This window comes from Cervus canadensis, chromosome 26 (genome assembly GCF_019320065.1).
Source record: "Cervus canadensis isolate Bull #8, Minnesota chromosome 26, ASM1932006v1, whole genome shotgun sequence".
Taxonomy (NCBI): domain Eukaryota; kingdom Metazoa; phylum Chordata; class Mammalia; order Artiodactyla; family Cervidae; genus Cervus; species Cervus canadensis.
This window is the reverse complement of record NC_057411.1, coordinates 31,534,144-32,544,071: the sequence shown is the minus strand read 5'-3', so window position 1 is coordinate 32,544,071 and position 1,009,928 is coordinate 31,534,144. Positions and strand designations below refer to the sequence as shown.

The 1,009,928-nt window shown below is 38.7% G+C and overlaps 4 protein-coding genes and 2 non-coding genes across 8 annotated transcripts; 1 reads left to right on the top strand and 5 right to left on the bottom strand.

Annotated features, from left to right (window-relative positions):
• Positions 1-19,729: 19,729 nt before the first annotated feature.
• On the top strand, positions 19,730-132,802 carry PRKG2 (protein kinase cGMP-dependent 2). Of its 3 annotated transcripts, none has more exons than XM_043448062.1 (19): positions 19,730-19,874; positions 31,629-32,102; positions 58,877-59,043; positions 60,067-60,180; positions 61,602-61,707; positions 65,355-65,418; positions 73,810-73,887; positions 75,514-75,608; positions 78,583-78,651; positions 82,903-83,001; positions 84,486-84,639; positions 86,540-86,676; positions 89,483-89,572; positions 92,133-92,274; positions 113,282-113,445; positions 118,382-118,504; positions 119,974-120,036; positions 127,542-127,608; positions 129,787-132,802. In XM_043448062.1, exons 2-19 carry the CDS (start codon positions 31,642-31,644, stop codon positions 129,880-129,882), a joined length of 2,289 nt encoding a protein of 762 aa, XP_043303997.1. In that variant the 5' UTR covers positions 19,730-19,874; positions 31,629-31,641; the 3' UTR covers positions 129,883-132,802. The 3 variants fall into 3 exon arrangements, with proteins under 3 accessions (XP_043303997.1, XP_043303995.1, XP_043303998.1); XM_043448060.1 differs by lacking the exon at positions 19,730-19,874 and adding an exon at positions 20,312-20,616; XM_043448063.1 differs by lacking the exons at positions 19,730-19,874; positions 31,629-32,102; positions 58,877-59,043; ... (5 more) ...; positions 78,583-78,651; positions 82,903-83,001 and having other exon boundaries at positions 84,486-84,616.
• Positions 132,803-170,524: 37,722 nt separating this feature from the next.
• BMP3 (bone morphogenetic protein 3) lies at positions 170,525-201,668 on the bottom strand. Its single transcript, XM_043448262.1, has 3 exons — positions 200,621-201,668; positions 182,192-183,105; positions 170,525-174,458 (listed from the first exon to the last, which is right to left on the bottom strand). Exons 1-3 carry the CDS (start codon positions 200,940-200,942, stop codon positions 174,267-174,269), a joined length of 1,428 nt encoding a protein of 475 aa, XP_043304197.1. The 5' UTR covers positions 200,943-201,668; the 3' UTR covers positions 170,525-174,266.
• Positions 201,669-275,229: 73,561 nt separating this feature from the next.
• Positions 275,230-912,473, bottom strand: CFAP299 (cilia and flagella associated protein 299). The gene is made up of 6 exons (XM_043448481.1): positions 912,320-912,473; positions 897,067-897,197; positions 664,847-664,937; positions 374,718-374,860; positions 299,425-299,554; positions 275,230-275,469 (listed from the first exon to the last, which is right to left on the bottom strand). The coding sequence occupies exons 1-6, from the start codon at positions 912,428-912,430 to the stop codon at positions 275,374-275,376; spliced, it is 702 nt and encodes a 233-aa protein (XP_043304416.1). The 5' UTR covers positions 912,431-912,473; the 3' UTR covers positions 275,230-275,373.
• On the bottom strand, positions 747,725-747,797 carry TRNAD-AUC. The gene has a single exon. It is a non-coding gene; the product is annotated as a tRNA-Asp (tRNA).
• On the bottom strand, positions 793,001-793,073 carry TRNAG-CCC. Its single transcript has one exon. It is a non-coding gene; the product is annotated as a tRNA-Gly (tRNA).
• Positions 912,474-958,847: 46,374 nt separating the features above from the next.
• On the bottom strand, positions 958,848-981,005 carry FGF5 (fibroblast growth factor 5). The gene is made up of 3 exons (XM_043448058.1): positions 980,390-981,005; positions 972,292-972,395; positions 958,848-959,853 (listed from the first exon to the last, which is right to left on the bottom strand). The coding sequence occupies exons 1-3, from the start codon at positions 980,748-980,750 to the stop codon at positions 959,506-959,508; spliced, it is 813 nt and encodes a 270-aa protein (XP_043303993.1). The 5' UTR covers positions 980,751-981,005; the 3' UTR covers positions 958,848-959,505.
• Between the last annotated feature and the right edge of the window lie 28,923 nt (positions 981,006-1,009,928).

Here is a 1,009,928-nt window from a genome sequence, read left to right as displayed (position 1 = left end):
AGTTCAAAAGTCTGTTCTGTATTTCTGTGTCTCTTTTTCTGTTTTGCATATAGGGTTATCGTTACCATCTTTCTAAATTCCATATATATGTGTTAGTATGCTGTAATGTTCTTTATCTTTCTGGCTTACTTCACTCTGTATAATGGGCTCCAGCTTCATCCATCTCATTAGGACTGGTTCAAATGAATTCTTTTTAATGGCTGAGTAATATTCCATGGTGTATATGTACCACAGCTTCCTTATCCATTCGTCTGCTGATGGGCATCTAGGTTGCTTCCATGTCCTGGCTATTATAAACAGTGCTGCGATGAACATTGGGTGCATGTGTCTCTTTCAGATCTGGTTTCCTCAGTGTGTATGCCCAGAAGTGGGATTGCTGGGTCATATGGCAGTTCTATTTCCAGTTTTTTAAGAAATCTCCACACTGTTTTCCATAGTGGCTGTACTAGTTTGCATTCCCACCAACAGTGTAAGAGGGTTCCCTTTTCTCCACACCCTCTCCAGCATTTATTGCTTGTAGACTTTTGGATAGCAGCCATCCTGACTGGTGTGTAATGGTACCTCATTGTGGTTTTGATTTGCATTTCTCTAATAATGAGTGATGTTGAGCATCTTTTCATGTGTTTGTTAGCCATCTGTATGTCTTCTTTGGAGAAATGTCTGTTTAGTTTTGGCCCATTTTTTGATTGGGTCATTTATTTTTCTGGAATTGAGCTGCAGGAGTTGCTTGTATATTTTTGAGATTAATCCTTTGTCTGTTTCTTCATTTGCTATTATTTTCTCCCAATCTGAGGCTGTCTTTTCACCTTACTTATAGTTTCCTTTGTAGTGCAAAGCTTTTAAGTTTCATTAGATCCCATTTGTTTAGTTTTGCTTTTATTTCCAATATTCTGGGAGGTGGGTCATAGAGGATCTTGCTGTGATTTATGTCGGAGAGTGTTTTGCCTATGTTCTCCTCTAGGAGTTTTATAGTTTCTGGTCTTACATTTAGATCTTTAATCCATTTTGAGTTTATTTTTGTGTATGGTGTTAGAAAGTGTTCTAGTTTCATTCTTTTGCAAGTGGTTGACCAGTTTTCCCAGCACCACTTGTTTAAAGGGTTGTCTTTTTTTCCATTGTATATCCTTGCTCCTTTGTCAGATAGGTGTCCATAGGTTCGTGGATTTATCTCTGGGCTTTCTAATTCTGTTCCATTGATCTATATTTCTGTCTTTGTGCCAGTACCATACTGTCTTGATGACTGTGGCTTTGTAGTAGAGTCTGAAGTCAGGCAGGTTGATTCCTCCAGTTCCATTCTTCTTTCTCAAGATTACTTTGGCTATTCGAGGTTTTTTGTATTTCCATACAAATTGTGAAATTCTTTGGTCTAGTTCTGTGAAAAATACCGTTGGTAGCTTGATAGGGATTGCATTGAATCTATAGGTTGCTTTGGGTAGAATAGCCATTTTGACAATATTGATTCTTCCAATCCATGAACACGGTATGTTTCTCCATCTGTTTGTGTCCTCTTTGATTTCTTTCATCAGTGTTTTATAGTTTTCTATGTATAGGTCTTTTGTTTCTTTAGGTAGATATACTCCTAAGTATTTTATTCTTTTTGTTGCAATGGTGAATGGTATTGTTTCCTTAATTTCTCTTTCTGTTTTTTCATTGTTAGTATATAGGAATGCAAGGGATTTCTGTGTGTTAATTTTATATCTTGCAACTTTACTATATTCATTGATTAGTTCTAGTAATTTTCTGGTAGAGTCTTTAGGGTTTTCTATGTAGAGGATCATGTCATCTGCAAACAGTGAGAGTTTCACTCTTCTTTTCCTATCTGGATTCCTTTTACTTCTTTTTGCTGCTCTGATTGCTGTGGCCAAAACCCAACACTATGTTGAACAGTAGTGGTGAGAGTTGGGCACCCTTGTCCTTGTTTTCCTGATTTCAGGGGAAATGCATTTCAATTTTTCACCATTGAGGGTTGATGCTTGCTGTGGGTTTGTCATATATAGCTTTTATTATGTTGAGGTATGTTCCTTCTATTCCTGCTTTCTGGAGAGTTTTAATCATAAATGAGTGTTGAATTTTGTCAAAGGCTTTCTCTGCATCTATTGAGATAATCATATGGTTTTTATCTTTCAATTTGTTAATGTGGTGTATTACATTGATTGATTTGCAGATATTAAAGAATCCTTGCATTCCTGGGATAAAGCCCACTTGGTCATGGTGTATGATTTTTTAATATGTTGTTGGATTCTGTTTGCTAGAATTTTGTTAAGGATTTTTGCATCTATGTTCATCAGTGATATTGGCCTGTAGTTTTCCTTTTTTTGTGGCATCTTTGTCTGGTTTTGGAATTAGGGTGATGGTGGCCTCATAGAATGAGTTTGGAAGTTTACCTTCTCTTGCAATTTTCTGGAAGAGTTTGAGTAAGATAGGTGTTAGCTCTTCTCTAAATTTTTGGTAGAATTCAGCTGTGAAGCCATCTGGTCCTGGGCTTTTGTTTGCTGGAAGATTTCTGATTACAGTTTCGATTTCCTTGCTTGTGATGGGTCTGTTAAGATCTTCTATTTCTTCCTGGTTCAGTTTTGGAAAGTTATTACTTTTCTAAGAATTTGTCCATTTCATCCAAGTTGTCCATTTTATTGGCATAGAGCTGCTGGTAGTAGTCTCTTATGATCCTTTGTATTTCAGTGTTGTCTGTTGTGATCTCTCCATTTTCATTTCTAATTTTGTTAATTTGGTTCTTCTCCCTTTGTTTCTTAATGAGTCTTGCTAATGGTTTGTCAATTTTGTTTATTTTTTCAAAAAACCAGCTTTTAGCTTTGTTGATTTTTGCTATGGTCTCTTTAGTTTCTTTTGCATTTATTTCTGCCCTGATTTTTAAGATTTCTTTCCTTCTGCTAACCCTGGGGTTCTTCATTTCTTCCTTCTCTAATTGCTTTAGGTGTAGAGTTAGGTTATTTATTTGGCTTTTTTCTTGTTTCTTGATGTAAGCCTGTAATGCTATGAACCTTCCCCTTAGCACTGCTTTTACAGTGTCCCATAGGTTTTGGGTTGTTGTGTTTTCATTTTCATTCATTTCTATACATATTTTGATTTCTTTTTTGATTTCTTCTATGATTTGTTGGTTATTCAGAAGCGTGTTATTTAGCCTCCAGGTGTTTGAATTTTTAACAATTTTTTTCCTGTAATTGAGATCTAATCTTACTGCACTGTGGTCAGAAAAGATGACTGGAATGATTTCAATTTTTTTGAATTTTCCAAGACTAGATTTATGGCCCAGGATGTGATCTATTCTGGAGAAGGTTCCGTGTGCACTTGAGAAAAAGGTGAAGTTGCTTGTTTTGGGGTGAAATGTCCTATAGATATCAATTAGGTCTAGCTGGTCCATTGTGTCATTTAAAGTTTGTGTTTCCTTGTTAATTTTCTGTTTAGTTGATCTATCCATAGTTGTGAGTGGGGTATTAAAGTCTCCCACTATTATTGTGTTACTATTAATTTCCTCTTTCATACTCGTTAGCGTTTGCCGTACATATTGCGGTGCTCCTATGTTGGGTGCATATATATTTATAATTGTTATATCTTCTTCTTGGATTGATCCTTTGATCATTATGTAGTGTCCTTCTTTGTCTCTTTTCACAGCTTTTATTTGAAAGTCTATTTTATCTGATATGAGTATTGCGACTCCTGCTTTCTTTTGGTCTCCATTTGCATGAAATATTTTTTTTTCCAGCCCTTCACTTTTAGTCTGTATGTGTCTCTTGTTTTGAGGTGGGTCTCTTGTAGACAGCATATATGGGGGTCTTGTTTTTGTATCCATTCAGCCCATCTTTGTCTTTTGGTTGGGGCATTCAACCCATTTACATTTAAGGTAATTATTGATAGGTGTGGTCCCGTTGCCATTTACTTTGTTGTTTTGGGTTCACGTTTATACAACCTTTCTGCATTTCCTGTCTAGAGAAGATCCTTTATCATTTGTTGAAGAGCTGGTTTGGTGGTGCTGAATTCTCTCAGCTTTTGCTTATCTGTAAAGCTTTTGAGTTCTCCTTCATATCTGAATGAGATCCTTGCTGGATACAGTAATCTAGGTTGTAGGTTATTCTCTTTCATTATTTTCAGGACGTCCTGCCATTCCCTTCTGGCCTGGAGGGTTTCTATTGATAGGTCAGCTGTTATCCTTATGGGAATCCCTTTGTGTGTTATTTGTTGTTTTTCCCTTGCTGCTTTTAATATTTGTTCTTTGTGTTTGATCTTTGTTAGTTTGATTAATATGTGTCTTGGGGTGTTTCGCTTTGGGTTTATCCTGTTTGGGACTCTCTGGGTTTCTTGGACCTGAGTGGCTATTTCCTTCCCCTTTTTAGGGAAGTTTTCAGCTATTATCTCCTCGAGTATTTTCTCATGGCCTTTCTTTTTGTCTTCTTCTTCTGGAACTCCTATGATTCGAATGTTGGGGCGTTTCACAGTGTCCCAGAGGTCCCTGAGGTTGTCCTCATTTCTTTTGATCCTTTTTTGGGTTTGATTCTTAGTTGGGAAACTAAGATCCCACATGCCTTGGGGCCAAAAAACCAAAACATAAAACAGAAGCAATGTTGTACAGCAAATTCAATAAAGGCTTTAAAATGGTCCACATCAACATTAAAAAAAAAGAACTTATTATTGACCACTCACTCTGTGTTAGGGACACTAGGAATGTTTGTGAGTACCTGGCTTAGAAGATACTGTGCATCCTATAGTAAGCCCCTGATAAATAGTTAACAGAATCTTGGCCTTTATAAGATGAGGCAGAAATAAAAACAAATATAAGACCCTGTTTTAAATGGACCACAGGGACCATTAAATTGGTGGTTTACTCCCAATTCGAGACTCTAAAGCGAAACTACACATGTAAATTGCCAAGTCAGTAACAGACAGCATGGGCAGAGAAAAGGAGAAGGTAACATGGCTTAGGTTGATCTGTGGTGATCCCAATCGGCTAGATCATAATAAACAGCGACATCTGACAATGTGTTAAGACAGGAGACTATGTAGTCTTATTCTACTGGCTTCTTCATGCAACACGCTGGCTTAATAGAGGCCTGAAGATGATTTATTATTTGCTGTCTTTGAGCAGATGGTTCTGCCTGGCATGATGGCGTCAAATGAGTTCACTTAGTGGTATGCTGTTTACACAGATATGAAAAACAATTTGACCCATTGAAGTACTGAAACAGGATTCTCAATTCCCCTTATTTCAGGGAAATATTATTGCTGACTGATTAAATGAAACCTTTCGTGTCTGGAGGACTTTCTGAGAGGAAGTATCGGTTACAGACAGCCTGAGTTTGGGAAAAAGGACAACTTTATGTCTCTACTGAAGTCCTAATGGATTTGGTTCCTCTTGAATGGTTACGTGGAAAGATAAATATAGTTCAAGCCAGGTTTTTGCGGTTTAAATGACAGGGTGTGCAAATAATAGCCCATATCCAATGGCACAATACTCTAAGACAGCCAAGTGAAAAGCAATAATAACACTCAAGTTATCTTCATCTATCTTTCATTACTTTGGAAGCAAAGTAGTCACCACTTCTAATAAAGTTGGTGTATAACAACATAGTAAACAATAAATGAAACGAACCAGAACAAAACTTGGGTACTATTAACAAACAGCTTATGCTATCCTGGCTATTGCTAGATAAGCATGGGTGTTCTTTTTTAATTTATAGCTAGGGCTGCCATTTATAGAATTGTTGCTACGTGCTATTTCCATTTGTTGGGTGTATGGCATCTGAGTCCAAAACAACTAGCCCATCTCTAGTTACTGTACCCAAGGTTGTCCTATGGGATTGAATTATTTCCCAATATTCCAGAACAGTGTCGCCTTCTGACTGGAAGTAATGCCTGAAAGGGTACTTAATGTTCCTCTTTTATGAATGGACTTCCACCGAATGATTACACGAAGAACTCATCTGGGCCACATAGAAGTTTACAGTTTAATCTTAAAACAGGTATTTAAACATAAGATGATAAAACTGATAAGAGCTGTGACACAGGCAAAGCCTGAACAAGATTCTAACATTAGGGAAACAGGCTTCGGGGCAAAGCCAGGGCTGTGTGGGTGTCCAGAGGACAAGCACAGACCAAGGTAAGTGTATTTGCTTCTCCTGTATTCCTCCCCTCACACTCAGCTCCAACGTCTCATATAGGAAAGCATCCTGGTCTCTCATTTTTTAATCTTTAAAATCATCTTCCACAAAAATTTTCCATCAGGCTATAAGCATGTCTTAGCCCTTGAACCTCCAAACCAATTACCCTTCAGAGGTCTGAGTAAGAGTAATAATAGCATTACTAGAGTGGCCACAGAAGTAGGGCAGGGCTGCGCTCAGGGGTCTTGCCAGTCTAAGCGGGATTCATGGACCAGCAGCAGCGGTATCACCTAGGAGTTTATGGAAAATGCCACACAACATCTCAGGCCCCTCCCAGACCTGCTGAGTCAGAACCTGCATGAACAAGCTCCTCAGGTGATCAGATGCCCTGGTCTAGGGCTGCCTAAGAAGCCAGTGTATTCCTCCAATATGGATATCTCCCAAGGCAAGCTACAAAATACAGCCTGACCTGCTGCAAAGCCATGTTAAAGGTTTGGGACTTTATGGTAGGAGCAGGGGGAAGGACTTGGAGATAATGTTTTGGGATTTTTATAGGCCCCATGCACACTGATTTTTGGATGCTTCACTTTCAGAGCATATTAAGTAAATATATTGGCATCCAATTCAAAATACAGATTATTTTTGAAAAAAATATTAAAAATTTATTGATTTTTAAAGTTGAGTTTTGGGGCTTGCCTGGTGGCTCAGTGGTAAAGAATCTGCCTGCCAATGCAGGAGACTTGAGTTCGATCCCTGATCCGAGATCCCTCATGACGCGGAACATCTAAGCCTGTACGCCACAACTATTGCGCCTGTGCTCTAGAGCCTGAGAGCCGCCACTCCTGAAGCCCATGTAGCCTAGAACCTGTGCTCCGCAATAAGAGAAGCCACTGCAACGAGAAGCCCTCACAACGCAACTAGAGAGTGCCCCCCCCCCGCCCCGGCTTGCTGCAACTAGAGAGAAGCCTGAGAACACCAACGAAGACCCAGCTCAGCCAAAAATACTTTTTTTTTTTTTTTCTAAAAGAATCTGTCCGCCATTGCAGAGTTACAGGTTCAATCCCTGGTCTGGGAAGATTACACACACCTTGGGGCAACTAAGCCCATGCGCCACAATTACTGAAGGCTGCGCTCCCTAGAGCAACAAAACAAAGTGTAGCCTCTGCTCTCCGCAACTAGAGAAAAGCCCACGCAGTAAGGAAGACCCAGCACAGTCAAAAACAAACAAACAAACAAATAAATATAATTATATATTAAAAATTAAGCTGAGCTTTTACATGGCTAAATTATTCCTTTTGTTTTCTCACTTAAAATTGATTATATATTTATATGCATATACATACAAATACACACATATATTCACACGTACACTTGAGTTGCTATTTAGCATAATGTTATGCTTTGTAGATATTTAATTCAACATTCTGTATTTTCCCCTTTTGTAGCATGGTGGGGCGGGGGTGGGCAGTGAGTTTCTTTTCAGGTCCCATACAATTCCACAGGTCCTTGCTCACATATGGCCCTAAGCACTGTGGCTGCATGCCTATTAGATTAAGGGGCTTTGAGCAGAGAAGTGACAAAATCTGCTTTATGTTCTAAAAAGACCACTTTGACATCAGTGCAAGGGGTGGGCTGGGGGTTGGTGTGGCGGCAGGAATGGCCACTCGGAGATGACGAGTTGCCTCCCATGGCAACTTAGGCAAGAGAGGATGCTGATCGTGGTGATGGACGGAGCCTCCTGACCTCAGAGAGAGGTGTGTGGCAGAACTGTCAGGACCTTGTAATAAATCTTTTATGGAGAGCGAGAGAGAGACCGAGACAGGGGTGACTCCCTGAATTTCAAATCAAGAACTCTAACTGGAAAATGGCTTACTCGTAAAAGAGACACTAAAGGAGTAATTAGTTCTTGGGGACGAGATGTTCCTTTACTTTGGGGCATGTTGATATTGGGTGACTAGTATCTGGGTGGAAGGATCATAAAGGCAGCTAAACAATCTGTTCTGGCTCACAGAAGAGAAGTGGGAACTGGAAATGTGGATTCGGGAGTCACCAGCAGGCAGAAGGGGATGGCAGTGAGGGGGTCTGTCCACTTTTCTCCATCTTCACTGCAGAACTGAAAGGGGGCACTATTTTTAAGAAGTCAGTCACCCACAAAGAGGAAAGACAACCTTGTTTAGGGCAGCAAGGAATTCCAATATTTATGGTCAGTGACAGAGTTGTTGGCAAGGGAGACTGGGAAGGCGAGTCTTCTCTTGCGAAGAAGGAGAGAAACTCCAGAGAAAATGTCCCAGAGGCCACTGCTGTGAGAAGTATCTGCATCCAATGCTGCTGAGAGGTCAACTAAGACACACGTATTTCTAAGGAAAATAGAGACTGGTGACTTCTGGAAAAGTACATTCAGAAGGATTGTGGGAAGCAAGATTACTGAGTGTGGTAAACAAAAGAACAGCTCTCCCAAAAGTTCACATCGTCTAGAACCTGGGAAGATATTGTACATGCACAAAAAGACTTTGCAGATGTGACTAAGGTAAGGATCTTGAGATGAGGAGGTTATCCTGGATTACCTGGGTGAGTTGCCTGTAATGACAAGGGCCCTTATAAGTGAAAGAGGGAGTCAGGAGGGTCAGAGTCAGAGACAGCTTTGAAGATGCTAAACTGCAGGCTTTGAAGATGGAGGGGACCATGAGCCAAGAAATGTGGAAACTTCCAAAAGCCTCAAGAGGGTAAGACAACAGATTCTCCCCCACAATCTCCAGAAAGAACACAAGCTTGGTAACACCTGATTTTGGCCTAGTGAGACCAGGCCAAGAACTCTGACTCTTGAGGTCTCAAGAACTGTAAGAAAATAAGTGTGTGTTGTTACTTGGTTTAAACCACTAACTTTGTGATAATTTATTATAGTAGCTTTAAGAAATGGATACACTGAAGGTCAAAGAAATAACTGAGGAAATTTAAAGAGGAACTGTATATAATATAGGGCTTCCCTGGTGGCTCAGACTGTAAAGAATCTGCCTGCAGTGCAGGAGACCCGGGTCCAATCCCTGGGTGGGGAAGAAGCCCTAGAAATGGGAATGGCTACCCACTCTAGTATTCTTGCCTGGAGAATTCCATGGACAGAGGAGTCTGGCGGGCTACAGTCCATGGAGTTGCAAAGAGTCGGACACAGTATATGATATAATGGAAGAAGTCCTTGCTTAAGGTGAGAGAAATTATTAGCTATAAGGTTATGAAAGACTTTAGTTCCTAGCACCAAAGAATTGATGCTTTTGAACTATGGTCCTGGAGAAGACTCTTGAGAGTCCCTTGGACTGCCAGGAGATCAAACCAGTCAATCCTAAAGGAAATCAACTCTGAATATTCATTGGAAGGACAGATGCTGAAGCTGAAGCTCCGATACTTGGGCCACCTGATTAGAAGAACCAACTGGAAAAGACCTTGATGCTGGGAAAGACTGAAAGCAAAAGGAGAAAAGGGCGGCAGAGAATGAGAAGGTTAGATAGCATCACCAACGCAATGAACGTGAGTTTGTATAAACTTCGGGAGACAGTGGAGGACAAGGAAGCCTGGCGTCTGCAGTCCATGGGGTTGCAAAGAGCTGGGCGTGACTTAGCGACTGAACAACAACAGAAGTAGAATTGCGAGTGGGCTGTACATAATCGTAATTTGAAGAAATTGTGAAAGACAGCCCTCTAGAACGGTTTTACCAGTCTAATATCCTACCATTGCCCCAGAATTTAAGTTCCATGAGAGCAGGGCTTCTATATACCTTGCTCCGCAGCAGGTGTTCACTGTCCAAGTACAAGAAAGCGGAGGTGAGACGAGGGCTTCCTCCAGAAGGGGGCTTCATCTGGCCATTTCAGGGTACCACCCTGGGGAGAAGTACCGAGAGTGTGAAATAATGGACTGCATGCTAAATTGAGTAAGAAGCAAGGTAAAGACAGGGGAAAGGAAATAGAGAGTCAGAGAACTAGAGGTCACTTTAAGGTTAAATGCACATGAAGATAAAATAACTGAGCAAATAAGCTTGAAGAGTGGAAAGTTGCAGTCACAGAGTATAAGGCATATCTCAGCCCAGGTTCTCTAGGAAACAGAGCCAGAGGTGATGCTCATGTGCTAATTCATAATAATGGGGTGTAATCCTAACAGCACAGGAGTGAGAAAGAGAAATCAGGGAGAGAAGGAGAAAAAGCAGATTCAAGGTGATGTATTACCAGTCTGTCCACAGCCTCTCTAGAACATGAAGCTGGTTGCTGAGTCACGCTTGAGAAGCCAGAAGTACAGAACCACTGCATCTCTGAACAGCTCCTGGGTGGGCAGGAAGGGTGAGCAATTACCTGCCGGCTTCTTCCTGGCTCCTGTCTCTCAGTGGTCAGAATCGGCTCCACGGGACATTCATCCCACTGTATCTCTAGGGTGTGGCCCTCCAGCCAGCTGCCAGAACTTCTGTGGGTCCAGTTGTTAGGGGAAGCACATTGAAGGAAACCGCCCACCCTGGCCAGACACCACACTAACCATCTGCAAGAGTTATTTTATGACAGAAGATCCTGATAAGGAACTCGAAACTAACAAACCACCTACCCCCCAACTGGAAGACTTCAGAAAAGGTCAAAAGGAGATGCCAGGTGTCCGACCACCTCCCAGAATCCTTCTCGCTGGCATCCATCTTGGCTGAGCACAAGGAAGGACCCTGAGTCAGAACGACTGGCCAAAGACAATCTGGAAATTAATCCTATCACCATTAAACCTGAGACTTCAAGCCGTGTGGCAGAGCACTTCTCCTGGGTTCCCCGACCCTCCTGTTCTCCACCTGGTGCCTCTTCCCAATAAAGCCTCTTGCTTTGTCTGCATGTGTGTCTTTTCCGACAATTCATTCCCGAGTGTTAGACAAAAGCCCACGTCAGAGCCCTGGAAGGGGTTCCGCTGCCTGCAATACAGTCAGCTGAGAACTGGGAGCTGGAACCACCGAGGCACCCTGAGGTGGGTGTTAGGGTGGCCATGCTGGTCTGGGCTTCCCTCCAGAGGAGGCTGAGGTCCACGGCAGTGTTCCCTGGGGCCTTAGGGAGCCAGAGGGATGGCATGAGACACTGCTGAGACCACTGTGTCTGAGGAGAAAGGCAAAGAGCTAAAGCCTTGGGGGCAGAGAGGCCCCAGCTGATCTGTGGTGCATATTGTACCTCCATGATTTTAGAGGAGATTCCAGGTCTAACTGTGCCAGTGAATGCCTGAAGTTGAGTGGACACTAAGGTTATTAGAGGAAAAAAAGTGATGGATAAAACTTCCCCATGGATTTTGAAATAGCACAGGACGTGGGATGCCAAACACTATGAGCCTGGTGCCTAGTTAGTGCACTGGCTACACCCATAACTAGGAAAAAAAAAAAAAAAAATCACTACTGAGGAATGTCAGTGCACATGGGACTGAAACCCGGTACATGCAGATAAAAACAGAACATTAAATGTATTTATATGTTGGTCTTTTGTAGTTAAATTCACCATTACCTGTTTGTTAATTAGGCAGGTTATTGATTTCTAAATTGTGCTATTTTTCCAAACAGCTATCTTTATTCCAGAAGGAAAATCAAGAACACATTTCAAATTCTTTCTATAGAATTTCAGAGCCTTAAGTACAATTCTGCTAGGTAATAAGTCATAACTCTCTCTATCCCTAGGATTTGGACTTTCAGTGAGTGCTATGAGAAACTCAGCAGAGACAATCAGATGTGAAGCATGCCTTCCAGGTGTTTACAGTCAAGTAGGGGAGATAAGAAATGCAGATAGACAACTGCAAGGAAAGTAGAAAGAGATACTTTGGCTATTTGATGCAAAGAGCCAACTCACTGGAAAAGACCCTGGAAAAGATTGAAGGTAGGAAGAGAAGGGGGTGTTAGAGGATGAGAGGGCTGTATGGCATCACTGACTCAATGGACATGAGTTTGAGCAAACTCTGGGAGATGGTGAAGGATGGGGAAGCCTGGCGTGCTACAGTCCACAGGGTCGCAAAGCATGAGACAGGACTGCAAGACTGAACAACAAGAAAGGGACAAGAAGCCCTGGAAGGGCTGAGATAAAGTGCAGTTCTGAAGAAAAGGAACACCCTGAGAAGGGATCACTGAAGCTATGAGAAGAGAGAGAGAGGGGGGAAAGAAGGAAGGGATGGAGGGAGAGAGGGAAGAAAGGAGGGAAGAAGGGGCTAAGGACAGACTCTGTGGAAAGTTCAGGATGAGTGGGACTAGGTAAAGGAGGAAGGGCTTTCAAGGAGGGCATGAGCAAGAGACTGGTCAGTTCAAAATGGGGAACACGTGTAGGCTCTGGCTGCTGCCTGGAGGGGCCTGGAAACTGCCCTAATGCACGTGAGTCAACAGGCAGGAGGCTCATCCTCCTCCCCGCTGGCAATCAGCAGGGAGGCATCCGGCAAATCTGAAGCCATGGTCCTCTTGCAGAGGTGCACCAGGCCTGATTGTGTGATGTAATAGGTTCCCACAGGGCTCTTTCTCAAGTCTGTGTGTGTGTTAGTTGCTCAGTCGTGCCCGGCTCTTTGCAACCCCATGGACTGCAACCCACCAGTCTCCTCCATCCATGGGATTTTCCAGAGAAAGATACTGGAGTGGATTGCCATTTCCTTCTCCAACTAGTTTCTGTGTCTTATTTTATTTTTTGGTGTTTTTAAATAAAGACTTATTTATTTATTTACTGGCTGTGGTGGCTCTTTGTGGCTGCTTGGGCTTTCTTTAGTTGCAGACGGCGGGGACTACTCTTCGCTGCAGTGTCGGGCTTCTCATTGCGGTGGCTTCTCTCGTTGCAGAGCATGGGCTCTAGAGCTTGGCCTGAGTAGTCGCAGCTCCAGGGCTCTGGAGTGCAGGCTCAGTAGCTGGGGCGCACAGGCTTAGTTACTCCATGGCATGTGGGATCTTCCCAGACCAAGGATCGAACCAGTGACTCTTGCATTGCAAGGCAAATTCTTAACCACTGGACCACCGGGGAAGACTTTTGTTTGTTTTTTAAGAAAATTGAGATAGTAAATTAAAGAGTAGAACTTGCGAGAGGGTGTTGCTTTTTGCTTTATGAAAAGACTTGAGCTATGTATAGCCCAAAGATATGAGTCAACACAGAAAGCCCTGCTCTGATGTCCAAGAAAGGAGACAGACAAGCGGACAAGTCTTTATGATTTGGGGCAACACACTGCTGTGGTCATACACCCACTATTCTGCAGAATTAGAGCGAATTCTCAGAAGGAAGGGCTTCCCTGGTGGCTCAGCTGGTAAAGAATCCGCCTGCAATATGGGAGGCCTGGGTTCGATCCCTAGGTTGGGAAGATCCCCTGGAGAAGCAATACTGGAGTGAATAGCCACTCCAGTATTCTGGCCTAAAGAATTCTGTGGACTGTATTGTTCATGGAGTCGTGTCCGTCCATGGGACACAACTGAACGACTTTCACTTTCACTTGGAAGGAATAAACGGCTTTGAGGTGAAGAAGGATTGTGAGCTGCAGGGAGGTTAGCAGAAACACAATGTTGGAATCAACTGGCCCCGTTTTGAAAACATTTCAAGGATGCTGGCCCCTGGAGAGCAAGAATGTCAATGGCAAATAGTAGTATTTTTCTTGGGTTAAGCTTTGGCAACGCTGCAGTGAAAGAAGGGTACAGTGACCTAAGGTTCTGGCTTCTGTAACTGAAATGATTGCTCACGAGGTCAGTGTGGTGAGAGATGCAAGCATGCAGATGACTGAAAGAAGACGGAAGGGAGCAGAACCAAAGAGACAGGGAGAAATGAATGGGAACCAAGATGGTGACTGTACTCCTCTCATTCCTCAGAAGAGCTGCATCTGGAGGCACATAGGAGAGAGCTCAGCTTGCATCGAGGGATGCTCTGAATTGAGCTCAAATGTTGTGATCTGCTGGGGTGGTCAAGTGTCAGGGCAACTACAGAGTGAGGATATTTATCCCAAGAGAATAGGACACTGTCTAGATGAACCTGTGTGCAGAGCCTTGGGAGTCTGAGTTCAGGGGAAGTAACCTGTTCCAACTCCAAAAAGAATGAAGGGATGGAGCCAAAGCAAAAAAAATACCCAGTTATGGATGTGACTGGTGATAGAAGCAAGGTCCGCTGCTGTAAAGAGCAATATTGCATAGGAACCTGGAATGTTAGGTCCATGAATCAAGGCAAACTGGAAGTGGTCAAACAGGAGATGACAAGAGTGAATGTCAATATTCTAGGAATCAGCGAACTAAAATGGACTGGAATGGGTGAATTTAACTCAGATGACCATTATATCTACTACTGCGGGCAGGAATCCCTTAGAAGAAATGGAATAGCCATCACAGTCAACAAAAGAGTACAAAATGCAGTACTTGGATGCAATCTCAAAAATGACAGAATGATCTCTGTTCGTTTCCAAGGCAAACCATTCAATATCATGGTAATCCAAGCCTGTGCCCCAACCAGTAATGCTGAAGAAGCTGAAGTTGAATGGTTCTATGAAGACCTATAAGACCTTTTAGAACTAACACCCAAAAAAGATGTCCTTTTCATTATAGGGGACTGGAATGCAAAAGTAGGAAGTCAAGAAACACCTGAAGTAACAGGCAAATTTGGCCTTGGTGTACGGAATGAAGCAGGGCAAAGGCTAATAGAATTTTGCCAAGAGAACGCACTGGTCATAGCAAACACCCTCTTCCAACAACACAAGAGAAGACTCTACACATGGACATCACCAGATGGTCAACACCGAAATCAAATTGATTATATTCTTTGCAGCCATAGATGGAGAAACTCTATACAGTCAGCAAAAACAAGACCAAGAGCTGACTGTGGCTCAGATCATGAACTCCTTATTGCCAAATTCAGACTTAAACTGAAGAAAGTAGGGAAAACCACTAGACCATTCAGGTACGACCTAAATCAAATCCCTTATTATACGGTGGAAGTGAGAAAAAGATTTAAGGGACTAGATCTGATAGACAGAGAGCCTGATGAACTATGGACGGAGGTTCGTGACATTGTACAGGAGACAGGGATCAAGACCATCCCCATGGAAAAGAAATGCAAAAAGGCAAAAATGGCTGTCTGAGGAGGCCTTACAAATAGCTGTGAAAAGACACGAACAGCAAAGGAGAAAAGGAAAGATATTCCCATTTGAATGTAGAGTTCCAAAGAATAGCCAGGAGAGATAAGAAAGCCTTCCTCAGCGATCAATGCAAAGAAATAGAGGAAAACAACAGAATGGGAAAGACTAGAGATCTCTTCAAGAAAATTAGAGATATCAAGGGAACATTCCATGCAAAGATGGACTCAATAAAGGATAGAAATGGTATAGACCTAACAGAAGCAGAAGACATTAAGAAGAGGTGGCAAGAATACACAGAAAAACTGTACAAAAAAGATCTTCATTGACCCAGATAATCACAATGGTGTGATTACTCATCTAGAGCCAGACATCCTGGAATGTGAAGTCAAGTGGGCCTTAGAAAGCATCACTATGAACAAAGCTAGTGGATGTGATGGAATTCCAGTTGAGCTATTTCAAATCCTGAAAGATGATGCTGTGAAAGTGCTGCACTCAATATGTCAGCAAATTTGGAAAACTCAGCAGTGGCCATAGGACTGGAAAAGGTCAGTTTTCATTCCAATCCCAATGAAAGGCAATGCCAAAGAATGCTCAAACTACCACAAAATTGCACTCATCTCATACGCTAGTAAAGTAATGCTCAAAATTCTCCAAGCCAGGCTTCAGCAATACATGAACCGAGAACTTCCAGATGTTCAAGCTGGATTTAGAAAAGGCAGAGGAACCAGAGATCAAATTGCCAACATCTGCTGGATCATCGAAAAAGCAAGAGAGTTCCAGAAAAACATCTATTTCTGCTTTATTGACTATGCCAAAGCCTTTGACTGTGTGGATCACAATAAACTGTGGAAAATTCTTCAAGAGATGGGAATACCAGACCACCTGACCTGCCTCTTGAGAAACCTGTATGCAAGTCAGGAAGCAACAGTTAGAACCGGATATGGAACAACAGCCTGGTTCCAAATAGGAAAAGGAGTACGTCAAGGTTGTATATTGTCACCCTGCTTATTTAACTTAAATGCAGAGTACATCATGAGAAACGCTGGGCTGGAAGAAGCACAAGCTGGAATCAAGTTTGCCGGGAGAAATATTAATAACCTCAGATATGCAGATAACACCACCCTTATGGCAGAGAGTGAAGAGGAACTAAAAAGCCTCTTGATGAAAGTGAAAGAGGAGAGTGAAAAAGTTGGCTTAAAGCTTAACATTCAGAAAACTAAGATCATGGCATCTGGTCCCATAACCTCATGGGAAATAGATGGGGAGACAGTGGAAACAGTGTCAGACTTTATTTTTTTGGGCTCCAAAATCACTGCGGATGGTAACTGCAGCCATGAAATTAAAAGACTCTTACTCCTTGGAAGGAAAGTTATGACCAACCTAGATAGCATATTAAAAAGCAGAGACATTACTTTGCCAACAAACGTCCGTCTGGTCAAGGCTATGGTTTTTCCAGTGGTCATGTATGGATGTGAGAGTTGGGCTGTGAAGAAAGCTGAGTGCTGAAAAATTGATGCTTTTGAACTGTGGTGTTGGAGAAGACTCTTGAGAGTCCCTTGGACTGCAAGGAGATCCAACCAGTCCATCCTAAAGGAGATCATTCCTGGGTGTTCATTGGAAGGACTGATGCTGAAGCTGAAACTCCAATACTTTGGCCACCTCATGCAAAGAGTTGACTCATTGGAAAAGACCCTGATGCTGGGAGGGATTGGGGGGCAAGGGGAGAAGGGGATGACAGAGGATGAGATGGCTGGATGGCATCACCGACTCGATGGGCATGAGTTTGAGTAAACTCCAGGAGTTAGTGATGGACAGGGAGGCCTGGCGTGCTGCGATTCATGGGGTCGCAAAGAGCCAGACATGACTGAGCGACTGAACTGAACTGAACTGAACTGAACCTGTTCCCAGCTCAGTCCCTTGGATGCAAGTCCAAGCAAGAAAAAGAAAGTAGGAGAAACCGATTTCTCTAAAACACTGAAGCTGGTGAAGAGCTTCTCTGCATGTAACACAAAGATGGGCATTTTACCCTACGACATCTCAAGCCAGCTCCAAGCTTTGACACCCTAGCACTCTGGTGACAGAGCTTGGCAGGGACCGTGACACCCCGCGGAGCATAGGTACACCCAGGACTGGAGGATTTATTCATAAACACGTGTTCTGCACTAACCGGTGGGCCCAGAGGAGACTTGGCAGAGGCAATCTGGAGCTGGTGCTGCTCCTCAGTCAATGGAAGGGAAAAGGCAAGTGGATTCTGGCATCTCATTGTCTCCATAGAGGGAGAAATCAAGATTTTAGGCTCTTGAATCAGATCAATTGGCTCTGAGACTTGTAAACTCTGTATACTTGATCATGTTATTTAGCTGTTTGAGCTGGCTTTCACAGGTACACTTAACTTTTGGGGTTCACGTAGCAAATGAGAAATTGCATGTATACCTTTAACATGTGGCACAGTCAGACTGCACACAGGATTTCCATCTGCCTGAAGGTGTGTCCTCCTCACTCCTGGCTGACTCTTACTCATCTTTAGTTTTTTTTTTTTTCATCTTTAGTTTTAAATGTCATTTTTTTTTTCCTGAGGCATCATCCCTGAGCTCCTGTAGCCGACTTTAGATTGGCTCCCCAACATCCATTGCCACCTTCTTCTTTTTATTTAGGTATCCACGCCTCAAAGAAGGCAGTCCTGAAAAGTTCAATGGCACATCTGAAGAGCCTCAACCAATCACAGTAATGCCCCCTCCACCCCCGGCCGCCTTCCCAGCATTCAGACGTGGGTATGTGATTTAGTTTGGACTGATGACGAGTGAGAAGTCGGTTAGAAGCTTCTGAGAAAGATTTTCCCACTCCTGAAAAAATAATACTGTTACCACGGGGCACTGTGAGGACTGTCTGTCTTAGCAAGAGCTGTTCCGCCTTCCTGGGACCATAGGTGGGGCAGCCCCAAGTACGAGGCTGCCAAGGTGGAGATGGCAATGGGGAATAACCCAAGAGGGCCTGGGGCCTTCCTGATAGCACTGAGCTGAACTCCCCACAGAGCCTCTTGACCTTGGGACTTCTTGCCATATGAAACAAATTTCCTTATCATTGAAGACCTTTTAAATTGGTTTAATTATTAATTGTAGCCTCCCATGTCTAACTTATGACCTCATCATTTTTACTCTCATATTTTCCTACCTAGCATGTATCACATATATAGTTAATGCTATGTTTATTTGTCTGACGTCTGGTTCCCTCTCTGGATTCTGAAGCGCTGAGATTCCATGTTGACTTTGTTCATCATTGAATTCTCAGATTTTTGCACTGGACGGGAGTCATAGAAACTGCTCAAGCACATTTGGGGGAAGAATAAATAAAGATCTCAAACATGGTCCCTTTTCTCCTCCTCTTCCTCACCCTCCACCTTGTTCTCTACAATCCAGCATTGTTGACAGAGCCCAGGATCACCAAGAAGGAACCTAAGTTCTCTCTCAGACCAGACCCTGGGCAGCAGCCTGTTCGCCATCAGTGCCTTTCAAGTTTTATCTCCAGCAACAGTAATAAAATACATATTACAGGGCCGAGCCAGTACACACATATATTTACATATTTAACTAAAACTAAAGGTTTATAGAGCATATTTACTTGTACTATGCATAATGTCCCAGATATTTTTTATCCTATTCTAGTTCATTAAGAAAATGCAAGTTCTGGCCCCAAACACCAATTTTTAGACCCATTAACTAGCTACCCACAGTGCCCCCCCTCCCCAACCTCCCCCAAGAACTAAACTAAATGTAAGGACTTTGGAAATCTCTGATTTTCTCTTTTATCGTTTAACTGTTCATAAAAATCCAGGCCACTGACTTAAATGGCCATTATTACAGTGACTTAATGACTTCATTATTTTCTTTTTTCCTGTGGAATTCTTTTCCATCCCCACGTCCTCCAGTTGGGCTATTTCGAGGACCTGCGTGAAATGGAAAGACTCTGGCATAAGTTCCTGAAAAATTACTCTGTACTTTGGCTGATTTTTTTTTTTCCCCCAGTTAGCGGCACATACACACACACAAAAACCAGGACTACATCTTCCCTTCTTTGAATGTAACGGCCCTATTCAACATATTTTACGTGGGCCCAGTTTCTCTATAAGTTTATGTACGTCCTAGGGCAGACCGGTGTTCCATGAGTCCCACTGCCCCCACTGTGGTTTAAAACCCAAGGGAGCTGGGTTCCAGCATTCTCTAGAGGCGCAGTGAATAGACCCTCACTGACTTCCCTTTCCTGCGCACAGAAACTGCCGTTGTCTTCCTCGGATTTTACCAGTCAAATTCCTCTGGAGGCAGGAGCAAAGGGCACAGGCTACAGGGAGATCTCACAACTCCAGGGCACAGCAAATAATGCGGTGGGGGTTATATATATATTTAGAAAACCATAATGTGAGCCTCAGGGGGAAAAAAAACAAAATAAAACATATAATCAAAAGGCGACGGGGAGAGCATTACCAGCTTGGGTGATCAAGAGAGCTCCCTGCCAGGAGACCTACAGATTCCCAAGGTCCCTGGAAAATCGGTGCAAACCGCTGCCCCCTCCCCGCATCATGTGAACCGGCAAACTACAGGCAAGTTATACGGCTCCAGAGTCCGGGAAAGAGCGCGTGGCCAGTCTGCTCCCGGGTCACATGTCTTCTAGAAGGGTACTCGTGTGATAGCGGAGAACACGTCCAGGGTACGTGTGCCGGTTTGCGCTCTGGGAGCAAAGGCGAGGTGGGAGACAGCTTGCAGTGAAAACAGACCTGGGGATGGGGCTGGGGGGGCTGGTATGGGGCCGGGGGTGGGGAGGAGAGAGGGAGGAGAAGGAAAAGATGAACACCTCCCTGAACTTTCCTCTCCCCTCGTCCCACACACTTGAAATAGAAATAATAATAACATGAATTTTTTTTTTTTTTTTTTTTTGCTTACAACCGCGATGTTATCTCCCTCCTTAAGTTGCCCCACTCTGGAGGGGATGGGTATAAAGTGCACACTGCGGCTGTCGCTGCTGGCGTGTCTCGAGAGTAAAGGTTGGGGCCGGTGCGGGTGCGCGCGCGGGTGACCTCACCTCCAGGGAAGGACTGACCCCCACCCCCTCCTTCTCCTCCTCGCCTCTCCTCCCTCCCTCCCTCCCTCTCTCTCCCTCCCGGCGCGTCTCCACTGCACCGGCCCCCGCGGTGGAGCCAGGCGGCAGCACCCGAGCCACCGCAGCTCCTGCCCGCAGAGCGCTCGCCGGCCACCCGGCTCCCACGTAGCCCGAGTGGCGGCGCCGGCAGCCCCGGGCCCGCGCCCCGCGCCTCGCGCCCGGCCGGGGCTGGCTACACTGACCCGCGCCCGGCTGGGGAGGCAGGGTGGCGAGGGAGCGGACGCCGAGACGCAGGGGCGGCGGCGGCGCCGAGGGGACCAGCTGCGCACCTGGAAAGTTACCCGGCTGTCTGGTGAGGCTGACGGGCGGGGGGCTCGGGCGGCCGGGGGACGCCGCGGGGGCAAGGGTCCGGGTGCGCGCGGGTGCCGGCTGGGCGCGCGGTGCGCCTCGGTTCCACACCCAGCGGCTCCCGCGCCTGGGCTGCTGGCGTGTGGACGTGTGCACGCGGTGCGTTGGCTCCGGGGCGGCAGCCGGCCGGGAGCTCCCGGAGGCAGAGGGAGGCTACTGGATTTCCAGAAGCTCGGCTGGGGAAGGGAGGGGCGCGCTCAGCCCGGGTAGGGAGTCATCGGGTTCTCACGCCTTTAGCCCGGGGCGGCGGACGAGACTGCTGCCCGGGGCTGGGGGCTTGGCGAGGCCATCAGGATGTGCGCTCCCGGCTCCGCTTCTCCAAGCTCCGGGGAGCGGCTGGGAGGCGAGGACTTGGGCGAGGACTTGTAAACTTGTGTGGGTGTCCTGTGTCACTCTCGGCACCTTGAGTCGCTTTCACATTTTTTTTTTCGCTCTGTTTTTCCTGGTGAAGAAACAAGAGCGAACAAAAACGAATCTGTCACTTTGGAGATGAGAGAAAAAGCAGTTTGAGAACTAGGGTACAGATGCATAGCGGTTGGCCCTGGCTGAAAATACAAAGAAACCACGCAGGCAGAATGAACAGGTAGAAAGGATGACGCTCTGTTCATCTCGTCGCCTAAGTTCCCAGGGGCCTCTTTATGAAGGAAGCCAGCGGCAGACACCTACCTGCCTGCGCTCCCCTTCCCCCAACAGTTCCTGAGGAATTGTCTCTTTTCTTTGCAAGTTTCTATTTAACTCTTGGAGAAGGCGATCATCCCACATCACATACAGCGGCTGTGGTCAGTACTAGTGCTTGGGTTTTTACACAGGAGGGTAGGAGATCATATGGTAGAGAATTCTCTTTGTAGAATTAGATAGAGGCTACCTTCCCCATCAGAGCATTGCACAACTAAAATAAAGGACATAAAAGGATGGTACAGAGAGATCTTTCTCTTTTACCTGAAATGCTGCATTTCAGTCCTCTGAAATCCTTACAAGTGAGGGCTAATCCACCTCCCAGTGCAGGCATATGTTGCCTGGATGCTGCCCAAGTCTTTTGATCCCATACTGTCTTGCTTCCTCTAGGCTATTTCCCTATCAATTATGTCCTCATCTCCTCTGTTTTCATTTTCTCTGTATTCACTGGTTCATTATTTCGGGCTTACAGGTACTCTCAAGTTTTCACTTTTCTAAAAATCCACTGCATGAACCATGGTACCATCTTGAAGTCCCTACTCTCAGTGTCAGCTCTTTCCAGGGTTCTTGGTAATTTGGTTTCTATCCCAGGTCTTTTGTGAAAGACTAAATTCAGTATATTTCCTTCTGATCTCATTTGCTGTGATAGGTCTGTGGGTTGTCAACTGCAGCCTGCTAACTTCTTGGAAATCTTATCTTTATGGCTTTATCTTATCTTTCTGGATCTCTTATTGTACAACTGTTCCTTCTCTGTCTTTATTTGCATCTCCTTCTCCTCTTCTCCTATAAATATCATTCACAAGTACCATCTAAATGTACATACATAACAACAGAGGCATTTTCTCCTTTTTCCCTTAGTGATCGCATTTATTAATACTTGTGGGACTTAAGTTCTTACTTCTACCAAGTATTCTTTTGCCTTGGCCTTCCTTCTTTTCTGCCCTCTGCTAGACATTTCCACCTTGATGACCCACAGGCACTTCAACAAACTCAACAAATGTATATATGGACTCATCTCCTTCCCCATGTAGCATGCTTGTTCTCTTGACTGTGGTCAGTGTCGCAGTGCCTAGCCCATAGATGGTGCTCTACTCGTTTTTAATGAATGAATGAGTTCATAGTACTGCCTTCCTCCCAGCCTGCCAAGATCAAAACATTGGAATCTTTTTTTGACTCCCGTCTTGTGTGCACCCACTTAATTACTACATGCTTCCCTGGTGGCCCAGACAGTAAAGAATCTGCTTGCAATATAGGGGACCTGGATTTGATCCCTGGGTTGGGAAGACCCCCTGGAGAAGGGAATGGCTACCCACTCCCGTGTTCTTGCCTGGAGAATCCCATGGACAGAGGAGCCTGGTGGGCTGCAGTCCATGGGTCCCAAAGAGTTGGACACGACTGAGCAACCAAAACTTTATACTACTTTTATTTTAGAGATTCTGTCCCTGCAGTATTATTCCAACCATCTTTTACACTTAATCCCTCCCCATCCTCTTCATAACACAATAGCTTCTTCTTACCGTGTCTCGTTTTCTTCTCATACTCCATATAGACCTCAACATTCTTCCTCTTTTCATTGCCCATCTCTTCGGCACCTTTATCTACTTCTTCAGCTTCAGCCTCTACTTATGATTGCTAAGTATTTTCAGCTCCCCTTTTTGAGCTGCTAGTTCCTCATTTCTTACCATCTACTGAACTTCTTGACCTTAAAGTTTCCACAGGTTCCATAAACTGTCCAAAATCACCTTCACTGCCATATCCCTCAAATCTGCCCCTCATTTTGGTTAATAACATCCTCTCTTACCCAGTTGCTGCAATGGAAACTTCTAAATCTTTCTTCTTCTTCTTGTGCGTGTATATATAGTAAGTTGCTTCAGTTGTGTCTGACTTTTTGCGACCCTATGGATTGTAGCCCACCATGGTCCTCTCTGTCCATGGGATTTTCCAGGCAAGAAATACTGGAGTGGGTTCACCATGCCATCCTCCAAGGGATCTTTCCCATCCAGGGATCGAACCTGTGTCTCTTCTGTCTCCTGCATTGGCAGGCAGGTTCTTTACCACTAGTGCCACCTAGGAAGCCCATTCTTCTTCTTATCATTGCTCAAATTCCATCAGCTACCATCTCTGGATCTACACCTATAAAATTGCATTTCTGTGTATTTACCTACTTAGCTGAGACTGTGGCACCCCGAAAATAGATGAATGGGATGCCACAACATATGGGATATGTCGTATTTATACAATTCACTATAAACATTCCAAGGGGTGTTTACATGGTGAGTGGGCTGGTGGGGGGCACTGCAAGATATAGCCTCAGGAGTAACTGAAACTTTGGCTCAATAAGAAGCTCATATGACTGCCTGACAAGAGAAAATAACCCCCCAATTTAAGATGCCAAGGCCAAAGAAAACAAGCAGTAGATTCAAAACTGAACCCAAGCTTAATAGTCACAAGGTCAGATGCTTTTAATTGTGTAATTGATATGAAATTGAGCTGTTTCTCACAAGGGCAGCTCTTTGTGTTTGCTTCAGGAAGGAGCAGCAGGGTTTATATACTCAGTGATGTTTAATTATTTTCTAAAAGACATTTGGTGAGACAAGTTAAGAGTAACACCAGATGCATCGGTTTCATATCTACTTAAAAAACTATCTGGAGAAGCCTGCATAATTCATGTGACTTCAGGCTAACCTGCCCATTTCATGAAAAAGAACCTTTTCTACTTTTCGTGATTTATTGAAAGGAAGGCAATTGCAGAGTTTTTGCCTTTAGCCATATCTTTGGCCAAATACTCCATGATAGTGTTTTTCTCTTTTGGCTACCATGGAAATGGTCCATTTTTTCTTGAGTTCAAGATATTAGGATAGGGTTGACATTCTTTCTGATGTTTTGTCATCCCCTTTTACTTGGATTGATGCAGTAGCCTATGATTTTGTCTTTTTTCCTCTAAGCTCTTTTCACTCTGTTTCATATTAATTGCCAGAAAATCTGTTTATTTTTCTAAAGAACAAACCTGACCGTATTACTTGAAAAAAGCTAGACCTACACTAAAATCCAGATACCATAAATGGCATGTGAAAATTTTCAGTATTTTATTCTGGTTTCTTACTTTTTCAACTTTACTTCTCATCACTCTCCTTCATCATTCATACATTTCAGCCTGGTCCCTGAATATGCTATCAACTTCCTTACATTCACTCCTAGTACATGTTTTATTTTTTTAATTAATAGAATTTCTTTTTTTAGAGCAGTTTTAGGTTTACAGAAAAATAAGGTAAAAAACATGGAGCGGTTCCATAGTCTTCCCTCCCCTTCCCTATTCTTAACATCTTGAGTCAGTGTGATAAAAAAATTTTTTTTGTAGCTGAGGAGCAAATATGGAAAATTATTAACTGAAGTCCATAGTTTATATTAGAGTTCGCTCTTTTTGTTGTTCAGTTCTGTAGGCTTGGGCAAATATATAATGACATGTATCCACCATAACAATATCATACAGAATAGCTTTAGTGCCCAATAATTCCCCTGAACTCCATCTATTCATTCCTGTCTCCCTCTCTCCAGTCTCCTGGAAACCACTCTTCTTTTTAATGTCTCCAGATTTCTTCTTTTCCTAGAATGTCATCCAAGAGTTAACATCATACAGGTTTTACAGATTGGCTTCTTTCACTTTTGCAATGTACCTTTAAAATTCCTCCACGACTTTTCAGGGCTTGATAGTTATTACTTTTCACCACGGAATAATAGTCCATGGTCTGTATACATCATAGCTTGTTCATCCATCCACTGAAGGACATTTAATTGCTTGCAAGCTTTGGCAGCTATGAGTAAAACCGCTGTAAACATCTGTGTACTGGTTTTGGTGAGGGCTTGTATTTTCATGTTGGTTGGATAAATACCAGGGGGCATGGGTTTCTCATTGTTTTAATTTGAGATTCTCTAATGATATTTGGTATTGAGCATTGTTTCGTATCCTTATATGCTACATGTGTATCTTCTTTGGTGATGTGTGTTTGTTTAAATCTTTTGCCCATTTTCCAGATGGATTGTTTGCTTCCCTGTTGTTGCATATTAAGAATTCCTCATGTATTTTGGATAGTAGTTCTTTATTAGATATGTGTTTTCTAAATTCTTTCTCCTAGTTTGTGGTTTTTTGTTTCTTTTTTTTTTTTTGCAGAGCAGAAGTTATTAATTTTAATCAAGTCCAGCTTATCAGTTTTCCCCATCATAAATTGTGCTTTTGGTGTTTTATCTCAAAAGTCATTACTAAACTCAAGATCACTTCCATTTTTTGCTGTTGTCTACTAGCAGTTTTATAGTTTGTGTTTCACAGATTTTGAGGATTTTGATCCATTTTGAACTAATTTTTGTGGAAGATAAATCTTTTTCTAGATTCATTGTTTTGGTGTATGGATTCCCAGTTGTTCCAATACAATTTATTTAAAGAGACTATTCTTTCCCCATTGAATTATCTTTGTTCCTTTATAAAAGATCAGTTGACTAAATTTTTGTCAGTCTGTTTCTGGGCTCTCTATTCTGTACCATTGATCTATTTGTTTGTGCTTTCACCAATAAATTTTCTTGATTATTGCAGCTTTATGTAAGTCTTGAAGTCTGGTAGTACCAGCTCTCTGACTTTGTTCTCCTGTAATGTCTTGTTGCTTTAGTATATATTTGTTGATTGATAAGTTTTTCCACTAAAATGAGTTATTTTATTGGATGAATAATGTTAACAGTAATAACAATAGTAATATTTAATGCTTATCAAACACTCACTATATATCAAGCACTGTGCTAAATTCTTATCATGGTTTATCTCATTTAACCCTCTAACGACTGTAAATGATATGCAGCATTATTTTATCTGTCCATCTGTCTATGTGTCTGTCTATCTCTTCCATCATTCACACTCATGCCCAATATCATGGCCAAGGGCATATGAATACTAATTGAAGGTGCGTACTCTGGGACTCTGACTCAATAACATTACCGAGCACTGTGCCATCTCCTGTATTTACAGATATATATATATGTGTGTGTGTGTGTGTGTATATATATATATATGTATATATATATATATATATATGAATTCAGATGGGTAGAGAGAAACATAGATACTATCTAGATCAGAGCGGAGATTTTGGCTTCAAACCACTTTAGAGCTGGAGGGAAAACAGACAACAAAAGCTAATTCCTACGACATTGGCGTCAGGTGTTAATCTGCCTGCAGGAGCCTCCACAGTTGGTTTTCCTTTTCCTGTGTCTCTTCTAATTACTTCTGCTGCATGGCATTTCCTCCATCACAATTAAATTAATGTAATAATAATTTATAACTTTATATAGTTTTCCTCTCTTTTCCTAAATGCCACTGCTCATTATATTCTTCATTCCTGTCCCTGACTGCAGAAGAATATCTCCTTCAAAGTGAACTATGTTTTTTTGTTGCTGTTGTTGCCTTCAAAGATATTTAGGTGGGCCCTTTTGGTTTAAGGTTTTCAGTGCAACCTGTGTAAATAGATAGAGGCTACATGAAGGAATTGCAGAGGAGGAGTCCCTGCAGTCCTCGAACCTGGGCTGGGACGTTCATGAAGCTTTCTATTCTCCATCTTTTTGTGGGGCTTCTCTTCACTGGGAGGGTGTCTCAGGATGTTTGTTCCAGAATGACTTTTTTCCTTAATCCAGACAGAGTAAGCACACCCCTCTCTCTCACCCCAATAATTTTCATCTTTAAAACCCTCTTGTCTGGAAGATATCCAGTCTACTAGAGTTCTTTCCCATTCAGTAATGATGCCCTCTGGACATTTCCTCACACCGAGTCACCAAGTGCCTTGCTAGTCACATCCTATGAAAGCTACTTGGTGCCTGCTACACACCAGAGAGCGCTTCCCTCATAGCTCGGTCGGTAAAGAATCAGCCTGCAATACTGGAGATCCGGGTTCGATTCCTGGGTGAGGAAGATCCCCTGGAGACGGAAATGGCAACCCACTCCAGTATCCTTGCCTTGAGAATCCCATGAACAGAGGATCCTGGCAGGCTCCAGTTCATGGGGTTGCAAGAATCTGACATGACTTGGCGACTAAACCACCACACGCCAGATAATGCACAGGATACCTTACAAGCATAATCTTCATAATAAATCTATGAGATGAATATATCCGCTTTCTAGATTAGAAAATTGAGAAATTGAAGTAATTTATAGAAGGTTACACAGCTGGGAAAAGGCAGGTTGTTTTCTTACCCTGGCTGGCTTGATTCCATTGCTTATGTTAGGTTCTGATCTTTGTCTCCTTGCTTATTTCTTATACTTTGAAAACGAACAAACAAACTCATAGATAAAGAGATCATATTTGTGGTTACCAGAGGTGGGGAGGGGGTAGGATGCAGGCAGTCAAAAGGTACAGACATCCAGTTGTAAGATAATTAAGTATTAGGGGTGTCATACACAATATGATAAATATAATTAGCACTGCTATGTTATATACGTTATATATGAAAAGTCGTTAAGAGAAGAAATCCCAAGATTTCTCATCACAAGGAAAATTTTTTCTGTTTCTTTAATTTTGTATCTGTGTGAGATGATGGATGTTCATTAAAATTATTGTGGTAATCATTTTGTGATATGTATAAATCGAATCATTATGCTGTAAACCTTACATTTATACAGTGCTGTATGTCAATTGTATTTCAATAAAGCCGGAAGGAAAAAATTCCTGATCTTTATCTCAGGGTCATTTCTTCTTACTTTACACACTGTTCTCTGATTATAAGAATGATCTAAGAACCTATAGTTGCTAGATAGATAGAACAACATCCTGTGGTTTAACTGTGACTAGTAATACATATTTGCGAAATGGTTTTTCTCTCTTAATGACTGATACAGACAGGAAACAAAGTGAGTCTAATTAGGTTTTATGAAGCCAGACATTCGAAGCTTTGGCTTGAGAGATACCAACATTGAAATAGGTGAACTAAGAAATCAGACTTAGTATTTATTGAGTCCTTTGGTAGCTTCCTAACATATCTTAAATTAGTGACCTGGAAGATAGGTTAGTTATTTCACTTCATTTCATCCCTCTTTGGAATTCTAAACCGTTCCAAAGATTTATTCAGTTTGCAAACTGATGTCTTTAAAACCACAGAATAGCTGGATATTTAAAATGGATAACCAACAAGGACCTACTGTATAGCATATGGATCTCTGCTCAGCGTTATATGGCAGTCTGGATGAGAGGGGAGTTGTGGGAGGATGGATACATGTATTAATATATGTAGGGCTGAGTCCCTTTGCTGTTCACTTGAAACTATTACAACATTGTTTGTTAATCCACCACACCCCAATACAAAATAAAAAGTTTAAAAACAAGCAAACAAAAATCAGAGAATAGTTGGTGTTTTGGGAGGATTTAACTGCCTTTACCTAATTGTGGTTCGAGTTTGCAAAATTATTGAATTGGTACAGAATGTTTTGACTACCATACCTAGAGCAAAAATGATCCTCTAAGCCTTTTCATATTTAGAATGCTAGAACTCTTCTCTCGTGTCGAATTTGACTTCCAATTCATGGGACTGTGCCCCTGGTATAGTACATAACACTTAGTTAGGTCTTAGGAAGCAATTGTTTCTATAAATAAAGAATGAGTTGTTAGTTTAGTTTAATATTAGATTTAAAAGTTTTTGTGCTTACTTTTGTTCTTTATAAGATGATTTCTTTCCCCCCACCCATTCTTCTCCCTTTATCCTGCCTTGGATTAGAAATGCTTGTCCATGAACCAGAAAAGCACTTCTAGAAAATATTTCACTGCTGCATGATAAAAACTTGTGCACACATTAATTTAAGGTCCCTCTGGGGGTACCCTTCTTATGCTTGTCATTCGGAATCTCATTCAAGTTTATTCTCAAGTCCCAATCTAACATCTTCTTAATTGCTTATTCAGGTTACCTTGGTGTCCAGGGCCACATCTTTGAATTCTAGTCTCCTTAACCTTTTTATATATTCCTAATATATAAGAACAGTAAATGCTGCCAAGTCAACAGAAGCTTAAAGGTTAAACCTGCCACATCTCTGCAACATATTAAGACAATTCTCTAGAGGCTGATGTTTATTAATGCCTATTTTGAACCTGAGTTCTATGAAGAATGTCTGGGTATTGAAAGATTGCTTTTATAAGTATATTTATTTTCTGTTTCTACCATCTATCTTAGGTGACCTGCCTTAGCTACTGGGATGCATCTGTTTGAAACTCAGAGGCTGTGTGTTCTTTGTCTTTGTTGTCTTTGTCTTAGAGGTCACAATGATTCTGGTAGAGCCAGAGAAATCAGTCTAAGCATTTCATTTCTGAGCTTGAAACTTGGAGACAGAGAGAGAGTGAGGAAAGAATATGTGGGATTTATAACTTCAAAATTCCATCGTTCTCTTCATATATTAGATAATGAGCATCATTCAAATTTAGTTTACAAGTTTCTTGGGTGATGGCTGTCAAAAATCACACACACAAAAGTACGGAATTTCAATAGCTAGCCTAAAAAGACTTAAACCTTATGATACTTAATCAAAGCAGTATTTTCCAGTCTTCAGTCTTTTGGGTTCTCTTTTTTGATTTTGCTCATATGTGTTTATTAACCGCAGATGATTTCTTTTCTGTTTTCATTGAATTGACTCAGAAAAGCTAAATACCTAACTAACCCTCAAGTTTTTCTGGTGCCAATTATTTATAATTTGTAATGAATGTTAAAACAAATACATAGCTATTGAACCAAAAGGAAACGTTTTTGAATTAACTAAAATCTTGCCTCACATTCCCCAATCTGCATTTTACCTCCTGAGACTTACTGGAGGAGTAACTGACTGCTTTGGGGCCTACACTGAGGATATTCTTTTCAGGAAAATAATAGAGCATTGGACCATAGGTTGTCATTTTTTGGGACAATCTTGGTTTTGGGATATAAAGTAAAGAATATCAAAGAACCCCCATCCTTGTTTTTACCTTCTGGTAACTGCCGTCCGGCAGCTTCCTGGGTGGCCTTCGTGGTAAAGAGGCCACCTGCTAATCCAGGAGATGTGAGAGACACAGGTTCGATCCCTGGGTAAGGAAGATCGCCTGGAGGAGGGCATGGCAACCCACTCCAATATTCTTGCCTGGAGAATCCTCTGGACAGAGGAAGCTGGCGGACTATAGTCCATGGGGTTGTAAAGAGTCGGACCCGACTGAAGCGACTTAGCATGCAGGCGCTCATGCACGGACTGCCATCCACATGTTTGTAAAGGCGAGCATTGTCAGAAAAGCCAAACTTAGGTTCGATGCATGAGACAGGGTGCTCAGGGCTGGTGCACTGGGATGACCCTGAGGGATGGGATGGGGAGGGAGGGTCAGGATGGGGAACACATGTGCACCCATGGCTGATTCATGTGAATGTATGGCAAAAACCACCACAATGTTGTAAAGTAATTAACCTCCAATTAAAATAAATTTAAAAAAAGAAAAATTAAAAAAAAAAGAAAGAAAAGCCAAACTTAATAGGCACCTAGGGCTGGAGAAATGTGCTAATAAGGCAACCCCAGCTCTGCCTCCTCCCACCCCGAGGAATGCAGATGTGTTGTTTTCTAAATCAGGGGAAGCTTTCTCAGTGGAGCTGCTCAGGGAGCTGGGAGCTTTGTGACATTAACAAGCCTCTGCTGCCGTCGTTGCTCCTTGGCTTTCTGTCTTGGCCATGCTGACATCCGAATGGCGGTTCTGTCCTGATGCTTTTGACAGCTGTCGGGAGAGAACAACCAAAGAGAACAGCAGGTAACGCAGGCCATGTGTGCAAAATGCTTAGGTGTGATGTTTTTGCCGGCAATGGGATGGGAGAGAAGGAACCCACGCGCCAGCCCCTCCTCATGGAGGAACCGATGAAAGCAATCCATGGCTTTCCTTCTGGAAGGGTCGGGAATTTATTGCTTATGGAACAGCCATGAGTGCTGTGTTTCCATTTATGAAACAGAGTAGAACGACAGGAGCAGCGGAGGCCGCTGGAAAGGGAAACTTCACGGCATGCGTGTGTGCTAAGTTGCTTCAGGCGTGTCTGACTCTTTGTGACCCTGTGGACCATAACCTGCCAGGCTCCTCTGTCTCCAGGCAAGAATTCTGGAGTGGGTTGCCATGCTGTCCTCCAGGAGATCTTCCCGACCCAGGGATCGAACCCTTATCTCTTTAACATTTCCTGCATTGGCAGGCGGGTTCTTTACCACTAGCGCCACCCGGGAAGCCGGAAACTGCACGAGGTAACCTCCGATTCTGTGCCCTCTCTCAGGTCCTTGAGCAAAATGGGAAATGGTTCGGTGAAACCCAAACACTCCAAGAATCCAGATGGGCAGCCCGGGAACCTCACTGCCAGCGCCCTCCGGAGCAGGGTGACAGAGCTGGAAAGGGAGCTGAGGAGGAAGGATGCTGAGATCCAGGAGCGGGAGTACCACCTGAAGGAGTTGCGGGAGCAGCTGTCCAAACAGACTGTGGCCATCGCCGAGCTGACCGAGGAGCTGCAGAGCAAGTGCATCCAGCTGAACAAGCTTCAGGACGTGGTGCACCTGCAGGGAGGAAGCCTGCCCCGGGCGTCCCCGGACAAAGTGCCTCTTGAGGTTCAGCGGAAGACCTCGGGACTGGTCTCCCTCCACAGCAGGAGGGGAGCGAAGGCTGGAGTGTCCGCCGAGCCGACCACCCGAACCTATGACCTCAACAAACCCCCCGAATTTTCCTTTGAGAAAGCAAGAGTCAGAAAGGACTCCAGGTAAGACGTTCCCCCAGCCTTTTGGCTCCTATGGCGTTCACATGATGAAATGTTAGAGTGCTATTTACTGAGTCTCCTCGGTGGACAAGAGTGTATGAACCTTTTCAGATTTTGGATAGAGGGGCTGAGGAAGTGGTTTGTTTTGCAACAGAGCCTCCCTTGAATCAGGACTTCTCTTGAAAGCAGAACTTGTGCTATACCTGGACTTTGATTCGTGATTTGTATAACCGTGGATCTGAGCTTACAAAAGTCACTTCCCTGATCTTGAAAACCCTAAGGGAGTGAAAAGGTAGTTTTAGGAAGTCTACCCTTCTCTCTGCCTATAGAAGTGGACTTAACGGTGTACACAAATCACACATTGTTGAGAATATGTATAGCAAAAGTCACTTCTTAGCACTTTAGTCTGTAAGCGTCATGAAAAAGGGATAAGCTGGTACCTCTAAGGGGGATGAATTCATTCATTCATCCCACAGTTTCACTTGAGCACTGCCCTCTGCCAGCCTCTGTGTTAGATGCTAAGTATATATTAGTGAATAAATAGACACAGAGCCTCTCTCATGCGGGGATGGTATACATAGAAACAAGTAAACACTGTGTAATTGTTAATTAAGACAAATTATATGATGAAACAGACAGCATAGTGGGTAGTATCTGGGGTTGGGGGCGAGAAGGGTAAGGAGGCAACAGAATTAGGATTGTCACAGAGGCCTGGCAGAGGAGGTGACCTTGAACTGAGACCCAAAGGAGAAAAAGGAACATAGACCAGGTGGAGCATTTCAGGCATGGGCAACAATTACAAGCTAGAAGTAATTTTAAAATTAAGGATCTTTAAAAGAAATGTGATTATTTACCACAGTCTTCTCGTGTGTGTGTGTGTGTGTGTGTGTGTATCTTTTTCTGGCTAAAGATTGAATTTCCTAACCAGGAGAGATTGACTAGAAACATCATGAATTAGGGTCTCCTTTCTGCACTGTTTTTAAGTGAGTAAAATTTCTTAGTTGAAATTAGATATTTTGCCTTGATTGTCTTGTCTGAGACTGGATCCCTCTTTCAAAATGCAAGATTTGTGAAATGAAAACAACTTTTAATTTATTCACATATAAGTAATATAAATCAAGATAAAACATCTGACTTACACAAATAAGTGATTAATTTTGACAACAGGATTATAAAGGAAGGTTTAATTCATCAGTTTGTTGACAGTGCTTGGGACATAGTGAATGATCAATAAATATTTGTTAAGGAAACAAGTCATGCTGGAGTATTAATCATAATATTGTGTGGCTGAAAGAATCTGTTTAATATTGGAGTTTAGAAGAGTTTTTTTTTTTAAGCCAAGAGTTTATTTACTAGTTGGTTTAGAAAAGTCTTATCTATTCCCATTGCAAACATAATAATTATTTATTTTTAATGATATGAATTCAGAAATTATAAATGCTGCTTACAAACGTATACTTGTTTTTCAATTGAACATCATAGTATTCTCTTTTGATGTATAAGGTATATATGTACATAATAATTATCATATATTATGCATTATATAGGGGCTTCCCGTGTGGCTTTGTGGTAAAGAATCTGCCTGCCAATGCAGGAGACACAAGAGACTTGGGTTCAATCCCTGAGCCAGGAAGATCCCCTGGAGGGGGAAATGGAAACCCACTCCAGTATTCTTGCCTCAGAAATCCCATGTACAGAGGAGCCTGATGGGCTTCAGTCCATGGGGTTGCAAAGAGTCCAACATGACTTAGGCTGAGCATGCACACATACATTATATTACTGTATAGTGTTTGTTGTTGTTGAATCACTAAGTTGTGTCCAACTCTTTGTGACCCCATGGACTGCAGTACAATGGCCTTCCTGTCCTTCACTGTCTCCTGGAGTTGGCTTAAACTCATGCCCATTGAGTCAGTGATGCTATCCAACCATCTGCATCCTCTGTTGTCCACTTCTCCTCATGCCCTCAGTCTTTCCCAGCATTGAGGTCTTTTCTAATGAATCGGCTCTTTGCATCAGGTGGATAAAGTATTGGGGCTTCAGCTTCAGCAGCCGTCCTTCTAATGAATATTCAGAGTTGATTTCCTTTAGGATTGGTTGGTTTGATCTCCTTGCTGTCCAGGAGACTGCCAAGAGTCTTCTCCAGCACCGCAGTTTGAAAGCATCAGTTCTTCAGCACTCAACCTTTAGGGTCCAACTCTCACATCTGCACCTGACTACTGGAAAAACCATAGCTTTGACTATATGAACCTTTGTCGGCAAAGTGATGTCTCTGCTTTTTATTATTCTGTCTAGGTTTGTCATAGCTTTCCTTTTAAGGAGCAAGCATCTTTTAATTTCATGGCTGCAGACATAATCTGCAGTGATTTTGGAGCTTAAGAAAATAAAATCTGTCCCTGCTTCCACATTTCCCCTTCTATTTGCCATGAAGTGATGGGACTGGATGCCATGATCTTAGTTTTTTGAATGTTGAGTTTTAAGCCAGCTTTTCACTCTCCTCTTTCAAGAGTCTCTTTAGTTCCTCCTTGCTTTCTGTCATTAGAGTGGTATCATCTGCTTATCTGAGGTTGTTGATATTTCTCCCGGCAAACTTTACTGTATATACAAGCCCATTGCTATCTGGAAGAATTTCTGTTGGTAATTAATATATTGTGCTTATGTATAGTATAAATAATTTTTGTTGGTAAATGGTATATTGTGCTTGTGTAAGATATACATTATACATGTATGTGTACCTTACATAAGCACAATATATCATGCATGTATACTATACATAAACACAGTATATTATTTACCCACAAAAATTCTTTCAGATAGCAATGTGCTCGTATATCTAGAAGTGTGAGAGAATGTAATAGCAATTCAACTTCTTTGACCATCTTCCTACATATCCCACCAGATTTCACCTCATGAAGGAAGATTATTTTCAATTACTTTGTTCCAAAGATTTACATCCATTTGAGTCATACTTCTGGTGTTAGGTAACAAAACCATTCAAGATAAATGCATTCCTCTTTATTTTTATAAGCTCTAGTATAACAAGATAAAGGAAATCAGCAGCTAGGCACAGTTCATTGTTGGGCCAAACCACCTCTGTAGTGAATGGGACACAGAAGAGGAAAGACCTTTTAGCCCTTGAGTAAGGATGAGCAATGATTCCCCTCAAACATCTTAAAGGCAAGCCCAGTAAATACAAGCTTGCACTGGGGACACGATGAAGAAACAGGATAATTGATTCTGTAATGATTAAGTTCTAAAGAGACCACATTAAATCCTCTATGTCTTCATAATCCCTTTATGCTTTCATAGAGCCTTTTGGTTCTAAATTGAAAAATTAATTAGAATATGGGAGCTACTCTTTTTCGTTGACTGATTTTTGTTTTATTTCCCCTTGCAGACATTTATGCCTCAATTTTCCCTTCCAAAGAGCCTTTCCCCTTAAGTCTGGAATAATGGTCTAAACACAGATAGCTAACATCACCAATTCAGAGATTTAAAGTGTTCCAGTTTTTGGAAGGTTCTCAGTATGACAATTCACTTTCCATTTTCCAGTAGTTCCAGCTTGAGAGAAAGGCTTTAAGTAAAGTTTGAATATTTTAATTCATAAATTTTGTAAGAAATAACTTTCTAAAAGTTAGAAAAGATGGGATTGCCATTCACTGATACAGTGATTATGGACAGTATCCATTGGTTTGGCTACTTTTCCAAGCAATTCCTATTAGACATTAGAGAGTTTTCAGATATCAGTCAAAATAGTGCCTTCATTTATTGGGTTGGCCAAAAAGTTCACTTGAGTTTTTCTGTAAGACAATTCAGAAAAACCCAAACTAACTTTTGGCCAACCTGGTATTTTTAGGTTCTCATGACTTATTTGTTGAACTTTATAAAGTTTTCTGGCTGAGTTCATGACTAAACTTGTCTTTGCTAATATGTGCCAACTACATTTTGGATCAGGCCCCCCTCTACACCCTCAATCTGAAAGCCATCCGGGTGTCTAATTTGTCTTTTTGTCAAAAAGGCAGTCTCTGATGAGTACTTAACAGTGAGCAAGAAAGTGAGGGGAGACACTGAGCCCTCCTGCAGTCAACAGCATGAGAGAGATAGGAAGTACTGAGAGAAACCGGAGAACAACATCCGAGGGAAATGACACATGTGGAACCTGAAGGTTCAGATTCAGGAATTCATGAGAGGCTCTCAAACCCATGTCACCACAGTCTGTGAGTTTGCTGAGGCCCCTGGGCTCAAATGTACTATAAATGGCAGGTGAACCTAAGCAATTGCCAGGCAGCCCACTCATGTCATGTCTGTGTACTTGTAGGGTCTGAAGGGGTAGCTTAAATGGTATAGTTACACCTCCCTGCTTTATTTGGAGGAACTTGTATGCTATAGTGGTATTGGAAAACTCCTGGAATTTGTCTCTTGCAAAATTCAAAGGGCCACTTTTTAAGATCAGGTTCTAGAATAACCCAGTGCTGTCCCAGAGAATTTTCTGCAGTGATGGAAACGTCCTGTAACCTGTGTTGCCCGATATAGTAGCCAGTAGCATGAATGTGGCTGTTGAGCCCTAGACATGTGGCCAGTGCCCTGAGGAATTGAATTTTTAGTTTCAACTTATTTTAAAATTAGATAGCCACATGGGTCTAATGACCACTGTATCGGATACTGCAGTTCCAGATGATGTAGTTTCGACTATAACTGCTATCTAGAACTTTATAGACAAGAGAAGACCTGCGTTCAGTATCAGGACAGAGTCATAGAAAATGAGAATGAGCTGGTTGAATTGGGGTGGACACCATGTCGTCTTCAATTGCATGAACCTGCAATCAATCATAGTCTTTCATAGGGATGTAGCTGTGTGCCCACTGACCATTTGAGATTGTCAGAAGCATACAGCCGTGTGGGCACGTAGCCCATTTTATAGGCCCTCAGCCTTACTGAACTATCATAAATCATGATGAGTCAGAGCATTACAGTATATCAAATACTCTGATCTCTGATTTAAATTTATTATGATAACTAAAGAAGGTTTAGAGCTGGAAGAACCTTAGAGGTTGTTTCACGCTTCTCCTCTACTGGAGAAGTGAGGAAACAGGTGCAGGGGAGTTTCAGAATAGGCCATGGTAAGTGGCAGAGCTGAGATTAGAACCCAAGATTCTTGACTTTGAAATTAGTTCTTTCTCTCCAAAAGCCTGGTGTTACTTTTTTGGATTTGCCTCTTGCTGGATGTCAAGCTCAAAGACACTACCAAGCCAAAGAGTGGGAGAAGAAAGGATTTATTACTTGAGCAGTAAAGAGAACACCAGGGATATTTCTCAAAGCAGTAGGTCCCTAACAGCAAAACTGCGCAAGTTTTAACCTAAGGGTGCATGCGTATTTATGAACAGACTTGAGCAGTGTGTGCCTATTCATGGAGGGCCTGGAACAGAGGCACATTCGGCATAGAGTTGGAGCAAAGACTGAGAGAATCCTGGCCCTCGCTGATTAAAATCAACAAAGGTCAGCAAAGGTCAACATCATCATTCCTTAGGTTCCAGTTAGTCTGGTGGTTGAGACTCAAGGGAATTTTGGATCCTGCAAAATAGTTCAAGAATGTGTTTCAGTCTGATCTTTTTGAAATAGAACCTGGGAATCTTTACAACTGATTTATTGTCTCCAATATGGTTAAGTTATATTCTGGCCCGATGGAGAGCAAGGATTGGGACCAGGCTTAGGTCACAAAATGGTTTAAGGCTTAAAATGGCTTCTCTTATGTCAACAAAGTGATAGCTGGTTCTCTTCTCCTGGGGGTCCCCAACCCTATGTGCTTACACAAGTGTTCTTAAAGCAACCCACAGTCAGGTTAGTTTGGGCACCAGTCTGCTCTATTTGACACACCCTATTCACTGGTAGGAAGGACAGTGGTGCTTCCTGGCTTCTTCCAAGCAGAGTTGAGCAGAGCTTATCCGTTTCATTAATATTCACCAGGTGCTGCAGCCTCAGAGCTCAGGCCTGTGTGAAAAGGACGCAGAGAATGGTTTTGATCTGGTGATACAGGCTGTGATATATCTGGAGAGGCATGAATGGGTTCCAAAATGAGCTTCTCAAGGCTGAGAACTGAGTATCACGGGCAAAGGTGGGCAAGAAAGAGCTCAGATCGCATTTCTGTCCGTGTTTGACCTGCCTCGAACACCAAGACAACCGTGTCTCCAGAGGTCAGACCTTTTACTGAAATTAAATTTTCTGTCTATGTAGACGTGGTTTAGCAAACTTCAGCACCGGCAGAACAAAATTACAAGCTCATGCAGAACGTCTGGTGGAACACAGGCAGATTAATCAGAGACATCTGGCAAGTTGCTGGTATGCCTGCCTTTCACCAAGAACGCTTAAACTATCATTTGAAACGATTGTTCTTCTTTGAAAAGGAAAGATAAAACAGACTTGCTGTTTGACTTCAGATGTTGACTCTAGTGTTCGGAAGGACAATTAGTCTCATTTGTCACTCCCACCCAGGGAGCAGAATAGGTAAAAGTGGAACATGTGCGTGAGTCACCCTTTTAAACAAGATACGGAAAAACAGCAAGGAAGAGTATGTTTGTTATCATTTGTTCTTCATTTCTAAAGCAGTGCTGAACATTTCAATCCACCTTGTAAAAATGCAGCTCTTCTACTGAGCGAAAGTGTTTCCATGGAATGATCATGATTACAGTAATAACATTTATACATCACTAATGATATGCCAGACACCACTCTGAGTGCTTCACAACATGGAATTATTTAATCCTCAAAGTAAAAGTATGAGATGTGTATTATTATTGTCACAATCATAGTAGGTATGATTATTACATGCCATTTTATATATGAAGAAACTGAGGCATACAAAATTAAATAATTGCCTGAGGTTACACAGCTTTTACTATTGGAAGTAGGATTCAAAACCAAGAAATGAGCTATCTATTCGAGGGACTTCCTTGGTGATCTAGTGGCTAAGACTCTGTGCTCCCAAAGCAGGGGGCCCAGGTTCGATCCCTGGACAGGGAACTAGATCCCATATGCTGCAGCTAAGACCTGATGCAGCCAAATAAATAAATATTTTTTAAAAAGTCTGTTCAGAGCAAAGACTGACTGTGTAGCACAGAACTATATTCAATATCTCATAATAACCTCAACTGGAAAATAATCTGGAAAAGAACATTTTCTATACATATTTATAGAATGTAGAGTTCCAAAGAACAGCAAGGAGAGGTAAGAAAGCCTTCCTCAGCGATCAATGCAAAGAAATAGAGGAAAACAACAGAACGGGAAAAATAGATCTCTTCAAAAAAATTAGAGATACCAAGGGAATATTTCATGCAAAGATGGATTTGATAAAGGACAGAAATGGTATGGACCTAACAGAAGCAGAAGATATTAAGAAGAGGTGGCAAGAATACACAGAACTGTACAAAAAAGATCTTCATGACCCAGATAATCACGATGGTGTGATCACTCACCTAGAGCCAGACATCCTGGAATGTGAAGTCAAGTGGGCCTTAGAAAGCATCACTACGAACAAAGCTAGTGGAGGTGATGGAATTCCAGTTGAGCTATTTCAAATCCTGAAAGATGATGCTGTGAAAATGCTGCACTCAATATGCCAGCAACTTTGGAAAACTCAGCAGTGACCACAGGACTGGAAAAGGTCAGTTTTCATCCCAGTCCCAAAGAAAGGCAATGCCGAAGAATGCTCAAACTACCACAAAATTGCACTCATCTCACACACTAGTAAAGTAATGCTCAAAATTCTCCAAGCCAGGCTTCAGCAATACATGAACCGTGAACTTCCAGATGTTCAAGCTGATTTTAGAAAAGGCAGAGGAACCAGAGATCAAGTTGCCAACATCTGCTGGATCATCGAAAAAGCAAGAGAGTTCCAGAAAAACATCTATTTCTGTTTTATTGACTATGCCAAAGCCTTTGACTGTGTGGATCACAATAAACTATGGAAAATTCTTCAAGAGATGGGAATACCAGACCACCTGACCTGCCTCTTGAGAAACCTGTATGCAGGTCAGGAAGCAACAGTTAGAACCGGACATGGAACAACAGCCTGGTTCCAAATATGAAAAGGAGTACGTCAAGGTTGTATATTGTCACCCTGCTTATTTAACTTAAATGCAGAGTACATCATGAGAAACGCTGGGCTGGAAGAAGCACAGGCTGGAATCAAGATTGCCGGGAGAAATATTAATAACCTCAGATATGCAGACACCACCCTTATGGCAGAGAGTGAAGAGAAACTAAAATAGCCTCTTGATGAAAGTGAAAGAGGAGAGTGAAACAGTTGGCTTAAAACTCAACATTCAGAAAACTAAGGTCATGGCATCCGGTCCCATCACTTCATGGCAAATAGATGGGGAAACAGTGGAAACAGTGTAGCCTACCAGGATCCTCTGTCCATGGGATTCTCCAGGCAAGAATACTGGAGTGGGTTGCCATTTCCTTCTCCAGTTGATCTTCCTGACCCTCAGATGGAACCCGGGTCTCCCTCATTCCAGGCAGAGGCTTTACCCTCTGAGCCACCAAATAGATACATTTCTAAGGTTTTTTTTTTGGTATGGTTGCAAACAGCTCCCTGCTATTGTTATTTCTTCCTGAAAACTGTGCTTTGAGAAAGTGATGCCCTGTGTTATCAGTTTTCAGCGGAGGAAATTTTTACTGAGTGTGGAAGGGAAACAAACCTTTTTTTCCTTCCAGGAGGTAGTGACTTGGATGTTGCTGTTTTGAGAGGGTCTTTATTTACATTTTACATAGATAGATTATTGAGAATTTTTAAGAGTGTATGTACAGACTCCTAATTATCAGTTAGACAGTTAACAACATTCATGCATATGCTTGTGACTATTGTCTTAACGTTTGTCTTCAGACAACCAAAAAAACAAAACAACAACAAAAAAGAGAAGCTCTCAGTAAATACAGGGGAAGGTAAAAGAGAAAGCTCCAGTTGTGAGGTGATATGATGTCCTTGAAGCTGTGGGTGAAGGGATCTGGATTTTGTGTCTGCTAAGAGTTTTCAGAATGCTTGAAATCAGAAGGTTATGTTTAATAGCAATAATGTACATTTAGACATCCAGGTCAGAGCTGGCTACTCAGGAATGGGGTGAGAAGACCAAGTGTTTGGCTAACTGCTAGAGGTCTGTAGTTTCCTGTTCATTATCTCATGGAGACTGGAGACTCACCTGATGAGGTAGGTGTTAACTTTAACCTTGGACCAAACAGAGGCACTCAGCAGCTTGCTCAAGGTCATCTGCTGAACCAAGTTGCCAATGCGAGTCTGCCTGGTGGAGAAAGTTGTGTTTTCCACCACTGCGTGAAGCCTGCAGAGTGAACGGCTCTCCTTGGGGGTGGGCAGTGGTGGGGGAGGGGGTGGGGAGTGCTGTTCAACTTCAGCACCCAGCCCCGGTCACTTCCTACCCTGCCTTTTCTTCCTTCTCTCTAGAAGCCAAAGGGCCTGGGCTCTTCTCCCCCTGCACCCCACTGAGTCGTCTGTCAACCTCTCAAATTACCTTCAGCTTGGTTTATGGTCACTTTATCCTCACATCTCCCAGTCTATCAGTCGCTAGATGTTAGGGAAAATGTTTAATTAAGCCTCAGGAACACATTCAGGACTCGAGGACTAATCATTGTGAAGAATCAAAAGTCTAAGCACTTTTTGTAAGTACGGAGCTAACTCAGAGCCCCCTTGCCCTCGCCTGTCGTTTGACATTCCTGAGTTATAGCAAGTTCTATGATATTTTTATATTATGCAAAACCCACAGCTGTTTTTGACCCAGTATCCTTGGCTGGATAATTCCCTTTATGTCTTCAGATGAACACATTCAGTTCAACAGATGTTTACTGGGTATTGAATTCTTTAATTTTGTTCTTTTCTTTCTTCAGTTCTTTTTGTCTTCTCTCCCTCATTTCTTTCACTTAGATGTTTATTTTGTTTGCTCCTAATTTTCTTCCACTATCATCATTAGACTAGTATCAGTGGCCATAAGTACCAATTTCTAGTACCTAATATAGTCCAGGCAGGCCTGTTGGGTGAGTGTTATTGTATGAGGCTTACCAAGCATAAGTAACTAGCCCATGTTGGTCTTCAGTAGTTCCTGAAGCCGAGTAACCCTCACCTAGATGCCAGGACAGCTGCCACTTAATCAGAACAACTCTGAAACCTGCACTCATGATATTTTGCCTGCTCTCTTTTTAATTTATAGGATATTTATAGCAGTTTGTGGATCTGCTTGCCTCTAAATAAGTTACTTCAGGTGAATTTAGCAGGGCTGGCTTTGTTGTTGTTGTTGTTTTCATTTTTCTTGGTGTATAGTTGATTTAAAATGTGTTCGTTTCTGCTGTGCAGCAAAGTGAATCCGTTATACATATATCCACTCTTTTTTAGATTCATTTCCCATATAAATCATTGAAAAAGTGAAAGTGGTCGTTGCTCAGTCGTGTCTGACTCTGCAACTCCATGGACTGTAATCTGACAGACTCCTCTGTCCATGGAGTTCTCCAGGCAAGAAGACTGGAGTGGGTAACCATTTCTTTCTCTAGGGTATCTTCCTGACCCAGGCATCAAACCCATATCTCCCGCATTGCAGACAAAGTCTTTACAGTGTGAGCTGTGAGGGGAGGCCATAGTCACTGCAGGGTGTTAAGCAGAGTTCCTGTGTTATACATCAGGTCCTTATTCGTATCCTTTTATGTCTAGTAGTGTGTATATGTCTGTCCCAATCTCCCAATTTCTCTCTCCTTCCCCACCTTTCCCCCTGGTAACCATGTTTGTTTTCTGTATCTGTGACTCGATTTTGGTTTTGTATGTTCATTTGTACGATTAGATTTCACATGTAAGTGATATAATTTGGTGTTTGTCTTTCTCTGTCCGGCTTAGTATGATCATTTCTAGGTCCATCCATGGTGCTGTAAATGGCATCATTTCATTCTTTTTGATGGCTGAGTAATATTCTATGGTGTATATGTACCACATCTTCTTTATCCATTCCTCTGTTAATGGACATTTGGGTTGCTTCCATGTCCTGGCTGTTGTAAATAGATAGGAGGGTTGGCTTTGAATGACTATCCTGGGGGGCTGGGCAGAGTCTGCAGCCCTCCTCACTTAGGACTTTTAAGTGTCTTCTGAAAGGAGTTACTCTTTCCTGACCCATTTTTTCCTTCACACACATTTCATGCCATTCCAGACACTGCCCATTTCCTTGCTAGAGTGCCAGGAGAGAGTGTGGCAGAAATAGTGTGAATGAGAAGACAGTGGCCTTTTCTCCTAGCCTGTCCAATCAGAGGGAGACATCACCGCTGACTTCTACCAGTGCAGTCAGTTTCCAGAGCTGCAAAGTCTGAGCAGCTTACCTCTTATTGCTGACTTTTTCTAGCATTTTAAACTGCAGTTGAATTCTCAAGAAGGAGGAAAAAAAATCTAAAGCCAAGGAAAAGTTTTTAGGCTCTGGAAGTACCTTCTATGTGAAAGATACATTTGTTGTAATTATCTTTTAACTGAACCTCTTTCTTTTTTAAAGTCTTATTTTAAGATAATTTGTCTGCTCCCCTCCATGCCAACTTTCCTTGGAAGCATTGCTGAGTTGTAGATTTTTCAGCATAGTCTTGTTTGACAGAGTTTTTTGTTTTTGTTTTTCAAGATCTATGGTCAGGAATGGCCAGGAGATAACTTATATGTAATTCATATTAAAGTGTGAATGATCAGGAACTCCTGATTTCCTTGTAATTCTTCCAGGAGTATTTGTTTGTCATGACACATTCATTGTAATTAGTAAATTTCAGGCACCAATTTTTATCAAACTCTGAGAAATATGGAGGAAAAGATCAGTAGCTTCTAGTCTCTTCTCTCCAGATGAGGTGAGAAAAAGAGAAGTAAAAAGTGAGCAGGGAAAGATACTACTTGATATTTCTTGGAACTAGAAACTCAGAGAAACTCTGGTGTATTCGTTTTCTATTGTTGGATAACAAGTTATCACAGACTTAACAGCTTAAAGCAATGCATATTTGTTATCTTAGCATTTCTGTGGGTCAGGAGTCAAGGCTATGAGGTCATCTGCTCAGAGTTTCACAAGGCTGCAGTCAAGGTGTCCACCAGCTGTGTTCCCTTTTTAGAGCTTTCTCTGAAAGGAGGATGTCCTTCTCTAAGCTCCAGTGATTGTTGACAGAATTCAGTGCCTTGTGGTGGTAGGACTGAGGTGCCCATTTTCTTGCTGGCTGTCAGCCAGGGCTGCTCTCAATTCCTGGTGTGAGGTCTGCCCACAGTTCCTGGTCACATATGTCCTACTAGGGGCCATCTCCCAACAAGGCCACTAACTACTTCAGGCCACCTGGAGAATCTCTTATTACTGTTGAGTAAAAAGATGAAGTCTCACATAACATACACTGGCCAACCCTACCATCACAGTTGCCATATTCTGTTGGTAAGGAGCAAGTCCCAGATTCCCTCTCCACTCAAAGGGAGCAAATTACATAAGAGCATGACACCAGATGGATAGAGATCATGGGGCCATCTTGGAGTTCTGCGCACCATACCAGCGCCTTTGCATCTCTGGTGTAAGATTCTCTGGCAAAGAATGTTGGCCATGCTGGATATGTAAAGCCATATATAAAAAGCCCAGAGTCTTGTACATGCATATTCATAGCAGCATATTCACATGATCCAAATGCCCATTGATGGATGAATAAATAAACAGAATGAAGTGTATGCATGTGATGAGTTATTATTCAGCCTTAAGAGAGAGGGGGGAAACCCTTCCTTTTCATGCTACAATATTAATGAACCTTGAAGTCAATATACTAAGTGAAATAAGTCAGCCTCAAAATAATAAATATTATTATTCCACTTTATCTTAGGTACCTAGAGAGTCAGATTCCTAGATACATAAAGTAGAATGGGTTTCCAGGGGCTGGGAGGAGTTATTGTTTAAGTTATTGTTTAATGGGTACAGAGTTTTAGTTATGGTTTAATGGGTACAGAGTTTTAGTTTGGGAAGATGAGAAGAGTTCTAGAGATGGACAGTGGCAACAGTTGCAAAATATTGGGAATGCATTTAATGCCACTGAGCTGTGCACTTAAAAATCGTTGAGATGGTACAATTTGTGTTGTGTATTTTACCACAGTTGAAAAAAATAAATGTCTGAGGCTGATTTGAAAGCATGTCCCTAAGTGCCAGGATGTTTTAGATTCCATACAGGATGCTGGGAAGAAGGAGATAAGAGTAATGATTGTCATTTTCCTGTATTTATTGGTTATCTTGTAAAGGACAATCAAATATAGCAAAGTCTTGTGAAAAATGAACACCAATTGATTATTAATTAATCAACTGCTAAGTTCTTAATAGTAACTGATTGATTGCTTGTTGAGCCTTCAATGGAGGCTTGTTCCCAGCACTGTGGGAAAATAGAGGGAAAAAACCAGCTTCTGACTCCCTTGTGTTTTCTTGTTTACAACTGTAATTCTTAAGTGCAAATGCACATTGTAATCACCAGGGGAGTATTAAAAAATACTGATGTCCTGGTGCAACCCCGAAGGAATCTGATTAAATCAGTTTGAGGTGAGGACCCTGGGTATCAGGATTTACAGACGGTCCCTTGATTATTCTAATGTGCAGTGACAATTGAGAACCATTTTGTTATAGGAACAGGCCTTCCTGCAGCTGACCCCAGAAATATTCAATTTGACACTTTAAGAGCAATGCTCATTACCGACGTCTAAGAGAACTATTTACCATTTCTACCTAATTACCACGCAGCACAATGATGATAATGCCCATCATTGTGTGTGTCAGATTAACGGCCTTAGAAGCTGTGGTTGTTTTCAACATTTCATTGTTCAATTCTATTCTTGGATGCTCCCAGGAACTGGATCATCTGCACACATTTAAGAAAGGGAGAGAGAAATGTTGTAAGCATGAAGTAACAGTAAACATGATTAAATTACAACTATACTTAATTACATGGTCCATATAGGGTAAGAGGGTTGACAGGAGGAAGTCATGCTCATTTTCTGATTACCCACGGAATGACCTCATCTTTTCATGCTAGCTTCTCAAGTTATAAACGTGTGCATTTGTTAGCTATTATTTCTTGTTGGTTTATTACTCAAAAAGTTTAGAAAGTGAAAACTGAAAGTGTTAGTCTCTCAGTTGTGTCCGACTCTTTGTGACCCCGTGGACTGGAGCCCGCCAGGCTCCTCTGTCTGTGGGGATTCTCCAGGCAGGAATACTGGAATGGGTTGCCATGTCCTCCTCTGGAGGATCTTCCCAACCCAGGGATCAAACCCAGGTCTCCTGCATTGTAGGCAGATTCTTTACCATCTGAGTCAGCAGAGAAGCCTTATCTTGCTTATTTTCTGTGCCTGTTTTGTGGGTGACTGGCATTTCCCATTCCACTCTTCTCTCTGTACCCAGATTTTTTAAGGTGGAAATTAAATGTGCTTTAGTGTTAGTTCTGTTAGGTCCCTATGTCTTGCCAGGTGCCATTCTGGATTTTAGGTAGAGGATGAAGACAGGGTAGTCACACCCTTGAAAATCACAGTCTCTTTGGGGAAATGAAAATGTATTGCAGTCTTGTGTGATTGATGTCCTAAGAGATGGGTGTGTGAAGGAGGGAAGGAGCACCCTTTGCTTTGTGGGATCAAGGAAACCTCCGCGGAAGAGCCGGCGTTGACCTGGGCTTTGAGGAGGAGTGGATGGCAGGGAGACACAGTGGCCTGGCGCATCTGGAGATCTGTGAGCCTGGGCTACCCTGAGCATAGGGAGGCTGAACAGACGAGGGGTCTGGACTGTCAGAAGTTTTACTCACATCGTGGAGAGTCTCCTTTGATAAATAGCAGCGGATCTCAAGTATAGCGCTTTTAGAGCTGTTTTAACTCAAAGATTTTTAAGTTGCTGGTAACTTGCAGACCTACAATAGTACCACTATCGCTTCTGTAACATATTTCATGTGCCAGGCCATATTCTTAGGGCTCCGTATGGTTAACTGACTTAATTCTCATAGAAATCCTATGACCTGTGGACTGTGTTTATTGTCATTTTACAGCTGAGAAAACTTGAGATTAAGTGACTTGCCCAGGGTTCCACAACTCACAAGGGACAGAATTAGAAATCAAGCCCTGGTATTACAGCTTTAGATCTTGAGCCCTCGACAAATATGCCTTATCATATGCTTTCTATTTGTATATGTGATTAAGCCATGAAATGCCACACAAGTAAATTTGCCTTGGCCTTTGTGCTTACAAGAAATACTTGACAGATAAGAAGGTAGGTGGAGGCCCCTGGTCCCTGCTGGGCACTGAGCTTTGTGCAAAGAAGTTTGCAAGACACATTCTATGACCTGACGAAAACAAACAGTGAGAACAGGGGCCTGTAGTAAACAGGACCAGTGAAGGAAGGTTGAGAGCCTAGCTTAACAAGAACTGTCAGTGGACTTTGACAAATTAAACTTCCTGAAGCAACAGAGAGGACAGGAATTTATTGCTTCAAAGAATGTTGATTATATAAGTTGGGGGTATAAAAGGATTACAAAAGGATTACCAATGGACACTGCCACTGATGGGCATTAATTCGAGATCCAGCCCTATTGGAGGCACGTTAAACTGAGCATAGGGTCTTTGCAGTGCTTCTTTGCGGTTTCCAGAACTTTTCCCATCCCACCCTTCCCCACACAAAAGCATGCTATTATTACTACTATTGCTGATGACAACTATTACTGCCATTTATTAGGAATATATTGGCATCTTATCTTAGTTAATGTGCATAGTATCTGTATGACATGGGTTATGATTACTCAGCTCTGTTTATAGGGGAGAAATCTGAGGTTCAGAAAGGTTAAGTGATTTGACCAAGGTCACACAGCTAGGAAGTGGCAGAGCTGGGATTTGAACCTAGGATCTTCTGCCTCCAAAGCCATATATGCATTTTAGCTTTTAAATGAGTTTTTAATTGATGTGCTCAAATTGTAAAGTGAACACACCCATGTAACCTCCAAACAGATCAGGAAATAGAATCTTCCTTACCAGGACCTCAGAAGCGCCTCTCCTCCCATGCAATCCCTAAACATTATCTATTTCAAATGTGCATGTGTCATGCCCCACTCTTTGTGACCTTATAGATTGTAGCCCTCCAGGCTCCTCTGTCCATGGGATTCTGCAGGCAAGAATACTGGAGTGGGTTGCCATGTCCTCCTCCAGGGGATCTTCCTGGCCCAGGGATCGAACCTGCGTCTCTTACATCTCCTGCATTGGCAAACAGATTCTTTACCCCTACCACCACCTGGGAAGCCCACTTCAAAAGTAGCACTGGTATTATCAAAGATTACTATGCCTATTTTTTAACTTTATGTTAATGGAATTATAGAGATGGACTCTATGGAGTCTGACTTCTTTAGTTTATATATGGAGAGTCATTTATGACATTGTGTGTAGCAATGGTTCGCTATTATTGCTCTATATTGCTTGTTGCGTGACTGTGCCACAGTTTCAGTTCTACTTATTGATAGACATTTGGTTGATTCTGGTGTTTAGCAAATTTAAATAATGCTGCCACGAACAGTTTTGCACTTGTCTTTTTATTTATATATGATTTATGATGGGTGTATACCTAGGAGTGGGCTTCCCAGGTGGCTCAGTGGTAAAGAATCCACCTGCCAAGCAGGAGACATGGGTTTGATTCCTGGGTCAAGAAGATTCCCTGGAGAAGAAAATGGCAACCCACTCCACTATTCTTGCCTGGGAAACCCCATGAACAGAGGAGCCTGGTGGGCTATAATCAATTCATAGGGTAGCAATTAGTCAGACACGATTTAACAACTAAACAACAACGAAAATACTGAGGAGTGGAATTGCTGGGTGGTACATTTTATCTAAGTTCACGTTTAATATAGATTGCCAAATACTGTGAGTAGTGTTCCAAAATGGTTGAAAAAAATATACACCCCTACCAGCATTGTATGAGTGTTGTTCCTCCCCATTGTCACTGGTGTTTAGCATTGTCAGTCTTTTTCATTTGAGCTGTTCTGGTGGGTATGTTTATGGTATGTGTATGTTGTGCTGTTTCATTGTGGCTTTGACTTGCTTTTTCTTGATATTTAACAAGGGTGAATGCTTTTAATTTATGTATCCTCTGTTGATGTCTGCTTTCCCCCTGTAGCTTGGTAGTACAACTGTTGTCATAAATCAAGTATCTATGTATCTTTGGATGGCTTTTAGGTCTCTCTGTGCAGGTCCAAAGGTCACTTTGTCCATCCTTGTGCCAAGAGTATAGTCTCTCAATTATTTTGATTAATAATAATGCTCGATATCCATTACTTTAAGTCTTTTAGTTTTGTTATTGTTCTTCAGTGTTGTGATGGCTATTCTTGGGCTTTCTTATAACTAAGAATTTTAGAAATTGCTTGTCAATTTTCATAAAAAAAATTTTAGGATGTTTATCGAGACTTCATTGAACCTGATCAATTTGAATACAGTTGAGATCACTAAGAAAATTGTCTTCTCATTCATGATCTGCTAATATGCCTCCATTTATTTAGATATTCTTTCATTTCTCTTGTTATTTTGTACTTTGTAGAAGGCTTACGCATTTTTGTTATATATAATATTATGTTGTTGATATTTTTGGTCTTTTAAAAATGATATCATTTAAAAATTTGCATTTCTACTTTGCTACTGGGATATAGAAATACAACTGAATTTGCTTATTGACCTTGAATCCAGCAAGATTATTGAAATCAGTTATCAATTTTGATAGTTTTACCTGTATATTCTTTTGAGTTTTCCATTTATATAACCATGTTTTTTGGAAAGGATGGCATTTTATTACTTCTTTTCCTGTGTTTATATCTTTGATACACTTTTTTCCTTTTTGATTCTTTTATTCTCTTTGTATTAAATTTGCTTAGACTCTATTCAGGGTGAAATTGAAGTGTCCCATTTCTAATATCTGAAGGAAAGCATTTCCAGAAAATGATATGATACTTTCTGCTTTTATTTTGTTTTACAGATTTTTTTAAAAAATCAGATTAAGAAAATTCCCTTCTATTCCTAATTTACTAAGTGCTTTTTAAAAAAATTAAAACATATATGGGTGTTTAATTTTATCAAATAGTTTTTCTTCATTCAATAAGATTTTGATATATATTTTACTCCTTTACCCTTTTCATGTGGTTAATTATTTGCTTTTTAGTCTGGTCTAGATGTATTTATTTTTGACCTTTGTACCTATCTTTATTGGGGATATTAACCTTTAATTTTTCTTGTAATATGGGTTTTTGTTATTAGGCCATTCTTTTTTTTTTTAGGCCATTCTTGCATTAAAAAATAAGTAGGAAAAATTTTTTCTATTTTCTGGAAAGGGTTATATAAGCTTAATAATATTTTTTCCTTAAATATCTGGAAAACTTAAAGATAGAATTCTAGGTCTAGAATTTTCTTTGTGAAATAGTTTTTATCTATTTATTGCTAATCAGATTTTCTCTTTTTTTTTTTTTCTTTTAATTTCAGTGTTGGTATACTGTATTTTTATGGGGAATTTTCTTTTAATCTAAATTTAAAAAATAGTTATTTATACTATTCCCTCATTTTCCATATCTGTAATATTTACGGTGATGTCTCATTTCTCATTTCCAGCATTGGCAATTATTCTTTCTCCCCACCCTCCTAACCTTCCCCCGACCACTGCCCCATTCTCCATGAATTTATCAATTCTATTAGACTTTTAAATAAAGTATTTTGAGCTGTTTTGATTCTCTTCAATGCACTTTTTCCTTCTGTGTTATTTTCTGCTTCTTGTTTCTTTATTTCCTTTCCCTTTTTTAAGCTCAGTTGCTTTTGTTTTTCTAGCTCTTTAAATCACTTTCACTTAAGTTGCTCATTTTTATTCTGTTTTCTTTTGTAATCTATTTAATAACGTAAGTTTTCCTCTTAGTTTTGAATTAACTGAATCCCACAAATTTTGAAAAATCACATCTTTATCATTTATTTCAAAATTTTATCTGACTTCTTTATGATTTAATCTTTCTTAATCAGTGGGCTATTCAGAAATATATTTGAGGATTTTCTGATTATTTTTTATTGATTTTATTTCTGATCTCTAGCTTAGATTTTTAGCTTCTATTGTTTTCAAAGAACATGCTTGTATTATTCAATCTTGTGTAATTTGTTAGATTTGCTTTATGATCTTCATATGGTCAGTTCTCATGAAGGTTCCACATGTCATTGAAGAGAATGTGCATTCTGAATTTGTTGGAATACAGCTTTTTAAAATGTCAATTAAGTCAAGAGATTAAGTAAAGTTTGATAGTCAAGTGTTTAGATCTTCTATTTTCTAACTAATTTTTGCCTGCTTATTCTATTAGTTACTTAGAGGGATGTGTTAAATCTCCCAAAATGGTTGTGTTTGTCTATTTCTTCTTTTAATTTTGTCAGTTGTTTTTTTTGGTTAATTTGATGACATCTAATTAGATGGATAAAGATTTAAAATATATGTATCTTCTTGATGCTATCAATGTAAAATATTGCTCTTTGTTTCTAGGAATAGTATCTTTCATTAAAGCCTACTTTCCTGTATCAAGGAAAATTTTCTTTACATAGGCAGAACTTGTTTTATTGTGCATTCACTTTATTGCACTTTAAGATACTGCATTTTTTACAGATTGAAAATTTGTGACAACCCCATGTTCATCAAGTCTGTAGGTGCCCCATTTTTCCAACAGTTTGCTCACTTCTTATCTTTGCATCACAATTTGACAATTCTCACAGTATTTCAAACTTTTTATTACTATATTTGTTATGGTGATCTGTGATCAGTGTTTTTTGATATTACTACTGTGAGTTACTGAAGGCTCAGATGATGGTTAGCATGGTTTCACAAGAAAGTATTTTTTAATTAATGTGTGTACATTTTTTTTAGACATAATGCTATTGCACACTTAATAGTCTACAATATAGTGTAAAGATAACTTTTATATGCTCTGATAAACCAAAAAGTTTATGTGACTCACTTTGTTACAATATTTGTTTTCTTGTGGCTGTCTGGAACTGAACCTGTGATATCTCTGTGGTTTGCCTATAATTGGGCTTCCCTGGTGGCTCAGACTGTAAAGAATCTGCCAATAATGCAAAAGACCGGGATTTGATCCTTGGGTCAGGAAGATCTGGAGAAGGGAATGGCTACCTACTCCAGTATTCTTGCCTGGAGAATTCCATGGACAGAGGGGCTTGGCGGGCTACAGTCCATAGGGTTGAAAAGAGTTGGACATGACTGAGTGACTAAACCACACCCATTCCTATAGTTGGTATTACATAGTATATCATTTTCTGCCTTTCTATTTTGAAGTTTTCTATATTATTATCTTTAAGGTATACCTCTTATAAGCAACATATACTTGGTATTGTCTTTCTTTGTTTTTATCAATCTGACAATCTGATCTTTTAATTGAGATATTTAATGTAAACAAAAAATGTTTGGGTTTAACTTTAGCATCTTACTATTTGTTTCACTTTGATTTCTTTTTTCTCTACCTCCCATTTTCTTGAATTAATTAAGTATATTTATTATTCCATTTTCTCTTCTGTTAGCTTTCTAGTTAAAGATTTTTAGACTAATCTTGTAGGAGTTACCCAAATTGTAACATACATTCTTAATGTATTCAATTTCCAATATAGACTAGTAGTTTTATCAATACTGAGACCTTAAATTTATATTAACTCCATTTACTGATCATGCAATTTTGGCTCTTGTTTTCATACATTTATTATGTATATCAAACTCTACAAGGTATTATTCTTATTTTTTAAATATTTATTTTTATTTATTTGGCTGCCCCAGGTCTTATGAATAGTTGTGGCATGTGAGATCTTTTAGCTGTGGTATGCAAACTCTTAACTGCAGCATGTGGGTTCTAGTTCACTGACCAGGAATTCAACCCAGGCCCCCCTGCATTGGGAGCGCAGAGTCTTAGCCCCTTGACTACCAGGGAAGCCCCCTGTACAAGGTATTATTATTACTCTTATGAAGATGAGCTTCCTTTAGTCACCCACATTTTACTTTTCCCATTCTTTCTTTCTTCTAACATCTGGGATCATTTTCATTCTCTGTTAAGTCTGTTGCCAGTGGAACTGTATTTGGAATATGTATTCATTTTCCTTTAATTTTTAAAGGCTCTTTTCACTGGGTAAAGATATTGAACTAGGCTCTCTGAAGCACTTTGAAGATATTCCATTGTCTTTTGGTCTTCATAATTTATGTTGGCAAGTAAGTCAGTCCTATTATTGGTCATTTGAAGGTAATAATGCCTGTTTTCTCCAGCTGCTTTATAGATTTTTCTTTTGTATTGGTTTTCAGTAATTTAGCTATGATGGGACTAAGCATGCTTTTTTATGTATATATTTTATTTGGCATTTGTTGTGCATCTTGTCCATAGCTTGATACATTTTCACTGATTTAAGAAAATTCTTAGATATGATGCTTTCACAGATTGTTTCAGACTAATTTTTTCCCTTTCTTTGGGGCCCAGTTACATATATGCTCAACTTCTCTATCATGCCTTATATGTCTCCTATGTTTTGCTTTTGTTTTTATTGTTCTTCTTTCTATCCTAGATTCTATCCAGTCTTCTATCTGGATATATTCTGCCTGCCCAGTTCATTTTCTAATCTTTTTCGGCTGTGACTTATTAGATTTTAAACCCATCTATTGAGTTCTAAACTTCAGGTATTGTATGTTTAAATTCTAGAATCTCTACAATATTGTAAAGTAATTCGCCTCCAACTAATAAAAATAAATGAAAAAAAAATTCTAGAATCTCTATATGATTCATAAAAAGATTCATTTTCTCAGTTGACATTTTACATTTTATCCTTGATTGTCTTAAACATAGTTATACTACAGTTTTTACCTGATACATACAATTTTTTAATCTACTGTGGATCTGTTTTTGTTGTCTTTTTTCTCTTCATTTCCATCCATTTGATCTTTTCTCCTGGTATGCCTGGTAATTTTTTATGTCATGCCAGGTACTCCATATAGAAAAAATGTAGAGAAAATTTGAGCCCTAGATTTTGTAAACATCTTACAGGAAGATTTACCTTTGCTTCTCACAGGCAGTTAAGCAGGGGCAAGTAATTTTAGGCAAAATAGGATTTGTAGTTTTAAAGTTAGTTTTTTGTTCTTTTATTCCTGTTTGGGTTAGTCGTTACTTCTAGGTTACAGCTCTTTTGATGTCCCATCTGTAATCCTAGGTTTACTAGGATCTATCTTGGTGTGTTTTAAACACTGACTTGTGTCTTCCAAAGTCTTTGAGGCTGCCAAAACTCTGCTCAGTGCTGCCTACAAATCAGTAAATGCCTTAAAGGGAAAAGAAGAGGTGAATGTCAAGTTCATGTTCTCTGTTGATCATCCTTCATCAAGCTGTTGCTGTGTTGATAGGTCTCCAATGCTATCAAGCAGGTTTGTAAATATATATTTCAATCAGCTTTTATACTTGTTTCATGTGAGCAGGGAGAGCTGTGCTTATAATGGCTGGCCTATATCATAGTTAGAGAAGGGTGGCAAAGTTCATACACTTAATCACTACTGTATGTAGCTTTGTAAACAGAAAATTCAAGATAAGACTCACTTGTCCAAGAATTTATGAATTACTTTGGAGAAAAACTCATAGAACTCTTTTCTAAAAGAATATTATAATGTGTTTATGTACTAAGCTAAGTTAAAAGGATCTAGAAACTCTTTGAGGCTGTGGACCATGCTGAATTGCTTTTTATGTCTTTAGTAAATGCTTAGTAAATTTGTTGAGGTGAATGGGCATTAAAACACGTATTCTAGGAGTTTGGGATAGAATAAAAGGGTGTGTCAGCTACTTTATGCAGGCAGCACCACGCATAATGGATTTCTTGTTAGATGTATAATATTTGGTAGGTTGAGGGGGAAAGAAACTAAGTTAAGTTCAAGGAGAAAACATATGCCAAGTCTGAAGATGAAGCTGGCAGGCCTAGGAGACAATGAGGTTACCAGTCTATCTGTAACAAAGAATTTGTTTTAGGGAGTAAGTACTGGATGTGTAGAGTGGATGCATGTGATGAGAAATGTGGGAATACCACATTGTGGGATGCTGATTTTCTTCTATGGGCAAAAGTCTTTTCATAATATTTCCATGCAATGTTAATAGAAGCTAAGCCAGACAAAGAAATAAAGAAGACGTTGAGGTTTGGAAAACATTGATTTAAACAGATTTGTTTACTGCAAGATTTCTTTGAAACTTTAAAGTGTGCATGGTGAATTCCAAAAATTGTCTAAACTCAACAAATTTTTGTTTATAAAGGAACAGTGCTTCTGGGAACATGTTTTGGGAAATTGGGATATGTGGGCATTGAGGAAATACTTGCTGGAATATGACACTAGCATGAAAGGCTTGTGAAAGCTTGAGCTTTTATGGTATTGTTCACAGCTTTCCCCCAAGAACATCTTGCAAAAGTCTTTTTTCACTTTATATTAATTGAGTGAATTAATGGTTTTAGTGGATAAAGGAAGAATGAGATCAGAGTGAAGTCAGGTTTTTACCAAAATTAATCTGATAGAGTTGGACTATAAAGAAAGTGGAGTGCCAAAGAATTGACACTTTTGAACTGTGGTGTTGGAGAAGACTCTTGAGAGTCCCTTGGACTGCAAGGAGATCCAACCAGTCCATCCTAAAGGAAATCAGTCCTGAATATTCATTGGAAGGACTGACGCTGAAGCTGAAACTCCAATCCCTTGGCCACCTGATTTGAAGAACTGAGTCATTGGAAAAGACCTTGATGCTGGGAAAGATTGAGGCGGGAAGAGAAGGGGACGACAGAGGATGAGATGGTTGGTTGGCGTCACTGACTCAATGGACATGAGTTTGGGTAAACTCCGGGAGTTGGTGATGGACAGGGAGGCCTGGCATGCTGCAGTCCATGGGGTTGCAAAGAGTTGGACACGACTGAGCGACTGAACTGACTGAACTGAATCTGACAGTGTGGTATAGGATGTGTGTGTGTGTGTGTGTGTGTGTGTTTACCAGTTCTTTACCAAAATTAATCTGATAGTGTGGTTGGACTACAGGGGTTCGTAATTACCACTTACAGGGGTAAGTAATTACCATGAAATTAAAAGACACTTGCTCCTTGGAAGAAAAGCTATGACCAACCTAGACAGCATATTAAAAAGCAGAGACATTACTTTGCTGACAAAGGTCTGTCTAGTCAAAGCTATGGTTTTTCTAGTAGTCATGTATGGATGTGAAAGTCACACCATAAAGAAAGCTGAGTGCCAAAAAATTGATGCTTTTGAACTGTGATGTTGGAGAAGACTCTTGAGAGTCCCTTGGATGGCAAGGATATCAAACCAGTCCATCCTAAAGGAAATCAGTCCTGAGTATTCATTGGAAAGACTGATACTGAGGCTGAAACTCCAATCCTTTGGCCACCTGATGCAAAGAACTGAGTCATTGGAAAAGACCTTGATGCTGGGAAAGATTGAAGGCAGGAGGAGAAGGGGATGACAGAGGACTTATGGTTGAATGACATCACTGACTCGATGGACATGAGTTTGATTAAGCTCCGGTAGTTGATGATGGACAGGGAAGCCTGGTGTGCTGCAGTCCATGGGGTCTCAAAGAGTCAGACACGGCTGAGTGACTGAATTGACTGACATGGGTAAGAGATTAGATGCTGAAAAACCAAAAGGAAGCTGGTAAAATTATCCAGACCTAAGAACCTTTTTCTTGGATGTGGTGACATCCTTGGAATTGGAAACTAAAATGGATAACAGTGATATTTTGTAAAGAGAACTTACAAGATTTGGTGATAGATTATATGAAAGAGGAAGGAAGTTTTCAAGGTACTCTGAGAGTCTGGATGCCTCTGAGGCTGATGGAGTCACTATAGGGAAGAAGGAATTTCTATACAGGACTGTTTTTTTTCCTTCGTGGAGCCTATGACTTGATGAAGAGGATCATAAAATACTAATTCCATGAACTTTCACTTTGGGTTGGAGAATCTTCTTTCTTTCTTTTGTTTTTAATTTGGCTACACCGTGAGGCATGTGAGGTCTTAGTTCCCCAACCAGGGAGTGAACCCTGGGCCCTGGCAGTAAAAGTGCTGAATCCTAACCACTGGACTCCCAGAGAAATCCCTTGAGAACTTGCTGTGTAGAAAAGATCACAATTTTTACACAACAAAGCTAGGAATGGGAGAGAGTTTGAATGAAAAATACAGGAAAAAAACTCTGATTAAAAAAAAACAACACTGTATTTGAGTGAATGCAAATATATTGTGTAAAGTTTCTGACTTAGCCCACAAGACAACTTTTCTTCCAGCACATAATTCTAAGATAACTACCAATAAAATATGCTAATTAGAACATTTGAAATTTATGGTGATGATGATTAGGTAATTGCTTTGAGCTACTTCTTTTCCAAAGGAAACTGAAGTGTTCTAGGATTATCAACAAATGGACCTCTGATTTGGGGACTAAATATGCTGTGAAATTGTAAATGTAGGTTCTGTCTAGTCTAGGCATACTAAGAGTCAAAATATAAGCAAAACGAAACTGTCACCATCACCCTTTATGTCTGATAAAGCCTTATGAGTCCCAGGGGAGGCGACTTCTCCAGTTGAGAAGAAGAAAGAGATGGAATGGAAGCAGCACAGACTTCAGACACATAGACTTAGATTTAAATCCTGGGGGTGGGGGTGGATAATTGCTTTTCAACTTTTAGTTTGTGTGTGCATGCTCAGTCCTTTAGTAATGTCCAACTCTTTGCGACCCTATGGACTGTAGCCCGCCAGGCTCCTCTGTCCATGGGATTCTCCAGGCAAGAATACTGGAATGGATTGCCATGCCCTCCTCCAAGTGATCTTCCCGACCCAGGGATCGAACCGCCATCTCTTAAGTCTCCTGCATTTGACAGGCAGGTTCTTTGCTGCTAGTGCCACCTGGGAAGCCCAGCTTTTAGTCTATTTATATAAAAGTAGAAATAGTCATTATCTTACAGAATACTAGTGAGGGTTAAATAAGATAAAAATGACTAGCACCATAAGAATTAGGTATGTGTATACACTAATGAATGAGTACTGTGTTATAGACTCTTACATAACCTTCTATCTATCAAATAGACCTGCCCCTTTTCCATTTAAAAATCATATGTCCATTAGTATTGCACCTAGAGATCTTGAAGATTGCTACATTTGTGATGATGACAATTAAGAGAGATGATAAAATTGATTTCATCATGATTAGCAGAAAAATATTCAAAGATATTTTCAAAGAACTTCCACATAATGAATGGTAGTTATAAGGGTCAAGTGTTGGTGGAGCTAGAAAAGAATTTTTGTCCTTGCCAGAAAAGTTGTAAATTGTTATTGTTGTTACTCAGTTGCAAAGTCGTGTCCGACTCTGGGACCCCGTGGCCTGCAGCACACCAGGCTTCCCTGTCCTTCACTATCTCCTAGGGTTGGCTGAAACTCATGTTCATTGAGTTGGTGATGCCTTCCAACCGTCTCATCCTCTGTCACCCTCTTCTCCTCCTGCCTTCAGTCTTTCCTAGCATCAGGTATTTTCCCAGTGAGTCAGCTCTTCACATCAGGTTGCCAAAGTATTGGTGCTTCAGCTTCAGCATCAGTCCTTCCAATGAATATTCAGGGCTGAAATCCTTTAGGGTTAACTGGTTAAAGTTGTAAACACATGGGTAGTAATATTAAGAATAAAGATATTTTTCACTAATTGTAACTCAACATTTCCTTTCCATTACATCAGTGAGAAGAAGCTCATTACAGATGCCCTTAATAAAAATCAATTTCTGAAGAGATTGGATCCTCAACAGATCAAAGACATGGTGGAATGCATGTATGGGAGAAACTACCAGCAAGGGAGTTACATTATTAAGCAAGGAGAACCAGGAAACCATATCTTTGTACTGGCAGGTGGGTTTCACAGATTTTTACAGTTATCACATAACAAATATTTGCCTATTGTTTAATGATTTTTTGCACATATTTATAAAAATGCAAAATTGGTTGTTCTATTTGTAGAAAACATAACAGATTGAGTTCATGAAATAGTAATATTTGTTGGTCAAATCATCCTGATGTTAATAATTAATATTTATAGAATGCTTTCTATATGTCCAGCATCCTACTGAGTGTTTAATAGAGAGATCTCATTTCAGCATACCCATGTGTTTACAACTTTAGTTAATCCTGTATGGTGAGAGTGTGTTTAATTTTGTAAGAAACCACCAAACTGTTTCAAATTGGGTGTACCATTTTGCATTCCCAGCAGCAGTGCATGATAGTTCCCATTGCTCCACGTCCTCTCCAACACGTGGTATTGTCAGTGTTCTCAATTTTGGACATTCTATTAGGGGTAGAGTGATATTTCATTGTTGTTTTAATTTGTTTTTCCCTGATAAATGTGATGTGGAGTATCTTTCCATAAGCTTATTTGCCATCTGTATGTCTTCTTTGGTGAGTGTCTGTTAAAGTCTTTGGCCTGTGTTTTAAATGGGTTGTTTTCTTATTGAAGAACTTTAAGAGTTCTTTGAATTAATGTATTTTGTAAAACAGTTCTTTATCAGATATATCTTTTGCAAAAAAGATATTTTCTCTCAGTCTGTGGCTTGTCTTTTAATTCTCTTGCTGTTATTTTTCTCAAGCACTCTTCTTAGTGACTTCATTTATTAATTCTTACTTATCACCACCATATGAAGTAAATGTTATTAACTTGATCTCTGTTATTGACAAGGAACCCATGCAGAGTGGGTACCTCTCTATGCTAATCAACTAATAGAGAGTGGGCTTCAGTCTGCATTCCTAACCACTTTATTATAATGAGAATTGTAAGATAGCTCACCTGAATGCTTTGTGTACCTTCTGCTTGTTTTCTTTTAATTTATGGAATCTCAGTGGATTTTGATTATTTGTGTTTTCTTACATTCTACTGGATAGAGGGTCGACTAGAGGTGTTCCAAGGGGAGAAATTGCTGTCATCCATCCCTATGTGGACCACGTTTGGGGAGCTAGCCATTTTATACAACTGTACCAGAACTGCCTCTGTGAAAGGTAACAGAAGAAGAAATGCTGTAGTTTTCAATTGCTACACAGTGTTAAAGACAATCGAAGTCACTGTTGCATCCTGAGTCTTTTTGTCTTCTGCTGTGCTCCTTATGCTTTTGTTAATAGAAAGGCAATGCTCATAAAGGGATTTATACTGAAGCACTTGTCCAAATGATTCAAGCTTAAAGAAACCTTTCCATTGGAGACCTGTATTTAAAATATGAATATGGCTTTAAACATAATTGATTCTAGTATTTGCTTTAGTTGCCAATGTCAACTTTTTACTATGTAGATATTTGTCTTTGGCTCATCCAGAATGTTTGCTTTCTATTCTCCATGAGGTGATGACCCTATTATAAATCAGAACAAGTAATTATACCAATAAAATGTGTAAATATCAAAAAGGATATGAATTAATTAATGAGAGTTTTCCTGAGTGATTTCTGAGATTAGTTCAATTGCTTCTCTTTAGGGTTCTTGTTTTTATTGACTTTATTCATGGTCATATCATGTTTTCTGAATTAACTTACATCTAGTGTTTCTCAGTGTTTGGGACTAGGTTATCTGTGTGAGCATTGTTGCAGTATTTGATAAAAATGCAGATTCTAAGGCTCCACTCCAAACTATCTCTGGCAATGGGGCCCAGGGATCTTTATTTTTAACAAGAGTGTCAAAATAATTCTAATTCACTCTAAAGTTTAGTAAACCAGAGATTTTGATTTTGGTTTATTCTGTAGGCTTTCATCACTGCTATAAAAAACAACTCACTATCATAATTTCATATAGATTTTTTGGAGTGACTACTTTTACTTCTCTTCCTTTTTAGATTATATTCTTGCTTTTAATGTCTTTCCTATGAAAAGGCTGTCTCAAAAACTGTCTTGCATAATCTCTTTGAAAGTGATTTTATATATTTTATGTAAAAGTAACCATAGAGATTCTTAAAATATATTGGCTCTCGTTAGCAACGGTGTCTAAACAACATAAAAAGACATAAAAACAGACTCACAAGCAGAGACCTTTAACTTTCAATTATCTGCTTGTGAATTCTTCACTTTCTGGAATAGATGTAGGCTGGCTGGCTTTCTTTTGTATCATAGCCCAAATCTAAAATACATCCCGATGATGCAGTGTATAATTAAGAATTGCAAACTAATTTTAATATCATCCTAAGCAAACATAATTAGAATGGAAATCTTTTGCTGCTCACTTCCAAATCATGGTTCATTTCAAAGCCAAAAATGATGTTATAAAATTACCTATTCTTTACATCATACTTCCTTCCATTTTGCATGTTTAAATAATGCGTTTTCCAAGAAAGATAATTTTATGACAGTACATGAAAAATTTATTGATTAACATTTTGGAATGTTTTCTTAATGTAAGAGCTCAACAGTGTTTTATTATTTTCTTGATTTTTTCTAAAGCTATTACCAATGTTAAAACATGGGCACTAGATCGAGAGGTATTCCAGAATATAATGAGAAGGACAGCTCAAGCTAGAGATGAACAGTACAGAAACTTCCTCAGAAGGTAAGAGTAATGCATTGATGGCAGAAAGAGAAGGTAGTCTAGCCATCCTGCGGGTATGTTGGTTTTATCAGAGTAATTATTTTACTATAGCTTTTTTTATTTAAGCATTTTCCACATAATTAAGCCAAAGGAACACAAGTATTTTCTTGCAGTAAATGCCACTATATATGAAAATTTGTGTTTCATTCCCAATAGCCTTTTCACTGATTTATTTCTCTTGCTAATTTTGTCCTTGTGTTGATGGAGTCATTTCACATAGTATAGAATAATGTCCAAAAAATTCCTAAAATATTCATTTGGGTTGCTCAGTTGACTTTTAAAGATATCCTATAATTTGAAAGTCAATAACAAGAGGTAATAATGCTTTGTTTAAAATAATATTAAATTATTTTACTGTCCTTATTTGCTTTACCTGAGACATTTTCTCATTAGCATAGCCACACTATCTTCCTAATGACTATTATTTGTAGCAAATTAACTTGCCAAAAATGTGATTATGTTTGCCATCATGACATGGAGCCTTGAAACATGCATTTTGTAAACTGTTCTGAACCCCCAACTACTTAGATGCATTATAGAGAAACAAGTACCTATAGCTAAAAAAAGTCAGCAACACATTAAAAACATTTTTTGGAAAGTATAAGTTTCATATTTAAAATCTTTCTGTGTGTTTTGGGGAAGATTTGACAGTCTCTGAAGCTGCGATGTGTACTGTAACAATATGTAACCTATGATAAGTGATAGTAAAATATCCCGCAGTTTCCAAAAATAAATTCTGAGTTCCTTTTAAGTATAACTATGTTTATTTTGCATAACTATCCTGCAGAGTCAGTGATTTTAGGAGTGTGCAGTGCCTAGCCCATAGTGAGGACTCAGTGAATACGGAGTGGAGGCATTGTTAATCTATAGAACATTGCAGGCGTTGAGGTTTTTCATGTGGACTCTCTTTGATGTTCTTTCCCAGACACAATAATGACTCCTGGAAGAGAGCTGCAGTAATGACAAGCAGGTGCCTTATCTATATGCTAATCAACGCCTTAGCCATCAGGTTGTGGGGTCTACCTGAGTATTTGTGTTAGTTGCTCAGTTGTGTCTGACTCTTTGCCACTCCATGGACTGTAGCCCACCAGGCTCTTCTGTCCATGGAATTCTCCAAGCAAGAATACTGGAGTGGGTTGCCATTCCCTTCTCCAGGGGATCTTTCCGACCCAGAGACTGAACCTCGGTCTCCTGCATTGCAGGTAGATTCTTTACTGTCTGAGCCACAGGTTATCTCAAAATCCAGCAACTGAGCAACACAGATCTGTATTTAAAACTAATGCAAGGGCCAAACGGGGATACATAAATAACCAGTGTCTATGGGTTGCATCATGTCTGAGATAAAACCTGAGCTGCTAGGCATTAGTGGCTCATTACCTTGAAATCTACTGTGTTCTGCCTCAGTGGAAGGAACTCAGGAGAATTTACTAGTGCACGGTCCTTCCTTCCTTTTTACTTTCCTTTCTTCTTTTGTTATCTCATTCATACATTTTTTCAACCAATATGTATTCCAGGCCTAAACATGGTGAATTCAGTGGTGAACAAGATAAACCTTATCTATGCCTTCATAGATGGGAGACAGATTAAAGATTTTTTTCTCATATTAATTTCCTTACCAAACCCCAAGGGTGATAAGCTCATAGGAGATATTTTTCACTAACATTATAGATCCCAGTTTGGACCAGAATTAGAACTTTCATAATTGGCATATGCTAATCAATTAAACCAAAGGAACAAAAAGTATTCCCTTGCAGTAAATGCCACGATACAGAAAAAAAGGTTCTGGTTAACCCTTTTACCTTTTCCTCTGTAAGAAGACATATTAGAGAAATACGTTTGTCTTTGCTTCATAATATACAACAAGCTCTTTTTCCATTTACATTTTCTTTCCCAATGGCTCAGTGGTAAAGAATCCACCTGCAGTATAGGAGATGCGGGTTCAATCCCTGGGTTGGGAAGATTGCCTGGAGAAGGAAATGGCAACCCACTCCAGTATTCTTGCCTGAAAAAATCCCATGGACTGAAGGAGCCTGGCAAGCTACAGTCCATAGGTTGCAAAGAGTCAGACCCTACTGAGTGACTGAGCATGTTATGAAATATTTGACATATATCAAATGATGCACAGTACATATGTAAGTTATAAGATACAATAACAGAATGAGTGCCATCAAGCTACTGCCCAATATAAGTAAACAGTTAGCAGTGCTGACGGGGTTCTCATATGCTCTCCTATGGTCATTTTCTAGCTTTCCTTGGGGTATCTCCTCTCCTTGGATTAGTCTATAATCTGAAGTTTGGTAATCATAACCTTGGTATTTCTTATTATTTTGCCTCTAGCTTGATTTAGCCTACTTTTGAATTTTACAAAATTGGTATTATTTTTGTAAGTCAATTTTTTTACTCAATACCTTTTATTAAAGTTCATCTACTTGGTATTCCTTATTATTTTGCCCGTAGCTTGGTTTGGCCTAGTTTTGAGTTTTACAAAATTGGCATTATTTTTGCAAGTCATTTTTTTGCTCAATTCCTTTTATTAAGTTTCATCTATTTGGTTACTTCAGTCATTTCTTCTATTGTAGAGTTCTGTCATCTGACTCAACCACAGTACATTTACTGCCCTACCACTGGGGGTGTTCCAGTGTTTTGCAATTACAAATGATTCAGATGCAAAAGTTCTTAGACACAGCTCCTGGCTACATGCCTCCTGAAGCACTGTGCAAGAATCAGTTTAGATATTGTAAAGTAATTAGCCTCCAACTCATAAAAATAAATGAAAAAAAAAAAAAAAAAGAATCAGTTTAGAGCTCTCGTTTTGAAAATCAGACCCAATTGTGTATTTATGGAGCAGCATCATTTTTTTCCTTAGCAGTGTCAAATTTTAGATGGTAAGAAAAAAGTATTTATTTCACAGAAATTCTATCAACAGTCCTGAGTGAAGATGGGTAAAGTAGAAATTTCTTTAAAAGTACAATTTAATCATATTGATTAGTTAATAATACTGAGTGGAATTTTTGTTTTTTCAAATAATTTCAATGTTCTTTTCCTTCTCTGTTTATTATTATTATCTGTAAAAATGTTTTTATTACATGCCTCTGGCTACCATTAATTTTAAAAGGTTGTACAATATGACTAATAATCAAAGATCATTTCCATGCTAATTCCTATGTTCCCCCTGGATTCAGTCTTAACTTAATTACAGGATTTAGATGAAAATCTGATCCTCCTCTGGAAGTGGAGGACCTCATTCATGCTAATAAAAGAGATATTGAGATGTGGAACACATTTCTGGATGTGATTCACTTTGAAAGCCAACAATAAATGTAAACATTTTTTTTTTCTCCAAACAAAATCTGGTCATTTTCCTTTCATGGTGTCTTACAGTTTTTATTTATTTGCCTAGGATAAATGCTGTTTTATGTGATCATATAATTTCAGTATATTTGAAATATGGTTTTGAAATTCAGTTATTTATGTATGATATATATGGAGGTTTACTTTGGAAAAATTAAAATATTTGTTTAAATGCATGTATAAATCTATGTAGAGATGTGTATTTGTAGTTTAATTCAGGAAGGTAATTAAATAAAGGTTTCATTTTAATTTTGAAGTGTATCCTTGCTGAAGAATTTACCCGAAGATAAACTAACCAAGATCATTGACTGCTTGGAAGTGGTAAGAAATTTTAAAGTAAAAAATATATATTTCATTAAGAGATTATATAATCTTGTCATTATTAGCCTTGTAAATGAATAAAAAGCAAAAGATGGTGATCAATAGTCTACAGAAACCAGGAAACTTTTTCACAGTAGAAAAACTTCAGGCTAACTCACACTGAATTAAGGGCCTGGATTGGGATTCAGGGACTCTTCTGAAATATATAAAAGAAAATTGGATTTGCATGTGTAAAGATTTACATATTTTGATCTTTTTTAGTATATTTTATAAAACTAATCTGCCTTACTCAAGAGGCATTTCATTTTCACCAGTTAACATCACAGTCCTTTACAGAGTATTCCTAGTACGAAGGAGTCAGTGATGCATAAGTAGGTAATAGAGTAGAGAAAGGATATTATTGGAACTTTCCTGACGAGCTTCTGAATCAAGCTATGAAATACCCCATACTTGAAAACTCTAGGCTATGAAAAGACATTTGAAAAAAAGACCCAAACAAATTCTGCACTTAAGAAGCACTTTACCTATTTTAACATCTAGGGAAAAGAGGCATATTGGAACGTGTTCAAAAACTCATATTAGGGATCACACAGATGGTTGGATCTAGTCCAAGCCTAGTCAAGTCTTTTCGTGAATAATGCTTTTCTGACATGTACCTTGGATTCTAATAATATGCATTATATGAAAACCTCTTCAGAGATTAATATTCAAAGTAAATAACTTCTAACTTTTTTGGGGGGAGGGGGTTAATTTCAGTGAAACCCAAATGGCTTTTAGGGAATTTAAAGGTAGTAAGGAATAGGAAAGGAATCGCATGTCGACTTTAAGCTTTTATAAAGCTGCTCTCAGTGGGAGACAGAAAAAAAAAAACCCCTCCAGACTGATTGTTGACAGATTCATGCCTCTGTCAATCACAATATACAACGTAAACTAATATCTGTTGAGAAGGGAGCACCAACCATTTCATCGTTAAGCGTAAGTGACGCCAGTAATGTTTCCATTTACAATTCATGGACCCCATCCAGCCATTTATCAAGGACAGGCCATGGTGACACAGTGCTTGGCCTTGTGTCCCCAGAGCGCTCACATATGAAGTCATTTTCAAGAGGACTGCTTGCCTGCATCTCATGGGATTTTCTCAGTGTAACATAACCCAATCACAGATGTTACAAATTAATAATTCATCCTAATTTCTGAGTGTTTTTTTTTTAAAACTGGAGAGGCCATGTATTTTTTTTTCTGAACCGAGGAAATCTGTTTTTAATATAATACTAATAGAGTAGATTCACCAGAGGGGAATTCCATGCTGACAGCAAATATTAAAATTTAGTATCATTAAAAATAAACGGTAAATTAGACATATTTATAGCAGCCACAGGCAATAGCTACAGAATATATAGGGGGCGGGGGGGCGGGGGTCTCCAACCTAGTATTAATTAACACACAGTTCGAGTTTGAAAGTCTCATCATTTAAAACACCCTAGAAAGGCTTTATTATATATTCGCCTTTGCAGACAGCAGCACAGTTTATAAAGGGCTCTTTATTCATACCTGGCAAACAAATGTGTCACTGTAATGTGTGAAAACTCTCAAATTCGAAAGTGATTAACAAGAGAGTCATGGGATCTATTTAGCACTAAGAAAAGTATATAATTTACCAGCATAGCTTGGACTAATAACCCATCAGCAGGGTCTTGACAGCAGCCGATCACTAATGCATTGGAGTTGAAGAGCCCCCGCTGAACTCCAGGGCCAGCTGTCCCACAAACTGACTCCATAATCTTTGAGAAAAACAGGCTGAATCTGGTGTACTATTTAGGAGTTGATTTGGGTGGTTTTAAGTTTTTGTGCAGAGGGTGCAGGGGGAGCATCGGAATTTCCCATCACCAAGCAGTAGATCTGATGAGTTCGTTAAGACTTTGTCTGCTGAACTGCTGGACCAAATGGGCTGAATGTGCGGTATTCCAAAAGCATTTCTTGTTTTAGCATAAATCATCCAGAGCATTCAATTCTAGAGGCAGACATCGCCTTTAAACCTCTTCTCGTGTTCTAATGAGAAAAGGAGGGTGGAAAGAGTAGCAACATATTCACTGGTGTGTTTTAAGAGTTAACTGATGCACATCCTAAAATATGTCACAGATTCTGAATGCAGTGTAACTGTTAATGATGATGAAAATGACAATGTGACTTCTGCGCCTGGCAGTTGTGTAGAATAAAAGGAAAGGGAACAGTTTCTGTTTCCTCTGGTGGCAATCAATCCAGGAAGTGTGGGATTTGAGTGTGCGGTGGATGGAAAAGTCAACTAACTTTTTGTTATGGAGATTTGGTAATTTGACCCAGTGGCCCTGGCACTGACCTGCCTCTTTCAGGAAATGAGGTGTAGTAAGAGTGGGGTGGGGGTAGGGAGGGTGGAATGTCCTTGTCCTTAATCAGATCACCAGTGGTGCTGCTTCAAAGGCAGATTCCCTCTAGAAATATGGTACTGATGAACCTATTTGCAGAGCAGGAATAGGGACACAGAAATAGAGAATAGACGTGTGGACACAGCAGAGGAAGGAGAGGATGGGACAAATGGAGAGAGTAGCATTGAAATATACACCATGTATAAAATAGATAGCTAGTGGAAACCTGCTCTATTACAAAGAGACCTCAACTCGGTGCTCTGTGATGATCCAGGGGGGTGGGATTGGGGAGCAGGGGGTGAGAGGGAGGCTCAAGAGGGAGGGAATATGTGTATACATATAGCTGATTCATGCTCTTGTATAGCAGCAACTAACTCAACATTGTAAAGCAATTATCCTCCAATAAAAAAAAAGGCAGGTTCCCACATACTGCCTCAACACTTATCAATCAAAAACTCTGGGGTCAGGGCTCAGATATCCACACTTTAGCCATACAATTTTTAGGCTTATTAAAGTTTGAAGTTATGAAAAGAGTACATGTATTTTGGGTTTGCTACAGCCTGTCTCTTCATTCACAAGATTTCCATTTTTTATCATTTTTGGAAAGTCTAATCCTCCTTTCTTATATTTCCTGCTAACACTTGCATAAGCCAGTGAGTTTTTTCTCAATTTAATGATTACACCCAGAACCATAAGAAAGTTGAGATAGTTGAGGATTTTGCCAGTTTATGGACCTGTTAGTTAAAGTCTGGGTGGCTCGGTGAGAAAGTTAACTAGTCCAAAGTCTGGAGATTAGGGTTTGTGGTCAAGTGTCTGTCCATTGCAGATGTCAGTTGTGGTGGGGATCAAGGTCTCCTCATCTATCAAATAAAGGAGTGGTAGGCCACATCTCGAAGGGCTTTCTCAGTGTTTCAGTTACAAAATTCCATACTGTGGGTTCACCTAAATGGAGGAATTTCTGTTGGTTTTCATTTTGTAGGCTCTGATAAGGCATCAGATACTAAAGTATGCCTGAATGGTTGACAGGGTTCACCTGATCCAGATGTGTTTCATTTAAAATTTCTGAGATAAAAAATAAATAAATAAATAAATAAAAATAAAATTTCTGAGATAAATAACTTGGACAAGCGGAAAACAGCTGGTAACAAACCCAAATAACTGAATACAGTGTGTGTGTTTTAATTTATCTATTTTAATTGGAAGATAATTACTTTACAATAGGGTGATGGTTTTTGCTATTCTGTATACAGTTTTTTAAACAATCAACTTAGGTACACGGTCACATGATGCAGGGTCTGTGTGTGTGTAAGTGCATGTGTGTGTGATCATACTTCTGTGTATCATCAATATGTATTTGTAATGAAGATTTCTAGCCACACACTAAAGAAGCTAAGGCAATCATAGGCTTTCTTCTTTGTCTTTGCCTTCTATCAACTTGGATTTTAATTCTAGTTTCATATTTTCTATTTACAGACACTCAGGCTCTAGCATTTTGCTATCACAGAATGAGCATTTTCTTCACATAAAAAACTCTTTCATCTTGAACTGTTGCTGTTTATGGTTTTCTTCTGACTTCTGCCTCTTAGTCTGACCTGGAATTGATTTCCTTTTTTTTCCTGTCTTGCCATGATACTGAATAACTACTCTCAGGGTTTTTAGACATCTTTTAAAAACATCTTTTTTAGACTGTGGGGCATAACTCATTAGTAGGTCATGAAATCAATTTAGAGGAACAGTTACAAAAAATGAGAGTAGTAAGAATAGGTATTGTTCACATGTTTGTTTTATACAAAAGTGTGTGTCCATGCTTACATGTGTGTATGGGGGCATACATATAAAATGCATTTAATTACTGTAGGCCAGAGTAAAAAATGCTCGAAAATCTTTGCTTCACAGGATAGGGTCAGTGGCTTCTTGGTCCTCTAAGGGACCCCTTTGCAGTGTAACCCAGGACAGCAAACCACACTGTTTGCAGTTCTCCTTTTGGTCTTGGTGACCACCCTGGCTAGACTGGCTACACTCCTCAGTTGACAAACACTGGCCAGTCTGGCATCGTAGCCAGTACTTACCACTATATATTTTTGGTCTGACCTACATCCCCAGCCTTTTCTGATCTATGAAGTTACTGTCAACACACTGGGAGGTATTATTTATCTTCCTCCCATGGTTTTGGGTGACAAAGACCCATCACTAGGAAAAATACCGTTAGGAATCTTGCCGCTTAGGAAACAACAAAGCTCTTTCTCAGTGTTCCCTTTCTAGCTTCTCCCTCTTAGCTTATCCGACAGATAGAAATTAAAGCTGCACATCCACGCAGACCAGAGGCTATATAATAACTGAAGGAACAGCCTATTAGCAATTCAGAAACTCTCCAGATCCCTTCGATTCCTTGTGGGTAATGGGGGTTGGGATTGAGAAGGGAACAGGAGAGACTGAGGGCAGATTGACTGAAACAGGAGTGTGTCACATGTCAGTCCTAAAACCAGCAGTTTCAGTAAAGAGAACTGAACCTTAGCTCTATCATGAAGATGCCTGGACTGAGGTGTCATGGTCACTCAACCTTCCTGGATCACAGTTCATCTCAACAGTAAAATCGCGCTTGAACGGAGTGAACATTTGTGATAGAGCTAAAATGAGAAAGGTGAGTAAGCAGCTTGTGATATAAAAAACTCAAAATATTATTTTCCAAGTAAAATAGAAGTTTGTTTCTTGCCCACATAGCAGTTCAGGGAGAATGGTCCTGTATGGCTTATACAGAATCCTTCAAGCACTCGAGCTGGTGGCTACTCTGCCATCTGCAACACGGTCCCTCTCCCAAGATCTCTCCTGGTCATGCCATTGCCACTGGGGCACAAGTATGAAGGCATATGTCTGCAACCGATCATGGGCTTGGCATGGAAATGGCATGTGTCACTTCTATTCAGACTCTTAACAGCTAGAAGTTAATCCTGTGGCCACAGCTAATAGCAGAGAGGCTGGGGAATGTGGTTTACCTGTGGAAGGCATTGATGACCAACTCACAGCCTCTTTCACAGGAATTAACAGTCACTGACTTGACTGTCTCACCTAGTCCTCACACATTGTTAGGAGTGGTAGATCATACCATCTCAATTCGACAGAATAGGAAACTGAGGTCAGATTTAAGTAACAGCTAAGCAAACCACTCTCATGCTCCTCCTTAACATAGCAATCATTAGTCATCTGCTATGTTTCAGGAGCTTTTAATTCATCAAAAATTATTGTCTTTAACTGACTTCAGGTGGTAGGCAAAAATGGACTCCCTCCAAAGTAAATGTCTAGACCCTGAATCCTGGAACATGAATGTGTTATGTTACATGGCATAAGCAACTTTAAATATGTAATTAAGGTTTCTAGTGAAGTGAAGTAGTGAAAGTCGCTAAGTTGTGTCTGACTCTTTGTGACCACATGGACTATAGCCTGCTAGGCTCCTCTGTCCATGGAATTCTCCAGGCAAGAATACTGGAGTGGGTTGCCATTTCCTTCTCCAGGGATCTTCTTGACCCAGGGATCGAACCCAAGTTTCCTGCATTGCAGGCAGACTCTTTACTGACTGAGGTACAAGGGAAGCCCAATGAAAGTGAAAGTCGCTCAGTCCTGTCTGACCCTTTATGACCCCATGGACTATACAGTCCATGGAGTTTCCAGGCCAGAATACTGAGTGGGTAGCTTTTTCCCTTCTTCAGCAGATATTCCTAACTCAGGAATTGAACTGGGGTCTCCTGCCTTGCAGGCGGATTCTTTACCAACTGAGCTATCGGGGAAGCCCTGAGTACCACCAAGGACACTGGACTGGGTTACCATGCCCTCCTCCAGGGGATCTTCCCAACCCAGGGATGGAACCTGCATCTCTTAATGGCTCCTGCATTGGCAGGCAGGTTCTTTACCACTAGTGCCACCTGGGAAGGCCAATTAAGGTTTAGGACCTTAAAATAGGGAGATTACCTTGGACTGTCTAGGTGGGTCAAATATTATTACACGAGGCCTTATGAGCAGAGAATTTTCTCTGGCTGGAGTCAGAGAGATGCAGCAGAAGTGGAAGTCAGAGAGATTCCAAGTGTGTGAAAAATGCCATGTGCAACTGCTGGTTCTGAAACATAGCAGGCTCCATGAAACGACAGGAAAGAAGTGTCTGGGTGCTAAGAGGCAGCCCCCAGCTCACAGCCTACAGGAAAATGGAACCATGTTCTACAACCTCCAGGAACTACATTCTGCCAACAATATGATTACACTTGAGAGCAAGTTTTTTCCTGGAGCCTCCAGAAAGGAACACAGCCCTACTGACACACCTTGAGTTCAATCTTGAGAGACCCGGAACACAGACATTCTGTTGAGCCACACCATGCCTCAACTCTCTGACCCACAGAAACTGAGATAATAAATGGGGGTTGTTCCAAGCCACTAAGTATGTGTGGTTATTTTTTTACAGCTGCAATAGAAAAATAATGTACTTATATTCTCTCAATCTTTGAAAGTAAATGTTATTTGAATTTTATGGATTGATGAAAGTGAAATTCAAAGCAGAACTGAGGTTGGAATCTATATTTCTATGGCTTGAAAGTACTTTTTCCCCAAAGATACTATGCTTCCTACCACAAGACATTGAAATGTCTTGCAGAACGTACACTGTGCTATGTAAATAGAAGGCATGTTTATTAGTATCAGGAGTAATACTTATTCCATAAGTTTAAATCTGTTTTAAGTGTGAATGACCAAAAAATGTATTGAAATATAGCAGACACAAAAGTAGTGTTGTTTGGATTTTATTTTCAACTCTAAAAGAAAAATAAGGGAGCTATTATGTTGTTCTTTATGCCTTTTACAAAAATTAAATAAGCCCATTTTTGCTTGTATAAATTAAGATATCCATCTTAGTTCTATGACTCTGAGGCAATATCAAATTAAAGGAAAGTAAGGATGGACAGTTTAATCCATCTTGTATTTTCTAAGAGACTGAATTACTCTTTTGGTCTGACAGGTGGATGAATTACTTTTCCCTGCCTAAAAATTCTCTGATTACACACACTTATATGAGAGAAACAAAAGAAATAAGTGATAATTTGAGATTTCACGAGTTTAAACTTTGTTGAAGAACAGAATTTACATGTAAAAAATTCTAATGTCAACCTTTCATGATATAAATCTTTGGAGAGAATCCATATGAAAGAGCTCCTTTCATATAGATTGTGTATAATGTTCCCAACCATTGCTTTGCAAGGAATAAGAATTGAGACTGATATTCCTCCATACCCACTGGGGATAGTATTTTCAATTTATAAGATAATGTTTGCTCTTTTTCTAAACTCTAGACCCAGTTTCAGATTGTTGCAACTCCCTAAACAGTTTATATTTAGATTATTTGGGTGAAGCTCACTTGTGTATCTCTGATAATTACCTTGCTCTCATTTCTCTTCATGTCTTCTGTGTCCATGCCTGACAGTATTCCAGGTGAATGTTTTTTGTGTGTTTGTGAACGATAAACATAAATTCAGGTAAACAAGCAAAAGTCTTCTTACTTTTCCGTGGCTTTTGACTACAATATTTAAGAAGATCACAGTTACCATAAGCAAAAAATAGCAGAAATGGGTGTGGAATGTTCATTTCTAAAACACAATGATAATAAAAATGATCCAAAATCTTGAAAACAAAATGGAGTTACAGATAAATAGCCTGGAGACAAGGATTGAGAAGATGCAAGACATGTTTAACAAGGACCTAGAAGAAATAAAAAAGAGTCAATTAAAAATGAATAATGCAATAAATGAGATCAAAAACACTCTGGAGGGAACCAAGAGTAGAATAGCGGAGGCAGAAGATAGGATAAGTGAGGTAGAAGATAAAATGGTGGAAATAAATGAAGCAAAGAGGAAAAAAGAAAAAAGAATAAAAAAACACAAGTTCTGTCTCATTTATGTCTTCATCTGTATATCTCTGCTGCAGCTAACCTTTTCTTTTTCTTTTTTCCCAATAGGAATACTATGACAAAGGAGATTACATTATTAGAGAGGGGGAGGAAGGAAGTACGTTTTTCATTTTAGCAAAAGGAAAGGTAAATATTAATTAAAGTTTACTTAAAGTAAATCTAAAGAAGCATTTCAAATCTGTTTGCCATAAAAGCAGCAGTGTTGTGCCTTGCAGCCTAAGTCGTCTGCGTTGAGCAGGTTAACGGAGCTTCTGCTCAGAAGACACCTGGGGAAGTGAGGTTTGGAGGAGGGGAATGGGGGGCGGTCTGAGCACTGGGTTTGGGGCCACAGGAAACTTATCATGGGTTCTGGCTGCAATAGTAATTTCTTAGTGACCTTAGTCAGGTCACTTGACTTTCTTTGGACCTCATTTCATTGTGTGTAAAATGACTGGATTATTTCTAAAGGTCCCTTCCAGCTCTGATTGTGTGATTCTCAGCCCAAGGTTCAAGATCAAGGGTTGTAATATTTTCCCATCCCACAGGTAGACAAACAACAGGTAGAGAATGAACTAGATAACTGACAGAACAATCAGGCCTCATGCAGTGGAACAATATGATTAAGAACTTGAATTCATACACAGCAGGTCAAGATGATTTAGATGCTGAAGAGAAATTTGCACTAATATATTCAACATATTTACACTAATATATGCAATATATTCCTTTACCTAGATATTGAGTGGCTAACATGTTGCCAGTTGTTCCTAGGTTGACTCTTTGCAGTGTTCCTCAGAAACAAAAAGCATTTGTGAAATACTGAAGGAAAGGATAAAATCTTAAGAATCTATGTCTCTATGAGTGTCAGCTTTTTACTTACACTCTTTCTTCCCCGGAAGAGTTTATCATCACAGAGTTAGACACTGCCCTTTGTAAACTGCTTTGTGGTTGAACTTTGGACGGAGCCCCCAGCAATGGAAAAAAAAATTAACAAAATAGTTTTAGAAATTCTTGAACACTGCACCACTTTTCATCATTTCTCCCCAATCTGGACCTCATGGTTTGAAAGAATTCTGGTTAATAAACAAATTGCATTTATCATTTAAACTTTTTGAAATTTATTAATAAATGCTCATCAGAACTTCAAACCAGTACAAAGCAACCCTTCTTAGCATGTTGAACTGGAATAATTCTAGCCACAAAAAGGAATATTGACGTTTTTGTTTGACTCTGGCTTCCTGGACTGTGGATCATACTGAGACTCTCATGAAAGTTGTGGACTCTCCTCCATGTACTCATTTTTCTTTCAGTTTTAGAGGGTACGCAGAAATCAACAAGTTAGTCAGAAACATGAGATTCAGAATTCCTGATATTCAGTCTTATTCTTGATTGACTTGTCAACCCCATTTGGTTTTTTGAAAAAATAAATTTCCCATAGGGCCATTATTATTTTCCTTGAGCATCCCTAGGAAGAAATAACTGGATTCATGTAAAATATTTTGAGCAGTGAGATTTGAATGAAAGCTTCCTCTTACAAAAGGTGGAGTCATTTAATTGTGTTGAATCACAGGATTTTTCAGTTCATCCAAATGAAATGAGTACAGTTAGATGATTCTAACTACTGCAAGAATAAAGCAAAGAGTTGTCTTTTTCCCTTGTTGAGTCAAATTTATATAGATCAGGAGAGTCTGGTTGAATGGGTATGTGTTCAGATTCTCCTTTTTTTTTTTTTCCTTCTCTCTCTCTTTTCTTATATTGTTTGACATCATTTAGGTAAAAGTCACCCAAAGTACTGAAGGCCATGATCAACCGCAGCTAATAAAAACACTGCAGAAAGGAGAATATTTTGGAGAAAAAGCTCTTATCAGGTGAGTTCATGAATTTGTATACCACACTTAAAGAATTCTTTGGTTGGTTTACATGTGTACTTCTTACCCATGTAGAGTTGTCAAATAGAGCTACCAGTTATCCAGGAAATAAACGGCAATTTTACTGACTTCTAAAAATTTCATTGTTAAGCAGGAAATAAGTGTACTAATTTTCCACAGGAAGACATTCACAAAGTCTTCTAAGTTTGCTAGTGAAAATAAAATTGGTGTTCTATTAGAATTTTTAGTTTAAAAGAGAGAAAGAAATTGAAAATTTCAATTTTCCTTTAAGAACGTGTTTTTACACATTCCTGTTTTACCCTTTAAAAATGATCAAATAATAACTTCCCATATTTTTGTGATTTTAAATCATTATGTCAAAAGTAGTATTTTCTTAAGTATTTTTATACGCTCATTTTGCAAGTTTTAAAAACAGCTCAAAATAGTGTATTTGACGTTTCTACCTGAACCTTTGGCCTTTTGAGATATGAGTTTATTTACTGTTGACCTAACTTATGGAAAAATATTTGTAAAGATTAATCAAATGTCTCAGGAGGCATTATGTGCTTCCTGGAATTCAGAAAACAACCTCAAGTCTGAAAAAAATTTTTCTTAAATAAGATAACTTTATAAAAGATCAAGTTAGGATTTTGAGCAACACCCTTTTTTTTTTTTGGAACTACATGTTTTTAAATGAATGCTTGAAATTAGTTAAGAAAACACTTAAAATTTATGTTATTACTAAATACTTTTTATTTCATCTTTATACTTATAAAAATGAGTAACGTTTCTGCTCATATTTCTTCCTTTTTAATTTTTGTCTGTGAAGCCTACAAATTCTGCTGATTGACATGTTAGGATTACATTAGGTACAGAGCAATGAAAAAATCTTCATAAATTACCTGAAAACAAATTTGGTTCTTTAAAAATCATAAAGCTCTTAGTTTTTAAAGAAAAGTGAACTACTTAAAAACTTAGTAAGCTAAGTTATGGTTATTTTGTAAACAATTTAAAAATTGAATTTAAAAACAAGTTGAATTTTTGTTTTCCATTTTCTAGCTGGTAATGAACTTGTTTCAATAACAGGGAAATAATCCTCTTTCTGTTTGCTTTTTTATGACAGAATATGAATACACTCATGTAATACAATTATGTAATATCATTATTCAAGACTTCAATGTGTTTGTTCCTAACATTAACACATTACTTTTCTCATACCCCCAAGCAAAATTACTAAAGTCCAAAAGTGCAGAGAACTTTATAAATACACCATAGACTCAAAATAACTCTTTAAAAGGAAAAATGCTGTCTGGTTATGCTGGATCTGAAATAATTTATGCTCTCTGTTGCAGACAGCCAATTATAGTATTTTCCCATGAGAAACATGGGAATTTATATTTAATAAAGACACTCTGCTCCCCAAAGCATTTAAAACGTAAAGCTAGAATCCATGAGAAGGAGAGTTGGATGCATATATTTTTTCATTTTTGTGTATTTTTATGCTGTCACTTTTTAGGGTCACTGACTGATTCAGTATTCTTTATATTCTGTGTATTTACATGATTTGATGTTAAGTAGCCCAGGAGTTCCTTCAGCATTTTATGTGCATGACATTTTATGTGCATTTTAAATCCATGACACTTACACAGTTATTACGAAAGAAACATATGTGTATTGTAAACATCTAATACTTATAAACTTCTTGTAAAGGATATTCCTAGTCAAAATCATGATACTGACAAGTGAAAAGGATGTCATGCCTCTTTTTTTTTTGAACTTACAGATCAAATAATTGACCCATATCCAGGATCATATCTGTATAGATATCTACGCACATACAAGTTGAGAAAAAACTACCCACCTCCCAACTCAAAAGCACATTAATGTTTTCACCAATGAAATGTTTTCACCAATGTTTTCTAGCAAGGGCCCTGTAAACTTGGGAGGGGCTGTGGGTTATGTCTGAAGGCATCTGGAAGCCTGTGATGTGCATAGGGGACTTCTCTGGAGTGAGAGATAGGCTGTCAAAGTTTTCCCTGTCCTGTCACTAATAGAAGATGAGGGAACTTTACTTGGTGTGATGCCATTTTTGGGGAAGTTGTTAAAAGCAGTCTTAACATGCTTGCTGCTATAGGCTACCTTAAATGCAATCACTTTCAGAGCACTGGGTATCATATGGATGTACCTTTCCTCGGGGTCTCTAGTTTGTGACTAATAGAGGAGTAAAAATAATATAAATAAAGATAACTACAGAAATACTTTCCCCAATGCTTGACCCTTGGTATTCATTAGGTAATTAAATTTACCATCATTAGATCATGTGTCATAACTCATTGTATTTAAGGGAACTACTGTTAGAGTCACTAATATATTGTTTACCCCTGAGAACGAAAGACAATGCTACTAATTACACTATGACTCACTGTCAGTTGTAAGACATGTTTTGATTTCAGGGATTTTCATGGAAACTGTACATCTTAGACTATAAAATGAAAGGTTTTAATATTCCTTTAATTCACCAGGTGATGTGGCACTTTCTCTGGGTTTTCTTCTTGTTTGGTTCATTATAAGTTACTCATTCAAGGTTTTTCTTATAAATTTCTTTGATCAGTTCATTTCAGTTTTGACTGCTTATTAATTAGCAGTTCCTGTTTGATCAGAGGAGAGCTATTTTACTTGTGCTGGCACAGAACACAGAATGAAATTCCATACACGCTTGCGCTCACTGACTCCTTGACGTTCCCAGTGCATTTATCTTACTCTCCTCTGGATTCCTCGTGCACATCATGTTTTTAGGAAACATTTCAAATCTTTTTTTGGGGAGGAAGGGGTGGAGTGTAAATTATGATGTTACAAAAACACATCATCTTTGGAAGGTTTAAGTGATGCTGTTTCATATCAGTCGCAGATTCCCTAATAAAAATAGATGTCTAATTTCTCACCAGAAAATTGACTTTCCTGTTTTTGTCTGCAGTGAAGATGTCAGATCAGCTAACATTATCGCCGAAGAAAATGATGTTGCATGCCTGGTTATAGATCGAGAGTGAGTATACTGATGTTGTTAGAGAATGCCGGCAATTGCCACCTTTGAAGACTTGGCCTTCTGTTACTCCAAGGGCCCATCTGTCTTCCCATTCATCACCATTTGGAAATGCTGGCCAATCCTCAGCTGCGAGGACATTCTATTAAAATTCATGGGAAGGAACCAGGCCTTCTGATCTGAATCTGTCTGTGGCAGCGGCAGATGCTGACGGGCTAAATATTTTGTGAGCAGAGTTTGTACATAAATATCAGCAATAGACTGATTTAAATTCTGCATCTTCCAGAGAAACAAGCTTGTTAGGACTCATGGATTTTTCCACACACCCCACACTGAAGAACTTCATAATTTATTTGTGAAATGCTCTAAGCAGTCAAAAATTTAACAAAACCTATCTCTCTCAAAATATAAAATGCTTATTAGTTAGATGTATTTCCAGAGAAGTTTTAATTTAACATTTGTAGTAATTTGGAAGAGATGTATGTCAACATTAATCTCTAAGTGTGTGAGGTTATTTTTTTAGAATATCTCAGTTAGTGTCCTTAACTCACTTTGAATCATATTTGAATCTGACTCCTTCAATCTGTCATTAATCAGTTGAATATTTGTTGACTATGTAGATGTGAAAAAGGAAATTCAAGTATACCAGAGCTTTGTGTGGTCAAAGAAACAGGGCATACTCTTATGAAATGCTGATATGAAATAGTATAATGATGAGTGTCACAGGAGTATGTAATTGATTGCTAATTAAATAAAATATTTATTATTTTATTTAACATAGCATCATAGCATCTTAGAGATTTAGATAGCTATATGCTGTTTAGATATTTATATGCTATTTAGATAACATAGCATCATAGAGATTTAGAGCTGAAAAGAATTTTGGATTATTTTATGAAATCTTTTTATTATGAAAAGTTTCAAACATATTAAAAAATAGGATGATATTGAGCCATGCAAGTACAGCAATTATCATTTAAAACCTTATCTGTACCACTTTGCCATCTCCTTCCTATCTTCTCCATACTATTTTCAAGCAAATCAGAAACATAAAATTATTTCATCTATGAATTTTAGTAGCATCTCTAAAAGCTAAGTGTTATTTATAATAATGACCACAATAACATAACATGCCTAAAAAATTAATAATTTTTATTTATTTAATTATATTTTAATTGAAGTATAATTGACATATAACATTATACTAGTTTCAGGGGTACAACATAATCATCCACTATATGTATGTATTGCAAGATGATCACTACAGTAAGTCTAGTTAACATCCATCATCACACATAGAATAACAATTCTTAGTATCACTTTGAGTTTCTTTAATCTTTCCCTTACAGATAAGAAAAGTGAGTTCAGGTCAGTTCAAGAACTGCCCCAACAGTGTCATCTGAAATGGAGCAAAGGCTCCTGCCCAGGTCTTCTGGTTCCTTTTAACAGTCTTTCCACCATGCCATTAGGTTCCCACAGCATGTGTTCAGAAAGAGAAGCAGTCACAGTGTCGTGAAGTGGGAAAAGTTTTACTTTATTTTTTAAGTGTAGAATTGGGGCTTAAAATTCATAGGAGCTTTCTAGGCAAAGAGGAAATGTAGAAGTCTTTCCAGGCGAAGTAAAACTTAAAAAAAATAAAAAAGGCATGGGGTTAGAAAGTGCAAGTATGTTCAAATGAAGGTAATTTTTGGTGGCAGCTCTCAAATATATTGATATGGTATTGCCCTGATGATGCATTGTTTTCCGTATGAGTTCCTTAAAAATACATGCGTGTGCTAAAGAGCTTTAGCTGTGTGTATGTGGTAAGATCTTATCAGTTGCTCTGGATTAAAAATTTACTGTAATCATGTAACCAAATGTTTGTGCAATATCTCATGTATTCATAATCCATATAAAGGACAGAGTGGTTTTTATAGATTTTATAACTTATTTGGAAACTTATACTTTTCAAATGTATAATGTACATGTGCATAGTTGAGATTCTTATAACATACAAGGTACTGACCTGTTAGACACAGTGAGACATTAAAAGTTACATGAGTTTATCCTGTGTGTGAGAGAAACTGGATGTCAGGTATGACTGAGTTGCCCTACATCCTGAATTTCCTGGGATCGTTCTAGTTATTCTAATATTTTTATGATTGGCAGTCCCATTCACTCTGAAAAGCATTCATTTTGGATGATAAATTGTATGATCATTGTAGTTATCACTTAGAAGGCTAGATTAAGATCCCATGGTAATTTGCCCATGGTACCCTCACACCATTGTTCACACTTGATGTGATGGCTTTGTTTAGCATCTGTCTTCCCACACTTTAGTTCCTTCGTGAGAACAGAAACATCTACTTTGTTCACTGCTGTTGTGCCAGAATTTGACAGAGTCCTTGGCATGCAGGAAATGATCCACATGTTGTCTGAATAAAGGGCAATGCAGTGTAGTGGCTGAAAGCCTATGGCTCTTTATTTCTTCTTTTCTAATTCATCATTTTAAAAAATACATATTTGAAAGTTACAACTATAATGTGGCAGCTGTTTAAACTTGACTTTAGTTTGCAGAGATTTTCTAGAGAACTCTGACACCGATGTCACTTACAGTTAAAAAATAAAATTTGTTTACAACAATACTTCAGTTAGTTTCATAGCAAGGTAATGGTGACCTATACAAGAAGTATTTACTTTTACTTGAAAATTTCAACCCTTGGAAATTTGAAATAATATTGTTTTGTTTCTCACTTCTCTAGTCAGCAAAGGACAGTTCGCAGAGCAGGGTAGAGAAGAGAGTAGATTTGAATGGGGAGTGAAAAATATCCAGACTTCCATAGTGGTCCAGTGATTTAGACTTCACTTTCCATTACTGGAGGTGTGGGTTCGATCCCTGGGTGGGGAACTAAGAGCCCATGTGCCTCACGGCCACAAATCCAAAACATAAAACAGAAACAGTATTGTAATACATTCAGTAAAAACTTTAAAAATGGCCCCCATTAAAAAATCTAAAAAAAAAAAAAAAGATATACTTAATAATGTAAGTATAGGTTGGTGATCAGTTAAATATGGATAGGGGTCTTCAGGGCTAGGCAGTCAGTATGTGGCACCAATACATTAATAAGATGGTATATTAGTTTTAGGTAGTTTGAGGTAAATTTTCATTCCTTTTATTTTGTTATGTTCAAGAGCTTAAGATTTACTGAGGTGCATAAAGTGTGGGTTCTAGAAGGATACTGTTTTTAGTGGGGAAGAGCACCACCCTGGCAATGACGAATCAAGGTAGATTGTATGGAGTGAGGGATGCACTGGAAGGATAATCCAGAGGATAGATTTGTTAGGTGAGGAAGGGGATTATTTTTTTCTCATGGGCAGTTCCTATGTAAGAATTCCCAGAGATGGGGAACTTGGGACAGGGTGATTAGATGGGACCAGTAACAAGCGTGTGATCCCTGAGGGGAGGGAAGTCAAGGGAAAGATGTTGGCTGAGCCTCAGAGAACCATTAAAGTAAAATATTTGGACTTAATCATTTAGGAATGTAAAATAAGTAGTATTATCTAAGGCTAAAGAAGAAGTAAATTTTATTTTTGATTTTAAAAATAAATAGCTTAATTTGATTAAGCAAATTATAAAAATCTGTAATGCATGTAACCTGTTGATGCAGTAAACAAATCATGTAGGCTATTTCCTTTCCACTCTCTTTTTTAGAAAGTATTTTTTAAATGTTTATTAATTCATAAGCTCATGATAAATTGTTTTTGTTTACATTAACAAGTCAATAATTGTTTTAGGGGTTTTTTGTTTGTTTTTAACTTTTTATTTTGTATTGGAGTATAGCCTATTATAACAATGTTGTGATAGTTTCAGATAGACAGCTAAGGGACTCAGCCATATATATATACATGTATCCATTCTCCCCCAAACTCTCCTCCCAGTAAACAAATCATGTAGCCTATTTCCTTTCCTCAGTCTTCTTAAAATAAAGAACAATATTGATAAACCTGAACCACAGGCAGAAAATTACAGAAATGTTGTCTCTTCTCACTGATAGCTTCTTTGCTTTCAGAAACTCACGGCATCAATTATGTAACTTCCAATAACTATTCTATCTACATGTGATGGCAACTTGAATGTAAATAAGTTATTGAAAAACAGTTTGCAAAGTTTTGAGTAACCATACAAATAGGCTTTCATAAGCTTAAGAAGAATGGCAGGTTGCAGTGGTTAACTCTCAGCCCTGAGCTTTTTGTTTTATTCATTTTATTATTTAGAACATTCAACCAAACAGTGGGGACTTTTGAAGAACTCCAAAAATATCTTGAAGGGTATGTGGCAAACCTGAACCGGGATGATGAAAAAAGACATGCGAAGTAAGTGGAGATATTTTTCTAAGCTGGATGTGACTTCCGGCAGTTGATGAAGAAGGGGACTGAAGGGTGTGATTGGTAACTTTTAGTGTATTGTCACTAGAAAATTTGGGGGAGTTGTTTTAAATTGTTCTTCCACAAAAAGGATACCAGTTACCTCTAGTGTAGATATTATTTTAGTCTATAAGTATTTTCTTATTTTTGGTGATGAGTAGTAATGTTTGGGAGAAATTTCCTGATACGAGACCTTGGGAAAGAGTTGTCTACATTGACTGGTGACTTGGTTCAAAAGGATATTAATTCAGAAAGGAAGTCTCTCTTGCCCATGGAAATCAAAACGGGAATTCCAAGGAATAGCATAGCCCATTCAGAGCCTGGCTTATTTCAAAATATAAGGGAGTGGGACTTCTCTTGCAGTCCAGTGGTTAAGACTTCACCTTCCAATGCAAGGGGTGCAGGTTCAATCCCTGGCCAGGGAGCTAGGATCCCATATACCTTGTGGCCGGAAAACCAAAACATAAAACAGAAACAATATTCTAACAAATTCAATAAAGACTTTAAAAATGGTCCATATCAAAAAAATATTTTAAAAAAATTTAAGGGAGCTATTGCCCAGATGGTTTTATGTTGGGTTCTAATTGTAGTAATACTGATGAAAATGCTTTTTGGTTCATAAGAATAAAATTCTTTGTAAAATTAAAATTATTTGAAAATCCTTTGCTGAAACATTTTATAGAATGAATACTTAAGTATGTATTCACCAGACAGTACCATTAAAGTTGAAGAGTCAAAAGTTCTGGAAGACTGATATTTGAGTTAAATTAGAGCATTCAGGCAGACTGCATTTTTTTTTTTTTTCTTGCAGGGAATGTGTTTGTAGTTTTTGTGCCAAAGGTCTTTTGTAGTAAGAATGGTTCATGAATATATAACCCAGAGCAGTAAACTTTAATTAAGAGGGGAAAATGAGTATTTCCAAATAACAATACGTAAGCGTAAAGTAAGAAATGTATTTTTCATGTTTCACAAAGCAGTTATTCTCGTTCAGCCAGAGAAATCTTCAAAATCTAAAAAAAAAAAGCAAAATATGGCAAAGATTCTCAGTGCAGTATAGTCCTGTAGGTGCAGCAAAGGAAATGGCTCTTTTTTCTGGTTTTCTTTTCTCTCATTGACTCTTTGTTTTTTACATGGCTTTATTGAGATGTATCTCAAATACCACACAATTCACCTCTTTTACCACTCACTGACTCAATCTGACATTTGTCTTTTTTATTGTGTGTGAATGTATCTGTTTTTTATTTGTATTTTCTGTTGATTTTCTCCCCAGATGTAACTGAATCTGATCCTATAAAAGTTGAGATAAGCTCTGTGGCAACAATGGGCAGTAATTACTGGCAGAAATAAGACTGTTGTAAGGGTGGGATTTATATGTACTGTGACCCCTGCTTTGCCTAAGGGAGCGTATGTAAAGTTTCTCTTTTCTCATACAGGAGATCCATGTCTAGCTGGAAGCTGTCCAAAGCACTCTCTTTGGAGATGATTCAACTGAAGGAGAAAGTGGCCAGATTTTCCTCATCATCCCCCTTCCAGAACCTTGAGATTATCGCAACACTGGGCGTTGGTGGGTTCGGAAGAGTTGAGCTTGTAAGGGGTTTACGTTTCAAGCATCTGAGAGAAGCCTTTTGACTTTTGTTTTGTTTTGTATTCCAGTGTTTCTTGGAGGAATATATGCATTGTTATTGCTATCCAAATGTTACTTTGAACTAAAATTGAGAGTTTAGTTTTCACTCTTATTTTATAATAGTGGGTGTGTGCTACTAAATAACTTGTAACAATATAGCTGCTATTTCAGTCTACTTTTGCCACATCCTTTTGTGATTTTTTTTTTTCTTGAGGGCAGCTATTAGAGAATGTACCAAGTAACTTTTCCCATAGGCTATAAAACATAAAATGTGTATTTCTTAGCAGCAACATTTATGTATGCATATACTCATGATGCATTAACTCTATGTAAAGTAAACAAAATGTGTCCAGTGAAAGGGTCACAGAGATGAAATCTTTAATACCACAGTTTCATTTCTTAAACAATTCCTCTGCCATGTCTATATTTGGCTTTCATGATCCTATTTTTGGGTTGCTCAAAATTTTCTATCCAAATTAAAAAAAAAAAAAAGAAATTGAATGCAAGGAAATGTTTGAAGAGCAGCCTTCTGTAGTGCTGATCAAGATAGCTGGGAATTTATAGCCTGATTTCAGCTGCATCTTCCATATCACACCCCTCTGAGCTTTATAATCAGCTTCCAAACAGTGTAGCAGAGCCATGCAGTCAGATGCTCTGAGGAAACTGTGGAATGGTGACCTGGTGACTTTACTGGGTAGAGATGATGCTGAACCCTTGGTGACTACTGAGCCCTTACTTGCCCAGCAGATCTGTAACTATTCACTGTCCATTAACCTTGGGAACTATGATGACACCTCCATCTGCTGGGTGGCCCGGGTGTGAGCAGATCTGAAATGCTGCCAGGAGACTCCGAATAGTACACTCTACACCAAGTCAATACCCCATCTCTTTTGGGCAAAGGGGGACAGAGATGAATTCTTAATAGGCCAGAGAGTTTGTAGTGTTTCTTATGCCATATGGAGGGATAAGAGAGCCATGTGCTGTATTTTTCATCAAAATCATGGCAAACCATTGAATTAACAATGCTGAGGCTTGTTTTAATATGGTTAGATAATAATAATTGAAACAATAATCTCACCATTGATTTGAAAGTCTGGGCATCAACTAGTGGCAAACTCTGAGCGAAATTAAGGGAGCAACCAACTCTGCACAATTTCATTATTTGTCAGAGATAGTCTGCTTATGGAGTTTTAAGCCTGTCTGAATAAATACTTATTAAACTTCTAAAATTTCCTCTTAAAGGAAAATCCTATTTGTCCATCTAAAGCATGGTCTCCAATAGAACTTTCTGCTCTGATGGCAGTGTTCTGTATCCACCTGTCCAAAAGCATAGCTGCTGGCTAGATGTGATTAGAGAGCTTTTGAAATGTGGACAGTGCAAATGAAGGAACTGAATTTTTAATTTTAATCAATTTAAAACTAAATAGCTTTTTGTGACTAGTGGCTAGCATATTGAATCATAGATATGAATCTTGGATTAAATAGGTTTTATTTTGAAACTCAAAGAAGTGACTATTACGAAAGAGCAGTTTTTGGCAATTCTGGACCAAGCTTTTCATGTCATATACTCAACACCAAAGAGATTTTTATACACTCAGACTTCTAACTAGAATATTTTTCTTGTTTCAATACAAACATTCTAGAACCATGTTCCAACTATGTGAATTCTTTTGGAAATTACAAAGAAAAGGAAGTGTGTACACCTGGATAAAACTCAGCTCCTAGAGGGATAAAGTGGTGAAAAGCTTCCATGCTATTTAACTGTGAAAGAATTTGAACTCCTGCTGGTTCACATGTTTTACGTAGATATTGCAGATCTTTCCTAGTAAATTCATTTTGAGGGCTCATTCTCTTCTCCCCTAGGTTAAGGTGAAAAATGAGAACGTTGCTTTTGCTATGAAGTGTATAAGGAAGAAGCACATCGTTGACACGAAGCAGCAGGAGCACGTCTACTCAGAAAAGAAGATCCTGGAAGAGCTATGCTCACCTTTCATTGTGAAGTAAGTGAGCGTTTTGCTCCCAGAATCTTAGCATCTTGGGCTCTTCTTTGGAGTGCTTCTATGCAAGAGGACGGAGGAGGAAGAGGAGGCCCTTCCCTGAATTCTCCAGCCTAGTCACAGCGACGATACATAAAATAGTGGAAGTTTGAGAACTGAAGTCAGAATCCAGCTTTTTTTATTCTTGAGTAAACCTCGGGGAAGTGTATGTGGGAGTGTATGTGTGTGTGTGAATATAAAATTATTGTTTTAATAAATTGAATTGCTTATTTAATTCAGACCTAATGCAGAATTTGGGAAGGAAGGATTCATTCAGAACCCCTCAGGGGACGTGCTGCTGTTGAATTTCTGCAAAAAGTGGCATTTGGACACATTCAGGCTGCCAGGGAGCTGGTCCCTGCAGTTGTTGTTAGTTGCTTAATGGTGTTTGACTCTTTGCGAGCTGATGGACTGTAGTCTGCCAGGCTCCTCTGTCCATGGAATTCTCCAGGCAAGAATACTGGAGTGGGTTGCCATTTCCTTCTCCAGGGGATCTTCCCAACCCAGGGATCAAACCTGGGTCTCCTGCATTGAAGGCAGATTCTTTACTGTCTGAGTCACCAGGAGAGCCTGGTTCTTGCAATGCCAGATGCCAAAAGAAACACTTCCCTACAGGTACTGTTCTTTCTGGAGCTATCACCAGAGATTGGAAGAGAAACATATTCTAAGCCACGGCTCTCTTGTGAATTCATGGGTTAGTGGTGTAGGCCAGTTAAGGCATATATTTTCACACCTGCCTTCATGCCCTTAGAGTGTAGCTTTAGAGATTTCTGGGTGAGGTAAAGTGCCTCTGTAATGAGGAGAATTTATGCTTTTTGATCAAATGCCTTGAGAGAGTCTTTCTGCCTATCCATATTCTCAGACCCATATTTTTTCAAGATTAAAAAAAGTCTCAGCCCAGGCAATACTGGCAATAAAGTCATGCAATTATTTTTATATAAACTATGTGTTCCTCCCCTCTTTTAATCAATAATTCATTAAAAACTATCATGAACAGCTTCAGGGCATGCATTAGATTTTATTCATTTTTTCATTTCCTGCCCTTTGCAAAGTAGCTGGCATAGAGTAGGGCAATAATCATATTAAGAATAAATGTTAATGACAACATTTATTATTGAGAAAGTAACATGTGCCAGGCAGTCTTCTAAGCAAAATTTTAAAATATATATCTTATATAATATCCTTAAAGTGTATATTATATTATTATTATATTTATATTGAAGGTAGAAGTGTACATTGCTCAGTCATGTCCAACTCTGTGGTCCCATGGACTATAGCCTGCCAGGCTCCTCTATCCATGGAGTTCTTCAGGCAAAAATACTGGAGTGGGTAGTTATTCCCTTCTCCAGGGGTTTTTCCCAACCCAGGGATTGAACCCAGGTCTCCTGCATTGCTGGCAGATTCTTTACCAGCTGAGCTACCAAGGAAGGCCATATTTACATTATATTATATAATGTATATGTATCTTGTAATTTATTTATATTGTATATATAAAATAAATAATATAATTACATACAATCAATATGTAATCAAATGAATATATATATTTGTTATGATCTTCATAATAAAACAGATAAATGTTATGACTTTCCTCATTAACAAGAGCAGTGAAAAAACTGATGTCACTTAGCTGACGAATGGCCAGTCAGAGACTCAAGCCTAGGCAGCTTGGATCCAGAGCCCATACCGAACCACTGACTAGATTACTTCTGCCGTGTGTACGTGGTCCAGCTGTCCTTCTGTCTGCATTAGCCTGGTGCTAGGGAGACATGGGCATCTCTTGAGTAAGACCCAGAAATTGCTTTCCCCCAGCATTGTAATACGGTACCCTGCCCACATCCCACATCCGGATTGAGACTGATTCTTCCAGCTTCTGGGAGTCTTGCCAGCTGGGGACTCTGACTAATTCCCTCTCCAGTCATTGCTCTAAGGTGAAGAGACCCACCTGGCCCCTCACTCTTTCTCCAGGTACGTCCTGCATCCAGTGATGGTACAGGTCCTTAAAGCTGAGGCTTTTGTAAAATCACAGGCCAACTCTCCCTCTGCCCAAGTCTGCTTCCTTCCTTCCCCATGGGTGTTGGTCCCAAGAGCATTCCCCACTAAACTGACTGCTTACAAATTTCTGTCTTAGAGTCTGTTTCCTAATACCAACTAGAAGACATAAAACATAGGCATGAGTAACTGTTATGCAAAGTGAAAGTGAAAGTCGCTCAGTTGTGTCCAACTCTTTGCAACCCTATGGACTGCATATTCCATGGAATTCTTCAGGCCAGAATACTGGAGTGGGTAGCCTTTCCCTTCTCCAGGGAATCTTTCCAACCCAGAGATCAAATCCAGGTCTTCCACATTGCAGGCGGATTCTTTCCAGCTGAGCCACAAGGGAAGCCCTGATATGCAAGGCAGATCTTAAAGGAGATGATACAGAGATCTCAGGATTTGGGGAGGAAGGGAAGGCTGTAGGGGGGTTAATGAGCTACTTAATCAGGAAGGTGGCCATAGAGCTTGATCTTGAGGGGTGGATAACACTTTTATTACCATGGAACTGAGATTAAGAAAGTCTGTGGATAGCATGAAGGGGAGTCAGCAGATGAGAAACCAGGGGAGCAGGAAGGATCAGAGTGTTCAGTGAGCATCCAGTGTCTTTGTAAGATGTTTGGAAGGAGATGAGGACCATCCTTCAAAAAGTTATTGATGATGCTTTTAAGCAAACTTGAAGATGTTTTAAAACGGAATTTCTAATAATAATTGTGTTTTTCTTTTATTTTCACAGATTATATCGCACCTTCAAGGACAATAAGTATGTATACATGCTTTTGGAGGCCTGCTTAGGTGGGGAGCTGTGGAGTATATTAAGAGACAGGTAATGAAAAAGAATTATATGCAATAACTTTTGTCTGCCTGGCCTAAAGGATGCTGTATTCATGACCATTTAAAGAGACATGAAGAAATTCATTAAGAAATGAGTCTAAGGGACTTCCTTGGCTCTCCAGTGGTTAAGACTTTGCCTTCCAAGGTAGGGGGCACAGGTTCAATCCCTGGTTGTGAAACTAAGATCCCAGATGCCTCATGGCCAAAAAAAAAACCAAAGCGTGAAACAGAAGCAATACTGTAAGAGATTCAATAAAGACTTTTAAAAAATAGTCCATATAAAGAATCTTAAAAAATGTCTTAAAAAAGAGAAATGAATCTAAGCACAAATTGATAAACAAGTAGTAATAGTGATATTTTATGAGCTAACGTAGTAATCGTGTAATAGGCCCCCTGTACCAGTAGTCACTGTCATTCTCGTATTAGAGATTAAAGATGCCCAGGTTTAGAGTGTCAACCATCCATATCACATGGTTAATATGAGGCAGAGTATACATCCAGATGTTACTGACTCTGAATCTTGAGAAGGGAGATGACGATATGGGTGGGGAGTGGTGAAGTTGGGGCTGAAAAGCGGAGTGACATGTCTGCAAAGATTCAGCTTCACAGAAGGAGTGATTTCCACACAATCAAAATTATAGGTGTTCACTGAGCTCCACCTACATACAAGGCTTCCCAGTTGACAGTATGGGAGTTTTCTAAACAATCTACACTTTTCTAACTCAAAACCATGTAATGTTTTCCTCCAGTGAGTTCAGATTATATTTTGGGAAATAATGTAATATACAATTTTAAAACATTTCATTATTTAATGTGAAAAATAAATATGATGAAGAAGTTGGCAATTCATAACTAAATGTACAATAAGTGTTGTGGGCACTGAGCTCAGAATAGAGGAGAGAGAAAAATGTGATGGTTGTGAAAGGCCTTGAGCTAAACCCTAAAGACAAAATTTGGAAAGACAGTGAGGAAGAGAACTGATGTAAGAACCAGGAAAGTTGGAGTAGGATTAGGTCTTTTACTTGCTGAGTGAGAGCAAAGTTTGAATAGAAAACAGGGCAACAGAAGAGGTAGCTTTGCATTAGGTTGTGGAGGTTAACGCCAGGTCAGACATTTAGGCAGCATTCCCTGGGCCAATGGTTCTCAACCCGGGCTTCACATCACAATCTCATGGGAGCGCTAACAAAGTAAAAATGCTGTGCCCTGATGCCAAAGACTTTTATTTGGTTCACCTGCAATAGGGCCAGAAAATGATTTTTAGTTGCCTTTCAGGCAATTCTAACGTGCATTCATGGTTGGAAATCACATACCAAAGTCATAACAGACTTTTGAGCATCCAAGCAGAGATTTATCTGTTGTACTAGGAACATATTGATGAATGGATCAGAATGAGGTAAGCCTGGATGGGTTGAGGAGACTTGCATGATACCTACAGAAGCATCTATATCTCCCATCATTGCTTTAACAGGCAAATCTTTTTAGAATATCTAAGTCTATTTAGTGGTGGTAGTTCTTAGTACCCGTTAGGCACTTTGCCATATCCATAAAACAGCCTTGTTAAGTCAGTAGTAAACCCATTTTAAGACAGGTATCTGAGGGTCAGAACAGCCGAACAACTTGCCTGAGGATTCAGTAAGGGGAAGAAGCAGGAGTCGAAGCTGGTTTCTCTCATTCCAAAGCCACAGCTTTCTATTTATGTGCTGTACTTAGTCACTTCAGTCATGTCCAACTCTTTGTGACTCCATGGACTGTAGCCCGCCAGGCTCCTCTGTCCATGGGGATTCTCCAGGCAAGAATACTGGAGTGGTTTTCCATGACCTCCTCCAGGGGATCTTCCCAACCCAGGGATCAAATCCATGTCTTCCACATTGCAGGTGGATTCTTTACCATCTGAGCCACAAGGGAAGCCAAAGTGTAATAGCTTTCTATTATACCATGCAGCAAATCACCACCACATTTTAATAATTTAGCATGTAAACCTACACACAGTGCTGACACAGGGCAACTCTGGTATCATCAAGGTGCACCAAAGAGGTAAGAGTTATGACCCTGTTTCTACATGGGTTATGTTACAAAGTATACAAACAGGAAATGGAAATGAACACTGGAGTCATTTTAGTCAAGCAATCAAGGGCAGTAGTCTGGTTCAACCTCTCCATTGAAATAGTTGCATTTTCTCCAGAGTTTTCCAGAGATGTCTTTAAAAAGTCTTGTTTTCTTATCCTTTCCATTTTGTTTGTTCAGATGTGATTACCAAAAACAATTGTTTGAATGTTGACACTTTAATTTTAGTAAATTTTAGTAAAGTGGTTCTTGTTGGCATCAAGCATTCACTTAAATTTCTTTATAACCTGATTCATTGGTGCTATGAAGTATTTTTTAGTGCTAATGCCTTATAAAACATTTATATTGCATAAATATATATATGAAATATGATATGATAAATATGATATCATATTTCATATGATATATGCAATAAATATGATAATTGACACCTAGAATCTGCAACAAGGATGTCTAGAGTATTAAAAAGGAAAACGGTTTCATTGCAGAGGCAGCTTTGATGAACCCACCTCCAAGTTCTGTGTTGCTTGTGTGACAGAAGCATTCGATTACCTGCATCGACTAGGTATTATCTACAGAGACCTGAAACCAGAAAACTTAATTCTAGATGCTGAGGGCTATCTTAAACTGGTAAGACAAATTCTTATCCTGTGAGATATTTCTAAACATAAAGCTGTGATGTAGTTGCAATTCTCTCTTTTTTTAAACTTTTATTTTAAATTAAAAAAATGTTTATGTTTAATTGGTGGATAATTGTTTACAATGTTTGGTTGGTTTCTGCCATACAACAACGTGAATCAGTCATAAGTATACATATATCCCGTCCCTCTGGAGTCACTCTCCCACTCCACCCCCTGTGCCCCAGCCGTTCCCACTCCTCTGAGTTGACACAGGGCATCAGGCTGAGCTCCCTGTGTTATACACCAACTTCCCACTAGCCCTCTGTTTAGCACATTACCATGTGTATGTTTCAAATGCTAGTTTCTCAGTTTGTCCCACCCTTTTCTTCCCCCCACTGTGTCCACCAGTTGGTTCCCTATTCCTGCATCGCAGATAGGTGCATCAGTACCATTTTTGCAAAGCAATTATTTTTTAATTTTGATTCACTTGTTATTTTTACTTTGCGAGACATGACCTTTTGAATCAGCATACTTAACACAGGGAGCGATGTTACAAGTACATTCTTTCTAGCTTAGGAATTGAATGTTTCAAACCGCACCCCCCTCCCACTAGGATTCAGATAATAGAATTGTTTTAAAATTGGATTTTGTTAGCATATTAATGTTAGCATAAAATGTTACCATTTTAATGTTTGTTAGCATTCTTAATTTTTTATTGGAATATAGTTGATTTACAATGTTGCATTAATTTCTGCCGTAAAGTGAGTCAGTTATACATGCACATATATCAACTCTTTTTAGATTTTGTTCCCGTATAAGTCATTACAGAGTATTGAATAAAGTTCCCTGTGCTATTCAGTAGGTTCTTATTAGTTACCTATTCCACATATAGTAGTTGGTATGGGCTTCCCTGGTGGCTCAGACAGTAAAGAATCTGCCTGCAATGTAGGAGACCTGAGTTCCATCCCTGGGTCAGGAAGATCCCCTGGAGAAGGGAATGGCTACCCACTCCAGTATTCTTGCCTGGAGAATTCCATGGACAAACATGACTGAGCAACTAAAGCTTTCACTTTTTTTTTTTCATCTGTCAATCCCAGTCTCCCATTTTATCCCTCCCCTGCTTCCTGCCCTGGTAATCATGTGTGTTTTCTACATCTTTGACTAAGCTTCTGTTTTGTAAATAGGTTTATTTGTACTGTTTCTCTAGAGTCAACATACAAGCAATATAATGTGATATTTGTCTTTCTCTGACTTACTTCACTCAGCATGACAATCAGTAGGTCCATCCATATCACTGCCAATGGCTTTATTTTGTCCTTTTATATGGCGAAGTTATATTCCATCGTATGCATCTACCACACCTTCTTTATTCATTCCTCTGTTGATGGCCATTTAGGTTGCTTCCATGTCCTGAATTCTGTCAGTACCGCTGCAATGAACATTGGGGTACATGTATCTTTTTGAATTATGGTTTTCTTCAGATATATGCTCAGGAGTGGGATTGTTTGATCATAAAATAGGTCTGTTTTAGTTTTTTAAGGAATCTTCATACTGTTGTCCATAGTGGCTGTACCAATATACTCTCCCACCGATAGTGTAAGAGGGTTCCCTTTCCTCCACACCCTCTCCAGCATTTATTGTTTGTAGATTTTTTTGACGGTGACCATTCTGACCAGTGTGAGATGATACTTCATTATAGTGTGATTTGCATTTCTCTAATGATTAGTGGTATTGTACATCTTTTCATGTGCCTCTTGGCCATCTGTATGTCATTAGCATTTTTGTATAATGATTTTAAATAGGTTTTAGTAAATTTCTGCTACATAGAGGGATTGGCTGTGAGGAATAAGAAAAGAAGATAGTATGGCTTCTGTCCCAAGATAGCTACCATCTGAAGAAGGATAAAAGATACACATATGAATGTTGGTAGTTTAAAAAATATATTTTTAAATGATTCTAAGGTCAAGCAGGGTTGAGAATCAGAACACAAGTTCTGATTCTATAGGTCCCTTGGGAATAGAGACTTTCCTTGTCACGCATCTTTGTAATGGATACAATGCCTGACATGAAGCCCCTTGCATGTCACAAGACAGAAAAAAATGGTGCCATTCATGTAAACTGCTTTAGGTACAAAACTAAGAGAACTGCACGCTCAGTCGCTTAGTCATGTCTGGCTCTTTGCAACCCCAGGAACTACAGCCCACCAGGTTCTTCTGTCCATGGGAATTTTTCAGGCAAGAATACTGGAGTGGGTAGCCATTTCCTCTTCCAGATAACAGAACTGGGTGGTCATAATTGAGGAGAAAACAGGCATTTTGAACCTCAGCAGGGAACCCCATTAGGAGGGGGAACCCAGGCTGATTTTAACTGGGTCCATCTTGTCAGGAGCTCAAGGACATTAAACCATGCCTGAACTTAACATTTACAAAGATTTTAAAGATATTACAAAGATATTAAAAGTTTCTCATATCAGAACATTAATAATAGCTACCACTTAATGTATAAAGCTACTATGCTGAACATTTTGCAGTTAATATGTTTAACAATTGATGAGATAGGTTTTATCATCCACATGTTATAGTGTGCAGTTTAGCCTTAGGAATTAAATTTATTATGTGTAGTTGCTAAGTGATTTCTCTCCATAGGAAAGGAGTAAAGTAAGTTCTTTCCTGTGAAATCTGGCTAATTTCCAAGAAATATTTTGAATCGTTCAAGCTTTACTTTATCTATGAAAGACAGCTTTGAGAACTGGTGAGGTACTAACTCAAGGCCTTGATCACTTGTCTTCTTCACAATTCCTTCATTGGCTATGCCTCTTACAACTCTTTAGAGAAGCCTTTTGGAATATTCTAGAAGTAAAATCATCATGAGGGATGCAGATTATCCATTAAATTCATTCTTTTTTAATAGCTGTTTTTAAGAAATCGGGTATCATATTCTGCCTTTTAGGTATAGAGGTCTATAAGCATCTCTTCTGTAGCCATTGTAATCCATCCAGCTAACTCATTTGCCAACCAGCCAGATGAAGAGTAATAACTAAAGCTTTTAGAGATTAAAAAGTGTTGAATATTTCCATTTCTACCTATATATTAAGCTAGATATAATATGCTGAAATTCTCTTACTACAAAAAGTCTCAAGACTGGAAGAAACATGAAAAGCAGTATTATATGCGTGGCTGAGTTTATAAGACAACATTTGGATTCCCCTGAGGCTGAGAACCAAGCTTGGGCAGTAGTGAAGGGTGGAACTCAAACACTGAATCTCCTGTCTTGTGGTCACCCAGCAATCCTAGGTGGCCTAGAGAGGTTTTATTTTAGTTGCTGTACCCTCCGGGAACAGGAGACCAAGCTTTGGACCTGGGCAATGTGGGAAGTTGAATCAGAGTACATTGTCCAGAGCCAGGGATCATACGGATTGTGCTCTCAGAGAAACAGAAAGTAGAGGGGAAATCAGATTTCTAAAGGCAGAGTACATGCAAGAAGACATGCTTTTCTCATTATTGGGCTTTTGGTAGAGGAACCAAAGAGTCTCCTCTAAGAATACTTGGCCATAGGCTGGCTTTCATGGAGTTTTGGGTGCCCAGTCTTTCAGGATGGAAATGCCCAAGCAAAAATTTAAATGAAAAGGGAGCCATGTTGGTAACATGACCAAGTTTCCAGGAATCAAAGTATCTTCTCTCTGGAAGAATGTTCTCTCAATTTAAGATACAGAGAATTCCCAGAGATGAACTTCCAGGGAATATAAACTCATGCCAATAAAATAAAATAAAAATATGTGTGAGGCAATAAGGTGCCAGGAGCATTATTTCACAGGAATGTAAGAGTCTGATAAATTGAAGTAATCAGATACAAAATGTAAAACAAATGTGTCTAAGTCTTTTAAAAGTAAGAGAGGAACTAACAAATGAGTAAGGAACAGAACCTCTCAAAAAAGATCTAACGTGTTTAGAAAAAAAATAGCAAATAAAACTTCTATTAAGAAATTCAGAATATCATAATTGAAATTAAATATTAAATGGAATTTTCATTAATGGTGGAATAGCTTGCATTGGACTAATCTTGCTGAGGTTAATTATGATACATGTATAAAAGTGTGTGAAAACATTAGAGACCAACGAGAAATAGACATTCAAACTTTGGAAAAAAGGGACAACACTGGGTGAAATCCACATTAATACATCTGTTCATTTCAAAGCACTCCTTGCTGTATAAGATATGGAGGATAAACCTTTAGTTAACATTGTATCTAACAGTGAAATATTGAATATTTTCTATTTAGATTGTAAACAAAACAAGATCATTTTCTTTCACCAGTTTTTTCAGCATTGTAACAGATCTTAGCAAAATAAATGAAACACAAAAAAGAATTGAAAGGCCAAAAATTAGGAAGGAAGAAACTACCTGTCTTTATTTGAAGACAACATGATTGTTTATGTAGAAAAGCATGAAGAATCTACCAGTAAATTTTGGAAAGGAAAAATAAATTAAGCAGGATTATAGGTACAAAGTCAATATACAAAAAAAAATTATTAAATAATTTTTATGTGCTAGCAGTAAATATTCAAGAATGAAATTAAAATGCCATTTGTAATATCAAAAATTATTGAATACATTTAATGTATAAGACCCCTACATTGAAAAATACAAAATTTTGTTGACAGAAAACTAGCTAATGGTAAAATACACTATGTTCATAAATTGTATAACTCCATAGTTGATAAGATGTTCAGTCTCCTCCAATTGATCTACATATTTAAGGCCATTGCGATAAAAAGTGGAACAGCCATTTTTAGAAATAGAGATATTTATTCTAAAATTTACCAAAAAATGCAATTTAGGCAAGTCAATAACCACTTTGAAAAAAGAAGACTAGAAGAGGAATTTATAATAACTGATGATATTATAAAGCTCACTATAAAGCTGTATAATCAAGGCAGTATGATAACAGTCTAAGGACAAATGGCTTAATCTAACAGAATAAAGTCCAGAAATAGACATATATAGTTAAATGATTCTTGGAAAAGGATGAAAGGCTAGTTTTCTCAACAAGTATTGCAGAAACAATTGGATATACATTGCAACAGAAAAGGAACATGACTTTCACTTTACATTATATAAAAAAATTAAATCAAGCTAGATCATGGACCCATAAAGCTTCCAGAAGTAAATGTAACCATAAGGTGATATCTTTACAACATGGAATAGTTAGAGATTTCTTAGAACACAAATAGCATAGAGTGGGTGGCTTAAACAACAATTTATTTAGTTGTGGAGGCTGGGAAGTTCAAGGTCATGGTGTTGGCTGATCTGATATGTGGTCAAGGCCAACTTCCTGGCTTATAGACAACTGTCCTCTCTCTTCTTTGCATGGAGGAGAGGAAGAGAGAGAGAGAGTGCTCTCTTCTGTCTCTTCTTACAGAGCTACTAGTTCCTTCATGAGGGTTTCACCTCATGACCTAATTAGCTCCCAAGGGCTGTACCCTCAGTTACTATCACACTGAGGATTAGGGTTTCAATGTACAAATTTGGGGGGATGGGGCACAATCATGTAGTCCTTAATAATTAGGCTTCATCAAAATTAAAACATTCTCAACATCAAAATACATTGTTAAGAAAATGAATAGTCATACCACAAACTGGTGGAAAATACTTGCATGTATCATTACATGACAAAGGACTTGTATCCGGAAATATATAAAAAACTCGATAATAAAAGACAATCCAATTTGTAAAAAATGATCAAAGATCTTGAAAAATTATAAGGGAAGACATAAGAATGGTCAATAAGTAATATCAATAGTCATTAGGAAAAGCAAATTAAAACTATAAGGATGTGCCATTTCATACCCACTAGAATACCTATAATTTTAAAGATTGACAATACTAAGTGTTGGTGAGGAAATTTTCCTAAATTTCTAGTAGGAAAACAAAATTAGAAAACTGTTTAAAGAATAGTTTGTCAGTTTCTCATCGAGTCAAACATACACCTATTCTATGACAAGAAATTCTATTCCTTGGAAGAAATTTCACTCCTTGGTATTTATCCAAAAACATTGAAATAATGTTTTAAAAATTTTGGACAAGAATCTTCATAACAGCTTTTTCCTGAAAGTCCCAAATCAGAAAGAGCCACAATAATCATCACCAATTGAATGTATAAATGTATAGTAGTGCATTCATTAACTGAACTCTTCTCAATAGTATAAAGCAATGAATTAGTATGGACTTCCTTGTGGCTTGACTTCCCTGGTGGCTGAGATGGTAAAGCATCTGCCTACAATGCAAGAGACCCGGGTTCATTCTACGGGTTGGGAAGAACTCCTGGAGAAGGAAATGGCAACCCACTCCAGTGCTCTTGCCTGGAGAATCCCATGGACGGCGGAGCCTGGTAGGCTACAGTCCATGGGGTCGCAAAGAGTCGGACATGACTGGGCAACTTCACTTTCTTTCACTTTCATTTTCCCTTGTGGCTCAGAGACCTGGGTTCTATCCCTGGGTTGGGAGGATCCCCTGAAGAAGGGAAAGGCTACCCACTCCAGTATTCTGGCCTGGAGAATTCCATGGACTGCATAGTCCATGAGGTCGCAAAGAGTTGGACACAACTGAGTGACTTTCACTTTCAACTTTTCAACAATGAATTAGTATAGGTAACAACATGAATAAATTTTTAAAATCATGTTGAGCAAAAAGAAGACAGATACAGAAGACTAGCCTCTATTAGCCTCTTTATGATTACATTTATTGAAGTTGTAGAATAGATGGTAGAAATTACCACAATGGTAGCCTCTGGGAGGATCATTTGACTGCAGAAGGGCAGGAGGGAACTTTCTGAGATAATGGGAATGTCTGTCTCTTGACCATATGGTGGTTGTGGTTACAAGACCATAATCTGCATCAAAATTCAATGAATTGTACTCCCCAAATCTGTACGTTTTATTGCTTATAAATTATACATCAATTTGAAAAATAGAAAGGTTAAATAGTAGATGATTCACAAGTAAAGAGAAAAAACAGTGAATTGAAAGGTAAAATTTCAGAATAAAGCATAGAGGCTCAAAAAGATGGGAAGAAACAGAAATGAAGAGACTTGGAGAATAGATTGAGAAGTTCTTAAAATGTTCAATTGGAGTCCAAGATAAAAATATAGAGAATGAGAGAAAAGTACTTAAAGAAATAATGGCTGAGAATTTTCCAGAAATTATTTAAAATAAAAAAGACCATTCAGGTAAAATAAGTCCAACAAATCCCAATGGAGACAAATTGTATTTATTGTAGATTCTGCTTTTGCATAACAGATCACTCCAAAATTTAATGGCTTAAAACAAGAAGAATCCTGGTTGAACTCTCACAGTTTCTGCGGATCAGGAGTTTGGGAGTGGTTCAACTGGGTGGTTCTGACTTAGGGTCTCTCAGGAAGTTTCTGTCAAGTTTCTGTCAAGTGTTGGCTGGGGCCACAGTCACCTGGAGGCTTGACTCAGACTAGAGGATCTGCATTCAAGGTGACTCACTCCTCTGGCTGGCAAACTAGTGTTGGCTGTTAGTTGGGGACCTTAATTCTTTTCTATATGAATCTTTCTCTTTCTGGATTGAACGTCCTCGAGGCATTGGTTCTGGCTTTCCCCAGGATGAGTCATTTGAGAGACCTAGGAATAGCTACACTGCCTTCCAAGACTCAGAGTCACATTGGCACTTCCCTCTGTCTTCCGTTGGCCACATGGGGCCAGCCTGATTCACTGTGAGAAAGGTCAGCTCTGAATACCAGGAGAAGGGGATCACTGAGGCTATCTTGGATGTTGGCTATTATAATATGGTGCAGAACCAAAACTAAGAGAAAGTTTAAAAGCTATCGAAGAGAAATAACAGTTTGCACATAAAGGAGTAAAAATTATACTTTCAGTTGACATCTCAACAGCAACCATAGCAACCAGAATGCAATGGAATAATATCTTAAAATTTCGAGAGAAAATAACCAACAAACTTGACTTACAAATCCAGAGAAATTATCTTTCAAGAGGGGTGAAATAAAAATAAAAATCTTTTTAAACAAAGATAAAGAGTGTTAACCACCTACATCCAAAGCATGTGCTTAAGGGAGATGGAAAATCCCTGATGAAAGGTTTGAGATGTAGTAGGGCGTGGTAACTATAGCAAAATGGTAAACATGTGATTATATTTTTCCAAATTATGCTATAATGTATTATCACTACTATGTAGTATTTAAAGTGAGAAAATGCTAAATAACTGAAAAATAGCAGCGTGTAAACTGAGAGTAGGTGTAATTGGAATCAAAGTGGAAGAAGATGTCAATCATTTTAAAAGAAGGCAACAAAGGAGAACAGGAAGCCTAGAAAAAAAATCAAAGAGAAGACACAATCTGAAAGGAGAAAGAAATCTAATGTATGTAAATAGACTTCACTGTTTAGATAAAAACCAAACACTGCCAAATAGATTTCAAAAATAAAAGTCAGCTACATGAGGTTTATAAGAGACAGACCAGAACATGACAAGCCAGACAGGTTGAAATAAAAAGGATAGAAAAGAATGTTTCTGGGAAATATTCAACAAATTGAAAAGCAGGTTTCATTATGCCGGTATCAGGGAAGAAGTGTTTCTAGAGATAGAGAGGGTTACCATATGATGATTAAGGGTTCATTTTACCATGATGATGTAAAAATCCTGATCTTTCAATTATCTATGAAAATGCTTCAAAAGTAAGAAGCTGAATTTGACAGAACTCGTAAGGAGAAATGAACACCTGTAGGAAAATATGACTATACCTCTCACAGAAATTGAAAGAACATTCAGACTGAAAATCACTAAAACTTTAGAAGATGTGTACAACACGATTAATCAACTTGATATAATTGATTTGTAGAATATTGTTCCCAATATTTAGAGGATGCCATTTACCACGTTTGATCATACACTGGGTCATCAAGCAAGTTTCAGCAAAAAAAAAAAAAAGAAATTGGGCTGGCAGCACTTCTTCTGCTAAAAGGTTCCTGAGGGGGTTGCAGTAGAGATGAGGGCAGTACAGTCTAGTGGTCTAGTGCCCAGCATATCAGGAATGCACATCTGGGTGGACACTGGGCAGCCCAGACTTAGACATTAATGAACTTGAGGATGAAAGACTCCTTAAAGGATGACCTTGGCCTTATTCTTCAAATTTTAATAAGTGGCATTTTCATCTCCTCATTTCTTAGCAGTATCAGTGAGAGGTCAGATATCTAAGGACTGTAGTAAAGAAAGGCTTCCCCCCATCCCTAGCAAAGACTAACCAGCTAAAGCCTGGAAGAAAGACCTAAGTAGGAAAAAGGTCTGGATTCTCAAAGTGTCTCTCTAGAGACTACAGAGGCTTGCTCTTTGGTTTTAATTACAGAGAATGTGTTTGTATGAGGAATGAAGACTTTACTCTTCTTCCCTGATTCATGATTGAGAATGCCACCCTGGTTCATTCCCACAAGGAGCCCATGTGGTCCAATCTGTCTCCATCGGGAAAAATACTAGGTGGAGATTAAGGATTAGCAGATACTACTAATGGACCGAGGAGATTCTTACATCACTAACTCTTATCTGTCCATCCAATATTTTCCTAAATTTTTCTTTCAAGGCCAAAGGAGAGCCCTTGAAGGCAATCATGATCGAGTCCTCCTTCTGGTTATCATGAATGATTCAGAGGTGATGCTAAGATGTAGGACAGTATTTAAAGAATTAAAAAATGACCTTGTTCTCAACCCAAGCAGAATTTGTACAGTAGCTAGCCTTCTGCAGGAAAAAACTTGTATGGAGTAGCTAGCCTTCTGCAGGAAAAACTTTGTTGTAATACAATAAATTTCAGCTGTCCTTCATCAATAAATGTTCTGTATGATTATGCTGTTTAACTCATTTGAGTAATACACCTCATGTGAACACAGAATACCTTAATCTTATTTCTGTTGAGTATTGTATAAGAAAACACATTAAATGTTGGTATTATTACCTATTTATTTATGATCTTTCTGCCCCTCTTCCCTGATTGCCTCATAATGACAGACTGTGCTGCAGTATTTACTGCTAGACTTAGTACACTGCTTAGCATAGAAGAATGAAGGAAAGGCCCATGAGGCAGTTTGCTCCTCACTCCCAAAATAAGAACATAAAGGTTTTGTTCAGTGACATCAAAGTATGTAAGATAAAAATCAATAACAAAATTTAAAACTCAGGAAGAAACCACTAAAAAAATTCATCTTGTTGGAATTTTAAGGATATTTCAAAATAATTCAAGGATCAGTGGAGAGATTTTAACAAGATTATAGAACCAAGTTGCACAATAGAGAATACTCCATATCAACACATATGTGTTGCAACTAAATGGTAATGGGAATAATGTTTATAACTTTTCATGTTTCAAGTAGGAAATAAAGAAGGCTAAAAATGAACTAAATATGCATTCAACTTAAGAAGATGGAGAAGGGGGAAAAAGAAAAGAGAAGGAAAAAATGAAGAACATGAATTAATTAAACATAAAATAAAAGGATACAGAACCAGAATGTTTTGGAAAGACTAAAAAAACTAACTGTGAAAATACTGAACAAATGAAAAAGAGAAGTATTACAGATAAATGCTGTTATGAGTGAACATGACTATAGTTATAGCAGAGATTTACATGGATTAGAAATTACTTGAGCAACTCTGTTGCTATATATAATACAGTATAAGTGTGTGTATATGTGTGTGTTAAGTTACCTCAGTAGTGTCTGACTCTTTGTGACCACATGGACTTTGTACCCACCAGGCTTGTTTGTCCATGGGATTCTCCAGGCATGAATACTGGAGTGGGTTGCCATGCCCTCCTCCAGGGAATCTTCTCAACCCAGGGGTCGAACCAGCATCTCTTTTGTCTTCCGCGTTGGCAGGGGAGTTCTTTACCACTAGCGCACCTGGGAAACCCTAATATAGTACACAGTATATATAAATGGTTGGGGCCTGTGAGAGTTCTCGTCCTGGTTTGCAGATGGCCATCTTCTCTGTGTCCTCACATGGCGGAGAGAGAGATGGATCATCTTTCTTGTGCTTTTTTTCCTAAGGGCACAAATCCCATTCATGAGGGCCTCACCCTTATGACCTGATTCCTCCTCCAGATATCATCATAGTGAGGACTGGAGTTTCAAGAGGAATTTTAGAGAGACACAAACATTCAGTCCATAACGCGTGAGATCTAGAAAATTTACTTCAAGGATTTTCAATATGAATCTTATGCAGATTCTTTAGAAAACAGTGAAAGATAATTTCCATCTTATTCTATAAAGCTAGTGTAAACTTGATTCTTCAAACAAAATGCCTAAGGAAGGCAAATAAATGTCCAATCTCACCCATGAATTTAATGGAAAACATAAGCAAAATATTAACAAACTGAATACTACAATTAATACAAATCATAACTAAGGCTGGCTGTATCTCAGGAAAGCAAGCATTGCTTTTAACATTAAAAATTTTATCTAACCAAGTCACCACTTAATAGATTAAAAAAGAAAAATAATTATGTATAATAATTACCTCAATAGCTACAGAGACAATTTTGATATTTCTACATTCAGTCATGATACATTCTCTTAGCAAACTAGGAAAAGAAATAAATTGTATTAGTCCAATGAAAGATAGGTAACAAAAATTTACAGTAACCATAATGATGAAACAGTTGAAGTTATGCTTTTAAAAGTCAGTGGTATAAGTACTTCTGTTCAGTATTTTACCAGAGGTTCTACCCAGTGCAGTCAGATATAGATAAAATTAAAAGAAAGATCAGAACATAAACAATAAAACCTATTTTCCCATGTGACATGATTAACTGTAGAAATCCAGAATATAACAGCAAATTATCAGAATTTAGCAGAAAGTTCAATATGGTTGCTAAATGTAGATTAATAAAGCAAGATCTCAGTGTATTTTTAAATACCAGAAGCATAGTTGATAAATAGGAATGCAAATGCCATTTACAAAAGGCATAAATATATATATATATTTATATCATATAAATAAACTATGTATCTAGGAATCAATCTGGCAAAATGTGTAGAAGCTTATACAAAGTCATAGAAAGATACTAAAAGACCTAAAATAATAGATTCATTCTCTCTTCTTTTGGGCACAGAGCTAGAGAGCATCCTCCCCCACCCGCCGCCTTTTGTATGGCTCGTTGTGATGGTATTTCATAGTTCTGTCTCATGAAATGTGAGCTGACCTACTGGGCACCACCTTCAGACCTGCGCTGATGGTGTGTGGTACAGCTGACTTCTGTTCAGTCTTTCTGGCTTGTGACCAATGAACACAGCCGACTGGAGGTTGGCAGAGCCCTCAGATGGAAGGAGTCTGTGTCCCTAAACCACTACTTGGAGATTTCCCTACTGCTCAGGAAAACCCATTATGTGAGGAAGAAGGAAATTAATGTAGAGTTTAAGGATTATACTTTCTTGATGTTTGTTGCTGTGGCTAGCATTACCCTCACTCACTCAGAAAGATGTACTAAGTTTAAAAATAGGAGAAGTCAACATTCTAAAGGTATTGATAGTTTCCAAAAGGATCTGCAGATTGGATCCACTTCCAGTGGAATTCCAGGAGAGCTTTCCCTGAAGCTTGGCAAAAGCTGATTTTTGAGTTTATACAGACTGACCAAGGGCCAAGAACAGCGAAGACATTTCTGAGGGCAGATGAGAACGTGGGGGAGGGGAACTCTCTTTGATATCAGAACAAATTATAATGCTCTAGCTCAAATTAGCAGGGCAGCGATGCAAGTTAAAACCACGATATAATATGGTCTATAAACCACTAGGCCATTCAGGTATAACCTAAATCAATCCCTTATGATTATACAGTAGAAGTGAGAAATAGATTTAAGGTTTTAAGATCTTAAATAGATTTAAGATCTGATAGACAGAGTGCCTGATGAACTATGGATGGAGGTTTGTGACATTGTATAGGAGACAGGGATCGAGACCATCCCCCAAGAAAAAGAAATGCAAAAAAGCAAAATGGCTCTCTGAGGAGGCCTTACAAATAGCTGTGAAAAGAAGAGAAACAAAAAGCAAAGGAGAAAAGGAAAGATATACCCATTTGAATGCAGAGTTCCAAAGAATAGCAAGGAGAGATAAGAAAGCCTTCTCCAGTGATCAGTGCAAAGAAATAGAGGAAAACAATAGAATGGGAAAGACTAGAGATCTCATCCAGAAAATTAGAGATACCAAGGGAACATTTCATGCAAAGATGGACTCAATAAAGGACAGAAATGATATGGACCTAATAAAAGCAGAAGATATTAAGAAGAGGTGGCAAGAATACACAGAAGAACTGTACAAAAATGATCTTCACAAGCCAGATAATCACGATGATGTGATCACTCACCTAGAGCCAGACATTCTGGAATGTGAAGTCAAGTGGGCCTTAGGAAGCATCACTACAAACAAAGCTAGTGGAGGTGATGGAATTCCAGTTGAGCTGTTTCAAATCCTAAAAGATGATGCTGTGAAAGTGCTGCACTGAATATGTCAACAAATTTGGAAAACTCAGCAGTGACCACAGGACTGGAAAAGGTCAGTTTTCATTCCAATCCCAAAGAAAGGCAATGCCAAAGAATGCTCAACCTACTGCACAATTGCATTCATCTCACACGCTAGTAAAGTAATGCTCAAAATTCTACATTCAAGCTGGTTTTAGAAAAGACAGAGGAACCAGAGATCAAATTGTCAACATCTGCTGGATCATCAAAAAAGCAAGAGAGTTCCAGAAAAACATCTATTTCTGTTTTATTGACTATGCCAAAGCCTTTGACTGTGTGGATCACAATAAACTGTGGAAAATTCTCAAAGAGATGAGAAATACCAGACCACCTGACCTGCCTCTTGAGAAACCTGTATGCAGGTCAGGAAGCAACAGTTAGAACTGGACATGGAACAACAGACTGGTTCCAAATAGGAAAAGGAATATGCCAGGGCTGTATATTGTCACCCTGTTTATTTAACTTCTATGCAGAGTACATCATGAGAAATGCTGGGCTGGAAGAAGCACAAACTTGAATCAAGATTGCCAGGAGAAATATCAATAACCTCAGATATGCAGCTGACACCACCATTATGGCAGAAAGTGAAGAAGAACTAAAGAGCCTCTTGATTAAAGTGAAAGAGGAGAGTGAAAAAAGTTGGCTTAAAACTCAACATTCAGAAAACTAAGATCATGGCATCAGGTCCCATCACTTCATGGGAAATAGATGGGGAAACAGTGGAAACAGTGGCTGACTTTATTTTTGGGGGGCTCCAAAATCACTGCAGATGGTGATTGCAGCCATGAAATGAAAAGATGCTTACTCCTTGGAAGGAAAGTTATGACCAACCTAGATAGCATATTAAAAAGCAGAGACATTACTTTGCCAACAAAGGTCTGTTTAGTCAAGGCTATGGTTTTTCCAGTAGTCATGTATGGATGTGAGAGTTGGACTATAAAGAAAGCTGAGCACCATAGAATTGATGCTTTTGAACTGTGGTGTTGAAGACTCTTGAGAGTCCCTTGGACTGCAAGGAGATCCAACCAGTCCATCCTAAAGGAGATCAGTCCTGGGTGTTCATTGGAAGGACTGACGTTGAAGCTGAAACTCCAGTGCTTTGGCCACCTGATGCGAAGAGCTGACTCTTTGGAAAAGACCCTGATGCTGGGAAAGACTGGGGGCAGGAGGAGAAGGGGACGACAGAGGATGAGATGGTTGGATGGTATTACCGACTCAATGGACTTGAGTTTGGGTGAACTCTGGGAGTTGGTGATGGACAAGGAGGCCTGGCGTGCTGCGGTTCATGATGTCGCAAAGAGTTGGACACGACTGAGTGGCTGAATTGACTGATATAATACTTAGTAGCTTATTTGCTTATGTCCGACTCTTTGCAACCCCACGGACAGTAGCCTGCCAGGCTTCTCTGTCCATGGGTATTCTCCAGGCAAGACTACTGGAGTGGGTTGCCATGACCTCTGCCAGGGGATCTTCCCAACCCAGGGGTTGAATCCAGGTCTCCCACATTGTAGGCAGATTCTTTACCATCTGAATCACCAGAAAAGCTTATCAGTTCAGTTCAGTTCAGTTCAGTCACTCAGTCGTGTCTGACTCTTTGCGACCCCATGAATTGCCGCATGCCAGGCCTCCCTGTCCATCACCAACTCCCGGAGTTGACTCAAACTCATGCCCATCGAGCAGAAAAGCTTATAGGTGGCTTTAAAGAAAATATTTAAATGAAAGTTGATGTCACTAAAGCATGGTGAGGATATAGGGCAATAGGAACGCTTAAACATTACTGCTGATGGAGTTGCTTATATAGTATCTAAGGAAATTAACTTGAAAATGTGTAATGAAGTTGAACATAGAATATCATTGACCCAGAAGGTCTACCTTACACATGTCCAGTAAGCAAGATGGGAAATGATGCTAACAGAAACTTTTCTTTGTGATAACACACTAACAGATATAAGACAAATTTCCATCTATGGCATCTTGATGGGAAATCATTTTTCAAGAAAATTTAGAGCATTTATAGCATATTCTTTCAATGGTGTATGATACAGCAGTATAAACATACTCCCATGTGGGCTCAATTCAAAAATACAGTTTTAAGTGAAAAAAGGCAGTTTGTTCAAGAATTGATAAGATTTATCTAAAAATTTTTTAAATTATAACTGTATATCATTCTCCAGTATTTTAGCCTGGAGAATCCCATGAACAGAGGAGCCTAGTGAGCTACAGTCCATGGGGTTGCAAAGAGTTGGACATGACTAAAGCAGCTTATAGAAGTATAGACTGGATCATGTAAGGATAATTAGATATGTGGGAAAATTAGAAGTGAAGGCAAGCAAATGATAAACACAAAAATCAGGGTGACCTCTTGGCAAGGGGTAGGAGGACAGTGTGATAGGAGAACATGTGACTATTCTCCTGGTGATGGACACAGGGGTGTTTTTATTTTCATGCATTAAAACTTGCATATATGCCACATTATTTTATATGTGTCAAGTATTTCCGAACTTGAAAACTAAAGTAATCATTGACTCTCACTGTATCCTTTTTTTTTTTTTGGACACTGTATCCTTTTTGCCAGACTGTTATTAGCTGTACTTATTAAGTGACGGTGAAGCTTATCCCACCAATGTGCTTAACATATGTTGTTCCTTTTCCCTTAAAAATCTACTTACTCATGAATTTACATATAATGGAAAGGTTACTTTGGACCCTGATTACAGTCTCATCTCAAGTTTCCATAACCTCCCTAGACTTTCATTTTGTCATCTTTAACATCGGCATATAGTCACTAATTCGTTTTTGGTGAAGATTATGCAAATACATCATATTGAAACATGTTAAGGGTTATTGCTCCATTCAGATTCTTTCACCAAATACATGTTGAACATCTGTTGTGCTACAAATGCCGTAAGGGGTAAAAAAATTATTAGAATGCGATGCCTCTCCCCAAGGAGCTAGATTTATTCCCAGGCAACTAGAAGATGGTGCTGAAGGGGAGGTCATTGTGGAACAGAATCTGTTAAAGAACTGCATAAGAGAAAGGAATTGGTTTTGTAAATTCAAGGAAGGTTTCAAAGAGGCAGCATCATGTGAGATGAACCTCCAGTGATTTTATTTTTATTTGGCTGAGTCAAGTCTTAGTTGTGACACAGGGGATCTTAGTTGCATCATGTAGGATCATTCATTGCGGTCCACGGACCCTCTAGTTGTGGCATGCAGGCTCCAGAGCACTGGGGCTTAGTTGCTTCGAGGCAGGGGGGCTCTTAGTTCCTTGACTAGGGATTGAACCTGTGTCCCCTGCGTTGCAAGGTAGATTCTTAATCACTGGACCACCAAGGAAGTCTGCAGTTTGATTTTTTTGTTTGCTCTCATGTATGCAAAGCACCCGATTATCCTTTCTACTTTTGACTAAGCACTCTTAAGTCTTTCAGGGGAGTCATCAGAGCTCCAGAAAGAATGGGATGTTGCTGTGAAAGACTCCTGCATCCCATACTTTTGCCTCTCTAACCCGCTGTTGCCTCAGTGGAATCTGTCCACTCTTGTCCATTTCAGTGGATGGACCTTAGTATCACAAGAACACGAAATCCTCTTTGGTTATTGGTGGACAGAATAAACAGATTCCATTTTACCCTTGTCTAGACTTGGGCAAAAAAAGTGCCCTGAAAATGCCACATAAATATTTTTTTGGGAATGTTGTGTCCCATGAATCATCTGGCTTAATTAGACTGGTCATTTTGTATCCTTTTTTTTATGTGACCAAAAGAACCAATATCTGACAAATTTTCTATCCCGGAGAGAAACTTCTGGGAAAAAGCTAGCCCTTACTGGATACCAGCTCCAACATGCCACAGTGCTAATTTTTTTCTTTCTGAATGAATCAATCATTGCTGTAGGTATAGAAACATCCTAGAAACTTCTGGTTTATTAAAATCTTCAGAGGCAATGTTTTTAAGCTTTCTTTGTAATGTTAAGTTGCCTTTCATAATGAGAATTTAATAGTGACAAGGGAAAACCTGAGTCTAGCTTCTCCAGAGATTCTTCTTAAAAGCTCAGTTCTGGTAAGAAAAAAAAGATTTTTTAAAAAGAGGCGGTCTCTATTTTCTTTTCTTCTAGAATGATCCTTTTGAAACATTAGTCATGTCATGCACACCTCTTCTCTTAATCCTCCAATGGCCTCCTAGGAAAAAAGTCTGAAGTTCTTTCTGTGGTTTACTGGGCCACTCCACAATTTTGCCCTCACTTCCTGCCTCTTTTCCTCACACACTATGGCCCAGCCACAGTGGCCTTCTTGCCAATCCTTGATCTTCACCACGCATGTTCCCGAAGGCTAGGGCCTTGGTGCTAGCTCTTTATCTGTCAGGATCACTCTTGCTCAGATTTTTTACAGAGCTCTCATTTTTATTTCATGCAGATTTCTGCTCAAATCTGCATAAATGCTTCCTGCCCAGAGAGGCTTTTCCGATCACCCTATTTAGAGTGTAATTCATATTGATCTCAGTACCTGTTTATATGTTTCTCCATAGCATATGTCACTATCTGGTAATATTATGTATGCTATTATATATTGTCAGAATTTTAATTGAAGTATAGTTGATTTACACTGTTGTGTTAGTTTCAGGTGTATAGCAGAGTCATTTTGGTTTTTTCAGATTCTTTTCCCTTGTAGGTTATTATAAAATTTTGAGTAGAGTCCCCTGTGCCACACAGCAGGGAACTTACAGGGAACTTGTAGGGAACAGTAAGTAGGTCCTTATTGGTTATATGATAATATATTTTCATTTATGTTTTCTTCCTTTCTCTTAAATGTAAACTCTAAGAAGATTGGGGACTTTGTCTGTACCCTAGTGTTTGGTACATAGTGGTTTTCAATAAATATTCCTTGAATAAAGGAAAGAACTTACATTTCTGTTGCCTAGAAGAGAAAGGGTTAAAGGAAAGTTTGAGGCTTTTTGATGGTATCCATGCTGATTCAAGACAGAGGTAGTGTGGGTTTTTATAGAAAATACACAGAGCGTCACATCAGAAGATCTGGGAACTTCTGTTTGGCACCTCGCTTCAGAAAGGTCTGAGTGTCGATTTTCTCCAACCAGATGGTTTAGACTAAAGCTGATAAGATCAAAGGAGATAGAGAAAGTAGGAAATTTTCATAAATCTTAAATTTTAATGTAATTACTGTCATCTCTTTCAGTCAGTATGTAAGTACAAAAGCAAAACCAGATACTCAAATTAAAATGTATCACTTTTAAAAATGTATCTTCAGTATCTAATGAACTTTCAGTCATCATTAAAAGGAAAACTTACTTGCAATTTAAAAATGAGTTGAAAGACTGTTATAAAACAACAAAATATAATATTTCCATATGCACTCGTGAAAATGCAGTTATAAGCATTGTTTTCTTGCCTCCTAAATTTGTCTTTAAAAAATTAGCTAGGATTTTCACACTGGTTCTTCCTCTCAGGAGTAAGTAGATATGCTAGTCTCAGCAAGTTGCAAATTTTAATTTCATAATATTCCCAGCCATCTCTTAGGTATAATCATTGTGAGTCCTTTTGGGTAGATGAAAGAAAACAGTTAAAACCTGCTTCAAATTAGGTTGTTTAAATTCTTTCTCATAAGGAAATATTAGGAAAAATTTCTAATACATAACAAAAAGCATTAGTAAAAAGATCAATTTCTAAGAGATTTTTAAAAGTAAGACAAATATTTTAAATATTAATACTTGGATAAAGAAATGAGGGCTGGATTTTATAGTTGGCTGATTCATGTTTTTTTTAGATGAGGGCCTATTTTGATGTTAACCTGATTTATTTAATTTTTTTTCATCAAGATTACTGCCATATTATTGAGATAGTCCATGTGTAATGAAGCTATTAAAATGTGCATGTTGAAGCCCAGGTATAATTTGTGTGTGTTTACTTGGAGGAGGTGGAGGGTGGTTTTACTAAAATAATGTCTGTATGTATTTGGAGATGAAAGGTACAGGCAAAGTCACCCCTGTGGAAGGAAACCAACTGTTTGTTTTGCAGGGCAGGACTTCATATACACAGCCTCGATTCAAAGAGTGGGTCTTCTGTGCTCCAGTCTTTTTTCCAGTCCTTATTCTGTGCACAGAATTCCTTGAATAGAGTCTCAGAGAAGTCAAGGGACTTATTCTGAAAAGACAGATGAGGGCAGTGCCCATACATCACCCTGGGAGAGTTCCCAACCCTCGGTCAGCACTGAGCTCAGATGTCAGCTCCTAATGGCATCTTCCCCAGCCATCTTCTCCCTGATGTTCCAGAAGTCCATGTCTTTGGGCTCTCTGAGTTTATACCTTGCATCAACTTCTGTATCATGTCTCACGTGGCATTTTATTAATCATGTCTGTTTAAGCAATCCCAGTACTCCGAAGTTCTTTTAGTCCACTTTGTATCTATAGCACGGAGCTCGGCCATTAAGTGCTAACTGTATTTTTTCAGAATAAATAAGTTAATCCAAGTGCTACCCATCACCCACCACCCTGAGAGGGACTGAGGGTGTCAGAGTCCAGCCAAAGTTGAGCTGGGATGGTCCTGGCTTTTACTTCCAACTCCCAACATTTAGAAGGTGCAGGCATTGTGCACAAAGGTTTTTCAAGACTGTCTAGAATTTTAAGCCCTTTTTTTCCTCAACAATGGTTCCTTTTCCAAATCCTCAATTTCCTTTTATGATATGAAGTGCAAAAGGGTCAGTCCCTTCCCCCTTCTCTTCTTTTCCTAATGAATACCACTGTTGATAATGAAAATTACTTGTCTGCTTGCCCTGAACTTCACCTTGGTTGCAAGGATCTCCCCTTCCTAAAGGGCTTCCCAGGTGGCACTAGTGGTAAAGAAGCCACCAGCCAATATAGGAGCCGCAAGAGATGCAGGTTCCATCTATGGGTTGGGAAAATCCCCTGGAGAAGGAAATGGCAACCCACTTCAGTATTCTTACCTGAGAAATCCCATGGACAGAGGAGCTTGGTGGGCTACATACCAATCCATGGGGTCTCAAGGAGTTGGACACAACTGAGTAAGCACAGTACACAGCCCCTTCCTAAACCAACCCTCTAGTCCTTGAGGAGTGCTGGGTGTAGAGATGTGTGCAGGGGACGTTCTCGAGTGTAATGAGGTTTACCCTGACTCTGAATGAGAGGGTCAGTGTGTGTGTGTGTGTGTGGTGTGAAGGGGAGGGTGGACGCAAAGAAAGAAGACTGAAGAAGTGAAGGTGAAAGTTGCTCAGTTGTGTCCAACTCTTTGCAACCCCAACTATACAGTCCATGGAATTCTCCAGGCCAGAATACTGGAGTGGGTAGCCTTTCCCTTCACCAGGGGATCTTTCTATCCCAGGGATCGAACTGAGGTCTCCCACATTGCAGGGGGATTCTTTACCAGCTGAGCTATCAGGGAAGCCCCTCAGAAGTTAAAGGGAGCCTTAAAGAGGAATGTGAGTTTTACAATCTCTGAAGATTTATTTGATCTTCTTTTCCAGGTTGACTTTGGATTTGCTAAGAAAATAGGATCTGGACAGAAAACATGGACGTTCTGTGGAACTCCAGAGTACGTAGCTCCGGAAGTCATTCTCAATAAAGGACATGACTTCAGTGTGGATTTTTGGTCCCTGGGAATTCTAGTATATGAGCTCCTAACGGGCAAGTAAGTACCTTCAAGTTGTGTTCAACCTCTTCTTCAGAGAACTGCAAAAATAACTTACTCATGATAATATATACATATTATACATATTAATTATATATATTAATATAATATATAATATATTAATATTATATAAATTATATAAATATATAATATATTTAAATATATTATATATTAATATATATTATATATATAATAGATATATAAAAGAATTTAACATTTTGGAGGTGTTTTTGATTAGGCATGATGCCTTTTCCTCTTCACGTTGTGTCCTATATAGCATGCTTTCTAGGTTATAAAATGGTGAAAATATTCAGGAAAGTACAGCAAAGGAGTACAAAACTGCTATAGTTTACCTGGAAGGGCTTCCCAGGCGGCACTTGTGGTAAAGAACCCTCCTGCCAATCCTGGTGACAAAGTGACAGGAGTTTGATCCTTGGATTGAAAGGATCCCCTGGAAGAGGGCATGGCAACCCACTCCAGTATTCTTGCCTGGAGAATCCCATGGACGACAGAGCCTGGGAGGTTACAATCTGTAGGGTCACAAAGAGTAGGACACAACTGAAACGACTTAGCACTCATGCATGTGCCTAGAGGGGTAAGGCCTGTTGTTATAGATACTATATTAAGTATAATTAATACATAACTGTATGCTTTTATATTAAGTATAATTAATACTTCACTATAACTTCACTATATTAAGTGAAAGTTTTGGGACTCCATCATCAAAATAAGAAAGAGAATTGAAGTTGTGGGCTGTTATTATTTCCTCATATATTTTTTTCAGTTGAGAAAATAGCAGATGTATTTCCATTAAATCCATTGATCAATTAAATTTAGCCATATTCTTCCCATCTTCCCAATAAATCATTAACCAGAAATGCTAAGAGAAGAAAGCATTGCTGGATTTAAATTTTAATCCCCTTGTCAACTGCTTTCTAGAGGTGCTAATGAACAGAGGCAAGACACAGCAGGAGTTTTACAAGTTAAAATTGGATTGTCATTCCTGAAGTGATAAAAAGCTATATAGTAATGAGTGTGGGATCCCAAATAGTCATGCCTGCACACACACACTTATACACATATGTGCACAAACACATATTACCTCACATTTGTAAAGCCTTTGACGGCTTACAAAGCACTTACATCTGTTTTATCTAGTTTTGTTTTCACAAACTTATGTGGAAGTTAAAGCAGGAATTTTTGTTATCTTAAGGTTTAAATTTGTATTATGATTATTTTATGATTTAAATGTTATGGATTAGAAGACTGGGTCAGAGATCTACTCACTAAGACCAGGGATTTAATCTCAGGTCTTCTGACTCCAAATAAGACACGTTTTTTATTAAACACATGTGCCTTATACAAATGAGATTTTAGTATAATGCATGGATGTACCCACAGCACTCAGGTCAGTTTTCTGCCTCCATTTATCATTAACTGATTTGGTCATCCTTTTAAGCCTTTGCAACCAAATATCCTCAGCCTTGATTTCAGGGAGGATTTGCATATGGAACAGCGTAAGAGATGCTGGAATGAGCCCAGTTCAGGGGATTCGAGGCTCAACACATACTTTACCAAAGGAGAGTTTCCTGGAATCTTCTTGAACTTTATACACTGCAAATTTCAGTATTGGATTATGTGTGGCTCTGTTCTTTATCATTGTCTGCATGAAAGATTATTTTATATTATCTGTAACATCAAATATTTTCAAATATTCATTGCTTAAGATTTTGAAGGGAAGAAGAGAAAAATGTCCTGGTAGTCATTCAGAGAGAAAATTGCTTAAGGTCTCAGGACACAAGGCTTTCTATCTCAAGAATTGGTTTTCTTGTCTCTGGAAAATAAGTCAGCTGCATTTCTAACAGATAGATGACGGCTCTTGTAGGTACCTGGAGAATATACATTTCAGTCTTCATCAACTGGAATACATTGTTACAAGAAGCGTGGAAATAAAGTGAGGGAATAAGAAAGGGGGAATGATTCTCAATAATTTGGAATTGTCAAAATGGTCTTGAGTTGTCCTAAAGAAGTTGAGAGTGGGGAATGGGTGGGAAGGAGATTCAAGAGGGAGGGGGACGTAAGTATACTTACAGCTGATTCAAGTTGTTTTACAGCTTGTACAACCAACACAATATTATAAAGCAAGTATCCTCCAATTAAAAATAAAATAAAATATGAAAAACAAGTTGAGAAATCATTTTTATAAAGCTTTTCTGGGATAGGGTATGGGGACAGTTCATTTTAAATGCCCTAAAATCAGGAGGTAAATGAAGATAAGAAAAGGACTGAAAAACCAAACCAAAACAAAACACAACCTACTTGTGAATATATAAATAAGTTGAAGATGTTAGAGCATTGTTTTTTGTTTCCTACATCTTTTTATTTATGAGTGAAACATAGATTATTGAAAAGTCGGTGCACCAAACTTGTTTCTAGTTTATTACAAAGAGTGGGAGCTCTCAGTATCCTACCGTCTAAGGCGTGACTAATATACGGCAGAGTTGTTTGTGAAAATCATCTTTAATTTTCAATAATTAAATGACGCAACAGCATAGGTATGAAAGTGTTTTTAAAAGCAGAGTCTGTGCATTAACATGTTACCCAAATTTAGTGGTTCGTTCCCAATGCTTTCTTTTTTAAAAATTATTTATTATAATTAGAGACTAATTACCTTACAATATTGTAGTGGTTTTTGCCATACGTCGACATGAATCAGACATGGGTGTACATGTGTCTCCTTGTGTCAAACCCTCGCCCACCTCCCTCCCCATCCCATCCCTTTGAGTTGTCCCAGTGCACCAGCTTTGAATGCCCTGTTTCATGCATTGAACTTAGACTGGTCATCTGTTTCAGATACATACGTGTTTCAATGCTGTTCTTTCAAATCATCCCACCCTCACCTTCTCCCACAGAGTTCAAAAAGTCTGTTCTTTATATCTGTGTCTCTTTTGCTGTCTCACATACAGGGTCATCATTACCATCTTTCTAAATTCTACATATATACACTGATATACTGTATTGGTGTTTTTCTTTCAGACTTATTTCACTCTGTGTAATAGGCTCCAGTTTCATCCACCTCATTAGAACTGACTCGAATGCATTTTTAATAGCTGAATAATATTTCATTGTGTATATGTACCACAACTTTCTTATCCATTCACCTGCTGATGGACATCTAGGTTGCTTCCATCTCCTAGCTATTGTAAACTTTCTTACTCATTGTTGCAACAGTTGCCCTGAAATACTCTCTTTTCTGTCCCCAGTGTCTGTTGCTGGATTCTTGTCATCCTGACCTCAGGTCACTTCAGTCCTTGACCTGTTTTCTACCTATTCACTCCTTGGGTGATAATATCAAGTCCCCTGGCCATAAATGCTGTCTAAGGACTCCTCAGAACCACACCTCCAGCCCTAGTCTCGTCCCTGAATGCCAGACTCCTAAGTTCAACTGTTTGCTTAGCATCTCTATTTGGATGTTCAAGACACAACTTTTGATTCTCTTCTTCATAACCTGCTCTGCATCCTGTACTCCCAGCCCACTCCAGTCTTAGTAAAAATAGCTCAATTCCATAGATCAAAACGCTTTGTGCTTAGTTGCTCAGTCACTCAGTTGTGTCCGACTCTTTACGACCCCATGGACTATAGCCCACCAGGCTCCTTTGTCAATAGGGATTCTCCAGGCCAGAATACTGGAGTGGGTTGCCATGCCCTTCTCCAAGGGATCTTCCCAACCCATGGGTTGAATCCAGGTCTCCTGCATTGCAGGTGGATTCTTTACAATCTGAGCAACCAGGGAAGCCCAAGAATATTGGAATGGGTAGCCTATTCCTTCTCCAGGGGGTCTTCCCGACCCAGGAATCGAACCAGTGTCTCCTGCATTGCAGGTGGATTCTTTACCAGCTGAGCTACCAGGGAAACCCTCAAAGCACTTTAGCATCATTCTTGAATCCTTGCTTTCTCCTGCATACCACATTCACCCCATTAGCAAATCCTGTTGACCTCACCTTCTAAATAATCTGGAATCCAATCACATCTCCACCTTCACTGCTACTGTTCTAGTCTGAGCTACCAGCCCTGCCTTCCCCCACCACTAGAATCATCACGGTTTATTTTCAAAACATTATTTTTGTTTTGTTTTTTGTTTTTTTCTACCTTTTGGTCATACCACCTGGCATGTGCAATCTTAGTTTCCTGACCAGCAATTGACCCCACGACCCCTCCAGTGGAAGCATGGAATCTTAACCACTGGACCACTAGGGAAGTCCATCAACACATTTTTAAAACCTTAACTTTGGGTTTTGTAAATTAGAACATATTCCCAGGTCCTTCCCATAGCCCACTAGGTCTATACAGTCATGTGACCCTCATCTCTTATCCTCCTGTCCTGCTTACTGACTCCACCAGCAACACTGCCCTCCCTGTTTCAAGAATAACCTGTGTCCACTCCTGACTCCTTGCTGTCTTGGAATTCTTTGTCTACAAGAGAACAGTGTGACTCATTCTCATCTCTGCTCAATTGTCAGCATATGAGACAGGCTTAGTGGGTTGCCATTTTCTTCTCCAGAGGATCTTCCCGACCCAGGGATTAAATCCATGTCTTCTGCCTTGGCAGGTGGGTTCTTTACCACTGAACCACCAGGGAAGGCTTTTTCCTATCCATTGTGTCTAAAAACATCACACCTCTCTCTCACTCTCTGTCCTCCCCTTTATTTTTCTTTTTGGTGATTATCACCACTCGATAGATTACCTCTATGTCTATGTGTGTATGTGTGTATTTTAGGTGGTATTCAAGTAATGAGATGATTTTCTAGCTTATGTGCAGATTTGCTATAAAACAACCTATGAGAGAGATGGAAGGAGGAAAAGAGGGAGGGTGGAATATTAGTTCTAAATGTGTCTCAGATGTGGGTCCTAATGTCCTATTTTGGCTTTTCTCTAGCCCCCCTTTTTCTGGGATTGACCAAATGATGACCTACAATCTGATTCTCAAAGGCATTGAAAAAATGGATTTTCCCAGAAAGATAACAAGACGACCTGAGGATCTGATTCGAAGGCTTTGCAGGTGAGAATGACTATTAAAAATCCTTTGTTCTTAGGGAAAGTGTGAAGGCTTCTTATTTCTGCTGCCATTTTAAAGTTAGATATGTATTTACTTATAGTACTTTTCTATGTAGCCAGATTATATTTAAAGAAAATTATTTCTACTTTGGGCTTCCCAGGTGGATAGTGGTAAAGAATCCGCCTGCCAATGCAGGAGACATAAGAGACACGGGTTTGACCCCTGGGTCGGGAAGATCCCCTGGAGGAGTGCATGGCAACCCACTCCAGTATTCCTGGAGAATCCCATGGACAGAGGAACCTGGAGGTCCATAGGATTGCAAAGAGTCAGATATGACTGAAGTGACTTAGCATGTACCTACATATTTTCTATTTTATGGTCTGTACTAGGAGTTTGAATTCCCTTCATATGATAGAACCACAGTACTTTCTTATAGTTTAAAAGTTATCCAGATTGTTTAGGTTATCTTTGAGAATCATCTTTGTCTGCTGTAGAGAAAAACAAAACCACAAAACTTACTGTAATGAAGTAGTAATTTATAGCCTCCATTATTTTGAGAGAAAATCAGTGGTGAGGATAAAGTGTTGCTGTATGCCCTCTTTCAGCCTTCAGTATTTTTTTAAAAACATACTCCTCTGACCTTATTGCAAATTACTGCAGGTCCCTATTTAACATTAAAAGTAATTTGTTGGAGAATGGAAGACTTCTAGAATTTTGTTTAAACTTAATTATGTTGCTTTTTTAAAAACATTTTGAACATTTTTTGTACATACGAATTTTCAAAAGTGCATTAAAACTTAGTAAATTTAGGACATGAAACCTTGCTGTTGGTTGCCCACAGAAATTTCTTTATGTTTCTAAAATTTTAACTCCATTGTAAATGTTTCTCTAAAGTTTTCCTTGGTCTTCTTAGCAAAATTGGTAAGATATAATAGCATCCTCCTGTTCTAAGCATTTATTCATAGCTCATTTAAAGCACTGGGATATATACCTATCTATATATCAATATCTATATCTAAGTATCTATAGCTACATAGTGAAAGTGAAAGTCACTCAGTCGTGTCTGACTCTTTGCAACCCCATGGACTATACAGTCCATGAAATTCTCTAGGCCAGAATACTGGAGTGGGTAGCCTTTCCCTTCTCCAGGGGATCTTTCCAACCCAGGGATTGAACCCAGATCTCCTGCATTGCAGGCAGATTCTTTACCAGCTGGGCCACAAAGGAAGCTCATATATAGCCTATAGCTATATACTGGGATATATAGATACATATATTCATATTTCTGACTGTAATTGGACTATGGCTCCCCCAGAGAGGGCATTTGTTTTCCATCTCCCTATACACAAATGTGCCTGGTTTATACATATTACTGACAAAATGAATGAATGGATAAAGAAAAAGTGTTAAATTTTAGTGTAAAATTCACTCAAGCATAATTATTATAAGCTGACTTGAAATTTTTATTGCAGGCAAAATCCAACAGAAAGACTGGGAAATCTGAAGAATGGAATCAATGACATTAAGAAACACAGGTACATATTTCTCTGCCCAGAAAACATAGAAATTTTTTAAAAAATATGGTCATCTTGAAGCTTTTCCCGGTATGCTGCAAAGAGCCCTCCCCAGACACTCAGGTTACCCTTTTTGGTGCTTTATTTCTCCTCTGTGCTCTACTAGCTGCAGTTACAATGATCAATCTCAATGTGATTTCTCCAGTGCTGGAAATTCCTATCAAGTGTGAGTGAAGTTACAAAACAAATCACAAAATTACATATTCAGGTTATAGCAACTTAACTTTGTATCGCTACTATCTTTATTATTTTCTAATATTACCTTGGATTCTGTAAAGGAATCAAGTTCTAATTTTGGCATTTGATTTGCTGTTAAAGTAGGATATTATCATTGCTATCCATATTCAAAAGAACGGGTCAACTAAACCAACTATTAAATAGCCTTCTAGTTCAGTTTAATTGATATTATATATTAATTTTAAACATAATTTTCCTTTGACTAGCTCTCCACATTTTAAAGTCTTATATTGTACTTTACTTTTTTGGGTAAGGTACATTGATTTCCACAAAACCTCAAACCATGTTTCATCCTTATGTAGTAATCTAATATGCACCTTTTCAGGACTGTGAATTTCTAAAACTGGCCTTTAAAACCATCAATAACCTCCATAACATAAAATCTCTGATTTGTTTGCATATGTGGAAGTTCAAGCCTTGGAGTTGTTTGTTTGTTTTTAATCTATGCCTGGCTAAATCCTGCCATCCTCAAGATGTTTGCTTTCATGCTTGATTTACAAATAGAGACTAACCTCTTGAGAGTACAAACAAAATAAATTTGAGAATTTCATTTTTGAAAACCTTTGAACACAGTGCTCTGTTCACTTTCAGAGAGGAAAAACCTCTCAATATTTTATTTCTCTCTGGGTGTTTTTACTGAAGAATTGGAGGCAAATCACCACAGGGTGAAAATAAAGGGAGAGATACGGCTGAATAGAAACACTGTCCATTTTTCTGAACAGTAGTGGTGCAGCTCAAAAAAAAAAAAAAAATTCCCTGGGCTGCCAACCCTGCTCTATCTATTCATGAGCTTTCTTGAAACAAAGCCATGTATTCAACATTGTAAATTCATATTGGGCTCTTCCGTAAGGAGTCAGGATATATCAGGAAGGGGGTGGGGAGCAGGGAAGACATGGAGACAGACAGATGCATCTGTGGATTTCCGAGACATCAAAATGCTTAGAGTATTTTGCTGTTCTTTATTCTTAGAGCCTTTGGATTGTCTTCAGTGTAAAGTTTATTATTTATCTTAGATTCCAATTTATCTCTCTTCCTACATGCTGTTATCACAGTTTCTTCTCTCATGAATAAAGACACATAAATATACCATTCTTATTGAACAAACAAAAGTCCCGTCAATTAAAGTCCCTCTTCCAATATATTGTCCTCTTTTGTCTCATTAAAGAAGCGTCTTCATGGTTGCTCTGAGGTAGTTGGAAATAGAAGTGATATAATTGTTAACAGGTTCCAGTTTTGTCTCTTGCTTCTTATTTACCTGAGGCTCATTTAAATGTAACTGTCAAATTGGAATTTTATGCACATGCAAATTGATGCTAAAGGATTTTCTCACTTTAGTGTGGTAATGAAGAATTTTGAATTTCCTTCCCCATAGGGATTAATTTGCCCATGCTTTTTAACAGACAGGGTGTTCTTTGCCAAGTAGCTGAAGCATCCGTGTGTAGGGCAGAGTTCACTAACAAGATGTACCAAATTTACACAGTGCCTTCTGCTGAGCCCAGGGAGCGTAAAACCATTATTTCATCTTATTTTCATAGTGCGTCTTAAGATACAAAGCTGGGGCATGGGGGGCTGAAAAATAGATCTCTCTGCTTTCAAATAGGAGTGTTCTAGAACCTTCTATAAGTCTCCAAGGCATATATAGCTTCTCTACCCAGGATATTCTTGGATTTTTTTTTTTTTTTTTGAGAAAACATTCTTTCTGGGCTTCCCTGAAGGTCCAGTGGTTAAGACCCCATACTTCCAATGCAGGGAGCACAGGTTCAATCCATGGTCAGGTAACTAAGACCCCCACATGCCATACATCGCTGCCTAAATAAATAAATATAACAAAAAAATTTTTTTCTAAAATTTTATATCAGATTTTCCAACTCCTCTCTAAAGTAAAACCTTTTTTTTTTCCTTAGAAAGCCATTTACTTCAATTTTGTATTTAAAAACAAGACAGTTAAACATGCTCTATTGTCAAATGTTTGTCCAGTCTGTATTAAATCATCTTTCCTAAAAATAGAGTTCCTCTCTCTCCTGTTTGTGAGTTAACTTATTAACTAGGTACCAGTCATGGCTGTCTGAAAAGAGGGATAATATATTTGTAGGGTACAATTAAATCTTTCCTGCTAGTTCCAGGAGTAATTTGTTTCCAGTCTCATAATGTTACCTTTAATATTTGGAGTCTCTAGAATTTTACTCTCAAGAATAGCTACAAGTCTTCTAAAAACGAACAAGCAATTTATGTGCAGTTGCTGCTAATATTTCTTTAGTGAATATTTTTCACACACGAGTGCATGCTGGCACTTGGATTACTTAAAATGTGGTTAGTGTCAAAAAGGCCAAGTGTTAAGTGAATAACCACTCATGTTAAGTAAATATTGCCATAAGTCAAATTGTAACAAGTACTCAACAAGAAATGCATAGGCTCTTTGATTCAGTGGAGTAACAGTAATGATTTTTATTAATATTTATGGAGTAGCTTCTGGGTAGAGAGCATTGTAAAATATGTGAAAAGGAATTGTGGCAGACTTTGGTGGTAAAAGAAAAGAATCCACAGAACTGTGTGCCCAGAAATCCCTAAAAATGGAGCCTCAGTCTGTCCAAAGAATCTGATGGGTGGATCAAGCAGAAGACTTCTGCGGTTTTGCAGCAAGGACAGGGGAAGTCATACAGCTAGCAAGGCGGTCTGACTCTCACTCTTTGCTTAAAGACTCGGCAGCTTAGACAAAAACGGCACTTTGGGTGAAGAATGGCATGGCATCTGAAATGGAATGTACTAGAGCCTGCCCTCTAGTTTTAGCACTTTTTCTCTTGCTAAGCTTAGACTTAGGATGGGAGATCCAGTCAAGGAGTGACCCCAAACCAATTCCATGAGTGGGAAGAGATTGAAAAAGGTAGAAAAACGTAACTGCTGGTCCAGTTGACAGACAGAGGAATGTGAAGGTCTCATAAAATCTCCCAGCCTGCCTTCTCACACCTCCCACCACCCTCCCATTGCACCCCCACTGTGGATATTCTTCACATAACGGCCATAATTGTCTTGACATACTTAGATCGCATCACTTCCTTCTAACTTTCTAGTGGTTTTCCCCGAAGCATAAAATCTTGATTCCTTTCTATGTTCCACAAACCCTATAGGATCTGGCCTCTGATTGGTTCTCAGACATGATATGTTTTTCTAGTTTTTCCTCCATTCACCACACTTCTGCTCATTTCATCACTTTCTTCCATTTAGAAAACCATTGACACACATCTATCCATGGCTTCTCCATTCTCTTCATTATGGCTTTAATTCAGATATCAGTTCTTCAGATGTCACTCTGGCTAAAAAGCAGTACCTCCCAACCCATCCCCATGCCAGTCAGCCTCTACCATTTTATTCTGTTATGTCTTCTCTTTATTCTCTATTACTTATTAGTATGTGAAACTAATGTAAGTATTTGTATTGCTTACTTATTTGTTTTCTTGTCATCTGCTACCAAAGTAAAAACATCTTAAAAGCAGGATCGTTGTTTTTGGTACCTGGGACCAAATTGACTTTCTGTACTTTTTTTCTTTTTTTTTTAAGCCTTGGACTCGTGCCTTTTCTTTTCTTTTTCTTTGAAGTTTTTATTTTGTATTGGGGGTATAGCTGATCAACAATGATGTGATAGTTTCAGTGAACAAAGAAGGAACTCAGTCGTACATATCCATGTGCCCGTTCTCCCCCAAACCCCCTCCCATCCAGGCTGCCACATAACATTGAGCAGAGTTCCCCGTGCTATACAGTAGGTCCTTGTTGGTTATCCATTTTACTGTAAGTATATAACAGTGTGTACATTTTTCTTGGCTGACCAAAGTGACTTCAGTGTCCCAACAGAAAAGATCAGTATTGTATAGAACAGTATTAATCCATGTGCTTCATAAGATTCTAAGAGACAGAGTACATTTTTTCTGTCTGAGCCAAGCAAGGTCTCCTTATTTCTGGTGTTGAATCTCCAGCTCACCAAGCCTGATATGTATCCTAAAGATCGTATCAGTCCTTTTAGATTAATAATCAGGAAGCAATAAATGAAAGAACTTCATCTGGCCTTCAGCTTCATCCCATTACAGATAACTGTAAGGTACTTTTTCTCTTGGAGCTTTTTAGATACATTTCATCAAGAGCATCACAATATGGCAATGTGATGTTGTAAGACATGATAATTAGAGATCCTATGTAAACGTGTCCTCTTGTTGTAGACTCATTAAGTTAGTCAACAGACATTTATTTGAGCCCCTGTTTTGTTCCAAGTGGGCTTCCCAGGTGGCCCTAGTGGTAAAGAACCCACCTGCCAATGCAGGAGACATAGAGATGCAGGTTTGATCCATTGGTTGGAAAGATCCCCTGGAGAAGGAAATGGCAGTCTACTCCAGTTTTCTTCCCTGGAGAATGGGCAGAGGAGCCAGGCAGGCTGTCATCCACAGGGTCACAAAAAAAGTCAGACACAACTGAAGCAACTTAGCACACACTGTTCCAAGTGTTAGTGATGCTTCTTTGGAAACGAGCTTGCATCCCTGCCATCATGGAGCTTGCATTCTAGTTGGGGAGAAAGAAAATAAAGAAGATATTGTAACTACATAAAGTGTGTAGTAGAGATATTGAGAGCATTAAGTACTAAGGAGAGAAAATAGAGACAGGATGGGATGTATGTGGCGGGGGGGGGGCGGTGCGGGGAATGGGGAAGGTTTGCCATGTTAGACTGGATGGCCAAAGAAGGCCTCTCTAAGAAATGACCTTTCAGTATCAGAAATATCTGATACTGTTGTGGGAGGAAATCATGTGGAAATCTGGGGAAAGACTCATTCACTTACAGGGGCTTACATTGCAAAGGCCTTGAATTGGGAGCATCCCTAGCTTGTTGGAAGAATGTTGAGGAGACAAAGGAGCAAAACAGAGAGAAAGAGATAAGTAGGACAGTGGTAAGGTGGGGGAAGGGTGGTGGTTGAAAGGATGATTTTGCAAGTCTATGGGTTATAATAGAGACATGGTGAAGGCTGCCTTTTACACTGAGTGAAATTGATAGCATTGGACAGCTGTGAACAGAGGCGTGATGTGACCTGACTTACATTTTCAATAATTGCCTTTGCGGCTGGGTTGTTTCCCATGGACAAAAGTAGAAGAACCTGTGTGCATGCATGCATGTGCTCAGTTCTGTCCAACTCTGTGTAATCCCATGGACTGTAGCCCTCCACGCTCCTCTGTCTGTGGGATTCTCCAGGCAAGAATACTGGAGGAGATTGCCATTTCCTAGTCCAGGGGATCTTTCTCATCTAGGGATTGAATCCATATCTCTTGAGTCTCCTGCATTGGCAGGGGGATTCTTTTACCACTGAGTGACCTGGGAAGCCCAGAGGACCTGTTAGGAGATTATTATAATAATACAGGCAAGAAATACTAATGGCTTGGTGCATGCTGGTAGAATGGAGGTATTGAGTATTTGTAGAGTTCTGAATACCCATCTATTTTGAAGGTAATGCTGACTAAATTTGCTCATGAACTGAGACAGGATGTGAGACAAAAGATAACTCCAAAGTCTTTGGTTTGAACAACTGGAAGAGTTGAGACAAATTTATTGAGGAAAATTTGGAGCTTCAATGTGGACCTGATTGTTGCTAGATACCCATTAGGCATTCTTTGGGGTGATAGTGAATGGCAGTTATGGAAATCAGCCTATAAAGCAATGGGGTGGGCAGATCTTGAATGGAAATAGAAATTTGAGAGTAACCGGTTTATACATGCTATTTAAAGCCCTAAGACTGAATGAGATTACCTGCGAAGTGAGGGTAGTTAAAAAATGAACAGGTCCAATGACTGAGCTCCAGAGCACACCAACTTCATATGGAAATAGCAGTGGAAAATGAGAAAAAGTGCTCAGGAAGGTAGGAAGAAAGCCAGAACAAGAGCATGTCTCTGGAGCCAAGCAGAGGGAGTGTTTGCATAATTGTGAGTGATGGGTAAGTGTGAGTGATGGGTAAGTGTGAGTGATGAGCTGTGGCAAATGCTGCTAGCAGTGAGGTTAAAACTGAGAATCTAGGCAATTTCATGGAGTCGAGAGGGTGAAATCTGACTGAAGTGTGCCCAGGAGAAAATGGGTAGTGTCGACTGAAGCAAAACACACAACCTAAAAGTTGCAAGTTAGGCTTTATTCAAAGACCTTACTGAGGACGAGAGCCTGGGAGGTAGCCTCTCAGCTATCTCTGAGAAGCTACTCCAGAGAGGTGAGGAAGGAGCTGGGATATATAGGAGTTTTTGCTTAAGAAAATGGCTTCAGTGCAGGCAACATTCAGTGTTTACTGGAATAGCAGGCAGCAATTTTTTGGTCTGCAATCGATAGAGTGATTAGGTTACTCTTTCAAGTTTTCTTCCAATGAGAAGAGAGAACTGGAGTGAGAGTTGGGGAAAAGTTCAGGTGAAGGGAGAGTGCTTTGTAGTTGCAAGAATTTCATTGTTTCCACACTGATCTGAATGCACCAGAAGAGAAGATTCAGGAGAGGTGAGATTTTAAGGAGCGTGTTTGAATAGAGAATGTCTACAGGATCAAGTACACAGTAAAGGAGCTGACCTTAACTGGAAGCAAAGGCAGTGCATTCATGGCACAGGAGAGAAGGGAAATATACAGATGTGGGTACATAGGCAGGTACTGGAGAAGGAAATGGCAACCCACTCCAGTATTCTTGCCTGAAACATCTTATGGACAGAGGAAGCCTGCCAGGCTACAGTCCTTGGGGTCGCAAAGAGTCAGACATGATTTAGCTCCTGAACTTGCATGCAGCATGATGCTGGTGAAAAATTACAGGAGTTCCCTTCTCTGCTCCAGTTTTCTTCGTGATATAGGAAGCCAAGCTAACATCTGGGAATGAGAATGGAGAGGAGGTTCTGGAAGTTTGAGGAGAGAGGACAAAGAATGAATTATGAGTCTAAGAGGGTGTGGCAATGAGTGGAAAAACAGGGAGATCTAGACTGACTGCTGGAGACATTAAAGCCCCCCTCCCCGGAAGGTAGTGGGCATGGATTTAACGTGAGCTACACACGTGTGTGTATGTGTGTGTGTGTGTGTGTGTATGTGTGTGTGTGTGGGCACAGTGAGTATTTCTGTCTGATCACTTGCACCTACACCGTTGCAGGCAGGAAGCAGGCAACAGAATGGGTTGACAGATAACATGACATACTAATAGTGTATCAGATCAGTAATATTCCTCTGTGCTTTTCTCATTTCTCAGGTGGTTAAATGGTTTTAATTGGGAGGGACTGAAAGCACGGACTCTTCCATCACCTTTACAAAGAGAGGTATGGTAGCTGATATATTACTCTTTGATTTTTTTCTAGGTATTTGGTTTTGTAAACAGATGTTAAGTGTGTGATCATGTGTGCACACTCAAGTGTGTGTGTATAATAGATCATAAAAATTTTAAGTTTTTAAATTTAAGTAAAAATGTCATTGCAATTGTGATTCTATGCAAATATGATTACATTACCTGTTCAATGGACCTTAGCTCAACTCTTAGGAATGCATTATATGTGAATCTAAGTAATGAAGGAGACCAGGTTGGATCCCTGGGTCAGGAAGATCTCCTGGAGAAGGGAATGGCTACTCCAATATTCTTGCCTGGAGAATTCCATGAACAGAGGAGGTTGGTGGGCTGTATAGTCCATGGAGTCAAAAAGAGTCAGACACGATTGAGTGACTAACACTTTCATTTCTAAGTCCCAAGGTCATCAGTGTTGGTCAGGCTGAAAGATGGTTCTAGAAATATAATAGGAACCTATATGCAGTTTAAAATCTTCCAGTAGCCATATTTAAAAGGGTTAAAAGAAATAGGTGAAATTAATTTTAATTATTGTACTACATTAAGGATTATTATTTCAACATGTGAAAATAAAAGTGAAAATCTCTCAGTCATGTCTGACTCTCCGCGACCCAGTGGACTATACAGCCATGGAATTCTCCAGGCTAGAATACTGGAGTGGGTAGCCATTCCTGTATCCAGGGCATCGTCCCAACCCAGGGACTGAACCCAGGTCTCCTGCATTGCAGATGGATTTTTTACCAGCTGAGCCACCAGGGAAGCCCTTACATGTTACATTTCAAATTGTAACCAACACAAAATATTAATGAGATGTTCCTAAATTTTCTAAAAATCGCAAGTGGATTTTCCACTTCTCATTACATCTTAATTCTGACTAGCTACATTTCCAGTGCTCAGTCCCCAAGTGTTGCATTTTGGACAGAAATAATTATTTTTAAAATACTTTTAAAATACAGACAGAAATATTATATCATTCCTTTTTCTCTCTGAATGCCTTTCTCCATATTTCCATTAGATTTTCCCTATAAAATTTCATCCTAATGTAAAAGATTTTTATGCTGAAAAGCCTTCTATTGCTCATCCTTTAAAGACTTTAAATTTTAATTTTTTAAATTTAAAATTTTTGTGAGTAAAGATTTTGCTGGCAACACAGATATTTCTTTTGGATTCAGTTATAATTAATTACATTTTTATAAGATTCAGTATCAAATAACATAAATACATTATAAATTTTAAAGTAATTATTAAACAAAATGCTTTGAAAAGAAATTATTTAGTGCACTTGAGGATAAATATTATTTATTAAAAAGTGGAACCAGATTCCACATCAATTCTATTTCTCTTAAAAATTATTTTTATATATTGGGTTGGTCAAAAAGTTCATTCAGGTTTTTCCATACCATCTTATAGAAAAACCCAAAAGAACTTTTTGGCCAGTCCAGTAGATGAACGTGCTAAGAGTTGTGTTCACATAAATAAGTATATGAGAGTGGAGGGTTTTGTAATAAAAATGTCACTTTGAACACCTGAGTAGTCTCTTTGTCTCTCCCAAAACTCATTATGATGGATTATAAATAGTATTTTCAATTATCTACCAGCTGATAATTCAATTAGATACTAATGAAAATTGTTTGAAGACTAAAAATTGGAAACCACTTGATTTACAGAGTAACTGAACACCAGAGTCATTTCATTCTTTCAACAAAGTCATTCAAAACAAATATTTTGAATTCTCCCATTGTTTGAACTTCTGGAAACCTTATATGGGTCAATTAACCATGTAAAATTTCGATTGATGAGAAACATAGAAAGTGGAAGAAGGATTCTGACCCTTTAAAAAAAATATTTCCTTTTAAAATATTTTCCAGTTTGAAAAATAAAGACATTATTTTTTCACCTTTTCTTTCAGAAATAACTTCTCAGGCCAGGTAGCTCCTATCGAAGGTAATTCTGGGATCCGATCCATTTGTTCTAAAGGGGAGATCTCATGAGGTTGAGAATGTGATTCAAAACTGATAACTGGTCATCTTTTCCTTATGCGTACCTAACAAGTGCCTGCAGTATAAAATCAGTGTTCAGTTACAGAGAGCATTCCCATATGTTCTAGCATGCTTTGTCAACATTATCCTCACCTTTGGTTTCATCTTTTCTCTACTAGCTCAGTGGACCCACAGATCACAGCTACTTTGACAAGTATCCTCCTGAAAGGGGGGTGCCTCCAGATGAGCTGTCAGGCTGGGATAAAGACTTCTGAGAGAAGAAAAGACGATCACTGCCTACAGAATCAAGAGGACTAGTAGTCCTAGCAATCCAACACTGATCATTTCTTTTTGGAGTTTGACACTATCTCTTGGAAGACCATTAGAGAAAAGAAATCCCTACCCATGATCTGGGGGTGGGAGAGAGTGGGTGCAGAGGTAGTTCTGAATTATAAGGTCTCATTTAGATGCTGTGAATTATTCATGTGTTCCATTTTTTGCTTTTCTCAAATGTTGAAGGCTGTCTTAGTCCCCTCTTCAAAGTCAGAACCATTTTTGTTTAAAGGGACATCATCTTCTCTGCAATCTATTGCTCCATCCTTATCATTCTTGTCTTGTTTAAATCCTAGTAAGGTTTAAAAAATGTCTTGTCCTTGAGCAACTAAGTCATTCAAACAGAAGGAAGAACAAGGGTTAATTTTGGAAAATTTCCCTTTCTCAACAATCTCACGTAAGCATCATGGCATCTTGAAATTGTGGTTTGCAGGAAACTTGGTAGTCAATAGAAATTCTTGATTTTCACCTGAATTCAATCTAGAAATAAATTAATATGCTTCTGAAATTAGTCTGGGGAAAGGCAAATTTGAATATTAGTCCTTGGTACCATTTCCTAACATAAATAAGTTAATTCTTCCTTCCAGGTAATTATATTGTATTGGAGAACTTAGAAAAAATAAACAAAGCAAAAAATATTTTTTATTTTCCTGTGACCAGCTGTGGTACCTCAGAGACTTTGCAAAAGTCTTGTGAAAGGTGGTTGTAACGTGTGGTTAGTCGATGGGCCTTTGGAAAAGTTTTATCTTACATATTAAATATTTTCACCATCAACTTAGAAAACCTGCAGAAACTATATTGTGAAGGCTTTTCCTTCCCCTTACCTGTGGAGGAGAAAAACTTCCAAGAGATCAAAATGTTGACTCTTTGAGACTCTGAGATATTTTGGCCAGTTCTGTGACTGTTGCTATTAATAAACCAAGAGTACAGAATAAACACAGTTAATTTTTAATGAAAATCCCATTGGCAAATATTGATGCAAACCAAAATCACTGTTGCATTAATAATTTTTTAAAAAGATATGTGAGTCATGGGACTATTTATAATTTTAGATATTTAAGGCAGACCAGCCGCTCAAGAAGTAATGCCCAGTAACAAGGACACCCAACATCAAGCCCCTTCCTGTCTCCTCTTCCAAATGATGGGTAGATTTGTTTCAATAGCATTGAATGCAAGTGCCTAAGAATTTGCTAGTAGAATGTTTTTATGTATCAATCATGATTATTCTCCCACCCTCCTTTCCAAATGAATAGGAAGCCGACTTTCCACTTTTTTGATCTAGCAGAGTGAAAATAACATTCCTTCTGCATTAAAAAGTTCCATTAATGAAGCTTCTGTATTATTCAAGCTCCTGGTTATATTTCCGTATGCTGATGTTCTATAGGAAAAGCAATCTCTACCCACACTCCACCCATATTTTCAGCATTCGGAGAATCAGTTATCTGCTTTCTGAAGTGTTAAAACAGATGAGTGAGGCCCCACCCAAGAAGGTGCATCATTAGCAAATTATATTTCCACATTTAGAATCTTTTTGCTGAACCAAAGATTTTTGTTTCCTGGAGTAGTATTTTTAAAGTTGTATTGTACATAGATGAAGCATTTTTAATAGGATCGATGTAACCCGCTTAATGAATTTCTAAGATTTTTTAAAGAGTTTTATTTGCATTTGGTTTGTAAGCACTGTATGTTTTTTCATGTATATATTTTTCAATTACCCACCTATAAATGTAGGAAATTTGTGTATTAGGTTAATATTAGAACTGTACAGTTATACTAGCAATGGTATATTCTCAAAGGTGATCAGTAGTTGTAATTCAAAAACAACTTACATATATACAAATAAAAACCAACTTAGAGTACTACAAGTTTACTTTGGCTATGACTGGCCATGTCATTATATAATCTCCACATGTGATTTTGTTGGGTTTCCTTTAGACTACTTTATAAAGATGAAGAAATGAGAGACCTGACCATAATACAATCCAATTCTATTTTGTAGCTGGATGACCTTGGGAAAATGAATTCACTTTTTTTAGTAGTAGCTTTCTCACCTGTAGAAAAAGGCACAGTAAAATAATACCTACTTTAGGGGCCTGTTTGGGGGAGTAAGTTGATAGAGAGTCCTTTACCAATTTCAGTGAAATAATCAATGCTGCATAGATGGAAAGTACTGTTACTATCTCTGTTAGAATTAAAGGGGCCTTAATAACCATTTAGTCTTGAACTTTGTGTGTCATTGGTATCTGTATGCACAACTGTATCAATTAAATACAATGTCAGTCTTTTCTTTTTTTTTAACCATGAAGTATAGTTAAGCTTTAGTGCATATGAAGAGTTAATCCTCACCAAAATGAAGTGCTTATTAAGAGCTCACTGCTCACCTAAGTTTCTAAATTTTAACTTTTTATAAATTAGATATATAGGTATTCTTAGAAAATACAGAAAATTATTCCCCTATACAGTCCTTCATATTCCTAATCATTAAATCATTCCTAATCTGTCTTTTCTGGGTACAAAGTTGATTTTTCATTCTTGAGCCTCTTCTCTGTGGGGTGGGCTTTTCACAATGGTAATTTCCTATTTTCTCTAAATATTAAAATGTTTGGGGTGAGGAGAATGTTGTGATGAAAAGGAAAAGATTTGGAGTAAAATACTATGGGTTTGAATTCCTGCTCTCCCCAGATATGTGTGACCCTGAATAATAAACCACATATTTATTCATCTATAATTTAGAGGTGGTACATGTAAAGTTTTGGAACCTTGGGCCAGAATATCATTACTTGTAGGTCATTTATAATAACCATTTGGAAATAAATATATACATATATATCTTTTCGTATAATAATAAACTCTTGTTTTTTATTGCCAAGTATTATCCTAGGGGTATTTACATCATCATTTCATTCACACAAGATTCTAAAATAATTATAAAAACACTGATTATTACTGCCTTGAAAGCTAAATATTGGCCTCAAATATGCCTTTCATTTTCAATTTCGCTGTGATGGTTTTACATGGCTTGGTTCCAGTTGCTATAGCAATATAACAAATTCACCCACGACTTCTTAGTTGAGCTTCCCTGGTGGCTCAGAGGGTAAAGAATCCACCTGCAATGTGGGAGACCTGGGTTCAATCCCTGGGTTGGGAAGATCCCCTGGAGAAGGGAATGGCCACCCACTTCAGAATTCTGGTCTGGAGAATTCCATGGACAGAGGAGCCTGGCAGGCTACAGTCCATGGGGTCTCAAAGAGTTGGACACGGCTGAATGACTTCCACTCTCTCACTTCTTGGTTGCTTGGATTCTCCTTCGAGATTCTGCGGGTTAGGAATGTGGACAGCACATGACAAAGATGGCTTGTCTCTGCACCACAGTATCTGGGACATCAGGTGGAAAGATTCAAAGACTGGGGTGACTCAGTGGATGAGAGCTAGAATTTCCTGAAGCCTTGTTCACTCATGTATCTGGAGCCCAGGCTGGGACTACTCAAAGACTAGGACTGCTGTCCAGCATGCCTACATGCAATCCTCAACATAGTTTGCATTCCTCACATTATGACATCATTAGAGTAGTCAGACGCCTTTTGTGGGGCTTTGAAAGCAAGTGATCCAGCCAACATGGAGAAGCAACACTAAACTCTATGAGCCAGCATTGCAGTCACATCACATCACTTCTGTCATAGTCTATGGTTGGAAACACAAGCCCACTCGATTGGTGGGGAAGGAACAGAGGCTCCATTTCTTAATGAGAGTTTCAAAGAATTTGCAAAAAAGTTTTAAAACCACCACAACCCACTGTCTGGCCACAGGCTACTTATATTACTACCTTGTGCAAAATAAATTCATTCCCTCCCAAGAGCCTCCATGAAAAGATCGTCTCATGACATCAGACTCAAACTCAAGGTCTGGGATCTTGTCATCTAAGTTCCATTCAGGTGTGGATGAAGACATCTCAGATGTGATTCCTTGGATATATTCTTTTAGGTCAAAACGCCTGTGACCTAAGTTAACAAGACATCTATTCTCACACTCATAGCACTGAATGGTGGGTGAGATAACCAAAGGATAATCACAACAGATCCTGGCATTCCAAGAGCCAGAAAATCAGAGGCACAAAGCTGTCCCTAGAATTCTGAAATTTAGTCTGATGCATGTTACCATTTCACTGCTTAGGGCTCAGTCCCACTCCATGTGAGTTATTTGCCATAGCTCTTGGTTCCATCTTGTAGAATCTTGGATTTACCTCTTAAGTTACCCCCCTTTTTTTTCCTATAAGATATGGCTAGTATTTGCCACTGAGCAGACTTCTTAGTCTGTTTCCTGACTCTGTATGTTTGATGGTAGAGATGCTTTTTTCAGTTTGTCTCTCTTTCTTTACTCCAAGCTGATATATTTTCTTTGAAAACTTGGTGAGTTTCCTATGTATGAATTCATGATCCACTCTACTAGGCAAAAGCTACACTCACAAATCTTTTCTGTGAAGACATTATGGAAAAAATGATGCTTAGAAGTTCTATTTTTTAAAAAATAGAGGATGTATATAGCACATGCTTAAGACATTGAGAAAGCCTTTCGCCTATTTGAAAGGCTTGGTAGTCAGCCTCAAAGATGCTTTCCAGGGACCTCCTTGGTGATCCAGTGGCTGAGACTCTGTGCTCCCAATGCTGGGGGCCCAGGTTTGATATCTGGTCAGGGAGCTAGATCCCACAGCAGCAATTAACAGATATCACATGTCACAGGAAAGATTGCAGATCTTGTGTGCCACAAATGAATAAATAAATATTTAAAAACAACAACAGAAAAAGAAAGATGCCTTTCAATGATTCCAGCTTATGGTGTTCATGCCCTTTTATAATCACCTTCCCTTGAGTGTTGACTGAACCTAGTTACATCCTTCTACAAATAGAATAAAAGTGATGGGAAGTCACTTCTGAGATTATGTTGTAAAGTGAATCTGCTTCTGTCCTGCCTGCCTTTGCTTTCTCTCTCATTTGCTTGCTCCAATGGAAGCCAGCTGCCATGACGTGAACTTCTCTATTGAGGAACTCATGTGGCAAATGACTAAGGAAACACTGGCCCACAGCCAATAAGGAAATGAGGCCCCCAGTCCCATAACTGGTGATGAACCGAATCCTGCCAACAACTGCAAGTAGACCCTCCTTTGGTTGAGCCTCCAGATGAAAATATAACCTTCGCCAACACTTGGTCAAAGCCTGGTGAGAGTCCATGAACCAGATAAGCAACTCCCAGATTTGGGACCTATGGAAACAGTGAGGTAAGAAATGTGTGTAGAATTAAACCATTAGGTGGGGAAGGAAAGACAGACATGAAGTATGGGAAACAAGAACAAAGTGGACATGAGAAGACAAACTGGCAAACCAGAATCCATAACGACAAATGAGACTCTGTGTCTGTCTTTCAAGGTTGCCAACCTTGGCCATACGGGTGGCTTGTAGGATAAGCTGACATTTTTATACACTTGGCTCAGCATTGGCAGATGCCAAAGGAGCAATCTGGCTGGAGTTGGAGGAACCACAAGCCTGGCTACTGCCCTTCACCACCAATACGAGCCAATATATCAACAGAAATATGCATGAGGTGCAACTGTGCTTCATCTTGCACCGACCTCTAGAATATAAATATGGCTGCTACTCACTGACATTTGAGGTGTCTCACAGATACATGCAGATGTCTCTTGTGGCAAAGCCAGACTCAGAATAGCATAGAGAAGGGAAATCTGGGGACTGTATTTCTGGCTTAGCTAAGCTAACACAGTACAAAGTCACTCTATTTCAAACCTATATATATCGTTATTCTTGTGTAATTTATTTAGCATCTTTAATGAAATTTGCTTCCTGTCTTTCTACCCATTTTCACATATCAGTGTATGCAAAGCACAGGCCACATGACTCACCTGAAACCTGCAATATCAGTTTGTCTCAGGTGGTTTACACAAGCTCTACATTGAGTTCAAGCTGGAGCATTTTCAGTTTTGGAAAGCATAAAACCAAAACATTTTTGTTTATTTAATTGTTTGTTATGAATTTAAAATGGTATAATAAAAATAACAAGAAATTTATTTTTGATAAATATTAACGTCCTCAGGAAAAAACCAAGTGGACATGCATTAAGAAAATAAGAAGCAGGACTTTCCTGGTGGTCCAGTGGCTAAGAATCTGCCTGCCAATGCAGGGGACACGAGTTTGATCCCCGGTCTGGGAAGATTCCATGTGACACAGGATGACTAATCCTGTGTGCCAGAACTACTGAAGCCCATGCTGAGAGCCCATGCTCTGCAACAAGAGAAGCCACTAAATTGAGAAGCCCTTGCACCACAGTTAGAGAGTAGATCCCACTCAACAGCAACTAGAAAAAGCCCGTGTGCAGCAGCAAAGACCCAGTTCAGCCACAAATAAATAAATGAACTTATTTTAAAAAAATAAAAATAGAAAAGAAAATAAGAAGCAGAAGAAAATACGATGAGCTCAAGGAAGAATATTGGCAATGTATCAATCCTGGACACCAAGTAGACCGAACAGGGTAAGAAGAGTGAAAATATTAAGGTATGACTAGAAACACGTAAAAATTCAAATCCATGAATCAAGGCCAAAGAAAGTAAAGAAAGGCTAATAAAAATATTAATATATATATATATATATATATTTTCTTGATCAAAGGGATGAAGAGGAACCCTCTTATACTCAGGCATAGTGAATGTGAAGAAAAATATTTAATGTGTTTCTTAATTGACTCATTCAAACACTTATTAATTAAGCACTGTTCCAGGCACTCTACTAGGCACTGAGGGTACAACAGAAGGCCAAATTCACAGTCCTAATCTATATTCATATTTATTAGATGACCTGGTAGGTGAACAGTGATGATCTCAAAGCAGTGTGATCATGGATATTTTTATCTATTGCTACATTTATACATTGAACTTCTGTTTTATGATCAAGAACGTTTACTTTAAAACATACACTTGAAACAGAGAGCTAGGCTAGATACCAGAAAAATTATTGAAAAAAAGAAAGGACTGGAGAACATCAAATACAAAGTCCACTCGATCAAATCACTATAAAGGCAAGTGACTGTCATACCCTATCAGGCTTGTCCAGGATAAGCTTTTACTTAAACTTTGCCTCAAACTTTTACAGATGCAAGTCAAGGCTTTCACTTGTTAGCAGCAGGTGGTTTACTTTATTGGGTGTTTTGAGCTGTTTTTAGATAAAATGTAGTTAAGTGTCTGCCAGACTTTCTGAGTCTTGTCCCCCCCCCCACCTTCTTCATCATCCTCAGGCAGAGTATCTTCTGACACCAAATTCTCTTCACTAAATACATATGCATATATCACTTAACTATTTAATGAACCAACTGATTGAAGGATTCTCTCAACACATATTTGTGTGTCTTCTCTGTACCAGACCTGGTGATTACCAGTGACCAAAATAGACCAGACTCCTTCCATCATGAAGCATATATTCTAATTGTAAGAGGAAGACTGTAAATTGTTAAACAGATGGAAGGCATTACAAAATGTAACTCAACATAAAACCTGGATATTCATAGAAAAAATATAAATTAAAAAACTGTATCTGTAGCTTATACCCTTTGGGCTTCCACCTACTGATCAGTGAGAGGACATGAAAAGTCTCATCTAGTTTAAAGTTAATCCAATGTATAATTTACACAGTCCTTTTAGGGCAGTGGTTCTCAAATTTTGGTTGATATCAACGTTCGATGGGGACTAATACAAGTATCAAGGCCTAGGCCCCATTCCACTTGAAGAAGCCTGGACCTCTGTGGGATTTATTAGCTCCCCAGGAGGTTTCCCTAGTGGCTCAGACAGTGAAGAGTCCACCTGCAGTGCAGGAGACCTGGGTTCAGTCCCTGGGTTGGGAAGATTCTGTGGAGAAGGGAAAGGCTACCCACTCCAGTACTCTTGCCTGGAGAATCCCATGGACAGAGGAGTCTGTTGGGGCTTCAGTCCATGGAGTTGCAAAGAGTCAGACACAATGGAGGGACTAACAAACAGGAGGTTCTAGGGGCTTCCCTGTTGGCCCAGCGGGTAAAGAATCTGCCTGCAATGCAGGATACACAGGAGACACGAGTTTGATCCCTGGGATGGGGAGATCCTCTGGAGTAGGAAATGGCAACCCACTCCAGTATTCTTGCCTGAAAAATCCCACAGACAGAGGAGCCTGGCGGGCTACAGTCCAAAGGGTTGTAAAGAGCTGGACACGGTGACTAAGCACAACACAGCAAAGAAATTCAGGTAAATCACAGAGTTTGAGAAGACGTTCAGTCTCCTTAGACAAAATTGCTCAGATTCCCATTTAGCCTCTCTTCTAATTATGTCCCTGACCAAGATGGAGAATGAGACGAGGCTCTAAGTTCAGATATCTGCATGGTTGCTATGTGTTTGACTGATGTTCATAGCAGAAGTCTATGGCTGGAAAAGCCCGTCATTTGTTCTCTCTAGGCTGAGACAAGGCCCAAGCCCTCCCTCAATGACTCAGCTTCCTTGTGGTTACTGCTGGCAGTGAAGACCTTTAGAAATTGACTGTGGTCCCTTCCAGCTTTACTTGACCTGCTCACAACAAAGCCACCTACTAAGGTGATGCTCTCTGGGGAGCAACCTAGCAGACCTTCAGAATTATAGGTTTTGTTTTCACAAGGCAGAAACCATAAGGACCTAGGACAAACTAGCTCAGAGTCTTGGTTTCCCACTTGTCTCAGTGGTAAAGAATTTGTCTGCCAATTCAGGAGACATGGCTTCTATCCCTGGGTTGGGAAGATCCCCTGGAGTAGGAAATGGCATGCCACTCCCAGTGTTTTTGCCTGGGAAATCCCATGGACAGAGGAGCCTGGCAGGCTACAGTCCATGGGGTCGCAAAGAGTCAGACACAACTGATCACACATGCATTTGTATTGCAGGCCATGCTGTGTCCCCAAAGTTACCATGCTGACATTTATTCTAGAGCAGCTTGTCTTGAGTTCCAAACATGGGAGGAAGGGCTTCTCTCCTCCATCCTTCCTTTCACGGTTCCCTCTGGCTAGAAAAGGGTAGGCTTTTCCCTCTTTCTTTTCTCCCTGGACTTTCCTTACATACCCCAAATTCTCTGGTCTCTTAACAAGGCCTGATCCTTTATAAGCTAAAGGAGATAGAGGAATTTAGATAATCCTGTCTCAGGATCAAAGCTTGGCTTTTGACTTCCAGAAGCTTAATGTCAGCTGAGACTTTCTCTGCTACTCTACTGGAACTCATCCTAATAGGCAGGTGGATGCTTCTAGAAAAGAACCAAGATTTATTCTCAGGAAGGCAAAAACAAGATTATGTTAGTAATTCAAAAGGAGAATTATTTACTCTGCAGAAATAAACAAACTGTTTTTCATCACAGTGATAAACTCTATTAATATAGTTAAATAGGCTAATGTGACAGGCTGAGCCTGAGGAGAGGTGAGAATGGCTTTGAATAACTGGTAAGGAAATGCTTTCCTGAATAAATGACATTTGAGATGAGAATTGAATGCTAAAAGGTAAACAACCTTGATACAGTCTAGGAAGAAATGTTCCATGCAAAAAAAGTAAATGCAAAAACTGTTGGGGGTATTAATGAATCTGGCATGTTGGGGAAACAGGAAGAAGTCTTGTAAGTTTCCAGAATAATGAGAGCTCAGAGAGGTAGGCAGGACCAGATTAGGAAAACTTTCTATGCCACATAAAGTGCTTGGGTTTATCCCCAAAGAAATCTGAAGCCACTTGATTTTTTTTTTCCTTTAGAACAGCAGAGTGACTTGAGCTGATTTATGTTTTCAAAAGATCATACTGGTGACTGTGCTCTGAAGGAGCATAGATAGGGGAGTGAAGGAAGCAGACAGACCAGTTAGCAGGATGTTCAATTATTTAATTCAAGGGAAAACTGATGGGAACCGGTTCAGACTAGAATGTCAGATGGGTCACTTAAAAGGAGTGATGGGTAGATTGAGGCTGTGTATTGGAAAGTAACAGGTGACAGGCTTGGATGGGAAGAATGAGATAAAGAGAAGAAGAAATAAGAACAATTCTTGAGATTTATCAAGGTTCTAGGTGAGTAAATAGATGTACACAGGTATATGTATATGTGTGCACATATGTACCTGTAAGTATATATATGTGTGTGTATATGAATACATATAATTTTAAAATATTCCTCTTCTAAGAACAGCATGTGGTCTCAGTATCTTTTCAGATGAGATTGCCAGATATTGGTGATTACATTGTTCAAGGTTAAAAAAAAAGGAAAAGGATTAACATCTTAAGCATTTATGTGACAGGCAGTGTGCTAAGTGGTAAAGAAGGAGACACAGGTTCGATCCCTGGTCTGGGACGATCCCACATGCCGCGGAGCAGCTAAGCCCGTGTGCCACACCTACTGAGCCTGTGCCCTCGAGCCTGTGTTTGTATAGAGCTTGTGCAACAAGAGAAGACACCACCCTGAGAAGCCCAAGCCCCGCAGCTAATGGGTAGCCCCTGCTCGCCACAACTAGAGAAAAGCCTGAGCAGTAACGAAGACCCAGCAAAGCCAAAAAATAGATAAATAAAATTATTAAAAAAAATAAAAAATAAATGTTATCTCAGTTGAACTTTATGCCTCAATTTTATGAAGCAATTGTTTCTACTACTTAACAGATGAGGAAAATTTACCCTGGAGGGAAAAGAAACTAACACACTTCAAACATGTATTCAGCAAACATTTTTAAAGGACTTTCGGTGTGTATTATATTCATAGTTGAAGGTCAGCATGGATTTAAAAAAACTGGAAAAAAAACAGTTCTAAATCTTACACCTTGTATGGTATATATTCTGGGTGCAAAACTAGTTAAAAGACCATGCCTTTCATGGACTAACTTAAACCAGACATAACAGTAGTGCTCAAAAATATCCTCAAGCATATGTTGCTCCAGGTGTCAGTCAAAATATGTACATCATATAAAAGTAATGTTGTAGTGGTTTTAGATGGTGGAGTGTTTTAGCTTTAATCCTTCTTCATGCTAAGTTCAATTTCTGCTACTGTTTTAGCTTCTTTTTTTGGGGAATGAATCAGAGTTGGGATACCAGCTGCTCTAAAAATCATCTTCACTGCCTAGATACATCACATCTTTCCTTTGCAAGAGTCTGCATACCCCTTTTCTATGGAATAGACCCAATCTACAGACCCCAGGGAAGATTTCCTAGCTCTCTGTGGTTAGTTTTCTTTACTCTTTTTTCCAACTCAAACTGAATTCTGCTTATTCCTAGCAGGGTTGTGCCATCAACTTTATCTTATGGTTTTCACATAAGTCTTACTGGTTTCTTTTTGCTTCTATGACTTGCATTTATGCAAATGAATGCATACTTGCAAGTATGCAAATATGAAGATAAGTGAACAAGGTTATTTTTAGTGGGAAGAAGTATATATTCAAAAGGTTGTTGACTACTCAGGGAAGTTACCTATAGAATCACGTTATGAACCTATTTATCCTTTATTCCAACTTCTCTCTCGATGGACAGGGTAACCTAAGGATATATGGAAAACATCAGAAATCCATTCGAGCCAAGTGTGAAAATATAGACTAATAGAAACAATAAGCAATACCATTTGGGCTCAAAATAATGTGTTGCTATTAAGAGAAAAAATGTACTTTCTTGTAAACTAGTGCTTGTGTGCATGATAAGTCGTTTCAGTCGTGTCCGACCATTTGCAACCCCATGGATTGTAGCCCACCAGGCTCCTCCGTCCATGGGATTCTCCAGGCAAGAATACTGGAGTGGGTTTCCATTTCCTACTCTAGGGGATCTTCCCGACACAAGGATTAAACCGGTGTCTCTCACATCTCCTGCATTGGCAGGTGGGTTCTTAACCACTAATGCCACCCAAACTAGGGGACTGCCAATATTTTTGGAGTGTGTAGCCTCCCAAGTAAACGGTTTCAGACCTGGAGTAAAATTCTTGCTTGCTAAATACTGGGTCACCACTCTACACACACCTTCCGCTTCCACTTGCCAGATTGCATTCATCTTTTAATTTGTTTTATTACCTGAATTAGAGCTCACAACTACTTCTGCTCTTATTCAAACTCTGGGCATTTATATTTTCAACTTTTACTATGTTAGATTTTTTGTACTTGTTGCAAGCATGTCTGAAAGACAACTCCTCATCTTTCATCCCCCAAATCCTGCTCTTCTCACCAGTTCTCTAGCAAAAAGGTCAAAGAGTGCCAAACTTGGCCTCCATAGTGTAAAAGGCCAACTAACCTATATAAAGATACAACTATCAATTCAACACTTTGGACTTAATCCTCTATTTAGGACTCTGGTATTCACTCTGTCTTCATTCTTCACAACTGCTCTCTATCAAATCAAACTTTCACCAGTTTTCTCAATTCCTTTGGCCCATCACTCCTTACAAATGGCTCTACCTCCATTATGCTTATTATTTTTAATATCACCTGTGTAACTGTAACTCCAAGTTCTTATCTCCATACCAGACGTTACTGCTAAGCTGCAGGCCAACAGGTTTCTGATCACATCCACCTAAATTTTCTAGTGACCACAAACTCAGTTCAAAACTTAACTTCTCATTCTGCATCTCTTGTCTCTGTTCAGGATAACATCATTTCTTGTTGGGTTTATTTGAGCTCTTTAGAATTGTTCTCTTGTTTCCATCTACATCTCTATCAGTTACCACTTGTACTTCTGTTAGTGTTTTTTTTTTTCAAAACACAAATTTAGTGACAGAAAATTGTCAAATTCATTTTGCTTAAAAGCACTTCATCCAAATTAAAATTGTTATATGTTAAATTAAATTTTGGAGAAAGGGTTTTTAGATTTATCAAGAGGTACTTGGTGCGCTAAAAAGTAGATTGGAAAAAATAACCAAGTACGGATTGCAATAAAACTAGACCAATAATAGAACCAAACAACTATTCAGTAGGAAATTACATTTTTTTTCCCAAATGACTCTGAGTTTTAAAGATGACTTTAAAACATTAAGTTTCAAGGTAGAAATTAATTTTTAGAAATGAGCAATACATTTCAAAAACCTGCGGGATATAGTTAAATAGTACTCAGAGGAAAATGGTTATTCTTACATGAGCTTGCTAAAACACTGTAAGAATTTAAAGTCAGTTAACTCCATAACTGAGCTTTCCAGGTGGTCAGTGGTGAAGAATCTACCTGCCAACGTGGGAGACACGAGACAGAGTTATGCTCAGTCGTGTCCAACTCTTTGTGACCCCATGGACTGTAGCCCACCAGACTCCTCTGTACATGGAATTATCCAGGCAAGAATATTGGAGTGGGTTGCCATTTCTTTCTCCAGGGGATCTTCCCAGACCACAGATCAAACCTGTGTCTCTGGTATCTCTTGCATTGGGAAGTGGATTCTTTACTGCACCACCTGGGAAGCTATATATATATCTGAAAGATTTTGTTTTGACTTAAAAATCTTCCTCTGTCTTGTAAGTAATACTTACGGTACTATCATATGGTTAAATAGTTGATTATTTTCCTAAGCCTCCTTTAAATGTCTCAATCATTCTCAAGTTAACTAATGTGAAGGTGGATGCAGGGGGCCTCTGTCACTTTTGTTACCAACTTGAGCTGTTTAGAGGTGAACAGTATTAGACATATTAACATATGTAAGATGCTATTTTCTGTATTTTTAACCAAGGATTAAGTTAACTCAACTGATGGTCAGCCCCCCAGGGAAGCTGGGGCAATTTGTTTTTATACAAGTGAAGTGGAATGATTTTGAATTTTAAAAAACTCAAGTGCTCATGGTAAGAACTGCCGTTCTGGGTTTTGTTTGCCCTACTTTCAGGCGCATCTGATTTGTGTTTCTATTTGATAGGTCAGGGAAATGCATGGTAATGACTGTTAAAAAATTGTGCAAATTTAATAAGTATTCAAAGCATAGAAAAAGAGGGCATTTGCAAATTTTGCCACATTCTCTGTGAAAATTGATCAGATAATAATGTGATGAAAGGCACTCCTGAATATCATTTCCTGAAAAAGTTTTAATTGAATATGTGTGATCAAGAGGAATTCCATTGCAGATCCATTTGGCATTTAATCATTTAAATACAGAGGTGAAACTATTTCTTGATTTTTTTTATTATTTCAGTGCAGCAATATTCTCTCACCAGGCAAATCTAATAACTCACAAGACTTTTTTAATGATTAATTTTTATTAGAGTAGAGTTGTGTTATAAAACAAAGTAGAAATAGAAACATAGACATAGAAAACAAATGTATGGATACTAAGGGGAAGAAGGGATGGGAGGAATTGGGAGATTGGGATTGAGACATATATGCTATTGATACTAGATATAAAATAGATTAAAAAATGAGAACATACTATAAAACACAGGGGACTCTACTTAATGCACTGTGGTGACCTGAATGGAAACTCAGAATGCTTTGGGGGCAGAAATATCTGAGAACAGATATCTGACTGAGGGATGCACAGAACACTCTTGCTCTTTAAAAACAGTAAAGGTAAAAGAGAGAGGGAGTAAGACAGGCAGAGAAAGTAGGAGTCTGTCTGTGCTCAGTCGTGTCTAACTCTTTGTGACCCCATGGACTGTGGCCCGCCAGGCTCCTCTGTCTATGAGATTTCCCAGGCAAGAATACCGGAGTATGTTGCCATTTCCTCCTCCTCCAGGGGATCATCCAACCCAGGGATCGAACCCCTGTCTCCAGCGTCTCCTACATTGGCAGGCAGATTCTTGACCACTCTGCCACCTGGGAAGCACTGGGATGAGCATCTGGGATTCACAGAATACTCTTTCTCTTTAAGAACAATAAAAATAAAGAAGAGAGTTAGGAGGAGGAAAGGAAGTAGGAGTCTCAGAAGGAACATTTAAATGCAGCCTCTTTGAAATTCCTGCTGAAGAGCCTCACAAAAGGATACTTTGTTCACAACAAAGAGAAAGACAAAACGCTCTGATCTCCTGGGTTGTCTAGAATTGTCCCCTTTGGAAGCAAGGGCTGTCCGAGAACTTGTGCACAATGGCCAGTCACGCTCTGGGTGACTGTGGAAGCTGGGATGCCCTTCCACAAGCAGTGTTGGTGCTTCAGACTAATAACTGGACTCCATCTAGTGGTCATAATAACACACCGGGCTCTAGCTGCTTCCAGAAAGAGACCTCACACCAAAGCAAATCAACCAGCCCTGTTGGTGAGATTCAACTTGCTGCCGTGGTCAGAGGGGGCCGAAAGGATCAAATACAACAACCGCAACAACAAAACACAGCGTCTCAGGCACTCTGCTGCCCTCCTTTTGCAGGTAGGAGCCTGTGTGGCTGAGACCCTGTTGGTCCTATGGTACTTTTCTCACCGGGATGGTTTGTGTGATGTGTTTTATCATCATGTGAAACAAGCGAGGATGGTGGGCGCAGTACTGAGTGAAGCCTCAGGAGCATCATCTCTGCTGTGTGACTTCTGGAAGGTCCTGGGGCTAAACCTCTGAGGGACCGAGTTGGCGTGTCTAAGATGAGACGGTGAGATGCAAAGGTTTTCACCACTTGTCTATTTAATACCTGCCGGGTCCTCTGTCGAGTGCTTTGTGAGACTCAAGGATTTTAAAGTTCAAGAAAGAGATAAATGTTTAAAGGGTACATATCTAAAATACTTTCTGAAAGTTACTACACTTTTACCCAAACATCACAAGAGTTCCTTGGAGATGGAGGGTTAGATAATTACTCATAGGTGTAGGAATGAGGAGGTGACAAGAATATTAAACTATCCCTATGTTCTGTGACTGTCCACAGCTGTATTCTTGTCCACATCTGTTCTTTCTGTATGAACACTTATGTAAATATATACATATAAATATATACACACATACCTCATAATCAATTTAAAAAATTCACAATCCGCAAAAGACAGATGACCACTCAGGGAAAACCTTGGGAACATGAGTAACAGATAAAAATTTTATATCATTAATGTATCAAGAATTCTTACAAATGAATAATTTAGAAAAAGATTCCTTAGAGATAAAATGAGCAAAGGACATAAACAGGTCATTCTCAGAAAAGAGTTACAGAGAATCAAAAGTCTGTTAAACACATGTTTAAGCTTACCAGCAAAGAGATATATTAAACTAATTTTTAAGCAATGAAATTAGTTTAATCGCTATTTAATTATGAAAATATCTAAAGTTAATAGTAACAGTAAATTTTAAAATTCTTGTCAGAGGAGCAAAATAATCACTAATACTGAATGCACCATGGTGTCCTTCCACACAGGAGTGATATGAGTGTGTATTGGCTGACCTATCTAAATAAAGCCTGACTATATGAATCAAAATGGAAAAGATTCCACTTTTAGTATATCTAAAAGAAACAAATGGGTGGGAAGCTACACAGAAATGTATTTGTAATAATCTTTGTTGTAGCATTTTGTATAGTAGCAAAGGAAATAGCAAATAACCAACAATAAGCTACCAACTCTAAATATTTTACTATTTAGGAATGGTTAAGTAATTGGGACAGAGCCACCTATTAGACTACTATTATATTACAACAAAAAAATTTTATAGATTTACATGTATAACATAAAATATTTACAGTACATTAAGGAAATTGAGCTTAGAAAAGAATATAGTATGTCACAATTTTATTTTTAATAATACAATGAATAGTATATGCATATGAATTGCCATGGAAAAATATCCAGAAAGATATAAATTAAAACTTTATATTTTAACAAAAGTTTAATGAGAGCTTTCCTGGTGGCTCAAAAGGTAAAGAGTCTGCCTGCAATGCAGGAGACTGGGGTTCGACCCCTCGGTTGGGAAGATCCCCTGGAAAAGGAAATAGCAACCCACTCCTGGACTCTTGCCAGGAGAATTCCAAGGACTAGAGGGTCCTGGCGAGCCCTAGTCCATGGGGTTGCAAAGAGTTGGACATGACTGAGTGACTAACATTTCATCTCATTTCATTACCATGGAAAAATATCCAGAAAGATAAAGCAGTACTGTAGTCTCTTGGTGATGAAATTACAATTTTCACTTTGTTTTTATATCTTTCTTGGTTGTATTTCCCACAGTCATGATAAATTGCTTTTATTATCAGATAAGCCAATTAAGCAACATTTATTGAAGATGGGAATAAAGTTGGAGCAACTGGGGCAAATTTCCACAAAAATCTCTAACTACATCTTCTGCAACGTTTCCTAATCTGAACGTGTAATTTCCTGCTTCGGTTTATTGCACTATAGAGGTAAATAAAGGAACTAACAAAAGAGATGTATCTTTCACAGACCATAAAAGTTCCATTTCACTGTAAAAAAGTTCTCTTCTCATATCCCTTAGGCATGATAATATGCAAGGAGGTAAAAAGGAAACTTGCAAAGACACAAAGAGGGACCGAGGAGGTCTCTGAAGAGGACTGGGTAACAAAGAGTTTGCATGGTCAGGACACATCCCCTTGGCCTGCAGACACCCCTCCATGTGGTAGTGCATATGCTGTGATCATTCAGGTGTCAGAGCTGAAGAAATGGCTGGTGAGAGCTGAGTATAGACAAGGGGGTGGTAGGGATGGCTGAGGATACAGTCTTTTCTGGGCTCAGGGTGACCGCAGTGGTGAGCATCGTGTCTACACTTATGGATCGGGTCCTGATTGTCTCCCACCTGTTTCTCTGTGCTGTACTTAGTAGTTCAGTCTTGTTCGACTCTTTGTGACCCCATGGAGTATAGCCTGCCAGGCTCCTCTATCCATGGGGATTTTCCAGGCAAAAATACTAGAGTGGGTTGCCATGTCGTCTTCCAGGGGATCTTCTTGACCCAGGGATCAAACCCAGGTCTCTCACATTGCAGGCAGATTCTTTACTGATTCCCTTTACAATAGGGAAGCCTTGAGCTTCTCTAGGGATGGTCTTCTTTAGTCCTTAATATTGTTGTCAGACTTACTCCACTAGGTGCTATGAAGATCCCAAATCCTAGCATTACTGTTTAATATCTATGTGATACTTGGGCAAGTAACTGAATTCCCTAAAATTTCATTTCTCTCATCTGAAGAGCAGGAATAATATCATTGCCTCTAATTCTCATGAAGGGTGTGCTGACGGCAGCACCTAGCCCTATGCTTGCATGAGTCATGTGTTCCAGAAATGAAAATTAAACTATGCACTGTATATTAAAGTGAAGCAAGTATTAACCTCCATTAGACACAAGTTGGGTGACCATATCGCCTATCAAACAAACTAGATTGATTTTGAGGGTACAAGGAGGTGCTTCATTAAGCCAATGCAAGATTAATTTGGGAACCGACCAGGGCAAGTTAAGATGGATGATCATTCTGGTTATAAATTTCTTAATCTGATTTCCTTGAACTATATAGCATTCGCAATGGCTGGTGTTTTATTATCAGCATGGAATCTGGATTGTTTCCTGATGGGACGTGGGTTGGGAGAATGCAGTGTTGCCCTGAGGACAAGTCTGTGCTGCATTCCTATCATTGGCTTACACATCAGTGTCCCCTCGGTGTGCTGTGTGACTTTACATCCTTGGTGCCTAGCATATTGTACGTGCTCAGTAAATGATTATAGAATTTATGACCAGATGCCTTGGAACAATTAGTCTCAGATGCCAGGAAATGGCTCTTGCATTTTCTGGGTGGTTCCTGGCTGTAAGCCCAGCTTTCTAGCAGTTGGGTAATTGTACTGTGATGGTCAGCCTGAGGCAGCAACAATCAATTCTATTGCCTGTTGGGTCCAGAATAGAGGTTTCTGACTGCTGCTCTCTGTACGATGTGCTGGGAATTTTTGAGAGGGTAGGACACCACCTGGTCTTCTTGGCATCTTGGCCCATCCCTTTGTCTTGCCTGCTGAATCACCTGCCCACTGTGAGCACTGAGACTGTGAGCACTTTGAGAGCAAGCAGCAGAACGATCTTGTTTAAGCTTGTATTTCCAGCTTTGACAGAATGCCTGGCACAATGCCCCATAAGTAATTGTGGAGTGGATACATAAAAATAGCACTCATGAAATAATTATGAAATAAAAGAATCAAAAAATGAAAGAATATTGTAATTTGCTATCTAAATTTAGAAAATATACTTGTCATCTTTGGGTCTCATTTTCAATATCCATAGAATTGGAATAATAAAATCTCACAGAATGGCATTCTTTTTGTCCATTGTCATAAGTTGTAAGCACCATTTATAGAGTGAATCTGTCAGTCATAATGGTTATGCTGTTCTAATTCGGATTTGAATCAGGATTCAGATGGAGTCTATCTACCTTTTATTAACTTTTAGATCTTTAACATTTACTTAACTTTTCCAAGTCTTGGGTTCTGCTATTGTAAAGACTAAACTAATTGTTGTGAAAAGAAATTAGTACTGTCCATTGTTTAGCAAATAAAATATATTTTTAGCATTATTAGTCTTATTGAAGATCTTGGAATTTTATGACTTTTGTTTCCATTATCTACATAATACCTGTAAAATAAGACTATCATTAACATTCTTATTCACAATTAGAAAGCCATGAAGATTTACTAGGTTTGGATTACTGGGAATTGAGAATGAATTGATAGCTACAATGCATAGAAACCAATAGCATTAATAAGTAAAAGATGTATAGTATTTTATAGTGCACAAAATATTTCCACAACAAGAAGATTCACAATGCTGGAATAAACTATGGGCTGTCAGTAGGTTTCCATACATTACTGCGGATTGCATTTATTCCTTACAATATTATTTGGGAGTTCCCATGAACACTAAAAGCCATGTGTAACTCATTTACCTGGCTGATTTAAGAGGCGTTTGATAGTTTCCAAAAGTTTCCACTCTCTCTTTCCTAGCCAGAAAATCAGAATGCAGGTGCATCAGAGAGATGGGAGGGAGTTTAATGTAGATTTGTTGGGTGGGGGAGAGTATTTGGAAAAGCACTTTGTGTAAACTGTGTGTGTGTGAGTGTGTATGTGTGCATGAACTCATAGGCATCTCTGTCTATTCACCACACACGAGAAAGAGAACAGCGTGGACAGAGTTCTTCTGCATCCAGTGAGAGGAAACCTGTGATAAGGAGAAGCATAACCATTTGTTCTGAGCCACGGAAGGATTCCAAAGCAAGTGCTTGCAACTCTTCACTCTCCAGTCTTTATAGGATTCTTGTTTAAATCTACAAGATGTCTAAGTAAACAAGTCTACGTATTTATGGATTTCTCAATCAGAATTGATGAACACTTCTCAACCTTAACACTGGATGTATCCACGTTATGATCTTGATTACCCATCATTGCTCAGTTTGTGCTTCAAAAAGCTTACTTCAGTTATGAACTTCTCTAAACTGACTTGTAAGTAAGAATGAAAAAATATCCACAACTTTCTGTTTTAGCATTGGAAATAGCTGCTTTTCCAACATAATTATTTTTAAATAATTGTTTTAAGTGCTCATTTTCATTTATCCATTCATCTCTGTAGATGGGATACTGAGTAAAAAAATCCTAGAGCTACCTACACATTTCAAACACATAACTAAGACTATATTTCACACACATGACCTCATTCTTAGGCTAGAGACATTAGCATCTCCAGTCAGTTGACACAGGCTTGCATACTCTGGAAAGTTAAAAACAATTGTTAAAAGGGTTTTAGAGGGACACACGTCCTTCAAAGAGCTTTCCTGGTTACTCAGAGGTAAAGAATCTGCCGGCCAATGCAGGAGATGCAGGTTCGACCATCTGGTCCAGAGAAAGAGTCTCTGGGGAAGAAAATGTCAATCCATTCCAGAATACTTACCCGGGAAATCTGGTGGACAGAGGAGCCTGGCTGGCTACAATACATGGGGTTGCAAAGAGTCAGACACAACTTAGCGACTGAACAACAACAAAAGTCCTTCACAAAACAAAAAGCAAGTATATTCTCTCTGGGTTATAGAGACTGACAATTTCCCTTCGGCTTCTCTGGGCGAAGACCCACATCACATGGAGAAGCAACTGGTGAGTCTGAACCTGACTGCTTTTGTCTAGTTTATACCAACTTTCTATTTTAGCCTTGAAAATGGCTACCCTTCTGACATAATTATTTAAAAATATTTTTTACTTATTTTAAGAGCAATCAATCTATAGCTCAAGGGAACGAGGAGGAACAAGAAATTTGGAGAACCATTTCACCTCTTTGTAAGATATAAGTATGTAATATAATTTTCACAGGACTGAGATTTTCTTTCCTGTAACAGTTTACATGGTGGTAATAAATGTTTTTCATTTGTCAAGTCATTCCCTTATAGAAAAATGAATGAACAGAGTTATCATAAAGGAACTGAGGGACTTCCCTGGCTGTCCAGTGGTTAAGACTTCACCTTCCAGTGCAGAAGGTCAGGTTTAACCCCTGGTCAGGGAACTAAGATCCCACATGCCTTGCAGCCAAAAAAACCAAAGCATAAAATGGAAGCAATATTATAACATTCAATAAAGACTTGAAAAAATGGCACACATCAAAAAAAATCTTCAAAAGGAATTCAGATAACTACTGATGAAAAACAGGGTGAAATGGTTTAACAGTTTTTAACTTATCTATCTATCATCTGCGTGTGTGTGTGCACATATTCCAAATGTTCAAAAAGAGCTAAAGACTAATTGCTTGCAAAAGTGGACTGAATGGATCGGAAATAACTGGGGACAGATTTAATGTAATCATAGGAAGTTGTTTAGAATCTAGGGAAAGGTGTTGGGTGCGTTCAGTGGGAAGTCATGTAAGGCCTGAAAGAGTAGCACAGCTGGGTCTGGTAATTAACATCTGTATCATAAATAGCAGGTGAGGAAAAAGTGGATCCAGTGCCAGGAGGAAAGATCTGAGGCAGATTTTAGGTTAGAGTGTGAGTAACATATTAAATTAAGTATGAAATAAATCAGGGTTAATAAACTACACTTGTAATTGTTTTTTAAGTTTAGTTATCCAGGAGGGTGCTGCATCTTTTAGAGCCTTACATATTGACCAAGGATCTCAGATAAATATTATATCTTTATATATTTTATATAAATATATGCAAGAAGCCAACTCTTTAGGAGACCCTAATGCCGGGAAAGATTGAAGGGGCAGGAGCAGAAGGGGACGACAGAGGACAAGATGGCTGGATGGCATCAACGCATCACCAACTCAATGGACATGAGTTAGAGCAAACTCCGGTTGAAGGACAAGGATTCCTGGCGTGCTGCAGTCATGGTGTAGCAAAGAGTTGGCACAATTAAGTGACTGGACAACAACAACACAAAAATTATATATATCTTTCTATTTTGGGGCTTCCCTGGTGGTGCTAGTGGTAAAGAACCTTGCTGCCAATGAAGGAGATGCAAGAAACTCGGGCTTTATCCCTGGGTCAGGAAGATCCCCTGGAGGAGTAAATGGCAACCCACTCCAATATTCTTGCTTGGAGAATCCCATGGACAGAGGAGCCTGGAGGGCTGCAGTCCATGGGGTCACAGAGAGTGGAACACCACTGAAGGGACTTAGCACACATGCAGGCATGAACATCTTTCTATTTTATACGTATTATATTTTTTCTGTATATCTTTGATAGTGCACCACACCCAGATGAGGGACATAAAACGGAAAACATTTTTCTAAAGGTTCAAAGTAAAACTACTTCCTATTTATCCCTTAGGTCATCACTGTCGAAGAGAACTTTCTGTGACGATGTAATGTTCTATGTCTGTGCTGTTTAGTAAGGTAGCCACTAGACAGATGTGGCTATTGGGCACTTGAAATGTGGTTTGTTGGGGTAAGGAACTGAATTTTTAATTTTATTCCATTTTAATTTTTGTAAAAGATTTTTTTGATGTGGACCATTTTTAGAAGTCTTTATTGAATTTGTTGCAATATTACTTCTGTTTATGTTTTGGTTTTCTGGCCACAAGGCATGTCAGATCTTAGTTTCCCAACCGGGATCAAACTCTCACCCCCTGCATTGGATGGTGAAGTCTTAACCTCTGGTGCTATGCTGTGCTTAGTCACTCAGTCGTGACTGACTCTTTGCAACCCCATAGACTACAGCCTGCTAGGCTGCTCTGTCCATGGGGATTCTCCAGGCAAGAGTACTGGAGTCGGTTGCCATGCCCTCCTCCAGGGGATCTTCCCAACCCAAGCATTGAACCTGGGTCTCCCGCATCACAGGCAGATTCTTTACCCTCTGAGCCACCAGGAAAGCCCTAACCACTGGACAACAAGGTAAGTCCTTATTCTGTTTTAATTAACTTGAAATTAAATAGCCACATATGGCTAGTGACCACTGTATTTGTGCAGGCTTAGATCCAAGCTCTCCTAACTCTTAGGTCCACTGAGGGAATTTTTCTGATGGTTTAGTATCAGCTGCTAGACCTTTAAAACTTGGGCCAAAACTCAAACTTAAGTTGCCTGTCTGTCATTCAAACTACTGAGGAGCCTCTTATTTAGGGTCCCTTCACTTTTAGTCACTACTGTTTATATCAGTTAATGAATAAATTACTACTCAGGACCTCTTGTCATTGATCATCTAACGTTATTCAAATTTTTGGTGGTTCAAAACAGATGTTTTTCTTTTCTTTTCTTGAGTAAGTAGCTTTATAAGCAAAATAATTATTTTTCATCAGTCATTAATGTCTAAGACTTGACTGTCATTTTCCTAGAAATTCAATAAATGTAAAAGAAAATTCTTTCACTCATTAAATATTGAATGTGTATTTTCAGTCATTCCATTTTACACTTTTTTTTTCCTTTGTATCCTAATTCCGTTTGTAGACCATCATCTATATGTGCTTGATAGCAATTCTTGGGCTATTGAGCCTTCTCACAGATTCAGATTTATTCCAGAAAGCTGCAAGAGATCTAAGGAAGAATAATAGACTCCAATATTCTTTAAGATTTTTAAAAATATAAATAAAATATAACATTTTAATTTAAATCAACATACTCACGTTTGGGTGATTTGACCCTTGTTCTCACACTGTGGGGTCATTTTGTTATCTGCTTATATCTGCTAATCCCAAACTCCTAATATAGGGTGGATAAACAAGGTCTTACTGTATAACCCGGGACTTCCCAGGTGGTTCAGTGGTAAAAGAATCCACCTGTCAATTCAGGACAGGCAGGTTCAATCCCTGGGCCAGGAAGACCCCCTGGAGGGGGAAATGGCAACCCACTCCAGCATTCTTTTCAGGGAAATCTCATGAACAGAGGAGCCTGGCGGGCTATAGTCCACAAAGACTTGGACACAACTGAATGACTGGGCACTCATGCACTGTATAGCTCAGGGAACTATATTTAATATCTTGTGATAAACCATAATGGAAAAGGACATAAAAAAGAATGTATATATGTGTATAACTGATACATTTTGTGTACAGAAGAAATTAACACAACACTGTGTTGGGTTGGCCAAAGAACTTCATGTGGCTTTTTCTGTTACATCTTATGGAAAAACCTGAATGAAGTTTTTTTAGCCAACCTAATAAATCAACTATATTTTAATAAAAACAAAACAAAACCCCCCAAACTCCTATACCACTCTACTAGAGGAAATAACTACTGATGACTTGAGAGGCAACGGGCAACTTCCAAGTGTTCTCAGCCTAACCTATCCACCCTTAAACTTCTCTTTGTGACATGCTGTTGTCCCTTGGAAATGTCACAAAGTGAGCTTGAGATCAAAGGAAATAGAAAGCAGAGCCCCAAAGGGCTCAGATATCTCTTGGGGCATCTTCCCCTGCCAGGCAGGCCATCCACCTCTGCATTATAAAATTATCCAAACATGACCAACAGCTCCAAGTTTCCCCAACTCATGTTATTGACACCAGAGTATGGGCTCCAGTTTCCATAGAGTGTTTGTCAATGTGACTGTCTCGACTGCCAACATTTTGATATTGTGTCATTAATTTCTCCCATTTCTAACAAATAAGATGACTTAATGAAATTACATATGCTGAACACAATTTTAAAAGTCCGTGCTTGTTCATATGTATGTATGTCAGTGTTTATAGTGATGGAAAATCTCCAGAAAGCAGAGCTGAAGTCCTATAAACACCAAAATGTTTCTCTTAAATAAGTCCATTTTGGGAAAAGCTCTGTCACATGGTTCTTGCACATAATTGCCTCACCTCTGAACTGCTGCATTCACATCTGGCCTGAGCCCCCGTGAGCTGGGGGTTGGTTTTGACTGGAACCTGATGGCACTTTGCCTGTGTTTTGAGTCTGAAAATGCAGTTGGCTAATATTTTGAGTCAAGAAGTTGAAATATAGCCATATAACTCCCTCCCTGCTTCAGTGACACTGCAGTGGACCCAGCATCTGTGTGTGTGTGTGTGTGAAAGACAGTGAACACAAGAGATATTGGGTATGGGGCTGGAATGAAGGAAATGTGGGGGAGGAAAAGCACCTGCTACTCTCCAGTCTAAATCTCTAGGACTGGATTTCTTAGTGCCCTCACAGCAGTGTTTTGGTGCCCCAGATAAAAAAGCAGACAAAATGAAAACCAAAGTTGTCAAAAACAAGTTGTCACAAACCAAAATTAATACCCTTAAGTAAGCTTCCTATTCTAACCTTGTTAATTATCAGCAGCCTTCAATTTTTTCACAGGATGGGCCACTCCCTTTCTATAGGCTATTGCTCAAATACCCAGACAACCTTGAAGCAAATCAAACATGTATCTCCCCCCCCCCCCCACACACACACATCGTCCACAGGGTCTGGAGAAAATAGGTATAGTAAATAGGGCAGGGGAAGTCTTCAAAGCAAATCCCAACAGCTACCCGTCATGATTACTGTATATTGTTTGTCCCTTTTAGATTGATAATAAATGCTATCTATGATTTTAAAAGTGATAGAAGGCAGTTCAGATCACAGTTTATGTTGGAGAAGTCATTTTACCCCATTCCTCACCTTTCTTGAATGGGGCTTTACTTCTACTCCATTTGCCAAGAGGGTGTCAACTACAGATTGGCACTTGCCAAGGGGATTTGCCATCTGCCTCTGCGAAGATTGAATCTTGTGCTACTGCAGCTGTTGACCTTCCACATGGCCAGAAGGGAGTTGAGGGTAGAGAGTGAGGCACTTTGTGCTCCAGAGAAACTTTATATACTTAGATATTTTTAGGAACTGATTTCATGATCCCAGTACTTGCATCTCCTCATATCTAGAAAAGTACTAAATCCCTTCGAGGTGACATCTATTCCTCGAGACTAGCAGAAAAAAAACTTTCGTAAAATAAGTGCTTGATTTCATTTCACATCCCCTTCACCAAAATCACATATATTGACCCACCCCCACTACCTCTAGCTCTACAGAGTCAAAGCTATGGTTTTTCTGGTAGTCGTGTATGGATCTGAGAGTTGGGTCATAAAGAAGGCTGAGTACTGATGCACTGATGCTTTCAAACTGCGGTGCTGAAGAAAACTCTTGAGAGTCCCTTGGTCAGCAAGCAGCTTGAAGCGGTCAATCCTAAAGAAAATCAACCCTGAATATTCATTGGAAGGACTGGTGCTGAAACTGAAGCTCCAGTACTTTGGCTACCAGATACGAACAGCTGACTCATTGGAAAAGACCCTGATTCTGGGAAAGATTGAGGGCAGGGGGAGAATGGGGCAACAGAGGATGAGATGGTTGGATGGCATCACTGACTCAATGGACATGAGTTTGAGCAAACTCAAGGAGATAGTGAAGGGCAGGGAAGCCTGGCGTGTGCTGAAGTTCATGGTGTCGCAAAGTGTTGGACGTGACTTAGCAACTGAACACCGACAACCACCACTACCTCTTTGGAGCGGTGTCTCAGAGCTATCTGAGGTTCTGTCTCCCAGGCTGCAGTTTTCCTTTAGTTCCCAAATGAAACAACCTGCAACTCTCACATTGTTCATCTGTTTTTAGTCAACAAGGGAACAAGATGGAAGACAAGTTCAGGGAGAGGAGTGGCCTCGCCAGGGGAAGAGGAACAAAGATCCCGGTGGTGACAGAGTCAGAACCAACCATTCACCAACTGCTCCCTAGTTCTCATGTTAAGATTGCATGTTAAGATCGAAGATTACAGTCACTTGTGCTCTTCTTCTCTTCATTTCTCTGAGCTGAATGGGAGGTGGCGGATGTGTGCCTCATTTTCCCACATGACAACATTGCAGGGATTGGAGGAGTCTCTGAGTTACACCCTAACTCACGTCTCCCACCCAGGGAGCAGCCAGTCCTTTGTCTGCTCTGTGAAGGAACAGTGTGGGAGCAATGTGTTTATTTCCTGTCTCCATCTTCTCTTTTTAAAGGGAGCAACTAATCTGATCGATGATGTGTGTTATTGTCCAGTAGCTCAGTTGTGTCCGACTCCTTGCGACCCCATGGCTTGACAGCAAGCCAGGCTTCCCTGTCCTTCAGTATCTCTCTGAGTTTGCTCAAACTCATGTCCACTGAGTCAGTGATGCCATCCAACCATCTCATCCTCTGTTGCCCCCTTTTCCTCCTGCCCTTAATCTTTCCCAGCATCAGAGTCTTGTCCAATAAGTCAGGTCTTCATAGCAGGTGGCCAAAGTATTGTAGCTTCAACATCAGTCCTTCCAATGAATTGAATTCAGGGTTGATTTCCTTTAGGATTGACTGGTTTGATCTCCTTGCTCTCCAAGGGACTCTCAAGAGTCTTGTCCAGCACCACATTTCAAAAGCATCAATTCTTCGGTATCAGTAAAAGTGAAACAGCACAATTCAACCCCTCTCTGACTTTTCCCTTTTCAGAATTATCTATTCAAAACACACATTTTGCCATCTTGCGGGACCTCAGCTCACAGGACAGTCTCTACACCATGTGGAGATGGGTAGGGAAGTTCAGCTCTAGGGAAAAGGCTGCAGATCCAAACACTGATCAAGCGGTGCTGTTATGTATCTCCTCTAAACTTTTCAGAACTCAGAGAGAATACAGATCTCTGATGGCTTTCTCTAAGTTCAGTTCAGTTCAGTTGTGTCTGACTTTTTGCGACCCCAAGGACTGCAGCACGTCAGGCCTCCCTGTCCATCACCAACTCCTAGAGTCCACCCAAACCCATGTCCATTGAATCAGTGATGCCATCCAACCATCTCATCCTCTGTCGTCCCCTTCTCCTGCCCTCAATCTTTCCCAGCATCAGGGTCTTTTCCAATGATCCAGCTCGTCACATCAGTTGGCCAAAGGACTGGAATTTCAGCTTCAGCATCAGTCCTTCTGATGAATATTCAGGACTGATTTCCTTTAGCATGGACTGGTTGGATCTCCTTGCAGTCCAGGGGACTCTCAAGAGTCTTCTCCAACACCACAGTTCAAAAGCATCAGTTCTTCAGTACTCAGCTTTCCTTATAGTCCAACTCTCACATCCATACATGACCACTGGAAAAACCATAGCCTTCACTAAACAGAACTTTGTTGGCAAAATAATGTCTCTGCTTTTTAATATGCTGTGTAGGTTGGTCATAACTTTTCTCCCAAGGAGAGAGTTTTAATTTCATGGCTGCAATCACCATCTGCAATGATTTTGGAGCCCAAAAATATAAAGTCAGCCACTGTTTCCACTGTTTCTCCATCTATTTGCCGTGAAGTGATGGGACCAGATGCCATGATCTTAGTTTTCTGAATGTTAAGCTTTAAGCCAACTTTTTCACTCTCCTCTCACTTTCATCAAGAGGCTCTTTAATTCTTCTTAGCTTTCTGCCATAAGGGTGGTGTCATCTGCATATCTGAGGTTATTGATATTTCTCCCAGTAATCTGGAATCCAGCTTGTGCTTCATGATGCCCAGCATTTCTCATGATGTACTCTGCATTTAAGTTAAATAAGCACAGTAACAATATACAGCCTTGACATACTCCTTTTCCTATTTCTAACCAGTTTGTTGTTCCATGTGCAGTTCTAACTGTTGCTTCCTGACATGCATACAGGTTTCTCAAGAGGCAGGTCAGGTGGTCTGGTAGTCCCATCTCTTGAAGAATTTTCCACAGTTTATTGTGATCCACGCAGTCAAAGGCTTTGGCATAGTCAATAAAGCAGAAATAGATGTTTTTCTGGAAATCCCTTGCTTTTTGAATGATCCAGCAGATGTTGGCAATTTGATCTCTGGTTCCTCTGCCTTTTCTAAATCCAGCTTGAACATCTGGAAGTTCACAGTTCACATATTGCTGAAGGCTGTCTTGGAGAATTTTGAGCATTACTTTCCTAGCGTGTGAGATGAGTGCAATTGTGCAGTAGTTTGAGCATTCTTTGGCACTGCCTTTCTTTGGGATTGGACTGAAAACTGACCTTTTCCAGACATCTGAAGCAGAGTAGAAAAGAAAAGGACAGTTAGGGTGAGTCTCCCACGACTTGAATCTCAGTTCTGACACTAGCATGGCTCTAACCTCAGTTAAACCAGTGATTCTCTCTGATCAGTGAAATGAGGATAATCCCTGAGACCCTCCATCTCAGGATCAAGTGAAGTCTCATTCATGGAAATGTATAAAATGCACTTATTTCATCAAAATGCTAATATTCTAGAACACTTATTTTGTGCTATAGACACTTTTAAGTGCTGCAAGTAATCCTCACAACTCTGTAAGATAGACTCTGCATTTCACTCTTGTCTTACACGTGAGGACATGGAAATACAGAGAAGGTTAATAACTTGCCCTGGGTCACACAGCTAATAAGAGACAGAGTTGGGATTCTAATTCTAGTCTGGCTCCAAGTCTGAGCCCCTAACTCCCCTTCTATACTCTCTAGTTAATGACAGATGCATCTAGTTTTAAAGAATTATTTTCCAGAAAGTGTTCTAGTTTCATTCTTTTACAAGTGGTTGACCAGTTTTCCCAGCACCACTTGTTAAAGAGGTTGTCTTTTTTCCATTGTATATCCTTGCCTCCTTTGTCAAAGATAAGGTGTCCATAGGTTCGTGGATTTATCTCTGGGCTTTCTATTCTGTTCCATTGATCTATATTTCTGTCTTTGTGCCAGTACCATACTGTCTTGATGACTGTGGCTTTGTAGTAGAGTCTGAAGTCAGGCAGGTTGATTCCTCCAGTTCCATTCTTCTTTCTCAAGATTACTTTGGCTATTCGAGGTTTTTTGTATTTCCATACAAATTGTGAAATTCTTTGGTCTAGTTCTGTGAAAAATACCGTTGGTAGCTTGATAGGGATTGCATTGAATCTATAGATTGCTTTGGGTAGAATAGCCATTTTGACAATATTGATTCTTCCAATCCATGAACACGGTATGTTTCTCCATCTGTTTGTGTCCTCTTTGATTTCTTTCATCAGTGTTTTATAGTTTTCTATGTATAGGTCTTTTGTTTCTTTAGGTAGATATACTCCTAAGTATTTTATTCTTTTTGTTGCAATGGTGAATGGTATTGTTTCCTTAATTTCTCTTTCTGTTTTTTCATTGTTAGTATATAGGAATGCAAGGGATTTCTGTGTGTTAATTTTATATCCTGCAACTTTACTATATTCATTGATTAGCTCTAGTAATTTTCTGGTAGAGTCTTTAGGGTTTTCTATATAGAGGATCATGTCATCTGCAAACAGTGAGAGTTTCACTTCTTCTTTTCCTATCTGGATTCCTTTTACTTCTTTTTCTGCTCTGATTGCTGTGGCCAGAACTTCCAACACTATGTTGAATAGTAGTGGTGAGAGTGGGCACCCTTGTCTTGTTCCTGATTTCAGGGGAAATGCTTTCAATTTTTCACCATTGAGGGTGATGCTTGCTGTGGGTTTGTCATATATAGCTTTTATTATGTTGAGGTATGTTCCTTCTATTCCTGCTTTTTGGAGAGTTTTAATCATAAATGAGTGTTGAATTTTGTCAAAGGCTTTCTCTGCATCTATTGAGATAATCATATGGTTTTTATCTTTCAATTTGTTAATGTGGTGTATTACATTGATTGATTTGCGGATATTAAAGAATCCTTGCATTCCTGGGATAAAGCCCACTTGGTCATGGTGTATGATTTTTTTAATATGTTGTTGGATTCTGTTTGCTAGAATTTTGTTAAGGATTTTTGCATCTATGTTCATCAGTGATATTGGTCTGTAGTTTTCTTTTTTTGTGGCATCTTTGTCTGGTTTTGGAATTAGGGTGATGGTGGCCTCATAGAATGAGTTTGGAAGCTTACCTTCATCTGCAATTTTCTGGAAGAGTTTGAGTAAGATAGGTGTTAGCTCTTCTCTAAATTTTTGGTAGAATTCAGCTGTGAAGCCATCTGGTCCTGGGCTTTTGTTTGCTGGAAGATTTTTGATGACAGTTTCGATTTCCTTGCTTGTGATGGGTCTGTTAAGATCTTCTATTTCTTCCTGGTTCAGTTTTGGAAAGTTATACTTTTCTAAGAATTTGTCCATTTCATCCAAGTTGTCCATTTTATTGGCATAGAGCTGCTGGTAGTAGTCTCTTATGATCCTTTGTATTTCAGTGTTGTCTGTTGTGATCTCTCCATTTTCATTTCTAATTTTGTTAATTTGGTTTTTCTCTCTTTGTTTCTTAATGAGTCTTGCTAACGGTTTGTCAATTTTGTTTATTTTTTCAAAAAAACAGCTTTTAGCTTTGTTGATTTTTGCTATGGTCTCTTTAGTTTCTTTTGCATTTATTTCTGCCCTGATTTTTAAGATTTCTTTCCTTCTGCTAACTCTGGGGTTCTTCATTTCTTCCTTCTCTAATTGCTTTAGGTGTAGAGTTAGGTTATTTATTTGGTTTTTTTCTTGTTTCTTGATGTAAGCCTGAAACTAGAACACTTTCTAACACCATACACAAAAATAAACTCAAAATGGATTAAAGATCTAAATGTAAGACCAGAAACTATAAAACTCCTAGAGGAGAACATAGGCAAAACACTCTCCGACATAAATCACAGCAAGATCCTCTATGACCCACCTCCCAGAATATTGGAAATAAAAGCAAAACTACACAAATGGGACCTAATGAAACTTAAAAGCTTTTGCACCACAAAGGAAACTATAAGTAAGGTGAAAAGACAGCCCTCAGATTGGGAGAAAATAATAGCAAATGAAGAAACAGACAAAGGATTAATCTCAAAAATATACAAGCAACTCCTGCAGCTCAATTCCAGAAAAATAAATGACCCAATCAAAAAATGGGCCAAAGAACTAAACAGACATTTCTCCAAAGAAGACATACAGATGGCTAACAAACACATGAAAAGATGCTCAACATCACTCATTATCAGAGAAATGCAAATCAAAACCACAATGAGGTACCATTACACGCCAGTCAGGATGGCTGCTATCCAAAAGTCTACAAGCAATAAATGCTGGAGAGGGTGTGGAGAAAAGGGAACCCTCTTACACTGTTGGTGGGAATGCAAACTAGTACAGCCACTATGGAAGAACAGTGTGGAGATTCTTAAAAAACTGGAAATAGAACTGCCATATGACCCAGCAATCCCACTTCTGGGCATACACACTGAGGAAACCAGATCTGAAAGAGACACGTGCACCCCAATGTTCATCGCAGCACTGTTTATAATAGCCAGGACATGGAAGCAACCTAGATGCCCATCAGCAGATGAATGGATAAGGAAGCTGTGGTACATATACACCATGGAATATTACTCAGCCATTAAAAAGAATTCATTTGAACCAGTCCTAATGAGATGGATGAAGCTGGAGCCCATTATACAGAGTGAAGTAAGCCAGAAAGATAACATTACAGCATACTAACACATATATATGGAATTTAGAAAGGTGATAACGATAACCCTATATGCAAAATGGAAAAAGAGACACAGAAATACAGAACAGACTTTTGAACTTTGTGGGAGAATGTGAGGGTGGGATGTTTCAAAAGAACAGCATGTATACTATCTATGGTGAAACAGATCACCAGCCCAGGTGGGATGCATGAGACAAGTGCTCCGGCCTGGTGCACTGGGAAGACCCAGAGGAATCGGGTGGAGAGGGAGGTGGGAGGGGGGATCGGGATTGGGAATACATGTAGATCCATGGCTGATTCATGTCAATGTGTGACAAAACCCACTGGAAAAAAATAATAATAATAATAATAAAAAAAAAAAGAAAGAATCCTATGGACAGAGGGACCTGGTGGGCTACAGTCCATAGGGTAGCAAAGAGTCAGATATGACTCAAGCGACTTGGCACGTATGGTATCAATGGGGGAAGGATTCTGAAGAAGAAAAAAAAAAAAAAGAATTATTTTCCAATCAAAATGAGAGAATGAATGTGTGTGTGCTCAATGGTGTTCGACTTTTGTGACCCCACGGACTATAGTCTGCCAGGCTCCTCTGTCCACGGAATTTTCCAGGCAGGAATACTGGAGTGGATTGCCATTTCCTCCTTCAGGGGATCTTCCCACCTCAGGATTGAACCTGCCTGTGTTTCCTGCATTGGCAAGTGGATTCTTTATCACTGGGTCACCTGGAAAGATGACAGGCATGAAAGGTGGAGGATTCTCAAAAACACCATCACACGAGGGAAGTGTGAATCTCAGATCACCTAAGTTGAGGGTAGATTGGGCCATTCTCCTGTCCTTTCTCATCTGCTGTTCACTCTCCCTTTCAGCAATACTTTCGTTGCTTGTCCCTAAGACGTGAACAGGACAAAAAATGCCTATGAGTTGTGGTTTAGTAAAAATGTTTGGATCATAGAATCTGGTACAGTTGAGAGGGAAAGGATTTTAAAGATCATTGAAAGAGAAAACTGAGGCCCCCAGGAGCTGAAGGAACATATAGTAAAGCACACAAGCTCAGAGCTTAGCAATGCCAGGTTTCGGTTCAGTTCAGTTCTGTCGCTCAGTCGTGTCTGACTCTTTGCAACCCCATGAATCGCAGTACGCCAGGCCTCCCTGTCCATCATCAACTCCTGGAGTTGACTCAAACTCATGCCCATCAAGTCAGTGATACCATCCAACCGTCTCATCCTCTGTCGTCCCCTCCTCCTCCTGCCCCCAATCCCTCCCCAGCATCAGGGTCTTTTCCAATGAGCCAGCTCTTCACATGAGGTGGCCAAAGTACTGGAGTTTCAGCTTCAGCATCAGTCCTTCCAATGAATATCCAGGACTGATCTCCTTTAGGATGGACTGGTTGGATCTCCTTGCAGTCCAAGGGACTCTCAAGAGTCTTCTCAACACCACAGTTCAAAAGCATCAATTTTTCAGCGCTCAGCTTTCTTCACAGTCCAACTCTCACATCCATACATGACCACTGGAAAAACCATAGCCTTGACTAGATGGACCTTTGTTGGCAAAGTAATGTCTCTGCTTTTTAATATGCTGTCTAGGTTGGTCATAACTTTTCTTCCAAGGAGTAAGCGTCTTTTAATTTCATGGCTGCAATCACCATCTGCAGTGATTTTGGAGCCCCAAAAAATAAAGTCTGACACTGTTTCCACTGTCTCCCCATCTATTTCCCATGAGGTGATGGGACCAGATGCCTTGATCTTCGTTTTCTGAATGTTGAGCTTTAAGCCAACTTTTTCACTCTCCTCTTTCAATTTCATCAAGAGGCTTTTTAGTTCCTCTTCACTCTCTGCCATAAGGGTGGTGTCATCTGCATATCTGAGGTTATTGATATTTCTCCCGGCAATCTTGATTCTGGCTTGTGCTTCTTCCAGCCCAGCATTTCTCATGATGTACTCTGCATATAAGTTAAATAAGCAGGGTGACAATATACAGCCTTGACGTACTCCTTTTCCTATTTGGAAACAGTCTGTTGTTCCATGTCCAGTTCTAACTGTTGCTTCCTGACCTGCATACAGATTTCTCAAGAGGCAGATCAGGTGGTCTGGTATTCCCATCTCTTTGAGAATTTTCCACAGTTTATTGTGATCCACACAGTCAAAGACTTTGGCATAGTCAATAAAACAGAAATAGATGTTTTTCTGGAACTCTCTTGCTTTTTCGATGATCCAGTGGATATTGGCAATTTGATCTGTGGTTCCTCTGCCTTTTCTAAAACCATCTTGAACAACTGGAAGTTCACAGTTCACGTATTGCTGAAGCCTGACTTGGAGAATTCTGAGCATTACTTTACTAATGTGAGAGATGAGTGCAATTGTACAGTAGTTTGAGCATTCTTCGGCATTGCCTTTCTTAGGGATTGGAATGAAAACTGACCTTTTCCAGTCCTGTGGTCACTGCTGAGTTCTCCAAATTTGCTGGCATATTGAGTGCAGCACTTTCACAGCATCATCTTTCAGGATTTGAAATAACTCAACTGGAATTCCATCACCTCCACTAGCTTTGTTCGTAGTGATGCTTTCTAAGGCCCACTTGACTTCACATTCCAGGATGTCTGGCTCTAGGTGAGTGATCACACCGTCATGATTATCTGGGTCATGAAGATCTTTTTTGTACAGTTCTTCTGTGTATTCTTGCCACCTCTTCTTAATGTCTTCTGCTTCTGTTAGGTCCATACCATTTCTGTCCTTTATCAAACCCATCTTTGCCTGAAATGTTCCCTTGATATCTCTGATTTTCTTGAAGAGATCTTTACTCTTTCCCATTCTGTTGTTTTCCTCTATTTCTTTGCATTGATCGCTGAGGAAGGCTTTCTTATCTCTCCTGGCTATTCTTTGGAACTCTGCATTAAAATGGGAATATCTTTCTTTTTCTCCTTTGCTTTTCGCTTCTCTTCTTCTCACAGCTATTTGTAAGGCTGCCTCAGACAACCATCTTGCCTTTTTGCATTTCTTTTCCGTGGGGATGGTCTTGATCCTTGTCTGCTGTACAATGCCACTAACCTCTGTCCATAGTTCATCAGGCTCTCTGTCTATCAGTGAAACTAAGCCATGCTGTTGGGGCCACCCAAGACAGTCGGGTCACAGTGGAGAGGTCTGACAGAATGTGGTCCACTGGAGAAGGGAATGGCAAACCACTTCAGTATTCTTGCCTTGAGAACCCCACGAACAGTATGAGAAGGCAAAATGATAGGATACTGAAAGAGGAACTCCCCAGGTCAGTAGGTGCCCGATATGCTAATGGAGATCAATGGAGAAATAACTCCAGAAAGAATGAAGGGCTGGAGCCAAGGCAAAAACACTACTCAGTTGTGACTGGTGATAGAAGCAAGGTCCGATGCTGTAAAGAGCAATATTGCATAGGAACCTGGAATGTTAGGTCCATGAATCAAGGTAAATTGGAAGTGATCAAACAGGAGATGGCAAGAGTGAATGTCGACATTCTAGGAATCAGCGAACTAAAATGGACTGGAATGGGTGAATTTAACTCAGATGACCATTATATCTACTACTGTGGGCAGGAATCCCTTAGAAGAAATGGAGTAGCCATCATGGTCAACAAAAGAGTCCGAAATGCAGCACTTGGATGCAATCTCAAAAATGACAGAATGATCTCTGTTCGTTTCCAAGGCAAACCATTCAATATCACAGTAATCCAAGCCTATGCCAGGGTTAGAGGATATCAAATACAACTGAAACAATGAATTGTTGTTATTGTTCAGTTGCTAAGTTGTATCTGACTCTTTGTGACCCCAGGGACTGCAGCACACCAGGCTTCGTTGTCCTACACTGTCTCCTGGAGTTTGTTCAAATTCATGAATATTATAACCAAAATTATAAAAAAATGAACATTATAACCAAAATTAAATTAAAAAACCCATACCACGAGAACATCCTTTGTGTGTGTGTGTGTGTGTGTGTGTGTGTGAACATAATTGTATGAAGAAAAGACTTGTGGATTCTTAAATTTTGTGTGTTGTGGATTTAAAGGTACAACCCTGGGGCATTGTTAGTTTTCCCCACAGTGGTTTCCTATTGTAGTTTCACCCACAGTGATAATGTTTTAGCATTACTTGCTGATATACACTTTATAATGGGCTTCCCAGTTGGCACTAGTGGTAAATAACCTGCTTGCCAATGCAGGAGACATAAGAAACGTGGGTTCAATCCCTGAGTGGGGAAGATCCCTTGGAGGAGGACATGGCAATCCACTCCAGTATTCTTGCCTGGAGAATCCCATGGACAGAGGAGCCCAAAGGGCACCAGTCCATAGGGTTGCATAGAGTTGGACATGACTGAAGTGACTTAGCACATACACATCCATTTCATATTAGTTACATGTACCTAATCCAGTTCTGAGGCTGTGGAAACCTTAGATGTTGATGTTCTGTATCATCAAGTACATCTCCACTAACTAAGATAGGGTTTTGTACAATGCGAATAATCTTGAGTACAAGCATCCCTTGTTTTTACACTTCATAGATACTATATTTTTACAAATTGAAATTTTGTGACAACTGTGTCAAGAAAGACTGTCGGCACCAGTTTTCCAACAGCATCTGTTTACTCTGTGTCTCAGTGTCACGTTTTGGTAATTCTCACAATATTTAAAAGTTTTTCATTATTATTGTAATTGTTGTGATGATCTGTGATCAGTCAAGTTTGATATTGTTATTGCAAAAAGATCACATTTCACTGAAGGCTCAGATGATGGTTAGCATTTTTTAGCAATAAAGTATTTTAAATTTAAGATCTGTATTTTTTTTTAGAAATAATGGCAGCGCACGCTTAATTTTATTTTTGTTCAGTCCCTAAGTAACGTCCTAAGTCTTTGAGACTCCACAGACTGCAGTGTACAGGCTTCCCTGTCCTTCATTATCTCCTGGAGATTGGTCAAATTTATGTCCATTGAGTTAGTGATGCTATCTAGCAGTCCTTTCAGTGAAAATTCAGGGTTGATTCCCTTTAGGATTGACTGGTTTGCTCTCCTTGCAGTCCAAGGGACTCTCAAGAGTATTAATAGACTATGATATAGTGTAAACATAATTTTCAAACAGACTTGAAAACCAAAAACTATGTGACTCACTTTATTGCAATATTTGCTTCATTGTGGTGGTCTGGAAACAGTCCCACAACATCTCCAAGGTGTGCCTGTTCTAACTGATTTACTGGATTATTTGGATTTGTACTGAGTTCTTCTCAACCCTAACCTCCATCATATCTTCTGATAGCTATGAAGTCCTATCCTAAGAGATATTTCAAGACAATTCCTCTGACAGGAGAACTGAAACAACGAACTACAACAGCGACTATTTTGGAAGTCTTCAAGAGTCACAGATTTGATGAAAGTGAAAAAGGAGAGTGAAAAAGTTGGCTTAAAGCTCAACATTCAGAAAACTAAGATCATGGCATTCAGTCCCATCACTTCATGGCAAATAGATGGGGAAACAGTGGAAACAGTGGCTGACTTTAATTTTGGGGGGCTCCAAAATCACTGCAGATGGTGACTGCAGCCATGAAATTAAAAGACACTTACTCCTTGGGAGAAAAGTTATGACCAACCTAGACAGCATATTAAAAAGCAGAGATGTTACTTTGCCAACAAAGGTCCATCTAGTGAAGGCTATGGTTTTTCCAGTAGTCATGTATGGATGTGAGAGTTGGACTATAAAGAAAGCTGAGAGTGGGCACCCTTGTCTTGTTGAAGTAATTAGCCTCCAACTAATAAAAAAATAAAAAAACAAACTGCATACAATAAAAAAAAAAAAAGAAAGCTGAGTGCTGAAAATTTGATGCTTTTGAACAGCAGTGTTGGATATGACTCTTGAGAGTCCCTTGGACTGCAAGGAGATCCAGTCCATCCTAAAGGAAACCAGTCCTGAATATACATTGGAAGGACTGATGCTGAAGCTGAAACTCCAATCCTTTGGCCACCTGATGTGAAAAGCTGACTCATCTGAAAAGACACTGATGCTGGGAAAGATTGAAGATGGGAAGAGAAGGGGACGACAGAGAATGAGATGGTTTGTTGGCATCACCAACTCAATGGGCATGAGTCTGAGTAAACTCTGGGAGTTGGTGTTGGACAGGGAGGTCTGGCACACTGCAGTCCATGGGGTCGCAAAGAGTCGGACACGACTGATTGACTGAACTGACTGAAGAGTCCCAGAACTGACCACACTGATGGAATGAAGACCCAATTGTGACTCGTCAAGGGCACGTGTCATTCTGGTGGTAACAGGCAGTGCTGGGATTCCAACACAAGGCTTTTAAATCGCAAAGACATTGCTGTCTCCATGAAGTTACAAAAGACTCTAATACCAGTTTTCTCAGTAGTTCGTCATATGGCACCAGGCATATGCAATAACTCAGAATGTCATAGAACACTTTTGGTTGCCATTTACAGACATGTGCTCAAACACTTCTTAAGGAAGAGTGAGCACATTATTGAGTTTGCAGGGAAATCTTACGTCATCCAAGGACAGGAAGTGTTGTGCCTCTCAGACAGGAGCAGAAACTGGAATATCTTGAGGAACAGGGCAGCTAATCTCTTTACTTTGCAAGAAGTAAGACATAACACTGAGCCTTTCATTTTTCTCTCACTGAACTGTCAGGGGCTCATCTTTGTTAGTGTCAAGGAACCCATCACTGTTGGTGGAAGCCGGTTTTCAGAGGAGGGCATGGTGAGTAGACATCCAAACAGATGCAAACCACAGCTTGTCTATAGTTTCTCATTTGGAAAATGGGGAGACTGGCTTAGGTAATAATAGCAGCTGATAATAACTGAGTCTTCATTCTGTTTCAGGTGCTTGGCAAGGTAATTTACGTGTGAAAGTGAAATGTGAAAGCTGCTCTTTGCGACCCCATAGTCTATGACAGTTCATGGAATTCTCCAGGCCAGAATACTGCAGTGGGTAGCCTTTCACTTCTCCAGGGGATCTTCCCAACCTGGGGATCGAACCCAGGTCTCCCGCATTGCAAGCAGATTCTTTGCCAGCTGAGCCACAAGGGAAGCCCAAGAATACTGGAGTGAGTAGCCAATCCCTTCTCCAGGGGATCTTCCCGACCCAGGAATCAAACCAGGATCTCCTGCATTGCAGGCAGATTCTACCAACTGAGATATCAGGGAAGCCCAAAATTTATGTGTATATCTCATTAAATCTTGTACAGTCCTATGAGGCAAGGACTTTATTGCCCCATTTTTATAGATGAGATAAGTGAGGCACAGAGAGGTTAAAGAATTTGTTCAACATGATCTTTAAAGGGCCTGGTAGTTCGAAAATGCTATGGTTTTTAAATAGACACAGTCTGAAGAGATCCATTAAATGAGGGAGAATAATATGAAAGCATATTTTACTTCTTAACCTGAGGTCATTTTTCTTTTAGAGAGAAAGGTACAGCCTAAACAAAAATGGAGAAATACATCTCAATGATCAGATGAGTTAAATAGGTGCCTATCATCCTAAAATGTGTACATGGACATGTTAACAATGACAGATAAAGTTACTCTCAAAACGGTGATATGGGCATTCACACAAAGTATCTCTAAGTGGAGTGTGTGGTTAAACAAGAAGTGCCTGAGAGGGAGGGAGAAAGAGAGAGAAAAAAAATATGAAACGATTCAAGCTGAATTTCTGATATTCCCCTTATGGGTGAATATATATATACATTATACAGATATAATATATATATATGCATATATATGTATATATTGCTTCACAGTGTTAATTATGTTTCACGTTATGTTGTTAATAGGTTATGATGCTCCATTCACGATACTGTTTGAAAATGTTCGACTCTGTGCCCAAGTGTTGTTATCTCTTTTCAGATGCAGCAGTTTTTCAACTTTCTCAAGTTGTGAAAATGGCGTCTTTCCCAATGATAAGTAGAAGAGAACGGGGAAGTGTTCAATTAAGCAATTTTATTTCCATACTGTATAGAGGAAAGCTCTCCATTACTGGAGGAAAGTGATACAAAGCCCGCAAAGCTTATACATCAGTAGTGAAGCGTCCTTCACAGTTTCACTGCAGTACGCTCCTTTAGTAACTGTACTAGAGAACCAGTTGTCATTCTGCCTGTAGTAACTGTTGTAAAAAGAACTTTTTCTTACCATCTAAATATGAAAATTATTACCATTATAGATAGGAAGGCAACAGTCATTAAATAAATTAAAAGCATCTTTAAAGTTTTTCCATATACATATATAATATATATTTTTTAAATTGCCATCAACTGTACAAGCATTCAGTTCTCAACTAGAACATTTACAGAAACTATTGTGGAAAGCTGAAGGGAAGGCTTGATTTTTGGGAAAAGGGGATCATGTAAGCACTATAACTACATTAAAATACAATTCCCAAGGGAAAAAGATATACAGAGAAGTCAGACTTATCCAAGATATCTTATTTAATCTCATATTTAATCTTACACATAAGGTGTGCAGAACTATTTTTTGACCCAACCTTGATTCAACTAAGTCGATATCCAGACATTACTTACTTGTTTGCACAGAGAAAAGTAAGACTAAAGTGAATAATGTAATTATATATAAAAAAATCTTTGTAAGCCAGATTGATAATAGCATTATACACATATGATTATTTTGCCTATGAAAATAATAAACGGGAAAAAAGGTTTTTTCCTTCTGAAATGTTAAGGTAAAAAAAATCCTAGCTTAATGAATAAATGATCATCAGTTAATATATAGTTAGGTGAGTGTCAGAATTGATTGGGAATATTACAGTCCTGAGATCTAGAGAGTCCAATCTTCCAGTTTAAATTCTACAACTCCAAATCCTGTAAATGGTATATTATTTACACAGGTTACAACAAAATACTTTGATAATACTATATCAGCAGCCCCTGAATATGAATTCAACAGAACAGTTATTGAAAAAAAAATTTTATTTTCAACTAACTGTGTGTGTGTCTCAATATGTAGGAATGGGGGTGGTAGGGTGGTTGCAAGATAAAGAGAGAGGAAAAGAAAGATGCATGGTTTAGAAAATGGCATTATTAATATAAATACAATTTCTCTTCTCATTAATGTCATTTTAAATCAGGAGATTTATAAAAGGTTTATATAGTAATTATACAGACTTTAGTACCTAACCAATTGTGACATAGTCACTCAATTTTCCAACTATTTCATGTAAATTTTTATTACTTAAAATATTAACTCATTTACTTCAAACTCTGTTTCAACCCCTTAAAAAGTAATTTTCCTTTATTTGGGGGAACTAAACTTTTTCCCATTTATATCATAATATGGCTTCAATGCAGGAGATAATTAATAATGGTTACAAGCTTGCAGAAAAATAACTACTAGTCAAAAGCTATTTTGATTGCTAAGAGTCAATCCAATGACTTTCATTATGTTCTAATTTTGTCATATCAATTGCTTCAAAATTGGAAATAGTTATTATTTAGAGACTTTTTTTGGCCATTATAGAATTTAATTTATAACAAGTTAGCCTCAATTCAAATTTAAATTGAAGGTAACTGGCAGACATCTGGAGAGAAGAAGTTCGAGAAAGAAAACTGGAAATTGTTAAGAGATTTTGGTAGATACGTCTCTAGAAAAAACTAAATTAAGAATTTCACCCAATAGACCAATGAAATAAAAGCTATATTTATGGAAAGATCATGACCAGGATAGAGCAGCCACACATGGGGTCACTTCTATTATATAACTATGTTTCAAATTTTTGATAAAACTTAGTAGAAAATAATTTCATCCCTTATCTCATTTTGAATCTGTATGCTACCAGAACAAAAAATGAACTAGAAGAAACCATAGCAACTCAGGTACCAGAACTCCATTCATCATTTAGAACAGGTGTTTCTCATTCATGGAGTCAACACACATTCCAAAAGTGTCAAAGAGTGTCTTTTCATGGTACTCTTTTTAATGGGTTTCCAATAAGACAGAAATACTATTTAAATGACAGGGAATGTCATATTGGCATACACGGAAGAACAGGATGCTTCTGCCTTTGGTTTACGAACAGACATACTTGCAGGTTTTTTGCTCTGTCATTACCACCCATTCAAGGAAGACATGTGTGACGTAACAACTACTATAAACCCAAACTTTCGGTGGCAGAAGGACCTTCCAGCTTAACTAGTCTGCCTCTTTATTTTTACCACTGAAGACACTTGCATGTCTTTCACAAAGTAGATGCTCAGTTAACATGAAATTACGAACTACCACAGATAACTAACTATAGGCAGAGACAGAACAAAACTCCATGTCTTCTGTGTCTTCTGATAACTTCACAGCCTCTGAAATGGCTTAGTTGACTCTAATCAGGTCGGACTGAACTTAGATAAGAATTCACCACAGAGAGAATGTCAACAACAATCCATGGTCTGAAAACATTTCTGTCACACACACAAACAGAGCGAGGAAAAGATTTTTGAAATAATTTCTCGAGGGCAAAAGTGTGAGAGGAGATATTTATGACAAATGGAAATAGGGAAAAAAAAACCCAGTAAGTGTATAGATTCAACTCCCTTTCTTGCTGGATAATTTATAGTAAGCTTTACTAAAGAATAGATTCCCTGTCTGAACCAAAAGCCGTGATCAACGTGAAAAAGTGTCTGGACGTGGACATAGGTGAACAAGGATGTGGACTTATGATTGTGATTAGATTGGTCACTTAAATCTCCAATAGTCCATCCAGTGAGCCTTGGTATCTGTTGATTACTTTATAAGAAGCAAAGGTATATCAAGAGAATTAAACACTTACTTGCATGTTTAAGTTCAGTTTAAAAGAACAAATGAAAGCACTTGTGGAAGAGAGATACAGAAAAATAATTAGATCTGGGTTTTTGAAAATTGGGTTGCTGGTTGCCTTTCTTGTGAAGGCCATGAAATGAAAACATCAGTATTTCCAAATAAATGGCTGAGGAAAGTGGTAACTCTTGCATACCCTCTTGGATCACTCTATCCATTTTGCTAAACTTCTCATAAGTGAACGAAGCTTGTCAGAACATAAAATAAAAAAACCAAGAATCCCATGCAGACTGCATTATAAAATCACGTTAAGCCAATCTTCCAAAAGAGGGCACACGTCCCTGGGAATGTGTTCACATCCATACACACCGACACTCAGCACACATCCTCCACTCAGCCAGTCACACAAGGATCTGTAAAGAAAAACACAGGTAAACAATAGTCTCCACAAATTTAAGATAAACATCAAAGCTGAGTGAATTATTTAGCACTTGCTAAGTTGCTCAGGAATCTAAGAAGCCTGCTTTAAAATATGAAATTATTCTGTTTCTGTGAGCAGAGATCAATGATAAGCTCTTGTTTGTTTCCAATCTATTTTCAAAACCTGTTACAAAAATAAATCAGTGTGTTCTCTAACAGTTCTAAAAACAGTTTGAGTGATTGTTTTTCTTGTGTAATTATTTTTTTTAAAGAAAAAGATGTCCATATTTACTAAAATCTTGCTTTGAGTTACATTCAGAAACAAATACAGTCCAGTTCTCCTTGGTGGAAATCATCAGTCTATTTGCCCATTCGCCTTTGACTACTGAAAAATCTTTTGAAATGAAATGCATTGGCAGTGCAAAAAAAGTCCATAAAAATAAACTAATGATTGAGTTAAGCATCCGGATGAGTTCTTCACCAGGTTATCTGCAAGCACAAGACTCGACTGTCATGTTTGGGTATACTTTTAGTACCACATTCTTATTTTCATCAAAGAATAAGATACTGAGTGAGGACATCTTTTCTGGCACACAGCAAGGCTCGGGAATTCCAGGAACAACCCCCACAGCTCTCACTATGCTCTGGATGGTAGCATGATTTGATGGCTTCAAAGACTAGGAAAGAAAAGGGAGAAAACAGGTTAGGTAGAATGGCTTTTCCCCTCTCCAACCCCCACTAAAAAATATATATATATATATGATGGATTTGGTTCAACAAATTAATAAAGCCCTGGCATCATCACACATTCAGCCCAATCTCCAATGTCACCATCACCAAAATGGTTGTCATTGACTAAGTGTCTACTCACACTGATTGGTAAAGTATTCGCCTGTGATGCAAGAGACCTGGGCTCGATCTCTAGGTCGGGGAAAACCCTCTGGAGAAGGGAATGGCAAACCACTCCAGTATTCTTGCCTGGAGAATTTCATGGACAAAGGAGCCTGGCAGGCTACAGTTCATGGGGTCGCAAAGAGTCAGACACGACTGAGTGACTAACACTTCGACTTTTTTTCAGGTGCCAGGCATGTTCTGTGTAGTATTTCTAATCCTTACCACATGACCACCATTTCTTACATTTTATAGATAGAGAAATAGACTCAAAAAGCTTAAATGACACATATAAAGTCATACAGACATGGAGAGTGAGAACTCGAATCTGGTTTTCTAAGCAGGAATCATTTAAAAATGATTTAGTCCTCAAACGGGATTAGTACATCCTAGGGTGTTTTCAGACCAGTCAATCCTAAAGAAAATCAGTCCTGAATATTCATCGGAAGGACTGATGCTGAAGCTTCAATACTTAGGCCACCTGATGAGAAGAACTGACTCACTGGAAAAGACTCTAATGCTGGGAAAGATTGAAAGCTGGAGGAGAAGGGGACGACAGAGGATGAGATGGTTGGATGGCATCACAGACTCAAAGGACATGAGTTTGAGCAGGCTCCAGGAACTGGTGATGGACAGGGAGGCCTGGTGTGCTGCAGTCCATGGGGTCGCAAAGAGTTGGACACGACTGAGTGACTGAATGAAGGGTGTTTTTGATAACAGGATTGCAAGAGAAACAATTTGATCCTGAGCTAGTCACAAAGAATGCTTAACAAGCACCAACTTAACATAGATTTTTGCCACTTCTATAGTGACATTTATACTTTGTTTCGAAAATAACACAAACATGTCAAGTGTGTGCTAAGTCACTTCAGTCTTGTCCAGCTCTATGCGACCCAATGGACTATAGCTCGCCAGGCTCCTCTGTCCAAGGGATTTTTCATGCAAGATCTTCCTCACCCAGGGATCAAACCCATCCCTCTTTATGTCTCCTGCATTGGCATGCAGGTTCTTTACCACTAGCACCACTTGGGAAGTCCCCAGTGTCAAGAGGCGTTGATTTATTTAATAGTTACCACCTGGATGAATGGATGCTGATTAAGAGGGCCACACTGTTGGCCACTGGGGGTCACTGTTGTTCCATGGGTACAGACATTACTGCTGTAGCATTTTAGTCTTCTAAACCTGGGGCATAACCTCTAGGAATAAACCAGGGTGCCTGAGGTTATCTATGGCTGTCAAAAGTTTGACCAAAGAAGCCTGAGCAAAATCTGTTCCCAAGCAATGCCAAATGGGACCATTACCATACCTGGAAGACATTTGGTTTTATTTAGAGAGCCCTATCCAGCTTGGCTCAGCATTGAAGGACGGTCGCTTTTCCAAGCCCAGAATGTTTAGGTATTGCCAGAGTGGTAAGACCTTCTTCCTGATCAATGCCACACTTTTCAACATCAGTTCTCCCCGATGTCTCTTTTAAGCAGATGAAATCCATTAGAAAGAATTTAGAAACAGGTCTTTGGTAACTTGCCAGAGATCACATGTCAATTCAGGAGTAGGATTTAAGCCAAAACGCTGGCTTTTTAATGTCAAGATTTTGAGTCACGTTTCAGAGGCACCTCAGCCCCCAGTGAACTGGTATTCTAACTTTATACACCTAAAACTCCCAGTATGGGAAACTGAAACATATTGAAAGGTTAAGCGTACACATAAGCCAAAGGAGAAGCAAATAAGTAGAAAGTTGGCACATTGTTAAAAAAATAATAGGATTTGGGGGGGGGGGCAGGAAAAGGGCAAATCCGATTTGTCTCATCTCATCTTTCAATTTTAGTGAAAAAAATTATCTAGGCATTAAACTTCAACATGATTGCTCACAGGCACAATTTACCTTAAAGTTAGTATTGATGATGGCCAGCTCCTTTATCTACTCTTTTTTTCCTGGAGACTTTAAGTGTATGTTAAAAAGAGTAGTTAACCTACAATTAATTAACTTTGCAAAGAAAGGTATTTTCTCTCCTTAAGGATAAGAAGTCTCTATTGTTCTATTCTGCATTTCCTGTGTCCTGTGGCATCAACACTATGCATGTAATTGACAAACTGCAATTGTACTATGGCCACTGTACCAATGGCCACTGTTTGCTATTTCATCGGTATCAGGCGATTTCTTAAGAAAACTTTTGCAGCCATCCATTTTTCTCCATTGATTTATTTTTAAATTCAGTCATCCAAACAGCATATGATAACACCCAAAGGATTTTTTAAAAGCCATAGATTTTTCTGACAATAGTTTGTTACTGTTCATGTTTTACTGACTCCTATACAATTTAATTTTCATATATTTAAGTAGACGAGGACTAGATCCATAAATCCTGCTGTGCACTGCTTGTCCTCGGTGCTTAGAGCAGAGCAGGCTCTCTAGGCACTGAATAAATACTTGCCAAATGGATGAAATACTTATAAATAATAACATACCCTCCATTGCACCTATTTCTGTGGAAATATTTCCCATCAACAAAAATAAAAGGTTCTGAGCTAATGACCCAGCACAGATATGGAAAATATTCATGGGTGTTCCCTAGGAAAATTCCTGTCCTTTTTAAAAGCTCTAACTCACAAATGAGCGGTTTCTGGTGGGCTCACAGGAATCCAGCAAGCCCTTGATTGTCGGCGATGTGTTCTATCAGGAACCTCTCAGTTTTCTAGGGAGTTGTCCCCTTTCTTTCTCACTGTGAAATCCAGCTGCCATGACCAGGAATAATTAAGCCACGCACAAAAGATCCACGTGATCATTTGCTAGTGTGGAACATTTGCCAGTCTATCATTTTCATTTGTTTTTGCATTCCGATTACGTTTCTCGGCTCTCTCTTCACAGCAGCTTAAGAAACCTAGTGATGACAAATGCAAACCTGTGTTATTATTTTTTTTTTTCCCGGTGCATGCTCAGTTGCTCAGTCCTGTCCGACTCTTTGCAACCCCATGGACTGTAGTCCAGCAGGCTCCTCTGTCCATGTGATTTTCCAGGCAAAAATACTGGAGTGGGTTGCCATTTCCTCCTCCAGGGGATCCTCCTGACCTGAGGGATTGAACCTACGACTCCTGTCTCTTGCATTAGCAGGCAGATTCTTTAGCCCTCTTCCTCCCCAGTCTCACTTTTTAATGTGGGTGAAACAGGACATTGGTATCTATTTAGGTCTTTTTTTTTTTTCTTTTTGCTTAGGTAACTCAATACATCAAGATTTAAGGTTTTTAGAGTTCATCTTCATGATCGGAAATTGGAATTGGAAACCGAAGGACATTATTTGAGGCTGCATCATTTTGAACTTATTCCACGTGAATTTCTTGGTTAGAGAGTCTGCTTGGTTCAAAGTGTTTAGCTTCTTTGCTCCATAATTCTTTGTCTTTGCTATTCACAACCTTTGCACCACTCCATGCAAAAATACCTTCACTCCTCCAATCCTTGATTGGTTCCCTTGGACCTCTTTTCAGCAACAATGGCTCAATCATTTTCATTTGAAATTTCTGTTTTCCATCTCTGCTTTGGTGGTGAGGGGAGGCCAAGGCCTAAGACTTGGCTACAGCTATATGGGTATTTTTCATCTCATGGCAGAGTGCCAGGGGTCTCTCCCTGGGGGAACAGATTGGCTGTAAGGGCTAGAAATCAGAAAAATCCAAGCTGCTGTGTCTGTGAATGAAATCTGCCGTGCTCAGGCCCTCACCTGCCAAGCTGCGGGTGATGTCCTCGAGTTGAATTCGATTACAAGTGCATTAGCAGGAGAGAGAATGTCATCAGCTCTGAGCTTTCATTCCTGACTCAGGCCATGGGGCTTTGCTCCATGCTCTCCCAGTCCAACCCACATGGGTGTGATAGCCCAGAAACTATCTAATTGGAATCAGGGAAAGGGCAAAGCCTGGAATTTGGGAAAGGCAGAACACAGCTGTTCTGAATTACAGACAGGTTGTCAACTTTTGCAGATGAAGAGCCCAGCTCTAGAGAGCAGGCTCTCACTGGGGAGGCCAGAAGGAAGGAGGGCCAGCCGAGGAGTCTGGCCTGGGAGAACTTTTCTCTGGGGCAGAATGTATATCTACAATCTGAAAGGTCTTTGGCGCCTCACTTATTCCACATGCATTTGTACTGATCTTGTCAGAGGCCTTATTTTCCTCTGTGGTTCAAAAACTATATTTTTGTTTAAATAGTTGACTCTGGTTACCATGCTGGACACTGGGCTGATAACAGCAACAGTGATTAATTACCCCTGATGTCACAGCTTCAGACCGCTTCAAGCTTCCCATCATTTTGGTGACTGTACCCCTTGAAAGACAGAAAGCCTGGAAGGCTTACAGGGGATCAGTAGAAAGCGGCAAAAGTTAAGCAGGTCCACACAAGGCGATGAAAGACTGCGATGTCCATGTCACAGCCAGACTTCCACTCGAAACTTGGCAAAAGGAAATCTCCAACTCGCAGAGAAGACTCCACCCTATCCCTATTACATGACATCTCCCTGTAGTTCGGATGCCATTCCAAGGTTTGACAAATACTATCATGGGCTTCCCTAGTGGCTCAGATGGTAAAGAATCTGCCTGCAATGCGGGAGACCTGGGTTTGATCCCTGGGTTGGGAAGATGCCCTGGAGGAGGGCACGGCAACTCCAGTGTTCTTGCCTGGCGAATCACATGGACAGAGCAGCCTGGTGGGCTACAGTCCATGGGGTCACATGAAGAGTCAGACAGGACCGAGCAATTAAGCACAACATCATGTTGTTCAGTTGCTATAATGGATGCTCTCTTGATTCTATTACCCACCAAAGAGCTTATGAACTATCGGGCTGAAGGGAGAATCCTATTTAAAGCCTTGTGACATTTAAAAAGGGATAAGAAACATTTACAAAACTTATCCTTGTCTTACACCTTTTACTCTTTTTTAAAATTTTATTTCATTTTATTTATTTGATCACGCTGCACAGCATGTGGGATCTTAGTTCCCTGAGGAGGAACTGAACCCATGCATTGGAAGCACAGAGTCTTAACCACTGGATCACCAGGGAAGTCCCACAATTTTTATTCTTTTGATCCCTACTCCTGTGTTTTTTTTTCCAGTTCCCTACATTGGATTTTTTATTCTCCTCAGTCTCAGCCACTGCCATTAATAATGGCAAAAATTCATTGAGTGTCTACTTAGCACAAGGTACTCTACAATCTCATTTTCCCATCATTTTTATAATGCAGAAACTGTGATATTTTTATTTACCCTAGTACCTGTTTCAAAGATGAGAAAACTAACATATAGAAAGTTAGAGGAACTTCCCCACCTCAAAGGCACAGTGGGTAGGAAGTGGAGCCAAGTTTTAAGCCAAAAGGATTTGTCGACTTAAAGGACGGTTTGGAAACCAACAGTATCAGTAACATCTAGAGGCTTGTTAAATACTCCGAATCTTGGGCTCTGCCCCGGAAACCGCTGGATCAGAACCTATAGATGAACAAGATCCCCAGGCAATTTGCAGGCACCTTAAGGTTCAGAAACCCAGCTATGATCAAGCAGGTACCCTTTAGTCATCCTGTTACAGTAACATACTTCTCTCCTTAAATTTATCTCTTCTATTCTTAACTTTGGAGAAGACGATGACAACCCACTCCAGTATTCTTGCCTAGAAAATCCCATGGACAGAGGAGCCTGGTGGGCTGCTGTCCATAGGGTCGTACAGAGTCGGACACAACTGAAGCGACTTAGCAGCAGCAGCAGCAGCATTCTTAACTTATCCCTCATATGTTTTTTAATTGTTATTCCTTAGATCACTGAGGACTACGATGAAGATCTATGGGAGCAACAGCAAGGTTTTTGAACAGGAAAAACAAGCAGAACCATAACAGATGGGAGAGGCAAATTGGGGCAATTATGGAGACCAACCCAGGTCAGCTAACTGACTGAATATCTCCACGTGATCATGGCTTTCTGGGTCCTAAGACCTGGAGTCAAGAGGAAAGAAGAAAACTTCCTCAGGCAACCTAGAAAAAAAATCACAGTTTAGGAGAGAGAGAGGACTTATTTGGAAGACTCAGAGACCTACTTAAAATCAGTCATCCCAGGTTTAGAGATAGTTTTAATCCATTTCTGCCTCTCAGTGCCACAAAGCGAGCCACACTGTAGAATAAAGATTCATTACTGCCTGTTATATTTGGCATCTTTGTTGTGTATTTTAAATGCTATCCCAGTTTGACCAAGTTTCTATTGATCAATAAAATGTCCTTTATAATCTTTAGACAAGATAAGGCTGTTTATATCATTGTAAATGTCTACGATCCCTACTTTGTATTTGGGTTGACAAAACCTGGAATCCACAAGGTCTAGAAAATGTAGCAAGCTTATCCTTCTGAGACATCCTAAAAGGAAAATGGGATTTCAATCAAGTTCTTGGCCCTGAGGCTGATCTGGCATTGCTTAGTCGACCTTCTGCTATATGTGTGTGTTACCTTTAGCGTTCCAGTGATCACAGGCCTGTAACATGAACATGCCCCTTTTAAGACCTATAAACAGAAGTTGGTAACTTTTTGAGAAAAAGGGTTTTTCTCCATTAACATACAATAGCAGAAGTTGATCCATGTCAAGTTTTGCAAAAAACAGAAACAAAACAAAACAAAAACACTCCTATTTATCCTCTGAATTCTATTGCCAGGATCACCTTTCACTGTATAACAGAGACTCAAACTGTTATGGGCTAAGAAGGGAAGTGCAGCGATAAGCTTAGCTGAAGGCCAGGGGGGCACCAATATGTTTTATTAATTCTAAATTCAAAGAGTACAGTCACTTGGACTTGCAGTACAAGACGGAGGTGGGGTTGGGGAGGCTTCTGAGAATATATTTGTCAGGATACTGAGTACTGATAAGTTAAAGATTCAGTCCCTATCAATTTTAGAAGAGACATGGATTAGCTCTAAGCAGTTAAAATGAGTCTTAGAAGTCGACAGAGTCATTGTGCCTTATTCTGACTCCAACTTTGATATTTATCAGGGAAGCAAATGAAATAAGCATCTGGTGGATTTCATGAGACAAGTTTTCCTAGCCCAACCCTGATCCTAACCCCCATGACGACAATTCATCTCACAAGAGACTATCAAAATGTTCTGTATCAGGGCATCAATCCAATTAGTCCTTCCTTTTGCTCTCATGACATTCACTCATTTCCTAAATACCCCCTCAAAGGTCAGCCTCCTACCACTGGGGGCTTCCTTGTTGTGGACAGGCATAAATTCACATGTGATCATGTAGCTGAATATGCACTGTGTTTGGAAGCAGTGCAAAAAACATGTTTTACGCATACATTGTTTTCTCATATCCTTCTTCATACCAATATTGACTTCATATTACTTTAACAACCAGTAAAGAACAACCAAACATAACCATGTTACCTATTACACTTTAGAATGCAATAAATAAAGGTCCAGATGGATTTTGTAAATGAAAACATACATTCAATTTGGGTCTTTCCACACTATGGAAATGGGAAGGACAGGACACAAAAACAATGGCTACCTTTGGCATGGGGAACTGGCACGCTCCGGAGCAGTAATAGGCATCGAAGGACTTGGGGGAGATAATCCATTCGCTCCAGCCAATATCTGCGAAGTCCACTTTAAGGTATCGTCTGGCACAATTCCGGGGTTCAATCCATTGCTTTCTTCTTGCCTTCTTCAGGGTCTGTTCATCAAACTGGAGCGTCTGGCTCTTCTGTTGAGGTCCCTTCCTCTGTTTCTTTTTGTTCTTACTCTTGTCAGGGGGCTGAGTCTGAAGAGTCTTGTAAGGCTTCCTCTCCTCCCACACCCCATCCTCCTTGTACTGATATTCTGCCCCAGGAAGCTCATTGTTCTGCAGAGGCAGAAGGACCCCCGCAGAGCGCTTCCTCCTCCTCCGTTCAATAGAAAGGGCAGCCCTGCTGTGGCCGTCCAGTTTGGGCACAGCTCCAGTGGGGAAATTCCGGTGTCCTTGTAAGCTTGACACCACACTCTCCGGCTCAGAAATGGCAGCATCATTGGCATACACCAAGATATAAGGCTCAGGACTGGGTATCATCTTCTTTGGCAGCTGGTGTCCTTTGGTAGTAATGTTAAATCCTATGAGAAACTCGTCGTTTTCCTTGGCTTTCCTCAAAAGTTGGGTGATGTCTTTCGACAGCCAGGACACAAAGTCTCGATGAGGTTTCCCTCCATCTACCGAAAGATGACCCAGGAGTTGACTTTGGTTTCCACTGGATTTGAGGATCCATGCAGAGAGGTCAATATGAATGTGTTTCCTCTGGGCATGATGTGAGCATTCTTGGGACACAGGACAGCTCAGGCTGATATTTATCAGCTCTCTGATATAGAAATACAGTGTGGCAGATAAAATGTTTTCTGACTTAGTTAGAGAAGTCAGGTTAAAAATATGTAGTTCCTTGTTTTCAAGGGTTCCTAGGAAGAAGAAAAAAAAAAAGGAAGTAAACAGGAGTTAAACAGGACTCTCTACTTCACATCATATACAAAGATTAACTCAAAATGAATGAATGACCTAAATATAAGCACTAAAATCATAAAATTCTTAGAAGAAAACATAGGAGTAAAATCTTCATGGCTTTGGATTTGACAGTGGGTTCTTACGTATGACACTCAAAGTGCAAGTAAAAAAATAAGAGAAATAAAAAAGAGATAAATTGATAAAATAGATAAACTGGATAAAATTCATCAAAATCTCAATAATTATGTGCATCAAAAGATGTTATCAAGAAAGTTTGTACAACCTGCAGAATGGAAAACATATTTTCAAATCATATATAGTATATAATAAAACCTAGGATATAGGCTGGGCTTTCCTGATAGGTCAGCTGATAAAGAATCTGCCTGCAATGCAGGAGGACCCAGTTCAATTCCTGGGTTGGGAAGATCCCCTGGAGAAGGAATAGGCTACCCACTCCAGTATTCTTGGGCTTCCCTGGTGGCTCAGATGGTAAAGAATCTGCCTGTAATGAAGGAGATCTGAGTTCAGTCCCTGGGTTGGGAAGATCCCCTGGAGGAGGGCATGCAACCCACTCCTGTATTTTTGGCTGGAGGATCCTTATGGACAGAGATGCCCAGCAGGCTACAGTCCATGGGGCCGCAGAGTTGGACATGACTGAGTGACTAAGCACAGCATAGCACAGGATCCAGAATATAAAAATAACTCTTACAACTCAACAACAAATAGACAAACCAATAAAAAAATGATCAAAGGATTCAAACAGACATTTCTCCAAAGAAGACATACAAACAGCCAACAAGCAGAGGAAAAGATGCTCAATATCATTAGTCATCAGAAAAATGTAAATCAAAACCTCCATGAGGTACCATTTGACACACGTTTGACATTTATAATAATAAACAACAAAATAGCAAGTGTTAGGATGTGGGGAAATTGGAACACTTTTACATTGCTGGTTGGAATGTAAAATGGTTCAGCTGTTGTGGGGAACAGTTTGACAATTCCTCAAAAAGTTCAATATAGAAATGGCACATGACCCCACAATACTCCAGGTATAAACCCCAAAGAATTGAAAACAGGTATTCAAATAAGTACATGTACACACATGTTTATAACAGCACTACTCTCCACAATAGCCAAAAGGCAGAAACAACTCAATGCCCATCAATGGATTAATGGATAAATAAATGTGATATTATCTGCAAGGAGATCCAACCAGTCCATCCTAAAGGAAATCAGTCCTGAATGTTCATTGGAAGGACTGATGTTGAAGCTGAAACTCCAATACCTTGGCCACCTAATGTGAAGAGCTGACTCACTTGAAAAGCCCCTGATGCTGGGAAAGATTGAAGGCAGGAAGAGAAGGGGATGACAGAGGATGAGATGGTTGGATGGCATCACCGACTCAATGGGCATGAATTTGAGTAAATTCTGGGAGTTGGTGACGGACAGGGAGGCCTGGTGTGCTACAGTCCATGAGGTTGCAAAGAGTTGGGACACGACTGAGCAACTGAGCTGAACTGAATTGTGATATAGTCATATAATGGAATACTATTCAGCCATAAAGAGGAATAAGGGGTTGATACATGATACAGTGTGGATGAACCTTGAAAATATGAATCTTGTGCTAAATGAAAGAAGTCAGACATAAAGATCTCATGTTGTATGATTCCATTTATGAGAAATATCCCCAAAAGGTAAATCCACTGAGACATAATGCAGACTGGTGTTTGCCAGGGCCTGAGGGGATGGAGTAATGTGGAGAAAGTGCTTAATGGGTAGGGGGTTTTTCTTTGGGATAATAGAAATATTTTAGAACTAGATAAACTTGGTGATTGCCTAACATTGTGAAACTACCAAATGTTCCTGAGCTGTTTACTTAATAATAGCTATTTTTAAATTATGTAATTTCCACTTCAGCTAAACAAAAGATAACAGGAGTAGTTTTACAAACTGGATAAAGATGAAAGCAAGGATCAGCCATATTTACTAATATTCTCTTTCCTTTACTGAAATGCAAATCATAAACTTAGTGGTATGAGAGCCGAGAGCTCTGACCTTTCTTAACGAGACTACCAAAAACTATTCCTATAAATTTGGTACAGAGTCATAATTGTGTCTTATCTGAAGCAGTGTCTAGCCTCCTGGTTACAAGCATCGATGGAAGTAAATTCACATTGATTCACATTCTGGCTCAGCCACTTATTAACTATGTAACTGGGAAAGTTAGTGTTCTCAGTCATAAAATGGAGTAATAGTCCTGTCATCAGAATTAAGGGCTTCCCAGGTGGCACGAGTGGTAAAGAACCTGCTTGCCAAAGCAGGAGACACAAGAGACGTAGGTTCAATCCCTGGGTTGGGAAGATACCCTGGAAGAGGGCATGGCAACCCACTCCAATATGTTTGCCTGGAGAATTCCTTGGACAGAGAAGTCTGGTGGGCTACAGTCCATAGGGTTGCAAGAGAGTCACATGGGACTGAATCGACTTACCACGAACTCAACCAGAATTAAGTGAGATGTGTGTAAATCAATTCACAAAGGGTCCAGTAAGTGTTTCTTAAGTATAAATTATTATTACTATAAGTGCTGATATTAACCATAAATTGGGGATTATACTTTCTATCTGCCTTACAAAATTAAGGGTGCAGGATGAGGGTGGGTAAGCAAGACCATATAGCTCTATCTTCAGATAATGTATCTGAAAAAAACTGAGTCATGCATTGAGTGTCGTGAAGATAATGATGTTTGTGGAGCTTGTCTAAAGTTTATGGGATTAGGGGCTTCCCTGGTGGTCCAGTGGTTAAGAATCCACCTTGCAATGCAGGGGAGGTAGGTTCGATCCCTTGTCAGGGAACTAAGATCCCACATGCCATGGAGCAACTAAGCCTGCACTCTGTTAACTACTGAGCAGCCTGTGCTCTGGAGCCCTAGCGCCACAAGGAAAGATCCTACATGATACAATGAAGATCCTTCGAGCTCAACTAAGACCTGATACAGCCAAATACATACATAAATTTTAATAAAATGAAAAAACAAAGCTTATGACATCACATGAATTTAAGAGGGGAATTGCTTCTCTAGAGCTCGATGAAATTATTGAAACTAGGCAACTGTATGTTCAACTTTTCAAATGCAGAAATGAGGAGTAACAGAATGGGTGACTCATTAGCAGGGACAGAAGCTGGTTCCTGCTCTTGAGATCATCTCATGAGCTAATGGTAAGGCTGAAGTTACACTCAAGAATCCCTAGTCCCGAAATGGGGCATCAGAGCTTGAACCCTCTTCCACACACTTGTTTCATATGTAGATTTGTTCCGGAAACATACATGAAATTGTGAAATTGTCATTAATCAGAAACATATTTCAGTAAGAACAAAACATTTTAGCAAGATCGGAAACTTAAAATGAGTTCATTGAGTCCCCAAGTACAGGGGAAGTGCATTTGGGACACACATCTCACTCCTTTCTAACACAGTGTGAAGGAAAAAGGGAGAAACTTCCATTTGTGAAGGTTTGTATAATCCATGACACCAGGATACTATTTTATAGACTTTTATTAGAAAGCCATGGCATCAGCCTTGTTCAGACTCTAGCTCTGATTCATACTAGTTACCAGAGCATATGTTTTTACCCAAATGGAAGTTAAAATGGAAGGAAAAGAAGTCACTCTCTTCTAAGCATATGGCAATCGGATGGTTGCCAAAGGAACACACTGGAGTGAGGAAATGAACTCTGAGGGATGTGGGTGGTGGTGTCTCACTGGGGAAATGCAGTCCTGCCTCTTTCCCCTACTTTTGGCTTCAGAATATTTCCTTTTTACAAACACTTTGTGTCCTGCTGTTAACCAGTCTCCACCTTGGGTCTAACCTTTGATATCATCTCATGAGTGTCTCATAATCTACCAGGTACCTCTTCCGATGGCTTTAATTTTAATTCATTGCCTTCCTTTGAAGTCAAAGCCCTATGGCCCAGGCTCAGTTCTATCACGGTGGCTCAGTAGGTAAAGAATCCACCTGCCAAGGTGGGTGACAAGGGTTTGATCCCTGGGTTGGGAAGATCCCCTGGAGAAAAATGGCAACCCACTCTAGTATTCTGGCCTGGAAAACCCCATGGACAGAGGAACCTGGTGGGCTATAGTTCATGGGGTCACAAGAGCCTGACATGACTTTAGTGATTAATCCACCACCAGCACCACCATTGCCCAAGAGCTGTTCTCAGGCAAATTATCTAAACTCTTCAAGTCTTCGTTTACTTACCCGTAAAATGAGCCCAACAGTATCAGCAGAGTTGCTCTGAGAATTAATTCAGAGTGTAGGTAATGTATACAACACATAGGACAAAATTCAATGAATGTTAGCTAACTAGAATAGCAATGTCCAAGTAGGCACTTAAGTTTGAATTCAGATGTGCTATAAGGATAAAACACACACTTAGTTTTGAGGCCTTAGCACAAAAATGAGTATAAAATACCAAATGAATATTTTATATTGATTATGTGTTGAAAGCATACCATTTGGAAACACTGGGCTAAATATTGTGATTTTTGTGATTTAAACCAAGAAATATATATTTGGTCTTTGTCTCTGTTTCAGGGCCAGAATTCCTAAAACCTTTGGAATTGTCTAAGTGATGAAAGCCATAAAGTGTCCTTTCTATGTTAATGGGGTGATTTTGGAGGCCAAATAATCTGGGCTTCCCAGGTAACTCAGTGGTAAAGAATCTGCCTGCCAATGCAGGTGACAGGGATTCCATCCCTGGGTTGGGAAGATCCCCTGGAGAAGGAAATGGCCCCGCTTTGTTTTCTTGTCTGGGAAATCTTATGAACAGAGGCCTGGTGGGCTGCAGTCCATGGGGTCTCAAAGAGCTGGATGCAACTGAGCACCCACAAAGAATGGGAGCTGGTTGCCCGGAAACTTAACCCTGTGATTAGGGGTTTGGCATTTTCAGTATCACCCCTAACCCCAGATGTCTGGGTGGGGAGAGGAGCTGGAAATTAAATTAGTCACCTATGGCCAATGATTTAATCAGCCATGACTACATAATGAGGCCTCCATACAAATTAAAAAAAAAACAAAAAACAAGGTTTGGAAGCTTCTGGGTTGGTGAACATGTGGAGACTGGGGAAAGTGATGCTCGTGGAATCTCCAAGCCTTTCCCCTACCTTGCCCTGAGCATCTTTTACCTGGCTGTTCCCAAGTTGTATCCTATACTAAAGTGGGAATCTAGTGAGTAACTGCATTTCCTGAGTTATGTGAACCACTCAAGCAAATTACTCAAACCCAAGGAGGAGGCTGTGGGAATTTCCAATGTGTAGCCCTAAGCACAGGTAAGTCATAAGCCCAGGAAACAGTCTGGGTCTGGGACTGGCGTCTGAAGTGGAGGACAGTTTTGGAGGACTGAGCCCTTTATCTATGGAATGTGGATGCTCTCTTTAGGTAGATAGTGTCAGAATTTGGTTGAATTCTCAGACACCCTGTTGGTGTTTGAGTATTCCTTGCTGGTGTGGGTGCAGAACATTTAAAATGTAATATAGTATTGAAATTAATCTCACCCTTTGCATTTCATATTTTTAATGAGGCTACTAAAAATTTTAAATTGCATACATGGCTCACATTTGTGGTTCAAAGTAACTTTCTCCTGGACAGTGGAATGACCATCATTTTTGTGGTCATGTGGTCCAAAAGGAAAGAAAAAAGGCATTTTTTTTTTCCAAACGCAGGGAAGAATTAGGAATTTGCTAAACATAAACATGCAAACCAAAATGTAAGTTGGGCAAGAGATTATTTTCTTGGAAAGCAACACACCTTCCTTTATTAAGGACATATTTCTGTGCTTAGTCGCTCAGTCTTGTCCCATTCTTTGCGACCCCATGGACTGCAGCCTGGCAGGCTCCTCTGTCCATGGGAATTTCCAGGCAAGAGCACTGGAGTGGGTTGCCATTTTCTTCTCCAGGGATCTCCCTGACCCAGAGATCAAACCGTCTCTCTGGAGTTGGCAGGTGGATTCTTTACCACGAAGGCACGCTGCTGCTCCTGCTAAGTCGCTTCAGTCGTGTCCGACTCTGTGCGACCCCATAGATGGCAGCCCACCAGACTCCACCGTCCCTGGGATTCTCCAGGCAAGAACACTGGAGTGGGTTGCTATTTTCCTTCTCCAATGCATGAATGTGAAAAGTGAAAGTGAAGTCACTCAGTCGTGTCTGACTCTTAGTGACCTCATGGACTGCAGCCTACTAGGCTCCTCCGTCCATGGGATTTTCCAGGCAAGAGTACTGGAGTGGGGTGCCGTTGCCTTCTCCGGCTAAGGCACGGGGAAGCCCAAATCAACTATACTTCAGTGAAACAGAAAAAAAGAATGAGGGTAAAAGGGGTTGTTGGGGAGGCGATAAGAGGAGCACACTGTAGTCGTCACTGGTTCGGGATATCTGGAAGCTTTTGCATAAGCAATATTTCCAATGTTTTAAATGGAGACTTATTAAAAAAAATCCCAAATTAACCTGGTTATTCGAAGTCCTTACAGACATCTCAACTGCCTAAATTCGGAAAAGGAATAGACAGGGACTTCCCTGGTGGTTCAATGGTTAAGAATTTGCCTTCCTTTAAAACAAAATAAAAAGAAGACTCTGCCTTTCAATGCAGGGGATGTGGGTTCGATCCCTGGTAGAGGGACTTTAGCACATGCTAAAGGGCAACTAAAGCTTCACACTGCTAGAGACCTCCTGTTTAATTACAGAAAGTCCGTGAGCCATAACGAAGACTCAGAACAGCCAGAAAAAAATTTTAAAATAATTAAAAAAATAATTTTTTTAATAATAAATTTTTTTTTAAAAAGAAAAGGAATGGCCAATTGACATTTAGCTCTTAACAACATTATATGACCCCCGGCATTCAAAGCCTTTGCCATTCCCACCCAGGTGAAGGAATACATTACCTCTGCCTGCCCTAGATTTCTCTCCTCCCCACCTTTTTTAAAACAATAAGTCTCCACCATTTCACAAACCATTCCTTGATTTCTTTAACCCATACTTTATTTTTGTCTTCCCTGAATTTAAAGCATTTCATTTTCATACAAGTCAATGCTCTCTTCCCCAAAATGAGTCAACAAATACTTCCCTGCAGGTTGAAATACATGCTAATAATATCTGTTCCATTACTCTCATGCCTTTTTTGATTTTATATTAATTTAGCTGTTCAAAAAAGTATCTTTTCCTATACTTAAGAGCAGGAGTTTTTCAAAAGCCTTCTCTCTCTTCACGGTGCAAAGCACAGGTTTGTCTGTGAAAAAGATATCTATGTTGGCATATCAATGAATGGAAAATGCTTTCCTGTTCACTTTTTCCATTCTTCTGAAATATTCTGATATTCACCTATTTGGAATCAATGAATCTGAAAATGGAGGCATACTTTCTGATTAATAAGAGCAAAATATAATAATAATATTATTAAAACCAATGGCAAGTGTTATCAGTTTACAGAACAATGGTTTATGTATTTTCAGGATGCCCTTTGTAGTCTTCAGGTACTAGGGAACATTAACTGTGTGCCACACAGTTCAATCATATCTACAATTGCATGCTTATTCTGGGTGCTCTAACTTTAACTAGTTTATTAAAATAAAAGAAAGTAGCTAGGAAAGTAACCTAGATGTTGGTCTTAAAGTTATTTCTTACACATTTGAGTTACAGAATATCTGCTCTGGAGGAAAGAAAAAAAAAACCCAAAACATTAACCAGTGACTTAAGAATTGTTTACAAATACTCGAGGGGCCATAGAGAGATCAGGGTTTTTCTTGTCAGTGTCAAAGATGAGAATTAGGTCTAAAGGTGATAGCTGAATGGAGGCAGAAATCCAGATCAAGGTAAATCATGACTGTCTAAGAGTGTAGCCTGATGGTGAGACCCTTCTATGGGGCCAGGAAGACAGGAGAGAGACGACCATAATTCAAGACTTACTGAAGGATCTCTTTATAGTAGGGAAGGTGTGAAAGGTGAATTAGATAACCTCTCAGATCTCCTGCAAGGAACTACAATAGGCTTTAATTTCAGCTCCTTCCAAGGTAATGTTTTTAGATGTCAAAATATAACTACCAATAGGTGGTGCTGTTTTCTTACTGTTTGCTAAGCACTTGCATAAGCTTGGCTTTTCCTTGCTGAACATACTTTTCCCATGATCTGCTTAGGATGTGCCACTGGCATTATAATAGTCTGAATTTTCTAGAGTCATCATACCTGTGAATTGGAAAGGGGCTTAGAAGTCAGGTGAGTTTTGGAACAGCCATACTTTTTTTTTTTGTGCACCTGTTAGGACTTACCACTTCTCCCTGAAATGCCTTCATCCAGCCTAGTTCTCCATAATGATCCAGATTCCATTTTTAAGGCAAAACAGAGGCAAGCTTTTTACAACCCACTCCTTTCATTTAGACCCTGTCCTATTACTATTTTCATCATACTGTTATTCCTTCCTAAGACCCTAAGTTCCTTAAAGACAAAGCTCTGTAGTAATTACATCAGGCTCTTCAGCCCCAAGCATGGGGCTTAACTCTTAAGTAGTGCTCAGTAAATACTTCTTATATGAATAAACAGTTTTAGCCCAACCTATTCATTGTAGAGGGCCTCCCCCGATGCTCAGCTGTAAAGAATCTGCCTGCAGTGCAGGAGATGCAGGAGACTCGGGTTCAATCCATGGATTGAGGATCTCCTGGAGGAGGGCGTAGCAACTCACTCCAGCATTCTTGCCTGGAGAATCTCATGGACAGAGGAGACTGGCCAGCTATAATCCATAGGGTCGCAGAGTCAGACACAACTGAAGCGACTTAGCATGCATGCATACACGTTCATTGTAGAAATGTGAAAATGAAGGGCCATAAAAGTCAGCCAGCCAGTGAGCATTGATTTTGGAAAGAAACCCAGGTCTTCTATTACCTATATAAAAATTTTATTGGGGGGGGGTCTGGTTATCAGATAAAGGCAGAACATCTATTTGTTTTCATCTTAAAAGAAAGCACCTGCTCCTCAAGAAACCCAGGACTCTGCAAAGAAACCAAGACCTGGGACCAGCCATACTATTGTGACAGTTCAGTTCCTCTCAGGGAGGAGTCGAGGAGGTGCCGGGGAGTGGGGAGTGGGAGGTCACCTTCGTGCTGGCCCACACAGAACGTTTTCAAAGGGAAATAGAACGTACAATGGAAAGCTTTCTATGTAAAGTCTGATTTTAAAACAAATAGACTAAATGAAATCTTGATGATTAGTTAAATCCCCAGGAAGCAGCAAAAACATTTTAGTCATACAGAAAATATGTAACTAAGAACAACTCTTTTTTTTTCCATCCTTTTCTCCAAACAAAGCACAGCTGCTAGGGGTGCCTAGGACAGGGCCATATATGCTCATAGTCACGGGCTGACTACTCTCTGCTGATTATGGCGCCAAGGCTACAGTTCCTCTATGCCACCTTCAGTTTCCCGGCATCAAGAGATGGAGAGATTCTAAATAGAACACGGTCAGAATGTTGTTTTTCTTGCAGAGTTCCAGGCAAATGACTGAGTTTTATGGGATCTCAAAACAACCATCCTCTATGTCCAAAGTAAAACATGGCCAAAGATGATATAATGTATGTTTTTCTAGAATAGCAAAATGTTCACTAATCAAGTTTATCTACTTTCAGCCTCCACCCAAGGGCATTCCTAGACTGTGAGCTCTCAGAGGGTAGACCCATGTCCAGATAAATCTTTGAACTCCTAGCACTTTGCGCGGTTTGGAGCAATGATATCCTGAAAAATAGTTTAAAATATTTAACAATGAATGAGCCACTGTGCAAACTTACCAGATTCTTGAGTGTTTCCTACTTCACACCAAAGTAAAAAAAAATTTAAGCTTCCAAAGCAAAAGGCCTTCTGGGGGATAAGTATCCTATGGAGTTTTCCCTTCATCAGGAGAAAAACATTACTAGAACAGTGTGTAAAGTAGAATGGCTTAGTCCCACATCTTCATGGTAAAATGTCTTAGAGGAAACTTAAACTGAAATTTCTTTCAGTTATCTTTAAAGCATCTGTTGCCTGGCTGATAGCTTTTCTACTATCTTCTCTTACCTAGTCCCCTGAACACCTAATTCAGCTCAACTGAAATATTTCCCGAGTGCCTACTGTGTGGCCACCTATGCCAGGCCCTCAAAATACAAGCTTGAAATGAAATATGCTATTTGCCCTCCAGAAACTTGACCCCTGCCCCATCACCCATTTTCTAGCAAACTTATTAGGCCCCAGATTCTGCAGCTGGGAAAGAAGGGTTACACAGCTTTATTAACTTACTTTTGAACTCCTCCCCAGGGTAAAGCTGTCATAAAAACATTAATATACCATCCAAAGTGAAAGAAACTTACCCTTATATAAATTAATAAACCATTTGTCCAGGGAAAGACCCACTAAAACGGCCAGACGAGACCAGAACTAGAAGCCTAATCAATCCTGAATTTCAGACGCCGGTTATAAGATACTCAAAACTCCAGGGATGTTGAGTTTAGAGGAGTGTCTCAGACATGCGTCAGAATCACCTTACTGGCTTGTGAAAATCAAGGTTTCTGTGCCCACCCTCAGAGTGTGATTCAGATGGTTTGGGTGGGCTGGAGCATTTCTAACAAGTTTCCTGGGTGATGGTGATGCTGCTAACTCAGGGACCGTACTTTGAGAAAAACTAACTTCAAGAAATCACTATAAAAAGGTGCAACTCTGCTCCATGCAGTCACCAAGGTCAGAACAGAAACAGTAATTTCTTGAATGGAAATTTGGCATAGATTGTATTACAAGAGGACTACGACCTCTTCATGCTTACATTGCTATCCAGATATATCCTTTGTGCCACAAACAACTGCATGGTATTTACTGTGTTAGGTATGTTTGAGATTTTGTGGGGAGCGAGAGAAAGACAGTATCTCAAAGTATTAAGACTATCTCATTTACATGGGACTTCCAAATGCATTTTCGCGTTCAGTTTTTTCAACTACATTTCACCATCTTTCTGTGAGACTAGCACAGAAGGTATGACTTAACCCATTTGATACATGATGAAATTAGGCCTGGAAATATTAGATGACTTTATTAATTAGCAATGCAGCCAAGATTACCATTTAGATCTCTTAATGCTCTTAATCCTAGATTCTCTAGGAATCTCTTCTCTTCTTGAAAACCATTTATCTTAACCATACCTAAGTGCAGCAATTATACTCCATTCAGTCTTTAGATTAATTCCATGCATTAAATTAAAATTTTCTTGGCCAAAAAAGCAAATAAGATCATGTTGGGCCTCAGTAGTTTTAACTTTAAATCAGAGGACTGGGCAGAGAATCTCTCATTACTAAAGCTATTGGATACAATTATTTTATAAAAGGAACATTTAATATTTACTCACTATAATATTTAAAGTCATATTTAATATTTACTCCCTCAGTAAAGTAAGAACATACTGAAGTCAGAAATATAGTAGGATCAGTTTGACCAAACACTTTATTCATAATGCCCAAGCAAAACCAAGGCATTGCATTACTGTGGTTCTACTGCCAAGAAACAATAGATCGTAAAGAAAGGTAGATCACTGAAGGATTCAATAAAACACCATGGTCAATTGGCTTTACGACTTACATGTGGATGTTTTAGACAAATAAAGAGACATCCATGCCTTTAATAATATCATCCCTGAAAATGTGTGTTACCAAGAGTGCTTTAGGTACCAATATTGTAGGACACAACCACTACTAACATATTACTAGACTAGTGGCTTTATGGATTTCTAAGTATATTCCATAGGTGAGGGCTCTTCGGTCACAATGCCATGGTTTACTATGGTCCAAAGTAGATATTACCTTGGTAAATTTGTGTCACTTGATTAATACTATGTCACTGTTTCCATTACACTGTTTCCATTACTCTATTTTCATGGGTTAGAAACATAATCATAAAAATTCACTCTGAATTTAAACTTGGCATAGGAAAGTTCAAATAGAAACTATTTACGAAGCCAAACTTCTTTCCATCATACCACTGAAATAAAGTTATCAAGATACTAACTACTGTGCTGTGCTAAATCGCTTCAACCGTGCCCGAGACTTTGTGTGACCCCATGGACTATAGCCTGACATGCTCCTGTGGCCATGGGATTCTCCAGACAAGAGACCCATTGGAGTGGGTTGCCAAGCCTTTCTTCAGGGGATCTTCCAGATCCTAGGATTGAGCCTGCGGCTTTCATGTCTCCTGTTTGGCAGGTGGTTCTTTACCACTAGCGCCATCTAGAAAGTCTAGGATATACAAATTTAATGGATTTAATACAAATTTAATGGGAAAACCATCAAAATTTTAGGAGAAAAGTTTTGATGTTGGGGCAGAAAAATCCTGACTAGCATATACAAAATTGCTCAATAATTTTCATTAGGCTTTTTGATAGGTATGAGTTTTGTTATATCTAATAAATATAACAAGCAATTGGATTATATAAGGGCTTTGACAGATATCTATAACCAAGGGATTGATGATAATAAAACATTAACAAAGTGATGAGTATGATCTCTAGTGAATTTTTCCACAAATAAAGGCTTTCTTTTACAAGAATAATACCAGATTGATGTAAAATAATAAATACTAATCCTATAGAAGAAAATAATGAAGGAGGATTAATAAAAACAGACAAAATAAAATTTAATGACAGAGGCTCTAAAATTACATTCAGAGAAATTTAAAATATGAAATCAGGAAGATGGTCCAGTTGGCCCTTGGTATTCTCAGAAACTGGTTGCAGGACCCCCTGCAGATACCAAAATCCATAGATGTTTAAGTCCCTAAAATTAAATGGCATTGCATCTGCATATAATCTACATACATGCTCCTGTATACTTTAAATAATCTCTAGAATATTTATTATTCAGCAAAATCAAGTTCTGCTTTTGGGAAATTTCTGAAATTTTCCCCTGTGAATATTTTTAATCTGTAGCTGGATCCCTGGTACCCAGCGATATGGAGGGCTAACTGTACAATGCCAACTGGATTCAAGTCCAAAAACTAATAGTGTAAGGAAATATCCTGAGTAAACAAATGAGAAATGAGATGGTGTTCAGTCATAATATTCACTTGAATTTTGCGTATCTTCTTTCTTGAGAAATTAGGAAGAATCTGAACCAATGTTTCCCCAGATAGATGTCTCAGAACCACAATTCTCTAAAGTGCTCTCATGAGGAGAAAGTGATCCACTCTTAAGAGGGTTCATGAGCATTTAAAGGCCCTGAAAGGTCCCAAAGTAAACTGATAACTCTTCCCAAACTTACTTGATACTGGAATGCAATTTTATGTAACATCTTTTAACTTTTAAATACCCTCTTTTACAAAATCTTCTCCTAGAAAATCAGATAAGATGATTAGAAACTTTGAGATGAGCTCAGTATGTTTGAAAACTTGTCTGGCAAATATATCATGATGTCCATTTCTTCTTCCATTTAAATAAAGGGTTGGGCTTGCTTTCTTTATAGCCTCTTCCAAACATGAAATTGTGTAATTCCAAAACGTTTAAGATCAGGTCTGACATTCACGTCTTTAGCTAACTTTTAGAAAAACCTGAACTGGGTCAATCAAATGCTTATAAACTTCCACCGCTTAGATAAAATGTCTGTAACCCTTTTAATATATTCTCAATTATGTATATAGTTTTAATGTAAAAATATTCCCTGAGTGAATTATCTACTTAGGGGACTTTTTCCATTGACCCTCATGTTCTCCTGGTCTCTCTGAGTGTGTCTAACCATACTAAAGAGATAAATTTAAATTATTTTTAATGTAACATTCTTTTTCTTTTCCATTAGCATAGATAATCTAGAATTCATGGCATTATGGATTTTTAAATGTCAGAGATTGTAAAGCTGTCTTGATTGTTACAGTAAAAACTTCATTAAGGGCTATCATGTATTCAAAGTGGAGTGTAATTCAAAGCAGCTGCACTTCCAGTTCTCCCTCTCCAGATGTATTATTGTCCTCTGAATAAAAACATCAGATACTCTAAGTATTCTTTAATTTCTAGGTGCCAGAAATTTCTAGGTAACTCTGTTTTAATAATGTTGTAATAGCCCCTTGGCATCAAACCCACCAAAAATGATGCTTCCCCCTCAGCCCATGCATTTTACAAAACTGGCTCCTATTAGAATGATTGTTAAGCCCTTCACTACATCCTTTTTAAAGCCTTATATTTTAGCCTTGCACTTCAGAAACATGTCACATTATAATTCTTCATTTTAAAAGATTTTTGGTTACAGTAGGAAAGACTCTCCTCTTTCTCATTGAAGGAAAATATTCATTTCGGGGTCTGACTTTTCTCAACTTTCTTTTCTTTCTGTCTATAAAGTCTGTGTCATTTTTCTTTAAAGGTGACATAAATCCACTGAAATGCAATCTTTTGTAGTTATATGTCATAAATTAAAATAATGATAGTTTCCTAATAAGAACATCTGTGCGTTAATCGCTTTCCCTAAAGAGGTTAAATTTATGATTAAGAAAAACAAGATTAAGTGACTATGGAAATGATGAGAAACTAATGAACACAAAGTATGTATCTTCAAGGATCAGGCCAGGAGAAAACCTCATGCAAAATATTCTTCTTTCACTACATAGAAGCCAAGGACAACTTAAACTAGGATGAAAATAAAAGCTGATTTCATGTCCCTCTTGTCTTCCTTCGAGATGGTGTGTTTTTCTAAAGCCGAACTTCTCTGTCATCAATAATTTTGCAAATTACCTTTTACAAAGGGAAAGATAAAACCTATCTTTATATAAACACTTACACACCACAAAAAGATGTATGAGTGCTCCAAACTTACGGTTTTGGCACACCAACTGCATAGCACTGAGGGAGGAGAAAAGGGTTAGCAGAAAGTGTATTTAGGATCAATGCCACCCACCATCAAGTAATGGTTTAAGTAGAAGGTAATCAGAGGGAGACCACAGCAGCTAAATTTCAACCAAAGATATTCTAGGTTTAGAACAATAAATAATTTTAATCAGGTATGTTCCAAGGAGCAAAGAGGGCTCGAAGGCTATAACTCAGCCTGAATAAGCACGAGGAAAGTCTGCCGAATCAGCAGCCACTCCATAGACAACAGCACACACCTGACCTTCCATTAAAATCTGTAACATCGTTGGTCCAGAGAAGCCCATATGTTTGTGAAACCTCAACACTGTGGACTGGAAAACATATCTGATTTATTAAAGCAGACAGCATCTTTCACCTACATCAGAACACGTGTCACAAGATGAAGGGTGTTAGGGAAATGCTGATATGGATAAAGAAGAGAGACACACGAAAGCCTTAGCCCCTTCCTGGAGTTCTGCCTTATTAAAGCCAGAACTGCTTTTAATAAGGTCTTTTTAGTGTGTTAGTAACTAAACACTCTTGGAAGGAGTCCAACACGAGCCACCTCTCCAGGAGTCTCCAGTGTAGTAACAGGACACTTCAGCTTCCACAAAAACTGGTGTCTACATTTGATGAATAAGTCATTAAGACAGTCTCTAGGATGCTAAAGGAATTACTTTTCTTATCAGGGAGCACAGCCTTGTATACATCCTTTAAGCTGCAATTCATCATTTCAAGGGAACTTCTGGCCTCCGTATCAGAGTTTATCATTTGATGGTCTAAGACTACAGAGAGGCTGATAAGGGACACTCTGAAATTATAATGCATAGAGTGAGCTGAAGCCAAAGAGTAAACGGGGCCTGAGATATTCAAATCCTTATCCATCTCTCACTCATGGTTCCCTCAGTCTAAAACAAACATACAAAACACTACACAATAGGTGTGAATGAAACAAACTCACATGCCACCTCCAAACCTTGTGATTCATACTAAAAATCTGTGATTCCAAAAATACTATTCATCTCTTGGGTGCCTTGGGGACTCCCTAGGAATATTACTAAGAAAATGCATATAGAGGTGAGAATGATTAGATTATCTTCACCATTGCCACCTGCCTTGCCCGCCCAACTTCTCTGGTTTCTTCCACACTGTTTTTTCATGGCGCTCTGCCCCTGGAGTTGCACTAAACAGGCCAGTCACTGGTGTGGTCAGCTGTCAGGACAGCCTTCTCAAGTGCTTCTCAAGTCTGCTCACACGACCAAGAGCAGGTTTCTCTTTCCTTAGCAGAGGCCACCTCCTTACAGATCATGCTCGTGGTTTTCAGAAGAAAGCGAAATCTGATTCAGCTCAGGCTCCAGCTAAAGACTTCTGCATTAGAAAGCATAATTCACATTTATTGTAAATGTCATCAAGCCTAGGTGCTCTAGAGTGTATTTACAGTGTCAGCCTAGGGCTTTCCCTAATGGATGCTTTCCTGGTGTTCCACTTTTCCAGGAGTCCTACATATCAAAGCTTTGGGAGATGTCTTTCTAGTGATTCTGACAGAATTGATAGAGCATGAGGCATGGCCTCCTAACTTGAAGATTCTTGGCTATTTTTCAACGGTTCACTGAGGACAGGCTTTGCAGTTACATTTCCCTTAATCGTAAATGCAGTGAACAAAAAAGCCGGGTGCATCCTCAAAGCACATAAACCGAGTTAGCGTCCAGGAGACTTTCCCTCAAGCTGTTAGCACAGGGGAGGCAGGCTGTTAGCATAAGTTATTCCCTTCACCAAAGGGGCCAGGAGAAACCTTGTTAAGCCATGAATTTCAGTCCACAGTGATCTGTGTGTTGAAAAATGGGATGAGCAAATTTTCATCGGCAAATTCTAAGAGGTGTTTACATCCACCGGCTGCTCCCCTCCGTCCCAGCTCCTCCCAGGGTGGGTGGTACATCCTTGTTTGCCCAGATGGGTTTTAAATAATCGAAACACTCGAGCACCTGGTTTAGTCTGCGCTGTTTGCCACCAAGGGACTATCAAGTAGAAAGTGTCAAATATAAACACAGAGGACGCCAGTTAAGAGGAGGTGGAAGGTCTGGAGAAGCGACTGTCTAAAGGGCTAAGGGGAAGGCGTCTAGTTCAAGTGTGATTTTTCTCTCTGGTGCCCTGGGGTTGGCAGAAAATAACATCTGCCTCTAGGCCAACAAGGCTATAGCCCTGTCCAAGGGAAGTTCCGCTGACCGACTTAAGAAACATCGGCATAGGTTGCCCCAGGGGAGCTCCAGACACCCAGGGCAAGAGGACCCGGCTGGATAGGGTGGGGGGCAGCCCCTTTCCCGGTTTCCTGCATTTCCTTCTTCCAGCCGAGCTGGTTCAGGTCTCGGCGCCCTTCTCTCCCACTTCTCCCTCTCCGTTCGGACTCTAGATTGGGCTGATTCTTAGGTCACGGGTAGAATGCGGGATGGGACGGCACCGGGGGGCTGCGGGGAGCGTGAGCCGCAGGGCGAGGGAGGGTCTCTAGGTGACGCGGGGGGCAGACGAGGAAGCCGTGGGGGGGGGGGTGTCCCGGGAGACCCCCGGGACAAGATCGATGAAAGGGGGCGCCCCGGGCACTCACCTGCGGCTCCGGCTCGAAAGCTGCGGACCGTGTTGCCCTCGCGCAGCAGCTGGGGGCGCAAAGGCGACGAGCCCCGCTCCGAGGTCCCCGGCGTCCGCGCCGCCTCCGCTCGGCCGCCGCTGTACCTGTCGTAGAGCCTCAGCATGTGCTCCGACAGCTGGTCGAGGGGCTGCACCGGGGATTCGGGGCCGCCACCTGCCGCGCGGTCGCCCGGCACAGCCACGCGGAGCTCCGGGAAGGGCTGCCTGAGTCTCTGTCCCTGCGCCAGGCTCACACACAAGCAGCCCAGCCACAGACGGAGCAGCCCGCGCGCCCCGGCCATCGCGAGGTCCGCTCCGCTGCTGCGTCCTGGGAGGAGGCGGGGAGGTCCCTCCGAGGCGCGGACCGGGTGCCTCCGAGGTCCCTCCAGCGGCGGAGCCGAGGGTGGAAACTCCCAACTAGCTGGGGCGAGGGCGCCCGGAGCCCGGACGCTGCCCGAGCAGGACCACGATGGGCCCCACTCTTGGCGCCGGCCGATCGCGGGCCGGCAGGTGGGCTCTTCCCCGGCGGCCGCGCGGACCTCACCCGCGCAGGGCGCTGCCGGCGCCGGCTCCCCTCGGACTCCCAGCCAGAGCTGAAGTCGCGGCGTGTGTAGCTGGCGTGTTTTCTGATCTGTCTGTACCCTCCCTCCCCGCTTTATTCTCGGGAACACCCGGCCGAAGCGGGCGCGCGGGGCACCGGGACTTAGCGCTGCGTCGGGCGCGCAGCCGGAGCGGGGTGAGCCGAGCGCGGACCGGAGGGCGCTCGCTCGCCTTTTGCAAGGATTGGAGCAGCCGCGGTGCGGCCGGTCCGAGTTTTGAGTGTTTGCGTGTGTGTGTGTGTGTGTACGTGTGCGCGTGTGCGTGTATGTGTGTGTGTGTGTGGTGTGCAACAGAAGGAGGGGGGAAGAGGGGGAAAGAGAGAGAGGGAGAGAGACCGACTCGGTTCCCTGGCTGATCTGTACCGTCCGCAGCCAACCTCGCTCTCTCCCTCGCCCTGGAAGGCAGCAGGGACAGGGCTCTACCCCGGAGAGAAGGGAAGGGGGAAGTAACCAGTTAGTCAGCAGGGGGAGGGAGGGAAGAGGAAGGAGAGGTGGGGGTGGTAGAGGGGAGGAAGGGGGGGGGGGAAGGAGAAGGTCCAGGAAGAAAGAAAGGGTAGGAGGCACGGGGTATTATTATGATTATTATTTAATCTCTTCAGGAACATTGGCTATGTCCCTGCCAGCAAGAAGGGAGAGGAAAAGTAAACTTTTTCCTGGATTCTTTCTCCTTTGATTCCAATCAAAATCAAGACGTGAACAGTGAACACCAACCTCGTTCCTTTCCTGGGCCTCTGGGGGTCAGGTGGCAGACCACGAACCTGCCCCTGTGCCGGGTTGCCAGCTCCCCCAGTCTCCCCGAGAGCTTACCCGTCAAAGCTCCTTCTCTTCTTTTTTTTTTTTTTTTTTGCTCCTTCTCTTCTGCATGTTCCCTTTGCGTCTCCTCCACTCTCCACCCAGTCCCCCGGTTCCCAGGAAGTAACTATGCGCCAAGTCGACTCAATCCCGTCTTAAAACAAATAAGCAAGCACCCTGCAAACACCCACCCACCCCCACAGTCCCCCTCAAGAGGATTCTCTGCAGGGTGGTGGGTGGTGGTGAAACAAGGATTTCTGGGAGAGGCTGAAATCCAGAGCGGACTTTCACAGTTGCTAATCACACCTTAGGTACTCACTGTTATTTTGATATCAAGTGTGCTATCTTGAAACAACTTTCACAATAAAGCCCATTTTACAGATGAGGAAACTGAAGCAAAGACTCTCCTAGATGGCAGAGCTGAGCTCCCAACTCAGGGAATCTGAGTCCTGAGCTCACACACCCATAATCATCACTCTATCAGTAATGAAGCTAGCATTTAAAGTGAAGCTTCAGTGTGACAATTCATGTAAATATTCTTAGCAGAGGCTTCCCAGGTGGTGCTAGTGGAAAAGAATCTGGCTGCCAATGCAGGAGACATAAACGACTTGGGTCTGATCCCTGGAATCTGGAAGATCCTCTGGAAGAGGGGACCGCAACCCACTCCAGTATTCTTGTCTGGAGAATACCATGGAGAATCCCATGGAGCCTGGCAGGTTACAGTCCGTGGGCTTGCAGAGAATCGCACTTGATTGAAGCGATTTAACAGGCTGGCACATTTTTAGCACAGTGCCCCGCCTGGTGCAGTAAAGACTTCAGTAAATGTCAGTTGCAACTTATCTGTTCCCTCGATGGGAGCAGAGTGGAGTTTATGAAAAAGAATATAGGCTGTGGGATCACAGTGGGCTTCCAAATCTCCATTTCTTCTTTGAAGGTGAATAAGGACACGTCCCTTTCAGAGTGTTGCTTGGATGACAATAGAAGACAGGGTTAAAGTGACTGGCACCCTGGCTAGCTTTCAGTGGAGACTCAATCTCTTTTTATCCCAAATTCATCCCAAATGCAGACGACATTCTCCCCATTCAGTCACTTCTCAACCCACTGCGGTTTGGATTTTGCCCTTGGCCACCCCTGGAACTGTTCTGCAGATAATAACACATACTTTAGGGGTGGTTGTGAGGATTAAGTGAGATCATGTGTGTGATCTTTGCCTGGCATCAAGAACATAATAGCTTTTGTGATTAATAATGAAGACCCAATTGCAAAATTCAATAGGCCCTGGAAATTCTCTCCCTTTTGGGTTTTTCCCTGTGAATCTTTGGTTCTTTCCCTCTGCTTTTTGCTCTCTCTCAGTTCTGTGAGCTGTCTCCTCTTTCTTGGCCTGCCTTCAGTGTTTCTCACACCTTTATAACCCATCCAGGGAGGATACCTAATGAAGAAAAAAATCTTCTGCTTTGGTGATCTCCTCTGAGCTTTGAGTACATAGTACTGGGTCTCTCCCAGCCGCAGTCTGCATTGCTGAAATTTCGCCTTCCAGCCTTTTGAAATCATCCCCAAGACTTCCCTTCTTTTAGCTCTGGTGCACTTCCCTGGTGGCTCAGATGGTAAGGAGTCTGCATAGATCCATTGCTACTTCTGCTGCTTTATACTTGACACAATTCTTCATTCCTAGAAGCTGTGCTATGACTTCTAGGGTTGACCACATGTCTTCAATGCCTATCCTTACTTCTTGCTAGATATACTTTCTCTTCTTCATGCTTCCATTTTCTTATTAGAGTCATAAGTATAAACTAATAGTTCCTGTCAACAGGATTGTTGTAAAAAAGAAAAAAATCATGTGACAGTCCACGTCAAGAGTCAGTACAGTGCCTGAAAGTGAAGAAGGTGAAGTTGCTCAGTCGTGTTCGACTCTTTGTGACCCCATGGACTGCAGCCTACCAGGCTCCTCCATCCATGGGATTTTCCAGGCAAGAATACTGGAGTGGGTTGCAATTTCTTGCCTGCATTGTAGGCAGACGATTTACCGTCTGAGCCACCAGGAAAGTGCAGTGCCTGGCACAAAGCAAATGTTTTAGAAGAGTCGGCTATGAGCTAAGAGAATTGTTTGTGTGTTTTTGTTTAACACAGAGGCCAGGCCATACCTATCTTTATATTTTAGTGACCAGCCATTACACTCAGAGTAAATGAGATGACGAGATGTTAAGCAGGTAGAATGATCCCTAGCTGGACTCTCACCTGTAATTGCAAGAGTTCATAAAAGAAAAACTGTGAATGGAATCTAGCAAGCTGAAGAACATTTGTAGCAGCCAGATTCGGAACCAAAAGTGGCACATTTGCAACTAAACAACTCCCCAGAAGATGGAGCAAGGGATGAAACAGATGAAGTCAGCAGCATCATGTTCATCAATGACAAAGAAACGACACATGTCAGACACTCTGAGTGACTACCTGGGGAACCGAATTCAAGGCAAACTGAGGGACTTCCCTGGTGGTCTAGTGGTTAAGACTCCAAGCTTCCAATGCAGGGGGCACAGGTTCAATCCCTGGTCAGGGAGCTAGATCCCACATGCTTTGTGAAGTGGCCAAACAAACAAACAAACAAACACATAATAAATAAATACAATCCATTTATTTTAAAAAATCAAATTGAATTGGGAGTAGTAGTTCCCTCATCACAATACCATGAAATGCCATCTTATCCCTGGTGGTTCAGATGGTAAAGAATCTGCCTGCAATGCGGGATACCTGGGTTCGATCCCTGGGTTGAAAAGATCCCCTGGAGGAGGGCATGGCAATCCCTTTCAGTATTCTTGCCTGCAGAATCCCATGGACAGAGGAGCCTGGCAGGGTCCATGGGGTCGCAAAGAGTCGGACACTGCTGAGTGGCACAGCACAGCATCAGAATACCTTCAGATGCCATCTTATGATACTTTAAGACTATAGGCCAATGTTTCTTTTATCAAAGTTCACAGATCTGGATGGACGAAGTTATCACAGAGTACTGGCATCTTTAGATGCCTTCTCCCAAAATGAGACAAATAATAGCATTCATGATTCTGGCTGAGCTTCTGGCTTATTTGATGCGTGAAAGGTTTGCAGCTATGCAAACAAGGAATTTCTGAAGTGAATACAGTGGTGGTACATGGTTGGGTTTCTTATTGGGTGTGGTTGATTAAAATTTATCTTAAATTTTAATAATAGGAATTTCCTATTTTTATCTTAGAGAGTAAATGTTATAGTCAACCATTGAATCAGAGAGAGGACACTTATCGGTCTCTTTTCCTAAATACAAGGAGAGTAAGAGAGACATTTCCATAATTTAAAATAACAGCAAATACAAATTTGGAATTTTAGTGGCTTCTGTTGAGTTGAATTCTACTTTTGACCACAAGATCCTGTCTGTGTGTAAGTGTGTGTATATATGTGTGTATGTATATATATATATATATGAGTGAGGGAATGAGTGAGTGATCCCAACCCAAGGATCAAACACAGGTTTCCCACATTGCAGGCAGATTCTTTACTGTCTGAGCCAGCAGGGAAGCCTATATACATGCATGTATACATGTCCTCTTATTAGTCCTCTTAAGCAATATGTACATTTATTTTCTTAAAATGTCCCATTGGTACTTATCATTGAATGCTTACAGAAGGCTGCAGTAGTAGTTGTGGGGGAAATATGTAAGAAGAATGTGTCTTATGCTTGGAGCATTTTAACATTCTAGTAAGTGAATCAAAGAAACCCACATGAGACAATCAACAAATAATGGGAGAATCAACAAATAATAGACTTGTCACAATTTGCTGTGTCAGTCAACAGGAGGAAATCAATGGGAAATGGAGTAGCCAGAGAAGATTTCCTGGAAAAGAAGAAGCTTTACTTAGCCTTGAAAAATGAGTAGGACCTTAGACAAGTCAAACATAAAGGACTTGCAATTTAGAAAATATCTGTTAACAGTAAGTTGCAAAAAGTAAGAATGAGTTTGCCATGTTAGTAAGGCTGTGTCTGTTGGGACAAAGGTTGATCTGATTTGAGGAGAGTGTGTATGCTGGAAAGTACAGGAAATAGAAATGGATTGTGGTCTAGAATGAGTTTATGGAGGACCTTGAATGCCAAATCAAGGAGAAAGTAGGGAACTGTAGAATGCTTTTGAGAAGAGCAAGCCAATGGTCTAACACTCTAATGGTCCAAACTCTCTAAAATGGTCTGGAAAGTTTTAATAACTAATCAATTTCCTGCCTCTGGAAGCAGGTAAACAACTTGGAGAAATTTAGAACTAACTCACATGCTGAAAGGTTGATTAAAAATATTTAAAGCCTGATTAATTGCAAACTTTCTTGGCTGCAAGGAAACAGATTTATGGGTTTGATTCACAGTGGCTTAAACATAGGAGTTCATTTTTCCTCCTGTTGCAAGAAGTCTGCAGTTAAGGAGCTGTTGGTATTTGTTCAGTGACTTGACAATGTCATTACTAAAGTTTTTAAGACTTATCTTTTCTCTCTTTCTTGCTTTCTCAGGGTCACCACATGGCTTCTGCAACTCCAGCCATCGAGCCCTTGCTCAAAGAAGAAAGGAGGAAAGGAAAGCACCAATCATGTTTTTCTGTTTCATCAAGAGAGTCAAAATCTCTCTCAGAGTCCTGACTGTTATCTATTAAATCTCATTGGTCTAAACCGTTTTTCAAGGCCATCCTTGCCTGTAAGCATTCAAGATTATCTGAATGAGTGAAAGTGAAAGTGAAGTCACTCAGTTGTGTCTGACTCTTTGTGACTTCAGGGACTGTAGCCCACCAGGCTCCTCTCTCCGTGGGATTTCCCAGTATTTTCCAAGAATACTGGAGTGGGTTGCCATTTTCTTCTCCAGGGGATCTTCCCAACCCAGGGATGGAACCCGGGTCTCCCACACTGCAGGCAGACTCTCTACCATCTGAGCCACCAGGGAAGCCCATATCTGAATGAGGGGGACTGGAAAATTAAGTATCTTGTCTGGCCTGGGAACATTGTCACTTTAAAGTGGATCTGAACTCAGTTATCAAGGAAGAAGGGACAATGGAAAATGTAAAGCAACTGACAAGGAATGTTATAAGGACCCTCCCATGGTTGAGAGTCTATGAATCTTCAATCCATTTATTATTTTCTCCTCTTTCTGTAAACTTGTTTAGTTTTTATACACTCTAAAAACAAAAACAAACATCAAAACTCTTTTCCTTATCTATTTCACAAACTATCATCCTATTCCTTTCTTTGATTCCTGAACTTATTTAAAAAGTAGTCTATACCTAACATCTCACTTTTCCATTACCTATAATCACATCACTTCATTTTATTTCTTACCATCTGGAATAGAATCTTTGTACTCTACTGAAACTGTCCTTGTATTAGGCACTAAACTTCTATCAGCAATCCAATCGCCGCCATCCCTACCTCCCCACCCCCCAACCCCCTGCCCCTTAAAGCTTCATTCTCATTTATCTTTAAGGGTTTGACACTATTTACCACCCTCTCCTGGAAACTCTCTTCCTTTTTTATCTTATCTATTCTGGTTTCTTCCTATCTCTTTGATTACACATATCTTTGTTTCATTCATTCAACAGATGCTTAGTGTCCGTTGTGTTCCTGAAGCTTCACTTGGTATTGATAATACAGAGATGAAATGAAATGGTCCCTATCCTCTGGAAACCTAGTCTGCCGGGGAGACAGGAATATTATCACTTAAGCAATCTTAAAATAATTTTGAATGGCTGAATAGAGCAGCAAGTGCTACACAGAGGAGACAATACTTCAATTGGGATTTGAAGGTTAAATAGGTGGTTTTCCAGGACAATTAAACATAGGATTTTCCAGGCAGAGGAAGTAATAAGAACACAGAGGTAGGAGAAGCCTTTCTTCTGGGATCCTCTTACAACTTCATACCCATCTCTTTCTCCAATTATTTCTTCAGTTAACTCACTTTCTGTATGTACTTTTATTTACTTACCAGAAAGTCCCCAGAATGACTTTCCTACCCTAAACTCCCCTATAGAATTTAAGACTGCATCTTTCATAAGTTTTGTTGACATCGTAAATTCTGTGCCTCTGTAATGAAACTGAATCCCCAACCCCCCTTCTTATTCTTGATTTCCACAGTCTCCCATGAATGGCATCCTTATCCCTCTAGTCATCTAGGTCCCAAGTCTTAGAATCACATTTGCCTCTCTCTCTTTCTTTCTGACCACCATATCTAATCATTGCTAAGTCACATGAAGTATCTTTTTGATATCTCTGCCATCCAGTCTTTTTATTTTTATTGCCATCTCTTTCATTTAGTTGCTAATTTATTCTGATCTAGAAGAGTCATAGTCTCCCAACTGTATTTGATTTCCTCCTCTCTCCAAGTGTATTTGATTTCTATTGCTGCATAAGAAATACAAACTCAGAGGCTGAACAACACCCATTTATTATGTTACAGTTCTGTAGGTCAGATCCAGGTGGGCTCATCTGGGTTTCTGCTCAGGGTCTCAGATTGAAGGTACTGAATGTGTGGTGTTCTTATCTGAAAGTTCTGAGTAAGAATCTTCTTCCAAGCTCATTCATGTGTTGACAGAATCTAGTTCCTTACAGTTGTAGGACTGGAATCTAATCTTCTTGTTGGCTATTACCAGGTTTTGCTATCAGCTCCCAGAAGCCATCTGCCATTTTACCATGTGGTCCTCTCCATCTTCAAACCAGTAAAGGAGAACTTCCTGGATGTTAAGTACCTTCTAATCTCCCCAGAAAGAGTCCTTATCCTTTTAAAGGACTTGCTGAGGTCAGGCCCACCAGAGATAACCTCCCTTTCGTAAACTCAATTTTGCCGTATAGCATAAGTGAATCACCAAAGGGATATCCCATCATATCCATAGCTTTCTCTTATACTGACAATGGAAATTATACAAATGACTGGGAATCAATTTAAAACCCTGCTTATGATCGTAACCATCTAAACACTGCTACTAGATTTATCCTCCTACAACTTAGTTTGGTAACAATATTGCGTGCGTGTGTATGCTTAGCCCTATTCGACTCTTTGTGATCCCATAGACTGTAGCCCACTAGGCTCCTCTCTTCCTGGGATTTCCCAGGCAAGAATACTGGAGTGGGTTGCCATTTCCTTCTAAGGGGATCTTCCCAACCCAGGGATTGAACCCACATGTCTCCTGCATCTGTTGCATTGACAGGAAGATTTTTTACCACTAATCTACCTGGGAAGTCGGTCAGTAACAGTATAAACTTTCTCAAAAATCTGTAAGTAGTTGCCCATTATGAACTGAATACAAACAAAACAAAATAAATCCTCCGTTTGGTACTCATAAGATTTCCACAATTTGTCCTCTACCTAATTTTCTGGTGTGTGTCTGTTCTCTCCCACACAGCCCCTGTGCTCCAGCCATAATAGATGATTCTTTTCCAGTTTTTGCACTTGCAGCCTTCATTTGCCTGGTTTGTGCTCCCCAGGACCCATCTGAAGATTCTACCTTTTCTGTGCAGTGATTCCTAATGAGTCCAATGGCTCGTAAGCTCTTAATCCTTTAAATCTTCATAGCATTTAGTACCTCTCATAACACTTAAGAGAGTCTGTCATATGCTGCTTTTGTTTACTTTTATAAAGGAATAGCTGCTTCTCTAATAAAAACCAGCTCCCTCAGGGTTGGCAGCAATGGGAGAATATCCACCTGGGGAAGAAGTGGCTGGACCTCTCTTCTGACTCGTCATTCCCAGAGATTTTCCATCTGCCCCATCGTTCTCTGACTGATTCCTATTTTTACTCCTGTGCTGCACTAAGGGATTCTGATACACCCTTCTGTCACGTTCTGGCTAAGTTTGAACACACAACTAATTTGATTTTGATTTTTGACACACAACTGAAGCAAGCCTGGAACTTGCAGACAATAATTGACTAAAAGTTCATGGAAATAAACACACAGGGATACAACTCCATATCGGACTTACACCACATTTTGATTTTCTGTTTTGAGGATCTTTTTCTTCCTGGCTACTGTCCTACCGTCATTTTAGCTAACAATTGTTTAACTGAAGCCATGAAATTAAAAGACCCTGCTCCTTGAAAGAAAAGCTATGAAAAACCTAGACAGTGTATTAAAAGGAAGAGACATCAATTTGCCAATGAAGTTCCATATAGTCAAAGCTAAGGTTTTCCAGTAGTCGTGTATGAATGTGGGAGTTGGGCCATAAAGATGGATGAGTGATAAAGAATTGATGCTTTAGAATTATGGTGCTGGAGAAGATTCTTGAGAGTCCCTTGGACAGCAAGGAGATAAATCCTAAAGAAAATCAACCTTGCACATTCATTGGAAAGACCAATGCTGAAGCCAAAGTTCCAGGACTTTGGCCACCTGATGCAAAGAGCCAGCTCAATGAAAAAGACTCTGATGCTGGGAAAGACTGAAGGCAAAAGGAGAAGGGGGCAGCAGAGGATGAGGTGCTTAGATAGCATCACCAACTCAATGGACATGAATTTGAACAAACTTCAGGAGATAGTGAAGGACAGGGAAGCCTGGCATGCTTCAGTCCATGGGGTTGCAAAGAGTCGGATACAACTTAGTGACTGGACAACAGCAACATTTAACTGAACATCCACCATGTATCAGAAATCCCTCTAAGTGCTGGAGATGCAGTGGGAATAAAGCGATTGCTTGCTTTTTTTCTTTTTTTAATTTAGGGTCAAGGTAGCAGGACCCAGATAGACAGGTAGGTGCTTCCTCATTTGTTCATAAATATTTATTGAGCATAATTATGGGCTGTTCTAAAAGTTGGGGATGTAGCCATACAAAATACCTTTGAAATCCTATCCTCATGGAGTTTATATTTCAAGAGAAATGGACAATAAAATCAAAGATTTAAGAATTTCATAGAAGCACCATGAAGATAATAAAACAATGCAATAAGTCCCAGAATAGTGTGTCTATGTGGAAGGGGGTGCTGGGGGTGTTGGGGTGTTCCAGAATGGTAAGGTGGTCAGGAGACATCTCTCTGAGGACCCAGCACTTGAACTGAAGACTGAGTGATGGGAAATTTATTCATAATGATTGAAGGCAAATCTGCTGAGGGCATTCCAGAGACTGAGGATCTAACACTTTCTTAATGATCTACATTGAGACTATTCAGTCACTCAGAGGATTTCTCCCAAAGGCTCAGTCCTATTTTCTGTCCTAACTAAGAAAATCAGATAAGAATCTAGGCATAGACTTAGGGTTGGAGAGAGCTGGAAGTGTCATTACATTGATCTGATATCTTGTTAGATACAAAGGCCTTGAAGGCAGGGAGAGTTGTTCATCATTCACCCCCACTGCCTTCCTCTAATTTCCTTACATTTCATTACATGCTTAGTATAATATGCTTAATATAGTATTTGTGGAACAGAATCCAATTGAATAGTGATAAGCTGAAGGGGTGTTACCCCAGATTTCTTCAACTAAATGCATTTGTTTTCTTGTCTAACCATATAGAATAGAAAATGTTTACCTTCCTGTAATACAAAATAATTTGATTTTAGCTTTTGCTTATTTCCTTTTTTCCCCTGAATTCATTTCAACTGCTTTTCAACTAAGACAGCCCTTAAAATTTGAATGATATGAAAATTAAACATGACTAAACCAATATAATAAGGAAAATGAATTAGTTAGATCCTTGAGGGCAGAAACAGTATTTTATATATTTTCACATCACCTGTCATCAAAGGACCCAAGCAAAACCAAAATTAGCATCTTGGGGTATAACTTCTCAAATTTTCCTTTTTCTATGTCTAGGGCATAGAATATATCTCTGTGTTAATTGTATCTTTAGAATCACACAGTATTTTGACTTTTTTCTGCTTAATAAAAAATTAGAGAAATTATACTCTGAGGGAATTGCATCCTTTTTTAATGCTTAACTATGTTGATTCTGCTTCGTAAGGAACATATCAGAACAACATGCTCACTAAAGTTCTATAACTAATTGACATGCCTGGTCATATTTCTCCTTGTATTTTCAATTTCGCCTATACTGATAATTTCAACTGATAATGATGCTTTGAGAATATGCCCTTACATCTCCCCCTCCCCCAAGAAAAAGGAAATAATTTTCTTTATTTTTTTTTAATTAAAAATTTTTTTGTATTTTTTTCTTTCTTTATTTTGTTCTTTTTAAGAATTTTGCTTGTAACGATGGATATTCTCCCCTTGGTAGAAGGCTTAGTGTCATGCTTGAATGATAGCATGAGAAACTTTGCAAGCCCATCTTGACACCCTCCTTCCCCTGGTTGTTCATTTAGTCTTTTGTGGTTTGGTAGTTGGAGTGTTTCCTCAGGTGCCTGGCCCCTTGTTTTCCACCTGTTGTCTATGGGATTTGTTTGTGGAGCTCTACCCACCATCCTGATCAGTTTCTTCCTGAAGGCAGTTCAGGTGGCATCCTTCTACCGTAATTTGTGTTTCAATACTTACAGTCTCTTAAAGGCCTTTTTACTTCATATATCTGTCTCTTGGACTTAGCTGTTTTTGTACATGGCAGTTTGCTAGTTTTATTCTTTGGGGAAAAGCTGTTACATTAAAATAAATGAACAATCTCTTTCTTCTTAGAATTCATCTCTTGGTTCTCACTCACCCTTTTGGAGACTGGTTCTTAAACTGAGTTTCTAAAGGCACAATACTTAAAGTGTTTTAGGCCCTGGAAGTGGTTCCATATGCAATTCAGTGAACATTTCCATTCATATTTTCATAGCACTCTCCCAGGGAATTATGCCTCTAAGCCCCCAACAGTGAGGATTAGCTGGCAATGCAGAAATACAAGTAGCTGTCTCATTCCTCTTCAGCCTTCAGGCTCACCACCGCCCCCCTCTCTCTCTGCCTTTCCCCACTCCCTTATTATTTTATTTTATTTGTTTATGTCTGCACTGGGTCTTCATTGCTGCATGTGGGCTTTCTCTAGTTGTGGAGAACAGGCTTTTCATTACCGTGGCTTCTCTTTTCATGGAGCATGGGCTCTTGAGCATGGTCTCAGTAGTTGTGGGGCATGGGCTTAGTTGCCTTGCAGTATGTGGGATCTTCTTGGACCAGAGATCAAACTCATGTTCTTTGCATTGGCAAGTATGTTCTTAACACCTGGATCATGAGGGAAATCCTCTCACTTTCTTAACTTTACCTCCTTTTGTCCCTCCTCTTTCCCACTGGCCCTACCTGCATATGCAGTCCATGAGATGGCTGGCAATAGGACTATAGATTAAAGAGGTTTCTGACCCTCCAGTCCCTGGAGGGAGGTGATCTCATTTTTCACTTCAGCAACCATTGGCATGGCTGCAACCATCTGCCTTTTCACCCTGCACATAAATTTCTAGGTGTAACTGCTCAGATGACCCATGTAAAAACCTTAACAGGATCAATTAAAGTTGCTTAGGTATGGTGTGGTGATGGTGGTTTAGTCACTAAGTTGTGTCCAACTCTTGCGACTCCATGGACTGTAGCATGCCAGGCTCCACTGCCCATGGGAATTCCCAGGCAAGAATACTGGAGTGGGTTGCCATTCCCTTCTCCAAGGGATCTTCCCAACCCAGGGATCGAACCTGTGTCTCCTACATCGCAGGCAGATTCTTTACCGCTGAGCCACCAGGGAAGCTCCTTAGTTATGGTGAAGAATCCTTTAAAAATAGAGACAGATAGAGGGTGTAGATGTGATAAATATCACCACTGGAAATTAATTTTATTCTCTACTTTCACTTCAGGATTTCCAGGTGTTTTTCTGTCGTTTCTTCCTTGAGGGAAGTCATTTCAAACTGCCCCTGGATATCTGCCCACAGAAAAGCAAACAGCTTTCTTTGACCACGAGTGATTACCACCAACAACTCCTCCGCCCTGCTTTTCAATTTTTGAACTCTGGGGTAAATTCTTACCTTATAAAATGAAGATCTAGATAACTCTGGCAAGGAGCCAGCCTCTGCAAACCCGTCTTTTACTAGGTAATGAAGAGTGATTGCACAAACACTGTATAAATACTTCAGGTATCCACGTCCTCAATCCTGGTAACTATTGCTGAGCTGTAAACACAGTGGGAGTGTCTGGCTAGCGCTGGGCAAGCTGAGTAGGATTTGGCTGAACCGGAATTAACATTGAATGGAAACTGACAGATTCTGAGCTCAGCAAGACCAAAGCCTGTTTTTTTTTTTTTTTTCCATTTTGATTATCCTCCATCTATACTAAGTACACAACACATTTTTTAATTGAAACCCATGTTTTGAAGGAAGGGTAAATAATTAAAAAGGGATTCATGATGATCTTTGTAGCTAGTTCAGCAAATATTTTTGAATTCTGAGGAGTTGACAAAGAATGCCCTCAGGCAATCTGCTGCTGTTCTTCTTTATATTGCAGTATAGGCTTCCTTGGTGGCTCAGATGGTGAAGAATCTATCTGCAATGCAGGAGACCTGGTTTTGATCCCTGGGTTGGGAAGATCCCTTGGAGAAAGGAAATGGCTACCCACTCCAGTATTCTTGCCTGGTGAATTCCAAGGGCAGTGGGATCTGGCAGGCTATAATCCATGGGGTCACAAAGAGTGAGACACGGCTGAGTGACTAACACACACGCACATATTGGAGTATAGCCAATTAACAATGCTGTGATATTTTCAAGTGAACAAAAAAGGCACTCGACCATACGTATATACGTATCTTTGTATATGTGTGTGTGCATGCTAAGTCGTTTTAGTTGTGTCCGACTCTTTTCGACCTATGGATGTGGTCCACTGGGCTCCTCTGTCCCTGGGATTCTCTAGGCAAGAACACTTTAGTGGATTGCCATACCCTCTGCCAAGGGGATCTTCCCAACCTAGGGATTGAGCCTGTCTCCTGCATCTCCTGCATAGCAAGGCAGTTTCTTTACCATTGAGTCACTAGGGAAGCCCCAAACATTATCCATTTTCTCCCAAACTCCCCTCCTATCCAAGCTGCTGTGGCAACTTTTCTTGCTTTAGAACTCTGGTGCAAATTTCCTCCTACTGTGAAACCCAACCCAAACCAAGAAGTGAATCCTCTCCAGATCAGCACAGTTTAGGTTTTTTTTTTTTTCCCATAAAGTCTTTCTGGAAGACTCCAGGCCATTATTATATCTAATATATAAACATATGAGAAGCTAACTGTCCATATAAAATGAGCATTTGTGTACATTTGCATCTCTATTTAGAATGCAGTTCCTGAGGACAAGAATCATGGGCGAGGGCTTTGCCTCCATACCCTTTAGAAAAGCAGTTGAAATAACAACATGAATGCCTGCTCAATCACTCAGTCATGTCCAACTCTTTGAGACCCCATAGACTGTAGCCTGCCAGGCTCCTCTGTCCTTGGGATTTCCAAGGAAAGAATTTTGGTTGCCATTTCCTTCTCCAGGGGATCTTCCCAACCCAGGGATCGAACCTGGGTTTCCTGCATTAGGGGCAGATTCTTTACCTCTGAGCCACCAAGGAAGCCCCTAACACTGAGGCACAAATAGTGATATACTAATTCTGCCACCTAAGACGGCATGAAGCTGAAAAAGAGAAGCTTTCTGTTTTTCAACTTGGGATAGTCTATTATCTCTCAAGCCTCAACAGGGCTGTATATAGAGGAAGTTCAGGTTGATAGCAGAAAAAAATTTCCTTTTTAGAGAAAAGCAGTACTACTTCTTGTCCAGTGATAAAAAAAGATGGGGAGAAAAACCTCACCCCCCGCCATGTTTTTCTCTGTGTATTCAGCACTTGTACATAATATAACTACCTTCTCCAATACTTTTAAATGATGCATATCATAAAAGATGTGTCAATGATCATACAGTAAAGCTCAGCCCCTAGTCCCTATTAAACTTAAAGTTTCACTTTCTTTTTGAATCGTGGGTAACAGACCATTCAAAATCACTTTAGGAAATCAGATATAAGTTTCAACAAGGGGTGATGGCAGGCTACAGTCCACGGAGGCGCAAGAGTCGGACACAACTTATCGATTAAACAGCAACAAAGGGCAGTGGACAACCAAGTATTTTTCTAGTGGTTTCAAACTCTTCCATTTCCCCCCATTTAGGTAGAAGGAGGTCTTAAATGCTGCTGATCTTGGAAGTTCTGTGGGAAACGTCTGTCCTGCTAGTTGAAAGAGATCCCATCTGGTGGCAGTGTTTGGATTGTATTCCCAGCCCATGTCAAGAAAGAATTCACTCACTAACAATATTTGGGCATAAAGAATGGAGCGGTAAAATATTTTCAGGGATCCTGCGGCCTAATACAACCAGATGGGTCCTGATGTCAGAAAGTTCTTGCCACAAAGATAATTCTTTTGTTTCCATTTCTGTGGTTAAGCCAAAGCACAGACTCGAGGTACACTGGCTGATGTAGTAGGATAAGAGCTTTCTCTCTGGAGATAGTCTCCAGGGTGGCAGGGGCGAATGGTCCCCTGGGCTGTACACCGTGTGAGTGATGAGAAGGGGACAAACTTCCTTTTTTTGCTTTTCAAACTTTTAATTTTGTATTGAGATATAGCTGATTAATGAACAATGTTGTGATAGTTAACAGTGAACAGTGAAAGAACAGCGAAAGGACTCAGCCATACATATACGCGTCTGCATTCTCCCCCAAGCCCCCTCCCATCCAGGTTGCCATGCAACATTGAGCAGAGTTCCATGTGCTATACAGTAGGTCCTTTTTGCTTATTCATTTAAAATATAGCAGAGTGTACATGTTGATCCCAACCACCCTAACTATCCCTTCCCCCTCATCCTTTCCTCCGGCAACCATAAGCTTGTTCAAGTCTGTGAGTCTATTTCTATTTTGTAAGAAAGTTCATTTGTATCATCTTTTTAGATTCCACATATAAGGGATGTCATATGATATTTCTTCTCTAGCTGACTTACTTCACTCAGTATGAAACTCTCTAGGTCCATCCATGTTATTGCAAGTGACATTATTTCGTTTTTCATGACTGAGTAGTATTCCATTGTATATATGTACCACATACTCTTTATTCCTCTGCTGATGGACATTTAGGCTGCTTCCACTTAGGTTGCTATTGTAAACAGTGTTGCAATGATCACTGGGGTGCATGTATCCTTTTGGATCATGTTTTTCTCTGGACATATGCCCAGGAGTGGGATTGCAGGGTCATATGTTAGCTCTATTTTGAGTTTTTTTAAGGAAACTCCATACTGTTCTTCATAGTGGCTGTAGCGATTTACATTCCCACCAACAGTGTAGGATGGTGGAGAAGGGAACAAACTCTCCATCAGCGGTTCAAAGAGCTCTTTTCCTTGGTTCTTGAAATCCAGCCAGGCTTCAAGAGCTCCCTAATAAAAGGTAGATATCCTTGGGAAGGCTAACACCTTAAGCATTATCAACTGGTATCAGTTAACACCTTGAGGGAAACTTAGGAGAGTTGCCAGAAATTGGTAGAAAAAGAAAGGGGAAATAGAAACAGTCCCTGGGATCAAGTATCAACCCTTTGGTCCAGGATGGGCCCCACTTAATCTCCAGAACAAGTGCATTTCTGTCTTGTATCAGTGGCCTTGGGCAAGTCATTCAGCTAAGCTAGTTTCTGGTTTTTCTGTTATTAGGGGAGAGTAATTATTCTTTATCTCATGAAGGGTGTTGGGAGAATTTATGGTCTATAAAACATTTGAGATATTCAGTGTGAGGCAGGTCATAAGTACAAAGTATTATTAGTGGCTTTATTACAGGACTGTAAACATGATCTACGTAGCATCATAATGGTAAGATTTTGTGGAAGTACTTATCTCTAGCTCAATAGAGAGGTGGACCTGTTTGGATCTCCCTGCCAGGCCGTGGTAGAAGTCCTACAAACCACTGATGAATAAAGATGAAGTCCTGATAGGAAGGGGATGTTGTTGACTTTTACTACCTAACACAGGTGTTTTATAGTATTTCTTATCAGAGAGTGATATCCGAATGCGTAGCTAAGCACCATTCAAAGCAGTTTGGATAGATTTTTTTTTTTTTTAATCCCATGAAAAAGCAGAAGTTTCTCTTTTCCATGACTACAGTTGATTCTTATCCTCCTGCTCGTCCACTGTGGCCACCTTTGTCTTTGTGCCAGCTGAGAAGAATTGCTTCCTGATGTCCCCTATCTCTGTCCACACAGAAACAGGACAAGAAAAACCACGGCTCTGACTTATACGGGCTTCATTTCCATCTTCCCATAAACTCAGTACATCCAATCATTTTGCCACTAGTGGCTGATACTCTGTGTCAACCCCATGACTCTGAGGACAGTTAGAGCCTTATTTTTGTTAAAAGCATCTGGTTCATAGTAGCTGTTTAATAAACAGTTGTCGAATGCATGAATAAATGACTTAAAGCTCAATACACTTGTCCTCATTCTTTCTCATAATCTGTGTTGTTGAGTTCCTTCAGGCAGCGTTTTAATTCATCGTCATATATTTGCCAGAGTAGGCAAACCCATAGAGGGACAAAACAGACTGGTAGTTGCCAGAAGTTGAGGAGAGTGACTGTTTAATGGATATGAGATTCTGTTTGGGGTGATGCAAAAATTCTGCAAGTAGCTAGTGGTGATGATTACACATCGGTGTGTAACTTTATAATGGTTTACAAGGTAAATTTTGTGTTATGTGTACTTTATCATACACCCACACAAGTTAGTGCAGTGCTAAGTTAATGTAGTCTGATTTGTGATTAGCTAGATAACTTGTACCAATAATAATTGGAAAGATCTTACAAATCTGTGTAACACTAATATTTCTTTTCATCCTGTGATTTGCTGCAGGGATGATAAACTTTAAGGTAGTGTGACCAACCTGTCTTGATTTGTCCAAGTCTGTCCTGGCATAGGATGGAGAAGTCCATGTCCCACTTATTCTATCCTGGGCAAACAAAAACATTTGGTCACTGGATTAGTCAGGTTCTTCTGCTCTCAAGACTTGCAACTGAGGACTTTCCTGGTGGTCCAGTGGCTAAGACTCCATGTTCCCAGTGCAAGGGGTCCATGTTCAATCCCTGATCAGGGAACTAGATCCCACATGCCACAACTAAAGATCGCACATGCCACAATTAAAGATCCCACATGCTGCAACTAAAAGGACCCACATGCCAAAACTAAGACCCAGCACAGCCAAATAAATACATTTCTCTATAGGACCTTCAACTAATTGGATGAGGCCCACCCCACTCTGGAAAATAATCTTAAATTCAACTGATTGTAAGTGTTGATCACATCCACAAATATCTTCGCAGCCATATCTAGACTTGTCTTTGATGAAACAGGCACCATAGCCTAGCCAAATGGACACATAAAATTAGTCATTGCACTCATATTACTTTAAATGCCTCCTGAAAAATCTGATGTCTACTATACTACAGTGTTGAGGAAACAATGGAATATTTCAAACCAATTGGTTTTAAAATATTTCAAAAGCAATAATCCTACATGCATGGCAACAAAGGAGGCACAGACATAAAGAACAGACTTTTGGACTCAGTGGGAGACGGCCAGGGTGGGATAATTTGAGAGAATAGCACTGAAACGTGTACATTACTATATGTAAAATAGATGACCAGTGCAAGTTCGATGCATGAAGCAGGACACCCAAAACTGGTGCTCTGAGACAACCCAGAGGGATGGGGGTGGGTAGGGAGTGGGGTTCAAGATGTGGGGGGACACATGTGTACCTGTGGCCAATTCATGTTGATGTATGGCAAAAACCATCACAATATTGTAAAGTAATTATCCTCCAATTAAAATAAATAAATAAATAAAGAAGTCTAGGAAAAAATATGGCTATTGACTGTATGGGATAGGCTACCCACTCCAGTATTCTTGGGCTTCCCTGATGGCTCAGATGGTAAAGAATCCGCCTACAATGTGGGAGACCTGAGTTAGATCCCTGGGTTAAAAAGATCCCCTGGAAGAGGGTGTGGCAACCCATTCCAGTATTCTTGCCTGGAGAATCCCTATGAACAGAGGAGCCTGGCAGGCTACAGTCCATGGGGTTGCAGAGAGTCGACTGAGCAACTAATAGGACACAAAACATGAAGATGAGCTTTTTAAAAATAATAAAATTGGCATAGAATTGTAAAGAATATTTCAGGGTGCTGAAATAGTTTCATTTTCATTTAAAGAATTTCCAATTTATCTGAAATAGTATCTAGAAGCACAGAGCAGATGGAAGAGGATAGTACATTATGTTATGGTGCATGTCATCCCAAGGAAATAACTGTTCTTCAAATATAGATCCTGCGGTGACGGACAGAGAGGCAGGGGGAGGATGTGTTAGGAGTACATTGGCTGGAGTCAAAGAGTTGAAATCAGATCTTGGTTTCTCTACTAATGACTTTTAGGGGACTTGAGAAAATTTTTCATAAGATTGTTGGAAAGAGTACACAAATACTATGTTCCTATGTCAGTGTTTGACTCTGTTGATGGTCAGTATATGGCAGCAATAGAAAGGGTAATACAGTGCTTATGGTTTTTCCAGTAGTCATGTATGGATGTGAGAGTTGGACTATGAAGAAAGCTGAGCACTGAAGAATTGATGCTTTTGAACTGTGGTTTTGGAGAAGACTCTTGAGAGTCCCTTGGACTGCAAGGAAAACCAAGCAGTCCATCCTAAAGGAGATCAGTCCTGAATATTCATTGGAAGGACCGATGCTGAATCTGAAACTCCAGTACTTTGTCCACCTGATGTGAAGAATTGACTCATTGGAAAAGACCCTGATGCTGGGAAAGATTGAAGGCGGGAGGAGAAGGGGGCGACAGAGGATGAGATGGTTGGATGGCATCACCAACTCAACGGACATGAGTTTGGGTAAACTCCGGGAGTTGGTGATGGACAGGGAGGCCTGACATGCTGCAGTTCATGGAGTTGCAAAAAGTCGGACACGACTGAGTGACTGAATTGAACTGAACTGAACTGAAGCCGTTAACAGTCACTGAGCACTTTCAGAAGCTAAGAGCTGTGCTGGTTGTTTCCCAGGGATTCTTTGTTTAATCCTCACAATCACCTGATTCTGCACTGATCATTATCATCCCCATTTTACCAGTGAGGTAATCAGGCTTGGAGGGGTTCCAATTTGCCAACGCCAAACACATAGTAAATGGTGGAACTAGGATTTGAACCCAGCCACTCAGTTTCAGGACCTATGTTCCTAAACCTTCTGGCACATTGACTATTTGAAAAAAAATTAAAGTCCCTACATGAGGCTAAGTTTGAATAATTTTTATAGCCAGTTATTTCCTAGTCAGTATTTCTGGATGTCCTCAGGTAAATTATTTAAGCTCTCTAAAATTTTAGTTCTCTATTAAATAGGAGTAATAATAATTACAGTCAGTCTTCATTATTTGCAGATTCTGTCATTGCAAGTTCACCTACTCGCTAATATTTATTTGTATTATCAAAATCAGAATTTGGCACTTTCGCAGGCACTCATGAACATACGCAGGGTGGTGAAAAAGGTGAATTGCTCACTATGCACATGCCCAGCTGAAGCTGAACAAGGCAACTTGCCACCATCTTATCTCAGCTCTCATACTAGAAAGATGTCCTTTTCACAGTCTAACTGATGCCATGTTTTTCACATTTTTGTTCTTTTTGTTGGTGATTTTGCCTCCAGTATGGCCCCAAGCATAGTGTTCAAGTGTGTCTAGTGTTCTTTAGCATAAGGCTGTGATGTGCTTTATGGGAAAAATCCGTGAATTATATAAACTTCACTCAGGCAGGAGTTATGGCTAATTGCTAGCCATGAGTTCAGTGTTAATAAATCGACAATATATATTAGGTAAGGTGTCTTTAAACAGAAACACACATAAAAAGAAGCTATGTATTGATTGGTTGATGAAAATATTATGACCAGAGACTCCCAGGAATATATCCCACTATTTCTCCAGGAACAATGGCTCCATAACCATTAACTCAGTGTTTGTAGTGACTTTATAGAAGTCGCTACTGTGAATAACAAGAATTAACTCTATTTCTCAAGGGTGTTATATGGATTGGCTACAATAATGTGGGCTTTCCAGGTGGTGCTAGAGGTAAAGAACCTGCCTGACAATGTAGGCAGACTAAGGGACATGGGTTTGATACCTGGGTTGGGAAGATCCCCTGGAGAACCCACTCTAGTATTCTTGCCTGGAGAATCCCCATGGACAGAGGAGCCTGGTGGGCTACAGTCCATGAGGTTGCAAAGAGTCAGACATGACTGAAGTGACTGAGCGCAATAAAGGAATGTAATGTGCTTGGCACAAAGTAGAAACTCAGTAAATTATAGCTAGATTTTTTTTTTTCCCTTTCAAAATCCTATATCACTTCATTTTAGATTACTTAATGAAAATTTTGCAGTGTTTGTCCAATGCATCATTTCTTTTTTTAATTAAAAAAATTTTTTTCCAATGCATCATTTCTAAAAATTACCTTTAAAAATACATATTATAACCTACATCTCAAAGAAACAAGGGAAAACATTTTTGGAATGTTACAGTTGGAGGCAAAAACTGTTGCCTGTTAGACCTACTGTGAATCTTCATGTGTGGATACAAGGGGATTATGAAATAACTGTTTCAAAAGAGAAATTCTTATTGCCTCAATTTTCTCAGTTATAAATATTAAACATTGATTGAAAAATCAGGAAGCTTCTATAAATGCTCATACAATTGAACAGAATCCTTGGTGGGAGATTTTTTTTTTTTTTTTTTTACTAAGGTCATTAAGTTCTTTTCAGTAGAATAAAAAAGAATGAAACACATAGAAATATCTGTAAGACCTCATGAATATTGTAAACATATTGAATAAATGTTACTATTTTAAAACATTTTTATCTTTGTCAGATAATATGGGAATATTAATTTTGCTCAACTGTTTTTGAGACTTTAAAATTCCTTAATTCCTCTCAAAGAGGAAAATTTCTTTACATCCTATGAACCTCTGCTCAAAAGAAAATGTATTTTTCTCCTGAAAGGAAAACTTCTAAGTTTTAAATTTATAAGACTGGTTTCAAAATATAACATTTAAATGTCAATACAATGGTTTTAGTTTTCTGATCCCTAGTCAATTCTTCCTAGTGGGAATGTCATCCACAGTGGGTACATGTGGCAAATACTTGTTCAACCCTTGAGAGAGTTCAGATTTTACTTTTTTCATGAAGACTCTCCACAGCCAAAGTGAGCTTTACAGTCTACCCTGAAAGCACTCCTAATACTGTGTGGTCTTGTGTTTCACCACTGTTGTTGAGGCTCTACGTCATGTCAGACTCTTCTGCGGCCCATGGACTGTAGCCCACCAGGCTCCTCTGTCCATGGAATTCTCCAGCCAAAAGTTCCTGAAGAGTTCTCCAGTCAGGGTTGCCATTTCCTTCTCCAGAGAATCTTTTCCGACTCAGGGATCAAACTTGCGTCTTCTGCATTGGCAGGTGGATTCTTCACCACTGAGTTACCTGGGAAGCCCAGTTTCACCATTAGTACCGTATAATTCCTTCTCTGGCATCCCCCAGTGTAGTGAACTGTGCCTAGCACAAATTAGGCTGTCAATAAAAGCTTGTTGAAAAATAAACAAATGAATGAATGCCATTAACCTCCCAGTTTTGTGTGTGTGTATGTGTGTGTATTTAGCTACAGTGTGTTTGTTGCTTTTCTTATCCAAGACACACAGCTAGTAGGCAGGGCAGAGTTACGGAGAGAAAAATGTTCTTCCTGATCCATTATTCTTTACACTTTATCCTTAATCTTTACCCTCTAATTTTAAATTTGGGATCCTTGAGACCTAGTGTATTCTGGCAAGATCTACTAGTCTGTGAAAGGAGCCGAGTCGATAAAACCATATCCTTAAGCATAAATAAGAGGTCATTCTCAAATGTGTTTTTCTTCCTCCGACACTTACCTTTTTTTGGCGTAATGAAGGATATCTCCACCAACTCTAAAACAAACTTAGCTCTAATGCAACATATGTTAACATTAAGGATCTCACTGATGAATTTAAGATAAGAAACCCAGAAATCTAAGAACCACTCTTGACCCCAGTGCCTGGAGAGCTGTGAGCATTCTGACACATCTTATCAGTTACGAGCAGCTTAAGGAAAACGTACTAATTTCTTGGTTTTCTATCGTCTTTAGAATTACTTAGGTCACTTATGTTAGGTGGTTATTTTCTATCACGTGGACTTTCTCAACCAAAAACTTCTCATCATTTTGTAATCTTTCCTTCTTCCTCTTTTACTCTCTGTCTCTAATTGTTCCCAAGTTTTGCCAGTGTTTCTGGTAAAGATCTGATCCTTTTAAAAATATTCTCACCGACACCACTTGAGTTTACATTTCCTTGTACCAAGTATGCAGTAAACTTCTGACAGTTTTCCAGCCTTTCAAATCCTTGATTCTCCTTCCTGTTTATCAGTTTTGCATATAATTAGTATCATCTTTCTGCAGTATAAATTGATTCCGCCTTTTTTTCTTTTTCTGATTAAAAACACATCTAATGGTCGGTCTCTTGTTGTCCAGCTGATTAAGGATAAAAAGTCTGGGTAACTTAGGGCATGAACTTAGGGTAGTTCACTATCACTCTTTCATCTCTGTGACCTGGACACAAAGTTTTTGTGCTATGCCCACCTCTGTTTTTGTTGTTTAGTCACTAAGTCGGGTCCCACTCTTTTCGACCCCATAGACTGCAGCCCACCAGGCTCTACTGACCATGGGATTTCCCAGGCAAGAATACTGGAGTGGGTTGCCATTTCCTCCTCCAATGCCCACCTCTGTTCACAGCTCTGTCCCAGGACTCAGCAGGGTGTGTGGCATATAGGAAGCACTCATCATAACTAAAAAAATATATATACATGTTTTATTTGTCTGCACAGGCTGTTAGTTGCAGCATGCAGGATCTTTAGTTACGACATGTAGAAGCTAGTTATTTGTCTAGGGGTGAAACCCAGGCTCCCTCCATTTGGAGCACAATCTAAGCCACCGGACCACGAGCAAAGTTGCTCACCAAAATTTTTGATTGAATAAATCAATTCAAAAATTGATATTTGCTATCTTTCTAAATTCCACGTATATGCGTTAGTATATATGCAAGACAGAAAAAGAAACACAGATGTATAGAACAGACTTTTGGACTCTATGGGAGAAGGTGAGGGTAGGATGATCTGAGAGAACAACATTAAAATACGTATATTATCAAGTGTGAAACCGATCACCAGTCCAGGTTGGATGCATGAGGCAAGTGCTCAGGGCTGGTGCACTGGGATGACCCAGAGGGATGGGATTAGGAGGGAGGTGGGAGGGGGGTTCAGGATGGGGAACACATGTAAATCCATGGCTGATTCATGTCAATGTATGGCAAAAACCACTACGATATTGTAAAGTAATTAGCTTCCAACTAATAAAAAAATAAAGGAAAAAAATATTTTGCAAAAAAAAAAAAAGAAAAAAACCCCTGATATTTAAATACCATTTGACTTGAGTTCAACCTCTAAATGAAATGTGTGGTTCTGTGACAGTTCATATTAACGTTCATGGAATCACACACAAAGGCACTTGGAGTCTATGGGAGACACAGAAGTATGAATTTAGTTCTTGTTCTTGCTTCCCAGCCCACCTGTATGTATTCAAGTTTCCTTAGCATTTTGCCTTTACATAGTAAATTAGCTAGAAACGGCAACGGTTCATGAATGATTGTGTCTAAGTTTGTTATTGTTCAGTCACTAAGTTGTGTAGGTGTTGTTTTTAGCTGCTGTTTTTATTCATATTCCAGTATGGCTTAAAGTGGGAAAGTGATGAAACAATCAGAGTTTGATTGTGTGGTTTTTCCCTATTTCTTCCAGGCCCATTCCTAGTAAGTCTTCAGTTTTCCTCTTCCGTCCCCATTCAGTGGGTAAGGAAGATTAGTGGGAAACCTCTCTAACCAGATATTACATAGATACGACATTTTCTGCCTCTTCTCTATCTCATCTCTAGTGATACTGCTATTCTGCTCCATACCTGAGTTCTCTAAGACTGCATTATTTCCAAGTCAACTTTTACTTTATGGGGAGGGGATATATATCATTTCACATTATAAAGGCAGAAGATCAGCTTGACCATATAGGCTTCTATCGGGGAGAGTCTTTCCATTCTCAGTAGTTGACCATTCCACCCATAAATCTTGGGATGCTTTTCTTGGATTGTGACAAAGGCTAGGCTCAGCTGCGACTTTTTAATCAGCTCTCATGGGATGTCCACACTGGTTTTTTCTATTTCTTCCTTTCCCAGCCCCTCCTCCCTTCTTCCTGCCCTCTCTGCCTGTTCTTGCTCTTACCCAACATCTGCCCTTGGCCCAGGGGGCAATTTCCAGCTCTGGGTATTGTCTATTTTTTTTTTTTTCTTATTTTACAACATCTCCTTCAGGGCAATAAACACACATTTGCATTTCAATAGCCACTCCTGGCTATATTTAAAAAATACCACCCACAAATAATTAATATTTTAACACAGGAAACCCTCATTCCTCTTTATGGTGTGTCTCACCTCCGCTTTCAGAAGCAGGGGCAAGGGGCTAAACTTTTCACATATTGCTTGCTTTGAGCGCAAGTGAAACTTAAAATAGCAGTGCTTGACTAATTTTGCTTTTCACACTTTGAACCTGCGATGACTGTTCTTCCATTTATGGTTGTAACTGCTATCTCTCACCTTTTTCCTCAGGGACTCGCACACCTTGTTTCCTATAAACCATCCAGCACTTGACTTACAGAGGGAAGCAATGGTGACTCCCTTCTCTCATTCACCCCTTCTGCAGACAATCCCTCTAAACCATCACAAAGATGATCGAAGACTCTCCAACTTTCTTCTGTACCAACGCTCCCTTCTCTATTTTCCACTCTACCCTTAGCCTCATCCCCACACCTCTAGGTAACATAAAGGTAGATTGAAAGGGTTTAGATCAGTACAAACGTAGCAGGGGCTTTTTCCCTTTTTCTAAGGAAGTGATATAAAAATTACTTAATTACGTAGAGCATTTGTAAATTTGAGTGCTCTCATTTGAAAGTCACAATAATCCTTTGGGGTAGGAAGGATTCTTAAATTATAACATTATGATTATTATTATTCTGTAAGGTAGTATGGAAAAACTGGAACAAACATTTTGGCCAATCCAACATATAAAAGACACTTGCTCCTTGGAAGAAAAGCTATGACCAACCTAGACAGCATATTAAAAAGTAGAGACGTTACTTTGCCAACAAAGGTCCGTCTAGTCAAAGCTATGGTTTTTCCAATAGTCATGTATGGATGTGAGAGTTGGACTATAAAGAAAGCTGAGCGCCAAAGAATTGATACTTTTGAACTGTGGTGTTGGAGAAGACTCTTCAAAGTCACTTGGACTACAAGGAGATCAAACCAGTCAATCCTAAAGCAAATCAGTCCCTAATATTCATTGGAAGGACTAATGCTGAAGATGGAACTCCAATACTTTGGCCACCTGATGCGAAGAACTGACTCACTGGAAAAGATCCTGATGATGGGAAAGATTGAAGGCAGAAGAAGGGGATGACATAGGATGAGATGGTTTGATGGCATCACTGACTTGATAGACATGAGGCTGAGCAAGCTCCAGGAGTTGGTGATGGACAGGGAAGCCTGGCGTGCTGCAGTCCATGGGGTTGCAAAGAGTTGGACACAACTGAGCAACTGAACTGAAGTGATCATATATACATTTTGCTAAAGAAGAAGCTACTTTAAAATGGGAAGTTAATTGATCACCATTCTGCCAGAAGCCAAACACATGAACGAAAAATAAAACAAAGCCACAACACATTAGTCTGCATTTTCTATCCTCTTATAGGTCAGGATCGAGTTCATTTATGTATTTATTCATCCAGCTAACATTTCTTGAATTCCTACTGTAAGTGAGACTGTGTTAACTGCAAGGTTGGGAGGTATTTATGTTAATTATGTGGCTTAAAGTTTTTGTTATTGTTGTTTAGTTGCTCAGTCATGTCCAGCTCTTTTGCAATCAATAAATCTCCTCCCACTTCCCTATCCCCTCCCCTCACCCCTTGGTGCTTTGACTCTACTTAAGCACTACAAGGGCTTCCCTTGTGGCTCAGCTGGTAAAGAATCCTCTTGCAATGCAGGAGACCTATGTCTTATCCCTGGCTTGGAAAGATCCCCTGGAGAACGGAAAGGCTACCCATTCCAATATTCTGGCCTAGGGAATTCCAAGGACTGCATAGTCCATGGGCTCGCAAACAGTCGGACATGACTGAGCATCTTTCAGCACTACACAGTTGATTCTTGCTTATTATGCTATCCATCCTTCCCATAGCAGATCCATGAGAACTGGTTTTCTGCAAGCATTAGTTATAACTTCTGTAATTGTTTATTGTAACATTTACTTTTCAAGAATGAATGGATTCTTATTTGTTTCCTCAGATTCTCCTGCTTATGTGACTTTTAGGATTATTACTTTCATATAGGTTGTTGGGGAGGGGGGCTGAAAAAAAGGTCATGTATAAATATTTCTTATCTCTAGTTAAAAAAATGTCATATTGATATTTCATTTGATAACCTTTCATTAGACATTGAAAATAAGATATATGATTTTAAAAATAGGTATCAGTGCTTAATAATATACAAACCAGAAACAAAATAGCAAAGGAGTTTATCTTTGATGGAATACTTGAAATAATTTGGGCCTGGGGTAATAGGCAGTTCCATTCCTTTGAAAAATGTATGGAGGCAGGTAAAGAGCAAAAGGTGCTCCTGCCATTCTAAAGGGTCTTCCTTTAGGGTGCAACTAAGGTAATAACTTGGGGCTTCCCAGGTGGCGCTAGTGGTAAACAATCCGCCTGCCAATGCAAAGGACTCAGGAGACACCGGTTTGATCCCTGGGTCATGGAAAATCCCCTGGAGAAGGAAATGACAACCCACTCCAGTATTCTTGCCTGGGAAATCCCATGGACAGAGGACCCTGGTGGGCTACAGTCCATGGGGTCACAAAGAGTCAGACATGACTGAGCAAGGTAACAACTTACTGGTACTAAGAAATAGACAAAAATATTTTTCTCACATTGTAAAGGTACTTATACAAACACACAGTAGTTACACTTTATAAATTAAGTACAAGGTACTAACAGACGGTGAGACAATTTTCTAGAAATGGGTTAAATTACATCAACAAATATGTTGTACAAATTCTATACCCTTCTTTTATACGTACTGAGACATTTCTGAGGTGAAATGGCAATATACTTGTACTGGCCTCATCTGATTGTCAATTAAATTAATTAGTAGTTTAGATAAAATACTGAGTTAACTTTTATTGAGAATTTAGTATGTGCTAAAGGACTTTATCTTCATTACCTTACTAAATTATCTTAACCCAATGGAATGCACATTCTTATTATTCACATTGCAGATGAGGAAACTAAAGCTCCATGGGATTAAGTTACAGTCCCTGGTTTACACAAGTAAGTAAAAAATGGGGACTGAGCTATGAACACAAACAATCTGGTTTCAAAAACATGAACTTCTAAAATAAACTCATTCAAGTCCAAGTTCTACCCAATACATTTTAAAAGGCCACCCTCATAAAGCCTATTGATGACAGAGAAAGTAAAATTCTTTTCTGATCATATTTTCCAAATAAAAATTTTGGATGCATAGTTTGACAAAGAGTAAGTTGGCTTAAAGCTCAACATTCAGAAAACAAAGATCATGGTATCTGGTCCCATCACTTCATGGCAAATAGATGGAGAAACAGTGGAAACAGTGGCAGACTTTATCTTTTGGGGCTCCAAAATCACTGCAGATGGTGATTGCAGTCATGAAACTAAAAGATGCTTACTCTTTGGGAGAAAATTTATGACCAACCTAGACAGCATATTAAAAAGCAGAGACGTTACTTTGCCAACAAAGGTCCATCTAGTCAAAGCTATGGTTTTTCCAGTCGTCATGTATGGATGTGAGAATTGGACTACAAAGAAAGCTGAGTGCCGAAGAATTGATGCTTTTGAACTATGGTGTTGGAGAAGACTCTTGAGAGTCCCTTGAACTGCAAGGAGATCCAACCAGTCAATCCTAAAGGAGATCAGTCCTGGGTGTTCACTGGAAGAACTGATGCTGAAGCTGAAACTCCAATACTTTGGCCACCTCATGCGAAGAGTTGACTCATTGGAAAAGACCCTGATGCTGGGAGGGATTGGGGGCAGGAGGAGAAGGGGATGACAGAGGATGAGGTGGTTGGATGGCATCACCGACACAATGGACATGGGTTTGTGTAGACTCTGGGAGTTGGTGATGGATAGGGAGGCCTGGCATGCTGCAATTCGTGGGGTCGCAAAGAGTCAGACACGACTGAGTGACCAAACTGAACTGAATATACTCTGCATATTACTGTTAATATTACAATTATTAACAGGAGACACTCAATAATTTCCTTGGGTGAACATGGCAGGATGTTTGAAATAAAGATAGTCTCAGAAATCCTTGGGAGATTTGATACTGTATACATGCTCTTTAAGTGGCTAACCATAGACCTCATGCAGAAGGTGAGTATTTGATAGTCTTCCTTTAGAATGAAAGACAAGTTGATATTCTTTTTCAAGGCCTGTTGGTGTCCATTTAGTCATTCACTTAGAACGGAATCATTTCATCTTTCACTGACTGGTTGTAATATTCTATCCTTGGTAATTCTATTGATTGAATACTTGAGTTACTTAGTAAAGCATGAAGTCTAAAATCAAATTCTTTGTACTATTTATAATTAACTTTAATCTAGGCTTGATGCAACATTATAGTATTTTTTCCTGTTCAATTGGGGAAAGTTTGCCGGGATTTTCCTGAAATGAAATATTTTAAACTGGTCCTTATTTAGCAACCAAACATAAAATCAGAGCAAGGGAAGGGGAGGGGAAAAGACAGAAATTCTTGGTCCTTTAATTTGTTTATTTAAAAAAAACAAAAAAACAAACATTTTAAGAAGAACCATTGTCCAGTTCCAGACTCTAATAGAGGTTACAGCTTCCTGAATCACTTCTTTGGAAAATTCCAAAAACCTTGTCTCTCTATCTGACAGAAACCCAGCAGCTACACTGGTGAGTACAGAGTGGAAATTTCAGGATGTTGAAAGTCAGTCTTTACATGAAAGAGCAGAAATGATAGAAACAGGGCTTGTGTCTGGCCTGTTATCATTCCTGCAGACCCTCACCTCCTGATGCCATGGAGCTTCAAAGGAATCTTTCAAATGTAAATATTAAAAGGATGAATTAGTTCAGCTGACCTAGAAGACAGTGATGTGGTAAGGGTAGTATTATGAAAGAGAAGGTGTAATTAACTTCTTATGACCATGAAATAATTTCTTAGTAAAAACACCCAGACACACATAGGAGGGCTGATATAGCCAGAGGAAAGAAGTGGTACATTATTTACATCAGATTGTTTTATCCAGTTGGTTTTATATTCCCAGTGACAATTTGTGTGTAGAATTTACATTATGCAATTTTAAGACAATCCCTGAATGGGGATGGGTGCTACGCTTATGGGAAGATGACAAGTGGATATTATAAAGACAACTGAGTTCCTTTAGGTATTCTTCTTTGTGTGTGACATATAATGCTAAGTCATTTGTACCTTTCATGGTTATATTCACAACAGTTTCTTCAAAGTGTCAGCTGAATGTGAAGGTTTTGTCATCATCAAAGAATAAAAATGGCAAAAATAGGCATATTAAATATTCTTAGAAACAATCAGGGTGAATAAGAGAATGAACTGGGGCTCAGCTCTACGCTTAGAGTTGTGTGACCCTCAGAAATTTACTGACCTCTTTGTGTCTCGGTTTCTGCATCTGTAAAATGAGGACAATTAATAGTAATGACTTCAGAGGGTTGCTTAATTAATTAAGATTGATGAAGACAACACGAGTTATGTCCTTAGAACAGGGTCTATAACTGCTAGCTATTTAAATTAACTGCAAAACAATTCCTTGCTGAAGAAAGAGTTGGCAGAAGTGCAATCAGAAAAGTGGGGCTTCCCTGGTGGCTCAGTGGTAAAAAACCCACCTGCCAACGGAGCAGACGCAGGTTTGATGCCTGGGTCGGGAAGATCCCCTGGAAAAGGAAATGACAAGCCACTCCAGTGTTCTTGCCTGGAAAATTCTATGGACAGAGGATCCTGGTGAGTTACAGTCCATGGGGTCGCAAAAGATTGGAGCACGACTTAGTGACTAAACATTAGCAACAATCAGGAAAGCATCCCATTGCAACAGAGGTATGTAAGAGGCTTCTTCAGATAAAAATAAGAGCCACAGCCTCACCAATGTTGTTGCACACCCACTGATGGTATGCATCAAAGGGAGATTGGAAATGGTCAGGACAGACCAGGAGCAAGGATTTATCAGTGCAGATTAGATCTGGCCAACACCGAGGTGCCCCTGTGGATCCAGACATGATGATGTTTTTCTTGACTTAATCCAAACCCATTTGCACCTACTTCATGCTTGCTGACCAGACCTCTTCTGAGAGGAGTTTAGTTTCTCATGTGCTGGGGACCGAATAGACCCAGGCAAACTGAGCAGTACAACAGTAGGATTTCTTATTATAATTCTTTCTATAATTGCATTTTAGGCCATATCAGATTCTGTAAGTTTCGCTTAGGCAATACAGTATGGTGTGCATATGTGCTCATTTGTGCATTCATGCCCAACACTCTGTGACCCCATGGACTGTAGCCCACCAAACTCCTCTGACCATGGGGTTCTCCAGGCAAGAATACTGGACTGGGTTGCCATTTCTTCCTCCAGGGAATCTTCTTGACCCACGGATCAAACCCTTGTCTCTTGCATCTCCTGAACTGACAGGTGGATTCTGTACCACTGAGCCACCTAGGAAGCCCCAATGAGGCTGTCGTGAGTATGTCCTAAAATACACACTGCAGGTAAAGTGCTTGCCAGGGTCCTTGTGTGACAGTTATCATTATCTCATCAATGTGAGGCAATTTCTTAGACTCTATTCATCTCAAAGAGAAATGAAATATCTATTTATATGCCAAAACCATAAACTGCGTGGCACCACTGACTCAATGGACATGAATCTGAGCAAACTCCGGGAGCTGGTAAAGGACAGGGAAGCCTGGTGTGCTGCAGTTCATGGAGCTGCAGAGTCGGACGTGACTTAGCAACTGAACAACAACAAACCATGAATGCTCAGGACTAGACCACAGAGGATGGTGATGCCACCAAGATACTACTTTCTTGGTATACTTACTTCAAGCATCTAACCACTGTGGGTGCTAAACGGATTTCCCACTATTTCCTGCATAGACAGATAGCATCCCTTCTTGGGCTCTTTTACTTATGTATCCTTCATTTCAGAATGTCCAGGATGACCAAGCCAAGTTCCAAAGCACACATGAGTTAAGTCTCACTTTGTCCACTTGGGACAGATGTCCTCAAAATTAAAATATTATCCTTGGAGAATCCTCAAACTTTTATCTAGCAGTTGAAAAAGTAAACTACAGTCTAGTGATGCCTGTATTTGTGCCACAGAGATTTAAAGCTGGAAACAAGTTTGAAATCCTCTGGTCCAGATGCTGTCTCATGTAAAGATGAAGAAACTGAGGCCTGGAGATGCTCAGAGCCAGGTCTCAATTCCTGTTTCTCGTCCCTTCGGCTCCTCCAGTTTTTAATGGTCCTTTAGGTAGGGGTGTCACGGCTACTTAGAGAACTCTGTTCCATGAGTGTGGCTTTGAAGGGGTGGATTTCTCTGAGGCTGGGTTCTGGTCATTGTAAGGAGGTGGCTGTGCAAGTGACTTTAGACAGCTTTGCTTTGCTTCCCAGATGAGAATCTGACAAAGTCCAGGCACTCTGGAGACTGCTGTGTGTTGACAAATGGCTTGACAAATGGGAGATGTGAAGAGGGTGCTGGTGGGCAGGAGAGGGGCCGATTCTCCCCTTGGGAATAAATACTTCAGACCAAAAACCAAGGGCTACAAAGTGATTCCTGAGTGTGTGACTTTTTAAAAGCATCATTTGATTTAACTGGAAGGCTTCTTTTCTTCATGTGTTGTTTTGAATTTCACTTGATATACCATGTCAGTGATCAGAGGTCCTTGTTGTTAAAGTTAGAAATTCATTTTAGTGTTAAACAGTGTATCGGGCGAGTTCATTATGGGAATTAAAGGAAGTGCACTATGTATATTCTTTACAGCTCTATAATCTTTTTTTTTTCTCTGTAAGATATGAAGATCTGAAAGTTTTATACACAAACATTTAGACTTTAACCTTGGTTTGTACATGCTTTTGTATTTGTGTCTGACTTTTTGTGACCCCATGGACTGTAGCCCACCAGGCTCCTCTGTCCATGGGAATCTCTGGGCAAGAATACTGGAGTGGATTGCTATTTCCTTCTCCAGGGAACCTTCCCTACCCAGGGATCGAACTTGGGTCTCTTGCATTGTGGGCAGATTCTTTACCATCTGAGCCATCAGGGAAGCCCCTTATTCATACTGAGAAGAGTCGAAATAGTGCTTGATATCCCACAGATTAATTTTTTACTCCATACTTTTAATGAGAGTATTTTTATGCCTCTTGGCAAATGTATTTGACCCTGACAACACACTTTTGTGTACTCCATTAACACATCCTGACTCTGTAACTACTTTTTTATATCCTACTTGGCCAAATGACTTTGGCAGGATGAATTACATATGACATACCTCATTGGTAAACAGTGTCACATATTATTTCAGATCCTTGATAATGAAGGGGCAACAATAGAATAGTGTTAGGCAAAGAAATAAATGAGAAAGAGAGGAAGTAAGTAAGAAAGGACATAGGAGAAACGAAGGAAAGAAGGAAGGAAGGAAAAAGAAAGGAAGGAAAGAAAGAAATGAGGGAGGGGAAAAAGTACAAACTACAGGGAGAAGTCTGTTGTGTGGCTAAGTTAAGGCCTAGAGGAAAGGAGTGTTTCTGTGAAAGTGAGGGGCTTGTAGAAGTAGAGAGATGATTACATGCAAAGGCAAAAGCTCTATTCCTGCTCATCTTTCTCTCTTTCTGAGAATCATCACTATATGCTACCAGAAATTTCTCCTCTGTTGAAACGTTTTACTGAAGACTTGCCCACCATGTGACTATTTCTTTGTGTTTGGCTTCCCTACTCCTGGGAGAAGCATCAAGGAGCTGAGAAGTGTTCCGTGTGTTCCGTGTCCTTAATGCCGTCACTTATTGACGCTGTCTAGACGGTGTGCTTTAGCAGGGGAGAATGGAATTTGTAATCTCACATACCAGACTGAAAGCACATGCCTTCCATATATCTACAAGGTGGTCTTGGACAAGTTACAAACCCTCTCTGACCCTCAGTTTCCTCATCTGCTTAATAGAAATAATATGTGGCTTTTTGAGAGGTGTGCTGGAGGGGGCTCATATCAGCTCCTAAGAGACCGGACTATTATAAAGAAAACTGAGCGCCGAAGAATTGATGCTTTTGAACTGTGGTGTTGGAGAAGACTCTTGAGAGTCCCTTGGACAGCAAGGAGATCCAACTAGTCCATCCTAAAGGAAATCAGTCCTGAATATTCATTGAAAGGACTGATGCTGAAGCTGAAACTCCAATACTTTGGTCACCTGATGCAAAGAACTGACTCATTGGAAGAGACCCTGCTTCTGGGAAAGATTAAAGGCGGGAGGAGAAGGAGACGACAGAGGATGAGATGGCTGGATGGCATCACTGACTCAATGGACATGAGTTTGAGTAAGCTCCAGGAGTTGATGATGGACAGGGAAACCTGGCGTGCTGCAGTCCATGGGATCGCAAAGAGTCAGACATGACTGAGCAACTGAACTGAACTGAAGAGACCGTGTGCATAATTCTTCTAACCCTGTGATATGAGATGTCACATTAGCATTTAGAAACTGAAACAGTAGTAGTAGAAATATTTGTACTAAATAAGTTGGCAAAGACTACAAATCAAGGTCCCTTTTTATTTCAGAAAGGCTATTTAGCATTTATTGGTACATCTCTGCTTATGTATAAAATGAGATTATAAAATGAAATAATGAATAGGTTTCATCAATTGTAATGATGCAATACGAATTTTTCTTCACCTGAGCCATCCTCACAGAATACAAGTGTCTGAACATCTTTGATTTCAACATCTCTAGACAAAATCAAATGATAAGAAATTCTTACTTGGAAGCTTACTTTCATATTGTATTATGTGACTCAGCTCTCTACTTTCTGTTTCTCTTTCAGCCTAGCTCAGAAGAGATCAGAAATGTAGCCTCTTTTCCCTAATTCTCCTTAGTGTTGAAAGTGTTAGTTGCTTAGTCGTGTTGTGACTCCAGGGACTGTAGCCCACCAGGCTCCTCTGTCCATGGGATTCTCTCGGCAAGAATACTGGAGTGAGTTGTCATTTCCTTCTACAGGGGATCTTACTGACCCAGGGATCGAGCCAGGGTCTTCTGCATTGCAGGCAGATTCTTTACTGTCTGAGCCCCAGGGAATCCCCTAATTCTTCTTACATGATATTTAATACAGTGTCCCATGGAGATCATTATAATGTTGCATCATGGTAATGATTTTCAGTGCATGCATAGATAGTTCAAAATCATCTTTAATGGACTGAGAGACACTAAGTTTAACATGATAAGAGTTATGTAGCACATATTAAAGATAGAGAAAAGCTTTCGTCAGTGACGTGATACTTGTGCTGATCTGCAAAACATGGTAGGATTTCCCTGGAAGAAGGGCAAACAGAAAGGGGAAGACAGGTAAGGGAGAGAAGTCTTAGTTGTATGAGGAATAGTGGACACTGGTTAGGCTGAGACTACCTCTTAAAAAGCGGATGGAGTAGTTTGTAATTCCTTGACTAGGTCAGGGAAGAGCAGTGGTGTATGAAATAGAATTTTAACAAAGATAAATGAGGTCATGTGAACGATGAAGTGAGGAGGAGAGATTAGACAGTCGTGAAGAGTGTCAGCTCCGTTTCCTTGCCCGCCAAGTGTGAACAGCGATGTTCTCTTCTAGGGGCTATGATGATGATCAGATGAAGCTTTGTCTGCAAACGACAGACAGGTACATGGCAGAGGGTAGGTATCAAGAGGACCCTTCTCTCTTTTCAAATTCCTCTTCTTTGAGCTGACTTGCAATTCCCCGAATAACAGCACGTTTCAGACAGAACTGGGAGCTGATAACATACAACTGGATGGAAGAGATGCCAGGAATCTGTATAGAAACAGATGTAAATTGTTTTCCTTAAAAAGACTGCAGACAAGAGAAAGATGTGTGGGAGGCAGACGGGCTATAGAGAAACCATGCTAGTGTGACTGACTCTCAGCATTCACATAATTAGCAGATCTTGACAGGGTGAGAGCAGCCACCCAGACTCTCCCTTTGAAGGGCCAGAGGTCATTGACAGCTGCTGCCTGCGCCTTTGTTGGGGGGTGGGGGGAGCATGCTGCTTGAGACCAGCTGGGGGAAACAGATCCCCAGGAAGAGCGGTCACTCACTGATGAGAGCCCGTTCCTGTTCTTGTAAACAGCGAACACCCTTGAAGGCCCATCTGCACTGTTCCAATACATTCTGCACCTGGGTTTTTGTTTTCTTTGCTGGAGAACAGTGGCCTGGTATGCATCAGGACTTCCCATCTGTCTCACAGAGAGTCATGGAGCTCTTGACTGTGGGTGCGTTTTATCTGAGAATGAGTGACTCGATTCATCCCCACTCCAAAACAACATCTCATCCTGGCCCCAGATCTCAGCATTATGAATGTTTCAGTGTCAGGATGGGATTGTAACACGAAATACAACATTGTAGGCTGACACGAGACTTAGGAATGATAGACTTCTTGCCTGGTCTTTTCATGCAAGTCTCATTCTTCCTCAGACTTCAACTTCAGAATTTTTGGCAAACTGCAATGTCTGCAAAAATACTGTTCCTCTGAAAATTCCCAAACACTTCATATTTGTCATTTGGTGAGGAATACTGAAATGTGTATTTTTATATGCTAAAAAAGCAGGAAACCAAGGAGGAAAATACTTGCTAATACCCTTGTTGAAAGTCAGAGAAACAAAAGGGCACTTAATTTAAGAATCCAGAAGCAGCCAAATTCTAATTCAGTGGACTGAATTCTTTGTCAAGTCTCTTTGCAGTTTGCTCCTGCGTGGCTTTTTTTTTTTTTTTTTTTTTTTTGCATATGGAGTGTTATGCCTCTCTCACAGGAAGCGCCATTGATTAGGGGGTGCACGTTCTCCTTTTCCTTGAAAAAGGGAGAGTCGAAGGGGTTTCTTGTCATCCCAAGAATTTCTGCCTGCTGGTTTATTATCATGTAAATGTGTCTGCATTTCTCATTGGAAGTAGCTGAGCAAAGCTGACCCTTATCTAGAGCTAAGAAAAATACAATTATGAAGAAAACTATGGCCTTAGTGAACAAAAAGTTTTGCTAAACTTCACCACTAGGTGGCAGATCCTCTGGATAGGAGTAGGATTTCTGTTCCAAGTTCTGGTGGCCAAAAATGGTAAAGCATCTGCCTGCAAAGCAGAAGACTCAGGTTCGATCCATGGGTCAAGAAGATCCGCCAGAGAAAGGAATGGAAACCCACTCCAGTATTCTTGCCTAGAGAATTCCATGGACAGAGGAGCCTGGTGGGCTACAGTCCACGGGGTCACAGAGAGTCAGATGTGACTAAACACTTTCACTTTTTCAGGGTTCTACTGAACTGTGTTTCCTGTGTGATGTGGAAATCGATCGGAGCGCCCTCAGCCGAGACACAGTGACTCCAAAGTGCCTTTTTACAGTGAAGGGCTGACATTGAAAAACAGTTGAAAACAGGTTTTGACATTTCCTGCCGAATTGCTTAGATGAGCAAATTAATTCCACAAAGATATGGATGACAGAACACCTAGGCGTGCTTTTGACAGAATTTGACTTGGTTTGTCTCAGTCCAAACTCTGGCAGTGTTGTCATGACAGTTAGATGAAATAACCCTTGAAAGGTTATCTGGCACATACGAGTTCCTCTATAAATATTTGTTCAAAGAGAGGTTGTGTTAATCAACAAGCAAAATAGAAGTAGAAAGTTTTCCTAAAATGTCTTGAATCAAATGTGGCCTTGTCTAAAGAGAGGGGAAACTTAAAAAAAAAAATTATCTTAGAAGAAAACAAAGTATACAAAATCTTTTATGTATAGATACACACACATTCATCCTTCCAAAAAATTTCTGCTAAAAAGTGGCCCATCATCTGGAAATACTATGAGAAAAGAGTGGGCTGTCACTCTAGATCCTAGATGAGGGTCTATTGTAAATGGAACGATCATGGTAATTCACTATTATTATATATGTTTTCCTTTAAGCTGCTAGATTTTTTGAGCATTCTGTAGTTATGAAAAGTAAAGTGTAGGCTGCTCAGTATTTTTTGGAATTTTTTAAAAAAAATTGTAGACAATAATATAAATCTGTGTCTAAGTATTTTGAACAATTAAATGAGTCCATTCTATGCTGAAGAAACTTCCCAGATTCACATGGTAAGAAGGTTTCATTCTACCTTTAAAAAGCTATACAAATGGAAAGAGTAAAATATATGATGAATATATAGTTTTAAAAATGTTTTGTTTTCAAACTCTGTCAGTCATATTCAATGACTTAGACATTTCCCTAACAAAATCTATTAAAAACAAAATAGTTTTCTGCACAATACAGCCCCACCTCTCTCAGCTCTGCAATCTGATTCATTTTGTAAAGGCACAACTGAGGTTCAACTTTCTATGTATTTCAAAACAAAGTCTCCTAAAACACCTCCTGGATGAGTCAAATTATATCTTTTTTGGGGGGGGTTTATTTGTTCCTTTGATAAGATTGCTTTTATTTGACTTACTCTTCATTTTATACACCACTTTTACTACATTTCTCCTTTCAACATCCCTGTAAGTTAGGCTCATTATGAAAACGAAGACTCTTAGACTCTGAGAGGTTATTTATTTTCAGCCACCTGGCTATTATTGCTCAGCAAAATCACAATTTGAATCCAGATCATCTGATTACAAGTTTAGGGCTCACACACTTATCAAGACTGTAGGTTTCTGTGTGGTTTTAGGAAACTGACTTTAGATATGAATTAAGTGAGTTTTAGCTTTAACGAGAACTGTTGCTCAAGCCCAAAGTCAGTTCCAAATGCAGAAAGACTAAAGGGTCTAATACTAGGTAGGTTGGGACAAGGAGAAAAAAAAGAAAAATATTTGGAATAAAGTGAAATAGAGAATAACTTAGAGGAGAAAATGAAAGAAGAGAGGGAGAAAAAGCGACACACGAGCTTTCAGAGCCTTCCTTAGGGTATGATCTCTTCCACACCCATAGATCCCATGACACAGGGGTAGTTGCTTCTGCCACATACTTCCACAGAATACTGTACCACTCAATTATTACCACATTAAATTATATTATTGGGCTTCCCTGATAGCTCAGTTGGTAAAGAATCTGTCTGCAAAGCAGGAGACCCCGGTTCAATTCCTGGGTCGGGGAGATCTGCTGGAGAAGGGATAGGTTACCCACTCCAGTATTCTTGGGCTTCCCTTATGGGCCAGCTGGTAAAAAATCCGGCTGCAATGCAGGAAACCTGGGTTTGATCCCTGGGTTGGGAAGATCCCCCAGAGAAGGGAAAGGCTACCCACTCCAGTATTCTGGCCTGGAGAATTCCATGGACTATATAGTCTATGGGGTTGCAAAGAGTCAGACACAACTGAGTCGTTTTCACTTAAATTATATTACTTAGTTAACCATTTCCTTGCTATTTAGTAAGCCCCATAGAGGCAGGTGATATCTTTTACACCTTTGAGACTGGTAGATGGTACTCATTCACTAGATGTGTCTTGAATGCATTCATACATAGGTAATTAGTGCTAGTCAATCAGTCATGTCTGACTCTTTGCAATCCCAGGGACTATAGTCCTCCAGGGCCCTCTGTCCATTTAATTCTCCAGACAAGAATACTGAAGTGGGTAGCCATTCCCTTCTCCAGGGGATCTTCCCAACCCAGGGATTGAACCCAGGTCTCCCACACTGCAGGTAGATTCTTTACCAACTGAGCCACAAGTGGTAAAGAACCCGCCTGCAAATACAGGAAACATAAGAGACATGGGTTAGATCCCTGGGTCGGGAAGATCCCCTGGAGGAGTGCATGGCAACCCACTCCAGTATTTTTGCTTGGAGAATCCCATGGATAGACTCCCATGGATAGATAGCCCTGCCAGGCTACAGCCCATGGGGTCGCAAAAAGTCGGATATGACTGAGAGTCCAACACTTTCACTTGGATGCCACTAAATTTTGCCCACATATATTCTATAGAAGCTGGAATGTTTGCTTGAAAGTGGATCACAGGCCTTCCCTGGTGGCTCAGTGGTAAAGAATCCGCCCGCCAATGCACGAGACAAGGGTTTAATCACCGATCTGGAAGATCCCACATGTGCCAGAGCAACTAAGCCTGTGTGCCCCAACTATTGAGCCTGTGCTCTGGAGTCCATGAGCCACAACTACTGAGCCCATGTACTTCAAGTATTGAAACCTACACTCCCTAGAGTCCATGCTCTGCAACTAAAGTGTAGCTCCTACTCAGGGCAACTAGGGAAAAGCTGGAGCAGCAACCAAGACCCAGCACAGCCAATAAATAAATAAATAAAATTATATATATACGTACATATATGTATATATAAAGAAAGTGGATTGCAAATTGTTGGATCTTCAAGGAGTTACCATTTGGACTGACTAAATATTTGTCGTTATTCAAAAAATGAAAAGGTTATTGAACATTTTAAATAAACTGAAAGAACAAGTTCTTTATTGAATTTTGGATTATTTTCTGAAAGATTGCTATTACTTTTTGGTAGAGTTTTCAAATTATGTAATTGGCTATGAGTCATGTTATACTCATACTAGAAAGTGAATTTATTCCATAGTACTGAATATCATACTTTGGCAGTGGAAAGTTTCTTTCTTTTTCTTTACTAATTTGATTAGGAAGCCCCTGTTTCATTCTCTTGTAATAATCATGGTGATAATGTTTTTGATCTGTGCCTGAGGTCATTTGTACCTCAAGAGCCTTTATGCACCTTTTCTATATTGTTTCACTTCCTGAATTTTAAGACTATCTTTATTAAAATACTAGGCAATTAAATAATAGATAAGACTGAGCTTCTAGCAACCATAATTAACAGTGATTTTCCCAAATGGAGGACATATTTCCAAGGACACAGAGTTAAGGCTACAATGCCTATTGATTTTTTCCCATGTGGAGATTATTTTGTATTGTTAACTTTGAAAAACCTTAGTTTATATTCAGGAAATAAAGAAAACAGTCCCACAATCGGGTACTGAGCTAATAGTTGGGGAGTAGCTAAAGAAGAAGAAAGGGAGGTCCCAATCTTAAGGAATTTGAAATAATAATTAAAATATAAATATGCACATCCTATGTTAGATTTTACAAAGCACTTCAACACACATATATCATACTTTTGTCATGATTATATGATTGCCATCTTCTTCATTTTGCATATGAAGAATTCAGTTGCTAAAGTCTCTGATGGCTCAACCTGGGTCTCAGAGGTGGGACAGACAGATTTTCTTTCTCTTTTTTACTACTTTACTTTTTTTTTTTTTTTTTTAAAAAGAAACCTTTTATTGGCATTTTTAAAATGTAACATTCATTCTTATAGGATAGAGCACTGATCTTCAGAAGGGGTCATTTAAAGTAGAATTTTATATTATTCCCCTTGATTGGTGTCAGTAAAACTGGGTCCCTTCCCTCCAACCCTGATTTTTACATTTATCAATTTTGTGGTATAAATACTCCCACAATGGCCAACGGGAAGCTGCCAAAACTTTAGCAACTAGCATGAAAAATCTCTGAAGAGTAGACAGATTTAAAACTAAACTGAATTGATGCAAGCTAGTTGAGATGGGTTTTGCGTAAGCAGAGAAGTGAAAAGCTATAGGATAAGTTTTGTCTGACGGAATCTTGGGTGGAGGGTTGGTGTGAGCAAGCCAACAGTCCAACAGAATCAGATTAGCAAGGAGTGTGAGAAGGAATTGCATGTCTGTATGAGGGTTCTCCAGAGAAACAGACTAGCAGTCTGTCTATTTATTTATCTATATATTGGCTAAAAAACTGTTATGAAGGCTGAGAAGTCCCAAGACCTGCAGTCACCAAGACAGGGACCCTGGAGAGTCCAAGTCCAGGTAAAAACCTGGAGAGCGGAAGAGAAGTTTCAATCCAAGTCAGAAGACAAGAGAAAACCCATGTGTCAGCTTGAAAACAATTGTGCAGAAAGAGAGAATTCTTCCTTACCCAACCTCTTTGTTCTATTCAGTCCTTCAATGGATAGGCTGATGTCCACCCACATTGGGGAAGGGCAATCTGCTTTTTTGTCTATTGATTCTAACGTCAGTCTCATCCAAAATCACTCTCTGGGACACACCAGAAATAATGCTTTATCAAATATCTGGGAACTCCATGGCTAGTCAGGTGATACATAAAATTAACCATCACAATATTTTTATGATTGAACTCAGCTCACTGAGTTTAAACACTTACGGAACAGGGTGTTAAGGTGACTCCCTGAATATGGGCTAAAGCTGAGAGCTGAAAACATTTTTGAATAAACATTTCCCTATTCTAAAGAGAATTATTAAATTTATCTCCTCTTTTTGCATGGTGAATGAGCTGGTCTCTTAACTATCTATCTTTCCTATATCTCCAGCATATAGCAAAGAAAATTACCATTTGGAAAGATCAATTTCTTAAAGAAATGTGTCAGAGTGGGAAATACTTTGACCTTTCTCTGCTGAGAGAAAAGGAGAGAATACTTCTTTTTCCCAGCCAAAGAAACATATAAGGAGATAGGGCAGGCATGCACCAGATATTGACTGGGCTGAAGTACAGCCAACATGGACCAAAGGACCAGTGCACGTTCCTCAATGCATGTTCCCTCAGGATAAGGATTAGTGGTTGCTTCCCTCCTGGAGAATTTTTAAGTGGGAAGCCAGCAGGGTGAGGAAAGTAGGCCACAGGTGGGTAAGCTGCCCACTGGCAGAGGAATGAAGCATCTCATTTCCTGAAGATCAAGGGGCATTTAGGATGGTGGTCAGGTCTGCGCTGTCCTGAAAGGAGACTTCCCCAGGGTATTGTCTGCTGGGCCATGGCACCCAACAAAAGGGGCTATCTCATCATTTCTAATGACAGTATATGAGTGTGCCATGCCTGAAGATGTTGATTCATTAGAGCTAGGATGTAGCTTAGAATACGCATTTTTAAAAGACTTGCCAATTATTGAGCCAAGTTTAAGATCCACTGGATTTTTAGATGATGACCTCTGTGAACATCCCTCCACAACCAAATGCCTATTTCATCATTGCCTCTCTACAAGTGTAATAAACAGTCTAGAAACAATATACATTGAAGCTTTTTAAAAACTGCATATATAACATATAAACAAGAATGTACATGCAATTAGAAAAATAACGTTTTACTTCCCTTATGGCTTAATTAAATGCATATTCTCTTACTTATAAACAGAATACTTTTCTTTAGCCTACTGCTGTTATGTTGCTGTAAACCCAGAAAGTGATGATCAGCTACTTGGAGAAGATATAATTATCCCCAATTCTACCCTGTTTTAGAAATTAGAGGGATTGAAATCCAATAAAATTGATTTGCTTTCTGATATTTTCTTTTTAAGCTTAGGACAATTTTCATCTCATATTTCAGCATCTCCTATATATTTCAACCATCTCAGTTAAACTCACATAGAAATCATGTTATACGGCTGAAGACAAAACTTAAATGGTACACACACATCCCATGCTTTTCTCATGGGAACAACTTTTTGCAGCTAGTGCTTTTTATTTTAAAGTATAATATTTCCCCCCGTGTTTCATAACATCACTTGCACTAGAAAGAGAATGGCAGAGGAGTTTAGGAGAGCAAGCTGTGATAGATGAGAATAAATCCCATCTGACCCGAGTACACATCTGCTCCTGAAGCAGGTTCGGCTCTGACAGGCATTCCCGAGAGCTGAGCTTCACCAGGTGCTTTTGGTTGAATGTAATTCCTAATACTACTTTTTCTTATTACCATTTTGAGACACTGCCCAGGGAAATGACCAAAACCTGTGCTTTTATGACACATGGCTGGCTTCAGGAATGTATTCATTAGCTTTGATTTCTAATCTATCATTAAGTTCTAGCTCTGAAACGTTGGAGGAATTGGGGGAACTTTCCTAGAGTTTAGCCTATGAACCACCAAGGGACCTGACATATGACTTTCTGAAATTGTACAAGTCTGGCTGCAGGTCACATAATTGAGCCTCTCAAAACAAACAAACAGAAAACATGAAAATACACCCAGCTCTACATTTCTGCTTTTGGACAGGGGAAGTCATACATGCACAAATAATTCAGAGAATGAACCCCTTCTTCTCATCTTCACACACAATCCTTCTCCTTTTGTTTTAATACCAAATTTCAGCCAGCTGACACTGTTCTCATATCTCCCACCGCACATTTCTAATTTGCGATGCTATGGATTGTAGCCCTCCAGGCTCCTCCATCCTTGGGATTCTCTAGGCACGAATACCAGAGTAGGTTGCCATGTCCTTCTCTAGAATCTTGTGTTATGTTGTCCCAAAGACATCCGTATGATAAAAGACTCCACAGACTCCCCAGTTTGGGGGACAGTGAAACATATTCACACCCAAACCACATCCCTTTCAGAATATGCTCATCAGATGTGAATGCTGCAAAATTATTGAAGCTCACATTTGGCACTGAGGCAGAAATTATTTGAATGTGTTCAACTTCTTAATTTCACTATGAGAAAGCTTAGCTCTTGGCCTCCTGGAGTTAATTTATCATGTGTATTGTTTCCATCATTCAGGATAATATGATTGACCTGTTGCAAGCATTTGGATGGACTGACTGGCACTTTAGCCAAATTAGTTTTTCTCTTCCCTATTGGCAAAAACACTATGCAAGGCTCAGAAAGCCAGAGACTGAATAGGATTTCAGAAGCTTTGTTATATAAACCCTGTATAAGACTCTCCAACACAGGGAAGTGGACTAGCCTATTCAGAATATTGCCATCCAGTGTTCAAAGGATATATTACAATTTTAACCTTTCACACACCATGAGACCAAATGGATTACCACTCTACCAAAGATGTACAAAGCTAAGTGCCCTCAAGAGATAAAGTATTCTGTCTCGGTCTGAGGCCTTGGGCCCAGAGAACTAGTAACTTACAAAGCTAAAGTTTAGGCTATCAATGGAGATGACTACCGTTCCCTGAACTTTCCTGGACATCATTTACTTCAACTTTTGTGAGCGTTAGAGGATATAATATGCAAAAACACTCTAAAACAGTGCCTGCATAAAATAGGCACTTGCCAAATAGTAATGCTTTTTCCTTTGTCCAAGCAAAAATATACAGAAATAATTCTAAGAGAGTGGCATAAAAGTCAGGGCATCCCTGATAGCTCAGTTGGTAAAGCATCCACCTGCAATGCAGAAGACCCTGGTTCAATTCCTGGTTGGGAAGATCTGCTGGAGAAGGGATAGGCTACCCACTCCAGTATTCTTGGCCTTCACTTGTGGTTCAGCTGGTAAAGAATCTGCCCGTAATGAGGGAGATTTGGGTTTGATCCCTGGGTTGGGAAGATCCCCTGGAGAAGGGAAAGGCTTCCCACTCCAGTATTTTGGCCTAGAGAATTCCACAGACTGGATAGACCATGGGGTCGCAAAGAGTCAGTTTCATGAATCTCATTTATGTATCAGGGACATATCTGGGCAACATTTTAGAAAACATTTTAAATGAAAAATCATACTAAGTTATACAGTTTTAGCTCTTGGGTAACTTTCAGGTACTCCATGAAGATGCTGAGCAAATATGTGTGAGTCAACATAATAAATAAAGCAAGTGGGACTTTCCTGGTGGTCCAGTGGTTAAGACTACATCTTCCAATGCAGGGGGTGGAAGGGAGCCAAGATTCCACCTGCCTCGTGGCCAAAATAAATAAATAAAGCAAGCTTTTCTCCCACCTCCACAATGAACTCTGTGCCACTTCCGCTAGGTTTACAATGCCATCATCACTGCCTGCTTCCCAGGCTGGAGATCACTAGGTCATCTGCCATGTCTTCCTCCCTCATAGCCAATAGGTCTATAAATCACATGAACACTACTTCCCTAATATTGCTCACATCTTTTTTCTTCTTTCTAGAGGTCTATCACTGCCAGATGATTCTGTCATAAATTATGGCAAGTGCCTCCTAAGTGACCCTCTTGTCTCTCTCCAGCTCCATGTTTCCATTACACCAGACGATCCAGTCACATGCCTGTAGAAGCGCAAGAACTAACCAAGCCCCTCCTTTTCTCTCTTCAATCTCATGTCATCTAATCTATAAATTAAAGTGTCCCTTCTTCCATTTTGTCTTACCTCCATCCTGTTGGTAGTTCAGCTTTCTCTGTCTCGTTTTCCCAGGTTTGTCAAAACAATATACAAATGCCTGGGTGGTATGCACGAGAACTTTCGTGGTCTGGCTGTCGTTTATCTCTCCCTCACGTCCCACAGGGCATATCCTGCTGCAGACACTTTGCTCCGTCTATGCAGAGTTGCGCAAATGTTTTGTGTTCTCGCTCTAAATCTCTTATTGTAGATGTCTCTCCCGTGGCTGGCTCTTTCCCTCTCCTTCTTCAGGACAAATCTTAGGTATCGCCTCATCCAGAAAGCTGTCTTGGTGCTTTCGACTACCAGATAATATTGTAAAAACGTCTGTCATACTCTTTCCCATTTAATAGAAATCATTTGATTGTCTGTTCCCACTACTATATTCTCAGTTCTCAGAAATTCTTAGAAGTTCTCAGGAGCGGGTCAATTTACCACAAGTTGAATCACTGAAAATAAGCCATGGAAAGCCCTTTAGCCTCCCTCTGAATGAAACAAGTATGAAGTGGTTGATAATTTAAGCTTCTTGAAGGCAAAGCCATATAATATCAATTTTGGTGTTCCCAATTCTTCGTCTAGTGTCCAGCAGAGCAGGTATTCAGTACATGATGTCCCCAATATCAATGAATGACTTCTCCCTTTATGTCTCCTAAATGTTATTCTCCTAAATCCAGCAGTACCGATTTTCCTGTTTTATAGAAATATTTTCAAAAAGTGCCCTTCTAGAAGCAGAGTCAATATGAAATGGAGCAGGACCCTATGGTCCTTGCCCCCCACGTCCTCACCCTGCCTTTTGTCTGTGGAAAAAGCGTACCCAAAGAATGAGTTTCATTAGAGAAATGAGAGCAAGCAGAAACACAGGAAAACAAAGGAATCCATAGTCATTAAGCATCGTCAGGACCTTTAGTTCCTTCTCAAGGGCTATGGCCAATATTCTGAGCCATATCCTGTCATATCCTTCATAGATACTGATACCTCCACCAGGTGGAAGAAATTAACTATGTGATGACCAGACTGTAGCTATGACATAAGCTGCCACAATTCCATGAAATGTCCTCCAGGAAATGGGAACAAACTGATCCTGGAACTGAATATCAACTACTTAAATCAATCAAGGTGATGCTGATAAGGCCACCAATAACCAATTTCAAGATGACTATCAGAGCTGACTGTGCTGTTTTCCCATGTAACCCCCTCTCTCTGCCTGTAAAAGCCATTGTCCACTTGTCAGGGAAGAGGATTCAGCCTTTGGATAGAAGTCTGCCCTTCCCCCTGATTGCTGGCATCCAAAGTAAAGCCAACTTTCCTTTGCACCAACCCGGCCTCTGTATTGGCTTTTGAGTGGCAAGCACCTGGACCCCAATTTCAGTTACAAATAGTTTGTAGGAATATTGAAGTTATTTTGTACATCAAGAAGGTGATTCTCTTTTCTGAAAATACTGAACTACTTTCCTTACCCCTCTGTATGACTCCCACTTCAGGCCATATAATTTGCAAGAAATCTTGTGAAAAAAATCCCAAAGCTAAGGAGGACATTCTTAACACTTTTATGTGGTTATCATTTCTGGGAAAACTATTCCCCTGTCATCCATATGTTTGGCACATTTGTCTCACTCTGTCTGCCTAGGGCTCTGGGCTGACATTGTTTAGAGACAACAACACTGGCATTTTCAAAATAAGGAAAAATAAGCAAATCAGAGAATGGAGAAACAAACATTGGAACATCATTAAAGAATCATATCAACTGTAGGGAAACTGTTCAGAGTACAAGAATGCTCGTGGTCTAAAGATTATCTACAGTGTTTATTGCATTGTGTGTTATAGAGAGACCCAGATGATATTGATGTATCAGAAGATTTTTATTATGACTATCTTCTAAAACCAAATTCTGATATTTATTCTCTAGTACCAAAGGTTTAATTCAATAAAATCTGTTTTAAAAATTTAAAGTGTTCCTTTTAAAGCAGACCAAAGATGTTACACCAGTTTTTAAACAAATCATGAAGAAGTTATATAAATGTGTGCATTTTCTACACATTTATTTATTCATTCTTTTTCTTCAACAAAAATTTTTTTGAGTATTCATTTGCATTGACCTGAACTTTTTTTGGGTTCAAAGATAAAAGTCAAGATAATTATTCTTGAAAAGCTCTTAGATTTATTAAGGACAAAACAACATTTATGTATTAGGAAGTTTGAAGGAAGTAAAACAAAATTAAGAGACATAAACAGTGGTAAAGAAAGCCCAGAAGAGAGAAGTTATTCATCTCCTGCTAGAGAAGTTAGAAAAGGCCACTCGAATTTGCTGAACTTAATATGCCAGTGAATTATTCAGGCAGAGAAATTAAGGCAGTTGGTAAAATGCATCTGAGTTTTGGGAAACAAGCTGAGGCATAGAAATATTACAGTAAAAATATATGTTCCTGCATCAATGGACTACACATACCCCTATTGATGATGTGGTATATCAACTTAGATAAAACATCCTTATATAATGCTCATTAAAAAAATAAAAAACGGACTGCATCTTGTCAAATGAACACAATTAATGGAGCAAAATTGGTAGTCCCCAAATTGAATTCTAATTTATAATATTTTCTATTTTATGTTGTCAGATTTCAGACTGAAGTGCAAACATTTGGCCTGACATTTAATATTTCCACCCTTAAACTTCATTATGTGTAGTAAATTTCTTTGGCATTTTTTAAAGTGGTTGCATCCATTTCAAAGAAACATGTGAAAATATCAAGCTTTGGAATCTCAGTCTAATATCAGGGTATTGAGGTTTGTGCCTCAAAATGCTAACAGTTGAGATGGGATCATCTGTATTTAATTTGGGATTTAGCCACCTCTTTCCTGGCCCTGAGCCTGTGTCATTCTGCATTGCCTACTGATGCTCTGCTAAAATTAACAGAACATCAGGATGCATTTTACATTAGGCAAGAGGAAGAATTCTGTACTTTCGTGTATTTTTTAATTGTTCACTAATCATAAAGGACAATTAAAAGAAGACATAGTGCTGAAAAAGAATGTGCTGTTGAAGACAACTTTAACCTTATAAATATTTTTTTCTTTTTCAATATTTTATTGCAAGAGGTTGTTTCAGCCTTATATCAGTTAATTCTAACAAAAAATGTATATGATGATTCCTTTTTTTTTTTTTTGCATGTGAGGAAACAGGATCAGAAATTAAAACCTGTCATTTACATAAAATGATTCAGCTAAAAGGTGAATAAATAGAAACAGAGACACCGATGCAGAGAACAAGCGTAGGGACCCCAAGGCGGGGAAAGGGAAGGTGGGATGAACTGGGAAATTGGGTTTGACAGGCATACTCTATTGTGTATAAAATATATAACTAATGAGAACCCGTTGTGGAGCACAGGGAACCTACTCAGTGCTCTGTGGTGACTTAAATGGGAAGGAAATCCATAAACGAGGGGATGTATGTATACATACAGCTGATTCACTTTGGTGTCCAATAGAAACTAACACGACATTGTAAAGCAACTATACTCCGATAAAAATTAATTAAAAACAAAACGAAACAAAACAAGAATAAATTGGCATACCAGTGCAGGTCTCTTGCGTCCAAGATCACGGCTGTTTATCTCATGCTACAGCTGTTTTTCAATCTTAGAAGCATGGTTTAAATTATAGAACAATGCTGTTCTTGGTTGTTTCTTTGTCTTTTGTCTCTGCTCCTCACTGGAGGGTAAGATCCCTTGGATCAAGGACGTTGACTATATTACTTACTGCTTTAGTCCTGGGGCTTAGAAGATTGCCTGGCACCTAGCAGGTGCTTAGTAAGTACTTGTTGTATGGGTTAATAAAGGAATACACACTTTAACAGTGTCATTGCTTTAGGTAGTGAATGTTCATATTTCTAGGCACTTCACAGTCTGTGACGGTTTCGGAGGCAGGCCTTCAGGTTGATGTTACGAGTTGCAGGCAGACTCCTATCAGGGGATAACCGGAGGAGTGCTCACAAACTAGTCCTAAACCCAGGTGAGGGGGATTCATATGGGTCCTAAACCCACTATTCTAGATCGTGTTTGGCTGCAGTCAAGGAATTATGATAGGTGAGAGCCACACAGCTAAGATGGGCTCAGAGCAGTTAAAGAACTTACTCAAGTAAATTGCACGGGGTAGAACATCAGAAAATGAACTTGAATCTTCTAAGCCTAAGGCTGGTGAAGGCTTCTGGGTTGTGCTGGTATCTATGACGTGGGAGGAATGAAGAAAGAAGGCATGTGGTACCTTCTTCACATTACAGGTATGGCTGGGTGGAGTTACAGTCAACAATAACACTTGCAGAATTTGGCAAATGTGAATTCAGGTGCAACAATTCCAAATCCATAGGCTTTTATCACTTACATTTCCAGGAGATTCTTGAAGGCTTTTATTTGTTTGATTCTACACTTACCTGCTGCTCAACCAACCATTTGCATCTGATTTTCAAGTTTTCAACTTTCTTTGAACACTTTTAAACCAAGACTGGAATTTCTCATTAAAATAGTTAACCCTTCTTGCAGTAATAATTTGAAAGAAACAATGACCAGTTTAAAAATAACTGGCAAATTACAAACTAAAAATTTGGTTTATAAGGTCACTTATTTTTTAACTTTGACACCTGATTATAACTTGCATAGTAAGTACATTTTCCCCCATTATCACATGCCAGCTATGGAATTAATAAACTTCCAAGAGAAAGCAGAAATTATTTTTCAACTTTAAATATTTCTTATTACATAATCATATTAGCAAACACCTACTTATTTGATTTCCTAAAAGAAATAACCACAACACATTACTGGCTGAATGTTCATATTTTTTGGAAGGAAATTATGTCTGAGAAGAGGAAATTTTTCAAATAATGTTCTTTTTTCAGTTATGAGCCATTTGAAAATGAAATAAAATATCATCTTTTCTTCAAAATTGACAGTCGTGATCTTTAAAAACAGATATTATAAAATAAGAATCATTGGTGGCTAGGACCAAGAGGACCAAAACAAAGATTTGAAAGCTGGTAGTGTTTCCAACAGAAAAGGCAATGGTACCCCACTCCAGTACTCTTGCCTGGAAAAATCCCATGGATGGAGGAGCCTGGTAGGCTGCAGTCCATGGGGTCACGAAGAGTCAGACATGACTGAGCGACTTCACTTTCCCTTTTCACTTTTATGCATTGGAGAAGGAAATGGCAACCCACTCCAGTGTTCTTGCCTGGAGAATCCCAGGGATGGGGTCGCACAGAGTCAGACACGACTGAAGTGACTTAGCAGCAGCAGCAGCAGTGTTTCCAAAGTGCAAGCACAGAGCAAGTGAAATGTCAGAGAAATCAAAGTGGTTAAGTGAGAAAAAATGAAAGTAAAGCAAAGACTTATTCAAGGTATCAGCTCCCAGGGACCAACTCTTATGCATGTTTTCATGGGCTACTGGAGGCTGAAACCCACTAGTGAGAAGACATTGCTTGATTTATGTTTATTCGCTGTTCATCATTAACTAATCATTTTCTTATGACTAGGACAGTAACTTACAATTTAAAGTCTTCAAGAAGGCCAGTGTTAAATGCTATGACATTGGAGGACTCAATGCAGTTTTCTTAACCTGCGTGTACTAAATTATTTCAGTCATCTCCGACTCTGTAACACTATGGACTGCAGCCCGCCAGGCTCCTCTGTCCTAACCATTCCTCTGTCCTAAACACTCAATGACTAAATCTAATAGAGCCTGGTGGGTCTTAGGAAACATTGCTACGAACAAAGCTAGTGGAGGTGATGGAATTCCATTTAAGCTATTTCAAATCCTAAAAGATGATGCTGTGAAAGTGCTGCACTCAATTTGCCAGCAAATTTGGAAAACTCAGCAGTGGCCACAGGACTGGAAAAGGTCAGTTTTCATTCCAGTTCCAAAGAAAGGCAATGCCAAAGAATGCTCAAACTACCGCACAGCTGTACTCATCTCACACGCTAGCAAAGAAATGCTCAGAAATTCTCCAAGCTAGGCTTCAACAGTATGTGAACCATGAACTTCCAATTGTTCAAGCTGGATTTAGAAAAGGTAGAGGAACCAGAAATCAAATTGTCAACATCTGTTAGATCATCAAAAAAGCAAGAGAGTTCCAGAAAAACATCTACTTTTACTTTATTGACTATGCCAAAGCCTTTGACAATGTGGATCACAACAAACTGTGGAAAATACATCAAGAGATGGGAATACCAGACCACCTGACCTGCCTCCTGAGAAATCTTTATGCAGGTCAAGAAGCAACAGTTAAAACTGGACCAGGAACAACAGACTGGTTCCAAATCGGGAAAGGAGTACATCAGGCTGTATATTGTCACCCTGCTTATTTAACTTATATGCAGAGTACATCATGAGAAATGCTGGGCTGGATGAATGAAGCACAAGCTGGAATCAAGATTTCAGGGAAAAATATCAATAACCTCAGATATGCAAATGACACCACCCTTATGGCAGAAAGTGAAGAACTAAAAAGCCTCTTGATGAAAGTGAAAGGGGAGAGTGAAAAAGTTGGCTTAAAACTCAACATTCAGAAAACTAGGATCATGGCATCTGGTCCCATCACTTCATGGAAAATAGATGGAGAAACAGTGGAAACAGTGAAGACTTTATTTTGGGGGGCTCCAAAATCACTGCAGATGGTGATTGCAGCCATGAAATTAAAATATACTTACTCCTTGGAAGAAAAACTATGACCAACCTAGAGAGCTTATTAAAAAGCAGAGACATTACTTTACCAATAAAAGTCCATTTAGTCAAAGTCATGGTTTTTCCAGTAATCATGTATGGATATGAGAGTTGGACTATAAAGAAAGCTGAGTGCCGAAGAACTGATGCTTTTGAACTGTGATGGAGAAGACTCTTGAGAGTCCCTTGGACTGAAAGGAGATCCAACCATTCCATCCTAAAGAAAATCAGTCCTGAATGTTCATTGGAAAGACTGATGCTGAAGCTGAAACTCCAATTCTTTGGCCACCTGATGTGAAGAACTGACTCATTGGTAAAGACCCTGATGCTGGGAAGATTGAAAGCAGGAGAAGGGGACGACAGAGGATGAGATGGTTGGATGACATCACTGACTCTATGAACATGAGTTTGAGTAAACTTTAGGAATTGGTGATGGACAGGGAAGCCTGGTGTGCTGGAGTCCATGGGTCACAAAGAATGGGACCTGACTGAGTGACTGAACTGAACTGAACTGAGTAGAGCCCGGAGGAAATGTCTATTAACTAAAGTCTGATAGAATGGATTGAAAAACATAACTTGTTATCAACAGCAAACTTGTCAAACTGAAGGAAGATACAAGGTGCTTCATGCACCTGCTAAAACAACCTCACGATGCCAAGGTATGATCTATACCTGGGGACAGTTTTGCCAACCATGCAATTTTTGGCAATGTCTGCAGATATTTTCTTCTGTTACAGTTGTGTGAGGATTGCTACTAGCCAGAGGCCAAAGCTGTTGCTGTAACCCTATAGCTCACAGAATATGCCACCTGCAAGGAAGAAGCATGTAGTCCCCAGAATAAATAATCTTGGTGCTGAGAAACCCTGGCCTATACTACTAGGGAGCTGGATAGGAGTCTCTCTGTTCCCTTGTTCTCCCCTCCCCAACCTTTATTTTAAAAATAATTTCATTGGGGACTTCCCTACTGGTCCAGTGGTGCAGACTCTCTGCTCCCAATACAAGGGACCTGAGTTCAATCCCTGGTCAGGGAACTTGATCCCACATGCTGAAACTAAGAGTTTGCATGCTGCAACTAAGACCTGACACAGCCAGACAAATAAATAAATGTAAAAAAATTTTTTTTCATCATTTGTTTCAATGAAGTATTTCTTGAAACATAAAGAACTGTTGTGGCTGAAGATGCACGGGAGTCTTGGAGTTCCATTAGCTCTGCTTTCTATGACCCTTTGAAATGGTCCTTAAGGCTTTTAACTATAACTTCAGGGGTCTGAAAAATATAACTAAAAAAGAGCCTCTGGAGAACAATATGGAGGTTTATTAAAAATCTAAAAGTAGAACTACTATATGACCCAGCAATATCACTCTTAGGTATATACCCAGAGAAAACCGTAATTTGAAAGGATACATGCACCTCCAATGTTCACTGCAGCTCTATTTACAATAGTCAGGACATGGAAGCAACCTAAATGTCCATCAATAGAGGAATGGATAAAGAAGATGTGTACATATTTACATTATATTGGTTGGTGGTAATTTTGTTGCTAAGTCGTCTCCGATTCTCAAGACCTCTTGACTGTAGCCTGCCAGGCTCCTCTGCCCATGAGATTTCCCAGGCAAGAATACTGGAGCGGGTTGTGTTTCTTCCTCCAGGGGATCTTTCTGACCCAGGAATCAAATCTGCATCTGCTGTGCTACAGGCAGATTCTTTACCGCTGAGCCAACCAGGGAAGCCCATACATCATATTACTCAGCCATAGAAAAGAGCAAAACAATGCCATTTGCAGCAACATAGATTGACCTGCAGATTTTCATACTAAGTGAAGTAGGTCAGGCAGAAAAAAGTGAATATCATATGATATCACTTATATATGGAATCTTGAAAAAAAAAAAAAAGGGTAGAAATGAACTTATTTACAACACAGGAATAGAGTCATGGATATAGAAAACAAGCTTATGGTTACCAGGCGATAAACTGGGAGATTGGGGCTGACATATACACACACTACTATATATAAAATAGATAACTAATAAGAACCGAGCACAGGGAACTCTACTCACTCTGTAATGGCCTATATGGGAAATTAATCTTAAAAAAGTGTAGCTATATGTATATGAAAAATTAAAACAAAGTTAAAAGCATTGCTCTCTGGCATGGGTACTGTAGCATGCCAGGCCTCACTGTCCAAGGGATTCTCCAAGCAAGAATATTGGAGTTAGCTGCTGTTTCCTTCTCCAGGGGAGCTTCCTGACCCAGGGATCAAACCCAAGTTTCTTTATGTCTCCTGCACTGGCAGGCAGGTTCTTTACTACTAGTCCCACCTGGGAAGCCCCACCATTACTTTACCACTCTTAAGATTACTGGACAAGAAGAAGAGAGAATCCTTGCAGGAGTGTGTATGTTTGCTCCAGGTACAAGACTCTTGGACATATAGGAAGATTCCTAGTAAAAGTGCATATTAGGAAAAACAATTGTTACAATAATTTTTGGTGCTTTGTGGAATGAGCATAGGAGAAAGTCCTAACAGCCCTGGAGAGCTCCACAATAAAAATAACTTCTAATGACAGCTGCATGCATTCTGCTGTGGTTGAATATATGAGAGTAGAGAATTCAAGCAACATCCAAGTGCGGAGTGAGTGGAGACAATGGAAATGTCACCATCTTCTCAAGGTCTAGAAAGATCTTACTTCATTGGACAATTTAAGTGGCTAAAATTTATTGAGTATTTACTATGTGACAGGTATTATTCTAAATGAATACAGTCCTTATATGCTTTTTTGGAATTTGAAAAATGATATTAAAGACAATGTAAAAAATTATTGTGTCAACTATAAAAAAAAGTAATGAAGATAAGCTTGCTTTAAAGGACATTAAAAAGCATTTATAAGAGAAAAGAAATTAAAGCATGCAATAACCCAGCAATACATTAGATAATGATACTAGAAATAAACTAAAAGAAGGGTGAATTTATTATAATAAACTTGGGGATTTTAAATTAGTGAAGAAAAAGTGAATTACTTTGAAAAATACAGGGACAAATTAATAGCTATTTGAGAAAAACATTATGTTTAAATTTCTGCATCATCCTTTGTATCAAAATAAATCACACATGTACAAAAATGTACATCTAAACAACAATAAAAGTATCAGGAGAAGATTTTAAATATTATTACCATCTTGGAGTGGGCAAGTCTTCCTGCCATGAAATATGATGGGTAAGCACAATTGAAATGGACTACTAAAAAATTAAATCCTTTTGCACAACAAATGTTACCACAGAAAATTTTTTAAAAATAAAGTGAGAAAAACATTTGCATTGCGTATTTCAGAAAAAAATAATTCTTCATATACCCCAAACTTTCCCAAATCAACTAGAAAATAAAGAACATAAAAACAATAAGTAGGCAAAAATGAAAAAAACACATAAAAGTATTCAAAAAATACATAAAAATATGTTTAAACTCACTCATGATTAAATAAATACAACTTAAAATTACAATGGAAAACAAATATTTACCTTTCAGAGAGGCAAATAATGAAAAGATTGCTAAGATGCATTATCAGTGCATCTTACTATTCATCTACACTTTAGGGTTATGAATTGGAGTAACATTTGGGGGTGACAATTTGATAATACCTATCAATGATCAGACACACCTTTTCACTCAGCAGTTCTATGTTCAGGAATTTCTCCTACAGGTATATTCACTTCATGGCAGAAAAATACATGAAAAAGGATGCTAACCAAAGTATAGTTTGTGACAACAAATACTTAAATATCATTAATAGGAGACCGGTTAAAACCATTATGGTGCATCTATACAATGAAATAGCATGCGATGCTTAGGAAGACTGAAGCATGTTCATGTTCATTTGGTCTTTGGGTTGTGTAAATGCCTAGAACAGGCTTCCCTGGTGGCTCAGAGGTAAAGAATATGCCTGCCAGTGCAGGAGACTAGAGTTCAACACCTGGGTCAGGAAGACCTCCTGGAGAAGGAAATGGCAACCCACTCCAGTATTCTTGCCTGGGAAAGCCCATGGACAGAGGAGCCTGGCAGGCTAGAGCCCATGGGGTTGCAAAGAGTCGGACATGAACTTAGTGACTAAACAACAACAATAACAACGAAATGCCCAGAACAGTAGGTGTTTTAATTAATACTTATTGAAGTGAGTGGATGACCCTCATTCTAAGTGTGAAACAATGAGGAGTGGTATAGCAATGGTCCTAAGTATCAATATTTAGGAAACACACACACATACACACATATACACGCAACCACAAACACTTTCCTGGAAAGAGAGAGAGGAAACCATCAGCAGTAGTGTCTTCTCTGTACTGGAGTGAGTTTAAGAAAACAAGGCCAGATCTGGGTGAGGTGAATGAGGCACCTACGCTACAGGTTGAAGGAAGCACCCTGAGATTAAGTATCTCCTTAAATTTTGTACCCAGGCATCTAACTCACTAAGTGAAAGTATCAGTCGCTTAGTTGTAGTGTCCAGCTCTTTGTGATCCCATGGACAGTAACCTACCAGTCTCCTCCATCCATGGAATTCTCCAGGTAAGAATTCAGTGGAATTCTCCACTGAAGTTGGTAGCCATTCCCTTCTCCAGGGGATCTGCCTGACTTAGGGATTGAACCCAGGTCTCCTGGGCATGCAGGTTCTTTACCATCTGAGGCACCAAGCAACTCTTACCCCTGATCTGTGAGGGGACTTGACTTCCAGTTTTCTACTTTTTGGTTTCTTTGCTATAAGAAAGTAATTTTGGAATAAAAACATGAAATTACTTGATAATATTACAATTTAAGACTAGTGATTTTATCTTATAAAGGGACTGAAGCATTATAAAGGGACACTCAAGCACCTTAAAAACGGAATAGAGAATATCTATCATAAATATTGCTACAAAACTGATTTTAAATTTCAGTAAATATTATTGAAAGAGAAACTACATTAAAAAGACAATAGTAAGGGCTCCCCAAGTGTTGCTAGTGATAAAGAACCTGCCTGCCAAAGTAAGAGACATAAGAGACATGGGTTTGATCCCTGGGTTGGGAAAATCCCCTGGAGAAGGGAATGGTAACCCACTCCAGTATTCTTTCCTAGAGAATCCTATGGACAGAGAAGCCTGGTGAGCTACAGTCCATGGGGTCTCAAAGAGTCAGACACATCTGAACTAATTAGCACACAGCACAGTATAGGCTTATACCTTCAGAATACATACAGAATACAGACTTTCATACACAAGTATGAAAAATGTTGAGAGTCATAATCAGTTGGACTTTTATTTATCAGACAAATCAATACACATATAAAGTAGGGTTGGTAGTTTAAATTTCAGGAAAAAAAATAGAATTTGGGTGAAAAAAAAAGGAAAATGAAAGTTCTTTTAGTAAAAGTGTAATTCATGCTGACAAGGCCATGAAGAATAGCAAAGGAAGACTTTCAAAATTAAGCAAAAACATTTAGATTTAAAAGGAATAATAGAGACTATTTTTAGTAGACAGCTTGGTTATATTTCTGTTAGCCTCTAATGGGCAAATACATATATATATTCATATATATATGATATATATATACATACACAGACATACAGAAAAAACAAGAGATATAGGTACTTGGTAATACACTAATAACATTTAAATATGTATTAAAACTTTACTTAGTTTTTTCAACTATCTGTGGTGCACTAAACTAAAAACAATAAAACTAACTGTAAGCTAAGTTGCAAAGAAAATATCAATAAAATCCCCCAAGTAGGAACTATAAAGGGAAGGTTCTTCAACAACAGTGCAATAAAATGACAAATTGTGTTCACAACCTTAGATACAAATAATTAGGTTTACTATGAAATTTAGAAAGAATACCACAAAAATTTTAGGCTAAAGGCAAGTACAAACCTAAAGTATGGAGTACTTAGAAAATAAGAAAAATGAGAACACTAATTCTCAAATTTTGTTGATTGTGGCCAAAGCAGAAGGAAAGATTTTTGTGTTAAAAGCATTCATTATTTTAAAAAAGCGGAAATAAAAAAATGACTAAGCGCAACTCAAAGAGTTTGGATAAAAACAGAACACTTGTAAAACGGCATAAAGAAGAATGTGATGAAGAATAAAAATCAAATTAATGAGCATCACAATCAATTAAAAAATAACATGGTAGTCCTTTAAAACCAAATAGCTTATAAATACAATTAAGAGAAAAGATAAACACAAATTTTAAAAATAGGTATTAGGTATTTGATAACACAAAAAAGTAGAGAGGAAATATACTACTACAAAGACATTATATACTATTCTATGAAAATATGTTAGGAAATTTCAATAGAGTAGATTACTTCTGAGACAAATTTAATGTTCAAGTTGGTTCAAGAAATAAAAAACACTATTTTCTCTTATTTCTTATATAAGAAATAATCAAATTTTTTCTTCTGAAAAGCCTTGAGCCATGTGGTTTTATTGTTGAGAATTATGTCAAACTTAAAAAAAAGATAATCCAAATTCTACATAAAACTTTTCTCAAATATGGAAAAAGCCAGCTTTGATTTTTAAAGAGTCTTCTTCAGATCTGGTTTCCTCAGTGTGTATGCCCAGAAGTGGGATTGCTGGGTCATATGGCAGGTCTATTTCCAGTTTTTTAAGAAATCTCCACACTGTTTTCCATAATGGCTGTACTAGTTTGCATTCCCACCAACAGTGTAAGAGGGTTCCCTTTTCTCCACACCCTCTCCAGCATTTATTGCTTGTAGACTTTTGGCTAGCAGATATTCTGACTGGCGTGTAATGGTACCTCGTTGTGGTTTTGATTTGCATTTCTCTGATAATGAGTGATGTTGAGCATCTTTTCATGTGTTTGTTAGCCATCTGTATGTCTTTGGAGAAATGTCTGTTTAGTTCTTTGGCCCATTTTTTGATTGGGTCATTGATTTTTCTGGAATTGAGCTGTAGGAGTTGCTTGTACATTTTTGAGATTAATCCTTTGTCTGTTTCTTCATTTGCTATTATTTTCTCCCATTCTGACGGCTGTCTTTTCACCTTGCTTATAGTTTCCTTTATTGTGCAAAAGCTTTTAAGTTTACTTAGGTCCCATTTGTTTATTTTTGCTTTTATTTCTAATATTCTAGGAGGTGGGTCATAGAGGATCCTGCTGTGATTTATGTCGGAGAGTGTTTTGCCAGATCTGAAAGAGACACGTGCACCCCAATGTTCATCGCAGCACTGTTCATAATAGCCAGGACAAGGAAGCAACCTAGATGCCCATCAGCAGACGAATGGACAAGAAAGCTATGGTACATGTACACAGTGGAATATTACTCAGCCAGTAAAAATAATTCATTTGAATCAGTTCTAATGAGATGGATGAAACTGGAGCCCATTATACAGAGTGAAGTAAGCCAGAAAGATAAAGACCAATACAGTATACTAATGCATACATATGGATTTTAAAAGATGGTAACGATAACCCTATATGCAAAACAGAAAAAGAGACACAGATGTACAGAACAGATTTTTGGACTCTGTGGCAGAAGGCGAGGGTGGGATGTTCTGAGAGAATAGCATTGAAACAAGTATACTATCAAGGGTGAAACAGACCACCAGCTCAGGTTGGATGCATGAGACAAGTGCTCAGGGCTGGTGCACTGGGATGACCCAGAGGGATGGGATGGGGAGGGAGGTGGGAGGGGGGATCGGGATGGGGAACACATGTAAATCCATGGCTGATTCATGTCAATGTATGGCAAAAACCACTACAATATTGTAAAGTAATTAGCCTCCAACTAATAAAAATAAAAGAAAAAAATAAATAAATACAAATCAATGACCCTAAAAAAAAAAAAGAGTCTTTTAAAGATAGTTGAAAAAATTCAATTTTTCACCTATACTTTAAGGGAATGAAAAGAAAAGCCACAAATTAGGGAAAAAAAATATTGCTAAGCATTTCTGAAAAAGGACTTGTATCCAAAATAAAGAACACTTAAAATGCAGCAATAAGAAAACAGTCTCATTAAAAAATAGACAAAATATTTGAACAAATATTTCACCAAAGAAGATATAAAGATGGAAAATAAGCATATGAAAAGGTTCTCAACATCACACATTATTAGGAAATTGCAAATTAAAACAATAGTGAGATACTGTTACCTTACTGCATGTAAACACAATCGCTTCAGTCATGTCTGACTCTTCGTGATCCAATGGACTGTAACCCGCCAGGCTCCTCTGTCCATGAGACTCTCCAGGCAAGAATACTGGAGTGGGTTGCCATGCACCCCTCCAGGGGATCTTCCTGACCCAAGGATTGAACCTGCAGCTCTTGTATCTCCTGCATTGCAGATGGATTCTTTACCCACTGAGCCATCTAAAGAAAGGCTAAAATCCAAACACTGACAACACCAAATGCTGACAATGATATAGAACATAGGCACTGTCATTCACTGCTGGTGGCACAGTCACTTTGGCAGACAGTTGAACAGTTTCTTACAAAGCTAAACATAGTATATGATCTAGCAATCACAGTCCCAGGCATATACTCAAATGAGTTGAAAACCTATGTCCACACAAAAACCTGCACACAGATATCTATGGCAGCTTTATGTCATAACTGCCAAAACTTGGAAGCTACCAAGATGTCCTTCAATAGGTAAGTGGATAAATAAACTGTGGTACATCCAGACAATGAACTATTACTCAGCACTAAAAAGAAATGGCATCTGGTCCCATCACCTCATGGGAAATACATGGGGAGACAGTGGAAACAGTGGCAGACTTTATTTTTCTAGGCTCCAAAATCACTGCAGATGGTGACTGCAGCCATGAAATGAAAAGACGCTTGCTCCTTGGAAGGGAAGTTATGACCAACCTAGATAGCATATTAAAAAGCAGAGACATTACTTTTCCAACAAAGGTCTATCTGGTCAAGGCTATGGTTTTTCCAGTGGGCATGTATGGATGTGAGAGTTGGACGGTGAAGAAAGCTGAGCGCTGAAGAATTGATGCTTTTGAACTGTGGTGTTGGAGAAGACTCTTGAGAGTCCCTTGGACTGCAAGGAGATCCAACCAGTCCATCCTAAAGGAGATCAGTCCTGGGTGTTCATTGGAAGGACTGATGCTGAAGCTGAAACTCCAGTACTTTGGCCACCTCATGTGAAGAGTTGACTCATTGGAAAAGATCCTGATGCTGGGAGGGATTGGGGGCAGGAGGAGAAGGGGACGACAGAGGATGAGATGGCTGGATGGCATCACCGACTCAATGGGCATGGGTTTGTGTAGACTCCGGGAGTTGGTGATGGACAGGAAGGCCTGGCGTGCTGCGATTCATGGGGTCGCAAAGAGTTGGACACGACTGAGCGACTGAACTGAACTGAATTGAAAAAGAAATGAACTCTCAAGTCATGGAAGAGACATGGAGGAAAATGAGATGCAAATTGCAAAGTAAAATAAGTCAATCTGAAAAGGCTATGATTTCAATGATATGATATTCTGGAAAAGGCAAAACTAAAGATACAGTAAAAAGATGAGTGGTTGCCAGAGGTTAAAGGAGATAGACGAGGAGGGGTGAGTTAGGAGGAGCACAGGGACTATTTGTTGTTGTTTAGTCAAGCCTTGTCTGACTCTTTTGCAACCCATGGACTGTAGACCAGACTTCCCTGGTGGCTCAGTGATAAAGAATCTGTCTGCCAATGCAGGAAACATGGGTTTGATCCCTAGATCAGGAAGATCCCCTGGAGAAGGAAATGGCACTCCAGTATTCTTGCCTGGAAAATTCCATGGACAGAGGAGCCTGGCGGGCTACAGTCTATAGGGTCACAACAGAGTTGGACACAGTGGAGCTACTGAGCGTGCACACATGGATTATAGTTCACTAGGCTCCTCTGTCCATGGAATTTTCCAGGCAAGAATGCTGGAGTGGGTTGCTATTCCCTACTGAGGGATTGAACCCATGTTTCCTGCATTGGCAGATGGATTCTGTGCCACTGAGCCACCAGTGAAGCCCAGGGAATATTTAAGGTTTGATATTTGGATATTTGCTTTCATAACTGTTATGATGGATAAAAACCAGTATACATTTGTCAAAACCCACAGAATTGAACAACAGGACAAAAAGTGATCTCTAATATAAACTGTGGACTTAGTTAATAATTTTTCAACTTGGTTTATTAATTGTAACAAATATAGCCCATTAATTCGAGATGTTAATAACAAGGGAAGTTGTGTATGTATGAGGAGAAGAGGTGGAAACTATACTTTGTCCTCAATTTTTTGTAAACCTCAAACTAATCCAATAAAATAAATTCTATTAATTAAAATATTACATATAATTCAATATTCAGTGTTCATAAATAAAGTGTTATTGGCAAGGAGGAAAATAAAACTACATACACAGAAACACTCTCATAAAGAGAGTTGCAAACATCTCAAATAATATATGAGCAAAGCAATTTGGATAGTCTACTGAAGAAATAATTCAAGAAGCATTTTTACCTGGATAGCATCTCAAAAGTTATATATACATAGCACACTGTATAACAATTTTATTTATAATAATAATTTCAGTTGATAGCAAAACTGCATTTGGAAGGAAATATTGACATCCATTTCTGGTTAAGTCTCAAAGCAATATTAGGAATAGGAGTATATTTCTCCCCATTTAACATATTAATATTAAATCGAGTCAGCATCATATGAATGGTTTTTAACAATGTGTGCTTCTCGTTTCATAATAGACATTTCTTGGGTGTCTTCCAAACTCATGATAATCTCTCCTTCTCTAGAAACAGCCCTTGAGACTCAGGGATGAAGCTCCAGGTGGTATGTCTACCATCTGACCTTTACCATTGCTGACTGATGTAGCAGACTCCCGGCCTCTGATGGCTGATCAGGCTTCATCTCCTGAGAATCTGAAATTTAGGGTTGACAGACAGAGACTGGAAAGTAGTTGGAGCTCTGCTTTATTTACTGACAGTGTTTGACAGAGAGACTTCCAGAATTCTCTATTCTTTCCTGAGTCTTGGCTTTCAACTGTTCCTTGGATTCTAGCATACTGCTATTTCCACTTAAATGTGTGAGATTTGTTTATGTGGCTTCCAAACAACAACAGAAAACCTCAAGTAACTCAGATGCTAATAGGTGTTTGATGGTGAAAATGGGGTGGGGGGGGTGTTGATCAGTAGACAATTTGTGTGGGAATGTAAACAAACTTACAGAGCTCTCTTTATTTTGGAACTTCTCAGAGTCAATAACATGTCACATTGTGAGTCTCGAGGAGTAATCTGTGGTATGCAATTTCACAGTTTTATGTGACCACAGAATATTTTTTGTTTTGGAAGATGCTTTAAAAAGATTGGTGTGCTAAAGAACATACTTTGGGAAACAGTTCCCTAGTGGTATTCTCAATAAACCAGCATCTTCATCCTCTTGACTTAATTGGTTTTAGAAAGTCTTGGCCAATTCATGTCATCTCTATAGCAATCTCTTGGTAGCTGTAATGAGGAGGAAATTAATTCATAATACCAGTAGTATCAGCAGCAAAAATAAAAACAGAAGATGCCTGAGATTCCTTTTTAATCCAAGTTCATGAATTTCTTGAGGGAAGCACTTATTTACTATTGTGTCCCTGGAAGAGTATCTGGCTCACAAGAAACAAAAAAACAAGTGTGTGTGTGTGTGTGTGTGTGAGTCACTCAGCCATGTCCAACTCTATGCAACCCTATGAACTCTAGCCTGCCAGGCTTCCCTGTCCTTGGAATTCTCCAGGCAAGAATACTGGAGTGGGTAGCCATTCTCCAGGGGATCTTCCCAACCCAGAGATCAAACCCAGGTCTCCTACATTGTGTCCTTCATAATTAAATAAATAGAAAGTGAAAGTGAAGTCTCTCAGTCATGTCCAACACTCTGCTGCTACCCCATGGACTGTAGCCTACCAGGCTCCTCCGTCCAATGGGATATTCTAGGCAACAGTACTGGAGTGAGTTACCGTTTCCTTCTCCAGGGGATCTTCCCAACCCAGGGATCGAACCCAGGTATCCTGCATTGCAGGCAGACGCTTTACCTTCTGAGTCACCAGGGAAGCCCTAAATAAGTAGATATTTTCTTTTAATTTCCTTGAGATTAAGATAGTTTCTGGCTATTGTTAATTGTTTAAATCATCTTTTTCTGGGAGATACAATAAAATTTGAGGATGCTGGTCATAGATCAGGTAGTTCTAAGTATATACATTTTTATCTTACAAAAACTGTAGGAATTGCACAGAAAGAATATTCATCCAGTCACATGGTCACTGCTGCTTTTCCTCTTTTTGTCACCATCAGTGAAAGGGGAAGAATGAATTGCTGCTCCAATGACTGAGTACCTTGGTGGTGGTTTAGTTGCTAAGTCTTGCGACCCCACGGGCGGTAGCCTGCCAGGCTCCTCTGTCCATCGGATTCTCTAGGCAAGAATACTGGAGTGTGTTGCCATTTCCTTCTCCAGGAGATCTTCTCAACCCAGGAGTCAAACCCGGGTCTCCTGCATTGCAGGCAGATTCTTTACTGACTGATCTATGAGGAACGATTGAGTACTTTATTATCCCAGACTTCTCCTTTACTCTCTCCTATTCACTCTCTCTACTCCATTGAACTGGATGCATTGGTTCATCAGAACTATGTGCTTTTCTGAAGATTCTCATTCATTCACAAGATTGTCATAGTTGTTGTAATTAAAGTGTGTTAGTTGCTCAGTTGTTTTCGACTCTTTGTGACCCCATGGACTGTATGTAGCCCACCAGGCTCCTCTGGCCATAGAATTCTCCAGGCAAGAATACTGGAGTGGGTAGCCATTCCTTTCTCTGGGAGATTTTCCCAACCAGGGGATCAAACCCAGGTGTCCTGTATTGCAGGTAGATTCTTTACCATCTGAGCCACCAGGGAAGCCCAAAGGAGAACATAAATCTGCAGAGCCTGACGGTCCTAGATTTTAAATTTTAGTGGCACTGGGCTCCTGGTTGGTGCTGAGTCAAGTTTCCCTTCTCTAGGATTTTGGACTTGGGTAAAAAGAGAAGGGGGAAGGGAAGGAAGGAAAGAGGGAGGAAGAGAGAGGGGTAGAGAGAGAGAAAGAGAGAGAGAGAGGTGTACACCTGGAGAAACAGAGAGGCTGTTCTGTTGGAAGAGAATAGGATGGACAGAGAACACAGTAATGGAATAGAGCAGAACTTCTGAGAGTGTATGATGATGATTATTCCTGCGATGCAGACATATTCCTTTCTTTAATCCTAGGAGACAGCTCAGTGTTTTTACAAGAAAGCTTCAGATCGGATAGCCATCACTTGCAACGAGTCTTGGACAATGCCTTTAAACTATCACTTGGAGAAAATTATGCTTAACTTGCAAGGCTATTCTGTTCAGCTGAGGGAATCTATAAATAGATTAGAAAAACAGCAAGGAGAAATCATAGATGTTTTGGATTTTGAAGAGACCTTCAAGAGCCAAAGTCTGGAGAGATAAAGTGATTTGGCCAATTACCAACATCAGCTTGCCAAACAGTCTGGTCCTTAATGCTCTTTACTCTTTATTGCATTGCTCAATTTCTGGTTTCATTTCCTTTCTGTCGGCTAGTTCATTCTTTGGTCTTGGGTCTTTGGCTCACTATTCTTCTGCTGATGCTCATATACATTTCACATATTCCCTTCCCTTGGCCCTGCATTCGACCATTAGCTTCAGGTTAAAATTACTTTCTTCATGAACCCTGGACTCAAGTGTAATAGCTCCCTAATCGCAGTCTCTTCTTTGCTGGGTAAAAGTCAGTTCAATGAACTTCCATAGAAGGAGTTTCCAATTCCTAGAAGTTGCATTAGTTTGACCTTAGTACTGTGATCACAGGGCAAGGTAAGATGTGATATAAGCTCAACACAAGGACATGTTATTTAAAACATTTATAGGAGTTGTGGCTCTGTTGATATAAAGTGTGTATATATATATACATATATATATATACACACACACACACATATATATGGGCTTCCCACATGGTTCAACGGTAAAGAATCCACCTACTAATGCAGGAGATGCATGAGATGTGGGCTCCATCCCTGGGTTGGGAAGATCCCCTGGAGGAGGAAATAGCAACCCACTCTAGTATTCTTGCCTGGAAAGTTCCATGAACAGAGGAGCCTGGTGGACTATATAGTTCATGGGGCTGCAAAGAGTCAGACATGATTGAGCAACAGAGCATGAAAGAAATCTTACATAGATTCATTGAATATCAATCAGCCTAGGTGGGTGCTGCAAACTTAAATCAGGCTACAAAATTAGGCAATATGACATCTGAATCCAAGGCCAGGTGCATTTAAAAAACATGATATTGGAACTCTCAGAAGTCTAGTTTTGGCTTTTGCACTGGCCCAGAGGTTCTAATCCTGAGAATGTCCTGGGTATTTGTGGTCCACATCCCACATTATGGGCCGAACTGCGCTCACATTTATATCTAAAGTTCTGTTCCTCCCTCCCCCGACACCGGTACCTCAGAATGTGATTGCACTTTGAGAAACAGCTTTTGAAGAGGTAACCGAGTTAAAATGATGCGATTACAGTGGACTCTAATCTAATCTGACTGACGTTCTCACAAGAATAAGAAATTTTGACACATGGAGAGACACCAGGGATGCCTGCACAGAGGAAAGACTGAGTGAAGAAACAGCAAGAAGCATGCCATATGCAAGCCAAGGAGACAGGTCTCAGAAACCAAACTTTCTGACACCCCGATCCTGGGCTTACAGTCTCTAGAAGTGTCAGAACATATATTCTCGTTGTTTAAGCCACCCAGTCTGTGGTATTTTGTTATGGCAGCCCTAGCAAACAAATACTCCATTCAGTATTTACTGTCATTACATTCAGTTCAGTTCAGTCGCTCAGTTGTGTCCGACTCTTTGCGACCTCATGAACCACAGCATGCCAGGCCTCCCTGTCCATCACCAACTCCCAGAGTCCACCCAAACCCATGTCCATTCAGTCGGTGATGCCATCCAACCATCTCATCTTCTGTCGTCCCCTCTCCTCCTGCCCTCAATCTTTCCTAGCATCAGGGTCTTTTTTTTTTTTTTCCATTTTATTTTATTTTATTTTTTTCATTTATTTTTATTAGTTGGAGGCTAATTACTTTACAATATTGTAGTGGGTTTTGTCATACACTGACATGAATCAGCCATGGATTTACATGTATTCCCCATCCCGATCCCCCCTCCCACCTCCCTCTCCACCCAATCCTTCTGGGTCTTCCCAGTGCACCAGGCCCTAGCACTTGTCTCATGCATCCAACCTGGGCTGGTGATCTGTTTCACTATAGATAATATACATGTTTCGATGATGTTCCCTCGAAACATCCCACCCTCGCCTTCTCCCTCAGAGTCCAAAAGTCTGTTTTGTACATCTGTGTCTCTTTTTCCGCCCTGCATATAGGGTCAAACGAGTCAGCTCTTTGCATCAGGTGGCCAAAGTACTGGAGTGTCAACTTCAACATCAGTCCTTCCATTGAATATTCAGGACTGATATCTTTTAGGATGGACTAGTTGGATCTCCTTGCTGTCCAAGGGACTCTCAAGAGTCTTCTCCAACACCACAGTTCATTCAGTTCATTAAATTCAGTCTCTGTGCTGCAGGCAGGATGCAGATCACGTGCCCTGAGTTCCCACTGGCATTTCTGCCTGCTAACTGGGGGACGCTCAGGTGCACGTGGCTTCTTAGAGCCTGGAGCTCAGGCCCTGAGCACTTCGCTCCTTCTCAGTCACTCTTCTCGAGCCTTCTGCCTTCTGTGTGGGCCTCAAAGGTGCATCCGCGGAGTAGGAAGCACATGGAATCCATCTCTCTAGCTAGACAACAATTGTACTGGCAGAAACTGTTGAAGATATTGACTAGAAGGGCATGGCAACCCACTTGGGATTCTTGCCTGGAGAATCCCATGGACAGAGGAGCCTGGTGGGCAGCAGTTCATGGGGTTGCAAAGAGTGGGACACTGCTGAAGCGACTAACACACCACACACATTCAGTTTAGAAGGTAATATAAAAATTACTTTTGATGACATAATTAAGTTTTGTTTCTTAAATGTTGGGACAAAATATAGAAACAATCTAAATATATGAAGTATTTTAAATACTTGAAATAGCTATACTTAAAAATATTTAAAATAGCTAAAACATTTAAGAAACACTGGCATATTAGGGGATAGATTATCTAATTTGTGTGTGTATGTGCTTACTTGCTCAGTCGTGTCTGACTCTTTGTGATCCCATGGACTGTAACCCACTAGGCTCCTCTGTCCATGAAATTTTCCAGGCAAGAATATTGGAGTGGGTTGTCATTTCCTACTCCAGGGGATCTTCTGAACTCAAGGATCAAACTGCATTTTTTGCATTTCCTGCATTGACACGTGCCACCTGGGAAGCCTAGATTATTTAACAGGTAACACCGACTCAATTGACATGAGTTTGAGCAAACTCCAGGAGATAGTGAAGGACAGGGAAGCCTGGCATGCTGCGGTCTATGGGGCTGCAAAGAACCGGACATGACTGAGTGACTGAACAACAACAAGCATTATTATTCTAATTTAAAATGCATACAAAACCGGAGAGACTTACATAGAAAACAAGTTTATAGTTACAAAGGGGAAAGGGACGGGCAGAGGGATAAACTAGGAGTATGGGATTAACAAATACAAACACTATACATAAAATAGATAATCAACAGGATTTACTAAGTAGCACAGGGAATTGTATTCAATATATCCTAATAACCTATAATGGAAAATAATATGAAAAATGTATAACTGAATCACTTTTCTATATACCTGAAACTAACACAATATTGTAAATCAAATGCACTTCAATAATAATAAAAAAAACTAAATTACACCCACCTAGGAGGCAGCTTCTAAAAACAAAGGGATTAAGAGAAAATTAATTCTGGATAAAAGTTATTTTTATTTAAAATAAAATATGATATTTGAATAATTAATTCAGACTATTTTAAATTGAAATCTTATAAACTTATGAACTATATTGAAACTTTTATGAGAACATGAATCATTATAAGTTTAGTTTATTAAATTTATGACAGTTATTTAAATCTGTAGGAAAGCTTGTTGGTTGGAAATTTGAAATCATTAGAAACTTGAATGTAATGAAGCTCATAAATAAAATTTAAAATGTTTAAAGGATTTAAGTTAACTACACTACAGAATTCATAAAAATAATTGCTAAAATTTCACCAAATCTATGGATAGAAAAATAATTTGTATATATATTTAAAATATAAGTTGTTGTGTTGTTCTGTCACTCAGTCATGTCCAACTCTTTGCAACCCCATGGACTACAGCGGGCCAGGCTTACCTGTCCTTTATCATCTCTTGGAGTTTGCTCAAACTCATGTCTATTGAGTCGATGATGCCATCCAACCATCTCATCCTCTGTTGCCCTCTTCTCCTCCTGCCCTCAATCTTTTCTAGCATCAGGTTCTTTTCCAATGAGTCAGCTCATCGCATTTGGTGGCCAAAGTATTGGAACTTTAGTTTCAGTATTATCCTTCCAATGAATATTCAGGGTTGATCTCCTTTAGGATGGACTGGTTGGATCTCCTTGCTGTCCAAGGGACTCTCAAGAGTTTTCTCCAGCACCACAGTGTGAAAGCATCTATTCTTCTGCACTCAGCCTTCTTAATGGTCCAACTCTCCCATGACTACTGGAAAAACTATAGTTTGACTATATGGACGTTTGTCGGCAAAGTGATATCTGTGCTTTTTAATATGCTGTCTAGGTTTGTCATAGCTTTTTTCCCCAAGGAGCAAGCATCTTTTAATTTCATGACTGCAGTCAACGTCTGCAGTGATTTTGGAGCCAAGAAAATAAAGTCTGTCACTGTTTCCATTGTTTCCTTATCTATTTGCCATAAAGTGATGGGACCAGAGGCCATAATCTTCATTTTTTAAATGTTGAGTTTTAAGCCAGATTTTTCACTCTCCTCTTTCACTTTCATCAAGAGGCTCTTTAGTTCCTCTCTGCTTTCTGTCATAAGTGTGGTGTCATCTGCATATCTGAGGTTAATGATATTTCTCCCAGCAATCTTGATTCCAGCTTGTACTTTACCCAGCCTGGCATTTTGCATGATGTACTCTGCAAATAAGTTAAATAAGTAGGGTGACTGTAAACATCCTTGATGTACTCCTATCTCAATTTTGAACTACTCTGTTGTTCCATGTCTGGTTCTAACTGTTGCTTCTTTCCCTGCATACAGGTTTCTCATGAGGCAGGTCAGGTGGTCTGGTATTCCCATCTCTTTAAGAATTTCCCACAGTCTGTTTGATCCCCACAGTCAAAGGCTTTAGGGTAGCCAGTGAAGCAGAAATAGATATTTTGAATTTGTAAATGTAATAAGTCAAGTATTTATCCTATTTCAAAAATAATCCCAGCTTTACAGAAATGTTGCAAGTTCAAAACAAAGATTTTTTTTTCCCCATGAAATATTTATAATTTGCTGACATGATGCCTTTTGACTCCCAAATACTTTAGTATAATTTCCTGCAATCAAATACATTTTCAAATATAACCACAGCATAATCAGCAAAATCAGGACATAAATATTTTTATATTACTACCATCTAATCTTTAGAAATCATTCAATTTTCACCAATTGCCCCCAAATTCTCTTTAGAAGATATGGATAAAACTCAGAATCTTGTGTTGCAGTTCTTTTTTTTTCTTGGCCCTACCATGTGGCTTGTGGAATTTCAGCCCCCCCACGAAGGATGGAACCCGGATCCTTGGCAATGAAAGCACCATGTCTTAATCACTGAACCCCTAGGGAATTCCCAATGTTGAATTTGAAATCGTGTCTCTATAGTCTCACTCAACCTGGGATAATTTCTCAGTCTTCTGGATTTAGGTTTGTCTGTGTTTTCTCTTGATTAAATACTAGCTATGCAACTTTGGCAGGATTTCTACAAAGGGGATGCAGAGCTCTTCTATTGCACCTTAATTAGGTGAGGAACAAACTCAGTTGACCTTTTTATTGTCATATTCTCTTTGATCATTTAGTAAAAGTGGTGTATTCCAAGCTTCTGCATTGTTTGCTCTGTAATAAGTATTTTGTGGGAGATACCACATAAATATTCTGTTCCTCATCAAACTTTCCATTTATTCATTTAGGTAGATCTGTATAGACTCATGGTTTCCTATTTTATACCTGTTGTTTTCATTATTTGATGCCCAAACTGTACCAAATTTGGCCAGTGAGAACTCTTTCAAGGTGGAGTCTGTGTTTCTTTGATAAGTTTGTTTCATTTTTCTGGAACATCTTTGCTTTCTGGTACAGAAAGGGATCCCAGACTCTTTAACTCTCCCTGGCAACCCACTCCAGTGTTCTTGCCTGGAGAATCTCAGGGACAGGGGAGCCTGGTGAGCTGCCATCTATGGGGTCGCACAGAGTTGGCCACGACTGAAGCGACTTAGCAGCAGCAGCAGCCTCAGTCCTAGAATCAGTTATTTTTCTACGGATCCCTTCTTCCCTTTGGCAGAAAATAGTGTTGAGAAACTAAGATCTGGGTGCTAGGTGTGCTAACTTACATTGGGTGCTGCTGCTCTGAGGTTGTCTCAGTGGACAGAGTGTTGGAATATGTATGCATACACACAGAGGCGTATATTCTGTATCTGTTGTATTTACTGAAAATGAAGAGATCACACCAATACATCCAATTCTAATTTAACACCACTCTACTATTCCACACTGGGACCTGACACCTCGAGCCAGACTATCACCTCCCCCATGAATACATCCTGCTCACTGCATTGGAACTGGGGACACCCTACTCTGGGCTCTCCCACCCCGAGCCTGACACTGAGCCTTGCTTGGCTCCACCTAATTGCCTTAGAACTGGGTTGCTTAGAAAGGGAAGGAAGGCAACGGGAAAGAGAAGAAGCAGCATATGTGCTTAGTTACGTCTGACTCTTTGTGACCCCATGGGCTATATAGCCCGCCAGGCTTCTCTGCCATGGAATTTTCCAGGCAAGAACACTGGAGTGAGTTGCCATCTCCTACTCCAGGGATCTTCCTGACCCAGGGGTTGAACCCACATCTCCTGGGCCTCCTGCACTGGCAGGTGGATTCTTTACCACTGTGCTACCTGGGAAGCCCCAGAAGGAGAGACAAATATTAATCTAAAATCACAAACGGCCTCTGAATGAATATCTTTTCTGCCCAAAAGTCACCTGCAGGGGCATATTACAAAAATGTGTTCTTCACTCTTATGAGGTCCTCATTTCTCTAAAATTTCTGGTTTCCTTTAGATTTCATTTTCTCAGCTTTATTGTCATGAAGTTCACATTGTCTAGGCACATGAACATATTAAGCACTTCAATCATTTTATGCATCAACTCATGGGATACTTAAGATTATATTTACTCATGTGTGTGCTAGTCACTCAGTTGTGTCCAACTCTTTGCGACCCCAGGGATTGTAGCCTGCCAGGCTCCTCTGTCCATGAGATTCTCCAGGCAAGAATACTGGTGTGGGTTGCCATTTCCTTCTCCAATTTACTCATGTAGTGCTAATGAAAACCTTGAAAACCTTTGGACAGTCTTCCAACCTCTTATGTCAGATGGTAAAGAATCTGCCTACAATGTAGGAGACCTGGGTTTGATCCCTGGGTCAGGAGGATTCCTGGAGAAGGGAATGGCTACCCACTCCAGTATTCTTGCCTGGAAAATTCCATGGACAGAGGAACCCAGCAGGCTACAGTCCATGAGGACATAGCTGAGTGACTAACATCAAATTCAGTGATTTTAGGAGATAGCACTGCCATGTAGCATAAGGCTTTGACTAATTCTGTTTGGCAATGCTAGGACCTAGAATATTTTTGGACATTTGGAAACGTGGAAAATCTGAGGTACAATGTAAGTACTAATTACTTTATCTTTGAAGAAGCAATACGATTTTCTTCCACGAATTACTGCAATCAGCTTCAGTGTTTGGGGGAAAAAATTAGAAAAACCTCAAAGCAGATTAAGACAATATTAGTACCACAGAAATACAGTCAAGATCATGGTTACCTCTCTAATTTCTTTATCAACTTTTATTATTCTGATTTGCCTTATAGCTACTGGACTCACTTATTATTCTAATTTGCTTTTGATTATAGGAGTCATTTACATTTAGCAAACCATTAGGGAGGGCACTATCTACCACATTTGTAGTTAAGTCTTTCTTCTGGAAACGTGGTCAAAAATGACAACTTGTGTGTAGAGCTCTGTTAGGATCGGGCTTCTAGTAGAGTTGTCACCAGGTTGAGCCTAAAATACACAAATCATGTTGTTAGTCAGGTCAGTCCATGCACATAATTCACATTAAATGAATTTTCTTCTTGCTTCAATGTTGTAGCAAATAGAACTAAGAAAGTTGTATCCATGGAAACATATCCAAGTTTCCCCCCAGATTCTTTTCCCAGGAGTGGTGATAATTCCAATCAGGAGCTCTGAGGCCCTGGTGATGACATTACTGAAAATATCTAGGATCAAAGTGGTGTCGCAGGTTCATACTTGTCTAGACTCTGCTGAACCCCACGGGTCACTAACTCTGCAGAATTCCTAGGGAAGGGCTTTGCACACACAGGTGATTGCAGGGTAACAAGTTAAAAAGGACCCTATCTTGATTTCAAGTTTGTCAAATAAAAATGTCTCAGATTTAGAACTGGTTCAGACTAGTGGAACTAACTACCTGTCCATTGTGGGTTTCATGAATAGCTTCTTACTCGTTTGATAGCTATTTGATTTACATTTTCCCCCCTTTACATTATAATCCATGAAAAAAAGATTTGGTCCTTTTACTTTTATGCAGATATTTTGCCATACTTACAAGGCCCCCAGAGAGACCCTCTGGGAGAAAGTATTCACTAATGTGGTGCTTATAAGAGAGAAAACAGATCCGAAAAGAGCCAGATAGTATCTAGTATTAGTCATTGGGCCTTTCCTGTATTTGATGTACAAAAGAATGAATGATGTTACTTGCTCTCTCTCCTTCTCTTGTAGGAAGAGATGATAAGGATTTAGATCAGGGACTAGAGAGAAGCTTTGATATTACCTTTCCCCCTGGTATTCAATTTCTTGTGCTAGTGAGAAAGAATATATCAGACCCATCTTCTGTTAAAAGAATGAGTAAAATTGTAAAGATTTTGAAACAGGGAAAACAAAAAGAGTGAGCGTCTTGAGTGGCTTACCCATCCACGTTTTATTCTATGTTTGTGCTATTTTATAACTCATTAAGTTGGAGAACACTGATAATAATGCAAAATATTCTTCTCTACAAAGATGCAAACTAATTGTGCTCAGTGGCACACCACTGATTATTGTTTCATCTTGAGACCTGTTTTACATTAATTTGTAAATTAGTGTCAATCTTTCATTTTCCCTATATGTGTTCTGATTTTTGACTTCTTCCTTGAACTGCTTGCAACATCTGACTTGTTCATTGTATAATTTATGAATAGACAAAATTTTTGACACATTCATTTTACATCAGTATGAGAGTCACAATTAAATCCTTTTTAGAAACACCATCTTGTAAATATTTTGAAGCTTCCAATTTGATGCACAGTGGATTCACCTGACAGATGAACAGTTTGAGTAGCTGGAATGTGTCTCTCTTGGGTGACTTAAACTCTATTTCTTGGTTTCCCTTGGTAAATCCCTAGTAGCAACAGAACTGTAACTTTGTTGATCCTCTGTTTCTTCACATATTTTCCTTTTTACTATGTTTCTATTTTGTTTTTGCTTTTGGAACTTTTACAATGAATAAATTATTCCCTCTTGGTGACAATTAACTGTGATTTGGAACTTGATTTTATGGCTTAACCTTTGCGTCTTCTGTAAATAGATAAAGAGATTACTGAGATTTATTCTTTTTTTGAGTAAGAAACAACAGAAAATCTGATTTGCTATTATGGTTTTTTCTTTATTTGTCTACTTGTCTTCTTTGAAGAAATTAAGAATCTCATGCCCATCAGGAAAGAGGACAACATTTTTGATATAGGGGCAGGTTACTTTTTTGTGTTTACTCTTGAGTTGTGATTATGTTTAGACTTGAAGCTATAAGATCCCTATGTGTCTCTGTATATATATGTTTAGAATTCATAAAGACCTTTGCATCTTTATGTATGAGTACACAGTATTTTTCTATCTCTGGAGAGAATTAATAAATTAGATTTAGAAGTCTCTAAATTAAAGAAACTCTGTTCTGATTGGCCTGTAGAGCTCTTATGTAAATAAGTTCTTATGTAAGTCAAAGATTTATAAAATTCCAGGAAAATGTGGAAATTAAAGTTTTGATACTTTTTCATTTTTTTTTTTCTCTGTTTGTCCATGCAACATGAGAATCTTCCCCAACCAGGGATCAAACCCACGTCCCCCATGTTGGGAGTGCAGAATCTTAACCACTGGACTGCCAGGGAAATCCAGAGTTTGATACTTTTAATGTGCTATGCTTAAAGAGTATTCTCACACAAATGATTTAAAATTTTAAGGTCATACAATTGAGATAAATATTTGGCAAATCAGAGTAGTAATGATTTTGGTTTAACACAAATAGCTTTTCCTCTGATTTATCAGTGTTAGGTATAACATAAACATATATTTTATTACTGCACTTGTGTTTGCTTTTCTTAAGCTTATTGATGCATACTAATAAAATAAGCTAACACTACTTTGACACAATCTGTAATATAATGAGAAATCCATATTCAACAAAATCAAATCATTATTCTGACAACTTTATATCATCAGTAATTTTGTTTTTTACTGTCAACTTGAATATAATTACTCAGATCTTTCAGTAGCATAAAAACTTAGATAGCTATTAGGTTAAATAGCATAAAGAATATTCATATGATATCCAGATAGTTTCTAATCATGATAGAATACTGGAAATTTGATGCCTAATTATTAAACTTAACTTTAAGTTTATATACTTTTGCTTATAGCCAATGAAAAGTTCCTATTTTGGGTCATGTTAGTGAACATGTTCATTTTTTCTCTTTAAAAAGATATGTGTGTGGCTATACAAAGATGCAACATAAACTTCTCTTGTCTGTGAAAATGTCTTTGGAAGAAAGGAATTCGTAGCTATCTACCTCTAATTTTCTCCATGAAATAGAGTTACTTTGGTTGAAAAATCATAATTAATATGAATGGCTGAGAAGACATCATAAGCAATGTTATTGTTGTTTAGTTGCTGAGTCTTGTCTGACTATTTTGCAATCCCGTGAACTATAGCCCACCAGGCCCCTCTGTCCATGGGATTTCTCAGTCAAGAATACTGGAGTAGGATGCCATTTCCTTTTCCAGAGGATTTTCTCTACCCAGGGATTGAATTTGCGTCTCCTGCATTGGCAGGTGGATTCTTTACCACTGAGCCAACTGGGAAGCCCCATCACAAGCAACAGGGATAGACTAATACCACCGTCTCTTTGCTTTTGTGTTTCAAAGAGAAAATAGTCTTAACCTATAGTGGAGTTGTTTTTTTTAAATTAATTCTTATTGGAGTATAGCTGCTTTAAATTCTGTGTTAGTTTCTTGCTATGCAGCAAAATGAATCAGTCATACGTATACATATGGATACATATATATCCAGATCCACTCCTTTTTAGATTTCCTTTCCATTTATAGTGGAGGTTTTATAATAGTGTATAGTACTATATAGTAGTAATTATATATATAGTATATAGGGCTTTCTCTGCTAGCTCAGCTGGTAAAGAATCTGCCTACAATGTAGGAAGTGCCAGCTCGTTTCTTGGGTTGGGAAGATCCCCTGGAGAAGGGCACGGCAACCCACTCCAGTATTCTTGCCTGGAGAATCCCTGTGGACAGAGGAGCCTGGAGAGCTAAGTCCATGGGGTTGCATAGAATCAGACACGACTGAGCAACGAGGCACAGCACAGCACAGTAATTATATATATAGTATCGGGCTTCCCGGGTGGTGCTAGTGGTAAAGAACTCACCTGCCAATGCAGGAGGCATGAGGATCCCTGGGTCAGAAGATCCCCTGGAGAAGGAAATGGCAACCCACTACAGTATTCTTGGCTGGAGAACCCCATGGACAGAGGAGCCTAGAGAGCTACAGTCCATAGGGTCACAAAATGTTAGACAAGACTGAAAGTGATTTAGCACACACATATGTAGTATTAATTGTATATACAATTTTATATATAATTTATAGACTTATGTAGCTATCATGTATATATGTATAAATATAATTTATACAATTTCTATATATTTATAATTTATATATGGTTATATAATTACTACTACGTACTGATATAATTATATATAAATAACTACATAATACATATGCAATAGTAGTGCTTTTCAGGCTTTTTTCTTCTTCTATCTCAGAACCCCTGTAAAATCTCGAGTTTTACTGAGAACCACAAAGAATTTTTATGTGAGTTATAACTATCAATATTTACTATATTGGATGGAAGTGGAAATTGAGAAAATTTAAGATGGTGATTCATTTGACCATAGCTATGATGAATACATATTGAAATGTTAACAGAAATAACATCTTAGTGTATATGTGTATATATATATATATGTATATGTAAGTTATTTTGAGTTCATGGATCTCCTGAGAATTGTTGTGACATGACAAAGGAAAATGTAAGACAAAATTTGGAAGTAAATTTTACTTGCCTTGGTTTATAGTACTTGATTCTGAAAAGAGTAATGACATGCTAAAATTTCAGTTAAGTTTGCCCTATCTTGATGGGCTTGCTTACTGGTTAATTCCTTTACCTACTATATAAAAGGCTTTTTTTTTTTTTAACCTTCTGTGTAACTGTCTAGGTAGTAAATATTCCAAGTCTTACATGAATAATTTTCTGTGCTTTATGTTGAATTTATTACATTCTTAATTGTTTAAGAAAAAGAAAAAATAAGAAACAAAAGCAAGGAACAAAAATTCCTCATTTATAAGGAGCTAAGGTTCTTTATAGTCATGTTAATGTAGTGTTAATTTATAAATGTTGTATTGTTTTAAATGTTTAAACAGTTAACTCGGTATTGTTTTTGCAGCATCCTGATCCTATCTTAACCAAGTGCCCAAATATCCTCTGATGTTTTTTTTTTTTTCCACTGATTTTTGCCTTCCTATAATTGAATCCTAAGTATAGAAAAAATTAAACTTTCCAGCTATATTTTACACCCGAAACTATCTTTGAGATTTCTCAGAGGGTCTGGAAAAAAACACAAAGGTTTATTTTTTCACCTTTGAAGAGAGCTGCCAGAAAGAGATAAATTTTTCTGTAGAATTCTGTGGGCAGATTTGCTATTAATAAATCAGAAGGGGTGTTCAGCCTTGCAGAGGTAGGCTTGTATAGGTATATAACGTTATTAATATAAATATTTCAAAAAATTTTGGGGAAGTCCTGGGAGTTATGTCATTGACCTTGCTGTCTTATAATATGGCTTTACCCTCAGGGAGAACACTAATTCCAACTCTTGGGAATATTTCCACCAGATTTTCCTAAATATAGCAGAGTTCTGGTGGTGCTGAACTTGATGATATTAGACAATGGTAGCATGTTATGTGTCATCATTTCAACTATTGGTTTTAAAGATACAATTATTTAGGTCTTACTGCAGACCTTACTAAGCCACTTGCTTGATGTTCCTGGTACAAACAATTATATCTCAGGATTATTTATGTCATATCTCAGTGTTTTTTCTTCTATAAAATTATTTTTATTCACTTTTCTGAATCAATTATAGCATTCACAAACTCCTTCTGAAATAAATTTAATCATTATCCTTAGATGGTTTATCATATTTCTTTATTTGGGGTTGGAGAAGAGGCAGGGAATTTGTTTTGAATGCCACAGAGAGAAGTAATCTTTTCTGTTTTCTGCATTATTTTTATTCTGAACTCTCATCAGACTGTTCGCACTTGAAAATTACTAGTAATAATCATTCACCTATTTTAAGTCCCTCTTATCTACAGATAGTATTGTTTTGGTCTGATGCTTCCCAGAAGTGTCTCATAGTTACAGGTGAGAAACTGTGTCTTCAACTAAGAAGAAAGTCTCAGGATATTGTAGAAAAGAACTGTATCAGGTATGTCAATTACTGACACTTCAAAGCTGAGCTAACATAGATTAGACAGCTTTCAATCTGCACCACCAATGGATTGAGTCAGGATTTCCAGGTTCTGTTTTGGCCAAAAGAGAGGATGGCATAGGACAGCTAACCAAAGATCCACTGGAGCAGGAATCAATTATAACTGGGCTGAATAAACTCTTAAAGAGAGAAATTTTACTGTGGCTATTTGTCTGGAATATTGTTGATATTATTTAATGTTCTATTTTCAGATATCTAATAATCACCCTATCTCCTTTTCATTAAGTAATACGTAACACATACAATTTAGTAAAGTCTGTTTTTGTAATATGAAGCCAAACATTCAAAAATTATTTAAAATGATAGCTGATTCCCACTTATTCCTCAGTTGTGTCCAACTCTTTGTAGCTGTAAAGTCTATGGAATTCTCCAGGCCAGAATACTGGAGTGGAGAGCCTTTTCCTTCTCCAGGGGACCTTCCCAATCCAGGGATCAAACCCAGGTCTCCCGCATTGCAGGCGGATTCTCTACCAGTTGAGCCACAAGGGAAACCAACTTATTCCTCTAGGATTCAGAACTTTATATTGTCTCCTTACTTTCCATGGCCATTTAGTTATTTGCCTAGGTTCAGTAAGGCTCTGTCATCTATAATTGTACATAACATAATTGTACAAATTGAAAAACCAAAGCCTTGCCTAGAATGTCATCCTTGAATGAAAGCAATGCCTATAAAGTGCTGACCTATTCCTTGACTTAAAAAGTCCAAGAATATTGTATATTATATGCTTGCTCAGTTGCTCATTCATGTCCAATGCCTTGTGACCCCATGGACTGCAGTCCACTAGGCTCCTCTGTCATGGAATTTTCCAGGAGAGAATACTGGAGCAGGTTGCCATTTCCTCCTCCAGGAGATATTCCCGCCTCATGGATTGAGCCCGCGTCTCTTAAGCAGGCAGAATTTTTACCACTGGTGAAGTGAAAGTCGCTCAGTAGTGTCCAATTCTTTGCAACCCCATAGACTATAAAGCTCATGGAATTCTCCAGGCCAGAATACTGGAATGGGTAGCCTTTCCTTTCTCCAGGGAATCTTCCCAACCCAGGGACAGAACCCAGGTCTTTCGCACTGCAGGCGGATTCTTTACCAGCTGAGCCAGGAGGGAAGCCTATAACCACTAGTGCCAGCTGGGAAACACACTATATGTAACTAACTTTAAAATATTTGGGAGACCTAGTGAACAGAGGAATTTACACAAATTTATAGGTATTTCAGGTGAAATATGGTGGAGAGCATTCCTTGGGCTTGGTTTCCTAGCCTCAGGTCAAAAATAATAGAGGGTTTTAAAAATCCAATTTGAGATTTCTTATGAAAATTTCCAAACCCAATTTAATTTAGTATTTGTTCAAAATTGTATGGATTTAGAGTTTACATGGGCAGCTTAAGGTGTCCAAAATGGTAAAATAAGCCTTTTGTTGCATCTTTGTGAAAAATCAGACAGCTCTAATGACAGCAGCTTTATTTTATAAGAATAAATTTCTTTGAAATTATTATGATAAAAAGAGGAGACGAGGCGCTCAGGGAAAACTGTAAGAGATTTTGAGAGTTACATCTCAAATAGTGGATATCTTGAATGCTCATTTAGATTTTTTCATCTTTGATATTACAACTCTGTAAGTTCTCAAAGTCAGATAATGATTTAAATACTTCATATCTGTATAAATGCAAGTCAGTTGTACTTGGTAGACTGCAACTAACTTTTGCATTGATTTTAGTAGACCAATTGTGCATCTAGTTGTAAATTCATTTCAGAATTTCTTATTTCCTTTATATGTCTCTGCTCTGAATTTTTCTTGGCATCAACAGTAATAGCTACCAGTTTGTCATTAATTAATGAGTTAAAAATCTTTGACACATTCAGTTGAGTAAAAAATATATACACATTCTATCTGAGAATCATGATTCTACTTTCTTTTAAAAATTGTTCCTTAACAATAGATAACAAAAGTGCTAGAAACAATCTCACATATACAGCAACAGCGACAAACATTGCAGTTGGTTGAAGAAATTTGGCACTTAGAAAACTGACTTCAAATTCACAGGCATGTAAGGAGCTGCTATTAGTAAAAGACTTCTGCCTGAAGTCACTACTAGGTCCTAGGAGAGATGGGACTCCAAGCCAAATATAAAATATAAGTAAAACAATGCAATCCCTATCAAGCTACCAACGGTATTTTTCACAGAACTAGACCAAAGAATTTCACAATTTGTATGGAAATACAAAAAACCTCGAATAGCCAAAGTAATCTTGAGAAAGAAGAATGGAACTGGAGGAATCAACCTGCCTGTCTTCAGACTCTACTACAAAGCCACAGTCATCAAGACAGTATGGTACTGGCACAAAGACAGAAATATAGATCAATGGAACAGAATAGAAAGCCCAGAGATAAATCCACGAACCTATGGACACCTTATCTTTGACAAAGGAGGCAAGGATATACAATGGAAAAAAGACAACCTCTTTAACAAGTGGTGCTGGGAAAACTGGTCAACCACTTGTAAAAGAATGAAACTAGAACACTTTCTAACACCATACACAAAAATAAACTCAAAATGGATTAAAGATCTAAATGTAAGACCAGAAACTATAAAACTCCTAGAGGAGAACATAGGCAAAACACTCTCCGACATAAATCACAGCAAGATCCTCTATGACCCACCTCCCAGAATATTGGAAATAAAAGCAAAACTAAACAAATGGGACCTAATGAAACTTAAAAGCTTTTGCACTACAAAGGAAACTATAAGTAAGGTGAAAAGACAGCCCTCAGATTGGGAGAAAATAATAGCAAATGAAGAAACAGACAAAGGATTAATCTCAAAAATATACAAGCAACTCCTGCAGCTCAATTCCAGAAAAATAAATGACCCAATCAAAAAATGGGCCAAAGAACTAAACAGACATTTCTCCAAAGAAGACATACAGATGGCTAACAAACACATGAAAAGATGCTCAACATCACTCATTATTAGAGAAATGCAAATCAAAACCACAATGAGGTACCATTACTCGCCAGTCAGGATGGCTGCTATCCAAAAGTCTACAAGCAATAAATGCTGGAGAGGGTGTGGAGAAAAGGGAACCCTCTTACACTGTTGGTGGGAATGCAAACTAGTACAGCCGCTATGGAGAACAGTGTGGAGATTTCTTAAAAAACTGGAAATAGAACTGCCATATGACCCAGCAATCCCACTTCTGGGCATACACACTGAGGAAACCAGATCTGAAAGAGACACGTGCACCCCAATGTTCATCGCAGCACTGTTTATAATAGCCAGGACATGGAAGCAACCTAGATGCCCATCAGCAGATGAATGGATAAGGAAGCTGTGGTACATATACACCATGGAATATTACTCAGCCATTAAAAAGAATTCATTTGAACCAGTCCTAATGAGATGGATGAAGCTGGAGCCCATTATACAGAGTGAAGTAAGCCAGAAAGATAACATTACAGCATACTAACACATATATATGGAATTTAGAAAGAAGGTAACGATAACCCTATATGCAAAACAGAAAAAGAGACACAGAAATACAGAACAGACTTTTGAACTCTGTGGGAGAATGTGAGGGTGGGATATTTCAAAAGAACAGCATGTATACTATCTATGGTGAAACAGATCACCAAGCCCAGGTGGGATGCATGAGACAAGTGCTCCGGCCTGGTGCACTGGGAAGACCCAGAGGAATCGGGTGGAGAGGGAGGTGGGAGAGGGGATCGGGATTGGGAATACATGTAAATCCATGGCTGATTCATATCAATGTATGACAAAACCCACTGGAAAAAAAAAATATATATATATATATAAGTAAAACAAGATATTGGGATATCACCTGTTAAAAATTACTGAAAAAGAATAATTGACTGAACAAAGTAAAAAGACTCTAACCTTATTCTATAAAACCTGAGAAAAATTGTAGGTTTTAATGTATAAAGGAAACAAAAAAACTTTATATAAAAGACACTATCAGTAAAATATTGCCCAGCCTTAGTATGGGAATCTTTTTGAACATAGTAACAATGGGAAGAAATCAGAATGGGACAATAGTTTGGACTATACAAAAATTTAAAATTTGTATGCCAAAAACATTATAATTGTTAAGATAGATATAAAAATTGTAATGTATCTTTAAAATATGACAGCCAAAGGTTTTCTACCTTTTATATATAGAATACTTTAAATTTAATTAAAAAAAACCACTCAAACTCCATCAAAAATTATGTAGAGGGCAATAACTAATACAGGAGAAGAAATATACTAACACGCATGTGAAAGAAATGTTCACTCCTGACAACAATCTAAAGTGAAAATTAAAGTGACCTCTAATAAATTTTAACTATAAGATGAACAAAGTTTCAAAAGAATGCAAAATAGAGCATGGTTTTTGGCAGCTTTAAATAGTTCAGGTATAACTGTAAATTGATATGGTCTAACTGCAAAGTGATTTGACAATATCTCTCTAAAGTTTTACAATGTATGTATCTTTTGACTAAGCAATTTCCTTTTTAGGAGTCCATCTTAAAGAAAGACATCAGAAACTTGGTTATAGAGAGTTGTTATTTAAACCTAGGGAGAAAAACAGAAACCAACCTAAGTGTCCATGAGTGGGAAATTCTTACATAAAAGACGTGTGCTTTATAGGATGGAGTGAAGTGTTAATCACTCAGTAGTGTCTGACTCTTTGCACCTTGGGGCCTGCAGCCCACCAGGCTCCTCTGTCCATGGAATTTTCCACGCAAGAATACTGGAGTGGGTAGCCTTTCCCTTCTCCAGGGAATCTTCTCAACCCAGGGATCAAACCTGGGTCTCCCAAATTGCAGGAGGATTATTTACATCTGAGTCACCAGTGAAGCCCCTTATAGGACATTATTTACACTGTTTAATGGCTTGATTTTTCCATTTGATAGTGTAAACAAACATCTATCCATACTAACACAACAAATTGAGTAAATATAGCTTTAACTCATTTTTAGCCAAGGCTTCCCTGGTGGCTCAGCTGGTAAAGCATCTGCCCGCAATGCGGGAGATCTGGGTTCGATCCCTGGGTTGGGAAGATCCCATGGAGAAGGGAAAGGCTACCCACTCCAGTATTCTGGCCCAGAGAATTCCACGGACTGAAGAGTCCATGGGGAGGCAAAGAGTTGGACATGACTGAGCAACTTTCACTTTCCCTGGTGGCTCAGTGGTAAAGAATCTGCCTGCCACTGCAGGAGATGCAAATTTGATTCTTACGTTGGGAAGATCCCCTGGAGGAAGAAATGGCAACCCCCTCCAGTACTTCTGTCTGGGAAATCCCATGGACAGAGAAGCCTGGTGGGCTTCAGTCCATGGGTCACAAAACAGTTGGACATGACCTAGTGACTAAACAACAACAACAACAATATTACTTCACTGCTCTGATGTATCATAAGCTATTTAATTATTGTCACCAGTCATGGACATAGGGATTATTTCCACTTTTAATCTACTGCAATTAGTTTTTTACTTTTTAACAACTACTCCTTTTACTAGTTTTAACAATCACTACTTTTTAACAACCTTCACTTTTCTAAATTGGTACAGCACCAGGAAGCAATATCTGTTTACCTAGCCCAATTCAGTAGCACATTAAACACATTCTCTCATTTAATCATCACAACAACCTTGTGTAAAATAGTTGTTTTTAATAGATTTAACAGATGAGAAAACGGAGGTAGAGAAGTGGTCCAGAGGAGTTAAGGAATTTACCTTAATCACAAAGCTGATAAAAGTTTAACTCCAACTCATTTTCCCTATTGCCCCTCTTAAACAGCTTTTCTCTGCCTGAGTCCTAGGAGGTGTTCCCCAGCCTTTCCCACCTATCCTGTTCTTTTTCTTGTTCCTCTGAACTGCTCTCAGGCATTTTGGAGAGTCCTAGGTCCTCAGGTCTCAAGTGGAATTCATTAAAAGGCTTAGGCAGGTTTCTGAATATCCTAAAAATATTTTTATATTACTCTGTGTATGCCAGCACGTGTGCATTTTCTTTTCTGAGCAAATCTACAAAATGTGTCAGAGTTTTAAAATAAGTTGTGTTTCCTAAAAGGTTAAGAGTCTAGTCTCTGGAGCAGCCTCATGTGCTTGTGAGGTAGTGTTCTGGGTTACCAAGTTGGGGCTTGCCATTTGTTTCTTTGTCTTATCATGATTATTTTACTCTTGCTTCAGCTTTTTTGAGGCGATATACATCATCAAGGCCACTAATATGTACGCTGAAGCTCTCCCACTAGCAATAACCATTGAGAGGTTATCAGCATGAGGTTTTTCTCTCTTGCCAGGAGGCTTGATCACTGTTCATGCTATTGTGTTCCATGTTCCAACATATTTCAATATCCCTCAACCTGCTTTGGGATTTCAGTGCCTCAGAAACTGTAAGCATCTACTGGGGTGGTGAATTATTAAATAGTCATGAGACTTGACTACTTGTTTAGCTGTTAAGACTGAGAAGAAATCATGCTCTCTTTGAATAAGCAATAATTCCTTGGCTGTGGTCTTGACCAACAGAGACTATGCCCGACTCCTGTGTTTCTAGCACCTGCCTCTCTGGCATTAGTTATCAGGTCTTTGAAACCATGAAGGAAACAATTATTTTGTTCCTATTTAATCCTTTCATTCAGCTAGGAAAGGAAATGTTCCATTCTTTTCATAGTCCTTGTACTGATTTGTAACACATTTTGTAAAAAAAGTGAGCATGAATTGGGGCTAGAGCTCTCTTCCTCAAATTTTTCCATTCTCACTTCTCTTTTGGTCTGTATTACTTTGGCTCATTTGAAAAGGCTCTGATGCTGGGAAAGATTGAGGGCAGGAGGAGAAGGGGACGACAGAGGATGAGATGGTTGGATGGCATCACCGACTCAATGGACATGGGTTTGGGTGGACTCTGGGAGTTGATGATGGACAGGGAGGCCTAGCGTGCTGTGGTTCATGGGGTCGCAGAGAGTTGGACGTGACTGAGCAACTGAACTGAACTGACTTTTGGCATAATGTTTGATCAGGCTGTCCTTCTAATAATAATATATATATATATATAATTTTAAATTATATATTTAATTTTTGTCTTTCTTCCAGCTCACCTTTTCTGTGCCACGCCTTGTGTATGAGTTCATAAGTATTGGACACTTAACAACAACGTGCTTATCTCCAGGGGTTGTTTCATAACACTGCATATAAAATTAAAATCAGTTTTCCAGGTCAAAAAGAGGGCATAGCATTTAAGTTTTAGGAGTTTTAATTCATAAAAGCTAATCTCTGTTGTGTAATTTTTAATGTATTCCTCAAGGCCATTGATTTTAGCAGCAGTTTGTTAAGTAAATACTTAATTTATATGTGGTAGACTTTCAGTTCAGGTATACCAGGTGATTGCCCAAGGGGAGAAAACATTTAAAAGCTTCTGAGTATGTGGGTGTTTTAGGGCTATAATCAACCAAACATTCAGTAATTTGGGCAGCAAAACCAGAAAACTGGCAAGGCCTCAGCTCTACTTAATAACTGCGACTGTGCCACAGTCAAAAAGCAGTACGTACAAGACGCCTCTGAGGAAAACCCAGGAGCCAAAAAAGTGGCTCTGGTCACTCAGTAAGTGTCCCCTGCCCCGTTAACTCAGGTTGTGTGGGGGTGAGAGAACAGTGTTGGAGACTTTCAAGAAAGAAATCATGGCTTCTCTTAAGTCTATTCTGTTCAGTATGTGTTTTTCTTGACAATGTCCAATAGGAAATATACGTGGGCCCTGTAAAAGACACCCTGTAAAACTGAGGACCTTCACTGGGAGGGTGGAGCTTCAAGAGAATAAATTCAAACCATCTGCAGAAAGGATGTAGGAATGTTAGGGGCCCCCATTTTGAGAAGAGAAGTTTCCAGCCTATGACGGGCTCCATCTGATTTTAACATAGTCAGTGAATTGGGAAGCAGCATTAGGAGGCAATTAACACCTTTCCTACTAATATAGCAAGTGTCTGGGTGGAGGGTGGCTTGGGAGGAGTGGAGCAGAGGGGCAGGAACTGTGAGGAGGTATTGCTGCAATGGTCCTCTAAATCAAGCAAACAAACAATTCACTCCCCCAAAGAACAAAAACATACGTTGTCATTAGAAGTAATTTTTAATTTTAAACCTTGTTCACCTAGATATTCTTTTGCTTATAGAAAAAGAAAGTAAAATTTGACTTCCTGTTTTTTTGTGTTTTTTTGGCATCTGTATCAGACAATAATGACTATACATTTACTTTTTAAACATAATAAAATACCAAGAACCTAACACCTTGCCCTTGCCCTGGACACCTAGAATCAGCACTCCAAAGCAGGAAAGGACTCCCAGGGTTAACTCACCTACCAAGGAGAGAAAAGTACCAGAGTCAATTACTCAGGCAATTTTCAACTAAAAATAGCATCAGCACTACATATGTTTCAAGTGTCTAAGATCCTAAAATATTTTAAAGTTAACCTCAAAAGTTTCCAGGATTATTTTTGGCTTTCCTATTCTTTGGCAAATATTTAATATTCAGTTTATTCATTCCATAGATGTTTACTAAGCACCTACCATATACTAGCACTGGAGATACAATGGCAAAATGACCAAAAATGGTTTCTGCCCCACATTTCTGTGTATGCTTCACAAGTCTTTGTCACATATGTTTCATGTGAGCCCCTGGACTGACCTGCCTGACAAAATGATTCTTGGTGAGGCCATGATAGCAAGAATGGGTATCGTCATCCTCATTCTATCATGATCCAAGTTAGGAAGGAAAAACGGCTGCAATTTATCAATGAAAGTATCTCTTGAGGTCATTGGTATTGTGGTGGAAGTTAATCCAGAAGCCTTTGGTGTGTGGTCTGTACTTTCTAGTTGGTTTGTGCAATCTCAGAAATATGTAATTTACACTACATAAAATTAAGACTGTTGATTTATAACTTGCTTTAGAAGAATGAAGTTTAACTACCTTATGGACATATGAAAAGGTGTGCACATGCTAAGTTGCTTCATTGTGTCCAACTCTTTGTGACCCTATGGACTTTCCTCCTCCAGGGGATCTTCCCAACACAAGGACTGAACCTGTGTCTCTTATGTTCCCTGTATAGAGAAACAACGAGTTGAGTCGACTTTAGTCACTCAGTCGTGTTTGACTATTTGCGACCCCATGGACTGCAGCACAGCGCCAGGCCTCCCTGTCCATCACCAACTCCCAGAGCTGACTCAAACTCATGACCATTGAGTCAGTCATGCCATCCAGTCATCTCATTCTCTGTCGTCCCCTTCTCCTCCCACCATCGATCTTTCCCAGCATCAGGGTCCTTTCCAATGAGTCAGTTCTTCACATCAGGTGGCCAAACTATTGGAGTTTCATCTTCAGCATCAGCTCTTCCAATGAATATTCAGGACTGATCTCCTTTAGGATTGACTGGTTGGATCTCCTTGCAGTCCAAGGGACTCTCAAGAATCTTTTCCAACACCACAGTTCAAAAGCATCAATTCTTTGGCACTTAGCTTTCTTTATAGCCCAACTCTCACATCCATACATGACTACTGGAAAAACCATGGCTTTGACTAAATGGACCTTTGTTGGCAAAGTAATGTCTCTGCTTTTTAATATGCTGTCTACGTTGGTCATAACTTTCCTTCCAAGGAGTAAGTGTCTTAATTTCATGGCTGCAATCACCATCTCCAGTGATTTTGGAGCCCCCCAAAATAAAGTCTGTCACTGTTTCCATTGTTTCCCCATCTATTTGTCAAGAAGTGATGGGACCAGATGCCATGATCCTAGTTTTCTGAATGTTGAGCTTTAAGCCAACTTTTTCACTCTCCTCTTTCACTTTCATCAAGAGGCCCTTTAGTTCTTCTTCGCTTTCTGCCATAAGGGTGGTATCATCTGCATATCTGAGGTTATTGATATTTTTCCTGGCAATCTTCATTCCAGGTTGTGCTTCATCCAGTCCAGCATTTCTCATGATGTACTTTGCATATAAGTTAAATAAGCAGGGTGACAATATACAGCCTTGACGTACTCCTATCCCGATGTGAAACCAGTCTGTTGTTCCATGTACAGTTCTAACTGTTGCTTCTTGACCTGCATAAAGATTTCTCAGGAGGCAGTTAAGGTGGTATGGTATTCCCATCTTTTTCAGAATTTTCCACAGTTTATTGTGATCCACATTGTCAAAGTCTTTGGCATAGTCAATAAAGCAGAAACAGATGTTTTTCTAGGAGTCTCTCACTTTTTTGATGATCCAACGGATGTTGGCAATTTGATCTCTGATTCCTCTGCCTTTTCTAAATCCAGCTTGAACATCTGGAAGTTCATGGTTCATGTACTGTTGAAGCCTGGCTTGGAGAATTTTGAGCATTACTTTACTAGCGTGTGAGATGAGTACAACTGTGTGGTAGTTTGAGCATTCTTTGGCATTGCCTTTCTTTGGGATTGGAATGAAAACTGACCTTTTCTAGTCCTGTGGCCACTGCTGAGTTTTCCAAATTTACTGGCACTGAAACAATAGCTAATAAAATATCACTTTGCTAAAGAGCTTGTATCAATTCAGCTAATCTTTAAGCTTACCAGAAGAGACATTTGAAAATACTCCTGGGCATATATCTGTAACTGGAAAAGGTATATGTACCCTAGTGTTCATTGCAGCACTATTTATAATAGTTAAGACATGGAAGCAAGCTTAATATCCATCAACTGATGAATGGATAAAGAAGATGTGGTACATATATCAGTCAGTTCAGTTATGTCCCCCTCTTTGCGACCCCATGGACTGCAGCACAGTCCATGATGGCCTCCCTGTCCATCACCAACTCATGTCCATCAAGTTGGTGATGCTACCCAACTATCTCATCCTCTGTTGTCCCCTTCTCCTTCTGCCTTCAATCTTTCCCAGCATCAGGGTCTTTTCCAATGAGTCAGTTCTTCGCATCAGGTGGCCAAAGTATATATATATTGTGTATACAATATATATACATATACATGTTGTATATACATGTATACAATAGAATATTACTCGGCCATAAAAAATAACGAAATACTGCCATTTACAGCAACATGGATGGACCTAGAGATTACAACATATTAAGCGCAGTAAGTCAGACAAAGACAGATATCACATTATATCACTTATATGTGAAATATAAAACAAAAAAACGATACAAACACATTTATTTACAAAACAGAAATAGACTCACGGACATATAAAACAAACTTGGTTACCAAAGAGGAAAGGTGGGGCGGGGGATAAATTAGGAATTTGGGTGTAACAGATACACATATATTACATATAAAATAGATAAACAACAAGGACATATTGTATAGCAAAGGGAACTATATTCAGTGTTTTGAAATAACCTGTATAGGAAAAGAATCTGAAAAAGAAAAAAATTATATATTTTTGTATAACTGAATCACTTTTCTATACACCCTAAACTAATACAACATTGTAAATCAACCATGCTTCAGTAAAATAAATTTTTTTTTAAAAAATGGGGATTCCTGGGCCTTGCCACAGACAGATGCAGTTTAAATCTCTAGGAGGATGAAGCCTAGGGCTCCCCTGACAGACTGGTGTGAGGAGAGAGGAAGGGGAAATGCTATCTAGTCGAGGAAAGTCGAGGAAATTGCTACTAGTCAAGTCCTGGTGGGCTGGATGTAGATGAAGGGCTCTTGTGATAACAGTTTGCATTCCAGCATAGCTCATTTTTATGTTTGAACAATTGTGATTTTCCAGCAGAGCTCCTGGATTGCGGAGCTCCTGTTGCATAGTGAAGAATATCGATATGTAAGGAAATAAGAAATACATCTGCTAAATCAGTGCACAGTCTGCATTACACATGACTTCCAAGTTCAGTGACACTCAGGGTGAACCAGAAAGGTTTATGTTATAATAGTGTCTTCTGTTTCAATTTACTATGTCTAATTTGGGGTGCCTCAGTGGGTAAAGAATCTACCTGCAGTGCAGGAAACACAGGAGACATGGGTTCAGTCCCTGTGTTGGGAAGATCCCCTGGAGGAGGAAATGGCAACCAACTCCAACATTCTTGCCTAGAGAATTCCATGGACAGAGGAGCCTAGCGGGTTACAGTCCACAGGGTCTCAAAGAGTCAGACACGACTGAGCGACTAAGCACATAAACACACATGTCTAATAAAAATTACGCATCTTTAACATCTTTTAACATATTTTTTTATTTGCTTGTTTTGTTATTAGCCGTTTATCAAGCAACTATATTTAAATACACTCGATTAGACATAAAATAAAGGGACAGAAAGGAGCCTTGTGACACGCCGTGCTAAGTTTATTCAGTCGTGTGCAACCCTTTGTGACCCCATAGATTGTAGCCTGTGTGGCTCCCCTGTCCATGTGATTCTCCAGGCAAGAATAGTGAAGTGGACTGCCATTTCCTTCTCCAGAGGATCTTCCTGACCCAGGGATTGAAGCCGTGTCCCTTCAGTCTCCTGCACTGGTAGGTGTGTTCTTTACCACTAGCACCACCTGGGAAACCCTAATTTCATATTTTTCATACAATTGATTTTCTTTTTTTTTTTTTGCACACCATTGGAATTTAGCCAGCAGAAAAATAATCTCCTTTCAGGATGGCTTAATCATTTTCATACTCAGAAATTTTGATTCTAAGTCTTGATACAAATGGTACAGATTTTCGTTGAACTGTACAGAACGGCAAAAACTTACTAGATTTGACTTCCACTCTTGGACTTCAAGTTTCTCCCAAAACTTCTCTGCTATTTCTCTCCTTTCCCGCACCATGGTCTCAACCCTGCTTGCACTTAAGACTTTACTTGGGAACTTTTAAAAAGAATGGATGTCCAAGCAGGCCTTCCACCCACACCAATTAAACTAAAATTTTTGCTGATGAGGCCAGGCATCAAATACTATAAAGCGTTCTGGGTAATTCTGATGTCTGGTCAATGCTGAGAATGACTCTTGCCGAAAGGAGCCCCTCTCCCTTCTCACGCAGTCTCATGCCCCGTGCTTCCACACCTTTCTGTGTGAAGTTCCTGCCTACCAGAACACCCTTTCTGCTCAGGTTCTCATGTTTTCATCACGCCCGTCTTTCAAAATCTGGTTCAGATGCTGTTTCTTTCATTAGCTTGTTTCTGAATGCTTTGTGACGTGAAAGTCACTCAGTCGTGTCTGACTCTCTGCAACCCCATGGACTATACAGTGCATGGAATTCTCCAGGCCAGAATACCAGAGTGGGTAGCCTTTCCCTTCTCCAGGGGATCTTCCCAACCCAGGAATCGAACCCAAGTCTCCCGCAATCCAGGCAGATTCTTTACCAGCTGAGCCACAAGGGAAGCCCTTTGAATGCTTTAGGTCCAAAGTAATCTCTGCCTCCTTTGATTTCTTAGAGCATTTTCTTCCCTCTCAGGTCACTTTCCAGCAGCTTGCCATTTCTGTGCATACTGTATTTTTGCACCCACCCACCCATCAGTTAACCTGTAAGCTTTTTCAGGGAAAGAAAGCCAACTTTCTGATTCACTTTTTGTACCTCATCACAGTGCCAGTAAACACAGGAAGAGGAGGATGGAAGGAAAAATAAAGAGGTGACAAACGGATTTAAATGACACCCATCCAGCTTATCCTTTTCTCTACTCGTATCCAGCATTAGAACTCTCTCTCTCTTTCTCTTTCCTAAGTGTTGGAGTAAAGTGACATTTCTCAACTACTTTTTCTACATGGATATTTTCTTTAAGTTTTGTCTTTTCTTTGATGATAAGGTAATTGCAATATTAAAAGCGCAACTCAGAAACATTTGAACTACAGTGGGACCCCTAGTTCTAGTTCTCTTTGATTGTTATAGTCTCATCTTCTCCAGTCTTTCTCCTTAGTCTGTCCTAATTTATACTCTCTAATCTTCTTAAAACATACCTGCATCCTGTTATTTCCCTGCACAAGAGCCTGGGCATATTTCCCTATTTCCCATCAAGTCTAGTCCAAGGTCCTCACCAGTTCTGCATTCAAGGCTTTTCATGATCTTTTCATGCTTAATTCCCATTCCACTCTTTCTCCAGACCAATTCAGCAGCTTAACTTTAACTATTTAGGTCTTCCTTTCCTTTGTTTTACACCCATCAACCTTATCTTTGCTAAGAGGTTTCATTCTTGGTATCATCTCCATCTCTATGAGTTCAATTCCTAATCATTCTTCAATTTCAATTGAAAGATTACTTCCACCATTATTCCTTAACAATCTCCAATGCTCTCCCTGCCCTAGATCGAAAGTCATCTCTCCACTGACTCCCCAAAGCATTTCTATTTTTTTGCAGCATATCACTTTCCTCCTTAGGTCGCCCTTATATTCTTTACATGCCTGTTTTCTTAAAAATCCTGCAAGCACTTAAAGGGCAAGTGTTGAACTCATATGCTCATCTTTATGCTCCCTATGGTGTCTCATATTTAAGTTTAAGTTTCATCACTAGTTTCTGCTAATAACGAAGTCTGTGACCCTGAGCAAGTCATTTAACCTGTTTGTGTCAATTTGTTCATAAATCAAAAACATATTCTAACAGTCTGAATTTGAGATGGCTTAAATTACATATTCCTGGGACTGCACAAGAACACTTGGAAGCACATACTAAAATAAAGATTCCTGCATAACTTCAACAAAGCCTAAAATTATGGCCACACTACTGGCTGTTTCCACCAATAAGTTCCTATAATCACTTTTTTCTGACTTACTTGGATCAATACAGAGTGGTGTGACTGTGCCCTTTCTGGCTGTTACTGCTACCTCAAACATCAGTGACATAATATACTCCTCACCTTTTTGTTAACATATAGAATTGTATTTGTGTTTGGAGGGAATCATACATTCAATCATTTATTCCATAAATATTTATTGAGTATCTATTAACCAGAAATTTTTCCAGGTGATGGGTTCTGTTCTCACATTAGTAAATAGAAGAGGGGAGGGGAAGGGAAAGAAAAAAAAACTGGTCTAAGTATGGAAGTTTTCTTCCTATTTTAACTATTCTAAACAATCTCTCATTAGTAGATTATGAAACTTTTAGACCACGTATGTTAGGCTAAGATTCAAAGCAAACTCTTTCATGGTTAATGTTTCCTAAAAGCTAAAAGGAAAATTCCTTTTTTTTTTCATTTGTGCAGATGATGCAGGGGAGTGAGTACAAAGTGTGTCCGCTCAATCCTTCTAAAGATAATACACTGGAAACATTTTGGTGGGTGTGAATCACTCAGACAAGCATTCTTCACTCAGAAATAGAAACTGGCCTTATTTGTTCCAGATGTTATACAGCTGCAGGGAAGTTAAAGCCAGTGGTCCTGTTTTCAATGCAACCAAACTCTTATTGCATTTGGAATTTCTTAACCAATGAACTCATGTTACTTGTTCTAAGACCTGCACGATTTTCTTTTTTTCCAGTTTTTCCATTTACAAACAACTCTGTTTCAAGGGAACTACACTTCAGAATTAATGAGTCTACATCTGTGTTGTACAAAGGAAACACATCCTGTTTACCACTGTTTCCACCTTTCATTTATCTCAACCTCTTTAATTTCAGGCGTAAAACATCTCAAAGAGAGTGTTTGAAGTAAAAGAAAAGGAGAGTTGAGTTGTATGGTTCTTAATATTTTATAGCTCTTTAAAGATGGAATGATGAGATGTTCATCTTAGGAAGAATTTCAAGCAGAATCATTAGGGAGGATATTGAGTATAAAGATGTAACTCAAATTGCTGTTTGTAGTTTGAAAAACTTGACTTATTAGCTTATTTCTTAACTTGCCTGTAGGTCTGTAAGAGCTGCTCTGTTGATGCATGAAATATAAAATTTACCCTCTTTGAAGAGGGTAAATAAGTTAAGAAATTAAGTAGGTGATATACATACTAATTTTATATTTAGTCCATAAAAATGAAAATATATGCGTTCTATTTTGTTTGAGAACATTTGTGTCTGCGACACAGAGTACCAGATCTTGAGATTATTGTTTTTATAGAGAAGATTTTTTCAAATTGTGGTTCATGGACAATCTTCAGCAGAATCACACTGGTAGCTTTATGAAAATATGTATTTCTAGGCCCAGTTGAGTTAGAATCTCTGCAAATTGGGCCTGTGGAGCTAGAGGGACTCCAGAGATCGGAAAACAACAACAAAGTCTCATTTTCCAGCTGTGAACAGCAAAGCCTAAAGAAGTTAAGTGAATTTCTCAAAACCATGAAGCCAGTTAATAATAAAGTAAAGGCCTAAAATTTTGTTTATTAATGCTAAGACCAACATTCTTTTCCAGTTAGTTTTTATCCTTCAAAAAGATTTAAAAAAATAAAATTTAAAGGAACATTTAGGGGCTTCCTAGGTGTCTGGATGGTAAAGAATCCACCTGCCAATGCAGGGGACACAGGAGATGGGAGTTCAAGACCAGGGTCGGGAAGATCCCCTGGAAGAGGAAATGGCAACCCATTACAGTATTTTTGCCTGAAAAATTCCATGGACCGAGCAGCCTGGTGGGCTAGAGCTGTAAAGGGTTGGATGCTACTGAGCAACTGTGCAAGTACCCAAATATCACTGGATGTCTCACTTAACAATTCTTTTATATAATATATTTTATGAAAGTATTAGTTGCTCAGTTGTGCCCAACTCTTTGCAACTCCATGAACTGCAGCCTGCCAGGGTCCTCTGTCCACGGAATTCTCCAGGCAAGAATATTGGAGTGGGTAGCCACTCCTTTCTCCAGGGGATCTTCCCAACCCAGGGATTGAACCCAGGTCTCCTGAATTGCAGGCAGATTCTTTTACTGTCTGAGCCACCAGGATGACCAATATACTTTATGCGTGTATAATATAACATACAATAATATATTTCTGTTATTAATTATCCAAATCCTTATTCTCCAAGATTTTGGAAGTACCTTTCCTTCAGATTCATCATGAATCTTTTGAGTTATAATTAAAATCTTCCAGGAAAAAGAGGAAAATGTTATGTTTCATGGATTATTGATTAAGTCTTTGAAATTTCATGATTGATTATCGTGGAAATGAGTGTTTATTAATTAAAGCTATTTAAACCATTCAAATAGCAGTTTGGATTCAGTAATGATTCTTCAAAGACATACACAAAAACTATAATTGATGGCGTACATTCTTGGTATATGTACATGGCATAGGTTAAAATCGAGCCTTAAAATAGTCTGTGTGATGCCATTCAAAACTGATTCAAAAACTTGTTCCACACATATTAATAATGCTATTAATCATTTTATATGTTTTCTTATGTATGTAGTTTAGCCTACACAAAGGAAAAGACTCTGCGAATGCTATTTATTAAGTTTTCTATAATTTGCCTCAAGTGATAGTGTGCTGACACTCATTTGGGGCTTCCCGGGTAGCTCAGATGGTAAAGAATCTGCCTGCAATGTGGGAGACCTGGGTTCAGTCCCCGGGATGGGAAGATCCCCTGGAGAAGGGAATGGATTCCCACTCCAGTGTTCTTGCCTGGGAAATCCTAGGGACAGAGGAGCCTGGCAGGCTACAATCCATGGGGTGGCAAAGAGTCAGACAAGACTGAGCAACTTTCATTTTCACTTTCTGACACCCACTTATGAGTAAAGAGGCATTACCAGAGACAAGATGTGCACATATACTTCACTGCTATTCATAAGTCAACGCTCCTAAATGCATTAAAGACAATATTGTTTTCAGTGTTAGTCACATATAAAAAAGGATATTAGAATTTTGGGTATGTATGTGAGATGAGAGCCTCTCCTCTGTAAATGACTCATCACCGAATTCAGTGACTAGACTCCACAGAATCAGAGCAAAAAATGGATATGAAGTCCACTGGTTCTCTGACCTAATTCTGCTGCCAGGCAAAGAGGAGTGTTCCCACATGTGAGTTCCATTTAAATCCCCCCCAAATTCTTCCCTGTTGATTTCTGATAATTTATTAAATTTTGAAGTTTTTTTCTTTCTTTAAGGATAGTAGACGCTTGTTTCCACATAGCTTTTCATTTATAAATTAAAAAAAAAACTTAAGGTCAATTGTTTAATAATTTTTGAGTGATGGTAGAGATACAATAAAATATGATGAGATTCATAAACGTAAAAGCAGATGTACCTTAGGGTCCACATTGAGAATTTTTCTGTCTCTTTTGTATTTGAAAAGTAAGCCTTCTGGATTATCGGCAATCACTTGGTAGTTGGGAGTTGAATTCCAAACAGCAATATGACTGTCCCAGTTGTAAAAACTATAAAAATAAATATTTATTAGGAATTAATATGCATAGTGAATTAAATGGACAAATATATTCCAGACAATATTTGGGGAAGTTCAGCTTCAAGATAAATGGATAAGATCACAGTCTGTAGAACCACGCAGACCACAGGTGTGATTAAAATTCTTGCAGAAAAGATTAGACTGGGTTCTGAATCATTTAGATACATATTTATGACTATTTTGCATGATTTCCTGGTTTGAACACTCTAAGATCTAGGGCCTATTCCAGTATTATATTCCCAGGAAGAAGAAAATTGATGTAATTTAAGGCTATTTCTTCTAGCTCAGACTCTTCACGTTATTATTTAGGGTATTAAATAAGAGACTGTTTACTGGAAGGAAAAGTAGGCTAAGTCACCTCTTTTCATTCAAAACCAATTAATTTGTTTCTTTAAGGCTCTATTTTTCAATGATACATTTCCCAGGCAGTAAGAAAACTACTTGTGTTTGAGAGATGACCACAGGCCAGGCATGATGTGATGTATTCTACAACAACATCCATATGAAACTGCTCTTACTTCACAGACAAGGCAAGGATATCAGAGGAGTTCAACTAGTATAGTTAACATTATAAATCTAATATTTCAACCCAGATCTGTGTGTTTCAAAGCATACACATACTCTTTCTACCACTCAGCATTGCCTGTTCAACTCTTTCTTTGGATGATCTTCTATGGAAACTTTGAATTTTTTCCATGTCTTATTTTATATTTGTCAATACAAATATAATGCTGTTATGTGTTAGAAGCATCCTCAACATACTTATTTTTATGTATCTTATTCCCATTAACACATTTCAAATATTATGTTTGCTTTTAAAATGACAGCTGTAGAGATAAGACATGTATAGCTCACAGCCCAGTATGCCTCTCAAATATTTGTAATATTTATTTTTAATCATTTCCCCCTTATCCTATTTCTGGGTTGTTTTGCCTTCTGTTACTGCTCTTCATTTTGAAAGAGTAGATTTCATTGATTAAAGTCACTCTGAAATACATTTTTTTCTGAGGCATCAACTTTTTGCTATTACCAGAAAATGTGATATGTTTACCTTCAAATATTTTAATATTCAAAAACTGATTGTATAGATCATATATTTATATCTTCAGGGGTGCATATGAATGAGAACTAGTCTCTCTCTTCCCCTCTTACTTCTTCTGTGGTCAAGACATAATAACATCTGCCCTTTCTGAGGCATAGAGTTAGAAAAAGAAGTTTTCCAACCACCTCTGTCCGTTTTGTCAATCCTTCCCAAGAGAGCAGGAATGACTATCTGATTAACAACTTGAGGGCAGCAGCTGAACATTCATGCTTTCTAGGTCCTCATTTTAGCCAGCTTTTGGTAATCTCAATGCCCAATAGGTTGATGATAGGAGAACTGCCAATAGTACTGGTGGTAAATTCAATCCAGTAGAAAAGGAATTACAAGACAATTTGACTTCATGCTCAAACTGGGTTCCTCAATTCGGTTTAATTCATAATAAGGAAGATATAATTGACCTCCATCCTCCTGGGTGTTCAGTTAGGAGACTGACAAACTGGAATAAGGTACATGGGTGTGATTCTCAACCTTACGTGTGTGTGCATTTCTGAGATATATAGATAGAGACAATCTCACTAAAATGCTTGAGTCATAGTTGTACTCTGAGGGGCATGGTTTATATCACACATTCCTATCTTGTTGCTCGGACTTCAAATTAAAAGCCTCACTGAAGTTCAGGCAGATTTTTTGAATATATATTAATATGTATATATATATACACACACTCATTATGTAAGAAAGTCAATTTGTCTAGCATATGGTACTTTTGATGAAGTGACTTGGATTTTTGGTCAATACTTTTTGTTCTCCTATTCAGGGAAGGGTAATAGGCTTCATTTCAAATGCCAATTCTAATAGCTAATGCTTATTAATATTTAATAATAATGACTAATACATTTAATAAGCATCATGTACCGGGTAGTGTTTTGAGACTAAGGAATCTATGATTAATCTTATTGTCAACCCCATGAAGTAGGCATAAAGCTATCCCATTTTATACATACACAGCCCAGGTAATCATGAAGTGTGTCTGTGGATGAAAATGAGGAACTGGATTTAATAACATACTGAAAAGTGGATTTAATGGTTGTGAGAAAAATGTCAATGAGATAAGAGTCTAGATTGCTCTCAGATTTCTGATTTGAATACCTAAGTGGATAGAATTATTAATGTTTACTAGAAAATAAAACACAAAGTAGGGAACAGATTGCAGGAGATAGAAGGGGATTATTTTAGTTTTAGATGTGTTCAACTTGAAATCCTCAGGAAATATCCAAGAAAATGAAAGCAAAGGTCTTGGTTTGTGCTGTTTACTGCCATATTTCCAATTCCTTTTTAGAGCCCATGCCTGACACATGGTAGATACTAAGTGTATATTAACAGAATAAATAAGTAATGGATTAATTTCTAAATTTAGAGTTTTCTTAGATGGAGAAGGGGTTTCCCCAGCAGCTCAGAGGAAAGAATCTGCCTGCAACTCAGGAGATGTGGGTTGTATCTCTGAGTCGGGAAAATCCCCTGGAGGAGGAAATGGTAACCCACTCCAGTATTCTTGCTGGGACAATCCTATGGATGGAGGAGCCTGGCAGGCTACAATCTGTGGGGTCGCAAAGAGCTGGACATGACTGAATGGCTGAGCATGCTTCGATGGAGTACCAGCAGTACCAGCAGTATTTAAATTCCAGTAGGTGACTGAGATAGACAAAGGAGAAAATGTGAATAAGAATGAAATCTGGGGGACTTCCCTGGTGGTTCAGTGGTGAAGACTTCAGCTTCCAACATGTGCCTTGCAGACAAAAAAACCAAAACATAAAACAGAAGCAATAGTGTAACATATTCAATAAAGATATTAAAAATGGTTTGCATTAAAAAAAATTTAATAAAAATAAAAAAAATTTTAAAAAGAGTGAAACCTGGAAACGTCAGTTTTGTAGGAAAAGAAGAGGAATCAGTAAAGGAAATTAAAAAACAGTGATCTGAAGCATCAGGAAGAACCAGGAGAGTTATTTTATTGCAAAATCTGAAGAGAGGAGAATATATAAAGAAACAGAACTTTAGGAAAGATTATAGTGCCAAATGCTTTATAATTCAGATAATGAATGAAAAGAGTTCATCCAAATTTTCACTTGGAAGGATATTACAAAAAAACAGTTGCAGTAAAATGGTGGGAGCAAACTTCAGTTATAGAGAATTTAAGAGACAATGAAAAAAGATCATTGAATAAAAAATTCCTGTATTAATTTAGTTATGAAGGAAACAAGAAAACTAGGACAGCATTGAAAAGGATATAAAAAATTAAAGGTCAGGTTTTTTTTAGGATGAACTATTCTTGAATTTGTTTCCATGATGTGAAGAGGGGGAAGTAGAGAAAGCAGGATCCTAAAGCAGCAGGAGGTATAAAAACGCTTTATTATAAAAAAATTATACATGAGATGACATGTTGAATATGTAACTGCATTATGTTACATATTTTAACATGTAACATATGTTACATACATTATAATCTCTTCTATGGAGATTAATTTTATTTTAGTAAGAATCCTGCATACTGTTTATTTCTATTCCTATTATATAGATGAGGGCACTGGAGCTAAGGAGCTTCCCAGGTGTCTCTAGTGGTAAAGAAGATGCTTGCCAACGCAGGAAGTGCAAGAGATGTGGGTTTGACCCCTGGATCGGGAAGATCCCCTGGAGTAGGAAATGGCAACCCACTTCAGTATTCTTGCCTGAAAAATTCCATGGACAGAGGAGCTTGGCGGGCTACAGTCAATGGGGCTGCAAAGAGTCAGATATGACTGAGCACATACACTGGAGCTAAGAGAAGATAAATGTTTAAAATTTATATTACTAGCAAGTACTAGAATACAGTCTCAAATCCAGTCTATAGGCTCTAAAACAAGTACTGTTTCTTAAAATTTTTATTTTATTGTATTAAGAACACTCAACAGGAGACCTTCTCTCTTTACAAATTTTAAGTGTACATTATGTTGACTATAAGTACAATACTGCACAGCAGGGCTTTAGAGCTTACTTGTCTTGTTTCAGTGAAACTTGATGTAAATTGATTATTAACTCCACCTAGACAGTGTGTTGAAAGCAGAGACATCACTTTGCCAACAAAGGTTTTTCCAGTAGTCATGTATGGATGTGAGAGTTGGACCATAAAGAAGGCTAAGTGCCTAAGAATTTATGCTTTTAACTGTGGTGCTGAAAGAAAACTCTTTTTTTTTTTTTCCATTTATCTTTATTAGTTGGAGGCTAATTACTTTACAATATTGTAGTGGTTTTTGTCATATATTGACATGAATCAGCCATGGATTTACATGTATTCCCCATCCCGATCCCCCCTCCCACCTCCCTCTCCACCCGATCCCTCTGGGTCTTCCCAGTGCACCAGGCCCGAAAAACTCTTTTAAGAGTCTGTTGGATAGAAAGGAGATCAAACCAGTCAATCCTATAGGAAATCAATCCTGAACATTCATTGGAAGGACTGATGCTGAAGCTCCAATACCCTGGCTTCCTGATGGCTCACTGGCTTTGACTCATTGGGAAAGACCCTGATGCTGGGAAAGATTGAGGGCAAGAGAAGAAAGGGGGCAGATGATGAGATGGTTGGATGACATCACTGACTCTATGGACACAAGTTTGAGCAAACTCCAGGTGATAGTGAAGGACAGAGAAGCCTGGTGCGCTGCAGTCCTAGAGAGTTGGACACAACCAAGCAACTGAACAACAAGCTTTTTGGATTTGGAAATCCATTTCCTTTCTCAGATTTTGGAAGTTTTCAGTTATTATTTCTTTGAGTAAGTTTTCTGATCTTTTATTTATCTCTTCTTATTCTGGGAATCCTAAACTGCTTGTATTGGTTTCTTGATGGTATCCCATAACTCACTTAAGCTTTCTTCACTTTCCCTCATTGTTTTCTTTTTGCTCTTCTGACCTAATTATCTCCAATCACTGGTCTTTAAATTCACCAGTGTTTTATTTTGCTTGATTTAGCTTGATGTTGAAACACTTTAGTGGGTTTTGTTTAAGTTTGATTATTGTCTTTAGCGCCATGATTTGTTTTGTACTTTTTAATATTTTCTTTTTGTTCAGTTTCTCCTTTTGTCCATGCATGTGTTCCTGACCCATATATATCAGATTACTACTTTTCTTTGGAGAAGGAAATGGCAACCCACTCCAGTATTCTTGCCTGGAGAATTCCATGGACAGAGAAACCTGGTAGGCTTTGTCCATGGGGTCACAAAGAGTCAGACACGACTGAGTGACTAACACTAACACACTTCTACCTTTCTTTAGGGTCAGTATCTGGAGATTTATTTCATCCCTTTTTTGGGGGAACATTCTTGCCTGATTATTGATTTTCCTTGACTTTCTGTGTTGCTGCCTGCATCTTAGACAAAGTAGATGCCTCTCCCAGTCTTCATGAACTGGATTGTTACAGGAGAAGACCACCACCTATCAACTTGGATAGAGATTCATTGGCCCATTCTAACTTTTTCCCTCCTCAGGAAGAAGCAGGCAGCTGTGGATTTTCTCCCTTGCTCTGTGATGAGCAGTGAGTGGGATGTATGATGTCTACCAGCCCAAGATGCTGTAACCATTTCCTCCAGGTGCATAGAATATGCCTGACCCAACAGAAGTCCAAGACTGGCAAAATGGAAGTTAGTTCCCTATGGAGCCCCACTTAGAACAGCTGGGAGTTTGGGTACAGAAACCAATCCCTGCTTCCCCTGGGAGAAGCTGAGGGCTAGAGGGTTTCTTTTTCACAGTGTGATGCTAAGCTGGCAAAAGGTAATCCAGTAAGAGGGTGTCTCAAATCTCTATTGGCTTTGTTAAGACTGGTTTTCATTTGACTGGGGGGTACATGGACCTTTCAGTTGTTTCTGGATTTCTAACAAAGTGAATTTGTCTGGGACTAGTTACTGAATCTGTGTATTTGTTGGGGGGAAGAAGAGTCCAGGGCTTCCTACTCTGCTATCTTGTTGATGTCACCAACCCAAACATTCTTTTTAATCTGATGTTTATTGATTTCTTTAAAGTGGCAAAGTAATTGTCAATGCAGAATGTGTTAATGTATATTTAAATCTTAATTCTATTCCTTTTAAGCCATCTATATCCAACTCCATATTCTAGATAGTATTATAACTCATAATTCTATTTGAATTTTTATTGTCTATTAGTATTCTTTGATAGTTCTTCTACAGTACTGTTTTGCACTTATTGAGGTCTTGGGTTCCCCAGATCACCCTTTTTATTCTCATTTATAACAACCAATTTCTTAACTTCTCTATCATTCTTGAGACACTTGCCATTAATCACAACTGTCTAGTTCAATAGACCCTTTTGATATTCATAAATACCAGCTCTAGGTCAGTTCAAATGTTTGCCTTCTCTGTTCTTGCATATAGTCTTTTGACAATTCTTGCTGAAAACAACATACTGTACCATAGATGTAATTCTAAATTTCAAATTCTAACCCCCAATTCTAGATCCTACAGAGTAACTTTTTACATATTCTAGTTCTCTTTCTCTATCTTTCATTATGGTATTCATGCATTCTATTCCTCCACTTCCTTCTTTACTATCAGAAAATGACCTTACTTCTTAGTTTATTAGTAAAAAAGGACACTAAATGGGAACATGATCAAGATTCTATCCTTTCACTTGCAAATTTATTCATATTGACACTGTTCTCTAACCTTCCTTCAGCTCAGAATGAATGCCTCTCTTCTTTTCCAAGATAAAAAAAAAATCTGTTTGTTTTCTGAATTCCATTCCTTATTGTCTTCTTTGTTACTTTAATAGTTACTCAACATTTCTCTAATATAATCAAACTCATCTCCCTATACAATTTTTCTCCGAACTAACACACACATATAAATTTCAGCTAAACAAGGAAAAGAAAGACTGACATAAAGAAAGAGACAGAGAGAAAGAAGTTTAAAAAAAAAAAAAAAAGATTACTTTGGCTATTCGAGGTTTTTTGTATTTCCATACAAATTGTGAAATTCTTTGGTCTAGTTCTGTGAAAAATACCGTTGGTAACTTGATAGGGATTGCATTGAATCTATAGATTGCTTTAGGTAGAATAGCCATTTTGACAATATTGATTCTTCCAATCCATGAACACGGTATGTTTCTCCAACTGTTTGTGTCCTCTTTGATTTCTTTCATCAGTGTTTTATAGTTTTCTATGTATAGGTCTTTTGTTTCTTTAGGTAGATATACTCCTAAGTATTTTATTCTTTTTGTTGCAATGGTGAATGGTATTGTTTCTTTAATTTCTCTTTCTGTTTTTTCATTGTTAGTATATAGGAATGCAAGGGATTTCTGTGTGTTAATTTTATATCCTGCAACTTTACTATATTCATTGATTAGCTCTAGTAATTTTCTGGTAGAGTCTTTAGGGTTTTCTATGTAGAGGATCATGTCATCTGCAAACAGTGAGAGTTTCACTTCTTCTTTTCCTATCTGGATTCCTTTTACTTCTTTTTCTGCTCTGATTGCTGTGGCCAAAACTTCCAACACTATGTTGAATAGTACTGGAGGAATCAACCTGCCTGACTTCAGACTCTACTACAAAGCCACAGTCATCAAGACAGTATGGTACTGGCACAAAGACAGAAATATAGATCAATGGAACAGAATAGAAAGCCCAGAGATAAATCCACGGACCTATGGACACCTTATCTTTGACAAAGGAGGCAAGGATATACAATGGAAAAAAGACAACCTCTTTAACAAGTGGTGCTGGGATAACTGGTCAACCACTTGTAAAAGAATGAAACTAGAACACTTTCTAACACCATACACAAAAATAAACTCAAAATGGATTAAAGATCTAAATGTAAGACCAGAAACTATAAAACTCCTAGAGGAGAACATAGGCAAAACACTCTCCAACATAAATCACAGCAGATCCTCTATGACCCACCTCCCAGAATATTGGAAATAAAAGCAAAACTAAACAAATGGGACCTAATGAAACTTAAAAGCTTTTGCACTACAAAGGAAACTATAAGTAAGGTGAAAAGACAGCCCTCAGATTGGGAGGAAATAATACAAGCAAGCAACTCCTGCAGCTCAATTCCAGAAAAATAAATGACCCAATCAAAAAATGGGCCAAAGAACTAAACAGACATTTCTCCAAAGAAGACATACAGATGGCTAACAAACACATGAAAAGATGCTCAACATCACTCATTATCAGAGAAATGCAAATCAAAACCACAATGAGGTACCATTACACGCCAGTCAGGATGGCTGCTATCCAAAAGTCTACAAGCAATAAATGCTGGAGAGGGTGTGGAGAAAAGGGAACCCTCTTACACTGTTGGTGGGAATGCAAACTAGTACAGCCACTATGGAGAACAGTGTGGAGATTTCTTAAAAAACTGGAAATAGAACTGCCATATGACCCAGCAATCCCACTTCTGGGCATACACACTGAGGAAACCAGATCTGAAAGAGACACGTGCACCCCAATGTTCATCGCAGCACTGTTTATAATAGCCAGGACATGGAAGCAACCTAGATGCCCATCAGCAGATGAATGGATAAGGAAGCTGTGGTACATATACACCATGGAATATTACTCAGCCATTAAAAAGAATTCATTTGAACCAGTCCTAATGAGATGGATGAAACTGGAGCCCATTATACAGAGTGAAGTAAGCCAGAAAGATAAAGAACATTACAGCATACTAACACATATATATGGAATTTAGAAAGATGGTAACGATAACCCTATATGCAAAACAGAAAAAGAGACACAGGAAATACAGAACAGACTTTTGAACTCTGTGGGAGAATGTGAGGGTGGGATATTTCAAAAGAACAGCATGTATACTATCTATGTGAAACAGATCACCAGCCCAGGTGGGATGCATGAGACAAGTGCTCGGCCTGGTGCACTGGGAAGACCCAGAGGAATCGGGTGGAGAGGGAGGTGGGAGGGGATCGGGAATGGGAATACGTGTAAATCTATGGCTGATTCATATCAATGTATGACAAAATAAAAAAAAAAAAGAAAGAAAGAAAGAAAAGAGAGGAATAAAAAAGAGAAAGGAAAAAGGAGAAGAGAGATTTAAAAACTTCCTCAAACTCATATTCTCCTGATGCATTATAATTAAGTCTATCTTCTCTATGCCAGCTTACCCCAAACCATGTTCCATCTCAGTTCTCTCAACTGAACTGCTGATCCACATCACCTGCTCAACTGTACTTACTGGCGTAAACCACAGGCATCTCAATCTCAGCATGAAGTGTTACTTGCTCAGTCATGTCTGACTCTTTGCGACCCCATGGACTGTAGCCCACCAGGCTCCTCTGTCCATGGAATTTTCCAGACAAGAATACTGGAGTGGGTAGCCATTTCCTTCTCCAGGGGATCCTCCCAACCCAAGGATTGAACCTGGGTCTCCTTCATTGCAGGCAGATTCTTTATAGTCTGAGCTACCAGAGAAGCCCCAATGTCAACACATCAAAAAGTAATTTTTTCTTTCCCATCTTCCAAACCTGTTTATTCTACACTTGCTACACTGTTTCTATCAACAAGTAGCACTCAATAAATATTCATAAACTAAATTAATGATACAATGACAGTATTTGTTATCATTCATCATTCAGTTGATTATATTATTTTCAATTACTACAGAACTAAAACAAGGAAGTAGCAAGAAAGTTATTTTAAAAGGTAAATAAGAGAATTCATCTAGAACATTGATCTGGGACTTAAATCTGAACTCTGAAGCAATTGTTTAAATTTTCTCTATCTAAAATTTAGAGGTTGACCTAGATATTGCAAAGGCTCTTCACAATGGAAATAGTCTATTATTATGAAAGCCTCCTTTGATTCAGTGAATTATTGCATGTTATTCTAATTTATGTATAAATGTTCACATCTAGAAAATACTTGTAGAAAAGTTCAAACATACTGTATGTAAAGTTGAAGAACATAAAGGGATAATTTCTATGAAATTAATTAAGGTGTTGGAGTAACAGAACAAATTACCATTTGCTCCCCATGATAAACATCTTAGCAATTGGGCATTTTATTATATAAGAGCATACTTATATACAACTTATATAAATAAGTTAGAATAATGAGATAAATAGGTGTAAAATTTGTTCATTAAGTGACAAAGTGTCCTTATGCATATTTTTTGAAACAATTACCTGTTTGTCATCTATTTTACATGATGACTCCTAGTGTCAGAAAAAAAATATTTTTATTACATCACAGGGAAACAGGGCTTTGGACCACCAGGGGGAGTAAAGTTCAAAGCCATTGTCTCCAAAATGCTTTGTCCTAATTTTGTTCAATATCTTCCTTCAAGTGGCATATTTAGGGAAACTATGGAAGCATAATGGACAATGCTATCAAAGATTAGAAAATTTTGCACATAAAAATACATTTTAAGGCAAGCCAACATCTTAAGAGTGAATCCAGAACAAAAATAATGACTATAACAATTATAGTCTCCACTACCTAAAGCATAGGGAAAAAAATAAGATCATATCATTATCATATGAACAGGAAATCTGACATCACAGAGAACACATTACTGAAAGAGAACCTATTAGCACCTAAGAGATTTTCCCTATGAGTATAACCAACAGTTCATAATGAATAGGAGGGAGTCTTTATTTCAATCTCCATTAATAATGGAATCTTTCTGAGTTTTAAAGAGTTGGACCAGTAGGCATTTATAATACCTAATACTTGAATATGCTTATTAAGTTTAAACACATTCCATTTGAGAGAAAAATAAAGAATATTTATAAGATACAATTTTTAGGAAGAGAGATATTTATATTTAAAGGAAATTTATAAAAACAGAAATAAAAAACTTACAAAACCAGTTTTTGTGAAATCAAAAGATTTTATTGAAAAATGAAAATTCAGGGGGTTTTATCTGAGTCATGGGGACATTTAGGCATTAAACATTATTGTCTCCTTTTTAATCTCTGTGTAGACAGTCTGCAAGTAGGATGGCTACAGTTTTACTGTCCAAACTAGGATCTTTCTGAGAAAGAAAGAAGCTGCTGACAATTGTGCCAAGACAATAAGAGTAAGCTCAGGTAATGCCAGGAAAACTGAGGTGTGTGGTCGCCACACCTACAGACCATTTAAACGGTGCTGTTTTAGAGCTGATTTATCCAATGTTTGTCTAAACTGTTTCTAAAGGTTTGCCATAGATTTGCCAAAACTATGATAAAGATGTTTAAAAAATGCTAAAACATGCTTTCTTATGGTTGATCCTTTTTATTTTATTGCCGTGGAAAAATTATATGAAATTGCAATTGTGGTAAAGAGACATGAAATTTAATCTAGAATAATAAACACTCCTGTTCTTTTTCTATTTTTCAAATAATATCAAAGCAGTAAAATGTTCTATAACAAACTAATTTCCTGAAATATCATATTCCCTGTAAAAATATAGGTTTGATCAGTTATTTTGGTTGGTAAGGATATGAAATCTAAAGTTTAGTGTTTCCAAAAGTTAGTTAACTTGGCTCCTATTCATGGCTATATAATGTATCTCTAACTCAATCAGCTATTTAATGAACACATATTCCAGTTGGGAAAATATAGATAACTGTTGACCAACCTACTGTAACTATTAAAATAACTGAAAACATTAAGTGCCCTAGTAACAGGTAGTTAGGAGGGTCATTCAATTCAATTCAACACATCAAAAATAAAAACGAAGGATTATAATACAGCCTGAGAAATGATACAATAGGTATTTGTGTAAGGTATTTTTGGACTGTTAAGGTCAAAAAAGAATATGCATCTTGGTAAGATATATTTCTAATGAGATTTTCCTGATGGAAAGAAACAGGGCCAAGCATTCTAGGTAGAAAGGACATTAAAGTTAGACAAGAACTGAAAAATTTTTATGCTGTCATATTCGACTCTTGCCAGGCTCCTCTGTCCATGGGATTCTGCCAGCAAAAATACTAGAATGGGTTGCCTTTTCCTTCTCCAGGGGATCTTCCCAACCCGAGGGTCAAACCTGCGTCTCTCAGGTAGGTCTCCTGCATTGGCAGGCAGATTCTTTACCATTAATGCCACCTGGGGAGCCTTGAAAATGGGTATATATCCATTAGTGTTAACCTTTACAAGAGATTCTCAGTAGTTTCATACTAATGAGGCAGAAAATAAATTGCTGTGGATTGAGAATCAAATATGGACTGTGATTCCTGTCTCCCACCAAAATGCAGAAAACTTTGGGTGTGCCTTCCCTTCGGGGAGAGCAAAGGAAGCAAGAAGAACTGGCAACGTTGGCTCTCCTCTCCCTTGAAGGCATGTGGATAAAAGGGAGGGTTCATTGCCAGGAGGTCACTGAGTCAGAAGACAAATGGGCACCTGTCTGGCATGTTCACCGTGTTACGTGCTCTAAATCCAAAGTGCAATGTCAAGTATATGGACTGGTTATGGAAGGTGTTAAGTAAGATGAATGTTATAATATTTGGGATACTTGAATATTTGTCATAAGTCCCCTAGGGTAAAGAAAAATGTAACCCTTGATCAGAGGAATCCTTCTTATAGAAAGAGACTCTGAGGAAGTATTCCAAATCTGCTTCCATACTCCCATGCTGGCCTCCTCACTGTGGATCCCAGCCTTCTGGCAAGGTGTCTGGAATGTTTCATTGCTACCCACGTGTAACAGGAAAGGAGTAGGTGATAATAACAGATCTACTCATTACCATATCTCCCCAGAGTAAGGAAAGAGAGTTACACAAAGCCCTTTCTGATTTTTCAAAGGGAGCAAATATTAGAAACATCCTGGAGTACCTCTCAGTTCCAAATCGCGGAGTGAGAATCTCAAGGTCAAGCAAGAATGGCACTGTCTAGTCCTAGAGTAATTGGGCTATCCGGCCATTCCTCATGAAGAAGCTGAAGAGGAAGCACTTCCCTAAGGCAGAAACCCGAGGGAAGGGTGCATGTATGGGTTGCGTGTCACAGAGACCCCTACCTTAATTTCCGATATTACTATTGCAACAACTGTCAGTAATGTTATTTTGCATTGAGGTAGTGCTTTGTCATTTACCAAGAACCTTTATACTGTTGTTCAATGTCCAGAATAATGATGTGTTAGGCACGGCATTTATTTATAGGTCATTTCAACATACTGGATATAATTCTCGGTGCTATACTGTAAATCATTGTTGTTTATTTTATGTATAGTCATTTGTATCTGTTAATCCTATATTCTTATTTTGTTCCTTCTTCTCTCCCTCTTTTTGGTAACTATAAATTTGTTTTCTATGTCTATGATTCTATTTCTGTTTTGTTAAATACATTTGTTTAATGTACTTTGTTTTATTCTTTAGATTTCGTATTTTTCAGTCTAACTTACTTCACTAAGCACAATACCCTCTAGTTCCATCATGTTGCTAAAAATGGCATCATTTCATCCTTTTGGAGGCTGATAATATTCCATTGTATATGTATGCTGACTCCTCTTTATCCATTCATCTCTTGATGGGCACTTGACTTGCTCCCAAATCTTAACCACTGTAAATAGTGCTGCTATGAACACTGGGGTGGAAGTATCTTTTCGAATTAGTGTTTTCATTATTTTTTAATATACATACCCAGCAGTGGAATTATTAGATCATATGGCAGTTTTATTTTTTGGGGGGAAGCTCCATACTGTTTTTCAGAGTGGCTACATCAATTTACATTCCCACTAACAGTGTACAAGTGGTCCCTTTTCTCCACATTCTCACCAGAATTTGTTATTTGTGAACACATTTTATGTTTTTTATGTCACAATTTACATTGGATATACATGAGAAAAAAATGTGAGAAGGAGACAGAGAAATTTCATACAAATGTAAAAGGAGTAAGACAGTGGCATGAGAACCAAAAGGAATAGAAGATATAAAAAAATAACAAGGACATCAAACCCCTTGTAAAATGCAAGAAAGAAATGAGAAAATGACCAAAATTTGATGGCTATTATTGGTAACTGTTCTCTTAGGAGCTAGTGTGCCTCTATCTTAGGTTAAGGAGACTGCATTTTCCAGTAGTCATGTCTGGATATGAGAGTTGGACCATAAAGAAGGCTTAGCACCGAAAAATGGATGCTTTCGAACTGTGATGCTGGAGAAGATTCTTGAGAGTACCTTGGACAGGAAAGAGATCAAACCAGTCAATCCTCAAGGAAATCAACTCTGAATATTCATTAGAAGGACTGACGTTGAAGCTGAAGTTCCAATACTTTGGCCACCTGAGAAGAGCCGACTCATTAGAAAAGATCCTGATGCTGGGGAAGACTGAAGGCAAAAGGAGAAGGGGATGACAGAGGTTGGGATGGTTGGATGGCATCATTGACTCAATGGACATGGGTTTGAGCGAACTCTGGGAGAGAGTGAAGGACAGGGAAGCCTGGTGTACTGAAGTCTATAGGGTCCCAAAGAGTTGGACATGACTTAATGACTGAACAACAACAAGGAGATTGTATAGATAAGTTATCTCTGTTACTTTTAAGGAAATTATGAGATTAAAGTTCTCTTATTTAAAGATAATAAACATTCTTTGGTTTAACATACTCTTTCTATTGAAAGGTCTTGACAATTCAAATTTTGTGAATATGAAATTATTTGGAACTATTGTAATAGCAACATCACCTTCATTTTTACACTATGAATATTGAGATGTTCTTTAGGTTTACTGATCTTTCTATAAGTAGATTCTGGCCTATAATCACCATTGTTTTCCTTCATATCTATGGATATATTTCTAGAATTATAATTTTTTAGTCATGACTATGTGATAAGGTAAGGCATTTTAATAAAGAAATGTCAGTATATTAGGGAGAGGAAATTATGGTGGGTCCTAGAGACTAGAGAATGAAAGCAAATGTGAAAACTAGATTGTAGGTATGTTGGGAGGAAGACTGGATAGCCTTCAGGCTCAGGCACTATAATTGTGTCTTGACGTGAAATGGCTCTGAATTTGTTAAAAAGACATGCAATTTAGAACTATATTTTAGGTGAATGTTATGAAACAGCATTTAGGCAACATGAAGCTATGGTGGAGGAACGTAACGCTGGAGAAGAGAGACTGCCTTCTCTGCTGCTATACTGGAGAGACACTGCCCAGATTAGAAGTGAAATCCCAAGTCATTGAAGTACTTTTTTTAGAATTTTGCCAGGCGGATGCATTAACTGCCTATTAAAACTCATGGTATGGTAACGTTTGTCTAGGAAATGGGATCATTTGGCAGTACAAGTAAGATGATCTCAAGAAGGCTGGAGATTCTGTGCCTGAATCGCAATCCTCTAGGAAGGGAAGACACCCAAATTGCTAGGTGACTTGGTTTCAACAGAAACGACTTGTTGAAAGGGGGTTCCGTGGCTAATGAAAATGGTTTTGTGAGTTTGTGTCCGTCAAAGGATAGTAACAAAGACTTAACCACTTTGGAACAGGTAGGCTTGGAAGGCAGAATTCAAAGTATCTTCTGTGATCTCTGTGCTTTGGTGGTACGCCCACAGTGTTGCTTGGCAAAAGGGGCTTTACTAATTGTTTGACCTCAGTATAGGGAAAAAATCCTGGATTATCCAGATGGGCACAATGCTATTGTTGTTGCTGTTTTAGTCGCTAAGTTGTGTCTGACTCTTTGTGACCCCGTGGACTGTAGCTGGCCAGGCTCCTCTGTCCATAGGATCTCCCAGGCAAGAATACTGGAGTGGGTTGCCATTTCCTTCTCCAGGGGATCTTCCTGACCCTGGAATCGAACCCATGTCTCCTGCATTGGCTGAGCCACCAGGAAAGTCTGGTAATGCTATCATAAGAGTCCTTAAAAACAGAAAAGAAAGCCAGAAGAAGTCAGAGAAATTCAAAGTATGAGAAGGATTTTCATACATTCATTGTTTCTGGCTTTAATATGGAGGGGCCACGGGGACCTCAGCAGTATAAGTAGATGGAACTGAAATCTGCCAACAATCTAAATGGACTTGGGAGTATATTCTTCCCCAGAGCATGCAAAAAGGAATGCAGTTTTGCTTTCATCTCAGTCTTGTGAGGCCCTGAACTGAGAATCCAGCCGTACTGTGCTGACCTACGGACGGTGACATGTGTGTTATTCTAAGCTGCTAAATTTGTGGTAATTTGTTACTTGGCATTAAAAAGCTAAGACATCAGGCGTTTGCAGGGGCCTTAGCATTAACTTAAGGGAGTATGTTGAGGAGGAAATAAACATTTTATCACAGTTGGGAGGCTGGGATGGACCTGAGGTTCAACATTGAGTTTGAATGTTAAAAGGAATGTGACCTCATTTTGTACTCCCGATTGGTAAAGCAGGAATATAAGTTATAATTAGAATGTGATCAGGGAGAAATAACAAAAATACCAGTGAAACAACAAAAACTAAAGCAATGAGAAGCCACATAGCAGGAAAACAACCTTAGGCAGAAAGGGGAGCCAAACACTTCATAGCCTTTGACTTTTCATTGGGCAATTTTTTTTTTAAATTTCGGTAGATGCTATGGAAAGTTATCTTTAAAAAAAAGAAAAAGAAAAAGTCTGTCTGCCCAACTGTGCAGAGATAAGCCAGGAAAAGAAGTGCTGGCTCCTCTGGGATAGAATGAAAATGGGAGCAGCTATTCTCTGGGGCCCATCACAGTGATGGGAGTAAGAAGTGAGGAGAAAAACACTAAGTAGAAAGAATCGGAGCTGGTCATCCAGCTCTCCTTCCTCATCTGACATATCTCCTTAGAAGGCCTTCTTCATTCAAATAGTCAGGTTTTTGGTGTTGTATTTTTACAAGTGAAACCATTACCTTATACTGACTTTGTGCTGGAACTCTTTTCATGACCCTACCTGCTACTCAATCTTTTTCCTGCAATGATTCTCCTTCTCCTTCCTTTGCTAATTTTAACACTGAAACAGAAGAAGCAATGTCTTATCATGTTTGTGAGTCATGAATGCATGAACATGAGTCACCAGTAAGTGTTACCACTACCCACCCAGTCACCCAGTCTAGAAACGTGGGTTACTTCAGGCTTTCCCCACTTCCTCCTCTACATCCTCTCTTGTCAAGTCTTATAGAGTGTATCTCCTTAACCTCTCACGTCCATCCTCTTCTCTCCAAAGGCTGTATCATACATCAGTTCTCACCTGAATTAATACAATTCCTTCATAACCAGCCTCTCAGCTTTGTCTGTATCCCCTATCATCTTTGCAATCACAGGTATCTTTCAGTATAGCACATCAGATATGACATCCCTGATAAAAATACTTTTCTGATACCCGTGGCTTTCTAACCACACTCTAGAGTGTCGCACACAAACTCTCCAAAACCTGGAAGCTGACTCTTTGGCCACCCCACATACCCCCGACCCCAGATTTCTCTTAAGCTTTTTCCACGATGCATTTCTTTCAACATGCCATTTAGTACCCTGCCAGGGCCTCCCTACCATCAGGCATGCTGTTTTCTTTGTCTGGATTGCCCTCTCTGCATTTCTTTTTCTCATCTTCTCAAGTGCTACTCTTTCTCCAAATCTCTTATCACATAATCCCTCCTCCAGTCTCTGTGCTGAATAGACACTCTACTTATAAATATTTATTTATTTGGCTATGCCGGGTCTTTGTTGCAGCATGCAGGATCCTTAGGTGTAGCAGGCAGGATCTTTTTTGATATGGCACGTAGGATCTAGTTCCCTGTTCAGGGATAGAACCCAGGCCCCCTGCGTCAGGAGCGTGGAGTCTTAGCCACTGGACCACCCAGGAAATCCTAATACTCTTCTTTTAGGAACACTAAAGTTCTGTCTTGTAACAATTGATTTACTCGTCTGTCTCTCAGCAGTAAAGACTTTGCCTGCAATGCAAGAGACACAGGTTCGATCCCTGGGTCAGAAAGATCCCCTAGAGAAGGAGATGGCATCCCACCCCAGTATTCTTGCCTGAAAAATCCTGTGGACAGAGGAGCCTGACAGGCTACAGTCCATGGGGTTGCAAAAGAGTCGGGCATGACTTAGTGACTAAACCACCAAACCACCACCTTCTCAATTAGCCTGTGAGCCCCATCAGGGTATTCTTGCCTGGAAAATTCCATGGACGGGGAGCCTGGTGGGCTGCAGTCCATGGGATCGCAAAGCGTCGGGCATGACTGAGCATGCATGCAGGCTCATAAGGGTAGGAACCAGGCTTTATTTGACTACTCCCAGAGCTTCTTGCAGCACCTGGCACTTGGTTATTTCCAACAAGTGTTTAACTTTTCCCTTTGCTACCACAAGACTGCCGTCAACTTAAAATTGATTTTCATCTTCAGCATCAGTTTCTCTTTCTCTCCTGGGTCTACTGTTACTTTCTTTCTCCTTTGGTCTTCATCTGCCCTGCTAAGAGCTTTGGGTCAGGACATTATGAGATACTTATATATTAGCATGGAAGAATTCTGTCTTCTTTCATTTGCTAGTGTCATGGATTGACACTGTGGGAGTGTATGCTCTGTCACTTTTAAGAGAACACATTTTAGAGTGGGAGGGGAGGCTGTTTACTGACCCTCCTTCAACTACATCACATACTCAGCACTTTCTTTGTTTGTACAAAGCATAACTCTCTTGTCAGTATGACCGGAGCCTCAGACACCCCACTGAAAATTGAATGGTAGAGATTATTATAGTTGGGTAAAACACTGCATTGAAAAACCTGTTGTTTAACCCTTGAGAAGCTGGTAAGATATGCTTTTGGCAAGCATTTGAACTTGATAATAATGACAAAACATAGAAAGGTAGATGAGCAATATTTTGCTTAGTAAACACAGAATACGAAGATTAAGAGAGAATACACATTTAATGTTACAAAGCCTCCAGAGGAAATGAAGGGGAGGATAAGCAGGCTACTGTTTATTTGATTGGCACATACTGAGGGATTTCCTAAGCTTAAAAGCAATGGAAGGAATCCTAAAGGAAAAGATAGACCAAATTAACTTCATAACAATTTAAAATATTTTTATGTCAAGAGAAGTCATAAAAATAGAGGCAGTAAATATGGAAAAATGTGTGCCATAAATATCCTGAAATTATAATACTCCCTTACAAAGCAATTTAAAAAATCTCAAGGATCTTAACTTTAAAATTTGGAAGAGACCAGGAACTTCCCTGGTTGTCTAGTGGGTAGATTCCCACTCCCAATGCAGGATACCTGAGGTTTGATCCTTGCTCAGGGAACTAGATACTGCATGCTGAGAGTTCACACGCCACAACAAAGATCATGAGAGCCACAACTAAGCCCCAGTGCAGTCAAATAAGACAAATAAATTAATTAAGTAAATATTTAATAAATAAATACACTAGTCCTTTTAAAAAATGTTGGGTGAGACCAAGGATAGATATATCACAGAAAATAAAACAATGGTCAGCAAATAATTAAAATGAGCATTGCTAACAAAAAAATAAATGTTTTTGACTTTTAAAATGGAGACTAATTAAGAAGTGTATAATACTACCAACTAGCGAGGGTATCATGAGACAAGCACGCACACACTGATAGCTTGTGAGAGTGCAAATTATTATGTTTTGGAATGTGATTTTGCAGTGTGCAAAATAAGCCTTGTAAGAATTTATATCACTTGACCCAGCAATTCCACCTCTAGGAACCATAGAGAGATATGTACATAAAGACTCTCTACAGTATTAGTTATAACAACGATGGTTTGAAGTCAGCCTACGGGGTCCAAACTCCTAGGCTAGGCAGTCAGAGGGCCAGATTCTTACTTAAACTGGGTCTGTGGCTTCCCTGATAGCTCACTTGGTAAAGTATTTGTTTGCAATATAGGAATGGGAAAGATCCTCTGGAGAAGGGATAGGCTACCCACTCCAGTATTCGTGGGCTTCTCTTGTGGCTTAGCTGGTAAAGAATCTGCCTGCACAGTGTGGGAGACCTGAGTTCAATCCCTGGGTTGGGAAGAGCCCCAGAAGAAGGGAAAGGCTACCCACTCCAGTATTCTGACCTGGAGAATTCCATGGACTGTATAGGCCTTGGGGTCGCAAAGAGTTGGACACGACTGAGCGACTTTCACTTTGCAACTAGCAGTAGCAATGAAAAAGGCAGACTAGGAGGCAGAGCATTGAGAGAGAACAGTGGTTTTTAAACAGCAAATACTGGGATTCTTTTTTGAACTCCAAAATCAATTTGCTGGGCCACAGCCAGAATGAAAATCCAGAATGGTATAGAAAAGAGTAGAAAAGGACACTTCATTGGGTAAAGTTTTACAAAACCTTTACCTAGAATATTTATTGAGAGACTCAAGTCATCTCTTCTTGCCCTTTAAAAAAATGTTTAGTGAAAGGTTTCAAACACAGCTAAAAGTAGAGTGATTAGGTAACAAATTCCCATGTACCCATTATCCAGCATTAATAATTATCTACAAAGCATTCAGTTTCATCTCTCCCCTCTCACAAACTCACTCTTACCAGCCAGATTAGCAAGTTCTGAACTTTATATAATTTTATCTTAAAAAATTTCAGTATGGATTTCTGTGATATTGTGGTATAATAAGAAATACGGTTTGGTCTTCCAAACCCTTGTAGTTTCTTGAGTAGTAGGGGTGAGTGGAGGGTGTTCTATTATGCATCTTAAGCCCTTTTCAACCATCTCTGAGTGTATGCTAGTGAGAAGACTCTTAGTGGGGGCCTAGATAGCTTCAGGATGGGGGTTAGTTGCCAGAGGAACCATCCTCGTGATTACAGGATTAGAATGTTCAGCTGCACCCTCAGACCTCCAGGGAGGGGAGAGATGCTAGCTGGAGGAGCCAGAGGTTGAGTTGATCACCAGGGGCCAATGATTTAACCATTTATACCTATATATAAGTGGAAACAGTGACATATTTTCTTGGCCTCCAAAATCACTGCAGATGATGACTGCAGCCATGAAATTAAAAAACGCTTGCTCCTTGGAAGAGAAGACATGATAAATCTAATCAGTCAGTTCACTCACTGACTCTTTATGTCCGACTCTTTGCAAGACGATGGACTGCAGCACACTAGACTTCTCTGTCCATCACCAACTCCCGGAGCTTGCTCAAACTCATGTCCATCAAGTCGGTGAAGCCATTCAACTATCTCATCCTCTGTCGTCCCCTTCTCCTCCTGCCTTCAGTCTTTCCCAGCATCAGGGTCTTTTCCAGTGAGTCAGTTCTTTGCATCAGGTGGCCAAAGTATTGGAGTTTCAGCTTTAGCATCAGTCCTTCCAATGAATATTCAAAACTGATTTCCTTTAGGATGGACTGGTTGAATCTTCTTGCAGTCCAAGGGACTCTCAAGAGTCTTCTCCAACACCACAGTTCAAAAGCATCAATTCTTCAGTGCTCAGCTTTCTTTATATGGTCCAACTCTCACATCCATACATGACTACTGGAAAAATAATAGTTTTGACTAGATGTATCTTTGTTGACAAAGTAATGTCTCTACTTTTTAATATGCTGTCTAGGTTGGTCATAGCCTTTCTTCCAAGGAGCAAGTGTCTTTTAATTTCATGGCTGCAGTCACTATCTGCAGTGATTCTGGAGCCCAAGAAGATAAAGTCTGTCACTGTTTCCATTGTTTACCTATCTATTTCCCATGAAGTGATGGGACTGGATGCCATGATATTTGATTTTTGAATGTTGAGTTTTAAAATCTAGACAGAGTCTTTAAAAAGCAGAGACATCACTTTGCCGACAAAAGTCCGTCTACTCCAAAGTATGGTTTTTCCAGTAGTCATGTATGGATGTGAGAGTTGAACCATAAAGAAGGCTGAACACCAAAGAATTGATGCTTTTGAACTGTGGTGCTGGAGAATACTTTTGAGAGTCACTTGGGCAGCAAGGAGATCAAACCAGTCAATCCTAAAGGAAATCAATGCTGTATATCCACTAGAAGGACTGATGCTGAAGCTGAAGCTCTAACGTTTTGGCCACCAGATGCAAAGTGCCGACTCATTGGAAAAGACCCCGATGCTGGGAACAATTGAAGGCAGGAGGAGAAGGGGACGACAGAGGATGAGATAGTTGGATGGCATCACAGACTCAATGGACATGAGTTTGAGCAAACTCCGGGAAATAGTGAAGAACAGGAAGCCGGTTGTGCTGCAGTCCAAGGGGTGGCAAAGAGTCAGACATGACTGAGTGACAACAACAACAATATAAAGAACGACTTTCTTGGATAATCTCATCTTTGCTCAAGATGTATTAGTTACTACTTATATTTTTAAAATTCCACATCCATTTCTCTGCTTACACATCTCAAAGATTCAGAAATACATAACTATCTACTGAATACTAGATAGTCCACTGGCACTTTATTTCATTTTTGTTTGTTTATTTACCTTTGACTGCATTGGGTTTTCACTGCTGTGTGGGGTCTTTCTCTAGTTGTGGTGTGAGGGCTTCCAATCGCAGTGGCTCCGTTGTGGAGGACAAGCTCTAGTATGGCAGGCTCAGTGGTTTGTGGCTAACAGGCTTAGTTGCCCCCCAGCATGTGAGATCTTAGTTCCTGGACCAGTGATCAAACCAGTGTCCCTGCATTGGCAGGTGGATTCTTAACCTCTGGACCACCAGGGAAGCCCCTCTAGTGGCACTTTAAATGCAATACATACAATACGGAGTGCTTGACCTTCCCCCTGAACTTCTGTTATCCTGGATTTTCCTTCTTACATTAATTGGTACCTCTGTTGACTGAGACATTCATGTTTTAGATTTAGAATTGTGCTTGACTCTCCCCTCTCTGGACTTACACGGTGGCTCAGCAATAAATAATCTGCCTGCAATGCAGGAGCTTCAGGAGACGCAGGTTCGATCCCTGGGTTTGGAAGATCCCCTGGAGGACGGCATGGCAGCCCACTCCAGTATTCTTGTCTGGAGAATCCCATGGACAGAGGAGTCTGGCGGGCTACAGTTCATGGGGTCACAGAGAGTGGAACACGACTGAAGTGACTTCACATGCATGCACTCCCCTCTCACACAGCCTGTTTCCACTCAGTTTTGCCAGTTTCCCTCCATGAATATTTCTCCCACTGGTCTCCTGTCACCCTGCCCCCCTCCACCATCACCCTAATCCAGCCCTTTAGTGCGTTTATTGTCTCCTTCCCTCCTGTCTTGTATCTGTTTAATCCATCTTCAACATTGCCTGCAGGGTGTTCTCATACTCAAGATTTAACCATGTTGCCTCCAGATGCAAATCCCTTTCAATGACTCACCATCACCTATAGCATAAATTCCAAGCTTCTTAATTTGGTCTGCAAGGCCCTTCATGTCTTATTGCTCCCAGTGTGAGGTTTATGCTGTAGCAACCTTGAACTACCAATAGGTTCTCTTTCTTATTTCATGTTGTTTTTCAGTTTTACAACCTTGTTCACGCCTTTCCCTCAGCCAAAATGCCATTTCCCCATCTTCCATGAATGGAAACGCCTATGCATTCCTTAAAAATGAGTTTTGTGGGGATCTACTCTATGAAGCCTTGTCTTCCCCCCCGCCCAGTGAATTCATTCTATATTTTCCTCTATAATTAGATATGCTTTGGGCATATTTCTATCACTCTATTTCCAAATCGTTTTATAATTGTCTATGTCTAACTTTTTATTAGATGATGTGTTCCTTGAGGGAAGGAACTGTATATTATTTCTTGTTTGGAAATCCAAAAGATAGTAAAGGATCTGCCTGCAATGCAGGATACCTGGGTCTTATCCCTGGGTTGGGAAGATCCCCTGGAGAAGGGAATGGTACCTACTGCAGTATTCTTGCCTGGAGAATTCCACTGGACAGAGGAGCCTGGCGGGTTATAGTCCATAGAGTTGCAAAGAGCTGGACATGATTGAGTGACTAACACTTTCACTTTCACTATATATATAGAGAGTTGATTTGCTTTATTGTACAGCAGAAATTAATACAGCATTGTAAAGCAACCATCTTATTAAAAAATAAGATAAAATCACTTAATACTGCCCAATGTATAGCAGGTTCATAGATAGCAATTTAGAAAATAAAATAATAAATGATGTGTCAGAGGATAAACTAAACTGCTCTCCTCAAACCTGGGGATTAAGAGTATGAGAATTGGGTTTGGTGCTTGGATTTGTCAATTAATGTGGGGGAAATGGTGCCATGAAAATTTAGACTGGAAAGAGACACGTGTGCAAATTAATGAGAAAATGGTTATTTAATCCATGAGAAATAGGGTAAAAGTCAAGTTATGCCAGAAAGAGAAAAACAAATATCATATATTAATGCATATATGTGGAATCTAGAAAAATAGTACAGATGAACCTACCTGCAAAGCAGAAGTAGAGGCACAGACTTGGAGAACAAACATACGGATGCCAAGGAAGGCATGTGGATGAACTGGGAGATTGGGATTGACAGAAATCCACTATTGGAGGCTGAAGTGACAATATTTTGGCCACCTGATGTGAAGAGCCGACTCATTAGAAAAAATGCTGATGCTGGGAAAAACTGAAGGTAGGAGGAGAAGGGGACAAGAGAGGATGAGATGGCTGGGTGGCATCTCCGACTCAATGGACATGAATTTAAGCAAACTCTGGGAAATAGTGAAGGACAGGGAAAACTGTCTTGCTGCAGTCCATGGGGTCGCAAAGAGCCAGACATGACTTAACTACTGAACAATAACAACAGTTGATTAACTTTGCTCTATAGCAGAAACTAACACAGCATTTTAAAGCAACTAAACTCCAATTAAAAAAAAAATGTCAGGTTCACAGAAGGAATTTGTGGGTTTTATAAGGATTAGGTTGAGTAACTCTTGATAGGAAAATAATATTTTATTGATAAACTGGGTTTAATTTAAGTTGCTTAAAAAAAAGAAAAGTCAGCCACAGCCCAGAATAGAAGTCCTCATCCTTACCTCAACCTTTCCTTTCCCAATTCCTCATGTATACCCCCCCAAAGCACTAGAAAGTAAGGCTAGGGTTCCCTGCTTCCTGTTACAGAAAGAAGTCATGGACTTTCAAGGGACTTCTGGACATTATTAATAAGCAACAAAAAGTGACTGCAGGCTGGGGCATCAATATTGTGTAGTAAAAGGGCACATATTTTAGTGCAGGTTAGGTCAGAGACATTGCATTGAAAGGAGCTAAAAAGAAGATGCATTACAGGAAGGGAAAGTAGGAGAAGGGGCTAAGAGACTAAGAGGTCAACCATGTGGCATACTCTCTCGAGACCTAAGGACACTGAGTGATGACTTAAGTCATGGATATTGGCCTCTTCCGTGGTCCAGGAGGCAGGTTAAGTACACGAATCTACAATCTGTGTCATATACTACATGACCCACCACCATTGGCTGGCTTAGCATTGACTCTGTTTGGCTTAGTTAGGAAATACTACCTTCATCTTCAGTGGGATCCAGAGTGTATTTAATACAAGAGAGACACGCGTCACATTCAGAGTGAGGGACTAGCAGTCCAGCTCCATATTTGTCTGACAGATACTGACACATTCTGCTTATGAACTTATGTTCCAGGAAGGGATTCTGCCCAGGATTATTGGTCTTGATCTTTAAGTTTGAAAGGGGACATATAGTGTAGTTAACGTCAGGGAATGATCCTGGGGTAGGGTTGGAGATGGGGAAGTACATCATATGAAAGTAGTATTTTTCATGGAGGAGGTTTTGCAACTCCAGATTTTTATAAAACTTAAAAAAAACCAAATAGGTCAGATAATCCTTTAAAGAGAGAAGTTGTGTTTGTGTGGCCGACACTGGGGAGCCAGACGGGGTATCCCTAGAAGGTTTACGTATACTGGTGCATGTCAAATCCCGCCTATGCAAATGAGCTGGGAGGCATCCTATATTTGACACCTGAGGGACTTAGGTTCACATAAGAAAATTATAGCTCCCTTGATTTTATCTGGATGGCAATCTTTGCGATAGTTTTAGCTAACATTGGCCTGGAATTAATAGATACTTAATAATTTTTCCTTCAATGAACTTGATGTCCTGATTCTACATGAACCAGATAAACTTGGACCAAAGCAATAGAAAACTATGCCCACCTAGGAATGAAATGATCCAAACATATTGAATTTGTGAGTCATGGATTTGACTCAGAGGGAAAATAGTTTCTCATGTAGCTTGGAAAAAGAGAGAGCTGCTTAAGTTTAAGTAATGGATAATTCAACTTCACCTGAGGATCTCATGCTAATAGTTGAAGATGGAAAACATTGCAATAGCCTCAAAATATAATAGAATATTCTGCCTACTTGAATTATAATGTGCTGAGAACTGCAGATGACTGCACTTCTGTCTTAGACATGATTGTGACCAGAGGCTAAATTCTTGAACTTCATGTACCACATTTGTCAAATAACTTGAATTAGAGGGTTGCATGGTAATTCAACACAGTTTTTAAAACATATGGAGGCTAAATACTGATATAATATGCTGGATTATAACCTGAACTGTGGAATCTGGAAACCATTCTAAGTAGGAATACTCTGTTTTGTAATTCGCTTCTTGTAGCATGCTTTAGGAGCTAATAGTTGAGAACTAAATGTGTAAATTCAGTAAATACTGAAATAGTAAGAAGAAAGTAAATGCAAGTCCTTAAGGTTTTGGGTTCAGTGCCAGATTGTGAAAACTACAAATCCTCCCTGGCTTTTGCCCACACAATTTACAACCAACAGTTACACAAGCTATTGTGTGTATCTTCCTTTACCCTCCTGATTGGCAGGGAGGCTTGTGCTGCTGCCGGACAACTCAGCTATCATCACAGTCTACAGATCTTTTACTTCCACTTAGCTTCCTTACAGACAGACACTGGAAATAGAAGTTTCATGCTCAGAAACCAGTTCCCTGAACCGAGAGCTTACCCTGACTTAGCAGTTGCTGTTGAAGCAACCCAAACACTGCCTGTAAGGTTCCATCAGCCTCTCTTCCCTTCCTCCCCATTCTCTTCCTCTCGTGGTACTATAATTGTGAAGCCTGTGCCTGAGCAGGGTAGGAAATAGTTTACCTTTAGTGTGGGGAAAACTATGCTATTGAATATTATCTTATTGTTCAGTTCAGTGGCTTAGTTGTGTCCGATTCTTTGTGACCCCATATGCTGCAGCACACCAGGCTTCTCTGTCTATCACCAACTCCCAGAGCTTGCTCAAACTCATGTCCATCAAGTCGGTGATGCCATCCAGCCATCTTATCCTCTGTTGTCCCCTTCTCCTCCTGCCTTCAGTCTTTCCCAGCATCAGGGTCTTTTCCAGTGAGTCAGTTCTTTGCATCAGGTGGCCAAAGTATTGGAGTTTCAGCTTCAATGTCAGTTCTTCCAATAACTATTCAAAACTGATTTCATTTAGGATGGGTTGGTTGGATGTCCTTGCAGTCCAAGGGACTCTCAAGAGTCTTCTCCAACACAACAGTTCAAAAGCATCAATTCTTCAGTGCTCAGCTTTCTTTATGGTCCAACTCTCATATCTGTAGATGACTACTGGAAAAACCATAGCTTTGACTAGACAGACCTTAGTCAGCAAAGTAATCTTGTTGCTGTTTAGTTGCTAAGTTGTGTCTGACTATTTTGCAACCCCATAGACTGCAGCCCGCCAGTCTCCTCTGTCCAAGGGATTTCTGAGGTAAGAATACTGGAGTGGGCTGCCATTTCTTTCTGCAGAGGATCTGCCTAGCCCAGGGATTGAACCTGTGTCTCCTGCATTGGTAGGCAGTTTCCTTAGTACTGACCCAGCAGGGAAGCCCATACTATGTTAGATGTTATATATAAATATTAGGACTTATAAAAAGTGTTTTTTTTTTTTTACATAAACCACTACTGTAAATAAAAGGTAGTTATTGGTTTGCCATTAAAGGTTTACAGACATGCACAGACAAATACACTGCTGCTGCTGCTGCTGCTAAGTCACTTCAATCTTGTCTGACTCTGTGCGACCTCATAGACGGCAGCCCACCAAGTTCCTCTGTCCCTGGGATTCTCCAGGCAAGAACACTGGAGTGGGTTGCCATTGCCTTCTCCAAACAAACACACTACCAAAGTAATAATATTGAATAGATCTGACTTTGATACATAACATTGTTGGGAAAATGCAGTAAATGTTTCTAATAGTCGGCAAACTTTTGGAAAATAAATCATTGGTAAATTGAGGTCTACAAGAATATGCTAGATATGATTAGTCATAAATCAAATTCTATAATTTGTTAGCTTTCCCCATCATTTTAAAGTGGGGATAAAACTGACTTTGTTATTCATAGCTATGGAAACTAGAAATTTATCTCATAATTAGAGTCAAGGCATGTAGTAACAAAAGAGATACAGGCAAAACAGTGGTTTTAGATGTGTTGTGAAATCAGCTGAGTCATTGTAGGCCCTCTGGAGATAACCTGGTATTACCTAGCTGCTTATGAACGTAACAGAAAACTAGGGCAACACAAGGTACTGATATTTAAGGTGACTAGATTGAAGAAATCATGCTTGATTGGCATCTTCCCATCGTAAGAGAGACTTCAAAAGTATTTGCAAAGAGCAGAGCTAACAGTATAACATGTAGCCCTGAGCAGACATCTTTTTAAATTCTAGTTCTAACTGCATCAGTAATCTGGACAGGAAAGTGTACCATTTCTTACTGACAATTTCTGCATCTATACATAAAGCATCTGGAGTTGGTGATTTCTAAGGTCCCCTGGAATGTTGTAATTTATGTTTTTGTCTAACAATTAATTTAGACCAATAGTGGTGAATGAATTGCTACCCTAGGAAATTGTACAGAACAGAAAATTGTATGCTGTGTTCTGGAAGTTGCCTGTACCACAAAATGAGCAAAAAACCCATCCATTGTGTTTCTAGAGCCTATTTATGCTGTATGAAATCTTTCCTCAAAGCACAAAAGGCTCAGATTCTTTGGGAAATGTGCCATGGAAAGGAAATGAAAGAATTAGCCTGGCAACTGCTGGTGGTGACTATTGAACAATTTGAAGGCTTGTTTATCTGAAGGTTAGCCAAAATTCTGGTAAAGAATATGGGCTGGAGTTCCCTCAAACACAACATTTTATGCAAGGCTTCCAATACTTGTGTAAGTAATTACACAGAAGAATAGCTTTCCTTGCATTATTATGATATTTCTAATTCCTTTTCAAATCTAGAAACCAAAAAGCATTCAAAATCTAAAACAGAGAAAATATTATTATTTAGTTTTTCTTTTACCAAAGTAAGATTGACATGAGGATAGAATTTTGAAGAGTAATACATTTGAAAAGTGACTAAACTCATCCATATTGACCATGGCATTTTTTGTCCAGACTTAGGTCTTCTGCCTGGATATATGATCTATAAAATAGTATGTTGTCTTTCAATAGCCTCCAGGACGTGGTTACTTGGATATGCCACTTTCATCACAAAATACAAGTCCAAAACTTGCTCATCTGCTCCTCTTGAAAGCTGTTTTTCCTTGCCCATTTCTTTTAGTATCACCCTGGTTAGAAATCTTGGAGTCAGCTTTGACTTTTCCCTTTCCATTCCTAACATCATTATATCCATTTTGTTACCAGGCCTTTCCTTTCAGATAATATCGTCCTTCCAAATGTTGCTCATATTAACCATTTTCTCTCTGCTGTTCCACACTCATCACTGTTGGGAAACACTGTATTACTTAATTGCCCCCCTGGTCTCTCTATTTCAAGACTCTTCTCTTGAAGGTACAACATAAATTAGTTCACCCCAGACTTTATTCCTTTGTATTTATCAGTTACCTTTTCAAAAATCAATAATAGTTCCATTTTTGTTTCTGTTGTTGTTCAAATCACTCATTTGTGTCTGACTCTTTGCAACCCCAGGGACTGTAGCACACCAGGCTTTCCTGTCCTTCAATGTCTCCTGGAGTTTGCTCAAATTCATATTCCATCTTTACTCTTGCACTAAGTTGTAACTTGGCTACTTGGCTAGACTTTTAATGTCTTTTATAACTTATTTACTCCTAATTACATAATCCCAGTGACCATTATTTGCTTTAAGTTAGAATTTTCTGGAACCTGCCCTGGCTGAATTGACAAATAAGGAATTTATTAAAGTGTCAGAGGAAGAGTTCCCAGAACTCACACAAGGGATGAAAGTAGTTCATGTTCCCTTCAGTTGGACCATAGATCTCATAATATCTGGGTTATTGGGCAGAGTCAGCACTCTGAATCTGCCCAAGCATAGCTTGAAAACAAATGTCAGAAGGATCTATCTGATTTCTTGTAACTTAATTACATTTCAGCACAAAGTGCTATATTCTTTAAAGCAATACAAAAATATCCAGCATCCCAAAATCTAAAATCTACAATGTTGTTTAATCAGTAAGTTGTATTCAACCCTTTTGGGACCCTGTGGACTCTAGCCCACCAGGCTTCTCTGTCCATGGGATTTCCCAAGCAAGAATACTGGAGTGGGTTACCATTTCCTTTTCCAGTGGACCTTCCTGGGGATCAAACCATGTCTTCTGCATTGGCAGGTGGATTCTATATTGCTGAGCCACCAGAGAGGTTCCCAGCTCTAATCTATATGCTAGATATACAAAGAAATAGGAACATATGATCCCAGCCAGGAGAAAATATCAGCTAATGATAACAGACTCAGAGTGACAAAGATGATGGGACTAGTTTATAAAACAGTCAGTAAATATCTTTCAAACATGCTCTAAAATGTACATGGTAAAGTAAGGACTTGGGATGTATGAAAATAATCCAAATGAAATTTTAGAGAAAAAAAATATAATACTGAAAAGACAAAATAAATTTGATAGGATTAGGGGAAAATTAGACATTGCAGAAGAAGAAAAAATGCCAGTGAACTTGAAGACATAGTAACAGAAGGTATCCAAAAAAACCTTAATAGAAGTCCGGTGAGCTAATGTATGTGTAACTGGAGTCCTCAAAAGAGAGGAGGAGAGGGAGGGAGGATCCAGAGGTGATAGTAAAGAGGGAATTCAGAAAAAAATAATTGAAAAAATAGAGTTGTAAAATTTTCTAAACTTAGTGAACTCTATAAGCCTGCAGTAGTAAGAGGCTCAGTGAACTTAAAGTAGAAGACACATTAAAAAAATGCACCAAGCGAGCAATACACCAAAAGTTGTGGAAAATATACCAATTGTAGAAAATAAGTGACAAGAAGAAAAATTTTAAAAACCGGAGAAAAAGATACTCTATGTGCAGCTTAAAAAGGGATAAGAATGTTCAAGCTGGTTTTAGAAAAGGCAGAGGAACCACAGATCAAATTGCCAACATCTGCTAGATCATTGAAAAAGCAAGAGAGTTCCAGAAAAACATCTATTTCTGCTTTATTGACTATGCCAAATCGTTTGACCACGTGGATCACAATAAACTGTGGAAAATTCTTCAAGAGATGGGCATATCAGACCACCTGACCTGCCTCTTGAGAAACCTGTATACAGATCAGGAAGCAACAGTTAGAACTGGACATGGAACAACAGACTGGTTCCTAATCGGGGAAAGGAGTATGTCAAGGCTGTATATTGTCACCCTGCTTATTTAATTTATATGCAGAGTACATCATGAGAAACACTGGGCTGGAAGAAGCACAAGCTGGAATCAAGATTGCCGGGAGAAATATAAATAACCTCAGATGTGCAAATGACACCACCCTTATGGCAGAAAGTGAAGAACTAAAGAGTCTCTTGATGAAAGTGAAAGAAGAGAGTGAAAAAGTTGGCTTAAAGCTCAACATTCAGAAAACTAAGATCATGGCATCTGGTCCCATCACTTCATGGGAAATAGATGGGGAAACAGTGGAAACAGTGTCAGACTTTATTTTTGGGGGGCTCTAAAATCACTGCAGATGGTGATTGCAGCCATGAAATTAAAAGATGCTTACTCCTTGGAAGGAAAGTTATGACCAACCTAGACAGCATATTAAAAAGCAGAGACATTACTTTGCCAACAAAGGTCCATCTAGTCAAGGCTATGGTTTTTCCAGTGGTCATGTATGGATGTGAGAGTTGGACTGTGAAGAAAGCTGAGCACTGAAGAATTGATGCTTTTGAACTATGGTGTTGGAGATGCTTGAGAGTCCCTTGGACTGCAAGGAGCTCCAATCAGCCCATCCTAAAGGAGATCAGTCCTGGGTGTTCATTGCTGAAGCTGAAGCTGAACTGTGGCCACCTGATGTGAAGAGCTGACTCCTATGAAACCACTACATCAGTGGTTCTCAGTGAAAAGGTGGTCACTTGCCCCCGGGGATATCTGGCGAAGTTTGGAGACAGTTTTGGTGTCAAAACTAGATGGCTGTTACTGGCATCTAGTGGGCAGAGGACAGGCATGTTTCTGAATATCCCACAGCAAACAGAAGAAAAAATTATCTGGTCTCAAATATCCATGGTGCCGAGCTTAATGAACCAAAACTACATACACAATAGAGTAGCCAAAATTAAAAAGACTCACAATACCAATGTTGCAAGAACGTGGAGCAGAAGGAACTCCTAAAATGTTGGTAGAAGTGAAAAATACTACAGCATCTTTGGAAAACAGTTTTCGCACTTTCTCAAAATGTTAAACATGAGCTTGTCATATTCAGTAATCCACAGAAAGTCTTGTTCATTGTCATGGTCATTATAAGGGTTTTCTGGGTGGTGCTAGTGGTTAAGAACCCGCCTGCCAATGCAGGAGACATAAGAGAATCAGGTTCGATGCCTGGGTCAGGAAGATTCCCCTGGAGGAGCACATGGCAACCCACTCCAGTATTCTTGCATGAAGAATCCCATCGACAGAGAAGCCTGGAGGGCTATGATCTATAGGGGAGCAAAGAGTTGGACACAACTGAAGTGACTTAGTGCCCAGTCATTTTACTCTTAGAAACAAACTGCGAAGAACTCAAATATCTCTCAGCTTATTAATGGATCAACAGATTGTGATCTGTAATACTCAGCAATAGAAAACACCACTGATGCCTGCAATAGCATAGATAAATCTCAAAAGCATTAGTCTAAGTGAAATAAGTCATGCTTCAAAACTTACATGCTGTTTAATTTCATTTATATGACATTCAGGAAAGAAAAAAACATACTGTGATACCAAAAAGCAGATCACTTGAGCTGGAGTGGGGGTTGGAGATTGACTGCAAAGGGGCAAAAGTTGTATTTTAGTGGGTGATGAAAATGTTCTATATCTTGACTATGGTGGTATTTGCATAACTGTATACATTTGCTGAAATTCACAAATTGTACATTTTAAAATTAGAAAGCTTTATTGTCTGTAGATTGTATCTCAAAATAAACTGAAAAGGGGGACATAAAGAGATTGCATGTCAAATGAAAGAAACCCTTCTATAATTGGGCTTCCCCAGTGGCTCAGAGGATAAAGAATCTGCCTGCAGTGTGGGAGACCTGGGTTTGATCTGTGGGTTGGGAAGATCCCCTGGAAGAGGGCATGACAATCCACTCTAGTATTCTTGTCTGGAGAATCCCCATGGACAGAGGAGCCTGATGGGTTACAGTCCATGGGGTCACAGAATCGGACACAACTGACTAAGCCCTTCTATAACTATGGGTTTCAGAACTACACAGCCTCTGTGAATACTGGGAAGCTCCCTGCCCAAGTAAGAAGCTGCTTCAACTCCGTCCCATAGTTCACACTCCGATGCTGGATGCTTACCATCCATCTCCCTCTCCATAAATAATTGTCCAGATTGAGGCAGGGATACCTATTCCTTGTTCAGAATCCTAGGTCTACTGGAGTCTGAGCAATGTGATTTTTAGCTCCAGATTTCAAAGTATATTAAGGCATATTAAATGGAAGTTAGTACCAAAAACAAATAGCCAGCCCAAGGTGTGCACCATAGTTCTTCAGCTCACCCAAGCAGTCACTGGCTAGTTTGTTCCCTGCTTCTACGTGTAACTTGTTTTCTTCCTTATCACTTGGACTCTCTCTGTTGCTATCTCCCAACCTTTCTCTTTTGCTTACTGTCAAGTCCTTCTTCTTGTCTGGACCCTTACTATCTATCCAAGACTAGGTCCAGCCATGTTTTTCTGCCAATACTGCTTCTAGACCCAGGGAAGCAGGGCTTCCATCAGGGTCCCCATTGTTTGGAGTGCATTTCTAAAAACATGTCAAAGTACCCTTGCAGTGGTCCTTAGTGGTGGAGATCAACTATGGAAGGCAGTGCAATATGGGTGGAGAATCAGAACACACCAAGACCTATGTTCTCCCTGGTCTCCATTTTCCCCAAGGTCCTCTCAGACCCTTCTTTATCCCTGACTCATTCTTTTATTATCCGTCAGAAGACTCAAGGAGCTCCAGGACACATGTTTTTGGAGTCTTCCTGGTCCCATTAGCTGGATCCTCTAGCATGTGATCACAGGAGATTGTGCTGCTGAGAATAGCTGCTAAGTCGCTTCAGTCGTGTCCGACTCTGTGCGACCCGATAGACGGCAGCCCACCAGGCTCCCCCGTCCCTGGGATTCTCCAGGCAAGAACACTGGAGTGGGTGGCCATTTCCTTCTCCAATGCGTGAAAGTGAAAAGTGAAAGTGAAGTCGCTCAGTCCTATACGACTGGTAGCGACCCCATGGACTGCAGCCCACCAGGGTCCTCCATCCATGGGATTTTCCAGGCAATAGTACTGGAGTGGGGTGCCATTGCCTTCTCTGGCTTAGAATAGGGCCGAAGTTGATTTTGAGTGAGCCCCACTTATGTCTGACACAGGAAGCGCTCAGGACACCAGGTTACCCCTGATGGATGTATCAACTCTATCCGTTAGAATTTCATCCCTGCTCAAGTCTACAGCATCCCATGGCAGGTCCCACACACTGAAGAAGGCAGTGCTGTGTGGCCAGTCAGCTCTTCTAACTGATGTTATCTTTTGCCTCTGACTGATATGGGGACATTGTGTACACCTGGGTCTGCCTTAAGCTGTTTGGTCTAGGACTGTACCTTCTTCTTGCCCTCTGATCATGGGCCCCTTACCTGGTGTCTGGTAAAGACAGGTATGTGGTGATAATCTGATACCCAAGTATTCTCTAACTGCAGCCTAAATGTTCATTTTGCTGTGGAGATAGAATAAGTTCATGGAGAAAAGACACTGTGTTCTACACATCTTTTGCATTTTCACTGCCTCTAGCTCTTACTTTGGTTGTCGTTCAGTCGTTAAGTCGTGTCCAACTCTCCAAGACCTCCATGGACTTACCATGACAGGCCTTTCTGTCCTTCACAAAACCTCCTGGAGTTTGCTCAAGTTCATGTCCACTGAATCGGTGATGCTATGCAACCATCTCATCCTCTGCTGCCCTCTTCACCATTTGCTTTCAATCTTTCCCAGCATCAGGATCTTTTCCAGTGAGTTGGCTGCTTGCTTCAGGTGGCCAAAGTATTGGAGCTTCAGCATCAGTCCTTCCAGTGAGTATTCAGGGTTGATTTCCTTTAGGATTGACTGACTGGATCTCCTTGCAGTCCAAGGGACTCTCCAGAGTCTTCCCTAACACCACAATTCAAAGGCATCAATTCTTCGGCGCTCAGCCTTCTTTATGGTCCAGCTCTCACATTTGTACTTGGCTACTGGTAAGACCATAGCTCTTATTAGCACATGAGTATTATTGCTCATTTTTTCTCTGGCAGATTGGTTGAAAGGTCCACAGAATACTGACTCCTCTCAATAAATCAAATATGTCATGCAGGGGGCCAGATGCTTAATATTTTCTCTCTGAAAAAAAGAAGCTATTAAATAATGTTGGTTTGTTGCTTTGAGGTCAGTGTGCCTTAACTTAAAAAAGTAAAATACACATTTTTTTTATTTGAACAACTCTGGAAAAATTCTGCTTTTGAAATACAGTTGTAAGTTAGTTACAATGTCAGAGAATAAACCATTTTTGCATGGTATAAAAAAGACCAAGTAAATGGACACAGGTTTCTTGAATGTAAAACAAATGCCTCTTCCTTTTGTTATAGATCATTCTCCCTTTCAAGAAATTTTTATTTCATTATGTTGATCCTGACAGAAGCAATTCTGATTTTCTTACTCTTGTATGTGGTATAATTTTAAAGGTTGGTGTGATGTACTTTGGTATGACATGAAAGTTTTCATTAGATTTACAGAATCAGCTGAATCTTAACTGCAGCCAGATATTTTCCTAACAACCTAAGCCTGACATCAATTTGGATGATGAATGTACTCAACTTAAATTTCCTTTTAGGATACAGACAAATAAATGGTGAAAAAAGAGAAAAATCTCCCATTTGGAATAGATACCTGGTTCCAAATCCATCTAACACCTGCCTTAGCTATAAAATTAAACCAAAAAAAAAGTTTGATTGTCTTCCTTTTTAAAAAAATTTTTTTAATTAATTAATTTTAATTGGAGGATAATTACTTTAGAATATTGTGATGGTTTTTGCTCATTAGTATATTTGATGTGAAAATTCTTATAAAACCAATTTGTATTTATGTCAGAATAATTCCAATATTACAATTATTATGCCAAGTATTATGCCAATTATTATGCCAGAATTATGCCAATTGAAATGTGAATTGGCAGAATAGACTAGGAAGAGTGTGACTGTAATAGAAAAGAATATTTTATATAAAAGGTGGCTTTAAAAAAAACCAAAATCAAACAAAAACAAGCAAAAACTTTGAAATAGTGGGTCAGATGAGAGACAAAGGAACCAGAGAAGGACAAACCATCCATTCTTTGTTATATTTAAACACTCTTAAGTGCTCAATTGTAAATGTGTAAATATTTTAAATAAAATACTTATTTTAAGAATAAAATGTTAAGTTTGGAATGAGTCAAAAAGCTGAAAGCCAAGGATTAGGAAAAGTTTCTAGGATAAAGTGTTACTGAACATTTATTGAATTATACAAATTGCTTTTATTTTTTTTTTATTTGGAAGTACTTCTAGTAATCTATCTTGAGAATTAGAGAAAATGGCACAAGTCTTGCAGAGAACTCTGAGTTTACATTTCCTAGACTATTCTACTTTTAGGGTAGAAAATGATAACATTGACCCATTTTAACGAAGTCAATAATTTATGTAAAATAAATTGTCTATTTGGAGATAAATTTCAAATATAAATTTTGGTGTGCTAATCTGCTAGGCTAAGAGAACTTTTTATGATCAAATATATATTTAATTATTCTGAATCTTTTCCTTGTTTATTGAATTTAGATGTAAATATCAATTTGTGAACTTTTTAAAGCATGAATCAATTCAAGAAATTGTTATTAAACACACAGTTAATAGTAGGTTGGTTGAACTCCATTTATAGTTTTCAAAAATTCATTTCACTAAATTGAACTATTTAAAAACCTGTTATCATTGCAAGCCTGCTTCAGAAAAATACTGAGATTGATTAGAAGAATTAAAGCATACTTTTCTTTTCTAAGTTTTACATGGGCAATTTGTTCCTTTTAAAATCACATAGATTTTGTTTATTGTTTTGGAATAATGAAATGAACTTGTAAAAGTGAGTAAGAACTTAAAAATTTTAGTAAATTCTCTTTCCACTTGAAGTTTAAGAAACATAAGACATAACAAAAAAAAGCTTTCTCAGAATGAAAAATTTAGAATGGCAAGTCATACATTGGATATCAAATTTAAATGTTTTCTTGGACTCTAAAATACATGTTATCAGTGTATATTCCTTTGGAATTCATTAGACCATTATATAATAGATTCACTTCCCATATCTGCTCATTCAGTCGCTAAGTTGTGTCCAACTCTTTGCGACCCTATGGACTAAGGCCTCCCTGTCCTTCACTATCTTCCAGAATTTGCTCAAACTCATGTCTGCTGAGTTGGTGATGCCATCCAACCATCTCATCACAAACCTAGACAGCATACTGAAAAACTCTGTCCACAAAGGTCTCTATAGTCAAAATTATAGTTTTTCCAGTAGTCATAAACAGATGTGAGAGTTGGACCATAAAGAAGGCTGAGAGCCAAAGAATTGACACTTTCAAATTGTGGTGCTGGGGAAGACTCTTGAGAGTCTCTCGGACTGCAAGGAGATCAACCAGTCAATCTGAAAGGAAACCAACTCTGAATATTCATTGGAAGGACTGATGCTGAAGCTCCAATACTTTGGCCACCTGATGCAAGGCGCCGACTCATAGGAAAAGACCTTGATGCTGGGAAAGATCAAGGGACTTGAGGAAAAGGGGTGACAGAGGATGAGATATCTGTTTAGAATAGCTAATTATGAATTTATTATTAAGATTATCACAATTAAATTACAAATTTTAATTTGGTATCATAACTGGAAGGAAATTCAGTCTTGTAACAAATATAGAGATAATTTCTAGAAAATGCTGAAGCCTTTTATACTGCAAGCATGAACTATGCTAGGTATTACCAAAATTTGGTGACTACTGAACAAAATAGTCAGTTGTTAGTATTCAATTAGTAAAAAAGCTAAAGGCAACTGGAAAAACTGATTTGGAAATCCAATCAAACACCTCTCTAGATGTATGTTCTAAGTATGTGACTACAAGTTTTGCATTTGGAAAACTGGGGAGAATTGTGAGAATGATCAAAGTTGCATATACATTTGATAGGGTAAAAAGCCTTTACTTTGCTATGAGACTTTCCTGAAGTTTGAGTCATAGTGTCAGAATCAGGGCATGACTTGTCATCTGAGGGCTCAAATTAGGTGAGACCAAGACAGAATGTGAGTTCATATATGTGTCTGTGTGCACACATGCACGTGAATGTGTGTGTGTATTTAAAATGCATTTTCAAATATTTGCATTCAATCCAGAGATACACTTTTGGTACAGATCATGCACCAGAGTAAAGTGGTGATGAAAGAGGTGAACATTGGCACCTAAAGATCACTTCAATGAACTTGCAAACTGCTTTAGCAAATATGACAATTGACAATTTGAACCACCTTAGCAATATTACCTGAGGTGTAGTACACTGGTGCCAACAAGACAGTCTGGCTTGCACACTTACTTCCAAAGGACATTTTCATCTGGAGATGTAAAGAGAAGCAGCACTTAAAGTAATATTTTCTCTCTCCCGATTCTAATGCATAGGAGCAGGTGCATCACCAAAGCAAAGTTTGGATTTTTCCTGGCATGGAAGCAACTCTAGTGTGAATCACTTCTTCACTAATTTTTCCCAAACATTGTTACTTAAGCAGGTAGGAATGTCACGCTCAACCCATAGTCTTAAAATATGAAACAAAGATGTGGGAAAAACAAAGCCTGAACTCAAAAAAGGATTCTTAAAGCTTAAACTCTATGGGACATCCTATCAGCATACTTTGTATTTCATGGGTGGCTGATTGGACAGTGCTGACGAATGGAACCCGCAGGATTCATACACTATCTGCAGTCAAGTCATCATCGTATATGGACATAAAGTGTCTCAACTGCAACACAACAGTTTATTACACACTCGTTAACAGTGACTACTGGGGACCACTGAAAAAGTAGCAGAAGGGTTTGTGAGAGTGAGAAATTCCAAGACTGATGATCAAGGCACTTTGGGCTCCCTGAGCAAAGTTTTTTTGCAAACCATTTTTGCATTTGCCTGTTAATCTCAAAATGAAAAAGCGTGATAAAAAATTGCAGGGACGGGCCCTTTGCCACAGAGAAAAAAGCCAACAGTAACTAAAAGAATGGTTTCTCCACAGAAACAAGGTGATGGGGCATGGACGCCCTTGAGCTTCCTGAAAGGTTTCTTCTGGTGGGCTTGATGCTTTTTTGGCAGCCGTTCTGGGTGAGGGAGATTCAGAGTGAAAACACTGTCAATATACTTTCTTCGAGCCCTAAGGATATTATTGCCATGTCCAGCCAAGTCTTTAGAATTCTAGTTGTTTTTAAAAGATAAAGTTTCTGATTAAAAACAATTTTAGTGACTAGAAGGAACAATGGAAATCAACCCAGTGGTCCCAGCTGAGGAGCAGGAATTAGCTGGCAGTCCTTATTTAATGGCAAACTCACCAGTAAGTTTGGTTTAGAAGCTCATGGTGGCTCAGATGGTAGAGAATCTGCCTGCCACACAGGAGACCTGGGTTCAATCCATGGGTCAGGAAGATGCCCTGGAAAAGGAAATGGCAACCCACTCCAGTATTCTTGCCTGGAAAATCCCTTGGATAGAGGAGCCTGGCGGGTTACAGTCCATGGGGTTGCAAAAGAGGCAGACAGGATTGAGTGACTAACACTTTTCTTTTTTCCTGGCTTTTTTCACTGAATGGGCCAGATTCAAATACAAAGACTGTGAATTTGATGGGCTGAAATGAACAAATGATTGAAATGATGAAAGTTAGCCAGCTAGAAGTACACAGGTTTGCATTGTAACCAAAAGAGTATTCTTTTAGTTTAATTAAGTATTTCCAATTTTCCTCAATCTCAAGAGATGGGGACCTTTACAAAGTATACTGAGTGGGAGTACTGTTTCTTTTAAAAATTGTTTTAACTTATAAAATTTGGATCATGTTTTATTACAAACTTGTCTCATGTAGAATTTCATTATCTGACACATATTTTTAAAAATCATAAAGTTGGATACTAGATCAACAGTTTCTCATATTGCAAAACCATTTTCTATTTATCTCCCACCATACAATGCTTTTTCCCCCATATTTAGCACATGGCTTTTATTGCCTGTAACAAAGGCTTAAGGTACTCATGTTTGCTTCTTATGACACATATCACCCATTCCCTAAGGGTCAATATCAGTTTTACTGCACAACAAAAGATTCACTTCTTCTCACTAAGATGTATACATGGATGATTTTTATTATTAGGCTTTTGTCCCAAATTCCAGTGTGTTCTCCCGAGAACTAGGCTGAACCATGGATGGCTTTTCTTGGACGAAGTTGACTTAAGGCCTATAAAAAATACACTGAACAACTTGCTTGTCCCTTTTATCTTGGCTCGGTCCATCCAGATATTACCACATCAATTGTGAAGAAAGACAAACCGCAGGTAAAAGTCCTTCAAGGAAAATAAGAAGGAAAAGAGCATTCCCTTCTCTAGGATATGAAACAGGAAGATGAAATGATCCAACTTAAGGGCTTCCTTGGTGGCTCGGTGGTAAAGAAACTACCGCCAGTGCAGAAGATGCCAGGGATGTGAATTCAATCCCTGGATCGGGAAGATTTCCTGGAGAAGGAAATGGCAACCCACTTCAGTATTCTTGCTGGAGAATCCCATGGACAGAGGAGCCTGGAGGGCTATAGTCCTTGGGGTCGCAACAGTGTAGGACATGACTTAACAACAACAACAAGGCAATTCAGAGCTTTTGAAATGGTCCCCCATAGAATCTAAGCAAAAGGCCCCCACCTGCCAATCTGACCAGGACCTAAGGGTGGAATGGGGTGGAGAGAGGCAAGCGTCTTTATGTCTTTACTGCAGCAGGTCTCACTCAGACTTGCTGATACAGACTCCACAACTCTAAGAAGATTGAAGCTGTTTCCAGCCTGACTCTGAACCATTTTTGAGATGCACTGCTTGAATTCAGCATTCCTCAGACCACACATATTCATTCCTCTAACTGAACTGGTGGGTTAAACTGGGTAACAATTAGCATCATATTTGACAGAGAGCAACGAAGGCAATAATTTCAAAAACAGTACACTTGAAACTGGGAAACTTCCAATTTTACTTTAAATTCATAGGTAATTACCTAACTATACTGCATGTTTATTGCTCCAAACAGAATCTAAAGTACGGAAGTATTAATACATTGTAAGAATTATGTGACCCTTTGGACTGTAGCCTGCCAGGTTCCTCTGGCCATAGGATTTTTCAGCCAAGAACATTGGAGTGGGTTGCTAGTTTCTTCTCCAGGGGATCTTCCCAATCCAGGGATCGAACCCACATCTCTCATGTCTCCTGCATTGGCAGACAGATTCTTTACCCACTGAGACATTGAGGAAGCCCCTTTTTAAAAATAATAATAATAATAATAACATTACCTCCATTATGTGTATGCCAAGTAAAAACTGATACATTTTCTACTTAATATATATGTCTTTGGATAAGTCAGAAAATGTTTCCTTGTGTTCCTGATCAAGGACAAATTTAAATTTATTTTTCTATGAATCCCTATATAAGTGCACAGAATAATAAAAAAATTCTTGAGATCAATGACTCTGAGTTACCCCACTGTGAATACTATAGGTAATCACAATTATTTAACGGGTTTCACTGAACTGATTGATCAGTTCAGTTCAATTTAGTCACTCAGTCGTGTCCAACTCTTTGCGACCCTATGAATTGCAGCACGCCAGGCCTCCCTGTCCATCACCAACTCCTGGAGTTTACTCAAACTCATGTCCATCAAGTCGGTGATGCCATCCAGCCATCTCATCCTCTGTCGTCCCCTTCTCCTCCTGCCCCCAATCCCTCCCAGCATCAGGGTCCTTTCCAATGAGTCAACTCTTTGCATGAAGTGGCCAAAGTATTGGAGTTTCAGCTTCAGCATCAGTCCTTCCAATGAACACCCAGGATTGATCTCCTTTAGGATGGGCTGGTTGGATCTCCTTGCTGTCTAAGGGACTCTCAAGAGTCTACTCCAACACCACAGTTCAAAAGCATCAATTCTTCCGTGCCCAGCTTGCTTCACAGTGCAACTCTCACATCCATACATGACCACTGGAAAAACCATAGCCTTGACTAGACAGACCTTTATTGGCAAAGTAATGTTTCTGCTTTTTAATATGCTGTCTGGGTTGGTATTACTTCCAAGGAGCAAGCGCATTTTAATTTCATGGCTGCAATCACCATCAGCAGTGATACAACTTAATGATGCTTTGACTTACAATTTTTCAACTTTAGGATGCTGTGAATGCATTGTAAATGTGAAATCATTCTGCTGAAACTGGACTTTGAATTCTGAATTTGGATCTGTTCTCCAGCTGGTGCAGTACAATACTCTCTCTCAGTGGCAGTGGCGGCAGCCACAACTCCCAGTCAGTCATGTGGTCATGAAGGAAAACAATCATTCTGTGCCCATACAACCATTGTTTTTCACTTTAAGTATAGGATTCAATAAATTATGTGAGATATTTGACATTCTCTTATAAAAGAGGCTCTCTGTTAGATAATTTGCTCAACTGTAGGCTACTGTTGAGTGTTCTGAGCATGTTTAAGGTAGGCTAGGCTATTTGAATGCAGAGTTCCAAAGAATAGCCAGGAGAGATAAGAAAGCATTCCTCAGAGATCAATGCAAAGAAATAGAGGAAAACAACAGAATGGGAAAGGCTAGAGATCTCGTCAAGAAAATTAAAGATACCAAAGGAAAATTTCATGCAAAGATGGGTTCAATAAAGGACAGAAATGGTATGGACCTAACAGAAGCAGAAGATATTAAGAAGAGGTGGCAAGAATACACAGAAGAACTGTACAAAAAAGATCTTCATGACCCAGATAATCACGATGGTGTGATCACTCACCTAGAGCCAGACATCCTGAAATGTGAAGTCAAGTGGACCTTAGAAAGCATCACTATGAATAAAGCTAGTGGAGGTGATGGAATTCCAGTTGAGCTATTTCAAATCCTGAAAGATGATGCTGTGAAAGTACTGCACTCAATATGCCAGCAAATTTAGAAAACTCAGCAGTGGAAAAGGTCAATTTTCATTCCAATCCCAAAGAATGCTCAAACTGCTGCACAATTGCACTCATTTCACATGCTAGTAAAGTAATGCTCATAATTCCCCAAGCAAGGCTTCAGCAATATGTGAACTGTGAACTTCCAGATGTTCAAGCTGGTTTTAGAAAAGGCAGAGGAAACAGAGATCAAATTGCCAACATCCGCTGGATCATCGAAAAAGCAAAAGAGTTCCAGAAAAACATCTATTTCTGCTTTATTGACTACGCCAAAGCCTTTGACTGTTTGTATCACAATAAACTGTGGAAATTTCTGAAAGAGATGGGCATAACAGACCACCTGACCTGCCTCTTGAGAAACCTCTATGCAGGTCAGGAAGCAACAGTTAGAACTGGACATGGAACAACAGACTAGTTCCAAATAGGAAAAAGGAGTAAGTCAAGGCTGGATATTGTCACCCTGCTTATTTAACTTATATGCAGAGTACATCATGAGAAATGCTGGGCTGAAAGAAGCACAAGCTGGAATCAAGACTGCTGGGAGAAATATCAATAACCTCAGATATGCAGATGATACCACCCTTATGGCAGAAAGTGAAGAGGAACTAAAAGGACTCTTGATGAAAGTGAAAGGAGAGAGTGAAAAAGTTGGCTTAAAGCTCAACAGTCAGAAAACTAAGATCATGGCATCTGGTCCCATCACTTCATGGGAAATAGATGGGGAAACAGTGGAAACAGTGTCAGACTTAATTTTTGGGCTCCAAAATCACTGCAGATGGTGACTGCAGCCATGAAATTAAAAGACGCTTAGTCCTTGGAAGGAAAGTTATGACCAACCTAGGTAGCATATTAAAAAGCAGAGATGTTACTTTGCCAAAAATGGTCCATCTAGTCAAGGCTATGGTTTTTCCAGTGGTCATGTATGGATGTGAGAGTTGGACTGTGAAGAAAGCTGAGTGAGGAAGAATTGATGCTTTTGAACTGTGGTGTTGGAGTAGACTCTTGAGAGTCCTTTGGACTGCAAGGAGATCCAACCAGCCCATCCTAAAGGAGATCAATCCCGGGTGTTCATTGGAAGGACTGATGTTGAAGCTGAAACTTCAATACATTGGCCATCTCATGCAAAGAGTTGACTCATTGGAGAAGACCCTGATGCTGGGAGGGATTTGGGAGCAGGAGCAGAAGGGGACAACAGAGGATGAGATGGCTGGATGGCATCACCGACTTGATGGACATGAGTTTGAGTAAACTCCGGGAGTTGGTGATGGACAGGGAGGCCTGGCGTGCTGCGATTCATGGGGTTGCAAAGAGTCGGACACGACTGAGCGATTAAAATGAACTGAACTGAACTGAACTGAGGCTAAGCCATGATGTTTGGTAGCTTAGGTGTTTTAAATGCATTTTCAATAAGTATGTTTAAGGTAGGCTAGGCTAGACTATGATGTTTGTTAGGTTAGGGGCATTAAACACATTTTCAATTTGATATTTTCAATTTATTGTTTGGTTTATGGTGATATAACCGCATTGTAAGTTGAGTAAGATGTGTGCTCTGTAAAAGACTTTCTAAGAGTAATTGAAATAATCTGGCATGACAGCATGATTCAAATTTTGAGAAAAAGAGCTGTATTAGGATCTATACATATAGAGCTATACATACAGGATCTAGACATATACATCAGGAACTATACATACACATAGAGAGCTTCCAAGGTAGCTTGGTTTCCCTTGTAGCTTAGATGGTCATGTGGCTCTGCTTGCAATGCAGGAGACCTGGGTTTGATCCCTGGGTCAGGAATATCCCCTGGAAGAGGGCATGGCAATCCACTCCAGTATTCCTGCCTGGAGATTCCCATGGACAGGAAGTCTGCTGGGCTATAGTCCATGGGGTCTCACAGAGTTGGACATGACTGAAGGACTAACACTCACAGGTGGCTTAGTGACAAAGTGTCTGCCTTCCAAACAGGAGAACGTGGGCTCGATCCCTAGGTCAGGAAAATCCCCTAGAGAAGTAAACGGCAACACACGCCAGCATGTTTACCTGGGAAATCCCATGGACAGAGGAGCCTGGCGGGCTACAGTTCATGGAGTTGCAAAAGAGTCAGACATGACTTAGCAACTAAACACCACCAACAAAAATATCCACCTGTATCTGTATTGATAGCCTCATCAACTCGATGGACATGAATTTAAGCAAACTCTGGGAGATAGTGGAGGACAGAGGAGCCTGGTGTGCTACAGACCATGGGGCCACAAAAAGTGAGACATGACTTAGCAACTGAACAACAACAACAATATTGATAATCAATTTTGCTATTGCTAACTTTGTCATCACTAAAGGAAGCTTATTTTTATAATTACAACCAAAATATGTGTTATGATAAAAATAATTTCCTATGAAAAGGTTTTTACATTTGATTTCAATCTTTATCTATGTAACTGTGATAGAACTAGAAATCTGTCTTCTGGATGATAAGTAGAGGTAAAATTTCTCCATTTTCCATTCCCTAATTGCTTTGGAATTTAGGTTCCTTGCTGGACCACTAGTTAAAAATCTCTTCTTGGGCTATGCAGACAATGATACATGGATATGGACAACAGCAACACTGAGGGTTTCTTATTCCTGACACATCTGCAAACAGACATGTGATTTGACTTCTGAGGTCAGGGTGTCCTAGTGGGGCAACCGCTGTCAAAACAAAAGATGCTTTGTAACATTCCACACCCTCCTCTAACCAAAAAGGTAGAAACCTTCCAATATCATCTCACCAAAGATTTAGGTTTTCCCACTTTGTCTTTGCCAAAAAATTAATTAAAAGACTTAACTTCCATTGAAAATTTCTAAGTAAATATAATAACCTTGTTAGGCTGTAACCCTTTATATGCAATTAAACTAACATATTGAAATAATCTCAATTTCTTTGAAGCAGAATAATATTCATTGATGATTTATACTATGTATACACACATGGCATGCTGCTGCTGCTGCTATGCCGCTTTAGTTGTGTCCAACTCTGTGCAACCCCATAGACGGCAGCCCACCAGGCTCCTCTGTCCACAGGATTCTCTAGGCAAGAACACTGGAGTGGGTTGCCATTTCCTTCTCCAACACACATGGCATATTTATGTGTAAATATACAGCTCAAACAGTAAATAATTGCCTGCAATGCAGAAGACCTGGGTTTGATCCCTGATTCAGGAAGATCCCCTGGAGAAGGGAATGGCTACCCGCTCCACTATTCTTGCCTGGAGAATCCCATGGACAGGGAAGCCTGGCAGGCTACAGTCCATGGGATCACAAAAGAGTCAGACACGAATGAGTGGCTAATACTTTCACTTTCACTTCACACATATGTCAATAAACTACTGTCATAATGTCCTATATACAAGCATAGCTCAGAGGTATTTCAAGTTTGATTCCAGACCACCTAAATAAAGTGACTATCACAATAAAGCAAGTCACACAATTTTTTTGATTTCCCAGTGCATATTAATGTTAGTTTTACACTGTACTGTATTCTATTAAGTGTGCAATAGCATTATGTCTTCAAAAACAATGTACACACCTTAATTTAAAAATACTTTTTGCTAAATGCTCATAGCAGCATTATTTATAATAGCCAAAACATGGAAACAACTCAAGTGCTCATCAACAGATGACTGGCTTAAGATGTGGTATATATATTTGTACATGATGGGCTATTGCTCAATGGACCAATGGAATATTGTTCAATGAACATGAATTTGAGTAAACTCTGGGAGATAGTGGAGGACAGAGGAACCAGGTATGCTGCAGTCCATGGGGTTGCAAAGAATTGGACAGGACTTAGTGACTGAACAACAACAATATTACTCAGCCATTAAAGAAAATGAAATATTTCCATGTGCAGCAACATGGATAGTCCTAGAGAATATTAAACTTATTGAAATAAGTCAGAGAAATACAAATACTATGTGATATAATTTGCATGTGGAATCTAAAAGAACAATAAAAATGAATCTACATACAAAACAGAAACAGACTCACATACATAGAAAACAACCTTACAGATACCAAAGGGGAGAGGGAGAGGAGAGGAGACATAATTAGGACTATGAGATTAACAGATACAAGCTACAATACATAAAATAGATAAGCAATAAGAATTTATTGTATAACACAGGGAACTATATTTGATATCTTATAATAGCCTATAATGGAACATAATTAGAAAAAATAACTGAATCACTACACTATACACTTGAAACTAATGCAACATTGTAAATCAACTATACTTCAACAAAAATAAACAAATAAAGTAATATGATATTCTGAAAAATACTTTTTGCCAAAAAATGCAATCATCCATCCAAGCCTTCAGCGAGTCACAATCTTTTTGCAATAACATCAAAAACCACTGACCACAGATCACCATAACAAATAAGATAATAATGAAAAAACTTGACATATTGTGAGAATTACCAAAAATGTGACACAGAGACACAAAATGAGCAGATGCTGTGGAAAACTGGTATTCATTGGCTTAGTGGATGTAGTGAAAACGTTAGTCACTTAGTCATGTCTGACTCTTTTTGATCCCATGGACTGTAGCCTGCCAGGCTTCTCTGTTCATGGAATTCTCCAGGCAGGAATACTGAAGTGGGTAGCCATTCCCTTCTCCAGGGGATCTTCCCAACCCAAGAATCGAACCCAGGTCTCCTGCATTGTGGGTGAGCCTTTACCATCTGAGCCTCCAGGGAAGCCCACTTAATGGATGTAGAGTTGCTATAAACCTTATATTTGTAACAACAACAAAAAAAACCCCAAAACCGCAATATCTGCAAAGCGCAGTAAAATGAGGTATGTCTGTATACCATTTTACTCTGGTAAAATAATTTATTCTTATATTTGAACAGTTATAAAATCTAGTTGAAGGTAAAAAGTTGTATATCAACTTCTTTAAAAATTACTCCCAGAAGTGTGCATTTATAAAAAGTGTTGCTCTCTTGAAACTGTTCCTTCTGTGTTGGCAAACCAACCAACCTCTCTTAAAGAAAAGGCTGATGATATACTGTCATCCCTCAGTATCCACATCCTGGAGATACCAAAATCTACTGAAGCTCAAGTCCTTTATATAAAATGTAGTGGTGTTATTTGAATATAAACTATGCACATTCTCCTAGATATTTTAAATCATCTAGGTTACTTATAGGACTTAATATAATGCAAATGTTGTGTAAATAGTTATAAATACAATTTAAATATTATGTAAAGAGTTGCCAGAGGATGAAAATTTTACGTTTGCTTTTTGGAGCTTTCTGGAATTTTTTTTCCAGAATATTTTCGATCCACAGATTTAACCAAATGTGGATTGAAAATATTCAGAAAAAAAAAATCCAGAAAGTTCCAAAAAGCAAAACTTGAAATTTTCATACTCTGGCATCTATTTGTTGTTGTTCAGTTGCCAAGTCGTGTCTGACTCTTCGTGATCTCATGGACTGCAGCACGCCAGGCGTCCCTGTCCCTCACCATCTCCCAGAGTTTGCCCAAGTTCATGTCCATTGAATTGGTGATGCCATCCAACCATCTCATCCTCTGTTGGCCTCTTCTCTTTCTGCCTTCATTCTCTCCCAGCATCAGAGTCTTTTTCAAAGAGTCAGCTCTTTACACAGCATTTAAATGGTATCTACAACTAATTACTTTACATTTATATTCCCTGGTGGCTCAGCTGGTAAAGAATCCTCCTGCAATGAGAGACCTGGATCTGATCCCTGGGTTGGGAAGATCCCCTTAAGAAGGAAACAGCTACTCAATCCAGTATTCTTGCCTGGAGAATTCCATGGACAGAGGAGCTTGACAGACGACAGTCCATGGGGTTGCAAAGAGTTGGACATGACTGAGCCACTTTCACTCACTCACTCACTCAGGCATTATAAGTAACCCAGATGATTTAAGTTACTGAAGGCTTCCCAGATGGTTCAGTGGTAAAGAATCTGTCTGCCAATGCAGGAGATGCAGGACACATGGGTTCGATCCCTGGGTCGGGAAGATTCCCTGGAGGAAGAAATGGCAAGCCACTCCAGTATTCTTGCCTGGAAAATTCCATGGACACAGGAGCAGGGCGGGCTACAGTCCATGGGGTCGCAAAGAGTTGGACACAACTTAGCGACTGAACAACAAATGGGTTAAATGTTCTGCAACTTCTTTTTCCTTAAGGAAAATGTTCAAACTTTTCATACAAAGAAATGTAACTTCAGGGTATGTCACACTGAGAAAGAGGCAGGCACCGCATTCAGATGAAAAACATCACATTTTAGTATTTGAATGGTCCACTCTTGAACGTTTAACTGTTTTTCAGAAAGGTTATATACTATATACATGCATACATATACATATACATATATATATATGTATATGTATTTGTGCAATTGTGTGTAGTTTTAGAAATGAAGGGATTAGTATGGAGAGAGAGAAAGCAAACATTATCCTAAGCCAAAAATTAGCTGGCCAACTCAGAAAGAAGGGGAAGAATTCAACTGGCAACCTTTGAGAAGGAAAAATGAAAACTATTCTAAAACTTTAAAAGAAGATTCAATTTTAAGTCTCTTTGGAAATTGTAGGTTTAATAACCCTCTAGTCATATTTAAGCTAAACTATGTACGCATATCTGAAATAAATGACAGCGATGACAGTGACTGAGCCAAGAGGATAAAATGATAATAATTACTAAATCTGTAGTCCAGAAACCTGTCATTCTAGACAGTAGAGTAAGATGAAAATTCAGATGGTGAACTAATGTCAGTGGGTTTTAAAGTTCCTAGCAGATAAAATAAACTGTCATATCCCTGTGGCAATACCTAAGGATCACGAGCATCTTAGAAGTGACCAAGTAAAGCCGAATAAGCAATTATACTCCAGTAAAAGTTAAAATAAAAATTAGAAAACATTTTTTTAAAGTTTACTATGATGTATAATATGGAAGCAAGTGATTTTTGTTCTTTTATTTTCAGAAAGATCCAGAATGTTTAATTAGAGTATCCTGTAACATCCAGTGCATCATTATACTGCTTCATCCAAAGGGAACGAGAATGTCTCCAGTGGATCCTGAGAGCTACTAAAAAATTCAGGATCAACCCTTTGATAAAGCAACGGATTTCAAAAATTAAAATTGCTTACCATGTCATGTGTTCAAGTGTGTGTATGTGTGCATGTTCTAGTTTATGCTACAGATTCTATACCTGGAACTGTTTTATTCTGTACTGGCTATATTTTGTTTATCCCTACACATCCCTCCTCTACCCATTCATGTCCCAAGGAGAGTCCTGCCTTGACAGGCAACTTTTTTATCTAATTTTGCATAATTTCTACCTATGGTGGAGACTTGTGATTTTACTCACTCTATTTCACAGCTATCCGTTTTCCAGTTTTAGAACCAAAATTATTCTAGTGCTTCATATATTTTTCTCCAAGTATAGTTAACATGATAGATACTGAATGAAAATTTACATTTTTATGGATCTTCATAAATTCCTTTAAATTCCGTATTTAATTTACCAACTTCTTACTCATTGATAGTCACCACTTAATGAAGTGATTAACAATACCTTAATAGATTAAATATACACTATGGGATAGTTTTCATACTAGTTTTCATACTAATTTACCTGCAATATCATATTGATTGTATTCTCTATCATTTGAGGAAGATATTATTTATCAACTTGTATAAGATGTAGAAACTAAGGGTCATAAAAGTCAAAACACTTGCCCAAGATGATAGAAGCAGAATTAGAAATGAAAGTTGAGTGATCCCAAAGCCCAGCCTCTTTAAATATAAGGTATATAACCTGACAAGGTCATTGCTATTTTAATATTTTCCCTATTACATTCACTGTGTAATTATAAGATAGTAAAAGAAAAATGTAAAAGAATTGATTTAGAATGCCATATAATGGCTGGATAGCATCACCAATGCAATGAACATGAACTTGGGCAAACTCTGGGAGATGGTGAAGGCAAGGGAGGCCTGGCATGCTACAGTCCAAGGGGTCGCAAAGCATTGGATACAACTGGGCGACTGAACAACGACAAAGGATGGGATGATTTAAATGTTTTTCCTTTCCTTTTTGCTCTTTTGTCCTAAAGAACTTTCTTCATTCTCACGTCTCTCTTCCATGATTGACTACTGTTATCATCTACTGCTACAAATATACACACAGAATTTCTTCCCCTTTCATTTTTTTTCTCATCAAACTTCTAGAGTTTTCTACTCAAGCTATTTCTCTTTCTCCACCTCCAAGTTATTTCAATCCACTACAATATAGTTTTACCAAGACAACCACCACGTAACTGAACCTGTTCTTATAGAGGTCACTAATATTCAATCCTAAAGGAAATCAACCTTGAACATTCATGGAAGGCCTGTTGCCAAAGCTAAAGCTCTAATATTTTGGCTACCTGAAGCAAAGCGCCAACTAATTGGCAAGACCCTGATGCTGGGAAAGACCGAATGCAAAAGGAGAAGAGGGCAGTAGGAAGAGATGATTAGATAGCATCACTGACTCAATGGACATGCATATGAACGAACTCCGTGAGACAGTGGAGGACAGAGGAGCCTGGCATGCTAGAGTCCATGGAGTTGCAAAGAATCGGACATGACTTAGAGACTGAACAACAGCAACAATGTTCTCCACATTTTCAGATACAATGGGCATTTTAAAACCTTCATCTTAATGAACAGATGGTACTTCTTTCTATTTTCCATAGCTTTACTGAGCTATAATTGACATATAACATTGTATAAGTTTAAGGTGTACATTGTGTTGATTGGATACACATATATATTGCAAAATGATTAGCACCACATTGTTTAGCTCACACGTGAATCACATCAGATAATCAATATTTCATTTTTGTGGTAATGACATTTAACCTCCACTCTCTTAGCAACTTTGAGGTACATGAGAGAGTATTATTCACTATAATCTCTATGCTGCACATTAGATCCACATGGCTTATTCATAGCTGAAAGTCTGCACCCTTTGATCAACATTTCCCTTTACCCGCTCCGGCCCCTGGTAATCACCATTTTGTCTCTGTTTCTATGCATTCATCATTTTAAACTTTACATATCAATGATATAAGAGTGTTTGTCTTTATCTGTATGATTTATTTCACTCAGAAGAATGCCTCCAGGGTCCATTCATGTTGTTGCAAATGGAAACAATTCCTTCTTCCTCATGTATGAATAATTATATATATATATATATATATATATATATAGTAATTCTCTCTATATATGTATATAAAATAACATATTCAACATCTTCTTTATTTGAACAACATTCAGATGTAGATAACCTTTTAATATCCTCTTTTCATTTTCTTCGGATATGTATCCAGAAGTGGGATTTCTGGATGACATTGTCATTCTATTTAGTTTTTAAATTTTTGAGGTGGTTACATACTGTTTTCTATCACTTCTTCACTCCTGAAATACTTTTCCCTCTTGAATTCCATGCTATGATTGTCCTCTGTTTTTTCTCCCCTGCCACTGTACCTTTCTTCTCAGTTTACATTACTAGGTCCCTTTCCCAGGATCTAAAATTTGGCATTTGTACACTACCTCTCTTCTCTTCTTGTCTCTAGTTAGTAATATTCCTTACCAGAGATCTAAGTACTAATTATCTGTTGAATCATTTTCAAATTTGTATCTCTAGACTTCTCAGTTCTAGACTTATCTCATAGATAACTCAAACTTAACATGTTGGAAAAGTTAAAAATAAATGCCCCTCCTTTTTTTTTAACTGTACATATTATGTGCCAGTCACTGTTATAAGTGCTTTATACACACTAAATCATGCAATCCTCACAGTAACCTTCTTAGGTAGTATTACTATATTTGTTTTATGAACAAGGATAATAAAATAGAGAATTTGAGTAATTTGCCCATGATTACAAAGTAAGCAAGGAGGAGTATCAGGTTTTAACTCAGCTTAGTTCTAGAGATCTCACTCTTTAACTACTACCCTCTATAAAATCTCTTTCCCTAAAATCATCTTTCCTCACTCTTTATAGGGAAAGTTAGGAAGCACTCTCCTCTTTTATGAATGAGCCTATGTTTTACCTACTCAGAAAAGCAATCCTTACTCCTGCTTGCTTGTTCTTAGCATTAGCCATTTACTTTTTTTGAAATTAGTTATTAAAAAATGTAAGTCATGCAATTTACTCATCACTTTCGCCAGATACCATGGGTTGTTCCACTCAGTATCCACTGTAATCCCTTTCTGGCGTGCCTTCCTGTACTGCAGAGGTGAGGGAGCTAAAATCTACCTTTCTAAGATTACACCGCAGCTGGGCTTTTCCAGGTGATTCAGTTTCCACCAACTAGAAGCTCTCATAGGAGTAATTAATTTGGAACTAAGTTATGTGGGGAGAGAAACAGGACAGAAGGAATGATTTTTCTCAAACAGATTTTGGGAGAAAAGGCATGGTTCTAGAACGGGCAGGTGTGGCAGAAGATTCACTCCAGCTCCTGATAGTTGCACAAGCAGCGTGTTTTTGGAGCTGTCAACAGTGGTAGAAGCTTCTTGATCATGTAGTTTCCTGATGGTGGGAGAAGCTGCAACTTTTTATCAGTTCAGTTCTGCAGTGTGGCTCAGGTGTAGAAACTCAGTCTGGAGTCTGTTTCTTTGGTCCTCCAAATGACTTTGTGAATTATTTATATTCTTATTAAATCTCTTTGTGCTTAAGCCAACTTTAGTAGACTCTACTGTCTGCAGCTAAGATGCTTGGTCATTACATCTAGTAATTTTTGTTTCTGTCTGCCAGAATATAAGCACTTCAAGAGAAGTTAGACCTTTACTGTTAATTGCTGAATTACAACTTTCAAGTAGAGCTTATCTCATAGCAGGTGTTAACATATAATTATTGAATTTCATAACAAAATTTTATAAAGTGCTTAATTTCTTCTGCAGTTATAGAAACTGCTTTGGAATACCATCTGAAAAAAAAATTTCCTTGCCAGTCCACCTTCTTCTTTCTTTATGTGTATTATATATTTCGTTTCAGTTTGGTCCTAGACTATGCTATATCAAGGAGACCAAGATCGCTGAATTGTTGTGCAGTCACTCAGTTGTGTCCAATTCTTTGCAATCCCAAGGTCTGCAGCATGCCAGGTTTCCCTGTTCTTCACTGTCTCCTGGAATTTGCTCAAACTCATGTCAACTGAGTCAGTGATGCCATCCAAGCATCTTGCCCTCTGTCTCCCCCTTCTCCTCCTGCCCTCAATCTTTCCCAGCATCAGGGTCTTTTCCAATGAGTCAGCTCTTTGCATCAGGTGGCAAAGTATTGGAGTTTTGAAGTTTCAGCTTCAGCAACTTCAGATTGCTCAATAGGTATCAGTTACTCACTATTCCTAAAATCGGTCATACTTTCTCTTGCTCTTGCTCATGTTTGGAACATCCTGTCCTTCATTTTTCTGCTACTTGTTTTTTCAAGGAAATTTCAAATTATTTTCTTGCAGAAGCCTTTCCTGTACTTTCACAAATGATTGACTAATTGCACCTTAATCTGTAATACTCTGTAGATATTTTATTATAGCATTTATAGAATAATAACATTTGAATCATTGTGTAATAATTACTAAGTGAAATAAAATGTATGGGTGAAGAACATTAAAGTGACAAAGTGTGAAAATATGCTAAAACCTCATAAAGGTAAGTTATTATCTTTATTATTACATGGAGAAGTAGAGGAAAGTTATTGCTCAATTTCACTTATTTCTCTTCCAGTGTTGGTAGACCCCCAGTTTATTCCACTTGTCTTCTTTTTTTGGACTGACTTACATATGACCTTACCTTTGGAAGCCCTACGAAGAAGAGCCAGGAATCCATTGGTAGCCAAATGTCAATGTTTTTGGCTGACTTGAAGAGTAGAAGACTCTCTCAGAGTAATTCCTCAGAAAATTAAGAAATAATTCAGTTTGAAGCTAGTTCATTACTGCATACAAACATTACAATACTGTCCTCAAAAAAATTTAATACAAATGAAACATTTTTTCTTCCTCTTTTTCTTTTAAATGATTTATGGTCACTTTCAAAATCATACTGTACTACAAGTATACCAAAGAGACTAGTCCTCTGGTCCTTTGGAGAATTTTCACAGTATTTAATACATTAGATGACTCATATTCAAACAATAAAAATGTTTGCTATTTTCTAATATTTTCACTTTTCTTCTTTAGTGGCTTTTGCCAACACATGCTAGAGAACAGGTATCATTTTGTATTTTGAATATTTTATTTGAAATATTTAGCACTTATGATATTAATACATCTCTCCACTGAATTTTATTTTTGTTAATAAACAAAAATTTACATCAAAAATAAAATTAAAAAATCAAAGCGGTGATATTTACAATATTAAACATAAGCCTGATGTGGAAGCATGCTTTCCCAGATTAAACATTTACTGAGTTGGCATAAAAAGACTTTCTTCCTCATTCATCCAAGTTAAGTTTTGTTTGAATGGATTCTAATTTCTTATTCCTTTACCCTTTACACCATCTTTCTGTTGCTTTGTTTACCTAATCGTGGTTTTTTCTTACCACTGCTTTCCACAGTTCTGCACAGCTGCATCCCAGATGAGCTAAATAGTTCATTTTCATCTTTATACAAGTGTAAACTATGGGTTAATCCTATATGGCTTTCATAGACACAGTGACTAAAATCTCTTCATGACAGTTCCTATACATATATATATATAAAAATGTATACACACCTATATATATATATATATAAATGTATACACACCTATATATATATATATATATATAAATTTTGTGCAAGTATTCAAGTAAACTTGACTATAGAAAACCACGAAACACAATTATCTGGCTTTGCATCCCTCAAATATGTATTCTTCGAAAACTAGTGGAGACAAGGCCCCGATATAAAGAACATAAAGTATGCATTTGAAAAATTTTAAAAAAGACCTTCCCAGCAAGTTGAGAAAGTTTCTAACATTGTTCCTTCCTACTAACGGTTGATTAACCAATTTCTACAGAGTATTTTACCCAATGCCTTTAAAGTGGCTACAATCAACATGAGCTGAAAAACCAAAGCAATCATTTTCTCTCCCTCCCTTTTGTTTCTGTGTTCATTTCTGCACTTTCTTAACAGTACAGCACAGACAAAGGACTTAAGCACACAGAATACTTCCCATTTTAAAATCCCAAAGGTCCGACATGCAGACTTCTATTCAGGTGGATGATAATGGGTAGAACTATGGGGACTAATAAGAAGGCATGTTGGCATTCCAATGTTCCCAATGATTTGCCTTTTCACGTTGGACTTGTTTATTGCTTTCCTTATTTGAAGGTAAGAGAGGGAAATGAGAGGTTGAATTCTGGGTTCCAACTAAAGAAATTAAACCATTTAAAGTGCCATTATTCCATTTCATTAAATTTTGGCTCGGAAGTGCGTGCACATGTTCCTGGATTGTAAAGTGTGCTCATGAATCAGAATGACACAGCTTGAGGGCTTATCTGATTCACAGTCTTAAAAAGTGATTATGTAAAAAATAAGTAAAAATAAAATATAAATGTTGATATAAGGTAAACATGATGAGAGTTAAAGGAATAAAAATGTTGGTAAGGGGTTTTTAGACCCATGTCATCAACAAGTTAACTTCCCTTCTTTTTGCCTTTACAAATTTATGGGTGATGGACATAAATGACAGAATATTAATGTGTTAATAAGCCTTTACAATATTTGTGTGTACATGAGAGTTTGAATATATACATTGTACTGCTGTTTCCATAGCTAAATAATATATAATTGCGCTAATGTGGGACAGTTAGGAAATCAAAGAATTACATTAATCATTCCTGAATTCCAGTGCTCAGGCAAACTGCAATTGGGTTTTCCTTCTCAACTGAGTGTGCTTAGGGTTATATCTGAAACTTTGATATATTTCTGGATCTTCTTATAGAAAAAGACAAAGTTAAAGCATAACTGTATCTGGATTTTGGTTTCATTCTTTTCATTTGTTTACGAATACAAATTGAGAAGCCATCAAAGTAAACTGAATTATTTAGTTCTTTTAAAATGACCATTTTTACTCCTAAAAGTAGGGGCATGGAAAATTAAAAAAAAAAAAATAATAACACACAGATTGTTCCCTTGACAACAAAAACTTTTATGTCTGTAACATTTGCCTCATATATTGAGATGCTTCTATGTTGGGTGCATACATATGTACAACTGTTATATTGACTTCTTGGATTGATCTTTGCACCTTTAGTGTTTGTCTTTTGTAACAGACTTTAATTTAAAGTCTATTTTGTCTGATATAAATATTTCAGTTCTGGCTTTATTTTTATTTCCATTTGTGTGGAATATCTTTTCCATCCCCTTGCTTTCAGTCTGTAAGTGTCTCTAGATCTGAATTGAGTCTCTTATAGGCAGCAAATCTATGGGTCTTGTTTTTGTATTCATTCAGTCTTTGTCTTTTGGTTGGAGTATTTAGTCCATTTACATTTAAGGTAATAATGGTTATGTCTGTCCTATGGTCATTTTGTTAATTGTTTTTGGATTTGTTTTTGTAGGGTTTTTTCCTCCTTCTTCTTTTGTTCTCCTCTCTTGTGACATGATGACTAAATTTAGTCTTATGTTTGGGTTTCTTTTTCATATATCTATTATAGATTTTGGTTTTGTGGTTATCATGAGATTTTTGTATAGGAATCTATATTTATTCGTGTTTGTTTTAAGTTGCTAATCTCTTAATTTCAAATGTATTTTAGATATCTTGCATTTGTAGTCTCCTCACCTCACAATTACTGTTTTTGGTTTTATATTTTACATATAATTGTTTTGAGTATCCCTTAGCTGCTTATTGTGAATACAAATGATTTTACCTTTTTTGTCTTTTAACCTACCCATTAGTTTTGTCTGTGGATGATTTCCTACCTTTATTGTATGTTGCCTTTATCCGTAGCTTTTCCGTTTTATAATTTCCTTGTTTCCAGTTGTGACTTTTTCTTCTGCCTGAGAAGATCCTTTAGCATTTGTTGTAAATCTGGTTTGGTGGTGCTGAATTCCTTTAGCTTTTGCTTATTTGTACAGCTTTTGATTTTACAGCCATCAAGTTTAATGAGTACCCAGCTGGGTAGAATATTCTTGGTTGTAGATTTTTCTCTTTTATCACTTTAAGTACATATCATGCCACTTCCTTCTGACCTACAGAGCTTCTAATGGAAATCAACTGATAGCCTTATGGGAGTTCCTTTGTATGCTATTTGTTGCTTTTCTCTTATTTTTAATATTCTCTTTATCTTTAATTTGTGTCATTTTGATTATAATGCATCATGGTGTATTCCTCTCTGGGTTAATACTGTATGAGAGACTCTCTGTTTCTTGTACTTGGGTGAGTGTTTCCTTCCCCAGGAAGGAAAGGATGTTTTCAGCTCTTATATCTTCAAATATTTTCTCAGGCCCTTTCTCTCTTCTCTTTCTGGGACTTTTGTAATGTGAATATTAGCATGTTTGATGTTTTCCTAGAGGTTTTTTTAAACTGTCCTCATTCCTTTTCATTGTTTTTGTTTTTCTCTGATAGCAGTGACTTTCATTACACTGTCTTCCAGCTCACTGATCTGTTCATCTGCTTCACTTAGTCTACTGTTGATTCCTTGTAGTGTATTTTTCATTTTAGTTATTGTATTCTGTAATTCTGTTTGGTGGTTCTTTATATTTTCTAATTATTTGTCAAAAACTTCCAATTTCTCATTCTCTTCATCTATTCCCATCATTTTTTTAAACATAGTTTTGTAAGTCCTAGTTACAACAACTAGAGAAGAAAAAAAAATAAAAGGAATCCAAATTGAAAAAGAAAAAGTAAAACTGTCACTGTTTGCTATGCAAAACCAGCTTTCCCTCAGGCAGCCCTGATTTCTGGCATTAATGGAGGAGGTAGAGGCATCCTCTGGACCAGTGGTTCTTAAAGTGTAGTTCCTGGACTAGTAGCATCAGCATTACTTGAGGATTTCCTAGTAATACAAATTCTCAGGTCCTACTTCAATTTTACTAAGTTAAAAACTCTGGGAGTAGGACCCAGAAATCTGGTTTTAACAAGTACTCTATGTGATTAAGGTGTATGCTAAAGTTTAAAACCCAAGATTGATCATCTTTATCAGAAAATCCAGTGTTTGGACTGCCACTGAGAGAGTTGACATTTTAGATCCCATAGCCTCTGTTTTCCCTGCTTCTATCTTTGTTTTCTCCATAGTTTCCTCTAAATTCTATAGACAGCATGACCGTGTAAAAATTTAAATCACATCACTACTGTTACATCTATCCTTTTGTGCTTATGCAAGTCATTAGTTGACTTTCCCTGGTGGCTCAGCAGTAAGAACCCACCTGCCAATGCAGGAGATGCAGTTCTGATCCCTGGGTTGGGAAGGTACTCTGGAAAGAGAAATGGCAACCCACTCCAGTTTTCTTGCCTGGGAAATCCCATGGTCAGAGGAGTTTGGTGGGCTGTAGTCCATGGGATTGCAAAAGAGTCAGACACAACTTAGTAACTAAGCAACAACAAAGTCATTAATCCTCTTCTCATCTGTGAGATTTACACTTAAGCATCCATCCTTAGATATTTAGGTTTTCAGTCATCACCAGATTTATAGTGTTCCCTGTTATGAATGTTGGACTTTTGAACAGAATCTACCCAGAATGTATTGATGTGTATATATTCATATAGGGTTAGATTTTGCTCACTATTCCAGAGAGCAAGATGTGTCCCCTGAAATGTGTTACCTTACTTTTTTGATTCCATGATGGTCACAGCTATGTTATCTGAAGGAAGATGATCATAGTGTGTTCCTATTTATTTAATTAGCCCAAATGAAATGGTCACCATATACCTGAGGCAGGGAACTTCCAGGAGACTGGAGACATTTATTTGATGTCATTAAGTTTCTTCTTGCTACATACCACAAAATTAATTTTTCAGTAGAAATAATGGGTTTGGCATTTTGTGAGGTGACCTAGGAAATGGATGGATAGTTTCTTTAGGAAAATGGGTCTGAGCTCCAAGTGATAAACAAGTGCAGTTTTGGTGCACAGTTTATCTGCATATTGGAAATTGTTTATAATTTCTGATAGCTCTACAGTATAACTTTTTTAAAAAGTATTTTTGAAGTCTTTATTGAATTTGTTACAATACTGTTTCTGTTTTATGTTTTGATTTTTTTGGCCATGAGACATGTGGTATCTTGCCTCCCTGACCAGGGATTGAACCTACAACTCTTGCACTGAAAGGCGAAGGCTTAAACACTAGACTGCCAAGGAAGTCCTTCTACATATAATTTTACTCAATTTGAATTCTGTTATAACAAATACTGTCTTTGCTTCTACTTTAGAAAAATTTTTTAAAAGATCTCTGTAAAAAAAAAATAAAAAGTAAAAGATCTCTGTATATCAAGGTTAACTTACTACTAGTAGTCTTTCTTTTAACCAATGCAGATTTTTGAATAGGAAATAGACACTTATATAAATGTTCATACTAGTTTAGTTACTATAAAATTTTTCCAAGGGAAATAATATATATCTTTTCACAATAAATAGCTAATAATTTTTTATTAACTAAGGGGTCAGACTGAGCATCACTAACAACAGGACAACTTGACATTAAGTGCCTTCTCATATGATGCAATACATAGTCCTCGCCAATAGAGAATTCTTACTGAAAAAATATTTACACTTAATGCAATTAAGCTTTTAGAATTATCTCCCAGTTTAAAGAAAATACAGAGATGAGAGAAATAACACTACAAAGAAACAATCAGACAAGTCCAGAATGCAGGATAATATAAAAGGCAACTGGCTCTGTCTCTTCAAAAAAACAATGTCATGACAAACAAACGAACAAACAAAATCTTGTTGGAAGCTGAGGGAGAAGGTGCTATCTTAGGGTAAAAGAGAGTCAAGATACATAAGCAATGCAATTTTTGTACATCATTTGAATGCTACAAAACAAATTTTGAAACAGGAAAATTTGAATATGAGCTGGATATTAGATGATAGTAGGAAATACTTATTAATTTTCTTATATTGATAATGGTAATGCTATAAAGGAGAAAATTCTCATTCTTAGGGGATGAATAGTGAAAAACCATTTAGGGATTAAATCTGTAAGCTACTTTAAAATGGCACACACGCACATACCAATGTACTAAAGAGTTAAAGCATATCGGGAAAAATGTTAACAGTTGTTTAGGTTGTGAGTATGCTGGCATTTATTGTACTTTTCTTCCAACATTTCAAATTAAAAAAAAATTGATAATAAAAGCTGGAAGAGTTACACAGTTTGAATATACTTAATATCACTGGAGAGTACACTTAAAATGATTAAAATGGTAAATTTTATACTATGTATATTTTACCAGTATTTTTAAATATTGGAAAAAATCTTGTATAAAGAATAATACTGTCATAACCACAATAATGTTGTCAACGAACTAGAGGTTATCTCAGATCTCTAATTATTCACTTAAGGTTTACCCAGAGACATAATCTTCAGGGAAGCACATTCTAAACAATTAAATATACTACCAGATAATTGTTCTGGGATTCTGACTTTTTTAAAAAGCAATGAGCCAAACAGTCTGGATAAAATTCTACCACATAATGATGCAGACAAATATTTCAGTAGAAATTTGGTAGGAACTGTTCTAGTATATTTGGGTTTTATAGGCCCACAGGAGGAGGTCCACCTTTCAGATCTCCCTCCTCCACCCTTGTGTCTTCCATGAGAGATAGTACTAAATGTTTAGCTTAGGATAAGGAAAAAAAAATTCAAATGAGTTAAGTATTGGAAAATTAAATTTATTTGTGAAAGAATTCCAAGTAAATATTACAAAAATTATGTGAGCCACAGTTCAGAGGATATGAATAGATTCTAAAAGTATCCTGGGATATAACTGAGGTTCAACTAGTCAGGGCCAATTTTTTCCTAAAGATTTTTAGGCTGAAGCCACAATTAAAGGCCACTTTTAGTTCTGTCCAGAGCTCTTCCACACACAAAGCTGCGGGACACTGTAATTTTCACTCACACAGACTGAAAATAAAGGCCTGGGTAAGTACAAAGGGTTGTTTTCTGCCAAGCTCAATGAGAGGAGGAAGTGGCAAGGGTGGGTACAGGATGGCTGAAATTCCCTAGTTTTAACCGTAGGTAGCAGGATTGCTTAAAGTGCTGAAAAACAATCTCAAATTAGATCTTGTCAAGTCATATACACATCTGCAAAGAAATACATGGCCTGACAATTACTAGGATATGGATATGAGACCAAAGAGAAAAATATCTTTGCATGACAAAATCCTAAAGTAGAAATCATATAGCATTGATTAAACAAAAAACATGCCATCTGGAGTCCCACAGGTCTCTATTTGGTCCTGGATCGTGAGTACATTATCTACGTGTAATTTTGGTTAAGTCAACTAATACCACTATGATGCATGTTCTTTGATGTTAAAATGTAAAAAATATTCCTAACCCATAAGGTTGTTGTAAGGTGTAAGTGAAATGACGTATATAAATCATTTAGCACAGAGCGTTACGCATGGTAAGTGATCAGTTGATTTTTATCAGCAATATAGTCATCTTAGACTTTGACTCAGCCTAGTCTCAGTGGAATAACCTAAGAGCCCAAGGACTGAAGTTAAACCCACCCAAAGGGATTGGGCAAAGGAGTCATAACTGGACTAATCCTGTCTGACTCTTTGTGACACAGGCCAGAATACTGGAGTGGGTAGCCTTTCTCTTCTCCAGGGGATCTTCCCAACCCTCGGATTGAACCCAGGTCTCCCACATTGCAGGTGGATTCTTTACCACAAGGGAAGCCCTTGAAAACATTAGGTGGTAACTTAGACTGGAGGTCACAAACTCCAGTGTCTAGAAGAATCTCACAGGTGTTATGAGTGAGTGACTTAAGGATGACAGTGCAGATGCCAGTAAGTATGAGTGGTCATGAAGTAAAAGTGAATGTTAGTCACTCAGTTGTGTCCTACTTTTTGCAACCCCATGGACTACAGCCTGCCAGGCTTCTCTGTCCATGGAATTCTCCAGGCAAGAATACTGGAGAGGGTGACCATTCCCTTCTCCAGGAAACCTTCCTGACCCAGGGATCAAACCCAGGTCTCCTGCACTGCAGGCAGATTATTTTTATTTATGGTCTGAGTCACCGCCAAGTCTCTTGTTAGTGTGGTGAGAACATACCCCATCTTTAGTAGCAGCTGCTTTTTGATTCAAGATCATGGCTGGGATGAGAGCATGCAGGCTCAGTGTGGGAAGACCTTGTCAGTTTTTAGGAGAATCTGCAACTCAAAGATATTTTATGCGACATTTCCTGTTTCTAGGACATTGACCCAACTTTTAAATATATTGTGCAGGCCCAAATAAAACATGTCTGCAGCCAGATACTACTAACTGGTGATTTCTGGTCTATGACTTCTAATTAATATAGCACATCTACCTAACACCAGTACTGGTCCTAACGATCTGGATGGGAGTGAATCTCTGGGCTGGGGACCAGTAGACCAGACCAGTGCTATGTGTATGTGTGTGTATGTATACATATATGTTGTTGTTGTTGAGCTGCTAAGTCATGTCTGACTCTTTTTGTGACCCCATAGACTGTAACCAACCAGGCCCCTCTGTCCACCGTGGTATTTTAAGGGCAAAAATACTGGAATGGGTTGCCATTTCCTTTTCCAGGGTATTTTCCTGACCCAGGGATCGAACCCACATCTTTTATTTGGCAGGTGGATTCTTGACCACTGAGTTACCTGAGAAGCCGATATCTCTGTGTGTGTGTGTGTGTGTGTGTGTGAAAGTGAAAGTGAAAGTGAAATTGTTAGTCACTCAGTGGTGTCCAACTCTTTGTGACCCAATGTACTGTATATATCCCACCAGGCTCTTCAGTCTATGGGATTCCCCAGTCAAGAACACTGGAGTGGGTAGCCATTTCCTTCTCCAGGGGAATCCTCCCAAACCAGGGATCGAACCTAGGCCTCTGGCATTGCAGGCAGATTCTTTACCATCCGACCCACTGGGATGTGTGTGTATACATATACACACACACACACATTATACATATACATATATACATATATATATAATGTGAGTTACAATACAAGGAGGCATGTGTGTCATTTTGAATTTTCTAGTAGCCATACTGAAAAAGGTAAAAAGAAACAGGTGAAAATAGTTTTAAATATATTTCGTTAACCCAATACATCCAGCATATCATTATTTTAGCATATAATAAATGTAGATTCAATGGTAAGATACTTTATATTTTTATAACATCTTCAAAATCAGGTGTGTATTTTACCCTTGTAGCACATCTTCATTCAGGGTTAGCCAGTGTGATTAAAGTGAAAGTACTCAATACTTGTATATGAATAGTGGTGACCCTACTGTACAGCGCAGGTCTAGAGTATGCTTCTCAAACTTAAACATGCAGATTGAAATGTAGAAAGTGAAATGTGAAAGTGTTAGCTGCTCAGTCATGTCTTTACTCTTTCCAACACTATGGACTGTAGCCCTCCAGGCTCCTCTGTCCATAGGATTCACAGGCAAGAATACTGGAGTGAGTAGCCATTCCCTTCTCCAGGGGATCTTCCTGATCCAGGGATGGAACCTGGGTTTCCCGCATTGCAGGCAGACTCTGTACCACCTGAGACACCGTGAGGTGGATCATATTTAAATGCCAGTTCTGCTTTGCTGGTTGGGACAGAGCCTGAGATGCTTCACTTCTTCCTGGCTCTCAGGTGATGTCACTGCTCCTTGTCCATGGACCACACACTTTCAATATCTAGGAGCTGGGTCATTGTGGCATGTCTCCCTCAATCAGTATTTTTACTCCCAACGCATTTCCTCCCCTTCCAAATTCAGTGGATATTTGTTGAAGAGGCTAAAATGATATTCTAATGGCGAGTCTCCATATTCAGATGTGGGACAATATTAGTAATTTCAAAATAAGCACTATTTTACAGATCACTTGCAGAAGCACTGAGTCATTTACTCCTTTTGTTTTAAACTTGAGAACTTGCCAACATGTTACCAGATGCTTTCATGAGAGTGAGCTTAAGCACAGGATAAGCACAACTTTATAATTCTAACTTCAGAGATTTGGCAGGTTCAACATTTTAATAAAACAGACAATGGGACTGCAGGGGAAATTTGACAATAATACCTCTCAAAGCTTTAGTATTTAGGGGCATTCCTCGGTCAAGGGTATGAATATTTCATGGACTCTCTAAAAAGAAACACAAAAAGAGAACATTTTAATTTCCTCATGACAATTCTATTTGAGGCATGAGTAGAGCTCTACAGGAGACCTTACATCTTTGTTCAACAATACATAAATATGGAAATTTAAACAGCTCAATGTGGGGGGTGGGGGCAGAATATAACTCAAGGATTCTACATAGTGCAATTGTCTTCAAGAGACAAACACTTTTACACCCAGAAGAGAGTTCTGGAAGTGAACAGTGAATTCCTAAGAACTTGTTCTCACTTATCACTGTTTGACTTGTGAACTTTAGCAAATGATTTATCTTCTTTTATCCTCTCTTGGATGTTAAGAATAATGCTTGTTGAACTTATTTCACAAAGTTGTTGCAGAGCCGTGTAAAGGAAGCTGATAAACTGTAACACGGTATTTGCTTACAGGTTGTTCACAGTCATGCCCAGAGGAAGGGATTGAATCGAAAACACATGATCAAGATGAAGTCTGAGCTGACAAGATGATCAAGTTTTCAGCCCTTTCTACTGCTGCAATTCATAATAGTTGCAGCTGTCTGCTGATATTTATATTTTCCACAGTAAAAGTGCAAGACAGGATTCTAATCACAGAACTACTGTCTCTTCCTACATAGAATAAAATAGCATGTCAAAAGATTAATAGAAAGGAACCTTTGGAAAGCTTTAATTTTAAAGTCTTTGTTTTAGTTCTGAATCAAACTGACCATGGAACTATGGATACCAAAGATATTTTTTCCCTAGTAACAACTGTTTAAGTCATTTACTGGCAGGAGATCTCCTGAGTGAAAAAATCTGAAGTCTGATTCTGATAGATGGCTTAAACTCAATGTGGTAAAAGTTGTAAAGTACAGTCTTTGTAATATAGCTAATTTTGCTTGAAAGGTCAGAAATTATCTGGCACTGAGGAGGAAAAAAAAACCCAAGATGATAAAACCCTATAATTGAGAAGTTTATAAAATATTATGAAAAGACATTAAAGAGGACATAAATAAGTGTAAATAAATAACTGGAAGACCTAATGTCATAAAGATGCCAATCAACAGTACATTTAAGCATAACACAAAAGCAATTGCAATCAAAATTATACCATTTTTTGTGTGTGGACATTACAATTTGACTAAAATTTATTTGAGAGAGTAAAAGGCAAGCATAGACTAGATATTCCTGAAAAAGAAAAACCAGATGAAGAAATTGCATTTATTGTATCAAGAATTATTATGAACATATAACAAATGAGTAAGATTCTATTATTTTAAGTAAAGGCCAATAAAACAAAAGAGTGATCCCAGGAGCAACCCAACACATGCAGAATCAACTTTTGAAACAAATGGTATTGTGGATGTGGGGGAAGAGATAGTGGACTTTTCAATAAATATTGCTTGGACAAATTATTAGTAATACAGAAACAAAAAGTGGCCTCTTCACAGGGCCACTTATAGCCTGTGTAGCACAGGGAACAGAGCTGAGTTCCCTGTGCTACACAGCAGTTCCCACCAGCTATCCATTTTACACATGGTCACCTTGCTTATTTAACTTATATGCAGAGTTCAGTTCAGTTCAGTTCAGTCGCTCAGCCATGTCCGACTCTTTGCGACACGCCCAGCCTCCCTGTCCATCACCAACTCCCGGAGTCCACCCAAATCCATGTCCATCGAGTCAGTGATGCCATCCAACCATCTCATCCTCTGTCGTCCCCTTCTCCTCCTGCCCTAAATCTTTCCCAGCATCAGGGTCTTTTCATGAGTCGGCTCTTTGAATCAGATGGCCAAAGTATTGGAGTTTTAGCTTCAACATCAGTCCTTCCAATGAACACCCAGGACTGATCTCCTTTAGGATGGACTGGTTGGATCTCCTTGCAGTCCAAGGGACTCTCAAGAGTCTTCTCCAACACCACAGTTCAAAAACATCAATTCTTTGGTGCTCAGTTTTCTTCACAGTCCAACTCTCACATCCATACATGACTACAGGAAAAACCATAGCCTTGACTAGATGGACTTTCATTGGCAAAGTAATGTCTCTGCTTTTTAATATGCTATCTAGGTTGGTCATAACTTTCCTTCCAAGGAGTAAGCATCTTTTAATTTCATGGCTGCAATCACCATCTTCAGTGATTTTGGAGCCCCTAAAAATAAGGTCTGACACTGTTTCCACTGTTTCCCCATCTATTTGCCATGAAGTGATGGGACCAGATGGCATGATCTTAGTTTTCTGACTGTTAAGCTTTAAGCCAGCGTTTTCACTCCCCTCTTTCACTTTCATCAAGAGGCTCTTTAGTTCTTCCTCACTTTCTGCCTTAAGGGTGGTGTCATCTGCATATCTGAAGTTATTGATATTTCTCCCGGCAATCTTGATTCCAACTTGTGCTTCCTCCAGCCCAGCGTTTCTCATGATGTACTCTGCATAGAAGTTAAATAAGCAGGGTGACAATATACAGCCTTGACTTACTCCTTTCCTGATTTGGAACCAGTCTGTTGTTTCATGTCCAGTTCTAACTGTTGCTTCCTGACCTGCATACAGATTTCTCAAGAGGCAGGTCAGGTGGTCTGGTATTTCCATCTCTTTCAGAATTTTCCACAGTTGATTGTGATCCACACAGTCAAAGGCTTTGGCATAGTCAATAAAGCAGAATTAGATATTTTCCTGAAACTTTCTTGCTTTTTCAATGATCCAGCAGATGTTGGCAATTTGATCTGTGGTTCCTCTGCCTTTTCTAAAACCAGCTTGAACATCTGGAAGTTCATGGTTCACGTATTGCTGAAGCCTGGCTCGGAGAATTTTGAGCATTACTTTATGAGTGTGTGAGATGAGTGCAATTGTGCGGCAGTTTGCACATTCTTTGGGATTGCCTTTCTTTGGGATTGGAATGAAAACTGACCTTTTCTAGTCCTGTGGCCACTGCTGAGTTTTCCACATTTGCTGGCATATTGAGTGCAGCACTTTCAAAGCATCATCTTTCAGAATTTGAAATAGCTCAACTGGAATTCCATCACCTCCATTAGCTTTGTTTGTAGTGATTCTTCCCAAGGCCCACTTGACTTCACATTCCTGGATATCTGTCTCTAGGTGAGTGATCACACCATCATGATTATCTGGGTCACGAAGATCTTTTTTGTACAGTTCTGTGTATTTTTGCCACCTCTTCTTAATATCTTCTGCAAAGTACATCATGTGAAATGCTGGACTGGATGGATTCCAAGCTGAAATCAAGATTGCTGGGAGAAATATCAATAACCTCAGATATGCAGATTATACTACCCTAATGGCAGAAAGCAAAGAGGAACTAAAGAGCCTCTTGATGAGGGTGAAAAGAGGAGAGTGAAAAAGCTGGCATAAAACTCAACATTAAAAAAATGAAGATCATGGCATCTGGTCCCATCATGTCATGGCAAATCGATGGGGAAAAAATGGAAACAGTGACAGACTTTATTTTCGTGGGCTCTAAAATGACTGTGGATGGTGACCGTAGCCATGAAATTAAAAGATGCTTGCTTCTTGGAAGAAAAGCTATGACAAATCTAGTCAGCATATTAAAAAGCAAGAGGCATCACTTTGCTAACAAAGGTCCATATAATCAAAGCTATGGTCTTTCCAACAGTCATGTACGGATGTGAGAGTTGGACCATAAAGAAGGCTGAGCACCCAAGAATTGATAGTCTTTGAACTGTTGTTCTAGAGAAGACTCTTAAATGTCCCTTGGAGAGCAAAGAGGTCAAACCAGTCAATCCTAAAGGAAATCAACCCTGAATATTCATTGGAAGGACTGATGCTGAAACTCCAATACTTTGGCCACCTGATGTGAAGAGCCAACTCATTGGAAAAGACCCTGATGCTGGGAAAGATTGTAGGCAGGAGGAGAAGGGGAAGACAGAGGGTGAGATGATTGGATGGCATCACTGACTCAACGGACATGAGTTTGAGCAAACTCTGGGAGATAGTGAAGGACAGGGAAGCCTGGCGTGCTGCAGGTCATGGGGTCGCAAACAGTCAGACATGATTTAGTGACTGAACAACAGTGTATATGTCAATTCTAATCTTCCATTTTCCTCCGCCTTCCATTTCCACTCCTGTTCCATGAGGCCGTTCTCTAGAAGAGTGGTATAGGAGGGTGGGAGGGAGGTCTAAGAGAAAGGGGATATATGTATACATATAGTTGATTCATTTTGCCCTACAGCAGAAACTAACACAATATTGTAAAGCAATTACATTCCAATGTAAAAAAGTGGACCCTTACCAACTACCATATACAGTACTAAATTCTGGTAGGTTAAAGATACAAAATAAAAAAGCAAAATCACAATACTTTAATAGGACAATATCTTTATGACTTCCAGAAAGGTACAGATTTGTTAAACAAAACACAAAACTGCAAACCTCTGAGGAAAAGATCAATAAAATGAACTAATCTATCAAAACTTCTGACTTCTGACTATCGAAAGTCCCTGTTAAGGAAGTGAAAGAATCACACACTAGAAGACTACATATTTTCAATATATATATAAGAGGCCAAGGATTAATCAATGTTTAAAAAAATAAAAGGAACTCCTACAATTTACAAGAAAAGGAAAAACAAATAACCAAGAGAAAAATGAGGGAAAGTCTTAACAGATCCTTCACATAAAGGAAATCTGAGTTGCCAATAAAAGATGCTCATTCTGACTAGTCATCACAGAAATAAAAATTAAGACCAGTGTGAATGATCATTTATAGCCTAGTACAGTGGAAAAATAGTCTGTCCATGCCATGTGTCAGTGAGGACGAGGGCTAATGAGAGAATCTATATAATATTTTTGGTGAATATACAATAGCATGACCACTTTGAACATAATTTGGCATTATCTGCATTCTCTTTTGTGCTTTTGCATTTTTTGATAAACTTAGGAAAATAATAAAGTGTTTATTTTTGTCTTTTTGCATGAATTGAATTCTATTTCAGGGCAATCAAATAAACTATGAGAAAAAGATATTCTCTGTGGCAGAATCCTAGGTTAAATACAGAATGATAGATAGAAAATCATCATTGCACAATCCTTGTTTAAAGCATTGAGGTAGCCTTCATTATTGTGCTAAAACCACTGGGAAAGACTGGATGGAAACTTTCTAATGGAGTCATCAGACTGACACCATCTGACCTCTCTGATGAAACTCACAGAACTTCATGCACTTTTTAAAAAATCTTACCTAATAAAGTTGAAACTGAATTTCATCAAGCCAGTTGACAGGAAATAGGATGGAGTGAGTGTATAGCAAAATACAGCACAAGAGTTATTGGTTACATTTAGAATATAAGACATTTCTTAGGACAAATAATCTATCTTTCCCAAAAAATCAACAGCATAAAAGATAAAAAGGAGGGGGACAGTTATAAAGTAAAATAATAACACAGTATTGTTTGGAGTTTGATTTAATCAAACCAATTATGGAAAGATAACCTTAAGACATTACATGAAATATGAATAAGGACTAATTATGTATTAGATATATTAGGGAATTATTTTCTTAGGTATAATGTCAGGATGCCAACAGCACATGAATCATGAACTTCCAGATGTTCACACTGGATTTAGAAAAGGCAGAGGAACCAGAGATCAAATTGCAAACATCCGATGGATCATCGAAAAAGCAAGAGAGTTCTAGAGAAACACCTACTTCTGTTCTATTGACTATGCCAACACCTTTGACTGTGTGGATCAGAATAAACTGTGGAAAATTCTTCAACAAATGGGAATACCAGACCACCTGACCTCCCTCCCGAGAAAGCTGTATGCAGGTCAAGAAGCAACAGTTAGAACTGGACATGGAACAACAGACTGGTTCCAAATAGGAAAAGGAGTATGTCAAGGCTGTATATTGTCACCCAGCTTATTTAACTTATATGCAGAGTACGTCATGAGAAACGTTGGGCTGAATGAAGCACAAGCTGGAATCAAGACTGCTGGGAGAAATATCAGTAACATAAATATACAGATGATACCACCCTTATGGCCGAAAGCAAAGAAGAACTAAAGAGCCTCTTGATGAAAGTGAAAGAGGAGAGTGAAAAAGTTGGCTTAAAACTCAACATTCAGAAAACTAAGATCATGCCATCTGGTCCCATCACCTCATTGCAAATAGATGGGGAAACAGTGGAAACAGTGACAGACTTTCAAAATCACTGCAGATGGTGACTGCAGCCAAGAAATTAAAAGATGCTTGCTCCTTGGTAGAAAAGTTATGACCAACCTATACAACATATTAAAAAGCAGAGACATCACTTTGCCAACAAAGGTCCATCTGGTCAAAGCTATGGTTTTTCCAATAGTCATGTATGGATGTGAGAGTTGGACTAGAAAGAAGGCTGAGCACCAAAGAATTGATGCTTTTGGACTGTGGTGTTGGAGAAGACTCTTGAGAGTCCCTTGGACTGCAAGGAGATCCAACCAGTCCATCCTAAAGGAAATCAGTCCTGAATATTCATTGGAAGGACAGACGCTGAAGCTGAAACTCCAATACTTTGGCATTTCAAAGAACTGACTAATTGGAAAAGACTCTGATGCTGGGAAAGATTAAAGGCGGGAGGAGAAGGGGACCACAGAGTGTGAGATGGTTGCATGGCATCACCAATGTGATGGACATGAATTTGAGTAAGCACCACAAGTTGGTGATGGACAAGGAAAACTGTCATGCTGAAGTCCATGGGGTCACAAAGAGTCAGACACAACTGAGTGACTGAACTGAACTGGGATATTCAGAAGTTTCTCAAGTGAGTAGCAGGATAATTGAGTCTTAAATAAAGAGATCTGTTCTAGTTGCAAAGACAACTCCACTCCAGAAAAGTGATCAAATCACCCATGTGTTATGAAAAGAAGTCCAAGAATGAACTCTGGTGATCACCATCATGCATGAAATAAACAAGGGGAGGATTCAATGAGAGATTCTGATATAAAATGTTAGTGTGTTTGAATAGATTTGAGAAGAAAGAATTAATCAGCATACTGATTAAGCAACAGTAATCAAATGATGTAGAGAAGTTAAATAAGATGAGAACTGAAAATAGCACATAGAAGTTTGGAATTGGCAATCACTCGTAAGTTTTGCAGGAGTTGTTTCATTTGATTAATAGTGGCAGGGGGCTAAAAACAGTAGGTTATCACCTCCATGAGAAGTGAGAATTGAAGATACTTGTTATTTGGAAGAGTTTAGCTGGAAACTGTAAGAGAGGTAGGTCAACAGTTGGAATTCAAAAAGGATTTCTTATAGAAATAGCTTCAGCATGTCTAGAGGTGAGATAAAGGAGCCAGCTGATAGCATCAGTATGAGAATGTATAAAAAAAGAGTATAACAGATTAAGCATGGCTTCACTGGAAAAAGGGGTGAAAGGATTGAAAAAAAAAAAAAAACCAGTTGAATAAATTAGCTCTAACCAAGTCAAGGAGTTCTTTTTTTTCCTGCGTCTGGGAAAATATGGTGAGAATAAATGCATGTATTTCACTCAATAAAAAATGAAATATTGATTTTTTTTTAAGGAAAAAAAAGTTTCTTCCTTGGTGTTCCAGTGGCTAAGAATCTGCCTTGCAATGCAGAAAATGTGGGTTCAGTTCTTGGTCAGGGAACTAAGATCCCACAACTAAGCCCATGTGCCATTACTAGTGAGCCCACGTGCTACAACTAGAGAGTCTGTGGGCTGCAACAAGAGAGCCACATGACACAGTGACGATCCTGCATGCTTCAGCAAAGACCTGATGCAGCCAAATAAATAGATGTATTAAAAAATAAAAGCAAGTACAAGTACTTGTGGTCAGACATTTTATGTCAGAAATGTCGCCAGAAAACCCTTAGTCACTCTTAAGGCACACATTCCCTCATGGTTCTCGGGAAATCCCAAGCCTTGCTGTGTTGGGGAAATGTGTACAAGTTTGCAGCAGACTGAACCTCTGAGAGGTTGGCTGAGGGAAAGACGGCATGACGGTGTTCTGAGAGTTAGGGATGGACATGTTTTGCATGTAGATGGTGAGCCCAGGAGCCAGTAGCTGCCAGAATGGAACTGTGACTGGGAATAATCAGAAGAATATTCTGAGGGGGGCACCTGCTAATGAGGAAGCTGATTTGGGTTGAGAGAGAGCCAGATTGGGCAGTGGTTTCTATGTTTAGACCCCGTGTTCTCTGTGAAATGTGAGGCAAATCATATATGGAGAGGAGTCAGGGTCAGAGTTGAGAACAATGGTTTTGAGAAAGTGATGAAGCTTCAGACTATTTGGGGGTGTTGGGGAGAATGGTGAAATTAAGAACTGAGAAGAAACATATAGATGGATGGCTGAGGGCCTGGCTGACTTTGGAGACCATAAATTATTGGTAGCAGCCATCCACACCTTTTCGAAATACCCCAAAATTTCCTTCAACATTACCCAGGGATCTTGAAGACAAGAGGATGACTGGCTCAATCAACCTGAGGGTTAGCAGGATAGATACAATCAAGGCCCAGAAAAGTCATGGGCAGCAGGGATTATTGTAAGAGGTAAATTAAATGATTTTGCTCTGCATCTAGGTTGGATAGGGAAAGGAGTATGTCTGTGAAATGGTGATGGGTTAGGAACTCTAGATGACAGCAAGAAGGATGGACACCAGATGGCAGAGATGTCAGAGGAAGAGTGTTGTTACAAGTGTCAAAACATAATCTGGATACAGCAGTGAAGAGATAAAGCAGAATGCTGCTACAACTATTGTGTTCTAGCATGAGTGAGAGGTGTAGAATAAAAGTTGAGCTTGAGAGTTACTCAGAAGGTGGGAGAAGGGTAAGGATCTGCATGTGGATTGACTTTGTTGAGTAGATCCTATGTTATGGGATGAGGGCATCGGAGGAAAGGGTAGGGGTTAGTAAAAACAACCATGAGTAGAAGAAATCTCCAAATAGGCCAGTGGTGAAAATAAGGGAGTCTGAGCTACTCAGAGGCCTGGACTTTGGTTGGTGACCAAAAAAAAAAAAAAAAGTGAGAGGAAAATGTATTCCCTGGACTGCTCTTGAGACTTCTAGACAGGCAAAGTCCCAAGTGGTGTAAGAGCCTTGTGAGGTTACCAATTTTTAGGTTCTACTTATCATTTAAAAGAAATGTCACTGAGAATTCGCTTATCTCATCTCTGAAGAGTTCCCTTCATTGGCCTGTTAATGGAATAAACACATCTATGTTCAGTCCCCAGTTTAAAATTTACTTACTTTTTAATTTCAACCACTCCTATTATATATACATTGGAGTTCCAGAAAATAAAACAAATAACCTTTATCTTTACTCTTGAAGGTGTGAGCAATGTGTTGCACTTTACCTCATATCTGTGGGTCTTGGAAGAAGTCTTTTTTTTCCACTAAAGTAGACTTCAAAATCTTCAGTCTTCAGCCTGTGGGCATAGTCAATGTATCCTGACACCTCCTGCCCATGAGAATTTTTGTCACGAATAAAGATCACGGACTAGTAACACAGAAAAACAGAGAATGGAGAGACAGTAAGTGAATGAAAGTCATTTGAGTAAATTTTACCTGATAATAAAATCTACAGTTATTGAATGATGCATGTGTTATAGCTTATTCTTAGGGCTTTACATTTCGTCCTTACTAAGAGCCTATAAGGTAGGTATTATTACTTTCTCCTGACAATGAAGAAACTCATGAAAAGTTAACTGAATATGCATATAATGTTCATTTACAGCAATTCAGGGCTTCCCTTGTGGCTCAGACAGTAGAGAATCTGCCTGCAGTGGGGGAGAGCCAGGTTTGACCCCTGGGTTGGGAAGATCCCATGGAGAAGGGCATGGCTACCCACTCCAGTATTCTTGCCTGGAGATTTCACAGACAGAGGAGCTTGGCAGGCTACAGTCCATAGGATTGCAAAGAGTTGGACACGACTGAGCAACTAACACTAATTAACTTACAGTAATTGTATATAACAATATCAACAAATAACTCATAGAAGTATTCCTAAGGACAGACATTATTTTAAGTGTTGGTAATACATTATTTTCAGTGTTTATAATTAATTTATTTAATACATTAGCTTATTCCTAATGACAGACATTATTTTCAGTGTTTGTAATGTCTTTTTCCAATCCTACTGTCTTTTCTTTGTCATCATTTTGTACATTTAAAAACTGAGAAACAAAGAAGATGAGTTCCTTATACAGCTAGTAGGTTGAAAAACTCAGATTAAAACCCAGGTTCATGTGTCTATCCTTCTGATTAGAAGAAAAGAATCATTGCATTCTTTTTTCATTTGAACACCTACATATTTTCTGTTACAAAAATAGAAATGGGGTCTCTCTTCTTTGTTATCATAACAGTCAAAAATTGAAACCTCTTTACAAAATTAATTCCATAGGTCAAAACTTACAGAAATTACATATTTCTCCTTTACATTAATCCCTTCACAAATATCATTGAGGGGCTACAACATGTTAGACATTGTTGAATGTGCCAAGGATACAGTGATAAACAAGACAGTAAAGGTCCTGATCTCTTGGGACTTATGTTGAGGTAAGCAGAAGTAGCCAATAGACATTAAAAGAAAACAACACTTATAGTGAGGGATAAGTGTCATAAAGAAAATAAAGATGATTGGCTAGACAGGTTCATGGTGGTAAAGGCTACTTTAGGTAGAGGGATTAGAAAAGACCTTGAGAAGACCTTTATGCCAAGACTTGAAGGCTGAGAAGAGGTAAGCCATGCAGAGATCTAGAATAGAAGCCTATAAATTAAAGGTAACAGTTGATAGAAAGGCCATAAAGTGGGAACAAGATAATGGAAATGGAAGAAGTGTAGTCTTCTTTCTGTCAAGCCAAAACACATGGATCTCAAGTTCTATGGTGGGGGTGGGGAGTGCGGAGGGGAAAAAAAAAAAACAAAGCTCTAAATGTAATTGGAAAAGCTCATAATGTATTCATTTCCAAATCTAGATCAAAGTGTAGAGTTTCATGGCGAAGTTCTATATTTGGAGGAATCTGTAAACAAGACTTCCTTTTCCTCTTGAGCAATTACTGGACGGTTACTTGTTGGGTCTTTGTAGAGTCAATTATAGGGAGCACTTACAGGGGTTACCTTAGATAGCAGAGTTTCCAAAAGGGTGAAGTTAGAAAATTGAAATAATTCTTTTCCCTGCTACACTTATGAAAATATGGTGTTAACAACATGCCAACTTAAAAATGGAAGAACAGAGATATAATTTACAATTATTTGTTACTCTGCTGATGTTTTGTCTTCCAGCCTATTCTGGCATGGCATTGGGTGCTGGGAATACTGTGCTAAGTATGCTGAGGCCCTTTCTTAGCACGAGAGGAGGGAATATTGTGCTGGATTAGTGATGTTTCCCTCAGAAATGACTGGATGAACAAACATTCATTACTATTCCTGTGGTCAAATTTAGATAGACTCAATCCTTAGTCCATCTCATTACCCCTCATAACTCCCAGTTAAATTTATATAGATTTCTCCATGCTTTTAGTCACTTAGCTTTTAGTGTAAAGAACACAAAATCCAAATGGTTAGTAACTCAAAGAGACTTCCTGAAACTCTCACGCTACTAAAGCAATAACTAGTGTTGCTATCCCAACGTAACTGAGGCCATGGGCTATTAATATTTCATATGCTGTTTGAAAGGTACTTATAATCTTTATTCCATTATGGCTGCTCCTGATGTTAGCAAGTCATGCAGGGACATGGAGATGGAAAAAAGGCCCAGAATAAGTCCTCTACTTTCAAAATGGAACTCTATTAACAATAACAACAACAAAAAGCTCTTCTGTTTCTCTGTCTCTGTTTTTGTCTCTGTCTTTCAAAACGAGAGATTCTGTTGTTATTCAGTTGCTAAGTTGTGTCCGACTCTTTGTAACCCATGGACTGCAGCACGCCAGGCTTCCCTGTCCTTCACTGTCTCCCAGAGTTTGCCCAAGCTCGTTTCCATTGATTTGGTGATGCCATTCAATCATCTCGTCCTCTGTTGCCCACTTCTCTTCCTGCCCTCAATCTTTCCCAGCATTAGGGTCTTTTCAAATGAGTCAGTTCTTCACATCAGGTGGTCAAAGTATTGGAGCTTCAGCTTCAGCATCAATCCTTCCAATGAATATTCAGGACTGATTTCCTTTAGGATAGACTGGTTTGATTCCTTGCTGTCCAAGGGGTTCTCAAGAGTCTTCTCCAGCACCACAGTTCGAGAGCATCAATTCTTCAGCACTCAGCCTTCTTTATAGTCCAACTCTCATATCCATACATGACTACTGGAAAAACCATAGCTTTGAGTGTGTGGACCTTTGTTGGCAAAGTGATGTCTCTGCTTTTTAGTATGCTGTCTAGGTTGGTCATAACTTTTCTTCCAAGGAGCAAGCGTCTTTTAATTTCACGCCTGCAGTCATTGTCCGCAGTGATTTTGGAGTTCAAGCAAATAAAATAAGAGATGGACCAGATATTTTTCCAGCAGAATAGCATAGCAGATGTTGTTACTGACTTTTCTGCTGAAAACAAATAAGAGTTCTGGATAAAATCTAAAAACTAACTTGCAACATGCATTAATGCCTGAGTTTAGGAGGAAATGGCAACTCACTCCAGTATTCTTGCTTGGGAAATCCCAGAGACAGAGCTTAGTAGGTTATAAGAGTGGGACACAAATGAGCACTGTAGTAAATTTATATTTATTATTAAGTTCTAGATCAAAGGGAATAAAAACATAAATATTATAGAATAAAGATTGTAAAGTATTAAAATATAAGCTTGATTGTTTAGTTTTTAACTGAGTCAAGTACCTAAACATCTTTAGTCTTTAATGTTCTTATGGGTAAAGTGACTAATTTTCTAAAATGCCTGCAATACAGGAGACCTGGGTTTGATCCCTGGGTTGGGAGGATACCCTGGAGGAGGGCATGGCAACCCACTCCAATATTCTTGCCTGGAGAATCCACATGGACAGAGGAGCCTGGTGGGCTAAGTCCATGGGGTCACAAAGAGTCGGACATGACTAAGCAACTAAATCTGACTTAGTTGGACAGGAGCAACAATAAGCAAAATACGTATCATTTTGTTATATATATATACATATATATAATATACATATATTATATGTATATAATATATACACATATTATATGTTCATTAAAGCTCTCTATCCAGAGGAGAAATATTGTGTGACATCCCTTATATGTGGAATCTAAAGAGAAATGCTACAAATAAACTTACTTACAAAACAGAAAGAGACTCACAGACTTAGGTAACACACCATGGTTGTCAGGGGGAAGGATGAGGGGAATGGATAGTTAGGGAATTTGAGGTGGATATGTATACACTGCTATATTTAAAATGGATAACCCACAAGGACCTACTGTATAGCACAGGGAACTCTGCTGAAAGTTACATGGCAGCTGAATGGGAGGGGAGTTTGGGCAGGAAAGGATACATGTATGTGTGTGGCTGAGTCCCTACACTGTTCATCTGAAACTTTTTCAGCATTTTAATTGGCTATTTGCTGTGCTTAGTTGCTCAGTCGTGTCCGACTCTTTGCGACCCCATGGACTGTAGCCCACCAGGTTCCTCTGTCCATGGGATTCTCCAGGCAAGAATGCTGGAGTGGGTTGCCATGTTCTCCTCCAGGAGATCTTCCCAACCCAGAGATCAAACCCAGGTCTCCCATATTGCAGGCAGATTCTCTACCATCTGAACCACCAAGGAAGCTTTTAATTGGCTATACCCCAATACAAGATAAAAAGTTTTTTAAAAAGGCCCTCTGTACATAGAAATCTAAAATCTTACTTCTCCAGCCTTTGAGAATTAAGAGCTTGCTCTGTGATTTTTGTGAGTCCTGAGATTTTGGGTTTTTTTGAAACCAGATAGCTGCAAGAAAGGTCAAACTGGGTGTAAGTGTAAGTGTGATTCCCTCCATGTTCACTGCGTGTCTTTGGGTGGATTGTTCAAACTCTTAATGCCTCTCTATATTCATAAGTCCTGTGCCCTTAGTCAGGTTCCTGCAAAATCCAGCAAGTCTCTACACCAAACCAAACTGAACACTCCCCAAAATAAAACAAAACAAACCATAACAAAATAAACAAGAATCCAAAATTCTGCTTGGACCTAAGCATTTAACTAGTTAAGCCTCCTCTTTCTTTTTTCTTTTTCTTTTTTATTGAAGTATATTTGATTGATTCTGTACGTTTTCACTTATATGTGAAATCTAAAAACTAAACAAATACAACAAAAACCAGAAACAGACTCACAGATACAGAGAATTAACTAGTGGTTACTAGAGGGGACAAAATAGATGGAGAGGATTAGGAAGTATACGTCGCTAGGTATAAAATAAATAAATGACAAGGATGTAATGTACAGCAAAGGGAACATAGTCAATGTCATGTTATATCTTTGTATGGAGTATAATACATAAAAATATTGAATTACTATGTGGTACACCTGAAGCTAATATGATATTGTAGTTAAGCCTTCTTGCAACCTCTCTCTTCTTCCTGTTTGTCTTTCTACTTTACAGAGTAACAGGATAACCTTTTCCTTTTGTATTGCATGAAACTTCTAAGTTCACATTTAGGTGTTGTCAGACCCATACCTTTAGCCCTGTTTGACCAATTTGTAAGCAACATGCAAATATGGTTTTCTTTCCCAATAGAAATTCTTGTAATCATTGTATCTATGATTTTTTTATCTTCAAGAAAAGCTAAATGTTAAATTAAACTTTCTATGATTTCAAACCTAGAAAAATAATTGCAAGAAGCTGTTTTCACAAAAATCTGTACAGAGAAAACAAAAATTTCTTTATTCATGTCTTTCCAAGTATGGGTACACATGTGTAAAAGTATATTTTAAAAACTTTTTAGTAAAATAAAAAAATCAATGAAATGAAAAATCTTCCAAATGAATAGCATGCTTTATGGATTATTTTAAAACTCTGATTAGAACTATTGAAAGTGAAAGTCACTCAGTCATGTCCCACTCTTTGCCACCATATGGACTATACAGTCCATGGAATCCTCCAGGCAAGAAAACTGAGGTGGGTAGCCTATCCCTTCTCCAGGGGATCTTCCCAACCCAGGGGTCGAACCAGGGTCTCCTGCATTGCAGGCAGATTCTTTACCAACTAAGCTATCAGGGAAGCCAAAATTATTGAGTTACAGTAATTGGTAATAGTCAGGAAATGACATTTAGCTTTCAAAACATATCATTTAAAAGTATAGAGTAGGATAACAGAAAAAAATAGTGAAACAGAAGAGGTGAGAGGAATTAGAGAATTAGAATAAACTTAACTAATACTCTTGATTAATTAATTTAATGCATTCATTTGCAAAATGTATATTCCTCCAAAGTCAAGACTAATTACCCCTACCATTAATACTACTATAATTTATTAATAAAACACTATGTTCTGAGCAAAATATTAGCTTCATATTTATCATTGTATTTAATTCTCTAAAACACACACACACACATATATGCGTGTGTATATATATGTACATATATACATAAAGGTTCAGTTCAGCTCAGTCACTCAGTCGTGTCCAACTCTTTGCAATCCCATGAATCGCAGCACGCCAGGCCTTCCTGTCCGTCACAAACTCCCGGAGTTTACTCAAACTCATGCCTATCGAGTCAGTGATGCCATAAAGCCATCTCATCTTCTGTCGTCCCCTTCTACTCCTGCCCCCAATCCCTCCTAGCATCAGGGTCTTTTCCAATGAGTCAACTCTTCGCATGAGGTAGCCAAAGTATTGGAGTTTCAGCTTCAACATCAGTCCTTCCAATGAATGCCCAGGACTGATCTCCTTTAGGATGGACTGGTTGGATTTCCTTGCAGTCCAAGGGACTCTCAAGAGTCTTCTCCAACACCATAGTTCAAAAGCATCAATTTTTCGGTGCTCAGCTTTCGTCACAGTCCAACTCTCACATCCATACATGACCACTGGAAAAGCCATAGCCTTGACTAGACGGGACTTTGTTGGCAAAGTAATGTCTCTACTTTTTAATATGCTATCTAGGTTGGTCATAACTTTCCTTCTAAGGGGTAAGTGTCTTTTAATTTCATGGTTGCAGTCACCATCTGCAGTGATTTGGGGTTAGATAGCATTAATATCCTCATTTTATAAATGTAGGACCTCAAAGAACTGAGAATTTGAGGAATCTCCCTAAGGGCATTCAGCTACAGTGGGGCACATACCCTTACACATTTACTTCCATGAATCCCATGCTTCCAACCACTGTGCATAGACACATAAAACCTGGATTCAAATGCTGGCCCTGCCATCTATTTACTCTGTGACACTGGTAAGTTAGTTATCATTTTTAAGATTTAGTTCCCTCCATTACAAAATGGTCATAATACCTGCCTCTTAGGGTTGCTGCGTGAATTAAATAAGACTGTTTTTGCTAAGCACACAACAATGACTTGAATTTAGCAAAAACTCAGAAAATATTAATATTACATATTGGTTTAAAAATTTTTGCATTACTATCACTATTGTAGTTATAATATGTTAACAGTTTTGTCAATTCCTTTTGGATAAGGAAATACAATAATTATATCAGAATTCCATTACATAGGTGCATATAATTATGTCTAGGTTGCAGTTCAATTCATTTGTTAAGTTTATTCATTCTCAGAACTTTGAATGTATTTTGAAGTTAAACTTTAAACAATCTTTCCAGTTATTAAACAGGATGGATCTAATTAACAATAAAGTCATGATTTTGGCATCCAGATGCGTATAATAGGAACCCCTTTGAAGAATCAGGTTTATTTCGGCCTGAGTGTGACAAGTTTTAGTAATTGAAAGTTTTCTTATTTGGAGTCCTCTACTGTTTCAATGTATAAAATAGATTCAAGATAAAATATAGAATATATTCAAAGGATTAGATCTGATAGACAGATTGCCTAAAGAACTATGGACGGAAGTTCATGCCTGGGTAATCCCATGGACAGAAGAGCCTGGTGGGCTACAGTGCATGGGGTCATAATAGTTGGACACGACTGAGTGACTCAAAAAAAAAGAAATGCAAGAAGGAAAAATGGCTGTCTGAGGAGGCCTTACAAATAGCTGAGAAAAGAAGAGAAGCTAAAGGCAAAGGAGAAAAGGGAAGATATACCCATCTGAATGCAGAATTCCAAAGAATAGCAAGGAGAGATATGAAAGACTTTCTCAGTGATCAATGCAAAGAGATAGAGGAAAACAATAGAATGGAAAGACTAGAGATCGCCTCAAGAAAATTAGAGATACGAAAGGAACATTTCATGCAAAGATGGGCACAATAAACGACAGAAATGGTATGGACCTAACAGAAGCAGAAGATATTAAGAAGAGGTGGCAAGCATACACAGAAGAACTATACAAAAAAGACCTTCATGACCCAGATAACCATGACGGTATGATCACTCAGCTAGAGACAGACATCCTGGAATGCAAAGTCAAGTGGGCCTTAGGAAGCATCACTATGAACAAAGCTAGTGGAGGTGATGGAATTCCAGTTGAACTATTTCAAATCCTAAAAGGTGATGCTGTGAAAGTGCTGCACTCACTATGCCAGCAAATTTGGAAAATTCAGCAGTGGTCACAAGACTGGAAAAGGTCAGTTTTCATTCCAATCCCAAAGAAAGGCAATGCCAAAGAATCTTCAAACTACTGCACAATTGCACTCATCTCACATGCTAGCAAAGTAATGCTCAAAATTCTCCAAGCCAGGCTTCAACAGTATGTGAACCATGAAATTCCAGCTGTTCAAGCTGGATTTAGAAAAGGCAGAGGAATTAGAGATCAAATTGCCAACATCTGTTGGATCATCAAAAAAGCAAGAGAGTTTCAGAAAAACATCTACTTCTGCTTTATTGACTATGTCAAAGCTTTGACTGTGTGGATTACAACAAACTGTGGAAAATTCTGAAAGAGATGGGAATACCAGACCACCTGACCTGCCTCCTGAGAAATCTGTATGCAGGTCAAGAAGCATCTGTTAGAACTGGACATGAAACAACAGACTGGTTCCAAATCGGGAAGGGAGTATGTTAAGGCTGTATATTGTCACTCTGCTTATTTAGCTTATATGCAGAGTACATCATGCGAAATGCCAGGCTGGATGAAGCACAAGGTGGAATCAAGATTGCTGGGAGAAATATCAATAACCTCAGATATGCAGATGACACCATCCTTATGGCAGAAAGAGAAGAACTAAAGAGCCTCCTGATGAAAGTGAAAGAGGAGAGTGAAAAAGTTGGCTTAAAACTCAACATTCAGAAAACTAAGATCATGGCATCTGGTTCCATCACTTCATGGCAAATAGATGGGGAAACAATGGAAACAGTGACAGACTTTATCTTCTTGGGCTCCAAAATCACTGCAGATGGTGACTGCAGCCATGAAATTTAAAGTTGCTTGCTCCTTGGTAGAAAAGCTATGACCAACCTAGACAGCATATTAAAAAGCAGAGACATTACTTTGCCAATGAAGGTCTGTCTGGTCAAAGCCAAGGTTTTTCCAGTAGTCATGTATGAATGTGAGAGTTGGACTATAAAGAAAGCTGAGCTCCGAAGAACTGATGCTTTTGAACTCTGATGTTGGAAAAGACTCTTGAGAGTCCCTTGGACTGCAAGGAGATCCAATCAGCCTATCCTAAAGGAAATCAGTCCTGAATATTAACTGGAAGGACTGATTCTGAAGCTGAAACTCCAATACTTTGGCTACCTGATGCAAAGAAAAGACTTATTTGAAAAGACTAATATGGGAAAGATTGAAGGCAGGAGGAGAAGGGGACAACAGAGGATAAAATGGTTGGATGGTATCACCAATTTGATGGACATGAGTTTGAGTAGGCTCTGGGAATTGGTGATAGACAGGGAAGCCTGGCCTGCTGCAGTCCATGGGGTCGCAGAGTCAGACATGACTGAGTGACTGAACTGAACTGACTGTTTCAATAGGAATTAGAAAATGTTGTAAATAATTGTTTTAAATTTCTCTACTAACCTTTTTCTTTTAAAGAATATAATAACTTTATTGAGGTATAGTTTATATAACATAAAATTCATACCAAAGTTTTAAGTGTAAAATTCAATGGTTTTTAGTATATTTGTATAGCAGTGTAACATAATCTAGCTTTAGAAAATTTTCATCACCCAGAAAAGATCCCCTGTGCCCATTTGCATTCATCCCTGTTCCCATCCCCAGGTCCCAGGCAACCACTAATCTACTCTGTATCTCTATAGACTTGCCTTTTCTGAATTTTTTCATATAACTGGAATCACAGAGTATATGGTTTTATTCACTCTAATAACTTTTTAATCACAGTTAATTTCCCAAAAGACACATGAAAACTATACTTCATATACTGAAGAGCTCTTCTAAATGATGATGTTATGTTTATAAAAGAAACATTTCCAAAATGTTCATTGTCCTTAGATATGACCCTTTAATCCTTTCTAGAATAAGTCAAGTTATAACCAATACAAATATTTCAGGAAATCAAATGATATTCATTTGAATCCATGACTCAGTTCACTTCAGTTCAGTCATTCAGTCGTGTCCAACTCTTTGCGACCCCATGGACTGTAGCACCCCAGGCTTCCCTGTTCATCACCAATTCCTGGAGCCCACTCAACCTCATGTATATTGAGTCGGTGATACCATCCAACCATCTCATCCTCTGTCGTCTCCTTCTCCTCCCGTCTTCAATCTTTCCCAGCATTAGGGTCTTTTCCAGTGAGTCAGTTCTTCACATCAGGTGGCCAATGTATTGGAGTTTCAGCTCCAGAATCAGTCCTTCCAATGAGTATTCAGGACTGATTTCCTCTAGGATGGACTGGTTGGATCTCCTTGCAACCCAAGGGACTCTTAAGAGTCTTCTCCAACACCACAGTTTAAGAGCATCAATTCTTCAGCACTCAGCTTTATAGTCCAACTCACATCTGTACATGACTACTGGAAAAACCATAGCTTTGACTTGATGTATCTTTGTTGGCAAAGTCCAAAGTTTTAAATTTATTTGCAACCTAAGCAAAAGGATGGTATTACTGGTAAAGAATCTCCCTGCCAATGCAGGAGATGTAATAGATGCAGCTTCAACCCCTGGGTTGGAAAGATCCCCTGGAGAAGGAAATGGCCACCCACTTCAGTATTCTTGCTGAGAGAATCCCATGTACAGAGAAGCCTGGCGGGTTATAGACTATGTGTCGCAAAGAGTCAGACATGACTGAATGTCTGAGCAAGCAAGGAAGCAAAAGACATGAATTTTTAAGTAACAAAAATGGTAGCAAGGAAAAATATAAGAAGACGCTATTGATAAATATCAAGACACAAGCATTCTTTATATTGAAGTGAGAGCTCAGATATCAAAAAGTATTGGAAACTGAGATTTTACTGAGATGGTCTGTGACCTCAAGTGTGAACCAAAAAACTTATGGAATGCTGAGTTAGGTCCTCATTACTTCTCATGTGTTGGGAGAAGATGAATTAAAGCACAATTTAGACCATTAATATATCATTTGGATCCTTGGCTGCTTGTCTTTTTCCCAGAAGTGGATTAAAATACAAATTCATAAAGTTGTTATGGGCTGAGTACATATGTTGCCTGATTTTTCTTGCCAAACACTAATGAGGAGACATAAACCTGATACATTGAAATGGGACTTTTTCAACAGTGAAGCCAAAGTCACTTGTAAAAAAGCATACTAAGCAGTATGCTGCTGCATAAAAACTGAACCATCCATTTCAGGGTATGAAAGCTGTCCGACAAGCTAAGTTCTGGTAATTCCCTCCTGAGACTGTCAGCATGCCCCCTGATAAAGACAAATGAAAAAAGAATTTTTATTTCTTAGAATTTTAAGGTCCTGGAATGCTTTTATGAATCATTAGCTTTAGGGAATCATTTTGGTTTGGAAGAGAAATGATTTTGCTAAATGAAGTCTAAGTTTTGACAAACAATTGTTTTCTAACATCTAAAAATTTCTGTTATAAATTTCTCTGATACAAATTGTTTTCTGATTTTTATGCTGATAATTATTTCAAAATTCTATATCTTCTTATTCATTTGCAGTTGGATATATCTTTTCACTGTTCACACAGTTCTCAGGGTTATGAGGAAGATGGTTCTTTGTCTTTCCTGTTAAAAGCTTATTCTAAGAACCAGCAAGCTTTTACTTCCACATTCTGTTGCCCAGGGGAATTCCTGATGGCTCAGTGGTAAAGAATCTGCCTGCAATGCAGGAGACCATGGTTCGATCCCTGGGTTGGGAAGATCCCTTGGAGAAGGAAATGGCAACCCACTCCAGTATTCTTGCCTGGGAAATCCCATGGACAGAGGAACCTTGTGGGCTACAGTCCATGGGGTCAGAAGAGTTGGACATGATTGAGTGACTAGACCACCATCACCGCATGTTGCCCAAAGCAGGTCACAAAGCATTTCAGTGTCAAGAGGCAGGCAGAGTGACTTCTCTTGATGGGAGCAGTTGCAAAGTATCATTGCAAAGGGCCATGGATAAAGGACAAAGTGGGGAATGGTAGCTATTATTTTGCAATTTAAGTATTTGTCATATAGAACCTAAGAATTTTGCTTATTTTTTGACAACTAGAGATTTTATTTCTGAGGGGAATTGTTGACTTTACTATTTTTACTATTCTAGATTATAAAAATATCCACATTTTAAAAAGGTTCTTTTTTGCATCACCAATGAGGTTAAGAGTAACTTAGCAATGCCTGATTTCACTGTAGTTTCCAAAATGTTCTGGAAATTTTAGTGAATGAAAGTAACGTCAGTGCTTTGTGGTGACCTACCTAAATGGAAAGGAAGTCTACAAAAGAAGGGGTGAATGTATGTTTAGTTGACTCACTTCACTGTACAGTAGAAATTAACACAACATTATAAAGCACTAGCTCAGTAAAAATTAATTAAAAAACAACAGCAACAAAAAACCCAGAAAAGTATATATTATGCATGCTAAGTCGCTTCAGTAGTGTTCAACTCTTTGCTGTCCTCTGGACTGCAGCCTGCCAGGCTCCTCTGTCCGAGGGATTCTCCAAGCAAGCATACTGGAGAGGATTGCCATTTACTTTTCCAGGGGATCTTCCTGACTCAGGGATGGAACCCGAGTCTCTTTATGTCTCCTGTTTTGACAGGTAGGTTCTTCACCACTAGTGCCACCTGGAAACCCCAAAACATGTGCCTCAAGAAATAGCCAAGTTAAAACTAGAGAGGTCTGCTGGGATATATTGTAGAAGCTCCAAGTACTGGAAAAAAGAAAAATTATTTTATTTGTATATGAACTGATAATTTACTTAGAAAATCAGAGATAGTTAACTGAAACCAATACAAAATATCTATACAAAAATACAATAATAGCTAGACAGCAAAAACTAACACAATATTGTAAAGCAATTATACTCCAATTAAAAAAATATAGCTTGGTTTTGCATTGGCAATAACCTATTAGACTATTTCACATGCAACCTTTATTTGCATTCTGCTTTTTAAAAATTATAACTCTCCTCCAAACATTTTTTATGAAAAACTTTTCTAAAATAACATAAACTAACATAAAAACCAAGAGGTTACATTGCTGAAGGAAATTTATTATTACAAAATAAATGTATTAAAATTTTAAGCAAAATACCAATGGGTTACTTTGGATTCTTTGAAATTTTACCTTAAATATAAAGACTAACATTCAGCTGGTAAAGAATCTGCCTACAATGCGGGAGATTCCGGTTTAATTCCTGGGTTGGGAAGTTCCCCTGGAGAAGGGAATGGCTACCCACCTCAGTATTCTTGGGCTTCCCTGGTGTCTCAGATGGTAAAGAATCCACCTGCAGTGGGGAGACCTGGGTTCAATCCCTGTGTTGGGAAGATCACCTGGAGAAGGGAACGGCTACCCACTCCAGAATTCTTGCCTGGAGAATTCCATGGACAGAGGAGCCTGGCAGGCTACAGTCCATGTGGTCGGAAAGAGTTGGACATGACTGAGCGACTTTCACTTCACTTCGCATTACCCAAGATAATTTTGAAGAGGAAAAATAAACAGCAGAACTTGCATTATTAGATACAAAGTTGCAATAATTAAATCTTATATCATTGATACAGTGATGCACAATGAAAAGTAATAACTTCAGAAACACCCTTACACAAATGTGTATACTGAATATAGTATGATATTTTCTAAATTTTCTACACTGGGTGTCTATGTTGTGTTTTACTTTTAGTTTTTTTTTTTTCATATGGAACATTTTAAAAGTCTTTGTTGAATTTGTTACAATATTGTATTTGTTCTATGTTTTTGTTTTTTGGCTGCGAGGCATGTGAGACTTAGCTCCCTAACCAGGGATTGAACCTGCATCCCCTGCATTGGAAGGCAAAGTCTTAACCACTGGACCACCAGGGAAGACCCATGTCTACACTTGCTTTAACTACATGATTCTAAAATATTCTGTGAAAACATACATCTCTCTGACCTCTACCTCCTATCTTTCTAGGTCATAGATACTGGCGGCCCTTTCAGATCTTTGAGCAGCTGATACATTAAACCACCATGTTTCATCACTGTTTACTATCCTGTTTATATAGTCGGTTCTCTCTTTATCCAGCTAAGAGTCCATGGTGCATGCAGTATCATAATTGTTCACTTGCATACATTTTCAAATTTCTTGCACACATCCTGTCACTCATGAAAAAAATTCCAATGTGGTTTCAACCCAACATTCCTTTTATAGTTTTTTTACATAGCAATGACTGATTTTGGCTAGAGAAAAAGAGAACTAGAATGACTGGACACACACACACAAAGACTATAAACTCCTTTGTACCTATGTAGCACTTACCTAATAATTGTCTATGATAAGCTCTTCCTCTCTCCCACACTCCCGATTTTTTTTCATATCTTCTCTCCTCAAACTTTCAACAATACCCCCTTTCTCATATTCAAAGATTTTCTCTCTGAAAGTAGAAGCATTTGGGGAATTTCCTCTGCTTGTCATCAATATTAAAAAATACTTTTAATATTGGGAATATCCTCTGCTTGTCACCAAAATTAAAAAAAAAATATTTTTCTCTGTGCACTTTCTATTTTATATTATAGTATTTGAAGTCCTTTCAGGCTGGACATCATATCTTTATCTAACTTTGTATGCTTAATATGATATCTCAAAGGTATACAACTAACATGGTTTTGTATTTGAGGTGATTAAACAAAGTCTAGCAATATAATCTGCCAATATAATCTGCTATTTATTCAATCACGCTTCACAGAAAGTGTCACCATGTAGCAAAATAATATTAGTGATAAGATCTAACTTCTGAAGAGTATTTACTATGTGTCTAATCTTCTCTCATTTAATCCTAACTGGAGTCCCATAATGTAGGTAACATTAGTAATCCTATTTTATAGATAAGAAAGCCAAAGCAGGAAGTGCTAGGGCGCAGGCTTACATGGTTAACATGTCAGAATTCCAATAGAAAATAATGGCAATATTTGTTCATTATTCAGGGATTAGTGGATGGTATGAAGGACACCAGAAGGGATACTGCATGAAGCATCAGCACTTCATGATACTGACAATATTCCTGCCACAAACCTCTCCTCACCCCCAGGTAGCAGAGTTTATCACAACCCAAGAGGGAGAGAGAGATGTACAGACTGAAAACATGCTGGAGAAGAGCAGACACCTGATGTCAAGGGGACAGAGAGAGCTGTAAGCAGAAAAAGGATCAAGGGAATAAATACTTTACTGCTGGAGCCTTATATTGGCCATATCTAACTTGGGCCAGAGCCCTGATACCATGCATGTAATCACATAGAACCAGCCTTTTTAGGCAGAGAGGAGGGTGCAGAGAAGAATGGAAGAGACTCTGAAGAAATAAAACCAAGGCATGAGGAATACTTGCTGATAACGCTGGGATCTGTACCCACGTCTTTGACTATATACACCTAACTTGGGCTTCCCAGGTGACTCAGTGATAAAGAATCCACCTCCCAATGCAGGAGATGTGGGTTTGATCCCTGGGTCGGGAAGATCTCCTGGAGAATGGAAAAGCTACCCGCTCCAGTATTCTTGCGTGGAGAATCCCATGGACAGAGGAACTTGGTGGGTTACAGTCCATGGGGTTGCGAAGAGTAGGACACAGCTGAGCCACTAAAGAACCACAATAACAACTTGATTATGAAACCTCTGCTAGGCTTGGGGGTGGCAGGCAGGAAGGGAGGTTTTGTTTTCAATTCAGATTCCAAAAAACAAAATGACTCTTATGAACAGGGGATTTTTACTTCCTTTCCACCATTAACATTGATGGAACATTCATCTTATAGGCCTAATACAATTGCCTAGGAGAATACGGACCATCTGGGAAAAAGAAAAATGACTACAATGGTGCATATGGATTCTCTTTAGCAAGCCCATAGGCACTTAGAATTTTGCAGGGTGTTATTGGTTTGGATCAAAGGGCTTCAGGCACCTTTGAAGACTAAGAAACCAGAAACAAGAGAGGCTGAGAGTGTGGTCATCCCAGTGGAATAACTGCATACTGACAATGAGGATATGACAAAGCCTGAAAAGAGTCTCATCAATTAACAAGACTAATTATGGGTTAAAACCACTTCCTTACTGAGAAGAAACTATAAACTGATATCTGAACTCACTAGATAGTGAGGTTCTATAATTCATTGAATATGAATGTGTAATAAATTATTTATCATTCTCATTATAGACTGGATTCTGTCAACCTCAAAAAATCTTCTCATTGCCTCCATATGATCCTAAGTTAGAAACTCATCTATATTTTTAAATATAGGCTTCTGAATACAGTTAATCAAATACTATGCTTTGGAGGGACTCATTCAAATATATTTAATGAAAGACAAGCATGTACTGGGTGCTGTCCTAGGTGCTGGAATAATACTGAACAAAATAAGAACCTGACCTCATGCAGTTCACAGTCTAACGAAGAAGACAGACAACTTCCTGATCCAGAAATCTAGAATGACCTTCTCCTTTACCATCTGTGCATTTTCTCTTATTCTTAGACCTCATCTTCTTGGAGGATTCTGTTGACCTTCTGGAGAAAACGAAGACTTCTCCAAGGGTTTAGTAAGTGTCCACCTCTTCCTCCTCAGCCCCCAAAGAGAGGTGATGGCACCCCACCCAGCAATCAGTAAGCAAATGAACAAAAGAAGTACATGTAGCATTACCTAGAATGTGAAAGGCAGGGTGACCACAAGGAAAGTTATAAGGATTAGGTAAAAGATAACTATTATAAAAGTAGAAAAGTCCTAAATATTGCTATTCAATGCTGAATACATTTCAGACATATGGAAACGGGAATCGGTAAGCGACCAGAGTATTAAAGGAAAATTTCAGGCCATTCACTCATTTTCACATTTAATGAATATTTATTGAGAACCTATAAGCAAATCACTGTTCCGGGCACTGACAATAAGTTGTAAATAAGATAAGATTCCTGCTGTCAGTATAATGCTTGTCAGTAAAGAAAGAAGAATCATAAATATATAAACAAATAATTGCAAGTAGAGACATTTTGCTGTGAGAACAATGGAGTGCCTATTAATTGGAAAGAACCTAGTTACTTTAGACAAGGAGGTAGAGTCAGGCATCTCTGAGAAGGAAACGTTTTAATTGAAACTTGACTAATGAGAAAGCCAGGGGAAGATGCTAGGGAACAACATTCCAGGCAGAAGGAATAGCAAATCCAAAGGCCTTCTTATAGGAAGTCACCTGGCTTGTTCAAAAAGTAGAAAGGTCATTGTGTCCAGATTATAGTGAGACTTGAGAAAGGGGCAGGGAAGGGAGGACCTGAGATAAATTTTAGGAGTAAGTAGGACCCAAATTCTGTAGACTAAGTGGGCTCTAAGAATAACTTTCAGTGTGACTTAAATGCAATAGGAAGTCATTGAGTAGTTTCATGTAACAGAGTACCATGAATTTTAATTTAAAGATATCACTCAGGAATTTCAATGCTCTTTCCTAGAAGAAAGTGAGGGGCTGGAGCAGACTGTGCTGTGATACAAATGGAGGACAGAGCAGAAAAGAGAACTGAGACATATAAGACTTTGCCCTAACCTTCAGGACTAGAGGGCTGCTGCAAACCAACATGAGCCCAACAGACATAAATTCTATTTAGACATGGTTTAGCTTACCAGGGCGCGCTATTTGTAAAGAACCCATCTGCCAATGCAGCAGACATAAGAGATGCAGACTTGATCCCTGGCTTGGGAAAATCTTTTGAGGAAGGGAAAGGCAACCCACTCCAGTACTCTTTCCTGCAAAATGCCATGGGCAGAGGAGCCTGGCAGACTACAGTCCATAGGGTGGCAAAAAGTCAAACATGACTGAGCAACTAACACTTCCACTTTTTGTCATGTTTTAGGCAGCAACTTGGCACCTGACTTACATTATGGTTGAAGAAATGGTAGTGAGATTGGATTTACTAAGAATACTATAGACCCTCAAACCCTGTCCACCACTGACTCCTGCAAAGAGTCTTAAGGAAATGAAAACTTAAGGTGAGTTAAGTTCATGACTCCTTGGGGGTTTTGTTGGCAATACCCTGTGTCATAGCCTAGGGACTTAGGCTGAATCACGTGAAAGAGCAATTGTTATTTAGATACCCGAGGTGACCCTGAGCCAAAGATCACAGATGGTTGAAAGGCTTCCTCTTCCCACGTCTTATTTAAGCTCATACTCAAGCTTCAGCTATTGTTATTAAAATCCAATATTTGTTAAACTATCAGACTGAGTCAAGCACTCTGCAGATTGGGCCATGCACTGTGCTAAACACTTCACATGCATTTTATTTTTCACATGCAAGTGTTTCCATGCACATGCAAACACTTCACATAAACATTTCACCTAGTACTTGGAGTGAACTTACTAAATAAGCACACAGATTGCCTCCACATTACTGATTAGAAAACTGTGATTTGAGAGAAGTAATTTCCCCAAGTTACAGCCATATGTGACCGAGCTAGAATTAGAAACCTAATTTGTCTGATTCCTGAGTCCATTTTCATCCCTGTTATGATCAACCTCCCCTCTACCACCCGGATGGTGAAGAAAGGACAAAGAAATCAGCTAGAGATTTGAAAATGTTAAGAGATGCCAACCATTTCCTAGTGTCCAGGATAGCATTGGTTAAAAACTTGGCCAAGTTCACCCATACAGTAGGTGGTGGAGCCAGGATTAGAATTCAGTAGCCCATGGATATTGCCCAATAACATGCTGCAGCTTCTTCTATGTGTAATTTGTTTTTTCTGTCCAGAGGAAGGTCCGGACAAAGTATGGATCTTCTCCCTGATACCAGCCCCAAGGAGAAGGGATGAGTCAGGCTCCAGGATGTGTCTAGCAGGGGGCTAGAGGCATGCAGTCTCTTTTCCTTGCTAACACACTGAGAAAAACTGGGGTGAACAGATTAGGTAGTTTCCTCTTGGCCTTAGAAAGAGATTCTGGCCTGTTTTCTTGCCAAGACTTTCTTGTTAGACTGATAAACAAAGATTTATAGAAGAGAGTTTGGGTGAAAAAGAGACAAGAAGTTCTTCTCAGTCTATTTCAAGTATTTTGGGTCACTTAGAACAAAATGTAGTACATACAAAAAGGCATCCTTCTCATTTAGTTTCACTCATCATCAGATTTGGGACAAAAGCCTCATTTTAAAAGAGGTACCTGTTTACTTGGATTATTGTCTTAGCATCCAATTAGCTAAAGTTTTAGTTGTCACACAAGTTCTAGCTGTCTGAGGATCAAATATAATTTTTTGGATTTAGCTTGAAATATAGGTGACTCAGAGGATAAAGAGTCTGCCTGCAAAGTGGGAGACTGGGTTTGATCCCTGGGGTGGGAAGATTCCCCTGGAGGAGGAAATGACACCACTCCAGTATTCTTGCCTAGAGAATCCCACAGACAGAGGAGCCTGGCAGGCTACAGTCTATAGGGCTGCAGAGTCAGACAGGACTGAGCGACTTCACTTTCACTTTGTAATTGTAACACTACCTTAGATGTAACTTACATCGCGTGCTCATGCACTCTGTTGTGTTCGACTCTTTGGGACCTCATGGACTATAGCCTGCCAGGCTTCTCTGTCCATGGGATTTTTGAGGCAAGAATACTGGAATGGGTTGCCATTTCCTACTCCAGGGGATCTTCCCTACCCAGGGATCAAACCAGCATCTCTTGTGTCTCCTAAATTGGCAGGAGGATTCTTTAGCACTGTGTCACCTGGGAAGCCCATAACTTATATTACCCAGTATAATTTTGTAATATTTTAATTACTTCCTTGTTTTCTAAAAATCATGTTATGATTATCATGTTTAATCAGGTGTACATTGTGAAGGGAATTTTTGAGCCTGTGTGGACTTGTCTGCTCATCTGGGCAGAACAATACAGTCAGGACTGTGTTGGGACATCAACTTAGGTGGGGGATATAAAATGTTATTTGCACAGGGACCTTTGCGTGGTCACTTTGAGCATTAAGATCTTCAAGACCAGCTCTAGAGGTATTTCCTTTTAGATAAAAAGAGTTTTGGGCTTTTATTGACAATGAGACCACAAAAGTGAGGCTAATTGAACAGCGAGGCTTGAATTAATATGCCTACCTCAGTCAAAGGTGATGCACCGATTCCAGTGCCATGTGAAAATGAGCACCAGTCAGCAGCTCCATTATTCAATGTGCAAAGTGTGTGCTATGCACATGGATAAAGAAGACAAATCTTTGCCCTCAGTCTTCCCATATTCTAATGTATTGTACAGGGAATTCTATTCAATGCTCTGTGGCAACCTAAATGGGAGGGGAATCTATTATAAACAAGAGGGGATATATGCATCTAGGGCTTCCCAGATGGCACTAGTGGTAAAGAACCCGACTGCTAATGCAGGAGACATCAGCGACACGGGTTTGATCCCTGGGTTGGGAATATCTCCTGGAGGAGGATGTGGCAACCCACTCCAGTATTCCTGCCTGGAGAATCCCAGGACACAGGAGGCTGGTGGGCTATAGTCCATAGTGTTACAAACAGTCAGAGATAGCTAAAGCAACTTAGTATGCACACAATGGCATATATATCCTTCTTGAAAAGATTCAGTTGTTATGAGTGGCAGTTCGAGACAGTGGAAAGAGTCTAACCTGAGTAGGAAGGACAACATCAGGGGCTAGTCTCAGTTCTGCCTTTAACCAGCTATATGACCAGAGATAAGCAACCTAAGCTTTTGCAACTCATTTTCCTCATGTGTAAAAGGAAAGTGGCAGGAATGATCAGACATCTGAATCTAAAAACCTAAGAAGTAAATACATTTTTGGGGAGGCTATTTTAGTTTGGTGTTTTCCAAAAATTCTGGAATAACTTGTGTGCTTAATAAATATTAAATAAAAATAAGATCATCTTGATCCTCTTCTTCCTTGCTCATAAGTCCAGAGGATCTTTAAAGAACCTAAAACTCTTATGTATCATGCTAGGGAAAAAAAATAAAAACAAACTCTGAGAATAAGCATTAGATAAAAAGAACTGCCCTTAATCCTAAACTCTCTGAAATTCAAAACATGCAGGATGTGGTTTAAGGGTAATATGCAGATACAACATTGTGATCTCAAGATTACAAAAATAATAAATGTGTGTTTATCTTTGTTATCTGCCCATTTAAAATACCTTTGCTCTTAACCACGATAATTATGTCCAAACAACCCAGCAGCATTTACCTTTAAGACAAAATACCAACTTGTCTACTTATATTGACATCAATTTAAAATATCAAGTCATCCAAGTCCTTTCTGCCTGTATGACTTGTTTAGGCACTTTAAGCCTATGATAAACATTATTGATAGGCACAGCCACAGAAACAGTTGATGCTATACCTTATTAATTGGTGCTTCCTAGGAGCTCAGTGGTAAAGAATCTGCCTGCAATGCTGGAGATGCAGGAGACAAGGATTTAATTCCTAAGTAGGGAAGATCCCCTGGAGGAAGGCATTGCAACCCACTCCAGTATTCTTGCCTGGAGAATCCCATGAACAGAGGAGACGTGAGGGCTAGAGTCTGAAAGAGTTGGACACGAGTGAAGTGATGGAGCATGCTCGCACACACCTTATTAATTAATGAAGATTAGAACATAACATATACCATCTAGTTGAAACCAGATATTTTGATTATGAGAAACAAGAATTTGAATGTGGATCATTCAAACCCGAAATGTCAAATTCATGAATTTTTCATAAACAGATACTTATTTACATTAGCAAAGCAGATACGTTAATAAATAAACTTATTTAATTTCCCTGTGTTAAAGACCTAAAAACGATGTCTTTGCATGATAGTTTTCACAAAAGTTAACTCATTTGCAGCTCACAACAATCCTGTAAGGCAATTTCGTCCTCTGAAGAGTGAATGCAATCTGTAGAGTAGGTACAACAATAACACGTCAGATAAACTAAGCTTCAGCATTGAATGGGGTCTTCCTTCCTGGGACTTTGATCATTTCTTGGACATTTCCAGGAACTTCAAGTTCTCAGAGGGAAGGAAGGCAAGTAAATTGCTCTACGTTGGCACCACAAACAGAGCGGGGGCTTTTATTACCTTAAAACACATTCAAGGGATTTTTTAAATGGGTATTCCATAGAAAATGTCTTATTTTTCTTTTTCAATTTGTTTTTAAAAATTGGGATATAGTTGCTTTGGGGGCTTCCCCAATGGCTCAGTGGTAAAGAATCTCCCTGCAATGCAGGAGACACAAGAGACACGGGTTCAATCCCTGGGTCAGGAAGATCCCCTGGAGGAGGAGATGGCAACCCACTTCAGTATTCTTGCCTGGAAAAAAAATCCCATGGACAGAGAAGCCTGGCAGGCTACAGTCCATGGGTTCGCAAAGAGTTTGACACAAGTGAGTGACTTAGCACACACACACAAGGTTCTTTACAATCTTGTGTTAGTTTCTACTGTTATGAAGTGAATGAGCTATATTTATACATATATCCCCTCCCTTTTGGACCCCTTTTTCCCACCCCCACCCCCATCCCATGCATCTAGGTCACCGCAAATAAGACATACAGATGGCCAACAGGTGTATGAAAAGATGCTCACTATCACGAATTATCAGAGAAATGCAGATCAAAACTACAATGAGGAATCACCTCACACTGGTCTGAATGGTCATCAGCAAAAATGTCTGCAAACAATAAATGCTGGAGAGGGTTGGTGGAAAGGGTATAGGGAAAAAGGGGCCCTCTTTACTCTTGGTGGGAATGTATATAGATAGAGCCACTATGGAGAACAATGTGGAGGTTCCTTAAAAAACTAAAAGTAGAGCTATCATATGACCTAGCAATCCCACTCCTGGGCCAATATCCTGAGAAATCCAAGGAGAATGTCTTTTAAAAACCATTTATTCCCTTGGGAATTTCCATTTGAGAATGTGATTTTACAATGACAGTGACTGAGAATTTGGCTTTTATGAGGGATTTACCTGATTAAAGTGAATTATCTTCTATTTTTAAAATACATCTACAGCATATCCTGGTTTAATATGTAGGGAAGAAATTGCTAGAGGGGCAATTTTCCAGGATGAGGAAACAGCACAATGGCCAGGATGACTTAGGTTGTCTAGAGTTAATCTGTTAGTGAAGACCTGAAGGAGCAGGAGCCAGATTTCCTGATTTTTTTTTTAATGCTTTAAAATGTTTATTAGATTACACTGCCTTTTTACACTCATAACTGACCCATGAATCCACCACTATAAAACAGCATTTCCTTTTCTATGTTGTTCAGTCACTCAGTAACGTCTGACTCCTTGAGACCCCATGGACTGCAGCACGCCAGGCTTCCCTGTCCTTCACCATCTCCTGGAGCTTGCTCAAACTCATGTCCATTGAATCAGTGATGCCATCCAATCCTTCTCATTCTCTGTTGCCCTCTTCTCCTGCCTTCAATCTTTCCCAGCATCAGGGTCTTTTCTAATAAGTAAGCTCTTCGCATCAGATGGCCAAAGTTTTAGAGCTTCAGTTTCAGCATCAGTCCTTCTAATGAGTATTCAGGACTGATTTCCTTTAGGATTGACTGGTTTCCTGTGTATGATGATGCAAGAAAAACATGTGTTAAGCATTTCTGAGGACATTCTTTGCTGTTGCAGACGACGACTTGTCATTTTCTCAGTAAATACTGACTGATGATGCCGATGTAATGATGATGAGGATGGGAATATGATACTGCTGGCCCATCAACAAATGTACTATAATTACCTACAATGGGCAGAACAGTATGATAAGCATGAGAGGAATATGAAGAAATATAATGAACATCATTTGCCACCAAGTAGCTCACAATTCATTTGAAAGAGAATGTTTATGCATATAAAGAGTCATGCATAATTCAAGGCAGCTCACATGTACCAAATAAACAATATACCAAAGAAAGTTTAAACCTTTGGAAGAATCATTTCACTGTGGGCTGGTAAAATCAGGAAAGACTCATTGGAAGAGAGGAATAGAAATAGATCTTTGATGAATCTGTGGATTTGAGACAGGCGGAAATGTCCACATATATATAAAAAAATAATCAGCAGATTTCTGCTAGTTTTCTCTAACATTTAGGCAACGCATGTGTTAGAAAAATGCTATGAATCAGTAAGTTCATTATTACAGAATTTAAAGAATCACAAAAAGGATTATAGATAAAATATTTTTGACCTCTTATTTTAGCTCTTTTTTCTGTTTTGATATCTACTGGTATAACCAATCTCTCCATCTCAGTTTGCCGACTTTTAAAAATAGGATAATTCTTATTATTCACTTCAAGAGAGATCATCTAGCAGGTCACTGAACAATATTTTTAAATAGTACAACTAAAATTACTATAAATCCTTAACTCAGGAAAAAGAGTAACTCCAGTATAAAAACTACTCTGACAAGGTGGTGGAGACGGTGGTTTAGTTGCTAGGTCTTTTTTTTTTTTTCCATTTATTTTTATTAGTTGGAGGCTAATTACTTTACAATATTGTAGTGATTTTTGCCATACATTGACATGAATCAGCCATGGATTTACATGTGTTCCCCATCCCGATCTCAACTGCCACCTCCCTCCCCATCCTGATCCCTCTGGGTCTTCCCAGTGCACCAGCCCTGAGCACTTGTCTCATGCATCCAACCTGGGCTGGCGATCTGTTTCACCCTCGACAGTGTACTTGTTTCAATGCTGTTCTCTCAGAACATCCACTTGCTAAGTCTTGTCAGACTCTTGCAACTCCATGACTGCTGCTCACCCGGTCCCTCTGTCCATGGGATTTTCCAGGCAAGCATATTGGAGTGGGTTGCCTTCTCCTCCAGCAGGGGATTTTCCCAACCCAGGGATTGAATCTGTGTTACCTGTATTGCAGGTAGTTTTCTGCACTGTAGGTGGATTAGTGTACTGCTGAGCCAACAGGAAAGCCACTCTAACAATAATGATTCTGAAAATGGCTGCAAGCCTAGAATTGTATTTTGCAGCACTATACAAAGGGAGAATATTTGAATAAGTAATATTTTAAATAAGTATTTTATTTAAAGTGAGTGACTTCAGAAAATACAGTTAAGATTTTAAAAAATCAAAAAGACTCATTTTCTAAAAACTATATGAAATATTAAAATCTCCTACATCATCATAATTAGGTTGTAGATCTAGAAAGACATGGACCCTAACGATGTCCATGTCTTAATCTCTGGAACCTGTCAATAGGTTGCTTTACATGGCAAAGGGACTCTGAATATGTAATTGAGGTTAAGAACCTAGAGAAGCAGGGATTATCCTGGATTATCTGGGTCAACCCAATATATTCATAATGGTCCTTAAAAAAGGGAAAAGGTTTTCCAGCTGTGAACAAGGAGGAGATGTGACTCTTGAAGAAGGGTCAGATATATGCAACATAGTTGCACTCAGTATAGAAGAAAGGGGCCATGGACCAAGGAAACTGGGCAAACTCTAGAAGCTAGGTAAGAAAACTAATTCTCTCCATAAATTCTGCAGAAAGGAACTCAGCACTGTTGCCTCTTTGACTTTAGCCTGATAAAACCTATGTCAGACTTCTGAACTACAGAACTGTAAGATACGAAATGGTGTTGCTTTAAGCTTCTAACTTTGTGGTAATTTGTTGCAAATTACAGAGAAAACAATGTAGCAAGAAGTTTAGATTATCAACATTAGAAGGAGTTATTTAAATATTAGCTCCAACCTAGGGTTATTTAGAAAACTCAAATCATAACATTAATTATAGGCAGGCTTAGGGCAAAAGTACTAAATCAATTTAAGAACTGCAGTAGATAAAGAATTAAGTAAATGGGCCCAGTATCTCAGTAATTGAGATACAGAAATTTCTCTAAATTTACAATATGTAAATCTCTAAATATGTAATCGTATGTAAAACTGAAAAGTAAAATGGACAAAATTAGCAAGTGATGTTATGCAGTAACATGAAGATAACAGACAAAGGATTTTTCACTCATTTCCTTCAGGTTGCCTAAAGAGAGTGCTCAGGAAAGTATATTGAGTCTTCAGTTCAGTTCAGTTGCTCAGTCGTTCCGACTCTTTGCGACCCCATGAACCTCAGCATGCCAGGCCTCCCTGTCCATCACCAACTCCCGGAGTCTACTCAAACTCATGTCCACCGAGTCGGTGATGCCATCCAGCCACCTCCTCTGTCGTCCCCTTCTCCTCCTGCCCCCAATCCCTCCCAGCATCAGGGACTTTTCCAAAGGGTTAGCTCTTCGCATCAGGTGGCCAAAGTATTGGAGTTTCAGCTTCAGCATAACTCCTTCCAATGAACACCCAAGACTGATCTCCTTTAGGATGGACTGGTTGGATATCCTTGCTGTCCAAGGGACTCTCAAGAGTCTTCTCCAACACCACAGTTCAAAAGTATCAATTCTTCTGCACTCAGCTTTCTTTATAGTCCAACTCTCACATCCATACATGATTACTGGAAAAACCATAGCCTTGACTAGATGGACTTTTGCTGGCAAAGTCTCTGATTTTTAATATGCTGTCTAGGTTGGTCATAACTTTCCTTCCAAGGAGTAAGTGTCTTTTCATTTCATGGCTGCAATCACCATCCACAGCGATTTTGGAGCCCAAAAAAATAAAGTAAGCCACTGTTTCCACGGTTTCCCCATCTATTTGCCATGAAGTGATGGGACCGGATGCCATGATCTTAGTTTTCTGAATGTTGAGCTTTAAGCCAACTTTTTCACTCTTTCCTTTCACTTTCATCAAGAGGCTCTTTAGTTCTTCTTCACTTTCGGCCATAAGGGTGGTGTCATCTGCATATCTGAGGTTATTGATACTTCTCCCAGCAATCTTGATTCCAGCTTGTGCTTTCTCCAGCCCAGAGTTTCTCATGATGTACTCTGTATATAAGTTAAATAAGCAGGGTGACAATATACAGACTTGACATACTCCATGTCTGGTTCTAACTGTTGCTTCTTGACCTGCATACAGATTTCTCAGGAGGCAGGTCAGGTGGTCTGGAATTCCCACCTCTTTAAGACTTTCCCACAGTTTACTGTGATCCATACAGTCAAAGGCTTTGGCATAGTTAATAAAGCAGAAGTAGAAGTTTTTCTGGAACTCTCTTGCTTTTTTGATGATCCAATGTATGTTGGCAATTTGATCTCTGGTTCCTCTGCCTTTTCTAAACCCAGCTTGAACATCTGGAAGTTCTCAGCTCACATACTGTTGAAGACTCGTCTGAAAAATGTTGATCATCACTTTGCTAGCACATGTAGAGGTCATCAATAATCAATAGTTGCAGAATGAAAAATTAATATACAGAAATCTGTTGCATTTCTATAATATATGCTAACAACAAAGTATCAGTAAGAGAAATTAAGGAAATAATCTCATTTACCATGGCAACAACAATAACAAAAAACCTATAAATAAAACCTACCTAAGATTTCCCAGGTGGTACAGTGGTAAAGAATCTGCCTGCCAATGCAGGAGATGCATGTTTGATCCCTGGGTTGGGGAAGAGTTTCATGGTCTCAGATAATGTTCACAGTAACCCATGAGATGGGGAGGCACTTCACAAATTAGGGAACTATAGCCTTCCCTGCACACCTGGCCCCTGGTCACTTCAGGACGCCTGTAGCTTGCTTGGTATCATCCAGTGTCTTTAATCACTAGTGCAGACTAGAAATACTCACTTGTTCATCCATTCAGAAAATATTGAATGCTAGGTCATGTGAATGAACTGGAGATATATGGGTGCTTTGAGGAAAAACAAAGACAAACCAGAAAACAAAGGAAAAAAATTAAGTTTATTTCTTTTTTAGATGTATATAGAGTTAGAGAACAGGCTTCCCAAATAGCTGAGAGGGTAAAGAATCTGCCTATGATGCAGGAGGCCCAGGAGACAGGGGTTTCATCTCTGGGTCAGGAAGATCCCCTGGAAGAGGAAAATGGCAACCCACTTCAATATTCTTGCCTGAGCCTGGCAGACTACTCACTCATGCAGAATTAGGGAACAGCAAATATTTCCTGTCTGAAATAACTAAAACTTTATCATTTTACTCTTCTTACCTATAAATTTGCAACTTTATCACTTTCACTTAGCCTCTAATACACCACTGATTTGGGGCATTTTCAGTGGGCTTCCATTTCTCTACTCTGGGCCAAATATTCATCCCTGGATTTCATTAAGAAGGTTGATATGGGGTTGTCTGTGTATCATTGTTGGAGTAATGTTAATGTTAAAGAGATCAGATGTGAAAAAAAAAAAGAGAGAGAGAGAGAACAAATGTGATTTCACATCTACAAAGGAAATTTTTTTCCTTCATTAGAACAGGTATACTCTGGTAGACAGTTTTCCATGCAGGGTACATTCCACTGTTTGCTTGAAAATTATTTATTCATTGAAATATCTTCAATAAATAAGCAGTCATGCTATTGAGGGAGAATCAGAATAGATGTATGAAATATAGAGAAAAATCCTTAAACATGCTTTTAATCAATAGTATCATGTATTTCCTTATTAAACTTATTAGAAGTGCCTACGGGCATCATAATTATCTCATTTATGTTTTGCCTCTTCTCCTTCCCTCCTGATTTGGTAAAAGCTCCTGCCTCACACACTGTGTGGCCCACAGTAGGTCTAGTACATGGTATTTTTCTCTTCACAGAACTGTTGATAATGCTATCAATTATAATGAAGCAGGTAGCTGGGTAGGGCCAAATTAGTGTTAGGGAGATGTCATGGGTTTTTAGTTCCCAAGGAAGCAGGTGTTGATATGAACTATCCATATTCAATGTATTTTCATGTTCAAGAAGCTGAATATAATTTTCTTCACTACAGCACTCTGAAGTTAAATGGGTAGTACTTCATAAAATAGATTTATGGGCCTGTAAATTATGCCTTTTATTATCCAAATTATTTGACCCATTTTTGGTTACTATGTTCAGTAAATACTGCAAAGTCTGTTTTGCATAATCCCATGTTAACTGAGTAAAGTAAAATGCATGGTTAAGAAAATATAATTACTATAAACTCACAAAGTTAAATATGATACTGTCCCCCAGCAATGAATAGTTAACAATTAGACTCTTTTATAATATTTGGATTTAGAACATTAGAAAAGCAAAACAAATCAAGAGTAAAAGAAATATCTGATTATTTTTAAGAATAAGTTTTTTTTTAAAACTACATATCTTTAAATGTTAACAATTGTCAAATTTCTTGAAATTTTGACACATCTATTGTAAATGCAAAGTGAAAATTTTTACATTGGAATCTTTGATAAAATATTTACTAAATCATTATATTTTTGTAATTAAAAGAAAAAAAACCCATCCTTTAAGTGGTACCTCAGGTTTTGTGATAATAAACACTGTTACTTCAAGAACTACTTAAAAAGGATTTTATTGTTTACTTATACAGCCAAGATTAAAATAAATAATGTTAAATCTTTACATTTTAAATTAAAACCAAATTAGGGAAAATCAAAACTTCATATTTTCTTTAAAATCTATTATTTTTGAAAATTATAAGAACTTTTTTTTGTGACTAGCTTCCTCAGGTTTTCTTTCTTTAATATAATTTTTAGAACCAAATTATCAATGATCTTATCTTTGGTGAGTACATGTCTTGCTTTTCTTTTATTTACCAATGTGCCTTCAAGTTATTTTAGTCAATAGTGCACATGCATCATTTCAGGTAAAGGACGTATTTCCCAATGTGATATCATAGAAAATAGTAAAATAAGACAATTTAGAATTTAAAAATTCCTTTGGGATTTAATTATTACCTCTGAGAGTTGGCACCATGTTGCATATAATATGCATGGTGCCCCCTGGAATTGTGCAGTACACAGCCTGCATGACCATACCTGACAGTCCTTAATAGATACATGGGAGGCCAGCTCTCGGGGAGACTCAAAGTCCATGAGCATTAAGCAAATATTTTGAAGCATCAGAGGAGTGAAAATCCATTCATATTGTGCTCATTGTTTTGACACAGCAAAACAAACCTGACACATGTTTTCTGTGGAAGCTTAATTTGGAAACAGCTCCTATAAACTTTCCATGGCCTAGATTTATTATGAATGGGCATAGTACAGTTCTGACATGCAAAATTACCTGGAACACCATTATGAAGTACCAGTTCCTACCGATCCAAAGGTTTGCATAGTGATTGATTTGGGAGTGACAGGAAATGGAGTATTATATTTTTAAACAGTAAACAAAAAGGAACAGAAATTTATTATATGCTAAAATGGTACATTCTCAATATATATGTCAGTATTACATATTTGGAAAATTAATGATATAGTTTTTGTTATTAAAATATCTTGATAGTATGAATGCAGACAAAAACCACATACTAATAGTTGCCAAATGCAGTGCCAAGAGATTCTACTTAGAAGCATGGGAGGGGAGTTAGGATTTGCATTTTTTATAAGTACTCCTGAATTCCTATTGCCAGCAGTCTTGGTCTCCCGTTTTGAAAAACACTGCCATAAACCATATATCATGGTGGCTCTTAGCCCTGGCAACTCTGAGAAGTTTTAGAAAAATACAGATAATCTCTCTATACGTTTACTCCATGGGTATAGTCCAGACATGCCTTGATTTTAAAAATTCTAAAGGTGATTCTGACTTGCAGCTAGGCTGAGAAACACTGGGGTAAATAGAATTAACTTCTATTGGGAGATCTCCCACTATTCTTCAGGAAATGGCCAAATTGTCTACCCAGTTGAAGAGACGCTGACTATGTATAGGCAGTGGTTACGAGCACAGGTGTGGGACTGAACAGTCTTTGATTGCAGCCCTACTTCTGCTATGCCCAATCTGTGCAAAACTGCACAGTTACCCAGCATTTCTAAATTAGTAAATGCCCTGTATATTATTTTGCCTTTTTGCATTTCTTCTTTGTGGGAATGGTTTTGATCACTGCCTGGAGTACAGTGTCACGAACATCCGTCCATACTTGTTCAGGCACTCTATCTCTCAGACCTAATCCCTTGAATCTATGTGTCACTTCCACGGAATAATCACAAGGAATTTGACTTAGGTCATGCCTGAATGGTCTAGTGGTTTTTCCTACTTTTTTCAATTTGAATCTGAATTTTTCAATAAGGAGTTCATGATCTAAGCCACAGGTCAGCTCTCGGTCTTGTTTTTGCTGACTGTATAGAGCTTCTCCATCTTCAGCTGCAAAGAATATAATCAATCTGTTTTCAGTATTGACCATCTGGTGATGTCCGTGTGTAGAACCATCTCTTGTGTTGTTGGAAGAGGGTGTTTGCTATGACCAGTGTGTTCTCTTGGCAAAACTTTGTTAGCCTTTGCCCTGCTTCATTTTGTACTCCACGGCAAACTTGCCTGTTATTCCAGGTATCTCTTGACTTCCTATTTTTGCATTCTAGTTCCCTATGATGAAAAGGACATCTTTTTTTGGTGTTAGTTCTAGAAGGTCTTGGAGGTCTTCATGGAACCATTCAACTTCAACTTCTTTGGCATTAGTGGTTGGGGCACAGACTTGGATTACTGTGATATCGAATGGTTTGCCTTGGAAACAAACAGAGATCATTCTGTCGTTTTTGAGATTGCACCCAAGTACTGCATTTCAGACACTTTTGTTGACTGTGAGGGCCACTCCATTTTTCTAAGGGATTCTTGCCCATAGTAGTTGATATCATTATATCAATGAATTAAATTCATCATCTGAATTAAATTCACCCATTGTGGTCCATTTTAGTTCACCAATTCCTAAAATGTCCACATTCACTCTTGCCACCTCCTGTTTGACCACCTCCAATTTACCCTGATTCATGGACCTCACATACCAAATTCCTAGGCACTATCAGAGGGCTCAAACAAAAGCTTGTGTGCAGCAGAACCCAGGGACCCCACTCTGAGCCAGACCTGCCTCTGCGTGTTTGAGTGTCTCCTGCAGAGGAGGCACAGGTCAGCGGTGACCTGCCACGTGGACGGGGCTCTGGCTGCAGCAGACCCAGGAGGGGCGGCGTATGAGCCCCAGCACTGAGCTACAGAGCAGACAACCCAGAAACTGGAAGCCACAAACAAAACCTTGTGCACACCAGGACCCAGGAGAAAGGAGCAGTGACCCCCCACAAGAGACTGAGCCAAACTTGCCTGTGAGTGTCCAGGAGGCTCCGGCAGAGGCGTGGGTGGACAGCGGCTGCTGTGGGGTCAGGAGCACTGAACACAGCAGTCATGGCATAAGCCCTTTTGAAGTAGGTCACCATCACCTTTACCCTTACCACAGTTTGGCCTGAGGCCAAACTATCAGGAGGGAACACAGCCCCACCCTTCAACAGAAAACTAGATGAAAGATTTACTGAGCATGGCCCCACCTATCAGAGCAAGACCCAGATTCCCCCACAGCCAGCCCTTCCCATCAGGAAGCTTCCACAAGCCTCTTCTCTTTATTCATCAGAGAGCATACAGAATGTATACCACAATCACAGAAAACTAATTTACATGGACCACAGATTTGTCTAAGTCAATGAAACTATGAGCCATGCCGTGTAGGGCCACCCAAGACAGATGGGTCATGGTGGAGCGTTCTGACAAAACATGGTCCACTGGAGAAGGGAATGGCAAACCACTTCAGTATTCTTGCCTTGAGGGGCTTCCCTGATAGCTCAGTTGGTAAAGAATTTGCCTGCAATGCAGGAGACCCCCGTTCAGTTCCTGGGTTGGAAGATCCACTGGAGAAGGGAAAGGCTACCCACTCCAATATTCTGGCCTGGAGAATTCCTGCCAGTATTCCTGTATTCCAGTATTCCTGCCTTGAGAACCCCACGAACAGTAGAGTGGTGCTACATTCATATTGGTATGTAGACATCACCATCATCCATCTCCAGGAATCTTCTCATCTTGTGAAATTTAAACTCTATACCCATTAAACAATAACTCGCTATTCCCTCCAGCCTCTGGTAATCACCATCATACTTTCTGTCTCTATGGTTTTTCACTACTCTAGGTACCTCATATAAAAGGAATCACATGATATTTGTCTTTGTGATTGAATTATTTCAGTAAGCATGTCTTCAAAGTTCATCCATGTTGTAATATATGTCAGAATTTCCCTCCTTTTTAAGGATAATAATATTTCATTGTACATATATATAAGCAATATTTGCTTACTCATTCCTACATCAGTGGATACTTGGGTTACATCTACATTTTAAGCATTGTGAAAAATGCTGCTATGATCATGGGTGTACAAATATATTTTCTTTGAATATCTACTTGTTCTTTTAGGTATATTTTCAGAAGTGGCATTGCTAGATCATTGGGCTTCCCAGGTGGCACAGTGTTAAAGGATCAGCTTGCCAATGCAGGAGACTCGAGCTCAATCCCTGGGTTGGAAGGTCCCCTGCAGTAGGAAATGGCAACCCACTCCAGTATTCTTGACTCGAAAATTCCACCGACAGTGAAGCCTGGTGGGCTGCAGTCCATGGGATCACAAAGAGTCAAACATGGCTCAGTGACTGAGCACATACACAAGTGGCAATTCTATTTTTAAAAAATTTAGGAACTGCCATATATTTTCTACAGAAGCTCTGCTACTTAATTTCCATCAACAGGGCACATGGTTCCAACTTCTCTACATCTTTGTCAGCATTTGTTATCTTTTGGTTTTCTTTTTTTTGATAGTAGCCATCCTAATTGTGTGAGGTGGTATCTCCCTGCAGATTTGATTTGCATCTCCCTAAGGATTAGCAATGTTGAGCATTTTTTTAATGTGTTTATTGGCCATTTTTAATCTTCTTTGGAGAAATGTCTATCCTTTTGTTGATTTTTGAATCTGGTTGCTTTGGTTTTGTTGTTTAGTTTTAGGAGCTCTCTATATATTTTAATATTAGATATTAATTAATTAGATATTAGACTATAGATATCTAATATCTAATTAATATCTAATATCTATCTATATATATCTAATAATAAGTAGATATTAATTAATATTAATTATTAATTAGATATTAATAATCCCTTATTAAATACATGAATTGCAAATACTTTCTCTCATTCTGTGGGTTGCCTTTTAAATTCTGTTGATAGAATCTTTTGATGAACAAAATTTTAAAATTTTCATGAAATGTAATTTTAAAATTTTCATGAAATCCAATTCGTCTATTTTTTTCTTTTGTTGCCTGTGTCTTTAGGGTCGTACCCAAAAAATCACTACCAGATCTAATGTCACGAAGCTATTGTCCTGTTTTCATCTGAGAGTTTTAAAGTTTCACTTTTTACTTTTAGGTTTTTAATGGTTTTGAGGTGATTTTTGTATATGGTGGTAGGTAAGGGTCTGCTTTCATTCTTTTGCATGTCTATGTCCAGTTTCACCAGTACAGTTTACTGAACAGACCTATCCTTTTTCCCATTGAATGGTCTTGGCATCCTTGTTGAAAATCATTTGACCTTATAAGTGACGTTTTATTTCTGGGCTCTTTACTCCATTCCATTGAACTATATGTCTATTTTTGTACTATTCTGTTTTGATTACTAGAGTTTTGTAGTAAGTTTTGAAATCAGAGTTTTCCAGCTTTGCACTTTTTCAAGATTGTTTTGGCTATGTGCAGTCCCTTGAGATTCCACATGAATTTTAGGATGGATTTTTCTATTTCTTTAAAAACGTCATTGGAATTTTTATGGGGGATGCATAATATCTGTAGATCACTCTGAGTAGTATGGGCATTTTAACAGTATTAAATCTTCTAATCCATGAACATGGACTGTGCTTCTACTTACTTATGGCTAATTTCTTTTAGCAATGTTTTACAGTTTTCAGGGTAGTTTTTTTTTTTTTAAACTTTCTTAAGTTAATTTCTGAATATTTTATTGTTTGTGATGCTATTGTAAATGAAACTGGTTTCTTAGCTTCCTTTTCAGATTGCTTGATGTTAGTATATAGAAATGTGCTTTGAATCCTGTCATTTTCTAAATTAATTTATTAGTTCAAGAGTTTTTTAATGAAATCTTTAGGGTTCTCTACATATAAAATATTATCTGTGAACAGACATAATTTTATTTCCTCTTTTCCAATATGGGTGCCTTTTATTTCTTCTTCTTATTGTTCTCAGTTGAATTTCCAGTACTTAATAAGAGTGGTGAGAGATGGCAATCTTACTTTTTTCCTGTTATTAGAGGAAAAGCTTTCCATTTTTCACCTTGACTGTGATGTTCATATATGGGTTTTTCATATATGGATTTTAGCATGTTGATAATGTTTCCATATATTCTTGATCTGTTAAATCTTTTTATAATGAACGAATGTTGAATTTTGTCAAATGTTTTTTCTGCATTGACTGAAATAATCATGTAGCTTTTCCTGTCTCCATTCTGTTAATATGGTGTATTATATTAATCGATTTTCATATGTTGAACTATCCTTGCATTTGATAGTAAGTCCCAGTTTTTCAGGATGTACAATTCTTTTAATAAACTGCTAATTCAGTTTGATGGGATTTTGTGAAGACTTTATCATCAGTGTCTATGATTACCCTTACTGAGATTTTTATTTCATCATATGGCTTCAAATTACTGGCTAGCATCTTTTCATTTTAACTTGCAGGATGGCTAAGCATTTCTTGCAGGCAGGTCTAGTGGTAATGAACTGCCTCAGCTTTGTTTATCTGGGAGTGTCTTAATTTTACATTAGTGTTCATAATGTGGCTCCAAATGAATATCAAATGAGTCACGATATGACATATCAATGGAAGCTTCATGGAAATTAAAATAAAAGTGATTTTACTCCTGCCATTTTATTATGAAACATGCAGAAAAGGTGAAAGAATTACACAGTGAACCCTCATATACCTGGTGCCTAGATCCTATAATTAACATTGTTGAAAGTGACTCTATTTAAATATTAATTCTATAACTTCTTAGCAGGGCAACCTTGGGCAAGTTACTTAAACCTCTTTGAACTTCAGTTGCCTTATCTAGAAAAGGGGAATAATGATAGTACTTACTTTATGCATTACTGCAAGTTTAAATGTTATGATCTATGCATAATAGATAGGCACAAAAGAGATATATGAAGTTAGTGAAAGCTATAGTAAATAATATTTGTTGAATAATTAAATGAATGAATAAACAAAGGCATAATAAATTTCCTGAGTCTTCTAAAGGAACTTTAATATCTATATTTCAGCTGCTAGATGTACAAAAGTGGTGTATCTATTTAAGAATAAGCATTAGGAAAAATATGAACATGGAAAGGTTTTTTTGAAATCTTTTAATAGCTGAAACAAGGTACATATATAAACATTGTACCAGCACAGGTGGTACAAATAATAAATAAATTTATTATTTAAATTATTCTGGTTACATGCAATGAAAGAAGGTGTCCAGTATATCCCTTGGATTTCTTTCATAAAAACAATAAAAGGGCAATATGAAGGAATTGCTACAGTTTCTGATTTATTAATATGTAGCAGCGACTGACTGCCGGCTATACTGAGTTTCAATTGTCTGTTGGAGCGAAAGGAGAGGTATATGGGAAGCAGGAAATAGAAGGGCCTCGGAACAATCTTGCCAACACAAACTAAGACTAAGCCTCTTGCTCTCTCCAGGTTTCATTCTTATCCCTGTGGAGTCCAAGGGCATGTGTTTAGGGTTAGGGTAAGGGAGGAGGTGCTAAGTAGGTCCAGGTGGAATTTTTTAAGGCAAACTGGCTTTTCTCCAGCTTCAGGTTTTGCTCACATACTTTCTACAGCTGCATTGCTGCTTAAACCACAGCTGGTGTGTTCTCTCTTGTCCAAGAATGGTTTGGACTATTCCTAAGATTGATGTAAGTGATTTTAAAGACCATCAGACAGATGCACTTCGTTAATGAGAAAAAAATGAGAGAAAACCAAAAGATTTCAACTTGCTAGAATCTCTAAATTGTAAAGATAGTACACAATTGTTTACTCATTTTTCTTATAGAAAATTACTGTGCCATTGATGAATACTGAAATAAGACAAGCACAGGATAGGCTGTACAATATTCTAGAAAGAGCATCTTATATTAGAGGTTCTAGTCTAATTTCCATGCTGTCTCTCTTATGTGGCCCTTGGTAATGTTATGATATTAATTTATCTTTGGATTCAATAATTTTCTATTCTTATGCCCTCTCATAAAGCTTATCTGGTTCAAAAATATTGTAAGTGAATTGAATCTTAGGCTTTGGAAGCCACACAGTTACAAAAATCAGCTTTCCTTTATTTCTCCTGTCATGAATCAGTATTAATTAAAAGCACTGAGTGTACTGAATATTTAAAATACCAAGCAGGCTCCTTAAAGATGTTAATTATTGTATTTGAATATATTTGAAATATTTCTTTCACAACATAGTGAGTGTTACTACATATATTCCTATTGATTCATCACCAACTTAAATCATATTTTCTGAATTATTTAGAAAAGTATTTCAGACTTGAATTCATAGAAGAAAAAAAAGGCCTTTGTTGTCAATTCCAAGAAACCCAGTTCTGAAAAGCTTTCAAATGTTAGTGAAGGCTTTTCAGGTTACTTGAAGGCACCTGCTTGATCAGACCTTCAACAAAGTATTTTCATTGGCAAATATGTAATTTATGAATAAATAAGGAGTTGGAGCCGGAGAAAGTGGAATAATAAGCTCATGCCTTCCAGTCTTTGTGCAAACGCTTGCATGCAATTTCTACCAAACTTTTGCAAAATTAATTTCAGCAAGTCCAAGTGCTCGGGATACAAGGGGATGACTGGACACAGAGGCCTTTTCACACGTTGCCGTCCACAGTCAGCGGCGCTTTTCTGCTAGTTCTCTTGGCAGTTCAGCAGGCCCTCAGGAGGGTCCTTGGTAAACTTCTTTTGGGTGAGTGTGTGTGTGTGTGTGTGTGTGTGTACTGAGCCTGTGGATGGCTACCCATCCACCCCCTGGTCCAAAGCCCCCCCTGGACGAACAATCCTGCACTGTGAGAGTTCTGCAGGTGTCTCTGGGCGTCAGCTGGCCTCTGTTTATTATTGTGTACAGGGGGAGGCCAGGCGGGCCATCAGTAACAACTCTCGGTAAATGGGTCAAGGAAATGAAAATAAAGCCTGTGCAGCAGGGACGTTTAGGGCCTGGGGTTTTGCTGGCCGGCTCTGCCCGAGTTCCTCTTTAGGTGCTACTTTAAAATCGCTACTTGTTTGACTTGGACGAGGCCTCACATGGCGAGGCCGTGTGAGATGCGTGAAGGGGGGACCGCTGTGAGCAGGTGTGCTGCTTTTCCATTTTAGCTTTTACCAGAACACATCCTCTGCTCGGTTCTGAGGCAGCTCTCTTCTTCAGAAGTTTGTTTGTGTAATTTGGTTTCCAAAAGTGACGGAGGGGGGCTACTATTAGAGGAGCTGAGAACCGTTCACATGATTTTGAACTATTCTGTTTTTCAAATCTATTATTACTCACAGCTGAATAAAAAGAAATAAACATCTTTAAAAATTGGGAAATCCTTTCCTCCTCAACTTACATTTTCAGAGACCAAAAGAGCAAGAACGGTGCCTCTTATCAAGGTTGCTTGGTGATGAATTTCCAAATATACCTTCATACAATTAGGAAGGTTACTGGTTTTCTTACAAGGCTCACTCAAAGTAAAGCATATCAGGTTTAATATCTTAATTGCAATATTCAAAAAACATTTTTCTGCTGAAGGAATTGCCAGTTTGTATAAATTACTTAGCATCCTTGTTTTATGATAATTCAGCTCTGTGATCATCTTTGCTGTCTTTCCCCATAACTGAAAAAAAAAAAGAGGTGTTAGTTGCTCAGTCATGTCTGACTCTTTGTGACCCCATAGACCATAGCCTGCTTGGCTCTTCTGTCCCTGGATTTCTCCAAGTAAGAATACTGGAGTGGGTAGCCCCTTTCCATAACTACTCTAATAATATTGTGGACACTATTCATTACATTTAAAGGGATGTGGTCAAGTGGGGCTCCCTCAGTGGTTCAGCGGTAAAGAATCTGCCTGCAATGGAGAAGACGCTGGTTCAATCTCTGGGTCAAAGCAGGAAATGGAAACCCAGTCCAGTATTCTTGCCTGGAGAATTCCATGGACAGAGCCTGGTGGGCCACAGTCCATGTGACTGCAAAGAGTCGGACATGACTGAGTGACTAACACTTACTTACTTATATCTTTATTATCTCCATGGTATTTATCTCTTGATCTGATTCTGTTCTCAGTAACCTCTAGCTTTGGTTCCTGAGGTCAGAGCTTTTGTGGTTTTCTTCTTGTATGCCCTGCGTCTGGAGCAGCCCTTCCTACAGTAGAATTTCAATAAATATTTGTTCAATGACTGAATGAATGCATCACTACCTGGTCTCTAGTCTATTTAGAAAAGGTGTGTGTATGTGTCTAACTCCTTGTGACCCCATGGGCTGTAACCCACCAGGATCCTCTGTCCATGGGATTCTCCAGGCAAGAATACTGGAGTGGGTTGCCATTCCCTTCTCCAGAGGAACATCCCAACCCAGGGCTCAAACCTGTGTCTTCTGCATTGCAGGTGGATTCTGCACTGTCTGAGCCACCAGGAAGGCCCAAGATATGTGAATAAATAACACATAATATTTGTGTATGCTAAGTCGCTTCAGTCATGTCCAACTGTTTGAGACCCTATGGACAGCAGCCTGTAGGCTCTTCTGTCCACGGGATACTCCAGGCAAGAATACTGGAGTGGGTTGCCATTTTCTCTTCCAGGGGATCTTCCCAACCCAGGGATGGAACCACACCTCTTTTGTCTCCAGTTTTGGCAGGTGGTTCTTTACCACTAACACCACCTGGGAAGTCCAAATAACCCTAGTATATCACCATAAATCTTTGATGTTATGGTATAAGATGTAATAGTGATTGTATATTTGTTATATTTCTTATAATGTAAATTTACTAAGGTGTAAATCCACATGCTATTAAATGAGTGTTTAGAAGTCAAGGAAATCATCATTTGTTTCAAGCTTTATTATATTACTAGTATTTCTTCTGGCTACTCTGATAGCCACTTTCATGTGTAATTCTCCTATCACTTATAAAATTTTTGGAGGCAAAAAAGAAATAAAGGAAAAATAGAAAAAAAAAAGGAAGGAAAGAAAGGAGGGAGAGAAGAAAAAGAAAGGAAGATAGGAAGGGAGGAAGAAAGAAAGAAAAGCTATTTCCAAAAATTTTCAGCGGTTCTCAAGAAGTTTAGCTAGTTAGTCTTTGGATTGGGAAAACTCATCAGGCTTTGACTGTCTACGAGAATGGCGCCTTTTTAAAGGTCTCTAAAATGGTAGGAGCCTGGTGTTGACAACACTGTTGTATTTGTTTTTGTCAGTTTTATATTAAGACTCTCACAGTACTTACTCAAGCTAAAAGCTGTTTTGGATTTTATGAGTTGGGATGTTTCCCGATGGATTTTTTCAGTTTAGGTAAATAGAAATGATTAAGGTCAGTGTTCATAGAGATCATTCCTGTAGCCTGGAAATAAATACTTCTGTGGCTCTCTTACTTACTCTTGTTGAGACCGTAAGTTACAGCAATTTCCTCCTCTACACCAATTAGCTGTTTTCTTTTTTTTTTCTTTTTATTTGTCCAGACATCAAGTTAATTTTGACCACTTCCCTGGATTTTCTGACCTAAAAGCTTGTTTCTTGCGGATTTGCTTGGCTCATTAGTAGAGCTTTTGTGTGAAGCCATTCTCTTGACCATCTTCAAAATCTACCAGGTGATTTGATCTCTCCTTTTCAACTAACACACTTAATACTTCTAACCATAAGTCTTAGGTCTCCTGCACTCCCTGATGAAGCTTGAATTTAGTCAGCATTTTTACACCTAGGCTGTTATAAAAACCTCCTGTGACTTCTGAAGCCTGCAGACAGTTCGTTTTCACTCTCTGAAATTTGTTGCCTACTTGAAGTCCTCATAAATCCTAAACAGCTTCTTCTCCTAGTTGAAGACTGACTGCTCACATTATCATTTTCAACTTTCTGTTGCCATGCACGAAATCAATGTTATATACAATGACTTCCCAATATACCCAAGTCAAAGAAAATCACATTCTTTCAGTTCTTGTATTCCAGGTATCCATCAAGTCTGCTAAGCAGCCATTTGTCCCACTCTGAGCTACATGTATATAATTTCCAAACCTTATTTGCAACACTATGAAGTGAAAGTATTTTCGTTCCCCTTGTGGGCCATTTCCTGTTGAGTTTACCTCCCCTTCAGTGAGCTTCAGTAACTTAAGATGTTTCTTTTCTTTCTTTTAAAAAAGATTTTTAATGAGTTTTGTTTAATTCAATTGAATCATACCATAATGACTTAACAAGCAAGAATTTTAAAGTCTGGTTAAAAAGATAGCATTTCAAAGTAGGCAATATGAAGCTTGGGGGAGGAGGAGAAGCAGAGATGGGTTGGTTCACCAGTCATCATTTGTCTGGACAGTATATAATCTTTTTTCATTTGGTGGAACAGGTTTTTATTGACCCATGAGTCAGGAAGATCTCCTGGAGGAAGGCATGGCAACCCCCTCCAGTATTCTTGCCTGGAGAATCCCATTGACAGAGGACCCTGGCAGGCCCCAGTCCATGAGATGACAGAGTCAGGCATGACAGTGACTAACACTTTCACTTTTTCACTAACAGGGTAATGATGACAACAACATCACATTTTAATGTGAAACATTGTTTTTAATTCTCTGCATAAAAAACTGTTACCAAGGCTTTCCGAAGCTCTATTTTAACGCCTTTCTTTGATTTGCTTTTTCCAATTTCAGCAAATTATTACACATCTAGATTCCTCTCTTTTTTTTTGGTGGGTAAAGGTGGATTGATGCAACTTTTCCTTTTGTATCCTTGAAAGAATGTAAGAGAATCTAATATGTTGAACAAAAGAGTAGTGAAACATTTACAGTTGAACTTTAATATTCTATTACCTGCTAAGATGTTGTCAGAGCAATGGAACCAAATACAGGAGACATAAGTATCAACACATATAAAATAATTTAGTATATGAAAAGTAGTGTTTCAAAATACTGGTGAAAGAATAGTTTATTCAAAAAAAGCTATTGGAAAAAAATTGGCCAACTAAGAAAAGTTTAAAAAAATCACTTTACAAGGTGACACTAGAGGTAAAGAACCTGCCTCCAAATGCAGGAGACATAAGAGACGTGTGCTGGATCCCTGGGCCCGGAAGAGCCCCTGAAGGAGGGCGTAGCAACCCACTCTAGTACTACTGCCTGGAGAATCCCAGGGATTCAGAGGAGCCTGGCAGGCTACAGTCCATAGGGTTGCAAAGAGTTGGACATGACCAAAGGGACTTAGCATGGATGCAAAAATTATTAAAACATAAAAGGGAAACAAAGAAGCACTAGAAGAAAATAATAGATTTAGAAGAAAGTTGGGATGATGATGCACATACCAGACATTCCACCAAAGCCATAAATTTAAGAAAAAAAGATTAAATAGTAAATTTTTTTTATAGAGCCTTGATTTTAAAACACAAAATTAAGAGGCAAAGAAAAGCTGGGAACAGATATTTGAACCTACCTAAAAATTGCTTTTGAACAAGAAATAATTCTAATTACATATCATGATATCAGGTATGTTCTAAATGTGAATCATTGATGGCCCTTTCTCTCATAAAGTTTTAAATCTAGTGAAATTAAACTTACTTTATTTTATTAACAAATATCTACATGGGTTAATATACAGGTAGAATCTATAATAAAATTTGTGAAGAGAAGTTGTATAATGGTATAAAAAAATAAGTCAATCTAATTTGTATTTTGCGGTCAAGAAGACCATATTAAGGTAGTTGGGTTTGTAATGTAATTTTAGTATATTCATACTAATATTATTAAGCAATTAATTTTAATTTATTCATATATCAGTACTTACAAAGTATATGTTGTGAAAGTGTTAGTCGATCAGTCATGTATGACCCTTTGGGACCCCATGGACTGTAGCCCACCAGGCTCCTCTGTCCCATGGGGTTCTCCAGGCAAGAATACTGGAGTGCGTAGCCATTCCCTTCTCCAGGGGATCCTCCTGAGCCAGGGACTGAAGCCAGGTGACCTGTATTGCAGGCAGATTGTTTACCATCTGAGCCACCAGGGAAGCTGCTACAAAATATGTAAACTGAGAATATTTACATGTAAATTATATTCTTATAATTTACTTATCAGTCTGTATATTAATATACTATGTATTATAGCCCATGTATTCTCACCCCTTGTGAATGGATTCACATTAATACAATTCATAAGACTTATATATCTATAAACACATAAACTCCAGTTTATTAATTTTTACTGAGTATATATAACTGACATGAGGACCAAAATATTTATGTTCGCTGACAGCTGAGAAAAACATCTCCTAGTGAAAACAAATTGATACCAGAAAGTTTTTTGATTTGCATTGTGTCAGGAGAAAAAAAGTGATGGTACTAAAAGATACTTATTTTCAAACTGAAATAGTCCCATTATACCATTTTCTATATTTGAAGGATGCATTTTCCTTTACTGCTGAATGTACATTGATAACTTTTTTCTCATTTTTCCCATACTTAATGTAGATTCTACATTTTATTTTATCTTTCTTATAATTTACATATTGGTTCTAAATTTGGAAGAATCTTATTTACAACCATTCACAAATCATTTGTCCAGTGTAATTTTGCTCTTGGGAAAATTTTGCAAGTGTTTTCTATGAATTATTATCCTAAAGAAAGTATCTTTTTAAAAATATTATTCTGTAATTCTGACATACTCTACTAATTCATTGATTTTATGAGTTGTTTTGTAGAAACTGTCAGATAGGAGTTTTGTGATTATGTATGCAATGATTTTGTTTAATACAAAATGTTTTTCATTGATAAAATTATTTTTGGAAAGTAGGAAAATATTTCTTATTTTTAATGTTACAAATATTGTACAACTATTTCATTGGTAAAAAATTTTCACTGCAGTTTTCCATCCCCACTCCCAATTCAATTCCTATTCAGAGTGAAACGTTGTTGAAAATGTTGATGAGAAGAGGGGAAGGGATAAATTGGGAGGTTTGGATTGACACATACATGCTACTATATAAAAAATAGATAACTAGTAAGGACCTACTATACAGCTCAGGGAACTCTACTCAATACTCTGTGATGGCCTGTATGTGAAAAGAATCTAAAAAGAGTAGATATATGTATATGTGTAACTGATTCAATCTGTTGTACACCTGAAATCAACTCAACATTGTAAATCAACTATACTCCAACAAAAATTTTTTAAAAATTGATGTATACCATTGATGCTTTTGAACTGCAGTGTTGGAGAAGACTCTTGAGAGTCCCTTGGACTGCAAGGAGATCAAACCAGTCCATCCTAAAAGAAATCAACCCTGAATTTCATTGGAAGGGCTGATACTGAAGCTTCAATACTGTGGCCACACTGTGGGCAGAAGAGCTGAATCATTACGAAAGACCCTGATGCTGGGAAAGATTGACGGCAGAAGGAGAAGGGGATGACGGAGGATGAGATAGTTGGATGTCATCACCAACTCAATGGACCTAAGTTTCAGCAAGTTCCGGGAGATGGTGAAGGACAGGGAAGCCTGGCGTGCTGCAATCCATGGGGTGGCAAAGGGTAGGACACTGAGCAACTGAACAACAATATTCTAACCCTTCATCTGTGCATTCACATTTAAACATATGACTGTAAACAATGTTCATACATCATTGTGATCATGATTTACACACTGCTTTGCACATGCTATATTTTATTTTTATGACTGACTTGGAGAACATTTTAGGGCTTCACAGTGTGCTTATAACAAACTGATGGATACAATACCTACTTTAATAGATGTGTTAATAATTAAGGTTTATTTTAATTAGCAGTTTTTGCTATCTTATTTTTCCTGTCATCTTATTAATTTTTAAGCAAATACCTTATCATTCAATATCTGTTTATCTTGATGTCTTCCTCTTTTTTGAGTTTATTCACGTTTATTATTTCAATCTTCTCATATATTAATTATAATTAGAACAGAAAGGGGTCTGTAGTTATTGACTTCTTGAGACCTGACTCTGAAAAATATTTTCAATATTGGGAATTTATTTTATTCTTTGTTCTGTGAGCAAAATCCCCCACAGAACCTGAGGGGGAAAGGAGTTTGAGAAATACAGAATTCCTAGTCTCTAGCACGCAATAGGGTAGGTTACAAAGGGGTTAGAACAGAGTTGAGAGGAAACCTGCCACATTTGACATGTCATAGTTTATTTCTTCTCCTGCATTTTCTTGGCCCTATCCTTCTGGAACTCCTATTAGACAAGTAGTGGAAATCATAACTATATCTTTTGTGCTTTGGCTTTTCTTTCATATTTTCCACCTCTAGGTTTTCTGGTGTTACATTTAAGAGATGACTTTAGTTTGATCTTCCAACTCATTAATTCAATCTTCAAAATGTATCTATTTTGTGCTTCAACTCATATATATCAAGCTGTATTATTTAGATGATCACATATACCAATCAGGCTTCCAGTTGTCCTCTGGCTAGATTAGGTAGAAATATTTTAATAGATTAAATTAGATGCTTACAAAACCATCTGAAGATCAGGAGGAACAGTCTGTAATCGGGAAGCGCTGGAACAACTTCCAGAACATGATGGAACTGGCCAGCCTGGGGGCTGCTGCTTCTGCTCCTGTGAGGAATCTGCCACCACGAGTGCTGGCTCCATGCCTAAGTGCCTCAGCCCCAATCCAGGGATAAAGTGCCATTACATCACATCTCTGCTGGCTACGGGACCCTGCAGCCTCAGCCCCGACACGTACCAGTAAACAGATGTCACACGCTGCTTCTGAGGGCCTGCGAAGCCAGAGGACAGACACTTGGAACTTGGCGAGAGCTGCCTCAGAACAGCCAAATGCCTCCCTGACTGTACTTGCCAGCAGACACAACAAGACCAACTCAAGTGTGGCCTCCACCTCGGCATGTTCTCCTCTGCCCTCCAAACCTCACACACAACATTCTCCTTTTAAGAAGTGAGCAGAGAATCCCCCACTGAACCCGAGAAGGAAAGGAGTTTGAGAAATACAGACTTCCTAGTCTCTAGCACGCACTAGGGTATGGTACAAAGGGGTGAGAACAGAGTTGAGAGGAAACCTGCCACGTGTGACACTTTATAGTCTTACTTTTGGGGCTTCCCTGGTGGGCCCAGATGGTAAAGAATATGTCTGCAATGCGGGAGACTGAGGTAGACCCCTGGGTCAGGAAGATCCCCTGGAGAAGGAAATAGCAACCCACTCCAGTAATTAATTTCGGGCTTCCCGCGTGGCTCTAGTGGTAAAGAATACACTTGCCAATGCAGGAGATGCAAGAGACGAGAGTTCGATCCTTGGGTCAGGAAGATCCCCTGGAGTAGGAAATGGCAGCCCACTTCAGTATTCTTGCCCAGAAAATTCCATGGACAGAGGAGCTTGGTAGGCTACAGTCCATGGGGCAGCAAAGAGTTGGACACGACTGAGCACACACACATTTTTAATTTTATGAGGGTTTATTTCTCTTTCTTAGTAGCTTAATTTTATTTTATAGATGCAATGTCTTTTCAACTCTAAGTACATTAAATGCCAGTTGTAAAGTTTGGTTTTCATCAAATGTTTGGCTTATTTGTTCATATTTGTACTTGAGCATTCCAATTTGCCTTTGGACAAGGTAGATGATGATTGCATAGGCGAACTTACTTCTGACTTGTGCATGTGTACGTGTGTTTGTGTGTGTGCATGTGCAGAGAATATGTATAATTTGAGATATATGAGTGGCATGTTTTTTAGATTCTATATGTCTTGGAGCACTATCCTGATACCTAGGTCAGAAGTTTCAATGCAGACTTTATCCTAGGAGCAAATCTCAATCCTTATTTTTTTCTCCTCCCTTAACTGTCCTTATGGCTTTGCCCTGCTTATTTTCCTACTGTCAGTATTCACTAGGGACTTCCTCTCAGCCAAAGTCTTTAATTTGTTAAAAAGAAAGTGAAGATTTTTTTAACTTTCGTTTAACATGAATAGTTGAAAGCAAAAAGAACTAATTTTGCTAAATACTCCAATGAAGTATTTTAAATCACATTTGTAGAGCTTAAACTATTTGGAGACATTAACATGACTCCCAAATTACAAAGAATCTTAGAAAAAAATCACATGAACACAAAACTCACTGGGGAGTTGATTTCTTGCATACTTTTCTATGGAATGTATGTTCTGGTTCAAATACTCCCCCTCCGTTGAAATTATCTAAAGGCTTTCAAAATACACTATAAACGTTAAAAAAAAAAAAAAGTCTCTCTATGGGTTTACTAATGACATGATGACACTCATGTCCACCTGGGTTTGATACCAAATGCCAACATCAAGTACACTTCCAGAACATAAAATAGGCACGTGCTTTTAACAAGTTTGGGGGTTGCTGAGGAACACGTGTGGATGTCTCAACAACATTTTAAAAGGAAAAAACATCATTACCTCACTTGTTTAAGAGAAGTGATGAAGTGTAATTGAATTCAACTTGTTCAAACACACTTTACAAAGCTTTGGGCAGCAGAATTCTGCTTCTAAGAGTTCTGGGACAGAGAAATGAGAGAAGACAGAAAAAGAAAAATTATTTTACTAAACAAAACTTTCCAGTTCTTTGGAGAGCTGGCTAACATATAAGCAGTCACAGCAGACTGGAATATGTAAAATAAGGTATCCTGGCTTTTAAAAACATAATTAGGAAAGAGAAAATAAACAAGATCAAATGTAGTTTTTTCTTACTTAGCAATAACAATACATTCAGACAAATGGGCTAAACTGGTTTTACAGTAAGTTGAGGATTTTTCAAATACTCTTTCAAATTTTCTTTTTTATTCTGGGTAAGAAATTATGCCAAATTTTTGGCTATATCAAGTTTGGCTTCATATCTATGCTTATACTTCAGACAGTGATTTTTGTCAGAGTGATGATGTTATTTTCATTTGTTTACTTGTTAGTCTTATAAACCCATTATGGCTACTCCATATGTCCCCTCCCTACTCAATAGATGTTTAAATGAACTCCAGTTTTCTAAACTTCTGAATTCTATGTTAATAAAATCAAAGTCTTGATTCATATAAATTCTGTCTCATTTGGTACAGATTTAATTGATGAGCCATTTATATGTTTTATTGACAAATCCAGAGGATTTATTGTTTGAAAAAGACACTTACTTCCAAAAAATGTATTAGGATAAAAAGAAGATGTCTTTCCTGTAAATAGATACAGAGAACTACTTTGGCCATTTCTTTCTATCCTATACACAATGCTCTTGGATTTTCAAAAAAAAAAAAGAATCCTTTGAAGAGCTTAATATAGTTTTAAGAATAAACCTCTAAACTCCAGAAAAATTCCTTTGTTCATGGAAACCTGTCTTTCATAAATCTAGCTGTTGAGTGAAAATTGCTTCTCAGTTTATGTCAAAGATTCAATATAATGATTTTTGTTGTCTATTTAATGACAATCTAAACTTTGGTAATATAAACTTTTTTCATTTGTGTTAATAAGTGTAATTTAATCATGTAGATTTTCACATGCATATCAACAGTTGTGCATACAGGTCAAGTAAACATTTATATAGATCCTACAATTTAAAATGTGATGATAGGTTTTCGCATTTGTCTTGTATAATGAAGTGTTAAGATTAAAATATTTTAAAATTTTAAAACAACAGTTTTATCCTCTAATTTAATATCTTCTGAAAGTTAAGAGAACAATAGAATAGAAAATAACACTTCACATGGAATGTCAATAACCTCTTAAAGAAATGTCTGCCGACTTTAATGAGTAGCCTATAAAGAAACAAATTAGTGACATTGTTAGACCCAAATGTGAAATATGAAACCAATATACATTATAATGATTAGTGTAGAAGTCGCAATCATATTTTAGTCAGTCTTTAGAATAAGGTGATCTAAAAGTTATTTATGTAAATTATGATTGACCAAGGTGATTCCTCCATAGCCATTTCAATACTAGGTGACTGTTTCATCGATTTGAAAATAATGGAATAACTATTTCTGCTAATTTGACCATATTGGTTCTTTGCACTGGATTGCAAGATCCAGATCAGATTGGAAAGCTCTAAAGGGGTATCAAGCTCTTTGTAGGGCCATGAAAATAGCAGATGACTCAGTAAGTTGAAATTGAAAGTGTTAGTCACTCAATTGTGTCCATCTCTTGCAATTTCATGGACTGTAGCCCGCCAGGCTCCTCTTTCCATGACATTCACAGGCAAGATTACTGGAGGGGATTGTCATTTCCTTGTCCAGGTGGCCTTTCCGACTCAGGGATCAAATCTAGGTCTCCCACATTGCAGGCGGATGCTTTACCATCTGAGTCACCAATGGAAGAAATGGGAGCTACTTTTCATGATAAATTTTAGTGCTTCCACCACTTTAGAGCCTCTTTCTTCAGTTTAAGTGCCATCTCATCTGAGACGCTTTCCTTGCTCAATTCCCAAACAAAGGAGGTGACTCTCTTCCGTAATACATAATCTCTCAACATGTAAATTTCTATCAAAACATCTGTCACCTGTACCTTAATACTGTCAATAAATCCAACCGCAAGAGGCAATCTTGTGAGAGGTAGGGGCTATGCGTGCAGAGAAGCTTATGGTACCTAACAGGTGGTCAATAAATGTTGAAGCAAAAAAAAAGCAAAAACCCAAGGCAATCAGAAAACAGTTCCTTCCAGCTATGACTCAGTGGTTGACTCATCTTACTGGGTGCATGATAGACACACACTAGTCACTATTTTTACAAGCTTAATTTTTGGAAGTTTGGTATGTATAAATATATTACTGACTCATTAAAAAGAGACTTTATCTTCCACTGTTGAAACTGTGTGGCTGCTATTGCAATCCCCTTTCATATAACCTTTTTGTTTTTCAGCTACTTCATATATTGCATTTTCATGTATTTATTACCTCCTGTGTGCATGCATGCATGCAAGTTGCTTTATTTGTGTCTGACTCTGTGCGACCCTATGGATCATAGTCCTCCTAGCTCCTCTGTCCATGGAATTCTCTAGGCAAGCATCCTAGAGTGGGTTGTCGTGCCCTCTTCCAGGGGATCTTCCATGACCCAGGGATCGAATCCAGGGTCTCTTATGTCTCCTGAATTCTCAGGTGGGTTCTTTACTGCTAGCATGACCTGCAAAGCTCATTACCTCCCATAATCCTGCCTTATTCTGAGCTTTTTTTTTTAAGCTTTTTTTTTTTTTTATGATTCCCTGATTTTTTCCAAATTTCTGCCTTTGTGCTTTGTTCTGCTTTTACACCTACTCTCCTTTATATCAATTTTCTGGCTCTGAGTCTTCAGTTTACACCAAAAGTAACTTCTCATGTCTAAAGTGCCAAATGCCCTATCTTCAATCTTAGAAGCCCTTTATACCCAGCTCTCCAGTAATACAGCATCTCAACTCACTGCCTTTTCAACTGTCCCAGGTTTGACAGATCACTTCTCTTAGTGACCACAGATTTATGAGTCAGCCAGCTGTGGCAAAGGGGATAGTCTGTAGCTGCAAAACTAACCAGGCCATAAGGAGATAAAACCCATGGCCTTAGTCATGGTCTTTGAAGAAATAAATATTAAGAAGTTGGTGCAACAGTCACTAACACATCCATCATTTTAACTTACACAGCAAATATGGATTACATGTTTTCAAGCATGCAAACATTTTCATCTAAAGAATTTACATGAGAAACAAATTATTATCATAGCTGAACACAATATATATAATTAAGTCATGTGTTAAAAAATAGCTTCACTATGGCAGCAATATAATTATATGTAATAACTATATTTGTTTTGGGGAGTATATCATATTTTTGCAATTGATGTTAGATACAGATGTTTCTGGCTATTCAGGTGACATGTCTCACTGAAAAGGTATTTAAATCTACAATTTGCATATTTTAAATTTGTAATTTGTTATTGTTGTCATTCAGTCACTCAGTCGGGTCCCACTCTTTGCAACCCCATGGACTGCAGCATGCCAGGCTTCCCTGTCCTTCACTATCTCCCAGAGTTTGCTCAGTGGACTCTTGTCCACTGAGTCAGTGATGCCATCCAACCACCTCATCCTCTGTCAACCCCCTTCTCCTCCTGCTCTCAATTTTTCCCAGCATCAGGGTCTTTTCTAATGAGTCAGCTCTTCGCATCAGGTGGCTAACATATTGGAGTTTCAGCTTCAGCATCAGTCCTTCCAATGAATATCCAGGGTTGATTTCCTTTAGGATTGACTGGTTTGATCTCCTTGCAGTCCAAGGAAGTTTCAGGAGTCTAACAATATCTTGATAAAAGATGACTGCCATTTAAGTGAATTGTTTTTATGGCAGATTTTTCAATAAATTTAGAGAATTTTATTATTCATAACATTCAGAGGTGATTTGGACTAATTAATATTTATCACATCCTACAGTATTAAAATTGCTCTCAGGGGTATAAAAATGTGTGGAAATCAGATTTCAACCTTACAAAGTTTACAGTCCTTCTGTGGAACTGAGGCATATACATTGGCAAAGGCAAAAACAGAAGACAAGATGGGAGTCAAATGTGTGAGACCGATCGCACATTTCAGTGAAGGTTCAGAACAGAGAGTGCTGGTGCTCGGCTGGTGTGATTTAATTAGGGAAAGTTCTACCACCTAGGCAGGAATTGAACCGAGACTGGAAAGATGGATAAGATGATCCTTACATATTGGTTTCCTGGGGTTATCATGACAGTTCATCACAAACTGATGGCTTAAAACAACAGATATGTATCACTGTTCTGGAGAAAGTGATAAAATCAAGTTCTGGAGACGCCTAAAATCAAGGTGTGGGTAGGCGTGGCTCCTGGTGGTGGTTCTAAGTGAGAAACATTTCCACACTTTCCCCCAGGCTTCTGATGTTCCAGCAGTCTTTGGTGCTTCTTGGCTTGCAGAAGCATTCCTCTAATCTTTACCTCTCCTTCCACATGATTTTTCTTCTCAGTGTCTTTCCGTGTCCTCTCTTCTTAGGACACCAGAAAAGAGATTTAGGGCTTGCTATAAATTAAGGATGATTTACCCACAAAATTGTTAAATAATTACATCATCAAAGCTGCTATTTCCAAATAAGGTCAAATATTCTGAGGTTCAGGATGAACATGAATTTTGGGGGGATACCATTCAACCTGCTATAGATGGCTAACTAGTGTTCACAGAGGTAAAGGGCTCTGATTAAATTTCTTCAAGGACTTGGTAAGTCACAAGTGAGTTACTAGACATCGAGATCTGTCTAAAAACTGTGCAAGTTCAAAAAATAATTCGAACATGGCTTGCCAGAAAATATGGTTCTAGAGGAAAGATTAGCCAGAGGATACCTGGTATGTATGCTCCAATAAACAACAACATCAATAAAACAGCTCTGAATTTATGAGTGCTTACCATATGCCAGTCAATCTATAAGTGTTTGACATGTTCATTAGTATTTGAAAATTTCACCAAGACCCTAAAATGTGGATGAAATTATTAGAGCCACTTATATGAAGATATTGCACGTCAAACTTGTTACACCACTGGCCCCCAGTCATACAACTGGTGAGTAATGTGACTGGACCTGAAACCTGGACAATCTGAATTCACTAGGCCATGGGCATTTCCAAATACAATATTGATATATCCCTGTAGGAAGGGATACACCAAGAAGAGGAGTTTAGGGAGAGCTTTGGAACTTTGTGAAAGCTAGGTATGGGAATCTGGTCTCTAATCTATGAGGAATGGGATCACTGAAGTTTTATAGAAGATGTGTTACATGATAAAAACAAGGAAATGGGAAGGTTTCACCAATGGTTAGTGTACAGAAGACACTGAAGAATGAGGGATCTTTTTTTTTTATTGGAGATACGAGTATAATTGTCTTGCAATGATATGTTAGTTTCTACTGTACAACAAAGGGAATCAGCTATATGTGTGTATATATATACATATAGATGTATATATATATATATCAGTTCAGTTCAGTCACTCAGTCACGTCCAACTCTTTGAGAACCCATGGTCTGTAGCACACCAGGCTTCCCTGTCCGTCACCAACTCCTGGAGCTTACTCAAACCCATGTCCATGAAGTCAGTGATGCCATCCAACCATCTCATCCTCTGTCGTCCCCTTCTCCTCCCACCTTCAATCCCTCCCAGCATCAGGGTCTTTTCCAGTGAGTCAGTTCTTCGAATCAGGTGGCCAAAGTATTGGAGCTTCAGCTTCAGCATCAGTCCTTCCAATGAACACCCAGGACTGATCCCCTCTCTCTTGAGCCTCGCTCTCACGGTCATCACAGAGCACGAAGCTGAGCTCCCTGCACTATATATTAGCAGGTTCCTACTAGCTAGCTGTGTTATACATGGTAGTGTATACATGTCAATCCCAATCTCCCAGTTTTTCCCACCCTTCCCTTTCCCGCCGGGTCCACATGTCTGTTCTCTATGCGTGTCTGTGTCTCTGTTCCTATCCTGCAAATAGATCCATCTGTACCATTTTTCTAGATTCCACATATATGTTAATATATGATATTTGTTTTTTCTCTTTCTTGCTTATAAGGATCTTGTTGCAATCTGATAAGACATGTGCATGAAGAATCTTTGCAGTCAATAATATCTTTGCAGTCAAGAATCGATAACTTCCTGAACCAGGACAGGGGTAATTATGATTCATTTCAAACACACTCTTGGAGGAAATCATCCTGGGTGTGCAGAGATCCCTCTTCCCTTCTCTCCCCCTCTTTCATAGACCATGATGAGTCTCTGCATGCAGTTAAGAAAAAGTATGAAACATTATCATAGAGCAATGGCGTGGTTTACTCTGTGGACAATTTTACTTCCTTAAAAGTTGTACTTTTTGTCACCTAGATGGAAACAACGCAGCCCTCCCGTTCCCACCCAAAGGATTTAGCTGTAATACACTATCAACAAAATCATGAGTGATCCCTTCCCATATAATTACAGGGTGTGCCAAGGTACAGATGTCCTGGTGCAAAGCAAGGGTAGCCTGCAATTAGCCAGAAGAATTCTGCAGCAAATGTGGTTAGAGGCAAAAGGTTTACTCTAAATTTGATGGCTTGAGCTATAGTTAAAAATAGTTTGTTGGGTTATTTTTTATTTTTTCTTTTGGTCTTTGTCAGGACATTTTTGCTTCATCTGAGCGTTTTCTGCAATATAGTGAGTGTTACAGTCATGGATGCCATATGTAAAAGCTGTTTTTGCTTTGGATTGGTTCCCCCCCGCCCCCCACTCAAAATGGCCTGAATAATCCATTATGAAAATATCTCTGCATTTTCCCTGCATCTGGAAGGTATGCGTATGAATTTATAATGCTTATGTGAGGCATAAGTCAGTGGCTAATCCATCTGATTGTAAATCATGGGACTATGTACCATGACCACATTAAAACTTAACCACAAATAAAAAGGGAGAATAAGCTCTAACCTATAATTGTGGCTCTTAGAATCAAGACTCTAGTCCTAAATGTGTCACATGTAAGAGATGCTTGAAAACTCATATAAGTTAATGTCTAACATGTGCAACGCATGAAGTGGCAGGTTAGCAGCATTTGAGATGCTTATTTTAAGGAAAGACAGGAAAGGATCACTACATACTCAATGCAAAAGCATTAGAGCTGACCGTGTATCGTATACTGAAATCAAAGATCTTTACTTCACAAAACTCAATAAATTCCCTGGATGTCAGAATTAGCAATGTATTTTAGAACACTGTGGAGTATACATTTGAATTCAATATTAAGTTGAACTTATTTTTTTCATGAGATTAAGGTGCTTTTCTGTAGGAAAATAATTTAAAATACAGGCTGACAAACATATCAGCATGTTTGGTATTTCAGGTTAAACTAATGCTTCCACCGTTAGGCATGCAAATACCTTCACAAAGGTCATCCAGGGTAGCAGCATATTAGGATCTATGAATGCCAAATTCCTTCTTCAAGCAGAATTCTGATTGGTAACCAACGAATATGGTTTTGTCATAATGGTAAACATATGGATCTTAGGAAATTTTAATGGCCAAATTAATCGGTTTAACTCAATACTTCAGCGTTTCAGTATCAAAATGAAAATACTGGAATGCAATCTTATGAACTTTTCAATATTTACATACAGAAACCTTTAATAGATGCATACAATATTTTAAAGTTCCATATTATAGAACAAAGTGATGACTTCCCCCTTTGTTTTCTTTGCTCCTGACTGACAGTGTTTAAATTCCTTGCAGTCCACGGGCAGTTTCCCTTCCTGGGTTTTCGTTTTTGACATCTGCATGAAAATTTTTGAAATAGGGCGATTCCTACCAATGAGGTTCCCCCTATCCACATTCCATCCTCAACCCTGACTTTTAATTGTGATGCAGTGAAATGGGTTATATTTTCATTTTAAGCCAAGATGTATCATTACTGAACTGAGGCTCCCTGGTATGTAAGGTTTGAAACATCTGAAAAAAATCTCATTAGTGAATCCTTAGTATTTTCACATTATATTTGATTCAGTATCTCACTGCCATAGGAAAGTTCTTCAAGGACATTTTCACAACTCCAGACCCTAGTACAGGGTCTGCTACAAAGTAAATGTTCAATAAATACCTAATAGACTGAAGTTAAGTGGCATAGTTTTAGAAAGCAAGCAAAGAGCCTTTTTCTGATGATGTAAACAGAGGCATAAGATGAAGAATTATGAATTAATTTCTTCAACAGGACTTGATGCTAAATAATAGCATTGTCAGTGTGCTAACCAATGACTGTGTGCCAATGACTGACACACAGAATGTATTCAATAAATAGTCATTTTCAATCATTAAATCAATCAGTATGATTTGACTTGCCTCATTTTTAAGAATACACAGAGAGAAGTGAGTGCACAACCTCCTGGAGTTTCTATTTGGTATTTTACTGTTCTGGCATTTAAGACTTCCTTCTTATATCTTATTTATTATTATTTTACATGTTATTAATTACTACAATTCTCCCCAAGAAAGTTATGGAATTCTTGAGTGCAGAGATTATTATATTTGCCTGTATTCTCAGAGCTTTTAGCACATTACTACCCACTGAATAGGTATTCAAAGATTATTTCCTAAAGGTAATTTTGCTTTACTTTAAAATCATTTATTTTATGAATTAAAGATATGTAGTCCTTGCTTTCATGAAGCATTACAATTCAGTGGAAAGACCTTATTTATATCACTTTTCCTCTGAAGGTTTGTGGTTTTTTTCTTTTTTAAAACGTGTGGCGACCAAAATTGCACTCTGGTAAAAGAGCTACAAAGAGAATAGTGAAGAATGTAAATGTAATTTTTCTGTCTCTTAATATCATCTATAATGGATCCCACTCTCAAGATGTCTTTAATATATACAACCTACACATCACACCCTGAAATTTCTGTTTGTGTTCTCAAAAAAAATTTTAATAATGACAACGTAAAGTTTAGCTTCTCTGTATTTTACTTTCTTCTGTCTGTAAAATGGAAATGATAATAATGGGATGACTGGAAAGATTAAGTGATAAGATAATAAATTCTCAAACATGGCAGCTCTCATTTCTTTACATCATATTTTCTGTGAGTTTGACTGTTCTCAGTTTTTGAAAGTTATCTGAAATATAATAATACTCTAAGATAGTATTGTTCCTTGAAAATGTCTAGAGACCAATTATATAAATAAAGGAGATAAGGAGCATGTGTAATAATAGCAAATCAGTAGAAATAGTGTCGAAACAGGGGAGAAGAATGAAATTAATAAATAGTTAAATGTTTAAATTTATGTAGTATCTTAATGCGGAGAAGGCAATGGCAAGCCACTCCAGTACTCTTGCCTGGAAAATCCCATGGACAGAGGAGCCTGGTAGGCTGCAGTCCATGGGGAAGCTAGGAGTCAGACATGACTGAATGACTTCACTTTCACTTTTCACTTTCATGCATTGGAGAAGGAAATGGCAACCCACTCCAGTATTCTTGCCTAGAGAATCCCAGGGGCGGGGGAGCCTGGTGGGCTGCCGTCTGTGGGGTTGCACAGAGTCAGACACGACTGAAGAGACTTAGCAGCAGCAGCAGCATCTTAATGAAAATTTCACAAACCACAAGAGAAGTCTGTAACTGTATGGATAAGAACAAAGTAACTTTTCTTAAGTTCAGTCATATTTGCTAATATACTGACAATATATATGCCTCCATTAGGCTGACAAATTGATTAGCAATGCCATTTAAAGGTATTTTTCCTAATATTTCTAATGATTCTGCTGTTAGATATACAGGTAAAAAAAAAAACACAGATAGCAAACTCTCATTTATCTAGCCAAACTATGAGTACTCTAGTTAACTGAATATTTTGGTTACAAGAGTGTTATTGCTTCACAATTTATACATAAATGATCAATGTTCAAGAGACTAGAGCTGACACTCATAAAATTTAAGAGTATGCTACTCTAAAGGCTTTACATTTATTAACTCAACTAATCTTCAGTTTTACAGAAGGGAAAACTAAGGCACAGAGAGTTTAAGTAACTTGTCCACAGACACTACGGTAAGTGTTAGAGACAGGATTTACACCAAGGAAGACAGACTCCAGAATCACCGCTCTTAACCCACACATTATGTTGCACAGAGTCAAGCATAAAATACTTAGGGTAAGAAGACAGTCAACCAATATGTTAAAAAAACATTTTATTGGAATATAGTTGCTTTACACTGCTGTGTCAGTTTCTGCTTTTCAGAGGAGATATATGTATACGTAGATGAATAAGCCATATGTATACATATATATACCCTTTTTTATTTCCTCCCCATTTAGGTCACCACAGAGCACTGAGTATATAGAGTTCCCTGTGTTTCACGGTAAGCCTGCATTAGTTATCTAATGTAAACATGTGTGTGTGCTAAGTAACTCAGTCGTGTCTGACTGTGACCCCATGGACTGCAGCCCGCCAGGCTCCTCTCTCCATGGGATTATACCAGCAAGAATACTGGAGTGGGTTGCCATTTACTCCTCCAGGGGATCTTCCTGACCCAGGGATTGAACCCCCGTCTTCTGTGACTCTTTCACTGACATGCGAATTCTTTATCACCCAGCCACCTGGGAATTCCCAATATATACATACTAGTGTATATATATGTCAGTTCCAACCTCCCAATCCATCCCACACCTTGTTTTTCGTCCTCAGTATCCATATGTTTGTTTTCTACATCTGTGGCTCTATTTCTGCTTTGCAAATAAGATCATCTTTATCATTTTTCTTAATTCCACATATATGGGTTAATATACCATATCTGTTTTTTTCCTTTTTCTGACTTACTTCACTCTGTGCAACAGTCTCTCGACACATCCATGTCTCTGAAAATGACACAATTTCATTCCTTTTTCAGTTCAGTTCAGTCACTCAGTCGTGTTCAACCCTTTGTGACCCCATGGACTACAGCACGCCAGGCTTCCCTGTCTATCACCAACTCCCGGAGCTTGCCCAAACTCATGTCCATCGAGTCGGGGATGCCATCCAACCATCTCAGCCTCTGTCGTCCCCTCCTGCCTTCAATCTTTCCCAGCATCATGGTCTTTTCCAATGAGTTGACTCTGCATCAGGTGGCCAAAGTATTGGAGTTTCAGCTTACCATCAGTGCTTCCAATGAATATTTAGGACTGATTTCCTTTAGGATTGACTGGCTGGATCTCCTTGCAGCCCAAGGGACTCTCAAGAGTCTTCTCAGTTCAAAAGTTCAAAAAAAGTTCACCACAGTTCAAAAGTATCATTTCTTCAGTGCTCAGCTTTCTTTATAGTCCAAATCTCACAGCCATACATGGCTACTGGAAAAAACAGTAACTTTGACTAGACAGAACTTTGTTGGCAAAGTAATGTCTCTGCTTTTTAATATGCTGTCTAGGTTGGTAATAGCTTTTCTTCCAAGGAGCAAGTGTCTTTTAATTTCATGACTGCAGTCACCATCTGCAGTGATTTTGGAGCCCAAGAAAATAGTCTCTCACTGTTTCCATTGTTTCCCCATGTACTTGCCATGAAGTGATGGGACCAGATGCCATGATCTTAGTTTTTTGAATGTTGAGTTTTAAGCCAGTTTTTTCAGTCTTTTCTTTCATTTTCATCAAGAGCCTCCTTAGTTCCTCTTCGCTTTCTGCCATAAGGATGGTTATCATCTGCATGTCTGAGGTTTTTGATATTTCTCCCAGTAATCTTGATTCCAGCATGTGCTTTATCTAGTCTGGCATTTCACATGATGTACTCTGCATATAATTTCTTTTTATATATATATAAGTTCTTTTTTATGGCTAAGTAATTTTCCAAGGTATACATGTACCACAAGAGAAATTAATAAAAACCTCCCAGAGTAAGCTCAAACTCAAGTCCATTGAGTTGGTGATGCCATCCAACCATCTCGTCCTCTATTGTCCCTTTCTCCTCCTGCCTTCAATTTTTCCCAGCATCAGGGTCTTTTCCAATGAGTCGGCTCTTCACATGAGGTGAGCAAAGTATTGGAGCTTCAACTTGGGCATCGGTCCTTCAGGATTGATTTCCTTTAGAATTGACTGATTTGATTTCCTTGCATGTATTAGAGAACCCATAATTCTATTATTCTTATAAAATGAAATATGATAGAATGAGAATAAGAAGTGGAAAATAAACAATACCACAATTATATATACCACAACTCAAAGCACTCACCCACTTCTAAAAACACATTTCTTGAGCAAAGCCAGGCCTCAAAACAGATACGCTTGTGTTTTAGAACCTCTCTCCCATTGCATTCAAAATTCATTTAAAATTAGTTATTTACTTCCTCTTTCCATTTCTACAATCCTAGCATCTAGTGTTCACTTGTTAAATAAACCAGGTCTTGGAGATAAGAATGTTTTCAAATTCTTTAATTAAAATGATGAATAAAACAATCCTGTTTTTAAAGTCTTGTGCTAATTCATTTTGAACATTTAAATCATTTTGAAAAATACAGTGCTTTGTTCTTTACGTTAATTTGTGACTTCCTGCTTCAGCAAAAAAAAAAAGGCTTCATAGAGAGACACAACATGTTTCTCTGACATCAAAAAGTGCTTGCAAAACATTGTTGTGCTGAATTAGTTGAAAATGAATCGGAAACATAAGGATTGCATTTCTACTGACTGTCACAGGAGCTTGAATGTGAGAAAGCAAAGCGTGCTTTGGGCAGAATGGTTTTGAGATTTTACTTAATCCATTCTTGTGAAACTTAGAGGCATCTTTTTATGCACAAAGTTTTGCCTGTTCCAGTTTGGTGGACCAATAACTTGCTCTCTTTCATCCTTCTTCCCAGGTGATGGTATAAGTCTACAGAACTTGAGAAGAATCTGAAAACAATCCACCAGTGATAAGTGGAGCATGACTGATACCACTTCATGATTTCTCTGTTAACTTGGAAAAAGCAAGATTCTGACTTAATAATTCACAAAGCTGATTTGGAACATGTGCTTTAAAATGCAGCCTTTATTTTCTCTTATGTATGTAAATTTAATGAACAGCCTGTCAACTTCTTGTCAATCACTTTTTTAGGTAATGACCGACAAGTGCATTTTTTTCCTCTTTATTTGAATTTCACTCAATAGAAGACTTGATTAAAATTTTTAAAGTCATAAAAGATGCCCACTTTATTGATTAAAAAAGTTGGTACAATTCAACATTTGTATTGGTATTCCTGAGTTTTATTTCATAAGCTTTTGTGGGAGAGGAATAACTATCATAGGTAAAAAAGTCTCAAAACCATTTTTTTCAAAAACTAATCATTTAATAGCATAAAGAAAGTGCTTTTTAAATCTCAAAATTCATTGTCTTTGTTGTTCCATAAGAAATAGGTGTCCCTTAATTACATGGTCAGAAAATAAACAAACTGGATATCATTAGATCCCTTGTTGGTTTTAGTCACTAAATCATGTCAGACTCTGCGACTCCATGGGTTGTAACCTGCCAGACTTCGCTGTCCATGGGATTTCCCAGGCAGGAATACTGGAGTGGGTAGCCATTTCCTTCTCCAGGGGATCTTCCCGACCCAAGGTTCAAACCCACGTCTCCTGCACTGGCAGGTGAATTTTTTACCACTGAGCCACCAGGAAAGTCCTGTTAGATTCCTACTTTTAGATAAACATTATGGGAAGAGCAAGCTCAGAATCTCCCTTTGAGTCCGCAGCTAAATACATCCAAAATATTGGATGACAAAGGTTTCCTTTAGACCTAAGAGTTGTACATGGATATATGTTGACCTTGCAAAATTCAAATTGCCTACACAAACTGGGTTACGGAAGGAATAAACGTAGAAAACCTATCTGAACAAACATTTCAAAATACCAATTTTGTTTATGTAGGGATATAAAGGAAAGAAATTCCAAGTGTGGTTTACTTAACAACCTTTGACTAGTTGCCTAACAATACTGTCTCAAACTCACAGCCACCAAAAAAAATAACATTTTCATCATTAAATCAATGACATATGCTTAAAATTCATAATCACTAAAATGACAGCATCAAATACCAGCACTACAATTTACCCAGGATTTCTAGAGTTCTAACGCATTTCTACCTTCTCTAAATGTTGTTTAATTCAGAATCACTAGGATGCATTTTTGTACTCACTTATCTAGTGATAGTTTAGGCATTTAACCCAAAAGAACACTAAATCCCACTGCAACTCAGTCAGGAAACTCAACTTTTGTATGGGACCAAACCAACCCAGATATAATTTTGCTGTATAGTTCAACCAGGCTTATATGAGCATGCTCTGTTTGATTCAGTTGTGTCTGATTCTTTGAGACCGAGTGGATTGTAGCCTGCCAGGCTTCTCTGTCCATCGGACTTTCCAGGCAAGAATACTGGAGTGGATTGCCATTTCCTCCTCCAAGAGATCTGCCTGACCCAGGGATGGAACCCACATCTCCTGAGTCTTCTGCAAGCAGGTGGATTCTTTACCACTGAGCCACTGAGGAAGTCCATAGTTCTGCCAGTTGCCTACAAAAGCTTTAGTAAGTCAGTAGTGTGAAAAACACAGACCATAGCCTCATTTTTTTGTTAATGAAGAACCAACTCAGTGTCACTGAGACTCCATTTATTAATTTAATTTCAAATAAATATTAATTTTAATATTCACAAGTAGTAGATGGCCATATTAGAAAATTACTGCCTGATAAAAATTTAAAGTCACATACATATAATTACATATAGTAATCTGATAACTACACTACGGAGATTTTCAGATAAAAAATTTATTGTGACATCAAATAATGAATTTCAAAAGATTTGGTGTACTTTCTGTTTAGTAGATCTTGGTCAAGTTATTTATATTTGATAATCCTGCTCTTCAACGTCATCTGCTGTTCTTTTAAGAACATGTGTATAATCAAGATTTTATGCATTTTAAACATATCTCTGTCAATATTTCATTCTGGGAGGGAATATGGTCTCAATTTCCTTTTTTTGGTGGGCTTCTATAGCTTACATGGATCATTTATGTAGGCAACAATATGACTTAACTCTGAAACTTCTAGTCACTGGCAATTATCCCCAGACTTATTTTCTTTCTAAAGTCAGCTTACACGTATTTAAGGGTTTACAAAGGTGCAGTAAAGCATGTGTTATTTTACTTTGTCTTCTTCAATAACGTATTCATTCCCTGGCTTCAGAATTAGGTTCTAATGTGCGTGGAGGGTTTATTTTTAACTTATCAAAACATGTACCACATCTCAGTAATTGCTGTAACTACTAAGACATTTTAAAGCCCCCCTATGTGCAAGAATGGGACTAAATATTTTCTGTGGATTATCTCACTTAATCTTCACTACTGCTCTTAAAAGCAGGTATCATTATCTCCATGGATATCTCTGTGACTAAGAATCAACGAGGTTAAATATTTGTCCAAGTTCACACAGTTAGGAGACAATAGAGCTAGGAATCAAATCCAGCCTGTCTGACATTTAAAGTTGGCGTATTTAAACAGGTTTTTTTTTTTTTTTACCCCCCTAAAACCCTCATATATAACAGGGAAATTTTATCTTTCATATTCATGAAACAAAAGGAGACTTGCTAAGTAACATATTTCCTTTCTCTAAAATAATAACAAAAACTGCAACGTCAGAAAATTCAACTTCAGACTTCATTCATTTTTTTAGGCAGTTAAGACCTAGTCATTGAAAATTCAAGAGGTTTTTTTCCTGAGGGAGGAGGCATGTATGTTTGGCATTATACAATTAGAAACTGCAAAGCCTCACTGACACAGTTAATGGTTTAAGATATGTTCAAATATAAGTGTTCCACTAGAATTTTAGCATGAGAACCATTTCTGCTATTTAGGACTTTAGGTGAAATATTACTAATCTCATGCACACTCAGTCTCTCAGTCATGTCCGACTCTGCAACACCATGGACTGTAGCCTGCCAGACTCCTCTGTCCATGGAATTTTCCAGGCAAGAACACTGGAGTGGGTTGCCATTTCCTTTACTAATCTCATTGCCATTACTAATCTCATCCTTAACGAAATGTTCTTTGCTCACATCTGCTGGTTGTGATGGCTTTAACAGGGAAATCTAGTTTATCATGTGTATGGAACCTGGCGGGCTGCAGTCCATAGGGTCACAAACAGTCAGACACGACTAAAGCAACTTAGCATGCACACACTCATGCACTGATGGTGGTTCAAGGTGAGTTCCACTGTCTATGAAAAAGAAAATCATGCTGTGACAATTAAGACAAATCTGTGTGCAAAGTGGTGGTGTGAACTAGAAAACAGTGGAGAACACTCTTTGGCCACAGGTAAATTCACATTTCAAGGAAATCTGTGCATCTAATGGAAACTGGTGGTTTTCAAACTCTTAAATAGTTCAATAAAAATAACACTTGATCTTACTTTACACACAAAAGAACAGGAATCTTCATGGAAATGCAAAAAAAAATGGATATGTGGGGAGAGTATAGAGTGCTATAGACTCTGAATTATTCTTTGGATAATCCTGAGCAAGTCTCCTACTGATTTATACTAAGGAAATAAAATACTAGTATATTAGTACCCAGGCTTCCCCAGTGGCTCAGTGGTAAAGAATTCACCTGCAATGAAGGAGCTGCAGGAGACTCGGGTTCAATCCCAGAGTCAGGAAGATCACCTATAAGAGAGCATGGCAACCCACTCCAGTATTCTTGCCTGGTAAATCCCATGGACAAAGGAGCCTGGTGGGCTGCAGTCACAAAGAGTCAGATATGATTGAAGTGACTTGGCATGCATGTGTGCATATTAGCACCTGGGCTTCTCAGGTAGCATTAGTGGTAAAGAATCCACCTGCCAATGCAGGAGATGCAAAAGCTGCAATTTTGATCTCTGGGTCTGGAAGGTCCCCTGGAATAGGAAATTACAACCTGCTCCAGTATTCTTGCCTGGAAAATTCCATGGAGAGAGGAACCTGGTGGACTACAATCTATGGGGCCACAAAGAGTCAGACACGGACATGGCTGAGTGACTAAACATACTAGTACCTAACTTTACCTAGTCATTACAAGTTGAATATGTAAGGGTAGAAGGCACAATTTCAGTATTTCAAAAGCAAGTTAACTTTTAAGTGAGTGGTCTATAATCAGTAAAATAATTGAAGAGCTAACATATAGAGAAAGTTGATGCATTTTAAAATATGTGAACAGACAAATAGATTTCCATTCTTGATAAGGAGGATTTAGTTGAAATGTGTTAAATTCTAGATTTGCAATCAGGAACTGGTTCCAGGTCTGCTTACTAGGAGTTATTTTCTTGGGCAAATCTCTCTCTCTCTTTTTTTTCTTTATTGGAGTATAATTTCTTTATAATGTTGTGTTAGTTTCTGTTGTACAACAAAGTGAATCAGCTATATGCACACATATATCCCCCCCTTTTGAGCCTCCCTCCCATCCACCCCTTGTCCCACCCTCTAGGTCATCACAGAGCAATATCTCTTATTCAGAGCTTCTATTTGCTCATCTCTAGGGCAGTGATAAACATCAGCCATGTAAAGAATAAACTCATGTCCAAGAGCTTAAATACAGTACATACTTAGTAATGTTTGGTTTTTCATTTGCAGATGGTGAAAGTAATTGAACATTGATTTATAAGGATGTTTAGGACAGAATGATTTAGCAGAATTTTAACAAACTCATCTTCTAATAATTCTGTATCAGGTAATTTTCTGTCAGTGTTAACTTCTACCGAAGTTAATGAGATGATTTAAAGTAAGAGTAGATTAGGTTCTAACTGAAATCAACTGTCCTTTCCAAAAGTTCATTCTGCTTTCCTCCTAACTGTCCCCTGCCGCCCCCACCTAAGTATACTAAAAAATCAGTTTGACATTTAAATCACTCCAACATAGGAGTAAGATGTTTCTCAGTTTTCAGGATTTGGGTGGTGAGAATAGGTTCAGTGACATCTCTAAGACCTGACAGATTGAAGCACCTTTCTTCCTGCCCAACACTGGTTAGAAGAGGCCAGTTGCATATTTCAATCAGATAATAGCTATTCACCTATACTTCCTAGGATCTGAGATTTTCTCTTAGTCAGAATCCCTCAGGGTTTAAGTGTACACACATGTAAAATCTCCAGATGGAAAACTAACCTCATGCTATATGTTAATCATTACTCAAGAACTGTATTTCAGCAACTCTCCAGTGACTTGGCGGTATTCCAACGAGAGCAGATATAGGAGATGAAGAAAGTATTAGATGTTTATGTTAAGTTAACCACATTTAATTTAAAGACTTATCCATTCCAATGAAAACCAAAGCTTTGAAAATTCAAGAACATATTGTCTAACCCTAAACCACTTTTAATAAACAAGGACTTTCCAGTGACCACAGCAAGTCATGTTTCAGAGACCTACCCTGTGTCCCCCAGTTCTGTATAGAATAACTTTGCTCTTCCTCTTGCTTCCACTGCCCAGTCCCAGGCTTCCATAGAAGCTGACCAGTACAAGTTGTGCAGTTAATGTGATTAGTAGCCAGAAGAGACTTTTCAGCCACATTTATTCATAATTCTAATAAGAAACCACTTACTAAGCACTAAAGATGCACTAACAGTAAGCTTATCATTGTACGCACACACACATACACCAAAACCAGTAGAGAGGATTATATCAAACATATATTTATATATTAACGTGTCAATGCATTCATGCATGCTAAGTCGCTTCAGTAGAGTCCAACTCTTTGAGACCCTATGGACTATAGCCGGCCAGGCTACTCTGTCCATGGACTTCTCCAGGCAAGAATATTGGAGTGGGTTGCCATGCCCCCCGCCCCCTACCAGGGGATCTTAATGACCTAGGGATTGAACCCACATCTCTTACATCTCCTGCATTGGCAGGCAGGTTCTTTACCACCAACACCACCTGGGAAGCCCAACATATATCAATAATTTAATTTAATAAAATAAGCAGATACAGTGTGTACCAGTTTTTAATCCTTAAGTATAGATGAGGAAACTGAAGACCTGACAGCTAAAGTTAGATACCCAAGTTACTGAACAGCTAGTTTAGCTAGTTATTGGTACAACAAAATCCATTTCAGCCTGCCTCCCAATTCTATAATCTTTTATTTGTCAGCATCATTGATTGGCTTCCCTAGTGGCTCAGATGGTAAAGAATCTGCCCACAGTGCAGGAGACTCGGGTTGAATCCCTGGGTTAGGAAGATGCCCTGGAGAAGGGAATGGAAATCCACGCCAGTGTTCTTGCCTGGAGAACTCCATGGACAGAGGAACCTGGTGGGCTACAGTCTATGGGATTGCAAAGAGCCGGACATGACTGAGTGACTAACACTTTCAGTTTCTTCACTTTTCATTAATTGCTTACTGAGTGTCAGGCATCATGCTCAAGTACTGAAAAGACAACTGGATTGTTGTCCTTCAGCATGCACAGGATGATTGGTTTCAGGACCCCCTCAGACACCAAACTTCCTGGGTGTTCAGGTCCCTTACATAGAATGTCATTGTACAATAGGCCCTCCACATTCACGGGCTCTGCATCCACGGGTTTCAGACCAAGTCCTTTGCCTTCAAAGGGTTCACAATTGGCTTGGGGAAATTCTACCTAGTCTTATAATGTTTCCATGTTTGATTAGAACCTGGAACAGTAAGTCTTTTTTTTTTTTAATTTTTTTTTTAATTTTTATTTTTTTTTATTAGTTGGAGGCTAATTACTTCACAACATTTCAGTGGGTTTTGTCATACATTGATATGAATCAGCCATAGAGTTACACGTATTCCCCATCCCGATCCCCCCTCCCACCTCCCTCTCCACCCGATTCCTCTGGGTCTTCCCAGTGCACCAGGCCCGAGCACTTGTCTCATGCATCCCACCTGGGCTGGTGATCTGTTTCACCATAGATAATATACATGCTGTTCTTTCGAAACACCCCACCCTCACCTTCTCCCACAGAGTTCAAAAGTCCGTTCTGTACTTCTGTGTCTCTTTTTCTGTTTTGCATATAGGGCTATCATTACCATCTTTCTAAATTCCATATATATGTGTTAGTATGCTGTGATATTCTTTATCTTTCTGGTAGAACCTGGAACAGTGAGTCTTGACGTGTATCCCACATTACCAGCATCAACTTCCCCTAGAGACTAGCTAGACATTCAAAGTCTCAGGCTGCATTTCAGATCCACTGAAACAGAAGCTCAGGGATCTGTACTGCAAGAAGTCCTCGAGGTTATTTCAGTGCACACTGAAGTCTGAGGGCCTAAACACACAGGGATTACAAAGAAACACACAGGAGAGAAAAGGTTGGTACAGCCAGGATGGAGAACAGACGGAATTTCCTTTAAAAACTGAAAAATAGAGTCATCATCATATGATTCAGAAATCCCACTCTTTGGCATCAAATATCCAGACGAAACTATAATTCAAAAGATACACGTACCCCGATGTTCACAGAAGCACTATTTTCACAATAGCTAAGATATGTAAACAACATAAATGCCCCATTAAAGGATGAATGAATGAAAAAGATGTGGTGTGTGTATATATATGTGTATACACACACACACACACACATACATGCACACACACACACACACACACACACACACAAATGGAATATTACTCAGTCATAAAAAGGGAACAAAGCAATGCCATTCTCAGCAACATGAATGGACCTAGAGATTATCATACTAAGTGAAGCGAGTCAGATAGAGAGTCAAATACCGTATGGCCTCACTTATATGTGAAATCTAAAATGTGACACAAATGAACTTGTCTACGAGACACAGGCAGACTCACAGATGTAGAGAACAGACTTGGGGTTGTCAGGATGGGGGAAGGGAAGGATGGACTGGGAGTTTGGGATCATCAGATGCAAACTGTTGCACCTAGGATGGGTAAACAACAGGGTCCTACTGTATGGCACAGGGAACTATTTTCTACATCCTGTGGTAAAACATTATGGGAAAGGATATGAAAAAGAATGTGTATCTTTTTCATATTCTGAAACATGAAAACTGAATCACTCTGAAGTACAGCAGAAATTAACACAATATTTTAAATCAGCTATACTTCAATAAAATAAATTTTAAAAAAGAAACACACAGGTTAACTAAGATATGGGAGAAAGCTTCCTGGAGGAACTGACACTTGAGGTGTGGGGAGGATTTGTAAATGTTTTTTCCAGGCAGAATGGACAATAATTAACAAAAGCAGAGAGGGAAGAACGTCATTGGTAGAAATTGAAAGTAAGGGACAGGGGATGAGAATAGATAAACTGGAATTAGAGTCTATGTGTATGCCTTAAATATTGCAGGTCTTGTCTCATATGCTGCTTGATATAAGGGCTGGAGCAAATAACTTAAGGGACTCACTGTGAAAAGGACCTGGAATTGATGCAAAATTTGGATTTCTTGTTGCCTACCTGTTACGAATTTCTAGAGCTTCCTCAGGATGTTCTTAGACAGTGTGAGGGAGACACTTTGCTGTCCAGTGATGGCAGAGAAGGAGAGAATCATAAGAAGGGAGTCCTGAGACTCAGGTGCTTCCAGATAGTTGCAGCTCAGGAACCCAGCTAGGCTGGATGCACATAAGCAAAGGCGACTGAGATGGAGTAAACAGAGGGAGGAAGAGGGGTGGAAGGAGAGTAAAAAGTGATTTTAACTAAAGTTCAAGTTAGCTTTATTCTAAATAAAACACATATACACATACACACAACAATAACAAAAAACAGCACGGGAGAAAACCAAACCAACGTGGAGGCGGGAACCTCCGGGGTGGGTGATGGCTGAAGAAGAAGGATCAACTATAGGAGTGCATCAAAGAAAAAAGGCCAAAGTCTTCAGAAAATAAAGAATCTGTCAAAGAAGAGAAAAGCAACGACACTCCAATTCCTGAAAGAGCTCCGAAACATAACAAGATCACGAAACAGAATATTACTAGAGTACCTTGGTTACTTGGTGGCTCAGTGCTAAAGAATCATCCTGCCAATGGAGGAGACACAGGTTTGGTCCCTGGGTTGGGAAGATCCCCTGGAGAAGGAAATGGCAACCCACTCCAGTATTCTGGCCTGGGAAATCCCATGGAAGAGGAGACTGGCATGCTATAGACTAGAGGGTTGCAAAGAGTTGGACATGGCTGAAGTGACAGCACACACACATGGATAGATCATAGAACAGGAAACAGTACTTCATTAGCAGAAATATTAACCTCAGATATGCATATGAAACCACCCTTACGGCAGAAAGCGAAGAGGAACTAAAGAGCCTTTTGATGAAGGTGAAACAAGGGAGTGAAAAAACTGACTTAAAATTCAACATTCAAAAAATGAAGATCGTGGTATCTGGTCCCATCACTTCATGGCAGATAGTTGGGGAAACAATGGAAACAGTGAGAGACTATTTTCTTGGGCTCCAAAATCACTGCAGATGGTGACTGCAGTCATGAAATTAAAAGATGCTTGCTCTTTGGAAGAAAAGCTATGAAAAACCTAAATAGTGCATTGAAAAGCAGAGACTTGACTTTGCCAACAAAGGTCCATCTAGTCAAAGCTATGGTTTTTCCAACAGTCATGTATGGATGTGAGAGTTGGACCATAAAGAAGGCTGAAAGCCCGAGAATTGATGTTTTTCAGCTGTGGTGTTGAAGAAGACTGTTGGTAGTCCCTTGGACAGCAAGGAGATCCAACCAGCCAATCATATAGCAAATCAGTCCTGAATATTCATTAGAAGAACTGATGCTGAAACTTCAATACTTGGGACACCTGATATGAAGAACCAACCCATTGGAAAAGATCCTGATGGTGGGGAAAATTGAAGGCAGGAGGAGAAGGGGGTGACAAAGTATGAGATGGTTGGCTGGCATCACGGACCCAATGGACATGAGTTTGAGCAAGCTCCGGGAGATAGTGAAGGACAGGGAAGCCTGGCGTGCTGTCTAGTCCATGGGGTCACAAAGAGTCAGACATGTCTGAGTGACTGAACAATAGCAACAACTTCATCATTATCTATGAAACTACTGATAATGAGAGGGTCAAGCATGAGCTCTACACACTCATTTATTCTTTCCTGTTGCTTTCCAGCAATTTGTTATTTACAAATTAGGGAGTATTATTTTATAATCATCAAACCCATTTCACGGGGACAATCTCTGAATATATTACCTGACCATTTTATTGATTGTGTCAGAAGGACACGATTCTTAACAAAAATGGTATAAACATTTTGAGCGGTGAGGTAATATTCATTTTACCTTTAAAATGAATATTTTGGGTTTTTTTTGATGCTGAGCTCCATGAACTGTTTGTATATTTTGGAGATTAATCCTCTGTTTGCAAATATTTCTTCCCATTCTGAGGGTTGTCTTTTTGCCTTTTTAATGGTTTCCTTTACTGTGCACAAGTGCTCTATGTTGACCTGGGGGAAGTGGATGAGGTGGAGGGTGGGAGGTAGGTCCAAGAAGGAGAGGATATATGTATGCATGTGGCTGATTTACTTCATTGTACAGCAGAAACTAACATAACATCCTAAAGCAGTTACATTTCAAATTTTTTTTTTAATTTAATAAGTGAATATTTTGTATCAATTACTGGGGAATCTGAGTGACAGAATGTGGCTGACTTCGATAATGGGTAGCACTGTAGCAACCAAAAAACACTTTCCCACTCTGGGGCCTCCAGTGGCTGAGGCACAGCTACAAATTTAGCATTCCCTCATTTTAAGCATTCCAAAATATTTTAGTGATTGTCTTGATAGGAGTCCAGTAAAAAACAGCTGTCAAAATGTATCATATATTTGCAAACCTCCTACACAGCACTGTTACTATAATTGGTTGAGGTTTTGTTTTGTTTTGGTTTTTTTTTTTTTACTTTAAAAAGGTTGTGGAAAGCATAATTTAGGTTTGGTCAAACTTTTATTAATGTTCATTGGAGGACTATAGTCCATAATTAGACCAGTTTTTAGATATTTCATATTTGAAAAGTAAGCAAGCATATAGGTGGCAGTTTTTCTTTACGGCTTCATCAATCTGAAAGTCAAAAATTCTTGGACTGTAATATGTACACAGTATTGCAAATCACCACTTTTTAATCTGATGTATCTGTTCCATCAAAGAGCCAAAGTAATTTGGTCAGCAGTGTTTTCATTGGTTTTAATATCTCCTCCACCTCCTTTCCACTCCAAACTATGACTTAATTGCACTAGGGTTATCCATTTAAAGCCATAACATTAAAATAGTTGGAGGACGGCAGTTCTTTCTGCAGAAACCATAGTCCACTAAACAGAGGGTCTTTTTCACCAGCCACATGTCTATCACGAGTGTCTTAGAATTTAGGTTAACTAGTTTACTGTTAAATTAGAGCCAAAGATAATAGCAACTCCAAATTGCAAGTTTTCTAGAAAACATGTGGAGGTCCTCTCTGACACTGACAGAAAAAAATAAAAAGACTTACGAGGTTTTTATTATTATTATTATTATTATTATGTTCTGCTTGGCCCTGAACATCGTGTTTTATTGCCTGACTCAAGAAGCGTACCTCAAAAATATTATTTTAGTGCTCTGAGTTACTTTAACTATGTTTTGAAGCTAGGCACTTTCCTATATTGATGAAACCAACTACAGACTCTGTCAGTTTTAAAAAAAAAGTTGCACTGTGAAAAATATAGGCTCTAGTAATCACTAAGAAAAATATCTATTCATATGGCTTCCATTAAAAAAAAAAGTGTTAGTTGTGAACAATCACTCAATTGTGTCTAATTCTTTGCGATCCAATAGATTGTAGCCCATCAGGTTCCTCTGTCCATGGGATTATCCCCCCAAGAATACTGGTGTGCATAGATACTCGCTTCTCTAGGAGATTGCAACTCAGGGAATGAACCTAGGTCTCCTGCATTGCAGGCAGTTTCTTTACTATCTGAGCCACCATAATAACTGGGAAAAATATCTATTCATATGGCTTCCATAGGCAACTCTGTATATGTCAAAGGTCAGAATTCCTATCCTGACATTTTATGCTCCATGCCTTCTAAGGACTCTTACTATTGTTGCTATGTCATCATTATCCAAAACAAGTGTGTTTATATAAGACTCCATAAAGACTCCATATAAGACTCATATTTTCATTTTAGTAAATAAATGCTTGGGGCATTTAATGCATGAGCCCAGCAGAGACTTATCAAGGTAATTAGACTATGGACTGAAATTTAAACCATGGAAACAGAAAGAAAATGTGGTCCTAGAGATGCCCTGCAAGAAAAATTCTAGACATAATGTCCTTGGCTCAAGGACAGAGGTAAGTGGGATACCATTGGTGTATGTGGAAAGTAGGGTGCCATATACAGAAAGTATAACCATATGTTTTGTCAGGGAACATTTAACATACGTAAAACAAGAAACACAGGTGGCACAGTGGAAAAGAATATGCCTGCCAATGCAGGAGACACAAGAGATGCCAGTTCTATTCCTGGGTGGGGAAGATTCCCCTGGAAGAGGAAATGGCAACCCACTCTAGTATTCTTGCCTGGAAAATCCCATGAGCAGAGAAGCCTGCTGGGCTACAGTACTTAGGGTCGCAAAGAGTTGGACACTACTGAGCACAGAACACACAGAAAATAAGAATCTTTAAATAAGTAATAAATAAATGAAGATAAGCTAATGATGAAGTGACAAAACCACAATGATGAGAAAAACACTTAAAGAGTTGCCTTTTTGTCATTAGGGTAGTCCCAAACAATTCTCGAAAAGTGATATTGAAATATGACAGAATGCATCAGTCAATTGATTCTGTTAAATTTTTTTAAATTATTTGATACAACGTGTTTTCTTTATCAATCACAAAGCATTTGCTCTGTTCTGTAACATCAGTTCAGTTCAGTTGCTCAGTCGTGTCCGACTTTTTGCGACCCCATGGACTGCAGCACGCCATGCTTCCCTGTAATCACCAACTCCTGGAGCTTGCTCAAACACATGTCCACTGAGTCGGTGATGCCATCCAACCATCTCATCCTCTGTCATCTCCTTCTCCTCCCATCTTCAATCTTTCCCAGCATCAGGGTCTTTTCCAATGAGTCTGTTCTTCTCATCAGGTGGTCAAAGTATTAGAGCTTCAGCTTTCTGCATCAGTCCTTCCAATGAATATTTAGGATTGATTTCCTTTAGGATGGACTGGTTGGATCTCCTTGCAGTCCAAGGGACTCTCAAGAGTCTTCTCCAACACCACAGTTCAAAAGTATCAATTATTCTGTGCTCAGCTTTCTTTCTCACCAGGGCTTCCCTGGTGGCTCAGTTGGTAAAGAATCTACCTGCAAGGAGGTATACCTGGGTTCAGTCCCTTAGTTGGGAAGATCCCCCGAGGAAGGAAACAGCTACCGTTCCAGTATTCTGGTCTGGAGAATTCCATGGACTGTATATTCTATGGGGTCACAAGGAGTTGGATAAGACTGATCAACTTTCACTTCATAGCTTTCTTTATGGCCCAACTCTCACATCTATACAAGACTAATGGAAAAACCACAGCTTAGACTAGATGGACATTTGTTGGCAAAGTAATGTCTCTGCTTTTTAATATGCTGTCTAGATTTTTCATAGCTTTTCTTCCATATGAACATCACAGCATAAAGAATTGTACAATCAAACTGTTGACTCTATGAACTGACTAAAGCCTTCTAAATATACTGTTGCTCCAAAAAATTCAATATGACAGAATGAGGAAAGACAGGCTATTTAAAGGAAGAAGAAGAAATGAATAAGGATGAAATATTAATCATTCAGAATATTGCAGTGATCTAAGCTTTTTTGGAAAATACCCTGAAAAGCGTGCTCTCAGTCAGTTCAGTCAGTCAGTCTGAACTCTCTGAACTCTGTCTGGCTCTTTGCAATGCCGTGGACTGCAGCACGCCAGCCTCCCTGTCCATCACCAATTCTCAGAGTTCCTCAAACTCATGTCCATCAAGTCGGTGATTCCATCCAACCATCTCAACCTCTGTCGTCCCCTTCTCCTCCTGCCTTCAATCTTTCCCAGCATCAGGGTCTTTTCGAATGAGTCAATTCTTCACATCAGGTGGCCAAAGTACTGGAGTTTCAGCTTCAGCATCAGTCCTTCCAATGGATATTCAGGACTGATTTCCTTTAGGATGGACTGGTTGGATCTCCTTGCAGTCCAAGCGACTCTCAAGTCTTCTCCAATACCACAGTTCAAAAGCATCAATTCCTTGGCCCTCAGCTTTCTTTATAGTCCAACTCTCACATCCATACTTGACTACTGGAAAAACCATAGCCTTGACTAGATGGACCCTTGTTGGCAAAGTAATGTCTCTGCTTTTTAATGTGCTCTCTAGGTTGGTCAGAGCTTTTCTTCCAGGGAGCAAGCGTCTTTTAATTTCATGGCTGCAGTCACCATCTGCAGTGATCTTGGAGTCCAAGAAAATAAAGTCAGCCACTGTTTCCACTGTTTCCCCATCTATTTAACATGAAATGATGGGATGGGATGCCATGATCTTAGTTTTCTTAATGTTGAGTTTTAAGTCAACATTCTCACTCTCCTCTTTCACTTTCATCAAGAGGTTCTTTAGTTCTTCACTTTTTGCCATAAGGGTGGTGTCATCTGCATATCTGAGGTTATTGATATTTCTCCCAGATATCTTGATTCCAGCTTGTGATTCATCCAGCCCAGCATTTCTCATGATGTACTCTGTATATAAGTTAAATAAGTAGGGTGACAATATACAGCCTTGATGTACTTCTTTCCCAATTTGGAACCAGTCTGTTGTTCCATGCCCAGTTCTAATTGTTGCTTCTTGACCTGCATTCAGATTTCTCAGGAGGCAGGTCAGATGGTCTCGTATTCTCATCTCTTAAAGAATTTCCCACAGGATGTTGTAATCCACACAGTCAAAGACTTTGACGTAGTCAATAAAGCAGAAGTAGATGTTTTCCTGGAACTCTTGCTTTCTCAATGCTCTAGCAGATGTTGCCAATTTGATCTCTAGTCCCTCTGCCTTTTCTAAATCCAGCTTGAGCATCTGGAAGTTCACGGTTCACATAATGTTGAAGCCTGGCTTGGAGAATTGGGGGCATTACTTTGCTAGTGTGTGAGATGAGTGCAATTGTCCAGTAGTCTGAATATTCTTTGGCATTGTCTTTCTTTGGGATTGGAATGAAAACTGACCTTTTCCAGTCCCGTGGCCACTGCTGAGTTTTCCAAATTTGCTGGCATATTGAGTGCCAATATTATTTTCCCCTGTTTCTTTGCATTGATCACTGAGGATGTCTTTCTTATCTCCCCTTGATATTCTTTGGAACTCTGCATTCAAATAGGTATATCTTTCCTTTTCTCCTTTGCTTTTTGCTTCTCTTCTTTTCATAGCTATTTGTAAGGCCTCCTCAGACAATCATTTACCTTTTTGCATTTCTTTTTCTTGGGGACGGTCTTGATCAATGCCTCTTGTACAATGTCATGAACCTCCATCCATAGTTCTTCAGGCAAACTGTCTATCAGATCTAATCCCTTGAATCTATTCATCACTTCCACTGTATAATTGTAAGGCATTTGATTTAGGTCATACCTGAATGGTCTAGTGGTTTTCCCTACTTTCTTCAATTTAAGTCTGAATTGGGCAATAAGGAATTCATGATCTGAGCCACAGTCAGCTCCCTGTTTTGTTTTTGCTGACTGTTTAGAACTTCTCCATCTTCAGCTGCAATGAACATAGTCAATCTGATTTCGGTATTTACCATCAGGTAATGTTCATGTGTAGAGTCATCTCCTGTGTTGTTGGAAGAGGGTGTTTGCTATGATCAGTGCATTTTATTCGCAAAACTCTGTTAACCTTTGACCTGTTTTGTTTTGTACTCCAAGGCCAAATTTGCCTGTTTTCCAGGTTATCTCTTAACTTCCTACTTTTGCATTCCAGTTCCCTATGACGAAAAGGACATCTTTTTTGGGTGTTAGTTCTAGAAGGTCTTGTAGGTCTTCATAGAACCATTCAACTTCAGCTTTTCAGCATTGCTGGTTGGAAGATAGACTTGGATTACTGCGATATTGAATGATTTGCCTCAGAAATGAATAGAGATCATTCTGTCATTTTTGAGACTGCATTCAAGTACTGCATTTTGGACTCTTTTGTTTACTATGATGGCTATTCCATTTCTTCTAAGGGATTCTTGTCCACAGTAGTAGATATAATGGTCATCTGAGTTAAACTCATCCATTCCAGTCCATTTTAGTTTGCTGATTCCTTAAATGTTGATGTTCACTCTTGCCATCTCCTGTTTGAGCACTTCTAATTTGCCTTGATTCATGGACCTAACCTTCCAGGTTACTATGCAATAGTATAGTAACATCATCAGACTTTATTTCCATCAGCAGTCATATCCACCAATGGGTGCTATTTTTGCTTTGGCTCTGTCTCTTTATTCTTTTTGGAGTTACTTCTCCACTGATCTCCCATAGCATACTATGTTGCCACCTACCAGCCTGGGGAGTTCATCTTTCAGTGTCCTATCTTTTTTCCTTTTCATACTGTTCATGGGGTTCTGAAGGAAAGAATACTGAAGTGGTTTGCCATTCCCTTCTCCAGTGGACCACATTTTGTCACAACTCTCCACCATGATCCGTCCATCTTGGATGGCCCTACATGGCGGGCTCATAGTTTCATTGAGTTAGACAAGGCTGTAGTCCATGTGATCAGTTTGGTTTGTTCTCTGTGATTGTGGTTTTCATTCTGTCTGCCCTCTGATGGATAAGGATAAGAGGCTTATGGAAGCTTCCTGACGGGAGAGACTGACTGAGGGGGAAACTGGGTCTTGTTCTGATGGGCAGGTAAATCTTTAATCCAACTTTCTGTGGATGGCTGGAGCTGTGTTCCCTCCCTGTTGTTTTACCTGAGGCAAAACTATGGTGGAGGCAATGAACATATGGGGACCTCCTTCAAAAGGTCCCCTGCACACACTGCCGCACTCAGTGCCCCCAACCCTGGCAGCAGGCCACCGTCGACCCACCCCTCCACCAGAGACTCCTGGACACTCATGGCAAGTCTGGGTCAGTCTCTTGTGGGTCACTGTTCCTTTCTTCTGGGTCCTGGTGCACAAGGTTCTGTTTGTGCCCCCCAAGAGTCTGTTCCCCCAGTCATGTGTAAGTTCCAGTGGCTCTGTGGTAGGGTTAATGGTGACCTCCTCCAAGAGGGCTTATGTCACACCCAGGTCTGCTGCACCCAGAGTCTGTGCCCCTGCGGCAGGTCACTGCTGACCTGTACCTCTGCAGGAGACACTCAGACTTTTCTGGCTCAGTCTCTGTGGGGTCTCTGGGTCCTGGTGCACACAAGGTTTGTTTGAGCCCTCTGAGCATCTCTGGCAGGTAAGGGGTTTGATTCTAAATGCGATTTCACCCCTCCTACCATGTCGCTGGGACTTCTCCTTTGCCCTTGGATGTGGGGTATCTTTTTTTGGTGGAATCCAACATTCTCCAGTCGATGGTTGTTCTGCAGTGAGTTGTAGCTTTGGAGTTCTCACAGGAGAAGATGTGCTCTACATGGGGCTAATTTTTCACTTTACTTACAAATCACTTATTTCCAAGTAAGCTATTTGCTAATTAAAGGTGTAGGGATGCTGGGCTTGTAATTCTCTTGCTCTGTGGAACTTCTTTGCCTATTTCTGCCTGGCTCTATGCTCTGAAGGCTAACCCTGAGAAATGCACTCAAGGCTCCCAAACTGGCTTGTTTCTGATTGGGTTTAGCCAAAGGAGACACCAGGGTAATTGTTCCAAATGCTTTAATATATATGAAATCTTTTGAAAGACTTTTGCAGGGATACATTGTCTTAAGCCTTCTGACACATGTTTCAATATTAAAGTGATAGAGATAGACATTAAGTTTTATATTCTATATTCTTACATTCACTTATGAAGGCAAATGAGTTGCTGGATACATGATAAGTAATAAGGGATAACTTCTACTGAGACAGTTAACCAGAAAGCATTGCACTGTGATTAAGAGAGTAGGTCCTGGAAAAAAGACTAGCTAAGTCCCCAGTCATGTTCCATCGCTCAACAGCTATTGACTTTGGACAAATTATTTATTCCAAGTTTTAGTTTTCTCATGTTTAGAACAGAGATGATGACATACTCTGTGTGGTTAGCCAGTCCCCAATGGTCCCTGCCTCCTGTATGCACATCCTTATGTAGCCTGCCCCTACACTAAAGAGGGATAGCTGTGTAAGCAATAGGATGACATGTAAGTGGCAGAGTGTCACTTCCAGTACTCAATCGTGAAAGACAGTGAAGCTTCTGCCTCTATAGGATCACTTATCTTTCTATCTTGAAAGTGGATCCCTCCAGCCCCAGTCAAGTCTTCACATATTTGTAATCCCAAAAGATTTTTTAACTGAAAGCTCTTGTTAAGACTATGAGTCAGACCAGGATCAAATAAGCTGATCCCTTATTCTGTAAGCTCCTGACTTACAGAAACAATGAAACAATATATGTTAAATTTTGGTGTAATTTGTTATGCTGCAATAGATAAAATAAAATGCCCTGCGTAATAGATTGTAAGGATTACATAAGATAATTATATGATGCCAATAGAACAAGAAGAGTATCTAGACTATAATGAATACACAGAAGTGTTATATTACTGAGCGCCAGTGTGCATTTTTCCTATCCTCTATCCTAATTTATAACCTCATCTGGTTAGCACTCTTTATACTTCAGGAGTCATAAGACCCAACTTAAACTTGCTTAAACTCAACCCTCCCACTCCCCTTGTGCAATAAGGAATTTTGTGGTTCAAGTAACTAAAAGTAAAAGGCAAGCTTCTTTCACAAACTGCTAGATTAGGGGGCTTAAACAATTTCTGCCTGATTTAACCCCATGCTTAGGCTCCACCTTCCTCCCATGTTATTTCAGTTCTCAAGTTCTTCCCAGTGAGATGGCTCATAGCAGTTTCAGATTCACATTCTTCTAGATTCCAGTCCAGTGACAAAGAAAATGTCCCTCTCTCCCAAAAATCCTAGAAAAATTATCTTTGTATCTCTTGTTCTCACTGGACAACGTAAACGTCTCTGACCCAATCATAGAGCCAGGTTAAATCACATGCTTTCTCTTATGAACACAGGTTAAAAGTGCGAAAGGGGTGGCTTACCAGAGGAAAACTGAGATACTAAGGACTCACGACTAGAAAAAGGGTAAAATGGATACTGGGCAAAAAGAATAGATCTCTCCCCTGACTTATAACATTTATATGACCTAGTTGGTATGATTATCACGTTCCACAGAGGACATTAAAGCACAGTGCTTGAGTGGCTTGCCTGGAACTGCATAGATACACCTGGAAAGGCCAGTCAGATTCCAGACCTCATGTGCTACACCACGTTATTATATTACCTCTCTAGGTGATGCTACAAATTATTATTCACTGTGGCTTAGTGATTTGGGTTAATTTAGACACTACACCTGTTACACTCCCTCTTTTGAAATTATACGCCTGTCCTGTATAATCAGCCCAATTACTTCAACTATCCTGTCTACTCAACTATGAAACCTCAATGTTTGCATCATGGGCTGGGCCAAAGAAAAATAATGTACAGTATGTTAGCTTAAGCTGCCCTTACAGTTACTGGATGAACAACAAAAGTCTCGATCATTTCCCCCTCAAGTCTTGCAAATGATCTTATTCTAGTTTCCAACAGACTAGATCAAGGGTGGTGAAAGGCAAGTTCTTGTTAGCTATCGTTTCTGTTCTTTATGGAATGTATCTCTTGAAGATTAAATCTCAAAAATAATCTACTATTCTAGAATATTATACAGAGATATAGGTGCTTACCTACTCCTCACCAAATTGGTGCATAAAGCACACCCTGTAAACTCTTTAGAGGCGGTTTGTGATTTTCTATTGCACTTCAGCTAGGAAGTCTTGTGCACTGCCTACAGCACAAATTTGAAAGAAGAAGTTTTCTTTCTGGCCAAACTGTGCAGTTTGCAGGATTTTAGTTCCCTGATGGGATGAACTCAGGTCCAGAGCAATGAAAGCCTGAGCCTTTTTTTTTTTTTTTTTCCAATAGGGAAGGCTTGATTGATTTAACCATTGATCATCTGCTTGAACTCATATCAAATCTCTGCCCTCTTGTCCCTCAAGGTTAGGCTCGCTCCAAGCCCCAAGCCTCTTGGTTGGTCTTTCTGGTGCCCAGCTCCCATCCTGAGTCAGTTCATCTCTTAGCATAAACTGAGGGGTGATCCAAGGGGCTCATGAATAACTAAGACACTCCTATTACTCAGGAAATTTCAAGGATTTAGAAACTTCCTTCCAGGAACCAGAAAGATTCTTATACAGCAGTGATGCATACAAATAGTGTATCTTTGAAATGATGATGTATTAATGTTAGACAAATGATGTACAGAAATTTAAAAACACAACGTTTTATGTTTATGTTCTTGGTGTAAGTTAACCTAGGAAGTGAAAGCCTGAGTCTTAACGGCTGGACTGCCAGGGAGTTCCCAGAAGAAACTAAAAACGTGCTTCTGAGTCACTATTAAAGAACTGAAACTTTGGAATCTAGAACTGTTGCTTTGACTTTTTGTGTTTCTGAGGAAATACCTGGGACTTAGGTGTAGTAAAATAATTCCACAGATACGCCTTTTAAAATGTGAATTTCAAGCTCATTTTGTTCAACTCAAAGAGCTAAAAGCTATTTTTAGCTCTTTCTTTCTTTTTGTGATTTTGACTTTTTACTACAGAAAGGTTCTAAAATACAAATATGGTAGTACATTTCCTGTATTCATCAACAGCTTCAAAAATTATCAATGTGGGAAATCTTGTTTACCCACTTAGCCACACCTCCACTGAATTATATTAAAGGAAATCATAAATATCATATTGTTATCTGTGTTCAGTTTGGTACATATCTCTAAGAGTTAAGGGCTTTTAAAAATATGTTCATTCAAGAGGGAGGGGCTATATTATACAGATAGCTGATACACATTGTCGTATGGCAGAAACCAACACAATATTGTAAAGCAATTATCCCCCAATTAAAAATAAATTTAAACAAAAAATAGGATTATCACACCTACACTTCCCCAGCTGTTTCACAAATGTCTTCTCTGAGTTTATCGAAATAGGATACGTGCAAAGTTCTAATAACGCATAAGGTTAATATGCATTTCAAGATAAATTTTCCTCCTCCACTTCCTCTTCTTCCTTCCCCTCCCCTTCCCATTCCTCTCTCTCTTTTCCTTCTTTTTTCTTCTCTTCATCCTCCTCTTTCTACCTTTCTACAGTAAGCCCCCTACATACTAACCTTCAAGCTGCAAATTTTCAAAGATGCAAACATGTGTTTTCCTGTCCCATCACTTGTTAGTTCAAGGGTCTGGCATACACTGTCACGTGCGTGCACCCTCTGCAAGTGGCTGGGCTCTTGTGTACTTTACTGTATAGCACAGTAGTACAGTATCTTCATTTCAAGCCCAGGATGTCCAGAAACAAGTGTAAAAGCAGCAGTGACAGGTATTATCAACCTGCTACAGTACAGTACTATATAGTTGATTGCGTTAGTTGGGTACTGAGGCTGATTTTGTTGGACTTTTGAGCCAATTGGACTTAAGAACAGGCTCCTAGAACAGAACTCATTCATGTGTAGGGAACTCACTGCTCTTCTCCTACTCCCCCATCCCCCTCTCTTTCCCTCTCCCCATCTTTTCCCCTCCTCCTCCTGCCGTTCCTACAGTTCTCCTCTCCTCCTCCACTCTTCTCCTTCTCCTCTTTCTTCTTTTATGTGTCTGATGAAGAAACCATATGTCATTAGAATTTTTGACCTTCTGGATTTGGCTGTCTTTATTCCTGGTGATGGGGCTTCCCTAGCGGCTCAGCAGTAAAGGCTCTGCCTACAATGTGGGAGCTGCAGTAGACATGAGTTCGATCCCTGGGTCAGGAAGATCCCCTGGAGTAGGGCACGGCAGCCCACTTCAGTATTCTTGCCTGGAGAATCTCATGGATATAGGAGCCTGGCGGCTTATGGTCCATAGAGTCACAAAGAACTGGACACAACTAAAATGACTTAGCAAGCATAGCATGGAAGACCTGATGACATTTAATATCATCCTGTGGTTTTTCTAGTTATATATTTAGAACTTTGATCAGATTCATCAAGTTTCCATAGTTTCAAGTTAATAGGTGTCAGTCTTACTGTAGCTTTATTGAGGGAAATGTAGTTTTTTTCTTTCTATCTCTGGCTGTTTTTACCTTTCTATCTCTGGCTGTTTTTACAGTTTTCTTCAGCTTTAAATTTTCAGAAGATATATGAAAATGTAGAAGGTATAGCTTCTTTTCACTCATCCTCTTTAGGATTACTAAAGTTTTATTAGTTTATGAGTTTATATCTAGTTTATAATATTTTTAAAAAAACTAGTATCTCTTCAAATTGTGTTTCCACTTCCTTCTCTCTCTCTTCTATATTAGAGCCCATGTGACAGGCATTTAGGCTTTTTATCGAGACCCATGTCTGTTACCTTTCCTTGGATGTTTTCCATCTTTCTTTTATTGCTTTAGTCTAGCTGTTATCTGCTTGCTTCCCCAGCAGCTCAACAATAAAGAATCCACCTGCAATACAGGACATTCAGGACACATGGGTTGAATTCCTGGGTTGGGTTGGGAAGATCCCCAGAGGAGGAAATGACCATGAGCTCTAGCATTCTTGTCTAGAAAATCCCATGGACAGAGGAGCCTGGCGGGCTAGAGTCAATGGGGTCACAAAGAGTCAGACATGACTTAGTGACTGAATACACAAACATATCTATTGTGCTCTTACTTTCTTCATATTTTTTAACACCAGAAATATTTTGTATTAGAGCATAGCCGATTAACAATGCTGTGACAGTTTCAGGTGAATGGTGAAGGGACTCAGCCATACATACACATGTAACTATTCTCTCCCAAATCCCCTACTTTCATTAATGGTATTTTTCACTTTTAAAATTTTTAATTTGGGCCTTATTATGGTTCTATGGTGAGTTACCAATACTGTCATTTATTTTCTTGTATCTGTTGCTCAGTTATTATAACTGGTAACTTCACTGTCTTGACACTTTTAGGCTCCCTTTTTATTATGTATTTGTTTTCCTCTCTTACTTTTCACTTGTGTTGTCTCCTGATACTTCTGGTAGTTACTGACTACATGTCAGGCACTGAGTATGAAAAGTTGTAGAAGTTCTGGGTAAAGTCGTATTCTTTCAAAGATTTATTACTCTTCAGTTTGTTAAGAAGAGTTGGTATAAATTAAGGACTTCAATCCATTCAAGGACTGAGAGGAAGCAAAGTTGGGTATTGTGTTTTGCGGAGTCTATTTTGAATTTGGTTTTAGTCATAGTATAGCTTTCCAGAGGTCTCAACTGAAAAACATGTTTTCCAGCACTCTTTGACACTTTGATACTCCCTTTCTCTTACGTCACTGCCCCTGTTGCTCAGTTGCTAAGTCATGTCCGACCCTTTGGTACCACATGCAGTGTAGCCCGCTAGGCTCCTCTGTCCATGGGATTGCCCAGGCAAGAATACTGCAGTGGGTTGCCATTTTCTTCTTCATGGGATCTTCCTGGATCAGCGATTCAACCCAATTGGCAGCCCTAAAATCCAGGATTTGTCCTTCCAGTTCTGTGAAAGAAACATAAAGACACGTCTGATTTACAAGCTAGGGAGGCTGATAAAACCTTTCAACTCTGCCATTGACCTCCAGAAGCAGCCACAGACATTACCTATGTAACCCAATGAGCACGGTGTGCACAACAGACCGATCTGGCCCTCGGGTAGCAGTTTGTTGACCCCTACTTTAGGTTATTGCTTTCTGCTTCACCTTAGTGCTGTGTCTGAAATTTGACTAATATTCTATGGGAAAACTGGCAGAAAGAGTTGAGTCACCTAAATTTCTTTCTGGAATGTGAAGCTCTCAGATGCTGGCCGCCTTGGTAATTCATTGATTAACTTTAAAACATTGTATTTATTTATCAATTTTTTTAATCCTGCCTTTATGATAATACTCAATAAAAGGGATGGCCTGATACAGATTACTCCATAATAGCCAGAAACAGAAGTTTCATCTACATACTCTCTTCTTTTTGATTATGAAACTGTCTTCCACACAACCCTGGTCTTGTTTGAGAGCTTCCATGATTTCTATCATGTCAGGATATTCAAGGTTTATCTCTTGTGTTTGGAGGAGGCCAGGTGCTACCAAGTTGACAGGCTGGCTTCACTTGAAAAATAAAGACATGAAGTAGGAGATAAGAAATACTTTTTTAATTGGAGGGAAGGGGGAGGGAAGCAGGGAGTGATTCAGATAAAATGAACAGCAAATCAAAAGCTTTGAAATGGGAGTTTGTGTGGAATGTTTTAGAAACAGTAAGAAAGCCAGCATGGCTAAAGCTGAAGAAAAAGGACAGTGGGTGGTGTGAGGCAGTAGGAGGAGAACATGTTAAAGAGTAGAGGCACGCATATGGTATGAGGCCTAAAATTTACTAAGCATTTACTAAGCATTCCTCAGTCTTCTATAGGTATATAATATAATAAAAATACTAACACTGTTAACAATTGAATGTAGAAAGGGGAAAGAATAAAGTTAATCTAAAAAATGTATAGACAATCTTTTCTAATTCTTATAATGATATGAACTAGATATTAATATTTCCACTTTATAGATGAAGAATGCTTTGATGCTTTGAAATGTCAACTAAACTATTCAAGATCATACAACTATTTTTAATAACAAGAGACAGAACTAAGAATCAAACTTCAGTGTTTTACATCTGTATGGCTTGTATTTCTCTATATGCCATCCTGGGAAATTTGGGAGGAAATAAGATCAGCAAACAGACAACTTTGCTTGTTCTGAATGAAAAGTCAAAGCAAGCACATGAGTGACTTAACAGAAGGTGAGGCCAAACAATCAAATGTCCTAGTCATAGAAAAGAGAAAATAAAGTAGGTGGGGGAGCTGGAGTGAGAATGTAAGCGAAAGTGAAAGTTGCTCAGTCATGTCCGACTCTTTATGACCCCGTGGACTATACAGGCCATGGAATTCTCTAGGTCAGAATACTGGAGTGGGGAGCCTTTCCCTTCTCCAGGGGATCTTCCCAACCCAGGGATCAAACCCAGGTCTCTGAGGGATGCATAATTTCAGTTTTCTTTATGGAATTAAGCAAATATTACATCTGAATACATAAAAAATTATTTGATATTCAAAGGGGAGAAACATTTGTTATGGCTCCCTCCAAAAGGTAAGTATTTCTGTATTAATATAAGATGAGTGAACAGAATACGAGGAGAATTAATCCTCCTCGTTGTGTGTGCCGATAGGGTAACACCTGACGTTTGCACAGATGGAACCACACCTCAAGAAGCAATAATGATCAAAGTGGAGTATGTATAAAAGAGAGTGGCCATGGTGATGGGGCAAAAAGTTGTCAGTACAGAAATACTTAGGAAAATGAGAATGTTTAGAGTGAAAGAGATTTTAGGAGAAATAGTGAAGTGACTTAGCAGCAGCAGCAGTGAATTAGTTGTTCTATTGAAAGGGTTATAAACAGATCTAGTGACTAGACTTATTCTATTTTGTTTTAGAATTTATATATGTGTGTGTGTGTGTGTGTATATATATATATATATATATAATCCAGTTTTTCAGTTACTCAATCTGCTTGAAAAATGTAATCAGCTACCTCTGCAGTGGTTTTTAATACTTTGAGGATGCTGACGTTTTTGGGAATTAAGACATGAAAACTAACACACGAATCAAAAAATTTGGATGTAACTTCAGGGTGTTGTCTGATCCCTAAAGCTCCATTAGGCACTCCTATGGTATCTGTGGGGCTTCCGTGGTGGCTCAGACAGTAAAGAATCTGCCTGCCACGCTGGAGACTTGGGTTCAATCCTGGATTAGGAAGATCCCCTGGAGAAGGGCATGGCAACCCACTCCAGTATTCTGGCCTGGAGAATTCCATGGACAGAGGAGCCTGGCGAGCTACAGTCCATGGGGTCACAAAGAGTAGGACACAACTGAGTGACTAACACACGCATACAGTATCTGTGATCCCCAGTTGAGAACCCGGGAGAGACTGAGATTTCTCTGTTCTAGAAACGTTTAAGTAGAGGTTGAGCAACCTCTATGGCCTGAGATTATAGTTGTTGTTCAGTCGTTCAGTCGTGTCTGACTCTGCGACCCCATAGACTGCAGCATGCCAGGCTTTTCTGTCCTTCACCATCTCCCAGAGTTTGCTCAAACACTGTAGAGAAGCACACTTTGATGAGCTTTGGCTATGGTCCTAAAATAAGTGTGAAAATTGCCAAATTAGCATGATATATCTGTATGTTCCCTCTCTTGATCACCTGTACAAGGGCATCCTTGTATTCTAAACAGTTATAAAAGCCTTATTACCTTGAAGCATTTCATGCATTGCACCTTTTAAATTATTTCCATGGTGTTAGAGTTGGCAAGAGAATACTTTGAACCTGGTGGCAACCATCTCCATCCAGGGGGGAAAAAAAAAGAAAAAGAGATGCAACCCAAGCCAGAACCATGATCTACTCTGCGAGACAATTTCTTTTATAAAATGCCAATATCCTCAAATGGCATCAAATTGTCGTATTTATTTTGTTGACTCAGTTGGTTCCTAAATTGCAATTCAAATCACTTACTGGAATATTTCAACGTGTTAAAAATAATATCGAAGCAAACAAAGACTCATGCCTTTCTCACTTCATATAACCATTTTGTTTATGAATTTACATCCCACACAAACTTGTTTTATTTGGATGGCCAGTTTTTCCAAAATATTCTCTAAACTTCTCACAAGCCCAAGATTTTAACCTTTCATACAAACATATTTGCACTGATTTCTTTTTCTTCACTTTTAGTGTTCTGGTGCTTCTTTTAGTTAATTTTCAAATTATTTCTTATTTTGCAGTGTAGTCTCAGGCAAAGAATGCTTGGTTGGAATTTGGAAGAATGTGTTCTAATTTCATTCCACGAACTGATTGACTAGATGATCTAAAAATATATCAACTAAACAGAGCCAAATCACAAGAAAATAAACACAATGTGTGAAAGATGGAAGAGGCGTAATAATGAATTAGTGGATAAAATGAATGAATGATTATATAAAATTCAATATCCATTATTTGTATGATTAAATGTTAAATCATTTATTATTTATAATTATTAAGATAATGTATGACTACTGAGGAAGACCTGGATGTGGAGATATTTATAAGTAAAACACATTTTAAAATCTGTAACTCTAGCACCCTGAGATGCTAAAATTATGATGTAATAGTTTCTAGTCTTCTTTTATACTTACAAATATATCTCTCCATATCACATATTCATTTTGATTAGAAGCATATTTATACATAAGCTTATAGCTTAGTTTTCCACTAAGCAATATTCTCATGCAGTTGTTCTGAAAACAAAGTTTTTAATAGCTACATCATATATAGTTCACCAAATGAATATGGCTTTTTAATGAGTCCTTTCTTTGGACATTTAGTTCTATTCAATTTTTAAAATAAGTATGACTGTGATGAATGAGCTTTCCAGGTGGTGTTAGTGGTAAAGAACCTGCCTGCCACTGAAGGAGACTTTAAGAGTCGGGAAGATCCCCTGGAGTAGGAAATGGGAACCCACTCCAGTATTCTCGTCTGCAGAATCCCTTTGACAGAGGAGCCTGGCAGGTTATGGTCCATAGGGTCACAAATAGTTGGACATGACTGAAGTGGCTTAGTATGCACACACGTGATGAATAGCTTTGTCCATAAATATTTAGAAACAGCAAACAGATAAAAGAATGTGAATGTTCCAAGCTATTTGATATATACCACCAAAGTATCTGCCAGAAAGTTTGCCTATTTTTCAAATTAATTCTACCAGGCCACCACTACCCTGATACCAAAACCATAAAAAACATTACAAAAGAAGAAAAATTACAGGTCAATACCTTTGATGAATATAGATGTAAAAATCCTCAACAACATGTTAGCAAACTGAATCTAGAAATATATAAAAAGTATCATACACCATGATCAAGTGGGATTTATTCTAGGGATGAAGGGATGGTTGACTATCTGCAGTCAATTAATGTGATATGCCACATTAACCAAAGAAAGAATGAAAGTCATATGATCACCTCATTAGACATGGAAATAGCATTTGATAAAACTCCATATTCATTCATGATAAAAACCCTCATCAAAGTTGGTATAGATGGAATGCAACTCAATAAAATAAAGGCTATTTATGATATCTCATAGAGAAAAGAAAGCATTTCTTTTCAAATCAGAGACAAGGATGCCCATTCTTGCTACTTTTTATCTGACATAGTATTTGAAGTCCTAATCAAAGCAATCAGACAAGAAAAAGAATATGCAATGGAGAAAAAACAGTCTCTTCAATGAGTGGTGCTAGGAAAACTGTCCAGCTACATGTAAAAGAATGACTGCCACATTTTTTCTCACTATATATAAAAGTAAACTCAAAATTGATAAAGGCCTAAATGTTAGACTGAAAAGCATAAAATTATTAGGAAAGAACATAGGTAGAATACTCTTAGACATAAATCATAGCAATATTTTTTGATCCATCTCATAAGACAATGGGAACAAAAACAAAAATAAACAAAGGGGATCTAATCGAACTTAAAAGGTTTTGCACTGCAAAGGAAACTGTCACCAAAATGAAAAGCCAACCTACTGCGTGGGGGAAAATAGTCACAAGTGATATGACTAATAAGGGGTTAAAGTCCAAAATATATGAACAGTTCATACAAATCAATATCAAAAAAACTGTCGAATTAAAGGATCAGCAGAAGATATGAATAGACATTTTTCCAAAGAAGACATACAGATAGATGGCCAACAGGCACATGAAAAGATGCTCAAAATCACCAATCGTCAGGAAAATGCAATCAAAACCAAAATAAGATAGTACTTCACATCTGTTAGAATAGCTATCATCAAAAAGACCACAAATAAAAAATGTTGGTAAAGATATGGAGCAAAGAGAACTCAAGTACACTTCTGGTGGGAATGTCATTGGGGCAGCTACTATGGAAACAGTAGGGACTTTCCTCAAAAAACTAAAAAACAGAACTAACCATGAATACAAGAAATAACAATGAAACTGTTAGTCGCTCAGCCGTGTCCGACTCTTTGCGATACTATGGACTGTAGCATACCAGGCTACATTGTCAACGAAACTCTTCAGGATAGGATACTGGAATGGGTAGCCATTCCCTTATCCAGGGGATCTTCCCCACCCAGGGAGAGAATCCCCGTCTCTCGCTTTGCAGGCAGATTCTTTACTATCTGAGCCACCAAGGATAGTATGGTCCGGCAATTCCACTCCTGGGTATATATCTGAGTAAACTGAAAACATTAATTTGAAAAGACTTGCACCTCAATGTTCATGGTGCATTATTTATAATTAAAAAAAGTGAAAATTAGCCATTTGCAACAACATGGATGGACCTGCAGGGTAATAGCACTTCCCAGGTGGCACTGCTGCTGCTAAGTCACTTCAGTCGTGTCCGACTCTGTGCAACCCCATAGATGGCAGCCCACCAGGCTCCCCCGTCCCTGGGATTCTCCAAGCAAGAACACTGGAGTGGGTTGCCATTTCCTTCTCCAGTGTGTGAAAGTGAAAAGTGAAAGTGCAGTCGCTCAGTCGTGTCCGACTCTTAGCGACCCCATGGACCGCAGCCTACCAGGCTCCTCCGTCCATGGGATTTTCCAGGCAAGAGTACTGGAGTGGGGTTCATTGCCTTCTCCACCCAGGTGGCACTAGTGGTGAAGAATTCACCTGCCAACTCATGAGATATAAGAGATGTGGGTTCAATCTCTGGGTTGCGAATATCCCCTGGAGAAGGAAATGGCAACCCACTCTAGTATTCTTCCCTGGAGAATCCCACGGACAGAGGAGCCTGGCAGGCTATGGTCCCTAGAGTCACAAAGAGTCAGACACAAATGAAGTGACTTGCATGCATGCACACAGGGTAATAAACCTAGTAAAATAAATTAGAGAAAGACAAATACTGTTTTCACTTATATGTGGGATCTAAAAAATAAAACAAACGAATGAATATAACAAAAATAGAAATGGACTCACAAATATAAAGAATAGAATATTGATCACCAGTGGGGAGAGAAAAGTAGAGAGGGACAATATCGGTGTAAAGGATTAAGAAGAACAAACTAGTAAATACAAAATAAATAAGCTATAAGGATATATTGTACAGCACAGGGAATATAGCCAATATCTTATAATAACTTAAAATGGAATGTACTCTATAAAATATTGAATTACTATGTTGTACACTGAAATTAATACAAGTTGTAAATCAACTATACTTCAATAAAAATCTTTGTACAAAGAAGCATTTTTGCAAAAAAAAAAAAGGGAGAGAGAAAATAAACTTTAACTATAATACTTACAAATGTATATATTTATTGCATGTATGTAGAAAAAGTGTGAAAGGATTTATGCCACTGGATGAAGGCACAATGATATTTGGTTTTTATATGCACTTGTTTGAATTAGTATTACTTTTATTTTTCAAAATATAAGTATTACTATCCTTCCCATAAGGAGATATTTGTCTCTGTCATATTTTTGTGACCATGAGGTTAATTCTTGTGCCTGGAAAATTTAACTTTAGCTGTTTGGATTCCTTAACTTAATACTAAATTTAATAAATACACATCACAGATCTATTTTACTTAAGGTTTTAAATTCAAATTTTAAGTTATTTTAAATGTTTCTTCATTATTCTTTTTCTAAATTGAGTAAATTTTAACAACATCTTTCAAGAGAGTTTTGTTAGTGTTTAATCAGTATAATGTAAACAAATTCAAATTTCTTAACAATCCCCACATTGACAAACTTAATTAAATATCTTGAAACACTTTCAACTATAGTTCATGTATAAATTTGTGATTAACTTTCTTTCATAGTAATTCAATTATTCTCAGTTAGTAGTTTTCTACAGCACTTATGTAACTTTCCTAACCCAACTATATTAAACTCTGAAGCATAATTACATTTAAGACTTATTAATAACATGAAAACTTCTATTATAACTTTTGATCTACAAATTGTAAGTCTCAAAAAATTACTCAGATACACATATAATTGGAATCTAAGGCTCACCTGCTAAATACTATTTCGAAATCTCTCATTCAAATTGTCTAAATATCAAAAAAAAGACAGAAAATTATTACAAAAATATGTATTTCTAGTTTAACAAATACATAATAAGGTTATCCTTATAATTTATTCTGTATAACCTACACTTGTAATTTTAATACTTCTCGTGTTTTAAAGTGTGGTGCTAGATAAGACTCTTGAAGAGTCCCCTGGACTGCAAGGAAAGCAAACCCATCAATCCTAAAGAAAATCAACCCTGAATATCCATTGGAAAGACTGATACTGAAGCTGAAGTTCCAATACTTTGACCACCTGATGCAAAGATCTGACTCACTGGAAAAGATCCTGATGCTGGGAAATATTGAGGGAAGGAGGAGAAGGGGACGACAGAGGAAAAGATGGTTGGATGGCATCACCAACTCAATGGACATAAGTTTGAGCAAACTCTGGGAGACAGTGAAGGACAGGGAAGTCTGGTGTGCTGCACTGTGGTCCATGGGGTCGCAAACAGTGGGACACGTCCTAGCGACTGAACCACAGCAATCTACCACGGAAAAAATAAAATTGGGATCACCATTTTTTGCTGAGTAAAAGAAAAAATAGACTGCAGACATCCAGATGGATTTTTTTCCTTGCCAATGAGGGACACACTGGGCCACTGGTTGCTATAACAACCAGGGATTCAAGTCTTACCTGATATTGGCTAAGAGCACCAACTCAGGTCTCTCAATTCAGGAAACTTAAGCAGAAAATATCGTCTGTCTGGTTTGTCACACCCTACTCACTTTCCTACTTACTAGGATTCCATATATCTCTGCTCCATGCTATTCTGAATTTGTTTCATATTCTAGCAGTATGCCAGGCCACAATTCTTAAATAATATTGAAATGATACTTGATTACATCCCATATATGAGAGTTATGCTGATTCTGTGGTTATATCACTAAAATCATAGTAATGATAGTTATAAATAATTCATATTAGGAAAATGTACTTTCTCAAGTGGTTTAGAGAAACATTAATCTAATTATATGTGAGATTTAGTTTAATGACTTATGTAGAGTCACTATTTTATCCAGCCTAGGGAATGAGTTCCCTGAAATGGAGCATCATCTGAATAAGAGCTGAATGAAATTAACAGCACGTATTCCCCCAAGCAACTGTGTTCCATGTCTTTATATGTCAGTCATATCCTCTTTTCTTCACATCCTCTGAAGCAATCAGAGGCTTGCACCGCACTTTTTCTGGCAACTCTTGACATTTTTGTCACTAGTCTCCTTTGATGTTTATAACGTCCTTTGTAAAGAAAATTTTTTCACTAGTATCTTAGTGACTACTGATTGCCATCATTTGCTTATTTGGTTATCTTAAATGTGTTTCTCTCCCTGCCACATCAGTAAAATGTTAGACTTCCATATCCTATACGACTTGCCTACCTTTGATTAGCCAGAAATGACAGGTCAAAACCAGTCATAATAACCTGAATTACTGGCGAACAACATTCAGGACAGCAATTACAAAAATGTGGCAGTTATAACTAAGAGTCCTCTGATCATTTTTTCTTTTTTCTACAATAACAAAAATGTTGGCTGAATCTGTCTTTATTCATCAAAGACTAAATTTTTTAGTCTCTTGCAGCTAGGAATGGCCATTTGCCTAGGCTTTCTAAAAAAAAATAGGATGTGAGAGGAAGCAACTTCTAGTCATTCTCTTAAATAGAGGTGCTCATGGCCACACCCTTTCTGTTCTCCTTGTCCATGTTAGCTGGAGTTATGGCAGGGGTCAGAGGCGTCTCCGTGGAGTACATGATGGACATAGTGGAAGACATCTATTTCGGGTGGCTGAGCAACAACATGGAAGGAACATGGGTCTCTACCAATCAGACCTAGATGCTTGCAGTCAGCCTAGATGCTTAAGTGAGATTTTTAAAAATATATGTTATACATTACCATTTATTATTACTTAAACAAGCTTCTAACTAATAATATAAATTGAAAAGATGCACACAATATACCAAAGTGCTTTTTATTGGTTGAGATCATGTAACAGCTTATATTCAACTGAACTGATTGAGTAGGAGAACAAATTTAGTTATATTAACTCTGTCATCCAGTATTGCAATTAATGTTTCTATGTGTAAAATGTTCCTGTATCAAATACCTATACTTCTTAGCAAATATGGATTTATCTCTTTATCAGTGGGAGGTAAATAAATTTGACCTGTGCCTGATCCTTGGAAAAAGAATATACATCAATTCTGGCTTTAACATATTAAATTACGTAGAGAGTCAATTCTTTATCCCTAATTCCAGAAAGAATGAAGGGATGGAGCCAAAGCAAAAACAACACCCAGTTGTGAATGGGACTGGTGATAGAAGCAAAGTCTGATGCAGTAAAGAGCAATATTGCATAGGAACCTGGAATGTTAGGTCTATAAATCAAGGCAAATTGAAAGTGCTCAAACAGGAGATGGCAAGAGTGAACATCAACATTCTAGGAATCAGCAAACTAAGACAGACTGGAATGGCTGAATTTAACTCAGAGGACCATTATATCTACTACTGTGGACAAGAATCTCTTAGAAGAAATGGAGTAGCCATCATGGTCAACAAAAGAGTCCAAAATGCAGTACTTGGATGCAATCTCAAAAATGACAGAATGATCTCTATTCGTTTCCAAGGCAAACCATTCAATATCACGGCAATCCAAGTCTATGCCCTGACCAGTAATGCTAAAGAAGCTGAAGTTGAACGGTTCTATGAAGACCTACGTGACCTTCTAGAACTAACAACCAAAAAAGATGTCCTTTTCATTATAGGGGACTGAACTGCAAAAGTAGAAAGTCAAGAAACACCTGGAGTAACAGGCAAATTTGGCCTTGAAGTACAGAATGAAGCAGGGCAAAGGCTAATAGAGTTCTGCCAAAAGAACGCACTGGTCATAGCAAACACCCTTTTCCAGCAACACAAAAGAAGACTCTACACATGGACATCACCAGATGGTAGACACTGAAATTAGATTGATTATATTCTTTGCAGGCCAAGATGGAGAAGCTCTATACAGTCAGCAATTCTTAGGTAGATGATAAGAAGTCCAGGGTCCCCAAGGAGGAGAAAGGGGACTGGGGTTCTCAAGGAGGAGAAAAGGACAAACTATTTTTTGTACATTCCTTAGTCTTAGTCACATAAAATGTTTTTTTTTTCTTTAAACCCAGAGCTATGATTACACAACAAAACAACTCAGCTTAAACTCTGTGCTAAGGATTATATAATAACAATGTATCCTGCTTTAGGACATGTTTCTCCTTCTTAAGAACCTTCTGCCTAATCCTGTCATCTTAAAATGTATATTGTAGGAGTGAGTCTGGTAAGATCTTTTTATTGTTAGTTCTAATCCTGTCATCTTAAAATGTAAATTGTGGGAGTGGGTCTGGTAAGAACTTTACAACCTTGAAACATTCTTTTGATTTACTATAATAACCAATTGAAAAAGTATATAGCTCCCTTGCTAAGACTAGTGAGGGGGGCACTCTCCGCCTTCTGATGTCTATGTCAGAAGCTTTTTCTGTCCTTTTTCACTGTAATAAAACTTCTGTCACACAAGAACCCTGACTGGTCAAGCCTGGTCCCTGATCCTGAAGCTAAATTTCCTTCTTCGGAGATCACAAATCTGACATGGTTCATTCTAAGCTATCATTACAAAATATGCTTCAAAAATAACTCTAGAAGATGGCAGTAACCTAACATTAAAAGAAGGAGCTCCAGAGCAAAAGAGGCCTGTGTTTAAATTATGGCTATTTTAAGACATCAGCTGTCTCACACATTTCAACCAAATTAGAGGACCTCTACAAAGAGGAGCCAAAGAGAAAGGAGTTATCTCAAAAAGATTTGTAAATATGACTTGCCTAAATGGAGTCAATGTCATACAAATCCATGGAAGGCCCTAAAATCCTTGAAAAAGTTCTATTAGTACAAACATTTCAAGCTTGGTGAAAAGGACAGTGATGTACTTAGTCGCTCAGCTGTGTCTGACTCTTTGTGACCCCATGGACTGTGGCCCGCCAGGTTCCTCTGTCCATGGAATTCTCCAGACAAGAATACTGGAGTGGGTTGCCATTCCTTTCTCCATAGGACAGAGGAAGTACAAAATGAAAGGAGGCTGTGGGATCGCCACCCTCTCGTAACCGAAATTCTACTGCCAATAAGCAGGTGGACAAACTACCCATCTGCAAACTTCTTTTCATAAAAAGAATGACTTAGAGGGTGAAACATAGAGCCAGGAGACTGGAATGAAGACCACAGAGAATTATTCACAACCTTTAACAAAGCAGTCAAGGAACTCCAGATTACAGAACTGCTTTGGACCAGTGATTCAGTTTGACTTTCCATTTCTCTTCTTTTGAGCCAGAATGTTTACAACTATCATCTGATACACTTGTCTCATCAGATACATTGGGAATGTTGTGAACACACTACTTTTTACTTTAACATGTCCACGGAGGGAGGGCAGTATGTCCTAGGAGTTGTATTTATGGATTATAGAAGAAACCTCATCTGTACCTTCATTAAGAACATTTGGATGATGAAATGCTTGTACTTTAAGCTAAGGAGAGCACCAAAGAATTGATGCTTTTGAACCATGGTGTTGGAGAGTCCCTTGGACTGCAAGGAGATCAAACCAGTCCATCATAAAGGAAATCAGTCCTGAATATTCTTTGGAAGGACTGATGTTGAAACTGAAACTCCAATACTTTGGCCACCTGATGAGAAGAATTGACTCACTGGAAAAGACCCTGATGCTGGGAAGAGAAGGAAGAGAAGGGGATGACAGAGGATGAGTTGGTTGGATGGCATTACCAACTTGATTGACATGAATTTGAGCAAGCTCTGGGAATTGGTGATGGACAGGGAAGTCTGGTGTGCTGCAGTTCATGGAGTCTCAAAGAGTCAGACACAACTGAGCAACTGAACTGAACCGAACAACAAATGAGCTTGGAGGAGGTCCTCAGGCTTCAGATAAGAACCAGGCTTTGTAAGACCCTGAACAGTAGACTGAGCTGGGCATGTACTTATGACCTATAAGACTGTGAGATAATAAATGGAAATTTAGCCACTAAGTTCATGGTAACATGTTGCACAGCAATATAAATCTAATACAAAAGTGAAAGTGTTAGTTGCTCAGTCGTGTCTGATTCTACTAATAAACTGTGTCACCCTCAGTAAAATTCTATAACAGACTCACTAAGCCTCAGTTAGTGAATCAGTAAAATAGGATAGTAATACCTCTTTTATAATACCTCATACTACAATGTATCAAATGAAATAATTCTCATTAAGCCAAAGTGAAATGTCAGGTACCTGGTAAGCAATTAACAATAGGTACACATCTTCCCTGGTGGCTCAGAGGGTAAAGTGTCTGCCTGCAATGTGGGAGACCTGGGTTCAATCCCTGGGTCAGGAAGATCCCCTGGAGAAGGAAATGGCAACCCACTCCAGTATTCTTGCCTGGAGAATCCCATGGATGGAGGAGCCTGGTGGGCTACAGTCCACAGGGTGGCAAAGAGTCGGACACGACTGAGTGACTTCACTACTTTCAGTTTCACACATCATTATGGGGCTTCCCAGATGGTGCTAGTAGTAAAGAACCTGCCTGCCAATGCTGGTTTGATCCCTGGGTCAGGAAGATCCCCTGGAGGAGGGCGTGATCAACCCACTCCAGTATTCTTGCCTGGAGAACCCCATGGACAGAAAAGCCTGGCAGGATACAGTCCATAGCGTCTCAGAGAGTTGGACACGACTGTAGTGACCGAGCATGCACGCATACATTATTTCCAAGAAAATCATTAAGAAAAAACCTTAATTTTTTTTTCTTGTAACTGACTATATTGACCTTTTTTTTTTTTTAATTTTTTATTTTATTTTATTTTATTTTTTTTATTCTTTGAATCAGCCATGGATTTACATGTATTCCCAATCCCGATCGCCCCTCCCACCTCCCTCTCCACCCGATTCCTCTGGGTCTTCCCAGTGCACCAGGCCGGAGCACTTGTCTCATGCATCCCACCTGGGCTGGTGATCTGTTTCACCATAGATAGTATACATGCTGTTCTTTTGAAATATCCCACCCTCACATTCTCCCACAGAGTTCAAAAGTCTGTTCTGTATTTCTGTGTCTCTTTTTCTGTTTTGCATATAGGGTTATCGTTATCACCTTTCTAAATTCCATATATATGTGTTAGTATGCTGTAATGTTCTTTATCTTTCTGGCTTACTTCACTCTGTATAATGGGCTCCAGCTTCATCCATCTCATTAGGACTGGTTCAAATGAATTCTTTTTAATGGCTGAGTAATATTCCATGGTGTATATGTACCACAGCTTCCTTATCCATTCATCTGCTGATGGGCATCTAGGTTGCTTCCATGTCCTGGCTATTATAAACAGTGCTGCGATGAACATTGGGGCTGCACGTGTCTCTTTCAGATCTGGTTTCCTCAGTGTGTATGCCCAGAAAGTGATTGCTGGGTCATATGGCAGTTCTATTTCCAGTTTTTTAAGAAATCTCCACACTGTTTTCCATAGCGGCTGTACTAGTTTGCATTCCCACCAACAGTGTAAGAGGGTTCCCTTTTCTCCACACCCTCTCCAGCATTTATTGCTTGTAGACTTTTGGATAGCAGCCATCCTGACTGGCGTGTAATGGTACCTCATTGTGGTTTTGATTTGCATTTCTCTAATAATGAGTGATGTTGAGCATCTTTTCATGTGTTTGTTAGCCATCTGTATGTCTTCTTTGGAGAAATGTCTGTTTAGTTCTTTGGCCCATTTTTTGATTGGGTCATTTATTTTTCTGGAATTGAGCTGCAGGAGTTGCTTGTATATTTTTGAGATTAATCCTTTGTCTGTTTCTTCATTTGCTATTATTTTCTCCCAATCTGAGGGCTGTCTTTTCACCTTACTTATAGTTTCCTTTGTCGTGCAAAAGCTTTTAAGTTTCATTAGGTCCCATTTGTTTATTTTTGCTTTTATTTCCAATATTCTGGGAGGTGGGTCATAGAGGATCTTGCTGTGATTTATGTCGGAGAGTGTTTTGCCGATGTTCTCCTCTAGGAGTTTTATAGTTTCTGGTCTTACATTTAGATCTTTAATCCATTTTGAGTTTATTTTTGTGTATGGTGTTAGAAAGTGTTGGCTTAACCTAAGGTTACCTAATCTGCTCTGCTCACCTACTTATTCTCTACCTTGGGAAAGCATTGCTGTACATCATAGATCAAATTCAAATGTCTCTTTCTGCCAAAAGCTTTACTTGAGTCCTCTCAGCATTAATCAGTCCATCCTCTGAGCAACCACAGTCTTTGTTATTTGCAGTTGTATTCAAGGCATACTTTATTTTATCCTATATCTGGCTATCTGCATGTCTATATTCCCCTTAAATGGGAAGATGTTTGTAATCAGTTTTATTCTTCTTGGTATCTCTGTCTTGGACCTTTGGCCCCAGAATCTAACAAAGCCATCTGGTAGAGAGTACACACTTAAATTACGTAGTGAAATAAAATGAATCAAAGGAAGGAAATTCTATACCATGTATTCAGTTAAAAAAACACTTTGAATTTAACATAACAAAAATGGTGGTTTTCTATATACTTGTAATGGTTAAAAGTTGGACCTACGTAGGCAAAGCAAATAGAATAGGTCTGTGAATAATAAACTTATTTTCATGTTTCAAATATGAATCTACCTTTAATGTTGCTACTAGTAACTTCAGGCCATTTTTTATATAGAATGGAACATCCAGATATTTATAAAATCAAATGATTTTTTAGTGGATATGAATGAAATATTATCTGGATCAACTGAATTGTTTATATTTCCACTGATTTTATTCTTGTAAGAGATTGTACAACCCCTTAACCTTAGCCATTTAAGCCATATATACTTAAAATAGTAAACAGACACAAATTGCTGTTAGGTGATGCCTTCCTACTTCTCAGGGGTATTGAAGATGTTGAAGATGTGTTTTCAGCTTCTGGGAATGTGTGTGGAAATCTCTATGCTTTTAAAAAGCTGTGATTTAGAATGTTAGGTAGCATTTTTAAAGTTTTGTTACTGATGATTCAGCCTTCTTGAAAGGGAAAAAATGGATTCCATTTATGTTGATGGTACTCTTACTGATGATTCAGCCTTCTTGAAAGGGAAAAAATGGATTCCATTTATGTTGATGGTACTCTGGACTGCACTTATTAAAAATCTCTGACTTGCCAAACTGAAAGTACTAAATATATTTTCATATCCAAGGCAAACAAACTATGTACAATCAGAAATACTGCATTCTACTTGAAATTATGGCACAAGCTTTAAAATATCAATGCTAATATTAATTTATTGGACTAAAGATATATATAGAGTAATTAAAATGAAATGATAACTAATTAGTGAAACAAAAGAGAGATTCTATTTTGATAACAAAGAGTTGTGTTTGATAAATGGTAAGTGGAATAATCAACTTGAGTTCTTCAAAAGAATGAAAGTAATCCAATAATAAAGCAATAAGTCAGGGGATGAAAATCATAAGAGGATACATTCAATACTGAAAATAATACTAAGCCTGTTATTGCCCTTATTACATCATTTAGGGGTTATAAAAATGCAACAAGATTCGTAGTTGCTTAAAGGTAACTCAACTTCTCTAAACCTCAGTTTCTTCATCCATGCTGCTGCTGCTGCTAAGTCGCTTGAGTCGTGTCTGACTCTGTGCGACGCCATTGACGGCAGCCTACCAGGCTCCCCGTCCCTGGGATTCTCCAGGCAAGAACACTGGAGTGGGTTGCCATTTCCTTCTCCAATGCATAAAAGTGAAAGTGAAGTCGCTCAGTCGTCGGACTCTTCACGACCACATGGACTGTAGCCTACAAGGCTCCTCAATCCGTGGGATTTTCCAGGCAAGAATACTGGAGTGGGCTGCCATTTCCTTGTCCAGGGGATCTTCCCAACCCAGGGATCGAAGCTGGGTCTCCCGCATTACAGGCAGACGCTTTACCGACTGAGCCACCGGGGAAACCCTAAAAGGTAAAATCTACTCCTTTAAAATATCCACATACACACATTTTTAACAAGATGACTCTCCACTTAAGATTCTTAATTCAAGGAGTTAAATAGGAATGAGGCAGGCTTCAGCAATATGTGAACTGTGAACTTTCAGATGTTCAAGCTGGTTTTAGAAAAGGCAGAGGAACCAGAGATTAAATTGCCAACATTTGCTGGATCATCAAAAAAGCAAGAGAGTTCCAAAAAAAACATCTATTTCTGTTTTATTGACTATGTCAAAGCCTTTGACTGTGTGGATAACAATCAACTGTGGAAAATTCTTCAAGAGATGGGAATACCAGACCACCTGACCTGCCTCTTGAGAAACCTATATGCAGATCAGGAAGCAACAGTTAGAACTGGACATGGAACAACAGACTGGTTTCAAATTGGGATAGGAGTACATCAAGGCTGTATATTGTCACCTTTTTTATTTATCTTATATGCTGAGTACATCATGAGAAATGCTTGGCTTGAGGAAGCACAAGCTGGAATCAAGATTGCCGCGAGAAATATCAATAACCTCAGGTATGCAGATGACACCACCCTTATGGCAGAAAGTGAAGAAGAACTAAAGGGCCTCTTGATGAAAGTGCAAGAGGAGAGTAAAAAAGTTGGCTTAAAGCTCAACATTCAGAAAACTAAGATCATGGCATCTGGTCCCATCACTTCATGGGAAATAGATGGGGAAACAGTGGAAACAGTGGCTGACTTTATTTTTGGGGGCTCCAAAGTCACTGCAGATGGTGATTACAGTCATGAAATTAAAAGATGCTTACTCCTTGGAAGGAAAGTTATGACCAACCTAGATAGCATACTAAAAAGCAGAGACATTACTTTGTCAACAAAGGTCTGTCTAGTCAGGGTTATGGTTTTGCCAGTAGTCATGTATGGGTGTGAGAGTTGGACTATAAACAAAGCTGAGCACCGAAGAATTGATGCTTTTGAACTGTGGTGTTGGAGAACACTCTTGAGAGTCCCTTGGACTGCAAGGAGATCCAACCAGTCCATCCTAAAGGAGATCAGTCCTGGGTATTCATTGGAAGGACTGATGTTGAAGCTGAAATTCCAATATTTTGGCCACCTGATGTGAAGAGCTGACTCATTTGGAAAGACCCTGATGTTGGGAAAGATTGAAGGCAGGAGGAGAAGGGGATGACAGAGGATGAGGTGGTTGGATGGCATCACCGACTCAGTGGACATGAGTTTGAGTAAACTCTGGGAGTTGGTGATGGACAGGGAGGCCTGGCGTGCTGCGGTTCATGGGGTCGCAAAGAGTCGGACACGACTGTGCAACTGAACTGAACTGAATCCCTCACCCCTCTCCTGTCCCTTCTGGCTAGTATTTTTTCAAGTTCTGCTTCTCTGCCATTCTCTCTATTCTGTCCTTCTGAAACTTATAGTAGATTTGTGCTCAACATCTCATTTTGTCATCTGTGTGTCATAACCACTCTATTAATTATAAAATTTTATATCTCTGCACAGCATTCTGGCTAATTTTTGAAATGTTCTGAATTACTAATTTTCTCTTCCATTTCTTTAAAGCTATTTTATCTGTTCCTTGAGGTTTTCACCTCCTTTAATTGCAGTATTTTTATTATGTTTTAGAAGCTCATGTTAGTTATTTTAAAATTTAACATTTTTTATACTGTCTTGTTCTTTCTGATGACCCACTTATTTTATTTATTAAATCTGTTCATTTAAAAACACTAATTTTAAACTCTCAATCTAACTATCTTATATTGTTGCAACTCTAGTTCTTTATTATGTTTATGTTTACCAATTACTCTATAGCAAATTTTCTTGATATGTTTTATAAAGTATAAGGCTTCCTGAACCACATGGATGGAGTAAATTTTGACCTCAACATGGGCTAGGCCCACATTCAGCAATTATTTCTCATATAGTCATTTTTCCCCCTTCCTATGGATCTTTGCATCAGATGGCCAACATACTGGATCTTCAGCTTCAGTATTAACAGCAGGTGGAGAAGTGGGCAGCAGAGGATGAGATGGTTGGGCAGCATTACTGACTCAATGGACATGAGTTTGAACAAACTCTGGGAGATGATGAAGGACAGGGAAGCCTGGTGTGCTGCAGTCCATGGGGTCACAGAGGTCAGACATGACTTAGTGACTGAACAACATCCAGAATCTTGGAAAAAACAGGCAGCCTTCCTGTGCCATTAGGCAGATCACTTCTAGTTCAATCTTTCACCAAGTGGATATGTCACAGATTGGTTTCTCTGAAATACAGACTGAAAAAGAGTTTAGTCCTCAAGTCATTTGTTAGGGATGCTCTTGGGATTAACATCTCTGGAAAGAAATGGAAGGAAACAAGTATGGACAGTGGAGAAGTTGAGCTGTGATGCAGTTCTGTTAAATGCCTTCGGTGAATGTTAAATTCACCGAAGAAACAGGATCAGGCCCTTATATCCCTGCTGATTAGTCACTGGGAGCCCTGGAAAAGGGACACAGCTTTGGTGAAATAGCTCTCTTTAGCTGAGACAATTTCCAAAGTGGGGGCGGGGGGGGGGGTAGCAAAGGTCTCTCTGCCAGGCATTCCTAACAACTGGAACAATAAATCTTTTATTAAAAGGGGATCTAGAAGTATATCATTCTCCACACTACAGACATCAAAGGCCCCAATTCCCCTCTTCCAGTGGGTTCGAGACTTCATCTCCTATTCCTATTTGAGCATTAAATTTACGCTCTAATTTACTGACATCAAAATTACAAGCTCCCTTCCCACGGCATTCTACCTCCCACACCAGGACCAGGTGCATTAATAGTTCATGAGCTTCTAGTTCCTGTTTATAATTACTGGAGTCATCCAAACCAAGATATTTTTGGAAGTCCACTTACACTTGGACGGCAGGACTGTCCTAGGCAAAAGGGGAAGCATATTATTTATTTCAAGTATCTTTCTTTTTGTGATTTTTAACCATGAGGTCAATTTTTGGTTTTTATATTTCATCCTCAGCATTTCTATGGATATGTGGGAAGTTTTTCATGTTATCCTAGTTCATCAACTTGCAAGAAAAGATATGTAGATTTTCAACTTTTAAACTTAACCTGAATTGATCAGAACTGCACCAAATATAATATATGCACATACGGTTAAGTTTTATACCAAGTTAAAATCCAACACCATTTATAGAACAATTAACCACTTATCTACTGATTTAAAATGATACTTTATTATATTTGACTCCCAAACACACATAAACATGCATAAAGATATTCATACTTCTGTTCTTGTATTTTCTATTCATCCCTATTAATCTGCTTATCTATTTCTGTACCAATACCACATTGTTAAATATTGTAGATTTGTGGGTTTTTCTTTTTTAGTATACAAGATCCTCTATGGCCTCTTAACATAGGCTATTACCTAAAAGAAATACTAAAATCATCTTTAAAACTGCATAGAATTCTACTGGAAATTGGATTGGAGCCTATTACATTATTTGTAACCTCCGTATTTTTGGTAAGCTGTCTAATTATTTTATATTTAAGTTTTGTCCCTTATAGAGTTGATCATTGTAGATACAGAGAAAATCTTTTATTTTTTTCTATATATAATGCATAGTCATCTACTTCACTAGATATCCATTTTAGTATTTATACCTTGGGTATTTGGATCTAAGGTGAAGCTTTCTCTTTTTTCCCCCTTCCATACAAATATATCAATTTTTCAGTTTTGAATAGTGTAGCACATCATAACATTGCTGATAATAACCACAGGAAGTAATGCATGATTGTGGTTTCTTTAGTAGTCTAATTCTAAGCAAAATTCCACTGTGGTTTAGTTTACAGGAGAGTCCTCCTATATTTTCCTTTGTATAAAAACAAAGACCACCATAATGACCACCCAGAATTAAAGGACTTGTTGCTAAGAGGATATGGAGAGAGAAGAGAAAAACATTTGCTTAAACATATGCTCTTGTTTATATTATACTCTGAGGCAAATTTAAATTGAGATTTTAAAATAAAATGCAGCTTCTATTTGATATATTTCTAGAACATCTGCTGTGAGAGACAATGCTACAAATCAAAATGCAGTCATCCAGGATCAGAAGAACTTTCAAATGACAATCTTCCAATAACTGAATTACTATCAAAATGAGTATGGGGACAGGAAAAAATTAATTATACGTGTAATAGTTGCATCTCCCCCACCACCAAAAACAGTAATTTGTTCATCACAGGTTACCCATTCTTCTGGAGTCTCGGTATTCTAGTTATCCTGAACATTTCTCAGTTCTCCCAAGACACCATGGCAACTCTTGGTTCTGGGGCATTTCACATTTTACTTTCCTTCCTGCCCTTCTCTTCCCCGATCCGTCACATCTGTCCACCAATCAGGTATTAGTTTAGATGCCTTGTTGTCCAGGAAGGCGTCTCTGGTGAACTCTTTGGGGAGGGTCTCTGCCATTCTCTCTCATTTAAACCTGTACTTCTCCTCACACTTTTATTTTGTTTCTTATATTTTTTTTGTCCCTAAAAAATGTTGAATTTTGAGGAGATGGGGAATTCTTGTTTAGAATTGTATCTTCAACAGCCAACAAGGAGCTTGTGTGTGCTGTTTGTGACCTGCAGTTCTTGTGTCTCCTGCGTTGACAGGAGCGCCTTTATCACTGAGCTACCTCAGAAGCCCCCAGCAAGGAGCTTGGAAACCTGTAAACGCTTATTAAATAATGATAAAATAAGTGAAAGGATATATGTGATTTTTTTAAAAAAAAAAGAGCAATGTGGTAGTTTTGTCCTTCCCTGGTGTCTCAGATGGTAAAGAATCTGTCTGCAATGTGGGAGACTCGCGTTTGATCCCTGTGTCTGGAAGATGTCTTGGAGAAGGAACTGGCAACCCACTCCAGTATTCTTGCCTGGAGAATCCCATGGACAGAGGAGCCTAGCAGGCTAGAGTCCACTGGGTTGCAAAGAGTCAGACATGACTGAACAACTCACACACATTATGTGGTGTTTTTTTTTTTTTTTAAAGAGCAGTGTGGTTGTTTTGTACTATCTCAATTTAGTTAAGTTGAAATTGTGTCTCAGAATCCCCTTCCCTGGATAGCTCTTGGCTAAAGGAGGACTAAAGAGAAACTTGCACAAGGTTTAGAAATTACCCAGGGGTTATTGGGCTTTGAATGTCTGTGAGTTAGACATGTTGGACATGGTTACCAGCAGTGGTGGATCCTAATTTGTTCTCTCTCTCCTTGCTCTATATCCAGCTCGTCTTCCTCCCACACACTTAATTACTCATCATCTTCTTTCACAACTGTGTAAGATCTAATTCCTGTACTGGTCTCATTATTCCTTGATGCCCACTGAGTTTGCTTTTCCGATTGAAGCCCTAATTGATACAAAGAGTAATAAGCACTACTCTCTCTTTGAAGTTATTTCATACGTTGCTAAAAAAAAAAAATTTAAAAAAAATGCTAGAGATCAAAATTCAGGTTAGTGATTTCCAAGGAGATTTTCACTGCAGAAATAAGAATGGAACCAATGTAGAAATTTAAAAAGACAGTCTAGCTTTATGAAAAGCTTATAAAAGTCATAAAGCCAACTAAATCAGGGTAAGCTAAATAATTTTTCTCTGGCTTTGGACATGCTTTCCAGACTTGTCAAGAGGCTGTTTGCAGTTGTGGGCAAACTTACCCATAACATAATCCCAAGTAAAAAATTGCTGTGATGAAGCTAGAGGATTTTTTAATATATACTGAAAAAAAAACTTAAGGAGAGTAGGTCCATATTGAGGTGAAAAATATTGTGGAAAATCAGAAATAAATATGGGATAAAGTTATGGAATTAATTTTGTGAATAAATTTAGTGTAAAAGTTGTGTACATCATCATTATTTCTATTTTTGTTAAATCCCTGTAACATGAACATCAAATAATTCCAGTTGTCTATGTTTATGGAAAGTTTGTCCTATACTCTAGCAACAGAACTACAATAAAACAATTCCAAAAAGAAATGAAATAATGGTGGTGTCAAAATTGCCATGGATACACAATAGTCAATATTATTAACTTGATATCTTTATCCCAATTTCTTAACATAGGTGAGAACAGTGGATGAAAGGAGAAAAAGTAAATGACAAAACCAAACAAATGAAACAAGAGACAATCTTGCTCACATTTTTCCTTCTATGATTTTTAACTACAATTATAATCATAACTGGGCTTCCCAGGTGGTGCTAGTGGTAAAGAACCCTGTCTGCCAATGCAGGAGACATAAGAGACATGGGTTTGATTCCTGGGTCAGGAAGATCCCCTGATAGAGGGCACGACAAGCCACTCCAGTATTCTTGCCTGGAGAATCCCATGGACAGGAAAGCCTGGCAGGCTACAGTCCATAGGATCACAAAGAGTTGGACAAGACTGAAGCAACTTAGCATGCGTGCGTGACCATAACTACCTTCTACTCAAAAATTTTTAATGAGTGTAAATGAAGTTCAGAGAATCACCATGGCATTCGAGTTTTTCTCTTTAATCAGATCTCACAATACCACTCTTGTTTCTCATAATCTTATCTGACACACATTTGGCCATGTAAGAACTGTCAAAATTCTACATTAACTGTTGAACTGTAACTATCTGGAGAGTCAGGTCTACACACTGACCAACTTTACCTCCTCCTTCAGAACCTAACATAGTGCCTAGCACATAAGAGGCATTTGAAAAGATTCATGAAATGAAAGTTATTTCAACTGCACTAAAAAAAAGAAAATCAGAAGTTTCAGGCATGAATATGACACAAACCAAGTTTTATGTCTTTTTGTAGTTGTGACTTTTATTTTTTATAAAAATATAAATATACTTTTCAAGATAACTTGAATGAGCTTCACCATTTCTTTTTCAAAGTTAATTTTAAGCATAAGAACCCAGGATCATACAAAAAATACTAATAATGCTTTCCTGCTGTTTTAATATTTAGAAGATGATAGGCATTTTGGGGGGCCAGTACAATTTACCCTTAATTTATCCATATCTGAGAAAGTTTACATCTGCTTTCTGGCCACCTTTGATATAAAATTCTCTGTTTTGCTAGCCTTAGAAATATACCATCTGTAATATGACTGACATACATTTTTTTGCAATCAAATTAATACAAATTTTGAAAGGTAAATATTGTTATGTTTGTATTATTATATTTAGGTCCACAGAATTAAGTCATTTAGAAACAATTATTCTTTATTGTTTATGTAATGAATGTGTTAGGAAACATAAGTCCATGAGGAAACATCAGTTTAATTCAACTTAGATTGGGAATATGAAAAAAAAAAACAAAACTGACTTTGTGAAAAAGTAGGAAATACTTTTTAACAATGAAGAATGTCTACATTAACTTGCTAATATATAATACTGAACTAGTAATATGAATAATGGCATCTTAGCTCTGGTGAGAAACTACTGAAGCTTTCAGGATTAAAGGCATTGTTTTGACATCAGGAAAAAACTGTAAAAGAATAAAAAGTTGCCATAAATAAATTAGCAATGAGTTAAGTATTTTGAATAAATAAATATAAATTAAAATAACAAAAATTCTTACAGAAAACTTCCTGAAACACTGGTATCCTCATTGGTGAGAAATCCAATTGTTTGTAGTCATGAGAAATACAATTTTAAAATTACTTTTTACTGAATTTTGAATGTGAAATAGTTCACTGATTAACAATATATTTAAAAAACTGAGCTTTAAGTAGTCATCAAATAACTGATATTTTATTTCTAATTATAATATTGCTTTCTCTTTTTAAAAAAATTCTGTCTAATGTCTTATATGTGTGTGCATGTGTGTGGTTAGTTGCTCAGTCGTGTCCAACTCTTTGCGAGCCCGTGGACTATAGTCTGCCAGGCTCCTCTGTCCATGGAATTTTTCAGGTAAGAATATCGGAGTGGGTTTCCATTTCCTCTCCCAGGGGATCTTCCTGACCCAGGGATGCAACCCTTGAAAAGAATCCTGGAGTGGATGGCCATTTCCTTCTCTAGGGAATCTTTGCAACCCAAGGACTGAACCCATGTCTCTAGCATCTTCTGCATTGCAGGCAGATTTTTTACCACTGGGCCACCTAAAAAGTTTGAGCAAACTCTGGAAGATAGTGAAGGACAGGGAAGCTTGGCGTGTTGTGGTTCATGAGGTCACAAGAATTGGACACAACTTAGTGACTGAACAACAACAAGAACAAATGTCTTATATAAAATGATGAAAGAGATTATAAAAACTGATTTATCATAACACAAGAAAAACCATCCAATGATGATTATGAGAAAAGAAAAACAGTATTGATTTTTAGGTGTGGTTTGTGTAACCATTGTCATTATTTTAAAGTTGATTAGAACTCAAAACACGGTGTGTGAATTCTTGAGGAGTTATCAGTATTAGCTGCCTGTGTGCATGCTAAGTCGCTTCATTCATGACCAAGTCTTTGCCACCCCATGGACTGTAGCCCTCCAGGCTCCTCTGTCCAAGGGATTCTCCAGGCAAGAATACTAGAGTGGGTTGCCATTACTTCCTCCAGGGGATCTTCACCATCCAGGGATCAAACCCATTTCTCCTGCACTGCAGGCAGATTCTCTATGCTGAGCCATCAGGAAAGCCCAATACTAGCTGCATGTACCCACAAATATTAAATACATTATTTTGTAAATATCTAAATCATTTTAGGACATCGTGAATCCTATGTAATGATAGCAATATCCATTCCCTTACGTCATCTACTGTTTGGCACGCGTCTTTCTTTTGAAATATTCTTGAACTTGATCAATCTAGATACTCTATACACAGCAGAGGCCAGCAAACACCCCTTGTAAATCGGCAGATAAGCATTTTAGGTTTTGCCGGCCATACAGTTCTGTGGCAGCTTCTCAACTCTGCCATCATAGCAGAAAGCAGCCATAAATAAGTATTCCAAAGACAAATGACTATGGCCATTTCAATAATTTTTTGAAAATATTGAGCAAACATAGAGCCAATAAAACTTTATTTATGGACATTGAAATTTGAATGTCACAATTTTCATGTGTCATAAAATATTACCCTTTTTTTTTGATGTTTCTTAAAAGGAATTTTAAAGATGTAAAAACCATTCTTAGCTCCTGAGTATAGAGAAACAAGTGATGGACTGGATTTGGCCTGTGGGCCATAGTCTGCCAAGTCCTGTCACAGAGTACAGAGGAGTCTGTCAACTGAGTTTGCTTGTGGGGTAAAAATCTTAAGCTCCCTGATGGTGGTTGAATGAAGAAAAATAATCACATGTTTTTATCCTTACTGAATAAACCATAATATTCTTTATATGAAGAAAAATAGATGCAGTGACACTGTGCAAAGGCAACTAGCCAAATATCTGAACCATATTTCCTTTAGAGAAAGAAAAAAAAAATGAAAAACTTGGGGCACAGAAAATAAAAAAGTAAAATTAGTGAAGCCATACAGAAGAATCTAACATACTTGGTTTGCTAGTTCGAGAACTATTACGACTGATTCACAATAGGAACAATATTTTCTGTGTTAAAACTACCTAAACTGCAGAGCAGTGATACATGGGCCCCGTTGAAAATGAGGAGAGCTGGGACCTGGGGTCCTTCACTGCAATGCTTGCACCTGGACAAAAGTCTCCTCCAGCAACAAAATACAAAGACACTATGAGGCACTAAAAATAATTGCATGCATGTGCAATTGGGGCAAATTATGAAAAACAAGACACAAAAAGACCAAAAACCCAACTGCCACTTCTGAGGTGTTATGGGCAAAAGCAAGGTCCTGCCATGATCCCTGCACAGAGCACCACCCAGAGGGTGGGCAGACCACTCAGGCCACCCTTCCTGCCTGTCCCCTGGCCCCGCCCCTGTCTTCACCCCGTTTAATGGACTAACTCGCCCTCCCTCGGGGCACTAGCACAGACACCTGTTATTTGTTTTTATTCCCTAATGCTGTAGCATGAGTCCCAGTAAAGCCTTCCCTGGATTTCTTGTCTGGCTTCTTATCGATTTCTGTGGATTAAGGAATCCAACAGCCTGGTCTTTAACAAAAAGATAAAATAATTGATGGACAACAAGGGGTCTAATGGAAGACATGTTTTTCCCTTAATTTCACAAACTTGGGTAACTGGTGTTTTCTTTAATGTGGAAAGACTGGAGTCCTCACAATACAGCTCTCTGATATCTCTAATAAGAGAGGCCACAAGCAGCACCGGAAGGCTTCCCTAAAACGGACACTAGCCCTTTGTTCACAGAAGCACCAAAGGAAAGAAACGAGTCTGCTTGAGCCAGTCTTTTTTATTTATTCATGTAAGAGTACAAAAATACTTGCTAGTAAAATGAACCAAACGGATGTTTCTGCTGGCCATGGAGTTCTAATGAAAACCAATGCTTGTTGCACAAGAATTAGAAAGAGAGCCTTTGAGATACTCAAGCACTGACAAAGATCTATCTAGGATTTATCATTAATTGGGTTATGCTGGATTTCCACTTCTCACTTAGCTCAACTTCTACTTTCATTAACCACTTATCACCCTGAGGAGTAAAGGGTGACCTTAATAACTAAATGGCTGAATTTTCTACACAATCATCCAAGTATTTGTTCTACATGATCTATGATCCTTTCATTTCATTCTCAAAATATTCTGTCACAATATATAATTGAGAAAACATTGAAGAACAGTTGCAAAATCAATCAAATGAAATAGAAGTACTAAATTTTAACGTCTTACATTTTTAGCATTTTTATGTGTTTAGTATTTTTCACCGAGGATATTTGTTTCTTTTCTTTAGTTAGCTCTGACTCCAGAGGAGGCAATTTTGTATTTAGCCTGATGACTATGAGCTTCTGCAGTGGCTCAGAAGTAAAGAATCCACCTGCAATGCAGGAGACCCAGGAGACAGGGGTTTGATCCCTGGGTTGAGAAAATCCCCTGGAGGAGAAAATGGCAACCCACTCCAGTATGCAAGCCAGGAAAATCTCACGGACAGGGTATCCTAGTGAGCTGCAGTCCACGAGGTCACAAAGAGCTGGACACGACACAGTGTGCATACAACAACACAACTGTTGGTTCTACTCACCTCTTTCAAAGAGCTGACCAAATGTTACAGTTTGATCCTTCCATGAAACAATAAGGCAACAATAGTAGAGAAATAACACCACTGCTCACTTACCTAACTCTTTCTTCAGTCGGGGCTCTATCTCCACTAGTTACTGAAAGTGAAAGTGTTAGTCATTTACTCATGTCCGACTCTTCATGACCCCATGGTGTGTAGCCCACCAGGCTCCTCTGTCCATGGAATTCTCTAGGCAAAAAATAATGGTGTAGATAGCCATTCCCTTCTCCAGGGGATCCTCCTGACCCAGGGACTGAACCCATGTCTCCTGCATTGCAGGCAGATTTTTTTCCTGTCTGAGGTGGGCACCAGGGAAGTCTCATTTGGTTATTATTGACCTAGAAAACCTTAGACTGCCCGGACCTCTAAGACCAAGATTCTTATAACCTCTTGACCATCTATGACTTAAAAATGAAAAGCTGGCTCCACACAGGAGTGGGTAAAAGGAAAGAGAATTGCCACCACTCCTACACCACCTTTGGCAATCTGCATACATACAGCTTTTCTTGAACATACCAGAGAGTTGAATTCAACAAGAGGAAACCTAAGGAAAGGCAGATATCTCCACAGACAGAATACATGCACTTCCTTACCCACAGTGGAGTAGAGCTAAGTGAACATCTAGAAGAATTCAGCTAAAATTTTTAACAAATTGCTGAATGCTGACTGTGGGATAGCAGGATAATATAGAAGACGAGAACCACAAACACAAGAGAAATTCACAAAACACTTGGGCTCTTCTTGCAAAAAAGACCAGTGAGAGTGATGAGAAAGTACATGTGAGTTGCAGAACAACCACTTTCAGAAAAGGCATAACACCCGATCATATCATTCCTTTTATTTCCTTTGGGCGGGGTGGTTGGGAAGCCTGAAAATGGTGGCGAAATGGGAACAAACACTATCACCATAGGAACATCTCAAAAACTCATTGTAACTAGAAGAAGAAAACTAAGAAAAACTCCACTCTGCCTCTGGGGCAGGAGGGAGGTATAGGATACATATATGGTCCAGACCTGAATCTGGTATTAGAAGGTATTAGAAGCAGAAGGTAATAAAGCAGAAGTAGATATTTTTCTGGAATTCTCTTGCTTTTTTGATTATCCAATGGATGTTGGCAATTTGATCTCTGGTTCCTCTGCCTTTTCTAAATCCAACTTGAACATCTGGAAGTTCATGGTTCATGTACTGTTGACCTGGCTTGGAGAATTTTGAGCATTACTTTGCTAGTGTGTGAGATGAGTGCAATTGTGAAGTAGTTTGAACATTCTTTGGCATTGCCTTTCTTTGGGATTGGAATGAAAACTAACATTTTCCAGTCCTGTGGTCATTAGAAGATATTAGATCTGATAGAGTGCCTGAAGAACTATGGATGGAAGTTTGTGAGATTATACAGGAAGCAGTGATCAAGAACATCCCCAAGAAAAAGAAGTACAAACAGGAAAAATGGTTGTCTGAGGAGGCCATTAAAAATAGCTGTGAAAAGAAGAGAAGCAAAAGGCAAAGGAGAAAAGGAAAGATATACCCAATTTGAATGCAGAGGTCCAAGACTAGCAAGGAGATATAAGAAAGCCTTCCTCAGTGATAAGTACAAAGAAATAGAGGAAAACAATAGAATGGGAAAGACCAGAGATTTCTTCAAGAAAATTAGAGATACCAAGAGAACATTTCATGCAAAGATGGGCACAATAAAGGACAGAAACGGTATGGACCTAACAGAAGCAGAAGATGTTAAGAAGAGGTGGCAAGAATACACTGAAGAACTGTACAAAAAAGATCTTCATGACCCAGATAATCATGATGGTGTGATCACTCACCTAGAGCCAGACATCCTGGAATGTGAAGTCAAGTGGGCCTTAGGAAGCATCACTACAAACAAAGCTTGTGGAGGTGATGGAATTCCAGTTGAGTTACTTTAAATCCTAAAAGATTATGCTGTGAAAGTGCTGCACTCAATATGCCAGCAAACTTGGAAAACTCAGCAGTGGCCACAAACCTGGAAAAGGTCAGTTTTCATTCCAGTCCCAAAGAAAGGCAATCCCAAAGAATGTTCAAACTGCCGCACAATTGCACTCATCTCACATGCTAGTAAAGTAGTGCTCAAAATTCTCCAAGCCAGGCATCAACAGTCTGTGAACCATGAACTTCCAGATTTTCAAGCTGGATTGAGAAAAGACAGAGGAACCAGAGATCAAATTGCCAACATCCGCTGGATCATCGAAAAAGCAAGAGAGTTTCAGAAAAACATCTACTTCTGCTTTATTGACTATGCCAAAGCTTTTGACTGTGTGGGTCAAAATAAACTGTGAAAAACTCTTCAAGAGATGGGAATACCAGGCCACCTTACCTGTCTCCTGAGAAATCTGTATGCAGGTCGAGAAGCAACAGTTAGAACTGGACATGGAACAACAGACTGGTTCCAAATAGGAAAAGGAGTACATCAAGGCTGTATATTGTCACCCTGTTCATTTAACTTATATGCAGAGTACATCATGTGAGATGCCAGGCTGGATGAAGCACAAACTGGAATCAAGATTGCCGGGAGAAATATCAACAACCTCAGATACGCAGATGACACCACCCTTATGGCAGAAAGCCAAGAGGAGCTAAAGAGCCTCTTGATGAAAGTGAAAGATGAGAGTGAAGAAGTTGTCTTAAAACTCAACGTTCAAAAAACTAAGATCATGGCATCTGGTCCTATCACTTCATGGCATATATATGGGGAAACAGTGGAAACAGTGAGAGACTTTATTAATTGGGGCTCTAAAATCGGCAACCATGAAACTAAAAGACACCTGCTCCTTGGAAGAAAAGCTCTGACCAACCTAGACAGCATATTAAAAAGCAGAGATGTTACTTTGTCGACAAAGGTCTGTCTAGTCAAAGCTATGATTTTACCAGTAGTCATGTGTGGATGTGAGAGTTGGACTATAAAGAAAGCTGTGCACGGAAGAATTGATGCTTTTGAACTATGGTGTTGGAGAAGACTCTTGAGAGTCCCCTGGACTGCAAGGAGATCCAACCAGTCAATCCTAAAGGAAATCAGTCCTGAATACTCTTTGGAAGGACTGATGCTGAAGCTGAAACTCCAATACTTTGGCCACTTGATGCAAAGAACCAACTCATTGGAAAAGACCCTGATGCTGGGAAAGATTGAGGGCAGGAAGAGAAGGGGACGACAGAGGATGAGATGGTTGGATGGCATCACCGACCTGATGGACATGAGTTTGAGCATGCTCCAGGAGTTGGTGATGGACAGAGAAGCCTGGTGTGCTGCAGTCCATGGGGTCACAGAGTCAGACATGACTGAGCAACTGAACTGAACTGAACTAAATCTGGGGTCTGAGAATGCCCTATTTCAACACCCATTGACAAAATGCTTACCTAAGCCTAGGTCTAAAGAAAAAATGCCCCCTTCCCTCACCCCGAGCAGGATGGCAAGCATTGCCTATAGTCATCTTCTTACCCTTGGGAGAGGGACAGGAAGCTGTAGGAAGACCACCTAAGGCACTGTTGAAAGGGAAGACCTAAAGTTCATGGTGGAGCCACCTAAAATAGGTATATTAGAACAGAGAAAAAGAAAGGAGAAAGAAGAAGAAGATCAAAATCCCTAAGCATTAATCTCAGAGACAGAAAAGCAATAAAAAATAAATGAAGAAAAATACAGTGAAGGGAATAAAAAAGCTAAAAGCAATAGAGAGAACCTTAGGGAAACATTTGGATTTTTGATAATAATAATAATGTCATTTGGTGATACTGGCTTTGAGAAAGAGAGAGATAGCATAATCAGTTTGAAGAATGAACACTACTTCAGATTATACAGACTTTAAAAAGGTCATAAAAGAATTTTACAAAGATTATGCAAGAAAATTGGAGAATCTGTGAAGATTTAAAATTCCTAGAAAAGCATAACCAACTACATTGAAATAAGCAGAAAACAATTTCATTGAATCAATAAACAAAAATCTTTTTTACAACAAAACTCTGCTTCATAGTTTCATTAATAAGTTTCACTATTCATTTGAGGCAGAAACAATGTCAAGCTCATAAATACTTATTCTGAATACTTAAAAAAGAAAATACATCCAAACTGTATCATGGGGCTAAGATAATCTTCATGCCAAAATATGAAGAAAAAAAAAACATTATAGGCAGAGAAAATTACGGCTCATCTCATTGATGTGTATAGCTACAAAATTTATGTTCAAAATATTGACAAATGAATTGTAGTCATATATATATAACAGAATAATATGTCATTATCTGGTTAGGCTTATTGATACCAGAAAATCAGTTTAGGTAATTCAACACATTAAGCAGAATAAAATAGGGAAAATAAAGCTATTCTCTCAGATAATATCTAGAACAAAGCATCTGTAAATCTGTGATTTTAAAAATCCCAGCAAAATTAAGATTAGAGGGGACTAGTCTCAATTTGATAAAGAAAATCAACAACAAAAAAAATCTAAGCAAACCTCATATTTAGTGGTAAGTTTTTGGAAAGAATATAGATGTCTACTATGAGCACTTCTATTCAAATTGTAGTGGAAAGCCTCATCGATGAGATTTTTTAAACAGGGAAAAAGAAAAAAAAGCAACGTATATGAGTTTTAGAAGAAAAATAATAGCTTATTTGTATATAACTGTGTATATAGAAAATGCAAAAGATCTTTTTTAGAGTACATAAATGAGTTTAACCATTTGGCTTGATAGAAAGTTAATATTTTTTAAAAAAACAACCATATTTGTATTTACCAGCCATAAGGAGTAAAGAAAAGGACATTTTCAAGTTACCATTTATAATGGGGACATCAAACACTTAGAAATAAATCTAATAAAATTTTTGTAAATGTTATCTCGAAAAATTAAGTACTTTTGAATAGAAGGAAATATATCCATGAACTGAGAAGGTCATGCTTTACCAGCTCTCAATTTTCTCAAAATTGTTTTAGGAGTCAATAAAATTCAGAATTCATCCAATTTTTTGTGCAAATTGACAAAATGTCTGTAAAACAGTTATGGATGTGTAAAGTTCAAATAGCTTATTTTATAAACAAAAATCTCCTCTAAGTGGTTGTGAAACTTAAATATGAAAGGCAAAACAACAGGACAAAGTATCTGCATGCTATCAGGACAGGGAAACATTTCTGGAACATGGCGGGCAAAAGACGCTAACCATAAGAAAGAGACTAATGAACAGGAGTACATTTATCTGGGGACCTTCCATTTATCCAACACACCATTCAGTGAATGCAAATGCAATCTACACAGCACAGATGACATGTGCAACCCATGTGGATCAGCTTCTCTAGCGTACCAAAAATCCAGTGAATTAAAACAACAGAAACATATTCTGTCCAAGTTCTGGATGATTATGGTCTGAGATCAGCATCGGTAGGTCAAAATCAAATTGTCAGCAGACCCTTGAGGGAGAATCAGGTTCTTGCTTCTTCCAGCTCCTGAGGTCACATCAAGGAGGCTCTAACACCTTGTCACCTTATCCTCTATGTCTGTGCCAGGTCCCCCTCTGCCTTCCTCTTAAAATGATACATATGACTGCATTCATAGTCCACCCAGGTCATTTGGAGAAATCTCTTTATCCCAGCATCCTTAATTTAATCATATCTGCAAAATTTTTATCATACAAGCTTAGGGATTTCTGCCTACTGCACAATGTAACCAACAGAGGACTTAGATCAAAACAAGATAAAGAACTCTGACAAATTAACAATAGAAAGACAACTCAATAAAATCTGAAACACACAACTTCACAAAAGAAGATATCCAAATGACCAATGAAGATTTTTAAAAAATAGTCAACTCTATTAGACTTTGCAGGGAAATGCAATTCAGTAGAATAGCTAAAAAAGAGACTGACAGGTCTCAAAGTTTGCTGAGACTCTTGAGCAACTGTAAGCCTCACACATTCCTGATGGGAGTATAAACTGTTAAAACTACCATGGAGAACTGCTAATATATTTCTCCTACATGAGAAGTTAACAACAGATTCAATGTCTGGTGAGAATTTGCTTTCTGGTTCATTGATGACTGTCCTCACATGGTAGAAGGTAGAAAGGAGTTCTCTGGTCTCTTAGATAAGGGCACGAATCTCTTTGATGAGGTCTCTGTCCTCAGGACCTAATCACCTCCCAAAGGCCCTACCTGACCTTCAAATACCATCACATTGAGGGTTAGGTTTCAACATACAAACTGAGAGGGGAATGAGCATTCAGTCTATAACAGACGTATTAAATTAATATGTAGAAACAATAACAGTAATTACACTGTAAATAGGATCTTTCAAGTATGGAAATAATTGCAAACACCAGAAACGTAGGCTGAACTTAAACCAATCTGATTATGCATTATAAGAATAGAACACCATTTCCTTTCAAAAGAAGATTTCATATTTATCAAAAAGAATATAACTCAAATTAGGATGTTTGCACACCTCTACAATTTTTCATTTCTTCATTTATAACATTAATTTTTAAAAACTTAAATATAACAGCATCGAAACATGTATATTATCAAGTGTGAAACAGACCACCAGCCCAGGTTGGATGCATGAGACAAGTGCTCGGGGCTGGTGCACTGGGAGGACCCAGAGGGATGGGATGGGGAGGGAGGTGGGAGCGGGGATCAGGATGGGGAACACATGTAAATCCAAGGCAGATTCATGTCAATGTATGCCAAAAACCACTACAATATTGTAAAGTAATTAGCCTCCAACTAACAAAAATAATTGGGAAAAAAAAACTTAAACATAATAAAAAATGGACTTTTTCCCTCTTTTAAATTAAGTATACCTAACTCTTTTTCATTTAAAATCTTTATTCCAGAGTGATAGCAAAGAGGTAAAACTACAGGGAAACATACTAGTGCACATACATTTGGAAATAATTTTGGAAGACAGCCTATGTATGTGCTTATAACTAAAACAATCTTTGATACAGAAGGTTTCTTTGAATTGAATATTAATGCAAAGGGTTTGGAATGTTTCAACATTTCTTCTGTATAAATAATAGTTAAGGACATTATACTTGGTTTGCTTCCTGAAAAGTTAACCAGACTCATACATATATTATTATACTCAGGATATTAAGCATTTGTTGAAAATGCCCTTAGCCCTAAAATTCAAACCTGTTATCATGTGATGATATGTATATGAACTTAAGAATACATATTCTCTCTACCATGAAGCTCTCCCAAATTTCCTTGGCTGGAATTAATTGTTCTACTCTCTTTGTACTGTAATTTACTCAAAAATCTATTATAGAAACTAGAATTGTATTCTCCCCAAATTTTTATATTGAAGTCTTAAACCCCAGAATGTGATTGGATTTGGAAACTGGGCTTTTAAAGAGGAAACTGAGGTAAAATGAGGGACTGGTGTCCTTAAAAAGAGAGGCAATTTTGACACAGAAATACACAGAAGGATGATCACATGAAGACACGAGAAGAAGGCCATCTACAAGCCAAGCTCAAGAGGGGCCTTGGAAGAAATCAACCCTGCTGACACCTTGATCTTGAACTTCTCGCTTCCAGACTGTGAAAAAAGGCATTTGTATTGTTTGAAGCCAGCCAGTGTATGGTCCTTTGTGTTGGCAGCCTTTGCAAACTAATAGAGTACATTTGCAAACTAAAAGAGTACAACTGTACTCTTTAGCTAGAGATAATTGTACATGGGAATATTTCAGACATCTGAGAGCCCAGATCTCATCCTTTCCTTTTTGTTCTACTTCCTCTTTCTGTCTTCCCTTTATCTTCGTATGCTTCCTTCCCTTCTTCTTCTTCTTCTACTCCTCTAGCAGTCCATGTTTGTCAGTTAAGCTTTTAATAAATGGTGAGCAGCAACTCTGATATTTAGTGCAGGCAGAGTAGAAAAAAATCACGGACTATTTTAGAAAACAATGAAAGTAATAACATTAATCTGAAATTTTCAATGAATACATTTTAAAAGATAAAGAAAATTAGAAAGATAGTATCTCTTTTTTTAAACAAAGCTCCTCACTCCCTGCAACTTTCACTGCTCTGCAGGCATGCCACTTGATAGGCTTTGTGTTTGGAAATTGATTATGCTGGCTGGAACCCAAGCTCTCCTCTTCCTCCTTCCTCCTTTATCAAGCCTCTATCATAAACTGACTAGAAAAGGTGAACCAAACTCCTGCAACTCTGAATATGATATGAACTTGCAACATTCTGTATGACTTTGTCTTTCTTTCAGCAGAGCCTCACATAATCCAAGGCACATTTTGTTTCTGATGTCTTCACAATATGATCAAACCATGATATTGCAAAAGTAACTCACACAGGGGCTAAGGCTTTCAGCACAACTTAAATCAAACACAAAGTCTGTCCTGTAAATAATACTAATTACTCTAAGCCCATAAGATAAAGAAAAAAATAATATAATTAATGACCACTGTGTCTTCCCATCTGATAGACAAGTGTAGTTTCACTGATTTTGAAAAATTGTGGCTGAGTTCCAAGACCATAAAACCACAGGTGGATTCCTATTGTATAAGATTTATGGTTCTTATTGATGGATTTCATTGTGATCATTCATGCAATGATCTTGATAACAGCATTATTCCATAGGTAAACTCAGCAGTTACATTAAAGTGTATTAGAATGTTATAAAGTCTAACAGTAACTTGAGAACTAAGAGTAGAAGCCTCTTCCCATTTAAGTATGCAAATCACTAACAATGATCTAGATATGTCAAGTATATTATGAATACTTTAAAGAGACACCCTCTAATTTTTAAAAATATTACCACTTTCAACTGTAATTCTATAAGGGTGTCAGAGAGATTTTCATTATAATTCTGTTTTATACAGTCTAAATGATTTATCATGCACTTGTATAATCTATTCTTACAGTATTAAAAATTTTACATTAGAAAAACTAAGTGCTGACATGTGCCATACTTTTAAATATATTTTATAGCATAAATGATAATTTAAAATGAGAGATTTATCTTCCTAAGTTTTACTTTAGTAATTGCTAAGATTACTAATTGTTTACCAAGTTAAATAAGCAGGGCAACAATATACAGACTTATCATACTCCCTTCCCAGTGTGGAAACAGTTCATTGTTACATGTCCGTTTCTTAACTGTTGCTTCTTGACTTGCAAACAGATTTCTCGGGAGGCAGGTATGGTGGTCTCATATTCCCAGGTCCTTCAGAATTTTCCACAGTTTGTTGTGATCCACACAGTCTAAGGCTTTAATATAGTCTATGATGCAGAAGTAGGTGTTTTTCTGGAATTTCCTTGCTTTCTCTATGATCCAGTGGAAATTTGATCTATGATTCCAGTGGAAATTTGACCTCTGGTTCCTCTGCCTTTTCTAAATCCAGTTCGTACATCTGGAAGTTCTTGGTTCAGATACTGTTGAAGCCTAGCTTGAAGGATTTTGAGCAAACTACTATGGATACCTATTAATATTTTCTACTAAATGTGGACCTAAAAACAACCTATGGCCCAGCAATTTTACTGACATTTCATAAATATGTGTATCAATTCAGCTGACTGTATAGAGCTTCTCCATCTTTGGCTGCAAAGAATATAATCAATCTGTTTTTGGTATTGACCATCTGGTGATGTCAATGTGTAGAGGCATGTCTTCTGTTGTTGGAAGAGGGTGTTTGCTATGACAGTGCGTTCTCTTGGAAAAACTCTATTAGCCTTTGCCCTACTTCATTTGGTACTCCAAGGCCAAACTTGCCTCTTACTCCAGGTATCTCTTGACTTCCTACTTTGCATTCCAGTCCCTATGATGAACAGGACATCTTTTTTTTTTTTTTTTTCAGTGTTAGTTCTAGAAGATCTTGTAGGTCATCACAGAACTGTTCAGCTTCTTCAGCATTAATGGTTGGGGCACAGACTTGGGTTACTGTGATATTGAATGGTTTGCCTTGGCAACAATGTGTATACACACACATATGTATAGGTACATACACGCATGTTTCCCATAGTAATGTTTGCACAAGTCCCCCAGAATTATTTGTTATAGCCCAAACCAGAGACACCTCAAATGCCTGGTGTTTGTTCCCTCTATCTTCCTAATAAACCCAATCCTTCTCTTCCAAAGCTCTGCTCAGTTTTAAATCATATTTCATAAGAACTATGTCATCTCTCATATACGTCACATCAAACTCACTGAAATGAAGGAGTCCCCTTATTCATATCAGAAAGCATTTTAATTAATTAGGTAAAATGTGTGTCAGAATGGAACAGGCACACATGTACACAGAAACAAAATCATCACTAGTTGGTTAATACTGCCTCTTCCTATCCCAAGACAAACTACATGGCTGAAACCTGTGGAAATATGGAAAGCGCCATTACAAGAATGAAGCAATTAGACATGGAAAAAGGGAAAGAGAAAGAACATGATAGATATCAATCTTTGTTTGTGATATTTAAGAAATCCAGACAAGTGCCTGTTAAATCCTAGCAACTCTACTCGATGTGATAAATCATTTCATTGATGTGATAAGTGTGTACCTACTAACTGCTGGGTACTAAAGGACAGCTCCCTTAAACCACTGATGATCCCACTGAGCAGATTAGGAAGCCCTCTGCTGACAACTGCATAGCTCTGAAGGCATACCACGGTGCTCAAGGTTAAGTTACAACAGTCTTGGCACTCTCCTTTTTTTTTAAGTGACTGCTCCTTGTCAAAGTAATTTGATTAGTACTGAAACTAGACTGTTTGTAACTATTGCCTTGCTTGAGGGAAACAGGTCTGGATGCTTGGGGTATTGTCCATAGACATGCTGATGTCATGGCATCTGGAGTGGAAAGAGAAAATGGACTCATCTCATCTGTAGGCCAGCTGGGCTCTACATACAAGGTTGCCATTTGGTTGCTCATGGATTCATTTCATTAGGGCTTTCTAGTTCCACTATGCTCTTCCTTTAAAAAATTAAAATAAAGAAAGCTTGGACCCAGGAATATTTATTGTTTGTGCATATAGCCATTACTGTTCTTTTTTCCCCCACTTTTGCAAAATGGGGAATTCTAGCTATATTGGAAATTAGAAATATTAGCTATATTGACTGGAGAAGGCAATGGCAACTCACTCCAGTACTCTTGTCTGGGAAATCCCATGGACTTAGGAGCTTGGTAGGCTAAATAAAGTCCATGGGGTTGTGAAGAGTTGGACCTGACTGAGCGACTTCACTTTCACTTTCATGCACTGGAGAAGGAAATGGCAACCCCCTACCCCAGTATTCTTGCCTGGAGAATCCCAGGGACAGAGGAGCCTGGTCAGTTGCCGTCTATATGGTGGCACAGAGTCAGACACAACTGACATGACTTAGCAGCAGCAGCAGCTATATTGACAATCTCAAAGCTCATTAATTTTAATATTGTTTTGTTCTTTTGAAGCAATAAACAATGAGACCACCAAATGAGTCTGCATTATTTGTGATTTTAATTATTATGTAGAAACATGTTCAGTGTGAAGGCTGTTGAATGTGCTAACTTGGGAGGAGCACATACCTTTAACAGAGACATTAATATTTGCTTTCCATAGCGTGTGTGCTAAGTTGCTCAGTCATGTCTGGCCTTTGTGACCCCATGGACTGTACCCTGCCAGGGTCCTCTGTACATGGGATTGCCTAGACAAGAATATTGCAGTGGGTTGTCTTTTCATTCTCCAGGGAATCTTCCTGAGCCAGGAATGAACCCATGGTTTCCTGCGTCAGCAGGCACATTCTTTACCACTGAGCCACATGGCATTTAGCAATTTTCTAAGTTCTTTCATTTGGAGCCTATGCCAGATTCAATGAATCTGCACACCAACATTATTTACAGATAAAAAATTCCAACTAAAAGATGGTTCCAACATGAAAAGTTTTCTTCAAAAATAAGAGATTTTGAGCAACAAACCTAGCTGGAACTCAAGATCTTGTTCAAAATACTTTTTTCTCTGGTCTCAATTTTTATTTTTATTATATATTAATACTTTTAATGTGCTAAATTGCATTCTTTAGATCTTATTTATATAAACAACTCATTAGGATAATAAACATCACCTTAGACTCACTCAATGATTCAATTTATTAATTGCATATGTTCTGTGTTATTTTTGGTTCCTCTTATTCTAACAGGCAAATTTGACCGTGGAGTACAAAATGAAGCAGGGCAAAGGCTAACAGAGTTTTGCCAAGAGAACACACTCGTCATAGCAAACACCCTCTTCCAAAAAAACACAAGAGAAGATTCTACACATGAACATAACCAGATGGTCAATACTGAAAACAGATTGATTATATTTGTTGCAGCTGAAGAAAGAGAAGTTCTATACAGTCAGCAAAAACAAGACCAGGAGCTGACTGTGGCTCAGATCATGAACTCCTTATTGCAAAATTCAGACTTAAATTGAAGAAAGTAGGGAAAACCAATAGACCATTCAGGTATGACCTAAATCAAATCCCTTATGATCATACAGTGGAAGTGGCAAATAGATTCAAGGAATTAGATCTGATAGATGGAGTGCCTGAGGAACTATGGACAGACATTCCTAACACTGTACAGGAGGCACTGATCAAAATTATCCCCAAGAAGAAATGCAAAAAGGCAAAGTGGTTGTCTGAGGAGGGCTTAAAAATAGCTGAGAAAAGAAGAGAAGCTAAAGGCAAAGGAGAAAAGGAAAGATATATTCATCTGAATGCAGAGTTCCAAAGAATAACAAAAGAGATAAAGTCTTCCTAAGTAATCAGTGCAAAAAAATAGAGGAAAACAACAGAATGGGAAAGACTGGAGATCTCTTCAAGAAAATTAGAATTACCAAAGGAACATTTCATGCAAAGATGGGCACAATAAAGGACAGAAATGGTATGGACCTAATAGAAGCAGAAGATATTAAGAAGATACACATAAGAACCATACAAAATGATCTTAATGATCCAGATAACCACGGTGGTGTGATCACTCACCTAGAGCCAGACATCCTGGAATGTGAAGTCAAGTGGGCCTTAGGAAGCATCACTACAAACAAAGCTAGTCAAGGTGATGGAATTCCAGTTGAGCTATTTCAAATCCTAAAAGATGATGCTGTGAAAGTGTTGCATGCAATATGCCAGCAAACTTGGAAAACTCAGCAGTGGCCACAGGACTGGAAAAGGTCAGTTTTCCTTCCAATCCCAAAGAAAGGCAATGCCAAAGAATGTTCAAACTACTTCACAATTGCGCTCATCTCACACACTAGCAAAGTAATGCTCAAAATTCTCCAAGTCAGGCTTCAACAGTACATGAACCGAGAACTTCCAGATGTTCAAGCTGGATTTAGAAAAGGCAGAGGAACCAGAGATCAAATTGCAAACATTTGTTGGATCATCGAAAAAGCAAGAAAGTTCCAGAAAAACATCTACTTCTGCTTTATTGACTTTGCCCAAGCCTTTGACTTTGTGAATCACAACAAGCTATGGAAAACTCTTCAAGAGATGGGAATACCAGACCACCTCATCTGCCTCCTGGGAAACCTGTACACAGGTCAAGAAGCAATAGTTAGAATTGGACATGGAACAATGGACTGGTTCCAAATTGGGAAAGGAGTACATCAAGGCTGTTTATTGTCACCTTGCTTATTTACTTATATGCAGAGAACATCATGTGAAATGCCAGACTGGATGAAGCACAAGCTGGAATCAAGATTGTGGGGGAAAATATCAATAAGTTCGTGATGGACAGGGAAGCCTGGTGTGCTGCAATCTATGAGGTCACAAAGAGTCAGGCACGACTGAGTGAACAACAAATTCTATCCGTGAGAGCTCTTCCACTCAAAAACGACAACCCTAGTCCCTAGACCTGGAAAAGAATTAATTTTTTTATCTCATCTGCTTATGTTCTAATATTTCACACATTTAATAATTGTTTATTTGAGGTATTTCTGCCAATTGTTTCAATCAGTTTACTTCTAAGTCCACTTTAGAATTTGGTGTCTGGAATTGATGTGATAATTGTTATTGCCTTTGCTTAAAACAGAAGTTGACTACATTTAGTAAGATTAATATCACTGTCAAGCTAGTATTTACATTTATTGAAAAATTAGAGATGTTGAGCAAGTTCATTTGTAAATTTCTTAGTCAGATACTCTTTGTATATGAAATCTTAAAGTTTCTTCCATACCAGATATATTCTGAAACTTTACTTAGTAAAATTTTAAGAAATATTTTTTGCCATAAAATGCATGTATAAACAGCCACTATATATTGCTTGGAGCAAATCAATTTATATTCCTACTGGATTTACTATTTCTAACTCCTTGTTATATTTAGATATACTTTACAAATACATGGAATCTATAAATGGAAATTTGTCTAGTAAGTCAAACTACTACAGTTCATTTTTGACATTATTACATTTCTATTATAATAATGGAGGCTAGATTAGTTAAACTATGGGACAGAAACAATCTAACACCCCACTCATCCAGGCAAAACTATAAATTTCCTTTATATTAGAGAGCATCAAATTATATCTGTAAAGGTTTCCACATTCTCTCTGACATACACCAGTGGTGCCCTCTCCTTTTTTCCTACGTCTTTCTCTGCTTTGCCAAATCTGTAGACTCAAAACCAACCATCCTCCACCTGCTTCAGATAAACTTAAAATTGTCCTGTAAATAGAGATTTCTTCCAAAAACCAAATCAAATAGAAAGCAGAAAGAAGAAGCAGAGAACACTGAATTTCCTTTAGGCTCCCTGCCTAATTCTTTTTGGGCTCAGAGCCCAATTTCCACTGAGCCCATTCTGGTCTCTTTAAAGCAATAGATACAAAGGCCAGTACTTATTATCATGATCGCTCAATCTTACCCAGCTTGTCATATTCTGACGACCATTTCCTAGTTTGTAGTTTGCTTTTCGAATGGCCTTATTTGTGCAGACACACTCTGAATGGGCTTGATTAGGTTACTTATCCCAGGCTAAATGAAAAATGCATTACAAATAAGACTATATACTATCTTTTCTGTTTTCACTATCCACTTGAATAGATGTCTATAAAATCAGCCGTCTGTTCCAATACCAGATTATTTTCACGATGGCATTAATTGTTGTTTGACTATGAATGTAATTTTAATCATTAGTTACCCAAGAGTGATGAGACACCAAGAGCTGACCCATCTCTGCTCCTGAAAGAAGTCTTGTCAACCTGATTGATATCAACCTCTAAATGTAATGAATAACAAAATTTTTGCACTGTAAAAGCTGAATGCTGCTGCTGCTGCTAAGTCACTTCAGTCGTGTCCGACTCTGTGCGACCCATAGACGGCAGCCCACCAGGCTCCCCCGTCTCTGGGATCCTCCAGGCAAGAACACTTGAGTGGGTTGCCATTTCCTTCTCCAAAGTGTGAAAGTGAAAAGTGAAAGTGAAGTCGCTCAGCCGTGTCCAACTCTTAGTGACCCCATGGACCGCAGCCCACCAGGCTCCTCCATCCATGGGACTCTCCAGGCAAGAGTACTGGAGTGGGGTGCCATTGCCTTCTCTGGTAAAAGCTGAATAGATTCTAGTAAAACCAAGTGCAAAAATGTTACTTCCTGTAGGATAATAGTATATATTTCCAAATTAAATATTTTCACAAATTAAGTCAGCTTACTTCTCAAATCACTAATTTTAATAGATTCTTATTAAACCCTATTCTGTGTCCAACTCTTTATATGTGTTATCTAATAATATTTTTAAAACTACTACTTATTAATAACTTATTATGTCAAGGAACTATATTAGAAACTTAGCATGATTTCTTTCTTTTAATCCTTAGAATATTCCCTAAAGTAGAAGGTACCCTTTACTGATGAGTAAACTGTAGGATATTAAATTATTTGCCTAGGTACAAAAACCTAATAAGTGGTTGAACAAAGATTCAGGCAGAGATCCTTTTTATTTTCTGTGATATTCCCAATTTTTAACTTGCAGAAATGCTGCTGCTGCTGCTAAGTTGCTTCAGTCGTGTCTGACTGTGTGCGACCCCATAGATGGCAGCCCACCAGGCTCCCCCGTCCCTGGGATTCTCCAGGCAAGAACACTGGAGTGGGTTGCCATTGCCTTCTCCAATGCATGAAAGTGAAAAGTGAAAGTGAAGTCGCTCAGTTGTGTCTGACTCTTAGTAACCCCATGGACTGCAGCCCACCAGGCTCCTCCGTCCATGGGATTTTCCAGGCAAGAGTACTGGAGTGGGGTGCCATTGCCTTCTCCAGCAGAAATCCTACAGGTCCTAAATTGATTGTACCTTGGGTTTTTACACCATGACTAAACTACCTCAACTCAGATAGGATTGAAAGACAGAATATTCTAGGAAACTGTTCTAGAATTTGAATTCCTTGGGAAATTTCTTAGCTCAAGACATACATCAGGCAAATGAAAACCTACAGGACAAATCCCTACTGAGACATGTTCTGATAAATACTCATCAAAACTGTCAAATCTTCAGAAACAGAGAAGCTATGGGGAGCCTAAGGAAACATGATGACTAAATTTAATGCAGTATCCTGGATGGGATCCTGGAATAGAAAAAGGATCTTCAGCACAGACTATGGAAATCTGAATATAGTCGGACTTTAGTCCATAATGATGAATCAATATTGGCTCATTACTTCTGATAAGTGTTTCACAACAATGTAAGGCATTAGTAGTACTGTAAACTGAGTATATGATATCTGGGAACTCTATATTATCTTCACAAATTTTCTATAAATCTAAATCTATTCTAAAATAACAATTTTATAAACAGTTAAAAATGCTACTCTATAATTCATTTTTACTAAAGGAGACATAAACACAATTCTCAAATTGAATGCAATCTTTTTAGTGAAGACTTACTAGAAACATGGGCTTCCCTGATAGCTCAGTTGGTAAAGAATCCGCCTACAATGCAGAAGACCCCGGTTCAATTCCTGGGTTGGGAAGATCTGCTGCAGAAGGGATTGGCTACCCACTCCAATATTCTTGGGCTTTCCAGCTGGCTCAGCTGGTAAACAATCTGCCCACAATGTGGGAGACCTGGGTTCGATTCCTGGGTTGGGAAGGGAAAGGAAAGTTCGACCCCTGGAGAAGGTAAAGGCTACCCACTCCAGTATTCTGGCCTGGAGAATTCCATGGACTGTATAGTGCATGGGGTCACTAAGAGTTGGACACAACTGAGCAACTTTCACTTTCACTACTAGAAACATATAAAGGCAATTTTGTTTGGTATAGCATATCCATTTACAATATTTTAAGTTGCAACTTAACTAATTAAGGTTTGATTCATATTCTGTTTGGATCCACTGGTCATTTTAGTGATATCATTTTTATGTAACCTATATCATTAGTTTCATACTTACTGTCAAGCATAGCCTTTCACTGACTCCTTAACACTTATTCTATTTTCTTGTGTGCAAAGTGGGTATAACAATGGATAACTCACAGGACTACAGGTGGGATGAAATGAGATAATGATATCAAGACTAGTTGAAGATCTTTATATAGGTTATCTCTTAAATACAAACCCTATTCAAACATTATTTTTCTTGAGTATAGGAATCAAGTTTTGGTTCCCTGCCTGTAACTGTCTGAAAACTTCCAGAGGACCAGGTTAGAAATATCCCTTTAAGATTTGACTGCAAGATGGGCTAAGGTACATGGCCTTTGGATGAATCACCAAACATGAGTATTGACATGTTACAACACAGAGATGTGCAGTCACCATTTCTGAAGGTTTGCTTCCCCGCTGCTTAGAGGTCATGTCCTTCCCTCTGACTGAATACCCACCTACACTGTGGAGTTGGCTTAGCCACTTTGTATGTTTATGATCTTCATTTCAAAGTCAGTTTCTGCCTGTCATTTTCAATTATTATTACTATTATTTTTTTAAGCCAGATGGGTTGTTTGGTTTTGTGCTGGTTGAAACCAATAATACACTGGAAATTCCATTTGGTAGGGCCAGCCTTAGTTCAGAATGTTTTTATTCATCTATCAGAAACATTTCCTTATCCTTCAGAAATATTCAGTGCCACATACAAGGTGACCAACCCAACTTCTCAACCAGGGGAGAAGTATTTTGCATAATTTTTAAAAGTGATCTGTATCTGAGATGATTTGGATTCTTTCTAATCATGAAACTCACTTTCTCAAGTTGAGGAGAAATTTGAGGCTCATCATTATTATAATAGGTGGTCAAATTCTTAACAAATACTTCCTATCAACCATGTAAATGATTCTTGAAGAATAATTTATATGCTGGGTAGATCTTGTGTGTTAATAGGAATAAAGTGAACAGCCTTACAAAAGGAAAACAAACAAAGACACAAAAGATAAGAAAGGAGGTGTTCGTAGGCAGGGAAGCAGGATTATTTGTCAAAAATGGTGCTTTAACATGCAAAATGTGATGGCTGACCTGCATTAATAAAATTTGTAAGTCAGGTTTTTCAAAGGTGAAAATGAGTACCTAAATAACTATTTTCCACTATTTTACTGTTGTTTGTGAGGCTTCCCAGGTGGCTCAGTGGAAAAGAATCTGCCTGCCAATGCAGGAGATGCATGAGAAGAGACCTCAGTCCCTGGGTTGGGATGATCCCCTGGAGAAAGAAATGGCAACCCAGTCCAGTATTCTTGCCTCAAAAATTCCATGGACAGAAGAGCCTGGTGAGCTACAGTCCATGGGGTCGCAAAGAGTTGGACACGACTGAGCACACACACACTCCCTAAACATCTCTGAGCTGACTGGTCAGGTTTGGAGGAGGGCTAAAACAGAGACACAGAACACAGAAGGGATTGCAGTAAGGACCTAAGTGAGGCACAATGTCTCTGGATTCTTTCTAGGACATCTGGACGATGGAAAGACAGCAATAGCACTTCCGATAAAGTCATTATATTGCTGTCTTTAAAATGAGATAGATGTCTCTGTTGTGAAGAAACTGCCATCTTAATTTTCCTACCCTTTTCTTCTTTTACAGAAAATCATGAGGATTTAGTCCTAGCTTCAATCACATATATAATGTTATCACATACCTTTAAGAGATAAATTAAATAATATAATTTACAGTTTGTAGCAAAGTACAAAGATATTATCTTTATGGAAAACTCACATCTGTAAAGAGTTGAAAACAGATTGGACTGAATTTCCCAAGGAAGAACCTGGGTCCATATTTACAATCTGGCAATAATCATATTTACTGTAAATGATGAAAAAGACCACTTGTGTTATACTTGCAGGCATGAAAGAACTTTAGATACATATGCTTTTATGGCTTCTGACATGTGGCAAATTAAGTCATATTTTATAGATTTCAGTTCTACTCATTCTCAAATACCACTGAGCAGCTGAATAGTCTCTTATAAAGATTCCTACGTAGACTAAGCCAGAAACTAGCCCATGAAAACCAAGTGTGGACTCAAAATTCAATTTAACATTACTTTATATTTGTAATCACTTATACACATATATTAATGGCTATCATCAGATATATCCCCTATTTTATCAGAGGTCAAAAGTTAGCCATGGGATCAGATAAACCTGTGTTTGTGTGTATGTGTGTGTGCATAGAAAATGGTATAAATAAATATATTGTCCAAAGAATTAGGTTTTGTTTCAATGTTTAAAGTTTGTTTTCCTTTTTTTGTCATTTCTAGCAATAAGTTAACATGTGTATAAGTCATAGTTCTGCAAATATATTTTGCTGTATATTTCTGTGCTGGTTTAAAATTGCTCCTTTAGCATTCACACTCCAGGTTACAGGATTAGCATAGAAAATCCAACGAATTATGTTGAATTATGGCCAAAAGTGACCACTGCTAACATGGAGTGAAGCCTAGCTTAGGACCACACATGACAGTACATTAACTTTTTGAAATCAAGTGTATGTCATGAATTTAAATGCATATTTCACAGTAATCGTTATGATTTTTTAGGGCAAGGATTTAGATCTCCTTTATAAAGAAGAAATAAGAATTGCTTTATCTATCTAGATATCTTGTTTTAAAAACTAATATTTATTCATGCCTTGCATAATCAATATCTCAGTAAGTGTGAGGGAAAGAGTTTGATTTAGTTTTCTTGGCAATATGTCCTACGAGATCCAACTTTTAACTGCTGATGAAGAAAACATATAAATCTATCTTGTCTGAAAATGTTACCAGCTACCTAAACTTAAAAACAAAAAAACAAACCAAAGACTTCAACCCACCTTCTTCCTAGAAATAAAAATAATATCCAATTTTTTGCCATTATTATTTGCCAGTTTATCTCAAAGAAACCCTAATATTTTAATGATCTTTAACAAAATAAATTTGAAAGTTGCTTGAACCTTGCTATGAATGAAACATATCATTATATAACTGATATATTGTGTGTGTGAACACACACACACTATATATGTATGTATATACAGATATATACTCATAACTTTCAATGAAATATAAAATAAACATTAAATTTGACAGGAAACTACACAATTATATTGAGTCAATGACAGAAACAGTTAGATGCAATGAAGTCAACTGATGTCACACTTTCTAAGATAAATTTTTTACATAATATCTAGTTTTTTTCATAAACAGTATTACTGTCTACACACATACCTAAATCACCTTTTCACACATTAAAGATCAAGATAAGTTGCTGAAGGGAGTCACATTTTCTGAAAGATACACCACTGCCTGTTTCTGAGTTGAACTGGTCTTGAGCTTTTAAATGTAGGACACTGAAGTGGTCTACATGTCTAATTGAATTAAGACCAATATTGTTTGATTTCCCTGGACATCCACAGTTGGTCTCCTATATCTCACTCTTATCTAAAGTTCATATAGTCTTGAATGCATAAAGAAGTTGTGGAGTATATATATACAATGGAATATTACTCAGCCACAAAAAGAATGAGTAATACCATTTTCGGCATCATAGATGGACCTAGAGATTATCATATTAAGTGAAATAAGTCAGAGAGAGAAAGACATGATACGATATCACTTATATGTGGAAACAAAAAAATGATATGAACGACCTTATTTACAAAATAGAAATAGAGTCACAGACATAGAAAACAAACTAATGGTGACCAAAGGGGAAAGTGGGGGGAGGGATAAATTAGAAGTTTGCACTTAACATTTACATACTACTATATATAAAATAGGTAAACTGCAAGGATCTACTGCACAACAAAGGGAACCATACCCAGTATCTTATAATAACCTACAATGGAAAACAATCTAAAAACATATACATATATATGTATAACTGAATTGCTTTGCAGTACACTTGAAACTAACACAACACTGTAAATTAACTACTCTTCAAAAAATGTAAAAAATATAAAGTCGTACATTCTCTGAAATTATCTCACTTGTAGAAAATCTTTTCAGATCCTGACATCTTCAGCCTGATAAAGTGTTCCCCTTACCATCTACCAAAATAGCCCACCATTCTCTGACCCTTCAGTTTTCTTCATAGCACTTATCAGAGGCTGATATTATTCTTTCTTTCTATTTGTCTGTGTCAGTTTATCATCAGTCTATGACAGATATGCTTATTGGCCTCTATCCACCAATATAATTTCACCTCTTTGAGGACAGGAAATTTGTTTTACCTCCTGCTACATCCTAGAACTATAATGACATCTAGCACTTTATAGAACTCCTGACTGAGGAAATGAATAAATAAATTTAATAACTTTTATTACAAAATGCCTTATTTTTCCTATAAGGACGCTGTACACTTTTTATTTTATACCCTTTCTCATGCCCTATGTTAAGCTGAGAGTATATTAGCTGGCATAAGTTTAAAGAGTAATTTAGTAGTTCATTAAAAGTTTATTTGCATGCTTTTACAAGTGTTAATTTATATTTAATAACCATTCATAGATTTTAAGTTATTGTTTAGGCTGGTACATTTACATAGACTCCAAAATTATTATATGCAGAACATAATATATTATGGTCTCAAAATTATAGCCATACAGATAGATGATAAGCAACCATAATCACATTATGGATATGGGGCCCCACATTACGGATGTGGGTCCAATTAATACTGATTTAGTAGTATAATTAATCAAGAGTTAGGATTAACTCTTTAGAATAATACTAAAATTGTCATAGCTCTTAGAAGATGATGAAAAATTTATACAGAAATTCTTTCTTCTTCCTTCCATTCTTCAAAGTGTTTGTTGAGAGTCTATTATATAACAGACTCTTTTCTAACACAAACAATACAGAAAAGAATGAGCCCAAAGTCTAAATAGAAAATACTAATGCAATGTGATAATTACTCAGTGTGGAGACCCAGGAAAGGGTGTCAGAAAATACATGCTTCAGGGAAAGTTCATGGGGAAAAAAAGAGAAGCATAATTACTATTAGAGACAATTGCTACTCTGCTTCTAAAAGGTGAATCAGAACAGTAATAATTAAACATTGTGTGCACGCTTACTAAGTCACTTCAGTCGCGTCCAACTTTTTGTGACCCTATGGATGGGATTCTCCAGGCAAAAATACTGGAGTGGGTTGTCATGTCCTCCTCCAGGGGATCTTCCCAACCGAGGGATCGAACCCACACCTCTTATGTCTCTTGCAGTAGCCGGTGAGCCCTGTATCATTAGTGCTACCTGGGAAGCCCAATTAAACATTATATACTGCAAAATAATTTCTCTCCAGTTGCTGTTTCTTTTCTTTACTGGCTAAGTGGATAAAAGCTCATATGCATTTCTTAACTAATCCTCATGTGTTCTCACTGTGTTCTGTATTTCCAGTCAAAAGGGAAGACAATATCTCAATTATTAAAAACTTGAGTAGTCCTCCAGGCTCCTCTGTCCGTGGGACTTCCCAGGCAAGAATACTGGAGTGGGTTGCCATTTGCTTCTCCAGGGGATCTTCCTGACCCAGGGATTGAACCTGCCCATCTTCTGCATTAGTAGATGGATTCTTTACCATCGAACCACGTGGAAAGCCCAAAAAGCTAAGGAAGCAAGGTTAATGTGTAATCGAAGAGTAGGCAGCAGGTCCTTCTATGCATCTGGAAACAGCAAGCAGAACTCATAGTTCAAGGTGTGTGATTCTTTAAGCAAACTCCAAGTATCTATGGCTCTTCTCCAAGTAAACAGCAAGATTTATGAAGGAAAACCATGAAACTGAGCCATTTCTTTCAAATATTCCACCCTTTCTGGCACACTTACAATCAGATCGGTCGTTTTCCCGCTTTCAGTATCTACAACTCAAAACACACAATATTTTTTTTAAATGCAGAGAAATCTTTGCCCAAAATTTTAAAGGAGAAAACATTTATAGCAAAGAGAAAAGTTTATGGAAGCTTTCAGAAATGAGGCAATTAGGGGTTATAGCATAGCAAACACATGAGAAACTGATAATAAAAATTATGAACAATAGAAATAAGTTAGCAAAGAACCACACTGAGGGTTGATGATAAGGTTAAAAGTCAGCGATTTTTCAGAGTTCTTTACCCAGAAAATGAACTGGTCATAATCATGACATTATGAGGAAAAGCATGAAAAGTTGATGAAAATCAACTCTGCCAAAGTCTTCATAGTTTTAGGCCAATGAACTTAAGAATACAAGGTCACTCCCTACTAGATCATGATGAAATCAAGGAACTTTTTCCTTTCCATTGGTAAACTGAGCTTGCCGCGGTAGTGCTAGATGAGTGAAGGATGAGGGCGAACAGATGGAGTGGGTACTGGGGTAACTGCCAGTGATAACGGGATTAAGTGAAAATAAAACATGTTAAGAACCAACTGCACCTGCACCCATTAAAGCTTGGTAATGGCCACTGGGCCCTGACAGAAACCAGAACGTTTGACTCCTTGTAATTTGAAAGTTATTTTACAAGCCATTATTGTGCATTTCCTCAGGCATGCCTTTCTTTTTATTGTCAGTGGAGGTTTCAAGGGAAACTGCCCGCAGGGCATTTTTAAAATGCAAAAGATCTGGTTGTTTTACTGTGCCTGTTTTGCTTACCCATGTAGTCTAACTGAACATTCATTTTAACGATATGAAAAACAATATTGTACCTGTTTTAGTATGTGATTTGATAGACATAGTGAAGCTTTGAAAGTTAAAAAAATAAGTAAATCAGGCAACTACTACCCTCACAAAGATTTTACTTTTTATTTTCCAAGAAGAGAAGTGTCATCTTTAAACACACACAGCGAGAAAAGAGGCACAGAGAATTAGGTTATGTGTTTGTGAGTCAGAGGATCTCTCAAATCATTACAATAGAATGTCAACAACAGGTACAAAGCGTAGATGTAACACAGAGGAAGTACATGTCTAAGTTTACCATCTCAGGAAGTCTCACGGTAAGACTAGAAAACAAGTGGACATGAAAGGCAGACAGGAAGAAGAAAAGCATGTGAAAAGGAGGGAAGAAATGAAACAACTCAGTGTAAATGGTAATTTCTAAAACCGTTCAGTACTTCGGCAGTGTAATGAGCCTAAAGGCAGCCCGTGCACTGCGCGGAGGTATGACAGTTGTAAGGAACAGTGTATTGCTTATCCACTGCCCGAATGACTCCTAAAATCTAGCAGCTTAAAACAACAAACACTTATTATTCCACAGTTTCTGTGAGCCAAGAATCTGGTCCTGGGTGCCTCTATCTCAGGGTGCCTCAAGAGATTGTAGTCAAGCTGTTGGGCAGGGCTACAGTCATCTCAAGGCTTGACTCGGAATAAAGGATTCATTCCCAAACTCATTCAAGTGTTTTCGTCCCCAGGCCTGCTCATAACATGTCCACTTGCTTCTTCCAGAATGAGTGATCTAAGAGAGAGTGCTCAAGAAGGAAGCCACAGTGTTTTTATAACCCAATCCCAAGACTGACATACCATAAATTCTGCTGTATTCTATCTGTTAAAAGTGAATCACAAAACCCAACTCACTCAAGGGAAGAAGATGGCATCAGCGCCTGAATATCAGAAGATGATCTGAAGCTGCCTGCTGATGAGACTGCCAGCCACAAACACGTGTGAATTTCCTTCCAGGCAGGCTTAAGGTGGCAATGCTGAGGCTGAGGGGTCAGCAACCAAAAAGAACCCTGATCTGGCACTGTGTGTGTGGAAGTCGCTCAGTCATGTCCAGCTCTTTGTGACCCCATAGACTGAGGCCTACAAGGCTCTTCTGTCCATGGAATTCTCCAGGCCAGGGTACTGGAGTAGGTAGCCATTCCCTTCTCCAGGGGGTCTTCCTAATCCAGAGATTGAACGCAGGTCTCCTGCATTGCAGGCAGATTCTCTAGTGTCTGAGCCACCCTTGGGAAGCCCACCTGGCCTTGGTCTAAACCAAAGGTCTCACACTGTTCTGCCTATGAGAGCAAACTGGTGTCCTCCCTTCCACAGACGACTATTATATCTGTGAAAGCTTCGTGGCAGCTCCCAGAGCACAGATGCTTACTAGGATAAAGACACATCTTACCTTCCATTCTTTTGTGTAATTTCCACCTCACCATTGAAGAAGTACAGTCAAGAACAGCAACCTACAACCTTCTTTTTCATCTATCTAAGAAACTTTGTCTTGGTTAGTCAAACTCACTTTTCCTGATTTCAGCAAAACGGAGTTGATTTCTTTTGGTTGAATGTGGGTTGGGGGAGCAAAAGCATCTTTTAAAAACTGAGTATACCATCGGTGCAAAGGTGTGAACAAGATACTGATCAGGTAGGCAGGAACCAGCAAAGATGGGTTTTATCTTCCACACTAAAAAGCTTAGATTTATTCTGTGGGCAATGTGTGACTGCTGAAGGGATCATGTTTTCTAGAGAGCACACTGTCAATAATGCAGAAAGAAGAATGGGTTTGAGGGCTGTGTTTCAAGGATGATTATTTCTTCAAGTCCTCATGTTTGGAGCTGGCACAGAAACTAAGACAAGGACAGAAAAGACAGAGAGAGAATGGAAGTGACAGATTGTTTAAAAGCAAAATGCATGACATGATGATTGACTGAATGCAGAGTGTTTGGAAGAAGAAAGGAATTCACTTTCTAGTCTCCTACTTCACTTCGTGAGATCAGTTGGGAAGACAGAAGGAAACGTAAGTTTGAATGGAATTATAATAGGAAAAGATAAATACAGAATATGGCTCTGAATAGTTTCATAAATCAGAGGTCAAAAGCAAATGAAAGAATTATCATCAATGCTGCTATTGGAAAGAGAGTATTGTTTTTTAAAGAAAACAGAATCCATGGTAACATTTTCAGTCTACCGTTTTTTGCTTTTCCTCAATACATTTTAGTTTATCACTCCCCTGTCATTGGAATATGTGGAAGGTGCTAAGCCAAAGTTTTTCAGACTCAAAACTAAAGAAAAAAGCTCTAAGATTATAAGAAATAATATTTCACAAGTTTGGAAAAATAAGAGGATAAAATAATATCACTATTGTACAATAAATCTAATCATTTTAAGATTAGTGAGGTTTGAATATGGAAATAACAAGGATAATTTCCTTTCCAAAACCAACTGAAACTTTGTTATTGCTATTAATTCTTAAACTGCAATATGCTCTGACATTCATGGTTTTAGACTTAGAAATTGTTCTTTGGTGATTCATTAAATGCATGATTGACTTGAGTTTTTCCTAGAATGCCAATTAATGGTTGCAAAAAGAAATTCTATTTACAAATTCATTAATATTGCTGTCACTTCAAAATAGGATGAGAAACTTCCTAACATATTTTCCCAGTAAGTTCATATTTGTTTTCTAGACCATTTTCAGAAATATATTTTGCTTGTCAATGGATGCCTAGGAAGTCAGGAATCAAGACCTAAAGATTTGTCCCAAATCTAACAACAGAATAAAGGGAAATATCTTAAAATGATCTTCTGTGACTTGGTGATAATGATAATAATAATAATACTTCTAGTTTATGATAATAATGACAATTATTACATAACATTTATTGAGTTTTTAAGTAACTAGAGCTATGTATTGCTTTTTATGCGTGTTGCTGCTGCTGCTGCTAAGTCACTTCAGTCATGTCTGCCTCTGTGCGACCCCACAGACGGCAGCCCACCAGGCTCCCCCGTCCCTGGGATTCTCCAGGCAAGAACACTGGAGTGGGTTGCCATTACCTTCTCCAATGCATGAAACTGAAAAGTGAAAGTGAAGCCGCTCAGTTGTGTCTGACTCTTAGTGACCCCATGGACTGCAGCCCACCAGGCTCCTCCGTCCATGGGATTTTCCAGGCAAGAGTACTGGAGTGGGGTGCCGTTGCCTTCTCTTTATGTGTGTTACCCTTCTTTAAATTTCTTAACATGTCTATGAGGTACTATTATTAGCCTTATTTTTAAAATGAGGACACCAAGGGCTATTCTTCTACTAGACAATAAGTGGTGGAATCAAGATCTGAATTCAGGTAGTCTAACTCAAGAGTCCATTACACTTACCCTCCTCTACATAACTTTCTAGGCATTTGTTGTCCTTAAAGCAATAATACACAACAGCATATGTAAGTTAAAAAATTCATATTCTATATTCTTTATCCTTTGGGGTAGTAAACTAAAGTACAGCCTAGTTAAATAATTTTCTGAAGATATTGTAGCTATTTAAAAATATTATCATTGTAAAATAGTAGATAAAATATTCTGGAAGAAAAATAAGAACATGTAGACACCTTCATTAAATGACCTGGAATGCTGAACTATGGAATATCTTACTAGCGAGCTGAAATAAAAATAATTTTTCTAGAAAGGATACATAGAAGTTCTTTCACATTGAAAGTAAATATTTTCTTTAAAAAAATGTTATCTTGGAATATATAGGACATTGCCCTAACTTAAGATGATTTATTTTCTTTTATTTATTTTTTAGTTTAGCTTTGCTGGAAGCCTGGGGGATGGGGTGTGAAAAAAAGAAACCTTTAGATTTTCTCTGAAGTAAATTTCTGAACTGAAAGAAAAACCATACAATCATGAAAAGTATTCCTAGATAAGAACAGATCAGTTGATAAACACATAACTATCCAACTGATTATATAATATCTCATGGGTGCTGTGGTAATGCTGTCAAGACATGGCTTGAATCTTTGAAATATCAGACTTAATTTAAGTCAATTTCAAGCTAACTACTTTAGTCCACCATTAGTGAGTAATATAGTCAGCCCCCACAATGTTTAAGTTAGTGAAGAAATGGAAAATCAGGGAAAGAACATATGCTAGTTTTGATCTGCATGAACTGAAGTGCCAAAAGCATTACAAAGAAAGATAGCTCATAACACATTTCAGCACCAGTGAAGTGTGTGGGGGAAAAAAAGTATCTTCTTGAGACATTTTATTTTTTCTTTATTTTTAATCCTCATTATTTGATAATTATTTATTCAACTTTGAACACAGGTTGTATAAACATATTTCTTTTATTTTTAGGTATATTGAAAGTAAGTGTGGTATAAAATGAATGTATTTGCAGACTTTATAAGAGACATCTTCGTTTCTCTTCTAAGTTAAATTTAATAGGTATTAGTGATTGCCTAATGGAACAGCTTTTTAAAATGGCCAAAGAAAACCTACCTAAACACTTGAAAATTACAGACAGCTTCAGTATATAAATTGTAACATTATTAATTTAAATATGTCATACAGGATGAGTCCAAGCTTCTGGATAAATTTGGCAGATTGAACACACCCATCTACCTCTGCTCCTCTGGAAAGCCTAAGAAGTAACAGTAAAGGGATAAAAATTGTATAAACTCACAAGGGCAAAGAGAATTATGAAGTGAGGGACAAAAAGACTATACTTTGTCCCTCGATTAGTATAGTGAGATCCGTACTTCTGTATCTTTGGGAAAAAGTCAGTCACAGCGCTAGAGACCTTCCAAATTGACTTTTTCAGTGCATTCTCCTAAATATAAATAAACCAAGGATCTCTAGGCATTGGAGGAGAGTTTCTAACATAAAACAAAGATGATAAAAAAGACAAACTGAAAAGGAGATTCAGGGGAAATATAGTCTCTTAATGCTAATGAAGAAAGTATAATAAAAATGTCAAATTATATAAAGTTAGTATTCCCAAAGGGTTCAAAGGGTGTAGTTCATCCATAATATAAAAAGAGGAACATTCAGAGAAAAAAATATTTTGGGAATTAGAAAAAAATGGAAATAAACTATTCAGTAGGAAATATTAAGAAGTAATTGGAGGTAGTGATATATTAAGGAAGGCACACAGGTAAAGTGGTCCTATAGGCAAGAAAGGGGTGTGCAGTGTATAGAAAAATTAAAAAGAATAAAACCAACTAAAGTAGTCAGCTTTTTATCATTAGCATGAACCAACAATTCTAAGCCACATCAGTGATAAAATAGTCTTATCCACAACAAGTTTGTGTGTATCTAACGTCTAAATAGTTGTTGCAGTTGCTGTTGAGTCTATGAAGAAATGAACTCAAGGAAACAAAGATATGAACAGTACCAAAATTTCTGGAATATTTTGAAATGATATTTTTTTGTTTCAATGGTGATTTACATACTGTCATTTCTTATTTTGTATAATTTTGTGTCCCCTTACTTTTTTTTGCCTTATGAAATTAGCTGGCAGTTTGTCTATTTTGTTATTTCTTTTCATAACACCAAGATTTTGAGTTATTTGTTAGGTAGACTTTTTACATTGTCTACCTTATTGATTTTTTACTTTTATATTTAATAATTTCTCCTTTGGCTTGTTGTTGTTTTATATGGATTTTTTGGGGGGAGAGGATGTAGGTATTTAATCCATTTATTTATTTTTATATTTTAATAAGTACCATTGACATACACTAAAATATGCAGATATTTAAAGTGCACTGTTTATGTTTTACCTGCTTAAAATCTCTAAAAACATCCTGACAATAAGGATAATGAACATACTACCCACAAAAGTTTTCTTGTTGCCTCCATAACCTTTCTCCTACCTCTCTTCAACCTCTCATCAGGAGACCATCATACAGCTTTCTTACATTATAAATTAATTTGCACTTTTAGAATTTTGTATAAATGGAATCATCTATGGATTCTTTTTATCTGGCTTCTTTCACTCTGTATAATCATTTTGGATTTCATTCTTGTAGTAACATGTATCAGCAATTCATTCCTTTTTTTGAGAGGTAGTATTCCTACTTGTATTTGTATGGGTAGGCTATTGTATTTTTATCCTTTAGCCTGCTAAAGGATACCAAAGATCAAATTGCCAACATCTACTGGGACATAGAATAAGCAAAATAATTCCAGAAAAACATCTACTTTTGCTTCATTGACTATGCTAAGGTCTTTGATGATGTGGATGACAACAAACTGGAAAATTCTCAAAGAGATGGGAATACCAGACCACCTTATCTGCCTCCTGAGAAACCTGTATGCAGGTCAAGAAGAAACAGAACCAGACATGGAACAATGGACTGGTTTCAAATTGGGAAAGGAGTACGTCAAGGCTGTATAGTGTCACTCTGCTTATGTAACTTATATGCAGAGTACATCATGCAAAATGCCATGCTGGTTGAAGCACAAGCTGGAATCAAGAGAGTTGGGAGAAGTATCGATAACCTCAGATATGCAGATGAAACCACCCTTATGGCAGAAAGTGAAGAAGAACCAAAGAGCCTCTTGATGAAAGTGAAATAGGAAAGTGAAAAAGCTGGCTTAAACCTCAACATTCAAAAAACAAAGATCATGGCATCTGGTCCTATTATCATGGCAAACAGAAGGGACAACAATGGATACAGTGACAGACTTTATTTTCTTGGGCTCCAAAATCACTGCAGCCATGAAATTAAAATACATTTGCTCCTTGGAAGAAAAGCTATCACCAACCCAGACAGCATATTAAAAAGCAGAGACATTACCGACAAAGATCCATCTAGTCAAAGCTATAGTTTTTCCAGTAGTCAAGAATGGATGTGAGAGATGGACTATAAAGAAAGCTGAGCGCCGAAGAATTGATGCTTTTGAACTGTGGTGTTGGAGAAGACTCTTGAGAGTCCCTTGGACTGCAAGGAGATCAAACCAGTCCATCCTAAAGGAAATCAGTCCTGAATATTCATTGGAAGGACTGATGCTGAAGCTGAAACTCCAATACTTTGTCCGCCTGATGCGAAGAACTGACTCACTGGAAAAGACCCTGATGCTGGGAAAGATTGAAGGTGGGAGGAGAAGGGGATGATGGAGGATGAGATCGTTAGATAGCATCACCAACTCGATGGACATGAGTTTGAGCAGGCTCCAAGAGTTGGTGATGAACGGGGAAGCCTGGTGTGCTGCAGTCTGTGGGTTCTCAGATTTGGACACGACCAAGCGACTAAACTGAACTAAGCCTGTTAATGGACATTCAGGTTGTTTCCAGTTTGGGGCTGTTATGAATCATGTTCCAATGACCACTCATGTGTAAGTCTTTGTATGAGGATATCTTTTTGACTAACTAGGGCAATTACTAAGTCATATAGTAGGTGAATGTTTAGTCACTGAGAAACTGTCAAAAAAGTTCTCCAAAGTGACTGTACCATTTTACATTCCCACTGGCACAATATGAGAGCTCCACATCCTTGCTAACAGATGGAATGATCAGTCTTGTTTATTTTAGACATATTAATAGGTGTGAAGTGGTATCTCACTATGATTTTAATTTGCATTTCTTAGTGAGATTAGTAACACTAAAAGTCTTTTCAAGTGTTTATTTGCCATTTCTGTATTGTTTTTGGTAAGGTATCTGTTCAAGTTATTTGCCTGATTTGATTACTGCATTGTCTGTTGTCTAATAATTAAATTTTGAGAGTTCTTTATATATTCTTGATACAGTTCTTTTATCACATAAATGTTTTAAAAGTATTTTCCCAGTCTATGGCTTGACTTTTCTCTCTATCAAGAGCATCATTTAAAGAATAGCATTCTAAATTTTTATAAAGTACAATTTATCAATTTTCCTTTTATGGATTATGCTTCTTCATATGTTACAAGGATCACAATTTGTCATTATTTTTCCTTTAAACAGTTTATTATATATTAAATATACTTAAGTAAGTAAATGAAAGTCTCTTAGTCATGACCAACTCTTTGCGATCCCATGGACTATAAAGTCCCTGGAATTCTCCAGGCCAGAATACTGGAGTGGGTAACCATTCCCTTCTCCAGGGGATCTTCCCAACCCAGTGATCAAACCCAGGTCTCCTACATTGCAGGCAGATTCTTTACCAGCTGAGCCAACAGAGAAGCCCATTAAATATACTTAAATACATCTTAAAATATATTTACCAACATACTTATAGTTTCTGGTGTTCTTTGAAAAAGGAAATAGCAACCCACTCCAGTATTCATGCCTGGAAAATCCCATGGACCGAGGAGCCTGTGGGGCTACAGTCCATGGGGTTGCAAAGAGTCGGACAGGACTGGGTGACTTCACTTTCACTTTGTTTCTTTGTGAAGATCCAGGATTCTGTCTGGTGTAATTCTCTTTCTGCTTAAATCCTTTAAAATTTCTTTTAGTACTGGTCTGGTGGTGATTAATTATTTCAGCTTTCCTATGGTTGAAAAGGTCTTTATTTTGCTAGTTTCTTGAATAATAATTTTGTTGGGTAGAAAAAATTCTAGGTTGACAGTTTTTTCTTTCAGTTGTTTAAGGACACTTCTATACTGTCTTCCCCCTTGCATTGTTTCCTACCAGAAATATGCTGTCTCCCTTATCTTTCTCTGGATATAATGTATCTTTTCTCTCCTCCCCTTTTTTTTGCTACTTTTAAGATTTTTATCTCTATCACTCAGTTTAAGGATTTTGATTTTTATGTGCCTTGGTATAATTTTCTTTATGCTTCTTATAGTTGGGGTTCACTGTGTTTTTTGGATCTGTGGGTTTATAGATTCCATATAATTTATTTTATATGTTTTCATCTATTTCTTTAGCTATTGCATGAAGAAGGTAAATCTGGTCCCCATTACTCTACAATAGTCAGATATGAAAATACCTTAACTATTTGTTAACCATCTGGGGTTGATATCTCATTCATCTGCTTCTCCTTCTACTTCTCTACGTATGCACTAAGATAGCAACAGTAAAATTCTTAATTTGGTAAGTTTCAGATTTTCTTTTGATTATTGTTTAAATGCATGCTATTGGTCTTGATATGTAGTATTTTTATTATTGCTTTTTGCCCATTCTGTTCAGTTTATTTCCCCCCTTTTATCTGAAAGTTGTTTAATGGAAGATTTTATTTTTAATTTACAGATAAAAAAATCATTTAGTATTTATTTTATTAATAAGTGATAATTTTATTGCTTTATGATTGAAGAATAATTTTGTAATATTTTTACATCAGGAGACTGATGTTTTATTTGTAGCTTAAGATATATTTGATTTTTTTAAATACAAATACATCTTTAAGAATTACCTTATTTTTTGCTCTTATTTTCAATATTTTTAAAACCTTCTCTCTGACTTCCATTAAATCCCCTCAAGTCCCTCTACCATTAATTTTTTAGTCTTGACAACTGCTCCTAAATATTATACAGAGACACTGCTCCTATATGTTTCCGTTGATGAAAATAACCATTTTAAACACATTTCTTATTGAAGAGATTATTTCCTCTCCACTTGTATATTCTTAGGTTTTAAATATTTTTTAATTTAATGGAGTATAGCTGATATACAATGGTGTATTAGTTTCAGACCACCTGCATATTTTTCAGTTCACCAAAAATTTGAGTATAATGTAGGGACAATAGATACCAAGTTGAAGACTTGGTCCTTGGCCCAGAAGAAGCTTGGTAACAGCCATGCTTTTCTTTTTTTTCTACTTGAGTATTGTTAGAACCAGTCATAGTTTTTGCTCCATATTTTTCAGTGCAGTGTTCCAAAAACTTACTAATGCCATATAGCATACAGCCAAATTATTGTACAGCCTATGTAGAAAACCCATATTGATGATCACCATAACAAGATTGGGTATTATTCACCTCTTCACATTCTCTCTTACCTTTCCTTGAGTTACAAAGACTCTGGCTCCAACAAATAGTAGGGCATTGCTTCCACCAAATATAAACTTAAAGGAGAATTTACAGAAAATAGTTGATACTGGAGAATTAACACACAATTAAAATTGTAAAATAGAAATGGTCAAAGATTACAGTGATTAATAACAAGAAAGTATTTGTGAAATGGGGAAAGTCAAATGTTTCAACTAGCAAACAGTCACATGTAATATTTTATGAAAATAAAATTTCCTGATTAATAGAATAAAATAATTAAACAAACTGTATCCCAGTTTTTATTTGTACAATACGGTGATAAAAATATCAATTTTATGAGGTTGATGAGATCAGAACTAGTGAATGCAAAGGCTTCCTTGATACATAGCAGGCACTGGAATATGGTAGCACTTGTTTTCATTATTATTAGTGTATTCTTATATAAAGTTAGACATTTTTTTAAACAATGGATCTGAGACATAAATAACTTACAGGCCTTTCCAGGATACATTCTGAAGGAATTTAGATGTTTTGTCTACCAGCTGTTGGAAAGAAAGACTAGTAGTCATATGTGATTTCTGCTGACCTGAGTTTATTTCCAGTAACACACAGTGGTCACAACAAAGCGTTCAAATATGACTTTGTATATCTCAAATGTCATGGGAGAAGCTGGAACTACACAGAAGAAAATCACTGCCAGACGTTCTGGTTCTCTTCTCATTTAAAAACAGCCAACTCAACTCATCCTTCAGTTTTCTGCTTTAACATACTCACTTCCTTAGTGAAGCCATTCCCTTTAGGCTAGACTCCTCAAAGCGGTCCTATGCTCTAGCCTAAAATTTTCCTATCATAATATTCATCACATTTTTTCATAGTTTTTTTAGTTGTATCTCTTCTCAATATATTGTAAACTCCATGAAAAGAAGAGATATGTCTGTCTTATTCATTGTTGTTGCCCCAGCACGTGCAAACTGTATGGCACAATGTTGACAACTCATTATTTATCAAATAAATGATTGAGTACCTGAATAAACTCCCTACCAGATGTGCAAGGAGATAAACCAGTCAATTCTAAATGAAATCAACCCTGAAATTCATTGGAAGGACTGATGCTGAAGCTGAAGTTCCAACACTTTGGCCATCTGATGCGAAGAATCGACTCATTGGCAAAGACTCTGATGCTGGGAAAGATTGAAGGCAAAAGGAGAAAGGGATGGCAGAGGATGACATGATTAGATAACATCACCAACTTAATGGATACGAATTTGAGCAAACCCTGGGAGATAGTGAAGGACAGGGAAGCGTGGCACGCTACAGTCCATGGCATCACAGTGAGACAGACACGACTTAGTGAATGGGCAAAAACAGATGTGCAAATTTCAACATACAGCCAGAGATAACTCTAGAATCTGGATCTGAAGCAGACATAGAGAATATGCAAGCACATCCCTCCGAAGGTCTAGATACAATGGTCACATTTTATCTGCATCCTCAAGTAACTTCTCTGCTATTGATAATGATGGCAGACCTTCAGGACTGGCACTGCTTTAGAACCAGCTAAGTATCTTTAATCCATACCTATGAATTGAATGTATACATACTCAAATTTAAATAAACTAGATTATAGGAAACTAGCTATGTTTCAGGCTAAGAGCTATGTGCTTTATCATGTCATTTTACTTTACTCAGTGGCATAAACTATAAGGGGTAGGATGATAATTTCTATTATAAATAAGAAAAGTGGCCACAAAATATATCATAACTGAAGAAAAGTCATGTAGCTTGCTAATAGAAGAGCCAGGACACATATACAAGATGTAAATTTACATATTGAGAGTGAATGCTTTAAGGTAAGACACAACGAAGTGATTACATTCAAACTGTCTTTGCATGGGTATAAGCAGGTCTGCACATGTCATCAATGCACTCAATTAAAGCTCAGATTAACTTAGTTATAGCATATATTACAAGTCAGACTTATCCTTATTGACATTCACTTGCTGTGAGACATTAGATATCTTAGCTTTCTAAGCTTCCTTTTCCTTCTCTGCAAAGTAAACTACTATGCTCCTTGTTTCTTTCACAGGGCCCCTAAAAGGAACAAATAAGACACATGTATAGAAGCCACATTGTGTTAATATAGCACTTCAAAGATTTAAAGGGATTATTATCACAGCTATCATGTTGATATCTTTACTCTATTTTACTGAACAAAGTCTGTTCTCTGCCTCATTTCCATTTGGAGTTTTATAGACATACAGGTTACAACCTCTAAGAACCTATAAGTTCTTTCAGTCTTATGAAAATTATACCATTAATAGTAAGTTTGCAAATAGAATTATTTTCAGTTTCTGACATAATGAAAGCAAACCAGGGCCCCAGAAAAATCACAATTGCTTGTACAAAAGGTTTGCTATGCCTTAGGTACACTGAAATGGGTACAAATTCAAAGGCTGATGGAAACATCACATTGGATGTGACTTTTAATCACAGCTCTAAATTTATAAGTGTTGCAATCTTTGCCAATAAAATGGGGATAATAGACTCTAAGCTTCTTAAAATCATCATATTCCATTAAATTGTAAATAGCAATGTTATGAAGAGTGTATGGGGTACTCACATGGTCAATATTTAAGGAAGACATGCATTCAAGAGAAAAATGTGTGTTTTATATTTAAAATGAATTTTTATTTTTTCTAAAGAAATGCTTTTGAAATATATACATACCATAGCAAAACATCTATCTAATGGGAAGCTGCTATATAACCCAGGGAGCCCAGCTGGTGCTCTGTGGTGACCTAGAAGGGCAGGATTTGGAGTGGGTGAGAGGGAGGCTCAAGAGGAGGAGATATATGTATATATATAACTATATATATATATAGTTATATATAAAACCAGTGTTTACATAGTGTTTTACAGCAGAGATCAACATAGCATTGTAAAGCAATTATCCTCCAATTAAAAAAACACACACAAATGCTTTATTTCTGAAAAGCACTTATCCATAATGTTAACTTAACCAATGAGCAATGAAAGATATTTCTTTGACAGCACTTTGTAGGCTCATTTGGTCTTTCAGAAGTGCAGTATTTACGATGACCCTCAGGAAATTAAAAGCTATGTTATTTCCAAATCATAAACAAAAAGAACTTATGCCATCATAAACACACAACTTTTTGTGGAAAATATTTCTTGGTCTGTTATTACCAACAGCAAGCAGACCTAACTATTGCCAGGATTTGCAAGGGAGGTCAAAATATATCTGAGGTAAGCCAACTTGTCATTTTTTTCTCCTCTCAAAGGTTGGGTCATACACAAGCAGTAACTTTTTTTGTTTCTTTTACTGTGTTCCACCCAAATCACACAGCCAAGTTTCAATACCATTATGTTGACCTAGTGAACTTCAAATACCTATTTCCTAATTTGAATTGATCGGAACATCTTCAAAACATCTGCCCAACTTGGTACACTGCCCAGGAAGTCAAATAACTTTGAGAAGAGAAAACGAGATTTATTGTTTAAGACAGGGAACTACCTGGAAAATTATGAGGTTTTAGTAAGACCATCAGTATTCCTAACTTTGCCAAGAGTCAGCCATGTGGAATGCAGTAAGAACTCTAGGCAGCTTTAAAATAAACTCTTTGATGAAACACAATTATAAAATGTTGTCAGCTGTCAGGATTGATATTTTTCCTTGCAATAATTTAAGAAGTCATCAGTGTCGGAAGTATGATTAGGAGATTTCCAAAACTTGCTCAATTTACTAAATGATATGGTCTGAAGGTAATGGGAAGGCCAGCTCTTTCTCTTTCTATCTCCCTTCCAAGATGGAGACACTTACAATTGGAATTTCTAAAGAGGTCTTGTAAGAACTTCCAAAGGGAAGGGACATAGAGCAAGGTGAGGGTGCAATATAGGAAGACAAACCAGGTTACTGCCAAGGAGCATTGAAAGGGAGCATTTTCCTTGATGAAGTCACCACTACTTGAAGCCTCTCATCGATGTGTCAGACTTAGAAATTTGATCTGGGAGCATTCTGGAAGCCCACCTGCATCTCAGAAACTGACTCACAGGAACCAAAGCTCATAGACAGGTAACAGCTAAGACTAGATGCCATTCTAAGGTTGAAGTTAAGGATTACAGCTGCCTGTGTATCCAGATACTTGGACCTTTCCTCGGTGTCCTCTCTCCAGGCAGTCCTATCCCAGCAGAAGTCAGATTATAATCAGATATTTGCTTTGAAGGACAGAATCTGAATAAGGATTTTTTTGTGCTGCAATTTGCATGCTTAAATTCATCACATGAGAAGATTATTTTAAAATGAGTTAGTCCTTTTAGGAAGCAACTCTTTCTAAGTACTTCTGAAGCCTCTCTCTTCCCTTCTAGCCTTCTATAACTCATGTTGCTGTTTATTCGCTAAGTTGTCTGACTTTTTGAGACCCCATGGACTGTAACCCATCAGGCTCTTCTGTCCATGGGATTTCCCAGGCAAGAATACTGCAGTGGTTGCTATTTCCTTCTCCACCTATAATCCATTCTTCATATAAAAAACATCCTCTAGGAGTCCCAATGAGTCACTAATAAACATAATTGTTAAAATCAACTTCTCAGGTAACTTATATCTCAAGAGGTGGGAGAGACAGCATTAAATCACAGATAACCTAGAGAGGAGGATAAAAATCAACAAGAAATAAGGATGAAGAGACAAAAAGGACTGAAGATGTATTCTCCTACTTCATACATTTAATAGGGATTGCTTGCAGCTTGCTTCTGTTTGGGTATGAGCAGATGCCTCTGCAGTTTAAGCACCTGTCAAAATGAGTTCAACCTGGGAAGTTAAATGCCTCTTAGAAGTATGGGCAATTCAGTTCAGTCACTCAGTCATGTCCGACTCTTTGCGACCCCATGGACTGCAGCACTCCAGGCCTCCCTGTCCATCACCAACTTCCAGAGCCTGCTCAGACTCCTGTCCATTGAGTCAGTGATGCCATCCAACCATTCATCTTCTGTTGTCCCCTTCTCCTCCTGCCTTCAACCTGTCCCAGTATCCGGGTCTTTTCCAATGAGTCTTTTCTTTGCATCATGTCGCCCAAGTATTGGAGCTTCAGCTTCAGCATCAGTCTTTCCAATGAATATTCAGAACTGATTTCCTTTAGGATTGACTGGTTTGATTTCTTGCAGTCCAACAGACTCTCAAGAGTCTTCTCCAACACCACAGTTCGAAAGCATCAATTCTTCAGTGCTCAGTTTTCTTTATGGTCCAGCTCTCACATCCATACATGACTACTGGAAAAGTCATAGTTTTAACTAGATGGACCTTTTTCAGCAAAGTAATGTCTCTGCTTTTAATATGCTGTCTAGATTGGTCATAGTTTTTCTTCGAAGAAGCAAGCGTCTTTGAATTTCGTGGCTGCAATCGCCATCTGCAGTAATTTTGGAACCCTAGAAAATAAAGCCTGTCACTTTTCCCAATGTTTCCCCATCTATTTGACATGAAGTGATGTGACTGGATGCCATGATCTTTGTTTTTTGAATGCTGAGTTTTAAGCCAACTTTTTCACTCTCCTCTTTTACTCTTATCAAGAGTGAAAACAGTCACAAAGTCCACCTAACTTGACTACTTTAGTAGACAAATTTATCCAATTTTTATTCTGAAAGTCATTATTTTATGCAAACTTAAATTTATAAATTAAATAAGCTTGGTTGCACAGCATGGTAGTTAAGACCATAGCTGTAAGATGATCTGGCTTGAGTCTCAGCTCACGCAGTTTCTAGTTGTGTGACCTTCTCTAAACATGGAAATAATAAAAGTAGCTAACTCACAAAGTCACAGGAAGGATTGCATCAGAGCATGTAAAGTCTTGGCAGAGTGCCTGGCACCCAGTAAGTGCTCTGTAAGTTCTGGTTGCTACTGATGTTACCATCATTGCTATTGGTGATGCTTGTGCCGGATTCTCCTGATAACCTCAAAATCTTTCTGCATTCTAGAAAACAATTGATTATTCTATGGAATAAAAGCAACCTGTTTCAGACCATCATCATCTCTTGCTTGGCCTCTTGCCTTAACATCTGAGAGTTCTCTTCTCAAAATTGCACCCAGCTGCCTCCCACAGAGCTGGATATATAATTTTCCTGACTTCAGCTCTTCAGTGGCCTCCCTACAGGGGTTCAAACCCATTAACTGAGTCCTTGTAGCCAAGTTTTTTGCCATTCAACTCTTCCTTTTATAATACGTTATGGCCCATTAACACCATTCACCTTTAGTCCTTTATACATCATGCTGCCTCTCACATCCATGCTTCTGCCCCAGCCTCTTTGCTCTTCTGAAACACACTCTCATGGCCCATCCATTGGGTTAACTCTTGCATATTCTGAAACAGTCAGTCTTCACATCCTCACCCTAGTTTCCCAACTCAACGGTTGGCTCACCACTATCCCCCAGAACCCAGAACAGTGCTTGGCACATTACTGACTCTCAAAGAATGAAGAGATGGAAAAAACAGCCCTCTGATAGGGTACTCTAGACAGAGAGCTGAGAAAATGAAGGCATACAAAAGCTTCTGTTTGCAGGTTCAAAGTATAACACTGGTCACAGTGTACAAAACAATCTTCATATATATGAACAAGGCAGAATATTTAGTGCCATTTTGTTAAGTCTATAGATTAAAAGATTATTTTTGGACAAACTATTCACTGACTTGTTGAATTAATCAAGTTATTATGGAAGGACAAATGATTCCAAATCATTTCTATATCTGATTTTTAAAACATTTTTGGATCTAAAATTAAAAAAAGAATGAAATAATCCCATTTGCAATGACATGGATGGATCTAGAGATAGTCACACTGAGCGAAATGTCAGAGAAAGACAAATGTCATATGATATTGCTTATATGTGGAGTCTAAAAATATGGTACAAATGAATCTGTTTACAAAACAGAAACAGAGTCACAGATGTAGAAAACAAATGTATGGTTGCCAAGAAAGGGAGGAGGTATAAAATGGGAAATTGGGATTGATACATACACACTACTATGCAATAGGGCTTCCCTGGTGGCTCAGAGGGCAGAGAATCAGCCTGCAATGCAGGAGACATGGTTTTGATCCCTGGATTGGGAAGATCCACTGGAGAAGCAAAAGGCAACCCACTCCAGTATTCTGGTCTGGAGAATTCCATGGACAGAGGAACCTGGCAGGCTACAGTCCATGGGGCCACAAAGAATTGGACACGACAGAGCAACTTTCACTATGTAATAAAATAGGTAACCAATAAGAACTTACTGTGTAGCACAGGGAACTCTACTCAATACTCTGTAATGACCTATATGGAAACAGGATGTAAAAAAGAGTGGCTATGATGTATATGTATAACTAATTCACTTTACTGTATAGCAGAAACTAATATAACAGTGCAAATCAGTTATATTCCAGTAAATATTAATTTAAAAGTAAGTAAATTTTTAAAAGAGTAAGATAAACTTTTAAGGCTTTGGATATATTATAATACATTTGGGTGACTTGAAAGTTTACCGTTTACTCATTTCAGTGAAGAATATAATTAAAAATTGTTAAGTATGGATTATACAATTAGTCATTACTGACTGACACATTGAATTTGTTCAAGTCAAAACAAGGTTTCTTTCTTTTTTTTTTGTACAGCCAGCAGTACAAGCTCAAGCTAGTAGCTAAGAAATGAAGATTGCCATTGTTAGCTGGTCTTCTTCATACTTTTATATTATCATGTATAACCTAGATTCTGGATTTAGTGCTTACCTGAAGTTTTTGTTGATATACAAGTTTAAATTTCTCTAATCTACTCTGTCCTGGCTTTGCAATGTTAACAGTGGTACAGATGGAGGGTTTTCTTTTTCTCAGCATGCTAAATAGTCATGATTCAGACAGTACTTAAGGAGCAGATGTTAGGAGATAATGGTTCTCAGGGCAGTACGGTTATTGAGAAGTAACCAAATGCCTTATATAAAGTGGGCATTTCAGAGACTTGTACCTTCACTTTCAAGGAGTGTGGCTGTAGTCATAACCACTGCTTCAGCATGTATAAACTCACCAGTTTAACCCAATTAAACTTCTGAGAACTTTTTTGAATGACAAGTTAAACTCATTGCCTCTTCATGACTAACACGAAAATGTAATGTTAGTAAAATTAACCTTACAAAGGATACTCCATTTTAGAAATGCAAGCAAAAAATGAAACTTTAAACACTGGGATGATAACCACAATTGTACATTTTAATCTGCTTTAAGAGAACAGAGTCAGTTCCTAGAACTTGTGTTCTACAATGCCTGGTTAAATAAATCTCTCTTAAGCCTACTGAGAGGGTCTAACCTTGAAGTAACCTCATCTTAATGAAAGATAGTAATTTATTTCTCCAGCATAATTAGAAAATAAGTCACTCTGGAGGAGAACATCTCCAAGAAGACTACATATTTCCACTTTTCAGGTCCATGTTTAAAAAGAAAAACAGCAGTAGTGAACTATAGTGTAAGAAAGTATGGTACACAGGGAAGGCATTCAGTCTCGGTTTTGGTCAGGTGAGAACTAACACCCCTGCCCTGCTACTCACAAGCTATGTGGTCTCAGACAAGTCATTAGCATCCCTTATCTCAGTTTCATGATCTGTAAGATAAACATAATGATACTACCCTCTAAGGTGGTTCTGAGGGTTAGTCTCAAGCACATAAAAGGAACCCAATAATTAGACAGTATTATTGTTCATTCTGTGATTATGGTTTTAGTGTGCCTGCCCTCTGATGCCCTCTTGCAATACCTACCGTCTTACTTGGGTTTCTCTTACCTTGGACGTGGGGAAAACCACTAGACCATTCAGGTATGAAATAAATCAAATCCCTTATACAGGGGAAGTGACAAATAGATTTAAGGGACTAGATCTGATAGACAGAGAGCCTGATGAACTATGGATGGAGGTTTGTGATATTGTACAGGAGACAGGGATCAAGACCATCCCCAAGGAAAAGAAATGCAAAAAGGCAAAATGGTTGTCTGAGGAGGCCTTACAAATAGCTGTGAAAGAAGAGAAGCAAAAAGTAAAGGAGAAAGGGAAAGATATTCCCATTTGAATGCAGAGTTCCAAAGAATAGCCAGGAGAGATAAGAGAGCCTTCCTCAGCAATCCACGCAAAGAAATAGAGGAAAACAACAGAATGGGAAAGACTAGAGATCTCTTCAAGAAAATTAGAGATATCAAGGGAACATTTCACACAAAGATGGGTTCGATAAAGGACAGAAATGGTATGGACCTAACAGAAGCAGAAGATATTAAGAAGAGGTGGCAAGAATACACAGAAGAACTATACAAAAAAGATCTTCACAACCCAGATAATCACAATGGTGTGCTCACTCACCTAGAGCCAGACATCCTGGAATGTGAAGTCAAGTGGGCCTTAGAAAGCATCACTACGAACAAAGCTAGCGGAGGTGATGGAATTTCAGTTGAGCTATTTCAAATCCTGAAAGACGATACTGTGAAAGAGCTACACTCAATATGCCAGCAAATTTGGAAAAACTCAGCAGTGGACACAGGACTGGAAAAGGTCAGTTTTCATTCCAATCCCTAAGAAAGGCAATCCCAAAGAATGCTCAAAGTACTGCACAACTGTACTCATCTCACACACTAGTAAAGTAATGCTCAAAATTCCCCAAGCCAGGTTTCAGCAATACGTGAACCATGAACTTCCAGATGCTCAGGCTGGTTTTAGAAAAGGAAGAGGAACAAGAGATCACATTGCCAAAATCCGCTGAATCATCGAAAAAGCAAGAGAATTCCAGAAAAACATCAACATCTATTTCTGCTTTATTGATTATGCCAAAGCCTTTGACTGTGTGGATCACAATAAACTGTGGAAAATTCTGAAAGAGATAGGAATACCAGACCACCTGACCTGCCTCTTGAGAAACCTGTATGCAGGTCAGGAAGCAACAGTTAGAACTGGACATGGAACAACAGACTGGTTCCGTATAGGAAAAGGAGTATGTCAAGACCGTATATTGTCACCCTGCTTATTTAACTTATATGTAGAGTACATCCTGAGGAATGCTGGGCTGGAAGAAGCACAAGCTAGAATCAAGATTGCTGGGAGAAATATCAATAACCTCAGATATGCAAATGATACCACCTTTATGGCAGAAAGTGAAGAGGAACTAAAAAGCCTCTTGATGAAAATGAAAGAGGAGAGTGAAAAAGTTGGCTTAAAGCTTAACACTCAGAAAACTAAGGTCATGGCATCTGGTCCCATCACCTCATGGGAAATAGATGGGGATACAGTGGAAACAGTGTCAGATTTTATTTTTTGTGGCTCTAAAATCACTGCAGATGGTGATTGCAGCCATGAAATGAAAAGATGCTTAGTCCTTGGAAGGAAAGTTATGACCAACCTAGAAAATATATTAAAAAGCAGAGACATTACTTTGCCAACGGAAGTCCATCTAGTCAAGGCTATGGTTTTTCCAGTGGTCAGGTATGGATGTGAGAGTTGGACTGTGAAGAAAGCTGAGTGCCAAAAAATTGGTGCTTTTGAACTGTGGTGTTGGAGAAGACTCTTGAGAGTCCCTTGGACTGCAAAGAGATCCAACCAGTCCATCCTGAAGGAAATCAGTCCTGGGTGTTCACTGGAAGGACTGATGCTGAAGCTGAAACTCCAATACTTTAGCCACCTCATGCGAAGAGTTGACTCATTGGAAAAGACCCTAATGTTGGGAGGGATTGGGGGCAGGAGGAGAAGGGGACGACAGAGGATGAGATGGCGGGATGGCATCACCAAATCGATGGACATGGGTTTGAGTAAACTCCAGGAGTTGGTGACGGACAGGGAGGCCTGGCGTGCTGCGATTCATGGGGTCGCAAAGAGTCGGACACGACTGAGAGACTGAACTGAACTGAACTGATTGTTCATTCTATCATTATCTGCAGGCACTAATGGAATTTTAGAGCAAACAAACAAACAAAAAACCCTAAAAGACAATAGACAGAGAGGTACAGAGGTTTGAAATTCAAACACTGTCAAGGGTAAAGCAAGTGCTTGGGCAAGGAGAAGAAAAGTTAGAGCAAGGGAGTCCTGGTAGAAACAGGGAATGTATACAAGCTTCATTAAGACTTTAGATTCAAATCCAAACATCATGAACAAAAAAGTCTCACTTCAGTTATTCAAGCGCTTCTCAGATGGCTCAGTGGTAAAGAATCTGCCTGCCAGTGCAGGAGATGCAGGTTTGATCCCTGGGTGAGGAAGATCTCCTGCAGGAGGAAATGGCAACCCACTCCAGTATTCTTGCCTGGAGAATTCCATGGACAGAGGAGCCTGGCGGGCTGCTGTACATGGGTTTGCAGAGTCAGACATGACTGCACAGTTGAACATGCAATCATTTCTTCAATGTAGAGACCAGGTTATCAATCTATAATGCTTGATATCCCAACATGATTATTTTAACAATAAGAAAGCCAGTGCTCAGAGAGATGGTTACTTGTCTTAATCACCCAGAGCTGGAATTAGACCTTGCTTCCCTAGGAAGTTTACCTGAGCTTCTTTTCTTTCAGTCCCAAGTTTGTCTCTTTCTGGCATCCCTAAGAATCAAATTTCCTTTGCTGTTTTCTGGATGCTGCTCTCAAAGGAAAACTATTTTCTTCAATCATCCTGACCAGTGAGAAAACTTCACCTACTTACACACTGGGCCTCAAGTAATGAAACTCAGATAAAATGCCCTCCCAGCTCACATTCCTCGGATTTTTTGACCTTGAGATAGTTACGGAGTTTTCTTCTCACTTGAAGACTCAGTATTTAACCCCGTAAAAGTTTGTTCAGCTACTCTATTATCACCACAGCCTTATATAATTCAATCTTGATTTCTCTTTCTCAGTATTCTGAAATCAATCTCTCCAGCTGGCATTCAGATAAATTTGATAGTTTCCTAATAACCATTGATTATTATTGCTTATCAGAGACAGGATGAGAAGTCAATCAGTTGTACACTACTTACTATATATGCGTAGCTGTCAATACACAGGTATAAAGTATATTATGCATAGCTGTCAATACACAGGTATAAGTATACAGGTTCAAGTATGCTCTGGATGAATAACTGTGATTTATGTTATCATTCACTATGTGCTTAATAATTGTCATGCATGCATGCGTGCTAAGTCACTCAGTCATGCCCAAATCTTTGCAACCTTATGGACTGTGTGTAGCCCGCCAGGCTCCTCTGTCCATGGGATTCTCCAGGCAAGAATACTGGAGTGTGTTGCCATGCCCTCCTTCGGGGGATCTTCTTGACCCAGGGATCGAACCCGGGTCTCCTGCATTGCTAGCAGATTCTTTACCATCTGAGCCACCAGGGAAGTCCAATAACTGGCACAACGACTTTAAAATTAAAATAATTTTAAAGAAAATGAGAGTCTCTATTATCAAATGGCCCAAGCTTCCTCCCTTTCTCCCTCAGATATGCCTTGAGCTCCTAATAAGGTTGAAGCATTGTTCTAGCAAAAACCAAGATTTTTTTTACATTGCCACCAACCTGAGAGAAATCTGGATCAATGTGTAAGTGTTGACTTAGCAAAATATGCAAATATGCTTCCTGTTCATCCCTATTCCTGATGATTCAGAGGAGCCAGACTGTATTTTTGTTGCATTTTACCTAACTTATAGATGACGGAACACTATGGACCTTTGCTGAATCAGATTGTCTAGCATCTGAACTACTAGGGCATAAGTGAAGCACTGATCCACTCAGATTGAAGAAGAAATTTAAACTTGGGAGGAAACTTCCTCAGTAATATTTCTTAATCATAGGTTTAGTGATTTATATCAAAATATGAATGTGGATAGCAGCAATAAATAACAGTGCTTCTGACAACCCTGATGTTTAAGCCAGATTATTTATATGTATTACAAGCTTATACTTGTTTGCAACCTTGGCAAAATTTTCTTTTGTCTTTATACTTTACAACAGCATCATTTGCTTTCATTTACCTATACAACTGAGAGGCTGTAGTTCAAAATGTCTTTCAAAGGAGCCACATCCTTTAACAAATGTAAAACATGTGGAAGAATCCAACAGCTAAACTCAAAAAAAAAAAAAATGCATTTTTCAAGCTACTGACTGATATCTAAATGTAAAAAACATTTGGTTATAAGAATATATTTGCCTTCTTAAAACATTTACTGGGCTCACGTTGGTTGAATATACTGTTTCTAGTTATTGGAAAAAAACAGCAAAAGTGTTAATAGCTATAGTATCCATAATAGTAAAACCAGAGCTGACATTTATTTTGTGTGACTTTTACAGGTTTAAGACTGATATTCTACAGATCAGATGTCAAATTAACCATACCCTGATTCCCTCTCTACATATATTTTTTCTTTACACTTGAAAACAATGCTTATAGTCATCTATTCTAATATTTTATGTTGTGCTTTTGGTTATTAATAACTAAAAGTTCAAATTAAAGAGCATGTTCTTATGATGTATCGGCCATACATGTTATTTGCTCTTAACTACATTTTTACCTAGATAGTTTTTGTGTGCTAGTGATCACAGATAGCGTTTATAGTATAACAACTTTTAAAATTGCCTAAGTGACTCTCTCCACTGAAAAAGCTATTTGGACAGGCCCATATGTACTTTGTTCAGTATGTTAAAAATACTAACATCAAAGACAATTTTCTCATAAATATTTTACACTAATTTAAAATAGAATCTTAGCAAACCTTGTAAGAAAAATACCAACTGACAGTCTTTCTCAATTGAACATCTCTACAAAGAGAATAATTGCAACTATAAATCATACATTGAATCTAATAAAGAAAATGGAAAATATCATGTGGCATGTTGGACTCAATTTTACTTACATTCAGTAAAGTAAAAAGAATTTGGAATATATTCACATAAAGAACAAAAAGCCAAAAAAAAAAAAAAGCATTTCCTACTAGGATTGGACTCTTATCTAGGTGGTCTGCCAAAACAACAAAAATATAAAAGTCCATTAAAAAAAGTCTCAGAATGTTATGAAAACCAGAGAAAATAGTGAATAACACTGTAACAACTTTGTATAGTGACTGATGGTAACTGGTTTCATTGAAGTGATCATTTCACAATGTACAAAAATGCTGATTCTCTATGGTACCACTGAAACTAATATAATATGTTAATTATAGCTCAATAAAAAGTATAAAATCATAAAGTATAAATTTGATTACTCCTTTTTTTTTTTTTTTTTAAATTCCCTAGCTCAGACAGTAAGAAATCTGCCTGCAATGCAGGAGACCCAGGTTCAATCTCTGGGTTGGGAAGATGCCCTGGAGAAGGGAATGACAACCCACTCCAGTATTCTTGCTGGGAGAATTCCATGGACAGAGCCTTGTGGGCTACAGTCCGTGTGATTGCAAAGAGTCAGACGTCTATGACTAAGCAACTAAACTAAACTCACTCACTTTTTTTTTATCTAGCCAGCTTAAGAGAAGAGCTGATTAAAATCTAGCAGGAAAACACTGTGCAAACATCAGATGATCAGGCTGTGAGAATCATACCAAACGAAACAATTTAACTGAAACACTTGCCCAGTGCTGAGTCTGCTGGTGAGCAGCTGCCGCTCAGTCATGCATTCCCATTTGCTACTGAAACTGGGTCCAGATTCACTGATTTGAAACCAGCAATCTCAAGCTTAAGCTACCTTCCCTCATGGACGAAAATAAATGAAAGCTCCTGGTTTGTGTACCCTGGAACTTCAGACAGTCCCTCATCAGATTCCTGAAATTTTCCTTGCTCCAAATTTTCCTCTTCCAAAGACCACTTAATCTAATTCATCACAGCGAGAGTAGTTGAGACACACGGCCAAATGTACAATGATACGTTCTTGAACCAGAAGAAACTGTTCCTTTACTCCAATTTCACTTGCTGCACAGGTAGCTATAATTTAGCAACTGACTCATTCAGGGAAGTTTTAAAATATTCAAAGGTGGAAATAATGGGATTACTGTCTAGAAAAAAGACAGAAATAAATTTATTTTCAATGTCTAGAACCAGAAGAGCAGGGATTAAGAAGCATTGTGAAATAAATAAATACTTGGCAAGATGAATTATAGTAATGGTGAGGTTGTGAATGTACTAGAAATAATAAAATTTTAATGTGCAAAATAAATGATAATTATGGCATGGTCTAAAGTAAAAGACAACTTAAACATCAAAGTACATTATTGGTAATTATAAAGGTTACGGAGAGAAAGATATGAAGTTGTGTTGGTTGAGAGACTGATAAAATGACTGATTAACCAATGTAGCTAAAAGAAGTAAACAAGTTACATAAAAATGAGACTGAAAGGACCTAATTAAACTTAAGAGCTTTTGCATAACAAAGGAAACTATAAGCAAGGTGAAAAGGCAGTCTTCAGAATGGGAGCAAATAATAGCAAATGAAACAACTGACAAAGAATTAATTCCCAAAATATACAAGCAGCAGCTCATGCAGCTCAATAACAGAAGAACAAACAACCCAATCAAAAAGTGGGCCAAAGAACTAGACAGATATTTATTCAAAGACATTATCCATACGAATGGCTAATAAACATATGAAAAGATGCTTAACATACTCATTATTAGAGAAATGTAAATCAAAACCACAACGAGGTACCTCACACTGGTCAGAATGGCCATCATCAAAAAGTCTACAAACAATAAATGCTGGAGAGGGCGTGGAGAAAAGGGAACCCTCTTACACTGTTGGTGAGAATGCAAACTGATACAGCCATTATGGAGAACAGTGTGGAGATTCCTTTAAAAATTGGAAATAGAACTGCCATATGACCCAGCAATCCCACTGCTGGGCATACACACTGAGGAAACCAGAACTGAAAGAGACACATGTACTCCAATGTTCATCGCAGCACTGTTTACAATAGCTAGTATATGGAAGCAACCTAGATGTCTATCAGCAGATGAATGGATAAGGAAGTTGTGGTACATATACACAATGGAATATTACTCAGCTATAAAAAAGAATGCATTTGAATCAGTTCTAATGAGGTGGATGAAACTGGAGCCTACTATACAAAGTGAAGAAAGTCAGAAAGAGAAATACCGATACAGTGTATTAATGCATATATATGGAATTTAGAAAGATGGTAATGACGATCCTGTATGCAAGGCAGCAGTAGAGACACAGATGTAAAGAACAGACTTTTGGACTGTGTGGGAGAAGGGGAGGGTGGGATGACTTGAGAGAATAGCAATGAAACATATATATTACTATATGTAAATTAAATGACCAGTGCAAGTTTGATGCATGAAGTAGGGCACTCAAAGTCAGTGTTCTGGGACAACCCAGAGGGATGGAGTGGGGAAGGAGGTGGGAAGGGGGTTTGGGATCGGGGGACACATGTGCACTCATGGGTGATTCATGTCGCTATATGGCAAAACACCACCACGTTATTGTAAAGTAATTATCCTCTAATTAAAATAAATTAAATAATGTAAAAAAATGAGATTAAAGACACAATATGCTGGAGAGAAAAAAAACTGGAGGCTGCTAGGGCAAGGGCAACATAATTAATGAGGATGTAGGAAAGATGAAAATATTGGAGTTTCTTGCTTTATACATTTGACAATGGTGGATATGAAGCAGTTTTGAATGACACATGTAGCAACCTTAAAGTGGGTAACTGCCATGGTGTAGCAGAAAAACACCTGCAGCTTCTTTTAGGCTCTTCCTAAAAGAGCTAGTAAGGATAAGAAACTGTATGATCAGAACACTAAGACTGTTATTATATAAATGTTGACGTTACTAAAACTAAAACTAATGGGTAAAAGAAAAAAGGGTGAGTTTGCTATTAATATACTCAAGGAGAATAAATTATTTTATTCTTTCATATAACCATGTAACATTTATTGAATCCCTTCTACTTTTCATTGACACTGAATCAATTATAAGAAATAACATAACTTTTTAGCTTAGAGATAAAGGTGGGAACCAAATTTATATGGAAGTAACATGGATATCAAAAGAAACTCAAAAGAACTTATTTCTTTCATCAATAATAAACCAACCTTAAAAAAAATGTTAAAGAGTCTTCTCTAAATTGGAAAAAAAAATAAAAATATATGGGAAAGGAAAGGTCTCACAGAAAAGGCAAATAGATAATAAGGACTAACGATCAAACAATAAAATAAGCCAGTATAAAGATTAAAAGTCAAAAAATCATAAAAGCAGCTGTAACTACAATAAACAGTTATGGTATAACCACAAAGATATAAAATAGAACATCAAAAACACAAAAGGTAGAGGAGGGGAGTAAAAACACATATCTTATAGAGTATATGTGAAATTAAATGACTGTCAGTTTGAAACAAGCAGTTACAGTTATAGATCAGCATAGATGAATCTCATGCTAACCACAAATCAAAAACCCACAATGGATATAAAACTAAAAAGAAAGGAACACAAGCATGCTAACAAAAATCATCAAGTAATAAGAATAAAAAAAAAAAAGAAAGAACTACAAAACAACCAGAAAACAAGTAATAAAATGGCAGTAAGTAAATACCTCACGGGTTTCCTTAAGGATCAACTGGTTTGATCTCCTGGCTGTCCAAATGATTCTCAAGAATCTTCTTCAGCACCACAATTATAATGCATCAGTTCGTCGGTGCTCAGCCTTCTTTATGGTCCAACTCTCACATCTGTACATGACTACTGGAAAAACCACAGCTTTGACTATACAGACTTTTGTTGGCAAAATGCTGTCCTTAAGGAAATCAACCCTGAATATCCATCAGAAGGACTGATGCTGAAGTTGAAGCTCCACTACTTTGGCCACCTGATGTGAAAAACTGACTCACTGGAAAAGACCCTGATGCTAGAGAGATTGAGGTCAGGAGGAGAAGCGGACAACAGAGGATGAGATGGTTGGATGGCATCACTGACTCAATGGACATGAGATTAAGCAAAATCTGAGAGACAGTGAAGAACAGGGAAGCCTGGCATGCTGCAGTCCATGGGGTCGCAAAGAGTGGGATACGACTAAGTGACTGAAAAATAGTAACATCTACAAAGAACCTATTTCCAAAGAAGGTCATCTTCACAGATGTAAGACCTGAAACCATAAAACTCTTAGAAGAGAACGTAGACTGAACACTCTGAAATACATCATAGCAGTACTTTTTTTACGTCCTAAGGCAAAAGAAACAAAAGCAAAAATAAACAAAGGGGACTTAATGAAACTTAAAAACTTTTGCACAGTAAAAGAAAACATCAACACAATGAAAAGACAATCTGTGAAATGAGAGAATATACTTGCAAATGATGAGACTGACAAATGCATTGTTCCCTATCATCAAAATCAACCGCAAACGCTCATCTATTCATGCCGATCTTTAATGAGATTTTACGTATTTCATGTTTGAAAATGAGTTTTTACAAAGACAGGTATTGCCAAGATACTGATATCAATCTACAAAAATATGATTTTAATTGAGCATATTCATTCCTTGGAAGGCATTTGTCTTAAGTTTATTTTCTCTGGATAAATTTCTTAATCTACAGCAATCAAAGATGATTTAATTAACTCAACATCAGAAAATGGCTTTCCTTGCTTAACTAACAAATGAATGACTCAGAAACTTTCTATGGTTGCATCTTCATTTGTATGTTTGAGAAGGGATTCTTCTATGATGCAATACTAAATTTTAGTTTTCTAATTTTTATGAATGCTGTTTTCTTATTAATTGGGAATGTTACTGGTGAGTGCTCAGTTTGGTGATGTTGACATATTTTTATTATTTTTGCAAAACCACAGTGCCACTGCTTTGCCAATCATGTGGTATGACCATACATGTGGCACTTGAAAGACTACAGAATTGTAACTGTGTCACTGTGATTGGAAATGCATCGAACAGCAATGCAAAGAGATGAGAGCATAACATACAGTCTCTGTGGCTGCTACTCAGCTCTGACATTAGAGTGTATGAGTAGTCACAGGTGGATACATAAACAGATAAGCATAAATAAAACTCACAAAACTTTATTTTATAGCACTGAAATTTGAATATAATTTTCACATTGGGAAATATTCTTTTGTTTTTTTTTAACCATTTCTAAATGTAAAAACCACTCAGCTTAAAGGCCCAGCAAAAAGAGACAGGCCAGATTTGGTTCACAGACCATAGCTTCCTGGTCCTTGTGGGACAGCATAGATGCTTCACGCTCAAAGGCAAAGCTGAGTGGGTTCTTAATCAGGAACTTCATGCGTCACTATAGATTTAAGTTGAATATGGATGGCACAACACTCATTTCAGAAACATCATTTTGTATAAGACTTGAGGTAAGAGGCATGATAAAAGCCAAACACTGAAATATTACTTGATGCACTCCTTAAGGCACTGTTTCTTGACAAGGAACATGCACTAAGAAGTGGTGCTTGTCATACATGTATATTCATGTCCCTCTAATTTGTTTCATTAGAAATCTACACTTTTATTTAGCTATGAAGTTAGTTTCTATGTATACTGAATTTCAAGAACAACCTCCTAGATAAAGAGATATATTGGTAGGTATTATAAGTGATAAAATCAATGTTTCATGTTCCATGATTGAAACCAGAGAAGTTCATGTGAGTATCTAATTATCTACAAAAATGTTCTCAAAACTGACTGTAGCATAAGCCCATTTGGTAAATCTCTCTCTAATAAATTGTTACGAGAACAAAGGGAAAGTAGAAAACTCAGTCTTACATGCATGCTAAGCACACACATGTGGTATACACACAGAAACATGCATACTGACACGCAAACTTCTGTCCCACAGTAGGAAGCAATTCAATGTATCTATAAAATTTTTATAAATTTCTCTTTATAGATGTTTATAAAATTTTATCCTTATTATTCAGGCTATAATTCCAGATAGGACTTCATTTATGATTATCAGGAATTTGCATATTGGGAGGGCATTAGGAGAGAAAAGACTAATAATTCCAAATCTGACTTGAATTCATGTTTTCCCCAGAAAACTTTTCTTTTCAGCAACATCTTTATTCCTTAAAACTCTGAAGCTTGTGCTAACTAGTGTGACCAAGACTTAATGTAAATAATTTTTCATTTAATCCTTAGACAATACAGGGATTCTGGAATATTCTAATTTGTCTTAACCAAAAGTTTTAACACTTTAAGATATGTTCACACAAATCCAACTCCCAAATATAAGAAAAATAAAAAACATTTTCTTAAAACATAACACAGACTACATAGTAACAAAGGCCAATAAAGATGACAATTTTTAAAATAATGCATCTGGGCATACTCGCTACTTGCTAAGAGTTTATATTTAAAGTCAAAACTGTTAAGAGAATTATAATCTGAATTTTGAAAATTCCATAGTAGCCTTTTAAATATAACATATACATTAATATAATGTGGAGACTTAAACACATTTGAGAAATATGCACTCACTATTAAAAAGCAAGGACTTTTATTTATTGCATAAACAATACTGAGGCAATTGCAAAATTTTTTTAATGAAAAAATATATAAAATCCCACTACTTTAGCAAATGAATATTATCAACCATTTCTCAAGTCAAAATGTACTCATTCTTCTCACATAGTGGAGATAAGTCTGTGTCCTTGAAAAACCAAGAATTTTCTACATCGCCTCATCATAATTGAGTCATTTATAGTAATGGAACAGGCCTTCCACAAGTCTCTTACCCTTATCCCTCAGAGGGCAGACAGAATGGAAACCACAAACAGAAAACTAAGCAAACTGATCACTTGGATCACAGCCTTGTCTAACTCAATGAAACTATGAGACATGCTGTGTAGGGCCACCCAAGACAGACAAGTCTTGGTGGAGAGTTCTGACAAAACATCGTCCACTAGAGAAGAATGCAAACCACTTCAGCATTCTTGCCTTGAAAACTCCATGTACAGTATGAAAAGGCAAAAAGATAAGACACTGATGGATAACAGAAGCAGAAGATATTAAGAAGAGGTGGCAAGAATACACAGAAGAACTGTACAAAAAAGATCTTCACAACCCAGATAACCACGATGATGTGCTCACTCACCTAGAGCCAGACATCTTAGAATGTGAAGTGAAGTGGGCATTAGGAACCATCACTATGAACAAAGCTAGTGGAGGTGATGGAATTCCAGCTGAGCTATTTCAAATCCTAAAAGATTATGCTGTGAAAGTGTCACACTCAATATGCCAGCAAATTTGGAAAACTCAACAGTGGCCACAGGACTGGAAAAGGTCAGTTTTCATTCCAAACCCTAAGAAAGGCAAAACCAAAGAATGCTCAAACTACCACACAATTGCACTCATCTCACATGATAGCAAAATAATGCTCAAAATTCTCCAAGCCAGGCTTCAACACTACGTGAACTGTGAACTTCCAGATGTTCAAGCTGGTTTTAGAAAAGGCAGAGGAATGAGAGATCAAATTGCCAACATATGCTAGATCATCAAAAAAACAAGAGAGTTCCAGAAAAACATCTATTTCTGCTTTATTGACTATGCCAAAGTCAATTTATTGACTGTGTGGATCACAATAAACTGTGGAAAATTCTGAAAGAGATGGGCATACCAGACCACCTGACGAGCCTCTTGAGAAATCTGTATGCAGGTCAGGAAGCAGCACTTAGAAGTGGACATGGAACAACAGACTGGTTCCAAATCGGGAAAGGAGTACGTCAAGACTGTATATTGTCACCCTACTTATTTAACTTATATGCAGAGTACATCATGAGAAATGCTAGGCTGGAGGAAACACAAGCTGGAATCAAGATTGCCGAGAGACTGGACATGGAAGCAACCTAGATGCCCATCAGCAGACGAATGGATAAGGAAGCTGTGGTACATAGATACCATGGAATATTACTCAGCCATTAAAAAGAATTCATTTGAATCAGTTCTAATGAGATGGATGAAACTGGAGCCCATTCTACAGAGTGAAGTAAGCCAGAAAGATAAAGACCAATACAGTATACTAGTGCTTATATATGGAATTTAAAAAGATGGTAACGATAATCCTATATGCAAAACAGAAAAAGAGACACAGATGTACAGAACAGACTTTTGGACTCTGTGGGAGAAGGTGAGGGTGGGATGTTCAGAGAGAACAGCATTGAAACAAGTATACTATCAAGGGTGAAACAGATCACCAGCCCAGGTTGGATGCAAGAGACGGGTGCTCAGGGCTGGTGCACTGGGAAGACCCAGAGGGATGGGATGGAGAGGGAGGCGGGAGTGGGGATAGGGATGGGGAACACATGTAAATCCATGGATGATTCATGTCAAAATCATTCATACAATGATTCATTGTATGGCAAAAACCACTACAATATTGTAAAGTAATTAGCCTCCAACTAATAAAAATAAATGGAAAAAAAAAAGATTGCTGAGAAAAATATCAATAACCTCAGATATGGAGATGACACCACCCTTATGCCAGAAAGCCAAGAGGAACTAAAGAGCCTCTTGATGAAAGTGAAAGAGGAGAGTGAAAAAGTTGGCTTACGACTCAACATTCAGAAAACTAATATCATGGCATCTGGTCCCATCACCTCATGGGAAATAGATGGATAAACAGCGGGAACAGTGGCTGACTTTATTTCTCTGGGCTCCAAAATCACTGCAGATGGTGACTGTAGCCATGAAATAAAAAGACGCTTACTCCTTGGAAGAAAAGTTATGACCAACCTAGACAGAATGTTAAAAAGCAGAGACATTACTTTGCCAACAAAGGTCCATATAGTCAAGGCTATGGTTTTTGCAGTATTCATGTACAGATGTGAGAGTTGGACTATAAAGAAAGCTGAGCACCAAAGAACTGATGTTTTTGAGCTGTGGTGTTGGAGAAGACTCCTGAGAGTTCGTTGGAGTGCAAGGAAATCCAATGAGTCCATCCTAAAGGAAATCAGTCCTGAATGTTCATTGGAAGGACTGATGTTGAAGCTGAAACTCCAATACTTTGGCCACCTGATGCAAAGAACTGACTCATTTGAAAACACCCTGATGCTGGGAAAGATTGAAGGCAGGAGGAGAAGGGGATGACAGAGGATGAGATGGTTTGATGGCATCACCATCTCAATGGACATGAGTGTGAGTCAACTCCAAGAGTTGGTGATGGACAGGGAGGCCTGGCATGCTGCAGTCCATGGGGTCGCAGAGTCGGACACTACTGTGTGACTAAACTGACCTGAACTGAGGTCAGTAGGTGCCCAGTGTGCCTGTGGAGAAGAGTTGGAGAAATAGGTCCAGAAGAAATGAAGAGGCTGAGCCAAAGTAAAAACAATGCCAGGCTGTGGATGTGACTGATATTGGAAATAAAATCCAATGCTGTAAAGAACAATACTGCATAGGAACCTGGAATGTTAGGACCATGAATCAAGGTAAATTGGAAGTGGTCAAACAGCAGATGAAACAAGAGTGAACATTGACATTTTAGGAACCAGTGAACTAAAATGGACTGGAATGGGCGAATTCAATTCAGATGACCATTACATCTATTACTGTGGACAAGAATCTCTTATTACTCAGCCATTAAAAAGAATTCATTTGAATCAGTTCTAATGAGATGGATGAAACTGGAGCCCATTATACAGAGTCAAGTAAGCCAGAAAGATAAAGAACATTACAGCATACTAACACATATATATGGAATTTAGAAAGATGGTAATGATAACCCTATATGCAAAACAGAAAAAGAGACACAGAAATACAGAACAGACTTTTGAACTCTGTAGGAGAAGGTGAGGGTGGGATGTTTCGAAAGAACAGCATGTATATTATCTACAGTGAAACAGATCACCAGCCCAGGTGGGATGCATGAGACAAGTGCTCGGGCCTGGTGCACTGGGAAGACCCAGAGGAATCGGGTGGAGAGGGAGGTGGGAGGGGGGATTGGGATGGGGAATACATGTAACTCCATGGCTGATTCATGTCAATGTATGACAAAACCCACTGCAATGTTGTGAAGTAATTAGCCTCCAACTAATAAAAATAAATGAAAAAAAAAAAAAAGAAAAAGAAAAAATGGAATAGCCCTTATAGTCAACATAACAGTCTGAAATGCAGTACTTGGGTGTAGTCTCAAAAATGACAAACATTAATGCCAAAGAAGCTGAAGTTGGATCGTTCTATGATGACCTACAACTTCTGGAACTAACAACAAAGAAAGATGTCCTTTTCATCATAGGGAACAGGAATGCAAAAGTAGGATGTCAAGAGATACCTGGAGTAGCAGGCAAGTCTGGCTTTGGAGTACAAAATGAAGCAGAGCAAAGGCTAACAGAGTTTGGTCAAGAGAACGCACTGGTCACAGCAAACACCCTCTTCCAACAACAAAAGAGATGACTCTACACATGGACATCAATGGTCAATACTGTAAACAGATTGATTATATTCTTTGCAGCCAAAGATGGAAAAGCTCTATACAGTCAGCAAAAACAAGATCAGGAGCTGACTTGGCTCAGATCATGAACTACTTATGGCAAAATTCAGACTTAAATTGAAGAAAGTAGGGAAAACCATTAAACCATTCAGGTATGACCTAAATCAAATCCCTTATCATCACAGTGGAAGTGACAAATAGATTCAAGGGATTAGATCTGATAGACACAGTGCCTGAAGAACTATGGACAAAGATCTGTAACACTGTACAGGCCACAATGATCAAAACCACCCCCAAGAAAAAGAAATGTGAAAAGACAAAATGGTTGTCTGAGGAGGCCTCACAGATAGCTGAGAAAAGAAGAGAAGCAAATGGCAAAGGAGAAAAGGAAAGATATACATATCTGAATGCAGAGTTCCAAAGAATAGCAAGGAGAGATAAGAAAGTCTTCCTCAGTGATCAGTGCAAATAAATAGAGGAAAGCAATGGAATGGGAAATACTAGAGATCTCTTCAAGAAAATTAGAGATACCAAGGGAACATTTCATGCAAAGATGGGCTCAATAAAGGACAGAAATGGTATGGACCTAACAGAAGCAGAAGATATTAAGAAGAGGTGGCAGGAATACACAGAAGAACTGTACAAAAAGATCTTCATGACCCAGATAATCATGGTGTGCTCACTCACCTAGAGCCAGACATGTTAGAATATGAAGTCAAATGGGCATTAGGAACCATCACTATGAACAAAGCTAGTGGGGGTGAAGGTATTTCAGCTGAGCTATTTCAAATCCTAAAAGATGATGCTGTGAAAGTGTTGCACTCAATATGCCAGCAAATTTGGAAAACTCAGCAGTGGCCACAGGACTGAAAAAGGTCAGTTTTCATTCCAATCCCTAAGAAAGGCAATCCCAAAGAATGCTCAAACTACTGCACAGTTTCACTCATCTCACACACTAGAAAAGTAATGCTCAAAATTCTCCAAGCCAGGAGTCAACAGTATGTGAACTGAGAGCTTCCCAATATCCAAGCTTGATTTAGAAAAGGCAGAGGAACCAGAGATCAAGTTGCCAACATCCTCTGGATCACAGAAAAAGCAAGGTTAATTCCAGAAAAAACATCTATTTCTGCTTCATTGACTATGCCAAAACATTTGACTGTGGATCACAATCAACTACGGAAAATTCTTAAAGAGATGAGAATACCAGACCACCTGACCTGCCTCCTGAGAAATCTGTATCCTGGTCAGGAAGCAACAGTTAGAATGGGACATGGAACAACAGACTAGTTCCAAATTGGCACAGAAGTACGTCAAGGTTGTATACTGTCACCTGGCTTATTTAACTTAAATGCAGAGAATATCATGCAGAATGCCAGTATGGATGAAGCACAGGCTAGAATAAAGATTGCCAGGAGAAATATCAATAACCTCAGATATGCAAATGACACCACCCTTATGGCAGAAAGCCAAGAGGAACTAAAGAGCTTTTTGATGAAAGTAAAAGAGAAGAGTTAAAAAGCTGGCTTAAAACTTAGCATTCTAAAACAAATATCATGGCATCCTGTTTCATTACATCATGGCAAAGAGATGGGGAAACAATAGAAACAGTGACAGACTTTGAGAAGACTCATGAGAGTCTCTTGGACTGCAAGGAGATCAAACAGTCAATCCTACAGGAAATTGGTCCTGAATATTCATTGGAAAGATTGATGCTGAAGCTGAATCTCCAATACTTTGGCTACCTGATGCAAAGAACTGACTCACTGGAAAAGACGCTGATACTGGGAAAGGTTGATGGCAGGAGGAGAAGGGGAAAACAGAGGATGAGATGGTTGGATGGCATCACCGACTCGATGGACATGAGTTTGAGCAGGCTCCGGGAGTTGGTGATGAACAAGGAAGCCTGGCGTGCTGCCTTCCATGGTGTTGCAAAGAGCTCAACATGACTGAGCAACTGAACTGAATTGGTAGCAATGGTATTGAGTAGGTGAATTCTAGAATTATTCAGCAGTTTTTGAATGTTGGATAGTGAGGTTAACTGCTAAAAATGTATTCAAGCAAGAGCCAACTGAAGGGAAACCAGCCATGTGTTCCTAATCTTTAAATGGAGATTAGGGTTAGGTAGGAGATAACTTTCCATGTTAGGTGAATATACCAGTTACTTTTGCCACAACACTTACTAAGCAGTTAGTATGGCACCAACTAGAAATTGTTCCGTACCTCTTTTCCTCTTCTAGGCATACAGGTAGATTACATTCTTATCTTTCCTTACAGTTAGGTTTGGCCACATGACAGAGTTTTGGATAATAGAACATTAGCACAATCGATGTGCTCCACTTCTATGTCAGCAAATCAGGCCTCCCAGAAGCCAACTTCCATGATCCTTCTCATTTTTTCATTGGAAGGAGACAACTATACAACCTTGGAGACCATGTCTTGAATATGACAGAGACTTCCATTAAGCTGGGTTTCTGAATGACTGAGTGGAATGAAACATTTCTTACTTTCCACTAAACTGGGATAGCTCAGCACTGTTTTGTGAGCAAGAAATAAACTAGTTGTTCAAACAGTTATAAATGTTGTGGACCATTTTTTACAGCAGCTACTATTACCCTATTATTATGTAATTGGGGATATAGGCAAAGATGAAGTTGCATTTTCTCTCTTTCTTTATTCCAAGACAAATCTGCTAGCACTCTTGTCTGTACCACCTCTGATTTCACTGTCATTACCATTTCTAGTTTCTACTTGAACCTGTAGTCGAGTCTAAAGCCAAAGATTATACTCCTAGCTATACAAAAACTGGGAAAGGTTTATCCAATTTCTATCATCACATCTAAAATGGTAAAATAATCATTTAGTCCTATAGTCTTAGTTCTTCTTAACTGACAACTCCAATAATATAAAACCATGTATATCAACATTCTCTAAAACAGAATGTATCAACTGACTGATACCTCCAAAAGTTCTTGGTACATCTGCAGATATAGTTCTATCTAGGACAGGCTGCTATTACATGAGATTGTTTTAGCAACCAATATTTATCCATTTTAAAATTAAAATTAAAGGTTTGAAGAAAGGCATGCTGCTTCTGCAGTTTCAGGAATGTCTGATCTTTTGCCGACAATAACAGACTCCATGGTCTGTAGCCCACCAAGCTCCTCTGTCCTTGGAATTCTCCTGGCAAGAAGACTGGAGTGGACTGCCATTTCCTTCTCTAGGGGATCTTCCCAACTCAGAGATCGAACCTGGGTCTCCTGCATTGCCGGTGGATTCTTTACCATCTGAGCCACCAGGGAAGCCTGCCAACAATAACACTGACATGTAATCATGCCTATTATCTGCTATATCTATCAGGAACCTAATCATAAAATATAGCTGAATGGCATTATGCATTATTCTTAGAAATGAACAAAATATGAGATTCCTTAACTGCAACTTGCATCATCTCTATATGCAACTAATCTCAACTAGATCTTCAGTTTAACTTTGCATTCCTTAAATTCAGCTGACAACCTATCTTATTTCTTATGATAGCCCTTCCAGAACTTTTCTACTCTTCTGAAGTATCCTCCTCCAACCCTGTATTTCTCATTTTCAGCAGTTAAGTTCCTGAGAAGATGCAGGCCATTATAATGAGTTCACTCAAATTCTTCACCTTTCACCTATCTACATACATCTTCAGCTATTTGTTCCTCCTTACTTCCCAAAGCAGATGAGTAACTTTACAGCATCTCTTTGAAGCCTTATCACACACAACCTCCTAGATGCGAGATACACACCCCCATCTTACGTCCTGACGGTTTATTTTCACCTCCTCCAGGTTTTCTCTATCAAGCTTTCTCATTTTCCCAGGCTATACAATTTTCTCTTCCTCTCTACTAGTTCTCAAGTCTAAAGCAAAATTCTCTACACCCATGAGGACAAAAGAAAAGTTAAAGAGAAATCTTCCTCAGGGACTTTCAATATTATCCCCACCTTTCTCCTTCTTTTTGCTAACAAACTTTTAAATGGAGAACCTATGTTTTCTCCTTCTTTTTCTTTCCAGCCACTGGCTTTTTAATTTGCTTTAGTCTAGATTTATGGAGAAGTGTGCAGGATATTGTACACTGAAGATGGACTAAGATAGACATCAAAATAGAAGAGTAGAGGTAAGACAAAATGACAATGTGTTTGGAGGGAAATATATGTATCTTCTTGGGTGGTTGCAGGGAAAGAAAGGAAAAAGAGCTGGAAAAGTAGAATGTGATAGATGGCTGTTGTTGTTGTTTAGTTGCTAAGTTGTGTTTGACTCTTTGTGACTCCATGGACTGTAGCCTGCCAGGCATCTCTGTCCATGGAATTTCCCAGGCAAGAATACTGGAGTTGGTTTCCATTTCCTTCTCCAGGTAGAGAGTTCAGAATATCAGTATTTATGTAGGATATTCAGTGGTTTCATTAAGAAACCTAGATGTCCACCAGCAGACGAATGGATAAGGAAGTTGTGGTACATATACATCATGGAATATTACTCATTACAGTTTTTTTAAGCAAAGAAATATTTCACAACCTCTAAAGCCACCAAAATATGAGAATACACTTTAAATTCAAGAAAATGGGTAAGACAGGGACCTCAGCCACCCTTCTTTTTTTTTTTTTTTTTTGCATTTTTTTTTTTTTTTTCTGCATTCATTATTTATTAAGGTGATCATTTTTTTTTTTTTTGGTCATACATTGACATGAATCAGCCATGGATTTACATGTATTCCCCATCCCGATCCCCCCTCCCACCTCCCTCTCTACCCGATCCCTCTGGGTCTTCCCAGTGCACCAGGCCCGAGCACTTGTCTCATGCACCCAACCTGGGCTGGTGATCTGTTTCACCATAGATAATATACATGTTTCAATGCTGTTCTCTCAAAACTTCCCACCCTCACCTTCTCCCACAGAATCCAAAAGTCTGTTCTGTACATCTGTGTCTCTTTTTCTGTTTTGCATATAGGGTTATCATTACCATCTTTCTAAATTCCACATATATATGTTAGTATGCTGTAATGTTCTTTATCTTTCTGGCTTACTTCACTCTGTAGAAGGGCTCCAGTTTCATCCATCTCATTAGAACTGATTCAAATTAATTCTTTTTAATGGCTGAGTAATATTCCATGGTGTATATGTACCACAGCTTCCTTGTCCATTCGTCTGCTGATGGGCATCTAGGTTGCTTCCATGTCCTGGCTATTATAAACAGTCTCAGCCACCCTTCTTAGTCCCATATTCTCATCGTTTTCTATATCCTATCATGTATTTCTCTATATTCTTCTGCCTTTAGACCAATTCTAATTATCTACATACTTATCACATGATAACAGTTCACAGATTTCGTTACCACTATCATAACTGACATTTTCATATGTTATATTTCACTTAATACATGAAATACAGTGAAAAATCTGAATGTGTAAATAAGCCATTATATAGGATGCTCTGGTTTAAAATGAGGAAAACTAACTGTCTAACATCACCTACAGTATTTCTTATGGACTTTTAGGACATTCTTTCACAAGGCTGTTCAAACTATAATGGGGAACTTATTGAACCAATAATTCAGCCTTCCAAACAAATTTGCTCTTTTAGAAATACATATAATTGTCACTATTCTTTCTAAGTTTCCTCATGAAAGTGTGAAAATATTAGTCACCCAGTTCTGTCCTTCTTTCTGAGACCCCATGGACTGTAGACCACCCACCTTCTCTGTTCATGGAAATCTCCAGGAGAGAATACTGGAGTGGGTAGCCACGCCCTTCTCCAGGGGATCTTCCCAACCCAGGGATTGAACCCAGGTGTCCTGCATTACAGGCAGATTCTTTACCATCTGAACCACCAAGGAAACTCAAGTTTTTTCATGGATTTATGATATATAATAGCTTTAAGGTGCCTGCTGTGGCAAAGTCCATAGGCTGACCTGATACGTGCATAACTATCTATACGTATTGATTCACTGATTTTTGACTTACTGATTTTTCTCTATGTTCTGGACACTGCATCATATGCTTTACATTGATTAAGTTAATTTTTAAAAGAATAAAGAAGAATAAAGGTGGCCCAGAGAAGTCAAGGGTTTTAGCTAAAATGGAACAGACAGGATCTGCCCAGTCAAATGAGCACCTGGCCCACACTTCTTTCATTACATAATCACACCAAAGGTTACCACCTTTCCCAAGACCCAGTAAAAATGGTTGGTGCAGACAACAGAGGCAAGGAGCATTTTCACAGAAATATCACAATTTAAGGGAAAGTAACCTGAGAAAAGAGATGTTCAGTTTTCTCGCAGTAATAAGCAGATGTGTGCATCCATTTACCTGGTTTTCAGATTAGATATTGCTCTGTAATAACTGAGCAGAAATTTGAGAATTTTTCTGTATGGAAGTGAAGGATCAAGATTATTCATGTACTGTTGATTGAACTGAAAGTCAGTCAGTCGTGTTCAACTCTTTGTGACCCCATGGACTATAATGTCCATGGACTTTTCCAGGCCAGAATACTGGAATGGGTAGCCTTTCCCTTCTCCAGGCAATCTTCCCAACCAGGGATGGAACCCAGGTCACCCACATAGCAGGTGGCTTCTTTACCAGCTGAGCCAGTCTTTCAGAAATTGACATCTTCTCGAGGTCATAGAGTGTTAGTTACAGACAGCAGGTCAGTAGATCCAGGTCCAAACAAAGACAGTCTTTGGTCAGAAAGATTTCAGTTTAATGAATAAGAAAACTACAGATGTTAATTGAAGTTAACTTGAAGAAGGACCTATTAACTTCTTTATTAAGCAGACAAATGCTATGTTTGTGTAAAGGGGTGGGAGTAGATTCCCCTCCAGGCCCACTAAGACAGGACAGGTCATGGAGGGTGAAATAGACTTAAGCAGGAAAAAGACAGCTGAGTATACGTCGAGCTGGAGGTTGATCTAACTGTGAAAGATGGCATTAGCACAGTTTATTTCCATAACATCTTTCCAGAAAGTTAAGCATTTTTTCTTCCATTATGTCAATTTTTCCAAGGCTAGTCTCGAAATGCTCCATGAATCAGAAGACAGACTCAACTGGAATAATTTCCAGTTTATCTGATGAGGTTTATTTGTTATATGATATAGGATTTTAAACTCCACTAGAAACTAACTAGGGTGAAATACTTAATATAGGAAAACTTAATTGAGACATCATATGTTTATTTTTAAAAATCAAAATGCAAAATATTGGCAGATTAATTTATTTCTTACTTTGCAGATGCTGTGAGGCAAAATGGCCAGGAAAAAAATATTCAATAAAATTCCAGAATTTACCCAAATAGCAATGTCTTTAAAAGGGACACATAACTTTAAAAGGGACCCTAGTCATATGGTCTTATCTGAGTACAGTTTTCTAGAATGACTTAATATCCATCACAGACATGCAGATTAGCCTTCATTGATGCCAATATTTTAGACATTTGGTAAGATATTTATCTTCATTCCACTAAAAAAAAACAGCTTAGTGCAGTAAATTAAAGCAGAGAAGTGATTTATTTCTGCAGAATTTCCAAGACAAATTTTCTGTGCCATACGTTTTCTTAATTGTTAAATGTCTCTTTAACAGAAGGGGAAAATGGAGTAAATTAAATATGGATTCATGAAACGTATGTAAAAAGAGTTTCTGAAAAATGAATATTTATAAACATTGAATTACATCCTCTACACTGCATTAAGCTAAAGAAAATACAAAGTATGTAAAGAGAACTTCCTAAGTTTGTGATTAACTTGAGTAATGGAAAAGGGCTAAGAAGATTCTTGAAAGGCTATTATAAAAATAAATCTATTTATGCATCTCCTCAAGCATCACTGTAGAGTTTTTCCACTCTGCCTCATTCTCCCACCTGTTTGGAAAGATATGCCCTGGCAGTGTGTCTAGAACCTAATATCATTCCTAACCACATACAAATTGAATTCCAGCCTCATAGCATCAAATCTCTGGGGAATCAAATCTGGCCATATACAAAGAACACAAACTGTTCCTTAACAAGATGGCAGGTATTTGGCACGTGGTATGGGTTTTGTTTAAACAAGCTGATTAGCAGTATCACGTTGGCAAGTTCCTTGTTTATAATCATTCTATTTCATTTGCCTATAAAAAGTAGAAGCACACATTCTGTTTTATAAGCCTGGTATGAATCAGTAGGAATTTTTTCCCCCTCTGGAGTAAATACTGCATAGCTAAAACAAGGGGGAAAACAGATAATTTAAGTACAAGGGATTTTAAAGCCCACCAACATTGCCGTAAGGAAAAGGTTTCTGCTAACAATTACCCCGTTAACCACATTTAAACTCTGGTGGAAAAAAAAAAAAATAGACACACCAGTAAATCTCTCTGTATTTTCTGCCTAAAACCAGTGTAGATAAAAGGACTCTCATCTAGGATTATTACTTTTTTAATGTAAATATATTTCTTCTTTTTTGGAACTGGGATATAGTCGCTTTACAATGTAAAGTTTCCGCTGTACAATGAAGTGAATCAGCTCTATGTATACACATACATTTATGTACATATATCCAAGTCCTTCCTCTTGGACTTCCCTCCGACCCCCACATCACATGCATCTAGATTAGGTTTAATACTTTAAAATATCATTTTCAATCCTTCTAACCAAAGGGGTCTTAGCACTTTTTCAAGACAACCAAAAAATTTAGGTATTTTTTTAAAAAGAAGTAAGTTCATTAAATTTGTTTGGTGACTGGGATTTGATAACTGAATATCAGGATTTGGAAATTTTTAATACAAATATCATTTCTATTTTCACAGGGGCCAAGGTATGAGAAGGATGGGATCACTGATTCGATGGACATGAGTTTGAGCAAGCTCCAGGAGTTGGAGATGGACAGGGAAGCCTGGAGTGCTGCAGTCCGTGGGGTCGCCAAGAGCTGGACACGACTGAGCGACTGAACTGAATGGAAGGTATGAGAAATCTGTCTTCTGTATCCTCTTACTCATTTAATATCTTTCTTTCTAACTCAACCCAAAGATTCTTAAATCATATCCTCAACTATTTGATGCTTTTGATTTTTCTATTTAAAAATTTTTATTGAAATGTAGTTGATTTATGGTATCATGTTTGTTTCAGATGTACAGTAAGGTGATTCACATAAATAAATAAATATATATATGTATATATATATATATACATATATATATATATATATATATACACACACACACATACACTTATCTTACATTCTCTTCCAGTATAGATTATTACTTTTATTTTTCCATTTTTTCTTTTTATTATAATCTTTACTATTGTTTTTAGGATCACTGTCCATTATCCCTTTTGTTCCAAGTATGGGAAGCAAAATCATATAGTAACTAAAGATAACAACTTTGGTAACAGGCAGTCCTGGGTTCAAGGTCACCCACTCCAGCTTAGCCTCTTAGACTTCAAGATTCCTCACCTGGTACCCATCTTGCTTGCTTCTGAGGGTCCAGTGAGATAATTCATGTAAATGCTTAGAACAGTGGCTGACTCAGAATAAATGTCTTTTCCATGAGAAAATAGTTAATATTAGTTTTTGTCTTGATTTTTATTAAACATTTTCCTTTCCTTTCCCTCCCTACTTTTATACAACTCAGTCTATAAATATATTAAAGCTATTCTTTTATTTCAAATATTTAAAATTTTTATTTTTAAAAACTTTATTAAAAAATACTTCCTCTCTCTGGCTACTATCATACCTATTTTTCTCTCATCTACAACTTCTTGAAAGAATGTGCTAGATATTCTATCACCACATTCTCATTTTATTTATTACTGAATACACTGGTTTCTGTTTAGCTCCCAAACCCTAGCATGTTTTTTGAAGGCAGTCTTAGCCTACTTACATTCTTCTAGCCGGAGCCCTTGCTAGAATTGCAGGCTCATCTTCTGGTAGTACTCCATTACCTGGAAATATGACTGACATCTCAGACTCAATCAGTCTAAATTAAAACATTATCTTAATTTTCAAGTATACTTTGCCTCTTCTAATGCCGATTCCAATTAGCAGCACTATTACCACCCATTTTATAATGTTAAAATAATAATACATTAAGTACAAACTACAACAGTATCTATTTCTGCTTTATTGACTATGCCAAAGCCTTTGACTGTGTGGAAACAAACTGTGGAAAATTCTGAAAGAGATGGGACTACCCGACCACCTGACCTGTCTCTTGAGAAATCTGTATGCATGTCAAGAAGCAACAGTTAGAACTAGACATGGAACAACAGACTGGTTCCAAATAGGAAAAGGAGTACGTCAAGGCTGTATATTGTCACCCTGCTTATTTAACTTCTATGCAGAGTACATCATGAGAAATGCTGGGCTGGAGGAAGCACAAGCTGGAATCAAGATTGCCAGGAGAAATATCAATAACCTCAGATATGCAGATGACACCACCCTTATGGCAGAAAGTGAAGAAGAACTAAGAAGCCTCTTGATGAAAGTGAAAGAAGAGAGCGAAAAAGTTGGCTTATGGTTCAACATTCAGAAAACTAAGATCATGGCATCTGGTCCCATCACTTCATGGGAAATAGATGGGGAAACAGTGGAAACAGTAGCTGACTTTATTTTGGGGGGCTCCAAAATCACTTTAGATGGCGACTGCAGCCATAAAATTAAAAGACATTTACTCTTTGGAAGAAAAGTTATAACCAAGCTAGACAGCATATTAAAAAGCAGAGACATTACTTTGCCAACAAAGGTCCATATAGTCAAGGCTATGTTTTTCCAGTAGTCATGTATGGGTGTGAGAGTTGGACTATAAAGAAAGCTGAGCATCGAAGAACTGATGCATTTGAACTGTAGTGTTGGAGAAGACTCTTGAGAGTCCCCTGGACTGCAAGAAGATCCAACCAGTCCATCCTAAAGGAGATCAGTCCTGGGTGTTCATTGGAAGGACTGATGTTGAAGCTGAAACTCCAATATTTTTGCCACCTGATGCGAAGAGCAGACTCATTTGAAAAGACCCTGATGTTGGGAAAGACTGAAGGCAGGAGGAGAAGGCAATGACAGAGGATGAGATGCTTAGATGGCATCACCGACTCAATGGACATGAGTCTGGGTAAACTCCGGGAGTTGGTGATGGACAGCGAGGCCTGGCGTGCTGCCGTTCATGGGGTTGCAAGGAGTCGGACACAACTGAGCGACTGAACTGAACAACAGCAATAACTAAAACTATTTAAATTTTTACTGCATGCCAAGTATTGTTCTAAGAATTTACAAACATTAACTTACTAGTGGTCCAAAAAATCCTAGGAAGTAATAACTATCCATATCTGATGAAAAGAAGGCTTAAGTAACTTGCCCAAGGTCACACAGCTAGTAAGTAGTAAAACCAGTGTTCTGTGTTGGGAATCAGTACACTTAACCACTTTACTTTTTTGACCTCATCTTGGAAGTCAAGAAGATGAAAGTCACATTTAACTTCTCAATTTCCTTTTCACCTCCCTTCTGGGTTAGATTCCACACTCTGCACATTTCAGCTCCTATATATCTAACAAAGAGATCTCTTCAGATTCTCATTTTATCTCACCTATATGGTTACTACATTTTTGCTTCTAGTTCTTTCCAATACCTCCACCCTAATCCTGCCAAAAGGATCTGTCTAATATTAAATTTTGTTGAGTTACTTCCCTGCTTCAATGGTTCCCATTAACTTTGAGTATAAAAACTAAGTTTCAGTATCAGAAACTGCCTACTTCCTCAGTACCAACTCTTGTTACTTTCATCCACATGTGTAACTAGGGAGTTCCAAATTGAGTATAGACTGTGTCCAGAGCTGAAGTTCAGGTATGTGTGATAACCTAGCAGTCTATTAAGCAGAGGACTGGGAGAGTTTAAACATAAGGACAAAAAATAAATAAACTAAAAAAACCCAAAACTAGACCAAAAAAAAACAAAAAAAGGACAGGAGATTAGGAGTCCAGGTAAGTGTGCAAGATAACACAATGAGTTAATTTTGGACATACTGAGGTTGAGGCACCAGCAGCAAATCCACATGGCAATGTACAACAAGTGAACTTGCATTAGTAACAAAGCCCTCGGCTATCAGAGGTAAGGAGCTCTTTCAAATAGATCACAATGACTATTTCTTCAACTGTTTCTTCTGGAACTTGACTGCCTGTAACAACTGAAGACACAAGTATAAATAGTACCTGATGTGACAAAAATTTTCCGCCCCCTGGTGGCTCAGATGGTAAAAAAATCTGCTTGCAGTGCAGACCTGGGTTCTACCCCTGGGTCAGGAAGATGCCCTGGAGAAGTAAATGGCAACCCACTCCAGGATTCTTGCCTGGGGAATCCCAAGGACAGAGGAGCCTGGCAGGCTACAGTCCCCGGGGTTGCAAAGAGTCGGACACGCCTGAGGGACTAACGCACACATGGCAGAAATTGTCAGTGTCATAGCTGAATGTGGGAAGATTGAGGAATTGTGGAAGACTGCGCCAATTGTTGCTCCAATATTTGGCCACCTGATGCGAAGAGCTGACTCATCAGAAAAGACCCTGATGCTGCAAAAGATTGAGGACAGGAAGATAGGGGGCAACAGAGAATGAGATGGTAGGGTTAACTCAATGGACATGACTTTGAGCAAACTCGGAGAGATAATGAAAGACAGGGAAGCAGGCATGCTGCAGTCTATGGGGTTGCAAAGAGTCAGACACAACCTAGCGACTGAAAAACAATTGAAGAAGCTGTAAAATATTAGCTAACAGCATGTTGGGATCCTCTAATAAAGCCTAAATCAGAGGAGAGAAAGTCACCTTCCCGTTATCCATTTTGCCGCAGACTGCTTCCCATCTTGGGCGCTGCGGGGATTCGGATCTGCCACTGCCTGGTGGAATAGTACATGTGCTTCCTGCATCTGGAAGCAATGCGGCCATTGGCTGGGAACTGCTGGGTCTGGAAAAGCAGCCACAGATAACATGGTATCTGTTGGAACATCAGTGAAGTGCTGTAGAGTGAAATGTGGACAGGCTCCCACAGCCCAACAGAAAGCCTGCCCAGTACAACAGAGCAACTGCAGAACCTGTTTGGAAGAAAGTCTGTCATAAACACGTTAGAGATAATATTGACTAATCTCAGTCACAACTAGGTTGCCAGGTGGCGAGGTATATCAGTTATATCTCTCTGGTGTCAAGGAGCCTAAGGCACTTAGTGTAAAGGAGAAAGAAGCTGCAAAATTTATATATCACCGTCAAATGACTTCTGAGGTGCCAGTGAGCTTATAGGGACTCAGGAAATTCAAACTGTGCCAGCAATATTAAAGACTTTGTAATTTTCCAGATAAACCTGACCTGTTTACTGTTTGTTATAACTCGACTTTTATTCAAATCTTTATAAGAGCATTAGTCCTTATATTGGGTTGGCCAAAAAGTTCATTCAAATAATACTTTGTGAAAAAAAAAACTTTTTATTTTGTATTGGGGTATAGCTGATTAACAATGTTGTGATGTTTCAGGTCAACAGTTAGGGACTCAACCATACCTACACATGTATCCATTCTGCCCCAAACTCCCCTCCCATCCAGGCTGCCACATAACATTGAACAGAGTTCCATGTGTAATACAGTAGGTCCTCAAGGATTATCCATTTTAAATAAGCGGTGTGTACTTAACATCAATATGCTTCAAGGGTACTGAACTTCACTTCATCTTTTCCACTGACACAACAGACTATAATTCACATTGCTTCTCTTCACAAAAGGTCACATGTGATTTGTGTCTGGCCGCCCGCTCCCACCCTCTTCTCATACGACTCTTCCCAGTACTTGCCGTTCAAGCACATTGACCTCTCTTATTTCTTCATGCACGTTAAGCTCATTCATGCCTCAAGATCTACGCACTTACTCTTCCTTTTGCCTAGAACACTTTCATCAGTCCCTCCCTTTCCTTTTCTAGACATTCAGCCCTCCCCTCCGGAGAAGGAAATGGCAACCCACTCCAGTATTCTTGCCGAGAGAATCCTGAGGGCAGAGGTGACTTAGCATGCATGCATACACTGGAGAAGGAAATGGCAACCCACTCCAGCATTCTTGCCGAGAGAATCCTGTGGGCAGAGGTGACTTAGCATGTATGCATACACTGGAGAAGGAAATGGCAACCCACTCCAGCATTCTTGCCTGGAGAATCCCAGGGACAGAGGAGCCTGGTGAGCTGCCGTCTATGGGGTCGCACAGAGTCGGACACGACTGAAGTGACTTAGCAGCAGCAGCAGCCCTCCCCTCAAATGCCACTGTCGCAGAGAAGCCTTCCATCAACAACCATTGCAAGTTTTTATCATACCTTCTTTTTATTCCCTTTTGCATTTATCCCATAAAATGATCAAGCTTATTTTTATTTATGTGTTTAGTGTCTGTCTTCTCAAAATAGAACATAAATTATACAGAAAGAGGGGCTTTGTCTGTTTTATCTTCTGCTCTACATCTTTTTTAAAAAATAAAAATTTTTTTGGAATATTGATTTAAATATTTTTTGCTGTGCTGGTTCTACATCGCTGTGTGGCCTTTCCTCTAGTTGTGGCAAGTGGGCGCTATTCTATAGTTGTGGTGCGCTGTCTCTCATTGCAGTGGTTTCTCTTGTTGAGCAGCACAGGCCCTTGGGTGGGTGGGCTTCGGTAGCTGAGGCGTGTGGGCTCACTAGTGGCGGCTCCCAGGCTCTAGAGCACAGGCTCAGTAGTTGTGGCACGTGGGCTTAGTCGCTCTGCAGCATGGGAGATTTTCCTGCACCAGGGATTGAACCAGTGGGTTGTGCATTGGCAGGCAGATTCTTTACCACTGAATCACCAGGGAAGCCTTCTGCTCTAAATCTTCAATGTCCATATCCTTACTCACTGTTCTAGATCCTTATTCTCCATTCTGTATCTTTACTATCTAGAATTCAGTAGACAGTAATTATTAAAGACAGAAATGCTTTTGAGACCAGGTGATGAAGTTTTGGGATTCACTGTACTTTTACTGATCATATGCTGCTTTCTTTATTTTCCTGTCTCTTATCTTGGTATTTGATTATCATTTGTTGCTTTTGACTGAGGTCAGGAGGTCCTCCTTTGCATGGGGCAGGCAGTCCATAGATTCATAAATCCATTTTCTTCTCTTTCTTACATGTCCACTGAACAAATGACTCAATAAGCAAACAAATAACATTGAAATTAGCAACTTTAAGACATAGTGAATACGTGTAAATCTATGGCTGATTCATATCAATGTATGACAAAAAAAAATTAAAAAAAAATTAAAAAAAAAGATATAGTGAATCAAATTGTTTTTCTATAATTTTAAAAATTCTACGTATATGAGGCTTTGGTTTGTCTATGTCCAAGTTTTTACAGCTTTTAAGATGATAATGATGTGGTTTATATCAGTCAATTTCTGATACAGTCAACTCTAGGCTACTAAAGGAGGGGATTATTTGAGGATTTGGTGGTGGGGAGTAATACAAACAAAATTTATGCAGATGCTCACTTCCATTTGGGCCAGATATTTATTTTAAAAAGAATATGCTAATGGATAGAATACAGGTTGGGCTTCCCAGATGACATTAGTGGTAAAGAACCTGCCTGCCAATGCAGGATATATAAGAGATGTAGGTCCAATCCCTGGATCAGGAAGATACCTTGGAGGAGGGCATAGCAACCCACTCCAGTATTCTTGCCTGGAGAATACCATGGACAGAGGAGTCTGGTGGACTGCAGTCCAGATGAGCTGGACATAACTGAAGAGACTGAGCACGCACTCACAGAATACAGGTTGTTCCATCTGGATAGTGATTGTATCTGCCAAGAATGGCAATTGGACCTCAAGACACGTGAGGAAGCTGCCCCTGGAATAAGGTAAGTGGGGAATATCTAGGTGGTTAAAAAACAAACAAACAAAAAAAACCAAGAAGTTTCTAGCAGTCCATATATTATCACTAGACTTAATTGGTAAGATCTGCTAATAAAATCAGTTTTCTAATATATCTAAGATTATCCAGAGTAGTCCACACTATTAACAACACATCAAATATTTCCCCACATGAATGACGAGGTGTGAATGTACTATAGAAATATTTCCCTGTGCCCAAAGAAGAAAACCATGTGCACATTCATATGAACTTGGCTCTCATCACATCTAAATGAAAACTTAGTTTGTCTAATGATGCTACTATGAGACATTTCCAAATACTACAGAGTGTATAGTGTTTGTTAGCAAACCTTAAATATCCAGTAACCATTAGAACAATTTCAGCTCCCCAAACCTGGCCCCTGCATCTAGAAAAAAGGTCAAGTTATGGAGACTCATTGAAGCTATGCACATGAAGTTTTTGTTTCCACTTTGGACTCTAAAACTTATCATACATTTGTTATGCTCAATTAAATCACAGTAGTTTTTCTTTATGTTATTTGAAAAAGTGTCAAATTCAAGACAGGCCGAGAACAAACACTTTCAACTAAATACATGGTATAGATAATCTGAGATTTCTTTAAAAGAGTAAGCAAGTTTTCCACCCACAATTAACATTTATAAATAATAAATAAATGATTTCTAATGAAAGTTGAAACTTTTTAAGGGGCTACTGCCGAGTTAGAATTCAAGATATTAATTGAACATTAATTATTCTGACAAGTAATCATTAAATTCACAAACACTATGCATAAATTGGCAACTCTTTTGCAGGCCAGTTATTGCAAATTACAGTGAAATTCAAATATTAAGAGTATTTGACAAGTCATCTGCTTTAAAGTTATGTTGGTAGATAAACAAAATTGAGAGAGGCATATAGATACATACAGTTCTTTTCTAGTGAGAAAACATTACCACATATAAAACTAGTGGAGATCACCATCTTGCCTTGCAAAATAAGAATAAGAAACACAGGCCCTTCCACTCTCAGTCAGGTGCTATGAGTGCTGAGCTTTTTGCTTTTCATTAGAATCTGCAGAAAAAGAGCTGAAGAACGCCTGTCTTGTGAGACATATGTATTGACCTCAAAGGGTGAAATGCAGGGCACTATTTATTCAGGTGAAAAAATACAAAGCTTTGCGTGTTGTTCAGCAGTGATCAAACAAAGAAGATTCCAAAGAATGTACTCCATGTGTGACTTTCAGAACTCAACTGTTGTATTTCCAATATTAAGTGGTGAGGCAGAAATACCACAATTGTTAGGGCAGTGACAATTTTATTCATAACAAACTTTAAAATAGAAGTTTTTAAAATCATTTTTATGTATAAATAGTAAGTACTAGCCCTAGCTTCCATTATGGTTAAATGTAGTTGTTTGTGATAGCTACTAATAGCTGTTTTTGATAGCACTAATCTGCTGAGATGAATGAATAATTTTTACAAATTATTTTTGTTGCCAAGTTTCTAATGATGGAAGCCAATCCTCTATGTTTTCTACATAGCCTTTACTTTGGATGATTAAAAATGCTCACCATATTCTATCATGTAAAGCGTCTCAGGATGTCATCACCAAATTATTTACAAAGCACCCATTTCATACTTGCTAGGTGACAAGTATAAGACGCAAACCCCGATCTCAAAGAATTTACAGTTGTGACCTCCCCCTCTCCCCAGGGATAAAACCTTTCTCTGTGTATTTTTAAAGCTTTTTGCAATAGCAACTGTTAATTTTATCTTTCATGGCTCTCAGTTTTCTTACTGAAATGAGTGTATTAAGACAGGTCACTTATAAAGCTCCCTTTAGGTATGAAACTTCTGAGATTCTACAATAACTAATTTCAAGAGTTCTGAGGCTGAGGACATCATGGGTGGTAGAGCTGGAGTTTGAGATAAGAATGTGAAATATCGAGGTTTAATAAATAGAGCGGAGGGAGGAGCACATTCCAGGGAAATGGAATTGGGCGAGCACAGATTAGAGAAGAGCTGACCAAATAGTTTCAGAAGTCCAGTGATGGGTCACCCTTGCTCGAGTGGAGACACACTGGAGGGTGGCAGGAGAGAAAGTGGACTGGTAAGTTGGGCCAGATGGCATAATGACTTGATTCTCCAACTTGGGTTTCAGGATTTATTTTAGAGGCAAGAGTGTTTTCTAAGGAGAAGGGGTAACGTTTGCAAAGTATGTTTTGTAGAGATTGATGAAACTGATAGTTGTGGGTGTTTTAGAGGTGATAAGTTCAATTAGAAAGTTCTAGAGAGATAGGAACATGTCTGTAAGGCAGATTACTCAGGGGATTTCTGTTGTAAGTACAAAGGGAAAAACAAAAATGTTATACCATGCACATGGTCTACCAGTCACGACACTGGAGGGTGGGTATCAGTTTTACGTGCATCTTTGGAGGAAATTTAGTCCATGCTTTCATTTTGCAGGACAGATGCTTCACATCACAGTAGAAATCTAGGCTCAGGAAAGTTCATATCCTGATAAAGTGCCAAAGATATGATCAATGATTATATTCTCTGGAAATCTTTTTTCTCAGCATTAAGAATGGCATCTAAGTGCTGCCACTGCTCAATAAATCTTACCATTGTGCAATAGCAATGAAAACCCATGAAATAGTGAGAAGTGGAGCAGCATTTCCTTTTTATTGGGGTACAGTTGCTTTACAATGTTGTGTTAACTTCTTCTCTACAGCAAAGTGAATCAGCTCTATGTTTACATACATCCCTTCTTTTTTGAATTTCCTTCCCATTTAGGTCACCACAGAACATAGAGTTTCCTGTGCTGAACAGGAAGTTCTCATTAGTTACCTATTTTATACATAGTGTCAATAGTGTATATACACATATATATATATGTATGCATGTATATGTGTGTACATATATATATATATATATATATATGTCAATCCCAACCTCCCAATTTATCCCACCATCCCCGTTTTCCTCCTTGGGGGCAGCATGTCTGTACCCAGTAGGGTAATAAAAATTTTTCTTCACAAGCCTTTGTATGATCATAATGAACCAAAATATTACTCATCTCTAATGATGATTTTAGTGGGAGAATAATATATGTAATGGGGCTTCCCAGGTGGCGCTAGTGGTAAAGAATCTGCCTGCCAATGCAGGAGACGCAAGCGATGCAGGTTTGATCCTGGGTCGGGAAGATTCCCCTGAAATAGGAAATGGCAACCTGCGCCAGTATTCTTGCCCGGAAAATCCAAAGCACAGAGGAGCCTGGTGGGCTATAATCCATGGGATCGCAAAGAATCAGACACAACTGAGCAGCTGAGCACACAATACATGTAATGAAAATAAGAGGATTTTTATAACAGAATCTCAAAAAAGGAGCAAACAAGAAGAAAATATAAAAATGTTAGGGAGGCGTATGAGCAACCGGAGGGTAGAAGGTTGTGAAACAAGGCTTTCACTAGATAGGTCAACAACCTAAAAAATTCTCTTAGGGGTTAGCATTCAAATGAAATTTTCATCAAAGTTCTCATGGATTTACTTAATCCTCAATACATAGGTTATATCCACGCATTGGTCGGTTAGTACAAATTTGCAATTAAATCTTGAAAATGGTTTTTAGCATGCTACCTCTGGGGCCCTTTTTTCTAACTTAGTTCCCACAAGAAGATGAAAAATATTAAGAACCTGAATCACTCAGTATTTCTTGTTCCAGATACACTATGTAGATCCCATGGCAGGCATATGTAATGAGGGAGTCAATTGCTGCCTCAGTTCTCATTTGGCCTTTCCCAGTGTCCAATATGTTTCTCTCAGATGAACTGGTCCACCGGGAGCTTCAAAAAGTCAGGGTGTATGAAGAGAAGGAACAGAAAAAATTTCAGCGTTATGACAGTTTTCTGCAAGCTTTATGTTTTTACAAAGTTAGGTTAATTGATTTCCACGGTTTAAATTAACCAGAGCATAGTCACCTTAATTAATCAAAAAACCCCCCTTGCTATCAACTCACACACATGCTACCATTCCACTGCAGAGTAACATATTTCTGCATTGTCCTACATATGGTCCAAATTAGCACCTGCATAGTTCAGTTATTAAATGAAAAACAGCCCTTTACTTGACCTAGAGAGTTCTTGTATACAAGAGCCTATCCAACAGCATTATGTCTTCCCTTATCAGATGTGTGTGGTATGACATAATGAATGTAACACTTCAGTGCAATTGGCAAGATTTCAATTCCCAAGCACGGGGTCACATTTCCCTGCTCATTGTTTTGAAAGCAGACGTTATGCATTGGGTAGCTAATGGTGACGCTCTGGAGTTTTCCCCTCAGAGATCTCAAGCCAAATCTAAGAAACTAGTAACCTAAATTTAATAACATTCTGAAAATTCATTTGCTGAACAAGAGCTTCTTAGGATAAGTGATGAAAACTCCAGAGAAATCTTAGGTGAAGGTGTGAGGCCAGCCTCAAAACCTCTTTTATCTGGAAATTTTAAAGGATGACAGAACTGCATAGAGTGTTCCATTCTGGTTTTATGAATAAGTCTCCTATTTTTGTTGCCTTCAGAAAGCAACATTAGATACAAATTTGAAATCATTTCTAATATACTTCAATTTGTGCATAATGGAAAAGAGTCCATGGGGTCACAATGAGTTGGACACAACTTACCAAATGAACCACCATCACACAAATAATACATATCAACAGCATCACACCCTGTATATGAACTTTAGTATTTCACCATTTCTATCCATTCAAATTTTTTTTCTGAGGCTTTACTGGGACAAATATGATATACACATGTCTGAAGTGGATAGACTTCAATGGAAGAGAAACAGGCTTTTGAGACTGTAAACAGACAGGATAGAATCTATAGAAAGATATTCTTTTACTCAGAAAAAGAAAAGTGTGAAGGTGATAGTAGTTAGAGTTTACAACTATGCAAAAGACTAGTAGTCCTGGCTAATTGTGGCCAAACCTTATCACTGGCTGAAGAACAAGAAAAAATGGAATTCATTTGGAACAGAAAGGTTTGTATTTAGATAATATTAATGGCTTACTTATTCTAAACAATTAAACCAGCATATAATAGTTAGAAAGATTTTTTAAAAAGATATGTCTGGATAAATGATAGAAATAAAGCAAAGAAAAATGTCCTGATGCCCTGAAAACAACCAATAATGGTCACTCAGACCTGAAAGCTTACATTCTGATTAATCAGGTGTGGAACAGAAAAGATATAATTAATCTGGCAAAGATTGAGAAATGGACAGCTGCAGTGAGCAAGGATGGTATATACCTCTCATATGAGACTATATTGGGAACAACTGAGACTCCAGTTTAGAAAGTGAAAGATAAAAACCGATATGATTAAAGTCTATGAAACCCTAAAACTTATATAAATGAATGTCTCTCCCAGTATTAAGACTAGAACTAATGTGCACTCCTAGACACTCAAAGAAAGACATTTTAAAATACAGAAAAGAAAATGTACTAGATTTCCATATAACACAAAAGCTCTTTACATAAATAATTATTGAGCATCTGCTACGGATAAGGCACTGTGTAAACAGTAGGAGCAGTAGTGTTAGTCGCTAAGTCGTGTCTGACTCTGTGATCTCACGGACCGTACCCTGCCAGGCTCCTCTGCCAATGGAATCTTCCAGGCAAGAATACTGGAGTGGACTGCCATTCCCTTCTCCAGAGGATCTTCCCGACCCAGAGATAGAATCTGGGTCTCCTGTATTACAGGAAGATTCTTTACCGTTTGAGCTACAGGGAAGATATGTATTTAATTTTGTGCTATTCTTATTTTTCAAAATTAAATTTATTTAGAAATTCAAAAATAGTTATTTTAGGCAGTTAAGTGGTAAACATATGGAACTCATTAACTTTAAAAGTTAAGCTAAAAATAAAAATATGTTCAAGAGATATTTCATTACATTCAATGTAGATAGATCCATATTAGGTTAGTTAAAAGAAAGTAGAGGGTTTTCCAAGCATACCTGTAGTTTTTATGTTTTAAAATGAACATCAGTATCTTCTATTAAACATCTTTTGGTAATGATACAAAAGAAAATATTTGCTGCAATAAGGGGAACTTCTTCAGGACTTTTGACTTTGTGAAAACTTAAACATCAGGCCCTAGGTTTTGTCACTAAGAAGCATGAGGACTTATAGAATTAAATGATATAATTATTAATGTAATGGTAAGAAAAGCATATTGGGAGATCCCTTGAGATATTTTCACCTTTGTGAACCTATAATAGTTTATAGAGGCTTCATATCTATACTGTATTCTTTCCACCACCATCACATCTGCCCATAGAACAGCAATTTTTTCTCATATTATCTTTGAGATAAAGGTGTTATACTAGAGAAGGAGAAAGAATTTGACAAAATCTGTGGACCAGATTTTTCTTAATGGGCTGAATGAGAGTTAATTCACAACCTGCAAGTCAACAGCACTCATAGAATGTTGAAGGATAGATGGATACAACATGAGGAGTGTTCTTTGGCAGAGGACCTCAGGCTCTGCTCTTGGTACCAATCTGTTCAACCTTTTTATTAACAACAGGGATGATTACAGGGAAGGTTTTATCCACTGGCAGCCTTCAAGAGCTAGGAGAAAGAGGTGGGATGACAGAAACACTGGAAGGATCTCAATGGGCCAGAATTGATGGAGTGAAACTTTAAAAATGAAATCTAAGTGATACGTGTAAAATGCTGCCTTGATGGGAAAGATTTCAGGGGAAGAAACAATGAAAATAAGACCTCTGAGAAAGAGACTTCACCTTCTAAGTCTCAGTTCCCTCATTTACATGAGGGAGGCAACAGTAAGTTTATCACAAAGAATAAATGTGCATGCATATAGAATGCAAAGTTTAGCACTCAAGTTTTAGCTACTGTTCTTATTCAAAAGAATATAAAATAAACAACAAAGCAGACTCACATTTTCCTACCCCAAATGTAACGTGAGACCTTATGTGATGATAATAAATGCACATTAGAAAAAGGGTTTGATTTAGACTGGACCAGACTCTTAAAAACTAAAAGTGAATTTGAATTAACTATAAGACTATTTTTAGTGGGGGAAAAATACAAAATAAGACTGTGATACTGTCCAGGCAAAAGGAAGGCAGATTCCACAGGACAAATTTGAAAGCAGCTGTTGGAGAAAAACCAAAATTAACCATTTTGTATATCCCACTAAGATCAGCCTATTCAACAGGGAATTTCTCTCTCTTCTGTTTCACAGGTATTCCAGTATCACCTTGTACCCTTTTCCTTCACCAGCTCCTGAAGTTGTAAGTTTCCAAAGCCTTCCCCAAAGTTCTGGAGACGTCTGATGGTCTAACATTCTCCAGGTCCTTGAATCTTCAAGGGTTGCCTTTGCATCAGGCTACATGAACGCGGGCATGAAAGATAGCCCTCTGTCAGATCGCTATTGTTGTTTAGTCACTAAACCTCCTCTGACTCTTTTGCAACCCCATGGGCTGTAGCACACCAGACTCCTCTGTCGATGGGATTTCCCAGGTACCAAAATGTATCTCATACAAAAGCATTCATGAGCTTAGGGGACTTTATAGAGTGTTTGGTAAGTACATGCTCAGTCGTCTCTGACTCTTTGCAACCCCATGGACTGTAACCCTGCCAGGCTCCTCTGTCCATGGAATTTTCCAGGCAAGAATACTGGAGTGGGTTACCATTTCCTTCTCCTGGGGATCTTCCCGACCCAGGGATCAAACCCGTGTCTCTTGTGCCTCCTGCATTGTAGGCAGATTCTTTACCACTAAGTCACTAGGGAAACAGTTACTGGTCAGCATCACAATAAGCATCTTATATATGTTGCCATCTGTTAAATTGCCTTTGGCTAGTGTATGCTGTGTTACCTCCTCTTTCTAACTGCATCCGGTTTCTATGTTTCCCTCTTCCCTTTCAACACTTCGGGAATAGTTCTTTTTCTCTGTTTCTATATATCTAGGTCCACAGGCAACTAAAGAAGTGGGTAGTCCTAGTTCTAGTTCAGATACCTGAACAGAAGTATCCTCTACTGGCCCAGTTTCCAGTTCCACAGGCTTCCCATCTTCTTTCCTTCACTGGCCTCTCATACTTGTTTGCCTCTGGTGCTAACCTCTTACAATTTTTCTTGTTTATGCAACTTACTCATCTCTGCACACCTGGGTACAACTTGTCTTTCATCCTTTGTTAAACTTTCACCTCATTAATCTCCTGATTGATGGAACATTAACAAACACGAGCATGAACAGAATTCACAAGAGAGATTGCCCTCTGCCAGAGGAAGAGATACATATAACATACATTTGATAGACAGAAAGACTATTTTTCATAATCATAATATTAGCTAGGAGTAGTCAGGGAAAGGAACTAAAACACTATCTTGCAGAGTTTCCAAAGATTTTACTTTGCATACAAATCTGAGTTAGAGCACATTGTAAGACATAATCAATTTCAATGATCTCACTATGAGAAAAAAGAAACTGAGGCTCAGATGGATTAAATAGCCTCCTGATGACCACAAATCTAGTTAGAAGTTAGAACCAAAATCTCACAACTTCTCAACTGCTATTCCAAGGTTGTTTCCATTATATAATATTGTCTCTTTGTATTCTAATGACTTGTGTATTATTAATATCCAAAGATATTCAAGTTCTTTGGCACTAAAAAAATTGATGGAATACTAACTGTTTTTATTCTTATGGCTATTTGTGTGACTAAGCTTCCCTGGTAGCTCAGCTGGTAAAGAATCGACCTGCAATGTGGGAGACTCTGGTTTGATCCCTGGGTTGGGAAGATCCCCCGGAGAAGGGATAGGCTAACCACTCCAGTCATCTTGGGCTTCCCTGGTGGCTCAGCTGGTAAAGAATCCACCTGCAATGAGGGAGATCTGGGTTTGATCCCTGGGTTGGGATGATCCCCTGGAGAAGGGAACGGCTACTTATTCCAGTATTCTGGCCTGGAAAATTCCATGGACTGTATAGTCCACAGGGTCGCAAAGAGCTGGGCACGACTGAGTGACTTCATTTTCAAGCAAAGAGAAGACAAGGAATTTGGCTGCAGCTAAAATTCATCTGAAATTTCAAAGTATCCCAAATACTTAAAGTAACCTTGAAATAGAACAAAGTTGGAGGTCTCACATCTCCTGATTTCAGAACTTACTACAAAGTAATCAACCAGTGTGGTATCAGCTTAATGAGAGACATGCTGACCAAGAGAATAGAATTGAAATAAGCCTTCACATGTATGTTCAAATGATTTTTAACAAGGGTTCCAAGAGCATCCAATGGGGAAAGAATAGTCTTTTCAATAGTTTTTTTTTTTCTTTTTTCTTTGAGAAAACTGGATATCCACATACAGAACAAAGAAGTTAGACCCTTACCTTCAAGCACAATCAAAAAATGAACTCAGAATGGATCAGAGACCTAAAGATAAGATATAAAACTATAGAACTCTTACAAGAAATAAGAGGGGAAAGCTTCATGCTACTGGTTTTGGCAATGATTTATTACATATGACACCAAACTCGTAGACAAAAAATGAAATGTAGATAAACTGGATTTTATAAAAATTACAATTTTTGTGCACCAAAGGACATTATCAACAGAGTGAAAAAGCAGTCCAGAAAATGGAAAGTATTTTCAAATCATATATCTGATAAGGGATTAATATCTAGAATGTATATAAGAACTTCTATAACAGAACAACAACAAAAACAAACAACTCTACTAGCAAATAAGGTAAAGGACTTGAATACACATTTTTCCAAGGAAGACATAAAAATGGCCAATGGGCACATGAAAAGGTGCTCAACATCCTTAATTATGAGGGCAATGTAATCAAAACTACTGTGAAGGTGATACCACTTCACACTTACTAAAAACAAGGGCTCTTACCAAAGGAAAAAAAAGAAGAAGAATAAGAAAATAAGGAGTATTGGCAAGGATGTGGAGAAACGAGAGTATTGCTTGTGGAAATTTAAAATTGTACAGTAGAGCCACAATGAAAAACAGTAGAGAAGTTCCTTCAAAAGTTAAATATAGAATTGTCATATGATCGAGCAATTCCACTTCTGGGTGTACGTCCAAGATAACTGAAAGGAAGGACTTGAACAGATATGTGTACACTCATATTCAAAGAAGCATATCCACAACAGCCAAAACATGGATGCAACCCAAGTGCACATTGATGGGTGAAGGATAAATACAATGCTGGTATATACATACAAGGAAAAACTATACAATTTTAAAAAGGAATGAAATTCTGAACCTGGATGAACCTTAAGGATACTACGCTAAATGAAACAGTTACAAAAGGACAAATATTGTGTGATTTTACTTACATGAAGTATCTAGGGTAGTCAAATTCATAGAGGCAGAATGTAGAAGGGTGGTTCCCCAGGGCAGGGGCTAGTTATTGTGAAATGGAAAGTTTTGATTTAACAGGTAGAAAGTTTCTGTCTGGAAAAATGAAAAAGTCCCAGAGATGGATGGTGCTAATAGCTACACAATAACATGAATATACTTAATGCAATTAAACTGTACAGTAAAAAAAAATAGCAAATTTTAGGTTGTTTTACCATAATATAAAATGTTGATCTATAATTACATTCATACTTCAGTAATCCTTAATCAAAACCATTTATTCATCCAAAATATTTAAATATTCAAATTCTAAAAACTAAAAGATGTGGGGATACAGAGAAAAAATGTAAACTATTTCTTAAGAAATTACAGAAGAGAAAAATCATCCTGTAAATAAATGAATCCCAGTGTATAAAATGATAAGAGAAGTGATAGAATTGAACCAATCCAGGAACAGTAAGACTACATTGTAGGGGTGAGGTTACAGCCCTATATGGGAAGAAAATTTGGAATAGATACTTAACCACAGGAAATTATGATTTAAGTATGAATAATAAAAAGAGTTCTGTCTGTCTGTAGTACAGAGTAATAGAAGGACAAAAAGAAAATAAAGGTAGATGAGCTGATCTGGGAGAGTTTTGAATGCTAGACTATGGAAATTGAAGGCAACACAGAAGAAATGTGTAATCACTCTTCATTCCCTTGGGAATCTGAATGTTAGGCAGTCGGCTTCAGCTGTCCAAAACACCAGATGGAACCACCAACATACAATGCTTGTTGAGTTTGACTTCTGCATCTTCTTGCTTAGCTCTCTCCTAGAGAGTCTAGAATTACATAACTTTGTTATTTTCCGGCTCCTATTAATAGAATACGAGAAGTTAAAATAGAAAGGAGTTGGCATTGATATTGAATGAGACACTTGATAAGCCTTGATGAATACTGTGGGAGACAATCTGAGAAGGAAGATAGTATCTATAGGATGATGTCTGTGTTCCCAGCCTATTCAAGTACTAGTGGGGAAACATGGGGCTGGGATCAGGTGGAATAGGGGAAAATGAAAAATGATAAGTCTTACTTAGATAAGCTGAGTTTAAAGTATTTGTAGAACAACTTAGTAGAGATTTCCAATAGCATTTTGATGATATGGTTCTAGGGTTTAGAGGAGAGAATCAAGAAGATCTGAGAGCCTTAAGCATAAGGTGAAAACTTTGGGTGGTAGGTGAAGAAGTACCCAGGGTAGAGTAAACTTAATTAAGAAAGGAATAGCCAACACAAATTAAATTCAGATAAAGTTAAGAGGCTAGCAGAGGCATGAGATGCTGTTATGAAAAAGTACCAGGTCTAGGAGTAGGAGGAAGACTTTGAAAAGAGCAAAAACTTAAATGACTAATACCTTCAAATGCGACAAAGAGAATTCAGTCAAGTCTTTAGAAGTGAGCAACAGGTTTAGCCATGGTAAATAAGTCTAACCCAAGATATCTCATAATTTTGAGACATACAAATAATATATTTAAAAAAATAGTTCAATGATACGCATCAGGTGGCTATTATCAATATTTGGAAAATATTTATTAAATGTTGATAATAAATCAAAGTCATTTGCCACTTCAAAACTCATAATAATGGATATCAAAACATTTTTACACTTTAAATGTTCACTTTCCTTCCAAGGAATTCTTTAGCATTTAGAATCTTCATGAAACAGGATTACCATAGATAAAAGTTACGTGTTTACAGTGTTAGCCTAAATAGTAGAAGCTGACCCCAAATACAAATGTAATCAATATTTTTCTTTTTGTTTGGAGATTTTTATGAAAAAAAATCTGAAGCTATTTTATGAACAATAAATGACAAGGCAAGGTAATAGTAAGGTATATTCAAAGAGCTAACATTTTCAAAACATTAAAAATTTCAATAAATTTAAAAAGAAATGAAGTCAGAAAGACAAATACCATATAATATACCTTACATGTGGAATCTAAGATATGACACAAATGAACTTATCTACAAAACAGAAATAGACTCACGGACATAGAGAACAGAACCGTGGTTGCTGAGGGGGCAGTGGGTAGAAGAGGGGTGGACTGGGAGTCTGGGGTTAGCAGATGCTAAATATTATACACAGAATGGATAAACAACAAGATCTTACTGTACAACGGAGAACTATAATCAATATTTTGTGATAAACCATAATGGTAAAGAATATGAAAATAATGTATCTATATGTATACTTGACTCATTTTGCTATATAGCAAAAATTAACACATCATCATAAATCAACTATTGTTGAAGTTGTTCAGTCACTCAGTCATGTTCAGCTCTTTACAACCCCATGGACTGCAGCACGCCAGGCTTCCCTGTCCTTCACCATCTCCTGGAGCTAGCTCAAACTCATGTCCATTGAGTTGGTGATGCCACCCAACCATCTCATCCTCTGTTATCCCCTTCTCCTCCTGCCTTCAATCTTTCCCAGCATCAGGGTCTTTTCTAATGAGTCAGCTCTTGTCATCAGATGACCAAAGTATGAGAGCTTCAGTTTTATCATCAGTCCTTCCAATGAAAATTCAGAATTGATTTCCTTTAGGATTGACTGGTTTGATCTCCTTGCAGTCCAAGGGACTCTCAATAGTCTTCTCCAACAGCACAGTTCAAAAGCCTCAATTATTCTACACTCAACCTTCTTTATGGTCCAACTGTCACATCCATACATGATTATAGGAAAAACCATGGCTTTGACTAGACAAAACTTTGTCGGCAAAGTAATGTCTCTGCTTTTTAATACGCTGTCTAGGTTTGTCACAGCTTTTCTTCCAAGGAGCAAGTGTCTTTTAATGTCATGGCTATAGTCATCATCTGCAGTGATTTTGGAGCCCATTACCCCTACCATAGTTTGGTCTCAAGCCAAACTACAGGGAGGGAACACAGCCCCACCCATTAGCAGAAAATTGGATTAAAGATTTACTGAGTATGGTCCTGCCTGCCAAAGCAAGACCTAGTTTCCCCATGCCAGTCTTTCCCATCACAAAGCTTTCACAAGCCTCTTATCCTCATCCATCAGAGGCCAGACAGAATGAAAATCAAAATCACAGAGAACTAACCAAACTGATCACATGGATCACAGCCTTGTCTAACTCAATGGAACTATGAGCCATGCCATGTAGGGCCACCCACGATGGACGGGTCATGGTGGAGAGTTCTGATAAAACGTGGTCCACTGGAGAATAGAATGGCAAACCACTTCAGCATTCTTGCCTTGAGAACCCCATGAACAGTATAAATCAACTATACTTCCATAAAATGAATTTTTCAAAAAAATGATTTAAAAACAGAATAAATGTATAGCTGGACAAACTCAAGAATTGAATTAAAAAATGAAAACTAATGAAAAGGCACAAAGTTTTCGCTTTGTCCTAATAATGAAAAATATATGGCAGGAAGCATATTAATTATTTCACATGGCTTTGACAAAGCCAATGATTACCATTGACAACCAAAAATAGTATTAATAATTTTAAGGGGCAATTATAAAGAAAACTAAATAGATTTTTTTGCAAACTTAGCTTTTGTCAGAGGTTGCTAAGAATTTTCAAAGTGAACATGAAGTAACTTAAAATATATCTCAAAGATCCCATAACAATAATAGCCCATTTTGCATGGTATCAAAATGCAGCATTAATCATTCTGCCTTAAAAATGTTCAATGCAAACTGAAATAGCCAAGGAGATAAAGTCAGACTTTCCTTTTAATCGGAGCTGAGCACTGGTCTATGCATATTCAAAATGATGCTATACAATTTAGTGCAGCTGCTTATCCTGAGCAGATGAGAGGAAATCATTAAAGCAACTTCCAACCACCTGATTTCCACCTTCAAACAGAAGTAAGTGGTAGAGAGCAGGGAGATGGTTTACATGTCAATAAAGGGAAGAGGGTGACAAAATGTAAATTTCTTTGTGATATGTGTGGTCGGTTTCATAAAATGCAGTTGGCAGCTTTCCAACTTTCTTTGGGGAGGGGGCCCACATTTATAAATTCAGTAGTTAAAATCCTCATAATTGCATTTCAATTTCACTTTGAAGATATTGTTGGGCTTCTTTTGTGCCTGATCAACTGAACAGCTGTGTCTTCAAGTTGAAGTGTCTGCTTACTGTTTCAAACATTTTAAGAAAATAAAATGAAGATCATATTTGGGACTATTATTAAAAGGGAAAAAAATATTCTCATGGCCTTGGACGATGAGGGGACTGCTTTATTATTTGCTCTTCGAGAACAACACATGCAAAGCATTTGTGAAGCCAACACAGCTGCAGCACCCACTTAGCATACCAATTCTGTCTACCCAGGATCCTTCTTAGCTTGCATATAGATTCAAATTTAAAGACACATGAAATGTATTTCTTGCAATGACTCCAGAATATTTATTTTTTAAAATCAGTATTTCAATGATATTATATCAGACACCTATGGAAGAAAGCTAATCCTTAGTAGTTTCCAGTGTCACCTTTACTTCATAGTAAATCCTTTCTTTCTATCCATCATGCTAGAGAGATTGCTTAGCAAATAATTAATTACTGGAAATGATAAATAGACAATTGATACTTTATCAATAATTTAATGCAGAAAATCTATTCAAATTAATCAGATTCTTTGGTAACTTTCACTATCTTCCATTAATTCTGCATAACACAAACTCCTACCACATTATTTTTATAAATAAAATAAGCTAACACTGATAATTAGATGGTATCACCCTAGAATTCATCTTTAATGTCTTTAACGAAAATATTCCCTTTGGTAAGGAGAACAGGAAACAGAAGTCTTGTAATATTTTTACCTATATAAATGGAATTATCTATTAATCTTTAAAAACAGTAATTAAGAATAATGAATATAAAATTGCAAAAATTAATAAGTTAGTGCAATATAGATGGTGTATCTGTGGACATATTTCCATTGACAATTTTCCCAGGTGGTACAGTGGTAAAGAATCCATCTGCCAGTGCAGGAGATCCAAGAGATGCAGGTTTGATCCCTGGGTCAGGAAGATCCCCTAGAATAGGAAATGGGAATCCACTCCAGTATTCTTGCTTGGAAAATTCCATAGACAGTGGAGCCTGGTGGGCTACAGTCCATGGAGTTGCAAAGAGTCAAACAAGACTGAGCATACACACACACTCTTTCATTCACTTACACCAGAATATTTCACAGTAAGGTTAATCATATCTAAATATAGAGTGACCAAGAAGCCGAAAAAAGGAAAGAGACCAAGAACTGTAAACACATTATTTAGATAAAGTATACAGGTATGTGTGTTTGCTCAGCTATGTCTGACTCTTTGCACTTTCCTACTCCAAGGGATCCTCCCTACCCAAGGATCGAACTTACATCTCCAGTGTCTCCTGAATTGGCAGTTGGATTCTTTCCTACTGCACTACCTGGGAAGCCCCAGTATAGACTTTAACAAGACCTAATAAAATCTATCAGGTCTCTGGAGCAATGCAGAGTTTATGAAATCTCCATGAGCCACCTGCACTGACCAATAAATACCACCTAAATACCTTCCATCTAACTTTATGTCTTTCTTTCTCTTGCCTCTCTATTCTGAGAGCATAATGAATCACTAAACATGCTTCATCTTCCTTGAAAATGAGAAGTTAGGAAGATACACAGGAACCCAATAGTGTATTGCTACTGTTGATTCTATTAATCAGCTTTCAGAAGATGTCCATCATTCCCCAGTACCCCAACATTCACGGAGATTTATCATCAGGTAGCCACAACCTGAAGAAAATCTTATAACTGAAATACAGTAACTGCAACGAGTGAGCATCTGAAAAAAAAATCAGCTTAATATTTGCCTTCTGCACTCATATATAAAAATGAATTTTCCTTAATTAGCATGCTGTGTATACCTATATCTACATAACAGACATTACTGGTATATAGGTACACTGGACACAGACTTCATGACAGTGAATGATGTCATAAAACACTCTCATGAAATGTCCAGCAAGAAAAGAACACTACATTGTTGTATAATTTATCAAGAAAATAAGTCTTAGTCTGGGGAAAAAAATTCAGTATTGGAGTATAATAATTCAAGTGATAAACTGAATAATTTTAGTGAAAATGAAAGTCATTTTAATATAAAAGTGAAGTGTTTCTTGATACCACATCATGAATATCCATCTTGTATTATATAAAATATTATATAATTGAGTAATCATTTTTAAAATAATTTCTAATTTTCCCTTTGCTCTCAGGATGTCAGCTTTTACACTTATTTTGCTTGTATCAATCTCATAAGTACTTTCCTCTAGAAGAATTGGGAAACCAGATAGTGAAATTTATTATACATTATATTTAAGTTAGATAGACAGGATTTAATGAATAGCCCTTTTTATTTTATCAAAATGCTTAATTTTATCCATCCCTTCCTAAATAGCCTATATTCCATGAATATCCTAACTGTATGCCTGTCTTTGTTAACCTTTTAAAAATATGCACAACAGGCAAAAATAAAGCACAAAAGTATTTTAATTTGTGCCTTTTTTATTACTAAGAGACAAATATATACATATATATATGCATTATTTTACTATCCTGGATGTATGTTTAAACATACATCTAACATATTTTTTTAAAGGATACACTAGAGATGAAATACAGAATTTTTAAAAATAAACATGTATCATCCCACCCCTGACTCCCATTTATTCCTAACAGTTCCTGAAACAGTGCTTTTAAAAATCTGATTCTACATTTGGATCCTACATTTGGATTCCACTGCCCACTTGCTCTTGATGTCTGTCAGAATAGAAAAAAGATAAACTTACTTAGATGCAAGTAGAAATAAGAAGGACAAAACAGTGTGCGAACATGATGCGGAAAGGGAAGTACCTGGCACGTAGAACACATAAAGAGGTATTGACTATCATGGTTTTTAGATACTTTTTGTGATTTTAAAAATTATTAAAATATATTTTAACAGTTTATTCAAACAAAGCCTATCCATAATGTATGTAAAAGAGATAACAGTAACCACCTGTGTAACCACCACCAATTTAAACATTCTCAATACATTTGTTGCCCTTTTTTACCCGCTTTGATCACAATCCCTTTTCTCTCTCCCAGAGGTAACTACTAACCTAAAATTCATGTTTTTCATTCTTTACTTTTTTCTATAGCTTTGCCAACTACATAAATATGTATTTTCTAAAATATTGTTCATAATTTGTACGTGGTCAAACTTCACCGCACGCAGAGAATCCACTTGGTGAAATATTTTTGGCATTGTTGAAGCTCTACACCCATTAACAACAGTATTTCACCATCTAAAATGTCCAGTGTCACTTCTAATGGGAAACATTTATTGGCAACCATGCAGTCAGCTTCAAGTTCTCAACAAATGAAAATTCTGTTGTGACAATCACAGCTTAATTTGTCTTGAGTGTTTTGAGAGACTTAGTCATACCACCGATTTTTATCTCTAAGCATAAGAGTAGTTTTTCATTTTCCTAGGAATTCTCTCTTCTGCTCAATTTTCAAAATCACCCAAATACACTAATTTTGAGTAAGTGTGTCCTAGTTTCTGATTGTAAGAGAAAGGAACCTTGCAACTTAAGTGAATCCTCAAATTCATAAAAATATGGACTGTTTAAATAGGCTTTGACTTTGTCCTGAATGAAACTGAATAATAGCAATATATAGTGGATTAATATTTGAAAATTTATCTGAGTGCTTTTTCCTTTTATGTGCCCATTTACAGCCTCATACCACACACACACACACACACACACACACACGTATGTGCCATAAACAAAATACCAAAGGAAAGGGCAAGAGAAGAAAACTGGAGACGAAAATGGCAAACCACTTTAGCGTTCTTGCCTTGAGAACCCCATGAACAGTATGAAAAGGCAAAAAGATAAGACACTGGAAGATGAGCCCCCCAGGTTGGACGGTGTCCAATACACTATTGAGGGAGAGTAGAGGGCAATTACGAATAGCTTCAGAAAGAATGAAGCAGCTAGGCCAAAGCAGAAATGATGCTAAGTTATGGATGTGTCTGGTGATGAAAGCAAAATCCGATATTGTAAAGAACAGTACTGCATAGGAACCTGGAATGTTAGGTCCATGAATCAAGGTAAATTGGACATGGTCAAGCAGGAGATGGTAAGAGTGAACATCGACATCTTAGGAATCAGTGAACTAAAACAGATAGAAATGGGCAAATTTAATTCAGATGACCAGTATACCTACTACTGTGGGCAAGAATCCCTTAGAAGAAATGGAGTAGCCCTTATAGTCAACAAAAGAGTCAGAAATGCAGTATTGGGTGCAGTCTGAAAAATGAATGATCTCTGTTTGTGTCCAAGGCAAACCATTCAAAATCACAGTAATCCAAGTCTATGCCCCAACCACTGATGCTGAAGAAGCTGAAATTGACTAGTTCTACGAAGACCTATAAAACCTTCTAGAACTAACACCGATAAAAGATGTCTTTTTCATTGTAGGGAATTGGAATGCAAAAGTAGGAAAGTCAAACGACAAAAGGCATCATATAAATTCATAGGAAAGTACATTAATGGACAACTCATAAAAATGCAAATTGTCAGTAAATGTAAAACAATCAATATCAAATAAATAATTTTTAAGCAGAAAACTCCAAAGTATTAAAAAATAACAAAAATAATAATGAAATATTGATGCTTCCTGGGATGGCAAAATTTAAAGAAAGTAGGCATTTAAGTTGGATAGCCTTTTCACACTTTGAATCAAAAGCCTTAAGATGCCTACTGACTACATCCCTGTACTGCCCTCTAGGAGATGGGGCCAAATATTTAGGTCTCAGGCAGTTCACCTTCATAGTTACATTAGGGGTGATAAGAACAGTGTAAATGCCAACCACAAATGACTGGCTAAATAAAATATTAAAACACCAATACAATAACCTTTATGTAGCCCATTAAGATCCCATAATTTAAAAATGATTTATATATTAAAATGTGCTAAAGGGATATGCTAAGAACTTAAGTTTTTAAAATGAAGTATCAATATAAATTTTATAAGAAAACAGTAAAAAATATGAGTAGGTTACGTAGTTTTATGTGTGCATAAAAGATATATCCTGGAGAATATCTTGGGGGGATGGTAAGATAAAAAATTTTTTTTGTTTTATTGATGTTTCTAAAAAGTTTTTCATTAAGTATTAATTTAAAATTGTTATTTTAAAAATAAGTACACTAATACACAAAAATTACAGCTCTCAATTTATAATTACTATGAAGTATGCAAATCTTGCAAATATTAACCTTCCCAATAGATTTTAAATGATTCTACATGTGAAATGTATTCATATTTCTTATACCATAAGTATTATATAAGGCATTTCTGTACAGTGAAGCTATTTTGTCATTATTTTACTATTTACAAGCTAACCTCTTAACTGAAAGCCAGAACAGTACTGAAAAAATATGATACAATTGTACCTCTTTCCTTTATTAATCATGAATAAAACTGAAAATTCATTTCACAAGGAACATATTCTTCAGTGATTTATGGATGGCAAGTACTTAATGCCTAAGCATACATGAAACCGAACCATACGACAACAATTAGGAACCTTTCAAAAACATTTAAAATCCAATTTTAGTTTTCTTTTAATAATATAACAACTTGAGCAAACATTTTATCTTTCTATACAATAAAACTGTACTTTTATTTTACCTCTCGTTTTATTTAGAAATAATGACCAGTTTTGAAAGAAAGATTTTTTAAATTATTTTTTTCATTTTAGTCAAATGATTCCAAGATGCTTACTTCGTGGCGAACTTTCTGAATATAAGGGAAAAGGACAAATAAAGTAGAAGGACATGAAAATATCTTCAGTTCCATGAATTAGGAATTTATTTTTAAACATCAACAGTAATTGCCTTAAAATTAAGGGAAATTGTTTGACTAAAGTCTTAAATTATTTTCCATTGCACCATATCCATATCACTGTCTCTGCCTCTGGTCTATTCTCCCTTCAAACTATGACCAACAAGCAGATCTGAAATATGTATCCATCAAGTTAAAATGAAGCTTCATCTCCTCTATAAAGAAGCTTTCCTACAGGCAGAATTAGTCACAGCTTCACAGGTTCTTCTAGAATACTTTGTACCCATCTAAACAGATGTTCCATAAATTGTGTCCTTCGCAGACTTAGGCAACATCAGTGGTTCAGAAAAGCCACTTTACCTGAAAGGACCAATGCCTTGGCCTTTAGGCAGCACTCTCCTTCCCCAAACTCCAGAACCAATAGCTTCTGGTAGCAGTCGTGGTTTAGTCGCTGAGTCGTGTCCGACTCTTGTGACCCCATGGACTGTGGCCCTCCAGGCGCCTCTGTCCATGGGATTTCTCAGGCAAGAATACTGGAGTGGTTTGCCATTTCCTTCTCCAGGGGATCTTCCCGACCCAGGGAGCGAACCTGTGTCACCTGCATTGGCAGGCAGATTCTTTACCACTGAGCCACCAGGGAAGCCAACCAAGAGCTTCTACCCTTCTCTGTAAACACTCTCTGTTTCTCTTATACCATCCTTTGCTGAGTTTCCTCTCTTAGCAGTTACCTCTCCCTCTATTTGCCAGAAAATTTTAAGGCTGAGTTTTTTTCTTTTCATTTATTTTTATTAGTTGGAGGCTAATTACTTTACAATATTGTAGTGGTTTTTGTCATACGTTGACATGAATCAGCAGACGAATGGATAAGACAGCTGTGGTACATATCCACAATGGAATATTACTCAGCCATTAAAAAGAATTCATTTGAATCAGTTCTAATGAGATGGATGAAACTGGAGCCCATTATACAGAGTGAAGTAAGCCAGAAAGATAAAGACCATTACAGTATAAGGCTGAGTTTAAATCTACTTCCTATGTGAAGTCTCCCCTATCCTCTTACTGAAAATGAAGCTTACTGATTCCCTTTGTGTCAATTTGATAGCATCCTGTTCTTCCTCTGTTGCTAGGAAGCTCAAGCAGCATCTAAATCACTTTTCTGCACTCTAAAATAGAGTATTTAAGACACTTTTTGATAAAGAAATACTTTTTTGATGAAAACTTACATAAATCTCTGAACCTGTTAAATTGTGTTAAAAATCTCTTGCTTCTGTTTGCATTTATGATCTTTACGTTATTATTATTTTTTTTGGCAGTTACACAATGAAAACAATGAGGCTACTTTGAAAGACATTTGAAACAAGAATCAGAGTAACATTTATTTTCATGTCTATCATCTGTACTTTTTCACTTGTTTTTAAATTTTCTCTACGTTATACAATATAAAAAAAATTATGACTCACACAAATTGAAAATGGTAACAGATTTTTAGCACCCTTTCAATTTTGATATCTTTCAATAACATTGCCCTGGAAACATTAAAGAGGGGTAAAAGGAAATATCAGGGTTGAATTATGGTAGACATCTTCTTCACTGACACAGTTAGACTGTTAAGTAGTCCATACATCAAAAAAAAAAAAAAAAAAACCAACAAAAAACACTTGAGAGGATTATAAAAGGATGCATGCATGTGTGTTCAGTGGCTTAGTTGTGTCCCACTCTGCGAACCCATGGACTGCAGCCCATCAGGCCTATCTGTCCACAGAATTTTCCAGGCAAGAATACTGGAATGGGTTGCCATTTCCTCCTCCAAGGGATTTTCCAGACCCAGGGATTGAACCTGCAACTCCTGCAATGGCAGACGGATGCTTTACCACTGGGCCACCTGGGAAGCCCTTTCTAGAAAATGATACAAACAATTTAATTTTTATGTAAAACATACAAACGTTCACATAGTTGCCATTTTAAAACTATGGATAAGGTGTTTTCTAAGTAAGCAGCTGCTCCTCAGAGCTTCTTACATTCCTTTTTTCTCCAATGCATCATGTATGAAGTTTAGTATCTTTAAGACATAGCTCGAACTGAAAATACTTTAGAAGCAACTTGCAGATGAAAATCATCTAGATTTTGATGATTCTTTTTCCAATAATTTATCATTTTTTTTCTACACCTAAGTTAGCTGTGATTGTAACCAAAGCTTTCCAAAGCATTTAACTTACTTTTCTTAGAAACAACATTTCTTGTTGCTCCCAAATTTCATCTCTTTTCATACCATTTAATTACATGAACAATTAAATATAAATTTAATGTAATAGTAAATAAGACAACAACTAGCACAGACAGGTTTGAAAACAAAAATAAATTGCTCTTGACTGGCTGCCCTTCAGCACAGCCAGAGGGAGCAGGAGTGCATGGGGCTTCTACCAAGTTTGTTGCTGATTTTGAACATCCATACTATACTACTGGGGTTTCCCTGGTGGCTCAGATGGTAAAGAATTTGCCTGTAATGCAGGAGACCCAGGTTTCATCCCTGGGTCAGGAAGATCCCCTAGAGAAGGGAATGGCTACCCACTCCAGTATTCTTGCCTGGAGAATTCCATGGAAGATGAGCCTGGTTGCTTACAGTCTAGGGGGTTGCAAAGAGTTGAATACAACTAAGCAACTAACGCTTTCACTCTCACTATCGTACCATGGACTTTCAGAGCAAATGAATAATTTCATAGTTCAGGGGCTCATGAAATGTAGATTTAGAGGCTTAGTATTGCATTAATTACTTAACAATATCTGGACTTCCAGTTAGAAATATAAAATACAGAAGAAAAAAATACACATGAAATATTTCTATAATACCATTTTAGTACTTGCCATTAAAACACTGATATGCAGCGAAGGCAATGGCAGCCCACTCCAGTACTCTTGCCTGGAAAATCCCATGGACGGAGGAGCCTGGGGGCTGCAGTCCATGGGGTCGCTATGAGTCAGACACGACTGAGTGACTTCACTTTCACTTTTCACTTTCACACACTGGAGAAGGAAATGACAACCCACTCCAGTGTTCTTGCCTGGAGAATCCCAGGGACAGGGAAACTTGATGGGCTGCCGTTTATGGGGTCGCTCAGAGTCGGCCACGACTGAAGCGACTTAGCAGCAGCGGCAGCATTAGAACACTGATATGCTAGTTCTAAGAAAAAAGGTGTTGGTAATTTGATAGAGATAGTATTGAATCTGTAGATTGCACTTGGTAGTATAGTTATTTTCACAATATTGGTTCTTCCAGTCCAGGAACAGGGAGCATCTTTCCATCTGTTTATGTTGTCTTTGGTTTCTTCCATCAATAGTTTTCTATATACAGCCCTTCTGTGTATTGATTTTGTATCCCACAACTTTACTAAATTCACTGATTAGCTTTAGTAATTTTCTGATCATATCTTTAGGGTTTTCTATGTATCATATCATGTCCTGCAAACGGTGAGGTCTTTCTTCTTTTCCAATCTGGATTCCTTTTATTTCTTTTTCTTCTCTGATTGCCGCAGTTAGAACTTCCAAAACTATGTTGAATAGTAATGGCAAGAGGAGGCACTCTTGTCCATTTGCAGGGCAGCAATGGCGATGCAGACATAGAGAACAGACTTGTGGACACAGAGAGAGAAAGAGAAGGGGGGATGAATGGAGAGAGAAGCACAGAAACATATACACTACCATATGTAAAATGGGTAGCCAGTCGGAATTTGCTGCATGACTCAGGGACTCAAACCAGGGCTCTGCAACAACCTAGAGGGGTGGGAGGGAGGTTCAAGAGGGAAGGGATATAGATATATATATATACACCAGTTCCCAAGGACAGAGGAACCTGGCAGGTTGCAGTCCATAGGGTTGCACAGAGTCAGACATGACTGAAGTGACTAAGCAGCAGCAGCCTATATACACATGCGTGTATATTTCTGTATATTTATAAATCATGTAATGCACAACTGTACATATAATGGCTTATGAAATATGTATAGTCACCTTTGCAATCTGTGGTTCTGAATGTGGTAAAATTGTTACTTCCACAATTTTATATAAGGGAACATGCACAGAAATGAGTTTTTCTTTGTAATATGACCAGTGCAAAGATGAAGTCATCCATTTGGTAAAACAGTTATCATATAAGCCAACTTGATCATGATGGTGGTGGGTGTTCAGTAGCTCAGTTGTGTCCAACTCTTTGTGACCCCATGGACTGCAGCACGTCAGGCTTCCCTGTCCTTCACCATCTCCCAGAGTTTGCTCAAACTCATCATGGTGATGAAAAGAGAGTTTATTTCATGGTCTACACTGGAAAAAAAAAAAAAAACTGTCTTCATAAGTGGACAAATTGAAGGACCTAAAAAGCTTTACAACACATATGAGAATATTTTAAATTATATTTTAAGGAATGTTTATAGGGTCTCTACAAAACGCTAGCATTTGCTATCACCTGGTTTGAAGGCCACTGCTCTCTGCTCAGAGGCATGGAGTCCACTGACACAGATGTGCTCTACATGGTATTTATGATTTGATTCACGTTATTTAAAAGAGAATTGCTCATTCTCCCACAAACTCCCCTCCCATCCAGGCTGCCACATAATGTTGAGGAGAGTTCCCTGTGCTATATATACTAGGACCTTGCTGGTTATCCATTTTATTTTATTTTTTTTTCCCTTTTTTTTTCCAGTATAAAATTAGAAGCTTTAAAAAAGAAAAGCTAGTACAATTGTAACTTGGGTTTGTAGCTCCACTTTTTGTTTTCAATTTGAATGAGACTAATATGTAATAAACATGCACACACACACACACACACACACAAATAAAGAGAATTGCTCATATACTTGAACAGAAAACTATATTGTATACTTCATTTTTCAGTGCCTTAGAAATACTTATACATTAAAAGAATTGAAAAACCGAATTGAAATCCAGTTTCAAGCCTTTTTGTTTCACTCTGTGTTTCACAGCTCAGTTGGTAAAGAATAAACCTGTAATGCAGGAGACCCTGGTTGCATTCCTGGGTCGGGAAGATCCACTGGAGAAGGGATAGGCTACCCACTATAGTATTCTTGGGCTTCCCTGGTGGCTCAGCTGGTAAAGAATCCGCCTGCAATGCAGGAGGCCTGGGTTCAGTCTCTGTGTGGGGAAGATCCCCTGGAGAAGGGAAAGGCTACCCATTCCAGTATTCTGGCCTGGACTGTATAGTCCATGGGGTCACAAAGAGTCAGACACGACTGACTGACTTTCACTTTCACTATGCTTCAAAATCACAGTAGTCCGTTCTGCACTTATGTTACTTTATGAGTACAATTTGCTGCTGTTTAGTTGCTAAGTAGTGTCTAACTCTTTTGCAAACCCATGGACTGTAGCCCTTCAGGATCCTCTGTCCATGGGATTTCCCAGGCAAGAACACTGGAAAGGGTTGCCATTTCCTTCCCCAGGGGATCTTCCTGACCCAGGGATAGAACCCGCATCTCCTGCATTTCCTGCATTGCAGATGGATTCTCTACTGCTGAGCCCCCAGAGAATTATGCTATTAGCACAATTAAGTGTGGCTTATAGTTTGAAAGGGGCAGAAAGAGGGAAAGGGAAGAGAGAGGGGCAGAGGAAGGGAGGAACGAGAAGGTGGAAAGAAGAACAAACCAACATCAAGGATTCCCACATTATCTGGAGTTTATGTCTGAATGGAGACAGTGACTTTCACCAGTCAAAATGCATGGTTTTCATGGACAAATGAACTAAAAAGGCATTTTTCCAAAGATGTTAAGAAGTAAGTGAAAATATGCTCAACATAACTAATCATCAGGGAAATGTAAGTCAAAATCATATGAGATAGTACATGACACTTGTTACGATGATTATTATCATCATTACGTTGGGATGACTAACATCATCATCATTGTTGGTAAAGATGTGGAGTAAAGGGAGCCCTTTGCACACTGTTGGTGGTAATGAAAATGGGGAAACCATTATTTCTCCTCAAAAAATAAAATAAAACCACCATATGATCCAGAAACCTCACTTCTGAGTATTTATCCAAAGGAATTTAAATTAAGATCTTGAAGAGACACCTGAATTTCCATGTTCACTGCAGCATAACTCACAATAGCCAAGATATGAAAACAACCTAAATGTCCACCAATGGATGAATAGATACAGAAAGTGTAATACATATGTACACGTGACTATATATACATACACACACATATATGTATATATAATATGGAATACTATTATATATAGTATATAGCCATATAAAGGAAGGACAACATTCCAATTGGGACAAAATTGATGGACCTGGATTTCATTATGTAGGTGAAAGAAAGTCAGTTGCACAGTCATGTCCAATTCTTTGTGATCCCATGGACTGTAGCCTGCCCAGCTCCTCTGTTCATGGAATTTTCCAGGCAAGAGCATTGGAGTGGGTTGCCATTTCCTTCTCCAGGGGATCTTCCTGAATCGGGGACTGAACCCAGGTCCCCCACATTGCAGGCAGATTCTTTCCCAGCTGAGCTACTAGGGAAGCCCAAGTGAAATAAACCAGATCCTTACAGTGCATGAGCTTCCCTGGTGGCTCAGCTGGTAAAGAATCTGTCTGCAGTGCAGAAGACCTGGGTTTGATTCCTGGGTTAGGAAGATTCCCTGGAGAAGAGAAAGGCTACCCACTCCAGTACTCCAGCCCAGAGAATTCCATGGACTGTATAAACCATGGGGTTGCAAAGAGTCGGACACAACTGAGCGACTTTCACTTTACAGTGCATGATTTTCCAGAAATGAATATGCAAAAAGTGTGACACATGCCTTGTTTTCTGATAAAACCTTCAAAATGATTTGGATGGCTTTTTTTCTAACCTTTCAGAACACTCAAAAATAAGAGTGGTTCACATCAGTTCAGTTCAGTCGTTCAGTCGTGTCCGACTCTGTGACCCCATGAATTGCAGCATGCCAGGCCTCCCTGTCCATTACCAACTCCCGGAATTTACTCTAACTCATGTCCATTGAGTCAATGATGCCATCCAGCCATCTCATCCTCTGTCATCCCCTTCTCCTCCTGCCCCCAATCCCTCCCAGCATCAGGGTCTTTTCCAATGAGTCAACTCTTCGCATCAGGTGGCCAAAGTATTGGAGTTTCAGCTTCAGCATCAGTCCTTCCAATGAACACCCAGGACTGATCTCCTTTAGGATGGACTGGTTGGATCTCCTTGCAGTCCAAGGGACTCTCAAGAGTCTTCTCCAACACCACAGTTCAAAAGGATCAATTTTTCGGTGCTCAGCTTTCTTCACAGTCCCACTCTCACATCCATACATGACTACTGGAAAAACCACAGCCTTGACTAGATGGACCCTTGTTGGCAAAGTAATGTCTCTGCTTTTTAATATATTGTCTAGGTTGGTCATAACTTTCCTTCCAAGAAGCAAGCGTCTTTTAATTTCATGGCTGCAATCACCATCTGCAGTGATTTTGGAGCCCAAAAAAATAAAGTCTGTCACTGTTTCCACTGTTTCCCCATCTATTTCCCATGAAGTGATGGGACCAGATGCCATGATCTTAGTTTTCTGAATGTGTGGTTCACATAGGAGATAACTGATTAAATGTAGAAATTATAAATGTGAAACTGGGAATAAGGGTCCTTTTGGAATAAATTAGAGCACTTGTACTCTAGACAATAGATCTATTATAATTAGTAAGTCACCAGCAATCATCAATTTCAATTAGATACAGAAGGCCAGTCCTGGTGTGGTACTATTCAGTGGCAGGAAAGACATGATGGAAGAATTTCCAGGCTGACCAAATATCATATCTGGGTGAAGCACATCTGCTCCTTTCTTTTAAAAAAAAAAAACAACACAAATATTTCATGGGATGAAGGAATGTCAAGGCCAACCCCTCTAACACAGATGCAGAACACATGCATCTATGGCAACTCAAAGCAAGAGTACAGACACTGGAGGCACTGTTGTGGTTTGGCGGTTGAAATAGTCCATTCTCATTAACTTGTGGCTCAAAGATGGGACCACGTTTAGAGACGGATGTTGACTTTTCAGGGACTGTGTGTTAAAAGCTCAGTCCTAAAAGCTGAAGAGTGGAGACAACCACAAGTTGGGAGATCATGCTAAATTTCAAATATTTCAGACTTAAAGTCATTCAACCACAGTAAAAAACAAGGGTTCTAAACAAAAATTCTTTCCAGATAATGTCTACCAAGCGCTTTCCTCATTTTTACTTGCTATTTATTGTTTGTGAGAAAAGGCACAACCAGTACTTAACCTTCCAAGTCATGAAGGCCTTGGAAAATATGCCAGGTAATAGAAAGAACCTCACACAATAGAAGCCAAATGTCCCTTCTCCACCTCAAAATTAATCCAAATCATGGGAAGATATTTCAAGTACCCAAAGAGCTATTAGTTCTCCCTTTTTTCCTAGTTATTTTACATTTCCTAAGTTAGATGACTTGCAACTGACTGTTAAAGGGTGACTAAAATATTTATTAATTCAAATTCTGAAGATAACTCTAATTTAAATCAGCTATAACTCTAGGCAGTTACTTGCATCACATAAAGTCAAACCTCCTGCTCTCAATGTCATCTAATGAATAACTGACATTTCATCTGTTCTTTCAATACAAAATAAAGTCAGATTACCTCTATAACATGGGACCTTCCCTGGTGGCTCAGACGGTAAAGAATCCACCTGCAGTGTGGGAGACCTGGGTTCAATCCCTGGGTTGGCAAGATCTCCTGGAAAAGGGAAAGGCTACCCGCTCCAGTATTCTTGCCTGGAGAATTCCATGGACAGAGGAGCCTGGTAGGCTACAGTCCATAGGGTTGAAAAGAGTTGGACACGACCGAGCAATTAAGCACAGCACAGCATCTCTACAATTTAGAAGGGAGTTTTCCCTGGCATTATGATTTTAGACTAGCATTGGTCATAAATGTCTTCGGGTTGTGGAGGCAGAAGAGAATTTTTCATTTTCTAGGTGGAGACATAAGTTGTATTTTGCCCAAGAAACGGAGCTAATAAAAGTGGGGACTCAGCTGGTGTTGATCTTCCCAATTGCATAGCTCCAGCCACTCTGAATAAGTGTGGCAACAGAAGATTCACTGCCACCAAATAGCCTAGACATGGGGGAAAGAATAAGCACTAATTATCACCAATAACCAACTTGTGTCATCCTCTTAGTCTCCTGTGTTTCCAAAGTCATCCATTGAACTCTTACTGGACAAGTGTGATTTTATTGGAACACCTAAGAACACATCAGAGGAGAGAATATTCCTGACCTCATCACCACTCATGCTGTGCATGTTATCTTTCCTCTCATATTCTCTCCTCTGATTACTTGATAAGTGGCTGACACCCCACTCTAGTCTCCTTCTGGTGTGTGTGCATATCTTACTTGCATACATTTTTTAAGGGTGAACCCCTGTGTTAGGTAGAATGCTGTGCTGTGCTGTGTTTAGTTGCTCAGTCCTGTCCGACTCTTTGCGACCCCATGGACTGTAGCCTGCCAGGCTCCTCTGTCCTTGGGATTCTCCAGGCAAGAATACTGGAGTGGGTAGCCTTCTCCTCCTCCAGGGGACCTTCTCAACCCAGGGATAAAACCCAGGTCTCCCTCATTGCAGGCATATTCTTTACCAGCTGAGCTACCAGCGAAGCCCATTAGGTAGAACAGTGGCCCCCAAAGATATTCACATTCTAATCCCTAGAACTTGCCAAGTTGGCAAGGGGGAGTTAAAGGCTAGAGATGGAACTAAGTTTGCTAGTCAGCTGACTTTGAGATGGGAGGATTATCCTGGATTATCTGGATGGGGCCAATGTATTCATAATCAAAAAGAGAGGCGGAAGAGGGGAAACACAAGAGATGGCCGTATGAGAAAGATGCATCCCATCACTGGTAGGCAGATCACAAACAAGGAGTGTAGGTGGTCACCCTAAGCTGGAAATGGCAAGGAAACAAATTCTACTCTTGAGGCCCCAGCAGGACTGAAGTCCTATCTTACCCCAGTGATACCCGTTTCAGGCACCTGACCTCCAGAATCTTAGAACAATGAATTTGTGTTGTTTTAAGTCACCAGCTTTGGGGTAATTGGTTACAGCAGCAACAGGAAATGAATACAATCTAAGGAAACGGAGAAAAATCAAAGGGAATAAAAGATGCTACAGACTGGACTTTCTGAAGGCTCAACTGGGAGAGAATCCACTTCTAAGATCACTTGCCTGGCTTCTGGAGGGATAAGATGAAATACTTCATAAACTTTTGAACTGTGGGCCTCACCTCTTTGCTAGCTGTTGAAGTACGTCTCCACAACTGTATAAAGGATAGCCATCTCTCTGGTCCCCCTCTCTTGCCTCTCTGTGTTACAATTATAAGGACTCTAAGCATTTATAAGGCCCCTCAACATTTGTTGAGACGACAAACACTGGAGAACAGAGATGGGAAAGATGGTGAGTTCAGCTTGAGCAATGGCAGGTTTCAAGTTTTGTTTTGTTTTTTTTTTCAAGTTTTGATCTAGTGAAGAATATCTATACCTAAAGTAGGTACTCCAAAACCCAGGCAAGAAGCTTGAACTGGAAGACTAACTGGGGTGAGACTTCTGTGGGAGTGTGTCATATCATTGAAGTTCAGTTAATATAGTCTTCCGAGAAGGAAAGCTCGACTCAAAGTGACCAACACTGATGAAAGATCAGTGAGAGTGGGGGTGAAAAATACTTCTGCAACTAATACCTTTTTACTTTCTTTGCTCACATTTTGCTATGAATTAGGCATTTTAAAAATTATTTCATTTCATAACAAAGCACGAGAAATATTTATTCATGAAGTTAGGCAACAGGCCCAGAGTCACACATAAGCCCATTTACAGGGGCAGCAGTTGCCTCTGGCATAAATGTCTTCCACATAGGTCGTGAAGTACACCCAAGGAACACAAGCTGCCATTCTGCTCCTCTGAATTAGGCTTCATAGAACACATAGATACCTACGATTATCTCCTTCAACCCAAGTACCAATTGATCTATCATTCCATGGGGATACAGGAAGAAAACAGTAGTATGAAAAATATAGACTTCCCTGGAAGCTCAGTGGTAAAGAATCCACTTTCAATGCAGGAGACACGGGTTCAGTGGCCAGGGATCAAGGGGAATCCCTTGGATAAGGACATGGTAACCCACTCCAGTATTCTTGCCTGAGAAATCCCAAGGAAGAGAAATCTGGTGGACTACAGTCCATGGGGTCACAAAAGAACTGGACACGATTTGGTGACTAAACCACAACAAATGAAAAATATGAAAAAGTCGATATAGATACTTTTCATAAAAAGTATTAAGTCTGTTAATTTTTAAGATACTGTGTTATGTAAAGATGATATTGAATAATTCAGAATCTCTGGATCTGTTTGCTCTTTAATTTTTAAAAAATCTTTGGCCACACCAGGAGGCATGTGGGATCTTAGTTCCCAGAACAGGGACCAAACCCGTGCCCCCTGTGTTGGAAGCACAGACTCTTAACCACTGACTGCCAGGGAAGTTTCTTTAACTTTTAATTTTAAAAAAGAACACTCATTATCATCAGTGAAACAATGAAAAGATCTATAGAAATAAAGCTACTAATGTCTCCATCACTCCTTCATTCTCACTCTACAAAAGGCAGTTAATGCTAATATGTCACTATGTATCCATTTTAATTGCTTTTCATATTAATAATATGATGTAAAAAATGCACACAAGATACTTGCTTCATTTTTATAAAATCTGGGATCATAATAACTACATTACCCGTAACTGGATCTTTTCTCACCTGACAAATATACATTGGAAATCCCTCCAGTCAAGTAGCTGTGGAACTAACAAATTCATTTTCTAATAACTACACAGTAGTCCCCAGTGTGGATGTACCATAATGCATTCAACTACTTTCCCACTGAAGGTCATCAGAGCTATTGATGCTTTACCTTAGAATTCACATGGCACAAAAATCCATGTCTCATACAGATACTAAAACATCCTATAATGCCTACAACTGTCTTTTAAAGGTGTATTACATTGTAAAACAAAATTGTTCTCTTTTTTCCACTGAATCTATTATACAATAATATTTTTCTGATTATTGATGAGAGTTACACAAAAAACTCACTCAGTAACTTCCTTGATTCTTTTTATTCTGAAACAAAGAAAATAGAGGCAGTAAGTACAGAACTTTCACATGTTCCCTCAATCATATCCATCTGCACTGGACTCCCAAACTCTGCTTTCCATTTTCACATAGGATGAGTCATCCATCTTCCCATTCAAGAGCCAACTCCCCAACTTGTATGCTGGATGCTATTGCCCCTCATCTACTCAAAGACATTGCTCTAGAATTCCTCCCTTATGATTAAGTTACTTAATCATAACTTTTCCTTCTCTAGTGGATTTTCTCATCAATAAACAAATATCCTACAATTTCATCCACTCCAAAACAGACAAGCTAAAGACTTCACAACCCCTCTATAGGCCCTGTCTTATTTCCATACTCTTCATTACAGCATAATTATCTAATAAGTGGCTGAGTCTTTTACACTCATTCCCTCTTTTTTTTTTAATTCAAACTGGACACATCCCACTCACCTACTGTCATAAAGTCACCAACAATGTTCATCTTACCAAATCCAATGACCATTTATTTACCTTACTCTTACTTTACCAGCAGGCTTTCCTCGTGGCTCAGCTGGTAAAGAATCTGCCCACAGTGCAGGAGACCTGAGTTCAATCCCTGGGTTGGGAAGATCCCCTGGAGAAGGGAAAGGCTACCCACTCCAGTATTCTGGCCTAGAGAATTCCATGGACTATGTAGTCCATGGGGTCGCAAAGAATAGGACACGACTGAGGGACTTTCACTTCACTTCACTACTTTACCAGCAGCATTTGGCCCAGGAGATCACTCTCTTTTTATTTAAACAATTCCTTTGCTTCTATTCCAGTTTAGCATCTCTCTGGATTTTTCTATTTCATTCAAGTGTTCTTTGCTGTTTTTCTAACACCAAATGTAAGCTCCATGAGGGAAAAGTCTTTATTTCTGTCTGTTTTATTAACTACTACATATTCCAGCACTTAAAGTAGTGCCTTGCATGTAGTAGACAATGTAGTTGATCTATGATGTGTTCGTGAAACTATTGACTTTTCACTGAAGTATCAAGGTAGACAGTGGTAATTTTGGCACAGTGGACCTGAAGAGTTCCTATTCATTTGTAAAATGCCAAAACAGAATTAATTATATCCTCCCATAAGCCAACTTTTCTCCTGACTTCCCTACTTCAATTAATAATGCCAGCATTCATTTCCCCAGCCAACTATATTATTCAGGACAGTGCTTAAATCCAAGTTCTGTCTGTTGCCAACTCCTCTGAGGCTTTCTGTTTACTGTATCCCTTCCAACTGGATCCTGTGACCTCTATCTTTCCATAGTTTAAACTACTCTTCACGCTCCTAACAGATTAATCTTTCCTAAACAGAAGATTTAGAATGATAATTTGCCATTTAAAATTTTTTTAACTTCCTAAAAGCCTCAGATTAACTACAAACTTCTCAGACTAGTCTTTAAGACCCTATTAAATGCAGACCCATTCCCCTCTGTTAGCTTCATTTAGTTATCGCTTAGTTACCCCTAAATATCCATGATTCCTGAAGTAGGCACCTGCCATTGATTTTGCAGATTCCTTGCCACCCAAATGACAACTTCATTAAGTACTGACAAACTATACTTTGCTTAATTTCAGCTTACATAGATTCTTCCCATCCCATTTGCTTAACTCATATGAAAACTTTTCCTGTTCAGCTTCATGATTTGTGAAGGTCCCCCACTCGATATCCATGTGATGCTCTCTCTACTCTTCCTTGTTACACTCATCTGCACTTTCATATGAAATGTAAGCTGTGGATATATTACTTATTCATGATTAAATTCTGTTTAGCACCTAGCAAAGCACCTAGTAAGGAGTATATATTTAATTTGTGTGTGTGTGAGTTCCTCAGTCATGTCCAACTATTTGTGACCCCATGGACTGTAATCCATGAGGCTCCTCTGTCCATGGGATTTCCCAGGCAGGAATACTGGAGTGGGTTGCCATTCCCTTCTCCAGGGTACCTTCCCAACCCAGGGACTGAACCTGCATCTCTTGCATTGAAAGGTGGATTCTTACCATCTGAGCCACCAAAGAAGTCCATATTTAATTTAAACAGTAATTAAACTAAGGTGTTAGAAAGGATCAAATGTTGTGAAATCTCCAGACAAATACCAGTGTGATATTGAGTTTAAAAGAGAAAATGTTAATTTAGCTAAATATGCTATCAGGGCTTCCCTGATAGCTCAGTTGGTAAAGAATCTGCCTGCAATGCAGGAGACCCCAGTTTGATTCCTGAGTCGGGAAGATCTGCTGGAGAAGGGATAGGTTACCCACTCCAATATTCTTGGGCTTCCCTTGTAGCTCAGCTAGTAAAGAATCTGCCTACAATATGGGAAACCTGGGTTCAACCTCTGGGTTGGGAAGATCCCCTGGAGAAGGGAAAGGCTATTCACTCCAGTATTCTGGCCTGGAGAATTCCATGGACTGTATACTCCATGGAGTCGCAAAGAGTCAGACATGATCAAGTGACTCACTTCACTCATGCTATGATGAATATATTAACTTTACAGAAATGACTTTTAAGTTTTGGATTTAATGATGTTACATCTGTACAGATACAATGATCTAGTCTTTAAAATGCTTGGATAATCATAAAATAAGTCTTGCAAAATAGTACACTGTGTAATAAAATTTTTCAAACTCATATAATTCATCTGGAATCATATTTAGCAGATATTAAAATTTTCTATCTATAGTGACAGAAATACCCAGAAAATTTAATTAATGAACATAGCATATTTATTTACATATTACATTAATACTTGTATGGAAATGTAAAATATTTTCATCTGGATTTTGCTGAGCAAAGGATGGATATTCTCTAATAATAACCTATAGAAACCTAGATGTCCATTGGCAGACAAATGGATAAGAAAGCTGTGGTGCATATACACAATGGAATATTACTCAGCTATTAAAAATAATGCATTTGAATCAGTTCTAATTAGGTGGATGAAACTGGAGCCTATGATACAGAGTGAAGTAAGTCAGAAAGAAAAATACAAATAGAGTATATTAACACATATATACAGAATTTAGAAAGATGGTAACAGTGTCCCTGTATGGGAGACAGCAAAAGAGACACAGATGTAAAAAACAGGCTTTTGGACTCTGTGGGAGAAGGCAAGGGTTGGATTATTTGAGGGAATAGCATTGAAACACATATGAAATATATTTTCGTGTTTCATGTTCGATGCATGAAACAGGGCACTCAGGGCCAGTGCACTGGGATGACCCTGAGGGATGGGATGGGGAGGGAGGTGGGAGGGGGTGTTCAGGATGGGGGACACATGTACATGCATGGCTTATTCATGTCAATGTATGGCAAAAACCACTACAATATTGTAAAGTAATTAGCCTCCAATTAAAATAAATAAATTAGCTTTTAAAAAAGAAAAAAAGGCAATTGGTAAAAACAAAAACAAAAAACAATAACCTGCAGAGGTTGTCACTTTTTATACACAGGGGCCACTCATTAATCTTGAGTAACCCTCTGAGATGCAGAATGTGAGCAATGTGCACACAGGAGGAAAATAATAATTCACCAGAAAATAAACACAGAGAAAAAACAGACGACATTTAAACAAATACAATGAGTATTATAGGTGATATCCAGTGTCACCTATGGAGGAATTATAATTTGGAGGAATTATACAATTCCCAGGACTAATCCTGAAACATGACTACATGTGTTTCCTAGCACTTCACGGAGGAAAATATATGAAGACATGTTTGAGGCTGCTGCTTAACTAACCACTGGCAATGGGAATCCTCTGAGTATTGCTCGGTTTTCACAGGCTAATCAGTATTAAGCTCAGAACTTGAGACAGGATTACTGTGCCCAAGGGATGTATACCTGAACAAAACAGGTGGCTAATTAAGAGGAAATAAGGGCAAACCTCTTAGGGGAGGCAAGCAATACTGTGGGTCAGATTGACCTGGTCTCAGTCTACTGTTCCAGCTCTCATCTCCTGCCAGTCCAGATACACATGTGCATACACACACACACACACACACACACACACACACACACACACACACACACACACACATACACACACACCCCTCTGGCATTCCAGATCTAAGGACTCAACGTTTTCCTCGCTGCTAAAAGTCAGAGTATACCTCCCGGCAGTCACATGGTGCCCTGAACTCAGAAGAGCCCCATGCTTGGTTCCTTTATTTTTTACTGCGGTAAAATAGCCGTAAAACAAAATTTGCCATCCAATCCAGGGGCATTAAGTCCCTTTATGTTGTTGTGCAACTGTTACCACCATCCTCTGCCAGAACTTTTTCATCACCCCAAACTTAAAGTCCTTAAAAAAATAAAGTATCTCCTTCCCCCTCTCTCTCCAGCCTTATAGCCCCTTGCCTATTTTCTGTCTCTTTGAATTTGACTGCTTTGGCTACCCCACATAAATGGAATCACACAATATTTGTTCTTTGTCCATACTGGGTTTAATATTTCACTGTCAATGCCTTGAAACTCTTAGTAATTTTAGAAGAAGAGCCCCTCCATTTTCACTTTGCACTGGTCCTCTGACAAATTATGTAGCTGATCCTGCTGTGAATGGCACCTCTGCCTTCTCCACACCAAAAACATATCTCCCTGTCCGTCTATGAGATGAGTAACAGATGAAATGGCCCACAACCCTCCTTAGAGTATTTGTATTTTGCTCACTGTTGGCCCTGTTTGCAATGTATTGTGATACTTTCTGTTTAGGTCTGTCTTCCCTGCTAGAGGAAACGTCTATGTCTTACTTACCCTTGTATTCTTCATGCTTGGTGTAGCTCCTGAATTTTGTTTCCCTCCCCAAAAATGTATATGCAGAAGCTCCCATCCCAACTGTGATAATATTTAGAGATGGGGTCCTTGGGAGGTAATCAGGTTTAGATGAAGTCAGGGGAGGGGGTTACAGCACTCATGATAAGATTACTCTCCTTAGGAGAAGAGAAACCAAAGAACTTGTCCTGTTCTTTCTGCTGTGTGAAGACACATTGAGAAGCTGGCCATCTGGAAGTCGGAGAGAGTCCTCACCAGAAACTGACCATGTCAGGACCCTGACCTCAGAATTACAGTCTCCAGAAAGTGTGAGGAAATACATTTCTATTGTTTCTGTCACCTACTCCAAGACATTTTGTTATGGCGGCCTGAGCGGATTAAGACAATCTGAAAAAGAATGAGTGCTCTAATATGTTCACCAAATATAAGAATCGCTGCTTGCTCCCATAGGGAATCACACCTGGCATTTTTGCAGTACTTTACATTCAATGATAACTTATGGGGAAACAACAGAACACTGGGAAATAGCTTTGCTGATCCAGAAACTCTAGTCAGGGATTTGATCTAGTTACTGAAGACTGTGATCTAGCGCTTACAGTCTCAGGAAAATGTGACCCAAGACTCCATGTGTTAGTCATCTAATAGGCTTGTCCTAGTGCTTCTGATGGGAAGTCTCTATCTCCTTTTCTTTGGAATAAGAAATAAGAATCAGGCTACCTTACTTGTTTGTATATCTCATGTCCACCCTATATGCTCATCTAGGGACCCATTATTAGGCCTAACAAGAATGGCTAAACATGCTTCAAAACTTTTAGTATCACAAGCACCCATATCAATAAAGTGCACAATAATATTTAAATGTTGAAGGAAATGTCCTCAAATCAGAGCTCTTTGTCATAACTGAACTCCTTGCCATATCTCAATAAGGAAACTGAATAAAAGTTCTCCAAGTAGGGAATTGGAGTGGCACTGTTAAGAATCTATGACACAGATTGGGGTCATTTGTTTCTCACCTGCCAGCCATGCTCTCATTCACTGTGTAACTCTGGAAATAAGGCTTTCTGAGCCTCAGTTTCCTCATCTGTCAACATAAGATGGTTTGGTAAGGTGAATCACCCTGAACTCTGAAACTGCAGAAGTCACCAGTTTCCCTCCCATCTAAATGCTAAGTATACATAGAAAGTTTAAAAAGAACCGTCTTTATTGCTAGAAATCAGCCATAATACTATAAATTAAATATTTTGAGAGACAACTATGTGTGACAAAAGAAACACATTGTACTGATGCTTTAATAATAATTTAAATAATATTAATTTAACGGTGGCTTCTCCAGTGAAAACTGGGAAGTAAGGCTCCATGACCTTTGGATGAACCGCTGCTTGGGCATGTTATTTTTTTAAAGGACATGATAAAGGTTAGAGACTTTTGTTAATTACTCTTTCTGCCATTCTTTTAAGTCATCTAATTGGCTTGTTCTAGTGTTTCTTTTAGTTCCTTTTCCATGGAATGAAGCTACCTTACATGCTTATATCTTTCAGGTCAACCTTATATTCTTATTTGGGGACCTATGACAAGTAAACGAGCCTGGCTGGTGAGGAGCTTTACATAAAATGAAATGCTATAGTGCTGGGAATTCTTCTTTAATTTTAACTTTAAACTCGATCTTTCGGTTGCTTGACTGACCACCTTATTATTACCTGTACTGAAAAAGGTCCCATCTATACTGAATGTCTTAGGTCCACAGACCAAAGACAAATGCTGCCATTGTGCAGCACGGTATAATCTGTCAAGGAAATGCACAGGCATTGACAACCAATTCTTTCCAAAGTAAGGGAGTTTCATAAGAATGAAAGTGCATGTCTATCACTTCCCCTTCTTACTGTATATTATATCATATCTATTATACCTTGCTGACAATGATTTTTTTCTCATTTTCCTTCTATTTTGTTAGAATACAATTTAGAGAATATTATCCATACCTTTTATATAGCCTTTCCATACTAACATTTTATCTTCATTAAATGTAATACAATAGGTTTCAGATTCTTGATCTTTAAAAAATGAACAAAAGTAATTAATGAAAGACTCAGGCTTTATGACATTCATGGATGGTCATAATCTTTATTTTTAATTGGAGATTCAGAATAAAGTTTCAAACTATTTTTTGATAGGTACATTGATCAACACTTTTTATAAAAGTATTTCAATTTTCTCTTTGTTAGCATACACTCACACCTTAGTTTTGTATACCTGGAATTGGTGAACTTTTTCTGTAAAAGGCCAGATAATATGTACTTTATATTTGGGGGTATTACAGTCATTATAATTAATATACTGTTAAATAGCACAAAAGCAGCCATAAGCAATATGATATTGAATGAGCATAGATGTAAGCCAATAAAATTTCATTTACTAAAACACACAGTAGGCTGAACTTGGCTCACAGGCCATAGTTGGCCGACTCCTGCTCTACACTCTTCTATATATAGTGTTGTGTAAATCCTAAACATAGAATGCCAAGATACGCTCATTTAGAACAAGATTTTCCATCAGCTATATCATTTTGGGCATGCCTCTTAGCCTCTCTGAGCTTCTTCATTTGTAATGTGAAGATGTCTGGTCCAAGTGAATGTTATCAAACCCTAACATTTCAATAGTCACTTGAGCATCCCCTTCACAACTGGTTGACAAATGCTAAAAAGCTAAATGCTGTAACTTGTGAATAAGGTTTTTTTTTAAGTCCTTTTTGCAAATGATTTTATTTTTTATTGCTTTTCTTTGAAAAGCAAACTTTCAGAATTATTCAAAATTTTTCTAAGTAATTAAAAATGTTCATCCATAGCTGAACTTTTAATATTGAAAAGGAAGGGTCTGAGAATGTGGCATCTGATAGCACTTGAGTAGCCAAGGTTAAGACTGCTGCTTTGTCCTACCAGGCAGAGGCCCTCTTTTTCCCTCTCCAATTCCTATCTGTACCCCTGAAGAAGAGAGTGAGCTTTCAGGGGAAGGATGGGCTGTTATTTTCTAAACCCCCTGAAGAATAGTAGTGGCCATAATACATGACAACTGAGGTGATATCCGAAAGGTTTGTCATTTAGGTAATAATATAGTACTCCTATTAACTAGCTGAAACGCTGATAAGATTTGCTTTTCGTGGTACATTTACTTTGGGTATTAGTGAATTTATGCAAAGTTTCTTCCAGGAAACATATAATTTATAATTCTATCAGAATGTAAAACAATCCAATTATTAGTGGGCCATAATTAACAAAAGATCTAAGATCTCCAAATACTCTGCAGTTGCCTACTAACATGGGTCATAAAAATCCTATTCCTACCAAATTACTACTGTATTACCTGAGGGGAATCAGAGAGTAGTTGTGAGAATGAAAATAAGCATGAAAAACAATGAAATAATCTGCTTTTTTATCTTCACATTTTCTTTTATTCATTTCAATTCTAAAAATAAGTTACAGAAAAAAAGTACACAGCAGTCACTAACATACATTAAGCTTGAGGGAAATTTTGTTTTGGAGAATTTATCTTAGCTTTTCATAAAATGTTGCATTTTAATAAAAAATAAAAAAATTAAACCTACCTTCCTCAGTGATCAGTGAAAAGAAATAGAGGAAAACAATAGAATGGGAAAGACTAGAGATCTCTTCAAGAAAATTAGAGATATCAAGGGAATATTTCATGCAAAGATGGGCTCAATAAAGGACAGAAATGGGATGGACCTAACAGAAGCAGAAGATATTAAGAAGAGGTGGCAAGAATACACAGAAGAACTGTACAAAAAAGATCTTCACAACCCAGATAATCACGATGGTGTGATCACTCACCTAGAGCCAGATATCCTGAAATGTGAAGTCAAGTGGGCCTTAGGAAGCATCATTACGAACAAAGCTAGTGGAAGTGATGGAATTCCAGTTGAGCTATTTCAAATCCTAAAAGATGATGCTGTGAAAGTGTCACACTCAATATGCCAGCAAATTTCAAAAACTCAGCAGTGACCACAGGACTGGAAAAGGTCAGTTTTCATTCCAATCCCAAAGAAAGGCAATGCCAAAGAATGCTCAAACTACCGCATAATTGTACTCATCTCACACACTAGTAAAGTAATGCTCAAAATTTTCGAAGACAGGCTTCAACAACATGTGAACTGTGAACTTCCAGAGGAAGTTTTAGAAAAGGCAGAGGAACCAGAGATCAAATTGCCAACATCCACTGGATCATCGGAAAAGCAGGAGCGTTCCAGAAAAGCATCTATTTCTGCTTTATTGACTATGCCAAAGCCTTTGACTGAGTGGATCACCACAAACTGTGGAAAATTCTGAAAGAGATGGGTTACCAGACCACCTGACCTGCCTCTTGAGAAATCTGTACGCAGATCAGGAAGCAACAGTTAGAAATGGACATGGAACAACAGACTGGTTCCAAATAGGAAAAGGAGTACGTCAAGGCTGTATATTGTCACCCTGCTTATTTAACTTATACGCAGAGTACATCATGAGAAATGCTGGCCTGGATGAAGCACAAACTGGAATCAAGATTGCCGGGAGAAATATCAATAATCTCAGATATGCAGATGACACCACCCTTATGGCAGAGAGTGAAGAATTAAAGAGCCTCTTGATGAAAGTGAAAGAGGAGAGTGAAAAAACTGGCTTAAAGTTCAACATTCAGAAAAATAAGATCATAGCATCTGGTCCCATCACTTCAAGGGAAATAGATGGGGAAACAGTGGCAGATTTTATTTTTGGGGGCTCCAAAATCACTGTAGATGATGACTGCAGCCATGAAATGAAAAGACGTTTACTCCTTGGAAGGAAAGTTATGGCCAAGCTAGACAGCATATTAGAAAGCAGAGACATTACTTTGCCAACAAAGGGTCCATCTAGTCAAGGCTATGGTTTTTCCAGTTGTCAGGTATGAATGTGAGAGTTGGACTATAAAGAAAGCTGAGTGCCAAAGAATTGATGCTTTTGAACTGGGGTGTTGGAAAAGACTCTTGAGAGTCCCTTGGACTGCAAGGAGATCCAACCAGTCCATCTTAAAGGAGATCAGTCCTGAGTGTTCATTGCAAGGACTGATGTTGAAGCTGCAACTCCAATATTTTGGCCACCTGATGTGAAGAACTGACTTCTTGGAAAAGACCCTGATGCTGGGAAAGATTGAAGGCAGGAGAAGGGGACAACAGAGGATGAGATGGTTGGATGGCATCACCAACTCAATGGACATGAGTTTGGGTAAACCAGGAGTTGGTGATGGACAGGAAGGCCTGTCCTGCTGCAGTCCATGGGGTCGCAAAGAGTCGGACATGACTCAGTGACTGAACCGAACTGAACTGAGCTGAGTATTATTTAGTCTAAATGTAAACAAGTGGGCTTCCCTCATAGCTCAGTTGGTAATGAATTGGCCTGCAATGCAGGAGACCCTGGTATGATTCCTGGGTCGGGAAGATCCGCTGGAGAAGGGTAAGGCTACCCACTCCAGTATTCTGGCCTGGAGAATTCCATGGGACCCTACTGAGTGACTTTCACTTCACTTTAACCAAGTAAAGTAAGAGTGCAAGTGATTGTTAGTTATAGGACAACTGCTTGTTATAGGATGACTATTTCCAGTATGAAAAAAAAAAAAAGGAAAAGGAAAAGTAGATTCTAGATCTTTAATTTATGGTAGGGATAGTCCATTCCAGATTCAGTATTCTGTAGGAGTTGCTTTCTTTCATGAAGCACATTTTATATTGGGAAAAGGTGCATATGACGTTCACTATTTCAGCTGTTTTCATCTTAGTTTCATGTATACTAAACTCAACATGAGCTTATTACATTACATGAGCATGTTACAAGTGAAAAATATCTATAAACATGTATGAAATTAATTTCCTACTTTATAATTCTAAGAATTACAGAATTTTATAAAGCTAGATTACTCTAAGGATTACTCTAAGGGTCGCAAAGAGCTGGACATGACTGAGTGACTGAACTGAACTCTGCTGCTGCTGCTGCTGCTAAGTCACTTCAGTCATGTCCGACTCTGTGCGACCCCATAGACGGCAGCCCACCAGGCTCCCCCGTCCCTGGGATTCTCCAGGCAAAAACACCGGAGTGGGTTGCCATTTCCTTCTCCAATGTGTGAAAGTGAAAAGTAAAAGTGAAGTCGCTCAGTCCTGTCCGAGTCTTAACGACCCCATGGACCGCAGCCTACCAGGCTCATCCATCCATGGGATTTTCCAGGCAAGAGTACTGGAGTGGGTGCCACTGCCTTCTCCGGAGAACTGAACTCTAAGGATGCCTATATTAAGAAAGTATGATTTTTGTACAATTAATCATTTCATATATTAAATTCCTTTGGGAGATAGCATAATATGAAATGATTTACAATGGTCTCAGTGGAATACATAAGGTTAATTGTATTTCAGTCTTCACATTTTAATCATTTCAGGTTAGACAATGGGTTTCCTACATCTTTTACATTTTAACAATTCAAGTTTAACTGGTTCACTAAATGGAACTCTTAGTCAACTGCAACTTTAATACAACTACAATTAAATGATACTAGGCGTTCATAATGATGCCTCCAAAGAACTAAAAAAATAGTACCCTCAATGCTTTTAGAAGCTTAGAAAATTCAAATTAGTAGATCCAATGTGGTTGTGCTTTTAGATACAATTTAATAATTCAGTTATAGTAGCCTACCGAAAAACCATGTTTTGTCACACATATTCAACCTATATGCTCTAAGACCAGGGTCCCCAACACCTGGACTGGTACCAGTCCATGGCATGTTAGGAATCAGGCCACCTGATGGGAGGTGAGTAGTGGGCAATCAAAGCTTCATCTGTATTTACAGCCATTCCCACTGTTCACATTACCACCTGAGCTCCTCTCTTGTCAGTCAGTGGCAGCATAATAAATGTAATATGCTTGAATAATCTCAAAGCCATCCCTCTGCCCTGAAAAATTTTTCCATGGAAAAATTGTCCTCCACAAAACCGGCCCATGGTTCAAAAAAGATTGGGGATAGCTGTTCTAACATCACACCACTTTATGATCATTGTAATCAAGGTAGAATGCTTAAACAACTAAGTGAAAATGTTAAAAAAAAATAATAATAGCTAACATTCAGTTCAGTTCAGTTCAGTCGTGTCCGACTCTTTGCAACCCCATGAACCGCAGCATGCCAGGCCTCCCTGTCCATCACCAACTCCCGGAGTTTACTCAAACTCATGTCCATTGAGTCGGTGATGCCATCCAACCATCTCCTCCTCTGTTGTCTCCTTCTCCTCCTGCCCTTGATCTTTCCCAGCAGAAGGGTCTTTTCAAATGAGTCAGCTTTTCACATCATTAACAGTGATAAAATAGCATGCACACTCTTTTAAATGTGCTATTATGTTATATTTATTATATTATGTATATAATGAAACCAACAATCCGAGGAACATATTACCTTCTCTAACTTACACATGATGACACTGAGGACCATAGAGATCACCCTGCCTAAGAAGCTGATAGCAGAGCTGATTTGAAGTGAACTTGATTTAGCTCTCACCCCTTCACCTCTACTTTTCATCATTATTCTATGCTATCTCAAGAGTTTTTCTCTCAGCAGCAAGAGATTACACTCAGCTTTTTGTTTTAATAGTTCCATAGTTTCCCATTCTCTACATTATTAGAAATGTTTAAAGAGAGAAACATTAAACCATGAAGAAAACCTGTAGTTAAGACTAATTACTTTCAGGAAATATTGCTTCTCATATATTAACGAAGTTGGTATTCATGTACAAAATTTGGTCTCTGAGCAAAGTATATAACCGGTACGTATCAGTACATGTCAAAATAAATTATTCTCCTATGAAATTCAGAAGCAAGCAAAGGAACAAGATTTTATTTTTTTAATGGCCAGTGTAGTTATAATCTTAATTAGACTCAGAATTCAAGAAAGAATCTACATTCCTAATAGTATCCTGTCATATGTTAAATCCTAAAGCCATGACATTATCTAATAAAATGTGTCCTAAGAACAAAATAGTAAACCAAGTAAAAAAGCCTATTAAAATCAACAATTTAATTTTTAAACTGTAATTTTAAAAGTTAAGTAGTAATTCTAGATTTTAGAAGGATTCTACTACCATAATGTATATGATTTACAAGTTTCCAGATTTTAAGAAGAAATGAGTGATAAGATAAACATTTATTTTTTTTTCAAAATGGCATTTTAGATATGAAAAACAACCATGTTCAATGCATGTTCTTTCAGTAAATTTTTATGGCTTAATTGTTATATCAAATAAGTCACTCATATAAAATTTTTCATTCTTCATATTGTGAATTTTCAACATAATGTGGAGTGCTTATTAAAATTATATTACTCAAACAAAAGACAGTTTTTAAGTTCTTTTCTTTTACAAATCAGGTAAATAGGTTTAAAAAATTTCCATTAGTGCTATTTTAGGAAATATTTAATTTCTATTTACTTGATAATACATTTTCTCTAGTTCAATTATCATTGTGTTGAATACATACAAAGACACTTGCAAAAAAACACCTCCTCACCAAAAAATAATTTTACTTCTCACTTATACATATGAAAGTAGTAAGTGTATATATTCTCATAAGTATGTATATGTTAGTCTGCTCCATATAAGTTTTTATTCTTGTTCTTTGTTTTCTTCATGGTATTGTAGTTATCACTATATTTTCTTCATTTATTTACTTGTTTACTGTCCACCTCTCCTCTCCTGTGGAACACTAATTTCCATGATATCCAGGGACTTGTCAAGTTTCATCACCAGCATCTAACATTTGCTAAGCATATAACAGATGATGAATAAATATAGATTCACTGAATGAATGAATAATGGATTAACTAATATAAGAAAAATAGGAAATAAATCATTAAGTATTAATAATAACCAGGCATATTGGGCCCTTCTGAAAACAAATTCATAGTTATAAAAATAATTTTGATACAAGAAAATAATTTTTGTTAAAGAATGTTCATACCATAATGAAATAAATCAATAATATGAACTGCAACATGAAACCTCAGCAAAAATGGTCTGAATAGCTCTAATTTTCCAAAATACTTTTATTATTGTTAACATGATGAAAGCAATCATAATCCATGATGATATGAATCAAAAAGAAAAAAATTTGAAAAAATTTTATGTAACTTGCTTTGAAAACAGTATGTTTATACAGTCAGAATTATATTAGAACATTGCAAGAGACAAAGTGAAGTGTCTTCTCATTTTCAAAATGAAAAACACACAAATACTTGAACATCTGAGCTACCAGGATTATAATATACCAAAAAGTAAAAAGATAAGGATGGTTACTTAATGGAAAATTATTAAAAGGGAAGAAATGCATAAGGCCAGGAATTCCACCATATATATTTTTCTTTTTTAATGTTTAATTTTATCACCTACTAATATGCAGCCTTAGTCCTTAATTCATGATCTGTGCTTCATAATTATATCAGCATCTATTTCAAGTGTCTGTGTTAAATCTAATGACATTTATATAATTTGTCAGTCAATAAAATATATGTAAATACAATTAATAAGACATATATATTGTATAATACTATCTCAACAAATAATTCATATAAAATCAATTATAAAATAGCAATAGAGTTTACTATTCCTATCTACTAATCTGGTAAAATTCAGTAATCACTAAATCAGCACTTTTACTGGACTTTTTATTAAAGTACCTTTGTATCTTTTATTGAAGTCAAGAAGATAATTCTAGTGGCTATACCAGTTTAATGTTATTTAATAATTAAACAGCACAATATTCTAATATAGGAAGAAACTATTTTATGAATAGCTCTACAACTGATCATATTTTCTTTTTGCTTTCTATTTCTAATATTGTAACAGTCTAAATAGAATCTTGTGTCATTAAGCAGACTTGGGGATGGTCTAGTCTCAATTTAGATCTAATTAATCTCTAAAATGTGCTGTCCTAAGGTAATGTTAACATGACTCTTAAGTATATTTGAGTAGAAAAATAATTTACAAGTCTGCCTATTCTTGGCATTTATTTCATGGAAAACCTACCATGAAACAAGTAATATCATTTAAATAATTAGAAAAACATTATGCAGTATGGTCAATATATTACTTGATAAATGGATCATTAATTTCTGTCTATAGTAATAGCATGTAACAAATAAATAATTTAAATGTCATATTGTAAATATTTAAATGTATATGCTGAAAACTTTATCATCATAACCTTGTCTTTCTTTGAATGAGCCCCATGACCCTAAAGAAATGCATTTTCCAGGTCCATGGGCTATTTCAAAATTTTGACATGTTTATCCAAGTAGAAGAAAAATTGAAGATCTTCAAGTAAGAAAATAAAAATATAGAACTATTTCTGTTTCCAAAATATAAAGAGAATTAATATTTTCAAATACCATACCAAGGAAACTTCTTTATAAATTATAATTTTTAGGAAACTATGAAAGGTATATTTATAAACAAGCCCTTAACAGAAAATAAAAATCCTGAGATGTTGATTTATAGTTGTGATGTAGTATGTGTGTATATCATATTCTTTAACAAAACTATTAATACTATATCTACAATTGCATTATGAAAATGCTTTCAAAATTTCAACATACTACAACACCTAGTTTCGTGGTTTGTTTTTTTGATTTTCTAGGAAACTGGGTAATCTGGAACGTGTTTAGAGTCAGGACTGTGATCACTAGCTATCACTGAACTATACCTACTAAAGTGGCAGATATCAGAGCTTTTGCTATTAAAAAGTGGAGAAGGAAATGGCAATCCACTCCAGTACTCTTGCCTAGAGAATCCTGTGGATGTAGGAGCCTGGTGGGCTGCTGTCCTAGGGTCGCACAGAGTCAGACACGACTGAAGCGACTTAGCACGCATGGATGAATTGGAGAAGGAAATGGCAACCCACTCCAGTATTCTTGCCTGGAGAATCCCAGGGACAAAGGAGCCTGGTGGGCTGCCGTCTATGGGGTCACACAGAGGTGGACACTGGACACGACTGAAGCGACTTAGCCGCAGCAGCTACTAAAAAAGTAAGCTTGAACTTCCCTGGTGGCCAGTGGTTAAGAATCCTTTACCTGCCAATGCAGGGGACATGAGTTCGATCCTTGGTCTGGGAAGATCCCACAAACGGGGGTGGGGTGGCAATTAGGCCCATGCATCACAACCACTGAGCCCACACTTTAGAGCCTGTGCTCCACAAGGGAAGCCACAATGAGAAGCCTGCACACAGCCACGAAGCACAGCTCTCTCTCGCCCTTGCCGCAACTAGAGAAAGTTTACGTGCAACAGTGAAGACCCAGTGCAGCCAAAAACAAATAAATAAATAAAAATTTTAAAAGCGTATGTCTTTCACTTGCCTTGAAATGAAAAAAAAAATATGATTAGATAAATAATATGAACATTACAGTTGCCACTAAGTATTTTCCAAGTCACACAAATAGCTCCAATTTATTTAAATACTCCAGGCCAGACGTTCTACATACCTGTATAATTTAGTCTTCATCACAAAACAATCCCCAAAGGCAGAAATTATTTTTCTCATTTTATGCACTAGGAAAGTAACATTTATGGATGATAAATAGCTAAAAATCTCATGCAAGAAAGTGGTTGGGCCAAAATTTCAACCCAGCTCTTCTCTCCTGTATAGCCAGTCTTCCGACTTCCTACAGGGCACATATTTAAGGGGAAAAAAGGGACAGGAGAGACTGTCACTCAGTCAGTGTAGAGTTGATTAAACATGACCTCAAAGAACTAATTAAGTCAAGTGATGAGAAGGATGGCAGGGATGAGAAGTTCAGTATGAATTTATCAATATGGCATCAGGAATCAAGCCATCACCCTGAAGGAAGAGTAACATAGTCTAAATTCACTTGATTGTAGATCAAACACAAAATACAAAAGAAATACCTATTAAAAACATTTCAAAACTGTTTTATGAACATCTTTGGAGAAAGTCACAATGACTGTCAATTACAAAGCCCTTTCAGACATTCTCTGTTATTTCTGAGAGGAGAAACACATCTCCTTCACCACCACAACATCCCAGTGACTCTGCAGTCACCCCCTTTTCAACAAATTTTTCTTTTTATTTCTCTCTGGAGTTCCACTGATAAACCAACCATAAGTGAAGTTATATACTGTATTATTTCTCTTATCAAAGAGCAATGGGTAGTGGCAAACATTCAACTCCAAAGATTCTTGTCTATAAATTCACTGGACAGCCTTGACTGGTGGAATATATGCCTATAGGTGTTGAGACTAGTGTGTGTTGCTTGATAGATTTTTTTGGTATCATTTTCCATAATGTAAAGTGGGAAGATATATAGAAGGGGATGACAGAGGATGAGATGGTTGGATGGCATCACTGACTCATTGGGCATGACTTTGAGCAAGCTCCAGGAGTTGGGGATGGACAGGGAAGCCTGGCGTGCTGCAGTCCTTGGGGTCACAAAGAATCGGACACGACTGAGTGACTGAACTGAACTGATAGCATTCAACCTAAAGACAATAACAATGACAAAATACTTTGTATTTTATATCACATACTTTAAAATTGTTTCCACAATTCTATGTTATCTCATTCTTTCAATGCTTCTGATTGTTGATGATATTTTCATAACCATCAGTTTAGTTCAGTTGCTCACTCATATCCAACTCTTTGCAACCCCATGGACTGCAGCATCCCAGCCTTCCCTGTCCATCACCAACCATCACAACTATATCAATAGGTTTATATGGAAATTGGAAAACAATAATTTCAAAGACTGTTTAGTCATTTTTACAGCAGAAAATGGACTGCTAACAGCATCATGACAAATTCTCTCGACCTCAGCTTATTCCATTGCAATAGAGAAAGAAATATTACAAAACCAGTGCATTAGACATAGTCATCCTGGAATATATGCCTAAACATAAACTGTATATACAGGCAGATATTTTATATGGGCAAATCAGTGAACTGTCACAGCCAGTGATGGGAGCTTAGAGATTGAGAGGTTTTACAGGTGCTTACTGAAGACTTGTTTGCACTGTTTTGAGATGAAAGAAAATATGCTGTATTTCAGTCCCTCAACAGTGTTAAGTATCTGCTGAATATCTAACTATATTCTAGATACATAAAATATGTAAGGCATCTAGTTAGGTGGCTGGCACATTAAATATTTTCTTCTTTCTTTCTTTTATGATTGGAGAGGATAATAAAGATTAAGGAAATGAGTCATTAAATGTTTTCCAACCCTAAATGTATTCAGAAAATGCCACAGGTCTCAAAAGCAGTAAGTTCAACTATCAAAAATATATAAGGAAGTAGAAAGTCACTCTAAAGAGAAGGGCCTTCGGTGCTCTCAGAAAGGCCTCCACTTTGTGCAGGTCATGGCCACCTTGCGGTGTTTCAACTCAATGAGTTTTGATAAAGGATCCATCTCTAACACCTCATCTAACCATCTCATCTTCTGCCTCCCTCTTCACCTTCTTCTTCCAATCTTTCCAGCAGAGATGAGATGGTTAGATAACATCACCAACTCAATGGACAAGAACTTGAGCAAACTCCAGGAAATAGTGGAGGACAGGGAAGCCCAGAGTGCTGCAGTCCATGGGGTCACAAAGAGTCAGACACGACTTAGTGGCCAAACAACAACAACCTTCCCTAACATATCATGATGAAGTGTGAACTGGAGTATGGATCTTTTCAGATTATAAGTTAGTTCAGTCACTCAGTCATGTTCGACTCTTATGTTGGTGATGCCATCCAACCATCTCATCCTCTGTCGTCCCCTTCTCTTCCTGCCTTCAATCTTGCCCAGCACCAGGGTTTTTTTTTCAATGAGTCAGTTCTTCACATCAGGTGGCCCAAAGTATTGGAGCTTCAGCTTCAGCATCAGTCTTTCCAATGAACATTGAGGACTGATTTCCTTTAGGATGGACTGGTTGGATCTCCTTGCAGTCCAAGGGACTCTCAAGAGTCTTCTCCAACATCACAGTTCAAAAGCATCAATTCTTCAGTGCTCAGCTTTCTTTATGGTCCAGCTCTCACATCCATACATGACTACTGGAAAAACCATAGCTTTGAATAGACAGACCTTTGTCAGCAAAGTAATGTCTCTGCTTTTTAATACATTGTCTATGTTTGTCATAGCTTTTCTTCCAAGGAGCAAGCGTCTTTTCATGACTGCAGTCAACCATCTGCAGTGATTTTGAATTATTAACTTTGGTGGTAAACTGATTCTTACCTGTTTTTAATGCTGTATAGGTAATTCTTTTCATATCTAGTTTGTATTTTCACATATTCAGACAAGTCAGTCAATGACCTAATAAAATAAAACATTCAACAACTCAATAGAGACCCTGAGTTTTGAGTGACTAAAAAACTGAAAGATAATCAAAGATCCCTTTATTAAATGTGATATCCTGATTTATAAGAAATATAGATTTGGTCATTCAGATGACAAAATCTCATATATATTCACTCTTCCTCCACAGTTCCTGGCTCATGGCTTCCCAAACACTTGGAATTTTCTGAGCCAATAGAAGAATGGGAACAATTTTTACGACAGTATTTGTTCTCCTATCTTGAGTGCCTGAAAGGGCTTCAGAGCTGCAAAGGTGAAATAGGTGTTTTGTTATTCTCAACAAACCCCCTTCCATAACAATTGAGCTTATACTATGGAAGGTTACTTTTGGAAAATATTAAGGATGAAGGCTGGTGCCCAGGAGAAACAACCGTGTTATGATAGACGGTTGAAAATTTCAGTTTGACCCGTGATTTCCAGGGAGGAGAGAGGGGCTAGAGGTTGCATCAATCACCAGTGGATAAAGACATAATCAATTATGCCCAGGCAATGAAGGAGATGTGAGAGTTGGGCCATAAAGAAGGCTGAGTGCTGAAGAATTGAAGCTTTTGAACTGTGGTGTTGGAGAAGACTCTTGAGAGTCCCTTAGACAGCAAGGAGATCAAACCAGTCAGTCCTAGAGGAAATCAGTACTAAATATCATTAGAAGAACTGATGCTGAAGCTGAAGCTCCAATATTTTGGCCACCTGGTGTGAACAACTGACTCCTTGGAGAAGACCCTGATGCTGGGCAAAATTGAAGGCCATAGGAGAAGGGGGTGACAGAGGATGAGATTGTTGGATGGCATCATTGACTCAATGGACATGAGTTTGAGCAAACTCAAGGAGAGAGTGAAGGACAGGGAAGCCTGGCATGCTGCAGTCCATGGGGTTGCAAGGAGTCAGACACAACTGAGCACCTGAACAAAAATAACCAATGAAGCTTCCATAAAACCCAAATGGAGGGGGTCCAGAGACCCAGGCTAGTAAACGAGAACACTTCCAGGCGCCACCATACCAGACACCAAGCTTCACAAGGAAGGAAGCTGTTTTTCTGGGGATTCTCCCTATACATCCCTTCAACTGGCTACTGATCTATGTTCTTTAATATCCTTTCCAATAAATCAGCACTCTAGTGAATAAAGAGGCTTTTCTGAATTCTGTGAGCCATTCCAGTAAATTAACCAAACACAGGAGAGGGTCGTGGGGAACCACTGATTTAAAGTCAGTGGGACTTGTGATTGGCATCTGAAGTGGAGAACAGTCTTATGTCACTGACTGAGCCCTTTACCTGGGTAATGTGATACTATCTCCAAGAGGACATTGTCAGAAATAATTCAAATTCCACACACATACATACACACACACATTGAAACGGAGTCCAGGAAGCCAAAACAGTAATCAATATTACATGTATAGATGTCACACTTCCTCCATGTTTTAATAGTTTTTGGTATGAGTTTCATAGGTAAATAAAAATTTTATTTTTATTTCATTTCTATTAGAATGTAGTTATTTTAAGTAACAGTTTGTCCTGTTTATAACATAGTAAACCCTACTCTAACTACACTAAATAAAAATACACTTGTCATTAACTATCTCACCTTCAATTCTGAATTAAGAAAAATGTATATAATGTATTTTTTAGTTTATTAGTAATAAAAAATCATGGAAATAATTGGAGCTTATGAGACTGATTTGGCTGCAAGACCCTTCAGAAAAAACTCCTTTTCTGATTTATATGAGTTTGGTTTGTGCTTATATGATTTTGGTTTGTGCTTCCATTTTATCTTCTAAGACTTCACTGATCTTTATTTCATATTATTTCGCCTCTAAATCATTTTTATATAGCTCTAATTTTTTCCTAAAACAGTAGAGGTCCTTAATATCTTTGTATCCATGGTATAACTCTGAATATAAGAACACTTGGTCACAAACTTGAAAGACTTAGATTTAATTATTATCAAATTATTATTTGCTTGATTGTCCTTCAGTCCTATGCCTCTGTTTAGAAAAAACTGTTTACTCTCTTTGCTTACATGTTCATGAGATGAAAAATTTTACACATTGTAGATAATACTTTTTTCTTCAAAAATAACTTGACTTTATACAATGCCTTCTACATCTTAATTCCAAAAGTATACCTGGCTTGACCTCTTATTTCTTCTTCAAAGACCTGAAAGAGTAAAACCTTATTCTTTCCATACTGGACCTTCATTAATAGCCATGAGATGCTTACAGGTTATAAGGCATTAGTAACCCTTCATTGTAATTTTATATGTTTAGGGGCAGCCAGAAGGCTTTGCTGGGTTCACAGAAAAGAGCCACTTTGGTCTGGTTCCAGTCTTGGCACCCAAATTAAACAGTTCACAGTTAGCTTGGGAAGACACACAAACAAAATTTACATGAAAATTGAATACAATACAGCATAATACAAAACAATGTGATATTTGTTATAATTTTATGTGAGGCAAACTCTTAGACATCTGAAGCTGAATTGAGCAATCAAAGGAAATAGCTACTCTTTCCTGGAGAAAGTGAAAGCCACTCAGTCGTGTCCCACTCTTTGCGACCCCATGAACTATACAGTCCATGGGATACTCCAGGCCAGAATACTGGAGTGGGTAGCCTTTCCTTTCTCCAGGGGATCTTCCCAACCCAGGGATTGAACCCAGGTCTCCCGCATTTCAGGCGGATTGTTTACCAGCTGAGCCACAAGGGAAGCCCTAACCTGGAGAAGGTTAGTAACTAAGCAGTGGATAACTAAGGCTAATTACCAGCTGCCAAGCTCCTGAAGGAATGGTATTGCTGTACTTTAAAGGAGACCATGAGGACCCAGATTTCCACACAGCTAAACGCCATGCCCACAAGCAATAATGTGATTCTTTAATAATGTCTTAAACTTCTTGCACAGGTTGTGGAGTTAAATACAGAAGACAGAAACTACTCCTAAGCTCTCATTGCTGGAAGTACCAAGATGCATGCCAACCCAGGGTGAATCAGTGGTGTCAGTTTTCTTTTCCCAAGTAGACACCCTGGAGCTGGGTATTTAAATATTCTGAAAGCTTTACTTTGTGAAGAAGTTTGGCTTCAGTAATCCACAATACTTTGTTATAAATAGCTGAAAATATTAGAAAAAAGTAAACACACTGCTATTTACTTTGTACTTATATAAGTTTGCTTCCATATCACTATTTACCTAGCCAGTGAACAATGTTTGACCAGTAAACAGCCAACAGTTACTAAATTCTGCACTCTGTTTGCAGTTCCCTAAGCTCAAATCAGGATTTCTAAAGACTAGTACACTAATTTCTTCATATTAGTACATATTAGCACTTTCAATTCTCAGTATTAGCCAAAATTTATTGACTACACAGAAAGAAGGAAAGAGTTAATGCAATAAAATGAAGAGATTTTCAAATAAGTAAAGTATGTTATTAAGATACAAATGATGTTTTAGTACTCTTCACCAAAGAGGTTTATTGTTAAATATAATAAAATGATGTTTAAAATATAATTAGTTAATAAACATTTAAATATATCAATGAAGAAATGGGAAATGAGTCTGTAATTAAATATAGCTCACAAAGCTTTGGTGTAAGTGCAACCAAAGGTGTCTTATTTATGTTGACATTAAAATCATGTTTTTCTCTTCTGATCAAAAAACATTTCAAAACATGTCAACTTCAAACAACATTTTAATAATAGTGATGTTCAATGTTTCTTTTTAATTTTTGATAAGTGGGACTAATATATCTACTTTTTTTGAGGCAGGGGATAACTAAAAGTTTTATTATCTAGTTTTGACATCAAGCTCTATTAACACTGAAATCCCATTAACTGACATTCAATGCAGCATTTTTTTGTTACTGAAGTGTAGGTGAGTTACAGTATTATAATATTTTCTGGTGTACAGCATAGTGATTCAGTCTTTTTATAGATCATGCTTCATTAAAAGTTATTACAAAATAATGACCATAATTCCCTGTGCTATACAATATATCCTTATTGCTTATCTATTTCATAGATAGTAGTTTGTATCTCTTAATTGTATATCCCTAATTTTCCCCTAATTCATTTAAAGACTTATAACCACATTTAAAAAGAGCCACATTGCCAGATATTGTCAGAATTTATTTTTCCAAGTTAAAAAAAAAAAAAGCATTTTTCCATATCACCCAACTTCTCTGTCAAACAAACTACATGAATTTTGCCTGCTGACTTTTCAGGAGTGCAGCCAGACTTCCAGGAACATAGTAACTTCTGCTTCTCCAGAGAAGCTCCGGCATCAGTTCTTCCACATCACCCACGTCCAGTCAATGCCAACTTCTCCAGTGAGCGTATCTGTGATATCTGTTACATCAAGAGCTCCTTTTCAGTAGAACTGCCTTTAATTTAGAGTCAGTGCCTCACGACTGCTATGGACTGTCTGTCATCTCTATTAAATATAGAGCTGCTGACTGGCACCACATGGTTATTAGTCATATAAATGCACCTCTTAGGACACTTTCTATCAGGAACACTCTTTCTATATGTTTTGAATCACCCCTTGAGACTTGAAATATGCAAAGATAGCAGTTAATTTTAATCAAAACTCTTCTCATTAAGATAGGAAGAATATAACTTCAGTCCAAACTGACATTAACAATCTATTGGGGGTGAACTTAACTTGTAAATGGATCATTTGTTATATATACAGAGAGAAAAAAAATGGAAAAGATAACAAATGTACTTAACAAATAGGACAGGGGCCTATGAACAATAGCATCAATTAACAAAACCCAATTCCATACTAACTGGAAGGCAGTGATAATAACTTAAAATAATTAGAGAAAATGAATCAAATATGTGCCTGCCTGCTTTTCTGGCAAAGATACAAGGGAAAAGCATGGCCAACAGTGTTCAGAGTTATAAACTGAAGACAGATTCTCGTCTTTCCCATCACTTTTGTCTCAGTCAACAGTGTTCTGAACAAGCATTAGTCCTTGCAGGTGTAGATGGATTGTAAAATGCAATCAGTTTCAAAACAGCACCACCATATGTACAAAAGGAAATGATGTTGAACTGAAAGTGGTTCTCAGAGTTTAAGTGCCAAAGCCCCAGGTCCCAATGAACTAATTCAGCATTCTACAAAATCAACATAGGTGTTTCTTGTGGAGGTCACATGTGGACTGCATTTTGCAAAATACTGCTACATGGATGCATACCAGTAAAACACTAAAACCAACTGAAACGGGGCAGAGGACAAGTGCTTCTGTTTGTCCTGACTGACACTATGGATGTGACCAAGCTCTGGAGAGAGAATGGAGGAAGTAATGTAATTTGGGATTATAATGAACTGAATTTAAGGAACTGGGTTACTTAAATTTATGTGCAACACCATAGGGGTCACATCAGATTTAGAGTTCAATTATTCAGGCAATGACAACAAAAATATGTAAAATAATGTATTAATTATCCTTAAGGTTCCAGAAAAGACATGATACCAGTGACTTCAAAGCTGTAGGTTTTACCCATTTCTATGGATCTACCTAAAATGAATTTTCTACTACTTCTTCCTCTGACAAACACACTAGACAACATTTACCTTGTATAGGTGATTTGTCATTCTTCTGACTTTTCCCCACTCACTTAAGGTAAAATTTTGCTGTTGTTTAGTTGCTAAGTCATGTTCAACTCTTTTGCGACCCTATGAACTATAAACCACTAGCCTCTCTGTCCATGGGATTACCCAGACAAAAATACTGGAGTGGGTTGCCATTTCATTCTCCAAGAGATTTTCCCGACCCAGGGATCAAACTTGCATCTCCTGCATTGGCAGGCAGATTCTTTACCCCTGAGCCACCAGGGAATATTCTGAGTTAAAATCCCAATTCTGTTACTTACCGGTCTTGAAGAAAAATGCATGCCTTATGCCCTATGCCTTAGCCTAGGAAAAAAGTAATGTGTTTTTTGGGGGAACAAGTAATGTACCTCACAGAAAGTTGTGAGCATTAAATGTAAAAGAGCCTAATAACATATCTAGTACCTTACTGTTATTTTCTTTTCCCTCCTTGGCTGTTATTTTTTCCGTTTTCACTATTGAATTTAATTCTTTAAGGTTGGTGCCTCTTATAGTCTAAAGGTAAGTAGAACAGAAAAACAAGCTTCTTAAGAACTATGTATTAAATGGAAGAAGACTTGTAGTGAGAGCCCAAAGTGCAACATTAGGGTTTGGGGTGTTCAGAGGTATTTCACACTTAATTGAGAGGATTGAGAGGATTGCTCAACTTCTGTTTAAGTGAAAATAATGTCACAAAACTTTAAATTTAAACCATAGGAAGTTATTTGGTATAAGGATGATCTGAGTACAGAAATGGGGATAATTGAATTCTCACAAATTTTTTATATAAAAATATTTCATAAAACATATTTTTGGAAGTACTACCCATGACAATTAGAGAAGAAAAGAAATAAAAGTAATCCAAAGTGGGTAAAAAGAAGTAAAACTCTCACTGTTGGCAGATGACACCGGGTGGTGCTAATGGTAAAGAACCTGTCTGCCAATGCAGGAGACGTAAGAGATGCTGTTTCAATCCCTGGGTTGGGAAGATCCCCTGGAGAAGGGCATGGCAGCCCACTACAGTATTGTTGCCTGGAGACTCCTATGGACAGGGGAGCTGGCAGGCTATAGTCCAGAGTGAAAAATAGTCAGACACTACTGAAGTGACTTAGCACACACACACACAGCTACAGAGAAAATCCTAAAAAGACCATCAAAAAACTACTAGAGTTCATCAATAAATTCATGAAATTGGAAGAATACAAAATTAATACAAAGAAATCTGTTACACTTCTATAAATTAACAATGAAAGATCAGAAAGAGAAATTAAGGAAACAACACCCCATATTGTCACATCAAAAACAATAAAATACCTAGGAATAAACATCCTAAAGGAGGCAAAAGACCTGTACTCTGGAAACTATAAGATACTGACCACAGAAATTGAAGATGAAATGAACAGATGAAGAGATATTCCATATTCTTGGATTGGCAAGCCAATAAATTGAATGTACTCAAGGCAAGCCATAAATTGAATGAAATCCCTATCCAATTATCAATGGAATTTTTTTTTTTTTGCAGATTTAAAACAAAAAAAAAAATTCTTAAAATTTGTATGGAAACACAAAAGACCCTGAATAGCCAAAACAATCTTGAGAAAGAAAAATGAAGCTGGAGGAGTCAGACGCCTCGACTTAAAACTATACTATAAAACTACAGTAATCAAAACAGTGTGGTCCTGGCACAAAAACAGAATTGTAGATAAATGGAACAGGATAGAAGGCTCAGAAATAAGCCCATACACCTATGATCAATTAATGTATGACAAAGGAGGCAAGAATATATAATGGAGAAAAGACAGTCTCCTTAATAAGTGGTTCTGGGAAAACTGGAACTACATGTAAAGAATGAAATTACAATATTTTCTATCACCATACACACACAAAAAAGCTCAAAGTAGATTGCAGACCTAATGTAAGACTGGATACTATAAAACTCTTAGAGGAAAACATAGGCAGAAGACTTTTGACATAAATTGCAGCAGGATCTTTTTTGATCCACCTCCTAGAGCAATAAAAACAAAAATAAACAATGGGACACAATTAAATTTAAAAGCTCTTGCCTAGCAAAGGAAATCATAAATAAAACAAAAAGATAGCCTACAGAATGGGAGAAAATATTTGCAAATGATACAACTGACAAGGCTTAAAATTTGTATGAAAACACAAAAGACACTGAATAGCCTAAATATACAAATGGCTTATGCAGCTCAATATAAAGAAATAAACAACCCAATCAAAAAATGGGCAGAAGACCTAAATAGACATTTCTCCAGAAAGATGGCCAAAGCCACATGAAAAGATGCTCAACACTGCTAAATATTAGAGAAATGCAAATCAAAACTACAGTGAGACATCACTCACACTGGTCAGAATGGCCATCATCAAAATGTCTATAAACAATAAATGCAGGAGAGGGTATGGAGGAAAAGGAACCCTCCTACAGTGTTGGTGGGAATGTAAATTGGTGAAACCACTATGAAGAACAGTATGGAGTTTCTTTAAAAAACTAAAATAAGAGCTACTGTATGATCCAGCAATCCCACTCCTGAGCACATATCCAGAGAAAACCACAATTCAAAAGATACATGCACCCTGATGTTCGCTAACAGCACTATTTTCAAGAGCCAAGACATGAAAGCAACCAACAGATGAATGGAAGAAACTGACAGATGACTAGATAAAGAAGATGTGGCACATATATACAAGGAAATATTACTCAGTCATAAAAATGAATGCCATTTGCAATATGGACAGACCTAGAGAATGTCATACTAATCGAAGTAAATCAGACAGAGAAAGACTAATATATGATATCATTTATATGTGAAATCTAAAGAAATTATATAAATGAACTTATTTAAAAAGAGAAATTGACTCACAAATACAGAAAATAAACTTAAGGTTACCAAAGGGTGAAGAGGGGAGGGATAAATTCAGTGTTTGGTGTCAACACATACATATTACTATATATAAATAGATAATCAACAAGACATACTACATAGCACAGGGAACACTACTCAATATTCTGTAATAACCTATATGGGAAAAAAAAATCTGAAAAAGAATAGACGGAAGTATATGTATAACTGAATAATTTTGTTGTATACCTGAATATAATACAATGTTGCAAATCAACTGTATTCCAATATAAAATAAAAAATTTAAAAAGAAACAAATAATAAACCACATAATATTAAATAATAATAATACATTTTTAGCCTTACATATGGTTTAGGGTGGGTTTCTGTAAATAAGGATGAGAGTGAAAGTGTTAGTCATTCAGTCATGTCCAACTCTTTGAGACCCCATGACCTGTAGCCCACCAGGCCCCTCTGTCCATGGGATTTCCCAGGCTAGAATACTGGAGTGGGTAACCATTCCTTCTTCCAGGGGATCTTCCCAACCCAGGGAAAGAACCCATTTATTTGCATTTTGTACTTAGATTCTTTACCATCTAAGTCATATTAGTTGATAAAGCTTGAAATAGATACTTTAGGATTTTTTTTTTCTCATCAGACTCTAATGTAATCATTTTCAGAGAAATCAAATTTATATTGTTCTTTTGAGATAAATTCTTTAGTTTAGTAACAAGCAAGTCAATCCATTCTTTTCACTAAATTTTAGGCTCTGTGCTCTAGTTTGCTGTGTTATTTTATTTATTTATTTATTTTTCCATTTATTTTTATTAGTTGGAGGCTAATTACTTTATTTTTTTCATTTATTTTTATTAGTTGGAAGCTAATTAGTTTAAAATATTGTAGTGGTTTTTGCCATACATTGACATGAATCAGCCATGGATTTATAAGTCTTTTTTTCTATGCCTCGAAACATGTATATTATCAAGGGTGCTGTGTTATTTTTATCCTTAGGTGAAATAAGAGAAAGGACAACACAGGGTGAGAAACAAGGTATAGAAACAAAGACTTATATTATTTCCTTTGGGCTCTGAAAAAAATAAAATACCATGTTTGTGGCAAACAAAATATAACAATTCTAGTAGATAACTGTATTCATGTACTCTTCACTGTACCACTAATCTAAAAATAACTGGCCCATACTTTCTCCTTGAGGGATAACAGTGACAACAAAAACCCACTAGAGCATGACCATTATCAGAGATTTGTGAAGTTCACACAATATGCATTCACTCATCTACAGCTCAGTTTTAGGACACTGACCCAAACGTTTTCCCTCACACACAAATGTATTTCGAGAATTCTCTACCTGGGACAGCATACGAAGTACACGTTACGGGCAGTAACGGCACCATTCAGTTTTTCTCATTGCTTAGGTCAAGACCTATCATGGGGTGGTAGCACCACAAGTAGTGCATTTCAGCCTCCCAGCTTGCTTTTCACCCTTCAGTAAATGCGGAGTTAAGAGACTAAGTCCTCAGAACTTTCAAGAGAACTCAAGAGGGTTTGCTCAATGGAGTTCAAATATCAAGCTAAGAGCAAGTTGCAGTTTTGATTTGAACCCTGTTTCCTACTAATGTCTCAACCCAGGTGTGACCTGCACTTGATAAAACATTAACTTTGTTCTCTATGTAAATAAAATGGTGGCTCTCCAGGTGCACCTGCTGTATGGTATTACAGGCAAACAGAGAGTTATCAGAGGGTAACGTACAAAAAATAAACAGAACAAGTGTGCTAAGGGGCACATTTAGATTGCCGTTGTAGATTATGTATACAGTTAAATCTTTCTGTCAAAGAACTTTAACACGGTTACTGAATATAACATATAGTCCACATGGAAGCTAATTTCTTCAAGGTTCCTCAATTTATGGGGAATATTTTTAAAACTATCTTAGGTGAGAAAGTTTTAAGTTCTCTCAACAATTACATAACTGGAAGGTATTGAAATGTACTGTGGAGAAAAGGGGGAAAAGTGTTACTAACAATTTGGAATAAGCTATGCCTCCTTTTAATATCTTCTGTGACATGACAGAATGATATAGAGTAGGGGGCACATTTATTACTGACAGGTGTAATTTCACCCCTACTTGAGGGGCCATGACTTTAAAAGGAGATGAAAGCTTCCAGCTGATGTATGAGGGACGAAAAGTCTGACAGGAATAACATGACTGTCTCAAGGGAATGGAGTCACGTGGTCCTGCGGTTTACCATTTGGCCATGAAGGTACAAAGATTTACAGTGTGCTCTGAAGGGGTTTGGAACCCGTTTATTTGCATTTTCTCCTGGAGAACTGATAGAACAACTTAGTGAACCGACACACAGTGAGACTAGCTCACCCTGCAGCTGATAATGACATAATGGTTAGAGGCCACCCGCAGCAATTGAACCATGACTGATGAAACCCTCCTGCCAGCAAGTTTCTGGGTTAATCACAAGATTTAAGACACTAAAAGCCTTTATAATTATCATTGAACATGAACCATAGTTTTACATTTAGGAAGGATCTGATTTCACTTTTGTAGATTATATTGTATTGACAAGAAGGTCCCAAAGGACTTTGTAGCTTAAGGTCCATTCAGATAAAAGGTCTTTAAATTTTATTAGTTAATTAAGCCAACATACATTCTGTACTATTATCATTAAGGAACTGGGCATAGCAACACTGAGTTTAAGAAAAATATTTAAAACATGAAGCAGAGAATATGTGAGTGCAGATTACTATAATATAAGAAGAATGTAATGAGTATCACAGGAAAGACATGGGATAGAATGGGAGAGAAAAAACAAGTGGCTACTTCTCTTTTGATATAATAATAGCATGCATTTTGTTAGAATTTACTCTTTGGGGGGAAAATAATTGCAGACCATACACCTGATAAGAAATTCATACCCAAATTATATGAGGAGCTCATGCAATTCAACAGCAAAAAAGAAATAATCTGGTTTAAAAAATGGACAAATGATCTGAATAGACATTTTTACAAAGCAAACTTACAAATGACCAAAAATTATCTGAAAAGGTGCTCAGCATCACTGATCACTGGAAAATGCAAGTCCAAACCACATTGAGATATCACCTCACACTTGTTAAAGAATGGCTTTAATAAAAAAGTTAAGAGATAAGCAATGAAGAGGATATGGAGAAAAAGGAACCCTCGTACATTGTTGAGGGGAATGTAAATAGGTACAGCCATTGCAAAAAATAGTACAGAGGTTCCTTAAAACTAAGATCCCATTTCTAGCTATATAGTCACAGGAAATGATATCTGGACCTCAAAGAGATAACACACACACATATATAATATATATATATATATATATATATTTCAGCTATAAAATTATAATTATGAAATAGTATTAAGGCATAAAAAGAAATCCTACTATCTGTAACAATATTGATGAACCTTGGGGACATTACACTAAATGAAATAAGCCAGACACAGAAAAACAAGTTCCATGTGATTTAACGTATATGTGAAATCTTAATTAAAATAGTCAAACTCAAAGAAGAAAAGAGTAGAATGGTGGTTGCTTGGAGTTGTTGAGGGGTAGGTAACAGGGGGATATTAGTCAAAGGGTATAAGAATGGTTATAAGATGAACAAATTCTGAGGATCTAATGTACAGCATGATAACTGTAGTTAATAATACTGTACAGTATACTTGAAATTTGCTATGAGAATAGATCTGTGTTCTCACCAAGAAAAAAGTGTGTGAGATGATGAACATGTTAATTAGCTTGATTCTGGTAATGATTTCATAATATTTACATATATAAAATCATCATATTGTACATTTAAATAGATAAGATTTTTATGTGTCAATTATATCTCAATAAAGTTGGGGAAAATTTCTCTCTCTTTCTTAAATGTGCATCTTTTTACTACTTCAGCACTATGTCCAGTCAAGGTGGACTGGGGGGGTTCAGGTGAGTCTAGGGTATTCACAACTTTGAAACCAGTGTAATGGTCTTCTGTGAACAGAGAGAAGACTCCTTTCCCTCTGCATCTTGTTGATGTTATTTATTATTACTAGAACATGTATTAAAGAAGTTGTTAATATGATCAGAAAGGGAACTGAAAAAGGGAACTGAAGTCTCTTCAAATAATAAATTACAACTTCATAAAATATACATTAAATAAATATGTAAATTACCTGAAACCTATAGATATTAATGAATATTATTCTGCCTTAAAGTTTTAACAAACTTCCAGTGGGTAAAATATTGGTGAGATACAATTCAAAGGAGATAACTATGAAAATTCATTTGATCTGTTCAAACATCATTTAGAATTTTTTGCTTCTTTTCACTTTATCATTTTGAGGGTCATTTATGAACTATTCAAACAAAATCATTATTTTATCGACAAAAATCCACTCGTTGGCACAGATATATGGTCACAAAAAAACCACAGAAGGTAGCATACAAACAGGTTAATATCTAGACAGCCTAGGTATTGGTGAAAAGCTACCAAAACATACTATTACACATAAAATAGAAACTGTAAAAAATTCCATTAATGCCATATAAACAAAAAGTAGGGGAAATTTTAAATATTCAAAGCACTATCAAAAAATCATTGGAGAATTCCTTGATATTTACCCCAAGGAGTTGAATGATTATGCTTACAGAAAAACCTGCACATAGATGCTTAGAGCAGCTTTATTGTTAATTATTAAACCTTGGAAGCAACTAAAATGAATAGATAAGTGAACCCTGGGATAATATTCAGTGCTAAAAAGAAATGAGCTGCCAAGTCATGAAAAGACAGAAGAAATTTAAAGACATATTGCTAAGTGAAAAAAAAATCCAACCTGAAAAAGGCTACATACTGTACAATACCAACTATATGACATTCTGAAAGAGGCAAAACTATGGAGACAGTAAAAGATCAGTGGTTGCCAAAGGTTTGGGGGCCAGGCAGTGGAGAGTGACGAAAAGGCAGAGCACAGAGGATTTTCAGGGCATATGGGTACATGTCATTATACATTTGTCCAAACCCACAGAATGTACATTACCAAGAGTCAACTATAATGTAAAGTATGGACATTGGGTGATCATGATGTGTCAATGTAGGTTCATCAGTTGTAATGAATTGATGAACCTACATCCCTCATTCCATTGATGTTGATAATAGGGAAGGCTGTGTGTGTGTGGAGAAAGCAGACATATGGGGAAAAATTAACAACTATGAATATTATTCAGATTTCACTGTAAAGCTTTGCTAGTATACATAATGATACACAAGGCAAAAGTCTTATTGATTTACAAAGTCACGTTATTTAACAAAATGTAAGGTTTTTTTCCACCTCCGAAAGTCTTAAGTTTCTGGATATAGTAAGGTGCTCAAATAGAAAACAGTATAGTTATACAAAAAAACCTTAGAAACTTTTCTGAGAAATTCATTCCTACATTTCTTTATATTAAAATTATAATTTCTAATTTAAAACTCTCACACACTTTGCGAACTTAAAACAACTGAAATAAATTTAAATGTACTCAATGCTCTGTGCTGACCTAAATGGAAAGGAAATCCAAAAAAGAGGGGATATATTTATACACATAGGGGCTTCCCAGATGGCACAGTGGTAAAGAATCTGCCTGCCAATGCAGGAGACTCAAGAGATGCAGGTTCAATCCCTGAGTTGGGGAAGATTCCATGGGGTAAGAAATGGCAACCCCCTCCAGTATTCTTGCCTGGAAAATTCCATGGACAGAGGAGCCTGGTGGGCTATTGTCCATGGGGTGGCAAAGAGTGGGACATGACTGAGCAACTGAGCACTCACTCATATATACATACAGCTGATTCCCTTTCCTATACAGCAGAAACCAACACAACATTGCTTAAAGCAACTACAGTCCAGTAAAAATTAAAATAAACAGAATGAATGAATGATAGTAAAGCCAAATTATTTGGAGAATTAAATTGTAACATAGAATATTTTCATAAAACATTTCCTTATTTTCACCTCCAACTGGTTCCAAATAGGAAAAGGAGTACGTCAAGGCTGTATATTGTCACCCTGCTTATTTAACTTCTATGCAGAGTACATCATGAGAAACACTGGGCTGGAGAAAGCACAAGCTGGAATCAAGATTGCCGGGAGAAATATCAATAACCTCAGATATGCAGATGACACCACCCTTATGGCAGAGAGTGAAGAACTAAAAAGCCTCTTGATGAAAGTGAAAGAAGAGAGTAAGTTGGCTTAAAGCTCAACATTCAGAAAACTAAGATCATGGCATCTGGTCCCATCACTTCATGGCAAATAGATGGGGAAACAATGGAAACAGTGGCTGACTTTATTTTTCTGGGCTCCAAAATTACTGTGGATGATGATTGCAGCCATGAAATTAAAAGACGCTTACTCCTTGGAAGGAAAGTTATGACCAACCTAGATCATATTAAAAAGCAGAGACATTAATTTGCCAACAAAGGTCAGTCTAGTCAAGGCTATGGTTTTTCCAGTGGTCATGTATGGATGTGAGAGTTAGACTATAAAGAAAGCTGAGTGCCAAAGAACTGATGCTTTTGAACTGTGGTGTTGGAGAAGACTCTTGAGAGTCCTTTGGACTTCAAGGAGATCCAACCAGTCCATCCTAAAGGAGATCAGTCCTGGGTGTTCCTTGCTAGGACTGATTTTGAAGCTGAAACTCCAATACTTTGGCCACCTGATGCGAAGAGCTGACTCATTTGAAAAGACCCTGATGCTGGGAAAGATTAAGGGCAGGAGGAGAAGGGGATGACAGAGGATGAGATAGCTGGATGGCATCACCAACTCGATGGACATGGTTTTGGGTAGACTCCGGGAATTGGGGATGGACAGGGAGGCCTCGCGTTCTGCAGTTCATGGGGTAGCAAAGAGGCGGACACGACTGAGCGACTGAACTGAACTGAACTTCCATCGTCAGCTCCATCTGCACCTCTCTCTCTCTCCATACATACCCACAAGTTTATACACACAAACACACACACCCACTCTCTTAGCTTTACTCAGTTGTATATTAAAATTCTAAGCCATTTCTGACCCTTGACATGATGCTTCTGTGTGTGTGTTAGTCGCTCAGTCATATCCGACTCTGCAACCCCATGGACGATAGCCCGCCAGGCTCTTCTGTCCATGGAATTCTCCAGGCAAGAATACTGGAGTGGCCATTTCCTTCTCCAGGGGATCTTCTCAACAGTAACTGAACCCATTGCAGGCAGATGCTTTACCGTCTGAGATACTAGTGTGATGTTTCTATCTCTGTATTATTCTGCATTAAACCTCCTGGCTTCATCCCATCAGGTAACATCTGCTTTCTATCAATGTCAAGAAAGACAGGCTCTTTAAATAGACTTTCTTTAAAAAATAAGAAAAAATAAAAATCTAGTAGTTGTATGGATCTTTAGAGAGTAGAAATCTAGGTTCTTTTATTACATTCAAAATAAATTTTTCTATATGAAAGCTCTCCATTTACTTCCAGAAAATTGTGGAAAATACCAACATCTGTGTATTGCAAAAAAAGCACTACTTGTAAATGCCATTCATCAAGTTAGTGAGTAATTCGGAAAACAGTAGCAATAGACCTTGGAGTGTAGTATACGTAGGATGAAGCCAAAATGTTTTCCTAACTTGTAAAGGAAACTTTTCTATGAACACTACTTTCTGCCAGTTTCTTCTTAAAGGTATGAGCAGCATCAGCCTCCTGTTGATTTAACTCCAATAATTGAGAGGAAATCCAAATGAGGCATGTTCCATAGATTAACAATTCACCCTATTAGAGTAAAATTTGAAGCCCACTCTCTGTTATTACTGGAATCAGCCATCAGTCAGGCACACTGATAAATGAAATGAACAAAAATATGCAACCTGTTAATAATTAAATATATCATTTATTTTCCTTTCAAGAACCCACTTTTCAATGTTGGTGAAAACACACACTGCCCAAAAATGAAAGTGAAACAGAAAAAGCAAAGAGCTTATAAACTGAATAATCTACTTCTTACTGGTTTATGTTTAGCAACACTTGTGAATGGTATTGAATTTAAGATGGTTCATTTCTTTAGTGTGAATGTCTCTAAGTAGTATAATTATATAAATATTCGTGAATGGTATTGAATTTAAGATGGTTCATTTCTTTAGTGTGAATGTCTCTACGTAGTATAATTATATAAATACCTTCTCTGACCCAGGGATTGAACCCAGGTCTCCTGCATTGTGGGCAGATTCTCTACCATTTGAGCCACCAGGTATATGCAGACATAGAGAAATATTAAGATAAAGAGTTATATAATTATGATGTACTAAATTCAAAAAGAAACTTCAGCTAGGAAATGTTTTATAAATGTCTCTAGTATATTACACTCTAATCTAAAATAAAAATAAGCAAAACCACCTCAGAGAACCTTCATGCTATTAAATTACATAAGCTTCAAGTCCAGTGCAATTTCCAAACAGCCCCTCTATGGTGGATTCATGATTGGAATTATATTCCCATTTACCCAGCATTAATAGTAGAAAGCAGGTATTCATCTTTACAGTGATACCTTTCCTAGTTCTCTCTGTATCACTGAAATGGAAAAACAAGTCCTACAAACAATCCTTCTTACTCTAGACCTTTCAACACTCACAGCTTTCACTCTGCAGTCAGAAACTAAGCTACGGTCAACTCCTCTGGTTTTCAGAAAAATGACCCAATGTTTCCCAATTCTAAAGTCAGAAAATACTGAGATTCATATATCTGTAAGTTTTTTCCTTTCTTACCATTGACTTTTCACCTTGTTATTGTTCAGTCATTCAGCCGTGTCTTACTCTGTGATCCAATGTACTGCAGCATGCCAGGATTCCCTGTCCTTTACTCTCTCCCAGAGCTTACCCAAACTCATGTCCATTGAGTTGATGATGCCATCTAACAATCTCATCCTCTGTTGCCCCCTTCTCCTCCTGCCCTCAATTTCTCCCAGCATCAGAGTCTTTTCAAATGAGTCGGCGCTTTGCATCAGGTGGCCAAAATATTGGAGCTTTAGCTTCAGCATCAGTCCTTCCAATGAATATTCAGGATTGATTTCCTTTAGGATTGATTGCTTTGATCTCCTTGCTGTCCGAGGGACTCTTAAGATTCTTCTCTGGCAGCACAATTTGAGAGCATCAATTCTTTGGTGTTCAGCCTTCTTTGTGGTTCAACTGTCACATCCATACATACTGGATAAACAATAGCTTTGACTATACTGACCTTTGTCAGCAAAATGATGTCTCTGCTTTTATATACGCTGTCTATGTTTATCATAGCTTTTCTTCCAAGCAGCAGGTGCCTTTTAATTTCATGGTTGCAGTCACTGTCTATAGTGGTTTTCACCTATTTCCCCATATTTACAGCTCTAACTCCTGGCATCATCACCCTGCTCATTCCCTTCCTCTTCTCCCTCCCTCCCTCCTTCCTGTCCTTCCTTTCTCTCTATTTCTCTCTCTGTGTCTCTCTAATTCTCTCCTCCCCACCTTTTTGCTTTTAACAAATGCTGAACACCTAAACATCCTTATTTAGAGAAAACACTGAAAAGACAGACATGGCCTCATTCCTTATGGTGCTTCTTGCCTCTGGTCTATCTAAGGAGACAGATATTGAAAGAACATGCAGGTGTGATGAAGAAGTTTAGGGTATGACAAGACCATACAATAAGAATATTTAACATTCTATTTTTTATATTCCTCCTAAGGAAGTAACAGTCAAGTTTGTCTCTGAAAGATATTAAAAAGTACATAAATTCAAAAGTATAAAGCATAATAGAAAACTGTTAAATAAAAGCAATCAGAATCTTGTTTGAAAGGCCCATCTTCTTCTTCACTTAGGTAAAGAAAACTATCCCCAAGAGACTAGCCTTCACTACTTCTTTCACTCCCTGTCTACCTCCTTTCCTCCCTTCCCTCTTTCTGTAAATATTTTCTGAATGCATTCTGTTTTCCAAACACAATAAATATCAATCATTATAAAAATTATCTAAAAATTGTTATCACAATTTAAATCCACAAATACCCTGCTATAAATTTATTTTACAGAAACTCTCAGGTAAGCTAAGGATATTTATTAGTTTTACAACAGAAAAAGGTAAAAAAAAAATGCTTATCATGTGTGGTATAGATTAAAAATTATGGCATATACACCCAATGAAATACTACGTAGCTTTTAAAAAGATTGAGACAAATCTATATGACCTAACTTCACAAACTAATTCAGATTTATTGCCACATGGAAACAGCAAGCTGCAGAAAAGCATATACAACATAATCCCATTAGAGTATATATGGAAAATTATTTCTAAATCTACATCTGTAATTCCACTTACAAATGTATTTATACCTCTTCATGTGTCTACAACTATGTACCTGTTGCTATAGTAATAGCCATATATCTTTGTACATCCATGGAATGTTTCTGGAAAGATTTACAAGATACTGTCAGCTTCAGAAGGAGCAGTGAGATTGGAAAATGGGATTTTAACTTTTAAAATCTATACCTGTTCTTGGGAGCTTCACTGACTTCCTTCAACAAGTGGAGAGGCCTCCCTAAGGATTACAAAAGAGAGGTAATCTGATTCCCATTGCCCTAAGAGGACTTCCATGGACTGGCCAGAGCTCACGACCCCTGGAGACAGGAATGTTGCCCATGAAACACACCAAACGGAGCAGCGTGACTGGCTTTCAGTACTCAACATACTACAATTTTGACAAGTGTCATTAAAAACCATAGCCAATAATAGGTGAACCTGGGTCAAAGGCATACAGATATTGTATTATTCTTGTGTCTTTTCAATAGTTTAAAATTATTTCTAAAGGAAAAGATTCAAAAACAACAAAAAAACAACAGCTGGCCTAATGAAATGTTACGGAGTAGGTGACAAAACAAACTGGTTTTGGTTTTCTGTAAAAACAAATGTCCTCTTTCCATTTCATTTGTAGGTCATGTTTACAGCCAGAATGAAATACCACAAGCAAAAAGCTCATTTTGAAAGCACATTCCTGGCATTTGTTTCCATTTCTTCTATTTAAAAGGTGATGTAGTAAGTCAGTGGACGTCGCAGGTGGTGCAGTGGTAAAGAATCCACCTGCCAAAGCAGGAGACACGAGAGAAGTGGGTTTGATCCCTGAGTCGGCAAGATCCCTGGGAGGAGGAAATGGCAACCTACTCCAGTATTTTTGCCTGGAAAATTCCATGGACAGAGGAACCTGGCGGGCTACAGTTTATGAGGTCACAAAGAGTTGGACACGACTGAGCACATACAACACAGTAGTAAATCAGTAGGAGGATTTTTTAATGTTATTTCCTCTTGGTGATACAATCTTTTTCAGTTTTCCAGCCTGTATCTGGAGTTAGATGTACTAGTATAACTTCTTTTATGTTTAAGGAAAGATGATTATTATGAAAACACAGTAGAAAAATCATTCTGATATTTTTGTTCTCCCATTAGGCCAATTTTTACCTTTGGAAAATAAAGTCAAAGACATGCTTATTAAGCATTTGGTTGAAAAGTAAATGCTGTTCAAAAGAAAATGTATTTGCACAGAAACATCTCTCCAAGAGAAATCATCTAACTCCCATTTTTAAAAACACAAAATAAACTCAAAATGGATTAAAGATCTAAATGTAAGACCAGAAACTATAAAACTCCTAGAGGAGAACATAGGCAAAACACTCTCCGACATAAATCACAGCAAGATCCTCTATGACCCACCTCCCAGAATATTGGAAATAAAAGCAAAACTAAACAAATGGGATCTAATGAAACTTAAAAGCTTTTGCACTACAAAGGAAACTATAAGCAAGGTGAAAAGACAGCCCTCAGATTGGGAGAAAATAATAGCAAATGAAGAAACAGACAAAGGATTAATCTCAAAAATATACAAGCAACTCCTGCAGCTCAATTCCAGAAAAATAAATGACCCAATCAAAAAATGGGCCAAAGAACTAAACAGACATTTCTCCAAAGAAGACATACAGATGGCTAACAAACACATGAAAAGATGCTCAACATCACTCATTATCAGAGAAATGCAAATCAAAACCACAATGAGGTACCATTACACGCCAGTCAGGATGGCTGCTATCCAAAAGTCTACAAGCAATAAATGCTGGAGAGGGTGTGGAGAAAAGGGAACCCTCTTACACTGTTGGTGGGAATGCAAACTAGTACAGCCGCTATGGAAAACAGTGTGGAGATTTCTTAAAAAAACTGGAAATAGAACTGCCATATGACCCAGCAATCCCACTTCTGGGCATACACACTGAGGAAACCAGATCTGAAAGAGACACGTGCACCCCAATGTTCATCGCAGCACTGTTTATAATAGCCAGGACATGGAAGCAACCTAGATGCCCATCAGCAGATGAATGGATAAGGAAGCTGTGGTACATATACACCATGGAATATTACTCAGCCATTAAAAAGAATTCATTTGAACCAGTTCCTAATGAGATGGATGAAACTGGAGCCCCTTATACAGAGTGAAGTAAGCCAGAAAGATAAAGAACATTACAGCATACTAACACATATATATGGAATTTAGAAAGGTGATAACGATAACCCTATATGCAAAACAGAAAAAGAGACACAGAAATACAGAACAGACTTTTGAACTTTGTGGGAGAATGTGAGGGTGGGATATTTCAAAAGAACAGCATGTATACTATCTATGGTGAAACAGATCACCAGCCCAGGTGGGATGCATGAGACAAGTGCTCCGGCCTGGTGCACTGGGAAGACCCAGAGGAATCGGGTGGAGAGGGAGGTGGGAGGGGGGATCGGGATTGGGAATACATGTAAATCCATGGCTGATTCATATCAATGTATGACAAAACCCACTGGAAAAAAATAATAATAATAAAAAAATAAAATAAAATAAAAACACAAATAATGTATCTTAACATGACCTCAAGTAGAATACAAATAACAATTTCTCTTTTAGTTGAGGTATGAATTTTTTATAACTGAGTCATGAAAGATGGAGTTTTAAAATTTTTTCCCTGTAACTGAACTTACCTTGTGATCCTTCACTTCAACTGGTGGCAAAATATGTGATCTTGCCAGTGCAAAATAAACTCAATTCCTTTCTTCCTAGTTTAAACACACTTTCTCTGAGGAAAATATTCCAATGGCTCAGAATTCTCTTCATCATCAATCTCTTTTTTATCTTCTTAAGATTAAATTTCTCCTTCTAGTATCACACTGACCTCAGAGGACCAGTGTCCAATCCAAGTTCACTGACACCTACCCATTCTGCCTTTCTGATGCAATGTATAATTCGTGTGTCTGTGTGTGTTAGTTGTTCAGTCATGTCTGACTCTTTGTGACCCCACAGACTAGAGCCTGCCAGCCTCTACTGTCCATGACAAGAATACTGGAGTGGGTAGCCATTCCCTTCTCGAGGAGATTTTCCTGACCCAGGGATCGAACTTGGGTCTCCTACATTGCAGATGGATCCCTTACCATCTGAACCACGTAATTCATACTTTTGGCTTTTGATGGTTGTCCCTGCATTTACCTTGAAATATGAGTGTCCCTCTCTGCTTCTTAGTTGCTAGTCATGGGCATACACCACCAACATTTCACAGTGCAGACGGAATACGGGGGTTATCAAGAGAAAAGTGACAAGCAGAGAAGCAGTAGAACACGCAGCATGCCCAGCCCTCAGTGCTCATCATCCACTGCTCAAATCTATGTGCACATGGCCAACATTCCAGCAGAGAGGAAACTGGCGTCAGTAACACCACATATAATTGTAAGGCTAAGGGCCAAGGAAATCTATGTGATCTGTATCAGTAGAAACTTTCTTGTCAGGGGAGAGGCCCTGTTTGAAAGGGGTTGCCTTTGAAGGGGACGACAGAGGATGAGATGGCTGGATGGCATCACTGACTCGAAGGACATGAGCTTGAGTAGACTCCGGGAGTTGGTAATGGACAGGAAGGTCTGGCGTGCTGCGATTCATGGGGTCCCAAAGAGTCAGACTGAGCGACTGAACTGAACTGAACTGAACTGACTGTTCTTCTGTTGAACTAACTCACACCTGCTGAGCCAGCTTCGTGCTAAGCAACCAAGGTAAGAAAAGAAGTTAGCCACCAGGCTGCTGAATTCCCTGGTGGCTCGGTGATAAGGAATCTGCCTGCCAATGCAGAAGATGCTGGTTCGATCCCTGGGTCAGGAAGATCCTCTGGAGGAAGAAATGGCAATCCACTCCAGTATTCTTGACAGGGAAATCCCATGAACAGAGAGAAGCCAGGCAGGAGGGCTACAATCTGTCGGGTCTCAAAGAATAGGACATGACTGAGCAACTGAGCACATACATACAACCTAAACCTAACGGTCACTTTTTATATTTAAATTTTATACTGGAATGATCTGACAAAAAGCAAAGAACTGATATTTTGTCTTTTTACTTAGTAGTTTCAATAATTTTTCATTTAATTATCTTGAAATTTGAAAAAAAAAATGACATCATTGTCTGCTATTAGCCCTTTGGATTCTTCCCTCATAGCTCAGTTGGTAAAGAACCTGCCTGCAATGCAGGAGACTCCGGTTTGATTCATGGGTCAGGAAGATCCACTGGAGAAAGGACTGGCTATCCCTTGTGACTCAGCTGGTAAAGAATCCACCTGCATGTGGGAGAGCTGGGTTTGATCCCTGGGTTGGGAAGACGCCCTGGTGAAGGGAGAGGCTACTCATTTCAGTATTCTGGCCTGGAGAATTCCATGGACTCTATAGGCCATGGATCGCAATGAGTCAGACATGACTGAGTAAACTTCACTTTCACTTTCCATGTTTATATGTACATATGTATTTTATTTTGTTAGGTTATTTTTTAGGCTAGAGCACTTAGGATATTGATCATCTTACACAACTGCAGTGAATGCCAATGATCTTGCCAAGTAGTCCAGCTTTAACAGGTATGCATCTAGGGTTTCATTTCTGTATTCTCTTCTTCTACACTTACTTAGAACCTCTTGATTTTTAAGAAAACTGCTTTGTTCTACCTCTTACTCCTCCCTATAGAATTGGACAAGTTGGTAATCCTTGCTTCTCTCAACTGGGTGGAGCTAATAAAGCTGTAAGTGTGAAGTGGTGTAGTGATCCTGTTGTTGATTAGTTGCTAAGTTGTGTCTGACTCATTTGGGACCCCATGGACTGTAGCCTACCAGGTTCCTCTGCCCATGGGATTTCCCAGGCAAGAATACTGGAGTGGGTTGTCATTTCCTTCTCCAGGGGATCTTCCTGACCCAGGGATTGAACTCATGACTCCTGTATTGACAGGCAGATTCTTTACCACTGAGCCACCATACTGATCCTAGATAAATTAAAATCTACACTGTAGAGCAAAACATTCCCTTTTAGGCTAGTTGTTCCAAAACCTACCCTGGGAAAATAGTAGCAATGGCAAATGCATGTGCTTTCAGCCTAAGCATCAATTCAATAGAGATTTATTTATCTGTTTGAAGAACAACATCTTTTTCCACCTGACCTTAGGATATTCTCTCAATCAAATCCAAATTTAGGTGAAGAACAGAGAAAGGATATATAATGTCCTCAAACTCCAGTGGTATTTATTATTTATTTATTCATACACCTACATTTCAAAATGCACAAAATATGGCATATTTTCTATCAAGGAAAGTTCATCAAATGAACAATTTTAATTATCTTAATCAGATAAACTCAAAATGTACACAAAAGTTGACTTATTGTTTCCTGGTGACTCAACCGTAAGGAACCTGCCTGCCAAGCAGGAGGTGAGGGTTCCATCCCTGGGCCAGGAAGTTCCCCTGAAGAAGGAAGTGGCAACTCACTCCAGTATTTTTGTCTGGGAAATCCCATAGACAGAAGAGCCTGGTGTTACAGTCAACGGGGTTGCAAAGAGTTGGGTACAACTTAGTGACTTAAAACAACAACAAAGCACAAGTTTCCACTTTAAATAACCCTGTATCACAGATGGAGGAGACAAATGTATGGATACCAAGAGGGAAAAGGGGAGTGGAAGGAGATGGGAGATGGAGGTTGACATACATACACTATTGATACTATGTATTAAATAGAAGGTTAATGAGAACATACTGTACAGAGCAAGGAACTCTCCTTAACGCCCTGTGGTGACCTGAACGAGGAGGAAGTCCAAAAGGGAAGGGACACATGTATGTGTACGGCTGATTAACTGCACCAGACAGTAGAAACTCATACAATATTGTAAAGCAACTATGATGCCGATCAGTCGCCCAGTCCTGTCCAACTCTACAGCCCCATGGACTGCAGCACACCAGGTCTCTCTGTCCCTCACCATCTCCTGACGTTTTCCCAAGTTTATGTCCATTGCATTGGTGATACCAGACATCTCATCCTCTGACACCCTCTTCTCCTTCTGTCTTCAATCTTTCCCATCATCAGGGACTTTTCCAATGAGTTAGCTGTCTGCATCAGATGACCAAAATACTGGAGTTTCAGCTTCAGCATCAGTCCTTCCAATGAGCATTCAGGGTTGATTTCCCTTAAGATTGACTGGTTTGATTTCCTTATTGTCCAGGGACTCTCAGGAGTCTTCTCCAGCACCACAGTTCAAAGGCATCATTCTTCAGCACTCTGCCTCCTCTACAGTCCAGCTCTCACAACTGTATGTGACCACTGGGAAGACCAAAGTCTTGGCTATACGGGCCTTTGTCAGCAGAGTAATGTATCTGCTCTTCACCACACTGTCTAGGGTTGTCATAGCTTTTCTGCCAAGAAGCAAACATCTTCTGATTTCATGGCTACTGTCACAATCTGCAGTGATCTTGGAGCCCAAGAAGAGGAAATCTGTCACTACTTCCACCTTTTCTCCTTCTATTTGCCATGAAGTAATGGGGCTGGATGCCATGGTCTTAGTTTTTTTAATATTTATTTTTAAACCAGCTCTTTTACTCTACTCCTTCACCTTCATCAAGGGACTCTTTAGTTCCTCTTTGCTTTCTGCCAATAAAGTAGTATCCACATATCTGAGGTTGTTGATGTTTCTCCTGCTATCTTGATTCCAGTTTGTAACTCATCTAGTCTGGCATTTCTCATGACATGCTCAGTGTATAGATTCAGCAAACAGGGTGACAGCAGACAGCCCTGCCATACTCCTTTCTCACTCTTGAACTGGTTCTAACTGTTGCTTCCTGAATCACATACAGGTTTCTCCAGAGACAGGTAAGGTGTTCCGGTATTACCATTCTGTTAAGAGCTTTCCTCAGTTTATTATGATGCACACAGTCGAAGGCTTTGGTGCAGTCAATGAAATAGGGATAGATGTTTTTCTGGAATTCCCTAGCTTCTCTTTTGATCCAGTTCTGCTGCTGCTGCTGTGTCGCTTCAGTCGTGTCCGACTCTTAGCGACCTCATGGACTGCAGCCCACCAGGCTCCTCTGTCCAAGGGATTTTCCAGGCAAGAGTACTGGAGTGGGTTGCCATTGCCTTCTCCGCTATGATCTAGTGAATGTTACCAATCTGATCTCTGGTTCCCCTTCTTTTTCTAAATCCAACTTGGACACCTGGAAGGTTTTGATTCACATAATGCTGAAGTCTAGCATGCACAATCTTAAGCATGACCTTATAGCATGGGAGATAAGTGCAACTGTCCCATGGATAGCACATAGTATAGAAACTATACTCCAATAAAAATTAATTTTATATATTAAACAAACAATGCTGCATGATAATAAAACAGTGAGATTTAAAGTTTACCCTCCTCAATTTACCTGGTTAGGTATTTAATACCTATAGCTATAATAAACTGTTACTTCTGAGTCTCAATTTCAGAAGTGTTAGTCGCTCAGTCATGTCTAACTCTGCGACCCCATGGGCTGAAGCCCACCAAGCTCCTCTGTCCATGGAATTCTCCAGGCAAGAATATTGGAGTGGGTAGCCATTCCCTTATCCAGGGCATCTTCTTGACCCAAGGATCGAACCTGAGTTTCCTGCACTACAAGAGGATTCTTTACCATCAGAACCACCAGGGAAGCCCACTAAAAGTAACTGAAACTTCTTAATTTTTCCTAGTGGTTCCTTTCTTCAACCCTCTGGGAAGATCACTACTTTATATAATACTCTTCTTATAAATCTTAGTAATAACTAATATTTACTGAGCAGTCACTAAGAACATTACATACTCTATCTCATTTAAAGTGTTCCATAATTGAATGACTAAGAGCCAGTTTTCACCTCCAATCCATAGCTGAGAAAACTGAGGTACAGAAAAGGCATATCATTTTCCCAAAGAGCTCAAACAAGTAAATATCACAGCTTAATTATAAATCTAAAACTTTGACTCAAACACCTACTATTTTTTATCACAGAGTTAAGTCTAAATCCATTTATTAAAAAACTTCTTCCTTACATTTTGGACACTCAGAAACATTTCTTTAGGAGCCATCCATTCCCATGGAATAACACCTTAAATTTTCAACAATGAAAAGAAAATAAATGACTACAGTATTTAATAGCTGCCATACGTGGTGCCAGTGGTAAGGAACCCGCCTGCCAATCCAGGAGATGCAGGTTCGATCCCTGGGTCAGGAAGATCCCCTGGAGGAGGGCATGGCAACGCACTCCAGTATTCTTGCCTGGAGAATCTCATGGACAGAGGAGTCTATTGGGCTACAGTCCACAGGGTCACAAAGAGTTGAACATGATGGAAGTGACTTAGCACACACACACATAAAACCTATAGTACAGACTTGATAAAACATTCTTAATTTTTCTACTTTTTACAGCTATAAAAGACTTTAAGACAAAAGCTTATTATTTGTTTCAAACCTTCTAACAGTGAAGGAGTCCAATCTGTATTATCATACATTTGCATTTGGAAAATAAATTTACACCATCAAAGGAGAAAATCGACTTAAACAGAAGCTGATTAAATACTTGAAAATAATTCAAGTCACTATACCACTGAAGTGATTCCAAAAAGTGACATGGATGTAATATAAGATCCTGAACTACATCACAACTCCAGGATTTAGCAAAAGGGTAAGAGGGGAGTTCATTCATATAGAGGAAGAGAAAATTTTCTTTGGACAAGTTATATCAGATAATATGTTTGCTTAAGGAAAAATAAACAGGTGGGAAAAATTTCTGCATGCCTAACATGGAAGGAAAGCATAGTTGTGCCTAATATATTGCAGAAACTGTTTTAGTACAGCTCATTCTTTCAAAAATACTGCCTCCTTACAGTGGCCAAGGTCAGTTTGAATTTAGGTAATCTGCTATACATAAATGCGGATCATATATGTTAAACTGATCTCAGAGGTATTCTGACATCCTACCTTTTAAAAATATTTTTCCTGTTTATTATTCATGGATTACTAATTTTTCCCTTTGCGATCTTGAGCTGTCTGTTTTGTATCCCGATTTCAAGTATATAACATCCAAGTTTCCTACTGATAGTCAACCACCTTTATCCCTTCACTGCTAAAGGCACATATTATGATTTGGTCACATGCCTTATAAAAATACTACTGTAAATATTTCAGGAATAAATGATCCCTTGTAACCGAGACACAAGTTTCAGACCTCAAATATTTCCTGGGAGTGTAATAGTAGTAGCCTGCTCCTAAGATCAGGAGCAGCAGTATCTCATTTTACACGGCATTCATAACAGTCGTGAGGTACAGCTAAGAGAGTTTTGAGTCTGTATTCACTGTTACTAGGGGTCCTTAAATTCAATGCCTCTGCAATTTTGAAGTCACAGTTTGTGGACTAGAAAAAAAAGAACAGAACTGGAGATGAAGGCATTTATTTTCTAGACCCTACTGGCCAGAAACTACATGGTTTAACCTCTAAAAGACTCAGTGTTCTTATTTCTCGTTACAAACTCTGTATGACAGTATAGAAGAAAAGGTGGTTCACAGGATATGAATACTAAGCAAGTGGGTGTAAAGAGTCAAATATTGTCACTGCTAAAATGAAAGAAAGAACTTAGAAAAGTGCCTTGTAGCAACTTATAGAGGTGTCTTAAAGAAGCAATTAAATCACAGGCCAACAACTGGAGAACAAATTATGCGAAAAATGAAGAAAATTATAGAGTTGTGGGCTCAACAGCAATGTAAGTGACAGACCTCTAGATCAGATAGACTGTGTGATGGCAGGGAACCATAATTCATATTATACTCTTCATAGCATCTAAAACAGCACATTGCATAAGACAGGCACTTCATAAATGTCTGCATGCTAAGGGACTTTTTTTCTTTTTGCATTTGGCCAAATAAAAGTTACTCTGCACAATTTTTACTTTCACATTGCTGGAGGTGGCTGGAGGCCAACTGTGACATTTAAGCACACATCATACCATCTTCTGGATATTCCTCTTGGCAGAAGTGAAATAAATTGACACTGGAAGTAACTTACACTGTCAAGAATGTGGGTGAGATTCCAGCATTAGGCAACATAAAGTGAGAATTCAAAGAAAGATGGCTTCTTTCATGAGAAGCTGAGAGAAAGGTTCTATGAAGGTTCTCAGGAGAACCTCCCTAGAAGAGCCTAGGGAATATGACCAGGATGACAATAAGTTACATACAGTTGGACAGCTTTGCTCTAACAAGCTTTGAAATTGGGAACAACGTCAGCTAGAAGAGGAAGTTTCTAGTGTATCAGTCAAAGATTTCAAGATATGACTTTATAGTATCCAGTAATCCCTATTAAACCCTTACTTATCAAACCTAAAAGTGTTGAATAGTCTGGATGTATGAGACATAGCTAACATGTTGGATTCATTATTTAGAATCCCAAAATATCCTGATAGGCTGAAACAAATAACTCAAGGAACATGAAAAGCTCATAAAATGCTCAAGAAAAAAAATACAAATCATTGCTTTTATATGCCAACTAGTTAACTCCATTAGGACAGAATGAAGCATTTGGCTTAGTAACAATTCATATTTTAAAATATGACATTCTAGCTTACTGTAACATTGAACTAAGTTTATATTCTGACTTGACTGTGGCACAAGCCAACATGATCAGGGGATGCGCTACTGAAGGTGATATCCATACAGTCAGAATCTATGGAGTACACTCTACCCTATGTTAGTACACTGTCCTCCACATTAGCACCCAGCAGAGTCCTGAGTGAAGATTCAGGTGACACGCTGGAGTGTCCCTGGGCTTTGTCTTCAGGTTTCTTCTCAATCTATGCTGACTTCTCTAGTAATGTCAATCTCATAACTGAGCATTTGCACACTAAACACTCCCAAAACTTTACCTTCAATGTAGACCTCTGCTTGGAAATCCAAATTTTTATATCTGTGCCTGCCTGACATCTATGCTAGGATATATTGATATAATAGGCATCTCATTGGAACCTGACCTCTACTTCATACTGTATTTGAAAAAGTAAATGCAGGCAAAACACACATCTAATGTAAACATTAAACAATAAAACTACTATAAGATAACATAGGAGTGTATATTTATGATCTTGGGATAGCCTAGATATGTAAAACAGTATAAAAATAAAGCTCTGGTCATAAAGGAAGAAATTAATGAACTGAACCATTACATCAAAATTGGGAGCTTTCATTAAGAGAGAAAAAAGTCAAGGTACAGAGTGGGAGAACATATTTCCAGCACACACAATCAACAAATACTTCTTATCCTGAACATATGGAAAATACATTCAATCAATTATGAAAAGGCCCAAATTACAGTAGACAAATGAAAGAATCTTGAACAGACACTTCTCAAAAAGGATATCCAAATGACTAATGAACATACAGAAGACCTCATCAATAATCAGACAAATGCAAATTTAAATCACAGTGAGATAACATCACACACTTATGAGAATTTCTAAGATCAAAATTTAAAATAAATGAATGTTAATGAGACTGGGGCCATGACTCCTATGTATGATTGCTGGGAACGTACATTGTCTCAATTGCTTTACAAAGTGTTTGGCATTATCTACTAAAGCTAAACAGGCATGTATGCTAAGTCACTTCAGTTGTGTCCGACTCTATGCAATCCTATGGACTATAGCCTGCCAGGCTCCTCTGTCCATGGGATTCTCCAGGCAAGAATACTGGAGTGGGTTGCCATGCCCTCCTCCAGGGGATCTTTTCAACCCAGAAATCAAATCCGTGTCTCTTATGATTCCTGCATAGTCAGGCAGGTTCTTTTCCACTAGTGCCACCTGGGAAGCTCAAATTAAACATATATATAACTTATAACCTGACAACTTTATTTATAAATATATATATATATATATATCTCCAATAGAAATAGAAAGCTTATGCACATATGTACACAAAGACATGTACAAGGATGTTCACAGCACCTTCACAGCAGCCCCAAACTGTAAATAATCCCCTGTGTTTAACAATAAGACAAAAATAAATTGTGTTATCATATAGTGGAAAAATAACACAAATGAATTAGTATATACTACAACTACACACAACAACATGGATGACCCTTGTAAACAAAACTGTGAGATGTACAGACAATCTGGTTCTAATTTTATAAAATATGTCAGAAATGACAAAACTGTTCAGTGGTGTTAGAAATTAGAAAATGATTATATTTGTGGGTATGAGAGTCGTGAATAAACAGGCACACAGGCGGTTTATTTGATATCTGTAACATTATTTTCTTACTCTGGGTACTGATCAAATTATGGTAAATTATGGAGCCACACATTTACAACTTGTGTACCTTTATATGGAGGTTATGATTCAATCTTAATAAGCTTGTAAAGTGAAGTGAAAGTCACTCAGTCATGTCCAAGTTGTTGTAACATCAAGGACTATAAAGTCCATGGAATTCTCCAGGCCAGAATACCTGGAGTGGGTAGCCATTCCCTTCTCCAGGGGATCTTCCCAACCCAGGGATCAAACCCAGATCTCCCACATTGCAGGCAGATTCTTTACCACCTGAGCCACAAGGAAGCCCAAGAATACTGGAATGGGTAGCCTATCCCTTCTCCAAGGGATCTTCTCAACCCAGGAATTGAACTGGGGTCTCCTGCATTGCAGGCAGATTCTTTACCAACTGAGCTATAAGGGAATCCCAATAAGCTTGTAAAGGGATACTGAAAATTAGGGAGTAACAAGAAAAAAGTCAGTCAAAACACTGAGTGTTTAAGGAAAGAGTGACTGAAGGAAATAAGACATTTAACTTAAAAAGGCCAGAAGATGTAAAAGAAAAAACTGAAATCCATCTTCAAAAACCAGAGTGGCAGCAGCATTATTTTATGTTGTTCCAGAAGACAAGTAATCAAGGCGGTAGATTTTTCCCAGCTCTGTTAGACCTGAAGTATATTGATACATGACAGCCTACAGAGAACTGAGCTATCTACTAATGCAAGTATTTAAACCATCCTGTCAAAGAAGCTGGAAAGGTAGATTCATATTGGAAAGGTGGCTGAAGAAGATGCACTCTGCTTTTCTGAGATTCTACGATTCATGATGACATTGGTGTCAAATGTATCTTTCTCTCCTCCCTCCCTCCCTTTTCCTTGCCTTCCTTCCACAGTGTCTCTCTATTCCCCAGACTCCAAACAGTCAACAACAGAAAATCAGATCTTTTGTTTTCCTAAATCTGTTTCCTCCCAGTGAGTCACACATAGCCTGGCAACTGTGATGGGAACCCTCATCAAGGTGCAGATATGGAGTGCTACATAGTTCATTCCCGGCCAACTTCCCCCAAAGGAGAAAATATTATGGAACTGGATGTTTTCCCTGCCCCAATATTACTCCAAGAATCTTGAGGAACTCCGCTACCTTGGAAAACATACAAGAAAATATGTGCTTTAGAAATTACAAACTCGACTACAGATATCAAAGTATTATGTAGCATCCTCTCATTGACACCTCGTCACTTAGGTCTTCAGAACAATAGCATTTTGTTGAATTTTATATACATTTCAGCACATTAGTTATCAAATAATTGAGATGTCATTTTATTTGATTACCTTTGACCTGGTAGAAAGCATTTAATTAAAAAATCAACTTAGTTCTAGCCTATCCTATATAGCATCTATTACAAAGCAACACCATATATACAAAGTGTTGAACAAGCCCCTGCAACATAATTCCCAAATAGTTTCTGCATCATTTTTTACATATATTATATTTCCTATGCTCCTAGAAATCTCTAAAATATGGGGAAATCTTTATAACAAATTACATTAATAAATGAACAGCACTTTTTCTTGTATAATTTATAAATTATACATATATATGAGAACACAGGCTTCCCACGTGGCACTAGTGGCAAAGAATTCACCTGCCAGTGCAGGAGACATAAGAGACACAGGTTTGGTCCCTGGGTCAAGAAGATAGCCTGGAGTAGGAAATGGCAAGCCGCTCCAGTATTCTTTTTTTTTTTCGCTCCAGTATTCTTGCTTAGAAAATGCCATGGACAGAGGAGCCTGGTGGGTTACCGTCCAGGGGGCCACAAAGTGTCAGACATGACTGAGCAACTGAGCCCACATAATACATGAGCATCCTATGCTCCTATCAAATGATTCTTGGTAGTAAGAATACAATGTAGTATCTTGTAGTAAGGATACAACGGCATAATTCTGTTTTAAAAAATAAAGCTCTGTAACTATCAAGGATTAAAATATACCTATTAATATTAATAATAATAAAAGAGAATCAGACATAATTGGACCTACTCACAAAGGAAGAAAGGAAGAATGGCTGGCAGGAAGTAGTATGGAGAGCACTGAATCTAAGTAGAAAACCAGTTTTATTAGCCAAACCCTGGAGAAGCTCAGAGCTCAGAGATTCCAGTTACATAAGTATCAAACAATGAGAAGTGACCTATAAATAAGAGAGCCCATCAAAATATACTCCACCTGCACGAACAGAATTATCAGTAGCTAGACAATTATGCCCCTCAAAAACCCAGACAAAGAACTGAAGAATAATATCTAAAGAAAGTGCACAAAATCCCTGGGGAGAATCAGAACAAGCACTTGGTGCCCCAGAACTAAGTCTTCCACAATTAAGAGAGCTTCTGCCTAACGGTATGCTCCCTGACCAGTCATGGGTGGACACAAAACCCATTAGAGCTCATAGCATTTAGATTGCCTCTTTCTTAACTATAAATGAAGAACCAAGGATTACTAAAAATTTGGGGAAAAAAAGTCTTGCAACATAATAGACAAAAATACATACAAAATGATTCATCCCAGAGGACACAGAAGTATTTTAGACAACAGAGAAAACAAGCAAAACAAAATAAAAACCTTCAGTCTCCTCAGGGATTGCATACTATGATAAAAGAATATCAGTTACACCAGTGACTCACCTGTTCAACCTGTTGATCTCAAATTATAAAACTGACAGTAAAGGAAAAAGAAGCATAAAGTAATCAAAGTTAATACATTAATCTTAGACCCTGGGGCCAGCCTAGAAGCTGGAAAATTCCCAGATATTTGGAAACTAGATAATAACTTTTAGATAACACATGGGTTAAAAAGAAATCCAAAGGAAAATCAGAAAGTAATTCGTACTGCATATCAAATATATTTTTGAAAATTAAAATAGTTCAGTTCAGTTCAGTCGCTCAGTTGTGTCCGACTCTTTGCGACCCCATGAATTGCAGCATGCCAGGCCGCCCTGTCCATCACCAACTCCCGGAGTCTACCCAAACCCATGTCCATCAAGTCAGTGATGCCATTCAGCCATCTCATCTTCTGTCGTTCCCTTCTCCTCCTGCCCCCAATCCCTCCCAGCATTAAAGTCTTTCCAATAAGTCAACTCTTCACACGAGGTGGCCAAAGTATTGGAGTTTCAGCTTCAACATCAGTCCGTCCAATGAACACCCAGGACTGATTTCCTTTAGGATGGACTGGTTGGATCTCCTTGCAATCCAAGGGACTCTCAAGAGTCTTCTCCAACACTACAGTTAAAAAGCATCAATTTTTTGGCGCTCAGATTTCTTCACCGTCCAACTCTCACATCCATACATGACTACTGGAAAAACCATAGCCTTGACTAGATGGACCTTTGTTGGCAAAGTAATGTCTCTGCTTTTAAATATGCTGTCTAGGTTGGTCATAACTTTCCTTCCAAGGAGTAAGCGTCTTTTAATTTCATGGCTGCAATCACCATCTGCAGTGATTGTGGAGCCCATAAAAATAAAGTCTGACACTGTTTCCCCATCTATTTCCCATGAAGTGATTAAGACATGACCTATCAAAATACCTGCTGGAGATGAACCAGTGATTAGTGGGTTATTTATGGCATTAAAATACCTATATGATAAAAGAAAAAAAATTTCACATCAATGACCTACACTCTCATCTTAAGAAACTGAAAAAAAAAAATACACACACACACAAAGTAAACCCAAAGTATGCAGGAGAAACAAAATAATAAAGGGCAGGCATCAAAGGCATAAACAATACAAAATTAATAAGAAAACCAATGAAGTAAGTAACTGGTTCTATAAGAAGACCAATAATATTGATAAACTTCAGGCTAGACAGCTCAGGAGAAAAGAGAAGACAGAAATCAGCAATATCAGGAATGAGAGTGGAAATTACTACAGATCTTATAAATGGTAAAATGATCAAGGAGTATTATGAATCAGCTTATGCTAATAAACTTGACAAATTACAAGAGCCAACAAAAAGTGAGCAGTCAATAAAAGACAATTATCTTAAATATAACTGTAATCTAAAAACAGTCAAAGCCTCTATCTATACGAAGAGGAACAAAGCTATTAAAAAAAAGAAAGAGAGAGAGAGAGATAAACTGAGCCTTTTGAGAGTTTTCCTCCAACTCTCAATAATTAAAGCTGAGTAAAAATGTATTATATTTGACCCCTCCCCAACCCATGCCAAGGGAAGCAGGTATTTTTGCTATCTTGGGTTTAATGAAGACATTGGTTCAGATCTTGTCCCTCTCCTTGAAACTCTTTCCTTAGGATTAGTAAATATAGAGACCAGCACTGGTCAGACATGTAAAATGTCCAAAGAGCACCAGACTACACTGCACTGTTCTCCTCATCTATAGAAACATAACTTTGTCATGTGTGTACAGCTATAACCCTTCCCTGCCCTAGAGAAAGTGAGAAAAAAGAAAAGCACTTAATTCACCACATACTGGAGTTAAGGAGGAAAACAGAAATTAGCATGATTGCTAAATTTGTTTGTGATCCAAGCCTTTTTGAGAGCCTATCTACTAACCTCTTAAAGTGCTAAATTATATTCAATTGAAAAATCCAAAGAAAAATTGTTTTGAATATGATATAATTTTCTTCTGATAGCACAAACATTAAATTGCAACTTTCTGTCAAATTCACCATCACGTTTTGCAAATTAGGTTGTTCAAAAATGTTAATAAATTTTAAAGAGTAATCTTTGTTGTATCCCTTTTATTGTTTTGAAGAATCTCTATTATTTAATATACTACAGTCAACCTCTTCTCTGACAGCTGATTTTCAGTAGAAGCTTCTTTATGAGATCTTCTGTTAATTTCAGGAAGTGAAACTGTTGACAGAAGACCTAGCTAATCCATTCATATATAATTGCATATATTATGTATCAAAAAATCCTCTTTTCCCATTGTTTTGTATCACTCATATTATAAAAATAATCCTGTTTGCTAATTTTAAGCAGCCACAAGTTTTTCCCTAAAATTTATGGATTTGAAGAAAGAACTATTACTATATGTTGAATCAATTGTCAAATAGCCTCATGAATATACTTGGCCTCCATTGCACATGTCCAAATACAAAACAATATGCAAATGTTTTCTCAGTTACACAGAGTAACAGATTTATAATTTCATTCAGTTCAGTTCAGTTGCTCAGTCATGTCTGACTCTTTGCCATGGACTGCAGCACACCAGGCTTCCCTGTCCATCACCAACTCCCGGAGCTTGCTCAAACTCATGTCCATCAGTTGGTGATGCCATCCAACCATCTAATCCTCTGTTATGTTAATAATTTCATTAATGTAAATGTTTATGTTAATAATTTCATTAAAGTCTATGTTAATTTCATTAACATAAAACATTAAAAAAGAAAAGCTCTTAGGTATATCATCATAATCAGCACATCCATTAATTTTACATTTTGCTACACATTTTGCATTGCATATGTCCAAAGATTTGTAGCAATTTACCTTTGAATTGCTGTGTGGCAAATTAAGTACACAGAATTGAATTTAGAGGAAGTAATAGCTTTACCGGGGCTCCTGTGGTGGCTCAGATGGTAAAGAATCTGCTTGCAATGCAGGAGACCCAGGTTCAATCCCTGGGTTAGGAAGATATCCTGGAGAAGGAAATGACTATTCACTCCAGTATTCTTGCCTGGAAAATTCCATGGGCAGAGAAGCCTGGAGGGCTACAGTACATGGGGTCACAAAGAGTTGGACAGAGTATGAATCCATAGATTCCAACTCTGAAAATGCTTCTGGAAATCTCCTCTGGATGAAACTGGAAATAATCTATGCCCACAGAACGATTCTGCTAAGTGATTACCCTCTCTGTATCAGAGATAAACTACTAATTTTAAGATTGTAGATTTCTTTGTTGTGAGCCAAGAACTGAACGCTAAGCAAAATGGAGGTTTTGTTGGATGTTCCTGCAGTATCTCCCAGATTCAAAGGCAGGATTGAATGTTCAAAACACAACAGTAGATCCATAGGCAACTCCAAGAACTCAGCATTTGGAGTTAGACTGTCTCTTTTAGCTTCAGTGTCTGCTAGCCTGTGTCTCTTCTTGAATATTGCTTCACACCAGGGTACATTTTACTGACCCAACATGAATCAATCATTTGGGATAGACAGGAAAAAGCAGGACCCCTGTGGCCTCTGAGGGCCCTCTTCTGGATCTGGGCTCCCTTCCCGGAGGAAAAAGAATTGTTGTGAGCTGCCACCCAAAGTTTGCCCTTTATGTTTGACCTCTTGGATGCATTTTTTGTTTATTTCCCTGTAAAAATTTTACTAGCATAATAATTTAAATTTTTTTCTAAAAATATCACAATCTTGTTTTGCTTACATTTACAACTATGAAATATTTTAAACATAAAAAATTGCAAAGAGATAAACATAAATCATGTTTATTAATATAACTACCATAACTAATACCCCTTAGCCAACATCCAGTTAAGCTTAAATCTTTACATTCACCCATACTGGCATCATAAATTTTAAAGAAATAAATCATTACATAAAAGCCTGTTCTCTAATTCTATTATTCTCCCCTCTTTCCAACCTTTTCTTACCTTGCACAGTTTCCAAAATTTGTGTACATTGTCGCCATGCAGTTTTTATAAAATTAGAACATGAATGTATCCATAAAAATATATGTTATTTTGAATGTTTTTAAGATTTATGTAAATGTTTGTAATAATGGTATTTTTTGATAATTTACTGTTGTCCAAATAGAGTTCCAAGCACTTTGTTTACATTAGTTCCTTTAATTCTCACACTCATTCTATTAACCTGATACTGTTATTAGTTCAATAGGCAGATAAGGAAACTAAGACAGAAAGGAACAGAGCTTGTTAGCGACTGAGGGAAGGTCATCTTGCACATGTCACTCTGAAACACCTTTTTTCTTTGAACTTAACATGATGTTTTGTTTTGTTCTGTTTTTTCAAATTTAATGTTTTATTTTTATTTCAGTTTTATTTATTTTTTTACTTTACAATGTTGTATTGGTTTTGCCATACATTGACATGAATCCACCATGGGTGTACATGTGTTCCCCATCCTGAACCCCCTCCCACCTCTCTCCCCATCCCATCCCTCTAGGTCAACCCAGGGCACCAGCCCCGAGCACCCTGTATCATGCATCGAACCTGGACTGGCGATTTGTGTCACATATGATAATACACATGTTTCAATGCCACCCTCCCTTATCATCTTGCCCTCGCCCTCTCCCACAGAGTCCAAAAGACTGTTCTATACATCTGTGTCTCTTTTGCTGTCTCGCATACAGGGTTATCATTACCATCTTTCTAAATCCCGTATATACATGTTAGTATACTGTATTGGTGTTTTTCTTTCTGGCTTACTTCACTCTGTATAATAGGCTCCAGTTTCATCCACCTCATTAGAACTGATTAAAATGTATCCTTTTTAATGGCTGAGTAATATTCCATTGTGTATATGTACCACAGCTTCCTTATCCATCGCCTGCTGATGGACATCTAGGTTGCTTCCATGTCCTGGCTATTATAAACAGTGCTGCGATGAACATTGGACTATGTGTGTCTCTTTCAACTCTGGTTTCCTAGGTGTGTATGCCCAGCAGTGGGATTGCTGGGTCATATGGCAGTTCTCTTTCCAGTTTTTAAAGGAATCTGGCTGTACTAGTGGCTGTACTAGTTTGCATTCCCACCAAGAGTGTAAGAGGGTTCCCTTTTCTCCACACCCTCTCCAGCATTTATTGCTTCTAGACTTTTGGATAGCAGCCATTCTGACTGGCGTGAAGTGGTATCTCATTGTGGTTTTGATTTGCATTTCTCTGATAATGAGTGATGTTGAGCATCTTTTCATGTGTTTTTTACCCATTTGTATGTCTTCTTTGGAGAAATGTCTGTTTAGTTCTTAGGCCCATTTTTTGATTGGGTCATTTATTTTTTCTGGAATTGAGCTGCAGGAGTTGCTTGTATATTTTTGAGATTAATTCTTTGTCCTTACTTCATTTGCTATTATTTTCTCCCATTCTGAAGGCTGTCTTTTCACCTTGCTTATAGTTTCCTTTGTAGTGCAAAAGCTTTTAAGTTTCATTAGGTCCCATTTGTTTGTTTTTGCTTTTATTTCCAATATTCTGGGAGGTGGGTCATAGCGGATCCTGCTGTGATTTATGTTGGAGAGTGTTTTGCCTATATTTTCTTCTAGGAGTTTTGTAGTTTCTGGTCTTATGTTTAGATCTTTAATCCATTTTGAGTTTATTTTTGTGTATGGTGTTAGAAAGTGTTCTAGTTTCATTCTTTTACAAGTGGTTGACCAGTTTTCCCAGCACCACTTGTTAAAGAGACTGTCTTTTCTCCACTGTATATTTTTGCCTCCTTTGTCAAAGAGAAGGTGTCCATAGGTACATGGATTTATTTCTGGGCTTTCTATTTTGTTCCATTGATCTATATTTTTGTCTTTGTGCCAGTACCATACTCTCTTGATGAGTATAGCTTTGTAGTAGATACTGAAATCAGGCAGGTTGATTCCTCCAGTTCCATTCTTCTTTCTCAAGATTGCTTTGACTATTTGAGGTTTTTTGTATTTCCATACAAACTGTGAAATTAGTTGTTCTAGTTCTCTGAAAAATACCATTGGTAGCTTGATAGGGATTGCATTGAATCTATATATTGCTTTGGATAGTATACTCATTTTCACAATATTGATTTTTCCAATCCATGAACACGGTATATTTCTCCATCTATTTGTGTCCCCTTTGATTTAAGATGATTCCATGTTGATATACAGAATACACCTAGTTTTTCACACTGATGCTGTACAGTATCCCATTCCATAAAGAGACCACAAGTTTATTCTCAAGTTTAAGAACATTTAGGTTATCTTGCTATTCTAAGCAATGCTTTAAAGCACTTGTGAGTAATTATCTTCATATATATATATATGTATGTATATATATATACATATATATACGTGATTGACAGTTTCTCTTAGATATATATCTACTGGTTTAAAGCTTGTACTCATCTTTATTTTTACTAGATATTGCCAAATTGCTGTCTGAAGTGCTTGTAACAATGTACTCCCCTGCTGTCTCAGAACTTCATGGATTTTAGGTTGGTAGCTAAGGGATTGTGGACTTGGAAATTCACATAATCTTTCACATCAGGGCACTTGCTGTTAGAATATTGGTGCTTCCCCTCCCCCACCCCCACCTTTTTTAAACCATTTTTAACTCTATTTTCTGGTCCATGGAAAAATTGTCCTTGGTGCCAAAAAGGTTGGGAACTGTTGTCCAGAGGACATGAACTAACACAACACATTATTTCATTTCAGTTCAGCCACTCAGTCATGTCTGACTCTTTGCGACCTCATGGACTGCAGCACGCCAGGCTTCCCTGTTCATCACCAACTCCCGGAGCCTACTCAAACACATGTCCATCACAACAGTGATGCCATCCAACCATCTCATTCTCTGTCGTCCCCTTCTCCTCCCCCCTTCAATCTTTCCCAGCATCAGGGTCTTTTCTAATGATTCGGTTCTTCCCATCAGGTGGCCAAAGTATTGGAGCTTCAGCATCAGTCCTTACAATGAACACCCAGGACTGATTTCCTTCAGGATGGACTGGTTGGATCTCCTTGCAGGCCAAGGGACTCTCAAGAGTCTTCTCCAACACCACAGTTCAAAAGGATCAATTCTTCAGTGCTCAGCTTTCTTTATACTCCAACTCTCACATCTATACATGCCTACTGGAAAAACCACAGCCTTGACTAGATGGACCTTTGTTGGCAAAGTAATGTCTCTGCTTTTTAATATGCTGTTTAGGTTGGTCATAGCTTTTCTTCCAAGGAGCAAGAGTCTTTTAACTTCATGGCTGCAGTCACCATCTGCAGTGATTTGGGAGTCAATATATATATATACATACATATATATATATATATATATATATATATATATATATATAAAGTCTGTCACTGTTTCCATTGTTTCCCCATCTATTTGCCATGAAGTGATGAGACCTGGTGCCATGATCTTGGTTTTTTGAATGTTGAGTTTTAAGCAAACTTTTTCACTCTCCTCTTTCACTTTTGGCAAGAGGCTCCTTAGTTATTCTTTGCTTTCTGCCATAAGTGTGGTATCATCTGCATATCTGAGGTTACTGATATTTCCCCTGGCAATCTTGATTCCAGCCTGTGCTTCATCCAGCCTGGGATTTCACATGATGTACTCTGCATATAAGTTAAAAAAGCAGGGTGACAATATATAGTCTTGACTTACTCTTTTCTTGATTTGGAACCAGTCTGTTGTTCCATGTCCAGTTCTAACTGTTGCTTCTTGACCTGCATACAGATTTCTCAGGAGACAGGTCAGGTGGTCTGGTATTCCCATCTCTAAGAATTTTCCAGTTTGTTGTGATCCACCTGGCTTCCCATATGGCACTAATGGTAAAGAACTTGCCTGTCAATGTAGGAGATGCAAAAGACATGGGTTCAGTCTTTGCATCAGGAAGATTCCCCTGGAGTAGGAAATGGCAACCTGCTCCCAGTATTCTTGCCTGGAATATTCCATGGACAGAGCAGCCTGATGGGCTATAGTCCATGGGATCACAGATTCAGACATGAGTATTGAGGGCACACACACACACATACACACACACACAAAATATGTACTAAAGATTAGAACATGATATAATTTTGTTCTAGAAGTATCTCAGTTATATGAAAATTATGATCCCCATAGGGTGGGTGGGGAAACCCAGATTGTAGAGTTGAAGAACTTAGTGTATAGTAAGTAGGAAATCCAAGAATCAAACTCAGATGTATATGGCTTCATAATGTCTACCCTTTAGAATCTTTCACTGCCTCCATATCATACTTTTATCTGGGAAATAAAAAATTAAAGATCTATTTGACTTTACATTTTTTTAGTGACATGGAAGTTGATGTGCATTCTATTTTCCAAACATTGATGTAATTTGTTTAAAATGAAGGTAAGACTGTATGAGTCATATAATTTCCATAGGGTTTATTAGTGGACAAGCATGGATTCAATTAAAAAGGAAATAAACATCTGTATAATACCTTCATTTTCCTGAAAGGGAACATTTTATAGAAGTTGGAAAACAGCAAGGAGGGAAAAGATCATGTCAGCACAATGTTACTGGTCATATACAACGCAATCTTATGTTTCATAGAGATTTCAACACAGGAAATGGGTATATTAGGAACTGCCTAATTCATAGATTTTCCTGAGCCACATACAGTAGTTTCTTTGAATGACTCTGAAGGAAAATCTGTAAGTAGTGCTTTTATACCAGCTTCAATAATGCATATTTCAAAGCCCAAATGGGTCAGCCATGTAACTGTTTACACAGTCAACATTCAGTGGGAAAATAAGTGTCAACAGGTTCCACTTTCCCAACCCAGAACAGCATGTGACCCTCCATTTCAATCCTCATCAGTGTCTGATTAGGAAAGGACTATTTAATTTTTGTTTTAGTGGAATCAATAAATGCTGGAGTCTTTGTTTACTACCATCCGAAAAAATAACAACTCCTGTCACCCACCCCCACCCTGCCATGTCACTACTTAAAAGAGTTTCATAATCCTATTACATTAGAAACCCTGCAGGGACAGCCTGTCCTTTTTGTCTTTGGAAAATAGCAAATATTATGCAAGTAGCAAAGTGGTTTGCACACAGCAGAAAACTAATGAAATGGACTGTGGTTTCCTATAACATTAAAAAAATCTATAATATAAAGGCTTTTAGAAAATATTCTGACTGCTATAATATCTTGCCAATGACCAACAATCTTTAGATTTCTAATAAAATCTGCAAGTATCTGTGGTCTCAAGGAACCCTCTCTATAATATTTTCTAAAGAAAGATTCAAAACCATTCAGTGCGTACCTTAGAAACTTAACAAATGTATTTCATACTTTCTACAATTTCTATTTTATTTACAATTTTAGCTCTAGCAATGTTATAATTTACTACAGAAATCACATTGTTTACTAAAGTACTGTCATGTATCATGCAGTGTGCCAAATGTTTAAGCTATATTTTCTTTTTAATACTCAATCAATATTAAGATGCATGCTAAGTCACTCCAGTTGCATCCGTCTCTGTGCGACCCTATGGGCTGAAGCCCACCAGGCTCCTCTGTCCATGGGATTCCCCAGGCAACAATACTGGAGTTTTGGATTGCCATTTCCTTCTCTAGAGGATCTTCCCAACCCAGGGATCGAACCTGAGTCTCTTACATCTCCTCCATGCAGGAGGGGTGTTTACCATTAGCACCACCTCGGAGGCCCCGATATTAAGATGAGGGTACTCTTAATAGTCCTTTTGCAAATGTTAATACTAGGTGAGTGGTAAATTGGGAACTTTAGACCTCTAAAGCCAGGATCACACTCCTCTTCCCATTAATAAAATTATCATCAGCTGTTTATATATGCCATCGTATTCTCCAAAGAGAAATGCATGAATAGTATTCAAAACTCCCTATCACCATTTCCTTATCAAAACAAAGTTATCTCCTGAATTACTCAAATCCATCTTTTTCTCACCATTCATTTTGTCATTTCTTTATTCTAGTCTTTTATTATCTATCTGCAATGTTACAATGACCTCCCTGTCATACCCCTACAGACATATACTTACTTTACGCACTGCCCCTGCTGTACCCTTAAAGTACACATCTGATGACACAGACCATTTGTGTCTAAATTCTTTCGGGGATACCCATCACCTTCAGGATATTATCCACACTACTGAGCACAGCACAATGGAGCCCTCAGACCTCTTTGGCTTTCTTGCCATCTCCCCCATGTTTATTTGAGACATATACAGAAGGTAGAATTGACCAGGTTTAGTCACCAACTGGATGTGATATCTGGGAAATGGAAGAGGAACAGAAATTTGGTTTAGTAGCAGATTAAATGAAGTATTTTGAGGTATGGCAAAATGTGGAGATAAACATTGGAATAGAGTCCAAGAAATCTTCTCCAGCTCTCTACTTAATACCTGAACAATGTCTTTCGTCAAAGATGTATGTCCAAAATCAGATCCATGATCTCTGTACCCCATTTATGATCTTAGAGCGTCCCATGTCCCAAAGAGTAGCAGCACTTTCTATACAACTGTGAAGGCCAATATCCATGGCCACTCCCTTTGTCTCAGTCCCCTCCTTAGCGATATCCTGTTACCAATTTCTGCCCAGTGTACCTTCTGAATAACTCTCAAATCTTCTTTATCTTTCCTGTCATCTTCCTGGCCCAGGCTACCATCTTATCTTCTCTTATTAGCTCTTGAAATGCATTTATCATATTGTAAAAATTAAAGCAACTGCTTTATGCTTTCTATCATTTATTCTCTATATTGAAAGCACACTGATCTTTTTTGTCTGAAAATCTGATCATATCATTTCTCAACCCACTTAAATGCAATCAGAACTTTTTGTGTTTTTCATTCATATCAATAGCACTTATCACACTTGCAATTTTGCTTTATCTGTATGTTTACTGGATCATACACTTTATTTTTCAAGCGACTCTAAACTCATTAAGGCACTTGTTATCCACTGTCTCCCCAGAAGCTGATACAAGGCCTTCTATAGAACCAGTTGTCACCATTTAATAAATAATTGAATAAATTAATAAATAGATAGGAAGCAAACAAAGGTAAGCCTCTATTTACAAAGCAAGAAGCATAGAGTAGTGAGTTCATGGGTCTGGGTGATTCACCAAGGGGAAATGTATATAGTGAAAAAGATGGAACTCAAATGGAGATATACAGTAGTCAGTCCAAGAAAGAGACTGAGATCAAAAATCAGAAGGCAGTTGGGAAACTATATGATAATCATGTCATAGACATCAAGAAAGGATAGAAAAAAGATTTATCAACTACATAAATACCTCAGAGCAGTTTAGGAAGAAACTCATCTCAGCATAATCTATTTTACCTCTTCACTCTGTTGTTTATCTAGTCTTTTCTTTACTGTGGTTGTTGTTTAGTTGCTAACTCATTTTCAACTCTTTGCACCCCATGGACTGTAGCTCGCCAGGCTCCTCTGTCCACAGGATTTCCTAGGCAAGAATACTGGAGTGTGTTGCCGTTTCCTTCTCCAGGGTATCTTCCCAACCCAGGGATTGAATCCATGTCTCCTACATTGCAAGTGGATTGTTTACTGCTGAGCCACTAGGGAAGGCCAGTCTTTTCTTTATAAGATCATCAAATCTTGACCTCAAGTATTTTTCTTAGTCTCTATCATGGACATGAAATGCTCTCAGAATGTTACATCTTCATCCAAGCATCCTCTATAAAAATTCAACCATTTGATTAAGAAATTTCTGGAAATTACAAAAAATATAATAAAATGCCTTTAATCTCACTTGCATTGAAATATTTAATTATTTGATATTTCCACTGATTTTTCTGAGAAAATGCATTTTGCTCTATCTCATATGTTCATGAATCAGTCTTAAAGGAAATCAATCCCGAGTATTCATTAGAAGGACTGATGCTGAAACTCCAATATTTTGGCCACCTGATGCGAAGAGCCAGCTCATTAGAAAAGACCCTGTTGCTCGGAAAGATTGAGGGCAGGAGGAGAAAGGGACTACAGAGTATGAGATGGTTGGATGGCATCATCGACTCAATGGACATGAGTTTGCGCAAGCTCTGGGAGATGGTAAAGGACAGGGAAGCCTGGCGTGCTGCAGTTCATGGGGTCACAAAGGGTCAGACACAGCTTAGCGACTGAACAACAACAATGTATGTTCACACAATGTTTTCAGCTTTCTGAGAACTTTTTATGTCCACCAGCATCACTAGGATTTGCTTCTGACCTGAGTTTCTGGGCATCTAGAATCAGACTCGTTTAATGTGCTTTTCTAAGCACTTGTTATACTCTTAATAAATGCCTCATTGTGGGGACAGTGTTAAACACTTCATAGATGGAGTAATCAGAAAATTACACCTTCTCAGGAAACAATAAATCTGCTTACAAATGAGAAGAAAATGGTTAGCTATTTTAGTCTTCAAAGAAGTTTTAAATCTGAAATTTATGAGGCATGAGGTATAAATGTTTTCTTATATGAATAGCTCGCATTTAAAATATAATTAAATACTCTGTTACTAGGAAAAAATACTCATGATACTTGTCATTTGAAGTACTACAAAATTCTTTCAAACATTTTTGTACACAAATTTCACATAAGACTCAATGTTTTGTCTAAACAAAATGCAGCATCATAGTAATTTAAAATGGAATATTTTGGAAAAGATGTAAAATAATGTGTGCTTATGCATACATACCTACATATGTATATATACTTATACAGAGTGTTTGCATATGTTTATATATATACATATTCAGACACTATACATACATAGTATTTCGCAAGCATTATATACAAATTCAGAGGTAATTATGAAATAATTCTTGAATTCAACTGAGTTACTTCTGGCTTATCACAATTTTCTTTTAAAAGGGACTTATCCAAATAATATCTATATCGAAAATATCTGAACCACTGAAAGCTTTAAAGGAAGTACATTTTCAAGAAATTTTAGTCTTTAAATAGCAGCTCTATAAACTTTTAATTTTCGTAAAACCCTATTCTCTCCCAGGGCATAGCCCAAGACTACATGCCCAGGCAGCAACTTTGTGGGGATTGTATAAATGTGTATAATAAGCAAATAACCTTATAACTTACACATTGAAAATATTAGGTGGGGGCTCCTGGGGATGGGGGACTGAGAGGAGGCCTGCTTTTCTAAATTCCAGGCTCTATAGCAGTGTCAACTCAGAGCATTAAAAAAAAAAAAAACAACTAATAAATCACATTTGCAATTAGTTGACCAGAGGGAGAAGGAGGACACTCAGAAAAAGATCCAATTACACTAAATAGCATTTGAAACCTGGGATCACCAAACTTGAAAATATACTCAAAAGTTATGCATGTGGGAAAGTAAATCTCATCTTCTAATTTCCTAGCTATATATAAAGAAAATTACCTGGGAAAATTGCTATGAAATTAAGAGCTTCAAACCTTATTAGGCCATGCAGGTTAACTACGTCAGTTCTAAAACTATATCATAATTTTTTTACTATTTACTTTCAGTAAGATGAAACAAAAAGAGTAGCAAATGTGCCCCTGGGATGAAGTTCTCCATGTATTTTGTACCTATGCATTATGCAGAGAAATCTCAATGCTCAGGAAATAGACATTTCCCTTGGAGAGTTCAGACCTCATAAAATTCACATATAATTTCTGCTGACAGCAAATTAATATAGATTCAAATCTCATGAATACTGTATATTTTATAGGATTACTTTTTTAAAGCATATCCATTTAGTAAATGGCTTTTAAGTAAGCTTATGATCCTAATATAGATAATTAGATCTTTCTAAAACATACTGTATTCTGTTTTAAATAGTTTGCTCTAAAACCATTTGGAGTCTTCATTATGACATGACTAGATACAGAAAATTAAGCCTTAAATGCTGTCCTTGATACAATGACATGCATTCTGCTGATTATAATAGTATCACAAATTCAAAGGTCCAAATAAACGACCATATGTTATTTTCAGAGTCAGCAGCGAGTCTAAAAAAGATGCTAGTTTCCAAATCAATGACAGCCTACCAAACATTAAATGACTCAAGAAAGTTAAATTTAGCATTTTTTCTAAGGGGGAAAAAAAAAACCTATAATGATGCAATTAAAGGTCGTTCAGCAGCGATGTCGAAAAAATAGATAAACTTCCAGAAAAGCTATCTCATTTTCCAAAATCCAAATTCACCAATCTACCTAGTAAATAGACCTATAGATTCCTTTTCCCTACTGTGAGTGGCCTCTGCCCCTCTCAAAGGCAAGTCTTTTCCTTGTGCTCTGAATCCCATTCCCCCAGCAATGATCCCCCCTGTCCTCTACAGCATCAACACTCCTCTCTCTATGGGTCATTCCCATTGACATAAACTTGGTTAATAAATACTTTGGCCACCTGATGTGAAGAGCCGTCTCATTGGAAAAGACCCTGATGCTGGGAAATATTGAAGGCAAAAGGACAAGGGGACAACAGAGAATGAGATGGTTGGATGGCATCACCAACTCAATGGACATGAGTTTGAGCAATCTCTGGCAGCTGGTGAAGGACAGGGAAGCCTGGCGTGCTACAATCCATGGGGCCACAGAGTCGGATACAACTTAGTGACTGAACAACAACAACAATGATCTATCTTAAAGCATAATAAAACAAATTTCCTGGACTCTTGACCCTGTACCAGTTATCAATCAATATCTAAGTGATACTTCACTGCAAAAATCCTCAAAAACAGTTGATCTTCCTTATCTTCACCCATACACCTTTTTCTTTACCTACTCCAAGCACACACTTAACCACAGTCTTCCACTGAAAATGCCCTTGCCAGCACAATCCATGATATTTACCTACCCAAAAACAACAGCAAACATTTTATCTGTTGAATTGATTGGATTTTTCATGGATTGAATTCTGTCCCCCTCAAAAGATACGTTGAGATTTTAACCCCTAGTACCTGTGAGGATAACCTTCTTAGGAAATAGGTTTTTTTGTAGACATAATGGAATTAATATTAAGTCATATTCAGGGTAGGGGGTAGCTAATCCCCATATGACTGGTGTCTCTATGAGAACAGAAGACCCAAACACAGGTACACAAGGAGAAATGTCATGTGATGACAGTAGCAGAGATCAAAGTGATGTCTCTACAAACCAAAGTATACCAGTGATTGTCAGCAACACCAGAAGCTGAGAAAGGAATGGAACAGATTCTCCCCTAGACCCTTCAGAATGTTTCTGCTGACACTGTGATTTCAGACTTCTGGCCTTTAGAACTGTGAGAGAACAAATTTCTGTTGTTTTAAGCCGCTCGGGTTATGGTAATTTCCTACGGCAGCCCTGGGAAACTGATACATCCTCTTACGTAGCCTCTCAGCAGCAATTGCCATGGTGAGCATTCTTTCCTTGGAGTTTTTTTAATTTTTCTTTTCACAGCATGGCTCTCACCTGATTTTTCTCCTACGTGCTATTTCTCAGTTTCCTTAGCTACTTCTTTGACACATTTCAGATCTCTATATGTTGGAGTGTCTTAAAAATCTGTCATAGAACCTCACTCTTTTTACCCATACTCTCTTCCTGGTTAACTTTTGCAAGTTCATGATTTTACATACCATTTAGAAGTTGTAAAGAATCTGCCTGCAATGCGGGAGGCCTGGGTTGGATCCCTGGGTTGGGAAGATCCCCTGGAGAAGGAAATGGCAACCCACTCTAGTATTCTAGCCTGGGAAATCTCATGAACAGAGGAGGCTGGCAGGTCACAGTCTATGGGGTTACAAAGAGTCAGACACGACTGAGTGACTATTACTAGATGTTGAAAACTTGCAGATTTATATGCTAGCCAAGACTTCTCACAATTTCCAAACCAATATATGTAAATGACCAATCCACTTCTCCACTTGGGTATCTAATAGGCATCACAAAATTAATGTAGCCAAAATAGAACATTATTGATTCCTGAAATAAGTTCCCAAGTCACACTAAATGCCACCATCATCCCGACCTGTTCAAATGATAAGCCTAGAAGGCATCCTAATTTCCCCTTTCTTTAAGATTTCACATCGAATCCATCACTGAGTCCTGTGTGCTTTGCCTCTAAAACATAGACACGATTCAGTTGAGATGAACTTCCCTCCATCTCAACTACAACCATGCTGTTTTAAGAGTTTCTTCTTTTGCTGATTGATTATAAGAGCTCCCTAACTTATCTGCTTGCTTCTGCTTGACTTCTTCCCCATATTATCCTACTGTACACAGCAGTGGTGAAGTTAATCTAGAGTGGAAGCCAGATCAGGTCACTTCTCCACTTAAGCTCATCCATCTATCGACTTCTTATCACAGTAATAAAAGAATAAATGTAAACATTAAAAAAGAATAAAATAAAAATTCCTTATAATCTGTATGGTCCAGCTTCTGACCTTCTCTCTGACTTCATCTGTCTTTATAATTCCCTTCAATAATTACCTTCCAGTCATTTCAGTTTTCTTATCATCTCTTGATTATGCCATGATTGCTGTTATCTCAGGAGACTTTAATACATCTTCCTTCTTAATGGGATATATTGCACCCTCTCAAATATTCATCTCTTTGGGATGTCTCACTATTCACATTCCATGACTATCTTCCTCATTTCATTCCAGTCTCAACAGATGTAACCTTCTTAAAGTGATCTTCCTGTACACAGTAGCTAAAGCAACCAACCACTGTCTATTCAATCTCTATATCTGATATTCTAATTCTGTGCTCTTCATAGCACCCATCCAAAGTTGAAATTAACTGTTCCATTTTTGTTTTGCTCACCTATTCTCTATCTTGTGCTCTAAAATACAAATGCTTTAAGGTCACAGGTTCTTCAGTGCCCCAGTGTCCCAGAGACTAAAATAGTTCCAGGCTTGAGCAGGTGCATAAGAAGCATGAAATTGGAAAATGGATCAGAGTTGGCCAAGAAAATACACAGGTGTTATCATTTAAGAGGCTGTTATAGTAATATACTTAAGATGTGATGGGGGTTTGAATCTAGATAAACGCTATTTGAGATGGTGAAAAGTGATATAATTTGACATATTTAGAAGAACTTAGTAGCTCATTCAACATGGGTGAAAGAGAATTAAGTTTATTATAACTGACATACTTCTGATTGAGTAAATGAATGAATGATGCTGTTATTCATTGTTAAAGGAAATACCAATGGGATAGAAAAGTTAAAAGGGCATTTTTGAGAGGCATTATACCATTTCAGACAAAACATGGGCCTTGGGTATCTAAAGCTGTTTGTGTTTTTTGGTGCTACTGCCTAACCATGGGCCATTTTTCAACCCTAAGAAACCTGACTTCTGTCCTTACTATGGATGGAATTTGTTGTCAAGTATTTTTTAAAGTGAATGTTCCCAAACACAACAGATCCTTTTTCAGACCTTATCCTGCTTGATCACTGATGATCATTTGCTTTTTCTTGAAGGTCCTTACCAATAGATGACTATGACACCACATTTTGCTACCTGTCTTCCTCCTTTCTAGGGGCTCTTTCCAAAAAGGTTCAGATAAATTCCAACTTTTCTGTTGTGATTCACAAAGTCCTCCAAGTCTAGTGCCCACCCATATTTCCAACCTCACCTCCTTTAAATTTCACTCAGCCCACTTCCACCAACAAAGTTTCCCTGATTTCAAGTCCAGGATCATTCTATACAATTATCTAACCAAACAGTGATATTTTTTCTTTCTGAAGTACATTGAGGATTTTATTTGCAGGTGACATCTTCAAGTCAACGTATGGCAAAACCAATACAATGTTGTAAAGTAAAATAAATAAAGAAATAAATTTGAAAAAAAAGAAAAATACAATTTTTTTAATTGAGAAAACTTTGGTAAAGGTAGACACTCTTATAACATATTTTTCTGTTGCTCTAAAATTTGCATCCTGCTACTTCTGATTCTTTTCCTGTAAGTCACTCATTACAGTTTCAGCATGAATGTTTGTCTATTTTTACATACAGAAGACTCTTATCACCAGTATTGTATTAGCAAAGCATGAAAGTAAATATTCCAAATAATATTAGCAATTTTAAATATCTGATTTAGCACAAGTTTTAATAAAGCAAAAGCATATTCTCCTTGGATGACTCAAAATCATCTCTCTCCATTATGCGGTTTCTATCACACCTCCCAACACAGGGCTAGAGGGAAGACTTTATCTTCTAGAGAAAGCATAAAATCAGGTACACAGTGGGAAAACCTTCAAGATGAGTGTATAAAATGACTTGGAGAAGTGTACTAAGAGATGGGGCTGAAAAGTAGCGGGAAGTTTCAACATAGCAGTAGCACAAAGTTGGAGATGACAACCAGTCTGCCACATATAGGCATTTTCTCCATAACAAATATGCAGAATGATACTAATATTTTTCACCATGTAGCTACTTCTACAGATATAAACTGACATAATTTTTCCACATATATTCCTATAATATATTCCAATAATAAAGAGCTCTATTATATCCCTCATGAATTACCTTTCAGAGACAATGTTTAAAATTATATTATTAACTAACTAGATACTATACACTAATGTGCCTTTAAGGTATATGTTTTTAATCTCTGAATGAAATGTACTCACGCTCACTTTTCCACTGCGATTGTCTTCTTCTCTCACGGCCAGAGCCTTCAGAAAATTATCATGTAGGTCTTTACCAGCACTTGTTAGTGTCCTAAAAAAAAAAAATCAGACCTTCAGTTATATATATATTAGCTAAGCAAATACATTGAAAATATTCTGGGTACAAAAAAGCAGCCTTCTTTATTTCAAGTGACAATTCCTTCAACACGAAAACTACATATAAACAGTATACACAGTACACAATCATAAATCACACATAATTATAATCATAATTATAATAAACTATCAAATTCTTAAATTTAATTTCATACAGTTATAGAGTCTTTATTTTAAAATAAATGGAATCAAGATTATAAATAATATCAATACTCATGCCAGATACAGTTAATTGCACTTACATGTCCATTTTATTCTTTTTATCATGTCATGGAATTTCAAACTATGTATTCTCCTCACTACCCATAATAATTTAAAATAGACTATAATTTAAGCACGATTTATTTAATGTAATAAAAGCAAAATATTAGCCACTTAGCCCAATTCAGTTACCGGAATAGAACACTATTTTAGCTCTATGAGTGGAGATACTCAAGGCAAGACGTGAAACTAGGTTGTCCTTATCAGATAAAAGAAAACATTAAGAATTCAAGAGAGAAACAACTTTCTCTGGAAATAAATTTCAAAGGAAATTCATCACAATGATCTTGATTAAGCAAAAATGAACCACAAAATAAAGAGTTCAAAAGTGATTACAAAATAATAATCCTTTCTTTATTTGGCAATATTCTACATATTCAACAAACATTTCTGCTGTGTGTCTATTATGAATCAGGAAGTATACTAAGGACAAATTAATGAGATATGATTCCTGCTCTCAAGCTGCCTGTGGTCTCATAGAAGTCAGTAGATACAAAAACCTTATAATATCATACTGTGTGATAAGTATAATAATAGAGATACAGATGGGTTTTGAGTTCATAAGAGAAATATCTTAGGTATTTGAAGAAAAGACACTTAGTCTTAAGCTTTAAAGCTATCACTGAACTAAACATTAAAAGATGAGACAGCATTAGCCAGTTTGAGGGAGGGGGTAGTGGAAGAGGGAAAGAGTTATGAGTTATTACAAAGGAATTCAAGAATAGAGATGAAAATCTGCCAGGTACCCATTAAAGTGGAAGTTAGTCGCTCAGTCATGTCTGACTCTTTGTGACCCTGTGGACTGCAGCCTGCCAGGCTCCTCTGTCCACAGAATTCTCCAGGTAAGAGTACTGGAGTGGGTTGCCATTTCCTTCTCCAGGGGATCTTCCCAACCCAGGGATTGAACCCAGAACTCCCACATTGCAGGTAGACTCTTTACTGTCTGAACCACCAGGAAAGCATTGGGTAATAATTAAAAAATTAATTGGGTAATCATTACCCTTGGGTAATTATAAAAAAAATCAGAGAGTAAGTACAGGAAGTGAGAGAGAAACCATACAAAATTAACAAAAGCTAACATTTTTATAGACATACTGTTGTAAATATTTAGTAAAGGTCACTCAGCTAATTAGAGCAGACCTATTTTCCAACCCAGGCAGTGTGGTTCTAAAACTCATTCTCGTAACCTACAGGCCATGCTGCCTTTCCAGGAAGCCCTTATATGCTACATTAAGGAGCTTGAACCTTGTCTTCTAGGAGATGTTGAACCACAAGGGTCATATGCAAGGAAATAAGATGGTCAATGTTGTATTTTAGTTATAGCATCCAGTGGTTGTGATAAACATAACCAGGAGGAGAAGCACACTGGAACTATTAATTAGAGAGCTTTGGTAAGAGATAATGAAGACGTGACTTAAAGCAGTGGTGGTAAGAATAAAAAGAGGTAGATCTGGCAAATACATAATAGGGAAATAGACCTGGTGATTTCTTTTTCTAAATAGTTAAAGAGAGATTATTACCAGGTTTCTTTAAATCGATATGGGCATATACAGCATGTAACCTAATGATTATTTTGTTGAACAATACATGCAACTTATTAAACTAATCATAACTTGTCAGCTTCTTCTTTTCTAGTTTTATATGCCTTAGCTTATAGTATCAGTGGACTTCCCAGGTGGTGCCAGTGGTAAAGAACTCACCTGCCAATGCAGGATATGTAAGAGATGTGGGTTCAATCCCTGGGTTGGGAAGATCCCCTGGAGAAGGAAATGGCAACCCACTCCGGTACTCTTACCTGGAGAATTCTGTGGACAGAGGAGCCTGGCAGGCTGCGGTCCACAGGGTCACAAAGAGTCAGACACGACTAAACTGACTGAGGATGCACACACGCATAGTACCAATATCAACTAATAATCAAAACACCTGTGTGTGTGCATGCTCAGTTGCTCAGTTGTGTCTAATGCTTTGCAACCCCATGGACTGTACCCCACCAGGCTTCCCTGTCCACTGAATTTCCCAGGCAAGAATACTGGAGTGGATTGCCGTTTTCTATTCCAGAGGATCTTCCCAAACCAGTGATCAAATCCACGTCTCCTAAATCTCCTGCATTAGCAGGTAAATTCTTTACCAGTGGGCCACCAGACATCTAACTATACATAAAAATAACTATTAATTGGTACTAATGGAGAGAATCATGTGTTTGAGAAATTTCTCAGTTTGTTGTCCTATTTGAAAGTAAGTCTTCAGATTATAATACACCTATGTACTTCTGACTTTAAATCTCCAAAATGTCAAATTTATTTTTGTCAAAAGCTTGCCCAGAGAGAAGTATTGCTTCTCTATTGCTCACAAAATAATCTTCTCATCACTTCATCACTTTCTACCTAATTTCCTACTTATGATAGGAAATATTTAAAACCAGAATGAGTTAGAAATTATCTGTGAAGTCTGAACAGAGAATTAGTTATACAAGTGTTTCAGTCAGGACTGGTTAGGTTATACTATAGTAACAAATACCCCAAATCTCTGTGGTTTAAAATTACAAATGATTGTTTCTCAAAAAGCTGTGCATCCACAGCAGGTTGATTGTGGCTCTTCACCTTGGAGGGATGTACTGGGAGGCTCCTGAAAATAACCTCTATTTCAAACATCTTTGTTATTGTACGGAGGGAACACCATCACTTGCTGGCTCTTAGAACATCTGCTTATTGACTGTGGCTTTGTAGTAGAGCCTGAAGTCAGGCAGGTTGATTCCTCCAGTTCCATTCTTCTTTCTCAAGATTGCTTTGGCTCTTCGAGGTTTTTTGTATTTCCATACAAATTGTGAAATTATTTGTTCTAGTTCTGTGAAGAATATTGTTGGTAGCTTGATAGGGATTGCATTGAATCTATAGATTACTTTGGGTAGTATACTCATTTTGACAATATTGATTCTTCCAATCCATGAACACGGTATATTTCTCCATCTATTTGTATCCTCTTTGATTTCTTTCATCAGTGTTTTATAGTTTTCTGTGTATAGGTCTTTTGTTTCTTTAGGTAGATATACTCCTAAGTACTTTATTCTTTTTGTTGCAATGGTGAATGGTATTGTTTCCTTAATTTCTCTTTCTGTTTTCTCATTGTTAGTGTATAGGAATGCAAGGGATTTCTGTGTGTTAATTTTATATCCTGCAACTTTACAATATTCATTGATTAGCCTTAGTAATTTTCTAGTAGAATCTTTAGGGTTTTCTATGTAGAGGATCATATCATCTGCAAACAGTGAGGTTTCACTTCTTCTTTTTCTATCTGGATTCCTTTTATTTCTTTTTCTGCTCTGATTGCTGTTGCCAAAACTTCCAAAACTATGTTGAATAGAAGTGGTGAGAGTGGGCACCCTTGTCTTGTTCCTGATTTTTGGGGAAATGCTTTCAACTTTTCACCATTGAGGATAATGTTTGCTGTGGGTTTGTCATATATAGCTTTTATTATGTTGAGGTATGTTCCTTCTATTCCTGCTTTCTGGAGAGTTTTTATCATAAATGGATGTTGAATTTTGTCAAAGGTTTTTCCTGCATCTATTGAGATAATTATATGGTTTTTATCTTTCAATTTGTTAATGTGGTATATTACATTTGATTGATTTGTGGATATTAAAGAATCCTTGCATTCCTGGGATAAAGCCCACTTGGTCATGATGTATGATCTTTTTAATATGTTGTTCGATTCTGTTTGCTAGAATTTTGTACCCCCAATGTTCATCACAGCACTGTTTATAATAACCAGGACATGGAAGCAACCTAGATGCCCATCAGCAGATGAATGGATAAGGAAGCTATGGTACATATACACAATGGAATATTACTCAGCCATTAAAAAGAATTCATTTGAATCAGTTCTAATGAGATGGATGAAACTGGAGCCCATTCTACAGAGTGAAGTAAGCCAGAAAGATAAAGACCAATACAGTATACTAATGCATATATATGGAATTTAAAAAGATGGTAATGATAACCGTATATGCAAAACAGAAAAAGAGACACAGATGTACAGAATAGACTTTTAGACTCTGTGGGAGAAGGCGAGGGTGGGATGTTCTGAGAGAAGAGCATTGAAACAAGTATACTATCAAGGGTGAAACAGATCACCAGCCCAGGTTGGATGCATGAGACAAGTACTCAGGGCTGGTGCACTGGGAAGACCCAGAGGGATGGGATGGAGAGGGAGACGGGAGGGGGGATTGGGATGGGGAACACATGTAAATCCATGACTGATTCATGTCAATGTATGGCAAAAACCACTACAATATTGTAAAGTAATTAGCCTCCAACTAATAAAAATAAATGGGAAAAAAAAAAAAAAGAACATCTGCTTGTAAGAGACTCATGTCACTTCCGCTCACATTTTATTGGAGAAAGAAAGTGCCATGCCTGAAATCAACAAAATGGAAAAGAATAACCCTGCCTAAGGAAAAGTAGTAAATATTTGTAAACAGTATCCCATGTACCCATTGCCTTCAACAGCATAACCAAAGATGGAGTACATAGCTCAGTAAATAAGAGCTATAAAGAAAACAATTTCTGAGTAAAATTTAAAGGTACAGAAAACGTGTTCATGCAGTTGATTGCATTTTAACCAAATAAAGACCCTTTTGGACAGTATAATCACTAAACTTAGCTCCACAGCAGAATATCTTTCCAGAGACCCACAGAACATCTAAAAACTATGGCTGAAGAAGGGAGATAGACTTCAGTGTGTGTTCTTCTGTGATAACTATAGACACTTGTTGGTTTTGCCTTCCTGACAATCCTTCGCATTTTTTGAAAACAGAACCCTAATTTTTATTTGGAGGGCTTCCCAGGTGGCACTAGTGGTAAAAGAATCCGCCTGCCAATGTTGGAGATGTGAGACGTGGGTTTGATCCCTGGATCGAGAAGAGCAGAGGAGCCCGGTGGGCTACTGTCCATGGGTCACAAAGAGTCAAGACACGACTAAGTGACTGAGAACACATACACTTTTTATTTGGAAAATGGTCCCTCTCGCATTCTTTGCTCTGGTGACACAGTCAATGGTACCCACTCACTCACAACTCTTGCCTCCCAAAGCTCAGCTGATGAATATGCCTCAGACTTACCCAATGTCACGTCACCTCATGGGAATGCATATCATAAAGAGAGAGATCCAAGGTTGCGAAGAAACTGGAGTTGTATTAAGCTGAATTAAGCTGTCCTTAATTCCTACTAGACAGCCTCATAATTCAACTTTTTCCTTGAATCTACAATAATCAGTGTCCCTCCAGTAAACCCCCCTTTTTTTTAGTTCATTGGAATTGGTTTCTATTGTTCACAACCAAAACCTATAATTGATACGATGGTTATCCAGTTCAGACACTGCAGAGCAACAAATACTGTTTGATTCCACTTATATGAGATACCTCGAATAGTCAAGTTAATAGAATCAGAAAGTGTAATAGTAGATGACAGGGGCCAAGGGGTCAGAGGGGAGGGAGGGGGAATGGGGAGTTAGTATTTAATGGGGACAGAGGTTCAGTTTAGCAAGGTGAAAAATTTGGGAAATGATGAGTGGTGAGAGCTGCACAGCAATGGGAACGTACATAGTGCCACTGAACTGTACAGTTAAATATAGTCAAAATAGTATGTTTCATATTATGTGAATTTTACCACAATAAAAAAATTTTTTTAAGTTACTTTAGGGGGTGGTCCGAAGATGGTGGAGGAATAGGACGACGGGGAGACCACTTTCTTCCCCACAAATTCACCAAGAGATCGTTTGAATGCTGAGCAACTTCCACAAAACAACTTCTGAACACTGGTGGAGGACACCAGGCACAGAAAGGCAGCCTATTCTCTTTGAAAGGAGGTAGGACAAAATATAAAAGACACACACAAAAAAGAGATAAAAGAGTTAGGGACAGAGACCCATCCTGGGGAGGGAGTTGTGAAGGAGGAGAAGTTTCCGAACAACAGGAAACCCTCTCACTGGCAGGTCTGTGGGGAGTTTTGGAATCTCAGAGGGCAACATAACCAGGAGGGGAAAAAAAAAATACTGCAGCAGTCCTAAAGATTTCCATATAGTAAGTCTACGCCCCACTTTTCCCATCTGCAAACACACCTTATTTTGTTGTAAATCCTTAGAACATTACAGATAAAGTCCAATCAGATTACCAATCTCGAGCCTAAACATCCAAAGTAACCATCATTATCATTTTGCACACAGCCTTCAGCTATTTTCAGTTGTTTATGTCTATACTTATGTACCCATAAGTATCAATATCACTTTGTGAGTTGTTCATTTTATTACATATCTTGCAACTTACTGTTTTACTGCATTGTTGTTATTGTTCCTAGGAATAGATGTTTATGCGAGTGTCAAGGAAGATCAAATTTATTCCCAGGTTTATGAGACATGAAAAACCTCTGGAATATAAGACTAAATAAAAAGAGTTTATAATTGGTTTCAGTCACTGCCACTTTGGGATTTTCAATTGTTTTTAACTAACTGTTAGTGTCTCAGTCATGTCCAACTCATTGTGACCCCATGGACTATAGCCCTCCAGTCTCTTTTGTCCATGGAGTTCTCCAGGCAAGAATACTGGGGTGGGTAGCCATTTCCTTCTCCTGGGGGTCTTCCTGACACAAGTCTCCTGCATTGCAGGCAGATTCTTTACCATCTGAGCCGCCAGGGAACCCCTATTTCTAACTAGACTTAATCTAAACCAATACTTTCACCATATGAAATGCTCACCCTTCCGACAAAGATGTTGTTGTGGGATTGGCTTGATGATCAAATTAGACTTTAACCTAATCTGTAATATACTGAAGATATCCCAGGAGACTGCACAACTTATCAAATTAAAATGAATTGCTTTTTAAATAGTCAAAATGTTAAATATTTTAAATGGAAACATGAAATAATGGAAATTAAACTGAAATATAAGACAGGACATCAGTCTTTAATTCTTGTTTACTTACCAACTGATTAGTCCAAGTCATCAAGTTTTTCTGAACCTGGGTTTCATGATGAGTTGAATAATCTCTAAGTAGCCTAGCAGCTGTGTGTGTTAGTTGCTCAGTTGTGTCCAACTCTTTGCAACCCCATGGACTGTAGCCCAAGAGATTCCTCTGTCCATGAGATTCTCCAGGCAAGAATACTAGAGTGGGTAGCCATCCCTTCTCCAGGGGATCTTCCTGACCCAAGGATCAAACTCCAGTCTCCTACATTGCAGGCAGATTCTTCACCGTCTGAGCCACCAGGGAAGCCCTAAACTTTTAATTTAAAACAATCATACTCCATCATCAAGCACCAAACATCATTTATTTACAATCAGTTCAAGAAATGTGACTGCCAAATTGACAATACATTAAGAGAATATTGTTCCTATTTAATATTATTCAAGTTTTACATACACAGACTTACATCATTTCTTGTAACCTCTATGAGGAAGATAATAGTATTTTTGTTATATAAACTAGGAACAGAGAGGATACAGTCTAAAAGCCCTAAGCTATTTGTAGCAGGGTAAAAAATGTTATATAAATAATCAATTATTATAACATGCTACATCTGAGAACCTGAAACTTCTCAGCAAGAAGAAATACTGGGAAAGAAAGGTAATACAGACTGTGTGGTAAGGAATTCTTAAATCTTTAACATGATTTACTCTTACTTAACTAGATTTATTTAACAGTCAGTGACCTGAGAAACCTTGCTTAAATAAATATTACAAAAGGAGTCACTTCCTTAAGAAGTGAAGTATTTCTGTTACAAAATCTGAGGGTTATAAGTTTTAAAAAGGCAAATACTCCATCTATGTTGTTTACACTCCACCACACTTTCAAAATGGGGTAAAAGTCATATGTATGAGTTAATTTTTACCAACCTTATTTAATCGTTAGCTAAATGTATTTATATAATTCTACATGAATGACTCTAAATATATTCTTAATCCTCAAAAATTAAGCTACCGGTTTTATGATTTAATTATGTTGTTTAAATAACCCACATTCACATTTCATATTTCTGGAATTTACATTCAACTCATTAGTACTTGTTTGAAAATGTGTTTTAATTTAACCTCTCTGTACCTCAGTTTGTTTAAAAGGATGTTTTTGTATATTCGGTTTGGAAACATTAAGTGGAGAGTAAAGTAAAAAATAGTAAATGGGTAAAATATTTATTATAAAAACTCTATAATATTATCTTCTTAAGACACAAGCACACTAATTTATGAAAGGGCAGTTTTTCATGAGTAGCTTTAATTCCCATGATAAGTTTACTGAGACAACGATTTGTAAGTATGTGTATTTGTATGGTCTCAATATAACTTTAATTGATTTTTTAAAGGCCAAAATAGAAAAAAAGTTGTTTGCAAACTTGATAAAAAATATATAATTTCAATTAAAACAATGTGTGAATTTTTAGATAATTCATTTGAGTGTTTCAGTATGAAATGTTTTTATAGTACTTTAACATAGTCTTTTACTTTGTCAGGGAGAGATGATTCTATACTTTTCCAGGACAGCATGATACATTTTACTTTTGTCCTTTGTATAAATTAGGAGAAGAAAAATCTTACTTTTCCCCAAATAAAGTGTTTTGTAACTATCTGTTAACTGATAAACCCTCACTTTCCTTTCCTCAATGTATTTTTATATATTTGCAGGGGATCTTCCCCACCCAGGGGTCAAACACACATCTCCTGCATTACAGGCAGATTCTTTACCATCTGAGCCACTAGGGAAGCCCAATAGTCAGCTCAGGCTGCCATAACAAAATACTATGGTATTTACCATACCATAGATTGGGTGGCTTCAATAACAGAAGTTTATCAAGTTCTGTACATCAGAAGTCTGAAGTTGGAGTACCAGCATGTTCTGTACCTGGGGAGAGCTTCCTTTAGCCTGCACCTGGCTGCCTTCTCACTGGGTCCTCCCACAGCAGATAGAGAACAAGAGCAAATTCTCTGGTGTTTCTTCTTATGTGAACACTAAACCAATCACGAATGCCCCGCCATCAGAATCTCTAAACCTAATGACCTCTCAAAGGTCAGTCCCCAAATACCATCCCACTGGGGGTTAGGGTTTCAACATATGAATTTGGTAGGGTCAGAGTCGGGTGGATGGGGTACAAAATTCTATTTATATCATGTTTCTTTCTCTCTTCAGAACTCATTTCCCACCTTTTTTTCTTGCAATATTCTGTCTTGCTTGCCTTATCACTTCTTTGGTACAACTTGGAGCTATTTCAGATTTTCTTTTATCCTATGGAGAATGTTAGCAAGTTTTACCTCTTGAGATATGCTAGATTAAGTTACGGCAGACAGTTATTTGTTCCTCTCCAGCTATCTTTAGCAAGGTGCAAGCAATTTCAAGTCAGGTAACCACACACACAAAAAAAAAAAGCCTAAATGACAGACCATAGGAATTTGCCTCAAATAGCCTAGAGAAACACTTCCTGTTTCTTATCTTGAATGTGAATTTAAACAATAAATATACTCATTATAGGATTATTTTAACCTTTATATGTGTGAAATATAACTAACAAACATAAAAACAGCAAAAAACTTAAACATAGAGTTAATCAATTATTTCAAAGCCAACCCCTGTAACTTATCATTGAGTCAAGAAACAGACCAATGACAACACTCTAGAACTCCTATTATTCCTTCCTGCTGATAACTCCATCTCCCATCACCACCATCACCAAAGGTAACCTCTTTCTCACTCTTACGAAATCCGCTCCCTTGCTTTTGGCTTATATGTCTTCAACTTTCATGATCACCATTTCCTTTTATCATTTAAGTATCACTGTACCCCCTAAACAATACAGTTTAATTTGCCTGTTTTTGAAGTTTCTACAAATGGTATCATGAAGTATGCGTTTTTCAAATTTTCTTTTCATTAATATGTTTGTATGTTCCACACATCTTGATGCATGTGGTTGACTCTCATTTTCATTGAATTCTTTTATATTAATATACAACTATTTATTTATCATTTTTATTAACATAGACCTCAAAGTTCTTCCTCATTTGGGTCTATTATAAACTTGCTGCTAGACTTTCCTGTACATGTGTCCTGAGCAGAAATTTCTCTAAGAAATATAGCTAGCAGTGGAATACCTGTGTTGTAGGATATTTGTAACTTTAACTTTACATAACAATGCCAACTTCTTTCCAAAGCAGTTGAACCAACTGACACTGCTATTACCAGAAAATTAGGGTTCTTTCTGATCCACGTGAACATGAGCGTTCCTTTTGATCCACATCACTCCCAAAATGGTGTATTTTAGGAGTTTTTAATATCAAGCAATTTAGTGTATTTGTACTAATGTCTTGTCATGCCTTTAATTTGCTTTCCCCTGATTACTTTTATGTTTTGTATGTACATTTTACGTCTGATCTACATGTCCTCTGAATAACAGAAAGAATACCAGAAAACGTATAGAAGGGGGAAAAAAGCAACCAGTGAACAATTTCAAGTCCTTTCCTTTAAGTATAAATTCAATAGGAGAATCTACCTTTAATACCAAGGGATAGTTTTCTGAAGATTCAAAAGGAAAAAAACAGTGGAGCTAAATCCAATGTGGGGTTTTTGAGTCTCCTGTATTTTCTTGTAAGCTTTTCTTTCTTTCTTTTCTTAAAATGTAATTGAAGCAATGTTCCTCAGGAGTCAGGTCAGTCAGGATTACATTTAGAGAGATTTATGAATGCAGAACTTATACACTACATACTATGATTTCCATAGAATTTCCACGAGGTCATCAATTTATATTCTAATAACCTTCAGAAAATGAGTAGAATACTTGAGGAATGAGGTTCATTTATTGGTAAGAAGGAATGAGAATCAAATTTCCATTAAGAAGATGAATGGCACCACCTTCCCACCCTTTTCTGTGTGAAAGAGTTTTTAAGTTATCGAACGTACCGTAAAGCTCTCAACATCTCTGGGAAAAACTTTAACTGTCAGAAGTACACAGACGAAAGACGAGAAGTACTAATATGCACACGGGACAGCTGTTTCTTTTCATTTTCTATTTTGAGGAAAACCCAAGTGGGAGTCCTGAAATCTGTGGTATCTTACATCAAACTCCACTCCCTCTGGAGGAAAACTTGTGCTTTTCTTTGAGGGGACAAAATGGTTTGGCTTCTGTGTGAGAAAGTGTCAATGGACTCCTCATTTCTTGGTACCTTTGGCAACTTTATTGAGTCAGTTCTTAAATATGGTAGGTTAAGATATTCTCACACTTTGAGGGGAGAAAAAAGACAACTTAGAGAGGAAATAAAGGTTCTTAGTTTCTAAATGTGTTTGCTTTTGTTCTATAAACATTAAAATATAACTTCGCTTTCACTCTCCTCTGAGAGGCAGCTAAATCTTTTATCTGGTTTGAAATATACTCCCTGATCTCCTGGTTATATTTATACAAGCCAATGAGAAAACAGAAAGCAGGGAAAATAACCCCGTGTTTGATATACTAGCCTCTAAACTCTCTATCTTCAGGCATCCGTCTTACTACTTTACATCATAAAAATATATTTACATTTACAATAGAATGCTGAGGTCGGTCACGCACATAAGGCTTTAGAAAGCTGAAGGTCTTAAGGCTCAACATCTTGATGCTATTTATACCTAGGCTCTATGTGTGTGTCTCTTGTTAATAATGTTTGAAAAATTCTATATAAGAAGGAAGAGAATCTGATATGACAAAATTCCAGGGGGCAACTTCTTACCAGAGAAAAGCAGTCTAAGCAGAAAAGCCACACTGCGTTTCTCAACAACCATATGAGGCAGGTAGAGACTTTTAAGCATCAAGACAGTGGGTACTTAAAGCAGAAGAGTATACAGATGAGGGGGATACAGAAGGAGAGGAGTATCCACGGGGGACCTTGGGGAGAAAGATACCTAAAGAAGGCTGTTAGGAAGCCTTGGTTCCTGTTGTCCCCTGTATGAACCCCTGTGTTACCCTTCCAATAAAAATTGCAGCACTTTAGTGACAAAGAAGAGTTTAGAAAAGATGGGACAGCATTAGAATGGGGAAGGAGGAGAGAGAGACAGAGAGAGTCAGAGAGAGAAATAAGTATCCTAAACTGCTATGCTAAGGAAGATTCAGCAAAGCTCAAAGTCCTTGAACCAAAGTTAGCCAATAAAGAGTTATGGCTCCCAGATATGGATCCACCCTTAATATTCCTGCCACACTCAGTCATTGGGGGAAAGCAGCCTATGGCAGGTATGGATGGGTGCAAATGGACAACAGGTTTCAAACAGCATCTGATGGGGCCCTCAGTGAATTACACTCCTTACACAAGGTGCATTTTTCTTACAATCAGTCTCCTTCCATCCAAAAGCAAAAATCCTGAAGTTCAAAAACACCAACATAATAAATCATTTTTATTGTTGTTCAGTCGCTAAGCTTCGTCCGACTCTTTGTAACCTCATGGACTCTAGCCTGCCAGGTTCCTCTGTCCATGGGGTTTCCCAGGCAAGAATACTGCAGTGGGTTGTCATTTTCTTCTCCAAGGGATCTTCCTGATCCAGGGATTGAGCCTGTGTCTCCTGCATTGGCAGGTGGGTTCTTTACCACTGAGCCACCAGGGAAAGAGCTAATAACTCATTTGCTTTATCATAAATAGAGGCCCATAAATAAAACTGCCAATGTATTATCATCAACAATATGCTTTGAAAATACTTTAAGACGCAAATGCAAATTTTTTTTCCCCCTTTAGGTTATATCCCACTAGGGACGCATGACCAGATAACTGTGTTTTAAAGTCACCACACTTGGGAACTTCCCTGATGGTCCAGTGGCTAAGACTCCATGCTTCCACTGCAGAGGGCGCGAGTTGGATCCCTGGTTAAAGAATTAGCATCCTGCATGATATGCAGCATGAGTAAGAAATTTCAAAATTAACAAAAAAATAAAGTCACCACACTTGAAAAAGATACCTTCTTTGTAACTGTGATCCCAGTTACATATACAATTAGGTTCATTTATTAATTTTATTTAAGTTTTTAAGATATTTAAAATTTTTCCTTATGATTATAGAAAATATTCTTAGAATCCTAAAGTCAAATCTACAATGTAGAGATTTTAAAGAAGCCTAGCTTGGATCTTCCTTTGTTTTTCCTATCCTGTTCTATTCCTTTCCTTCTATATAGATCCTCAATTTAAACAAAAGGATTGACTTTAAATTGCTTTTTTAATTGCTATTTTTCAAAGATAAGCATATCTATCTATTATCTGGCTAGCTTTATATTTATTTTGTAAATAGTAGCATCTTATACCCGTTTATCTCAACTTTTCTTTTTCACTTACATTACAGTCAGAAAATTATGACATAGTAGTAACAGACATTGTCACTCCTTTCTTAGTTGCATAGTACTCAACTATATGGATATATTACAGTACAGTCACTTGGCTACTGATGATCATTTGGGTTGTTCCCTCTTATTTGCTAAGACAAATACTGCTTTAGTGTATAGCTTTGGGCATAGGTCATTTCATATTTTTGCCAGTATGTTTTTAGGATAAATTCCTAGGTGTAGAATTCCTGGTTAAAGAATGCATGAGTATTTTATGTTTTTAAATATTATCAAACTCCTTCAATAGGCTGGGCCATTTGGTAGTCCTTTCTGTCATTTATAAGAATATCATTTACAAGTTTATGCATACTCTCATCAACAAAGTATATTCCAAAGCTTTTAGGTTTTTGCTGATTTCATAGGTGAGAAACTAACTCAGTACATTTTTTGTATTTATCTTACTATAAACAAAAGTGAACATATTTTCATACATTTGCATTTCACCATTTGATGAAGGATCAAAACAGAGGAAGAGATAGCTGGTGTAGTACAGTTATATTTTGACATCTAAGTTTTGAATCTCTTCATCTGTCTCTCCCTATGCGCCAATCAAGATGTATGGGTTTTCCAAATACACTAATCATAAAGTATCTGTCTAGACCACTGTTTTTTAAAAAACTTAATGGACCTTTTTCAAAATGGAAAAAATTGCATCTTCCATCCTACATAATCACATGCATTGTGCTCATGCCATCCCTCTCAACAGGAGTAGTCCTTTTTTCTTCACCTCCTTGAACCAGATTATTCTAAACAATGGAATACAGGGAAGTAACACTGTACCAGTTCTAAACTCGGACTGTCATTGAACTGGTATCTTCTCTCCATCTCTCTTGGAACATACTGTCTTAGAAGCCAACTGCTGTGTAAGCCAACTATACTTAAGACATCCATGCTGTGAAAAGCCCAAGTCACATGGAGAAAACCTGCCACTTGGAGAGAAGGAGAGAGACGGACACTGGTAGACACAGTACTGAGGCATAAGCATATCAGTGAAGAGGACATGTTGGAAGTGGACCCTCCAACTCCAGCAGCCACAGAGTCTGTTGAGCAAAGACCAGATTTCCAGACAAGACCTTCCTGAAGTCCTGACTCACAAAACTGTGAGTAAAACAAAGCAGATATTTAAAGCTGTGGTGTGCTTGGCATAAAAATAGATAATCAGAATACAGATTTACTTAGAAGATGAGGAATGAAATTTATTTCCTATGGAAAATCTAAACCTTTATGTTTATGTTCCAAATAAATGATTCTTACATTCAGGGAATGGAAAGCCACATTTTACTTTCATTTATTTTTCATTTCATAAATTTGTCGACCATTCATAACTGGCTATTCATTCACACATGCTCTAATAAAGCTACTGGATATAGTAATAAACTCTTGTTCGAAATGTATTTAAATTTTTGTAAAGTCAGCTTTCATGTTAGCAAAATATTTCCCTTTTTTTATAATTCTTTTTCTCTCTAGAGCTTCCTTTGTAATATTCTAGGCCATACAAATACTTTGGAGACATTTTAGAAGACTTTAAAGTCTAGATAATAAAATAAACCACTCACTTCCAATAAAAAGCACTACAGCCCATGCTATTCTGATTGGGACTTTCACCTGGCTGGCTCAGAGTTGGTGGCATAATTATATATATTTTAGGAAAATATTTAACAGGTCAGGGCCAGGGAAAGGATATTTTTGTTTTTTTTATTTCCATCTGTAGGCACTGTCTACTTCATTGAAAGCAGAGTCTATTTGACCTGACCTACTTGCCGTCATGTCTTACGGACTATATAGCCCACCAGACTCCTCTGTCCATGGGGTTTTCCTGGCAAGAATACTGGAGTAGGTTGCCATTTTCTCCTCCAGGGGATCTTCCTGACCCAGGAATTAAACCCACCTCTCTTGCATTGCAGGAGGATATTTTAACACTCAGCCATCAGGGGAGCCCAGAATCTATTTATACTTCCCCAGTTATGAAAGTAATCAGTTGTGGTAACCTGTGTTAACCAGTACCATATTTCAATTTAAACAAGCAATATTTTAATGCATTTTATTAACTAACGTCTCATGTGTCTGTGCTCAGTCACTTCAGTCATGTCTAACTCCTTGTAACTCTATTGACTATAGCCTGCCATACTCCTCTGACCATGGGATTTTCCAGGCAAGAATATAGGAGTGGGTTTACATACCTTGCTCCAGGGAATCTTCCCAACCCAGGGATAGAACCCGCGTCTCCTGCACCTCCTCCTGCATTGCAGGCAGATTCTTTACCCACTGAGCACATCACTTACTTGTTAGGTTGCCCCAATAAGGAAAACAAACAGGAGCCTATTATTTGAACAACTATTTATATCTAAATACTTCCTTGAAAGGCAAAGAATTGTATTATGTCTTTAAGCGAACACTTACAGTTTCTTTAAAAACATTAATAAATTAAAAAAACATTGACATATAACTTAAAAGGCAAATCTTTTATACACAAAAATTCAAGTATTAGTCATATGAAGAAGTCTTAGGTTTAGTATTAGAGGAATTGTACACATAAATTTCCATGTATAAAACTAAAATCTATTCCAAGGGGAAAAAAATTTAACACAAGATATTATTTATAGTACATTTAGCTGATATCTGGACTAAAAATATATATGAATTAGATAACAATGTATATGTTGTCAGATAAACATATTCTATTTATGTATATCCTATACACAAAAGAACTGTACAAAAAAGATCTTCACAACCCAGATAATCACAATGGTGTGATCACTCACCTAGAGCCAGACATCCTGGAATGTGAAGTCAGGTGGGCCTTAGGAAGCATCACTATGAACAAAGCTAGTGGATGTGGTGGAATTCCAGGTGAGCTATTTCAAATCCTGAAAGATGATGCTGTGAAAAGTGCTGCACTCAATATGCCAGCAAATTTGGAAAACTTAGCAATGGCCACAGAACTGGAAAAGGTCAGTTTTCATTCCAATCCCTAAGAAAGGCAATCCCAAAGAATGCTCAAGCTACCACACAATTGCACTCATCTCACACACTAGTAAACTAATGCTCAAAATTCTCCAAGCCAGGCTTCAGCAATATGTGAATCGTGAACTTCCAAATGTTCAAGCTGATTTTAGAAAAGGCAGAGGAACCAGAGATCAAATTGCCAACATCTGCTGGATCATCAAAAAGCAAGAGAATTCCAGAAAAACATCTATTTCTGCTTTATTGACTACGACAAAGCCTTCGACTGTGTGGATCACAATCAACTGTGGAAAATTCTTCAAGAGATGGGAATACCAGACCCCCTGACCTGCCTCTTGAGAAACCTGTATGCAGGTCAGGAAGCAACAGTTAGAACTGGACATGGACCAACAGACTGGTTCCAAATAGAAAAAGGAGTACGTCAAGGCTGTATATTGTCACCTTGCTTATTTAACTTATATGCAGAGTACATCATGAGAAACGCTGGGCTGAAAGAAGCACAAGCTGGAATCAAGATTGCTGGGAGAAATATCAACAACCTCAGGTATGCAGATGACACCACCCTTATGGCAGAAAGTGAAGATGAACTTATAAGCCTCTTGATGAAAGTGAAAGAGGAGAGTGAAAAAGTTTGCTTAAAGCTCAACATTCAGAAAACTAAGATCATGGCATCCAGTCCCATCACTTCATGGGAAATAGATGGGGAGACAGTGGAAACAGTGTCAGACTTTATTTTGGGGGGACTCCAAAATCACTGCAGATAGTGATTGCAGCCATGAAATGAAAAGACGCTTGCTCCTTGGAAGGAAAGTTATGACCAACCTAGAAAATATATTAAAAAGCAGAGACATTACTTTTCCAACAAAGGTCTATCTGGTCAAGGCAATGGTTTTTCCAGTGGTCATGTATGGATGTGAGAGTTGGACTGTGAGGAAAGCTGAGCACTGAAAAATTGGTGCTTTTGAACTATGGTGTTGGAGAAGACTCTTGAGAGTCCCTTGGACTGCAAGGAGATCCAACCAGTCCATCCTAAAGGAGATCAGTCCTGGGTATTCCTTGCTAGGACTGATTTTGAAGCTGAAACTCCAATACTTTGGCCACCTCATGCGAAGAGCTGACTCATTGGAAAAGACCCTGATGCTGGGAGCGGTTGGGGGCAGGAGGAGAAGGGGACGACAGAGGATGAGATGGCTGGATGGCATCACCGACTCGATGGGCATGAGTTTGAGTAAACTCCGGGAGTTTGTGATGGACAGGGAGGCCTGGCGTGCTGCGATTCATGGGGTCGCAAAGAGTCAGACACAACTGAGCGACTGAACTGAACTGAACTGAACTGAACTGAACCCTATCATGTATTTTATTTTTAAATTAAAGATACTTTAAAAATGTGCTATCCTTTACAAGAAATAATTGGATTAGGAAGTCATTTTTTAAAGCATAGATTGTTAGTCATCTTGATATTTCCGGCATGTTGTCAGCTGAAAACTATAAAAATTTCATTGCTACTTACACAATCTAATGTACAGGAAATGTCTTTGTAAGGATCTTAATATCACATATTTTATTGTTTAATAAAATGAACAAGTAATTGTAAAAACTACACTTAGTATATGATATTTGAAACTCCACAGAGTAAATGATTTAAAAAATATTATTATTGCTCACATACTTCAACTGAACAGTTTCCATGGTTATGGGAGTTTGGGCTTACACTGGGAAGTCGACACCTGACCAAATATTGGCACAAATGTTTCAAACAGTTAACAGAGCTACCAGCGGCATGTCTCATGTCACTTACCCAGCACTAACTACATATATACATTTACACATATGTGTGTGTGTGTGTTTCTTTATCAGCTTTCTGCTAAGTTTGTAAAATGCAGCACTTCCAGAAAGAGAAAAATTATGACTGAGAAGCTCTCCTTATATGGTTATCACATAGACCAGTATATGTGAAGAAGTAATTTTTCTCCTTCAGATTTCATACTTAGAATGTGTGTCTGTCTGTGTGTGTTTGTGTGTTGAGTGATGCTTTTAAAAGTTTAGAAAATAGCCTATGTTACATACATTGCTATACCCTGAATCGTATGGGACATTAAGTTAGGAACTATATTAATTTCAGGATAAGAACGGTAGGGATTAAAAGAGGAGGGACCAGGGTCAAACTCTAACTTTTTTTTCAAGATGAATAATTAATAATAGTAAATAATAAAACAGACCTATTTAGAAGCCACTTAAGATGATGATAATACCCAAGTAAAAATCTAAAGACATTCAAGCATTAAATTGAGACACAGCTAAGAAAAAGTAAAATTGGCCTATATCAGATCAGCCAAACCTATGCAGATTAAAGTGTACTTAAATGTAGGAAATAAAGAGTTGGATATGATGACATAAGGTTCAGATGATTCATCTAAAATATAAAGGTGTACATGCAGTTAACATCAATCAATAAATATTAATATTGGTTAACTCCTTATTAGACACAATTGTCATGTCTTATTTATAATTTTATATGCAATATATGTCTAAGATAATATTTAGGTCAATAAATGATTATTGAACAGACAAAATCTACTCTGAAGGATTAATGTTATAGTGTGTAAAACTTTGTTGTCGTTGTTTAGTTGCTAAGTCATGTCCAACTTTTTGTGATCCCATGAACTGCAGAATGCCAGGCTTCCCTGTCCTTCACTATTGCCCAGAGTTTGATGAAATTCATGTCTATGAATTTAGGACATGAGTTGGGATAAATCCCCAAATTTATCTTATAAATACTCTCAGTAAGCTAAAAGAAAAAATTCTTAAAATTCAGAATTTAACATGAACAATTAAATAAATTTATATGAGAGTTCAGTTACTCTTTTAAGCAGCAAATCACAAAGCACATTCAGGAAAATACTACAAGAATTTCATTAAATACAAGAGTTTTTTGGTCACCCTGCTGACAATCCACACTGTACAATAGTACATTAAAGACAATGAAAAATCTTATAGTAATCTTTTTAACTTGCCCTAAACTGTGTTTCAAAAATTTATTTGACCATATAATGAGTTTCTGTCATTTCACAGACATCTATTAATATATGTGTAACAAGTATGGATGTGAGAGTTGGATGGTGAAGAAGGCTGAGCGCCGAAAAATTGATGCTTTTGAATTGTGGTGTTGGAGAAGACTCTTGAGAGTCCCTTGGACTGCAAGGAGATCCAACCAGTCCATCCTAAAGGAGATCAGTCCTGGGTTCATTGGAAGGACTGATGCTGAAGCTGAAACTCCAATACTTTGGCCACCTTATGCGGAGAGCTGACTCATTGGAAAAGACCCTGATGCTGGGAGGGATTGAGGGCAGGAGGAGAAGGGGACAACAGAGGATGAGATGGCTGGATGGCTCGATGGACATAAGTTTGAGTAAACTCCGGGAGTTGGTGATGGACCGGGAAGCTTGGCGTGCTGCAATTCATGTGGTTGCAAAGGGTCGGACATGACTGAGCGACTGAACTGAACTGACCTGAACAAGTATATACATAAACATACAAAAAAATTGTTTGAAATGTTGTAAACATTTCAATAATTTAATCTGGTAGTGTCCTTCCTTCTCACTCTTCCAGTTCAGTTCAGTCGCTCAGTCGTGTCCGACTCTTTGCGACCCCATGCACTGCAGCACACCAGGCCTCCCTGTCCATCACCAACTCCTGCAGCTTGCTCAAACTCATGTCCATCAGGTCAGTGATGCCATCCAACCATCTCATCCTCTGTTGTCCTCTTCTCCTCCTGCCTTCAATCTTTCCCCCCATCAGGGTCTTTTCCAATGAGTCAGTTCTTCACATCACGTAACCAAAGAATTGGAATTCCAGCTTCAGCATCAGTCTTTCCAGTGATAATTCAGGACTGATTTCCTTTAGGATGGACTGGTTGGATCTCCTTGCAGTCCAAAGGACTCTCAGGAGTCTTCTCCAACACCACAGTTCAAAACCATCAATTCTTCGGTACTCAGCTTTCTTTATAGTCCAACTCTCACATCCATACATGATTACTGGAAAAACCATAGCTTTGACTAGATGGACCTTTGTCGGCAAAGTAATGTCTCTGCTTTTTAATATGCTGTCTAGATTGGTCATAGCTTTTCTTCCAAGGAGCAAGCATCTTTTAATTTCATGGCTGCAGTCACTTTTACCCCCATGGAAAATGTGAAAGTCACTCAGTCATGTCCAACTCTTTGCAACCCAAGGACTATAGCCTTCCAGGCCCCTCTGTCCATGGAATTCTCCAGGCAAGAATACTGGAGTGGGTTCCCATTCCCTTCTCTAGGGGATCTTCCCCACCCAGGGATCGAACTCAGGTCTCCTGTGTTGCAGGCAGATTCTTTACCATCTGAGTCACGAAGAAGCCCATCACTCTTCACCGTCTTGCTAAGCCTCTGTCTATAATATATCTAGAATCCATTCAACTTCCTCTACTTTGCCACTATCCTAAATCTAATACATCATCATCATCATTTAGTCTAATATCATATTTATAAAAGGCCTCTTAGCTGGCATCTCCCAATTTATCTCCAATTTTCCTCATTGAAGCCACAGTACCCTAAAAATATATGTGTCTGCATGTGTATATGTGTATGTGAATTGCTTGCTTGCTTAAACCCTTCTAATTAATTGTTTCCTATAGAATTTAGAATAAAATATAAAGGTCACAAACCTGTTATAAAAGCTTTGCAAGAATCTTCTTGCCACTCTCTTCCTCTCACCTCAGATCTCCCCACAAGATATTTGCTGAAAATACCACCCAGAATTTTTTTGTCTAATTCCTGTTTATCTATAATATATCAGCTTAAATGTCACATCCTCAGAGAGCCCTTCCTGATCTCCTTTCTAATTTAGGCAATTACAAAGCTTCAATGAAAGATAATTATAGCACTTTAAAATACAGCAGACTAAAACTAAAGTTTTATTACATAAGATAGTAATACCAGGGAGAGAATGAATTAAGTAAACCATCACATCCTGATCAGAGTTTTAATTCACAAACAACAGACAGAAGAGATTGGTAGGGCCACAGTTCCCTTCATGGGGAAAAGACAAAACACACTGCAGTCATATACAAACTGAATTTCTTATAATCTTAGAGTTTCCATGATTAAGTATGTAGCTGGATATTTCTAGAGCCTCGCTCTCATAACTTTTTCTTACTTTTCTTGTGGATATGCCTCCTAACCTTGATTTCCTTGTCAATCCTTGGCCAGTGGCTCAGTACTGGCCTCGTACTATGATAAACTATTTAGAATTCCAACCACATTATTTAAGGTTTCCCATAAATTCACATAGAATTCTTTTCCTTTTTTGGCACCTATAACATTTATTTGTGTGTTTAATTGTGAAATGTCTGCTATCCTCACTGAGCTGAATCTGATGAGACCAAGAACCTTGTCTATCTTACTTAACTCTGTATACCCAATGAATAGCACAGTGCTTCCACAAATGTTTGTGAACTGAGTGAATCAGTTACTTTGATAAAAACTATAAGAAATGTGATTATATACGCTTCCTTTAAAAAGTTGCAAGTGAGGTACAATGAGTGCCAAACAAGCCTGTAGAAAAGGCATATAGTACAACATCAAAAATACCCTAAGGTTCTCTTAACTAATACAAAATGTTAAGAAGAAAAATACTCATAATATACATATGTAAATGTACATATTTAACACATTTATAACTTTGATTTAACTAACCCAACTCTCTCTTTGAAGAATGTTTAATCCTTACAATGGTCAAAACTACCAACCACAATGAAGTAACATGGAAACAAGGAATTCAAATAAACCTAACCATGTTTATCTGGAATACACATAAACAGAGAAATTACATTTCTGCAATGTCTAAAGAAAGTTATAAAAAACAGCATGTATATTATTTCTCACAATTATCTTTCCTGTCATATGAAACATTTATTTTCTGTTCATATTATGTCTAAATCACATAAAACAAAATCTCCATCATGTTTCTTGGAAAATGCAAAATACATTACTAAATATCTTGGAGAAAGCAAATTTCTTTCTCAAAACAAGGTTTTCATTTGACCAGGACACAGAGATCAGAGCAAGAATTGAATCATCTGGTTCTCTGATCCTTCTCTGTGGTTAGCGGCTCTGATAATTATCAAGAATAAAAATCCTCATCAAAGAAACATATGAGAGTTTTTCAAGAGTTGAAAAAAGTCTGTTAGACAGCTCCCTACTAATCACTATAAAATTTCTTACACAGCATAAGAAAAAATATTTTGGCCATTTGTGGGACATTAAGAACTCTTCATTATTTGTAAGTTTCAAGTATATGTTATTTATTTTACATCATGGAAATAAAATCTACATAGAGAAAATATACACTTTGTCATTCTTATTTGAACCAGGGGTTTTCAGCTTGCTATCCATGGGTAAGGGTGTGCTGGATATTCTGATGTATGATCACCAACTCTGTCTTTCTCTGTTCCACATAAACAGACTTTGTTTTGGTTTCTGGCTAAAATTGCTCATTATAAAGAGTTGTTTTCCTTTAAATCTCTTTGTGTCATCAAAATAGTCATAAAAGTCTATATTTACAACTGCAGTTTACAAGTTAATTGGCCTATTTTTTATTTCCTGTCCTTGTTTGGGGTATTGGAATTATACAGTCTTGCAACATATTATTTGCTGAACCTGCTTACAATTTCTCCATCTCCTCATATGGTACAGTGGTATTTGTGTTTCAAAGTATAATTATTTTATTGATATTCATGTTTAATTAAAATAGTTAAAACATACTTCCAACTATTTATGCCTGGCTTCTCTATTTATTAAAAGAAAATTCAGGAAAATATGAACTCCTAGAAAGTGACTGTACGTCTCAAGATTCTTAATTGTGAATAACAGAATCCACTCTAGCAAGGTTAAGCAGAAATCAATTTTATCAAAGGATGTTAGGGAGATCATATAACTTTGAAAAAGGTCAGAAATCCAGAAAAAGAAGCTACTGAAAAATACTCAATTACACTTAATTAATAGCTTTAGCAAAAACACTATGGCCTCTGCACTTAACCAAGACAGTGTGCTTTTATAGGCTGCATAGCTCATATCAAAAATACTAAGACTAGATTCCAGAAGCTTCTCCACTGCAGGACCCCAAAACCAGATGCTTTACTCACCAAAAAAAGTATCCCCGATGCTCTTGATTCCCTCATCTTGGACACCTCCAAGTACAGATCTCTTGCAAATCAAGAGATTTGTAAGTTGAAGTCACATGTACATGCTCTAGAAGCAACAGAGGCTAAGATAATGATCCTGACTTCTACTTTGGGGAAGCATTCTGTATTTTTTGTTAATTCTATATTTGTTTATTCGGTACCAAATAATCACAGAGATAAATTAACAGCCAAACTTGTTTACATCTCCCTTGCATTCCAGATTCTGCAGGGATATGAAAATGATATAAGAAACCCTCCAGCCAACAAGACTCCATCCTCCCAACCATCTCTTTTACCTACCTCACACTTATCAAGCCAACATTCCTCTTGTACTAAACCATGCAGAGCCAGGTACCAAAGAACTAGAGACTGTGCCCATTGCCCAGAGCTTGCTGAGATTATTCAATCTGGCCCCTCTTTAGTGGTTTCCCTTGCCTGCCTTTCCCACAGAAAACACGATAAAGGCTCTCAGTCATGCTCTACTGTTCACTCCTGCTTCTGCAACCTGACAAAACCTGGTGCTTCCCATGTGGCCCTCCGTGACAATGGCAGGTTCCTTCACTTAGAAAATATAAGTAATAAATTCTTCTTTCAAAGGCATATGCCCCCTTGTCTGCCACCTTACTGTACCTAATTAAAACAAAATCCAAGATACAAATCTTAGACCATAAGTCCAAGGCATATAATCTGAGGAACTATCCAAATATAGAACAGGTGTTTCAAAGATGTTGTAAGGCCACAAATATGATAAACAGTCAGTACATCTACTAAGTAAATGAGATCATTTTATTAGAAGAAAACTTTCCTGGTAATTAAATTTAGTGAGAGAAATTGTAGACAAATTTCAGTTTGGGATACTTCCCTGGAAAACCACCAACATGCCCTTTAAACTTGTCCTTGATCTGAAGGTGTCTTTAGAGCTGTGAGACAACTAAAAACCTACTAAGAAAGTCACAGTGCAGAAATGTGAACTCTATACAAAATATGTTAAAGCACCTTAATCTAACAGTTGCCGATGATGTAGCACCCTTTTATTAGATTTTGTTAATGAAATAGTATTTATCTAATGTATCTCAGAGTAGCATAATTACAACACCTTTAAATGATACATGTATACCATGACCCAGAGTTATCTAGTAGAATAATTATGCAGATTAGCTTATGTAAAAAAAAAACAAAAAACACTAGAGTCATTAAATCAGAGGATCTAAGAGTTCCTAACCAGTGTAGGAATCCACTTAGCGACATCTTTGAAAGGCATTAATTTGGATTCTGCAGCAAGATTTTCAATGGCAGGAAATTTCTAAAGGCCATTATCCCATAATTGAACAGTTCTAAGAACTATAAAATGGTTCCTGAGACAGCTGAAATTTTCCTGCGTGTAATTACCACCCAATGCTTCTACTTTATTTTCCAAAGTCCCACCATCATGTCCAATAACCAGTTTTATTTTCAACCTTGAGTATAGCTTTTCTGTGACCACCATAAAAGTCACCTCTTTATGCTTAATATCACCAGTTCCTTAATAACTTCAATATACATGGTTCTAGAGCTCTCATTAGCTTGATGACCCTCCTCTGAATAATCTCCAATTTTAATTATTTTCTACAAAATAAAGTTCTCACAACTCAGAACTATACTCTGTAAGTACTTAACTAAGTACTTAGCTCTGTAAGTACTTAACCATTTGTGCTCAACACTTGTAAGCAGGTACATCATGCTGTTGACACATACTGATTTTAACAAACCTTAAAGTCATTTTTAACTAACTGCCCAAGGTATTCAGTCATACCCACCATTGAGAAAGGCTAAAGGAATGACTATCAAGTTAGTAAATTTATCAAAACAGGAAAAGAACTTGTTAAAATTCCTATTGCTAGGAATCAAGTTTCTCTTCTAGAGTTAATACCTCCCCTTTGCTAAGTGTCCACCAATCAGTTTTGTATTATATATTTCAACATAGGACTGGGATTGACATGAAAGCCCTCAGTCTATAGTCTCTGAAACTCAACTCTTCCCCTTTGGAAAAATGAAGAAGGATCCCCTCTCAGGTCTCTCATTCTTAGAAATAACTCTGAAAACAAAATGGCCATTCTATTCTACACCTAACATGTGAACTGTGGGGGCTAAAAATAATGAGACTTAGTAAATATGCTTCATTCTTCACTTTTTATATTTTTATGATGTGTACTTTGCTATACCCAGATTGAAGATGATTCCTCTCAAATAAATAGGCAGACTCACAACCTGGCTAAACTCTGAATCTTTCTCCTCTGTCACGTACTTCTGTCCCATCATCTCATCCAGGACTGGCACAGAGGGAATGAAAGCTCTCTTTTAATCCTTATTATTTTTATTGTTCAGAAATCAAGTTTAAAAAAAACCTGTTGAATCTAGAATTTTTAAAAGATTTCTTGATATTCTTAAAAATTCTCTGGTTATTCCTATCATCCAAAGGTTTCCATCATTCCTAAGTTTTTTAGAAAAAAGAAAAAGAATTTGTGTTCAATTAAAAATACTGATAAATATAAGTCTATTTCTCCATTGCTGCCCCTGTAATAGACTTAAGGACAAGGGGAAAGGGTAAGATGTAAGGAAAGAGTAACATGGAAACTCACATTACCATATGTAAAATAGATAGCCAACGGGAACTTGCTGCATGGCTCAGGAAACTCAAACAGGGGCTCTGTAGCAACCTAGAGGAGTGGGATGGGGAGGGAGATGGGAGGGAGTTCCAAAAGGGAGGGGATATATGTATACCTATGACTTATTCACGTTGAGGTTTGACAGAAAACAACAAAGTTCTATAAAGCAATTATCCTTCAATAAAAAAATAAAAAAATACTGATGACTAAGGGATTCCATTTACTTTCTTTAAATTGGCAGATGTCATTCATAAATTTCCTAGTGTGACTCTTAAAATATCTCTGTCCTATAAATATTTTAAAATAAAATGTCTTTATTTTACTAACATGAGCCCATGATTTACTTTCTGAAACAAGAATCTTTATATTCCAGATATAAAACTATAAATTAAAAATTTTATTTTTTTTATAGTCAACTGATTACTACTATTGAACTAGATAAGGCCCAAGAGAGAGTAGCACATGCTAAGCCACACATCAAGAAATCGAAACTTAACTATGCTTCCAGGCTTGACTCTCTCAGAGAGAGAAGAACTAAGTTAGCCACTTAACACACGTCTGCTCAGCACAAGTGACCTGACCAGCCTCCAACACTCTGCTCCAGCAAAGGCAAGCTGGGCTGCCCTGGTGGCTCAGCAGTAAGAATCCAATCAGCCTGCAACGCAGGAGATATGGGTTCAATTCCTGGGTCAGGAAGACCCCCTGGAGCAGGAAACTGCAACCCACTTCATGGAGAATTTCATGGACAGAGGAACCTAGAGGGCTACAGTTCACAGGGTCACAAAAGAGTCAGACATGACTAGCAAATAAACAACAACAAAAGGAAAGTAACCTTGCTTTAACCAATCAGCAAATGTCCAGTAGAAATTTTTTGTTCTTGCTCACTTTGGTCTATAAAACCCCCTCACCTTGTACAGCTCTTTGAAACTCCCCTGTATTGATATTTTCTAGACTAGATCCTTCATGATTAACTAAATAAAAGCCAACTAAATCAGTAAATTGTCTGTGGAAAATTTTCTTTCAATATCACAGTAAATCATATCATTTCTGTAGATAAACAGAACAAAAGTAAACTTGTTAAACTCAAAGAAAATCATCAAAATATTAAGACATGATTTTTTATTTCTAATTGTTAACATTAATTGTGTGTTGTACTTAAGTACATTTAACTACTAAGACCAGGCCAGCATATAGTGCTGATGGAATTACCTCATATAAAATGTCATAAAACTTATCTGAACCTTTTAAACTTTCACAAAAGTATATTAGGAAAACTTTGATTTCTTTCTGTTTTCTCTTTAATTTGTGGATAATGTGCTTTTAGGGAAAGATCCCTAAAAAAATTTTTGTTGGGTTTTTTTCAATGTAATAAAATAAAATAATTTCTCAAAGGTTTGAAAACCAGGAGTAACCAAAAGTAGAAAAAAAATTAAATCCTCTTTAATCTGCTCACCCAGAAGTGACCACGTTTACTATTTGGGGCACGGATTTTAAATATATAACATTCAGATATTAGTATCCTTTTCTTTACCCATGGCAGAGGTTGATAATAAATCTTAGTATTCTTTCCTAGTGAGGATATTATATGCCCCGCAATTCCTCTGAGCATGGTACTGGATCTAACCAACAGTTATATGTATTCCCATTATTTGTATGTAATGTATAATGTATCTTCCCTTGTATCTCAGTCGGTAAAGAATCTGCCTCCAATGCAGGAGACCCCGGTTCAATTCCTGGGTCAGGAAGATCCCCTGGAGAAGGAAATGGCAATGCACTCCAGTATTATTGCCTGGAGAGTCCCATGGACAGAGGAGCCTGGCAGGATACAGCCCATAGGGTCACAAGAGTCGGACACACCTTAGCAACTAAATCACCACCATTTGTATATAATGTTATGCAACATATTTGTTGTTTATATTTCTTATATTTATAATTTTATATTTCTTATATGTTACTTAAGAAATTATGAACATATTCCCAGGTCATAGAACAGTTTTTTTTCCACTATCACTTTAAAGAGCACCTTAGGATTCAATTGTATGTAGCTTCCACATTTTACTGTGGAAAGTTTCCTAGGTTTTGTCCTATAAGAACGTCATTGGAGTATGTATGCATATGATGTAGAATTCACTGGCATATTAAAAAAGTTTCTGAGATATATCACTTAATTGTTGTTATAAAGGTTCTTTAAAATTTTTATTGGAATATAGTGGCTTTGTGATGTGTTATTTTCTGCCATACAGCAAAGATAATCTCCATATGCATAGATACATCCCCTCTTTTTTGGATTCCCTTCCCATTTACAACACCAAAGAACACATAATATTTTGTCTTTGGTTTCAAACATTGGAAGACTGTGAGAAATGACTGGGTCTTACATATTTAGTCCATGGACTTGAGCCCCAACCCTTTTTTAAAGTTCCTCTGAGGGCGGAAACCCAGTAGCTTTGTTTTGCCAACAGTTATGGTCTTCTATAATTAAAATTGCAAAAGGTACCCACCCTGAAAGGAAAAAAGTATTTAGTGGCCAAAATTTCATTTCTAGCTAGAGGAGTCTAAAATAAGGTTTAAAGAAGGGACTGCAACATTCCAGGAAAAGAATTTATAAATAGGAATCCTAGCATTCCACACCTGTGCATACTAATAAATGGTAACAACATTCATTCAAGTTTGTAAAGACTAAAAGGTAGACAGATTTAGGGACCCATGCTTGAATACAGTGTTTTTATCTTTTGTGTTTGGACAGGTAACCACTGACAGCTTCAATTACCCAGCTACTGTTATGCAAATGAAACTGAAGCCAGAATTCATGCACCTGTGCTTGCCTCTGGATTTAATATTTCTAATGAGCTCTTAAATCCTGTTCTACAGACAAGCACGTGAGATTGCTCAACTCAGATTACAGTAGAGCAGGTGAAAAGCTTTTCAAACGGAGACAATACTTTCAAGGAATTCAATAAGGCAGAGTATACACAAGGTTTAGACATTGTCAGATGGAAAACAGACACAACAGGAGTATAATAAATTATTAAGTAGTCTGTTAGTATTGAGATGCTTGGGCTGAATGATATTAAAATAACAAGAGTAAAAAAAAAACGTAAAGAGCAATGCTTAGCTATCCACTAGGTTTCTCATTGTAGGAGATCCTTTGTACTTGCTTAGCAGCTTTGGCACGACTGCATCAGATCTGTGGTCTCTCTAGCTCTGGGGAGTTTTCTTTCTGCTTTATAACAATGTGCTCAACTTAAACTTTACTTGCAAAATTCTTTACTGTGTTATTCAAATAACATATGGCTTTCTGAATGTCAGTGAAATAGCAGCAACAATAATAGTGCGTGTGCCCTGTTGCTCAGTCATGCCCGATTCTTTGCAACTCCATGAACTGTAGCCCACCAGGCTCCTCTGTCCATGGAATTCTCCAGGCTAGAATATTGGAGTGATAGCCATTCCCTTCTCCAGGGATTCTTCCCAATCCAGGATTGAAACAGTGTCTCCTGCATTGCAGGAGGATTCTTTATCATCTGAGCCTCCAGGGAAGCCCAATGATAATAGCAGTTAACATGTAATTAGCTTTTACCTTGTTGGAGATATAGATTATAGGATTTCAAGGGATTTACATAATTTACCAATCTTATGTCATTTAATCCTTACAAAAAAAACTAATGAGACAATAACTATTGATCTTATTTTACAAATGAGGGAACTGAGCCTTAGCCAACCCATATTGATTAAGAGACAGAGCAGGAGACAATTCTAACTCAAACTACAGAGAAAAGGGCAAGATAAATATAGCTTTCCAATCTTACTTTCCAGAATGTTGCAGAGAAATGAACAAAAAAGTCAAGGAGTTTATAATGGACTAATTACTACTTTTTTTTAATATCATGTGCCCTTCTGACAAACCCTTCCCAACACTTAGCATAAAATATCTAGAAAAGGACACCTTCTTCCATATGCTAATTCTCTTGTTTAAAAAGTAGAAGTATTAAACCGTGATAAGATAGACCACAAATATTCAGATGTCCAAGAGATTAAATATTCAGCTAAGATTTTAAGATGGCTCCAGTCTAAGTAGGAAGAAGAGGAGAAGGCAGTATGGCATAACACAATGTCATCTTCATCTTTGTACCTTAAAAAATCTTTCTGAGAGTCTCATCACCTGTGCTTGCTTATTACATTTGAATGGTAAGAAATGGGTCACATGGCCACGTCTAGTTGAAAGGGAGGCTGAGAAAATGAGTACAATTAGCTGGGCACATTTCCACCTTGAAATAAATCAGAGATCTATGTTTAATGAAGAAAAGAATGGACATTCAATAGGTCACTATCAGTTGCTGCTAAGAGACTAAAATATAGCCTGTTTTTTTTTTTCTGTAGATTTTGAAAGATAATAAAAGACTATAGTATTATAATTAAAATTTTAATTCTAAATTGGATAATTATATAAGTTGCAAATAGAGTAACATTTTTAAGTAAATCTTTGAACCACAAGCTAAAATAACAAAAAACTAGCAAAATTAGCAAGCACTTGATTTCACAATTTAAGAAATATTTAAAATTGTATTCTGAACATTAAAAAGCAATGTTTAAACTGAAATATAAAGGTAATAAAACTATAATTTGAAAAGATATATGTTCCCTGTGTTTATAGCTGGCTTCTCAGCCCCACCCATCAGCAGAAAATTGGATTAACTATTTACTGAGCAGGCTCTGCCTACCAGAGCAAGACACAGTTTTCCCCACAGCCAATCCCTCCCATCAGAAAGCTTCCACAAGCCTTTAATTCTCATCCATGAGGACAGACAGAAAGAAAACCATAAACACAGAAAACTAACCAAACTGATTACATGGATCACAGCCCTGTCTAACTCAATGAAACTATAATCCATGCAGTAGGGCCACCCAAGATGGAAGGGTCATGGTGGAGAGTTCTGACAAAATGTGGTGCACTGGAGAAGGGAATGGCAAACCACTTCAGCATTCTTGCCTTGAGAACCCCATGAACAGTATGAAAAGGCAAAAAGATATGACACTAAAAGGTGAACTCCCAGGTCAGCAGGTGTCCAAATTGCTACTGGAGATGGGAGGAGAAATAACTCCAGAAGGAATGAAGAGGCTGAGCCAAAGTGGAAACAACACTCAGTTGTGAATGTGTATGGTGGTGAAAGTAAAGTTCAACGAAATAAAGAACAGCATTGCACAGAAACTTGGAATGTTAGGTCCATGAATTCAGGTAATTTGGATGTGGTCAAACAGGAGATGGCAAGAGTTAACATCGACATTTTAGGAATCAGTGAAATAAAATGGACTGGAATGGGCAAATTTAATTCAGATGAACATTATATGGGCAAGAATCCATTAGAAGAAATGGAGTAGCCCTCATAGTCAACAAAAGAGCCCAAAATGCAATACTTGAGTGCAATTTCAAAAATGACAGAATGTTCATTTCCATTCTGTTCATTTCCAAGGCAAACCATTCAATATCACAGTAATACAAGTTTATGCCCCAAACACTAATGTCAAAGAAACTGAAGTTGAATGGTTCTATGAAGACCTACAAGACCTTCTAGAACTAACATCAAAAAAAGATGTCCTTTTCATCATAGGGGACTGGAATACAAAAGTATGAAGTCAAGAGACACCTGGAGTAATAGGCAAGTTTGGCCTTGGAATACAAAATGAAGCAGGGAAAAGGCTAACAGAGTTTTGCCAAGAGAATATGCTGGTCATAGCAAACACCTACTTCCAACAACACAATGGATGACTCTAAACATGGACATCACCAGATGATCAATACTGAAATCCGATTGATTATATTGTTTGTAGCGAAAGATGGAGAAGCTCTATACAGTACTCAAAAACAAGACTTGGAGTTCAAATCATGAACTACTTATTGCAAAATTCAGACTGAAACTAAAGAGAGTAGGGAAAACCACAAAGGCATTCATGCATGACCTAAATTGAATTCCATACAATTATACAGTGGAAGTGACAAATAAATTCAAGGGTTTAGACCTGATAGAGTGCTGAAAAACCATGGACAGAGGTTCATAACATAGTATAGAAGGCAGTGATCAAAACCATCCCCAAGGGGGAAAAAAATGCAAAAAGGCAAGATGGTTTGTCTGAGAAGGCCTTACAAATAGCTGAGAAAAGAAGAGAAGCGAAAGGCAAAGGAGAAAAGGAAAGATATACCCATCTGAGCAGAGTTCCAAAGAATAGCAAGGAGAGATAAGAAAGTTTTCCTAAGTGATCAGTGCAAAGAAACAGAGGAAAACAATAGGATGGGAAAGACTAGAGATCTCTTCTAGAAAATTAGAGATACCAAGAGAACAATTCATGCAAAGATGGCACAACAGAGGACAGAAATGGTATGGACCTAACAGAAGCAGAAGATATTAAGAAGAGGTGGCAAAATACACAGAAAGTAAAAGTGAAAGTCATTCAGTCGTGTCCAACTCTTTGCAAATCCATGGACTGCAGCCTGCCAGGTTCTTCTGTCCATGGAATTCTTCAGGCTAGAATACTGGAGTGGGTAGCCTTTCTCTTCTTCAGGGGATCTTCCCAACCTTGGGATTGAACCCAGGTCTCCCACATTGCAGATGGATTCTTTACCATTTGAGTCATCAGGGAAACCCAAGAATACTGGAGTAGGTAACCTATCCCTTCTCCAGTGGATCTTCCCAACCCAGAACTATATTAAAAAGATCTTAATGACTCAGATAACCACGATGGTGTGATCACTCACCTAGAGCCAGCTATCATGGAGTGCGAAGTCAAGATCACTATGAACAAAGCTGGTGGAGGTGATGGATTTCTAGCTGAGCTATTTCAAATCCTAAAAGATGATGGTGTTAAAAGTCCTGCACTCAATATACCAGCAAATTTGGAAAACTCAGCAGTGGCCACAGGACTGGATTTCATTCCAATCCTAAAGAAAGGCAATGCCAAAGAATGTTCAAACTATTGCACAATTGCATTCATTCCACATGCTAGCAAATGCTCAAAATTCTCCAAGGTAGGCTTCAACAGTACATGAACCTAGAACTTCCAGATGTTCAAGCTGGATTTAGAAAAGGCAGAGGAACCAGAGATCAAATTGCCAATATCCGCTGGACCATCGAAAAAGCAAGAGAATTCCAGAAAAAATCTGTTTTATTGACTACGCCAGAGCCTCTGACTGTATGGATCATAACAAATTATGGAAAATTCTTAAGAAGATGGGAAAACCAGACCACCTGACCTGCCTCCTGAGAAATATGTATGCAGGTCAAGAAGCAAGGGTTAGGACATGGAAAAACACACTGGTTCCAAGTTAGGAAAGGAGTACATCAAGACTATATACTGTCACCCTGCTTATTTAACTTATATGCAGAGTACATCATGAGAAACTCTGAGCTGGATGAAGCACAAGCTGGAATCAAGATTGCTGGGAGAAATATCAATAACCTCAGATATGCAGATGACACCACCCTTACAGCAGAAAGTAAAGAAGAACTAAAGAAAGAGCCTCTTGATGAAAGTGAAAGAGGAGAGTGAAAAAGTTGGCTTAAAGCCCAACATTCAGAAAACTAAGATCATGGCATCCAGTCCTATCACTTCATGGCAAATAGATGGGGAAACTTTAGTGAAAACAGTGGCTGACTTTATTTTTTTGGTCTCCAAAATCACTGCAGATGGTGACTGCAGCCATGAAATTAAAAGACACTTGCTCCTTGGAAGAAAGGCTATGACAAACCTAAATAGTGTATTAAAAAGCAGAGACATGTCTTTTTTGGAGAAATGTCTGTTTAGTTTTTTGGCCCATTTTTTGATTGGGTCATTTATTTTTCTGGAATTGAGCTGCAGGAGTTGCTTGTATATTTTTGAGATTAATCCTTTGTCTGTTGCTTCGTTTGCTATTATTTTCTCCCAATCTGAGGGCTGTCTTTTCACATTGCTTATAGTGGTGGGAATGCAAACTAGTACAGCCACTATGGAGAACAGTGTGAAGATTTCTTAAAAAACTGGAAATAGAACTGCCATATGACCCAGCAATCCCTATTCTGGGAACTGCCATATGACCCAGCAATACGTATTCTGGGCATACGTACCGAGGAAACCAGATCTGAAAGAGACACGTGCACCCCAATGTTCATCGCAGCACTGTTTATAATAACCAGGACATGGAAGCAACCTAGACGCCCATCAGCAGACGAATGGATAAGGAAGCTGTGGTACATATACACCATGGAATATTACTCAGCCATTAAAAAGAATTCATTTGAATCAGTTCTAATGAGATGGATGAAACTGGAGCCCATTATACAGAGTGAAGTAAGCCAGAAAAATAAAGACCAATATAGTATACTAACACATATATATGGAATTTTAAAAGATGGTAACGATAACCCTATATGCAAAACAGATGAAGAGACACAGATGTACAGAACAGACTTTTAGACTCTGTGGGAGAGGCGAGGGTGGGATGTTCTGAGAGAACAGCATTGAAACAAGCATACTATCAAGGGTGAAACAGATCACCAGCCCAGGCTGGATGCATGAGACAAGTGCTTGGGCCTGGTGCACTGGGAAGACCCAGAGGGATGGGGTGGGGAGGGAGGTGGGAGGGGGCATTGGGGTGGGGAATACATGTAAATCCATGGCTGATTCATGTCAATGTATGACAAAAACCACTACAATATTGTAAAGTAATTAGCCTCCAACTAGTAAAAAATAAATGGGGAAAAAAAAAAAAAAAGCAGAGACATTACTTTGCCAAGATAGTCCATATATTCTGTATAGTCAAAGCTATGTTTTTTCCAGTAGTCATGTATGGATGTGAGATTTGGGCCATAAAGAAGGCTGAGTGCCAATGAATTGATGCTTTTGAACTGTGGTGTTCAAGAAGATTCTTGAGAGTTCCTTGGACTGCAGGAGATCAAACCAGTCAATCCTACAGGAAATCAACCCTGAATACTCCTTGGAAGGGCTGAAGCTGAAGCTCTAACACTTTGCGAAGAACTGAACCATTGGAAAAGACCCTGATGCTGGGAAAGAATGAAGGCAGAAGGAGAAGGGGATGACAGAGGATGAGATGGCTGGATGCCATCTCAATGGACATGGTTTGTGCAACTCATGTGGACATGGTTTGCACAAGCTCTGGGAGATGAAGGACAGGGAAGCCTGGTGTGCTGCAGTCCATGGGGTTGCAAAGAGGCAGACATGACTAGCGACCGAACAACAACAACAACAGGGGGCCCTGATGGTAAAGAAGCCGCCTGCCAACGCAGGAGATGTAAGAGACACGGGTCCAGTTCCTGGGTCAGGAAGCTCTCCTGGAGGAGAGCATGGCAACCCACTCCAGTATTCTTGCCTGTAAAATCCCATGGACACAGAAGCCTGGCGAGCTACAGTCCATAGTATCACAAAGAGTCAGACATGACTGAAGGGACTAAGCGCACACATGTTCATAGCAGCACTATTTACAATAGCCGTGACATGGAAGCAATCTAAGTGTCCATCAACAGATGAATTCAGCCATCAAAAATGATGAGATAATACCATTTGCAGCAACATTGTTAGATCTAGAGATTATCATCCTAAGTGAAGTGCATCAGAAAGACAAATATTATGATGACATACTTTATATGAGGAATCTAAAATATGACACCAAGTTAACTTATTTATGAAACAAAAACAGATACAAAGAATAGACTTGTGGTTGCCAAGTGGGAGGCAGATAGGGGAGGAAGGAATGGGATTTGGCGATTAGCAGAGGCAAGTTATTATATACAGGCTGGATAAACAGCAAGGTCCTACTGTATAGAACAAGCAACTATATTCAATATCTTGTGACAAATCATAAAGGAAAAGAATATGAAAGGTATATATAACTATGTGTATCTGAGTCACTTTACTTTACAGAAGAAATTAACACATTTTATATCAACTATGCATAATTTTTTAATGATAAAAAGAAATTCAAAGGTAAAAAATCTTAAATCATGATTTCTTTCTTTCACTCACATTTCACACCTAATACATTAACATTTAAATAATTACGATTGGAAAAGGAAATGGCAACCCACTACAGTATTACTGCCTGGGATATACAATGGACAGAGGAGTCTGGTGGGTTACAGCCCAGAGTTGCAAGGAGTCAGACAGGAATGATTGAGCATGCACATCAGGAAATCCTCTGAAAGCTACCTTCAAAATATATCAGGAACCTGGCCATGGTTTCCTGTTTCCACTCCCTTACCATCATGATCAAGCTATCCTCATCTCTTTCGTAGATTATGAAACTAGACTTTTCACTGGTCTCCCCACTTCCTCCTTTGCCTCTCAACACAGCAGTTACAGTCATACTTCTAAAATGTAAGTCAACTTTGTCTCTGCTTTTAACCATCTAAAAGATTCCAGTATTTTTCCAAAACAAAACTTCAAGTTTGTATATTGATTTACAAGGTCCCATGTGATCTTTGCCATCACCCAGCCCCACATCACAGATCTTGAATGTCATTTCCTACCGGCTCTATTACTTATCCCCTCTAGCCACTCCTGAAGCACATGTCAGCCTCAAGCTCTTTGCACACGATTTCACTCTGCCTGGAACACTTTCTTCTCCAAAATTGTTTGGCTTTCCCCTCACTGTCTTTGTTTTTTTTCCTATATTTATTTCAATTTATTTGGCTGTGCCCTTGGAATATTGATTAGGCACTGGCGGGGACACTACAGAAAATGGCAGTCCAGCCCCTCTCCTCCAGCACTCTGTATCCGACGTCTTCTGCTTTCTTTCTCTTCCCTACATTTATCATCCTTGTAACTTACAATGCCACCTTCCTTGTTTATTGTCTCTCTTCCCTGCACAGAGTAACCTCTATCAAAGCAGGGACTTTACTTTTTGTTAACTGGTTAACCCTTGCACCTGAACACGCTTGGCACATAGAAGATAAGTACTTGTTGAATCTCTTGATGAACATTATTATTTAATAAAAAGAAGAAAAGCCTTAGATTTCAGAAAAATATCCAGATTACAGCTTAATTAAATTACCTTCTTTTTGCATATGATTTCTACAAATGATATTCTCCAGAAAACATAATGTTAGTAGCAGGGTTATTTTAAAGTACCTTAAAAACATTTCATTGACTCTTTCAAGAAGTAGTTATATCTTACAAATAAAATCTCTACTATTTCTGAAAGAAATCGCCAATATTGACGTGATCTATTCTGCTATTCTTTGCATTTCAAATTCCGAAACACCATGATCATAGTTGCAGATATACTTTCAAATATATCTGTGATGTCATTGCAATCACATTCCAAAGCAAACATCTGGAAGTCAAAACCCCTTGTGTATTTCACATAAATATCCTCACCACACTGGTGAACGTGTGACCTGCTTTGCTAACTCACATGCATTTTAAAAACTAGTATTTACAGTCTGTAAGGAAAATATTTTGTCTTGGTGATTTAATACAATTTCTCCCCTCAGGTCACATTTCTTTTTCCCCCACTATTCAAATACTGCTCTCCAAACAAGACACTAGGTGTTTAAAAATTCTGTACTATATCAAAGAAAGGGAAGGGCTTCCAAGGTGGAACTAGTGGTAAAGAACTTTCTTGCCAGCGCAGGCGACATAAGAGACGCGGGTTCGATCCCTGGATCAGAAAGATGCCCTGGAGGAGGACCTGGCAACGCACTCCAGTTTGCATGCCTAGAGAACCTCACAAACAGAGGAAGGAGTCTGGCGGGACACTGTCCACAGGGTCGCAAAGAGTCGGATATGACTGTAGTGACTTAGCACGCACGCAAAGAAAGGGAAATCTGGTATCTTTTAATGTGGTTAATTTATATGTGATTCATTGTCCTTCCTTTGCATCCACAGGTCCCCTCACCTCATTGGGTTTTTCTTACAACCTACCTTGTTTATCAACAAAAGGAAGACACTGGATCTAATCAGGGAGTAAGCAGGTACAGGTGAGCAAAGAGTCCTTAGCCTCTCTCCACACACACAGAAAAGAAAAACAAAATAAAAACTCAACACAGGAGTTCCAAAATAGCTCTTTAAAATGTTTCTCTACAAAAATTCAAGATAAAAATGTGTTCATGTGAAACATGTGACTGTGTTCCAGCAATAATTAAAACACAGTAGGGTGATTCAAAGGGCCAACTAATTTTACTGTAAACGAGTGAAACTATAAGCACGACTGAGAGAAAATAATACAACACAGAGACATGAAAGCACTGAGTATTTTATGAAAATTCAACTAGAAAATGGAAAAAAAATTGTAATATGATACCATATATTCTAAAAATGAACCAGGGAAAGTTTCTTAGACTGTTTAAAATGACTAAAGTGAGACCTGAAAACACAAGTCACACCTATTCCAAGAAAGGAGTTGGAAATGCTCCGATTAGCAGAGATCACAGCACATGCAAAGGGCTGGATGTAAGAGAATCTGTGGTGGTTTAGTCGCTAAGTCGTGTCTGACTCTTGCGACCCCATGGAGTGTAGCCCACCAGGTTTTTGTGTCCACGGGATTTCCCAGGCAAGAATACTAAAGTGGGTTGCCATTCCCTTCTCCAGGGGATATTCCCGACCCAGGGATTGAACCCAGGTCTCCTGCAATGCAGGGAGATTCTTTACAGACTAAGCCACCAGGGAAGCCCCATAAGAGAATATGGCACAGACAAAGGTGTAAGGCACAGCGGCTTTAAGAATTTAGCAAGAGAGAAAGACTGCTAGGACAGAGGGTCTAGAAATCACTGAAATGTTTCACTGAGTTTGAGAAAGATTGTTCTGGCTACATGCAGAGAGATTGAAATGGAGATATTCTAAAGGGAGATAAAGAAGCTTGTGGGAGTAATCCAAACAGGTCATTTCATGGCCTGAAATAAGAGAGTGGGTGAATAGAAGTGAATGCATTTGGTATCAGTTAGGCAGTAAAGGTGTCAGGATTTAGGAATTGTTTGGGTAGACACAGAAAGGAGAAAAGGTGATCAGAATAAGAAAGGGATGGTGGGATGCTGAAATTTAAATACTGAAATGAAAGCTGGAGAGAATGAGTTTCATTTTTAATACACTGTCTTTAAAATCACTGTGGAGTATTCAAGTCCAAAATCCAGGAAGAGCCCTTTTCTTTTCTCATCCAGTCCATGAGTAAAGCCTATTGGCTCTCACTTCAAAAATGTACCTATTAGAATTTGATCTGAGCACTTCTCACCATTTGCTCTGCTCTTATCCTAGTCCAAGACACCACCATCTCGCTCTGGGATTATTGCAACAGTCTCCTAATTGGCCTCCGTGTCCCTTTATAATTGATTTTCAGTATAGCAGCCAGAGTGATCCTTTTAAATTTAAGTCAGATTGTGTCATTGCTTGGCTCAAACCCTCCAAAGACCTCCCATCTCACACAGAATAAAATCCAAAGGCATAGCATAGCCTCCAAGGTCATGTCCCTCCCAACTCCTGCATCTCTGATCACGTCTCTAACTCCCTCCCCCCACCCTACCGTTCTCCTTGCCATTTCTCAAACAAGTCAAGCATGCTCCCATTTCAAGGCTCTGTACGTGTCCCTCTTTCTGCCTGGAACACTCTGCACTCAGATATCCACAGAGTTCACTGATATACTCGGTCACATAATTGGGAAGTCATCCCTAATGAACACATTGTGAGACTATTGAAAATACTACCCCAACCCTTTTCTGTTTAAACCTTCTTATTTGTCTTCATGACACATCACTACCTGGTATTATATTATTCCCTGACAGATATAGCTCCTTTCTTTCTCACAAGCCAACAGTTATGAAGCTTTAATGAATCTAGTACCTAAATTGTCTCTTGCTTCTGTCTCCTCCTCAGTCTCCTTTGCCACTGCATTCATTCATCCACTCATTCAAAAAACATTCTTGGGATTTCTCTGGTGGTCCAAGGGCTAAGACTCTGAGCTCCCAATGCAGGGGGCCAGGATTTGATCCCTGGTCAGGGAACTAGGCCCCACATGCCTCACCTAACAGTTTGCATGCAACTAAAGATCCCATGCAACTAAGCATAAGGCTTCCGGGATGGCACAAATGGTAAAGAACCCACCTGACAATTCAGGGTTCAATCTCTGGGTTGGGATGATCCCCTGGAGGAGGGCACAGCAACCCACTCCAGTATTCTTGCCTGGAGAATCCCATGAACACAGGAGCCTGGTGGGCTAGGGCCCAGGGGGGTCGCAAAGAGCCAGACACAACTGAAGTAATTTAGCACAGCACACAAAGATACCACACCTAAGACTTGGCACAGCCAAATTAATAAATTTGAAGACAAACAAAAAAACTTCTTGAACTTCTTGATTAAAGAAAAATCATTAGCTATCTGTTACATGCCAGATATAATACTTTGTTATTGTCCAGTCACTCAGTCATGTCCAGCTCTTTGCCACCCCATGGACTGCAGCACGCCAGGCCTCCCTGTCCTTCACCATCTCCCAGAGCTTGCTCACACTCATGTTCTTTGAGTCAGTGATGTCATCCAACCATCTCATCCTCTGTCGCCCCCTTCTCCTCCTGCCTTCAATCTTTCCCAGCATCAGGGTTTCTAACGAGTTGGCTCTTCACATCAGGTGGCCAACGTATTGGAGTTTCAGCTTCCGCATCAGTCCTTCCAGTGAATATTCAGGACTGATCTCCTTTAGGATGGACTGGTTGGATCTCCTTGCAGTCCAAGGGACTCTCAAGAGTCTTCTCCAACTCCACAGTTCAAAAGCATCAATTCTTCGGCGCTCAGCCTTCCTTATGGTACAACTCTCACATCCATACATGACCACTGGAAAAACCATAGCTTTGACTAGACGAACCTTTGTTGGCAAAGTAATGTCTCTGCTTTTTAATATGCTGTCTAGGTCTGCGAATGCCAAAAGAAATGAAGCAATGAACATACAGCTTAGTGATGAAAACAGGACTGCAAATAATTATCATACAATGTGGGACACTGTGATCAAAAACACAACACTGACCAAGAGATTGTAAAGTCACATTTGTGGTTGTGGGGTTGGCAGTGACTTGTGACCTGGGTCTGGAAGATGGTGAGAACAGCAAAGAATATGGGAGAGATATGGCATTTCTGAAGGGAAGACAAAGGGCAAGTTCAAAGGCCAGGAGTGGAAGGTGAGAAACAGCATCTCATGTTTCAGCAAGTACAAATAACCAGGTCTGGCTAGAGCAGAGGTTAGAGGGGAGTAAAGCGGCAGGGACAGTAGAACTTAGTAACCATCAGCTGAAAACAGGAGAGTTTTTTTCTAAAAGAGGAATACTGTCAAGAATAGTAGGTTGACAGCTCCCTCACTCCTTCTGTTCTGTGAAGACAAAGTGAGAGACAGTCTTCTGTGAACCAGGAAGCAGGTTTTCATCAGACACAGATCGGCAGTCTTGATTTTGGAGTTGCCATCCTCCAGAACTGTGAAAAATAAATATCTGTTGTTAATGAGCCACCCAATCGATGGTATTTTTGTTATGACAGCCTGAAGAGAGTAAGATAGGGACCTAGCCATCTCTCCATGCTGCCCACTGCAAATGGGGGCACAGAGACAGACATTAGACACAGGAGTTTCCATGATCCATGACTCTAAAGACAAAGGGCTAGGAGGAGATACAGGAAAGGACTGCCTTTTCCTTTTCAAACAAAATGGTATAAGCATGTTGTAGGTAAAGATGCAGTAAGTGGGATGAGGTTGCAAATACAGGGGAGTGGGTCTAGTGGGCGCAAAAGAGGACTAGAGGAATTCTAAGGATTGACATTAAATTCAAATAAGGAAGGGCTCCCAATAAGATAGGGTTTCCCTGGTGTCTCAGATGGCAAAGAATCTGCCTGCAATCAGAGGACCCAGGTTCAATCCCTGGGTCAGGAAGATCTCCTGGAGAAGGGGATGACATCCCACTCCAGTATTCTTGCCTGGAGAATCCCATGGACAGAGGAACCTGGCAGACTACAGTCCATAGGGTTGCAAAGAGTCAGACATGACTGAGCGACTCACAACTACTACTCCAGTAAGATGGAAACTATCAAGCAGCTCCTTCTTTTTTTTTTTTTGCACAGCATGAGGCACATGGGATCTTAGTTAACAGACTAAGGATGGAACCCACGACCCCTGCAGTGGGAGTGCAGAGTCCTAACCACTGGACCACTGGGGAAATCCCAATCAATTGGTTTCTGATGTATCCTCTTCCATTTATTTATAGAAATGTGCGTGTGCCTACCCAGCCATGTCTGACTCTCTGTGACCCCATGGACTGTAGCTTGCCAGGCCACTCTTCTCACACGATCTTAGTGGAAGTGCAGAGTCTTAACCACTAGACCATGGTGGAATTCCTTGTCCAGCAGCTTCGGATGTATCCCCTTCTGTAGACTTACGAGAATAACATACAACCACAGGAGAAACCAGGAATCTTAATCAACAATCTACCAGATTGCATGAATTGTCCATTAACCAAAAGATAGGTGGGGCTCTGAATCAGCAAACAGGAGAAGGAAGTTAGGGGGTGATAGCCACCCCTCAGCTGCTTGCAAACCTAACGGACAGCTTATGAGATTTGTCAGCCAGGAAAACAGCAAGCATTCCTTTCTTCAAGGTCTGAGATGGCTAAGCTCTTTAACCGCCCTTCTCCAACAATTATTTTCTTAATGTAACAATGCCATAGAGTATCCCTTGTTTTTCAGGCATACACATAGTGTTGGAAAAAGCAATCATAAGAAGCCATGAAGATTTAATAAACTCTGAAACAGAGGGGGCTCACCAGGATATAAAAAGGAGATGAACGGAAGTGCAGAGGTGAGCATGGTCAGGCAGTCCCAGTGAAAGAGAGAGCAGAGCAGTCCTGGTGGGGCAGCGTGTACAAGGGGGAAGAGGAACCGTTTGGTGAAAGATGGGGAAAGACTGGGTTTTTTTTTTTTAGGATTTTTATGTAAACCATTTTTAATTTTTATTCACTTTGTTATAATACTGCTTCAGTTTTATGTTTTACTTTCTTGGCCTCAAGGCATGTGGGATCTTAGTTCCCAGACCAGGGACTGAACCCAATCCTTTCATTGGAAGGCAAAGTCTCAACCACTAGACCACCGGGGAAGCCCCAGGAAAGGTCTTATTGTAGAGGGACCTTCACTTTCTGATGTTGGCTTTGCACACTGTTCTCCAAACAACAGAAAGTCATGGAGGGCTTTTGTAAAAGCTGGGTAAATGAAAAGAGTGGCATTTTAGGAATACTAATAAGGCCCTATGACCTTTAGCTTTGTCACTGCCAACACCCACATAGGCAAACATTGTGAAAGTGAAGTTGCTCAGTTGTGTCCGACTCTTTGCGACCCCATGTACTATACAGTCGATGGAATTCTCCAGGCCAGAATACTGGAGTGGGTAGCCTTTCCCTTCTCCAGGAGATCTTCCCAACCCAGGAATCGAGGTGGGGTCTCCTGCATTGCAGGTGGATTCATGTGAGGAAGATGCAATAAACAGAAAAGGGTCACAGATAAATTCTTTAAAAACCCTCCAAGTCTCTTCCTACACCCAGTTCGGTTCGGTTGCTCAGTTGTGTCTGACTCTTTGTGACCCCACGGACTGCAGCATGCCAGGCCTCCCTGTCCATCACCAACTCGTGGAGTTTACTCAAACTCATATCCACTGAGTCAGTAATGCCATCTAACCATCTCATCCTCTGTCGTCCCCTTCTCTCCCACCTTCAATCTTTCCCAGCATCAGGGTCTTTTCAAATGAGTCAGTTCTTCACGTCAGGTGGCCAAAGTATTGGAGTTTCAGCTTCAACATCAGTCCTTCCAATGAACACCCAGGACTGATCTCCTTTAGGATGGACCGGTTGGATCTCCTTGCTGTCCAAGCGAGTCTCAAGAGTCTCCTCCAGCACTACAATTCAAAAGCATCAATTTTTCGGTGCTCTGCTTTCTTTATAGTCCAACTCTCACATTCATACATGACTACTGGAAAAACCATAGCCTTGACCAGACAGACCTTTGTTGGCAAAGTAATGTCTCTGCTTTTTAATATGCTGTCTAGGTTGGTCATAACTTTTCTTTCAAGAAGTAAGCGTCTTTTATTTTTATGGCTACACTCACCATCTGCAGTGATTTTGGAGCCCCCCAAAATAAATTCTGTCACTGTTTCCACTGTTTCCCCATCTATTTGCCATGAAGTGATGGGATCAGATGCCATGATCTTAGTTTTCTGAATGTTGAGCTTTAAGCAAACTTTTTCACTCTCCTCTTGCACTTTCATCAAGAGGCTCTTTAGTTCTTCCTCACTTTCTGCCATAAGGGTGGTGTCATCCGCATATCTGAGGTTATTGATATTTCTCCCAGCAATCTTGATTCCAGCTTGTGCTTCATCCAGCCCAGCATTTCTCATGATGTACTCTGCATATAAGTTAAATAAGCAGGGTGACAATATACAGCCTTGATGTACTCCTTTTCCTATTTGGAGCCAGTCTGTTGTTCCATGTCCAGTTCTAACTGTTGCTTCCTGACCTGCCTACAGACTTCTCAAGAAGCAGGTAAGGCGGTCTGGTATTCCCATCTCTTTCAGAATTTTCCACAGTTTGTGGTGATCAACACAGTCAAAGGCTTTGGTATAGTCAATAAAGCAGAGGTAGATATTTTTCTGGAACTCTCTTGCTTTTTCACTAATCCAGCAAATGTTGGCAATTTGATCTTTGGTTCCTCTGCCTTTTTTAAAACCAGCTTGACAATCTGGAAGTTCACGGTTCATGTACTATTGAAAGGCTTCCCTTGTGGCTCAGCTGGTAAAGAATCCGCTTGCAGTGCAGGAGACCTGGGTTTGATCCCTGGGTTGGGAAGATCCCCTGGAGAAGAAAAAGGCTACCCACTCCAGTATTCTCTCCTGGAGAATTCCATGGACTGTATAGTCCACGGGGTCACAAAAAGTTGGACATGACTGAGCAACTTCCTACACTAATCTGCCATGAAAACTGCTTCCAATCTGAGTAGGATAATATTTTTTATGGAAACAAATTTTAGTGGTTAAGATTAAAAATACTTACAAGGAAGCTCCCAGTGATTCCATGATGAGCAAGCATGAGGTGAGATTGAGGATCACAATTCTTGAAGATGACAATGAATTTATATCAACAGCAAATGGTGGTGGTGGTTTAGTTACTAAGTCAGGTGCAACTCTGCACCACCATGGACTGTAACCCACCAGGCTCCTCTGTCCCTGGGATTTCCCAGGCAAGAACACTGGAGTGGGTTGCCATTTCCCTCTCTAGGGCATCTTCCTGACCTAGGGATCAAACTTGTAGCTCCTGTGTCTCTTGCACTGCAGGCGGATCCCTTACTGCTGAGCCACCATGGAAGTCTCAAATAGCAAATAACAATTGCTAATATTACCTGAATATGCTTAGTATGAACTAGGCATTCTATTAAGCACTGTGTGCTTTAGCTCTTTGTATCCTCACAATAAGAAGAGGTAGGTACTGAATGAGGAAAATGTAGCTTGAAAAGTTTAAGTATCTGCCCCAACACCACACAACTGGTATCTTGCTCTCATACAGTGTGCTTTAGAAAGAGATGGAAAAAGTTCAAAGCAATTGTAACATCTAAGAATGAAGGCCTTGTATACGTGTTTGTTCAAGAACTAGATATTAGGTTCTTAGGATGTGCACAGAGATGGCTAGGCTGGAAAATATTAATATAACTATAATAACAGTGATATAAGGCATGATACAATAGGACAGCTAAGTAAATCCATTCCACTTGCCTATTTGTCTATTTATTTACATTTGTTTGTTAGTTTTAATTAGAATCACAGTGTCTACCTTACAAACTACAGAATAACCTTATTTACTAAAATAACAGATTGCCAAGAGAACCCATTTTAAAATGGCAATACTTCATTCAATTTTAAAGCTATAAATTGCAATTGTAGGATTATATGAATACAAAAAAATTATACTCATTATTAAAAATCATTAGAATATTTAGAAGGTTGTATTTCTGTTTTAATTGGAAAGACAGAATGATGTTGAACAGATGACATACAGATTTTTTAATTTAATTTTTCTCTTCAAAAAATATACATTCTGAAGAAGGGAATGGCTACTCACTCCAGTATTCTTGCCTGGTAAAGCCTATAGACAAAGGAACCTGGCAAGCTACAGTCCACAGCGTTGCAAAGAGTCAGGCATGACTGAGCAACTAACATACACACACACAAATATACCTTAGCATAAGCAGTAGAAGCTACAGTATTAGTCTCTAGAGATTTATGATTTTGATTTAGTATGCATTAGGAGAATTTGCATGAAAGACCTTTTTAAGTGGGTAGTAGAAAGACTCGGAGCCCTGAAGGAACAGAGAATTATTTTTCACTTTGAACTTCTGTTTATTCTTATATAATGAATTTTCTGTTTCTTATGCCAAAATGTATTTTTTCAAGCTATTTTCCAAGTGAATACATTTTCTTAATTTCTTGATTATAATTGCTGAGCAGTTCATCTCAGTTGAAGTTTTCAAAGTATTTAACTGCAGCTTATCTTAGTTTATTCCAGCTGCTGTAACAAAATACCACAGACTGGGTAGGTTATAAACAACAGAAATTTATTTCTCTCAGTTCTGGAGGCTGGAAGTCCAAGATTAAGGCAACAGCATAATCTCATTCCCTGGTGAGGGCTGACTTTCCTGGTTCATAGCCAGCACTTTCTCTCTCTGTCCTCACATGGTGGGTAGGACCAGAGACCTCTCTGGATCACCTTTATATAAGGCACTAACCATTCATGAGGGCTTCATTCTCATGACCTAAGCATCTCCCAAAGGCCCCACTTCCTAATATCATCATCTTTGGAAGTTAGGACTTCCAACATATGAATGGGGAGGTCAGGGGCGGAGGAGGGGTGTTGTGAAGGGGCAGGGGTAAACTATTCAAACCGTAGTAGATCCCAAGCCAAGGACCCTGCTGAGCTATGCGCAGGCTCCTGATCCACATAAACTGAGATACATAACTGGTAAGTAGTTTTCCATGGGGTCGCTAAGAGTCGGACACGACTGAGCGACTTCACTTTCATGCAGTGGAGAAGAAAATGGCAACCCACTCCAGTGTTCTTGCCTGGAGAATCCCAGGGGTGGGGGAGCCTGGTGGGCTGCCGTCTATGGGGTCGCACAGAGTCGGACACGACTGAAGCGACTTAGCAGCAGCAGCAGTACATGTATGTATAATTCTCATTCTGGAATCAGTTGATATTAAAAAACCAAAGTATCCATATCTCCTATATGATTCCAATTTCCTGAATTATCTCTCTGATCAATCATGCGTCTACCAAGACAAAACAATTTAAATGCCTATTATGTGCCAGATGTAGTGCTTCATACAGAGACTGAAGAGTGAGCAAGACCAGACACAGTCTCTGCCTTCATAAAGTGTGTTGTCTGTGGAAGACAGAGAGAGATTATTCAACTAACCATAAGCTCATTTATAATATTGAGACCGCTATAAATTCCAAGAGGAAGAACTTGTCATAAGAAGAGTATATATTCATAGAGGTCAGAAAGTTTCCATGAGGAAGTGATCTGGGTGAGGATAAGGTGTAAAATCTTTCTAGGCAAAGGAAGAAAATGCATACAGAAATCCTGTGACAGGGAGAACAAAGGATTTGAAAGAAGCCAAAATGACCCTGGAAATTTTGCTAAGAATCCCTGATGGCTCAGATTGTTAAAAAATCTGCCTTCAATGCAGGAGACTGGGGTTCAATCCCTGGTTTGTGAAGATCCCCCAGAGAAAGGAATGGCTACCCACTCCATTATTCCTGCCTGGAGAACGCCATGGACAGAGGAGCCTGGCAGGCTACAGTCCACGGGATCGCAAAGAGTCACAACTGAAACTAACACCTTGCTAAGGAGTTTAATCACATCAAAAACTCTTGAAAGACTTCAAAAAGATTTAAGCAAAAGGAAGCCATGAACATATTTGCATTCCAAAGAGATCATATGGGCTATGTGGTTGAGAATGGACTGGAGAAGGCCAGAGTGGATATGGTGGTGTTATAGTCCCTAAGTCATGTCCAACTCTTGCAACCCCATGGACTGTAGCCTGCCAGGCTGTCCATGGGATTCTCCAAGCAAGAATACTGGAGCAGGTTGCCATTTCCTCCTTCAAGGGAATCTTCCTGATCCTGGGGTCAAATCTTGCATTGCAGGTGAGTTCTTTACCACCGAGCTACCAGGGAAGCAGATATAGACAAACATTAATGAAGATACTGCAACAGTCTAGGTAAGTGATGATGATAGGCTGGGACAGCTTCATGATAAACACTGAGGAGAAGACAGATGGAAGCTGGTGGATATACATGTTAAGATGAAATTCACAGACGTTGGTGATGGACTGATTCTCTAGTAACACCCTAAGATGGCCCCCAATGAGTCATGCATTTGAATAAGCCCCTCTCCTTGAGTACAAGTGGAACCTGTCACTTCCTTCTAGCTAACAGAATGTGGCAAAGGTAGTGGTATTTTACTCTCCTGATAACATTATGCCACAGAAGACTCTGTCTTAACAAACTGGAGAGAGAGACAGAGTCTTTTACTGGCCTGGAGAAGCAAATGCCAGATACCGTGAACTGCTTATTGAGGCAGTCATATGGCAGGGAACTGTGGGCAGTCTCTAGGACAGCCTCCAAACAACAGTCGGCAAACAGCCAGGGCCCTCGCTCATACAGCCACAGTGAGACAAACCTCACCAACAACCAAAAGGAGCTTGAGGTAAAATTTAACCTCTTCTCAAATGAGATGAAAGGCCTACTGAGGCTTTGACTGCAGCCTTGTGAGACCCTCAGCAGAGGAGTCCGTAAAGCCGTGCGCGGACTCCTCCTGACTCACAGAAACTGTAACAAAATAAGCCTGTGCCAGTTTTAAGCTGCAAAATTTGTGGCAATTTGTCACATATCAATAGAAAACAAACACATCTAGAAAAAGAAGATAGGATATCTAGGCTAGGTTTGCATAGCCAGAGGGTGTGGTGCTTTTCACTGAGTGAACAGGACTGGTAAACACCCAGGTTTAAAGACAGGAGTTCCACAATTAGTTTCACTTTGGACATTTTGAATTTGAGGTTTTTTGAAATACTCAAGAGGCATGGCAATTAGATATTTGTATATATGGGGCTAAAATAAGTCTTTGGCTAGATCAATGGTGATTTTGCCCCTCAGGAACATTTGACAATGTCTAAAAACATTTTTCACTGCTACAAATGGAGGTTACTTATAACTGACATGTAGTGGAAAAAACCAAGAATTCTGCCAAACACCCTAAAATCCACAGGACACATGATCCTTGTCTCAAAAAGCAAAAGACAAACACAAAAATTATCAATAATGATAAGACTGAGAAATTCTGGGTTAGCTGTATAAACGTATACATAGGTGTGTAAATTATGTATGAGTCAATGGGCATGATATTGGATTATCTAGAAAAAAAGTATAAAGTGAAAAGTTGAGGCAACTTAGACCTGAGCCTTTGGTAAGATCAACATTTTATGGCTGGAAAGAGGAAGATTAACCTGCAAAGGAAACAAAGATGGAGTTGCAAGGAAAGTAGAAGAGAGAGTACTGTGTAAAATAGACATTTGAGTTCTCTAGAGCCTGTTACACAGAGTGAAGTAAGTCAGAAAGAGAAAAACAAATATCACATAATAATGTATATATATATGGGATCTAGAAAAATGGTATTGATGAACCTACTTGCAGGGAAGGAATGGAGAAGCAGATATAGAGAATGGACTTGCAGACACAGTGAGGGAGGGAGAGAGTGGGACAAATGGAGAAAGTAGCATCAACACGTATACACTACCATGAATAATTGGAAAGCTGGTGAGAAGTTGTTGTATATCACAGGGAGCCCAGCCTGGCACGCTGTGATGACTTATAGGGGTAGGATGGGGCGGGGAGGAAAGAGAGGTTCAAGAGGAAAGGCTAATGTGTCACTATGGCTAATTCACATTGTTGTAAAGCAGAAACCAACACAACATTGTAAAAATGAAAAAAATAAATAAGTTTGAGTTCGTCCATAATTTGTCCTAGGTATTTTGCCTTCTAAGCTGTACTCTCTTTCAATGATCTCATCCACTATTGAGTTTCAAGAGAAGTGAGTGTTCCGGGGTTAATTCCAAGGCTTGGCTGTTGTAAAACTCATTGGTATATGCTTTGATTCCCATTACTCTGTTCTCAGATATCAGTGGATTAGTATTAAAAAAAAAAAATCATCCAAGTCAATTCCCATTTTTAACTAAGATGCCTGGCCAATAAAAATATTCACTCAGTAATGAACACATTATAGTATTTCATCAGAGTGAGTAAGTTTATGTTCAATCATAGTGTCCATGGTCTTAGAAATTTAAGTCAATTCTCTCAGTCTTTCCTTTTCCAATATGAATCCAAAATATTTCATCTGTTCTCAAGTATCTATGTATTATTCTTCTTTCATGTCTCAGATGGTGTTCAAACATGATCTTCTAGGCATAGATATAAAGAGTCTCCCGGAGGTTAAAAGAAATCCTTAAATTTTAGTGGTCTCAATGACTGCAGTATTGTGAAAATGGTTGATCAATGTTCTTGTCACGAATAAATGTGGGAAAAGTTGCTCAACATCACTCAAACTTAACTGCTGCTGCTGCTGCTAAGTCGCTTCAGTCGTGTCCAACTCTGTGCAACCCCATAGACGGCAGCCCACCAGGCTCCGCCATCCCTGGGATTCTCCAAGCAAGAACACTGGAGTGGGTTGCCATTTCCTTCTCCAATGCATGAAAGTGAAAAGTGAAAGTGAAGTCGCTCAGTCGTGTCCGACTCTTCGCGACCCCGTGGACTGCAGCCCACCAGGCTCCTCCGCCCATGGGATTTTCCAGGTGAGAGTACTGGAGTGGGTGCCACTGCCTTCTCCATAACTAAGTACAGTTGACCCTTAAACAACATGGGGATTACGGACACCAATCTCCCCACCATTGTTGAAAAATCAAGGTTTAAATTTATAGTCAGCCCTACAGCTCTCCTTATCAGTAGTTCTCCATCCACAGATTCAACAACTGCAGGTCTTGTAATACTGCAGCACACATTTATTTTTTTAAAAATCCACATATAAGTGGGCCCACACAGTTCAAACCAGTGTGGTTCAAGGGTCAACTGTACAGGTAAAAATATAGTTAGGTACCATTTTTCATTTGGGAATTTGAAAATATAAAAAAGAAGTTTCATGATAGCCTGTGATAGCTGAGTACAGTAAATCTCATAGCCCACTTTTAGGAATGTAAATTGGTAAAACTGTTTTGGAGGACTATTTGGAAATATCTATTAAAATTAAAAATATACATAGTTTAGTACAAGGATCCACTTCTCAGAATTTAATATATAAATATTCTAATAAAGCAAAGATATTAATATAAGGATATTAGCTGCATCACTTTAAAATTTATTTTTGTTGAAGTAGAGTTGATTTATAATGTATTAATTTCTAGTGTATAGCAAAGGGATTCATATACATGAAAAGTATATATATGCTTTATTGAATATAAAGCATTCAATGGGTATTGAATCACAGGGTATTGAATATAGCTCCCTGTGTTACACACTGGGACCTTTTTGTTTATCCATCTTATATATAATAGTTTGCATCTGCTATTCCCAAAATCCCAATCCATCCATCCTCCAATACCTCTTGGCAAGGACACGTCTGTTCTCCATGTCTGTGAGTCTGTTTCTGTTTGTTTCTGTTTCAAAAATAAGTTCATTTGTATCATTATGGACTCCACATGTAAGTGATATCATAGATTTGTCTTTCTCTTTCTACTTCACTTAGTATGATAACCTCAAGGTCCATACATGTTTCTGAAAATGGCATTTTTTTTCATTCGTTTTGATGGCTGAGTAATATCACACCGTGTATATTTACCACATATTCTTTATCTGTTCATCTGTTGATAGACATTTAGGTTGCTTCCATGTCTTGGCTATTGTGAATAGTACTGCTATGAACATAAGGGTGCAGGTATCTTTTCAAATTATAATTTTGTCTGGATATATGCATAGGAGTGGAACTGCTGGATCATATGGTAACTCTATTTTTAATTTTTAAGGAAGCTCCATACTGTTTTTATAGTGGCTGCACCAATTTACATTCCCACCAAAAGTGTCGGAGGGCGCCCTTTTCTCCACACAATCTTTAGCATTTGTTTGTAGACTTTTTAATGATGGCCATCCTGACAAGGGTGAGATGATACCCCATTGTAGTTTGGATTCACATTTCTCTAATAATTAGCAATGTTGAGCATCTTTTCATGTGTCTTTGTCCATTATATGTCTTCTACGGAAAAATATATATTTAGGTCTTCTGCTCATTTCTTTTTTTTTTTTTTTTTCATTTCTTGATTGGGTTGTTTTGGGTTTTGATATTGAGCTCTATGAACTGTTAATGTATTTTGAAAATTAAACCCTTGTCAGTCCCATTGTTTGCAAATATTTTCTCTCAGTCTGTAGAGTGTCTTTTCCTTTTGTTTACGGTTTCCTTTCCTGCGCAAGCACTGTAGCATTTTGATAAAAGTAAATAATTAGGAAAAATCTAAGTGTCCACCAATAGGAACTTGGTTAAATAAACTATAGGACATCCATATATTAAAGTAATGATGTAAACCTATATCCACAAAAATACCCAGAAACATGCATCCACAAAATATCACAAAAAAGTGATATCCAAAATACATTGATAGATGCCAGGGGCCAGAGGGTGGAGAGGTGGGGAGGGGGAATAGGGAGTTAACGTTTAATGGAGACAGCATTTAGAAAGGTGAAAAATTTGGGAAATGAACGATGGTGAGAGCTGCACAACAATGTGAATGCATTTAATGCCAACCAGCGAAATATGGTTAAAATAGTATGTTTTACATTATGTGACTTTTACCACAATTAAAAACATATAAAAAATAAATTGGTAAATTATGAAAAAGGCCACAATATCTTATAGTATTCCATTGACATGTAGAAAGTACATGTATGTGCAAATACATAAAAAGTATATGCACCTTCTATTAAAAAATGTGTGAAAGAATGACTACCATAATATTTTCAGTAGCTTACTCCAAGGAGTGAATTAAGGGTATAGACAGAGAGGCTACCGCTTTTTATTTCACAGTTTTATTTTTTAACTTTTAAAATAAATAGATATTATTTTATAATAAAAATATTCTAGAAAAACCATAATACAAAAATTTTCCATAAAAAATGGCAATAACTTCAACCTGAAAAATTCCAGTAAACCATGCTGGTTTCAAAAAATGATTAATTATATTTTCTCCACATATATGTGTATATCTAAAATTCTCCTCAAACATAGATTTAATAATAAAATAAGCTACCCAATATGAATGATGTATGGAAAACTTAATGCGTTTTTTAGATATATCCCTTAAAAGCACTTGAACGCGGTTGAAGGACAAACTGGAAAAAAGCCAGGATAAAGACAAGAGATTTAAAAAAGTGCAATATGATTTTTCTTTTAAATACTGGGATGTTTATTCAGGAAATCAGTCCTGAATATTCATTTTAAAGACTAATGCTGAGCTGAAGTTTCAATACTCTGGCCACCTGACGCGAAGAACGGACTCATTGGAAAAGACCCCGATGCTAGGAAAGATTGAAGGCAGGATGAGGAGGAGACGTCAGAGGATGAGATGGTCAGATGCCATCACCGACTCAATGGACATGAGTTTGAGCAAGCTCCAGGAGTTGGTGATGACAGGGAAGCCTGGCATGCTGCAGTCCATAAGGTCGCAGAGAGTCAGACATGACTGAGCAACTGAACTGAACTGAACTTACGGGGTAGTTTAGAAAGGAGTATCCTAAGGGCCTGAAATATATTGACAGAATATGAAAAAATAAAGAAAAGAGATCAGAGCAGTGGGAAAGTAGAGTGGAAATAGGGAAGTGGCATTGAAGATGGATAGGAGAAAAGAGTGTTCTGGATATATTTATGAGGCAAAAGAGGTAGATGTAGGCAATTGACCAGAAACTGGGAGCAAGACTGTGGGAGGAGTTCAAGGTGCCTCCCAGTTCCGTGGAAGGTGAGAGTGAACCCAGATAATATAGTGAATATTGAAAAATCTATTTCAAGCAGGACATAGATTCATCTTTCATTGCTGCTGCTGCTGCTAAGTCGCTTCAGTCGTGTCTGACTCTCTGCTACCCCATAGACAGCAGCCCACCAGGCTCCTCTGTCTCTGGGATTCTCCAGGCAGGAATACTGGAGTAGGTTAGGTTGGTGCAAAAGTAATGTGGTTTTGCATTGTCGAAATTTGCCATTTGATATTACAATGTATTCTTAAATAAATGTGATTATGTTACACATCATTTTAATGTGCATGTCTCGCTTTATGTTTTTTTGCTAATGATTTATTACTTGCTGCTTATTTTATATTTATCTTAGACTACAGAAATGAACTTAGACAAAACAGCAAATTTGAGCGATATTTTTTTAGTGCAAAATGGGTCATAAAGCAGTAGAGACAACTTGCAACATCAACAACACATTTGGCCCAGGAATTGCTGATTAACAGTACAGTGCAGTGGTGGTTCAAGAAGTTTTGCAAAGGAGATGAGAGCCTTGAAGATAAGGAGCACAGTGGCCGGCCATCAAAAGTTGACAACAACCAAATAGAGCCATTATCAAAGATTACTGTCTTACAACTATACAAGAAGTTGCTAAAGAACTTAACATTGACCATTCTAAGGTAGTTTGGCATTTAAAGCAAACTGAAAAGGAAAAACTCGATAAGGGGTGCCTCATGAGTTGACCAAAAACCAAAAAAATCATTGTTTTGAAGTGTCATTCTCTTATAACATGCAATCCATGTCTCAATTGGAATGTGACACGTGAAAAAAAGTGGATTTTATATAACAACCTGCGATGTCTAGCTCAGTGACTGGACAGAGAAGAAGCTCCAAAGCACTTCCCAAAAGCCAAACTGGAACCAAAACAATGGTCATGGTCTTGGTGGTCTGCTGCCCATATGATACACCAACTTTTGAATCTCAGCAAAACCATTACATCAGAGAAACATGCTCAGCAAACCAGTGAAATGCACTGAAAACATATTTGTTCCAGAGCATACTGTGATAAAAATCAAAACTGTGCATGAGATTCAAAATTTTGAGTATTTAGGAATAATCTCCCCTTATTGTCTTTGACTGTATGGATCACAATAAACTGTGGAAAATTCTGAAAGAGATGGGAATACTAGACCACCTGACCTGCCTCTTGAGAAATCTGTATGCAGGTCAGTAAGCTACAGTTAGAACTGGACATGGGACAATAGACTGGTTCCAAATAGGAAAAGGAGTACATCAAGGCTGTATATTGTCACCCTGCTTATTTAACTTATATGCAGGGTACATCATAAGAAACTCTGGGCTGGAGGAAGCACAAGCTGGAATCAAGATTGCTGGGAGAAATATCAATAACCTCTGATATGCAGATGACACCACCCTTATGGCAGAAAGTGAGGAAGAACTAAAGAGCCTCTTGATGAAAGTGCAAGAGGAGAGTGAAAAAGTTGGCTTGAAGCTCAACATTCAGAAAGCTAAGATCATGGCATCCAGTCCCATCACTTCATGGCAAATAGATGGGGAAACAGTGGCTGACTTTATTTTTCTGGACTCCAGAATCATTGCAGATGGTGATCGCAGCCATGAAATTAAAAAACGCTTACTCCTTGGATGAAAAGTTATGACCAACCTAGACAGCATATTAAAAAGCAGAGACATTACTTTGTCAACGAAGGTCCATCTAGTCAAGGCTATGGTTTTTCCAGTAGTCATGTATGGATGTGAGAGTTGGACTATAAAGAAAGCTGAGCACAGAAGAATTGATGCTTTGGAACTGTGGTGTTGGAGAAGACTCTTGAGAGTTCCTTGGACTGCAAGGAGATCCAACCAGTCCATCCTAAAGGAAATCAGTCCTGATTGTTCATTGGAAGGACTGATGTTGAAGCTGAAACTCCCAATACTTTGGCCACCTCATGAGAAGAGCTGACTCATTTGAAAAGACCCTGATGCTGGAAAAGATTGAAGATGGGAGGAGAAGGGGACGACAGAAGATGAGATGGCTGGATGGCATCACCGACTCAATGGACATGGGTTTGGGTGGACTCTAGGAGCTGGTGATGGACAGGGAGGCCTGGCATTCTGCGGTTCATGGGGTCACAAAGAGTCAGACACAACTGAGCGACTGAACTGAACTGAAAATAAAACTATTCTCTTACTTTTGTCAAAGCCAAAGACTGCATGTGATAAAATTCGAGTATGAAAACATTAGCTTCATATAACAGAAATAGAAAGCACCTCAATTTAAATGAAGGAATAAAATATTCAAGTGAACATCAATTTTGCATTAGTCATATAAGAATTAGAATAAAATATCTCTTACTGTGCCTAGGGAAAATCTGCACCAAGTCTGTTGTCATTTGGTGAAAAGTTCACTTCTTACTTAGACAATATATACAAGAACTGTTTTTCGTCAGTTTAATCCTCCAGGAATGAACCCCAAATCACTGTGACTTTGTTTTAACTTTTTTGTACTATTTTTACATTTTCAAGTGACCCTAAGATTTCTTTTATCTATTTATTTGGTGTCATTGCTTAAATGTCAAAAGCTTTCTCTATTTCTTTTCTTACACAATTCCCTTTTTCTATTACTTTATTTTTTTTTTAAGTTTTTATTTGTTATACAGTTTTTAAAGCTTACTTTCCATTTACCATTTATTGCAAAATATTGGCACTATTCCCCATGGTATACATCTTTGAGCCTATCTTACACCCATAGTTTATAACTCCCATTCCCAACTCCTGTATTGCTCTACTGCCCCTCCCCACCCCCCATTGGTAAACACTAGTTTGTTCTCTTTCTCTGTAAGTCTGCTACTCCCTTTTTCATTGACTGATAAAAAACCTAAATTGGTGGCCCATTATTCATGAGCATATTCACATTTATGGCATGTGTTTTCATAGACATCACAGACCTAATCCCAAATATCTTTATTTTTTCTTCATTTTCTTTTTTGTTTCTAAATTATATTTGCTTACCCTGAAAGTGAAAGTCACTCAGTTGCGTCCGACTCTTTGCACCCCCATGGACTGCAGCACACCCAGCTCCTCTGTCCATGGTATTCTCCAGGCAAGAATACTGGGATGGGTTGCCATGTGCTTCTCCAGGGGATCATCCCAACCCAAGGATCAAACCTGGGTCTCCTGCATTGTAAGCAGGTTCTTTGCTGTCTGAGCCATCAGGAAAGCTCTATTTACTCGCTCTAAGGTGCCTTAAATTATTTATAGAATAAGCTACACCATAATTGATAATGTTTAAAAGTGTTCTTAAATGTGCATAACTATAGCTGTAGTTTTAATTTTTAAAATATGTGTAATTCTACTGTCTTTAAAGTCACCTTTCTTAAACTATATATGACTTGAATGTTTTCTGCTAGTACAACTACTTATGCCCTAGTATATATGGACCACAAAGGTGTCATCTTCTCACATAAAAGGCTGACCTCAGTACCTTGAACTTGCACACTAGTGGGGCATGATTTGGTGAAAGTGTATTACAGCTGAGCTACTGCTTGCAGGGACTATTTAATGATGATCCATGGGCAACTTTTTTCCCACCTTTATTGCGATATAATTGACACATAACACCCAACACAACATAATTAACACTGTGTATGTTTAAAAGGTGCAAGGTGCTCATCTGATACATTTACATATTGCAAAATGATTACCACTGTCTCATAAACTACCACCACCATCACATCATATAATTACCATTTCATTTTTGTGAGGATTACATTTCAGATCTACTCTCTTAGAAACTTGCAAGTATATAATACTTGCACTGTACAGTACTGTTAACTATGTGAGAGTTGGACTACAAAGAAAGCAGAGCACAGAAGAATTGACGCTTTGGAACTGTGGTGTTGGAGAAGACTCTGGAGAGTCCCTTGGATTGCAAGGAGATCCAACCAGTCCATCCTAAAGAAAATCAGTCCTGAGTATTCATTGGAAGGACTGATGTTGAAGGTGAAACTCCAATACTTTGGCCACCTGATGTGAAGAGCTGACTCATTTGAAAAGACCCTGATGCTCAGAAAGATTGAAGGCGGGAGGAGAAGGGGACAACAGAGGATGAGATGGTTGGATGGCATCACCAACTCAATGCACATGAGTTTGAGTAAACTCTGGAAGTTGGTGATGGACAGGGAGGCCTGGAATGCTGCAGTCCATGGGGTCACAAAGAGTCAGACACGACTGAGTGACTGAACTGAACTGAACTGTTAACTATAGACATCACACTGTATACTAGATGCTCCAAATTTACTCATCTTCTAACTGAGAATTTTTACCCTTTGAACCAATATTCTCCATATCTTAAGCTCTCAAGCCCTGGTAACCACCATTCTACTCTCTGTCTCCATGAGTTTAACTTTTTAAAATTCCACAGATAAGTGTTATCATAAACATATTTATTTTTCACAGCTGACATTTCACTTAGCATAATGTCCTCAAGGTCTGTCCACACTGTCCCAAATAGCAGAATTTTTTCCTTCTTTCTCATGGTTGGATAATATTCCATTATATATGTATCTATGTGTGTTGAAAAGCAGAGATAATAGTCTGTTGACAAAGGTCTATATAGTCAAGGTTATGGTCTTCCCAGTGGAGAAGTTGTGAGAGTTGGCCCATAAAGAAGGCAGAGAACCAAAGAACTGAAACCTCCTAACTGTAGTGCTGGAAAAGACTCCTGAAAGTCCCTTGGACAACAAGGAGATCAAACCAGCCAATCTTAAGGGAAATCAACCCTGATTAATCACTGGAAGGACTAATGCTTAAGGTGAAGTGATATGATAGTCATCTGATATGAATAGCCAACTCATTGGAAAAGTCCCTGATGCTGGGAAAGATTGAGGGCAGAGGGAAAAGAGGATGTCAGAGGATGAGATGGCTGGATGGCACCATCGATGCAACTGACATGAACTGGGGCAAACTTCAGGAGATGGTGAGGGACAGGAAGGCCTGACGTGCTGCGGCCCATGGGGTCACAGAGCCGGACACGACTTGGCAACTGAACAACAAGAGAAATATATATATAAATATGTATATATAAATATATATTAGAAATATATATATATATAAAATATAAATATATATATATTTTTTAGCCATCTTTACGTTTTTTAGAAAAATGTCTATTCAGATTCTCTTCCCAATTTTTATTCAGATAGTTTTTGTTCTGAGTTGTACGAGCTATCTTTCTATCATATATATGGTTTGCAAATAATTTCTTCTATTCCATTGATTCCATAGGTTACCTTTTCATTGTTTTTTGTTTGTTTTCTGTTAAAAAATCTTTATTTGGTTTGAGTTGGGAGATACCTTCCTACTCTTGAAAAACAACTGGGCTGTCATACATTTCAGAACACACTCAATAAATTTACTGATACGTCATGTGTACTAGATAATGCTTTAAATTATTGAATAACAATGCTTGAAACAGATCATTACTACCTATCCTCATTTTATAGTTCACTTTCTGCCATAAGGGTGGTGTCATCTGCATATCTGAGGTTATTGATATTTCTCCCAGCAATCTTGATTCCAGCTTGTACTTCATCCAACTCAGCGTTTCTCATGATGTACTCTGCATATAAGTTAAATAAGCATGGTGACAATATACGGCCTTGATGTACTCCTTTTCCTATTTGGAGCCAGTCTGTTGTTCCATGTCCAGTTCTAACTGTTGCTTCTTGACCTGCATACAGGTTTCTCAAGAGGTAGGTCAGGTGGTCTGGTATTCCCATCTCTTTCAGAATTTTCCACAGTTTATTGTGATCTACACAGTCAAGACTTTAGCATAGTCAATAAAGCAGAAATAGATGTTTTTCTGGAATTCTCTTGCTTTTTTGATGATCCAGCAGATGTTGGCAATTTGATCTTTGGTTTTTCTGCCTTTTTAAAAACCAGCTTGAACATCTGGAAGTTCACGGTACATGTATTGCTGAAGCCCAGCTTGGAGAATTTTGAGCATTACTTTACTAGCGTGTGAGATGAGTGCAATTGTTTCGTAGTTTGAACATTCTTTGGCATTGCCTTTCTTTGGGATTGGAATGAAAGCTGAATTTTTCCTGTCCTATGGCCACTGCTGAGTTTACCAAATTTGCTGCCGTATTGAGTGCAGCACTTTCACAGCATCATCTTTCAGGATGTGAAATAGCTCAACTGGAATTCCATCACCTCCACTGGCTTTGTTCGTAGTGATGCTTCCTAAGGACCACTTGACTTCACATTCCAGGATGTCCGGCTCTAGGTGAGTGATCACACCATCGTGATTATCTGGGTCACGAAGATCATTTTTTTACAGTTCTGTGTATTCTTGCCATCTCTTCTTAATATCTTCTGCTTCTGTTAGGTCCATACCACTTCTGTCCTTTATTAAGCCCATATTTACATGAAATGGTCCCTTGGTATCTTTAATTTTCTTGAAGAGATCTCTAGTCTTTCCCATTCTATTGTTTTCCTCTATCTCTTTGCATTGATCCCTGAGAAAGGCTTTCTTATCTCTCCTTGCTATTCTTCGGAACTCTGCATTCAAATGGGTATATATTTCCTTTTTTCCTTTGCTTTTTGCTTCCCTTCTTTTCACAGCTATTTGTAAGACCTTCTCAGACAACCATTTTGCTTTTTTGCATTTCTTTTTCTTGGGGATGGTCTTGATCCCTGTCTCCTGTGCAATGTCAGGAACCTCCGTCCATAGTTCATCAGGCTCTCTGTCTATCAGATCTAATCCCTTAAATCTATTTCTCACTTCCACTGTATAATCATAAGGGATTTGATTTATGTCATACCTGAATGGTCTAGTGGTTTACCCTACTTTCTTCAATTTAAGTCTGAATTTGGCAACAAGGAGTTCATGATCTGAGCTGCAATCCGTTCCTGGTTTTGTTTTTGCTGACTGTATAGAGCTTCTCCATCTTTGGCTACAAAGAATATAATTAATCTGACTTCAGTATTGACCATCTAGTGATGTCCATGTATAGAGTCTTCTCTTGTGTTGTTGGAAGAGGGTGTTTGCTATGACCAGTGCGTTCTCTTGGCAAAACTCTATTAGCCTTTGCCCTGCTTCATTCTGTACTCCAAGGCCAAATTTGCCTGTTACTCCAGGTGTTTCTTGACTTCCTACTTTTGCATTCCAGGCCCTATAATGAAAAGGACATCTTTTTTGGATGTTAGTTCTAAAAGGTCTTGTAGGTCTTCATGGAACCATTGAACTTCAGCTTCTTCAGCGTTACTGGGTAGAGCATAGATTTGGATTACCGTGATATTGAATGCTTTGCCTTGGAAACAAACAGAGATCATTCTGTCGTTTTTGAGATTGCATCCAAGTATTGCATTTTGGACTCTTTTTTGACTATGATGGCTACTCCAGTTCTTATTAGGGATTCTTGCCCACAGGAGTAGATATAATGGTCGTCTGAGTTAAATTCACCCATTCCAGTCCATTTCAGTTTGCTGATTCCAAAAATGTTGACGTTCACTCTTGCCATCTCTGACTACATCCATTTGCCTTGTTTCATGGACATAACATTCCAGGTTCCTATGCAATATTGTTCTTTACAGCATCAGACCTTGCTTCTATCACCAGTCACATTCACAACTGGGTGTTGTTTTTGCTTTGGCTTCATCCTTTCTTTTTTTTTTTTTAACATGTGTATGTGCAGACATAATATTTTTGGTAAGCCACACTTTATTAGTCAAATTAACATATATTTCCCTGTACATTCACTATGAAAGAGTCACAATATAATATGTATTTTCATCACTTATGTACATTTTTGATGAAATATCATGGATTAATTCATATTCTACAGCTTTATCTAAATATTGATTCATAGTCATGCTACAAATACAACTAATAAATGAAAATAATGACAATAAATAACTTACATTTTGTGAAGAAAATATGTGTGCAAAATTTTAAACATATCCTAAACTGGTGTTTTCACCATTTTGCTGCCTATTGTAAACATCTGAAACTTTAAAAAAGTCACAATATCCAAGCAATATCATATACATATTAAATCAAAATGACTTACAATGAGAGTCAGGTACTAATGGGTATTTTCAAAAATTTAATTAGCAAATATTTTATTTAGGACTTCTGTATCGATGTTTACAACTGAAATGGGCCCGGTTTTTTCTCCACTGATCTCCAGTAGTTATTGGGCACCTACCGACCTGGGGAGTTCATCTTTCAGTGTCCTATCTTTTTGCCTTTTCATACTGTTCATGGGGTTCTCAAGGCAAGAATACTGAAGTGGTTTTCCATTCCCTTCTCCAGTGGACCACATTTTGCCAGAACTCTCCACCATGACCCTTCTGTCTCAGATGGCCCTACACGGCATGGCTTAGTTCCATTGAGTTAGACAAGGCTGTGGTCCATGTGATCAGACTGGCTAGTTTTTGTGATTGTCCAAGTTACACAGTTAATAAGTACTAAATCCAGATATCTGAACATAAACATTTACCATATGATAATACCTGCTTATAGTGAGAAAACATGTCCCCGAAAGATTGCAGTACTATTTTTTAATTACTTTTGATTGGAGTATAGTTTGGTTTACCAATGTTCTGTTAATTTCCGCTGTGCAGCAAAGTGAATCAGTAATACACATAGTAATACATAGGTCCTCTCTTTTTAAGATTTCTTTTCCATATAGGTCATTACAGAGTACTGAGTAGAGTTCCCTTTGTTACACAGTAGTTTCTTATTAGTTATCTATTTTATACATTGTATATGTCAACCCCAATCTCCCAGTTTATCCCTCTCCCTTGCTTTTTTTTGGTAACCATTTTCTTTGTTTTCAAATTCCTACCTTCTCATGCACAAATTCTTTTTCGATTTGGTCTGTTCTGTGCTTGATTCTTCGTACTGCACTTTTTTTTTGTTCACTGAATTCTTCAGCTCCAGAATTTCTGTTTGGTTCTTTTTTAGAATTTCTATCTCTGTATTAAATTTCTCATTGTGTTCATGGTTTCAGTGAATTGTCTTTGTGTGTTTTATTGTAGTTCATGGAGTTCCCTTAAAGTACTTTCTGAAAATTCTTTATTGGATAAATCATAGCTCTCCACATCTTTGGCTTCAGTTACTGGGAGATTACAGGGCTCCCAGGTGGCTCAGTGGTAAAGAATCTGCCTGCCCGTGCAGGAGATGCTGGAGACGTGGGTTTGATGCCTGAGTTGGGAAGATAACCCTGGAGAAGGAAATGGCAACCTACTCCAGTATTCTTGCCAGGAAAATCCTATGGACACAGGAGCCTGGTGGGCTAGAGTCCATGGGGTTGCAAAGAGTTGGACTCGACTGAGCCCACACACACTGATTATCATGATCTTTTGTAATGTTTCCTTGATTTTTCATGTTCCTTGTAGTTCTGTATTGCTGTCTTCACCTCTGTGTTAGCAGTCGCCTCCTCCAATCTTTATTGACTGACTTTACTGTAGTTATACCTTCCATCAGTCCTATTAGGCATTCTGAGGCTTTCTGAGATCCTGTATGAATACGCCTGCTCCACACTTCTTGTTCCCACTCTGGCATGATGATTAAGCTTGTATGTCTTCTCTCAGCCCTGCAGAGCACCAGGCTGGCTACTGGCAGCCTCTTTGCTTTTCTGAAGGAAGCTGTACCATGGGACTTTTAGTGGTTTCCCTCTGGCCCACAGACCCTGACTTGCTTTTTCTGAATGCTTACTAGCCTTCTGCTTTCTGGAGTGACCACACAAGCCAGCAGTAGAGGAGGGGGAGCTGGACAAGCATGCAGGTACTGGGGGTGCCCATGGGCCAGGTGAGGGACTTCACACATGAGGCTTCCCCAGTGGCTCATGGGCCAGCCTCCTAATGGAGCCCACTAGGCAGCTATCAGAAACTACATTTATTTAACACCCTCTCAGAATCATAGTGGCCTCTTTCCCAATGTCCTTCCACCCCCAGCCCCAACCCCCACCCCCACCCCCCTGTCCACTCATGCACTCAGTTTAGGACTCTGGATGCTGGGAGAGGGGCTTCCCAGGTGGCCCTAGTGGTAAAGAACCCACCTGCCAACACAGGAGACATAGGAGATGTGGCTTTGATCCCTGGGTTGAGAAGATCCCCTAGAAGAGGGCGTGGCAACCCACTCCAGCATTCTTGCCTGGAGAATCCCATGGACCGAGGAGCCTGGCGGGCTAGAGTCCACGGGGTCTCAAAGAGCTGGACAAGACTGAAGCCACAGCATATTCGCACACACAGGCTGGGAGAGAGAAATGAGTCTCTTTGGCAAAATCCCACACCGCTGGGCAAGTCTCACACTCATTCAGCAGGTCTCCCTTCTCCCACGGGAGAAATCTCAGCCCAAATGGGTCTCATTTAGGCTGAAGCCGTGCCTCCCAGGGGAGGGGTGATGTGGGCAAAGTCAAGTTCTTCTTCTCACCCACTCCAATTCATCCAAACTCATATTTTATTTTATTTTTTTTCTCCAGCAGAGTGCTGTAACTTCTTCTCTGGAAACCTAGACATCCACAAAGGCTCTCTTGTTCCTCCGTGGCTAACTGTCCTCCAGGTGCTCTGGCCTGCCGCCGAGAGGGCTGGAACTGGTTCAGAGGCTGCAGCAGGGTCCGCAGCTGGTACTGAGGTCTGTCAGCCTATTACCCGACGCACAGGTGGGCAAGACTCCTTCGGGTCCCTTGGCAGATGTTATTAGATCCCACAGCTCCCACAGGGACTGTTTCATTTGTGGATGAATCGATGCCAAATTTTTGTTGTTGTGCTATTGTTGTTTGGTCCTAAGTCATGTACAACTTTGCAACCCCATGGGCTGTAGCCCACCAGGCTCCTCTGTCCCTGGGATTTCCCAGGCAAGAATACAGGAGTAGGTTGCCATTTCCTCCTCCAGGGGTTCATCCTGACCCAGGGATCAAACCCACGTCTCTGTGTCTCCTGCGTTGCAGGTGGACTCTTTACTACTGAGCCACCAGGGGAGCCCATTTGTTGTCATGGGAGGGGATAAAAATGAGGAATTTACTTTGATGCTGACATCACTACCTTCTTGGGAAATATTTTGACTCTTCCATATTAAAGGTGAGCTTTTCTGGTGGTTTAGACAGTGAAGAATCCGCCTGCAATCGAGGAGACTTAAGGTTTGATCCCTGGGTTGGGAAGATCCCCTTGAAAAGGGAATGGCAACCCACTCAAGTATTCTTGCCTAGAGGATCCCATGGACAGAGGAGCCTGTCAGACTATAGTCCATGGGGTCGCAAAGAGTCAGACATGACTGAGCAACTAACAATTTCACTTTTTATATTAAAGGTAAGGAGGAAGTTTTAAGGGAAAAAAAAACCTTAAACAACAAGTAGATTATTTGGGCATATCAGAGTGAAGGATAGCCCTCCCCGGTGTGTCAGAGAAGGTTATCACAAAAGGAATGTCGATAGAGAACAGGGCCAAGTGCACTAACTCTAAAGTATGCCACTAAATTCACCCCACCTAGCTGGTAAAAGTCAATATTTTGGTGCTCAGAGGAGATAAAATTAGTTAGGGAATGCCCCTCCCAGAACAATGTTTTAGATAGGAGGCTTATTTCTCTCTGGTTGTGTCACATGATACAATTAAACATGCAAAGTACTCAAAACAGAGTGAACACATAGAAAATTAACTAAAGAGCTTTAAAAGTCAACACGTGCTTCTTTCATACTGTCTCCAATAATGTGTTGGCAGCTCTCCAGTGAGACCCCAAACTAGTGGTTGCCTCAAATGGAGATATGGAGGAGGCAGGCAAGCCTATATCTCTTTTTGTCCTCCATCCCAACACTCACTAACTATAGTTCTTACACTATATGAATTATAACATTATGCGCTCAGAACTCATAATGAGGCTCCAAGCATAGACTAACTTATAAACAACCTGTGCATATTAAGCCAGCATGCCTCACACAGTCCTACAGTCTTTCCATCCAAGGTGTAAGCTTCATCAATCATCTTCTCTTTCTTAAATTCATGTCTCCATACAGTTCTGTAATTCCTTTCATCTGATGGAACATTGGTTTTCCTACCTCTTAAAACAGAGCGGTTCCAAAAAAGTATTCACAAAGAAGGAAAAGACATGTATTCTGAACACTTTCACTGAATGTTTTCTCTATGTGCTTGCCCTGATTCAAACCAGGCTCTCCCATATGGAACTCACAAATAAAATCCACTCATTTTTTCATATTGTGTTTTATGTTAGAGTCAAGATAATTAGCTATCATTGTCCTAGAGCCTCAGTGATACCTCCAGATCTTTCTGACAACATAATTCTGTGAGAACCTTTATCTTTAAAGGCTTATGGAGCAGCCCAGCTTTCTACTGCCTAAATTACCTCATTGCTATTTACCTATCAATTTTTTAGCCATTCCCGCACATTCGCTGAAGGCTTTGCACTTCTCTCAGCATTATTTCCTGTACACAAATTGCTAATATCAACTTGAGCATCTTCAAAGTCCAAAAGTACAATCTTAACCTCTCAGCTCCCCTGCTTCCTTCTCTTTGGTGAATCTCACGTCTACTCCACTTTCCATCCAGCTCTACTGTACGCACCCTGGGTCTTGTCATTGCCTGTAACTGGTTCACTGCCAAACTCTGAAACTCAAACAACTGCAGCTATCCATAATCCTAGCTCTATCACTCAGCTTTTCCCTCCTCGCACCAGGACTTAGATCTTAGTAACAAATACAATGTCTTTTTTTTTTTTTTAATAAACCTTAAATCCTCCCTTCAAATACCGAATAATTCTGGTTTTACCAGCTATAAAGTATCTTATTGTTGTTGTTGTTTAGTCGCTAAATCACGTCCGAGTCTTTGTAACCCTATGGACTGTGGCCCACGAGACTCTTTTGTCCATGGGATTTCCCATTCCAGGAATATTGGAATGTGTTGCCATTTCCTCCTCCAGGGGATCTTCCCCATCCAGGGGCCAAAACTGTGTCTCCTGCCCTGGCAGGTGGATTCTTTATCGCTGAGCCCCACCAGAGAAGCCCAGGTATCCAATTTCTAATGCTTCTACTTTCTGCCTATCAAACACACTCATCATATCTCCACTCTGTCTCCTCTTATATTCAACTCCATAGTGCAGTGTACCAGTTGCTGTTACTATGTCCTCAACTCCATTGCTTGTCCCAATACTATATGCTCACAGATTGAAGTGTAATGTTGGCCTTCTAAATCTGGAAAGCTGTATTTTGCTAGAGAAAAGAAGAAGTGCATGTCAGTGTCACTAGAGATCTGTGACCTCCACTTACTGCTATCTAGGTTACTTCCAGGTATCACTAGTGAATGCTTTCTTTCCAGTCCTCGTGCAGCCATTTCAAAAAGAAAAGTCTCCACTCATTTCAAAGCTCTGGCTACATCCTTGTTCACTATAAAAGAATAACCTTGGCATTATAAAACAACAGAGAATCCCCTCAATTTTCTGCCATCACAGGTACAAACAGCTACATCAACATGCATATTTTCTGTCTTCTCACCTATTACAGAGGGAGAGGGATTTGGCTACCCAGTAAGGGCAATTTTTTACTTATTCCAGCAATTTCAATATGTAGTTATTGAACTTTGAAGCAACGATGCTTTATTTTCATTAGATTTTTTTTTCCTAAAAAGAACATAAAATTATACTCCTTTTTAACAACTAAAAGAGGTGGATGAAACTAAGCGGAAGGAGTGAGAAAGTAGGAAAAGATTCACCTGGTAAACAAAAATGTGGTTAGGAAAGATAAGGGGATATAGAGCTTAGTCTTTAATAGGATTCAATTGCAACATCAAGGGACTAGAGGGCTTTAAACAATTATTTTAATTTGATAGTGGCTTGCCAGTCAAAGTCCATTTTGATGCTGATAATTCTCTTCCAATTGACTTAAAGAATTAAAAACTTTTAAAACTCTGGTCCTTTCCTTCCCCATCATATGCTATTACAGACACTTAAAGTTTATTGTCATTATCGACTACCTCTTAGTTTAATTGTAAAACTGGCTTAAGTGTTATTAGATTCCTGAAAGATTAATAACATGATCAAAGAGCAAAGCCCATTCCTTTAAGTGCAATTCCCAAACTTTCTTTCAAATTACTGTCGGAAAAGTTCACGGCCTACTGATGAGCCTTCCAGCTCTTCTCCTCTGTAATATGGTGTATATTTCTTAATTGATGTGAGGCTGAAATCACAAGTCATCTCTCTGAAGACAGAAATTTGTAACATAACATGGAAAGTATATTTTTAAGGGGCTCCAGAATAATTATTGATAAACTTTCAATAGTAAGTCTGAAGAAATTCACGGGAATACCATTCACTATGACAAGAAATTCAATTACTTTATGGTACTCTCCTCTCCCCTGGAGGAGGGCATGACAACCCACTCCAGAATTCTGGTCTGGAGAATTCCCATGGAGAGAGGAATCTGGCGGGCTACAGTCCATGGAGTCACACAGAGTTTGACACGACAAAGCAAATAAGCAGAGCAAAGTACTCTCCCTTCCACAAGCTCAGACATGCAGATACCACTCTAACAACAGAAATCAAAGAGAAACCGAAGCGCCTCTTGAAGAGGGTGAAAGAGGAGAGTGGAAAAGCTGGCTTAAAGCTCAAATTTTAAAAAACTAAGAGCATGGCATCCGGTCCCACTACTTCATGGAAAATAGATGGGGCAAAAGTGGACACAGTGACAGATTTTATTTTACTGGGCTCCAAAATCACTGTGGATGGTGACTGCAGCCACAAAATTAAAAGACACTTGTTCCTTGAAAGAAAAGCTATGACAAGCCTAGACAGTGTATTAAAAAGAAGAAACATCACTTTGCTGACAGAGATCCGTATAGTTAAAGCTATGGTTTTTCCAGTAGGCATATGTGGTTGTGAAAACTGAACCATGAGAAACCTGAGTGCCGAAGAATTGAGGCTTTCAAACTGTGGTGCTGGAGAGGACTCTTGAAAGACGCCTGGACAGCAAGATCAAATCAGTCAATCCTAAAAGAAATCAACCCTGAATATTCATTGGAAGGACTGGTGCTGAGGCTGAAGTTCCAATACTTTGGCCAACTGATGCAAAGAGCTGACTTGTTGGCAAAGAACTTGATGCTGGGAAAGACTGAAGGTAGGAGGAGATGGGGTGACAGAGGACAAGATGGTTGGATGGCATCATCAGCTCAATGGAAGTGAGTTTGAGCAAGTTCTGGGAGACTGGGAAAGACAGGGAAGCCTGGTGCCCTGCAGTCCATGGGGTCGCAAAGAGTTGCACATGAGTGAGCAACTGAAACACAGCTTTCCTCTCCACATCATCTCTTTCCCTCCTTCGTATTTAAACACATATGGGTTAAGGTTTCTCAGTTACTATCTCACATGGGATAATTTAATTAATTATTTTAGTATATCCTAATAAATATAGATACTAGTGATTGGCTATTTCTCAGGTAAGAATTTTATTATTCCCATTGTAGCTTGGATGACTTGAAAAATAATACCATTTACTAAAATAAAGTAATATATTTTTAAAGTTTAGAAAACTACCATTGCTACTCATTCACTCATTTAACAAATATCTATTAGGTGCCTACTGCATAGTAAACATTATACTACATTCAGGGTGACATTTCCAGAAGCCAAGAGTTTATCTGAGGATGAAATTGACTAATGAACAAAAAAAAAAAAAAGAAAGAAATTGACTAATGAAGGTGTGGTTTTTCAAAAGATCTTTCCTCTTCTGAAAAATAACTCAAACTACTAAGTACTGTAGAAATGAAAATCTTAACATGTTACTATGTTAGGGGGAAAAGCGAGCTTGCATTTTTGAAAGTTCTGAATAAAACATACTAGAAAGGAGCAATACTTTTTTTTATTTTAAAGAACATGGCAAAATATTTGGAGGAATGTCTCAAAAAGAAGCATTGCTAAGCATGACAAAGCAGAAGAACTGATGCTTGCTATGACTAGCTACCATTATATGTGACTCACAATCTGATAAAATTCCAGGTTTTTTTAGACCATAAAAGTACATCACAAACAAATTTTCTGTACTAGGTAGCATGCTTTATGAGTGAAAGCACATTTTTGAGAATAGAAGACAGTATCATGAATTATTATGCTGGGACAACTGACACAACCTGAGATTATCCAGACAAAGTCAAAAGTGAAAGTGGTCTCCTTATTATCAGGGGACCAAAGAGTGAATGTATAGCTTCTTCTACACATTTTTATTTAAATGAAAATGCAGCAAAGTTAAGAAATTTGAACCCAGCTTAGGTTACAATTGGAAATATTCTTGAGCTACTATTATGCATTCAACTGAATTACTTTAAAAACATGCTATTATATAATTTATTTTAATCATTATCATTAGTCATTTAGGTAGAGGTAGAAAAAGTGAATTCTAAAAAGGTCAAATGTGGGACCAGATGAAATTGAAATTAATCCTATAGAGACATGTACAAAGCACTGTTTTTCTCAATATTAACACCACTTAATCATCCAGTACATCTTACTAAACTTTCTTGGTCTTGATATCCAGAGATTATATTTGCACAAAGGCTCCAATGTAATTTCTCTGCAGCTGAATAATGAGGAGTTAGTTAACATATTAGTTGAGAATTGAAAATGGATTAAAGGTGATTATCAGAAGGTTACATTACAACTGGTTGAAATCACTTATTTATCTCGTGATTTAAATATTATTCCCAACTACTTCCCTCTAAAATGGCTTTTATTGTGAGTTTATTTACTGAGTACTCTTCAAAGGAGCTGTGAAAATACCCAGGCCTGACTATCCCAGAGAAATAAAACACTCTGAGAGAGGAAAACTGGTTAAAACCCATTTGTATTGCTATGATTTTGGTTTCACTTACAACTATGTTAGCATCTTTTGTACATTCCCTTCATGCTCTTAGCCCTAGGAATAATGTAGTTGCCATTGGTGCATAAGTGTATTTTAAAACAGAGTTAAAAATGCAGAAGTTGTGTTTAAACAGGATTTTTAGATTTCTCTATTCATCATCAATTTTTATTTAGACTTCACAAAAATTCAACTTTTATTTAAAAACAAAAAGTCTGTTGAAGCAAATAAGCCAACAAGAAGCCAGAAATAGGTCCATTTCTATATCTTATAATCACTATGCATTTATTTAGCATCTATCATAGGAAATATAATGGGTAAACAAGACCCACATCTGTGTTCTTATGTATCCCCTTCTCAAAAAGTTATGAAAATACACAAGAAAATTTTAGGTAGTAGCTTAGGAGCAGTTACAGAAATAAATAATACTCTAAGTAAATGAAAGACAGTGACTCTAAATAAAGACTGTTTATGTTTCCAGAGTCTTCTCTTTATTTTTCCATGACATTTATTTTCACTAAATATGAGGAACGAGGCTACCTACTTCTCTTTATAGTCAGCTTCACCCCAAAGGTGTCAGCCACCTCTCCAATTACTCATACCCACTAATACAAATCAAAATGCACAATTCCAACTTCACTGCTCCAGTGGAGAGGCACAGATTTTTTTTTTTTTTTTCCTATCAGAGGAAAGAAGCCATAGGTAAAGCTATTAGTACGTCACACCTTAGTGTGTATTTGCAAATAGGTGTGGTCCCAGGTGCTGGCCAGGTTAAAAAAAAAAAAAAAAAAACAGTTTCGAACTGGTGGGAAGGGACAAGGGGGTAAGAAGTTATTTTAACAATTTGTGATAAGGCAGACACAAGGAAAGCACTAGAGAAATGGACTTCAGAAAACCAGTGTGGGCAGCTAAAAGGTATTATGTTTATAAAAGTAGCTAAAAAGGGTGCATTGAGTACTGGAAAAGAGACAAGGGTACAGAGAGAGAGGTTGTTGTTCACTCCCTAAAGTTGTGTCCAACTCTTTGCAAACCCCACGTACTGCAGCACGCTAGGCCTCCCTGTCTCTCACCATCTCCTGGAGTTTGCCCAAGTTCAAGGGAGAAAGCATACGACAAAAATAACAAACTTCAACAGCTTCATTATTTTTCCCAGGCCAGGCCAGTGAAGGTGTTTTTGAAAAGTCTGATTTCTCTTCTCTCATACCTAGGGAAAGGCAGCAAGAGCAACAACAGTGGTTTAGGAGAAAGCCCAATATAGGGACCTGAAAATTTTTCATACATATTTTCTACATATATATATATACACACACACACTCATATATATACGCACACACAACATATTTATTAATGTGTGTATCTATTACATAGACAGTCACGTGTGTGTGTAAATATGCATATACATACATATAGGACTCCTCTGTAGCTCAGACGGTAAAGAATCTGCCTGCAATGTAGGAGACCTGGGTTCAGTCCCTGAGTTCAGAAGATCCCCTGGAGAAGGGAATGGCAACCCACTCCAGTATTCTTGCCTGGAGAATCCAATGGACAGAGAACCCTGGCAGGCTACAGTCTGTGGCGCTGCAAAGTGTCAGCACAACTGAGTGACCAACTCTACACTATGCATATACATACATACATACATATATATATATATATATATACATACATACATACATATATATATATACATTCTGTAAACCTTGCAGAAACCTGATGAACTGGGTACTATTATAACTGGTTTCACAGATGAGGAAACGGAGGCGCAGAGAGGCTAAATAATTTCCCTGTAGTCAGAGTCATGCCTTCAGCAAGGATTGCTGTTCAGTCGCTCAGTCGTGCCGACTCTTTATGGCAGCACACCAGGGTTCCCTGTTCTTCCCAGCAAGGATAAGAGCTCGGATTTTAACTTACACAATCTGTTCCTGGTGTTTGGACTTTTGACTCCTCTGATATCTTATTTGGGGACTGGTACAGTTGAGAGAAAGGTACAGTTATGTACAATCTGTTAGCATTTAAGTCAAAATTGAATTTTCAAATTTGTACTTTATAAACTATAGCTTCAAATGCTCCTTGATTGAATTTAATAAAAATTTTAATTACATGGACTGTTCTTTATTTAAACGGGCAACTTTTTAAGTAAAAATATGAACTACAAACCAACCAGTTTTGCACTGTTTTTTCACTAGCTGGCTTTCAGAGTGAATTTAAACAGTGGAATTGTGACATATGCATGGACATATGGCCACACTTGTGTACTTTCTACCTTATGTATCTTTCCACCATTGTTCTGGAGAGCTAAATATTTTTTATTGTATTTAGGTTAAAAAATCTGCAATGACTTTGAAGCTATATGTCAAAGATTCATAGCATCTGGTTCCTATTTACAATCTTTCAGTTTTCCAAGATATGTTAATGAGAAACATAATAAAGAAAATTAGATTTTTACTGTTATGATTATTAATAAAAATCCTCCCTTGTATAGCCAGACATGACCATATCTAAAAATGACATGGAGTAAAAAATATTTCAAATTTTGTATTTTTAAATAATGTAACAATAGATGTAGAAAACAGGCACCAAAGGGCAAAGAATCCTGAAACAAATAAACAATACTAATCACTACAGAGTAGAAGTAAAAGTAGGCAAGTTCTTCTCTTGAATTCTGTACAGAATTTACTACAAAATTTAAAAAACCATTTATTGAATGGTTATTAGGTACTAGGCATTGCTCTAAGAGGGCTTTCCTAGTAGCTCAGATGGTAAAGACACCTGTTCAATCCTTCAGTCAGGAAGATCCCCTGAAGAAGAGAACAGCTACCCACTCCAGTATTCTTGGACTTCCTGGTGGCTCAGACAGTAAAGAATCTGCCTACAGTGTAGGAGACCAGGGTTTGATCCCTGGGTTGGGAAGATCCCCTGGAGAAGGGAATGGCTCCCCATTCCAGTATTCTTGCCTGGGAAATCCCACAGACAGAGGGGCCTGGTGGGCTACAGTTCATGAAGTTGCAATACTTACACCTTATAACAACTCTAGCAGGTAACTATTATTATTTCCTTATTTTCAAATGAGAATATTGAGACAATAAGAAGTTAAGCAACTTATACAAGGACCCACAGCTGATAAATGGTACAGCTAGGGATTTGAACCCAGGCAGCGTAACCTCTTGAGCATAACTGGGGTTCTTAGCTTATAGAACCCCTACTAAATGGTTATAGTTGTCTTGTTGGTCAGCTCACACATATAACATGTAACTTATTCACTAAAAGCCATGAGGACCGCATCCTCATCTGGACCTAAAATATGTGTCACTATACGGAATACTGCCATTCAGAGCTGTTTTCCACACATGCTCCATAAGCATGTTGCTCTGTAAGTTAAGTACAATTTTCTTAGGGCTTCCCAGGTGACTTAATGGTAAAGAATCTGCCTGCCACTGCAGGAGACTCAGGTTCAATCCCTGGATCAGGAAGATCCCCTGGAGAAGGAAATGGCAACCCACTCCAGTATTCTTGCCTGGGAAATCGCTTGGACAGAGGAGTCTGGCAGACTACAGTTCATCTGGTTGCAAGAGTCTAATATGACTTAGCAACTAAACTACAACAATTTTCTCTAGCAAGACATAACTCTTCCTAGTATACCACGTTGCATCACTTTCTCCCACTTTCTTCAAATCAGTAGATAACAAGGTAGTCAATCAGGGATATGACTGATGGGAAAAGATGTGCTCTATTTTACATTTTAAAAAACTCCCAAGGTACTAGTATATACTGTGTACAATGTGCGCCTGCCTTCACGGCCAAGCAGAACTGACCTTCTTCTTATTTTCCTCTTCTGTGGTTGTACTTAACCCTCATTTTAATCTAATTTCACATATATGAAAGTGTTTGAAGTTAGAGATGAACAGTTTGATTGTCTAAGGTCCTGAAAAAACTGCAGCAGGGCAGGAGGGATGCTCTCCAAAAAGAAAAAAAAAGAAAAAATATATATATATTATAAATGTTAATAATCAAAACTGTCAATCATTAAAACGATAATTTTGAAAAATCAACTTCCAGGCCTCTATGAGTCTCTCAGGTTTTCATATGAAATCTTAGCATCAGTGTTGTGAGCCTTACTATTATCCTAAAAGAAATTAGCATTAAGGTAATTCCTGAGTTAATACAACTTGAAAGAGAAAAGGACCTGTTATTTTATGCTTGGTTTGACTATAGTTATTGGACATATTATTAAGATACATAAAGATACTCTTTAGTCAATCTTTAGGTCATGTGATGAACTTGGGGTCAGGAGCTTATTAAATGCTACATATGGTTTGTCTGAAGATTCTGGTCTTTAATAAATTCAAGAAAAAGAAATTCACCCTAAGGGCTGTGCAACGACCAATTTCATTATCACTAACTACTGCCTAACAAAAAAATAGATATGAAAACATCAGTCATATTCACTTTAGTGGAAAAATATGAATAAGTAGTTCTGAATACTTCAATGTATTATAATTAAATTAAACCAAAATTTTATTCCCTCACAGAAAATTTTAGCCAAATTAAGATACGCAATCATTTTATCAATTCAGGAAAAGTCATTTACAAAATAACAGTGGCTATAGCTATAATGCATTCAGACATAAATTCTCAAATGCTGTGGGCATCTCCTGCATTTCATGTCAATAGTAATATTACCAACATCAATAGAATGCTTTCTATGTGCCCGAAGTTCAAAACTTTTTTTTTAAACTTCTTATATGTACTACCCTAGTTCATTCATGAAGTAGGTAGGTACGTTTACTACAGTTAGGGAGAGGCACAAAGAGATTGACCAAGATAATACACAGGTAAGTGAAGTGGGACTTGAACTCAGTTCTGTAACCATACCCATCTCCCTTCCACCGTCAATTTTCCATTGTTCCTAACCTCAGATATCCGCTAATCTGTCCTCCATTTCTAAAATCTTGTCATTTAAAAACTGCTGTATTATTTGGAGGGTATTATGCTGAGTGAGGGCTTCCCTGGTAGCTCAGCTGGTAAAGATTCCACCTGCAATGCAGGAGACCCTGGGTCGATTCCTGGGTCTGGAAGATCCCCTGGAGGAAGACATGGTAACCCACTCCAAAATTCTTGCCTGGGGAATCCACATGGAAAGGAGCCTAATGGGCTACTGTCTATGATATGCTGCAAAGAGTCGGACACCACTGAGAGACTCAGCATAGAACATGCTGAGTGAAGTAAGTCAGACAGAGAAAAACACAGTCAAACAAAAGCTATCTGTAAGTCTGCTCCTTTTTTTTGTTGTTGTTTAATAGTCACTATAACTGAAAACAAAAAACAAGCAAACTAGAACAAAAAAGGAGCAGACTTACAGATAGAATAAGCTATTGGTTACCAATGGGGAGAGTGAATGGGAAAGCAGCAGTATAGGGGCTGGGGATTAAGAGGTAAAACTATTATGTATATAATAAGCTACAGTGACATACAACACAGAGAATATAGCCAATATTTTATAATAACTATAAATGAAAGACAACCTTTAGATTTTTGAATCATATATTAGACAGTTGTTACATATAATACTGTACATCAACTGGACTTCAATTTTTTTAAATGTTCTATAAATGGAACTAAGGTACGTACCATTTGGTGACTGACTGTTTTTCACTCAGCATAATTCCCTAGATAGTCATCCAATTTGCTGTCTGAATCAGGTCCTTTCCTTTTATTGCTGAGTAGTATTCCATGGTATATACACATGATAGTTCGTTTAGTCACTTATCTGCTGAAGAGTATTGGGGCTTATTTCAATTTTGGGCTACTCCAAGAAAAGCTGCTATGAACTTTACAGGGGTTTACATGACCATAAGTTTTCACTTCTCTAGGATAAATGCCTAGGAGGACAACTGATGGGTCACATGGAAATTGCATGTTTAGTTTTACAACAAACTGCCAATTTGTTTTCCAGAGAGGCTGTAGCATTTTACATTCCCACCTGTGACAGATCCAGTTTCTCCACATCCTCTCAAGCACTTGGTACTGTTACTATTTTTTTTTTTCATTTTTTTCCCTTCTGATAGATGTGCAGGAATGCCTCATTGAGGTTTTAATTTGTGCTTCTTTGATGTTGAACGTATTTCCATGTGCTTATTTGCCATCTGTATTTCCTTTTCATTGAAATGAGTCTTCATGTCCTTTTTCCATTTTGTTTTTTTTTTTACTGTTGTGTTTCCAGAGTTCTTTATATACTCTACATTTTAGCCTTTTGTTGGATAAATAGCCTGCAAATATTTTCCCCCAATCTGTAGTTTTTTTCATCCTTTTCACATGGACTTTCCCAGAGCAAAACTTAAAATTTTTATGAAATCCAATATATTCAGTTTTCTTCTTATGGATCATGCTATTTGTATCACCTTTAAGAACATCTGAATAGCTCTAGGGACTGAATATTTTCTAAACTGCTTTTCTAAAAGTTGTATATTTTTATATTTTGTATTTAATTCTATGATACAGTTTGAGTTAGTTTTTATATAAGGTGTGAGATTTAAGTTGAGATGCTCCCCTTCTGCTTCTCCTATTTCTCCTTCTTCCTCTCCTCCTCATCCTCCTTCTTCTTTTACCTATGGATATCCAATCATTCCAACACGAGTTGTTGAAAAGGCTATTCTTACTTTAAGCTGACTTAAAACCCAACATTCAAAAAACTAAAATCATGGCATGCGGTCCCATCACTTCATGGCAAATAGATGGGGGGAAAAGTGGAAACAGTGACAGATTTTATATTCTTAGGCTCCAAAATCACTGCAGACAGTAACTGCAGCCATGAAATTAAAAGATGCTGGCTTCTTGGAAGAAAAGCTATGACAAACCTAGATGGTGTATTGAAAAGCAAAGACATTACTTTGCCAACAAACGTCCATATAGTCAAAGGTATGGTTTTTCTAGCAGTCATGTACTGATATGAGAGTTCGACCATAAAGAAGGTTGAGAACCGAAGAACTGATGCTTTCAACTTGTGGTGCTGGCTAAGACTCTTGAGAGTCCGTTGGACAGCAAAGAGATCAAACCAGTCAATTCTCAAACCAGTCACTCCTAAAGGAGATCAACCCTGAATATTCATTGGAAGGACTAGTGCTGAAGCTGAAGCTCCAATACTTTGGCTGCCTGATGTGAAGAGCCAATTTACTGGAAGAGATCCTGGTGCTGGGAAAGATTGAGGGCAGGAGAAGAAAAGGGTGACAGAGGATAAGATGGTTGAATGGCATCACTGACTCAATGGACATGAATTTGAGCAAATTCCGAGAGATAGTGAAGGACAGGGAAGCCTGATGTGCTGCAGTTCATGGGATTGCAAAGAGTTGGACACGACTTAAGAGACTAAACAACAATTCTTACTTCACTGAACTTTTTGCATTTTTCATAAAAAATCAGTTGAGCATATTTGTGTGCATCTTCTTCTGGGTTCTTTGGTCTATTCTGACTAGTTTATCCCTCTACCAATAGCACACTGTCTTTATTACTGAGTCTGCACAGTAAACAGCATGGGGTAGAATATAGTCAACAGTATAAGGTAGAGTGATTCCTCCAGCTTTATTTCTTCTTAATTTTTATTGGAATATAGTTGCTTTACAATGCTGTGTTAGTTTCTGCTGTGTAGCAAAGTGAATCAGTCATATGTTTACATATATCCCTTCTCTTATTGATTTTTTTCCCATTGAGGTCACCACAGAGAATTGAGTAGAGTTCCCTGTGCTATATAGTAGGTCCTCATTAGTTATCTATTTTAAACATAGTATCAGTAGTGTATATACATCAATCCCTCTTACTTTATTATTCTTTGTCAAGATTATTTCAGCTATTCTACTTCTGTGCCTTACATATAAATTTTAGAATATGCTTTTTTACATCTACAAAAAAAAATTAAAAAAAAAACCTGATGAAACTTTACATGAATTTCATTCTACTTCTAGATCAAGTAGGAGGGAAATGACATTTATATTATGCTGAGCTCCCAAGCCATGAACCCAGTAGTATCTTTTAATTTATTCAGATCTTTGATTTCTTTCATAAGCATATTAAAAAATTTCCAGCATACATGCTTTGTTAAATGCATCCTATTTCTAACCTAAGAATTTTATCATAAAATGATGTTGAATTTTATTCTAATGTTTTCTCTGTGTCAATTGATATGATCATATGATTCTTCTTCTTTAAGTTGTTGATAGGGTGAATTACACTGAATGATTTTGAAAACTAAACAAGCCTTGCATACCTGGAATAAATTCCACTAATTCTCTTTGTACATTGTTGAATTCAGTTTGTTCATATTTTGCTGACAAGTTTTGAATCTGAATTTATTTGAGATACTTTTCCTCATGTTGTCTTATTTGCATTATTATCTTTTTCTGGCTTTACTGTCAGGATAATACTGGCCTCCTAAAATGAGTTGGGAAGTATTCCCATCTCATTTATTTTCTAAAAGAGACTTTAAAATAACTGTTAATTCTTTTTGAAGGCTTACTAGAAATCTCTCCTGAAATTATCTGGATCTAGTGATATTTTTTCAGTAGTTTTTTAAATTATGAATTAAACTTTCTTAGTTGTTAAAAGGCTATTGAAATTATTTGCTTCATCTTGGTTGAAATTTGATAGTTTGTGGTTTTTAAGAAATTGGCCACTTTCTTCTATATCATCCAATATATTAAAGTTGTTCAGATTATTCATTTATTAATTTTTAATGGCTGAAGAATTTGGAGTAATATCTATTTCTAATATTGTCTGTTTCTTTTTTTTATTTTTTGTATTATTAGAAGTTTATTAATTTTATGGATTTTTTCTTTTTCAATTTATTTGCTCTACTGTTTTCCTACTTTACTATTTCATTGTTTCTACAATAATCTTTATTATTTCCTTCCTTTTGCTTTGGATTTCTTTGTTTTTGGTTTATCTGTCTCTCTTTTTCTACTTTCTGAGATAAGAACTGGATTATTTAAGGCCTTACCACGTTTCCAGTGGAAGTTGTCAATTATAAACAATTTATAAATTATAAATTTCCCTTTACATGACACTTCAACTGCAGTCAATTTATTTTAATGTTGTATTTTCATTTTCATTCAGTTCTATAAATTTTTTTCTCTTTCCTTTTAGCCTTTCTCTTTGATCCATGGATTATTTAGAAATGTATAACTTAATTCCCACACGTTTAGAGATATTTCTGTTATCTGTCTGTTATTGATTTCTAGTTTCATTACATTATGGTCAGAGAACACTCTATGTGTGAATTCAATTCTTTCAAATTTGTTGAGGTTTGTTTCATGACCCAGGAATTATTCTATTTTTCTGAATGTCCCATGGGCACTTGTTCTTTATTTGTTGAGTGGAGTGTTCTATATATGTCAATTAGATATTGGTTTCAGTACATTGTTGAGACCTTTCTTATACTTGCTGACTTTATCTAGTAGTTCTATCTGTTACCAAGGGAATGGTGTTGAAGACACCCACTATCATTGTAGATCTGTCTAATTCTCATTTCAGCTTTTGCTTCTTAAATTTTGAATCTTTATTGTTTGGTGTATAAATATTTAGGATCATTTTGTCTTTCTCATAAATTCATCCTTTTATCAATGCTCTTTGCTCCCAGTAATTTTATTGGCCCTGGTATTTGCCAGATATTAATATGTCACTCTTGATTTTTTAATTAGTATTTTCATGTATACTTTTTTTTCAGTTCTTTTTCAACCTAACTATGTCCTTGAATTTGAGGTGAATCTCTTGCAAAGAACATCTGGTTGTATTTTTTTTTTAATTCATTCTGCCAATCTGTATTTTGATTGGTTTATTTTGAGTGGTATCACTGAGCATTAATGCTCTAGAACTTAAGACTTCCATTTTATTAATTTATTTTTTTCTGTTTCTTTCTCTGAAATTCATTCTTTTGTTTCTCTTTTCCTGCTTTCCTGTGGGTTAACTGAATATATTTTAGGATTCCAACTTGATTGATTTATAGTGTTTTTGACTCTATCTCTTTGCATAGTTTTCATAGTATTACTCAGAGAATCACATAGTATACACATGTGACATAATAATTTACTGGTATCAACATTCTTACCACTTCCATTTAACTGTGAACATCTCTCTTCAAGTCCCTTTACTTTCCTCACCTGTAAATATCATTGTCTTGTGTACCAGATGATTACATCTGATCATGTATTTTGTTACAATCATCAAAACAAGATTTATAAAGCTCAATAGGAAAAGGACAGTCCATTGTATGTAACCATACCGCTGATCTTTTCATTGTTTCTTTTCTTCCTGCTTCCTGAACCTTGAAGAATTTTTCTTTTCTCGTTTCCCTTTCAGATATTCCCTAAGGCTTCTCTCATTCTGATACTCTATGAACTCAAAACCTTTCCAAAGAAACTGAGTTTGAAATAGGCAGTCAAAGAGATAAACATTTTAAAATATAGGAGTCAGAGATGATCTAGGGCTGACGTTCTTACTGGAAGGACCATACTGGAAGGAAAGTATGTATCTGTGAAGGAAGTTATTTTATATCTTCCAAATACATCTTGAACAATACTAAGCTGCAAGATATTTACCACTCCAATAAACCATCCTTAGAAAGGTCTTTCATTCAAGCATCATAAGGTATCAATAATGTGCCAAGAAATGTGCAAGGTGGTGGAGATGAAGATATAAGCAACAAATGGTCCCTGCCCTAATCCATGGATGGCTTAGACAGGAAGACCTAGCATCAAAGCCTGAGAGAGGGATTCGGATACTTCTGTACCATTAAGGGAATGCTCAGAGGAGAGCAGTGAGGGAAGGAGGATAAGTTAGAGGATAAACCAAAGCAAGACTGTGGGCTCAGCTAAAGTTTACTTTAGACTGTAGCTGATCCTAAGGGAGACCACAAGGAACTGTGCAGCATGCACGGCACTGCAGAGCAGTTTCACCTTAAGGCAGAGGGCCTTCTGCATCTCTGGAGCAGCACAATTCTCTGGAGAAGGCTAGTACTCACAGCATCTAGGAGATGAGTAAGCTGGCTCATAAAAGAGAACTGAGTACCGAGAGCATCTACTGCAACTGTCTGAGAAAGCAGATGATAATCAAGCTATAGTGTAACTCGGTATGATGGTTCAGACAGGTACAAAAAAAGTATAAGGACAAAGAGGAGAATAAATTCTGTTTGGAGCAGCTGGAGAAGGATTCCCACATAATTTATGAGACCCAGTAGAAAATGAAATGCGGAGCATGTTGTTCAACATTATTACAGAGCTTTAAACCAAGCAAGCAGCCCTTCTTCCTTCCCACCCTCTATTTGGCCATGTGCATGTGGGATCTTCGTTCCCCAACCAGGGATCGAACCTGGGCCCCCTGCAGTGATAGTGTGGAGTCTTCACCATTGGACCACAGGGGAGGTCCCCTGAGGGGCCCTTCTAAATGCAGGACTCTGTACAACTACACAGATCACTCCCCAGGGAGCTGGCTCTGCAGCTGAGGAATCTGTGAAGAATGCGGAAACAACAGAATCTTGAAGGAGATGAGATGTAAGTTCCAACCATATTTTTAAAAGTAGTTTCTAGAAGTAGGACAGAGGGTGATCAGGGAATAAGTTTTGTGATAAATTCATGATTTTTTTCTAGATAGTGTCATCATTACTCATCTCAATGAAATAAATATTCAACCTTCAAAATGTATGGTTATTTTTTGTTGCTGATTCGTTAATACTAACATCTGTAATAGTCAATTCTATGTGCAGAAATAATAATGATATATCCCTAATGTGTAATGTTCTTCAAGTTATTTATGACCTGATAAATTCTGTTGCTAGTTACTATTTTTTTCAGAAATAGGCAACTTTATAAGATCATAATATAGAGTTCTAATATTCACACTTAAAGGTCAAGATTGAAGGTCTGACTAAGGAAAATTGCTATGAGTGTATATAACAATATATTTTTGACTACAAGCCACATTCACACATGAAAATAACAAGGATTTTGTTATTTATTCAGCTTTCATTTCAAGTAAGACCTACTTCATGTAAAAGCAAATACAGCTTAAAACTTTGTTTCCTCAGTATGCAGTCCTATTGTCAATAAACGCTTGCATTTAATTCCACCTCCTCTACTCAAGCCTGTTCTAAAATGCTCACATAAATTCAAGATTGAACAATGTATTTCAGCATGCTATAAACTAATAAAAATAAAGGGTGCCATGCTATTACTTTTTATAAGGTGTTTAAAACAAAAATTACATAATTTCACATATTTAGGCTATATGAGCAAGTGTGTTTAACATTTAATTTATATCAGCCATGGTTAGGTATCTAATTCCAACCACACTATATCCTGTGGTTTAAACATCTTCCTTCATTCCCTTCGTTCGTCACCAAGATCATCATGGAAGCATCTGGGGTCAAGATGTTATCTTCAGGATTTATATTCAAGGGAAGCTAAACTTCTAGACTTGACCTCTGGCTCTAGAAGTTTTGTAGTTCTCAGTTTAAAAAGTACTCTCCACTGTTTCCCATATTTCTCTGTTGGCAACTTGTCATTTGGCTTGTTCTGGTGTCTGGAGAGCTGTGTTCCAGAGAAAACCTATAAACATTGAGGGGAGGAGGCAATCCTCCATGAACTTGGAAGTTAATCAGTATTGGATCCGGAAGCCTGGAAATCTCTGAGTGTGGCATTTTTACTTGTTCTTCAGCACAGCAGATAGAAACTGATTTACCCATGGTGCTTTTGTACATATAAATGAAAACTGTCTGGATTCTCCTCTTGTATAGATCTCAAATGTTCTGAAGGTGAGGGTAATCACTATTCTACACTTGTTGTAGAAGTTATTTTTTGCCAATCAGGGCTGTTTAAAGTACTCCACATGCCAGTTATATGGCCCCCGAGATGTAGGTACCTAAGCAGTTCTCCACCGTCATCATATGATTATGGGTTATCTATTGAGTTAAGGATATGTACAAACTAAAACATACCCTTTCAATTTGTTTGAAAAAAGAAATATTTGAAGTAGGTATGGAGCTTTATCCATATATTCAGTTGTGAGGGGAGAGGGGGCGGTTGTTCCTTGGTGACATCTGTCCATAGCTCACACCTTCTGAATCTTACCTCATCTGTGGTCTGATCCTTGGAAGTAAGTCTAGTGAGGTTACAATTCTGTCAAACCTAATTCTCATCCATAAGACCTTGTCCAGTAACTCTCTCCTGTATTTTCATGATCCTGTTGGGTGTGCCTGAAGATTTTCAGGCACTGCAGAGCATGGTGGTCCATGGGAAAGTTATGGGTCAACCTCAGGCCAGGCTGCTTAGAGGTATTATGCAGCCATCTCTGCTCCCGGGAGTAGACCCCTCTCCACATGCTAGACTCTGCCATAGGGTAAGGAGGTCTAGGTCTGTTTTACTCTGGGATCTCAACTGAAATCTCTACTGATCTTCACCTCGGGCTCAACTACTAGAGAGAGGTAGTCAGTGAGAGAGTTAATTCTTAGACAGGTTCATAAGAAGTCCTGAATCCCAGAGGGGGAGGAGGAGGAGGAGGAGGATAAAAGATTCCTGGACTTTCAAGGAGGAAAGTGAAAGTGAAGTCGCTCAGTCGTGTCCGACTCTTTGCGACCCCCATGGACTGTAGCCTCCCAGGCTCCTCAGTCCATGTAAATTTTCCAGGCAAGAGTACTGGACTGGGTTGCCATTTCCTTCTCCAGGATATCTTCCTGACCCAGGGATCGAATGTGGGTCTCACACATTGCAGGCTTCTGAGCCACTAGGGAAGTCCAGGGACAAATGTTTTTCTACATTGCTTTGTTTTAGTCACACAAGAGGTTTTTCCCCTTAAACTCTGAGTTGTTATGATAACAGTCTTTAAGACTAACTTTCTGAAGGCCAGAGCTAATGATTACACAACAACACAACTCATCTTGCTCAAGGGTCTGTTTTTCCTTAAGTTCAGTTCAGTTCAGTTCAGTCACTCTTTTCTGTCCTAATGATTATATAACAGCAATGTATCTTGCTAGAGGACATGTTTCTCCTTCTTAACAAGAACCTTCTGACTAATCTTGTTATCTTAAGACACAGTCACAGTTAAGACTCCTTATGCTGTAGGAGTGGGTCTATGTCAGAAGCTTTCTCAGTTTCTTTTTCACTGTAATAAAACTGTTACACAAGAGCCCTGAATGATCAAGCCTGGTCCCTGATCTTGAAGCTAAACCTTCTTTGGAGATCACAAATCTGACATATTTCACCATAAGCTATTTTCTCTGGGATCCCCAAGACTGAATCAAAACCATTATCAACGCTCCTTTGAATTTCTCCCTATCCCCATCCGTACACCCTCTTCAACCAAAACATCCTTTTGCTTTTCCCTTGATCCTCAGAATTTTTCTGAGTATTCCCTTCTCTGGAGAAATGAACAAAGACTTCCCTAGCATACGGAGTAGCTGATGGACGGAGATCCACCAAAAATCTGCAGAAGAGGGGAAAATACTTCAAAATACTATCAGCTACAAATGGTTTCATATAACATCTATAGGTTGATTGTCCAACTTGATTCACAATTATTTAAGCTCATTTCTAATAAAGGATTATTGAGTCTGACATAATCCTTAAAATTAATATAACTTGCATATAATATCTTTTAAAAACAACTATACTTAGGTTAATTTTTTCATGTGTATCATAGAACTAATTAGAATAAAAGTGTGAAATGACATTTCCTGATCATAATCTAGAATGATAGCTCTACTTATATACATCTTTCAGATAGCCAAAATGACTATAAGCATGTACAAATAAAATTTATTTTAACAATTTGATGGATATCTTCAAAAATATGTATTTTACTCCTTAAATAAGTAATAAGGCTAAACATGAAGACACTTTCTAATTGTTTTTTCTATATCATCATTTTGTTGCTTCAGAATTCCTAACATCTTGACAATTTTTTTTAAAGTTTAATCTCTGAAAAATACATATGGTGCTGACTGCAGGACTGACATTCTTATTCCAGACCAGCAACATTCCTATAAATTTATGCAATGTGTGGTGGTCTATTTGAAGACATTATGAGGCTTTTAAAATATCTGAAAATGTGAAACAACTGGACTTTGTTAAAATGATATTCTGTGTATTTGGTTTCAGAAATAAAATTAATTTTTACTTTGTTTTAAACTTTACCATAAGTATAGTCAACATTTGGTTTTCATCATTACACCTAAGTTCTAAATGAAGTCAGTTAGTTCTTAAGGAAGTATTATAAGTTAGATTCATCTAAAGCAACTTGGCCTCTTTCCTCCAAAGAGAAGCAAGATGTTAAAATACAGTTCAGACACATCCAAGGACAGCCTAAGTAAAATGAAAATATAACCCATAGAATGGGAGAAAATATTTGCAAACAAAGGAACTCACAAAGGATTAATCTCCAAGGTATACAAACAGCTCATGCAGGTCTTCAGGTTGGGCTTCCTGTGTAGCTCAGTCAGTAAAGCACCTGCCTCCAATGCAGGAGACCTGGGTTCAATTCCTGAGTTGGGAAGTTCCCCTGCAGAAGTAAATGGCAACCCACTCCAGTATTCTTGCCTGGAAAATCCCATGGACAGAGGAGCCTGTCAGGCTACAGTTCATGGAATTGCAAGACTTAGCATGACTTAGCACTATCTTTCTTTCTTTTATGTAGGTTTATATAAAAAAAAAAAAACCCAATTAAACAATGGCAGAGAATCTAAATATACTAGACATTTCTCCAAAGAAAATATAGAGATAGCCAAGAGACACATGAAAAGATGCTCAACATCACTAATCATAAGAGAAATGCAAATCAAACTTACAATATCACCTCACACCAGTCAGAATGGCCATCATCAAAATGTCTACAAACAATAAATGCTAAAAAAGGTGTGGGGAAAAGGGAACCCTCTACACTGTTGGTGGCAATGTAAATTGGTAAAACCCACTATGGAGAACAGAACAGAGGTTCTTTAAGAAAAACTAGAACTAGAATTGCCATATGATTCAGCAAAGAGTCAGACATAACTGTGACTGAGCATGTAAGATCCAGCAATCCCACTGCTGGGCATATACCCAGAGAGAACCATAATTTAAAGAGATACATGCACTTCAATGCTCATTGCAGCACTATTTACAAAAACCAAGACATGAAAGCAACCTAAATATCCATCAATGGATGAATGGATAAAGAAGATTCAGCACATATATACAATGGAATACTACTCAGCCATAAAAAGAATGAAATAATGTCATTTACAGCAACATAGATGGACCTAGAGATTATCATACTAAGTGAAGTAAGTCAGAAGCAAATATCATACAAATTTATGTGGGATCGAATTTTTTAAATGACACAAATGAACTTATTTACAAAATAGAAACAAACTTACAGATTTTGAAAACAAACTTATGGTTGCAAAAGGGGAAACATAGGGGTGAGAGATAGATCAGGAGCTTGGGATTAACATACACTATTATATATAAGAGAGATAAACAATAAGGACCTACAGGGAATTCTACTCAATACTCTATGATAACCTACATGAGAAAAGAATCTGAGAAACAGGGAATACATGCACATGTAAAACTAAATCACTTTGCTGTACATCTGAAACTAACACAACATTATTTATCAACTATACTCCAAAATATTTTTAAATAAAATAAAATAAAAAAGATCATAACACTAATAAAGATTATTGAACCTGTTGAACTTGGATTTTATCTAGGATTTCAATCTGGTAACAGGCAACTAATCAACACCATTCCCTGAGAGAGAAAATATGGTCTGAAAATTAAAGATTGATGAAGATATCATTCAAAACATTTACTAATAAAGAGTTAAGTTTTCAAGGTTGTCAGTGTTTTAATATTTAATTCAAAAGATACCCATTTATTTAAGAAGAGTTTTGAAAACATCAAAAAAATCTTAGCATACAATAAAGATGATCCTCAAGAAAATATGAGATGTACAACACATACTATTTCTGTGATGCTGTAGAATCTCAACGGAGAATATATATGTAATTCATTTATTCAAGAAATAATTATTTGAATACCTCTTAGGATGCAGGTACTAAAAATGTAGTGGTAAACATTTTGTATTTACCTTCCACGATGACACATATGAAAATAGGCAGGGTGATGAGGTACAAAAATACAACTTAGTATAGGATGCAATGACTGCAGGTAAGAGGTACAGCTAATTCACGCTTGATATGGGGGCAGGGTGGGAAATAAAGCCTTCCCAAAGTAGGTAATGGATCAAATAACAATTGAAGAATGAATAAAATTACAGAGTGACAATGGAGAATATATGCATTGTGTTTTACTCATTCATTCATTTAATAAGCATTGTTATTAACCTAGCCAGGCACTGTTCTAGACACTTGAAAATCAGCAAAGGAAAACACTAGATGAAAATCCTTATCCTCCAGGCGCTTACAATCCAACGTGGAGAGAGACTATGAACACATTAGGCAAGTAAATATACATTCAGTCATATGGTAGGTGGTATGGTTAGCCACATAAGAAAAGGTACAAAGAAGGACAGGGTATGACCCATGAGAAACAGGATGATCTGGAGGAAGAGTGTTTCTGGCAGCAGGAAGAACAAGAGCAGAGTCCTTGAGTTAGGAGTTTGTGTGACATGTTAAGGCTAATGTGGCTTCTCTGAAGCATTGGGTTTGCCAAAAAGTTGGCTCGAACCTGAAAGAACTTTTTGGCCAACTCAGGAGGTAATGGGGAGACTGGCAAGAGGTAAGGTCAGAAAGGTGAAAAGAAGACAGCTTGGGTAGGCTTTGTAAGTCATCCTGTGAATTTTGATTTGTACAGTGAAGGAAAAGGATCTATAGTGAAAGTTTGAGGTAGAGAACTAAACTGATAGAACTTAATATGATCGATCTGGCTACTGAACTGAGAAAAGGAAGCGATGGGGAAACAGGAAAGGCACAGAATCAAGCAGATCTTTTAAGAGGCTCTTATATGGTACATAATATTCCAGGCTAGAAATAGTGGTGTTTAGACGAGAAAGATAGTAGTAGAGTTAGTGGGTAATGATTCAATTCTGCTTATATTTTCAAGGTAGATCTTACATGATTTGTAGACAGACTTGATTTGGGGTGAGGTAGGAAGAGAAGGATCAAGATGACTCAAATATTTTTTTTTTTTTTTGGTCTGAGCCACTGGATGGATGGATTTTCTGCTTCCTGATATGAGACAGCCTGTGGGAAGAGATGGTTTGGAGATGGAATAAGAGGTTAGAAATACAGTTTTGGACATGGTAAGTTTAAGCTGCCTGGTAGACATCTAAGTAGAGATACCCAGTAGGCATCTGAATATAAAAGTCTGGAGTTTAGGGGAAAGAAGTCTGAATTGAAAGTATAAATCTGGAGGTGAAAACATGCAAGTGGATAAGAAGAGATCAAGATCTTAGTTACAGAATACCCAAGCGTTTTAAGTATGGAATATGAAAAGTAGTCAGTCAGTGAGATTGAGCAGAAATGACCAATGAGGTAGGAGGGTATGGTTTCCTGAAAGAGTCTTAGAAACACAGCAGAGATGTTTCAAGAAGAATGAAGTGTTTTTAAAAGAGAAAAAGGAGAAGAAAATGATTGTCTCTGTCATACCAGAACTGAGGCTCAGCCACTGGGAAAAACAGTGGTGACCTGAGCAGAAGTAGATTCAGTGGAGAGATGGGGAGGAAATGAAGCCTGGTTAGAGCAGGTTCAAGAAAAAAGACCCTGCAACTTTATGACAGAAAAATATGGGTATGTGTTTTAAGTCATAGCATCCTGCAGTAAGACCAAACCAGACAACTTTGCTAATAAACTACTCTCCATGTTAGTGAATATAATTAACACCAAGATAAAATGGCCCCATCACTTCATGGCAAATAGAAGGGGAAAAAATGGAAACACTGACAGACTTTATTTTCTTGGACTCCAAAATCACTGCAGATGGTGAGCGTAGCCATGAAATTAAAAGATGCTTGCTCCTTGGAAGAAAAGCTATAACAAATCTAGACAGCTTATTAAAAAGCAGAGACATTACTTCGCCAACAAAGGTCCATCTAGTCAAAGCTATGAATTTTCCAGTAGTCATATATGGATGTGAGAGTTGGACCATAAAGAAACCTGAGCACCAAAGAATTGATGCTTTCAACTTGTGGTGTTGGAGAAGACTCTTGAGAGTCCCTTGGACCTGCAAGGAGATCAAACCAGTCCATCCCAAAGGAAATCAGTCCTGAATATTCATTGGAAGGACTGATGCTGAAGCTGAAGCTCCAATACTTTGGCCACCTGATGTGAAGAACTGACTCATTGGAAAAGACCCTGATGCTGGGAAAGATTGAAGGCAGAAGGAGAAGAGGATGAGAATGTTGGATGGCATCACTGACTCGATGGATGTGAGTTTGAGCAAACTCTGGGAGTTGGTAATGGGCAGGGAAGCCTGATGTGCTGCAGTCCATCGGGCTGCAAAGAGTTGGGCATGACTGAATAACTGAACTGAACTGAAGATAAAATGGTAATTATTGTGTCACATATATTAAAGGCCTATATAGTCAAAGCTATGGTTTTTCCACTAGCCATGTACAGATGTAAGAGTTGGACCATAAAGAAGGCTGAGCATGGAAGAACTGATGCTTTCAAACTGTATTGCTGGAAAAGACTCTTGAGAGTCCCTTGGACTGCAAGGAGATCAAACCAGTTAATCCTAAAGGAAATCAGTTCTGAATATTCATTGGAAGGGCTGATACTGAAGTTCCAATATTTGGGCCACCTGATGCAAAGAGCCAACTCATTGGGAAAAAACCCTGATGCTGGGAAAGACTGAAGGCAGGAGAAGAGGGTTACAGAGGATGAGATGGTTCGATGGCATTATTGACTCAATGGACATGAGTTTGAGTAAACTTCAGGAGATAGTGAAGGACAGGGAAGCCTGGCATGCTGCAGTCCATGGGGTCGCAAAAAGTCGGACATGACTGAGTGATGAACAACAACAAATTGTGTCACAAAGGTAAGCACAAAATATCTCGTGAAATTGTTTTAAAGTGAAATGTCACATTTAAGTATCTTCTCATTGAGAATTTTTAAAAGTGAGACTTTATTTCACCCGTGGCGGATTCATGTCAATGTATGGCCAAACCAACACAACATTGTAAAGTAATTAGCCTCCAACTAAAATAAATAAATTTATATTAAAAAAAGAAAAAAATCCATATTTTTAAGATGACAGAAAGTAAAAAGGTTTAATATAGTCAATGGAAAAATTGTATAAAGCTCACTAGTTAAAGAAATCATGAAAGGATAAAACTTATCCTGTATACCACATGGTGCTAATCAATAAATCTGAATACAATTTTTTCTAAAGTGAGAAATAATAACAGGAGAAGGCTTGAATGCAGAAAGTACAAATAAGTATCTCAAGTATTGTTTTGTTGTAAAGAGAAGCAGAGAGATGAGGTGATATCTAGAGTGAAATATGGACTAAAGATAGAGATTTATGAGATGAGAAAAATTACATTAAAATTTTCCACTGACATGGATGACCGAATTAGTGAGAAAAAAGTTTATGTTGAAAGAAGAGAGGGTGACTGGTGTGATGTCCTTAAGCTGGCAAGAGGGCATGGGCTCTAGTATAACAGTGAAAATATTAGCTTTTGATTGAAGCATAATTAGCTAATTAATTTTTTTTAAAGGAGAAAGATCAAAGTATAAGGGGACAAATGTAGATGGTGAGTTGCTACAATAGTAGTAGCTTTTAAAATTTTTATTTATTGTTTCTGTATCTCAGGAAGATGAGAAGAAGGATTATCAGCTGAGAGTGAAGATGATGAGAGTAAGGGTGGGGTGTTTTGAAAAGATGGAAGAAGTTATAAAAAAGTCATTGAGGAGTGTGGGAAAGCAAATGGATTAGATAAATGTAATAGGACTACTGGAAGCACTAATAAGGCACATTGGTTGATGATTGTGAACTTAGGAGTGAATTTCAACATAGCATTTTTTTCTAGACATGTTCAGCTCCACAGGTATAGGCACAAAGTAGAAAATCAGCTTTTATCAAATTTTTTATTTTATCATGTAAATATGAAAGAGTGAGAAAGGGTCACAGGAGTAAGCAGTTGGGTCCGAAAATGAGTGGTTATAGTGATGGACCATGGCATTTGAATGGATAGCTAGCAATTGAGAACATGAGTGAGAATGTGAGAAAATGAGTAGGTAGTGAAAAGGCATAAAATAAGGGAATTGTAAGGTCCTGATGGGTTTGAAGAATCTTTGAAATTGGTTTCATCGTGAAAGTGAATTGTAGAGATAAAAGATGGTTGGAGAATGGTCTCCTTGAAACTGAGATTAAAGACAAGTTGACTTTACTAACAATGATAAGGTCAAGATTATGGTACTGGGACTGAGAAACTAAAGTAGACTGGAAGATGACATAAACAGAAGATAGTAGGCCAAGAAACTGTTAAATTAGGGTAGTGAAAGATACTGAAATCACCTAGAAATGTTTTATAGGAACTAATATAAACCATAACCTTCTACCTGTAAGAACTGATGACTATCAAGGTGTAGATGATATTCAGCTACCGTCTGTTGAATTAACAGCTAAAATGAAACTTTATTATAAAAGAAACCTTAAAATAAAAAGATAATCTACCACAACATCCTTAGACTTACCTCTCCCTGATTTTTATGGTGTGTCTTCTCTCTTTCTCTGGCCACCTCCTCCAACACACACATTGTGTGTATGTATATATCAGAGTATTATTTTTCCAGTAAATTTATTTTACATAATCAATGCTGTATTGTGCTTAGCTGCTCAATCGTGTCCAACTACCTGTGACCTCATGGACACAGAGCCTGGCGGACTACTGTCCACGGGGATTCTCCAAGCAAGAATACCGGAGTGGGTCACCATGCTCTCCTCCAGGTTATCTCCCCAACCCAGGGATCAAATCCAGGTCTCCTGCATTGCAGGCAGATTCTTTACCTTCTGAGCCACCAGGAAGCCCTGCATAAACAATAGAACTGATTAAAATTGAAAAGATGAAGGGAATCTGAAGACAATACTTGATACAGGACAGGGTCATTACAAGATTTATACAACTAAAGTTCTTATTGCAAAAGTTTCTTCTGTATTTTATTACCTTAGAAAATAAATCAAAAGAAACAATTGCTTTTACGGGACCATCCATTTCATAGAAATGGCTGTAATCAGAAAAAAGTTATATCTTTCTATCATATGATAGAAAAACAATTGTTATACTGAACTACATCACAGAAAAATATTGTTACATAGCACTTCTCTGTGAAGCAAGTTCTTGCATGCATGGGTCAACTTATTTGGATACTAATATTAAATAGGCATAAATGTGGAAATTTTCAGAATATAAATAAATGAGTAGAAAAAAAATCAAATTCATACTAACTGCTTTCCCCTAGAGAAATAACACCTTTCACAGTATAATTTAAATATAGTTTTCTTTAATTTTGTTTTTTCCTAGGGTGCAGCAGACATGACATAATTTTGAGGTCTCAATTATGTATTATTCTTGTCTACCAGATGAGACCAACTTTAAAAATGTATCTAGATAGTATAATTAAAGCTATTTTGGGTCTGACTAATTATAGTGTACAGTATAAAGAAAAAACTGACACAAAAGTGTCATCTGTCTTTATATGGAAATCAGTTGTAATTTATTGTTTTTGAATCGAGGAAATATAACAAATCTCCAATAAGTGAAGCTTCTGGAATCTAAGAGTCCACCACAGAAGTTCCTGAGGCTTGGAGCTTGGCACCCATAATGTATTTCTGCTGTAAAAGCATCAGAGAGAAGCTTGGAGAGAAGAAGAGCCCAACAGCCAACAGCAAGCACCCGGATCAGGTAGGAGGCCAATGTGGTGATTTTCTGCAGAGGAAGTGACGCAATTGGACCAGAACAGTGGCAGTGAAAACTGGCACATGTCAATCAATTTAAAACCTCTTTCTGAACTGGGATCAATTGGATTTGGTGATAGATTAGATTTTAATTAAAAGTGAATCTTCCAAAAGAATACTTGTGAAAGATCCAAGAAAGCAATGCCTCTAAAGTTAGTATTATAAAATTAATGCAACTCTCTGAAAGTACTACTTAGAAAATTGCCTCAATTCTCTTTAGAGGATACAGTTCTAAAGGCTCCCAAGCACATTGATAGTATTCTCAAATAAGTATAATCAGGATCTACCTGTAAACAAACTGGGAAAACCATGTAATACTCCAAAGAATGTCCCTCCATCACATTGTCCAAGGCTTGTTAATATTAAATCTCACTATAAGCAATGCCTTCAGGAATCTGTGGCAACACAATGACCTGAGCTGATATGGACAAGTCCTTTCCCCAACTATCCACATACAAACAAATATTTGTTTCCTATGAATATGAAGAAATAAACATCTGTGAAAGAGTGTGAGCAGATATAAGATATAGGAGAACTAAAATCTCTAGAACTGGAGATAGTAGAACAATCTGATACTGAGTTTTAAATGACTAAGAGATGAATTCCTTGAAGTAAATTCAGGTCTCCATTAAAATGTAAATAACTCTAGAAAGTACTTCATAATCTAAAAATGGAAAATATTGTTAGATAGACTTGAGTTCATAGAGCTAGACTAATTATCATGGGCCACGCATGATCAACTTTACTTTTTTTACATTGAACTTCCATGAACTGAACAACCAACTCTAGAATTATAACAATGACCATAATTCACACCAATCCATGCATTAATCCATGTGTTATTTTCTTACATACTATTGCTTTTGAGATGCCTGTCAGATAATTGAGAGTTGAAGTTCACGAGACAGAAAAAGAATAGTTATTTGAGATTAGGAATAGGAGAAGAACTTTGGGGAAATAATGCACGGGGGAAAGGACAATTTTTGTCTATTTCACAATTCAGTCAAGGGCTTCTTGAGTACTTTATTTCTATTTTTTAAATTTTATATTGGAGCACAGTTGATTGACAATGTTGAGTTAGTTTCAGGCGTACATCAAAGTGACTCAGTTATATATATGCTGAGTACTTTATATCAAGACATTAGTCAATACATTGACATTAATTCAAGTGACAGAGAAATTAAATCTCATTATCCCAATTCTCTTTTCCTAGAAAACCATGAACAGATATTAAAACAAAAGTGGTGGTAAGAATTTCATTCAAAGAATTTCAGAGAAATAGCAAACTCAATCTTGCAAATATCTATTTTTTCATTTACTTTGTGGCCAGCAAAAGGTTAATAAGGATAGCTTCTGCCTCCAAAAGAGTTGTAGCTTGAATGTACAGGATGATATATATTTTTTTAAAGTGACAATAACTAAGAAACTGCTTAATATAAGTCAGTTACTGTTCTAAGAAATAAATACCTATGGCCCTTACAGCAACTTGATGAAGGAGGTACTATCATTAGCTTATATGAGATCACACAGGTAACAGTCAGGGCAAACAGGATACTGACTCCAGGCAGTCTGTGTCCAGAGCCATGGTCTGAGCATCAATACAACGACACCTCTTGTGAGTAAGATATGATAAGAACGTAATAAAGTCTTGCAAAAAGTTCTGCAAAAACCCACTGCGTAGGAGACTTGCAGAGGCATCCTATTTCACTGGGCTTTGAATGATACAAAAGAGATGCTGGCCAGGGACAAAATGTGGAAGAAAGAGGACAATCCAGGTAAAGAAACAGTGTAAAACAAATGATAAAGTCTTAAATGTACATTGAAGTTTAGGGAGCAACCAAGTAGATGAGGGCAGAAGGGGAAGGGGCAAAAGAGGATGAGATGGTTGGATGGCACTGCCAACTCAATGGACATGAGTTTGTGCAGACTCTGGGAGACAGTGAAGGACAGGGAAGCCTGGTCTGCTGCAATCCATGAGGTCACAGAGTCGGACACGACATAGCAACTGAACAACAAAGTAGATCAGGGGGAGTGCTAGAAATCAGATGAAAGTTAACTTGAGGCCAGGATATGAGGGACTTCAAGTCCTAGGCTAAAGGATTTTACCCTTATTCTGTAGATGATGAGATATCACTACAGGATTTTAGTATTGCTACTCTGAGAATGATGTTCGACAAATTCAGTTTTAGACAACATGCAAGAATCTTGCTTGTTCTTCTACCTCCTCACGACATCATTTACACCACTGCCTTCAAATGCCTCCTCAACAATCAGTTCTTCAACTACCTTTTCCCAACAGGTCAGATTCTCCCTTTTATTTTTCTAAATTATTTCTTTATTTCCATAGCTCCCCTGAGTTTTATTCTAACACCTACCACAGCTTGTAATTACGCTTCATGGGTGATCCAGGCTCATGAGCTAAGAAAGGGGTTTGTATGCATGTAAAATGGGAGTCCTCAGAAGTTGAAGCCATAGGAATAAATGAGATGGACAAAGGAAAACATACCAAAAAGAGGACAAAAGACAGTATGTGAGATACCTAACTAGTAAGGGTAGACTCTGTTGCTGGGAAAGACTGAGGGCAGGAAAAGAAGGGGGTGACAGAGAATCAGATGGTTGGATGGCATCACCAAATCAATGGATATGACTGTGAGCAAGTTCCGAGAGATAGTGAAGGACAGGGAAGCCTAGCGTGCGTCAGTCAATGGTGATGCAAAAAGTCGGACACAACTTAGTGACTGAACAACAACAAGGTTAGATTAAAGAAGCAGATTCAGGGGAAACAACCCAAAAAACATCCTTGGAGACAGAAGATAAACTCAGAGAGAGGTGTGACACTGTAGGCAGAAGCTAAGAAGTACTGGTCAAGGAAGTACTGGTCTTGGTGACAAATGCTATAAAGAGACTGGGTAAGATATAGATAAAAACAGTAATGAACTTAGCTTTTTCCAGAAGAACTCATAAAAAGGTAGGAGGAAATCATTGATATTTAAGGAATGAGAAGTAAAAGCAGCGAACACAGACTATCTCTTAAAGAAATTCCATGCTAAAGATAACTATAAGGATGTCTTGGAGAAATCAAGAGTTGAGAGTAAGCTTATTCAGACATTAAAGGAGAACAATCTCAGTTTATAGTTTCAGGTAATTCCTCGTGTTTTCTGTGATAACTCAATTTAATAATTCCAATCATGGAGAGGAGATGGTCTTTCAAAATCCTACAGAAAGATCTTTGGATCTCACATTTTCTCTCACATGCCCTTCAGGAAGTTAATGACACTTTTCTGCCCCTCTCTACCCTTCCCATTTCCCCACCTAAGCTTATGTTACCCCAAGGATTTTATTAATCATGCACCAGAAGGAATTCTCCGTAAATGAAGAGCACTTAGTCAGGATCTCTTATTTGCCAGTTTCTATCTGGAAAAAAAGAACCACCTGAGTAAAGGAAAATTGCTGTTTTAATTTACTTGATAAGTGGTATGTGTTACAAAACTTAACATATCAAATTTGACTCATTCATCTAAGCATTTCATAATATAAAAATATGGGGAGAGACATTATATCATAGTCTTTTATAAGATCAGCCATCTTGATCAAAAATAATTAAAATGGATCATACAAAACATGAAAGTATTTCAAATTATATACCATGAGATAAAATATTAGGCAGTTCAGCAGAACGGAGCAGAACCAAAACTGAATGATAACCTTAGCAAAATGATCAAAATAATTAAAATTCATCCTAAGAAATGAAAAAATAGTTTCCAAACTACTAAACTTCATATGCTTCATTTTCTCTATTGTGTCATAAAGAAGAAAAGAGAATAAACACTACACCAAAAACAGAGCCTTCTGTGAACACTGTGGAAATTTTATTCTGTGTTCAGAAATGTTGAGAGAAATCCAAACTGTTAAGGAAACTCTTAGAAACCTATCCAAAGTTATATGAATAATTTTTAATTTTAAAATTAATTGTAATAAATGAATTACAATTTATACATTTTCACATAAATATATATTAATAACACATTATTTTAATTACAAAAGAATGCACCTCCTAAGAAAAATTGAGTCAACTATTAATATTAAGCACAGCACACTAATTTCCTTCTTAGTGTTTTTGTTCCCATTTAAAATTTAAATTTCAACAGCGAATAACTCAATATTGTAAATACAATGTTGAAGAGTGGTGATAAGGTAAGCTAGACTTACGAAGGCTTATGCATTACAAGTTATCTTAGGAATTATCAGAAAGGTTGACTGTTAATGCACTGATCTGTATTTGCTGTGACCACACATTTTACAAGCTTCAGTGGTCTTTTTTTAAAAACCTTCATTTTAGAATGATCAGACTTAGATAGCTATCGCTTCAGTTCTGTGTCTACCTTTTATGTAATTAAATAAGATTGCCTTCCATTTGGTTATTCCAGTAATTCTGAGTACTTAGAAGAGCCAGGAAATCTAAAGTGCCACAATGAGCACGTAGGCGGTCTGATGGAGGGAAAATTAAAAAAAAAAAAAAAAAAAGGTTTTAAAAAAAGAACTAAAATCACTTCCTGTGGTTAACATTTTAGAAACTGGTCCAGAACAGTCTGTACCAATATTGTGGGTTTGTTGGTATCTTATTTATGAGCATCGGAAACAGACTTGCACTGGTGCCATCCTTTGAGTAGGGCGCACGTGTAAGACAGATGGAACTTGTATTTCTATCAGATGTAATTAAAGACTTACTGAATATACTGCCAAATACCACAAATATTAAAATATTTTAGAATAAATTTACTATTGCTTTGACAGCAGTTTCAACAAAATAGCTGGCTATTTCAACAAATGAGAAGATGGAGTATATTGAAATAGAATTATTGCAATTTAAAATGTGGTAGTTTGGCATAATTTTATTCATATTCTATAATCTACACAGGTCTAAATTTAAGGATTTTATTATAACAAAATACTTCAGGCTCTTATATGAGGAAAAGTTAGGAAACAGTTTTTCAACAAGTTCTCCTGAGGAGAAATTAATAATCAGAAGAGAACAAACTCAAAGACGGAAAACTGAACGAAACCACTTTCTATGCATATAAGAAGGCCACCCAAAGCAGAATGCTGATTAAGGGACCATTTTCTCATGGTTTCCCACCATATTCTTCTGGGAACCTCTTTTCAATAATGCCAAAAGCATCAGAGACATTAGTTAGGGGAGCAGTATTGAACGATCAATGGATTGATTAACTAAAAGACACTGCTGATGCTCACAAGGGCAATTTTGGTTGAGATGGGAGTTCTATTCTGATTGCAATAGTCTGAGGACTAAATGGAAGTTTAGGTAAGATTCCCCCCAACCAAAAAAAACAAAATGTGACTATTTCAGAATGCAAATACATTGGCTTATCATTAAAACAGCAACAATAACAAAATGAACTCAGTAAAGTAAGTAAGTTTCTAAATTCCTTAGAACTAGCTGGCTATTTATGGCTATTTTATATAAATAAAATGTTAGATGTAAAATGGTAAGGTTTAATTGGAAGTTATGAGACATTTTGCCATCATACTTCAGAGTATGGGCTTTAATCAGAGAAATATTGATTTTATTATTAATCTTAGGAAAAAAGCTCCTCAAGAGGAGATAGAGGAAACAACCTACATGTGCACTGATGGATAAAGAAAATGGAGTGTGTGTGTGTATATATATATATATATACACACATATATATATGTATAAACACACACACACACACACATATATATATGAATATATTCAGCCATAAAAACATGAAATCTTGCCATTTTTGACCACACACATTGACTCTGAGGGCATTATGCTGCGAAATATGTCAGACAAAGACAAGTAACATATGATCTCATTTATATGTGTAATTTAAAAAACACCACCACCACCTCATAGATACAGAGACAAGATTGGTGGTTGCCAGAGGTAGGGTATGGGGAGGGGTGAAATAGGTGAAGGGAGTTAAAAGATAAAAATGCCCAGTTTTAAAACAAATAAGACACAGGAATGTAATGTACAACATGGTGAATATAATTAATATTAAAATAAATATTTGAAATCTACTGATACAGTAAATCTGTAAAGGTCTTATCACCAAAAAATTTGTAACTATGTACAGTGATGAATGTTAACTAGATTTATTATGGTTATCATTTCACAATATACGCAAATATCACATCATTATGTTGTGATGAAACTAATACAATGCTATATGTCAATTATACGTCAGTTGAAAAAGGGAGAAGATATAACTAAAATGACCAAAGTAGCTCCTGTACCTAAACTGTACCCACATACATCCATCCACTAAAATTAATACAAATTACACAAAAAATATTGAAAATAGGTTAAATTCTATTTTTAACTATCAGTGATTTTCCACTTAGATGACTATTAAAAAAAAAGCCTACACACACATTGTTAATAAGAAACACACCTTATCAATATATATCAACATATATCAAAATACCAAGAAAAGGTAAAAATTAAAAGGGTGAAAAAAGTCCATGGGTAAATGTTAGTAGTATGTACAATAATGTAGAAATGCTAATGTCAGAAACATTACATTCAAGGTTAAAACATTACATTGTAAAAATAATATCCATTAGTGTTTTAGGAAGCAAATTCAACTTTGAAGCATATATCATTATTATATTAAGCATATTATCATTATTATAATGCAAGAAAAGAATAATGTGAAATACAAAATGTAATAAATCCTAAACTAAACATGGTATTAAATACATCCATATTACAATACTGACATTAAAAATTACATTACATGAAATCACTATCTTGAAGAGTTATTTGTATTCGCATGTTCAGTGAAGCATTATTCACCTCATCCAAGGTATAAAAACAATCTAAGCATACTTTAACAAATGAATGAATAAAGAAAATGTGGTTTACATATAAATAGAATCTTAGTCTTTAAAGAAAAATCCTGGCATTTGCAACAACATGGATCAACCTGGAAGGAATGATGCTAAGTGAAATAACCCAGACAAAGGAAGACAAATGCAGTTGTCCCCAGTACCCATGAGACATTGGTTCCAAAACCACCCCCAGACACACAAAATTCACGGATGTCCTTCCATAAAAGTGTTGTATTTGCATGTAGCTTACGCACATCTTCTCATATATTATAGGTCTTCTTTAGGTTACTTATAATATAAATACTATGTAAATAATAGTAAATTAAACAAATGCTATGCAAGTAGCTGTTAGTGTAAGGCAAATTCAAGTTCTGCTTGAAAATTTTTGGAGCTTACTAGAATTTTCTTTTTCAAATACTTGCTATAAACTGACCGATTGGGAGGGCAGACTACTACTGCATGGTCTCACCTATATGCACAATCTTTAAAAAAAATAAAAAGTAGAACTCATAGAAACAGAGTAGAAACGGTGGTTGCCAGGAGCTTGGTGCAGGAGAAATAGAAGCTGGTTAAAGGGTAAAATCTTTCAATTATAAGATAAATGTATAACAGGGTGACTACAGTTGATAATATTATATTGCGTAAGAGTAGTACTTAATGTGTTCTCACCAAAACAAATAAATAAATTAAAAAGGTATATATGTGAGGTGATGGATGTGTTGTGGGAATTCATATGTATACCAAATCTTCATGTCATATGCCTTAAATATGTGAAATTTTTATTAAAAATATACTTATGAATAAATAAATAAGTTACCAAAAAAAAAAATCCAATGATTTTGGATATTGCCCATAATACACTCTTAGGTTAAAAAGTAAGTTTCAAACTGGAAAGTATAGCATGATCCAAATTTTAAATAGTATATAAAATATAGATTCACATATATCTATAGAGATAGATATCCTTCCCTTGTAGCTCAGTCAGTAAAGAATGTGCATGCAATGCAGGAGACCTGGTTTCATTTCCTGGGTCGGGAAGATCCCCTGGAGAAGGAAATGGCAACCCTCCAGTATTCTTGCCTGGAGAATCCCATAGACTATAGCCTGGGATCGCAAGAGTTGGACATGACTTAGTGACTAAACACCATACAGATAGATAAAGAAGTATATCAATATACCAAAGCCAGTTGACAGAATTACAGTCAATTTTTTATCACTTTTTGCTTATTTTTTGAAATTTTCTATAGTGAATATGTATCATTTTTATAGAAATTTACTTTTAGAATAACAAACATGGACTTTATCTTATTTAGTACTCTATTCCTTACCTTTGAAACTAGCACATTTCTGTTTTAAGAGTCTCATTTATCAAAACCACTTAAGGAAATATCCATCCAGAAAAAAAAAAAAAAATGACAACAAGCTACTGGTTACCAGTGGAAAGGTGGGGAGGGTGAGTATGGAAAAGGGGAAGTGAGAGGTACAAATACTAGGGTGTAAGATAAGCTCAGGGATATATTATATACATAGAAAGTATAGCCAGTTTTTGGTAATAACTATAAATGGAAAGTAACCTCTAAAATTTTATAAAAATAAAATGTTTCAAAAAGTAAAAAACAAAAAAATAAATGGCCAAAGTCACTTGTAAATTAACAAAAATTGAATTATGGATTTAAGAAAATTTAAACCAAAAATTTGATACGAATCATATAATTACTTTGGTAGAAGTTAAAGAAAACATTCTTCCAAATAAAGTGAAACCAAATACAATTTTTTTACCCATCCTAAAAATCTCACAATGACCAAGAATTGGCAGCTCAATGTGTCTGTGATGTTTATATGATTTCCTAAAATGTTATTTTAAATATAATAGGTAAAATTTGTTCTTGCTGCAGATGCTTTTTTGCAAGGAAAGTAAGCTGTATAAGGATATATTTCAAGAAGGAAATCAGAGTTTCAGCCAAATTAAATAGGTTTTCCTTCTCCTTCCCCTTGCTACTTTCACTGTAAAACATAGCTATTACTAAATTTTCACTCTGCGGATGAACACCAAATCCACAAAATCTAGCCTAGCTTTATATGCATTAACAAAACAAAATAAAATTTAGCATATAAATTGTGATGGTTTTCTTTTAAAACATAAGGTAAAAGAGATACACATCTATCTTTAGATTCTAATTGAGAAAGTGATGGACTTAGAGTCATATACTGGAATTAAGGTTCTTAACTATCACAGATGATCATTTTTATTTTTCTGAGTCTACCACATATAATTGGCTTTCCTGGTGGCTCAGTGGTAAAGAATCAGCCTGCCAAGCAGGAGACGCAGGTTCCCCTGGGTTGGGAAGATCCCCTGGAGAAGAAAATGGCAACCCACTCTAGTATTCTTGCCTGGGAAATCCCATGGACAGAGGAGCCTGTAGGCTACAGTCCAAAGGGTCACAAAGAGTCAAACAACACTGAGCGACTGAGCACACACAATGACATATATTAACATATTCATTTCTTCCACAAATATTGACTATGTGCATAATATTCTAGTCACTAAAACACAGAGGTGGTTTACAGCAATGGGAGAGAGGGAAAGAAAGCCAAGCTAGGTCTCAGCAGTCTTCAGGGTTTCAGCTCAGTGGAGTGAAGACAATAACAAATGCCGGAAAAATTCAAGATAATTAAAAAATGCAATTTTTAAAAAATGCTATGAAAGAAATAAACAAAACTGACATAGGGTTAAGTAGTAGAGGATGGCTTCATTAACTCAAGGGATCAAGGAAGACTGCTTAACATAACTGCCATTGGGCCCAGACCAGAAGGATAAGGAGTTATACGTGTACCCAAGTACCATACAGCTAGAGACAGCCTTATACATACTTCAGAGCTGGTTGAAACTATTTAAGTTAGCAACTAGCATTATGTTGTACCAAGCTGTATTTCTTCCTAACTCTTTTACACATACTTCCAAGTCCCTTCACTTTATCCTACACGAGTTCTCTGCCTCTGACCTTCCATTGGTCACAATTGCTTTCCCTGCCCCAACTAAAGAACTAGTTTACCATGAGCCACTTTATGCTTATTTACTTTTTACAAACATCTCTGTTGCTAATTCTTCTTGACACTGGATTGTCAAAAATATTAACCTACGAAATCTGGTGATAATGAAAGAAAAGTAGTTTTTCAGAGTTATTATACATAGATATGGGCTGTGTGATATTGTGTCCATGTTAGAGGCTCAGTCATATCTGACTCTTTGTGACCCCATGAACTGTAGCCCACCAGTCTCCTCTGTCCATGAAATTCTCTAGACAAAAATACTGGAATGGGTTGCCATGCCCTCCTCCAGGGGATCTTCCCTGACCCAGGGATTGAACCCAGGTCTCCTGCATTGACAGCAGATTCTTTACCATCTGAGCCACCAGGGAAGCCCCAATATTGCGTTGACCAAACTACAATAAAACATTTCCTTAAATAGAGAAAAAAATGGCTATATTACTCTTATGTCGTGTTTACGAATGTTAACTATGGTATTTGTATGTGTATTACATGTGTTGTCCTGTATAACATATTTTCCAGATGAGTTCTTTTTTAAAGCCTGAGCAAAACTCATGATTGTTTAAGTGATTTTATCAAATGGAATTCAGAATTCTAAGTTTAATTTACTATACCTCTATTTTTATGAACATGTTAAACTTACAGAAAATCTGGTGTCCAGCATACATTAATTCTATTTTTAAACCATGAAATTATCCTTAGAATTTTTTTTAAGATCTTGCTCATTAAAACAATCATTACATAAAACATGTGGTCTTTCCTGAAAAGCGTATTACAATTATTTTCATTACAGTTAAACAATTTTTATCTGTAACTTAATGACATTCATATTAGACAAAATTAAACATATTAAACAAAGTATTTCATGTCAGAATATTTTTATTCTTGCCAAATATTGTTAAGTGCTAAACTGAACTTTTTGCTAGGAGAATGACAAGCTACTCAGGCACTGTTAAAATGGAAAATTTGCCTTTCGTAAAATGGAGAAACAGACAAGATTAATTAACCAAGAAAAACATCCTCTTTATAGGAATACTAGAGAAAATGATATTTATATAGTAAATATTTATGGGTAAAACTGCCTTTAAAAAGGCAGTAATCCCTTCTGTAGAACATTTTACTGAATTCTTGGATAGCTATTATGGTTTAAATCTTATACATAATGACTGTTTAACGCACTGAATTTCAAATTATGAGATCACAAAACAAATGTGTTTTACTTTTCTTAAGTACTGATTTAAACAACAACAGAAAAAAAAAAAAAAAAACTCCAGAAAAGTTTTGGTAACTGTGAAGAACATAAATTGGGCGTTCTCAGAATATATAAATTATATCATTTCTAGAAGAAGAAAATTAGGATAAGGAGCCACTCAGTTCAGCATTTATATAATATCTAACCTCTGTTTTATCCAGAGATAGTACTAGTGAATGACACAGAAGAGGTTTCTGCAACCACAGATCTTATACTCTATAGGATGGACACTGACACAGTAGAAAAAAAGTAGATGGTGACTTGTGAAATCAGTCAGGAAGCTCTGTAAAAGAGAAATATAGGCAGGCTGAGACACAGAAACACCAAGTGCCAAAGAAGCTCAGTTTAGAAGAGACAGAATCAGGAGGCAAAGGTAAGGATTCAGAAACCCTCAGGTAATAGAGCCTTGAGAGACTATATCTAAGGCAGAAAGATATCAATACATTTGCCATATAAGAAGAGACCCTTAACAGCTAACTCTAGAAACCCCTGACTTTACTGTTTCAGAGGCAGTAAATACAGAAGAGGTTTCTGCACCCACAGATCTTATACTCCATAGGGTGGACACTGGTAAAGTAGAACAAAAGTAGATGGTGACTTGTGAAATCAAAATGTCAGGAAACAATAAAATAGAATGCACATTACTTTTTTAAAAGAACACAATCATCATAGTTGACAAAGATCATTGTTGATAAAGTAATTTTTAAATTAAATGTACCTTTATTGCTAAAATAATACACTAATAGTCTGAAATGACTTAATTGATTATGTTGTATGCCTTTGGTGATAGAAGTTCTGTACACCTTTCCAAAGCATTTGACATAATTGAAATAATGCTACACATAGAGCAGCACCTAGAAATGGAGAGAAAAGAGGCCAAGCTATACAAAGTGCCCAAATATACCTGGGACTTGACATTCAAGAGGAAAGTTCTGCTTAGTAGAATGATATAGTCTATAGGAGATAGTATGGGTCTAGAAAATATAAAGTGAAGTTGCAAATAGGACTAAAAATGCCTGAAGCAGTTGGCAGGTCACACCAGCTGGTTGTCACAGGTAATCAGGCTCAGGGGATACTGATTCCTCCTAACCAAACCTCTGAGAAATTAATGTAAAACCAGACAGATAATGTGCACTGAGAATTTTAACTAGTAAGTCTGCAAGTTATTACCCTGTTTCCTCAGAACAGAAAATTCTACAAAGAGAACAAATTTAAAATCAGAAGGTGCCTTCAATGGCCAAAGATGCCAACAAGAGCAGAGGGCTAAACAGTCTTAATGGTCAATAAAAAATAAAGTTATAATTAGCAGCCTGATAGACCATAACTCCAGGAAATATTTGCCAAGCAGTCTGACAACTTTCAATGCTATAGCAGAGTCATCAAAGGAACGTGTTTCAAACTTTTACACAGAAGGGAAAGGTGGGGGGAATGGATAGTCAGGGAGTTTGGGATGGGCACGTATACATTGCTATATTTAAAATGGATAACCAACAGGGATCTACTGCATAGCAGAGGGAACTCTGCTCAATGTTATGTGGCAGCCTGGATGGGAGAGGAGTTTGGGAGAGAATGGGTACATGTATATGATGGTTGAGTCACTCTGCCACGCACCTGAAACTATCACGACATTGTTCATCGGGTATACTACAATATAAAACAGAAAGTTTTTTTTAAAAAATAAAGAAAGAACAACAGACATTAACCACTAACAATAAGGTATTGTATTCAGTGCTCTAGGATACTCCAGTACCTGCCTCCCAAGAGGCAGGTCAGGTGGTCTGGTATTCCCATCTCTTTCAGAATTTTCCACAGTTTATTGTGATCCACACAGTCGAAGGCTTTGTCGTAGTCAATAAAGCAGAAATAGATGTTTTTCTGGAACTCTCTTGCTTTTTCGATGATCCAGCAGATATTGGCAATTTGACCTCTGGTTCCTCTGCCTTTTCTAAACCAGCTTGAACATCTGGAAGTTCACGGTTCACGTATAGCTTAAATTTGGGTGTGGTGTCTTTCTGCATACATGTTTGAATCCAAGACAGAATAAAATTTTACAAATTCAAAAAAATCTTTTTACACAAAAGTAATACAGTAATTTGAACATTCAAGTGTCCTAATTATCTGTGATAAAAGAAAATATTTTAGCGAAAGATTAAAAGTTGATTTAAATAATTAACAACAAAAGCAAGAGTCCAGGTTTTTAACTCACAAAGGTATGTGTTTGGGACAAAAGGAAGAAAAAAGGAGGAAAGTTCTATTTTGTTTTTATTGGGGTAGAGCTGCTTTACACTGTTGTACTAGCTTCTTCTGTACAGAAAAGTGAATCAGCTCTATGTATACATTTTTTTTTTTTTTTGCTCAATCACTTCAGTCGTCCAACTCTTTGCAACCACAGCCCACCAGGCTCCTCTGTCCATGGGATTTTCCTGGCAAGAATACTGGAGTGGGTTGCCATTCCCTCCTCCAGGGGATCTTCTCAACCCAGGGATCAAACCCCCATCTCCAGCATCACCTGCATTGTAAGTGGATTCTTTACCATTGGGCTTCCCTGGTGGTTCAGAGGTTAAAGCATCTACCTGCAATGCGGGTGACCTGGATTCGATCCCTGGGTCGGGAAGATCTCCTGGAGAAGGAAATGGCAACCCACTCCAGTATTCTTGCCTGGAGAATCCCATGAATGGAGGAGCCTGGTGGGCTACAGTCCACGGGGTCGCAAAAAGTTGGACATGACTGAGCAACTTAACTTTCTTTCACTTTACCATTGAGCCACCAGGAAAGCCCATATGTATACATATCTCCCCTCTTTTGACTTCATTCCCATTTAGGTCATCAGAGAGCATTAAGTAGAGTTCCCTGTGCTATACACCACGTTCTTATTAGTTACCTATTTTATACATATCAGTGTATACACATCAGTCCCAATCTCCCAATTCACCCCACCTTCCTTCCCCCTCTACATCTGTGTCTCTATTTCTGCCTTGCAAACAGATTCATCTATACCATTTTTATCCATTCCACATATATGCATTAATATATGATATTTCTTTTTCTCTTTCTGGATTTAGGGAGGTTCCTTTAAAAACTAAAAATAGAATTATCATATGACCAAGTAATCCCACTACTGGACAAACACCCTGAAAAAAACAAAATTAAAAAAAACACATGCACCCCAATGTTCACTGTTTACGATAGCCAGGTCATGGAAGCAACCTAAATGTCCATCGACAGATAAATGGATAAAGATGTAGTACATATATACAATGGAATATTACTCAGCCATAAAAAGAAACAAAACTGGGTCATTTACAGAGATGTGGATGGACCTAGGAACTGTCATGCAGAGTGAAGAAGGCAAGTTTTAAGAATACAACTTTTAAAAATTTTTTAATATTTGATGTATACAGTTTGGAACTGACTACCACAGAAAACTCCTAAGGACCTTTTTATATTTTCATTCAGGATTTTAAAAACTGACCCCATACTTCATCTAGTTATAACTACACTTTAATATTGCTTATACACACATTTCAAAAGACTACAGAGAAAATGCAGTATATAATGAAGACAAAATTGAGAATGATGCAAACATTTTTAAAAATACTTTTATCCATAGAAAAAAGAAATCATCAATGTAATGCATCTAAAACATAAGTAAAAAGAAAGAGACTGCTAAAATTGCACCTGGTTTTCTTTAATTTATTCTCTACTGCTTTGTTCCTTATCGTTTTATTAACTTCAACAATTGCTGGACCACCCTGATGGTCCAGTGTTTAAGAATCTGCCTGCCATTGAACCAGGGCACAATGGTTCAATACCTGGTTTGGTTAGATTCCACATGCTTCAGGGGCATTAAGCCCATGGGCCACAACTACTGAGCCCACGTTCAAAAGCCCGTGCTCTGCAACAAGAGAAGCCACCACAATGAGAAGCTTGTACACCGCAACTAGAGAGTAGCCCACACACAGCAATGAAGACCCAGTGCAGTGAAAAATAAATAAATTAAATAAATAAAATTGAAAAAAATAATTGCTCAAACGCATATGTTACTCTGGGCCTGCATGCCAAGACATTTTACTAAGTTCATGTGCTAAAACTTTCTCATTTCTTGGATGACTTAATAAGAGATTTCTTAGGAGCATTATAATCTTGAATGGTATTTTGATCTACCCAAAAGGAATAATATTTGGGGTAATATTATTATGAAACAAATGCTAGAAATATCATTTAGACGAAAGTGACAGTCCATGAGACTTCACTCTGAATTTCTTCTCCTCCTCTAATAAACACCTCTTTATGGTCAGAGAAGAGGCAGTTAGAGCCAGTACTGATGTTACTGCAAGGAGTAGTGTGTACTTTCTTATTGATATAGTACACATTTCTGGTAAAAGAATTTCAAGCATCATAAACTCTTTCCTTGAATTCTATATTCCCAGATAGAGTTGCCACCTGTGAGGTTACAGGGCCATTATTCAAGATTGTCTGACTCTTTCACTTCTTTTATTACTATCCAGTTTTAGACAGTAATCCTTTCTCATATAATCACTCAAAACATGTGTGCTCCCATATTTTCAAATAATGTCACATATACCAGAACACAAAAGATTCTGTCTTTCCGCTTCTTGAAAGAGGATTGATAAATTAAACGTGTGATACTGAGCATTAGCCAGATACTAGGTCTTAAACAGGCTTCCCTGGTGACTCAGTGGGAAAGAACCCACCTGCCAAGTAGGAGACGTGGGTTCGGTCCCTCAGTTGGGAAGGTCCCCTGGAGAAGGAAATGGCAATCCACTCCATGTTGTCACCTAGAAAATCCCATGGACATAGGAGCCTTGGTGGGCTACAGTCCATGGGGTTGCAAAAGAGTCAAAATGACTTAGTGACTAAACATCAGCGACAGATCCAAAACAAACCAGACATTTAGATGGACAGAATAAGTGGGAGGACGGGAGTACATGGTAGGACGCTACCATCATATGCTAACTGATAACAAGAAGTATATACTTGTTCAATTATATTTTCTATTTGCAGCTTAGAAGTAGGAACATCTGTATTTAAGTCCCACTTCTGACACTAATTAGCTTGAAAATTTTAAATGACTCATTTTTAAGCCCACAGGGTCAGGCATGGTGTCCTCCATCTGCTAAAAAAGTGTAAAGACTAGGTCTCCAAGTTTCCTTCTAGTTTTAAAATTTTATCCATACTGAGTTGCAACGGTCAGTAATCGAAATTCTCTAAAGAAAATAAAATTCCTATTGACAAAATTATTTCATATGTACTTTGCAGAGCCAGTAAAATAGATGAATTTATTCCGTCAAGACAGTCTTTTTAAATGTCCTAGGCTGAGTGCAGTCTCTGCAGCGAGCTTCAATTTTTGTCAATTTAAAAAAAATCGATACTTCACCCATACTTATAGATCTTTTTAAAACAATTTTACTTAATTTTGCCTGTACTGGGTATTCGTCTCTCTGCACAGGCGTTCTCCAGTTGCAGCGGGCAGGGGCTGCTATTCAGTCGCGATGCCCGGACTTCTCACTGCAATGGCTGCGATGGCTTCTTCAGTTGTCAGGCATGAGCTCTAGGGTGTGCAGCGTTAGTAGTCGCGGCGTGTGGGCCCAGGAGCTGTGGCTCACAGGCACCCAGGGATCAAACCAGTGTCCCCTGTGCCGCAAAACAGACTCAACCATTGGACTACCAGGGAAACCACATATAGGTCTTAAAACATGTTATTTGCTATGAGTTTTGAGGGATTTAAGTGGTAGTAATTAATTACTTTAACACATTATTTTGTTCTTGTGGCATATGCAGACTTTTTCGGAAACAACCAGGTATGAACTTCACAAGAGCATCTTCATTTCAATGAAGTACTGGCATCCTTGTCTAGACTATATGTCTACAAGTCAGACCTAAAGTCCTCAGAATATCTGTTGGCTGCCCCTACTGACATTAAGCTTTTTCAGCAAAGTGCTGCCTCTTCTTGGAAGTATCTATGACTATGCTTTTCCATCTGCCACACAAGACGAAGTCACTGTCTTTGAACATGCCATTTCTGCTTTCATGGCTTAAAGAGACCAATAGTCTACACATATGTCTTTGGGGCATTCTGACATTTTTCCAGAGATAATGATTAACTCTCTGGCCATTGGTTGATCTTTAACAGTAACACTTACTTGTTTAGATAAATTTATAAGCTAAATTATTAATATAGAATGATTTTTTAAAAAAGACTTCATGGACAAATGCATATTATATTGCACTCTTTATAAATTGAATTGAGCTATGAATAATGTGAACAAATTTAATACCAGAACTTCAGAGGTTTTTCTACATATAGTATAACTGGAAATTTATTTTGGTTGGAATATAGTATCTTAAATATGCAATTATCTGAAACAATCCATCCAATAAGCAACCAGCAGCTTCTTTACAATATCAACTTGGACGCTTTCAGTCTTGGAGTACTATACAATCAATAAAGAAGCATGCAAATAATATCTGAACAAAGAACACATAGTTTAAAATTTTGTATTAATTTGTTTTTAAGGAAAATGCCCTAGTACATGAGGAAAAGAATTTATCAACTAGGTATTGCCCAGGTTCACATTAAATTGTTACAGCTGGGTATAACCATTTTAAAAAAATCTGGATATGACTATTAGCAGATACTTGGCCAGCATAAGTCAGAACACATGTTTCAGCTTTATGGCAATAGGCTGTGAGCTTTTTGTCACTTGGTTCTCTTAAGGCTTCCCAAAATGTGTAAATGTTCCAGGTGTCCACTTAATTTAGTTAGTACCAATACTATAAAGATTTTTCAAGACGTAGACTAAATGTACTGAACTAAACAAATTTATTGGATGAAAGTAATGTAGCTCTGTAGTAATGTAGTAATGTTTCAGTAATTTCACATGACCATTTAACATTAAAATATCTAGTTTTAATTTTTTATTTAATTGATTTGTTTACAATGCTCCTTTTTCAAATAGACCAGTTTTCATAATAAATAATTCATTACTTTATAAGTTGGTGGTAAACATTTGTACTTTTGACCAGATACGTGTTCTAGTCTTACCTAACAGTTGTAAAAACCAATGAATGTTAGAAGCATTTATTTAAAGTCTAATTTTTAAAAATTGGTATGATTTTTTTTTAACTAAGCACTTCTCAAATTTACTTGACTACAAAATTCTTATATCCCATAAAGACAGTAACCTCATGCAGAGAGTACTTTAAAAGGCTTGGGACAGAAAAGATACCTCCAAGTTTTCTTTGGATACTTCATCTCTAATTCTTAGATAATTTTTCACATTTTTCAAATCTATATTTTTTCACCTAGAGCCCCTACATCTCATTCTTTTTTTTTTAAATAGAGGCTACTAATAAACTGGCAACCTTAACTTCCACTTTTACATAATTCAACTCAATGTAAATATTGAGTAATTATTCAATAATTACTTGGTGAGTAAATATTCACCAAGATACTATGCTTCCTATTGTAAAATTATTATATCACCCTTTACTTTTCACTTTGGTAGACTAAATTGACCAAAATCCTGCTATTTTTTTCCATTATATATCATAATTTATACTCATGTGATCATTCTTCTGGAACCACACTTTTCAAAAATATCTACAATCATTTTGAATTGTGATAATTGATACTAGGCATATCAGTCTAATGAATGTAGCATACTCCGGGAATCAGGAACCACTTTAAACATCATTGAGACCTGTCTGGTATTGCTGCTGGAAATTCCTTTTCTAAAGTGGGCTTTTTTGAAAACTTTATATGAAATCAATACATCAGCCCCCTCTTCTCCCACTCCTACCCTCCAAAGTATACCTCGTTTGTCAGGGCTTTCCACTACAGCCATGTCTTTATAACCAAGGACTTTAAATTTCAAAGGTAAAAAGATAATCAATTAAATCATAAATACATGAAGACAGGGAGTGAAAGTTCCTTCCATCTAAGGAACATGCAAGGAAATACAATCAATTTATATCCAACTGTTGCATTCAGAAACAAAATGGTTTCACTGGGTGCACATATTTATTGGTGCTTAAAAATTGTCAGTCTCTTTTGACACTGAATTTCCAACAATTTTTTTAAACTTCTTATTTTTCAAAATACATAAAAGATTTTTTATTTGGTCAGCTGCTTACTAAAAATATTTGTACTGATAATCCATTAACTAACAATTAGAGGACTATGCTCATAGTCAAGAATTCTTAAAATTTTATTTATATGCATTGATATTCCAGATAAGTATGATAAGGTAATAAATGAAAGGCGAGCAAACACAAATAAAACTTCATTAGCACAAAATAAAATCCTGTGGGGTAAGTGGAATGGAATAGAAGTCAAGAAGAAACATTAATGATAAACATTTTGAACTCTGATGGAATAGCTTGTTTGAGCTTTTAAACAGGAAAAAGTGGACATATCTGCTTTGGCATTTAGTTACCACTGGACACATTTTTAAAAGTGGCATCCAATATACCAGGTGTGACATCCTTTTTAACAATTCAAATTATGGTGAAATTATTGGATATAAACTTGAAAAATACATGAGGAGTGTAGAGCTTTTCAAAATTCTTAAGACTACATGAGCAATATGTTTGAAGACCACTGATTTAGGAAAGAGGGAGAGTAAACAAATGCCCTGGGGGAAAATGTAGAAGGACTGCTGGAGCAGTAAGGGGATTCATGCAGGTTAGTTCTCATGAATTCAAAAACAGGAGGGGTGGGATGAACTGGGAGATTGGGATTGACATATATACACTACTATGTACAAAAGAGGTAACTAATGAGAACCTACTATATAACACAGAGAACTCAACTCAGGGCTCTGTGGTGACCTAAATGGGACGGAAATCCCAAAAAGAGGGGATATATGATACACACAGCTGACTTACTGCACTGTGTAGCAGAAACTAATGCAACATTGCAGAGTAGCTATCCCCCAATACAAAATTTTTTTTTTCTTTAATGAGACCAGTCACTTTTGCAGGATTTTCTCCAGCTATATTCAGGTCTGCAAGTGCAGGTGTGGAGAAAGAGGAGAGTTGGATTTAACCAGCATTGGAGTCTTGCCAGGCAACAATAATAAAGCAAAAAAAATAGAAGCAAGTGAGTTGACAGTGTCTGCAAAGGATTGATTATAATGATGGACCATGGAATCAAAACTAAATTGGGAGGGAAATAGGAGAATAGAGACTTCAGGGATACTTTTAAAAGGTGTAGGAACAATGAGCTATAGAGCTCATGAGAGTCAGAGAATAAATCTAGAGAACTAGAGCGAGAACTGTGGAAAGTTCAGTGGTAGTGCTGAGAAAATAAGGTGCTTGACATTGTGATCGTGGATGGATTGCAGATATTAGTAATGCAAAATCTAGAGTCTGATGGTGGGATGAGATGGATAAGGTTGTTGTCAGAGAAGTTCATTGGAGAAGAGAGCCAGGATGTGAGTGGCCAGACTGGAAGGTTTATCTCCATGCTCACTGAACCTCTGAGAGTATGATGGGCATAAGGATTATTGAATTATTTAAACAACAGGTCATCTGACTGAGGTGACTCTAATTCTTGGAGGCCTACATAAGCAAATAAATCAAAATCTAAGCCATAAATTTCTCAAGGTTACAAAATCAAAACCTAAGGCTTCTGCCTTTTCTCTATAAAGGCTTTCTCTGAACTCCTGTTGACAGGGCTCTCCTAACCACTTCCAATTTGGTTCTGCATGATTAAAACCATTTTTTGATCAAATAATGAACTCTTGAAATTTTTCATACACTTCAGTTTATCTTTTAATAATCTGAAAAGACAGACAAATCCAGGAGCTTAAACTCAAGTCTGTAGAGAACATCAAGAAGCAGGGGTGGTAGACTGTATCGTCTGAAGACATGATTTCCAAAGCTGGGAGACTGGAGGAGACAAAAATTGTCTAGGCTCTGTCCTTGGTCCTTTTTACTCCATCACTCTCCCTGGAGGGTCGCAATTAGACCCACTAAATTAGCTTTAAACATCAAATATTCCTTGATGATTCTTATTTATTTTTTTAATGTACAACTCCTAGCCTGACTTTGGCTTGAGATCAAATATCACATATCAAGAGATGACCTAAGAGGTTCACATGGATGACAGAAGCTATCTCAATTTTGATGTGTCTAAAAACTACTGATATTTCCTTCATGTCCCCAGAACAACCCTCTGCTTTCACACATTTCCTCATCTCAGTAAATGACACCAAAATTTACGTCGTTTCTCAAGCCAAAAATAATATTTACTTAGCCGTAAAAAGGAACAAATTTAAGTCAGCTGTAGTAAGGCAGATGAATCTAGAGCCTGTCATACAGAGTCAAGTAAGTTAGAAAGAAAAACAAATAGCATACATTAATGTATATATATATATATATAGAGAGAGAGAGAGAGAGAATCTAACTCTTTGCGACTAAGCACACATGCATGGAATCTAGAAATATGATACTGATGAGCGTAGATGCAAGAAAGAAATGGAGACACAGATGAAGAGAACGGACTTGTGGACACGGCGGGGGAAGGAGCGGGTGGGACGAATTGGGAAAGTAGCACTGAAATATATACACTACCATATGTAAAACAGACAGCTAGTGGAAAGCTGTTGTATAGCACAGGAAGCCCAGCCTGGTGCTCTGTAATGACCTAGAAGGGTGGGATGTGGGGGGATGGGGATGGGAGGGAGAATCAAGAGGGAGGAGACAGGATGTATCTATAGAGCTATGACTGATTCGAATTGTTGTACAGCAGAAACTAACACAACACTGTAAAGCAATTATCCTCCAATTAAAAAATTTTAAGAAAAACAATAACTTAGACATCAACTTAGACATCCAAGTTGATTCTTCTCTTCTACTGTGCATATCAAATCTATCAGTATATCCTGACCCTCTAATTTAAAAAAGCAAAAGGATTCCTAACTGGGTCCTGCTCCACCGCCTCCCCAGAAGAAGCACTGATCTTTTCTTGCATGGGCTACTGCAGTACCTGTTAACAGGTTCATGCCTACTTCTGTTAAACAACAGCCAGTGTGAAGATTCATTCTTCCAATTTATGAGCACAGAACTTCTTTTCATTTATTGCCATCTTCCTCAATTTCTTTCATCAAATATTAAATTTTTCAGCATACAGGTTTTTAACCTTCTTGATGAACTTTATCCCCAGATATTTTATTCTCTTGATGCAGTAGTAAATGGCATTTCTCTATTAATTTCTCTTTCTGATAGTTCAAAGTTAGTGTATAAAAACACAAGAGATATTTATAAATTGAAATTGTAAATTGATTTTGTGCCTAAACTTTACTGAATTTTTTCAATAATTCTAACTACTTTTTGATGAACTTGTTAGGTTTTCTATATATAAATTATTTCATTTGCAAACAGTGACAGTTTTACTTGTACCTTTCCAAATTCAGTTCAGTTTCAGTTCAGTCCCTCTGTCATGTCTAACTCTTTGCAACCCCATGGACTGGAGCAGCCAGGCCTCCCTGTCCATCATGAACTCGTAGAGTTTACTCAAACTCAAGTCCATTGAGTCAGAAATGCCATCCAACCATCTCATCCTCTGTCGTCCCCTTCTCCTCTTGCCTTCAATCTTTCCCAGCATCAGGGTCTTTTCCAATGAGTCACTTCTTCACATCAGGTGGCCAAAGTATTGGAGTTTCAGCTTCAGCATCAGTCCTTCCAATGAATTTTCAGGACTGATTTCCTTGAGGAAGGACTGCTGGATCTCCTTGCAGGCCAAAGGACTCTCAAGAGTCTTCTCTAACACCACAGTTCAAAAGAATCAATTCTTCGGTGCTGGGCTTTCTTTATAGTACAATTCTCACATCCATACATGACTACTGGAAAAACCATATCTTTGACTAGACAGCACTTTGTTGGCAAAGTAATGTCTCTGCTTTTTTATATGCTGTCTAGGTTGGTCATAGCTTTTCTTCCAAGGAACAAGTGTCTTTTAATTTCATGGATTGCAGTCACCATCTGCAGTGATTTTGGAGACCAAAAAAAAAATAAAGTCTCTCACTGTTTCCACTGTTTCCCCATCTATTTGCCATTAAGTGATGGGACCAGATGCCATGATCTTAGTTTTCTGAATGTTGAGTTTTAAGCCAAATGTTTCACTCTCTTCTTTTACTTTCAACAAGAGGCTCTTTAGTTCTTCTTCACTTTCTGCCATCAGGGTGGTATCATCTGCATATCTGAGGTTATTGATATTTCTCCTGCCTAACTTGATTCTACCTTGTGCTTCACCCAACTCGGCATTTCACATGATATGCTCTGCATATAAGATAAATAAGTAGGGTGACAATATACAGCCTTAACATACTCCTTTCCCAATTTGGAACCAATCTATTGTCTCATATCCAGTTCTAATTGTTGCTTCTTGACCTGCATACAGATTTCTCAGGAGGCAGGTAAGGTGATCTGGTATTCCCATCTCTTGAAGAATTTTCCACAGTTTGTTGTGAACCACACAGTCAAAAGCTTTGGTGTAGTCAATAAAGCAAAGTAGATGCTTTTTGGAACTCCCTTGCTTTTTCAATGATCCAACGGATGTTGGCAATTTGATCTCTGGTTCCTCTGCCTTTTCTAAATCCAGCTTGAAAATCTGGAAGTTCACGGTTCACACAGTACTGACGCTTGGCTTGGAGAATTTTGAGCATTACTTTGCTAGCATGTGAGATGAGTGCAATTGTGCAGTAGTTTGAGCATTCTTTGGCATTGCCTTTCTTTGGAATTGGAATGAAAACTGACCTTTTCTAGTCCTGTAGCCACTCTTCAGTTTTTCAAATTTGCTGGCATGTTGAGTGCAGCACTTTCACAGCATCATCTGTTAGGATTTGAAATAGCTCAACTGGAATTCCATCATCTCCACTAGCTTTGTTCATAGTGATGCTTCCTAAGGACCACTTGACTTTGCATTCCAGGATGTTTGGCTCTAGATGGGTGATGACACGATCATGGTTATCTGGGTCATGAAGATCATTTTTGTATAGTTCTTCTGTGTATTCTTGCCACCTCTTAATATCTTCTGCTTCTGTTAGGTCCATATCATTTCTGTCCTTTATTGTGCCCATCTTTGCATGAAATGTTCCCTTGTCATCTCTAATTTTCTTGAAGACATCTCTAGTCTTTCCCATTCTATTATTTTCTTCTATTTCTTTGCACTGATCACTGAGGAAGGCTTTCTTATCTTTCCTTGCTATTCTTTGGAACTCTGCATTCAAGTAGGTATATCTTTCCTTTTCTCCTTTGTCTTTAGCTTCTCTTCTTTTCTCAGCTATTTGTAAGGCCTCAGACAATCATTTTGCCTTTTTGTATTTCTTTTTCTTGGGGATGGTCTTGATCACTGCCTCCCATACAATGTCACAAACCTCCATCCATAGTTCTTCAGGTACTCTGTCTATCAGATCTAAACCCTTGAATCTATTTGTCACTTCCACTGTATAAGGGATTTGATTTAGCTCATACCTGAATGGTCTAGTGGTTTTCCCTACTTTCTCAATTTCCAAGGGAAACCAGTCAATATCACAGTAATCCAAGTCTATGCCTCAACCAGTAATGCTGAAAAAGCTGAAGTTGAATGGTTCTATGAAGACCTACAAGACCTTCTAGAACTAACACCCAAAAAAGATGTCCTTTTCATCAGAGGGGACTAGAATGCGAAAGCAGGAAGTCAAGAGATACCTGGAGTAACAGGCAAATTTGGCCTTGGAGTACAGAATGAAGCAGGGCAAAGGCTAACAGAGTTTTGCCAAGAGAACGCACTGGTCATAGCAAACACCCTCTTCCAACAACACAAGAGAAGACTCTACGAATGGACATCACCAGATGGTCAATACCGAAACCAGATTGATTATATTCTTTGCAGCCAAAGATGGGGAAGCTCTATACAGTCAGCAAAAACAAGACTGGGAGCTGACTGTGGCTCAGATTATGTTGGGTGAATAAATATTTCCAAATGTTATATCTTCTGTTGGATTGACCCCTTAATCATTATGTAATGATCATCGTTATCTTTTATTACAGTCTATTTTAAAGTCTATTTTGCCTGATGTAAATGTAGCTACCTCAGCCTTCTTTGCTCTCTACCTATATGAAATGTCTTTTTTGCATCATTTTACTTTCAGTCTGTGTGTGTGCTTACATCTGAAGTGAGTGTCTTATAGGCAGCAAAATAGGGTCTTGTTTTTTATCCATTTGGTCACTTACTTTGATTGGAGAATTAAGCCCATTTACATTTCTCGTAATTGTTTTCCGGCTGTTTTGTAGTTCCTCTCTATTTCTTCTTCTCTTGTTCTACCTTATGGTTTGATGATTTTCTTTAGTGTTATGCTTAGAACTCATTCTCATTTTCTTTTGGTATGTACTGTCCATTTTTCATTTGTGGTTACCAAGAGGCTCATATTTGATAGCCTATGTATGTACATATGCATATACATGTATGTGTATGTAAGTGTTTGTGTGTGTGTATGTGTGAGTACTAGTCTATTTTAAGTTCTTGGAAATTTAAGTTTGAACACATTCTAAAATTGTATATTTTTACTCTTTTCCCACATTTTATGTTTTTGATATCACATATTACATCTTTTTATTCTATGTAACTAATTATTATAGTTGCAGTTATTTTTATTACTTTTGCCTTTTAACCTTTGTACTAGCTCTATAAGTAATCAATCCCCTATCCTTTACTACATATTTACCTTTACCAGTGAGATATTCATAAACATATGTTTTCTTGATACTAATTATTTTTTACCTTAAGGAAGTCCCTTTAACATTTCTTGCAAGACCAGTTTAGTGGTAATAAATACCTTTACTTTTTGCTTGTCTGGAAAACTATCTCCCTTCAATCTGAATGATAATCTGACCAGGCAGAGTATTCTTGTTTGAAAGTTTTTCCTTTCAGCACTTTGAATATATCACAGCACTCCTTTCTGGGTTACAAAGTTTCTGCTGAAAATCTAATAGTCATTTGGAGATTCTTTTGTATATAACAAGTGGTTTGTTTGTTTTTTTCCCTTACTCTTTCAAGATTCACTCTTGAACTCTGACATTTTAATTATAATGCATCTTGGTGTAAATCTTTCTGGGTTCCTCTTATTTGAAACTCTCTGGGCTTTCTGGATCTGGATTGTATTTCCTCCCCATGTTAGGTAAATTTTCAGCCATTATTTCTTCAAATAAGTTTTCTGCCCCCTTTTTCTTCTGGAATTCCTATAATGTAAATGTTGTTCTGCTTCATGTTGTCTCATAGGTACCTTAAGATACCTTCACTTTTAAACACTTTTTGCTATTCTGTTTGAATGAGTTCCACTGGCCAGCCTTCCAGATCCCTGATCCTTTCTGCTGTTTCATCTGGTCTTCTGATGAACGCCTCTAGCATATTTTTCAGCACAATTATTATATTCTGTAATTCAACTTCAACTTCCATTTGCTACTTTCTTATATTTTCTCTTTGTTAAAGGTCTCATCTTTATGACCATTACTTTGAACTCTTTATCAGCTAAATTATTCATCTGCATTTCATTAAGGATTTTTTCCCCTGGGATTTTATCTTATTGTTTCATTGGGAACATTTTCCTCCATTTCCTCATTTGTTTGACTCTCCATGTTTGCGTCTATATACTGGGCAGGGGGCGGGGCAGGGGAACTCCTTCTCTCAGATTTGAAGGAGTGGCCTTGTGTAAGAAATGAACCTTATCATTCAACCTTGCTCTAGTTTTTAGTTGTCTCTTGAACCTTTGTGATTGTTTAAGCAACCTGATTTATTCTTGATAGGTTCTAGTTATTGAGGGTGTGCCAAGACTTGTTAGCATTCCAGACAGAGAGATCTCAGTTAGAACCTAGTTTCAGGCTGATAAGTCAGACCCTCAGGCAGCAGCTTTTAAAGCAGATACACACATACTGTCTTGTGGAACCTCAAAGATAAACCCTGCTGGCCTCCTAAGCTTGTGATCTGGATATGTCTTCTTGAACAAAGTTACAAAAATCACGGGTCCAGGCAGGAGTATCAACTCCTTTCTGGGAGTACCAGCAAGCTGTAGCAAGGCCAGTGTTGGTCACTCAGTCGTCTCTGACTCTTTGTGACCCCATGGACTGTAGCCCACCAGGCTCCTCTCTCCATGGACTTCTCCAGGCAAGAATACTGGAATGGGTTGCCATTTCCTTCTCCAGCAAGGCCATAGGAGAGTGGAAAGATGGTTCCTCCAGCCCACATAACCTCAGAGCAACTCAGTAGCCTTTTGATGTGTGGTAAATCTGAAGTCTATTGCTCTGGCTGAAGCTCCAGTAGGCCTTTTTCTCAGGATGACTGGGGGTGTGTTGGTCCATGAGTATGCATGAACCTGGGGCACACCCACCAGCTTTTGTGGGACTGTAGGAGAGCCTGGGACCAGTCACACCCACTGCTGCTAGCAAGATAGACAAAGAACACAGAAATGGCACCCACGGTCACTCTGTTCCCAGAGAGAGTGGCAGTAGGCGCCTGCCCCTCCAACAGATGTTTTAAGATTAGCAAATGGATCTCCTTCACATATGGTCTATGTGCTTTTCAAACTGCTGTTTTTATGCTGGGTCCCATGGTGAGTGACTCTATGTGTGAGTCCTTTAGGAGTGAAATCTCTGTTCCCTATACCCCAATGGGCCTCTTGAATATATCCTGTTTGTTTTCAAAGCCACACCTTTTGGGAGCTCCTCTTATGGTGCAGGGTCCAAGGGTTGGGGTGCTTGATATTGAGCATGAACACCTGGCTCTTCAGAAAGAAGCTCTGTGTTTGTAAGACTTCCTCCTGATTGTGGAAGTGTGGAATTTTTGTGAGACCACATCTCTGCTTCTCCTACTGCCTTGATGTAGCCCTTTTATCCTCTGCTGGAGAGAACCATTAAGCTAGCTTTAAGGTCTTTTTTAGAAGGCATTGTTCAAAACATAGATGTAGATTTGGTATGTCTGTGGGAGGGGATAAGTCTCCAGGATCTTCCTAAACTGCCATCTTGAACCGGCCCTCAGAAAATGGTTTTAAAGTGAATTTGAATATATATATTCTTCATCCCACCCTACCATGTCAAAGAAGAAAAGTGAATTTGTCTCAGATTGTTTGTTTTTTATAGATGAAAAGGGAATTATTTAACACCTTATTAACCTTAAGTGTTCAGAAACTGACTTTAAATTTATTGCCCCATCTAGGAAATTTCTAGATAGAAAAAATTTTTCTAATTACAATCACTTTCTTATTTCTATTTTAAAAATAAGGAGTATTATTTATCAAGTCAGTAACCCCACTTCTCAGCTTTTTGAAAAGATTTATAATTCAGTAAGTTAAAATGTATATATAATAAAATAATATTTATCAGATAAATTATGTACTCAAACATTATTGTTCAAATAAACACATTTTTCTTACTCTTAATACTCAGCATGTTCCTTTGCTTAATGAAAACAGTGATAATATAAAATTGGAGAAACTCGAGACAGCCACAATGTGATGAAAAGTTAAATGCTTTTGCAGCTATATTGAGATATAACTGAATACTAACATTGTGTAAGTTTAAGGTGTACAACATGTTGATTTAATGTACTTGATATTGCAAAATGATTACCACTACAGTGTTAGCTAACACCTGCATTATATCATATATTTCCACTATGTTATAGTGAGAACATTTAATATCTACTCTCATAGCAACTTGCTAGTATGCAATACAGTATCACAAAATGTAATCACTATACTGTACCTGAGATCCCCAGAATTCTGTTCATAAATTTCAACTTTGATTTCAAAATATTCATTAATTTAATTAAACTTATATTTTAAATTTATTCATTTAATTAATTTAACTTCCATTTTAAAATCATAACTTTAAATGGTCAAAATATATTTTAAGTAGTAAAAAGAATGATTTATAATAAAATCTTTTAATACTAGAAAATTTTTAATAGCAAACAAATTTTGGTTCTAATGTAGCTTATAACCAACCTCTTTTTAGTAGTTCACTGACTGAAACAAAATTCTAATTTTTTTTGAACAAGCGGGGCCCTTTCCATTTTACTCCAAAAGGGCACAAAATATATAGATAAAAGAGATATTCCATGAGAAACAATTCACCTCCCTAAAGAAACAGCACCTTAGATTCTTTTTTAAAGATGGGATGATTTAAACCTATCAGAAATTATAAATTTAAAGTTAAACCTTATACCCCTTTCCAAAGGATTAATGATACTGGCTTTAGACTCATTTTATGGAATTTATTTTGCAGAAATCTGTTTTTGGTTTTGGGAATTCACATATCTCTACTTTCTGCCTAGAATATTCTTTACCCAGACCCTTATCTGGCTAGCCCCTACTCACCTGTCAGGTCTGAACTTGACTATATCTCCCTCTTTGCTCAGGCTTCCCTGACCACACAGCATTTTGGTTAGAGGGGCTTCCTGTGGCTTCTGGAAATTCTCTTATTTATTCATTTTGTAACCATCTATTTGCTTGTCTCTAACCCCTAAACAATGTTAAGTTCCTTGTGGGCAGGAACTGATTATCTTCTTCAGGAATGAACTTTAGGAAAGCATTTTTTTTTTTTTTTCAAGAATCAATTAATCACATCAGTTGCACTCATGTAGTTGAATATAGCCACAGTACCTGCTATTTCCTGAGAAATCTAGAGGTCAATGCATTCTACTTATTATTCATTCATCAGGCTCTAAAAGCAATGTCATATACTTTGATGAAAAGATTAATTATGCATCAAATTTTTTCATGAAAAGTAGCATCTAAAAACTTACACCATCACTCCAAAGTTGTATGGTTATAGATTTCTTTTGCCTTAACATCTTGTACCTGAAACCTAAGAAGCCTCAAAGAAATATTATCCCCCTCCTCTCTTGCTATCTATTTTGCTAAATAACCAACTAATTTTAAGCCCATGATCCCTATTTTCCAAGGGATGTAAATGGGAAGAAATATCTTAAGTCCATATAAAGCAAAAAAAGTTACATGAAAACAACACCCCCATTCCCTCTTTAAAGTTCAACAGTATTTACAAGACATAATCAATTCCAGTTTAGGATTTAAGAAAATATCTGTGTGACATTCTAAAACGAGTGAAATTCAACAAACTGATTTATATTAAATTCCAAGCTTAGGACTCCTAAGTCAACATTCTAACAGTGCTAGCTAGTGAAAGTGCAGGGACAGTGCGGCTTGCCATGGCTGAAGGCAAACCGAAAGCTGTGAGGGATGGCTGCGGGGTCATGTGCTGCCAAGGCCTCAATGTAAACACAGGTGTGTGGGAAGGAGCGCAAGGTCTCTCCCATCTAGCAGCTAAAGAAACACTGGCAGTCACGCTGCGGAGTCTGAATGCTAAATTTTGAAAATAGATCATTTTTGTGAAACTTGCTACATCTTAACTCGCATGTTAATACATCCTCAACTTAAAGGGGTCATGAAGAACACTTGAACCTCATATCATTGTTTTACACTGAAAAATTTGAGATGGAAAGCAGATCTTTTTTTACCCCTGCTGAGCATCTCCCTGCTGAGTAAAGAAGTTTGAAGTTATTACCACCTCATTTGCTGGCATTTAGCAAGGATTCTTTTTATGGTTGCATGGAATTAATGCCACAAGAGGATTTTTCCTGCCAGTGTCTGTTAAATGGCATGGCAGTGCTTTATAAAAATATATGAGGACTATGGCATAGAAGACTAATAAATGTATCAGTAACATTTGTTAATAGGTTTGGGTTTGTGGGAATTTTTTATTTTTTAGGGTTCTGCTTTTTTGAATTTGTTTTGGGTTTTATTTTGGAGTGTTTTTTGGGGGGGTTGGTTTAGTTTTCCCATATACCTGTCTGTTGTTATCAAAATAGTGCTAAAATAGTGTACAATAACCTTTAGGATAATGGTAATAAACATAGGATTTAAAGGCAGATAGTTTCAGTTCATATTTTAGCTGAACAACCCACTACTGTGAGGCTTGAGCAGATTATGTAAATTCTCAAGCCTCAGGGCTTTCTTTTCAAACTGGAGTAACTGTGATATCTCCCAGCAGAGGGTAATTTTCTGCATTATACAGTGCCTCTTAATAGTGCCAAATAGCTATTAATGTCATTATTATCACTTTTTAATAATGTCTACTTATGACCAACCTGAATAGCATATCAAAAAGCAGAGACATTATTTGCCAACAATGGTCCATCTAGTCAAGGCTATGGTTTTTTCAGTGGTCATGTATGGATGTGAGAGTTGGACTGTGAAGAAAGCTGAGTGCTAAAAAATTGAAGCTTTTGAGCTGTGGTGTTGGAAAAGACTCTTGAGAGTCCCTTGGACTGCAAGGAGATCCAACCAGTCCATCCTAAAGGAGATCAGTCCTGGGGGTTCATTGGAAGAACTGATGCTAAAGCTGAAACTCCAATACTTTGGCCACCTCATGCGAACAGTTGACTCATTGGAAAAGACCCTAATGCTGGGAGGAATTGGGGGCAGGAGGAGAAGGGGACAACAGAGGATGAGATGGCTGGATGGCATCACTGACTCGATGGGCATGAGTTTGAGTAAACTCCGGGAGTTTGTGATGGACAGGGAGGCCTGGCATGCTGCGATTCATGGGGTTGCAAAGAGTTGGACATGACTGAGCGACTGAACTGAACTGAACTGAACTTACTTCATATAGAAGTAACTTTAACTCCATTTCATATTGTTTCCAAATTGTTTGACTATATGAAATGACTGACTATAAATACAAATAAATAAATTTGTAATTAACTTCTCTGCTAAAATATATTCTCTCTCCCCTATCCTATTTTGTCAATTTCTAGCATTTCTCTTGAGTCAGTTTTCTGCTGCGTGAAAGCTGACATTTTGCTAGACTGTTGAAATGCATCCCAAGATTTCATTAATAATATGTCATGCTATCATTCCTAATTCACAAAATAACTGACAATATTAAGGTCAACAAAATATTCTCATGAAATTGAAAAAACTACTATATCTGCAACTGAATATGAAGAAAATAAAAACAAGCACAAGCCATTAAATGACATCAAGTGACTCAGTAATAATATGTATAACAACAATTACATTTGTCTAAGGTGCTTAAAAATATCAATTTCCATTTGAGGTGATATCTACATGAAATGAATACCATGTTCTTAATGACAAAATGAATTTTATTTATTAAAATATCATCCTAAACTTTGTTCTAGAAGCCAATATATTCAGGCATGACAAGGGAAAGAGAGAGAAGGAAAAAAAGGCAGATGAAGAATCCATTCGTTCATTGTTTACTCATTTATTTCACAAATGGTATCTATATGATCAAAATTTTATATATATCAGCTTCAACTTGTGCATAGCTTTGTTATTTACCAAGCATTTTTACATAGATTTTCTTATTTGATCTTCGTAATCTATTCAAGAGATGAGGGAAGTGAACATATTGCATGTCCAAAGTGACAGAGGCTTATGGTTGGTTTTTCTAAATACTGGCTAGGGCTCTTTTCACTACATGGTACTGGAAAATCATTTTTCATTATGCAGAGGAGAGGCTAAGCTTGAGAAATCTTATGACCACAGAAAGAACACAGAGGAATTCTTTCAATATGGAGACTTTCCCGGTATTCCTAGCACTCTTAAGTAGTTATTTTACTAAATCAAGTGATATACCTAGGTATTTTCCTTCTTTCTCTCCCATTTTTTACTAAGGCAAAAGAAAAAGTAAGTGTAAAGGAAGTTATAGTTGGGGACATATCTTGAGAGTCCCTTGGACTGGAAGGAGATTAAACCAGTCAATCCTAAAGGAAATCAACCCTGACTATTCATTGGAAGAACTGATGCTGAAGGTGGAGCTTCAGTAATTTGGCTACCTGATGCGAAGAACTGACTCAGTGGAAAAGACCCGGATGCTGGGAATGATTGAGGGCAGGAGGAGAAGAGGACAACAGAGGATAAGATGGTTAGATAGAAATCAGTGACTCAATGGGTGTTTGAACAAACGTTGGGAGATAGTGAAGGACAGGGAAGCCTGGTATGCTGCAGTTCACGGGGTCACAGAGTCAGAAATGACATAGCAACAAATAAAATTAGATGAATTTAAAAAATAGAATCACAGAAAAAAATAAAAAGAAGTACATATTACACAAGAAGTCTTAAGTAATTGATGGGACTGAGTATCAAATTTGGCCCTGAGTATCTTATCAACCAAACTAAAAATGAACACATGAAAAATTACATAACTCTCATTAGCAGAAACAAACAGGGGACACTTATTTCTTGTGGATAAATGAGTCATTTTTCCAGTCATTAAACATTTTAAATAGTTATTTTTTTTATCTATTTTTATTTATTTATTTGGCTGCAATGGGTCTTAGTTTTGGCCCACAGGATCTTCAGTCTTTGTTGTGGCATGCTGAATCTTCAATCTTTAGTTGCAGTATGCAAACTCTTAGTTGTGGTATGTGGGATCTAGTTTCCTGACCAGGGATTGAACCTGGGCCACCTGCATTGGGAATGCAGAGTCTTAGCCACTGGACCACCAGGGAAGTCCCTCTGTCATTAAAATTTAAAGGAAATTTCTCTCCTCCTCTCTTCAACTGGAGACCCACAGATAATATATTAAATAATCTCCTTTCCTAACAGCCTAAGCCAGCATCCTCCTATGTGATGCTACTGTTAATACTGTTATCATTAATATTAAATGTATAATAATGCATAATTTTTATGTGTGTTCACCTAAATACCTTTTGAATTAAGTACTGATATTATCCCAACTTAATGGACGAGAAAACATTTGTATAAATGAGACAACCTAGTAGCTTGCCCGAGGTCACATAAATAGTAAATTCTCATGAATTTTATCACTGAGACTTCTGCACATCTTGTTACTCCAAATCCCATGTTCTACTTCAGATAAAAAGAACACCACCTCATCTGCAGTCAGTTCTGTGGTCACAGCCTAAAAGCCTGGTTCTAAAGCCAGCAAGCATCTATCACCTGGAGGGCTTGTGAAAAACCCAAATCACAGGGCCCGAGCTCCATCAGAGATCATGATTTAGTAGACCTGAGATGCAGACAGAGGATTTACACTTCTAAGTTTCCACACGATGCTGATGTTGCTGGTCAGAGATTACAGATTGAGAACTACTAGCCTATAATTTGAAAGCTTCCAAATGTCTATCACACTTAATAGGGTATTTTGCTGAATGCTTTTTACTAGTCATCCAAATTTATTTGGTAATGTAGGTCCAGTCACTGAGATAAAGAATAATGAAAGAGGAGCCAGGTGGTATCCAGAAATAACACTACTTTTTTTTTCTTTTTTTTCAATTAGCATATTTTTCTATTATGGTGAGATAAACATAACACAAATATGCTATTTTAACAATATTTAAGAGCACAATTTATTGGTATTAATTATTCACAATTTTCTGTACCATTATGGCTATTTCTAAAACTTTCCATTATCCCAAACAGAAACTCTGTACCCATCAAACAATAACTTTCCATTACCCCTCTCTCCAGCCCCTGATGAAAATTAATCTACTATCTCTCTCTATGTATTTCCTACAATATTGTCCTTTCATGCCTGGCTTGCTCTAAGATTCATCCATATTGTTTTAATAATATGGATGAGAACTTCATTCCTTGTAAAGGCTGGATATTAGTCTACTGTAATTAACATCCTTTTCTAAACCACATTTGCCGATGAGTTTTCTAAAGCTAATGAACACATGTTCACTTTGGTTCTCACTATCTTCTTTAATTTAAGATATTTACAGTGGTCACACTTCTTTTGTTCAATCTCATTTCACAGTGAAAAATTTGGATTACATATAAGGACAAAAAACAAACAAACAAACCACATGTAACACAACACTTATGTGGTACCAACTTTTTCTTTCTGTAAATTGATTCTCATCCCCACTTGCATCATCGCACTTAGCATTAAAATCTACATTATTTCGTCTCTACTACATATTCCTGTGTTGGAGAGCACATGAAAGGAAAATATTCTCCCACATTTAACAAGAGGGATGCAGGTGTAAAGTTGAAGGCTTAGATGCCTGCCAAACTGAGACAAGGCAAAAAATTGGGGAATTTTCTGGGAAGAGATTCAGGAGGCAGATGATTTTATGAGAAAAGTAGACTAGTGAAAGTTAGAGAGGGAGAGGAGGATTAGTCTGGAGAGGAAACCAAAAGCAAAATGAAGATCAGAAAAAAGGAGAAAAATTAAAGGAACAAGGTCTACATTTTAGGAAGTGGTTAAGACAGAGGTGCCACTCAGGCATTGACCTAGAATGGCTTTAGCAGCTCTGCTCCAAGCAACTCTCAATATCCCCAAATCCAGCTGGGGTTGGCTAGAGGAGAGACAGGGGCCCTGAGTGATAGCATCTGCCAGCATACATGGTATAAAGGTATAAAGGTATAAAGGCCTTGGCATAAGGCCAAGGCAACCACCTTGGCCAATTTCAGGCTACCAACTGATGGCCTATCTGGGAAGAGAAGTGCCCAGTGGTCTTGCTAGTTTGTGAAAGCTAGCTCCAACACATCCCTGCCTCAAGTCCACACATGAAAACACAACCTAAGAGAAAATCAGTGGACCCGCTATTCAAACACAGCTTCAGGACAACAGCTCTGCAGGCTTCTCCACAGCCCTCTGCTAGAATTTTGACCCAAAAATCTTCCTTGTAAAAGATGGAGAACCATCTCTTCTCTGTAACTGAGAGACAGGCATGGGATTACCTTCCCTCAAGTTTCTAACACAACCTTAGCGTGCGGATATTTCCTCCTTTGCTGCTGATACACATAAGTAGCTGCTCTCATTGCACAGGTATCCTGCAGTGCAAAGGTCTGAGGGAATGGAAGACTGCAGCAGCCCGGGGTGAGACAGCACTTGATGGGGTGGTAATGATGACCTGCAGTCAGCGTCAGGGGTGGAAATATAATTCAAGAGTTGAGGGATGAGAAATATTGTCTTTAGCTGACTCTGTGGTTTGGAGTGGTCTGGTGAGGGGGATGAGCCTCTCGACCACAGTTAGCCTCAAGGGAACGAGAAGGAAAACAATTGCCCAGGAGCAGAAGGCCTCCATGAGAGGACTTCCCCAGATAAGAATCCACCTTACAATGGAGGGAATGAAGGTTCGATCCCTGGTCAGGGAACTAGGAGCCCACATGCCGTGGGGCAACTAAGCCCATGCCTCCGCAACTATTGAGCCTGCACACCTCAACTAGAGAGAAGCTCACTCACCACAACTAAGACCTGACACAGCCAAAAATAAAAATAAATTTAAAAAAGGAAGAAGGCCCCCACAACCATTTACCATAGCTTCAGGGGTGCTGGTCAACATTTCATAAACAGGACCATACTTCCAAACTGAACCTTCAGGTTAAACATTTTGAAATATGGCCCTAAGTATTTTATACCCATTTTTTATTTTTATACATATTTATTTTAAAAATACTCTGAAAGAAATTATTGCATGTTTCCTTGCTTCAGACATTGATAAGCAATTCACAATTTTTTAAAACCTGCAATTACTTGGTTCCTTTTGTTTGAAAGAACAGAACAATGAATATCTTGGTGGTATTCCACGACTTACACTTGCTATCCTTTTTGCAGAAAGGATCTAGAAAGATATGGGCTTAAAAGGGCACTAATTTCACTCTGTACATTATACAGAGTGAAGTAAGCCAGAAAGATAAAGAACATTACAGCATACTAACACATATATATGGAATTTAGAAAGGTGATAACGATAACCCTATATGCAAAACAGAAAAAGAGACACAGAAATACAGAACAGACTTTTGAACTCTGTGGGAGAAGGTGAGGGTGGGATATTTCAAAAGAACAGCATGTATACTATCTATGGTGAAACAGATCACCGGCCCAGGTGGGATGCATGAGACAAGTGCTCGGGCCTGGTGCACTGGGAAGACCCAGAGGAATCGGGTGGAGAGGGAGGTGGGAGGGGGGATCGGGATTGGGAATACATGTAAATCCATGGCTGATTCATATCAATGTATGACAAAACCCACTGGAAAAAAAAAAGAAAAAGAAAAAGAAAAAAAAAAGGGCACTAATTTATACTTCGTGCCATTTTTTAAAATATTTAAGTCAATACCATTTGGGTCTGCAATTTTTGTTGTTGTCGTTCAGTCGCTCAGTAGTATTGACTCTTTGCAACCCCCTAGACTGCAGCTTCCCTGTCCTTTACCATCTCCCAGAGTTTCCTCAAATGCATGTCCATTGAGCCAGTGATGCCATCCAACCATCTCGTCTTCTGTTGCCTCCTTCTCCTCCTACCTTCAATCTTTCCTAGCATCAGGGTCTTTTCTGATGAGTTGGCTCTTCGCATCAGGTGGCCAAAGTGTTGGCGCTTCAGTTTTAGCATCAGTCCTTCTAATGAATATTCATGATGTCACAAAAAATAAAACATTTTTTTTCTTTATTAGCTCATAGCTAGATCATCATCCAGTCTCGTCACTTCATGGGAAACAGATGGGGAAAAAATGGAAATAGTGACAAGCTTTATTTTCTTGGGTTCCAAAATCACTGCAAATTGTGACTGCAGCCCTGAAATTAAAAGACGCTAGCTCCCTGAAGGAAAAGCTGTGACAAACCTAGACAGCATATTAAAAAGCAGAGACATCATTTTGTCGACAAAGGTCCATATATGCAAAGCTATAGTTTTTTCAGTAGTCATTTACGGATGTGAGAGTTGGACCACATAGAAAGCTGAGCGCCAAAGAATTGATGCTTTCGAACTGTGGTGCTAGAGAAGCCTCTTGAGAGTCCCTTGGGCAGCAAGGAGATCAAACCAGTCAATCCTAAAGGAAATCAACCCTGAATATTCATTGGAAGAACTGATGCTGAAGTTGAAGCTTGAATACTTTAGCCACCTAATGTAAAGAGCCAACTCACTGGAGAAGACCTTGATTCTGGGAAAGACTGAGGGCAAGGGGAGAAGGGGGCAACAGAGGATGAGATGGTTGGATGGCATCATTGACTCAATGGACATAAGTTTGAGCAAACTCTGGGAGATAGGGAAGGACAGAGAAGCCTGGCGTGCTGCAGTCCATGGGGTTGTCAGAATCAAACACGACTCAGTGACTGAACAACAACATAGTTAACTTACTAGGAAATTAGGAGTTTTTTAAGGAACCCTGAATTATTTTCAGGTATCCTCATTGAAACTAAAAAACTGCAACTGGGGCCCTCAAACCCTGTAGATTCTGTGCTTCTCTCAATCTGTGAGAGGATCTGTGTTTTCCCAGAAATTACAGCCACTGCATGAAAGAGAAGTTCACATTCGCCTGCATGTGAAACACAGCTTGAGTTGCCGGGCTGCAACCCTCAGGGTTGTGAATGTTAATCAAACAAAGTGTTTATTCATTAGGCACTCCTTTTTTATTTTCTTTGGGACTGCATGTCTCAGAAGCCTTGCTCAAGTAGGTCCAAGAAAAGAACAGTCTACAGAGGGTTAACACATTAAGGAAAAACTCCAAAATGCATCAGAAGGCGGCAATTGGTTAGTCTGTGTGTTGGTTTGGTTGCTTTTTTTATTCTGTGTCATTCCATTTCTTCCCTTGGTTTCCTTCTCCTTTACTCTCCCAAGAGGGAGAGAGGGAGGGAGAGGGATCTATTTTCATTTCCTTATAATACAACAACAGTTTTTAGAGTGTGGAAGAGATGGAAGGGTGGTGATGTATACAGAAAATTGAAGCATTTGGTTCCCAGGCTCCAGTCCTGAAGAACAATCTCAGGTTGCTTCCAGGATGTGTGGGGCATTTTGGGGATCTTTGCCCATGAGACTCTCTGTCATTTCTTTCCTAACACAGGAATCTTCATCCCTCCCTGTCTCTCCTTTGACAGGGAATTATGACCTCCTAACGTCACCACTCTCCTCCTGTCAGCTTAGTCAGTACCTCTCACATTTTTGTTACCTAAATTAGAGTATTCTATAAAATAGAAATGTCAAATTCTATCTCTATCTATTCTTGACTTCTGCCTGCTAGAAAATAAGGTCCAGTACATCCAATGGGAAAAACCCTGATAATGGGAAAGATTGAGGGCAGGAGAAGGGGGCGACAGAGGATGAGATGGTTGGGTAGTATCATCAATTCAATGGACATGAGTTTGAACAACTCTGGGAGATAGTGGAGCACAGAGGAACCTGGAGAGCTACTGTCCATGGGGCTGCAAAGAATCAGACATGACTTAGCAACTAAACAACAACATATAATGCATGGTAATTTAATAAAATAACCCAGGTCATTTAGGTAACACACACACCCAAGAACTGTAATTTTTATTGCACTATTAATTGTGAATAAAATTTGATCAATACCTGAAAACAACTTCACCACAGTAAAATAATTTTCAAAGGAATCATTGACATAATTTATCATTTTAATGCCATTCTTAATAAAAAGACTGGCTTCCCTGGTAGCTCAGACAATAAAGACTCTGCCTGCAATTCAGGAGACCAGGGTTCGATTCTTGGGTTGGGAAGATCTCCTGGAGAAGGAAATGGCAATTCACTCCAGTGAAACTGGAGTGAAAATTCTTGCCTGGGAAATCCTATGGACAGAGGAGCCTGACGGGCTACAGTCTAGGGGGTCACAGAGTATCCGGCACAAATGAGCAACTAACACTTTCAAACTTTAAAAAAAAGATTAGGCTCATCACAGGAGATAAAAAGGTGCTAGTCAGATTTACCTTTCAGAGTAGAAAATTAAATGACTGAAAAAGTAAAAGACACAAAAGTATTCCCTGCAGTTTACAGGATCATTGTTTTTCTATTAATCAATAATAGTCCAGGTACATTTTTTAACTTGAAGCTCACTGCTGCTGCTGCTAAGTCACGTGAGTTGTGTCCGACTCTGTGCGACCCCATAGACGGCAGCCCACCAGGCTCCCCCGTCCCTGGGATTCTCCAGGCAAGAACACCGGAGTGGGTTGCCATTTCCTTCCCTAGTGAGTGAAAGTGAAAAGTGAAAGTGAAGTCGCTCAGTCGTGTCTGACTCTTAGCAATCCCATGGACTGTAGCCTACCAGGCTCCTCCATCCATGGGATTTTCCAGGCAAGAGTACTGGAGTGGGGTGCCATTGCCTTCTGATGTTAAAATATTATGACAAGGTAGGAGAAAAGATAAAATCTCTGAATCTCACAGTTTTATGTCATTTGGTACAACTCATAGAAAGCTCAGCCCATTTCAAATTTATTTTTAAATGAATTATTTCAGTACTACTAACTTTATCTGCAAATGGCAAAAGCAAGAAAAAGTGTGCTTAAAAGGAAAGGTTACAAAAATAAAGCAAGTAAAACAAAAACCAAAAGTTTGCTAGTTTGCAGTTTATTTTTTAAGCCTTTGAAGTTCGGGATCCTGGACGATATATCTCACCTGTAAAGCTCTGACATGTTCGGAGCAAAGTTTTAAATATTGAAAAACTGAAAAACACTTATTGTTTATAAAGTTCTGCATCACGCACTATTGGGTGTACTGTATAGCACTGCAACATTTTGAGTGGCCATGAATGTCACCTTTTTCACTTCTTAGGTAAAAATCATCATTTTCTTAAAAGAGTAAAATACATAGAAAATACAGTACATAGTTTCTTATGTCTTAAATTAAACAGCCACATTCAGTTTCCTTTAGCTTAAGTACCAGTAATGTAAGTAAATGAAACAGTAAGCAATTGGCAGCACAGTAATGTTAAGGTTCTAGCAAACTTCTACATTTTAGGGAGTTATAAGTTACTCTTAACATTGGATCCAGGCTTAAATTTGGCATAGAAATTCTTTACTAGAATGTGCAATATTTTTTCTTTGACTTTACAAAATAGAGTCAAAATTAGCTTGCTTGTTATTTAGCCAAAGGTGGCCAAAAATAACATGATCTTGGCTAGAATTTAGATACTTTTCAGTTCAGTCGCTCAGTTGTGTCCGACTCCTTGCAACCAATGACTGCAGCACACCAGGCTTCCCTGTCCATTACCAAATCCCAGAACTTGCTCAATCGCATGCCCATCAAGTCAGTGATGCCATCCAACCATCTCATCTTCTGTTGTCCCCTTCTCCTCTTGCCCTCAATCTTTCCCAGAATCAGGGTCTTTTCCAATGAGTCACTTTTTCACATCAGGTGGCCAAAGTATTGGAGTTTCAGCTTCAGCTTCAGTCCTTCCAATGAATATTCAGGACTGATTTCCTTTAGAATGGACTGCTTGGATCTCCCCACAATCCAAAGGACTCTCAAGAGTCTTCTCCAACAGCACAGTTTGAAAGCATGAATTCTTCAGCTCTCAACTTTCTTTATAGTCCAACTCTCACACCCATACATGACTACTGGAAAAACCATACATTTGACTAGACAGATCTTTGTCAGCAAAGTAATATCTCTGCTTTTTAATATGCTGTCTGGGTTGGTCATAGATTTTCTTCCAAGGAGCAAGTGTCTTTTAATTTTGTGGCTGCAGTCACCATCTGCAGTGATTTTGGAGACCAAAAAAATAAAGTCTCTCGCTGTTTCCATTGTTTCCCCATCTATTTGACATGAAGTGACGAGACCAGAGGCCATGATCTTAGTTTTCTGAATGTTGCATTTTAAACCAGCTTTTTAACTCTTCTCTTGCACTTTCATCAAGAGGCTCTTCAGTTCCTCTTCACTTTCTGCCATAAGGGTGGTGTCATCTGTATATCTGAGGTTATTGATATTTCTCCTGGCTATCTTGATCCCAGCTTATACTTTATCCAGCCCAGCATTTCTCATGATGTACTCTGCATATAAGTTAAATAAGCAGTGTGACAATATACAGCCTTGACATACTCCTTTCCCAATTTGGAACCAGTCTATTCTTCCACGTCTAGGTCTAACTGTTGCTTCTTGACCTGCATACAGATTTCTCAGGAGGCAGGTAAGTCAGTCTGGTATTCACATCTCTTTCAGAATTTTCCAGTTTGTTGTGATCCACACAGTTAAAGGCTTTGGTGTAATCAATAAAGCAGAAGTAGTTGTTTTTCTGGAACTCTCTTACTTTTTTTGACTATACAACGGATATTGGCAATTTGATCTCTGCTTCCTCTGCCTTTTCTAAATCCAGCTTGAACATCTGGAAGTCCACAGTTCACATACTGTTGAAGCCTGGCTTGGAGAATTTTGAGCATTACTTTGTAGTGTGTAAGATGAGTGAAATTGTTTCATAGTTTGAACATTCTTTGGCATTGCCCTTCTTTGGGATTGGAATGAAAACTGACCTTTTCCAGTCCTGTAGCCACTGCTGAGTTTTCCAAATTTGATGGCATATTGAGTGCAGCACTTTCACAGCATCATCTTTCAGGATTTGAAATAGCTTAACTGGAATTCCATCACCTCCACTAGCTCTGTTCATAGTGATGCTTCCTAAGGCCCACTTGACTTCACATTCCAGGATGTCTGGCTCTAGGTGAGTCATCACACTATCGTGGTTATCTGGTTCGTGAAGATCTTTCTTGTATAGTTCTTCTGTGTATTCTTGCCACCTCTTCTTAATATCTTCTGCTTCTGTTAGGTCAATACCATGTCAGTCCTTTATTGAGCTCATCTTTGCATGAAATGTTCCCTAGATATCTCTAATTTTCTTGAAGACATCTCTAGTCTTTCCCATTCTATTGTTTTCCTCTGTTTCTTTGCATTGATCACTGAGGAAGGCATTCTCGTCTCTCCTGGCTATTCTTTGGAACTCTGCATTCAGATGCCCATATCTTTCCTTTTCTCCTTTGCCTTTCGCTTCTCCTCTTTTCTCAGCTGTTTGTAAAGCCTCCTCAGACAACCATTTTGCCTTTTTGCTTTCTTTTTCTTGGGTATGGTCTTGATGCTTTTGTGCATCTCTAATTTAAAATCAGTCTTAACTTTAAAAATGAAATGCTGCAGACATTTGTGGATAACAGAGAGCAGGCTGACCAGCAGAGCTGTGATATCTGTGCATGTATGCCTGTGACCAGCATGTTCTCTCCACAAAACTCTGTTAGCCTTTGACCTAGTTTGCTTTGCACTCCAAGGCCCAATTTGCCTGTTACCCCAGGTGTCTCTTGACATCCTACTTTTGCATTCCAGTCCTCTATAAAGAAAATGACATCTTCTTTTGGTGTCAGTTCTAGAAGGTCTTGTAGGTCTTCATAGAACCGTTCAACTTCAGCTTCTTCAGCATTACTGGTTGGGGCATAGCCTTGGATTACTGTGATATTGAATAGTCTGCTTTGGAAATGAACAGAGATCATTCTGTCATTTTTGAGATTGCATCCAAGTACTGCATTTCAGACTCTTTTGTTGACTATGATGGCTACTTCATTTCTTCTAGGGGATTCTTGCCCACAGTAGTAGATATAATGGTCATCTGAGTTAAATTCACCCCATTCCAGTCCATTTTAGTTCCCTGATCCCTAATATGTTGATGTTCACTCTTGCCATTTCCTGTTTGATCACTTCCAGTTTGCCTTGATTCATGGACCTGATATTCCAGGTTCCTATGCAATATTGCTCTTTACAGCATCTTTACTTCCATCACCAGTCACATCCACAACAGGGCGTTGTTTTTGCTTTGGCTCCATCTCTTCATTCTTTCTGGAGTCATTGCTCCACTAAACTTCAATAGCATATTGGGCACCTACCAACCTGGGGAGTTCATCTTTCAGTGTCCTATCTTTTTGCCTTTTCATACTGTTCATGGGATTCTCAAGGCAAGAATACTGAAGTGGTTTTCCATTCCCTTCTACAGTGGACCATGTTTTGTCAGAATGCTCCACCATGACCTGTCCGTCTTGCATGGCCCTTTGGTGACCTTTATTTTAGGGGGCTCCAAAATCACTGCAGACGGTGACTGCAGCCATGAAATTAAAAGACGCTTGCTTCTTGGAAGAAAAGTTATGACCAACCTAGACAGCATATTAAGAAGCAGAGACATTACTTTGCCGACAAAGGTCCTTCTAGTCAGAGCTCTGGTTTTTCCAGTAGTCATGTACGGATGTGAGAGCTGGACTATAAAGAAAGCAGAGTGCCGAAGAATTGATGCTTTTGAACTGTAGTGCTGGAGGAGACTCTTGAGAGTCCCTTGGACTGCAAGGAGATCAAATCAGTCCATCCTAAAGGAAATCAACCCTGAATATTCATTGGAAGGACTGATGACGAAACAGAAGCTCTGATACTTTGGCCATCTGATGTGAAGATCTGGCTCACTGGAAAAGACCCTGATGCTGGGAAAGATTTAGAGGAAAATGAGAAGAGGGTGATAGAAGATGAGATGGTTGGATGGTGTCATATTTATGTCTTTATCTCTTTAACATCATTTCCTTTTGTTCATGAAATTCTTCATAACAGTTTTTGATCATACCTCATGTTCTGTCTTCTTATAGTTTTATAGCATTCATTCCTATGATCGTGTTTCTAAAGTACCCACTTGCTACACATGATTTTCAGGAGTTTTACTTTTCTTCTGACTATTTAGTCTCATGTTTCTTTTCCTCTATTATGTAAAAGTTTTAATAAACCTCATGTTTAAAAAAGTTTTAATATTTAATCATTTATTCTGACTTACCATTACTGGAAGATACATTTTGAAGATTTTTTTCCTGTCCTATTCACTATTTTGGGGGAGCAGGCTGTTTCTGTTCTCAGATCCACAACTTTGAAACAGTCTGGAGGGCAAAAATTCCTCTTCTACGTGTGGTTTTGCTCAGATATTCACTTGGTCCTATTCTGTTGTCCCGAGGAGTCATCTTCTTCTGCTATCACTACCTCAGTCTCTAATAGTCTAGACTAAAGTGATATGATAAAGAGGAAAAAAAAACTAACATTTCCAATACAGGCTGTTATTATGACTTCGATATTCATTAAAAGGAATATTAGGGAGAGGAAGAAGTTTCTCCAGGTGATAGGCTGATGAGAGGACTTTAGGACATTTGAATTGGAAGCGTTTATCCAGTGAACAGTTGAATAAGCAGATCTGAAACTGGGAAGAGGCTGAGCTGTTGTAAACTGGGAAAGCATGGGTGTGAAGAGATCACTCAGAGTCTATAAACGGAGAAGAAAGCAAACCAGTACCACCAGCGTGAACAGATAAACTGATGGTGGGAGGGCAAGAGCAGAGAGATAAAAAGAAAAGCAAAACTATGCGACAAGGGAACATGCTATGGTGGGGGTAGGGGAGTAACAACAGTGTGAAATTCAGCAGAGAAGTCAAGGAAACTAATATAGAGTGTTTCTGTTCTTTTATTTCAAGAACTACAAAGTCCTGCTGACCTTAGTGAAAACATCTTAGTGAAGCAATGGAGACAGAAGTCTAGCCATAGTGGGTTGAGTAGGAGAGTGCATATAGATAATTCCCAGAAAGGTTGCTCATAGAAAAGAAATACAGTAGGAATTCAAGGAGTTTAAAGTTTGAGAAGATTTTATTTACTTCCATTTGTATTTCATAGGAACCGAATTCACTGTATATTGAAGAGGAAAAATATCAGTAGAAAGGATGATGTTGAAAATACAATAAAGAAAATACGTTTATTTTCTCACTGAAGAAACTTGTTTTGAACACCCACTATGTGTCATGTACCATGTTTCATGTTGGAAATACAAGGGTGGGTTAAATTAGCATGGTTGCTGCCCTGTTAAGAATCCCAGGTGGACCAAAGGCTCTAAGAAGATGAATGAGATGGATATCCAAGAGGAATCATTAACCTCAAAAAGAAAATCAATTGTTTCATAGAATGAGGGTAAAGTGGACATGATGAAGGCAGGCATGTTTGTAGATGGAGGGAAAGGGGAATAGGAGTTGAATAGAAACTTAAAGAATTCCAATTTATCAGGGTCCTTTGTATTTCTATAACATAGGATGCAAATCACATACCCAAATGAGCATGTTCATAAAATAAAATAAAATAAATAGTTATTGAGGGAAATGAGGAAAAGAAGTAATATGACACCCAGAGTGATCACTGAGCAAAACTGACAATCCAGTCAAAGTTGAAGGTGGGAGATTTTGGTACTAATCCACACAGTGGTATAAATTTCTCCAGAACCACTCAGGGGCAGACCAAACATGGGAAAGAAAAAAAAAAAAAAAAGCAGAGGTCTGGATCTATCTTAGGTTATGATAACATGAACTGCTATAACAGATTAATTAAGAAATGTCAATAATTTAACACAATAGAAGCTTATTTCTCACTCATTTAAAATTATCTGGAATAGAAGTAGGGATTCATTCATGAAGTCTTTAGGAAGTCAAGATAGCAAGGTCCATCTGTCTTTAACATGCAACTTCCAAAAACACCTTGAGTGTTGTCATCCAACCAGCAGATGGAATTGGGAGAAAGGAGAAGGGTCATGCCAGAGGTTCATACCACAGTGGCACACATCATTTCTACTCACAGCCTATTGGTTAGACCTCACACATATGCCAAAACCTAACAAGAGGCCTGAGTGCTAGAAAGTGAAAAACAGGTTTTTGATTAAGATCTTAACCAAGTTTCTGACATAGGGTATAAGTTTCAATAAGTTAGGATGGATGGATAGACACATAGATAGATTAGATAAAAAGAAATACAAAGAAACTAAAGATGAAGGAAGGAACAAAGGGAGGGAGGGAGGAAGAGAAGGGGAAGGAAACAGGGAAAGACAGAGACAGACTAAGAGGTTGAGAACTCAAGCAAAGGAAGATTTAAGTAGTAATTTTTTTAAAAATGAAGTTCTATTAGAAGGAGAGATGAAGCAGTGAAGGAACTGGAGATTAGGATTTCTGAGAAAGAAAGAGAAAGCTAGAAATATCAGAGACTGTGAGTAGAGCTAAAGATAGTAGAATTTTGGAGTCCAAAGATAGAGAATGAAAGGTTCCAGAATGTAGCCACTTGTCAAGCTATCAGAAGAACTGTGAGCTTTCAGAGTTGTGTGAACCACAGAAAGTAACAGTAAAAAATGAAAGCGCTTGGAATGACAAAATTTTGACCTAGTTGCCAAAGTACTTGACAAACACATGAGATGTCACAGATAAACCTGTCACAGAAGGATGAACAGGAATAAGTTTCAAAGTAGAAGGAAGATGTTTACTGGAAGATGCAGAAAATGGTCTAGAAAACCAATAGAGAAGGACAAGCCCAGTTAAACATGCAATGTATAAATGATCTCTATGGCAGACAGTTGCCAGAAAAATCATCTCCTCAGCAGGGGGGCCTAGCTTCAGTTAGGGCAAAGGTGTTGTATGAAGCATTCTAAGAAAAATGAGTGTTACAGTAGAATGTAGTTAAAGAAATCAGAAAGGCATTTGAAAATGATCTGTGGGGCAGGGAAGAACCAGCAAAAAAATAATTGGCTCAGAAGAAAAGCCATGACTAAAAAATCTTGAATTTGAGTTCTTTGCCTAGAACTCAAGGGCAAAAGTAAGCATTAGGGTACTTTATAGCAGAGGTCTGGTAGGAACCAGGTCACACAGCAGGAGGTGAGCAGCAGGTGTACCAGTGAAACTTCATCTGTATTTACAGCCGCTCCCCATCCTCGCATTACCAGCTGAGCTCAGCCTCCTGTCAGATCAGCAGTGGCATTAGATTCTCAGAGGACCATGAACCCTACTGGGAATTGTACATGTAAAGACTCTGTAATCCTTATGAGAATCAACCTGAAAACATTCCCCAGCCCTGTCCATGGAAAAACTGCCTTCCATGAAACCAGTCCCTAGTGTCAAAAAGGTAGGGGACTGCTGCTATATGAAATTCTTACACATAAATTTGTTCCAGTGCCTCCTGGAGGTGAGAGAAGAGTGACATTTGTTGCCTCTAGGCACACTGGCTCTGGAAGCTGAAGGCTGTCCCTGTGTCACACAGGTGTGGCTAGGACCCTCCATCCCTAGGGACCAGGCTCCCTGGGCCCACAGTGCAAAGGATTCCTCCCTACTCAGAAGATCTGACAACCTCTATCCTGCTGAATCAGGAAAAACAACTGTCTGTTCCTCTCCTTACCTTCAAAGATTGGGTTCTTCTACCATTCAGTACACCAAGAAGAATCTCTAAGAAAATAAATGAAGGGAGAAAATGAAAAGGACCAAAAAATAGTATCTCAGCAATTAACATATATTGCTGCATTTATAATAAATGGAGTCTTAACAGTACTCTACGCACCCAAAGGATATATTAAAAGCAAGAATATTTCCTGCTATTCTGCCAATCCATCCAAGCCAAAGGGACTTCAGTGGATAAACATCTATGACTCCATTTAATTTTGCAAAAGTGTGAAAACTCAAAAGAATATGTTTTTAAATACCACAAACTGGGTAGCCTCGTCTCCAAACTAGGGAAATTACCAAAAACAACTTTCCAACATGCCAAATAATGATTCCAGGTTTCAGAGATGCTCTTAGGACATACACAAATAACAAAGACAGTTACTCAATTTCCCATGTGATTTATTGGTGGTCGGGGGGAAAATCCTGGCTCTGGATCATCAAATGGTGTGACCCTTGCCTTTCAATTGAGTGGTTGACTGAATAATTTATTTCTACTCTGCTTACTTCAAAGTTGTATTTGAAGTGGCTACATTTTGGTGTAGTGCAAACTACTTGTGCAATGTAACTCTTCCATTTTTACTTACTCTCATAGCCTCATAAAATAAGAAGAGCACTACCACTAGCCATTTGCAGATGAAAACATTTTTACAAAATCATTTGGAATGATTGATTACTGCCACCTTCCCAAAATACCTTCCAATCTTGGTATCCAGAACACCATATTCCCTTTGGTCTCTTCCTGGCTAACCCTTCTCAGTCTCTGCTAGTAAGCCTTTCCTCATGGTGTGAACCTCTACATGTTAAGAGTATTACAGGGCTTATTCCCTGTAACTCTTCTTTATCTTATCCATTCAAGTGACTTTAAATATTACTATATTTGAACAGTTCACAAATCAGTATCTCCAGCCCAGACCCCTCCAATGAACTCCAAAATGTTTACCCAACCGCCCTCACCATCTCCACTTGGATTTCTACATGGTATCGCTAATTTGACATGCCTAAAATACAAACTCTGGATTCCAACCCTCCAAAAATGCTCCTCCCAGGACTTTCCTGGTGGTCCAGTGGTTAAGACTCCACGCGCCCAATGCAGGGGGCCTGGGTCAGGGCACTAGATCCCACATGCCACAATGAAGAAGTGGCACAGCCAAATTTAAAAAATGATAATTAATAAATAAGTATTTTTTAAAAAGTCCTCCTCCAAACCCCATACCAAGCAGCACCTTCCTATCTCCTTGATCTGTTTTATTTTTCCAAAGTACTTATGACCATCTATCATACTATGTATTTTTTTGGTTTTTGTTTATTGTCTGTCTTTCCCAATGAAAACATAAGCTCTGTGACTACAGAAATTTTTGTATGTTTTGATCACTGATTGTTTTTTTTTTTTTTTTTGCTGCACTCTGTGACTTGTAGAGGTCTTGGTTCCCTGACCAAGGATTGAACCCATGCTCTCAGCAGTGAAAGCATGGAATCCTAACCACTGGACTACCAGGGAATCCCCTTGATCACTGTACTGATCACTGCTTGGTGCTTAGAGTAATGACAGATAAATAGTAGATGCTCAATCAATACCAGATAATGAATGAATAAAGGATAATTCACTGAGATGTGAATCACTGCATACTGTATACTGGTGACTGTCAGATTTTATATCTGAAAACAGTAATGTAAGAAATTTAAAGACATTTCTAGGAGGTGCTTTATTTCCTTGGGTTCTGTGTGAGAAAAGGGCTTCCACAGTGGCTGAGAGGTAAAGAATATGCCTGCCAATGCAGGACACACTGCATCCAGAAAGATCCTCTGGAGAAAGAAATGGCAACCCACTCCAACAGTCTTGCCTGGGAAATCCCATGGAGAGAGGAGGCTGGAGGGCTATAGCCTATAGTGTCACCAGAGTCAGACACGACTTAGCGACTGAACAACAACAAATATAATAGAAAATGAAATAGGCCAGTCAGTATATATTTTTTCCTGCTTTCTAGGAATCTTCTTCAGCTTTACTGGTCCTACGTTTTAAATCTTTTATTTTGCTTATATTTTAAAAAAATCTTTCTTGTTCACCATGTTGCTTTCGGATAGCATTGTATCCTTATTTTTAAGAATAATGAATTGAGTATTAATAGTGAAAGTGTGTATGAGTGTGTGGTGGGAGGATTCACTAAAATCCCCAAACAATTTGAATAAGTATCTGTTTCATTTGTGACCATGTGTCCATTTATGGGCATTTTTTTAATATGTTTACCTTAATTTTTCCTTCTTATGTTTTGAATGTTCCTCAAATATCTGTTGAGCCTAGTTATCGCTTCACATTTAGGAATGAGGCAATAAAAACCAAATATGTGGGAATGCGCACATGGGTGCTGGTGGAACGTTTCCGTGAGGAGGTGGTCCTTATGCTGCAGAACTCCTACCTCCCAGAATGCTAAGGTCTTTGATCTGGGCGCCAACTCCCACAACAACTGTCCGCAGGCAATTCAGATAGTCACTTCTTTCTAAAAGGAAGAACCCTCCAATTTTTGCCTAAGTGTGATGATGCTCGTTGTTGGGTATTCTGTCAACCCTGAAAAGAATAACATTATTGTGACATGAAGTTAAAGTGAAAATGTTAGTCACTCAGTTGTGTCTGATTCTTTGCAACCCCATGGACTGTAGCCTGCCAGGCTCCTCTGTCCACGGAATTCTCCAGGCAAGAACACTGATCAGTTGCCATGCCCTCCTCCAGGAGATCTTCCCAATCCAGGGATCAAACTTAGGTCTCCTGCATTGCAGGCAGATTCTTTACTGTCTGAGATACCAAGGAAGCATTTCCATGTATAGATATAAATGGTCTTGTTTTTCAACTCACTCTTCACTCCTGTTCTTCATCAGAACTGGCATTCTAGAATCCTGAGGATCTCCAGGATTCAGTAGAATAAAAATCTACTCATTCTCAGGTCCCAGATCCTTCTATCCTGCTCCTGATAGCTCTCCCTAAATTGCTTTCTGTCTACCAGAAAATCATTGAAAATTTTCAGCCACTAATGGTCACCTATCACTTTCATTGTGATGTGTTTATACATTTAGTCCCTTTGGAGTGTCTGAAATGATACAGGACACAGTGTCATGTGATGAGTGTGTCACTGTGAACCAAACTGACCACATCCATCATTCTTTCTGAAGTTATTTCTCCACTGATCTCCAGTATCATTTTGGGCACCTACCAACAGAGGTTCGTGACACTGTACACGAGACAGGGATCAAGACCATCCCCAGGAAAAAGCAAAAAAGCAAAATGGCTGTCTGAGGAGGCCTTACAAATAGGTGAGAAAAGAACAGAAGGGAAAAGCAAAGAAGAAAAGGAAAGATATACCCATTTGAATGCAGAGTTCTGAAGAACAGCAAGGAGAGATAAGAAAGCCCTTCTCAGTGATCAACGCAAAGAAATAGAAGGAAACAATAGAATGGGAAAGACGAAAGAACTCTTCAAGAAAATTAGAGATACAAAGGGAACATTTCATGCAAAGATGGACTCAATAAAGGACAGAAATGGTATGGACCTGACAGAACCAGTAGATATTAAGAAGAGGTGGCAAGAATACACACAAAAACTGTACAAAAAAGATCTTTATGACCCAGTTAATCATGACAGTGTGATCACTCACCTAGAGCCAGACATCCTGGAATGTGAAGTCAAGTGGGCCTTAGGAAGCATCACTATGAACAAAGCTAGTGGAGGTGATGGAATTCCAGTTAAGCTATTTCAAATCCTGAAAGATGATGCTGTGAAAGTGCTGCACTCAATATGTCAGCAAATTTGGAAAACTCAGCAGTGACCACAGGACTGGAAAAGGTCAGTTTTCATTCCAGTCCCAAAGAAAGGCAATGCCAAAGAATGCTCAAACTACCACACAATTGCACTCATCTCACACGCTAGCAAAATAATGCTCAAAATTCTCCAAGCCAGGCTTCAACAATATGTGAACCGTGAACTTCCAGATGTTCAAGCTGGTTTTAGAAAAGACAGAGGAACAAGAGATCGAATTGCCAACATCTGCTGGATCATCGAAAAAGCAAAAGCGTTCCAGAAAAACATCTATTTCTGCTTTATTGACTATGCCAAAGCCTTTGACTGTGTGGATCACAATAAACTGTGGAAAATTCTTCAAGAGATGGGAATACCAGACCACTTGACCTGCCTCTTGAGAAATCTGTATTCAGGTCAGGAAGCAACAGTTAGAACTGGACATGGAACAACAGATTGGTTCCAAATCGGGAAAGGAGTACGTCAAGGCTGTATATTGTCACCCTGCTTATTTAACTTATATGCAGAGTACATCATGAGAAACGCTGGGCTAGAAGAAGCACAAGCTGGAATCAAGGGTGCTGGGAGAAATATCAATAACCGCAATATGCAGATGACACCACCCTTATGGCAGAAAGCCAAGAGGAACTAAAGAGCCTCTTCATAAAAGTGAAAGAGGATAGTGAAAAAGTTGGCTTAAAGCTCAACATTCAGAAAACTAAGATCATGGCATCTGATCCCATCACTTCATGGCAAATAGAAGGGGAAACAGTGGAAACAGTGACAGACTTTATTTTGGGGGGGCTCCAAAATCACTGCAGATGGTGATTGCAGCCATGAAATTAAAAGACGCTTACTCCTTGGAAGGAAAGTTATGACCAACCTAGACAGCATATTAAAAAGCAGAGACATTACTTTGCCAAGAACAATTTGTCTAGTCAAGGCTGTGGTTTTTCCAGTATTCATGTATGGATGTGAGAGCTGGACTATAAAAAAAGCTGAGCACCAAAGAATTGATGCTTTTAAACTGCGGTGTTGGAGAAGACTCTTGAGAGTCCCTTCGACTGCAAGGAGATCCAACCAGTCCATCCTAAAGGAGATCAGTCCTGGGGGTTCATTGGAAGGACTGATGTTGAAGCTGAAACTTCAACAATACTCTGGCCACCTGATGGGAAGAGCTGACTCATTTGAAAAGACCCTGATGCTGGGAAAGATTGAGGGCAGGAGAAGGGGATGACAGAGGATGAGATAGTTGGATGGCATCACTGACTCAATAGACATGAGTTTGAGTAGGCTCCAGGAGCTGGTGATAGACAGGGAGGCCTGGCATGCTGCAGCTCATGGGGTCATAAAGAGTCAGACAGGACTGAGCGACTGAATTGAACTGTGAATCAAATACCTTCTCTAAACCAAATATCTTCTCTTATTTAAAGCTACTGTTAAGCTATACTGAACAATAACAACAAAGCTAAAATGCTAGGGAAACAGCTAGATTGGTTTTACAAAAAAGAAAAAGAACATTGGGCTTGTGGGAGATTATTTTTAAGGAATAATTTAAGGAATAGGTATATGTGAATTTTTAAAAATTATTCTTTAGAAAGGCACTTTTAAAGCTTGTTGAAAATGTAGACAATAAAGCTTATTGTTCACTTGCTCAGTTGTGTCTGACTCTTTGCAACTCCATGGACTGCAGCACGCCAGGCTTCCCTGTCCTTCACTATCTCCCAGAATTTGCTCAAACTCATGTCCACTGAGTTGGTGATATTATCCAACCATCTTATCCTCTGTCATCTCCTCCTCCTTCTGCCCTCAATTTTCCCAGCTTCAGGGTCTTTTCCAATGAGTTGGCTCTTCGCATCTTTACTCAGCCAAAGTGACGTGGAAGTTGCTCAGTCATGTTTGACTCTTTGTGACCCCATGGACTATACAGTCCCTGGAATTCTCCAGGCCAGAATACTGGAGTGGGTAGCCTTTCCCTTCTCCAGGGCATCTTCCCAACCCAAGGATTGAACCCATGTCTCCCGCATTGCAGGCAGATTCTTCACCCACTGAGCCACACAAGGGAAGCCCAAGGATGCTGGAGTGGGTAGTCTATCCCTTCTCCAGCAGATCTCCCTGACCCAGGAATCGAACCAGGGTCTCCTGCATTGCAGGTGGATTCTTTACCCTTATTCAGCCAAAATCCTTAAATTAAGATATATAGGACAGGATACATACACATTAAAATTTGGGAACAAATGATTTAAAGGGATGATATATGAGAATACACTCAATATGAGAGTATTCTTGAAGAAGTTTAAATGCCTCTGCCTGAATGCTCACAGAAAATTCTATTGTGTATTAAAAACTGGAATGTTTGTGATATGCAAGGTTCATTAGATAAAAGCATGATCTCTTCTAATAGCTTTTATGATTTTAAAACCTTTTCTTAAATATAAATAAATAAAAGGGATTGAGTTCTCTCTGCTTACTCTAGTCCTGTAGAATAATGGGTAAGTGCAAGCTACTGTCAATCACATGAAACTCGATAAGACTGCAGCTTCTATGAGACTCTATGCAGGGATTATGTTGACTCTTTGAGTCAGGCATTTTAATAACTTGTGCCAATTTTAGTTTCTCCTCTGCTCTCAATCCCTATGCAAACACCAGGGACCACTTTAATGTAAACATTCTAAGGACCAAAGGCATCATCATGGCCATCTGTTTTTACTACCATTTCTCATGGTGTCTCTGACTTCAACTAATAATGCAAACATCATTTTCAAATTAATCATCAACAGAGTCGTGTGAATTGTTTTAAGTTAAATTAATGTCTCTGAAGATGACTAATGGAAAACATCAATGTAGACAGATGTTTTCATTTGGGGAAATGTGCTATATCCCTTCAAACAAATCCCATAATCTACCCCCAAAACTCCTACTGCTTAACAAGTAATCAAGTAAAATACAGTAATTTAATTACCTTATTTTTCAAACTTATTGTTGTACCACATTGTTCTCATTCAGCTTGGTGAATGGCCCTTTTAATGTTCACAATATTAACAATAATAACTTTAGCTCCAAAAGGCATTAAATTTCCGTCATCTAAAATAAACCATCAGATGTATTTTACAATAGTCTACCAAACAGCAGCATGTTAACATAAACTCAGCTAGTTCCACACAGGATACCCAGAGCCATCACAAACTGAGAGACCAACAATTCTCAGAAGAAATTCTAAAAGTAAATTTATCCACTTCCCTTTCCCAGAAATGACAGTAGCCAGAAAAAACTAATTTGGATTTACGTGTCCTGTAATTTATTCTGTTTGGTGCTCCTCTGTATCAAGGGAAACAAGTGGGAAATGAAATAAATAGCTGAGGGCCTGTTTGCCCCAACAGGATAACTGACTAAAAGATACCCAAAGAGCCAGGCAGGCTAGGACTACATCGCTCCTTTAAAGAAGGAAAGGACTCCATTCACAACATACAGCTTACTACACGCACCAGGGATGACGTGGTGATGCTCCCAGCCAAGGGGCAGACTCCTCTGCCTCAAATCCCCACCAAACACCTATTATCAGGGCCACCTCCCTCTCTCTCTCTTTTAATAATTTTACTTATTTATGGCTGTACTAGGTCTTTGCTGCTGTGCATGCTTTTCTCTAGTTGAGGCGAGAGGGGGTTTCTCATTATGATGTCGTCTTGTTGCAGAGCACAAGCTTTAGGGCTTCAGTAGTTGCAGGCTGTGAGTTCGGTAGTTGCGGTTCCTGGGCTCGAGAGCAAAGGCTCAATAATTGTGGCACATGGGCTTAGAAGCTCCTCGGCATGTGAGATCTTCCCAGATCAGGGATCAAGCTCCTGTCTCCTGCACTGACAGGAGGATTCTTTACCACTGAGCCACCAGGGAAGCCTGGGGTCATGTTTCTTTAGAGTGAAGATCGCCTATGGCCTTCTTTGTTGTTGTTTATTCACTAAGTCATGTTTGACTGTTTCGCAGCCCCGTGGACTGTAGGCGCCTGCCCGGCTCCTATATCCATGGGATTTCCTAGGAAAGAATACTAGAGTGGGTTGTCATTTCCTTCTCCAGGGGCTCTTCCCGACCCAGGGACAGAACACATATCTCTTGCATTTGCTCCATTGGCAAGTAGATTCTTTACTGCTGAGCCACCAGGGAAGCTCCTATGACCTTCTAGAAGTTACCTTTATATTTCTTCCAGTGGGTTTATATTTCTACCCTCACCAACCATGCTTGTGCCCAGAAGGCACAAATCAGTGGTAACATCCCTAGCCCTTTTCTGAGTGTTGACTGCAGGACCTGAGTGTTTACTGGTATGCCATCAGTTTCCTAGGAACAGTTTTCCAGGTAACAGGATCAGGCTTTAGATATGATGGGATCTAGTCTTTCACTGAGTAATTACCAGATCAAAATAGTCAGTCTTAAATGAGGCTCCATCTTCTCAACAGCATAGTTTATTAGAGTAATGGGTGAAAGTGAGGAGAAGACTAAATTAATCTAAGTGATCAATCACTGGAAGTTTCCATCCTTTAATAGTATAATGCTTTATAACTATTGTCAAAGAGGAAAGGAAATAAGTGGATTATATTGTCAAAAGATTTAAAGCAAACACTAAATCAAGCATTTAAAAAAGGTTTAAATGGAAGCAGTTTATCTACAGATAACTAACTATATTAATTATATGCCAAACATGACTATGTTTCCTTTATCATTACAAAATAACATGAAAATCATTCCTACACTGAAAAATATTAACTTAAATTTTTAAAAAATAAGCTCTTACAATGTCCCAACTGCACTGCTGGACTCCTATTATGGGATGAATTGTATCCCCCTAAAACTCATAAGCAAAAGTCCCCAAGCCCCAGTAACCCAGAGAGTGACTACATGTGGAGACAGGGCCTTTAAAGATAATTAAAGTCAAACACGTTGTACAGTTCAGTTCAGTCACTCAGTGCTGTCTGACTCTCTGTGATTCCATGGACTGCAGCACACAGGGCTTCCCTGTCGATCACCAACTCCCAGAGCTTACTCAAACTCAGGTCCATTGAGTCAGTGATGCCATCCAACCATCTCATCCTCTGCCTTCTCCTCCTGCCTTCAATCTTTCCCAGCATCAGGGTCTTTTCAAATCAGGGTCTTTTCAGTTCTTCACATCAGGTGGCCAAAGTATTGGCGTTTCAGCTTCAACATCAGTCCTTCCAATGAACACTCAGGGCTGATCTCCTTTAAGAGAGTTGGACGGTGAAGAAAGCTGAGCGCTGAAGAATTGATGCTTTTGAACTGTGGTGTTGGAGAAGACTCTTGAGAGTCCCTTGGACTGCAAGGAGATCCAACCAGTCCATCCTAAAGGAGTTATCTTTAGTTCTTCTTCATTTTCTGCCATAAGGGTGGTGTCATTTGCATATCTGAGGTTATTGATATTTCTCCTGGCAATCTTGATTCCAGCTTGTGCTTCATCCAGTCCAGCATTTCTCATGATGTACTCTGCATATACGTTAAATAAGCAAGGTGACAACATACAGCCTTGACGTACTCTTTTCCCATTGTACAGGTAGACCCTATTCCTATCTGACTGGTATTCTTATAACCAAAGGAAATTTAGACACAAAAAGAAATACCAAGGATGCTTGCACACTGCAAGAAAGCAGCCACCCATAAGCCAAGGACAGAAGTTTCAGAAGAAACCAACCCTGCCAACATTCTGATCTTGGACTTCCATCCTCTAGAAGCATGAGAAAATTAATTTCTATTGTTCAAGCCAGCCATCCAGTCTGTGGTACTTTGTAATGGCAGCCTGAGCAAACTAATACAGTACCCTCTCACTCACAGATACTGGGCTTCCCAGGTGGTGCTAGCGGTAAAGAACCCGCCTGCCAATGCAGAAGACATAAAAGACACAAATTTGATCCCTGGGTGGGGAAGATCCCTGGAGGAGGGCATGGCAACCCACTCCAGTATTTCCTGCCTGGAGAATCCCATGGACAGAGGAGCCTGGCAGGCTATAGTTGACAGGATCACAGAGTCAGCTATGACTGAAGTGACTTAGCTCGCATGCATGCACCAGATACTACCTGGGCAAGGTGGCAGACTTGGAGGACGCTGGCTGCTGAGCTGGGTACAGCCTGGGTGACTGTTCCCATTTTAAGCTGCTCAGGGCATTATAGAAATGCTTTATGTGACTGAGAAGATAATTACTTTAAAAAGAGAGAGAGAGAAGACAAAAACTCTTAAAAATCAACAAAGCTTTTTCAGCTTCCCAAGAACAACTGTCTTCCCTAAACTACTTTAGATTTACCTCACGTGCTTTTAGTCTGATGAAAATTATTCAACTCATTTAGCACAATCTTTTAAACCACTGTCATCTCCAAAGCTGCTGTTTTTTTCAGCCCTTATAATTTCACCAGTTACTGACTCACTAGTCTCCTCTGCTGAATTATAAAGACGTGACTAAACAGCCTTTTTTTATGACACACAGTAAAATAAATTTTTCACAAAATTGACTCTGGGGGCAACTATGAGACTTAGAGAAGAAAGTATTACATTTTCTTTGCATTTTATGATTATAATATAAAATACAAAATATTAAGGAAGATTTAAAATATTGACTATAAATGCACTTTCCCAAAAAAGGTATTTTACTTTTAATAAGAAATGTGACATTTCTTCTGTGGACATAATGCTTTAGTATATGGTTTTGTGTTCAAAATGGCTATACACAAATCCTTTTCAAATCTTTTTAATGATGATCTCCTTAAATCTTTCATAGTGATATTAATAACACATTTTGTTCACACAAAGTAGGCGGTATCAAATGAATATATGTTGCTTGTATTTCAATTGCTTTCTTGTAAAATTACCAGAATTCAGATAATTCTGTTTAAATTATATGTCACAGGAGCAATCAGTCCTTTAAAACAGTTTTAGCTTCTTTCTTTTTGTGTGTGACAAATTTAACAGTGAGTAGTTTTGTGGTAATGCTGATTTTAAACTTTCAAGTATTTAAAAATATTAAAGATTTTCCTCAAGCCTACACAGATGTTGCTCTGCTCATCTTAAATTTTCAAGATTCAAATTTCTCTATTAATTCTATTAGTACCTGCTAAAATAATTAAGCTTTATGGAAGCTGAAAAAATATCAGTGAAGTGCATTATTTTGAAAGCCAAAAACAATGCCTCTAAAAAATACACAAAGAAAGCAGCCCCTCCACTTCCTTACATTCTTTCATATCTCATCCTCTGTCTCTCTCCATCCTTCCTTCTCTCACACACACACACACACACGTTATCAACAACTGTATAAATTCTTGCCTAACTCTCCTTGGGTCACCAATGTACTTCAGTATGAAATTATGTTCTGAACATATTTCTTTGAATAAAGATGAAAATGTTATTTTAACAGCTTGGATTTAATTATCACTTTATATATATATAATTATCCTCATTTTTTAGTACCCATCACAATTTTTGTAACATCTTTTAATATAGATTATAGATCTATGGACAAACCCTGACATATGGAATATTTCTAATGTTAATTAAATAATGTATTTCTGAATTCTAGGGTATAAAGAGAACTTTTGATGTAAATCTCAGATGCTTTCCTATAACCTCATATAACCTTCATCACCCAGATATTTGGGAAGTGCTTCTTTAGTATATTATTGGTTTCAAGTATTCCTTTACCACTTTATTCTCAGATGTTTGATACAGAGCTTCATTGGAATAAATAATATTCTTCCAAGCCTTTGTCTTCAGGGATTCCAAGCAGTAATATGTCAGTAAGTACACTACTTTTGCGAAATCATCCATGTGTAATGAAAATTTTTTGATGTACCAGTCTTCTGGATTCATATTGTCTCTCTCAGATTTGATATGAAATGTCAACATATGTACTAACACATTATTTGAAAAGGCAACTTTTTTATTCTCTTTCCCATTTTGGTATCAAATACAGTATGGATAAGTTTTTATACAGGCTGGTAAAATTAAAGGTTTGCAGTGATGTGAGGTATCTTTTTTCCAGTGTCAGGAACTGACTCTAAAACTAGTTTCTTGGGTTTTGATTTGACACTGTTATAAGCAGTCTAAAAATAATGGTTTCATTTTTTAATTTTGTGCTAGCATATCGTACTGTGCTCCACTGCTCAACTGCATCTATCTTCCAGGCAAGTAAGACATTTAGGCAGAGGAAGGCAGAAATTATTAGGGGACAAAAAACCTATCTGAATTAATGACAAGATAGTCTACCTTATGAATCAGTAACTTTCTAGCTTTGAGAAAGAAGTTAACCTTTTGCAGAAAAATTAATATCCACAGATAGTGAATCCAATTAAAAATAAAGTACTGAAAGGAGACTGTGGGACCCTCTAACTTCAGAAAATAAGTTTGTCAGTGTTTTTTAGATGTTGGCATTCTTAGAAATTATACAAAACAAAATGGATTGAGAATTTGATAATGAAAAATGTGGTTAGCAAAGCAGAAAATATTGATATATTATCCAGTTTCTCAAACCCAGTGCTCTGTGACAACCTAGAGGGGTGGAGTGGGGTGGGAGGTGGGAGCAAGGTTCAAGAGGGAGGGGACATATGTAAGCCTATTGCTGATTCATGCTGATCGTGGCAGAAACTAACACAACATTGCCAAGCTACTATCCTCCAAATAAAAAAAATATTCAGTTTCATTGTAATCCTGGAAAATTCAAAAATATAATCATAATATCAATTAAAATAATCACTGTAAATGTTTTTTAAAAATACGTTTTTAAATCCAGTAAGATACACAATCATCTTCGATAAGTTTATTAAATTGTTTTCAGCTATTTGCTTTTAAAAGTAAACATTTTATACACCTACATGAAAAAAATTATGGGGACTTTCCTGGTGATCCAATGGCTAAGACTCGGAGCTCCCAGCGCAGGGGGCCCAGGTTGCATCCCTGGTCAGGGAACTAGATCCCACAGGCCATAATTAAAGATCCTTTATGCCACAACTAAGACCCAGTGCAGCCAAATGAACAAATAATTTAAAAAAAAAACAAAAGAAAACTGAACTATACACTTAAAAATAGTTCAGAAGGTTGATTTTTTTTTTAATTACGAAATTCCATCAAGAATTAGGTTTGGCAAAGTGTTAATATCAACAAGTTGTTGAAACAATATAGTCAAATTGTTAATATAACAAATTTTTAATATCAACAGAAAATAAGGAAAACAAGAATCTGAAGACAGAGGCAACTAACAAAGTAATTCTGTTTTATTTGTGAATACTAATAATAAGTGAGTGATAAAAATAAAATTAAGCATGAAACGAGTTCATTGTGAAAACTCAAAGCAAACTAAATCTTAAGAAAAACTGAATATTTTACTCACACTTACAAAGTAAGAACTTTATTGATAAACATCAGGACTTACACAATAATCAGATTATGGTAGGAAAGTGAGTGGGAGAGTCTCCATGCCATCACGCAAACTTTGAGTAAAAAATCAAAACAAACCTGAATAATTTACCCCATCGGGATATATGACCACCTGCAAAACAACTTTATAATTTGTAGACTGTACCAGAGGAATATGTGAACCTTCTTGTCGACTTAAATCTCCAAAAAGTATATTAAGCTGCCTTGCCTGATGGTTTTCACTGAGTTCTATCCAGGGGAGACAGAAGATTAGATTATATCACTTAGGGTATGTTTCTGTCTCAGGATCAGTGACTGTCTCATCACTGTTTTGTATGCAAAGCCCAGAACACCAAAACTCTCATTTAGAAATATGTTTGACAACTTTCTATGTGGGATACATCATAATTTCACTAGAATAATAAAATAATTTCAACTTGAATTCTAAGAATTACTTGAGGCTAACAATAGAGTACATTAAATGCTAAAATTAAGTCCATAGATATGTATTTCTCTATTATGTTCAATGTTACTAACACTTAAACGTGACTGAACAACAACAACAAAAAAATGGCCTAACAATAGATCCAGGGCTTCCCTGGTAGTTCAGCTGGTAAAGAAGAGTCTGTCTTTAATGAAGACCTCAGTTCAATCCATGGGTTGGGAAGATTCCCTGGAGAAGGGAACAGCTACCCACTCCAGTATTGTGGCTTAGCACAGCACAGCACACTACTATAAACCCAATAACCAAAAGGACATATCACTGTACTTTAAGTACTGAGGAGTATAAAAGAATATTTAAATAAGTTAATAAATCACAGTCTTGTGTGGGATGACAACATAATACAGTTGCCATGTTCAGTTATCTGTCTATTATCTATTAAGCACAATATAAATTAAAATATCTAGAAGATGAAATTGGACATAAGAATTATACATTTCAATTGGAAAAATAAGGACAGTCTAGAAATTTCTAAAAAAAAAAAGTCATATAATTAAAATAGCTTCTTAATGAATTTTAAAAATCAACAAACAGGAATGGAACAGAAGCTTTAAAAAAAAGCCTATTCATGTAAGAATTTAATTCTTAAATGACAAAGGTAACATTTAAAATCAATGGAGAAAGTAAAAGATTAATCAATAAATTATCTTAGAAAAACTAGATACCTTTTGAAAAACTCTCTACCTTAACTCTTACAAATGGATGAAGCATGTCTCACAAATACACACACACAAAACCATGAATTTGTAGAAGAAAAAGATAAAATTAAATTTATATTGTCGAGAGTTAGGCTGACCTTTGGAAGACAGACATTAAAGGAATAAGTAACAGGACTCTCCTTGCTATCCCTCAGACACAGGAGGCCCACCACGGGCTCCAGGTCTTGCGTTTCCTGCTGGCTTTTCCTAGACTTTTTCCACGCATGCATGCCAAGTTGCTTCAGTCATACTTTGCAACCCCTTGGACTGGTACCCGCCAGGCTCCTCTGTCCACGGAATTCTCCAGGCAAGAAGACTGGAGTGGGCTGCTGTGCCCTCCTCCAGGGGATCTTCCCAACCCAGGGACCAAACGTGCATCCCTTTAGTCTCCTCCATTAGCAGGCAGGTTCTTTATCATTAGCACCACCTAGGAAGCCCAGGCCTTTTCCAGCAACCCTCAAGTAGGCCTCAAATAACCTCAAGGTTTGCTCACTTATTTCAGATGGTTATTCAAATGCTATTTCCTCAGTAAAACCTCTGTTCTCAAACTGTAACCCACCCTAATCTTCCTATTTCTCTATTCCTTTACCTTGCATTATTTTCCCATTTAGCACGTGCCCCATCTAAAACATTATACCTCATTTAATTTATCTCATTTATTATCTGACTTCACCTTAAGCTTCCCCTGCTAGCTGTAAGAAAGCAAAGGTGCTTTTTCTGTACTGTTCACTTCTCAGGGCCTACAGGACTGCTTGGAGTAAATGAAGTACTGAAAACATATTTGATAAATGAAGGAAATAATGAATAAAGAAGTGAACGGGTGATTTCCCTGGTGGTCCAGTGGTTAAGAATCCATCTGTCAATTCAGGGGTCACAGGTTCAATCCCTGGTCTGGGAGGATGACACATGCTATGGGGCAACTAAGTCTGTGAGCTGCAACTTCTGAGTCCACAAGCATAAGTACTGAGCTCGCGTGCCCTAGAAGGCATGTTCTGTAACCAGGGAAGCCACCACAGTGAGAAGCCCGCGCACCGTAACTCGAGAGTAGCCCCCACTCACAACTAGAGAAAGACCACATGCAGCAACAAAGACCCAATGCAACTGAAAATAAAATAATTTTTTTTAAGTCAAAGGAATAAGAAGAAACTCTAGAGAAAATGGTATAATTAAATCAGAATGGGTACAATGGCAATAGAGCTATAAGCTGTAAAAGCTCAAGTTAGGTAAGTAGGAAAAGTACACATTAGAACAAAAATTAGAAAGTCACAAATGACTTCGGCAAAAGCAGTTGGGAGACAATTCTCCACGGATCTCTCACTTTTATACTTGTTGCTAAAAGGAATATAATGTAATAATGTGCATGCTCAGTGGTATCCAACTCTTTGCATCCCCTGGAGTGGATTGCCATTTCCTCCTCCAAGGGATCTTCCCCACCCCGGGATCATCTCCTGTGTCTCCTGCATTGGCAGGCAGGTTCTTTTACCACTGAGCCGCCTGGGAAGCCCATTACTACCCACTGGTTACTGCACCCAGCTGAAAGTCTCTCCTCTCTGGATGACATATAGTGATTTCCCTTAACTAGTCACGGAGATGGAGCCTCACGGTTTAGCAGCCTACAAACTACAACAAGCTTACCTGTCCCCATACACTACACTAACTAAGCTGCCCCCACTAAGCAAAGAGGAATTGGTAAACTTACAGCAGCAAGTAGGCCATGGCAATGATCAAATCCTACTAGGTAGGAATTACAAATATTCCATGAGCCAACAATAGATTAGTCTCAACTGGAAGGCCCTGATTCTGCTTTCCTGGAAGAAATGTCCATTTTCTTCCACAGCCTATCATTCTATCCCCAAGAAGGAGCTTTCTTATCTTTTGTCCTCCCTTGCTATGTATCCAGTAGGCCTTACAAGATTGCTCTCCTTGGAGACTGAAGTGTTTTTGTAGCCTGCTCCTGGCTGGTCCAGATTTGGCGGCTGAGGAATTTCCTAAAGGGTTGAACAATTACAGGTTTTTGCAGTCTATGTTGTTGTTCTGTAGCCATACAATTCCCTCAAAACCATAGCAAGCTTCCAGGCAATTTGTTTTGGATTAGTTCCATATGTAAGTAACTATAGCCAAAGATTTAATCTGAATGTAGTCTTTAAGCCTGAAGATGCTTGTCTTTTCCTTACCCCTTCTCTGGATGGAAGCTATATCCAGGCTATCTAAACCATTTTGTTAGGGTGGAAAAGCAATACTTTTTTAATTTGATTGTGCCTCTGGTCTGGCTCCCAAATCTGGCAGGGCATTGAGCTTATCTCCTACTAAGGCAGTGGCTTTGAAGCTACCAGTTATAATTGCTTGGGTTTGGAATACAGAAGGAGTTGACTTTTTCAACCCTCAAAGGCCTCAAATTATAGGACTCTCAGTGAAATTATTTTGCAAACCTGGCAGAAAGAGCCTTTCTTAAGAGAACTGTATTCCTTTCCACCTCTGATCACAGACTGGTTAACTCTAGCCTGAGTTCATCTCTGTCATAGAAATTTGCTGGAGGAGCAAGCAGCTGCCAACACACATGAAAACTCTGCAGCTTTGCAATGATTTCCCCAAATGGTATGTATGGCCTCTGTCAACATTTCATGTGCCTTCTAAAATACTGAAAGCAACAACTATATCAAAGTTTATCAAAGATCAACCAGCATTTCAATCTCCAGTATCTGTGGCTCTGCTTCCCGAATGTTAAACATATTAACTCAGAGCTAGGTTATGCCACTTTTATACACCCCTCTCTGGTAATACCAAATTCTTTCTTAGTTAGGATCTAAGTTTGAAATGCATGGCTGAGATTCAAATACAGAAAGAAAATAGAGGTTTACTCCTTTCACACTACAGTCTAGAAATGGTTGATTTTATGTGGGACCCAGGCTCTTTCTGGGCTTCCCTGGTGGCTCAGATGATGAAGAATCTGCCTGCAGTATGGAAGACCTGGGTGTGATCCCTGGGTTGGGAAAATCCCATGGAGAAGGGAACAGCTATCCACTCCAGTATTCTGGCCTGAAGAATTCCATGGACAGAGGAGCCTGGCAGGCTACAGTCCAGGGGGTCACAAACAGTTGTACACAATTGAGCATTAGACGGCACACAGGCTCTTTCTATCACGTAGCTCTGTCATCTCTCAGATACTGATCTTATCCACATGATACAAGATAACCCATCACCACAAACACTTCTCAAAGCAGCAGGATAGGGAAAAGTTAGCCAAGCGACAACTCTTCCTCCCTTCAAGGCAAGTCTGAAGGTTGCATACATCACATCCAAAGGAGCTTAGAAAATGTCATCCTTACTCTGTAGTTACACGCCCTGCTACAAAACAAGAGTCCTTTCATTATAGAAAAGAGGATCATGGATATCATGAAGCAAAAAACAGTCTTTGTGACAACCTTAAAACAAGTGACACTATTTGGATCTAACTTGTTAGTGTATTATGAAACAGAATTAAAACAATAAGAACTAAGGGGACTACCCTGGTGGTCCAGTGGTTAAGAATCCACAGCCAAATAAATTCAAAAAAAATTTTTAATTAAAAAAATAAAAACACAAATCCAACCATATCTTATTTAAAAAAAAAAAAAAGAACTAAGTTGACTAAAACATCATTTTAAGGACAACTGCTCACCTAATGATATTTATAGAATATTTTATAAGGCACAACATCCAAATATAAATTGTGGTATAAATAAATAAATTTACAGTTCATCTTTTGCATTAAATTGTTGTTGTTGTTCAGGCGCTTGGTTATGTCTGACTTTGTGACACCATGGACTGCAGGGCGCCAGGCCTGTCTTTCACCATCACCCGGAGCTTGCTCAAACTCATGTCCATTGAGTCAGTGATGTTATCCAACTGCCTTATCCTCTGTCATCCCTTCTCCTCCTGCCTTCAAGTTTTCCCAGCATCAGGGACTTTTCTAATGAGTTGCCCCTTCACATAAGGTAGCCAAAGTATTGGAGCTTCAGGTCTCAGCATTAGTCCCTCCAATGAGTATTCAGGATTGATTTCCTTTATGATAGACTTTTTGATCTCCTAGCCATCCAAGGGACTCTCAAGAGTCTTCTCCAACACCACAGCTCAAAAGCATCAACTCTTTGGCACTCATCCTTCTTTATATTCCAACTCTTATATCCATATATGACTACTGGAAAAACCAAAGCTTTCACTATATGGACCTTTGTTGGCAAAGTTGCTTTTTAATACACTGTCTAGGTTTGTCATTGCTTTTCTTCCAAACAGCAAACATCTTTTAATTTCATGGCTGCGGTCAACATCCTCAGTAATTTTGGAGACCAGGAAAATAAAGTCTGTCATTATTTTCTTTTTTTCCTCATCCATTTGCCATCAAGGGACAGGAACAGATGTCATGATATTTTTTTTGAATGTTGAGTTTTAAGTCAGCTTTTTCACTCTCCTCTTTTACCTTCATCCAGAGGCTCTTTATTTCCTCTTTGCTTTCTGCCAGAAGGGTGGTATCATATGTATATCTAAGGTTATTGATATTTCTCCCTGCAATCTTGATTCCAGCTTGTGCTTCATCCAGCCTAGCATTTCACATGATGGACTGTGCGTATAAGTTAAATAAGCAGGGTGACAATATACAGCCTTGATGTACTCCTTTCCCAATTTGGAACCAGTCCATTGTTACATGTACAGTTTTAACTGTTGCTTCTTGACCTTCATACAGGTTTCACAAGAGGCAGGTAAGATGGTCTGTTATTCCCATCTCTTTAAGAATCCACAGTTTGTTGTGATCTACACAAAGGCTGTAGCATAGTCAATGAAGCAGAAGTAGATGTTTTTCTGGAATTCTTTTGCTGTTTCTAACTGATACATAGTCAACATTTGATAAATAATTGCAGCATGGAAAGAATGAATGAAGTGACCAGTTAACAAATATTTCTTTGAGTCCTTGCTATGAGACTATAACTGTGTTGGACACTCAAGACATATTTTAAAATGTATGACATGTGAAAGAGATTGGCAGCATCTTACTTGATAATATTGGCAACATGAAGCACTATACCCATCTAATATAAATACAAAACATTAATAATATACAAATGATAAATATAAGAAAGAAATTTTCAACACTATTACCAATGATTGTACAGAAAATAAAACTTTCCCAAATTAATTTTTTTCTTAAAATTAAAAATTTCAAATAAAATACCTCTTTTTAATTTGTGCTGAGAAGGTTATGCTAAGAGCAAATGAATTAATTGGTATTTATTCATGTAAATTTTATCTTACACCAAACTGGTATATTCATATTATACCAAATCTTATACATAGATTTTAGTTTAAAAAAAAATGGCTCAGATAGTACAGAATCTGCCTACAATCAAGGAGACCCAGGTTCCGTTCCTGGATCAGGAAGATCCCCTAGAGAAGGGAAAGGCTGCCCACTCTAATATTTTTGTCTGGAAAATTCCATGGACATAAGAGCCTGGTGGGCTACAACAGTTCACAGGGTTGCAAAGAGTCAGACACGACTGAGCAACTAACACACACACATACACTCACACACACATACACCCACACCCACACACACAAAACTGCACATTTAGCATAAAATTCTGACATGTAATTATTTGCCTAAAATTGGAATGGTTTTCAAGTAAATTAAAATCAATAACAAATAAGGGAACTATTTCTTCATAAACATCAAAGCTATGTGTGCTTTTATACAAAGAATAAAATAATTCATCTGTAGTTTTGAGAAACTGAGAAAAGCAGAACTTGAAGCAATACTTTCATTGAAGTATTCTTCTCACTTTTCCACAGATGTTTCTCTTTTCTATTCTTCCAATCCTTCTTTTTGTTGTTCAGTTGCTAAGTTGAGTCTGACTCTTGGCAATCCCATGGAGTGCAGCATGCCAGGCTACCCTGTCCTTCACTGTCTCCCTGAGTTAGTTCAAACTCATGTCCATTGAGTCAGTGATGCCATACAAACACATCATGCTTTGTTGCTCCCTTCTCTTCCTACACTCAAATTTCCCATCATCAGGGTCTTTTCCAATAAGTCGACTCTTCTCATCAGGTGGCCAAAGTATTGGAGCTTCAGCTTCAGCATCAGTCCCTCCAAAGAATACTCAGGGTTGATTTCCTTTAGGATTGACTGGTTTTATCTCCGAGTCCAGGGGATTCTCAAGAGTCTTCTCCAGCACCACAATGTCAAAGAAAATTCTTTGGTGCTCAGTCCTCTTTATGGTCCAACTCTTACAACCAGGCATGACAACTAGAAAAACCATACCTTTGACTATAGGGACCTTTGTCAGCAAAACGATGTCTCCGCCTTTTATACACTGTCTGGGTTTGTCATGGAAGCTTTCCTTCCAAGGAGCAACGTCTTTTAATTTCATGGCTGCACTCACCGTCAGCAGTGATTTTGGAGCCCAAGACAATCTGTCACTGTTTCCAATGTTTCCCTTTATACCTGCCATGAAGTAATGGGACCGGAAGCCGTGATCTTAGTTTTCTGAATGTTGAGTTTTAAGCCAGTTTTTTTCACTCTCTTCTTTTACCCCCATCAAGAGGCTTAATAGTTTCTCTTTGCTTTCTGCCATTAGGATGGTATCATCTGCATATCTGAGGTTGTTGTTATTTCTCCCAGAAAATCTTGATGCTAGCTTGTGATTCATCCAGGCTGGCATTTTGCATGATGTGTTCTGCATTTAAGTTAAATAAGCAGGGTAATAATATACACGTCCTTCTTGACATACTCCTTTCCCAGTTAAAAACCAATCTGTTGTTCCATGTCTGGTTCTAACTGTTGCTTCTTGACCTGCATACAAGACTCTCAGGAGACAGGTGAGGTGATTGGGTACTCCAATCTCTTTAAGAATTTTCCACAGTTTACTATGGATCCACACAGTCAAAGACATTAGTGTAGTCAATGAAGCAGATGTTTTTCTGGAACTCCTTGCTTTTTCTATGATCCAAGGAATGTTGGCAATTTGGTCTCTGGTTCCTCTGTCTTTTTTAAATTCAGCTTGTACATCTGGAATTTCTCAGTTCATATACTGCTGAAATCTAGATTGAAGGATTTTGTATATTACCTTGCTAGTATGTGAAATGAGTGCAATCGTAGCATAGTTAGAACATTCTTTAGCATTGCCTTTCTTTGGGACTGGAATGAAAACTGACCTTTTCTAGTCCTGTGGCCACTGCTGAGTTTTCCAGATTTGCTGGCATACTGAGTGCAGCACTTTAACAGCACAATCTTTTAGGATCTAAAAAAGCTCAGCTGGAATTCCATCACCTCCACCAGCTTTGTTCATAGCAATACTTCCTAAGTCCCACTTGACATCACACTCCAGGATGTCTGGCTCTAGGTGAATGACCACACCATCATGGTTATCTGGGTCATGAAGATCTTTTTTGTACAGTTCTTCTGTGTATTCTTGCCACCTCTGCTTAATCTCTTCTGCTTTTGTCAGGTCCTTGTCGTTTCTGTCCTTTATCATGCCCATCTTTGTGTGAAGTGTTCCCTTGATATCTTCAATTTTCTTGAAGAGATCTCTAGTCTTTCCCATTCTATTGTTTTTCTCTATTTCTTTCCATTGTTCACTTATGAAGGCTTTCTTATCTCTCCTTGCTATTCTTCAGAACTCTTCATTCAGATGGGTATATCTTTCCCTTTCTCCTTTGCCCTTTGTTTCTCTTGTTTTCTCAGTTATCTGTAAGGCCTCCTCAGACAACCACCTTGCCTTCTTACATTTCTTTTCCTTAGGGATGGTTTTGGTCACCACCTCCTATACAGTGTTACAAACCTCCATCCGTAGTTCTACAGGCACTCTCTCTACCAGATCTAATTCCCTGTAGCATTTAGCTATCACCACAGATCATTTTTAGGAATGCATTTTGATATATCAGAGCATACTATATCGTAGCTATAGTATTTAGAAAGCTGTCTACACATTAAGGGAACTGACTTATTCACATACACATATAAAATGCAGGCTTTAAACATTCAGGTACGTGACACATCCAGATTGTTTCTTCCACAAGATAGCGTCTTAACAGAAATCATACATCTTTAGCCATTTATAACTCTTTATTGTTTACTCCACACATACTTGGGAATGAAAAGATGAACAGAAAAAAATTAAGGACAATAAGCACAGGAAAACAACTGCTCAATACCTGCCCTGACATACCAAGAACATATTTTTTAAGTCTCCTGATAAGAGCAAATTTTTGTTTTTTGAGAATGGACAGTTATGTAGTGCTCTATCGGGCATAGAAGGTGAGTTTTAAAAGCTGAGAAATATTTGTCATTAAAAAGCAAACACTAGTGAAAATATTCTGGAAAAGATGGCAATCTGGGCCAATTTATTCCCCTCTATACAACTCCAGATTCCCATTAACATGAACATAAGTATACAAAAAAGTAGGATGCGTGCTTTATAAGGACTGTAAACCTCGTGCCAAAATCTACAAAGACTTTCTTTTAGAAAGAGAATGTGTGCATGCTAAGTCGCTTCAGTCATGTCTGACTCTTTGCGACCCTTATGGATGTAGCCCACCAGGCTTCCGTGCCTACAGAATTCTCCATGCAAGAACACTGGAGTGGGTTGCCATGCCCTCTTCCAAGGAATCTTCCCGACTCAGGGATCAAACCCATGTCTTTTACATCTCCTACATGGGCAGGCGGGTTATTTACCACTAGCACCACCTGGGAAGCCCCAGAAAGAGCATAGATAAGACAAATGAAAGAAAAAGTGATGTGCTTATTACCAATATTTTATCATCATAAAATAGGTTCCTTCTTTGTTTTTAGATTTTTCTCTCTATAAATGAAATTTAGATATTTGGTCCTTATTCAATAAATATTTATTTTCATAAATGAGGCACTGTCCTTGGCCTTGATATTCAGAATATGTTCCTATCCTCACAGAGCTTACAACTTACTGCCACGGAGAACACAGATGAGTCTGTGAATAAAGCACAGTATCACCTCAGGTACTAAGGAAGGTCATCCAGAGCCGTGATGCGGGCAGCAGCTGGGACACTCACCACAGGAACCAGCCACTCCCCAAACAGAACTTCTGCAGCCACATGTCAGCGGCATTCAACGACTGCTGAGCCACCAGCAGCAGAATTCAAACTGAATGGTTAGCAGGCAGGGACCCTGAAGATGAAGAGGCTTCTCTATGATATCCAGGCAGCTTATAACTCAGACAGACAAGACACAGATTTACCATGGGACCAAATGACTGCCAATCCAGAGAGCCAGGAATAGAAAACTAGCCTTAACTCAGTGGCTTCTCCAAGTTTATTAAGAACAATGAACGAGGAGGTGGAGGGATGCGGGGGACTAGGAAAAAGGAAGACAGGGATGGATGGACGGAAGTAGGGTGGATAGTAGGGTGCCTGAAGAACCAGATATGATGAGGGAAGAAGGAGGGAGGAAAACCCTGCAGAGACGTGGCTCCTCTGCACTGGAGCCACTCATTCCACTGAGGACTTACAGCAGGCCAGATCCCACTCTTGGTACCGAACAAAATACAAAACTTCCTGGCCATGGAGCTCACATTCTAGAAAAAGGAGGGGCTAGGAAAAAGTACAAGAGAAGTAAAATATATAGTATATCAGACAGGGATAGATGTAATGAAGAAAAACAAGGAACATAAATAAACAAAAATGTTTTTTAAAAAAATGTGAGAGAGAACAGCTATGGGGGGGGAGGGGTATACAATTTTTAGAACAGATTGGTCAGGGAGAGTCTCATAAGGTGAGTTTGGGAACAAACCTGAAGGATTTGAAGGAGTGTACCATGAATAAATCTGGGAGATGAGATATCCAGCACAAGGCCCTAAGGCTAAACCATATATGATGTACTGGAGCAATAGCAAGGAGGCTAGAATGGCTGGACTTGGGAAAATGAGGAGGAATGAGATCAAAAAGGCAGTGGATTGGAGATGTGTTAGTAGAGAAAGAGAAGTGGATGGTAACTTAGATTTTTGGCTAGGGTTACCATTTACTAAAATGGAAAAGCCTGCAGGACAAGCTGATCTGGAAGAGACAATCAGGACTTTATGGGTATCCGATTATACAGGAAGACATATAGAATAAACAATTCCATAGTGAATCTGGAGATCAGGGGAGAGCCCAAGTTGGAGATTAATGAGTAGGCAGTTGTCAGAGGAGAGAGTGTATTTAAAGCCATGCTAATAAACACAACCGTCAAGGATGGAAAAAGAACAAGAAGAAGTTTAAGGACAATCCTGGAGCACTTCAACATTAAAAAATCAAGAAGATGAGGAGAAAGGAGCAAAGGAAATAGAGAATAAACAGCCAGAAAAGAAAACCTGGGGAAATCCCAAAGCTAAGTGAAGAAAGTGTTGCAAAATAGAGAAAAAGATCCTTTGTGTTGATGCTGCTGTAAGTCAAGCAAGATGAGAACTGAGAATTGGCTATTGGATTTGTTGGTTTTGTTTGTCCTCTCTCCTGTGGTGATGTAAACATCATTATGGCAGGAAGTCTTTTCTTAGTCATTAGTAAATTCTTAGGGCTCTGCAGACAAGAGTCCTCCTGCAAATGAAGGAGATGTGGGTTCAGTCCCTGGGTCAGGAAGATCCCCTGGAGAAAGAAATGGCAGCCCATTCCAGAATTGTTGCCTGGAAAATCCCATGGACATAGGGGTCTCGAAGACTACGGTTCATGGGGTCACCAAGAACCAGACACATCTTAGCAACTAAAATGACAATAGTAAATTCTGAGTGACTGAAACAGTGTCTGGTACATAATTCATGTTAAATAAATGCATATTAATAAATGAATAGATATTTGTTACAAATATAAATATAGCAATGCAAAATAAAATTTTAAATGGTTTATGATGGTAAATTGTTCATAAACATTGTTAGAAAAAAGTAGGACTTTGCTGTAAAATTTCAGGTTCTAGATAGCACTACTTCACAAAATTTAGAGAGTTAACAGTATCTAGAGATGAAAACTTGGAAATAAACAAAAATTTGCATCCCTAATTCTGCTTTAGTATCCAGATTACTTATTTTACCTAAACCTTGCCCATTTACAAACACTGCCATTTTATATAATGTTTTGCAATGACACATTACATTACAAATTACAGCTCTTAATTGACAGACGCTGAAGAACTCCACTAGAAACACATTAGTTATATAACATTTTACAGCCTGCTTGAAACTGAGCAGGACCTGTGGGGCCATCCCAAGTTTAAAAGAAAAAAAGGCCTTTTTGTGTCCCCATTTTGGTTTGTAGGGAAAAGGCATCAGCCGCCTAAACTTACTTCCCTGAGTTTCAAAGATCTGGTGCAAACCATTCCTAATCAGGAATGTGAAGGAATGCAGAGACAAAGGAAACGCTGTCAAACAATGTGATGGTTTAGTCACTAAGTCGTGTTTGACTCTTGTGACCCCTTGGACTGTAGCCTGCCAGGATCCTCTGTCCATGGAATTTCCCAGGCAAGAATACTGACTGGAGTGGGTAGCCATTTCCTTCTCCAGGGAATCTTCCCAACCCAGGGATTGAATCCCAGTCTTCAACATTGCAGGCAGATTCTTTACCTTTACCAACTAAGCCACCAGGGAAGTCAAACAATAATGCAGTGATAAAATCTTAGCTCCTTCTCAGGAGATATACCGAACTATCTGAGTTCTCCTGCGGGAAGTAAGGACCCCACCCACGTGGAGGATGGTAACTTCAGGCTGAGCACAAGACCCATGGAGCACTGCCCTGTTACCTTACCACCAACCAATCAGAAGAAAGCCATATACCCTGCAGTTCTCACCCCAAATTCTGCCTTTAAAACTAAACATCTCTTCTGAAAACCGTCAGGGAGTTTGGCGGTTTTTAGCATCAGTTGCCTGTTCACTTTGCTTTGCCCTCATATAAACTGTTCTCAGTTCCAAATTCTGACATTTCAGTCTGTTTGGCCTCACTGTGTGTCGGGTGCGCAAACTTGGGTTTAGCAACATGCTCACATTCCTAAAATCAAATTTTAGACTCATGCTACCATTGCCAATCGGAGTCTAAACTCTCTGAATGTGGCACAATACTTCCCATGAGGCAGAGTTTATAGTTCAAAATGACATAAAATTTCAGCACTATAGCCACCAAAATAAATTAATAAGTTAAGAATGTTGATGGCATAGTCAGAGTGCAAGAGTAACATGTCCTTAAGTGAAGTTAGAGCAGAACATTTCTATGGAGTTCCTACCTAGATTTTATCCTGAGATATAGCAGACTAGATATCTATATATCGTGGGAGTTACCAATAATATGCATGTTCATGCTCAGCTGTTTCAGTCATGTCTGACTCTGCGACTCCATGGACTGCCCACCAGGTTTCTCCGTACATGGGATTCTCCAGGCCAAGAATATTGGAGTAGGCTGCCATGCCCTCCTCCAGGGGATCTTCCCAAGTTACCAATAATTGTCATATTATCAAAGATACAAATTCAACATATATTTTTCTTATCCATTTTTAGGTAAAAGAGTACTTAAGTCTTTTTTTTTTCATTTAATTAGTTGGAGGCTAATTACTTAACAATATTGTAGTGGTTTTTGTCATACATTGACATGAATCAGCCATGGATTTACATGTATTCCCCATCCTGAACCCCCCTCCCACCTCCCTCTCCACCAGATTCCTCTGGGGGGGCTGGATGCATGAGATAAGTGCTCCGGCCTGGTGTACTTAAGTCTTTCAATTAAACATGTCCTATTGTTTCAGCAGGGGCTTCCCAGATGGCTCAAGTGTAAAGAACCTTCCTGCCAATGCAGGAGATGCGGTTCAGTCTCTGGGTTGGGAAGATCTCCTGGATGAGGAAATGGCAACCCACTCTAGCATTCTTGCCTGGGAAATCCCATGGATAGGGAAGCCTGACATGCTACAGTCCATAGGGTCACAAAAATTTGGACTCGACTTAGTGATTCAGTCAGTTCAGTCACTCAGTCATGTCCGACTCTTTGCAACCCCATGGACTGCGGCACACTAGGCTTCCCTGGCCACCACCAACTCCCGGAGCCTACTCAAACTCATGTCCATCGCGTTGGTGATGCCATCCAACCATCTCATCTTCTGTTGTCCCCTTCTCCTCCCACATGGAGAAAGGAATGGTAAGCCACTTCAGTATTCTTGCCTTAAGAACCCCATGAACAGTATGAAAAGACTTAGTGACTAAACAACAACAACTGTTTCAGCAAGTCTAATGGAGGGTCATCTTATTCAGATAAATAACTCTAGAGCAATTAGTCCCAGCTGATGACTGATTTTATAATATTAGTTGAATATTGGGTGGGATGCAAACAAATCTACCAGAATTTTCCTAGGCAATTTGCCAGAGAGAATTCTCGTCAAGAAAAACAGAGCTGTGATTTCAACTTTGAACTATGAACTGTACATTGTGTGAACATGTCAAATACACATCCCACAAATAACCTCATGCTCTTTTTGAAAAATCTTGCCAAATGCAATGAATCTGATTTAGTGGAAAAAAATGTTGAAGGCCAAGAAAAACACACATATTGTGTATAGAGTGTCAATAATTCCGGAAATATTAGTTTACCTCTATTTATGATTTCACTTTAAAAGAATGCAGTGTTGTTTCTGCTGAAATATTTTTACCATAATTAGTTCATTTTTCTCCCAAGGAAACATTTTCTTCACATGTTACTACACTTATACATTATTTTCTTAGAGTAATTAATGCAGCTTTTAAAATATGATGCTATTGAAGTCAGGGTTTCTGATTTTGCACTCCCAGCCATTCCCCATTCCCATGAGGAATTCTTAAATTATTAAAATTATATCCTGTGACCTAAATTCTGCCCACATCACTTTACAGAATACAGATAAAAAATTGTACCTCCCTGTTTTCAATATAAAATATTTTTAATAATACGATATCAGATAGATACAAATAGTGGAAGAATGAAAACACAAATTTTGCAGAATCAAGAATCAAACTAGAAATAAAAGGACAGTTATTCATAGGAAGTACTGTAATACAGGGGCTTCCCTGGCGGCTCAGTGGAAAAGAATCCTACAGTCCATAGGGTCGCAAAGAGTCAGACACAACTTAGGGACTAAACAACAACAAACAGTTGTAATGCAGAGCCAAGGAACAACATCAAAATGGGTGTCTGAAGTAACAAACAGGAATAAGTTGGGCTACTCAACAAACTGCAAAAAATGCACCCCTAAATTTATATTGATTTTTCATGGGGGAGAGGGAATACAGTTTCTTTAGTGTCTAATGTGTAGCATATTAACCTTACTAAGTATCTTCCGAGAAATGTAAAGTTCAAATGAAGAGCTACTTTTAAAATCACCGATGATTCCTCTTATTTCATAATATTTAATAAGATATTTAATATGTGGCAGATAGTAGACATTAAATAGCCATTTCTGAATAAATATAAATAGACAAAAACACATCAGGAAAATAAACCACAATGAAAAATAAAATTTGCATCTGCTATTAAATATAAAAACATAAAGAGAATGACTGCCTCTGCCCTTTTATACAAGTTCTGAGCATTATAGGTAGTTGAAATAAAAACAAAATGTTCTAAATGCCTTCATCAATATATTGCAATATACCTTTATGTCTTATTTAGATACATAAATTGCTGTTTAATAAAGTACCTTGATTTCAGAAATAAAAAAACTACACTCACTAATGGTGACAACTACATCCTACAGAACATTAGATTAAGATTAGAATAGATCAGATTAAGATTAAGATCTTACAAGGGTCACATTACTCTTTGAGGACTGAATATTAAAACAATGAGCCCTATCTACAGAAATGTGCACATCTTATACAAAATACCATACTCAATTTGGGGACTATTCATGCCATTCATTGAAACCTGAAAAGGCCCATAAGATCCAGATTAAGAAAGCGTCCTAAAGAGGAGATGACAATAAAGCTACAGATTTGTTATTACCTCTTTAAAAAGCCAAGAAAGATTATTATATCAGTGCATCATATAACATCCCACATATTACAGGAAACAAGTCACTTTGAATTTATATTCCCCAAGCTAAAATTAGTTTTAATAGGTATTAATAGACTAAATTTTATTAATTGATAATATGCAAAGTAAAATAAAATGAAATATGTTGGAGAGAAATTATGTAGTTAAATAAATTTGAATTGTTTAATTGTGAAGAGCTTCCCTGGTGGCCCGGTGGTAAAGAGTTCACCTGCCAATGCAGGAGATGCAGATTCAGTCCCTGGGTCAGGAAAATCCCATGGAGAATGAAATGGTAACCCACTTCACTATTCTTGCCTGGAGAAAATCATGGACAGAGGAACCTGGCGGACTACAGTCCATGGGGTTGCAAAAGAGTCAGACATGACTGAGCAATTAAACAATAATTATTAATATGTCAGTTCAGTTCAGTTCAGTTCAGTCACCCAGTCATGTCTGACTCTTTGCGACCCAATGAATCGCAGCACACCTGTCCTCCCTGTCCATCACAAAGTCCCGGAGTTTACTCAAACTCATGCCCATCGAGTCAGTGATGCCATCCAGCCATCTCATCCTCTGTTGTCCCCTTCTCCCCCTGCCCCCAATCCCTCCCAGCATCAGGGTCTTTTCCAATGAGTCAGCTCTTCACATGAGGTGGCCAAAGTATTGGAGTTTCAGCTTCAGCATCAGTCCTTCCAATGAACACCCAGGACTGATCTCCTTCAGGTTGGACTGGTTGGATCTGGTTGCAGTCCAAGGGACTCTCAAGAGTCTTCTCCAACACCACAGTTCAAAAGCATCAATTTTTCAGCGCTCAGCTTTCTTCACAGTCCAACTCTCACATCCATACATGATCATTGGAAAAACCACAGCCTTGACCAGACGGACCTGTGTTGGCAAAGTAATGTCTCTGCCTTTTAATATGTAGAATTATATAATTAAATGCTAGATTAAACAAGTTTAAGCAGGAATTTGTTCACTACACAACTTTTGAGAGTTGCTACCATACAAATACACAAAAGGGGGACAGGTTATATACCATTTTTTTTTGACCATGAAGTCCGCTTTTCCTCAAAACACTTGTTACTTGTTGCTGGAATTTACTTATGATGGCTGTGGTAGAGCTGCAATGCAGGAGACCCATGTTCAGTCATTGGGTCGGGAAGACCCCCTGGAGAAGGGAATGACAATCCACTCCAGTATTCTTGCCTGGAGAATTCCATGGGCAGAGGAGCCTGGAGAACTACGGTCCATGGGGTCACAAAGATTTGGACATGACCGAGTGACTATCACCATCATCATCATCATCATATGGTAATTAAAAGGCAAAGACTGGCAGAGTGAGTTAAACTATGGACTAACTATATGCTGTCTAAAGAAATTCACCTCAAATACAACAATATAGGTCAGCTCAGAGTAAAAGCATTAAAAAGGATATATCATGCACACATTAGTTAAAGGAAAGTAGGAGTGGCTATATTAATATCACATAAAATAAACTTTAGAGTGAGGAAAATTACCATAAACAGAGAGACACATAAACTAGAGATAATAGGGCAAATCAATCATGAAGATATAATAATCCTAAATGAGTATAAACTAAATAACAGAGCTGCAAATTGGGGTTTAACAGAGCTACACCCCAAACTGCTAGAACTGAAAAGAAAAATAAATATATTCAAAAGTATACTTGGAAAAAAAAAAGAAAGAAGAAAAAAGTATACTTGGAGCCTTCAATACTTCTCTCTCAACAACTGATGAAACAATCAGACAGAAAATCAGCAAGAATATAGAAGAACTTGACAACATCATCAACCAAAAGAATCTCAACATTTATAGAACAATTAACCCAACAACAGCATAATACACATTTTTTTTCAAGTGCATGAGAAATATACATCATGATAGACTATATTATGGGCCATAAAACAACTCTCAAAATTTAAAATAATTCAAATCACATTCAGTGTGTTCTCCGAAAAGAAAATAACTAGAAATGAACAAGGAAGATAACAGGAAGATCTACAAACACTTAGGAACTAAATAACACACTTCAAAGGTAAAGAATCTGCCTATAATGCAGGAGACCCAGGTTCAATGCCTGGGTCAGGAAGATCCCCTGGAGAAGGAAATGGCAACCCACTCCAGTATTCTTGCTTGGAGAATTCCTTGGACAGAGGAGCCTGACAGGCTACAGTCCACACAGTCCATAAGGTCGCAAAGAGTCAGACAAAACTTAGTGACTAACATTTTCACCTTAAAATAATAAACAGATGAAAAAGAAAAGCTCAAGAAAAATTTAAAAATACATTGAACAGAATGAAAATGCATCAATCTATGGGAGATAGCTAACAGTGCTAAAACCAAAAAAAATTTACAGAATGAACTTACTGCAGTAAAAAAAAAGGGAAAATTCTCAAATCAATCATTTAAGCTCCCACATAAAGAACCTCAAAAAAGAAGAGCAGAATAAACCCTGAGGTAGCAGAAGGATGAAAAAAGTAAAGAGAAGAAACTAGTGAAATTGGAACGGCACAGAAAAGCCAAAATTGGCCCACAAAAATAATGTCCAACTGATATTTGACAGAAGTGAAAAAGCAATTCAATGTAAAAAAAACAAAAACAAAAAAATCACTTCTTAAATAAACAATGGTGGACAATTAAATGTTCATAAGCCAGAAAATGAAACTCAACCTAAATCTCATTTTATACAAAAATCAGCTCAAAAACGTGCCACAGATGAAAATATGAAACACAAAATTACAAAACTTTTAGAAGGAAAAAAAAAGAAAACTTGAAGATCAAGGTTTAGGTTGAATGTCCTTCAGTTCAGTTCAGTTCAGTCACTCAGTCATGTCCAACTCTTTGCAACCCCATGAACCACAACACGCCAGGCCTCCCTGTCCATCACCAACTCCCTGAGTTTCCCCAAACTCATGTCCTTTGAGTTGGTGATGCCATCCAACTATCTCATCCTCTGTCATCCCCTTCTCCTCCTGCCCTCAATCTTTTCCAGCATCAGGGTCTTTTCAAATGAGTCAGCTCTTCGCATCAGGTGGCCAAAATATTGGAGTTTCAGCTTCAATATCAGTCCTTCCAATGAACACCCAGGACTGATCTCCTTTAGGATGGACTGGTTGGATCTCCTTGCAGTCCAAGAGACTGTCAAGAGTCTTCTCCAACACCACAGTACTTAGACAACACCAAAACGAAAAAATGATAAGTTGGAATTTGTCAAATTAAAAACCTTTGTTCTACAAAAGATCATGTGATAAATGTGAAAAGACAAGTTTAAGTCCATAAGAAAACACTTACAAACCACACAAAGAACTAGTCACTAAAATACATAAAGAACAGTTAAACACAACAGTTTAAAAAAAGTCCAACTAGAATGTGGGCAAAAGACATGAAGAGACATGTCAACAAAGAAGATACAAAGGTGGCAAGTAAGTATTGGACTGCAAGGAGATCCAATCAGTCCATCTAAAGGAGATCAGTCCTGGGCGTTCATTGGAAGGACTGATGTTGAAGCTGAAACTCCAATATTTTGGCCACCTGATGCGAAGAGCTGACTCATTTGAAAAGACCTTGATGCTGGGAAAGATTGAGGGCAGAAGGGAAAGGGGATGACAGAGGATGAGATGGCTGGATGGCATCACCGACTCAATGGACATGGGTTTGAGTAAACTCCGGGAGTTTGTGATGGACAGGGAGGCCTGGCGTGCTGCGGTTCATGGGGTCACAAAGAGTTGGACACGACTGAGTGACTGTACTAAATTGAACTGAAGTACAAGAAAAGATGTCCAGCATCAATAGCCAGTAGGAATGCCTTAAAACCACAAGGAGATATCACTCTACAGCTGGGGGAATGGTAAGACAAAAACCAGTAGCAACCCCACAAGCTGGCCAGGATGCAGAGACTCTGTATCACTCATACTTTGTTGTTGATACAGACACTCTAAAAAGTTTAGCATATTCATAAAAACCTGAAATGTGATTATCATATAACCCAGCAATTGCACTTCTGGGCATATATCCCAGAGAAATAAAAAAATCACATTCACCAAAAAACCTGTACACCTATGTCTATAACAGCCTTATTCATAACAGTCAAAACAACTCAGATATCTTTCAATGGGTGAATGATTAAGCAAACTGTGGTACAATCCATACCATGAATAACTACCAAGCAATAAAAAGGAATGAACTTTTGATACACACAATGACCTCAGTGAAGCTCCAGAAAATTATGCTGAATGAAAAAAAAAAAAGAAAAGCCAACCCCAGGTTACATATTGTACCACTCCATTTAATGTAAGGTTCCTGAAATGACAAAATTATAGAAATGAAGAACACATTTGCAGTTGTCAAGGGTTATAAGGAAGGAGTGGTGGTGAGTGAGAGTGACTATGGCTATACCAGGGCATATACCAGAGCAGAAGAGATCCTTGTAGTGAGGAAAAAGTTCTCTATCTTGACTGCATCAATGTCAATATCAAGGCCACAGTGTGTCATAGTTCTGCAGAATGTTGTCATTGAGGTGGGGATGGCTAAAGGATATATGGGATCTCTATTATTTCTTACAACTACAACTAAATCTACAAATACCTCAAAATAAAATTTTATATTCAAAGACATTTACATAAAGATTAATAAATATGCTACCAGTATTTATTATCAACAGAAAATCAAGAGATGATTGTGGAAATTAATACATGAACCTTAGATTGTTTTTGTTCAGCTCCATCACCTGTCTTGGTTTTATCTGCGTTATATCTCTGAATACTTTCTCAACCAACCTCTTCCACCAAAGGCCCCCACCAATTCTATGCTTCTAGCTGACTGTATTCCATATCTTCTTCCAACAATGCTATGTGGCCCAGAAAAAAAGCCAGAAATTTATGAGTTTCTTAAGCATTTGTTGACCTTTTTCTTCTACTTGTTGTTTAGTCACTCAGTCCTGTGCAAGTCTTTGTGATACCATGGACTGCCACACATCAGGTTTCTTGGTCCTTCACTATCCCTAGGAGTTTGCTCAAACTCATGTCCATTGAGTCGGTGAAAAGTGAAAGTGAAAATGTTGGTTGCTCAGTCATGTCCAGCTGCCCTCCAGGTTCCTCTGTCCATGGGATTCTCCAGGCAACAATACTGGAGTGGGTTGCCATTTCCTTTTCCAGCGGATCTTCCTGACCCAGAGATGGAATTCGGGTCTCTCGCATTGCAGATGGATTCTTTACCATCTAAGCCACCAAGAAAGTCCCTGGTAATATCATCCAAATATCTCATGCTCTGTTGCCCTCTTCTGTTCCTGCCCTCAATCTCTGCCAGCATCAAGATTTTTTCCAGTGAGTTGGCTCTTCGCATCAGGTAGCCAAAGTACTGGAGCTTCAGCCTCAGCATCGGTCTTTCCAATGAATATTTACAGCTGATTTTTTAGGATTGACTGGTTTGATCTCCTTGCTGTCCAAGGAACTCTCAAGAGTCTTCTCTGACACCACAGTTCAAAAGCCTCAATTCTTCAGCACTCAGCCTTCTTCATTGTCCAACTCTCAGATCCATACATAACTACTAGAAAAACCATAGCTTTGACCATACAGCCCTTTTTGGACCTTTTTTTGGTAAAGTGATGTCTCTGCTTTATAATACGCTGTCTAGGTTTGTTACAGCTTTTCTTCCAAGGAGAAGGCATTTTTTAATTTCATGGCTACAATCACCATCCACAATGATTTTGGAGACCAAGAAAAGAAAATCTGTCACTGTTTCCACGTTTTTGTACTGCATGGGTACTAGTCTGAATCTTTTTTTTTAAAGCCAGTGAATCATGAATACAGACCTATCAGAAAGAACACCATACCATGAAAGGCCAGCGACATGTTCAGGAAACAGCTCTTGGCAAGGATGGTGAGGGAACTTCTAAAGTTTGCCAACTCATAAACATTCCTGAGGCTTCCCAGATGGCACCGGTGGAAAGAACACATCTGCCAATGCAGGAGACAAAAGAGACAATGGGTTTGATCCCTGGATGGGGAAGATCCCCAGGAGGAGGGCATGGCAATCCACTCTAGTATTCTTGCCTGGAGAATCCCATGTACAGAGGATCCAGGCAGGCTACAGTCCACAGGGTCACAAAGAGTCCTACATGACTGAAGCAACTTAGCACCCATGCACACAAACATTCCTGCCATGTTCTATTTCAAACTACTAATCAACTGGAAGAGAGATGGAGAATGGCCTCTTTTGCGTAAGAATATGATATTGAGGATTGGAAAACAAATATCAAATGCCTAAGATTTTGACCTTCAACTTTAAAAGCTGCAATGGAACTAGGAGGTATGTGTGAACTAAAATAAACTTATGTGATGTTAAATTAATGAAACAAGCCATCAGATTGAAGTGGTGCTAATGCCTGGGTGGCCTATGTAAACAAAACAAAATCTCAGCCTGTAAAAGCCTCAAGGTTATGAAATCAAAATGCTAAGGACAACCAACCACAAACAGCCAACAGGGTTTAAGTTATTTGTTGTTGTTGCTCTGTCGCTAAGTTGTGTCCAACTCTGCGACCCCATGGACTGCAGCACACCAGGCTCCTCTGTCCTTCGCTATTTCCCCAGAGTTTGCCCAAATTTATGTCCTTTGAGCCAGTGATGCTATCTAACCATCTCATCCTCTGCCGCCCCCTTCTCCTTTTGCCTTCGATCTTTAAGCTATAACCAATCAGCAATTTCCTTTCTTTGCTTCTGCATCCTCTCTAGGTAAGGCTTTCCCCTGGCTCTTGGCCAAGAAGTACTCCTAACGACTTCTGGTTTGGCACTGCCTAATTCAAATCAATTTTTGGCTCAAATAAGCTTTTTAAAAATTTTACTATGCCTCAGTTCAGTTCAGTTCAGTCTCTCAGTCGTGTCCAACTCTTTGCGACCCCATGAATCGCAGCACGCCTATGCCTCAGTTTATCTTTTAACAGTGGTCACTTAAAATTGGTCACAATATTCCCCCTGAATATCTCTTGCTTAGTAGGCTCTAATGATCAAAGGCAAGTAGGGGCTGGAAGTGTCCTTCTCTACAACTCACCACCAGAATATGTGGAAAACAAAGTTAGCTTCACAATGATTCTGCCATGTGTATAAGCATTTATGGCAGGGGGATGCAAACCCAGGTCTGTAAGCAAGAAGTCCTCACAGGCCACTAGGCTCCAACAAGAGCCTCATATGAAAGATTCAGAGACAAACACAGCTTTCTACAAGCAAGATGAGCTGATCTAAGTGCTGGGCTGAATCACACAATGGCCCATCCTTTAAGTGCTGGGAAATGAGACTGAAGGAAAGTCTATGTATCTGTACCAATCCCAACAGATTAAACTGAGGGATGCTCCTAATTCTTCTACCACAGCCATGTAAAAGTGGTGGTGCTTATTTCACATATATTAAAAATTCCCATTTAATCAATGAAAATGTTTGTCTAAAATCATTTATTCTAGTTAATAGAATCTCATGCAGATTTAGATAATTCTCTGTTTGAAATGCTAACTTCTCTTAGTCTGTGGATTCCTGATTAGGTCATTTCAAACGTTAACAGATGTGGTTTAAAAATAAGTTACACATATATATCACATTTGCTATGCATATGATTTTAAAAATAATTTATAGACAATATAACAAAAACTGCCTTTAAGATTGCAGAATTTTACTTCAGGAAAATGCTATATTTTTTAAATATAGCATTTAAATATGTTTATTTAAGTGCCATATGTGAATAAACGTGCAGAATATATGTGCATGCTGCTGCTGCTAAGACGCTTCAGTTGTGTTCGACTCTGTGCAACCTCATAGATGGCAGCCCACCAGGCTCCTCCATCCTTGGGATTCTCCAGGCAAGAACACTGGAGTGGGTTGCCATTGCCTTCTCAAGTGCCTTTTCTTTTAAGAAAAACTTGGAAAGACTAAACAAGCCTCAAAGAGTGGAAACAACATTTTGGTTCATTTGATTCTCACATTAAATATATTCAACCTATTTAACTATCTAGTGGGTTTTTTTTTTAATTTTTTGAGAAAATGTATTTGAAAATGTACTAAGTATTATACTACAAATGGTAATAGCTAATATTTCAGTTCAGTTCAGTCACTCAGCCATGTCCAACTCTGCGATCTCGAACCACACCACTCCAGGCCTCCCTGTCCATCACCAACTCCTGGAGCCTACACAAACTCATGTCCATTGAGTCAGTGATGCCATCTACCCATCTCAACCTCTGTCATCCCCTACTCCTCCTGCCTTCAATTTTTTCCAACATGAGGGTCTTTTCAAATGAGTCAGCTCTTCACATCAGGTGGCCAAAATATTGGAGTTTCAGCTTCAACATCAGTCCTTCCAATGAACACACAGGACTGATCTCCTTTAGGATGGACTGGTTGGATCTCCTTGCAGTCGAAGGGACTCTCGAGAGTCTTCTCCAACACCACAGTTCAAAAGCATCAGTTCTTCACCGCTCAGCTTTCTTTACAGCCCAACTCTCACATCCATCTATGACTACTGGAAAAACCATAGCCTTGACTAGACGGACCTTTCTTGACAAAGTAATGTCTCTGCTTTTTAATATGCTGTCTAGGTTGGTCATAACTTTCCTTCCAAGGAGTAAGCGTATTTTAATTTCATGGCTGTAATCACCATCTGCAGTGATTTTGGAGCCCAAAAAAATAAAGTCAGCCACTGTTTCCACTGTTTCCCCATCTATTTACCATGAAGTGATGGGAATGGATGCCACGATCTTAGTTTTCTGAATGTTGAGCTTTAAGCCAACTTTTTCACCCTCTTCTTTCACTATTTCATCAAGAGACTCTTCAGTTCTTCTTCATTTTCTGCCATAAGGGTGGGGTCATCTGCATATCTGAGGTTATTGATATTTCTTCCAGCAATCTTGATTCTAGCTTGTGCTTCATCCAGCCCAGTGTTTCTCATGATGTACTCTGCATATAAGTTAAATAAGCTGGGTGACAATATACAGCCTTGACGTACTCCTTCTCCTATTTGGAACCAGTCTGATGTTCCATGTCCAGTTCTAACTGTTGCTTCCTGACCTGCATACAGGAGGAGGCAGGTCAAGGTAGTCTGGTATTCCTATCTCTTTCAGAATTTTCCACAATTTACTGCGATCCACACAGTCAAAGGTTTTGGCATAGTCAATAAAGCAGAAATAGATGTTTTTCTGCAACTCTTCTTCAATGATCCAGCGAATGTTGGCAATTTGATCTCTAGTTCCTTTGCCTTTTCTAAAACCAGCTTGAACATCTGGAAGTTCACCGTTCATGTACTGCTTAAGCCTGGCTTGGAGAATTTTGAGCATTGCTTTACTAGCATGTGAGATGAGTACAATTGTGCAGTAGTTTGAGCATTCTTTGGCATTTCCTTTTTGGGACTGGAATTTAAACTGACCTTTTCCAGTCCTGTGGCCACCCACTGATGAGTTTTCTAAATTTGCTGACACATTGAGTGCAACACTTTCATGGCATCATCTTTTAGGATTTGAAATAGCGCAACTGGAATTCCATCACCTCCACTAGCTTTGTTCATAGTGATGCTTCCTAAGGCACGCTTGACTTCACATTCCACGATGTCTGGCTCTAGGTGAGTGATCACACCATCGTGATTATCTCGGTCATGAAGATCTTTTTTGTACAGTTCTTCTGAGTATTCTTGCCACCTCTTCTTAATATCTTCTGCTTCTGTTAGGTCCATGCCATTTCTGTCCTTTACTGAGCCCCATCTTTGCATGAAATGTTCCCTTTGTATCTCTAATGTTCTTGAAGAGATCTCTAGTCTTTCCTATTCTATTGTTTTCCACTATTTCTTTGTACTGATCGCTGAGGAAGGCTTTCTTATCTCTCCTTGCTATTCTTCAGAACTCTGCATTCAAATAGGTATATCTTTCCTTTTCTCCTTTGCTTTTCACTTCTCTTCTTTTCACAACTTTTTGTAAGACCTCCTCAGACAGCCATTTTGCTTTTTTGCATTTCTTTTTCTTGGGGATGGTCTTGATCCCTGTCTCCTGTACAATGTCATGAACCTCCATCCATAATTCATCAGGTACTCTATCAGATCTAGTTCCTTAAATCTCTTATTTCCACTGTATAATCATAAGGGATTTGATTTAGGTCATACCTGAATGGTCTAGTGGTTTTCCCCACTTTCTTCAATTTAAGTCTGAATTTGGCAATAAGGAGTTCATGATCTGAGCCACAGTCAGCTAATATTTACTGAATGCTTAACTAGTGATAGGCATTGTGCTAAATACCTGATACAATTTACATCTCTTTCTATCCATAGATCAACCCTCTTAGAAGGTATTACCATTGCCCCTATTTTATATATAAGAAAACTGAGGCGTAGAGCTTTTTTCAATAATACTTCCCCCATGGATCAGCTTTGCTCAAGTAGTTGTACCCAACTCTTTTTGACCTCAGGGACTGTAGCCCACCAGGCTCCACTGTCCATGGAATTTTCCAGGCAAGAATACTGGAGTGGGTTGTCACACTCTTCTCCAGGGGATCTTCCCTATCCAGGAATCAAACCCGCGTCTCCTGCATTGGCAGGCAGATCCTTCACCACTGCACCACCTGGAAAGCCCACGTGGAAGCGGTGAACCCAAGGTTCTAACGCAGATACTCCAGCCTCTGACTTCTGTTCTTAACCATTACCCAACGTTTCTATCCTAAACAAGCACTCTAGGCCCTCCCCATGGAGATTCTGATTCTGTAGGCCTAAGGGACCCAAGAATCTACATAAGCAAGAAGTCCTGTTGTAAGCAGATAGCGTAGGGAGATCCCTGGAAAAAGAGAACCAGGCATGGCTTTCTTGACTTAAGAGAAGCTGTTTTGGGTTTAAGATATTTTGTGATCTAAGCCTGGCAAAAGTGCCTGTCCTTAAACAGAGCTCAGTAATTAAGGATCTTTAGGGAAGGGAGGGAAGGCAGGAACAAAGGAAAAGCAGTCAAGAAACAACTGTTAGGGGTGGGATGGGGAGGGAGTTTCAAGAGGGAGAGAACATATGTATACCTATGGCTGATTCATGATACAAGTTGATGTTTGGAAGAAACCAACAAAATTCTGTAATGCAAGTATCCTTCACTTAAAAAATAAACAAATTTTAAAATAAATAAATAAACAAATTTAAATTTAAAAAACAAACAGTTGTTGTTGTTGTTGTTCAGTCTCTAAGTTGTTTCTGACTCTTTGCAACCCCATGGACTGTAGCACACCCAGCTTCCCTGTCCTTCACTATCTCCCAGCGCTGGCTTAAACTCATGTCCATAGAGTCAGTAAAGCCATCCAACCATCTCATCCATTGTCATTTCCTTTTCCTTCTGCCCTCAGTCTTTCCCAGCATTAGGGTCTTTTCCATTGAGTTGGCTCCTCACATCAGGTGGCCAAATTATTGGAGCCTCAGTTTCAGCATCAGTCCTTCCAATGAATCTTCAGGGTTGATTTCCTTTAGGACTGACTGGTTTGATCTTGCAGTCCAAGGGACTCAAGAGCACCACAGTTCAAAAGCATCAGTTCTTCAGGGTGCAGCCTATGGTTCAACTCTCGCATCCGTACATGACTACTGGAAAAACTATTGTTCAATGAAACAGATTCTGAATTCCTCCTCAAGGAATATACATAACAACATGATACATATCTTTGAATTCTGTAGGAACTAAAGGCCCTCACCCAAGTAGGAGAATGGATGATGATATTTACCTTTCTTGACCTTAATTAACTTTACCAACAAAGGCCTGCCTAGTCAAAGCTATGGTTTTTCCAGTAGTCATGTATGGATGTGAGAGTTGGACTATAAAGAAAGCTGAGCATCAAAGAATTGATGCTTTTGAACTGTGATGTTGGAGAAGGCTCCTGAGAGTCCCTTGAACTGCAAGGAGATCCAACCAGTCCATCCTAAAGGAAATCAGTCCTGAATATTCATTGGAAGAACTGATGCTGAAGCTGAAGCTGCAATACTTTGGCCACCTGATGCAAAGAACTGACTCACTGGAAAAGACCCTGATTCTGGGAAAGATTGAACGCAGGAGGAGAAGGGGATGATAGAGGATGAAATGGTTGGATGGAATCACTGACTCAATGGGCATAAGTTTGAGCAAGCTCCGAGAGTTGGTGATGGACAGGGAAGCCTGGTGTGCTGAAGACCATGGGGTTGCAAAGAGTCAGATACAACAGTGACTGAACTGAACTGGACTCTGTCAACCTTTGCCCCTCTTCTATACTGAATTCTCCTATGCTCAAGCCTCTTCATGAGTATGCATGATCTTCAGCTTAAAACTTCCCTAATTTTGCTGTTCAAGGACACATTACTTTCGAAAATTTCCATACAACTTCAAGTAATGGACATTTGGGCTTCCCCAGTGGCTCAGACGGTAAAGATTGTGCCTACAATGCAGGAGACTCAGTTCAATCTCTGGGTCAGGAAGACCCCCTTGGAGAAGCAATCCACTCCATTATTCTTGCCTGTGGAGAAACCCATGGACAGAGGAGCCTGGTGGGCCACAGTCCATGGGGTCGCAAAGAGTCAGACACGACTGAGCAACTAACACTTTCACTTTCTCTAGATCTTTGGCTTGGTTGTGCCTTTTGCCTTGACACCCACCAGGAGGTGAACTCAGTTTTCGGATAATACACCCACAAGATTCTTATGAACATGTAAGTTTGGGAAATCCCACGTTATGTTATGCTAAATCAATGAAAATTCTAATGTATATATAACCTACATTCTAACATATGTGTAACCTAATTTGTAGCATATGTTCACAGAAATTCCTACATTTTAATTTTTTATGTACTATTTTAATTTGAGGATGAAAAACAACAGATAGTTTTCCATCTCCACATATTCCCCACCTTGGAAGATGTACTCCATATTAGAGAACTCCACATCCCAAAGAACATATCCAGAGCCTTCCAGAAAACACAGAAAAGCATGATGTATTGATCATATTAAAATATAGAGTGAAAAAATAAAGGCTAATAAAAACAACTTTTTTCCTCTCATAATCCTCTTTAAAAATAACTAAAATAATCTCCATTAAATAAACATTGAATCTGTTCAGGTTAAAGTGTGTGGAAATAGTCAATATGATAAACTTCAGTCTAATATTTTTAAAAAGTCCAACAGCAAAATGAAAACTAACAGCCGTAGAAACACTGTGAAACTGTCTTTGGTTGTTCAAGGGAGGAATTATCATTTTCCCTCCACCCGTCTAGGTTCTCAGGTGAGATCACCTATAAAAAAAGGCAGATTAACAGGAGAAAACAAACAGAAGCTTAATACTATGCATAACTCTTACAAATATGGGAGATGTCCAAGAAAACTGAGTACCCAGGAAATGGCCCAAGCATCACCTTAAACACCATCTCCAGCTAAACAGATGGGAGATAGGGAGCCAGTCATGGGAGATTATCAGGCAAAGCACAATAAGCAAGGTTAAGGTTGTGATGCAGGGCCTCCTTGGTGGCTAAGTCGGTAAAGAATCCACCTCTGATGCAGGAGATGCCTGGGTCAGGAAGATTCCCTGGAGAAGGAAATGGCAACCCTCGCCAGTATTCTTGCTTGGGAAATCCCATGGACAGGGGGAGCCTGGAAGGCTACAGTTTTTTGGGTGACAAAAGTCAGGCACAACTTAGTAACTAAACCACCACCAAGGTTGCTATGCAGATTTAAGTTACAGCCTTCTCCACTGATAAAGAGTTTCTAGAGATTTGGACATCCTCCTCTTGCCCTTAGAGCTGGGAGACATCTTTACAAATAGAGATCTCCCTTATGAATGCAAACGTCTCTTGCTGCTGCCCTTTAGTCTCTCAGTTGTGTCTCACTCTTTGCAAACCATGGACTGTAGCCCACCAGGCTCCACTGTCCATGGGATTTCCCAGGCAAGAATACTGGACAGGGTTGCCATTCCCTTCTCCAGGGGATCTTCACAAACTAGGGAATTAACTCACATCTCTTATGTCACCAGCATTGGGAGGCAGATTCTTTGCCACTCAGTTCAGTCACTCAGTCATGTTCAACTCTTTGCAACCCCATGGACTGCAGACACCAGGCTTCCCTGTCCATCGCCAACTCCTGGAACTTACTCAGACTCATGTCCATTGAGTCAGGGACGCCATCTAACCACCTCATCCACTGTCATCCTCTTCTCCTCCCACTTTCAATCTTTCCCAGCATCAGGGTCTTTTCTAGTGAGTAGGTTCAGGTGGCCAAAGTATTGGAGTTTCAGCTTCAGCATCAGTCCTTCCAATGAACATTCAGGACTGATTTCCTTTAAGATGGACTTGTTGGATCTCCTTGCAGTCCAAGCGACTCTCAAGAGCCTTCTCCAACATCACAGTTCAAAAGCATCAATTCTTCGGTGCTCAACTATGATTATAGTCCAACTCTCACATTCATACATGACTAGTGGAAAAACCATAGCCTTGACTAGATGGACCTGTGTTGACAAAGTAATTGTGTCCGCTTTTTAATATGCTGTCTAGGTTGGTCATAAGTTTTCTTCCAAACAGCAAGCGTCTTTTAATTTCAGGGCTGCACTCACCATCTGCAGTGATTTTGGAGACCAAAAAAATAAAGTCCCTCACTGCTTCCATCATTTCTCCATCTATTTGCCATGAAGTGATAGGACTGGATGCCATGATCTTAGTTTACTGAATGTTGTGTTTAAAGCCAACTTTTCACTCTCCTCTTTAACTTTCATCAAGAGGCTCTTTGGTTCTTCTTTGCTTTCTGCCATAAAGGTAGTGTCATCTGCATATCTGAGATTATTGATATTTCTCCCAGCAATTTTGATTCCAGCTTGTGCTTCCTCCAGCCCAGCATTTCGCATGATGGACTCTGCACATAAGTCAAATAAGCAGGATGACAATATCTAGCCTTGACAAACTACTTTCCCTATTTAGAACCAGTCTGTTGTTCCATGTCCAGTTCTGTTTCTTCTTGACCTGCATACAGATTTCTCAGGAGGCAGGTCAGGTGGTCTGATATTCCCATCTTTGGAAGAATTTTCCAGAGTTTATTATGATCCATACAGTCAAAGACTTTGGCATAGTCAATAAAGCAGAACTTCCAGGTGTTCAAGCTGGATTTAGAAAAGGCAGAGGAACCAGAGATCAAGTTACCAACATCCACTGGATCATCAAAAAAGCAAGACTGTTCCAGAAAAACATCTATTTCTGCTTTACTGACTATGCCAATCCTTTGACTGTGTGGATCACAATAAACTGTAGAAAATTCTGAAAGAGATGGGAATACCAGACCACCTGACCAGCCTCTTGAGAAACCTGTAGGCAGGTCAGGAAGCAACAGTTAGAAGTGGACATGGAACAACAGACTGGCTCCAGATAGGAAAAGGAGTACGTCAAGACTGTACATTGCCACCCTGCTTATATGCAGAGTACATCATGAGAAATGCTGGGCTGGATGAGGAACAAGCTAGAATCAAGATTGCCAGGAGAAATATCAATAACCTCAGATATGCAGATGACACCACCCTTATGGCAGAAAATGAAGAAGAACTAAAGAGTCTCTTGATGAAAGTGAAAGAAGAGGGTGAAAAAGTTGGCTTAAAGCTCAACATTCAGAAAACTAAGATCATGGCATCCGGTCCCATCACTTCATGGCAAATAGATGGGGAAACAGTGGAAACAGTGGCTGACTTTATTTTGGGGGGGCTCCAAAATTACTGCAGATGGTGATTACAGCCATGAAATTAAAATATGCTTACTTCTTAGAAGGAAAGTTATGACCAACCTAGACAGCATATTAAAAAGCAGAGACAATTACTTTGTCAACAAAGGTCCGTCTAGTCAAGGCTATGGTTTTTCCAGTAGTCATAGATGGATGTGAGAGTTGGGCTGTAAAGAAAGCTGAGCGGTGAAGAACTGATGCGTTTGAACTGTGGTGTTGGAGAAGACTCTTGAGAGTCCCTTGGACTGCAAGAAGACCCAACCAGTTCATCCTAAAAGAGATCAGTTTTGGGTGTTCATTGGAAGGACTGATGTTGAAGCTGAAACTCCAATACTTTGGCCACCTCATGCAAAGAACTGACTCATTGGAAAAGACCCTGATGCTAGGAAAGATGAGTGCAGGAGGAGAAGGGAATGACAGAGGATGAGATGGTTGGATGGCATCACCGACTCAATGGACATGAGTTTGGGTAGGCTCTGGGAGTTGGTGATGGACAGGGAGGCCTAGCATGTTGCGGTTCATGAGGTCACAAAGAGTTATACATGACTGAGCGACTGAACTGAAGTGAACTGAGATGTTTCTCTGGAACTCTCTTGCTTTTTCAATGACCCAAGAGATGTTGGCAATTTGATCTCTGGTTCTGCCTTTTCTAAATCCAGCTTGAACATGTGGAAGTTCACGGTTCATGTATTGCTGAAGCCTGGCTTGGAGAATTTTGAGCATTACTTCGCTAGGATGTGAGATGAATGCAATTGTGCAGTAGTTTGAGCATTCTTTGGCATTGCCCTTCTTCAGGATTAGAATGAAAACTGACGTTTTCCAGTCCTGTGGCTGCTGCTGAATTTTCCAAATTTGCTAGCATATTGAGTGCAGCATTTTTACAGCATCATCTTTTAGGATTTGAAATAGCTCAACTCAAATTCCATTACCTCCACTAGCTTTGTTCTTAGTGATGCTTCCTAAGGCCCACTTGACTTTGCATTCCAGGATGTCTGGCTCTAGGTGAATGATCACACCATTGTGGTTTTCTGGGTCATGAAGATTGAAGATCTTTTTTGTACAGTTCTTCTGTGTATTCTTGCCACTTCTTTATATCTTCTGCTTCTGTTAGGTCCATGCTGTTTCTGTCCTTTATTGTGCCCATCTTTGCATGAAATGTTCCCCTGGTATCTCTAATTTTCTTGAGGAGATTTCTAGTCTTTCCCATTCTATTGTTTCCCTCTATTTTCTTTTTGCATTGATCACTGAGGAAGGCTTTCCTATCTCTCTTTGTTATCTTTGGAATTCTTCACTCAAATGGGTATGTCTTTCCTTTCTCCTTTGCCTTTCACTTCTTTTCTTTCCTCAGCTATTTGTAAGGTCTCCACAGATAACCATTTTGCCTTTTTACATTTATTTTTCTTGATCACTGCCTCTTGTACAATATCACAACCTCTGTCCAAAGTTCTTCAGGCACTCTATCAGATCTAAACCCTTGAATCTATTTGTCACTTCCACTGTTTCATCATAAGGGATTTGATGTAGCTCATACCTGAATGGTCTAGTGATCTTCCCTACTTTCTTCAATTTAAGTCTGAATTTGGCAATAAGGAGTTCATGATCTGAGCCAGTCAGCTCCTGGTCTTGTTTTTGCTGATGGTATAGAGCTTCTCCATCTTTGGCTGCAAAGAATATAATCAATCTGATTTTGTACTGACCATCTGGTGATGTCCATGTGTAGAGTCTTCTCTTGTGTTGTTGGAAGAGGGTGTTTGCTATGACCAGTGCATTCTCTTGGCAAAACTCTGTTGGCCTTTGCCCTACTTCCTTTTGTACTCAAAGGCCAAATTTGCCTATTACTCCAGGTATCTCTTGACTTCCTACTTTTGCATTCCAGTCCCCTATAATGAAAAGGACATCTTTTTGGGGTGTTAGTTCTAGAAGGTCTTGTAGGTTTTCAAAACCGTTCAACTTCAGCTTTTTCAGCATTGCTGTTTGGGGCATAGCCTTGGATTACTGTGATATTGAATGGTTTGCCTTGGAAATCAACAGAGGTCATTCTGTCATTTTTGAGATTGCATCCAAGTACTGCATTTCGGACTCTATTGTTGACTATGATGGCTACTCCATTTCTTCTAGGGGATTCTTACCCACAGTAGTAGATATAATGGTCATCTGAGTTAAATTCACCCATTCCAGTCCATTTTAGTTCCCTGATTCCTAATATGTCAATGTTCACTCTTGCCGATGTTCATCTCCTGTTTAACCACTTCCAATTTGCCTTGATTCATGGATCAAATGTTCTAGGTTCCTAAGGAGTATTGCTCTTTACAGCATCAGACTTTACTTCCCTCACTGGTCACATCAACAACTGGGCATTGTTTTTGCTTTGGCTCTGTCCCTCCATTCTTTCTGGAGTTATTTCTCCACTAATCTCCAGCAGCATGTTGGGCACCTACTGATCTGGGGAGTTCATCTTTCAGTGTCCTATCTTTTTGCCTTTTCATGCTGTTCATGGGGTTCAAGGCAAGAATACTGAAGTGGTTTGCCATTCCTTTCTCCAGTGGACCACATTTTGTCAGAACTTTCCACCAGACCTGTCCATGTTGGGTGGCCCTACACAACGTGGCTCTTGAGTTAAGACAAGGCTGTGGTCCATGTGACCAGCACCACCTGGAAAGCGCAAATGTCTCCTACTTCTATTCAGTTTTTGAAACTTCTCTGTATCGGCTGCTTCTTAAAAAAGACCAGGCAAAGAGGATCCTCATGCCAAAAAGAGGCATATTTCGGGATGGCAAAACATGTTCCCATTCCCTTCAGAGATCAATTTTACTAAATATATAATATTATCAAAATTTTAATCCTCATAGTTGTAGACTTAATGATCCCTTTCTGCATATTGAGATAAAAATCCAACTTCATCTATAATTTTAAATACACACACACACACACACACACACACACACACACACACACTCACTTGAAGCATTTCTAGTAAGCACAGCTTTCAGCAAGCATTTTTACCAGTCTTTTTTCACTTTAACCTAAGAGTCTGCTATTTTTACATAAGACTATAATCATTCCCCAGTGTAAAATCACTCCCCAGGCCATTCAGTGGCTTAATTGGCAACACCGCCTTTTACTAACAACTCCATGATAAACGGAATGTTTTTAAACAGTGAATATGTAACAAGGCAGCATGTGATTAAAATTCAATACATTATCTCTCTCGAATTTTATTGCTGCAGGTGCAGAAAACAACTGTTCAGAGGCTTGTGAAGGGCAAGGTTCCCTTTCACTGAAAACAATTCTATTTATACACCTGTTTTATAAAGATTCTAAGTGAAAAGACCAAGGAACAGATAACAGAACCAAGAAAACAACACTAAACACTTTCTTCACACAAGCCTGAATCAGTTCTCCCTAAGGAAAAGAAGGGGTGAGAATAATCCTTGATCTAGCGAAGGTTTCTCCAGAACTATGTAAGTGTATTCTCAGAAATTTAAGTGTAGTAGTTAAAGTGTTTGGAGAAGGCAATGGCACCCCACTCCAGTACTCTTGCCTGGAAAATCCCATGGACGGAGGAGCCTGGTAGGTTGCAGTCCATGGGTCGTTAAAAGAGTCGGACACGACTGAGAGACTTCACTTTCACTTTTTGCTTTCATGCATTAGAGAAGGAAATGGCAACCACTCCAGTGTTCTTGCCTGGAGAATCCCAGGGACAGGGGAGCCTGGTGGGCTGCCATCTATGGGGTCGCACAGAGTCGGACACGACTGAAGCGACTTAGCAGCAGCAGCAGCAGTTAATGTGTTAGATTATAATTGGAAAATACTTTTTATCATGCTCCAATGGCAAAATAGTTACCAGGAGTAAGAGCTAATTTTCTCTGTGCCATTTGTTACACAGTTATCCTTTTCAATGCAACAGGCATGTATTAAGCAACTACTATTCACTCAACAACTATTTACTGAGAGCCTACCATACGTCTTCAATGTACAATGTGAAAAAAAATCATGTGAGAAATTATGGGCTAGGCCTTGAGAGAGGTAAAAATGACTAACAGTAATAATAACAGTCTCCAGGAACAATTGGTACCATATCTTCCAATAATTCATGGACAAATGCTGATTCTAGGGGCTGGGCTGCCCCTAGAGTGTATCAGGTCCCTGTCTATATAAACTAGTTGGTTAAATAAGTTACTTCAAAAATTCATGAGTCTATACAATGTCTAGTGATTGACGACAATTTAGGAAAATGGTAGAAAACAAGCACTTAAATTTTTTTTTTCTTTTTGGTCCAATGAGTGCATGTGAATCTGGGTGTCCCAAAAACTGAGTTTCTCTGCCAGGTTTACAATTAACTTCTCTATCCAAAACTTTAGTCTTTTTCTTGTCCTGCCCTCTGTTCCTCTTAGGATTGAGAAATATCAAAGAAAGAAGGGGACTGAAACCAAGTGGGACCTGTGGGGCCTTCCCGAGTACAAAAGCCTTTCTTTGTCCTCCGCTGTTTGTAGAGCTTCCCTGGTAGAAAAAAGGTTTCCCTGGGGGGAAAAAGCTTTAGTCTCCTAGGCCTTCCTTGAGTTACAAAGAACAGACTCTCACCCCAAATGTTGCCTTTAAATACCCTTCCCTGACAGCCATCAGGGAGTTCAGGCCTTTCGAGCCCAAGCCACCTGTTCACGTTTGGTGTCTGCAATAAATGCTATACTTTCCTTCACTAGCACCCCATAGTGTCAGCAGACTGGCTTTGCTGTGCGGTAGGCAAGTGAACTCAAGTTCACTCCAGTAACACATGTGATAATTCCTCTTAATGTTTAGGTACCATCTCTTCTTCAACAGGTCCTGAAACTATCTCTTCATGTTCTTGATTAATTTCCTATCCCCTCTGGCAAGAAAAAGGTAAAAATGCTATTATTACTCATATCACCATGACTCTTTGGAATTTGTTTATATTGAAACAATATTTCCCTCTGCACTTTCCCAATACCAGTTATTTCACGCTAATTGAATCATTCCTAAGGAAGTTGCTTCATCCCTGATGCCACTCATGAATGCTGGCATCCAATGACATTCAAAAGATGACACTTGCTTTACTGATGATAACCACAAAAGCAAGTCTTACCCAGAGCATGCAGGAAAGTGTGAATAATAATTCTTTTTCCTGGTCATGATAAATTTATCTTCGGAACTTTATAACACAGAGCAAACATCTTCCAGTAGTGTCTCTTCTTGAAGTCTTCTGGATATAATTACTGAATTCATCGAATGTGAACTCTTTTGAAACTGTAACCCCACCTCCCACATACTGACAATAGAGTGCTGGTTAGAAGAAGAACCATGGTCAGTGAGAGAAGAGTCCCACTGAAGCAAGGGATGTCCTTCTCTTCCAACATGGCTTAAGATTGACTAGGGGAACATGCATCTACATAGATCCGAGATAAAATAGGATACCAATGAAGAGGGCCCACTGCTGTTGAGAGCAATGATTTCTAAAGTTCTCAGAGGGCAGGAACTTGGCCACTTAGGAGGCCCACCTGCAGAAAGGTGGGTGGCCTTCCTGGATGCCAGCAGAGGTGGGGGGGTGGGGTGCTGCTGAGAATAGGATGCATAACCTCAAGGCAGCACCACAGCTAGAACACAATGACAATACCTACACCCAAGTGGCTCAAGCACAAGACTCTTTCACTCTCCCAGAATCCTGAATTTGTTCACTGACATGCATGAGTGAGTTACCAATAATCAGTATGTCAGCACCATTCCTGTCACTCAGTCCTGCCCAACCAGAGAAAGAAATGCTACACCAGTCAGAAGAGGGATCTGCCCAGCAGACTGCCCCCCCCCCCGGAACTCTAGCCCAACTGAGATGGGCTGAAATGACCCCAAAACTCAAGTCCCAGAGCTCTCAGGACATCTAATTGGCTTCCATCCTCAAGGAAGAGAGTTGGAGAACCCCCCTAGTGGAAGACACAGGGACTGCAGCTCACACAGTCCAGAACTCACCAGGGGCTGCTCGAGAACCCACCACCCGGCTTAGCAGATCCCAGGAACCAGAGGAGGATCCAAAACATTTGAGGGAAGGACTCCTGGTCACCAAATTTAGCTGGGCAGCTTTTATTTTTATTTGCTAAATCTGGCAATCCTAGCTATATCCAATTTTATTCATTCTAGGGATCACCCATAGTCTCTCTATTAAACTATGATTTTTCCATGATTAATTTTGGTTAATTTTTGTTTTTTGTTATCTAGAATGTTTTTTGATAGTCTGAATATCTTTCATTGAATTTCAGAAGCTCTGAAATTCTGCCCCTCAAAAACCAGTTTTTAAACATTCAGGGTTCCTTTTCTCCTTTCCATTCATTTATCAAGCAAACATTTGTTAAGAGACTATTCTTGCCTGGCACTGTGCACTCTTCTTTTTCCACTGTTTTCTGATGGTCTTTTTTACCTCCAGTTTTACTGACATATAACTGAGACACAGCACTGTATAAGTTCAAGGTGTATAGTATAACATCTTGAATTACATGTATCATGAAATGAATATCACAATAATTTAACATCCATCATCTCATAAAGATGTCAAAAGAAGAAAAAGAAAAAAATGCTTTCCCCTTTTGTGATGAGAACTCTTTATGACTTACTCCCTTAGCAGATTTTAGTATATTAAATACAACACAACCGTGTTAGCTATCATGTGTTAGTCATCATGTGTCTATTACATCACCAATACTTATTTATAACCGGAAGTTTGTACCTTTTGACCACTTTCCTCCAATTACCCCTCCCATTTCCACCCAACTCTGGTAACTACAAATCTAATCTCTTATACAATGAGCTCAGAGTTCTTTTTCTTTTCTTCTTTTAGATTTGAGATATAAATGAGACTATACAGTATTTGCCTTTCTGTTTGACTTATTTCACTCTAACATAATGTCTTCTCGGTATACCCATGTCATCACAAAAGGCAGGCTCGCCTTCTTAATGGCTAAACCATATTTCATTTTACCAATATACACCACTGTCCTTTATCCATTTATATGCTGATGGACACTTAAGTTGTTTCCAGGTCTTGGCTATTATAAATAATGCTGCAGTGGACAGCAACAAGTAGGTCTTCAACATAATGTTATCATTTCTTGTGGATATAGTCCCAGATATATGGAATATATGGAATTGCTGGATCATAACAGGTTTATTTTTAATTTTTTTTTGAGAAATCCTCCATACTGTTTTCCAAAGGGGCTGTACCAGTTTACAATCTCACCAATAGTTCATAGAGGTTCTCCTTTTCTTCATCTTCTCATAAACTTTTGTTATCTCTTATGTTTTTGATGACAGCCATTCTAATTGGCAAGAGTTGATATCTTATTGTGGTATTTATTTGCATTTCCCTAATAGTTATACTGAGCTGACCTTTTCATTTATTTGTTGACCATTCATAAAGCTTCCTTGGAAAATGTCTATTCAGGTCCTTTGCCCATTTTTTTATTGAATTTTTGTTGTTGTTGTTGCTATCGAGGTGTATGAGTTTGTTTTATAGCTTGGATATCAAATTTATAATTTGCAAATATATTTGCAAATATTTTTTTCCCATTCTGTAGGCTATCTTTTTATTTTGTTGATTGTTTCTTTGGCTACGTGGAAGTTTTTAGTTTGATGTGTTGTTGTTTAGTCACTAAGTCACACCCGCTCCTTTTGTGACCCCGTGGACTAAAGCCCACCAGGCCCCTCTGCCCATGGGATTTCTCAGGCAAGAATACTAGAGTGGGTTGCCATTTTCTTTTCCTAGATTTTTCTTGTTTAGTTTTTACTTTATTGTACTTTAGATTACATAATGAAAAAAAAAATCATTGCAAAGATTTAGAAAGACTTTTTCCCATGTTTTCTTCTAGGAGTTTTATGGTTCCAGGTCTTATATTTAAGTCTTTAATACATTTCAGTTTCTTTTTGTGATGGTATGATATAGGAGTCCAGTTTCATGCTTTTACATGTGAATTCCCAATTTTCCCAGAACCATTTATTGAAGAGACTGTCTTCTCCCTTGAGTATTCTCAGTTCCCTTGTCAAAAATTAGCTGACCAGAAAGAATACTTTTTAAAATAACATTTTCAAGAAGGGCACATAGGTGAGAAAGTATTAATAGATGGTCAAAATGTTTGTCTGGTGTGTATATATATATATATATATACACATATGTGTGTGTGTGTGTAAATATATATACATACACACACAGTAAAAGTATCCAAGCAGAAGAAAATGGGTTCTCTACAAGAAAATGTACAAATAACTGTAAGACTGATTTTATATACATCTTCACATATATAAAATTTATATTGATCATCTACTGATTGTTGTTGTTGATCAATTGCTAAGTCATGTCCAGCTCTTTGTGACCCCATGGACTATAGCCTGCCAGGCTCCTCTGTCCATGGGGTTCTCTCAGAAAGAATACTGGAGTGGGTTGCCATTTCCTTCTCCAGGGGATCTTCCCAGACTGCCTAGTAATACTTTACCCTATTTAATTACTCACATGGCCAGGGCAGGGTGTTGACTGCCTAAAGACTGTATCTTATCACTGAATCCCCGGTGCTCAGTCCTGGTACAGGGCACTTACTCAATAAAAAATGGTTGAATAAATAAATGAGTTAATTAATTCCATTTAAGAAAAAACAAACAAACAAACAACAACAACAGGAAAAAAAAAAAAAAACGGGATGGGGAAAAGTAAAAAGCTGAGAAAGTGCAAGGCCCTGCAAGTAACCTCATTTGTAAGAAACCTGGATTCTGCATAAGAAAGTCCTGGGAGATGCAGTTAGAAATGAAGTTCATTACCAAGAAGTGGAGGGCTAAGCTGAAGATTCTCTTCTTAATTTGGGTAGCACTGGAAAAACCAATGCTTTCAGATTAGTAAAGGGGAAAAGTATTTATTTCCTCAGCTACAGAGGACTGTTTTCCATCAGGTCTGAAATGCCAACAACTTTATAGGGCACTGAATTATGGTGGGTAGTTACGAGTCCAAATTTAGTGGACTAAGAGTAACATCGCAGAATCACCCCATTCTTTGTTTCCTTAAGCCTTGGCCAGCTTCAAGCAAGGAATCATTCTTTCACTCTTTTACTATATAGGGAACAAATCACCTGTTCTTTCATCATTGTACACCAGCCTTTGGGACCATTAAACTCATATCACTGTATTTTATCTCATTAAGATGGGGGAAGAAAACAACTTTGACATTCACTTCTCTAAGTTTTACTGATGAATGGTCTCTTATAGAATATATCAAGTGACTATTTTTATGGTATGGACTCTTGCTGATGACAATAATCTCTAAAATTAATTCATATATAGGATTAAGTTCCTCAAAAGCCTTTCACATACAGTGACACTCTTTGAAATGCCAGTATAAAGTAAGGGGATAAAGAAGACCAATGAGAATAGTAGGGGTTTTGTTATTGTTGTTTTGTTATATTTGCTTTTGTGTAAAAGGTGCCTTTGAGCATTGGATAAAAACCACTGACTCACCTACTGCAAGATCTGCACAGAATACCATGGAGTTGCCAGGCCCTTGAAAGTCCATTCATAAAAAAATAAATACATACATACACAAATTAAGTCAAAAGTATATAAAATTCATTCTTGGATTCTCTTCTCCAATGAGTTTGGGGGACCAAGGTTTAAAACTTGATTTGGTCTTAAATTATTCCCCCTACTTATCTTTCTTATCTAAACATTTTAAGTAAGAGAATCACAAGACAGACGGAAATAAAAATTCATGAGAATGTAAGTAATCAGTAATTGCTAATTATTTAGAAAGCTGCTGTACCAAGAACACAAAATGTCATAAAGTAGATATACTGGCCTCCTAATTTCTCAAGATGGAAATCAATTTGAATTAAAACTAGTTTAAAATATAATTTTGGTTATTTATTCCACAAATGCCTATGATGATCTACAAAGTCCTGTGCAAGGGATTATGAGGGAAGCAGAGGGACTGAAACATAGTCCATGTCCTCAAGGAGATTATAATCAAACAGAAGCACTAAAAGCCTTCATAAGCCATGATCATAAACTTGAATGTGACTTGAGAAAATGTGACATGAGAAAAATACAGATAATATGACAGCAGGTAATAAGCTCCCAGAAGAAAAGGAAAATTGGGCTATCAAAGTGTATCACAAAAGGCTTCATGAAGTGTTTCAGCTGGGTTTTGAATAACAGATAGGACTGTACAGTATATGAGGAAATTAAGAAAGAGGTCTTCTTAGAAGAACAAGTGCCTGGCAGGAAGCAGCCCCAATATATAGTTTTTCAACAAATGAACAAAGGGCTGGGAAAAGGCAAAGAAGCAATCAGTGCAAACCCTATGTGAGCCACAAAGAGAGGCTTATTTTAGAGAAATTAAATATGAAATAAATACAAATACTTATAAAGTAAATATGAAATATCAAATTGCCAACATCTGTTGGATCATTTAAAAAAGCAAGAGAATTCATGAAAAACATCTGCTTCTGTTTCATTAACTACACTAAAACCTGTAACTGTGTAGATCACAACAAACTGTGGGAAATTCTTAAAGAGATGGGAATACCAGGCCACATTTCCTGCCTCCTGAGAAACCTGTATCCAGGTCAAGAAGCAACACCAAGAACTGGACATGGAACAACAGACTGGTTCCAATTTGGGAAAGGACTACACCAAGGTTGTATACTGTCACCCTGCTTATTTAACTTCTATGCAGAGTAAATCATGTGAAATGCCGGGTTGGATGAAGCATAAGCTGGAATCAAGATTGCCAGGAGAAGTATCAATAAACTCAGATACACAGATGACACCACACTTATGGCAGAAAGCAAAGAGGAACTAAAGAGCCTCTTGATGAAAGTAAAAGAGGAGAGTGAAAAACTTTGCTTAAAACTCGATAATCAAAAAATGAAGATCATGGCATCTGTTCCCAACAACTCATGGCAAATAGATGAGGAAACAACAACAGACTTTATTTTCATGGTTTCCAAAATCACTGAGGATGGTGACTGAAGCCATGAAATTAAAAGATGCTTGCTCCTTGGAAGAAAAGCTATGACAAACCTAGAAAGCGCATTAAGAAGCAAAGACATTATTTTGCCAACAAAGATCCATATAGTCAAGGCTGTGATTTTCCCAGCAGTCATGTAGGGATGTGAGAGTTGGACCATAAAGAAGGCTGAGCACCAAAGAATTGATGCTTTCAAACTTCAGTGTTGGAAAAGATTCTTGAGAGTCCCTTGGACAGCAAGGAGATCAAACCAGTCAATCCTAAAGGAAGTCAACCCTGAATATTCATTGGAAGGACGGATGCTAAAGCTGAAGCTCCAATACTTTGGCCACCTGATGTGAAGAGGCAACTCATTGGAAAAGACCCTGATGCTGCGAAAGACTGAAGACAGGAGAAGGGGACGAAAGAGGGTGAGATGGTTGGATGGCATCATCAACTCAATGTACACGAGTTTGAGCAAACTCCAGGAGATGGTAAAGGACAGGAAGCCTGGCACACTGCAGTCCATGGGGTCACAAAGAGTCAGACACGACTGAGCAACTGAACAACAAAATATGAAGATGAGTTGTGAGGAATCAGATAGAAAAGTAGCTTAGAACAGTGAGTGAGGGAAAGCTTTCAGAGTGTTTTAAGCTAGAGAGGAGCAAAACCAGAGCTGCATTTTAATGAGAACAGAGCAGAACATAAGATCTAAGGGCAGAAAGGATGGCTGGGAGGCACAGAATCATGAGGCATGTCATAACCACCCTCTCGTCAAAACCTCCCTAATACATGGCAAGGCATCACCCAGCATCTTGGGTGCAAAGCCCTGGAAACACTCTTTAATGTAATGAAACAGAAAAGACAATTGGATTTCGAATTGCCACCCAATTGTGAAACTAATCCTTCTATAATAGGAAAAATGACTTAGTATTGCCAAAACAGAAACAAAACATGCTGATACCACCTCAAGGAAAGAGCCAGCAGCACAACATCAGAGTATTTGCATCTGGCCTCACATCCAGGATGGGGCTATTCTACTGCTGATGAGCTGCTGTGAGAGCACTCCTGTCACAGTGCCTTTCTTTTCTGAGTGTCAATGTTATGGGCCTCTACCAAACCCCCAAGCTTCACCATCTATACACAGGAGATCATTTTAACTCATTTTAAGCCAGTAATTATAATACAAGGATGTAATTTATAAAAATCAGTCATTCAGTTCAGTCACTCAGTCATGTCCAACTCTTTGCGACCCCATGGACTGCAGCACGCCAGGCCTCCCTGTCCATCACCAACTCCCGGAGCCTGCTGAAACTCATGTCCATAGAGTCAGTGATGCCATCCAACCATCTCATCCTCTGTCATCCCCTTCTCCTCCTGCCTTCAGTCTTTCCCAGCATCAAGGTCTTTTCCAATATTTTATTTTTATAAAATAACTCCCTGTATTATCACATCATGTATGGATGTGAGATTTGGACCATAAAGAAAGCTGAGCACTGAAGAAGTGTTGCTTTCGAATTGTGGTGCTGGAGAAGATGATTGAGAGTCCCTTGGACAGCAAGGAAATCACACTGGTCAATCCTAAAGGAAATCAACCCTGGATAATCATTGGAATGACAGGTGCTAAAACTGAAGCTCCAATATTTTGACCACATGATACAAAGAGCCAATTCATTGGAAAAGACCCTGATGCTGGGAAAGATTGAGGGCAGGAGGAGAAGGGGGCAACAGAGGATGAGATGGTTGAATGGCATCACTGACTCAATGGACATGTAAGTGTAAGTGAAGTCACTCAATCGTGTCTGACTCTTTGCAATCCCATGGACTGAAGTCTGCCAGGCTCCTCTGTCCACGGGATTCTCCAGGCAAGAATACTAGAATGGGTTGCCATTCTCTTCTCCAGGGGAACTTCCTGACCCAGGGATAGAACCCGGGTCTCCCACTTTATGTGCCGATTCTTTACCATCTGAGCCACCAGGGAAGCCCCAATGGACATAAGTTTGAGCTAACTCCAGGAGATAGTTAAAGACAAGGAAGCCTGGCATGGTGCAGTCCATGGGGTCACAAGGAGCAACTGAACAACAACAATTATCTAATTTGCTCATTAAAATAGAATTTTATAAGAATTGTGCTCATTTTACTCAAAGTAGTGATAGGTGAGATGAAGTTTATGTAAATGTCACAGAAACTCTTGCTATATTTCTTTTCTTTCTGATGCACAGAAATGTGTGAATTTACAATTTCAGACAGATAAGTAGTCCAGCTATTTATACCAAATATGCTGAGATACAGAATATATCTGCTTTTAACACATTTCAGATAAATATGTCTTAAATTATAAATGTTCAAAAGCAGGATAGTAGGTCTTTTGTCAAAAGCTAACAAAAATAAAACAATGTAGAAATTAAAACAATAAAATATGTATGAGGTAAATAATAATTAGAACACAGTATTGACAATTTTGTCCTGTAACAAAACCATAATTTTGATGGTAAAGTCAAAGAGACCATCAAAAAGACATCCCATAACTAAGATGTTTGTGAAATCACTGCAGATGGTGACTGCAGCCATGAAATTTAAAAAGGCTTGCTCCTTGGAAGAAAAGTTATGACCAACCTAGACAGCATATTAAAAAGCAGAGTAAACATTAGTTTATCGACAAAGGTCCATCTAGTCAAAGCTATGGTTTTTCCAGTAGTCATGTATGGATGTGAGAGTTGGACTATAAAGAAAGCTGAGCACGAAAGAATTGATGCTTTTGAACTGTGATGTTGGAGAAGACTCTTGAGAGTCCCTTGGACTGCAAGGAGATCCAACCAGTCCATCCTAAAGGAAATCAGTCCTGAATGTTCATTTGAAGGACTGACGCTGAAGCTGAAATTCCAATACCTTGGCCACCTGATGCAAAGAACTGACTCATTAGAAAAGATCCTGATGCTGGAAAAGATTGAAGGTGGGAGGAGAAGGGGACAACAGAGGATGAGATGGTTGGATGGCATCACTGGAGAAGAAAATGGCATCACTGACTCGATGGACAAGAGTTTGAGTAAGATCCAGGAGGGACAGGGAAGTCTGGCATGCTGCAGTCCACAGGGTCTCAAAGAGCTGGACACAACTGAGCAACTGAACTTGACTGGACATAACTTTTTGGTAGCCCTGGCAATATGAGTATCAACTGCCTTTCCAGCATTTATACTAATGATAATTCGTGCATGCTTTCAGCAGTCTTTCAAGAAAAGAATATTTTTCAAAAAGCCAACAGAGAGAGAAATGAGAAGGCAAGTCATGACTTTCAGTATTTCCAAAAGACACATCTGATAAAGGACAGTTTCCCAAAATATACAGAGAACTCTTAAAACTAAACAAGAAAACAAACAACTGATTTTTAAAATGGATCTAAGACCTTAACAGATACCTCACCGCAAATGAAAAATATGTATAATCAAAATAAACCTGCCAAGAAAGATGCAATTCCTCTAAGGTACCCCAAGGATAGTTTCACATGGATGTTAGGGGTAGAAAGGGGACTAGAAATAGAAGATGGAACCTATTAGGATATAACATATATCTTTCAAAGAATGGGGCAGGGAAGGCTCCATGCCCCTTGACAATACTTCTGCCACAGCACTCCACCCACATCTGTTCTGCCTTTTCATGCTGCACATGAGATTTCAGTGGCAAAAAGATTCTGCTGAAGGAAAAGTAAAAACCTTTGAAAACCACCAACCTAATTACTGTGCTTCATTTTCTTCCTTAAACTTGATGAAAAACTACTTCAGAACTATGTAAAAATCCTTTGATTATTAAGGATAAAGTTTTGAACTGGTTTCTATTTAAAAATTAGATTTGGAATAATATTCTTCTCTAGCTGCATTTCCCAGCCATATCCCACTGCACCATAACTGCCCACCCATTTCCTGCATGCTCATCACACTCCAAGACAACAACTGAGTCTCCTTTTCAAAGATTCTGATGCTTCTTAAGAGGGCAGTGGACCCTAGACTTTGCTCTCTCAGCCAGAAGTAACTGGATCCGGGTCGGTCACAATTATGGCAGTTGTGACTCACGACTTTTATGAGTTTCTGATGGCTTGAATGGACAGACATTTAAGGCTGCATCCGTCACTTTAAGGCATACACCCAGAGTAATAGCGGAGCAGGTTTTTAGCTAAAGACTGAAAAGAATGACACAGACAGGCACACAAAAGCAGAAGTGAGGAACTATGAGACACTGGAGAGACAGAAAAAGTAAGCCTCGTTCCCGATTTCGCAGTTCCTGGGCTCTGGCCTTATGAGACCTAGCCACCAAACAGGCTTCTGTCCTTTTCATACAAAATTCTAAGGCATCTACTCTCCATGGTTCCTCCAGTTTCTTGGCCCCTTCCAGACTCTTCTTCCTTTTCTTTCACTCTTGTAGAGTGAGTTTCCCCCTCAGAAATGTGCATGTTACAAATAGAGTTTTGCTAAAGGAAATAAGCTACCTCTGTAGGTGTGAGCACCTGCCGGTATAGCTGTATCTCCAGCTCCTGAATCCTATCCTGGGAGGCATCACAGGTGAATTCATTCATACACAGCCTTGTTATCTTCCCCCACCCCTGGTCTCTTCTCAGGAAGTCTGCTGCGTGCACAAGCATCTAAGGGTGAGACCTCAAAGTTGCAGACAGCACCACAGTCAACACCTAAGTAATGACACCAATGTCTGGGTCTTGCTCTCCAATTCCACTCCCCCCATTCTCTCTTAAACCCATTCCAATCAGACTTGTTCTGCTATTATTGATGTCATCACACAGGCAGCTTTGGGATACAAGCCACCATCTTTTCACCCTTTTAAACTCTGCTAATAAATATTAGTGATAAGCTGAGAAACTTCTAAGGGCCTATTTAAGTAGTTTTTGATTGATATTTGGATCTATTTATAAAACTAAATACCTTCAAAGATACTAAAGCAGATCATAAACTCAATATATTCAATTTCCTTTTTAAATACTTTGTCTTATTAAGAAAAAACTTTCTAAAATGTTTAAGTATTTTTTATATATTTAGTAAATTAAACACATAAAAAGGGAAATCTTAAGTTTTCTTAAATATCCTGAAAGTGAAGGTGGCTTAGTCGTGTCCAACTCTTTGTAACCCCATGGACATATACAGACCATGGAATTCTCCAGGCCAGAATACTGGAGTGAGTAACCTTTCTCTTCTCCAGAAGATCTTCCCAACCCAGGGATCGAACCCAGGTCTCCCACTTTGCAGGCGGATTCTTTACCATCTGAGCCACAAGGGAAGCTCAAGAATACTAGAGTGGGTAGCCTATCCCTTCTCCAGAGGACCTTCCTGACCCAGGAATCAAATGGGGGATCTCCTGCATTGCAGGTGGATTCTTTACCAACTGAGCTATCAGAGAAGCCCTTGGATGTTCAAATACAACATATAAATTTAAGAAACTTTTATATAAAAAACAACAAGCTGAAACAACTTACTCAATTACACATTTTAACTTGAAGCTACTAGGATATCATTTTAAAAGCCCGAGATCCACTCATTTTAAGCAAATACAATACTAATTTGAAGACTCTTCCTTAACACATAGATATCAGTGCTCTAAAATTTTGAGTCTTAGATGCTTTTACACTGTTTTAAATCTTCTTGAGGCTTAAAAAAATGCATACCTATTAAGGAAAACAATCACCATCCCAATTAACTGAGACTACCTTAACCAGAGGTTTGATTTTAAAAAGTGAGTAGCCAGATGGGTGGGTGGGTGGGTGTCTGTGTGTGGGGGGGTGTCAAGGTACAGTTTCCTGATGTTTATAATCCAGCAAATAATTGAGAGAGAATCTACATGGTGCTGCATCCCCCATATCCTCAGTGGGCATACGCCGCTGGAAAGAATGTCCCCTCCTCCCTGTCCTGCACACTGTCTGTGCCCACATGTCTTGTTGTTACCCTATTTAATACAGATCCTTTAGCTCTCTCACCCTGTGGCAAGTTCCATGGCTCTACACTTGCCTTATGAGAATGAAACTCTCCCTCCTCCGTGCTTCTGGAATATGTTGTTTATACTTCTCTTGTACCAGTTAGCACATTCTGCTTTAAGAAATGTATCTAGCTGAATTTACGTGTTAATCTCCTCTCTGAACTGTAAGTTCCTTAACAAAACAAAAGGAGTTTTTTCATGCTTAACTTTTACCCTAAAATGTGTCATACAAAATACGTCCCTTTAACTCACAGCTTAGAATAAACAAATATTTATTTGAATTGTAAAGGTTTTATGATTAGTGTTTAAAAAAAAAAAAAAAAAAAAAAAAGAATGCTAGGTTGATTCAGGCTATTAATTAGAAATAAAATACAGAAAACTTGGGACATCTGAAATGACAATTATGAGATTTTATATAGGCAAATGGTCTCCAAAAGAACAAGCAGCATAGTATGAAGGCAAACACGTGGTCATGTGATTGCCTGAGCGTGAATCCTTACTGCTCCATTTTCTAGCTGAGTGACAAGGGTCATTAGTTAACCTCTCTGTGACTGTGGTCGACATAGTACACACTCGGTTTCTCATTCCATAAAAGGAGCCTAATCAAAGCCCCACTCAATAGGATGAGTATAAGGATTTGATGAGATAATACTGGCAGAGCATTTAGAGGAACACTTGTCGTACAGAAAGAAACCGCTGCATTAACAACACCAAAGATGATGCCTTCAGTGGCACTGACAATGAAAGCTCAATTTTTCTTGTTTAGTCACTAAGTCATGATCAACTCTTTGGTAACTCCACAGACTGCGGCCTGCCAGGCTCCTCTGTCCATGGAATTCTCCAGGCAAGAATACTGGAGTGAGCGGCCATCTCCTTCTCCAGGGGATCTTCCCTGACAAAGGGACAGGACCCACATCTCCTACATTAGTGGGCAGACTCTTTACCACTGAGCCTCCTGGGAAGCCCTGAGTGGTCAATAAGTGTTACCTGTTTCTTTCTCTTTACCAGAGAAAGAAGTCTAAATTACAGAATACAAAAGAGACATTAGGCAAAGAGAAATTTTGTTCCAGAAAACAACATTCAAGTGCTCTTAACATTATTTGGCTGATAAGCTTCCCAAGAATCATAGAAACGAAACAGTAACAAAACAGGGTAGAAGAATTCATACTCCTACTACCCTAACAAATTAAGAGCTCCCAATACCTAGCTGTAGGGCCTTTAAAGTTTTTAATTGAATAAATTAATGAGAAAGGTATTATTTTTCTAAAAAACAAGATAAATGCTGTAATATGTTCACTGCTAATTTTTAATTTAGAAAACTGATTGTTTATATCTACTTGGATGTTCCAAGAAGTATTTCTTACCAGAAATACAAAAAGTCAGATTAACTCTATACAAACTTTAAGCTGTGATAAAATTAAATGAAGCACTGATGAAGGACAGTGAAGAATCAGTGAATCGAACATCAAACACATACTATTTTATTTATTTAAATTTACTCTAAAATAGTTATATTATCATTTTGTGTTTAACTTAATTGTGGAAGTTTGCAATATGTCATTCTCTCATGTCTTTAGGAAATGTAGATGCTTGTAAAGCACTGAATTGTAAAGGCTTTATGCTTCATGGGCACACTATTCAGTTTTCCTAATTGTGGATCAAATGGCCAAAGGAAATAATCATCTTTGGTTACATACAGTGCTGCTTTAGTGAAGGGGAGCAACTTAATTATGACACACATCACAACACATCACCAAATTCAACTTCAAATCTAAGTCTTGGTCATCATTTATTCAAAACATATTTCCTTACATTCTCCTAATGAAGGTTATTACTTTTGTACCCATATTCTATTCTTAATATTAATAAAAGTTGCCATTATCAATGAAAAATACTTCTACATGAGTATAACCTCTCCTTAGAACAATGAGACAAATAAGAAGTCCTAAAAAGAATCCTAATAATACTTTTCTTGCTAACTTGTTGAAGGACCTTAAGCTAATTCTTTTAAGTCTCAGTTTCCTTATCTGTGAAGAAGAAACATACTACCTCCCTATGATTGAGATAATTTAGTACAAAGCCTGACCTTCCATATCACAATAGCTAGCATAATTTCCTAAATTACCACTGCATAATGAGGAAGTTCTAGGAAGAAAGAACATATATAGTTCTTTCTACAAATAGTTCTGCAAATGAACAGGTGAGAAACAGGTTTCTCCTCTCTGATTCACTCACTAATACCTGTGGGTTAGGAGGAGATCAGAGATACTCAGGGGAACACCAGGTAGCCCTTTGATCTCTGCCTTTTCTGAGATCTAGCCTCTGTCCTTGGATAGATAGATATTCCTAACTGACTGTCTTTCAGGTAACTCCAAGAGTAGAAACAACGAGCATAGAATCTCAAAGTTGGAAGAGTTTCAAAAAGAGAAACAGGGTAACTCACTGCACTGAGGTGGAAGATATTGAAACCTTCCTAGGCAGATGGCTATCCATCCCTAGTTTTAAAGATCTCTAAGGATTGAATTTCCCTGTATTCCTTGGTTACCTGTTTCAGTGTTTAATCCCTTCTTCATAGTTATGTCCATCTTTATGACCAACTGAACTTTTTCTCTTGCTACAATTTAAAACTATTTCCTTTTATTTGCTCTCCTGTGGAAGTAAAGAACATCTGTTCTGCATCTTCTATATAATAACCTTTCAAATAGTTGAAGACAGTTAAATCACCCCTTAGTCTTCCCTTCTCCAAGTTAAACAGTCCTGATCCCACTGAGCCCTCTCATAGGAGCTGGTCCCCATTCCTTACATCACTTTTGCTGATCTTCGCTGGACCTTCTCCAGAGTCTCCATATACTTTGCCAAATGCAAAGACCAAAATCGAACACAGCAATAATGCCAAATAAAGCAGAAGGATTGCTTTTCACTTCTGTATCCCTCTCTTGATAAAACATTCCAAGTGGTGTGCTTGCCCTTTTTTCCAAAAATATATTGCTCTTGCTAATCCTCCTTGCTTTGTAATCATGTATGCTATCATCTTGTGGCACCTTTCTCCAAGGCTCAGATCAGATTTCAGGTGCTTCAAATAATTCCTCCCTGTCAGTAAGGACCAAATTTGGAAGCACACGGCTTCAGAACATTTTTCTACCTTCTATAAAAGCTAAAATAGAAAAGCTGTGAAAACAAAATCAAAATTCATACAATCCATGAAATAACCATCAACGTTTACCTCTTGATGACATTTAAGAAATCTGTTTTCTTCACATGTACATAGAAAGCCATGTTCTTCTAATTTAAGATGATATAACCTGACATTTTACAGGAGTAATTTGTAAACATGTAATAATTGAAAAGTTAAAAGTTACAGATGAATTTGTCAACGAATTTGTGAAAATGGTGACGACGCACATTTTAAACCTGGTTCGAGTTTCACAATTTTAATCTAGACTCTACTTCTTAATAATACATGTTAAACATTTTCTGACCCCTGTATTGCTTTAAATGTTTGAATGCATTTACCAAGGGATATGTTTCTAAGAGTATTAGAATTGCCAATAACTCTATTTTTTTTATTTTGAACTATTATAAATAAATATGTTTGGAACCAGTTAAATTTCTCATAATTTTTTTCTTTTTCAATTTACCTTCATGAAGATACCAAACTATGTACAAATTCTCCTGTCACAAACATGTTAAGCTAGAATAGTTCCCTAACACATATATTTCTCAGTTGTTTATGTTTTAAACCATCACTTGACCACTTCATTGCTTGTATGTGTGGTTAGTCACTCAGTTGTGTCTGACTCAGCGACCAAATGGACTAAGCCCACTAGGCTCCTCTGTCCATGGGATACTAAAGGCAAAAACACTGGAGTGGGTAGCCATTCCCTTCTCCAGGGCATCTTCCCAACCCAGGGATCGAACCCAGGTCTCCTGAACTGCAAGTGGATTCTTTACCATCTGAGCCACCAAGAAAGTCCATTTTATTGCTTAGGAATGCTAAAACTGAAAGATGTAAAAAAAAAAAAAATGTCACAATGATTTGAAGAAAAAAGTAGAAGAAAGACTATGCTTTCATTTTAGAAATTATTTTTTTTTAAATAGGGAATTTTCTTCCCAATTTGTCCCATAATTTCACAGCCTCTTATAGGTATTTGTCATCCTTAACCATTCCGTCAAATAGCAGAACACAATCTAAGGAATGTATGGAAGAGAGGACAATATGCATCTCTGTTCTATGTATAACAATGAAAATGTATAACCCACTCTATGACCCTTCATAACCTCACATCAAAGTTAATTTCATATTCTATCAAAAGACACCTTAGACTAAAGGAGAAGACAAACTGCCAACTAGAAGAAGCTACTGGAATTATATAAAGCTGAAGCAGGTATAAATAAAATATTCCTACAAGAAAATGAGAAAAGCACAGGAGAGAAACCTATATGGCCAATAAACATACAAAGGTACTTTCAATTCAATTTCTTTAGTGATTAGGGAGCACAAATCAAAACTACAATGAGAAGTCATTTTAAAAATATTTGAATGACAAAAATAAATTCTGACCATACAAGTATTAGATGGGATGGAGAGCCAAAAGATATACTATTAACTGGTAGTAGCAAGGCAAATTGGCTCAACTACTTTGGAGATAAAATTAAATATTCACATAGTCTATAACAGATGCATCCCGGTAAATGGCATATTGCTCTGGAGAAAGATCCATTAGGAGATACATTCATAGCAGCTCTGTTCACAATAGCAAGACCCATAAGTAACCCAAACCCCTATCAACAAGGATGTTTAAGACTCAGTGCTGATACCATCAACAGAATGTTATTCAGAAGAGAAAAAATAAACAAAATATAGCAACACACAACAATATGAATTATCCTTAGTAATAAGATACTATGTGAAAAAGTAAATCCCAAAAGCATACATTTAGCAATAGCATCTTTTATAAAGTCAAAACAATTAAAATGAAAAATCTACTCTTTAGGAACACACATACATATAAAACTATATTAAAAGGAGAGCAAGAGGATAGTGAATGAAGAACGCAGGATGTAGCCTAAGTTGTGATTATAAAAATGGCTCAAATTATTACAAAAATGGGCTCAATATTTCATGCCTCACCCTACATCTGTGCCCTTTGCAATATAATTTCACACTTTCTTTCAACAAGAGGCAGAGTCTTTTTCTCCGTCTCTTGAATCCGGACTGGCCTCATGACTGATTTTAGTGAATAGGATAGTACAGAAATGATAGTCTGCTGGTTCCAAGTCTGCCTCTCTCTCCATTAGATCCCTGCCTCAGCCAGAAGAATGCGCCCAGGACCCGTGCTTCTGACATTTTGGGATCAAATGTACAAGATCCACTAAATAAGCTGAGTGCTGAATATACTGACATCCCTGTGTCTCTCTAAAATTATTCCTCTTGGGTCCTGGGTGTGATTTAACCATTTTAACTTTTCAGTTAAAACATGGTGTATTCTCTCTCCGGTTCCCATAAGAATATGGAAGTAAAATCTCCAAGGGAGGAATGAAAAGAGAAGGGGACAGGGCACAGCCTTTGAAAGAATGACATAGGCCGGGAACATAACATAAACTGATTAGAACCAAATGGGTCCAAGATGTCAGATGAGCTGACGTCCACTAGACCTGGAATTTCAGTATACAGTCATCATAACACATCAATTTGTTGTGTAGATCACAACAAACTGTGAAAAATTCTTAGAGATGGGAATACCAGACCACATTACCTGCCTCCTGAGAAACTTGTATACAGGACAAGAAGCAATAGTTGGAACTGGATGCGGAACAATGGACTGGTTCAAAATTGGGAAAGCAGTATGTCAAGGCTTTATACTGTCACCCTGCTTATTTAACTTATATGCACAGTCCATCATGTGAAACATTGGGCTGGATGAATCACAAGCTGGAGAAATTTCCAGGAGAAATATCAGCAAGCTCAGATATGCAGATAAAACCACTCTAATGGCAGAAATCGAAGAGGAACTGAAGAGTCTCTTGATGAAGGTGAAAGAGAAGAGTGAAAAAGCTGGCTTAAAACTCAACATTCATAAAACTAAGGTCATGGCATCTGGTCCCATCACTTATGGCAAATAGATGGGGAAACAGTGGAAACAGTGACAGATTGTATTTTCCAAAATCACTACGGACGGTGACTGAAGCCATGAAATTAAAAGATACTTGCTCCTTGGAAGAAAAGCTATGACAAACCTAGACAGCATATAAAGAACCAGAGACATCACTTTGCCAACAAAGGTGCATCTAGTTAAAGCCATGGTTTTTCCAATAGTCATGTATGAATATGAGAGTTGGACCATAAAGAAAGCGGAACACAGAACAATCGATGCTTTCAAACTGCGTCGCTGGAATAGACTCTTGAGCGTCCCTTGGACAGCGAGAAGATCAAACCAGTCAATCCTAAAGGAAATAGATCCTGATTATTCACTAGAAGGATCGATGCTGAAGCTGAAGTTCCAACACTTTGGTCACCTGATGCAAAGAGCCAACTCATTGGAAAAGACCCTGATGATGGGAAAGACTGGAGGCAAAAGGAGAAGGGGGCAACAAAGAATGAGATGGTTGGTAGCATCACTGACTCAATGGACATGAGTTTAAGCAAACTCCAGGAGACAGTGAAGGTCAGAGAAGCTTGGAGTGCTGCCGTCCAAGGGGTCACAAAGAGCCGGACAGGATTTAATGACTGAACAACAACAGTAACACGTCAGCAAACTAAACGACACACTCAAAGCTGCCATGACAGCTCTGAGGCTGACCATCAAGGACCAAACAATGGGCAATGACCCAATTCATGGACATCTCTGCCCCTTCCACAGAATAGTTGGCATAATCCTCCCATTCATCAGCCTATGAAATCAGTCCATAAAAAACTAACCATGCCCTATTTCTGGGCCACTTTCACCTTCTGAGATGGCCCACACTCTGTCTGTGGAGTATGTTTCTCTAAATAAATCCACTTCTTACCTATTAAAAAAAAAAGACATGGCATATCCTGATGGGTAGGTACAATAAAAATATCACTCATAATTCTGTAGTTTTTGATCAACTAATTAAAAAACCATATGAGTTGATATTAATAATTATTGTCAAGGCTAAATAACTATATCCAGGATATAATTAATACTGTTTCAGGAGTTGGAAAAGGACTTTAAAAATAATAATAATAATATACTCTTCAGAAAATCACAAAGGAAATTCTGAGACATGCTACAATGTGAATGAACCCTGGAGAACATTATGTTAAAGGAAACAAGCCAGTCATAAAATAGACAATATTGTATGATTCCATTTATATGTGATATCTTAGAGTAGTCAAATTCAGTACAGATAGAAAGGAAAATGGTGGTTGCCAAGGCTGGGGGAGGGGGAGAAAGCGTGAATTTTGTTTGACAAGTATATAGTTTCAGTTCTGCAAGACCAAAAAGTTCTGAAGACTGGTTGTACAATAATGTGAATATACTTTACTGAACTGTACACTTTAAAATGGTTAAAATGGAAAACTTTACATAATGTGTATTTATACAGCAGATATAAAATATATATTACATATATTTATATACTATATATGTTATATATGTAGTTGCTACTTGACAATTGACTTGTTAATTATTGTCACTGCCTTGGAATCTAATTTATAAGCAATTTGCCTAAGTACATAGTTGCACACAGAAGTAAAGTTTTAAAAGATATATGTAGGTATAGGTTTTGTAATGGGAATTTTTTTTAACAATGTGGGTTCAAGTACATGGGTTAAGTTGCTGGACTATGTCGCAAAGCTATGGGTGCCATATCTGGGACTTCACTGTCCATATTAGACAAACATTAGTGTTACAAATTGAATGACAAACCATTTTACTGTTGTTGTTTAGTCTCTGAATCACACCTGACTCTTTTGTGACCCCATGGACTGTAGCCCACCAGGCTCCTCTGTCCATGGGATTTTCCAGGTAAGAATACTGGAGTGGGTTGCTATTTCCTTCTCCAGGGGATCTTCCTGGCCCAGGGATTGAATCCACGTCTCCTGCACTGCAGGTGGATTCTTGACCACTGATCCACCTGGGAAGCCCATTTTACTGTTACCTTGTCCAAAACACATCCAGCGCCTGGCGCTCGCAACTCCTGAATCACAAAGTCACTTACTCAACCAGCAGCTGAGAATCTGCTTTCATCAGGCAGTATAGCTGACTTTGGTGAGACAGTGGCGAGCAAAAGAAAGACACTTGCTCATACAGAACTTACAGGTGGCTGAGGAAAAATACTGCATATCAGTTCAGTTCAGTTCAGTCACTCAGTCGTGTCCAACTCTCTGTGATCCCATGAACCACAACACGCCAGGCCTCTCTGTCCATCACCAATTCCCGGAGTTTACCCAAACTCATGTCTATTGAGTCGGTGATGCCATCCAACCATCTCATCTTCTGTCATCCCCTTCTCCTCCTGCCCTCAATCTTTCCCAGCATCAGGGTCTTGTCCAATGAGTCAGCACTTCACATAAGGTGGCCAAAGTATTGGAGTTTCAGCTTCAGTATCAGTCCTTCCAATGAACACCCAGGACTGATCTCCTTTAGGATGGACTGGTTGGATCTGGTTGCAGTCCAAGGGACACTCAAGAGTCTTCTCCAACACCACAGTTCAAAAGCATCAATTTTTTGGCGCTCAGCTTTCTTTATAGGCCAACACTCACAACCATACATGACTACTGGAAAAACCATAGTCTGACTAGATGGACCTTTGTTGACAAAGTAATGCCTCTGCTTTTTAATATGCTGTCTAGGTTGGTCATAACTTTTCTTCCAAGGAGTAAGCATCTTTTAATTTCATGGTTGCATCCACCATCTGCAGTGATTTAGGAGACCAAAAACATAAAGTCAGCCACTGTTTCCACTGTTTCCCCATCTATTTCCCATGAAGTGATGGGACCAGATGTCATGATCTTAGTTTTCTGAATGTTGAGCTTTAAGCCAATTTTTTTCACTCTCCTCTTTCACCTTCATCAAGGGGCTCTTTAGTTCTTCTTCATTTTCTGCCATAAGGGTGGTGTCATATGCATACTGAGATTATTGATATTTCTCCCGGCAATCTTGATTCCAGCTTGTGCTTCGTCCAGCTCAGCGTTTCTCGTTTCTCATGATGTACTCTGCATAGAAGTTAAATAAGCAGGGTGACAATATACAGCCTCAATGTAATCCTTTTCCTATTTGTAACCAGTCTGTTGTTCCATGTCCAGTTCTAACTGTTGCTTCCTGATCTGCATATAGGTTTCTCAAGAGACAGGTCAGGTGGTTTGGTATTCCTATCTCTTGAAGAATTTTCCACAGTGTGTTGTGATCCACGCAGTCAAAGGTTTTGGTATAGTCAATAAAGCAGAAATAGATGTTTTTCTGCAACTCTTCTTCAATGATCCAGCGAATGTTGGCAATTTGATCTCTAGTTCCTTTGCCTTTTCTAAAACCAGCTTGAACATCTGGAAGTTCACTGTTCATGTATTGCTTAAGCCTGGCTTGCAGAATTTTGAGCATTGCTTTACTAGCATGTGAGATGAGTGCAATTGTGCAGTAGTTTGAGCATTCTTTGGCATTTCCTTTTTGGGACTGGAATTTAAACTGACCTTTTCCAGTCCTGTGGCCACTGATGAGTTTTCCAAATTTGCTGACACATTGAGTGCAGCACTTTCATGGCATCATCTTTTAGGATTTGAAATAGCGCAACTGGAATTCCATCACCTCCACTAGCTTTGTTCATAGTGATGCTTCCTAAGGCCCACTTGACTTCACATTCCATGATGTCTGGCTCTAGGTGGTGAGTGATCACACCATCGTGATTATCTCGGTCATGAAGATCTTCATTTTACAGCTCTTCTGTGTATTCTTGCCACCTCTTCTTAATATCTTCTGCTTCTGTTTGGTCCATACTATTTCTGTCCTTTATTCAGGCCATCTTTGCATGAAATGTCCCCTTTGTATCTCTAATTTTCTTGAAGAGATCTCTAGTCTTTCCCATTCTATTGTTTTCCTCTATTTCTTTGCATTGATCGCTGAGGAAGGCTTTCTTATCTCTCCTTGCTATTCTTTGGAACTCTGCATTCAAATGGGTATATTTTTCCTTTTCTCCTTTGCTTTTCACTTCTCTTCTTTTCACAGCTATTTGTAAGGTCTCCTCAGACAGCCATTTTGCCCTTTTGCATCCAGCAGCGCAGGGGCGGCAGCTGCCTAGCACAGGGGCAGGGAGCAGCTACCCCATATCCAAGGTCAGGAGTGGCGGCCAGGAGGAGCTACCCCATGTCCAAGGTCAGGAGCACTGGCTGCACTTTGCTTGAGCAGCCGTGAAGAGATACCCCACGTCCAAGGTAAGAGAGACGCAAGTAAGGCAGTAGGTGCTGAGAGAGAGCATCAGAGGGCAGACAGACTGAAACCACAATCACAGACAACTAGCCAATCTGATCACATGGGCCACAGCCTTGTCTAACTCAGTGAAACTAAGCCATGCCGTGTGGGGCCTCCCAAGATGGACGGGTCATGGCGGAGAGGTCTGACAGAATGTGGTCCACTGGAGAAGGGAATGGCAAACCACTTCAGTATTCTTGCCTTGAGAACCCCATGAGCAGTATGAAAGGGCAAAAAGATAGGACACTGAAAGATGAACTCCCCAGGTTGGTAGGTGCCCAATAAGCTACTGGAGATCAGTGGAGAAATAGCTCCAGAAAGAATGATGGGATGGAGCCAAAGCAATAACAACACCCAGTTGTGGATGTGACTGGTGATAGAAGCAAGGTCTGATGCTGTAAAGAGCAATATCGCATAGGAACCTGGAATGTTAGGTCCATGAATCAAGGCAAACTGGAAGTGGTCAAACAGGAGATGGCAAGAGTGAATGTCAACATTCTAGGAATCAGCGAACTAAGATGGACTGGAATGGGTGAATTTAACTCAAATGACCATTATATCTATGTGGGCAGGAATCCCTTGGATGAAACGGAGTAGCCATCATAGTCAACAAGAGTCTGAAATGCAGTACTTGGATGCAATCTCAAAAACAACAGAATGATCTCTGTTTGTTTCCAAGGCAAACCATTCAATATCATGGTAATCCAAGTCTATGCCCCAACCAGTAACACTGAAGAAGCTGAAGCTGAATGGTTTTTGAACACCTACAGGACCTTTCAGAACTAACACCCAAAAAAGATGTCCTTTTCATTACAGGGGACTGGAATGCAAAAGTAGAAGTCAAGAAGCACCTGGAGTAACAGGCAAATTTGGCCTTGGAGTATAGAATGAAGCAGGGCAAAGGCTAACAGAGTTTTGCCAAGAGAATGCACTGGTCATAGCAAACACCCTCTTCCAACAACACAAGAGAAAACTCTACACATGGACATCACTGGATGGTCAACACCGAAATCAGATTGATTATATTCTTTGCAGCCAAAGATGGAGAAGCTCTATACAGTCAGCAAAAACAAGACCAGGAGCTGACTGTGGCTCAGATCATGAACTCCTTATTGCCAAATTCAGACTGAAATTGAAGAAAGTGGAGAAAACCACTAGACCATTAAGGTATGACCTAAATCAAATCCCTTTTGATTATACAGTGGAAGTGAGAAATAGATTTAAGGGACTAGATCTGATAGACAGAGTGCCTGATGAACTATGGACAGAGGTTCACAACATTGTCCAGGAGGCAGGGATCAAGACCATCCCCAAGAAAAAGAAATGCAAAAAAAAAATAATAATAATACTGCATATATCAATCAACACAAACAAAATCTATGAAGTTTCTGACCTCACAGGAGAATAAAACAGCAGTGTTGAAGTGAGCGACTGTATGGCTAAAGCCTGGGGTGTCTCTATGGAGATATGGAGATATGGACTGTGATCTGAACGGCAAAAGGAAACCAACCACATAATGATCAATCAGGCAGAAGTGTTTTCCAAACAAAAAGAAGGACCATTGCAGATTCTACATCTGGAACAAGCTTTCATGTTCACAAAAGAAACAAATCAGAACTACCAGTTAATACTGAAGTAAAAGAGGAAAAGGATTCAAAAGAGCAGAATCATTTTAAGCCTGTGCATAACAGTCTTGGACTCCACAAACAAATGACTGCGTTGAATCTAGCCCCTTTTGCTTAAAGATTATAAACTTATTACAAGTAGAAACAATCCCTGTTACAAGGAAATATTTTGTTGCACCTAAGTAAACAAATTTTATTTATTGCTGTGGGGTTATCCAAAATTATTTAGGTTTAAAGTATTTTTAAATCAGAGGAGGAAAAAAGTTTTAAAGGAGTCCAAATTTATTCTCAGGCTGAGAAAGTCTGTTATCGCAGTCCAAATCCAGGTGCAAAAACATTATTGCTAATGTTAAAATTCACTACTTAGAGAGAAAAGCTACCCAAACACACCTGCACCTTTTCAGAACTGACTTAATATTGTGTTAAAGTAAACATATTAAGGACATGAAGGTTTAGTCATCAAAAAACTCTATTGCCCAATGTGTTACTTAAAGTGAATGAGACAAGTTACTTGGATTCTGATAAAGATAAACGTGCATTTCGTGACTTCCTTTCCCAATTCAATATTATCAAGTGGTACTGGTGCTTATGATTTCACTCTAATATTACCTCAGTCATAACACATACAGATTGAGAATACAGAGAACAATGTATGAGGAAGGGGCTGTGTTCTGAGGATATGGCATTTAATGACACATTTCATTATATGAGGTAAGAGAGTGTAGAATTCAGAGTGTAAGAATCCAGGTTCTAACACCAGGCTGCTTGAGCTTTCCCCCACATCTGCCTCTTAATGGCTGTTTGAACTTGTTTGTAAACTCTATGTACTGAGTTTTTCCACTGCAAAATGGAGATAATTATACTTATATCCACGAAGACAGTTGTGAACATTAACTAAGTTAAAACACATAAAATGCTCTACAGTCCTTGGCAGATATCAGCAAATGATACTTACGATACGACTAATTGTTATTATTGTGTTATACAGAAAATATACACAGATCACTGTACTGGCAGATGATGCACTTCCATGAAAGTTTGCTTCTAAATACACATGTATGTGTGTGTGGGCACACGTGTGTGTGTGCACATATGTGCACACACGTGCCAGCTCACCTCAGTTGTATCCAATTCTGTGCAGCCCTACAGACTGCAGCCTGCCAGGCTCCTCTGTCCATGGGAGAAATACTGGAATGGGTTGCCATGCCCTCCTCCACAGGATCTACCCAAGCCAGGGATCAAACCCACGTCTCTTATGTCTCCTGCACTGACAGGTGGGTTACCACTAGTGCCAACTGGGAAGCCCATGTATGTATATATCATTGATCTGTGATATATGGATATATCTACATATAGATGTAAATAAAAAGAGAATATATAAACTAAATCAAGTACAAAATTTATAAGTCATAATATCAACTTAACCATTACAGAAATTAAATTTTAGTGCTAAAAATCTAGTAGTTCTACAATAATTTGTTTCAAGGATGTGCCATACAATCATTTACTGTTATGGCAAAAACAGACAAAAACCCCTCTGGTTTAAAAGAAATTTGTGTTTTTTTAGAACATATAAGTTGTGTCAAATCAAGAAATCAGTTCACATCTGGAAATTGTTTCAACATTTGAATTTAAAAAAGATCACTTTTAATCATCTTGATTGGAATAATTCTACTAGCAAGATTCTGCGCACTTGAAAGACTTAATGCTTATTACTCATCTATAAAATTAATACTGTTGCTAATAAAATTCACAGTATAAAATTTTTAAATTATCTGAATATTATGCATGAAATGCTTATATATATATATATATGTATACATATAAAACATATTTTATTTTCTAAATGGATGCTTACAATTACCCTTGAAAATGTGTTTGAGGCAAACAGGGGTGTTTATAATGTAATGAACTGACTCCATAAGAAACTGGAAGAAACCCAGTTTATCCCTCTTCTAACACCCCTCCTTATTATGCATTGATTACTAGAAATAAACATTTCTAAGTAGATCAAAGGACCCTTGTAGTGGGGTTCTGCCATCCTTCTCCTAGATCAAACCATCCTTCTCTTTGATGGTTAAAAGGAATTTTCCCATCAGATAAAAACTAAAACAAATAAGAAAAATAATTTGTCAGCTAAGCAAATTAGTTAATCAAATATGCTGAAAGACTTGAGAGCAATATATATAGCACTGTGGAAAATATCTATTGCTTTGTTTACTTATTTTCCATGAGTCCTTGCTAGGCTCCTCTCTAATGAAAAAAAAATTTAACATTTTCCTACTTTATCCTCCATTTCCAATCACATTCCTCTTTCTCCTTATATACCTACCCTAGGAAACATCAAGGACTGAAAAGAAGAGCAAAATCAACTAAACTCTGTGTTTCTGACATCCTTAAATGAAAGAGACTTAGGCATGACATAGCTTTGCTTTCTGAAACAAATACTTTGGTATTTTTTTTAAGTTTTACTGAAATACAGTTGATTTACAGTGTTGTTTCTGGAGAGTTTACCATAATGGATGTTGAATTTTGTCAAAAGCTTTTTCTATATCTATTGAGATGATCATGTGGTTTCTGCTCTTTAATTTGTTAATGTGGTATATCATACTAATTGATTTGTGGATACTGAAAAATCCCTGCATCTCTGAGGACAAAGAAGTGCCAAGAAGAATCCTAACAAACAAGCCTTGTGACGTTTCTCCAGTTTACTGTAATTATCTCATACTCCTTAACGTATCATATTCCTTGACAACTGCCCACTCTTCATCAAACCTAGTACAAACTACTCAGGTCTGTTTCTTTAGGTTTTTATTTCCTCTTGAAGGCTCCTTATATTAAATACATTTGTATCCTTTTCTCCTGTTAATGTGCTTGTCCGTTTAATTTTCAAACCCATTCAGAGACTCTAAGATGGTCAAGGAAAATTTTTCTCCCCCTACAGCTCTTAGAACCAGGAATATCTACACTTCTTAATAGTTTTGTTATTCCAAGTGGACATAATGAATTATGTAATGTAAATATTTTCCTCTTTGAATTACCTTCCCAAATTTGGCATACATTTTGGGCACTAACCTCAACTTCAGCTTCATTGCTGAGGTTAAGGTCATTTTCTTCCACCTTTACTTTACCTTCTACCTTTTAAAGTCTTGTTGCTATGAGATATTCCTATTTCTCTTGCAAGCCACCTAATATTCTTTCGTAGGGATGAAAATTCAGATGTTGATAGATAGAAAAAGGGGGCTTCCAAGGTGGCACAGTGATAAAGAACCCACCTCCAATGCAGAGATGCAGGAGCCGTGGCTTGGATCCCTGAGTCAGGAAGATTTCCATGGAGGAGGAAACAGCAACCCACCCTGTATTCCTGCCTGGGAAATCCCATGACAGAGAAGCCTGGAGAGCTACAGTCCACAGGGTCACAAAAAGTCAGACATGACTGAGCAACTGAGCAGGAGCACAAGCTCTAAAGAAGAAAGAATGGAAAGAGGAAGGGATGGGAGGAAAGAAAATGTTTTGAAGGCTGTTTCATAGACATGTGATTGGGCAGCATAGTATTAGATGATAAAGAAAGTGGAGATTAAGCAATCATGTGATACTGTAATAAACTAAGTCAATCTGAAGAAACATTGGATCAGCAAGATGTAAGAAGAGTGAAAAATATATGAAGGTAGGAACAAATCTGAACAAAGGACTCGACAGAAATCCAGTGTTAATCGTCTTTTAGAATTGCTCACAAGTAGTCTTTTGAAAATATTGCAAAATACAGTGCTTATAAAGTTTTCTAAAATGGTATTACCAGTACTTAAAAACGGAATCTTTGTATGGGGAGTGGATCTCTAAAGGAACAATAGTAAGACTTTTTGGTATTTTGGTATTGGTTTAACAGCACAGTTATTTAAAAAGAAACATGGAACTAAAAGCCCAGGAAAGATGTCAGGACTAGAGATCTGGTTTAGGAAACTGGAAACGTTAAAGTGTTTGAGATGAAAACAGTTGAATAAAAAGAGTGGAAAAAAAAAAAAGAACTGTCCTTCGGGAGAGATCCAAATTAGTGAGAAAGGAGAAGATACAGCAAAGTTAATAGCAAACACAGAAGAAAATGGAAGGTTAAAGGTAATAAAAGTCAAAGGTAGGGAATATTTGAAGCAATTGATAATTCCAAATTGCTATTAAAGGCATCAGAAGAAGTCAATTAAGTAAGGTGAATCTGAGAAGACTTTCTTGAATTGCCTATAAAGGGACTATGAATGAGTACTGAATGAATCATCAAAATTTAAACCGAAAGCTAAATTAAGAAAAAGAAACAGAAAACAATGAAATTCTGTAAAACAATTATCCTTCAATTAAAAATTTTAAAATATTTTTTAAAGAAAGAAAAAGAAATCTAAATAATCTTCTGAAGAAAAGGGGTGTAACTTTTCTAAACATGTGAATTTTATCTGTCTTTTGATTAATCATTAGCTGATGATATTATTATCACCAACACTGGGTTGTGTCTACATAGATTTTTCTGTGACTTTTTGTAGATTAAATTTAAGCTCAGAGAGGCTAAGATCTATAAATGTGGCAATATTAATAACCTGTCAAATACAAAAAGAATCAATTCATCTAAGCAATGGGTCCATTTACTCTCTGAGCTAGAAATTAATTGCACTTACGAACATGCTTACAAAAGTACTCAGCCATGAAATTAAAAGACGCTTGCTCCTTGGAAGAAAACTTATGACCAACCTAGACAGCATACTAAAAAGCAGAGACATTACTTTGCCAGCAAAGGTCCATCTAGTCAAAGCTATGATTTTTCCAGTAGTCATATATGGATGTGAGAGTTGGACTATAAAGAAAACTGAGCACTGAAGAATTGATGCTTTTGAACTGTGGTGTTGGAAAAGACTCTTGAGAGTCCCTTGGACTGCAAGGAGATCCAACCAGTCCATCCTAAAGGAGATCAGTCCTGAATATTCATTGGAAGGACTGATGCTGAAGCTGAAACTCCAATACTGACTCATTTGAAAAGACCCTGATGCAGGGAAAGATTGAAGGCAGGAGGAGAAGGGGCTGACAAAGGATGAGATGGCTGGATGGCATCACTGACTCAATGGACATGAGTTTGAGTAAACTCTGGGAGTTGGCAATGGACAGGGAGGCCTGGTGTGCTGCAGTCCATGGGGTCACAAAGAGTTGGACACGACTGAGTGAATGAACTGAACTGAAAGTAAAATAATATGGATACATGTGCTGATAGACAGGTATAAATAGACATGACGTTCCTAAAAAGATCAACACCGTCTATAATCACTTACTTGTTGGAGAGAGAGGGAGGGAGGGCAAGATTGGTAGAAGGAAAAAAAGTGAAAGAGAGGCAGAGGGAAGGAGAGAGCAAAGGAGGAAAAATTGAGAGTGTAATCTCAGTGATGTTATAATATCCAGCTAGTTAATACTGAGCATTTATCAATATCATAATTTGCAGACTCAGACAAGGAGCTTAAACCAGGGACTTGATCAACAAGCTCAGAGTGGCTGCTTAGGACCCTCACATGGAGAAAATCATGCAGTTGGTGTATTGAACATGTCATCCCTTAGGGCAAAACAGATGCTCCGTTAACAAAGGTACTACTCATTTTGTATCACAATAAGAAATCAAAGCTGATTATCTGAGGTTGAAGGAAGGCATCACAGTAGGAAGTTAGGATGTCTTGCCCAATATCCATACCTGAGCCAGTGATCAGACTAGGAACCTGCTGACTGAAGAAGTTACCCTGTCCTAGAGGAATGGACCTGTAACCCAATATCAAGTATCTGTTGCAATGAGTCCCTCTGTTCTTTGCCAAAGGGATCTTCAACCATTTACTTACATTAATAGACACGAAGGAAAGGAGAATACCCAGACAGCTGGTAGACTATTGGGTGCAGGGTCATAGTTGAGATTGGTATCTGGAGATCCAAAGCATCTTCATGGTCCCACTATTAGAGTGAAGGCATATGGGGAGGAGATAACAGATGGAATCCTGGCCATTTGACCAAAGGGTCAGTTTACAACAGGTCCACTGTGTTTACTGATGTACCCAGGGATCATTGATCCAAATGTCTAATTCAGACTGTCATACTTAGCAACTGGCACAATCCCAAACCTGGATCCTGGAAAATGACTGTAGACTACCACAAGCCCATTCAAGTCATAGTATTGATTGCATTTGTTGTGCTAGTTGCTAGAACAAATTATGACTTCAGATATATGGCATATAGCTATTGATTTGGTGAGTAAGTCCTTTTTTTTATGGGATTTTTTTTTTCATTTATTTTTATTAGTTGGAGGCTAATTACTTTACAATATTGTAGTGGTTTTTGTCATACATTGACATGAATCAGCCATGGATTTACATGTATTCCCCATCCCGATCCCCCCTCCTACCTCCCTCTCCACCCGATTCCTCTGGGTCTTCCCAGTGCACCAGGCCCGAGCACAACAACAATACTCATTCACAGTTTTACCTCAGGGCTATGGTAACTATCCCCTTTCACAATGGAATCTGGGCCAACTGGACATTTCACAGAACATAACATTGATTAATTCCACCAGTGACACCACAGTGATTGAAAGAATGAACAAGAGGCAACCATCACATACTTTTTATAAGACACATGCACTCCGGAGGACAGAGTAAATCCTAAAAACTGGGGGTATCTGCCACTTCAAAGCTTTTCAAGATAAAGACTCCCTTGGTGTAGTAGTGTCTAGGGCTACTACAACAAAGCATTGCAAACTGGGTGGCTTAAAACAACAGAAATCGATCACCTTCATAGACCCAGAAGCTAAAATCCAAACATCAAGATGTATCAGCAGGGTCATGCTTACTCTGGAAACTTTAAGGGAATCTTTCCTTGCCTTTCAAAGTTTTTGGTGGCTTGCTGGAAATCTTTGCCATTTCTTGGTTTGTAATCACTTGAATCCTTAATTGTCACATGGCATTTTCCCTGGGTATCTGTCTTCACATGAAAGTGAAGTGAAAGTCTCTCAGTCGTGTCTGACTCCATGGAATTCTCCAAGCCAGAATACTGGAGTGGGTAGCCTGTCCATTCTCCAGTGGATCTTCCCTACCCAGGAATCGAACTGGGGTCTCCTGCATTGCAGGCAGGTTCTTCACATGGCCATCTTCTTATAAGGACACCAGTCATACTGGATTAGGGGCCCAACCAATTTCAATATGAACTTATCTTAACTGATTATGATTTTATTTTCTTAGGCTCCAAAATCACTGAGGACAGTGACTCCAGCCATAAAATTAAAAGATGCTTCCTCCTTGGAAGGCAAACTATGACAAACCTAGACAGTGTATGAAAAAGTAGAGACATCAGTTTGCCTACAAAGGTCCATATAGTCAAAGTGAAAGTGAAAGTCGCTGAGTCACGTCCAACTCTTTGCAACCCCATGGACAATACAGTTCATGGAATTCTCCAGGCCAGAATACTGGAGTGGATAGCCTTTCCCTTCCCCAGGGGACCTTCCCAACTCAGGGATCAAACCCAGGTCTCCCACATTGCAGGCAGATTCTTTACCAGCTGAGTCACAAGGGAAGCCCAAGAATACTAGAGCGGGTAGCCTATCCCGTCTCCAGCGGATCTTCCCAACCCAGGAATCAAACCAGGGTCTCCCCCACTGCAGACAGATTCTTTACCAACTGGCTATCAGGGAAACCCATATAGTTGAAGCTTTAATTTTTCTAGTAGTAACGTGCTGATATGAGACATCAAGAAGTGAGTGCTGAAGAATTAATGCTTTTGAATTGTGGTGCTGGAGAAGACTTGAGAGTCACTTGAACAGCAAAGAGATCAAACCAGTCAATCCTAAAGGAAATCAGTCCTGAATATTCATTGGAAGGACTAACACTGAAGCTGAAATTCCAATAATTTGGTCACCTGATGTGAAGAGCTGACTTATTGGAAAAGACCCTGATGCTGGGAAAGATTGAAGGCAAGAGGAGAAGGGGACGGCAGAGGATAAGATGGTTAGATAGCATCACCAACTCAATGGACATGAATTTGAGCAAACTCTGGGAGATAATGAAGGACAGAGGGGCCTGGTATGCTGCAGTCTATGGGGTCACAAACAGTCAGACACAAGAGAGTGACTGAACAAAAATGACCGGTTATATCTGCAATGATCTTATTCCCAAATAAGGTCACCTGCTGTGGTACTGGTGGTACTGGGGGTTAGGATTTCAACAAACCTTTGCTGGAGAATGCAATTCTACCCATAAAATCTAGGAATGTCTGTAAATTACAGTGAGAAAGAAAATTTTTCCCAATAGGCAGAATTTTCGGTGACACATCTGATCATCTACTTTGTTTCTGTTATTTGTTTATTTGTTTTTTGATTGCCCAGCATGTGGGATCCTAGTTCCTTGAGCAGGGATCAAACCCACACCCCCTGCAGTGGAAGCATGGAGTCTCAACCACTGGGCTGCCAAAGAAGTCCCTGATCATCCACTCTGTGTAGAAGGAAGGAAAAACAAATGTCCAAAAATTAGAAAAGACTCATGGGCAATGGTGAATGGGCTAACTGGCTGGGCAGGAAACTCGGAAGAAAAAAGGTGGAAACTAAGAATATCTGAGGTGGAGTCACATGGATGGACATAGGGTAATGAGTACAAGTGTGAAGATTTTTATAACACCCATCAAAAATGATGCACTAAACAACCAAACAGACAAAAGGGCTCAGCCAGTTGATGTCACTCAGCCTTGTCAGCAGTCTTCTCAACACCAGTATGGTAGACACATCCACAAAGTACAACAGATCAAGGACCCAACAGCAGACTCCACTCACTAAGGCGGATCCAGCTACTCTGCTCCTCCGGGTCCAATTTTCCCAGCAAAAGAGACCAATGTTGAGTCTCTCGGGGGCCGTTAGTCCTCGAGGAGATCAATGAACTCTTGTTGACAGATTGACTATGCTGGCTCCTTTTTGTCCCTGAAGGGACAACAATTTACTCCCATGGGAACACCTACCTGTTCCAGATATGAATGTGCTTTTTGCTGCCTACCTGACCTTAGTTGGCACCACTATCTGGGTGCCTACAAAATACCTAATCCACAGGCATGAAATCCAATACAACAGAGCACCCCAACCAGGAAACCCACTGTACAACAAAAAAAGGTCTGAGAGAGAGCTCATAATCATGGGATCCTCTGGCCTAGTCACTTCGTGCCCCATCAGAAGTTGTCAGCCTAAAACTGTTGGAATAGCCCACAGGAGGTACAGCTGAATCTCCAGCTAAGAGGCAATACTGTTCAAGGACAGGGTGCCGTCTTTGAGAACAGTCTTACCAGGAAAAACAGCAAGTACGTCACTGAACTACAAACTCTGACTTCCGTGTGAATGCTCGTAAGCTTCTTGTGCCCAGGTCCCAGCAAACAAGATGCAGAGACACTGTCTTGTGAAGAGTTACTCTTGCTGATTGGCAAGGGAGATGGGACTGCTGTTACAGAGTGGGGGTAGAGAGTAACAAGCGACAAACTTGAGTGGCCCTCCCAAGTACCTTTTGGTACTTCCTAATAGAATTTTAAATGAGGATGAGAAATTTAGCAACTTCAACGTGAGGACAGTAGGATTACCATGGCCTCCATCATCTTATCGTTGAGACTAACAGAGGTGACAGCTGAAGACAGAGGATACAGGATGAACAGTAGAAGAAGGAGATGATGAGAACCACCTCTGGCCCCCAAACCAACAGCAGTGCTGGGGACTGTAGCTCATCCCACTAACTCTCCTCTTCTGAATGACCTGTCTGGGAGAAAGGCCCTTGGTGCTGTGGAAGAGCTGCTCCCTGCAAGTATAAAATGGATCCATGCGTCACATGGGGTTAACTGTAGCAGGCATGGGGACACAGCACTCAGATACCCTTGGAAAAAGGCCTCACTGCCTGGCTGTGGGAAGATGCTGCAAGGACAGCCTCCAGCTGTTAACCCTTCTGGGGTCTGCCTCAGTTTCAAGCTGAGATCACATTTGGAAGGCAATCCTCAAGCAATGACTAGACGCAAAAGAGGTACTAAGTGCCTGAATGTTTCACCCAAACTTTAACAAACAGCCTTTCCTCTGGAGCTTTCTGAGGTGCTGGGAGAGTCTTTGTAACTTTGGTTCAAGAGTCTGACCCTCCAGTACTCTTGCCTGGAGAATCCCTTGGACAGAGGAACCTGGTGGGCTACAGTCCATGAGGTCATGGAGATAGACACAACTGAGCAACTTACACACACACAAAATTGAGGAGATACTTGATGGTGCAAGGGTACACTTTATCTACTCTCCCATCTCCTGCAGGAAGCAGGACGGAGCAGGCAGCACCTGGGAGGCAGGATGGCTCACCCCCATCCCCCATCCCTTCTGGAAGTCTTGGGGCCTCAATGCCTGCAACAGCTGGCCTTGGGCAAATAAAAGACTAAGTTGTTTACTGGCAAAAAAAAAAGTCTGACCCTGGGTCTTCCCGGGTGGTCCAGGGGCTGGGACTCTGCACTCCCAGTGCCGGAGGCCCCGGTTTGATGCCTGGTCAGGGAACTCAACCCCACATGTTGCAACTAGTTTGTATGCCACAACTAAAAACATTCTGAGTGCCGCAACCAGGACTGAAGATCCCACATGTGGCGATGAAGACCCAGCACAGCCAAATAAATACAAAAATATTTTTAAAAAAAGAAGAAGAAGAAGATTCTGACCCTGCTTAGTCCTGCTTCCTCACTTTCCCTTTCACAGGTGTTACTTCCCCAGAAAACCTTCTCTCTTCTGACCCCCGCTGTCTGTTTCCTAGAGAAGCTAATGTCAGACTAGCCACAACTCGAGATTTCTTGTTTGAGAGCTATTAAATGTACAAGAATGACTTTAAAAGCATAAACTACTTGAAACAAAATGAAAAGGTGAAACCATTTTATAGAAATCAGATGTTAACTAGCAGAAAACATTGAACTTACAGAAATTCATTTAATTCACTAGCATATGGTATTCCCTTTTGATCATAAAGTGAATCATAAAACAAATTTTGACCTTGTATCTAACTTCATCTTCAGAAAAAGTATGCTATCAATTATTAGATACCCCCAACTCCTATTTTTAAAAACAAATTAAGGAAGAATACTCCACTCAGAAATAGTGGACAGAAGATAAGCTGACGATTGGTTGGAATAAGAAAGGTTGGGGACTTAGTCCAACTTTTTAAATTTAGTCCCCTATGTACTTGAGGATAAAAGAATATAGGGTCTTCTCCAAAATCACTATGCATACATGCGTGCTCAGTTACGTCCAACTCTTTGCAACCCCACGGACTGTAGCCCACCAGGCTCCTCTGTCCATGGGATTTCCCAGGCAAGAATACTGGAGTGGGTTTCCACTTCCTCCTCCAGGGATCTTCCCAAACCAGGGATCGAACCCTGGTCTCCTGCATCTTCTGCATTGACAGGTGAATTCTTCACCACTGAGCCACCTGGGAAGCCCAAATCACCACAGATATCCTCTTTATTTCAGCAGGAAAGGTCACAGGGATCCCTATATATTCGGCATCTGAGATGCCTGTCAAGCTCCCTTTATAGGAATTCCCAAAGGCCCATCACAAAGTCTCTCAAGAAGATGGCAACAGCCAAGTAGTACAATCCTCAGTTCCTCCAGGGCTACTATTTATGCCCTCTGTGTTTCAGATTCTGCATTTCAGTAAAAATTAGGTCATTATCTCAGAAGCAGTTTACAGAAGAGCTAATTCATGTCCTAAAAACAAGAACTGGCCCAAAGCTAAGAGGCTGATAATCTTACAACCTCATCCAGGACAGTGTTCAGGCTGAGATATAACTACTCAGATATAACTATTAACTAGACCCCAATAATCCAATATTCAACCTGTGTGCAGTCAATATCTTTCTCTCTATCACCCATGGAAATCAACTGATCTTCTCACTACAGATAGAAATTCTCCAGAACTTATGAGGGGAGCTACCTCAGTAAACACCAGCTAAACTAATCCCATCCTTTCCTTCCAACCTTTACAAAAAGTCTCTGCCTTGCAGCTACCCAGCTGGCATGCATCTCAGTGGATGCGGGATGAGAGATGACGTTTATGTGATAGTGAAGCAGAGAGGGCTTTGAAACAAAGGCTGAGGGAGCTAGGAGAAGGCAGAGCCCACCCAGCACCACCACTGTCACCACCACCAGCCCAGTAAATGTGGAAATGAGTGACCTCTAGCTGGTACAACTGGGGCTGGGGGGACGTCTTAGCAAGGGACTAGGCACAAGTTAAGACAAAGAGGTAGAGAGGATGATTTGTGAAGAAGGCAAGTTTATCATGAATTGAGGCAAACTGAATGTGTGTCCATCTTCATACTCTTGTCTTCCTCATTGACTCCTACTCGCCCTTTAAAAGTAAATTAGCTGACATGCCTTAAGAAGCCTTCCCTGTTCACATTCAAACCTTGACTTAGTACTACTTCAGGGTGTTGCTGTGAGACCTATGATAGCATATGTTACCTTCTGTTGTGACTGCCTTCCTAAATTGAGATATAATTCACAAACCATAATATTCAAACTTCCAAGGTACACAATTCAATGGTTCTTAGTACAGTTACAAAGCTGTACAGTCATCACCAACATCTAATTCCAGAACATTCTATCACCCCAGAAAGACAGCCCATACCCACTGGCAATCGTTCTTCTTTCACTCTTCCTTCCAGCCCTTGACAAAGACAACCACAAGTCTACTTTTGTCCTTATGGATCTACCAATTGTGGACACTTTATATAAATGGGACTATATAATTTATAAACTTTTTACCTGCCTCCTTTCCTAAATCTAATATTTTCAAAGTTTATCCATGTCATAGCAGAGAAGAATATTTCACTCCTTTTTATGACTGAATAATATTCCATTGTTATCTATGTATACCACATTTTTTTATCCATTCATCAGTTGATGGACATTTGGACTGCTTCCCTTTTTTTTCTTTTTTCCCTCTTTTGTTCATGCCATGCAGCATATGGGATCTTAGTTCCCTGACCAGGGATTGAACCCATACCCCCTGCAGTGAAAGCTCAGAGTTTTAACCACTAAACCACCAGAGAAGTCCTGGAGTTTCTGCCCCTTTCTGGCTGCTATGAATAATGCTGCTATGAACACCAGTGTATAAGTTTTTAAGCGGACCTAAGTATTCTGGATATACACTTAGGAGTATATCCTAAGTTCCCTGGATATACACTTAGGAGTGGGATTACTGGGTCATATGGTAACATTTGAAGAACCACCAAACTATTTCCCATTGTATACCCCCACCAGCAACATCATTGTCTTTTCTTTATCCAGCCCTCAATTTTCTGGAGGGCAGGGGACTGACAAGTCTTCTATAATAGCCCCCGCACCTAGTATAACACCTAGGGCAGCACGGTTGTCTATGAGTATTTGTGAAGTGAACAACTAAGGAATTTGGTTTAACCTTGTGCTTTCTTCCAGCAAAATACTCTCTCCCAGTATCTTTAACCAGCCTCTTTTATCTATTCTAAGAAAATGACATACTCTTAGGTGCCAGCAATTCTTGAAATGGGTGGTCTATGATTGCTGGAGAATAGGATTGTGACCTGCATGGGGCTGCTCACCCACACATTAGAGAAGCTAAGATAATCTCATAGTAGAATCACGTGTTTTCAAGTTAGTACCAGTTGGCGGGCAGGCAGATGTTCACGCATATTTTCAAAGTGAGCCTCAGCAAAATAGGTACAGGACATGTTTGGTGTCCAGACTCTGCTGGCCCTGCTGCCAATAACACTACAGTGAACCTGGGTAGAGAAGGGAACAAAATAACTCCCACATGGGGCAAGAGGAAACATATGGGGCCCATCCCATATGTGGGTAGACTTTCCCTTCTCCAGGGGATCTTCCCAACCCAGGGATTGAACCCAGGTCTCCCGCATTGCAGGTAGATGCTTTACCAGCTAAGCCACAGGGGAAGCCCAAGAATACTGGAGTGGGTAGCCTATACCTTCTCCAGCAGATCTTCCTGACCCAGGAATCAAACATGGGTCTCCTGCATTGCAGGCGGATTCTTTACCAACCGAGCTATCACAGAAGCCCCAAATGAGTGCGGAAGCAGATTCATTCTCAGAATCTCCAGAAAAGAACTCAGTCTAGTCAACACCAGGATTTCAACTTTGAGATACAGAGAGCAGAGAATCCAGCCAAGCCACTGTACTCTGATTTCTGACCTACAGGACAATAAATAAATACATTTGTGTAGTGTTCAGCCACTCAGTTTGTAGCAATGTGTTATGACAGCAATAGAAGACTCATATATTACTGAATGTCAGCATATTAAATGCCAATATTCTATGGTCCTGAAGTACGAGAACTACTACTTTAATGGAAAGATTCATTAAAATTGCACATTTCCAGGACAGATTCACAGTCCACTACCAAATGTTATTTTTATAGCAAATCCATGGGAGACTTCTACTCGTAATTACTGAGTATTTTTTACATGTCACCTAAGAATAATGTGGGCTTCCCTGGTGGCTCAGTGGTAAAAACTTTGCCCGCCAATGCAAGATATGTGAGTTTGATCCCTGGGTCAGGAAGATACAGTATTCTTTTCTTTACTTGTTTTTTAATTGAAGGATAATTGCTTTACCGAATTTTGTTGTTTTCCGTCAAACATCAACAAGAATCAACTATAGCTAGGGAAATCCTATGGACAGGAGAGCCTGGCGGGCTACGTCTATGGGATCAGAAAGAGTCAGGCACAACTTAATGACTAAACAACAACAGCAAGAATAATATACCAATTTCTAAGTAATTATCTTCTCCAACATTTACAACTTTAGCATTAACTTTTAAAAAGAAAATAGATAATTACTTGTCAAGTCTTTTTCAAATTGTCTTACGTTTATTCACTTTAGATGTACATCTCTTTCCTAATACATTTAATGTATTTTATTAAATTCACATTTCATATAACCAGGTATGACTCACATTAACAAAAGTCAGTGATTGTTAATAGAATCCAGTGAATCAGTGTTTACAAAAACATGAGAATGTAAATGAAGCCAAAGATTTATAGGCCTCAAAAGTACAAAGGCAAAAATCACTCGTAGTTTTTGTGTAAAGCCAATAATATAGAATTGTGTTTTAATAGGACTTTATTGGTATGATGACCATATTTCAGTATCGATATTTTTTAAATTGGTAGCTCACAGTTGCTTGTGGCTTTCTTACAACCATACAACACTTCCTCCAATCCCTGATCTGCACAACACATGCTTAGAATATCCAAGTTCTACCGGTTCCAACTAGTGCTTCTAAATTACGACAATGCCAACAAAACTGGATTTTCAGACTCTGCAAAATGTAATATAAAATCAGTTTGGAACATGGACACTTACTTTTTCTGAGTTCTTTCAGCCAACCTTGCAATCTCTATAGCTGCCTTTCTTGCTTCAAAATCTTCTCTTCTCACCACCTCTCCAGTACCTCGGTAGCCTAGCTCCACCAACTGGCGGGCCAGACCTTCATCCTGAAAAGAAAATCGATTGTTAGGTTTGTGGATGAATGAGACATTTTATCAATGTATACTGAATAACTGTTTCAAATGAAAAAGCAAATGTATTATTTAAATATGAGACAAGATATGTTAGACATGAAAAGTTAGAATTCTTTCCAACAATAATTTTATAAACATCTGATTTGTCATCGCTTTCCCAGAGATGTAGGATGGGAAAAAAATAATAATAACATCACACACTAAGTTTTCTCTAAGGGATTGGAAGACAAAAGTCTGTTATGTTTTTAATCAATTTATGAGAAGAGCTGTAGATAATTAATAAAGTATCCTTAAAACAATAAAACTAAGAGACAATAGTATTTATACAAGAAAGACTTTATAAAAAGCAATTGCACAAAAAAGAAAACTGGGTTGCTTTCAGAAAGCTCAATACTTCAGAGACTTACTTCCTTGAAGTCAATTAACTGATGACACAGGGCATTACAACTTCAAATACAAAGCAAAGAGCAGATGAATTTCCTGTTTGAGTAGAAGGATATTGTTTCCATGTAATGTCGCTACCAATAAAAACAGAGAAGTAGAAACCCAAGATGACCACAAAAAGCTTCAAACTGAAAAAAAAAAAATATTTCCCTACAATTCTCTGGATCTTTTATATTTCAGTTCAGTTCAGTTCAGTCGCTCAGTTGTGTCCAACTCTTTGTGACCCCATGAACCACAGCACGCCAGGCCTCCCTGTCCATCACCAACTCCTGGGTCCACCCAAACCCATGTCCATTGTGTCGGTGATGCCATCCAACCATCTCATCCTCCGTTGTCCCCTTCTCCAGCCCTCAATCTTCTCCAGCATCAGGGTCTTTTCAAATGAGTCAGCTCTTCGCATCAGGTTACTTTAAAAATTGTCACACACATTTCTGTTATTTGCATAGCATATTCAAAAAAGAGCAGCATCTCCCCATTGAAGAGGTGGTATTTTACTTGAAGTTACTAATATAAAGGCTTAAGTATTACTTGCGTGTGCATGCACGCTAAGTCACTTCAGTTGTGTCTGTGTGACCCTATTAACACTAGCCCACCAGGCTCCTCTGTCCATGGAATTTTCCCAGCAAGAACACTGGAGTGGGTTGTCATGCCCTCCTTTAGGAGATCTTCTGCAGCCAGGGACCAAACCCATGTCTCTTACATCTCCTGTATTAACAAGCGGGTTCTTTACCACCAGCGCCACCTAGGAATCCCATATTATATAACAATATGTATATTAACATTTTACATTATCCCTTATATTACCATCTTAATTAAGCAGAAAACTTCTGTAATATTGTGAAAATAGCATTTATTTTATTGTTACAGACCCTCACTTAATACATCACTGCTGAATGCAAGAACTGCCTCAGTTCAGTTCAGTCGCTCAGTCGTGTCCGACTCTTTGTGACCCCATGAACCACAGCACTCCAGGCCTCCCTGTCCATCATCAACTCCCGGAATCCACCCAAATCCATGTCCATTAAGTCAGTGATGCCATCCAACCATCTCATCCTCAGTTGTCCCCTTCTCCTCCTGCCCTCAATTTTCCCAGCATCAGGGTCTTTTCAAATGAGTCAGTGCTCCACATCAGGTGGCCAAAGTATTGGAGTTTCAGCTTCAGCTGAAACTTCATTCCCTCCAGCTTCATTCCCTCCAATGAATATTCAAGACTGATCTCCTTTAGGATGGACTGGTTGGATCTCCTTGCAGTCCAAGGGACTCTCAAGAGTCTTCTCCAACACCACAGTTCAAAAGCATCAATTTTTCGGCGCTCAGCTTTCTTTATAGTCCAAGTCTCACATCCATGCATGACCACTGGAAAAACCATAGGCTTGACTAGATGGACCTTTGTTGACAAAGTAATGTCTCTGATTTTTAATATGCTGTCTAGGTTGGTCGTAACTTTCCTTGGTTGGTCGTAACTTTCCTTCCAAGGAGGAAGCATCTTTTAATTTCATGGCTGCAATCACCATCTGCAGTGATTTTGGAGCCCAAAAAAATAAAGTCAGCCACTGTTTCCACTGTTTCCCCATCTATTTACCATGAAGTGATGGCAATGGATGCCACGATCTTAGTTTTCTGAATGTTGAGCTTTAAGCCAACTTTTTCACTCTCCTCTTTCACTTTCATCAAGAGGCTCTTTAGTTCTTCTTCACTTCCTGTCTAGCAGAATTAAAATGAGAAAACTTAATTCATGGTTAATAATCTATTCAACCCACAGTGGCTAAAGTTCAAATCACTCAAACAAAATAAAAAATTCAGATACTGTCAACATGGAAAACCTGACTACTTTATTTTGCTAAACACTAAAAGCAAATACTGAAACCTGTGTAGCAATATGGGTACATTTGCCAAGAGAAGACAATGCAAAGCATCAGGGCTTGCCAGGGTTCTTTCTTTCGTGACTTGTTCCCCTGCTCACTATACTCTATCCCAGGCTACTGTCCTCTGAACCACAAAACTGAGCAAATGCCTCCACCTAGTGGAGTGAACATTTAATAGAAAAGGGATGCAGATTTTGAGTTTGATTTACAAAAAATGAGATGACTTGAATATAAATTTTCTTAAATACATTACTAAAAGTGAGCTCAAGGGAAGAATTCATAGCTGAGCTCTGTGAGACTGTGGGGTTCTTCTAGCAGCAGAACATAAGTTGCTTGTGGTCAACAGAGCATTTTATATAATAAAGACCATTAAAAAGTTGCTGTATTGACTAGTTCTTCTTGTTCTTTTTCCTACACCTCTTTCTGCTCTATACCACAGCGTGCTACGGAACTGACCAGCCAGGTATAAGGAACCATGGTTCATCACATATAACAGTGATTGAATTAAACCCAACCCAACTACAGCATTAATTTTGCATATGGAGTGAATTATGCATTGTTGTGTACCCTACCAGAGCCACACTGAATCATTTGGATAGTTCCATGCTCATTGACACTAATATGTTGTTGTTCAGTGGCTAAATCATGTCTGACTCTTTATGATCCCATGGACTGCAGCATGCTAGGCTTCTCTGTCCTTCACTATCTCCTGGAGCTTACTCAAACTCATGTCCATTGAGTCGGTGATGCCATCCAACCATCTCCTCGGTCATCCCCTTCTCCTCCTGCCTTAAATCTTGCTGAGCATCAGGGTCTTTTCCAATGAGCCAGCTGTTCGCATCATGTGGCCAGAGTACTGGAGCTTCAGCTTCAGCATCAGTCCTTCCAATGAATATTCAGTGCTGACTTCCTTTAGGATTGACTGGTTTGATCTCCTTGCAGTCCAAGGGACTCTCAAGAGTCTTCTCCAGTACCACAGTTCAAAGGCATCAATTCTTTGGTGCTCAGCCTTCTTTGTATTGTAACAAATGACAAGATCAAGTAGAAAGTTGAAGTTGTTTCCCCACTTAACCATAACCATGTTCTAACTGGTGGAGTCACAAGTCATCTCTCTACTTTAAATGGTTAATCATCTTTAAATAACTTATCTTTAAAGAAACAGAAATAAAAGTTTTATTCACTCACATATTCATTCATTCATTTGCATTTCTGGTGATTTTCATTATTTTGTGTAGATCCAAGTTTCTTACAGAAACATGATTTTTCTTCTACCTCAAAAACTTTAACAATTCTTGTAGGAAAGGTCTGCTAAGGGACTTCCCTGGTGGTCCAGTGGCTGAGACACCATGTTCCCATTGCAGGAAGCCCAGGTTCGATCCCTGGTCAGGGAACTAGATCCCACGTGCTGCAACTTAGGTGCTCACATGCCACAACTTGTTGAGTTCACATGTCCTTGTGTCGCAGTTAAGACCTGGCACAGCCAAACAAATAAATATTTTTTTAACAGTCCTACTAACAACAAGTTATCTTGACTTTTTTTTTTTTTTACTAAAGAAAATATTTATTTCACCGTAATTTTTTCTTCAAATTTTATTGAGATATAATTGACATACAGCACTATATAAGTTCAAGGTGTATAGTATAATGATTTGATTTATATACATCATGAAATTATTACTGCAATAAGTTTAGTTCACATCTATCTCATACAGATACCAAATTAAAGAAAAAGAAAAATATATATTTTTTCCCTTGGGATGAGATCTCTTAGGATGTACTCTCAACAACTTTCGTATATGATATAAGTGAGTGAAGTGAAAGTCGCTCAGTCGTGTCCAACTCTTTGCGACCCCATGAACCGCAGCATGCCAGGTCTCCCTGTCCATCACCAACTCCTGGAGTCCACCCAAACCCATGTCCATTGGGTCGGTGATGCCATCCAACCATCTCATCCTCCGTCATCCCCTTCTCCTCCTGCCCTCAATCTTTCCCAGCATCAGGGTCTTTTCCAGTGAGTCAGCTCTTCGCATGAGGTGGCCAAAGTATTGGAGTTTCAGCTTTAACATCAGTCTTCCAATGAACATCCAGGACTGATATCCTTTAGGATGGACTGGTTGGATCTCCTTGCAGTCCAAGGGACTCTCAAGAGTCTTCTCCAACACCACAGTTCAAAAGCATCAATTCTTCAGTGCTCAGCTTTCTTTATAGTCCAACTCCCACATCCATACATGACTACTGGAAAGTAGTCAGTCCATGGAATTCTCTGGGCCAGAATACTGGAGTGGGTAGCCTTTCCCTTCTCCAGGGGATCTTCCCAACCCAGGGATCGAACCCAGGTCTCCCGCACTGCAGGTAGATTCTTTACCAGCTGAGCCACCAGGGAAACCCAAGAATACTTGAGTGGATAGCCTATCCCTTCTCCAGGGGACCTTCCCGACCCAGGAATCAAACCGGGATCTCCTGCATTGCAGGTGGGTTCTTTACCAACTGAGCTATGACATAAAACAGCGTTAATTATATTTGTCATGTTGTACATTATATCTCAAGTACTCATTCATCTTATAATTCCAAGTTTGTACCTTTGCACTGCCTTAATTTAATTCCCCCTCCCTCCACCCTCCTGAATCTCTAGTAACCACAAATCTGATCTCTTTTTCTAAGAGTAGGTTTCTTTATTTGTTTTTAAAGTACATTGACCTAGAACACTGTTAGTTTCAGTTAACAGCACAGAGATTTCATATTCCTATCAAATAATAACCATGATATCCAGTTAACAAATATCTCACCATACAAAGATATCACATAGTTATTGACTCTATTCCCCACACTGTACATTTCATACCCATAACTCACTCACTTCTATGCACCTGGAGGTCTGCACCTCTTAATATCCCTCACCTATTTCTCTCCTCCCTCCAGTTCATTCCCCTTTGGCAATCACTTGTTTGTTCTCTGTATCTATGACTCTACTTATGCTTTGTTAAATATATCTGTTCATTTGTTTTGATTTTCTAGACTCTACATATAAGCGAGATCATGGAGTATTTGTCTTTGTCTGTCTGATTTATTTCATTTAGCATAATGCCCTCTAGGTCCATCCATGTTGGCAGAAATGGCAATGTTTCATCCTTTTTTTATGGCTGAGTAATATTCTATTGTAACCACATCTTTATTCATTCCTCTGTTGATGGAACTTAGGGTTTCCACATCTTGGCTAGTATAAATAATTATGCAATGAACATAGGGGTGCCTATGTCTTTTTGAATTAATATTTTCATTTTCTTTGGAGTAGAATTGCTGGATCATATAGTAGCTCTAGTTTTAAATTCTTGAGGAGTCTCCATACTCTTTTCCACAGTGGCTGCAGCAATTTACATGCTCTTCAACAGTGCATAAAGGTTCCCTTTTCTCAACAACCTCATCAGTATTTGTTATTTGTTGTCTTTTTCATAACAGCCATTCTGAAATTTGTGAGGTGTTACCTTCTGGTTTTGATTTGCATTTCCCTGATGACTAGTGACGCTGAGCAACTTTTCATGCATCTGCTGGCCATGTGTGGATCTTCTGTGGAAGAATGTATATTCTGATTATCTGTCATTTCTTTAATCATTTTGTTTGGGTCTTTCTGACATAGAATTGTATGAGTTCTTTGGATATTTTGGGTATTAACCCCTTCTCAAATGTATCATCTGCAAATATCATCTCCCATTCAGTAAGTGGTCTTTTTGTTTTGTTGATAGTTTCTTTTGCTATGCAAAAGCCTTTTAATGTGATGTAGTCCCATTTATCTATTTTTGTTTTTGCTTTTCTTGCCTGGGGAGATATTTCCAAAAATATATTTCCCAGACCAATGTAAAAGAACATACGGGCTATGCTTTCTTCTATAAGTTTCATAGTTTCAAGTCTTGCATTTAAGTCTTTAATCCATTTTGAATTTATTTTTGTACATAGTATAAGAAAGTAGTCCAGTTTGACCTTTTTGCACACAGCTGTCCAGTTTTCCCAAAAGCATTTATTGAATAGGCTGTCTTTTTCCCATTGTATATTCTTGTCTTCTTTGTCATATATTAACTGCCCACTAAAGTCTGGGTTCATTTCTGGGCTCACTCTTCTGTTCTATTGATATGTGTCTGCTTTTGTATCAATACTATATTATTTTGATTACCATAGCCTTGCAGTTTAATTTTAAATACAGTCCTTTCTATATTAAGATTGTTTTGGATTTTCGAGGTCTCCTGTATTTCCATAAAATTTTAGAATTTGTGCTAGTTCTATGAAAAATCCCACTGGTATTTTAACAGGGGTTGCATTGAATCTGTAGATTGTCTTGGGTAGTACAGTCATTTTAACAACATTAATTCCTCCAAACAATGAACACTTCGTATCTTTCCATCTGTCTGTGTTGTCTTTAGTTTCCTTCATCAGTGTCTTATGGTTTTCCAAGTATAGGTAATCTATCTCCTTAGTTAAATTCACTCTTTAAGTATTCTGTTCTGTTTGATGCAGTTACAAACAGGATTGTTTTTTCAGTTTCCCTTTCAGCTGGTTCACTGTTAGCATATGGAAAAGCAACAAGTTTCTGCATATTAATTTTGTATACTGTAACTTTACTAAATCTTATGATGAGTTCTCGTAATTTTTTGATGGTGTCTTGGGATTTACTGGGGCTTCCCTGGTGGCTCAGATGATAAAGAATCCACCTGCAATGCTTCTTTGGCGGCTCAAACAGCAAAGAATCTGTCTGCAATGCAGAAGACCCAGGTTTGATCCCTGGGTTGGGAAGATCCCCTGAAGAAGGAAATGGCAACCCATTCCAGTTTTCTTTTTTTTTTTTTCTCATTTATTTTTATTAGTTGCAGGCTAATTACTTCACAACATTGCAGTGGGTTTTGTCATACATTGACATGAATCATTCCAGTTTTCTTGCCTAGAGAAATCCATGCACAGACGAGACTGGAAAGCTACAGTCCATGGGGTCGCAAAGAGTTGGACATAACTGAGTGACTGACTAACATTTAGGATTTATTATGTATAGTATCATACCACCTGCAAAAAGTGGTGGTTTTACTTCTTCCTCTCCAATTTGTATTCTTTTTATTTCTTTTTCTTCTCTAATCGCTATGACTAGGATTTACAATACTATGTTGAACAAAAGTGCCAAGTGTGGGCATCCTTCTCTTATTCTTGTCCTTAGATAAAATGCCTTCAACTTTCTACTGTTAAGTATGATGACAGCTGTGGGTTTGTCATATATAGCCTTTATTATTTTGAGGTATGTTTCCTTTATACCCACTTTGTTGAAAGTCTTTATCAGAAGTGGATACTGAATATTGTCAAAAGCTTTTTACTACATCTATTGAAATGATCATATCCTTTTCATTCAGCAATTTGTTAATAACATATTAATAAATTGTTAAAAGAAATTTGATTAGTGACTATTAAGCCACTTTGATTGATTAGTGAAAATTGAGCCATCCTTGTATCTCTAGAATAAATCCCATTTGACCATGGTGTATGATCCTTTTAATGTATTATTGAATTCAGTTTGCTAACGTTTTGTTGAGGATTTTTGAGGATATTGATCTATAATTTTCTCTTTTGTGTGTGATATCTTTGTCCAGTTTTGGTATCTGGGTGATGTTGGCTTTGTAGAATGAGTTTGGAAGTATTACTTCTGCTTTAATTCTTTGAAGTGTTGAAAGGGATAGGAGTTAACTCTTCTCCAAATGTTTGGTAGAATTCAACTGAGAAGCTACCTGCTCCTGGAATTTGTTTGCTGACAGTTAGTTTATTACTGATTCAATTTCATTACTGGTAATTGGTCTGTTCATATTTTCTGTTTCTTCCTGTTTCAGTCTTGAGAGAGTGTACATTTCTAGGAATTTGTCCATTTCTACAAGGTTGTCCATCTTATTGTCATAGTAGTCTCTTAAACAATCGTTTGTATTTCTGCAGTATCAATTATAACATTTCCTTTTTTATTTTTTATTTTATTCGCTTGGGCCTTCTCTTTTACTTGATGAGACTGGGTAGAAGTTTATCAATTTTATTTATCTTTCAAAGAAATAACTTACTTTCATTGATCTTTGCTATTGTTTTTCTAGTCTCTATTCACTTATTTTTTGCTCTGGTCTTTATGGTTTCTTTGTTTCTACTCAGTTCAGCTTTTGTATGTTTGTCTTCTGCTAGTTTCTTTAGGTGCAAGTTTAGGTTGTTTATTTGAGCTTTTTCTTGTTTCCTAAAAAGCTTCTTTCATTATACACTTCCCTCTTAGAACTGCTTTTGCTTTCATCACCTAGATTTTGGATTGCTGGTCTTCTCTTTGATTTTTTACAGGAACTTTTTGTTTTCTCTTTGATTTCTTCAGTTATGTCACTTAATTTTTGAAAGATTTTTGCTGGATTAGTGTTACAGGTTGACTTTTTAACCTTTCAGCACTTTAGAGAACGTTATCCCATTGTCCCATGGCTTGTATTATTTCTGATGAGAAGTGCAATCTTTCCTGTCTGAGTCCATCCTTGCATTCCTATGATAAACCATACTACTTAACAGTAGTATTTAGCAGTCTCTGGATAAACTGTGGAAAATTCTGAAAGAGATGGTAATACCAGACCACCTGACCTGCCTCTTGAGAAACCTATATGCAGGTCAGGAAGCAACAATCAGAACTGGACATGGAACAACAGACTGGTTCCAAACAGGAAAAGGGAGTACATCAAGGCTGTCACCCTGTTTATTTAACGTATATGCAGAGTACATCATGAGAAATGCTGGGCTGGAAGAAGCACAAGCTGGAATCAAGATTGCCTGGAGAAATATCAATAACCTCAGATATGCAGATGACACCACCCTTATGGCAGAAAGTGAAGAGGAACTAAAAAGCCTCTTGATGAAAGTGAAAGAAGAGAGTGAAAAAGTTGGCTTAAAGCTCAACATTCAGAAAACTAAGATCATGGCATCTGGTCCCCTCACTTCACGGGAAATAGATGGGGAGACAGTGGAAACAGTGTCAGACTTTATTTTTGGGGGCTCCAAAATCACTGCAGATGGTGATTGCAGCCATGAAATTAAAAGACGCTTACTCCTTGGAAGGAAAGTTATGACCAAACTAGACAGCATATTAAAAAGCAGAGACATTACTTTGCCAACAAAGGTCCGTCTAGTCAAGGCTATGGTTTTTCCAGTGGTCATGTATGGATGTGAGAGTTGGACGGTGAAGAAAGCTGAACGCCAAAAAAATTGATGCTTTTGAACTGTGGTGTTGGAGAAGACTCTTGAGAGTCCCTTGGACTGCAAGGAGATCCAACCAGTCCATCCTAAAAGAGATCAGTCCTGGGTGTTCATTGGAAGGACTGATGCTGAAGCTGAAACTCCAATACTTCGGCCACCTCACACGAAGAGTTGACTCACTGGAAAGGACCCTGATTCTGGGAGGGGTTGGGGGCAGGAAGAGAAGGGGATGACAGAGGATGAGATGGCTGGATGGCATCACCAACTCAACAGACATGAGTTTGAGTAAACTCTGGGAGTTGGTGATGGACAGGGAGGCCTGGCGTGCTGCGATTCATGGGGTTGCAAAGAGTCGGACACAACTGAGTGACTGGACTGAACTGAACTGATCTATTGTTTCTTATCATATTCCTAGATTCATTTCTCACTCAGTTAATAAGTAAAATTAGTCTTTAGCTTTCCATTTTGTGCTATCATTTTCTGGATTGATATCAGGGTTACACAAGTCCTATAAATGATTTAAGAAAATTACATGCTTTTCTTTTATTATTTATTTTTAATTATACAAGACAGACTTAAATTCACTCCTTGTAAAAAAGTAAAATGTGGCAGATGCAGTGAATCTATATTCTGTCAATTTAGCTAAGCTAAGCTAGAGCTTTGTTTCCATAGTTTTCCTTCCTTAGTTACTTACAGGGTAGGTTAGACCACAAGAGACATTTGCAAGAGATTTGGATGATAGAAGAAGAGCAGCCATATTGTTCTCGCTCTTACAGGATCTTCTCCTTTACCTCCTCCAACTCCTGGGTCAGGTGCATGAGTATGTTCAGCTCTGTAACTAAAGATATTAGCTTCTTCTGCAGATCTAATACCATCAAAGTTGGAAGTGTAGAAGAGGTGAGGGCCTGATCCAAGTTCCAGTTTGTCCTTATGAATTCTAGCATATTTTTACAGGTCTATTTCCCCTTGTTTCCCCCACACCTCATGTAACTTTACTTCCTGGATGTCTGTCCTAATGACTTCAGGTTCCAGACACTAAAGAAACAGCCCTTCATCAACCATTTAAACAGTTCTCATAATGGTGTAGGGGAAAATCTCTATAAAAAAGTAAACATACATGACACACATATATTCACATCTACATGTGTGTGTGTGTGTCCATGTTCTGCTTCTCTTATTGAACTCCGAATGAGTCACAGTTGGCTATTGGCAATGATTCCAGAGGAATGGAAATTTAAAGGACAGATTCTCTGAATGGTTCTAGTTTACTTAGAATTGGTTCTCTGGTCTTATTAAAAGTATTACAAGCCCCGTTTATCATAGGAAAGATTATGCTGTAGTCAGTGAAGTGCAGAGGCCAAGTTATTTAATTTATCAACTTTACAGACCTGCAATGAAGTCAGGGCTTTGGGTAACCAAGTGTTTTCTGCCAGAGGACAATTTAGTGGCAATAAGAAAGATAATGGCATTGGTTCCGTCTAAGTGTATTGAAGGCTCTAAGTGTATTGAAGGCTATGGGAAAAGAAAATGAAAAGCCCAAGGCTTAGGGATTAACCAGCCACTTGGTAGCAGGTTAGTTTCACATGACTACCTCTATCATGAAAGGGGAAAACATTTGATACAATTTCATGATATTTAAAAGCTTTTCTCCAAGAGAAAAAAAAATCTCTCCACAGAGAAAAAAAATTAACCCCATTAGATAGTGGAGCAGACTTATGACTATAGCCAGAAGAGGCAAACCCATTACTACCAAATGCATCTGTTCCTATCAGATTGAATTGTTGACCTTTCCAAAGTTGAAGGGGCCCAATGTTGTCAATTTGCCACCAGGTGGTTGGTTGGTTCCCTTGAGAAATGGTGCTATATTGTAGGTATTCAACTTGGTTGTTGACGGTCAAATGCCTGTCATTTGAGTTGGATATTCAGCTACATCAGCCTTTGCAAGAGGGCACCTATACTACTGGGCCCATGTGTAGCCTCCGTCTTCCTCCATGAGCCCATTATGTCAGCACTAAAGTGGCCAATGAAAGAAGTTGGCTGACAGCAAATGGCTTAACTAGTATCAAATTTAAAAGTAAATTTCTTTACCATTCCCCCAAACATAGTCATCATTTTCCATTTTGGAGACCTTTGAAATTATGGTTGATGTAACACAAAGTATTAATTTCTCACTCCTAATCAACGTCAATAAGTTTCATTGCTAACTCACATGAAAAACTCTGCCTTAAAAAAAAATTGAAACCTTTCTTAACAATATTAAGCTTAAGCTTGGCAATTGTGCACATGTGCTACAAAGATAATTATATCCTATTGGGATATTTATTGTCTATATTTCATTCCTGTTTATTTAGATATTCAAAAATTTAGATGCAAACATTGTTTGGCACCACTACTTTTTGCCCCTCATTTATTTCAGGGACTTCCATGCAAGGCATAAAACTGAACCTTCATGATTTTAATTTTATATTATCTGTATAAAATACTAAAAGCTTGATTTTGAAGTCAGAAAATACACTGGAAATACCACCTGGCTTTTTTAAATGAATAATTCCAGAAAGATCAAATTTTCTGCCCAAGGTCACACAATTTGTTCACTGAAAAGATGGGACTAAAATGAGGTGTTTCCAGTTCCTTAAAATTATGTTCCTGGACTTCCCTGGTGGCACAGTGGGTAAGAATCTACCTACCAATGCAGGGGAAACAGGTTCAGCCCCTGGCTACAAAGATTCCACATGCCTCAGAGCAACTAACCCCATGAACCACAACTACTGACCAAGTGCTCTAGAGCCCTTCAGCTGAAACCACTGAATCCATGCACCACAATTATTGAAACCTAAAAGCTCTAGGGAGGCAGATCAGGTGGTCTGGTATTCTCATCTCCTTAGGAATTTTCCAGTCTGTTGTGATCCACACAGTCAAAGACTTTGGCGTAGTCAATAAAGCAGAAGTAGATGCTTTTCTGGAACTCTCTTGCTTTTTTGATGATCCAGTGGATGTTGGCAATTTGATCTCTGGTTCCTCTGCCTTTTCTAAATCCAATTTGAACCTCTGGAAGTTCACAGTTCACATACTGTTGAAGCTTGGCTTGGAGAATTTTGAGCATTATTTGCTAGCGTGTGAGATGAGAGCAGTTGTGCAGTAATTTGAACAAAGGACTGGTTCCAAATTGGGAAAGGAGTACGTCAAGGCTGTATACTGTCACCCTGCTTATTTAACTTATATGCAGAGTACATCATGAGAAATGCTGGGCTGGATGAAGCACAAGCTGGAATCAAGATTGCCAGGAGAAATATCAATAACCTCAGATAAGCAGATGACAGCATGCTTGTGGCAAAAAGAGAAGAAGAACTGATGAGCTTCTTGATGAAAGTGAAAGAGGAAAGTGAAAAGGTTGACTTAAAACTCAACATTCAAAAAACTAAGATCATGGCATCCGGTCCCATCACTTCATGGCAAAAAGATGGGGAAACAGTGGCTGACTTTATTTTTTGGGGGCTCCAAAATCACTGCAGATGGTGACTGCAGCCATGAGATTAAAAGATGCCTGCTCCTTTGAAGAAAAGCTATGACCAACCTAAACAGCATACTAAAAAGCAGAGACATTACTTTGCCAACAAAAGTCTGTCTAGTCAAAGCTATGATTTTTCCAGTAGTCATGTATGGATGTGAGAGTTGGACTATAAAGAAAGCTGAGCACCAAAGAATTGATGCTTTTGAACTGTGGTGTTGGAGAAGGCTCTTGAGTGTCCCTTGGGCTGCAAGGAGATCCAACCAGTCCATCCTAAAGGAGATCAGTCCTGAATATTCATTGAAAGGACTGATACTGAAGCTGAAACTCCAATACTTTGGCCACCCGATGCAAAGAACTGACTCATTTGAAAAGACCCTGATGCTGGGAAAGATTGAAGGCAGGAGGAGAAGGAGATGACAGAGGATGAGATGGTTGGATGGCATCACCAACTCCACGGTCATGAGTTTGAGCAAGCTCCGAGAGTTGGTGATGGACAGGGAAGCCTGGTGTGCTGCAGTCCATGGGGTCGCAAAGAGTCGGACACAGCTGAGCGACTGAACTGAAGCTCCAGGGACCGCAAGCCACAACTCCCAAGCGCCTGTGCAGCAGCCACTGAAGCCCTCACACCTAGAGCCTGTGCTCCAACAATAAGAAAAGCCACGGCAATGAGAAGCCGAGGAACAGCAAGGAGAAGCCCAGGAGCCACAACTAGAGAAAGCTGGAGGGCAGCAACAAAGACCCAGTGCAGCGAAGGATAAACAAATAAATGAAAGCATTGTGTACATGTCAAATATATTGTATTTAAAAAAAAATTATGTTCCTATGTAGCACATGAATGTGTTTTGGAGAAGCACTTTTCAGACTGTAGAATACCGACTGCAGTAAAATCTAACTTTTAATACGATCATTTTGGATTCCAAGTCCAAAAATTTCAATCCACTAAAAGACAGAATTACTGTTGTGGTGAATAAGTATTTGTTGAGTTCACTGCAGGACACAGATCCTTCTCAGATTCAGATGCGGAGTGGACCCACACAGCAGTGCTTGCCCTCTCTGGCCTAAATATGGGGCAACTTGGTGTTCTGGGGTCTGGCTCCAAAACAGCAGAATTTCCAAGTCAGCGTCCATTTAATCAGCCTAGTCTGGGGACTATATCAGGGCTACAGGGAAGTTGGGTCCATATCCTGCTTCTCAGGACCCGCAGACCATTATTCCAACACCCCCATCCCCCATCCCCGCTCATCCTGATTCTCCTCCAGGAGGCCGAGCCCTTTATCCTTCTGTCCTCCTCCCTGCCCCCCACCTGCTCCCCACCCATCCCCAACACATTTAAGGACTGTAGCCAATCCCAATTACGTCCGATTTTGTTGTGCTGCAGGCTTTTTCTTTTTCTTTAACTGTCAACAGTAGCTGTGCTCCATCAACTCGATAAACAAGAGTCAGCTTATGCCTGCATTTACAGGGAGCTGTAACGTGTACCCGTAATTAAAGCGCTTTCTGAACCAACCAGCTGGGTGTGACTTCAGGGAACCAAATGCCCAGAAGAACACCAGCAACACCTGGAAGGATGCTGCCTTCTGTTCTTTGGTACAAACTGGCAAAGAGAAACAGGGTGTCAGACCTGAACTGCAGACCCCAGAAGGGTCTCCGCGGGTTTCCGAATCCAGCCCCCCACCTCGAAGAGGCGGGACTTTGGAAGGGCAGCGGCCAGGAGGCGGCGAGGGCGGCGCGGGGCAGACAACCGAGGTTCCCGCGGCGCGTGTGCTGCGCGTGCGCTCGGGCACGGGTCTGCGCGGCGTCACGGACACAAGGGGCCGGGATGCCGCGCAGACCCAGGTAGGGAAGGGGCCGGGGCGGGGTAGGGACACGGACACGGCGGCTCTCCACCGCGGTGGCTTTGGAGCCGCGGTCGGGAAACTGCCGCGCCTGCAGTCTCCAAGCTTCACCGCCAGGGGGCGAACACCTCACGACGCGGGGGCTCAGGATCGTGCGCGGACCCAGGGAAGGCAAAGGCGGTGGCCACCCTACTGGGCGGCCGCCCTTACCTCCAGGTAGTACAAGTCCAGGGTCGTGATCTGCGAGTCCAGGAAGTCTTCGTAGGTGTTGAACTGCGTGACTATGTTGTCCACGGTGGTCGACGCTTCGTCCTGATCCATCGCGGTTGCCTTGGCCGAAGCGTCCCTAGCTACGGAGGCGCGGGGGCAGGGTCAGAAGATTCCACCCACTTCTTCCCTTCCAATCAGTTAGAAACCGGTGCGGAGTTTGGGGCGTTAATCCCACCCCCGTGTCTGGTTACGGTTTCAGGTTCCCGCCTCACTCCTAGGAACGCCGTCTCACGTTACCCTCCCCAAGTCCAGGCCTGACGACTTCAATCGACTCGGACTTCGATAAAAATGAGTACCTTTGGAAGAGAGGCAATTGCAATCCAAAATTGAAAAGTGTGAAACTCCTCCCATGCTATGTAGACAAAATACTACAGATCAGAGCTTCTAGTCTCCTTCTAAAACAATGCTGTGAAGGACCAAATTACCAAGGTTAGTTCTCTGGTAACTGAAGGTCCATTTTTGCACTGTCTCAAAACAGAAATTTCTGGAAATGGACTTGTGAACAAATCCTTTAACAAAAGAAACATTCATAATATTTTCAAATTATTATTGTTGTTGTTTAGTTGCTAAGTCAGTCCGACTCTTTTTCAAGACCCCATGGACTGTAGCTTTGCCAGGCTCCTCTGTCCATGGGATTTCCGGGGCAAGAATACTGGAGTGGGGTGGCATTCCCTTCTCCAGGGGATCTTCCCGACCCAGGGATCGAACCCACGTCTCTTACATCTCCTGTATTGGCAGGAGGATTCTTTACCACTGGGCCACCTATTTTTAAGTTATTGCTAATATCTGGATATGAGAAAGAATTTGTGAATTTCCTAAAGGAAACTAACTGAACAGAAATACCTTTGAAGACTTCTTTTGGCCCTAGGCGCTTGTTTTAACTTTTTTTTTTAACCTTTTAAGTTTCAGTAAGCACAGAATGATCTTGGCCTGTGGAAGCTGCATTCTTTTAAAGGGTAAAATATCTATGGAAATTTAGAAAGCAAAGGTTTTTACTAAAGACTTTTCGTTTAGAACAGAGTTTTACATTTTGAAAACATGGATTTAAAGTAATCCAGCCTGGCAGCTGGCAAAATTTTTCAGAATCCATTTTTGGATTTTAATGTTCTACAAATCATCCTTGGGAATTAACACATAGTACAACACTTGAGCCCGTGGTAGTTGCTCTCTAAGTACTTACTGAGTTGATTTTGAAGCTTTCCACAGAAGTGCAAAAAAATTTTTTAATGAAAACATCTGTTAAGATACTTCACCTTGAGTTAGCTTTCTTACTTTAAAAGGGCCCTCTCAAAATTAGAATGTTATGAATGTTCTGATTTTAAGTGATGGAAACAATAATCTCTAGGATATCAGTAACTTGTCTTTTAACTAATTACTACATTTTAAGAGGCACTTTGGACATTATTTTTAAATACAATGTAATCTTGATTTAGGAGAACAGAAAGGAGAAAAAAACCCTGGACACTCATAATACAACAATGACATTAATAATAATAATACCAGTTATTGAGTGCACCCTGCATGCTAGGCACTGTCCCAAGTACCAACAATGGATTACATGTTTAACTAGTATCTGTGCTAAAATTAACAAGCACCAACACTTTAACATCATCTAATGCCTAAAAGACATGAAAATTCAAATGGCTCAAGACTGAGGAAAAAATCCATGCGATTTAAGACATTCTATCTGATAAGAGACAGAGGTCTCAGTAGTCTGGATCATCTAGAGAGTTCTGTAAATGTCTCCTCATTATTCTGAATGAACTGAGCACAAGGAAAGGCTTAGAAAATATATATTTGATTTAATATGATAATATTTATTTAAACTTTACCATGCGCCAGCCCTGTTCTAAATGCATGCTTTATATGCACTATATTGTTTAATCAGGACTACAGATCCACCAGGAAAGTAGCACTAGCGTTATTCGTAATATGGAAACAGAATGAATCTAAGTGGATTGGCCAAAGTCTTAAAGATAAAAATAGCGAAACAACTCACTACTCCTGCTTTCCCAGAAAGAGAAAGAGGTTTGAAGGGCCACATGGAATTAACTATCAAGGTTGGGGTTTTGTATTTATTAGAAATACATATATATGTCAAATTGTGAAAGGGAACATGAATCAGCACAAATAAAGAAGCAAAAGGGATGGCATATTCCAAGATGTGGAGGCAAAGAAAGACTGGGTTCTGTGTAGGAAAAAGCTGCACATGGATTTGACAGTTGTGAGAAGCCCAGGAAGGAGCACAGAGGAAAGGAATCTGACTAAGGAGGCAAATTGGTGGGAAGGCTTTGAAGGCTTGAATGAAGAGTTTGCAGAGGTAATAATCTTGGAATAAGACAGGGTATGAAGAAAACGACTGATGATCACGTACAAACAAAACATGTCACTGGTGAAGCCTCCAGAGTGCTTATATTATCATATTAGCTTTGAAATCCTCCTCCTTCATGATCTCATCCATTCTGAGAAACCATAAAGAATCTAGGGAGACTGCGTGTCTGTCTGTGTGTATGTGTGTGCACGGGCATGTGTGGGAATGCTCAGTTGCTCAGTAGGGTCCAACTCTTTGTGACCCCATGGCCTGTAGCCCACCAGGCTCCTCTGTCCATGGGATTTTTCAGGCAAGAATACTGGAGAGGGTTGCCATTTCCTCCTAAAGGGGATCTTCCCAACCCAGGGATCAAACCCACATCTTTTTTTTTTTTTTTTTTTCAGTTTGCAAATTTTTTATTGCAGTAAAATATACATAACACAAAATTTACCAGTTTCACTATTTTTAAGGACACAAAGTGGCAGTAAGTATCTTCACAATGTTGTGAAGGCCTCACCAGTATACATTTCCAGAACTTTTTCAGCCTCTGTAACAGAAACTCTATTCATTAAATTATAACTAACTCCTTCTCTGCCTCCCTGGTAACATCTATTCTACTTTTTCTCTGTGAATTTGCCTATTCTATGTATTTCATATAAGTGGAATCATTTATTTGTCCTTTTTTATCTGGCTTATTTCACCAAGCATATTTTTAATGTTCATCCACGCTGTAGAAGGTGTCAGACAGTCATTTTTTTTTAGGACTTATATATATTCTATTGTATATATGTAATTCAGTTCAGTTCAGTTCAGTCGCTCAGTCGTGTCTGACTCTTTGCGACCCCGTGAGCTGCAGCATGCCAGGCCTCCCTGTCCAACACCAACTCCTGGAGCCCACCCAAACTCATGTCCACAAACCCACATCTTTTATGTCTCCTGCATTGCAGGTGGAATCTTTGGGTTCACTCAACCATAGCAATTTGATTATAAGGACCTATATGTTAGTAAAATCTGAGATTATTGTGTGCCTGTATATTCTTCTATTAGGATTCATTGTGACTATGCATTTTCAGTGGAAACCTCATTAAATGTACCATTTGGCCATCAGCTCTTTGATGAAGGAATCCCTAAAACGTCTAAATTTAAAAAATCATGAAAATGCTTCAAGTCAGTGAATCTAGTAATGTGTTCCAACTAAGAACACTGAGGATGATTTTCAACAAATTAGTTTCTTTATACATAGTGAAAGAAAAAAATATGAATTAAGCCTTAGTTCTCAAGAAAAGCTTGAATGATGATAGGCCTAATTCAATTGTATTTTTCTTAACCTTCAATTTAAATTTAAAAGCACTTTCATACCTGTGCCTGAGAAATTAATGAGCTTTGGCAGAACTCTATTTCCTACTGTAAAGTCTTTGTTATGATCAGTTATTTTGGGTAACATGCATTCCTACTTATAGTCCAGGACTTTTAAAGGTAGAAACCTGAATTTAGCACCCAATCCCAGATATTTCATTCTTTGCAAGAGGACCAGCAAGGATTATCTATATTCACAACAATACTCCAAAAGATGAAAGAAACATGTGCTGTGTAAGAATAACAAAATATATACTATATTTAGCTTAGTTTTTTTGTTGTTTAGTCTCTAAGTCATGTCCAACTCTTTTACAACCACATGGACTGTAGCCCACCAGGCTCCTCTGTCCATGGGATTTCTCAGGACATGAATGAATACTGGAGTGGGTTGCCATTTCCTCAACCAGGAATCGAACCCACGTCTCCTTCATTGGCAGATGAGTTCTTTACCAGTGAGTTACCAGGGAAGCCCTTATCTCAGTTTACTGAGTTTAAAAAATGACACAGTATAAAAATAAAAGTCATAGAAATGTAGGCAAAAATCTAAGCATCATTATCTCCTTGAAATAAAAAGACTTTGGTATTATACTTACCAAAGTATAAGTGGAAGTGTATGAAAAAATTTCCAGTTAAGCTTTGTGCTTTTCTATTTCCAAATATTCAGCAATATACCATGGTATCTGGGGAAGTGACTAGCAAACATACTTTAGGTAAGTTGACATGAAAGAAAAGACATGCCTTGTTTATTATGCTAATAAGATGCTAAACACTCAGTAAAAACTTGAGGTTCTATTAAACTGGACTTAATACATTACCATATTGTAAGAAAGAAAAACATAACGCTCACTCTAAAAGGATAAGAGACTTGTGTCTGATGTTGCCCTATTGCTTATGAAGTTCCTGTGGGTTGCAGATGAGGCCTAGTGCTTAATCATCAGGCAAGGAGAGCTCTTTTGCACTTTGTAATAAAAACAACACTGAATTTATTTAAGTTATTTCTTGTGATGAGATCACTAGACTTCCACATTGTCTCAGTTATTCTAAAGTGCCAGAGTTGGTTCCACAGCTTCTAGCTCATACAGACATGATGTGTCCATGTGTCATAATTCCAGTTTTCTCCTGGCCTCTGCCAATGTCAAGGGAAGGATCCAGAAGAAAGACCAGAGGTAACTGCTACCAGGAATGAGGCTGACAGGTGTCAGAAGCTAAGAAAAGTTTGGAAGTTACTGTGCTATGGGATTTTTGTTGTTGTTGTTCAGCTGCTAAGTGACGTCCGACTCTTTGTGGCCCCATAGACTAAAGCACGCCCGTCCTTCACCATCTCCCTTCTGGGCTAGATGGTGGGTATGGTGGCTGCAACCATCTCCTTAGAACTGGGCTCTCAGCGACTCTAAGGTTTTCCTAACAATTTCACTGACAATTGCTTCAACCTCTTTGCCTCCGTGGATATCTGGCTGTCCCCTAATGCACCACTCCCGCCGAGGGGCCAAACGCTCTCAGAAGGCATCGCAGGTGAACAGATGGCCACCACAACCCAGGCAGAGCTGCCAGTTTCAGATGGTTGCTTGGCACCACCCCCGATCTTACTATGTGTTTTTCCCTTCAAATCACTCATTTTCTGCAGTGACTTTTCCTTCTTCTCTCTTTAACCCTATATCCTCCTGTCTCAAAGCAGACCATCTTAACTCCTCCTTCACAACGGAAGTAAAGGCATCAGATTAGATACTGTACAGATTAGATATCCTACAAGATTACTCACATATCAATTCTTCAATTTCTTCCCTTTGGTTTCAAAAGAAGAGATTCACCTCCTCTTAGACCTTCATTCTACACTGGCTCTCTCCTTCTGCCTTCTCAGGATTTTTTATTTTGACTATCCCTTCTCATTCCTATATCATTATCTCTCTTCCTCTCTCTCTCTTTTTTTTCTCTCTCTCTCCCCCACTTCTTTCCCCGTTTTTTAGAACAAGCAAATGAATTCTAAAACAAGCCTTCCTCTCCACGGTCCACTTCTGCTACAAACTCTCTCCTCTCTCACAGCAAAGCTTCTTGAAACAGTTAGCAGCCATCCCTATTCCCATGTTCTAACCATACACTTTCTGCTCAGCCCTTTCCCATCTAGTGTTATGCACTGGTCCACTGAAACTATCTTTATCACAGGCAATGATATCCTAGGCAATTTTTTTTTTTTGACTGAGTGGCATGTGGGATCTTAGTTCCCCAACCAGGGATCAAACCCATGCCCCGTGCATCGGGAGCTCAAAGTATTAACCACTGAACCTCCAGGGAAGGTCTCCTAGGCAATTTTTTTCTGTTCTCATACTACGTCACTCTCAGGGGCATGTGAGTCTGTGACCACTCTCTTCTCTTCAAAACTCTCCTTCAGTTTCCATCACATCATTTTTGCCCTGTGACCAGTTGTTTGGTTGGTCAGCTAGATGGCTGGTTCTCCATCAGCTGTCTTTCCTGTCTTCTTTGCAGGCTCCTCTTCTCCTTAACTAGCTTTTAAAAGTTCAATGGTCTTGGAGTTCTCTTCTAGGCCTTTTCCTGCCTCTGTACGCTCTGAGACTAGTCAGTCCCCTATGTACAAACAAGTTCCACTCTGAGAACACAGTCATAAGTCCAATTTGTTCATAAGTCCAACAAAGTTAGCCTAGGTGCCCAACAAACACAGCTGGCTACGTGGTACTGTACTGTAATGGGGTTATAATACTTGTCACACAAATAATACATAAAAAACAAACACAGAAATAGAGCATTTTTGATCTTATGGTACAGTACCTTGAAAAGTACAGTAGCACAGCACAACAGCTGGTGTACAGGGGGCTGGCATCAAGTGAACAGGCAACAAGAGCTGCTGATGGAGGAGGGCGAGGAGGTGGGAGATGGTAGCGCTGAAGGATGGTCAGCCACAGGAGGCAGGGGACGAGCGGCAATGTCACTCACGCCTGACGGTGGTGGGACACACATCTTTGAAAGTTTGCAACTTGAAGGTTCGTATGTAGGGGACTTACTGTATATCTATATCCATAACTTATATCCTACATGCATATGGTTCTCACGTTTATATAACTAGCCGGATCACTCTTCTGAGCTCCAACCCCCCAAGTCCAACTGCCTACAAGACATCACCAGATGAAAATGAGTATAAAATTGAATTTTTTTCTCTTCCATGCTTCCTAAACTTGCTGGTCCCCATGTGTTCCCTCCTTCAGAATACATCTTTCTCTCTTCTCTCCATGGTTCATAGAAGACACTTGGAAGACAGTTGTGACCCTTGACTCTTCTTTACCCCTGAAGTACAGGACCTTTTATTTGATTCTCCCAAATATATCACTTAAAGGCTTTGATTTCTTTCCAACCTCATTGCTTTTGCTTTCTTGTCTAAGCCAGAAACTGACATCTAGACTCCAAAGATAGCCTCTTTTCTGGTTTCCTTAGGTCCCTTGGGCACCCTCTCCATTCCACTCTTCACAACTGAGTTAGAGTGTTTATTTAAAAACAGTGATCTGATTTAATCACACTTCTTAGAAAACCTCCATTGGCTTTCCACTGCCTTCAGATTAAATTTTCTTTCTCTTCTTTTTGTTTTTTTTTTAAACATGGCTAACAAGGCCCTCCATATTCCTTCATCTGACATTTTCACCATCTCATACGTTACATGTAGCAGAGACAGATTCCAGAAACCACTGGGATAAAGTGTATAGAGGAACAACTGAGCACTTTTTATCCTCAAATAAGATTCAACAGATTTTCATTTTAGATGAAAATAAGAAATACTGTGATGTGGTTGGTTTTTAATGAAAACTTGCAAGTACTTAATAAACTCAAATAACTAGGTACTGATTTGAAGGTAAAAAAAAAAATTCAGATGAAATTTCTGGAGAAAATAAGAAGTGACATCTTTAAAACTCTAGAGACAAGGTGGAAACAAGCTGTTTTTCTGAGGAGTATATTTAGCACCTCTAAAATACTCACTGACCTCTATAGAATTCCTCAGAGGAGAAACTTGATCTATTTTAAATCAGCATCTTCTTTCTAGCCTCTGAATACAATGTCAGAGCTCATCAGGTAGCAAAGTGTTTTTGCAGCCATGGTAATAATACAACACCACCACTCACAATTAAGCCAACACAAAAAGAAGACCTAGCCTTCAGTAGTCTTCATTAAACACTCTAGAAGAAGCATTTAAGGAAGGGATGCCAACTCCATTAAGAGCTAATTCACTCGTTGAACTTGGCTCTAATTCTCCAGGATATCCAGCATTCTCTGAGTATGGCAAAATTTATCACAGTAATTACAATAAAAGATGTTTTGGTCCATCCTTGCCATTGACACTCATCAAAGCAAACTTAATCACTCAGCAATAATTTAACATAACTGGATCAGGCACGGTGTGTGTGTACATGATCAGTCACTCATTTGTGCCCCACTCCTTGTGACCCTGTGGACTGTAACCCTGCAGGTTCTTCTGTCTATGGAGTTTTCCAGGCAAGAAAACTGGAGTGAGTTGCTATTTCCGTGTCCAGGGATGGTCCCAAGTCAGGGATTGAACCCACGTCTCCTGCATCTCCTGCATTGGCAGGCGGATTTTTTTTTTACCACTAGGGCCACTTGGGAAGCCCAGAAAGGGTCTGAAAGTGCCACAAAAAATAAAACCTGGTCCTTCACATCTTCAGAAAGCAAAGTTGCTCAGTCGTGTCTGACTCTTTGCGACCCCATGGACTGTAGCCTACCAGGCTCCTCGGTCCATGGGATTTTCCAGGCAAGAGTACTGGAGTGGGTTGCCATTTCCTTCTCCAGGGGATCTTTCCAACCCAAGGATTGAACCCAGGTCTCCCATATTATAGGCAGACGCTTTATCATCTGAGCCACCAGGGAAGTCCATCTTCAAGGGTATCATAACTTAGGCAAGGAAGATAGAGGTCCTGAACTGGTAACTGGTGGAGGGAAGGAAAAGAAGGAGATAAATTAAGCAAATTTGGGAAATGCATCTTTAAATAAATGAGGAAAATTCAATATTGTAGGAACTGAATGATAAAAAAAAAAAATATTTATAGTATACAGAGTGGGATATAGATGAGAAAAACTGGTCCTGTGTGCGAACAACAGACTTAATAGAAAGAATGCAAGAATTTGTTTTAAGAAATCAGAAAATAATTTTGTCTTCTCTAAAAGAACTGGATGGTCTGTGAGATCATGTCTAGATTGAAAATTGTGTGATATAACATAACATACATGTTTATTAAGTGTTTGGATTTAACCTAAAGAAGGTCTCTGAGAGGAAGGGGAAAGAGTAGAATTGCCCCCCTACAATGGGCTTTGCCATAAGAAAACACATATTGTACTAAATTATTTTATAACCATAGATCTCAGCATGCTTGGCAAGACTTTTTGTCAATGTCAAAAAATGTGTACTTCCCATCTTTTCTTTTATTCATAATTGTCTCCTTCCTTCTCCTTTTTCCACCTGCCTCCACCACCACTACCCACCCAATACATCCATCCAGTAATTACTTTAATTTTTAAATATAAAAACAGATTAGATGAATATTATTTTTAGGATAATTCAGATAAAGCTAACCCTTGCCAAATAATAAGAACACTAAACATATTAATACCATAGCGTGTACTTATGAAGAAAAATGAAAAGCTTATATGAATAGATGCTGTCACCATTTGTCAAAATGATGTGGTCAACTTTAGCCAAAGGCACACAAAAATATTAATGTCAATAACCAAGAGAGAATATTTCTAACAACTATAGTGTTTCAGTAGTATGCACATTAAATGCAAAGTCATTTTAATGCACATGACACAGATGTGTTCTTATACAACCATGTTAACAGATCCCCAGCTGCTGCCTTTTCAGTCTGGACCCATGAACCTTTTTATTTCTCAGATTCTTTTTACCTTTTTTCTAAAACTACCCCTTTTCCATGTCCATTCAGAATATCTACTGACATATGTAATTACAGGCTCAATTTTCTTTTTCAAAATTGTTGCTAGTCTCAAAATTTCAAACTTATTTAAAACTTGCTTCCTCCCAGCATACCTCAGTGTTAATGTCTCTGATTTGCATTCTAGAACATTGAGACGGAGGAGATGATGGCAGCAACAGACCTGAAATGGCTGTGAGTCTGTGATAAAGTTTTATCACAAAAAATGTGGCTCTGTGTGCATGCTTATCAATAACCAAAAGCATTAATAATGGTAACTTAGGCCTCTGTTTATGATACTGTGTGTAATGCACTGTGCTTCCTAATTTTTCCCCTTTCCATTTACTATTTAGTTTATGAGTCAGTTATTGGATTTTGAGGGTTTTTGTAAAGGGTTGGTCATAAAAATTGATTGCAAAGTACTCTGAGATCCTTTCATGATAACCACTCTGGAGAGCAAAAGAGTTTTTTTAATGTTATGTTCTTTCATAATGTTTCCCAGTAGATTACATATTCCATAAAGAGTGTACATGTAGATTCCTGTATTTTTTTAAAATGTAGTTTAAGAATATTCTCTTACTTTAATTTTAAAAATCTAGTATTTGCCTAAAAGTATGACTGCGATAGCAGCTACCAAGAACATGTGACTATTGGCAAACATTCTGATTGTCCTAAATCACTCAACATTTCCAAATAATTATTAATACGCAGGAGGAAATCTAATTGTTAATTTAAAATAAACTAAAAATAGGCTAAGTAACTGAAATTAAAACTACTGATTTCTAGAAGTTTGGCCTACATAATTATTTAACAGTGAAGAATTATATTGTTTTTATGAAATACTGGCACACTTTCTATTATAGGCCTATATAATTTATTGATCATTATAATATATATGATTATGTAACTGATTTGTTTCTCCACATGCTAATAAATCCTAATTAATAGATTTTGGATAGTAAGAGAAAAAAAAATTAAACCTGTTGTTGGTAAAGAATCACTCTGCAATGAATGATACCCCGGTTTGATTCCTGGGTCAGGAAGATCCCCTGGAGAAGGGATAGGCTACCCATTCCAGTATTCTTGGGCTTCCCTTGTGGCTCAGCTGGTGAGGAATCTGCCTGCAATGCAGGAAACCTGGACTTGATCCCTGGGTTGGGAAGATCCCCTGGAGAAGGGAAAGGCTACCCCCCAATCTTCTGACCTGGAGAATTCGTCAGACATGACTGAGAGACTTTCACTTTTCAAACCTGTTATTGGGTCAAGAAAAAAATATTTAAGACCATTTTCCTGCAAAGCCAACATTTAAGAGATACAGTGTTTGTTAAGTTCTAAAAGACTCAAGGCCCAATTATGTTTATTTAGTTGGGAACCACGGTCAAATCCTATAACTCCTTTCTATCTTACTTTATTGAGAGATACTGAAAATAAATTACAGTTTCAAGTCATAGTTAAACAATGAAGTTAATTAAGAGAAATGAGCTACATAAAACAGAGACCATGTTTTTCTCCTTTAAAAAAAAAAATTATTTCTTTATTTGACTGTTCCAGGCCTTAGTTGCTGCCGGTGGGATCCAGTTCCCTGACCAGCAACTGAACCCCGGTCCCCTGCATTGGGAGCTCCGAGTCTCAGCCATGGGACCACCAGGGAAGTCCCTCTTCCTTTATTTTTTAAGTCAAGAGCTCTTCAGTTCATAAGCTCTGCACCCAAGACATCAAGTGATAGCTGGCTGCTGCTGCTTTTTTTTTTTTTTTTTTAGTATTTATTTATTTCAATGTGCCAGTTCTTAGTTGCAGCACGTGGGATCTGGTTCCCTGACTAGGGATTGATTCCGGGCCCCAGGCCCTGGGAGCACAAAGTCCTAGCCACTGGGAACCAAAGAAGTCCTGAAGCTGGTTTGTAATCACTACTCAAGGTTCTTGATCCAGAACCAATTGCCCCAATCTATACACTGTGCTCTGGCCTTCCAGGTGGCGCTAGTGGTAAAGAACCCGCCTGCCAATGCAGGAGAGGTAAGAGATGCCGGTTCAATCCCTGGGTCGGAAAGATCCCCTGGAGGAGGGCATGGCAACCCACTCCAGTATTCTTGCCTGGAAAATCCTATGGTCAGAGGAGCCTGGCGGGCAACAGTCCACGGGGTTGCCAAGAGTCCGACACAACTGAAGCGACTTAGCATGCACCATACACTGTGTTCCACCCAGTTTCTGACCTTTCTATTGCTGAATTTTTTTATTCCTCCATTTACAATTTAACTTTGCCTTTTCACCACATGTTACCCTACTTTCCCAGTTATGACCCTGGGCATTGCTTCCAGTCTGGAGATGGATGTTTCTTCTATGTTGCTTCATCTTTCCACGAATAATGCATTTATTCCAACTTCCTGTGGGTGGCGCACCTGCCTGAATCTCCCCAACCGGAAAACACCATCTAAGGGTTACTTCTACATCTGCGATGATGCCCTGCAGAAATAGCTTCACCCACAGGTGAAAGCTGTAATATGGTGTGGTTTGAAGGGCATCAGGCCTGCCAGCCAAAACTTCCCCTGGCAGCCTACCTGAAATTCCAGCCAACGATCATTAGTGTTGCTCCTTAAAATAACTTTGTTGTTTTGACTCAATTCTTCTTGCCCCCACTCCTGCCTTCTCCTATTGGAGTAATCGTTTCCCTACATGATTATTGAGAACTCAAGGTTTCGTTAAGATTTCAGCAGTTGTGTTACAGCAGAACAGATGGCGCTTGGCAAGCAAGATTTTTATGATTTTGTAATCCTTTCATTCTACTTTCTACTAAACACTAAGTACTTTAGAATGGGAGGGGGGGAGCTGTTAAAAATAAGTTTGCCTAAGGACAAGAGATTATATGCACATAGAGGGAGAGAGGCCCACAGGAGACAGTAACAAAGTGATAGAAACTAACCGGTTGAGAAAAATCCTCACCAGAGGATTCTACTTCCTAAAACCCAGGAAGTTCTGAGTTTTCCTTTCAGGTGAAGTGAAGTGAAAGTTACTCAGTCATGTCCACTTTTTGTGACCCCATGGACTCTATAGTCCTTGGAATTCTCCAGGCCAGAATACTGGAGTGGTGGGTAGCCTTTCCCTTCTCTAGGTGTTCTTCCCAACCCAGGGATGGAACCCAGGTCTCCTGCATTGCAGGTGGATTCTTTACCAGCTGAGCCACAAGGGAAGCCCTGTGGAGGTTATTTTCCTTATAATGCCTTCTGAGCAAAAGTAAATTTCAACATTATGAATCTTTTTCTTGCCTGGAACAAAGAACACATTAATTAGTAAATGGATCATTAAAGATACATTTAATTCATTGATTAAGCTACCGAAAGCAGCACAGCACTTCCTGGAACAAATGGAGACCTAGTCGTGTTGACCCAGGGTAGGAAAAGATGAGGAATCGAAGGAGTGAGCTTGGTCCAGGAAAGGTAGCCTCTTTGGTAGGGAATTAAGAGCAGCTAGCATCTCCTGCGTTGGCAGGTGGGTTCTTTACCACTAACGCCACCTGAGAAGTTCAGTGATAAACAGGGATTTCCCTGGTGGCTCAGCTGGTAAAGAATCCACTTGCAATGCAGGAGACCCAGGTTTGATCCCTGGGTAGGGAAGATCCCCCACAGAAGGAAATAGCAACCCAGTCTAGTATTCTTGCCTAGAGAATCCCATAGACAGAGGAGCCTGGTGGGCTACAGTCCATGGGGTTGCAAAAGGTCAGACACAAATGAGCATCTGAGCATACAGTGATAAACATGTGGGAATACAGTGTGATGGGGTGTTGAGAAGAAATCACCAGCCTGACTGAGGGATATACATAAATAAAGCACAGAGGAAACCAAAGGATCTTTTTCTAAAAAGCTTTTTAAAAATGTTTTTATTGAAAATTGTACCATACCTAAAGAAAAATACCCAGGATGATTTATATCAAAGTGAATACCTCTATTACTTCCCCCAGGACAAGAAATACTTCCAGTATCCTCCCAAATCCATTTTCTCCTTCTACTTGATATTTCTTCTCCCCATAACTAAAATGTTACAGTTCTTGTTTTTGCATCAATGATTCCCACCCCACAAAGGGAGGTCTTAACCAAGTTTACCATTTTGCCCAGGGTTTAGAGTTAAATTGTTCTGAAAGTGTGTGTTCCTTGCGGAAGAGGGTGTAACCATGGAAACGTACTCCTAGGAGAATGTCTTACAAAGAGTGGTGAATTTCTACCCTCAGGCCCAGCCCCACTGTTTACATGGCTTAGAGCCGAGTTCTCCCCTCTCCTCTCTTCCATGATGCGCACATAGAGGTTTAATCAGGGTCCACAGCTGGCATCACCACCTTTCAGGATGGGTCCACACACCTGCAGTGTGGAGACTCAGTTAACAGAGAATTCTAGAACCCCAGTACCTAAAGCCCAGTCTAAGAGGAAAGGAGTCACATCTGGGTGGACTTGTTCTGTTGGCCACTTAAGTCTAGGGAAGAGCGGGGGCAGAAAAGTAGGGTCCACTGAAAAATACAGGGCCCAGGCTTTAGTTTTCTCCTTCCCACTTCCCACCATGAGGAAGTCAACTGATGGTGAGCAGAGCCCCAAAGGGCGGTTTATAAAGTGGCCCTTAGCACACACCGTGATTGCAACTGAGAACGTTTGCCAGTCACGACTGGGCCACTGCCAGCCTGGTCCTCACTGCATTTGGTCTTTTTTCTTTTTTCCTTGAAAAAGGGAAGATGAATAAAAAAGCAGATGGGCTAGAATCCAGCAGTTTTTCAAGACTAACAAAATATCTTGTAATTTCTCCCTATTCAGAGTAGAGGGAATTTCCAGCATTTTAAAATTATGACACCACAGCGTAAGTTGCCCGGTGTCACATTTCCACTGCTGACTTTATTGTGGGGCTGTGCACGCACACACAATTTTCATTTAAACTGACTTTCAAAACTGAATTTAAGTCATGTACAAGACTTTATTAACACCACTTAAAAATAGAGAACTTCTCTATGAATGAGAAAGCATTGTACTAAGTGTACAAATATGGGTAACATTTCTGAGTTCCCTAGAACAGAGGTCAAATGTGTTAACCTCTGCTCTCTGGATCATGAGAGTATAATCAGCTTTACAGCTTAAAAATCATGTTTCATTTTACAGCTGAGGAAACTGAAATCTTATGAGTTTAGACATCTAGACGATACTTTGCGCATTCACAGCATGTGCTTATAAATATTTGTTGGATGATGGAAATATCATCCAAAGGCAGAGATAGTGACAGAGCCAGTGTTAGAAGCCAGAAGGACTCCTACTTCCTGGTCAGTAGTTTTGGCTCTGTTTCATCCTCACATTTTCCCTAGCCAGAGTCAGCAATGCAATGAGACATAATTGTAGTCACGGAGGTCCAAAATTCAATAAGGAAAAAAAAATGCACTCCCAATCACAGAAATGCAATTTTGTAAAAAGCTCAGCTGGTAAAGAATCTGCCTGCAACTCGAGAGATCCTGGTTGGATTCCTGGGTCAGGAAGATCCCCTGGAGAGGGGATAGGCTACCCACTCCAGTATTCTTGCCTGGAGAATCCCATGGACGAGGAGCCTGGCAGGCTACAGGCCATCGGGTCACAAAGAGTTGGCCAAGACTGAGCGACTAAATACAACAGGTAAAGGAAACATAAGGCCAATCATTTCAAAGGTATAACAGAATGTCTGTGCCTGATGCTTCATGGGCACAAGGCCCAAACAGAAAAGAAGCTTCTCTAATGTTCTGCTGAAATAAGGTTAGAAGTGTTTTAGTTTCTTTAGCCAAGATGCACCCCCCCCCCAAGAAAGTACTGAAGTATTTCCAATCTACCTGAAACCCTTTCTTCTAAAGGTTTGCTAGACAAAAATCTGGCCTACAATAACTTCCTAGATACCTTAAAAATGGCCAGTACTGATTTTGTTTCATAGTACTGAATATTTTATCTAAACACAATAGTTACTTGAGACAGAGAACTGGTTTCAACAAGTCCTTTATTAACAGTCTACTGTTTTTAAAAATACTACAATTACAGATCTGCTAAAAGCATGGAGTTATTCCCTACCAAACCAACGTTCCAAATGTAATTCCATCTGCCTGATACTTTGACATTTTAGGTCTGGAAAAGCACAGGGGGAAAGATGGCAAAGAGCGGGGAAATTTTAGTTCAGAAGTGCAACAGCTCACTTAGAGCTTTAGCTTAGAGTCAAAACCACTGTGACTAATACATTTTTCAGATTTATTAAGTAGAAAAGCTCAGAGGCAAAAGAAAGGCAAGAAGCAAACAGAATTGGCTCTTGCACCAGCTCTTCAGGATTCTGGTGCAATGCCCCAGGATTATTTTCATAGCTGGGCAAGAATGATAGGTTGTAAATGTATAACTCATTGGCAAGACAATCCTTTCTGAAAATAGTGTTTTCTGCTGAGATATCAACAAAAAAAATGGATGTAAGGGTTACACCAACTGTTTCTCTGGATATGGTGCACCTGTTAAAAAAGAAAAAAAAGTCTAAAGAATGTGTTCTCCTATTTCATGTCCCTTGACCTTTTCAACCATTAACTTCACAATGCTAATAAGCTCCTGACATACCAAAGTTTAAATGAATCTGTATTTTCGAAGTATATTAGATATTTTTTTTCTCCAAACCAAAGTTCTCTTCAAAAATGTTTCCTTATTTTGCCCAGGTGTATCTAGAAAACCCATGTTGAAAGGGCTGGATACATACATTAGAAGTGTGTGAATACTGCCTCAGAAATAATGCTGATCTGGTCACAGCTTTGTTGAGATATAATTCACATACCATACAATTCACAAATTTAAAGAATATGACCCAATGGTTTCTAGTATTTCAAAGAGTTGTGCCACTAATTAACACAATTCATTTTACAACATTTTATCACTCCCCAAAGATACCCTGAACCCTTTAGTTATCATCTCCAGCCAGCCAGATTCCCACCCCCAGTTCTAGGCAACCACTGATTTATTTTCTGTCTCTATAGATTTGCCTATTCTCAACAATTTATGCAAAAGGAATTTCAAAAGACATGGTATTTGGTGATTGACTCCCTTCTCTTAGCATCCAGTTCATCTATGTTATAGCATGCATCTATACTTCATACTTATTTTTGAGAATAATATTCTGTTTTATGGATATATCACATTTTGTTTATCCATTCATTAGATGGTGGACATTTGGGTTGTTTCTCTCCTTTGGCTATTATGAATAATACTGCTAAGAAAATGAAGGCATGTGTCTTTATATGAATGTGTTTTCATTTCTTTTTACTATATGCCTGGAATTAGAATTCTTGGGTCATATAGTAACTCCATGCTTAACTTTTTGAGGAACTGCCACACTTTCCAAAATTTCCAAAGTGGCTGCACCATTTTACATTCCCATCCAACAACAACAACTAAAAAATGATTGCTAGATCCAGGTCATGAAGACTTACCCCTATTTTTTTTTAAGAATTGTATAGTTTTATATTTTCTACTAAACACATTTCAAGTTAATTTTCACATGGAGTATTCAGTAGTAGTCCAACTTTTCTTTTCAAGGTGAATATTCAGTTGTCCTACTGACATTTGTTGAAAAGACACTTCTTTCCTCATTGAATGGTCTTGGCATCCTTATTAAAATCAATTGACCATAGATATATTGGATCTTTTTCTATGGAACCTATATGTCTATCTTTATGCCAATACTATGCTGTCTTAGTAACTGCTGCTTTGTAGTAGTAAAATTTGAAATTAGGTGTAGTTCTCCAATTTTTTTTCTTTTTCAAAATTGTTTTGGTGATTTGGGGTACTTCAAATTTCTATATGCATTTTAGGATCAGCATGTCAATTTCTACAAATAAGCCAACTGGGAATCTGATAGAGACTGTCAAATCTATAGATCAATATGGGAAATATTGCCATCTTAGCAATAAAATGAAGATAGTGTTAGTCACTCAGTTGTGTCTGACTCTTTGCAACCCTATGGACTATAGCCCGCATTGTATTCTTTTGATGTTATTTATAGTCAAAGTGTTTCAGATTCTATTTTTGGATTGTTCACTTTGAGAGTCTAGAATATATACTCTTATATGTACATACAATATATAGATTTTTATATGTTTATCTTATATGCCACAACCCAGCTGATTTTGTCCATTACTTCTAATGGAAGTTTTAGTTGATTCCTTAGTACTTTCTATATACAATACAAGTTATCTCAAATAGAGAAAGTTTTACTTCTTAGTACATGGAACAACAGACTGGTTCCAAACAGAAAAAGAAGTACATCAAGGCTGTATATTGTCACCCTGCTTATTTAACTTATATGCAGAGTACATCATGAGAAACGCTAGGCTGGAAGAAGCACAAACTGGAATCAAGATTGCCGGGAGAAATATCAATAACCTCAGATATGTAGATGACACCACCCTTACGGCAGAAAGTGAAGAGGAACTAAAAGCCTCTTGATGAAAGTGAAAGAGGAGAGTGAAAAAGTTGACTTAAAGCTCAACATTCAGAAAACTAAGATCATGGCATCTGATCCCATCACTTCATGGAATAGATGGGAAACAGTGGAAACAGTGTAGACTTATTTTTGGGCTCCAATTATTGCAGATGGTGGACTCAAGCCATTGAAACTAAAAGACACTTAGTCTTTGGAAGGAAGTTTATGACCAAACTGATATCATATAAAAGCAGGGAGACATACTGCAACCAAAGGTGCATAAGGCTATGGTTTTTTCCAAAGTGGTCATGTATGGATGTGAGACCAAAGTTATGACCAAACTAGATATCATATTAAAAAGCAGAGACATTACTTTGCCAACAAAGGTTGGCATAAGGCTATGGTTTTTCCAGTGGTCATGTATGGATGTGAGACCAAAGTTATGACCAAACTAGATAGCGTATTAAAAAGCAGAGACATTACTTTGCCAACAAAGGTTGGCATAAGGCTACAGTTTTTCCAGTGGTCATGTATGGATGTGAGAGTTGGACTGTGAAGAAAGCTGGGCACTGAAAAATTGATGCATTTGAACTGTGGTGCTGGAGAAGACTCTTGAGAGTCCCTTGGACTGCAACCAGATCCAACCAGTCCATCCTAAAAGAGATCAGTCCTGGGTGTTCATTGGACAGACTGATGTTGAAGTTGAAACTCCAATACTTTGGCCACCTCATGCAAAGAGTTGACTCATTTGAAAAGACCCTGATGCTGGGAGGGATTGAGGGAAGGAGGAGAAGGGGATGACAGAGGATGAGATGGCTGGATGGCATCAGCAACTGGATGGACATGAGTTTGAGTAAACTCCGGGAGTTGGTGAGGGACAGGGAGGCCTGGAGTGCTGTGATTCATGGGGTCGCAAAGAGTCAGACACGACTGAGCGACTGAACTGAGCTGAATGCTTTTTAAATAATCATTTACTACATTTTGACCTTAAATGAAATCACTGAATGTAATAAGTCCAGATGTAAGAATTTATACATGGATTTTTCTGTTTTATCAAATCTGTTTTCACTAATGGACTTCCCAGGTGGCACCGTGGTAAACACTCTGCCTGTCAATGCAGGAGACATGGGTTCAATCCCTGGTCTAGAAGATCCACTAAAATAGGAAATGGCAACCAAGTCCAGTATTCTTGCCTGGGGAATCCCAGGGACAGAGGAACCTGGCGGGCTACAGTCCATAGGGTTGCAAAGAGTCAGACATGATTGAGGGACTGAGCATGCATGCATGCACTTTTCACTAATATGTGATTCTCTGATAAAATATTTCTTCTCTTTGTGTTTTCTGTTCTTTAATATATGCTTGGACAATTGTTTCCTTTTACTGCTTTACTTCCCCCACAGTAAAACCGTTACCTTTCTGCAAAAAAATGTTATTATCATTTATGCCAAAAGGATTAGGTTACCTAACAAATCCCAAGGTCAGTAGTAAGTGATTCAGTAAAATAAGACAAATTTCTTTAGAATAGGGTTTTACACAGCAATCAAAAGTACAGAAGAGCAGGGCTTCCCTGGTGACTCAGTGGTAAAGAATCTGCCTACCAGTGCAGGAGACCTAGGTTCGATCCCTGATCTGGGAAGATCGCACATGCCCTGAAGCAGCTAAGCCTGTGCACTACACCTAATGAGCCTGTGCTCTAAAACCCAGGAGCCACAACTACTACGTCCTCACGGCACAGCTACTGAAGCCCGCGTGCCCTTGAGCCCACGCTCTACGACAAGAAAAGCCAGGGCAATGAGAAGCCCTTGAATGGTTAATTAGAGAATAACCCCCACTTGCTGCAACTAGCAAAAAGCCCACGAAGCAATGAAGACCCAGCCCAGCCAAAAACATATAAATAAATAAATACTAATCTCTATTTAAAAAAAAAAAAGTGCAGAAGAGCAATGTCCCATCACTATGGCAGTAAGTTTGTAGTAGTATAAATGAGAGAATAGAACATCAGTCCACAAAAGGCCAAGTAAAGTTTTGATGTATGTGTCCCTGCCACATCAGAAAACATACCTGTCACTTATGGCTAATTTTTCCTCTACCTAGAAAACCGCTCCTTAAATCACTTTGCAACACATTGAATTAAAAAACAAACAAAAAACTACCAGCTTTGGCACAAGACTGATAGCAAAGCAATAAAACTTAGTCAAGAATTATATAACTGATTCTGGGAACACTGTGAGGCTTTCAACATGTCTCTCTATCTCTGTCCAAAATGCATCTATCATCACCATATGCCTGTCTTCATAGAATGATGTTTCTGAGGCACTCATTAAGGAGCTCAGCTGAGGGGTTAGTATGTTACCAAAGAGGGTACTGAGTTTAGGGGCAACTTCCTGACCCCAGGAGATGGGGTCACCCCGCAACCAAGGTATATTCTAAGGAATATGGCCACGATGTTGCTCTGAGAAAATATCGCTTAAGGAGCTTCATCTGGAAGTTAGGAGACTAACACACAGAAAAAGAGCCTGCATTTAGGATGAGCTTGAAATCCCTCATCAGAAGGAAACAGATTAATCTGTGATAGAACTTCACCTCTGAGATGTTTTCGTATTATGTGTGTCTGTAAATGAAATATATATAATCACATGGACGGTTTAAGTAATTAGTCTTCTAGTCTGGCTGGTTATATTTCATGTTTTTGACCGTTACCACTCAGACATTGTTTTAAGACCAAGCTTTAATGATTATAAAAACAGTTATCGAACATATATTAAAGTTTGGCAGAGTTGACAGCCTAAGTTATCATTAATTCATAACAAAACAAACCGCAAGAATGCTTACTTAGAAGTAACTTATCCGAACATGCCCCCATAAACTGTATTTAAATACTGTTGATTTTAATCTCAGTGAAAACACTGGAGCATCCCTGTTAGTAAAGAGGTAGGCAAGTCAGTCTAGCATTGGCTCCAGAGCCTTAGCTATTTACCAGGATAATCTGAATTTTAATCTCAGATCTATCCTTTTGTGGCTATCATATTGGGTAAATCACAAAATCTCTTCTTTGTAAACTGAAAGTAATAGAACTAGTTAGCTTATAAATTATCATCAAAGATTAAATGAGAAAATGCACATCGAAAAAATTAGCACAATGCTTGGCACATGGTAAGTTCTCAAATAGACTTTGAATTATATTTCTTTCTTAATGTAATTATCTGAAAATCTTAGCTAATAATTTGTCTTATACTCACATTCATTTTAATTAGCATTGAGAGCTAACAAGAATATGCTATGATTTCCTCTTATATACATTGATACTGTCTACTATTAATATTACTGAAATACTTTAAATTTACAAGATAAATTACATATATATATATACCACATATGCTGTATAAAAGCATATATATTTACATATAAAGTACATATATGCTATATATAATGTATATACATGGGGTTCCCTGGTGACTCAGATGGTAAAGCATCTGCCTGCAATGTGGGAGACTCAGGTTCAGTCCCTGGGTTGGGAAGATCCCCTGGATAAGGGAATGGCAACCCACTCCAGTATTCTTGCCTGGAGAATTCCATGGACAGAGGAGCCTGGAGGGCTACATACAGTCCAGTGCAGGTCACAAGGAGTTGGACACAGAGTGACTAACACTTTTATACATAATTTTCCAACTTTTCTACCTTAGCATTCACTTTACTATCTCCCTTACTTCCAAGAAGACAGTATTCCCTAGATGGAGGACTAGCAAATAACAAACCACAGCCTGCATCGAACTATATGACCACATTAATTCAACAGCTGCTATTACATTATGTCCAGGATGCACTTTTTTCAGAGATACTAGGCACACAATAGATAGATATGACAAGCCTATTTCAAATATTTATCACCTAGAGATCTTAGTATTGTATGTGGAAATAGTAGGAGTTCAAAAAAGTGTTCACTGAACAAAACCTACATCTCACGCCTGGTGAAAGATAGGGGGAGATGATAAGGTAGATTTAAAAACTCAGTAATACAAAAAATAGTCCCCTTAGAAATGCTATAAACCAATATAAAAATATTTACTCTATTTTGATACATATTATTGATAATAATATATTTGTACAATAGTACTTTACATAATTTATAAAGATATAAAATTTGGGAATTGGGTTCAAATACTCTTTTATTAATAGGGTTAATTTTAAAATGTAAGGCAAGGGGTGGGGCTGGAATGATTCAACTCATCTACCTGTATATCTATCTACCTATTGATCCACCCTTTTGTTTCTCTTGGGCTTCTCTGGTGGTTCAGAGGGTAAAGCATCTGCCTGCAATGTGGGAGACCCAGGTTCGATCCCTGAGTCAGGAAGATCCCTGGAGAAGGAAATGGCAACCGACTCCAGTATTCTTGCCTGGAAAATCCCATGGATGGAGGAGCCTGATAGGCTACAGTCCACAGGGTTGTAAAGAGTCGGACACAACTGGGCGACTTCACTTCACTTTTGTTTTCCAGCTTGAAATTTCTCTCACCTGAAATTTTGTTTATATCCAGATATGATGGAAGAGAAAACAGGAGGTATGATTGATCATCAGTGGATATAAAATGGATTGTGGAAAGTCTCTTAGCATCTAATTCCCCAATTCTCATAGGTACTATGCAAATTATGCCATCAAAGTAGCTCTTCTTGTCAAACTCTTAATATGTATCAGAAACATTTCACAACTCGTAGTTGGAGAACGTGATATACAGTTTACATCTTTTTTGCTAAATTAAAGCAATCACCTTCTTCTAAGTCCTCAATAAGATTTGTGCAGGTATTAGATTGTTATTTTCTTATCTGTTTTTATATTTAAAAAAAAAACTATAGTTGCCTTTGCTTGTGGATGAACTCAATACTCTAATTCATTCACCTACAGTCCTTTTTGCTACTAATTTTCTATTATAGGTTGTCCCCTATATAGATGACCTTCCTTTTGCCATGAAAGATGAATATGTAATACATACTATATATAATGTATGTTATAAATATATATGAAATTGAAAAGGATGAGATAAAAATGTAATTCATGGGATTTCCCCAATGGTTCAGTGGTTAAGACCCTGCCTTCCGATGCAGGGGCATGGGTTCAATCCCTGGTTGGGGAACTAAGGTCTCACATGGCTAGAGTATGGGCAAAAATTTTTTTAATGTAATTCATAACATTTTAAACAATTTTGGTTATTGACAAATAGTACATAATTTTTCTCTGATATATTTTAATTGAGAGCAAAGTGATTGTCTTATAATGTTTCTAACCTTTTATGGTACAGCAATTCAAAGCTATGTGTATAAAGTCATCATGTTTCAATACATGATTTTAAATAGCTGTTGTAACTAAAAAATATTCTTCATAAGCTTCCTAGACCCATATGAGAGAGGTGCAATTAGGCACTGCTTATTGAATCACAATAGCTTTTATCAATCTCATCTGCCAGTTAGATAAAAGGGTTTTGTTGATATCCAGCACATACATCTCTGTCTTCTGTGATAACAATCTTTCATGCTAGTTAGAAAGTACTGTGCACCTCTAAATAGGAGAGGTCTCATTTCACCCAGTTCAGTACTTCCTGGTTCAGCCTTTTGTCTTGGCCCACGTGACTGCCTTCAAGACCATGTTTTGGTTAAAGAGAAGGGAATGGTTTTGATAATAAGGCTGCAAATGTGCTTGTGTGTGTGTGTGTGCATGTGTGTGCATGCGCACATGGGCACACACATATATATATATCCATACCGATATATGTATTTTGAAGTTTGTCAAAAGCACATGAATGAAAATTGGCATTTGTCAATTGACCTATGATTTGGCAAAAATTAAAGGTTACATGAACCTTGGGATTTCCCTGGTGGTCTGGTAGCTAAGACTTTGCACTCCCAATGCCGAGGGCCCAGATTCCACCCCTGGTCAGGGAATTCGATCCCATGTGCTACAACTAAAATCTCTGCCTGCTGCAACTAAAGACCATGAATGCCGCAACAAAGATTGAAGATCCCACATGCTGAAACTAAGACCCATTGCAGCCAAATAAATAAGTGTTTACATGAACATCTTAAGTGAGTTTTTCAGAGTTAATAGTACTTGGAGATATGTTAGAATTAGAATGAAAAGGGGAAGGTAGGGTAAGAGAGCGAGAGAGATGGGAAAAGTATTATTTTCTGCTACAGAAGAAGTAATATTTACAATATTAACATGTAAGAAGGATAGAGTATGTGAGCAATAAAGAGAGAGGTCATGTCTATCTTCTGCCTAAGTACTCCATTTATAATCTGATCCTTGTATGGTTTCCAAATCCATCGGTTGAAACCAAGCATAATGAATGGACCATGATAATTATATGATACGCTTCATATGGTACCTCTCAGAATAGTATACTATTTGGAGCATCATTTATGAGAGGACAGGAATGTCCAAGCCTTTTTCAGCTTGTAAGTTGGCTTCATAAACAAAAAGAATCATAAAATGAAATTTAAGCACATCTAATAGTAGCTTTTTTTTAAAAAGGCAGCCAGAGAAGCTTCTTACTTTCTAGAATCAATTCCATTCTTTTTACACAAACTTGATAGTATAGGTACCTGAATGGATTGCTTTCAACTGATTTTACAGTTGAAGGAGGTAAAATGAACACTCTCAGTTCATAGTGTGAACTTAATTTCAGCAGTTTCTGTGTTTCCCAGCATCCATCTTAATGGACTTCCCAGGTGGCACTAGTGGTAAAGAACCTGCCTACAATGCAAGAGATGTATAAGAGACTCGGGTTCGATCCCTGGGACAGGAAGATCTCCTAGAGGAGGGCATGGCAACTCACTCTAGTGGGTTCTTTATGCCTGAAAAATCCCATGGACAAAGGAGCCTGGCGGGCTACAGCCCGTGGGGTCGCAAAGAATCAGACATGACTCAAGCAACTTAGCATGCATGCATGCATCCATCTTATTTATCGAAAGGGGAAAGTTTCACTTTAATAAAAAGTCAAAGGAGTCAGATGCAAGGCTAGAGATCTGTGATGTCTCAGACCATATTGGCTCTTAACAGACAAATGTGCAATTGTCCACCTTGTATGAAACTAAAGAAGCTATGCGTGTGTGTGCTTAGTCACTCAGTCGTGTCCGACTCTTTATGACCCTTTGGACTGTAGCCCGCCAGGCTCTTCTGGCCATGGGATTTCCCAGGCAAGAATACTGGAGTGGGTTGCCATTTTTTTCTCCAGGGGATCTTCCCAACCCAGGGATCAAACCAGTGTCTCTTGTGTCTCCTGCATTGCAGGCAGATTCTTCACCCACTGAGCCATCAGGGAAGCCATGCTTTGAGTAAAGATTTTATTTTAGAGCTGGAGGAAGCCTACTGAATAGTACAGACAAGGACACAGGTGCCGAACTCTCAAGTTATAGATGATCTCATTGTAGATCTTGCTAGCGGTGAAGCCGGCACTCCTGTGCAGATTTTTCTTTCTCTGAGACCAGGCTTTTTCCATGAGTCTTACTACTTTCCCTTCACACAGGGCAGAGTTGTAAAAAGGGCAGTGGGCTCAGTTCAAGGTACACAACTCTGCTTGTGCATGCGCCCAGCAGCCTGCAGAGGCTGCTAACTAGGAACAGTGGCAGTGGCCTTGCGCTCTAGCATGTGTGTTTGCTCCTGATCCACTGCTTCAGTCGTGTCCAACTCTTTGCAGCCCTATCGACTATAGCCTGCTGCGCTCCCCTGTCCATAACATTTTCCAGGCAAGAATGCTGGAATGGGTTGCCACTTCCTACTCCTAGACCATCTCCTAACTGTGACAGGAGCTCTGATAACTCAGCTAACTGGTAGCTGTTACCATGCAGTTATGCTTTAAAGAATTATCAGTAACTTTTTCTTATGATATCCTAAGTTCCAAACTTCAAGTCTCTACAACAGATATTCTTAACCCAGGCCACCACATTACAGACATCTGAGCAAGCCTTAAAAATATGAAAGCCTAGAGCCCACCTCAAGGAAAATGAAATTGCTAGGATGTAGCCCAAAATGGATGATGGTATTTTTCAAAGCAACCCAAGTGACTCAAATGTGCAGCCAGGGTTGAGAATCACCTGGAACTTTCTCCTGCTCTACTTTTAAATTGTCATTATGAAAGACTCTACTGGAGGTAACACACCAGAGCCACAGCTCATATCTTAGGTCAGTGTACTATCTATACTTTTGTGTCTTTCTTTAGGAAAATTGTCCTAAGACTGTTCTCACATGTTCCTGTTCAGCAGGATCCCCTGAAGGACTTGCTAAAACACAGATCTGGGCCCTTGCCCAGGGTTCTACTTCAGTTAGGTCTGGGGTGAAACTAGAGAATTCGTATTTGACAGAAGATGCTCTTGCTGCTGGTCTGGGGGACGCACTGAAAGATTTGCTACTCTAGGGCCTTCCCTAGTGGTACAGTGGATGGGAATTTGCCTACTAATACAGGGGACACAACCTCGATCCCTCGTCTGGAAAAATCCCACATGCCTCAGAACAACTAAGCCTGTACTCCACAGCTATTGAAACCCATGCTTCTAGAGCCTGTGCTTAGCAACAAAAGAAGTCATCTCAATGAGAAGCCCCCACACCGCAATGAAGAGTAGCCCCCTGCCTCGTCTCAACTAGAGAAAAGCCTTCCTGCCCAGCAACGAAGGCCCAGAACAACCAATAATATATAAATAAATAAATAACAAACAAGTGAAATTAATTTTAAAAAGAAAAAAAAAAAAGAACTACTACTCTAAACAGTTGATAAAGCTCACCAAGTTCCTTCTTCCTTACTGATCTTTCCCCATGGAAGGCAAGATTCTTTGACAACTAATGGCCAAGGCCCATTCTGATCACTACCTAACTTCTATCAAATGTGCTTCCCTCTCCATAGCTTTAGAGAGGTTCTAGCACATTTCATCAGCTAGACTCTGCCATTTACTTTCAATTCTTAAAGAACAGCCCTTTTTCCCTCAAAATATGTCCAATAACTTTGAACAGAGTAACCTTCTGAAGACATGATCTTTTTCCATAAAGGCAGCACAGCTGTAGTTACCACTGCCTCTAGTCGGTGCCAGGTAGATTTCGCTTCATTTTGCAATACAGTACAAATAAGTGGGTAGAAATACCCCTCATTTTCCTTTTTCTAAATACATTAATAAAAGAAATTTGTTGTTGATTAATAGGAAACTGATATTCAAAGACTGGGGAACATCAGGGTAAACCTCACATTGGGAAGATATGCTGCTGCTGCTGCTGCAGCTAAGTCACTTCAGTCGTGTCTGACTCTGTGTGACCCCATAGACGGCAGCCCATCAGGCTCCCCCTGTCCCTGGGATTCTCCAGGCAAGAACACTGGAGTGGGTTGCCATTTCCTTCTCCAATGCATGAAAGTGAAAAGTGAAAGTGAAGTCACTCAGTCGTGTCCAACTCTTCATGATCCCATGGACTGCGGCCCACCAGGCTCCCCCGTCCACGGGATTTTCCAGGTGAGAGTACTGGAGTGGGATGCCATTGCCTTCTCCAGGGAAGATATGAGGATCACTTAAAATGTAGACTAAAAAAGGAAATAACATTTATTGAGTGTCTTCTAGGAGCCAGAGCATTACACATTTTTAATTCACAAGATGGCAATCTGTGTTTCAGCAAGTGCTCCAGGTAATTCTTATGCAGACAAATGTTTGAAAATCATTAATCTAAAGAAATAAATATTTGACTGCTGGTATTTCAGAAAGAAAAAAAAAAAAAGGCATTTTAACAGGTCTAGTGAGGTCTCCCCTGAGAGAAACACCTAATAAGAAAACGGGATAGCTGGGAACTTGGGGAGATTATTTGTAGAGGGAGGGGGACAGAAAGTAGCAATGTATAGACAAAAACAGAAGTCATCTGTTTCAAGCAATCTGTGTGTGTTCCCTATTGTGGGTGCCCACAGAATAAGCTAGTGGACCCTTTCTGAAGGCGTGGAAGAGGGATGCTTTTTTTTTTTTTATTTAAGTATAGGTGATTTACAATGTTCTGTTAACTTCTTCTGTACAGCAAAGTGATTCAGATATATATTGGGCTAGCCAAAAAGTTCGTTTGAGTTTTCCCATGTCTTATTGAAAAATCCAAATTAACTTCAACTTTTTTGGCCTACCCTATGTATATGGGTGTATACATATGTGTGTGTATATATATATCAGTTCACTTCAGTCACTCAGTCATGTCTGACTCTTTGCAACCCCATGGTCACACCTGTCCATCACCAACTCCCAGAGCTTGCTCAAACTCATGTCCATTGAGTCAGTGATGCCAACCAACCATCTCATCATCTGTCATCCCCTTCTCCTCCTGCCTTCAATCTTTCCCAGCATCAGGGTCTTTTCCAGTGAGTCAGTTCTTTGCATCAGGTGGCCAAAGTATTGGAGCTTCAGCTTCAGCATCAGTCCTTCCAATGAATATTCAGGATTGATTTCCTTTAGGATTGACTGGTTTGATCTCCTTGCTGTCCAAGAGACTCTCAAGAGTCTTCTCCAACACCATAGTTCAAAAGCATCAATTCTTTGGTGCTCAGCTTTCTTTATTGCCCAACTCTCATATATACATTCTTTTTCAGATTATTATGTTATTATATTCTTTTTCAGAGTATTATATTATATGTCAGATTTATATATATATATATATATATATATATATATATTCTTTTTCAGATTATTTCCATTATAGATTATTACAAGATATTGAGTATAGTTCCCTGTGCTATAGAATAGGACTTTATTCTTTATCCATTCTATATATAACAATTTGCATCTGTTAACCTCAAACTCCCAATCCTTCCCTTCCCCACTTCACTCCCCCTTGGTAGCCACAAGACTGTTGGAAGAACAATGTTTTAGAGAAAGCCTGACTTGGTGACTTTCAGGATGCCTCTCACTCCTGAAATTCCACTACTCTGAATGTTCACAGGACGACCTCACAAATATATCAAAAATATAGATGGAGTTAAGCAAGAAATCGGGCTTGTAGGGAGGGATGCAGAGTACAAAGCAGGGGATGGAGGGAAAATGCCTCCTGAGTCAGATAGATTCAGACTTAATTCCGAAAGTCACTTCCCTAGCTGGTGATCTCAGGCGAATTACTTAATCTAACTCAGGTTTTGTCCTTATCTATAAAAGGGGATAATCATACCTACCTCAGAGAATTGTTGAGAGGATTAAAAGAGATAATGACATGCTTGGCACCCAGTAGGAACTCAATTGTCCAAAGGCAGCTGGCAGACACAGCACTCCCTCCGGCATAATGGAAGGAGTCCTACCTTTTTTCTTGAGTTGAAGCTTTTCTCGATGGGTTTCTGCTTTTCATTATCTGCTTTGTCTTGTGTGAATAGAAATAACCAAAGAGAAAGAGCGTCCTCTTCCCCTGCAAGTAGCTGAGAGCTGGTTAGGTATCAGCTAGTTCTCTCCTCCTGCTCCCAGTCTTTCCAGTCCTTCCCTGTAGTGAGGGTGGGGGAGGAGAAGGAGGAATGAAATGGGAGGTGGGGAGGGGTGGGGTGCCGCCACAGGCATGTCTGTGTAACTCCTCCAACACTCAGCCAGCTCTGCTGGTAGACTCAGCCTTAATTAGTCATTTACCAAGCATAACTCAGCAAATCTGTGTTTTAAGTAGAACTACTATCCTATACAGAACTTAATTTCTCTCTTTCACATTTTGCCTCAAGAAGGTAAAATGGACTCTTCAGGACGGAGGAGGATTAGGTCTTATTTTTCCTTCAACCTGCCTGATTTGGATTGGGGAATTTTTAAAGTAAATACTTATGATGCATAGATGAATTCTGCATGCCAGCTACCTGTCAAGTGTAGCAAGTCCTCAGCCAGCTACTGCATTAGGTTTTGGTTTAAAGCCACTCTAAATGATTTATTGTTTTTAAATTATTTACGTGGTATTATCCCTTTCTTGCAAAATGCAAAAGTACTGTCAGGAACAACACAGCAGCAAGGTTATGAATGGAGCTACAAGTAACTCAGGGTAATTAGAAGCCTCAAGTTGCGACTACTGACAAGTTCTCCCAACACTTCACTGATGATAATAAAATTTGCATGATTTCCTGACATTATACTCACCACATATTTTCATTGCACGCTCACTATAATTACTTAGGGCATGATCTCACACTCATAGCAAGCAGAACTCTCACTGAACCCAGCCGTGACTATTACAGATGCTTAGAAATGAAGCGGATGGAATTAAGGGAAGAGTTCCCTACATAGCTTTAGGGATCTGTGATGTATCAACTGAATTTTGACAGCTAAGAAAAAGGGAAATATTCTCAACGACTCCTCAGCTACAATCAGGTCACAGTTTAATGAGACAAAAGTATCACAAAAACAGGATGCAGGTCCTGAGTTTTATGACAATTGATTCCTACCATTTGTTTTTGGTTCTTTGATGTAAATATTAAAAAATTAAAGATGGCATTAATCCCTGCTATCTAGGTGTAACTACAGAAAGGAAAATGGTGCGTCATTCACCAAAAATCAGAACGGACAAGTTAAAAAAAGGATCTGACACCCTAAAAGATCAGTGGGTATCTCCAGATATACAAGGTGATTTACATGTCATTCAATACCTGTAATCCTTAACCAATCACTCTTTTTTGTTACTTCTCATTTTGTTACATCTCTTCTATATACCAGCACATGGACTCACAAACTTCTCACCTGCAGAGTCAGGAAGTCAAATTTACATCTGACTATTTGCTCTTCTTTTCTAAACACTAGACACCCCAGCCCACCCCCTATAACTGTCTCAATAGAAGGAAGCATTTAGGTTTTGAATGATGTAATATATAACAGAATTTCAAGGATGAACACACTGTTTAAGCTAAAACTTGGGGAAGACAGGGGCAAGAAACAAATCTGATTTGATTCTCAACTTTGCCTTGTGATCCTGGAAGATTTAATCCCTCAACCTCAGTTTCATCAACCTGAAAAGGGGGAAATTACACACTCCATACAGTGATTATGAGGGCTAAAGAGATAGGGTGAAAGCCTTGAGCACTGTAGCTGGACTATAAGAAGTAATGGTCAATTATGAAGGAAAAGACAGAGCTGATTATCCAGAAATGGCCTTATTTCATAGGTGTTTTAGTGAATCCACATAGAATGGAAAGCCTTACTATGGAAAGTTTGAGTTAAGAGGAAACTACTAGACAGCAAGAAGAGGAGCCTTATTTTCTAGAATTTAATAACACTTCATCAGATGTTAAAAAAAAGAGAGAGAATTTTAGAAAAGAGTCACCTTTCCCCCACCATGTAAAGCCGCTTGGTGGCATAGCAATAAAAGCAACTTAGTTGAGACAAGCATATTTTTTCTGAGTCCAAGATCCCTTTGCTCACTGCAGGACAGGTCAACTAATTCAGCTAACTGAGAAGATGGCAGACTAATGTCTCAAAATAACCATCTTACCAGGGTCTGGATGCCAGGTTCTTTTATAGAACAGAGAGTTGGGGGAGGTGAGGAGGTAAAATTTTTAAAAGGCCACTTATCTTACAGATATCTCCTGGAATGGCTAGCTTTGGGGAGAGAATGTGTTAATCTTTTCCTTCCTGTAACCATCCACAGGTGGACAGGATCCTGAACCAAGACATAGTGGTTTACTTTAGGCAGAGGTTTCAGAGCTCCCCAAGGCAGGTCATTATGTATAAACAGTATCCTTTTAGTGAACAAAAGCAACAGGAAGAAATGTTAAAGTAAAAGCAACAGATCCAATATGGAGTCGGTTCTTCCCTGTAACAATATCTCATTGGAAATTATCAATCCAAATCATACTACTCCCAAACTCAGAGGTATATACTGGTAAATCTCTGATGTGGTGAAATTCATGTAGGATCCCCAGATCTTGGTCTGGCTGTGATCAAACTTACAACCATGGTTACTGGATTTACCTCCTCTAAAACTGTTACAATGCAGATATCTCTTTGCTTTGTGTGACTATGTTGGGGGGCGGGGGGAGTTGCTTTTGTAATGGAAAGGTATATGAACTTGTAATAACATATATGCAGTCTTTAGAAAAGTGGAATAAAAATCCATTGTAAATAGTTTGGGTTAATTACCCTAAAAGATTACATCAAGCTCTGCGGTAGGTTTACTCATCTTTAATTATATCCATTTTTAGACCAGTAGTAACTTATGAGATTTCTGGAATGTGTTTAGTAATCCACTGAGGAGACTGACTCAGAGTCGTAGAAGAAAGGTTTTCAGTGTATCCAATTGCCGTGACTGTTGACTTTTATCACTTGTTACCCACACTTTCACATGAATAGAGAATGCATCAAAAGTATGTAGTTCAATTAGCACAATAGTAAGCATGAAGCTATTATGTAGATGAGACATATTTTTTACTGGATGACATGAGTGGTCATAATTTCTGCTAAAAATGTGTGTCATTTTTCCTAAAGCGCCCTTTCCTTTGCCCTCTACTGTATTTTGAGAACAAAACAGACCATCTTTTGTAGAATTCAGCCGTCCACTCATTTTGTTGTTGTTGATAACAATAGTGTTCTCATTTCTCCCACTCAAGATATGTGGGAAATGAATCTTAGCTCTCTCAGAGAAAAGATCACAAGCTTTCTGAATGAATACCTCGCTATTTGAATGGGTGGCTTATCACCGAAATATTGAAACACGTCTTAAGGTCAGTTCCTTTGAGGGCTATTACTATGGTTTTCCATTTCAGTGAGATTTTCAAACAATGACTAAAATTATAAGTAATGTAGCAGCTGGTCAATCACCATGTTTACAACTAGTGAGTTTTATGTGATTTTAAAAGCTTAAATTTGGATAGTGCCTTTGAAGCAATTTAAGAGGCAACTTCCTACATCTTACTATAAACATTTCTATCTTTGTCTTGTTTTTTGTCACATTTGTATTTAAAACAGTCATATTTTTCTCCTTCTCTCTTTTAATTTGGAAATAATTCACTATAAGAAAGAAAAATAAGTCTTAAAAGAGAATTGGGTTTCTATATCAGTAGATTGATAGAAGCTGTATTAGGAAGTGTGATTTATTTTGAGAAAGTTAAGTTGAAAACAAGATTTAAATCTAGTGAAGTCACTCAGTCATGTCCAATTCTTTGTGACCCCATGGACAATATAGTCCATGGAATTCTCCAGACCAGAATACTGGAGTGGATAACCTTTCCCTTCTCCAGGGGATCCCAACCCAGGGATTGAACCCAGGTCTCCTGGATTGCAGGTGGATTCTTTACCAGCTGAGCCACAAACAAAGCCCAAGAATACTAGAGTAGATAGCCTATCCCTTCTCCAGGGGATCCTCCCAACCCAGGAATCAAACTGGGGTCTCCTGGATTGCAGGCGGGTTTTTACCAACTGAGCTATCAGGGAAGCGCCTTAAATCTAGTAGGAGAGTTTAAAGTTTTGGTTACCTCTAAATTGAAATAATCTCATCAACTCCTTCTACCCTAGAGTGGAATGTTGTTAAAAGACCTTGGAGAGCTGGCCTAAACCAGCAAAGAAAGTAAGGAAATCGTTGGCAATTTGTTTCATTCATTCAATTAACTGTATTGATTAAACTAACCATGTCTTATACACATTCTCTCCTCTTCTCCCCCCATAGTCTGTAATTATTATTAAGTAGATTATTTCTGAGTGCACACATGTCCTATGTGTTCTTACAGAATACTTTGCCTTACTCCTCTTCTCCCATGAGAGCCTTCCTAAAGGAAGCTTACAGAGGTCTGTGGAGTTCTGGTGGAAGAATAGTGTTCTCCACAACATCATTTACAACCTGAACAGTGGTTCAGCCTTAAATGCAGGCAATTGGGAAACTGGGCTGAAGGGGAAACAGAGAAAACCCAGCTGTGATGGTTAATTTTACATGTCAACTAAGGGATCACAGATGACTGGTAAAAAAATTATTTCTGAAAATGTGTTTGTTAGCATGTTTCCAAGCAGGATTAATGTTTGAATGGGCAGAATGAGTAAAGAAGATCACCTTCCCCAGTGTAAGTGGCATCATTCAATCCACCAAGGACCTGTAGAGTAGCAAGAGATGGAGGGTAAATTCACTCTCTCTGTTTAAGATGGGGCATCTATCCTTCCCTGCCTTCAGACATCAGTGCTCCTGATTTTAGACCTTTGGACTTAGATTGAATTGTACCATTGGCTTTCCTGTTTCTCCAAATTGCAGACAACAGATCCTGAGACTTCTCAGCCTCCATAATCACATGAACCAATTCCTATATAAATAGATAGATCCTACTGGTTCTGTTTCTCTGGAGCAGGGGTCCCTAACCTTCTGGGCCATGGGCCAGTATTGAGATGCAACCGAAATGAGGTTATGGAGTAGACTGGAGATAAGCAACACACTTCAAATGTCACTGTATCACATCACCCCCAGATGGGATTGTCTGGTTGCAAGGAAATGAGCTCAGGGCTCCCACTGATTCTGTATTATGCTAAGTTGTACAATTATTTCATTAATATCACAATGTAATAATAATAGAAATGAAGTATATAATAAATGTAATGAGCTTGAATCATCCTGAAACCATCCTCCGCCTTCATCCATGGAAAAAATGTCTTCCACTAAACCAGTAACTTGTGCCAAAAAGGTTGGGGACCACTGTTCTACAGAACTAATACACCAGCTCACATTGCTGGGAAACTTTATGAATCATCAGGTTAAGCCCCATTTAAAGGTCCAAGCCTCTTCCAATTAATTCATAGCAGGGCTAAGATCAGGACACAGACTCACATCTGCCAGTTGCCACTCTTGCTGTTACAAACAGTACACCCAATGGGTCCCCAATTAGAGAATGTACATAGCAAATGGAACAACTAACAGAAGTCTTCTCTAGTCATTTTTACAGATTTGCACACAGTACACGTTTGATGGCTTCTCTTGTGGCTCAGATGGTAAAGAGTCTGCCTGCAATGCAGGAGGTCCGGGTTCAATCCATGGGTCATGAAGATCCCCTGGAGCAGGGCGTGGCAGTCCATTCCAGTATTCTTGCCTAGAGAATCCCATGGGCAGAGAAGCCTGGTGGGCTAAAGTCCATGGGGTTGCAGAGACTCAGACAAGATTGAGCGACTAACACACACACACATGTTCAATAAATATTATCTGATAATAAAATACATGGCTTCTTAATGATAATAAAGTGATAGTTTATGTGTCAATTTACTTTACATTTTCATTTGAGGCTGAACTGTGTGATTTGAAGCTGATATTATTTAATAATAATAATGGGTATTTGACCTACAAAAGGAAATAAAGCGTGACTCAAACTCTCAATTCATTGAATCCATTGATATAACGTTTAAAATTTCAATCTGTACGGCATTGTCAATGAAAGACTTTGGAGTGAAGTTTTCTAAGTCATATCCTCATGTCTTTTTCCAACGCAAGTATCACCACAAAGAGACAAAGCATTTCAAAGATGATCAGATAAAGATAATTGGTAATGTTTAAAAACAAGGGTTAATATCAGAAAATACAAGACAGAAGCTTGCCTGGCACAGTAGAAAATACATTAGGATCTACACCTAAGGCTTCAATCTTTTGCTTCCTCTATAAATTTTTTGCTGTATATTTGTTATATATATATATGTATATCTCTGTATAGTTGTATGTATTTATATTTGCACAAATATATGGATATACTTGGGGCTTCCCTGGTGGCTCAGCAGAGTTTATATATATACCTTAAATGTTTAAGAAATAGATAAATATGTCATTTTACCTTAAAAAAAGTCTTAAGTTTGCTTATAGTTAAGTTTCCAGGGTGAGTAACAGAGACAGATCCATAGAAAAAATGTGAGACAATACTTATATCATAAAAGAGAGCTGAGAGGAACTGTCCTGGTGGTCCAGTGATTAATTCTGAGCTCCCAATGCAGGGGGCCTGGGTTCCATCCCTGATCAGGGAACTAGATCCCACATGCCATGACCAAGACGTGGTGGAGCCAAAGAAATAAAAATTAAATAAAAATTTTTAAAAGGAGAGGAAAAAATACCAAAAAGGCTGAGAGGAGAAAGGCGAGCACAGGGCTGTGTGATAGAGTGGCTGTTGGAAGAGATGCGGCTTCTGAGTTTTCATCAAGTGGTTTGTACTGGTTTGCTGGGGCTGCCATCACAAAAGCCTACAGACTGAATGACTTAAACAGAAATTTATTTCTTCACAGTTCAAGATTGAGATTCAAGCTCACTCAGTTTCTGGTAAAGGCTCTCCTGGCTCCAGTGGATTGTCGGCTGTGTCCTTTTCTCTCTGTGCGCATGTGCGTGCATCCGTAAGGGGGTGGGGAGAGCTCTCTGCTGTCTTTTCCTCTTCTTATAAGGACATCAGTCTTATCAGATCTATCAGAGTAGGGCCGCACTCTTATACATTTGTTTAAACTTAATTATCTTCTTAAAGGCCCTATTTTTAAATACATTGGGGGCTAGAACTTCCAACATATGGATGTGGGGGAGAGACAATTCCGTCTACAAAATGTTTGAAGGGTGTGCTCTAAACCAGGTGTAAACCTGATTTAGAAAGTTGTAAACCCAGATGTGGACAGATGTAGCTTGCTGACTTCATGAGACGTGTGCAGTATATATTATGCACATCGATGCAATTTGGTTCATCTGAAATACAGAATATTTCTCCCGGATGAAATTACATATAAGCAAACACAAATCCACCTTTTGTTCAAGTTATTCCTTTTTGTATCAATCAAATTGGAGCAAATTAGCCTTTTTCAAAAGAAAACTTGCAACAAAACTGATCATTCAATCAGTGTTCATTCAATCAGTAAATACTGGGTGACTCCTATGTGCCAGGTACATTGCCTGGTGCCCAGAGACCACAGTGAATAAACCCAACAGGGTGGCTTCTTCCTTCAAGGTGCTTATATTCTACTGGGAGGAGACAAACTATTTACAATCCCCTTGGGAATCCAGTAAACACAAGAAGGATGTAAAATCATTGAGGAGTGTGTAACATGCACTTAAAGAAACTAAGGAGGAGATGATGGAGGAACTCAGGAAGAGGTTTTAAACAGAGCCATCATGGAGGACAGCCCTGAGGAGAAAGAGAATGCAGCTGGTGAAGAACTGAAGGGAAGGCATTCCCGGCCATTGTGGCTGGAGTAGAGAGAGTGAGGCTGGCAGAGGATGGAGATGTGACAGAAGAGTGAAGAAGGGACCAGGCTCATTCTAGTGGGTGGAGAAGCTTCTCAAGGGTTCTAAGCAGCTCAGTGACAGGATTTAAGTTTTAAAAATTTTACTCTGACTTCTCTGTCAAATCCATTCTCATGAGAAGAAGAGAGACCTGTTGAGAGGCTGTAGGGATAAATGAAGTGAAAAGCAAGGGTGGCTTGGACTGAGGTATAGAGTAGAGAGAAGGGTGGTAGGAATCAGGATTTATTTTGAAAGTTTGGGCAAAAGAAGTTACTGGTAGATTGATGAGGGTTAGGTTGAGGATTATGAAGGAAAGAGGAGGCACAAGAATAATTCCTAGATTTTTGGCTCACATCACTAAATATATCATCATGCTGTTTATTAAACTGTGCAAGCCTGGAAGCTTAACTGGTTCAGGAACAAGAGTTGAGTTGTTTTGGACATACTAGGGTTGAAATTCCTGTTAGACATCCAAGGAGCAATGTCAAGGAGGCTGTTGACTGTGTGAACCTGGCACTCTGGGAGAGGTTGAGGCTGGAGATTTAAATTGGAGAGTCATCAGCATACAGATGGTTTTTTTTAAAGCAGAGATGAGATTACACAAGGAGTGAGTTTGAGAGAGAAAGAGAGAGTAGAAAAGAGCCAAAACCTGAGCCCTGGGGATCTGCAAGCTTTAGAAGTCAGGTGCAAGAGAAGTTAGTCAAAGAGATGAGGAAGAAGGAGCCACTGAGCTAGTAAACAGACCAGGAGAATGTGGCACTTCGGGAAATAACTAAAAATTGTATTTCATGAAGGAGGGAGTAACCAACTTTTTAAGAGACTTTCAGAAATGTTAGTGATAAATCACAAAATGATTATACTACTTGTATAATTTTAGGAAAACACAGCCCACGTGCTTCAGCATAAAACATACAAAAAAGCAGACTGACAGCTAATATCTTGGTGGAGTGAAGGGTGAATGCCTTAAGAATAAATAATAAATAGTAACTTAGGGTTTGTTTAGCCACTGAAACTTCTGAATTTGGCATTGTTTGTGAGTGTAAAGGTTTTTATGACCATGAGAATGTTGAACTGTGATCCCCCAAATGTGCAAAGACGAATTTCTAGATCTCTTCGTGTTTCTTTGTAAGTTTTTTTGTAATCCAAGGTACTTCTTGTTGTTTATTGACCATAATACCTTCTCCAAAAGGTCCATATAGACAAAGTTATGGTTTTTCCTGTAGTCATGTACAGATGTGAGAGTTGGACCATAAAGAAGGCTGAGCACTGAAGAATTGAGGCTTTTGAACTGTGGGGCTAAAGAAGACTCTTGAGAGTTCCTTGGACTACAAGGAGATCAAATCCGTCAATTCTAAAGGAAATCAACCCTAAATATTCATTGGAAGGGCTTGTGCTGCAGCTGAATCTCCAAAACTTTGGCCACTTAATGAAAGTGCTGACTAATTGGAAAAGACCCTGATGCTGGGAAAGATTGAGGGCAGGAGGAGAAGGGAACGACAGAGGACGAGATGGTTGGATGGCATCACCGACTCAATGGACATGAGTTTGAGCAAATTCTGGGAGATAGTGAAGGACAGGGAAACCTGCTGTGCTGCAGTCCATGGGGTTCCAAAGAGTCAGACATGACTTAGCAACTGAACAACATCAACCTTTTCCTGAAGAATGGATTATCTGGAAATAATCTTCAGCTGAGAGTAGTACACAGGTTTATTGGGGAGTCCTCTTGAGAGTTACATCCATAAGTATAGTTGCCAAACTTCATAAATAAAAATACAGAGTGCCCATGCAATATTTGAATATACTAAAACATTATTTGTTTATACCTGGAATTTTCATTAAACTGATGTGTTGTATTTTATCTACATCCCTCCCTGTAAGGAGGTGAAGAAGACAGATTAGAAGGAGATGATTCTCTGTATGATTACAGTGAAGGTCTCAGATGATCCTGGGGGCACTTTGAAGCTACTATGGTCCTCCATTTTCATTACAAATTCTGGCAAGAGGGCTGGGCTATTGAATTTCTGAAACAGCAAATCATTGTCCTCATGGTGTCCCTGGGAGTGGGTATAACCTTGGATGGGACAGTTCCCTGAGGGCCAAAGGGCACATTTCTGGCACCTGAGGAATGAATGTCAAAGCACTGAGGAAGGAATCTGCATAGAACACTACGGGGTCCAAGGTTCAAATGCCAACAATTTATTAACTATTCATTTCCCTTTAGGTGTTTTAGCTATACATCTAAATATAGATGTATATGTGCTGTGTTCAGTCTCTTCAATCAGGTCCCACTCTGTTGGATCCCATGAACTGTAGCCTGCCAGGCTCCTCTGTCCATGGGATTCTCCAGGAAGAATACTGGAGTGGGTTGCCGTACCCTTATCCAGGGAATCTCCCCGACCCAGGGATGGAACGTGGGTCTCCTGAATTGCAGGCAAATTCATTATCATCTAAACCACCAGGGAAGCCCCAAGGAGACAAGAACCCTTTCCCATTTGGGTGCCCACCTTTGGGAAATTCTGAGAGTTTCCTTCCTAAATAGAAGATGACATTCTACATTATCTCAACAGTGAAATGGAAAAGGAAATGGCAACCCACTCCGGTACTGTTGCCTGGGACATCCCATGGACAGAAGAGCCTGGTGGGCTACAGTCTATGGGGTTGCACAGAGGTGGACACGACTGAGCACACACACACCCACACACTCAACAGTGAAAGCCCTGATGAGAAGTCCATGAGGCCTCTATTTCTCTCTGAATCTGCAACCTCACCTCTTATGAATGCTTCCTTCCATTAACCCTTGAGTGAGTCACACTGATGCTGGATGATAATCCTCTGGTGGACTTGCTCCGTCTCCCGGAATGAGTGTTGACATGAAGAATTCTGCAGATCCCCTACAGCCAGACCAATGATCCCGAATGTTAACCGCATTGAATCCTGCCTTCACTTTCTGCCTCTGGCTCCACACCCACCTTTCCGCCCACAGCACGAAGCCGTTAGCGCCGAGTCAGACACTAGCAGGGTGGTCCTCTGAGCACACCCTGGGGGCAAGAGACGTGAAATATTTATTGACTACAGGCCAGCGTTACAGGAACGCTGGCTGGAAGCACTGCAAGGGTGCCTCCGTGGTATTCAAGGTAGACGCAGCAACACTTGCCAACCCCCTCACATGTCTTGGAAGAGGTTGCTTTGCTCTGATCCTCGCAGCCCCCAAAGAAGCAGCTGTTTTCAGAAGGAGCTAATATAATCCTTTAAGACCAACGGTGGGAGGTAGTGTGTGTGTGTCATGTGGGTGTATGTGTGTGTTTTAAGTGCTAAGTGGTTAACAATTGTCCAGCTTCCTGCAAACAGGTAGAAAAGAGCTGAAAAGTTAGGGCAGACTCAGGGCTACTTTCCTCTTTCAGATTTTTAACCCACACACATTTCCATCCCATGGACGCCTTCATCATGAGAAATATATGAGATGCTGAGAAGCACAAGTCAGTTTTCCCCTTTCTAAGCAATACTGAAATTAGATGGTCATTGACCTTCCAATCCCAGCTATCAGGTCAGTGTTGTGACAGGTAAAATTAGAGGTCTCCGAAGAAACACGTGGAGCTTCCCAGGTGGTGCCAGTCCTAAAGAACCCATCTGCCAATGCAGGAGACAAAAGAGATGCCAGTTCCATCTGTATGTCGGAAAGATCCCCTGGAGAAGGGCATGGCCACCCGCTCCAGTATTCTTGCCTGGAGATTTCCAAGGACAGAGAAGCCTGGCAGGCTACAGTCCATAAGGTCAGCAAAAGTCAAACGTGACTGAAGCAACTTAGCATGCATGTAGAAAAATATACTTCCATTTCCCATGCGCTCGTGGGTTCCTAACTATCTTTCAATGCTGTGTTGTTGTTTAGTCGATAAGTTTGTGTCTGACTCTTTTGTGATCCCCGTGGGCTGTAGTGACCCCATGAGCTGTAACCCCCCGGGCTCCTCTGTCCAGGGGATTCTCCAGGCAAGAATACTGGGGTGGGTTGTCATGCCCTCCTCCAGAGAATCTCCCCGACCCAGGGATTGGGACCCGTGTCTCCTGCGTCTTCTACATTGGCAGGCGGTTCTTTACAGCCGTGCCACCCGGGAGCCCCCTCCCTTAGGCAGTAGTGAGACCTTGTGGTCTGCGCTCCATGCCAGTGCCAGGCTGTGCCTTTTTCTCATTTGTCCTCCTGCTGTCTGGACGGTAAAGGCTGAGGAGCTCAGACAACACAATTACTAAGGTGAAAACAAACTCTTTTTTAGAGCTGACCCGGTTTTAGAACCCAGTGACATCACAAATGTAGCAGCAGAAAGGTGCATGGCTTTCCTCCTAATCATCATTTAGAGGCACTGCAGGTCCCAGAGGAGATTTATAAGGAGTCATTGCTATGACTGCCATTCGTTCATTATCTAAACAGAAAACATGTTTTCACCCCTCTGTAATGCATCTCGTATGAAAAAGAGAGAGAGAAAAGAAAGAGAGAGAATAAATAGAGAACATACAATTTTCAACTGCTTTTCTCTTCTAGAATTTAAACACGTTCTGTCTCATTTTCTATTAGGATGGTGACTGTTAGGGAGGTCTTGGTATCTCCTCGTCTGGTACACTGAATAGTATATTTCCCCTTGCTCTCAGAGGCCTTTTCTGGAGAAGAATGTAGAACCACCAGCAAACTTTAAAAAATGTAAATATATAACATGTCTCAAAGCATGGAGACAGGTTACAGAATGCACACCTCCCCCAAAGAGAGCCTGATGGTCAACGAGGCCGAGCCATAATTGCACTCCAAATAGTAAAAGACACTGTGTTGCCTCCTCAGCAGAAATTCACCTCCCTGTAGGAAAATCTGATAAATTTCCCAGTTTCCCACAGAGGGGATGACAGAGAATTTAATGAGAAACACATTGGAACTGGACCTGTCACTGTGTGATTATGCATTCACTAATCTCTCTGTAGGGTACAGAAAAAGACGGTCTTCACTGAGAGAGTTTATCTGCGAAAAGGGCGGGCAGGGGGGGAAGCATTGAGAAACAAATTACCAAAAAGTAATGTCTTCACTCTCCCACTGATACCTACTGACATCCCACTGGACTGCTGGTTTGGCCTGCAAACTGCCAAAAAAAAAAAGAAAGAAAGAAAAGGGATTTGCACTGTCACCTATTTTTATGATTGGGGATGAAATTGAACTTTCATATGGCAACTAAATTTATTGATACTTCAATGCAGCTTGTGACTGCCTGATATATTTAGTCTGGGCTTGGGATTTGTGTTTGAGAAATCCAAGAACAGTTGAGGGAGGCAGCGGGTGTTCTGACTCTTGTTGTTAGAGCCATTTCACATCTTGCAGGAATTTCTCTTAACCATCATCATCATCATCTTCATCAAATAAATCTTATTCAGCACATTTATCCATTCTATAAGCATTTTGGAGCACCTATTCAAGAAACCTATAATTATGTAGCCAGCGCTTTGAATAAGTAGAATGTCCAGTAGCCTCCACAAAGTGTTAAAGTCAGGGGAACACATTATTTAAAATTGCTATCACCTAAGAACATTTCTTATGTTCTTTTTATTAGCCTGAATTTGGGTTGGGCAGCATGCAAGGAGAGCAGCTATATTCTCTGCAAAAGTTCAAAATCTATGAATACGTTTGTTCACCCCCGCCTGGAATATACTGAATGAGTATTGAGCAAATGAAGAAACATTTCACTTCCTGAGTGCCTCAGCTAAGCAGGATCTCAGAAAATACTAAATTATTTGGATAACAAGGGAAAGGTGATGGGAAGTTATGTCACGAGTTTTACCTATTTGAAGGACTGGTGTCAAGAGGAGATCATTCATATTTCTTCATGAATTTCTAGAAGGCTTCATGAAGAAGGTGGCATTTTGGTCAAAACAGATATTAAAAAATTACATATTTAATTAAGATCTTGAGGTATTTATTATGAACAGTGTTGCTACTCTGACCATTAATACAAATTTGCAAACTTCCTCACAAAAGTGGTAAGCCTGGGATTGATTCCTATATTTAAAATCTCTTAATCCAATGGCATACTAACTTAATTTTTTCCTTAATGTAAGACAAGACCTTTAAAAAATAACAGCGTATTACTTCTTTAATGATCCCTTCCACATGGCTGTCCAGTTTCATCTGGACAGAATTTTAGTTCCACCTGAAGAGGATCATGTCTTCTCTTTGGTACCTCAACAGTTTAAGGCTCATGTAATCATTGATGACAAAGCTGGAAATGGTGTTTGAGTTCCTTTGGTGGAATAAGGCTAGAGAGAGACTCTGGATAAATAAATATGTGTCAGTCGGGACAAAAGAAGATTTGAAATAAAAGTATGTAAGAGCTATTGATTTCTATCATTTTATTACATAAAATTGCTTAAATACTCGCAGATGATTTGTAGGGCCATTGTCTGATGGTATATCTGAACTTTGTATGTGATTCTTAAATGAAAAAAATGCCTCTACTGACTCAGGCTGGGCTCTCCTCCCTGTTCTCCCAGGAAATGAGATAGAGCAGGTAATGCCTTTCTTCCGCTAATGCCTAATCATATGACAATCCTATTTCAGTACAACTGGACTGACTTCTAGAAGAAAAATAGAGGAGTCATGTTCATTTGCCTGAAAGTTTCTTTCTTTGAAAAGGGGTAAAAAGATGATTGATTTTTAAAAAAATAGATTTTACATAATCAAAATTTAGATGTATCAATGAAATAAATCTTAGAGAAGGTATAGAATTCTTTGGACAAGATATTTTCGTTAGCTTGTTATTGCTGCAGCGTCCACAATATTGTTTTTATTTTAAAAATTAACTGTACAAGAAATTTTCTGCAGCTGTAAACATAGTGCCAGAATTCAAGATTTTAGTTAGTGCATTATTTTCATTTTGTTATTGAAAATGTGAGAAGTTATGGCTAAATGCCTCTTTCCTTTGGAAGGATAAAAATGTTAATGTAAGAAATTTGTTCAGTTTTCTATTTCAAGATCAACTTTATAGAAAATCTACCTACCAGATTTATGTTGTTTTATTCTCAGGTCCAAGAAATAAAAGTTATCTAAGATGATAAAATTGTTAAATTTGGAAAATCTTTTGTCAGTATCCTTTATCACCACCATACAATCTTGTACAGCTGAGTCACTATAACTCAGCTAAAAGAACTAAGGTAATTTATATATATCCACACTCTCAAATGAGTTTCTTAAAGAGTGATGGTATATTCTGTGAAATAAAAACCACAGTGTTATTACATCTTATTGAAAGCTTCTATTTACCTCTATTGATGTTTCAAATAAAGATTATCACAAACTAAATTAAGCATAATTAATAAAACTGAAATGTCAGTCTGAAGGTGTTTGTTGTCTCTTTTCTGAACAAGTTTCCTAAATTGTAATGTAAAATTCATTGACATTTTTAGGTGAACACAATCACAATTAAATAACTTTATTGAGTATTCGGTAGGTCTAGTTACTTCAAACTCACCAAAAACTAAATAAGCAAGGACGCCTTTTAAAAGTGCTAGGTATTACTAAGGAATTATACATATTTCCTCTACATGAGTTCTTTCCATTAATTAATTTGAGTAACTTTATGCTTCAGTGAGATTTAATTAAACATAATTATTTATGGCCAGTAAACTAAAGAGAAGTGTAATTTAAATTTTTTTTAGTTTTGCTTTAAATTTTGAAATTAATGAGTCTTGACTTGCATAATGTATATTCTACTAAAGCTATTCTACTTTAACTTCCATATGCTAATCAAATCAAATTAGGATTACAAGATAAGGTAGTGTTTTTTAGTTTAACATAAACTACCAGCAATATTTGCCCAATACAACATATGTATTAACTTTATTATTAGCCATCATTAATACTACCTTTTCCTTGCCCATTTTGAGACACATGTCTACTGCTCTCCTGTTCTGCAATTTTATTTTTCATGTGCACTTAAAACTTGATATACAGTGTATAATTTTAAACAATATATCAGAATAAACTAGAGGATTATTTTTAGCTTTTACCAGGTATGTAAGATAATATGACAATTAGATAAGATTGGACACAACTTTGTTGGCAAATTTTCATTATTTCATTTAATCCAGGAGATTTTTAATGTATAAATTAGTTAAAACTTTTATAGAATTTTATTTTTTTTAAGTCATGCATTAAATGCAAACAACATTTAATCTGATTATTGGTTCTATAATAAAAATACCATACTAGATGTACATGTGATGTTTTAGTTGATGGATGGATTTTATATATATTATATATAATATGTATGTGTATAGTTTCTATTGAAACATAGCAATCTGCTTAAATGGTAGTAAGTTCAATTTTGTTGAGTTTCCACTTTGCATTTGTGAATCAAAATAAACTATACTGTGTTTCTAAAAAAAAGTTTAGCAGTATCTTTTAAAAGAAAAGAAACATACTTAAATATAAATCACAAACTTTCTGTGCACGATTTTTCCTCTTTCTATGGGATATACTTTTAAACATTAGCTTTACCATTTTTATTGCCACCTTTCTGAAGAAAATACTTCTATCTCATAGAACTCCATAAAAATGATTACCCAAGAAAATAAATTATGTAAATTCTTTTCAGTTAAATTTTCTGTTTTATACCCAACATTCAGTATTTGGGTTGACATTTAATGCCATTTTCAACTCATCAGATTAAGTTTCCCATGTCACATAGCCAACTATTTAAAAATATACATCAGAAATTTTCCTTATAAAAGGGCAGATCTATTCACTGATATGGTTACCTTTAGGATAGGAAACTCAAAGAGTGTTTGAGTAATAAGAATATTTTAGATGATGGGACTTGACATGGATAACTGTTACATGATTCATCTCCTTCGGGTCTCCCGTGTTTTTCCACTAAGTGGATTGCTCCCTGTGGATCTATACAGTGGAGATAGCAGAAGGTCATAGAAAAGGTATTTTAAGCACTCTGGTTTCATAGGCTATGCCTGATGGACAGAATAAAATGTATTCCTCCAGCTTTAAAGAATGAGGGCAGGGGGTAGATAAAATGAGAAGTGAAGGCACGGCAGAATTAGCTATCAATAAACACTGCAAACTCAGTGCACTTGTACCTCTAATTCTTTTCCTTACCTCAACTTTTAATTCCACCAAAAATCCTTATATTTTCTCCTTACTTCTAACCCATTATAGCCCAGCCACCACAGAGACAGGATTCCATATAAAATCATGAATTTACACACACTCACACACACAAACACAAGCTGAGCCTTTGGTGCTGTTGAAGAGAATTTAAACATTTTAAGGTGTAAAACTAAACTTACATGATCTGAGGTATGGTAGAAAAATAATCATAATAAAAATCAAAAGTGCAATGAATAAGAACAATGAAAAAGAAATCCACATGTTAAAAATGGTCTATAAACATTTATAATTAATAAACTGCATTAAAATGGTTGTTTTATGTCTTATCAATTAAAAATAATAAAGTAAGAAAATATGCTCAATGCAGAGGTACTTTTTAAAAAAAACAAAAAACAAAAGTTAATAAAATACTTTTATCTCCATCAAAATATTCTTTGGAAACCAAAAATAAAAATGTATCATGTATGTTTTCTTCAGGTTGATCTGTAAAAGTCAGAAAAATACATAGTCCTCACTGTTGAACTTTCCGAAAAAGAATCCCTGTATGCACCAAGCATAAAGCAAAAGGCTTTATGTCGTCATGAACTCCCTATATTGGTACAAAGAATTCCAGTTCAGTTACTATCAGAAAACATTTTTGTTTCAGTCAAGCTGAAACAAATGACCTGACTTCAATACAGTGTAGTATATAGCTGAAGCTGTGTCCAAGAAGTTGTCTTCAGAGTACTAAAGACACCTACAGAAACTCCTGAGGAGACTCCATGGTTTCTCACAAAACCAAAGTAAGTCTTAACCAAAGCGAAACTTGAGTCTGTATTTCACCGTGTTAGGACTTCTCCGAGGTGCAGAAAGGGGAACCTTTGGCTTAACGGGATTAGGTGGTTTTTTCTTTTCGGGAACAGTAACTGTGAAAGAAAGTTCCGGCTGCTCCGATTGCTTGAATCTTGGCAGAAAGTGGGTAGAGATGTGCTGAGGTTTAACCCGGGGGCTGCAACCCCGTTTAGCCTTCCCCCGCTTGTTCAGGGCCACGTACCACTCCCGCCCCGTCTTTTCAGTTCTGTGTATCGCGGAGGCATAGGTATTATAGCTGTTTTCTTGAAATCGCTCCCTGAACTTGCAGTCATCTGTAAATTTGGCCTAGAGGAAAAAAAAAAAAAAAGAAGAGGAGGAAATTCAAGCAGTGATAATATTTTCAGCATGTAATATAAAGAAGTCTTGGACTATAAAGAAAAACAAGAATTCCACTGGCCCCTGCGCTCTGACTTCATTCTCTTTATAAAGAATTTGCCTTTTTTGCCTTTTGTAAAGTTGCTTTAAAATTACTATTTTCATTTCTATAGTCCCACTTCATCTTTGTAATGCTGGTTGTTTACTACATATTACACAATTGTGAAATAATATCAGTGTATATTAAAATAACAGGAATTCAATATATTTAAATTCTGTTACCCTTTTTAACATATTTTGAGAATTTTAGTTAAAAATTTAACTTTTAGCGTAAGATTTTCCCCCTCCTAAACTATCAAGAAAGTAAATAGTATTATGTTATTAAGAAACAATTGCCTGGTAAAACACGAATTCATTCAGAGAAATGGGGTCATGTTATCCTTTGAAACAAGAATACAGTTTTCAGTCCCATCTGTGTGATTCCTGGTGCTGAGAAAGGGGTAGCATATGGCCCTATTAATATTGCATGTGTTAGAGTTCTTTACGAAAAAATTCATCTTCACACAGTGATACAGGAGAGTCTATCTGATGCCAGGAAGAAAAAAATTACCTTTTGGAGTCACTAGTAACACTTCAGCCAGACATCACTCTCTTTCCCTCTACACACACACACACACACACACCTGCCCTTGAAAATGCTCACAGAACAGTGGAATAAGCAAAGAAGCAGACATTCATCACGGTGCAATTTGATAAACGGAATTATGACAGTGGTATGCAGAGGGTACAAGACATCTAAGAGGATAGAGGTGGCAGCGAAGAGGGCAGGAAGGTCTTCCTAGAAAAGGTGACTTCTGAGCTGAGTCTCAGGGTACAATGAGATAATAATTTTGAGGTGAGATGAGAGGTTTTTCAGGGAACAGGAATGGTGTGTTCACAGGTCACCAGGAAGCCACTATAAGTTGTTCAATGTGACTTTCACTTAGGATGCATAGAGAAAGGACCAAGAGATGAAGGTGACAACGTAGGCCAGTACAAGCTCTGAAAAGGCTCAGCGTGCGGTACTGAGGAAGTTGAATGAACACAGCATAGAAGAAGAGCGAGAGATGGTGCCAAATAGACCTGCAATCAAATGCTCGTTATGCCAATTGAGTTTTTAGCATTAGGCTCCTTGTTCACAATACTTGGAGCCATAAGGCTATTGTGAGAACCAAAATATTTTTCTAGGAAAAGGATCTGGAGTTTAGCTTTCATCAAATACAAAAGAGTCCATAACTCCCAAAGAAGTAGAATTCCCTAATCTGAACTAGGTTTCACAATTTCAGGGAGGACCATTTGTACGAACGTCCTGGGCTTTTGAATACCAAGTATCTTGACCCATATATATATGAACACTAAATACCCACTCCAGTATTCTTGCCTGGGAAATCCCATGGACAGAGGAGACTGGCAGACTACAGTCCATGGGGTTGAAAAAAGAGTTGGACATGACTTAGTGACTAAACAACTATATATTTTTTATATATATATATTTGTTTATATATATAATTCTTTATATATCATAGAGGTTCCATCAGTTCAGTTCAGTTCAGTCACTCAGTCGTGTCCAACTCTTTGCAACCCCATGGACTGCAGTACACCACGCTTCCCTGTTCATCACCAACTCCCGGAGCTTGCTCAAACTCATGTCCATTGAGTCAGTGATGCCATCCAACCATCACATCCTCTGTTATCCCCTTCTCCTCCCGCCTTCAATCTTTCCCAGCATCAGGGTCTTTTCAAATAAGTCAGTTCTTTGCATCAGGTGGCCAAAGTATTGGAGTTTCAGCTTCAGCATCAGTCCTTCCAATGAATATTCAGGACTGATTTCCTTTAGGATGGACTGGTTGGATCTCCTTGCAGTCCAAGGGACTCTCAAGAGTCTTCTCCAACACCACGGTTCAAGAGCATCAATTCTTCAGTGCTCAGCTTTGTTTAAAGTCTTTAAAGAAAGACTTTTTTAGAAAAAGAGTCTTTTAAGACTCTTTAAAAGAAACTTTAAGTCTCTTTAAAAGAGACAAATCCCATGGATGGAGGAGCCTGGTAGGCTACAGTCAATGGGGTCACAAAGAGTCGCACATGACTGAGTGACTTCACTTTCACTTCCTTTAGAGTCCAACTCTCACATCCATACATGACTACTGGAAAAACCATAGCTTTGACTAGACGGACCTTTTTGTTGGCAAAGTAATGTCTCTGCTTTTTAATATGCTCTGCTTCAGTTCCATACTGGAACTAAAAGTTCTCTAGTTCCCTTGCTTTTCTAATAATGTCAAGCTTTCTTCTGCAGTACAGATCCCAACCCTGTAATCTGGAAGTCTGAACACTGCAAAACAATCTACATACACCTACTGTTGATGGTCACACAGAATTTTTGAGTTTTGAAAGGTAGTGACAATATCAGAAGACAACCAATCTCAGAGTATTTCCAATAGCACATTTATCTTACACATGACAGTCTACCTAAGTTATTTACATTCAATTTTACAGTATAGTTCAATCAAAAAGCTCTTTATTTGAGGGCTATGAAACTATGTATCTGAGAATCTGTCTACTGGTGATTCCTTTGACTGGGTCTTTAGCAGGCTATAATCTAGTGTTTTAAAAAACCATTATCTATGGCTTTCTCTCATCACCTCCTAACCTACTGGCCCATACCTAGGTTAAGGGTGCTATGCTGACATTCCTTTAGAAGAGGACACATTTATTGTTTTTATTGACTTTCAATTAAAAGGGCTTTCTTACAAACCAAACATAGATTTGTCAACTTAACTCTCTTTTTTTGGTCAACTTAACTATTAAAGGACATCAAGGCTCTCCCATTCAATTAGATAATCTTAAAGTTTTATTGTAAAATAAAAACTATAGTCATGTGGTAAAAGGAGAAGAGGGCAGCAGAGGGTGAGATGGTTGGATAGTGTCACCGACTCAATGGACATGAACTTGGGCAAACGCCGGGAGACAGTGAGGGACAGGGAGGCCTGTTATGCTGCAGTCCATGAGGTGGAAAAGAGTCAGACACAACTTAGCAACTGAACAACAACAATAGTCTTCTGGAATATTTTCTGCTACATAAATGGACAAGCATTTTAGAAAGGTGTGGAAGATTTCATTAAGAAAGAGTAGCACGTATATTCATCCTGCCTCAGATTTTTTTCTTAAAATATATTTGAATAACATTTCTAACGTATAGTACATTATATTTTAACTTGACTTCTACCCCTGTTTCATACATACACAAAAATCATTTTCCTGAAATAAAGATAGCAGTGATTATTTAATTCAATTTTGAAAAATTTTTTAAAAGTGTACTGCATAATTTAACCTTTTCCCCTTAACAGTGTCAAGGAAAATAAAGAAGAAACATGTCTTTTTTTAAGTTGATGTGGCCAACAGACACACATGCACACACACACACATAGCATATTAACCTATAGCAATTCCTATAGTGAAAATCCAATGATACTGCTTTCTAAAATTATTGCATCAAAAAACTTTCTCCCTTCCCCCACCCACCCACTTGAGATTCATGTTCTTTCTTAAGAGAAGACTTTAACAGGATGGCTGATCAGGCTCTAGATTTTTCAAGGGCCACTTAATTGTCACATGGGCTAGAGACAGAATTCTGAGGACCCACACACTACTTGCAAGCCCTTAGCCACTCCAAACTTCACATTGAAACAGAAGCAAAGGCAGTCAGACTGTTTGGGCTTTCTTAATTGACTTCTAATTTAATGTTTTGTCTGAAAAATTCTTCCAGCTACAATGGAACAGAATCATTTGAAACAAATATTTCAGTGAGTTTTTTCATCAGGAGATCTAGTTTCTTCTGGAGAAACTGACTGTTCCTGTCAATCTTCCTGGCCCTTTTCAGGCAAGATGGTGACCCTAAGCAGTGCATAGCTATCTTTAATGTTACCCATAAAACATCTCTATAGCAGAGTCATCAAGCAGCAGAATTATTTAAATATATGTACATTTGCCATTACACAATTTTAGATAATAAATTTTCTAGGCTAAGTTTAACCTTTCAAATTCTTTTTGAATTATAAAAACTCCTTTAGCAAAATATATACTTCTAAAATAATAGAGCTGTGGTGTTCTGTGATGACCTAGAGGGGTGGGATGTGGGGGTGGGAGGGAGTCTCAGGAGGGGGGAGATTCATGTATCCTTATCGCAGACGCATGTTGTTTTACAGCAGAAACCAACACAACATATTGTAAAGCACTTATCCTCCAATTAAAAACTTAAAAAATAAATAAAAGAACTAGATTACTTCCCTAGAAAAAGTGAAGTCAACATAAAGACTTTATCTACAGATCAGGTGTGAAGTAGAGAGGTAAATCAGATTTCAAATAAGCTACTAAAAACAGAACCCACATCACCTTCATCCTACCACCATTGGTCACTACAACAAAACTAACATGTTCATAAAGAACCCCATCTTTGTTTCTAATTCATTATTTTCTGAATTTATTCAATAGATGTTTATTGACTATGTATCACATCCCAGACACTGCTGGTTGCCATTTTTATGAAGAAAGACAATTTAGATACGGTTCTGCCTGAGTTCTTTGTTGACTTAAATTATCTGTTTTTCTCTTTAATTTCTCCTTGATTTTGCAAGTGTAAAAATAAGTTATAGTCAACAAGCCATAACTGCAAAATTAAAATGAAATGTTTAAATCTGCTGATTTCTATGTAATTTAAAATAGTCTTAATTGAGAGAACAAATAAAAACTAAATTACACTACTTTTGCTTGAAACTATGCAAATAATTCAGAGGTGGGGCAACACAGTGCTGTTAAATAAAACAAGAATTTTGGGCTTAGGAGAACACTTTGCCTTGATTTGACTCATCTCACAGGGAGAGGGCACATAGTAGATATTTAAAAGAAAAATCAAATTCAGTTCAAAGAAAGTAATATTCCAGAAAGACCAATTCTCCTTAATTGAAATCTGAAGGTCAATTAAACCAGAGGATTCTTACTGAAACAATATTTTTTAAAAACTTTCTAGAGCCTCTTAATATAGTTTTGTTTCTTAGTCAACATGCTCTAAGATGATTGAGAATCTTATAGGAAGTGAGTTGAGAGTGTGTTAATAGAGTTCCAATTCTCATTATGTGCAACTATCAAAGTAAATACATGATATATGAAAGAGGTGTATAAAGAGGATTGAATTCAGACTAATAGCAAAACCCTGGAGTATAAACCCTGGAGTCTGCAGGGTATTTAATCAATTTTAATTCTTTATTTCACTTTTTCTTTGATATGCCTCTTGCAAAAAACTTTATAAAGTTAAGTAATAAATACAAATAACTAAAATGTTAACGTAGGCTATATAATATTATTAAATAATTAAACTATTCTTATAGACTTGAATAAACACAATTATAAACCAAACTGTGCTCTAAAGAACATTTTCTTGCTGCTTGCATCCCTGCTTCCGGTTCCTCTATGTCCTCCCAGTGTCTTTCGGTTCCCAGCACTACTCAAGCCGATGGGACTGCCCAGGTCAGGTGCCCTAAGCCCAGGCTGTTTTGTACAGTTGTGCAGGATGTTCCCAGCACAAAAGTACCAACCTCTGGTAGTGAGTGAAAGCCGAAAGCCAGACCCTGCTCCAACTGCTCCCAAGCAGAGAACTCCGGAACAGGGCAGCACGCACCCTGAGGGTTGCCTCCTACTCTCTACAAGCATCGTATGGGTCACTTGTAGCCAAGCCGTGCTATCTCCAGAGCTTGGCCATATTTCCTGTCTAACAATCACTATCTGGCCATTCTGTGTCTCAGTACTTCATGCTGAGCAACCAAGGGAATATACGCGAGTGCTCAGACATGAGTTCTCAGTCCCTTAGTCGTATCTGATTCTTTGTAACCCAATGGACTGTAGCCCACCAGGCTCCTCTGTCCACGGGATTTTCCAAGCAAGTATGCTGGTTGTGATTTCCTGCTCCAGGGGATCTTCCCAACCCAGGGTTCAAACCCAGGTCCCCTGCATCTCCTGCATCGGCAGGCAGATTCTTCACACCTGAATCACCTTGGGAAATATAAGTCGGGTTTAATAATACATCCACCTGAGTTAATGAAGAATGCCAACCACATGAGTTTTCCTCCTCTGAACTTCACGAATTGACTTAAAGTAACTCAAGGAATCAGATCAAAATGCAGACTTCCCAGGCCCTATCTCCAGAGATTCTTTTAGTAAGTCTGAGCTGAGACCCTGGAATCACGTTATTAACTAGCATCCTATGTGATTTTGATGCAGGTGAGGTGAGAACCACCCTTGGGGAAACACGGTATAAGACAGGAGTTCACTTTCTGATGCTCGCAGTAGCTCAAAGTGAAAGTCACTCACTCATGTCCAGCTCTTGCGACCCCATGCACTGTAGCCCACCAGACTCCTCTGTCCACGGGATTTCCCAGGCAGGAATACTGGAGTGGGTTGCCATTCCCTTCTCCAGGGGAATCTTCCTGACCTAAGGATTGAACCCAGGTCTCCTGCATTGTAGCAGATTCTTTACCATCTGAGTCACCTTGCTCAAAAGAGTTGGGCTATTGAGGTCTACTGTGTGCCAGGTGTTTTACATATATTATTTCATTCTAACATAATTCCATAACTATTAGGATGCTATTATCTGATTTTCCAGCCAGAAAAATAAAGAAAATAGTTCCTCTAAATCCCCACATTTACCAAATGCCAAGGTAAGCCTATATGACTTAAATCTCCTCTACTGAATACTAGATTCAAGCTCTTTCAGTAACAATGTGCAAATCCATGGGCATCTCCTGAGCTTCTATACAGTACTACCTGGCCCTAAAGTTGCTCCATGTTAAAATGCTGATTAAAAACAAGTGCCACTCTCTAAACCATCTGAGACATAGAACACCATCCCTCACTTTAGGCTGAAATGGATCTCTGAAGCTACAAGTCAATTCATTACACACAATTTTCCTCAATAAAATAGCACCTCAGTGTTGGGAAGATCCCCTAGAGAAGCGCATGGCAACCTACTCCAGTATTCTTGCCTGGAGAAGCCCCAGGGACAGAGAAGCCTGGCAGGCTACAGCCCATGGGATCCCAAAGAGTCGGACATGACTGAGCACAGCACGGCCAGATAAACATAGTGTGAAATTAAGGGAAAACTGACATTTACTGCAAAAGCAGAACCCTGAACCCATTGTTTTTTTCAGCCTGAGTTACTAGGTACTCAATTTTACTGTGTAAATTGAAAATTCTTAGAAGATGGGGGTGCTTCCCAGGTGGTGCTACTGGTAAAGAACCTGCCTGCCAATGGAGGAGACGTAAGAGACGGGTTCAATCCCTGGGTTGGGAAGATACCCTGGAGAAAGGCATGGCAACCCACTCCAGTATTCTCGCCTGGAGAATCCCACGGACAGAGGAGGGGGCGGGCTACAGTCTATATGGTCCCAAAGAGTCAGACATGACTGAAGTGACTTAACACAGTGCAACACAGAGGATAAGATGTTTCTATTCAATACCTTTACAGTGGCCAATAAATTATTTTTTTTAATGACGACGATAACCATCACTCAAACCTTCATTTCCCCTTTCAATAAACATGCCCAGCTTTGGGGCTGTGGACTCCTTCTCACTCTGCCCCCAGCTCAGGAAGTCCAGTTCAGACTCTCATCTCGGGCAAGCCAGCTGGCACCCTCTGAAACCAAGAAAGGAGGCTTTTCTAGTCCTTGCTCAGGGCTGATCAAGCATACATTCCATGCCTGTTTCGTAAACTCTGCAATTAGCTTTCCTTCCAAGCATGATCCCCTAAAACCCTGAGAAACAAAAATAATTCCACCACATGCTTCTTTCTGTATGTTTAAAATAAGCTAAAATGTTTTTCCCCAACAACCAATGGGTGGTCACGTATAGTTTATGAAAAGACCAACAAATTCATGATAACCGCTTTTTCCAAGATTTAGATTTTTAAGGAAAAAAAAAACACAATGCAAGAGAAAGATCTTAAAAAATTATGAGATTATGACCATTGGAAATCCTTGCTTTCAAATTAAGTTTCTTGGGAAAAGGAAAGCCCAGGACATAAGGGGCTACTGTATGCAAGATGAGTTGGGACTTAAAGAAAAAAAAAAAAGGCCAATAACGAATGTGATTTGAGGCTGGTCTAAATATCCAAGGGGGTCACAGCTGCCTGACCCCAAAATCAGAAAGAGGAGAGAGGAGATATAGGATCATGAAACAGCTGCCTGAGAGCAAATTCAGGAAGGTCTGTTCTAACATTAAATGCTGAATACTTTCCAGGAACTATTCTAAGTGTTTTATATGTAGTATCTCATTTAAAATGTTCCACTATCACCCTGTATTGTTAGTTTAATTTTCTTCCTTTTACAGCTGATAAAGCCAAGGAATAGAAAGATTAAGTAAAACAACACAGTTTAAAAAGAAGGACACAATTTAACTACCAGACTCAAGAACTCCCTCTCTTACATCCAGACCCATCTCAGATAAATCCAGAAAGGCACCGTCTATGAGACTCTGGATAAAGACAACCATGCTGAGAAGAGAGCAAGAACAGTCAGGAGGGAGAGTGAACAGACAGGCAGGCAGAGAGAGAGACCGAAAGAGAAGGGGGCTCAGCCTCACCTAGGACATCAGCCTGGGAATAAGTGGAGAAAGGTCAGAGGCCATGTGAAGGCTCTGACTAACCCTCAAGGCTCCTGGGGCAACAATTACCTCGTGCTACTCTCAGTGATTCTCAAGGCATCTTGAGAAGAAGACCAGACAGCTTCATCCTTGGATGCTGAAAAACACCCGCACACTCAGGATCTGACTGCACTGTCTGCTTAGGGTCTTCCAGCTAAGGTCTGAATGAAGCAGAGCTGAGTGGAGATTGACACGAGTGTGTAGGTTGGCTGATTGCACAGAGCGGAGCACACTCAGATGGCTGAAGCTCAGATCAAACTCCTCTTACGGAATTAACAAACTCAGCACACAAAGGAGATCAGCATAAACGTTGCCTAAATCTGAGCGTGCCGGGCTGATAATACTGTTCACCATCTTTGTGTCCACTGACCATGAAGCGTTTTCTAAAAGAAGATTTTCTGTGAACGAAACAGATCTCCTTTCTTTTCCGGAAGTACATCCTAAAAAAGGTTCCTGATACAGCTCCTCATCACACTGAATAACCAACATTTACAAAACAGTGTGATAAGTTTCATGGTGCGCACACCTCCTCCTTTCTAGACTTTAAAATCAATACAGGAGACACAGAAGTAGATGGGGGAAAAAGATCCTCCCAAAGAGCTTGGAATGAGAGAGAGAGAAAGAGAGAGAAGCAAGCAAAATAGTCTAAGGATGAACTACAGTATTCACTCTTTAAAATGTAGCATAAAAATATTATTAAAACATGCAACTATTAATTTCCATAAAATAATAGCTGAAAATAGTGTAAATAGTTCCAAATGAAACAAAATATCTTCTTTCAAGCTAACTTTTCCCTACCAAGCATTATAGCATTTAAATGGAGAGAGAATTTTTAAACCATGTTATTCTGGTTCAAGTTTTTGTTAACTGTGGTAACTTAGGAAATATTTAACATCTCTGACTGAGACTGTTGCCTCACCTAACCAGGTAATGAGATAATGTGAGTGAAAGAACTTTGAAAGAAATATGCAGATATTTTATCTCTACCTAGTAACTAATTTTTAAGTCTAAGTGTTACTATATAAAACAAGAAAAATCTACTATAATCCATGAATATTTCTTGACATACTATGGGTTTACTTTCCCCAGAATTATATGAATACTTTACATTTATAGTTCACATTTACTTTGCAAATAGAACCCCAAAGTTACTGTTCATTAATTAAAACTTTTTCCAGTTTTATTGAGATACAATTGACATACAACACTGTATAAATTTAAGATACACAACATGACGATTTTATATAGCTATTTTTTGAAATGATTATAAAATTACTCTTTAAATGCCTCAGCACAATTATTAATTAAAAGCACTAATTACACATTTAATCTTGAAAGTGTAAGGCATTTTAGCCTTTTTAGTGGTGATGAAACTTTGTAAAAATCAAACTAAATCAAATAATTATATTTAAAGTTATAAGAACAATTTTTCAATATGTTTAACTAGAAACTAAAAAGAAGAAGGAAACCATCTGGCATACAACTAGTAAACGTTAGGGCTAATACTATTTCTAAATTAAACTTCCTCAAAAATAAGTCACTTTATAATTTAATTAGCTTTCTATCGAGAGAAAAAGTGATAATAAAAGCTCAAATAAGAGCCAGTGGGCTTGGACAATTGGTTTAAAAAAAATTCACATAATCATAGGGCTTAATTTTTTATCTACAATTCAGCTCAAAGTCATCAGAATGACTTTTATATCAAAGAGCTTCAATGAGTGACAAGAGCAAGGCTTGCTTTGTACTGTTTAAAAGTCATTATTCCATGAAATAACTTTTAGCCTGCCAAGATGAGAAAGAATAACAGATGCTGTTTTTGCATCATCTGCATTATTTCGGCCAGCCTTCCGTAGACATTTGGGTCAAGTTTCTGGAAATTTGTTACTTGCATTTGACAGAGGAATCATGTATCCTAACCTCCCAGTCTGACCTTTCTAATTGGCATCCATTTGTAATACTTTGCTTGCTGCTACAATTATCCTTAGGCTGGTCCAAGGTAGTCTATTTTTTGCATGTGCTAGGGCTTGAATCATAATACTTTAAAAATTAAGATTTTCACCCAAAATAAGCGAACCAATAACAGAATTTTTTTTTCAGGAATTGCATATTATTATAATGCTTAGAGTTTAAAGGTGTTTCAATGTTTAATGACCAAAGTAGATCAAAGAAAAGTTATTCAGTGCAGAAGCATTTGATGATTGTTTTCTATTCTGTATGTGGATTTTTAGAAGTCAAACATCTTTTTAAAAATAAAATGGCATGTCCTGCTTTCCACAACAGAACTTTGCCCCTTAAATTAGGTTATAAACCAGAGCAATTATTTTATGAATATTATAATTTGCTAGAATATAATAATCAGCTCAGAAAATGAGATAAGTCTAAATCTAGTTATAATTCTTTCAATGGATGATTGAAGAGGTTAACAAAGATTTAATAAACTGAGAATTTAGTAGTTTATTGTATTTAAATTTGAATTCTCTAATAATAGGTAATATTTATTGATCACTTACATTGTACCTAATATTGTTCTAAAAAACTTTATATATATTATCTCATTTAATCCCCAAATAACTGTAGAAATAGCTTCAGTTTTATGATCTCCTCCAAAAGATATTAACAAGCCACCTTTAGATGCTAGAGAAAGGAAAACAGAAGATCTTAAACATTAAACCAAGTGAAATTCTCTTTCAATTTTTCAAAAATCTGTAAAGCAGAAATCATAATTAATAAGTTTCAATTGACTGTGCTTGATTAAAACTTCCTATATACTTTGAAAACTGGAAAAGTCATATTTCTCCAATTTAATAAGCATTAAAGGAGCAGCTTTAAGAACTGCTTTTTAAAATGATTTAGTGTGACAAAACTTAGTGCTCCACAGACAAAGCATAAATAACTTTAAGGTTTGTACATACATACTAATACTAATGAAAGAATCTCTCAATGGGAAAATTAAACTAAATGCATTTTACTATATTTAAAACATTTTAGTGTTTCCCAAGTAATGAGCATTTTCAGAACAAAGTGTAGAAATCTATAATTTGTAAATTGATTACAAACTGTGTAACTAGTCCAAAAGAGTGTTTAAGAGTGTAGAATCAGTCTTCGTAGTTTTAAGAAGTAATTGTTTTTGATACAACAACAGCTACAAGATGAAAATTTCTCAAATGAATCAAATGAAATTTCTCTATTAAAGGTCAAAATCATCTCATTATTGGTTTCTTCCCACCATACTTATTAAAATAAATATGTTTTATTACTTAGACTCCATTCTTGACATAATAAGTAGCTTTTAAAATTAAGAACATGATCTACTGATTACACAATCACCATTAGTATGTAAATTTAAAATGTAATATAGTATTTCCATAATATTTCTCCTCACTTGGACCACTATTAAGACATAAATAATGACAATCACTTAGAGAATGCTTCTTTCAAATAAACTTATCCTTAAACCTTTCTGTGGATTCTATATTATCTTTTCAAATAAATCAAATATTTAAATTATTACTTACAAAAACACATACAATTCTCTTGGTTTAATGGATATATAATCTTACAAAAATGAAAATCATAAAGTTCTCTGGGCAAATTGTCCTATCTATCAATTTGGAAAATCACTCATTCCATTTTACACATGTAAAATCTCTATAACACCTTTAACAAATATAAAGTGGTTCTACTTACACTTGCATGGAGTTTTCCTTTTTTTGACATCGCTAAAAATTTGTTGCTGAAAACTCCTCGTATTCCTACAATCCCCTGAGACACAGCAAATATTTCCAAAATACCTAGGATGACAGAAATCCCAAAATAAAACACAGACTCCTCTATATAACATTGTGAAGATTTAAATTTCTAAAGAGACTCTTTCCATTCTTTATTACTGTGAATTTTTAAAAAGCATTTAACATCCTTGTTTATTGTGACATTTATGAAAAAGTAAAAGGAAAAAGAGGTTTAGCACTCAAGTTTTCATTTAAAATGATAAATTTCAAGGTTCAAAAATTTAGTTGTGCTTCATTACTTTTCATTTTTTCCTAAAAATGATGTCACTTAGTAATCAGTGTTTGACAGAAGAATCTTTTCAAGTTCTAAGGAAATGGAAAAGACTTTGTAAAATGTTTTACAAAATCATTCTCATGCATTGTTGCTCTGTCAAAGATTAGACAGTACATTGACTATTAAAGCACATACAACTGCACTCAAGATTAGTATAAATCACTGGAAGCCTTGAAAACAATATTCAATTAAATTAAAAATCCCTCTTCTCAAATGATCATAATTATAAAAGTACAAATCAACATATATCATACCCTATCATTTAGTGAGTTGCTTATTTCAAGATTACACATAACAAGATACTGAAAGCACCATAGATAATTTGGGGTTGTTAGCTCAATGAAGTGTTTGATGGATTATGGTTTGAGACATCTTGCATTTTGAATGACTCTTCTGGAAAAAATTTCAGGAGGTATTTTATTATGTTATCGTTTATATTTTGGTATTTCATAGTGAGAATTACCAAGTCTATGTCCCTCTGTCTCCTATAATAATTTGAAAGTTCACATCCACTGGGTCAAAAGAGCTGCACACCACAGTTCATAGAGTATTTTTAAGAAGCTAAAACTCAGAGTCTGTATATAATCGGAATTCCTGCATGTTTACCATAAACTCATATGTAATGCTATATGAACAAGAGAAAAGCACAGGGCTTTTTGTTAACTGCCTACATCAAATTGCAAAAAGAAAAAAAAGATAAAATAATATTATTCATTAAAGCTATAAAGGGACCTGCCCTGGAAGAAAGGAAGGAAGCAAGTGGGAGTGGAAGGGAGAAGGAAAAAAATCTCAATATTTCAATCTGTAGTATTTTGAGCATATATTCTAATTAGAATATTTCAATAGGACTCTGTTAAATAGGGAAGTTCACCAGATTTTCTTAACATAATAATCTCCTCCTGCAGTATTTGAAGTATATATAAAATTATTCAATATACAAGAAGCAGTGTATTGTAGATACACATGTATATAATACATACAAACACATATATGAGTATCTTTATAGAAGACTTAAATGTTGCACAATGTGACCTAATACCTATAATTGTAGCAAATACTGCCGCTTCTTTATTCAAATTAATTTTTAAAAAATACTTGAACAGAAAGTTCATAGGGAAACTACTGTTTTTGTGAATAAGTGTTCTTAGCCTGGAGTAAATAAAACACATCTCAAGAAAACTACCGCTACCACTTTATTAGAGGGTGTTTCTTTAAAACGAACTCCCCCAAATCTAAAAACTATTAGGTTTTACTTTCAGGAAAAAAACTCCTAATAAAAAGAAAAAAGAAGAAAAAACACTGTGTCTTAGAAATTCTTTTCTTCAAAATGTTTTCAAAATTAAATTTATACTAGATTTTACGAAACAGACTGATTGTGATGCATATCCAAAGACTTAGGAGCATTATAATTTTATCAAATAGTAACAAAGCACGCAGAATGCTTTGTAAAGATAAATCTACTACACAATGTAGTGTGATAATATTATTAATAAAGCATGATTAGAATATCTGACACAAAATTATATTTCTATCAAAATTACAGGGTGATATTGAAGATAGCATTAATGATATTGGATATTTAGGAGATGGTGAATACAACTGAGAATACTATGTAGACATCTGTTAAAAAATGAGACAGATAGAACACAAGAAATCATCTGTGTGTAGAATGACAGATACAAAATAGACAATGTGGAGTTGGTAGAAAAGACTTGATTGTATGTTTCCCTCAATTAACTCCTGGCTTTGTGTTGGTAAAGGTTTTCTGTATTAATATCTGGAAAATCACCCGGTTTTGCAAATGCAAATCTATTGTGTATTAGTGGGGGAAAAAAAATTCCCACTAATTCTCATGTGTTTGCAGGGTAATATTTAAGAGGTCAAGACAAAAGGGCTCTGTAAATATTTGTTTAATGGGAAACTGCTTTGTTTATATAACTGGCTTCTGACAACATATTCTATTTTTAAGAAAGACCCATTTTGACTCAACTCATTTCCCAATTGCATGTATATGTTATATAAAATTTGCATTGTAATAAATTTTAAATATGGGGAAGATGAAGGAATATGTGTGAAAGTGTTATTTTATTACATACTACATGGCTTCTTTTCTTGTAAGTTCCAGTACAAAAAAAATGATATATTGTCTGAGAATAAAAGGACTTTATAATTTTAAGAAAATTATGTTTAATTGAAACCTTGAAAATACAATTCTACAAAAATCTTTCTATTTCAAGTTATGAAGAATGAAGGAAAGAAACGAGCTGAGATTAGATGAAGTAATTGTTTTTTCAAAAGTTAACTTTGGTATGATGTTCTAAATTTTAGTGTAATTACAATGTACTATTGGGAACACTGATAAGATTATAGTTTAAAAGTCATTTCAACAGTAGTTTCACAATGTCTTTTTTTCATAGAATATTGGAGTAGATTCTTCAAGCCCCACAATTCAACCTCTTTCCCCTCACCTGCCTGAAAAGATCACAGGCCTATTGATTTTTATGCCAAATCTCAATAACTCATTAAAGAATTCTAAGTATTTTAAACCTATGTGCACTAAATCACATGTGTATAAATTTCAGAAAGCATTTCTCTAAAATTGGGGTTTTTTTTTATTTTAGTAATTTCCACTTAGGAGTCAGCAATAATAAATTTGATGGGAATTTACAATTCCCATGGAAGCCCAAATGGTTGCCCTAAGAAAAACTGGAAGGCCAAGTGTCTCAGATTACAGTCAGTGAATGTTTGTAAATTGGACTGTTTCTTTCACCATCTCACTACCTCTCTTCCTTTTCAGGACACTCCATGTGTACACATGTATGAATACATGTCTTAGTAATCTCTTGCTATTTTGGTCCTGCTGGGGGAATGGGAAAGGGAGAGAGATCAGTATAAATTAATTCACATTAAAGTACAAGTGACAATGTGTTATCTTTCCTGGGGTGCTCACATTTAAGAGGATCAAAAGTAAAAAGCAGTGCTAAATTGAAGGAATTATTCTCTCTTGGTGGAATTCTGGTATTGACATCTAGGTTGAAGGATGCAGGGATTCAGGGTCTTGCACTGCTTAATCCACTTACAAGCATTAGGGGTTCATTACAAAGTAAGCTTATTCCCATAAGAAAATCTCTATCTAAATTTGTTCACTTAGTCCCCTCTAGAATTTTTAACACAATGAGACTCTTATCAATGATGGTTGATACAGTTATGTAGACGTCTCCCTTTTTTCTATTTTATCAGTGAATAAGATACACAAATATTCCATGTATTCAGAAGATTTCAACAGCCCATCTGAAAACTCTCAAAGATAAATCATTTAAAACTGAAGTAGTTTCTCTACTTGGCTTCACACAGCAATAAATATGCCAAGTCATTATCAAATCTGAGTCTTGAAATAACCAGTTTAGCAGTCTTCATTAAATTAGCAAATTTGCCACTTGAGTTTTTCCATATAGATTCTGGTTTATTTAGGCTTTGGGGACTATATAAAGGTTGACTCTACATTAACATCAAGGTTGATAGTGAATTCAGATTTTTTAAAGCTAGCCAAAATACATGACTGGAATTTTCATATTTTTATGTGAACAGTCAGTCTTTGTGTAGCTATAACCTTATGCTTTTGCTCCCTGAACTGATAGTTACTTGATTGCCTCTTCTTCAGTGGCCCAAGATAAGCCAACAGAAGCATTGTATTGAAACTAATTGAAAACGTAGAAATTAAAGGAAAGTTTTGTTTCTATTCAGGAGTGGAATTTTATCATCTATTTTGTCTTGCCCATCTTCATCCTTCCTTAGCGTTTCCTTATGATAAGAGTTTATATACATGTAAATCCATGGCTGACTCATGTCAATATATGACAAAAACCACTACAATATTGTAAAGTAATTAGCCTCCAACTAATAAAAATAAATGAAAAAAAATTAAAAAAATAAAATCGAAGCTCAAAAAAAAAAAGTTTATGTGCAATGAGCTTGATTCTTGTCTTTAAAACTTGGGATAACTCTTGTATGAGAAGCTAAGACTATATTAAGTGGTATACCTTAACTAAACAAATTATGTTTCAAAATCTATGGGAAATGTACTTTCGATAACAAAACAAAAAATATTCAGGGTTTGCAAAAATTTTAACGTCAAATGATAGTCATGAAACATACACGCATATATATTTCTCTCTTCTGACAAACATTACAGAAAATTATGGAGTTTAAAAGAACCTGTTAGAATGCAGTTTCATGGCAGAGTTTTGACTTTTCACAGAAGTAACAAGCTGTGTCAGAATAATGTATGTTTTCCATCACTGCTAACTCACAGACAGTAGAATTAGGTGATGAGGTAAAACTGATGTATCCTCCATGGTTCTCATGGTCCAAGCTCTCTTAGTGTCTCAAGTGTCTCTCAGTGTCTTAAGAGATTTGGGAAAATGTTTCCTCATCTACTCCAACCAATAGTCCATAAACAACTCCTGTGTTTACATATGTATCAGGAAACCATCACGTGCTATCTTCAAAGAGGTCTACGACCAACTGCAATTAGCAGATCTTGTTTCTCTTTCACAGCTACTTAAAGACAGAGATTCATTTTAAACTTTCAAATTACATGCTATCCTTTTAAACATGACATATTTCATAAATTCTTCATGGATCAATGGTAGCAAAATCTTATGATACAGTGTAGGACATTCCAGACATCACAAAGCTGAAAATCACCATGATTTAAACAAATTATACTTTCCTCTGTGAGAAAAACCTATAGAAGGCAAAGGAAAAAAAAAAATCCCAACTAACCCAATATCAAGTAACCAGAATATCAAGCTTGCTGGGCTAGGTATCCTATGTTGGGTACATGAACAAATGCATGAATGAATAAGTGAATTGATCGAAAGCCAAGCAAAAGATACAGATGAAACTCTGAAAGGCTGTTGTTATAAACTGGAATGAACTAGAAAAGTGTTAGTTAAATTAAGAAAGTTTTATTTAGGCACTTTTATTTAGTTTGCTTAAGAAACAAAGCAGCATTTTGTGTCTGTTCTTTGTTAGATATCTTTCAAAGCAGATTTTAAAATAAAATGTACCTTGGAAATAAATACCGGCCAGTGTCTTCTTTAGCTGAATGTATTCTCTGTTGATCTGTTCTCATTTTCCTTTCTATACTTTTCTATAACTTCCCCTCCAAAAGGCCTAAGCTGCAAGAAATCTTTGTCTCTTATGGTTTCTTCCAAGGGAAGAGGGTAAATACCTTGGGAATGAGTCTAGTTTTCACAGATTCCCTAGCACACCAAAACCCACTCCAACACCTCCTTTTACCCACCCTGGGATCCAACCTGCGGCTGCTTGCAGGTTAGCTTTGAATCTTCCCTTGGGAACACAGAAGTCATTCTCTGTTGAGGCTGAGTTTGGGGATAAACTACAGGAAGAATGGGCTTCCCTGGTGGCTAAGTGGTAAAGAATCTGCCTGCCAATGCAGGAGATGTGGGTTCAACCCCTGGGTTGGGAAGATCCCTTGGAGAAGGAAATGGCAACCCACTCCAGTATTCTTGCTTGGGAAATCTCATGGACAGAGGAGCCTGGTGGGCTACAGTCCATGGCGTCTCAAAAGAGTCAGACACAACTTAGCGACTGAACAACAGGAAGAACAGAATAGAAATAGTGTTCCTATAAGAGAAAGGGGGAAAGACTACCACAAGTGGGGAAATGAGCTCTGATGTCTGGTGGAAGGAGAGCTGGGTGGGACAAAATGAGGACAGATGGAAATAACACTTCCTTAGACATAACATTTGCTTACCCTGAAATCTCCGGAAATTCCCCTTCACCCTAATTGACCTTGCCTTTTATCACCACATATGGCGAGAAGTTTAACGAGTGCAATGAACCTTAAAACATAGAAGTAGGCCCCTCGAACTTTCCTGCTGATGCAGTGGATAAGAGTCCACCTCCCAAAGCAGGGGACACAGGATCGATCCCTGGTCCCGGAAGATTGCACATCCCCCTGAGCAACTAAGCCCTTTGCCTCAACTACCGCGCCCACACACTGCAACTAGTGAAGTCTGCACTCTGCAACAAAAGAAACCACTGCAATCAGAAGCCCATGAACCACAAGGAAGGGTAGCCCGGGCTCCTGCAAGTACAGAAAGACTGCCACAGCAAGGAAGACCCAGCCAAAAATATATACAGTCTTACAAAAAAAAAAAAAAAGCAGTCCCCTCTGAAGAGGGTGCGGGAGGCCCTGGCATTCGCTGGGGCTGACGCGGAAGGCCCTCTCTGGGGTTCGGTGCTCCAAGCCACCTCACCACGGGCAGCAGAACAAGCTGGAGGCAGAGGCGGAAGGAGCAGTCAGGGGCAAGGGGCAGGCGTGGACCCGCTCGCGTTCCACCTCCCGCCTCCTGAACTCCCCAGGGAGAGCTTGCCAGCCGGCCACCCCACCGATGTGCGCATCTCCAACCCGCGTCGGGGCGGCTGCCAGCCCCGCAGGGGCGCCCCCGCTCCTCCGGAGCTTGGTTAAGAAGAAATCTGTGGGTCATTGGCTCGAGGCAGAGAAAGTTAAGTACACCTGGGAGCCACCAGGCTGACACTCCGAGCCGGATGACTGTGCGCTGTCTCCTGGCCACGGTTCCGCTCTCTCTGGGTCCAGGAGGCCCGGGCCGTGCGTCTATCTGTTGGACCAGCCCCGGCTGGAAGAGCCATCTGGCCCTACCGAGGAAAACGTCCGCAGAGATGTCCCCAGTCCCACACATCTCTCCCCTCTGCTGCCTTAGAGAGACAGTGGGAGGAATCAGGCGCGGCAGTGATGGCCTGGAAACTCAGACAGAGTGGAAGGGAGGAGACAATGAAAGAGGGAAAGAGAGAGAGAGCTAAACCCAGAAAGAAAAATTTAAACTTGGCTTAAACTAAAAATCCCACAAAAATTTCACCTGCCTCTAAATGTTCTCTAAAATAGAGAACGTTCCTTTAATTGTCCTTGGGGACAGAAGGCCGGACACTCTTCCTCACAAGGTCTGGTCATGGTCTCAAGATACTAAACGTTGCTAAACCCAACTCCGGAATTAATAATTCCAATGTCCATCACGTCTCCCTCTCTAAACGTGTCCAGTTTTCTAGATCAATGTCTTCTTCCAAGCAGAGAACGTTTGGTCTCCCGTATGATATACCTATATATTCTATATGGATATAATGTGCAAATATGTACGTATCTACAAGAGACATATGTGGATACACACACACACATACATACGCACACACATTATGTAGCAATTTGGGGTTTGTGGTAGCGGTTGTGACGGAGGAGTATGTGAGATTTGGTTATTTTAAAAAGAACTGTTCAGTTATGGGCAGGGTAAAGGGGTGCACTTTGCTGCCCGGTGGAAAATGCTAGTCTGATAAACAGAACCAGAAGGTAAACAGAAACTGAACAAGGAGAAAGATTTTTGTTTTTCCTCCGGGCACAGGTTGGAGCTCCTCTTTGGGACCAGGGCAATCTGGAAACAAGCTGCCTGTCTGCACCAGCCTTGGGGCTGCCTGTCCCTCAGGAATCGCCATTGCCCATTCCCACGAGACGGGTAAGGGTGTGCGAGCCTCCCAGACGCACCTCCAACCCAACCCGCCCGGCTGGCTCCCAGTGGCCCGGGCTCCGGAAGGTGCGCTTACAGCCCGGGGAGTAACCGGCGGTCCCTGTCGGTGCTCCCGCCACCCGCTCAGGACAGGTTTTGGAGGAGAGCAAGCAACTTACTTAACATATTGGCTTCGTGGGAGCCATTGACTTTGCCATCCGGGTAGATCTGCAGATGGAAACCGATGCCCACTCTGCAGTAGAGGCTGCCGGTCCGGCGCCCCGAGGGGCTCCACTGGAAGCTGCTCTGCTCCAAGCCGCTTCCTGGGCCGCCCCGAGAAGCCGCGGAGGAGGAGGAGGCAGGGGAAGAAGAGGAAGACGCGGTGCTACTGCTGCTCCGGCGGCTGCTGGCGCCTCCCGGGTTCCTCTCGGTGGCAGCCGGTCCGGGCTGCCCTTTGGGTGCGAGGCGCTTCTCCCCTTGAGCCCAGGCGCTGAGGATCAGGTGGCTGAGGAAGAGGAGGAGGAGGAAGGACAAGCTCATGCTTCCAGCCGCGGGGGTCCTAAGTGCATCTTGCAGGGCTGGTTCTGGGCTCCGGAGCCCCCGCGCGGCTGCGTGCCTCTGGCGCTGCCCCCCTCGCCGCACCGGGTGGACATAGCCTCGGGGAAGAGAGAGAGGGAGAGGGGGGGAGAGAGAGAGAGAGAGAGGCCACCCGAACGGATCTCGGCGCTGGCACTGGGATATTTATAACGCCAGTGATCTCACTGCTCCGTGCACGCCTGCGAAGCTTCCCCTCACCCGCCGCTCTGAGTACTCTCCGGCCGGTGAGGGGAGGGAGCCTCGCCGTCCCGGGGGCGGGGGTGTGGAGGAGGGAGGAGATGGGAGAGGGCGAATGGGAGGGGAAGCGGGGCGGGGGGAAGCTGCACCCCGACGCCCGGCGCGCGCGCACCCGGGCCACGCACCCCGGCAGTTCTCACGCGCCGCACGGCCGCCTCCACTGGAGCCAACGCGGCTGCGAATTCAGCCCCGCGCGAGCCCCCGGACTCCTCCAGGGGGCAGCCCCTGGGATGGGGCTTCAAATGCCCAGGGAGTGAGTTCTCATCCTCTCGCACCTCCGCCGAACGCTGGCGTCCCAGCAACGCGCCCTCGTCTACCCAGGATCCAGTCTCCAAGTTCACTTCCCCGGTGCCCAGCCGACCCGACTGTCACCACCCCCGCCCCGGGGGTCCCTCGGGAACTGCATCCCGAGAGGGAGTCATCCCGCCGGGGGAGGGGGGGATCCCCCGCCCCTGCTGCAAGTGTTGGCCGCCAGGAACCAAACAAGGATTCGCAGCCCAACTTGGGAAGGCTTTGGTGTGGCGCGCTGAGTAAGAAGGCTGTGGCCGTTGTTGTGGCTGTTGATTTACTAAAGAGCTAAGGAGTGGATTTATTCAGTGTTCAGAGAGCCACCTTAAGCTATTAACGCCAGCGCTCGAGCTGCTTTCCTGCTGGGAAACTCTCGGTAGCGCTAAACAACCTGCCGCCGAATCGGTTTTTCCTTCTAGGCAGCTCCGGGTCTGCGTTCCGGAGGGTGAGCGCACACGCGCACCGTGCTCGGAGCCCGGCAAGAGAGGCAGGGTCTGGGCATCACCGACGCATGTGACCAACTGTCCAGTTGTCCTCTCTCGCGCCAGGATCCCCGTGGCAGGAAGGATTAGCTCACGGCTCGCTTCAGCTTACTCAGAGCTGCCACTCACTGAAGGGCCGACCCCACTGAATGATTAATGATGCGCGCTCTGGATTTCAGGAAACCTGAGAACCGAGAATTCCCGTGTAGGCGATGCCCCTACTGTCATTTATCTGAGAAATATACCTGGCTTACATTCCTGAAATATTTCCGTCTGGAAACATATTTGAAGCTTTAAACTACATTCTAGTACATTATTCACTGTTCAGTTTAATGAAAAGACTGCGATTTGGCCCGATTTGGCGATTTGGCCCGATAAGACGGATGGGAAGAGCTTGCTTCCTCTATTGTTGAATCCCACTTAAGGAGTCCTATCTCAATAATTAGAAGCCTATAAAGCACTTGTTTGTTTTTCAGGACTGGTCATCTTGGGTGGCTGGAATACTTAACATCACGGCAGCTGTAAACAGAAAGTCACCTGGACAACTTAGTGAAGTCACTGGGTGGAGGGGGAGAGGGGAAGGAGAGGGTGCATCACACGCAGATGTGTATGGCCTGGGCACAATGCTGACACGCTGTGTAAGACGCTAAGTACTTCAGTGCTAAGTTACTTCAGTAGTGTCCAACTCTTTGTGACCCCATGGACTGTAGCCTGCCAGGCTCCTCTGTCCACGGGCTTTGCCAGGCAAGAACACTGGAGTGGGTTGCCATGCCCTCCTCCAGGGGATCTTCCCCAACCCAGAGATCAAACCCAGGTCTCCCACATTGCAGGCAGATTCTTTACTATCTGAGCCACCAGGGAAGCCCTATATAAGATGCCATCCTGGGCTGAACACCCCTTCTCTTTCTGCTGTGCTTGGCTCAAGCTCTGGGCTTCCGGCTTAACTACCACAGGTAAGCAGACCCTTGCAAGGCCATCCTGAAAGTGGAGATTGAGGACAGGTGGTCCCTCACAACAATCTCCTTGACTGACATTACCTCTCTTCAGGCTGAATGAGTAAGGAATGCTGAGCCTGGGCACTGTGCCTTCTGCAGGCGATGTCCTTGGGTCTCTGACAGAGCTGTCAGGGTTTAAGGCCCATAGGTGGTGCTGAATGCCATCGGTAAGTTCCCCTGCCTGTCATACCGTATATATACGACCTATGCCTCAAGTGACAAAGATTTTCCAAAGCAAATCCAGTTGCTTGTGTCTCCCCCTCCTCGCCCCTGGAGGTCTGCTGAAAGAGCAGGAAAGTGACTGACCTTGGAGACACCATCAGCCTCCTAGCAATCCGAGGGCCAAAACCACTCTGAGGCTGAGCCTCTCAAGCTGAAATTCCTCCTTCTCTTTTCCTCTGTTTTTCAGATTCTCCAACCCCACCCCCAGTGAAACAGCCATTCTTGTATCCCTCTCATCTCCTGCAAGATTCCAGCTAGGGATCAAACTTTTGTCTAGGGATGACCCAGGAAGGCCAAGACACCTGCTCAGGTTTTAGCTCAGCTCCACCTGGAGGGTGAGGAAGTGCCCTCCGACCTCCTCTGAGATCTGAGAGTGAAACTTCAGGGAAAGCAGAGCATTCGCTAAGTGGAGAAGAGTGACCAGTGGAGAAGAGTGGTTTGAGTCTGGCAAACCAGATCCCAGATTTCTTCTCAACTCTCCTGGATGCTGGGTGTTTTTTTGAAGTCGTGCTTAAAACTGAATGAGTATGGTGTGCAGAAGCATGTAGAGTGGGTGCCACTGAACTTTTAAAAATCTAGAAGAGGGCTGAACATGTATTTGGGTTGTTAAAAAAAAAAAGAACAAACTGAACAGTGAAAGAAGACAGCGCTGCCCCAGTCCTCTGCTGTGAACAGCCAAGCCCCCCTCCATCCCTCCGCAGCTCCGTAGAGAAAGGGACCAGTAGCCCTGCGCTCCCAACTGCGCCCTCCCTGGCCCACACCCTCCCTGCCTAACCCGGGGGCACAGCAGATCCGCTGAGCCTGTGTCCACCACACATCTGAGGTCGAAAAAACTCTCATTTCACAGTCTTGGCTACCCGGTCTCTACTCCTACCAGCTCCACTCAAAAGAGAGTGCAATCCTGTACTGCTTTTTTTTTTTTTTCCTCGATCATCAAAAAGCCCCCTGACGGAGGACGATCCCTCAGTCCATTCACAGGCCAATGAGCCTGGTCAAGGTTGCCAGGGCTTAGGTGGAGCCGCCCGCGGCCAGTGCACCATGTTGTTTTTAATTCCTGTGCTCTCCCAGATATCAGAGAGAAGGAGAGAATGTGTATGCTCCTGGCTGCCTGCAGAGAAAAAGCAAACGGTCCTCCAAGGCTAGCTTCCACTCATCGCCCCCTGGAAGGGTCACCAAAAAACTAACCAACAGGTTAACGGGTCCCAACAATCATCTAGGCATCAGCTGTGTCCCCAGTTCTTGAGGTTTACCTTCCTCAGTTCCTCAACCCCTCAGCCTCAGGTTCAGTAGCCCCATGTCCTTAGACTTACCTTTCCTAGCTCCAGCGCCTGAGTTTCTTTCCAGTCCTCCCCCAGTTCTGCCTGAGAACCTGTAGGTGAATTTCCCTTAAGCTTTTTTATAGCTGTACCTATGATCCAGTCACTAGGGACGAGAGTCAATTGAAAAGCAAGCTGTAATTACTGGTATCCTTAAATTGGTACTCAAAAGTCTAGAGAGAAAGAGATGAGGATGAAGAGGTCAGCACCCAAGGTTCCCTTCACCTGAGGGATAAGCTTACTATTTACAGTCTTCCTCTGGCTGGAAACAGGAGTCAGAGGGCTCTGAGACCAGAGGTGAGGCCCAAACTTGGTCCATCCTATCTATAGTGCTTCATGCTGGGTTGGAGGAAGGACCGCACGTAGATGATGAGATTGAATGAGCCCTGGGCAGTGCACACCAGTGTCCCAGAAGGCTCTCCAGCCCAAGAGCTAGGCTGCCCGGGGAGCCCCTGGGCCTTACACAGGCTTCTGTTCAGAGCCAGTCAGTCTCTACACATCTCTGCTGCTGGAGGTGCTAAGTCACTTCAGTTGTGTCTGACTCTCTGCGACCCTATGGACTGTAGCCTGCCAGGTTCCTCTGACCATGGGATTCTCCAGGCAAGAATACTGGAATGGATTGCCATTTCCTCCTCCAAGGGATCTTCCCAAGGAGGGATGGAACCCTTGTCTCTTATGTCTCCTGCATTGGCTGGCCAGTTCTTTATCACGAGCGCCACCTTGATATAGGTTCGTTACAGTGCAAGACAAGGGGTGGTTTTCTTGGTTTGATTCATGCAGACAAAAGTCCAGAAGATCTCAGAAGTGTTTTCCTTAGTGAAGGGCTTCAGTCTGGCCCTCCATCTCCATTCCTGCTGCCCTGCCCTTCCACACTCTCAGAAGCTGTATCCAGACAGCAGCACCACTATTTTTTTTTTTTTTTTTTTTTTGCTAACAGGGTCCCTGCTGACCCCACAGCGACTTCTAGCTCCATAGGATTTTTGATGCAGGCACAGTTGCATTGTGGGAGGAGTCGGGCACTGACCCTGTTGGAGCCATCAGCCCATGGTCCTGCCAGGACCCTCAGTTTCCTCCAGGCCTGGCTTCTCACCAGCCAAGTTGGCAGCAACTGCAAGAACAAATAGCCTGTGGCTAAAGGAGCCCTGAGCAGGCTGAGAAGGGTGGGAAGGGCTGGCTGTGTGGCAAGGAAGCAGAGAGGAGGGGCGCACAGGCAGGGTGCTGACGGAGTGATTAGGAACTCTGCAGATCCCGGAGGTTAGATCTCCTCCTCTTTCTCCAGGGCCTACTACTCCTCTCTGAAGAGGCAGCTGCTTTGAAATGGTCACAGGCAGCTGGTCTCCTCCGTGTGAAGTCAGAAAGCAAAGCAGCCTATGCTAGTAGAAGGAGACCTTTTGTGTGAAAGGTCTGCATGAAATCTGTTACTTTTTCTCATAAAGCTCATCTCTGGTGCTTTGCATCTAACTTTGTGGCTAGTTCAGCTTCTGGCGCTTCCAAGCACTGAGTCCCAAAGCACTATAGGCCCCCCAGTTACCTCGGCACATGATATCCAATTGCAGAAAATACGGTCTCTTCTTAAAGTACCAGAAGCCCCTTATTCTGTCCAGGGCCAGCCATGGAAGATGGAAGAGGTGGTTCTTTGTGCTGGTGACACATGGGTGCAAAAGTTGTGAGTTGACTTTTTTTAAACTGTTTTATACTGGAGGATAGCCATTAAACAGTGTTAGAATAGGACTTCCCTGGTGGTACAGTAGATAGGAGTCCTCCTGTCAATGTAGGGGACATGGGGTCGATCCCTGGTGCAGGAAGATTCCACACACAGCAGCTAAGCTGGTGTGCCACAACTACTGAGCCCGCACACCTAGAGCCTGTGATTGGCAACAGGAGAAACACTGCAGTGAGAAGCCCGCAAGAGCAGCTCTCATTCACTGCAATTAGAGAAATCGCACTTGTAGCAGCAAAGACCCAGCACAGCCAAAAAGCAAAAACAAAAAGCGATGTTGACACAGTTTTTGGTGGACAGCAAAGGGATTCAGCCATGTATATACATGTATCCATCCTCCCCAAACTCCCTTCCCATCCAGGCTGTCACATAACATTGAGTAGAGTTCCCTGTGCTATATAGTAGGTCCTTGTTCGTCATCCACTTTAAATACAGCATTGTGTACAATTTGGGCTTCCCTGGTGGCTCAGACAGTGTACATTTCAATCCTAAACTCCCTAACAAAAATCATGATTTGAGACAATGCCACCATCCCCTGCCCCAGACAGAACCCACTTTGCTCTTAGTGATTGCTTTTGTTCCTGGCACAGTTCAGTCAGTTCAGCTCAGTCACTCAGTTGTGTCCAACGCTTTGCGACCCCATGGACTGCAGCACACCAGGCCTCCCTGTCCATCACCAACTCCAGGAGATTGCTCAAACTCATGTCCATCAGGTCGGTGATGCCATCCAACCATCTCATCCTCTGTCGTCCCTTCTCCTCCTGCCTTCAATCTTTCCCAGAATCAGGGTCTTTTCCAATGAGTCAGCTCTTCACATCACATCAGGTGGACAAAGTATTGGAGTTTCAGCTTCAGCATCAGTCCTTTCAATGAATATTCAGGACTGATTTCCTTTAGGATGGACTGGTTGGATCTCCTTGCAGTCCAAGGGACTCTCAAGAGTCTTCTCCAACACCACAGTTCAAAAGCATCATTTCTTCGGCACTCAGCACAGTGTGTCTCTAATAATGTCTAGAGAGGTTGTTCTCAATATAGGTGGAGAGGTATGGTACTTCCACAAGAAGTGCGTTGGGTGGCAAAGAGGGTGAGCAATCAGAGATTTTTCTCATCTATGAGAAAAAAAGAGGGCCAATTAGAGTTGCTAGTATTGGAATAGCTTTAGCATTCTGGATGTTTGGTTGGTATCCAGAGAGACAGGCCATAAGCAAATGGGCACTCATTCAAGAAAAATCGGGAGGGGGTGGGAAGGAGAGAAAGGAAGCACAGTGTCTCTTCTAGGACATCCCTCTTGTGCCAGATGAGACAGGAGGAAGAGAACAGAAGTGAGACCAAGCCTGGTACCAGTGATAAACAGATAGGAAGCTGCTGAAACCCAGGGCTCATGGTCTGTCCTTTCACCAACCCAGTCAAAGGCCATTTGTTCAGAAAGTAATTTGATCAAAGCTGATGTCTCAGACTAAGTCTGAGAGCTAGTCCACACATACTAAGTTTTTTTCTCCCCCCATAATAAGATGCTTATTTTTCTTCAGTGTTAAAGAGGTAAGGGGACCAAAATTGAAGATGCAACTGTTAAAAGGAAGTACACAACATTTGAAAGATATCAACAATAGCAAGTGGTTGCTTCATGTCAGTTTAGTTTTTCCCAAGAAAAGTTTAGGCATGACATTCTAGAGAATTACTCCTTGCCTACTTTTTCTAAAATCAAGAATTTTCTGAGAAGTCCAAAAATTGTTTTCAGCTTAACCAAAAGCGGTTTAAAAAAAAGCATCCCATTCCTGTGACCTCTAGAAGAATTATTTGTGCACTGCCCTTTTTACTTCTTTCAATCTTTTTTTTTTTTAACACTGCAAAATAGCTAGCTGAAAAATCTTGGACTATTCTTTTGGCAGTCACAATACAAAGGTGTTCAATAACCATAGTGTATAAGTTATTTATTATTCTGTTTTAGTGAATCATGATACATTACTTATCCCTTTAATAATTATATAAAACTGAAATAAAATATGATCTTTACTATGTAATACTAAATACTTTACTAAGAAAATCAAAATAAAAAACATAAAACTTTTAAACTTGGCTACGGAGTTTGGAGAGGGGAATATAAAGACCTACAAAATCAAAAATTGTGCAAGAATTTTTTTCATTGATTAATTTGTTTCTTTGGCCTTGCTGGGTCTTAGCTGTGGCATGTGGGATCTTCAATCTTTGCTGCAGTGTATGGGATCTAGTTCCCCAACAAGGGATTGAATCCAGGCACGTTCACTGGGAGCTCAGAGACTTAGCCACTGGATCACCAGTGAAGCCCCTATATAAGAGTTTTTAAATCATATATGATAAATAAAAATATCATTTTTTTTTACTGGAAAAAAGAATATGTTTTTCACTTCTGTAAATTAATTAAAATAAAGACATTCCTGATGGCAAAAATAATAGTAATAATAATAATCACAGTATGTAGCAGCTAGAAGTGAACTAACCACATGCCTCCCCCTCTCAACTCTCATGGGCATGCTGTCTTTCAGTTGTGTCCAGCTGTTTGTGACCCAGGCTCCCCTGTCCATGGAATTTTCCAGGCAAGGATACTGGAGTGGGTAGTCACTCCCTTCTCCAGGGGATCTTTCTGACCCAGGGATCGAACCAGAGCTTCTGCTGTAAAAAGGGTCACCCCCAAACATATTGTGATTTGAATATTGCTTAGCTATTTCTTTTTATTTAGGTGTATATAGGCCTCTCAAGTAAGTTACACCTCTCTCAAAGGCAGTCTCCTTCAGCATACACTGATTTGTAATCCCCCAAGGGTACAATGATACACATTTTAAAAGTGGAAACTTATGAGGAATAGTTTCAAAAGATGCCTTAATCATCATTTCAATCTCTTCCCCAAAAAACTGAGAATTATAGCTTTTAAAACTACATTGTAATGCTGGGTGATTTGTAGTCTGTCATTTCCTCTATCCAGGGGACAAAGAATTTGAGAGGTTGTGAGTTGCAGAAAGTGTATGAGTTTTCATTGTTTGCATTACTGTAGCTCTTAATTACAGTAATCATTTTCACAAATGGGCTTTGTTTTCTGCTCTGGCTCCTTGGCTTTTGGCAGGCTGCACCGGGCAAACACCTGTTGTCTGGTTATACAGAGAAACACCTGTCAGTAGAGCCACTAAATGCTCACGTAGAGACTGTCATCTGGGTCTTGGGAACCTTTGCTATTGTCAGAAAAAAGGAAAGAGCACCTGCTTAGGGCCCGGGAGAGTTGAATGATGGCTTACTGACTTCTGACAGAGGACGTCGATGAATCCCTTCCCCTTTCGCTACCTACTCCCCAGAAACGCAGCCTGGGGCCACAACATCTGTTAGTGAGTGAATGAATGTGGCCAGATTCGAGGAAAATTCCTTTCCAACGGAGAGTAGTTTAACAGCTATGAGTGCTTTGCGGCATCAAACTGTAAATGGCTTTTATGGATGAATATCCAGCTGATGAGGCGGAGGAAGGGAAGCAAGAAGAACAGGGAGAGGTTGGAGAGAAATGTTGAGAGAGCAAAACAAAGTAGGACAAAGAAAGTTTTTCCATATGTAACCTCCTTGAGAAAAATCACCATTTTGAGCACATTCATGGTACGGCACTGCATTTGTGTAGAGACAGGTATATTGAGCTTAATAGCCTTCACTGGAAAAAGTCAGTGTCAATTCCTGAGCTTATTAATTATTTGAGCTTCCCTGGTAGCTCAGACGGTAAAGAGTCTGCCTATAGCGCAGGAGACGCAGGTTCGATCCTTGGGTCTGGAAAATCCCCTGGAGAAGGGAATGGCAACCTACTCCAGTATTCTTGCCTAGAGAATTCCAAGGAGAGAGGAGTCTGATGGCTACAGTCCTTAGGGTCTCAGAGTGGGACATGACTGAGTGACTAATACACTCATTAATTATTCTTTGACAGTTTAGTTTAGATATGGTTATGTCCATGCACAAAGAAGGAAGAGAATGAAATGACACAAAGGTTTGGGTAGGAGAGAGGAGATAAAAAGCTTACGTTTTTCAAAGATGGATTTTAACACCAATATTTATTTTTAGTTTTGCTAACCTCTTGTTCCCCATCTTTAAGATAAATAGAAATACATGCCAGCTCAAAGAAATGTCTTGATCCTGCCTCACCTGGTGAAAGATCACCCAGAGATCTGGGGAGCATAAGAATGGGGCCATCGAGCCTTTTCATTTGCATGCTTTTCCAGTTGGAACTCTTTTCCACAATATTCTGTGGGAGGAGCCGTCAGCCTTAAATTCTTCTTCCAGACAGATTTTGCTTCTCTCTTCTGTCCCACTATCTCTCACAAATACATTCTCCTTTCCCTACAATATGACTTTTCCTAGTCTCGGAGCTATCTTGGCATTAGATACAAAGAGGAAATGGGGGTGGATGAATAACATTGTAGGTAAGAAAAGCAGACAGGAGAAATCATTACGAGAAATTTTAATCTTGGATTCACTCTAAATTTTCCTCTTTCCTGCACTCACTATATGCAATCCATCAGGACCTCCTTTTGGCTTTATCTTCCAAATATAGGCGGAAGCCACCCACTGCTTACCATCTCTGTGGCAACCACCCAGGTATAAGCCATCACCATCTCCCCAAAGACCCCACCTTTAATCTTTCCACCCTTTCAATTTATTTTCAATGCAGGGTAGTAATAGTTTTAAAAAGAAAAGTCACTGTTTGCCACTCCTCTCCTTACAACTTCAATCACCTCTCATTTCATGCCTAAAAGAAAAGCTAAACTCTTCCCAGGGGACTTCCAGCTCCTAACTGAACTCCAGACTCACTTCGTTCAAGCTACACTTGCTGCCTGGCAGTTCTCAAAGCTTAGCAGTGGCACCTTCACCTTAGGTCATTGACCAAGGTCACCTTAGGACATTCACCAAGGTCACTTCCTCTGTAACTACCATCCAGTATATTTGTCTAACTCTGTCCCCTCCTCTGGAATCAGGATTACAGGGAGAAATATCAACAACCTCAGGTACGCAGATGACACCATCCTTATGGCAGAAAGCAAAGAAGAACTAAAGAGCCTCTTGATGAAAGTGAAAAAGGAGAGTGAAAAAGTTGGCTTAAAACTCAACATTCAGAAAACTAAGAGCATGGCATCTGTTCGCAACACTTCATGGCAAATAGATGGGGAAACAATGGAAACAGTGATAGACTTTATTTTTGGGGGCTCCAAAATCACTGCAGATGGTGACTGCAACCATGAAATTAAAAGACGCTTGCTCCTTGGAAGAAAAGCTATGACCAACCTAGAAAGTGTATTAAAAAGCAGAGACATTACTTTGCCAACAAAGGTCTGTCTAGTCAAGGCTATAGTTTTTCTAGTAGTCATGTACGGATGCGAGAGTTGGACTATAGAGAAAGCTGAGTGCTGAAGAATTGATGGTTTTGAACTGTGGTGTTGAAGAAGACTCTTGAGAGTCCCATGGACTGCAAGGAGATCCAACCAGTCCATCCTAAAGGAAATCAGTCCTGAATATCCATTGGAATGACTGATGCTGAAGCTGAAGCTCCAATACTTTGGCCACCTGATGCGAAGAACTGACTCGTTGGAAAAGAAGACCCTGATGCTGGGAAAGATTGAAGGCAGGAGGAGAAGGGGATGACAGAGGATGAGATGGTTGGATGGCATCACCGACTTGATGGACGTGAGTTTGAGCAAGTTCCGGGAGTCGGTGATGGACAGGGAGGCCTGGCATGCTGCAGTCCGTGGGGTTGCAAAGAGTCAGACACGACTGAGTGAGTGAACTGACTGACTGAACTGTCTCCTCCTTCAAGGTTTTGCTCATATGGTTTCTTCTCAAACATTACCTGACCATCCTCTACAAAATTACACCCTTCATATTCGATAGTATTCACTCTGCTTTTCTTTTTAATTTTTTTCATAGCAGCTATTTGTTTAACAAACAGTTCTCTGGCTCTTACTCTCAGCCAGGCATTCTTGCCAGGTATTAATTCATTTCATGCATATAGCAGCCTTATGGAGTAGGTGACGTTGTCTTGTCTATTTTATAGTCATAAGAAAACTGGGGCACAGAGAAGGTAGCTAACTTATCCAAGTCACACAGCTAGGAAGTGGTAGAGCTGAGGTTCAAACTCAGTCTGATTCTAGGAGCAATACCCTTACAACTGTGCTTGAAGTACTTATCACTTTCTAATACACTATACAATATACTTCTGTGTTGTGTTTATTTACTTGTTTCACTCTGCTAGCATGTAAGCTCCACAATGGTAAGGATCTTCTGATTACAGATATTTATCATCCACTTAGAATGATGTTTGACACATATTGTGGGTGCCCAATAAATATTTGTTGAAAGAATAAATAAACTTAATGACTGACAGTCTGCTCCCCAGCTTGAGATACTTTATTCTGGGCTCATTACTAAAACATCCACTTCTCAGTTTATCCTCCAGGGGCTTCAGGGAGAGTAGAACAAGGAGAAACAGCATTCTAGTTCAGATATTTTATTTCACCGTATAGTTTTTGAATGAGAAAAACAGCCTCAGAGATGCTATTATTTCCCTCTGATTTTTTCACTTTGTTTCCTTTACAACTCCACCTACCCCTCTCCACCCTAGACAGGAGAGGAGAGAAGGAAGGAAAGAAATAAGGGTTCATTCTTGGTTTTACACACACATGCTAAACGCCAGTTAGCCTTTTGTTGTTGTTGTTGAGTTGCTCAGTTGTGGCGGACTCTTCGCGACCCCATGGACTGCAGCACGCCAGGCTTCCCTGCCCCTCGCTATCTCCTGGAATCTGCTCAAACTCATGTCCATTGAGTCAGCACCAGTCTTACCAATGGGGAAGTAAAGTTTAGGCTTTAAACCTTACCTTCTCAAAGAATTTTGTAGTGATGACAATGCAAAGACAGAGAGATCAGGAGCCAGAAAGTGGGGATGGACTATGTGACAGTGAGACAGCAAGGCAACTGCCTCTTGTGTGTGTGTGTGTGTGTGTGTGTGTGTGTGTCTGTCTGTCTGTCTGTCTGTCTGTCTGTCTGAAACATTGCACAGTTTTTGGGATCTTACTTCCCTGACCAGGGAGGAAGCCCGGATCCACAGCAGTGAAAGTCCAAGTCTCAACCATTGGACCACCAGGGAATTCCTGCTGGCTCTCTGTGCTACAGAGAACAAAGCAAAGCAAACCACATACATCCAGATTTTTAAAAATTCCAGCACAGCAGAGTGGAAGCCTGCAGTGCTTCAAAACTCAGCTCATTTTGTAAAGACAGTAGGAGCGGTGGTGAGAAAGATCTCTCATGAGAACAAATTATTCTCTAATTCTAATTCCAGAGCTCACCTCCACATGTAAACACACACACACACAAGGTAAATAGTGTGATGAATCAAACCTTAGAGCCTCATTTTCACTCTCTGTAAAAATAGAGGTAATAATTTCTGTTTTGGTGTCCTTTGTTTTGAGAAGTAAATAAAAACACAGGTGTGGCTGTAAAAGTGAAATTAGCATGCAAACTTAATTTATAATTCAAATTATACAATTATAAAAATTAGAACTTTTTATGTTAAATTTGTCAAAATAATGCATTTCCTTAACATACAAAAAATCTAACAATGTATGAAATAAAGATATTTTAATCAACTCATCCTGCCTTTGGAAAAATGCAGATAGTAAAATGAATCAATTTAACACACTTGGGTGTCATAATTTGTGACAGAAGAGCTGGGTCCAACAGCTTTTTACAAGGTTGGATTATGATTCCCTGTTGGTATTTCAGCAGCTGAAAGACAATTGTAGTGAACATTTGTGAATCATGAGATGAATGAGATTTATCGGCCTTATTCTAAGGAAAGCTAAAGGAAAGGAAGATAATCAAAGTAAAGAAGTCCAACCGGAGGACTTCCCTGGCTGTCCAGTGGTTAGGACACTGTGCGTCCAGTGTAGGTGGCACCGGTTCGATCCCTAATCCGGGAACTAAAATCCCTCATGCCATGCAGCATGGCCAAAAATAAGTAAATCAGAAGCCCAATCTGTACTGGCCACTGTCTTCTTCAAATAGTGATCCTAATACTACTAACACTTCTAAGGCAGCGAGAGTTACTGGTGTGTCATCTTTTCTGACTCTCAGGCCTTTAGCAGGTACAGCAGTTTGCAAGATTGGAGAATTTGTCCAGATAACCTGTCCACCCTTTAAAGGAAAGGGAGTTAGTTTCAGATTTCCACATGCGAACACCTTGGTAGCAGATACTTTGACACAGAAAGCTACAAGTCTTCAAATCAAACAATAATCTCCCATAGATGGAGTTGAATAATCTCACAATGACTGAGGTCTCAGAGAGGATCACTTGGAACAAACTCTTTTTTCACCTCATCTTCTCCGTAAGTAAAACTGAGATACAAACTAGTCAGCTTTAAGAGTTTCCCTTGTATACTAATTTCCTTTGATTAATTTTCAAAGATTTTTTTTTAGGGCTTTCCTGGGCAGTCCAATAGTTAAGCTTGTGCTTCCAATGCAAGGGGCACAGGTTTCAACCCTGCTTGGGAAATTAAGATCATAAATGTCTCTGTGGCATGGCCAAAAAAAAAAAAAAAAAGAAATATTCTACAAAAAAAAAAAAAATGCCTTTTAAAAAAAAGTATTTTAGGGTCTTTCACTGCATTAAGCTTCATATATAATGTGTTTTGATTTGTTTGGAAAAAGATAAGCAACAAGATTGTAGGTGTACTATAACAAAGAAACTTAGGGAAAATTTGAGGACATGTCTAAGACCAAAGATTTTATTGATTTTTTTTTAAACAATATTTATTTGTTTAGGCTGGGCCAGGTCTTAGTTGTAGCATGTGGGATCTAGTTCCCTGACCAGGACTCAAACCCGGGGCCCCTTGCATTGACAGCATGGAGTCTTACCCATTGTACTACCAGGGAAGTCCTAGACTAAAGATTTTAAAGGCCAATGCATTGTAAGAAAAAAAAAAAAAAAGAATCATGGAAGAATTGTCTATTTCAGTGGTAAAGACCACTCTTAGTTTATTACCAGGGTAAAGCATTTTGGAACATTTGAAATTGTCATTAACAGTATTCCCTTGGAGGGACTTTGCTGGTGACCCAGTGATTAAGAATCTACCTTCCAATGCAGGAGACGAGGGCTCAATTCCTGGTCGGGAAACTAAGAACCTACATGCCATGGAGCAACTAAGCCCCATGTGCTGCAACTGCAGAACATGGGAACTCTAGAGCCCATGCTCCGAAATACCAGAAGCCCCCGTACCACAAATAAGTAAAAGCCCCAAGGCCTCAACAAAGAGCCCACAAGCTGCAATGAAGACCCAGTGCAGTAAAAAAAAAAAAAAAATATATATATATATATATATATATATATATATTACCTTTGCATTGATAATAAGGAAGTAGGGAACTCTTGCACCCTCCACTGCAACTGTTTTGCACCCAATCTGTTGCTACTAAAAGGAGGATTATTAAGGAAGCAAAATCTTGGGGACACTTTGGTTACCACTTCTTAAAGGGAATCACAGGAAACTACCTTCTGTGTAAATGCAGGGAACCAGGAAGTACAATACTGAGGTCTTCATATGAATTGACACAAGATGCAGGCCCAACAGGAAGAAATTAGCACGCACCTAAACATCAGTCTTAAGGGCTGCTTGGGTGAATTAAGCAGCATTACTCCTCTCCACAACACACTTGACCTTGGCACATAAAACACACATTCCGTGTTCTGCACAGGCACAATGCGCCTAGCTCTGCAACCTGGAGCAAGTTTCTGAACCTCTCTGGGCCTCACTCTCCTCATTGGTGAAATGGTACCGGCAATAACCTCTGCCGCCAAGTGCTGTTTTGATTATTGGTATAAAAGCTAAGGAGCTAAGGCTTATAAACAAGCAGCACTACCCTTTCCTGGCACATTGGTTGCCTCAATACTGTTAACCATCAAAGTACAATCTCTCTGTTTCTCTCACATATTTCAGGTGAAATCATTTTGGAGGCTACAGAGCTTTATATTCTGATGCAAGTCAACAAATGCATCTAAATGGAACTTCCTTTTCTAAGTCAGATTTCTTCAATTCTGTGTAAGGAAAAGAAAATGTTCTTTATCCTGATGCGTAAAAATCGCAACAGATTTCCTATGTCATAAACATCAGAGACAGTGTCATCAGATGACACCCAGAGAAGTGCCAGGCCTCCGAGTTAACAATAGTACACAGTTTTGTGGGCTATGAAATAATAATCGCTCAAATCTTCCCATTACTGGAGTGGTGATATTCAGACACCTATATCATGGCTTCTTCCAGCGCGGGTAGCATATCTCTTCTAGATAACAGAGACACCTGTCACGTCATGCCAGAATAAAGCTTTCAAATGCCACTCCATTTGTTACGTCTGTATGTCACAAGAAATATTTTTCTTGCAGGAATTTTCCCAGCCTGTCTACATATTAGAGGCAGATTAAAGAGTCCTTCTTGGGTTAGAAACATAAAACATTCAAATAAAATCCAGTGCAAACAGTCCATTCTCCAGGGGAGGATTAGAATTTCCAGGAAGCACACATAACCCCATGCACATTTCTGTGTTACTTGCTGTTTCCTAACATGAAGGTCAAGGAAGAACTGGACAACAGTAGTCCATGCTCTACTCTTGTTCTATTTTGGTTCTCTTTCTTTTAAAACTTGACATGTAGCAAAATTTCATTCTTTTTGGTGTACTGATCTCAGTTTTACAAAAGCATAGTATAGTAATCATCATCACAATCAAGACCTTCATTTAGTTGTAACTGGCTCTAAGATATATGTGAGAGTGAAAGTTGCTCAGTCGTGTCTGACTCTTTGCAACCCCATGGACTATAGAGTCCATGGAATTCTCCAGGCCAGAATACTAGAGTGGGTAGCCTTTCCCTTCTCTAGGGAATCTTCCCAACCCAGGGATCGAACTCAGGTCTCCTGCATTGCAGGCAGATTCTTTAACAGCTGAACCACAAGGGAAGCCCAAGATATAGGTAATGCAATGTAAATGATAACGTGTAACAGATTCAGTCCTTTAAATGGAAAACACGAAGAATGAAGGGGGAGAATATTAGAAGAAAGATACATGTGCTTCTGATTTCTAAAATAAGCCCACTACTTTCTATAATTTTCCTTAACTAATTTCTTCTCTTTTGTTCTTTTTTAAGAAAAGATGCTTAAAAACTGTTTTCTCTCAAGCGTGTTCCCTAATTCATCTCCCACTCAAATCTAGATTAGGTTCTCCCATGAGGGCCTGTGTTTTCAAAGTACCCCATTCTTTATGAAGTATTCTTACTTAGCACAATTGCATCTATACAGATTTTTCCTACATGACTTTTCAAGAGATAATTAGCCAAAGTCCATCTCCTGCACTGCGTAAGTGGAGAGTGTGATTCGGTCTCTCTTTCTGCCCTGTAAATAGGTTCATCTGTACCATTTTTTAAAAAATTCCACCTATATATGTTAATATACAATATTTGTTTTTCCCTTTCTTATATCACTCAGAATGACAGACTCTAAGTCAATCCACATCTCTACAAATGACCCAAGTTTACTCTTCTTATGGCTGAGTAATATTACACTATATACGTACCACATCGTCTTTATCTGTCCATCTCTCGATGGACACTTAGGTGGCTTCCATGTCCTGGCTATTGTAAATAGTGCTGCAGTGAACATTGGGGTACGTGAGTCTTTTTGAATCATGGTTTTCTCAGGGTATATGCCTAGTAGTAGGATTGCTGGATCATATGGTAGTTCTATTTTTAGTTTTTTAAGGAACCTCTCTACTGCTCTCCTTAATGGTTGTATCAGTAAGGGAAAGAAGAGAATGGGAAGAACTGGGAGATTAGAATTGACACATATACACACCCATGTATAAAATAAATAGCTGGTGGGGACCTGCTGTAAGGCACAGGAAGCTCAGCTTGGTGCTCTGTGATGACCTAGAGGGGTAGGATGAGCGGTGGGAGGGAGATCCAAGAGGGAGGGGGTATGTGTATACATGTAGCTGGTTCACTTCATTGTATAGCAGAAACTAACACATTATAAAGCAATTGCACTGCAATTTATTAAAAAAAGTTTGTAAGCAGGGGAGGTAGTGTGGTTGGTCTTGCTAATCTCTCCAAAAATGGATTTCAACAATTTTTTTAGCCACTAGGATAAAATAAGTCTAATACTATTAAGTTTTTAACTGCACCAACTGTACCAATTTTCCTCTAAAGGTCAGGTAAAACCTATGTGAAAGTAAAGATCAGTCTGTATAGCTGAACATCAGCAGTAGGGTTTCTAAAGTACATAAAGTTAAATGAGACTTCCTCATATCAACTTTTCCCAACCAATAAGTGTCATGAGACCAGACCTGCCACCAGTCTCTCTTCTCCAATCAGTTACACTTTTTAGTAGCTTTCACTGGACAATCAGCTCTAAGCCAGGCTGGGCCACAGAGGTTGATCTAGGCTCAAACACTGGCAGGAAAGGCAACAGTTCATGCATGGGTGCATGCTAAGTGGCTTCAGTCGGGTCCAGCTCTTTGCAACCCTATGGACTATAGCCTGCCAGGCTCCTTTGTCCATGGGATTCTCCAGGCAAGAGTACCAGAGTGGGTTGCCATGCCCTCCTCCAAGGGATCTTCCTGACCCAGTCTCATGCATCCTGTATTGGCAGATGGTTTCTTTAACCACTAGTGCCACCTGGAAAGCCCAGAGAGACAGCTGAGATGCTAACAAAGATTTATTTCTTTCAGTTTATCTTACTACAGAACCAGCAGACTTGTAGAGTAAGGCTTACGCACTGAAAGATGTTACAAGGGAATGTACGTGACTGACCATTTCTCCTTAGTTCCTCACTCTACTGTGTGCAAAGAGCTGTATTGGTTTATTCAATCCTTTAATAACAGATCAGGTAAGAGGAGACAAAAGCTATAAGCCTTTTATACTTTTAGGCTCTGGGGGAACAGGGCATTACCAGCAGCCAAGATCCTATCAAGGAGGAATGCTTGCTACTCCACAATTAGATGTTCTCAAGTTCTTTTTCTTATGTCTCCTTTGAATCTACAACAGCCTGGACATCCCCACCACGAACTCCATTCCAGAGGAAACTGTCTCTGGGATGTTTCCTATCTAGGGACCAACAATCTTTGGCCCCTAGTTGAATCCACATGATGCCCGTGATTGAGAATGTACTCAGGAGATACTTGTTGCCTAAGTGAAGAAAGGAGTGAATGGCTTCTGGTTCTGGCTCTGCCACCAGTCGACTCCATGGCTGACCATTACTTACTTTCTCCATATTACCAGGCTTTTCTCAACTGGTAAAATCTGCAAAAGCAATTAGGTTAGATAATCACTAAGAGTCTTTAAAAAACACAGAGAGAGATGTTACAAACTCACAAGATCAACAAGAAAAAGTCACTTGTCTTTACCTTATCTCAGGCTTTACAGACCAATAAGTGGCATGAGACCAGACCTGCCACCAGTCTATGATATTGCAGTTTGTTTCAAATAAACCATATTAAATAATGGGAAAAGTATATCTTAGTCCTGGTGATGCTGATTATTAGTATATGGCTTTGCATATTATGTAAACTGCATGGGTCATTCGTTTCTTGTATACAATCTTAGGAGAATTAGGATAGTTCTGACTTTTGTTTAATCACCACCTAGATTAATCACAAACTAGATTATTCTAGTTTTTTTAAAAAATATTTTTGCTTAAAGTTAGAAAATTTTGAATTGGTGTTATTTAAATGCCTAATTTCCAATGATTTCCTTTAAGTTTGTCAAGCTAACCAAGTCCCCTAAACTTTATAAAGGTGATAAATATTGTCAGAAAGAGTTATTTCTAAAAAAGACAACAGAGAGTAGATATAAAACTAGGAGAAACAAAGGACGAAGGAAAACTGATACCCCAGGAGATGGGGATCACTATAATTGCAGAAGGATTAGGATAAGGAAACATGATCACAGCATCCTTGCCTTGAGAAGAGGAAGAAGACTTTAACTTACAAGAGTGGATTAACATCATTTCTCTTCCATACCCTTCCCCTTTTGTTCTCTTTGAAACAACAGTTTTGATTTAAACAGAATGATTTTACTTCCCCCAGACACAAGCACCTTTCATTATTGCATTCTTTTAGCATTTGGAAAAGTGCCAAAGATCCATGATTCCTCCAGATTTTAACCACATTTCCAATGCTGTGCATCCAACAAGATATGACACATGGACATAATGGGTTCCTAGAGATTTAAAAAAATAAATAAATAAAACTTACTTTGTTACAATATCAAACCTCTCTTAGACTGACAAGACCACGTAGAATCAAAATATCTTTTATTATATTCATTCACATTGTTTTTAATGACACTACTTCGCATCAGATGAAATAAAGGCATAAAAAACAGAACATGCCCTTATTCAGAGCAATCAGATTGAGGAAAAAAATAGGAGTGATCCTGGGGCCAAAAACTCAAGAGGGACCAAAAAATCTCCGAAAAGAAACTAGACCTGTAGGAAGTCACCTATGATTCATTTGAGGAAGAAAAATGTGGGGCGTTTTAAACAAAATTTCTGTTCAGTGAATTTTCTTAAGATCTCAGACTTAAAAAAAAAAAAAAAAAAAAACACTAAAATAGGAGAAGGAGCACAGAACAATGATAAATGTAAATGAATGGCAGAAAGAAAAATTGTTGAAAGGATGCAGAGCAAAATGGATCAAGACAATGGAAAGACTATACTTTGGGGGCGATGACACTAATTAATTTTTGACCTTCTAATGGATATCTTCAATGAATCTCCCAATGACTCCTAAAATGTTATGTGTCCTAAATATTAATATCATTCAATATCTTTATCTTAGATTTACTCAGAGTCTGAGACAAGGATTGGGTGTAGATAGTTTATTTAGAAAATGATACAGAACTGAGGAAAAGGCAAAAAAAAAAAAAAAGGAGGGATAGATTATTGAACTGATTACCAGCATTAGTAACTGGGGCTCAGACTCACTGGAGACATACTGGGCACCATGTAGAACGTGCCTCAAAACTATCTGATAGAAGAAGGGGGAAGTTGGAGCAATTATCCATTGATTCCTTCTTCCTCCCGTTTCCAGGTCACATCAGCGTGCCTTAGAGGAAAGCCCTGGAGCAGAAAAGCAGAGGTGTACAACATTTCCCATTTGAGATGGGACCCTGGAGATACACAGGGAACTGCTTATTATAGCAATGCTGAAATTTGGGAAAAGGAGAGATGGTGCAGACCTCCACACTGTCTGTTAATGTCTCACTCCAGATTTCTCCTCTTCATCAGTGCTCAGTGCTCAATGCCTTCAGTTGTATCCAACTCTTAGCGACCCCATGAACCGTATCCCACCAGGCTCCTCTGTCCAGGGGTCTTTCCAAGCAAGAAGACTGGAGTGGGTTGCTATTTCCTCCTCCAGGGGAACTTTGCAATCCAGGAATCAAACCTGCGTCCCTGTGTCTCCTGCATTGCAGGCAGATTCTTGACCCCTGAGCAACCGGGGAAGCCCCTGATCCTCTTCATACATATTCAGTTTTTCCATTAATACAATCATCCTCCACCAAGCTGGAATGCTCTGAGTGATCATATCCCTTCCCATCCACCATATCTAATGTTGAAGCTTGTTCCTTTCACACTTTTTTCTAACTGTGGTAAAACACACATAAAACAAAACCTAACCATCTTAACCATTTTAAAAGAATGTTAGTTCAAGCATCATTAAATACTGTCACACAGTTGTGAAGCAGACTTCTGGAGCTTTTTCATCTTGCAAAACTAAGCATTTATACCCATTAAACAACAGCACCCCTATTCCCTTTTCCTTTCATCCTTTTATGTCAGGAAACAGGTCACATGGGCACCCAAGACCTATCAACTAGGAATTCTTGCTACTTCACAGTTAACTGTTCCCAAGTTCTTTTTCTTACATCATCATCAGATATATAACAGTTTGCTCAAACAAACAAGATGAAGGTCATTTTATTTTTTTATTTAAAAGAATGCAACTTTTCATTGAAATATCATGAAAGAAAATTAGAAAATTATCAAAGCAGTGTGAGGAGAGCAAATCACTTAACAATTCTTAACACTCAGCCATACTCACAGTCATTTTGATCTGTTTATTTTCTTTTTGGGGGGCTTCCCAGGTGGCACTAGTGGTAAAGAATCTGTCTGCCAATGCAGGAAACACAGGAGATGGAGATGTGGGTTCAATCCCTGGGTCTGGAAGATCCCCTGGAGTATAAAATGGCAACTCATTCCAATATTCTTGCCTGGAAAATTCCATGGGCAGAGGAGCCTGGCGGGCTACAGTCTATGGGGTCACAAAGATATGGATATAACTGAGAATAAGCACACTTTCTTTGAACAAGTGTATTATTTTTACATAGTTGTTTTTTCTTTTTGCTTTCCTGTCTTCTTTATTTTTAAAATTTACTTATTTAAAATATTTATTTTTGTTTATTTTACTGTGCCAGGTCTTAGTTGTGGCAAGTGAGGTCTTTAGTTGCTGCATGTGGGATCTATTAATAGTTCCCTGACCAGGGATCAAACCCTGGCCCCCTGCATTGGGAGTGTGGAGTCTTAGCCCCTGAATCACCAGAAAAGTCCCTTGTTTTAATTATACTATATGTGCAGTTTAGTTCCTTTTCAAATTTTAACATGATGAACACAGTCAATCTGAAAATGGAGAATGATAAAGCCCTACATTTAGCCTTAAAAAGTCAGTTGCTCAAGGACAAGATAGATGTGGCAGAGACTCTTACATCATTTGCATTAAAACATTCACAAACACGACATAAGTGAAAGACCTTGGGACTGTTGTGTTGCATTGTTCAGTCACTCACTCGAGTTTGACTCTTTGCGACCCCATGGACCGCAGCATCACACTTCTCTGTTCTTCACCAACTCCCAGAGCTTGCTAAGACTCATGTCCATTGAGTTGGTGATGCCATCTAACCATGTCTGTTGTCCCCTTCCCCTCCTGTCTTCAATCTTTCCCAGCATCAGGGTCTTTTCCAACAAGTCAGCTCTTTACATCTGGTGGCCAAAGTATTGGAACTCAGCTTCAGCATCAATCCCTCCAACCATCCAATGAATATTCAGGATTGATTTCCTTTATGATTGACTCCATTTTAAATTTGGATTGAAATTGGGAATACATCCAACTAAATGTCAAAAAATTATTAACTCCAGAAGAGGTGTAATCTTTTCAACTCTATTTTCTATGATAAACATCCTCAGATCATTCAATCAAATAGTAATATTCTCAGATCTTTTTTACCATATTGGCTGTGATTCTCTGGCTCTATTTTAAAATAATGTTCCCAATTCTTTTGGGATTGTTAGTTTGCCACAATCTCAGTGTAAATTTCCATTGAATCAAGTCTTCTCAAAATCAGTTGCAATATCGAGATACTTTAAGAAAGTACAGATAACTGTTTACCAAGCAGAAGAACATATTTCAAAATAGAGCCAGAGAATCACAGCCAATATGGTACAAAAGATCTGAAAACATTATTATTTTATTGAATGATCTGAGGATGTTTATCACAAAAAATAGAATTGGAAGAACTACACCTCTTTGGGAAGTTATAACTTTCTGACATTTACCTTGATGTCACAATTTCAATCCAAATTTAAAATTGAGTACTTAAAAAAAAACAAAGATTTTATTGCCATAATTTTATTAGAGTTGAACAATTAACAGGATTCTTAATGATGCATGTATGAAAACCGAGAGTCCTTTAGGTATAAATTTATCACTGTGACTGGGAAAATTAATGTATTATTTCCACACTGGAAGAAATCCTAGAAGCAACTTCAATTTCATGTACATTTATAGATCAGCATAGAGTTAGATTCACTTTTAAAAATATGTTTTATGTTTTTAGATATTAGATAATTTAAATTTTAAAAAGAATACAAGCTTATTCAAATATAAAAGACCTATGTTTTCTCTTTTTAATTGATCAATGTTGGTTTGTAGTATATTCTTCCATGCTATTTCAAACACATGTCCCCAGATATATGTATTTGGGTTGTTTTTCCGATTGTTTTAAGAAATGAGATCTTATAGTGTACATGGTTGTGCTTCCCTGATGTAAAAATATGCTGAGGGCAGCCATCTTAGGCTAGATCAATACATATGAATCTAATTCATCCTCTTAAATAATCACTCTATATTCCATAGTATCAGAAGAATAAATACATATTCTTCTATGGTTATTTCAGTTGTTTCCAGTATTTTCTTAACTATAATTGCTTACAATGCAAAACATTCAGATGTACCTTTGATTTTATTTCTGTGGGATAACTGGGTCAAAGGTTATGAGCAATTTTTATTTGAATGTATATTACCAGATCACTTATCAAAAACCTATCTATCTCTCCACAGACCCCTCAGCACAAAACTCTTGATTCTTCACTTTTACAAATCACAGATATCCTGGATTTTACATTTACACCTTTGATTGTTTTGAAAGGGTTGCTAATGAGATTGGACTATTTTGTATCAAATGTTCTAGAACATAATGTAAGTGAAACTAGCTTTTGGCTTGATGTAATTTTTCTAAAATGAGAGCATTTCCTAAATGAAATAGACTGCCATTTTAAGAGATCAGTTTCTAGAAGCTGTGCTTTGGAAACAACCTGCTTATAATAATCCTTACATGTACCTAATAGTTTATTGCTTGCATAACATGTTCATATCACTTGATTTCTATTGATCTTTGGGTCTCTATTAATCTATTATTCTATAGATATGCAAGTTTTTAAGAAATCTTGTTTTCTGAAAATTTGTTAATCTCTAATATACTCACTCATTTTCCTTCCATCTCTCTCATCCCCAGTTTTCACTTTGGCACTTTGGAAAAAAAACAGACTATCATGGTGCACAACCTGTCACCCAGAAGTATGCCGTATAGCCATCAACATCCTAATTGTGTATCTTTTACAGATCATATACCAACTTAATATTCACCTTAAAATCTAAAAGCTTAATTCACACTTACCTATAAACATAATGAAAGTGAAAGTCACTCAGTCTTATCTGACTGTTGGTGACCCCCATGGACTATACAGTCCATGGAATTCTCCAGGCCAGAATACTAATGTGGGTAGTCTTTCCCTTCTCTAGGGGATCTTCCCAACCCAGGGACTGAACCCAGATCTCCTGCATTGCAGGCAGATTCTTTACCAGCTGAGCCACAAGGGAAGTAAACATGAGATGGCTCTTTGGTTTTGACTTATCTCTATACTCTAGCCAATGTCAGTAATGCTGAAACCAGACTTTGGCAAAATATCCCTCCCTTTGTCTCCCTATAGCTAAATTTTGGTATGAGAATCAAAGAAGAAGACTTCAAAAACAAGCTTAATGGAGGAGTTTGAATGAATAGCTGACTGGTAGAGGTTGCAGTTCTTAGAAAGCTGGCGGTGGAGGAGGGGGCGGTGGGGAGAGTTCTAGAACAGTAAGCAGCACAGACCTCAGAGCTTGGTGGTTGAATGTCTTGGCAACAATGAGAGTGAGTGTACTCTCTCAAGGACAGACGACATTCTATTTCCCAGACGTCACGGCTTGGTTGTGTCACTGTCCAACAGCAGCCACTGATTAGAAAAAAAATATTCTTCCTCCTTTGCAGGAGCATAGCCAGCCCTGAAGGCAGTAGGAGAGATGTTGGCAAGGTACCGGAACAGGTGGCCGCAGCAGGTGTGATAGGCGAGAGATGACAAGGGCACAGAGCGTGCTGCTGGCAAGCTGTCGGGAACCAGAGTTCAGGAACGACTGATCGCGGAGTCAGCGGCAGGGGGATAGAGAGCCGGGCAGAACAGACTGTCATAGCAGGATGGCAGGTACCTCCTGAACAAACAGGAAATGGGACGAGAGTGGGAGTGGTGGCCTGCAGCCCCAAACTGGCTTGAGGGGATCACAGCAGGATGACAGAGAAGCCAGTGGTACCCCAGCAGACGTGTGAGTCGCCCAGAGCTCCCGCCAGAAGGCAGTCGCCACGCAGCAGCCACAAAGCTAGAAGAAGACAAAGAGAAAGGGACTTTAGTCATACTTCTGTTTTTCATCAATCATTGATGTTTTGCTTTTTTTCTACTCAAGGAGTCACGATTTGAGAGGCACATCTGGGCATCCCCAAGTGCTCTAAGAACCCAGAGTTCTGAGATTGAGCCTCAGAGATTAAGCATCTTGTTATGGCCCCAATTCTATCTGCTCTGTAGCTGTGTTGAGACCAGATATCAAGATGGCTAATTGCAGATGATTACAAAACAGTACAATTCAATTGAGTAAATATTCACAGATGCCAAAACATTGTGTTAAAAGTCCTATAACATAAGGAGTCACTGAGGACTGCTATTAGGCCGCATTTGGATTCTGCCTTGTCACTACATAGCTATATGGTAAGATGACATTTTAATTCACTGTGATAGAATTGCATCAATGTTTTATCATGTTTGTTTTAACAAATTGTCTCACATGAAAGGATGTTCCTCCAGGATTCCAAAGTGTCAGTCCTGCTGAGGAGACAGTTGAGTTGCAAATCAGAGTTTAATTTAAGTACTGTACAATATATTATGTTTTCTGATACACTTAATAATTTTTAAATGGTGGGTTTTTTTTAATGTTTTTAAATGGGCTTCCCTTGTGGTTCAGCTGGTAAAGAATTGGCCTGCAATGCAGGAGATCTGGATTTGACCCCTGGGTTGGAGAAAGGAAAGGCTACCCACTCAAGTATTCTGGCCTGGAGAATTCCATGGACTATATAATCCATGGGGTTGTAAAGAGTTGGACACAACTGAGCGAACTTCACTTTCACTTCACTTTTTAAAATGTCAACCTACTGGTATAAGATAGGTTTATTCTTTTGAACCGTGGTGCTAGAGAAGACTCTTGAAAGTCCCTTGGACAGTAAGGAGATCAAATCAGCCAATCCTAAAGGAAATCAATCCTGAGTATTCATTGGAAGGACTGATGCTGAAGCTGAAACTCCAATACTTGAGCCACATGATGCGAAAAGCCAACTCACTAGAAAAGACCCTGATGCTGAAGACAGGAGGAGAAGAGGACAACAGAAGATGAGATGGTTGGATGGCATCACTGACTCAATGGACATGAGTTTGAGCAAGCTCTGGGAGATGGTGAAGGACAAGGAAGCCTGGTGTGCTGCAGTCCATGGGGTTGCGAAGAGTAGGATATGACTGAGCGACGGAACAAGAGCAACATTCCGTTCAAAAGTTTTTTCTTAGTGTTTATTTTGTATCAGGTGCTCTTCTAGGTACTTGAAATGTTATACTAAATAACAACACAAAACAACTGAGACCTTTATTGAACTTTCATCACAGTGAAGGGAGGATAATGATAAATAAACCACTAAAATCTTAATCATAGTAAGCAAGATAGAGATATTTGTTTGAAGGATAGAATATTGCTTTTTTAATATAGAGTATTCAAGAACAATTTTGACAAACTGCCATTGCAGAGAGATGAAGCAAACTGTGCAGATATGGAGGAAAAAATATTCTGAAAAAGACCTGCTTGACACAGTTCAGGTAGATCGAGGAGGCCAATGTGATATAAACAGAGAGAGAATGAGTTACAGGAGAACAAGTAAAAGAGGAAAGTGAAAGTCACTCAGTCCTGTCCAACTCTTTGTGACTCCATGAACTGTAGCCCACCAGGCCCCTCAGCCCATGGAATTCTCCAGGCAAGAATACTGGAGTGAGTTGCCATGCCCTTCTCCAGGGGACCTTCCCAACCCAGGGATCGAACCCAGGTCTCCAGCTTTGCAGGCAGATGCTTTACCATTCAAGCTACCCAGGAAGCCTTCGGTTAAAGAGGAAAGGGATGCTTATTGTGTGACCCTACAGATGATGGAAAGGATTGTGAATTTTATTCTGAGAGATAAGGGAAACTGTGGAAGGTTTCTGAGCAAAATTACATGATCTGACTTAGTTTTCCAGAGAGTCACTCTGGCTCTTGGGTGGACAATAGACTGTCAGGGACACAAAGGTCAAAGTTGGAAGTTCTGTTAGAAGGCTATTGAAATCATCTAGTGCTGAGATGATGTGGTTGAACTGTGGTATTTGCAGTGAAAGAAACTGAAGTGTTTGGATGCTGGATACATTGTGAAGATAGAGCAGCAGGAGCTGATGGAGATGGATAGAATGTATGGAGCACAATAGAAACATTGTAAATGTACTTCTCTCTTTTATCTCTCTGAGTATAAGAGCTTTATGAAGTTGGGGACTTCCCTGATGGTCCAGGGGCTAAGACTCTATGCACAGGGCCTTGGATTTGATCCCTGTTCAGGGAACTAGATCCTGCATGCTGCAACTAAAGACCCTACATGCCATAACAAAGGTCAGGAAAGGCCAAACAAATCAGTATGGCCAAATAAATTAATTTTTAAAAAAAAGAACTTTACCAAGCTGACCTCAAATATACAAGTGGCTTAAAGGGAAACTAATGGTAAGAGTTTACTAGAAAACATGAAGAAAAAGGGTAAATTAACATTTATTTATGACATGGAGAATAGGATTGGGAAGCAGGGTTGGTTAGGAATAGCTCTGTAAAATGGGCTACTGTTGTGATAGGCCAGGGTTCCTCAACCTCAGAAAAGTTTCTTTGTTTTGGGGAGACTGTCTTGTGCATTATGTTAATAAGATGTTTAACAGCATCCCTAGCTTCTACATAGCAGCACCTCACCTAAAGTGCGGTGCCCCTAAAAAAATCTCCATATACTGTCAAATATCTCCTGGAGGGAAAAGCCACTGTTAGTTGAGAACCACTGTTGTAGAAGATTTCATAAATTTCCTTTAGTCACATTTAGTATGGGCTTCCCTGGTGGCTCAGATGATAAAGAATCCGCCTGCAATGCGGGAGACCTGGGTTCGACCCCTGTGTTGGGAAGATCCTATGGAGAGGGGAATGGCAACCCACACCAGTATCCTTGCCTGGAGAATCCACATAGACAGAGGAGCCTGGTGGGCTACAGTCCATGGGGTCTCAAAGAGTAGGACATGACTGAGCGATTAAGCACAACACCATTTAGTATATCAAGCCATTCCTGAAGAACTTATTAATACATGATAGAACCTTTCAAAGGATGGAGAATATATCCTTTTCACCTAGAGTAGCTAAGCCATAAAAAAGAATATAATCTGAATAGAGGGGGAAATGTACAATTGGGCAAAATCTCCCTCACTTTATTTAAAGCGATAAAAATATGCTTCCACTTTTTCTCCAAGTATCATCCTCTGTAAGTAAATGTACCCAGAACAGTGCATGGATGTGTGCTAAGTCGTTTCAGTCCTGTCTGACTCTTTGCAACCATATGGAAGGTAGCCCATAGGGTTCCTCTGTCCATGGGATTCTCCAGGCAAGAATACTGGAGTGCGTTGCCATGCCTTCCTTCAGGGTATCTTCACAACCCAAGGATCCAACCTCCATCTCTTACTTTTCCTGCATTGGCAAGTGGGTTCTTTAGCACTGGTGCCACCTGGGAAGCCCACCCAGAACACTGCCTAACATGTTAAAAGCAAAAAAATATACTTAGAATTAAAAAAGAAAATCCTCCAGAAGTAAATAATTTATTAATTATTTAATAGTACTTCAACTATTTAAAGACAGTTATCCTGTCTTATCTGGTTTCTTTTGAGTTAATCATTCCTAATTCCATCAACCACTTTTACATATTGGCAAATTTTGCTATGAATCATTTTTATGGGGCCATGGAAGCTAAAACATAAGGCTTCTTTTTTTCTATAAGCAAGAGAATATATCCTCAGGGCTTCTTAACACACTTAACAGGCATTTAAGACATTGACAAT

Coding starts and splice junctions, on each gene's coding strand:
- PRKG2 (XM_043448062.1), top strand. CDS start 31,642: ATGGGAAATGGTTCGGTGAAACCCAAACACTCCAAGAATCCAGATGGG. Junction 78,652..82,902: donor TGCCTGGTTATAGATCGAGA/GTGAGTATACTG, acceptor TTTATTATTTAG/AACATTCAACCAAACAGTGG. Junction 89,573..92,132: donor TGGAGTATATTAAGAGACAG/GTAATGAAAAAG, acceptor GTTTCATTGCAG/AGGCAGCTTTGATGAACCCA.
- BMP3 (XM_043448262.1), bottom strand. CDS start 200,942: ATGGCCGGGGCGCGCGGGCTGCTCCGTCTGTGGCTGGGCTGCTTGTGT. Junction 183,106..200,620: donor CTTTCGAGCCGGAGCCGCAG/GTGAGTGCCCGG, acceptor TCTTCTTCCTAG/GAACCCTTGAAAACAAGGAA. Junction 174,459..182,191: donor GCCAGTTCCCCATGCCAAAG/GTAGCCATTGTT, acceptor TTTCTTTCCTAG/TCTTTGAAGCCATCAAATCA.
- CFAP299 (XM_043448481.1), bottom strand. CDS start 912,430: ATGGATCAGGACGAAGCGTCGACCACCGTGGACAACATAGTCACGCAG. Junction 897,198..912,319: donor TGGACTTGTACTACCTGGAG/GTAAGGGCGGCC, acceptor TTTTCTTTTCAG/GATGAAGGTCTGGCCCGCCA. Junction 374,861..664,846: donor ATCGCAGTGGAAAAGTGAGC/GTGAGTACATTT, acceptor CTGTGTTACTAG/TCCGTGATCTTTATTCGTGA.
- FGF5 (XM_043448058.1), bottom strand. CDS start 980,750: ATGAGCTTGTCCTTCCTCCTCCTCCTCTTCCTCAGCCACCTGATCCTC. Junction 972,396..980,389: donor CCACGAAGCCAATATGTTAA/GTAAGTTGCTTG, acceptor CTGTCATCCTAG/GTATTTTGGAAATATTTGCT. Junction 959,854..972,291: donor AAGGAAAACTCCATGCAAGT/GTAAGTAGAACC, acceptor TTTTTCCTCTAG/GCCAAATTTACAGATGACTG.